This window comes from Mobula birostris, chromosome 23 (assembly GCF_030028105.1).
Source record: "Mobula birostris isolate sMobBir1 chromosome 23, sMobBir1.hap1, whole genome shotgun sequence".
NCBI classification, from domain to species: Eukaryota; Metazoa; Chordata; class Chondrichthyes; order Myliobatiformes; family Myliobatidae; genus Mobula; species Mobula birostris.
The window spans coordinates 24,456,192-25,502,638 of record NC_092392.1 but is presented as its reverse complement, the minus strand read 5'-3'; the positions used below and the strand labels follow the sequence as shown (position 1 = coordinate 25,502,638).

The 1,046,447-nt window shown below is 42.4% G+C and overlaps 2 protein-coding genes across 17 annotated transcripts; both read right to left on the bottom strand.

Annotated features, from left to right (window-relative positions):
- Positions 1 to 83,072: 83,072 nt before the first annotated feature.
- celf2 (cugbp, Elav-like family member 2) lies at positions 83,073 to 893,042 on the bottom strand. Of its 16 annotated transcripts, none has more exons than XM_072241427.1 (16): positions 893,026 to 893,042; positions 649,970 to 650,005; positions 337,050 to 337,246; positions 255,987 to 256,069; positions 190,616 to 190,664; positions 174,120 to 174,254; positions 164,672 to 164,751; positions 148,467 to 148,703; positions 137,902 to 137,965; positions 124,741 to 124,872; positions 104,688 to 104,723; positions 102,351 to 102,467; positions 98,667 to 98,864; positions 86,847 to 86,990; positions 85,530 to 85,700; positions 83,073 to 84,229 (listed from the first exon to the last, which is right to left on the bottom strand). In XM_072241427.1, exons 3-15 carry the CDS (start codon positions 337,225 to 337,227, stop codon positions 85,573 to 85,575), a joined length of 1,581 nt encoding a protein of 526 aa, XP_072097528.1. In that variant the 5' UTR covers positions 337,228 to 337,246; positions 649,970 to 650,005; positions 893,026 to 893,042; the 3' UTR covers positions 83,073 to 84,229; positions 85,530 to 85,572. The 16 variants fall into 16 exon arrangements, with proteins under 16 accessions (XP_072097528.1, XP_072097514.1, XP_072097520.1 ...); XM_072241413.1 differs by lacking the exon at positions 893,026 to 893,042 and adding an exon at positions 782,529 to 782,651; XM_072241419.1 differs by lacking the exons at positions 649,970 to 650,005; positions 893,026 to 893,042 and adding exons at positions 393,662 to 393,777; positions 465,117 to 465,311.
- Positions 851,843 to 852,232, bottom strand: LOC140186992 (mitochondrial import receptor subunit TOM20 homolog). Its single transcript, XM_072241855.1, has one exon. It carries the CDS (start codon positions 852,230 to 852,232, stop codon positions 851,843 to 851,845), a length of 390 nt encoding a protein of 129 aa, XP_072097956.1.
- Positions 893,043 to 1,046,447: the final 153,405 nt, after the last annotated feature.

Below are 1,046,447 nucleotides of genomic sequence, written 5' to 3'. Positions count from 1 at the left end.
ACTTATAAATTTGGCTTTGTATTACTGGAAGTAGTGATAAATATAGAATGCTCCCCCAGAGCCCTTCTGGTGAATCCTAAAGATAAACTTTAATTCATTCCTTATGATGGTAAGTAGTGAAATGTTATTTGTCAATCTCCAGCCAGAGGCATCATCAGGGTCAAGAATTCTGGAAGTCTGGAACCTGGGGTAAGTCTGTACCAGAGTTGGAGTCTGGAGAGTAACCAAGCTGCCCAGAGTGCTTACACATCTAAGCTTGATTTGGCAACTAAAACAGGCTGAAGCTTCGATAGAAATTCACTCTATAGATTTAATTTCTAGTTGATAGTTAAATGCCTTTGCAGATTTTAGTATCAGAATTGGGCTTATTATCACTGACATACGTCATGAAATATGTTTTGTGGCAGCAATATAGTGCAAAGCATAAAAATTAAGTTACAAAAAATGCAGAAAATGAATAACAAGTGTTCATGGGTTAATGGATCACTGAGAAATCTGATTGTGGATGGGAAGAAGCTGTTTTTAAAATATTGAGTCCTGTCAAGGTAAATTTATTATCAAAGTACGTAAATGTCACCATATACTATCTTGAAATGCATTTTCTTGCAGATATTTACAGGAAAATAAATACAATATAATTTATGAAAACTATACATAAAGACTGACAAATAACAAATGTGCAAAAGAAGACAAACTGCAAATAAAAAAATTAGATAATACTGAGCACATGAGTTGTAGAATCCTTAAAACTGGGTCTGTAGTTTGTGGAGTCAATTTAGCATTGAGATGAGTGAAGTTATCCATGCTGGTTCAGGAGCATGTGTCTTCAGACTCCTATACCTTCTCCCTGAGGGTAGTAATGCAAAAAGGACATGACCTAGATGATGAGATCTTCAATGGTGGATGCTGCTTCCTTGAGGCACTACCTTTTAAGGATATTCTCAATGGTGGGGATCTGAATCGACAACACTCTGTAGCCTCTTTCAATCCTGTGCTTTGGAGGCTCCATATCAGGCCATGATGCAACCAGTCAGAATGTCATTCCCAGCCTCAATGGTATCCGTGGTTTCTGTAACCTACAGGAAGTTGTGCCTCTTTCCCTCATGACTAATGACACCATAAATGAGTGAAGTCTGGAGAAAATGGAGGAATGAGGTTCTTGGGCAGTATGTTGACAAATGCAGGTGAATAAAAATGTGCTTTTCTTTATTAGCCACCAGAATCAAGGACAGCTTCTATCCCACTGTTATCAAACTCATCAATGGACCTTTTGTATGATAAGATGGACTCTTGGCCTCAGAATCTATCTCATTATGGTCTTGCACTTTATTGTTTACCTGGACTGCATTTTTCAGTAGCTTTTACACTTTGTTCTGTGTTGTTGTCGTTTTACTTTATTCTGGCTAAATGCACTGTGTAACGATTTAATCTGTATAAACAATATGCAAGACAAGCTATTCACTGTATTGTGCTACATGTGATAATGTAACTTGCACATAACTTGTTCGTTATGTGCTATGTTGTATGAAGTGGACGATCATGGTCTTTTCATGACCATGGTAAATTTTTCTGCAGAAGTGGTTTGCCATTGTCTTCTTCTGAGCAATGTCTTTACAAGATGGATGACTACAGCCATTATCAATACTGTTCAGGGATTGTCTGCCTGGTGTCAGTGGTTGCATAACCAGGACTTGTGATATGTACCTGCTGCTCTTTAGGCCATTACCTGGTCCTATGGCTTCACATGGCCCTGATCGGGGTGGTACACCTTGCCCAAGGATGACCTGCAGGCTAGTGTTGGCAGAAACATATCTACACCCTGCCACCCATAATAACCAATACCATAATATGCCATAAAATATAAGGGTAAGGGCTACTAGAATTGTCAACAACACTAGTTATGCCTCCACTTAACTACTGAGTACAGTTCTGGGCACCACATCATCGGAAAGATCAGATTGCATCTCATTTGATCTTCTTCCCTATGATATATAGACAATAGGTGCAGGAGTAGGCCATTTGGCCCTTCGAGCCAGCACCGCCATTCACTGTGATCATGGCTGATCATCCACAATTAGTACCCTGTTCCTGCCTTCTCCCCATATCCCTTGACTCCACTATCTTTAAGAGCTCTATCTAACGCTTTCTTGAAAGAATCCAGAGAATTGGCCTCCACTGCCTTCTGTGCAGAGTGTGAGATTCAAGAACCTCCTGCTGTGCCTGAAAAAAATCTTATTTATGAATAAAGACTGGATAGGTTCAGGTTGCTCTTTATTATACCGAGGAGGTTCATGGTCATATTCATTGAGGTGTATAAGATCAAAAAGATGCTAAATGAGAGGTGCATTTCCCTTTAGAGGTCAAAAAGAAGATATTGCTTAATTAGAGAAACCACTCTGTTCACCAGGATGTTGCTTGGATTGAAGGGCTTTTGTTGTATGAAGAGATTTGATAGGCTAGGTTTCTTTTCCCTGTACCAAAGGATGCTGAGGGGTGACCTGCTGAATGTATATAAGATTATAACAAACACAGATTGGGCAGATAGATTTTCTTTACCCACGGCAGGATTGTTAAAACAAGAGGGCATATTTTCATGGTGGAAAGTTTTTAATAGAGAAAGTGGTTGATATCTCGAATGCATCGCCAGAGGAGGTTGTAGAGGCAAATATAATCACAGCATTTAAGAGATATCCCTCCAGGTACTTAAATAGCGAGGCATGGATCGATCTCAGGTGTTTCTTTCATCAGAAAAAAAATCCACCCTGTTCACTGATCACTATTTCTGTTTCACAAGTCAGTTTTAAAGCTTGTGTAAACCTTTTACTCATACTTTTTAGTCCTAAGGTTGAGAGTTCAGGTCCCTCGATATCTGGGTACTGATATAAACTGCTGCAGTCCCAAGTTGCCTGCTCAACTTTCAAGCAATTTATAGTGCACCCATAGTTCGAAGTATATTTATTTTTGAGGTACGTATATATCACCATATACTACTTTGAGATTCATTTTCTGCAGACATTCACAGTAGAGCAAAGAAATAATAGAATCGTTGAAAATCTACACACAAAGACTGACAAACAATTGCAAAAAAAGATAAAGAACCCAAGCAATGTTGGAGAGAGTTTTGTCTTTATGTTTTGGTATACAGGTTTTATGTACCTGTACAGCACCAAAGGAAATAAAATAACATTTAAAACGTGTCTAAGGCTATAAAATGCAAAACAGATCAAGTTCGTTTACTGGTATTCAACTATACAGATGTATACGTCTAAGCGAAACTTCGTTCCTCTGGGTTGAAGGTGGAAAGCACGGTACGTATACTCACATCCAGCACATACAGTGGCAAAATAATATCAGCACAAACCCCTGAGGACTGACAGGTTGGCATAAATGGTTAGTTATTAATTATTTAATAGGTGTGAGCCATGGCGTTGATGTACTTCCAAAGATACAGGCTTAAATCGTTCCTCAGAATTATGAAGAATTACCCATATTCACTGTGGTTAATTGGAAATGGCTAAATTTGGCACAGGGTTCCTAACAATGAACTTTGAATGCTGTGTAAGATTAACCGCGAGTCCTATATCGCTTTGGCCAGTATACATAGTTGATAGCAGGGACAGGCGATTCAGCTGAACAAAACTGAGATATGGCTTTCAAAATCTAAGTGAAGCAAAAGAAAATTACTTGCACACTTTTAGGTTCAAATGGTGTTACTAATCAAACACGTGTTCGTAATTTATTTAACACTTCCCTGTGATGCCAGGTACAGCTAAGACGTTACTTTTCTGATTATGAAAATAAATTGGACCATTTTCTCTGAGCTTGGTTTCATTCAAATAAGACACGAATTGACATGATCATTTAAAATGCATATGGATTGATATTATGCTAAATTGGTTAGTTGTGAAAGAATAAAATCTTGATGCCTCTTAGGGTTTACTTTTTATAATAATAAAGCAGAATAAGTTAACATATTTTCTTTGTTTTCTACCTTTACTGTTATTTTTGCAACTTGAGGATTTGCCTTGGATGTTAATTATGTTTTGCAAATTTAGTTTCAATCAGAATACATTGAATGCAATTAAAAAGGTTTAGTATGAAAAGGTACTACCTGAAAGCTGATCGTCAAAGATGTGATCAAAACTTTAGTTGATATCAGGCTTTAAATTAAGGAAGTCGGGGCGGGTTGGGGTTGAAGTGCGCGTTCAGATGAGGCTGAGGCATTATATTTAAATAAAATTCTGTAAGGCTCTGGAGCCAAGCAACAGTGTGCAGAATGAAGATCAGACTGAAAAAAAAAACAAAAAAGAATGAATTTAACAGTATCAGTGGCATAAATGTGAGTAAAATGGTTAAAAAGTTGAAATTATATAGGCAGTTTATGTGAAGTCTCAGTAACAGGATAGATGAAATAATATAATGGCAGGGATTGAAAACCAGTGTGTTTCATTTAACAGCCATTATATATACTTGGTTACATGGCGAATGAAGCTAGGAATCAAAAGGATGGATGGATAAGAAGGAAAACAGAGGGTGGGGATGATTTTGAAAGAAATGTGAATAATGATTAGAAATGATCTTGGTGTGAATCAGGATGCAAGGGATACAATAACAAAAGAATCAAATCCACCACTGAGAGTAGCTCATTGCACTCTGACCACTGAGGAGCAGCTACTCTGGCAACAAGTAAAATGCTTTAAATGCATGCTCTTAAAAGTTATTTATGCAGAAAGGAAGGGGGGGGGCAAACATACAGATAAATCTGTTAGAAACAGAGGTAGGAGAAATTAGATAGGGATATTAAAATGGCCGAAATATGAAATGAAATCTGTCCCCATTGTTACAGACACAAAAATGTTAAATGTACCAGAAGTAGTGGGGAACCAATCTAATAATGAATGGCAGAATAATAAACAAAGACAATAATGTCGCTCTTCGCGGGTCGGGCCGGAGGTTGAGAAGCTGCGGGTTTGCCGTCGCTCGCCATGGGGGGACTGAGTTCAAGCTGTCGCTCTCCTCGATGTTGACGGAAGGTGTTTTCTAATCCGATACATACGTGGTTATTGGTGTGGACTGCAGTTTATATTGTTCTTCAGATTTTCTATGTTTTCGACTGGCGGGTGGACAATATGTTCTTTTTCTGGGTGAGGGCAGGGTTAGGGATTTGGGGTTTGATGTTCTTACTGGTGTTTGCCCGTGTGAGCGATCTGTTAGATTTTTGTCTGTGAGAGAGGTTAGGGGTTGGGTGTTATTGTCGCTGTCCTCGCGTTGGAGGGGCTTTGAGGTTAGGGGTTTGATGTTTTAGCTGCCGTGTCCGGTTGGTTAATTTTGTGCGAGGAAGGGGTGGGGGGGGTGTTCAGGTCAGAGAGTTTTATGTCTTCCATTTTATGCCGGGTGGGCGGGGGTGATGTCTTTAACTTCAAAGACTTTCAAGGTATTTCTGTATTTTATGGCTATCTGGAGAAGACGAATCTCAGAGTTGTATTCTACAAACTTGGATAATTAAATGAACATTTGAACCTTTGATAATGGAACTAAAAGATTAGATTAGTTTTATTTGTCACATGTACATCAAAACAAATCTCCGGGTGGAATAAGATGATATTGTAGCGATGTGCTACACACAGAGCTAGAAATAACGACACGCAGTCTGTAAATTGCACTCGAGACTAGTTTATTCAAACTTCGCGGCACTGGCTTTTACGCAGTTCCGTTCCCGCCCTCTCCAGGCGGAAATGACGTCAGAGAAGCTGTACAAAAGTCTCTTCCCGCGTGCGGGCTTTCTCCCCTTCTGGTGAAGAAGGCGGCCCAGCGCCATTTTGGGGCCACCTTCTCTGCCGACGCGCGCCATTTTGTGAGCTGGTTCGCCTGCGTAGAAAGTGGGTCGCCACATACCCCCCCCCCCCAGAAACGGTGATACACCCACCAATGTCCACAGTCTGAATCAGTCTCTGTTTGGGCGATCTGCCTCTGCGCCACGGTGCCTGAACCTCGACCGGCTGCGCCAAGTCCACATGGGCCAGTTTGAGTCGGTCCACCGTGAAAACCTCCTCTTTCCCCCCAATGTCCAGAACGTACATGGACCCGTTGTTCCTGATCACCTTGAACAGTCCCTCATACGGCCGCTGTAGCAGTGCCCGATGTGCACCCCTTCGTACAAATACAAACTTGCAGTTCTGCAGGCCTTTGAGTATGCAGGTCGGGATCTGTCTATGCTGTGAAGTCGGTACAGGGCCAGGTTGCCGAGTCTTTCGCGTAGTCTGTCCAGGACTGCTGTGGGTTCTTCCTCTTGCCCCCTTGGGGCTGGTATGAACTCTCCTGGGATGACCAGGGGTGCGCCGTACACCAGCTCGGCCGACGAGGTGTGCAGATCCCCTTTGGGCGCCGTGCGGATTCCGAGCAGGACCCAGGGAAGCTCTTCCACCCAGTTAGGCTCTTTCAGGCGGGCCATGAGAGCCGACTTCCAGTAACGGTGGAAGCGCTCCACTAGTCCATTCGACTGTGGGTGGTAGGCAGTTGTGTGGTGTAATTGTGTTCCCAACAGGCTGGCCACAGCCAACCACAGGCTAGAATTGAACTGGGCGCCTCTGTCGGAGGTAACGTGGGCCGGTATCCCGAAGTGTGCTACCCAGGTTGCAATCAGCGCTCGGGTGCAGGAATCGTCAGTGGTGTCGGTGAGCGGGACTGCTTCTGGCCATCTGGTGAACCAGTCTACCATAGTTAGGAGGTACCGCGCTCCTCGCAACACTGGCAGGGGCCCCACGATATCCACATGAATGTGGTCGAACCTCCGGCGGGTGGGTTCGAACTGCTGCGGCGGGGCTTTGGTGTGCCGCTGCACCTTGGCTGTTTGGCACTGCGCGCAAGTTTTGGCCTGTTCACTGACCTGTTTGCAAAGTCCGTGCCACACGAACTTGCTGGAGACCAACCGGACGGTTGTCCTGATAGATGGGTGACTGTATGAAATCCTCAACCTGGGCGGCTGTCTCCTGGTCAAGGGAGCTCACCACGTAATAGTAACGCGTGGAATCCGAAGGTATCTACCGAATCTGGAACTGGCCTTCTGTTTGGTCAAACCACACGCGTGGTCGCAGCGTCCAGAAGGTTGGCAGTTTTAGCGAAACTGCGTGAACAGATGAAGAGTCGATCATCTTTGGTCCAAATCCCGTTTAGACTGTCGGAGTCACCAATGTAGCGATGTGCTACACACAGAGCTAGAAATAATGACACGCAGTCTGTAAGTTGCACTTGAGACTAGTTTATTCAAACCACAGCACTGGCTTTTACGCAGTTCTGTTCCCACCCTGTCCGGCTGGAAATGATGTCAGAGGTGCATTACAAAAGTCTCTTCCCGTGTGCGGAGTTTCTCCCCTTGCTGGTGAAGAAGGCGGCCCAGCGCAATTTTGGAGCTGGCCTCTCTGCCGACGTGCGCACCATTTTGTGAGCTAGTTCGCCTGCGTAGAAAGTGGGTCGCCACAACATATACATTTGTACTTTGATAATAATTTTACTTTGAACTTCAAAGTATGTTGTTTGTATCAACCTACGTAGTCCGAGGATGTGCTGGGCATCCAACATTCCAAATTAGGCCTTACGAACATCTTATACGATTTCAATATAACATCCCAACTACTGTACTCAATACATTGACTTACGAAGGCCAGTGTGCCAAAGACTTTCTTTATGACCTTTCTACTGGTGGTGTCACTTACAAGGAATCATGGACCTGTATTTCCAGATCCCTCTGTTCTACCGCACTCCTCAGTGCCCTTTTGCTCACTGTGTAAGACCCACCCCAGCTGGGCCTCCCACAGTGCATACTTGTCTGTATTAAATTCCACCTGCCATTTTTCCAGCTGGTCCAGATCCCACTGCAAGCTTTGATAGTCTTCCTCACTGTCCACTGCACCCTCAGTCTTGGTATCATCCATAAGTTTGCCGATTCAGTTTACCATGTCATCATCCAGATTGTTGATGTAGATGACAAACAAACAAATTAATGTTAACAGAGTAATGATGCTTGACAAATTTAATAGATTTTTTTCTTTGCAAATGTAACAAGCAGGGTAGGTTAGGTTGAATCAGCGGATGAAGTATTTTTGGATTTTCACAGATCGTTAGAACTTAGAACAGTACAGGCCCTTCAACCCATGATGTTGTTCCAACCTTTTAACCAACTCTAAGATCAATGTAACCTTTCCCTCCCAAATAGCCCTCCATTTTTCTATCATCCACAGGCCTATCTAAGAGTCTCTTAAATGTCTGTGATGCATCTGCCTTGACCACCACCCTGGTAATGCATTTCATACGCTCACCATTCTCTATGTATAAAAAAAACTTACCTCTGACATTCCCCCCACCCCCATACTTTCCTCCGATCACCTTGAAATGGTTACCTCTCATGTTAGCTATTTCTGCCCTTGGAAACAGTCTGTCCTGTCTATTCAATCTATGCTCCTTATTATTTTGTACATCTTTATCTCATGTTGCCTCTCATCTATGTTTGCTCCAAAAAGAAAAGCCTAAAACAAGATGTTGCAGGATGTCACGATAGAATATCAGAGATCTGAGGGTATATTAGTAAGGAGAAAAAATTGATTGAAGCATAGAAAACAATGGGATAAACATGTTATTGAAGCTTAGCTGTTAGGTCTGTTTGCTGATAGAAAGATCTGGCGAGGTAGATTATATAGTTGAGATGCCCAATTGACAATGGAAGAATTGCGCTTTGCACTAATAAGCAAATTAATGTCCTATCCTGAGCAGCTGGTCTTGTACATCATTGCCACCTTGAAGCAATATGAGATGATAATCGTGCACTGCTGGCAAAACAGAAGTTAAATGATCTCTAATTGCCTTTAAGGAGGTGGTGATGAGCTGCTGCCTTGTATAGCTGTAGTCCTTGTGGTGCAGATACTCAGAGAGGGTGGCGAGGTAAGTAGTTCCAAGAATGTGATAGGATTTGGAGTAGAACTCGTATTTACTGTTGACTTGAGTAATTGTTGACTTGGTGCTTTGAAGTGTTAGAAAAGGAGCCTAAGTAAGTAACTACTAGGCAGTTTGTAGCTGGTACAAACTGTAGCCAATGTGAGCCAGTGAGGAAGGGAATGAGTGCTCAGGGTAGTGGATGGAATGCTAAACAAATGGGTTGCTTTCTCTAACTTGTATTAAATTCTCTGAGTGGAATTGTACTTATTCTGGTAAACAGAGGGTATTCTTTAACATTTCTGATTGTAGTTCTTCTAAACTGTGGGTAGGTTTATAAGATATTGGAGAAGGTCTCTGCCAAATATCCAAATCCTTATTTGCTGTTGCAACCTCAATATTTATGTTTAGTGAGGACAGCAAGGATAATGATGGTGAAGTCTTGATGGTGGTGGTAGAGATAGGAGAGGGAATTTGCAACAGGAGGAGAGAAGGTCATTGATGGTAGTAGAAATAGGAATCAGAATAAGGTTTATTATCTAATCAGTGTGTGACATGAAATTTGTTAACTTAGCAGCAGTTCAATGCAATACCATAAGACAAAGGAGCAGAAGTTGGCTATTCAGCCCATCAAGTCTGCTCTGCCATTTTATCATGAGCTGATCCATTCTCCCATTTAGTCCTACTGCCCTGCCTTCTCACCATAACCTTTGATGCCCTGGCTACTCAGATACCTATCAATCTCTGCCTTAAATACACCCAGTGACTTGGCCTCCACTGCTGCCCGTGGCAACAAATTCCATAGATTCGCCACCCTCTGACTAAAAAAATTTCTTCGCATTTCTGTTCTGAATGGGCGCCCTTCAATCCTTAAGTCATGACCTCTTGTACTAGACTCTCCTATCATGGGAAACAACTTAGCCACATCCACTCTGCCCATGCCTTTCAACATTCGAAATGTTTCTATGAGGTCTCCCCTGATTCTTCTAAGCTTCAAGGAATACAGTCCAAGAGTGGACAAAAGTTCCTCATGTTAACCCTCTCATTCCCGGAATCATTCTAGTGAATCTTCTCTGTACCCTCTCCAATGTCAGCACATCCTTTCTTAAGTAAGGAGACCAAAACTGCCCACAGTACTCCAAGTGAGGTCTCACCAGTGCCTTATAGAGCCTGAACATCACATCCCTGCTCCTATACTCTATTCCTCTAGAAATGAATGCCAACGTTGCATTCGCCGCCTTCACTACCGACTCAACCTGGAGGTTAACCTTAAGGGTATCCTGTATGAGGACTCCCAAGTCCTGTTGCATCTCCAAACTTTGAATTCTTTCCCCATTTAAATAATAGTCTGCCCGTTTATTTTTTCTGCCAAAGTGCATAACCATACACTTTCCAACATTGTATTTCATTTGCCACTTCTTTGCCCATTCTTCCAATCTATCCAAGTCTCTCTGCAGACTCTGTTTCCTCAGCACTACTGGCCCCTCTACCTATCTTCGTATCGTCAGCAAACTTAGCTACAAAGCCATCTATTCCATAATCCAAATTGTTGATGTACAATGTAAAAAAAAAAAGCGGCCCCAACACGGACCCCTGTGGAACACCACTGGTAACCAGCAGCCAACCGGAATAGGATCCCTTTATTCCCACTCTCTGTTTCCTGCTAAACAGCCAAAGCTCTATCCATGTATGTAACTTTCCCGTAATTCCATGGGCTCTTATCTTGTTAAGTAGCCTCATGTGTGGCACCTTGTCAAAGGCCTTCTGAAAATCCAAATATACAACATCCACTGCATCTCCCTTGTCTAGCCTACTGGTAATTTCCTCAAAAAAATTGTAATAGGTTTGTCAGGCAGGATTTTCCTTTAAGGAATCCATGCTGAGTTCTGCCTATCTTGTCATATGCCTTCAGGTACTCTGTAATCTCATCCTTGAAAATCAACTCCAACAACTTCCCAACCACTGATGTCAAGCTAACAGGTCTATAGTTTCCTTTTTCCTTCCTCGCCCCCTTCTTAAATAGCAGAGTGACATTTGCAATCTTCCAGTCCTCCGGAACCATGCCAGAATCTATCGACTTTTGAAAGATCATCGACAAATGCCTCCGCAATCTCTACAGCATAAAACGTATGATATAGAAGAGAAAAAATAAATCAATTACCATATATGTATATTGAATAGATTTTTAAAAAGGTGCAAAAAAACAAAAACTGTATATTTATATAAAAAAAAAAGTGAGGTAGTGTCCAAGGGTTCAACGTCCATTTAGGAATCGGATGGCAGAGGGGAAGAAGCTGTCCCTGAATCACTGAGTGTGTGCCTTCAGGCTTCTGTACCTCCTACCTGATAGTAACAGTGAGAAAAGGGCATGGCCTGGGTGCTGGAGGTCCTTAATAATGGATGCTGCTTTTCTGAGACACCGCATCCTGAATACTTTGTAGGCTAGCACCCAAGATGGAGCTGACTAGATTTACAAGGCTCAACAGCTTCTTTCAGTCTTGTGCAGTAGCTTTCACCCCCCCCCATATACCAGACAGTGATACAGCCTTTCAGAATACTCTCCATGATACATCTACAAAAGTTTTTGAGTGTATTTGTTGACATGCCAAATCTCTTCAAACTCCTTATAAAGTATAGCCGCTGGCTTGCCTTCTTGATAACTATATTGATATGTTAGGACCAGGTTAGATCCTCAGAGATCTTGACACCCAGGAACTTGAAACTGCTCTCTCAACTTCTGATCCCTCTGAGGACTGGTATGTGTTCCTTCATCTCACCCTTCCAGAAGTCCACAATCAGCTCTTTCGTCTTACTGATGTTGAGTGCCAGGTTGTTGCTGTGGCACCACTCCACTAGTTGGCATATCTCACTCCTGTGCGCCCTCTCGTCACCACCTGAGATTCTAGCAACAATGGTCGTATCGTCAGCAAATTTTATAGATGGTGTTTGAGCTATGCCTAGCCACACAGTCATGGGTATAGAGAGAGTAGAGCAGTGGGATAGGCACGCACTACTGAGGTCCACCAGTGTTGATCATCAGTGAGGAGGATATGTTATCACCAATCTGCACAGATTCTGGTCTTCTGGTTAGGAAGTCAAAAATCCAATTGCAGAGGAAGGTACGGAGGCTCAGGTTCTGCAACTTCTCAATCAGGATTGTGGGAATGGTGGTATTATATGCTGAGCTATAGTCAATGAACAGCATCCTGACATAGGTATCTGTGTTGTCTAGTTGGTCTAAAGCCGTGTGGAGAGTCATTGAGACTGCATCTGCCGTTGACGAGAGGGAATTTGCAACAGGAAGAGAGAAGGTCATTGATGAAGTATTAGGCTGCTACTGATGAAAGCCACCGCCCCGAAGAACTCCTGCTTTGGAGCTAAGGTGATTCACTAGCTCCAATAATTTTCTTGTTTGTAAAGTGGTTCTCATCAGTCTAGTGTATCCCCTTTGTTTCCATTGACTTCAGTTTTACCTGTATTCCATGATGCCACAGGCAATCAAAGTTGGCCTTGATGTTAAGCATAATAATTATGAATTATTTATCTGGGCTGGCACAGGTAAACAGACTGTCAGTGAATCGATGTTGCTGCCTCCTGTTGTTGAGCAGTCTGCAGATTGACAATGACTTGCTTCCACTCGAGTTTTGAGATGGCCGATGGAACCAGCATGGGATATACAGACTCTGCAAACAATGGGAGAGGGTGCTGCAGAATAGGAAAGGACAATGGGTGGCATTATTTACTCTTTGACTATATATGACCATAATACGTAGGAGTAGAATTAGGCTATTTGGCCCATCAAGGCTGCTCTCCCATTCGATCATGTTTGATTTATTTTCCCTCTTATCCACATTTCCCTGCCTCCTTCCTTTTACCTTTGATGCCCTTACCAATCAAGAATGTTATCAACTTTCCAGGTTCATTCTTGTGAACCTACTCAGGACTCTTTCCAATGCCAGTAATCCTTACTGGGATATGGGGCCCTAAACTGTTTGAAGTACTCCAAATGTGGTCTAACCAATGTCTTATAAAGCCCCAGCATTACTGCTGTGTACATGCATTTATTGATGTTTCTGGACACATCTTCAGTGATGTTCCTGGAATCATCGGGTCTTTCGGGTCTTTCAACATCATACGACCTCCTCCAGGTGACCCAGCCGGGCTGATCAGACCCCAGCTTGTGTCCAGATGGCTAGCTACTTATGACTCCATGGCTCCCCTCTTTTGAGCCACAGCCATCTTGAGGCCCTCTCTGCCTCATTATCCCTCTCAAATTGAATTCTCAAATTTGCCTTTCCTATTGCTGCCTCAACCCGTGTTAAACTTTAGGGAACCCTGCACAAGGACTCCCATGTTCCTTTGCATGTTTGGTTTTTTTTGTATTTGCTCCTTGCTTAGAAAATAGTCTAATCCTTTATTCTTTCTACCAGGATAGGGATCATACAGTTCCCTGTGCGGTGTTCTATCTGCCACTTCTTTGCCCACTCTCCTAATCTATCCAAGTCCTTCTGCGGACTCCGTGCTTCCTCAGCACCACTTGCCTGTTACCTACCCGTGTGTCATCCACTGGACTTGTGCTGAGCTTCTGTACACTCCTATCTCTGTAGCCCAGAAGCTGCTCCTTATTTCTAAGACTAATTGGACAAGAATTCTCTTGTTGGTGAGCATTGTTGACTGCAATTTCTTCCAAGTGGTGCTGAGAAAATCCTTGAATCAATTTCTCTGTCCTCCTGGTAATTCCTTCCATCACTCTGCTCAGAATGCAGCATGTTTTGGGAGTCTGATGTCAGACATCCAAGACGAGAGTGTAACCAGGACTTCAGTGCTGGAGGTATTGGCTACAGAAAGAACCATGATATTGGTTGGCTTATTCATTAAGTGGATTTAGAGGATACTACAGAGACAGTTTTGGTGGTATCCCTTCAGTACTTTGAAGTGCCTGCTTTTTGTAGCCTACAGCCTCAAAGTATAAATCTCTGCTGCCAAGTAGACCATGAGTGGTGGGTCGGACCGGACGTTTTGAACTTCAAAAACCCTATTCCACAGTTATTCAGATTCACAGCAATTGGTAAATATTCCCTACTCTGTTACAAATCTGAAGGATTTCCTGTGCTCCTCAATAGACATGAAGGTTGAGGGGAGTGGAGGTGGAGAGAATATTTCACAGCATGAGGTTTGTCTCAGAATCCTGCAAGTTTCATATACATGCGCCTGTCCCTAACAAGGGTAGAATTTGGGAGGGAGGCCATATTAAAGATTAAGATAACAGTGAAATGCGCTGTTGTGTCAAATCAAATCAGTAGACTGTTGGGCAGCCTGCAAATGTCGCCATGATTCCAGTGCCAGTGCCCATAACTTGCTTAACACATACATCCTTGGAATGTGGGAGGAAAGCGGAGCACCAGCTGGAAATCCACATGGTCATGGGGAGAACGTACAAAATCCTTGCAGACAGTAGCAGGAATTGTAACCCAATCTTGCAGCTGGCTTCTGTAAAACATTGCACTAACTGTGCTGCCCCATTAAAGGCAGTAAAGGAATTTAAGCCAATGAGCTCGTGCCAGTTCTTTAAAATGCTTCCCTAAAGCAGCAGTTAACTTCACTGAGATCAGTATTCCAGTGTTTAATAGGCACTCAAGCTGTATCAAAGCTTTTTATGGTGTCAGACCTGTGCCCACCAGTATGACATCCCAGATCTGTACAGTGATCTTACTTCAATACCTTGGGTCCTAGCTGATCACACTGGTTCAATACATTCCATGGGTCTCTGGTCTGCAGTCTTAAGCTTGAATTGGGTGAGCCCTGAGGGTCCAGGATAACAATGGGGAGAACTGAGCCCCACTTTCCTCTGCACCTACAAGTTCTACAGAACTCCAACTGGGCGTCTGTGCAGTGTTGTCAGAGGCTGCTCCTTTTAAAGCTGGCATAAGCTCATTGGCTGAAGTTTCTTTACAGTACTTGATATGGTCTCTGTCCCAACTGCTACCCTTGTTATGGACAGGTACGTCTATGTGACCCTGAGGAATTTAGAAGAAAACCCCATGCTGTGAAATGTCTCCCTGGTTATCGAGGGGCACAGGAAATGCCTCTGACTTCCTATCAGAACCTAAATAACTAAGAAGTAGGGCATTTGAGTTCCCAGATTTGTCAAAAGTTGGGGTTCTGAGCCATGTAGAAGCAGTCAGTCATTCTAGCCCCAGACAGAAAACTATATGCCTGGCAGTTCTTCAATCAACTGAGAGTGTGGGGCTCGGAACCCACATATTAATCTACTTTGAACTTCCATCCCCTCAGGAGCAACTGAAGTCTGGCAATAAATTATTCCTAATTAAAAACTAATTAAAAAAAACTTCTATTTCTAAACAATGGGAATTTAGTAGCGATATGCAATAATATATGCAATTAGAGAAACGAGGTAGTGTAACTTTTGCTGCAAGCAAGTGTTAGATCACACTTTATTTTTAGACTTGTTCAAATTTTATCTAATAAATACTTTTGATATTTGAAAGCAAGGTCTGATGTGATGTTTCTAAAGGTAGAAATATCCAGTAGAGGCACAGATTAATTTCAAATTCAGACAAAATGTTATTAGAAATATTTTTCTGTTTGACATTTCTACCAAGTTATTGATAGGTTATACAAAGAACTAAACTGGTGAGAAATCACAAGAGATTGAGTCCTATTTTGTTTTGAATAGAGGCCAAAAATATTTTTAAAAATCAGAAGCAAAACCCCTAAATTATAATGCTGTTTATTTAAACCATCAATGTTTGATTATATTGATACCTTCAAGGTTAAATACTGGCTACCTATTTACTGATTACTGGTCTAGACTTAATGTGTCAAGATGAAAGGCAAACAGTTACTGTAATTAAGGTTGGAACCACTTCTAAGAATTTAGCGTATGACTCATCATTTTAGTGTAGAACTTGCTAGAATCTGTGGCATGAAGCAGATATCCAATTGACCTACCTAGTTCTCAGACACCCCACCTCTCCCGGAAGCTCCAGGAGTCTCCTGCATATTAATAGTGGCTCCCTGATGCCCGCAAATTATATACAATGTCCCGAAATTGATTTTTTTGAGAGCGAGCGCAAGAGCAAGAAAGCGAGTGAGTGAGAGCAACCACAAGAGAGAGCAAGAGCGAGAAAGCAAGCGCGAGTGAGAGCAATCACGAGAGAGAGAGAGCGAGAAAGCAAGTGAGAGCAAGAGCGAGAAAGCAAGCGTGAGAGAGTGAGCGTGAGTGAGAGCGACCACGAGAGAGAGCGAGAGAGTTCCAAAAAATGTCAGAGTGGCAGTGTTCCAAAAAAATAAAACATATGTCACCCCAGACTACCCTAAAGTGTACCCCTGCCCAATAGGGGTCAAAAATAATGACAGTGTTGCTCGCTGCACTGTTTGCAACAGTGACTTTTCTATTGCCCATGGTGGGTTAAGACTGTAAAAGACATGTTGAGGTGAGTTTAACAGGTGTCATTTGTTCATTAGCATAGCTAACGTTATTTAAACTAGCTGGCTAACTGCTAAGGAGCTACTCTATTGCAGACATCTCACCTCTCCTGGAAGTCTCCCACAAGTTGATGGTGTTACATCCCTGAAATGAGTTTTTGCAGGGTGAGATGTCTGAGTTCTTTTCAAAAGTTTGGATAACTGGCCATTCTGCAGTATCTTAAGAGAACCAATGAGAGAAAACATCAGCACAGATGCTGGTATGTTTCAGTGGACACTACCTTAGAAATAAAATCAGAGAAAAATGATAACTGGCTAAAGCTTATTTAACTCTTAATAGGATCTTTCCATTGCTTCACTTAAATATGTTTTGCATGTAAAGAAGTTTGACTAAAAGTTGCATGATTACAACAAATCTCAACTGGATAGGCTGGGTTTATTTCCCTTGGAGTGGAGGGCACTCTCTACCTCGTCAGAGAGACACAAAATTTTAAGAGGCAAACATGGGGTAGAAAAAAATGTCCCCATAGCAGTGGTATCTAAAACTTGAGGGCACGGGTTCAGGATAAGCGATAATAGGTATAGAGGGTATCTGGGGAAGAACCTTTTCTCCCAGAAGATGTTGGAATCTAGAAGCTATTAACCGAGAAGGTGATGGACAGAGGTTCTCAACATTGAAGAATAATCAAGATGAGCTGATAAATGGGATTATTGATGTTCACTTGATGGTTCACAGGGCCATGGTAGGCCAAAGGGCTGTTACTGCACTGTATGACTGTACATCCAAAGCAAGGCTATTGGCAGACATGTCTATAATGTCTTAAAATTTGAGTATTGCTACTATAAGCAATTAAAATTACAGCCATGTAACACAAGCATGAAAGCCTGTCCCTCAAAAAGCAAAAGATGACAGTGTAATTTATAGTCTAAGATTGATTTAAAAAAAATTTGTAAGGCAAGATTTTAAACCATTTGGAAACAAGCCAAATGGATGGAGTCTTTAAATGGTGAAATGGGATAGGGAGGGAGAGGACTGAATTGCTGACCATTTACTCTGTAGTGTGTGTGTAGAGCAGTCACTAAAAATAAATAATCGTACTAAAGTCAATCAAATAAATGGTACTGTGTTAAACATTGAAGTATTATTTATTTACCTTCAATGAAATGCTTTTGAATGGGGAAAGATGTCACAAAATACAGTAACATGAGTAATGAGAGCAATTTACCCTTGTTCTATAAATGTGACTCTCCATCCCATCATCCATATCTTTTATCTCTTCATTTTTCATTTGTTTATTGTTTCATGTTTGTGATATACTTCAATGGCTGTTTTATTATACCAGCTACCATTCCTCAGTTTGGGAGTAGAATTTCAAAATGTGTCATATCCATCAATTAAAATACATTTAGACATCTACAAACCTTGGGCCAATTTTATGTGATGTTCTTAACGCCAATGATAAATGTCAACTTTCTGTGAAACATGAACTTCTAATGTTTAAAGGGTTAAAATTAGTCTCGTTGGGATTGCATCCTTTATTGGTGTAGGAGAAGACATCGTCAATGATTCACAGTGCTATAGATAATTGTATTATCCATAATAATAAAAAAAATCAGCTCACCTGCATAGTACTTTGACACAATTGTAGTTCTTTGGAATTCAAGCCATTTCGCATTTATGTTTTTATGGCAATCAGAATATTTTCCCTGTGGTGCTTAATTTTAGGTAAATTATTTAATAAAATTCTAATTGAAAACACCTGTGTTGAATAATTGGTGCCAGTCAGCATGTGGCCACTCAACTACAGCAGTGAAAGCAACTGCCTGGAGCTGTTATATATTTCAGGAATAAATAAAAATGAATGTGTTCTTCCTCATGCATAATGGCATAGCACTCAAATAGCTTTTAAGAGAAAATTTCCCATCTTTTAAAACCTACTACCCCCATAGAGATGCTTAAAGAGATTTATGGAATTAAAATAACCAATTTTTCATGGGAAGTGGCAATTTTAAAAAGTTGAGTCAAAGATTCAACTCCTGCCAGATAAAGGTGATGGGATCCAGTCTGTTAATCTGGCCATAATAGAGGGGGTTAATGTAAGGTCTGCACAGAAGTTGAGTCTGAAACTAATTAACTGACTTTTATTGAAAGAACTTTCAGAATGCGGCAGGTTAATGGTGTATGGAGCATTTATCGTGGAATGAAAAGATGGTTTTAAAATGCTTCAATACACCACGTTGGAAGGAGTCTGCAGTTGACAAGTGGAAGTGTTCTTGATTAAAATCTGTGAATGGTGTTGCTGTGCATTGCTTAAAGGTGTTGAAAGCCTTCAGAGAATGGTGTGAGCAGTCAACATGTTGCATGTTTTTTAATGTGAAATTCCACCTTGGTGCTTGTGCAATGTGACCTCCATTTCTAGTGCAAAAAAAAATAAATAAACTGCTGGGTTAATAGGGAACAGATGGAGGGTCTCAACCTCAAACCTCATTAATCCCATTGCCTGCACAGATGCTGCTTGGCCAGCAGTTTTTTTAAAATTCCAGATACCAGGACCTGCTGTCCCTTGTGTCATTTATCTCTTGTCTTGAGCTCAGTCAAGGAGGACACAAAGCTATAATGAGAGAGATGAGAACAAATAGCCATAAGATTGGTCCAAGATTAAAAAAGGGTAGTTGAGAAATACAGGGATGAGCTTTAAACTGACAAGAAGGGCAAATGAAGTTACAGCCACTCATGATCATGATTGAGTTAAGAGATACCCTAGAGAGAAAAGGATGCAAACTTCTTGGAGAGTTCCATCCTGAAGTGGAATTCATGTGTTCCCAGACACAGTATGGATGCAGTTTCATACCAAATACATTAGCTTCTGCTGCATTAAATCTGAGGGGTATTTTTGTTTTCCCTTGCAAGAAGATGGCCCAATAGAGGATAAACTGTTGGTGTGGTTTATATGCCATTGTGAGAGTTGAATATGGCTGGGTAATAATGGACTAATTAAGTAGTTACGGTGGCACAGTAGTCTAGTAGTTAGCCCAATGCTTCAGTGTCAGCAATCCAGGTTCAATTCCCACCACTGTCTGTCAGGAGTTTGTATGTTCTCCCCATGACTGCACGGTTTTCCTCCGAGTGCTCTGGTTTCCTCCCACATTCCAATGACCTACAGGTTTGGGGAGGTAAGTTGTGGGCATGCTGTGTTGGTGCTGGAAGCATGGCACCATTTGCATGTTTTCCCTTGTCACATCCTCAGATTTCGTCGGTTGTTGACACAAAACGACGCATTTCTGCTTCAATGTACACATGACAAAAAAAAAACTAATCTTTATCTTGTGGGCTAGGGGTTTAAGTTCCATTCCAAAGACTCAAGTAAAATAAGGGCAATGCCTTGAGTGCATTATTTAGAGTATGAATCCAGTGACGTGTGATCCCATGCATTCACTAAGCATCTTCTGTGGTTGTACCATATAATTTTATGTCATTGTTTTTATTTTGTTAATTTCATTGATTGCAACATGCTTTGGGAGTTCCAAAAGTAATGAAAGAGAATTTGAAACACAAAATACTCTGCAGATGCTGGGGTCAAAGCAACACTCACAACATACTGGAGGAACTCAGCAGGTCGGGCAGCATCCGTGGAAACGATCAGTCAATGTTTCTGGCTGGAACCCTTCATCCTGCTGAGTTCCTCCAGTGTGTTGTGAGTGATGAAAGAGAATTTGTCACTCAGTTACTGAAAATTCCATTGAAAGTTCATTTTTTTAATCTCCAGCTGTTGAGTGGGAGGCCTGTGGGAAAATAATCTATTCTAATGTGATCTAGATTCCCTATGAAGAGATTTGGTAACTGAACAGTGCAGACCTGGGCTTTCCTCAAATGGAGTGGGGGGGGGGGCGGGGGAAGCATCAATAACAAGAAAGATTGAAGCAAAGTACAGATGGCATCAATAAAATTAGAATGGGCAAGAAATTGACAAAATACATAAGGAGGATTATTTTTCTCCATGGAGGAGGCATTGAAAACTTGAGGGCATGGTTTCAGGCTAAGAGGTATAGGGGACCTTTTGCACTCAGGGTTATTGAAATCAGGAAGCCACGGACTGAGAGGGTGTTTGGAGGCAGGTACGCTCTCAACAATTGAGATGAGGTGGGTTTGATTTCAACTCTTAAAAGATGTTTGAATAAGAATACGGATGGGGAGGGGATGGAGAGCGCAGGTGGGTTCAGGTGCAGGTTGATGGAACTAGGCAGAATAATCATTCAGCTCTGACTAAATAGGCTGAAGGGCCTGTTTCTGTGCTGTAGTGCTCTGATGCTATGAGCAGATAAATGGGATTAGTATTGATGTGTACTTGATTAAGCAAACTAACTGAAGTTTGAAACGTAAATATGAATTGGAAGAAAAGGAAAGTAATTTAATAGTATATGTTGAGGTGGGTTAGAAGATCAGAGATTTTAGAATACTAGTATAGCAATAATTGAAAGTTCGCTAGTAAAGCCTTAAAGTGCAAGACAATCATGAATTTTATTTTAGGAGTCTTAAATTGAAAAGGTACATTGTGGCAAACTTATTTTGAACTTTAGTTAGTCCATGCTTGGTGTTCTGGGTATAGTTCAAGTGGTCATGTTTATAAGAAGAATTTTGAGTAACTGGAGGATAAGACCAGAAATGAAAGGGTGTATGTAGAGGGAAATGATGAGATTGGGATCCTTTTCTCGGGAGAAAAGTAGGCTGAGCAGTTGTTTCAATTAGGACGGGTTTTAATAGAGCAGGTACAGAGAATATCTATTGCAATACAGTGCAGGATAGGCCCTTCTGGCCCTTCGAACCACGTTGCCTAGTAACGCCTGATTTAACCCTAGCCTAATCACGGGACAATTTACCATGACCAACTAACCTACCAATCAGTATATCTTTAGACTGTAGGAGGAAAGCAGAGCTTCTGGAGGAAATCCACGCGTTCACAGGGAGAATGTACAAACTCTTCACATGCAGCGGCAGGAATTGAACCTGGGTTGCTGGTACTGTAAAGCATTGTGCTAACCACTACCGTGCTGCCTACCTCTTCCACTTGTGGGAAAGCGCATAACTATAGACTCTCAATACAAGAGCATAACTACAGATTCTGGTTTAGGATGGCATTACTGAAGGTGAGCTACAGCTTACTGGTAGTTTGAAAGGGAAGAAATTGACTAGAACGTTATTAATAACACCTTTTCTGAAGTAAATTGTGGTAAACCATCACCGCAAAGAATGAAGAGGCAAACAAATTTGAGGGATGAGCTGTGCTGGTGCATTGCAAAATTGACCGCAGATGGGAGTTGGTGTTTTGAAGCCCATCTGACTAACCCCAGGTATGAGGGTGAATTGCTCTAAGCACCAAGCCAATTGAGAAAGGTCAAGAACGGCTTGGGTTGGGCAGTTTGGATGAGGCATTTCACTGTGGCAGGGTCCTGGTCCTAATGTGAGGCCCAATCCACCATTTGGACAACTTAAACGTTAGCCCAGAAGAGCAGGGTGTCTGGACTGAAAGTGAGAGTCAGGCTGGTTTCGCTCGCTCGCTCGCTCTCCTGTGATGTTCACTACTCTCTCCACCACACTACTGCCCTGGTTGCTGTGCATCGTGTCTGTGAGCTTTACAGCAATTTGGCCCGCTAATATCTTGAAATAAATGTGAGGCTTCGGGCCTACTCTGAGCTGATCTAAGGATTCGGATCTAGGAACTCCACTTGCTTCGGAATCCTGTGATCACTTTGGTTGTTTGCCTGATGTGTTTTTTTATTTCTTTGCACATTGGATGTTGGTCTTTATTTTTTTTAATTGGGTTCTTTTGGGTTTCTTGCATTGTGGCTGCCTGTAAGCAGACAAATCTCAAGGTTGTACAGTTTATGCTGCCTTTGATAATAAAAGGATAGAAGCCATGTGACATCACTGGGAAACCAAGGCATTTTTTTTTTTTACCCGCGATGAAAGACCAGAATTTAGCTCATCGAGTCTTCTCTGCCAGTTCATCATGTGTGATCTATTTCCCTTTCTGCTCCAGTGCTTTGCATAACCCTTCATGCCCACACTAATCAAAAATCTATCAGCCTCTGCCTTAAATATACCCAATGACTTAGCCTCCACAACCATCTGTGGCAACTAATTCCACAGACTGGCCACTCTCTGGCGAAAGTAATTCCTCCTCATCTTCGTTCTAAATGGATGTTCCTCTGTACTCTGTACTCGCTGTGCTCTCTGGTCTTAAACTCCCCCACCATAGGAAATATCCACTCCACATTTAATAGGTTTCAATGAGGTCGATCCCTCATTCTTCTGATTTCCAGGAAGAATAGGGCAAAAGCCAAAAATCGTATGGTAACCCTTTCATTCCCAGAATCATTCTCATGAGCCTCCTCTGAACCTTCTCCAATGTGAGCACATCCTTTTCTAGATAAGGGGCCCAAAACTGCACACAATACTTCAAGTGAGGCCTTACTAGTGCTTTATGAAGTCTCAGCATTACACCCTTGCTTTTGTATTTCAGTCCTTTCAAAATGAATAACATTGTGTTTGTCTTCCTCACCACTGACTCAGCCTGCAAATTAACCTTTAGGGAATCCTACACAAAGATCCCCAAGTTCCTTTGCTCCTCAGGTTTCTAATTTTTCTCTCCATTTAGAAAATAGTTTACACTTTTATTTCTTCTGCCAAAGTGCATATCCATACACTTCCCAACACTCAATTTCATTTGACACATCTTTGCCCATTTTCCTAATCTGTCTAATCCTTTTGCATTTTCCCTGCTTTCTCAGCACCACCTACCCCTCCAGCTATCTTTGAATAGTCTGCAAACTTGGACACAAAGCCATCAATTCCATTATCCAGTCATTAACATATAATGTAAAAAGAAGTGGTCCCAACACAAAGCCCTGTGGAACACCGGCAGCCAACCTGAAAAGGCTCCCCTTATTATCACTCTTTGCCTCCTGCCAATCAGCCAATGTTCTCTCCGTTCTAGTATCTTTCTGAAATACCATGGGCATTTATCTTGTTAAGCAGCCTCACATGTGGCACCTTGTCAAAGTTCTTCTGAAAAATGCAAGTGCCCAACATCCACTGATTCTCCTTTGTCTATCCTGCTTGTTATTTCTTCAAAGAATTCCCACAATTGTCAGGCAAGATATTCCCTTGAGGAAACCATGCTGACTTTGGCCTATTTTTATCATGTGCTTCCAAGTACTCCGAAACCACATCCTTAACAATTAACTTCAACATCTTCCCAACCACTTTCCCAATTTCCCTTCTTCCTCACTCACTACTTGAAGAGTAGAGTGATATTTGCAATTTCTCAGTCCTCCTGAACCATGCCAGAATCAATTGATTCTTTAAAGATCATTACATGCCTCCACAATCTCTTCAGCCACCTCTTTCAGAGCCCTGGAGTGTAGACCATCTGGTCCAGGTGATTTATCTACCTTCAGACTTTTCAGTTTTCCAAGCGCCTTCTCCCTGGTAATTGCAATTTCACTCATTTCTCCCACCAACATTCTTGACCTTCCAGCATACTACTCGTGTCTTCCACAGTGAAAACTGATGCAAAATAGATACCTAAATGGATACTGGCTGTAAAAGAGCAAATGCAAAAGCAAATTGGCATTTGTCTCTGTTCACGCTTTCAGTGAGAGAATCTTTACTGATTATTCCAAGTAATCCTATAATTTGGAGCATGTCACTCAGAGGTTCTTGCTTTTGAGATTCAAATCTGTTGGATGTGGTAATCAAAGTGCAATTCCAGGTGCCGTGGGAGCAAGAATCCACTTTGGTTAATACTTTGGATAGATTATTCCTGAAGCATCACTGCCTCTGAGACAATTAGGGAAATTAAAGCAAGATTTAAAAGGTCCCATCCCATTGTTATTCTGAGGACATTTTTCTTCTCACTATTGAGATCAAAGTACAAAATGAGCAGTTGCTAACCACAGGAGGTTGTCACTTCCCAGGGTGACTACTAGATGGTGCTGTTGATTCTTCCTTCAGATGATGCGAAACTTTCAAAACATTTTCACTGTTTATGGTTTAGTATTTCAAATCTTTCTGCAAGCTCTCCTCCAGAAAAGGAACAGTCACAAAGCAAATACCGGATCTGTGGTTACCAGTAATCTGGACTGTTTGACGTCTGCTCCCCACACTAGACGGTTACAAACATGTCGTGGGAGAAAGGGGTAATCACCTGGGTGTTTATGGTGGCTCTGCCACTTTATAAGATCATAGCCAATCTGGTTGTGATCTCGAATCCAAATTCCTCCTTGCCTCTAATAACCTTTCAACCCCTTCTTATCAATGATAATTGGAGGATGATGTGTTCTTGATTAGTAAGGGGATCAAAGGTTGCGGGGAAAAGGCAGGAGAATTGGGTTGAGGGGACAATAAATCAACAATGTTGAAATGGCCTAATTCTGCTCCTGTGTCTTGTGTTCAATCTACCTCTTCCTTTAAAAATACCTAAAGGTTCTGCTTTCACTCATTTGAGGAAGTGAACTCAAAGACTGCTTGCCTTTTCTGTTTAAGCAGTGGTTTTTGGTTCTAGATTCTCCCATTTTTAAAAAAAACATTCATCCTATCAAGATCTTTCAGAATCTTTTGTGTTTTAGTCAAGTCTCCCATCAACGTTTTAAACTCCAGTGTGTCCAAGCTGAGCCTGTCCAACCAATGACAATTTGCGTATTCCAGGTTCTGACTAATAATAATGTAACCTCCCATGTGTGTATTCAACTTTTGTAGCAATAAATTGTAACATTCCACTGAAAATTACTTCATGTACACAGTGGTCTTTCAGTCTTGAACTAGGGCATCCAAGTTCCTCTTCATCTCTTGGCCTCTACAGTCTCTCACCATGCTTCTTTAATCTTACAACCAAAACGTCAATCTGTTTGCTAGGCATTTACCCACTCACCTGTTCTTTACATATATCCTTTGCTGCACACAAAATACTGGAGGAACTCAACAGGTCAACCAGCATCTATGGGAAAGAATAAAGAGCCAACATTTCAGGCCGAGACCCTATGGCAGGATTGATTAAGGGTCTTGGCCCAAAACATCAGCTCTTTATTCATGGATGCTGCCTGGGCTCTTCAGTTCCTCCAACATTTTGTGTTGCCCTGGATTTTCAGCATCTGCAGAATCACTTGTGATTTTTTTTTTTTTTTTTTTTTGCTGCTTTCTTCATTACTCTTTTTTTTTCCCAAATCAGTTGTGAATTGGAGTAATACACACAAAACACAGGAGGAACTCAGCCGACCAGTCAGCATCTATTGAAAAGAGTAGACAGTCGATGTGTCTGGCCAAGACCCTTCATCAAGACTGGGAATTGTGAAATGGACCTGTTTTAGATGTAGATTATGTGCAAGCTTTGACTGATAGATATTATCAAAGTATGTATCTGCTACCATATAGTAGTATGCTACCATATACGACTTTGAGAATAATTTTCTTGTGGGCATTTACAGGAAAATAAAGTACTTCAGAATTTCTGAAGAACTGTGGATAAAGTCAGACAACTAATGCCCAAAATAAGATAAACTGTGCAAATAAAAGGTAATTCTGAGAACATGAGTTTAAAGAGTCCTTGTAAGTGAGTCTGTGGGTTGTAGAGTCAGTTTTGAGTTGTGATGAGTGAAGTTCTGCAGGCTGGTTCAGGAACCTGATGGTTGAAGGGTTATAACTGCTCCTGAACCTTGTCATGTGTGACCATGGGCTCCTGTATCTCCTGCTAGAAGTGAGAAGGAAGCATAACCTGGATAGTGGGGGTCCTTGATGGATGCTGCTTTCTTGGGGAAGAAGGCAAAGTTAATGCAGATGTTCAGCTGTGGTTTTATTGATTATCCGAGAGGTCATTGATCTTTTTTAAATCACTCACACTATGGTAAAATAGAGAATCTGCCTGAGACATAGCAAGATCAGTAATCTGTCTAGAACTTTAATGATCGCAGGCTTTCCCAGGGGACTTCACAACTAATTAAGTACTTTTGAAGTGTAGAAACTTGTAAGAACAAGACAGCCAATAGGCATAAAGTAAGCCCCACAATGAGCTATTAAATAAATGATTGGATCATTAGTTTGAGGGATGCATGTCAGATAGGGTCCTGGGGGTGCAATCTGATCCTCTTTAAAATAATGCTACACGATCTTGCTTGTTCATCTTGGAGGTTATGTAGAGCTCTGGCTTAATGAACCCATATGAAAGATTATATCTTATTTTAGCCGCTCTTTCTCGGTGCTGCACTGAAACAGTAAACCATTTGCTGTTTTATATCTACTTCTAAAGGAGCGTGTCAATGGGGTTAATTGAATCAAGTTGTTCCCTCTGATAGTGTAGCGGTTAGTGCAAAGCCTTGCAACACCAGCTGTAAGATTGGAGCATGATCCCTGCCTCTGTTTGTAAGGAGTTTGTACGTTCACCCTGTGACCACATCGGTTTCCTCTGGGTGCTCTGGTTTCTTCCCGCATTCCAAAGACAGGGGTTAGGTTATTAAGTTGTGGCCATACTATGCTGACGTTGGAAGCATGGCAACACTTGTGGGCTCCCCTGTGTGTTATTGATACAAATGATGTATTTCAGTGAATGTTTTGATGTACGTGTGACAAATGGAGCTAATCTTTCTTCCATCACCATGTCAGACCATTATTAAAGCCTCTCTGAGACGTGATCCATTCACTGACTGACCACAGTTGATTCCAGTGAGCCTCCTACCTCCATTCAGGAGATATTGTCCATTGATTTCTGTTGCACCTCATTTGTAGAAATGATTGGATTAGTGCAGAATTATTATTGTTCCTGTCTTTTCCTTGTAGTTGAACTTTCCTATGCTTGCTTCCAGTGTAGATCAAATGGAAACATATCTGAAACTTGTAACACATTAAAGGATATGGATAGGCTGATACGTAATCAGTTTGGTCCATTTTCTCTGTTGTGCTTGTGCTCCACAGAAGCCTTCCACTTGGATCTATCACTAAATATTCCTTTTTCCTTAAACACACCTTCACATTATTTTGGGAATCTGTTGTCAGATTTGTTGTGACTGATAGTCAATGACACAAGATATGGAGAGGTGCATTGAAGACATAAATGCCTTTCAGGAGCTTATGAAGGAACAGCCATGATTTACCACTGAATGCTCTTCATCGCATCTTTTTAGTTCAGGTTCATAAACTATGATCTTACCCTGAATACTACTACTAAGTAGAAAAGAGAAAATGGTTTAGGAAATATAAATTAAATTAGCTAAGCACCCATTTGAAATCAAAGAAATTGTAGATCTCCTAAGTCATTTAAAGGTAATGAAATTTTTTTAATGTGTAGTCACAGTCATACACCACGGGACACTATGTTATGTAGGGAGCCAATGTCTAATTTCCACTAAGGCTTCTACAGTGGGTAATATGATAGCCAAGCTAGTTTTGCAATACTGATTTATGAATATTGGTCTGGAAAATGGGCACAACTCCACCAGGGAATGGAGAGGAATGGATCATGTGCAGGGAAAAGGGATTAGTTTAACTTCACATCAGACTCAGCAAAGACATAGTGGGCCAAAGGGCCTGTTTAGTGGGGAGAGGCCACGTTTTGTTTCAAAAAATTGGACTGGAAAATCAAGGCCAGCAAGACTGGAGAACCTAGCTGCATGGAACCATCATAAAAACTAATGAGTAAGATTTTAATAGGGGGGTATTCATGGATTTTTAAAAATTATTAATTTTATGTTTTCATCATTAATTTTCCAAAGATTTTCTGTTTACCAGCCAGGAGTGGTCATTGTGTTAGATTGTGCAGTGATCTGTTCCTTCTCTCATATATAAATCCATCGGGACCTCTTCCCAGTGCAGAGGAAGTGAGGAGACAGTCAGAGATGAGGTTGACATAACAGTCCCAATAAGATGGAGGCAGGGAAGATGGGGCTGGGATAGGATGTAAGCAAAGGATTAGAATCAGTTGATGTGTTTTTACATGAGAACAATAATATTTAACCAGTGTTGAAGAAATTTGGAATTTGTAAAGATGAGAGTTGGAATTAAATATATAGTACAGGTCTTTCAGCCCACAATGTTGTACCGGTCTTTTAACTTCCTCCAAGATTAAATTAACCCTCCCCCCGCCCCCCCCCCACATAGCCCTGTATTTTTCTTTCATCCATGTGCCTATCTAAGAGGCTCTTAAATTTAATCTATCAGCCTCTTTCAGCAGTACATTCCATGGACCTACCACTCTCTGACATTGCTCCTATATCTACATCTAATCACATTACAAGTATGCTCTCTTATATTAGCCAATGCTGCCCTGGAAGAAAGGGTCTGAGGGAGACAAGTGGTTGGATAGAAACTGAAATTGGTTTGTTGGATTCAGAGGTTATCGACTGGTGAAACCAGTAAAGGTTCAGGTGTTTTAATGTTTTTTTTTACTTATTCTTAGTAAATGCTATCAACTATGCACAGGTTGGAGAGAATTAACAGAGGCAACCCTTTACCTGCAAAATTGTACCAGCAAAAGAGGAATAGTGGGAGATCCCAAACTGCAGAAGCATTAATGAGACCAAGAATATACTGGGGTGCTTTGGTTTCCTCCCACATTCCAAAGATGGATGAGTCAGTAAGGTTTCATAAGTTGTGGGCATGCTATGTTGGCACCAGATGTTTGCTGCCACTCATGGGCTGCCTCAGTACACCCTCGAGCTTTGGGCATCATTGCAAAGCGATGCATTTCACTATATGTTTCAACTATAAATGTGACAAATAAAGCTAATCTTTATTCTTTATGAACATGCAATCATGTGCCAAAACTAACACGTTATGTAGCAAAACCCTAGATGTGTTAGTTATCGGCTATCCATTTTCTCACCACTGTGAAAACGTGATTATCTGAGTTACTGTTGTGAGCTTGATCCATTCTGGTCATTCTCCTCTGACCTCTCTCACTAATGAGGCATTTTTGCCCACAGAACTGCCGCTCCCTGGATGTTCTTTGTTTTTTGCACCCTGTGAAAATCCCAGGAGATCAGCAGTTTCTGAGATACTCCAACCACCCCATCTGGCACCAACAATCATTCCACCATCAAAGTTACATTTCTTCCTCATTCTGATGCTGGGTCTGAACAACAACTGAACCTCTTGACCATGTCTGGATGCTTTTATGCACTGAATTTCTGCCATATGATTGCCTGATTAGATATTTGCATTATCGAGCAGGCGTATCTTTTGAAGTGGTCACTGAGTGTATGTCATGAAGTTTGTTCTTTTCTGGCAGCAGTACAGTGTAATACAAAAGTATACTAAGTTATAAAAAATATTTAAAAAGTAATGCAAAATAGTGAGGTAGTGTTTGTGAAGTTGCAAATATACTTAAAGCAAACCTCTAAAAATGAAAGCTGATGTGAAGTACAAAGAACAGGAATTCTGCAGATGCTGGAAATTCAAGCAACACACATCAAAGTTGCTGGTGAACGCAGCAGGCCAGGCAGCATCTCTAGGAAGAGGCGCAGTTGACGTTTCAGGCCGAGACCCTTCGTCCAGGGTCTCGGCCTGAAACGTCGACTGCGCCTCTTCCTAGAGATGCTGCCTGGCCTGCTGCGTTCACCAGCAACTTTGATGTGAAGTACAAAGGACTTCTTTCTCAGTGGGATATATTAAAGATTGGAAGCCTAACTGCGTGTTCAATGCATTCAGTTTGCCCACAGTAACAGCAGCAATTACATCTACTATTAAAATACTGTGAGTTGTTTATCACTGATGGGAAAGAAAACTACAGGAGCACTAAACTTCAAATATGCAGCTGCGAATTTAGTTTCACAGCGTACCATTAATCATTCCCTGGTGTATCTAGATATTTTATTTTATCTGCTTATGTGTTGGAAATGGGTCCATACCAGTTGAGATCTGCTATGCTTGTTCGTTAATGTTTGATTTGTTTCTTTTCTGTAGACAGACTTGTACTTAATTCAAAGCCGGATTCATTGTGATTTCAGGCTTCATTCTCCATTAATTTCAATTATTTTCCTGTAATCTCAGCCCACACCATTCAGAATAATCTATTGCACTGATTCAACAATACAACTAACTATTTTTGTAACTTACTGTCCAGTCCCATCTGGCTTACTAAATTCTGGCATTCACTAGAAGAAAGATAACCAGCTACACACGTAAGATAACATGCTAACTGGCGTGGATAATTTGTTTGTCTGTTTATTTTATCTTGGTGATACAGTGTAGAATAAGCCCTTCCAGCCCAGCGAGCCACATCGCCCAGCAACCAACCTACTTAGCCCTAGCCTAATCACAGGGCAATTCACGATGGCAAATTAACCTAACCGATACAGTTTTTGGGACTGTGGAAGGAAACCACAGGGTGAACATACAAGCACCACAGACGGCATCACAATTGAACTCCAAACTCCTCTGCCCTGAAGTTTAATAGCATTGCGTTAACTGCTACATTACCACACAACTTTGCTCGCTCGACACTGAATTGACTCTGCACCCTATGGACTCACTTTCAAGGACTCTGCATCTTGTGTTCTCAGTATTTATTTTTTTTGGTAAATGTCTATACTGTATGTGCCTCAAGAGATTCATGTCTATGCAGCAATATTTTGCCAGAGCCTTAGATCAGGGGCCTATAGTGAAACTTCAATCCACAGCGTCTAACTCCATGGCGACACTTGTGGGCTGCCTCCAGCACATGTTGGTCATTGACGCCAACAACACATTTCAACCTACATATGATCTAATCTTTCACACGCAATAAGTATATGTCAATTGTAATTGGTGGTAATGTGAGCTGCACCTCTCTGTGGCTTGAAGTTCCCAGAACTGAAGATTGGTTTGAAATATTTAATACTCAACTAGGCTAGGGAGGATTTTAAAACAAAATAATTGCTTGAGCGATCCACTGGTTTTCATAACTCTGAGAAAGTTGACCCTGTTTTGTGTAGAATTACCAGCACAGGATGGCCCAGGAAGTGGATTCAACAGGTGGTGTTTTGTTGTGTACTTTTAGCTGGGCCTTGCCCTGTGCTGACAGTGATTGTTTGCTCTAACCATAATGAGGTTTACAAGAGCAAGGGGTTTCAAGATGAGGGCACATACTGCATCAGGGACTGACAGCAAAGCTCTCCATTTGATGCATGTGTGAAAGGTGTGTGATGACATCAATGGTCTTTGAACCCACTTAAATTATTGTAAATTATTCTCAAATGCAGTACATCTCAATCTGAAATGTACAGTGACCCTGCCACATCCACCAGAATCAAGCCTCATTACATAATCAAAAGAAAGCTCTTGAGTTTCACATTCTCGGGATGACTTGATGTATTTGATGATCAATGAAGTACTTTTGAAGTGTTCTTCAACAATCAGGTACTCCAGATACTGGAATACCAGAACAAAATAGGATAGTGAAGTCCCTGGGGTCAGAAGGGATATGCCCCTTGTTATTGGGGAAAGCGAGGGAAGAGATTGCTGTGCCCTTCGCAATGTTCTTTGCATCTGAGCTGGCCACAGGAGTAGTGCCAGAACATTGGAGGGTGGCAAATGTTCTTCTTTTGTTCAAGGAAGGAAATAGGGATTTATTATCACAGCTATTTGTCGTGATATTTGTTGACTTGCTGGCAGGTCATACATTCCAAGCTTGATTGAATTCTTTGAGTAAGTGACCATAGAAATTGATGAAGGTAGGGCAGTGGATATGGAGGATGTGGATTTTAGTAAGGCATCTGATAAGCTTCCCCATGAAAGGCTCATTCAGAATGTCAGAAAACATGGGACCTTGGTTATGTGGATGCAGAATTGGCTTGTCTGCAGAAGGAATATATTCTGCCTGAAGGTCAGCTACCAGGGGTATTCTGCAGGGATCTGTTCTGCAACTCCTGCTCTCTGTGATTTTTTAAATACATATTATAAATGGCTTGATGTTGAAAGGACTAGGTAGGGTGGATGTGGAGAGGATGTTTCCTTGCAAGACCATGGATCTGTGCCTGGAAAGTCTTCACTCTCCAGGGCGCAGGCCTGGGCAAGTTTGTATGGAAGACCAGCAGTTGCCCATGCTGCAAGTCTCCCCTCTCCATGACACCAATGTTGTCCAAGGGAAGGGCATTAGGATCCATACAGCTTGGCACCAGTGTAGTTGCAGAGCAATGTGTGATTAAGTGCCTTGCTCAAGGACACAACGTGTTCCCTTGGCTGGGGCTCGAACTCATGACCTTCAGGTCACTAGTCCAATGCCTTAACCACTTGGCCACATTTCCTATGGTGCGGATATTCAGAACTAGAGGGCACGGCCTCAAAATTGAGGGGCGGCCCTTTAGAACAGAGGTAAGGAGGAATTTATTTTAGCCTATGAGTAGCAAATCTGTGGAATGCTCTGCCACAGACTGGTGAAGGCTAAGTCCATGGGAATATTTAAGGCAGAAGTTGATTGTTTCCTGATCAATCATGGCATTAAAGGATATGGTGAGAAGGCAGGTGTATGGGGTTGAGTGGGATCTGGGATCAGCCATGATGGAATGGCGGAGCAGACTCAATGGGCTGAATGGCCTAATTCTGCTCCTATGTCTTATGGGAGGGTCGATTAGTAAGTTTGCAGATGACACAGATTTTGGTGGTGTTGTGGATAGTATAATAGGTTGCTTAGGGTTACAAGAGGACATTGATTGGATGCAGAGTTGGGCTGAGAAGTGGCAGCTGGAGTTCAGTCTAGAAAAGCATAAAGTGATGCACTTTGGAAGATCAAGCTTCAAGGCAAAGTCAATGGCAGGATTCTTAGCGAGGTGGAGGAGCAGAAGAATCTTGGAGTCCTTGTCCATAGATCCCAAAGTTACCGTGCAAGTTAACAGGGTGGTTAAGAATGCTTATTGTTGGCTGTCATTATTTGGGGTATTGAGTTCAAGAGCTGAGAGGTAATATTGCAGCTCCATAAAACTCTTGTTACACCACTCTTGGAATATTGTGTTCAGTTCTGGTCTGGTTGCCTCATTATACATAGGATGTGGAAGCTTTAGAGAGGGTGAAGAGATTTACCAGGATGCTGCCTGGATTACAGCATGTCTTATGAGGAGAGGTTGAGTGAGCTGGGGATTTTCTCTTTGGAGCAAAGGAGGATGAGACGAGCTTTGATAGAGACAGCCAGCACTTATTTCCCCATGGTTAATATGAGAGGGCATAATTTTAATGTAATTGGAGGAAACTATAGGGGTGATGTTAATTTTTTTTAAAAGTGTGTTGGGTACATGGAACATGCTGTCAGGCGTGGTGTAGAAGCAGATACATTAGGGACATCTAAGAGTATGTTAAGAGGTTGTTAGAAGTTGTGGGGCAGAGTGCCTGTAACGTGTTGTGCTGTTCTGTTCTAAAATCAGAAAATGCAGGCACTTCCCAACTTTGGTCTTGCTGAAGGGCGTCAACCTGAAATGTCGACTAAACTCTTCTCCATAGACGCTGCCTGGCCTGAGTTCCTCCAGCATTTTCTGTGTGTGTGTTGCTTGAATTTTCAGCATCTGTAGATTTTCTCTTGTTTGTGATTGGCACTTCCCAACTGTTTAATTGTGACTTTTCATGTGTACGTTGAGTTGGCGGCTCATCTGGATAGGTGCCCTTTCTCCAGTGCAGCTCTCACTCAGTACTGTAATTTGGTCTGGTGTATTCCTGATAGATACCTTGAACCCAGAGCTTTCAGATACTGAGATAAGAGTGGACTCCATGATATTTGTGATTAGCTTCTGTGTGGGAACTGAGGATGACCTGTGATTGTAAAATTAACCAAATGTAAACTGAGGGTGAGATTCAAGGCGAAATGGGGTGGGGGTTGTGGAGGGAGGTGTTCTTTTACTTAAAAGTTCTAAACTTTTGAGCACCCAGTTTTATTTTCCAGAAACCAGATACAATTAACCATCATCTTCATTTCACTACACGTGTCATCAAGGTGAGGGTTTCCTGTGGCAGCGCTCTATGTAAATGTGCTCGGTGTTGGGGAGGGCTTTGCCTGTGATGGGCTGGTCTGTGTCTGCCACTTTCTGCAGCCTTTTCTGTTTCTGGGCACTGGTGTTGATGCACGGTCGCCCAAGCACTGCTTTCAAACCAGTTTCCCCATCAATATGATTTCCATTCATTGCCATGTAGAGCATCATTCGACTTTTATACCCAGTGGTGAAAGTTCCCATCATTGTATTTATAGCATCAATGCACATTGAAAGGGTCAAAGATGGGATGTCGTCAGGGTGCAGAGCATGAATTCCAGAGGGATAAATGAAAAGAAAACTTGTGGAAACTATTTTAAATGATTTATGAAGTGTGGGATATAGTGTTACCATAATGAAACAGTAAATATGAGTGGTTGAGAAATTTCTTACCAGTCGCAATGATTAATATAAACTTTTAAAAGTGCACAAAATAAACTTTCGAATGTCTGAAGGCATGTTGTTTTTTCTTAGTTTATATTTTTAAAAAAAAGCCACCGTAAGTGGGTGCCACAGTAGCGTAGCAGTGAGCATGACGTGATTACCCCTTGGGGCATTCCGGAGCTTGGAGTTCAATTCCAGTGCTGTTCTGTAAGGAGTTTCTGTCCGTCCTCCCTGTGGAATGCTCGGGGTTTCCCCGGGTGCTCTGGTTTCCTCCCACTGTCCAAAGATGTACCGGGTAGGTTAACTGGGCATTGTAAATTCTTCCATCATTAGGTTAAGGATAAATTGAAGTTGTGGAGTTACTGGGCCAGCATGGCTTGAAGGGCTGAAAGGCCCACTCAGCGCTGTATCACTTAATGAATTACAATGCTTCAATTCTTTTTTAAATTGCCTTTTTTAATGTTTCCCTGACAGCAGGTCCCAGCTGAGGAAATAGTTGTAATGTCCTATTTGAGAGGATATGGTCTATTTTCTTGCTTTTGAGGGAGAGCTTTATTCTGTATATTTGCATATATGTAATAGGGAGGTGGGATTTGGCCAGCTTAACCTACTGAAGGAAAAGCCCTAAACGGATGGTGAACCAGGGTTGTGGCCTCCTTGGTTGTCTCTGACTTGGAAGGCTGTCAGTCCAAATCAATGATTTCAAAAGTTAGCCGACAGTCAAATTCAGTGTGACACACTTGGTGTTGCTTTCATTCACTGAGGTGGTGAACCAAGTCCCTTGCTGCTCTTTCAATCTGACACGTTTCCAGAAAGGTGCTGGGAAAGGGTCCGCAGTATTGTGAAGGATCCTGCCCAGCCTGCTCGTGGACTGCTTGTCCCAATCCCGTCAGGGGGGAGGCCATGTGGCATCCACACCAGGACCACAAGGCTCAAAAGCAGTTACCTTTCCTAAGCTGTCGGGCTGATCCACACCTCCGCCTATTAACCCACCCCACCACACATACTTAGCGTCACTTCATGTGCATACAATCAGTGTCTGTATGGAAGTCACGTTTATATTGTTCCATAGGATTGCTTTTATATTTATATTAATTGTGAGCTTTGTTTTTTTACATATTCTTTATGCCTTTTTTATGCTGTGTCAGTCAGGAGTAACAATTTTGTTCTCCCTTATTCCTGTGTACTAAAGAACGACAATAGAGATCTTGGATCTTGAAAGGTTCATGGTAACTTTGAAGACCTGGGAGATTCCCAATATCCTGGTAAATATATATTGTTAGTCAACGTTTTGAAAAAGGATTATAGAGCCATTATATAATCAAGGGGGTTTGCTCTACTCAAATTAACAGCTGTGTTTTCTGCCTTATATAAAGCACAAGATTATAGGAAAAGCTGAGAAGCTTTTGAGGCTTGTGGTGAAATGTTATAGGACAATCTACTGGGGAGAGAGAATGAGAGTCAGAGTGGGAGAAATGTAAGTGAAAGAGATCAAACACAGGGCAAGTTTGACTTTGATTCAATCAGCGGTTCTGCAGGGAGCCACTGTGCCTTCTGTCAGCCCAGCATTTCACCAGTGCATTGCAGTTTGGAAATCGGAGGTTACATCTGGAAGTCAGATGCTGACACGTTTGGCTACTTCCCCAAATCTTCCCCCCCGCTATTGAGGTCAGCAGTGGTTCCTGGCCACATGGACCTGAGGAACCAAATGAACTTCATGACTTGTTCCTCAGCTTTACGCCAGCTGAACCCAGTGTGAACTTCCACTTTTTAGATGCAAGACTTTCCTTCATTTATCTGCTCACTGATGCCCAGTCCCCACCCACAGCTTGTTCTGCCTCTGACAATGAGAACCCAAGTACAGTATAATATAATTTGCATCTACCACAGGAGGAATGGGGAGTACAGGAGGGATAGAGTCTAGGGGGAACGTCAGGGGTAAGATTTTTTCACACAGTGACTGGAGAATGCATGGAACACCCTGCCAAAAGGTGGTGGTAGAAGCAGATACAATAGGGACATTTAAGAGACTCTTAGATGGGCACAGAGATGACAGAAAAATGGACGGCTATGTGGGAGTGAAGGGTTGGATTGATTTTAGAGCAGGTTAAAAGGGTGGCACAATGTTGTTGGCTGTAGGGCCTGTACTGTTCTATGTTCACAGCAGGTACAAGCTGCTATTGGATTGGCCTGTGGCCCTGGTCCACGTGGGTTGCGTTAAGCATGAAATAGGCCATTGAGTATGTGTAACAACCCATTTAAAATGGAGACTTGTTGCTCAACACATGCCCTAGAGGTCCCTGCCGATGTGAGCCTCTCCAAAGGCCATCAATTGCAGTCCCAACTTCTACCAGCACTAACAAGCTGCTTGTGGTTGTAGTAAAGGTAACTTCATTCACTTTAGTTGAATGGTAAGGTTATGAAAGTGCCACCACGGAGAGTGGATGAGCCCAGTAGCATTGATGAGGTCAGGAGTAATATGGTGAAAGAAACGTGTGGATCCAAATCTCCCCTTGGGCCAACCTCTCTGTTGCTGTGCTGTGATTGAAGCCACCATCCATTTCTTCTGTGTACCTACAGGGTCCAACGATGCTGGGTCACCTTGTTCTCAGCACCTTGGTGACAGATGGGTGAAATTTCATCTCCCTTCTGCTGGAAGCCATGTAGTTTGTGTCTGCTCTCCATTCTCCTTGCTTTTTGAATTCCCCACTTGCCCTCAACAGGAAAAACACTGTCCCCTAACAGCAATACAATTGATTTCAGGATCAGACAGAACACGTTAGAACATAGAACAGAGAAGCACAGTACAGGCCTTTCAGCCTGCAATGTTGTGTCAGCCCTTTAACCTGCTCTAAGGTCAATCTAATCCTTCCCTCCCAGTTTTCTTTCATCTATTCCAGGGCTTTGGCCACCAGGCCTTGACTTCTGGACTTCCAACTGACTTTCTGTATCAACACAGGGACTTGTTGATAACAGGACCCTGAACTCTGGGATCACTGGGCCTTGTGCCTCCTGCATGCACAGACCTCTGATCCTGGGTGGACTTGCTGACCAGCACGCGTCTTTGTTCCATGTACACACCTCCCCTTACATGAAGGAGTTGCCTCTCAAGTCCCTGTTTAAATCTCTTCCCTCTCATCGTTAACCTACTGTATGTCCTTTAGGTTTTGATTACCTCGCCTTGGAAAATGAATATGTACCTTCACCTTATCTAGGGGTGGCACCATCATGTTGTGCCTTTGCAGGGACTTGAGTCCAATTTCTGCAGCTGCTTGTAAGGAGTTTGGTTCCCCCTGTGTGCTCCAGTTTCCTCCCACATTCCAAAGATGTACAGGTTAGGATTAGTGAGTTGTGGCCATGCTCTGTTATTGTTGCTAACGTCGTGACACTTGCCCGGCAAAATCCTCGCTGATGTGATTTGACACAAGTGACACATTTCACTGTTTCAATGTATATTTGGCAAATAAAGCTAATCTCTATACTCCAAGAAGTTCCATCCGACCTCTCCTTATAACTCAGGTCCTCAATTTCTGGCAACATTCCTGTAAGTCATTCTTGAACTCTTTTCAGCTTGAGGTGCTATTAGAATTTTGCTTTTTCACTACACGCTATCACATGGTAAGTTTAAAGACAAAGATTAGCTTTATTTGTTACAAGTATATCGAAATGTGCAGAGAAATGCACCTTTTGCATCAACAGCCATCACAGTCTGAGGATGTGACGTACAGCATTTGACAAGGTCCCACGTGGGTGGCTGGTCAAAAAAGGTTCAGTCACTCGGCATTCAGGATGAGCTAGACATTGGCTTTGTGGGAAAAGCCAGAGAGTGGTAGTGGAGGGTTGCCTCTCTGACTGGAGGCCTGTGACTAGTGGAGTGCCACACAGGGATCTGTGTTGGGTCCCTTGTTTGTCACCTATATCAATGATCTGGATAATGTGATTAACTGGGATCAGCAAATTTGCAGATGACACCAAGATTGGGTGGGACTACAACCAGAGGTCATGGGTTAAGGGTAAAAGGTGAGAAGTTTAAGGGGATCATGAGGGAGAAGTTTGGCACTCAGAGAAAGTGTGGAACGAGCTGCCAGCACAAGTGGTGCATGCAAACTCCATTTCAATATTTAAGGGAAGTTTGGATAGGTACATGGATAGCAGGGGTATGAAGAACTTTGGTCCCACTGCAGGTTGATGGGAGTAGGCTAAAAGGTTTTTGCATGGACTAGATGGGCTGAAGGGCCTGTTTCTGTGCTGTACTTACCTACGTACTGCGAGGGTCAGTAAGTGTCACCATGCTTCCAACACCAACACAGCATGCCCACAACTCACTGACCTGTAAATTTTTGGAATATGGGAGGAAACTGGAGTACCCAGAGGAATCCATGTGGTCGTAGGGAAAATGTACAAACTCCTTACAGCCAGCTGCAGGAATTGAATGCTGATTGCTGGCATTGTAAAGAGTTATCCTAGTCACTGTGCCCCTCTTGTATTTAAATGAATTTAAACTTTATTTAAATACTGTATCAGTATGTAATTATTTGCGATTATAAATGATAGTCCCCTCCCATTGCCTAAGCGCCTATTCTTCATGTGGGAGCCTAAATGGTGTGTTGGACAGTTTACTCAACTGAGATTTGGGAGGCATCACACATGAAAACATGGCCATGGACAATGGACATGCATGTAACAGCCTCACTGGAAAGGGATCACAAGTAAGGATACTGGCTGAATTTTCTTCATTACTCCAAGGAAGTGAAGTCATTCATTAAGCAAGTACTGCCGTTCCAGAGCAGATTCCACTAAGCCTAGCCATGTTCACTGGTGTGTTACTTTATAAGGTGACTTACTTACCTGCTCCTCCATTGGGAAAGCTTCCTATGTATGGGAGGGAGGCAGAAGACCATAAATTATAAATTATTGCTTTGACCCCAGCATCTGCAGATTATTTTGTGTTTATAGTTACAGTAGATTAGCCACTTCAGTGGTTGGTAAGATGTTGGAGCCCGTTCATAAGGACGAGGTTTCAGGGTACTTGGAGGAACACTATAAAATGGGCAGATGTCAGCATGGTTTGCTAAGGGAAAATCTTGTCTGACAAATCTGCTGGCATTCTTTGAGGAAACAGCAGAAAGGATTGACCAGGGAAAGTTAGTGGATGTTATAAACATGAGGTTCTGCAGATGCTGGGAATCGTGAGTAACACGCAAAATACTGGAGGAATTCAACAAGTCAGGTAGTGTCTATGGAGAAGAATAAAGAGATGACTTTTCGAGCCGGGTCCTCATCCAAACTCATCAGACTAACTAATGCTGAGGTTTAGAAAGTATTGGTCAGATATCATTTGGAAAATATTAGTAGCTTTGAGCTGCATAATCTAAGAAAAGATGTGCCAGTATTAATGTGTTTGATGCTTATAGACTGGAGTTTAGAAAAATGAAGGGGTATATAATTTCAATCTACTGAATATTGAAAGGCCTTGACAGAATGGATGTGCAGAGGATGTTTCCATTATTGGGAGAGTCACAGCCTCAGCACAGAAGGACAGATGACAGAATTTCTTTAGCCAGAGGATGGTGGATCTATGGGGTGCATTGTTACGGACAGTTGTAGAGTGATTAAGTACATTTAAAGCAGAGGTTGATGGGTTTTTGATTGAGGGCATCAAAGGTTACAGGGAGAAGGCTGGAGAATGGGGTTGAGAGGAAAAGTAATTCAGGCATGATCAAATGGCCTAATTCTGTTCCTATGTCTTTGACCATAAGATGTAGGAGCAGAATTAGGCCACTTGGCCCATCATGTCTTCTCCGCTATTTCATCATGGCTGATCTGTTTCCTTCTTGGCCGAATCACCTGCCTTCTCCCCAGATCCCTTCATGCCCTGAGTAATCAAGAATTTATCAACCTCTGCTTTAAATATACCTAATAACTTGGCCTCCACAGCCACCTGCAGCAACGAATTCCACATTATTCACCTCTCTAACTATTCCTCCTCATCTCCATTCTAAATAAACATCCCTCTAATCTGACGTTGTGTCCTCTGATCTTAGATGTCTCCCTGCCCCCCCCATGGGAAACATCCTCTCCAAATCTGTTCTATTGAGGCCTTTCTACATTTGACAGGTTGTAAAGGGTTCTTACCCTCTTCACCCCCCCCCCCCCAATAATTCTTCAGAATTCCAGTGAGTGTAGACCCAGAATGATCAAACACCCCTCATGATAAGCCTTTCAATTCTGGAGTTCATTTTCGTGTGCCTCCTCTGAACCCAGTCCAATATCAGGCCCCTTATCTGAGAAAAGATGTGCTAAAACTGTTCACAATACTCCAAATAAAACCTCACCAGTGCCTTAATAAAGCCTTAACATGATGGTGTTACAACGTTTATGGTCTTGTGGTGTTCTAGGCTCTGAGAGCTTCTCAACAGATGAGCCCAGAGTTTGTGATTGATTGACAGTCAATGTAAATGCCATTTTCAAAAAAAAAATTGTGTGCCGTGAAAGGCAACTCATTACCTTTGCAACGCCTGAAATGATACTTGCAGCAGCCTGATTTCACCTCCCACATTTGGTGTGAGATACTGTGAGGTGCCAGGTCAGACTCTCAAAGTCTGAACTCTAACCTAGCCCAGTAGGTTCAATACATTATTGAGCCTACTGATTCATCACACAATATACATGATTATTATTTAATTTGGATACCACTCTACCTCAGCCAGTTTACGTTAATTGAAATGGGAGTAAGCATGTTGAGTGTCAGACCATAAAACAAAGGAGTGGAATTAGGCCACTTGGCCCATCGAGTCAGCACCATTCCATCATGGCTGATTTATTATCCTTTTTATCCCCATTCTCCTGCCTTTGACACCCTTACTAATCAATAACCTATCAACCTTCACCTTAAATATACCCAATGACTTGGCCTCCACAGCCCTCTGTGACAAGTTCCACAGATTCACCACCCTCTGGCTGAAGAAATTCCTCTTCATCTTTGTTCTAATGTCCTTCTATCTGAGTCTGTGCCCTCCGACTCCCCCACTACAGAAAACATCCTCTCCACAGCAAGGAATGTCAAGTATATTTTTCAATGGCTTCCATGATTTTTATGAGTCATGGTTCGGTTTTAATGACAGGATGTTGCGATATTCATGCAATGTCCTTGGTTAAAGTTTTCAAGGCCAAAGGGATAGCTATTATACAAAAGGAACGCGATGTAGATCAAAAAAGTAGGTCACCAGACGATGTGCTCATGTTGCAGCCCCAAAGCGATCCCTTAGGTACAACACTATGGATGTGAACACTTCAGTAGTTCACCTGAGAGACTCATTACAGTGCACATCTTTAAATGGGGACTGAGTAAAAGCCCATTTTACTTGGTCTGTATTTGAGAAAGTAGCAGTTCAGTTATTTCTAATATGCTATTTAAATGTACTCCAAAATATTATAAAGATTAGCTTTGTCATATGTACATCGAAACATGTGTCAATGACCAACACACTCCAAGAATTTTGCTGGGGATAGACCACAAGTGTTGCCGGGCTTCCAGTACCTACAGAGCATGCCCACAACTCACTCAGCCTAACCCATACGTCTTTGTAATGTGGGTGCAAACAGAGCACCCAGAGGAAACGTACACAGTCACGGGAGGAACGTACAAATTCCTCACAGGCTGCGGCAGGAATCGAACCCTGATTGCTGGCACTGTGAAGCTGTCATGCTATCGAGCTGTATTATTGTAACACGCTGCTGCGCCATCTGCAAGACCTGGGTTCAATTCCTGCCACTGTCCGTACATTCTTCCGTGACTGTATGGGTTTCTTTAGGTGACCTGGTTTCCTCCAAAGGCATCCAGTCACTTCTGATATGCCGTTAAGTTAAATGTTTCTGAAAGTTGTTGTAGTCATACATAGTATTACAACGTTTTTTCCACAATTGCAGGAACAATTAACAGAGCTGAATTAACCAATTGTAGCTTTGGACTACACCGATTGTGCTGTTGCAATGACTTAAAGATGGGACATGTACTGAAGATAACCAGTTTGGGGCCCCTGCTCCTGATAATTCTGTTGGCATCTTGCTTGAAGCTGCATGGACCTGAAGAGGATGGGATTAGATTTCACCTTCTATGCTTGTCTCCCACGACACAAACCCAACAGGTGTAGGTTTGGGAAGGAAGGGTGGTCAATCCAGAATTTCAAGTATGTGATTGTCTGAAGAACATTGTAGGAGAAAACTTAGTGTTGGTGAGATAGGAGTGGTGTGGAGGAAAGCGAAGAGGTGCAGAAATAATTAAGCCTTGAAGTTGTAGAATTCATGCAATCCCGCTTTTGAATGTAAGGTGCAATTCGTAATCCCAAGTGCTAAGATATTTCTATGGAGGCAAAGTACATCAACTTCTCCTGAAATGTTCAAATTGATATTGTGTTTAGTTCTGGTCACCTCATTATAGGAAGAATGTGAAAGCTTTAGAGAGTTTGCAGAGGAGATATACCAGGATATGGCTTGGTGTAGAGAGCATGTCTTGCGAGGATTGGTTGAGAGAGCTAGGGTTTTTCTCTTTGGCGAGGAGGGTGAGAGGTGACTTGATGAAAGTATACAAGATATTAAGAGGCATAGAAATAGTGGATGGCCAGAAACTTTCTCAGGGCAGAAATGGCTGATACAAGGAGGCATAATTTTAAGCTGATTGGAGATGTAACGCTCTGTAAGGTTTCACTGCTAATATAATGGCCTCCTCTAATGTTCCACTGCTAATGTAATGGTTTCTCTGTGGCAAGTGTTTGGGTTATGACTAGAGATAACGGGGACTTTGAAATGTGCAGCATCCAATGAGAGGCGTGTTGTTCTTTCTTGTGGGTCTGAGAGAAGGGATTGCACGGTCTTTTGCTGGTGAGAGACAGAGAGAAGACGCGAGTGGAGAGAGTTGGTAGACTGCTGGATGGAGTGGACTTGGAGCGAGGGTTCGAGGGTCAGCGATGCTCGGAGGAGGCCGATGGAGAACGAATGGATGGAACCGTGAGTGCCAATGTGCATATTAGACTGTTTCATTAAAATGGGCCCTTTTTATTTTTATTTTCTTTACTAACCCTATAGTCAGATTAAGATATATAAAGTTCAATCATTTAATTGCATATGGTGTACTGTCCGATATTTTGCAGTACAGATTTGTAAACCGACAACACCACGCAGCATCCCCACAAACAAGATTTCTCAGTTTGGCTGGGCCAGAGGCTGTCTTCCCCTAGACAAACGCGTGCCGGCTGAACGTCAGAGTTACAGAGAAAATTATAGGGGGATGTCAAAAGTAGGTTTGTTTTTTGGAGTGGTAGCTGTGTGGGGGAAAACTCTGCCAGGGGTGGTGTTAGAGGCAGATATATGAGGGATATTTAAGACACTAGACAGCCATGTGGATGATAGAAAATGGAGGGCCATGTGAGAAGGAAACGGTTAGGTTGATCTTGGAGTAGGTTAAAAGTTCAGCACAACATCTTGGGCCAAAGGAGCTGTACTGTTCTGTGGGACATGGTAGTGTAGCAGTTAGCACAATGCCATTACAGCTTGGCGTGTTGGAGATCAGAGTTAAATTCAGGCATCCTCTAAGTCAGCTTGTACATTCTTTCCTATGTGCACGTGGGTTTCCTCCCACAGTTCAAAAATGTACCGGTCAGTCGTAAATTGTCCTATGAGCTGGTGGGCTGCTAGGCATCGTGGCTCAAAGGGCCTATTCTGCGTTGTACCTGTAAATAAATAACCTATGATTCTCCTCCCACATGTATTTGCTAATATGGTACTCTCTGCATATCTAACCAGAAATGTGCATTCATCTCAGATCTTCTATATTGGGAGCAATTTAAATTCTAGGCTATAAAACTTTGCAACATGGATAAAGGCCATATGAGCCCTTGTGGCTGTGTGAGAGAATAATCCTTGGCTTCCAATCGCCTCCATTATAGCAAAAAAAAAATCACTTATCAAATATTTATCAATCTCCTTTTAAAAATTATAATGGACTTTGCTTGAGCACATGGGATTCTGCTGATGCTGAAAATCCAGAGTAACACACACACAAAATGCTGAAGGAGCTCAGCAGTTCAGGCAGCATCTGTGGAGAGGGAAAAACAGTCGACATTTTGGGCTGAGACTTTTCGTCAGGCCTTTGCTTGTAATGCACCTTTGCTTCTGCATTTTATCGTAATAAAGCTCTGCTTCCCTTTCAAGAAGAGAAAACTCAGAACCTCCAACTTTAATTTGTTAATGATCTAAATATATAGTGTCAAGTTACTACTTTTCAAATACTTATCCACCTCCATTTAAAAACAATAAAACCTCAATATCACATCTCCTCCTATGCCCTCTTTAACCTCCCATTTATCTGGGCAATTAAAGAATTAACTCTTTTGGGGTTTATTGTATACCTTTCTTGTGCCTGACGTTTATACACATAAAATCAATGCCGCGTTGCTTATCAAAGATTTGGAAAGAAAGCTGGAAAGTTCAGCTCACGTTTGACTAAGTTGTAGCCTCCTGTGCTGTAAAATCTTCTGTGTCCAACCTACCCTTTGAAAGGATTCATTTCTTTTAGATTTCTGCCCTTTGTTGCATGGGATATTACACATTCTATTAGAATATTGAAAGAGGTGAGAGTCTGAATATAATTTTAAGAGCTATTTTAATAAGTCCTACTGGGACGGCACATATCCTATTCAAACCTCCCTGGAGTTGAAGATGTGATATATAGATCAGTTGTTTTACCCTTGACCCATATTAATCCCGTACAGCATTTTATTCTGTCCTGTTCCATGTTTCTAGTTCCCTCATTTTGACACCTACTGTTATTATCGCCTTTAGCAACTTGCCTGTAAGCTTTATGTGACACATATCATTATGCTTCTACCTTCCCAGGGGGAAGGCAGTTAAAATGAATCTGAATATTTAATTCAATCAAAGTATTAAAAACACTAATGGATTACAGTGTATACAAAAAGCATGAATACTCTTAGACCAAAAGATGTAGCAAAATTAGGCCATTCGGCCCATTGAGTCTGTTCTGCTATTCCATCCTGGCTGATTTATTATCCCCCTCAACCCTATACTCCTTTCTCCCTGTAACTTTTGACGCCCTTATTAATTAATAATCTATCAACATCCACTTTATGGCGGGAGGAGAAGATAGCAACACAACGCAGCTCGCAGCGGCCACTCCGGTGGTGATGTCTGTCATCCGTCAAGTAGGATGCCATGCACAATACTGGTTTGATGGAGATGGACGTGAGAGCACGGAGGAACATCTGGTGAAACTTCTGAAATGCCTGCTTCGCTGCTGCTGCTACTGTGTGGTCCAGAATCTCCAGAGGGGAAGGTCCCGAGTCCTCGGGTTTGCTTGTTGCTCGGCGGCCGGGGTGGGCTTGAAGCGCTCAGCAGAGGATGGTGCTCGGTGTCAGAGGGCTGGTCGGAGGCTCGAAGTTTTCAGACGGACTGAGAGTCCTCTATGGCCGGGCGCTTCCAATGGTGCTGCATCGGCAAGTTTGCGGCGTTTGGAGGTTCATTGCAGGGAGAGTTTCTCCCGTCTACCATCTGCATGAGATGATGAGGCTATCGGAACTTTGAGACTTTTTTTTACCGTGCCCATGATCTGCTCTTTATCAAATTATGGTATTGCTTTGCACTGTTGTAACTATATTATAATTATGTGGTTTTGTCAGTTTTAGTCTTGGTTTGTCTTGTGTTTCTTGTTATATCATTCTGAAGGAACATTGTATCATTTTTAATGCATGCATTTCTAAATGACAATAAACGAGGACTAAGTGTCCTCATAATCTAATCTAAGATATACCCAATGACATGTTTGTTCTTTATGGATTGACTTCCTCAAAACTCAATATAAAGGGCAGCCTTACTGCCCTTCTGGTCAGTTCTTGGATTAAGAGGATGTCCCTTTTTTTTTGCACTTTTTCCACAGTAAGAGTACTTGGCATTTATGGAGCATGCTTTTGCAACGAATGGTCTCCAAGCATTAATTAGCCTTGGGTTGCAAAGGTGTCAGCATATTGACAAGCAAGTAGTCAATAACCTCCAAGGGCTAAAACGATGATCAGACCCAAGATCTGGAGTTGAAAAGCAAAACGAAAAACTGCAAATGGAGAAGTGTAGAAAATAAAAAAAAAAAGCCAAGATTCTGATGAAAGACAATTTACCTGCAATGATTACCATGTATATTAGTGCCCACCTTATTAGGTACACATGCATACCTCATTTTTTATAGGCATCCATTAGTCTCGTGAGACCATGGATTTGTGCCTTGGAAGGTTTCCAGGGTGCAGGCCTGGGCAAGGTTGTATGGAAGACCAGCAGTTGCCCATGCTGCAAGTCTCCCCTCTCCACACCACCGATGTTGTCCAAGGGAAGGGCATTAGGACCCATACAGCTTGGCACCGGTGTTGTTGCAGAGCAATGTGTGGTAAAGTGCCTTGCTCAAGGACACATACGTTGCCTCAGCCAAGGCTTGAACTAGCGACCTTTGAATCACTAGATGAACGCCTTAACCACTTGGCCACGTGCCAATACCTCATTAATGCAAATATTTAATCAGCCAATAATGTAACAGCAACTCAATGCGTAAAAACATGCAGACAAGGTCGAGGGGTTCAGTTGTTGTTCAGACCAAACATCAGAATGGGGAAGAAATATGTTCTAAATGACTTTGACTGTGGAGTGATTGGTGCCAGATGGGGAGGTTTGAGTATCTGAGAAACTGCTGATCTCTAGAGTTCACAGAGAATGATATGGAAATCACACAGAGAGTGGCAGGTCTGAGGATGAAAACGCCCTGTTAGTGAGAGAAGTCATAGGAAAATGGCCAGACTTGTTCAAGCTGACAGAAAGGTGACAGTAACTCAAATAACCACACATCTCAACATTGGTGTGCAGAAGAGCATCTCTGAATGCACGACACATTGAACCTTGAAATGGATGGGCTACAACAGCAGAAGAGCACAATCATACATTCAGTGGCCACTTTATTGGGTACAGGAGGGCTCAAATAGGTTTAACTATTTCCTTGCATATCAAGTAAACTCCCTACATGATGAGTTTTGCACACATGTACTGTGAAAATGCCAGGGACCTAAATCCACCCTTCTCAAACACAGGCCGGGTTTCGCCTGAAGAATTATGGCAAATCATTGCCAGTGAATAAAAGGACTCTGTTCCAGAGATGTGTCGGTTACTTGTTGTATCAATAAGATACTTTATTGTTGCCAAACAATTGATACTAGAATGTAGAATCATCACAGCGATATTTGATTCTGTTCTTCGTGCTCCCTGGAGTACAAATCAATAGTAAATATTAAAAATTTAAGTTATAAATCATAAATAGAAAATAGAAAAGGGAAAGTAAGGTAGTGCAAAAAAACCGAGAGGCAGGTCCGGATATTTGGAGGGTACGGCCCAGATCCGGGTCAGGATCCATTCATTAGTCTTATCACAGTTGGAAAGAAGCTGTTCCCAAATCTGGCCGTACGAGTCTTCAAGCTCCTGAGCCTTCTTCCGGAGGGAAGAGGGATGAAAAGTGTGTTGGCTGAGTGGGTCGTGTCCTTGATTATCCTGGTGGCACTGCTCCGACAGTGTGCGGTGTAAAGTGAGTCCAAGGACAGAAGATTGGTTTGTGTGATGTGCTGCGCAGTATTCACGATCTTCTGCCGCTTCTTCCAGTCTTGGACAAGACAAATTCCATACCAGGTTGTGATACACCCTAGAAGAATGCTTTCTACGGTGCATCTATAAAAATTAGTGAGGGTTTTAGGGGACAGGCCAAATTTCCTTAGCTTCCTCAGGAAGTAAAGGTGCTGGTGGGCCTTCTTGGCAGTGAACTCTGCTTGGTTGGACCAAGTCAGGTCATTTGTGATATTGACCCCGAGGAACTTAAAGCTTTTGACCTGTTCCACTTGCGCACCACCGATGTAAATGGGGTCGTGCAGTCCGCTACTCCTTCTGAAGTCGACAACCAATTCCTTCATCTTGCTGACATTGAGGGATAGGTTATTGTCTTTGCACAATGCCACCAGGTTCTTAATTTCCTCTCTGTACTCAAACTCATCATTACCTGAGATACGGCCTACAATTGTGTTGTCATCAGCAAACTTATATTGAGTTTGATGGAAACTTGGCTACACAATCATGGGTGTACAGTGAGTACAGCAGGGGGCTGAGTACATAGCCTTGTGGGGCACCGGTTCTCAGAGTGATTGTAGAGGAGAGCTTGTCCCCTATTTTTACAGCCTGGGTCCTGTCTGTGAGGAAGTTGAAGATCCAGCTGCAGATCAGAGTGCTAAGGCCCAGGTTCTGGGGCTTAAGAATCAGTTTATTTGGAATGATGGTATTAAAGGCAGAGCTGTAGTCAATGAAAAGTAGCCTTACATATCTGTCTTTATTCTCCAGGTGTTTTAAGTAGGAATGTAGGACCAGAGAGATGGCATCTGCCATTGACCTGTTGCTCCGGTAGGCGAATTGCAAAGCGTCGAGGTTGACCGGTAGGCTGTGGTTGATGTGTGCCATAACCAATCTCTCGAAGCGCTTCATAGCAATTGATGTCAGAGATATCACAGGTCGATAGTCATTCAAGCATGCCACCTTGCTCTCCTTCGGCACTGGGATTATCGTTGCCTTCTTAAAACACGAGGGGATCTTAGACTGAAGCAAGGAGCAGTTGAAGATGTCAGCATACACTCCAGCTAGCTCGCTTGCACAGGCCCGGAGAACCCGTCCCGTGACGCCATCTGGGCCCGTCGCCTTCCTTGGATTCATCTTCAGGAAGGCCCTTCTAATGTCCTCCTCGGTGACGATGAATCTTGATGCCACCAGGTCCGGTTCATCCGGAGGGAGCGGGACGCTCCTCTTCTGTTCAAATCTTGCGTTGAATACGTTAAGTCCGTCGGGAAGAGAAGCGCCACAGATATTGATATTCCCAGCCTTTTCTTTGCGCCCAGTGATCTCATTTAGACCCTGCCATAGTCTACCGGCATCCCTCTGGTTAGCCTGGGCTTCCAACTTGGCTCGATATTGCCTCTTGGTGCCCTAAATGGCTTTCCGCAGTTCACACCTGGATTCCGTGTAGCGACTGGTATCCTCGGACCTAAAAGCCGCAGCCCTAGCCTTCAAAAGGGACTGGACCTCATAATTCATCTAAGTTTTCCGATTAGGGAATATCCGGATCGTCTTGCGAGACACACAGTCCTCTGTGCATTTTCAGATAAAATCCGTGACAGCTGAGGCATACTCATCGAGGTTAGCTGCTGAGTCATTGAATACTGACCAGTCCGCTGATTCAAAGCAGTCACAGAGGACCTCATCCGTTTCCTCCATCCACCACGACACTACATTTGACACAGTGACCTCCTGCTTCAGTTTCTGTTTGTAAGCCAGGAGGAGTACGGCCTGATGGTCCGATTTTCTGAAGTGAGGTTGTGGGACGGAACGGTTGGCATCCTTGACTGCTGTGTAGCAGTAGTCAAGTATATTCGGGCCTCTAGTGGGGCAGGAGACATGTTGGTATAACTTTGTTGATACAACAGGAAACCAATGATTACTCTCTTAATGAGCATACAGAGGGATCTCATTTCCAGATGCATGATTCTGCAAATGCCTTCATTATCATATCCAGTCTTTTTATATATAGTACACTGCGATAGGAGAGTTCCTCAGGTCTTACTCCAAAATGGCTTGAATTTAAAATTGGTTCTCTTATTGGCCTTGGTTGTTGAGATATTTGTGTTCTGCAATGGGAGATGCTATTAACAGTGCAGGAGAAGACATATTGATTCATCTTTCACTGTTTGCATGTACATAGCTTATAGTATGTAACATGACTTTAGCCTGTCCATCATTGATTAGATGGGCTGAAGGGCCTGTTTCTGTGCTGTAGTGCTATATGACACCTTGGCTGTAGCCTTCCGTTAACTTGGTAAATATTTGAAGTGTCATGGATTGTGGGGAATTGGCTGGAAACGGGTGATTTTGCTGAATGTTGGAACAGGCTCAGGGGACCATGTGGCTTTTTTCATCTGATTCTTATGATTAGAGTCTGGCTCACTAACCCAGCCCAACAGACCCTGACTTGAGTTGCATCTATATTATGGAGTTGGATTAAGATAAGTTGCAACAGTCTGTATTTGAGATTGTTACATTCAGAGTGATAGATCAGTACTGCCCAATACAGGCCCTTCGGCCCACAATGTGCTGCTTTTTTAACCTACGTCAAGAACAATCTCTCAGTTCCCTCTCACATTGTTCTCCATTTGTCTTTCATTCATGTGCCTATCTAAGAGTCTCTTAAATGTCCCTAATGTATCAGCCTCAACCACTTCTCCTATCAGCATGTTTCATGCACCCACCACTCACTGTGTAAAAATGCTACCTCTGATGTTCCCTCTATATATTTTTCCAATTATCTTATATTATGCTCTCTCATTTTATTCCTGAGATACAATCTCTGGCTTCCACTCTATCTATGCCTCTTCTCATCTTGTACACCTCTAACAAGTCACCTCTCGTACTCCTTCACTTGAAAGAGAAAAGCCTTAGCTCGTTCAACCAGGCCTTGTGAGATGTGCTCTCCAATTCAGGCAGCATCCTGATAAATCCTCTCCACACACTCTCTAAAGCTTCCACATCCTTCCTGTAATGAGGATGACCAGAACTGAGCATGATACTTCCAGTGTGGAGCAACCAGAGTTTTATAGAGCTGCAATATTACCGAGACCTCTTGAACTCAATCTCCGACTAATGAACTTGTAAGTGCTTAATCTCAGATTGGGTTGCAACTGGTTGTGGCAAGGGATGGTTAGAATTTTATACAGACCTCTGTTCATGACGGTTGCATGATACGCCGATAGTTAATGGCTAATCACGGTAATCAATCTTTATCGACCTTTTCACTTCAGACTCAGACAAGAGCCAATGAAAAGCTGGTGACAGAAAGCTTCACTAATTTGCATCGTGACGTCTGTGTAGTTAGTACATTTGTATGCAAAGTAAAGATTACCCTTAACTTTAAACTGCGTTACTTAATTGTGAAGCCATTCGAAGTGGTAATCACTTCAATTTACAATGGAGCTGTTTTCCTTTTTCCTAACAATCAATCAATTTTGTATTCTATCGCTGAGCAGCAGTGAACCATCTGATTGGCCTATCAGAGTTCTCTTTGGGAACTAGTTGACTTGATCAGCATTTTTGATCTGGCTATTGTTCACGATTGCACTTAATAAAAAAAATATCAATCTAATAATCATGAATGCATTGCATAAGGATAGTGATACTGGCTCAAGCTTCTGAGGTGGAAGTATTAACGATATGAAGAATTGATACCTTCATTGAATTACATGATGAGGTTAATGTTTGGATGTAAAGTTGGCCACAGAATTGTTAGTTATCATACTGAGGTGATCATAGCGGGCCATAGGGGATCTTGGGTGTTTAATATTACTAGAGAAAATCTGGTTATTTCTCAGTGAGGAAAAGTATTCCATGAGCAAATTCACACCTTTGCCTCCTAATGATCCAAAAGCCACTGAATATGTGTATCACTTTTTTTTTGCAACACCAGATGTGATTTGGCCTGAGATGGTTGCTAGTATCAGGATAAAGCTGATGGCAGACTGAATCCTTTTTGCCCTGTCTAACATTATTTTTGCATTCTTCCTTGTAGGTTGTGGCATCTTTGCTTTTGAGAGTTGCAGGAATATATGCATGATTTGGTAAAACATCATAATATGTATTTAAGGCTTGTTTTCTTTCATACAAGAGCAGGTTGGGGATGGCATGGTAGGATAGTGGTTAGTCTATTGCTTTACTGTGCCAACAAGCCAGATTCAATTCCTGCCACTGCCTGTAAGGCATTTGTGTGTCCTCTCCACAACTCGTGGATGCTCCAGTTTCCTCCCAAATTGTGAGGATTTGTGGGTTAGGTTAGAAAGCTATGTTGGCGTTGGAAGCATGGTGACACTTCTGGGCTGCCCCAGCACATTCTCAGACTATGTTGGTTATTGATGCCAATGACACATTTCACTGTATGTTTTGATGTACATGTGACAAATACTGTAAAGCTAATGCTTTAGGTGAACAGACTAATGTCAATTGAATATGCTGTGGTGTGTGGGCACATGGCCAAGTGGTTAAGGCATTGGACTAGCGATCTGAAGGACGTGAGTTCGAGCCCTAGCCAAGGTAGCGTGTTGTGTCCTTGAGCAAGGCACTTAACCACACAGTGCTCTGTGACGACACTGGTGCCAAGCTGTATCGGCCCTTGCCCTTCCCTTGGACAACATCGGTGTCATGGAGAGGGGAGACTTGCAGCATGGGAACTGCTGGTCTTCCATACAACCTTGCCCAGGCCTGTGCCCTGGAGAGTGAAGACTTTCCAGGCGCAGATCCATGGTCTCGCAAGACTAACGGATGCCATTAATACTGTGGTGCTGTTGATGTCAATAGATTGAATATTGTCCTTGATAGAGTGAGTGGAAATTGTTAAATTACTCAGATCAGTGTGATTGATTGGGACAATTATTCTATGCAATCAACACCCCAAGATATCATGGGACATTGCCTCGATTGACAGCCATGTATGCCAGTGAGTCTTAAGCGGCCAAATGCAATTGACTATGGGTTTTTTTTTCAGTTGATTAGTTAATTCAATCAATTGGAACCCAATTATGGACAAACTAACACCATTTTGTTTTTAAAAAAATCTTTTAAAATGAGAGTAAAGAGTGAGTTGCTATCAAATTGGCAGTTTGAAATTTGTAGAATACTCGTAAAAATACTGCTAATATGATATGTTACTTTGACGGTGGTTTTAAATTCTAATAGCATATATTATTTCACCAACAAAGATCTGGAAGGGAGTTTAATGTTCCTTCTCACAGTTTGTCACTGTGTCCAGATATTGCTCCATTGAATAATTCATAACCAATGATCCTTAAATTTGAAGTTCTGCCCCTTGCACCAGTTCCTCAGCCATGCAATCATCTGCCAAATCATCCCATTCTTACCCTCACTAGTGCATGGTACAGATAGCAATCCAGCAATTATTACCCTGGAGGTCCCACTTTTCTGCTTTTAACTCCCTATATTCTCTCTTCAGGTCCTTCTTCCTTTTCCTACTGTGTCATTGGTGCCGACAAGACTACTGGCTGCTCACCATCCTTCTTTAGAATGCTGTGAACCCAATATGTCCCTGACCCTGACATCTGGGAGGCTACATACCATCTGGATATCTCTTTCACATCCATAAAATTTTGTGTCTACTCTATCTATGGAATGCCCAATCACTACTGCAGTCCTCCTTTCCCCTTTCCCTCCTGAGCCACAGTGCCAGAGACATGGTTCCTGCGGCTTCTCTAGGTAATAGTCCCCCTCAACAGCATCCAAAGTTATATACTTAATACTGAGTGAACCAGCCACTAGCTGTTTATTTCCTTTCCCTCTCCTGACAGTCACCTAGGTATCTGTTTCCTGCAATTGAGGGGTGGCTACCTCCCTGTAGCTCTTATCTGTTACCTCCTCATTTCCCATACAAGTCTAAGGTTATTGAGCTGCAGCTTCAGTTCCTTAACACATTCTCTGAGGGGCTGCAGCTCGGTGCACCTGGTGCAGATATGATTATCCGGGAGGCTGGAGACCTTTCAGAATTCCCACATTTCACACAAAGAACACAACACAGTCCCTGGAGCCATTCTCACTGGTCTAACTATGGACTGACAGATGAAGAATGAAGAAGAAACTTACCAGAAACTTACTTTGCCCAAGCCTGTTCTTGCTGAAGCCTGTTGACCCAAAGCCTCCCCACTTTAACACTGGTCCACTCCAACAACAGCCACTCCACTTATTGCTACCTTTTTAAATTTGTGTTTGCTAATGAATTGAGAGTTAATTGGGCTGCTGGGAAAAGCTAAAAGCCCATGAACGCTACTTTTAAAATCACTTGTCCCTACCAGTATAGAGCCTCTCTCCTCTGCTGATTCAATTGGGCTGACGGAAGATTCTTGTTTGGCATGGACTTGAAGGCCTGTTTCCATGCCACGCAGTTCTGTGACTCCATGATACTTTAAAAGTCCACTACATTGCTGTGGGACAGAAGTCACATTTAGTTGAGACCAGGTAAGGATGGCAGATTCCCTGCCCTGAATGGCATTGATAAACCAGGTGACTTTTTATGACAATCTGTGATCATCATTATTCAGTCTAGATGTTTTGGAAGGTGAAAGGATGATTTGTACTTCTCAAGATATTAAACGAAGCTGAGAGGGTTGCAAGAGAAGGACATACAACTTGCTCTGGCTGAGAAGTCTAGGCAGGAGAGTGGGGATGAGATCAACATAAATCAGTCATGATGCGATGTTGGAGCAGACTCAATGGGCCTAGAAGCTTAATTCTTCTCCTATGCCTTATGGACTTGAGGGGACATTTTCTATCGATTTACAGATGATTCAAAGTGGACCTTCCATACACCAGAGGGTCTAGAGCTCCTCTTTGCATGCAGTAATTGGTGTTTGGTCTGCTGTTCATTTAAAGCCTGAGATTATTAGCCAAAGATGTTAGGGGTATAGGTGGTGTCAGAGAGCACTACAACACAAAAGTCCTTTCGGCCCCCCTAGTCAATGCTGAACTGTTACTCAACCTAGCCCCATAGACCCACTTCTTGTCCGCACCCTCCAGATGTTGCACTCGAACATGAATCCATCACTTCCCTAAAGGCAAGTCAGATAACGTGCCAAAATCTTAATGAATGCCAAGCCGTCTTGAAGGAATAATTGACCTGGCTAGTTTTGTAATGTGGCACTGCTGCGATATTTTGAGTAAAACTCTCCAAAGGGACAGTATGCACCCATCCAGCTGGCTGAGAGCTACAGTATTAGTGGGAGTAAATGGACCGATATACAAGCCCCAGGGCTCTCCTATACACAGGCTCAGTGCAGTGGGTAGAATATGATTTGATCAGAAGAAATTGTTCCGACTCCCTTGTGTTTGAATAAAAGGCTAAAAAGCAACAAGAAAAATAATACTTGTTATTTTGTTTCATCTATTTAGAAACAATCCCAAAGAGTATTTATCTGATTATATTTTTTGACAGACTGACATTTTGATGGTTTTGTAAAAAATCTGGAGAAGTTGGAAAGTTCACTTTCACCAATGCAGACTAGGAAACTGACATATTTCCCAAAATGTCCCCTCTGGGCCTGAAGTCTTAGGGCTTTACCACTTCAGGGAAAGGCCAATAGCAGTGTGGTACTTTGAACAAGTGGCCATTCCTAATGTGTGACACATTGCTTCATGTGCCGGCATTTATCTTCCATCCCAAAAAATCTAAATGAGTTTAAAAAGTTCTCAACTCTTCACGTCACATCTAATCCTGAATGTTTGCGATTTGATACCATTATTGTATGATATACAGCACTGGTGGGGGGAATATACGGGTTGGAATAGTCCTGTTCTCTCCCATTGTCCCTTGTGAAACAGGATTACAGTAGACACAAAGTGTGACCAAGTTTTCCTTCAGGACTCCTAGAAAAAAACTATGGAGCTTTAAACAAGATCATTCAAGATCGGATTCCAGTCTGTGTCATGTTGTTGTTCATCCATAGCTGAGTCTTTCATTTGATGATCATCTGCTCTCCCAGGCAGACTAGGAAACTGACATCGTCATCTGCTTTTCCATCCCCAAAGGGAAGGTAAACAAGGGCTAGCTTTTCTAAAAATATCGAGGGCCAACACATACCACTTCTTGCATGGCTAAGGCTCATTAATGGTGCTCTTGAAAACTTATTCTGGTTATTTTTGCAGTGCTAACACAGCATAAAAAATATTTCTATTTGTTGTCTTAAGGGCTGAAGTATTGTAGGATAGTGTGAGAGAAATCCTCCAGAACATGGAGCATTACAGCACGATACAGCCCACGATATAGTACCCACCTTTTAAGCTACTCAAAGATCAATCTAACCCTTCCCTCTCACACAGCACTCCGTTTCTCTAACATCCACCTGCCTATCTAAGAGTCTCTTGGATGACCCTAATGTATCTGCCTCTCTACCACCACCCCTGGCAACCACCACACCATACTTTTCTCCAATCACCTTAACATTATGTCCCTTGTAATAGCCACTTCTGCCCTGGGAAAATGTCTCTGATTGTCCACTTGCTCTACGCCTTTTATGGGATTGAATTGTTGGGGATTTAATTTCAAAGTGGCACCTGATCTTAATTGAAGCTTTCAACGTGGAGTAGGGCTGATCTATTCATGTGCCCGAATTTGCCCTTCACCCATGCAAGTAATTCTAAATGGGTTTGCAATATTGCCACACCCTCCTGGCTCATTTAATGCTTATGGTTTTTTGTTTCACTTCACTAACCTTAGAAGTGAAGTACCCAATCTTGCTGCCTTCTACAGTCAGTCATAGCATCAGAAAAAAAGCCACCCAGCCTGTTATGTTCATATGCTCCCATGAATACTCATCCATATGAATCTCATTTACCAGTACATGGTATATAGCCATCTATGCCTTAGCAATTCTCGTGCTCATCCACATACTTGTTAAATAATGGTGCCTGCCTTCATCTGATTCACAGGCAATGTCTTCCAGTTTTCAATTTGAAAAAGTTCTTTTGCACATCTCCTAAACCCTTAAACCTATGCCCACTGGTTTTATACATCTTTTATGGGGAAATGCTTCTCACTATCTATCCAATTATAAACATGTTTCTCCTGCCTAGTATTTGAAATCTGTCTGTTAACTTTGAGGTCTATAACTCTATGTAAAGACATGGGAGCAGAATTGGGTCATTTGGCTTGTTAAGTCTGCTCTGTCATTCATTCATGGCTGATTTATTTTCTCTCCCAACTAATTAAGAACCTATCAACCTCCACATTAAATATACCCAATGACTTTGCCTCCACAGCTGTCTGTGGCTATGGATTCACCATAGTCTTGCGAAGAAAATTCCTTCTCATCGCTGTTATAAAGGGACGTGTTTGTATTCTGAGACCTTGCCCTCTGGTCATAAACTTCCCCTCTGTTTGAAATATCCTCTCTCCATGTCCACTTTATCTAGGCCTTTCAATATTCAGTAGGTTTTCAGTTGGTGGCAATGGAAACAGTTTTCAGAAGCAGTTAACAATTTGCTGGAGGAGATCGGTGGGCCGAGCAGCACCAGTGGGGGATAAAGTAATAGTTCATGTTTTGGGTCAAAATATCAGGATTCTGCCCCCCTCTTCCCAAGTGATAATGCTCAACTTGTTGAGTTCCTCCAGCAGATTGCGTTGCTTCAGATTCCAGCATCTGTCGTCCCTTGTGTCTCCTTTCGGAAGCAGCTGTTGCACAGTGCACTTTTCAGGAAGGACCAAGAACATCTTTGTCCCATTAAAGCTCTTGTTCTAACACCCTCAACCATTGAAAAACTTCTGATGAAATGGAATGAGGCCCATTGGAGACTTCCCTATCACCAAGACAATCCCATTAGTCCCACTCCCCTCTCTTCATTTCTCTGTACTCTTGCAACCTATTTCTTAGGTGTATGCCTGTCTATCTCCTATGATTCTCACTACTATTAATCTACACTGACATGTAAGCTATAGTGGCCAAAGAATTGTACCTCTGGATTTGGAAGGCAAATAGAGCTCCAGCAGAAACACTCACAGTTACAGAGGGAACATGCAAGCTCCCCACAAACAGCAACCAAGGTAAGGATAAAACCCTTGTCAAAAGCAAATCACAGTATTTTCTCTTTTTTTATATCTATTTACCCAGAGGACTTGACTTTGAACACATCATTGTCACCTCCAAGCACGTGCCTTTCAAATGAATGAAAAAGATTCTGTATGAGTATGTATGTCCTCAAGCCAGTCAGCACAAAAGCAAATGTTCTGGTGATATTTCTGTTGTGGGTTTGTCACTTTAACTGTAGCTCAACAGGCAGAAACTTCTATATTACTACAGGGGCACAGTTGAGAGCATCCTGACTGGCTGCATCACTGCCTGGTATGGGAAATGTACTCCCCTTAATCGCAGGACCCTACAGAGAGTGGTGCGGACAGCCCAGTGCATCTGTAGATGTGAACTTCCCACTATTCAGGACACTTACAAAGACAGGTGTGTAAAAAGGGCCCAAAGAATCACTGGGGACTCAAGTCACCCCAACCACAAACTGTTCCAGCTGCTACCATCTGGGAAACGGTACCGCAGCATAAAAGCCAGGACCAACAGGCTCCGGGACAGCTTCTTCCACCAGGCCATCAGACAGATTAATTCATGCTGACACAAGGTATTTCTATGTTATATTCACTACCTTGTTGTACATACTATTTATTATAAATTACTATAAATTGCACATTTAGGAGGAGACATAACATAAAGATTTTTGCTCCTCATGTATATGAAGGATGTAAGTAATAAAGTCAATTGATAGTCAACAATTCTATAGATGGTAGGGAAATGACAATATGCCATTCTGTTTTATTGTAAAAGTACAGGATAAGGTAACATTTGTGGTCTGTGAAAGAGAGGTTCAGCTTGTTTTCATTCTTAAGGCATCTGATTCTTTTCTGCATAATCCTTTAACACCCAAGATAATTAATCCTTATCCCTTCACATTTAATGCTGACAGTGTACAGTGCCTCTCCTTTGTCTTGAAAGTAGGATCCTAATAAACAAGTGAAAATACTGCAGATATAAGAGATCGGCTAAAGGAAAGATGTTCCACTTGTATGTAAACAGGCACTTCCTGCTTTATGGAAGGGAAAAAAGTCAATTTTCAGGCCGATAACCCTAATTGGGACTGGAAAGGAAGGGAGAAGAAGCCAGAAAAAGGAGGCTGGGGGTGGGGGAAGAGAGAGGGGAGTACAAAATGGTAGGTAATATAAGAGACCAGGTGAAAGGGAAGGTGGGTGGGGATGAAGTAAGAAGCTGAGAGGTGACAGGTGGAACAGGCAAAGGGTTGAAGAAGAGGAAACTTGATGGGAAAGGACTGGGGACTGTGGAAGGAAGAGGAGAGGATGGGTAGGAGAGAAGTGAAGGGGTGAGAGAGAGGAACCAGAATGTGGAATGGGAAGAGAGAGAAGGAGGAAGGGAGAAATTAGATAAATCAATGTTTATGGCAGCAGGTTGAAGTCTATCTAGACTTGCTAAGTTTCTCCAGCATTTTGTGTGTGTTGTTCAAGGTTTTCCAGGATCTGCAGACTCTCCTGAGTTTATGATTTCTTGTGCTGCCATCTCTTTCTCACGACCACACCTTCTAACCCTTGCTATTCAGCTGTAACCATTGACACCTGATATAGACCCATCTGTTGTCGTTGTATCATTGCCACTGGAAGACTACTTTGTAATTATCATGTCAGAGTTTGCTGGATGAAATTTATTGCTTTATCTCCTAAATTGTAAGAGTAATTCCAGCCAAGAGTGGTTTATTGACTGTTAAGTGTTTTGGGATGTCCTCTAGGATGATGCTATATAGATGCAAGCCTTTTTATCGTTGGCTCCTTTGGCTTTACTCCATCATTATGGTTGTCATCAAAATATTTCTTGCCTTGAAAGCTGTTTATGTCTAACGCCCTCCAGCAATGGTGAAAAGTCATCAGTTTAGAAATTGTATCCCTTTGTGCACATCACGCCACATTTAAAAGTGTTTTTTCTTGGGATCAATCGTGCTAGAAGCTACAGCTGGAATCGCTCTCTCTGGGAAATAGGCCTGGCATTCCCAAACACGAGATTCTGTAGATGTGGAATTCCAGAGTACTGTAAGCACTTCCAAGTCATTTAGTGTTAAATACAGCAAAAGTGGGGTGAAATCCAACTTCTACATATCCGGGACAGCTTCTTCCACCAGGCCATCAGTCTGATTAATTCATGATGATGCTATATTGACTGTCCTGTTGTACATACTATTTATTATAAATTACTATAAATTGCACATTTCACATTTAGATGGAGACTATTTTTTACTCATGTATATGAAGGATGTAAGTATAATGTCAATTCAATTCATACATGGAAGCATCTGAAACAAACACAATAACAACTTTTAAAAAGCAGTTTGACAGGAACGAGGATATGGGCCAAATGCTGACAAGTGGGACCAGCTTGTTTGGGGCATCTTGGTTAGCAGAGAATATAGAACATAGAATAGTACAGCACAGTACAGGCCCTTCAGCCAACAATGTTGTGCCGACCCTTAAACCCTGCCTCCCATATAACCACTCCCCCTTAACTTCCTCCATATACCTGTCTAGTAGTCTCTTACACTTCACTAGTGTATCTGCCTCCACCACTGACTCAGGCAGTGCATTCCACGCACCAACCGCTCTCTGAGTAAAAAACTTTCCTCTAATATCCCCCTTGAACTTCTCACCCTTTACCTTAAAGCCATGTCCTCTTGTATTGAGCAGTGGTGCCCTGGGGAAGAGGCATTAGCTATCCACTCTATCTATTCCTCTTAATATCTTGTATACCTCTATCATGTCTCCTCTCATCCTCCTCCTCTCCAGAGAGTAAAGCCCTAGCTCCCTTAATCTCTGATCATAATACATACTCTCTAAACTAGGCAGCATCCTGGTAAATCTCCTCTGTACCCTTTCCAATGCTTCCACATCCTTCCTATAGTGAGGCGACCAGAACTGGACACAGTACTCCAAGTGTGGCCTAACCAGAGTTTTCTAGAGCTGCATCATTACCCCGTGACTCTTAAACTCTATCCCTCGACTTATGAAGGCTAACACTCCATAAGCTTTCTTAACTACCCTATCTACCTGTGAGACAACTTTCAGGGATCTGTGGACATGTACCCCCAGATCCCTCTGCTCCTCCACACTTCCAAGTATCCTGCCATTTACTTTGTACTCTGCCTTGGAGTTTGTCCTTCCAAAGTGTACCACCTCCCAATTCTCTGGGTTGAACTCCATCTGCCACTTCTCAGCCCAATTCTGCATCTTATCAATGTCTCTCTGCAATCTTTGACAATCCTCTACACTATCCACAACACCACCAACCTTTGTGTCATCTGAAAACTTGCCAATCCACCCTTCTATCCCACATCCAGGTTGTTAATAAAAAACATGAAAAGTAGAGGTCCCAGAACGGATCCTTGTGGGACACCACTAGTCACAATCCTCCAATCCGAATGTACTCCCTCCACCATGACCCTCTGCTTTCTGCAGGCAAGCCAATTCTGAATCCACCTGGTCAAGCTTCCCTGGATCCCATGCCTTCTGACTTTCTGAATAAGCCTACCGTGTGGAACCTTATCAAATGCCTTACTAAAATCCATGTAGATGACATCCACTGCACTATCCTCATCTATATGCCTGGTCAGCTCCTCAAAGAACTCTATCAGGCTTGTTAGACACGATCTGCCCTTCACAAAGCCATGCTGACTGTCCCTGATCGGGCCATGATTCTCTAAATGCCCATTGATCCTATCTCTAAGAATCTTTTCCAACAGCTTTGCTACCACAGACGCAAGGCTCACCAGTCTATAATTACCCGGACTATCCCTACTACTTTTTTGAACAACGGGACAACATTCGCCTCCCTCCAATCCTCTGGTATCATTCCCGTGGACAACGAGGACATAAAGATCCTAGCTAGAGGCTCAATCTCTTCTCCAGCCTTGTGGAGCAGCCTGGGAAATATTCTGTCAGGCCCCAGGGACTTATCCGTCCTAATATATTTTAACAACTCCAACAGCTCCTCTCCCTTAATATCAACATGTTCCAGAACATCAACCTCACTCATATTGTCCTCACTGTTATCAAATTCCCTCTCATTGGTGAATACCGAAGAGAAGTATTCACTGAGGACCTCGCTCACTTCCACAGCCTCCAGCCACATCTTCCCACCTTTATCTCTAATCAGTCCTACCTTCACTTCTGTGATCCTTTTTTTCTTCACATAATTGAAGAATGCCTTGGGGTTTTCCTTTACCCTACTCGCCAAGGCCTTCTCATGGCCCCTTCTTAAGCTCCTTTCTTGCTTCCCTATATTCCTCAATAGGCCCATCTGATCCTTGCTTCCTAAACCTCATGTATGCTGCCTTCTGACTAGATTTTCCACCTCACTTGTCACCCATGGTTCCCTCACCCTACCATTCTTTATCTTCCTCACTGGGCTGAAAGTCTTTATTTCCATGCAGTATGTCTACAGGTCTCTATTTTGGTTTCTATTTTTAAAAAAACATAGCACATAGAACAAGAATATATTCTGACTTTTTTAAACAAAAAACATAGCACAAGAACAGGCCCTTCTGCCCCTGATGTCTGTGCTGAGCATATTTCCAAATTAAACGAATTCCTTCTGTCTGATCATGATGCATATCCCTACATTTCCTGCATAGTCATGTACATTTAGATTTAGGAACAGCTTCTTTCCCTCTGTCATCATATTTTTGAATGGGAAATGAACCAACCTATGAACATGACCTCACTATTTTTGTTCTCTTTAGCACTACTTAGCCAGTTTAATTTTTAACTATACATGTCTGTGATATTAAACTCTCTAAAAGCATTCATCATCAAGCACTCCCACCATCCAGGCCATGTTCTCTTCTTACTGCCGCCATCGGGAAGGAGGTACAGAAGCTGTGGGTCCCACTGCACCAGGTTGAAGAACAGTTATTACCCTTCCACCATCAGGATCTTGAACCAGAGTGGATAACTTTCACCTACCACAACACTGAAATGATCCTGCAAGCAATGGACACCCATGGTTCCACGTTTCAATATTATTTATTTGTTTTCTTTTTCTTTTTATATTTGCACAATTTGTTATCTTTTGCTCATTGGTTGTTTGTCCACCTTTGTGTGTAGTTTTTCATGGATTCTATGCCCACAAGGAAATGAATCTCAGGGTAGTGTATGTGACATATATGTACTTTGATAATAAATTTATTTTGAACTTTGAAAATCCTCTTGAATGCCACTGTTGTAACTGTTTTCACCACCATCCCTGGCATCCTATCTGGACGCCCATCACTCTACGTAAAAAGATTAAAAAAAAAACTTTCTCCACATATCTCCTTTAATCATTCCTCTGACCCTCCCCCTGCCCACCTCACCTTAAAGTTATGTCCTCTAGTATTTGACATTTCTATCCAGGTAAAAAGATTCTGGTTGTTTATCATATCTACGTCTTTCATAATTTTATAAATTCTCCTGTCTCCCCTCAACCTCCAATGCTCCACAGAAAACAACCCAAGTCTGTCTAACCCCTCCTTGTAGTTCAAGTCCATTACTCCAGACAGCATGCTGAGAAACCTCTTCTCCACCCTCTCTGAAGCGACCACATCCTGTTTCTAATGGGGTGACCACAACTACATGCAATACTCCAAGTGCGAACCTAAACAAACCTTTATTCAACTGCATCCTGATTTCCTGATTCTTTTTCCCATAGATGCTGCCTGGCCTGCTGAGTTTCTCCAGCATTTTGTGTGAGTTGTTCGGATTTCCAGCATCTGCAGATTTTCTCTTGTTCCTGAGTCTTGTATTCCATGCCTCCAGCAATGAAGGTATATGTGTCCTATGCCTTTTTTGACACTCTGCTTGCAGTTGTGGACTTGGATCACGAGATGATGTTAAGTGTCTTACCAATAACGTATACTTTGAACTTGCATTTGACCTCCTTAAATACTCCGTTCACAAACACAAGAGGTTTAGCAGATGCTGGAAATCCAGAAATGCTGGAGAAACACAGCAGGTCAGGCAGCATCTATGGAGAGGAATAAACAGTTAAGTTTTCAGACAGAGATCCTTCATTGGGATCATGAATCCTGATGAAGTGTCTGGGCCTGAAACGTGCTGAGTTCCTCCAGCATTTTGTGTGTTGCTCAAGGTTTCCAGAATCTGCAGAGTCTCTTGTGTTTATTATTTCTGTACACAATTAAAGATATATCTTTGAATACCAGCTGCTTTTCCACCCTTCCCAATAACCACTGATTTCGCTACATTCACCATTAATAATCTCTCCATCAACAAATCACCAGAGAAGGTCCAGGAGAGTTGTGAATGGCAGTTGGCCTCTCACCTCCTCCTCCAAGCAACTTGTTCCTTTGCCCATTTCTGAGCTCCTGGACACAACCTTTCAGTGCAGCATTCTCCTGCACACATTACTAGACACTCTAATTACTCATGGTCAAGGTCAGCTATAATTTTCAATTGTGAGGTGAGGGAACAATCTATTATGCAAGACCATTTAACTAATCAGCGTCAAATTCCATTGCTCCATGGCCTTACAAAAGCTCAAACTACTTTTGACTCATTCTGAATTGCATTAAATCCTTTTTGAGTCTGTTTAATTGTTCCTCAGATGCCTTGTCCACCCGTGCTAAGAGTCATCATGTTGAGAGTTTATATTCTGGATTCAGTGCAGGCTCGGTGTTCTCCTGTTAATAAATTGAAAGCCCTTGGAAGTTCAGCGTTACATTTCACCACTGCTGTCTCTCAAGGAATACATGTTTTCTTGCATCCCTACCGTCACTACAGCCTTGTCCTTTTGGCTTGCATTGCTGTCTGTACTATTTTGCATGAGGGCTCAGGTTCAAGTAGAAGTCAAGCCCTTAGAAGTGTCCAGAAATAGCAATAGTAAAAGCAGAACACTATTCAGTGTTTCATCAATATGTCTGTATATCTGCTTAGCTAGGACATTAGAGGTGCCAGGCAGGATAGTGGAATGCTACCCTTGTGGGATGTGGGAAGGCAGGGAGACCTCCAGTGTCCCTGACGACTACAACTGCGAGAAATATAACCAGCTGCAGCTTCTAACACTCCGCATTAAGGAATTGGAGCTGGAGAACTGGATGAAATCCGGATCATTTGAGAAGCTGGGGGGCCGGGGGTGGGGAGGGTGATAGATAGGATATGGAGAAGTAGTTACACCAAGGTGCAGGACGAAAGAAAGCTAGCCAATAATAATAAAGTGGATAATGAAAGTTTCTTCAGATACATAAAGTGTAAAAAGTGAGGTGAGAGTGGATATTAGGCCACTGAAAAATGATGCTGGAGAGGTAGAAATGGGGGACAAGGAAATGGCTGATAAACTGAATAAGTATATTGCATCAGTCTTCACGGTGGAAGTTCCAGTTGTCAGGGGTCACGAAGTGTGTGAAGTTACCATTACTAAAGAGAAAGCTCTTGGGGAAACTGGAAGGTCTGAAGGTAGATAACTCTCCTGGACCAGATGGCATACACCCCAGTGTTCTGAAAGAGGTGGTTGCATTACTAATGATCTTTTAAAAAATCACTTGATTCTGGAATGGTTCTGAAAGACTGGAAAATTGCAAATATCACTCCACTCTTCAAGAAGAAACAGCAGCAGAAGAAAGAAAACTATAGGCCAGTTAGTCTGACCTCGGTGGTTGGGAAGATGTGGAGTTGATTATAGAAACATAGAAAATAGGTGCAGGAGTAGGCCATTCAGCCCTTTGAGCCTGCACCGCCATTCAATATGATCATGGCTGATCAACCAACTCAGAACCCTGTACCTGCCTTCTCTCCATACCCCCTGATCCCTTTAGCAACAAGGGCCATATCTAACTCCCTCTTAAATATAGCCAATGAACTGGCCTCAACTGTTTCCTGTGGCAGAGAATTCCATAGATTCACCACTCTCTATGTGAAGAAGTTTTTCCTCAACTCGCTTCTAAAAGGCTTCCCCTTTATCCTCAAACTGTGACCCCTCGTTCTGGACTTCCCCAACATCCGGAACAATCTTCCTGCATCTAGCCTGTCCAATCCCTTTAGAATTTTATACGTTTCAGTAAGATCCCCCCTCAATCTTCTAAATTCCAGAGAGTATAAGCTTAGTCGATCTAGTCTTTCACCATATGAAAGTCCTGCCATCCCAGGAATCAATCTGGTGAACCTTCTTTGTACTCCCTCTATGGCAAGAATGTCTTTCCTCAGATTAGGGGACCAAAATTACACACAATACTCCAGGTGTGGTCTCACTAAAGCCTTGTACAACTGCAGTAGTACCTCCCTGCTCCTGTACTCGGATCCTCTTGCTATGAATGCCAGCATGCCATTCACCTTTTTCACCACCTACTGTACCTGCATGCCCACTTTCAATGACTGATGTACAATGACACCCAGGTCTCGTTGCACCTCCTCTTTTCCTAACCATTCAGATAATAATCTGTTTTCCTGTTCTTGCCACCAAAGTGGATAACCTCACATTTATCCACATTAAATTGCATCTGCCATGAACTTGCCCACTCACCTAACCTATCCAAGTCACCCTGCATCCTCTTAGCATCCTTGTCACAGCTAACACTGCTGCCCAGCTTCATGAAGGATGAGGTCTCAGGATACTTGAAGGCACATGATAAAATAGGCCATTGTCAGCACGGTTTCCTCAAGTGAAAATCTTGCTTGACAAATCTGTTGGAATTCTTTGAAAAAGTAACAAGCAGGATAAACAAAGGAGAATTGGTTGATGATATGTACTTGGATTTTCAGAAGGCCTTTGACAAGGTGCCACACATGAAACTGCTAAACAAGCAATAAGCCCAAGGTATTACCAGAAAGAGTCTAGCATGGATAAAGCAGTGGCTGACTGGTGAGAGGCGAAAATTGGGAACTAAAGGGAGACTTTTCTGGTTGACTAGTGGTGTTCCACAGTGGTTTGTGTTGGGACAATTTTTTTTACATTACAGGTCAATGATTTGGATGATGGAATTGATGGCTTTGTTGTAAAGTCTGCAGACGATATGAAGCTAGGTGGTGGGGCACGTAGTTCTGAAGAAGTAGACAGATTAGGAGAATGGGCAAAGAAGTGGCTGATGGAATACAGTATCATGAAGTATATGGTCATGCATTTTGGTAGAAGAAATGAAAGAGTTGACTATTTTCCAAATGGAGAGAAAATACAAAAAAAAACTGAGGTGCAAAGGGACTTGGGAGTCCTTGTGCAGGATTCCCTAAAGGTTAATTTGTAGGTTGATCCTGTGGTGTGGAAGGCAAAAGTGAAGCATCCATTTCAAGAAGAATAGAATCTAAAAACAAGGATGTAATGTTGAAACTATAAATCACTGGTGAGGCCTCACTTGGAGTATTGTGAGCAGTTTTGGGCCCCTTATCTGAGAAAGGATGTGCTGAAACTGGGGAGGGTTCTAAGGAGGTTCACAAAAGTGATTCCAGGATTGAATATGAAGTGTGTTTGATGACTCTGGGCCTGTATTCACTAGGATTAGGAAGAATGACGGATGACCTAATTGAAACCCATTGAATGGTGAAAAGACTTGATAAAGTTAATGTTTCCTATGGGGTGGGGGTGGGGGTGGAGACAGCATCAGAGTAGAGGAGCATCCTTTTAGCATGGAGATGAAGAGGAATTTCTTTAGGCTGAGAGTGGTGAATCTGTGAATTTCTTTGGTTCAGGCAGCTGTGGAGGCCAAGTTTTTATGTATATTTAAGACAGGTTGATAGATTCGTGAATGGTCAGGGCATGAAGGAAATTGGGGAAAAGACAGGAAATTGGGATTGAGAGGAAAATTGGATCAACCACGATGAAATGGTAGAGCAGACTTGATGGGCCAAATGGCCTAATTCTGCTTTTATATCTTGTGGTCTTATGGTCTTAGTGAGCCCATGCAAAGTTGTGAAGATGTTTTGCTGAATTCAGATGGTCCAAAGGCCTGGTTCTGTGTTGTAGTTCTCTCTGACTATAATCACAGTCATACAGCAGGGATACAGGCACTTCAGCCGAACGGCTTCATGCTGAATGAGAGGGGATCTCATTGAAGCACATTGAATATTGTAAGGCCTAGATAGAGTGGGTGTGGAGAGGATGTTTTCTATAGTGGGAGAATCTAGGACCAGAGGACACAACCGCAGAATAGGAGAATGTCCCTTTAGAACAGAGATAAGGAGGAATTTCTTTAGCCAGTTGGAGATGTCACAGAGGACTGTGGGGGGCCAAGTCATTGGGTATGTTTAAAGTGGAAGTTTATAGTAAGGGCATCAAAGGTTACAGGGAAAAAGCAGGAGAACGGGGTTGAGAGGGATAATAAATCAGCATTTATGGAATGGTGGAGCAGACTCAATGAGCCAAATAGCTTATCTGCTCCTATGTCGTAGGATCTTATGAACAAGATGTCCATTCAAGCTATTCCCAATTGTCTGTGTTTGGCCCATTTTCTTCTAAATCTTCCCCAGCCAACTATCTTTTAGAAGTTGCTGTTGTACCTGCCCTATTCATTTCCTCTGGGAGTATGTTGCATTCATATATCACCTTTTTTTTTAAAAAAGAAAAGTGGTCTTCAAATTATCATTACATCACTCTCCTCTTACCTTAAACCTATGCCCTCTGGCTCTTAATCAACACACACAAATTAGCGGAAGAACTCAGCAGGTTCTGCAGCATCTACGGAGGGAAGTAACCAGTGGACATTTCAGGCCGAGACCCTTCATCATGACTGGAAGGGATTGTTGGTAGAAGACAGAATAAGAAGGTGGGGGAAGTGGAAGGAGTACAAGATGGCATGTTATAAGTGAAACCAGGTGAGTTGAAATTCTGGATTGAGACCCTCCCTTTGCATTGGACTGAATCTTTAAGATGAGAACAAGCCTGCTTTCTGCCACCTATGGGGAATTTAAATCATCCCATGAATCTAATTTGAATGAGAGGATGGGTTACCCCAGATCTCATGGATAACACTGAATTATAAACAATGCCTAGGAATGAGTTCCAGTTTTGAATGGAGACGCAAGAGTCAGAAGCTCAAATCTGGAACATCAGACAAGATGCAGGAGGAATTCAAGCAGGTCGTGCAGCATCTGTGGAAGGGAAGTAGACTGTTGATATTTAAAACTGGAGGAAAAGGTAGTTTAACACTAGGAATTTGTTTAATAGCTCACTTCCAGCTGAAATATGGTCTTTAGAAAATTGGTCCATGTGTCTAATTCACTTTGGAATATCTGACATCAGCACACTCTTCTCCTGGGATTCGCTGCACACACAATGATGTCAGATGTTACACAGTGCCCACTTCCTCCACTGCTGCCACAAAATGGAGTTGCTGGGGGGTTAACCTGCAACCGTTGTTTCACATTTGCTAGGGGTTAAATCATGCAGGGTCTGGAAATGGTAAAGAAAGGGTTGAGCAGCGACACTGATGGTTTGTACTCAGTATCCGCCTGCCTAAATTCTCAGTGGATGATGGAAACCACCATGAGTTGTTGTCCTTTCCCTGACCAGAGCTTTGTTCATGCTGCCTTCAATAACCTCTTGCTCAACTGGCACATGGCAGTGGCATGGGGGATCGAACAGGCCAGAAACTCATGTAGGGAATGCCCATCCACTTAATTCCCCCTTGCCTCTGCTTTGCCCTTTTCTACAACTCTGTCAAAGATACTGGCTGTCCACTCTATCTGTGCATCTCATAATAATTTCTTAAACTTCCATCAGATCTCTCTTCAGTCTCTGCCACTCCAGAGAAAACAACCCAGGTTTGTCCATCCTCTCCTTGTAATACATGCTGTAGGGGGAGGGGGGAGAGATTGAGGGAGCATCTCATTGAAACTGACCAAATATTGAAAAGTCCAGATAGAGAGGGTGTGCAGGCGATGTTTCCGATTCCTCCTAATCTTTGTTCTAAAGGGACGTCCTTCTATTCTAAGGCTGTGCACAGCCTCAGTATAGAAGGGCGTCCCTTTGGAACAGAGATGAAGAAGAGTTTCTTTAGTCAGGAAGTGGTGAATCCATGAGGACCAAGTCATTGGGTATATTTAAAGTGGAGCAGGATAGGTTCTTGATTAATGAGGGTGTCAAAGGTTCACTGAAGTATTTGAAATGGCACATCAAAGCTTTAGGATAACTATTTGGTTGCAGTGGCTTCTATGGGGTCAACCAAAGGTGTTATTGTCTTTCTTGAGCATATTTTTTTATAATTGTAAGACCCTGCTGGATATTAAGAACTTAAAATACTGCAGGTCTACCTCATCAGCAAGCAGCTCATTGGCAGAGAAACTGAAGGAGCTGGACTTGGTGCGGATCCCCCTGCTGCATGAGTCAGAAAGATGTCGGTGCACAATCTAACAGTGAGTGAGATCGCCCTTGACACTTTTCTTGTGATTGCAAGACCCTGCTGCATATTGTTAATGTGGAAAGCTGCAAGTCTGATTCACTGATTTACTGGTGGATGGTGGGGGAGCTGCATGGCCTTGGTCGTAGCAAGAACTAGGCCTCCAGCCGCGGAGTTGTCTGTTTACAGCTGTCAAGGAGAGAGGCGTTGGAGTTGGTGTGCTCCACTGGCTTGCCATGGGCAGTATGACATGGCATCCAAGCTGGAGTTGGTTCTATCCCCCAGTGTTTGCTCAGCAGAAGACAAGCCATATTATGTTCAACTGCAAACTGCTGCAACATTTATGAACTCAGTGTCTCGGACTATATATTTTTTAAACTGATATTTTGTATGTGCCTTGTACTGTTTGTGACTGTTGGACTGCGTTTTGCACCTTGGCCCCTGAGTAATTCCGTCTTGTTTGGCTGTATTCATGTATGGTTGAATAACAATTAAACTTGAACTGTGAACTTTTCAAGTGAGCTGAGTAGACTTCAGTGTTCTACATCAGCTGATTGAGGGTGCCAAGGGAAGGTGAAAGCCAAATTTCCAAGCTAAAGGAAAAATGATCATGCTGAGGGGCAAAATTCTTACTGATCTGCAAAGTGTAAGGGTGGTTGTTTGCCTTGATTGTCGTGTTTGGAACGCGGGGTCACACTCTAAAGCCAAGGGGCTGGACATTTAGGAAGAGAAGGAATTTCTTCACCCAGTTGGTGGTGAATCATAGTGCTACAGCACAGTATTGGGTCCTTTGGCTCATCTAGTCCATCCTGAACTTTTATAATGCTCAATCACCTGAGCTACACTTGGACCATATCCCTCCAATTCATGCACTTATTTAAACTTCTCTTAAATGTTGAAATCAAACCTGCCTCCACCACTTCTGCAAATTCTTTGGAATTCTCTAGATGGTCACTGAGTGTATTCAGGACAGAGCTTGATAGATTTTTAAATGTATTAAATCAAGGTTTCTAGGGTTAGTAAAACTGGTTTGAATGATCATCCATGATTTTGTTGGAAGAAGAGCAGATGTAAGAGGCCGAATGGCTTTAATCTGTTTCTTGCCAATAAGTCAGTGGGGCTGCAGTTAAATTACCAAGCCGGTAATCAGAAGGGAAACAGCCCAGGGACAGGAAGAGTTCAAACCCAAGCACGATTGCTGGTGAATTAAGTGAATAATTTTGATTCTTATAAACAACAATTAATCTGTGTAATAATGACCACAAAACTCAAGATTGGCATTAGAAAAAAAATTACCTGGATCACTAATGTTATTTAGGGAAGAAAATCTGCTGTCGTCGGCCATCCTGCTGTGCACTAGGCTTCAGACCATCTCTGAGTTTGACTCCTAATTGAAATGACCGAGCAAACCGCTCAGTTCAAGAGAGCTCATTGCTGCCTTCCTGTGGGTGTAATGAGGCACAGGCAAAAAATGCTGGCTATGCCGGTACAGTAATGCTCAGATTCTGAAATATGAATAAGTAAAATTCCCATGTTTGTGGGAGCTTGTTTTGTACAAATGAACTACTGTGTTTCTCTCATTACATCAGTGACTACATTTCAAAAGGACTGATGAAATATTAATTCTGTTTCCCACTCCATGGCATTGTCTGTTTTTGCTGCAAAAGCACACTCAGTGGCCACTTTATTAGGTACAGGAGTGGAACCCGCTGTGGTCTTCTGCTGCTGTAGCCCATCCGCTTCAAGGTTCAATACGTCGTGTGTTCACAGATGCTCTTCTGCATACTACTGTTGTAACACGTGGTTATTTGAGTTACTGTCACTCCCGTCAGCTTGAACCAGTCTGGCTATTCTCCTCTGATCTCTCTCATTTACAAACAACAGGAATTCTGCAGATGCTGGAAATTCAAGCAATACACATCAAAGTTGCTGGTGAACACAGATGCTGCCTGGCCTGCTGCGTTCACCAGCAACTTTGATGTGTGTCTCTCATTTACAAAGTGTTTTGCTCACAGAACTGCCGCACACCAGATTTTTTTGCACTATTCTCTGTAAACTTTAGAAACTATTGTGCATGAAAATCCTGGGAGATCACCAGTTTCTGATTTTTGGTATGGCACCAACAATCATTGCATGGTCAAAGTCACTTATATCATACTTTCTCCCCATTCTGATGTTTGGTCTGAACAACAACTGAATCTCTTTACTGTGTCTGCATGTTTTTATGCATGGAGTTGCTGCCACATGATTGGTTAATTAGATATGTGCATTAAACGGCAGGTGTACCTAATAAACTGGCCACTGAGTGTAAATGTCAGTGGTCTGATTCACACTACGAACACCTCTTCCCCTTCACACAGCACCTTCAGGATGCAGGATTAAATTGAGAACTGCTGACCTCCAAAAATCAACAGTGTGCAAGGCCTTTAATGACATGTTTTCTAATTAATATTAACATAGTGCAGTTCATTTAACAATTAGTCTGAAGGGTCTATATTTAAGTGTAGCTGTAGGAAGCTGGAGAATTAGCTATGGGAGTAATGATTGATTACTCCCAAGTGCACAATTATGATGCTGTGTTGTTACAGTTTTAACACAGGATATTACTCTAGTTGGAAAGGCTGAAGACAATCAACTTGGACGAGATCCAAATGGACAAGAACCATGAGTGGAACTGATTTCACAAGCTAATCACACTGAAATTACTTCAAAATAAAGATTAGTTTTATTTGTTAAATGTACATCAAAACATGTCCATTAGTGTCAAAATGGTTGTTGTGATGTGTTTAATGTGGTAGTGTAGTGGATAGTACATGTCACTCTTTTAGCTTCCCCCGCTGACTAGCAGTCTTGCAAAAAGGAGAGCTGAATGTGTAATCTCTCCCTGCCAGTACATAGCCTCTCCAACAGCAAGCCTCATGCAGTGTCTCCTTGCTGGCCTATACACAGAAACTGAACTCCTTTCTGGCTTGGGCTGAACTACAGAGGATGGGGAGGAGGTGTGGCCCCTGCACACGTAGCATGGAGGCCCACCTGGTGCTCGTGACCCAGATCCCCAGCTACAGGTTAATAGCCCCAATGCCTTGTGGGCAGCCTCGAGAGACAAAGGCTACGGGAGTAAACTCAGACAGCAAATCCGGAGTGGAGCCCATAAGGCGGCTGGATGTCATTGAACATCCTTTCGGCAGCTCCTGCAGCCAAGCTGGTGCCAAGCGTATTGCATGGTAAGAAGGCGGGGGAGTAGGACTAAATGGGAGAATGGATCAGCTCATGATAAAATGGCGGAGCAGACTCGATGGGCCAAATGGCCCACTTCTGCTCCTTTGTTTTATAAGCCTTCCTTTGGACTACACCGGCAAGGCTGAGAGGGGCATCTTCACGCCTGGGCATCTCAGGATCTCCATAGCTTCCTCCCAGGCTTGTCATGATCATCATCACTCATTGTCCTTCGAGACAGATGGATGCCAAACACGTGTCCTAGCTGTCAATGTGTACGCAAGCCAGGGCAGTACGATGTGGAGAGCAAGCTGTTGCCCACTTGGCAGGCACCCCCCTCTCCATGCAGTTGCTGAATCCAAAGGAATGGCAGAGACCGATACAATTTTGGCAACACTGGCGTAACAAGAGTTGCCAGTCAGCATTGAACTCAGCATAGGACTGCCTTAGGGACTCCAGTTCTGGAATAGAAACATAGAAAACCTATGGCATAATACAGGCCCTTTGGCCCACAAAGTTGTGCCAAACATGCCCTTACCTTAGAACTACCTAGGCTTACCCATAGCCCTCTATTTTTCTAAGCTCCATGTAGCCATCCAGGAGTCTCTTAAAAGACCCTATCGTATCTGCCTCCACCGCCAGCAGCCCATTCCACGCACTCACTCTCTGCGTAAAAAAACCTACCTGACATCTCCTCTGTACCTACTCCCAAGCACCTTAAAACCATGCCCTCTTGTGCCAGCCATTTCAGCCCTAGGAAAAAGCCTGACTATCCAGACAGTCAATGCCTCTCACTATCTTGTACACCTCTATCAGGTCACCTCTCATCCTCCGTCGCTCCAAGGAGAAAAGGCTGTGTTCACTCAACCTATTCTCATAAGGCATGCTCCCCAATTCAGACAACATCCTTGTAAATCTCCTCTGCACCCTTTCTATGGTTTCCATGTCCTTCCTGTAGTGAGGTGACCACTATTTTTCTCAGGATTTACTCCCAAATCCTTCCCCATGAGTGGGTATAGCTGAAGGCAGCGGTGGTTTGCGATCAGCTTTCCTTCTCCTAGATGAGCTGCCATCCGTGTTTGATGTGCCCCATCTGCCCAAAGTGACCAGTGGTGCCAGTAACCTGCCTTTGCCACTTCTCCTGTTGGTAGAAACAGCTAAGCCACAAGTGAAGTCCATGAGGGACATGGTTGTCAGAGTCTATTTGGGATGCATGTCATTGGAAGCATTATATAGGTAGTGTGAGCTCATCTCCACTAGCCCACCCTGACCCCCTCTCTGGCATGACAACCTTGAGGAATCCCTGGTTGGGGGGGGGGGGGGGGGAGAGAGACTGGAACCCAATAACTAATGGAGCAGGGCTGACACAATGGGTTGGGATGGACAACTAGATGATTGATCAATGAAGCAGCTTGGAAGAAGCATCCAAGAAGAGGAAAGAGAAAGAGTTAGGATTCAGGGAGGAATCCTTTAGTTTCCAGTTGAGATGGTGTTGAGCTGCGGTCTCCAGCAAGAGCCTTAGTTGTTTCTTCACTGAATATTTTGATGTACAGTATGGTGTGATAGGTAAATGAATCTGAATTTGACTCCCATAGATGAGTGCCATGGCAACTAGTTAGAATTGGAGGACTGCAACGATGTTGGATGGTCATGAATCTGGAAGAGGCCATGGGATAGGGAGAGGTGCGGACAAGAAATAAGTATGATACTTCCAGTCTTTTCTTAATCAATAGCACATTGACGAAGGCTATCATCAACAGAACAATAGTGTGGTTAATCACTTTACTTACACTGAGCAGGCTGCACATAAGAACTGAGATTTGGTTCGAGTTTTATCAAGACCATTCCTCTCCAAACCTTATCACAGTCTTGATCCACGCATGGACCGAAGAGCTAAATACCAGAAGTGAGGAAAGTATGGTTGCCCTTTGCATGGAGGCAGCATCTGTCCGAGCGTGGCATCAAGGAGCTCTGGTGAAACTGAAATCAATGTACATTACGGGGGGGGGGGGGGATTGGTTGGAGTCTTCCCTTGCACAAGGACAGCTGTGGTTGTTGGATGCCCCATGCTAACAATGTAGGAGTTCCTCAAGATAGGCATTTTAAGCCCCAACTATCTTCAGCTCCTTCAATAATGACCTTTCTTCCAGTCGAAGATCAGGGAAGTTTGCTCTTGATAGTACAGGGGTCTATTTCATACACAACTCATAAGAAAATGAAGCAATTTTTGCCTGCTTGCAGACAATGCTCAGCCACCAGCTTGATGAGTGAGCAAGAGACAAATCACCTAGTCTTGACTTACAATTGTAATAGGATTGAATACTGTATAATCAATAATGGGCACACTTTTAAACTTATGATGGATGAAGATCAGTGAGTTCTCTGCCACCAACATCTTGAGGATCACAGCTGACCTAAACTCAACATAAACACCATCCTTACAAAAGCAGATCAAAGGCTTGAAATCCTGTGGTAAGTGACTTGTGTTTTTACACCCCAAGGCATGTATCAGGTGTGTGGTGGAATGGTATCTCCTCAGTGTCCCAAAACCATCATAAACATTAATTTCCATCAGCACACTGTGGCTGCAGTACTTCACCTAGACAATGCACTGCAGTTAGTCACCTGGGTAGCTTGATTTCACTTCCCATCTTGTGACCTCATGGGGACACCACTACTTGCAAGTTAGCCAAGTGAAACACCACCTTGACTTTGAGATTTATCACTGTTCCTTTGCTGTTGCTTCACCCAGGAACTCCCTACCCGATGGGAATACTTTCCTCTGAAGAGTCAGAACACTGGCCTTACCAGTGATACCTTCATCCTGAAAATACATTAAACATTAGAACTGAAGTCTGGCTGGAGTGGGAGACACTGGCAGAGGTGAATCATAGGGTACTGGGTGACCTGGTCTCCTTTTTGCCATTGAAATAGTTGGCACCTGTTCTTTCACCTGCCAAAATTCTAAGTTTCTGAAGTTCTCAGAAACAGCAGAGTTGGGCAATACTACGGGAAACCTTGGCGCTCATGGTAAGGGCACCTCCTGTTTGAGGGCTATGTAGGAGGGAAGGGTTAGATTGATCTTAGAGGAGGTTAAAGGATTGATACAACATTGTAGGCCACAGGGCCTGTACTGCACTGTCTTCTCAGAAGATTTTCATCTTGAGGTGGAGAGGCTTGCAAGTTCCTGAGAGCCTGAGCACAATGCCGTTGGGCGTTTTGTTAACTGGCACTTTGCTCCCGGTAGGGTCACCCCTGGTGGTAAGGTCAAGGTGGGGGGGGGGGGGTTCCAGGCAAAGAGCGGTCCAGCCAAGACTTCTAAAGTGGAGCTGGCAGAGGTGATGACATATCACAATGGCCGTGAAGGCAGAAGATGGCTGTAGTCATCCCAGTCATCCTGCACTCCATCTCACTGGACTTTGACCCCAATATGTCAGGGACAGGTGGTGGGTGTAAACAAAGCAATGTACAGCCATTCTCCATTAAGGGTTATGGGTATCCCAGATTAGCCTCCATAGCCACCTGAGGAGCCACCCATAGAACCCCTTTGGAGAACATCATACTCGACTCGTGCGATCGCACTACTACTCTGCAGTATTGTTTTATGTTCTAATATCTTCAAGCAGAGGTTGGCAGACATTTGAACAACATGTCAGAAGTAGCCAGGTTGAAAACAATATCACAAAATTAGGTATATAGATATGCAGAGGGTATTTTTTTTTAAAATACATCAGCTGTCCATTTCCCTCCATAGAAGCTACCTGACCCACTGAGTTCCTCCAGCACCTTACACGTCACTCCACATTCCAGAATCTGCAGTCCCTCGTGTCCCAGCAAGGTAGTTCTGTCCGATAGAACACAGTAGAATGTAGTCATGAAAACTAGAACTTTTGATCTGCTACTTTTCGGGCTTAACCTCTGGGCAATGTAAAATGAGATTAGCTTTATTTGCTGCGTGTAGATTGAAACATATGGTGAAATGCATCATTTGTGTCAACGATCAACTCAGTCTGAGGGTGTACTGACAGCAGCCCACAAACGTGTCCCCGTGCTTTTGGCATCAATGTAGCATGGCCATGAAAATGCACAGGCTCTGGAATTTCTAAAAACAAAAAGTCCCTCAATTTAATACATGTGGTCAAAATATAGAAAAATGATCGCCATCTTACTTTGGAATGACTGAAAAACTGCCACCGAATGGGTAATTTATCAAGATCACATTCAGGAAAAGATTGCCATTTGATGTCACTAGCATGCTTTGTTCATGACCGGCCATGTCACAAAACAAACATGACATCTGAAGAAATAAAACATCAGTAAACTAACATTTCACAACATATTAACAATGGCGGTCATCTTTCAGTTAAGAATGTTTGCCATCAGATTACTGAATTGTCTGTGGCCTATGAACACAATCTCGTTATTCATATTTGCATTATTTTTTTATTTTGTTATTTTGTAACTTACAGCAATTTTTATGCCTTATACTGTTTTATAGCTGCAAATCAACAAATTTTGTGACATGTATTGATTCTGGGAAACCTGGTTCCGATTAAATCAATGCAGCAATTATATTTCCATCTGGTAATACACTTCTCTGAACCGATTCTACAACTACAGACTCACTTTCAAGGACTATTTACAGCTCGTGTTCTCACTATTGCTTTTTTATTTGCAAAATTTGTCTCCTTTTGTACATTGGTCGTTTGTCAGTATGTGTAGTTTTTTTCATAAATTCTATTGTGTTTATTTCCCTGTAAATGCCTGCAAGAAAATGAATCTAAAGGTAGTATATGGTAACATATACAGCAAGTAGTTTGATATATTTTACTTTGACTTTAAATTCATTTTCACTCAGTGTCAAGGACCATTCTCCTTTCCTCATGGTCTAATTGGTTCACCATTGATCTTTCTGTACCATTAATTTTTGTATATTCTAATTTATCAGATCTATTTTGGTATGCCACAATTAAATTTATCCATACCCCCTCTCACCCAGACTCTCTAAAATGGTAGGAAAATAATTCTTGAAAAGAATAAGCACAAGAAATGCTGCAGTGATGAAAATCCAGAGTAACACACAATGCTGGAAGAACTCAGCAGGTCAGGCAGCATCTATTGAAAGGAATAAACACTGATCCTGATTATTCTTTTCCTAAGTGCAGTCTGACCTACTGAATTCCTCCAGCATTTTGCGTGTGTTCTTGGGAAGAAGTTGTGGGATGCTGTTGAAATCATATAACACTACACTATAGTTGGATTGTATTTAGCTAATGCCAACTGATCTTAACTTGCTTCTAGTCACACTCGCGTTCCAGTTACTGCAGTCATACTAAACACAATCTCCCCTCTAGTTGCCTGACTAGTTCATATAATCAGTCTCATTCCATCTTGCCTCAGTCACCCACCCAGCTCGATACAAAACTAGCATTGCTGCGCACACTGCACCAGTTTTCCACATAGCCAACCCCTATCCCGCCTCTCACCAGGCCAGTCACAGGATTAAGAACCTTTTCAGAAGCCACTTAATTTTGCTGCCCACTGCAGTCAACACTAGTGAATACCTGAATACTGGGTAGCCGATTGGGAAGACCAGTTCTTCAGCTGGGAAGCGAGATATAAATCTATACAATGGGATGGAAAGAACCAGATTGGAATTGTGATTATAACTGCAGTTCCAAATTTTTTAAAAAAGTGGGTGACAATTATTTTATTCAATAAAATGTCTACTACATCCACATTATTATTTTATTATTTAGAGATACAGCATAGTAGCAGGCTCATCTGGCTCAATAAATCTGTGTTCCCCAATTACACCCATATGACCAATTAATCTACTAACTTTTCCTGTCAACAGTAACTGCCCCTAACAGGTGGGTAGAATTTAGCACAGGTTGAGATACTTGCTTTGCGCTCACAGCTGTGGTTCATGTCTCCCACCATGAACCCTGCTCTGCACGCGGTTTTGCGAGTCACTTCAGCTCCTGGGCTGGGCGAGGTACTGTCTCCCATTCTAGAGAGGAAAGAAAGAGCTGAAACATGATTTGGTTGATAACACATGGCAGCAGTGGAAACGAAAGCTGTTTGGAGAGCCCAGCATCCAATTGTTGTGCCACTCCAGTCCACAGAAATGGGGGATAAATTGGGTGCTCCAGGAAGGGGAGAAGGTAATGGTCTCAAGGTAGATTTGGGCAAAATCATCTTTCCACAGTCAGTGACAGCAATATTCTGTAAGGTGGTAAGGAACTAAGAAATAGAGTAAACAATAATCAGAAATTAATTGCCTGAAGAGTCACAGAGGACTTTTCCAAAGGATATTTTTCTATTATTGGTCCTGAAAGAATGGCAGTTGGCAGGAGGGGAGAGAGAGGAACCGGTAATGAAGGTAATCTAGATTCAAATTCACTTATTTATCGCTTACAGTGAAAAGCATCATTTGCATTTAACAACCAATACAACCTAACCACATGCTTGTGAGCAGCCACACATTCCAGCGCCAACTACATCGCATGCCCACAATGTTCTGGAGGATAGCAGCAGCAAAACAAGCCCCTTTCCTCCCTCCTATCCACCCACTCACAGACAGTCTCTCGAACAGACCACCTCTGGGCCTCCATGGGCCACACAGACATTCGGGCAACGGGTCACAGTTATGTAAATCACACCAACACTGCTCAAACGAAACATCTAGATACATGCATGGGATTGAAATTAATCCTTGATCATTTTGTTAAAATTGCATATACAGTGGCTCTACTGTTATGAAGTTTTTGTTCTAGTAATTGCAATAATTTTAGAAACTAATTGTGGAGAGGCATCTCTGAATTATGCTCAGTGCATGCAAGCAAGGTTGTGATTCCCACAGATTGTCGCTCTCGTTCCCCTCCCGGTTTAATTCTCATCATACACAGAGTTGACAAGATTAGAGGCATTGCTGGGAACTTCTTGACTAAGAACAGCTAACTTAATAGAGTTAAAAAAACACAATATGAAATTTGTGTTCAGAATAATTCAGTATCATCCCAGTTCGTACAGTTAAAGCTACCCCTCATGTTTTGATGCCAATTCTATTCCAAAATGGTCTGAATAAAAAAAGGTTCATTTTATCCGTCAGACTTTGATTTGGCTTTATGTTCAATGTATCCAGAATAATCAGCAACAATAACATCCATATCATAGCATTTTAAGAGCTGCCAATTTGTTTGGTTATTTATTAGTTCTCCTGTGTGTCTAATATTCAGATGCAGTGACCCTAGCATTGTAGCTTATTGCAGATTTTTTTGCTACTGGTTCAGCAAAAAAAGCATTGGAAAACTGTATAAATCGCTGTATTTATCCAAAAAAAAACTAAAACAGTTAAATACCGAACCAAAAGAGGAATGAAGAACAGAAGTAGCTGGTAAGATTGGCAGTGTCTTGTCTACACAACAAAGAGAATAAACAAAAAAGAAACAACGTGGAACAGTGAGGTTTGCAAGAACGCCAAACAACAGTGAACGTCACCAACAGTACACAAAGAGAGACGAGTATTAGGAAAAATGGTTTAATATTTGAGACAGAAGCAAAACTGCATCACACAATAACATACGTTACAAAAATAAGTCCGACTGTTCCACAGTTATGTTCACAATGAAGACAGAGAATCAGCAAAAAACTTGGATTTCAACAGCAAAAAGCAAACCCCTAATATTTTTTAAACTAATACAGTTATCCGACTGTATGTGGTTGAATACTGCTAGTCCTAATACCTTATGTAACTGCACAATACATAATTGAAGAGAAACTTACCCATTTTGTTTGACAAAAATTCTTGACATTTAAGCATATGCAAAGAAATGAGGAAAGCAAGCCAAAGTTTTTTTTTGATTTTTTTTTTGTCAATTCTTAAAATGAAATAGTCACCAGTTTCTCTGCACCAACCAGAAATCAGACTCAAAATCAATCATAACTGGGCCCACACAGAGAAGGCGCAGAAATATCCACTTTTTAATTTCCAGTATAAAAATTCCACTGGTACAAAATGCATAATTACAATCAAGTTGTAGAAATATGAAAGCCCACTATATTTTTTTTGAGTGAGTGAGTGAGTGTGTGTGTGTGTGTGTGTGGGGAGTGTTGACTTTTTTCGCAAAAAAAACCTTCCAACACATACAGGGTCAAATGCACCAAAAAGAATTACAACACTCACATGGGCTTGCAGTTCCCCCACTCATTTTGCATTAACTTTGGCTTTTCTCAAACAAATACCTAAAACTATATATTGTTTTTTTTTCCTTTAAGTCTTAATCCTAAATGATAATAGTCTACAAACACCAGATCTCACATCACAGGAGCACAAACACTTGTCTTGTGTGACATTTTCCAAAAAACGCAATGAAGCTACAACTTTTTTTTTACTTTTTTTTACTTGATTAAAAAAAACCGAATACAATGTATCAGGTGGGAAGGTGGTGAAGGTGATAGTGTGGGGAAATGAAGTCAGGAAAGAGCAGGCCGAAAATCAGTCCCCAAGGCAATGGAAGCCGAACTGATCTGATTGGCTCCCAGCCCTTATTGCAGAGAAATATTGGCCCATTAACAGTTAACATTTTATTACATATCAAGTGCATGCACATAGGAATGACGAATGAGTTTGCAATGGTTAGAAAGTCATACTCAGCAGCTATAGCTACTTAATGATTATTATTTTTTTTATTAATTTCAAACCAGTTCTGAACATTCTTGCCTTGGGGTGTTATTATATATATTTTTTGTGTGTGTGTTTTTTAAAATATTTTATTTTTTAAAATTTTACAACTATAAGGAAAAAAAGCTTTATGAGGTTTGCTTTCACAACATCGCAATGAATGTCAAGGTTGGGGAATATGGGCACTTTTACCAAGAGAAATAACAAACAGTGAACCATCTCAGGCAACAAGACCACAGCTTTAACAATTTAACAAACTTTTTTTCTCTCTGGTTTTAATCTTTTTTTTTGTACTTTAATTTTTTTCAAACATGAGAGAATTATTACAAAACACTTAAGTAACAAAATACCCCATGTTATCAAATTACTTCTCACAAATAACACAATTAAGCGCGAGGCAGGAAGTACCTTTAATTTTTTTGTTGGAATTTGGCACTGTTAAAATTGCTGTTTTCTTCTTTTCGAAAAGAAAAAAAGCCAATCTCACATTTTGCTGAACAAAGTACGTCAAACTGTTAACCCCACAGTGAAAAAAAAATCAGACGTCAAAAACATTTTACACGCAAAGCACACAATTTTTTTGTCCTGGAATTGTAGTTTTTTTTCCATTTCACCTGACGAGTTAAGATTTTTTTTTGGCCATCCGGAAAAAAAAATCTTTTGCGAGTCAGCCAAAAAAAATTCCGATGCGTTATAACCTTAAAAATCGCGATGACACCAAAACTTAACCCACACAGTTACCAACGTGACGAAGTTAACACTTACTTGTTTTCTTCTCCCAATACACTTAAACAGTATAAAATATAGGTTATTTAATGTGCATTTACCACAGATTGTCTAGGTGTGAATCAGTTCAGCAAAAGGTGACACAAATAGGTAGTCTTTCCCCAAACATGGGTCATCTTTTTTTTAATTATCTTAAACTAGTCTACAAAAAAAGTGGTTTTTTTCATTTCTATATATATTGATGAGAAAGTGAGCCACTTAAATGGCCCTTATCAAAACTTTACACTGCCTGAAAAATGTAAAAACTATTACAGAGCTCTTGATAATATCTCCGACCAGTTTCTTCAGCTGATCAGAAGTAGTCTGCTTCATTGAGAAACCAACATTCTGTTCCCTGGCCACATATTGCTATCGCTATTCCAAGTGACCAGACAGAATGCCAATCCCTGTATAATACTTTCAAGTTTGTTTCATGAAAAAAAAAGAAACATTTTCGCCACAGGTTTTTTTATTTCCTTCTCTCTCTCTTATATATTTTTGTCTTGCTTTACTTTCTTAAAATATTTTTTTTCTTTTTCAGTCTCAACACGAATGCAGCTAGGCTTTTCACATTGAACTCTTTAGAATTCAAAACTATATGAGGTCACATGCAAAAAATCTCAAAGTCAAACTAGGTCAAAGGGGTCAAGTAGGAGGACCAAGTGTGATGTGAGGTCAGAAAGACATCAGAAACAATGACGGGACGATGAGCTTTTTTTTTGAATTTTTTTGGCGCCACAGGGACATGTTAGGCAAACGATGAACTAACGAGCATGAAGATGTCTAGGGGAAAAAAACAAGGAAGAGTCAAAAGTTACACAGAGTCTACGCAGCAGGAACAAAATCATTCTCATGGTTGTAGAAATAATGCAAATCTCAGTCATTAGATTCTATGAGCCATTCACATAAATTTGCATTTTTTTTAAATAACTGTAAAATAAAAGCAACGGCAACAGATAAAAAAAACCCAAAAAATCCATCTGTACTTTAAAAGAGTTAAAAGAGATGGATTGGTTTTGGGACAGGAGTATAGATTTTTTTTAATTAAACAAATATGTAAACGAAGAATAAAAGTCACAAGGTTTAAAATAAAAGACTTGAACTTGACTAATGGAAGCTACAAGTAATGAGATACCACACACTTAAAAGATACAAATAAACGAGAGAAGCGTGATTGTTGCAGGATGTGTTTTGTGTATGTTTAACTGCAAGGATAAACTGTTTCTTACTTAGCACATCAGAGACTACTTCACGAGGCAAGCTCTAACTATTATAGAGGATGAACTATCTCAGGTATCCAATAAATTAACTATAGATAATTAATAAATAACTTCCATCTTTCTGAGGCAGTAAAAATTTGTATAAAAATAGAGCTGCTTTTTTTACAAATAAAATGTACAGGCCTGTGGCTTTCCTTCTTAATCATTTTTGATTCAACCATCGGCAAATGTTATCATTTAAATCTTCTCTTCCATTTTATCCCTTGCCCCCTCCCGAAAAAAAGAGCCCCGTGTGGCAGTGGAAACAGATCTCAAAGGCGTTTGTTTCACTAAAAGACCAATGTGATCTGATCACACAAAGCTTAATATCTAACTTGTGATCGTGTCCTATCAGAATAGTTCTCATTGGAGTGAGAATTTCCCCCCCCAAAAAAATAAAAGAAAATGTTAGTACTTCTCTTGGTATCAATTTCAGGCTAGGCCACCATATCATTAACCCGTAAACTGCTGGTGCCTTTCTAATCTACATTAACTGGGTCCCTTAAGCTAATAAAGCGTCTGATGCCCGATAATCACTTGGGCCTGTTTGGCACCAGTGGCTGCTGAGTTAAATTGCACATTTCGGTTATATTTTTTTCAAAATCCTCTTAAGACATCTTTTTTTTTGCAAAATTCATTTTTTTAAACGGAACAAAGCAAAATATTAAATACTGTAAATACAATAAGATTTAAGATACTGAACGTAACGGGAATGGGAGGAAAAACAGGTGGGGAAAGGAGAATGGAAGTGTAATGTTAAAACTGTCTCTTGATGAATGTTGGCAATGATCCTCCTCAGCCACGGGCTGGTTCATGGGACTTACCCTAACAAAGCTAAAGTAACAGCATTAACCTCCCACACTAGACTCAGTAGGGCTTGCTGTCGTTCTTGGATCGCTTCAGCTGAACTTTTAAACGCTTCATTCCAATCTGAAAACCATTCATGGCTTGGATGGCAGCCTGTGCAGAGACTGGGTTGTCATAACTTACGAAACCTGTGGGGGGGGGGGGGATGTAAAGTTGGGAGAAATGGAGAGGAAAGTCATGAGACAATCTTACTATACATCCAAAATGAAGACATTCATAGGTGAACAGGCATTATCGCATCTTGATGGTGTTAATGTGAAAATGCAAACTTTTTAATTTTTATATATTAATTATTCTTATTAATTGTGTATTTGCAGTTTGCCTTCTTTTGAACATTGGTTGTCTGTCTTTGTGGTGTAGTTTTCAATGACTCTATTATATTTCTTTGTATCTACTGTGAATGGTGAATATGGCATATGGTGACATATATGTACTTTGATAGTAAATTTACCTTAAACTTTGGTTATTGAATCAGAGAACACAGAATCAGGCTTGCTGCCCATTAATCACCTGTCCCTACGAGCTCTGTTTACCAGCACTTGTTCTGTACCCTATCATGCCTTGGAGATTCAAGTGCTCATCCAGATATCTCTTAAACGTTGCGGAGAATCTGCCTCACACTCGGACAAGTGCATTCCTGATTCAACTGCTCGCTGGGTGAAAGCATTGAGCGTGAAAATACTGGACTGCACCGTAATAATAACTGTACATTAAAATGCCTTCATTGCTGCCTGTCTTTTGACTCCCCACCCACAGTGGCACAGTTGGTACCTCACAGTGCACGAGACCCAGGTTCATTCTGCACCTCAAATGCTATCTGCGAGGGTTTTTACATTTTCCCTGTGACTGTGTGAGCTTCCCCTGCTTTGCTCAACGTGTGGGCTGCTGGGATAAATAGCCACCGTAAATTGCACCTATGTGTATGAGAGTTGAGAGAAAGTGAAGAGAATGAAGAGGGGAATTGATGTGAGATTCGTGTAAATTTATAGATTTAAGATCTGTAGTCAAGACTAGCTTTATTTGTCACATGTGCATCAAAACATACAGTGAAATGTGTTGTTGGAGTTTATGACCAACACAGTCCGAGGTGTGCTGTGGCAGTTCACAAGTCTCTCCATGCTTCTGGCGTTCCCACAACTCACTAACCCTAACATCTTTGGAATGTGGAAGGAAACTGGAGCACCCGGAGAAAATCCATGTGGTCACGGGGAGAACGTACAAACTTTTGAATCAGGCATCAATACATATTTTTAACTACATTCACATATGCTTACCAAAGCACTTGCTAAGATTGGTCTGTTTGTCAATGAAGACTTTAGCAGACACAACATTTCCAAATGGCATAAACATCTGCAGGATGTCCTGATCTCCAAACTCTTGGGGAAGATGGTAAATAAACAGATTTGCACCTTCTGGACCTGGGGAAGAAAATCAACAAAACTGAAGTCAGATAAATTTACTGAAAAAAGATTCTATGTACATTTAAATCGCATCTGTTTTAGTTCTGAAGTTGAAGGCGTCAACTTCTTTAAAGGTAGTAAGGTCTTAACATTTACCTAAGCAACAACGATAAAGGCCCCATGCTTAGGATCAATGGGTTACACTCTGCCTTCACCTTTGTAATACCGGATATCACTAATGGGAATGTCTTGCAATTTCTCTACATTGTAATGTTGAATATGATAGGCATAAGAGGCTGTTGGTGGATATCTGTGTTTGATCTCGGAAATTATTTTCCTGAAGGATGATGATACTTCATTATCCCCAGAAGATAGAAAATTCACTCTTGAACATTTAAGAACTAAGCTTTTGTGCTTTGCTTCAGTAAAAATGAAATCTGACACAAGATGTAGACATTGCTAGCAGGGCCTCTATTTACTGCCTGTTGAACTAAACATCTTATTAGGCCATTTCAGAGGATTGTTAGGGCAAACTACATCACTGTGGGTATGGAACAATGTTCAGACCAGACTATCTAACAAGAGTAAATTTCTTTATCTGAACAATACTAGTGAATCAGATAGATTTTTAAAGTTTTGTGTGTTTACAAGCATTTTAATTCCAGATTATTTTAATTACTTGAACAGATATCTCTCAGTTGTCATGGTAGGATTTGAATTTATATCTTTAGTTCAATATTTATGGATCCACATCTTGTGACGTAACTAAAAAACCATCGTAGTCTAGAACAGTGTGTCACAGAGTTCCTCATATCAGATCTGGGATCATAGAGATGAGAGTTCTCACATGATCTATTCTCCCTAATGGCACCAATTATGTAGAAACAATACCTCTTAAGGAGACATTATTGTTGAGTTATAAACTCTCCAGTCCATAGGCTGGTATGGTGTAGGGATGGGGTTGTTACTATTTACATTAAAAAGAAATATTCTTTCATGTGCTGGGAGCATCAGTGTCAGATAATAATTCATGTCAGTGAATTATTATATTAATTAAGTGATAAATCTGGCTGACCTAAGTATACAAGGCAATAATATCTCCCACACACTGATTAAAGCGCTTCAGCATTTAACCTGAACATACAATCCATTTATTTCTAAGACACTTGGGGTCAATAAAGTGTGTGCTGCATGAGATTAAAATGTTTGTTAAAGGAATAATGAAACCTGCTTAGTTTTAAAGAGAGAATAAAAAAAAATTAGGAAATAACTTTAAAAACCCATTAAAACCAAACTAAATTGACATCGTACAATGTGATTAATATCATTAAATACCAATCATAACTCATTATCAAAAGTTATCCCTAAATTGGCACTGCCTTCAGCAGTGATCTACTGTCAATAATGTCACTAATTTAACATTACTTATTTTATCACTCATTGACAAACTAATAATATCAAACTCATCAACAACACTCTCCATCTGTAGTTTATTCTTTGTTGCTCATATTTTCTGAGATGGTGGTATGCTAGGTTAACACCAGGGAAAAAAGAAGAGATGCCTTTGATTTCAGTGACATTGAGACACACAACCACCACCCAGGCACCCTTGTCTTTCTCTTTCAAAGAAACATACTTTCCCTGGCTTGAGCAGCAATATACTCTCGTGCTTATAAACAAACATATCAAATATAAAGTCGTCAATAGGTCTTGTATGAGCAAACTTTGTCAAAACCAGGAAAAAGAACATTAATGAGGGAACATCTCATACAAAATAGACTTCAGGATCCCTAGGTTGGGCTAGCTCTCTACAGTATGGCCCTGGTGTCACCTTGAAACTATTCTGGGGTACACAGAACTTAGAACAATACAGACCCTTGACCCAAAATGTCATGTCAACACTTTAACCTACACCAAGATCAATCTAAGATCAACCTTTTCCTCCTACAAAGCCCTTAAATTTTTTGATCATCCATGTGCCTATCTAAGAGTGTCTTAATTGTCCCTAATATAGCTTCCTCTACCACCACCATTCACCCACCACTCTCTGTGAAAAGACTTATTTTCACTAAAAAACTAAAAATGTACATAAACACAAGATTTGCAGATGCTGGAATTCCACTCAACCGATGAATAATCTCAACTAGAATGTCTACTTTTCATTGATGCTGCCAGACCTGAATTCCTCCAGCATTCTGTGTGTGTTACTTCGAAGGAAACTACATGACAGGATATGGCCATCAAAGAATCAAAACGACTATCTCATCAGATAATTATTCTGTTCTCCTTTTCCAAGAACCAATCCCATCTTCATTGACTGTATGGATTCAATACAAGGAGTATTGATCATTCCCAGAAGATGCAGGAAGACAGTCAGTAAGTCAGGCAGCATCTCTGGAGAGAGACCCACAGTTAACCTTATAGGTCAAAGACCCTTCCCCTTAACCTTCACTTGGACCAGAGCACTCCACCATGCACCTATCCAAATTTCTCCTAAATATTGAAATCGACCCTGCATCCACCATTTGCACTGGTAGCTCATTCCACACTCTCTCCACTCTTTGAGTGAATAATTTCTCCATCGCGTTCCCCTTAAACATTTCACCTTTCACCCTTAATTCATGACCTCTAGTTGTAGTCTCACCCAAACTCAGTTGAAAAAGCCTGCTTGCATTTATCCTATCTATACCCTTCATAATTTTGTATACCTCTATCAAATCTCCCCTCAATCTTCTATGTTCTAGAGAATAAAGTCCTAATCTATTCAACCTTTCCCTGTAATTCAGGTTCTCAAGTCCTGGCAACATCCTTGTAAATTTTCTCTGCCCTCTTTCATCTTGACTGTAGGTAGGTGACCAAGGTTACACAGAGTACTCCAAGTTAGGTCTTATACAATTTCAACATAACATCCCAATTCTTGTACTCAATACACTGATTTATGAAGGCCAATATGCCAACAGCTTACTTTATGACCCTACTTACCTATGTCAACATTTTCAAGGAATTACGGACCTGTATTCCCAGATCCCTCTGTCCTAATGCACTCCTTAGTTCATCGTGTAAGACCTACCCTGGTTGTCACCCTCCCAAAGTGGAACACCTCACACTTGTTTGCATTAAATAACATCTGCCACTTTTCAGCCCATCGTTCCAGCTGGTCCAGATCCCGTTGCAAACTTTGCTAGTTTTTCTCACTGTCCACTACACCCAATCTTGGTGTAATCTGCAAATTTGCTGATCTGGTTTACCACTTCACTGATATAGATGACAAACAACAATGGACCCAGCACTGATTCATGCTGCACAGCTCTAGTCACAGGCCTCCAGTCAGACAGCCAACCATCTACAATCACTCTCTGGCTTCTTGTTCGAAGCCAACGTCTAATCCAATTTACTACCTCACCTTGAATGCCAAGCGACTGAACATTCTTGACCAACCTCCCATGTAGGCCCTTGTCGAAAGCCTTGCTAAAGTCCATGTAGACAACATCCAATTCCAATGGCTTGCCTTCATCAATTTTCACAGTAACTTCCTCAAAGAACTTGATACAATTAGTTCGACATGACTTACCACACACAAAGCCATGCTGACTATCCCTGTCCTGACGAAGGGTCTCGGCCTGAAACGTCGACTGTACCTCTTCCTAGAGATGCTGCCTGGCCTGCTGCGTTCAGCAGCAACTTTTATGTGTGTTGCCTGACTATCCCTAATCAGTTCCTGTCGATCTTATGTATCTGGTCCCTTAGAATACATTCCAATAACTTTCCCACTACTGATGTCAGGCTCACTGACCTATGATTTCCTGTCCTATTCTTAGAGCCTTTCTTAAACAACAGAACAACATTAGCTATCCTCCAATCCTCCGGTGCCTCACCCTTGGCTAAGGAGGGGCTTTCAATATCTCTATAGTGTCCCTGCAATTTCTGCACTAACCTCCCACAGGGTCCAAGGGAACACCTTGTCAGGCCCTGGGGATTTAGCCCACCCTAATTTGCCTCAAGCCAGCAAACACCTGCTCCTCTGTTTTCTGTATGGGATCTATGACCTTGCTGCTGCATTGCCTCACATCCAAAGTCTGTGTCTTTCTCCCAAGTAAACACAGATGCAAAAAAATCTCTTCAAGATCTCCTCCATCATTTTCGGCACTGCACATAGACTACCACTCTGATTTTTCAGAGGACCAGTTTTGTGCCTTGCTGTCCTTTTAATATATCTATAGAAGCCCTTGGGATTCCCCTTCACCTATCCTCTGATGATTCTTCCAACTATAGCTCTGGGAAGTGCTGAGAACTTCTGAAGCAGAGTCACACCATTAGCTTGAGCTCTCCTGTGTTATTACCCTCAAGTGCTCCCTCTCCACCCATTTAAGGAGCCAATCATTCAGAGATGCTGTATTGTGTGCGTTTGCTGAATTAAGTCCTGCTCTCCAACACCATTATAGATCCCACTCCAATACAGTAAAAACATTGTGAATCCAGTTTTCTCGGGATTTTGGTGGAGCTGGATTAACAGATGTTCTGGACCACTGGATGTCACTGCCTATCCAACACACTTTTCATTCGCCTTTTCTCAGATGTTACATGATAGAATATTAGTTCCTTTTGCCCCAGTGAACCTGGAAGAGAGCATGGGGAACAGAAGCAGATGAGTTTCAAGAGTGCGGAAATGGAATTTAGTGATCTTCAAGGGCGAGCTGGAACTCGGGCTCCCGTGTGTGAAAGAGACTGTGTGAATTATCACCCAATAGGGCAGATGCCAAATGATTGAAATTTCCTGATGGAGGATTTTTTTTCAGAGCTATAGTGTAATCCTTGCTCCTCAATCTTACCTTAGTCACCTCCCCAATCCTCCCTGGATTCTCCGCTCACTGGTTTACCATTTTCATCTCAAGTTCCTCCAACATTATTACCCCACATCCTCTCCTGTTCCAAAGTTCCCCTTCATTACCCAAAATCTGCACATTCTTTCCCACTAGCTATTGCTGCTTTCAACTTTGTGAATGCTGTGAGATATCTTTCTCTATGAGAGAAGAAAGCAGAAATGTATGCAGACACTAACTGCTACTAAGAATTGTGTTCCTTAGTAATTTGATACCAATAGCTTTATGTACTAATTTACTACCAAAAACCTTCATTATCAGCTTAACATCAATAACATTCATTATTAATTTAATACACATACTCTTCAGTAACACCACTTTAATTGGCAATTTAACACTCACATTGTTTACAATTAATCACCAATTGTACTCATTAATATTGCTCGTTAGCAATTTAACTTGTTTGCAATCTATTACCAATATAATGTTCATTACAAATATTTTTCAAATGCTGATTTAACATCAATAGACAAGTACCTCAACACTGACAGCAATGAGAAGTAACTGGGGAGGTTTAGAGTGGAAATATATTGTATTTGCACTCGTTACAATTTTGTGCACAGAGGCAATATATACAGTAAAATGTTTCACACCCGTGAAGAAAGAAAATATACACAGTGGCCACTTTATTAGGTATCCTTGTACACTTGCTCATTAATGTAAATATTTAATCAGCCAATCATGTAGCAGCAACTCAATGCATAAAAGCATGAAGACATGGTCAAAAGATTCAGTTGTTGTTCAGACCAAACATCAGAAGGGGGAAAGATGTGATCTAAGTGACTCTGATCGTGGAATGATTGTTGGTGCCAGATAGGGTGGCTTGAGTATCTCAGAAACTGGTGACCTCCTGGGATTTTCACGCACAACAGTCTCTAGAGTTTACAGAGAATGGTCCGAAAAACAAAAAAAGAAATCCAGCGAATGACAGTTCTGTGGGCGAAAATGAGAGTTCAGAGGAGAATGCCCAAACTGGTTCAAGCTGACAGAAAGGCAACAGTAACTTAAGTAACCACACGTTCTAACAGTGATGAGCAGAGAGCACACAACACCTTGAACGTTGAAGTGGATGGGCAGAAGACCATGAATATATACATTCTGTGGCCACTTTATTAGGTACAGGAGACACAGTGGCCACCGAGGGTAAATCCATATGACATAGGAGCAGAATGAGGCTATTTGGCCCATTGCGTCTGCTCAGCTGTTCATTATAACTGATTTATTATCCCTCTCAATCACATTCTCCTGCCATCTTCATGTAACCTTTGACACCCCCCCCCCCCCAATTAAACAAGAACCTATCAACCTCCACCTTAAATATACCGAATGACTTGGCCTGCACAGCCATCTGTGGCAATGAATTCCACAGATTCACCACCCTCTGGCTGAAGACCGTTCTCCTTATTTCCATTTTAAATGGATGTCTCTCTGTTCTGAGCCTGTGCCCTTCGGTCCTAGACTTCCCACTCTATCCTCTCCAAATCCACTCTATCTAAGTCTTTTAATATTGAATAGGTTTCAATCAGAACCCCCCCCCCCCATTCTTCTAAACTCCAGTGAGTATCGGCCCAGAACCATCATACGTTAACCCTTTCATTCCTGGGATCATTCTCATGACTCTCCTCTGGACTCTTTCCAATGCCAGAACATCCTTTCTTAGATAAGGGGCCCAAAATTCTCACAATACTCCATGTGCAGTCTGGTCAATGCCTTATAAAGCCTCAGCATTAGATCCTTGATTTTGTATTCTAGTTCTCTTGAAATAAATACTAACATTGCATTTGCTCTCCTTACCACCAACTCAACCTGCAGAAGGTCTCTCAAGTCCGTTTGCACATCTGATTTTAGAATCGTCTACCCATTTAGAAAATACTCCATGCCTTTTATTCCTTATTCCAAAGCACTTCTCTATACCATATTCTATCTGCCACTTCTTTGCCCATTCGCCTAATCTGTTTAAATCCTTAGGCACCTTCACTACCTCTCTTCATATCATCTGCAAACTTAGCTACAAAGGCATCAATTCCTTCATCCAAATCATTGACATATAATATAAAAAGAAGTGACCTGAACACTGACCACTGTGGCACACCACTAGTCACCGCAGCCAGCCAGAGAAGGCCCCTTTTATTCCCACTCTTTGCCTCCTGCCAGTCAGCCAATCTTCTATCCATGCTAGTACCTTATATGCAGCACCTTGTCAAAGGCCTTCTGAGAATCTAAATAAACCGCATCCATTGACTCTCCTCTGTCTATCCTGCCTGCTATTTCCTCAAAGAATTGCAACAGATTTGCCAGGTAAGATTTCCCTTGAAGGAAACCATGCTGACTTTGGCCTATTTTGTCATGTGCCTTCACACACCCTGAAACCTCATCCTTAATAATAGACTCCAACATCTTTCCAAGCACAGAAGTCAAACTGGCCTATAATTTCCTTTCTTCCCCCATCCCTCGCTTTTTATAGAGTGGAGAGTTATTTGCAATTTTTCCAAACCTCTGGAACCATTCCATAATCTAGGGAGTCATGAAAGATCATTACTAATGCTTCCACAATCTCTTCTGCGACCTCTCTTTCATAACCTTGGGGTGTAGTCCATCTGGTCCAGATGACTTATCTACCTTCAGACTTTTCAGCTTCCATCACCTCCTCCTTAGTAAAAAGAAAGAAACATACTTCTGCCATCTGACACTTTGCAGTTCTGGCATTCTGCTAGTGTCTTCCACAGTGAGGATTGATGCAAAATACTTATTAAGTTCATCTGGCATTTCCTTGTTTCCCGTTGCTATCTCTCCAGCATCATTTTCCAGCCCTCCGATTATCAACTTTGGTCTCTCTTTTACTCCTTATATATCTGAAAAAACTTTTTGTATCCTCCTCTACATTATTGGCTTCCCTTATTATTATTGGTATATGCCTCTCTTCATTTCTCTCCCCTTTGAATGAGATCATTTAGGAAACTGATGACTCAATTAACCTGCTACAGCCTCTTTTTCCTCCCAAATGTTGAACTGTTTGAACTGTGGCTCCAGATTATTACTGATTCATTTTGCTTTAATAGCAGAAGATTTAGTTTGGCAGCTTTCATTTCAGTATCTCTTTTAAATTTGCAGACTATCCCAGGTACTTTGTGAACCCATTATCAAACAGACTCTGACACGAGACCAGAGAAAATGGTATCAGAATATGCGACCAAAAGCTTAGGAGCAAAATGAGGACGGATAAAACTAGATAGGTAGAAGATGGACTTCTGGAGGTTGTGGCTCTTTTGGTGGAGCCACTAAAGTTTGTGCAGGGTTAGACTATTTAGTGCAAATTATTTTGCTGGGTTTTAGGCATGAAGGAGATTGGAGATACTGGGGGGTATGGACCATAAAGAGAAACACAAGAGACTGCATAGAACATAGAGCATTACAACACAGTACAGACCCTACAGCCCTCAATGTTGTGATGACCTTTTAACCTACTCTAAGATCAAGCTAACCCATCCCTCGAACATAGCACTCAATTTTTCTTTCGTCTACGTGCCTACCTGAGAGGTTTTCAAACACCACCCCGGCAAGCAGTTTTCATGCACCCACCACTCTCGGTGTTGAAAAAAACTACCTCTGACATCCCCCGAAACACTCCTCCAATCACCTTAAATTATACTCTCATATTAGCCATTTCTGCCCTGGGAGCAAGTCGCTGGCTGTCCACTTTATCAGTGCCTCTACTCATCTTATTCAGTACATCTCTATCAAGTCATCTCTCATCCAGTTCTGTCTGAAGGCATACCATTGTTCATAGAGACACAAACATTTGTGCATGGCCAGAAAGGCCAGACTGTTTAGTGCAACTATTTTGGAGGGTTCTTGACCTAGAGGAGATTACAGCGATTGGGAGGGGCATGGACCATTCAGGGAAACACAGGAGACTGCAGAACCTGGAAGATAAAGCAAAGGAAAAACAAAATGCTGTAGGAATACAGTACACCAGAACAAGTGGCATTGTTTCAGCTCTTGATCAAAAATGTCAACTGTTCATTTTCCTCCACAGATGCTGCCTGGCCCACTGAGTTCCTCCAGCACCTTGTTTTTTTTTTTGGACTATACAGAGACGTAGAAACAAATCCATTTGAGATTATAAAGAAAATCTCTACCAGCAACAATGAATTATTTAGAGAGGTTGGGATTGTCAGCATTCAATCCATTGCTTACTGAACTGAACACTTTAATGGTTTCATCAATACTAACATCATGAATATCGTTGATCTTAAAGTGTTGCTGACAGTAATGATGCTTTGGAGCAATACCTCCTCATAGAATATTACAGCAGAGGAAGAAGCCTATCCGATGCATCACAGCATGGTGTTGCAACTGCTCTGCTCAAACCCACAAGAAATTGCACAGAGATGTGGACATGGCTCATTCTAATACAGAAAGCAGCCTCCCCTACATTTACCCTGTCTAAAGCAGGCAACATAATCAAAGATCCCTCCAGCCATGGTCATTCTTTCTTCTTCCCCCTTCCATTGGGCAGCAGATAGGAAAGCTTGAGAACGTGTGCCACCAGGCTTGAGGACAGGCTCTATCCTGCTGTTAGAAATCTCTCATTCTGGCCCTTGTACTGCACTTTCCCTGTAATTCCAACACTATGTTCTGCATCTTGTTGCACTCCTTTCGTTCTACCTTGATGTACTTGATGAACAATCTATCTTGAAGGTGGCATGCAAACAAAAGCTTTTCACTGCTAAACTAATTACATATCTTACTGAACACAACCAGTCCCATTTTTTAAACTTTCCACCTCGTCCTGCAACTCCTCCTCATCCAGTCTAACTAATGAGGCATATGACATCTTTCAAGCATTCAGCTCTTGAACCAACCTCCAGCCCTAATCCCTACCACAACAGAGGAACCCTATTACCACTCTGCACTACAAAGGACTTTGTCTTTTTTGTTGTGTTATTTCCTGTAAAAATTGTGTTATAGAGGCATAGATAGAGCAATGATTTGCAACTTTGAAAGAGAGTACGTGGGAGACTTACCAGGATGCTGTCTGGATTAGAGAGCATGAAAGGTTGAGTGAGTTAGGGCTTTTCCCATTGGAGCGAAGCAGGAAGAGACGCAACTTAATATAGGTGTATAAGATGATGAGAAGCATTGATCGTGTGGAAAGCCAGAAGGCTTTTCTCAGGACTGAAATGGCTAACAGGAGGGGGCACAGTTTTAAGGTGCTTGGAAGTAGGTACAAGGGTGATGTCAGAGGCAAGATTTTTCACACAGAGAGTGGTGGGTGTGTGGAATGCACTGCCAGCGACAGTGGTAGAGACGGATACAACTGGGTCTTTTAAGAGACTTAGATAGGTACATGGAGCTTAGAAAAATAAAGGGCTATGCGGTAGGGTAATCCTAGGCAGCTTCTAGTGTAGATAGGGTTGCCAACTGTCCTGTATTTGCCGGGTCATCCCGTATATTGGGCTAAATTGGTTTGTCCCATACAGGACCGCTCTTGTCCCGTATTTCCCCCGCTAAGGTAGAGCGTTCCTATGAAACCGTTCGTAAGCCGAAATGGCGTAAAGTGAAGAAGCAATTACCATTAATTTATATGGGAAAAATTTTTGAGCGTTCTCAGACCCAAAAAATAATCTACCAGATCATACCAAATAACATATAAAACCTAAAATAACACTAACATATAGTAAAAGCAGGAATGATATGATAAATACACAGCCTATATAAAGTAGAAATAATGCACATGCAGTGTAGTTTCACTTAACAGAATTGGGAAGATTAAGCCAAAACCGATTTGTAGAAAAAAACTGGCACATACACGCATGCGCACACAAGTGCCCGCGCAAGGCTTCATGGTCATGGTAGTCTTCATCAGGGTAAACACAAGTGTCCTGTATTTGACTTCTACTTTTGTCCCTTATTTGGGAGTGAGAAAGTTGGCAACCCTAAGCGTAGGTTATATGGCTGGCACAATATTGTGGGCCGAAGGGCCTGTAATGTGCTGTTAGATTTCTATGGGTCTATGATTAGAAAGCATGCCTTATGAGGAAAGGCTTAGTTAGGGCTTTTCTCATTGGAGTGACGGAAGAAGAGAGGTGACTTAACATGGGTGTACAAGATAAAATGAGGCATAGAGAGAGTGGACAGCCAGTGCCTTTTTCCCCAGGACAGAAATGATCAATACCAGAGGACATCCTTTTAAGGTGAGCGGAGGCAAACGTCAGAGCTATACGTCTTTTACGTAGTGAGCAGTGGGTGCCTGGAATGAACTGCCAGGGGTAGTGGTAGATGCTGATGTATTGGTGACACTTAAAGTCTCATGGACGAAAGAAATTTGGAAGGTTATGGGCTGTGTAGGGAGAGTTATGAAGTAGGTTAAAAGGATGGCACAACTTTGTGGGCTGAAGGGCCTACACTGTTCTACGTTCAATGTTTCTACAAGGCTGTGATTTTATATATTTATTTACCTAGCAATACAGCAGGGTAACAGGCCCTTCTGGCTCAGGTAAGTCCGCGCCACCCAATTACGCCCACTAACCTACTAACCCGGACATATTTGGAATGTGGTTGAAAATCGCAGCACCTAGAGGAAACACATGCCTTTATGGGGAGAAGGTACAAACTCCTTACAGATAGTGACCGGAACTGAACCTGGGTCGCTGGCGTGTCACCGGTGATGGTGCCGAAAACAAGATTTTTTTTTGTCACACGTGCTTGCGCCTGAGAGAAGAAACCGAACATGGACTGGGACTTGGCTGCACTTGGAAAAGGCAGGCAACCTAGTCAACCGAGAGACAAGGGTCAGAGGACAGGCACTCACCCTCCTTCTGGCTGCCCGCGGCACCCTGCTGCTGCAGCAGGCTCTGGCTGTACAGGGTGGGCAGTGCAGCTGCTGCGTACTGCTGGATTCCTGAGTAGGCCTGGGTCAGGGCGTCCATTGTGCCAGCCGAACCATTTGTCAAGCCCGTCGCTCCAAGTCCACCATTAAGCGCCGCCATACCTGAGAGCATTTGAGCAACTTTACATCAAACCAACAATAAAGAAAAAAAATTGCATTCACTCAATAGTTCCTCACAGAAAGGGCCACCTTTTCACATTCCCAGTGCTTCACCTTCCACTGTTTCACTCTTGGTCATGCAACATGCTGGAAACACGCATGCAACTGACTTGGGATTGCCAATGGACTTGAGTGGCTGAGAGAGATGGATGATGTTAACAACAAGCTCAGCGCCAACTGCATTCCAGAAATATTCACCCACACTCGACGGAAGCAAGTTAAGAGAGAGACTGAGCGTGGTCAGCAATGTGTGGAATATGCTTGTGGGAAATTTATTGTGAAGGGGGATCTTGGGAACTCAGTTTTGAACAGGGATGAGCTATTTTCTACTAAGGTAACATTCCCTGCAGTTTAGAGCTCAGGGCTGTATCAGCCGACAATCAAGAGTTATTTTGATGACTTCCTGGATCTAATCTCTGATCACCTCGTACTACAAACAAATTGGGATTTCTTAAGAAGGAATGACATCACATCAAGTGGATGTCCCATGTTCAAGAAGAGGTGAGAAAATCCCCATAAAGAGATAAGAGGAGACCTGAACACTCAATGAAAGCCTTGTTAAAAGAAAACTGAGGCTCAGTGACTTTGGGGGATATTTTTCGACAAAGTAGCGGAGAAGCTGAAAAGGGAAATGGCATGCAGGTGGTACACGTGGACTTCCAAAAGGCCAAGTAGATTGAAGCCCAAGAAAGATTAAGGTCAATCTGGGAAAGTGAGAAGTGATACACGTGGGAAGGTCGAACTTGAAGGCAGAGTACAAGTTAACGGCTGGATTCTTAGCAGTGTGGAAAAACAGCAGATCTTGGGGTCCGCATCCAGAGGTCCCTTAAAGTTGTTGCAAAAGTTGACAGGGCGGTTAGGAAGGTGTATGGTGTGTTGGCCTTTGTTTGTCACGGATTGAGTTCAAGAACTGCAAGGCAATGTTAGAACACAGAGCAGTCCAGCACAGGAACATACCCTTCAGCCCACTATGTTGTGCCAAACCCATTAAATTAGTAATCAAATGGCCAACTAATCTCTTCTGCCAACACAATGTCCATGTCATTCCATTTTCCTCACATTCATGTGCCTATTTAAACACTTTGTGTTGCAGCTCTATCAAACTCTGGTTGGACCACACTTGCCATATTGTGTTCAGTTCTGGTTGCCTCACTACAGGGAGGATGTGGAAGCTTTAGAAAAGGTACAGAGGAGATTTACCAGTACGCTGCCTGGATTAGACAGCATGACTTATGAGACAAGGTTGAGTAAGCTAGAGCTTTTCTCTTTGGAGCAAAGACAGATGAAAGGTAACTTAATATAGATGTTTAAGACAATAGGAGGAAAAGAGTCAGTACTTTTTTCCCAGGACAGAAATGGCTAATACAAGAGCGAATGATTTTATGTTATTTGGAGAAAAGCATAGCGGGATCTCAGAGGTAGTTTTTTTTTAAAACACAGAATGGTGGTGGCGGCAGATACATTAGGGATATTTACGACACTCTTTGATAGGCGTGTGGATGAAAGAAAAATGGAAGGCTATGTGGGAGGGAAGGGACACATTGATCTTGGAGTAGATTAGAAGGTCAGCACAACATTGTGGGCTGAAGGGCCTGTACTATGCTGTATTGTTCTATACTCTGTGAACTAAAGGGGGGGGGGGGGTTCAGCAGTATGGAGAGGCAATTAGCAAAACAACAGGAAACAGAATGTATTTGTGAAAGGCTGCCTTTTGGAGTAGCGGGGAAGCGGTAATCCCCAGAGTTGATACCACTGCTTCTAATATACATTAATGACACAGGCACACACGTGAAGTCCAACGTTTCTGCAGATGGCACAGAACTTGGGAGGTGTGGTGCACTGCAATAAGGATAATAGACTTCCAGCAGACAGGTGCAGGTTGGGAGACTGCAAATGAAACTTAAATGTGAGAAATGGTTTTGAGTTATATTTTGCTAGGAAGAACCAAATATAAACTGTGGGGAAGGATTCAAAATGAGGTAACTAGAACTTCGTAGAGTTGGTGGCACTGTGGCTGGCTCACAATTCCAGGTTCGATCCTGAGCTTGGCGCTGCCTGCGTGGAGTTTGCACATTCTCCCCTTGACCGAGTGGGTCTACCCCGGGTGCTCTGGTTTCCTCCCACACTTCAAAGATGCGTGGGAATTCACTGCCACAGATGACTGCGGAAGCCCAGTCAGTGGGTATATTTAAAGTGGAGGTTGATAAATTCTTGATTAGTAAGGACGTCAAAGGATACAGGGAGAAGGTGCGTGAATGGGGTCGAAAGGGATAACAAATCAGCCACGGGAGTGGCAGAGCTGACACAATGGGCTGAATGGCCTAACTCTGCTCCCATGTCTTATGGTCTTATGGATTAGTAGGTAAACTGAGCACTGTAAAGTGCCCACAGCGTCGACAGATGGAGTGTTGTGGGGGATATTGAAGGGGATTTTGGAATAGGCACTATAGACCAAATAACCTTCTCCTCTCCAGTATCAGGGAATATGGAAATAGTTCGTTGATTGTGGCAGGGCAGATAAGAATGGGGTTGAAAAAGTATCTGGGATGCTGGGCTCTTTTAAGATGGGGCATTAATTACAAAGGAAAGGCAGTCACAATGAATCTTTATGAAAACCTAATTCAGTCTGGTTCTGTGTGAAACACTTCAGCATAGGTTCTGGAGAAGGCACAGAAAGGACTGACCAAGATGATTCTGGGGATGCGGGTGTCTTGGAAATTTCTCCTTGGAAATCGGCTTGACCCTGAGAGAAATTTAACATTATGAACAGTAGAGGCAAAATAGATGGGAGAGAAACTTTCTGTTGGCAGAGGGATTGTAAACTAAAGTAAGTAAAATGTAGGTGACTGGCAAAGAAAGGAAAAATGACCTGATAAAACAGTTATTTTCATATGTTGACTGGCACCCTTTCCAGCGAAGCTGTGGAGGCAGATTCCACTGTGTCATTCAAAAAGGAGCTTGGTTTCACAGGACCCAGAGGGTGGGGAGAGGGTCTGGCTAGTTTGTTCTTATGTGGTGGCAGTCTGGTCCTCATGGACCAAGTTCCCAAATAATTCCATGACAACAGATGGCTCTTTATCATCTTTCAAAGTGAGTTCACCATGATGTTGCCGTGCTTCAGTGATGAGAGAATGGACAGGTTAACTCTGTTCTCCCTGGAGATCAGAAGGTTAGAAGGGGTATGATTCAGGTCTATAAAACTGTAGAAGCTAAAGGTAGATAAAATTAGAGGTAGGAGATTTACCGCCAAGGTTAAGAGATTTGGAGAAGGTCTGCCAGAGAGTGAGAAATGCTTGGAAACATTGATGTGAATTTCTGAAATGGGTCTTTCTGAACAGTAGATGGCAGTGTGCACCACATTAAACCACAGACTGGTCACCGTTCTTCAGCCCATCCTCCCACCCCTCCCCTCATAAATCAGTCACCCCCACCCCATGTGTACTGTACCTGCCAGTGCATTAATGTTATTTAACCCAACCGTGGCTCCTGCCAGACCCTGGAGGGTTCCCAGGGAGGTCAAGGAATTCATGGCAGCGCCTGTGCCAGAGTTATTTGTTCCTGCTACTGGAGATGTGGAAGATGCACAAGGAAAAGAAGAAAAGAAACCATTACCACTGTACCTGGAGAGGAAAGGCTCATAAACAATCAGAACAAAAAGCCTGCTTGACACCTGCCCACCACACTCCCCCCCCCTCCCGCCCCCAACCTGGAGGCCCTCTGCAAGCAATTCACTAGGGTGGTTGGAGATACCGCAGAGAGGGCTGAGCGAGACATCAGTGGGCTACGAGAAGACGGCCGAATGAACTGATATGCCAAAGAGTGGGGCCAATGAGAAAGGCACAAGGAGACAAGCATGGAAAGGTACAAGCAAGGGGCATGGGGGTAACAAGAGATCCTGCAGATCCTGGAAATTCAGAGGAACACACACACAATGGTGGAGGAACTCAGCAGGCCAGGCAGCTTCTCTGGAGGGGAATAAACAGTCAGCGTTTCGAGCTGAGGCCCTTCATCAGGACTACCTGTTGTAGACTACATGATGTCTTGACTAAAGGGTCTCGGCCTGAAATGTCAACTGTTTATTCCTCTCCATAGATTCTGCCTGAACTGCTGAGTTCCTCCAGCATTTTATTTGTGTTGTAGGAGGATAAAACGACTTGGTAAGGATACATGGGGTAGAACTTTATTACTATTATTTACTTACTTTTTTATTATTTGCACAATTTGTCTTATTTTACATTTTGGATGCTTGCCAGTCTTTGTTATCTATAGCTTTTCATAAATTCTATAGTATTCCAGAACCAGAGGCCACAGTTTAAGAATAAGGGGTAGACCATTTAGAATGGAGTTGAGGAAAAACTTCTTCACACAGAGGGTTGTGGTTCTGTGGAATGCTCTGCCTCAGAAGGCAGTGGAGGCCAATTCTCCGGATTCTTTCAAGAAAGAGTTGGATAGAGCTCTTAAAGATAGCGGAGTCAAGGGATATGGGGAGAAGGCAGGAACTGGATACTGATTGTGGATGATCAGCCATGATCACAGTGAATGGCAGTGCTGGCTTGAAGGGCCGAATGGTCTACTCCTGCACTTACTGTCTATTTCTTTATTTTCCTTTAAGTGTCTGCAAGAAAATCGATCTCAACATGATATACTGTGACATATATGGTCTTTGATAATAAGTTTGATAATAATAACTTTGAACTGATGATCCCCAAACTCTCTTGCAGCTTTCAGAACTATAGCTCTCCAAACAATACTAAGATGGAGGAGCAGAGTTTCCTGGTTTGTGATTTCACTTAGACACAAAGCAGGTCACAAGTGAAATCTGTCCTCCTCTTGCCCCCTTCTTCCTGCACTCACTTTTTCCTCTAAAGCAAGAACATATCAGTGTAAGCTTTTTCTTTGCAACAGCAACGGATTTCATTTACCTAGCTGCCGTAAAACAGCCACAGCAATTCTACATGAAAATTATTTTTAAAAAATAAACTGGGGCTCCCATATCCAGTAGACAAGCTGGGTCAAAGAGGTTGATATTTAAAGTTTCTTGGAGGGGAGAGATGGACAGGTTTAAAGAGGCAACTCCACAGCTTAAGGACCTTGGCAAGTAGAACAGGTAGCCAATGATAGAACAAAATAATTTGATAAGTTAATTCATAAACAGCAGGACTATTACTTATTCACCATTAGTATTTTAGTCTAGTTAGTTGAGTCAGATTCTCTTTCCCTCCATCTCTCCCTATTCCTCAGCTTCTAATACTACCCCTTCAATATAAAAAATTATAAAAATTTTGTCAAGTCAAAATATATCAGTCGATCTCCTTTGGTGCTGCAATTCTTCCTGTAGTGGGAGGAGGGTATTACAGTAAAACAAGTTTATATAGGCAGTTTCCATTATAAATGTGTCAAAAAAAAAAAAACAGGCAAGAACTGATGAGTATGTAAATACATTTACATAGCAAGTCAAGTTTTGGTCTTCAGGTGAAAGGGGCAGTAGAGTAGATAGGATTGTCACTGTAAACTCATACCACCTGTGCTTACTACCATTAGAAAATCTGTATCTGTATTGTTAATGGCAACCGGCTGGGTAAGCATGCCCCAAAGTGAATTATCCTCCAGTGATAGTGTGATCTACACACACACACACACACACACACACACACACACACACACACACACAGAGCCACCATTCTGAGTGTTAACCGTAGAGTTCATATTGGAAGGAAGTTGAAGGCAAATGCTGTATAAGAATATACTATTACAAAAATCAAAAATAATTCATAAAGTACGTACCAGGCATCGACTGCTGACTGCTGTTGCCCCATTGCACTGCGGGAACAAACGTAAAAACATTCACGCACAGGTGCAGAGCGCTTCCACTTTCTCTACTAAATCATTATTTTATGTAACAACATATCTCTTTCATATGTCCCGTTGCAGTACCTCCTCAGGAAATCCATTGAGCTCCACAACATCCCGGCTAAACTGTACCGTGCTTGCGTTACTCCTTCAAATGCCTCTGTAGGACAACAAACACTTTCCCCTTTTGCCCGAGGTGTTGTCTTTCTGTATGCTATACACCCCAGTAGATGCCTTGCTTCAAGCCAGCACAATGATAAGGGCACAGGACCACACTCAGGAGCCAGAACCACTGGCTGATTATATTTACAGCATTGGGCAAAGCCCTCCCCACCACTGGGCACTGCCAGAAGAAAGCAGCATCCAGCAAAGACCCCACCATCCAGGCCACGCTCTCTTCTGGCTGCTGTCAGGGAGCAGGAGGTCCCACACCACCAGGTCCAGGAACAGTTCTTCAGGTTCCTGAACCAACGTGAATAACCTCAACCCTGAACTGATTTCACAACCTATGGACTCACTTTCAAGGACTCTACAACTCATGTTCTCAGTATTTATTTAATTATTGTTACATTTACAGTTAGACTTTTACACATTGGTTGCTTGTCAGTCTTCGGGTCTAGTTTTCTTTGATTATATTGAATTTCTCTGTTCTACTGTGAATGCCTACAAGAAAATGAATCTCTAGTTAGTATACAATAATACATTTACTGTGAACTTTGAATTTTGCACTGGAACCAAGCAACTGGGGGTCTGAGCCCCACCTTTGGGTTATTTCTATTAGAAAATCTGCACTTCTAACAGCAACCGGCTATGTAAGCGTGCCCCATTCAAGGTGAATTAGCCTGCTGGTGACAGTGTGATCTGTTTACACACACAGCTATCACTCTAAGCATTAACTGTGGAAATCATGTTGGAGAGAAGCTCCACAAGCATGAGAGAATCTGCAGACGCTGGAAATCCAAGCAACACACACAAAATGTGGAGGAACTCAGCAGGCCAGGCTACAACAATGGAAAAGAGTACAGTCAATGGTTCAGGCCAAGATCCTTCATCAGGACTTATGAAGAGTCTTGGCCCAAAATGTCAACTGATTACTCTTTTCCATAGATGCTGCCTGGCCTGCTGAGTTCCTCCAGAATTTTGTGTGTATTGCTTGGAAAGAAGTTGAAGGCTTCTAGACTGGAAGTATACACCATTACAAAAATCAAAAATAATTCATAAAGTAGGTACCAGCCACTCTATATACCATGAACAGAATTAAACCATTTGGCCCATGAGTTTGCCCTGCCATTTGTTCATGACTGATTTATTATCCTTCTCAAGCCTGCTTTCTTCCCGTAACCTTTGATGCCCCTACTAATCAAGAACCTACCAACCTTTGTTTAAATATACCCAATGTTTCAGCTTCCACAGGTGTCTGTAGCAATAAATTCCACAGACTCGGCACCTTCTGGCTGAAGAAATTCCTCCTCATCTCTGTTCTAAATGACATCCTTGTGTTCTGAGGCTGTGCCCTCTGGTCCCAGACTATTGGAAACATCCTTTCGACGCCCACTCGGTCTAGTGCAGTACGGAAAGAGAGCTACTCCTTCTACGGCTACTGTCCTTAAAGTACACTCAGGCATTGGTAGATGCGAAAGGTGCTTTATGTGGAAGTGCTAGTCTGCTTCTACTCTCCCGCATGTTGGATCCTGATCCTTTTGCAATCCAAAGTTTCGTTGGGAGTTAAGAATGAGGCATAAAGTTTGTTGCCTATATTTGTTTTATTAACTGTTACAAGAGCAAACAGAAGGAAAGAAGAATGGTGAGAGCCAAAAGGAAAAGAGGAGCAGACAAAGGGAAGAGCAGGAAAGGGTGGGGAAAAGAGTCTAAAGAAAGAACAAGAGGAAAGATAAAGACTAATGTGTGGTCTTCTTGTACTGTACAAGACTACTGATAACAAAAATTCCATTGATAACATTAGCCAATCAGAAAGCCAGACTCAAGTAATATGAAACCTGCCAACGAAGCCAAACTTTTCAGAAAAATACAGAGGCGTCTGTAACCACTGAACAGTCCCATGTATATAGGAAATCAGGGCATAATATGGCCTGAAAATGAGGAAGGCAGAACTATGAGTCATAATAGGAATGACACAGGAGGAAAACAGTGTAGGAGAATGAAGAGAGATGTGATTAAGGTATACAAAAATATGAGGGGTATAGATAGGGTAAATGCAATCAGGCTTTTTCCACTGAGGTTGGATGAGATCAGAACTAGAGGTCATGGGTTCAGGGTGAAATATTTAATGGAAATAAGAGGGGGAGCTTCTTCATGAAAAGGGTGGTGCTAATGTGGAACAAGCTGCCAGTGGAGGTGGTGGATGTCTGTTTGATTGTAAAATTTAAGAGAAGTTTGGATAAGTGTACAGATGGAAGGGGTATGGCCCAGGTGAGGTTGACAGGACAAAGCAGAGGCACAGTAGTGTCGCGGTCAGCACAATGCTTTACAGTACAAGAGACCCAGGTTCAATTCCCACTGCTGCCTGTAAGGAGTTTGTACGTTCTCCCCGTGACCACATGGGTTTCCTCCGGGTGCTCTGTTTTCCTCCTACAGTCCAAGGACATACTGGTTGGTAGGTTATTTGGTCATTGTAAATTGTCCCATCATTAGGCTCGGGTTAAATTGGGGCATGATGCGAAGGGCTGAAAGGGCCTACTCCGTGCTGTACCTCAATAAATAACTGTTTCTGAGCTGTAATTCTCTGTGACTCAGTTCGCATCAACTATCATTAACCTTGAACCATGTTATTCTCCCCAAGTTTCGATCCGCTGGCTTTATCATTAAAGACCCTCACCACCCGGGACATGCCCTCTTCTCATTGCTACTGTCAGGGAGGATGCCTGGGAGCCTGTAGACCCACACACAATGATTCAGGAGCACCTTCTTCTTCTCTGCCGTCAGCTTTCTGAATGGTCCATGAACACTACCTTACTATTCCATTTTTGTTCTCCCTCTCTGTTCTAGCTATCTAATCATCTATCTCTCTATGAACTTACTGTGATTTTTATGTCTTGCACTGTACAACTGACACAAAACAACAAATTTCGTCACCTATGTCAGTGATAATAGACCCGATTCTCATTCCACCACTTAGTTCCTAGGGTCAATTTACAGTGGCCAATTGCTCCGTCCATGAAGGAGACTACAGTGATTGGTAAAGCGACGAAAAATAAAACTTCAGCAAATCCAATATGAGGAGGCCAAATGCTTCACATTGTCAGACATCTGATCCAACTGAAAGCCCAAAGCAAACCTGTGTAGTGAGTGCTGTCACAGTTCTTATCAGATGACAGCAGACACCGTACTGATCAATAAAACTGAATGAAGCCAGAGTCATTACTTGTGTAGGAGAGTAAAATCTACTGACAGGGACACAATGGAGAGATGTTTTGTGGAAGGACACCGTCTTCACAGATAATAATTCAGGAAAAGTTAGACAGCCTCAGGGGCCTGTGCTTCCGCTTCTTACGGTTTAAAGAGCTCCCCAGTGAGATTCCCATTCAAAACTGATGGGTTGATTATCAGAATGAACACTGGCCCTCAATTTGTACTGAAGGTTCATTACGCCAAGGTCAATGGAAATGAGTTCCGCAGAAGTATTCAGTGTGCCAATGCTATTAAACTTCACATTTAACTCAAGGTGAATTTCACCCTCTCCTACAGTGTACACTCCCTGTAGGATGTCAGAAAGTTGTTCCACCTTCCACCAGTCTCCCAGCCCGATGTGTCCTGCAGCTCGAGGAAAAATGTCTAGACTGAACAAATTTAAGACCTCCTGTTGGATTAGAGTCTAAATAGTCATTTTTCTCGTAGTTTAACTTTCTTTATGGTTGCTCATAGGATTGCATAATCACCTGTTTGTAAATGCTCAGTGAATGTTTAGCAATTTGTGGTGTAGCTGGTTCTCTATTTTCTGTAGTTTCTTTGTGGCCTGTGTCACACCATAAATCCAACTGTTTCATAAACTGATCTTATCTAGGAATTCTTTATCTGTCTTTAGTTTGAATGTAAGATGACCACGACTTCTTTATTCTTTGTTCTCTTCTCCCTCATTCTTACCTACAGTAGAGTGAGTTTGTTACTGTTATTTCTGAACACTTAATAACATGGCTGTAATCACAAGATTTACGCTTCATTTTGGACTTCTGAAGAACCTTCTCAAAAATATCATCAATCACCAATCAACCCATCCCGTGGCCAGATTGACAGGAAAGCCATTCAAGGGAAAATGGGGTGGGGGGGAGGTGGAGGGAAAAGTTAGTTGATGCAGGAGTTAATTCAACCCCACCAGACTGCTAGTTCTATGCAGAGTGTAGCAAAGAACCATCTAAACATTTGCACTCAGAAGAACGAGAGATCTTATAGAAACATAAAATTACGAAAGGGATAGATAAGATAGAAGCAGGAAAGCTGTTTCCAGTGGTAGGTAAGACTAGAACTAGGGGATATAGCCTCAAGATTCGGTAGAGTAGATTTAGGACAGAGGTGAGTAGGGACTGCTTTTCCTAGAGAGTGGTGAATCTGTGGAATTCTCTGCTCAATGAAGCAGTGGAGGCTACCTCAGTAAATATACTTAAGACAAGGTTGGATAGATTTTTGCATAGTAGGAGAACTGAGGGTCATGGGGAAAAGGCAGGTAGGTGGAAATGAGTCCATGACCAGATCAATCATGATCTTATTGAATGGCAGAGCAGGCTCAATGGGCCAGATGGCCTACTCCTGCTCCTATTTCTTATGTACATCATGTTGTACAATAAATCAGTGAAAAGAGTTTAGATTTATAGACATTTACTTGGCCATTATAGATATTTATAGACATTTACTTGGCTATAAAGATGGTGGTTGAGAAATAACAATTAGAGGAAATTTCCAATCAAAATTCCTTACACTTCTAATTTCCGTTTCTACCTCCCCTAGTCAAAACAAAAGCCTCTAAGAGCAAAGCGGTAATGAATTTAAAGGACTACAATTTTGCTCAGCAGAATTCTCTCTTTGACAATCAAATTTATGGTCTGGACATCTATAGATTTCCTAAGGCGTTGCATGTTGGCTGGTTAATCAGAACAGCAGTGTGGACGAGGACAACTCTTCCAGGGAGGAAGTGATACTTGCAGCCTGTGGCTGAAAAGAATCAATGTAGATGAAAACTAGGAGGGTTCTCTATAGGACACGAGATTGATTCCTCGATTGCTTTGAACTAACTGATCACAATATCCCTGAAGGAAGAAGGAAGGGAGTAAACTGAGCCAGATCAGCCAGATCAAATAACACAGGGACATGAATGTGTCACCAGCGCTTCAGAGTAGTGATAGAGTTAAATGGGTCCTGCATTATCTGGACTTCTAGAACCTGAGGTCTCACACTACCGGGTTCAAGGACAGCTACTTCTCTTCAACCATTCAGTTACTTGCTGGGTAGTTACTCAGAACGGCAACGTGGTTGGGGACAATTTTTCCACGGAGGAAGTGATGTTTGCACAACCTATCTCAGCACAGCAATACTGAGACCACTTCAGGCTCCCTTCATCTTTTTGTTCCAAGTGTGTACTTTCTTAAACACAAGGAATGCTGGAAATGCAGAGTAACTTTCTTGCAGAACTTCTTATGCACTTTCTTGTATAATCTTGAGTGATGGTTTAATTTATGTTTTACACGTGAGTCTTTCGTCTCTGACGTTATGTGCTTGTGATGCTGCTGCACGTAAGTCCTTCATTTCACCTGTGCAGATGTGGACTTGTGTACATCACAATAAACTTGACCTTGACTCTAGGGCACTTGAGAAATCACCCCCTAAGTGCGATTCACGATGGTTTTAGGCCATAAGATATAGGAGCAGAATTAGGTCATTTGGCCCATCAAGTCTGCTCCACCATTTCATCATGGCTGATCCAATTTTCCTCTCAGCCCCAATCTCCCCATATCCCTTCATGCCCTGACCAATCCAAAATCTATCAACCTCTGACTCAAACATGCATAACGACTTGGCCTCCACAGCAGCCTGTGGCAAAGAATTCCACAGATTCACCACTCTTGGTTTTGCAATTATGAGGTACAGCTAAGGGAAATGGTTCCTAAGGTTGTCATAGCCAGGAGTGGTAGTGGGGATAAACTCCCACCACCTATAAAGTGCTCCAAATGGCGTGTATCTCTAACAGCCTCTGACAACCAAGTCCAACTCTTGGCCTTCATGTGTGGCTTAGCTATTAGCCCAGTGGAACTGTTTCTACTGACAAGGGACCACTGGCACTTCAAAACCAGTTGCTTCGGGCAGGTGGGGCTCGTCAGCCTTGCATGGCAGCCCACCTAGGAGAAGGAAAACTCTGATTTTAAACCTCTGCTGCCTTTCCACCCATGGGAAAGGCTTTGGGATTAAATCCTGAGGAAGAAATCCAGAGCCCGGGTCCTGGGTTTGATGTTGTTTACAACTTCACTCCAGCAACCTCTGAGACAACACTGTATCAAGGGGAACTCGCTGCATGGGCAACAGCTGGTGCTTCAAGTCTTCCTGCCCAGGCTTGCGCCCTGGAGAGGACACAGTCCACCAGAAGCACAAACCCATGATCCCCTGGGATCGACGGCTGCCAATGACGACGATGATGAGGAGAAATAAATTTAAAGGGTCAAATTTAATGACTGTCATGAATCATTTAGAGCTCCTTGCTTAAGTTCTGATTTCTCCTGGCTTATTGTACTCGCCGGATTTTAGAAAATGAAACTGGGGTGCGGGCAATCTCATCGAAACCTACCGAATATTGAATGGCCTTGATAAAGTGGTCATGGAGAGGATCCTTCCAATAGTGGGGGATTCTAGGACCAGAGGAGACAGCCTCAGAACAGAAGGATGTCCCTTTAGAACACACACAAGGAGGAATTTCTTTGGCCAGAGGGTGGTGAATCTGTGGAATTTTTTTGCCACAAATGGCTGTGGAGGCCAAGCCGTTGGGTATATTTAAGGAGGAGGTTGATAGGTTCTTGAATAGTTAGGGTGTCAAAGGTTACGGGGAGAATGGGCTTAAGAGGGAAGAGAAGTCAGCCACAATCAAATGGTGGGCAAACTTGATGGACTGAATGGCCTAATTTTTGCTTCTTTACCTTATGGTGTAATTAGCAATCAAACTGCTAAGTGTACAAGCTCTGATTCACTGCAGACGTTGCCTACAACTGGATTCACCTTCTTAAAGCCTCAAGCCACCTCTAGGGCTGAAGATTGACTAACTGACATGATTGAACAAACCTTAAATTGCATAATAGCACTGTTTAATAAAATGCAATCACAAAGGAAATGACTGGAGGCTTTGTGCCACTGGAATTTCAGCTGAGCTGATTTTTGGAGCTGTTTCTCAGCCCCTCTGGCTGACGCACCTCCTCCTTCACCTGGGTGCCTGTACGAAGCACAATCATTTGTAGGCATTAATCTTTGATGCAGTCTCTGATACAGTAGAGGTGGTTAGAGGAGGGATGGGGTGGAGTATTTCATTAACTCTAGCATCTGTGGTGTGGGAGTGAGGTTACCTGGCAGTTTATCAAGGCCATCATGCATCACTGAGACAAATTTGAAAAGATATTTGATAATTTAAGAGAAAGGGGATTCTTCAATACAATGCAACAACAGCAGTAAGAATTTGTCTCTTGAGCATGTTCACATCAAGGCCAGTGACAACATCACTGTATTGTTCATATTGCTTCAATGCATCTATGGAGCAATGTGCCTTATTTTCCTATCTCCCTTCACTTCGTTGAGGCTGGATGTACACTCAGAGGCCACTTTATTAGGTACAACTGCTCACTACTGCAAATATCTAATCAACCAATCAATCATGTGACAGAAACTCAAGGCATAAAAGCATGCAGGCATGGTCAAGAGGTTCAAGTGTTGTTCAGGTCAAACATCAGAAAGGGGAAGAAATGTGATCTTAGTGACCTTGTTGGTGTCAGATGGGGTGGTTTGAGTATCTCAGAAACTGCTGATCTCTTGTGATTTTCACGCACAAGAGTGCCTATAGTTTACAGAGAACGATGTTAAAAACAGAAAGCATCCAGTGGGCGGCAGTTCTGCAGGCAAAAATGCCCTATTAATCAGAGAGGCTGGAAGAGAATGGCCAGACTGACAGGAAGGCCGGCATGCAGAACAGCATCTACGAACGCACAACATATCAAACTTTGAGGTTGATGGGCTGCAGCTGCAAAGGATCGCACAGAGTTCCACTCCCCTACCAAATAAAGTGCCAATGAGTGTATATTACATGGAGCAAGAGCCCAGCTAATCAAGATCTGGAATGGGTTGCCTGAAAGGCTGGAGAGAGAAAATTCAGTGGCATCGTCCAAAACAAAAGAGAGCTGGATACTCCAGAAAAGGAAATCCAATTTTGGGATGCAAGGAAAAATGGGTTGGTGCAACAGTGAGGTGGAGAAACAGTAGGATTGAATAGCAACTCTTTCAAAGAGCTAGTATATTCATGCTGGGAGGAATGGCCTCAATGTGTGTTTCAACAATTAGATTTGGTGCGCTAAATACTGCGCTCAATACCCAATCATGGATCCGCAAATATAAACCAAAAGTAATGCATTTCAAAAATACACACAAAATGCTGGTAGAACACAGCAGGCCAGGCAGCATCTATAGGAAGCGGTACAGTTGACATTTCGGGCCAAGACCCTTCTCGGCCCGAAACGTCGACTGTGCCTCTTCCTATAGATGCTGCCTGGCCTGCTGTGTTCTACCAACGTTTTGTGTGTGTTGCTTGAATTTCCAGCATCTGCAGATTTCCTCGTGTTTGCATTTCAAAAATAATGTTTATCCTGAAGCTTGATTTTTTGGGTGTTTTCCTCATCTTTAGTAAGCTAAAGCTCGCCCAGAATGATTCTCAATAGCAACTTCCTGTGGATATCACAATTAATTTGTTATTGCCTCCAGGCAAGTGTATTAAAACTTTAGAGTAAACAATCCATCTGTTCAAAGGGCTGAAGGTTATTGTGTCCTGTAAACTACCCCCTCCCACCCCACCACTCCTCACTTTCCCTTCTCCAATATATGGGACGTGAATGTGCCATCCCGGAGGTCACTGTAGGATGCAGAGTCCCCCAGACACTGTAGGATGGACCATTATGCAGGTAGGTAAGGACAAAGTGAAAGAATACTGCCAGCTGCCACGCACAACGTAGAAGCAGAATATTGACATTCCGGAACAGTCTCTTTAATTCACCTCATATTTGGTGTTGGATATCCTTCTTGTTCAACAACAAGTGGTAAAAAAATGCACATCATGGGCTATGCATTTTTGTACCAGTTTCAGTACCAATCAAGTATCGAGTGCTGTCTATCTTAAATCACTTCAGTCGCACATGCAAATGACTGGGAGGAAGTGACTCCAAGCCAACACGAACCACACACAGAAATGTCTGGTCCAATTATCTGATGGGGAATGTCAACCAGATGGGGCACAACTGTGTTAAAACAGACACAAGATACTTTGGATGCAAATGGATCCATTTTCTAGGCAAATGATTCTATGCTTAATTGACAATTTCATTGAAACAAAATGCTTTCCTTATGCTGGGAGGCAAATGAACAGAAGCATATTGCATCAGTAAGTTAAACATAATTAAATATGAGGGAAATCCAATGTTCCACATTTCTCAGAAACATCCAAAAGCCCTATTATACCTGCAGCAGACGACTTGCCTGTGCCGGGGAGCTGAGCTTTCTTTTGGTAAACCAGCTTATCAACAATTAGAGTTTGCAGGGTGGGTATTGTCTACCATGCAAACTCCCTTACCCAAAAGCTCCCTTCTGGAGAGCTCTATAGGGCTATTAAAACAAAAACTTCACTCCATCTTAAACTTTTCTCCCCAGGCAGTCAAGCTAGCCTCCCCCTCACCTCCCTCTATCTAATACCCCTGTCACTGCAGTGCAGGAATTAAACCACTTTTTATAAAGCTTTTACATTCCAAATACATATTGGTATTTATGTATTGATTTATCCCACATTTGTACTTTAATCACCAACTTTATTTGATACATATTTCTTTACAATTGTTGAATTTTGTTTTGGACTTCCTCCCTTTTGGGTTTGCCTGAGTTCCACCCCACTGGGTCCGCCCCAGGTTTGCCTTTCCTGCTCCAGATCATCCTGTATACCCTGCACCCTCCTCTCCCTGCTTTACCATGTGATCCTTGCCCACTCTCCATCCATCCCTGCTCTTGGTTCATCCAACATGGTCTGCCACTTTCAAATCCCTTACTCACTCTTCCTTCAGTTAGTCCTGACGAAGGGTCTCAGCCTGAAATGTCGACTGCACCTCTTTCTACGGATGCTGCTTGGCCTGCTGCGTTCACCAGCAACTTTGATGTGTGTTGCTTGAATTTCCAGCATCTGCAGAATTCCTGTTGTTTATGGTCTGCCTTACTCCCTTTCACATCTGCCTGAGCTCCACCCCGCTAGATCCACTCTTGCTTTGCTATTTCCACCTCGGATCACCCTGCTACCTCCACGCTCTTCCCCTGGTTGCCTGCTGCCTCTGTGCCCTCGAAGTTCACCCTCACTTCGCTCTGCCTACTCACACTGTTCATATGTCCCCTGCCTGGTCCACTGTGGCTCATGACCCTGCACTCTGCGTATCACACTGTCTCCTATGCATAGTGGTACAAATGGTGAAATAAAGCTCGGGCTGTTCTTACCTCACTCTAAGTGTAAATTCCATCCCTCAACTCCTACATTTCATTGTTTTTATCTGTAATGATCTTGTTCACTTGGCTGCACCAGTTGATTGACAACTGGCTTCTTTTAGGATCACAACAGAAATAAACAAAAAGATGTTATTGACAGCCAAAAGTGAACTCATGAACAGACAGCACAGGAATGACTCAACAGAGGCTCCAATACTAAACCATACCATTTGCTCCAGTGAGCTGAGCTTCCAATGTGAACTAAAACCAAAGATCCTAACCAGTAGTCCGTGCTGATTTAGTGCAGATGTCCGAGCATGCACCAAGCTTGATGTGTTAATCATTCCTAACTTGGCTGGAGTAGTCTCACACTTTAAAGAAAATCCCAGACTGGGTTCCCAGCACTGACTGGTCTCTAGCAATTGAAAATGCAGGCACAATGAGTTGGTGCCTTTCGGTTCCAGATTGACATGACAAATCTCTTGTCCTTTCAGTCTTGGCAAGTTCATGGGGCTGACAATGAAGATTGAAAATGGCCATCAGGAAGCAAGTTGGACAGATAAGATCCTATTGTCTGATGTGATGTGTGGAGATGGTGTGGGGAACTGTTTATGTGATAGGAACAAAGGGTGGTTGGGTGGTGGAGGAGATCCTTCTGCATCTATTGAGGAGTTGGCTGAACCATTGTAAGCATCCCCCGAGGTTCAGTTTAAATGCCTCAGCCAACAGAGAGTGCTTCTGACAGCAGAGCCTATACCCCAGTGCAAACACTGGAACTTACATTGGGTTTTGGGCTAAGGCTCTGAAAGCACAACTGCATTGAAGTTAACAGCCAGTGTGCAGCCATCTGCACTGATAACAGATTTTCTTCTGGCCATGGAGAATTAGAAAATGATGCATTCGCTACTGGAACTGTACCTAGTCAAGTGCCACTCCTTGGTACTTTCTATGTTAAGTGATGCATTAGAACAGCTTGGGCTTGACAAGAAGCAGCATTTACTTTTGTTAAACCCCACATGTCATTCTGGATAAGGTTTTATACCAGTCAATCCAGGGTGTTCACAAAGTCCATTTAAAGAAACAATAAACCAAATGATAGTCTGCACTGGAAAATTCAGATAGTTCACACAGAGTGAAAATGAAATGTGCAAGCAACTGATTTTCCACATGCACGAAACGTGAAGTTGCAATTTTATCAGATTGCACTCAATCGAAGTATTCCACTGGCCAAAGGAGACACAAGAGACGACAGATTCTGAGACCTGAAGCAAAATACAATCTGCTGGAAGAATACAGCAGTGGGAGGAGAGGAATTAACACAGAACAGTATGGCACACTACATGCCCTTCGGCCCATGATTTTGTGCAGAGCATTTGACCGTTTGCAAGATCAGTCTAACCCTTTCACCCTGCACAGCCCTCCATTTTTACCTTCATCCATGTACCTGAGTCTGTTAAATGTCCCTAATGTATCTGTCTCTACCACCACCCCGGCAGTGCTTTCCATGCACCCACCACTCAGTGAAAAAAAAACCCTACCTCTGAAATTCCCCGCTACCTCTTCCTCCAATCCTCATAAAGGTATGGCTTCATGTATCAGCCATTTTCACCCAAAGAAAAAAGTATTGGCTGCCCACTCTATCAACGCCTCTTATCGTCTTATACGCCTTTATCAAAAGTCTCCTGTCATCCTCCTTCAGTCCAAAGAGAAAAGCTCTAGTTCGTTCAACCTATCTTCCGAAGACATGCTCTCCAGTCCAGGTAGCATCCTGGTAAACCTCTGCTGCATCCTCTCTAAAGGTTCTCTAAAATGAATTGTGGACAGTTTGAGTCAAAACCACGTGACATAATCAAGAGTGGAGAAGGGAGATGGCCAGGTCGGTCCCTATCCTATCTCCACTCAATCCAGAGGTATGCTTTGATCCAAAACGTCAACAATTCCTTTCCTCCCACTGATGCTGCTTGATCTGGTAATTTCGGCAGCAGACATTGCTCCACTAGCCAACGACCTGATTACATGCATAGAAAGACTTAAGGCTCAGCACAGCTGTATAACCTGTACTTAAGTGGTAACTTCAATGGGGCTTGATCACACAAAAATTGACAACAAGCCTCATCAGTAAGCTGTGGGTTGGACAGTGGTAGGACATAAGGGTTATCAAAGGAGGAAAGAAGAGAAAGTGAAATTTAGAGAATAGCTTTATTTTTCACATGTACATTGAAATACACAGTGAAAAAGGTCGTTTGCATCTAATCAAATCAGTGCAGATTATGCTGGGCAATTTGCGAGTGTTGCCATACTTCTAGGCTCAACATAGCATCGTCACAACTTATCAACCGTACCCCGTACATCTTTGGAATGAGGGAGGAAACCAGAGCACCCGCGAGAATCCCGCTTGTTCACAGGGAGAACGTACAAACTACAGACTGATGATGGAAATGAACTCCAGTTAAGATGGTGCTGAAAAGCTTTGCAATAACTGCAATGCTACTGTGCTGCACCAGTATACTGTCTCCCCATTGGGGAACTGAACTGCAGTCTCCTGCATGACTGGTGGGAATACTAACGAGGAAGCAATATTTCAAGCCGAGGTCTTTGGCGACTGAGAACATGGTCATCTTTTGTGGGATGGTGGAAATTACAAAGGCAGGGATGAGATAAAGCTAGTTGAGGGGGTAAGGAGTCATTTGAAAGCAAGAATTTTAAAACAGAGTCACTGCTTTACAGTGATCAACAGGTGCGAAGATTACAAGTGAACAGGTCTCAGCAAGGATTAGAAAAGAGACAGAGAGTTTCAGCGTAAAGGGACTTCTGTTTAAATTAGTGATGAGGAGGAATTTCCTTGCAATTCCCCATTCCTTAGGGGAAGGAAAACTGAAAACACTGAATACCTTCAATGCAAAGACAGAACAATGCATCAAGGGTTCTACAGCACAGGCAATAGATCAACCATGAATGAGGGAAGGTCTATTTTAGCTCTTATGCCTGATTGGTGACCTTCAAACTCTGGAGGATTGGTTGAGGAAAACTGGGCTGGAAAATTCAGTCAAGAGATTGAAAAGACAAGAACCAAAGGTTTTGTAGAAAGATGATAGGCAGTTACAGAATATGTCACTGAGGTGAAAACAGGTGATCTTCGCAATGACACGGGTATGTGGTTGCATATTTATGTTCTGGTCAAACGCAGTGTCAAAGTTATTGGCAGTCTGGTCCTGTTTCACTATGCCCCTGGAGAGCAGGGCTTGTGGTGAGATATAGAGGCCATGTGTTTGGCTGGAGGAAAATTGTACTCATCAGTGTGGCATGACGGATAAAAATTACTGAGATTAAAGATAGATTACACACTTCAAAATTGTTTATAAAGTAATGTCCAGTAAAGGAGAATAAAATAATTGTTACTCTGGAACCGACACAGTACAAAAAAAACACAGTAAGATAGAGAATACAATAATATTAAAGAGCACGATAAATATAAATACATAAGATAGCTTACATACATAGATTGATTGTATGCCCATAAAGTGATGCTAGGTACAGGAGAGTCTGTACATAAGGTGATTCTTACAGGAAATGATAAAGTAGTGGTGGTTGGGGTTGTGGAGGGGATGCATTGATGGGTGGAGGTGTTGATCAGCCTTACTGTTTGGGGAAAACTAACTGTTTTTGAGTTTGGTAGTCCTGTGTGGATGCCACATAGCTTCCCCTCAATTGGAGTGGGACAAACAGTCCATGATCAGGGTGGGTGAGATCCTTCATGATGTTACAGGCCCTTTTCCAGCACCTTCTGTGTGTATGTCCTTGATGGCAGGTGGACTAGTGCCAGTGACGTGTTGGGCAGTTTTGACTACCCTGTTGCAGATCCTTCCTACCTACCGCAGTGCAGTTTCCATACCATGCAGTGATGCAGATTGTTAGAATGGTCTCTACTGCCCATCCACAGAATTACATGAATATGGAAATGCATAGTCCAGCTCTCTTCAGCCACCTCAGGATACAGAGGTGTTGGTGAGCTTTCCTGATTATGTGGAATGTGTTCTGGGACCGTGAGAGGTTGTGTGAGATGTGCACTCCCAGGAGTTTGAAATTGCCTGCAATATCCACTGCTGTGGAATCTAAAGATTAGAGGGGCTGAGAAAGGTGGTGGTGAGATAGGACTGAGCATTTTCTGCAGATGGGTTGGCAGCAGCATGGTATTTTTGGAAGATATTGCCAAAAGGGAGTGGAAAGGTGAGGGACGAGGGAGAGGTCCTCGGTGCAATGGTTTTTGTTAAGAGATACAGCATGGTAACAGGCACTTCCTACCCAATGAGCCGGTGCCTCCCAATTATCCCAATGTGGCCAATTAACCTGTTAACTGTACATCTTTGGAACGTGGGATGAAACCAGAGCAACTGGAGAAAACCCACTACAGTCATGGGGAGAACATATAAACTTCTTAGAGGCAGCTGCAGGAATTGAGCTTGGGTGGCTGGTGCTGTATTGGCACTACGCTAAACTATGCCACCATGCCACCCAGGAGGTACAAGAGTTGGAAGAGTAACCACTGTAGGCTGTTCTCTGCACTGTCAGTTTTCGACTCGCAGAATATGTGTTAATGTTGGCCAGAAATTTCAACAGGTAGGGCACCACGGTAGCGTAGTGGTTAGCGCTACGACTAACGCGGGGTGTTGGGAGCTCAGAGTTCAATTGCAAACCTGTCAGTAAGGACGTCGTACATCCTCCCCATGATGCACGTGGGTTTCCTCCGGGTGCTTCAGTTTCCAAACACATTCCAAAGATGTACTGGTCAGTAGGTTAACTGGTCATTTGTAAACTGTCTGGCAATTAGGCTAGGGTTAAGAAGATGGGTCGCTGGGTGGTGCAGCTCAATGGCTGGAAGTGACTATTCCGCACTGAATCGTTAAGTAAGTAAATAGATTTAAAATGTGTGCTTAATTTATTTGAAGCCTGAGCGAAGTCAATTACTTTCTGCTCAGTATTCCAGCATTTTGTTTTTATTTCGGTTCTTTTCTTGCAATTTGACTGTATGATCAACAACATTCCATTTCAGGCATACTCTTTCCAGAGCTCAAACCTAAAAATATCCACGCTCATTAGTCATAGCAGCAACACTTCTGAAACTTTTGAGTGCAAATGTAAACTCTGAACTCATAAAACTCTCCTGAGTCACACATTTTCCACCCTTCCATACACTTAGCAACACACACCTGACTCCAGTGAGTTATGGACTGTCACACTAGTGACATGCTACATTAAATTTATTCCTTCTCAACAATGAGAAATTATAGTCAATTTCAAGTTGAAACCCAAATTCTCAGCTATTTCCACAGAGGGACCTTTCAACCGTTTCAGAAGAACTGACTAGCAATATTCAAGGAGACTGAAGTCCCATTCAGAGATTTGACTCTTGGCCATAACTATTAATGTAATCCCACAACACTGGGCCTTGAGGGTGGTTTGGATTTTTATGGGAAGAAAATAGTTTGGGAAACAATAGGCCCACACAAGAGAGCTGATACTCTGGTACTGTGTAAGATCACAGCACAATGATTCTACAGGAACAATGGCTTTGGATATACTCTGCCAAGTTCTAATTTACTTATTTCTTTATTCTTATTTAGGGATACAGCACGTTAACAGCTTAACAAGCCCACGGAGCCCAATGCCACCCATATGACCAACTGATCTACTAATTCGTAAGAGTTTGGAATGTAGGAACGAACTGGAGCACCCTCACCAAACTCAGCCAGCTTCATAATGGGCACTAACCTCCCCAGCAACAAGGACACCTTCAAAAGACAATGTCTCAAAAAGGCTAAATCCATCATTAAGGACCCCATCTTCCAGGACATGCTTTCTTCTCATCAAGGAGGAGTTACAGGAGCCTGAAGACATACACTGAACATTTTAGGAACAGCTTCCTCCCCTCTGCCATCAGATTGCTGAACGGAAAATGAACCCACGTACACCACCTCACTACTTTTTTCTTTTTTGCCCTCTCTTTGTACTACTTACTTATATATATATATATACACACACACAGTATATTTTCTTATTGTAATTTGTAGTTTTTTTATGTATTGCACTCTACTACTACTGCAAAACAACAAATTTCACAACAAATGCCAGTGATATGAAACCTAACTCTGATTTACCTAGAAGAAACCCACACAGTCATGGGAAGAATGTAAAGCAAGCAGTTATCATCTGTCCTTGGGTATCTTTAGGAGGCTGCTGCTAACTCACCATTTGGAATTCTGCACTTTGGTAAAAGCGTTCCAAATTGGTTGATTAGAAGTTTCAGGACGTTGGTCCCAGTGAAGGATTGGTCAAATAATGATGGCGTGCAACTTGAAGAGGAACTTGCAAATTACAGTGTTTCTACACACGTACTGCTGTTAGAGCTCTGGGTGACCGAGATTGCCTGGAAGATTTGTCTGGGTGCATTGTGCAATGTTTTACAGCGCCAGCTGTAAGATCAGGGTGCAATTCCCACCACTGACTGTAAGGAGCTTGTACGTACTCCCCGTGAACGTGTGGGTTTCCTCTGGGGGCTGGGGTTTCCTCCCACTTTCCAAAGATGTACAGGTGAGGGTTAGTGAGTTGTGGGCATTCTATGTTGGAACTGGGGGTGGGCTTCCCCCTAGTACAATCCTCACTGATTTGACTTGACGCAAACGATGCATTTCAAAGTATGTTTTGATGTACATGTGACAAATAAAGCTAATCTTTAATCTCTGATCTATTTGGAAGGTTCTGTTGAGGAAGTTACTGCAGTCTTTTTGTAGCTGGTACACACAGAAGCCATAATGGGCTGATGGTGGAGAGAGTGAATACAATTGATGGATGGGGCTGCTTGTTGTTAATGCTTCTTGAGCATTGTTGGAACTGCATTCACAACGGCAGGCGCAGAGGACTCCCTCATGCTCCTGGCTCGTGCCTTGTAGATAAGGGAGTGGCTTTGGTCATTCACCACCAGATACTCAGCCCCTGACCTGTTCTTGCAGCCAATACTTGTGGGACTGGGCCAGTTCAGTGGTTGCTGGTGACTGCCAGGATTTAACGGGGGACTTGGTGTCATTGAATGTCAAGGCAAAACGCATTGCCTCACCAACAGCTGCAAACTGAGTGTGGCAGCCATATCCCTCTGCACTTGACGATGCTTTAATCCCTTGTCCAGTGCAAAGTCTGTGCCCTTGTTACACTCTATGTTTCTTCCATACTTTGCTCAATGTGCAAAGGCAGTGGTTCGTCAGCTGGAAGGAGCGAGCAGTTACCAACAGCATGTTTACCTGCATGTATCTAACCTGATGCCTCTAGGAATTTGAACATGAGACTGGGAATGCACATATTCTTTCCTGACTGCGTATCACCATCGAGGACATCTTCAAAAGGCAGTGCCTCAAGAAGGCAGCATCCATCATGAAGGACATGCACGATCCTAGACATGCCCTTTCCTCATTACTACCATCAGGGAGGAGCGACTGGGGCTTAAGGAAGCACACTCAACATTTTAGGAACATCTTAGTCCATGAACACTACTTTGCTATTCCCCTTTTTGCACTATTATTTATTTCTATATCACAACATAGCAATTTCTTATGCCTGCATGACGCTACTGCCATAAAGCAGTAAATCTCATGACTGATGTCAGGCAATAAACCTGATTCAGATGCTTAAATCTAGAGGTTATGACAGATCATGTTACTGAGAAATAAACTCCTTTTTAAAAAGATTTTAAAGATTAGCTTTATTTGTCACATGTGCATCAAAATATATAGTGAAATCCGACACTAACATAGCGTGCTCACATCTTACTAACCCACATGTCTTTTGGAGTGCGGAAGCATCCTGAAGTAACCCATACGGCTGTGGGGAGAACGTACAAGCTCCTTACAGACTGCGGCAGGAATTGAACCCGGGTCATTGGCGCTGTATTAGCTTTACGCAAACTGCTATCTGCATAACAGAATGGCTGCTCCTCTGCAGTTTCAACAACATAAGACTCCACAATAGACGGTGACAGAGCTTGTAATCTGAAGCTAAAATGTTTGGCTTTGACGCCCATTGCAGAGCTAACTGCAAGAGGGGAGAACATGGGAAGTTATTCATACCAAAATAAAAGATGGAGAGGTCCACCAGTTGTACTGGAATCCTGAATCGTGGGGGAACAGCTGGCAAAGTTCTTGTGAATTGACAATTTGCCCAGAGGATGCTTGTCCAACTAAATTAAGCTACGCTTACATCTAATGTGATTAGACTGAGGTCAGACCGCATTCATATTATAAGGAATTAACCACAATTTGAAGCAGTGATACCACCCAAGCTGATGTGCTTGCCTTACAAGACCTTTAATTCAAGTAGGTCTCCAGGTTGCCAATAAATTACATGATTTGGGCATATTGGGTAATGGGCACTTAAAGATACATTAAAACAAGAACTCATGACTTGTTGCCATGTTCTGAATGAGTCTGCTGCATAAAGGGAATCGCTTAATATTGGGTTTGGTGATATTAGCTGCGGCAGTATACATCACTCCTGAAATATGTACACCTCTGGAGATATATTATATATACATATCTTGGGCAGTAATTTTATTTCTTTTAATTTATATACAGTGCAGTAAACAGCCTTTCTGGCCCAATGACACTATGCTGCCCAATTAGCCTACTAACCTGCAAGTGGGAGGAAACTGGAGTACCTGGAGGAAACTAACATGATCACGGACAGAACGTACAGACTTCTTACAGGCAGCGGTGAAATTGTATGCAGGTCAGTGGCACTGTAATGGCGTTACTGTGGCACCCGAATGTGGGGCACCCCTGTGTGTTACGTGAACAAGCCTTTCCGGCACCTGCTCCATCAATTTTTAATTCATCCTGGATCTTAGTGCCTGTGTGGAATGGCATCATGTTACCACATCACTCCGTAATACACCAATTATCTACGTTGTCAATGTTTGAATCTTTGTCTTTTTTTGCACTATTCTTAGCCATTTAAAAAAAACTTATATCCAATTTTACACCATTGCCCATTTTTAACAATACTCCCATTATTGTCAATACCATCCACAGAACTCAATTACAATTTTCTGACCAGAGCCAATCATAAAATGTTCTCAACTGCTGCAAGCATCCTACTAAATTGCCATTCCTTGGTTCAATGTTCCACTGTTTTTATATATAATGAGTACCAAACATCATCCAGTGAGCAACACCACAGGAGATCAACCAGATATATTTTTTTTGTCTGGACGGAGTTGAGTGAAAAATCAGGTTACCTGGACTTGTCAGTGCACCGAGTGCTCCTGTGGCGGCAGAGAGCGGGTTGGCATTTGTGGTTGCTGTGTTCTGCGCGGCAGCTGCAGCGGCTGCTAGGGTCGCTAAGTTCTGTAACTGCAAGGCACTCATTCCTAGGGGAAACACACAACAACCAGGCCACGTTTAGCAGGGTGTAATTAGTGCAAGAAAAACCAAAAACCTGCCAACAAATAAAAATACTCCTGAGGTCAGTGGAGAGGGGCCTTCGTAAATCATTGCCCCTCGTAAATCAGGGCATTGAGTACAGGAGTCGGTGAGGCCAAACTTAGTGTATGGCGTGCGGTATGGTCACCTACCTGCAGGAAAGAATTCAATAAGCTTGAAAGAGTGCAGAGGAAATTTACAAGGTTGTTGCTGGGACTTGAGAACCTGAGTTATAGGGAAAGGCTGAATAGGTTAGGATTTTATTCCTTGGAGTGTAGGAGAATGAGGGGAGATCTTATTGAGGTGTAGAAGGTTAAGAGAAGTATAGATAGAGTGGATGCATGCAGCCTTTTCCCCTTAGGTTGTGTGAAAAAATCTGAAGATATTCAGCTCACCTGTACCTCCCATAACCTTCTATACATCCATAGGGTATACAGATGATCAGACTAGAGCTAGATGTCACAGGTTTAGGGTGAAGGGTGAAATATTTAAGAGGAAAATGAAGGGAAATTTCTTCACTCAGAGGATAGTTCAAGGGTGAAACGAGCTGCCAGCAGAAGTGGTAGATGAAGGTTCAATTGGAACCTTTAAGAGGGGTTTGGAGGGATATGGTGTGTTTGCAGGCTAGATGGGACTGGAAGAAGACCAGGCCAGCACAGAATAGATGGACCAAAGGGCTTTGTTCTGTGCTGTAATACTCTATGCCTCTATGAGAGGGAAAAGCTGTTATTGTTTCAAGTCAGTGATTTTTCTTTGGAACCAGAAAAGTGAGGAAACAAGTCTGTTTCAAGTCACAAAGAAAGGAAAGGGATGTCAGTGATATGGTGAGGACCAAACTTGTCAGACTGACACAATGCTTTGGCTACTATCTAGTTAACAGGTGAACCTGGGCAGTTAGAGAAATTGGAAATGCCGGAAATTTGAAATAAATATGAGAACTGTCTGTCACTGCTGACGTCTGTGGATCGACTTTAACTGGGACAAAAGAACAATATTATCTTAATCCTCTCTCAGTCACAAATCGCTTCGTTGCCAAAGCAGAGAACAGCTTTCTTGGTACCCGCTGAGCCTTTCCCTGAAAGAAAAGAAATGGTAGTCGCTGATTGACAGCTCATAATTAAAAAGAGAAAGGAATAAAAACTGGACCTTGGGAGGTTGCTCTGAACTCCCAATATAGTAATGTGAAAGCACTTTGTACTTTGCTTCTGAAATCCAAGTTCTATGAAGCCAATGGAAGAGAATTTTATGAGAACATAATAAAATGTAGGAGCTGTTCATTTTCCAAGCTTCAGGAGCCTGGATACACACACTCAATGTTTTAGGAACAGCTTCCTCCTGACCACCATCAGTGAGGGAGTCTAAGACCAGAGAGCACAGCCTCAGAAAGGAAGCATATTCCATTAGAACAGAGATGAAGTGGAATTTCTTTAGCCAGAGGATATATTTAATGTGGAGGTTGATAGATTCATGATACATAAGAATGTCAAAGGTTACGGGGAGAAGACTGGAGAATGGGGATGAGAGGGATAATAAATTGGACATGATGGACCAGCAGAGCAGACTCGATGGGCTGAATGACCTAATTCTGCTCCTAAGTCTTATGATCACTACCTCACTTTTTGTACTACTTAGTTTTTATATATATTTTTTCTTGTAACTTATAGTCATTTTTTAAAGTATTGCACTGTACTGCTGCCACAAAACAACAAATCTCACCAAGTATGTCTGTGATAATAGTCATACTTTATTGATCCCGGGGGAAATTGGTTTTCGTTACAGTTGCACCATAAATAATAAATAGTAATAGAACCATAAATAGTTAAATAGCTAAATAATAATAAACGTGATGCTGATTGTATATCCATGATCCGCTTAATATTTAGGCAACCAAAAATCTCAGCTTGGAATATGTTCAGTGACAGGCCAGCACAGCTCTCTGAGATGGAGGATTTTACAAAGAAACCTGCAGAAGTTTGCATTTCAGAGTGTGGGGAACTTGCAACGTAAATACAACAGGCTGCAGCACAGAAGCCGATTAATCAACGTTTTCCATAAAATGGCTACCATTTTAGGTAAAGGTTGTTCAGTTCTGATTTGGTCTACAATGACAATAGTCTGCTCTGCAAATGCCAGCTTATAATGTTTCCTGTTTTTGTCCACGGTTCTTTTCGTTATTTATCTCTTACCTCTCTGAACGTTGGCCAAAATAAAGCAGGGAAGAAGGAATTGGTGGGAGAACGTTCATTGATTCAGTCCTTTTTTAAAAAGTCAAAAATATTAATGTATCCTTTGTGATTAATGCTGAAGAAACCCTGGAACCTACAATATATGTTTAAAGCAACACACAAAAAATGCTGGAGGAACTCAGTAGGTCAGACAGCATATCTATGAAAATGACGCTTTGGGTCAAGACTCTTCTTCAGGACTGAGAAGGAAGGGGGAAGATGCCAGAATAAAAAGGTGGGGTTAGGGGAGAAGAGGTGGAAGGTCAGAATGGGGAATAGAGCAAGTGGGGAGGGATTGGAAATTACCCCCACAGCTGTTTTTAAAAACGATATTGGAATCAACTGCAATAAACAGAAAGCAGTTGGGCAACACTGAGTTCATAACTGGCTTCCAGACAATCGCTGGATTTCAAGGCTGTCTTGTTGAAGGGTTACATTTGCAATGCCAAGTTCTTTTCCTGATGCTGACTGACTGGACATCTCTTTCTAGCGCCTTCTTTTTATATTCCTGGTTGGGAGATTAAATGGCCATTGTAAACTGATCCTATTGTGCAAGTGAGTGGTAGAATCTGAAGGAAGCTTGATAGGAATGTGGGGAGAGCAAAGTGGAATTCGTGCAGGGTTAGTGAGTTGGAGCGCGGTGGTTGGTACATTCTCGATGGGCCTGTGTCCATTCTGAATGACTCTTTGACACTGTATGTTCACCCCAACTCCAGAGCTCCCAAATCCTTTTGCAAATCCTGACTGTGCACAGCTGTAGACTCCAGTAAATTGCACTGGGTCAAAATCCAAAGCAGATGCACAAAGTCCCACCATATGAGGAACTCGTCTCCATTCCCCGGTTCTGATAAAAGGGAAAATTAACACTGTTTCTCTTTCTCTTTCCATGGATACTGCATGACCTGTTGAATATTTCTTAGAAAACTGCCTTTGACTTGGATTTCCAGCATCAGCAGTTTAAAAAAAAAATTTTACGTGGTTCAGTTCGTTTTTTCTGTAAGTCTGATTAGTCATAGACCACTGCAGCACTGAAACAGGGTTTTTGGCCCATCTAGTTACTCTATCTAGTCCTATCATGGATCATGGCCCTCCCGTCCATGTATCTATCCAAACCTCTATTAAATGTTGAATTCAAACCCACAGCCACAATTTTCTCTGGCAGCTTGGCCCACAATTGCATAGCCCTTTGAGCGAGGAAGTTCCTCCTCAGGTTTCCCCTTAATTATTTCACCTTTCACCTTTAACCTATGACTTTGAATTCTAGTTTTATCCAACCTCAGTGGGAAAAGTCTATTTGTGTTAACCCTAGCTATACTCCTCATAATTTTGTATTTGTTTGTTCTTTATGTAAAGTAGGCAATCATGATCCTTCCACAACCAAGATTGTTCTTGGCAATTGTGTACACCTCTATCAAATTTCCCCTCGTTGTCCTACATTCCTACGATTTATTGACTTATTTTTGTACAGATGGAAGTGTGAGACATTAAGCTGAGGTATCATTCCAATGACTCAGGCAGGGCTGCAGCAGCCCCAAAGTTTTACTGCTGCTCTGAGCCAAATTCCTCTTTAAACCAATATGAAACAATCATTCAAACCACTGCTGTTTATGAGATGTTGTTGATGCAGAGCAGCTGCCAAGAGCCACTGTGTTCCAAAAAAAAAATTGTTGTTGTGAAATGCTCTGAGATGCTTTAATGATGAAATGCTTTATAATGGTTTTATTTTAATTTCCTTGTGGTATCCTAGTAGTAAGTGTTGGCAGCAAGAGTCCACCCATACTCCCTGGTTCTATTATCTAGCAGGCATTCACAGTGGAACAAAGTAATACAATAGAATCAACGAAAAGCCATACACAAAAATGACTCACAAAAACCAATATGCAACAGAAGACAAACTGTGCAAATACAATAAAAATAAAGAAATATACAAGCAAACAAGCAAATAATACTGAGAACATGGGTTGTAGAGTCCTTGACAGTGAACCCACAGGCAGTGGAATCAGTTCAGTGATGAGGTGAGTGAAGCTATCCATACTGACACAGGAGCCTGACAGCTGAAGGGCAATAACTGTTCCTGAATCCGGCAATGTGGCACAACTCTCTAACCCTAACCATATGTCCTGTTTGAAATGGGGAGGAAACTGGAATACCTGGAGGAAACCCACAAATCAAGGGGAGAAAGTACACACTCCTTATAGACAGCGGTTTGAATTGAATTCCGATTGATGATCGCTGTCGCTATAAGGTGATGCACTATTCTCTATGCTACGGTATCAGAAACTCTTATGCTCTGGATGTTCAAGGAACCAGACCTGCCCAATCCTGGTGCAGGATAACTAAGGGTCAGCAAATGTGAGGGCCTTATCTGTGTAAAATAGTGAAAGCACTCAAGTTGAGAAAAGATGCGACAGCACACTTGGGCCATCCACATTTATGCTGCCACTATTAACAAACTGTCGACATGGGAGGAAGGAAAGGGGCTTGCTTTGTTGTTGCTTGTGTTTTCTGTGAATGTGGTGGGCACACTATGCTGGAGCCAGAATGTGCAGCAGCACTTGTGGGCTGCCCCCAGTACATCCCTAGATTGTATTGGTTGTTCACACAAACAACACGATTCACTGTATGGCTTGAAGTACATGTGATAAGTAATTTAATCTGAATCTGAACATGCTTCACAAGACTACAAACAAGTTTCGACGCCAAGACAGTGCCCAAAGGGGAAGATGTTGAGGAGGCACACAATGCCAAACTGGAGGATTTAAGGAAGGGAATTTAGGAGGTGAGGTACTTGGCAGCTGAAGGGATGGTCGCCAATAGTGAACAACTCGAGCATTGAAAAAGGGGTGCAGGGCTGGACCAGGATAAACGTGTTTGAGGGTTTAGAAGGATCTTAATCCAAGGACAAGCACTTTAATACAGAGGTATTGTCTGACTGGGAACTAAGATAGGTCATGGTATTCAGTGACAATGAGTGATTGGGAGTAGCTGTGATATGAGTAACTGTATCTGCTCTCACACAAATAAATAACGTACATTCTATTTTTGGACCCTACCCAAGCGTTTTGAAACTAAAAATGACACAGTTGATCATTTGGCCCAGAGCATCTCCGCTGATTCCAACTCTAAAGAGAAATCTGCTCAAATTCCACTTTCCAGCTTTTCAATCATGTCCTTTCAACATTTTAAATATTGATGTGACTCAATTTAGGTGACCCAATAGCCAGCTATGAGAAATCATTTGTGTATGGATGAGTGAAAAATAGTCTTTACATTTTTACCTTTCATTTACCTGGCAATGATCCTGAGCTTGAGTCCTCTTATGCCAATTTATCTTCTGAAGTTTTTAAAATTTCCTTTAAGAACACTGCTTTCTATTTTTTTCTCAGTGAGGAAGGCCTGAGGTTTTCAGTTGGTCTTTATTACTGTAGCCACTCACCTCCACTTTCAACATGTTTGTTGTACAAACACCCAGTGGCTATTTTATTAGCTACACCAACTCATTAAAGCAAATATCTGATCAGCTAATCATGTGGCAGCAACTCAATGCATAAAAACATGCAGACGTAGTCAAGACATTCAGTTGTTGTTCAGGTTAAGCATTGGAATGGGGAGGAAATGTGATCTAAGTGAGTTCGTCAGTGGAATGATTGATGGTGCCAGACAGGATGGTTTGTATATCTCAAAAACTGCTGATCTCCTGGGAATTTGACGCACAACAGTCTCTAGAGTGTGTAGAGAATAGTGCAAAAAACAAAAAAAACATGCAGCGAGTGGCAGTTCGGTGGGTGAAAATGACTTGTTAATGATTGAGCTCAGGGGAGAATGGCTAGTCTGGTTCAAGCTGACAGGAAGGCGACAGTAACTCAAATAACTATCCTTTACAAAAGTGGTGTGCAGAAGAGCGTCTGAACAGACGCCACATCGAACCTTGAAGCAGATGGGCTACAGCAACAGAAGACCACAACACGTTCCACTCCTGTACTTAAGAAAGTGACCACTATGTGTATTTATGGCTCCAATACTAAATTCTCAGCTAAAGAATGCAGAAAGAACTCCAAAGGAGCCAAGTGATTCCCTGCACAAACATCGTATCACTACTCAAACTCTCCAGACTATTAAATTTGTGTAGCTAGCACGTGAAGGCCTCAGCAGAATCACGGAGAACTACAGCAAAGCCTAACTCATCCATGTTGCCTACCCAAGTAAGTCCCATCTGCCCATGTTTGATCCATATTCCCCTAAAACTCCTTATCCATGTACACAAGAGGTTCCGCAAATGCTAGAAATCCAGAGCAACACACACAAAATGTTGGAGGAACTCAGCAGGTCAGGCAGCATTGATGGAGAGGAATAAACAGTCGATGGTCTGGCTGAGACCCTTCATCAGGACTGTGTGCTCCTAGCCATGATTCTGTCCAAGAAGCAGCAAGTTGACTCCGAATCAGGTTTAATATCACTGACATATGTCGTGAAATTTGTTGTTTTCATAGTTGAAGCTATGATGTAAAACACTGTAACAAATATTGTGCATTGAAACAGTAGGATTTGGTGGGGGGGCGGGTTCAAAGCACGAAGTTCACATGCTCAGTGCTAACTTATTAGTTGGATTTGAACAATTAAGTTAAAAGAGTGAGAGAAGAAAGAAAAAAATAAGTTCCCATCAATTACTTGGGCTAATCTTCCACTGAGTCTTGTGTGTAGTACATCTGCTAGTAAATATGTCCATTGTAATCTTCACTACTTCCCCTTAATATTAAGCACAGGTTCATTTTTAGCTCTTCATTAAATCGTGCACCATTTCCTCTCTTAAACTCAGCTTGTAAGATGAATATTCTTACCTGAAACTTCTGATTTTATTTACAATGATAAGGCCATGTAAATTTAATTTAATGTTCACCTTAGATAATTTCTCCTCTTACTGTGCACTGTGATTACCATAAATCTGCATATCAATCAGTGAGAGCAGATGTCAGATGTTAGAAGTGGCTGCCAATCACGAACAGTTAAAGAATGGCAGATGGATGACATGAATGTTTCTCACAGGCCCTGTTACAGCATCCACGCCAGAACTTCGCAGCATGTCTCAGGTCCCAGCTGTTCCGGGGGAGACTGTGAGACAGATAAGAACTCGGCTGGATTCACAAAAGCAAGACTTCTGTTGTCAGGTGCTTGACTTTTAAAAATCCCTTACAATCTCATTCAGTGCAGGGAGCGTACAGTAAGGCTTGGGGGGAGGGGGGGAACGCAGTGAGGGACGTTGTCAGGAAACTTGTCGTCACAGGAAGGTGCTTGGAGATCCGGAGATGTCTTTCACACAGAGGGTGTAGAATACCTGGGATTCTCAATCCCGGTGGGTTGCGGATGTTACAGCTGATAGTTTGTAAGATTATGAAAGATTATACAGTACCTCACATATATAGTTTTATAAGTGTACTGTGAATGTGTGTGTATTTTATATAGTTTCATTTTTCTTTTGTTTTATTGACATACATTGGGGAGTAGGCCCTCTGAGCCAGGCTGCCCAGCAATCCCCCAATTTAATGACCAATTAACCTACCAACCGGTAGGTCTTTGGACTGTGGGAGTGGAGCACCCAGAGAACGAACAAACTCCTTACAGTCATCAGGGGGAATTGTACCCGGGTCGCCGGTACTGTAAAACATTGTGCTAACTGTAATGCTACCACACCACCCCAAGATATTATACCAGATATCATATACTGTATACAGTATATCCTTTCTACAGACAGCCTATTCCTCTTCCACAGTGTCAGAATATACCTAATAACAGAAGACATGCGTTTAAGGTGAGAGAAAGCAAGTTCAACGAAGACATGCGGGACAAGTTTCTTTTAACAGAGTGAAGTGTGTCTGGAATGCGCTACCAAAGGTGTTACCTTTGGCAAGTGCAATAGAGGTGTTTAAGAGGTGAATGGAGGGATATGGACCTTGGGTAGGCAGGAACGATTAGTTTAGTTGCGTTTTTCATAATGAGCTTAATTTATTCAGCACAAGATTGTGAGCAGAAGGGATTGGTTCCTGTGCTGTACTGTTCTATGTTCTTCATTGCGGTTAAATGAAACTATTGTTAGGCCATCCTTGGTAGTACCGTGTGTAGCTCTGATCACCCCATTGCAATTAGGATGTGGAGACTTTGGAAAGGGGGAACAGAAATGGTTCACTAGCTGTCTGGATTAGAGGGCATATGCTCTCGGGAGAGGTCAGACAAACTTGGATTGTTTTGTCTCGAGCAGTGCAGCAGCCTAGCGGTTAGTATAATGTTATTACAGAGCCAGCAACTCAGGTTCAATTTCTGCTACTGTCTGTAATAAGTTTGCGTGTTCTCCCCGAGACTGTGTGGGTTTCCTCCAGGTGCTCCAGTTTCCTCCAATGTCCCAAAAGCATACGGGTTAGTAGGTCAATTGGTCACATTGGTGTGACTGGGCGGTTTGGGTTCTCTGGGCCGGAGGGTCCTGTTACTGTGCTGTATCTCAAAAGGGACAGCATGGTAGCTCAACACTTCACAGCACCAGCAACCCGGGTTCATTTTCCACCTCCATCTGTAGGGAGCTCGTACGTTCTCCCTGTGATCATGAGGGTTTCCTCCCAGGATCCAAAGACGTACCGGTTGGGAGGTCATTTTAAATTGTCCCATGATTAGGCTAGGGTTAAATTTGGAGTTGCTGGGCAGTGTGGCTCGAAGGGCCGGGAGAACCTATTCCATGCCGTATCTCAATCAATCAATCAATAAATCAATACATAAATAAATGTACATAGAGCAGGTACTGCACTGCCAGAAGTGATGGTGAAAGTAGATATGACTGAGGCACTTAAGAGGCTTTAGACAGACACATGAATATACAGAGAATGAAGGGAATATTGATTATGTACTGGCAGAAGTGATTTACTTTAATTCAGAATTCTTTAGCACAGACATCATGCATCGAGGGGCCTGTTTTTGGGCTGTACTGTTCTCTTGGGGATTTTTAAAGCAGAGGTAGATACATTCTTGAAGGATCAAGCAATTGAGGGTTATGGTAAACTGGCACAGAGGAACAGATGAGGCCTGGGGCAGGGAAGAGAGGATTACTCTGAAAGGCAGGCCAATCGTGAGAGTATTCGGGCAGTGGGAAAATCATCCCTCTTGTGCTTCTTGATCTTGCCACTTGAGATTCAGTGTCACGCAACCCTGCCACTTTGATCTGGCCCACGCCTTTATTAACCAAGTCCAATACTTGCCTTTATTGGATCTTCCTCCTCCTTACACAAGTCACCGGGTTTGTGGGGGTGTGGCCAGGGTTAGTCAGGGTGCACCTAGGGTTAGTAGGGATGTGTGCCTCCTTGGACCTTAGGGTCAGGTTTGAGGGCAGGGCTGGAGGAGGTAAGTGGTCTATTCTTAGTTCTGTTTTCTCCTTCTTATCTCTCCTTTGTAACTGAGTGGAGGGGGCAAGGGCTCAAATGAAAGTCTTGAAAACTGAGGCCACATTTTTTGTGACCTCAAGATATGGCACGATGGCTGGAAAAAAGGGAGTCAGGGAACATTGGTGCTGGACTGCGTGCAGATACCTGCAAGCAATCCCCAACACACCCTCAGGTCTGCTGGTTGTTAATGCAAACTGTGCATCTCACTGCGTGTGCCAATGGACATGTCATTAATAAATTTGAATCTTGAATCAAGAAATAGATCAGCCATGATCTAATTGAAAGGAAGCGCAGGCCTGACTCTATGTTCTTCAAGAGTAGGTTACTAGGCTGCAATGAGTAAAGGCAATAATCAGCACAACAGTTAACATAAAAAAAAATTACCTCCGCTGAAGGGTCTTTCCAAAAGCAATAAATCTTTCTGTGCCGCTTTAGTTCATTAAAGCTCTCAGGTGAAATGTTATCCAATAGATTCAGTGAAGACAGATTTAAGGCAATTAAATTTCCTTGATAGCTTTAATTTACATGGCACAGCTTGCTGTAGCAGTTTAATGTCTGCGTGCATCACACTGCATTTCCCAGACTTTTGTTTCCATGTTTAAAACTGCACAGCTTAAATTGGACTTGGGTTCAGTAATATGTTCTGGTATGCTTGCGAATTTGGGAATACCACTGATGAAGTAAGCCAAAGTGATAGCAGAGGAGCACCATGAGGTGGCTTTATGTGGGCGCTGCACCTGAGAAGAGCCCAGCCCCAGTCGGCTCACTCTTCCAGCCAAGCTGGTTCATTAGTAACTTTAGCTGATACTGTCGTCTTCCAGAGGTCAAGGGCAACGGAAGTGCTGAGAGGCACAGCCCCGAGGTTCTCTGTGTTCAGCATTTGAAAGTCACACAAGCAGACCCACTGGAGTCCTGGTGAAGGGTCTCGGCCCGAAACATTGGCTCTTTACTCCTCTCCACAGATGCTGCATGACCTGCTGAGTTCCTCCAGTGTGTGTTGCTCTGGCCCATTGTGACCGTGCCTTCCATTGTACCTATCACCTTCTTTATCAGCATTAGGACTGTAATGTTTGCCCTTAGATGTGTCTTAAACGTCATGAGAGTATCTGCCTCCATCTCCTCTTTAGGCAGATTCTAACTATTCTCTGGGTGAAAAAAAAATTCCCCTTAGATCCTCTTTAAACCTCCTACCTCTCACCTAAAACCTATGTCCTCTTATCTTAGACCATGGGGAAGAGACCACCCCCCCAAGCCTGTGACTAAATATATATCAAGTACATGATATTCTACTGGGACACCCCCCCCCCCCCCTTCCTAGGGTTAGAATTAATTGCAAGGAGGATGCTGTTCAAAGTTAAGGAAACCCTGCAGCAATGGTGCAAGTCTCTGGAAAATCACAAGTGGATACATCTTGTGTAGTTTTTATCTCCTTACCCAAGAGAAGTCTCAGAAGTGGTGCAGAATGGCTTGTGAGACTGGTGTTCGGAGGTGGAGGGTTATATTATAAAGAGAGACTGAGAAGAAACTACCCACACTCCATTATGCTTTGTAACTCTGAAACATGAAACCAATTCAGTGAGAAACAAGAGAGCTGAGAGATATGAGTTTTAGTTCCTGTTTACATCAGGCGAGGCATACACTTATCACGTGGTGGCTCGATGATTCACTCAATTCACGTATTTTTATAAATAACCCATAACAAACTATTCAAACAAATAAAGGATGCTTAATCAGCAATATATTTTCAAGATTACTCAGATATTACTGAAATATTAAATACAATACACAGCACACCCAGTGGTCACTTTATTAATTACGTAACTCCTATACTTAATAAAGTGGCCACTGAGAGTATGTTCATGGTCTTCTGCTGCTGTAGTCCATCCACTTCAGGGTTCAACATGTTGGGCATTCAGAGATGCTCTTCTACACACCACTTTTGTAACGTGTTGTGATTTGAGTTACTGTCGCCTTCCTGTCAGCTTGAACCTGTCTGGCCATTTACCTCTGATCTCTCTCATTGACAAGGCATTTTTGCCCACAGAACTGCCACTCACTGGATATTTTCTTTTTGTTTTTCACACTATTCACTTAAACTCTAGACACTGTACTGTGTGAAAGTCCCAGGAGATCACCAGTTTCTGAGATACTCAACCTACCCTGTTCAGCACGAACAATCATACTACGGTCAGAGTCACTTACAACACATTTCTTACCCATTCTGATGTTTGGGCTGAACAACAATGAACCTCCTGACCACATCTGCATGCTTTCATGTATTTAGTTGCTACCACCTGATTGGCTGATCAGATGTTTCCATTAATGAGCAGGTGTATCGAAAAAAGTGGACACTGAGTGTACATCCCCTGCAGATACAACAGACTACAGATGCTGGAATCTGTGGCAACAATTAATCTGCTAGAGGAACTCAGCAAGCCAAACATTAGTGGAAGGAAAGCAACTGTCAAGTCGAAACTTTACACTGATTGTGCAACAAACCTACTCCTGCCATACTTTGATCCGAAAAGTCAACACTTCCTTTCCTCAACCCACTGAGTGCCTCCCGTAAGCTTTGTTTGTTACTCCATACCTTCTGCAGTTTGTAAGAATCAGAAATGACTTTCTTGAAATTTTGATGGGATAGATGTTACAAGGCTCTTTCTTCCGGCAGGTGACCGGAATGGGAGAGGAAGAATTAAGTGGGATCTCAATGAAACCTGCAGAATATTGAATGGCCGAGATAGCGTGGGCATGCAGAGGATGTTTCCTGATTGTTTGATTGTTTAATGTAATTTCCAGTACACAGTTGTAAATGAGAACAAAATGACTGTTACTCGGGATCCGAATCTAGTGGGGGAGTCTAGGACCAAGATGGTACAAACTCAAAATACAAGGCAGTCTCTTCACAGCAGAGGTGAGGTGGAATTTCTTTAGTCATAGGGTGGTGAATTTGTGGAATTCATTGCCACAGATGCCTATGGCGACCAAGTCACTGGGTGTATTTAAAACGGAGGTTGATGGGTTCTTGATTAGTCAGGGTGTCAAAGATTATGGAGAGAAGGCAGGAGAATGGGTTTGAGAGAGATAATAAACCAGCCACGATAGAATGGTGCACAGACTTAATGGGCCGAATGGCCTAACTCTGCTCCTCTGAATTATAGAATGATTGGCAGTGCATGGTTTATAGTCTCTGAATAAGATGTTTCTAGTAGTAGAGTCTGCTCATCTGTTGTGACAACTGTGGTCGCTACAGAATAAGGTGCATTGTAGAAGGCACACAACTAGCCAAACAGCTAGCAGACAGGAGGGGAGCTGAACTAACTATACTCACCGGCCATCTGTTGAATGCCACTGAAGGCGCCCAGGTTACTTGTGGAGGTGGCTTGCTGCAAGAGCTGTGAAGGAAGAAACAAATCCCATTGTAATATATGAGTAAAAGCTTTGATCTGACAGAATTCTGTGCAGACGCTCGTTCTCCACTCTCTCACTGATATGTGGAGCATCACCACGAGCGTGGAGAGCTAATCCAGGTAAGATTCAAAAACATTGTGTGAAAACACATAATCAGTTTATATCCTCAGAAACCAGCATTCAATAAAGCAATAAACAGTGACTAATTATATCTACAAAGCATCCAAAATCAAATGGATAATCATATGGGTAGATCAACCAAATTATGCCAATCAAAACCCACTCATGCAAATTATGTTAAATATCAATACATCTGGTGAATAAATATGCTACTTTAAGCCTTAATGGAGCTGTGACCATTTTTTTTTACAACGTTTGATTTAAAAGAACAAGTTCACATAGAATGGTATTGGATTTCTTATTTTGGGTCAGAGGCGGAAGTTATAGTTTGAAACTCTTCTAAAAATTAGGGTAGCTAGGACACACTAAGTTAATGAAACTATGGGATATGGATTAGGGAGGAAATCTTGCAGACACAGACCCATGTAGACAGACACAATATATGCACACAGATTCATATATCATACATCCAGACAAATCAGTACATTTATACTGACATACATATCCATTTATGAAGGGGAAGCAGGCAAGAGTAGTGGCCAGCGTAATGCTTTACAGCACCCGTGATTGGGGTTCACTTGCCACTGCGGCCTGTAAGGAGTTTGCACATTCTCCCTATGACCGCATTGGTTTCCTCCGGGTGTCCCCATTTCCACTCACAATCCCAAGATGCATGGGTTAGGGGTAGTAAGTCGTGGGCATGCTACATTGGCACTGGAAGCGTGGCACACTTGCGTCTGCCCTCAAGCACATCCTTGGACTGTGTTGGCTGTTGATGCCAAATGGTGCATTTCATTGTACATCCTAATGTTTTAAATTTCATGTACAAAGTAAATTTATTACGAAAATACATAAATGTCACCATATACAACCCGAGATTCGTTTTCTTGTGGGCATACTCAGAAACATAATAGAATCAACAAAAGACTGCAGCCAATGGTATAGATAGACAATCAATATGCAAAAGATAACTAACTGTGGAAATACAAAAGAAAAAAATAGAAATAATAATTACAAATAAATAAGCAATAAGTATCAAGAACATGGGATTAAGAGTCCTTGGAAGTGAGTCCCGAGGTTGTGGACACAGTACAGGGATAGGGCAAGTGAAGTTATCCCAACTGGTTAAAGAGCCTGATGGTTGAGGGGTAATCACTGCTCCTGAATCTGGTGCTGTGGGTCCTGAGGCTCCTGTACCTTCTTCCTGATGACAGTGGTGAGAAGAGAGCAGCATAGCCTGGGCGGTAGGGATCCTGGATAATGGATGCTGCTTTCCTGCGACAGCACAGCGATCCATGGTGGGAGGGCTTTACCGTGATGGACTGTGCTGTGTTCGCTACCTTGTGTGGGTATTTCAACTCAAGGGCATTGGTGTTTGCATAGCAGGCCATGATGCCACTCATCAATATACTCCCCACCACACATCTATAGAAGTTTGTCAACATTTTAGGAAGCATGTCAAACCTTCACAAACTTCTAAGAAAGTAGAGGCACTGCAGTGCTTGCTTTGTAATGGCATTTATGTGCTGGACCCAAGACAGATCCTCTGAAATGATATCACCGAGGAATTTAAAGTTGCTGACCCTCTCCACCTCTGATGCTCCGATGACGACTGGCTCGTGGACCTCTGGTTTCCTCCTCCTGAAGTCAATAGTTACCTCCTTTGCCTTGCTGACATTGAGTGAGAGGTTGTTGTGGCGCCACTCAGCCAGGTTTTCACTCTCCCTGCTATAGGCTGATTCATCACCACCTTTGATTCGGCCAACAACAGAAAAATGGCATTGGAGCTGTGCTTAGCCTCACAGTCACAAGTACAAAGCAAGTAGAGCAGGGAGCTAAGCACACAGCCTTGTGGAGCACCTGCGTTGATGGTGTTGTGGAGTAGGTGTTGTTGCCAATCTGAACTGACTGAGGTCTGTAAGTGAGGAAATCGAGGATCCAGTTTCACAAGGAGATATTAAGGCCCAGGTTTTGAAACTTATCGATTAGTTTCAAGTAGTTTTTTGTGTTCAATGCAGAGATGTATTCAATGAAGAGCACCCTGATATATGCACTTTCATGGTCCACGTGTACCAGGGTTGAGTGAGAAGGCAATGAAGTGGAATCTGCTGTTGACCTGTTGTGATGGTAGACAAACTGGAGAGGATCGAAGTCGCTCCTCAGGCGGAAGTTGATATGTTTCATCGCACTTCATCACAGTGGATACAAATGCTACAGGAAGATAGTCATTGAGGCAGGTTACCATGTTCTTCTTAGGCACCAACATAACTGAAACCCGATTGAAGCAGTTGGGTACCTCAGACTGCCGAAGTGAGAGGTTAAGGTCATCAGTGAACACTCCAGCCAACTGATTAGCACAGTCAGGTACCCCATCTGCACCAGATGTTTTCCTTGGGTTCATCCTCCTGAAAGATGCTCTCACATTGGCCTTAGAGATTGAAATCACAGGGTCATCGGAGACTGTGGGAATGCGTGAAGGTTCTTCCATGTTTTGATGATCAAAGCAAGCACAGAAGGCACTGAGCTCATCTGGTAGGGAAGCCTCGAGTCCACCTCTGTCGTTTGGATTCACTTTGTAAGAGGTAATAGCATTCAAACCCTGCCACAGCTGTTGAGCATTCTCCAGTGATTCAGCTTAGTCTGGAATTGCCATTTCACTCCTGAAATGGCTTTTCAGAGGTCATACCTGGACCCATTGTATCTTACTTGATCACCAGACCTGACTGCCACAGATTTGGCCCTCAGCAGACTACGGATCTCGTGGTTCATTCAGGGCTTCTGGTTTCAATGAACGTGTCACAAATAAAGCTAACCTTTTTTTTAATGTTAATCAAGCTCTGGGACATGAATTATGGAGGAAACTTGCAGACACATAGATCCATGCAGATTAGCTACATTTTATCCACACAGATGTATGCATCATACAAACGTAAACCTCCAAAGACTTTTATAAACTTGTACTGACATGAGAATTGATATACACAGAGAGATATATATATATCTGTATCCATACATTCACACAAACATACACCATTATTCACAGGCCATCAAATACACAGGTGTATATTCATCTAAAGATACTTTATAGATACATGCAACCTTTATGATTTGTACACATACTTAATATGAAAAGATATTTACCTATATCTGAGGATTTATTAATAGAACAAAAACTGAGATCAGGAAGAAGAAAATAATTTTTGAGTTGGTTGATTGTGATAAATGGGCTGTGGCAGGGCTTCACACACAAAATGCAGGAGGAACTCAGCAGAGCAAGCAGCATATATGGAAATGAATAAACAGTTGATATTTCGGGACATCAGGACTGGAAAGGAAAGAAGATGCCAGAATAAAAAGGTGGGGGGAGGGGAATGAGGACAAGCAAGAAAGTGATTGGTGAAGCCAGGTGGACAGGGAATGGGGGTGAAGCAAGAAGCTGTGAGGTGATAGGTGGAAAAGGCAAAGGGCTGGAGGAGAAAGAATCTGATAGGAGAAGAGAGTGGACAAAGGGAGAGAGGGACCCAGGGAGAGCTGATAGACAAGTGAGGAGAAGAGGGAAGGGGCCAAAGTGAGGAAAAGAAGAGGGAAGGGCGAGAGAAAAAGAAATTACTGGAAGGATAATCACAAATGTCACTCCACTCTTTAAGAAAGAAGGAAGGCAGCAGAAAGGAAATTATAGACCAGTTAGCCTAACCTCAGTGGTTGGGAAGATGTTAAGAGTCAATTGTTAAGGATGAGGTGATGGAGTACCTGGTGACACAGGACAAGATAGTACAAAGCCAGCATGGTTTCCTTCAGGGAAAATCCTGCTTGATGAACCTGTTGGAATTCTTTGAGGTGATTACACGTAGGATAGATAAAGGGGATGCAGTAGATGTGGTATATTTGGACTTTCAGAAGGCCTTTGACAAGGTGCCGCACATGAGGCTGTTTATCAAGTTAAGAGCCCATGGTATTATGGGAAAGTTACTAACATGGTTAGGGCATTGGCTGATTGGTAGGAGGGAGCAAATGGAATAAAAGGATCTTTTTCTGGTTGGCTGCCAGTGACTAGTGGTGTTCGCAGGGGTTGGTTTTGGAACCACTTCTGTTTATGCTGTAATAAATGATTTAGATGATGGAATAGATGGCTTTGTTGCCAAGTTTACAGATGATACAAAGATTGCTGGAGGGGCAGGTAATATTGAGGAAACAGGTAGAATGCAGAAGGACTTTGGCAGATTAGGAGAATGGGCAAGAAAGTGGCAAATGAAGTACAATGTTGGAAAATGCATGGTCATGCACTTTGGTAGTAGAAATGAATGTGTGGACTATTTTCTAAATGGGGAGAAAATCCATGAATCTGAGATGCAAAGGGACTTGGGAGTCCTTGTGCAGATCACCCTAAAGGTTAACTTGCAGGTTGAGTCAGTGGTGAAGAAGGCAAATGCCATGTTAGCATTCATTTCCAAAGGTCTAGAGTACAAGAGCAGGGATGTGATGCTGAGGCTTTATAAGGCACTGGCGAGGCCTCACCTTGAGAACTGTGAACAGTTGTGTGCCCCTCATCTTAGAAAAGATGTGCTTGCATTGGAGAGGGTCCAGAGGAGGCTCACAAGGATGATTTCAGGAATGAAAGGGTTATCATACAAGGAACGTTTGATGGCTCTGGGTCTGTACTAACTGGAATTCAGAAAGATGAGGGGGGATTTCATTGAAACCTTTCAAATGTTGAAAAGCCTAGACAGAGTAGATGTGGAAAGGATGTTTCCCATGGTGGGAGAGTCTAGGACAAGAGGGAACAGCCTCAGGATAGAGGGGTGCCCTTTCAAAACAGAGATGCTGAGAAATTTCTTTAGCCAATGGGTGATGAATTTGTGGAATTTGTTGCCACATGCAGCTGTGGAGGCCAGGTCGTTGGGTGTATTTAAGGCAGAGATTGATAGGTTCTTGATTGGACATGGCGTCAAAGGTTACAGGGAGAAGGCCGGGATCTGAGGTTGAGGAGGAGAAGAAAAAAGGATCAGCCAAGATTGAATGGCGGAGCAAAGTCGATGGGCTAGATGGCGTAATTCTGCTCCTATGTCTTATGGTCTTATGATAAATCAATGTTCATGCCATCAGATGGAATACAAGGTGTTGCTCTTCCACTCCAAAAGTGGCTTCATCATGGAAGAAGAGGAGACCATGGGCCAACATGTCAGAGTAGATATGGGAATGGGAATTAAAATGCTTGGCCAATGGGAAGATCCACTTTTTGGGTATGGAGCAAAGGTGCTTGACAAAGCAGACCCCCAATGTTGCAGGTTTGGCGCTGGTTCGATGGATGGTTTGAATGAGGGATCAAGTGTGATACATCTAAGTTTGTCAACTGTACAAAACTGAGTGGCAATGTGAGCTGTGAAGTGTATCCAGCGAGACTTCAAAGGAAATGGACCAGTTCAGTTTCACATTCAGGTTCAATTATCACACCTACATTGAAACATACAATATGCTGGGTGTTGTTTACGTTAACAACCAACAAACCCAAGGATGTGCTGGGGGCAGCTCGCAATTGTTACCACACATTCCTGTGTCAACACAGAATGCTCACAACGTTCAACAGAACAACACACAAACAGCAACAACACAAAAAACACAAAATAAAACAACGGGTCTCTTCCTAATGCGTACCCCCCCCCCCCCCCCCACACACACACAAAACCTCTGGGCCTTCAGTCCTTGGTAAATGCAGGGTAGATGGAATATAATGTGGAAAATATGAGATTGTTGACTATTGCAGAAGGAAAACAGGGAGGCAAAGTATTTCTTAAATGATGTGAGATTTAAGTGTGTTGGTGTTCCGAGGGCCTGTAAGTTAACATGTCAGTGCAGCAAGCAACTGGAAAAGCAAACTGTATGTTGGCCTTTGCTACAAAGAGACCTGAGTGCAAGATATTTTGCTCCAATCATACAGAGTCCTAGTGAGACTGCATCTGGAATGCTGTGTGGCAGGCTGGTCTCCCAACCGCAGGAAGGCTATACTTGTAGGGAAGGTTGGGATGGCAGCTTTATCATATGAGAACTGAATAGACACATTGGACCCAGACTATTATTGGTTTAAAAAGTATAAGAATCACTGAATTGTACAACATTTTTAAGGGGTTTGCTAGCATAGATATGTAGTTTCTCAGTCAGGGTGCCCAAAACCAAGGACCATTGTCTCAAAATAAGGGGATGGTCATTCATGGCAAGACTTTTTCAACGAGGTTTGTGAATCTTTGAACCTTTTTACCTAAGAAGCCGTGAAGGTTTACCCACTAGCTTATTCATTCAGAGATAGACAGGTTTTTAATTACGATGGGAACAAGGTGTGTGCAGGGAAGTGATGCTGAGAACAAAGATCTGTCATGACTTTGTTAAACTGCAGAGTAGATATAAGGGACTGAGCACCCTACATACATACATATACACACACACACACACACATTCACAGAGACACACACTCAGACAGACACACACACAAATCCAGACTGAATCAGCAACACAGCAAACAATGTGGCCGAGAGTCTGAGCTGTATTTGAACTTATTTCCATCTTGAAAAAACTACTCAACAGAATCCTTCTTTAAGTTCGCTGTTGCATCATGCAGCTGTGTACGCACAGCACAATGAGCAACTTGACATGAATTGAAGCAAAATGGTGTCATGTGGAGCAACTCCATTTGCTACTGGAGTAAGCTGCGGGGTGTTGCTGGTGTCAGCACATTTTTCAGAGTGTTGCCATGGCACTGGGGGATACTGCAAGGCAGCAGATGTTGCTGCAGTACTGTCAGCAGCAGTCAGAGGATAATTTCGCCGTGGATTTCTATAGAACAGACGGGGTTGTCACTGGAAAGATGTCAGGAGCTCTTCAGGCTCCAGCTTCAGATTAGACACCTGCCAGCGAGATTGCTTGCTTCACAGTCACCGTGAGCCCAGATCACAAGCCTAATGGTGAACAGTCAGGAGCAGAGGGAAGGATCAAGGAAACAGAACGAGGCATGATAATTGTGGGGGTGTAGAGCGAGTGGTGGTGCGAGAAGGTGGTAAGGATATCTTCAATTTCTGCTTTGCATTTGCCTGAGAAACCTGATCAGGAATAACCTTGACATCAAAGCCTCCTGGCATAGCAGATTAAGATTAACAGTTCTTGAGTCGTAAGGCGTCAACGGTTACAGGGAGAAAGCAGGAGAATGTGGTTGAGAGGAATAATAAAACAACCATGATGGAATGGTGGAGCAGACTCAATGGGCTGAATGGCTTCATTCTGCTCCCATGTCTTATGGTCTTATTAAATGGTACACTGGCAACCAGTCCCAGAGGACAGAAGATCGTTTTTAACATGACTACCTACTGGTCCTGCTGAGAAAGTGCAAACTATTATTTCCTGTGACATGCTATTAAATTTTCTGCATGAAGGCTGACACAGTATCTCTTGGGGCAAGCCCGAAAGTCACTATTACCATAGCTGTATAGCATTCTCATACAGGGCGGGTCTACTTCCATTAGAGTGAATAATGTGAATGGCAAATGGGCCATTTCCAAAGTAGGGTCAGGGCACTGGCTGTATTCCTCATTCATTTGCATCAACTGGAAGAAAACAATACCTGTACATTGACTTGAAATGTGAAAAGAGTTACAAAAATGGCTAAACCAATTAACAAAATTGTCCCAAACTTAGAGCCGGTGAAAATGAAATAACACTCTGATGTAAAGTTTAAACAGTAGCAACACAGTTTAAATTTATATAGTCGGCCAAGCAAACTTAATTTGAGTGCCTTTTGTTATTTCATATAGCGGCTTCTAAAACATTTAACAAGCTCCCACTTTCTGTTAGACTTGCTCCCACTCGGAGGGCGACTTCTCCCACTGCACAGCTGTGAAAAGACATGAACACTCTTAACCTGCACATCTCAATGGGAGAATGAAAGCACTGCCCAGAAGGGGAAAGAAAAGTGAATTATACGACTTCAGAGACAGACAGAATTCATCACAGCCTGGTAAAACCTTTTGAAGTACTGAAAGGGTTGGTCTGCAGAGTGAGGGGTTCAGCGTCTGAAATAATTACTCCTCTTTCCCTCAACAACTTTCTACGTTAAACTTCCAGTATGATGGTGACCAACCAAAGGTGTTACTGTCTTTTAAAAAAAATTTTTTTTAATGATCACATGGCCCTGCTGGACATTAAGAACTTAAAAATACTGCAGGTTTACCCCCATTAGTGAGTTGGCTCGTTGGCGGAGAAACCGAAGGAACTAGATGGTGCAAATCTTGCTACTGCCTGCATCAGAGAGGCGTTGGGAGGAGTAGGTACACTAAGGTGGTATCCAGTCTATTAGTGAGTGATCGTTTTAGCTGCTTTACTTGTGATCGTTACACCCTGTTGGACATGCCTCGTCCAATTCACTGATTTACTGGCAGACAGTGGCCAAGCTGCATGGCCTCGGTCGTAGTGGGGACTAGACCTCAAGTCGCAGAGCTGCCTGTTTACAGCCACCCAGGAGAGGTGCTGGAGCAGGTAGGCTCCACCGGAGTGCCAGGGATGGTGTGGCTTGGCGTGGCATCCAAGCTGGAGTCAGTGCTGCCCCCTGGTGTTCACTCGGCAGAAGACAAGCTCTATTGTGTTTGACTCAGACTGCTGCAACTTTAATGGACTCAGGGTCTTGACCTGTATATTTTTTGAGTGACTGTATTTTACTGACATCTTATATGTGCCTGCTGTTTTATCTGTGCTCTATGTGCCTTGTGCTCTGTATGACCGTTGGTACTGTGTTTCACACCTTGGCCCCGAAGAACACTTTATTTGGCTGTATTCATGTGTGGTTGAATGACAATTAAACTTGAACTTGAGCTTGTGAATAATTGGAGTCAGCTCTGCTCAATTCATTTCCTTTTCAGTCATTTAGGTGACAAAGGGATTACTGGGAAGACCAGTATTTACTCAATTGCGTTTGAGAAGGTACAGTTCTTCTGGTGAAGATTCCCACAGAGCCATTGGGTAAATTGTTTCAGTGTTTGGACACGGAAACAACGAAGCAATGATGAATTAAGAATGGCTTTTGACTTGGAAGATAAGCTACAGGATCTAGAATAAACATCTATTGGAGGTAAATGGGCTCATTTTGGACTGAGATCAAGCCCCTTTAAAACATGACATGAGAATTTCCATTCACTGCAAGCCAGGATTACCCAAGGAGGAAAGTTCATCAATGTGTCCCTCTTCCCTCCACCTCTCTTTTTCCATTCCTCATTCTGGTTAGCCTCTCACCCCTTCTCTTCTTCTCACCTGCGCATCACCTATCTCTAGTTCCCCTCCTCCTTCCCTTTCTTCCATGGTGCACTGTCCTCTCCTATTAGATTCTGTCTTCTTCAGTCCTTTTGCCTTTTCCACCTTCTAGCTTTTCCACACCCCCTCCCTCACTAACCCACCTTCCCCTTCACCTGGTCTCACCTACCACCTGCCAGCTTGCATCGCTTCCCCTCCACCCTGCCCCATCTTCCTATTAAGGCTTCTTCCCTTTTCCTTTCCAGTCCTGATGAAAGGTCTCAGCCCAAATGTCAACTGCTTATTCCTCTCCGAAGTTTCTCCAGCACTTTGTGCATGTTGCTCAGTTTGCTCTGTTAGCTAAGGTTCAGCGGCAGCTAGCCCACCTGAGTCTAATGTGGGTTCAAGTGCTGTTGCAAAGATTCGAGCCTACAAACCAGTCTGAGAGCTCTGGAGTGCCGAGGGAGATCAACATTGTTGAAGATACTGTCCACAAACGACATAATTGATTGAGGTCATGCCTGATTTCTGAGCTGAGTTATTTTGAAGAGAAGAGATTTCTCTCCAGTGTCATGGCTAGGATTTCCACCTCAGAAACAACTGAACACGTTGTTGCTTGTGGGATTTTTCTATGATCAAGTTACTAAAGAAAACCTTTTTTTCAAATTTAGAGATACAGCATGGTAACGGGCACGGCCTATTTAAAAAAAACATTATCTGGACATCCTGAGACGTTGCAGGGAGTCACATAAATACAGGTCATTACTTTTAACTCTTTAGAAGCAGGAAACATTGGTGGGAATATCTCAATAATTTTTTGTAATTGGATTGGACTAGATTCTTAGATCTCCTGTTGAGATCCAGAACTACAGTAATTACTGGGATTACTGGAAACTACACATTGGAAATGCAATTTAAGAGTGTTCTATGCAAAACCATGAAGTCGGTGGTAATAGTAAATATTTCTCCAGCTGTACTGAGGTTATCAAGTCTCCTCCACCCCTCCATTCCCTGAGGGAGATAAACCCACTGACATCCAGTTCATATGCCCAGTTAAGCTGCATCAAGAAAGAAAGATAGAAAGAAATAAAAAAGACTGACTGTATGCATGTTTTGGGGTACGAAAACTTCTTTTGTTCCAATTTCGCCACCGTTCTTGGATCCCCATTGACCACTTACAGCCAGGTACTGTGGCCCCAGGGCTCCGAGCCCGGTGAGGTTTCCCCAGGTAGCTGTGTTCAGCTGCTGCATCTGCTGAGCCAGCTGCTGCTGTAGGCGCCTTTGTTCCTTGTCCTTCTGAGTGTCGGCAAACTTGACCACAATTGGTGAGGAACAGCCCTGTTGCGGAAAGAGGCACGTGTGGTTAGGATTCAGTTCCCGAGGTGAAATGATCAAGTCTAGTTTCAAAATGTCTTTTCCTCCACATATCCCCCCCCCCTCAATATTTCATCCCATGTTGAAATTGGAGCATTGTTCTGCCAGGGAGCAGTCTCCCAGTGCTATCCACCAATAATTTCCATGAGGGCTTAATATACAGTAATCAGGAACAGAATCCCTTTCTGGTCCCGCTTTCTACATGATGGGTTTTAAAGATTATCTTTATTTGTCACATGTATATGGTGAAATGGTTCACTTTGTGTCAACAACCAACACAGTCCGAGGATTGTGCTGGAGGCTGCCAGTAAGTATTGCCATGCTTCCAGCACCAAGATAGCATGCCCACAACTCGCTAACCCTAACCCAAATGTGTTTGGAATGAGGGACGGAACTGGAGGACCCAAAGGAAACCCACGCTGTCACAGGGAGAATATATAAGTTCCTGACAGACAGCAGCTAGAATCGCATATGATCAGTAATCGCAGGCGTTGTTAAGTGATTGCACTAACAATTACACCACCACGTCGCCGCGTGTGTGCATGGTTAGGATTAAGTTCCAAGGTCAAAGATCAAGTCGGGTTTAAAATGCTTCTTCCCTCCCCTCCCCCCCTTCAACATTGCATCCCAAAGTGGAATTGGAGCATAGCCCAAGCTGGGGAGCAATCTCGTTGTTCACTACCCAGTGTTATTCACCAACACTTCTCATGAGGACTTAATATACTTGAATTAGGAAAAGGACCCCTTGCTGATTCCACTTGTCGTTCTCCCAGCTCTTGCTCTCACCCCACTTCTGTCCATTTTGTAGGCATAAGCATACAGAATTTCTTCTGTTAACAGTGGCACAAAAGGTTTTAATTCTTCCCTCTTTTCCCAAGCCCTGTCACACAAAAGCTTTCACTTTCGAGCCCCGTTCGGATCTCTGATCAGGCTGGAAACAGAACGAGAAAGAATTTGAATACTTACCCTCTGTGAGAGATGTAAGATGGTAACAGAATCCCTCAAATGGTTAAAAGCAGGCACCTGGCTTATTACTTTAAAAGTCTTCATACCTTTTTTTTAAATTAAATGCTGCTCAGAACCTTTGCCGTTCTATCGTTATGCAGAGCCACTACTGATAATTAGTGCATACCGTCAATCACAGAATCCCCATTGCTGGAAAAAGATTGGATCAAAGGGCTTGAGGTGAGCTGCATATTCAAAGCTGTGGTAAAAGTCTTGGCTGAATACCTTTGCCTAACAGGACTTCAAAGCATAGATTTTATCTCCACAAATCTGTTATCATTTATCTTTCAATAAATAAGCCAATAGCTATGTTTATAAAGTCATTTATTAAAACTGGTACTATAATTTTGGGTGCCCTATCAACAAGCGTTGAACTATGCTGTATTATGACTCCTGTCCATTACTTTACAGTTCTTGAATGGGAGCCTATATAATCCCAGTGATCAACAGCATGATGCTATTTGATTATAGATTTCATCCCAAACTTTGTCTTCAATGTGATTTACATTCAAACATGTTATCCAGGAGAGAACTGAAGATAACTGCCTCAGGAGTCCTACAGCACAAACAAACAAAGGGCAGTATCTGGATCTTGAGCTATTAAAAGATTAAAGTCTGTCACAAGCCTTGTAGCCCATCAGGCCAGTGCTTATGTCGGTTTCCGTGGTGTGAAGCGACTGAGAGTATGAGACTCCACCTCCTCCCCCCCGCCCCCCCCCGGATAGGATGCCAGTCTTTAGCGAGGTTAATCCCCAGCATTTTTTGCTGGTACCCATTCTCAGCTGGGGAGACTGGAGCATTGTGTGGTTAAGTGCCTTGCTCAAGGACACACACGCTGCCCCACCCAAGGCTCGAACCCACAACCTTCAGATCGCTGGTCCAACGCCCTAACCACAGCTATGCACACAAAATGCTGGAGGATCTCAGCAGGCCAGGCAGCATCCATGGAGGGGAATAAACAGTTGGCTTTGGGCCAAGACCCTTCTTTGGGGCTGCAAAGGGAGACAAAGCCACGAAAGAAGGTTGGGGGGGGGGGGGAGTGGAAGGAGTAGAAGCTGGCAGGTGAGGGGGAAGATGGATGAGTGGGGGAGGAGGGCTTGAAGTAAGAAGCTGGGAGGTGATAGGTGGAGAGGTGAACAGCTGGAGAAAAAGGAATCTAATAGGAGAGGACAGTGGACATTGGAAGAAAGGGAAGTAGGATGGGATCTAGAGAAAGGTGATGGGCTGGTGAGGAGAAGAGAAGGGGTGAGAGGGAAGATCCAAATGAGGAAATAGAAAGGTGATCGGTGGAAGAAGTGAAGGGATGAAGAAGAAATCAGCCTTCCGCCTCACCTGGTTTCAAATGCCAGCTTGTACTCTGTCGCCTCTTCCTCCCACCTTCTTATTCTGGACTCTTCTCCCCTCCTATCCTGATGAAGGGGTTCAGTCTGAAACGCCGACTGTTTATTCCCCTCCATAGACACTGCCTGGCCTGCTGAGTTCCTCCAGCATTTTGTGTGTGTTGCCCAAGATTTCCAGCATCTACATAATCACTTGTGTCTAGTATCTGGGCCTTATTACCTCAACCTTAAAAAGGGTTTACATAACCAAGGAATGAAACTGCCCTGACGTTTGTAGCTGTTGCTCTACTCACTGCCTTTGCTCTTAGCTGATCTGCAGTAAACAGTGACATCTTTTCCCTCTGGTATCAGACATCCTACAGTTAGAAGTACTGAGTCCATCCTGACTATATCCAGGCTACTCTGTCAAATCTCCACACGTCCCACATCAGAAATCCAGGCAGAAAGATGCCCAGCAACATTTTAAACAAAAGTCATAGGCAATGTCGGTACAGAAACTACAATCCCTTTTTAATTAATGATTAATGTCCTTGTCATGTTATCACAGGGGAGAAATATGTATTGCTTGTGCCTCATGTCAAGAATTTAAGGAATGGTTTATTCAACGCTTTCCTGCATTCAGCAAAATCATGGCTAAGCTGCAAATCCAGTAACCCATTTGATCCAGTAACCTGCTTCTAATTTTCTTTCCCCAGTATCTAAAAATGTGATCAATCAGTGCCTTGACTGCACTTAGCTACAGAACATCATTCACAGGGAGAGGATTCCACGCCTGGGTTACTAGTGCTAACAGAGTTGGCCTTTGGGAATCTGGGTGGCTAGCGAAACCAGGTGTTTGTTCATCTGCTGAGGTAACTGGTGAATGAAATTCCCCCTCCACCCCGCTCCAACCAATCCAAGGATCCTAGTTTCAAAATGTACATTGGCTAGCAGCTTTAAAATTCATCAGGCCTAATTTTAAACTTCTTTATCAGTGACTATTACATCAGCTAATGGGCCCAGAGAGTCCCTGGATAATTCGTTAAAAAATTGTCAATACGTTTAGAGTTTATTCGTCTCTAATTAAATAAGAAATATGTGGACAAAGGAACAGGACAAGGAAAAATGCCAATAAGAAGCTATTTAAACCAAAAAAAAAGCTTACAGCACATCGGAAGCTTGAATGCAATTATCACCATGGAAACCGGTTACACTGACACTTCTGCTTCCCGAACAGAACATTCTCAAACGCTTGCTTTAAGTCATTGTGTTTAAATTGCCGGGTCAGGTGAGAGCCTCTGGCACGAGAACCCCGTGAAGAGGCCACCTCCATGTTAATGAGTGAATATATAACCTGACTTTAACTCCTGCCGATTCCTCCAAATGTTTAGGAGGGAGCACATTAAATTCAGAGTAAGGCTCTAAGGGAGTTGACACAGTATTGGAGGTGGTTATTTGCCCTGTTGATTGGCCCAATGCTGAGCAACCCAGTTTGCCTTTTTCCCATATTCCTGTATTTTCTCTACCTTCAGGTGATGTAGATTGAGGGACATGGATGATGTGGTGAGGTTCTATGTTGTTCTCTACTAAAACAGCACAGTGGGATCTCCCCCAGCCACCAGAGAGCTTGATCTGATTTGAATCAGTTGACAAAAGGCTCGCTTAAATTAAAATCCATTGCAATTTAAGAGAGCAATATGCATGAAGCGGATTAAAATGCTTGCAAATAATGAAAGCAAGCTAGATAAATTGAGGACTAATGCATCTTTATAACTGTAACAACTGTGTTTGCAGGAACATCAGCAAATTAAACTGACTAGTACACATACTGCAAAATAAACACCAACAAACCCTACATTTAAGAAAATATCTTCATTGCACACAATTCTGTTTGGAGATTAAATTATCAGCAGTAAATTTAATTGTAGGATTGTTTTTTTAATGACAGCAGCTAGTAGTTGACAGTTTATTTTTCAACTGATGCTATTGGGATATCTCTCAACACGCAAAGATGGGATGAGGTGATGTTCACCTCAAAAATCTATTGATTCACTCTGCTAAAGACTCATTCAGTGGGGAAGGGAGTACAAATTAGTCTTCTGACTTATACACAAAATGAACAATACAGTATGTTAATACAAGTGTGTTAATGGCTGTTTTTGATATTTGATTCCACTGACTTTAATGGCACTGCATTTTATTTAATTGTTTTTATTGGGATACAACACGATATAGGCCCTGCTGGCTCTTCGATCTGCGACACCCGGCAACCTCCAATTTAATGCTAACCTAATCACGGGACAATTTATAATGACCAATTAACCTACCAATGGTATGTCTTTGGACTGTGAAAGGAAACCGGAGTACCCAGAGGAAACCCATGCAGTCATGGGGGGAACATATGCTGTCATTACAGGCAGCGGCGAGAATTAAACCTGGGTTTGCTGGTATTGTAAAGTGTTGGCCTAACCACTACGCTACTGCAATGACAAGTGTTTCCCTGTGAGTTGTTTAGTGTAAACAAGAGAACTTGAGTTTGTCTCCACTGACCAGAGAGGGCATCTCAGAATGCACAAGGTCTGGAACTGCACTATGAGGAATCAGGGATGTGCTTTTACATGGTCCCAGTTGACCCAATGATGAGCTTTTATTTCAATTACAGCTCCCTGCCATCACTGAATTCCCTCTGTATTACAGCCTCATGATTAAGAGCTTTGCACAAAATTAAAGCACTGGCTATTCTGTAGTACTTCATCCTTGCTCTGCTGATGGTGTTGGCTTGTTCTAGTTCTTCTCTTAAACAAGTGCTTTTCTACTAAATCTGTGCCTTTGGCTGGGCTTTTAGCAATTTTTCTTCATACCTCCTTTTAGGCTCAGTGTCAATATTGGTGATATCCCTGAGATAACCATCTTGTTACTTCAGATGTTACTAATGCAGTGACAAGCTGATGCTGTGGTTCTGTATTTACATGCTGGAACAGTGTCCCCATTTGGCGTCCAGACAAAACCCAATACTCCCTTCATCTTGCAACAGTGGCATCCAAGAGCATTTAGACCAGTATAGCCATATCAGCAGAAAGGAGAGATGCATGTAGAATAGGGTTATGAAGAAAGCGTATGGTATACTGGCCCTCATTAGTCAGGGGACTGAGTCCTCTAGCCACAAGGTAATGCTGCAACTCCATATAGCTCTGGTTAGACCACACTTGGAGTATTATGTACAGTTCTGGTCACCTCATTATAGGAAAAATGTGGAAGCTTTAGAGAATGATCACTGGAGATTTACCAAGATGCTGTCTGGAGTAAGGAATATGTCTTATAAGGAAAGGCTGAGCTAGCTAGGGTTTTTCTTTTCGGAGTGAAAGGGGATGAAAGGCGGCTCGGTAGAGACGTATATGATGATGAGGCATAGATGTATAAGGTGATGAGGCATGGATAAAGTGGACAGCCCGCACCTTATTTCCCAGGGAAGCAATGGTTAAAACCAGAGGACATTCTTTTAGGATGGGTACAGGAAAGTTTTGAGGAGGTGTTAGAGGTATGTTTTTTTATACAGAGTGGTAGGTGCCTGGAAAGCACTGATGGTGGTGTCAAAGGTTGGTACATATCGGCAGGCTGAAATCAGCAGGACAGGTCGCTCGCTGGTGAGGCAACGTGAGGTTTAAAAGGAGTTTCGGAGCAGAGGGCTGAAATCAGTGTGAGAGGTCGGTCATTGGTGACACAGCAAGAGAGGTCATTTTTTGGGACACAGCGCGAGGTTTAAAAAGAGCACCACAGCTTTCAACTTCTTGTTGGTGGGGTGAAGTCAGCACCAGGCCAATAAAAGGAAAGGAGATGTAAGCGGAGTGGCCATTGTTGGAATGGGGCATTGCTAAGAGTGTTCTGGCTTTGGCTCAACGGGCTTAGGCGAGAGCAAGCTTGGGCAGGCACAGGCAGAGGGTCTAAGTAAGTAAATCAGAAAGTTTTAACTCAGTTTTATTTATGTTAATGCATAGCTAGTGCACTGAGAATGGACCTGGAGGTAGTGTTATGTTCCTTGTGTAAAGTATGGGAAATCTAGGAGACCTCCAGGCTCCCCGATAGCTCCATATGCACAAAGTGCATCAAGCTGCAGCTCCTTAGGGACCATGTTAAGCAACTGAAGCTGCAGCTGGATGAGCTTCAGCTCGTATGTGAAAATGAGGGGGTGATGGATCGGAGCTACAGTGAATTAGTCACCCCTTGGTTGCAGGGGGCAGGTGCCTGGGTAACTATCAGGGGAGGGGAAGGGAACAGGCGACCTGCGGCCATTCCCCCCCCCCCCCCAATAATAAGTATACTTCTTTGGATACTGTTGGGGGGGGCCAATGACATCAGGGGGAAGCTGCAGTAATCAGGTCTCTGGCACTGAGTCTGGGAAGGGGGGAGACGAGGAGTTCAGTAGTGATAGGGGATTCCATAATGAGTAGAGAAGAAACCAGACTCTGAAAGAGAGCCGAACCGTAAGTTGTCTCCCAGGTGCCAGCATCAAGAATGTCTCAAATTGGGTCTACAGCATTCGAAAGGGAGAGGGAAAAATTGTGGTGCATACAATATAGGAAGGAAAAGGGAGGAGGTCCTGAAGAGAGAATATAGGGAGTTAGGCAGAAAGCTGAAAAGCAGGGCCTCTAGGGCAGTAACCTCTGGATTGCTGCCTGTGACACATGCCAGTGAGTGCAAGAATAGGATGATTTGGCAGCGAGTGCATGGCCGAGAAACTGGAGCAGAGGGCAGGGATTCAGATTTCTGAATGATTGGGATCTCTTCTGGGAAAGGGACCTGTACAAAAGGGACAGGTTTCACCTGAATCCAAGGGGTCCAATATACTTGAGGGTAGGTTTACTAGATGTGAGAGAGAGTTTAAACTAATTTGGCAGGGGAATTGGAACCAGGGTGATAGTGTTGAGGATGGGGCAGTCAGTATACAAGTACAATGTGTAGTGCAATTATGAGGAAGGACAGGCAAATGATAACGTAAAATTGCAGTCAGTGGGATGAGTTAAAGTGTAAACGGTGGTCAAAATCAAGAAGGGTGATGAATAAGGGACTGAAGGTGTTATATTTCAATGCACACAGTATTTGGAATAAGGTAGATGATCTTGTGGCACTGTTAGAGATTGACAGGTATGATGTTGTGGTCTGAAGGAAGATCATAGTTGGGAACTTAACATCCATGGATATACAGTACATTGTATCAAAAGGACAGACAGGTAGGCAGAGGGGATGGGGTGGCTTTGTTGGTAAAAAATGCAATCAAATCCATAGAAGATGTAGAATACTTGTCCGTAGAGTTAAGAAACTGCAAGGGTAAAATGACCCTGATGTGAGTTATATACTGGCCTCCAAACAGTAGCCAGGATGTGGGCTACAGATTACAACGGGAGATAGAAAAGGCACGTAAAAAGAGCAATGTTGTGATAATCATGGGGGAATTTCAATATTTGGGTAGATTGGGAAAATCCAGTTGGCGCTGGATCCCAAGAGAGGGAATTTGTGGTTGAGTCCACCAAGGGAACAGTAATTCTGGACTGGGTGGTACATAATGACCAAAATTTGATTAGGAAGCTTAAGGTGAAGGAACCCTTAGGAGACAGTGATCATAATATGATAGAATTCAACCTACAGTTTGAGAAGGAGAAGCTAAAATCAGATGTATCAGTATTATAGTGGAGTAAAGGGAATTACAGAGGCATGAGAGAGGAGCTGGTTGAAGTTGATTGGAAGGGGCACTCTGTGTGGATTTTCTGCGAGAAATTTGGAAGGTGCAGGATAGATACATCCCAAAGATGAAGAAATATTCTAAAGGGAGCATGAGGCGACTGTGGCTGACAAGGGAAGTCAAAGATAGCATAAAGGGCAAAGAGAGCAAAAATAGTGGAAAGGTAGAGGATTGGGAAGCCTTTAAAATCCAATTTTAGAAAGCAATTAAGAAAGCCATAAAGAGAGAAAGGATGAAATATGAAGGGAAGCTAGCCAATAGCATAAAAGAGGATACAACATGTTTGTTCAGAAAAATAAAGGGAAAAGAGAGATGAGAGTGGATATCAGACCACTAGAAAATGACACTGGAAAGGTAGTAATGGGGGACAAAAAATGACGGATTAGCTTAGTAAGTATTTTGCTTCATTCTTTACTGTGGAAGATACTAGCAGAATGCCAGAAATGTGAGAGTGTCAGGGGCAGAAGTGAATGCCATTGCTATTACTAAGGAGAAGGTGCTTGGGAAGTTGAAAAGCCAATAAGTAGATAAGTCATTTGGACCGGATGGACTGCATGCCAGGGTTCTGAAAGAGGTAGCTGAAGAGATTGTGGAGGCATTAGTAATGACCTTGCAAGGATTACTAGATTCTGGAATGGACCCTAAAGACTGGAAGATTGCAAATGTAACTCCACTCTTTAAGGGTGAGAGGCAGAAGAAGGGAAATTACATGCCAGTTAGCCTGACATCAGTGGTTCGAAAGATGGAGTCCATTAAAGATGAGGTTTTGGGGTACCTGGAGGCACATGATAAAATAGGCCAAAGTCAGCATGGTTTTCTAAGGGGGAAATCTTGCCTGACAAATCTGTGGGAATTATTTTAGGAAATAACAAGCAGGATAGACAAAGGAGAATCACTGGATGTTGCTTATTTGGCAAGCCTATGACAAGGTGCCACACACAAGGCTACTTAAGAAAATAAAAGCCATTGATATTACAGGAAATGTACTGGCACGGATAGAAGATTGGCTGACTGGCAGGAGGCAAAGAGTGGAAATAGAGGGGAACTTCTTTGGTTGGCTTCCGGTGAGTAGTAGTATGCCGTGGGGATCATAGTTCGGTCTGCTTCTTTTCACATTGTACGTCAATGATCTGGATGAAGGAATTGCGGCCAAGTTTGTGGATGATACAAAGATAGGTGGAAGGGCAGGCAGTGTTGAGGAAGTGGATTGCCTGTAGAAGGAATTAGACAGAATGGTCAAAGAAGTGGCAGATGGAATGTAATGTAGGGAACTGCATGGTCATGCACTTTGACACAAGGACAAAGGCATGGGCTATTTTGTAAATGGGGAGAGAATTCAAAAATCAGAGGTGCGGGGGACTTGGGAGTTCTTGTGCTTGATTCACTGAAGGTTAACTTGCAGGTTGAGTTAGTGGTAAGGAAGGCAAAAGCAATGTTAACATTCATTTCTTGAGGATTAGAATACAAAAGCAAAAATGTAATGCTTAGGCTTTATAAGGCTTTGGTCAGATTGCACTTGGAATAGTGTGTGCTGTTTAGAGCCCCTCATTTAAGAAAAGATATGCTGGCATTGGAGAGGGTCCAGAGGAGATTCATGAGAATGATCCCAGAAATGTAAGCGTTAGCGTTTGATGACTCTGGGTCTGTACTCGCTGGAGCTTAGACAAATGAGGAGAGATCTCATTACATGCACATGCAGTTCAACTCTTTGAGTGATTATGCAGAAAGTTTGAGGTTAATAACACATCTGGGTGATTGATAAGTTTGTGGCCTAAGGTAGACGGAGATGAAAAATGTGCTAGGCTTTCTAAAATTGACTCCTCCTACCTTAAGCCACAAACTTATCAATCACCCCTCGTAAGGTGGAGGTTGATAGATTCTTGATTAATCAGGGTGTCAAAGGTTACAGGGAGAAGGCAGGAAAATGGGGTTTAGAGGGATGATGGATCAGTCATGATGGAGTGGTGGAGCATACCCGATGGGCTGAATGGCCTTATTCCGCTCCAAAGTCTTATGGTCTTAACATTAGAGACATTTAAGAGACTCTTATATAAGCTCCTGGATGAAAGAAAAATGCAGCATTATGGGCTATGTAGGAGGGAAGAGTTAGATTGATCTTGGAGTAGCTTAAAAAGTCAGCCCAACATCATGGGCCGAAGGGCTCGTACAGGCATATACTGTTCAATGTCTTATGTTCAATAGTCATCTCGGTGCAGTTAATAAATTAGAAAATGATTTGGCTATGGAAGAGGTTGAATGAATTAATGTAGGATTTTCATTGATTTTATATTAGAAGATATATGTGCATTCAAACATTCAACAGGTGATAAATGAATAATCTCCCTAGTACTGGGGCAGAGATTTAGGTTGCAATATAACTCCCGTTGACACCCACCCAATGGACAGCAGAGGGAGGCCTGCAGTTGGTATCAGAGGCTAGAGTACTCTTGTTTTTCCTGTAAGTCTGAATGTCAGCAATGGACATGGCACCTCTGCCAATCTGACAGGATCTTCCAAATATGCAGATCAGGTCTGATGCCTGAGCTAGAGCTAACTTAGTCAGAGTCAAACATCAGGTATCCTGATGAGGCAGTCCGAGGATCGAGCCAATAAGATGAGTAGAAGGCTCTACTAAACTGGTGGCTCTGGCCAAAACATTTAAGCCAAACCTTTCAAGAACAAAGTTAGGAAGTATTTTTTCCACAGATCTGGCGGTGGATATTTGGAACTCTTTTCCAAGTGGTAAATGCTAACTTTAAATCAGAGACTGGGCAGATTTTTGACACTCAAAGATTGAGCGATTTTTGTTAACCAAAAACTTTGAATGACATGGATTTGGGTGACAGTTTTTTATTAAACGATGGAACAGACTTAAGACCAAAAGATTTCATTTACAATATTTGGTGGTGTTTTTCTGGGTCAGATTGTGTGGAACCATGGTTCAGAAGACACCGGGCAAGCTGAATGCTCCTTTTTAAGCTTTCCTTCTGGACTGTGAGACCACAAAACCTCCATCTCTTCCACTAAGTTTGGGCCTGAGTTTAGAGACATATTCTGTACATCCAGAGTGTGAACTTGGGAGATGCAAAACAACTTACTTTTAACTCGTGATATTTTTTCCCCTCTGCTAAAAGAAAACTGCTACCCTGATAATTAATTTATCCAGCACAAATGTAATGTGATAACTCAGTTGATAAGCATCACCTTGAATGGATGCCTCACAGCCATGGTGATTGGTGAAGGTGGAGTGGAGATGATTAAAAAAAACATTTTATATTTACTATTAAATTTAAGAAGGAACGTGGCAAGAAAAATAAGGACCAAAAAAACCCACAACCACTACAAAGATTAAACAACTGTAAACGGCACATGAATGAGAAAGAAACTGAATTAACTTTCGACAACACTTCCCTGTTCAAGGAGGGTTTGTCGAAACAAAACACAGCAAAAACAAATTAAAACACGTTTAACCTTTGGTCTCTCCACAGGACATAGTTGACTTCAACATCTGCTTGCCGATCATGTTAAGTACCGCAGACACCACTGAGCAATCAATGAAGTTAATCTTATTTTTAATGAGTGTAACAAGTTGTTAGTTGAGCAGTTTTACGTGCTATGATCTTTAAGACCTGCGGTTAAACAGTGTTTAAAGACGTGCAGATTATTATAAAGCTGTAATTTCCAGTAAGTTACCATCTCCCAACACATTCCACCTTATTTGTAGCTGCAGTATACTTTTGGAGAACTCATTGTACTCTTGGCCAGATCTTTGGTTTTTGAAAAAGCGAATAAACTTAATGCTTGGGTTCTGCATTGTGCCAGTCTCTTTCAATTCCCTCAAAGAGCTTTCCTTCTTCGTCCCTGTCTGGCGTCTTGCCCATTACTGGTGGCAGAAAGCGCTGACGGCCCAAACTCCCATTCACGTTCTGCGTGGGCTGACAAACTAAACAAGGTCTTGGTTGCCGTGGGTCTTCATCCTACGCTTGCCCTTCCTCGCAAACTTACAGCAAATTGAAAGTAAGACTGTGAGTGGCCTTTTAGTATGGACCCATCAAACTTTCGGTCAGCACACAGAAAATGCTGGAGGAGCACAGCAAGTCAGGTAACATTTGCGGAGGGGAATAAACTGTCCTTCATCCAAACTGGGGTCTTGGCTAAAGACATCGACTCCCCTCCAAAGACTAACTTGCCTAACTTGCTGAGTTTCTCCAGCATGTGTGTCACTCAAAGTTTCCTGCACCTGAATAATCTCTTGGGTTTATAACTTCTGGTCAGCCGCATTATATTTTAACAAGGCTTATGGATGTTATTTGGGGGCTTGGGATTATGTTTGAATGGGAGGTGGGGGTGGCAGGGAGGAGGAGTCCATATATAACTTCCATCCATTTATTTGCTACAGCAGTGACATGGGCCAAGGTCTGGATCCTGGAGGCTACTTGTCCTTGGGTTGGAGGCCTGTCTATGTGGAAAGGGATTAGCTCTGGCTCCAGCCTAGACCTCAGCCAAGACTTTCCTCGCACCTACTGGGGCCCAGGGCTCCCCTTCCCCCACTATCCCAGGTCTCTCAGGCTCCACCATCACCTCCCGGGTCTCAGAACCTCCATCTTCCTCCTTCTCCACCTTCCCTGAGAACCCTAACCCTTCTTCCCTCCTCTGATGCTTCCAACTTTCCTCACCCCTCTAATCCCTACCACGTCTCCACCATTCCTGCTGAACCGCTCCCCTCTGCGGCAGAATGTGGTGTCCTCAGCAAGGACCTTACCTTTTGTCCCCCTATGCCCGCACTTCATTGAATTTTGTGCCCGCCATGATGCCGAACTCTTCTTTCATCGCCTCCGTCTCCAAGCCAATTTCCTCGGCAAAAATTCCCCACCCCGTACCAATGATCCCTTCTCCCATCTCCAACTCTCCTCCTCTTCTTGGACACCCTGAGCTGGTTCTCTGCCTGCCCTGGATCTTCTCATCTCTAATTGCTGATGAGACATCAACTGGATCAACTTCAGCACTCCTCACTCCTCCTCAAACCTTACCCCCTCTGAACACACTGCCTTCAACTCTCTCCGCACCAGTGCCAACCTCACTGACAAAGGGGGTGCTGTTGTAGTGTGGCAGACTGACCCCTACCTTGCAGAGGCCAGGCGGCAATTCTCAGACACCTCCTCTTACTTCCCCTTGAAGAGGACCTCACTCCTGACCATCAGACAACTGTTTCCGACAGCACCACGAATCTCATCAGCTCTGGAAAGTTCCCATCCATTGTCACCAACTCATAGTTACCACACTGTTCACTTCTACCTTCTATCCAAGATCCACAAGCCTGACTGTCTCTGCCTTACTTGCCCCACTGAATTCATGTCCTCATACCTCAACTCCATTCTATCCCCCTTGGTTCAGTCCCTTCCCATCTACATCTGCAACACTTCACCTGCTCTTCATCTCTTCATCTCACTATCTCTCAATTCCCCAAACCTGACTGTCTCATTTTCACCATGGATGTCCAGACCCTATACACTTCTATCTCCCATCTGGAAGGCCTTAAAGCTCTCTACTTCCTTTTCAAAAAAAGAACCAACCAGTTCCCCTCCATCTGACAATACTGAACCGCAGCCTCAACAATTTCTCTTTTGGCTTCTCCCACTTTCTCCAGACTTGAGAGGTAGCCATGTGCACCTGCATGGGCCCCAGGTATGCCTGCCTTTTTGTTGGTCACATAGGATATTCCATGTTCCAAGCCTTTCTTGATAATGCTCCCCAACTCTTCCTCCACTACATTGACAACTGCATTGATTCTACTTCATTCACCCATGCTGAGCTTCCCAATTTCATTAACTTTGCCTCCAACTTCCACCCCGCCCTTAAATTCACTTGGTCCATTTCTGACACCTCCCTTGACTTCCATAGCTATCCTAACCACACCTCTTCCCATCGTTTCCTGTAAAAAGGCTATTCCCTTTTGTCAGTTCCTTCACCTCTGCTGCATCTGTTCCCAGGATGAGGCTTTCCTTTCCAGGACATCAGAGAAGTCTTCCTTCTTCAAAGAACAGGGTTTTTTTTATTAATGCTGCCCTCACTTGCAACCTCTCCCTTTCCCAGATATCCGCGCTCACCCCATCGTCCCTCCACCTACTGAGTGATAGAGCTCTGCTTGTCCTTATCTACCACCCCATGAGCCTCTGCATCCAACACATCTTTCTCTGCAAATTCCACCATCTCCAAACGGATCCTACCACCAAACACTTCTTTACCTTCCTCCCACTTTCTGCTTTCTGCAGGGATCGTCCCCTCCGTGACTCCCTTGTCCATTCGTCCCTCCCCACTAACCCCTGTCCCAGAACTTATCCCTGCAAGTGGCCAAGGTGCTACACCGGCCCATTCACCTCCATTCAGGGCCACAAACAGTCCATCCAGGTGAGGCAACATTTCACCTGTGGATCTGCTGGGGTCATCAATTGTATCCAGTGCTCCTGATGCGGCTTTCTCGACCTTGGTGACACACGTTGTAAACTGGGGGGCTATTTTGTCAAGCAGCTCCACTCCATCCACCAAAAGCAAAACTTCCCGATTCCGACATGTTGGCCCATGGCCTCCTCTCATGCCACAATGTGACCACACTCAGGGTGGAAGAGCAACACTTTGTATTCCATCTAGGTAGCCTCCAACATGATGGCATGAAAATTGATTTATCTTTCCAGTAGAAAAATTTTCTCACCCCGCCCCCTCTTCTCCTTTTCCCCACTCTGACCTCTTACCTCTTCTCCTCACCTGCCTACCTCCTCTCCCTGGTGCATCTCTTCCTTCCCTATCTCCTATGGTCCACTCTCTTCCCCATCAGATTCCTTCATCTCCAGCTCTTTACTTTTGCCACCCACCTGGTTTCACCTATCTTCTTCTAACTATGCTTCTTCCTCTCCCCCACTTTCTTTTTCTGGTCTCTTTCCCCCTTCCTTTCCAGGGCTGTAGAAGGGTCTCGGCCTGAAATGTCAACTGCTGGTTAATTTCCGTGGATGCTGCCTGATCCGCTTGAGTTCCTTCAGCACTTTCTGTGTGTTGCTTTGCTGTTATTGTCTTCCTTTGTTGTGTTATTGTTGCTGCTGCTTGCGTTGTTCTGCTGAACACTGTGTGCGTGCTGCGTTGGTGCCAGAATGTGTGGCAACACTTGCGGGCTGCCCCCAGCACATCCTTGGGCATGCCAGCTACTAATGCAAATGGCATTATTTCATTGTGTGTTTCAGATAACTATAACCAAATCTGAGTCTGAATTGGAATGCAACTGAAGTCAGCACTGACCAGGCAAACTGGTGGCATTGAAGGGGACACCGGACATCCATCAGATATCTGCCTCTGACGCTCTCCTCCCACCCCTTCCCAGGCCTCTGTGTGGTGTCCACCAGCTGAGCTCTTTCAACACTTCTACTTCATTCAGAAAAACAACTCCCTTTGTGGGAGGATGCCCCACACTGCGCAACTGGATTCAGTAACGTATCAGCCACTGAAGCCAGTCTTTTGTACATTGGTTGTTTGTCAGTCTTTATTTGTATGTGGCTTTCATTGATTCTAATGTTTTTAATTGTTCTACTGTGAACGAACGCAAGGAAATGAATTTCAGGGTAATATATGGTGACATATATGTACTTTGACAATAAATTTACTTCGACGTTTGATAGGAATTTGGGAGGTACTTTGAGGGAAGAGAAAGATCTGGTCTAAATGCAGACATTTTGCAAAGAGTAAAGCAGGCTTCACTTTTAAATCCGTACTCTGTAAGCACATGGAAATCATTTGGATGATATTGTAGTGCGCTGTATACTGCAGCTTCCCAACATTCCACAATATTCCACAAAGAAACAAGTAAAGGGCAGACATTACAGTACCTCCATAGTCTGAGACTGGTGCATGGCTTTGATTGCATTCTGTGCCATTGCCCTGGTAGAAAACGTGACAAATGCACAGCCTGTGGGGACAAGGGGGACAGGGGAGCAGGAGAGACAAAAAAAAACAACAAGACAAGAGGATTGGACGCTTGTTAAACCAACACAACTCTACGAGAACGGCCACAAGACGACACTGTTCTCAGTTGTACATGAAAATACAACAGCTTTTTAACGATTTCATTTTCACTGACGGTTTTGTTTTTAAAAAGCCAAGAGCAGTCAGACCAAGCCATGCCTTTCCCTCGCCCCTAAAGCCCTGAAGCATCTTGGTTAATGTGCTCACAAGCTAAAGGAAAGTAGGTCAACACACTATTTTACATACACAGCAGCTGCACTGAAAAGACCACATAAAACTCACTGCTATTCAGCTATAGTGCACATGAATTCCTGTTATCCAGTTATAGTGGTGTGGTTGAGAACGACACACATTTGCTCTTCCATCAAGAACTCACTCTATTTGGAGTCGGCGGGGGCGGGGGGAGGTTAAAGCAAAAGTGTAATTGTCAAACTGCTTATTAATTTCAGGGGTGAAAGCTGAGGTACGCTTCTCCACCTTGAATTAAAATAATAATAGAAAATACATTGAATGCTGATCAACACAGGCACTTGCTTCTTGCTTTCTTCGGAACCTTGCCTTTAATGTCTGGATGACACGTTCTCCTGGGGGGAGGGTTTGCAAGGTTAGTGACTTGCTGCGCTTTGACCATTGATGAGGTGCTAAAATGACAGCGGGTAACAGAATTGAGTAGAATGATGTTCATCTTTATATAAAAAGCTGATGGTAACTCACTGGAAGAATCTTGTAAAGGTAGATGGCAGAAACTGGTGATTATAGTCTCTGAAATCTCCTTTGATTCCACAAAGGAACTTAGTAAAATCTTTGGGGAAATTAGTGAGCCAATTTAACTGTGTAATAGTTTCTTTTGCACTATCACAGGCTTTTCAATTGTGTACCTAATGTAGAAAACACAGTGATAAATCATCATCCCAACTAGTGACCTACTTAGAAGACTTGCTGTGGCAGGTTTATTTTATAGTTTAATTTTTTAGCTCTGTTTTTTTTTGTTTATTTTCTTTCTCTCTTCCACAACCACAGAAGAGATGATTAAACACCCCCTGCTCTCTCAAGTATGCTGGTTTCCCAATCCATAAATACCCTCAGTTTTCCTTCCTAATCCTTCCCCGATCTTGTCTCTCCCCAAGTCTGCAACCTCATCTAGTCCTTCAAGCCTCTTTGGAGTCTGCATCGACTTTGTTTAAAAAAAAGAGATGATCGGGCCAAGTTTTTTTGACATAGGTGCCATGACTAGTGGGGGAAACAGATACAACAGTGTGGTTTAATATAAATTTCTCCCCCTCCCCTCTTCTCCCTTTTTCCATTCGCTATTCTGATTACCCTCTCACCTCCCTCTGATTCCATTATTCCATCACTTTCTTTCATGGTCCACTGTCCTATCAGATTCCTTCTTATTCAACCCTTCACCGCTTCCACCAATCACCTCCCAGCTCTCACTTCATCGCTCTCCCTGGCCCACCCACCCACCCTCCCTTATATGGCCTCACCTACCACCTGCCAGTTTGTACACTTCCCCTCCCCCACCTTCTTATTCTGACTTCTTCCCCCTTCCTTTCCAGTCCTGATGAAGGGTTGCGGCCTGAAATAGTGAGGGTTTATTCCCCTCCAAAGATGCCGCCTGACTTGGCTGCATCCCTCCAGCATTTTGTGTGCATGTTGCTCTAGATTTCCAGCATCTCCAGAATCTTGTGTGTTTATGAATACGCAGGGAATGGAGGGATATGGTTCATGTGTGGGCAGAAGAGATTCAGTATAATTTGGCATCGTGTTCGCCACGGACTGAACCGTTTGTTCATGTGCTGTACTGTTCTATGTTTGCCACTGTGCTGTCTTCAATGACTGTGGGCTTAGCAACTGGAGCTGTACTTCCCGTATAACAAGTCCAGAGTGTCAGCTGTGGAGACACGTAAAGACGGGAAGAGGAAGAGAGTGATGGAGGGCTTTAATGACAATTTGAAATAGATGGAACCTTTACAGACTTGCAGACTCACCGTGTCCAGATGCCTTTGCTTCTGAAACTACCCTGTAACCCAATTATGGAATCTGGTGACAACAAAAATCAAACACCCTTGTGGCTGTGACAATGCCTGGTTGGTTTTGACAGACAAGGCTGCTGAACAGAAAGCCGTAGGCAAGGCTATTCTCTGCTGCAGACTTAAGTATTTAAGGAATTTGTGTTGGCCAGACTTAAGAACGCTGTTTATTAGCGTTGGGCAGTGGGGAGGCGGGGAGGCGGGGGGGCGGTGGGTAGGGGTCCACTGTCAGAGGACATTATTTCAAAAACTGTAACAGAGAAAACCATCTACCATCAGAAAGGAGATATAGGAACGTGAAGACCCACACTCTACGCTTTAGGAACAGCTTCTTCCTTTCAGCATTCAGATCTCCTCTGCTATTAGATTTTTGAATGGCCTAAGAACCCATGGACTACCTTGTAACTAATCCTCTGCACTGTTTATTCGTTTTTCATGTCTTGCGTTTTACTGCTGCCGTAAAACAACAATTTTTGACAACATATATCGGAAATAACAAGCGAGATTCTGATGCTAGAAATGTTCTGTTCAGTCTGATTTTAATTGGGCATTAGAAAAATGACCAATATTGACAAAGAGATTCTCTATCCCAGGTGGTGGACACTGGATCATTGGAGGTATTAAAGAGGAAGTAGACACGTGTTTGAAAGATCAGAGAATTTGAACTACTGGTACAGAAGGGGAGATGCAGCTTGGGGCAGATCATCTGTGATTATATTGAATGGCAGGACAGGTTTGAGGGGCCAAGCGGCCAACTCCTGCTCCTATTTTCTTATGTTATGTTCTAATTTGGCCAAGTTCATGGCTTGAAGGAGGGAGCAACAAAATTAGTAACAAAATTTTATACAAATTTCATACTCTGAAAAGACTCCTGGTCAATGCCACAGGCCAACACGTAAAAGATTCCTGTTTAAATCCCATTTGAATTTTTGTTTCCCTTTGCAACATTAGGTTTAAATTTCACTGAAAATTTCACTCTATAATCACAGCTTTCTGAAAAATAAATACAGTAATACCATAGTTGTGCTTGTGAGCAGTGGGCAAAAGAATTACATTTCATCAAGCTTTATGTACCTGTGATGAATGTACCATAACATTGCAATTTTTAAAAATCTTTTGCTGCAGCTCTCTAGCTTCCTGTAGGCAATTGTTAAGGTGGCCTCACTAAGCATGATGATGTTCATGGTCAGAACTCTGTCTCCCTTAAATACTTAGGTTCTAATGAGGTTTGAGAATGAAAGCCAACAGAAAGGAGACTCCTCTTGAATTAATATTTTAGATTTGAATTCTTGCATGAGTTCCTGCCTCTCCTCCAATCCAATAAATATACATGTGACCAAAGTAGCACAAGACTATAAGAAATAGAAGCAGAATTAGGCTATTTAAAAATTTTATTTTATTTCGAGATACAGCATAGAATAGGCACTTCTGGGCCTTTGAGCCACAACACCCAACACCCCCCAATTTAACCCTAGCCTAATCACTGAACAATTTACAATGACCAATTAACCTTCTAACCTACCATTTGGCCTATCGAGTCTGCTCCACCATTCCATCATGACTGATTTAATATCCCTCCCAACTCCATTCTCCTTCTCCTTGTAACTTTTGACACCCTACTAAATATTTCTTAAGGTAATTTTCTTTCATGGGGCATGAATAGAGACAAACCATTATCCATCATCAAATAACATCCATTATCTCATGACTTCTGGATCCAAAGTTCATCTTTTGATTAAGTATTCAAACTCTTTTAATCGCTGAGAGGATAACACAAATTTCTTTAAGTTTTTAGGGGGAAACATATAGAATCCAAACATTTTAATCACGTGAAATTGATTGGTAACGTGCAAGTACTGAGCTCTCTTAGCAAAGGAGACAACAGTTACTTTAAAGACCATAAGACACAGGAGCAGAATTAGACCACTCTGCACATTAAATGTGGCCCACTGTTCCATCATGGCTGATTTATTATCCCTCTCAACCCCATTCCCCTGCCTTCTCCCCGTAATCTTTGACACCCTTAGAAGTCAAGAATCTATCAACCTTCGCTTTAAATATACCCAATGACTTGGCCTCCACAGCTGCCTTGTGGAATTCCACAGATTCACCACCCTCTGCCGAAAGAAATCCCTCCTCATCCCTGTACTACAGGGATATTCTTAAACCCTCAATACATTAATGACTGATGGGATGTACCATTTCCTCGAGGCTCTTCTGACCACTGCATGTCGAAACAAGTTGTGTCAGAGCAAGTTTAAGAATCAATCACATTCATGACCACATCCCAAATAGGTGAGGGTGGCAGATTTCCTTCCCTTGTAAACTAGATGGAATGTTAACTACAATATAAAAAAATTTTGGCCCCCAGTTACTGGTATGAGCTTTGTATTCCACATTTTAATTGATCCAAAGCTCACAAGGCAGGATTTAAGTTCATATATTTGTAATCTAGGCCTCTGGATTAATAGCCCAGGAACACAATTCTACTGTAACTCACCACTTCCACTCTGCCCTTTCCCCCACTTTGATCCATCAACCTCTTATCTTTTTTTACTCTGTCTAAATTTATCGTCCACTTGCCCTTGTCCCCCAACTCCACCCCTCCCCTATCTAGCTCAATGTGCCTGTCATCCTTCACCGGTGCTCAGTCCACCAGTCACAGTAGGCTTCTGTCTCACTACGTCCCATCTGCACGTGACAGCAAAAAAGTGCTGAGAGTTCAGCACATCGTGCAAGCCAGCCTCCCCTCTATGGACTCTGTCCACACGTTGCACAGCCTGCATGATCAAAGACTCCTCCTGCCCTGGACACTTCCCTCTTCTCCCTTTTTCCATCGAGCAGAAGATACAAAAGCCTGAAAGAATGTACTGCCAGGCTCAAGGGCAGCTTCTACCCCATTGTTGTAAGACTATTAAAGGATTCTCTAGTACGATAAGATTCTCTAGCACTTTACCTCATTATGTTCTTGCACCTTATTGTTTACCTGCACTATAGGTGTTACTCTTTCACCTACATTGTTATTGTTTGACCTCAGTGCATTGTGTAATGACTTGATCTGTGTGAACAGTACGCAAGACAAGCTTTTCACTGTACCTCGGTACATCTGACAACAGTAAACCAATTCCAATTCCCCCTGTACACTGGCTATCTTCCCTTTGTACTCTAACTCCAGATAAACACTGACAGTTGCTCTCCACCTCCCACAGATGCTGCTTGACCTGCTGAATTCCTCCAGCAGATGGCAAATTTACTATAATGCCTTACAGATGCCAAATGGGTTATAATGATGGATTCTGACCAATCTGATGTTATTTTGTGGTGGGTGAGAGGAATAGGAGAGGTTCCAAAATAAATCTAGCCTTTGGATTCTAAATCTGTACTATCTTTTTTCCCCAAAAGCTATTATTTCAGTTGTAAGAAGAGGGCATAGTTAGGGTGTGGAATGGTATTGTTTCTAATCAGAATTCCAGTTTACTTTTTAATAACATTTTTCAGCTCTTACAATGCCTTTCTGATTTGGGTACATTAATCTCTTGATCTCTGCACATTCTAACCATTCAATAAAAGTAGTTCCCTCAGGCTGAGGTAATTTTAATGCACTTTAAATCCCCCCATCAGTGAGGTCTCATTTTAACAAGGCAGCTGGTGAAATAGAAAACAACTGGAATTCTGTTCTTTTAGGGTGTTAAGTGAATTGAGACAGCAGTGGGCTGGGAAAATGATTAACAGAGTGATGCTTTTGTGGAACGCTGCTGAGCAAACTCTCCTTCTGAAACAGGAGGGAAGCCATTTGGCCCATCCACACCAGCCAAGAAAGAATGACAAGGCTTAATCCCACCTGTCCAATGTTTTACAGGTTATACCTCTTTAAGTGCACACTCAAAGACTTTCTGAATGCAATAAGGATTTTGCCTCTACTTCCCCGTCAGGTGGAGAGTTCCAGGTTAGGATTTTATTCCCTGGAGTGGAAGAGAATGAAGAGAGATTTGATGGAGATATGCAAAATTATGAGGGAGAAGGATAGGATAAATGCAAGTAGGCTTTTCATATTGAGGTTGTATTAGACTAGAACTACAGGTCATAGGCTAAGGGTGCAAGATGATATATTTATGGGAAAACTAAGGAGGAACTTCTTCCCTCTGAGAGTGGTGCGAGTGTGGAATGAGGTGCCAGTGGAAGTGGTGGATGTGGGTTTGATTTCAAAGTTTAGAAGAAGTTTAGACAAGTACATGGATGGAAGGTGTATGGAGGGCTATGGTCCAGGTGCAGGTTGATAGGATTGGGCAGAATAATAGTTCAAAAGGGACTAGATGGACTGAAGAACCTGTTTCTGTGCTGTAGTACTCTACAAACCTCAGTATCCCCAGGGTGTAGGACATCCATGTCATTGGAGCAAGGGGGTAAATTTTATTCAAACCATACCATTTGCCCATTGAAGCTTTGGTTGCTTCTCTAAGTGAAATGGTTTGCTCAGCAGTTGGTGTGGCATTTGTACCAGCTCAGGGCACACTTGAGCAGAAATATACCCTCCACCTCACATGCCTGAAGTATAAGCAATAGTGTGCATAAAGTGCCTATAAAAAAGTATTCACCTCCCCTTGGAAGTTGTCATGACTTATTGTTTTACAACATTGAATCACAGTGGACTTAATTTGGCTTTTTTGACACTGATCAACAGAAAAAGACTCTTTCATGTCAAAGTGAAAACAGATCTCTACAAAGTGATCTAAATTAATTACAAATACAAAACATTAAAAAAATTGTTTGCATGAGTATCACCCCCTTTAATATGGCACACTAACTCACCATTGGTGCAGCGAATTGGTTTTAGAAGTCACATAATTAGTTAAGGTCTCCTAGCTAAATATCAATGTGTGCAGTCAAGATGTTTCAATTGATTGTAGCAAAAATAACCCTGTATCTGAAAGGTCCAACTGCTACTGAGTCAGTATCCTGGCAAAAACTACACCATGAAGACAAAAGAACACTCCAAAAAACTCCATGAAAAAGACAAGTCAGGAGATGGATTACAGTACAGTCAAGTCAATCATCACGGAATGGAAAGAGTATAGCATAGCTGTAAATTTGCCTAGAGTAAGCTGTCCTCAAAAACCGAGTGACTAGTGAGGGAGGCCACCAGGAAGGGGACTAGTGAGGGAGGCCACCAAGAGACCTGTGACGACTCTGGAGGAGTTACAAGCTTCAGTGGCTGAGATGGGAAAGACTGCGCATACAACAACTTTTGCCCGGGTGCTTCACCAGTTGCAGCTTTATGGGAGGGTGGCAAAGAGAAAGCCACTGTTGAAAAAAACTCACATGAACTCTCAGCTAGAGTTTGTCAGAAGGCATGTGGGAGACTCTGAAGTCAGCTGGAAGAAGGTTCTATGGTCTGATGAAACCAATATTGAGCTTTTTGGCCATCAGACTAAACGCCACACATCATCAAAAACATACCATCCCTGTCGTGAAGCATGGTGGTGGCTGCATCATGCTGTGGGGATGCTTCACTGCAGCAGGCCCTGGAAGGCTTGTGAAGGTAGAGGGTAAAATGAATGCAGCAAAATACAGGGAAACCCTGGAGGAAAACCTGATGCAGTCTGCAAGAGAACTGAGACTTGGGAGAAGATTGGTTTTCCAGTAAGACAATGACCCCAAGCATAAAGCCAAAGTTTAAAAACAACAAAGTTAATGTCCTGGAGTGTCCAAGTCAGACTTCAGACCTCAATCCAACTGAGAATTTGCGGCTGGACTTGAAAACGGCTATTCACTCACGATCCCCATGCATTCTGACAGAGCTTGAGCAGTTTTGCAAAGAAAAATAGGGGAAAATTAGTGTTCAGATGTGCAAAGCTGATAGAGACCTATCCACACCGACTCAATGCTGTAATTGCTGTCAAAGGTGCATCTACTAAATACTGACTTAAAGGGGTGAGTAATTATGCAATCAATTATTTTGTTTAATAATTGTAATAAATTTAGACCAATTTGTAGAAATTTGTTTTCACTTTGACATGAAAGCGTTTTTTCTGTTGATCGGTATCAAAAAAGCCAAATTAAAGACACTGATTTAATGTTGAAAAACAATAAAACATGAAAACTACAAAGGGAGGTGAATACTTTTTATGGGCACTGTATGTCAGACTTTCGGTAATTTCTCCTCCTCCTCTCTTGTTTAATTCCATTCTGGCTCCCCTTGTACCCTTTCCTTTCTCCTCACCTGCCTATCCCCTCTTCCTACCCTTTCTCCACTTACCTCTCATATCAGATCCCTTCTTCTCCAGCACTTTCCCACCTATCACCTCCCAGCTTCTCACTTCATCCCCCCCATCTGGCTTCACCTGGCATCTGCCAGCTTGTACTCCTTCCCCTCTCCCCAACTTCCTAAGGGACTTCTTCCCCCTTCCTTTCCAGTCCTGATGAAAGGTCTTAACCTGAAATGTTGACTGCTTATTCCCCTCCATAGACGCTGCCTGACCCGCTGAGTACCCCCAGCAGTTTGTGTATGTTGCTCTTCATGTTCAGCATCTGCAGAATCTCTTGTGTTTATATGTGTCAGACTCTATCTTATTTTCAAAACTTGTTCCATTGTGTTCTGTCACACATTTGAGACACAGTTTTATCTATTAGAGGATGAACTTCATCCTGCTGTTTTCCCCTGTGTCTTCACAATAGTGCCAACATCCTTCTCTGCAATTAGGTGACCACAGCCAGCCTAATTTTTGCCAGGTAAGGGAGGGTTAACACTGGGCTCATTACCTTGGAAAGCATTACCACATTCCTTAAATTAATAAGAAATCCTTTCAAAATAATTTCCTCCTCAACCTAAAATTTCTTTCTCTTAATTGCTACTCAGCCAGTTAAACTTGGTCCCTGGTGTCTACTGAAAAGAGAAGGATTTGAAACATTTGCAAACTTAAATTAAATAACTACTGGTGACAAGATTTAAGGTTATTAACCTGGTCACAGTTGGGAAACTTTAATAGGACTAAAAGAAATTTGAGAATTTTTCTTTTGGTTCTTTTGAAGCTCCCTTCTGACATGAGTCAAGGCTTCACAAAATATTGGCAATAGGCAAGAGCCCAGTAATTAATGTGTTTGCATCGTGGGCTTAAAATAGCTCAAGAGAGTTGCTTAAAGAGCAAAAACCATGCCGGAGGAGACATGTTGATATGTGCTGTTTGGAATGGAAGATGGAATGTTTGGTTTTATTGGCTGTGACATACAGTTCCAATTAGCACTGAGGAGAAAGAACAGGCTTGATGGATTTCACACTTGCCTCGACTCAAACCATCAGGTCCCCGGAGAATTCTGCATTCCTCTATTTGCCCGAACGTTGAGAACATCACCCTAATGTCATTCTCGTTGCACTTTTTCGAAACCATCCCAATGAACAACTTCCGGTCTTCCACAGCTGGAAGGGAAAGAGAAAGCGAGTGAGTGCTTGTTAGTGATGATGTTTGATCATCTTCCCCCACGCCCCCCCAACAATATTCACTGAAACAGGCCACGAGATGAGACTCTATCAGACGGCGTTGATATCAGTTACAGCCCCTGCAGCAAGAGATGTGCTTTCATCCTCTCCAAGCAAATGCGAGTCTGAATAACAAATCAGATCCTGAAAAATGTGAGCTTCTCTCATTCCCACCATGGACATCAGTCTTTGAGAACAGCCAACCACAGCAGAAGGCAATTAAGAAGGGATATGAATAATGTCCTTCGAGCTGACAGCTTCAATTGGCTTTACAATAACAAACAATTTATGAGTTAATACTTCTGTGGGCATGCAGGGTCATCTTATACCTCACCACACTGCTTCAGTGGTTAATAAAATAGGTCTGGATCGGCATATTTTGCCACTTCAAAAAACTCCCAATAAAACTGAAATCAAATTTAATGTAAATTTGACTATTTAAGCATATGCTATGAGGGAAATCATTGCGCCAGGAAGAATGAGCTTGCTTTACAGAACCATAGTCGTACAGCACGTATACAAGGCCCTTCAGCCCAACAGGGCCAGGCCGAACAAAATGCTCATCCAAGCTAGGCCTATTGGACCCATATCCCGCTAACCCTTTCCTATCCGTGTACCTGTATCATTCAACCATACATGAATACCCATGAATACGGCCAAACAAAACAGGGTTCCTCTGGGGCTAAGGTGCAAAACACAGAACCAACTGTCATACACAGCACAAAGCACACATAGCCATAAAAAACAGCAGTAAAACACAGTCACACAAAAAAAAATATAATATAGCCCAAGATCCTGGGTGTCATGTCCTGTAGATTGATGCTGCAGGATGTCGTTGGCGAGCACAAGCCCACAGCAGCCATCATGCACTGGTGTTGCCGCAGGCAAATGCAGTCCAACTTATCTTCCACCAAATGAACACCGGAAGGCAGCACCAACAGAAAGAGCCAGCCCTCAACCCAGGATGGAGTCCAGACTTCCCATTCTAGAACATCTGAGAAGTCCTCTACACTTTTTCTAAAAAAGGGGTTTCTCTTTCACCACCTTCGATGCTGCCCTCCCTGCATCTCCTCCATTTCCCACATGTCAACCCTCCTCTCATCCTCCCACCATCAAAACAGGGATTGGGTTCTTCTTGTCCTTACCTACCACCCCATAAGCCTCCATATCCAGCACATCATTCTTCACAACTCAAAGTTCAAAGTCATTTATTATTAAGGTACATATGTGTCACCATGTATAAACCTGAGATTCATTTTCTTGTGGGCGATCACAGTAAATACAAGAAGCATATTAGAATCAATGAAAGACCGCAACCAACGCAATGGACTAAAGTGCAAAAGACAACAAACTGTGCAAATACAAAAAGAGAGAAAAGAATAAATAATAATAAATAAATAAGTAAGCAATAAATATCGAGAACATGAGATGAAGAGTCATTGAAAGTGAGTCCACATGTTGTGGGAAGAGTTCAGTTTTGAGGTGTGTGAAGTTGAGTGAAGATATCCCCTCTGGTTAAAGAACCTGATGGTTGAGGGGTAATAACTGTTCCCGAATCTGGTGCTGTGGGTCCTGAGACTCTTGTACATCCTTCCTAACGGCAGCAGCGAGACTAGAACATGGCCTGGATGGCAAGGTCCTTGATGATGGATGCTAGTTTCTTGCAACAGCATTCAATGTAGATGTGCTCAATGGTAGTGGACTGGGCTGTATCCACTACTTTTTGTAGGCTTGTCGGCAGCATGGAGGATCAGAGGGTATGAAGGGTAGGAGAGGGAGGACAATGAACCTCTTCTTTAGCCATAGACCTGGCTCTATATCCTGTGTCCAAGGAGAAGCCCTGACCCAGTGTTCAGTGTCCTGTGTCTAAGTCAAGTCTCAGCCTAGTCCAAGTCGAGAGCCAAGTTCCAAGTCCAAGCCGAGAGCTAAGTCCGAGTCTGAGTCCAAACCAAGTCCGTCCCAGTCCAAGCCAAGAGCTAAGTCTAGGCTTTTTGTACCCATGCAAGATCATCTGAAATATCACTGAGGAATTCAAAGTTCCTCTCCACCTCTGATCCCCGATGAGAACTAGCTGATGGACCTCTGGATTCCTCCTTCTGAAGTCAATAATCAGTCCCTTGCTCTTGCTGACATTGAGTTGTTGTGGCACCACTCAGCCAGATTTTCAATCTCCCTCCTATATGCCGATTTATCACCACCTTTCATTCGGCCAGGACAGTGGTGTGGTCAGCGAACTTAAATATGGCACTGGAGCCATGCTTAGCCTTACAGTATTAAGTGTAAAGCATGTAGAGCAGGGGGCTAAGTACACAATCTTGTGGTACTCCTATGTTGGTGGTGTCTGTTGAGGAGACATTGTTGCTAACCTGAACTGACTAGGGTCTGGAAGAAAGGAAACTGAGGATCCAGTTGCACAAGGAGGTATTGAGGTCTAGGTATAGAAGCTTATTGCTTAGTTTTGAGGGGTTGATGGTGTTGAATGCAGAGCTGTAGTCAACGAAGAGCATCCTGATGTATGTACCTTCATGGTCCAGATATTCCAGGGTTGAGTGAAGAGCTAATGAGATGACATCTGCTGTGGACCTGTTGCACCAGTGGGCACACTGGAGTGGATCCAAGTCACTCCTAAGACAGGAGTTGATATGTTTCATCACCATCCTCTCAAAGCACTTCATTACAGTGTACGATAGTTCTTCAGGCAGATTACCATGTTCTTAATAAGCAGCGGTATAATTGACACCTGCTTGAAGCAGGTGGGTATCTCAGACTGCTGAAGCACAAGGTTAAAGATACTAGTGAACACTCCTGCCAGTTGATCAACACAGATCTTTCGTATCAGCCAGGTATCCTGTTTGGGCCAGATGCTTTATGTGGGTTCGCCCTCCTGATGATCTTACTTCGGCCTCAGGGACTGAAATCACTCAGTCATCAGGGGTTCTGGGATTTCATGAAGGTGTCTCCATGTTTTGATGGTCATAGCAAACATAAAAGGTATAGAGCTCATTTGGAAGTGAAACCTTGTTGCACCTGTCCCACTTGGTTTCACTTTGTAGGAGGTGATAGCATTTAAGCACTCCCACAGCTGTCAAGCATCCCTCAGAGATTCAAGTTTGGCCCGGAATTTCTACTCTACAAGTGAGATGGCTTTCTGGAGATCGTACCTAGACCTCTTGTATTTTACTTGGTCATCAGTCCTGAACACCACTGGTCTGGCCCTCACCAGATTATGGGTCTCACAGTTCATCCAAGGCTTCTTAGTTGGGGAAGACTCTAAATGACTTTGTGGGGACACACACACATCTACGACTGTTCTTATACAGTCTGTGACAACCATGGTGTATTCATTCAGATCCTCTGAGAAATCCGTGAACACAGGGCAGTTCACCAACTCGGAGCAATCCCATAACTGTTCACCTGCTTCCCGCAAATACCTCTTTGTTGTCCTCACTCCTGAAGCCTTGCTCTTTAGTCTTTGTCTGTATGCAGGTAGGAGGAGGACAGATAAATGATCAGATTTCCCAAAATGTGATCTAGGGATTGAATGGTTGGCATTCCTTATGGTGGTATTACAGTGGTTGAGTGTGTTGGGACCCCTGGTGCTGCAGGTGATATGCTGATGATAACTGGGCAGAGATTTCTTCAAACAAGCCTGAATGAAGTCCCTGACAATGACTTGAAAGGCGTCGGGTTAAGCTGTTTCTTATTTTCTGAGGGCAGCACTCAGTACCTCGAGCGTATGCTTAACATTGGCCTCTGGCGGTATGTAAACCGTGGTCAGAATTAAAAAGGAGAATTCTCTTGGTAAGTAGAACAGTCGGCTCTTAATCATTAGATGCTCCAGGTCGGGGAAACAAGGGTACGACAAGATCACTGTGTCTGAGCACCACAAAGAGTTAATCATGAAAGATCGGTCCCCACCTTTTGCCTTCTCCAAATCAGCAGTCTGGTCCACCCAGTATATTGAGAAGCCCTTGGGTCTTATTGATGTATCTGGTGTGTCTTTAGTTTGCTATGTCTCTGTGAGACACTGAAAACAACAATCCCTCATTTCCCTCTAATACAGCAATTTTGCCATTTTGGGTCATCAGTCTAGTTCCCCAGCAACTGTACGTTTGCTAAGAAGATACCGGGTAGAGGAAGTTTCATACCCTGGCTCTTTAGTCTGGCTTGGGGTCTTCCCCTCCTCCGGACATGGTGATGTACCTTCGTCCACTGAAATTGCATGCTTGGGAGCTAAGACCACTGAGACCTTCAGAAGATCATGAAATTGCTGGATCATATGATGGTTCAAAAGTACTTTACTTAAAGGGAAATTACAGGCTACAGATTGCAGTGAGAGTAGCTCAGAAGAAGTTTACTTAAAAGTTTTGTAAGATGCCCACAAAGCATGTGTTTCACCAACACCAACTTGACAGAAGACCTCCCGTAGATTGATATGACACAGATTGGAGGACACTTTCACCATCTCCAACAGGATTCTATCACTAAATGCATCTTTCCCTTCCCACTCCTCTCCACTTATTGTTGGGATCACTCTCTACATGACTTCCCATGTCCACTTGTTCCTCCCCACTGATCTATCTTCTGGCACTTATCCTTGTAAGCGTGACAAGTACTACACCTGCCCTTGCACCACCTCCTTCCTCACCACCACTCAAGGCCTGAAACAATCCCTCCAGGTGAGGTGACACTTCACCTGTGAGTCTGTTGGGGTCATCTACTGTATCCTCTACTCCCGGTGCTACCTCCTTTACATTGCCGAGATCCAGAATGGAGGACCACTTCACTGTGCACCTTTGCTTTGCCCGCCACAGAAGGCAGGATCTCCCGGTGGCTACCGATTTCAATTCAACTTCTCATTCACATACTAACATGACTGTCCGTGGCCTCCTCTATCGTCATGATAAGGTCTAACTCAGGTTGGATGAGCAATACCTCATATTCTGTCTGGGTAGCCTCCAACCAGATGGCATGAACATCGATTTCTCCAACCTCTGTTAACTTCTTCCGCTTACCCTTTCCCAATCCGGTCACCCTCTCACCCCTTCTCTTCTCCCCATCCGCCCATCACTTCCCTCCGGTTCCTCTCCTTCTTCCTTTTACTCCATGGTTCACTGAGCTCTCCTATTCGATTCCTCCTTCTTCAGCCCTTTACGTCTTCCACCTATCATCTCCCCACTTCATCCCCACTCACCCACCTTCCTCCTCACCTGGTTTCAACTATCACCTGCCAGCCTGTACTCCTTCCTCGCCCCTTCTTATATGGACTTCTGCCCCCTCCCTTACTAGTCCGATAAAGGGTCACAGCCCAAAGCACCGATTGCTTATTCGCCTCTGTTGATGCAGCTTAACTTGCTGAGTTCCTTCAGCATTTTAATTTTTTAATTTAGAGATAGAGCACTGTAACGGGCAGTTCCAGCCCAACAATCCCGTGCCGCACATTTACACCCATGCGACCAATTAACCTACTAACCTGCACATTTTTGGAATGTGGGAGGAAACTGGAAAACCCAGAGGAAACCCATGCAGTGACAGGGAGAACGTACAAAATCCTTACAGACAGCCATGGAATTGGACCCAGGCTGCTGGCACCTTAATGGTGTTGGGCTAACTGCTATGCTACCGTGTGTGTGACTCAGGACTTCCGGCATCTGCAGAATCCTTTGTATCAGTAAAGGTACTCCGAGTACAATGGGCGGCAAACCAGATGAGGCAATGTTAGAACTGTATTGTTGGCTTCAGAGGAATTAGATAGACAAAGCAATCAAGCACATGATCATCACATCAAAGAAACAAAGACCAGGAAATCAGAAATAAATTACAGGAAACTGAAGAAAAACACTTAAGAGGATTGCTTTCCCATAGCAAGGGATTGACTACTTCAATCCAGACGCTTTATTTACAGATTTTGGAATTCAATACAGATTCAAGGGTATTACAAAGCAGCAGGCTATGAATGGGTTAAATCACTCTTACTACAAACCAAACCTTTTGCAAGAAGCCAGAATATTCAGGAAACTAGAAACCAGTCACTGTGGTAAAACAGTGGAATAAAACAACCTGAAACATAACCTCTCAGGTTCCTAAACTGTTCTTGTTCAGTAATAACATTGCATTTATATAGTGTCTTTTTTTTACATTGAAATATCTCTAAGAGGCCACATGCACTTCATGCAGAGAATTACTTTTTTGAAATGAATCACCGGCAAACAAAACAACAAGCACCTGAGAATCTCAAAACTGACTTCTCATGACAAATATTATACATATATATATATATATGGAGTCCTGATAGCAGCCATTTATTAAATTGACTGCTGAGAATCCAACAATACTCCGTCAGTAGTGTCTACACTTGATAGTTTTCAATGTGTATAGTAGAACAAGTTAGTGCAGCATCGATGTTCCGCCAGTCATCCACTCTCTGTTATATTTTCATTCAGTATTTTTCATGCGGCAAGACTGTGGAATTATGTACCTCCTTCATGTTGCCTTTTCACTATGAATCTTCTACTTTTTAAACAGGCAAGTTTGACTTTGAGCAACACACACATAATGTTGGAACTCAGTACGTCAGGCAGCTTCTACAGAAGGAAATGATCATTTGACATGTTGGGCTGAGACCCTTCATCAGGGCTGAAATAAGCAGTCAATGCTCCTGCCTGAGAACTTTCATCAGGACTATTCCTTCTCCATCAACACTGCTTGACTTTCTGAGTTCCTCCAGCATTTGTGTGTGTGTTGCTCAAGATCTGCAGCATCTGTAGAATCTCGTGTCCAAGTTTGGCTTTGCGACTTCAGACACCAAAAGTCCTGGCTCTTTCTAGGGTGGTCAGCTACAACTGCTATTCCTTGACAAATCAAATCACTTTCTTAGACCACCAATCAAATTGTGGACTTCCTGATCTATACAGCCGACTCATTTGCCTTTGTCTGGTAAGGTATTTGGAGAAGGAAAACAGAGCAAGGAAGATCGGTATATTAACTTTTGGTAAGATAGCATTGCATTCGAATGCAGCAGCCTCTCGGGGCCCAACCAAGGGTGCACTTTTCTTCTTAAAATGTGTTTTTATTTAAGAATTATATGACTATACTGCACTCCAAGATCAATAGGTACAACAGATCTACCACATAAGTGATCTGTTCATTATTTGGAGCCACCGGCTGGGATGACAATGGACCTGGCAGACAAGTTGGAGAAGGAGAGGCCAGCGGATTGGCTAGGAGGAGGAGAGGCCGGCATTTGGCAGGGAGGAAGAGAGGCCAGTGTACGGGCTGGAGAATGTTTGGAGGAGCTGACTTGGGTGCAGACCGTACTGCTACTTAAAGACATTGGAGTTGGTGCATAACGTTTCTCTTGTGGTCGCAAGACCCTTTTGGACACTGATGATGTGCAAAGCCGCAGGCCTGTTTCCCTTGTTTGGTGGGGAGACAGGCGGTGAGGCAGCTGTGTGGCCTCAGCTGCAGCGAGGACAAGGCCTCAAGCTATGGGCTTGCCTGCTGCTGCAGTCCAGGTGGGCTGACACTGGAGATGGTGTAGTGTGGAGTCTTGCTGGGTTGGGAGCTGGACTCTCTGATCAGTGCTGCCCTCCAGTGTTCAGCCGGTGGAAGGACAGGCTGGATTGCCGGGAGCTGCACCATCAACTTGCATGTCACGTCGGGATGTGGGCTGTGCAAGTGATATGTTGCGTAATGGTGTGTGTGTGTGTGTGTGTGTGTGTGTGTGTGTGTGTGTGTGTGTGTGTGTGTGTGTGTGTGTGTGTGTGTGTTTTCCCCTGGGCCTCAAAGGAATGCTGTCTTGTATGACTGTATCCATCTATGGTCTGAATGATAATTAAACTTGATTTGACTTGATTTGAAGGCCGGGGATCTTGCAATGTATCGCCAGAGAAGCAACAATGCCTGCTGATCCCTCCGGGGGCTCAATTGTTGGACATTCCTTTAGAACAGAGATGAGGAGGAAGTTCTTGAGCCAGAGGGTGCTGAATCCGTACAATTCATTGCCAAAGACATCTGTGGAGGCCAAGTCATCAGATATATTTAAGGTAGAGATTGATAGGTTCTTGATTAGTAAGGGTGTCAAAGGTTACAGGGAGAAGGCAGAGGAATGGGGTTGAGAGGGATAATTAAACTTAATGGGCAGGGGGATGGGAACTGGAGTGATGGGGCTGAGGGTGATGTAGTTGGTTTAGAAATATAAGCAGTGTGTAGTGAGACTGCTAGCAGAGAGGCTGATGATTGGGCAAAATTGCAGTCATTAGAATGGGTTACAGTGTAAAACGGTGACAAAATTGAAAAGGATGAATAAATACACAAATTAAGGTGTTATATTTCAAAACACAGTATAGGAAATGAACTTGTGGTACGGTTACAGCTTGGCATGTATGACGTGGGTATCACTGAATCATAGATGAAAGAAGATTATAGGTAGGAGCTTAACGTATAATGATACACATTGTATCGGAAGGATAGGCAGGTAAACAGAAGGGGGGTGGAGTTGTTGGTAAAAAATGAAATCAAATCATTAGAAAGAAATGACATGGGATCAGAAGGTGTAGAATCATTGTGGTTAGAGCTAGGTAAAATTTTACCTGCAAGGGTAAAATGACCTTGATGGGAGTTATATACAGACCCCGGAACAGTAGTAAAGATGTGGTCTACAAATTACAACAGGAGATAAAAAATGCTCCTCAAAAGGGCAATGTTATGATAGTCATGGGGGACTTCAATATGCAAGTAAACTGGGAAAATTGGGTTGGTGCCAGATCCCAAGAGGGGGAATCTGTAGAATACCTACGAAATGGTTTTTCTTGGGCAGTTTGTGGTTAGGCCCACCAGAGGATCAGCTTCCTGGATTGGGTGTTGTGCAATGTGTCAGAATTGATGAAAGAGCGTAAGGTACAGGAACCCTGAGGGGCCAGTGATCATAATATGATAGAATTCACGCTGCAATTTGAGAAGAAGCTAACGTTAGATGTATCATTGTTACAGTGGAGTACAGTGAATTAAAGAGGCATGAGAGAGGAGCTGGCCAAAACTGATCGGAAGGGAACACTAGCAAGGATGACAGCAAAGCAGCAATGGCTGGAGATTCTGGGAGCAATTCAGAAGGTGCATGATAGATACATCCCAAAGAAGTACTATTCTAAAGGCAGAATGATGCAACCATGCTGACAAGGGAAGTCAAGGCCAATATAAAAGCCAAAGAGAGGGTATATAATAGAGCAAAAATTAGTGGGAAGATAGAGGATTGGGAAGCTTTTAAAAAGAAACAGAAGGCAACTAAAAAAGTCATAACAAAGGAAAAGATGGGATACAGAGGTAAGCTAGCCAATAATATTAAAGAGGATACCAAAAATAGCTTCAGATATATAAAATGTGAAAGAGAGGCAAGAATAGACATCATATCATTGGAAATTGCAACTGGAGAAGTAGTAATAGGGGATAAGGAAATGGCAGATGAACTGAATAAGTATCTTGCATCAGTCTTCACTGTGGAAGACACTAGCAGTATGCTGGAACTTTGAGAGCATCAGGGGAGAGAAGTGAGTGAAGTTGCTATTACTAGGGAGAAGGTGCTTGGGAAACTGGAAGTCTGAAGGTAGATTAATCACTTGACCAGACAGTCTGCACCCCAGGGATCTGAAAGAGGTGGCTGAAGAGTTTGGGGAGGCATTAGTAATGATCTTTCAAGAAGGGAGAGAGGCAGGAGGGAAATTATAGGCCTGTTAGCCTGACATCAGTGGTTGGGAAGATGCTGAAGTTGATTGTTAAGGACTTGGTTTCGGGTTACTTGGAGTCACATGATAAAATAGGCCAAAGTCAGCATGGTTTCCCTAAGGGAACATCTTGCCTGACAGATGTGTTGGCACTCTTTGAAGGAATAATAAGCAGGCTACATGCAGGAGAATGGTCATGTTCTGTACTTGAATTTTCAGAAGGCCTTTGACAAGATGCCACATATGAGGCTGCTGAACATGGTAAGAGCCCATGGTATAACAGGAAAGATACTAGCATGGATAGATCATTGGCTGATTAGCAGGAGACAAAGAGTGGGAATAAAGGAAGACTTTTCTTGTTAGGTGCCAGTGACTACTGGTATTCCACAGGACTCTATGTTAGGACCACTTCTGTTTACATTACACGTCAATGATTGGAAGATGGAATTGATGGCTTTATGGCCAAATTTGTGAACAATATGAAGACAGATGAAGAGGCAGATGGTTTTGAGGAAGCAGAGAGGCTACAGAATGACTTAGACAGATTAGGAGAATGGGCAAAGAAGTGGAAAATGGAACACAGTGTTGGAAAGTGCATGGTCATGCACCTTGGTAAAAGAAATTAAAGCATAGCCTATTTTCTAAATGGAGAGAAATTCAAAAATCTGAGGTGCAAAGGGATATGGGACTCCTCGTGCAGGATTCCTTAAAGGTTAATTTGCAGGTGGTGACGAAGGCAAATGAAATGTTAGCATTCATTTTGAGAGGACTAGAATATAAAAACAAGGATGTAATTTTCAGGCTTGACAAGGTACTGGTGAGGCCTCACTTGGGGTATTGTGAGCAGTTTTTGGCTCCTTATCTAAGAAAGAATGTAGAGGGTTCACAGGAGGTTCACGAAAATGATTCCAGGATCGAAGACAGACAGATGGCGCCACAGAATAATGCTACTTCGTGTAACATCTTGCAGAGAATCTATTAAACTGTTTCTTTCACTTCTTCTATGTCTTCTTTTTATATTAAATGTGTTTCTGGTACTGTTAGGGCCTGTGATCTACAGTTTGGAGATTGATTGAGTGATCTGGCACTTTGCTGTCTCCGAGAAGATTCCAGGAGGTGAGAGGTCATGAGGCCAAGAATGGTGCACAAGCCAATGACTGACTCCATTTCTCACCAATCTCACCGATTAAAGCATCGAGGAAGATCGAAATGTCAAAGCGAGTGTTCAGCACCATCTACCAACTTCTCGCTCACTGCTGGCTGAGGAAGGGGACTGTGTGTGATGGTTTCATGCTCGCTGCTCCTGAGAGAAGGCCCCTGCATCTGAGTGGTCTTTCCCTCTCCCCCTTGATGCTGTCAGAGGATGTTACCTAAGTTCTGGGTCTGTGATTAATGGAATTGCCTGTAGTTCAACTGGACCCAATTGGCCTCTGTTCCTGTATCTTGTGGTCGAAATCAGTCATGATGGAATGTCGGAGTAGATCCGCCTGGCAATTGGCTTAATTCTGCTCCTACATCTTATAAAATGATTAAGGTAACATGGAGGTGACCTGCCTTATTGGCCTCAGCATTGAATACAAATACAGTGGTGTCTAATTTGGCCATATTTTGAGTATTGTGCACAGTTCTGGTCAACACACAGGTAGGATGTGGTGGTGCCAGAGAGAGTTTGCATAAAACCTACCAAGATGTTACCACTCATGGAGACTTGTAGTTATGAGAAGACTGCCTTATTTCCTCTAGAACAAAGAAGGTACACTCAGTGGCCTCGTTATTAGGTACAGCTGTACACTTGCTTGTTAATGTGATTATCTAATCAGCCAATCACATGGTAGCCACTCAATGCATAAAACATGCAGACATGCTCAAGAGATTCATTTGTTGTTCAAACTACACATCAGAATGGGGAAGAAATGTGATTTAAGTGCCTTCGACCGTGGAATAATTTTTAGTGCCAGACAGGGTAATTTGAGTATCTCAAAAACCACTGATTCCCTGGTATTTTCATGCACAACAGTCTCTAGAGTTTACGCAGAATTGCGTGAAAAACAAAAACATCCAGTGAGCACAAGTTCTCTGAGCAAAATTTCCTTGTTAGTGAGAGAGGTCAGAGCAAAATGGCCAGACTGGTTCAAGCTGACAGGAAGGCAAAAGTAACTTAAATAATCACGTGTTAGAACTGTCGTGTGCGAGGAGCATCTCTGAACGTACAACACATCGAACCGTGAAGTGGATGGGCTAGAGCAGCAGAAGATCATGAACATACACTCAGTGGCCACTTTTCTGGGTACAGGATGTACCTAACAAAATGGCCACTGGGTATATATTGCCTCCATTGTCTAAAGACCGGAACTCACAACTCAAAAGCACTATGGGAGTACTTTCACAGGAAGAACCCCAAAGATTATGAGGTTAGGTCACCCTGCACCTTCTTGAGAACACTTAGGGATAGACAATAAATAATGGTATTGTCCATCCAGATCACATAAATAAGTTTCATAGTAGACTGAGGGGAAATTTCCTGCACATATGAACACTAACTCACAATTTTGCACTCTTTTTGCACAACTTGTTTATCTTACACATTTCTTATTATAATTTAGTCATTTTTATATCAGCTGCTGCAAAACAACAAATTTCATTATGTACACTATGTCAGTGATAACAAACCTGATCCTAATCCTAATCTGTATGAAATGATTTGAAACCTCGACAGGGTTCGCAGAAAGAATCAATTTCCCCTTCACAGAAAGGACAGTAAAAAGGGACAAAGGTTTAAATTAAGTGGCAGGAGTAGAAAGGAATCAAAGGAACAGTATTTGACAGATTAGATTAGATTAGCTTTATTTGTCACATACACATCAAAAACATCAAAAGATACAGTGAAATATGTCATTTGTGTTAATGATCTACACAGTCTGAGAATGTGTTGGGGGCAGCCCACAAGTGTTCCTGTGCTTCTGGTGCCAACATAGCATGCCCAGAACTCACTAACCCTAACTTGTTTGTCTTTGGAATGCAGGACAAAACTGGAGTACCCGAAGGAAATCCATGCCAAAACGGGGAGAATGTGCAAACTTCTTACAGACATCGGTGGAAATTGAATCCCGATCTTAGGGTAAAGCATTATGCTCACTGCTGTGCCAGTCACATTTGATTCAGGATGCTGTGGGTCTGGAACGCCCTCCATGCCTGAACAGTGGTAGTGGCTGACCAAGTGGTTAAACAGCCTTGACCTGCACGACAATGAACCAAGAGCTATGTCATGGCCTCTTGTCTAGGATAAACATTTTGGACTGAATGGCCTCATTCTGTGACACGCTTTGCTAATGATTTCCCTGGTTGCCAAGTAATTTGATCACAAAATTGTCAGTAGAGCTGTTCTCTCTTTGTTGATTTGATGGATACTGCCTGCTTTCTCTTCAAGGGATGGAAATACTACTCATCTCTTCTTGAATCCTTCACTTCATCCTACAATACTGAAACTGGCTACGACTCTGGCTAGTAATCAGACACTGTAGAAACAGCAGCTAAATTGTCTCATTTAATTAACTAGCTTCCTGTTTCTTAATGTCAGCATATGGCATCTAATTACTGTCTAAAAATTCATAAGCCTACTCGTTATGAATTTTTATGACAGCTTAATCTTTAATTGGTATTACCCCAAAACACTGTCTTTTTTGCATTAATTTGCTTTAGAAAATGCAATATTATTCATCAAACAATTTAAAGTGCATTGTTTCAAAGACCACAGTATTCATTCTGAAAAAAAGATTTGAGATAAGAGACAGAAACCACGCATCTGCTTCATTTGTGGTTTTGGGACTCACTGATGGACACTTTCTGACAGGCGACTTGTGGCAGATATAAAATTGAAAGATTCATCAATCCCTCGCAAAGTGTGCAAGGTCAAGGCAATGCAATTACATTCTAAAGAAATCAATTAGCTAGAGTTAAAACTCTACTGCCCTTCGTTATTAGAACATGGCTGCAGGAGTTCTCCAAATGAGCAAGGCTCATTCTAGAGATGGAGATCCTACTCAGAGGCAAAATTCATAATGTTTCCTGGGGCATGAAAACTTGACCAAATGTGCAAGGAACTACCAAGTGTGAAATTAAGATGGTTGAAGGTTTGTATGCATCAGCGGTTTTGTATATATTTCTGCGTGAGCTTGCCGAACAAGGTGAGTTTTACGCTCTGTGTCCATGCAGGCAGGGTGTGGATTATGACTGACAAAGCTGGTCATTAACAAGTAATTATGATCGTCAGCAGAATGTTATTGTTTATTGCTAGGGGAATTGAATATGAAAGTAGGGAGATTGTGCTTTCATTATACTGGGCATTGGATTAGATTAGTTTTATTTGTCACATGCACACCAAAGCATACAAGGAAATGTCTTGCTTCCCTCAATGACCAACACAATCCGGGACGTATAAGCGTCACCATGCTTCCGGCACCAACAAAGCGTGCCCAAAACTAACTAACCCTTACTAACCTGTACGTCTTTGGGACGTAGGAGGAAACTGGATCACCCGGAAGAAACCCGTGTCAGATAGCAGCAGAATTGATCGCAGGTTGCTGGCACTGTAATAGCGTAATGCTAACTGCTGTGCTACCGTGCCAAGACAGCACAGCTGGAGTACTGTGCGTGGGATTGTTCTCTTCATTTAATGAAAGATGCTAATGCGCAGGAACCTACTCAGAGATTTACTAGAGTATTACCTGGAACAGCAGGTTGGCCCATGAGGGAATGTGAACAGGCCAGGATTGTACCTGCTGCAGTTTAGAAGAGTAAGAGGGGGATGATCAAAACGTGACCCTGAAGGTGTATGTGGAGAGGGTATTCTCACTTGTTGGGGAATATAGAGCTGGGGGGGGAAGGGGGGGGGTCACTGATTAAAATATAAATGGTCATCTATTTAAATTGGAGATGAAGCAAGCATTTTTCCTCTAGATGGTCATGAAGCTTTGGAATTCTCTCATAGCAGAGCTTTTAATATTTTTAAGCAACAGGTAGATGGATATTTGATAAAAATGAGGGTGAATGGTTAATCTGGCAAGAATGTGGAGCAGTGATTAAAATGCAACTAGCAATCATCTGATTAAACAGTCAGGCAGACTTGAAGGGCTTGAGAGGCCTTTCTTGGCTCTTAATTCCTAAATTTATATTTGGTCTTGGTCCAATACCTTGACAGGTATCTTCATTGGGATGGAGGCACCAATGTAGAGTCAGACATATTTTTGTGTATTCATGTACTAGCTTACAAAACTGGACACTAGATGGGCTGAAAGAGTCCTTGCCTCCATCTAATGAATTTTCCCAGACCTTGGCTAATTGACAAAATGCAGTAGTGTGTGAACCACATTTTAACTTCATCAGGAACACTCCAAAAGATAAGGAAGGAAGCATATTTTAAGGAACAGGACAAATGCAGCTGTCACAAGTGTCATTACTACCACTGAGGTGGTGGTACAGGAGCCTGAACACACACATTGTTTCAGAAACAGCTCCTTCCCCCCTGCCATCAGATTTCTGAACAACCCTGAAAGCTACTTCACTATTGCCTTTTTCTCCTACAATTTTATTGTAAGTTGTAATAACTTTTTTTGTCTTTCACTGTACTGCTGACACAAGACAACATGTCAGTGATTCTGAAGTTATCTCCGCCATATCTTGAGTATTGAATCTCTCCATCATTGCCTCAAACCTAGTGACAATGTCAGCTTCTTTGCCAATGTGCCTTCTCAACAAAACTTCTTTTTAATCACATTTCCTTATGTCTAAGAACAAAGAAAGCTCTGGCCATTATCTCCCAAACCTTCCCACAATCCAGGTCACATAGACCTTTATTCACCTTTCATTCATGTGCTCTCGCCAACTGACTATGAAGTGCAGTGTTTCATTTACCTCTGGCACCTCCGTGCTAGGTTAAGATGTCCAGAGATCGCATTCCTGATCACAGATCAACAATGTGCTAGAAGAACCCAGTGGGTCAAGCAGTATCTAATGCGGATAAGGGGACGGAAAGGACACAGGGCTTTGACCTGCAACATTGATGATTTCTTTCCCTCAGAGATGCTGCTCGACTTGCTGAGAGCAGATTGTGTGTTGCTCCAGATTTTAGCATCTGCAGTCCCTTCAGTTTCCTGATCGTAGACCATCGACTCTTGATACATTTTATTTGGGTGTCAACAGCACAGATGTTTGAGCTTATTTAGTTCATTTTTTAGAGATACAGCACAATAATAGGCCCTTCTGGACAATGAGCCTCGTGTGTCCAATTACACCTATGTGACCAATTAACCTGTGCCTTTGGAATGTGGGAGGAAACCAGAACACCCGGAGGAAACCCATGTGGTCACAGGGGAGGAAGTACAAACTCCTTACTGTGCCTCCCTGTGACTGTGCACAGTCAATGGCACACAGGCACTCACCATTTATCTTGGTGAGCTTTGAAATCATCCCCGCCTTCTCAGTCCATCAGAAAAAAAAAGGGACAGTACTTTGAGAGGGCACAAAAATAAACTGAACAGTCATGAAAACCCGGCTCCCATCGGTCAGTGCACATGCTTTACTTACCATTTGACTTTTCACTGTCGGCAGGTTTCATTTGAATAGGATGATGCATCTGAAACGAGAGACAGAGAAATCAAATTATTCTTTGAAAACACAAAGCAAAATGAGTGCACCATCCCGACACAATTTTGAATATTCCCAGCTGAGTACTGCTGCAAAATAGCATCAGTTCTCTATTATTTAAAATTGCTAAACCATGAAAAGGCAATGGTTTAAATAAAAATGAACATTTTTTTAAAATATGAAATTTTCCCATCGTAATATGTTGCTTATCTGCACATTCTTTTACTTCACTATAAGGGTTTGCACTGAGTTACTCTCAGGCATTGGCTTCATTCAGTCTTGGCGCATTTATAGGATGATTATCGTTCAGACAGGGTTGCTCTGTGCATGACACTATTAATGCAGGTGATAGTGAACTGGTGGCACGTTTTAGATCTCTCCCAATTTTTGTATCAAGTTCAATACCCTGTTCTCAATAAATTCAATTTAAAATCATCGTCCCTGCCTTCTCTTTTGTAGTCTTGCCCCATTCAATCTTTGCAATTTTCTCCATTTCTGTACGCCAGGGCAGAAGAGCGAAAGAGGGTTGCAAACTCAGCCGCTCCATCATGGCACCAGCCTCACCAGCATCCAGGACAGCTTCAAAAGGTGATGCCTCAGAAAGGTGGCATCCATGATTAAGGATGACTATCACCCAGGACATGCCCTCTTCTCATTGCTAGCATCAAGGAGGAAGTACAATGGCCTAAAGACTCACACTCAATGTATTAGAAACAGCTTCTTCCACTTTGCCATTAGATTTCTGAATGGACAAAGAACCAACCCATGAACACTACCTCACTACTGTTGTTCTCTTTTTACACTATTATTTAATTTATATTTTTTAAAATTATAATTTATAGTTTTTTATGTATTCCATTGTTCTGCTGTTGCAAAACAACAAATTTCACAACGTAAGTCAGTGATAAAAAACATGATACTGATTTTCCTTTCATTCTTTAACTCCATTCATTACTCTTTTTGCTTTCCGCCAGCAGTTGATATTGATGTCCACAGCCATCATTATCTTACTTTTTCCACAGTAACACACACAAAGTGCCAGAGGAATTCAGCAGGTTAGGCAAGGTCTAAGCAGGGGAATTAGCAGTCGACATTTCAGGCTGAGGCCCTTCGTCAGGACTGGAAAGCAAGAGGAAGAACTCAGAATAAGAAGGTTGGGCAGGAGAAGGAGGTAGTTAAAGCCAGGTGAGGGGGAAGGTAGGTGGCGGAAGGGGGGTGAAGTGAGAAGCTGGGAGATGATAGGTGGAAAAGGTCCTACTTCTTCCATAGTTCTTCCGTAAATCCCTACTTGGAAACATAAAAAGGAATGGTTTCTTTCATGGGTGACCAATCAACGCTTAAAGATAAAGCCTTATTTGTCACATATATCAAAATATACAGTAAGATGTGTTGTTCAACAAGCAACACAGTCTGAAGGTGCTCTGGTGCAAGTGTCGCCACAACAACAGAGCGTGCCCAAAACTTACTATCTCGTATGTCTTTGGAATGTGGGAGGAAACCAGAGAACCTGGTGTAGTCTCAGGGGGAACATACAATCTCCTTACAGGCAGTGCCGGGAATTGAACTCTGCATTCTGGTGCTGTAAAGCATTACACTACTCTGCCAACCTAATAATTGGAGATGGCTGAGGAGAATGGATTCAAATGTTTGAATATTCTTCCCTTGGAGAGACACTGGAATATTTCAACATTTTCTGCTGCGATTTCCCATTTCCAGCGTTTGAATTAATGTATTTTTCCCCCTATTATTTATATATTGTACTGGAAGGTCCCAAGGCAATCTTGTCAGATGAAGGTTATGCTGAAAGAATATAAAACAATTCTGTTGTGCTTTTTTTAAACAAAAGCAAACATTTCTATTAGATTCAATATTGACCTATAACTATTCTGTACCTCACGCCCATTTGTTTCACTGTTGTAAATAATGAGCAATAAATCTAAGAAGGAAAATGTGTGAACCGTCCACCTCTATAAATCAGAGTTTTAAAAAAATCAATATTTTAGTGCAGACAGTAAACAGCAGTCATTTTGTCACAAGTGAATAAAGTTAATGGCTGGCAGCTCACAAAGGAACAAAAAGTAGAAAGTAAAACACTATTAACAGGGCATTAATATTAAATGGTGAGCAGCCAAGCATTGCCAAGACTTGCAAACCATTTCAGCTCTAGGACTAGAAGAACACTTTCCCTTACTACAGCTCAACTCTCCCAGGAGTAGTCTTTTATTGCTCCCTTCCCCTTACAAAGAAAAAGCTGCTTTCATAAGGATACAAGGATAAATGAGATGAGAGAGAAATGCAATGGAAAAGGTCAAGTAATACTGGTAGAAAAAAAACTTAGGCATAGATGTGCTAACTCATGGAAGGCTTCCCCTGTGATGAATAGTGCTGGGTGACTTCATCCTTGAAGAAAATGGCTCCAAAGGTACAAAGGAACACTTAACCTGGGAACTCTAAGGGTCAGAAGCAGCAGCAACTAATAATTCTGTTTTAGAGCTGTCTTTGCATCCTGTGGTGAATTACTGACTGTCTTTCAACAGAATGATTCCCAATGCAATCCAAGATCTCCAGTCTGAATTCATTGGGTGAGTGGTGTACAAAGTACATATTCAGCCCACAGGCACTGATCCTTGTCATTCTGTGATGGGGGTATGTCTGTATACCCAAAGTACTTTGTGGCAATGGTGGTTACCACATGGCTTTACAGAGCCGGCAACAATATGTTACAGTAATAAACCAATGCTAATTCCAATGTGACCCACCATGATGTGAGAGCAGACTGAAACATCCCTGGCAAACCCATGTGGTCACACAGAGGGTCACAGGGGTGGGGCGGTAGAATGGCAGTTAAATCCGCACTGCTGCCTGAAAGGAGTATGTTTGTTCTTCCTGTGACTGTGTGGGTTTCCTCTGGGTGCTCCAGCTTCCTCCCGCATCTCAAAGAGACTTGTGAGGATTAGCGAGTAATGGGCGTGCTATGTTAGCACCAGGAGCATGATGACACTTGCAGTTTGCATAGAACAATCCTGATTTGAACTGATGCAAACTACACTATATGTTTCAATGTACGTGACAAATAAAACTAATCTTTATCTTTTGTGTGTGCAATTCTGTGTTTTTTTATTATTAATAATACAATAGAAAGACACATCTACGTATTGTACTTACAACACAGGATTCAACAATATCAGAAAACTAACAGTATAAAGTTCATCTCCAAAAATCTCATGATTCAGTACAGCAGGAATGGTGAATACATGAGGATCAGGCCTTTTGGATGTGTTCAGACCTTGGATATTCGGATAAGAGACCTTTAACATAATTTTAAATTGGATTAATGTTAAAACTGAGCAATGTGGTAGAAAAGGGATGAAATAGTTGGCAGGGTCCATCACTAATAGTAATTTCAGTGCCAAAAACATGTTAACCACTGTTCGAGGACTTAATGTTGTGCTAGATGTTGGAGGTACAACTCTCCTGTCAGTACTGAGAAGTGAGACAAAAATAGAAAATAAAGGAGGATTTTGGATCCAAATTAGAAACAGCTTCTCTTTTTAAGATGCTGCTTAACCTACTAAGTCAGAGTTATACAGTGCAGAAATGAAGGTCCTTAGTGATGGATGCGGTGGTATCTAGGTCCTTACGTTGCTGGAAAAGCATGCAGAGACTTGGACCAGTGAATCAAAGGGATGAATAATGACAACTCGAGAACTTAACTTCAATTAAATAAATCTCAATGATCAAATAGATCATTATGAACACCCATCTGGTTAGCTATTAGCTTTCAAGGAAATGTGCCACCCTGACTCAGTTAGCTCCAGTTATGTGACTGACTATTAACTGCCTCTGAAATGCAGGGGAAATTAAGCATGGACATTAAAATGCCAGCCTTGCAAACAAAGTCAACTTCTCATGAATAAATAAAATAAGCATTTTGCAATCGATGCATTGGAAATTGGTTGGGCAGATCTGGTAGGTGAATTCAGCTGTGAATTATGTATTTCTGTGAGTGGAGGTTCTTTCAAAGCAACTGATGTTCCCGTGGAACTTAAAAAAAAGATTGTTTTTATTCAGCTGTAGAACAGCGTGCCCTTAAAGAGATATTCTTCAGAACTTAAGGTTTTATTCAGTTAAGAACACATGAAGGAAAATGTTCTCTTGAAAAATGGGGCAAGGATCAGTATTAGGTGGACTTTTGTACCAAAGAGTGGAAAAGAGAAGACAAATCTGGCAAGTTTTTCCATTTATCAGGCTCTTCACAATTTTAGAGGAAACAAAAACATCATGGTGTAATTATATTGCTCCACAGAGCTCAATCAATAATCCACATTTGATTCAATAAATCATCTAGCCTGGAAGCCTTTAAGAGTTCTACAGAGTTATCCTTTTGCATCTCATTAAGAGCATCCAGTGATGGCCTCTTAGACCGGGATTCGTGATGGCCCATTCTAATGAAGCAGGTGCCCATGAAACATTTAGCATCTGACAAACGAAGATTTAATGGGAGTGTGAGCGGAATAAAAAAAAATCTGAAATGCACAAACTCATTTCCCACTTTTACTGAAATGGAGAAGATTAGAAATTAAATCTTTGGTTTGATACAACACAGAAACAGGTCCTTTGGCCCACTAAGTCTGCACTGGCCATCAACCACTAATCTTATTTTATTCTTTCCACATACCTGTCAACTCTCTTCCAGATTCTACCACTCCGCTATAAAACTAAGGGCAATTCACAGTGGACAATTAATTAACCCACCAACCTGCATATTGTTGGGACATGGGAGGAAATCGAAGCACTTGAGGGACAACCTACATGATCACATGGAATCGCCACACAGTCAGCACCAGAGTACATGGGATATATTACTGACAATCATAGTCATACTTTATTGATCCTGGGGGAAATTGGTTTTCATTACAGTTGCACCATAAATAATAAATAGTAATAAAACCATATAGTTAAATAGTAATATGTAAATTATGCCAGGAAATAAGTCCAGGACCAGCCTATTGGCTCAGGGTGTCTGACCCTCCAAGGGAGGGGTTGTAAAGTCTGATGGCCACAGGCAGGAATGACTTACTATGACGCTCTGTGTTGCATCTCGGTGGAATGAGCCTCTGGCTGAATGTACTCCTGTGCCCACCCAGTACATTATGTAGTGGATGGGAGACATTGTCCAAGATGGCATGCAACTTGGACAGCATCCTCTTTTCAGACACCACCGTCAGAGAGTCCAGTTTCATCCCCGTAACATCACTGGCCTTACGAATGAGTTTGTTGATTCTGTTGGTGTCTGCTACCCTCAGCCCGCTGCCCCAGCACACAACAGCAAACATGATAGTACTGGCCACCACAGACTCGTAGAACATCCTCAACATCGTCCGGCAGATGTTAAAGGACCTCAGTCTCCTCAGGAAATAGAGACGGCTCTGACCCTTCTTGTAGACAACCTCAGTGTTCTTTGACCAGTCCAGTTTATTGTCAATCATAAATGATGACTTAGTGAAAATGTATTCCAAATTAACTGCAAACTAACTTGAAACTTTTCACCTTCATTATTACTCACCTCTCTCTGGTGCCCCCCCCCCTTCCCTTTCTTCCACTCTTCTCTCCTATCAGATTTCCCCTTTTTCAGCCCTTTACCTTTACCACCTATCACCTCCCAGCTTCTTACTTCATTTCGCCCCTCCACCCAACCACCTTATCTCTCAACTGGCTTCACCTATCACCTACCAGCTTGCATTCCTCCCCTCACCCCCTCTTTCTTATTCTGGCTTTTTCCTCCTTTTCTTTCCAGTCCTCAGGAAGGGTCTCAGGCTGAAATGCCGAGTATTTATTCCGCTCCATGGATAATGCCTGACCTACTGAGTTCTCCAATAATTTGGGGGTGTGTGGCTCCGGATTTCCAGCATCTACTGAATCTCTCATGTTTAACATTTTTATTGCTCACTTTCACTTACAGGAACATCATTTTACAACTGTACAACACGTTGGTTAGGCCAAATTTGGAGTACTGTGTACAGTTCTGGTTGCTCAGTAAGGGAAAGATGTCAATAAACTGGAGAGGGTACAAAAAAGTTTTCCAGAGATATTTCTGGGACTGGAGGGCTTGGGTAAAAAGTGAAACGAGATAAGGTAGCACTCTAGGGTGACACTTGTGGGCTGTTCAGCATAATCCTCACTTATTTGATTTGATGCAAACGACAAAATTCACTGTATGCTTCAATGTTAATGTGACAAATAAAGGAAAAATGAGTCGTCAAGGCCTTATCTGCAGGGTAAAGGAGTCAAAACTCGGGTGATTAGGTTTAAAGGGAGAAGGGAAAGATTGAAAGGGGTAAATTTTCCAGACAGAGGATGGTGAGTATACAGAATGAGCTGCCAAAGAAAGTGGTAGAGGCGTGCATAATTGCAACATATAAAAGACATTCGGACAGGCACATGAATTGGAATGGTTCAGAGGGATATGAGCCAAACACAAGGTAATGGGTTGGCAGGGATGTGTTGGGCCGAAGAGCCTGTATCCATGCTGTTTGGTCTGTGATTCTACATAACTTCTAGAGGATAGCAAGAGGCAAAGCAATGGACTTGGCAATGAAACCTGAGTGCATGTGTGACAGGAATAGAATGGAAGAAACACAAGGATTGGGACCTGGGGAGAAAGATCACTGGAGGCCACTTCTCCTCCTGACCCTCTACCACCATTCAGATATCAGATATCTGTGATCCTTCTGCAAGGTCACAAAACCCTTCCCAAGGCGTGGGGTCCAGAACTAATCATGACTTTGCACCCTGCACCATTATACCTACTCTTGTCCTCTAGACACAAGGCTATCACTTGACTATACTTTCTTCTTACTGTCTGAGCCTGTTCAGGACATTTTAACAATGCAAGTACCACCAATTTGTATAATGTTTCAGCATGCAGGAAGCTCACTATGCCCTCCACTTTGTAAACCTCACATTTGACTCCGCTGAAATCTACTCTTCACGTCCATTCACTCTATGCATTAATAGCTCCTTGTAATGCTTACACTGCTTACAATATGGCATATTGGTGTGTCACTGGCAAACCTGGGTGCATAACATTCTCCTTCATTAGCAACGTTGGTCATAAAATGATGAATATTTTAAGGCTCTAACACTGATCACCGGGGACACCATTTGTCACAATCTGCCGTTTTGCGAATCAACCCTGTCTTTTATTCAGTCCCTTGCCAATCAGCTGATTTTTAGGAAATCAACAATGTGCCTTCAGGTCCATTAGCGTCAACGTGACTTAATATTATGACAGGAGTAGACATAATAAGTGCTAGCAGGCGTCTGCCACTGAGATTGGGTAAGATTAGAACTAGAGGTCATGAGTTAAAGTGCGAATGGTGAAGTATTTAAGGGGAACCTGAGGAGGAGCTTCTTAACTCAGAGGGCGGTGTGTGTGGAATAAGCTGCCAGTGGGTGTGGTAATGCTAGTTTGATTGCAAACTTTAAGAGAAATTTGGATAAAACCATTGGCGGGTGGGATATGGAGAGCTATGGTCTAGGTGCAGATCAGTGGGACTAGGCAGAATAACAGTTCAGCATTGACAAGGTGGCCTGTTTCGGGGTTGTAGTTCTCTATGACCCTAATGTCACTTATAAGAAATTTTATCAAATGCTCCATGCATGTACAATTGTGTGCAGTTCTGGTCACCTGCCAACAGGGAAGATATCAGTAAGATTGAAAGGGTGCAGAGAAAATTTACAAGGATGTTTCCAGAACTTGAGAACCAAATTTACAGGGAAAGATTGAAAAGAAGATTGACCCTTTGACTCACATTGTTATGCCGAACCAATTAAATTAGTCTTCAAATGCCTAACTGAACTAATTTTTTCTGCCTGCACAACGTCCATATCCTTCCATTTTGCCTCATATTCATGTGCCTATGTAAATGTCTCTCAAAAGTCTCTCATGCTTCTCCCTCTTGCAACCACATCAGGCAGTGCAACCCAGGCACCCACCACTCTGTGTAAAAATCTTGCCCCTCACATCTCCTTTAAAATGACCCCCTCTCACCTTAAATGCATGCCATCTGGTAGTAGAGATTTCAACCCTTCTAAAAAGCCATTGTCTGCTTACTCTTTCTATCCCTCTTATAAACCTCTACCAAATCTTCCCTGAGCCCCCGCTGCTCCAGAGAGAACAACCCAAGTTTGTCCAACCCCTCGTTATAGCACATGCCCTCTAATTCAGGCAACATCCTGGTAAACCTCTTCTGCACCTTCTCCAAAGCCTCAACATCCTTCTGATAATGGGGAGACTGACCAGAACTAATACTCCAGATGCAGTTTTATAAAGCTGCAACGTAACTTGCTGACTTTTTAATTCAATGCCTCGACTAACAAAGGCAAGCATGCCATATGCTTCCTTAACCACCCTACCAATCTGTGTAGCCACTGTCAGAGAGCTTTGAACTTGACCCCCAAGATCCCTCTGTTCATTAACACTGTTTAGAATTTTGCCCTTAACAGGGTATTTTCTCTTTGCCTTTGACCTATAAAGATGCAACACCACATTTGGCTGGATTAAACTCCATATCTGCAACTGATCTACATCCTGTTGTATTATTTGCCAGTCAGCTATGCTATCCACAACACCATCAATCTTTGTATCATCTGTAAACTTACTAACCCACTCATCTACATTTTCATCTAGATCATTTATATACCTCACAGATAGCAGAGGTCCAAGTACAAACCCCTATGAAACACACTAATCACAAACCTCCAGCTAGAATAAGTCCCTTAGACCACTACCCTGACTTCTATGGGCAAGCCAGTTCTGACTTCAAATGGCAAATTCACCATGGATCCCATGCATCTTAATCTTCTCGCATGAGCCTCCCATGAAGGACCTTGTCAAACGCCTTGCTAAAATCTATGTATACAACATCCATAGCTCTACCCTCATCACCTCATCAATAAACTTAGTTAAGTTAGCCCTGCAAAAAGCCGTGCTGGCTCTGCCTAATTAGTCCATGGTGTTCCAAATGCTCATAAATCCTAACCCTAAGAATTCTCTCCAGTAACTTCCCTGCCAGTGACCTGAGACTCACTGGTCTATAGTTTCCAGGATTATTCCTGCTTCCCTTCTTGGTTAAGTTAAGACTTTATTCCCTAAAGTGTAGGAGAATGAATGGAAATTTGATAGAGTGTACAAAATTACAAAGGGCATAGATAGGGTAAACGTAAGCAGGCTTTTTCCACTGAGGTTGGATGAGACTGGAACTAGAGGTCACGGGTTAAGGGTGAAAGGTGAAATATTTAAGGGGAAAATGAGGGGGAACTTCTTCACTCAGAGGGTGGTGAGAGTGTGGTACGAGCTGCCAGCACAAGTGGTGGATACAGATTCGATGTCAACATTTAAGAGAAATTTGGATAGGTACATGGATGGGAGGGATGTGGAGGGCTTTGATCCAGGTGTTAGGCAAGGTAATAGTTCGGCATGGACTAGATAAGCCCAACAGGCCTGTTTCTGTGCTGCAGTACTCTTTGGCTATGACTATTTTGCAAGCTTTACTTTGGATTTCTAGCACCTGCAGAAACTCTTGTGTTTAATACTGTGCTGTCTCTTTGGCAGCTTTTGGTTTTTGTCAGATATACTGTACCTCTTGCACTTAGTGGGACAAAGGTTCTTCTTGAACATTTCCCATTAACTCTTAGTCATTTAATCAACTGAAAGCTCAACACAGACCATCTCCACCTCATCACGTTGCAGTCAGCATTTCCTGTGTCTAAATTAAAGACATTAGTTGGTCTTTATCCCTTGCAAGCACAGGGCCACACTCAATCTTAACATCATCCTGACTGGATAAATGGTAATTCAACTTTCAACTGTGAATAAAATTCAAATCAAAAATCATTACCAGTAACATCTGCTGCATTCTATTTTCTAGATAGTCGCAGAAAAATATCCTGCTCCAAACTGATCTCAGTTTGACAGAACTGTTTATCACAAACTATGTGACTGTCAAAATTCCATCATTAAATGTATTATTCCTTTACTATATACTTGCCTAATCTCTGCATTTATACATTCTGCCACCTCATAACTGCTGCCAGGGCTGTTCCCAAGTTCAATTGTCTGCTAACCTTCATTATAACATCTTCTATCAATACAATGATTTTATTGATAGAAGATCACTCCCATCCAGTTTTTTCTATCTTTATTGTATACCATTCAATTCCCATTTCCAATCCCGTCCATCTTGCAGGAATATCTCAAGGAATGCCAGGACAGTGACAAGAGGGTAGATGGCAAAAGCAACACTATCAGTGAGGGAGGGGATGGCAAGAAGTGATGACAGTATTCGAGATTCAGGTGAGATGACCTCTTGTAACTGAGAGAAAAACTCTACAAGTTATTATTCTGTTAACTCTTTAACTTGTGCATGCAACATTCACAGCTTGTAAAGCTGACAATTGGCCAATTGTAATCACCTCAATGGCTTGTCACCTTCTCACAGGGAAGATTCCACTATATTATTAGATCAGGAGTCACATATAGGCCTGAACAAATGAGAATGTACACAGATCAACTACTCTGAGGGACTCTAAGCCTGAAGTCCCACACCATCAAATTCATGAATTTCCTTTTAACCATTTAGTTCTTGAATCAACCAGCAAAAGCTTAATAACTATCTCAGTACAGCAACACCATGCTGAAGGAACTCAGCAGGTCAGGCAGAATATGTGGACAGGAATAAAGAATTGACATATTGGACCGAGTCTCGTCATCAGGAATGGAAAGGAAGGGGGAAGAAGCCAGAATAAAGGAAGTGGGGTGGGGGGGGGGGGGAGGAGAGAGGAGAAGGAGTACAAGCTGGCAGATGATAGATGAAGCCAGGTGAGTAGGAAGCTGGGTGGATGGGGAGAGGGGATGAAGTAAGAAGCTGAGAGGTTACAGGTGGAGAAGGTAAAGGGCTGAAGAAGAAGGAATCTGATAGGAGGGAAAGTGGATCATAGGAGAAAGGGAGGGAGGAGGGACACCAGGGGGAGTTGATGGGCAGGTATGGAGAAGAGAAAGGGTAAGCAGAGAGCCAGAATATTGAATGCAAAAGGGGAAGTGGGGTGGGGGGGTGGTGGTGGAAGAAATGACTGTAAGGTGGAGAAATTGATGTTCATGCTGTCGGGTTGGAGGTTACCCAAATGTGAATATGACTTGTTGCTCTTCCAACCTGAGAGGGGCCTCATCTTGTCAGTAGAGGCGGCAATGGACCGTTATGTCGGAATGGGAATGGGGAGTGGAAGTGAAAAGACATGTAAAGTCTGTGTACAATTTATGCTAACATTTTTCTTATGAATACTACTTATATGTTGCCTATGATGCTGCAGCAAGTTTTTCATTGGACCTGTGCATACTTGTGCATATGACAAGAAACTCATCTTTGATATTAGGAAATCTATTAGCTTCCTTGCAATATGTACCAATATTTAATAATTTTACTTTCCCCAGCTTTCACTGTGGATTTCAAAGTCTCTCCATTTCAGTATCTATTACCCTGGTTACTAAAGATAAAGATTAGCTTTATTTGTCACATTTACATCGAAACATACAGTGAAATGCATCATTTGCATCAAATCAAGACAAGGATTTTGCTGGGCAGATGCAAGTGATCTTTTGGACACCAACACAGCATGCCCCTAACTGTACAACTTTGGAATGTGGTTGGAAATCTGAGCACCCTGAGGAAGTCCAAATGGTCACGGTGAGAACGCACAAACTTCTTACAGACAGTGACAGGAATTGAACCCTGGTCTTTCAGTTAGTGCAGTAAAGCATTGTGCACACTGCTATTAGTCTCATAACTTGACCAGGAACAAACAATCCACTTAGGTGCGAGTGTCAGCGAGATCCTGTGCATGGAGGGCACCACAGTCAATCTCACACTAGCCACACTGAGCATCCAAACACATTAATAAGGAATGGGGATGGTAGTGACAGACCTTTGTTTTGGCACCTTGGTCCCTCAGGACCGTTGTTTCATTTAGTTGTATACACCTGAATAGCTGAATAACAATAAACCTGAACTTGATCTTGAACTCTTCAACCACCCAGAAATGCTGAAACTGATGTCAGTACTTTATTATTAATCTGTTGAGTTCACCTAATTGCAGGCTGGGCAATAAATCCAAAAATCCTGCGTCTTCCATAAGACACAGGAGAACATTCAGGCCACTTGGCCCATCAAGTCTGCTCTGCCAATCCATCATGACTGATATATTATCTCTCTCACAGTAACCTTCAATACCCTCATTGATCAATACCCTATGAACTTCCGCTTTAAATTTACCCAATGACTTTGCCTTTGGCTAAGAAACTCTTCATCATCTCTGTTCTAAAGGGATGTCCTTGCAGTCTGAGGCTGTGTCCTCTGATCCTAGACTTCCCCACCATAGGAAGCATCCTCTAACTGGGCCTTCAATATTTGATAGGTTTCAATGAGATTCCCCCCTTTCTTCTATACTCCAGCAAGTTCCTGGCTCAGCTTTGCATTGCATCAATTCAAGAGCTCTTTTATTTAATTATGAGGTCTGAGATAAAGAGAGGAAAGACAACTCATCACTCTCTACTGTAATCCTGATTAATAGATTAGCATAAGAGATCAGCAGTGTGACAGTGGAAAACACTGGATTTCTAATGCTGTATAAGTCTCCTATCTGCTCGTTATTTTACACGTGTGCTTACATCCCTCGATTCCTATGCAATTCAATATACACCATGTCAAAACCACATTGTTAGCTAATAAAGTACTCCCAGTGAGGTATTTGCACTGGGAGTTGTAACTACTCCACCCTAGATGAATTCAGAATTATTAACACAGCCATACATTATGGCTGTTGACTGCAGGAATTACATTCTCTTGAAGACTGAACAATGATAAACACATCACACAGGAGACTTGAGACCAGAACGTTTTGGCAGTAAATATGATCTGCTCAACTGGGCTTCCTGGAACTCTGAACATTAAAAATCTGCAGATAGAAAGAAACCGGATGTAGAAACAGAAGGTGCTGGTAACACTCAGCAGGTCAGGAAGCATTTGTAGAAAGAGAAATGAAGTTAATGTTTTATGGTTGAAGAATCTTTGACCTGAAATGGTGACTGTTTCTCTTTCTACAGATCTGCTGAGAGTGTTTCTAGACATGGGACAGAAAACAGTACTACACAATACATGGCATCAGCCCATGATGTTATGCTGACCTTTTTAAATTCTCCAAGATCAATCTAATCCTTTTCAGATTGCCCTCCACTTTTCTTTTATCAGTGTGCAATCTAAAAGTCTCTTAGTGTCCCTAATATATCTGCGTCTACCAGCAGCCCCATAGTGCACTCTATGCAGCTACCACTCTCTATTAAAGACCTACCTCAGACATCTCTTCTACACTTTCCTCCCAACGGCTTAAAGTTATGCCCCCTTGTAATAGCCATTTTCACCCTGATAAAAAGTCTCCGGCTGCCCACTCAATCTATAGCACTTATCAACCTGGAGATCTTTTTCAAGTTACCTGTCATCTTCCCTCTCTTCAAAGAGTAAAGCACTAGCTTGCTCAACCTGTCCTCATAAGACATGCTCTCCAATCCGCGTAGCATCCTGGTAAATCTCCTCTTCACCCCCTCTAAAGCTTCCACATCCTTCCCATGATGAGGTGACCAGAACTGAATATAATATTCCAAGAATTCCAGCATCTGGTGAATTTTTGTTCTGTATAATCCAGCACGTTTAGTTTGGAATTTGTGTCTTTCATTAGCCTACTTACAACAAAAGAGAATTGCTTGGTTATGTTCTTAAAAAGACCGATAGTCTTAAAGGACTGAACAGCGACACGATAGTAAGTTCTACCACAGCGGAAACACAAATGCAGTGAGGAAGATTTACAGACACATTTTATTTTATTGAAGCCATCAGTAGATGTGACTCACATTACAGTGAATCAACTGTTCAGTTAATACAAACTGAGTATCTTTTTTTTATTAACTGTAGCACATTCTTAAAGACATTGATATCAATCAGCTTTCGTTGTCAGTATGAAGGCAAAAATAGCTGGTGGCTCGTTTGAAGCTTACGTATGTAGTATAGTATATGGAACAAATGCACCCTCTCTGGACTCTATAGGATCTATAACTGTAGTGAATTTTCCTTTCTCCAACCCACTCATACACAGGCATTTGCTCAATCTGACATGACTGGACAAAGCATAGATGCCTATAGACCTTACGTGGGTCAAAGGGATTCATGCAGGTAGACAGAAGAGATTCTGCAGATGCTGAAAATCTTGAGAATTCCCCTCCATAGATGCTGCCTGACCTACTGAGTTTCTCTAACACATTGTGTGGAGATACAATGGGTGCCGAGGATATACTGCGCTGAGGGGTGTGCTTCCGTGTTCTATGACAAGTGGTCTTGGGCAGCACAATGGCTCAGCCAATGCCTCATCATTTTGGTGATCTGGGTTCAATTCTGACTTCTGGTGTTATCGATGTACAGTTTGCATGTTCTCCCTGTGACTGCATGGGTTTTCTCATGCATCCCAATAGTGTGCGAGTTGGCCATTGTAAATTGTCCAGAGTGTGTAGATGAGCAGTAGAACCTTGGGGGGAGCTGATGGGACCGTGGAGAGAATAGAATATGTTAGGGCAGGATTAGTGTAGAAATGGGCGTTTGATGGCTAGTGCAGACTCGTGGCCATCTTTCCACAACTACATGATTGTTTTTTATGAGACCAAGCATGCTGGCTATCTAACTCACTCCTAACCCTGAGTAACCACACATAGTGACCATCTGAGCTTGACAGAACCCATTGGTTGCTGAGTTCTCAACTGACTGCCAATCTAAGAATATTACTACAAAGGTGAAGTCCACCATCCAATGGACTCAAACCAGACTGAGACCAGCTCTTTCACACCAAAGCAGAGTCCAGATTGTACTGTGTCGCATTGAACCACACCACAAGGAAAATCTTCCACTAAAGAGAGCTCAAGGGGCTTTTCTTGCAACAACTACACTGGAGTTCACTTTAGATAGTGGATATGGAAAGTATGTTTCCTATTGGGGAGAGTCTAGGACCTGAGGGCACAGTCTCTGAATAGAAGGATGTCCCTTTAGAACAGAGACGAGGAGGAATTTCTTCAGCCAGAACGTGGCAAATGTGTGGAATTCATTGCCACAGACAGCTGTGAAGACCAAGTCATTGGGCATATTTAAAGCAGAGGAAGATAGGTTCTTGGCCTGAAGAATCAACTACTTTTTTCCATAGATGCTGCCTGGCCTGCTGAGGTCCTCCAGCATTTTGTGTGTGTTGCTTGGATTTCCAGCATCTGCAGATTTTGTTTAGTTTGTAGATAGGTTCTTGATTAGTAAGGACATAAAAGGTTACAGAGAAAAGGCAAGAGAATGGGATTGAAAAAGATAATAAATCAGCATTGATGGAATGGCAGAACAGACTCGACGGGCCAAATGGTCTAATTCTCCTATGACTTATGGTCTTAAGTTATTCATCAGATTGAGAGAGGATGAAGGCAGACCAGCCACTCATTTCGCACATATTTTCTTAGACTTTGCCATAAAGTAATGTAAATTCCCAATAAGTTATTTGACACCAGTGAAGGAAACACTTTCCCAGATAATTCTACAAAGAGATGAAACAAGTATGCCTTGTATTCATTGACACCTAGATGAATGAGAGCTTATAAGAATCTGAGAATTGGGAGCAGGGAGAAGCTATCTGGCATTTGGAGCCCAATTCATCAAGATGATGCCTTAATCTTCTACCATTTTCTAGCATTGTCCCAATATCCCTTGACTCCTTTAATAACCAGGTACGTATCAATCCCTGCTTTGCATTAACTCGATGATGGAGCCTCCTTGACTATCAAAGTAGAGCATTCTAAAGACTCAACACCCTTTGAGTGAAGCAGTTTTTAAAATTCATTCAGGGGATGTGGGCTTCATAAGCTGATCCAAAATGGAATAGCCCATCCCAATGAATTAGAACATAGAATATAGATGATTACAGGAAAGAACAGGCCCTTTGGCCCATGATGTTATGCCAACTTTTTAACCCACTGTAAGATCAACCTAACTGTTCCCTCCTATATAGCCCTCCATTTTCTATTATCCATATGCTTATCTAAGAATTTCTTAAATGCTTTTAATGTATTTACCTCTACCACCACCCCAGCAGGGTGTTCCACACATCCACCATTCTCTGCGTAAAGAACTTACCTCTGACATCTCCCCTACACTTTCTCCCACACACCTTAAAATTATGCCCCCTCATATTAGCCATTTCCACTCTGGGAAAAAGTCTCTAGCTGATCTATGCTTCTTATCATCTTGTACATCCTGCTTCACGCCAAAGAGAAAAGCCTTAGCTCATTCAACCTATCTTATAAGACATGCTCTTTAATCCACGCCACATCATATAACTGAGATGAGGAGAAATTATTCCTTTCCCAGAAGGTAGTAAAACATTCACATTCTGTAATGCAGAGCACCATGGATAATTGAGCAACAGACAAAATGCTGGAGGAACTCATTGTGTCAGGCAGTATCTATAAAGTGAAATGGACAGTTGATGTTTCAGATCAAGCCCCAGTCGAGATGATTTGAGGCGTCGACTGTCCATTGCGTGATTCACTGAGTTCTCCAGCACTTGCTCCAGATTCCAGCATTGGCAGTCTTGTGTCTCTGGCTGTAGACAACGGCAAAGTCATAGAGACATAAAGCACTACAGCACAGAAACAGGCCATTCGGCCTGTCTGATCCATACCAAACTATTATTCTGCATAGTCCCATTGACCTGCACTGAAAAATAGCCTTCCACACCCCTCCCACCTATGTACTTAGCCAAATTTCTCTCAAATACTGAAATCAAACCCTCATTCCACAACTTCTGCTCCACAATCTCACCACCCTCGGAGTGAACAAGTTCCCTCTCCTTTTGTCCTTAAATATTTCACCTTTAACCTCTAGTCTTAGTCTCACATAGTCTTAGTGGAAAAAGCCTGCTTTTATTTACCCTACCTATACCCTAGAAAATGCTGTAGATTACAGATGAGTAATCACTAATTATGTTCAAATGAGATTACCTGATTTGGGATATTAATGGAATCAAAGGTGGTAAGGACTTAGTGGGGAAGTAGAGCTGAGGTGGATGATTATTTTGTTGACTATTAGAGCAGACTTGACAGGTAATAAACCTTGCTCCTGTCCTGCAGAAAGATCTCGGCCCAAAGTGTTGACTGTTTGTAGTGTTTAAAAAAGTGTTGTAATCCAAGGGGGTTTCTCACCAAGTAGGTTTGCAGAAGGAGCTGTTTAATGGTGTCTGACAGGCGCTCAGCATAACCTGATGGAAATGATGATTTAATCTGCAAAGCTGTTATAAATTCCCAGGTAGAATTACCTGCCTTAACCTAATTTAGTTGGAGCGCTTGCGCCTGAGCAAGTGTTCTGTATTGTGCTTTGCTTTGTGGAGCAGTCTCTGGGCATTTGAGCAGTATGTAACTGGACAAACTGTAAGCAAGGCATTCTGCATATGTTTAGAGGTCTGTCAGCTTTTATTTTTCTTCCCCCAAAGTGGCTCAGTGGCTACTGGGATACCCAGCCATGAAGCTTTGAAGACCGTCAGGCTCTGGGGCTAGTCTGTGACGAGTGTGTTCTTAATGACGCAACTTGGAGGGCAGCAGAGAGACCTAAACACACCTAAACTTCCTGCTTCAAATAACAAAACATTACTGCAACAAATTATTTGGTCATTAGCACACACGTGCTCCATGCAAACTACTTTTCTTTTGGTAACAACAGTGATTATACTGAAAAAAGTGTTCAATTGGCTGTTAAACACATTGGGATGTTCTGGGGCCATGAAAGGTGAAGACTGTTCCTACCTAAAGTTACTATGGCGACAGGTACCTAAGCACTGCAATGTCGGAGACTGATCAGGTCACCACCCGAAATGTCAACTGTACATTTTTCCATTGATGCAGCCTGACCTGCTGAGTTCCTCCAGCATCTTGTGTGTGTGTTGCTAGCAGTTAAAGAGACGGATTATAAGGGATGATTGGCAGAGCACTTTTCCTGTACACTTGGATAATTTATTCTATAAATGAGGGGAGGAGAAGATAGCGGCGCGGCGCAGCGTGCGCGGCCGCTCCGAAATGATATCGTATTTGTAAGGAGGTACTGTGCACAATCCTGATTTGATGGAGACAGACGTGAGAAGCACGGAGAAACATCTGGAGAAACTTCTGAAATGCCCGCTTCGCTACCACTGCTACTGTGCGATCAAGAATCTCTGGAGGCGACGGCCCCAATTCCTCGACTTTGCCTATTGCCGGGGCTGGGGTCGAAGCACTTAGCAGAGACGGTGCTTGGTGTCGGAGGGCTGGTCGGAGGCTTTAAGTTTTCAGACAGACTCCAGAGTCAGCTGCTTCCAAGGTGCTGCATCGGCAAGTTTGCGGCGCTGGAAGCTCATGGCAGGGAGAGTTTTTCTTCCTTCTACCGTCTGCGTAAGATGATGGGACTTTCGAGAGACTTTGAGACTTCTTTTTTACCGTGCCCATGGTCTGATCTTTATCAAATTACGGTACTGCTTTGCACTGATGTAACTATATGTTATAATCATGTGGTTTTTGTCAGTTTTTTCAGTCTTGGTTTGTCTTGTGTTTCTGTGATATCATTCTGGAGGAACACTGCATCATTTCTTAATGCATGCATTACTAAATGACAATAAAAGAGGACTGCATGTCCTCATAATCTAATCTAATCTATTTGATTTGGAGATACTGGCGCAGTATCAGGCCATTCTGGCCCAATGGGCTAGCACCCAATTAACCTACTGACCTGTACATCTTTGCAATATGTGAGGAAACCGCAGCACCCGGTGGAAACTCACGCGGTTACAAACTCCTAACATTCAGCATTCAACTCAGATTGCTGGTGCTGTAGTAGCATTACTCTAACTGCTACACTCCTGTGCCACCCACTAAAACTAAATCACAATTGGGTTTGTTTTTTGGAGAGATACGGTATAGTAACAGGCTCTTCTGGCCCAATGAATCCACACGCGAACTCACAAACTTAAAGTTTTAAACTTAGCAACACTAGAGGTTCTGCAGATAAGATAAAACTTTATTTGTCCTGAAGGAAATTATTGTTATAAGGTTGCTCTGTCAGAAATATATAATTTAAAATGTAAAATGTAAGCATTGAAGTACGAAAAGATAAAAAATGTGCATTAAAAAGTAATAGTGCAAAATACAGATGTGCAGTGAAACTATATATTTATATAACTAAGGAGGAGTTGTTGTAGATTCTTATAGCCTCAGGGAAAAAGGATCTCCTGTGACATTCAACGGTGCATCTTGGTGGCATCAGTCTGTTGCTAAAGGTGCTCTTCTGTTCGTTCAGTATAACATGGAGGGGGTGACAGGGATTGTCCATAATGCTCCATAGCTTCTGCAGCATCCTCCTCTCAGGCACAACCACCAGGCAATCCAGTTCCACCCCCAGAAGAGAACCAGCTCCTGACGAGTTTATCAGCTTTCTTGGCATCGGCTGCTCTCACCCTGCTGTCCCAGCAGACTGCAGAGTAGAACAGACTGCTGGTCACTGCTGATGATAGAAATCCAGAGCAAAGCACACAAAATGCTGGAGGAACTCAGCAGGTCAGGCAGCGCCGATGAAGAGGAATACACAGTCGACGTTTTGGGCTGAGACCCTTCGTCAGGTGCTGTCTGACCTGCTGATTATAAACTTTGTGTCACAAGGCTGTCTGTCAAATGATTTCACACAGGCAACGATTACAGCAATTAGAATCAAGGGCAGCCTCAGTCTGTGGGGTTCGAATAAAGCAAGCAGTTCACAGCACAGTTTACACAACAAAGCTTAACGGTCCATCAGCACTGTATTGAATTCAGGAGTGTAAACACCGGCAGACATCTTATCTTATTTTATTTAGAGATACGGCACTGTAACAGGCCCTTCCACCGAACGAGCCTACACCACCCAAATAACCAATTAACCTACTAACTTAACCAATTAACTTACTAACCTGTACCTCTTTGAATGTGGGAGGAAACTGATATGAGCATGGAAAGAATGTACAAACTCCTTACGGGCAGCAGTGGGAATTGAACCTGGGTCACTGGTGTTGTGAAGCATTAGGCTAACCACTCTGCTACCGTGCCATCCCCCTCAGCACTTCCAGGCTTGGAGGTTTTCCTGCAGCCCGATGGACTCGGCAAAGGCAACACATGCATTGGGAGGTGGATCGTCTGCACTTCCAGCCCAATCAGGTCAACCCAAGCTTGGTGGTGCCTTTATCAACTCACTAGGAAAAGCTTAATTGTGCTACTCATCACCTTGGCAAGTTTTCAGCACCGATAGCCATATTCTAATACTTCTCCTAAGTCTTCGAAGAGTTTCATTATTTATATCAATGCTTTGTCAGCAAAAGGTGACCATTAATCTTTGAGGTATTGTGACATACTATACAGCACAGAAAAGGGGCCCTTCAGCCCATCGAGAACGTGCCAAACTTCTAGCATCCAATTTTACACAAATCCTGCCCTGATCTGTTTTGTTCTGGGAGGAAAGCAGATGACTGAGATGAAGCCCATGTAGTCATGGGGGGGGGAGGGGGCAACGTACAAACCCAAATAATCAGAAGGAGCATTCAGGATTGAACCCAGAACACTCGAACTGTGACTCAGCACCTCTACTAGCTGCACCACCATGCTGTCAGAAGTATGTTGGCCCACTCATGGTCAATAATGAATAGATCTTGTTACAAATTACAACTTTAGCATCCAGTAAATTTTGATTAAGATATTAACAATTTTGTGTCTATCAATAAAAAGCCTATCTTCCTCAACCAGATGCGTATAACTAGACACATGAATCAAACATTTCTTATTTCCAACTGATGGCCTTTCATGTGACTTCTCCAAGAGCTTGAAGGTTACCATTCTGAGGAAAAGCCAGTCAGTCCCTTGCAGGAATCCAGCCCAACGTGTATTTCTGCAGAAGATACCGTGTTTTGCATTAAGCATCCAGGACTAAGTTTGACTCTATAGGATTGCATTGTGAAACAGCACCCCAATTTCTCCATTCCAATATTAAAGATTAAGGATTAGCTTTATTTGTCACGTGTACATCGTAATGTACAGTTAAATGCGTCGCTTGTGTCAAAGACCAACACAGTCCAAGGACGTGTTGGGGACAGCCCACAAATGTCATCAGGCTGCTGGCACCAACACAAGCATGCCCACAACCAAGTAACCCTTACTAACCTGTACGTCGTTGGAAGGAGGGAGCACTCGGAGGAAACCCACATGGCACAGGGGAACATACAGACTCCGTACAGACTGCAGTAGGAATCGAACCCTCATTGCTGGTGCTGTGAAAGTGTTATGCTAACAACTACACTACCATGATGCCCTATATTTGTTTCCACAGAAATATCAAAGCAAATAAAATTGGAGGAGAAAGCATAAAATACAAGGGATTCTGTATATGCTGAAAATCTTACTTTACATACACTTATGCTATACTTTATTCAGAGTTTGAAGAAAATACACTCAAAAACTTCTATAGTTGTACTGTGGAGAGCATTCTGACAGGCTGCATCACTGTCTAGTATGGAGGGGCTACTGCACAGGACTGAAAGAAGCTGCAGAAGGTTGTAAATCTAGTCAGCTCCATCTTGGGCACTAGCCTACAAAGTACCCAGGACATCTTCAGGGAGTCATGTCTCAGAAAGGCAGCATCCATTATTAAAGACCTCCAGCACCCAGGGCATGCCCTTTTCTCACTGTTACCATCAGGTAGGAGATACAGAAGCCTGAAGGCACACACACAGCGATTCAGAAACAGCTTCTTCCCCTCTGCCATCCTGTTCCTGAATGGACTTTGAAGCTTTGGACACTACCTCACTTTTTTAGTATATAGTATTTCTGTTTTTGCACATTTTTAAACAATCTGTTCAATATACGTTAATTGATTTATATGTTTATATATTATGTTTTACTTTATTTTTTCTCTCTCTCTGCTAAATTATGTATTGCATTGAACTGCTGTTGCTAAGTTAACAAATTTCACATCAACATGCCTACTACTACTACAGGTCCACAATCCCTTATCTGAAATCCTTGGGGCCAGTTGCATTTCGGAATTCAGAATTTTTTGGATTTCAGACCATCCCCCATCGATACCAAAAAACACGTATGCTCAAGTCCCTTATTTAACCTGTTTCAATGCAGTGGTCTTTAGGATCTGGCAGCGCACCAAAGCTATGCACATCTTCCCGTATACTTTAAATCATCTCTAGATTACTTATAATAACTAATACAATGTAAATGCTATGTAAATAATTTTTATACTGTATTGTTTAGGGAATAATGACAAGAAGAAATTTTATTTCTGACAAAAACATTCAATAAAACAAAAATATACAGCTTCAAACGAACTGAATCAAACACATGGTAAATGACTTATTGGAATAAACGTAGAACGTCACTGTCACTATAAAACTTCAGTAACTTGTCTTTCTGTTTATTTAAATCATATACAGTGGTAGTTCTGACACTATTTTCTTCAGTAAGACGCAATAACTCCACTTTCTGCGTTACTGACAATGGTAGATGCTTCCTTCTCTTTTTCTCATTGTTACCCATAGGGGTATCTGCAGCTCTTTTTGACATTTTCACAGTGAAATTAAACACAAAGTCAACAGTGAACACAAAATATCAGCGAACAGCAAATGCACATGTAACCAGCCCTGAGCCACAACTGACGTCTGGCAGCCTCTGCTAGTGCTGCCACGTCACACCTGAGTGACATCAGCTGTTGGCAAAAAAAACTCCGGTTTTCGGAGCTTTTTGGATTTCAGAATTTCGGATAAAGGAATGTGCACCTGTACTACTACTACGTTGACTCAGCCCAGTGATAATAAACCTGATTCTGATTCTTGAGCAACAGACACAAAATGCTGGAGGAACTCAGCAAGTCAAGCAACATCTATGGAGAGAAATAAACAGTTGACAGTTTGGGCAGAAACCCTTCAACTCGACTGGAAAGGAAAGAGGTAGCAGTTAGAAAGAGCTGGTTGCATCTTTTATAATACCGGACAAACGCAGGCTCTCCCTCATACATTCTGGTATTCCAGATGTGACACAATGCAGGAATTTAAGCAGAAAAAACTTTCAAAATAAAAACAGAAAATGCTGGAAACACCCAGCAGGTCACGCAGCAGCTGTGGAAAGAGAAAGTGAGTTAACATTTCAGGTAAAACAACAGTTTTTATTCCAGATTTCAAGCATCTGCAGATTTTGATTTCCTTTTAAAAATCACAGTAGTTAAGAGCAACTGAGTTCCTGAAAGTTTTGTACCTGTCATGTTAATTAAGTTATATTTGTTACAACATGCAGTGCACGCCCATCTAAAGAACAAGGTTAATTAATTTCATCCAAACAACTCCATCGTTATTTACATAGCAGGAAGATTGGCTATTTGAGCAATCAATAGGTAAAAGCTCCAGATAATCAGAATCACAATCAGATTATCACTGACAAATGATGAGAAATTTATTGCTTTGTGATTCAAGTACAATATAAAGACATAAATATCTATAAATTACAAAAATAAATAATGCAAAAGAAAATGAAGAATGAAGCAGTGTTCATGGACCGTTGTGGGACATTGGATGAAAATCAGGTCAACAGAGACAATGGCCCTGCTCAGCTATGATCAATACTGTAACTAAAATGGTGAAACAACCTCAAAGTAATGAAAGGCCTGTGTAACATCTTCAGATGCTAAAATTCTCAGATGTCCAAGAGTGAGCTTTTACTCTTGGAGTGCAGAACACTGAGGATTGATCTTAGAGGTACAGTATAGAAATTCTTGCGGGGCATAGATAAAGTGAGTGGTCTTTTTCCAGGACTGGAGAATCCGAAACTAGAGGATGTAGTTTTAAGGTTAGAGGTGAAAAGATTAATTAAGAACCCGAGGGGCAACTTTTTTTTTTTTTTACACAGCGGGTGGTAGATACATGGAACAAGCTGCAGAAAGAAGTGGTTGAGGCAGGTACATTGGATACATTTAAGATGTATATGGACGACAGAAGTTTAGAGGAATGTGGGTCAAGAGCTGGGATATGGGATTAGATCAAATATACATCTTGATTGGTATGGACACTTATGGGCTGAAGGATGCTGTATGACTCTAAAATACCACAAAGTTACCTCACTTACACATTAACTGGACTACAGTGCCGCATTCTGGAGACATGAGTTCCAATCTAGTTATGACAGCTGGAGGACTTAACATAATTAAATATACTTAGAATAAAAACTTGCCCTTCAGTGGTGACCATGTAATTATCAGGTAGTTATAAAAACATATTTTGTGCACTAATGTCTTTAGGAGAAGGAATCCTACCAATCTCTCCTAAGCTAGACAGTATTTGACTCTAGATGCATAGTGAAATATGGTTCACTTGCAATTGCCCTCTGAAATCTCCCAATAAGACACTCAGTTCAGGGACAGTTAGGGGCAATGATACTCATTTTCCATGAAAGGGGACCAAGAACAAAGAACAATCCTTTATGTTAATGTTCCAAATTGGCTACCACATTCCCATGTTACAACCATAACATCAGACTTGGGTAACATGGATGTACGCCTTATGAAACGGATGCAAATGTTGCTACAGAAATGCAGATACAGATATCTGATGATCTCACTGATGCTGGTGCGACACAGTGGGTGTAGTTCCAGTGACCCGGGTTTACTGTTGATCTTCAGGGTGTGTGTGTGTGTTGTTTTTGTTTTTCCTCCAGGTATTCTGCTTTCCTTCCACATCCCAAAGTCATACAGGTTGGTCCGTTGCTATAAACAGTCCCTTGTAGCAAGTTCCCCCACACACCTACCTTCCCCCTTAACATGGGTCCACCTGCCAAGGTGTACTGCATCCCCTCCCCCCCCCTTCTTATTCTGACTTGTTCTCCCTTACTTTTCAGTCCTGATGAAAGGTCTCAGCCCAAAATGTTATTCCTCTCCATAAATGCTGCCTTACCTGCTGGGTTTCTCTTGCATTTTGTGTGTGTTATCCAAGCATAGCTGGGGAGAGGAAAATGGGAGTAACGTAATTTGATGGTTGATGGTCAGCATATATACAATGGACCGAAGGGTTCGTCTGTGTGTTGCATGACCCGATGACTAATGAAATTTGACATCAATACAGATAGGAGATATTAACACACTTGATCAAAGAGACTGGCTTGCAGGATTCAACCTTATGGCAGTAGTGAAGAATGGATCTATACCAGAAAAGCTGTGTTAGAGACCAGCACTATAACTGCATGTTGATTGACGTGATTATCTGTGTAAGCTTTCAAACCTAGATTTAAATCAGGGTGTTAATCAAGTGTAGCCGCAATAGAATTGCTATGTAAATTACATTTTTCATTCATTAGTTGCAGGAGAGTTCACAATTACTGTAGACAAGATGGCTATTGACACTGGTCTCTGGGGCTCTTGTGGATGTCTGATGCTTTGCAGTAAATCAATACATAGCAACTGTTAGCAAGCCGTTTCTCTCTGACCTGTGAGAGCACAATGGAATGAGAACTGCTGCAGCTTGTTAGCTCCATCTATGCATTTTTTTTCCAGTTGTTACATCAGAGATTAACTTTATTCACCATATACAGATAGGCAGTGGCCACTTTATTAGGTACACCTGCTCGTTAATGTAGAAATATCCAATCAGCTAATTATGTGGCAGCAATCCAATTATCTGCAGCTAAATGTGAAAAAGACTAAGGAGCTGGTGGTAGACCAGAGGAGAGCTAAGGCACCGGTGACCTGTTTCCATCCAGGGGGTCAGTGTGGACATGGTGGAGATTATAAATACCTGGGGATACAAATTGACAATAAACTGGATTAGTCAAAGAACACTGAGGCTGTCTACAAGAAGGGTCAGAGCCGTCTCTATTTCCTGAGGAGACTGAGGTCCTTTAACATCTACCGGATGATGCTGAGGATGTTCTACAAGTCTGTGGTGGCCAGTGCTATCATGTTTGCTGTTGTGTGCTGGGGCAGCAGGCTGAGGGTAGCAGACACCAACAGAATCAACAAACTCATTCATAAGGCCAGTGACGTTGTGGGGATGAAACTGGACTCTCTGATGGTGGTGTCTGAAAAGAGGATGCTGTCCAAGTTGCATGCTATCTGGGACAATGTCTCCCATCCACTACATAATGTACTGGGTGGGCCCAGGAGTACATTCAGCCAGAGGTTCATTCCACCGAGATGCAACACAGTGTGTCATAGGAAGTCATTCCTGCCTGTGGCCATCAAACTTTACAACTCCTCCCTTGGAGGGTGAGACACCCCGAGCCAATAGGCTGATCCTGGACTTATTTCCTGGCATAATATACATATTACTATTTCATTATTTATGGTTTAATTATTTATGGTGCAACTGTAACGAAAACCAAATTTCCCCCGGGATCAATAAAGTATGACTATGACTAAAAGCATGCTGACATGGTCAAGAGGTTCAGCTGTTGTTCAGACCCAAACATCAGAATGGGAGAGAAATGTGTTCTAAGTGATTTTGACTGTGGAATGATTGTTGGTGCCAGACAGGGTGGTTTGAGTATCTCAGAAACTGATCTTCCGGGATTTTCACGCACAACTGCCTCTACAGTTTACAGAGAATGGTGCAAAAACCAAACCCAGTGAGCACAAGTTCTGAGGGTGAAAATTCTTTATTAATGAGAGAGGTCAGAGGAGAATGGCCAGTCTGGTTCAAGCTGACAGGAAAGGGACAGTAACTCAAATAACCACAACATTGCCATGCAGAAGATCACCTCAGAATGCACAACATGTCGAATCTTGAAGTGGATGGGCTACAGCAGCGGAAGACCATGAAAAGACACTCAGTGGCTACTTTATCAGGTATAGGATGTGTTGACTAAAGTAGGCACTGAATGTACGTGTATTAGGAATTTGCTGTGGTGTGTTGGTCAGGCGTGACATACAACAAAGAAACAACAACATTCAACAATTAGAAAGAAGAGGTAATTATATAAAAAATAAAGTTAATGTTTAAGGTTTAAGATTTAAGATTGTTTACTGTCATTCTTTAGTACGTAAAGTGTAAAGGAGAATGAAATGATTGTTACTCCCTCCAGATCCAATGCAGTATATAAAACACAATATACATTAAAAACACAATAAATATAAATACTAAAGCAATCCTATAAAACAATGTGTAAGTAACTGTTGAGAGTTAAAGTATGGATATGGAATAAAATGTTTATAAATACATAAAAATATCATGAACATTTTATATCACATCTCTACTTTAACCATTGAGAAAATAGAACTAATATTGTTACATAATTATTTATTTTGCCTGTTCTTCCCTCTGGGAGAATGGGTTAATAGAAGCTCTAAATTGGGGGTTTCCAAACTTTTTTATGCCATGGACTCCTTTCATTAGTTAAGGGATCCATGGTCCTCAGGTTGGGAACCCCTGCTCTAGATAAACTTGGATTTGTTTTTCTTACTATGCCCGCAGAACCTCCCCTAACAGAGCCCTTCTTCTCCAGCTGATTATCTTTTCCAACTATCACCTCCCAGTTTCCCACTTCATGCCCCCTCCCCACCTGCCTACCTGCCTCCTCACCTGGCTTCCAAGCTAGTGCTTCACCCCTTCCCCCATCTTCCTGTTCTGGCTTTTTCTCCCTTCCTTTCCAGTCCTGATAAAGGGTCTCAGCCCAAAACATCAGCTATTTATGTTTCTCCACAGATGCTGCCTGACTTGCTGAGCTCCTCGAGCATTTTGTGTGTGTTGCTCCGCATTTCCAGCATCTGTAGGATCTCTTATATTCATAACACAATCTCTTTCTGCTTTTCCTCTATGTGTGACGCCAGAAGCTCTCACCTCACTAGGCAAGGCTGCAATCATTATTAGTCATAATTTTTACTAATAACTCAGAAACAAGAAGAAATGAAAAACACCATCTTGCTGTTTTATAACAGTGTGGGACCACTCCACTTGTATTGATAGAAACTGCTGAATTATTCATTCTGATGAAAGATCTTCAACCTGAACTGTTAACTTTGTTTTTCTCTCCACAGAAGTTCCTCAACCTGCTGAGTATTTCCAGCATCTTGCTTTTATTCCAGCTTTCCACCATCTGCAGCGTTATCCCCCTGAATTATTTACTGTTGTTTTAAATGGAGCTAGTTCAGAATGTTATTGCAACAGTAATGGTGCAGCAGATATTAGTGATGTCTTACGAAAAGGATTCTGCTTGTTAAAAATCAGTGACAATAGAAAGGATATTATCCTCATAAATGGTTATACTCTTCCCTTTTATGATAACAGTGGATGTACCGAACCCTATGGAGAAAGAAAGAAGAAATGCCTCTGGAAGTACACTGTAATGAAAGCAGACAGAACTATATTACCATCACCCTCTGGAGGCAACATGATTACAAACTGGCAACACTGCATAACTACATATGACACTGACGCCTCTGGAGATGGCATTGCATTATTACAAAGAGGGAGTGCTGTGTAACATCCTCTACAGTAAGCACTGCAGCGCAATTAAACAGTTACTGGTGCCAACACTATATTGCAAAAACATCCTGCACCGTGTTAAGAAAAGGATGACTGGTTGCATGGTTTCAGGTTCCTGGGTGTCAACGCCTTGAAGGACCTATGTGTTGGGCTCAACATGTTTTGTGTAAACACAAAGAAAGCATGCCAGTAGCCCCATTTCATTAGGAGTTTGAGGGGGGTTGGGTTGTCTTACAACTTACTGTAGTTGTACGGTGGACAGCATTCGAACCGGCTGCATCACTGACTGGTGTTGAAGCAACAATGTACAGGATCGAAAGAGGCTGCCTAGTGTTGTAGACTCGGCCAGCTCCATCTCTGACACAAGCCTCCCCACCATCGAGGACATCTTTAAGATGCAGCGCCTCAAGAAAGTGGCACCCAGCACAGAGGAACCTTACCATCTGAGGCATGCCCTCTTCTCATTACTACCATCAGGGAAGAGGTACAGGAGCCTGAGACCCACACGCAACATTTTAGGAACAGCCCTGCCATCAGATTCCTGAACGGTCCATGGACATGACCTAGCTATTCGTCTCTTGCACTATTTATCTACTTTTGTAACTTACAGCAATTTTATGTCTTTACTCCTGCATAGAAACAAATTTCATGTCATACAAGATCGTGATAATAAATCTGAATCTGATTCTGATAGCTGTATGAAGATTCAGCTGCCAATATATTTATTTTCTTACTTTACTTAGCAGGGTTAATGCCATTGTTGTAAGGGATTAGCCACGACCTCATTGAATATAGCAGGCAGGTGGGGATGAATGGTCTCTCCTTGCTTCTAATCCTGAGGGTCAGCAGTCTCTATTGGGGATGAATAGAAATAGGCAGGGTATGGGAGACTACAAACTGTCACCTTGTGAGAATTTTCAGCTGCATCAATTTGAGTTTAAAGGTTTAGCAAATAGAAAACGTGATTAAGTGTTGAATCAGAGGAAAAGGTGCATCCTAAAGGCGTCCTGCTTCTTTTAATAAAGCTGTACAAGCAAACATGTCAGTTATGCCCATGGAGTGCTCAGTTTCAAATCATCCTGCCTGGGCAGGACAGTACTTGTTTTCCATGCCCAATTGCCCTGGAGGTGGTGTTGGTGGGTTACCTTTACAGTGATAGCCCTTCTGGTGAAGGTAACACCGGAGAAAGCCTTCCAGGATTTACCCCTAGTAATCCTGAAACAGTAAAATGTTTCCAAGTCACAATAGAATGCGACTTAGAGCTGGGCCTGAAGTAATGTCCCTCTCAACTGAACTCTTGACCGTATCCTTAGGTTCAGATTGTCAGAGGTGCTGTCTGCAGTTTGTAGACAGCACTGCAATGTATTTCGTAGACAGTCTCAATGCATTTTTGCATAGTACTGCAGTTGCTATGCACTAGAATGCTGTGCATTGCTGCAGCTGCATTAATCCAGGCCCATGGAAAACATTCCATCCTACTCCTGCCTTCTAAATGGTGGATGGCTAAAAGGCTTTGGGGTGTCAGGTGCTTGAGTTATTCACAGGAGGATGCCTGATTAAAATCTCTTACTGGAGAACAGCATCGCCTGGTACTGGGGAGTGACATACCGCTTGATTTGGCAGCTAATCATTCAGGGATTAGCCAGCTCCTGTTGACGGCAGTACTACCAATCCACTCCTGGTGATAAACATGGAAGTCTTCCACCCAGACAGCATTCTGTGCCTCCGCTCCTTCAGTCCATCTACCAGGTGCTGTTCAACAAGGTGAAGCATTGACACATCAGCTAAGTGTATGTGACTGTGGAGACCATCGTACTCTAAAGCCACAAGAATTAATGGGATCTGCAGTCAATACGAGCCCAACACTGCTGGTCTCCTGATGGTTGTGAAAAGAATTTTACAAGGTTGATTGGGAGCAACTCTACCACATTCAAATTTGAAGCCAAGGTCCAGTTTTATTCTTTCTCTCCATCAATTTTGCACTATACTACAACTGAGTTAAAACAGAAAATGCTGAAAAACAGGTCAGACAGCATCAGTGGAGAGGGAAATAAGAGTCAATGCCTAAGGTAAAAGACATACTGTCTGAATTACAGATAAGTTCCAACTGAAGACTTTGCGGGTCAGTACAGGGGGTATGTTGACAGGCCTGGAGTTATGTAGAGCCAAGACCGAACAAAGACAGAATATTATAAACACAAGAGATTCTGCAGGGGCTGGAAATCTGCAGCGATACACACAAAATGCTGGAGGCACTCAGCAGGTCAAGCAACATTTATCGAGAGGAATAAATAGCCGATGTTTTGGGCCACGGCCATTCATCAGGACAGTATATTTCCTTCTCTGAAGTCATCAGTGATGTTTCTTACAAAAATTTTGTATTTTTTGTGGTTATCATCACTCATGACTCGTCTTTTAAATTCCCTGACTATGAACCAAATTTAAGATCCACAGCTGCCATCTGAGTTACTCTTGGCCTCCGTTGGGCCCATTTTCTCCCTTGATGCCAATAGGTCATGGTGGGATACACATTTCCAGCCCCAGAACCTGCCCCTAGGAGTGATACCATCAGGTACATATCTCAACAGATAATGCACAATAATTCAAATGAGGCGATATCACCATTGTCTCAATGAAGCCAGTGACCTACAGTGACATGGCTCAGCAGAGAGCTCACAAGACTACTGGATACTCCAGTAGATATACTTCTTCTGAACTGTGATCGCTGCAGTCTCCCTTTCAAGGATGTTCTTTTGTACCGACTAAACAACTTGGCTCTTTTGGGGGGGTTCAGCGAACTAGACTCTCGAGAGTGCAGGTACGGCTGGGATGGCCCTCACTGGGGTGGTGGACGCTGTGTTGATGCCTGATGGCAAAAGACAAACCCGTGGTTGGCTCCCATTATCTGCGCCAAGTAAAGCACCGAGCAAGATTAAAATCAGTGAGGATGAGAATGGAAAATGAACAGCTGTTCAGCGCCAACTGCATTTGACCGGTCTCCCTCTCTCCTCACTACTACCCTCAGGTGGGAGGTGCAAAAGTCTTGGGTCCCACACTGCCAGGTTCAGGAGCTGGTGTTGCCCTGTAGCTTGGACAGGTTTCACTTGCCTGAGCGCCGAACAGGTTCTGTACCTGAGGACTCACTTTCAGGGACTCCGCAGTTCATGTTCTATGTATTTCTGTTTACTACTTGAGCGATTTGATCAAAGCGTCAAGGCTGTGACCTGCAACCATCGGGCTCCTAGATTGGCTTCACTCACCCCAGCACTGAACTGGCTCAGTGGCTGTGGTCTGCAACCACCATGCTCCTGGACTGGATTCACTCCCCTCAGCACTGAACTGGCTCCGTGACTGTGGCCTGCAACCACCACGCTCCTGGACTGGATTCACTCCCCTCAGCACTAAACTGGCTCCGTGACTGTGGCCTGCAACCATCGCGCTCCTGGACCGGATTCACTCCCCTCAGCACTGAACTGATTCTGTGGCTGTGGACTGACTTTTGGGGACTCTGCGGTTAATGTTCTGAAGGTTATTTGTTTACTTTTGTTATTGCTGGCATGATTTATTCTTTTTTTCCCCACACAGTGGGTGTTTGACAGTCTTTGTTATGTGGGGTTTTAATGGGTTCTATTGTGTTTCTTTGATTTGTGGCTGCCTGCAAGAAGACGAATCTCAAAGTTGTATACAGTACATATTCTTTGATAATAAATGTACTTTGAACTTTCAACTATGTCAGTATTCATACAGCATAGGTTGCTGATGTATATTTCTTCAAACTCATTGGAAAATAAATTGTCCCCTCGCATGAAAATCATTTCTCATCTCCATTGGAAACACACAAATCTCTGTAATGGCACTGCCTAGAAAAAACCATGTTCATTTTATCACAGGGATGATTGGGGTCCAAATAAATCTCAAATTCAAACAGAGAACGAGAGAGAAAAGTGCTCTGTCTCATTTTCATTAGACTATTAACTCGGCACATCTCAAAGTTCAAACAAGCATGGGGCCAAGAGGAAATTGTGGACGATAATGAAGGTTTGAAAGCTGCTAAGGGTGCAGCTGAAGCATAAGGAAATGCTCAATTAATATTTAATGTGGCCTAATAAATAGGCTTTAAACTTATAAATTGACTTTCTTGTTGAAAGAACAGAGTTAAATTTTTAAAGAGAATCTACAATATGAGCTCTTGCTCATTTTTGTAATTACACAGTTAATAAAATTGATTCTGCTAACAACTGGGCTAATGACACTGCAATAGCATTTGCCAAGTAAAGATTCAATAAGATAACTCTTATCTTGACAATATTTACCGCTGGCTAAAATTAGCAGCCACATTTCTCATTGTCTTTCCCTGGAAGCCCTAAGGAATTTACCCAGACAAGGCCTGCTCAGAAAATCTATTTCATTTTCTGTGAAGAGTGCCAATTATGGAGTTTTGGCTCCAGTCCCTTCATTGAGTATCCTTTTCACTTCCAATATCAAATCATGAAGGCATTCTTCATTTCAGCATTAAGATATGTATCTGGACTACTTTCTGATAAATCAATCAATTAAATTACACTGGCTGGGCTTAATTACTTTAACCAATTAATGTCAACCCACTTCAAACTATGCTCTGAGAATATTTTGCTGCAAGTTATTAACACAAATACAATTCCATTCTCTGCTATTTCAAAACTGGGATAAAAGAATCACATTTAAAGGTATTTAGCTCAAATTACGACTTGATTTTCAGGTTCATTTATTGATTGCACACGTATTGAAGCACGCAGTGAAATGCATCATTTGCGTTAACAAGCAACACAAGCATCAAAGGATCAAGTGCCAACATCAAAGATGTGCTGAGGGCATTCCACAAGTGCCGCCACACATGCTCCGGTGCCAGTATAGCATGCCCACTATGTTCGGAGAACAACACAAGCAGCAGCAACAACAACAGCATGGCAACAAAACAACAGCAAAGCAAGCTCTTTACCTCCCTCCGACCCGCTCACACATGCACACATCCATTAATGACTGTCTCTCCTACGCAGGCTGGCAGAGAGCTTTAACAGCTCTGTTTGACTGTCATCAAGTTCTTGAACTGACCTGAAGAACCCTCACAGTACCTCGAATTATATCTTTTTTCTCTCTCACTTGCCCAAATGAGTTTGTCGCATAAGTTATGTGTAATTTATGTTAATTTATGCTTATGTTAATTAATGTTTGTAATGTGCTCTACCACTGTGGCAAAAAGTTAATTTTCATAGCATTTATGCACTGGGTGTGTATGCCTATGGCAGTAAACATGAACTTGAAGAGATTCAGAATAGAGGCCCGAAATGTGGCAGAATACCCGACAGCTTGTCCTACAGGTTAGGCTTCTCTCTAACCCTGTGGCTCAATAACATGTGCCTGTAATGCAAGCTGATGGAAGACAAGGCGGCACTGGGGACTTTAATTAACAATGGCAGATACAATTCATCTCTCATTAGGTTGAATGAATTAGGTTCAATGGTTTAAAATGAAACGGGACAAATACACAAAGAAGTACACAAATTTGAGGGTGAATCGAGCACAGAGGTAAAATAAAATTGGATTAAGAAAAAAAATAATTGACAAAAGTCACTTTAAAAATATATGTTCTATCTGAAGGAAAGATACAACACAACTTGCTCAATTCTCTTTCTGGACCAGAGAATTATCGTAGCAACATGGGAACCATTGTGAAAGTATTGGTGCTTATAAGTTCAAGCTTGGCTGTGTGCTAAGGTGCTAAAGGGCAATTTCTTGATGCTTATTGGGAATTTGAAAGCAACATCCATTTTTATACAACAATTCAAGAGATCTTTATTACCCACTACAAATAGCTAGGTAAATAACTGCAAGTGGATTAAACACTCTGATATTTTCTGAGCAAATACTGGCTGTAAAATTGGAGGGATCTCAGGGGTATGGAAGCAGGCAAACTCTTGACTGTATTTCTTTGCACAAAGGGGACATCTCTGAAGGATTGACTTATCTTGATAAACATGAAATACAACAACCAATAGAGGCAACATCATCTTAAAAACCATGATAGTGCAGTTGCAGTTTTTTTTTTAAGTCCCATGATGTTTTGGTAGAATTATATCATTACAGCACAAGGAGGTGGCCATTCTGCCCATCAAGTCTGTGTCTGTGTCCCCATATAGCAATTCCATGAGCTGGAAAATATAATTTATTTAAATACATCTGAAATACATATTACAAGGAAATTAACAGATTTCCATGTCAGAGTTTATTGTTATTTGCACAAGTACAGGAGCGGATTTGGGAGACAGGAATGATTTTGGAGGCAAACAGAGGGAAAAGAAAGAAAGAAAAAATATTTATTTATTGAGATACAGCGCGGAACAGTCCCTTCCGGCCCTTTGAGCCATGCCGCCCAGCAATCCCCCAATTTAACCCTAGCCTAATCACAGAACAATGTACAATGACCAATAAACCTACCAACCGGTACATCTTTGGACCATTTGGAGGAAACCGGAGCACCTAGAGGAAACCCACATGGTCACAGGGATAGCGCACAAATTCCTTACAGGCAGTGGAGGAAATTGAACCTAGATTACCTGTACTGTAAAGCGATGTGCTAACCACTACGCCACTGTGCCGCCCTAATAGGGCTTTGATAGCTAGTTCTTACTTCCATCCTTACAATTCTTCTCGAGGCTGAGTACTACATTGCTTTGCTTCTCCATGTTGCAAAATTCTCTCGAAGTACATAACTGTTCCATTTTCCATTTTAATGGCGACAGCAGGACACTTTAAGTCATTGTATTTGCTGGAGAGATAATTCTACCCACAGACACCATGCAATAATGGAGGAGAAATCTGATGGGTGTACTTACGCACACTTGGTAAAACAGCTAAACTCTAATTTCGCGGCAGGTTAGCACAGTGGCCAACGCACTGCTTTACCGTGCCAGTGATCAGTGTTCAATCCCCACTGCTGCCTGTAAGGGGTTTGTGGTTCTTCCCGAGACCATGTGGATTTCCTCTGGGTGCTCTGGTTTCCTCCCTCATTCCAAACATGCATGGGCTAGGGTTAGTAAGCTGTAGGTATGCTACGCTGCCGCTGAAGCTTGTGGGCTGCCCCCACCAGCACAACCTCAGAATGTGCTGATGCAAATGATGCAGTTCACTGCATGTTTCGATGTACATGTAACAAATCAAGCTAAGCCTGAATTAGTTGGTTCAGAAATCTGATACATTTATCGTCTCCCCAAATCATAGGGAATTCCCCTTTCCCCAAACGGCAGAAGTAATCACTATTGATAACTAACCTGTTATAATGGATTTGGGATTTCCTATAATGAAACCTCAGCTTTGATTCTGTTTTATTTACAGCTGTCTATCTAGTGACTTCTTGATATTAGAAATCAGAAGATGCAACAAGCCTCTTAGACCTTCATACCTGCTTGGCCACCCAATAACTTCATCACTGATCTTTTATCACAGTGCCATAGTCCCTCACTGTCTTCTATAACTAGAAAATGATCAAACTCTGTCTAACCCAAAGTGAGTGACAGTGCTTACAGCCCTTTCACAGAGCATCATGGCAGCACAGCAGTCAGCACAATCGTGTTACAGTGTGAGCATTCACCGAGGGGGTTTTGATTCCCGTTGCTGTCTGTAAGGAATTTTGGACATTTGCCCTGCACTTCCTCCGGGAGTTCTGGTTTCCTCCCACATGCCAAAAACATATGGGTTGGTGCTGGTGATAGTAAGTCATGGGCATGTGATATTACATTTGTGGGCTTCCCCCAGCACAATCCTTGCAGGTTTGATTTGACGCAGACGTCCCATTTCACTGTATTTTTTTTAATATGTGACAAGTAAAGCTGATCCTTTCTTCTTCTTCTTCTTGAGTAAGAGAAATCCAAGGATTCACCATCGTTTAGATGACGAATTTTCTTCATCTGTTTTGGAGCTTACACATCTGGTTCCAGTCACCTCAACTAAGAGAAATGTCAACACCATTCTGCTCTGTCAAGAACTGTAAGGATTTTGTAAGTTTTACCTCTCATTTTTCTAAACCTCTCCTCACAGGATAAACTGATCGTCCTGGGAAGCCATCATTGTTCTTTCTCTTTTTCAAGTATGTCCTTCCTTAAGTTAAGTAGTTAAGCAGTCAACGGTTCGTCAGGATTGGAACGGAAATGGAGAAGTCAGAATAAGAAGGTGGGGAGAGGGGAGAAAGAATTACAAGTGGGAGGTGAAACCGGGAGAGAGGGAGGGCCTGAAGTTCCTCTAGCATATGGTGACATATATATTACAGTTATGGATCACGCAACCTGGCTGTACGGGGCCTCTACAACCCAGGAACTACTTCACCCTCCTCCCCCTCTCCCGGGTTCACCTATCACCTGCCAACTTGTACTTCTTCCTCCGCGCCCCCCCCCCCCCACGCCTTCATAGTCCTACTTCTCAGTTTCCCTTCCAATCCCGATGAAGGGTCTTGGCCTGAAACATCGACTGCCAACCCTTTTCCATAAATGCTGCCCAACCTGCTGAGTTCATCCAGCATTTTGTGTGCGTTGCTTTGAATTTCCAGCATTTGCTTTGATAATAAATTTACTTTGAACTTTGAAACATATGACTCACAATAATTATCAGCTGCCACTTAACCTGAAACATATGGCATGATGCTGTGATGTTTCTGTACTCTGTGGGAACTCTGGAATAGACAGAGATTCTGTTCTGCATTTGGACTGTGTTCTTTGGCTTAGGATATTAATCCTGAGCCACGTTACCCGAGTTGCTTCACGCATAAAGTCAGGTTCTGGTTTGTAAGGCACAGGAAGCGGCCGATGTTCAGGGAGCACGATACAAAAACAAGAACAAATTAATCACGTCATTCTGCTCACTGATCCCAGACTGGAGTGATCACAAACACCGAGGCAGGATTGATGGATTTCCCTGTCAACAGAAATTTCGGTGGCATCTCAGATCTTTGTGTGAGCCGCCACTCACCTCAATGAATCTGTGACTGATGGAATTCTTGATGAGAAAAGATTAAGTGGTATTGAATTCAGTGGCGTAGCTCAATACCAAATACTACTTCTCCCATACATGAGCTCGAGCCTCCATGGAGCCTGCTGAGTGGGTGCCATAGTCGCATAATGCTTCCCAGTGTTTACGGTTCAATTCCCGCCACTGTCCATAAGCAGTTCGTATGTTCTCCCCATGACCATGTGGCTTTCCTTCCTCACCCCAAAGGCGTATGAGCTCGGGTTAGAAAGCTGTGAGCATGCTGTGTTGGTGCTGGAATTGCGATGGCTCTTTCAGTCTGCCTCCAGCATATCCTTGTCACGAACAACACTTTTCACCTTATGTTTCGATGTACATGTGACAGAAAAGCTAATCTTTATCTATACTCTTTTAAAGTTTTAATCTTCTTTTGCAAAGTCACAGCTGTTTACTCACCCTGCTCATTCACTCAACCTTCTCTCCCCATTACCTCAGGACACTGTGTCAGATCTCCACTGATCAAATGCATCTCATCTGTTAACAGATAGAAAACTGGTCTCTTCCAGTGCAGTCCATTACTGGGTACGTGCATTGTGAATGCAGAAACTGTTAAGCTTTGTAACTTCAAAACTCTAAACTAATTAAAAGGAAAATAAGAGAGCTGGGAATGCAAGTCCAACATTATCTTTTACTTTAAGCAAGGGGCACGCATATCAGATGCTTGGAGCCATGATGTGTGCAATTCATTTAGTTTTACATATAACCCATAATTAATTATTTAAATAAGCAAGGATGTTTAATCATATATATTTACAATATAACTCAAATATTACTGAAATATTTAATGCACAACACAGTTCCCTTCTTAGCTATAAACTTCAACTCAATATAAAATGCATCTGAACTATATACATGGTACACTATATAATACAACTACTATACAGACATCCACAGCATAAATCATCCTGATTAGGCCTAAAGATTTAATTGCTGTAGAGGCTTTCTGATGCTTGTGCAATAATATCTTTCCTGTCAAGGGAGGTCACTCTGTTTGGTTTCCTCACTCACAACATCTAATAAATCCTGTTTTCATATCTCCATTGACTCCTTTCCTTATGGCCTTCCATTCATCCAGCTGGGCTTTGATCTTTGCATCTACTTTTACAAGTAGCTTTTTGCCTCCCACTTTGAAGTTCATGCAATAATATTAATGCACACAGAGTAGATTCTGGATCTTAATACTCACAAAAGCTGAGTGATTGCAACTTTCCTGAAGCTCCTGAACACTCTTCCGGCTTAAAACCAAGCTACATTTTACAAACAACTGCCTGATTCACATATCAAAAGCTGTCTCAGATACGTTGCCTACAAAAACTGTTGTAGTCAGACTACTGCATTTGTCACTTTCACAATTCCTCTGAGCAGCACGGTCCTTGCTTGATCCAATGTGCTTTCCAACCAGAGTCAGAAGTTGGCACGAATTCCTGTTTGCCCTCTATTGGGCAACGGTTCATGGTAAACAGCATGGCGACAGTTTTGGCAGCATCCAGTACCTTTCTTAATTTGCTTTCAGTTGACATTATTGTCGGGGATGTGGCATGCAAATAGTGAATGGATCTCCAATCAAGTTGTAGTTGTCTCAGCCAATCACGCTTCCCACAATTCTTGTCCTCCTGTTTTTACCACATACAAGCTCAATGTAGCTTGTTGGCTGTCGTATTTCACTGTTATGAATGTCATTACTACAGGAGTTATCGTTTCTCCATTGTAAGTTCTTGAGTTGGATATCTGCAGGTTTCAATTTAGAATCTTTGAAATGCCATTCAAACTCATTTTGTTGAATGACTGAAACGGTCAAGCCAGAATCCAATTCCATTTTAATTAATTTGCCGTTCACTTCTGGAGTAAGTACCTCTTCCTATAGATGCTGCCTGGCCTGCTGCGTTCACCAGCAATTTTTATGTGTGTTGCTTGTCTATTCGTTTTCACACTGTAAATCTCAAGGCTACTCAGCCAAGTGTCACTCTCATCATCATCAGATATTTCATCAACACCGTGCAGACTAATGCTCTTTTTGACACTGCAACTTGACATTTTAGCCTTTTCTCTTCTTTGTGCAGTCCACTTATTTTTGTCTGCCTGATATGCTCTTTGTATGTGTCCTACTTCATTGCATTTTCTGCACGTTTCACCTTTAAACCTGCATTGGTCTGGTGCATGCAAGTCCCTGCCACAAAGGTAACACAATTTGTTCGGCCAGGCTGGTTTCTGTTTAGACGTTGCAATTTTGTTCACACTCACTTTTCATTTCTGACTGCAACACAATTGCGACTTTGTCCACTGTCTCCAGTGATACAGCAATTTTAACTGCTCTTTTAATGTAAATTGTGCTTTAGTTAGAAACTATTTTTGAATGCTTTCAATTAAGATTTTACAAATTAAACGCTCTCATTAAGCCCATTACCAGACTGACAATGCTCAATCTCTTCAATTCAGACATGTACGCTGAAATAGATTCCGTTTCCTTTTCATTCCACTTATGAAACCTAAAGCAGGGTTCCCCAAACTTTTTCGCACTGCGGACCGGTTTCATATTGACAATATTCTTGCTGACCGGCTGATCAGGGGGCGGGAGGGTGGTAGGGTTGCCAACGAACAACAGTAGCAGTCAAATACGTTGGGTTTACCCCAAAAAAGAGTACAATGACCATGAAGCCTTGCACGGGCACCAGTGCACATGCGTGATGTGCGCATGTGTGTATGTGCCGAATTTTTTCTACAATTCGTTTTTGGCGATTCTGTTCGTGTTAATCACGAACGCAATATAGGTGATAAGTGGCTAATACATTCAATTTCGTTTCTAAAAGGGCTTACCGAACCAATTTAATATTAAACACACAACGCATATTTTCCTCGCATGAATATAGTGATAAGTCAATTTTCAGGGGAGCTTGAAGTAAGTGTTGAACGAACTTCCAGTAGAAGTGGTAGAGGCAGGTTCGGTATTATCACCTAAAGAAAAATTGGACAGCTATATGGGCAGGAAAGGAATGGAGGGTTATGGGCTGAGTGCAGGTCGGTGGGATTTGGTGAGTAGCGTTCGGCACGGACTAGAAGGGCAGAGATAGCCTGTTTCCGTGCTGTAATTGTTATATGGTTATATAAGTAAGTCAATAGCATCATAACATTTTAAGTAACGTTTGGATATTAAACACACAGCACATATTTTCCCCGTATGAACATATAAAATCATTGCAACACACCAATATCGCTGAATCAGTGGGAGCCCTGGACTTGTTTTCCTGCAACAAGACGGTGCCATCGAGAGGTGATGGGAGACAGCGATACTCAAAGGGGGTTTCTTATGTCCAGTCTATTCCGCAATTTAGTTTTCGTTGCATTAATTGCAGAGATATGTTGGAAATGGAACCAACGTTTTCAGTGCTTTCATGGCTAACTCAGGATATTCAGCCTTGACTTTGATCCAGAATGCCGGCAGAGATATTATGTCAAACATACTTTTCAGCCCACCGTCATTTGCAAGCTCGGGGAGCTGATCTTCTTCCCTCACTGACATGGATGACGCATGCGTAATGACCCCGCGTGCGTTCAAGCTCAACAGTGGGCGTGACAGGGAATGAGGAAACGTGCAGCTGACTCCTATCGCCAAATCATATCGTTTCCTCGCAGCCCGGTAGCACATGCTTTGCGGCCCGGCACCGGTCCGTGGCCCAGTGGTTGGGGACCGCTGACCTAAAGCATTCTGAAATGAACAAATGTTTCAGTTCTAAATTTTACTTTCACGGATCAGCAAAGGTAATTTCTGCTGGTTTGGTTGGAGCAGTCAAACTCCTAAGCAAACTGTATGCCTTTAAATCCAATACACTCAGCAAAACTGGTTCTTGTTTCTCATTAGCTCTAACACTTGATTTAAAATACTGCTTAATTCACTCAGTATACAGTATACCATTCTCTGGTGTGTAATGGAACGCATCAATCTTTCTGACGTAGCCAGCCATTTCTGTTCTTTTTTTATGATTATTATCACCTGGTACTCAACTGTTTATGAACCCAGGAATTTTTCCATTTACTGTTTTTTTTTTCAACTCGGTCTTGTCTTCCCTTCCAAAGATCATGTGCTACGCTGCTTTTTTAAAAAATAACTTGAATGTCTCACTCTGTTTCCTCGGTTGTCTCCTGTTTGTTTTAAAAATATCTCGTCACCACTGTTAAGTTTTGTAACTTCAAAACATTAAACTAATTCAAAGGAGGACACAGGAGTCCAGGGATGTGGGTCTAACTTTTGTTTTTACTTTAAGCAAGGTGTGCACATATCACGTGGTAGTGTCATGACATAACTCATAATAAATTATTTAAGTGAATAAGAATGCTTAATCAAACAATACATTTACAATGTGTGGACACATGGCCAAGTGGTTAAGGCACTCGACTAGTGACCTGAAGGTTGTGAGTTCGAGCCCCAGCCGAGGCAGCGTGTTGTGTCCTTGAGTGACGACACCGGTGCCAAGCTGTATCGGCCCTAGTGCCCTTCCTTTGGGCAACATCGGTGGCGTGGAGAGGGGAGACTTGCAGCATGGGCAACTGACGGTCTTCCATACAAACTTGCCCAGGCCTGCGCCCTGGAGAGTGAAGACTTTCCAGGCGCAGATCCATGGTCTCGCAAGACTAACAGATGCCTTAACATTCACAATATTACTCAAATATATATGAACTACACAACAGAAACGGCAAATTGTCCACATTCCGTACCCTTTATTTTTTTTTAAATTTAGAGATATAGCATAGTAACAGGCCCATCCAGACCAATGAACAACACCATCCAATTACACCCATGTGACCAATTAACCTGTAAACCCCGTACATCTTTGGAACGTGGGACGAAACCAGAGCACCCAGAAGAAACCCATGTGGTCACACAGAGAACGGGCAAACTCCTTACAGGCAGCAACGGGAACTGAACTTGGCCCACTGGCGTCGTAACAGCATTACACTAACTGCTAGGTTACTGTGACTCCACCTTTAACTGATTTGACAAACTGTGTTTCTTTCTGCAAAACACTCACAGGGGCTTCACAACCTCTTTTTTTTGACTGAAGTTTAGTCTATAAATAGAGTAGGTTTATCAACAGTCTTCATCCAGCGATGCTTATGACAAAAAGCATAAACAAGCCAGTGGGTCTGTCAATTTGACGGGACACCTGGCTGCAGATATTACACCCATTGCTTCTGAAACCAAAGCTGAGTTTGGAGCAGAAGTACATTACTAAGCCAGAACAGATTCACCGTGCATAACCTTGCTACATTTAGCCGAGGGAAGTTAGATGATGAGTCCAGATCAGTAGTATTTTGCTTTACAGCAGAGATCAGTGGAGGCCCTTCAGCCCATCACATTGTGTCAACCCTATGTAAACCGGCTTCAGGATCAAGCTAACTCTGCCCTATGACGCAACCTATAACCCTCTATTCTTCCTACATCCATATGCTTACCTAAGAGTCTCTATATTTTATCAGCCTCTCACTACCCCCAGCAGTGTATTCCAGGTAACTACCACTCTCTGTGTAAAAAACCTACCTTTGACATCTCCCCGAAACTTCCCTCCATTCAACTTAAACTGAACTCTTCTGGAATAAGCCACTGCCACCCTGTCCTTCCACTTTATCTTTGCCTCTCCTAATCTTACACACCTCTTTCAAGTTGCCTCTTACCCTCCTTCACTCCAAAGATAAAAACCCTAATTCCTCAACCTCTCCTCACAAGGCGTGTTTTCTAATCCATGCAGCCTCCTGGTAAATCTCTGCACCCTTTCCTCCTAGAATGAAGTGACTAGAAATAGCCTAACCAGAGCTTTATTCGGCTGCAACATTACCTCACGGCTCTTGAACTCAATTCCCCAACTCATGAAGGCCAACACAATGAAGACTTTCTTAACTATTAATTCAACTTGCGTAGCAACTTTAAGGGATCTATGGACTTGGACCAAAAGATTCCTCTGTTTCTCCTGTTCCTGCCCTAACTTGGTCTAAGTGTATTATTGTCAAATTTGCTAACATAAACTAATTTCTCCTCAAGTAATTCTAACTTTCACCCTTCTCCATCTCTGTAGTAGTCCTACAACCCAATGAAATATCTATAATGATCCAATTCTTGCTTCTAGAAGGCCCAGAAACTTAATCATCCCAGCATTCATGTCACACTCCCCACAGAATTTACTCATCTTGGTTTCTCCTTCAATCTGAATAACCTCTTTAAAACCCAACTCTCTTGGCCCAACAATTCCTTCAAAGCCCAGCATCAAATTGTTTATGTGCTTTTTTTTATTTTAAAGATGGAAGGGTCTCTACATTAAGGTAATTCTGATCAATATTCATTATTCAAAGATGTTCTATACACCAGCCCCAATAACTTTCATCCTGAATTCAACAAGGTAGATACTTAACTCCGCAATCATCTTAAAATTATGCCCTCTCATATCACCCTGGGAAAAAGTCTCTAACTATTCACTCCATCTATGCCTCTTATCATCTTATACTTTTACATAAGCACACTGCATCCTCATTAGGGAATTCTGCATCTTATTTTTAAGCAAATTAAATTTTGCTCCTGAGACAGGATTTATCAGTGTGAGAGAGTTCTCACCTTCCCTCAGCAGAAGCCAGTAGCCAAGTCACGTTTTTTTTTATTAACCTATGACTAGTCCTGTGAGGTGGGAAAATGGGGATCTGAAATCTGCAAAACGGGAGGGAGGGAGAGAGGGAGAGGGGGGGAGAGGGGGAGAGGGGGAGAGGGGGAGAGGGGGAGAGGGGGAGAGGGGGAGAGGGGGAGAGGGGGAGAGGGGGAGAGGGGGAGAGGGGGAGAGGGGGAGAGGGGGAGAGGGGGAGAGGGGGAGAGGGGGAGAGGGGGAGAGGGGGAGAGGGGGAGAGGGGGAGAGGGGGAGAGGGGGAGAGGGGGAGAGGGGGAGAGGGGGAGAGGGGGAGAGGGGGAGAGGGGGAGAGGGGGAGAGGGGGAGAGGGGGAGAGGGGGAGAGGGGGAGAGGGGGAGAGGGGGAGAGGGGGAGAGGGGGAGAGGGGGAGAGGGGGAGAGGGGGAGAGGGGGAGAGGGGGAGAGGGGGAGAGGGGGAGAGGGGGAGAGGGGGAGAGGGGGAGAGGGGGAGAGGGGGAGAGGGGGAGAGAGGGAGAGAGATATGAGGGGAAGAGGTCTGTGTGACTCCAATACCAGGGTGCCAATTGCTGGCTTATGGCACACCTTGTCTAACCAAGATGCAGTACATCAGAATGCCAAGAGGTAGACATTCTATTAGTGAAATACACGCAAGACATCAAATAAAGATTTTTAAAGATTAGCTCTATTTATCACATACCTCAAAACATTGAAACATACAGTGAAATGTGTTGTTTGCGTTAAATCAAATCACAAGGATTGTGTTGGGGGCAGCCTGCAAATGTCAGTCACCATGCTTCTGGTGCTAACATTGCATGCCCACAACTCACTACCCCGAACCTAACCACACGTCTTTGGAACGTGGAGGAAACCGATGCAGGCACGGGAAAAAAGATATAGGCTCCTTACAGACAACTGCAGGAATCAGACCCTGTCTGGCAATGGCTGTTGCTGTAAAGTGGTGCTATCATACAGCCACAGCAGGAATGTACAAGGGGGATGTCAGAGGTAGGTTGTTTTTTTTTAAACACAGATAGTGATAGGTGTGTGGAACATGCCTTCAGGGCTAGTGGTAAAGGCAGGTACATTAAGGACATTTAAGAAACTCCTAGATAGGCACATGGATGAAAGAACATAGAAGGTTATGTGGGAGGGAAGGGTTAGATTAATCATAGAGTAGTTTAAAGGGTCAGCACAACATCATGGATAAAGGGCGTGTACTGTGCTGTTCTATGAAACACATGTAGGACATCAACTTGTGTCCAAACATCACTGTGGCCTCAACTCCACATTCATTAGGTTTTAGTTAAACAAAGCTGGAAAACTCTCTCTCACTCTATAACAGGGGTCCCCAACTTTTTTTGCACTGCGGACCAGTTTCATATTGACAATATTCTTGCGGACCGGCCGACCGGGGGTGGGGGTGGGATGATTGCCAACGGACAAGAGTACAGTAGCAGTCAAATACGTTGAGTTTACCCCCGAAAAAGACTACAATGACCATGAAGCCTTGCGCGGGCACCAGTGCGCATGCGCGTATATGCCCTTTTTTGGGCTACAAATCGTTTTTGGCGCTTCTGTTCGGGGGGGGGGGAATCACGGCCGGAATATAGGTGATAAGTGGCTAATACACTCAATTTCGTTTCTAAAAGGGTTTATCTAACGAATTTAATATTAAACACACAGCGCATATTTTCCTCACATGAATATAGCGATAAGTCAATTATCAGGGAAGCTTGAAGTAAGTTTTGAACGAACTTCCAGTAGAAGTGGCAGAAGCAGGTTCGATATTATTATTTAAAGTTAAATTGGATAGGTATATGGATAGGAAAGGAATGGAGGGTTATGGGGTGAATGCAGGTCGGTGGGATTTGGTGAGAGTAGCGTTCGGCACGGACTAGAAGGGCAGAGATGGCCTGTTTCCGTGCTGTAATTGTTATATGGTTATATAAGTAAGTCAATAGCATCATAACATTTTAAGTAACATTTGGATATTAAACACACAGCGCATATTTTCCCCGTATGAACATATAAAATCATTGCAACGCACCAATATCGCTGAATCAGTGGGGGCCCTGGGCTTGTTTTCCTGCCCCAAGACGGTCCTATCGAAGGGTGACGAGAGACAGTGATACTCGAATGGGTTCCTTTATGTCCAGTCTATTCCGCAATTTAGTTTTTGTTACATTCATTGCAGAAATATGTTGGAAATGGAACCAACGTTTTCAGTGCTTCCGTGGCTAACTCAGGATTTTCACCCTTGCCTTTGATCCAGAATGCCGGCAGAGATGTTATGTCAAACATAATTTTCAGCCCGCCGTCATTTGCAAACTCGAGGAGTTGATCTCCTTCCCGCGCTGACATAGACGACGCGCGCGTACTGACCTCGCATGCGTTCAAGCTCAACAGTGCGCGTGACAGGAAATGAGGAACGGTGCAGCTGACTCATATCGACAAATCATATCATTTCCTCGCGGCCCGGTGGTTGGGGACCGCTGCTCTACAACATGGAACTGAAAGGATCGAGTGGCTGTGACAATAAACACGACAGTTCAGTCAAAAGACCATAAGGCATAGGAGCAGAAATGGGCCATTCGGCTCATCCAGTCTACTCCACCGTTCAATCGCTCTCAACCCCCATTCTCCTGCCTTATCCCCATAACCTTTAAATCCTTACGAATCAAGAACCTATCAATCTCCATACTCAATGACTTGGCATCCACAGCTGTCAGTGGCAATGAATTCCACAGATTCACCAACCTCTGATTCCTCATCCAAATTCCTCCTCATTTCTGTTCTAAAGGGATGTACTTAAATTCTGAGTTGATGTCCTCTGGTCCTAGGCTCCTCCACGATAGGAAACATTCTCTCCATGTCCACTCTATCTAGGCCTTTCAATACTTGATAGATTACAATTAGATCTCACCCCACCATTCCTCTAAATTCCAGCGAATACAGACTCAGAGCCATCAAACACACCACATACATTAAATCTTTCATTCCCGGGCTCATTCTCATGAATCTCCTCTGAACCCCCTCACATGTGAAAGGACAGTGACTACCTTTTGCATGTGTCTGTCTGTTTCATTCTGATTTCTGACTGAGATCTCAGAATCGAGCTCTTCCTGAGCGGAGCAAGCCTGCCCGGTTTAAAACAGTGGGAACAATAAATAATACCAATGCTTTGTGGCTCCTTTCAAATTTAAAAATGAAGCGAGCTGCCAGAGGAGAAAGTGCTCAAGCTGTGATGGGAGTAGGGAAAGAATGGAATATGCACATCTGTGGGATGGAGGTTCAATGTGATGATCAAAGGAGGCTTGTCTACTTGGTTTATAACACTGGAGTTGGAGAAAGGGTCTTGGAAAGGAGTTAAGCAGCTATGTATGGCTAAGATGACTGATAAACTTGGTGGGTTGCAATAGATGTCAGAACTGAAACAATTCAGGATGGGGGCAAACTTGAAGTACCAAACTTAAGTTGCAAAGTGTGGTGGAATAACTTTAGGAAGCAATCAGATAACTAATAAAATTTGCCCAGCTTTTCTTCCAGCTAAAGCAATGTCAAATAACCAATTAAATATTAATAATTACAGTCAATGCTTTAAGGCTGAGAACCTTGGTAGGGGTGTTGACCATACTTTTTTCCACAGATGTTGCCCGGCCTGCTGAGTTCCTCCGGCATTTTGTGTATGTTGCCTGGATTTCCAGCAACTGCAGATTTTCTCTTTTTTGAAATATTAATAATTGCCATTTTTTCTTATGGGGGCATAGAACACACTACAGCACAGAAATGTTATGTTCAACTATTATTCTGCCTAATCCCTTCGACTTGCAACCAGATCATCACCCTCCACACCCCTCCCATCATGCAGCTATTCAAAGTTCTCTTAAGTGTTGAAATCAAACCCACAACCACAACTTCTGCTGGGAGCTCATTCCACACTTTCACCACTCTCTGAGTGAAGAAGATCCCCCTCATGTTTGTTCCCCTTAAACATTTCACCTTTCATCCTTAACCCATGACCTCTCATTCTAAGATACCTCTGCTCCCTGCCACTTTAAAATCTCAGTCAATACCTTTTGTACATTCCAATATTAACAGAATCGTAAGAAATAAGTAATTCAGTCCTCACCAAAACCCTTATCAAAGGCATGAGCCTTATGCACCCACTGGGCATTTCTGTTCAATGTTATGCAATGTGAAAGAATAGAGTCAGAATATTCCTGACGGAAACCTCCCTTTGGCCCATCTTGTCCATGCCGAACTGTAAGGCTGCCTGTTTTCATTGACCCACACCTGGACCAGAGCTCTCCATACCACTCCCATTCATGCACTTTTCCACACTTCTATTTTAGAGCACTCTAAAGAGTCCTGTAGAACTTCTCTTATAGAAAATTGAACACTCTTTCATCATTCCTGCCAGAGATGTACAAGATGACAAGCAGCATAGAACAAGTAGATAGTTGAAGACCTTTTTCAGTTGAAGGCCAATACGAGGGAGCATAATTTTTAAGGTAACTGGAGGAAAGTATAGGAAGGATGTCAAAAATAAGTTTTGTTTTACACAGAGTGTAGTAGGCGCATGGAAAGCCCTGCCTGGGTAATGGTGGAGGCACATACATTAGGGACATCGAAGAACCTCTTCGATAGGCTCCTGAATGATTGTAAAATGGAGGGCTATATAGGATGGAAGAGTTAGATTGATCTTACAGTAGGTTAAAAGGTTGTGGATCAAAGGGCCTGTGCTATGTTTTCTGTGTTCTCTCCAAGGTTTTGAAAAAAAAACTTCAACTAAAACAACTCACGTGTCTAGAATTATATATTACAGAGTTTATATGAAGCAGTGCAGGTATTTAGTTAAGTAATCAGTCAGGGAAATTAGAAGGTAGTCTTAAGGAAAGTGGAAATTAACAGAATATAAACTCCTTTATTCTCTGTTGTTGATGGTTTTGATTCCAAGTCACCTCTGGCTTCACTTCAGCAGAACAGTTGTACTTCTGACACTTTAGCCCATGCCTTTCAGACGGTGTGCTTCAGGCTGGGTCAGCTGATATTCCATATTATCCACTTCCCACAGTTATTGAAAATCAAAACAATTGCAAATGCTTGAAATGCAAAATAAAAACAGTAAATGCTAGAAAGATTCAGCAGATCAGGCAGCAGCTGTGGAAAGAGAAACAGGTCATTTTTTTTCAGCTTGACTGGTATGTTCTGATTAAGGGTCCCAAGACCTGAAACATTAATTCAGTTTCACTTTAATCATATGCTGCGAGACCTGCTGAGTGTTTCAAACATTTCCTGGCTTTACTACCTCGGTTATTACTGCTTGTTTGCAGGTGATGGTGCCACTCTGATATTGCACTGTTGGGATAGTCTTGAGGGTACAATTCCCTATAGGTACTGATACTGCCTTGGACCTTTAAATTATACTAGAATGAGGTTTATCACCACTGATGTATGACGTGAAATTTTGTAGCAGCAGTACAATGTACACATAAAATGTACTATTACTTACAATAAGAAATATTTATTAAAAATAAGTAAGTAGTGCTAAAAGAGAGCAAAATAGTGAAATAGTGTTGATGGGTTTATGGATAATTTAGACACCTGTCACTGAGTGGAAATTCTCAACAGTCCTAACCAATGAATCTTTGGGCATAAAATCACATGAACCGAGGAATGCTGTGGTCCACTACCGAGGTAGTGTGGCGGTCAGTGTAATGATATTACAGGGCTAGAAACCTGGGTTCAAGTCCACTGCTGTCTGGAAGGAGTTTGTACGTTCTCCCACTGACCACGTGGATTTAGTCTGGGTGCTCCGGTCTCCTTCCGCGCTCCAAAGACAGGTGGGTTAGTAAGTTGTGGACATGCTACATCGGTGCCAGAAGCATGGCGATGTTTGCTGGCTGGCTGACACTGCGTTAGCCATTGATGCAATCGACGCACTTCTCCATATGCTTCCGTGTTTTGATGTGCACATGACAAATAAAGCTAACCTTAAAGTACAAATCTTTAGATTCAGATGACAGCTGTAGGTTGGAATCGTTGTGGGCAATCCATTATTTTCTGGAGAAAGAGGAAACTGAATTTCTTTTTCAGCTAGGTCTAAACTTTGGCTATCCATTATAAGAAATCTGATGCATAGTCACTTGAGGTTTATTGATTAGTGTGCTCATGTGAAATTCCTCCATTTCTCATCTTGACCAATTTGTTAACCCATTCAAAATAGGAAGAACATCAATTGCTCTTTTAAATGGGCTACAAAGAGCAGCAAGAGGTCAGCACTGCAATCGTAAATGGTAACGCATTTGAAATTAGGGTGCATGAGAGAGAGAGTTATTTATGAAACAGTTATCTGATGCCCTTAACCTTCTATCACAGGGAACATAGGCTCAAGTTAAGCCACAGTAAAAAGAAAATGGGTTCAGACAGACAGAGGTTAATTCAGTCACTGAAGCTAGAAAGCTCCTTATACATAAAGAGGGACAAAATCGAACAGGGTGATGAATATAGGGCTGAAGGTGTTATATTTGAATGTTCGCGGTACAGTATACAGAATAAGGTAGATGAATTTGTAGTACAGATACATTGTTGGCATCGCTGAATCCTGGCTGAAAGATTATAGTTGGGAGCTTAACATCGAAGAATACACATTGTATCAAAAGGACAGGCAGGAACGCTGAGGGGGCGCGGTGGCTCCGTCAGTAAAAAATGAAATCAAATCATTTGAAGAGGTGACATAGGATCGGAAGGTGTACAATCATTGAGGGCAGATAGAGCTAAGAAACTGCAAGAGTAAAAAGACTCTGGTGGGAGTTGTATACAGACCCTCAAATAGTAGTAAAGATGTGTATCATATGAGATGTTTTTTGATGGCTCTGGGCTTGTCCTCACTGGAATTCAGAAGAATGAGGAGGGATCTCATTGAAACTTATTGAATGTCGAAAGGCCTCAACAGAGTAGATGTGGAGAGGATGTTTCTTATGGTGGGGGAGTCTACGACTGGAAGACACAGCCTCAGAATACAAGGATATCCATTTAGAACAGAGATAATAGAGTGGTGAATCTGTGGAATTCGCTTCCACAGGCAGCTATGTATGCCAAGTCATTGGGTATATTTAAGGCAGAGTTTGACAGATTCTTGATTAGTCAGGGCATGAAGGGATACAGAGAGAAGGCAGGAGATTGGGGCTGAGAGGGAAATGGATCAGCCATGATGAAATGACAAGCAGACTTGATGGGCCAAATGGCCTAATACATGAGAGGAAACTAGAATGCCTGGGGGAAATCCACATGGTCACACGGAGAATGTATAAATTCCTTAAAGACAGTGGCGGAAATTGAACCCCGCCTGGTGATTGCTGGTGCCGTTAACCATTGTGCTAACCATTAGTCTACTGTGCCACCCCTAAATTATTGGTAACCAGCCCAGAGATGCCAGGGATTGAACCTGGGACCTCAGATATGTGAAGATTTAGGTGAGAGAGGAAAGGTTTGAAAGGTTCTGAGGGGATACTTTCCATACAGAGTGGTGGGTATTGGTTTATTATTCTCCCATGAAGAGCTCGTCTTCATACAGATCAGATCATTACACAGTGCACTGAGGTAGACCAAAGAAAACAGTAACAATGCAGGATAAAGTGTAACTGCTACAAACAAAATACAGAGCAGGTAAACAATAAAGTGCAAGATCATAACGAGATAGATTGTGATGTCATGAGTCTATCTTATCGCACTAGGGAACTATTTAAGAGCGTTATAGTAACAAGGTAGAGGTGGTACAATTAAGTATTAAAGATATTTAGATGGGTATACGGAAAGGAAAGGTCCAGAGGTATATGGGTCAATTACAGGACTTGCTCATGTAGACAACTTGGTTGACGTGGACAAGATGGGCCTGTTGTATAACTCTAAGAGTAAGTGTAGGCTTGTGTTATCATTGGATTGTTGTGATTTGGAACACGATGCTGATTGAACACTGGAAGGTAATTCAATAGTACCTTTCAAAAGGCTTTGGATAAATATTTCTGATAAAGCTGCAGGTCTCTACGAAGTAAAAAGGAGGAGTTAGCAGGCTCCTTGGATAACTTTGCTAGAGTTTATGCTGGCTCAATTGGCTTCCTTACGTGCTCTTTGACTATATCGTTTAATGAATTCATGAATGTAGTGGGGGTCACAGACAGAAAGCTCTAGAAAAGATATTACAGGAACAATGGGCTCTGTTTGAAAAAAAAGTTTTGTAATAGATGATCGATTTCAAGCCAGAGAATGTGCTCATAAGCCATCTTGCAACTACTCTGTGTCATTAGATTGGTCATAAGTCCTATGCTAATAGCTAATTAAAATCCTATCTAAATTCCATGCCCCATGTTTGACTTTATAAAGAGCGAGCTTTATGACACAGAACCATTAACTACAGTCCTTGTATCCCATGCTTCTATATCTGCTCTTGTCTTCCTGCATAAAGACTTTCAGTCAAGCACCCAATTAAGATAATGTTTTACAACAGAGGAAACAATGTGAGCTGCTTTCCATTTCTTGTGTATAAATGCAGCAGCATTACAGTGAGACGCACAATTATTTCCTCAGAAAAATAAAGACCCATTAAGTTGCCAGTTGGTTGGAAATCTGTGTTGAATACCTAATTGTATTTGTGAGCCTAGTGCCATGTCAAACAAACAACTTTGTCTCTGCGGCATAAAATTGAATTCCTTGCATTTAAATAATCATCCAGATCAATTCTCAAAATGTTGCCTTTTCAAATTAAAATCAAGTCTGGGAAATAAGATGCATTCTTGCCAGTAAATTATTTTGTGGTTATTCAGATCAATAATTACATGAATCAGAAACAATGGATTCCACACACTGGGTATACAGAATATCTTAAAGAAGATCATTTGCAAGTAGATCAGCCTAAGTATTTTAACCACTGTACCTACTTGTGTGGGGGTTATTGCAGCATGTTGATTAAATGGGGTCAATGCCCACATGGGGGTTCAGAGCAGAGGCAGAGAGTTTGTAATGATCCAATGCACAGCAAGTCTTACAACCTTTATCTCTCCTCAGATAAATACTCATTCTTTCCTTCCCTTACACTTTATGCAGTTATTTACACGGCATGTAGATCGTGGAGCACCTTTGCTCCATCCACCACGAAAGTCAGGATTTCCATTCTGACCTCCCATTCCCATTCCAACATGTCAGTCCATGGCCTCCTCGACTGCCACGATGAGGGCACACAGCTTGGAGGAGCAACACCTCATATTTCCTCTGTGTAGCCTTCAATCTGATGCCAGGAACATCGATTTCTCTAACCCAGTAATTTCTTCCTTCTCCCCCTTCCCTCTTTTTCCATTCCCATTTCTGGTTCTCCTTTCACCCCTTCTCACCTACCTACCATCTCTCTCTGGTGCCCCTCCTCCTTCCCTTTCTTCCTTTGTTCTCTCCTATCAGATTCCTTCTTCTTCAGCCCTTTTCCTCTTTCACCTATCACCTCCCAGCTTCTTACTTTATTCCCCCTCCCCCACCCACCCATTTCCTATCACTCCTTCCCTTCCCTCCACCTTCTTATTCTGACTTCTATCCCCTTCCTTTCCAGTCCTATTGAAGGGTCTCAACTCAAAATGTTGACTGTTTATTTCACTCCATAGATAGTGCCTGACTTACTGAAATCCTTCAACATTTTGTGCGTTTCATTCCTTCCCCTGCAGTTTATACACATCTTGGAACTTGACAGTCTGTCTCAAATGCTCTATTCCACACAAAAAGCTTATATGTGAGCAGTGAAATTTCCCAACACAAGTGTAAATTTCAGATTTGCAAATTTCGATCAGCCTATCTAAGATCACATCATCAGTGTAATGTCTTCATCAAAACTTCGCATTTATACTAAATTTATACTAAATATATTTTTTAAAAGCTCCTGTGCCCCAGGTTCAACCCTGAGTGCTGAGTGAAATTTCCACGTTCTCCCTGTGACTGCATGAGTTTTCTCACACATCCCAAAGACAGGGAACTTAGCATGTCAACTGGTCACAGGGAAGTGTTCGAGGTATGCAGGTGAGTATTGTGGTCTGGAAGCAGCTGGTGAGAATGAGAGAGGACAAGAATGGGTTTGAGAGTAAGTTTAGGTTAAACAGGTGCTTGATGGTCAGTGTAAACTCGATGTCAGTAGAAGTAGTACTGTCAGATACAGTCAATATGCTTAGGTGGCAATTAAATGTGTACCTAAATAGACAAAACTAAGAAGGATATGAACCTAGTGGGGGTAAATGAGTAAAATGGTTGATATGGTTGTGGTGGGCTGAAGGATTTGCTTCTCTGATGTAGAACTCTACAAGCTACAATGAAGAAGATTGCACATCTCTGTTACAGGATACATAGCAACTAGCCCTTTGAGTCCAAGATCTTCAGAGGAAGGCATTTTTCAGTTCAGACACAGGTTTTGAATTGTTTGCTCCTACTCCATGTCTTTAAGAGGAAAAAGGCTACAGTTGGCTCACAAACAGCAGAGGAAAGAACACATTGCTACAAGAGGTTTTTGGATTACTGCTGAATTTCAACAGATGTACCATGGAGATCATTATTTATTTCTTGAGATACAGTGCAGAGTAAGCTCCTCTGGCTCTTCAAGCCACGCTGCCCAGGAACCCCTGATTTAACCCTCGCCTAGTCACGGGACAATTTACGATGACCAATTAATCTTTCAACTGGTACATCTTTGGACTGTGGGAGGAAACCAGAGCACCCAGAGGAAACACACATGGTCACAGGGAGAACCTACAAACTCCTTACAGGCAGTGCCGGGAATTGAACCTGGGTCGCTGCTGCTGTAAAACGTCGTGCTAACCACTATGCTACCGTGCCGCCCATTCTAACTGGTTGCATCACCGTCTGGTACGGAGGGACCACTGCACAGGATTGGAACAAGCTGCAGAAGGTTGCAAACTCAGCCAGCTCCATCATGGGCTCTAGCCTCCCCAGCACTGGGGACCTCTTCATAAGACGATGCCTCATCCATCATTAAAGGAACCCCATCACCCTAACGTCTTCTTCTCACTGTGACCATCAAGGAGAAGGTATGGGGGCCTGAAAACACACACTCAACATTTCAGAAACAGCTTCTTCCTCACTGCTATCGCACTTCTGAATGGGCAACGAATCCATGCACACCACCTCAGTGTTCTGTTCTTATTTTGCTCTCTTTTTGCACCACTTATTTAATTTATTTATATATATATTTTCTTATTATAATTTGTTATTATTATGTATTGCACTGTATTGCTGCAGCAAAACAACAAATTACGTGACATACTGTCGGTGATATTAATTATTAATGCCGGTGATATTAAACCTGATTCTGAGCAATTTTGGAAAACGAACCTGGATAATGTACTTTACCTTCACATATGAGACCAAGACCAAATCCACTTCAGGAAGACTTTGTCATAAACAGCGGATTTCCCATCACAAGAACTTACATTCCCTGCCCATTGAACTTTATTTTGAGTAGGTTAAAGACTTTTTCTTCCTCCACTCTACCCTATGAATTGATGATTCTCTCCATTAAGAATTTCTATATGTTTTTAAATTATCTCCTAATTTTTGCTCATGATGAGGAAATTTATTTATAATTGCAGATTCTACTTGTTTTGAAATGGAAACTACAGTGATGCTCCAGGGTAAGTTTTTGTCATACGATTGTCATAATTTCTCCTAGTTAACTGCTTTCAAAATTAAGGATGGAAATCTTCGAAAGTCTACTACTGTGAAATTAAAATAAAACACAAGAGATTCTGAAGATGCTGAAAAACCAGGAAACGTTGGATGAATTCAGCAAGTCAGGCAGAATCAATGGAGGGCATTAAACAGTTAATGTTTCGGGTCGAGACCCTTTATCAGGACAGGAAAGGAAGGGAGCAGGAGCCAGAAAAAGAAGGTGGGGTGGGGGGGTGGTGTCGGGAAGGAACACAAGTTGTGAAATTAATTTGGACAGTTCCAGTTTACTTCCTTGATACACGGTCACCAATTTGGGTGTGTTGAGTCATGAGATTGCATCAATGACGGTTTTGCACAATTTCAGAGTTTTTCAAAAGTCAGGTTATCTAGTCTCAGTCTGAAACATCAACTCTTTATTCCTTTCCACAGATGCTGCCCGACCTGCTGAGTTCCTCCAGCATTTTGTGTGGGTTTCTCAAGCTTTCCTCAGTCATCCATGGAACTCTTAAACACTTTTAAAAATCAGTTAAATTGTATTACTTTGTATCACTAATTTAGTTATAGTCTTGCTCCCACTTTCCCCCAGTGAATGCTTGTAGCTTTGAATAATCTCTATTTAAATACTCGTATCCAACAAGGTGTACCACTGCATTTAAAATTTCACTCATCTTCAATATTATACTAACTGGCCTAGATTTATCAGAGTCTGGCTTCCTCTCTTTTGGAATAAAGAAACTCATTTACATTTGCTGTCCTCCAGGTCTCAGACGCTTCTCCAATCTTAATAGAGCTCTGGAAAGTATTAGCCAAAACATATTAATCTTCTCCTTTCATTCCTTAAGCATTTTAAAAGGTACCTTATCTAGTCTTGGAGCTTTGTGGTTATTTAATCCTAGTTTCTGCATAAAACATTATTTGCTAAACCCTGCAAGGGCCATGAATCAAATGAACGTTGGAAATGACTGACAAAAGAAGTCCATTCAGTTCATCTTCTTAGACACAAGCCACAACAATAATGGTGTGCTCACCTCATTTTGGCAATCTCTATCAATTAGACTTATTCCTGAGGCAATTCTAGTGACTGAGAGTTTTGGAGATCATAGCACAATGTTCCTTGTTTTCCTAAACATTACATTTAATCTACAACAAAGTGGAGACTTCTGTTGCACACACTATGCACACAAGGCAGAAGTGTACGCATGTTGTATTCCACTTCAAAAATTCAGTTTGCTCATTGAATGGAGCCAAATTTCAGGCAGCGTGTATAAGGCACGTGTGATGCTACCTTGCACATTCAGAACACCAGACAGAGGACAAATTTCTAGCCTTTTGTGACTGCTATGCTAATTTCGAAAGGTCTGTTTAATTTGCAATAAAAGGAACTGCCACTGGGGCTGGTTCTACTCCCTTTCTTCAGGACACTGAATTCCGCTGATTTAGCATTCAGTCACCCAAGGACCATTACCCACAAGGAGACAAAAGACTACTACTGCTGGAATCTGTATTGCTGGAGAAACTCAATGGGTCAGACAGCATCTGTGAAAGTTAGGGCCTTCACCTGGACTAGTGAGGGGTTTCGACCTGAAACAACAGTCCATCTTACTCCACTGAAGCTGTCTGATCCGCTGAGCTTCTCCGGAATATTACTTTTCAATCATTGATCCTAGAACATGGAACACTACAGCACAGTAGAGGCCACTTGGCCCACAATGTGGTACTAAGCTTTTACTGTACTGTAAGATCAATTTAACCCTTTCCTCCTATATAGCCCTCAATTTTTCAACCACCCATGTGCCTATCTAAGAGTTTCTTAAATGTCCCTAATATATCTGTCTCTAGCAGCACCACTGAAAGGGCATTCCAGTTACCCATCACGCTCTGTGTAAAAAACATACCTCTGATATCCCCCCCTCCCCATACTTCCATCCAATCACCTTAAAGTCATACCCCCTGGTATTAGCCATTTCCACCCTGGGAAAATTTCTCTGGCTATCTAGTTGTGCACTGGTTTTTAAGTATCTCATCCCAGTTCAGGCACAAACTATATCCTTCAGTTCCATTGCTCTGGACAGTGTGAAACAGCTCATCACGGTCCATATTTCTCAGTTTCCTTAAAACCTAAGTAACTGCAATATCATCACCTCGACTGTCACTCTGCAAGCCTCTGTTCAACAGGGTGTAAATGACAACATTACCCGCTCATGATTCAAAGGCTCCGCAATGTATAAACTGACCTTACATGATAAAATAAAATAGATCTCACAACCTCACAAAAAAAAATGCCAATATAGAGTCAACTAACTTGGACAGCGAGCCTGGAGGAAAGAGAACCTGTGGTTAAAACCACAGCAGCTTCCTCCAATAAAAGCAGGGAATTTTCACAAGAAGCATAAACACCAAATACTGGAAGCACAGAACAGATCAGGCAGCATCTCTGGAAATAAAGAGCCCTGAAAGAGAGATTGAAATAAAGTTGCAGAAACCAAGAGTCTAAAAGAAACACCCTGGTAAGGTGTCTAGTCCTGATGAAGGGTCTCAGCCCGAAACATTCACTGTTTAATCCCGTTCATAGATGCTGGCTGACGTGTTGAGTTCCTCAAGCATTTTGTGTATTGCCCATAGTATGTGACGAGATTTTGACATAAGTAACTTGCCTTCTAGCTCGATTAGCAGGGGAATTGCCCAGTCACCTACAACATGAATGTCACTCAGATAAAATGCCGGCTTTTTGCAACCACTCCTCATTAACCAATCTCTATCTTTGTGTATGTTCTGTTTCGTGCTTTGACAGCCAATAACATGCACAGTATTCAAAGTGTGCAGATATTAATGGCATACAAAGCGGCACAACTAGAGTTTAGCACTGACATCCACATACATCCCAACATTTGCTTTATGCATTGTCACTGATTATTGTTCCAACGCTCAGCTTGCTTGTCGCATCTTTTGATCTCTTTCCTTTTCACACATAATGTTTAGCTCTAAATACCATTAGCTTAATTGGTCTACAGTCTATAAAAGCTGTTATTAACAATTCTCTTAAAATGTGTACCAAATTCTCATTAACCATAACCATTTAACTTAACAAATCTTTTTAATTCCCCTTATTCAAATTGATGAAATTTGCATTCTATAATACCTACAGCTTAGCAGCCAGGGGTCCAGAGCCCAGAACTAACTCTATTAACACAGGGAAGGTGATGGACCCAGTCCAACAAAAGGGTTACTGAATACAAACTCCCAGGTTGCTGCATACCAACACCAATATTGAATAAATTATAAAACCAATGAGCAAAATGTGAGCTACTGGAGGAACTGAGCAGCTCAATACATTAGGGCTCTGCGTAAGGGCTCACACAGGTACACACACACACACACAAATTATGTGTATATTGAACTACTAAGGATCCAATTTCTCAACAACCATAATCATTTCATCTAGCAAATCTTTTTATTTCTCCTCATTCCAGTTGAAGGAGTTCGCTTTCTATGCCGCCCACAGTCCAGCAGCCAAGAGCTTTCCTGAGGAAGGGTCTCAACCTGGGAAATCAACTCCTTATTCCTCTCCATAGATGCAGCCTGACCTGCTGAGTTCCTCCAGCATTGTGAGTGTGATCTACTGAGGATTATGTGTTCTGGGGCATCAAGCATGAGTTTGGTAGCCAGCAGGGAAGGAGCGTGGTGCTGAAGGGTGGAAAGACCTCCAACAGCATCACAATTTCAGCCTGCTCATAGCCGAGCACTAAGCAATGCAGGCCAACTCACTGGAAAGGATGGTGGACCACCTTAGATACTAATATATACCTCCAAGGATGTCACTAAAACATGACGCCAATAAAGGACTGCGTATTAGACTACAAGACCATAAGATATAGAAGCAGAATTAGGCCATTCAGCCCATCAGGTCTACTCCACCATTTGATCATGGCTGATCCATTTCCCTCTCAACCCCATTCTACTGCACTCTCCTTGTGACATTTCACACACTGACTTACCAAGAATCAATCTACCTCCACATTAAATACACCCAATGACCTGGCATCCATAGCTGCCTGTGGAAACAAATTCCACAGATTCACAACCCTCAGGCTGAAGAAATTTCTTCTCATCTCAGTTCTAAACGGACTCTGTTCTGTGCTCTCTGGTCCTAGACGCCTTCATTATAGGAACAACCTATCCACATTCATTGGATCTAGGCCCTTCAACATTCAATAGGTTTCAATGAGATTCTCCTTCATTCTTCTTAATTCCATCGAGTATGGGGCCAGAGCCATCAAACACTCCACACATGATAAGCCTTTCATTCCTGGAATCATTTTTGTGAACATCCTTTGAACCCTCTCCAATGTCAGCACATCCTTTCTTTGATAAGGGGCCCAAAACTGCTCACAATTCTTCAAGTGAGGCCTCACCAGTGCTTCATAAAGCCTCAGCATTACATCCTTGATTTTATATTCTAGTCCTCTCAAAATGAATGCTAACATTGCATTTACCTTCCTCACAGCTGACTCAACTTGCAAGTTGACCTTTGGGAAAGCCTGCACGAGGACTCCAAGTCCCTTTGCACCTCGGATTTTTGAATTTTCTCCCCGATTAGAAAATAGTCTACGCTTCTATTCCTTCACAGAAGTACATGATCATGCACTTCCCAACACTATATTCCATCTGCCACTGCTTTGCCCATTCTCCTAATCTGTCTAAGTCTTTCTGCAGACACCCTGTTTCTTCAAAACTACCTGCCCCTCTACCTATCTTCGTATCGTCCAAGCATGGCCATCTGGTCTGCCAGTTTGAATTCAAGTTACAATGGTGCAAATAACTTAGCCCATGTTGCCTGGTTTGATGCAAGCAAATCAATACAACCCCTTTGCCTTAACGTTTGACTCATGCCTATGCAAATATCTTACGGTCTCCATTTTGCCAAATCATATCTCTTAGCCTGTGGACATTTAACTTCAATTTACTGCTTGACATTTACAATAAAAAATGAATGCTAATTGCAAGCTTCCTGAACTGATTTACATTTATAATAAGAACTGAAGACTGGTTCTTGCTTGAGTTAATATCTGCTATATTCACATAACTCCAGAATACTCCCAAACATATTAAACATCTTAGCCACTGGACAGAAATCTGTCCCAGGAAGGCCAAACTTTAAGGAGGATCTGACTAAGTGGGGCAACAAAAATGTTCTTCACTTTGGATCCCTTCTCCAAATACTAATCTATCTCGTCTGTATGTCTACCTACATCTACACCATCTAACATCCCTGATCAGCTTTCTGCAAGACTATGTAGAGACTGCGATACAGCGTTACAGAAATTTGATCACACCTCTTTTCCTCTTCAATCTCTTATAGCTAAAACTCTCAGTCATTACTCTGAGGGCAGGGTCACAGCAAGCTAACCTTGTTTTAGCTTCATAGGCAACAGTTCACATTCCATGCCATGGGAGAAGATTATCAGAATAACCTGACAAGTCTCTCAGTCCCTTTGATCAACCTGCAGGAGGGTTTGGGGTGGTCTCGATTCAAATAGCTGCAAGGTTCTCACCCCAGTGGCACCCCCTCCTGGACTGTCCTTTTGATTGTTGGCCCAACCACTGAAAGGGCCCAGCTCAGTGTACTAGCTGAGGAGTCTTTCTCTCTCAAAATGAGAGGAGAGGGGTGACCTAATGCAATCCTTTATAAATATTGAAGGACTTAGAGTATTGAACAATATTGAAGAGTATAGAGTAAAAGTAGAAGTGCTTCTGCTTAATGGAAACTCCATACCTAGGGGCCACTGCCTGAAGATTGTCCCCATTTGTCAAATGCAAAAAAAAATCAGGAGAAATTGTTGTATCTGGACAACTCTGGAAGTGTGGAGAAACTAGGTTAAGTGCATGAATTCTTCCAGATGAAATATTAAGCTGAGGATACATTTGAAGGTGAATGCAGAAGAGTAAGGAGATGGATAACTCTCTCCCTCAATGAACTATTTATGGGTGTATACAGAGAGGCCGTAGTGACTAACTGCGCGTAGGCTCTTGATGGATTGGATTCAAAGTTGACTTGACTAGAGAAGGCGAAGCGTGAAGGAACGCTATTCCGATTGATGGTCTACGTCCAGTGGTGCTCCACCAGGGATCAGTGCTGGGACCTCTGTTATTTGGACAAAATGTAGGTGGGGCAATTAGTTAAGTTTGTAGACAACAGGAAAAATTGGCAAAGTTGTGGAGAGTGCAAAATAGCAAATGGAATTTAATATGGACAGGCGTGAAGTGTTGCACTTTGGCAGATCAAATGTAGGAGGAAAGTTTGTGGTAAATGGCAAACCAATTTGGAGCATTGATATCAAATGATCTTGGGGTACAAATCTATATCTTCCTAAATGTGGCACAGAAGTAGAGAGGGTGATACAGAAGGCATGGAGCATGTTTGCCTTTATCAGTCAGGACACTGAGAATAAAAGTCAGGACTTCATGCTGCAGCTGTATAAAACTTTCATTAGGTTACATCTGGAGTATGATGTGCATTTGCAGTCATCACATTACGGGAAGGATGTAATGGCCTTGGAGAGAATGTAGAAGAGATTCACCATGATGTTGCCTGGATTACAGAGTACACACAGACCACATAACGCTTGGAGGTAGAGCACTATGTAAATCTTCTCTATGCGGGGTTGCGTTATATGTGGTCTGAGTGTATTAGAATTGTGGAGAGATTGGAAAATTTGGATTGTTTTCTCAGAGACCAAAGGGTGACTTGATAGAAACTGTGAGAGGCATAGAGAGGATAGATAGTCCGAAATTCTTTTCCCAGCATGGAAATATGAAATATTGGAGTGCATACATAATCTTAAGGTGGGGTAGGGGTGAGAAGTTTGAAGGAAATTCATGGAGACTTATTTTTGTACCAAGAGGGATAGGTGGCTGGAACTGACTGCCAGGGAAGATGGTGACAGCAGATACAATAGCTATGTTTAAGAAGCATTTCGACAGGCACATGAACAAGAAGGGAATGGAGGGATATAGATCATGTACAGGTAGATGAGTTTAGTTGAATTTGGCACTGACATTGTGGGCCTATTCTTGTACTGTACTGTTCTGTGTCATGCAGAGAGACAAATGCTCCAGGCTCTGTGCCACGTTTAACAGGTTACTGATCTGCAATTGACCTCCTTGGCAAGGAGTTACAGTTACTTACCCAGAGTAACTGAGCTATGACCCGAAGAGATTCAGTGGGTCCACAACTAGACCACTAAGGCTCACTAGATCTGAAACCTCCTGATACAATACCATGGGCAACACACTAATCCATTCTGAACACAAATTGAGTGAATTTCTTGATATATTGCAGTGTAGCCAGTACAGAAATCTATTGAAACAGCAGAAATGTTTACTCTTTCCAAAAACTAGTTCTGCAAGATTATGTTTAGATAGAATTGGTTTAACAATTGCTTACTCACTAAGCAGATATAATTTTCAGCAAAACACACAAATGCTGGATGAACTCAGGGAGTCGGGCAGTATCAATGGAGGGGAGCAAACAGTCGATGCTTCAGGCCAAGACCCTTCATTTGGTGTGTGTAGCTCCAGCATCTGCAGAATCTCTTGTGTTTAAGGTGTAACTTTCACTTATTTCTATACAGAGAATGCAAATAATTAAATAAAAACATAACATTTTGAATTTTTGAAAAGTGGCATAATATGGAAAAATAGGTTTTCAGAACATGATTCAATCTAATTCTATTATAAAAAAGAATAATTATTTTACATTTGCATTTAGCTTGCCAAACAGCAGGATGAATTGAGCATTACTTTGTACCATTTGCAACTACAGATTTCTATGCTCAGTCTCTGTTCTCACAGGCCTGATGAAGGAAACAGCATGACTGCTGATGCCTTCTGCCATGAAATCCAAAAGCAAAATATTTTATATTCTGACTGTAAAGTGAAAAAAGCTGGACATATTAAGTGAGTCAGGCCACATCTGTAGAGAGAGAAACAGAACTGATGTTTCAGATCAGTGACTTTTCATCAGAAGTCAAGTTCTGAGAATTTACAGCAATTTCCATTTTTATTTCACATTCAGGAAGGCGAATCAGGCTAAGAACGGGCTAAAATATCTCTTGTGTCCTATCATTTTGAACGACTCTTCCTGTGTGTTCTTCTTCCACTGTTAAAACCACCTCCCAAAAATCCTCCCAGCTTTTAGCACGGATCTGATTAAACAGGACTTCCCAATCTGAGTGCTCAACGTGCTTATTTGGAATTCCACACAGTGGGCACCAAATTTAAGAACACAAGAAATTCTGGAGATCCAGAACAATACACAAAGCTGATGAGACCTGATGAAAGGTGTCTGCCCACAACATTGACCAGCTATTTTTCTCCATAGATGCTGCCTACCCTGCCGAGTTCTTCCAGCATTTTGAACGTGTTGACCAAAGATCTAAGATTGGTATTATTTGTGTACATCCAGACATTAAAACATACATTGAAATGTCAACGGCCAACAAAATCTGAGGGCGTGCTGGGGGCCGCATGCAAGTGTCGCCATGCTCCCTTCACCAACATAGCATGCCCGCAGCTTACTAAGTCATACCTCTTTGGAATGGGGGAGGAAGCCGGACCACCCAGAGGACACCCACATGGTCATGGGGACAATATACAAACTCGTTATGGTCAACAAGCAGGAATTGAACACCAACCTTCCAATCACTGGTGCCGTAAAGCATTACACTAACTACTACGCTGCCATGACACCCTTCTACACTACCATGCCGCCAATGTGTTCATAATCCACGTTCGTTACTTTCCATTTGATTCATTGCAACATCGTCCATTAATGCATCACCGCATAACCTCAAACCACAGGAACACAAAGAAAAATTAATATGAAGACACACAGGTTATTGCAAATCCTGGTCAAAAGGCGGCTGATTTAAGGAGAGATGCCTGCTTTAGTATAATGAGCCACAACTACAACTATGTGGCTGAGGTTTCTCCTCCTTTATCCCTTTTCCTCTTTAGGACCTTTTCTGAAGTGCAGTGATCAGGAGCCAATGGCGTTCTGTGTTTTATACAGTTTCAATTCACAACCTTCCATGCTCTTCAATTTTAACTTCTATCCCATGGCATTTACAACCTTTTGCCAGGACAAGCAACTTGACTGAAGTGACTTCTTTGTTGGTCACCGATACAGCTCTGGGCTGCCTTGGGGTCTCCTCTAATCTGAACGAGACAGGCACCGACCGTCGAGCTGAGCTCTGACTTCGCAATAAGATCAGTGATACTCACCGCCGGTAAAGTTTTGATATTGTGCAGGGCATTCTGAGCCTCAAGTGCAGCTTTCCTTGTGTAAAATGTAACAAAACAACACCCTGTAAAGAACAACAAACAAAGCAAGAATTTAAGAGACTGGAAATTAAAATTAAAGAAGACAATGCAAAAAAGTCATTAAGCTAGCAGATATCATTCTGTGCAATATAATTTAAATTATTTAGCTCACCCCCACCTCACACCACTCAAAATCCAGACCTCATTTGAAGTAATGCCAATGTGTGCAGGGAGCAATTAGGTTTAGATGATTCATCCATTATGTCTTATTTAAATGATTAAAGACTAAGTGTGATTAGGTGGATTTAATATCCGGCAGGTCTGAATATTCTCGAAGCTTGCTGCAACAAGGATCTCCATGTTCGCAGGCAATTACCATTCAACATTATATTCTCTGAAGCAGGATTACAAATGAAAATATTACAATCCTCTAAACATAAAAGCATAACAAGCATAAAAAAACACAAGCACAGATGACGCTTGATAGACACGGTACATCTCTCTCATGGTCTCACTGAGCAGTTTTCTATCCATGCTCCAAATTTCATTTGTGGCATTAAGGGAGTTCCGTTTTAATCTCTAATTCTTCTGGCTTCTGATGGTACCAGCTCCACAATCGGAGTGAGATTGCATGGCGATCTGATGAAGCAATTAAGGCAAGAGGCTGGGAGGAGAGTGCGTGGGTACACAAAAGACAGATATTTGGGCGGGTTTGTCTCTCCATTGTGAGTATTATGTGTCATTTTTGTCACTCTCTTATAGGATGGGCACCACTATGCCCGAAAGTGTGCAGTGAAGACGAACCAGAATGTTGCCAGGACTTGAGGGCCTGATTGTTGACAGGGGCTGGGCAGGGGAGGACTTTATTCTTTCGGATGCAGGAGGCAGAGGAGGGTGATCTTATGGAGAAGTATAAAATCATGAGAAGAATAGATGTGATAAATGCACACAGTCTTTTACTCCAGGGGAAGGGAACAAAAATCTAGAGGGTACAGGTTTAAGGTGAGAGGGCAAAGATTAAAAAGCAACCTCGTTGTTAGTTCTACATGATTGGGAGCTTTGTTAATTTACACTATTTGGTTTTGCAATTACTTTTTTTAAATGTAACAATATATCTCCTACTATTTGTATTATTGCTATGTTTTGTTTCTATATTTTGAAATTAATAAAAAGATTGAAACAGAAAAAAAAAGCAACCTGAGGAGTGACTTCTTCATGCAGAGGGTGGTGTTTCTATGAAACAAACTGCCAGAGGAAGTAGTTGGGGCAGGTACAATAGTGACACTTAAAAGACATTTGGACAAGTACATGGATAGGAGCGGTTTAGAGGGATGAGGGCCAAATGCGGGCAACTGGATCTAGCTCAGGTGGGGACCTTGTTTGAGCTGGGTCTAGCTGGGTTCACCATCCTGCTCCCAGGCTGTATGACTTGATGATTCACTGAATACCAAATGCACACACTCACCTTCAGATCTGTCCGACCTTTGCTCCTGAACCCTCCCCAGCCCTCCAGCAATGCAGCTCATCTTTTTAGCCAAGGATAGTTGAGAAGAATCAGGGATTGGGCAGGGGAATCTCATTGAAACCTATCCAATATTGAACAGCCTAGATAGAATCAACATGGACAGTATGTTCCCTATAGTGGGAGAGTCAAGGATCAGAGGGCACAGCCTCAGATTAGGAGGCCATCCCTTTAGAACAGAGATGAGAAGGAAATTCTTTAGCCAGAGGGTAGTGAATTTGTGGAATTCTATGCCACAGACGGCTGTGGAGGCCAAATTATTGGGTATATTTAAATCAGGGGTTGATAGGTTCTTGATTAGTAGAAGTGCCAAAGGTTATCGTGAGCAGGCAGGAGAGTGGGGCTGAGAGGGATAATAGCAGCCATGATGGAATGGCAGAGCAGACTTGATGGGCTGAATGGCCCAATTATACTCCTGTCTTATGGTTTTATAACAATGCCAGTTGTAAGATCTACATCAGCATCCCCACAGAATTCACAGAATTCAGCACATAGTATGCTCGCATTAAGGAGGAAGATATGAGCACATACAGACTGGATAGTTGCTCTCCTGAGAAGGGTACAGAATGGGCCACAGACGTTTGATAAACAGACCTGACAAACACATCGGGAGGTCTTTGATACTTCAAATGCTGTCTAATAATGTGCAAAGCCTTTTGAGACTTTGAACTTCTGGCAGAACAAATTTAAAAAAACAAAAGAACAATAATAATAAGACCAGACAAAATTACTGCTGCGTTTCCCGGCATTATATTCACACTGCTTTTGCACGACACTGGATGACTATCCCTAGAGTGCAGCTTTACCAGTTGTGCGAAATGCTGCACAATCAAATGGATCTCAGTTTAACAGAGAAACATACAATCACCAGCTGCAGCCACTTCATTCCCAAGCCCAGACACCTCTTATAGTCTCAGACTTATTGAAAGATGGCAGGATAAATGGGCAACACACACAAAATGCTGGACAAACTCGGCAGGTCAAGCCATATCTGTGGCTCTTTATTCCTCTCCGTGGACGCTGCATGATCTGCTGAGTTTCTCCAGCATTTTGAGTGTGTGTGCTACTTTGGATTTCCAGTGTCTTGTGAGAGTAAACGAACGTGCATCAGCTGAAAATGAAAGCTTCTGATTGTCCTCTGCCAGTAATCTAATGGGGAGGGTGTGTAGAGGTGTAGAATGTGATACGTTGGGGTCTGTGAGTCCACCGGGGAAGGCAAAGGCCCAGTGTCTGTGAGTCCACCGAACCCCCAGAGATGGCTTGTCCTGGGGCTAGTGGACAGTCTGTAGCCGTGTGAAGGTTGTGGCAGGGGGGGGGGGTAAGGGGCTTGTTTTGCTGTTGTTGTTTTATTGTTTTTGCTGCTTGTGTTCTGCAAACCCAGTTGGCGTTGGAATGTGTGGAGGCACTTGTGGGCTAACCCAGCATATCCTCAGGTTGTCTTGATTGTTAATGCAAATGATGCTTTCTGTACCTTAAGCCTTTTAGTGCCTCTGCTGGAAGTTTGTACCAACTAGTTCTACCAGAGGACACAGGAGCAGAATTAGGCCATTTGGCAATTGAGTTTGGCTGATTTATTTTCCCTCTCAACCCCATTCTACTGTCTTGTCCGCGTAATCTTTGATGCCCTGAGTAATCAAGTACCTATCAACCTCTGCTTTAAATGTACTCAATTAACTAGCTTCCACAGCTGTCTGTAGCAATGAATTCCAGATTCACCACTCTCTGGCAAAAGACATTTCTCATCTCTTGTCTGCAGGGACGTCCTTCTATTATGACACTATGCCCTCTGCTCCTAGACTCTCCCACTACAGGAAACATCCTTTTGACATCCACTCTGTCTAGGCCTTTCAATATTCAGTAGGTTTCAGTAAGATCCTCCCTCATTCTCCTGAACTCCAATAAGCACAGGCACAGAGCCATCAAATGCTCCTCAAATGTTAACTCTTTCATAGAAACATAGAAAAAAGGTGCAGGAGTAGGCCATTCGGCCCTTCGAGCCTGCACCGCCATTCAGTATGGTCATGGCTGATCACCCAACTCAGAACCCTGTACCTGCCTTCTCTCCATACCTCCTGATCCCTTTAGCCACAAGGGCCATATCTAACTCCCTCTTAAATATAGCCAATGAACTGGCCTCAACTGTTTCCTGTGGCAGAGAATTCCACAGATTCACCACTCTCTGCGTGAAGAAGTTTTTCCTCATCTCAGTCCTAAAAGGCTTCCCCTTTATCCTCAAACTGTGACCCCTCGTTCTGGACTTCCCCAACATCTGGAACAATCTTGCTGCATCTAGCCTGTCCAATCCCTTTAGAATTTTATACGTTTCAATCAGATCCCCCCTCAATCTTCTAAATTCCAGAGAGTATAAGCCTAGTCAATCCAGTCTTTCATCATATGAAAGTCCTGCCATCCCAGGAATCAATCTGGTGAACCTTCTTTGTACTCCCTCTATGGCAAGAATGTCTTCCCTCAGATTAGGGGACCAAAGCTGCACACATTACTCCAGGTGTGGTCTCACCAAGGCCTTGTACAACTACAGTAGTACCTCCCTGCTCCTGTACTCGAATCTTCTTGCTATGAATGCGAGCATACCATTCGTCTTTTTCACCGCCTGCTGTACCTGCATGCCCACCTTCAATGACTGGTGTACAATGACACCCAGGTCTCGTTGCACCTCCCCTTTTCCTAACCGGCCACCATTCAGATAATAACCTGTTTTCCTGTTCTTGCCACCAAAGTAGATAACCTCACATTTATCCACATTAAATTGCATCAGTCATGAATTTGCCCACTCACCTAACCTATCCAAGTCACCCTGCATCCTCTTAGCATCCTCTTCACAGCTAACACTGCCACCCAGCTTCGTGTCATCTGCAAACTTGGAGATGCTGCATTTAATTCCCTCCTCTAAGTCATTAATGTATATTGTAAACAACTGGGGTCCCAGCACTGAGCCTTGCGGTACCCCACTAGTCACTGCCTGCCATTCTGAAAAGGTCCCGTTTACTCCCACTCTTTGCTTCCTGTCTGCCAACCAATTCTCTATCCACATCAATACCATACCCCAATACCGGGTGCTTTAAGTTTTCACACTAATCTCCTGTGTGGGACCTTGTCAAAAGCCTTTTGAAAATCCAAATATACCACATCCACTGGTTCTCCCCTATCCACTCTACTAGTTACATCCTCAAAAAATTCTATGAGATTCGTCAGACATGATTTTCCTTTCGCAAATCCATGCTGACTTTGTCCGATGATTTCACCGCTTTCCAAATGTGCTGTTATCACATCTTTTATAACTGACTCTCGCATTTTCCCCCACCACCAATGTCAGGCTTACCGGTCTATAATTCCCCAGTTTCTCTCTCCCTCCTTTCTTAAAAAGCAGGGTTACATTAGCCACCCTCCAATCCTCAGGAACTAATCCAGAATCTAAAGAGTTTTGAAAAACTATCACTAATGCATCCACTATTTCTTGGGCTACTTCCTTAAGCACTCTGGGATGCAGACCATCTGGCCCTGGGGATTTATCTGCCTTTAATCCCTTCAATTTACCTAACACCACTTCCCTACTAACATGTATTTCCCTCAGTTCCTCCATCTCACTAGACCCTCAGTCCCCTACTATTTCTGGAAGATTATTTATGTCCTCCTTAGTGAAGGCAGAACCAAAGTAGTTATTCAATTGGTCTGCCATGTCCTTGTTCCCCATGATCAATTCACCTGTTTCTGACTGTAAGGGACCTACATTTGTCTTAACCAATCATTCCTGGGATCTTTTTTGTAAACCTCCTCTGGGCTCTTTCTAATGCTTTCAGATGTTGGAATCTGAAGTGACAAAAACAATATGCCTGTTGAAGCTAGCAGGTCAAGCAGTGAGTGGAGAGGAATTGTCCATGTTTCAGGTCAAAATCAGTGAGGGGAGGTGGCTGCTATAAAGAGAGGAAGGGGAGTGGTGAGACAGGAGTCAGAGATGACTGGTAGACTGAGGAGGGGTGTTTTAAACATGCTTCCAGTTTAGGCAGATGGGCCTGTTCTGGGACTTAGTGTGCCTCCTGACTTTGCATGTTTGTGTATTCAGTTGTACACACAGCAGCCTCAGTGGATTAATTGTGATCTGAACACACTGTCACCAAACTAATACAGGGTTCTGACAAGAAACATCAACAATTCCTTCCCTCCGCCCCAACACACATCGATGCTGCTCGACCTATTAATTTCCTCCAGCTGATTGTATGTAGCTCTCAAAAAAAGATAAAGCTCTTTTGCGTCTCTAAGAACACCGACTCCTGATTACAGAACCCTTTCACTGCCATCGGTGGTCCTGGCTGAGCATCCTAAAGGTAAAAATCACATGTCCACGGATTGCGAACCAGAAAGCAGACGCTGCCAAGTGCAAATTATGGACTCAGATGAAAGAATGCCACAACAGGATTGTTACTACTCTCGTAAAGTCTCTATCTAGCTTTGCATCCAGTGTGATGCTATATTAATCTGCGAGTCACTGCTCCGTAACAATGAATGCCATCTGGATCCTGAGCAGCCACCAAAAACCACAGCTGCTAAAGGCCCTGATAACATGCTCCCCAGCCAAAAGAAATCACTGCCACATATTACACCATCCTCCAGCAAGTGGAAAGGATTGTGCTCGCTCAGAGACAGGGTTTCCTGCAGTTCATGCAGAGCAGATATGGGGTGGAAGCACAATGCACTCATTTGTGCTTTTGATTCCACTCAAGTTTTCTTTATATAACCAAATAAAACCCAAACCTTGATAGAAGTGGACAAGATGATAAGAGGCGTAGATTGAGTGGATAGCCAGAGACTTGTTCCCCAGGGCAAAAATGGCAAATACACAGGAGAATAATTCAAAGTTGATCAGAGGAAAGTATAAGGAGATGCAAGAGGTAAGGTTTTTATACACAGAGAATGGTAGGTGCATGGAACACTCTGCCAGGAGTGGTGGTAGAGGCAGATACATTAGGGACATTTAAGAAACTCCTAGATAGGCACATGGATGATAGAAAAACGGAGGGCTGTGTAGGTGGGAAGGGTTAGATTGATCTTAAAGATAAAGGTTGGCACAACATTGTGGGCCAAAGTGACTGTACTGTGCTGTAATGTTCTACGTTTTTAAGCCTTTATGGAGTGCCATCTGCAGCGTTGCGAAAAGCATTCAGTTCCTGATGAGCTGCCGAGATGCACAGTTTGGTGCCTCCACGGCTTGGTGTGAAACCGTACCACTGGTAGTGTCTGGTCTGCTGAATTCCAACCTAGGTAGGGATGTCGAGCTATACGAGGGCCTGGTAACTCTGACAAAGCAGGGGGGTGGGGGAGGGAGACAGGTCAGGGGAAAAAACACAGCCACCCTGGGTCCTGGTCTCTGAACTGAGGTTTAGGAAGCCTCCCAAGTAGCCTATGGATTCCCAGATGTTGTCTGGGTACTTCACTGTGAGACACTCTGCTGATACGTGCCATACAGGTTCTCACGGATGCATTACAAACTCGTACTGCTCTGCCTAAGACGGCAAGAAATTGCAGGGAGTTACGGATGCAGACCAATCCATCATATAAACCAAGCTCCCTTCTGTTGTCTTTATCCAGGTTTCCTGCTGCTTTGAGAAGGCAGCCAACATAAGGAAGGGCCCTTTGCACCCTGGACATTTTCTTATCAAACCCCTCCCCCCGCTAATCCCAAAGGACATGCTTCTACCCTGCCGTTACCAAAATCTTGACCATATCTCCCATACGCTTTAGATGAACTCACGATCTCTCGATCTACCACATCATGACCCTAGCAATTTATCTGTCTACCTCCACTGCACTTTCCACTTTCAACTGGAGCACTTCACAGAAATCTGAATGAGTACATGAATGGGAAAGGTATTAAAGGCACTGACCCAGGTGTGCGTCGATGGGATTAGGCAGAGTAACGGTTGGGCGTGTACTAGATGAGCCAAAGAGCCTGTTTCTGTGCTGTCGTGCACTGTAACTCTATATTCTGCATTCCGTTTCTTTTCCCTCTTTTGTACTACCTCAATGTACTTAGGTATGGAATCTGCCTGGATGGCAATGCAAACAAAAGCTTTCCACAGTATCCCAACACTTGTGACAATATTAAATCAATTACCATGTGGCTATGATAATTCAAGTTCCAATAAAAGAAAATGACTGTGACTCTCATTTGCCTACATGAAACACATTGGACTGAGTAAGGAAAATGTACACTAACTTCAATTTAAAAGTATATTTCATTATTGTATGATGCCCCCAAAGTGTGTGTGTGTGTGTGTGTGTGTGTGTTTATTTTTCTTTTAGTACTTCAGGAAATTAAGCAGCTAATTTGCAGACTAGGATCTTTGAAGATCAGTGAGATAATAACAATATAATTAGTTTATTTAAAATTGATTGAGGGATACATTTCGGCTGGGACTCCAAGGTTAACTCATCTACAGCTGTTCTTTGAATGGTAGGATCCCTTATACCCAACATGAGAGAAGACATGAAGTTCTGAGTGAAAACTCAGCCAAAAGAAGGTGTCTCTCAAAGGGATAAACTCATAGACCCTTGAGTTTCATCTTATAGTGCCTGTAGGTTTTAAGTAGGACTTGAACCCACAGTCAAAGTTTCAAACATCAGACAGTTCATTAAAATTTTGGGATTACATCAACCACAGGCAAGTTCCAATATTGTTTACAATCTGTAAAGTTTGGGCATCATGGTCAGCATAGACAAGTTGGGCTGAAGGGCCTGATACCAAGCTCTAATGCATTGCTTTTTTACTGTGATATTTTAGTTTATAATTTTTTTTAATATAAACTGTAGAAGTTCACAGTTTCCAGGTGTAATGTTGCAAGTATTGCAAGTAATATTCACCAAATATCTTCCACTAAGTTCACGACTGTAAATGAAAATTTCAATAATTTTAGTGAACGTACAAATGGTTTACTCAGTCATCGAGTCAGAGAGCGCTACAGCACAGAAACATGCCCTTCAGCCCATCTAATCTGTGCTGACCTTGTCCCATCGACCTGTACCTGGACCATAGGTTCCCATACCCTTCCTGCCCATGTACTTTTCCAAACTGCTCCTAAATGTTGAAACCTAACCCATATCCACCACTTCCACTGGCAGCTCGTTCCACACACTCACCATCGTCTGAGTGAAGAGGTTTCCTTCAGGTTCCTCTTAAATATTCCACCTTTCACCCTTAACCTATGACATCTAACGCTGGTCTCACACAACCTCAATGGGAAAAAAAGCCTTCTTGCATTTACCCTATCAATACCCCTCATAATTTTGTATACCTCTATCAAATCTCCCCTCGTTCTCCTACACTCCAGGGAGTAAAGTCCTAATCTAATCAAGTCCTGGCAATGCCCTTGTAAATTTTCTCAACTCTTTCAATCTTATTGATATCTTTTTTGTAGGTAGGTGAGCAGAACTTCACATAGTACTCCAAATTAAGTCTCACTGAACTTGTTTATAACTTCAACATAACATCTCAACTCCTGTACTCAGTACTTTGACTTATGAAGGCCTATGTGCCAAAAGCTTTCTTTATGATCCTTTCTCCTTCTGACACCACTTTCAAGGTATTTTGGATCTGTATCCCCAGATCCCTCTGTTCTCCTGCACTCCTCAGTGTCCTACCGTTCACCATGCAAGTGCTACAAGGTGCAACACCTCACACTTGTCCGCATTAAATTCCATCTGCCTTTATTCAGACCATTTTTCCAGTTGGTCCAGATCCCACTGCAAGCTTTGATATCTTTCCTCATTGTTCTCTACACCCAAATCCTGGTGTCATCCACAAATTTGCTGATTCAGTTTACCACATCATCATATGTCATGTGGAAACCCTTGGCCTAATCTGATGCAGGGAGAGCTGGAAAACCATTTTAGTTACTGCTGATTTGTACCTAGTTTTCATTCTTTGTCCACTTAAAGCTCTTGCCCTAGATGATAGGCTGAAAGGTGTAATCTGCCCTCTGATACTACTGGACACAAAAATGGGCAGTACACACAAAGTGCTGGAGGAGCACAGTAGGTCAGACATTGAATAAACAGTCAATGTTTCAGGCCAAGACCCTTCTTCAGGACTGGAAGGGAAGGGGGAATATGCCAGAATAAAAAGGTGGGGGGAGGGGAAGGAGGACAAGCTAAGTAGGTGAAGCCAAGTGGGTGGGGGAGGAAGTGATGTAGTATGAAGCTGGGAGGCGATAGGTGAAAAGGCAAAGGGCTAGAGAAAAAGAAATCTGATAGGAGAGGAGAGTGGATGATGGGAGGAAGGGAAGGAGGAAGGGCACCAGGGAGAGGTGATAGGCTGGAAGAGACGAGAGGACAGAGTGGGGAATAAAAGAAGAGGGAAGGGGGAGGGAAATTTTTACTGTAAGGAGAAATTGATGTTTATGCCATCAGGTTGGAGGCTACCCAGATGGAATGTGAGGTGTTGCTCCTCCACCCTGAGGGTGGCCATAGACTGACCTGAATGGGGATAGGAATTAAAATGGTCAGCCACTGGGAAATTCTGCTTTTAGTGGATGGAGCAGAGGTGCGTGACAAAGCAGTCCCCCAATATACAGTACGTCAGTAGAGGAGACTGCATAAAGAGACGACCCTAGCAGATTTGCAGCTGAATTGGACAGTTTGGTGCCTGAGATGGAGGTGAATGGCAGGTGAAATAGGAGTGCCATTACTGAGCGGGCATGGCAGCATCTCTACTTTCCTAGAAGTTTGTGCAGATTCGGCATGTCATCCAAAACTTTGACAAACCTCTATTGTTGCATGGCGGAGTGTGTCCTGACAGGTTACATCACAGCCTGGCATGGAAACACCAATGCCCAAGAACAGAAAAGCCTGTAAAAATGGTGGATACAGCAGCCCAGTCCATCACAGGAAAAGCCCTCCCACCACCCCCACCACTGACTGCATTTACAAGGAGGGCTGCCACAAGATAGCGTCCATCATCATGGGCCCCCACCACAAGACCATGCTCTCTTCTCACTGCTGCCATTATGAAAGAGGTACAGCAACATTAGGTCCCACACCACTGGGTTTTATTACCTTTCAACCGTCAGGCTCCTGAATCAGTATGGATAATTTCACTCACCTCAACTCTGAACTGGTTCCACAACCTACAGACTCATTTTCAAGAACTCTACAACTTGTGGTCTCAGTATTATATATTTAATTATTATGCATTATTATTATTATTATATTTTCACCTTTTGTCTTCTTTTGCACATTGGTGCTTGTCAGTCTTTTTGCGTAATATTTTATGATCCTTTGTTCTACTGTGAATGCCTTCAAGAAAATTAATCTCAGGGTAGTATGTGGTGACACATATCTACTTTGATAATAAATATACTTCGAACATTTGGAACTTTGAACAAGAAAACTTCATTATAACTAAGTCTTAGAGGCAAGAGTAACTAAAAGCTGTTGTAAACTTTTGTCTGTGCATAGGATACCTTCTGGGTTCAATCAACAGACTCCCATTTAAACCAGCAATCAAACCACTCTCCTTCAACACTCTCCAACCACTGATTACAATTGGGGTTACAGCCTCAGCCTCTCACAGTGTGAGGCACTTTCAATGATACAATCTTAATTGATTTTGCTTTGCTAAAGTAAACCAGATCAGGATCCATTAAGTACGGCGGGGGCTTAGTAAGCCTAATACTCCAGTTTACCATGTTGATTTGTCTCGAGGTGTTTCACACAATGAGACAAAGGCAGTAGCTGTTTGGTGCCAAAAATGCAGTAAACATAGCAACAGAATCAACGGTTATTTGCTGAGGGAAGAATGTTGCTGACAATATCAATAAAACTGTCTGGTCTTCCTCGAGTCACACCACAGGGTCCTCAAATAGTCACTTACACTGCCTGGTGAGTCAGAGACGGGGGCTTTAATACTTGATCTGATACTTAGCCAACCTGACACTCGGCAATGCCCTTGAGCCCCAGTCTGGATGTTATTGGAGTCTTATTCTGGTGTAAGCTTTGGAAAAACAACTTCGGAATTGAAGGCGCAAGTGGCACAAATAGACTAACAAGGATCTTCTAAAGAGAAAATGCTGCAAATGGTGATAATACAGTCCCCAGGCAGAGTGCAGATGGATGGATAATTTGCCTGTCAATCAAGTCCTTTGGGTGTATTGTTCTAAATGATTGATGCACTCAATTTCTGGACTATCCTCTACTTTCTGCATTTTTCTGTGTAGAAATTACCATTTATTTTGGGAAAAGTCACTGCCATTTCTGTCAGAATTTTGCTTCCTTGCCTTTTAACTGTTCTAATTTCTGAATGAGTACAATTTTGTCTACAATTCACAGACTGCTCTGAACCTGCACTTCCGCCCCGAACTTTTACTTGTCCTTTTCTCTTTTCAGAACCTTGCAGTAACAGCATCTAAGGGAGCAACAAGGAAATCCTTGCACTGATGATACGTTTGAGGTCCTTTTCAGCCCTGTCTCTGATGTGAAAGGAATTGTCTGAAACTGTGTGCTGGTGTAGTGACAGTAGCCAAAGCAAATACTCTTCAGTTTGATCCACAATAAGTACGCTACTCTCAATGGCCACTTTATTAGGTACACCTGCTGCTACTACAAATATCTAAGCAGCCAATCATGTGACAGCAACTCAATGCATAAAAACATGCAGACATGGTCAAGAGGTTCAGTTGTCAGAATGAGGAGGAAATGTGATCTAAGTGCCAGACGGGGTGGTTTGAGTATCTCAGTATCTGCTGATCTCCTGGGATTTTCACGCACAACAATCTATAGTTTACAGAGAATAGCATGAAAAACAAAAAAAAAATCCAGTGAGCAGCAGTTCTATGGGTGAAAGCACCTTGTTAATGAGAGTGGTCAGAGGCGAATGATAAAACTAGTACAAGACAGATTAGACAGGAAGGTGACAGTAACTCAATTAACCACACGGTACATCGGTGGTGTGCAGAAAAGCATCTCTGAGCACACAACACTTCGAACCTTGAAATGGATGGGCTATGACAGCAAAAGACCATGAACATACAGAAATACACTCACTGGTCATGTTATTAGGTACCTTCAGTATCTAATAAAGTGGCCACTGATTGTTTAAGAATTAACTACTGGAGGAATTCAGCAGGTTAAACAGCATCGATGCAGGCAAAGGGATAGTTGACGTTTTGGGGTGTATCCTACACTCTGGGTTTGGATCGAACAAGAGGCAGTGACTGAGAGATACAACGAGGAGAATTCTGTCTGTTGTTGTCAAGAATACTGAAAAATGCATTGGTTCTCCCAATATTGTCACGCACCTCCTTAATTTTAATTAATGGCAGATGTGAACAAGTTAGACAATGGCTCTGTTAGACATTTGCTGATAAACTACTGGTCATGCAATATTTTTAAAAAACCTAGCTGGTCGTTTAGTTTCTTATTGGTGGTATTCCCTCATGGAGTGGTAGCATGGCTGTTCCTTGGGGCAAAAAGGAGGATGGGATGCAATTTAAGTATACTTTATAGTCGCCAAACAATTAGTACTAGAACATACAATCATCACAGCGATATTTGAATCTGTGCTTCACACTCCCTGGATTACAAATATTAAATATTAAAAATAGTTAAAATTAGTAAATATTAAAAATTTAAATGATAAATCATAAATAAAAAATAGAAAAATGGGAAGTAAGGTAGTGCAAAAAAACCGAGAGGCAGGTCTGGATATTTGGAGGGTACGGCCCAGATCCGGGTCAGGATCCGTTCACAGTTATCACAGTTGGAAAGAAGCTGTTACCAAATCTGGCCGTACGAGTCTTCAAGCTCCTGAACCTTCTCCCGGAGGGAAGAGGGACAAAAAGTCTGTTGGCTGGGTGGGTCGTGTCCTTAATTATCCTGGCAGCACTTCTCCGACAGCGTGCGGTGTAAAGTGAGTCCATGGACGGAAGATTGGTTTCTGTGATGTGCTGCGCCGTGTTCACAATCTTCCGCAGCTTCTTTCGGTCTTGGACAGGACAACTTCCATACCAGGTTGTGATGCACCATACAAGAATGCTTTCTACGGTGCATCTATAAAAATTAGTGAGAATTTTAGGGGACAGGCCAAATTCCTTTAGTTTTCTCAGGAAGTAAAGGCGCTGGTGGGCCTTCTTGGCAGTGAACTCTGCTTGGTTGGACCAAGTCAGGTCATTTGTGATATTGACCCCAAGGAACTTAAAGTTTTTGACCTGTTCCACTTGTGCACCATCGATGTAAATTGGGTCGAGCGATCCACTACTCCTTCTGAAGTCAACAACCAATTCCTTCGTCTTGCTGACATTGAGAGATAGGTTGTTGTCCTCGCACCATGCCACCAGGTTCTTAATTTCCTCTCTGTACTCAAACTCATCATTACCCGAGATACGGCCTACAATTGTTGTGTCATCAGCAAACTTACATATTGAGTTTGATGGAAACTTGGCTACACAATCATGGGTGTACAGTGAGTACAGCAGGGGGCTGAGTACACAGCCTTGTGGGCACTGGTGCTCAGAGTGATTGTAGAGGAGAGCTTGTCCCCTATTTTTACAGCCTGGGTCCTGTCTGTGAGGAAGTTGAAGATCCAGCTGCAGATCTGAGTGCTAAAGCCAATCATGGATCTGCTCTCTAGATATAGTCAACACCTTTGCAGGGTATGACGTGTAAGCTATTTGTCTTTATAGCACAGGAAGAGGCCATTCAACCCATCAAGCCTGTTCTGTAATCTAAGTGAATCATTCCAATTAGCACAATATCCCATGGCCCTGCAAACCTATTCTCATTTCAGTCACCTAGCCCATTCCCTATCAATGGGCATAGATAAAGGAATCTATTATATTTTAAGTCTATGCAACAATGGCCAATATTGGCTTGAATATAGAAAACAGAGGTCACCATTAATCTTAAGGTTGTTTTAATAACATCATAGCCAGACAGAATGAAGGATGCTGAGTAATTTAAATACCCTACTATTGTTAAATGACTGAGCTTGATTTTATGTATATAATCTATAAGTAACTTGCCTCCAAATGAAACATTGGCTAATATTAATTTAGTTAATTGCAGAGTTACTAGAATTGTGAACTCTGTGCAGAATTTTGCAATGGGCTGGTTACACTTGTCCAGACAATAAAACTAGTGACTTTGCACAATATAACCCACTTATCTCACTATTGCTGGTTCTTTCACTGGAATACACTGCAACAAGTTTACCGGAGATACAGGCTCTCAAAACTGCAAGAGGGATTAAACCAACGGAAGGATTAACTGCTAAAATAAGCCCCAATCTTCAACTGAGCTTTGTATCCAACAGTGTTCAACTGCACAAATGGTCTTTCTGTTGTAGGTGTAACGGTAAGATTATTGACTTGGATAACCAAGTAATGGAAGGATTAATAACACCAGGAATATAACTGATGCTCGCTCACCAGCTTCTATATTGATCCAGGACAAATATCATGCTGACACAGGTCTCTCTTACCATTATTTTTAAGACTATGCAACACTGGTCAAAATCGTTTTGAGCATAGAAAATAGAAATCACCATTAATTTTATGTTTGTTTAGCAACAAAACCATAGCCAGAGTGGAGAATGGATAATTCCCCTGACAATCAATAACCATACTATTGTTAAGTGGCTGAAATTGATTTACTATCTTCCAAGTGACAGATTTTTTTTTCTCTTGGAAAAGTGACCCTGCTTTTAGAACAGCACAGTACAGACCCTTCAGCCCAAGCAACACACACAAAATGCTGGAGGAACTCAGCAGGCCAGGCAGCATCTATGGAAAAACGTACAGCTGATATTTCGGGCCGAGACCTTTCGGCAGGACTGGAGGAAAAAAAAACAAGATGAGGAGTAGATTTAAAAGGTGGGTGAGGGGACAGAGAAGCAAAAGGTGATGGGTGAAACTGGGACGGGGATCGATGAAGTAAAGAGCTGGGAAGTTGATTGTTGAAAGAGATACAGGGCTGAAGAAGAGGGAGTCAGATAGGTGAGGACAGAAGGCCATGGAAGAAAGAAAAGGGGGTGGGGGGAGCACCAGAGGAGGCAATGGGCAGGCCAAGAGATAAAGTGAGAGAGGGAAAAGGGGATAGGGAATGTTGCGGGGGGGGGGTGATGCTGTACCTCTCTCTGACTCCATGATATCTAACTTGGATAGGAGTATAGAACCGGTGACATTCCCAGGTGACTACTACACTATGAAACTTGATGGTCAAGGCGTGGGTTTGGTAAGAGCTCCATAAATAATTCCACAAATGTCCTTGATTGCACCACTTAGGGGTCCAAATGTTAACGGTGCTTGCAATGGAAAAATTGGACCCAAATGCAGGCACAAAATACTTCAGTGGAGGTTTTCACAACTGACTGAGGAAGAAAAGGAGGAAGAATATCAGTGAAAAAAAGTGGAAACGTAAAGAAAAAGATCAGAAAAAAGTTAAAGTTAGATGGACTTTTGTTGATGCATACAGTTAAATATCTTTAGCAATATGGCAAATTCAGCAGATCAGACAGCATCTACGGAGGGGAGTAAACTGTCAATGTGTTAGGCCGAGGCTCTTCATCAGGTCAGGCACATGTTGTTCAAAATGCCCAGCATTTATAATATCTCTTGTGTTTAAGAAATATTTTTGATAGAGGTGCCTAATAGTCAGAGGTTCCCTGGAGTCCCATTTTCACACCACACAGTTCAAAGGGTTTAAGTATGAAGTTTTCTGAGTCTTTTCGTCACTATCAATTTAAACAGTTAGTGAAATCCTCTCTAAACAGCAATTAAACCAAGCTAACTCTGTAAGCAAGAATGGAGTCTTGGTCTTGATTACTTTGACAATTGTATTTCCGCCTACACAAATCCAGGAAACCAAGGTAGTTACTAGTAATGCACAGATCTCCACTGTTGCTCCCCCGGGGTAAGTTAAGGAATTAAATGATTGATGGTCTGGCGGTGCTATCCTGTTGATAGCCAAACCGTAGCTTCATTCACTTTTTTTTGAACTGGTCCACCGGACAGCTTAAGAGCTAAGGGTTAAGTATCATGCATTAAGCACAAGACAAACGTGAACCTGGATTTCATTGCTCCATGGCTTTGGTGGAAACAATTCTGGCTCTTCCAAGACATGTGAGATTCTGCAGATGCAACAAATCTAGAGCAACACGCGCAAAATGTTGGAGGAATCCAATGGGTCAGACAGCATCAATGGAGGGAGATAAACATTCAACATTTTGAGCTGAGATCCTTCATCAAGACTGAATTTAGAACTAATTTGCAGATACTCCATAAGAACCCAGCCTAAATAGTGATATTGTGGTTTCTGCAATATCAGACTTTCTTAGCAGAGGGTCAGATCATTCAATCTGCTCCTGCTCCTTGGGTCTGTGGCTTCGATAGATGCATTCGATTGCACAACAGATAACTGGGTGATGCATACTGAACAAATCGAGCAGTATTTTGAAATAGATTTAAGTAGTCAATGAAAATCAAGTACCAGTTTTGCTGAGTGTAATAGGTAGAAAAATGTACTGTTTACTTTGAAGTTTGATTGCTTCAATCAAACCAGTTTTGCTGTTATCATGAAAATAATGCAGGGACATTTAGAACTGAAACCCCTGTTAATTGTGGAATGCTTTAGGTTTCATAAATGGAATCAAAAGAAAGGGGAGTAAATTTCAGTGTATGTGGCTGACTTGAAGGGATTGTCTGAGCACTGTCAGTTCAGTGACGGGCTTACTGATACATTGACAGATCATTTAATTTGTGAAATCTTGCAAGAAAGCATTACATTTAAAAAAGTAGTTGAAATTGCCATATCAATGGAAACAGTAGCCAAAGATGCAATTGAGTTGCAGACAGGAATGAAAATGAGGGCGAACGAAACTGCAACGCCTAAACAGAAACCTACCTGTCTGAACAAATAGTATAACTGTTGTAGCAGTGGCTCATATAGTGTTCAAGGATGACATTGGAAAGCTCAAATATATCAGTGGTAAATGAAAATGCCACACCCAAGTTCTACAAAGCTCACAACAGGAATTCTGCAGATGCTGGAAATTCAAGCAACACACATCAAAGTTGCTGGTGAACGCAGCAGGCCAGGCAGCATCTGTAGGAAGAGGCGCAGTCGACGTTTCAGGCCGAGACCCTTCCTACAGAGACTGCACCTCTTCCTACAGATGCTGCCTGGCCTGCTGCGTTCACCAGCAACTTTGATGTGTGTTTCTACAAAGCTCATCCGGAATAAAGTAGCCAGTGAGCTATATTGCATGGGAGGTGAAGGAATTCTTTCCAAGGTTGAGTGGAGCCCATGGGCAATGCCAATGGTTCCAGTAGCCAAGAAGGATGGATCTGTCAGGACCTGTAGTGATTTTAAGGTCACCTTCAATACAGTAAATTATAGTACTGTGCAAAAGTCTTAGGCACACATACATAGTTAGAGAGCTAAAATTAGACTTTTGCTCAGTACTGTAGTAATTTTATGTATCGCACTGTATTGCTGCCAGAAAAAATAAAAAATTTCAGGACATGAGTGATGATAAATCAGATTCTGATTTGAGTCTCTGTTGTGGACTGAGAGTAGGAAGAAGGAAAACATGATTGGGAAAAGGAGAAGGGAGCAGTACACATCAGAGAGACCTTCTATAATAATCAATTTTGAATCAAATGATTTGTGTGGTGTCTCAGGGCTAGGAACTGTCTTCACTCACACCATCCCCCTGCTCCTGGCACTGCTTCTCTGCCGCCTGTCCCACACCCCTTCCGCAGTGCTCTACCCTTACCATTCCCAACGTCCTTTGCTTCCGCCAGTTTTACAAACTCGTTCTCTGCTCCATGGTGACAAGTACAGTACTATGCAAAGGTTTTAGACACCCTAACTATTCATACCTGCTGAAGATTTTTGCACCATACTGTAGATCAGTACCCTCTGTCCAGAATAGAGGATATCTTCATAAACTTTCCGGAGGGAAACAATTCAGCAAAGTGGACTTAGCTAAGGCCTAACTGCAGATAGAGATGGAAGAAGAGTCCAAAGTGTTTCTCACCATAAACGCTCACGAAGGGTTTAATTGCTTATTTTTGGAGTAGTAGCTGCACCAGCACTCTGGCGGAAAGCAGCGGACCAACCACTGCACGGCTGCCCAGGCACTCAGTGTTTCCTGGATGACATCACTGTTACCAGTAAGGATGACAAGGAACATCTCCAAAATCTCAAGGCAGTGTTAAAAAGATCAGAAGGCTATAAGCTTAAAGCACAATGCAACAAGAGTAAATCCTTTAAGTCAAGTGTTACTGTGGCCATATCATTGATCCACAATATTTACACAAGTGTGCTGAGAAAATTCAAGCAGAGGTGGGTGCCCCAAGACCAGAGGACCATAAGACCATAAGATATAGGAGGAGAATTAGGCCATTTGGCCCATCGAGTCTGCTCCACCATTTAACCATGGCTCATCCATTTTTCCTCTCAGTCCCAATCTCCTGTCTTATCCCCGTATCCCTTCATGCCCTGACCAATCAAGAACCTATCAACCTCTACATTAAGACTTGGCCTCCACAGCTGCCTGCGGCAACAAATTCCAGATTTGCCACTCTCTAGCTAAAGAAATTCCTCCTCAACTCTGTTCAAAAAGGATGCCCCTCTATTCTGAGGCTATGTCCTCTGATCTTAGACTCTCCCACCATGTGAAACATCCTCTACGTCCACTCTATCAAGGCCTTTCACTATTTAATAGGTTTCAATTGGGTCACCCCCCATTCTTCTGAGTTCCAGTGAATACAGGTCCTGAGCCATCAAACACTCTTCATCCAACAAGCCGTTGAATTCTGGAATAATTTTTGTGAACCTCCTTTGAACCTTCTCCAGTTTCAGCACATCCTTTCTAAGATAAAAGGCCCAAAACTGCTCACAATACTCCAAATGAGGCCTCACCTATACTTTATAAAGTCTCACAGTTGCAGTTCTTTTTAGGATTTTTCAGCCGGTTCCAACCAAACTTGGCCTCTGTGCTCAACCCCTTGAACTCATTACTATGGATCAGGAAGAAATGGCAATGGACAAAGCAGTGTGAAGTAGCTTTCCAAAAGAGAAAAAAGAAATGGTGACATCAGACTTCTCACACATTATGATCCACATCATCCACTGAAGCTTGCCTGAGATGCCTCACCTTATGGTACAGGTAGAGTCATGTCACATGTTATGAGTGATGGAAGTAAACTCCCCATAGCCATTGCATCATGTTCCCTTACCACTGCAGAGAAAAAATACACACAGATTGACGGAGACATCTGGGGTGTAAAATGTCAGCAGGTCAGGCAATAACTTTGGAGGAATTTAAAGGTAGTGAATCTAAGATCTTCTGGCTGAACCACAGTTTTGCTCTTGTGAAGCTAAAATGACTCAATTTACTGCACAATATCTAAGATTATGCTGGCTTTTGTAGTCTCACACATTTGTACTTAATGCCACAGTTAATATAATTGAATGTTTATGCGCCTCACTGTATATTAAGCATTGATATTCTGCATTTCCTGTAACAGTAATGGAAAGAAAATGATCTTTCTCATAAGTGTCAGTTCACTAGGTGCTAGTCAGTAAAAAGCAACTTTATAATGTGCACTTCTTGTCGGCAACAGCACTTAGCGTAGGAGTAAAGCTCTTTGCCTCATTTACCCCAAGAGAGGCTTTTAGTTCCTAGTTAACAGCTCACAGTGGAGATGATAGATGGCCGATTATACTAAGGTTTCTTTAAGTGAGAGAACTCACATGTCTACCTTTGTCGTCATGGGTACAATTCCTGGGGTTGACACATTAATCGCTGTTAGGAGGAGTAATCCCTGCTGTAGGAAGCTCAGTTAGATGCTGGGGGTTGGTGGTGGGGTTGTGGGGGGGGGGGGGTAGTGAGAATACTGGTACTCTCCACCTTTTGGCTCAACAAGTGAGAATTGAAAACTAGCTGCTGGAGGACCTCAGAGGTCAGGCAGCATCTGAACAGGAAGATGGGACAGTAAACTGTCTATTTTCCTCCACAAATGCAGCCTGAACTGCCAGGTTCCTCCAGAAGTTGTTTTTTATTACAGATTCTGGGAGTTGTAGTCTCTAGTATCTCTGTGAAGTGAGGTTTGACTGGAAGTCTGTAACGTGGCCTGGTTTACGCTTTGTACTGAACCATCACCACAATGCCCCATAATTCTGTGCTATGGGTCTTCAGGCTCTAAAGGGTTTCCTGAAATCTCAGGGTGAATAATCTGGAACAAAACATATCTGATTAGATCCCTGGTCTTTATGAACTAAATTCATGTGAGCTGGAGCAGAGACTAGGGGTGGATATACAACTGAGCTGTTGAGCAAAGCGGGGAGAGAAAAAGAAACCTCTAAGTGGTCTTTAGTTTAGTTCAAGTCACTATTTCCAAAGCACTACAAACAGCAGGCAGATGAATGTCGTCCCTCACCCACTATTTTAACAATAAAACTGAGGGAATACAACTAATCTAGAGCAACTAATCTGAGTTCTCATGAAGGCTTTTAGCCCGAAACATCGATTGTTCATTCCTCTCCATAGATGCTGCCCGATGCGCTGAGTTTCTCCATTATTTTATGTGTATTGCTCAAGATTTCCAGCATCAGCAGAATCTCTTGTGTCTCCAAAAAAAACTAACCTATCTGTTTTTTTTTGGCAGTGGTTAGGAACATAGAAAAGTACAGAACAGGAATAAGCCCTACAGCAAACAATGTCTGCTGAAAATTACCTCAAATTAAACTAAGTCCGTTTTGGCTGCACATGATCCATAACCCTCCATGTTCATCTGCCTCGCTAAAAACTTCCTAAACTTCACTATTGTATCTGCTTCTACCACTCCCCCTGGAAGCATATTCTAGGCATCTACCACTCTCTGTGTAAAATAACATGTCTCGCTAATCTCCTTTAAACTCCCCCTCTCATTTTAAAGCTAAATTATCTGGGATTTGACAATTCACTCCTGGGAAAAAGGCTCTATCTACCCTATCCTCATTTTATATACTTCTATTAGGTTGCCCCTTAATTCATCATGGTCCTACATGATAGCAGTAACAACACTTCAGAAATTATTCATTGGCTGTAGAGTGGACTGGGGTAGCGGGAGTGGTAAAAGGACTTTTTGGGGCAGCATGGTCGTGTGGCGGTTAGCACAACACTAGTACAGTGTGGGCCAACTGGATTCAATTCCCTAAGAGTTCAATTCAAAATGAGTGTGTATGTTCTCCCCGTGACTGTGTGGGTTTCCTCCAGGTGCTCCAGCTTCCTCCCTCATTTCAAAGACGCACCGGGCAATAGGTTGATTGGTCACATGGGTGTAACTGGATAGCATGAGCCTTGTTGGGCTGAAGGGCCTGTTACCATGTTGTATCTCTAAATAAGATAAATAAGTAATAATAAATATGAGTTCCTTGTACTTTTCCATAAACTACAGTTTCCTGCTTTCCTGTAGCAGAAATTCAGTTTCATAACTCAGGAGAATTCCATTGCACTTTCCTATTTTCCTCACAATATGGCAGAAGGTCAATCAGCCCATCATTCAACTTACTTCAAAAGTAACCTACCTATATCCCTATAGTGTATTCTCACACACGTGTCCAGTTATACCCTCCAGTTCTCTCATCGGCCACGTACACCAGGGAAATTTACAGAAACTTCACAGATAATTTACAGAAACCAATTAACCTACCAAGCAGCATGCCTTTGGGCTGTGTGAGGAAGCCAGACCATCCAAGAGAAACTCACAGCTGATTTCGTAGTTTAGATAGGTACATGGGAAGGAAGGAAGGGGTACATGGATGGAAGAAAAATGAAGGGCTATGTGGCAGGGAATTGAATTCAGTTAAAAAGTCGGCAAAACATCTGTGCCGAAAGCTCTATACTATACAGTACAGAACTGTTTTATGTTCCACACCAACTTCACCTTCTTGACTCACCTGCCTTAATCTGAACAAATCCTAGTCTTAATCAAACCAAAGAACAGAGAACCAGAGCTCTTTGAACAATGAGGGTTTCTTTCCAAGTCATATAACTAACACTTTAACTAAATTTTTTCAAACACGCAACACGTCAACTCAGCACCTATGGCGTGGAGATACTTGTCTCAGTGAGGCCACCTTTCATTGCTCTAAAATCCAGAGGGCAACGGCCAACTCAGTCACTGGACCTCAGTCCTCTAAGGTTTTGCTGCACTATTTCAGCAGAGCAAGATGGGGCCAAAATAGCAAGAGGCCAGTATGTTGTTGAATCCCGTCGGGATTAACAGATCAACGAAGCAGGTGCATAAATGCCTTTTGGAATTATCACAGTCTGAACATTCACAAGGGCAAATGAAAGAAGGCAGCTCCTCTGTTGGAACAGGTGGCCTTAACCTGATGCCAGATTAATGGACTTCATTTCTTCATAGATGTTAGTCAAAGAGGGCGGCTGATATGTAAGACAGGCTAACATTTACCCAGTCCCTCTATCTTACTGGTTGGTATTGGGAACGGATTACTATTGTTACATGTATCGAGATATAGTGGAAAGCTTATCTTGCATACCGTTCATGGAGATCCAATCATTATAATAGTGCATTGAGGCAGAACAAGGTAAAACAATTAGCACAGAATAAAGTATAACAGCTACAGTGAAAGTTACAGTGCAGGGAAACAATGTGCAAGATCATAATGAGGTGGATTGTGAAGTCAAGAGTCCACCTTATTGTACAATGGAACCCATTTAGAAGTTTTAAAAGTTTTTGAGCCTGGTGGTACGTGCTTTCAGGTTTTTGTACATTCTGCCCGATAGAGGAGTGGAGACAGGAGCATGTCCAGGGAGGGTGGGGTATATCACAAGCATTTAGAAGAACTGCTATAAGGAAAGCAGCCCATTCCGTGGCCAGTGCAAGCAACAGTGGGATACACTTTGGATACACACACACACACACACACACACACACACACACACACAAAATGCTGGAGGAATTCAGCAAGCCAGCATCCACAGAGAGGAATAAAACAGTCGACGTTTCAGGCCGAGACCGTTCATCAGAGTCCTTGGATACCAAATATTTCTGGAAGGATGTTACCACAAAATGTAACATCGCAAATCCATCAGTAAGACTCTTATTATCCAAGACAAGGGAGTGCAGAGAGGGAAGAGAGAACAGTTGGGGGGTGGTGTGGGAGCGCCCTGACAGTACTTTCAACCATTGTCTTAACTGTAGCCAGCAAGTTTGCACACTACAGGACAAACACTCCTCCAACCAGTGCAGCTGAATGTGAGCAAACCTGCAGTGATGACAGGCAGGAACGATTTATAGGGAAAAGATCCTGCACAGTGTACTTTGTTTCAATATTTGATTTCCAACAATGAGCTTCTAATTTATTTAACTTCAGTTTTAATCGGATTTTGCTTGGTAAACCTTTCACACACAGAATTAAAAAGAACAATCAACAGCATATATTCATCCGAAGATTTAATAGGCAATTTATTCAGTCACCAAAAAAACAGTGAAAGGAAACCAATATTTCCTTTTTGTTTAATTAGGTTTAGGTAAACGTCTAATTCAATACGGGGTCTAATTCAATACGGGTCAGCACAGGCTCAGTTAGTAACAGTCCTGGTTCAGGGTAAGGAGATATTTTTATATATCAAAACAAACTATATTCATAATAAAAATATTTGCAAGGATAAATTGTGCATTGACTTTTTATTCCTACATTCATAGTCAATATGTTCAGTACTGTTCTATTACATTCCAACACACCAATCAGACTGCTGGCCACCCGGGGTGGTATAATACTACAGTTGTGGGGCTTCCTCACCCAACCCGGACATGGTTTGAGTTCTGCTACTGACATTTCAATCTATAATCTACACTGACAGTACAGTCCAGTACCAAGAGAGTGCTGCACTGTCACGTGCACCACTCTACATAACTGACAGCAAACCAAGGTCTTTGCTTTCCCTCTCATGAGGCAGCACGGGGGAACTCTTCCCAGCTGTCTGAATTAATCACTCACTCAAGCTGGCCTGCTGTGAATCAATTGTTTGCCCCACTTTTTTTCCAGAGACACAACACAGAACCAGCCCATCCAGCCCAACGAGTCGCACCGCCCAGCAACCATCGGTAGTCTAATCACACGACATTTTGCAATGACCAATTAACCTACCAATTGGTACACCTTTGGACGGTGGGAGGAAACCAGAGCACCCTGAGGAAACCCACGCGTTCAAAGGGAGGATGTGGAAACTACTCACAGAGGATGCTGGAATTGAACTCTGAACTTCAATGCTGTAACAGCGTTGCACTAACCATTATGCTGCTGTGGTGTCTCCACTTTATGGAGCATACTCCAAAATGTAATTCATTGGCTGTGATTCTCTTAGTGATAGCCTGGTGGAGTGAACAGTCCCACCAGAGAACAACTTTGCTATTATTATCAGTTTATTACTATCCTGTTTACCGAGATAGTTAAAAACTTCGGATTGCATGCCATCCAGACAGAGTAAGTATATCCGTATACAAGTATTCCTTGTTATGTTGGCTTGTATGTATGAATCTCACTACTAGCCTCATCAATCTCCTCACCTCCCCACCACTCCATCACATGGGAAGGCTGGCAACGAAAAAACTTCAAATGTAACTTTGTGTCACACGTACGCCCATGGAATGGGATGTATGATACCAAGGGACTAGAACAGGAAAAAAAAATATTGTGGTCTTATGCGATTGTAAATGAAATGCTAACATTTCCATTACAAGCAGGCAGTTGGCATTTCTGGATGTTCTGATTATGTTCCTCGCACCTCGCTAATTGGCAATTAATGAAGGTGAGAAAACCTCAAAGGAATCGCGTTTGCCTTTCCATCATCGGGATGCACTGCAGGTGAAGGACGAAACACAAATCGGTTTAACCCACCAACATGGCACCAAGAACAGTGAAGGAAAAACATGGAACCACTGATAGTAACCGAACAGAGACTAATTTTCCAAGATTTTCTCCATGTACCTTTTTGGAGCGTGCATGACATTATTAGTTAATTTGAGCTAAAAAAAAAAAATTATATTTTTTTGTGTTATTCGTGAAAATTCTCCTCAAAGGTTGTGTCAGCAATTCAAGGACTGATGGATTCAGAGCACCTTGGTTCCAATGCAGGAATATGCATAAACTTGGCCTCATTCTTTCTCGCTGAAAAGGCCACTCACTTATTTATTTTCATACATACTTTCCAAAGTACAGGATATAACCATTCTCAGAATACTGAATGTCCAATTGGCTGCATTCCAACACAACTGGCTCTTCACCATGGGGCTGCAATGTTCTTCAAATCTTTAAGAACCAGGACTTCAGTTATAATCCTTTTCTGCAATGCATTAATCAATTGGGTAGGTTTCTAGGGCGGGGTGGTAAGAGGGAGGTGTGCTCAGAGGACCAAGGAGCACAGCAAGGAAGCAAACGACTAAACCTGCATTATTTTGATAATCCCACTAACCAATAACCCACGTACAGTTTGTGCAGAGAACTCAACACTTGATGGAGGTGTAGGCGATATAAAAATAAAATTCTGCAGAAACTGGAAATCTGAAATAAAAGCAAAAAAGCAACAACTCAGGCAGAATTATCTGTCAATGAAAAAGATTTAAAATTCTGCTTCGATTATCTTTTCAGTCGGGGAGGCACCTTTCATCTGAAGTTGGAGACTAACTTTATTTTCAAACTATATTAACTTTGTTTTAACAATGATTAGCAGTGAACATGATCCACCACTGCAAAACAATGAGAGGCATAGGGTAGACCCCTAAAATCTTTATCGCGGAGGGCAAAATTTTAAGGTGAGAGGAAAGAAAGTCTGAAGGGTATGTGTGCGGAAAGTTTTTTTTACATTCAATAAGAATGGTAGGTGCCTGGAATGAGCTGCCAGGATTGCTAGTGGAAGCAGATATGATTGTGGCATTCAAAAGACTTTTGGCTAGGCATATGTGACCATGCCAGGAATGGAGGGTTCTGGATCATGTGCGGGCAAAAGGGATCAGTTTAATTTGGCATCATGCTCAGCACAGACATCAAGGGCTGAAAGAGTTGTTCCTGTGTGGTACTGTTCTATGTTCGACATACCAGTTTAAAAGCAGGTGTTCATTTAGAGCAAATGGGTTGAAACAGCAATATCAGCCATTAAAAAATTTAAGTTATTTCAATCCCTCATGCTGCCTGACATGCTGAGTATTTCTGTAATTTTATTTCTGCTTAAGAATTCTCTGAGCTTCCAAGAACCAGTAGGAATATCAAAAGCTAATTTGAACTAAGGTTTCCTTAGGGTTTATATTGCAATAATCCACTAGCTGCTTATTATCAAAGACAACAATACTCTCAAGTCCTTAATATTAGATACTAATAAAGTTGTCTTGCTAGAAATTACACTGGAGCCACCATTAGAATCTGCATTTGTATAGCACTGTTTATGTAGTGAAAGGTTCCAAGGTGCCTCACAGGAGTGTTATCAGACAAAAATTAACACCAAATTTAAATTAAGGACAGTAAAGAAGAAAGGCAGATGGGCAGTGAGCTTCAGTGAGGTTCAGCTGAAGGCATGACATCAATAGAAATTGGGAAAAAAACATTGGCAGAGGGAGGAAGGCAAAGTGGGAAACCAAATGGAGGTTCTCAGAGATATCAGGACAGATACAAAGCAGAAAAACATCCAATAGGAACCAAGTCCAAGTTCTGGCAAAACAACACAGGAAATGTGTCCTCCTGGTGTCACAAACTCCAGAGATATTGTTCTTCAGCCATAACCTTTATCTGCTCAAACTCACTCAGAGCCTCTCACTGTCTGAAGCACAAGACTGGCAATATGAAGGAACGCTCTGTAAGTTTATTCCCACAAAGATTTGCCGTAGATGTCACTTCCACACTGGACATTACCTTCATTTCCACTGACCCACATCTACACAATCAAGACTTCAAGTTCAAGTTTAGTGTCATCCTACTGCGCATATATACAACCAAAATGAAACAATGTTCCTCTGGACCACAGTACATCCACAATACATATATCAACACAGCACATAGAACAAAATATTATCACAAATATGCTAATAAAATATAATTCAAAGTGTATGTGAAGTAGAGGTGAACAGTAAACAGCTTGCTGTGCTAGTAATGAGAACTCAGTGATGGCAGGGTATTCATTTCTTGCACTTTAGCCAGTGTATGAAGTTTCACTGAAGCTATCAAAAATGCAAAACAATATTATTAGAAATAGAAATATAATAGAAAAAGGAAATGCTAGAATACTCAGCTAGTTAGGAAAATTCTGTGTAAGAAGAAATTGATTCAATACGTCAATTCTGGGAAAGTGAGAAAACAAAATTGTTTCTAGTTGCAGGATCAGATTTCTGATCAGAATCAGACACAAAATGCTGGAGTAAACCAGCAGGCCAGGCAGCATCTATGGAGTTAAATAAAGGATCGATCAGGATTGATGAAGGGTCTTGGGCCAAAATGTCTTTCCATAGATGCTAACAAGAGAAAATCTGCAGATGCTGGAAATCCAAGCAACACACACAAGATGTTGGAGGAATTCAGTAGGCCAGGCAGCACCTATGGAAGAGTACGGTCAATGTTTCGGGCTGAGACCCTTCATCAGGACTGGAGAAAAAGATGAGAAGTCGGAGTAAGAAAGTGGTCTTACTCTGACTCATCTCTTTTTTTTTTAAGTTCTGATAAAGGGTCCCGGTCTGAAACATCAACTGTAGTCTTATCCATAGATGCTGCCTGGCCAGCTGAGTTCCTCCAATATTTTCTGTATTGCTCTGGACTTCCGGAATCTGCAGAACCTCTTGTGTTTATGATCAGAACCGAATCTATTTTCACTGACGTGGGTTGTGAAAACAACAAATTTTACGACTTGTGGTAGTGATAACAGAATTGATTCTGATCAGACTTATCACTGACTTAGCTGATGTGAAATTCATTAATTGTCGGGAAGACAGAGAAGGGATGAGTAGAATATCTCTAATGGGTTAATGTGATGGTTTGAGGAAGACTACACTTTTTGTCTGGCTGTACTAATGGAAAGAGGAAAACTGAGCCGAAGATCACAGATGGATGCCTGGCACAGATGTGACCTGTTCTGAAAAAAGAGAGAATGAATGGTCTAACGTTGGACAATTCCATATTGAATCCAGAAGACTGCAATGTGCTCAGATGAAAGATGAGCTGCTTTTTTCCAAGCTCGCATTAGGTCTTGCTTTACCAGTGAAGGAAAGCACAGACATAACAGCAAAAACACAAGATCGACATTAAGGGATTAACGTCCAGAGGTCTATATCCACTGACATTTAAGAGACTCTTAGACAGGAACATGGATGATAGAAAAAAATGGAGGGAGTTGTAGGAGGGAAGGGTTAAAATTGATGTTGGAACAGACTAAAAGGTTGGCACAACATCATTGTCTAAGTGGCCTGTACTGTGCTGCAGTGTCCTATGTTCAAATCCCACCACAGCAGTCAGGAAGTTAAATTCAAGTAATTAAATCAATATGAAATTTAAAGAAAACCTCATATCGCTATCAGTAATCAATGAAACCAGCAGAATGTTCTAAAAACCCACCTATTTGCTAATATCTTTCAGGGATAGAATTCTGCTGCCCTCACCCAGTCTGGCCTTTATGGGATTTCAGATCAACTAATTTGGTTTAATCTTAACTTCGGTTGTTTTGGAACAATTATGGAATATAATCAAAGATCCCACCCGCTCTACTCCCTCTCCCATTGGGCAGAAGATAAGAAAAGCCTGAATGCACATACCAGCAGCTCAAGGATAGCTTCTATCCCACTGTTATCTGACTTGAGTGGACTTCCTGTACCATAAAATGGACTCTTGGCCTCACAATCTACCTCATCATGATCTTGCACCTTATCGATTACCTGCACCACACGTTTTCAGGAGCTTTTACACTTTATTCTGCATTGCTATTGTCTTACCTTGTTCTAGCTCGATACATTGAAGATGATTTGATCTAAATAAGCAATATGTAAGACAAGGTATTGCCTATATCTTGGTAAATGTGGCAATACTAAACCAACAGCAATACCAGTACCAATAACGGATGGCCAATAATTGCTGACATCCACAACCCGTGGATGAAAATTACAAACAGGGTAGAGGCACCTCACTACAGCTGTGTCAAAGTACATAAGAGATATATCGAGAACATTGTCTCTAGTATGTTACAGCCTGCAGAACAATGAATGTTAAACAGACTCATTGCACAAGACTGGAACAGAGACTGGGCAGCTCTTGTGCGTTAACTGGTTTTAGTGTTAGCACCATGCTGAAACTCATAAGAGAACACTGCAACCCATTATTGATGTGCCTTCTGTAACTTTATAGCTTATTACCTTGCCATGGTGAATTTGAAAGTCATCTATGTGTAAAAATCAATTGGTTCCTAACCTCCTTACATTACAGTAATTCTCCCCAGAGCGTTTACGCTGTGCACATGTTCATTCAATTTCAAGAAAGTTAACCCTGTCTCCCTCTGTATTCACGTACTCAGCTGTAGTGATACCAAAGAAAATCCTTCAAAACTCACAAAAAAGCCATAAATATTTAGTGCTTCCAATTCTTCATGGTACATAACTTAATATGAAGCCGTAAATCATTGCAGCTGAGTTATTCTGTTACCAGACCATTTGCCAGAGTTGTTAAAACAACAAGTTCTGCAGAGGGAGGGAGATTAACCCTTTCAGATCTGTACTCTTGTGTATTGATATACAGCAGCAATCTGAGCTCAGTGGGTAGCACATCATAACCACAAGAGGTTCGGCAGATGCTGGAAGAGTTCAGCAGGTCAGGCAGCTTCTACAGAGAGGCATAAACAGTCAGCATTTCAGGCCGAGACCCTTCATCAGGACCGGAAAGGGATGGGGAAGAAGCCAGACAAGGAGGGGTAGGGGAAGAAGTATAAGCTGCAAGGTTATAGCTGAAACCAGGTGATGGGGAAGGTAGGTGGATTGGGGAGGGAATGAAGTGAGAAGCTATGAGTTGAAAGGTGAAATGGAGAAAAGAGAGAAGGGAGAAGGGGGAGAAATTACCGGAAGTTAGAGAAATCAACATTCATGGTAGCAGGTTGGATGCTACCCAGACTGAACATGAGATTGCTCCTCATAATCAGAATCAGGTTTAACATCATTGGCATATGTCATTTTGTGGCAGCAAGGCAGTGCAATACTTTTAAAAACTCTAATTTACAAATATACAATGTGTATATAAAAATTAAGTAGTGCAAAAAGAGCAAAAAAAAAAGTGAGGCATATTCATGCGTTGGTTCATTGTCTGTTCAGAAATCTGATGGCAGAGGAGAAGATATGTGTGCCTTCAGGCTCCTGTACCTCCTCCCTGATGGTAACAATGAGAAGAGGGCATGTCCTGGCTAATGGGGATCCTTAATGATGGACCTACCTCAATACCTAACATTCTCCAACCTGAGAGTGGCCTTATTTTGGCACCAGAGGAGGCCATGGAGCACCAGTGGATACCAAACATGCCTTTGAGGAGAAAGATTGTGCCACATAGTGTCAGAGGAATTAACAGCAAAGAAGATGGACATTACTGCCATGTTTTCCGTACCAACTGAAGGCAGTTAGATCACTTAATTCCACTTCCTTGAACTGAATCCACAGTCATCCTTACATTTCATAGCACTTGATGTGCTCTATCAAATGGGATATCTGACTCTACCAATCTTTCGGCTTGAGAATCTTCTGGAAGCATCACAATTCTCCAAGAGTGGAAAAAATTCTCATCTCTTCTCCAATCTTTTTGCCAATTACGTTTAATCTATATCCAGTAGATATTAAATACTCTACTGATATGGGAAATGGATCTTTATACACCTCAATTAAATTTTAAACATTCCAATTAAATCCTGCCTCAACTTACTCAATTTTAAAAAAAGTCAAGCTCTCTCCTTCACTAAAATTTGAAATTCTGGCAGCATCCTGAAGATTACCTCAGCACACTCTGTGATGCTATTATATCCTTCCTGTTTATTCCACTCCACAGATGCTGCCTGATCTGCTGGGCTCCTCCAGCATTTTGTGTGTTGCTCATATTCTTCCTGTAGTGCAGTGACCAGAACTGTGCTCAGTACTCGAGCTGTGGCTTAATTTTAATACATCACCAGCGAAGTCAGATATTACCAACTCTTCCAACAATTGAGTATATTTACATGGAGCACTGCCACAAGAAAGCAACATCCATCATCAAGGACCCCCACCATCCATGCTGTACTCTCTTCTCACTACTACCATTGGGCAGGAGATACAGGAGCCTTGGATTCCACACCACCAGGTTCAGGAACAGTTATTATCCCTCAAACATCAGTTTCCTGAACCAGTTTGGATAACTTCAACCTCCCCAACTCTAAACTGATTCCACAACCTACAGACTTACTTTCAAAGACTCTGCATCTTGTATTCTGAGTACTTATGTATGTTTCAATTTACACCACTTTGCGCACTGGTTGTTTGTCATTCCTTGTTTATCTATATTTTTCATAAACTCTACTGTATTTATTTGTTGCAGGAACTTCCGGCTAAGATGCCGCTTGTGAATCTCTGCGACTTCTGGCTGGTAGCTAATGACACAAGGATGGCAATTAAATACTTTGTTAACCACACTTTTTCTGGCAAACAATCATAGTCTGTAACTTCCCTTTGGACCTGGAGGAAATTCGATGTAGCAGAACCGAGGCATGGCGAGGTGGCGGGCCCACTGCCGAGAGCATGGAAGAGTGTGAAAGATCGGGCACGGCTGAGTCAAAGCCACGGGATTCAGGCGCCAGATGCGACTGAGCAGGATGTGCGGATGGAGACCTGCAAGCCGCATTGAGGCGACGAAGTCCGGCGTACCCAAGTGGCAGAATCTGTTGTTTGGATGGAGAGCTAAGCACCGTGCCAGATTGAAAAGGTCAAGGTGCTGTGGCCCGAGGCGAGGTACGGCCGGTTCAGATTGCTGCTCGAAGTGGTAGAACCCAATGTTTGGATGGAGCCAGGCCACTTTGAAAAGGTCAAGGTGTCAGAAAGGTCAGGGTGTCGGGTCTAAAGGTGAGGTCATTAAGATCGCTGCTCCACGATGTTTACTCGGCTCTGCGCTGAACCATGGGACTCTCTTGTGAACTTCAGTTCAGAAACACTATTTGCTTGTGGTTACTGCTTTTTAGAAATTGCACATTGGGTGTTCAACAGTCTTTTTTATACAGTATATATGGGGTTTGTTTCGTAAGGAGACGAATCTCAAAGTTGTAAAACGTATACGTACTTTGATAATAAAATGCCCTTTGAACTTATTTTCCTGTGAATGCCTGCAAGAAACTGAATCTCAAGGTAGTATATGGTGACATACTGTATAATTTGATAATAAATTTATTTTAACTTTGACTTTAAAGATGTTGGTGAGACCACAGATGGAAAATAGTGTGCAATTCTGGTCACCATACCGTGGGAAGGATATGATTTAAGTTAGGGGAAGTACAAAAAAGATTAACAAAAATGTTGCTGGACCTGGAGGGCTTGAGTGATAAGGAGAGATTGGATATACTGGGATTGTGTTCCCAGGAGTGAAGGAGGCTGAGGTGGCTAATAAAATCACGAGGGACATAGATGAGGTGAATTGACAGTCTTTTTCCCAGGATAGAGGGCTCAAAACCTAGTGGCATAGAGGGCATGCTATGTTGACACCAGAATGTGTGGCGATACTTGCGGGCATCCCCCAGCGCATCCTCAGATTGTGTTGGTTAGTACAAAAACCACATTTTACTGAAGGGTTCAATGTACATGTGGTTAATAAATAAATCTAATCTAACCTAATCTAAACTAATGAAAGGTCATTAAATTAATTACTAATCAAGGATATTACTATCAAGGATATATTCAAGAGGCTGTGTCTTGAGAAGGTGGCATACATTGCTACCTTCACCATCTGGGACATGCCCTCTTCTCATTACTACCATCAGCAGCAGGTACAGGAGCCTGAAGACTCATACTCAATGATTCAGATACAGCTTCTTCCCCTTCGCCATCAGATTTCTGAATGGACAATGAACGAACCCATGAAGACTATCTTGTTATTCTTTTCTGTAGCATGAATTGTTTTGTAATTTATAGGAAATTTTATTACATGCACTTTATTACATGCATGCATGGACAGAGTGGATGTGGCAAAGTTGTTTCCCATGATGGGGAAGTCTGGTACGAGAGGGCATGACTTAAGGATTAAAGGGCGCCCATTCAGAACAGAAATGCAAAGAAATTTTTTTAGTCAGAGGGTGGTGAATCTATGGAACTTGTTGCCACGGGCAGCAGTGGAGGCCAAGTCATTGGGTGTATTTAGGGCAGAGATTGGTAGGTATCTGAGTAGCCAGGGCATCAAAGGTTATGGTGAGAAGGAGGGGGAGTGGGACTAAATGGGAGAATGGATCAGCTCAAGTTAAAATGGCAGAGCAGACTCGATGGGCCGAATGGCCAACTTCTGCTCCTTAGTTTTATGGTCTTTACTGTTGCTGGAAAACAATGAATTTCACATTGCATAAGGCAGTGATAATGAACCTGATTCTGACCTAATATGATCCTGCTGCCTATTCCTTTCTTTCTCATTCCCAGCCACATATCCAATTTCTAATTACTGTAATCCTCCAGAAACTTGAGTTAAGCCATAATGACCCCTTTGTTGTATTCACTCAGTATGTGCAGTCCCCAGTACTGAACATACAAGTAGTAGTGGAGCAATCACTCGAGTTGAGTATGATGTTCTCCTGAGGGGCTGTCTATTGGTGGGTCCTCGGGTGTCTGTAGAGACCAATCTGGGATCCACATATTCTGGTGCAGACTGGGCAAGATTAAGTGGAGCTGTGGTTAGTGGTTGGGTCATTTTCAGCTGCTCCTTTTTCTCTGTGGCACGATGCAGGTCATTCTCATGTTGCACAGCTCCCTCTTGAACAGATTTCCTCCAGGTGTATCGACTCAGTGCAATGTCTTCCCAGTTTTTAGATGTAATGTTGAATTTCTTCAGGCTGATATTGATGTTAACTTTGAAGTATTTCCTTTGCCCACCAGGGGCCTACTGACCTTCCTTCAACTGGCAGCAAAGGAGGAGATGAGAGTTAGGCATCCAAATGGCATGATATATCCATTGGAGTTGCATTGATCTGTCATGGTGGAGATGCTGTTCATATTGGCCTCCTCCAGATGTATTCTGGAGTTAGTGCATCTGTCCTTCCAGAAGTGACAAATCAGATGTACTATCTTTGGCTAAGATACTTCTGTCCTATCAATTGGACCTAAAGAAATCTCAGTTCATTTTTTCAAAAAATACAAATGGAGCTTTCTCCAGTGACCTGGTTACCACAAATAATCTCACTAAAAAGACAAAATTATCTGATCGTTTTGCTGTTTACAAAAGTACAAAGTACAAGATACAAAATAAATTTATTATCATAATACATATAAATAAATAAAGGCATCCGTTAGTCTTGCGAGACCATGGATCTGTGCCTGGAAAGTCTTCACTTCAGGGCACAGGCCTGGGCAAGGTTGTATGGAAGACCGGCAGTTACCCACGCTGCAAGTCTCCCCTCTCCATGACACCGATGTTGTCCAAAGGAAGGGCAAGGGCTGATACAGCTTGGCACCAGTGTCGTCACAGAGCACTGTGTGATTAAGTGCCTTGCTCAAGGACACAACATGCTGCCTTGGCTGGAGCTTGAACTAACGACCTTGGCCACGTGCCCACACATAATACATATACATCACCATATACAACCCTGAGATTCATTTTCTTGCAGGCATTCACAGTAAATATAAGAAACACAATAGAATCAATGAAGGACCGCAACCAATAGGATGGCCAAACAACCAATATGCAAAAGACAACAAACTGTGCAAATACAAAAAAAAGGAAATAATAATATAATAACAATAATAAATAAATAAACAATAAATATCAGGAACATGAGATGAAGAGTCCTTGAAAGTGGGTCGTTAGGTTGTGGGGACAGTTCAATAATGGGGCAAGTGAAGTTGAGTGAAGTTATCCCTCCGGTTCAAGAGCCTGATGGTTGAGGAGTAATAACTTTTCCTGAACCTGGTGGTGCGGGGCTTGAGCCTCCTGTACCTTCTTCCTGATGGGAGAAGGAAGAGAGCGCACAAAGGAGAAAAGTGCATGATCTGAGTGGTGGTGGTCCTTGGTGATGGATGCTGCCTTCCTGTGACTGTACCCAATGGTGGAGAGGGCTTTACTGTGGTGGACAGAGCCGTATCCACTACATTTTGTAGGATTTTCCATTCAAGGGCATTGGTGCTTCCATACCAGGCTGTGATGCAACCAGTCAATATATTCTCCACCACACATCTATAAAAGTTTGTCAAAGTTAAGTAACCTGGCTGCCGTCACAGTGTCTAAACTTCTTACAGTACCACAGAGACTATGGTTTAAAGTATTTCCCAGAATAAAACTTGGGCAGGATATCCTGAGATTACATCAGGTGGTGGTTTAGCAAAAGCCTCCAGCTTAACAACCAACTAAAAATCTAAAATGGCGAATTATGTTCAAAGGAATGGAAACTTGCAGGTTAAATTGGTGGTAAAGAAGGCAAATGCAATTTTAGCATTCATTTTAAGAGGACTATAATATGAAAGCAAAGATGTAATCCTCTATTTCTCACTTTGACCCTTTACTTCTTCTCACCTGAGTCCCCTCTTCCTATGGTCCACTCTCCTCTCCTGTCAGATTCCTTATTCTCCAGCCCTTGACCTTTCCCACCTACCTTGTTTCACCTGTCACTTTCCAGCTAGCCTTTTTCCCTTCCCTCCACCTTTTTATTCTGGCATTTTGCTCACTTCCTTCTCAGTCCTGAAGAAGGGACTTGGCTTGAAACGCCAACTATCTATTCCCCTCCATAGATGATGCCTGACCTGCTGAGTTCCTCCAGCATTTTGTGTGTGCTGCTTTGGGTTTCCAGCAACTGCAGCCTTTCTTGTGTTTATGATGTAATGCTGAGAGATTTTAAAGCATTCGTCAGACCACACAAAGTATTGTGAGCACTTTTGGGCTCCTTACTGAAGAAAGATGTACTGGCATTGGAGAGGGTTAAAAGGAGGTTCATGAGAATGATCCCCAGAATGAAAGGGTTAAAGTATGGGGAATGCTTGATAGCTCTGGGCCTGTACTTGCTGGAGATTAGAATAAAGGGTAATCTCACTGAAATCTGTCAAACATTGAAAGCTCAAATAGAGTGAATGTGGAGAGGATGTTTCCTATACTGGAGGAGTCGGACCAGAGGGCACAGCCTCAGAATACAAGGGCATCCGTTTACAACAGAGATAAGGAGGAATTTCCTTAGTCAGAGAGTAGCGAATCTATGGAAATCATTGCCACGGAGAGCTGTGAAGGACAAGATAGTGGGTATATTTAAAGCAGAGGTTGATAGGTTCTCCATTCATAAGGGTGTCAAAGGTTATGGGGAGAAGGCGGGAGAATGGGGATAAGAGGCAAAATAAATCAGCCGTGATGGGATGGTGGAGAAAACTCGATGACTGAACGGCCTAATTCTACTCTCACGTCTTATGGAAATTATCATGGTTGAGAAGAGTAGCAGGTAAGTTTGAAAAACTTTTTTTCAAGTTTGACTTTAACCTTTTTTCCCCTTATTGATTTAGTCTTATAATACTTCCCTTCCATTGCAAATTACTTGCTGAAGAATTGATCCACAGATTTGATGAGGCTAAATCTTGAGTGAATTAAACAATTTCAGATAACTGGTCTTTTCAGGTTGTTAGGACTGTACAATCCTGAAGGAAGGTCATGAACACCCAGCATTAACTCTTGTTTTTGTATCCGCAAAGATGCAGCCTGACCTGCTGGCTATTTCTGGCATTCTCTGTCAGTCCAGAACTCCAGCACACTTTGTTGTGTTCATGTTGATCTACCTGCATCTTCTGCTGATATATCAACTATTATTAACAAATCAGAAAGTCACAGAAGAGTAAGGTACCAAAACTTTGGCCCATCTGTCTATCTACACTAACCTCATTTTCTTTCACTATTTCATATTTCACTAGGTACAAAAAGACATCTACCTATGTTTCATTGACTATACAAAAGCTTTTGACACTGTCAGACAGCAAGATTTTCCGGAAATGCTTCAAGATCTTGACATAGATGGGAAAGATATGTTTCTTAAGAAACTTATACTGGGACCAGACAGCATCCATCAGAATAGAAGGAGAAGTGAGTGAGTATGTGAATATCATGAGAAGAGTCAGGCAAGGTTGTGTCTTTTCGCCAGACTTATTCAACCTGTATAGTGAAAGTATGTTGAGAAGTATCAAAGATATCAAAGGATTCACAATTGGAGGCCATAATATAAGTAACATCAGATATGCTGATGATATCGTACTAATACCGCACTTAGAAACAAAACTTCAAGAACTACTCACTATAGTGGCAGCAAAAAATAATCACAGAGGCCTCTCAATCAACATCAAGAAGACAGAAAGCATGGTCATCTCAAGAAAGACAAACATCCCACAATGTGTGATCAAGATCGGAAATACAAACATCAAACAAGTCAACAAATTCAAATATCTTGGCAGCCTAATAACAAGTAATGGCAGGTGCGACACAGATATCAAATACAGAATATCAATGGCGAAATAAGCTTTCTTGAATCTTCTCAAGTGAAACTTTATCTTTCCGATAGCACGGCAATCAGAAAGGAACACAATGCTCCAAAGTGAGGTCTAATCAGTCAATATTCCAACATTTATGGTATATGCCCTGAACCTAGAAGGCAAGAGCATCATATTCTTTCAATATGTACCTTTGTTGCATAAACACTTGAAACCTAATATCCCTCTGTTTACCAACAGTCCTTAGAACCCAGCCATTTGCTGTACATGTTCTACCCTCATTTAACTTCCTAAAGTGCATCACCTTGCACTTGTTGAGATTAAATTACATTTGCCAAAGTTGTGCCAAAATTTCCATCTGATCTACAATATATCCCGGTGTAGCCTTAGACAATTTTCCTCTCTCCAAAATACCACCAAACTTCATGTCACCTACAAATTTACTAATTATACCTCCCACATTTATATCCAACTTATTAGTACACAGACAACGAGAGTCCCCATCACCAATCCCTGTGGTACACCACTAATCGGAGTCTGCCAATGATAAAAATTAGTTTTATTTATCACATGTACATCCAAACATCAGAACATTAATAGTGAAACACGCCACTTGTGTCAAATCAAATCAGTTGCCAGCTCCCATGGAAATGTGGGCCCCGGTAGCAGGAGAGGAGAACTCACAGAAACTCACAGGATGTGCTCAGCATCCGCAATCTTTCTGGGAAGTGGCCACGGAATTCTTACAGTTTGCAAAGAAAATGACCTGTTTATAGCTACTGCAGGGGACGGAAGGAAGACAATGTCCTATGGGGAAATAAAAGGGAGGGCACAGACTGTTACTATTAATAACCCATGTACATTCCATAGTAATTTCAAAACTGGGACAATGCCCTACATACAATGAAGCAGGGCAAGATATATGTGTGTGTCCTTCATGGGGGAATTCAACTTGCAAAACGGACTGCATTAGCTCTTCTGAGGTTTAAAGAATTTCTCTTGGTCGTCCATATGTTGGACTCTCTCAGTCAATAAAATACTGGAATACCAATCTCATTTTTATCCCCCTTTTGTTTCATAATATTCGCTCTTTTCGATGCACACATTGTGGTGAAGGTGAATACGAAGGACACCCAGAAATGCAGATGATGTGTAAGAAAAGTCTGTGATGTGGGATTATGGATGATGGAATCATGGAGCAGACTCCATAGGTAAAGGCCGAAATCTGCTCCTATGTCTTATGTATCGCTGCCTGAATGTGGGTCACGAGCTACAGTGATTCAGCTCCAAGCCTCGGATCGTTGACTGCACATTTTTCATGATACACCCGATTTCGAGCTATGGCCTTTATTCCTAATGGCTTGTTTAATAGAAGCTTTCAATACAAAAAAAAAGTCCCGAACCGGGGTGGGGGGGGGGGGTGCGGTGAGGGGAAGAACGGAGGCTGCTTAACCTGTATCGAACTATTTAAGTCCTGGGAAAGTAAAGAAATTGTAATGCACATCCATCATCATGCACATTCTTCCAAAATCTCAGCACTCCTACAAAAAAAAGACAAAAATACGAGGTTGTACCATTTGCTCTTAATAGAAAAGCATTAGCTTTCATTAAAGCATCTGAAAAATTCATATGCCTGTCCTAATGTCTCAAAATGCATTAAGATAAATTTTGAACATGGAAAATGTTAAGCACTGCATGTCAATCTCACATACTTTCAACAGCTCATTGAACTTTGTGCGGCACCATACATTATTTATCACTCATTTTCTTTCTTGAATTCATTTACAACTGCGGCTTATTGTATTGTGTGGAGCAACCTGTTTCTGTCTGGCTGTGGCCTTTATTTCTAATGGCTGTGGTCACAACTTCAGGTTAAACAAGGTGATATTTAAACAATGGTGAACAAGAAACTGCAGATGCTGGAGTAACTCAGTGGACTAGGCTGCATCTGTGGAGGGAAGTGGACAGCCAACGTTTCAGGTGGTGCACTGAAGGGGGGGGGGGGGGGAGGCCAGTATAAGGAGATGAGTGGGAGCGGTGGGACAAGAGCTGGAATGTGAAAGGTAGATCCAAGTGACGACTGCACAGATGGGGGAGGGAAGAATGAAGATGGCAACAGGTATGTTTCATGCTTGGCACTGAACCACAATCAATTCCGTTATACTGGCAATAAAGTGATTCTGATTCTGATTCTGACGGGTCAAGGCAGCAAAATGGTGCAGACGATGGAATCCGATCAGAAGGGAAGGTGGAGCATGGAATTAAATGAAGAAGATGAGGCAGACAGGTGGACAAGCCAGTGGAGGGGAGAGACACTGGGTGATCAGGGGCTGAAGAGTGAGTGTGTGTCGGAGGGCCTGGGTAGACCAGGAGAGAGAAAGGGACAAAATTACCCGAAGTTACCTGAAACCGAACAACTTGATGTTCATGCTGTTGGGTTGCGTGGTAAGTCATTAGACTAAATTTGAATGCTGCTGTGGCAGCTGGAGGATTTAAATATAATTAAGTATCATCTAAATCTGGAATAAAAAAGCTAGTTTTGGCACTGGTAATGAGCAATCGTTTGCTGGAGAAACCCATCTGATTCATTACAATGGAATCTGCCACTCTGTCGTATCATCAGTCATATTTAAGACTCTGGACCCACCAACTTCTAGCTAGGGGACAACTGGGGATGGACAAAAGTGCTGGCATTATCAGCAATCCCTTGAAAAAACATCTCAGCCAAGAAACACACACAAAATGCTGGAGGCAGGCCAGGCAGCATCTATGGAAAAGAGTAAACGGTCCACATTTCAGGCTGAGACCCCTCTTCAGGACTCCGAAGGGAAGATTTAAACTTCTTCAGGGCAGGCATCCCTGGAAGAGTCTTCACAGTGTAGTAATCCAATCACAAACAAGAGAGAAGCTGCAGATGTTGGAAATCCAAGCAACACACACAAAATGCTGAAGGAACTGAGCAGGCCAGGCAGCATCTGTGGAAAAGAGTGAACAGTTGATGTTTTGGGCTGAGTCTCGTCATCAGGACTCATGGATGCTTTCTGTGAGACACTTAAGATGGTGAGGGAAAATGAAAGGGCAGACTTCTGCCTAGAGACTACAGTGGGAGCAGAGGGAGTGCAGGCAAATATATAAAAATTACAGTCAGTGTTTTCAGGAATCAGGTTGGGAAATGTTGCTACACACAAGAAAAAATGGAAGCTTTGCTGTACCACAGATGACAGTTGTTGCTGGATCTCTTTAAACCAGAGGGCAGCAGAGCTTTATAAATAAAAATAACCAAGTGATGTGCAGCAAAGATAGAAAAGACCAGACACGATTCAACGTCATATTACAACAGTGCAAGATGTTGGTGAGACCACACCTGAAGTATTGTGTGTAGTTCTGGTCACGGAGTTATAGGATGTCATTAAGCTGGAAAAGGTACAGAAAATATTCACAGGGATAGACTGAGACTGGAAGCCTTAAGTTATAATAAGAGACCAGATAGGCTGATACTTTTTCCTCGGAGTGCAGGAGGCTGAGTGACCTTACAGAGCTATATAAAATCATGAGGGGCAAACATATGGTGGTCATAGTCTTTTTTCTAAGAGCAGGAGAATCTAAAATTCAAGGGTGTAAGTTGTCAGGTTTTAGGGGAATGATTTAAAGGGGACTTGAGAGGCAACTTTTCCCAGACATATGGTACTGGGTATGTGGAACGATCTGCCAGAAGAAATGGTAGAGGCTGTTACAATTACATTCAAGCCTCAGTTGCAGAAATTTCTGCAGAGGATCAGAGCTGAAAAAGACAATGCACCATCCCCATGGTCAGAGAATGCCAAAGTAAAGGAACAGTCATCTTAGCTTTCAAGTCTTATTTTCATCCTTACAAACACGCTCCAGAACACTCTTAAGTTTTTAAATTTGGTTTTCTAAAAAACTAATTTCTCCTCTAGGTTATATATTTTTTAATATTGTTCATTTTTGCATCCTTACTTCTATTATCCTACCAAGTCATCCTTTATCTATCTGATTTCTGTCCTGCACTATAGACCTTCTTCACTAATAAGGTCACTTATATACACAAAAGATTGTGCAGATGTTGGAAATCCAGCACAAAATGCTGGAGGAACTCAGCAGGTCAGGCAAGATTGATGGAAATGAATAAATAATTGACGTTTCAGACCAAGACCCTTCTTCAGAACTGAAATGGATGAGGTAAGACGCCAGAATTAAAAGGCGGGGGGAAGGGGAAGGAGGACCAGCTGAAGCCAGATGGGTGGGAAAGGTGAAGGGCTGGAGAAGAAGGAATCAGATAAGAGGGGACAATGGATGCAAGGAAGGCTAAGAACTGGCAATTGAGGGCATAGACCTGGTGGAGGATGAAATGGCGGAGAGGTCCACGGCAGTTGGAGGAGAGGCATGGAGTTGTGGCAGAGGCTGAGAGCAGGTACCTCGACATAGTGGAGAGCGTGGCGCATAGAACTTTGAGGGAGAATTGGCGGGAGAAGCAATCAATCAAATGTAGGACCTGGGATCCTCAGTGTGTCCAAACTGGGAGGCCTGAAAACAGAGCTGGAAGCCATATGGAACAAGATGGTGAAGAGAAGTTCCCAGGAAGGATATGTGGCTGAGGTAGCGAGTCTGGGTCATCACGTGGTCGAAGAGTTGGAGGGCAGCAGAGGGGAAGCAGTGAGAGAGAGTCTCCCTGAACTTTCGAAGAGAATATTTTAACTTCTTCAGGTTAGGCATTCCTTGAAGAGACTTTGCAGTGTAGCAGCAAATCATAACCATGAGAGATTCTGCAGATGCTGGAAATCCAGAGCAACACACAAAACGCTGGAGAAACACGGCAGCATCTAGGGAAATGAATAAACAGTCCACATTTCTGGCCGATGAGGTAACTCATTTATGATGGATCATGGAAAATACTGGTGCAATTGTGTTTTATCTCATTTAGACGCATTAGGAAGAAATGTCCCACTCCATCATGTCTTTTCCCAGCCTCCTCCAATGCCAAGTTAAAGCTAAAAGCAAACTAGAGGAGCAGCACCTGATAATCTACCTAGGTAGCCTACCACCTTTAAGATAAACACAAGAGATGCAGAAAATCTTGAGCAACGCACACAAAAGGCTGGAGGAATTCAACAGGTCAGGCAGCATCTGTAGAGAGGAATAAACAGTCAACGTTTCCAGCTGAGATCCTTCATCAGGACTGGAAAGGAAGGGGGGAAGAAGTCAGAATAAGAAGGTGGGGGGAGGGAAGAGAGTACATGCTGGCAGGTGATAGGTGAGACCAAGTGAAGGGAAAGAGTGGGTGAGGGAGGGAGGGGGGGATGAAGTGAGAAGCTGGGAGATGATAGGTGGAAGAAGTAAAGCGCTGAAGGAGAGGGAATCTGATTAGGAGACAAGAGTGGACCATGGGAGAAAGGAAAGGAGTAGAGGCACCAGAAGAAGGGAGGGGGTGCCATCTTTTTATGGTATACCACAGTAGTGTAGCGGTTAGTGTTACACTATTACAGCTCAGGGTGTTTCGGAGTTTGGAGTTCAATTCCAGCACTGTTCTGTAAGGAGTCTGTATGTCTTCCCTGCGGAATGTGTGGGTTTTCCCTGAGTACTCTTGTTTCCTCCCACAGTCCAAAGACGTACCAGGTTAGCTTACTGGTCATTGTATATTGTCCTGTGATTCGGTTAGGGTTATTGGGGAGTTGCTGGGGCAGCATGGCTCGAAAGGCCAGAAGGGCCTATTCTGCACTGTGTCACTAAATAAATAAACAAACAAATCTCTCCTCTTTCTTTCAATACAGATGAAGGGTCTTGACCTGAAATGCCAATTGTGCCCTTCCCTCTATAGGTGTTACCTGGCCTGCTGACCTCTCCAGTGTTTTGTGTGTTGCATTAGAAAGAATGTTTGCTTGCTTCACTCAGGTGGGAACCTGCATTTCTGCAAGTTCTGAGGTAAGCTTGCAGCAGTTCCAGTGAGATTGTCCATGGTTTGGAAGAGGAGTCCGAAACTCCAAGATTGCCCTGGAGAATCTGGAACTATGGAATAATCCCCTGCATGTTACTAAGACCAATCGGAAAATATCATTGTGGCACTGTGTACAATTCATTGATTCATTATAAACATTTTACAGAGAGGAGGGGAAACATTGGCCGGTGGTATTGGAGGTGGGAGATGATGTGATGAGAGATCTAAGAACAGGTGCAGCTGGAGTTGGCAACCCAAGTCTTCAATGACTTTGACCTGGATACAGTTAAATGATGAATGGCTGATTCTTTCAGGCTCCTCATCTGAAGCCCACAATGTACAGTGCTTACTCACAGTTTAGAAACTTAATAAGACAAATCCACTTCACTAGGCATGGCAGCTCCAATTGGAATTGCTGCTTTTCAGTAAGTCTTGGTTCGCTGTACATGTACAGTTAAATGTGGATCATCAAGACTTAGTTCATGACAAACAGCATTGTGTTACTCTGGGCCAGATGCTGAAGCTGGGTCAGAAAACCTAGACATTTCACTGTGGATTCAAAGCTTGTAAAACAGGAGGCAAAGGGGCAGAAGCTACTCTGAAAATTACTTTATTCTTGTTAAGCTTCCAATATCAGGTAATTAGTCACCTCCGAGTTGCCCCCATTAGGACTTTCTGAAAGTAGGTCTTCAGCTCTGCCTCGCGTGACAACTCCAAGGTACAGAGGTCCAGTGAGATCAGTCATCTATCAGCCCAGGTTAGTAGGGATGAGAGGAGAATTATGTGCTTGGTTATCCCCATAATCCATCACATAACCGTTTACTGCCAAGCAGTCTCTTATATTTTATTGTATTTTTTATTTGCAGATGCATCATGGTAACAGGCCCTTCCGGCCCAACAAGTCCGTGGTGCCCAATTACACCCTTGTGACAAACTAACCTGACAACCTGAACATCTTTGGAATGTAGGAGGAAACAGGAGCACCTGGAAGAAACTCATGTGGTCACGGGGAGAATGTACAAACTCCTTACAGACAGCGACGGAATTGAACACAGGTTAGTGCAACACTGTAATATTACACTACCCTGCTACCCACAATTTAGAATCTTTACCTAGATCACAGCATCAGAGCTGCACGCCCCAGGAGTGGGCTCAGGTCGAAGTCCCTTCCTTGATGTATTAGATGCAGATTAAACTGACGCGTGAACAAAGTAGTCTGCTTTGAGTCTCAGACTGTCTCTGCTTCTACACTGGCACTCATGGCCAAACAGCCTACTGCAGGTACGGTACTGTAGGTCATAAACCAATCAGTAATATTGGCAATAACAGTTCCAAGCATAAAGTTCAACTGTCAAAGCAGTTCTAACAAAAAGGCCTTCTTCCACCACTGTAGAAAATACATTTTATTTAATTGCACTTGCCCAACTGAAGACTAAATGATTTTGCCAATCATAATGGAAACTGAGACAGCAGATGAATGTTTTGGACATGTGACAAGGGAGAACTAGTCATTCATAATTAACCTTCCCTGTGGGAAATTAAACACTAAACACCACATATGTTTCTATTTTTAATGCCTTGCAGAGGTAAATCAAAAAATAAAGATCTTACACTATTATTCTCTGCATTACTGAGGAATGTTGTTGGTTCGCTAGGATGTGGAATTGAGTTCAACAATTCCCAGCTAATTCTGCACAGTTTGATTATTATTCAGCTTTTCCTGTTGGAAAATGTATTGGTGAAGTGAAGATGGGTGGGGAGGGGAAAGGAAAAGGAGATGGCAGGGCACAGAGGAACAAGCCAAATGGTGCCTGCACCCCTAATGTTTGAGCAGCTCACTGGTCACAGTATTTGCACATATTTGGGAAGGGATCAGAAGACAACTCTGGCAAAGGTGGAAACCCATCTTGACATGGTCCAGGAGAATGGAGACACCAGTATGGTCATGGTCATTCCAGCTGAAAAATGCCTTTTGAAACTTATCTATCAATTTAGATCACCAGGGTTATCAAAGGTTAATCCTGGCTGCTGCCACCAAGATCCAAACTCTTGGCAACGTACCCCACTGACCCATTTACATTTTTGCGACCATACACAGACTGGGGGTCTGCTTTGCTGGGCACAATGTGTACTACAGAGACCTCCAATGATGAAGGAGGGACACCTGACGGGGTAGGTGGATAGTTTGTGAAATGGTACATCCCTTCAACGGTTTTACAAGATCCCCATGCATGGACTTGCAGGCCTGAGTGTTATCCTATAAGACCATGGGACATAGGAACAGAGTTAGGCCATTCGCCCATCCAGGCTGCTCTGTCATTCGACCATGGCTGATTTATTTTCCCTCTCATTCCCATTCTCCTGCCTTCCAATGTTACTTCCAAAGGGAATCCCAAAAGTTCCTTCGCTATTTTGAACTGTCAACAGCAGCGTTTTTCCAATGGCAAAATATTCATTTCAAAAATCTGGCAAGGGGAACACAAGCAACATGGCCTGGCTCACTGCATTCTTTCAGTGACAATACACACTAGAGTTTCCCTGTAGAATGCTAGGATGAAGCAGGCCAATAATAATGAGAACAATATACCGGATATTATGAAGACCACCAGGTAACCAACAAATTGTGATTTGCCACTAATATCTGGAAATCCCATTCCCACACCAACAAAAATGTTCACAGTCTCCTCCAAGACCAGGCCCAATGCAAATTAGAGGAATAGCACCTGATGGCTTGAACAAATTCTCTAAATTCTGGTTGCTGCTCCTCCCCTGTCCCTTTTTCCCTTTTTCTTTTCTCATCCCTCCTGGTCAACTAACCCCGCATCACCTTCATCTTTTCCCTCCCCCACCCTCTCCACCTGCCCATCACCCCACACACTCCTCCTACTGGTTCATCTCCCTGCCTCCATGTTCCGCTGCCTATCAGATCCCATCATCTTCAGCCCTTTGTCACTTCCACCAATCATCTTCCAGGCTTCCAGCATCATTCCCACTCTCCTGCCTCCCTCCTCTGCCTGACACTGCCCCCCCCTGACCTGGATCCAGCTATCATCTACCAACTTTTACACCCATCCTACCCCTCCAGCCCCACTTTTTTCTAAAATATACTGCCTATCTCTTCTCTTTCCTTCCAAAATATTGTCTGTCCATTTCCCCCCATAGACATTGCCTGACCTGCTGAGTTCCTCCAGCACTGTGGTGTGTTGTTGCTCACAATCACATTTAGTCATAAGCACAAAAGATTCTGTAGATACTGGAAATCCAGGTAACATGCACAAAAGATGTAGGAACTTAGCAGGTCGGGCAGCATCTATGATGAGGAATAAAGAATCTGGAAGGTCCTGACGAAGGGTCACAACCCGAAACACCTGCTCTTTATTCCTCTCCATAAATGCTGCCTGACCTGCTGAGTTCCTCCGGCCTTCAGTCGTATCAGTTCCAGGGCCCCCTAATCAAATTCAAAACTGCAGGTGCCGGATTGATACCGTGTGTCCAGAGATGTTGCTGCTCCTTCCTAAGGTGTCTAAACCATAAGACGTAGGAGCAGAATCAGGCCATTCAGCCCTTCCAGCCTGTTCTGCCATAATTCTGTTCCTGTGTCTGATGGTCATTTCACAAGACCACAGGTGATCTGTGCTGGCTGGTGGTGGCATCAGCACTGGACTTCGGAGCGAAGGCTCTCGAGTTCGAATCCAGCCGGCTCCCCTGGCACGCTTTCTATCTGGGCTGGGTCGAGCATCGAGCTAGCATCTCAACCTCGTAAAAAAGAAATTGCCTGTTACAGAAACATCAACAGCATGAAGTGATAGCCTATGCTCTCTCGTGATTTTAAAAGGCAATTTCCTTTCCTACAGATGATCTGTATCTGAACTCAACTCAGCCACCGAGTTTAGCAAAAGGCTTCACACTTGAAGTGTTAATTGAGCTGGCTAATATTTTTCTGGTGGGGGGGGTTGCAGATATGTAGGAGTTTCCACTTTTACCACCCATGTGTGATAAAGTGCTTCCTATCTTTGTTTAGAGTGGTCTATCAGGAACTGGTTGGGTATTTGAGAGTCAGAGAGCACTGCAGCTCAGAAACATCGAGTCCATACCAAACTATTGTTCTTCCTAGTCCCATGGCCCGATCCAGACAATTTAGAGGGAATAATTTAACACGGCTACAGGGAGAGGTCAGGCAATGGGATCAAAAGGATTGTTGAACCAGGAGCCGACAATCCCATCACAGGGCAGTGATTAAGTTACTAAACTGGCATCCAGAAGACTGGACTTTTCTCCAGAGGCACAAGCTCAAATACCAACCCAGCAGATGGAGAATTCATATTCAATTAATTAAATAAAGGCTCTATGAAAAGTATCAGTAATAGTGACCATAAAACTACCAGACTGAAATAAAAATCCAGCTGGTTCACTGATTCTGCGCCGGGAAGGAATTCAGTCCTCCTTTTCTGATCTGGTCTACACATTTCTCTGGACCCATTACCCATTTAACTGCCCTCTGAAGGGCATGGCAAACCGACCTGATTCGTGGGCAGTTGGGGAGAACAGTAAACGTGGGTTGTGGTGGCAATCAGCACTGAAAGATGCTTCTGTTGTGAGTAGCTTACTGAGCAGGATTGTTCACAAGAATCACTTACATTTACAGACCGCCTTCAGATTTCAGGCGTCTGATTTATGGATATTCTACATGCAAACAAGCTTACACAACTTTAAAAAGCCCTAAGTACATACACATGTCCATTCCAATGAACGACGGAATGAATTTACACGCTCTCTCCACTTTTATTACTTGTTCTTTCTTATCAGTCTTTTGTTTCTGTGAATCAGAATCAGGTTTATTATTACTGATGTACGTCATGAAATTTATTGTTTTACGGCAGCAGGAGAGTACAATGTATAAAAATACCTTACATTCCAATAAGAAATATATTTAAAAAAATAAATAAGTACAGCAAAATAGTGAAGTTCATGGGCCATTCAGAAATCTGGTGGTGAAGGGGAAGAAGCTGTTCCTAAAACACTGAGCGTGTGCCTTCAGGCTCCTGTACCTCCTCCACGATGGTAATAATGAGAGAGGGCATGTCCTGGGCGAGGGATTCCTTCGTGATGGATGCTGCCTTTTTGAGGCATCACTGAAGATTTTGATGCCATTCCTCAGAATACAGTGGAGGTATGGTTATCATATTGAATGATTGTGTATTTACTGACTTATGGACAAAATCAATTATCTGTAAAATCTGATTGATATCTGCAGAAACAGAATGCATGCTTTATTGTCTATTGTGTCTTCAAAATAAGCTAAATGTCCTGAACAAGAGTATCATTCTATAACTGGTTGATTTTTTTTCTATAACCCTCCATTAATTGCACTTTTAGGGTAATTTACCCTCTTGCTGCAAGAAACTGTAGTTCCTGTTTTTTTAAAACAAGCAGGTTATCGGAGTAAATCAACTGTTTGCTCTGTGCCAGGGATCTAGTCTCACCTTCAATTTGTTAGCTGATGAAAAACAGCTTCAAACTCTGGGTGGGGAGAGTGTGAGGAAATACTTCTGTTTAAACTTTTTCCAGAAATAAGAAAGGCTTCCTTCTTACTCCTGGGGAAGGGCCAGAAAACAGAAATAGTGCAACACTTAAATCAGCCCCATGAACAATCAAATACATAACAGAAAAATTTCACTGCATTGCAAGAAAAATTTCTTTAGATGCTGCAGCCAAAGGCATGAGCTGTGGCAAATATTTCTCACATTTCCAAAACATCTCCAACCATGGCAACCTCTTTGTTAAAGAGAAATGAATGGATTAGGATTCACAATAGTGGGGCCTTTTCTTATGCTCTTTAATTGGGCTGGTCTATGTCAGTTATGAGTGAAAGATCTCCCGGCTTGTCAGATCTGCCTCAGACGTAGCCTTAAGAATGAAGTATCATTTTTAAATTGCAATGAATCAAAGGCCAATCTACATTGAACAGACCATTGTAATTTACTCCTAGGAGTATTTATTATCTGGATGAGCCAGTGCTAGCCGAAATAAAGCCATTCGAAATGACTGATTTCCAGACACTGCTTCATTCCATGTCAAGGGCAGGAAGATTACTAAACGAGGGACTCAATTTCACTGTACTTCCACAAGAGCTTTCAGATGGAGACTGGCCGCATTTCAAATGAAGAGATTCAAAATGCTATCGTGTCACCAATTTTGGGTTAATAATGAGCCTGTTTTTATTAATCCACACTTCCTGGCAGTAGGACAATACACATTCTCTCACGGCTGCTAGGAGGCAGAGAGATAAATGCATTGTACAACACACAGAAACTATTTCACATAAAAAGCAAGACAAATGGGAAATATGAATTGTGTTTACTCGGAGTGGATCTACAACCATTTGTTAAAGAGTGATTTGCAAATTCCAAGCAATGAACTATTCAAACTATTGATGTCTATCACTCTCAATTGATCCTGCTCAAACAGATGGCAAAGGGCAGTGTTATCTCAAAGTCAGAAAGATATTTATTTTTCTGCTATGAAGAATGCATAAAAATTCAGCTAACATTTGTTGTCAGCAATGATGTTGGAAAAGACGAGCTTCGAGAGAATGTCAGAGGCAGTGACAACAAATGTCCTATGAGGAAAGCTTGAACAAGCTAGGGCTATTCCCTTTGTAGCAAAGGAGGATGAGAGGTGACCTGAAAGAGGTAGAGACAAAGTGGACAGCCAAGAGACTTTTTCCCAGGGCTGAAAAGAATAATACGAAAGGGCATAATTTTAAGGTGATTGGAAGAATGTGTGTTTCTTTTTACATATATATACAGAAAGTTGTAGGGGTATGGAACACATTACCAGGGGTGGTGGTAGAGGCAGATGCATTAGCTCAAAATTCAAAGTAAATTTATTATCAAAATGCATACACTACCCTGAAATTAATTTTCTTGCAGGCATTCACAGTTGAACAAAGAAATACAATAGAATCAATGAAAAACTACATTTGACAGATAAATGGAGGGCTATGGGGAGGTAAGGGCGAGGCTGATCAGAGTAGGTTAAAAGGTTGGCATATCGTGATTTGAAGAGCCTGTACTCTCCTGTACATTCTTAAAAGGAAGAGAAAGATTCCATTAACAATTAACAATCACTCCAGTCAATTTTCAACACTCTCCTTCCAGCTTAATTAGGGAGAAATCATTTGGAAATGTATCCTCAAATGTCGGTGGTCTCTGTCTGTCATTGCATTCTTCCCTGCTTCCTAATCTGAAGTCAATGGCATGACTTTAGAGACAGAGATCTCTGTCTATCAGGCTGAGCCTTGGGATTGAGGAGAACTTGCATCCATTTTAGTTGTGTGGGCACTGAGGTGGCTAATGAGGCCAATGTGGAACTTACAGGTACTACCAAGGGCATTCAGTTGGTGCTTGACAGGATGGGCAGATGGTGTCTTTGGGAGGTTGTCCACACTTTCTGCCAATTTGTTGGACAATCCTGACAAATGGAATCAGTGTTTTCAATTCCATTAAATGAAACTTGTCTACTTTAGTGGTCATGGGCCAGGGATTCCCATAAATCAGGGGACATTTTATACTGTATTCTGCATTGTTATTGTTTTCACTGTAACCACAAGAGATTCTGCAGACGCTGGAAATCTTGAGCAACACACACGAAATGCTGGAGGAACTCAGCATCTTTGGAGGGGAACAAACACTCAACATTTTATACTGAGACCCTTCAGTAGGACGGGAAAGAAAGGGGGCAGAAGACAAAATAAGGAGGTGGGGGAGGATAAAGTGTGCAAGCTGGCAGGTGATAGGTGAGACCAGGTGAGGGGGAAGGTGGGTGAGGGTGAACATACAGCTTTTCACTGTATCTTGGTACATGTGACAATAATAACCCAGTATTATAAACTTTCCAAAAAACTTTTAGGTCATTCTTGAATCCTTCCTCTGTCCATTTTGCTGTGACAGAGCTCAGAAGAACTTGTACTTCTTGTGTCTGTCTTGCAAAGAGCACAGCCTTTCCATCAAAAGCAAGTGAGTTTAATCAGGGCCCAGCGCAGGGCTCCATGGCATGGGTGAAATCATTATCGTTGGTTCAGTTGTCTTGCTTAAGGAACCCAGCAGGTCAGACAGCATCTTTAGAGAGGAATAAAGAACCGACATTTTGGGCCAAGACCCTTTATCAAGGCTGTGGAAAGGAAGTGGATGAGAAGCCAGAAGCCAGAATAAGAAGGTGGGAGAGGGGAAAAGACACAGGCTTGAAGGTGATAGATGAAAGCAGGTGGGTGGGGGAGGGGTATAAAGTGCGAAGCTGGGAGATGGTAGGTAGAAAAAGTAAAGGGCTGAAGAAGATGGAATCTGATAAGAGAGGAGAGTGGAGCATGGGAAAAAGGGAAGGAAGTTGTGTTTTATTTCTCTCCTGGATGCTGCCTGACCTGCTGAGTTCCTCCAGCATTTTGTTTGTGCTACTCTGCAGAATCTCGTGTTTATCAGCTGTCGTCAGTGGATTTAGAGTTTTGCAGAGAACACCTATGGTGCTCTCTCTCCATTGCTGAGAGTAGGATAATCCGTGTCCCACATGCATATGGAATCATTGCCACGCAGCAGAATGAGCTTTGAGCCAACGTCACAATCTTTGTCTTCAAACATTCACCTTCTCAGATGGACAATGGTTCTGCTGAGGCACTGCAGGTAATGGTGAATATCATTATCAAGAAAGAGTAGGAAGTATTGATTGCACAAGATAGCACACTGAATTCAGGCGATGGTGGTGGATTTCCAGTGGTGAGAAAGAGGCAAGTGGGGTGCACAGCTGGGCTCGTGGCAAACAGAGATTGTGTATCAAAGAAAGACTGTTCAATATTATTACTCAGATGGTCCATTCCCTCAGTAGAGGAAACAGAACTTAAAGAAACTACCACAACAGATGAGCTCCTGGTGGAACTCAGCAGGTCGAGTAGCATGATGGGAGGAAAGAAACTATTGATGTTTACAGTTAAAAACCCTGCATGACAAACCATTGCAATTTTATCCAGTAAAAAGGGGGGTAGTTTCTCCCCACAGGGAAGAAGGTGATGTAGATTAGTGTGGAAAGCACTGTGCTAGGGTTAGACTCTCCAAACAAGAGAAGGCAATCCCATTTCCTTCCCAGGGTGGTTAATTTTTATGGCTGAATTTCTATGCCAAGTGTTCTTTTTAGATTCTCCATTTGGGGAACAACTTGTAATCAAGCCTGATCCCAAATCCTTGTGTATCCATACAATCATAGGGGAACCGCTTTGTCAAGCACCTTCGCTCTGTCTGCAGCGAGCAGGATTTCCTGCCAGGATGGCCAAATATTTTCATTACAATCCTCATTCCGACACGTCCGTCTGTAGCTTTCTCTACTGCCATGATGTGGCCAGCCTCAAGCTGAAGGGGCAACACCTCATATTCTGTCTGGGAAGCCTCCAACCTAATGGTACGAACATTGATTTCTCTAACATATGGTAATTTCTCTCCCTTCCCCCTTCTCTCCTTTTCCACTCCCCATTCTGGTTCCCTTTTCACCCTTTCTCTTCCCCTCACCTGCCTATCACATCCATATGGTGTCCCCCCTCCTCTCCTTTCTCCCATGGTCCACTCTCCTTTCCTATCAGATTTCTTCTTCTTCAGCCCTTTACCTTTTCCACCTATCACCTTCCAGCTTCTCATGAGTTGCAACCCCACTCTCACAATCACTTATCTTCCCCTCACTTGGTTTTACCTATCAAATACCAGTTTGTACTCCTTCCTCTCCCCCATCTTCTTATTCTGGCTTCTTGGAATGGAATTGCATTCAGTTGTCAAATCTAGCATTTGTTGATGCCAAGGACATGCACAGTGTGAACACAAGTACCAATGACTCGTTGCCCTTTGTTCTATAAACTAATCACAAATACTTTATCAAATAATCAGTCCAGATAAAAGGTCTCAGCCCAAATCATCGACTTTTTATTCCTGTCCATAGATGCTGTCTGACCTGTGGAGTTCCTCCAGCATTTTGTACACCAAGGCCGTTATACTCACTCATTGCTTGTGCATGTTGGTAAATTGTTGAGATCTTGTTATATACAGTCTTGAGCATTTCATTCACCAGGTTGTTGAGAATGGATTTGTAGGACATGCAATTATCAGCAAAAATCTCAATTTCTAAACATGATGGAAGAAAGGCCATTGATGAAGCAATGAAGATCTTTGTGCTAAGAACAAAATCAATCTAGCACTATAACAGGGAAATGGATTTCTTGGATTTTAAAGAGGAGAGAATTTCATCTGAGTATCCTGGCCAATCAGTGGCCACTTTATTAGCTACATCTGCACACCTGCTCATTAATGCAGATATCTAATCAGCCAATCATGTGGCAGCAATTCAATGCATAACAGCACGCAGACATGGTCAAGAGGTTCAGTTTTTATTCAGACCAAACATCAGAATGGGGAAGAAATATGATCTAAGTGACTTTGGGCAACACGGTAGCATAGTGGTTAGCGCAACACTATTAGACTTGGGGTGTTCCAGAGTTCGGAGTTCAATTCCAGCACTGTTCTGTAAAGAATCTCTGTATGCCCTCCTTGTGAGATGTGTGGGTTTTACCTGGTGCTTTGATTTCTTCCCACAGTCCAAAGATGTACTAGATGCGTTAATTGGTCTTTATAAAATAGTCCCATTGTTAGGGTTAATTAGGGTTGCTGGGGTAGCATAGCTCAAAGGGCCAGAAGGGAAGATGGGTAGACAGATCTGACCGTGCAATGATTGCCAGACCAGATGGCTTGAGTATCTAAGAAACTGCTGATCTCCAGGGAATTTCATGCACAACAATCTACAGAGAATGTACACTGTTGTGCATGTAGAACAACAGTTTACAGAGAGTGGTGCGAAATAACAAAAAAAAAACATCCAGTGAGTGGCAGTTCTGTGGGAAAAAATGTCTTATTAATGAGAGCAGCCAGAGGAGAATGGTCAGACTGCTTCAAGCTGACAAGAAGGCAAAAATAACTCAAATAACCACTTGCTACAACAATAATAACAGTAATACTAATAACTTTATTAATAACTTTATTTATACAGCACTTTTCATCGAGATGACGTAGTTCAAAGTGCTTTACGATGGAATAAGTAAAGTAAAGGTATCCGTTAGTCTTGCGAGACCATGGATCTGCGCCTGGGAAGTCTTCACTCTCCAGGGCGCGGGCCTGGGCAAGGTTGTATGGAAGACCAGCAGTTGCCCATGCTGCAAGTCTCCCCTCTCCACGACACCAATGTTGTCCAAGGGAAGGGTATTAGGACCCATACAGCTCGGCACCGGTGTCATCGCAGAGCAATTGTGTGATTAAATGACTTGCTCAAGGATACAACACATTCCCTCGGATGAGGCTCGAACTTATGACCTTCAGATCGCTAGTTCAATGCCTTAACCACTTGGCCACGTGCCCACACAATGGAATAAAGGCAAACATAAATGTAAAAATTTATAATAACAGATAAAAAATGTTAGTTAAAAGCAAGGTTAAATAAATAGGTTTTGAACTGGCATTTAAAAGTGTGAACTGAGTCTGCATCCCTTATAGTTTCACATATTGAACCCCACAGTTTAGGAGCGTAGTTCAAAAAAAGCTGACACTGCAATTATCTTTTAAGGGAAATTGAGACCAGTGGAAGATGATCTGACAGCACGAGCAGGATTATAAGACAAAGACAATTCTGTGACGCACATGAAAGAAAACTTTAAAATCAATTCTAAAAGAGACAGGAAGGAAATGCAGAGTAGCTAGGACAGAAGTGATATGTTCCCTCATCCTGGTTTTAGTCAAGAGTCTAGCAGCAGTGGTCTGAATGAGTTGAAGTTGGTCAATAGATTGGAAGGCCAGTAAAAAAAGTGCATGCACTTATCTAGTTGATTCAATATAAAGGTGAGAATTCATTTTTCAGCATCATTACGTGACAGAAACAGACGTACCGCTGTAATATTTCTTAAGTGTAGAAATGCTGCTCTGGTCACTTTCTTCATGTGGGATTTAAAATTCAAATCTGCATCAAGGGTAACACCCAGCTTGTTACTTCTGGTTTTACAAGGGCAGCCACGTTCCCAAGTTTTATTTTATTTAGCAATACAGAGTAGAGTGGGCCCTTCTGGCCCCTCAAGCCACAGCAAACCCAGAACCCTGTTTAACCCTAACCTAACCACAGGACAATTTACAATGACCAGTTAACCTACCCAGTACATCCTTGAACTGTAGGAGGAAACCAGAGCATTCAGAGGAGAAACCCATGCATTCTACAGGGAGTACTTACAGACACTCCTTACAGAACAGCAGCAGAAGTGACCACCAAAATCAATCCAGAGTGCCACAAGCTGTAGTAGCATCGCGCTAACCACTGCACTACGGCGGCACCCAAGTTCACCAAGAAGTTTAACCCTTTGGGCTTTGGGACTAATGAAGTGTATTTCAGTTTTAGGAAGTTATTGCTCATCCATTTGCTTATTGCAGCCGTACCAGAGGTCAGAGAAGATAGGGTGATATCATCACTACTTTCAACTGAGATATCCAATTGTGTGTCATCTGCATAACTGTAGAAATGAAGGTTATGCTCTCCAGTGATGTCTCCTAAGGGCAGCATGTACAGGAAGATTAGGGGACCAAGGCAGCTTCCCTAAGCAACAGCAAAAGGTACATAGCATCTCTTAGAAAACTGTCTGCAAGACAGACAGAGAAAAAAATTCTTTCAAAGATATATGAACAAGACCAATTAAGGGCACTACCGGAGAAGCCAACCCAGTTCTCAAGGTGACCTGAGAGAATGCTGTGGTCAATTATGTTGAAAGCAGCTTTTAGATCTAGGAGAATTAGAGCCGAGATTCTGTTGACATCAGTGCTGAGCCTAAAGTCGCTGACAAATTTTGATAAAGGCCATCTCTGTTGCTGCAGTTTGCTCTGGAAACTGACTGAATTTTTTCTAGAATCCTGTTCCCATTCACAATGGTGGGCAGAAGAGAATCTCTGAACACACAACACATCCACCCTTGAAGCGGTTGGGCTGCCTCGACAGAAGATCATGAACATACACTCAATGGCTACTTTATGAGGTACAGGAAGTTCCTAACAAAGTGGCCACCGAGTGCATGCTCCAAGATCAACATTATATGCTGTTTGTAGTTGTTATGTGAGAGCTTACTCTGCAGAAGGTGGTTTCTCACAGTTCGATACGTACAACGCCACATAAAATGTTTCATTGGCTTTAAGGCATGTTACTAGATCCTGAAATGCTTCACAAATGAATGGCCAAATTTCTTCCTTCAAATCCACCACTTACATTTCAAAGTAAAATACCATATACTGTCCTGAGATTAATTTTCTTGCAGGCATTTACAGGGAAAAAAAGACACAAAGTCCGACAACAATCAAAAGAAGACAAACAGCGCAAATGAAAACGCCAAAGAATCAGTTCAGAGAGTAGTGGTGGGTGAAGTTATCCGTGTCGGTTCAGAAGCCCAATTGTTGTGGGGTAATAACTGTTCCTGAACCTGGTGGTGTGGGATCAAAGGCTTCTGTACCTTCTGCTCGATGGTAGTAATGAGGAGAGGGAATCGCCCGGATGGTGAAGACGGATGCTATTTCTTGTGGCAGCACTTGACGTAAATGTAATCAGAGGTGGAGAGGGCTTTGCCTGTGATGGACTGGGCTGTATCCATCACTTTCTGTAGCCTTTTCCATTCTTGGGCATTGTTTTTTTCTATACCAGACAATGACGCAACCAGTTGGGATATTCTCCAATATTCATCTGTAGAATTTTGACAAAGTTTTTGGTCACATGTCGAGTCTAAGGAGACTTCTAAGAAAGTAGAGGTGTTGTCGTCACACACAAAATGCTGGAGGAACTCAGCAGGTCAGGCAGCCTCTATGGAAGAGAGTGCAGCTCATGTTTCGGGTCAAGACCAGTCCTAATAAAGGGTCTGGGCCTGAAACATCAACTGTACTCTTTTCCATAGATGCTGCCTGGCCTGCTGAGTTGCTCTAGCATTTTGTGCATGTTGCTCAGATTTCCAGTGTCTGCAGGTTTTCTCGTGTTTGTGAGAGGTGTTGTCGTGCCTTCTTGGTGATGACACTTTCGCGCTGGTATGACATATCTTCTGATGTGTCAACACCACACAATTTAAAGACACTGACCCTCTCCACCTCCACTCACAGACTTTTGAATAATTATTGCATCTACTTTTGCAGTTTCCTTCAGCCTTGGTAACGTTCCCTGCAATTTGGTCTTAGTTCTTTGTCTACGTTTGTACAAGAGTATTATTTCCCAATCACATAAAATAGGTTAAATACGTCTCAGTGTATTGAATTAGGTTGGCTGTGTGCCAAAGGTTGCAAAGGCAGCATCTGTGTTCGGCTGTTCACAGGTAAGTACATCCCAATGTGTCTCTTTCTAAGGCCTGGGATACACTGTGTGCTGGGTGCCAGCACATCTGGCACATCATTCTGCCACATGTAGCCCAGTGCTGGAGCCCAGATGTGCCGGGAATCCCCGGCATTACTCTGGAGAATATGACACTCCGATTCTGTTCTTGTTTAGACTCCTTTCACTTTATTTTAAATACGTACTGCACAAGACATGCAGTTGTACAAAAAGTTAATGAGGCCACACTTGGAGCCTTGTGTACAGTTTTGGCTACTCTGTTACAGGAACAACATAACTAACTTGAGGGCTCGAGTTATAAGGAGAGCTTGGATAGGCTAAGATCTTATTTCTTGGAATGTTGGGCACTGAGGGGTGACCTCATAGACGTATATAAAAATGATGAATGTACAAACAGGAGAGATTCTGCAAATGCTGTAAATACAAGCAACACACAAACAGCTGGATGAACTAACTTGGAAGCACATGATAAAATAGGCCAGAGTCAGCATGGACTCCTGAAGGGAAAATCCTGCCTGACAATTGTTGGAATTCTTTGAGGAAATAACAAGCAGGATAGACAAAGGCGAGTCAGTGGGTGTTGTGTGGGTACTTCGATTTTCAGAAGGCTTTTGACAAGGTGCTGCACATGAGGCTGCTTAGCAAACATGGAACCCCACAGATTCACCACCCTCTGGCTAAAGAAATTCCTAAGAACCCATGGAATTTCAGGAAAGATAGTGGTATGGATGGAGCATTGGCTGATTAGTAGGAGGCAAAGGATGGGTGTAAAGGGAGCCTTTTCTGATTAGCTGCTGGTGTCCAGTGGTGTTCCACAGGGGTTGGTATTGGGATCACTTCCGCTTACATTATATGTCAATGATTTGGATGACAGAATTGTTGGTCAGGTTTGCGGAAGATACGAAGATAGGTTGAGGAGCAGGTACTACTGAGGAAGCAGGGAAGCTGCAGAAGGACTTAGACAGATTAGGAAAATGGGCAAAGAATTGGCAGATGGAATACAGTGTCCAGAAGTGTATGATCATGTACCTTGGAAAAAGTAATAAAAGTGTAATCTATTTTCTAAATGGGGAGAAAATTCAAAAATCTGATGTGCAAAGGGACTTGGGAGTCCTCGTGCAAGATTCCCTAAACGTTAATTTGCTGGTTGAATCAGCGGTGAAGAAGGCAAATGCAATGTCGAGGGGACTAGAATATAAAAACAAGGATGTAATGCTGAAGCTTTATAAAGCACTGATGAGGCCTCATTGGAATATTGTGAGTAGTTTTGGGCCCTTTATGTAAGAAAGGATCTGCTGACATTGGAGAGAGTCAGAGGAAGTTCAGGAGAATGATTCCAGGAATGGAAAGGTTATCATGAGTAGAATTTGATGGCTGCAGGCCTATACTCGCTGGAATTTAGAAGAATGAGGGGAGGATTTCAATGAAACCTTTCAAATGTTGAAGGGCCGAGATAGAGTGGATGTGGAGAGGGGAAGTCTAGGACCAAAGGGCACAGTCTCAGAATAGAGCGATGTCTATTCAAAATAGGAATGACGAGGAATTTCTTTAGCCAGAGGGTGGTGAATCTGTGGGGTTTATTGCTGCAGGCAGCTGTGAAGGCCAAGTCATTGGGTGTATTTAAGGTGGAGGTTGATAGGTTCTTGATTAGTCAGGGCATCAAAGGTTATGGAGGGAAGGCAGAAGAATGGGGTTGAGGGAGGAATGGATCCGCCATGATGAAATGGAGGAGGACACTCAATGGGCTGAATGGCCTATTTCTGTTCCTGTGTCTTATGGTCTCGTGGTCTAACTCACTCAGCAGGACAAGCAGAATCTATGAAAAAGGAACAAAAAGTCCAAGTTGCGGGCCAAGATTTGTGCACTTGTGTCCTGATGAAGGGTCTCGGCCTGAAATATCAAATGTTTACTCCACTTCATAGATGCGGCCTAACCCGCTGATCTCCTTCAGCATTTTGTAGGGTGAATGCACAGTCTTTTTCCCAGGGAAATGAAACCAAAGACTAGACTGCATACGAGAGGGGCAAGGTTTAAGAATGCCCTGAGGGGCAACCTTTTCATCTTTTGCATGATTCATTTATTTTTGTAACTCATGGTAATTTTATATCTGCAAAACAAATTTCATGACGTATATCAGTGATAAAAAAAACCTGACTCTGAACTTCTTCATGTCGTGGTTGGTGCGTATATAGAACCAATTGCCACAATAACAACACTTAAAAGATATTTGAACAGGTATATTGATTTAAAAAAAGATTGAGTGATTTGGGCAAAACACAGGCAAATGAGACTAGTTCACTTTTAGGCAACTCAGTTTGTTGCCTAAAAAAAAACTCGGTTTGCTTGGATGAGTTGGTCCGAACAGTCTAGTACTGTGCTGTAATACTCAATGACTCAACTTATAAATATTCTAATATCCATTTATAGATAAACAAGTAAATACTCAAAGTAATTTCAGTATTTGAACACATCGATATCAGAAAAATTATAAACTTTTCTCAAGCCTCACAGACTGACAGACCACCCCCAAGATTTTGCACTGGTTGGGGGTCCTGGAGCAGGGACTCAGGGGTGTGCAGCCCAAGGGCCAACTGGCACTTGAGACTTTGCCTCACTACTTAACTTCAGTGATCTCTACCTCACTATGTTGCTCTCTCTCTGCACTATTAATTCTATCTATACATTCACATTGTAATTTATAGCATTTTTTACGTATGGCACTGTACTGTTGCCACAGAAAAAATCCAATTTCTTGACATACGTCACTGACAGTAAACCTGATCCTGATTCCCCAGATGGTCAGACTCATATACCTACATCAGGTCAACGTGGTGAGGAGACGAGCATGGAGTCGGGTTGAGATGGCAGGCTGAACTGGTTATCCCATTTAACTCTGCTCTCAAACACATCTCCCCTATTTCACGTACATCTGCTCTCACTCCATCCTCCCACCACCCCACTAGGAATAGGGTCCCCCTGGTCCTCACCTATCACCCCACCAGCCTCCGGGTCCAACATATTATCCTCCGTAACTTCCGCCACCTCCAGCGGGATCCCACCACTAAGCATATCTTTCCCTCCCGCCCCCCCGCTTTCCGCAGGGATCGTTCCCTACACGACTCCCTTGTCCATTCGTCCCCCCCATCCCTCCCCACTGATCTCCCTCCTGACACTTATCCTTGTAAGTGGAACAAGTGCTACACATGCCCTTACACTTCTTCTCTTACCACCACTCAGGGCCCCAAACAGTCCTTCCAGGTGAGGCAACACTTCACCTGTGAGTCGGCTGGGGTGATATACTGCGTCCGGTGCTCCCGATGTGGCCTTTTATATATTGGCGAGACCCGACGCAGACTGGGAGACCGCTTTGCTGAACATCTACGCTCTGTCCGCCAGAGAAAGCAGGATCTCTCAGTGGCCACACATTTTAATTCCACATCCCATTCCCATTCTGGCATGTCTATCCACGGCCTCCTCTACTGTAAAGATGAAGCCGCACTCAGGTTGGAGGAACAACACCTTATATTCCGTCTGGGTAGCCTCCAACCTGATGGCATGAACATCGACTTCTCTAACTTCCACTAATGCCCCACCTCCCCCTCGTACCCCATCCGTTATTTATTTTTATACACACATTCTTTCTCTCACTCTCCTTCTGTCCCTCTGACTATACTCCTTGCCCATCCTCTGGGTTCCCCCCCCCCACCTTGTCTTTCTCCCCGGACCTCCTGTCCATTGATCCTCTCATATCCCCTTTGCCAATCACCTGTCCAGCTCTTGGCTCCATCCCTCCCCCTCCTGTCTTCTCCTATCATTTTGGATCTCCCCCTCCCCCTCTCACTTTCAAATCTCTTACTAACTCTTCCTTCAGTTAGTCCTGACGAAGGGTCTCGGCCTGAAACGTCGACTATACCTCTTCCTAGAGATGCTGCCTGGCCTGCTGCGTTCACCAGCAACTTTGATGTGTGTTGCTTGAATTTACAGCAACTGCAGAATTCCTGTTGTTTTTGTTAAATGAAACTTCGGTGCCTTTAATCCCACTGCAGGCAGGCATCTTTGAAAAACCCTGTGAAACGTGTGAGTTAGTTCTCTCTATCCAAATTGTTTTGTTACAGACACAAGGCAGAATTAAAATTCAAATCACGATTGGTCAGAAGCATAGAATCGTTGTCTAATTGGCCTGAGCACCACAACTATCAGTTTCAGACAGTAGGCCATTCATCCGGAACTAACCAAGGCCATCAGACTACCTCAGTCTCCCTTACCCAACACAGAGCTTCATTCAAATCAATTACCTTAATTTCACATGGAAGTGAATTTCGAGGCAAAAAGAAACTTGCCTTCTTTCAGCTTAAACCCATTCCGCCGTCGATGGTTTAAACTTGAAATACATAGCTCCAGCATCTCTCAAATCAGGTCTGCTGGCTGAATCTTTATTAGCATGAAAATATGACGTCCCCTCCAGCAAGGGCGCCAGCATCTCGTGGTTCCATCTGGCAAAGCTTCTGGCCCTGCTTGCAAGTGCTTGAAGTCAGGCACAGCACCACATGGGCATGCTCGCTGCTGCCATGCAGAACTGCTAAATGTTGTTTTATTTGTCTCGTCACAAAACACACTGGACCAATTGACCAGCAGCTGGCAACTGTCCAGGGCTAAAGCAGAAAAGCACTGTGAGCATTTAATCTTCAATTATAATGTTTGAGTTTTTTTTGTGTCTAGCAGCAATAGTACAGGAACAGTGCAAAATAGCAAAAATCCCCAGGCCCCCATTCAGAACCAGATAGGAGATTCATTGGACAAGGAAGCTGTCACACTAGAGATCCAATGACTCCAAGTCTCTTGAATGTGAGGGCGATCATTACAGTCCCATTGTCCACAAGGGGCTCCTCAGCCAATACCACTTCAGAATTATTGGCTAGAGATCTCAAGTCTTGTACCCATGAAATGTTTATCATGAAGAACACCTCCTATATCTCTGTCTCATAGGAACAGTAATTTATTTCAATAATTGTTGCTAGACTTTTTTCATTCACAGAGGGTACTGAATATAGTGAAGGAGCTGCTGGAGTAATGGTAGAGATGGGGTCTGTTGTGAGATTTAAAAAGCATTTGGACAATTAACTAGGTAGGCAAAGATCAGATTTAGATTTACTTATCACTTGTGCGTTGAAAGATACAGATACAATAAGGCTGAAAGAATGCAGAGAAAGTTTACAAAGGTGTTGCCGGGATTTGAGGACCTGGGATACAGGGTAAGTTTGAATAGGTTAGGACATTATTCCCTGTAGTATAGGAGATGAGGAGAGATTTGATAGAGGTATTATGAAAAATTACGAGGGATATAGATGTGGTAATTTCAAGCAGGCTTTCTCCACTGTGGTTGAGTGAGACTAGAGCTAGAGGTCATGGGTTAAGGGTGAAAGGGGAGACATGAGGGTGCACTTCTTCACTCAGAGAGGGGTGAGATTAAGGAACGAGCTGCCTGTGGAATTGGTGGATGCAGGTTCGATTTCAACACTTGAGAAGTTTGGATAAGTACATGGATGGGAGGATTATGGAGGGCTTTGGTCCAGGTGCAGGATGATGGGACAGGGCAGAATAATTGTTTGGTACAGAGTAAAATGGCCAAAGGGCCTGTTTCTGTATTGTAGTGCTCTGTGACTCTAATTTACGAAAAACTGTACATGAACAAAGACTGACAAGCAACCAATGTGCAAAATATGAACTGTGCAAATAAAAATTTAATACTGAGAAATTGAATTGTAAAGAGTCCTTGAAAGTGAGTCTGGAGGTTCACAGTAGATCTCAGCAAAGGTTCGCTTTCTGGGAAGTCTGGGGATGGCATCTCCGTTCCAAAATGATGTCTAATAGCTCAGACAGGTTTCCAGAGAGAGGCAGTTTGGCAAAAGGCCTGATTTTTAATTTTACAATCCTGTGACAATCTATTCAACTTCAAGCTTGATTATTCCATTTTTTATGTGTTGCAGCTGAATCAACCTAATTTCTGTGACAAGTTTCATTTTCAAAACAAAAAAAAACTTGTACAAAAAGGACTGAGGCCCCTGTGTGACATTGTTCTATGTTCCAAACCACTAAACATCTTATGGACTTTGATTGAAAGACACATTTTGCTTTATGTATTCATCTTATAATTGGGATCTGCAGCCCTTTCAGATGTAACCTTGTGTTTCTCCCACTCCATACACTTTCCTTTCTGTGGCTGTCTGTGCAAGCAACAGTAACAGATCAACCTTAAACCGCCCCCAGTCTCTTTCGAATGAATAACAAAAAGGGTATTGTCATGCAAGGACATTTTCCATTTTATCTCAAGTTCTCGTGATAAAATCACATGGCTTTTCAAAACCACAATCATTGCTAAAGTTTGAATGATGTGGAGTTTTTGTGAGAAACTGCAGATCAAAAGAGGGAAGAAAAATCTGGATGTTTGCTAATTCAGGGCAGAAAAAATTGCTGTAATGTCTTCATTAGCAACTGAATCAGTTTTCAAATCCACTTCTGGAAAGCAGCAGGCTATGGATTCATTACAAACTCTGTTTTAATCACTTACTCATGGACAGTAAATCAGAAGATGAGGCCTGTTGGCCAGAGTCCCGGGTCTGCAAATCTCTGTAAGTCTGATGGGGTAGTCGTAGCCCCAATGTCTGCGTGTTCGTGTCCAAATCCAGTTTCACATCAGAGTCTGCTGGAGGCCGTAGGCCGAAGGCTGAAGACTGAGGAACACAGATTGCCTTGGGGTTAGAGGGCTGTCTTTGTGCATGGATGGAAGGGATAACGAGATTTGTTTTGCTGTTGTTAGTTTGTTGCCCGCTGTGTTTTGTTGTGTTCTATGGTGTTTTACCGAGCATTGTGGGCAATGCTCTATTGCGACAAAATTGTGTGCCCCCACCCCCTGTCAAATCCTTGGCTGTGTTGGTTGTATTTCACTGTACATGTGATAAATAATCTGGAATCATGGCTGTAAGTTTTTAAACACACATACATTTGATCAAGTAACCAGCTGGGTTACTTGTCCCTGTGAATCAATTCAAGCCTCAGGTTAGCACCGAGTTGAACTGTGGTCCTTAATGTTTGTGACATATCTGAAATTGTTCTTAACCAGTTTTCCAATCACCTTTTTCCTGCCCCCTAATACACCCCTACTTGCAATTTTGAGGAATAAATTAAAAAATGTTTGAAAATTATTTTACTGCCTTTGTTATTTACTCAGGCTGTTTGCAACGGATTGCTGTTTTGAATATAGGAGAGTGTAGGGTCATGGGAACAGGCTGGGATTGGACTTGATGCCAAGATCAGATCGGGTTCATGAGTGGTGCAGAAGGCTAGAGAGCTGAGTGGCCACTGAGTGCTCCCACCTCCGACATTCTGGTACCAGTGGTTAATTTCACATTTCCTTCCAGCAGATAAAACCATTCAGCCCAATGCACACAAAATGCTGGAGAAACTCAGCAGGTCAGGGAGGACCGTATGGAAGTGAATAAGCAGTCGACATTTTGGGATGAGACCTTTCATCAGGACCTGCACCATTCTGCTGCCACAAGACAACAAATTTCACGACTCCTGCCGCTGATAATAAATTATTCCCAATTATCTCTTCTGTCTCACGTGGCCATCAACTGTGCCCTTAACTCTGTGGACGCTCACCCACGTACACCAGGAGGAGCACACGGATGCCAAGTGACCTGCCCAACCAACACTCCTTTGGGATGTAGGAAGAAACTATAGAGCACCTGGGAGAGATGCACACAGTCACAAAACGGTCACAAATTCCACGACGAGTCCGTCGAGACTCCTGAGAGGCAAACATTCCATCAGCAAGCAATTTGTGCACAAATTACATGTACAGTCTGTGTATCATTCTAACAAGATTGAGATGAAAGGTAGCATTATTCAGGGTGTAAAGGTATATTTTATTTTTGGTCTATTGTGGTGCTCCATTTCCAAGAGTTGTGACACGGTGATATACAGGCAGCCAAAAGGAAGTACAAAAGGGCTTCTCGTTGACTCCTTCTCTCAACCTCTCTCTTATCATTGGATAACAGGTGCTAGGGTCTGTGTTTACCTTTTACATTTGTAACATGGAATGATGTCAGGTGAGTATCTCATCATTCTGGAGAATGACTACTGATAAAAGTGATTTCTGAAAGGACTCTATTTTAAAAGTTTTGGGATGAGTGAAAGGTGAAGCCAAGTAGCTTATCATCTCAGTTTTACCTCATGTCACCCAAGTTACAGGGGTGGAACAGTGGTACAGCTAGTATTGCCACAGCCTTATATTGACCTACGTTCATTAGTAAAGGCATCAAAGGTTATGAGGAGAAGGCTGGAGATAGTGTTGGGGGGAAAATAAACCAGCCATGATCAAATGACAGAGCAGACTTGATGGGCTGAACGGTTTAATTATGCTCCTCTATCTTGTGCTCTTGTTTGGAAAAGACATAATTATAACTTTTTTTTAAACCAAAGAGGACAAGCTCACAGATGCGGACAACAAAATCCACTTATGTACTTTTACACAATTGCTTAACTTATTAATATTTTGCAATTTGTATGTTCTGCCAATGCACACTCACTAAAATAAAACACCAGCAGACTCTTTCAACCTGCAGACAGCTGTCAGCCGCCACATTGTGATCAAAACTTGGACCAAGGGCAAAACCATGATGGATCAAAACAAAAACATATGGTCAAACACAAGTAGCAGATCGAAGCACATAGTTACTCATCGGCAGTTCTGAGTGAAGGTTCAGTGGTGATCATTAGAAACAGTGAGCGAAGCAATGCCAAACAATGTGTTCAACAGATGAACAAGTCCAAAGATGAAACTCCTGAGCCCAGACAGCATCATCTGGCATCTTGGAATCCATGAGTTCACTTGGACAAAGACGCAGTGGCGTTCTGGTCATGTTACTAGAGCAGAAGTTTGATCCAGGACAGAACTCTGGACTCTCCCACTACAGGAAATATCCTCTTCACATCTACTCTATCTAGGGCTTTCAATATTTAGTAGATTTCAATGTGATCTCCCCTTATTCTTCTAAACTCCACTGCGTACAGACTCACAGCCATCAAACGCTCCTCATAAGTTAATGCTTTCATTCCCAAGATCATTCTCGTGAACCTCCTCTGGACCCTCTCCAATGCCAGCACATCCTTCCATAGATAAGGGGCCCAAAACTTCTCACAATAAGTGCAGTAAAGCCTCAACTTTATAGCACAAGTCACAGGACACCTCCTTGGTAGGGGCTGTCTGGGGCTGCTCTGCAGATCTGTAACAGCAGAGTCACTAAGATACTTCAGTATTTTTGCAATTCTTATCAAAATGTTAGTTCATGCACTGGCTAGTCATCAAACACCTCTCAAAATTCATCTTATTAAGTAGCATTTCTTTAGAACAGTAAAGCACAGTCCAGGCCCTTCAGCCCACAATGTTATGCTGAACTTTTAACTTAATCTGTGTTCAATCTAACATTTCTTTCCCACATAACCCTCAATTTTTCTTTCATCCATGTGCCTATCAAATTCTTTTAAATCTCCTTAATGTATCCACCTCTACTATAACTCCCAGCAGCGTGTTCCATTTACCTAGCACTCTCTGTGTAAGAAAAACCTACCTCTGACATCTCTCCTATACTTTCTTCCGATCACCTTAAAATTATGCCTTCTCATATTAGCCACTTCCAACCTGAGATAGAGGCTGTCCACTTTTCCCATATCTCTTATCATCTTGTACATCTCTGTCAAGTCTCCTCTCATCCTCCTTCACTCCAAAGAGGAATGCCCTAGCTCGCTCAACCTATAGTTATGAGACATGGTCTCTAATCCAGGCAATATCCTCATAAATTTCCTCTGCACCCTCTCTAAAGCTTCCACATCCATCCTGTAATGAGTGACCAGAACTGAACACGATACTACAAATGTGACAGAACCAGATTTTTATAGAGCTGCAACATTACCTCATGGCTCTTGAACTCAGTCCCCTGACTAATGTAGGCCAACACACTATACACCTTCTTGACTACACTGTCAACTTTGAAGGGTCTATAGACATAGATCCCAAGATTCCTCTGTTCCTCCACACTGTAAAGAATCCTGTCTTTCTTTTAAGGATTCTTATAGATCATATGAAATAGGAGTAGAATTAGGCTATTTGACCTATTAAGTCTGCTCCAATGATATACATCTGGGCCAAACTGTTTTGTTGCACAGCTAATCTTTTTGATCCAAGTCAATTCTTGGCTATCAGCAGTACATAATTCAATCAGGTTGCAGGGGAAGATTGCACTGGAACCCTCTATCCTTGGACCCGTTTCAGTTCTCTGCAGATGGCACTTGAGACTTACTCCAATAATCTGCCACAGCAACCAAGTAAATGCAAATCAAACTCTATGAGGAAATGGACAGTGGCCCACAAGAGAGCAACATTTAAAAAAAAGCTCCCTCAGCCCTACCAGTGGCTTACCTGGAGGGCCTCAAAGTGAATGTGTGCAACACAAGGCAGTCACAATATTCTTTTGTTTAGACAGATGTCATATTGTTTGTTTCTTTGTGCTAACCTGGAGATGATGAATCCCTGCAGCTTCAGGCTGTAATTAAAGCTTCAGAATATATTTGATTACGCATCTGTTGCAAGTTATTAAATTTTCTTTTTGGGAAGGCAGGAAGTAAATTGGAAACCAGTGTTTTTTGTTCCTTTCTTCGTTCTGAAATTGCCTCAACCCAAGATGGCCAGTGGTTTAAGATCAGGCAGCCTGCCTCTGGACATCATACACACTGCGTTGTGCGTCGGGTGGCAATTCAGAGAAGCGTCGGAACCAAGTTCAGTTCTGGTTCCAGCAGATGTCCACACAGGCACGTGATCCGACGGGAATGGCAGCTTCCCAGGCTGGGCTGAAACACTGATGTGCCATGCCAAATGCACTGACTCAGATCACCCAACTCGCAATGAAACGTGGCGCCATCTGGCGGTGCATATTTTTGCTCTCCCAGCTGATGCTTTTTGCAGTGGCCGAGATGATAAGAATCTGTGGCCTCACTGACTGCTAATGGCACGTCCTGAAATAGTGTGGAAAGCAGCTGGTCAACAGTACCCTGTGATCTCATTTAACAAGATGAGATGAAAGTTTCAGACCCTAATAAGAATCAGCTCTGCGATGTTATCAAACTCACATTGCCAGGGAATTATTATATTGGACGATGGCTGAAAGAATCGCGAATTTAGGAACCACAGTAGCATAGCGGTTAGCCTGACGCTACTACAACTTGCTACGTTCCGGAGTTTGGAGTTCTATTCCGGCGCCGTACGTATGTCCTCCCCGTGGAATGCGTGGGTGTTCCCTGGGTGCTCCAGTTTCCTCCCACAGTCCAAAGGAGTACTGGGTAGGTTAATTGTCCCATGATTATGTTAGGGTTTAATGGGTTAGTTGGGGGGGGGGGGGAGGGGGTTTGTTAAGGCTGCGTGGCTCAACAGGCCAGAAAAGCCTACACCACGCTCTATCGTTAAGTAAAAATAAAATAACCACATCCAGCCAAAAGTCACACACAGCTTCTTCTAATGAATGTCAGGTCTGGTTTCAGCAGCTGAAAATACAAGAGCTGAAAATATGTAAGGGATACATTTCTAAAGTGCCTACCATTGTATGACAACTTGGGCACTCCATGGGGGCATTACCGTGTTGGATTAGAGTATACAATTGCTATTTTTCTTATAGCTTAATCTTTCCTATGCTTGCTTGTATTTTTATATAATCACCTATATAGATGCTAAAGTTCAGTGCATTTTCCAGTATTTGTACTGTGGTATAGCTGATTCTGTACTTTCCTATAAGATTTTCCATAGCAGGTGTCATGCCTCTTGAATCTGGCTATTTTATCGGCTAATTTTTAATCACTGGAATATTTTGTTATCTTCCTTGCCTGAGCCAGTTTTTGTACAAGACAACCACAACTTTGTTTTTCTTTCCGACACCCCGCACTTCCTACCCAAGATCTACAAACCTGCCTGTTCCACCATCTGCAGATTTCCTCGTGTTTCTGTTTTTTCTTTCTGTACTTTGTCTCATACTTTGTTCTTATGACCATTAATAAACGGCTGTAAGCAACAAGTTTTAGGCCTCACTCTCGACTTCTGAAGAACCTCTGGATTGCAAAGTCACCAGACCCAGTACGTGATACACATAGACAGATCTTAAAACCATATCATGAGCAGAGATGATACACTTCACTAAAAGTACATGTGATAAATACATCTGAAAATGAATCTGAATAAAGAATGAATTCCAGAAGAGGCAGTTGAAAGCATAGTTAACAATGATACAACCATAACAATACATCTTCACCTTATAGTAAAGTGTACTGTGCAGTGTAAACCATACACCTAAATACATTTTAATGTACAATGCACAACATGCTACACAATATCCTTGGTCTAACTCTACTTTATTCGAGTCTGTGCATCCATTCCTAACCTGGCTGAGAACGGGCATTTAAACTTAGCTGTCATTTTCCACTTTATGGTTCAATCTGTTGGCTGTTTGCTCGAAACAGTTGGTTAAAAAAAACAGAAGGACAGTTGTCAATTTTCCATGATTACAAAACCTATATTTAAGCAGTCACATGAAATTGTCTTGATTGAACAAATATAATAAGATGGAAATGTAATCTAATTCAGTCAATTTATTTCAATGCAAGGTACAAAGACAGATTTTTTATTGCAAAATTATAGACTGGTTCCAAGCATACTCTTGCAAGTGGAATGTGCTTCTCAGATCTACATTAAAGGGGAAGGTATCTCTGGGGTATGAACCACTCCTGATAGATGTTTGTCTTCCAGAGATAATTCAAGCCCTTCCTGCAATTCCTAAACACAAGAGACTCAGATCATCTGGAAATCCAGAGGAACAAACACAAAACGCTGGGGAACTCAGCGTCTATGGAGAGGAATGAACAATCAATATTTTGGACCAAGAGCCTTCATCAGGACAGGAGAGGAAAGGGGAACAAGCTAGAATAAGAAGGTGGGGAGAGGGAATGGACCACAAGCTGACAGATGATAGCCGAAACCAGGTGAGGGGGAAGCTAGGTGGATGGGGAAGGGGTGATGAAGTGAGGCGCTGGGAAGTGACATGTGGAAAAGATAAAGGGCTGAAGAAGGAGGAATCTGATAGGAGAGTGGACCATGGGAGAAAAGGAAGGAGGAGGGGTACCAGAGGAAGGTGATGGGCAGGAGAGTAGAAGAGAAAGGGTAAGACAGGAGCCAACCAGCAATTTTTGTTTTCTCCTGGAATAGTTGTCACTTAAACTAAACTATTGAGCCTATCATTGAGGAAAAGCTAAATCACATAGCTTGTTCAAAGTTCAAAGTAAATTTATTATCAAAGTACATATACGTATCCATATACAACCTTGAGATTCATTTTCTTGTGGGTATTCACAAAAAAATCTTCCAAGAAGACCACAACCTTGTCATGGTTTGGAGGCTTGTGTACCACAAATACCCGGAGAGCTATGTTGGCTGGAGTCAGGGCTTTATGCTTTGGCTCTCTGTAGGATCACCCATGGCAAACTGGTCAAAGGGTAGAGGACAGACCAAGAGTGGTCCACCAGTCCTCCATGCAAGGGGGTTCAGCTCACACTGAATGGAGAACCCTGACTGGTAAAAAAAAACTGTTACAAAAACAGCAATGAAGAGTTCTTCTACATCTGAGTGCAACAGTACTGTATTCCTGAATCTCCACCCGGGATTCGCATCATTGACAGTAGTGAAAATCAAGAATCTACTGACACAATGAAGGAAGCCCTGAACACCGCCAGAGATGGAGGACCTTCATTGCTGCTCTAAATGCAAGTGGCATAACAGGCAGTAAGTGTTCACAGTAAATACAAGAAACACAACGGAATCAATGAAAGACCGCACTCAACAGGATGGACAAACAACCAATATGCAAAGGGCTGTGGAAATGCAAAAGGAAAGAAAATAATAATAAATAAATATGGAATAAATATTGAGAACATGAGATGAAAAGTCCCTGAAGGTGAGTCCATAGGTTGTGCTCAGTTCAGTGTTAGGGTGAGTGGAGTAAAGTTATCCCCTCTGCTTCATGAGCCTTATGGTTGAGGGGTAATAACTGTTGTTGAACTTGGTGGTGTGAGTCCTAAGGCTCCTGTACCTCCTTCCTGATGGCAACAATGAGAAGAGACCACGGCCTAAATGGTGTGGATCCTTGATGGTGGACGCTGCTCTCAGACAGACCACAATCCACAGATAAATGATCAAAAGGCTTACTCTTAGATCTTCTATCTCTCTTCCTATCCCAGTTAGTGAACCTTTGTTTCACCTGCACTTTCTGACTTTCTAGGAATCATTTGGACAAAGTCTTCACCAGACAGATCCAGTGACTTTTTAAATTTGTTAGTGAGATTAGGACATCGGTGACAATGCCAGTGCCAGGGTAGTGTATAGCACAACACCATTACAGCTCATGGCATCGGAGTTCAGAGTTCAATTCCAGCATCCTCTGAAAAAGAATTTTACATTCCTTCCTGTGAGTGCATGGATTTCCTCTGGGTGCTCCTGTTTCCTCCCACAGTCCAAAGATGTACCAATTAGTAGGTTAATTGGTCATTGTAAATTGTCCTGCAATAAGGCTAGGGTTAAATAGATGAGTTGCTGGGTGTTGAGGCTCTTTGGGTTGGAAGGGCCTCCTTTGCACTGCGTCATTAAATAAATAAATAAGAATTGCATCCTGAGAGGGGGGACAATTAAGGCTACATCCACACTAGACCGGATAATTTTGAAAAAGCTGGTTTCACGTAAAAACGATAGGCGTCCACACCAGGTGTTTTTGAAAATACCTCCGTCCACATTAAAACGGGTATTTGGGCACATCTCCTCCTACTGGGCACGAGCAGGACGGACACACAGAAAACAAGCAAAGAGGAAACGGTATACTTGGTGTGCATTTGTCCAGTTACAGACTAGAAAAACTTAGAAGTAAATTGCCAAACGAAAGACTTGGCGTGCATTCGTCCAGAAACATTTCCTACGGCCATGGTCTCTTCACCGATGAAAGGGACGACAGCTACAACTAAATGCAAAAAGGCTTGTTACTGGGCAAAAGTGAAATTAACTGTTACCTCATTTGTTTGCCTTTACTTTTGCCATGTCTTTGTGTATTATTTTGCTGTATTTAACATATGCAATAAAACAAGTTACTGGGCAAAAGTGACAATTGCATCTATTGAATGTTTGCACAAGCAATACATTAATAAAGCACCTTGTTAAATGTATAAAACATGTCTGCATCAGTGTTATCTTGTATTTCTATACAATGTTACATGAGGCTGTTACACATCTATTGTCAGATATTGTTGTTGTGTTGGAGGCTGCGTTCAAGAAAACAATGAAATGCTGCGCTGCCGCCACCATTTGTTCCTGCACGTCATGACAGCGTTTTTAAAATTAGTCGGTTACCCCGTACATGCTAAATGGCCAACCGGCGTTTTCAGATTTACACACTCTGGAGAGTGTTTTAGAAAAGCTCCGTTTTCGGGGCAGGAAAACATCGTTCCAGTGTGGACGGAGGGTCAAAACGAAGAGAAATAGCTTCAGTTACGGATTTATCCGGTCTAGTGTGGGCATAGCCTAAGAGCCAATCTAAAGTCTGCAACAGACAGGCAAAGATGGGAAATTTCCTTCCTGAAGGACATTAGTAAATCAGGCAAGTTTTTACGACTATCTGGCAGCTTTGTGATTACTAATATGGATTTGAATTTTTTTAAAAAATTCAGATTAATATATTACATGAATTTGTACCCTGGGACTTTCATTGATAATTTGATGAAGTTGATAATTTCTGCTTGAAGGGCCAAGGAAGTTACGACAGCCCAGCAGTTGTAACGTCTGCTGTCACTGACGTCAGCTTTTAATTTAAATTCCAGATTTATTTAATTATTTGAACTTAACTCCCCAGCTGCCTTGGTGGGATTTGAACTCCTGTCCTTGGATCAATGGCCCAGACCTCTGGCAGGTAGTGCAGTCACTTAACCACTTCACTACCATCCCTGATGCATTCAAGTTTGACATATTTGAATGCTGCATACACAGGCAAATAAGGAAGAAGGCTTCACTTCCAGCTTGTGTAAGCAAGCCACCTGTTACCATAGAAACGGCAAGCTCCAAATGCCGCAAGGCCAACCCAGCTCTCTCAGAAGGGTCCTAGTACACTAAAAGGCGCTACCAGAGCCTTATTTAATACTGTTTTCAGGACTTTTACAGTGTGTTGTCAGTGCCTGGCCTGGTGACAGTCCTTAAACATATTATACATTCAAATGATTACTGAAACTCCTGAAATCTTCCAAGGCACCTCTGGCAACCCAGAATTTAATCACTCCATCACAGGCTGCTATTCCTTTAGTTGGAAATTCTCTTCCTATACATCCACAGCTCTCTTTCTCCCTGCATAATGCTCCTTTAAAATCTTAGTTCTACAATCAAAGATTTAAGGACTAAACGTTAGCTTAATTTGTCACATGTACATCGAAACATCAAAACAAACAGTAAAGCTTGTTGTTTTTTGCGTCACCGAACACAATCCGAGATTTGGGTCTTTGAGTCTGCTGGGGAAGCTGAAGGACCAATGTCTGCTAGTCCTTGAGCCACTAGAGCCTGGAGGCCCAAAGACAGCCCGCCCTAGGGTTTTAGTTTGCGCGTGCGTGTGTGTGTGTGTGTGTGTGTGTGTGTGTGTTGCATGTGTTGTTCTGAACATGGTGGATATGCTATGTTAGTGCCAGAATATATGGTGACGCTTGCACATGCTTAGATTGTGTTGGTTGTTAACATAAACAACACATTTCGCTGTACGCTTCAATGTATTTGTGATAAATAAATTCATCTGAATCTGAATCTTAAGTGGTGAAAATCAGTATATAACCTAAAGTTTCCACCTCGGGTATTCTGAGGATGCGACAATATTAGAGATAATGGTGCATGATTCATTCCTAGTTGGATGAAAACTTGCCACACAACAGCATCTACCATGTTGCAGTCTTGTGTCCAAAACTCATTCCTTTAAGGTCAATGGAATCAGTCTTGATGGAGAAGAATGACTTACTGATGCTACTGTATTGTGTATCACTGTTAGCCAAGGGTTAACTTCTAGACGGGCAGCTATCCAGTGCGCTGCTAAGCCAAGAGCTTGGGTGGCCAGAAAAATTACACAGGCCACCTTGAACATGAGAGAAGCAACCTGGACAGTATTCAACCAAGATCAAAGAGGTGATCCTATCAATTATCCTTTTGTCCCCGAAGCTTTTCTGACCACAGCTTGGCTGCTGCTTCTGTCTGCTGAACGATGTTGATTTATTTTTCATCAAGGATGCTACATGTATTAGCTTTCAGTAAAGAGAGAAGATGCAACGCAAACTCAAGAGCTGTGAGATAACCTTGCAGCTCGATAAAACCCAGATTAGACCACTAGAATGTTGCATTCATTTCTGGGTGCCTCATGAGAGGAAGGATGTGGAAGGTTTCGAGAGGGCGTAGAGGAGATTTACCAGCATATTGCCTGGCACGTCTTAGGAAGATAGGTTGAGCGAGCTCGGGCCTTTCTCTTTGGAGTGAAGGAAAATCAGAGGCAACTTGATAGAGAGGTACAAGATCATAAGAGGGTAAGATCAAGTGGATAGAGAAAGACCATTTCCCCAGGGTGAAAATAACTAAAATGAGGAGGTCAAATTTTTGAGGTGACTGGAGGAAAGTCCAGGGAGGATATCAGCAGTAAGTCTTTTCCACAGAGAGTGGTGGTTGGGTGGAACATCCTGCCAGCGGTGAAGGTAGAGGCAGATACATTAGGGTCATTTAAGATAGGTACATGCATGACTGAAAAATGTTGACCTATGTAGGAGGTAAGAGTTAGATTGATCTTAGAGTAGGTTAAGATGTTGGCACAACATTGTGAGCCAAATGCCCTGTACTGTGCTATAATGTTCTATGTTCTACAGACATAACCAGAGGAACATGCTCCCGAAGTTAACAATGGGTGTAGTGGCTGGGTATCCAATTCAGCTTGCCTTGTTGGAATATACTGCACATAAATGAGAGAAACAGCACAGAGCCTGTCCATGTTTAACATGGACTCTGTGACATCACAGAGCCCATGCGAATCATCAATTACCCATTTAGTCCTTTTCATATTCTACTCACCTTACCCCAGATTCTACTACTCACTGGGGCAATTTACAGTGGTCAATTAACGTACCAACCCGCACGTCTTGGCACGTAGGAGGAAACCTGAACACCCAGAGAAAACCCAGGGGGTCACGGGGAATGTGCAAACAACGTCAAAGGCTAGGACGAAACCCCAGTCTCTGGCACTGTGAAACAGCAGCTGTGGCATAATGCAGCTGGTACTGAGAAGGGGGGTAGGTAGTGCCTCTCTCAGGACCTCAGCAACTTCACGATTTGGTCAGCATTATAGCATGTGATCAGCACTCCTGAGACTGTTGTATGTGGATGGGCGGGGTATGAAATAAATAACAAGTCCTCAGTACTGGACTTACGATGATAAGCTGAGTGAGTTAGGCCTTTTCTCTTTGGAGCAAAGGAGGATGAGATACAACTGGATAAAGGTATAGAAGACGGTAAGAGGCATAGACAGAGTGGACAGCCAGAGACTTTTTCCGAGAGTCGAAATGACTGATAGGAGCGAGCATAATTCTGAGGTGATTGGAAGGGAGTATAGGGAGGATATCCGAAGCAATCCTTTACACAGAGAGTGGTGGGTGTGTGGAATGTCCTGCCGGAGGGGGTGTGTGGACACAGATATACTGGAATTTTTAAAACTCTTAGATAGGCACATGGATGATAGAAAAATGGAGGGATATGTAGGAGGGAAGAGTGAAATTTATCTTAGAGTGGGTTGCGCTCGGACTGACTGTGGGATTTTAAGATTCAAGGTCTAAGTCTCCAGTTTATTTGTCTCATTTACATCAAGACATACAGCGAAGTGCACAATTTGTGTTTAACAGCCAACACACCCGAGGGTGTGCTGAGGGCAGCCCACAAGTGCCGCCACTCGCACTGGCACCAACACAGCGTGCCCACAATGCTCAGCTGAACAACACAGACGAGAACAAGCAACAGGCAACAGCAAAGACAAGCCCTGTTCCACCCTCCTTTGATCCTTCACCTCTGATTGGCTGGGTAAGGAGTCAATCAGAAGCTGAACGCGAAAGCCAGCTGGGCACTCCGCGCACCCTGTGCAGAAGCACAAGCCAGTTGCACTGTCCCTGCCAGTGACACTGCAGGCCAGCTTTTTGAGTGGCACATCAAGTTCATGACCCAGTGTAACAGAACCCCGGTCACCTGCTCTGACAGCAAGTCACTGGAATCTCGCTCTTGAAGGGAAGCCATGAATTCCATTTTTATTTTGGGCTCTGCCGAATTCTCCTGATGGGAGTCATTCTTAGCATTCTGAGCATATACTTGCCTGGAAAGCAGCTTCAGTGAAGTAGCACGATGTTGCCTGAATAGCTGTGGTGTTATTAGCACCCTTGATAGGATATATATTTTATCCGGCACGTCCAAATCTCAGAGGATAGCCTTTCCAGGGGGAACGATGCACTGGTGATTCAGTAAGGGAAGGAATGGGGTTTAGTTGGTGGGTGGAGGTTAGCGAGGACAATAGTTTGGAGATGTATTAAAAAGCAAAGAGATATTAAAAATAGCACGGGTGTCAAGGTAGCATAACGGTTACAGTGCCAGTGGTCAGAAGATTGGGGCTTAATTTCTGTTACTGTCTGTAAAGTTTGTACGTTCTCCCCGGCTCCCTCCCAGTGTTCTCATTTCCTCCCACATTCCAAAAGACGTACGGGTTAGGGTTAGTGAGTTGTGGGTATGTTAGGTTGGAGCCAGAAGCACATAGGGGCTGCCCCAGCACATCGTCGGGCTGTGTTGATCGCTGACACGAACGACGCATTTCGCTGTACAGTTCGATGCACACGTGACAAATAAAGCTAACATTCCTTACGATCTTTATCTTTACGAACGAAAAGACAGCTGACAGTGAGGGTGGGGGGAGGTTTACGACAAATCTAACTCGGAACTAATTTTAACTTCTGACTAAGATACGTAACTATTTACGAACTAACCACCTGCTGGAGGAACTCAAAGGGTCAAGCATCATCTGTGGGAAGAAAGAATTTGTAGACATTTCAGGTCAAAACCCTGCATCAGGACAGAATCCATTTCCTCCCACAGGTGCTGCTGAACCTGTTCCTCCAACAAGTTCTCTGTTGCTCCAGTTCCCAGTATCTACAATCTCTTGTGTTTCCATGTGTTAATAACACTAAAGGGATGAGGTGGAATGGTCAATCCCCATTCCAGAGACTGCAGCTCCTAGTCCTGGTTGCACGAGTTAAAGGGACATTTAAAAAAGGGCCCATTCTGGGCCTGGCAGTTAAAGATCTGACCGCACCTCCCAAAGATCAACCGGGGAGCTCCAGCCAACATTTACCACCCCCCACCCCCCATGCCTGAAGCAGCTTCCTTTAACTGATTGTTCTGTGTAAAGTACTGGCTATTTCCTATCGTAAACTCACAACTGTACCTCAAAAAAAAACTTCACTGGCAGCGGGTGGAGATGAGACGATTATGCTGCCAGAGGAAGTGGTGGAGGCGGGTGCTATTACAACAGTTTAAAAGACATTGAGACGCTGTGTGAATAGGAAAGGCTTGGAGTGATACAGGCCAAACATGGGGAAATGGAATGCACAAGAGATTCTGCAGATGTTGGAAATCCAGAGCAACACACAAAATGCTGATGGAACTCAGCAGATCAGGAGGGAAGCAAACAGTTTATGTTTGTGGCCACCACTGATGAAGGGTCAACTGCTTATTCCCCTCCATAGATGCTGTATGACCATGGAAGAAGCTTAGGCAGACTACTTGGTCAGCATGAACACTAGGCTGAAAAACCTGTTTCCATCCAGAATTACTCAATAATAGCTGAAGGTCATGAAAGCTGTTAGTTAAGCAGAGTGCTGTAGCACTCCCAGCAAACCCCAAGGCTAATTTATAAACATGAGTGTTAGCAAGTCGAGAAAATGGATCACACAACCCTAAAACTGCCCCCCTACTCAATGAGACAAAGGCTCTTTAGACTGTCATCTCGTCTTTATTTTCATCTTTCATTTCCCTGTAACTCTCATCACTATTGTCAAAAAGATTGCTCTCTCAAAATTAAAAACACTGACTCTGCCTCACAACTCACAAGTTAGAGGAAATTCCAAAGTTTTACAATCCTCCCAAGAGGAAACTCCCCCTCAGTATTAAATGGTTGTCACTGATTACAGTCGCCTGGTTTTTGATTTCCTCATCGGTGGAAACACCCTGATGGATTTCACCTTATCATGTTCCCTCATAATCTCACGTGCATCAGTGAGGTCTCTCTTATAAACTCAAGATCTTAAGTTAATCTTTCTTTGTAGATCAGTTTCTTCATGCCACAAAACAATCCAGTGAACCTTTCTCAATGTTGCTTTGGACGCAGTGTAGTTAACCTATGTAGTACTGTGAGTGATCTAACCAAAGATCCCTGCAGTTGGAGCAAGCAATGCTGCCTTTACGTTCCATCCTCTTTGTCATTAACTATTCCAACAACTTCCTAATGCTGAAACCTGGTGTTTAACTTAACCTTGTACAGGATTACGTATTCCAGAGGGGGAAATTCTAAACTTTTCACAAGCCCCACATACTGGCAAAGAATTCTGCTGACTGCTGATTTTGCAAAAAAAAAAAAAATGCTACTCAATTCAACCATGCAATTTTCAAAGTTCTATTTCGGATTTCAGATTATCAAAGTACATATTGTCACCATACACTATCCTGAGATTCATTTCTTGTAGGCATCCACAGGAGAGAGAGAGAAGTACAATAGTATCAATGAAAAACTACACACAAATGACTGACAAATGTGCAAAAGAAGACAAATTTAACCCATCACATGCTTTGGAAGTGCTCCACCATCTACAGTCCCAAGCATGATTATGAAAGGAGGAGAGTTGAGCACGGGGCTAGCGACTCCATTCCTTAAAAAGTCAGAGCTACAGAAACACCAAAAGACATTCCAAACATCTCATCAGTGGGAGAGGAAAGTTATTCGAATATGGGCTACACCTGGCGACAATTTGAAAGCCTGGCCCAGGAGGGAGGGCTCTGGCAAGCTGCTGTCAGCGGATTATGCCCCAGTTGGGTTGACGGACTTAATTAAGTATGCTGTAAAAGGTCATGGCAGGCAGATCTGCCAGATGCCTAACATTTCAAAGGTCAAGTGGGGAAACACAGTCAAACTAGGCACAGGGCTGGAAGGGTTATCCCAGCTGGCAAAATAAGCGAACTTGTTAAAAACCAGGCTCCATACCTTTGCTCTGCGGAGGGTTCTGGCTACGGTCTCGGAGGACGTTGATCTGGTACACTGTTCCGTATGGCTCAAACAGTTCCTTTAGCTCTTTCTCTGACCAAGATCGCGGGATCTGGCCTACGAACATCTTAATGGCATCTGGGTCTGGCTGGTCCGAGTGATCTATTGCACCATTCATCTTGCTATTTGTACCGTTACTGTTTCAAACAAAACAGAGAAACATCAGGTTAGACACACTGTGAGACGGGAACCCAATCATCACTTTGGGAAAATAACTGAAGTATTGATTTCCTCACTAAATATCATCTCAGTACAGGTTACTCCTAATATAACAGCGCCATTGTTTAAATGAATCCAGCAACTCTACTGGAAGAATCTTCCAAACGCTCACTTCCTGGTCCCTTGTGCAAATCCCCGGCTGGTGAGTGGATCTGGTGCCAGGGACGTGGAACAGGGCAGCTGCTTGAGAGGGAATGCATGCCAACTCTGGTGCTCTCACAACTTCTGCCCACAAGGCCCAAAGGCAACTCACCACATGATGCATTGAGAGACATTTAGGGGTCAGTGGAGGCAGTGAAAATACAATTATTACCTATATTAGACAGTGTAAATGAGGGAAAGCACTGCACAATTAAAAATTAATAAGTATCCTTACTGCTGCAGAGTCAGGGTTGCTGGACTTTAAGGACAAGGCAAAGCTTGATCAATGTCAAGGAGGGTAAGGTGATATGACAGGAGATGCCGAGAACCCGTATCCAATGACTTAATCAAGATGGATAAGCAAATTGTTTCGATTCTACATGGAACTTGTAATAGCAAGCACACAGCCTGATCCTATTTTTATAAAATTCAGATTCCTGGTATTTCAGATTTTGTTCCTCTCTCATTTTGAGAGGGCTGAGCTTGGTTCTTCCTTTTGCAAGTTATTTTTTCCGTTGTGCTAGGTCATCCTGTGACTTGTGCTCTGTCCAACCACAAGGCCTTGCGGTTAAACCACTTCTTCCCTTTCCACATGAATGCTAAACTGATAAGCAGACACACAAAACTGAATAGCAGCCCAGACACCACTTGGTTTGCAGTTTAAACAAAGTTTCACACCATCTTGGTCAGTTAGCCACCGTAAATCGTCTCCAGTGGAGGTGGATGCTAGGTCAATCAGGGTGGACTTGATGGGTATGGAAGTTGTCATAGTCATACAGCCATATAACCATCATTACTACAATTAGGAAAGAGGAACAGGAGCCTGAAGACACACCCTGTCAATGATGTAGCAATAGCTTCTTTTCCTCCCCCGTCAGATTTCTGAACGGTCCATAAACAGTACCTCACTATTTTATTCTCTTTTTGATTTTTAAAGTATATTCCTCATTGTAACCAAAGATATATTTTTTAAATGTACTGCATTGTGCTGCTGCTGCAAAACCTCAAACTTCACGGCATACAGTATGACAGCGACTATAAACCTGAAGCTGATTCTGATAATTTTACTCTGTTGTCAAAGGAGTTGCGACAAGGGAACAGAACTGGCTGACAGAAGAATGAGACAGGAGATATAACAGAGCAATGTTAATCCCTGCTGCTGAAGCCGGGGAATTGAAAATTCCTTTCAACTCTTAACCTTCACTCTGCTGGAAGGTAATAAGTGGGGAAAAAATAGATGTGGGAAGCAAAAATAGAGGAGTCTGATTAGAATCCAACAGTATCATAATGATCACAGTGTGGAAACTATTCATCTAAATCCAACAAGTGCAGGCTGAGTCTGTGCTAAGGCAGGCAATTGCAACGTTAGCATTCATTTTGAGAGGACTAGAACAAAAAACTAAGGATGTAATGCTGAGGTTTTATAATGGCATTAGTCAAGCTGCACTTGAAGTATTGTGAGCAGTTTGGGGCCCCTTATCAAAGAAAGGATATGCTGGCATTGGAGAGAGTCCATGCGAGGAAATGAATGAGTTAACAGAGGAAAAGTGATAGGCCTGTATTTATTTTATTTTATTTATTTATTTAGAGATTTAGTATGGAACAGGCCCTTCTGACCAATGAGCTAAACCGCCCAGAAACCCAAGCCTAATCACAGGACAAGTTACAATGGCCAATGAACTTAGTAACTGATAAGTCTTTGAACTATGGGAGGAAACCGGAGCACCCGGAGAAAACCCACACATTTACAGAGGATGCTGGAATTGAACTCTGAAGTAAGAGCTGTAATCACATCATAGATTTGCTGGAGTTTAGAATGAGAGGGGATCTCATTGAAACCTATTGAATACCAAAGGTCTCAATAGGACAGATGTGGAGAGGATGTTTCCAATAGTGGCAGATTATAGGATCTGAGGGAGCAGCCTCAGAATTGAAGGACGTCTAGAACAGAGATGAGCAGGAATTTATTTAGTGAGAGGGTGGCGAATCTATGGAATTCATTGCCCCAGAAAGCTTTGGAGGCCTAGTCATTGGGTATATTTAAAGTGGAGATCGATAGGTTCTTGATTAGTAGAGCATCGAAGGTTATGGGGGGAGTCAAGAGAGTGGGCATGAGAAGGAAAATAAATCAGCCACGATTGAATAGCAGAGCATTCTCAATGGGCTGAATGGCCTAATGCAGCTCCTATGTCTTATGGTGTCATCCACCCAGGACACAAAATCAATAAGGGTGGCTGTTGTACTTTAGTATTACAGTCACCTCGAAACACAAACCAAGCAGAAGGGTTTACTTATAGAGAGATAGAATTGTAAAGTAGATATGTTATGTCAAACTCATATCTAACCTTGGTTGGATCATATGTAGATTACTGCGTATATTCCTAGTCATTGTGCATGGAATCTTTACAATGTGGATCTTACTAGCACAGCAGGGGCCTGAGTCGAATAACAGGTACCTTTAAGGGGAGGCTGGACAACCACTGTAGGGAAAGGGGACAAGAGAGTTATGCTGCTAGATTTAGGTGTGGAAAAAGGATGTTTGAGTGAATCACTATTAAGGAAAGGTTAGGCCAGAGGAGTAGTTAGCGTAATGCTATTACAGCTCACCGTAAGATCGGTGCTCAATTCCTGCTGCTGTCTATAGGGAGTCCACACATTCTTCCCAAGTTGGGATGGGTTTCCTCCGAGTGCTCGGGTTCCCTCCCACATTCCAAAGACATACAGCTAGGATTACTGAGTTGTGGGCCTGTTATGTTGGTGCCGGAAGTGTGGCGACACTTGCAGGCTGTCCCAGCGCAATCCTGGCTGACTTGAGTTGACGCAAAAAACGCATTTCACTGTGTTTCGATGTACAGTACGTGCTTCAAATAGTGCTAATTTTTTCATCTTTCTTTTTCCGTGCTATATATCTGACTCGCTCACAATAAACATCAGGATCATTCTGCAGTTGCTGTCGAACCTGATGGCTGCATTGTAGCCAATTAATATGGGCAGGTTTATACAGTCAACGATAAGAACATCGCAAATATAATCAGAAGCAGCGGACAAGTGCACATGAATTCAAATGATACCATCTTTCGCTGGCATGCACAAAAGTAGAAAACCACCACTCTGAACTCTGGGCTCATCCAGAGTTTTTGAGTACACAAGGACACATTGTCAGCTTGGTGAGATTGCAAATTTTTCTTTCTCTATTTATCCCGTTTCAAATTTCTGCGGAACTATAGTGCATTTGAACATTTAATCGCCTATCTCTACAATAAAGCGCTCTGCTTAAAAGTCTTCAGTGGATATTCATTTGGGTTTAATTGCATAGTTATTAGTTTGATTACACCCAACACCATCTTGTATTGTATGAGGTGACAGCTGTGCAAGAAAGCCATTGGCTGCTCACAATTTCAGGCACGTCTGTCAGCTGGCAGCTCAGGCACGTCCCTTCCTATGTGTCGCCTAAACAAAGGGGCAACTTGGCTCCTGCCAGCTGTACCAGAAGGCAAGAGCTCAGGTTTTCCCTTCTAATGATCCCTTCTGATATTTCTGATCCATTGTACAGTTCCCTGTTCAATAGAACATGAAACAAACATGCATTTGAGTGAAAAGTTAGTGGCGTGGCTGGGTACAAGAGCCAATAAAAAGCATTCTATTCATCTGGCAGCTTTAACTGCACAAAAGCCCCAAGAGGGTCAGAAAAAGCTGCAGAGGGATGAGAAAATCTGCAGGTGCTGGAAATCCAGGCAACACACACAAAATACTGGGGGAACTCAGCAGGCTGGGAAGTGTCTATGGAAAAGAGTAAATAGTTACGTTCTGGCCCTCAGGGTCTCCACCCAATACGTTGACATTTTACTCTTTTCCATAGATGCTGCCTGGCCTGCTGAGTTCCTCCAGCATTCTGTGTGTGAAAGTTGCAGACTCAGCCAACTCCATCATGGGCACTGGCCTCCACAACATTGAGGACATCTTCAAAAGGTGATGGATTTTGGGTAACTAGGAGTTTTATCGGACTGGAACAGAAAGAGAAAATGCTAAAACACTCAGCAGGTCACCTATGGAGTGAGAAAAATGCCAGGATTTTCTGATTTTACCAGATTTCCTGCATCAGGCTTTTTGCTCACGGAACATGCACATGCGCAACTGAGTTTCTAAAATCATAAGAACACAGAAAAACACTTGAAGTGGGTTTTTCACCATTGAACTTTCTGGCCAATCCCATACCTTGTCCACTTTCCCACTTCATTCAAATTGCCATTTTGTCCGTGAATGTACTGATGTCAGGTTTGAACGCACTGTATGTAACAGTATAGAGTCCATAGCTACAGCACAGCCCTATGATGTCCTGATAACCTAATGAAGTAACTTTATACTACATGATGCACCTCTGTCTGTGGGATACACACAGCAACTCCAATAGACACTGCGTAGCTTTAACTTGGGGAAAGATATCCCAGGATAATAAAGAGAGTGTTTCTTAACAAAAAAGGTACAACCTCACCACATTCAGACCTCACTTAATATGGAGCTGAGCTTCTCTGGGATAGTCACTAATCAAAGAGAACTCCCCCTTGAGTTGAGGCAACTTTAAAAAAAATATATAAGGATTATGAAATAAGTATGAAATTGAATTTCATAATAACATATAGAAAATACGTAAGTAGACTACAAACTCACTATGAGATTTTTTAATCATTTCTATCACTAATTAACTATATTATATTTTTGCATTTATTTTCTATCAAGTAGGTTTATTTAGCATTCATCCTAATACTGTTTAGCTCCCCACTGCGTCGATCAAGATGCCAGGTATAGCATTCTCATGAAATCATGTCTGCAGTCAATTGCTCTATGTCACAGCACAACACACACACACACTGATAACCAAAGTCTGCAAATAGCATTGTGTTATTCAGTGGGTATGGTCCAAGACAACAGTCCAGTTGTCACAAGTTCAAATGCCTCTGCCTGATGAATTAAGAAACCTGCAAATTACAATAAGGCAAATATGTTTTTGCAAATTATAGATGGTTCTAAAACAGATTGGCTTAGAATCAGTGAAAAGATTCATGCGATAGGAGGCTATTCAACCCATCGTATCCATGCCAGTCAGAAAACAGCTGCCCAGTTTAACCCCACTTTCCAATGCTGACTATACAGCTCTGCAGGTTACTGTCGAAATGTGAAAAGGGAGTCTGCTGTTACAACTCTGGCAAGCAGCAAGTTTCACCCACTGTGTGGAAGACAAGATCGTCAACTCCACTACTTAGTAAGTCTAAGGCCTCTGGTCCTGATCCTACGGTGACGGAAAACGTGTCCTTTGTACTAACTCTGTTTTGATCCCTTATATTTTATTCACCTTAATTAATTCTGCCCCCACCTCCTTTCTTGAAGCAAAGGATCTTAAGCCAATCCATCCTTAACCAGAGCCACTCATCAGGAGGTGCAAGAGTCTGAAGGCACACACTCAACAATTCAGAAATGGCTTCTTTCCCTCTGCCATCAGATTTCTGAAACACCAGTGAACACATGCACACTAAATTATTAGTCCTGATGACAGTTTTCAGCCCAAAATGTCAACTGTTTATTCCTCTCCATAAATGCTGACTTGCTGAGTTCCTCCAGTATTTTGTGTGTGTTGCTCAAGATTTTATCTACAGAATCTCTGTTTATATCATATTATTTTTGCATTATTTGTCATTGCACTGTACCACTGCTGTAAAACAATTAATTTCATGTCATCCATATATATCACAATATATCTAATTCTGATCTAACCTCTTCCCTGTTTCAGCAATATCCTTGTTTATCTCCTTTGCTTCATCTTCAATTAAATCACATCATTCATGTATCATAATCACCAACACACTTAATCCACTGTGTCTCCTATTCCTTTCCCTTATCTGGTTCACTTTTCACCTTCCTTATCACATTCCAGCTCCAAGAAGATGATCAGTGAAGATTATAAAGAACTTCAGGTAGAGGGTGGTGCCTTCATCTCCTCCCTCCAACCAATCATGACCTACCTCTTCTGCTTCCACTGTCAACTCCTGTCTCACCTCTCACTAGTTACCATTTAATAAAGACTGTCTCTCCTTTGTACTCTCTGTTCTGCAGTAGGGTCTTGGCCTGAAACATTGATTTTTCTTCTCCCTCTTAAGATGCTACCTGATCTGCTGAGTTCCTCCAGAAGTTTGATATCTGCGATATATCATTCCTGTAAAGTGATGACTAGAACTATATAGAGCGGCCTGACCAGTGTTGTATTAGGTTTTAGCATCTCTCTTCTGTAAAAGTACTCCATAACTATCGATAACTGGGAAGAACTTGGTCATCAGGTGTGAAATGCTTCTACGGTTGCTGTGCAGGTTTGGCCCATCCCTTGCTCCCCCAATTTGGGAATCACCTGAGCAGTCTTCAGGTTCATATGGGGATCCAAGATGGAGTAGGTCAGATGGGTCACAATGCACAAGCCCCTGAACAACAGAGGGAAGAACAGGAGAGTGGTAGACTTTGGGGGAAGGAGGGTGTGGGTGGAGAAATGTAGAGAGAATGAAATGGGATTACAGTAGGATTAGGGTTAAGGTAGATCATGGAAATTTGGAGGGCTAAAAGGGTCTGTTTCCGTGATCTAAACTGGAATCTGGAACCCAGTGAGAGGTAGGTACGTCCTTAACATTTAAGTGCTATCATGAGCACTTGAATTGGCAAGTATAAGGACCACGTACTGGTAAATGAGATTAGAATAGATGAGCACCTAAGGCCAACATGAACACAGTGGGCTGAAGGGCTGGTTTCTCTGCTGTATGATACAATGAATCTAATATAGGCCAGATTAACCAAGGGTATCAAATTCCCTGCTCAAAAAGACAACAGTGAAAATGACTTATCTTTTAAACGATACAACACCTCACGGTCACAATCACTCATGCCAGCTTCTTCTTCCAAATGTGTTTAATTAACACAAGTTAAATTCCTTAGCTGCCCCTGTGGGATTCAAATGCATGGCTCTGGACCAACTGTCCAATCCTCTAAATACGGTGTAATCCCTATTCAAAGGTGGAACACAAATAGCGGTAAATTGATTTCCCTCCACTATTTGTTTGAACCACTCGGCCTTTCCGATAATGCATCCTTCTCACAATGTATAATGCATTCCTCATTTTCCTATTCAAACTACATTAGCTCACAATTGGGTATAATGAACTTATATTTGCACATGCTTGCCTGTTCTACTAAACCATATTCTGTACTCTTCATAATACATCCACAATCCCCTGCTTTTGTGCATTTCTACAGGGTTTTTTTTCCAGCATTGATGACTGGTTTCCCATTATTCTTTCACCTTCAAATGTGAATAATTGCATTTGTAAAATTGTGCATTTACCACATCCATGCATCAGAGTAAAGTAGAATGACATCCCTTAAAAACAGAGATGAGGAGGAATTTCTTTAATCAGAGGGTGGCGGAATTTGAAGGCCAATTCATTGGGTATGCTTAAAAAGAATGTTGACAGGTACTGATCAGTAAGGACATCAAAGTTTACAGGAGATGGCAAGAGAAGTGTTGGGTGAATATAAATCAGCCAAGATTGAATAGCAGGGCAGACTCAATGGGCCAAATGCTCTAATTTGCCTCCTCTGTCTAATGGTCATATAGTCTGTTGCTCATTGCTTTCGTCCTTGATTTTGATAGGATGGGAGTGCAATCATTAAGGACTTACATGCAGGATGTGCCTTCTCATTACTACACCAGGGAAGTGCAGGAACTTGAAGAGGCACACTCAGTGTCTTATGAGCAGCTTTTTCCTCTCTGCCATCAGCTTTCTGAACACTTGTGAACCCATGAACCTATTCCTGTTTCACACTTTTTTAAATTGTAACTTATTCTTTATGTCCTCCACTGTACTGCTGTCCCAAAACAACCAATTTCATAGCATACGTCAGTGACAGTAAACCTGATTCGAATTCTCATGGTTGGTGTTGCAATGTAAGCTCCGACACAAAGGCAAGTGGAAGATGCTGATAACCCAGGGATGAAGGTGTGGGTTGGATTCTCAGAGTTATTTTTAACTCTTTTTTAACTCAGAGTGAGCGCATTGCTTGAGCATATAACTATGAAGGAAGAGCTCATTAAAAGGGGAAATATATACACACACACACACACACACACACACAGATATATATATATATATATATATATGTCACTATATACTACCCTGAGATTCATTTTATTGCAGGCATTTACTGGAAAAAAAAGAAATACAATGCAATTATAGCATAATTTTATGGTGATTGGAGGGAAGTATAGGGGGGGGATGTCAGAAGTACTTTTTGTTTTACACAGACAGTGGTGGGTGGTGGAATGCCCTGTGGTACAGGCAGGTACAGTAGGGGAATTTAAGAAACTCTTAGAGAGGCACATGATTGATATAAAAATGGTGGTCATGTAGGAGGGAAGGGTTAGATTGATCATAGAGTGTTTTAATAGATTAGCATAACATCATGGGCTGAAAGCACTGTATTGAGATGCAATGTTCTCTGTTCTAATTAACGAAAAACTACATAAATAAGCAACAACTGACAAGCAACCAACGTGCAAAAGACAAACTGTGCAAGTAAAAAAAATAGTGAGAGTAAGAGTGCAAAAAGTACTTGAAAGTGAATCTGGAGGTTGTAAAATCAGTTCAGAGTCATAGTGATTGAAGTTATCCATGCTGGTCAAGAGCCTGATGGCTGTAGGGTAATTACTGTTCCTGAACATAGTTATACCGGACCTAAGGCCCAGTGGTAGTAGTGAGAAGAGAGCAAGGCCTGAATCTTGGGGGTCTTTGATGATAGCTGCTGGTTTCTTGAGGTAATGCTCCATGCAAGAATGCTCAATGGTGGGAAGGGCTTTGCCTTTGATGGACTGTGCTTTGTCCACCACTTCCTATCGTCTTTTCTGTTCCTGGGTGATTGCATTTAATATTTTAGCAATATTTGAGTAACACTGTAAATATTTTGTTTAAGCATTCTTTTTTATTTAAATAATTCATTATGTGTTAAACGTAAATGTAAGTGAATGGCATACGTCATCATGCCACCATATTGTAAGTACGTAACTCACTAAAGTAAAAATTAAGTGTACAAGAGTTATCCTCAGCTCCATGTTTTTTCTTTCAATTAGTTTTATGCTTTAGAGTTACAAAACATAACAGTGGGCGTTGGTTTTCTGATGCAACCAGTTAGGATACTGCAAATGGCAGTTCTGTTGCAAACAGCAGCTGAAATGAGGTGAAAATGGGGCTTAATGGTGGAAAATACATTTTAAAACAAATGTAGACAAAAGGTCTAGTAATGCAGCCTAGAGGTCTTACACACACACACACACACACACACACACACACACACACACACACACACACAGAGGTTAAAAATCCCATTAAATTAATTCTCACTGCATTAAAAACTTGTAGTAATTCTCAACATCAATGCATCAGCAAGGTTAATTTGTAACCAGAGTAACATCTTAATAAGACTTTCCAGGTGGGCAAGGCAGTCAAGCTGCCTTGCACATTTATAAATATTATTTTGGAACGAAGATTGCTAGCTCGCTACTTTCAAGACAAATGGTAAATTTTAAATGTCTGAAGTTTCTTTCTATTGCAAACATAAATTTGAATCTAAAACATATACAAGAAATGTAATGTTAAATTCCTTGGTGTTATAATTTCAGAGGATCTGTCCTGGGTTTACCACATAAGTGCCATGGTGAAGAAAGCACAACAGCACCTCTACTTTCTTAGGAGCTTGCTAAGATTTGGCATGTCTTCTAAAATGTTGACAAATTTCTACAGATGTGTGGGGAGAGTATATTGACTGGTTCCATCATAGCCTAGTATGGAAACACAAATGCCTGTGTACAGAAAAGCCTACAAAAAGTAGTGGATACGGCCCAGTCCATCATAGGTAAAGCCCTCTCCACCATTGAGCACATCTACGCAGAGCATTGTTGCAGTAAAGCAGCATCCATCATCAAGGATTCCACCATCCAGGCCATGCTCTCTTCTCACGCCTGCCATCAGGAGCCTCAGAGGCCGCACCAGGAGGTTCAGGAACAGTTAATACCCTCAACAAGGAGGCTCCTGAACCAAAGGGGGTTACATCACTGAACTAAACTCGTGCCATTTCTGAATTGTTCCCACTGAACTGGACTCACCTTCAAGGACCCTCATGTCCTTGATACTTACTGTTTATTTATCTATTTGTTTGTTTATTTGGTTATTGTTTCATTTTTCTCTTTCTTTCCACTTCACACAGTTTTTTGGGGTTTTCTTTTGCACTTTGGTTGTTTTCTACCTTGTTGGGTCTGGTCTTTCAAGGTGTTTCTTGTATTTACCGTGTTTGCCCACAAGAAAATGAACCTCAGGTTTGTATATGGTGCCAAATATGTTGATTGATCATAAATTTATTTTGAACTTTGAAAAAGTAACTGCACAGCTGTCTTTGGGTTTAGTCTATTTCTTCTTACTGTTCTATAAATTACTACATTCGATAGACTGAACACCATTACCACTTACGTGGCTTCCGGGGACAAAAGTAACTTCACACAATATGCTCGAACAACTCTGCAAGTCAGCCAGCATCTGTACGGGGGAATAAATAGTTGAAGTTTCAGGCTGAGACCCTTCATCAGGACTGGGAAGGAAGCCAGAATAAAAAGACGGGATGAGGGGAAGGAGTAAAAGCTAGCAAGTTCTTATTCAGGGGATCCCCTCCCAAGATTCAAGATTCAAATTTATTTATCATGTGTACATTGAAACATACAATGAAATGTGCCCTTTGCATCAACAAACGGCGCACCCCAAGTCTGCAAGTATTCCCACACAATGCTTCCCATAAGACCATGAGACACAGGGGCAGAATTAGGCCATTTGGCTCATCGAGTCTGTTCCGCCATTCAATCATCTCTGATTTTTTCCCCCTCTCAACCCATTCTCTTGCTTTTTTCTCGTAATCTTTAATGCCCTTATTAATTAGGAATCTATCAACCTCCACTTTAAATGTACCTAATGACTTGGCTTCACTGCCATCTGTGGCAATGAATTCCACAGATTCACCACCGTCTCACTGAAGAAATTTCTGCTTATCTCTGTCCTAAAGGGATGTCCTTCTATTCTAAGACTGTGCCCTCTGGTCCTAGATTCTTGGCTATAGGAAAGATCCTCTCCACTTCCACTTTATCTGGGTCATTTAGTATTCGGTCTTCTAAACTCCGGTAGTACAAGCCCAGAGGGAAACACCCCTCATATGTTAACCCTTTAATCCTGGGATCATTCTCATGAACCTCCCGTGCACCCTCTTCAATGTCAGCACATCCTTTCTTAGGACAAGGAGTCTAGTGTGACGTCTTGGTGCTTGTTGGTGAGTTCTGGTAAAAAGACATATTGCCAAATGTTTTTGATAGTCTGCTGGGAAACCATGCCACAGGACTAGTCTCTACTTCCCACGGTGCGAGGAGGACATTTTTTTTTAAGACAGTGCGGAATAGGCCCTTCTACCCATCCGAGCTGTTGCACCAAGCAATCCCTGATTTAACCCTAGCTTAATCATGGGACAATCTACAATGACCAATTAACTTATGAACCAGTCCATCTTTGGATTGTGGGAGGAAACAGGAGCACCTGGAGGAAATCCTTGTGGTCACAGAGAGTTCGTACTAGCTCCTTGCAGGCAGCGGCAGAAATTGAATCCAGGTCACTGATACTGTAAAGCGTTGTGCTAACCACGGCACTACTGTGACATTCTGTGCTGACCACTACCAGATGGACTTGTGGCCAAAGGTGTTTTCCGAAAGGACTTTTCCCCACAAAGAAGATGAGAGTGCAGCACCATCTCACTGAATGAAGGATTGAGTGGCAACGAGACTAGGCCCATCCTTTGCAACACCGGGCAACAAGTAGAACCACGCACAGTGTAACACTCAGTCCGTGTGTACCTCTGTTCAACACACTGCTTCATGCATCACACAACAAAGGCAGTCATCGGGATAGGGGTTACGTTCGGTGGAAAATGTCTGAATAAAAGCAAGCATGGCAGCTTGGAAAAAAATTTGAAAAAGAAGCATGGAATTGAAAAAAACATGGGCAGCTTGGTAGCATGGTGGTTAGCGTGACACTTTACAACACCAGTGATAGAGACTCAACTACTGCCTCTGCCTCTAAGGAGTTTGTATGGTTTCCCGTGTCCACGTGGGTTTCCTCCCACATTCCAAGGATGTATAGTAAGGGTAGGTAACTTGTGGCCACACTATGTTGGTGCCGGAAGCATGCACATCACTTCCTCAGACTGCAATGGTCGCTGACGCAAGCAACACATTTCACTGCATCCATGTTTCAATGTATATGTGACAAATAAAGTTAATCTAATCTAATCTTTGACACATATATCATGGAATGTCTCTCCTGACTAATGGATCAGAATGACTACTACAACTGAGTTGTGACTCAGTTGGCAAACTCTCAGTTCCGAGTAAGGAGGCAGTTGGCTTCAAGCTCTGGTCCTGTTGACTAGAGCAATGTCTAGAAGCAAACTACTGAAGGTACTCAGTAGGTCAGGCAGCATCTGTGGAGGGAAATGCACAGTCAACATTTTGGGTCAAGACCTTTTATCTGGACTCAAGATGAAGACTTCAGGCTGGTACCACATTGTTGGAGATGCTATCAGACCAAACCAGGTCTCATATTTTTCTACAATCCTATGGTGTCCTGGCTCTGTTCTGTAGAAGGGGCCATTGTTCACCCTTCCATCGATAGTTATTATCTGCTGTTGACGTTCCTCGGAGATTGCTGTGTACAAGATGTCTTCTGCACTCCCTGTGACTATTCTTCAAAAATGGATCATAAAATGTAAAGTGCTTTGGGATGTTTTGCAAGGACTGAAGAGTGCTTTGTAAGCTGATGTCTTTCTTACGGAATTAACAGCGGTTCACACTGCCCCAGAGTTACTGAGTTTTGCTGAGGCATCTAGTAATCGTACTCAAAACTAATGCAAAGGATGGACTGAAGGGTAAAGTTGTATTTGTATCGAAATGTTATTACAGTCCTCATATTTTTCTTTTTTTTTTACAGGGCTTTGCTTCAGAATACCCTGTAATTCCTCCCCCATGTGATTAATCTTTCCCCATGTCACACCAGACAACAGGACGTAACATTGATTAGGAAGATATTAAACAAGAAGCTGTAAATTTTGCCCAACAAAAACCAAGTACTAGAATTAGAATCAGGTTTATTATCTAATTGGTTTGTTTTGCAGGCAGCAATACAATGCAAGACATAAAAACTTACTATAAGTTACAATAAGAAATACTGTATATTAAAGAACAAGTAAGCTGTGCAAAAAGACAGCAAAATAGTGAGTTAGTGTTCATGGGTGCATACACCACTCAGAAGTCTGATGACAGAGAGGAATAAGTTATTCCAACTCACATGATCATGAGAACGTTAATATTTTTTTCCAATCAGGAAAGTGTGTCCACTTTTTTAAAAAAGAGAGATAAACTACACAAAGCACAGCGCAGTTGTTCCCCAGACTACTTTCTGAAAACCCGGTAGCATTATAATATTGTATATTTCACTATATGTCATATATGCACTTTCGGTCAACTTGTACATCTACAGAACACTTTTATCTGTTAATATTATTGTCTTAATATTATTTTATGTGTTGTATGTGACATATGTACTGTGTTTTGCACTTTGGTCCCAGAGGAACATTGTTACGTTTAGCTGTATACATTGTACAATACATTGAATGACAATAAACTTAAACCTGAACTAAATCACCTTCGGGCTCCGGCACCACTATTAACCCCAAGTTATAAAAAGTTCAGTTCAGTTCCAATGAGGCCGACATGCAGTAACGAGAGGCTAAGATCTTCAGTAAATCTTAAAATGATAAGGATTAAACTTACAGAAACATAACAGAAACAATTGTTAAAGTTGACTTCCTACCTGTCCAGCAGCTCAGTTACAGCAGAAAGACATTTTAAAAGTTAAAAAACATTAAGCAAGTGGACACCAAGCAAGACCATACTGCCAACAATCACACTGCTCCATAAATAAACTGCTCTACAAAAACTTCCTTACTAATGTGCAAGCTCCAGAGAGAAATCCTGCCACATTTCTGTTTGTCTCATCAACCACTCCCCATATCAGACCAATTCACACACAACAATATGTTTCAATGTTCAAATATTTCAGGCTGGCTAGTTGCCTTGACAGCTCCATCGTTCCAGCCTGAACTGTTCCATCTATTACTCATGCCAAATAAAATCCTAACCACACACTGCAGGATCAACCCCATTAAATTAATTCCCACCATGTTAAAAGACTGCAAGAATCCTCAACATCAATCTGGCGACACAACTAATTTGTCAATGGTGTAACATTTTAGCAAGACTTTCAGGTTGTAGGATTTTATCTCTACAAAATGTGTCAATTTGCTAATAAAACTCAATGGTCTATCAAAACGTAAACACTAATAGCAATCTAAAGATAGGAGGTGGTGGTGATCAACAGCATTTAAATGCCAAATCATATGACTAATAATATTGTTTATCAGGAAAGTAAATCCACTTTTAAAAAATAGGGAGAAAAACTGCACAAGGGGAAAGAAATTGCAAATCTGCTCCATTTAATAGGGTCACATTGGGGTGTGACAGACCATCATATGCAACTATAGCGCAACAGAAGAATAAGCAATGATGGTGAATGTGTTGCAAACTGGAAAGGTTTTACTTTTAATTCTTAAATAATTTCATTTTTATTTTTTTACAGATAGAGCATGGTAACAGGCCCCCGATTACACCCATGTGCCCAATTAACCTACAAACCCATATGTTCTTGGAATGTGAGAGAAACTAGTCAGGAGGAGAACGTACAAATGCGTTACACACAATGGTAAGAATTGAACACAGGTTGCAGGTGCTGTAATTGTGTTATGCTAACCGCCATGCCACTTTGCCGCCCACAGATTGTATGAGTGTACAATTGATTTTTTAGGCTGGTCGTCAAGTGCAGTTCCAGGCTTACAAAGAGATAATTCCATGATGTCCCTCCATTATGAGGTCAGACTTATCGGGTCTGACTTACCAGATGAATCTGCAGTTAATTATAAACGCAAGAGATTCTGCAGTTGCTGGAAATCTGGAGTAACACACAAAACTGCTGGAGGAATTCAGCAGGTCAGGCAGCATCTATGGAGAGGAATAAAGAGTTAATGTTTCAAGCCATGGCCCTCCTAACCAATGGTCTATGGAGAGGAATAGCATCTATGGAGAGGAGTGACATTTTGGGCCGAGACCCTTCTCCAAGAGGGTTTCAGCCCAAAACGGCAGCTGTTTATTTCTTTCCATAGATACTGCCCAACCTGGTTGTATGTTTCTCTGAATCTGAAGTTATTTAGTTCAAATCTCAGAAAACTGGAGTAAAATCGTGCTCAAATCCTAAGTGAACATCCAAGAAGACTGTCAGGCCAATAGAGATGTCCCTCGTACTTTCCATAGTACTGTATCAGCAAAGAAGGTGCATTTAAAGGTGCATCTGCAGTATTAAGCTGACCTTAAACTAATCTCTGGCATTAGCAATTCTTTCTGCTCTCCCTCACCCCTCTCTACATTAGTTTCTTCAGAGTTAACACTCCATCTGGTTTAGGGAGTTTGCATCATGAGTCACTCACACTTCATTACCAAGTCTTGAGCCTCCTTTAACACAGACAGATGGAGCCATTCAGAATCAAATTAATTTCAGATTAATGCAATCTGGACTCACTCCAGTCAAACTACACAGTGGAGTTTAAAGCCCTAAACTGAAATTGAACGTTCAACTCTTTGGCGGGCAAACCCATTACTCGGTTGACATAAAGTAATCCCACACCTCCAACGTATGCTGTCCTCTGGGTTTAGTAAACACTTCAGGAAAAAGAAACAGTCTGCATGTTCCTCAAGTCACTATGTGTGGTCGGATGTGAATGTTTCATCAGATGCTCGATGATAGAACAGATGAGATCTCCCTCTATCTAACCTCAGACCTCAAAATCTACCTGTGCACATTTCTGTCTGCCTCAGTTTCCACCCCCCCACCCCCCCCATGGACTCTGTCTACTGCAGTTAAGTAACAATCTGCCCCTATTGTTCAGGGAGATTTTGAAAGCAGATGTTGATAGGATCTTCAATAGTGAATGTGCCAAGTGTTCTGGAGCGGGGGCAGGAGAGTGGGGTTGAGAGGGAAAAATGGGTTGGCCAGGGTTGGATGGTGGTAGACTTGATCGGCCAAGTGGCCCAATTCTAATGGTCTTATACTTCCCAGAAAAGCAGCCAGCAAAATCACAGACTCCACTCTCCTCTCCCCTCTCCCACTGGACAGAAGGCGCAAAGGCCAGCGTATATCCCACTGTTATCAGACTCGTACTATACGAGGGGTGACTGATAAATTTGTGGCCAAAGGTAGAAGGAGTCAATTTTAGAAAACCTAGTACATTTATTTTTCAACATAGCCCCCTCCTACATTTACACACTTAGTCTAGCGGTCATGGAGCATACGGATCTTGGATTTCCAGAAAGTGTCCACAGCAGCAGGGGTGATTGATAAGTTTGTGGCCTAAGGTAGAAGGAGATGAGTTATTAACTTCAAACTTTCTGCATTATCACTCAAAGAGTTGACCTGCATGTGCACGTGCATGTAACGAGAGCTGTATAACTCATCTCCTTCTACCTTAGGCCATGAACTTATCAATCACCCCTGCTGTGGACACTTCCTGGAGGTCCAAGATCCATATGCTCCACGACTGCTGGACTAAGTGTGTAAATGTAGGAGGGGACTATGTTGAAAAATAAATGTGCTAGGTTTTCTGAAACTGACTCCTTCTACCTTACGCCACAAATTTATCAATCACCCCTCGTAACATGGATTCTTGGCTTCAAGATCTACCTCGTTATGATTTTGCACTTTACTGTTTACCTGTACTGCACTTTTTTTTGGTAGCTTTTACATTTTTCTCTGCACTTTTATTGTTTTATCTTATTCTAGCATAATATACCATGCAACGATTTGATATGTATAAACATCTGTGTACGCATGAACAGTCTACAAGACAAGCTTGGTACACGTGACAATAATGAGGCAATACTAGTGCACTTAAATGTAACACTATATCCTGCACTGTGACACAAAAGATTCTGCAGATGCTGGAAATCTTGAGCAATCACACAGTGTGCTGGAGGCAATCAGGTCAGGCAGAATCTATCCCCACCCATTCATCCCCCCCTCTCCTGGTCTCAGTTATTACCCATCACTTTCCACTTCCCCCATCTTTTTATTCTGACTTTTGCCCCCTTTCTTTCCAGTCCCAATGAAGGGCCTTGGCCAAAGTGTTGACTGTTTATTCCTCTCTGTAGATGCTGCCTGACCTGCTGTGTTCCTCCAGCAATTACTGATTTTGTTTACTTTGAGATACAGCAAGGCGACAGGCCCTACAGGCCCAATAAGCCTGCACCGCCCAATTATACCTCTGTGACCGATCAACCTTCTAACGCTTTGGAATCAGGAAGGAAACCAGAGCACCTGGAGGAAACCCATGCAGTCACAGGGAGAACGTACAACCTCCTTATAGACAGCTGTGGAATTGAACCCAGCTCACTGGTGCCTTAATAACTTTATGCTAATTGTAACGCTCTACTGTGTTACTCTGGATTTCCAGCATTTGCAGTATTTCCTGTGTTATTAGATACAAGGAAGTTGAAGGGTAGTGGACGAGAACAGGAAGTGGTGTAGAGGTCAAGGCCAGGTTGATCATTACATATTGGAGTAGGTTTAAGGGGATGGGTGGCCTCCGGCTCGTGATTTGTACGTTCTAAAAGTAGGTAATCTTAATCAGCAGCTTTGTAACCGAACTGTACTGTCTGGTAAGTTGGCTTGCTTTGCAAACACTTCTTATGTAAACATTTTCAGAACGGTGAAAATTGAGGCCATGTAAAGTCAAGTGTAACAAAGGGAAATTCATGAGAGGTCGACATTTCCCCAGTGGTTGCACCTGTGATTACCAAACATTTCAAGCTCTGTCGCCAGAGGAAGGGAAATGCTCCCAATTCAGTTGCTTGGGCAAGGATGTATCATGATGTTTGTTCCTGGCACCAGAAGATAAAGTGCTCCAATATGGGCTACAGCAACTGCTTGAGAATCTCAAGAGGGTAATAAACAGTTAAACCCCAGTCACACAGAGGCCATTTTGGATCTAGTCCAGAAAAATCATTATAATGAAACAATAAAGAGTTGCATTTATGTGGCACCTTCCACATTCCCATCAGGATGTTCTAGTCTGTCACCATTGTCTCTCTAGGCACTGGTCAGTGCTAGCAATAAGAACATACTTGATAGGAGCAGAATTAGGCTATTTGGCCCATTAAGTCTGTTCTGCCATTCCATCATGGCTGATTTATTATCCTCTTCAATCCTACTCTATCTTCTTCGATTAACCTTTGACACCCTTAATAATCAAGAACCTATCAACCTCTGCTTTAAACTTGGCCTCCACAACTGTTTGTGGCAATGAATTCCACAGATTCACCACCCTCTGCTGAAGAACTTCCTCCTCATCCCTGTTCTAAGGGGAAATCCCTCTATTCTGAGTTTGTGTCCTTTGGTCCTGGACTATCCCACTATTGTAACCATCCTCTCTGCGTCGACTTTATTTCAATATTCCATTGATTTCAATGCGATCCCTCCTCTTTTTGGGAAGTATAGACCTAGAAAGTGTATGACTGTGCAGACTCCAGCATAGAAGAATCATTCATTGTGAGGGAATTCTTCTCATGGTCGATGACCCTTACCAATTTGTACAGAGGTACCATCCTATCCAGAATGCAGGTAGGGTAGCAACTTCTCTGCTCAAGACTACAAGAAATTGCAGAGATCAGTGAATGCAGCTCAGTCCATCACACAAACCAGCCTCCTCCTCATTGATTCTCTCCACACACCCACTGTTGGCATAATCATGGACCCTTCCCATCCCTGGTCATTCTCTTTTCTCGATTCTCCCTGTAGTCTTGGCATCATTCTATAGATGTGCCCAGATTACAGATTACCTTTCATTCGTGCAGCCATTGTTCTGACCTTTTTACCCACAACATTCTGAACTGGAACTAATCAAACTGTAGTCCTCCTGGCTCAAAATCACTATTGACTGGCTCAAAAGACCTTGACCAATGAAGAACGTGTTTTAAAGACACTAATTATCAGTGGATACAACAAAGTGCAGTCAGATCAAGGTGAATCAAGAACTGTTATACATTCCCAATCTGAGATTTGAGGTCATTAAGCAATTAAAGTATTACTAAAACCTTAGCACATGTAAAGGCTTAATCAGAAATCCCAGCCAATTAAGTTAACTCGCGCTGGCTGATGCCAAGAGATTTGGCCTGAGCTCTCATCCTTTAAGAAACATGTCACTTAACCTACTTTGGGCACAATATTAAAACTATCCAACTTATCAAAAAAAAACCCTCTACATTTGTTTATTATTGATGAAATTAGATGCATGGAATTGACCCCCTAACATGATGGTCAGGTAATCTTCATAACACTGTGTCTGCACTTTCTTCTGGGATGAACCTCAGCTGAGTCCCATTCACCTATATCAGAACTCATTCTCTCTCTGACCACATCATAGTCATTGAACACTACAGCACAGAAACAGGCCCTTCAGTCCATCTCATCTGTGCTGAACTATTATTCTGCCTGGTCCCATTGGCCTGCACCTGGAGCACAGCCCCCCACAACCCTCCTATCCATGTACCCATCCAAACATCTCTTAAATATTGAAATCGCACCCACACCCAGCATTTCCATTGGCAGCTCGTTCCACACTCTGAGTGAAGAAGCTCCCCCTCATATTCCCCTAAAACATTTCACCTTTCATCCTTAAACAATGACCTCTAATTCTAGTCTCACCCAACCCCATGGAAAAAATCTGCTTACATTTACCCTATCTACAGCCTTCATAATTTTTTATACCTCTATCAAACCTCTCCTCATTCTCCTACGCTCCAGGGAATAAAGTCCTAACATATTCAGCCTTTCCCTATAACTCAAGTACTTGAGTTGCAGCAATATCCTTGTTAATCTTCTCTGTAGAAGAGACGTCAGTCCATCTCTTCCCAGATCTGAAAAACATGCCGGCTGTTAGGTTACTTGGTCACCATACATTATTCTTAGGGTAGGGGGGTGGCTGAAGAATGAGGGTGAAATTGATGGGCATGAGCGTGAGAATAGATTATAGAATAAAAGTGAACAAAACAGAATTATTCTGAGAGCCAGCAATAGTCTTGACGGGCCAAATGGCCTTTGCCTATGTTGATAATGAAAATTTCTTGGGTCAAGAGGGTTATGGAGGACTGATACATTTCCTTTTTGACAAATCAAGTTAGAGTTTAATTTCATTCAACCACACACATGAATAGAGCCAAACGAAGCAGCTTTTTTTTTGCTTAACAAAACACCTCAAAATTTTTAACTGGAGGACCATTTTTTTCCCTCGGCCTCATCTTGTTTCCATACTCACTCAGAAAACTCAACTAGCAAGATTTTACACTTTCATTCAAGACTGCCCCATTTAATTTTCAAAACAACGGAAGAGTAAATACTTCCATGGGAAAGGGCAAACGGCAAAAGGCATTCGGGATTTTGTAAAAAAAAAAGCAAAGCCTGAACTAGCACAGTATTATTATAACCTATTTAGATACACTCTGCAGAAACCAAAATATGATAAATCCCTTGAATGTTTTGCTTTAATAACTGAAAATGTTCAATTTAGCCGAATGCTAATAAAGTAAAACAAAACACCCCTGGTTTGAATTAAATATAACAGGAAAATTATAACTGTATGGTGCTGGAAAGCTGTTGGGAGTGTAATACATAGACTACTGGTGACATGGTTGGGATGTTAAGGTATCAGAATAAGATTTATTATCACTTGCATATGTAAAGATTGATGCTTTACAGCAGCAGTACATTGAAAAGACATAAAATTACTGTAATGTACAAAAATAAGATAATAAACAAAAAATAAGGAATATTAATTCATGGACCATTCATAAATCCGATTGCAGACAGAAACAAGCTGTCGAGTGTGGGCTTCAGGCTCCTGTATTTCCTCCCCAATAGTGCTAATGAGAAGAAGACATGTCCCGAATTGTGAGGCTCCATTATGCCTGTGATGGTGCTGGCAGAGTGTACAATCCTCTGCAGCCTCTTTTGATCCTGTGCATTGGAGCCTCCATACAAGGTGGTGATGATCTCTACTATACAACCGTAGAAATTTGTTGGGCCCGGATAGATCCTCTGAGATGATGTCTAGGAATTTAAAACTGCTCATCCTTTCCACCATTGATACCTCAATGAACACTGGTATTTTCTTACTAGCTTACTTAAACTTACTAGCTTACTAGCTTAAATCTCTTACTAGCTCTTTCTTCAGTTAGTCCTGACGAAGGGTCTCGGCCTGAAACGTCGACTGTACCTCTTCCTAGAGATGCTGCCTGGCCTGCTGCGTTCACCAGCAACTTTGATGTGTGTTGCTTGAATTTCCAGCATCTGCAGAATTCCTCGTGACTGGTATTTTCTCCCATTTTACCCTTCCTGAAGTCCATAGTCAGTTCCCTGGTCTTGCTGACATAGCATGCGGTGTTGATGTTCCAACACCACTTAACCAGTCAATCTGTGTTACTCTTGGATGCCTCCTTGTTGCCATCTGAGATTCCATCAACAACAGTGGTGTCGTCAGCAAATTTTTAGGTGTCATTTGAGCTGTAACCAGCCATGCTCAAGAGTGTAGAGACAGTAGAGCAACTGGCTGAGCATGCATCTTTAAAGTGTACCTGTGTTGACTGACAATGAGGAGCAAACATTATTACTGATGCTCATTGGTTGGGGTCTCCTGTCAAGGATCCAGTTATAAGTTATACGTGACAATAATGAACCATTTTACTTGGTATGGAGGCTTGGTATAGAGACTTGGTATAGCGCTGAGGAAGCAATGCGATTGTAGCAGGACATAGACAGATCGGAAGAATGGGCAAACAAATGGCAGATGGAATACAGTGTTGGGAAATGTATGATAAAGCATTTTGGTAAAAGGAACGATAGTGCGGACTATTATCTAAATGGGGAGAAGGTTCAAACATCAGAGGTGCAGATGGACTTAGGAGTCCTCGTGCAAGACTCCCAGAAGATTAATTTGCAGGTTGAAGCTGTGGTAAAGAAGGCAAATACAATGTTGGCATTTATTTCAAGGGGAATAGAATATAAAAGGAAGGAGATAATGCTGAGCCTTTATGAGACACTAGCCAGGCTGCACTTGGAGTATTGTCAAGAATTTTGGGCCCCATATCTCAGAAAGGATGTATTGTCCAGAGTCCAGAGGAGGTTCATGACGATGATTCTGGGAATGAAGGGGTTAACATACGAGGAGCATTTGGCAGCTTTAGACCTGTACTCACTGGAATTTAGAAGAATGCGGTGGGGGGGGGGGGAGAGAATCTCATTGCAATCTACCGAATGTTGAAAGGACTAGATAGGGTAGATGTGGGGAGGATGATTCCTATGGTGAGTGTATCCAGAACTAAAGGGCAGAGCCTCAAAATTGAGGGGCGGCCTTTTAGAATGGAGGTAAGGTGGAATTTTCTTTTGAGCCACAGAGTAGTGAATCTGTGGAATGTTCTACCACAGACTGTGGTGAAGGCCAAGTCAGTGGGTATACTTAAGGTGGAAGTTGATCGTTTCCTGATCAGTCAGGGCATCAAAGGATATGGCAAGAAGGCAGGTGTATGGGGTTGAGCGGGATCCGGGATCAGCCATGATGGAATTGCGGAGCAGACTCAATGGGCCCAAGGCACTCCACACGCTTCCCATGTCAAACCAGGAAGAAACTCTAAAGAGTAATCATTGAGAAGCAACTCAAATAATGAGTTTACTCATTATCTAGCCCCACCAATTCAATTTGTGCCACAAACAAATGTCAAGGGCTTCCAAATGATACCATTTCTAACACGTCAATTTAAAATAAAACTGCAACAAAAACACAGAAAGACTAATGTAAAGTCCACATTTGACACATGACTGCAGAGGTTCCTTTTGCTCGGTTCATTTCTTTCCCAGTAGACAAATTTGCTTAAGCCACAAAAATTGCTTTTTCAATGATCTACCACAACATTCAATTCAGACAACCTTCAAATAATTCCCAAATCAATCAACACCAATCTCTGAACAGCTCAAGCTAGTGATAGGATCAATAGATTTACTGATCAAAATGTAAATAAGTGGAGAGCAAAACAGGGTAGCAACCTGTGACTGGAATAATATCATAAAGGAAAAGGAAGGCACACTATCATAACTGACATCTTTTGAATTCCAAGTCAAAGATCCATTAAATAGGAGACTGGAACTAGATGTTATTTTAGCTTTGAGGCGGCTCGAGTTAAAATGGTTCCCTCAAAGAGTCAGCTCTCTGTACTATATTCCTTTAAGGTAACAAAAGCGAGATTGCTAAGAAAAAGATAAAGAAGGAACAAACAAACAAACTGCCAATTGATCGCAATTGGATCAGGCAGCATCTGTGGAGGGAAATGGACAGTTGCTGCTTCAGATCGACACCCTTCACCTGGACTGAAAGAACAGAGGGGAGGTAGCCAGGAAAAAGAGGCGGGAGGAAGGGGTGGAGAAAGATCTGGCAGGTGAATGCAGGTGAGGAGTGGAGATGGGCAGATGGAGGAGGGAAGAGTTCCAGCATCTACATTCTCTTGTGTCTCCAGATAAAAAAAGAGCTGATTGAGAGGGTGCTTGAAAGTGTTCACACTGGGGAAGGATTGTAGCTCCATTGTCTCTGCAATGAGTCCCAACAATGACCAGACTCAGACATTCACAATGAAATTCTGAATTGCCACATGAAAACATAGATAGGCATCTCTAATGACACCAAACTGAGGCTCTATAAGGCATTGGTCAGAACACATTTGGAGTATAGTGTGCAGTTATGGGCCCCATATCTAAGAAAGAATGTGCTGGCTTTGTAAAGAGTCAAGAGGAGGTCTACAAGCATTATCCCAGGAATGAAAGGGTTAACACATGAAGAGCACTTGATGAGTTTGGGTCTGGGATCACTGGAGTTTAGAAGAATGAGGGGAGATCAATTGAAGCCTATTGAATATTGGAAGTCCCAGATAGAATGGATGCATAGAGGATGTTTCCTACAGTGGGAGAGTCTAGGACCAGAGGGCACAGCCTCAATACAGAAAGATTTCCCTCTAGTATAGAGCTGAGGAGGAATTTCAGAGGGTGGTGATTCTGTGTAATTCATTGACACAGACAGCTCTGGGGGACAAGTCATTGGGTATACTTAAGTTGAGGTTGATTGATTCTTGGTTAGTAAGGGTGTCAAAGGTTATGGAGAGAAGGCAAGAGAATAAGGTTGAGATGGAAAATAAATTAGCCATGATCGAATGATTGAACATATCCAATAGGCTAAATGGCCCAATTCTACTCCTTTATCTCAGAGTTTATTCTGCAAAAGCAATTTTTGTTCATGTCAAGCTGTGAATTGCTAAAATAATAACAACTTCACCCTTGTTGAACATTGTATCACCACCTCTCTGACATTTTTGGTGTGGCACAAAGAGGTGATATAAGATGATACAGCCCTTCACTCATACGTCAGTCTCAATTATACGGAGATAAGGTCAGAGGCAACAAGTTATTGCTTAAAGCAGTTTTCACCACAAGGAATTTTGGTTAGCAGGAGTGAATTCCTGCTTATTGACGGAACTAATGATAAGTCTTCAAGAACAGCTCAAAACTGCAATACTCTTACATTTTTCAACTAACAAGAAACAGAAATGCATTAGAAATGGAAAGTTTAGGCTAACTAATTTAAAAAAAGACATATAAATCTTCAGCCTTACTCAATACTTCACATCATATGGCAACAATTTTGGAAAGTACTGGTGCATGAAAGAAGACATCAATATCATGTTTTGGGTTGCTATGGCAGTTTGGAAAAATATAACACTGCCTTCGAGGGAAAACATTATCAGCAAATTCTTTGCCAAGTATTATTGAAAAGAAGAGCTAGTTGTAAAAATTTTGGATCAGAGAATGGCATGTTGTAACAAAGGGGTTTGATGGACGAAGTCACTTCCTAAATTATTTGGAGTAGATTTAGACTTGGATTATTGGGTCCAGGCTGTTTTATTGCAACTGAAACCATTTAACAATTCCCTGTGCAGATTGTGGAATTTTGTTACTGGAGAATATGACAGAAAAATGGAGTAATGAGAGACAGAGTTATGGCACTGCAGAACATCATTTCTTACACACAGGTAGATGACCGCTCCTCCCCTTCACAAAAACTAATAACCTAACCTTTTACAAAATGCTTCATATTTAAAGGAATAAAACACAAAAGTGGAGGAACACAGCAGGTCATACAGCATCTATGGAGCGGAATTAACAGTCAACGTTTCGGGCTGAGACCCTTCTTCAGGACATGGCTGAAACATCAGTGTCTCGCTCCAAAATGTCATCTGTTCATTCCTGATCTGTCAAGATCATCCAGCGTTTTGTGTTTGTTCCTCTGTATTTCCACCATCTGTAGAAACTGTCGTGTTTACTTCATGTTTTAAATAAAACTGTCTTTAAATAAGAATAGAGCAGATGTGTCTGAACAGCAGGGAATTTAGATCCTAATCCAAAATAACTTTGTTTCTACTTTTCCAAATTTGAATTGTTTTCATTTTTTGAATCAAGAGAAGGAATGGTAACTCTCATCTGCCTATAACCCTCCTCACTTGGATAAATCTATCACTGACTGATAAACATTGACAGTTTATTCCCCTACTGAGGTCCTCCAGCATTTTGCATGTGTTACTCTGGATTTCAGGCATATGCACAATCTCTTCTGCTTATGATATAATATTGCACAAAATGAGGCCAGTTGACCCATTTAGCATGTGATAGCTCTTTTGAAGGACAATCAGGATGACATAACTTGCTGCTCTTCATATTCTGATGCAATTTTCCCATCTGTAAGGAACCCATTTCCATTTTTCAACATGGAGACAGATGCCCTTTATCAAAACACTGGCGAAAAAAATCCCCAGCTGCAATTCCACACTCCCGGAACCGCTCTCATAAAACTTCTCCATACAAATCCAGAAGGAGCAAAAAACTATCACTACACCAGCTTGATCAACAGCAAGGGGGAGCAGACTACAGCCTGCCCTGGCAGGTGTACTCAATCCAGCACACGGATCCCAAATGCAGTATCAGTAATATTCATACAGAAATATGGATGGTGATTATTAGTAAAGTGGTATTTATTTTCTTTTCTTCTGAAGGGGATCTGTTTGCAATATCCAGAATATTTATGTATGCTCGATACTAATCAAATCATCAAGCAAAATTTTAATGTTGCCTCACCATGAACCTGTAGCCCTTGGTTACTGAGCTTTTAACTAGTGGAAGCAGTTTCTCCCCTCAGACCTAAAGGTTAAGCAAGCTCAAGACCATGAGAGTTTGTAGATCCAATTCCCATTTCCCTCAATGACAGGAACTGAGCCCCATTTTACCAACAGTTTTCATGGAACAATTATAGACCTCGAAAGAAAAATACAACTTTACCTCCAGTAGTCTTTCTCCGAGTGTGTTAAGCACAGCTTTCAACTGCACAGGGATAATTTACATTTTATTGGAAAATAAATTTGTCTTACCAAAATAGACATACAAAATTACAGTCTAGTTCCAAGGACTCTGGTGTAATTCATCACACTTATACAACAAACTGCATTATTTCTCTTTACTTCAGGAGATACTGCTTCATTGTGACAATTATCCAAACTACATTATGTTTAAATAATTGTAGCTACCAGCAATTCCTCACAGTGAAGTGAGCTGCAAGATGTGCTGGTGGAGAAGCAAATTTAAATGCCTGGGCAAAGGCAGCATCTTGCAGGTGTGAGAGGTCAGGAGTTAATTAAAATAGCAGCAATCCAATTTTTATTTCACAAAGTCCTGCACAAAAGTCTCACTCTTTTATTACAGTTTAACTACCGGATTGCAAGGGCTTCTGAGGGCTGGATCAAAACAATAGATGTTCCTTCCCAAGAGAGATCATTAATGTCAAATTATGACTAATGATTGCCAATGTTGTACTGCTAATGAACTGATATTACTGATAATACCTATTCTGCTAATGTCATTTGCTTTCAATGCAGAGATATCCTCGGTAGCAGAAGAGAATGTACACACCAAGATCCAGATGCTGCAATACCTAAAGAGTGATGTGTAGCAGATGATTAGCACTTTCCCCCATGACTTTTGAAGTCAAAAAGGGCTCCTTTCCTGTACATTAGAATCAAGTTCAACCATATACCTTCAATGGCCACTTTATTAGCTACCTCCTGTACCTAATTGGGTGGCAGTGTGGAGATACATCTCCACCAAAGGAGGTGTAAGGCACTCCTTCCCTCCGCTAGCCTGCGGGTCTATCTTGAGCACAGTGTAGCACCTGCCCAGCCCCCAGTCAGGGTCACATGGGAGCAGGTGATGGATGGGTGTATGAACAGCTGCTGCATATAAACCAGTCCTGGTTATGAGACCACTGACACCAGGCAGACAATCTCTGAAGAGAAAAGGGTAATGGCTGGGGTCACTCGTCTTATAAAGATACTGCCCAGAAGCAGGCAATGGCAAACCACTTCTGTAGAAAAAATTAACAAGAAGAACCATGGTCACAGAAGGACCATGATCGTCCATATCATACAACACGGCACATAATGAACTAACCTGCACCTAACAACAAGCCCGCTGAGTGTATGTTCGTGCTCTTTTGCTGCTGTAGCCCATCGATCTCTAGGTTCAACCACCATTCTAATGCAAAGTTATTTGAGTTACTGTTGCCTGACTGTCAGCTTGAACTAGTCTGGCTGTTCTTCTCTGACCTCTCTCATTAACAAGGTGCTTTTACCCACAGAACTGCTGCTCACTGGATGTTTTTTGTTTTTCACACTATTCTCTGTAAATTCTGGAGAATTGTGCATGAAAATCCCAGGAGATCAGCAATTTCTGAGATACTCAAACCACCCCGTCTGGCACCAACATTCCATGGTCAAAGTCACATAGATCATATTTCTTCCCCATTCTGATGTTTGGTCTGAACAACAACTGAAACACTTGACCACTTGTATAGATGTATTTGATAAAGTGGACACTGCACTGTACATTCATTAGGAATTTACTGTGGTGTGTTGGCACGACATACAACAAAAAAAAACAATATTCAATAAGTACAAGCTTAAAAAGTTATATTAAAAACTGAAGCAACACACACAAAAGTTGCTGGTGAACGCAGCAGGCCAGGCAGCATCTCTAGGAAGAGGTACAGTCGACGTTTCAGGCCAAGACCCTTCGTCAGGACTAACTGAAAGAAGAGCAAGTAAGAGATTTGAAAGTAGGAGGGGGAGGGGGAGATCCAAAATGATAGGAGAAGACAGGAGGGGGAGGGATGGAGCCAAGAGCTGGATAGGTGATTGGCAAAGGGGATATGAGAGGATCATGGGACAGGAGGTCCGGGGAGAAAGAAAAGGGGGGGGGAACCTAGAGGATGGGCAAGGGGTATAGTGAGAGGGACAGAGGGAGAAAAAGGAGAGAGAGAGAAAGAATGTGTGTATATAAATAAATAACGGATGGGGTACGAGGGGGAGGTGGGGCATTAGCAGAAGTTTGATAAGTCAATGTTCATGCCATCAGGTTGGAGGCTACCCAGACGGAATATAAGGTGTTGTTCCTCCAACCTGAGTGTGGCTTCATCTTTACAGTAGGGGAGGCCGTGGATAGACATGTCAGAATGGGAATGGGAAGTGGAATAGACATATCAGAATGGGAATGGGACGTGGAACTGAAGCTTTTTAAGGGAATAAAATATGAGTAAATACATAAATACCATCATGTATTTACAGGACAAACAGCATTTTTAAAAAATGGTTTGAAGTGTTTATGGTGCAGTGCAGTGACGGAGCCAATATTGAGATGGACGGTAGCATAATGTTATTACAGCACCATCGACCCCGGTTCAATTCCTGCTGCTGTCGGCAAGGAGTTCTGTGTATTCTCCCCATGACTGTGTGACAAGTTAGGCAGTATCTATGGAAGGGAACATAAACATCGATGCTTCAGGCTGAGACCCTTTATCAGGACTGGGAAGGAAGGAGGCAGAAGCCAGAATAAGAGGTGAAGGTGCAGGTTTGGAAATGAGTACAAGCCGGCAGTTGATAGGTGAGGCCAGGTAAGTGGGAAGGTGGGTGGGTGGGGGTAGAAACTGCATGACCTGCTGAGTTCCTCCAGCATTTTGTGTGCACTGCTCAAGATTTTCAGCATCTGCAGAACCTCCTGTGTCACTGAATGTAGAATACGTTACGTGCATTGGAATTGTTTTATAATTGTCACATGTATCAAGATACAATGAAAAGCTTGGTATGGATCAAATCATTATGCAGAACATTGCAATAACAAAACAAAATGACGTGCAAAAGCGACTGCAAAAGTACGGTGCAGGTAAACGATGACGTACAAGATCTTAACGAGATAGTTTGTGAGGTCAGGAGTTACCAGAATCTTGAATGGATCTCTTATACATAAGTGGATTCTTGGCCTCTCTCTCAGCACAGAATTCCGGTTTTTCATAGGATCATAGACAGATGTTACATGGAAACAGGCATTTCAGCCCACTTATTGCATGCTGACCCATTGGTGCCAATTTTATGTTTATCCCTTTCCTGTAAAAAAAATTCTCTCCACAATTCTACCATCAATTGCCTCAGATTCTACCACTTACCAACACACCAGGACAATTCACCCTTGATTTCTTTAGGATGAGGGAGGAAACGCAAGTGATCACGGGAAGAACATGCAGACACCACGCAGGCAGAACCAGGAGGCCAGGGCTCAGAGACAGTGGTTGTATTAACCGTGCCATATGGGGAAACTGGGAACTTATGAACACAAAAGATTCTGCAGCTGTGCTGGAAATCCAGAGCAACACACAAAATGCTGGAGGAACTTAGCAGGTCAGGGAGCATCTGTGGAAGGGGATAAACAGTCGATGTTTTGTACTGACAGCTTTCATTTGGATTGGAAAGGAAGGGGGAAGAATCAGGATAAGAAAGTCAGTGGAGGGGATGGAGTACAAGCTGGCAACTGATTACATGGGTAAGAGTGTAATTCACTAAACCACATTTGACATCCAGTGGCCTTAACTTGACCCAGCTAGCATCAATAGTCCTGGCAAAAACAATGGAAAAACCTCTATCCTTAGCTGCTTTGGTACCACACTGACTGGTTGAGGGAGGTACCTCAATTACTAAAACATCATTCTAACTGTGATCAAACAGGAGCCTCCGTGTTCTGTACCATTAATTTTAATAACAGTTATCATGTAATGTGCCATTAGTATAATAAAAAAAATCTGCTGTTCTTCAAACAAAAGTTAATCGCCCATGAAAGTGTGTTAAGTTTAACAAATTGACATTCATTGCTCATTTAGTGGGCAAGTGTGCCCAAGCACACTCATCAACTCCTCTGGTTCAATACATCAGCCTAAAATATAACAGTATTATCATGCTAAAGGAAAGAATTGATTTGCATTTACAGAACTCATTTCATATACCCTTTAGGTTTTGCAAAGCTCCTTAGAGCCCTTGAAGTATTTGGAGCAACAAAACAGCAGAGGAACAGGCCCTTCGGTCTATGATGTTGTGCTAAGTTAATCCACTTAGTGATTACATGCCTAACTAAACAAATTCCTTCTCTCTGTACAATTCCCACAACCCTCCATCCTCTAGACATTCATGTGCTTATTTAATGGGTCTCTGAAATGCCTCTATTGTATTTGTCTCCACCATCACCACACCTTATAGCAAATTGCCGGCACACGCTACTCTTGGTATAAAACTTGTCCCACGCATCTCCTCTGAACTTTGTTGTCGCATACTCTTTACTACCAGATTTCAACCCTGAGGAGAAAAGATTCTGAATGTTTACCTTATCTATACCTTTCATAATTTTAAGCACTTCTATCAGGTCTCCCCTCAGCCTCTACCACTCCAGAGAAAACAACTCAAGGTTTGTCCAACCCCTCTTTATAGCACAAACAAGAGAAAATCTGCAGGTCCTGACGAAGGGTCTCAGCCTGAAACGTCGACTGTACCTCTTCCTAGAGATGCTGCCTAGCCTGCTGCGTTCACCAGCAACTTTTATGTGTGTTGCTAAAATCTGCAGCTGCTGGAATTCCAAGCAACACACACAAAATGCTGGAGGAACTCAGCAGGCCAGGCAGCATCTATTGAAATAAGCACAGTTGACGTTTCGGCCCGAAATGCTGAGTTCCTCCAGCATTTTCTGTGTGTCCCCCTTTAAAAAACAAGGCTTCTAAACCTTTTTCTGCACCCCTTCCAAAGCTTGCACAATCCTGATCTGGAGGTGGTGGTCACTACAAATATGGTAGGTTGGGAAATGAAATCTGAGGACCGTATAAAACATGGTGTTCTATTAAAAATCCCAGTTAATCACAAAATCTTTTGAAATACATAGTCTCTGATGCAACCTGAAACACTGTTTGTCTCTCTGCAGGTGATGTCCAACTTGTTGAATAGCCTGTCTTGGGCCGAATGGCCTAATTCTGCTCCTATGTTTAAACTTCATTTGTATCCTCTCTCAAACTTATAGCATGACACAGACCCTTCAGGGCACCCGGTGCAGGTAGACCAAAATTCCTATCTAAGTAGTCCCATTTGCCTACACTTGGCCCACACCCCTCCAGACCACGTCCATCCATGCACCTGTCCAACGGTCCATTTACTATTAATGCAACACCTCCTCCAGCAGCTTGCCTTCCGGGTGAAAATGTTGACCTCCCACCTCCAGGTTCCGATCAAATGTTTCTTCACTCTCACCCCAAACAAACACCCTCCCGTTCGTAATCCTGGGGGGAAGAAAAAGACTGCCTACACCCATGCCCCCAACTGATTATTAATCAGCTCCACAAGATCACTGCCCATTCTTCCATGCTCCAAGAAACAAAGTCCAAAATCTGCTCAACCCCTCTCCATAACTCTGACCCTTGAAACCTGGCATCATCCTAGCCTAGTTCTAGTGTGCTCGTCCTACATATCATACATCCAGCATCTGCAGCTCTTAACATCTGTGAGCATTAAATGTCAAGTCAGTACCCTTCTCACTGCATTCACTCCAGTTCAGTCCCCTGGAACTCGAAAGGTGAACTACCAACATAAACTACAACAACAGCACCTCAGCTCTCGACAAGCCAGAGTCAAACTTTTGGACTCAGCATCAAGTTCAATGTTTTCAAACAATGATTCTGCATCTCCAGTTTATACCATCTCCATGACCATCCATCCCTCTACCATCTAGCACTTTATCCTTCAACGCCTCCTCTAACTTATCCTATTCACACTCCTTCTCCTTTGTTCCATCGTCTCCCTCCAACCACTTTTCTATATCTTAAAATATGTTTACCTCCAACATGTTCCACCATTTCCAACAATTTCCTTTTTAATTTCAGGCGAGAAACACTGCTGAATGTCTATCATGAGTTATTTTTATAATTCCTGGCCCTCTGTTATTTGGGGTCAATAATAGACATTGAGTCCTAGCTGTCTACGCAAGCCAGGGCAGTACGATATGGAGAGCAAGCTGTCGCCCATGCAGCAAGCTCCCCCTCTCCATGCAGCTGATGAATCCAAAGGAATGGCAGGACCTGAAATGTTAACAGTGCAGAATTAAAAACCTTCCAACCCCAGCAACGTCTTTTGAAATCTTCCTTGCACCCTCTCTGTGTAGAGACCACAGAAGTCAATTGAAATGGTGACAGAAACAGAAGGGGGTGAGGCCACGGAAGATGATGAAAATTTTAAGAATGGGTTGTTAGTGGCTGATGTAACTTAACAAGCACAGGGTTGCTGCGTGAATTGGATTTGTTATCAAGGGAATTGTTCTGTAGTTGAATTCTGCCTTGGGAGATATAGGAGAAAACACCAGACAAATATAATCTTTTTTTTGTCAATCTAATTCTAGAAAATGTACAAAATAATTATCAGATAGGCTAAAAAAAACACAAAAAAAAGATTTTGTGTAAAACAAGTTCTATTTGAAAGCACTATCGACCTTTAACACAAAAGCATTTCACTAATTAGCATGCATTGGAAGAAAGAGATGTTACTGCAATCCACACCAGGACAAGTTCCTGTAATTCGCCGCCTCCATTTTCTTTCTGCAGTCAACACTTCCAGTACTGCTCTGCGATTGTGGTCCATAACTGGGATAATTACTGGCCTTTTCAGCCTGTCTCTCTGCATTCATGTCCTAACACACTGGGAATATCTGGTGACACAAGCAGGCTCGCTAATGGTGCGCACCACGCTAAATTAGCACATTTGAAATGCCAGAGGGAAGAAAGAAAGAAAAGAAACTCGGAAATGTATCTGCAAATTAGATGGAATGATTTGAGAAAGCTCTTTAATTGCGTGCTTCACGAGTCCCTTTTCAGTACGGATTCTGAATCTCCCCAGTGGGAACCCAATTCAAAAATAAAGACCATAAGGCATAGGAGCAGAATTAGGCTATTCAGCCCATCATGACTGATTTCTTTTTGCTCTCAAACCAATTTTCCTGCTTTCTCCCCATAATCTTTGATGCCCTTATCATCAAGAACTTATTGACCTCCACTTTAAATGTACCCAATGACTTGGCCTCCACAGCTGTCTGAGGCAATGAATTCCACAGATTCACCACTCCTCATCTCTGTTCTAAATGGACATACTTGTATTCTGAAGCCGTGCCCTCTAGTCAGAGACTTCCCCCACTATGGGAAACACTCCATGTTTATCTATTCCAATCTAGATGAAGGGCCTTGACCAAACACATCCATTGTCCATTTCCCACCATAGACGACCTCTCACTCACTGAGTTCCTTCAGCTGCTCATTTGTTGCCTCAGACTCAGGCATCTGCAGACTATTTTGTCTCCATTTATATACTGCTCTTCAATTTCATTCACATGGATGACATGTTCTTCTGCTCTGGAAATTGGGCTTGGAGGGTAGAGGATATTGTATGTCACATGACCCAGTCACTTATTTCCAGTCACACGTACACTCATTGGCCACTATAGCAGGTACACCTGCATGTTATTGCAAATATCCAATCATGTGACAGCAGTAACTCAATACATAAAAACATGCAGACATGGCCAAGAGATTCGGGTGTTGTTCAGACCAAACATCAGAACGAGGAAGGAATGTGATCTGAGAGACTTTGACCGTGGCATGATTGTTGGTGCTAATTAGGGTGGTTTGAGTATCTTAGAAGCCGATGATCCCCTGGTATTTTCACGCACAATGGTCACTAGAGTTTACAGAGAGTGATATGAAAAACCAAAAAAAAAAGTGAGCAGCAGTTCTGTGGGCAAGGACACCGTATTAATGGGAGCGGTCAGAGGAGAATAACCAAGATGACTGGAAGGTGACAGTACCTGAAATAACTACATATTACAACAGAGGTGTACAGAAGACCACGAACACAGGCTCAGTGGCCACTTTAATAGGTGTATGAGGTAGAACTCAGGTAGCTGTGGGAACTGTAAAATTCCATGTTAGATTAGTTTAATTTGTCCCATCTACATTGAAACATCAAAAATACAGTGAAATGTGTCATTTTGTGTCAATGACCATCACAGTCTGTGGAAGTAGTGGGGCAGCCTGCATGAGTTGTCATGCTTCTGGCCTCAATATAGCATACCCACAACTTACTTACCGTAATCCGTACATTTTTTGGAATGTGGGAGGAAACTGGAACACATGGAGGAAACCCATGCAGTCATGGGGAGAACGTACAAATCCCTTACAGACAGTGATGAGAATTAAACCCCAACCTCCCGACACTGGCACTGTAAACTATTATGCTAACCACTTGCTACCATACTGCCCTTGCTTAATGGAGAGAATTTGGCCACCTTCCAGGCACGTATGCGGAGACCTCGCTTTCCCCTGAGCCATGTGCTCTGTGTGCTTTTGCTCTTCCTCGGCACAGGTACTTTGATGGTACAGGAAGGAAGATTATACAAGTATAGGTGTTCTGTTATCAGTAAAAGCTGATTCTACACACAGAGACAAGGTCATTGTCAGAACTGATAAATAGCCAAATTCATTTCTCCTCACCCCTCTGCCTTTATCCTTCACTCCAGGATCATTTGTCCCTTTGATCCCTGCTGAGTGACCATGCCTCAATATTATTATCAAAGCTCACACATCAGCCTAACTCCCAATGACCATCCGCACACATAACATGACCTCTACTACTTCGACAAGCTATCAAGCAACAAGCGCAAATAGAGCAGTCAATTGCTGCAGAGTAAAGGGTAAAATTGCAGTACTGCACTTCTGCTGATGAATTCTTCACCCCATAATCTCTTGCAAGCCTGAAGAAAGGAGTCAATGTTTCTGAAAGAACTTCCGATTGGCAACTCATGTAGTTAGGAGTCTGTAGTTCTCCCTGTGACCGCGTGGGTTTCCTGAGGGTGCTCTGGTTTCCTCGCACATTCCAAAGACGTATCAGTTAGTGTTAGGAAGTTGTAGGCCTGCTAGCTTGGTGCCGGGAGCATGGCAGCACCTGCAGGCTGCCCCCTGCGAAGTGTCCGACTGTGTTGGTCGCTGACACAAAAGGACACATTTACTGTACATGTGACAAATGAAGCTAATCTTTTTCACTCTGAATGCTCAAACAAAATGGAAATGAACACAGTGATTGCTGCTTAAGGGTACACCGCGTAATATTTGCAGGAGCCTGTCAATGCCCTCTCCAGTCTTCAGGCATGGTGGATCAGTAAATACTCAAACAGTTCCCTGGGATCAGTTCATACTCTCAAGGGCAATTGGAATAGATGAATACTCTGAGGGTACTCTGGACACAGAGGACAATACAACCAACAGTCAATCAATACTGACAAAAGTACAGTAGCTGGGGGCCATCAATATGCTGTTGAATGTTTCATTCACTAGGAAAGTTTAAAGGAGGTGTACAGGGCCAGTTCTCTCTTATATACAAAGAGCTGTGGGTGCCTTTAACATGCTGCCAAGGTCAGTAGTGGTGGAGAAAGATCCGATAGAGTTATTTAGGAGGGTCTCAGATAGGGATGTAGACTATATGCATGCAGAGTGGATTAGTTCATTAGATGCCTTGTGGAATCAGAATCAGGTTTATTATCACTAACATTCCGTGAAGTTTGTTGTTTTACGGCAGCAGTACAGGCATCACATAAAATAAATTACAATACAAGATATAAAGTGCCTATAGAAAGTATTAACCTCCACCCTGGAAGTTTTCATGTTTTATTGTCTTACAACATTGAATCACAGTTGATTTAATTTGGCTTTTTTGACACTGATCAACAGAAAAAGACTCTTTCATGTCAAAGTGAAAACAGATCTCTACACATGGATATAAATTAATTACAAATATAAAACACAAAATAATTGATTGCATAAGTATTTACCCCTTAAATATGACATACCCAATTCATCATTGGGGCAGCCAAATAGTTTTATTAATCACACTACTAGTTAAATGGAGATTATCTATGCAGTCAAGGTGTTTCAATTGATTGTAGTAAAAATACACCTATATCTGGAAGGTCCAGCTACTGGTGAGCCAGTACCCTGTCAAAACTACACGCTGAAGACAAAAGAACACTCTAAGCAACTCCGCAAAAAAGTTATCAAAAAGCACAAGTCAGGAGATTGATACAAGGAAATTTCCAAGTCACTGGAAATCCCTTGGAGTACAGTTAAGCCAATCATCAAGAAGTGGAAAGAATATGGCTCAGCTGTAAATCTGCCTAGAGCAGAGCATCCTCAAAATCTGAGTGACCGTGCAAGGAGACCAGTGAGGGAGGCCACCAATAGACCTATGACAACTCTGAAGGAGTTACAAGTTGGGAGAAATTGCACATACAACTCTGTTGCCCGGGTGCTTCAACAGTCGCAGCTTTATGGGAGAGCGGCAAAGAAAAGCCACTGTTCAAAAAATACTCACATGAAAGCTCAGCTCGAGTTTGCCAAAAGGCATGCGGAAGACTCTGAAGTCAACTAGAAGAAAGTTCAATGGTCCGATAAAACCAAAATCAAGATGTATGGCTATCAGACAAAACGCTATGTTTGGCATAAGCCAAACACTGCACATAATCAAAAACATACCATCCCTACCATGAAACATGGTGGTGGCTGCATCATGCTGTGGGGATGTTTCACTGCAGCAGGCCCTGGAAGGCTTGTGATGGTAGAGGGTAAAATGAATGCAGCAAAATAAAGGGAAATCCTGGAGGAAAACCTGATGCAGTCTGCAAGAGAACTGCAACTTGGGAGAAGATTTGTTTTCCAGCATAAAGCTAAAGCCACTGAGAAATGGCTTAAAACTACAAAGTTAATGTCCTGGAATGGCCAAGTCAGAGTCCAGACCTCAATTCAATTGAGAATTTGCAGGAGGACTTTAAAAGGGCTGTTCACTCATGATCCCCATGCAATCTGACAGAGCTTGAGCAGTTTTGTAAAGTAGAATGGGGGAAAAATTGCAGTGTTCAGATATGCAAAGCTGATGGAGACCTATCCACACAGACTCAAGGCTGTAACTGCTGCCAAAGGTACATCTACTAAATTCTGATTTGAAGGGAGTGAGTAAATATGCAATCAATTATTTTGTATTTAATAATTGTAATAAATTTAGACCAATCTGTAGAAATTTGTTTTCACTTTGACATGGAACAGTCTTTTCTGATGACTAGTGTCAAAAAAACCAAATTAAATCCACTGTGATTCAATATTGTAAAACAATAAAACATGATAACTTCCAAAGGGGTGAATACTTTTTATAGGCACCATTATTGTATGTGTGTGTGTGTCTCTCTCTCTCTCTCTCTCACACACACACACACACACACAGAATATATATTGTATGAAATAAATAAGTAGTGCAAAAATAGTGTGGTAGTGTTCATGGGTTCATTGTCTTTTCAGAAATCTGATGGAGAGGAAGAAGCTGCTCCTGAACCATTGAGTGTCTGTTTTCATGTTCCTGTACATCTTCTCCAATGGCAGTATGAGAAGAGAGCAGGTCCTGGGTGGTGGGGGTCTTTAGTGATGGAGACTGCATTTTGGAAGCATCACCTTTTGAAGATAACCTTGATGGTGGGGAGGCTAGTGTCCATGATGGAGCTGAGTTTTGTATAAAAAATTATTTGGTTCACTAATGTCATTCTGGGAAGGACATCTATGTGATTCCATGTCCACAGGAATACGATTTTATCTTAAATGTCTACTGCAATGACCAAGCAAGTTATGATTTAACTGTGACATTATTAAAGCTGCTGTACATGTGATATATAAATCTCAATCTGAATTCTAAAAAAAATAGAATACAAAAGTTTGCATCCTTCTGAATAACTTTGCTACATAAGAATTATGGGCCGTGTGGTAGTGTGATGGTTGGTGTAACATTATTACACCACCAGTGACCCAGCTTCAATTCCGTCACTGTGAGGAGTTTTTTTTTTAATGTTCTCTCCGTGACCATGTGGGTTTCCTCTGGGTGCTTTGGTTTCTTCCCACATTCCAATCACCCACAGGTGAGTCAGTTATTTGGTCACATGGCTGTAATTGGGTGGCATGTGCCTGTTGGGCTGGAAGCCACCCAATTACATGCTGTATCTATATATTAAAATAAAACAATTTGTTACAATAGTTCATACACACCTATAAATAAGCATCCAATGGAATGGAAAATATGTTGCCAGCTATCTGGAACATTGCTCAATGCACAATTAAAGAATCAATTTAAAGCACACAAACTGTTGCTGCGTAGCCATTTTATACAAAGCAAGGTTCCATAAACTATAGCATGAGAGATCAATTCATTTGTTTTGGGTGTGGAAGCCTTATAGGTGAGCTGCTAGGCAAACCCCAAGATGAAATAAGCCCCTCGCTTTATCATAATGGTACTCCATTAGAAAATACAGGAAACCTACTGACAATCCTGTGCTCATACACATTTACAATGAGGCTGATGGGTGGGTCTTTTTCAAAACGGGTTTGGACGCTGACTTTGAAAAGTACAAGAACTCAAGGCAAATATCTGTACGGGTCAACTCCAGGAAATCACTCAGGTTGCTAAACAAAAGCAGAGTTCACTGGCTTGAGACAAGTCTCGAAGTATGGCTTGTCTTGCTGTGTTGTGCATACATGAGTGTGCAGCTAACAAGACTGTGGGCTGGGAGAGACCATTCTGAATTTGCTTCTGTAACTGTTCAGAGAACGAATTGTTTCAAAGCTTTAGAGGGGAAGAAAGGGAACCTTCATGTGAAAGAACAGAGGGGACAGCAGGCACTGCCATCCAAGATTCCTTCCTTGACAACCAGGCATATTATTTAGATGCAAAACACATTCACACACAGACCCACTGCTAAAGTAATGGATGCGGCTGAAGACCCACATCTAAAACACCGGAGGTACTCAGCAAGTTAGACAGCATCTACAGAAAGGAACAAACTGTCCTGATGAAGGGTCTTGGCCTGAAACAGTGACACTTTATTCTTTTCCATATATGCTGCCTGACCTGCTGAGTTCCTCCAGTATTTCGTGTGTGTTACTCTATTCCCAGCATCTGTAGAATCTCTCGTGTTTATGAAGGCCCACACTTCAAGGTTCAGCAACAGCTTCTTCCCCAGTACAACAAGGTTCTTGAACCCCCTTGAAAAACTCTTACCACTACCTCAGACTATATTTCTTTTTCTCCGTCTCTGCACTAGTGTTGTTATGTTTATTTTGGAAGTGCAAGTCGTGTATAATTTATATTAACATAAGCTCATGTTTGTCTTGTTTGTAATGTATCGTGTAGCTGTTGCAAAAAGCTAATTTTTATGGCATTTACTTTCCAATAACGTAAATGCCAATAATCTTGAAGCACCTCATTTGCAAACATAGCTTCCATTCTTTCTGTAGGAAGATACTGGGCAGGAAGATAATGTGACAGATTTTCATTTCTATACAGCCTTTTCCATCTACTTTAGAACATACCACTGCTGTAGTAAAACTCCGCAATGGAGAGTGCAGAGGAGATTTACAAGGATGTTGCCTGGATGGAGAGCATGCCTTATGAGAATAGGCTGAGTGAACTTGGCCTTTTCTCCTTGGAGCAACAGAGCATGAGATGTGACCTGATAGAGGTGTATAAGATGATGAGAGGCACTGATCATGTGGGATAGCCAGAGGCTTTTTCCCCAGGGCTGAAATGGCTAACGCGAGGGGACACAGTTTTAAGGTGCTCGGAAGTAGGTATAAAGGGGATGTCAGAGGTAAGTTTTTCACAGAGTGGTGGGTGCGTGGGTGCCCAGTGAAGGTAGTAGAGGCGGATACAGTAGGGTCTTTTAAGAGACCCTTAGATAGGTACATGGAGCTTAGAAAAATAGAGGGCTATGTGGTAGGGAAATTCTAGGCAGCTGCTAGAAGTAGGTTACATGGTCGGCACAACATTGTGGACTGAAGGGTCTGTAACGTGCTGTAAATTTCTATATTTCTATCAACAGGCCCAAGCCCGGCTGTGAAAAGAGGAAGGCTGGGCATGGGGGTAGCAACCCCATCCTGTTTTGAAAAAAACAATGCTACAGAAAAGCCAATGAAAGCTCCAGAGACTTCATTCCTGGGAGAGGAAGGAACTTTGATGACGGTTCTATACCTGGAGACAACTTGAGAGACTGGCCCAGGACAAAGGACTGGTGAGCTGCCGCCAGTGGCCTATGCCCCAGGAGGGGTGATGGGTTTGACAAGAAGATCACTGTCATAGAGTAAATAGAGCAGCCAATAGCTTCAGAGCAGCATCTCAAAATCATCAACACAACAGACAAGCATTCTGCCTTTGTGTTGCCAAGTAAGGGATGAATATTGACCAAGATGATAAGATACAGGAACAGAATTAGGCCATTCATCTCATCAAATCTTCTCTGACATGTAATCATGGCTGATTCTTTTAACCCTGTTCTCCCTGTAACCCTTACATCACTTACCAGTGAAGAACCTATCAATCTCTGCCTTAAATGTTCATGATAACTTGGTTTCCATGGCCTTCTGTGGCAATAAATTTCACAGATTCACCACCCTCTGGATGGAGAAATTCCTTCTCAGACATCAGCACCAAGACATCAGCAAATGCTCCTGTACAGCTGTACAGTATCTGAGGAAAAACTAGCACTATTTCTGGTACCAATTAGTTCCAAATGGGAGGGATTAAACCCAGAATATAGTCACCCTACCACCATCTAAACCAAGCAACACACATCAAAGTTGCTGGTGAACGCAGCAGGCCAGGCTACATCAGCCATTACTGTCTGGTTTGGTGCAGCATCCTCTCAGAATATGAAAACTACAGCGAACTGTCAGGTCAGAAAAAAGATCATCGGCTGTTGTCTACTATCACTACAGGACTTGTACGTATCCTGGACTAAGAAGCAGGCAGGAAAAATCGTTGCAGGCATTCCCAACCCTGCAAACTGCCTATTCCAAAAGCTCTCTTGGTGCAAAGCGCTATAGGCTATTGAAACAAAGAAAAAACTTCAGCTATCTTAAAAGCTTCTTCCCCAGGCAGACAATCTGATCAACTATTCCAATTAGCAATCCTCCCAACCTCCTCTGTCCATTTCCTCAGTCACTGCACTGTAAACACTTTAAACCACTTTTTACAATGCTGCTTATATAGGAAATACATGCTGGTATTTATGCATTTAGACCACAAGTTGTAGGAGTATAATTAGGCCATTCGTTCCAATGAATCTGTTCCACTGTTCCATCATGGCCAATTTATTATGCCTCCGAACCCCATTCTCCTGCCTTCTCCCTTTATCGTTGACAGCCTTACTAATTTTCTTTGAGTAAACTTAATGACAGCCTCTAAAGCCGAAAGTGACAATTAATTCCATAGATTCACCACCCTCTGGCTAATCAAGTGCCTCCTCATCTCTGTTCTACCCTGAGGCTCTGCCCTCTGGTCCAAAATTCCCACACTATAGAAATGATCCTCTCTATGTCCACTCTTCTTAGGTCTTTCAATATTTGATAGGTGTCAATGGGATTCCCACCCTCATTCTTCTAAACTCCATTCCATATCAGTACTTCAAACTCTAACTTCATTCTTCATTAAATCCTTTATTCTTTACAATTGTTGAATGTTGTTCTTTGTTGTATATCATGCCAACACACGATAGCAAATTCCTAATACACATAAGTGAACTGGTGAATAAAGTTGGCCCTCGAATTGATCCTATCCCTCTCCAAATTCCAGCCTTGCCCGTGCCTGGATTTAAACATTTACGTCCTGTTCACTGACTTCCAGAGAGAAAAACTGCGCTTAGGTGCATTGGTGCATATATTTGCAATTAAATTATAAGGACAGTATCATCATTTAAAATAAAGCAATAGGAAAATGATTGTTTCCTGAATCACTGTTTAATGGGCTGGCAGTCAACTCACTGAGGAAATAATTCAATCAATGGCAATTGATGTGGCAGCAAGGTGCTGAATGAGAATGTTTTCCTGCATTTCACTGAGTTATTCTAATGTTCGGTCATCAGCCTTTTGAGAGCTTGTTGGGTCACAGGCTGCTTTTGGCTCATCTGATATTCCATGGCCTCAAAGGCTTTATAAAGCCATTTTTAAAATTAATCACTCTGTCTAGAAGTTTATTTCAAAGAGGGATTACAGTATATTTTCCACTTATCTATGGTGCAGATATGTTTTTTTTCATAACTGAAGCACAAAGGTCAATGACTAACATAGCAGGGAGAGAATGGGGCAATTTTTTTACATGCTCATGGTATCCCTGGTATGTGGATGCCTTGGCTTCTACTACTACAGCCAACTTTAGCCAGGTGCAATATCCATTACCCAAAAAGCCACCACCCCTGAAAGCTGTGCTGATGGAGTCCGAAAATCCCATTTTTGCAGAGCAAGATCCCAACAGCAACTTTTCCCCCTTCCTTTCTAGTCCTGATGAAGGGTTTTCGGCTGAAATGTCAACTACTTATTCCCCTCCATAGATGCAGCCTGACTTAATGAGTTCCTCCAGCATATTGTGTGTGACACACCATGATAATGAATGATAAGATGATCCAGTTCTTTGGAATGTCAAGTGAGACATGAACATCCAAATAAATTTATTATCAAAGTATGTAGATATTTTACCTTATACTACCTTCAGATTTTTTTCGCATTTATTTACAGAAAAAAATACAGAAATGCAAAAGAAATCTTCGCGATTTTTATAAATGATCTGGATCAGGAAGTGGAGAGATGGGTTAGTAAATTTGCTGATGACGCAAAAGTTAGAGGTGTCGTGGATAGTGTGGAGGGCTGTCAAGAGGTTACAGCGAAACATTGATAGGATGCAAAACTGGGCTGAGAAGTGTTAGATGGAGTTCAACCCAGATAAGTTTGAGGTGGTTCATTTTGTTAAGTCAAATACGACGGCAGAATATAGCATTAATAGTACGATCCTTGGCAGTGTGGAGGATCAGAGGGATCTTGGGGTCCGAGTCCATAGGACACTCAAAGCTGCTACACAGGTGACTCTGTGGTTAAGAAGGCATAGTGTGCATAGGCCTTCATCAACCATGGGATTGAGTTTAAGAGCCAAGAGGTAATGTTGCAGCTATATAGGACCCTGGTCAGACTCCACTTGGAGTACTGTGCTCATTTCTGGTCGCCTCACTACAGGAAGGACACAGAAACCATAGAAAGGGTGCAGAGGGGATTTACAAGGATGTTGCTTGGATTGAGGAGCATGCCTTATGAGAATAGGTTGAGTGAACTCAGCCTTTTCTCCTTGGAGTGATGGAGGATGAGAGGTGATCTGATAGAGGTGTACAAGATAATGACAGGCATTGATCGTGTGGATAGTCAGGGGCTTTTTCCCAGGGTTGAAATGGTTAGCATGAGAGAGCATAGTTTTAAGGTGCTTGGAAGTAGGTACAGAGGAGATGTCAGGGTTAAGTTTTTTTTTATGCAGAGAGTGGTGAGTGCATGGAATGGACTGCTGGCAGTGGTGGTGGAGATGGAAATGATAGGGTCTTTTATGAGGTTTCTGGATAGGTACATGGAGCTTAGAAAAATAAGAGGGCTATGGGTAAGCCTAGGTAGTTCTAAGGTAAGCACATGTTCGGCACAGCTTTGTGGGCCAAAAGGCCTGTAATGTGCTGTAGGTTTCCTGTGTTCTATGTTTCTATGAATCTTTGAAAAAACATGCATAAACAAAGACTGACAAACTGTGCAAATAAAATAAATACCACTGAGAACATGAGTTGTAAAAGAGAGCTTGAAAGCACCATAGAATCAGTTTGAAATTGTGGACAGAGAAGTTATCCAAACTGGTTCAGGAGCCTGGTGGTTTTAGGGTAATAACTGTTCGTGAACCCTGGGCTAAGGGTCCCATCCCTCCTGCCCAATGGTAGAAGCGATAAGAGACCATAGCCTGGATGTGGGTGTGTTTGATGGTAGATGTTGCTTTTTGGTGCAGCACTCCCCTTAGATGTATTCAATGGTGCAGAGGAGTTTGCCTGTGACGGACTAGGCTGTATCCAGCATTTTCTGTTCCTGGGCACTGGCGTATCCATACCAGGCTGTAATGCAACCTGTTAGGATACTCTCCAGAGGGCTAAAATAACCACAAGATTGTTTTTACAGTATCCCAGATACACCTAAAGCAATTTCTGGCACTCATTCCTTCTTGAACGTAAACCCCAAACAGTTGGAAATATTTAAACCAGCTTAAATTTGAAAGAAAACATAGTTCACTTGCCTTTCTCCTGGCAGCCAATGTCAACCATTACTGCAACAGCTGTTTCTTGGGGTTTAACACCTTCCCTTTGGAGTCAATTGGAGCCAGTAAGAACAGTGGCCCAAATAAAATAAACACAGCCCGCCAGAAGGCAAGTAGAGCTATATTTTATTATCTGAGTTTTCAAAGATTCAAAGTCCATTTATCATCAAACTATGTATGCAATATATAACCGTGAGACTCAAAGTCTCTAGTCTCTGAACAGTCAGAGACCCCTTTCCCCCCAGAGAGGAAATGGCTAGTATGAGAAGACATAATGTTCAGGTAATTGGAGGAAAGTATAGGGATATCAGAGTTGATTATTTTTATCCAGAGAGTGGTGGGTACATGGAATATGCTGTCAGGGGTGGTGGTAGGGAGTCAGAGGTTACAGGGAGAAGGCACAGAAGGTTTTCCTTCATTTAGGCATACATAACTCCTTCCCCTTCGGGAATCTCTTGATGTACTATACTTTGTTCGGCAACTTGCAATTGTTGAGCTCACTGACTTCAATGAAGGGAAGAAAGGCAAATGTTCACCAGTCTATACTGGGGGGCGGGGGGAGATTGGCAGCTGCTTTAAATTCCTGGCTGTTAACATGGATGACTTGCCTTGTCTGCAGCACCTGGATGTAAACACAAAGAAGGTGCGCCATCATCTTTACTTTGGAAGCTAAGGAGATTTGGTCGGTCACTGAACACTTTAACAAACTTCCAAAGATGTACTGTTGAAAATATCCTGACTGGCTGCTTCATGGTTTAGCACTGAAATTCGAATATGTAGGAACAGAAGTAGTTGTAGAGAGAATTGAACTCTGCCCAATACATCGCAGGCACATCTCTCCCCAGCACTAGTATCTGCCTCAAGAAGGCAACATCCACCATTAAATACCCCCACCATCCGGGCCATGCCATCTTCTCTCAGCCACCATTGGTCAGGAGATCCAGAAGCCTAAAGTCCCACACCACCAGGTTCAAGAACGGCTACATCCCTTCAACCATTCAGTTCTCGAACCACCAGGCACAACCCTAATCACTGGTTTAGCAATAGTAAACTTTGATCACTTTGCACTAAAATGGATTTTGTTCATGTTTGTTCTAATTCTGTTCTTCCTTGTAAATTTGTTATTTTAAGTTATGTTTTTCTTGCGAATGCTCATGTGTATCTGTGATGTTGCTGCAAGTAAATTTTGCATTGCACCTGTGCACACATGTATTTATGCAGATGACAATAAACTCAACTTTGACTTTGCCAGAGAATTAGTTACAATATAATCATGGGCATGAGGCAACATCTTCCATCAAATGTTTAAAAAATCTGCTCCTGGATCCACTTAAGCCTGCTGACATCATGGTGCACAACATTATTTTACAGATTAACTAACAGAGTCTGATCTCTGTCAAGTTGTGTGAATAGTATTTTGTCAGTATTGACACATTAAATCAATACTACTACTAAATGCCAGCTAGAAGATGAGTGGAAAGGGCAACGTCATTCAACATGTGGCTGACAAACTGCCCTTATCTTTACACCAGCATGCTTCATTGACTGAAAACGCAGGCATTTATCTTGTTGACTACCATTTAAAGCCTCTGTGGCTCAAAGTAGTTTTTCTACAACAAGCCGAAAAGGTACCTGATAAGGTACTTGATGATAAATCTCTCCTTCATGTGTAAAGAAATTGTACTCTGTCTCCCTTTGCTTGCTTTTCCATCTTTGAGGTGCAGATCTCTGGTGGTGTTAGACTCTACTGTGTTGGCTGCTTCCAGGGTCTCTTCAAACTAGCCTCCTACTGTCCAACCCAACACGTGGAGGGAATAATTTAATTCAGTGAAGCTGAGTGTGGTATAATCTAAGGGAAGGTGATGAGAATGGGGCAGGGAGTGGGGGAGGATTAACACAGGAATAGAGTAAATGGATGATAATGGTCTGTTTCTCAGCTGTATCTCTATGTCTGATAAACAAAGTAAAACCTCACTCAAAAGACAGTAGATACTTGAATCTGGAGCAACACACAAGACATTGGAGGAACTCAGTGAGTGAGGCACCATCTGTGGAGGGAAATGGACAGCTGATATTTTGGGCCAAGGTCCCTCATCTGAGCTCTGGACAGCTGACTATCCATTTCCCTCCACAGATGCTTTCTGACTCACTATGTTCTCGGTTTTTGTATAACGCAAGTATCGGCTGACTCTACTGTTTCTGCTCTGATCTCTCCTCTCCACCTCCGCCCAATTCCAGATGCTGTACCAGATGTGAGCTGAAGGGCCTGTTTTCACACTGTATGATTCTGATATCAAAAAAAAAGTGGGTCACTTGGAGAAAAGAAAGTATTCAATACTGCCCCGTTTGTCCTTGCTGCGCAAAATTACAAATGGGTTTTGATATTTCAGTGAAAGAGGTCAATGATTCAATTAATTCTCCATCACTTATTTTCAGAACTCCAGAGCAGTTACAACAGAGTAGAAATTCGGTCACTCTGTTGGCTGTTCCATAGCCCATACTATTCCAGCTGTTGTATGCACTGGCCAAAGAATGTTGCAATGATCAGCTATCCTCTGTCCAAATGATCAGCCACTAAGAGGAGTCAATCCTCAATAACATGCGGTAAGAGCCTTAGAGGATTTTCAATTTATCTGACCGATTCTGTTTTCATCAGTTATCAAAGGTCAAAAATGACTCTGAATCAAGAGGATACCAGCAAATGCGGATTAGTGACTTTGTGTGATGGTTAAAATCAATAAGAGAATGGATGATCCATTTTTGCTTCTCACATGCAATCATATAAAGGGACCTGCTGTTCTTTTCTGTGGGTAGCCTGCTTGGTTGATGGCAAAGTCCATCAGGTGTAGTGCTTTATTTTACTTAGAGATACAGCACAATACAGGCCCTCACCACCCAACGAGCTGTGTTGCCCAGCAACTCACCAGTTTAACCCTAGCCTAATCACTGGACGATATACAAAAACAATTAATCTACTATCCAGTATGTCTTTGGACTGTAGGAGAACACCAGAATACCTGGAGGAAACCCACACGGTCATGGGGAGAAAGTATAAACTCATTACAGAGGGCATCGGAATTGAACTAACTGCTAAGCTACCATGACACCTATAGGTTTGGAATCTAAACATACATTTGATAGATTTCAGCTGCATTTTATCATCACAATCCTCATTCCTCTGCATGTTCCATAGGGAGTTTGGGACATTTTACTTTACTTATCCACGGCTGAGTTGCAGTTGCCTCAAGATCCACCTCATTCCCAAAATATAACAGTTCCACTTGACTCTATACTATGCTTGGACATTTGGGAAGCTGCCCCACATTCCCAGTATCCCCGTACTTATTTATGGCTACATCTAAAGTGGAGGTTTACAGGCTCTTGATTAGTAAGGAGGTCAAAGGTTCGGGGAGATGGCAGGAGATTGGGGTTGGGTGGGAAAATAAATCAGCCATGATTGAATGGCAGAGCAGACTCGATGGCCTGAATGGCGTAATTCTGTTGCTATGTTTATGCAATTTGCTCCAATACATCTTCCCTAGTTCTTCCTCAGAAATTTGCCAAGCTACTAAGAGGTTCTGATAGAAGGTAAGCAACCAGAAACACTAACCCTGTTTCTCTCCCCACAGGTGCCGCCCAGCTTGCTGAGAGCCTCCATTTTCTGTTCCATTTCAGTTTGCTAGCCTACGTGATATAAATATTATTCTTACTGAAATATTCCTATAATCCAGAACTTTTGGGACTTTGGTGCTGGACCAGCTGAATTTTTGTTTGTTATTTTTTGAATGTTTGAATTTTGAACTTTAGGATGTTACTCCTATTAACACTCAAGCATCCTTTTTATTTCACTTTATTTTTACATGTTACACCTTTTAGTATAATTTCCCACCAGTCCTGGCTCTAGTTGCAGCTCCACCTACTTTCATGAGGGCTCTGTTCTGAAATTCATCCGAGGCTCCAGCTGACTATCCCACTCGTTCTCCAGAGCCCTGGCTCACGATCTGGACTACTGAGTGAACCAGGTGCTGAACCACTGAGATTCTGGAACATTTCAAGATTCAAGATTGCTTAACGTCATATCTGGTTCACAAGTGCAAAGGAGAACGAAATAATTGTTACCCCAGATCCAATGCAGCATCAAAAAAAAACACAATAAAAAACATAATAAATATAAATAAGATAGTTTATATACATTGATTGTATGGGCATAAAGTGCCGCTAAGCACCGGAGTTTCTATACATAAAGTGACTCTGGCAGGAACTGATTAAGTAGTGGTGGTGGTGGGGTGGTTTAGTGGATGGAGGTGTTGTTCAGCCTTATTGCTTGGGAAATGGATACCTTCTTCCCTAATGGGAGTGGGACCAACAGTCCATGAGCAGGAGATCCTTCAGGATGTTACTGGCCCTCCTCTGTATACATGTTCTTGGTGGTGGGTAGGCTGGTGCCAGTGATGCATTGACTACCTGCTGCAGAGCCTTCCTGCTTGCTGCAGTGCAGTTTCCAAACCAGCCAGTGATGCGGCATGTGAGGATGCGCTCTACTGCGCATCTGAAGATGGTCACGAACATCAACGTGCATATTCCAGCTCTCTTCAGACTGCTCAGCAATTTGAGGCATTGGTGAGACAGTGTATGACTAGCATTTACTCCACTTCTCTCTGAATTTTGTACTTAATCCCTTGAAAAAAATCACCCTCCATGGATTTCATTAGTGCCAATAATTTGTTCCTATGCAGAATGATAAATGTCCTCATTTCCTGGTTGTGATCTTGCATGTTATTGTTTACTTGCACTGTACCTTTTGTGTAGCTGTTACACTTTAATCTGCTTTGTTTTAGCTTATTTGACCTCAATGCATGGTGTAATGATCTGATCAATATGAACAGTATGCAAGAGAAATTTATCACTCAATCTCAGGACATGTGACAATAATAAATCAATTTCAATTCCAAATTTAAAATGTCTCAGGACAGAAATTTTGCCAGCTGTTTCAAAAGCAATGACAGCTGCTGACATACAAGTAATCTATTAAAATCATGTGAATTTTAGAAGAAGTGTGCAACACGGCATGTTTAGAACTACAACCATTTCTGCCTTCCTTTAAATAAATCAATCAATCAAATTTTATTAACCATTGTTTCGTAATTGTTTTGCTCTCTACATACAATCAGTGACCACTTTATTAGGTACATCTGTACACCTGCTCATTAATGTAAATATCAGCCAATCATATGGCAGCACCTCAAGTATAAAAGCACGTAGACATGGTCAAAAGGATCAGTAGTTGTCCAGACCAAACATCAGGAAGTGGAAGAAATGTGATCTAAGTGACTTTGACCATTGATGTCAAACAGGGTGGTTTCAGCATCTTAGAAACTGCTGATCTCCTGTGATTTTCACAGACAGTCTCTGCAGTTTACAGAGGAGAAAAAACAACCAGTGAGCTGCAATTCTGTGGGCAAAAACATCTTGTTAAAGTGAGAGGTCAGAGGAGAATAGCCAGACTGGTTCAAACTGACAGGAAGGCAACAGTAACTCAAATAACAACACTTTACAACAGTGGTGTGCAAAAGAGCATCTCTAAATGCACAACACATCCAACCTTGAAGTGGTTGGGCTACAGCAGCAGAAGACCACAAATGTACACGTACACACACACCCACACCCATGACTTCATTAGGTACAGGAGTATAGATCATTTATATTACCTGTCCTGTGTAATCTCCAGTATAATTCCTGTCTCTCAACTGAATGCTTGGAGTCTGACGTAACTCAGTCCATTCACAATGCACCAAATTCACTGAAACAATGTACTGTACCACAGAAGAGGGAGACCATACCTAGGCTAGTGTAGCTTGAGAGCGAGCAGATAATTTTTTCAGTATTTGAACAAACATATTACCACAGATAATATTGATTTGGGCGACGTGGTATCAATTCAAGATCTAGAAAAATCAAATGGTTAGGAATTCATCCCTGTCAGTAGTGCTAAAGGTGAGGTATGATAACATCAGTAGATTGTATTCTGCCTTTGAACTTCACTTCAATGGATCTGAATTTCAGAGGCAGATTACAATGTATTGGATAAACACAAGAGATTCTACGGATATTGGAAATCCAAGTAACACACATAAAATACTGTCAGAATTCAACAGGTCAGGCAGCATCTATGGAAAGAAATAAACAATTGATGTTTTTTGGCTGAGGCGCTGCCCTGATCAACAGTCTTGGCCTGAAATGTCGACTTTTTATTCCTTTCCAGAGATATTGCCTGACCTGCTGAGTTCCTCCAGCGTTTTCTATGTGTTACCAATGTATTGGCAACATTGACTACATTTAGTGCTACTGACCAGGGATGAGATTCCATTAGACCATAAAACACAGAAGCAGAATTAGGCTACTTAGCCCACTGAGTATGCGCTGTCATTCAATCATGGCTGATTTATTAGACCTCACAACACTATTCTCCAGCTTTCTCCCCAGAACCTATGGCATCTTTACCTATCAACCCAAATACTTGGCCTCCACAGCTGTCTGTGGCAATGAATTCCACAGATTTATCATCCTCTGACTAAAGCAAGTAAGGCAAAGGTTCCCAATCTGGTCTCCACAGACCCCTTGATTAATGGTAAGGATACATGGCATAAAAGAGGTTGGGAATAAAGGAAAATTTTCATGGAAATTAAGTATCAAGGGGAATGTAATTTAACACATGCCTTCTCAACAACACACATGTAAATTTCTTCTTTACTATGGGCTAATTGACCCTTCTGAGTAACATGTCCAATTTTAATTGCCCTTCCAGCCGACAATGGGTTGTTTGTACAGTGTCTCAATCTACTGTGTGCAAAGCTAGGTGAGACGTAAGAACAAAATTATGGTGGTTATAGATGAGGTATAGAAGAAGCAGACTTCTTCCTACTAAAATTGGGTGAGACTCGAAGTGGAGGTCATGGGCTAAGGGTGATAGGCAAAATAATTAAGGAGAACCTGAGGAGGAACTACTTCACTCAGAGGGTGTTGTGAGTGAGGAATGAGCTGCCAGCAGAAGTGGTGGATGTGGTTCCAATTTCAACATTTGAGAGAGTTTGGATAAGATGGGAGGTGCATGGAGGTCTATGGTCCAGGTGCAGGTTGATGGGACTAGGCAGAATAACAGCTCAGCATGGGCTAGATGGGCAGAAGGGCCTGTTTCTGTGCTGCAGTGATCTATGACTCTAAATGATATGATTTGTGTCTTTTGTCAGAGACATGGGTAATTAAGAAAAGGCACCACAGCACACGTAATTAGCGATCGTTCCCACTAAAGGTGTTCAAGAATTGAGAGACTTAACAATAGTCCAAAATCCTATCAGATATTTACCCACAGTTCCTTTAAACTTTTGTTATGTCCGTTCACATCAAACTCACTTTCTACAGACCTTCTTCCAAGGATAAGTATTATTTGAAGAGAAATATAAAATACTATATTTATCCTGTAAAGTTTTGACAACACAAAAGGTATGAAGTGAAAAGTGAGCTAGAAGGTCATTACTAAGCAGAGCGATAGACATTGTTCTGTCTCCTCTTGCTGTGAAACATTCTTTCTGTTCCACACATAAACGCGTTTGCTTGCAGGAACTTGGATCTCTGTGTGCTTCTGCACCAATTACCTTTAGGTACTGACCTAAGGAGAGCTCAGACAAGAATGTTCTGTCACACTAAGAATTGTTGAGAAATCTGGAAAGCAGTCAGTTGAGCCGGTCTGCCTTTCGCACAGCTGTTCACTATGTAATGACATTGCCTATTCTGGTTCAAGTCATCCTGGTTGACAACTAAATCAAGGGAGGAGTGGTGGAGAATCGACCAAGATCTCAGCAGGCTCAAGGGGTTGAATGTCTGGCTCCTGCTTCTGTCTCTTTGAGAATCATAACATAACCAATTAAAGATGTGCCAACTCTTCATTACGGCAGTCAATTCTTACAGTATTCTTGCAAATTCAGCCAGCTCCATCATAGGCACAGGCCTCGTCAGCAAATGGCAATGCTCACAAAGGCAGCATCAATAATTAAGGAACCCCGTCACCCAGGACATGCCCTCCTCTCGTTACAATCATCAGAGAGGAGGTACAGGAGCCTAAAGACATACATTCAATGTTTTAGGAGCAGCATCTTACCCTTCGCCACCAGATTTCAGAATGGACAATTTTAATGTATTGCACCGTAACAAATTTCATGACATTTGCCGGTAATATTTAACCGGATTCTGATTCCTTTGACTACATAACCAATTTAAAGCCACCTCTGAATCTGCTTCCAGAAACCTGACCTCCTATATTCTTATAATGCCCAAGACATTCCCCAGCTCTCTTGCACTGACCACCAAGCTGGGCTGAAGAGGGGAACTCAAAATCCCAAGTATCTTGTCGCCAATCAGTCATCAAACCTTTGTAGATTCATAGACCTTTTCCACACTGAAATAATGTGGGCAGAAAGGCTTAAAATCACTTCACACATTTCAGTATTCCTAAAACTATAAGGCTGACATTGATATTTTGTCTTTGTGCAGCACTTGCCCCATGGCCACCACGCAAGCACGTATGCTTTATTTCCCTTTTTTCTGAAAGCAAATGCATGTTTAACAGCTACACTTACACGCATGTGACTGTTATTCGTTCCCTCTGGCCCTCATTATTTCTAAACAGGGATTCTTAATGGCATAACACACACACACACTCACATTTATTTTCTTCAAAGGCACTTGCTCAAGTTTTCATTCAGCAAAGCTACGCTGCTGATTTCACCACAAAGAGGAATGGAAGATTGCTTTGGGGACTTGGGGGTGGGGGGTGGTGGTGGTGAAAGGTTGGCAGTATTGGTGCCTTCCAGTAGGTTTCCTCTTTAACCTGAAGTGGTAGCCAGCTTCATGAAGCGTTTACCTATATGCTCCGGCACTCAGCTGCACCCTGAACCATTTACCCCATGAATTACGATACACATTAATCAGAGCCTGCCATTGAGATGGAAGGATGATAATCTGGTGTTAAGCATCTTTCAAAATGCAAGGTGTCAGGCAAAACTACAGCTCCATCTCCCCCAGATTATGAAGACCAAAACCGTTTCAATCTTAATGATTCTCTTCTTGAAATTGTTGGCACCCTGTCCTGACCTCTCTTGGCAGGTGTCTTATTTTACGGTAGGGATCGCTGGACACTAATTGGTTATCTATACCAATGGGATAACAAGATCCATCTTGGGATATCCACACTGCTGTGTCTAGCCAACCCATGCATCAGAGAGCAAAATTAGGATCCCGCAGATATAATGGATCTCAGTACCACACCAGTAGATGCACTCAGGAAGTTCAGAAGTAACTCTGATCAAAATTTCAAGGGAAATCAATGAAGCAGATGAAGGTAAACTACTTCTACTTCTGAGGAAGTCTGAGCCGAGAGTGAGAGGTCTAAATACGAAAGTCAAGACTGAAATTTGTAAACACTCCTACTCACAGAGGATGATTGAAGTGTGTAACAAGTAATGCAGGGACAAATAGAACACAGAATATGGAACACTACAGCACAGTACAGGCCCCTCAGCCAGCAATCTTGTGCTGACCCTTTAACCTACTCAAAGATCAACCTAACCCTTTCCTCCCGTATAGCCCTCCACTTTTTTTTTCATCCATGTGCCCAAGAGTTTCTTAAATGTCCTTACTGTATCTGCCTCTGCTGCCACTCCTAGCAGGGCGTCCCACTCTCCGTGTAGAAAACTTAGCTCTGACATCCCCCCCCCCACCATACTTTCCTCTAATCACCTTAAAATTATGCAACCAGACAAAAGGCGCTGGCTGTCCACTCTATCATTGTCTTTTATCGTCTTTACACCTGCATCAAGTCACTTCTCATCCTCCTTCATTCCAAAGAGAAGAGCCCTAGTTCACTCAACCTACCCCCACGAGACCTGCTCTCCAATCCAGGCAGCATCCTGGTAAATCTCTCTGCATCCCGTCTCGAGCTTCCGCATCATTCCTATAATGAGCCAACCAGAATTCAACACAATACTCCGTGTGGTTAAGCCAGGAGCGCTAAATTATTAATTTTAACTGTAAGATTGTTACTTTTAAGACTGATGTATTTTATTTAGAGATATAGCGCGGAATAGGCACTTCTGGTCCTACGAGCTGCACTGCCCAGCAATCCCAATTAACCTTAACCTAATCACAGGAAAATTTACAATGACGATTAACCCACTTGGTACGTCTTTGGACTTTGGGAGGAAACCAGAGCATGTAGAGAACTTACTCCTTAAAGAGGACACTGGGATTGAACTCTGAATTCTTAAGCTCCAAGCTGCAATAGCATTGTGCTAACTGCTTTGCTACTGTGACACATGCAGAAGAGACAGGTAAATGAATTTGGGTCAGAGGGAAGCTCTGATCTTAATGAATGGTGTAACTCGTGTTACCTGCTGTTGGGAGGAGAAAAATGGAATGAGAATTGAAGGGAGGACACGATTTTCAGAATGTGCACCCAAGGCTACTTATAGATCTTGAATGAAGAAATTTGTACCTTGTGACCTTGCTTCAAGGTAGGTGCTTCTAAAAGCCTTTCTGAAATTAGGTAACGCATTTGACAGTTACAGAGTGGGATTGAGATTGGAGATACAGAGGGGAGTTGAGGGATGCCAGGCAAGCTGTGGGTTCAATCCCAAACTCCGTCTCAAAAGACTTAAAACAAACAGACTCACACAGAGATGACAACACAGATTCCAACCAGACAACTCTGTTCTCTTAATCTAGTCCTGTCTGTCTGTTAGGCACAGCCAACTGAAAATATTAGGACAAGATGCACTTAAATTTAAAAAGCTTCTCTCAGGGGAAGGTCCATGTGTTTTTGACTTCTCAAGGCGAACAGTGACTATGGAGGGCCATAAACAGTCGACACCAAATAAATTTACAAAATTCAAAATAAATTTACTATTCAAGTGTGTAAATGTTATAATACAAACAGCGACTGTCTGCATCGTTGGAGCAGGGGGAGGTTTTTTGAGAACATACAGCAGTACAGCACAGAACATGCCCTTCAGCCCGTGATATTTCCACCCTGGAAAAAAGGCACTGGCTGTCACTCTATCAATGCCTCTTATTATCTTATACATCTCTATCAAATCACATTTTCATCCTTCACTCCAAAGACAAAGTCTAGCTCGCTCACCTTTGCTCATTGGACATGCTCTCTAACCCAGGCAGCATCCTGGTAAATCTCCTCTGCACCCTCTCTATGGAGTCCTCGAGTTTAAGATGGTACTGCTGAGGGTGAGTGACAACTTACTGGTGGTTAACAAAACAAGAAATACATTATTAATAATATACTAATTATTAATAACATATTAATTATTAACATATTACATTAATAATGATCACCACAAACAATGAAGAGGCAAGCAAAGGCTAGGCTGAGTTAAGGGTCAAATCGTACAGGTGTGGGGCAAAGTCCAGGTGAGGTTGAGGCACATTCAAGACGAAGTCGGAGCAAGTGCAGCGGGGAAAATTGGAGTGGAGGAGAGGCAGGTTCGGGGCTTGTCCATCTAAATCAAGAGAGAAGTTTGATCGATCTAAGCGCTGGTCTGATTTGGAAAGGTCGGGTCTAACTTCTAATGTTCTAATTGAACAAAATGCCAGCCACATTACCTGCCCCCGAGCACTAATGCCAAGGACACACTGGGAGAGCTTTACAGTATCTACAAAGCAAGCATCCAGACAGTCTCTTCATAATTCACTCATGTAGTTACTTGAACATTATGTTTCAGAGGATTACTTTTATATTTATATTGTTTTTAATTGTGTTCTTTATGCTTATTGTGTTTTTTTTTAAACATGCTGCATCAGAGCTGGAGTAACACTCATTTCATTCATTTTTCAATAGGAAGGAGCAATCAAGTCCATGAGACTTGGTGTGATCAGAAGCATATTTATTGAGCCACATCCTCAATCAAAGGGATATGTGTGTGTGCAGTGCACTTGCGTAGATATGGTTTACTACCGTATTAATGCTCTGTTCAGAATCTCGGCCCAGTCTGTGTACACACATCTCGTGAAAGTGTTCAATCCAATTCTGGAGGTCTGAGACAAACTTTCTTAACAAGTATTCTATTTTTTGGAGAAATTTGCATTGACTTCCATTGCAAAAATCCCTTTCTTGTATGACACTTGCACACACCTGCTAACTTTCTATGATGCATGTTCAAATATTCTGTGGGTGTTTCTTTAAGAAACATCTGCTTTGACTTGACAGTACACTTTCTCTTCCTCTCAGACACACCTTTAAAAGACAAAAAAGAACCAATAACAAAAATCCACAGAAGAAACAAGAGTTGAACTAGAATAGCCCCTTCCACAGACCTTCAGAACATCTCATACCACTTTACAACCAATGATGCACTTCAGAAATGAAGTTGCCAGTGTAACATCGGAAACATAGCAGCCATATTTTACACAGCTAGCTCCCAGAAACAATGTGAAAATAATCAGGAAAAAGTGCCAGTGATGAATTTGATTGAGGGACAAATACTGTCCAGGACACTGGGAATACTTCTTCTGCTCTGCAAAATAAACCCAGGGGAAATAGTCCCTGGACAAAGGGACACCCACTTAAGATTGAGAGGAGGGTGAATTTACTTGCCCAGTCTCTGCCTGTCAACGTAGAGGGCTGGGAAGCATTTGGAGATTTGGGACAGAGAAGGAAAGGTCACACACAAGTGGCCCAGAGACCTGAAACAGAGAGCTGTCGATGGAATCCACACTGACATCATTCTCCCTTCATCACCTGTTTGAAAAGGAACAGTGGTACCTGTTCCACAGGTGCCTGCTACGTACAGTAACAATTCATGCTTTACCACACAATTTTCCAGGGTATAAATATCCACCAGTTGTTCTTATCTAAGATCAAGATGGTGCCGGTAACCATGGTAATGTTTTGTGGGCTAGGTACAAAACTTCTAAGTAAACCTCTTTTGAATTACTCTCACTGCAATCTGCAGCATGTAATATCCTTTTAAGCAACATACTTTTAAATTGTCTTAATGAACTACAGATTTCATGATTTTTTTGAAGGACAGCAGACTTAGCTCTGAAGCAAGCAGGTATGGGACTTTAAAGCAGCCGAAGGTTCACTGCATTGGCTGGAAACAAGGCGGGTGGGGGTGCGGGACCAAGCCAGGATAAAACACAGAGGAATGAGACCCCCTTCTACCCAGCATCTTGTTTGCAAATATTCAGTCACAAGAGAACAAAATTGATGACCTGAGGGGAAGATTGCTGTATTGGAGGGAAATGTTATGTTCTGTGTTTGACCAAGACATGGCTTACTCTCGGCATGCCAGATAAGGCGATCAGACCAGGAGGCTTCTCGATTCACAGGATGGACTGAACTGCTGATTCCAAAAACACAAAAGGTGGAGGTGTGTGTTTTCTGATAAACTCTCCATGGTGTTCCAATGCGGCAGTTTTGTCATACTCATGTTTCCCTGACCTGAACACTTAAATATCAAATATCACCCATTCTATTTAGCTAGGGAGTTCTCATCTGTAATCCTCACCCAAGTTTACACAGTAACTGTGGCCCACTATAATCAAGTGCTTGAGATGCTGCATGATGCCATCTCCAAACAAGAAACAATGCATCCTGAAACATTTCAAATCACAGTCAGGGACTTCAACCACATATCTGAAGAAATCCTTGCCCATTACCATTAGCATATAACCTGTAGCACCAGAGGTGTCAATGTACTAGACCACTGTTATACCTGATAAGGATTGCCTACCATTCCATGCCCAGACCACATATTGGAAAATCTGATCACTTAGCTGTCCTTCTCTACCTGTATAGAGGCAGAGGCTCCAGAGATTAGGGCAGCAAAGAGATAGCCGCGGGAGTCAGAGGACTAGCTATGGAACTGCTTCGGGTTGGTGAACTAGGCCGTGTTCAAGGACTTATTTGTGGTTCTGAATGAATACAGACTGACTGTAGCGGACGTCCATGAGATCCACAGTCTCCTGGACGCCAGATCAGAGGCATTCAAGTCTGGTGACCAAGCAAGTTACAAGAAGTCCAGGTATGATCTCCAGAAAGGCATCTCACGGATGAAGTGGCAATTCCAGACTAAACTTAAGTCGATGAAGGAAGCTCGCAAGTTGGGGTAGGGCTCAAATGTCACCGCCTCTTATAAAGTAAAACCAGTTGACATCGGCAACAACAGGGCTTTGCGTCCTGATGCGTTCAATGCCCTCTATGCTCGCTTTGACTGTGAAAACATGGAGATGCCATCACGAACTCCCACAGTCCCTGATGAGCCTGTGAGTTCAGTCTCTGGGGCTGAGATGCGAGCAGCTTTGAGGAGGGTGAGTCCACGAAAAGCATCCGGCCCAGATGGGATACCTGGCCAAGTACTAAAGGCCTGTGTTAATCAACTGGCTGGAGAGTTCACTGAGATCTTTAACCTCTTGCTTCAGCAGTATGAAGTAGCCACCTGCTTCAAGCAGGCTTTACTTATACCAGTGCCTGAGAACCTGGTAACCTGCCTCAATGACTATCGTCCAGTGGCACTTACATCCACACTGATGAAGGGGCTTGAGAGGATGGTGATGAAACACATCCACTCCTGCCTGAGAAACGACTTGGATCCGCTCCAATTTGCCTACCGTCGTAACAGGCCCACAGCAGATGCCATCTCACTGGCTCTTCACTCAACACTGGAACATCTGAACAGCAAAGATACATACATCAGGATGTTCTTTATTGACCAAAACCTGGCATTCAATACCATTATCCCCTCAAAATGAACCAGTAAGCTTCAAGACCTTGGCCTTAATACCTCCCTGCGCAATTGGATCCTCGATTTGCATACTTGCAGACCCCAGTCTGTTTGGATTGACAACTACATTTCCTCCACAATGTTCAACAGCACAGGTGCACCACCAGGGTGTGTGCTTAGCCCCCTGCTCTACCCATTTTACACCTATGACTGTGTGGCTGATCACAGCTCCAATATCATACTCAGGTTTGCTGATAACACCACTGTCACAGGCCAATTCAAATTTGGTGATGAATCGGCACAGAGGAGGGAAATTGAGAATCTGGCTGAGTGGTGCTACAACCACCTCTCAACTCAATGTCAGCAAGACCAAGGAGCTGATTATTGACTTCAGGAGGAGGAAACCAGAGGTCCATGAGCTAGTCCTTATCGGAGGAGCAATGGTGGAAAAGGTAAGCAACTTTAAATTCCTTGTGTTATCACTTCAGAGGACCCGTCCTGGGCCCAGCACACAAGTGCAATTATGAAGAAAGCACAGCAGTGCCTCTACTTCCTTAGGAGTTTGCGAGGATTTGGTATGACATCTAAATCTTTGACTAACCTCCATAGTGGTTAGTGGAGAGTATATTGACAGGCTGCATCACAGCCTGGTATGGAAACAGCAATGCCCTTGAAGGAAAACCCTACAAAATGTAGTGGATACAGCCCAGTCCATCATGGGTAAAGTCCTCACCAGTATTGAGCACATCTACATGAAGTGTTGTAGCAGGGAAGCAGCATTCATCATCAGGAACCCTTACCAACCAGGCCTTGCTTTCTCTCCCTGTTGCCACCAGGAAGGCCTCGGGTTCAGGAACAGTTAATACCCGTCAACCATCAGGATCTTGAACCAAAGGAGCTAACTTTACTAATCCCATCACTGAAATGTGTCCACAACCTATAAACTCACTTTCAATGAGTTTTCATCTCATGTTCTCAATATTTATGGCTTATTTATTTATTATTATTTCTTTCCTTTTATATTTGCACAGTTTATTTCCTTTTGCATGTTGATTGAACACCCAAGCAGGTGTGGTTTTCCATTGATTCTATCATGGATTTATTTACTAGACCTGCAAAAAAAATGAATCTCAGGGTTGTATATGGTGACGTGTACTTTTGATAATAATTTACTCTGATTTTGAACTTAAGGTGTCACTGCTGTCTGTGACCCTGTTCCCACAACACTAAATCCTTCCAGTTTACGCACAGTTCCCTGCCAAGTCAAGGGTTTATCTTCCACAGCCATACAGCCTGTTTCTGCACTAGAGGTCTTTCCAGTTCATTTCTTTCCTCCGTTAGTTATTATCACAGTGCTGGAAACCACAATAATATAACAAATAGATATTTGTGTGGAGTGCTTCAAATGCTAGTAACTGGCATTCAAGACTCACAAAACAATGTTTTATTGATTTAGCTGCTTATGACAGGCTCTCCAACAGCCCAGTTTACTTACTCCTATATTAAACTCTATTTTAGAATTATAATGAATGACTTTACAACTGCGTAAAGGGATAGTTAAGCACGAGACGATACACTGAAAGCAAAATTATTTTCCTTTTGCGTTTTCTGCGACTTGTTTGGGAAGTTAACTGTTGGTTGATCACCCTTTGGGCACTCTTCTGGGGCTATGCCCTTGGGTCCTGGACTCTCCCACTGTTGAAAACATCCTCTCCACATCCACTCAATCTTGGACTTTCAATATTCGCTTTTTCTAAAATAATTATATTGGTATATTCCAGTATGCTTTTGGAAAAGTCCTCTCTGAGTAACACACTCAAAATACTGGAGGAACTCAGCAGATCAGGCAGCATCTATTGAAATGAATGAACAGTCAATGTTTCAGGCCAAGACCCTTCTTCAGGAAGGGAGAAGAGGCCAGAATGTTAACATTACTTCACTACTTTCCTCTCAGAGTAGAGACCAATTGACACAGCCTCAGAATAGGACAACTTAAAGCAGAGATTTACACGTTCTTGATTAGTAAGGGTGTCAAAGGTTATGGAGAGAAGGCAGGAGAACAGTGTTGAGAGGAAAAATAAATCACCCATGATGGAATGGCAGAGCAGACTTGATGGGCGAAATGGCCTAATTCTGCTCCCACCTTTTATGGTCTTTCACCAAAAGGTAACACGGACGCTAGAATTTGTAATAAACAAACTGCAGGAGGAATGCAGTTCGTCAGGCAGCATATGTAGAGTTACTGCTTCAGATCGAAATCAGAAATGCCATCTGTCCATTTCCTTCAACGGGTGCTATCTAAACGGCTGAGTTTCTCCAGCCCTCCATTTGAGATTCTTATGGCATGTACTTGTAATGCTATGTGGGAAATGCAGGGTACGCAACTAAAACAGAAAGTTCTTCAAATGCTTAGCATGCCAGGCAGCTTCTGCAGAGAGAAGAAGAGAGATAATGCCTCAGACTGATGATCTTTCATGAATTCTAGAGCAAGATCATGAATCTGAAACATTAGTGTTATTTCATTCTCCACAGGCACCACCTGACTTGCTGACTATCTCTAGCATTTCCAGTCTTTAATTTCAGACCTTGAGCATTTACAGCTTTCTGTATTACTATATTTTTTTTTCCTCTGGATAGAGAGAGATTTGCTTTATTTGTCACATGTGTATCGAAACATACAGTGGTACGTGTCATTCACGTCAACGACTAACATAGTCTGAGGATGTGCTGGGGGCAGACTGCATGTGTCACTAAGCTTCTGACATCAACATAGCATGCCCACAGTTTACTAACCCTAACCCATATGTCTTTTGAACATGGAGAAAACCCACACGATCACAAGGACAATGTGCAATTTCCGTACAAACAGCAGCAGAAATTGAACCCCAATTTTACAACAGGTGCTGTCAAGTGTTATACTAACCCCAACGCTATCACGCAGCCCATAAAGAAATGCTAAATTTAAAAGCTACTATTAAACAATTAGTGCTGCTTTTTGAGTGGCATTACACTAATCTCCAAAACAAAAATCTGCATTAAACCATTCATTTCCATTTTAATCAGCTAAGATTAATCTGCTTATTTTGGCCGGTAAGCAAAAAGTCCATTAGTTACTTAGGTGTCCATGCGATCTGTTTGCTTGAAGCCTGCAACACATTCATAAACACAGGGAGATTCTGTGGATGCTGGAAATCCAGAGCAACTCACATAATCCTGAAGGAACTCAGCAGGTCCGACAACATTTATGAAGAAGAATAAACAGTCGACGTTTCGAGTTGAAACCCTTCATCAGGACTGTTTACTCCTCTCTATATTTGCTGTACTGTGACACATTCAGCCAGTTGCTGTGTTTTCACGGTGACCATGATGAACAGGGTCATTCGCTGATCTATCATCTTGTTGGTAAAGCTGGAATATCAATTCCAAGGCAAAACTGAACATTATCACAACAGATCCGATCAACCACTAGCTTACTGCATGCAGTGGAGGGAGTCAGCTCTGGAGCAGTGTTCAAACAGACAACAAAACAAGAGCGTTTGAACAATTTGGCTAGAAAAATAGCAGCTATCAGAAGAGTGCAACAAAGATTTATGATAGGTTTCCAGCATCTGCAGATTTTCTCATGTTTATTATCAATTAACTTTATTTGTCACATTGAACATGTGTATCGAAACATACAGCGAAGTGCGTTGTTTGTGCCAATGACCAACACAACCTGAGCATGCGCTGGAGGCAGCCTACAAGTTTTTCTATGCTTGCAGTGCCAATATAGCATGACCACAACTTACTAACCCCACCCATACATCTTTGGAACGTGGGAGGAAACCCATGTGGTCATGGGGAGAATGTACAAACTCTTTACTGACAGCGGTGGGAATCAAACCCAGAATCGCTGGTGCTGTAAAGTGTTACACTAACCACTACACAACTGCGCTGCCTATTGCCTGCCTTGAAAATGCCCAGCGCTGAGTTTGAGATCATCCCAGAGTCAGCCGTTCTCTGCAGCCACCTCCATTCTGGGGAGCATAGCTCCAATCCCAATCCTCCTGCGCATGCCTGGATTACTCACTGATGGAACACCATTTGCAGGAACGCAAGCCTAGATTAGTGGGGAGGGGTAAATAAAAGCTACGAGCAGAGCTATGACTATAATTCTGGCTGCCTCAGCCAGCATAATCAAAGACCCCACCCACCATGGCCATTCTCTTTTCTCTCCTTTTCAAATTGTCGTTCTTTTTCTCACCTTTATTTCTCTGCTAGTTGTTTTGTGAGTATCTCTGAACTTGCTAATTTCTCAAGAAATTAGGTCTCAACTTATCCTCTTCCATCTCAATTTTCATAAGACCATAAGACATAGGAGCAGAATCATGCCATCTGGCCCATTGAGTCTGCTCCGCCATTCAATCATGGCTGATCCTTTTTGTTTTCTCCTCCTCAACTCCAGTTCCTGGCCTTCTCCCCGTAACCTTTGATGCCATGTCCAATCAAGAACCTATCAATCTCTGCCTTAACCTGGTCTCTGCAGCTGCAGATACAAGACCAAAGTAGCTTGTTGATGATTATATTTCACTTTTACAAATGTCATTCCCACAGGTGTTATCTTTTCTACAGTGTAAGTTCTTAGTTGGATATCTGCAGGCTTCAGTTTAGTTTCCTTGAAATGCCTTTCAAACTTATTCGTGGAATGCCGGAAACAGTTGAGCCACTGTCAAATTAAATTTTAATTTGCCGTTCACTTCTGTTGTAAGCCATATTGCTTGCCCCTTGTTAGTTTTCACATTATCATATTATTCATCAAATATTAGTGCTCTTTAATGCTCATTTTGAAAATGTAACTTGACTGTTTAGCTTTTTTCTCTTCTGTGTGCAGTCCACTTATTTTTGTCTGCCCAATGTGCTCTCTGTATGTGTTCTACTTTATTGCCTTTTCTGCAAGTTTTACCTTTAAACCTGCATTGGGCTGGTCTATGTGAGCCCCTGCCACAACAGTAACACAATTTGTTCAGCCAGGTCAGTTTCTGTTCAGATGTTGCAATTTTGTTCACACTCACTTTCTTTCCTAACTGCAACTCAACTGCATCTCTATCTGCTGTTTCCATTGCTACAGTTATTTCAACTGTTCTTTTAAGTGTAAGTTGTGCTTCAATTAGAAACAGTTCCTGAATGCTTTCTTGTAAGATTCCACAAACTAAATGATCTCTCAATACATCATTATTAAGAACATTACTGCAGTGGTCCCCAACCACCGGGCCACAAAGCATGTGCAACTGGGCCGCGAGGAAACGATATGATTTGGCAACGTGATTGTGTTGTTGACTTGCCGGTTGGCACCTTCTTGCCCAGACTCTTGGCAGCAGAAATATTGCCAAATGTAACTGACCAAAAAACATTTTTCTTAAAGGAAATTGTTTTAGAAAAAGGATGGTATGTAATTTTCATGCAGATAATTTTAGCACGTAAAAAAAAAACAGGAAAAAGCCAAAAAAAATCTGACGCCAGCCACATTGGAAAAAAACCAGATTTCTGGAATTTGCTGCCGAAAAAGCCAATATGGTAACCCTGTAATGAGTCAGTTGCACTTTTCCTCATTCCCTGTCACACCCACTGTTGAACTTGAATGCACACGAGGTCATTACACACGCGTCATCCATGTCAGCGCGGGAAGGAGATCAACTCCTCCAGCTTGCAAATGATGGTGGGCTGAAAAGTATTTTGACATAATATCTCTGCCAGCATTCTGGATCAAAGTCAAGGCAAAAATATCCTGAGATAGCCACAAAAGCACTGAAAAAGTTGCTTCCATTTCCAACATCATATCTCTGCAAAGCGGAATAGACTGGACATAAGGAACGCCCTTCAAGCATCGTTGTCTCCCATCACCCCTCAATGGGACCGTCTTGTTGCGGGAAACAAGCCCAGGGCTCCCACTGATTCAGCCATATTGGTGTGTTGCAATGATTTTATATGTTCATATGAGGAAAATATGTGCTGTGTGTTTAATATCCAAACATTACTTAAAATGTTATGATGCTATTGACTTATAAGTGACTTATAATTGACATCATTATATTCATGTGCTGTGTTTAATATTAAATTCGTTAGATAAACCCTTTTAGAAATGAAAATGAGTTTATTAGCCACTTATAAGTGACTTATAGTTAACTTATCACCTATATTCCAGTCATGATTAACAACCACCCCACCCCCCACCCCCCCGTCGGCTGGTCCGCAAGAATATTGTCAATATTAAACCAGTCTGCAGTGCAAAAAAAAGGTTGGGGACCCCTGCATTACTGAACTGACAATGCTCAGACAACTTCTTCAATTCAGTCATATATGCTGAAATGAACTTCCCTTTCTTTTTATTCCTAAAGGGTTCTGCAATCAACAATGGGTCCAGCTCTAAATGTTCCTGCATTTTTTTCACAATATCAGCAAAGCTCATTTTGGCTGGTTTGGTTGGTAATCAAACTTCTAAGGTAAGCAAACTCTATGCCTTTAAATCCAATGCACTCGCATCTCACTGGCTATTTTATTTGCTTTAAAATTACTGCTCAATTTGCTCAGTGTACAAATTGTAGTTATCTGTTATGGAATCAAGCACATCAATCTTTCCAATGTAACCAGCCATTTCCGCTCATTTTTTAAAGATTATTATCACCTGGCTCTCATGGTTTATGAACCCATGAACTTTTCTGTTATCTGCTTTTTTAAAGCGCAATCACCTTTCCTGTTGTGAAGAAAACATAATGCTTCGAAGAAAAAAAAAGTGCTTTTTTTTAACTCAACTGTTCTGCTGTGCTTTTTTTAAAGCTCAAAACGTCTCACTGCATTTAGTTGGTAAGTCGCCATCTCGGGTTCATTTTAAAAAACGCATCACCTCTATTATGTTTCGTAACTCCAAACCAATATACTAATTCACAGGAAAGGAGGAGCCAGGAATGCGAGTCTAACTTTGTTTTTACTTTAAGTGAGGAGCACATGCATGATGTGGCAGCATAATGACGTATGCCATTTACGTACTTTTACATATAACCCGCAATGCATTATGTAAACAAAGAATGCTTAATCAAACAATATATTTACAGTATTACTCAAATATTAAATACACAACATGTACCACCCATGCTAAGGACAGCTTCTACTCCAATGTTATATGACCATTAAATGGTTCACTATTATGTTGAGATGGACTTTTAACTTCACAATCCACCTTGTCAAGATCTTGCACCTTACACTGCACTGTCTCAGAATCAGCTTTATTATTACTGACATATGTTGTGATATATCTGATGGTAGTAATGAGAAGAAGGCATGAGCCTCTTCTCTGCAATTCTCAGACTTCATTCTGCTCTCTTGTTTTACCTTGTACTACTGGATTGCACTGTATAATGAATTTCACATATGAATCGTACCTTGGTTCACATGACAATAATAAACCCATTCCAATTATATTAACAGCGAGATGAAAGGGTGGAAATGCAGCTCTCCACAGGTCAGCTAACTCCTCACCCAAAGACCACTGCATCTCCCAGTTACAATGCTCTGGCCGGTAGGAGGGAGGGTGGACTGTGGGTGGTGGAGGAGGCTCACAGTGACCACCAGCAATGCCTACATTTTTCCTCTGTACTCACTCTCAAGATTGTATCCCGGCAACCATCTCTGGTTCTGAAAATCATGGGCCTAGGCATACCCCTGCCTGGAAATTATGACATTGGCTCAGACAGAGTACTGCAAAGATAAATGTTTTTATGCATGGGCAACTAGGGAAGTTGGTGTCAAACCTGGATGAAGGCAGAGATTTACAGACAGTAGCTGGAATCCAGAGCAACAATCTGCTGGAGGAACTCAGCAGGCCATGCATTATCCGTGGAAGGAATAGAACTTTGGATGTTTCATAAGATCATAAGACATAGGAACAGAATTAGGCCATTTGCCCATTGAGTCTGCTCCACCATTCTATCTTGGCCCATTTACTTTCCCTCTCAACTCCATTTTCTGCCCTCTACCTGTAACCTTTGATGCCCTTACTATTCAAGGACCCATTATCCTCTGCTTTAAATATACTGAATGAGGTAGTCTACGGCAATGAGTTCCACACATCCACCACCCTCTGCATAAAGAAATTCCTTTTCATCTCTGTTCTAAATGAACGTCCTTCTATTCTGTGGCTGTGCCCTCTGATCCTAGATTCCCCCACTATAGGAAACAACTCAAGGCTCTTGAAACTCTTGCAAGATTCACCTAGATAGGTTCCTTTTGCAGACCCTACTTCAGCCACAGGCTTCACTCAGAGACCTGAGACATGCTGACTCCTGTGTTGAAAATCCTGGCCCATCCTAGGAGGCACCTCCCACTGCCTCAGGAATTCTGCACAAGGCCAGAATCAGCAAGTCCGAGTATCAAGGCAGGAGTCCAACCTCCCAGTGCATGTGCACCCAAAATGTGGCAGGAACCCACTGAAAAGGGCTTGAGGGGTCAACTCACCAACTTTCATTCCTCTTAGGAGTTAGAAATGCTGAGTGAATCAATTAAAACCCAAAAGCAGTTAAAACCATGTGAGTATCTCACTCTTTGTTCACAATCAGCCAGACTGACTTGGGGCTGGGATGAACAACCATCCCTGAAATTAAGTATTTCACTTGCCTCCTCCTAAAACCTCAGGAGAATCCACTTTAATTGGATTTTTATTGTGTTTGTACATCGCTACAAAATTGGGCTATTATGAAGTGACAGAATTATTTCCAAAATGTAAATGAGTCTTAATTCTTTTTACGGAAATTATTTATATAAAAGTAAAAATTTAACTAGCTGCAATTATGGCACCATTTTAAAAAACATCCATACATTAACACAAGAGATTCTGCAGATGTTTGAAATTAATAGCTAATCTAGATATTAATATATCTATACACTGTTTTTTTCCAGCTTCCTGCAGTGACTGAAAAGTCAAAGTAAAATTTATTATCACAGTACATATATGTACCTTAAGATTCATTTTTTGCATTTACAGGAAATTGAAGAAATGTAATAGAATTTTGAAAACAACACATAAGAAAAGACTGACAAACAACCAATGCACAAAAGAAGGAAAATTGTGCAAAAAAAAACAATTTACAATATAAGTCCTCAAAAGTGAGTCAGTAGGGTGTGGAAATCAGTACCACTGAAGACACAAAAAAAACAACTCCCACTCTTACCATTTCTCTTCTCCCCACCTGCCTATCACTTCACTTTGGTGCCCCTCCTCCTTCACTTACTCCCATGGTCTATTCTCTTCTCCGATTAGATTCCTTCTTTATCTGTTTAACTTTTCCACCTATCACCTCCCATCTTCTTCCCCCGCCCACCTGGCTTCACCTATCACCTTCTAGCTCAGGGACGGCCAACCTTTTACATTCCATGTGTCAATTTTTTCACGCACGAGTTCAGTTGCGATTTTTGCATGCGCGAGTTCTATATTAACATATTTTTACAAGAATTGAATGGGGGTACAAGTGTTGTACGGCGCATCTGAACTCGTGAATGAAAAAATTGACGCATGGAATGTAAAAGGTTGGCCACCCCTGTTCTAACTTTACTTCCCACCTTCTCATCCTGGCTTCCTCTCCCCCCACCCCCTTGCAGTCCCGATGAAGGGCCTCAGCCTGAAACATCAGCTGTTTATTCCTTCCCAAAGATGCTACCTGACCTGCTGAGTTCCTCCAGCATTTTGTGTGTGTTACTCTGGATTTGCAGAATCTTTTGTGTTTAACATTGCTCTTTCAATCTAATCAAACCTCAGGCTCCTTCACAAGAACATTTTCAGAAACAAATCAAAAATGGGATTATAAGCCAAAGAGTTTGATTTATGGAGCTGTCTTAAACAGGAGGAACGAGGAGAACTTTAGGAGCAAGATGGCGCTGGCGACCAATGCTAATGTTTTACATACAACCCACAAACCTACTAGAAATTCTAGTAGATTTAATTCTTCTTCAAAGCTGTGATCACTGCAGACTGCAGCCTATAAATTCCCTTTTAAGGATTACCTTCAAAATGATCTGGCACTTTTGTGATCTCCTGGGGGATTCGGTGAACTAGACTCTCAGGAGTGCAGGTACGGCCAGGGCAGCCATCGCTGGGGTGGATGCTGCGTCGAGGCCTGACAGCAGATGATGAACCGGTGGTCAGCTCCATTACTCCGCGCCGATTAAAGAGACGAGCAAAAATAAAATTGTCCAGGACAAGAGGAGAAAACAAACAGGTATCGAGCGTTGTCGCCTGCATTTCACCGGTCTCCCTCTCTTTTTGCTACTACTGTCGGCTGGGAGGTGCAGGAGTCTTGAATCCCATGCCATCAAGTTCGGGAGCATTTGTTGCCCTGCAGCCATCGGGCTCCTGAATCAGCCCTCACTCGCCTCAGTGCTGAATGGGCACCGCAGCTGTGGAATCACTTTTGGGGACTCTGCAATTCATGCTCCATGTGTTCTTGCTTACTTTTTTTCCCCCACTCTTTGCACAATTTGTCCTCTTGCAAATTGGACATGTGGCAAGCTTGTCATATGTGTGTTTGTGACTTCTATTATGTTTCTTTGTTTTGTGAGTGCCTGCAAGAAGACGAATCTCAAGGTTGTACATGGTATAATTAAATAAATTCTATGTATATAAGCTATCATTTATATTCATTGTGTTTTTTTACTGTGTTCTTTGTCTTATAGTACTTTATTGGGCTACATTGGATCTACAGTATAATTATTTTGTTCTCCTTTATACTTGTGTTCTGGTAATGACATTAAGCAATCTTGCAACTTTCATCCTTCATCCTTGGTGCAACCATCATGAACAGCATTTTTGTTTTTAAAGTATTTATCATCTTTCCCTGCTCCTGTGTCTCACATCTGATGGCTTCTCTGGGAGTTGCCCTAAAATATCATCCTACACTGAGCACCCATTTGCTGGAGTAAACTTAGGCCTGATGACCCTCTGCCATAAGGAACCACCAGAAGATGTGCACATACAAACAGGTCTATACGATGTTACGAAATAAATCAACCAGACCTCAAAACCATGAGGAATCCCCTCTCTCACTGCACCATAGAACAATCTGAAGCGGTAACTTCAATATTCCACCCTCCCTACCTACCAAGCAGGACAGCCCAGAAGTAAAAGAAGACCCCTGAAAGGATTTATCTCCAGAAAAATCAGGTTTCCACTCAAAGCTATCAAGTAAATGCCAGAGTACAGACGTCCACTGGAGAACACGGCTGACATTATCTTGCTGTACAAAGACAGATAAGCCTTAAAACTTGCCGCTGTGGAACTATCGGGGATTCTTTTCAAAGAATAATTTGAGTTATATCTATATAACCAGACAGTAATGTACCCAGAGAAAGTCAGCTATTTAAACAGCAGACAAATATCCATTTGCTGGTGTTGCCTTCCAACTAAAATATCATTCCCAAATAGGACACAGAGTCATAGAGTTATACAGGCCTTTCGGCCCAACTTATCCAAGATATCTTTCTAAGCTAGTCACAGTGGCTGCATTTGACCCATACCTTTCTAAACCTTTTCTGTTCATGACAAGCATTGAGATGCAGTCCTGATAAGAGAACATGCTTTATGAATATAGGTTGAGGGAGCTAGGGCTTTTCTCTTTGGAGCAAAGGAGGATGAAAGGAGACTTGATAAAGGCGTGCACGATGAGAAGAGGCATAGATAGAGTGGACAGCTGGTGACCTTTTCCCAGGGCAGAAATGGCTAATACAAGGGGGCATAATTTTAAGATGATTGGAGGAAAGTATTACAGAGATGCCCAAGGCAGGCTTTTTATTTATTTACTTTGAACGCAGAGAATGTTGGCAGCATGAAACATAATACTGGGGTGGTGGTAGAGGCGGATATATTAGGGGCATTTAGATAGGCACAGTAATAAAAGAAGAATGGAGGGCTATTTCAGAGGGAAGGGTTCTATTGATCTTGAAGTAGGTTAAGATCTCAGTGCAACATCATGTACCAAAGGCTGTTACTGTGCTGTAGTGTTCTATGTTCTGCGAGTTATTTCAATGGGGGAGAAAGCAAAGTCACTGAATGTTTCACAGGACAGTAGATTCTTGATAAGTAAAAGGATGAAAGATGACTGCAGGTTACAGTCCAATCCTGCACCTAATGCACATACCAGATCCAAGTAGGTTAAAAAGAAAGGGCAGAAAGTACACAGCGAGAATGCAAGACAAGGAAGCAAGTTTTAAAAATCTAACTAGACTGTGAGACCAAAGTACAGCAAGCAGAGAAGTTATGGGCAACTGAGACCTAGTGAGAGCCAGAACACAAGCATCAGAGCTTAAAGCCAGTTCAGTTTTAAAGAAGGACGCGGAGAACAATGAACAACAGTGGAGATAACAAAGGGGCAAGTAGTCATGGGCTGGGAAGGGTTGTGTGTCTGCTTATGACCCCACTCTGGTAAATGCCACCCAGAATACCTTTGCATGTGGCTTGGCTGCAAAGGTGTTCAAAAGGCAAGATGATTTCTCCTTTAAAAGTGTCATTCTTTGGGTGAAATGCTTAACCAAGACCCAGTGTGACCTTTCCAAGCAGACATCAGAAGTTGCATGTGCTATTACAAAAACAGGATAGAAAGTTCAACGGGAATCAAAGCATCTGGCAAGCTTCTAAATGGACTGCAGGTTCACCATCAAAGCTCTTCTGATGACAGGAAGGAAATACTTTTTATTCCAGTGACGGTAGATATTGATTCAATGAACTATCAGACAGTTTCTGTTCTCAGCCACACATACCACTCAAATGATCCAGACATATTTATCTCCTTATAGTGCACCAAGGCTGAGTGGACATTTCAGTCTCCCAGGGCAATTATTAATGTAGGGAGATTGTTTAAATGATGTGTATAAATGTAATTTCTGAAGTTGATGCAGCTTATTTATTCTTTTGTGGCACTTTCAAATCAAATTGCTTAAAAGGAATAGCGCTCAACACGAAAGCCACAAAGGCTAATGCAATCAGTTCTTTGAGAGAGAGAAAAATGTATAAAAGGATTTGGCAATCATAAATCAAAATCAGCCTTAAAAAAAATTGGGTACTTTACAGCATGGTCTACAGAAACACTGGCAAGTACCTTTGATTAAAACGCCTAGGTGATTTTTTTTAAAACAGGCAAATTACAGCACATTATCTGCCTACATTAAAGTAATTGTACACAGGTCAAAGCAGGCAGCTTTTGTTCTCCACAGACTAAAAATGAGAGAAAGAGAAAATGTCCTGGGAGAGTAGGCAAATGCATTTACAGATTTTTTTTTTAAATTTGCATTATTGCTTGGTTTGGAAACCAAAGGCCATCTCAGACAATTGCTCCGCAGAAGACCACAAGAAATTAGAGAGAAATGTGAACGCAGCCTAGTCCAGTAGAAAAACCAGCAGCCCTCTATTAACTGTGTCGACACTTTCTGCTGACTTGGGAGAAGTAGCCAACATAATGAAGAACCCCTCCCACCCTATTCATTTTCTCTTACTACCCCCGCACCACATCCAGCGCTTTTGGATGACTTGTGGTTGGAGCAACTCTAACTAAACTGGCACGAGGTGCACTTCATTGGTGGGAGCACTGGTCTACCATAGGTATGGAAGAAACACACAGAAGTATTCAATGGCAAACTGGACAGTATGAAAGGAATCATTGTTAAACTGGCTGTTAAACCTGACACAACACCCAAATGCCTAAAGGCAAGACCTGTTCCATTCGCCCTCAAACTAAAGGTAGAGGCAGAATTGGAAAGACTGGTCCAGAGTAAGGCATCAAACCAGTGTGTGTAAGTAAATGGGTAACTCCAGTGGTTCCTGTCCTAAAAAGAGATGGGTCTTTATGGCTTTGTGGAGACTTCAAGGTAACCATTAACCTGCTTGATACAGCTGAGCAATGCTCTCTTCACCTTTTTGATGGCACTTTTGCAAGATTGGCTGAAGTTTGCAAGATTTGTGACAAGTGTACTTGCAGGTGCATGTGAAGCCAAAATCACAGGAACTGTTGAACAGTGACCTACAAAGGAAGGTTTAGGTACTGAAGGGCTTCAGTTTGGCATCACCTTGACTCCCGAACTTTTTCAGCGAGCGGTGAAATTCTATTTAAGATGACTTACTCATTACTGGGAAAAATGAGCTTGAGCATCTACAAAACCTGGATGCTACTCTACAAAGCCTCAAGGAATATGAGCTTACGGTCCAGGAAGGCAAGAGCGAGTTCTTTTGACCTTTGATTGACTATTTGGTCTTGTGATTGACGACAAGGCACTAAAGGTGAAGGCAATCATGGATTATCCATTACCACAGAATGCAAGTCAATTCAGCTCTTTCATGGACTATTAACATACTATGTAAAGTTTCTTCCTTACCTAGCTAACATGATGAAACCATTTCATGAGCTTTTAAATAAATCAACACATTGGCAGTGGCCAGTTCACCGCAAAGAGGCTTTTAAAAAGGCTAAAACAGCCTTGTCACAATTTGAAGCATTTATACACCTCAACCCATCATTGGCCCAAAACACATCACCCTACGGTGTGGGGGTGGTTATCTCACACACCGTGCTGTCCGGTGAAGTGTGTCCAGTCGCTTTTGCATCAAGCACATTAAGCAAGGCGGAAAACCACTATGCCCAAATTGAGCGCGAAGCACTCGCAATTGTATTTGGAGTTAAGAAATTCCATCAGTTCCTCTTTGGTCGATGGTAGACTACTGACAGATTATCCCCCCTTGATGTCAATATTTGGCCTACATACAGGCATTCCTTCCCTGGCTACTAGTCAAATGCAATGTTACTATATGAACATCAGTACGATATAAAGCACAGGAGGTCTGCGCAGCATTTGAATGCTGATGGACTACCCAGAATTCCCTTAGCTGTTATAGCTCTAGAGCCAGCCCTGAAGGAGAATCTTTATTTCATGGAAGTACCTACAGTTCCGATAACTGCAGCACAGTTCTGGAAACACGCACATACTGACCCTATTCCATCTACAGTGGTGGGCATGGTAACTCACGAATGGAAAAGACAGCCAACCATAGACTTGAATCCCTTTACCAGGCTCGGTGGAAGGAGCTCACAGTCCAAGTTGGATGCTTACTATGGGGCTACCGTGTTGCTATTCCTCCACCACTAAGAAAGCAAGTGTTTGACGAGCTCCATGCAGGACGCTGTGGCATAGTGTGCGTGAAAGAAATCGCACACAGCTACTTCTGGCCAGAACCGGATATAACCATTGAAGAGAAGGTCAAGGCGTTCCCACATTGTCAGCGAGTGATAAATGTTCCTCAACTTGCTCCTTTACTTCCTGGGGATGGCCTGAAGAACCATGGCAGAGGATTCACACAGACTTTGCAGGACCTGCAGAAGGTCACACGTTCTTGGTCGTAGTGGGCACACTCAGCAAGTGGCCCGAGGTTGCTATCATAAAGAGTACTACATCAGAAAAAATGCATTGAGGAGCTACATTCCATCTTTAGCTGTTTTTGGCTTCCTCAACAGTTTGTTAGTGACAATGGCCCACAACTCTTGCCTGAAGAGTTCAAGGCATTTATGAAGGCAAAAGGTATTTAGCATATCCAGTCAATGCCATATCCTCCAGCCACTAATGGCCTTGAAGAACAACTTTTACAAACAATGAGACAAGCCCTAAAGACTTCACTGGGAAGTGGATCCCTCAACCAGCATCTTAGCACTTTCTTGCTGACATACCGTAACACACCTCACACCACCACCAAAATGGCTCCAGCCACTGCACTGATGAAAAGACAGCTTTGCTACCGGCATGACCTGCTTAGACCCCAAGCACAAAACTGATTGTGATAAATGAACAGAAAACCGAAACAGGTACGTGTGCCAAAGCAAAGTACTAAAGTTTCACGGCAGGAGAGAGAGTACTTGCCTGGAACTACATCTCTGGAACAAAGTGGATACCTGTGATGGTGGTGACATAAATGGGTCCTAAATGGGACATAAAACTAGTGACCACAACATCTGGAGAAGGCATGTTGATCAGCTGTTGCCCTCTTCTGAGGCTACTGAACCTACACAAACTGACCAATCAGATCCAGTGTACAAATGGGACAGGATTCTGAGATAACAACTACAAAACCTCCATTAAGATCAGAGCTCCCCCATCACCTGTGCTTTCTGAAGTGCCCCCTACTTCAATGCAGTACTCAAGCCAAGATCAATACATACATCACCAAGAGATAAAATGACTGGCGTGATCCCCAGGTCATGGGTAACCCTCACAGCAACAGGCAGCCTCCAGACAGATTGAATTTCTAGTTTAGTGACTAACCCTCAGCACATGGGGCAGAATAATCCCCAGGGTCATGTCTGGGAATAGAGGCAGTCTACCCTCTTTCCCTTACTCCATTGAATGTTAATCATTCAGCAGCTGGTCTGTGTATGGGAAGGCGGGGTGGAACTTTAAAATAAGGTGGGGTGGGATATGTTATATATTCCTGTGCAGTTTGGCCCTTACAGTTTACTGGTAAGATTCACTGTGTGTTACGTACCGAATGCATTCTGGGTGGATGATTTATCAGTAAAATAAACAGCACTACATTTGTTCTCAGTCCTCCATCTCTCAAGTGTTATTCGCGGCCATCCAGCTTCCCAGTAGCACAAACATAACAGTTAGCACAGTGCTTCACTCTGCTAGTAATCAGGGTTCAATTTCCACCACTGTCTGTAAGGAGCATGTCACTTAGCCCGTACCCCATGACAGTATTGTGGATTTCCTCCAGGTGCTCCGATTCCCTCCCACATTCCAAAAAGACGTTCAGGTTAAGATTAGTAAGTTGTGCTGATAGCCTGTTGGCACTGGAAGCATGGAAACACTTGTGGGCTGCCCCCCAGCCAATTTGTGACACCAACAACCCATTTCACTGTATGTGTTGATGTTTTGCTATACAAAACTAATCTTTTACAATCTTTTAGCCTTTATTCAAGCCAATGAATATCAAAATACAACTGCAGAAATTTGTAATTTAAAAAAAACCACAAAAATGCTGTAACTTCCAGCAGGTCAGCAGGTATCGGTGGAGAAATAATGTTTCAGGTAGATAGATACATTACAATGTCACACCAGCATTATAAGTGCACAGATACACAAATGTTAGAAGAGATCCCTAATCAGAACTGATGAACAGGAAATGTTCTGAGAAAGGGTGTTGGGCTCGAAATAGTAACTCTACTTCTCTTTTCAGCAAAGCTGCCTGAGTGTTTCCTGCAATTTCTGTATTATTTTCCTTACTGAAGTCAGCCTAGGCATTAAACCATTGTCACCTGAACTTCACAGAGCACATGGACTTTGTGCTCATATGCACTTTCAGTCAGGACACACACACTCTCTCCCTCTCTCCCTCTCTCTCTCACACACACACACACACACAAAGTCACTGCAGCAATTTGCTTGTGCTCCTCAAGGCTCCTTTTACTGAAAAGTATTTCTGTAATAAATTCAACATTTTCACTTGACAGAATCCCCAGCAGCTACAACCACACTACTTACAGCATCAATCAGAAATAGTAATTCGCTGTACCTAGGATACGCCCTACGCACAAACTCTAACCTTTCAGGTTATTTCCAGCAGAACGTTCACCGAGCCTTGGGGTGTCAGCACTGGTGATTTCAATTCAGCATCTGGGGCTGAGTTAGGGGAAATGTCGGCAAGTTTGCTGATCACAAAACAAGTGGTAGGTTCCTCCTCAAAGGTGTACCTGTGCCTGACAACTTAGTGGATCGAGTCCTTGCTTGGATTCTTAAAGTGAACACCACTAGAAATCTCCCTCTCATGGGCTCTACAACTGCAAAGCACCTGAGAAATAACAGCTTTGGCATGTGGGGAAAACCACAGCACGTAAAGGGAACCCACAGGGTGAAAAGAGGAACGTGGATACACCATATACACAGTCGCTGTTTCAAGCCGAGACCCTGATTTGAGTTCCCCCAGCATCTCTGTGCACGTTACCTCATTCTGCATTATTTTCCCTTCTACAATACACTCAATTCATTACAAATTGAACATTGACTGTGCATTCTTCTCCACAGACGCAGCCTGACGTGCTGACTGCCTCCAGCATTTTACATGTGTTGCTCAAGATTTCCAACATTTGCAGAATCTCTCATGTCTCTGATGCAGAATAATTGTAATAGTTACAGAGAAAGTTCAGTACACACAGACAATAAGGCACAAGGCCATAATGAGTCAGAAAGAGTCTATCTTACTGTAATAGTGGAGCACTTAATAGTCTTTATAACAGCTGGATAGAAGACGTCATTGGTGGCACGTCTCTCAGGCTTTTGTGTCATCTGTCCAATGGCAAAGAGAATGTCCTGGGTGGTAAGGGTTTTTGATTATGCTGGGTGCTTTCCTAAGGCAGCAAGAAATGTAGACAAAGTCCATTGAAGGGAGGCTGGTTTCTGTGATGTGTAGTTTACAACAAGAATCAGCAAGGAAGCTGTCTTTAAGATGGGAATACCCATTCAGAATGTCAATAATCCATTCTACTTAAAATATAAAAATCCTGCACCAATACTTGTTATTTGATAACTATCCCCAAGCAGCAGTTGATTTTCCCAGGTTTTTTGGGAAATGATCACAAAACTTGCAAAAAAAAAATTCTTGACTCAAGATCTCAGCAAACCCAGTAGCATAGTGAGTTAACATAATGCTATTACAGAGCCAATGACTTGAGTTCAATTCCGCCAGTCTGTAAGGAATTTGTGCATTCTCCCCATGACCACGTGGGTTTCCACTGGGTGTCTCGGTCTTCTCCTACAGTCCAAATATGCACGGGTTAATTGGTCACAGAGGTGCAATTGGTCGGCGCAGGATCATTGGGCCGCAAAGGGCTTGTTATTCTAAATAAAATAAAAATAAAATCACCTTGCACTGGTCCATTAGCACTGTCAAATATTCAATGAAATTCTACTTTCATTCCATCCGCAGGCCACATTAGGTCCTAAATAACATGGTTTCTAGGTCAGACGCATTTGTTAATGAGCATTGTTTTCTCCCTTTGGCTTTCATGCTCCAGATACTCTGATTCCCAGATTACAGCTCATCTTTTCTCATAAGGAGGATGATTTGTGATTCTGCAGGATTAAATGAAAATTAAACGTAAACAATAGAGAGTGTGCTTTGGTCACAGATTCACGTTTTATGTTTTAGCTTGTCTATACTTCCATCACCTCCACTACGGTCTGAAGAAATTCAACAATAGCTAATAAAAGGTAAAGCACCATTCATAACAAAAAAGGATCACAGAAGAGAATAGCCACAGTGATTTTCCTGAGGGTAGTGCAGTCTAAAACTGCAGGGCATAGGTTTAAATTTCAAAGTAAATTTATTATCAGAGTATATTTATGTCACCAGATACTACCCTGAGATTAATTAGAACAAAGAAATACAATAGAATCAATGAGGATCTACAAAGAATGACAAATAACAAATAACCAATGTGCAAAAGACAAATTGTGCAGATACAAAAAAATTAATAAGAGTACATAAATAAGTAAATAAATAACATTGAGAACGTGAATTGTACAGTCCTTGAAAATAAGTCCATTGGATGTGGAATCAGATCAATGTTGAGCGGAGTAAAGTTATCCATGGTGGTTCAGGAGCCTGATTGTAGAAGGGTAATACATTCCTGAACACAGGTGGTGTGAGATCTGTGGGTCTTGTACCACCTCCTTGATGGCAGCCATGAGAAGAGAAAAGAGAGAGTGGCCTAGATGGAAGGTAGGAGGAGAGAGGGTGAAGGGTATATGGGTTGAGCTGTTCGAGGAAGTGGTAGAGTCATAATGCACTACAGCTCAGAAACAGGCCCTTTGGCCTATCCAGTCCCAATGAGCTGTTATTCTGCCTCATCCCGTTGACCCTCACCTGGACCATAGATCTCCATACCCCACTCATTCATGTACTTATCCAAAGTTTTCTTAAGTGTTGAAATCGAACCTGCGTCCACCACTTCCCCGCTCTCACCACCCTGAGTGACAAAGCTCCCCATTCAGATTCCCCTTAAACATTTCACCTTCCATTTTTAGTCTATGACCTCTACCTCTATCCTCACCTGACCTCCGTGGAAATTATCCCTCATAATTTTGTATGCCTCTGTCAAATCTCCCCTTATTCTCCTATACTCCATCTAATAAAGTCCTAACCAATTTATCTTTTCTCTATAACTCAGCACCTCAAGTCCCGGCAGGCAGGTACAGTTAAAAGACATTTGGACAGGTACATGGATAGATAAGGAAAGTTTAAAATGATATGGGACAAATGCAGGCAAATGGGACTAGTTTAGATGGGATTCTTGGTTGATACTGACAAATTAAGCCAGGTTCTGTGGTGCATAACTGTATCGGTACTAACTAAGACATGAAAGTCTTAATGGCCTCCCGCTGTGGTGCAATATCTTATGAAATTTGCCTCCCTCATTCCTTTATTCCATTACTCCCCATCCCTCCAATAGAAAGATCATCGAGTCTCTTGCTGGGCAGGATAACAAGCGCTCGTATACTACACCAACATCTGGCCTTCCCAGGGCAGAAGTCTCAAGTTATTCTCATAAGGAAATCATTTATCGTTCATTGTTCTAATGACCACTTCCAGTTTGCACAGAGACCCTGAAGAATGACATGCCAAATAGCTATACATAGCGTCATAGTGCTAAGTGAGATTATTAAGCAGAAAATACCCATGGGCTTTGTGCATCAAAACCTGCCTGTATTACACAGCTGAATGTCTGACTTATGGCATTTAGCTCCTACAAGTTCAGAATGTAAACCAATTCATTGTTGAGACCATGCCTGGACATTCAGATTTGACAATCATTTCTTTATCCAGCTGGGATTTTAAAACATGGCTCAGTATAATGAGGCTGAACCTTCACTTTTTGGCCAGACTTCACTGCATAGCTTTGCCAAAGTTGGCATCCTACACAGTAAACTTCGCACAGTTTATTCATCAGTATTTTGCTTCCCCACTCCTCGACACTGTAAACTTAGGTTTGGATTCCAGTAATGTTGATGTTGTAGAAGGAAATCCAATCTGATACACACACACTGCTCAATCCATAACGCACACTTCTCAACTCTACTGGCAATCAACATCCCTCACACTATTACACTCACCTGCATTTCTCCATTTACATTCCTCCAACATCCATGAACATCTCCAAAGCCCATACAAGCCCATACAATCATTACAGATTAATTTATCAAGCACTCTTGATACAGATGATGTAGTTCAAAGTGTTTTACAATAGGATCAAAGGACAAATGTGAAAATAACAAAAATAAAAAATAAACATGAAAACACAAAGACAAGAAGATGTTAGTTAAAAGCAAGGTTAAGTAAATAGGTTTTGAGCTGGTGTTTAAAAGCATCAACTGATTTTGTATCCCTCATAATTTTAGGTATTAAATTCTACAGTTTAGGAGCACAGCCCAAAAAAGCTGACCTGCCAGTTATCTTTTGAGGGAGATTGTTTATATTTACGAGAGATGTACTCCGGCCCTATACCATTAAGAGCTTTAAGAGAAAGTAAGAAAACCTTAAAATCAATTCTAAACAATACAGGAAGCCAACGTGGAGAAGCTAGGATGGGATTGATATTTTCCCTCATCCTGGTTTTGGTTAAAAGTCTAGCAGCAGTGTTCTGAATGAGCTGAAGTTTAACAGTAGATTGCTTTGGAAGGGCAGTAAACAGAGCATTGCAGTAATCTAGTTGATTTGATATAAAGGCATGAATTAGTTTTTCAGCTTCATTACATGATAGAAACGGACATACCTTTGCAATATTTGTTAAGTGTAGAAATGCTGCTCTGGTCACCTTCTTCATGTGGGATTTAAAATTCAAATCTGAATCAAGGCTAACACTCCACCCGGCTAGTTACTTCTGATTTACCAAATGTTGGGGATAATTCTGGAGATATAACATTATGGCAAGCATAATTATGGATTAAAATGAGAACCAGTCTTCAGCAACTAAAACCTGCACAAAATTTAGCTTCCAACTGATACTCTGTGGCAAGTGAAATCAGTCACTGGGTTAGGGACATTTCTCATACAATCCCATTGAAACTACAGAGGGGAAGACAATAGTTGAATGTTCCTTGTTAAAGGTGCACACTTCAGTTCAGAATAGGTCTGTGTTGTCACTTAACCATCCAGGTAGTTCTATATTCAACACTAAAAAAAAGGGGTATAGTTTGGGTGTCCAGATTGTACTTGTGTTTTTGGAACAGACACCAGTATTGAATGTTCAAAGGAGTTCTGGGATGTGCTGCCATTGTAGATATGTAATTTTGTAAATTAATCTCACTATATTCCAAATGTTAACGTTAAGTGGGTGATTACAGCAATTGAAACTGTAGTCCACTGTTTATCATCTTTGAGTTGAAGAAATAGAAAACATCACGTCAGCAAAGTGAAATTCTCTTGGAATACTCAGTCTCATTAACTCTCTCTCCTGGACGTTTGCTGTGTGAATAAAGATTTTTATATTTCCCAGCTACAGCTTCCATGTGAATCAGTTTTAATCAGACACAAAGCCAATGCCAGCCAGCCCTCCCAAAGATCCACACCCAAATAAAATCACAGCCCAGTCGAAGGGTGTTGACTCAAAATGTTGACAGTCTATTTCCCTCCCAGATGCCACCTGACCTGCTGAGTTCCTTTCACTTATTACAAATTCCATTATCCAAATACTCTTGTGTCTCCTGAGACAGGAGAATGGTGGAAATGCACAGCTGATAATGCAGCATCCATGGAAAGAGAAACAGCGTGAACATTTCTGTCTGAAACTTTTCTTCAGAATTCTTTCAGTGCCATAATGTCTTTCCGCCGATGGTGTCCGACCTGTTGTGCAATTCCAGCATTTTCAGTATTTATTTCAGATTTCCAGCATTTGCAGCTTTTCAGAATGTTTAAATGCGAGACAAATAGAATCATCGTCATAAGTTCTTTGAAGCCACTAATAGCTACTTGAAAACTACAGTTATCTCAGTTTGTTGCCAGCTGGACTCAAAAGGTCACTGGATGGATGACTGATTAAAATTAGACACTGAGCCAACTGATTAATTATTCAGCAATACTTTAAACTCCCTTTGTCACAGAATAGACCAAAAAAGGTTGTCCTTTTTAAACGTGATACAGCTATTTTAATTGCTTTGTAACTTCTGGAACACTTTCTTGCCTAACGTCATTACATTCCCACAACTCTCCCTTTAGTCCAAAGATCTATCTCTGTGGGAACACACATTAAGCCTCAGCTGGACAACTGGGTCTAGTTGATAACTCTCAAAAAAGAAATTCATCTTCATCCCAGTTGCAAACAGGTAACCTTTTGCCCTGAAACTGTCTCCTAGCATTAGACTCTGTTACCAAAGTAAATATCCACACAGTGACTAGTTTGTTGAGACCAATCAAATGTTATGTCTCAATCACAGCACCTCTCATACTTCTAAATTCCAGAACGTATTGTTCCATTTTGTTCAATCTTTATTTATGAAATGTGCCCCTTGCTCTTGGAATCACCTGGCTGTAAGGCAGGCCTATCTACTGGCTCTCCTGTTGGAGGTGTTGGCAATAAATAAAGCTTTTTGATCCCACACACTATTTCGAAACACCTCAAGGGAGATTTCCCCCAGTGTCATGAGCAAATAGTTATCACTCAGTCAACAGAACTAGCATTGTCATCACAATATTGCTGTTAGTTGGAGCTAGGTGTATAAAAAGCTGGTTGCTGCTCTGCCAACATTATTACAAAAATGACCATAATCCCAAAATACTTAACAGGCTGTAAAGTGCTTAGGGATGTTCTCAGCTTCTAAGAGGCACTTGATAAGCTGCAGTCCACCATCACTGCAGGGCTTGCATGTGTCCAGGACAAAGTGGTGGACAGGAAAAATCATTGTGGACAATACCCACCTTACCTTTTCCATTATTTATGCAGATTTTACTCCTTATTCAAACTTTATATACTATATAAGTTTTTAAATTCATTAATGCTGTTGCTTTTTGTTGCATGCACCACAGCAAATTCCTAATACATTTAAATGTAAATAGCAAATAAAATTGATAAAAAGAAAGACAACTACATATCAGTTCCACATCTCCACAGTTTTCCCCCCAACCGAAACATCTTGTTGGCACCTCACTTAAGCTGTCAGGTTTGTCCTGTTTGTTGTGTTTCATTTCAAACTCGTCTGTACTGCAGACCACTGTCAATCAACCAGAGGTGACTTTGACCGCTGTTGATTTTGGGTCACTCGCAATGCAGCATCACCTTCTCACCTGAAGGGGGCCAAACCAGAAGGTCAAGATGGTAAGAGCACTCTACACACTGCAGAACTCAAGGCTGCACAAGAATGGTTCCCAAGGCAACCTGTGATGACATCAGTGGCATCAAGGAATGCCTTCTCAGAACAATCTTGCTTTAACATTATGTCCCTTTTGTTAAGGTATGATTCCACATCTCTGATCAAATTTAAAAAAAACATGTCTCCAATTTGGCTTAAGGTTCTGAGCCAGTGTAAGGATGTGCCAATCTATATTTATCATCTTATCAGTACATTTAAAATAACCAGCATGCTGCTGTTTAACACATACAAAATGGTGGAGTAACTCAGCAGGTCAGCAGCATCTATCAAAATGAATAAACAGTCAATATTTTGGGCCAAGACTCTTCCTCAGGACTGGAAAGGATGGGGAAAGAGGCCACATTAAGAAGGTGAGGGAGGGGAGGGAGCACAAGCTAGGAGGTGATAGGTGAAGCCACGTAGGTGGGGTGGGGGGGGCCATGAAGTAAGATCCTGGAGGTGATAGGTGGATAAGGCAAAAGGGCTGAAGAAGAAGGGATCTGATAGGAGAGACGAGTGGACCATGAGAGAAATGGAAGGAGGGGAAGCACAAGAGGAGGTGATAGGCAGGCGAGAAGAAGAGGCAAGGTAAGCACAGGGAAAACATGTTACTGTTTGTGGGAGGTGGCCTCACGCAAACTGGTCACCGCACTTCCCACCTTATAACAGTTCAAAATAGTTTTGGCTGTAAACTACACTGCAATATCTCAAGGCTGTTCCTGGTTTTATGTAAATGCCAAACTTTCCTTATGTCAGCCTCCTCTTTCTACAGGCCACCAGTTTCAAGTAGGGTGGATTGTTCATGCTGTTAGATCTTCTTTCCAAGAACCACATGCTTCCATATATTTCGTACTGCTTAGTGGAAGAACACAAATATTCTGTCACAATAAATAAATAAAAAGGTGACTTTTTCCTTTAATTGTTTCGAACACCCTTGATGTCGGTTGAGCAGAGAATCTCACATCTAGCTCTTTCGAAGCGTAAAGAATAAGTCAGCAATGACAAAGGTAATCCCAACAGTGAGCAATAGTTGTAAGATACAGGGGGGGGAAAAAAAGTCTTCCTCCTGATCCCATTGTTAAACTACTCCATAGGAAGAAAGTTGAGCTTAGATTTTTTTTCACCATAAAACCATAAGACATAAGATCAGAATTAGTCTGTTTGACCCTTTGAGATTGCTCCACCATTCAATCCTGGCTGATTTATTATCCCTCTCAACTCCTGCCTTCTCCCTGTAACCTTTGATGCCCTGACTTAATCAAAAACACATCACAGAATATAGAACAATGCAGGACAGTAACAGGTCACTCGGCCCACAACATTGTGCCAAACCAAAGAAATAGTAATTAAACGGCTAACTCTTTGTTACAAGAGGCAGCTCGCGTCCATGTCAGCCGAGGGTGTGACGGCATTCAGAAGGGGTGTGGGCAATACCTTGCCTAGCTCAGACACACTGGTGGCTGACCTGCAGCCGATTGCTGCCTGAGGAACTCGATTTCAATGAGTGAGGAACAACCTCACAAAGAGAAAACCATCAGAAAAAAAATTGTCAACTGCAGTACTTGCTCTGAACTGGAAAATGAAAGCTAATATAAAATGTTTTGAACAAATAAAATCTTACATTAGTGACAAGGTATTGCTACATTAATAACTCCCAGCTAGCTATATGTCAGATTTTTGTATTATATTGCCTCTGACAGTGTTGCAAATCTACAAAGCTAAGATCTAATAATGATATTGCATTGGATATGCCTCTTTAGGTAGTATCCTCACCCGAGTCAGCAAGGTACGGGATCAAATAATAAGTAAATTATTGCCATATCAATCAATAAATGAATGAATCCCATTCCAGAGACCGGAGCTGATTTATCCAGGCTGGATTCTGCAATGTCAGAGTCACCGTAATCAGAATGAGGTGTTAAATTAAGGCTCCATGTGGCCAAAGGACCCATGGTACTATTTTGGAAGATCAGTGATGTTCTCCCTGGTGTTCTAGCCAACCAGCATCTTTCAATCAACAGCTTTAAAACAGATTATCTGGTCATTATCACATTACCGTTTGTACAAAGCCTGCTGCCTGCAATTTGACTCCAGTGTTTACCGCCCTACAAGAGTGACACAACTGCACATACTGTAAAGGACTACTTTGAAACAACCTGCAAGGGAAAGGAAAGGAACCAACAAAATCAGCCTTTCCCTTTCAGCCCAACACACGGTGAGAATTAGTCAGGTCCACATGAAAAGCTGCCATGCACGTGGAAGAAAGTTGGGGATAATTCAATAGGACTGACAGCTATGGCAAAAATTACGCTTCCCACACACTGTAATGGTGCTGAACCTGGTTTTAATATTGTCACAGGTACCGAGGCAGAGTGAGAGAGGCTTTTGTTCGCATCCTAACAAGTCATGCGTAACAACATCAAGGTTGTAAAAATAAACAGAATGTAGAAACAGTGCTGCAGTTACAGAAAACGCGGAGTGTAGGGAGACGAAGGGCAAGGGCACACTGAGGTAGATTGGGAGATCAATGGTTCATCCTTTACTGATATAGAGATATAGCACAGTATCAGGCCCTTCCAGCCCAATGAGTCCACCAGGCCCAATTACACCCATGTGACCAATTAACCTGCTAACTCACGAATCTTTGGAATGTAGAACCAGAGTACCTGGAGGAAATCCACATGGTCACGGGGAGAACGTACAACCTCCCTACATTTGGGAGTTGCTGCTGAGTAATAGTGCTACGTTTGCTGCTATGCTACCATGCCACCACACACTCCTTCCAGTGTAAGCAGCATCTGCAGGCAAAAACTACCAAGGTGCAACTGTAGGTGCAGAGAAGTGAGAAGCTCATATCTGGTGATTTGTTCTCTCAGACATTTGTATCTTCTTGCCGATGAGAGAGGGAAGATGAGAGAATCACTGGGGCAGTACACACACCGAGGTTTTCTGGGCAGGAGATGCCATGCTGGCCAGAGACCAATAGGACATTCTCTCTAGAACTGCCAGCATTAACATTAAACAGAGCTCCTGGAGGACTCATCAGGTGAATTAAAAAGATAAAATAAAATCTGATAGTCTTCTTTCTTCTCATCACCTCCCTCTGGCTTCTCCTTCCCTTTCTCCCACAGTCTATGGTCTTCTACCAGATTCTTTCTTCTTCAGACCTTTAACTCTTCCACCTATTACCTCTCAGCTACTTACTTCATCCCCTCCTCCCTCACCCATCTTCCCTCTTCCCTAGTCTCACCTATCACCTGCCACCTTGTACTCCTTCCCATCCCTCCACATTCTTATTCTGACTTTTGTCCCCTTCCATCCCAGATCCAATGAAGAGCCTCAGCCCAAATCATTGACTGTTCATTCCCCTCCATAGATGCCGGGTTCCGCCATATTTTGCGTAAAAGTTGCACAAGATTTTTATGAGCACAAGAGATCCCGCAGATGCTGGAAATCCTGAGCAACACACATAAAGTGCTGGAGGAACTCAGCAAGCCAGGCAGCATCTCTGAAGGGGAATAAATATTTGATGTTTCTGGTCCTGGCTTCTGCCCCCTTCCATTCCAGTCCCGACAAAGGGTGTTGGCCCAAAATCTCAACTGCTTATTCCCCTCCATAGATGGTGCCTGACTTGCTGAGTTTCTCCAGCATTTTGTGTATGTCACCACAAAATTGTGCTGTGAGCTGTAATCAACATAGGCCCAGCATGGCGCTAGAAAATTTAGCTACTTCATCATCCAAAATACCTAACCAGACAGCAGAAAAGCAAACTGATTGGATTTGCAATCCATGCCCCCACAAACTGAATATTAAACCCCCCAACCCAGCAAAAAAGATCCAACACACAACTTGGAAAAACCTTAAAGGGACCTTTGAAAAGAAAAAGCCTAATTCTTCTTATTAATAACACACAATGCGCTTTGCCAACAATTCTCCCTTAACAACAACAGTAACCAGGCTGCCATAACCACTTATGGCTTCTCTGGTCTTACACATTGTTCCACTTAGCTCATTATGCCTTACACTGAGTAAAGCACTCCAGTAACCAATTATACCACTATGATTCCCAAGTTTTACTATTCCAAAATCCCTCTGACCTGCCATCATTCTTGAACACACAATAAACTTAAGGCCCTCTGAAATTCTCCCATTTGCACCAAGTCATGTTTACTTATCCCCTCTTGGGCTTGTTGGTTTACTATAGCTTCTGGTCTTGTATTGGTTCAAGTTTAGAAGTTCTCTACATCTTTCAAATCTCTTAACATCATGTCATTTGTTGCTTATTTGCTTGCCTTAGTCACCCTCTCTAAATTCATCATCTCCCACCTCTCTGCATTGGAGTGTGTCTGCTATTTTCGCCTGATGCAGGGTCTTGACCTGAAATGCTGACCATTCCTTTGCCTCCACAGATGCTGCTCAACTACGGAGTTCATCCTGCAGTCTGATTGTTGCACTAGGCTCCAGCATCTGCAGTCACTTGCATCTCCTTTGCCACTTGTATGCATAGTTTACTAATCCACTGACTTGTTCCTGCAGCTGAGAACTCTTTTCCTCTTGATCAACCACATGACTGACCCACACCATCCAGATGGCAAGAGGCTGCAGAGCACTGTTGACTCAGCAGTTCCATCATGGACACAAGTCTTCTCCATCAATTACATCTTAAAAGGTGGTGCCTTAAGAAGACAGCATCCATCATTAAGCAACCCTTACTTTCCAGAACATGTCCTCTTTTTGTTCTCATCAAGGAGGTGGTACAGGAATCTGAAGACCCACACTCAATGATTCAGAAACAGTTTTGTTCCTTCTTCCATCAGATTTCTGAAAGGTCCATGAACCCATGAACACTATCTTGTTATTCCTATTTTTGCATCTATTTTGAAAACTATTGTAATTTATGTCTTGCACAGTACTGCTGCCACAAAACATCAAACTTCACATTATTTGACAATGACAATAAACCTGAATTTAATTTTAATGTCACTGGCAATGTTCTGAATGATTACCCACCATCAATTTAATTCTCTTTACGTTGGTGGTACAGCAGTGCAGACCGTGAGCAGTTTCAAACTCCTGGGAGTGCACATCATGCACAACCTCTCATGGCCCCAGAACACATCCTACATAATTAAGAAAGTTCACCAATGCCTCTACTTCCTGTGGAGGCTGAAGAGAGCTGTGCTATACTCCCATCCTTCTACAGATGCATGGTAGAGAGCATCCTAACATGCTGCACCACTGCATAGAAACTGCACTGCAGCAGACAAGAAGGCTCTGCAATGCACAGTCAAAACTGCCCAACACATCACTGGCACCAGCCGACCAGCCATCAAGGATACCTATACACAGAATGGTGCCGGAAAAAGGCCAGTAACCTCATGGCGGATCCCACCCATCCTGCTGATGGACCTTTTGTCCCACTCCCACCAGGGAGAAGGCTACATAGCATCCACGTCAGGACCACCAGAGTTGAAAACACTCACTTTCTCCACGTGGGAAAATCTGATCAACACCTCCACCCACTAAGCCACACCTCCCACCATCACTTAATTATTTCCTATCAGAGTCACCTTACCTACAGAATTCATCTCACGTTCTTGATATTTATGACTTAGTTAATTATCACTGTGCTTGTTCTTTTTTTCCTTTTTGTAGTTGCACAGTTTGCTGTATTTTGCATTTTGGTCGTTTGGTTTGTTGTGTGTGGTTCTTCATTGATTCTATTACGTTGCTTTGTATTTACTGTGTATGCCCACAAGAAAATGAATCTCAGGGTTGTATTTGGTGACATATATGTACTTCAATAATAAATTTACTTTGAACTCCTATACCTAGCATCACTTATGTACAATCAATGTATATATGTATATATATGCTGTAGTTAGTGTTTTTTAATTATTGTTTTATCTTATTGTATTTTTTTTAAATCTGTTGCATCAGATCTGGAATAACAATTATTTTGTTCTTCTTTACACTTGTGTACAGGAGATGACATTAAACAATCTTGAATCTTAATATTTATCACAATAAATAAGGGATCCAGCACTAAGCTGTGGGGAACCCCACAGGCATCCAACTACTGAAACTCCCATTAACCATTATCCTTTACCTTTGCTGAATGAGCCAATTTTAAATTCCATCTTGGCACTTTTCCTTGAATGCCATGGTCTTTTAATTTCCTGAACAATTTGCCACATGGGACTTCAAACATTTCCAAAGATTCATGTGGACCACGCTAAATGGCTCACAATTCCTCTTATTAATTATTCAGCTATGTGATCATGGAGTTCTTGCCTAGTTGAACATGGCCTTCCTGCAACAAGTTCATGCTAAATGTCCTAAATTTGCAGCACTCTGCTGATGTAATGTGCCCCAACAGCTTTTGGATGTTTGGATGTTTGGATGTTGTTACTCAATGCCTTTCCCTTTTCTTTTAAACAAAAATTCCCCTTTAGTCATTTTCCAACCCTCCGGTTTCTCACTGGGGGAAAAAGACCCATAAAAAATGACAGATCTTTAAAGCAGTAATGCACAGGATGCAACACCATAAGAAAAATGGGAAGAGTTAGGCCATTCGGTCCTTTGAATCTGCCCCACCATTCTGTCGTGGCTGAATTATTATACCCCTCAACCCCATTTTCCTGCCTTCTCCCTGTAACCTTTGACACCTTTACTAATCAAGAACCTATCAATCTCTGCTTTAACTATACCCAATGACTTGGCCTCCACAGCCACCTGTAGCAATGAATTCCACAGATTCACAATGCTCTGGCTAAAGAAATTCCTCACCTCTGTTTGCCTGTCTATTCTGAGGCTGTTCCCTTCGGTGCTACAGGAACCATCTTCTCCATACCCACTCTACCTAGGCCTTTCAATATTTGATTGGTTTCAGTGAAATTCCACCACACCCCTCCGCCCTTATTCTTTTAAACTCTAGCAAGTACAGGTCCAGAGCCATCAAATGCTGTTCATACATTAACTCTTCCATTCCCAGGATCATTCTCCTAAACCTCCTCTGGACCCTCTCCAATGCCACCACATCCTTTCTTAGATAATGGGCCTAAAACTGCTCCTATTACTGCAAGAGTGGCCTAGCCATTGCCCTATAAAGTCTCAGATTTAAGTAAGGTGTTTTCCTTGTCTTGGGACTTTAAACAACAGCTTCTCTTTACTAATTTTCCAGACCTCTGGTATCCTCACTTATAGCAACAAGGACTGTATAATAGACCCATGAAAAAGTTCTATACTTTACATGCATAGGATGTAACTGCTCTGGGATGCTCAAGGATTTATGATTAAGTTGCTACGCAATGAGACATCATCTTGTAACAACATTCATATTATCAGCCTCAGATATAAAGACCAAATTTGAAGAATTAATATGACCTGGAAGATCAGGAGGGGAAGGAGCATCTGTTTGGCTACTGGAGGAACTCAGCAAGTCAGGCAGCATCTATGGAGGGGAATTATCAACCAATATTTTGGGCTGAGACTCTTCATTAGGATATTTATTCCCCTCCGTAAATGCTGCCTGACCCAATTAGTTCCTCCAGCCTTTTGTGTGTGTTGCTCAAGATTTCCAGCTTCTGCAGAATCTCACGTTTCCACTTGGCAACTGACTGTTCCTTTAATGTGGTTGAGGGCACAGAGGCAAAAAGCCAAGTTACATTAAGATGGCTTGCTGTATTTGTCAAATATTGTGCATTTCTAATGCTTTGGGAAACTTGCAGTGGAATGTTGTGGTCTTCACTTTGGCAGGCAGCACCTTTGCTCCTGACCTCACAAACAGTCTAAAACAACTCACATTGGGGGAGGATAATCCACTCTGCCAAGAACCACACTTTGCAACATTAGAAGCAGCCACCAGACCAAGCCCCAACCAGATTTGCACCGTGGGAGTTCTTGCAGATCCAAACTGGAGTTCTCAAAAGCCCAAGAACATCTGCAACTGTGCCTTATCAGCTACTCCCGATTCCTCCAAGGAATCTTCCCAAAGGTCCCTTCATTGGCTGTAAAGCACTTTGGAAATAACCTGAATGGTACACAGAAAATGTGAATCTTTTTGGATTCTGAACTTTGGCTCACTGCAATGATATTTAACCAAGGCTGTGAGAGTATAACATGGAATGTGGGAGATGAGATGAATAGCCTCATTCTACACCAGGGGTCCCCAACCTGTGGTTCTTGGACCCCTCAGTTAATGGCAGATATAAGGTTGGGAACCCCTGTTCTACACTGTCAATGGCTCTTTCTTTAAATCAACCTCTTCTGGATTCCACACATAATCCAAAGTATCTCTTTGGATCAGCATTTTACCATGTGGGTACGTGGCCAAGTGGTTAAGGCATTCAACTAGCGATCTGAAGGTCATGAGTTCAAGCCCCAGCCAAGGCAGCGTGTTGTGTCCTTGAGCAAGGCACTTAATCACACAGTGTTCTGCGACGACACTGGTGCCAAGCTGTATTGGCCCTTGCCCTTCCCTTGGACAACACTGGTGGCATGGAGAGGGGAGACTTGCAGCATGGGCAACTGCCAGTCTTCCATAAAACCTTGCCCAGGCCTGCGCCTGCGTCCAGGCGCAGATCCATGGTCTTGCAAGGCTAACGGATGCCTTACCTTTTACTCTTATGGGTTGTTGAAGATGCCTTCACCAAACCTAATTCATCCTGCTACATTTCCTTTTCACTGCTGTCTCATGATTAACTTTATTATGATTTTGGTCACGTGAGTTTTCCCTCCAGTTGACAGAAATTAGACAAAGATGGGAGAGGAGGTCGCGGCTGAAGCAAGCCCAGGATCCCATATCAGGAAAAGACTACCCAGTAGGTTATATTTTATCCCAAAATAATTACTTGGGACAAATAATTTTATTGAAATATCCATTGGCCTATGACGATTTGCACAGCTAAAGTAAGTGCACTACAGAATTGCAAAGCACAAGGATGATGCTCAGTGGAGGGACTTTCAGAGCTCATGTAGGACCACTGTGGCTGCTGGTCATCTAGACAGGCAAAATACAAAGTTCTAAAGCTCAAAGTAAATTTATTATCAAAATACGTATATGTCACCCTGAGATTCATTTTCTTGCAGGCATTCACAGTAGAAAAAGGAAATACAATAGCATCAATGAAAAACTACATACAAAGATCGACAAGCAACCAATGTACAAAAGACAAATTGTGCAATACAAACCAAGCTAATAATAACAACAACAACAACATCAGCAGCAATAAATAAATAAATAATACTGAGAATGAGTGTTGTAGGGTCCTTGAAAGTGAATCCATAGGCTCTGGAATCAGTTCAGTGCTGAGGTGAGTAGTTATCCAAGCTGGATGAGGGACCTGATTTTGTAGGGTAATAACTGTTGCTGAACCTGGTGGTGTGGGACCTGTACCTCTTTCCTGATGTGAGCAGTGAGAAGAGAGCATGGACTGGATGTTGGGGTCCTTGATGATAGATGCTGTGTTCTTGTGGCAGCACTCATTGTAGATGTGCACAATGGTGGGGAAGGCTTTTCCTCTATGAGAGAATAGGGGTGGGAGCAGGTAGATTGGTTCAAGTTTAAATGCTCCAATAGAGAATTGAAAAGATTGTGCGGGTATGTGTGTGTGTGTTTGTGCGCGCGCGCGCTTAAGGTGTGGAGCATCTTTAACAGAATGCAATAGGACTGTTGCAGATCAGTGGCAATAGACAGTTCCGAGTCTATGCTGAGTAGGCACAGCATGTGGAGTGATGGAAATTCACTGTTGTTGAGTACTTTTGCACATAAATCACCAGGAACTGTCGAAGAAAGAAAGTGCTTTCAGTTATATATTGCATTTCAATAACTCAAATCTTCCAAATATCTTGTGTCAAAATATCATTCTATATTTTAAAGCTTAAATATAACAATTAGCTTTATTTGCCACATGTACATTGGTACGTACAGTGAAATGCATCATTTGTGTCAACAATCACAATCTGTATATGTGTTGGTGACTGCCCACAAGTGTTGCCACGCTTCTAGCACCAACATAGCACGCCCTCAACTTATTAACTCCAACTTGTATGTCTTTGGAATGTGGGAGGAAACAGGAGCATGCTGAGGAAACCCATATGGTCAAGGGGAGAAAATACAAACTCGTTACAGACCTGGCAGGAATTGAACCCCGATTCCTGGCACTGAACAGCATTCCATTAACGGTGACACTACTGTGCTTGTGGGAAATGAATCTGGGAAACATTAATGAAATAAATTATCAGTAGCACACAAAAAGCTGGTAGAACTCAGCAGGTCAGGCAGCAGCTATGGAGGGAAATGGGCAGCTGGCAGATGAAGAGTCTCTATCTGAAACGCTAACCCTCCATTTCCTTCCACAAATGCTGCCTGACCCGTTGAGTTCATCCAGCTCTTTGTGTGGCGCCCCAGACTTCCAACAACTGCAGTCTCTTCCGTCTCAAAATAAATTACCCACTGCTTTCTCACAGTGCTCGATCTTCTTTCAGATGCACGAAGTCAGTCTCATTATTTCTATGTTCTCTTTAATGAGTTCAGCTATTTCTCCAATCTTCTATACTGGTGCTCAAATTAATCTCTTAGCCTTGGACTCCATTCACTCGTGCTTAAGGCAAAGATGAAAGTGATCCTGTGACCCAAAATGAATAGCAAAGTTTATCTGTTCCCTGGCCACTCTCCTTAAAAGGCAACTCATCGCAGTGTTGATGCACATAAAATGGCTGGTGTGCTCACCCACCTAACAGTCGATTTATTCAAGGAATTTATTCACTGTAGGAGAGCACTTGGTGATACTTGAACATTATAAATGACTTGTATAAATGTAGAAATTACAGATGCCTTGGAACGAAACAACCAGGAACCTCTCCATTGCTTCCACTCTATTATGTTCCCCTCTTGAGTGATATTTCATAATGAAAAAGACATAGATTCTTTAGCAGATGGAGCAGAAATAGGCTTTTATGAGCCAAATATGAGTACTGTATGGATTATTACTTTTATGATAACAATTGTTGTACTGATTGGATGGCACACAGAGGTAATACGTCTGGAAGTATGCAAGCTAGCAGGCTTACTGCTGACATGGGAGGGAAGCAGGTATGAAAACACCTAGCTGGCTGGCTATGTCAGTGAAATGAGGCTCAGTAGGAAGCACAGGCACATGAGCCAATAAAGGGATCAATGCCAGTCCCTGCTTAAACCAGCTCATCACAGCTGTAGCATCACAACTGGGATTGGTTCCCTGGATTTAAAAAATACATAAATTCGTCCAGCACCCATCACATCCCTTTTAGGACATCGCAAAACACTCTTCTGAGAAGGAGCCATATTTCTTACACAGCCAGTTTGAGCTCCCACAAACAGTAAGGTGACATGACTAAATAGTCTTTTTGGATAATGATGACGAGGGATAAATATTGGCCAAGGCACCAAGTGGAACAGGCATGCTGTTCTTCAGTCCTTTTGGAGAAGTGCCCATAGAAGTCATAGAAAACTACAGCACAGGAACAGGCCCTTTGGCCCATCTAGTCTGTGCCGACCATTTTGTGTCCCATCTGCTACTTGCACTGGCAGCTTGTTCCACACCCTCATCACCTTCTGAATGAAGAAGTTTCCCCTCATGTTCCCCTTAAACATTTCACACTTAACCCATGACTTTTAGTTGTAATCTCACCCAACTTCAGTGCAAAAAGCCTGCTTGCATTTACCCTATCTATACCCCTCATAAATTTTATATGCCTCCCCCTAATCTTCTATCTTCTCAGGAATAAAGTTCTACACTATTTAATCTTTCCTTATAACTCAGATCCTTCAATCCCAGCAACATCCTTGTAAATTTTCTCTGTATCCTTTCAACCTTTTTTACATCTTTCCTGTAGGGATGACCAAAACTGCACACAATACTCCAGGTTAGGCCTCACAATATCTTATACAGTATAATTTCAACATAACATCCCAATTCCTGTACTCAATTCTTTGATCTATAAGCCAATTTGCCAAAAGCTTTCTTTATGACTCTATCTACTGTGATGCAATTCTCAATGAATTATGGACCTGTATTCCCAGATCCCTTTGTTCTACTACACTCCTCAGTACCCTACTTTGTAAGACCCACCCTGGTTCATCTTCCAAAGTGCAACACCTCTAACTTATGTGCATTAAATTCCATCTGCCATTGCTCAGCCCATTTTTTTGCAACTGGTACACTTCCTTGCTGTCCACTACACCCCAAATCTTGGTGTTGCCTGCAAACTTGCTGACCCAGTTAACCACATTGTCATCTGTATCACTGATCTGGATGATAAACAACAAAGGACCCAACAGCACACCATTAGTCACAGACCTCCAGTCAGAGAGGCAACCATCTACCGCCACTCTTTGGCTTCTCCCCCCAAAGCCAATGCCTAATCCCAATTTACTACCTCATCTTGAATGCCGAGCGACTGAATCTTCTTGACCAACATCCCACATGAAACATTCTCAAGTGTCTTGAGGCCGCTGCCTTGCCTTCCTCAACTTTCCCGGTAACTTTCTTGAAAAACTCTATAAGATTGGTTAGACGCAACCTACCATGCACAAAGCCATACGGACTATTCCTAATCAGTCCCTGCCAATTGTATATATTTGGTCCCTCAGAATACTTTCCAATAACTTTCCCATTACTGATGTCAAGCTCAGCTGCTTATAATCTCCTGGTTTATTCTTAGATCCTTTGTTTAATTTAAATATCTCTACTAGGGCCCTCCCCCCAATTTTTGCACTTGCTTCCCACAATGTCTGAGGGAATACCTTGTCATGCCCTGGAAATCTGTCCATCCTAATTTGCCTCAAGTCAACAAACACCTACTCGTCTGTAATATATATAGGGTTCATGACCTTGCTGCTACTTTGCTCCACTTCTATAGACACTGTGTCTGTCTCCTGAGTAAATACAGATGCAAAAGATCCATTTAAGATCTCCCCCATCTGCTTTGGTTCCATGCATAGATTACCATTAAGGTCTTCCAGAGGACCAATTTTGTCCCTTGCAATCCTTTTGCTTTTAACATATCTGAGGAAGCTCTTAGCATTCTCCTTTACTTTGTCTACTAGGGCAACCTCATGTCTTATTCTAGCCCTCCTGATTTCTTTCTTAAGTATCCTCTTCTATTTCTTATACTCAAGTACCTCATTTGCTCCTATTTGCCCATACCTGTTAGGCACCTCCTTTTTTTCTTAACCAGGGTCTCAGAATCTCTTGAAAACCAAGGTTCCCTAAGCCTGTTATCCTTGCCTTTTATTCTAACAGTTGCATACAAGCTTTGTACTCTCAAGATTTCAGTTTTGATGGCCTCCCACTTACCACGGCCTTACATTCTTATATTTCATGAAAGTGCAAATAGGGCATTAAGCCTTAATTCCTCTTTAGCGGGAAAGTATCCTCAACAATCTAGATAATATCCTGGTACATGTGACAATAATACACTAATGCCAGTTCCAATGTGACCTACCAGCTTGTCTTTGGAACATGGGAGGAGACTGAACCATCCCAGGCAAACCCATGTGGCTACAGAGTGTGCAAAACTAGAGGGCACAGGTCAAGGCTGGAGGTAAGAGGTTTAGAGGGGATCTGGGAAAGAACTGCTTTACTCAGAAGAACTGCTGGGGCGGACATGGTGGAGTGGGGTGAAACAGGTTTCTCAATATCTCAGATTTAAAATGGACGTTCTTTTTATTCTGGGGTGTGCCCTCGGATCCTAGGCTCTGCTACTAATGGAAGCATCCTTTCTCATATCCCCTCTGACCAAGTCTTTCAATATTGAATAGGTTTCAATTCTTCCTCATTCATCCTTCTGAACTCCACCATGTAGAGGCCCTGAGGTGTCAAATCTTTTATTCCTGGGATGATTCTTATGAACCTCCTTTGGACACTCACCAGGGCCAACACATCTCTCCTGGGTATCTTAGCGGTTAGAACGACACCCCTACAGCTCAATGCATTCTGGAGTTCAGAGTTCAATTCTGACGCTGTCTGTGCACCAGTTTCCTCCCACAGCCCAAAGACGTACTGGCTAGTAGGTTAATTGGTCACTGTAAATTGTCCTGTGATTAGGCGGTTAAATTGGTGTGGCTTGTTGAGCAGTAAAAGCCTGTTCTATGCTGTTATTTCTAAATAAATAAAAATAGATAGATATGGGGCCTAAAATGTGGTCTGACCAATGCTTCAGCAGTACATCCTGTAGAATCCTGTACACATATTGCACCCATAATAAAGCTCTTTGCAGAGCTATTGCTCTCGCAAAGTAAGGGAGATTGCGGGGGAGCTGGGCTGGGAGATCAGATGGTGGCCATTTCAAAAGGAGCATTCAGCAGAAAGCTAGGGAACAATGAAGCAGATTTCAGAGCCAGGCAATTGGACTGACTGATATAGGAGTGCAAGTTGATAACACCATAAGTCATAGGAGCAGAAATTAGGCTATTTGGCCCATCGAGTCTGCTCCACCATTTCATCATGACTGATCCATTTCCTTCTCAACCCCATTCTCCTGCCTTCTCCATGTAACCTTTCACACCCAGACTAATCAAGAACCTATCAACCTCCACCTTAAATACACCCAATAATCTAGCCTCCACAGCTGCAAATTCCACAGATTCACCACCTTCTGGCCAAAAAAATTCCTCATCGCCATTCTAAATGAAAGTCCCTCTATTCTGAAGTTATGCCCTTTGGTCCGACACTCCCCCAATATTGGAAACATCCTCTCCACATCAACTTTATCTAAGCTTTTCAAAAGTCAGTAAGTTCAATGAGATCCCCGCCTCATTCTTCTAAATTTTAGCAAGTATAGGCACAGAGCCATCAAATTCTCCTCATACGACAGGCCTTTCATTCCCAGAATCATTTTTGTGAAACTCCTTTGAAACCTCTCCAATGTCAGCACACACATTCTTAGATAAGGGACCCAAAACTGTTCAAAATACTCCAAGAGAGGCCTCACCAGTGCCTTATAAAGCCTTAGCATATATATATATATTTTTTTTTTAAATATTCTAGTCCTTTCATGGTTGGGAAGGTGTTGGAGTCGACTATTAAGGATGAGATTTCGGGATACGCAGGGGCACCTGATAAAGCAGGACGTATTCAGCATGGTTTCCGCAAAAGAAAATCTTGCCTGACAAACCTGTTGGAATTCTTTGAGGAAATAACAAACAGGATAGACCAAGGAAAACCAGTTAGATCAGGCTAATTGGCCCATAATATCCTTTCTTCTGCCTTCCTCCCTTTTTGAAGAGCGGGGAGATATTTGTAATTTTCCAGTCCTCGGAAGCACACCAGAATCTGGTGATTCTTGAAAGATCACCACTAGCGGGGAGACATTTGCAATTTTCCAGTCCTCGGAACCACACCAGAATCTGGTGATTCTTGAAAGATCACTACTAGTGCCTCCACAAATCTCTTCAGCTACCTCTTTCAGAACCCTGGGTGTAGTCCAGCTGGTCCGGGTGACTTATCTTCCTTTAGACCTTCAGCTATTTGGCATAGAATGGACAGCCAGAGACTTTTATCCAGGGTGTAAATGGCTAACACGGGAGTGGTGGATCATTATTTTATGCTGATTAAAGGGAAGTATAAGGGAGATTGTCAGAGGTTGGTACTTTTACACCAAGATTGGTGGGTGCTGCCGGGATGGTGTGGTAGAGGCAAATTACATTAGGGACTTTTAAAAGATTCTTAGGTAGGTACACAGATGAAAGAAAAAGGAGAGCCATGTTGGAGGGAAGCGTTAGATTGATCTTAAGAGTGGGTTAAAAAGTCGGCACGATATTATGGGCTGAAAGGTGCCCATATTTCATTTTTCTATGCAATGGAAAATGTGGATAACCAAATAATCTGGAATCTGTCTGCAACCCAGACACAAACAAAATGACAGGGCAAGTAAAAAAGGATCGATTTAGGACTTACAGCAGAGAGGCTGCTGTGTAGCTCTGGAACAGATTGATTCATTGTGCTGGAGGGCCAGTTGATGACCACATGATTCCCTCTGCAACACCACAGCACAAATGTCACAGACACAGCGGTGGCTCGACAACAGCACCAGGCAGACTGATCCTTTGCACTGAGAATCTTTACAGCCTTCATTAAAACAGCACAGCCAGTCTCCCAGTATTTGGATCCTGACAGCATCTCATGGCTTTCTACACAAACCCTGTCTGACGGCTGATTTATGTATTTAACACACAGATACATCAGCGGGCACAAGGGAGGAATGGAAATAAAGCTAATTGTTGCTAAATTAAGGCTGTGGGTCTGAAATTCATCTTGAAGGGGGAGCACAAAACAGTGTTAGCTCCACCCAGCCAGACAGAAATTAGTTTCAGTTCATTCAAACAAACTGAGTGCCCACTGCAAGCCATATGGATTCTACCTGGTTATTTTCTCTGCAGGCTGGTCCTCACAACAAGCAAAGGAATCCATCAGGAAGTTGACACAGTTCACATTGTACTTAATCTCCTAAAAAAAATTGCATGATGGCAATGTAAAAGGGGAGGAAAAAGTATCATTCAGCAAACTCCTTATATTACTAATCCACTCTGTGGAACTGGCCAAGGTTTACAGGTTACTTCACTGCCACCCAACATAAACAGACACAAATGGAGGCCAAATGACAAAAATCCCAGCAAAGTCTTGCAAAATGCCCTGTTGCTTTATTTTATTTTACTTCACCAATTTCCCCCCCCCCCACCCACTTATTCAGTCTTCTCTCCTCCTTCCTTTCCAGTAATGACGAAGGGCCTCAACCTGAGACATGGATGCTGCCTGGCCTGCTGAGTTCCTCCAGTCTTTTGTGTGTGTTCCCCTCCCGTCTTATTCAGGCTTCTACCCTTTTCACTCCAATACTGTTGAAGAGTCTCAGCCCAAAATGTCGACTCTTCATTTCTCCTCTGTAGATGCTGCCTGACCTGTTAGCGGATGAATGGATTTGCTTTTGTAAACAAACTTGCAAAGTAGATTGCAACAAATATCAAGACAGAGAACACTGCACAGGAACAGGCCATTTCTGTGCTAATCATAATGCCAATACATTTGAATATTTGTATAAAACAAAGAATAAGAATCAGATTCCCTCAGTTTCAAAGCAGTCCTGATGAAGGTCTCAACACAAGTCAGCTCTTTATTCCTTTCCATAAATGCTGCCTGACCTGCTGAGTTCTTCCACCACTTTGTGTGTGTTACTCGGGATTTCCAGCAGTCCCTGCACACAAGGTAGGATTGGAAGGGTTGTTCTGTGCCTGGGTTTCCTCAGACAATAATACATTTGGTTTGGTTGTATCCCTGTATCAAAGTACATATCAAGTATGTCACCACGTGCTAGCCTGAGGCTCATTTTCTTGCAGGTATTCACAGTGGAACAAAAAAATGGAATAAAATCAACAAAAAACTACACACAAAGACTGACAGCCAAAATGCAAAAGACAAAACTGTGCAAATTCAATAAATAAATAATACTGAGGACAGTATCTGGTGGTGCAGCGATGAGGTCAGTTTCTACAGGCTGTTTTCCTCATGGCGCAGAAATCGATACATCAACCAGATTTTTGAGAGAAGTTCTGCCAGTGGTACGTGACGTCCCAGAGAAGGCAGTAGCACAGAACTGGGTGCGTCAGGGAGATCTGGGGTGAAGCCCATCATCACAAAGCTGGAGTACAGGAGAACGGGGAGATATCTTGTAAAGGTATTCAAATTTAAGAGTATAAATAGAGTGAAAGTATGTGGGCTTTTCTCCCCATCGAGGTTGGCAGAGTAGAACTGGTAGATGTGGGCTTGGACCAGCTGGGCCAAATGGTCTGCTTCTATGCTGTAACGCTCTAGGACTCAATCCTGTACTGTACTGGCTGATTTCAACTGGCTAGTAGTTTGTTAATGGACTTGGATGACAGTATGAGAAAAACAAGCCAGGAATCGTTTCCAAGGATGGGAAAAAAAATTCTTAAGTGAACAGGTTGATGCCCCTTTTTGATTGAATAGCAATTTATTGCTTATCTATTATTACTATTATTACCACGTGTGGGCATGTAGCCAAGTGGTTAAGGCACTTAATCTGATCTGAAGGTCGTGAGTTCGAGCCCAGCCAAGGCAGCCTGTTGTGTCCTTGAGCAAGGCACTTAACCACACATTGTTCTGCGATGACACTGTTGCCAAGCTGTATGGATCCTAATGCCCCTCCCTTGGACAACATCAGTGTCGTGGAGAGGGGAGACTTGCAGCATAGGCAACTGCCGGTCTTCCATACAACCTTGCCCAGGCCTGCGCCCTGGAGAGTGAAGACTTTCCAGGCGCAGATCCATGGTCTTGCAAGACTATCGGATGCCTTATTGTTATTATTACTACTTATTATTATTACTTTTTCTAGGAAAGGAACTGTATGGTTGCTGACACCTTTGAATCTTTATCCCAAAGATCAGTGTCCTCAGGATAATGAGGAAGAAATGAAATGATAAAGTGCAACAGTGTTTTTGCACCAGGATAGATTAAACCACTGAAAAGTTTCACTACATCAAGTAGCAGAGGTACTCTTTCTCATCTCCCACCAGCCTATCTGCAGGGTAGCATAGCGGTTAGCATTATGTGATTACAATGCCAGCAATCCAGGTTCAATTCTGCCACAGTCTGCAAGGAGTTTACACGTTGTCCACATGACTGAGTGGGTTTACTCCAGGTAACCTAGTTTCTTTCCATGTTCCAAAGACATACAGGTTAGTAAGCTAATTGGGCACATGGGTGTAAACACCAATACTTTTGAATGGAAAATCCAACAAAAAGTAATGAATCACAGCCCAGCCCTTCATAGGTAAAGCCCTCCCCACCACTGAGCTTATCTGTACATGCTGTTGCAGGAAAGCAGCATCCATCATCAGGGACCCCACCATCCAGGAACATGCTCCCTTCTCTCTGCTGCCATCAGCAAGGAGTACAGGAGTCTCAGAATCCACATCACCAGGTTCAGGAACAGTTATTACCTCTCAACCAGCCAGCTCTTGAACCAGAGAGAATAACTCCACTGATCTTCACTCGCCACATTACCGCACTGTTCCCACAAACAGTGGACTCGCTTTCAAGGCCTCTTCATCTCATGTTCTTGCTATTTATTGCTCATTAATTGTTACTTTTTTTTTTGCATTTGCAGTTTGATGTCTTTTGCACATTGGCCGCCTGTCCATCCCGTTTGGTGCGGTCTTTCATTGATCCTGTAGTGTTTCTTAGATTTACTGTGTATGCCTGCAAGAAAACCAATCTCAAGGGTTGTAAATGTTGACATGTATGTACCTTGATAATAAATTCACTTTGAACATTGAATCGGGGAGCATGGGCTCATTGGTCTGAAAGGGCCTGTAGCTGTGCTGTATCTCGAAAATAAAAAAAAGATATCTGAAGCAGCTTTGAAGAAAAGTACCTTTTACCATACACAGGCAGCATTCAGTAATTGGAGCCTGAAGCTGTACTTCTTGTTCAACCATCGAATCAAAGGCAATTCCTTTCCAGAACAAGAATTCTCAGCACACAATTGTTGCTGCGAAGGTCAGAATGAACCAACACACATAAAAGTTGCTGGTGATCGCAGCAGGCCAGGCAGCAACTCTAGGAAGAGGTACAGTTGATGTTTCGGGCCGAGGCCCTTCGTCAGGACTAACTGAAAGAAGAGCTAGTAAGAGATTTGAAAGTGGGAGGGGGAGGGGGAGATCCGAAATGATAGGAGAAGGCAGGAGGGGGAGGGATGGAGCCAAGAGCCGAATAGGTGATTGGCAAAGGGGATATGAGAGGATCATGGGACAGGAGGCCTAGGGAGAAAGAAAAGGGGTGGGGGGGGAGAAAGCCCAGAGGATGGGCAAGGGGTATAGTCAGAGGGACAGAGGGAGAAAAAGGAGAGAGAGAAAAAGAATGTGTGTATATAAATAAATAAATAATGGATGGGATACAAGGGGGATGAACCAAATGGCCAAACAAGAGTCAGCCATATTGGTGCAGGTCCAAAGCACATGCAGGGCAGAGATGGGGAACATACACAGTCTATTTCCCCAAGAGCAAGATCATGATCTTAAATGACAAGATTAGGCTTTATTTTTTAAAAAAACTTTCATGTAAGAAATGGAATTAAAAGCTCACACTGCCACAGTGGGATTTAAACCCTTGCTTCCTAAATCTTTAGGCCTGATATGCACTCAGCGGCCACTTTATTAGATACACCGACTTGTTAGTGCAAGTATCAGCCAATCATGTGGCAGCAGCTCAATGCACAAAAGCCTGCAGACAAGGTCAAGAAGTTCAGTTGCTCAGAGAAAATGTCAGAATGGGGAAGAAATAAGAACTCAGTGACTTTGACCATGGATGATTGCTGGTACCAGTCGGGGTGGCTTGAGCATCTCAAACTGCTGATCTCCTGGGATTTTCACACACAACAGCCTCTTAAGAGTTTACAGAGAATGGAGTAAGAAGCAAAAAAATTCCACTGAGTGGCAGTTCTGTGGGCAGTTAGCGAGAGAGGTCAGTGGAGAACGGCCAGACTGGTTCAAGCTGACAGGAAGACGATAATAACTCAAGAAGAGCTCAGTGTCGAACCTTGAAGTGGATGGGCTACAGCAGCAAGAGACCAAGAAAATACACTCTGTGGCCACTTTATTAGGTACAGGAGGTGCTTAATAAAGTGGCCACTAAGCGTATGCCCACTTTGTGCTCCTGCAGGAGGGGTGTTGAGGAATATTGCAACCTGTAATCCCATCTGTTTTCCTGTAGTTAAGGTCTGAAACACAGTCTCCTTCCCTCCCCATCTCCCAGACAAGGTGTAGAAAAAGGATAGAAAGAAACAGAATGAAAGGGAGAGAGATAGCAGAGGGAGAATGACTGCTAAGAGAGGGTGAAGCTTATGTAAGAAATGATAGTTGACAGCTGATGAAGGCTGTTAGCTGGTTCACAATGTGAGCTACAAGATAGCACAATCACTGAAAGGTACAAGTTGTCTTCAACATGTATAAAAAGCATCCTTTTCTCATCTAAGTTCTCTTAACCCCTGAACCAAACATGCTGACTGGCCTCTATAAATTAATGTTATTAATAAAAAAAATAACAACATTGCCTTTACTGTGTCTGTGATTCAGCCACAATTCTTTTAAAGTTTATTCTAGAATTCAGTTACAGTCTTATCTAATATGTGAGACACTTCAATACGGCAAATAGCAGCCATTATTTCACAGGACTTAATTTTTGTTTGTAGTAAATTGAACAGAGGAAACAAAAGCCTAATTTTAGAAATTTATTTTGATTTTTATCAGTGTGAATTTTCAGGACAGTATATATTGCAGGTCAGGGATATATTATGAAAATATACACAAATCAATGGCAGGAGGCCATTAAATACTTTATTTAATCACCTGCCAAAAGTATATACACATTAATCAATAACCCAGATCTGTTTTAACTCACTGTGTTGATTTGGCAATTGCAAAAAAAAAATCTTCTGCAGAATAAAAAAAAATCAGGACTCTTGTTGTTACTGGAGTGCCCATGTTATCAAATTGTAATTATTAATGAAAAATATTTTCTTAGTCCAAAATGTGAGGTTAAATGGGCACTTACTAATGAATAATGAATCTTGCTGGGTCCAAATACTATTTAGTCAAACTGGCATCAGGAATCCAGATCCCATTGAGTTATTTGTGAGTTACACACACAAAATGCTGGAGGAACTCAGCAGGTTAGGCAGGACCTGATGAAGTTTCTCAGCCCGAAATGTCAACTTTTTCATCCTTTCCACGGATGCTGCCTGACCTACAGGGCAGCATTTTGCATGTGTTACTCTGGATTTCCAGCAACTGCAGAATCTCGTGTTTACAGTTATTTGTGAGCCTGCTTCAGATTATACAACAGGAGGTCAGAACTGATGTTTCCCAAATCTCCTGAAGCTCAGTAACCAAACCTGACTGCGGATAGACCAAAGGTAAATGTGTCAAGATTTGCTAATGTCTTTTGTTTCCGCTGCACCTCCCTGTCCCAGTGCAAATAGAGCTTCCTCTATATATCAAAAAATATCACTTAGATTTAAAAGTCTATTGCAAAGAGCTACTAGACTATGTTATCTCTGAACCTCCCACAAGGAAGGGAAAAGTCAATGGTGCTTGAGTCAATTTCAAGGTCACTTAGCTTGTATCCATCCAAGCATTAGAAACATCCAAGTGGGCATTTGTGACTAAAAAGTAACTGTCTCTGCTTCCTTTTCCAATCTTGAAGACTCAGTCTCCACTGTGTTCACCTTCAGAGGCAATTACTGGAAGCCAGTGGTGTGACCCAGGCAAAATATACTACTGAGAGTCGATGAGCACTAACCACATACTGACTAACACCGCTGTACTAAACATAGACCCTGACAAATACAAAGGTTTGGAGCAGAGAATGGAAAGTACGACTTAAAATGATGACTTACTATTTAAAGCATAAACACAAGAGATTATGCAGATACTGGAAATCCCAAGCAACACACACAAAATGCTGCATCTATGGAGAGTCAATGCTTTGGGTTGACTTTATATGTAATAAAGAAATTGTGACTGGTTTAAATCAAAGGGCAACAAGTCGTTGGTGCTTGTGCCCTCGTGCATGCAACTGCTGATATCCTTGACTTCATCAAATGACCAGATACAGCAAAGGGACACAATTCCATCTTTATAAAATGGCTGCTGCCTGCACATGGGAATAGAGTGCATTTCTATGTTGGCGCCTTGGAGATGATTCCCAATTAAAATTTTCTTTGGGGAGTAAAAAGGGGAAATCTCCAAATTGGTCAGGTGATCTGCTGCTCATTTCTTGTCTGGAATGACAGGTTGAAAGTTGTACGTCTCCCTCCACCCACCAGCTAAGGCAATTATCAATAGCTTTAACCACAGTCCAGCAGCATAGGAACAAAACCTTTGGCCCACAATGTTGTATTGAACCAATTAAGTTAATGACATCAAGTTCCTTCTGTCTGCACATGGTCTACATTCCTCCATTCTCTGTCTGTTTATGTGCCTATCTAAGAGCCTCTTCTATCATTTATTTTTCCACCAACACCCCTGGCAGAGCGTTCCATGCACCCAGCACTGTGTAAAAAACACCTGACCCACACATCTCCTCCAAAAGTTCTCCTTCTTACCTTAAATACATGTCTTTTAGTACTTGGCATTTCAACCCTGGGAAAAAGGTACCAGCCATCTATCTACGCCTCTCATAACGTTATAAACGCCAATCAGATCTCTCCTTAGCCTCTGCCGCTCCAGTGAAGAAAACTCAAGTATGTCCAACTTTGTCTTTTAGCACATGCTCTCTAATCTGGACAGAAGAAGAAGAATAGCCCCTAACTCGGCAGCAGAGTTGTCTGGGCATCGTCATGACGGTGTTTCCGTAGCAAGCTATTCTTGTTTTTACGAGGCCGAGTTGCTAGCATGACACTCAACCCGACTTGGATTCCAACTCGGGAACCTTCGCTCCGGAGTCCGGCACCGATATTATTGCACCACCAAGCGGGACTAATCTGGACAGGTTCCTGGTAAAAATCTTCTGCATCCTCCACATCCTTCCAACAAGGAAATGAACAGAATTGAAAGCAGTGTTCCAGATGTGGCCTAACCTGAGGTTCATTATATTATAATGTAATTTCCTGATTCTTGAACTCAATGTCTCAATTAATAAAGTCATGCCATATGTTTTCTTTACCATGCTATCAACTTTTGATTGTGTGTGGGCTGCACGGTAGCGTAGTAGTTAACACACTGCTTTACAGCATCAGCAATCGCTAATCAGGGTTCAATTCCTGCTGCTCCTTGTACATTCTCCGTGATCTTACGGGTTTCCTCCGGGTATTCCGTTTTCCTTCCACATTCCAAAGATGTACGGTTAGGTTTAGTAAGTTGTGAGCATGCCATATTGGCGCCAGATGCATGGCGACACTTGTAGACTGACCAGTACAATCCTTGCTGACTTGATATATTTCGCTGTATGTTTCCATGTACGCTCAGTGGCCACTTTACTGGATACACCTGCACATCTGCTTGTTATTGCAAATATCCTATCAGCCAATCATGTGGCAGCGACTCAATGTATAAAATCATGCAGACATGGTTAAGCGATTCAGATCAAACATCAGAATGGGGAAGAAGTGTAATCTAAGTGATTTTGACCATGGACGGATTGCTGGTGCCAGATGGGGTGGTTTGAGTATCTCAGAAACTGCTGATCTTCTGGAATTTTCACGCACAGCAGTCTCTAGATTCACAGAGGATGATGTGAAAGAAAAAAATGCAGTGAGCAGCAGCTCTGTAGACAAAAATACCTTTTTAATAAGAGAGGTCAGAGGAGAACAGTCAGACTGGTTCAAGATGATAGGATGGTGACAGTTACTCAAATAACCACACCATGAAATGGATGGGCTACATTAGCAACAGACCACAAATATACACTCAATGGCATTTTATTAAGTACAGGAAGTACGTAATAAAGTGGCCACCAAGTGTATATGCGACAAAGCTAATCTTAACATCTTAATCTTGTGCATTACCAACTTCAGGGAACTATGGACATTGACCCCAAGATCCCCCTGTACATCAGTTGCTCTGCACATCATATACTAAACCAAAACTCCTTGCCTGAACTGGAAGACCCGCCTAGAGTAATGGCGTCACAATTAAGTCATTCTGTAGGAGTCATCTAATGGGAGTCAGATTTCCCCTAGATGGGTAGATTATTCATCTTATCCAATTGTTCCCATTAAAACTTTCATTAGGTAAACACTGCAAATTGCATAGGGGGTGAACAAGTTTCCATTCTCATTAACTAACTGCTCATCTATATTTATACTGCCACTGCAGATAGAGTCAATGGGTCCTTCGGGCTGATTCATAATTATCAGCATTTTCACAAGTGTGCAAGAAAGAGTAATAGGGGAAGAACCAGGCGTGTGGGGAAATAGATTAATGATTTGCATGCAATGTTTGTTCATCATCTATATTACTTACACTGTACATTAACAATGGAATACAAAGGTCCAATTGTCATACTGAAGGGCTTTATTAAGGAGTAAAAAAACACACTCGGCGTTCTCTTGAAAAATTATCATAATTAAACCCACTCCCCTAGTCAGGTTTAAACTATTTGCAAAGCTTGTCAGCGAGAAGGTTAAAATAGTATCATATTCATCTTGTGAAATAGCAAGCCTGGCAATCAGTGGGTGTAAAATTTCTCAACTAATTAAGCAAAAACAACATTTTCCAAAATAAAAGGGCTGGGCATGACCACTTTGCAAATTGTTAGCAATGTAACGGCTGCTGCACCAATCTAATGAAGTTCAATTTCCAACAAGCACTTTCTCTCCGTGTAATTCATTACAGGAAGATCGACTCCACTGTGTAACAACAACCCCTGTGAAGCCAAAATGCAGTACAATACCTCCTCCTACACCAAGTCTGCATGATCTCATCCCAGGTACTCAGCGAATGCAGCAACATTAACTTGCATATGTTCACTCAAAGCAAACATACCACTTATTTATTTCCTTCTCTTGAAACTTCTGCCCTTCCCTTTTCCAAATTTCTCACCTCCTTCTAGGAAAGTGCCCACTCTGGTCTCAGGTTCCATGGCAATGGATGCCGATGCTGTGCCCAGTCAAGTGGCCATCACTCAGGATGAAGAATCAGCAGGTTATTCAACAGCTTTGATCACAGGCATCACCTAGTTTTACCAAGGGGCAGCAGGAGGAACCTTTACCTGAGGGGCAAGAGATTCTGCAGATGTGGGAAATCTTAAGCACACCACACACACATTTTGGAGTTCCTCCAGCATTGTGTATGCGTTTATACATGCTACAAGGCCATTTTAAAAAAAGGGCATTTACAGTGGCTTTAACCCTCATCACTTTTCTTCTCCTTACCCGCCCATCACCTCCCTCTGGTGCCCTTTCTTCCCTTTCTCCCACAGTCCCATATCTTCCCCTATCAGATTCCTCCTCGTCAGCCCTTTACCTTTTCCACCTATCACTTCATTCTGCCCATCCCTACCCACTGACCTTTCCCCTCAGTTGGTTTCATCTATCACCTGCCAGCTTGTATTTCTTCCCTTCCTCCAATTTATTCTGGTCTCTTCCCCTTCCTTTCTAATCCCGATGAAATATCTCAGCCCAAAGTGTCACTGGTTTATTCCCCTCCATAGATCCTGCTTGACCTGTTGAGTTCCTCCAGCATTTCATGTGGTCTACAACGGTTTCAATAGTCTTGAATCTCAATAACGATGACAGAGTTACAATGGTCATTACTGTTAGGAGAATGTGAAGGGTTAGACAATAACACAGCAATAAGAAAGGATAAATTCACACACATGACATTCTGACTTTGACAAACCAACCCTCAGGGTTAAAGGAAGTATTCCAGTGAAGAGAAAGCTCAAACACACTTATCTGCAGACTTGTGCATTCCAATATCCACTTGAGAAACACATTTGTTTCTAACGGCTAATGAAATCTACAGCCACTCAAAGGTGTAATTCGAGTTAATCTCTGCACCAGTGACCAGCAGACGATGTGTACACTGTGCTTAGAAAAATTTCCCGACAATCACATTTGCTTGAGATAGTGAGCCTGCCAGGCAAGAAGTCATTTCAGTGAGCTAATATTCATTCTCAAAAAGTGTGGCTGACTTCTGCCAATCCATGCATGAATTCCACTTAAACTTACCCATTATTACCTCGTTCTGCACTGAGTGCTGCCGGCTAAAGCTGTGCTCACAAATGGATCGGTGACGGCTCCTATGAGACTTCACCTCAATATGAAATTCTAAAGTAGACCATAATGTAGAAAAGAAGGGTGCAAAAGCAGCAGCAGGGGAAGAGAAACATGCACTGATTCCACAACAGGAACAGTTATCACCCTTGAAATATAAGGCTCCCAGACCAGAGTGGATAACTTCACTCACCTCAACACTGAACTAATTCCACAACCAATTGACTCACTTTCAAGGACTCTACAACTCATGCTCTCAGTATTATTTATTGGTTGTTTATTTATTATTATCGGGGTTTTTTTTAATATTTGCTGTTGGTCTTCTTTAACACATTTGAACTCTTCCAGGTGCATTTCTATAACACTCCACACCCTCCATAACATTCAACATTAAATAAAGCATTTGATAACAACAGGAGGAACGTAGTTTGTTAAACACTTGGTGAACTTTCAAAGTTCAAAATAAACTGTTCCTGAACCTGGTGGTGCAGGACCTAAGGCTCCTGCACCTCCTGCCTGATGGTAATAGTCAGAAGAGAGCATGGCCAGATGATTGGGATCCTTGATGATGGATGCTGCTTTCTTTTGGTAGCGCTCCTCGTAAATTTGTTCAATGAGCTTAGTTTTCTTCATTAAAGTCAATAATATTTGCATTTCTGCTTCTTGTTTGGAATCCCTTGGGGTCAAGGATGATGTAAACTTGGCCTTGGATCATTGACCAATTCCAGATCCAGTGCATGCATTGACAACACAGCGTCAGTGAAGGAATTGGGAGGATTGGGGAAAACAGGTGACTCAGAATAAATTAGTCACAGCAAACTAAAAGTTAAGATTATGGTCAAAGACTGTTCAAACCAAAGGACCACAAACTGAGCAACTTCTTCCAACAAGACAAGAATAGACTCCAAAGAACCGTCAGGGCTGCGGAAAGGATTATTGGTGTGAAGCTGTCCTCGATCCAGGACTTATATGCATCTAGAGTCAGGAAGCCAGCAAGCAGCATCACTGTAGACCCATCACACCCTGGACATCACCTGTTCCAACTCCTTCCTTCTGGTAGGCGCTTTAGATCACTGTATGCCAGGACAAATAGGTACAAGAATAATTTCTTTCTGTATGCCATCATACTTGAATTTTAGTCTATTATAGATCAAGTCCACCTGTACATACACAGGTATACCTCATTGTATATAGTTCACGATTATTTGCACTATTGTTTTGTTTGCTTTTTGATTCTGTATAGCAAGAGCTCAGGGAAACCAGCATCAAGTTCCCTGTATGTGTCCACATACTTGGCGATAATAAAGGATTCTGATTCTGATAAAAGCCGGATCATTTCTCCAGGAAAACACTGTGAATGGAGGATAGCACATGCAAATTCAGTACATAAAATCAATCTCAATCACTTCCAGCAGTGCGGTACTAAGACAAATGGGAACAGCTTCTTCCCCTCTGTTTTTTTGAAATTCTGAACGGTCCATGAATTAATGCCACCTCGTTGTTCCTTTGCTGTTTCAGAACATAGAACACTACAGCACTGTACAGGCCCTTCGGCCCATCATATTGCACCAACCTTTTAACCTACTCCAAGGTCTATCTAACTCTACCCTCCCTTGTAGAATGGATGTGGAGAAGGCATTTCCAATAGTGGAAGAGTCTCATACCAGAGGGCACAGACTCAAAATATGAAGATATCCCTTTGAAACAGAGGCTGAAGAATTTCTTTAGCTGGAAGGTGGTGAATCTGTGGAATTCATTGCCAAAGACAACTATGAAGGCCAAGTCACTGGGGATATTTAAAATGGAGGTTGATGGATTCTTGATTAGTATGGGCACCAAAGGTTATGGGGAGAAAGCAGGAGAATGGGGCTGAGAGGGATAATAAATCAGCCAACATGAAATGGTGGAGACAACTCAATGGGCCGAGTGGCCTACTTTTGCTCCTATGTTTAATCATCTTATGGTCTCACAAGGCCTTCCATTTTTCTTTTCTATAAGTGCCAATCTGAGAGTCTCTTAAATGTCCCTAATGTATCTGCCTCTACCACCACTCCTGGCAAAGCTTTCCACACACTTAAAAAGTTACACCAGTTTGGACTATATATTTTAGTAATTTATAGATTTTTTTTTACATCTTTGCACCTTACTGCTGCTGCAAAACTGCACATTTCGTGTCACATGTCAGTGATAATTCTCATTCTGACATGCGGAGATTACTCTTCATCTTTTAGAAAATAAGTCCATCTCGATCATCTGCAGCATCCTTTCACTCATCCCTACATTAACCTTCATTCTTCCACAAAAGTTCTCATCCCCAACAATAGCTCCCTCACTGTATTACTGTGACAGCTCCATTTCATTTAATGGTGCCTTTTTTCTGAACAAGATTTCCAGTTAATGCTGTGTCACTCAGTTGGAAATGCACGTTTAAGACTGGAACTCATAACCGATGGCCAAACCAATGACACTTGCATCCTGTCAGTCAGGATAAAGCCTGCATTGTTGATGGTTTTGGACTAACCTACTACATTATTAAATCTGTGTCCAAACACAAATGCTGGGGATAATTTACTTCAATTAACCACCCCAGCTATGGTAGTTTTTGCCATGAAAATAAACAAATAGCTGGCACAAAATCAGAAAGAAAAATATGAACAATAAATGTTCCTAACTTTACAATGCAAATGAAGCATCTTTGACAAAAATCAACACCAGACTGTTGGAAAATTTCCTCGGGTAATAAAAGTAAGAATTCCAGCCAAATCAGTCAAACAACATTCGGTTGACTGTCACAAACTATCTTGGAAAAGGGAAGTAAAAGAGCAATTGCAAAGGTAATCAACTCTTTGCCTTAAGCAAACTATATACCAAGTGGCTACTTTATTCATGTCACTTGTTCGTTAATGTAAATATCCAATCAGCCAATCATGTGACAGAAATTCAATGCATAAAAGCATGCAGATATGATCAAGAGGTTCAGTTGTTATTCAGACCAAACATCAAAATGAGAGGGGGGGGGGGGAGAGAGAGAGAGAGAGGGAGAGAGGGGGGGGAGAGAGGGGGGGGGAGAGAGGGGGGGGGGGAGAGAGGGGGGGGGAGAAGGGGGGGGAGAGGGGGGGGGAGAGGGGGGGGGGGAGAGGGGGGGGGAGAGGGGGGGGGGAGAGAGGGGGGGAGAGAGGGGGGGGAGAGAGGGGGGGGGAGAGGGGGGAGAGGGGGGGGGAGAGAGGGGGGGAGAGAGGAGGGGGAGAGAGGAGGGGGGAGAGAGGGGGGGGGAGAGGAGGGGGGGGAGAGAGGGGGGGGGGAGAGAGGGGGGGGAGAGGGGGGGGGGGAGAGGGGGGGGGAGAGGGGGGGGGAGAGGGGGGGGGAGAGGGGGGGGGGGAGAGGGGGGGGGAGAGGGGGGGGAGAGGGGGGGGAGAGGGGGGGGGAGAGGGGGGGGGAGAGGGGGGGGGGAGAGGGGGGGGGGGGAGAGGGGGGGGGGGAGAGGGGGGGGGGAGAGGGGGGGGGGAGAAGGGGGGGGGGAGAGGGGGGGGGGAGAGGGGGGGGGGAGAGGGGGGGGGAGAGGGGGGGGGGAGAGGGGGGGGGAGAGGGGGGGGGAGAGGGGGGGGGGAGAGGGGGGGGGGGAGAGGGGGGGGGGAGAGGGGGGGGAGAGGGGGGGGGGAGAGGGGGGGGGGGAGAGGGGGGGGGAGAGGGGGGGGGAGAGGGGGGGGGGAGAGGGGGGGGGGAGAGGGGGGGGGGAGAGGGGGGGGGGGAGAGGGGGGGGGGGGAGAGGGGGGGGGGAGAGGGGGGGGGGGGAGAGGGGGGGGGGGAGAGGGGGGGGTGAGAGGGGGGGGGAGAGGGGGGGGGGGGAGAGAGGGGGGGGAGAGAGAAAGCACAAACCCTACCTTGTGCAGCTGGATCCTGAACTTCCTGTCAGATCGCTGGCAGGTGGTAAGAGTGGGCTCCCTCACTTCTGCCCCTCAACACAAGTGCCCCTCAGGGCTGTGTCCCAAGCCCCCCTCCTTTACTCTCTGTATACCCATGACTGTGTTGCCACCCACAGCTCCTAATTAAATTTGCTGATGACACTACACTGATTGGCCTAATCTCGAATGATTATGAGGCAGCCTACAGAGAAGAAGTCATCACCCTGTCAATGGATCTGGGTTGAGAGGGTGAACAGCTTTGTTCCTCGTCATAAACATCACCGAGTATCTCACGTGGTCTGTACATACCAGCTGTGTGGTGAAAAAGGCACAACAGTGCCCTCTTTCACCTCAGACAGTCGAGGAAGTTTGGTTTAGCCCCAAAATTCTAAGAACTTTCTACAGGGGCACAATTGAGAGCATCCTGACTGGCTGCATCACTGCCTGGTATGGGAACTTTACTTCCCTCAATCTCAGGACTCTCCAGAGAGTGGTGCAGACAGCCCAGTGCCATCTGTAGATGTGAACTTCCCACTGTTCAGGATATTTACAAAGACAGGTGTGTAAAAGGGCCTGGAGGATCAATGGGGACCCGAGTCACCCCAACCACAAACTGTTCCAGCTGCTACCATCCAGGAAACAGTACCACAGCATAAAAGCCAGGACCAACAGGCTCCAGGACAGCTTCTTCCACCAGGCTATCAGACTGACTAATTCATGCTGACACAAGGTATTTATGTTATATTGACTGTCCTGTTATACATACTATTTACAGTATTATAAATTACTATAAATTGCACATTTAGATGGAGATGTAAGAAAGATTTTTCACTCATGTATATGAAGGATTTAAGTAATAGTCAATTCAATTCAAATGTGATTGAAGTGACTTAACTGTGGAATGATTGTTGGTGCCAGGCAGTGTTGTTTGGCAGGAGATCAACAGTTTCTAACAGACTCATTTTCACACACAACAACCTCGAGTTTCAACAGAATGGTGCAAAAAAGAAAAAAAATACACTGAGTGTGGTTCTGAGGGTGAAACGACCTTGTTAATGAGAAGGGTCAAAAGAGAATGGCTAGACAGGTTCAAGCTTACAGGAAGGTGACAGTGACTCGAGTATCCACATGTTACAACAGTGGTTGTGGCAGAAGAGTATCTCTGAATGCACAATACATTGAATCTTTAAGTGGGTGGGCAACAACTGCAGAAAACCACCAACGTACATCCAGTGGCCACTTTATTAGATATAGGAGGTATCTAATAAAGTAGGCACTGATTGTGTGTATATAAAATCGATCTAGATCATATTTGTATCAGTGATTACATTTAAACCTTGCTGATCTGATTTGAATTGAATCAAGTGACGCATTTCACTGTTTTGATGTACACGTGACAAAGAAACCTTTCACCATTGTACCCTCCAATGATGTCCAGATCCTCAAAACTTGCAGAGATACACAAGCATGTCACCAGTCAAGCCAAGCTCTCAGCATGGAAGTAGTCACTCACTCATCTTTTGCTTTCAAAGCAACCTCAGAAATCGATTTTTCCCCAATGCCATCCCCCCCCCCACAAACACTTGCCAAACAATCTCTTTGAAGTCAATTGTTTGCGTGGAGTCTAAATGGAAAAGAAAAAGAACACCAGCATCCAGTTATGAAAGACTCAAAGGCCGAGATGCAGGTTGATTTGTTGACCCATCCTCCTCTCTCCTCCCCTACTGCTGATTGGAAGAAGTCATTTTATCCTAAGAAGGAAGTCACTGAACAAAAAATCAGAAGATATGCAATGACATTCTTTCCTGTTTTCAACAGGTCCCACTGAGACAAACGCCAGCTGCCTGTCTGTTTTGGAAACATATCCTCCTGTATACAGACTAAAAGAATGTTCCACAATTCCCCAACTCATTCGCTGAGCTCAGATAGTGACTGCTCCCAAAATCTGCTCCAGCTGCATTGTTCCTAATTAATTTAGCAGCGTGCAAGCACAGATCTTTTATCCAGTAACCCCAATACACACTGATTTGAGGCAACCTGGGACTTACAAATTTTACATTGATTTAATTGGATTACAACCCTCCTTTTCACAGATGTTTAGGCTCACTGGAGTGAGAATGGCAAACCGATCCCGCCCCTCCAACACACACAAATGGCGGAGAAAGTCAGGGAGGGAGGGGTACCAACAATCGAAGTTTTGGACTGATACCCTTCATCAGAACAGCAAAGGAAGACAAAGTGTTGGAGGAAGGGTAGGAAAAGGAGGGAGGAGGGGGGAGGAGGGGGGAGGGGGGAGGGGGAGGAGGGGGGAGGGGGAGGGGGAGGAGGGGGGAGGGGGAGGAGGGGGGGAGGGGGAGGAGGGGGGGAGGGGGAGGAGGGGGGGAGGGGGGGAGGGGGAGGAGGGGAGGGGGGGAGGGGGGGAGGGGGGGAGGGGGGGAGGGAGGGGGGGGGAGGGGGGGGAGGGAGGGGGGGGAGGGGGGGGAGGGGGGGGAGGGGGGGGAGGGAGGAGGGAGGGGGGGAGGGAGGGAGGGGGGGAGGGAGGGGGGGGGAGGGGGGGAGGAGGGGGGGAGGGGGGGAGGGGGGAGGGAGGGAGGGGGGGGAGGGAGGGAGGGAGGGGGGGGAGGGAGGGAGGGAGGGAGGGAGGGAGGGGGGGGAGGGAGGGAGGGAGGGGGGGGAGGGAGGGAGGGAGGGGGGGGGGGAGGGAGGGAGGGAGGGGGGGGGAGGGAGGGAGGGGGGGAGGGAGGGGGGGAGGGGGGGAGGGAGGGGGGGAGGGGGGGAGGGAGGGGGGGAGGGGGGGAGGGAGGGGGGGAGGGGGGGAGGGAGGGGGGGAGGGGGGGAGGGGAGGGAGGGAGGGAGGGGGGGGGAGGGGGGGAGGGAGGAGGGAGGGAGGGAGGGAGGGGGGGGGAGGGAGGGAGGGAGGGAGGGGGAGGGAGGGAGGGAGGGGGGAGGGAGGGAGGGAGGGGGGAGGGAGGGAGGGAGGGGGGAGGGAGGGAGGGAGGGGGGAGGGAGGGAGGGGGGGGAGAGGGAGGGAGGGAAGGGGGGGAGGGGAGATGAGGGGGAGGACGAGGTGCAGTGTGATGGGGGAAGGGGGGAGGGTGTGTGGGCGGCATGCGGACACCCCAGGGGAATACAGAAGTCTGCATTTGGGAGCGTACACAGTGACCCGGGCGAAACGAGAGGTGGGAGAGCTTCATGTCCACTCCGGGGACATCGGGTGAGGGAGCGAGAAAAAAAATCTCACTGATTCCACCCCGCATCACCCCACCCCCCCAACACCACGGAATTTTGGAAAGGGGTGGGACAGAGGGGCTCATTATTATCCCTGGGCTTCACAACATCTCCACCGGTTTCTCGCGAAGCAGTTGCTCTCACACCTCCCTCCTCGCCGGGAGACTGCGCCGCCTTACCGGCAGCCCGCTCTCCTCATCTCCACCCCCCGTCCTCTATCACCGGGCTCCGCCCGGCCCGGACCCGACCGACCGCAGGCGGCCGACCCGACCGACCGCAGGCGGCCGGGAGACGAAGCTTCACCTGTCCGCTCAATCGCGCTCTCTCTCTCTCTCCCCTCCTAGCCCGCGGCTCCGCAAGCCCTCCCAACAACACGGACACTAATAAATGTTCTCCATCTTGCATCCTTTTGCTTACAGTCTCCCACACACACAGCCCAGAAAGTCTTGCCAATTACATTTGTCCTTTCACAGAGAGAAGAGTGGTAAAAACAGCTTCACACAAACATCCTTCTCTGCAGTTAGACCGCTTTAACCTCCTCCATGCTCGGCTCACGCAGCCTGACACTCTTTTATTTAATGTTAGTCTCTCTCTCTGTCTCCAACGAAACTCTTGTCCTAACAAGACACAATTTGCAGGGAGCTGCACGCTATCGACCTTTTGCAAAGCCGCATTCGGCCGTCCTACTTACAGTGTGTCGGACGTCAGGCCACAAGTATCAACCATTATTTCAGGCAGAAAGTCCAATTGGAAAGAAGTCATGTTTTCCCTCGGCACGCTGGTGGCAAATAAATCGCCCTAGGCGAGTCCGCTTGGACAACTGTTGCCCACAGATCGAGAGGGACAGGTGTGGGAGGCCTCGTTTAGGCAGCCAGTGCGGCAGTTGTCACATATCTCTCTCTCTCTCTCCCTTTTCTTCAATGAAGATGGGGTGGAGGGTGAAGGAATTGCCACAGATGCAACTGTCTTCAGAACGCCAGGTGCTGAAAGTGGGAGGTGCAACTCTGTTCGAAACTGGTGCCAAGCTTAAGAGCTTTTTTCCCCTGAATTCTTTTTGCAGGAACAAGCTCTTTCACTGAATGAATACATTTGGCACGTTTCTCCAAACAGAGAAGAGCACTTGTTAACACTTTGAGCACCGTGGCGGCAGCGGTAGAACACAAACACAGCAGATTCTGCAGAATGCTGGAAATCTTGAGCAACATGCACATAATGCTGAAGGAACTCAGCATAGTCAGGAGGCATCTATGGTGAGGACCTGAGCAGGAAAGGTCGTCTGTTTATTTCCCTCCATAGAAGCTGCCCAGCCTTGCTGAGTTCCTCTAGCACTTTGCGTGAGTTGCCTTGTAACACACGATGGAAAATAACTAGATGTGGATTTAGCCTCTGCTATCAGGATTCAGGAATGACCCACAATCCAGAATATATAACTGCCTCTGTTTTAGTTTGTATAAATGGTCATAAACTAACCAATAAATGCAAATAGCACATTATCAATGGAAGGGTCTCATTCAAGACCAAGCTGTTCTTACTGTTTGAAACTATTTAGACTGAGTTTCAAACAGGAATGGACTGAACATTTAGAAAACATCTCCATACATAGACAACTCGCCTGAAGGGTCTCGATCTGAGACATCAACTGCTTATTCCCTGCATAGGCATTGCCTGATTTGCTGAGTTTCCGCAGCATTTTGTATGTGTACAGTGCTCTACCCCAAAATTAAAAAACTCTCTACTGTTGAACCCAGACTTCCGCTACTTTCTTTCTGTACTTCGTTATTCTCTTTGGTGTGAAGGCCAAAACAGTTTGGCCATTTCACTCACCAACCAGTTTAATTTTTAAGGTAGAGATACAGAATGGTAACCGGCCCTTCCAGCCCAGCGAGCCCATGCCACCCAATAACACCCATGTGGCCAATTATCCTACTAACCTGTACATATTTGGAATGTGTGAGGAAACTCATGTGGTTACAGGCCCATGAATTGAACCCGGATCGCTAGTGTTGTAAAGCGTTATGCTAACCGCTACACAACCGTCCTCTTGTTACTTTGATCAAATACAACCTTGTCCTGCCCATCACGTGAATTTCCACCAGTTGCTTAACAAAATTCAGTATGATGCTGGAAGAGGTGAAAGTGGTGACTGTGCCAGAAGTTCTTTTCATTGAGGATAAGGTGGTTAAGGATGGATGGCATCCGTTAGTCTCGCGAGGCCATGGATCTGCACCTGGAAAATCTTGCTTCAGTCCCTCCAGGGCGCAGGCCTGGGCGAGGTTGTATGGAAGACTGGCAGTTGCCCAAGCAGCAAGTCTCCCCTCTCCACGCCACCGATGTTGTCCAGGGGAAGGGCAAGGTGGTTAAGGAGTTACCTGAATAATAATTTTCATGACTAAAAATGATTATCACCAGATGGATGATGAGGAATTTGGGAGTAAAATTCCAAAATTACAAGAAAAAGAATTAATGGTGAGATGACAAGAGGTTCTTTTACACAGAAGGCAGGTAAATGTACGTAGACGTAGGAAGAAGTTATGAGAAACTCCCTGCAACCACTCACTGTGAGACAGAATGTTTTAAAGGAAATTATTGGGTTTCTTCAGCAACAAGAATATTAAAGGAACATGTAGAACAAACTACAGTGATGAAATGGACAAAGAGAAAAACTTGATGTGAGGAAAGGTCAAAGTCTAATCAAGTGATGAAAGGTTTTGGGTCATGATTCATAATTGTACTTTGTAATATGAGGGATTAGACACCCATTGAAGCTTGCCAATGCACTGAGCTCCCTCTGCAGCTACACAGGCAGAGCTCCACACAAAATGGAAATATCACAGCAAACACGACATTAGCCAGTGCAGGGAAACTCCCGAGTGTTTCTTGGAGTTTGAGGCTGTTTCTATGTTACCTATCACAAATCACGGCAATGTTTAGGGCCCTAAGGTAAAGCAATTGCTTGAAAGTGTTACGTGCAAAGACCGATGCCATATAAGGCAAATACTTACTGCTTTGCTTGATAAAGGGCAAAAACATCTATATAACAGACCATGACTTTCAGAACTGTTTCAATGCACCTCATCAGACAACAGAATGGGGTGTGCGAAAATATGACAGGCATTTTGCACATAGCAAGTTACCACAAAAAGAAGTGAGCCAACTGGACTAATTAATTGAAAAGTATTCTTATAAATTGAAATAGTCTCTGTTTTATCCAATTTTGTCCTGTTAGGGAACCTTAAACAACTTTGCCAGAATTCTTAGCAGCAGTAATTAAAATGTTATTGAAAGATGAGACTGAGGCATTCAATCTTAGATGAGTAGAAAAGGCACAGAGATAATTTTTAAAGAAAACCTTATTAATTTTATGTAAATTCCATACTTGTTAATGTGGAATATGAAGGGAACAGAGGAAATCTAATCTGTTTTTCTAATACAATTTATAATTTTAATTATTTCCACATTAAGGGTGTATTTCTATAACAATTACATTCCCATGGAGGCAGTTGATGTGATGTGTGTAAATGCAGATCAGTGTATTCCTATCCACACAGGCATAAGCATATATTCTTGTGTGCCTGCTTATTTTATTTACAGATGCAGCACATTCTGGCCAATGAGCCCAGGCGCACAATTATACCCATGTGACCAATTAACCTACTAACTTTATGTCTTTGGAATGTGGGCGGAAACTGGAGCACCCGGAGGAAATCCCCACGCGGTCACAGGAAGAACATACTAACCCAGGAACTGAACCTGGGTCACTGGCACAGTAATACTGTTGCACTAACTACTACACTACCTGGTTACCCACTAGGCGACTGTGCTTATTAACTAATTCTTTTGTGAGCATCTATTTTTACACCAGCATTTATTTATTTAGAGAAACAGCGCAAGACGGTCCCTTCCAGCCCACCAAGCCGTGACACCTGGCAACCCACTGATTTAACCCTAGCCTAATCGGGACAATTTACAAGAACCAACTAACCTACTAACCCGTGTGTCTTAGGTCTGTGGGAGGAAACTGGGGCCTCTGTGCATTCATAATATAGTCTCTCAACAAGTGAGAGTGTGTGTGTGTGTGTGTGTGTGTGTGTGTGTGTACTCACACCCCTGTCTCTCATTGACCCCACCTTTCTCTGCAGTTTGTAAAATTCTTGCAAAATCAAAGTCCCTGGAGAGAAAAACTAGATTCAAAGCTGCTCTTAATCACGGTATCAGGGGTAAAGTAGTATGTAAGTAGGTCACAGACTTCACTCTAAGTTGCACCGGAAACTGTTATAGTTAACAGCTGCACCACACCACAAATTTAAATATATTTCCCTTCACTGTCACTTAGTGTCAGCAGCAAGGGGTCGATTAAATAAATGGAATGAAGTCACTGGAATACAAGTGACGGCTTCAATTGATGTAGAAGTATATGGATAATGATGTGCCTTACCTCTTTGATGATCTACCAATGTGTGATTAAATATGTAGTGGTGAATATATTCACAAAGCCGTACATGCACACACTGCTTATAATCAAACAGTTGCAGACTGATGGAGGAAGTTTGGCCATTCTTCCTAACACCAGCTTTTGAAAGAGCTCGACAGTCATTTTTATTTCCCGGTTCCTCTCATGCAGCCTGCTAACCTTTCTCTAGCAGGCTGGATGCAGCATCGCTGATACCTTCGTCCTCCTTAAACAAGTGATCCGTGCTGTATAAGGGCTGGGGCAGGTTATGTTTCAACAGACGGTTTCGTTTTTTGTTTCTTGAAGTCATTCCATCACCCACCTTTCTCCCCTCCTGCATCTTATCATCACCAGATTTCCATCAGAAGCAAGCTATTCACTCAGTCACGCCTATGCTGGCTTGTCAATGCAATCCCGTCCCCTTAATTAATGTTCTCTGTAACCTGTTCTCCAAACATTCCTATCAGCTCCCCCAGATTCTGCCACTTGCCGACACACGGGGGGGGGGGGGGGTAATTTAGAGCAGCCAATTAACCTATCAAATCCATGTCTTTGGGAGATGGGAGGAAACCAGAACACCCAGAAGAAGCTCACGTAGTCACAGGAAGAGCAACACACACAAACAAGATGCTGGAGGAACTCAGCGGGTCAGGCAGTATCTGAGGCTGTGTAGTAAAAAGTAGCAGATAATGCAACACTTTACAGCGTCAGTGATCACTGAACAGGATTTGATTCCTGCTGCCATTGGTAAGCAGTCCGTGCGTTCTCCCCATGACTGTGCGGGTTTCCTCTGGGTGCTCTGGTTTCCACCCACATTCCAAAGGCATACGGGTTAGGTATGTTAGTGAGCTGTGGGCACGCTATATTGGCACCAGAAGCATGGCAACACTTGTGGGCAGCCCCCAGTACAATCCTCAGATTGTATTGGACATCGACGCAAAACGATGGATTTCACAGTATGTTTTGATGTTTCAATGTACATGTGACAAATAAGGCTAACCTTATCTATCGAGGCAAAAAAACAGTCAATGCCTCTAGCCAAAGCACTGTCTGTTTATTTCCCTCCATAGATGCTGTCTGAGATGCTGAGTTCCTCCAGCATTTTCAATGTATCCCAGTTGAGCCTAATAACTAGCTGGTGCTCTCTAAATTCAATGCAATCCATTGTCATACCACATTCCAGATGAGATCATCTTGTTTGTAGCTGTTTTTATATTAACATTGCCTGATAGGATTGCGGGGTGTCACTGGCACGCACGGCATTTATTATTCATACCTAACTACCCGGGAGATGGCTTGATGTGTTCTTTCCTTGAACTGCTGCAGACCTTCTGGTGAGGGTGTAAGCACAGTGTTGTCAGGAGAGAAACTCCAGGTGCTGCACCCAGCAATAATGAAGGAATGGCAAGTCAAGATGGTGGAGAGCAAGATGCTGATATTAATGACCCCATCACCTGCTGCCCTTATTGGTGGAGTAATGGGCTCGGGAGGTGCTGTCAGAAAAGCCTAAGGAACGAGCAACATGCTTGTGGATATGACACCATTTTGTCGCAGTGTGTGATCTTCTCATCTGGGGAACTGAGCAACGTGGGTTACCAGATTCTCTAATTCAGACTATTGGAATATCCAACTTGAGTTGTAAGGAGGGAGTCAGTAAGACATCTACGGCACCCCTCCACATAATGTGCAAAATGTTCAAAGTAAATTTATTTTCGGAGAGCATATATGTCATCATATACTACCCTGAGATTCATTTTCTTGCAGGAATTCACAGTAAGTACAAAGAAACACTACACACAAGCAAAGGTACATACAGCGCAAAAGTATAGGATACATTGTTGGTCAATAAACAGGTCTGGATAACAAAATGGACCTGAGATTAATGATTCATCATCTTTGTCTACTATTCCTTCAGAAAACAAGCACTCAGCCTTCACTTTCCAACATTTGTTTTGACTCCTAACAACTGTTTCATTCACCAGGAGGTTTGTATTAGAATCACAATCAGATTTGTTATCACCGACTTAGATGACATGAAATTTGCTGTTTTGCGGCAGCTGTACAGTGCTTCCAATTATTCCTACAAGCTCTGATGATTTGTCTTCTTAAATTCTACACTCTTTGCTTTATTGGGAGCTAAATATCTCACGGCTTTTTGCTGAATTTTCGCAACTGTACTTCCAGTAAGTTTTTGATTAATGACGGATATTATGACATGATTTCCTTTCTGTAACAACTTCTTGAATTCATTTTGCATCTTTAACATAGTGAAAGATCCAAAGATGCTTAACTAAATGTAGCATGTTAAAATTTTTTTTTTGACTGCAAAGGAGATTATCAGGGCGGAAGGAACCTGTCAAACATCAAACCCCAGCACACCTCAAATTTCATAGCACCTCTACTTCCTCAGGAGTCTAAACAAATTTTGCACATCCTATAGATTCTTACCAATTTTTGTCTATGCACCACAGAAACATCCTACCTGGATACATCATGGCACGATATGGCAACTGCTTTGCATGTGACTGCAAGAAACTGCAAAGGGTTGTCGACACAGCTCAGCACATCATGGAAACCAGCCTCTCTTCTCTGGACTCTGCCTGCACTTCTCATTGCCTCGAGACAGCGGCCAGCAGAACCAAAGACCCCATCCACCCTAGCCATTTGCTAAGTATGCCAACATAAAGACAATCTCAGTGTTGTATGTGGTGACATGCTTGTAATCTAACAATACTTTGAACATTCTGCTTTCTCACCCCTTCCACTGGCTAGAAGATTGAAAGCACGTGCCACCAGGCTTAAGGACAGCTTCCACCTGCTGTAACAAGACTATTAAGTAAATTTATAGTACGATAAGCTGGACTTTTGACCTCACAATCTACTTCGTTATGATCTTGCATTCTATTGCTTACCTGCACCACAATTTTTCAGCAGATTTACACTTCATTCTGCATTGTTATTGTTTTACCTTGTACTACCTCAACGCAGTGTGTAATATTTTAATCTGCATAAACAGTGTGCAAGCTTTTCACTGTATCTCAGTACACGTGACAATAATAAGCCAATATCATTTCTGCAGGAGATCAAGTGATGAGTGCTTATTATCTATCTACTTTACTGAATGGGCAGGGTTCTTGAAATTATTCCACAGAGAAGGCCATGATAGGCAGAGAATACATTACTGGGTGCTCAGGTCGTACATGGGACCTCATCGGCAATAGACTACGATACATACAACTAAATAAGCACAAAGCATATTCCTGTGTTAATTGTGCAAACATCTCACGTTCGTTGTTCAACTCTGTTTCTGCAGGGAATATCTGTGATATCTGAAAGTACTGCACATGTAAAAGACTTTATAGAAGCTGGGATCTTCAAAATATGTGTTCTACATTGTTGGATTCCATAATGCCTGTTGAATAACCTGTGAGGGCAACTTGGCAGACATCACAAACCACTCATTAAGTATTTGAGCAATTGATGTAATTTTATCAGCAACAAATCCCTGGGATAGAATTTCTCGATTATTACTGCCAAGCCGTGAGTAGCCAAACGAGGAACTCTGCTATTCAAAAGAAACCAAAAACAAGTGGCACACTTGTCAAAGACAACCAGGTATAAGCATGAATCACCACCAGAAGTTCTGCGATTTAAAGTGTCCAACTGGATGGCAGAGTAACTGATTTACATGTGTGGGCTTGTTCTGCAGCCCTGCCTCAACAACCATTTTACTGTGTGTTAACGTCGGCTATTACAAAGCCGTTGTAAGTGATCTTTGAGAAAAGCAAGTCTCCCACAAAAGAAGCATCTGATGCCTCTCAAAAACAATAAATTTATTTTAGTTCTCAGCAAAAACATCTTCAATAGGTAAATGCCCACACTGCTAACACACCTTCAAGATTCAATATTCCAGGTTGTATCATGTCATTTCCAGTACACAAGTGTAAAGGAAAACAAAATAATTGTTACCCTAGATATGAGGCAACACAAAAAAACACAATAAATATAAATACATAAATTAGCTTTTATGCATAGATTGTTTGTGTGTCCATAAAGTGACTCTAGGCACAAGAGTGTCTGTATATAAGGTGACTGACAGGAAATGATAAAGCCATGGCGGCTCAGAAGCTGGTCGGCTATCTCAGGATCAACAAAGTTAATCTCACCCTCTATAAAGGAGTCAATTATCAACAGTATTAAAAACAAAGGTCTTGCTTCTTACTAATCACACAGCCTTATTGAGATTTATCTCAAGACCCATTTTTATCAAATATTTTCTTGGATCCTGGCGTTTTAAGACATGCCCTTGTGGTGTAAAACATACCACCTATTCTGAGATGAAATCTGGATCCGTCTCTATCCAATGAACATAATAAAATGTTTATTACGATATTAAATAAAACAGGGGAAAGCCAGTTACCCTGTTTAAATTACCCTTAAGACAGGAACGGACCTGGTCTTGGCCTGGCCTAGAAAGCGGCCTACCAGTTAGTTCACATACACTGCTGCAAAGGAGGTTTAGTTTTGATCCTGGGTTGATTCTTCCCACAGAGAAAGTACCTGCACTGCAATCTAGACTGAGAGTTTGATCTTACCTTCTCCTTTATCTTAAAATCTGAGATCAATTGTAGTATTACGCCAGATCAGCTAACAGGACAGTGATCAACTCTAGACACCTCCAGGCCTACCTACCTCACTGTAAAAGCAAGAGGAGATTCATAAACTGGGAGCTGATGATAAAACTTCAATCTTTAAAGTCAGACTTTAAAGTCAGGACACAAAGGCCAGTGGAGGTTCCTCGCTATTGACATCAAGATAAAGGGGCAGTCAACTCATATCTGTTGTAGCGCTAGAGTGGTGATACAAAATGAACACTAAGGTTCCAAACTTGGTCTCAGGCCGAGCTGTGTGGCTGGCACAAGAACTTAAATAAGCTTACGAAATGACAGAGTATTTCAAGAGAAGAAAGGTGGCCGATCAAGATTAAAATGGAAAGAACACAGAAAAGAATTAAACCACACCGTCCTTTAAAATTACTCAGCAAACCTACTTGGGAGAAGTGGTGGGCTGCACTTGAGGATCAGCAGAAGGAGCCTGGGCAACACTTACCTACCACGCACGTGTGAGGTTACGAATCTGACTTCCTCTTCACCCAGAGCTGATCGACCTCTCTGGCCAATGGGCGGGTTGAGAAGGGGCCTGAATTTGCACTAGGCCTTGGGGAGGGCCTAGTTAGGTTGGGTAGGGGAGAGGCTTGCAGATTTCTGAAAAGGAAGGGGAGCGTGCTTTGCAGGTCTCCTTCTGCCTGTGCGCAGCTGCAGAGCAGCACTGCTGATGTCATCTAACTACCAGTACTTGCAACGTGGCAGTCACACTTCCTGTTCATGCCAGAGAAAGTGAGAGTCAGCTCATCACGCTCTAAATTAATCTGAAGAGTGCCACGATAAATTGTCAATGTGTTGGCTCCATTGCCTTGTTCAACAAGGCGAAAGTCAAACTTAACATGCAAAGATAAGGATTCTTTAAAGATTAACTTTATTGGCCACACGTGCATCAAAACCTGCAGCAAAATGCATCAATTACATCAATGGCCAACACAGTTCGAGGATGTGCAGGGGACTGCCCACAAGTGTTGCCATGTTTCCATCGCCAACATTGCATGTGGACAACTTACTAACCCTAGCCTGTATGCCTTTTGGGATGTGGGGAGAAACAGAGCACCCAGAGGAAAAACACACTATAATGTGGAGAATGTACAAACTCCTGACAGACAGTGGTCGGAACAGAACGCAGATCACTTGCACTGTAAAGTGTTGTGCCAATCACTACTGAGTCAACCCAGACACTACAAACCATAAGCCTACAAACTGCACTCTCCTTAAGCACTATGCCTTTGTCTGATTCTACATTCCAAAGGCAGATAGGCTCGGGTTAGAACTATGGGCATATAGATAGGTCTGCAATGATTCCTGGGTCAAATCACACCAACCAAAAAAATGCACCAGGCCATCCTGTCAACATGCTTTGTTATGGACCAGGATTCATGGGAATAACATCATTCACTACTTCCTGCTCTTGTTGGAGATACTTAGACAAAATTGTCCATCCAGATTTCTTTCCTCACAGGGGAGTGAGCCTCTGGAATTTTCCTGTTATGGTGGAGGGCAGATCATTAATGTGCTTAAAGTGACAGTTGTTAAATATTTGAAAGGTTTGAGGACTGGCACAGAAAAGGAGTTGAGGCCAGGGCAAAGAAGCCATGATCATGAATGGAGGGGCAGGCTTGAGGGGCCTGGTGGCCTACTCCTGCCTCTATTTCCTTTCCTGTCTGGTCATGTGACAACCGGGCCTTAATCTCACAAGGTCTCAGTTAAGCAAGTCAATTATCTAAATCCTTCAACTACCACACCTTCCAGTCTCCTAGCCACCTCTCTGAAACTTGACAGCCAACTTCCAATCCCTTTTCACTTTGCTTGCAACCTGTCCCTAACCCCTACAATATCATGCCGGCCTCTCCCATCTCCCCTGACTAACTAAAAGCAGCATTGACAATTTCTGAGTTACACTGCCTCTGTTGATCCCTCCTTCTTCAGACTTTACTTGCTTTCTTCCTTGCAGCTGTATCTTCTGTATGCCTGCTGTGACTTTACTTTACCCTGCATGACTAGTTCTCTATTCAAGCTAAATGTGGGCTTTATTCTTTCGATTTGGTTGCTTTTATCAAATTTATTTTTTTCCTCCACACACGAAAGCAACAAACAAAATAGCCCAATTTTCAATCTTCCCTGCCTCTCTAAACAGAGATTAACATTTAAAGAAACCTCAAGGTTTCAGAGGATCTCAGCCTGAAACGTCCACTGCTTATTCCTCTCCATCCATGCTCCCTGACCTGCTGAGTTCCTCCAGCATTTTGTGTGTGTTGCTCAAGATTTCCAGCATCTGCTGCGTCACGTATGATCTCTGCACCTTAGTGGGCAGCATCATATTGTTCAAGTCAAGAGATTCACCCCTGTCCAGTGAACTAAACACAAGAAGTCTGGGTAATGCAGTACTGCAGGAGTGCTGCATAATCAGAGAATCACAGAGTCATATACAACAAAAGCAGGCCCTTTGCCCCACCTGGTCCATGCAGACCAAGATTCCTATTAATGCCAGTGTTTGGCCCAAATTCATTTAAACCTTTTCTATCCAAGTAACTGTCCAAGTACCTTTTAAATTTTGTTAATATACCTGTTTCAACCACTTCCTCAGATATCTTATTCCATATGTGGATGACTCTCTGGGTGAAGAAGTTTCCCTTCTGATTCCTATTACATCTCTTTGCTCTCACCTGTGCTCTCTAGTTCTTGATTCCCCAACCCAAGGAACAAGACTGTTGTGCATTCAACCTTTTTATTCTCCTCATAATTTAACACATCTCTATAAGATCACCCTCAATCTCCTACACTCTAGTGAAGAGTCCCAATGTGCCCAGCCTCTCACCATAACTGTTCCGGTGAATTTTGTGTCCTTTTAATGTACATAAAATGTGCACTAGACATAACTTTAGGCCTATTTTTTAAAGCATTGGCATGAATTTAGGCCTTTTTTTTAAGTGTTTGTAACCACTTCCTGTCAAAGTCCTGCCTATCCTGACATCGGACCAAGCCCTTTCTGCCCCCTATTGCTGCCGTTATTTTACTATCATTTTTTACCACATGCAGTGATATCATCAGCACCCATTAACCATTGACAGAGGTTGGGTCAAAGGTTTAGGATAATTTTCATATTTAACTCATAGTTCAGTGAGGGGCACGTTGCACTGAAAGTAGGGAGCCTCCATAGTTTGAAGTTTCTCTCGCATTGTTATAACTACCGGGGGCACCACAGTAGCATCACAGTTACCGCAACGCAATTACAGCTCGGGGCATCGGAGTTCGGAGTTCAATTCCAATGCCATCTGAGAGAAGTTTGTACGTCCTTCCCTTGAAGTGCATGGGTTTCCTCGGAGTGCTCCGGTGTCTTCCAACATTTCAAATACTACATATCGGCAAGTAGATTAACTGGTTGTTGCAAATCGTCCTGTGATTAGGCTAGGGTTGAATCGGGTGAGTTGCTGGGCAGTGCAGCTCATTGGGCCTGAAAGTCCTGTTCTCTATCTCTAAATCAATAAATAGATGTGTTTTAAGTCACTCTCTATAACCTTTATAAGTCTGAAACTAATTTTCTGGCTGGCCTCATTACAGATCGAGGTTTCTGAGTACTGCTAAATGTGGCTCACTGGTCACTTAATCAAGGGCCCTGATTCAGCCTTTGTGGCTGAGGACCCCCTGCAGCAATGGCTGTACTTAGAGGTGGCCAGTGGTCTCCCTCATCAGCTATTTATATCCCTCCTCACCCTAACACATTCACACCCTCACAACCCCAGTGGTTTGACCTCGTCTCTATAGGTCAGCCTATACACAAGCCTGTCTAGCAAGTGGCGCTGAATGTACGAGACACACAGATTTTAATGCTTCTGAAAGGGTTTTACAGTTCCTTAAAGCAAGCATGACCCAATCTGCTGAAGACTTTTAATGATTTCCAAAATGTCATCAATTTGTGTCGCATCAGTTCAGCTTGCCAGAGTTCTTTGTAGACCCAGGACATGTGCCAGAAGAAGTAGACAAGGTGGGTACATTCAAGTCAACATTTAAAAGGCACTTTGGAAACCTACAAAGGATTGTCAGAGTTATTATCATTGACGTATGATGTAAGATTTTTGTTTTGTGGCAGCAATACAGTGGAAAGACAGAAAAATCTGTAAGTTACAAAAAATATATAAATGGTGTAAAAATACAATGAGGTAGTAATGATGCATTCATGCACTGCACAGAAATCTGATGACAAAGGGGAAGAAGCTGCACACATATCATTTATCGTGGGTCTTTAGGCTCCTGTACTTCCTCCCTGATAGAAGGAACAAGAAGAGGCCATGTCCCAGTTCATGAGGGTCCTTTATAATGGATGCCACCTTCTTGAGGCATGGCCGTTTGAAGGTGTCCTTGAAGCAGGGAAGGGTTTTGCCCATGATGGCGCTTCATGAGTCTGTAACTTGCATCCTCTTGTGATCCTGCACATTGGAAACTGCAGATCAGGCTGTGATACGACCAGTCAGATGCCCTCCACCACACATCTATAGGAGTCTAAGTCCCCCCTAACACCTAACAAAATAGAATTCCAAGCATGCTTCTTCGTGTTGCATTGATGTCAGAGATGTTGACATCGGAACTTGAAGCTGTTCATCTTTTCCGCAGCTAACCTCTCAGTGAGGAGTGATGTGTGTTCTCCCACCTCCCCCTTCCTGAAGCCCACAATCAGTTCCCTGACGTCCCTCAACAAGCCAATTATCTCACTTCTCTAAATCTCCTCATTGCCATCTGAGGTTCTACCAACAACAGAGGGTTTATAGGATGGTGTTCAAGCTGTGCTTGGCCACATAGTCATGACTGTAGAGAAGGTAGAGCAGTAGGCTAAGCATGCATCCTTGAGGTGTACCTGTGCTGATAGTCAAGGAGGAGGAGATGTTACTGATTTGCACGGACTGAGGTCTCCTGATATGGAAGCTGACAATCCAGTTGCAGAGGGAGGTACAGAGGTCCAGGTTTTGAAGTTTCGTGGTCAGTACTCAGAGGACGATGGTGTTGAACACCAAGCTATTATCAATAAATAAGCAGCCTGATGTATGTATGTCATGTGGTTGTCTAGAACAAAACCAAGTGGAGAGCCAGAGAGATTGCATCTGTTGTGGTGGTGGTTTATAAAGGTGATTTAGAGGGATGTGAGCCAGATCTGGGCAAATTAGACATAGTTAGACATACTGTAAATGAGACGTGGAGGGGGTTGGATGGCTCTGGGCCTGTACTCGTTGCAGTTTAGAAGAATGGGGGGGGGGGTCCTCATTGAAACCTCTCAAATATTGAAAGGATATGAAGAGGATGTTCTTAAGCGTGCAGGAGTCTTGGACCAGAGGGCACGGCCTCAGAATAGAGGGATGTCCATTTAGAACAGAGATGAGGAGGAATTTGTTTAGTTCGAGGGTGGGGAATCTGTGGAGTTCATTGCCACGGAAGGCTGTGGAGGCCAAGTCATTGAGTATATTTAAAGCGGAAGTTGATAAGTTCTTGATTAGTCAGAGCGTTAAAGGTTACAGAGAGAAGGCAGGAGAATGGGATTGAGAGGGATAATAAAACAGCCATGAAGGAATGGCGGAGCAGACTTGATGGGCCGAATGGCCCAACTTTGATCCTATGTCTTATGGTCTTATGCTCTAGATGGGAATCTCAGTCAGTATGGAGCAGTTGGACCAAGGTGCCTGTTTCCATACTGTGTGACTCTGTGACTCTGAGCCTGCAGGTAGAACACAGAGCAGTATAGATGCTGGAATCTGGAACAAAATACAATCTGCTGGAAGAACTCAGCAGGTCAATCAGCACATATTAGGGAATGAGGTTAAGAATCGTTGACCTTTTGGGTCAAAACACATTAGCGTGGTGATGCAGGATTTCGACCCAAAGCACCGACAGCTCAGTTCCTCCTCATGTATATTGTGCAACCAGCAACTAGCTTTTTTGGCTCATTCAGCAGTCGTTTGTCAGGTGGGATGTTAAACCTAGCATCCACTTCCTCTCTCAGGTCAACAAAAAAGATTCGGTGTTGCTGTTTTAAAGAGGGACAAAGAAACTCTCCCAGCTAATATTTATCCTTCAGACAATGTCACTATCTGATCATTAGCACATTGGTACTTACAGGAGCTTGCTTTTGCAAATTGGTTGCTGTGTTACCACAGCAACCATTCTGCCAATTAATTTTATTGACTGCAAAGTGCTCTGTGATATTCTGAAAAAAAATGTGAAAGATGCTATAGAAATGTAGGTCTGTTGTTACTTTCTGTGAGGAAAGGCTGGTAAACTGCTCTCTCCAGTCCCAGGGCGATGTGCCTACTTTGCAACACTGGTCTAACTCACATTTTGAGAAGTAATGGCTGCAAGGATTCAGCCTTTAATTTTGGACAAGCATGACGAACAGAGCTTTTAAAAATGAAAAGCCTGTTGGAGTCCCACTTCTTCATTGTAAGGTCCAAGAATTCATTCCAAACTTCCCAAATTCTTAGTCCTTGCCTGTATAATAACCCAATTTAAGGTGGGAATGATTTATATCCCCCGTCAGATAGCGCTGACGGCTTGGCATGCATACTCACAGCATCTGCTACATACAAATAATGCCAACCTACTGTGGTGCGTGGGTGAAGGACTGCCAATATCAAATGAGGTCATGCAGCACCAAGTCCATTTAAGCCTGTGCAAAACCTCTGCTCAATCAGTTCTGTCACCCAGAATTTATTCAATGGTTTATCTGTGGGATTTTCACCAGGCTTAGTGGCCGGGACGAATTGGACCCGAACAAAGAGAGACCACTACAACGTTTTCTATGATTACATGGCAAAGGCGCTCGATGCGGCACACTCATTTGGTAACCAAATTCCCAACAGCCGGTGAGAAATTTGGACACTGTCCCCCAGGAAGCAGATGACTGGAACCAAACCTCGTGCCAAAACCAGCAAAGAATGGTGTCGTACACACAAGCAGCCTTCCTCCGAGGCCTTGCTGCGCTGCTGTTTGATTCATTGTGAACTTGGCCTTCTGGCCATTGGCAAGGCCCTACTCCAATATTCTGCAATTATCTGGCATAATTTAAAAAAAATATCCTCTGAACCTATAATCATCCTTGTGATTTCTTCTGGAACCTTTTCAGTGATTCTGACTTATACTCAGAAATGCAATTTAATTTTTTCCAAATGTGTCCTCCCTTATTTCACCAAAAAAGCATCCTGTCCAGATGCATTACAACTTGTTATGGCAACGGTTCTGCCCCTGAGCACAGGAAGCTGCAGGGAGTTGAGGACACAACCCAGCAATGAAAACAACTTCCCCTCCAGAGACTAGGTCTACACTTTCACTGACTCAGTAAAGTGGCCCGCATGAGACTTCACCCACCCCGGACATTCTTTTTTTTCCCCTCTCCCATTCAGCAGAAGATACAAAATTCTAAAAGCATGTACCAACAGGCTCAAAGACAGCTTCTATCCCACTGTTATCAAACTCTTAAATGGACCTCTTGAAGGACAAGATAGATTCTTGACCTCACGGTCCACTTTGTTGTGGTCTTGTACTTTATTGTTTAGCTCTTTCATGGCTTTTTCGCTTTATCCTATATTGGTTTACCTTGTTCTACCTCCAAGCATTCTGTTTGAACAGTATGCAAGACAAGCTTTTCACTGTATCTTGGTACATGTGACCATAATATACCAACAAATCAATGAACTGCTTCAAATTTTGGAATGTTGATTGAAGGAACTGGATGGGTCCAATATTTTGGTGGTTAATTGGTGTGCCATATCCCCAGGTGACCTTTGTGGCCGCCACCAGGATTGAACTCTGATAGTTGGAGCCATTGCTTCATGGGACCATTTTCTATTCTCCCCGTATTCTTACCAATTCCCCCCCCCCCCCGAGCTCACATTCTGCTTTCCCCTATTTTCCTAAACTTTGCCAATTTCCTTAACAAATAGCAAGGAACGCACAAGAGACTGCATTAGTCTCCACCAAAACAAAATGGAAAACCTTTTTGTTGCACAGAAAGTTGTAGAGAATGTGTAATTGGAGTTAGAATCTGGATAACATCAGTAGTGAATAACAGCAACACACAAAATGCTGGAGGACCTCAGCAGGTCTGCGGAGGGAAATATATAGTCGCCATTGCGAGCCGAGACCCTTCATCGGGACTGGAAAGGAAGGGGGCAGAATCCTGAATAAGGAGGTTGGGGGTGGGGAAATAGTACAAGCTGGCAAGTAATAGGTGAAACCAGGTGAGGGGGAAAGTGGGTGGGTGGGGAGAGAGGAGGGGGATGAAGTGAGAAGCTGGGAGGTGATAGGTGGTGAAGGTAAAGGGCGAAAGAAGAGGGAATCTGATAGGGGAGGAGACTGGACAATGGGAGAAAGGGAAGGAAGAGGGAGTTAATATGCAGTTGAGAAGAAGGGAAGGGGTAAAAGAGGAGCCAGATAGTTAATACTAGTTAGTGAGTACAGAAGTTAAAGAGTAGTGGGAACAGGGTGAAACCAAGCAGCTAGGATTAATCATGCAGAGAATAAACACCAAAACCTGATGGTTGGATGAGTGGCGATTGTTTCAACACTGCTGTTTCTAAGTAACTAATGTCTGATCATCTTTCCAGTGGGATATAAAAGTGGAAAACAAGTAGCTAGCCTTCAGCTTCCCAACATAGTTTCCTCTCCTATCCATTCAATACAGTAACTACCCAGCAAAAGACCGGAACTCTTAAGGAATTGTTCCTTAAAACCTAGACAATAAGCTCTAAGATCTTCAGATATCATTATGTTTTGAATGCTTCAGAGTCATCAACCATGAAGTGTTTCTCTTAATTATGGCATGTGTTGGACAGATAACTCTTTGTAGACTTGCTTGCTGATAACATAATTACTGAAAGACTCATTGAGAGAATGGAATCGTCTGGAGCTGGACAATAAATCATAAAATGCATTCACAGTTCCTGTGTATGCATTTCATCTCTGCATTTAGTTTAACTTCCAGCTCTAAGTACTGCTGTGACAAAGTACAAAGGTCAGAGTTCGTTAATGCAGAAAATGGCCTAGATTCATTTCCACCTCATCACATTTAGGAGAGGAAATCTTTATGTGACATATAATTATGGCTGAGTGAAGCACTTACTACCAAAAAAAAACACAACAGATTATGTTGTTAAAAGCTTCCTTTTTCCACAGGGCACTTACTGTCTTCTGTAGCATGGCATGACTGAATTGCGAACTATTTTACTCTTCAGACTCAGAGTGGACCATGTGAAGACTAATCTGTTGGAGAATGACAGGACAGATTGTGTTCAGGTCACTCTATCTTAGCACTGAAAGGTGGACCATGTACTGTCTGACCATGGTAAGGTGACAGAGCAGATGAAACACAGTCCTTTCTGCAGTGGTATGATAGAGTAGCGTTCTATTGTGATATGACAGAGAGTACCACAGATAGTTTATTCATCATGGAGAGAAAGAGCAGAATACACAGACTCTATTCTATTGGAGAATGACAAGCAAATCATGTACAGCCTGTTCTAAAATGGCCTGACAGGGTAGAGTATGTAGCCTATTCATCAAATGTTGACAGTGCTGAACATACACAATGCATTCATCATGAAGTGATGTAGTGTAGCATATAGAGGCTATTCTATCATAGGCTCACCATACAGAGTCCCTGGACCAAGTGATGAGTAAACTGTATATTGTCTATAGGTTACCATAGGACCATAAGACATAGCAGCAGAATTAGGCTATTCAGCCCAACCATCTGCTCTGCCATTCCATCATGGTTGATTATAATCCCTCTCAACCCTATTCTCCTGCCTTCTCTTGGTAACCTTTGACACCATTACTAATCAAGAACCTATCAATGTATCTTTAAATTTGCCCAAGGACTGGACTCCACAGCTGTCTGTGGCAATGAATTCTACAGATTCATCACCCTCTGGCTAAAGAAATTCCTTCTCACCTCTATTATAAAGGGATGTCTTTCTATTCTGAGGTTGTGCCCTCTGGTCCTAGACTCCCCTACGATAGGAAACATCCTCTCCACTTCCACTCTACCCAGGCCTTTCAATATTCAATAGGTTTCAATGAGATCCCTTCTCATCCTTCTAAACTCAGTGATTACAGGCTCAGAGATATCACATGCAACTCATACTTTCATTTTCGGGATCATTCTGGCAAACCTCCTCTGGACTCTTGCAGGGGTTACAGAGTAGTTCAATAATCAAATATATTGATTGACGATATTTCAGCCTATTTTACTTCACCTTTGGAATTGCTGAATTAATTGTCATTGTAACTTGCTCTGAGAGTGGTGGGAGAATCAGGCTGAAATCATAGGAAGCATCCCATCCAGATACCAGTTGCCATTGGTATGGCAACTGTTTTGCCTGTGACAGCAAGAAACAGCAGTGAGCTCTGGACACAATTTTTCAGATCTTGAAAACCAAATCCCGTCACCCCTCATGGACTCTGTCTACACTTTTTGCTGCTCCAGTAAAGCAGCCACCATAAGAATCCACTCACTCCAGACGTCCCTTCTTCTCCCGTCTCCCATAGGCAGAATATACAAAAGCCTGAAAGCAAGTACCTTCAGGTTTAAGGACAGCGTCTACCCTGCTGTTTTAAGTTTATTGCACAGTTCCCTAGTATAAGCTTCATGATCATCTCATTGTGGTGCACAAACGTGACAGAGACTGGTCCTCTGCCTCACTCCTGCTCACCTGACCTGGAACATCAGGCAGTCCACTTCATCTGCTGAGGGAGTTTTCCACTATCATTCTTGTGTCTGTGTACGTTCCACCTCAGGCCAACATCCGGCAGGCACTGGAGGAGCTGAGCACTGTAATTAACAGGCACGAAACTGCACACCCTATCATTGCAAGAGATTTCGACCTGGTCAGCTTGAAGAAGTCTCTGAACAACTGCCACCAACATACAAGTATTACCTGTGGAACACTGTTTTGTTTGGCTGTATTCATGGGTATTTATGTGTGATTGAATGACAATTAAACTTGAACTTGAACCAGAGGAGCCAACACACTTGACCACTGTTATACCACCAAGAACACTTACTGTACCATCCTGCACCCGCACTTTGGAAATATCTGATCACCTGGCTGTACTTCTACTCCCAGTGTACAGGCAGAGACTAAAGTCCGCAGAACCAGTGGCAAGGGCCAAGAAGATATGGTCAAGAGAGGCGGAGGAGCCCCTACAGGACTGCTTTGAGTTGATGGACTGGATAATATCCAGGGATTCATTTCTGAGTCTGAATGAATACTCCACCGTTGCCACCAACTTCATCAAGACCTGTGTGGACGAGTGTGTGCCTTTGAAAAGTACCAGACTTATCCAAACCAAAAGCCTCAGATGAACCAGGAGATTCATCATCAGCTGAGGGCTAGATCTGTTTCATTCAAGATCAGTGATCCAGAACTATACCAGAAGTCCAGGTATGACTTACAGAAGTCTATTTTAAGATGAGAAAACAATTCTGATCAAGGTTAGAGACAGAATCGGATGCATGTCAGCTCTGGCAGGGTTTACAAGCCATTACTTCCTACAAAGTGAAAGCTAACATCATGAATGTCAGTGATGTTTCACAGATGAGCTCAATGCCTTTTATGCATGCTTTAAATGGGAGAATAAAACCACACCTGTGTGAATCCCTGCAGCATCTGGTGGTTCTATGATCTCTGTCTCAGAGGCAGGCGTCAGAACATCTTTCAAGAAGGTGAACCCTCGCAAGGCGTCAGGCCCTGATGGTGTACCTGGAAGGGCTCTGTGACAACTGACTGGCGGGAGTGTTCAAGGACAATTTCAATCTCTCACTGCTGCAATCAGCAGTTCCCGCCTACTTCAAAAGGGCGACAATCATACTGGAGCCCAAGAAGAGCTGGTTGATCTTCCTCAACAACTATTGGCACTCACATCTACTGTGATGAAATGCTTTGAGAGGTTGGTCATTGCTAAAATCATCTAATACCTAAGCTGTGACCTGGATCCATTGCAATTTGATGCAGTCTCACTGGCTCTCCACTAAACCTCACTTGGACAAAAGAAATACCTATGTCAGGCTGCTGTTCATTGATTACAGCTCAGTACTCAACATAACCATACACTCAGTTCTAATCAACAAGCTCCAAAAGCTGGGCTTCTGTATCCCCACTGCAAATGGATCCTTGACTTCCTCACTAGGAGATCACAGTCTGTGCAGATCGGAAATAAATCTGCACTGACAATCAACACTGACGCACCTCAAGGATGCGTGCTTATCCCAATGACCTACTCTCTTTATACACACAACTGTGTGGCTAGGCACAGCTCCCATGTCATCTATAAATTTACCAACAACTCAATTGGCAGAACTTCAGACGATGACGAGGAAGTGTAGAGGTGCAAGATAGATCAGTTGGTTGAGTAGTGTTGCAAAAACAACCTTGCTCTCAAGGTCAGAAAGACCAAGGAATTGATTGTGGAGTTCAAGGGAACACACACCAGTCCTCATCAAAGGATCAACAGTGGAAGGGGTAAGCAGTTTCAAGTTTCTGAGTGTCAACATCTCTGAAGATCTATCCTGGGACCAACATACTGATGTAATTATAAAGAAGGCAGGACAGTACCTATATTTCATTACGAGTTTGAGGAAACTTGGTATGTCACAAAAGACTCCAGCAAAATATCTCAAATGTACCGTGGAGAGCATTTTAGCTGGTTGCATCACCATCTGGTATGGAGAGGCCACTGCAGATGATGAGAAAGAGCTGCAGAAAATTGTACTACTGCCGCAAAACATCAAATTTCATGAAATATGCCTGATTCTGATTCTGAATCTGATAGGAGAGGAGAGTGGACAATGGGAGAATGGGAGGGGCACCAGAGAGAGGTTATGGGCAGGTGAGCAGAAGAGTTGGGGTAAGAGGGGAATGAGAATGGGGAACCGAAAAAGGCAGGAGGAGGGGTAGAAATTACTGGAAGTTAGAAAAATCAATGTTCATGCCAGGTTGGAGGCTACCCAGACGGAATTACTTAAGTAGATTTTTAATCTTTTAAATTCTCCATTCCGATCCCATGCTGTCCTATCAGTGATCTCCCGTACTTTCCCCATTCAGCAAAACCGCTCTATATTCCTCCTTTAGCACTTTCTCAGAATTCAACCTTGAAGCGCCTATAATACCATATTTCTGATTCAGGTAGCCACACAGCCTCTTGGCATTTGTTTATTACTTGTATCCTTGAATGAGTTTATTGGGCCCAGCAACATATCCAAATGGCTGGCGAACAACCTAAACAGTTTATAATGCACAATATTAATGAGCTTCCAGCTACACGCATCATTACCAGAGCTGCATTATGGGATAATGTATTACAGGTGACATATGTAAGTAATAAACTTTGGATTCTGAGGGTGTGCTGGTTATAATGAAATTCATCTGCTTAGTGAAAGATGGGGGGGGGGCGCAGCAGGGTAAAGATTCAGAAAGCACAACTTCCAAATAAAAATGATGTTTTCTAGGAAAGCATGTCGAGGAAGCATCTGCATTTCCAAACTGAAATCAATGGATCTTTAGAGAATAATCTCCGGCAAGCAGCGCATACTGCAGTGATGGCAACATAGAGTCATAAATTCGGAAACTCAATTCTGAACACTACCCAGCTCCTCCACTTTTGCACTAATTTGGTTATTTATTTTTATATTTTCTGTAAAAACAATATATGCCTAGCACTACTGCTGCCATAAAGTATCACCATTTCATGACAACTGTCAGTGATAATAATCCTGATTCCTCCTAAACATGAAGGGCCAAATGGCCTCCTCCTGATCCATTCATCTTCTATGATTTCTACACAAGATTTCCTTACACACTCCCATATTTTGCTGCTTTTATTGTACAGAAACTGACGCACTTCACCAGGGATTAGCATTCATTAGAAGGGCCGAATTGCCTCCTTCTATGAGGCTAAAATCCACTGGGAAAATTATCTTTTAATCTGTTTTAGGGTGAAGACCCCTGATGTGGCAGTAAGGCCATAATCAACTGAATGGGAGTAGTTGAGAGGGAGCTTGGTTGGCAGAGATCAGTACCATGCCAGATGGTACAGTCACCCAGTCGCTTTTCAATTAAATCACTGTGCCCATCCAAAATCCAGTGGTCTTTTGACAAAGGAACAGTTCACCATTGCTTACTCCGAAGTCCAAGGGAATATGCAAGATGCAATCTACTCAAGGACCGGGGAGGAAATGTGAATCCCAGCAAACCATGCTTGTGCATTCCTCTGCACACAATGTGAGAGAATACAGACTGTGCGGTGTTTTCAAAGTAAAGAATGAGACATAGAACATCGAACAGCACAGCATTGTCCCATGATGTTGTGACAATCTTTTAACCCACTCCAAGATCAATCTAACCATTCCTTCCTGCACAGTCCTCCATTTTGCTTTCATCCATCCAAGTCATTAATAAAAATCACAAAGAGCAGGTTTCCTTCAACATAGAACATTAAAGCACAGTCTGGCCCACAAGGTTGTGTTGACTTTCTAACCTATTCCAAGATCAACCTAACCTTTCCCACCTACACACCCCTTAATCCTCCATTTTACTTCCATCTATATGCCCATCTAAGGGTCTGTTATATGTCCCTAATGTATTGGGGTGTCACAGTAGTGTCGCGTAGCAGGTTGCCTAATGCTATTACAGTGCCAACTGTAAGGTAGTGTTTCCATTTCTGCCAGTTTGCGTGTTCTTCCTGGGACCACATGGTTTCCTCCTGGTGTGCTGGTTTCCTCCCAAACACATTCTAAAACACATGCAGATAGGGTTAGGGAGTTGTGGCATGCTTTATTGTTGCCAGAAACATGATGGCACTTGCGAGCTGTCCAGCATAGTCGACTCAGATATGATTTAGCACAAGTGGCGTATTTCACTTGATGTTTCAATGCACACGTGAGAAAAAAAGCTAATCGTTCTTAAACTCTGCCTCTACCCCCACCTCGGACGGTGCACTCCAGCCTCCCACCACTCTCTGTGACTACTCAGCGTGTGACTATGAATGCATGGACTGTAAGTACGAAAAGCACTGTCTGTGTGGGTCATACTTTCCTACAAAACTCTTCTACACTTTTAAATTCAATCATATTATGTGGGCATTACTGGCAAGGCCAGCATTTACGACACATCCCTAATTGCCCTTGAACTGAGCGGCTTGTTGGCGCACTTCAGAGGACAGTGAAGAGGCTGCCACTGTGCTCTGGAAGTGGCCTCAAGTACAGCAAAGGGTGGCATATTCCTTTCCAATACTAAAGCTTTCCTCACAAAAATCTAGTTGTTTAAGGTGGTGAATCTGTGGAATTCTTTGCCACAGGCAGCTGTGGAAGCCAAGTCTTTGTGTATATTTAAGGCAGAGGTTGGTAAGGTTCTTGATTGGTCAGGTCATGAAGGGATACAGGGAGAAGGCAGGAGACTGGGGCTGAGGAGAAAATTGGATCAGCCATGACAAAATGGTGGAGCAGACACGATGGGCCAAATGGCCTAATTCTGCTCCTATATCTTATGATCTTATGAAAAGGAACCACAATTACTCCTTTTTTTTTCATTCCAGGATTATTTAATAACTGAACTTAATTACTTCAGCTGCTCTAGTAGGGTACGGACCTGCGTCGAAATATGAATTTTTGTCTCTGACGTTCCACATTACAGTAACCTCTGCACATAGGTTCTTCAGAACACCGCTAATATGGTTGCAATGATGTCACGTGGAGAAGTTTCTGAATACTTCTGACAAACATTCCCCAGAAACAAAAGACAGTCAGGGTTATTGAGGATGCACCTGGACCAGTGGTTTTCAACCTGCGGTCCACTGACCCTTTGCTTAATGGCATTGGTCCATGGCACTGAAGGTAGGGAACCCCTGATCTAAATCAACAACCCAGTTTCAATCATGATCTCAGATGCTGTCTGTATGGAATTTCACATTTTATTTATGACCAGGCGTGTTTCCTATGGGTGCTCTACTTTCCTCCCACATCCCAAAGACACGTGGGTTGCTCGGTTGATTGGCCATTGTAAGGCATCTGTAACCTGTTTGTTTGGGGGAATTGGCAGGAACTTAGAGAGTATGAAATAGGATTGATGTAGATGTGGCAGATTCTCAGGATGCTGAAGAGACTGTTTATTTCCTGTATTACTCTAACTCCACTGCCCACTGATGGTTTAATGTTTAGTTAGAAAACTAATCCAACTTAATCCAGGTTTCCACAGTCCTTCCTCCAAAGTTATGAAAAATAGATGGTAAAAAAATACAGACAGAAAGTTTCCCCCAGGACAGTATTCTCAGTAAAGAACTGAAGTGGTGCAGGGAAAGAACTTCATTGCAACATCACTTTAACCATATCAGTAACAATTTGCCAAATAGAATGTGATGCTAGGCTTGTTCGTAATATTGAGTTTCTAATCAATAAATTCATTAAGCCTTATATGTACCATTTACAACAATAACAACATCAGACATAGGAGCAGAATTAGGCCATTCTGCTCTGACATTCCAGCATGGCTGATTTACTAATCCTCTCAACCTCATTCTCCTGCCTTCTCCCCACAATTCTTGACGCCCTTACTAATCAACAACCTATCAATCTCTGCTTTAAATATATCCAAAGATGTAGCCTCCACAGCTGTCTGGGGCAATGAATTCCACAGCTTCACCACCCTCTCTAACCAGTGTTACAAGATTTTGAGAATGCAGACAGAAAATTTCCCTTGGGACAACTTCCTCATTTAACAATTGAAGGTGTGCAGGAAAACAAATTCATTGCATCCACCATTTTAACCATGTCAGTAACTTATTAAAAAGCTTATCAATCAGAATGTGATGCAGGGTTTGTTTGTAACATTAATCTTCCTATTCATAAATTCATGAATTCACTCAAGGCTACTTCAGGATTAGACACACAGTCAACAAAGAAACTCAGAGGGCGGGATAAAAGTTTTAAGTCGACTGCCTTAGAATAGAACTAGTGGATTAGTTAACCTTTATTGTTGACCTCCTCTTTAGTTATCTACCTTGAACAGCCAACTTTTCAATTGAGGAAGTCCCTCCATCCTGAACACAAGAGATTCTGCAGCTGCTGGAAATCCAGAGTAACAAACACAAAATGCTGGAGCAACTCAGCAGGTCAGGCAGCATCTACAGAGAGGAAGAAAGACCAATGTTTCAGCCCAACACTTCAGCCCTCCTTTCTTCATTCACCGCAACCTTTCATAACTTTGATGACTTTTCAGAGATTATGCTTAAATTTCACTCCAGAAATTAATGACCTGTATATTAAAGGCCAAGTCTTTATTGGCAACAGTTTCTTTCTCAATCCTAACTGTTTTGTTTTCCATGGGATGTGCCACTATTATGTCACTGGCAATGCCAACATTTATTCCATCACTACTCAGTCCAGCTTAGAATCGATCATGCTGTGGAGGCACATATAGGCTGGAAGAGTTAAGGACGGATTACCTTCTCCAAACTAAGAAGAAGGTGAACCAAGAATCTGACAATTATTAGAGAACTGAGCAGGTCAAGTAACACCTACGGAGAGGAATAAAGAGTCCATGTTTCGGGCTGAGACCCTTCATCAGGACAGCCAAGGGTCCTAGTCTGAAATATTGACTCTTTATGCCGCTCTATTGATGCTGCCTGACTTGCTGTGATCCTCCTGCGTTCTGTGTCTATTCATCTGGATCTCACAAACCTGCAGAACCTTTTGTAGACAACAGACAATAGGTGCAGGAGTAGGCCATTCGGCCCTTTGAGCCAGCACCGCCATTCACTGTCATCATGGCTGATCATCCACAATCAGTATCCATTTCCTGCCTTATCCCCATAACCTTTGATTCCGCTATCCTTAAGAGCTCTATCCATCTCTTTTTTGAAAGAGATTATGTTTATGATCTAGCAATTATTTAGACTTTATTAATTTCTTAACTTACCAAGCTGGCTTGGTGGGATTTGAACCCTTGACTGGTGTGGGTCCAGGTTTCAGAAGCTAAGGTGTATCCTTTCCATCACTTTAGAGTCCAGGAGAAAATTAAAGACAATAGTCCATCAGGATCTAACCCAGTCTTTTGCCAATTTAACATTATTCCATGTAATTATATTCCATGCCTCTAGGCAGACAGCCAAGGATAATTTTGCTCCTTCATATGCCCTTTACCTATTTTGCAAATTACTGTACCTTTATAGCATTGAATCATTTACATAATAATTTATTTTTATTAACCATTTTTCTAAGATGGTTTATGGTACTGCATCTGCCAACTATCTCTGACCTCCTGCAACCTTTATTAACTTAGACTGTGGAGGCATAAGTTACTGTTGCTGTTGTCCCCCTCAGTTCTGTTACTCTGTTCTACTTGTAGCAAGATTTCTCAATGGCCTTGTCCTGTTTAAATTCTTAGAGGATCGCAAAGGGATATTCTTTAGCGCTGTTTCTTTATTGGCAGAACAATCCTGAATTAGAACATCCGGATGCTCAAATTAATGGGAGTGCTAATTTAAACTTTAAAGTTGGCCAGTAAGGCTTCATTTTACATATATAAGAATCCCACGTGCTTGTAGACTCCTAGCCTGGAGCAAGAAAATTATTTTAAATTAATATCTTATTAATGATCCAATCCATACAAACTCTTGACACACAGGAATCAATTTGTTCAGATAGCACCAATCCAACCCTTTTATTAACTGGTGCACATCCCACCGTGGAGTACTGCAGAGGTGATCTTGCTGGCCAATAAACTGGGCCAAACTTTAAAATAAATCTCAAATATCCCTTCCTCTACAGATGAATTATTTTTAGCCAGGACTACCCAACATTCAATGATTCATTTCTCTAAGGCTCTGCTCAACCTAACATACTTGGAGAGAAAAATATTATGAATTTGGAGCCATGCAAGATTTATATTAATGAAAACTACAGTGAACTGTCAGGAACAGCAGAACAAGTCATTGGATACAGAATAATGTCACTGCATGACTTGGCGTTGAGGACAAGGAAGCAGGCAGGAAAAATATTGTGGACTCTACCCACCCAGCAAACTGCCTTTTTCCAAAGTCTCCCTTCAGGAAAGTGCTGTAGGGCTATTGAAACAAAACCTTCCCGTCATTTTAAAAGTTTCTTCCCAGAGGCCGTTAATCTGATCAATCATTCTCGTTAGACCCCTCCATTCCCCTCAGTAATTGAACTGCAATGCAAACACATTAAACCACTTTTTATAATGCTGTTTATGTTGTAAGTACATGCTTGTATTTATGTATTTAAGCACATTTTCTTCCATATCCATACTTATAACTTCATTTTTAAATAATTCTTTATTCTGCATAATTGTTGAATGCTTTTTTTTTGCTGCATGTCACAGCAACACACCACAGCAAATTCCTAATACATGTAAATGTATATGGCAAATAAAGTTGATCCTGGATCCTTAATAGTAAAAGGACCATCACAGCCCTTGAACATGGTTGCAGTTCACAGAAGGAAATTACTTATGAACTGAAAGACAGATGTGGTTCCACTCTGTTTTGGAGCTTGCTCTCCCCTATAGAAGTCTGCAAAATTCAAGAATGAATGGAACTTAATTCACCTCCTGGACATCCTTTCTAGAAAAATTATGGTACACAGATCATAGAGCATTGCAGTTCAGTATAGGCCCTTCAGCCCATGATGTTGCACTGACTTCTTAACCTACTCTGAGCAATCCAACTCTTCCTTTTGACATAGCCCTCCATTTTTCTATCATCCATATGTCCATCTAAGAGTTTCTTAAAAGTCCCTAATGCCCTAATGTATCTGCCTCTACTACCACCCTGGCAGAGCGTCTCAGGCACCTACTGTGTAAAAATTGTGCCTCGAACAACCCCCACCCCCCCCAACCAATACCTTCATCCAATTACTTTAAAATCACACATTAGCCATTTCTGCACCGGGAAAACGTCTCTGGCTGTCCACTCGATCTATGCTGCTTATCACCTTATAGACCTCTATCAAATTACCTCTCAGCTTTCTTCACTCTCTAATCCAGGCAGCATCCAGGTAAATCTCCTCTGCACCCTCTCTAAAGCTTCTACATCTGTCCTACTATGAGATGAATAGAACTGAACACAATATTCCAAGTGTGTGTAACCAGGGCTTTATAGAGCTGCACCATTACCTCACGGTTCTTGACCTCAGTCCCCTGACTAATGATGGCCATATGTCTTCTTAACAACCCTATCAAATTGCATGGCAAATTTGAGGGATTGATGGATGATTATACTATAGTTCCTTTATTATTGGAGGCACTGTCCACTAGCTTTGACAGACTGGGAGAAACTGAATCTGCTTGCTGGTATTGAATACATGTAATAATATTGACCACTGATTGTAGTCACTTCCCACAATGGATCCAATGATATCAACGGATCTGAACTCCTGACACAGAACATTTAGACAGTCCCATGAACAGGCAGGGATTAGTTTAATTGGCAGCACAAGACCATAAGACAGGAGCAGAATTAGGCCATTTGGTTCATCGAGTCTGCTTTACCATTCCATCATGGCTGATTTAGTAACCCTCTCAACCCCATTATCTTGCTTTCTATCAGTAACCTTTGACACCCTCACTAATCCAGAACCTATCCGTCTCTGCTTTAAATATACCAATGATTTGGCCGCCACAGCTGGCTGTGGTAATGAATTCCACAGATTCACCACTGTCCTGGCTAAAGAAATTCCCCTTCAGCTCTGTTGAGGAACATGGTTGGCCCAGTAATTGTAGGCTGAATGGTCTGTTAATGCACTGTACTGCTCGATGCTCAAAGTTACAGGCAGCTAATACTCTCATCTTTATAAGGCACTGAATGAACAAACTTAAAACATCATTTTAAGAGCCAGCAGTTGTTCAGGTCAACATTTAACCCTCTTACAGCTTTGCTGAAAACAGATGACTCTCACCTTATTGTAATAATATTGGTATTGACCTATTTGCTTCCAGTGGAGTGGAGGAGCTGCACTGACAGGCAATTAATTGGGTGGCTTCCTTTGAGATAGATACAAGCAGACAGGAATACACCAGCCAGTCCATTAGTCCCACTCTAAGTGTTCCAATGATGCATTGGGAACCAAGGGGTGCAGAAGGGGGTTGTTGCTGCACAACTATTTAACACAGATTTATTTTTGTCGAGTACTTGGGGAAGTGGAATTGGGGGTGTGGGAATGCAAAGTGGTGGGGAGTGAGTCATCAGGACAGGAGAACTGAGGGTAAAAGAGCCAAAAATACGCAAGTAAGATGCTGAAAGAAGTGGTGTTCAAACTTCCCTGGCAAGACTACACATGCAGCGAACTATACAAGACCATAATGGAAGCATCCAGGTCACGGGCATATAGAAATTTTATGGGCTGTTAATCCTGCAATCATAGCTGCAGAGGTAGATACATTATGGACAGTTAAAAGACTCTTAAGAGTGAAATAGATGGAAAGAAAAATGGATGGCTATGTAAGAGGGAAGGGTGAGACTGATCTTCGAGTAGGCTAAAGGGCTGGCACAACATTGTAGGCTGAAGGGCCTTTATGGTGTTGTAGTGATCCATGTCCCGTATTCTAACCATCATTCACTGTGTAAACCAATCCCACTGTACTAGTCAGTGGAAGGATCCCTGACCTTGGTGGGGAAGTTAAGGAGAAGCCAACTGTGAACAATTCTTTGCACTAGACATTCGATAGGTCTGCTACAGTAGCAAGTTTCGAGTAGCTTAACGAGTTAGATACTTAAATTCAAGAGTTAAATTATATTACAAATTACACACATCATGTTGTATTCTCTGGAATTTTTATGATAAACAAATAATTTATTTGAAGCTTATGTGACATTAGGGGTGAAATTAATGGCTAGATAGACTCGGATCCCAGACTAGTTTGACGCAACTAGGATTAGAGGACACACAGAATCTGAAAATTAAAGGCACGCTCTAAGGAGTTGCTTGGAAACAATTCCAAACAGAGACACAAACTGATATGAGATCGATTGCTAATTTTAAGGAGCAACTCCTATTAAAATATTATCTTATGAGAATATTTCCCCAGAGTGTAGGAGAACGAGGGGAGATTTGATAGAAGATAAAATTAGGAGGGGTATAGATAGGGTAAATGCAAGCAAGCTTTTCCTGTGGAGGTTGGGGGAGACTAGAATTGGAGGTCATGGGTTAAGGGTGAAAGATGAAATGTTTAAGGGGAACTTCTTCACTCAGAGGGTGATGACCGTGTGGAATGAGCTGCCAGCAGAAGTGGTGGAAACAGGTTCGATTTGAATATTTAAGTGACATTTCAGTAAGTACATGGATGGGAAGGGTATGGAAGGCTCAAGACCAGTTGCAGGTCAATGGTATTGGGCAGAATAATAGCTTGGCACGGACTAGAGAGGCCAAAGGGCCTGCATCTGCGCTGTAGTGTCTATGACTACATCTTTTTAAGAGATACAGTACAGTGACAGGCCTTTCTGACCTAACGATTCTGTGCCATTCAATTACACCCCACGTGACCAATTAACCTATTAACCTGTATGTCTTTGGAATGTGGGAGGAAACCAGAGCACTCAGAGGAAACCCACACAGTCATGAGGAGAACGTATAAGCTCCTTACATACAGTGGTGGAAATTCAACTCCAGGCGTTGGTGCTTTAAAGCAGTGGTCTAACCACTACGCTACCATGCCGCCTAAAACTCTATGACTCTTATAGTATCCATGACTCCAACATCGTTAGCTTAAGGTATTGAAGGATGTGGATACAAGGAAATTTGCATGCATTACACCAGAAATGATGGCCACAGTGTTATTGAATGGTGGAACTGGCTTGAGGACTGAAATGGCTTCCTTTGCTTCAAACATTCAAGCCCTGGATAGAGAACGGTAGAGGCAAAGGTTTTAACTTAATGAAATAGGATACTGCATTCAAAAAAAAAAGTGGGAAAGCCTTCTAGGGTTTGTCCATATGTTCATAAATGCAACAGTACTTATGTCAGAACAGGAAGGTAAGAAGTCTCAAAGTCCAGATCTTTATGGCTAAATTTAGGACAGGCATCACGAAATACTCCTCTTACAAGGTGATTGATTAATAGTTGAAACAGGTTGCAGGAAGAACCAATCAAGATCAAGACCCTAGACTCCTTTAAGAATCACTGTGTTGCCACCATTGTGTTTGACCATCTGGGAAACAGCATCTCCTTCCGTTTGAATCGAACTTCATCACATTTTAAAAAGACAATAAAAAGTGCACCAAAGATAAGTAAGTAGCTGTGCGGGAAAATGAGATTAAAATTGATTAGGTTGACCTGATAATAACCCGTGTGATTCACGTACACTGAAGGAAAAATAAAATCAGGTCACTGTGCAAGGCTCACAGGGCGAAAGCTCCATGCAGTCTATGCCAAAACTACAAGATCAATTCCTGGCATTTTCTCAATTATATTTGCTATTTATTTTCCTAAGAAAGGAATAATATTACATGGCAATGGTTCATTAAACCTCAAGATTCTTGGCCTTGATTTTAATTCTTGGCATGGCCCCTCTCATTTCCATACCAATGATTTCTTTCACCTGTTTCTCCCTGATGGCAGCCACATTTCTCTTGCTTTTTACCACCTGCGCTCCCTTCTCATCTCCATGTTCATGATGCATCAACAAAAGTGGAAAGATTCAGATCAGTAATGCTGAGATCATGGTCCAGCAGACAGCATACTCATCCTTCTCTCTTTACCATTAATCTATTAACGTAGAGTACTAACCTTTGTTCAGTGGGGAGAGGGAAAGCGTATAACAGAACCTGTTCCATTTTAGAAAAGATTGCCGGCACCTTTTGCACTAAACTGCAAAGGACAATCAGAATCAGGTTTATTATCACTGACATATGCTGCAAAAGTTGTTGATTTGCGGCAGCAGTACAGTACAAACACAAAAAAATTACTGCAAGTTACAATAAGAAATATACAGTTGAAGTCACAAGTTTACATACACCTTAGCCAAATACATTTAAACTCAGTTTTTCACAATTCCTGACATTTAATCCTAGAAAACATTCCCTGTCTTAGGTCAGTTAGGTTCACTACTTTATTTTAAGAATGTGAAATGTCAGAATAATAGTAGAGAGAATGATTTTTTTCAGCTTTTATTTCTTTCATCACTTTCCCAGTGGGTCATAAGTTTACACACACTTTGTTAGTATTTGGTAGCACTGCTTTTAAATTGTTTAACTTCGGTCAAACATTTTGGATAGCCTTCCACAAGCTTCTCACAGTAAGTTGCAGGAATTTTGTTCCATTCCTCCACACAGAACTGGTGTAACTGAGCCAGGTTTGTAGGCCTCCTTGTTCGCACACATTCTTTCAGTTCTGCCCACAAATCTTCTATTGGATTGAGGTCAGAAAATGACGTCAAGTCTGGTTCATCCTTGGGAGCAATTTCCAAATGCCCGAAGGTACCAAGTCCATCGGTACAAACAACAGTACGCAAGTATAAACACCATGGGACCACGCAGCTGTCATACTGCTCAGGAAGGAGACGCATTCTGTCTCCTAGAGATGAACGTACTTTGGCGCGAAAAGTGCAAATCAATCCCAGAGCAACGGCAAAGGACCTTGTGAAGATGCTGGAGGAAACAGGTAGACAAGTATCTATATCCACAGTAAAACAAGTCCTATATTGACATAACCTGAAAGGCTGCTCAGTAAGGAAGAAGCCACTGCTCCAAAAGCACCATAACAAAGCCAGACTAAAGTTTGCAAATGCACATAGGGACAAAGATCTTACTTTTTAGAGAAATGTCCTCTGGTCTGATGAAACAGAAATTGAACTGTTTGGCCATAATGACCATCATTATGTTTGGAGGAAAAAGGGTGAGGCTTGCAAGCTGAAGAACACCATCCTAACCGTGAAGCATGGGGGTGGCAGCATCATGTTGTGGGGGTGCTTTGCTGCAGGAGCGAATGGTGCACTTCACAAAATAGATGGTATCATGAGGAAGGAAAATTATGCGGATATATTGAAGCAACATCTCAAGACATCAGCCAGGAAGTTAAAGCTCGGTCGCAAATTGGTCTTCCAAATGGACAATGACCCCAAGCATACCTCCAAAGTTGTAGCAAAATTGCTTCAGGACAACAAAGTCAATGTATTGGAGTGGCCATCGCAAAGCCCTGACCTCAATCCAATGGAAAATTTGTGGGCAGAACTGAAAAAGCGTGTGCGAGCAAGGAGGCCTACAAACCTGACACAGTTACACCTTCAGTTAGTCCTGACGAGGGTCTCAGCCTGAAACGTTGACTGTACCTCTTCCTAGAGATGCTGCCTGGCCTGCTGTGTTCACCAGCAACTTTGATGTGTGTTGCTTGAATTTCCAGCATCTGCAGGATTCCTGTTGTTTCAGTTACACCAGTTCTGTCTGAAGGAATGGAACAAAATTCCAGCAACTTACTGTGAGAAGCTTGTGGAAGGCTACCCAAAATATTTGACGCAAGTTAAACAATTTAAAGGCAATGCTACCAAATACTAACAAAGTGTATGTAAACTTCTGACCCACTGGGAAAGTGATGAAAGGAATAAAAGCTGAAATAAATCATTCTCTCTACTATTATTCTGACATTTCACATTCTTAAAATAAAGTAGTGATCCTAATTGACCAAAGACAGGGAATGTTTTCTAGGATTAAATATCAGGAATTGTGAAAAACTGAGTTTAAATGTATTTGGCTAAGGTGTATGTAAACTTCTGACTTCAACTGTATACAGTACTGTACAAAAGTCTTAGGCACATACAGTATATATAGAGGTAGCCAGGGTGTATAGGATTTTCCACAGTACTGTAGTAATTTTATGTATTGCAGCGTACTGCACAAAATGCATTGCACAAAAAAAACAACCTTCATGACATATGTGAGTGATGACAAATCTGATTCTGATCTGGGTCTCTATTTGGACTGAGAGTGGGAAGGGGGCAGAGAGAGGGGAATCATAGTTGGGAAATGGGGAAGAGAGAAGGAAGCACCATAGAGACATTCTGTAATGATCAATAAACCAATTGTTTGGAATCAAATGACCTTGCCTGATATCTCAGAGTTGAGTGTGTTTGCACCCCCGCCACCCTCCACCCTGGGACTCCTTCTCTGCCACCTGTCCCACAGTGCTCCACATCGCCATTCCCAACATCCTTTCTCCTGCTAGATTTACAACCATGCTCTTCGCTCCATGTTGACAAATACAGCATTGTACAAACTACTTGGGTAGCCTAGCTATGCAGATTGCCTAAGGCTTTTGCTAAGTACCGTATAACATAAAGAAATAGTGCAAAAAGAGAGCAAAAGAGTCAGGTAGTGTTCAAAAACCTGCTGGCGGAGGATCACACCTGTTTCTCAAATGAGTGTGTTTTCAGGCTCCTGTATCACCTCCATGATGGTAGTAATGAGACCCGTAAGGTGAGGGTCTTTAATGATGGACGTTATCTTCAAAAACCAGAGGACATGCAGTTAAAGTGAGTGCAAGAAAGTTTAGGGCAGATATCAGAATTTTTTTTTTTTACTCAGGGAGTGATAGGTGCCTGGAAAGCACGGTCAGGGATGATGGTAGAGACTGATACAACAGGGCAATTTAAGAGACTCTTAGATAGGCATATAGATGTAAGAAAAATGGAAAGTTATGGGCTGTGTTTGAGATTGATAGCGAGTAGGTTTATATTGTGATGAATATTCGCTTCCTGGGCCAGGGAGCCTTTTGTTTTTTGCCAAGCTTTGCTTTCTAAACACAGCAGCTGTGAGCTTCTAAAGATCAAAGAGTTAAGTTAAGCTTCCAACTAATATTCTTTATTCAGCTTCTGGTCATAAAAGGGAGCCAGTCTTTAGTTCTTAAAATGTAAATGGAGAGCAATAAACAGCTTGAAGTTGGATACTCGGGAAGATAGCTTCACAGCATTAATTGTGGATAACCGGGATCTGTGTCTCCTAGCAGCTTTTAGATCGTTTGCGTTAAAAGGTATCTAAAAGAATATCACGTGTGTGAAGTCACACGTGTAAGAAGCAGTATAAATGTAGACAAAAGTTTTAGCTTATTAGGAATGGAGAAAGGAATATCAAGAAGCATGAAAGAAACATGACGTGAACAAGAGTCCATTCCTCTGCCTTTTATTTTTGAGACTGATATCTCACTGGTTCGTCTCCAATATCTTTTTAGCTTACAGAAATTGTACCTGTGCTTTGGAAATCCTTTGTGTTTCAGAAATTATAGTTTGCAAATATTTTATAAGATAGGAAATCCTCTGTCAGTTTTAAATGTGTTTTGAGAATACTTATTTGTTTGTTTATTTATTTATTTAGCAATACAATGTGAAATAGGCCCTTCCAGCCCTCTGAACTACACTGCCCCAGCAACCCCTGACAACCCTGACTTAACCCTAAGCTAATCATGGGACGATATACAATGACCAATTAATTTACCTGGTATATCTTTGGATTGTAGGAGTGCACCGGAATGCGTGGGAAAATCAGGAGTTGGAACAACGACTCCTTACAGAATGGTGCTGGAATTAATCTCCAGAGCCCAACGCCTGACTGCCAAAAACAAGGCTGAAGCAACGATAACTACCTTCAGCTAGAAGTACAGGGTGTGTGAGAAGTCTCCAGGTCCTCCTGAGATCCCAATGATTAGGGAAGCCAGCGTTCAACCAATTCCATTCTTTCTGTGTGATGTGGCTTGTTGGATACACGAAGGGTTATGGGATCAGATATCTCGGTGACGTGCCTTCCAGAAACAGCCCTATCTCTAGCCAAACTGTTCCAGTCCACACAACACCACAAGCATCTACTTGATGACGTGAAAAATTGGCCAGGTTCAGATTGAAACAACACTCACTTCTAACAAGATAAAGAAGCTGTACGATCCAGATAACATTCAGTCCTGGGCTGATAAACGATAAGTAACATACATACCAAGGAAATCCCGGGCAAAACTAATGTAAAATCCACCACCATCAACATCAAAGTGATCATTAACTGGAAACTCAATTGGACTCTACAAAAAATATGGGTAGAATAGCAAGTCTGTGGTTCAGTACCCTGATGCATGTGATACCTTACTGTCTTTCCACTCTCTGCCTCACAATATGTCTGCAGAATAGGCTGAGTTCCTCTGGTACGTTGCTCTGGATTTCTGGCACCTGCAGAATCACTTGCGTTTATCACCAGAATACTTGCCATTTCCTGGGTACATGCAACTTCAACAACAGGGAAAAGTAGACCAATAATTTGACACTGCATCCAGTGCCCTAAGCATTCACTCCTTCCATGTCAAAGTCAATAGCGACTTAAGGAGTGTTTCAATGATGCTTTTGTCAAAGTCAAAGTCATTCTCATGTCATTCTCCAGATGTACTGTAGAGAGCAATCCATCAAGCTGTATCACAGCACGGTGTGGAAAATGCACTGCGACAGACAGGAAGGTTCTACAACAGGTGATCAAAACTGTCAAAGCCTATCCACCATCAATAAATATGAACATATATGCAGAAAGGTGCCAGAAAAGGGCCAGTAACATCAGGGAGATCCCATCCAACTTGCTCACGGACTGTTTGCCCCACTCCCATCAGGAAGGAGGCTATATCATATCTGTGCCAGGATCACCAGACTCAAAAACAGTTATTTTTCCCAAGCAGTAAAGCTGGTCAACACCTCCAGTCACTAAGGCCCCTCACCACATCACCAACCACCACTACTTTATCATTTTCTGTCACATTACGTACACACATTCCTGTGCTTAGCATCACTTTATGGACATACCATCAATCTATGTCATAAGTAATCTTATGTACTTACATTTATTGTGGTTGCTTTCTTTAGCATTATTGTGTTCTTCATCTTACTGTATTTTTTTGCGCTACATTGGATCTGGAGTAACAATGATATAATTCTCCTTTATCGTAAATGACATTAAACAATCTTGAACCTTGAATCTTACCAAGATACATATGCCATAATATACTAAAATTGAGATTCATTTTCTTTCAGGTATTTACAGGAAAATAAAAAAAACAGTAGAATTTATGAAAAACTATACATAAACAAAGACTGACAAACAAACAGTGTGGAAAAGACAAATCACACAAATTTAAAGTAAATAAATATATAATACTGAGTTGAAAGTAAGTCTATAGGTTGTGGATTTAGTTCAGAGTTGAGGTGAGTGAAGCTATTGACGCTGGTTCAGAAGCCTGATGATTGTAGGGTAACAACTGTTGCAGAACCTGGTGGTGTGGGACCCAAGGCACCAATGGTAGTACTGTAGTGAGAATAGAGCATCACCTAGATGATTACTGGGCAAGATTTCCCTTGATTTCAGAGTGAAAGCTTTTTACTTTAACTATTATTCAGCCAAACTTTCAAATCCATTGTTAGATATTGATGCATATTGTTATAATTCCATCCATTACCTCATATTGCTCTGTCATATTTGTCCTGTACACTGCTCAACAACAATCAGTAAAGTAGTACAAATTGCCAACTAAAGGAATAGATAATTTATATTTATACGTAGTACCCTTCGGAAATACAGAATGTTGCACAGAGACAGATGTATTATTGAGACATGAGAGGCTGCAGATGCTGGAATCTGGAGCAAAAAGCAAATTGCTGGAGGAATGCAGTAGGTCGAGCTGTATCTATGGGGGAAGAGGATTTGTCGATGTTTTAAGTCGAGATATTGCATCAGAAGGACTACTGTATTCAAGAAGAAAGCCAACTACAACCTTCTGAAGGACAATGAAGAATGGATAGTAAAACGCTAACCTGGGTGGCAATGCTCTTATTCGATATATGAATGAAAAAAAGAGCCTGAAGTACCCAGTTTCCCATCATTACATTTTTTCTTCCAAAAGATACAAAACGAGGAAAATACCCATCAGAACATTCATCAGATCATTAGGGTGGTTAATGCAATGTTTTCCCGTGATCACAGATTGGGGTTCAATTCCTGCCGCTGTCTGTAAGGAGCTTGTATGTTCTCCCCGTGACCTTGTGGATATTCTCTGGACGCACCGACATTCCAAAGACACGTGGCTAGAGTTAGGGTAAGAGAGTTCTCGGCATGCTATATTGGCATTGGAAGTGTGGTGACACATGCAGGCTGCCCCCAGAATAACCCTTGGACTGAGTGGCCATCAACACAAAGAACACATTTCACTGTACGTAACAAGGTACATGTGATAAATGAAGCTAACCCTTAATCTGTCTTTATAAAATAGTGAAAAACAATCGGTACAAAAATACATTGAAAGTCTAATAAAGGGAAAACAAATGCAAAAAACAGTAAACAATTAGCTAAAATAAATGATCAGCAGACCAGCAAGTATAATTAGCATTGGCATCCATTTGATATTAATGTAACTTCCAAGTAATGTCATGCAGGACGTCCTGACCCTAATATTTAAGTTCTTCCCAAGGTAGATTCATTATAACTCAAACTGTTCGCAAGTCAGTAACTCAGCTGTTGCATCAGAAGATGCCCAAAGTTCAGAAGCAGCCCAGAAGCCCAACAAGCAAGATGCCAGAAGCTCTTAGCAGGTCAGGCAGCACCTGTGGTTGGAAATGGATTCCAGACAAAGGGTCCTGACCCAAAGTTCAACTGTCCAAGCCTGAGGTTCATTTTCTTACAGACTATCAAAGTAAATACAAGAAACACAATCGAATCAATGAAAGACCACACCCAACATGATAAGCAAACAACCAATGTGCAAAAAACAAGATGTGCAAATACGAAAAGAAAAAAATAATAATAGTAAATAAGCAATAAATATCAAGAATGTGAGATGAAGAGTCCTTGAATGAGTCCATAGGTTGTGGAAACAATTCAGTGATGTAGTGAGTGGAGTTATCCACTCTGATTCAAGAGCCTGATGATTGAGGGGTAATAATTGTTCTTGAACCTGGTACTGTGGGTCTTGAGGCTCCTGTGCTTTCTTCCTGATCGTAGCAGTGAGAAGAGAACACGGCCTGGATGCTGGGGTTTTTGATGATGGATGCAACTTTTCTGTGACAGCACCCTGTGTGGATATGCTCAATGGTGGGGAGGGCTTTACCCATGATAGACTAGACCATATGCACGACTTTTTCTAGGATTTTTCATTCAAAGGCATTGGTGTTTCCAAGCAGGGCTGTGATGCAACTAGTCAATATAATCTCCACAACACATCTATACAAGTTCTTTAAAAGTTAGAACATAGAAACATAGAAAACCTACAGCACAATACAGGCCCTTTGGCCCTCAAAGCTGTGCCGAACATGTCCTTATCTGAGAAATTGCCTAGGGTTACCCATAGCCCTCTATTTTTCTGAGCTCCATATACCTATCCAGGAGTCTCTTAAAATACCCTATCATATCAGTTTTAGATGACATGTCAATCGTCGTAAACTTCTAAGAAAGTAGAGGTGTTGCTGTGCTTTTTTCTTAATGGTACCTATTGCTGGACCCAAGACAGTTCCTGTGAAATGATAACACTGAGGAAATTAAACTTGCTGATACTCTCCTCCTTTGATGCCCCAATGAGGACTGGTTCATGGATCTCCAGTTTCCTCTCCTTAAGTCAATAATCCTCTCCTTGGTCTTGCTGATATTGAGTGAGAGATTGTTGTTGCGGCACCACCCAGCCAGATTTTCAATCTCCCTCCTATATGCTGATTCATCACCATCTTTGATTCTACCAATGACAGCGGTGTCATCAGCAAACTTAAATACGGCATTGCAGCTGCGCTTAGCCGATAGTTGTAAGTGTAAAGTGAGTAGAGCAGAGGCCTAAGCACTTGTGGTGCACCTGTGCTGATGGAGATTGTGGATAAAATGTTGTTGCCAATCCGAACTGACTGTGGTTTACAAGTGAGGAAATCAAGGATCCAAATGTATAAGGAGGCATTGAGGCCGAAGACTTAAAGGTTATTGTTTAGTTTTCAGGGGATGATAGTATTGAATGCTGAACTGTGATCGATGAAGAGCATCCTGATGTATGCATCTTTGCTGTCCACATGTTCCAGGATTGAGTGAAGAGCCAATGAAATGGCATCTCCTGTGGACCTGTTCTGCCGGTAGGGCAAATTGGAGTGTATCCAAGTTGCTTCTCAGGCACGAGTTGATATATTTCATCACCAACCTCTCAAAGCACTTCATCACAGTGGATGTAAGTGCTACTGGACAAGAGCCATTGAGGTAGGTTACCACGCTCTTCCTAGACACTGGTATAATTGAAGCCTGCTTGAAGCAGGTGGGTACCTCAGACTGCTGAAGCGACAGATGAAGGATATCGGTAAACATCCAAGTCAGCTGATCAGCACGTCTTTAGTACTCGTTCAGATGCCCCGACTGGTTTGGATGCCCCGTGAAGGATGCTCTCACATCAGCCTCAGAGACTGAAATCATAGGGTCATCGGGATCTTGGGAATTCATGAAGGTGCCTCTATGTCTTAATGGTTAAAACAAGAATAGAATGCATTGAGCTCATCTGGGAACTAAGCCTCATCGTCACCTGTGTCATCTGGTGTCACTTTGTAGGAGGTGCTAGCATCCCAGTACTACCACAGATTTCAGGCATTCTGCAGTGATATGCTTGGTCTGGATTTTCCACTTCGCAGGTGAGATAGCTTTCCTGAGATCATACTGGGAACTCTTGTGTTTAACTTGGTCACCAAAATGCCACTGATCTGGACCTCAGCAGATTGCAGATCTCATGGTTCATCGAGGTCTTCTATTCAGGGAAGATTGAATGACTTTGTGGGGACATAGCTATCTACAGCTGTTTTTATAAAGTCCATGACAAAATTTATCCAGATCTTCTGACAAGTCCTTGAAAACGGCACAGTCCACTTACTCAAAGCAATTCCATCGCCGCTCCTCCTCCAACTGTGACCTGATCTCTGCGGCCCTGCTCTTTAGCCTCTGCCTGTATGCAGGAAGGAGGAGAACAGCCAAGTGCTCAGGTTTTCTGAAATGCGGTCTTTTGATGCTTCTGATTCCAGCATCTGCAGTCTCTTGTGTCTCCAGCAGGCAAATCCATCTCCCAGTGCTCATTCCTATGTATGGATTGCACATACACCATTTGTGCTCATAACCTGGGGAAGACCTATATATGTAGTAACAATACTGCAGCCAGTTACAGTAATTTCCTTATCATTAGCACTTCTGCAATTAATTTTAATTGAGTTTATATGTAAATATTAAATGTAACTCTAATCTAATCACAAAGTTTATTTTCTCTCTGCAGAACTAATCCTGCACTTGTTGGGAGAAGATACTACTGTTTCAGTTTATTCTTTTCTTAAACAGATTCCTGTCTTCCGAATAACTTGTCGCTATTTGCTGTGCCATCGCCTATTTGCTCCTAGTCACCATCTTCAACTCAATGGCTGACTTAGTGTTGTCAATAAGTGATCAATAGACTTAACTGAGGCACTTCTCGGTTGCTCAATTTACTTGTTAGAGATTTGTCCCACTGTAAAGTCAGCAGATCTCCAGAGAAAGCAGTGTAACTGCCCATATCTTGCTCCCAGCCACCTATCAAATACAACAGCAGTGAGTTTGGACTAGAGGTCTTTGTGCAAAATATCTCTGCTATTTGAACAACATGACACAATCATTAGTTGCTACCCACACTGCGGGAAGGCCGTGCCTAGTAAAAACTAAGTTCTGAAATAGGATATTTCTCTTCATAACATATATCAAGAATAATGAGGCAGGAACATCCGTGAAAGTTAAGCTCAGTGTATTGATCATGATCACTTAATCTTACAGTGTACTGCCTCATAACACACTCCATAGACTGGAACTGGAAAGATTAACTTTAAAATCCCATTGACTCACTGTTCCATTTACTGACAGTCCAATAGCTTAGCCTGGGGTGCGGTAGTCTGCCTGCCTCTCCTCCAGCACAAAATAGGACCCACAAACTTCAAAACCATCAGTTAGCTGTTAGTAATTTTGTTGCAGAACACGAGGAAATGTTAACTGTTAATGCAGGGAAAGATTGTATTAACATAAATGGGCGTCAATGGAGCGTAGTGGTTAAAGCAATTACATCACAGCGCCAGCAACTACCTGTTGGGGTTTGATTGGTCTTGTATATTTAAAGCAGAGGTTAATAGGTTCTTAAATAGTAAGGGCACCAAAGGTTATAGCGAGAAGGCAGGAGAATGGGGTTGAAAGGGAAAATAAAGCAATGAATTGGCAGAGCAAACTCGGTGGGCCGAATGACATAATTCTCATGGTATTATGATCTGTCTGCAAGGAGGTTTATGTTCTCTCCGTGACCGTAAAGGATTTCTCCAGGTGCTCCGGTTTCCTCCCACATTCCAAAGATGTATGGGTAAGAGTTAGTAAGCCGTGGGCATGCTATGTCAACACTTACGGGCTGCCCCAGCACAATCATCAGACTGCGTTGGTTGTTGATGCAAAATGATGCATTTCACTATGTTTTGATGTACATTTGACAAATAAAGTTAATCTTTTAAAAGACTGATGTAAAATTAGCATTTCCTTTGTACCTTTTTGAAAATTTCCAAAGCATATCTTTATTTATTATGTTGCTGGACTGACACTATGTCTCACTGTGAAAAGGTGACACTTCTCTGTCCCTTTATTAGGGAGAGAGAGAGAGCCTGTGGTATGTCGAATTGTCGGGGTGAGTGATTAGTTTTAGTTGTACTACAGATCATGGTCTTTCTTGGGGCCTTTGCTATTGCTCACTTGGTGCTGATGCCTTTTTTTTTGCAGAAGTAAGTGAGGGGGGGACAGTCTGTTTTGCTGCTGTTGTGTGTGTGGGAGGGAGTAGGGGGTCATTGGGGTGCTAATGTTTTTACTGTCACTCATTCTTTGGGGTACTCTTCTGTTTTTGTGGATGTCTGTGAAGGATAAGAATTTCAGGTTGTATGTTGTATGCATTTCTCACATTTCTCCGATAGTAAAATTGGATTTTCAGAAGGCTGTTGACAAGGTGCTGCACATGAGGCTGCTAAAAAAGATAAGAGCTCATGGTATTACAGGCACTACTAGCATGGACAGAAGATGGCTGACTGGCAAAAAGGAAATAATGGGAATAAAGTGGGCCTTTTTTGTTTAGCTACCAATGTGTTCTACAGGGATCAGTGTTGGGCGCACTACATTTGATGTTATATGTTAATGATATGAATGATGGAATTGATGGCTTTGTGGCCAAATTTGTGGATGATACAAAAATAGGTAGAGCGGCAGGTAGTAATGAAGAAGTAAGGACTTGGACAGTTAGGAGAATGGCCAAAAATGGCAGATGGAATACAATGTAGGGAAGTGTATGGTCATGCACTGTGCTAGAACAAATAAAGGCACAGACTATTTTCTGAATCGGAAGCAAATTCAGAAACTGGACATGCAAAGACACTTAGCAGTCTTAGTGCAACATTCCCTACAGGTTAACCTGCAGGTTGAGTCAGTGGTAAGGAAGGCAAATACAATGTTAGCATTCATTTCAAGGGATCTAGAATATAAAACCAAGGATGAAATACTGGGGCATTTTGTTCACATTTGGATTATTATGATCAATTTTAGGTCTCATTATCTAAGAAAAAATGTGCTGGCATTAGAAAGGGACCAAAGTAGTTTTACAAGAATGATTCCAGGAATGAAAAGGGTTAACATACAAGGAGCATTTGATGGCTTTTGGGTTGTACTTGCTGGAGCTTAGAAGAATAGGGGGTGAGGAAATCTCATTGAAACCTACCAAATATTGGAAGGCCTAGATAGAGCGCATGTGCAGAGGATCCAGAAGTGGGAGAGTCTAGGACCAGAGGGCACAGCTTCAGAAGAGAAGGCATCTCTTTAGAATGGAGATGAGGAAGAATTGCTTTAGCCAGAGAAATCTGGCTAAAAAGGAGAATGGGGTTGAGAGGATAATAAATCAGCCATGGTCAAATGGTGGAACAGACTTAATATTACTCCAGGCCTATATTACTCATCTGTTGTATGGTCTACTCCATCCACCAGTCCCCAACCAAATCCACGGAATGGCCTAATTCTGCTCTTATGTCTTATGTCACAAACATACAACTTGTGTAAAATCCCATATAAATGAATGAATATTTGGGAAACCAGACAGAATCTATTTCTTCGGTTGTCTATCGAAATCCGATGACAACATCTACTCCTTTAACGGTGAGATCTTCAATGATTACACAGTCCTATCCTTGACCCACAAGCTCTAATGCAGGTGGAACATGAATATGTAGTAGTGGTGGCAACCATGGCTGCATTTCTCTTGGCTTTCTTCTGCTGTCTTCTGGTTGTTCTTTCCATCTCCAGAATACCAACCCCATCCCTACACAGCTGTCGCCAAGTGGTATGGTCAGCAGCAACCTCCTCCAGGTCCTTGGGTCTGATCTTGCACTTCCTTAAAGCATTCTTCATCTGATCCTTATAGTGCTTCTTCGGCCCTCGAGCTGAGCATCGACCATGATGTAGCTGCCCGTATAACACTCTGCGGGGTAGCCGACATGGGGACATCTTTATCACGTGCCCCAGCCACTGCAGCTGATGCTGGGTGATCATGGCCTCACTACTTCTACAGTTGGTCTTTACAAGTATTTCAGTGTGAGGCAGCCGCTCATGCCAGATAATTCCCAGGATGCGCTGAAGGCAGCTTATGTGGAAGCGCTCCAATGACTTGATGTGATGGCTGTAGGTTACCCAAGCTTCACAGCTATAAAGGAGGGTGAATACATATATGAATACATATATGAAAATTGCATTGTGTGTTGTCTGATTCTAATTGTCTGTGATGCCACTGCAAGCTATTTTTTTCCTAGTATCTGTACCTCACCATACTTGCGCACATGACAACAAACTCAACTTGACACGATCTTGTGATCCTGGTGTACTTGAAGACTACCTATTCTTGTGCAAGATTTAAATAGACTTGAATGAGCAATAAAAATCTGTTTTGGTGTTCGCAAAATACATTGAGTTAATTAGTTTTGCTGTTGATCGGATGGCTTGACATGAATCTACCAGGAGTCCTTCTCTCCTCCAACCAATTGGCTGATCCAGAGCGACTCTCATTCGTCAACTCATGGCAACTCCCATAAGCTCTCCTGAGGCATCTCTTAGTGGCTGACCCAGAGCACCACTCATTATTTGACCTGAGCCAATTCCTTTGCTCATTCAATGCAACTCTCATTGGTTGACCAAGGGCAACTTTCATTGGCCAATTAGAAGAAACTTTCACTGGCTGACCCAGGGAACAGTCATTAGTTGAATGAGGCCAACTCTCATTGGCTAATCTATCAATACAACTCTTATTGGCTGCTTTCGTTCAACTATCATTGGCAAGTTCAAGGCCCCTTTCACAGTTTGACCTGGTGCAACTGATCTGCTTCCACAAAGTTACCAATTTAAATTCTTTGCATTTTTTTTGATTAGATCTTCCCCAGAAGCATGGAAAGGGATACAAAGTTAACTTTTTATTCCTTCTGTTTTTGTGTAGATTCCTGCCAGCTTTTAATGTTTACTGAATCTTGCTAGTCCAGTAGCAGAAATGTGAAGAAACACAATCAGTGAATGACAAAGCACAAAAGAAGACATTTGGCCCATTGATAGTATTCCAGCTCAAGGGAATAGCTACCCAACTGGTCCATTCCAAAGCTCTATCACTATTTCCTTGCAAGGATTTTCCTCTTCAAGTTTTTTTTCCCTAATTTCTTTTTGAAAGGCATTAGTTTTCATCACTCACATGGGCAGTGTATGCAACTCACAACAACTTGTGCTTAGCAAATGCCCTCTTATTCTTTCTATTTGTGTTTCTCTGATTATTGCCTTTTTTCAATTCCAGGAACAACTTTATCATGCAAAACACTTTATGATTTTAAATTGAAAGTGGTAACTTCAATTTACATAGTGCCTTACACATCCTCGGGTCACCTTTGGGTCAATGATTCGACTTAGACAAAACAGCTGTTCTCTCTGGTTGTGGGAATACAAGAGTTGATCTTTGCTTAAGGGACACTCACAAAATTAATCAGCAAATTAAAACAATGCTGATGTTAAAGTAGACTCACAACATATGGCATTACATACACTTGTGTGTAAAAAAATTAATTCCAGCAATGAGTAAATGATATCTTTAATACTGAGTGAATTATGTTTATATTAGATACCGCAATACAGTATTCAGAATATACAAAGGTTATCTTGACAAAATCACTCTTTCAACTGTATTAAAGATAGGAGGGAAATGATAAGTAATCAGGATGTTAGCAGAATAGCGGAGATATTAACACTGCATTGTGAATTCTGCCATTCTCCAATCTGCAAATGAAAATGTCATTTTTAATCATTACATACTTCCTCTACACAGGCAATTTTGTGAAGCTCTATGCTGTTGTCACACAGGGAATTAATACCAGAAAATTGATTCTTACCTTAGACAGGCTGTGTTGTATGAGCAAATAGGAAAGGTTTAGAGGGATGCAGGGAAATGCGATTGGCATAGATAGATGTCTTAGTCAGCATGGACAAGTTGGGATGAAGGGCTTGGATCTGTGCTGTGCAACTTTATGAATATACGAACCTCGGAAAACTAGTCCACATATCTCTACATTGCCGTTGGGAAATACTTGGGAGCTGCTGCTCGACTTCACTCCCTGGCTATGGATATTGCCAGCAATGTCACCAAGTATTGCCACTCCTTTTTACCCTCAATCACAGAGGCAGTAAAGTTTCAACCATACTAGTTGGCCTGGAGTCACTTAACACCGTGTTAGCACACCCTCCTGATTTGTTGCATACCTATCTAGGTATCCATCCTTACGCAGCGCCCATGCCAAGACCACCAGAGTCAAAAGCAGTTGTTTCCCCCAAGCTGACAGGCTGATCAATACTTCTGCCCATTAACCCACCACCACTGCTTTATCATTTCCTATCAATCACCTGATGTACAGATACTCCTGTACCATCATTATGTACATACAATCAGTCTAAGTATAAGTTAATCTTATGTGTTCGTATGTATTGTGTTTTTACTGTGTTTTTTTTTGTTAAGTGCAATCATGAACAATAGCCAGATCAGAAACGCTGACCAAGTCAACTAGTTCCCAAAGAGAACTCTGATAGGCCAATCAGATGGTTCACTGCTGCTCAGCGATAGAACACAAAAAAACTCATATGTACAATTATGAAACATTAAAAAATAGTAGAAATACTGGAGTCATGATGATCATGAAGTCTGCTGGAGAGAGACATTTATACGTATGCTGTCCTCCATAATTCAAAGAGGTTGAAGGATTGAAGGATAAGGTTGCAGGGTGACAAAACATGGCAGGAGCACTTGGAACTCCAACTCTAAGAAGGTTGTAAGACCAAAGACCATGTTCTCAGTTCAGTACTGAGGGAGTGTTACAATATTAGTGGTACTGCCTTTTGGATAAGCATAGAACATATGGAATAGGATCTGAACAGGCCTTTTGCCCTCCCCCCCCACCCCCAGCCTCCTCTGACATTCAAGAAGAATATGGTTTATTGTCCACCTCAGCACTATTTCCTGCCTTTAATTCAATTAAGATCCAGGAACCTTTCAATCCCTGCTTTGGTAGAATCAATGACTAAGCCTTCACATTGTGCTGGGGCAGAGAATGCCAAAGATTCACTGCCTTCCAAGTGAAGAACTACCTCCTCATTTCATTGCTCAATGGTCTATCACTTACAGTCAGTGGCCACTTTATTAGGTACACCCATATACCTTCTCAGTAACGCAAATACCGAAACTAAATTAGCAACTCATTGCATAAAAGCATGCAGACATGGTCAAGAGGTTCAGTTGTTGCTCAGACCAAAACATCAGGAAGAGGAAGAAATACGATCTCAGTGACTTTGACAGTGGGAAGATTGTTGGTGCCAGACAGAGTGGTTTGAGAATGTCAGAAACTCCTTGTTAATTAGAGAGGTCAGAAGAGAACAGCCAGACTGGTTCAAGCTCATAGGCAGGCGACTATGTGTTACAACAGTGGTGTGCAGAAGAGCATCTCTGAACGCACAACATGTTGGACCTTGAAGTGGATGGGCTAGAGCAGCAGAAGATCGCAAACGTATGCTCAGTGGCCACTTTATTATGCACCTCCTGTACCTAATAAAGTGGCCATTGAGTGTACCTCAACACCAAGCAGTCTAGTTCTAAATTCCTGAGACGGGGAAATGCCTCTCTTATGTCTGCACCTCTAAGTATTATGAGTCTCTCAATGAGGCAATCTCTCATTCTTCTGAACTCAAGGGGATGGATACTTAGTCACGTGACAAACCTGGCATTCCAGGAATTGGTCCGATTTATTTTCCCATGCAAGTATATCCTTTTTTGTTTAGGTAAGATGATCAAAATTATACCCAATACTCCATGTGTGGTCTCACCAATGCTCTATAAAAAGTCTTTGCTCTTGTACTTGAGAGTAAGCTGAGATTCTGTCCGCTTTTTCAGATTGTTGTTCAAAAATCCTTTGGGACTCTGTAAAGTCAAAATCTTATTAAATTACTGGGGTGGCCTAATCCAGCTCATTTTTTAAAGAGGAATAGCAAAGATATCTCCAGATGCATGTATTTTTTATAATTTTTTTTACTCAAATACCTCAAAGAAGCAAATAAGATTAGCTTTATTTGTCAAGCATACAGTGAAATGCATCATTTGTGTCAGCGACCAACACAGTCCAAGGATGAGCAGGGGCAGCCTGCAAGTGTCTCCAGGTTTCAGTGACAACATAATAATGTCTTTAGAAAATGGGAGGAAATGGAGTACCCAGAGGAAACCCACACGGTATGGGGGGGGGGGGGGGGGGGACATATAAACTCCTTACAGACAGCGGTGGCAATTGAACATCGATCACTGGTACTGTAAAACACACTAACAGTTACGCCATAGAAATGCCTCATGATGAGGTCACTTGCTTCATGCTGATTGACTATTTTGAGATGCCCCTCTATCATTAGCTTTCTGAACGGACCATGAAACAATGAATACTACCTCATAACTCGATGGGCCAAATGGCCTAATTCTGCTCCTATGTCTTATGGTAATTCCTCTTTTGCACTATTTATTTATTGTCACAATTTTATCATAATTTATTTCTTTACACTGTACTGCTGCTGCAAAACAACAGATTAATTTGAAGTCAGTGGTAATAAATCTGATTCTGATGTGATTATCAATAGCCAAGTCAACCTTTAGTCATTCCCTCTGTTCAGACCACATGAGAAAAGCATTCACACAAATGAAATGCTCTCAAGTGTAGCTTCACTGTCTTTGAGGAAGAATCTTCCATCAAAAACTCAGTTAACAGATAACATTTCTCACTGATATTATCTCCTAACTATAAGCTATTGACATATTTGCACTGTGGGTGCCCGTTTCTTCGCACCACTGAGAAGCTGATGGTGACCCCCCCCCCCCCCCCGCCGCCTCCTGAACCATGACGGTCCTAGGCATTGCCAAATTTCAGGTCACTTCCTGTGAATTTGGGCTCAGCCAGTCACTCCCTTTAGTGGAAATATGTTCTGCAGAGAGTACATGGGCCATCATGTCAAAACAAAAGATGCTTCAAATGAGAGAGCATAAAAGGGGCCACGATCCCCTCTGTTCAGCTCCTGGAACAAAATCATTAATGCAAGATAAATGAATCTAAGTGCAATTTCACTGTCTTTGAGGAGAAATCTTCCTTCATAATAATTCCTGATGTCCTCACATACTCATTTAATATTTAATTGCCACACAGACACTATTATATTTATATTTAATATTATATTACTATTATATTCCTTTATACACCATTTGGTATATTTGGACAAAAGAATCAGAATCATAGAATGGTTTCTGTATAGATTGTGGTACTTAGCCCATCTAGCCCATTCTGTACTAGCTCTGAGTAAGAGCAATTCACCTATTCCCTCTCATACCCCCACTTCCCAAAATCCACATTTTGTTTTGTTCTCAGATACTTACCCTGCTCCATTTGAATGTTGCAATTGATTCTGCCTTTACTTCTACTCTAGTAGGGCATTCCAAATCCTAATCATTCACTGGGTAAATAATAATGTTTCCCCATATCAATTCAGTTCTTCTGTCAATCACCTTCATACTATATCCCCAGTTCCTGACTCTGCCACCAATATTCATCAACAACTACTGCACCAATATCCTCCATTATATTCATGACCTCTATCAGACCTCCCCGTAATCTCCTTTGTTTTCAGAAGGTCAAGTCCTCGGTAACACTGCTAAATCTGTAGAGGGTTGGAAGATTAATGCCATATCCCCACAATTTCCAATCTTACACCCCTCAGCTACCTCCTATCCAAATACAGAGGTTCACTTACTTTAAATGCAGCTATTTTGGGACTCCCCAGATATCAATTTTTAACTCCAGAATTCTAATTGTATCCTTTACTGAGATTCCAGCAATAATTCTTCCTTGGTTAAAAAAAAACATAATAAGGTCCTCATTTGATTCCTAAGCTATGCCTTCTTACTCCAGGAGTAGGTTTTCTCTCTGGTCTCTTTTTGGCCCTACCTGATATTGGCTGACAATTTTTCTCATGCTCTCTCTCTGTCTGTCTGCTTTTCGTTGCTGCTGTAACTTCTCCTTGGAACTCCTCAGTCAGCCTGGTGACCCATGAGACTGCAGGTTCAAGAGCCTGAAGCAAGAAACAATCTGCTGGAGGGGGGGTGAAAGGAACAAGTCCTGATGCAGGTTTTGACCCAAAGCCTTAGACAACCGCTTCTCCCATCACAGATGCTACTTGACCTGCTGAATTCCTCCAGCAGATTGTTTTGTTCAGTTAGCCTGGCTCTCTCTTATGTTAACAAGCTGCCATTGGCCACATCCCTTTTTACAGGTATTAATATAAGTTCAAGATCAGTTCATTGCCATTCAACCATTCACACCACTTCCTACATGATGAGACTTGGGTGGTGGCAGGGGATTTAGTAGTCTCACAGCCTTGGGAAGAAGCTGTTTCCCATTATAACAGTTCTTGTTTTAATGCTACGGTACCTCCTGCCTGATTGTAAGGGGATAAAGATGGATGGATGGGAGGGATCACAGACAATCCTAAGGGCACTAGATACGCAGTGCTCCTGATAAATATCTCTGATGGGTATAAGAGAGACTATTGGTATTGGTTTATTGTTGCTGCATGTACAAAGATACTGTTAAAAGCTTGTCTAGCATTCTGTTCATAGAGATCAAATCATGACACAGTGCATTGAGCTAGAATAAGGCAAAACAATAACAATGCAGGATAAAGTGTAAAAGCTACCAAAAAAGTGCAGTGCTGGAAAAAGATAAAATCCAAGATCATAAAGAGTTAGATGTGAATCCAAAAGTCCATCTCCTCATAGAAAACGTTTGTTCAAGGGTCTGATAACAGTGGGGTAGTAGCTGTCCTTGAGCCTGGTGGTACATGCTTCAGATTTTTGTACCTTCTGCCCGATGGGAGAGGGGAGAAGATAGACTGCTTGGGGTAGGTGGGGTCTTTGATTATCTTATTTCTTTACTATTACAGAAAGACATAGAGTCTATAGAGAGGAGGCAGGTTTCTGTGACGTGTTGAGCTGTGCTCACAACTCCTTGCAGTTTCTTGTGGTCACATTGTGGTGATACCACGTGCAATGATGTGCCAGTACCTGACTGGACAGCACTGAGCATGAGCAGGGTTTGCCAGAATGTTTCAGCACGTGGTGGGATTAAGACGTGTTTGTTTATTACTGTAGATAAAAGTTCTCTAATTCTTCCAGAATACGATTCTTTACTGTTAACCCACGGTACATTTAAATAGAAGAAATATAACATGGTGTCAGAAGTGGTTCTGGAAGAATAACACGGGAGAATTGAGAATCAAAGATAATCGAAAAAAAAGAAAAAAGTTCAAACGGTAATCGGTAATATGGAAGGTTTACAACCTCCACCAAAACTGGTAATGCAGTGGAGAATTGGAGGATCTTCAAGCAACAGTTTGAACTATACTTATCGGCGATCAATTATGAAGAGAAATCGATAAAAACCAAAGCTGCGCTTCTGCTCCATGTAATCAGGAATGACACAGTAGAAGTGTATAATAATTTTGTCTTTGAAGATGGAGATAATTTCAATTTAAAATCGATAACGGACAGATTTGAAGTTTTTTGTATACCTAGGCATAATTTAACGTATGAGTGATATAAATTCTTCACATGTGTGCAGAGAGCTACTGAAACGATTGATCAGTATGTGACTAAGTTAAGAAAGCGTAGTAGAACAGGCGAGTTTGGATTGTCACGGACTCTCTCATTAAAGATAGAATTGTTTGCAGCATTCGAGATAATGCTCTAAGAGAAAGGCTGTTGAGAGAGCAAGATTTAAATTTTGAAAAAGCTTTGCGATCTGCAAAGCTTCTGAGACCATGAAGTCGCAGGCTGAAGCGCTTTTTGTTGAAAACTATAAACACTGTAAAAAAGTGCGAATATATCAAGAAATATAATAATACGTCGATAAAACCGACGGAGAGCAAGACGGCATTTGAAAAATAAAGTCATGTGATCGCTGTGCATGGGAACACCGTCCAAATCAGTGTTTTACATATGGCAAAATTTGCTACAACTGCAGTAAGATTAATCATTTTTCACACTGTTGTAGATGTAGAAAGAAGGAAAAAGAAATGAAACAAGTAAATGCAGTGACTGAAGATGAACGTGAGGAATTTTGTATACATGCGCTTCATGAAAATGCTGACATGGAGAATATAAAAGCAGTAGCTGCTGTGTCTGAGACGACCAAACAGGAGGAAATTGATGATGTGAAAAAGCAATGGCAGGAAGAGGTTGCTTCAATGCAAGCAATAATGAAAGAGACACAGAGAGAATATGAGATTCAGTCTAATCACTGTCTAGAGCAAGAACACTCACAGTGGGCACAGTATAAGGAAGAAGTGAAAGCACAAGTAACAGAATTGAGAAGTTGTATTGAAATGATGAAGTCTCAGCATAAAAAAGAGATTACACAATTAATGAATGAATTAGATGAAGAAAAGAAGATACATATTTCATTACAAATAGAAGTGGAAGGAATTAGGAAAGATACAGTCCAAACAGAAGCAGGGAAGCAGATTGCTAAGGAGGATAGCGTGAACTGCTTATCTGAAATTCCAGATTCTAACCAGGAGACATGTGAGAGTATACCAAAATGTTTAGTTGAGATAAATAAAGAAAAGCTTAAAGCAGAAAAGAAGAAGCAAAAAGAAGTACAAGAAGAGTCATGGCCCAGATAGCGAAGAGCCAACTTCAGAGTTTCAGTTAGCTGATATAGATTTGTTTATCGGTTAATGTTGTTATTTGCTTTTCTTTTTAAGGAAAAGAAGATGTGATTCTTCAGAGATTCAGTTAACGGATGCAGACGAGACAAAACATTTAAATAATAACAAGGAAACACAAGATCTGTGTGTACCATTTAGAAAGTCTACTCGTATTCGTGAACCCACAGAGAGACTGATAGAGACTTGTTGAATAATGTCTTTGCTTTGATTGATGCTGTTATTTATTTTTTCTTTTCAAGGAAGGGAAGATGTGGTGATATCACATGCAATGATGTGCCAGTACCTGACTGGACAGCACTGAGCATGCGCGGGGTTTGCCCGAATGTTTCAGCATGTGGCAGGGTAAAGATGTATTTGTTTATTATTGTAAATAAAAGTTCCCTAATTCTTCCAGAATATGATTCTTTACTGTTAACCCACGGTACATTGAAATAGAAGAAATATAACACACGTCAGAGCAGTTGCCATACCAAGCCTCTATTGCTTGCTCTATATTTTTCCATATTCCCTATCATTCATGGAGCTCAGACTTTAATCTCCTGACCTTTCTCCCTCATGGGAATGTACCTGAACTCTGACTGAAATATCTCCACATGAAATGCCCCTATTGTTTATTTTCTCATATTTCCCACAGGGCCATCGTGCCTATTTTGGTTCTCAGAAAATGGCATCTGATCCAACCCTGTTATTTTCATGTCATCTCTTTTCCCTCATATGCTCATTCACTCCTACCTGATACCCACCAGCCACTTCTATTGGAATAACGTACAGCAATCAACTACCCTAACAGCCCCCATACGTTCGGGAGTGAGAGAAAATCTACACGGTCTCAGGGAGAACAGCAAACTCCACGTGGACAGCACCAGAGGCCAGAATTGAGCCCAATCTGTTGAAGCTGTGAGTTAGCAGCTCTATCTTTAGCACTGTGGTACCAACTGCAGTTTTGCCTGCCATGATCTGACTCAGTGGGCAACACAGTGGTGCAGCTGGTGGAGCCGCTCCCTCAGAGAGCAAGAGACCAGGGTTTAATCCTCACCGCAGGGGCTGTCTGTGTGAGGTGTACATGTTCTCTCAATGTTACATGGGATTCTTCTGGTGATCTGGTTTCCTGTCTCATCCGAAAGAGGTGCAGGTTGGCAGGTAGATTACTTACTTACATCCATCATTCCTAATAGAGCAAAGGCCGCCAATGGTAGCTTGCCAGAATCCTCTGTTCTTGGCCTGCCTTTCACATTGTCTCCAAGTGTAACCCATCTTCTTGGTGTATCCTCCCTCTCTCCAGGACTGAGGCCTTTGGAGCTTCTGTTGTTGTTTTAGTAGCACTGCGCTTTTACGGGATGGGGTTGCTCGGTCCATGCCTAACCTTCCACAGCCAAGCTTGAGACCAAGCGTGGTGGAGATGGCCATTGTAAATTACCCCTAGTGTGCAGATGGATGTTAGAATCTGTGGAGACTTTAAGAGGCTGTGAGAACAATAAACAATGGGATTGATGAGGGATTATGTCAAATTGAGTCCTGACTTGATGGGCCGAAGCTCCTGTTTCTATGTCCAACCTATCTATTGCTCTATGATTCCAATTTGACTCAACCAGATCAGCTCCACTGGCCCTTCTCTGATTAACTATTTTCACCTTGGAATGATCTATATTCTTTACTCTGGCTATTCCAAACATTGCAATATTATAATTACTAATTCATGGATATTTCCCAACTGATATTTGATCCAGTTTAATTTACTTACAAGCTTTGGAAATTGTTCTCAGTAACGGAAGCATGGAAGATTTTACAGAGGAGCATGCTCTGAGGTTGGTTGGTAAGAAGGGTCCATTGCTGTTTTCTGTTGCTTCTGCCTACAATCTCCTTCACGAAATAATTAATGATTAAGATCAAACAAAAGAGGAAGATTAGCAACTGGATAATTAAACATGAGCAACAAAGGACTGGATAAAAAGATGGTAATTGGAAAGTTAAGAACGTATGCAAGAAAAATGGCCAATAACTCTATCAGCTCCATAACTTTTTATTGCCAATGTACCATCACAAATGGATTTGTACAGTGAATTTGCTTGGAAGAAGTTTTACATCAAAGGATATGAAAGATCCAATGACACATTTCTTTCTTGCTCTATCTTCCTGGACGTGCATAAAAGACTGATTTAAATTTCCTGCCCTTCGCCCTTTCATGGAAATGAAGCTGTCAAAAACATCCACTCTTTGAATGTTTTTTATTTCTCAGAACAATTCCATCTCATCACAGAAGAAGCCTTCCCCACCACTGAATACATTTACACGGAACACTGCACAGAAAAGCAGAATCCGTCATCAAAGACCCTCCCCCCATCATCCAGGCCACGTTCTCTTGTCACTATTTCCATCGGGCAGGAGGTACAGGAGTCTTAGGTCCCACACCACCAGGTTCAGGAACATCAGGCTCCTGAAATGTCATGGATAACTTCATTCTCCACTACTTTGAACTGATGCTATGACCTACAGACTCTTTCAAGGACTCTTTACAACTCATGTTCTTAGTATTATTTTTTATTTGCACAGTTTATCTTCTTTTATGTATTAGTTGTTTATCAGTCTGTTTTTTCTTGTAAAATTTTATTGTATTCCTTTTCTCTTGTAAGTGCCAGCAAGAAAATTAATCTCAGGGCAGGATATTGTAACATTTATGTACTTTGATAATAAATTTACTTAAATAAATTTCCAGAATAAGTACGGCATTTCTCCTGCGTGTCCTAATCAGTATTTAGATTCTCAAACAGCGTCACCAAGATCGATCGTCTGGTAAATGCCATGTTTCTTTTAGTGGCCATCGTGCTTCTTATAGCACAAGGTGACTGCATTTCATAAAGTATGTTGTTGGCTATAAAGGACATTCTAGGATTGTGCAAAATGCTACACATACATACAGATGTTCATTCTTTCTACTTTTATTAATATTCTCTGGGCTCCCGCTATCCAGATAGCCACAATTCCCACCCGCACAGTCGGATCTGGAGCCAACATTATGTCTTAAGGCAGAATGAGCCTTGTATTAGTTTCAGGGTGACCACCAAAGGAAATAAACTTCAAACCGCAGTTAGGTTGTAATGAAAGAGAAGAATTTACCCTCAACCAGTCTTACTCTATGGCCAACAAGCAGCTCAGGAATTAGATGAACAAAGCACCAAGCTTTGCTGGATGGCATTAATTTAAAGCCTCAAAGATGGAATTGCTCTGATGTGCAAATAAACATTTCTTCCTCTGAAGCAACACTCACAAAATGCTGGAGGAGCTCAGATGGCAGCATCTATGGAAAAAAAGTAAACAGTCGACATCTTGGGCCAAGGCCCTACATCAGGACTGGAAATGAAGAGGAGAAGTCAGAGGAAGAAGGTGGGGGGTGGGGAGGAAGAAGTACAAAGTGGTAGGTGATAGGTGAAATCAGGAGAGGAGGAGGGGTTGAAGTAAAGTGCTGGAAAGTTGATTGGTGAAAGAGATAAAGGGCTGGAGAAGGGGGTGTAATCTGATAGGAGAGAACAAAAGACATGGAAGAAAGGAAAGGGGAGGAGCACCAGAGGGAGGTGAGGGACAAGTAAGGAGATAAGGTGAGAGAGGGAAACAGAAATGGGGAATGGTGAAGGAGAGGCGGGGTTGGGGCAATTACTGGAAGTTTGAGAAATTGACGTTCATGCCATCAGGTTGGAGGCTACACAGACAGAATATAAGGTGTCACTCCTCCTTATCGCGGCAGCAGAGGAGGACATGGACTGACATGTCAGAATGCAAATGGGAAGTAGAATTGAAATGGCTGGCCACCGGTAGAACCCACTTTTTGTGGCGGTTGGAGCGAAGAGGCTCAGCAAACGGTCTCCTAATCTACATCGGGTCTCACCACTATTCAGGAAGACGATGACCCCAACAGACTCGTAGGTGAAGTGTCACCTCACCTGGAAGGACTGTTTGGGGCCCTGAATGGTAGTGAGAGAAGATGTATAGGGGTAGGCATGGCACTTGTTCTGCTTGCAAGAATAAGTATCAGGAGGGCAATCAGTGGGGAGGGACGAATGGACAAGGGAGCTGCGTAGCGAGTGATCATTACAGAAAGCAGAAAGTGGGGGGGGAATAGAAGGGAAAATGTACTTAGTGGGGGGATCCCATTGGGGATGGCAGAAGTTATGGAGAATTATGTGCTGGACGCAGAGGCTGGTGAGGTGGTAGGTGAGAACAAGAGGAACTCTCTCCCTAGTGTGGTGGCGGGAAGATGGTGTAAGGGCAGATGTGAGCAAAATGGAAGAGATGTGGGTGAGGGCAGCGTTGATGATGGAGGGAGGGAAGCCTCCTCCATTTCATGAAAATGCTGCCCTCACTCCATGGCCCACTGTGCCCCTTATCTCTTTCACCAATCAACTTCCCAGCTCTTTACTGCACCCCTCCCCTCTCCCAGCTTCACCTATAATCTAACACGTTGTTTTTCTTGCTCAGCTCCCCCCACCTTACTCTGACTTCTCCTCTTCCTCTCCAGTCCTCATGGAGGGTCTCGGCCTGAAATGTCGACTGTTTACTCTTTTCATTAGATGTTGCCTGGCCCACTGAGTTCCTCCAGAACTTTATATGTGTTGTTATGGATTTCCAGCATCCATATATGATTTTTTTTCTCTAAGCCCTGTTGATCTCTTTCCTTATCTGTCTCTACCTATCGAACACCAGCCACCCGCCCCCCTGCCTCCACCCCTTCCAATTCCTCACCAGGTGCCACCTGCCCATCATCATCCTCCTCATTTGATTCCACCAATCACAAGCCAGCCCCTGCCTCACCCCCTCCCTTTCACATTATGCTGGCGACATCTCCTCTACATTCTCAGTGCTGAAACAGGGCCTCGATCCAAAATGTCAACTACCCCTTTGCTGTCGTAGATGTTTAACCCACTGAGCTACTTAGAACATAAAACATTACAGCACAGTACAGGCCCATCAGCCCACGATGTTGTAACGACATTTTAATCTACTCTAAGATCAGTCTAACCCTTCCCTCGCACATAGCCCTCAATTTTTCTTTCATCTGTTTGGCTGTCTAAGAGTCTCTTAAATCTTCATAATGCACCTTCCTCTACCAGTACGTTCCATACACTTAATGCTGTCTGTGTAAAAAAAACACTACCTCTAACATGCCCCCTATACTTTCCTCAAACTCTTTAAAATTATTCAAAATTATGTCCTCTTGTATTTGCCATTTGCACCCTGGGAAAAAGGCAATGGCTGTCTACTCTATACATTATATGCTTCTTATCATCTTATACACCTCAATTAAGTCACCTCTCATCCTCCTTCACTCCAAAGAGAAAAAGCATTTACTTGTTCAATTTTTCCTCATGATCTCTAATCCAGGCAGCATTCTGGTAAACTTCTTCTGCACCGTCTCTAATGCTTCCAGATCCTTCATATAATTCTGGTGACCAGAACTGCCCTAAAGTGGCCTAATCAAAGTTTTACAGAGAGGCAACACTACCTTGTGCTTCTTGAACTCAATCCCCTGACTAATGAAGCCCAACAAACTAAGGGCTTCTTAAATACTCTATCAATTTAACAGCTGCTTGAAGGGATTTATGGACATGGGCCACAGGAGTCTGCTGCTTCTCCACACTGCTAAGAAACCTTACTCCAGCAGTTTTCCTTCTGCTTGTAAAGCTCCTTATCACCTGATCTGTTGTAACCTCTCTCCAAGTGGTCTTTTGTCCTCCACCTCCCTCCTCTGTACCAGCTCTCGTTTGCAAACTCTAACCCCACCGCTCCTCCCTGAGTGATGAGGAAGGGCCAGCGACCTAAATAGTTGACTGGTTTTCCTTCCGTAGATGCTGTTTGACTGGCTGAGTTCTCTCAGTAGTCCTCTTTCTGTTTTACACAAATAAACAATCCCCTCACTGTTAACACAGAGAATAGCTGGCAGACAAATTACAGACCCCGTTTTCCTCTGAACTCAGAAGCTTTTTCTTCTACCTCTTGGCAATTTATCATGGCTGATGCAGTCAGTGAATCTACAGCTCAAGCATAAGTAGGTCACAGGTCATGACAGTTCCTGCAGCCTCATGAAGCACAACTTGTTTCTGCTCTGGTGGCCATGCTCACTGGCAGGAGATGCTTTGGGTTAACCCTAAGTGTACCTGCACTCTCTGCTCTCTCTCATCACAGCTGCAAGAACATTGCCTGGTTGTCAAATAGGCAAATTTTCACAGCTGCTCCTCAGACTGGGACTCACGTGAAGAATAAGATGTGGGATCTGGTGTTGAACCTCCTTCCCGATGGCAGTAGCCAGTAGAAAGCCTTGCAATGTTGAATGATAATAAAAGGAGCTGCATAACTAAAGTTCACAGCAAATTTATCATCAAAGTACAAACATGTTTCCATATACAACCATGAAATTCATTTTCCTGCAGGCATTCACAGTAAATCAATGAAACAAATAAAAAACAATAAATATCTTGAACATGGGATGAAAAGTCCTCGAAAGTGAGTCCACAGATTGTCGGGACAGTTCAGTGATGGGGTGAATGAAGTTGAGTGGAGTCATCTCCTCATGTTCAAGGTCATGACGGTTGAGGCATAATTGTTCCTGAACCTGGCGGTGTGGGTCCTGAGGCTCCTGTACCTCCTTCCTCATGGTAGCAGTGAGAAGAGAGCACGGCCCGGGTGGTAGAGGTCCTTGATGATGGATTCTGCTTTCCTCTTACAACAGTCCATGTAGATGTGCTGAATGGTGGAGAGGGTTTTACCCACGATGGACTGGGCTGTATCCACTACTTTTTATAGGTTTTTCTGTTCAAGGGCATGGTGCCACTTTGTAGGAGGTGATAACATTCAAGACCACAACTGTCAAGCGTCCTTCCTTGATCAAATTGTTGAGTTAGTCAAGGGCAATGAGTCAGAAAGCTCTCTTTGTTCACCTCTCTTGTCATTCACTACATGGCTTTATCATGATAGTCTCACCTCACTCTCCAACAGCCCTCTCCTAAGATACTCTAGTGTGCCACCTGGCCTTTACAACCTCATCCAAAACACCTTCTCGTTGCTTTCCCAGCATGACGTCCGAAATAACTGTGGCAATGAATTCCTGATAAAAGATGCAGCATGTTGTGAGGATCGTAACAGAGAACATCACTCACTTTACATCCATTATTATCGCAGTAGAAGGGGGACCTTTATATAAGCTTAACCAGGAAATAACAAAAAAAATTCAAAAGATTTTTTGAAACAGCAGAAGGAATAATGAACTGTTGTAATTTTGTTTGTAAAGATTTCCTTTACCTTGAAAGCTGAAGATTATTCAGAAGAAGAATAGTTTCTGTTGTGCTGGAATATAGTTTTTTTTTAATTCAATAATATATATTTAGGCTACATACAAGCAGTTGTAACTTAAAAGCCTAATCAATAGCAACAAGTTGTGTTAATATAATGCCTTTAACAAAGAAAAAGTGCCCTAAGATAATTCATAGGAATGTTATAAAAAAGTGGTATTGATTTATTATTATTACAGGTACTGACATACCATGAAAACATATTGTTTTGCCTGCCATGCATTCAGGTTTTTCCGTACATAGCTATGACGAGATACTAAAAAGGAAACCAAATGCAGAGTATAGTCACAGGAGATCTCGCAGAAGTTGAAACTCCAGAGTAACACACACATCTTCCTTGGGGAGCTCAGAAGGCCAGTCAGCATCTACGGAGGACAATAATGACTCATGAAATCCTGATGAAGGATCTCAGCCTGAAACGTCAGCTCATTATTCCTCTCCTTAGACGCTGCCCAGCCTACCCAGTTCCTCCAGCATTTTAGTGCATGTTACCGCAGAATATAGTGTACAGTTAAACGGAAAGTGCGTGGAGACTAAAAATTAGGGCCACAACCAGATAGACTGGGAGATCAGCAGTTCAGCTTTAGGTCTGTTCAAGAGTTTGATAACAGTGGGATAGAAGCTGTCCTTGAGCCTGGTTTCTCATGCTCTCAGGCTTTTGTATCTTCTGCCTGAGGGGAGAGGGGAGAAGACAGAATGACTGGGGTGGAGAGGAGTCCTTGTTAATGTTGGCTGGATTCCAAGTCATAAAAGGGTCTGCAAAGCACTGGAGAGATACTATCAACACTGTCTGCAAAAGTGTCCAAATCCATTGGTGGACAATCCATGAACATGGTTGTCCTCTCCTAGTAAAACATTCCAAGCTATTACATCCAGCCAGCTTCGGTGGAAAGCCACATTGTTTGTGCACCTGATACCAGATTCCCAAAATGGACACTACTCTGAGCTCTGCCATGGCAAAAGGTTTACCAGGTGGAAAGAAGAAATTGAGAAGCTGACTTGTAAAGGAGTAGCATCCTCATTGGCTAAAGGGAATTCTTGGCTCATGAGTGAGGAAGGAGAATTTGAGCGGCATTGAGAGCTTCGAGGTATTTTATTGGAAGTACCCAATGTAAGCAGCGTAAGGAAGGCAACGTTCTTCAGTCACCTGTCTGCATGCCCTCTGCCCCATACATGACAGTCTACAGACGCCATGTTCGCCTTATTAGCCATCTCAGATCCTACTGAATTTGAGTGATAAAACTTAACCCTAACTCCGAGGGACGACCATAAAAGGAGGACAGACAAACAAAGGCTTGCGCAATGAACTTTACTTTTAGGAATTTCTTTAAGAGAGAAAAAAAGAGGTAGGGTGGACTAAGGACTCAGGGAAGAAAATTCCAGAGCTCAATGCTGTAGCTGCTAAAGATACAATAGCAAAATGGTAGCAGAATTACCTGCAAGAATGTGCAAAAGTCCAGAAAGAGAGGACTGTACAGACCTAACAATTTGCATTTATTTCATGCCTTCAGCATAACCCAAGGGATTACATTGTGATGACAAATGATGGCAAATAAAAATATGACTCGTTAAGTTTGTTGTTCGTGAACAGTTAGGAAAACCAGGGTGATGCTCGAACAAAAGTTGGAAAATGAGCGCTTCTTCCATTGTAAATGTATAAAACTGTTACAGAACCTGACAGTGAACATCCCAGAATAAGCAGCCAGTCACTCAAGACAGAGTGGAGAAGGCGAACATTGCCTGTGAGATTGTTCAATTGCTACACAGTGATACTGCTGTTGCAAGAGTAACCCAGCAAATCTGGAGCACACGAATTTAGGCTGGCACGTCAATGCAGTACTGTTGGAGTGCTGCACCACTAGTGATTTTGCACTTTGGACGAACCATTAAACTGACACTCAGATGGACATTAAGGGGCCAGTTTCAAAGAAGAATTATTGCAGCACCCTAAAAAAAAGCAAAATTATTTAATGCTTTGAGCAAGGGCACATAATTTTAAGGTGATTGGAGGAACGTATAAGGGCTTGTCAGAGGTAAGCTTTTTACATAGAGTGGTGTGTGCGTGCAAGACACTGCCAGGAGTGATGAAAGATATATTGGAGACACTTAAGCAAGACTTAGGTAGGCACAAGATCGTGGGCTCACGGGTCTGTACTGTACTGTATGGTTCTATGCTTTATTATTTTGCCTTATTTCTTTGCTATTTCTGGAACTTGTTGTGCATAATTACAACATTGGTGCCAGAATGTGTGCGACACTTGCAGGCTGCCTGCAGCACATCCTCAGGTGTTTTGGTTGTTAACACAAACAACATATTTCAAAGTACGTTTCGATGTTCATATGATAACTTGAATCTTGAATGTGTTTTAGTGGCTGATTGAAATGTGATATAGAAATGACCACCTCTCTTCCTTTCTTTAAGGCAGACGTACAGAGGTTCCTCAATCTCCCAAGTGACTCTGCTCAACCCCTAATACTCAGATAGGCCTATCTGAACATCCAGAGGGCACGGGAATTGTTTCATTGCATCAAGCCAGCTCTATCATGAACTCCAAGTTTCCGTAATCTCCACACTGATGGAAAATAACATGACCAATATATGTTACAGTGTGGTAGCACATTTCAGTCCACACATTCGCTCATCTATGCTCCAGTTACGGGGCCAGCGTGTCAGCAGAAGTAGAAACAGCAGCTGGAAGAGCGAGGAATATTACTGGCAGGGTCAAAGAGGCTTGACTGTTCGCACCAGCAGTCATCTGCAAGGTTATTAGATTCCCATGACAGGTGGAGCCTGCAGATTCCATCAGCATGAACGACGGCCATCATCACTGCAGTGACCTCATTATTCACCAGCCTACCTGCTTCCTGTACCATGTATGCTTCACTCTCCACTCACCCAGGCTCCTGACAGTTCGTGACCATAACCTGCAGCTGCGAAAATTTACTTCAGAATATTCACAATCCACTAGGATCCACAAGCCTGTATCACTCATACTCTTCTACAAAGAATATTGAACAGAACAGCACAGCGGCATACCCTTCAGTCCTGGATGTCTGTGCTTACCGTGATGCCAAATGGATCAACTTTATTTGCCACACACGTTTACATGTATTGTATTACGAATTTGCTGTGATGTGTTGGTCAGGGTGTGACCTACAACTAAAAACAATGACATTCAACAATTAGAAAGAATAGAGAATTGTACTGTATATAACTAATACCTTATGCCGACAGATGATCCATTCATTCCTTTCATGCGCCTAACCTAAAAGCCTCTTGAACACCCACTATTGTATGTGCCTCCATTGATATTGCTGGCAATGCATTCCAGGCACCTACCATTCTGTGTAAAAAACCTTGCCCCACACATTGCTTTAAATTTATTCCCTCTAATACGTGACATTGCTACAATGAAAAAATGGTTCCAGCTCTCTACCCCATCTATACTCACCCTTAGCCTGCGATACTCTAGAAAGTAGTGCTGGCTCGAAGGGCTGAATGGCCTACTCCTGCACCTATTGTCTACTGCCTAAAACAATCCAAGTTGGCACAAGCTCTCCTCATAACCTATATGCTTTAATTCATTGCCAAAGATGGCTGTGGCTTAAAAGCCAGCAGCAACACTTCTAAAGCCAAATTACTGCTAATGTGAAGTCAACGTTCTTGGTATTTATTGATGAACTAGGGAAAATAAAATGGTTTTTCCAAATAAGCCTTTTCAGATTTAAACAGTTAAAGTGAGAAGCATTTAAATCCGACTTATAAATAAAATACATGACCCCCCTAGGTTATGACAGGGGTCAGTTCCTGAGAACCATTTGTAACTTTTTGTAACAGTTTGTAAGTCAGAAATGTAGATGCCTCTTGGCAATATATTTAAATGAAAGCATAACACAATGAAGGGCAACAGTAGATAAGACTGGGGCAATTAACGCAGTCATTCATCTATCAGATACAGTATTACCACAAATGAAGATCACTGCCTCAGTAAAGCAGGCAGCACCATGAAAGACCCCAGCCATTCTGGATGTTCTCCCTTCTCCTCTCACCCATCAGGCAGAAGATACTAAAGCCTGAAAGCACCTACCACCAAGCTAAAAGACTGCTTCTATCCCACTGTTATCAGACTCTCGAACAATAAATTAGACTCTTGTCCTCACAATCCACCTCTTCAAGATCTTGCACTTTATTATTTAACTGCAGTGTACTTTTTTGGTGGCTTTTGCACTTAATTCTCTATCTTGTTCAATACACTGAGTAATTATTTGATCTGTATAAACAGTATGCAAGACAAGTTTTTCACTGTATCTTGGTACATGCGACAGTAATAAACTAATACCAATCCCACATTGCACAAGATGCCTGCAGCCCAGGTAAATTCATCCTGCTTGACTCCCAGACACTTGTTTATATGCACAGGCTGTGCATGAGTTTGGAACCTGGGGAAGTCATGTATTACAGATGCATGAAATCTGAAATAAAAGTTGAGAATGCTGGAAATGCTCGGCAGGTCAAGCAGCATCCATGGAGAGAGAAAGTGAGCAGTTTCCGTCAATCACTGTCTATCACCATAAATGATAACTGGCGGCACAGTTTCAGCATTTTATAATTCAGAATCCCAATCAGGTTTATTATCACTGACGTATGTTGTGGAATTTGTTGTTTTGTGGCAGCAATAATTACGATTCTTTTCAAACTAAATTACTAAAATTAAACAGACATGAATGAGAAGACAAGGTTCAGCTTTCACACAATAAAATTGTACCCTGAGGGCATAACACAAGCTTTGTAACCTGTGTATTACTTTTAAACAGTAGTTACAGCTGTTATGTAAGAATATTAAGACATCACAAAATTACAATTAGAGATGAAATTAAAAAACACATTCCTCTCTGACATCAACCAAAGTTGAAATGATGTGGTAATAAAGTCTAATTACATGCTGGTTCACTGGCAAAGCAAAAGGCAAGGAGCATAAGCCTGAATCCCTCTTCATTTTAATGAATTCAGTAAAAGATCTAGAAACTTACAAGGCCTTCAAGTGACTGGCTTTTGCTGTTAAACTGATTTGTAATCCAAGTTTCAATGGAAAGGAATTACTTTATTTTTTCTTCATTCCCCAGTGTTTTAACCTTTTTATTAACACTTATGCACTTGGAGCAGTGAGCTGTGAGCAAAATGAAGGGCATTTCAATTCAAATGGCTAATTGAAAATAAGAGAAAATGCACAGTGCAGGACAACTGTATGAGAAGTCTCTCCACTAGGGTTTCTGATCTGTTTTCCATTCCATCAGGCCATGAGACCATAAGACATAGGATTAGAATTAGGCCATTTGGCCCATTGTGTCTGGTCCTCCAATACACCATGACTGGTTTATTATCCCTCTCAACATCATTTTCATGCCCTCTCCCCTATCCTTTGACATTCTTTCTAATCAAGAACCTGTCAACCTCCGTTTTAGATACACCCAATGACTTGGCCTCCACAACCGAAATTGAAATGAATTCCACAGATTCACCACCTTCTGGCTAAAGAAATTCTCCCTCATCTCTGTACTAAAAGGACGTCCTTCTATTCTGAGGCTGTGCCCCCTGGTCCTAGGCCCCCACACGCTAAGAAACATTCTCTCCACATCTACTCTATCTTGGCCTTTCAGCATTCAATAAGGTTCAATGAGATCCTCCCTCATCATTCTCAGCTCCATCAAAGGCTTCTCATACCTTAACCCTTTCATTCCCGGGATCATCTCCTGAAACTCCTCTGGACTGTCAGCACCTTCTGCTGGGTTATGAATTTCATAAAGATGACCGTGGTGTTATCTGAAGCTGTTGATATTAAAATGTGCGAATAGTCGAATTCTGAAGTACAGTTATGTGACACTGGAATCAATGAATAAACCTCCTTTGAAAAAGGGGGAAATTGGGATTGTTCAGGAATGCTTACATTTCTCTGCATTGGTTTGACAGGCTCATCGAACCTTCTAACAAAGTTTTTGGAGTTTAAGGAGATTTGGTAGGTCACCAAAGACTCTTAGCAAATTTCTACAGATGTATATTTTTAGTTAGAGATACAGCACGGTAACATGTCCTTTTGGCCCAACAAGCCCATGCTGTCCTATTAAAATTAAACTCTTATGACCAATTAATTTACTAACTTGTATGTCTTTGAAATGTGGGAGGAAAGTGGAGGAAACCCAGATCTCCACGGGGAGGACGTTCGAATTCCTTACAGACAGCGGCAGAACTGAACGCAGGTCACTGGTGCCGTAATAGCGTTACACCAAACACTTGGCTGTCATACCAAATACATGACGGGCAGCACTCTGGTTGCTTCACGGGCTGGTATGGAGGTTCCACTGTAGAGAATCAAAAGAAATCACAGACTCTATCATGGGCACCAGCATCCCCATCATTGAGGACATCTTCAAAAGTCAGTGCCTCAAGAAGGCCGCACCAATTATTACGGACTCCCTCACCAGGGACATGCCCTCTTCTTATTACTACCACTGGGGAGGAAGTACAGAAGCCCTACGTTCAACTCTTTAGCTTCTTCCCTCTGCCATTAGATTTCTGAGCTGTGCATGAATCCATGAGCACTACTCGCTATTCCCCTTTTGCACTAATTATTTACTTGTTTGTAACTTATAGTCATTTTTTATGTCTTATGCTGTAATACTGCCACAAAACAACCCTCAGACTCCTCTAAATATTTCACCTTTCACCCTAAGCCTATAGTTCTAATCTCACCTGACCTGAGGGGTGAAAGGGTCTGTAGACTATTCAGCTGTGTATATGCATGGGGAGGGGGGTGGAAATCACAGAAAAACTCAGACTTGCTTTCCACCCAGTTCCAGGGACCAGGAATAGGGTCACTGTCTGACATTCCACTGCTGCCTTGAAGCACAGCATCAAGTTGTACCATACCCCAGCCAAGTAAAACCAGCCTGGTCCTCACAGACTATCGGATCAAACCGGATCCCTTTGTGTCCCAGTTACCTAATAGCCCGCTGGGGAGCTCCAGCCCTGATTGTTAAAGAGAGAAACCCAAGCAATGGCTGAGCAGCTATCTGTGAATACAGCAGGCCGATAACAGAAGCCCTGAGATGATATTAGTTTAACATCTGCTATGTGGTGGTCCCTTGTCATTTTTCTAACACGGGCCATAACCTCTTTAGCTTAAATGTGTTAATGTCACCATTGCAACAGGAGAGAAAGGAATGCCATTCAAATACACACTCAATCTGCCATTGTGACCAAACATAATTCCTGACCTCTCAATCATGCAGGTTTCCCATGAAATGGCAGTGGCAATTTTATTTTGTTTCACCCCAAAGAAGCAGGAGGACTGATCTCCCACCAGTGTGTTTGTCACAGGGAAATCACACTTCTGTGCACCTGGTGTGCTCTGTTAATCCAACATTTCTCCTTTCACTATCAACTAGTTAACAACCTAGAAGATTTAGGAATAAAATAGTGTTTCACGATTAGAGTTCGGTGGCTGGAATTGTCTCTCATAATATTTTTTCCCATACAGAAGTCTGCTGAAATATCATGAGAATTAGTGATGATCATACTCACAAAAATACCCCCCAAAAAAGGCATTATTTTTCTTTATTTGGATATCTTGCCCTATGGTTGCAATTTGTGATTCAAGTGTGCATCCATTGTGTCATGTGGAATCATTTGTCAGTTTGTTATAAATGGAATAAGAAAATATCTTTTAAAACTGTTGCAGTTCTATTCAGAATGGCAAAATCATTAACTTGGAAAAAAATGCTTAGAAATTATTCTTCGAGAATGGGCTGAATTAAGATTCACAGGACAAGAGGAACGAAGAGTTGAAGTTTTGGGCTGAGACCCATCACCATGTACTCTTTCCTTTACTCCTTAGATGCTGCCTGACCTACTGAGTTCCTCCAGCATTTTGGGTGTGTTACTCTGGATTTCCAACATTTGCAGGATCTCTTGTGTTTAATGAATTAAGATTCAGTTTCCTTCCCTCCATTGCTATCGCTTGTTGAGCGTCCAGGCTACACATGCCTGTAGCCAGAGAGAAACACCAGCAAATAGGTGCCCAAAGTACTATGTCTCAACCAACACAGTTATATAGACCCTCAATTATACAGGTCTTTCAGGAGATGGTAAGTTATTAGTGCTAAGATTCGTTCCAACAGCTTGGATATTGTTTGTTACATTAGCACAAACATTTCTAGACATATAGATGCCAGCTCCATCGCAGGAACTATCAAGGACATCTTCAAAAAGCAGCGCGTCAAGAAGGCGGTATCCATCATTAAAGACCCTCACCGCTCAAAAAATGCATTTAGAGTCCAGGCCATACATGTGCGAATGACCAACACAGTCTGAAGATGCGCTGGGGGCAGCCTGCAAGTGTCGCCATGCTTTCAGCAGCAACGTAACATGCCCACAACTTACTGACCCTAATGCGCATGCCTTTGGAATACAGGAGGAAACCAGGGTACCCAGAGGAAACCCACGTGGGAATGGGGAGAACATACAAACTCCTTACAGACAATGGTGGAATTTAACTCAGGGCGCTGCTGATGAAATACAAGCTGGCAGGTAATAGATAAAACTTGGTGAGGGGGATGAAGGAAGAAGCTGAGAGACCCTTCTTCAGCCCTTTACTTCTTCCACCTATCCCCTCCCAGCTTCTCAATTCTACCTCCCACCTACCTTCTTCTCATTGTCCAACTGCTTGCTTGTACTCATCCCCCTTCCCCCTACATTCTTTTTCTGATGAAGGGTCTTGGCCCGAAACATCGACTCCTTATTCCTCTCCATCGGCGCTGCCTGATCTGCTGAGTTGCTCCAGCATCTTGTGTGTGCATATTGCTCTGGCCCATGCAAAATCCTTGAGAGGGAAATGTGTCTGCTGGTGGTACCTCTTTGATGGTGGTGGTGAATGCTTTGAGTATGGATTCTAGTTGGGTGGAAGGTGAGAACCAAGGCAATGCTATCCTTTTTCTGGCTGGAGGAGAGGGAATGAGAACAGAGGGGTGAGAAATGAATAAGATGTGGTCAAAGGCTCTGTTAATAATGGTAGAGGGAGGTCAAGGTTTAGGAGGAAGGAAGACATTTTAGAAGCCTTCTGTTCAACTAGTGCATCTCACATCACTTTCAGTACATTCCAAAATGGAAGCATTTTTGAATTGTGGTCATGGTGGTAATATAGAAAATATGGAAGCAAGTTTATGAAACCTACTGAATGTTGAAAGGCCTTGATAGAGTGAACGTGGAGCCGGTGTTTCCTATGGTGGGGGAGTCTAAGACCAGAGGACAAAGCCTCAGAATACAGGAACGTCCATTTACATTGGAGATGAGGAAGAATTTCTTTAGCCGGAATGTTGAATCTGTGGAATTTGTTGCCACAGGTGGCTGTGGAAGCCATGTCTTTAAATATATATAAGGCAGAGGTTTACAGATTCTTGATTGGTCAGGGCATGAAGGGATACAAAGAGAAGGCAGGAGACTGGGGCTGAGAGGGAAAATGGATCAGCCATGATGAAATGGTGAAGCAGACTCAATGGGCCAAATGGCCTAATTCTGCTCTTACTTCTTATGGCCTTGTGGAACATCAAGTTCACGTGAAGTCCAATTGTACGCACGAAGGGATAGGCATTGGCCCAAAGATTAGGAGTACTTCTACCCCTCGCTGGTCTTTAAAATTGTGCCATGGATTTTCTTTCTCTGCTTCTACCTACCAAATGTCTACCGACTCCATCCCTCCCACTCGCCCACCCGCCTTCATCTGCCCACCACCTGTCTCCCCTCCTCCGTCCACCTATCACTGACTGGGTCCTGTCTCTCTCCTCTTCTTCTCCTCTTTACACCAGCTATCTTCTCTCTCCACTCTTAGTCGGAGGCAGGATCTTCGCCCGAAATGCGGACCAGATCATGCTCTCCACAGATGCTGAGCTTCTCCAACATTTTGCTGTTCTTTTGCTCCAGATTAAAGCGTGTGCAATCTCCTGTGCCTTCATCACTGATGGCCACCGTTTCCTCAAAGACCCTCAGATTTTTATGCTGGAATTATACGTGAACCCAAATAACTTTTAAGTCGGAGGTGAGAATGTTGTCCAACTGAGGCATGGCTGAGGCACTGTCAATAACCAGGGAAAATCAAACCAGCTCGCCAGTGACAGAGATCCGAAGGTTGGCTGTCAAAATGGAGACTGCACTGCTTCAGACTATGCCAGCGCAAGGATTACTCTTCTGGTCCGAGCAGTGACAGGATCTTCAGTCAAATTCAAACTGAAGATTCCTCTGTCATGTATCACTCAAGTGGGCACCAGGCAAAGCTGCTAGCTGTCATGTCCCACAGCCTAAAGGCATCTTCCTCAGAAAGCAATGAACTTCCTTTTCCAAGCATTCAGCACCTAATTAACCTTCCTAATTAAAATAATTATTGGCCGCTTGCTTGTGAGTGCCTATCTCAGCGATATGTTCCATGCTCCCCTCTAAAGCTCTGGATATAAATATTAATTATTGCAATTTACACTTTTCTATGTTTTATTCTCTATAGAATTGCTGTGTGTTATCACCACCAAGCTGGAGTTTAGAAGAATAAGGAGGAATATAATTGAAATCTATCGAATAGTGAAAGGCCAAGATAGTGTAGTCATGGAGAGGATGTTTCCTATAGTGCAGCTCCAGAGAGCACAGCCTTAGAACAGAAAGATATCCCTTTAGGACAGAGATGAGAACAAATTTCTTTAGCCACAGTGTGGCAAATCTGTGGAATTCATCGGCACAGATGGCATAGAGGCCAAGACATTAGACCACAAGACGATAAGACCATCTGGCCCATTGAGTCTGCTGCACCATTCAATCATGGCTGATCCTTTTTTTCCATCTGCTCCTTAACTCTAGTTCCCGGTCTTTTCTCTGTAACCTTTGATGCCATGTCCAATCAAGAACTTACCAATCTCTGCCATAAATACACTCAACAACCTGGCTTCTACAACTGCATGTGGCAACTAGTTCCACAAATTCACCACCCTTTGGCTAAAAAAGTAGGTATATTTAATGCAGAGATTGACAGGTTCTTGATTACTAAGGGTGTCAAAGGTGACAGGTAGAAGGCAGGAGAGTGGGCTTGAGAGGGATAATAATTCAGCCATGAGGAAATGATGGAGAGATTCAATGGGCCAAATGGCCTAATTCTGCTCCTATGTCTTATGGTCTTATCAACAATCTGATAATGTTTGCAACTCCAGCTCTATTTTGACTGTATAAAATACTGAAAATGCTTAGCCTTTTTTTAATCATCCCGACGTTGCACATCTCCGTCACAATGTGCTACATTATTAAATATAATGACAGCACAATGCAGTTTTTCTTCATTATCTTACGGACTAAGGCATCAGAGGTCACATGGAAACTTGAGGCTGTTACTTAACATAACACAGACTCTGCGACCAAACTGCCAACAGATATCCTCACACAAAAACTTCATTTTGCATCAGGCTGAAAAACATCATGAGTCTGAAAACAGTAATTCCTTCATGCGCCTGATAACAAAACCTCCTGTTGTGCCTTGTGACCAAGCCGCAGTGCTTTTAAAGAGACATGTAAACATGAAACTGTGCTTTGCATCCAGCCAGTTCGTTCAGAAAGGGGTGGAGTTGACAGCACCAACACTTTCCAAACGGGAATGATTACAAGAACAGTCACTAGAGTCACAGAGCACCACACCACAGAAACAGGTCCAATATATTAGTGTCTCATCTCCTTTTAGTTCACTAAACTATCTAATTCCTGTATCCATTGCTGGAACAAAGATAAAATGCTGGAGGAACTCGGCAAGTCAGGCAGCATCTATGGAGGGAAATAAACAGTCTACATTTTTGGCTGGCACCCTTGCTGTAAGGGTTGGTACCTGGCTTGAGTCCGATAGGACAGTCTGTTTTCTTCTGAACTTTGGTTGTTTGTCTGTCTTTGCTTGCTTATATACAGTTTTTCATTAATTCTATTGTATTTCTTTTTGTCCTGTAAATGCCTGCAAGAAAGTGAATCTCCAGGTGGTATATGGCAACATGTACATACTTTGATAATAATTTACTTTGAACTACAACTGAAAGTGAATCTCCAGGTGGTATATGGCAACATGTACATACTTTGATAATAACTTACTTTGAACTACAACTGATATATGTGATAGGCTCAGGTGATGGTGACTCACTTCTTTAGCCAGAGCTTTCCTAATCTCCAATGCTGGGACATGTTTCCCTTGTTGGATTGGTGACTGCAGACTGTTCCCCAGTCACTGTAAGTAGCCACCCTCTATGGAAGCAGAGACAATGCAATGTTACTAAACTCCTGTTGAAGGTGATAATCCAGTGGTTGAATTATTGAGCTTGTTATCCTAATGGACCTGAGACCAGATCAAAGTTCAAAGTGAACTTATTATCAAACACATATATGTCACTGTATACTGCCCTGACATACATTTTCTTGTGGGCATTCAGAGTAGAACATAGAAATACAATTAATAAAAAACTGCACACAGAGACTGACAAGTAATCAATGTGCAAGAGGAGACAAACTGTGCAAACACAGAAAAAGCAGACAATAATAATAATAATGAATGAAAAGTAATAAATAATACTGAGAACACGAGTTGTGGGTGAGGTGCTGAGGTGAGTGAAGTTATCCACGCTGGTTCAGGAGCTTGATGGTAGAAGGTTATAGCTGTTCCTGGACCAGGTGGTGTGGGACTTAAGCTTCCTGTACCTCCTTCCTGATGTCTACAATGAGAAGAGAGCCTGGCCTGGATGGCGGGGCTCCCAGATGCTGAATGCTGCTTTGCTGTGGCAGTGCTCCTTGTAAAAGTACTCAATGGTGGGGAGGGCTTTTTCTGTGATTGACTGGGCTGTATCCACTACTTATTTTAGGCTTTGTTTATTGAAGAACAATCTCAACTTATTTTCACTAATGTAGACTTTTTTTAAACACTGTAAATACTTTAAACCACTTGCTATAATGTTAACATTGTAAGTACCAGCTGGTATTTATGCTTTTATACAAATTTTATCCCATATCTGTATTTTAACCTCTAACTTTATTCTTTATAATTGTTGAATAGTGTTTTTTTTTGGCTGCATGTCGTTCCCTGACCAACTCACCACAGTACATTCCTACTACATGTAAATATATATGGCAAATAAAGTTGATCCTTTATAAGGTATTAGCAAAGTCAAAGTGAAAACCTAACTAGTTAAGAGGGAGAAACAGCACAAAATATGGAGGAATCCAGTGGGTCAAGGTGACTTGCCAGTCTTACCTAATTTGTGATGGTTCTTAAGTTTATTGACCCAGGGTATAAGAGCCATGGAAGTTAGCTTCTTGAAGCAATAACACAATACATTACAAATATAAGTTACATAAGCTTACATTAACACAAATTATATGTAACTTATATGACAATAAAATAAATATAGCAACAGTACAAGTTTAAGGAAATATAGTCAGAGGTAAAATTAATAGTTCAATGTCACTGTGCAGGGCTCTTGCATACCCTTGGTAGTATAGAAGGATCTCTGATGTGAAATGTTAACTCTTAATATTTTTCTTCTAAAGCTGATGGTTTATAAGGCATTGGTCAGACCACACAGTTTCGGGCCTCTTATCTAAGAAAGGATGTGCTGGCATTGGAGAGGATCCAGTGAAGATTCACGAGGATGATCTCGTAAATGAAACAGTTAACGTTTGAAGATCATTTAATGGCTCTGGGCCTGTATTCACTGGAGTTTACAAGAATGAGGGGGGATCTCATTAAAACCTATCAAATATTGAATGTCCTTGATAGAGTGGATGTGGAGAGGATGTTTCCTACAGTGGTGCCATCTAGGACCAGAGGACACAGCCTCAGAATACAAGGACATCCCTTTAGAAAAGAGACAAGGAGGAATTTCTTTAGTCAGATAGTGGCAAATCTGTGGAATTCATCACCACAGACGGTTGTGGAGGCCATGTCGTTGGGTATATTTAAAACGGAGGTTGATAGGTTCTTGTTTGCAAGGGCACCAAAGGATATGAGGAGGAGGCAGGAAAATGGGGTTGAGAAGGATAATAAATCAGCCATGATAAGGCTGAGTGGCCTAATTCTGCTCCTATGCTTATGGTCTTCCTCCTGCCTGACCTACTGAGTGTTTTCAGCATATTCTATTTTTATATGAATTGCTAATTTTAAAACAAAATCTGCAGATTTACAAAGTTGTCTGATGTGACATGCTGGAGTCTGGAAGTTGTGACTTTACTCCCTGATAATGAGCCTGATGCCAGATGGGAGTACTGCAGTACTGAAGACACCACTAAGGACATCTTCTAAAGGCTCTGCCCCCAAAAGGTAGCATCTATCATTAAGAACCCCCATCACGTGTCCTTTTCTCATTGAGAGAGGAGGTACAGGAGCCTGAAGACACAAACTCAATGTTTTAGGAAAAACTTCTTCCCCTTCACTGGCAGGTTTATGAATGGACAATGAACCCAAGAACCCTTACTCACTATTTTATGCTTCTTTTTTTTGCACTACTTTTTAAATTCTTTTATAATCTAATTTATAGTATGCTTTATGTATTGCTCTATACTGCTGCTGCAAAACAACAAATTTAATGGCATATGACAGTGATAATATATCTGATTCTGATTCCAACCGATGTCAGCAGCAGCGCTACACTGAAATCCTGTTTATTTTTCTTAGGTGAACGTTAAAGATCACAACATGGAAACTATGAGTGATTAATAGTAATCCTTCATTCAACTTAACGTTGTCATTATTGCAATGTTATTTGTGGGAACTTACAGTGCACAAATTGGCAACAGCAGCAGGTGGCATAGCGGTGCATCGATTTCTGCGGTTGCTTCACAGATCTGGGAACATGGCTTTAATCCTGAACTCCAATGCTGTCTGTGCAGATTTTGCATGTTCACTCTGTGACCACGCAACCTTCCTCTAGGTGATCCAATTCCTTCCCACATCTAAAAGCTAAGCTAAAGTTCAAAAACCCAAGCAAATAGCACGAAAAGGGTACCAGGCCCCTCAAGCCCGCAAGACCATTCGATATAGTCAGGACTGATTGGTGCTGGTTCCTTTTCCATACTAGTACCCCATCACCCATTGATCTACCTCTACTTCAGATATATCTGATGGCCTGGACTTCGCCACCCTCATTCCAGAGCTTCATGAGCCTCTGTGAGAAGAAATTTACTTGCACTCAGTTTTACATGACCAGCCCCTTCCTTATTTCCCCTTGTTTGAGACTCTCTCATTGAATCAGTATTAGAACCACACAGAAAGTTCTGGAGAAACTCAGTGGGTCAGGCAGCATCTATGGAGGGAAATAAACAGTCGATGTTTCGGGCTGAGACCTTTCATCAGGACCAGAATGCTTGCCTCCATTCTTTCCACTCCTGATGACAACACTCAGCCCAAAATGCCAACTGATCATCTCCCACCATAGCTGCTGCCTGACCTGCAGAGTTCCTCCAGCATTTTGTGTGTGTTGCTCAGTGCTTCCAGCACCTGCACAATCTCATGTCCAAAATCCGAATCAGGTTTATTTTCATTGATATACGTCATGAAATTTGTTGTTTTGGGGCAGCAGTACAGTGCAAGACATTTTTAAAAAATCACTATAAGTTACACTAATAAATAGATAGTAGATAGATATATACATTTAGAAAGATTGAGAGACAGAGAGGTAGTGAGTTAGAGCGTGCAAAAGAGGAATAGTGTTCTTGGAACACTGAGTAATCTGATGGCGGAGGGGAAGAAAACGGTAAAACATCTCACATCTACTCCATTTACTTCCCTTGGGCTCTTATATGTTTGAATAAGATTCCTGCTCATTCTTCTCAACTCTGACTCAAATTATCAAGCCGTTCTTGATGGTGACTACAAATTGTAAGTCAACAGTTAAAGTGATCAAAGAAGGTTGAAGGGCATGTGTGAGGGAGAACAGCACACAGACCACAGGGAAATAAGAGAATGGGATTGCTTTATTGGGAGCAGGATTGGACTCAATTGGCCGAATCACCACCATCTGTATTGTTACGAGTGTTAGCTAAGTTACCACAGTTCAAGAAGCATTTCATCAACACTGAGTATTTTAGCACGTCCTGAATGGTAAACGTACTCAGCAGCAACTTTATTAGGTACACCTGTACACCTGCTCATTAATGCAAATATCTAGTCCACTAATTGTGTGGCAGCAACATAATGCATAAAAGCATGCCGACATAGAAAAGGGGTTCTGTTGTTCTTTAGAACAAACATTAGTTCACATTTCTTCCTCATTCTAAGTGACTTTTACCATGGAATGATTGTTGGTGCCAGATAGGGTGGTTTGAGAACCTCAGAAAATGCTGATCCCCTAGGATCTTCATGTACCAGTGGCCTCGAGTTTACAGAGAATGGTGCAAAAAACAAAAAACATCCAATGAATGGCATATCTATGGGTGAAAACACCTTGCTAATAAGAGAGCTCAGAGAAGAATAGCCAGGCTGGTTCAAGCTGACAGGAAGGCTACAATAACTCAAATAACCACGCGTTACAACATTGTTCAGAAGGACATCTCTGGCAGCACAACATTTTGAACCTTGAAGTGGATGGGCTGCAGCAGCAGAAGACGATGCAGGATTGCACTCCTGCACCTAATAAATGGCCAGAGTACTGTATACAATTTCAAGTGTTTCTACCTTTGCCATGCACAAGAACAATTGGTTCTGTTTGTTGATAATAACAGACGTGGAGAGAGTGTTTCAGAAAATGTAATTGAACAAAGAGTAATGCTATGAAGACAGCTGATCAACAGGGAATAGCTTACTCCCAGAGGCATTATAAACATTTCCCAAATTGATGATGAAAAGATAACAGGGGGAGGAATTATTTAATCAGTTTACTTGTTTCAAAGCATAGGTTTACCAAAATTAAAACACAAAAAAAATTGTTTGGGCAGTGCTTGCAACATTAAATACGATGAGGGGTTTAACTACTGTCAGAAAATTTGCAATTGATCTAAACAATCCTTACAACTCAGGGAAAGTTTAGTGAATACAATCAGTATGCACTCAACCGCCAGTTATTAGGTACACTCACTCGTTAATGCAAATATCTAATCAGCCAATCATGTGGTAGAAACTCAATACATAAAGGCACACAGATATAATCAAGAGGTTCGATTGTTATTCAGACGAAACATCAGAATGGGGAAGAAATGTGATCTAGGTGACCTTGACTGTGGATTGATTGTTGGTGCCAGACAGGGTGGTTTGTGTATCTCAGAGGCTGCTGATCTCCTGGGATTTTTATGCACAATTGTTTCCAGAGTCTACAGAGGCTGGTGCGAAAAAATATCTCATGAACAACAGTTCTGTGGGTGAAAACGTCTTGCTAATGAGAGGTCGGAAAAGAATGGTCTGATTAGTTCAAGTAGGCAGGCAAGCAGAGGTAACTCAAATAACCAGGCATTACAACAGTGCTGTGCAGAAGAACTTCTCTGAAAGTACATGTCGAATCTTGAAGTCGATGGAGACCATGAACACGCACTCAGTTGCTATTTTATTAGGTACAGGAGGTAACTAATATTTAGCATTAAATGTTTTGAGGGGAAGCTAAAAGAAACACTAGGATTCAGATACTGTGATCTGGGTTAAGGGCTCCCATCACTCACAATGATTCACCTTAGCTGGGAAAGATCAGCTAGGCTGGCAGATGGGAGCAAGAGGTCCAGCTCATCTTGACAGAGAGAGGGCAGGAGTGACATGGTCAGAAACACCAGCATCATCCCTCATACCCCAAACTGCACCCCCTACTGTCTGAGAAAGAGAAGTCAGGGGATGGGGGAGTCTTCAGTGGAGGTATGGGTGGTGGTAAGGGGAGGGGGGTTGCAGGACAGAGACAGGAGAAAGAAGTTGCTGTGTTTAACTGTCCTGCAAAAGGGAAGCAAGATAACTCTGATACCAATTGCTGAAAGTGAACCAGACTCAGAAAGCGAACATAGAAACAGATATAAACTCAGTGATACAAAATGGAATAGGCCCTTCAAGTCTCGCTGCCAAACCCAATTTAACCCTAACCTAATCAGGGGGTGATAGACAATGACCAATTAACCTACCCAGTACATCTTTGGACCTTGGGAGGAAACTGGAGAACCTGGAGAAAACCCACACATTCCACAGAGCCCAGAAAGGACGTACAGACTCCTTATAGAACGCTGCCAGAACAGAACCCCGAAAGACCCTGAGCTGTACGTTACCATAGTGCCCTCTGCAAGATATATGTAGTTGGACATCACTTTTATCTCTGCCAATGTTTATCAGATGGCAAGCTAAAATATATCGAGAGAGAGAGAGAGAACAAGCAAGAAGAGGAGGAGAGGGAATGGAGAGACAGAAATAAGATGGACAGATACGTTTATGAAAGAGATTAAGAGAGTGAGAGAACAAGAAAGAGAGAGAAGGGGGAAGGAGGGAGCAATAAAATGGATATATAAGAGTGAGTGAGAGATCAAGAGAGAAAGAGCGAGACAGTGAAAGGGAAATGGAGTGAGAAAAATAAGAGCGAGAGAGCGAGGGAGAGAAAATGGAGAGAGGAGGAGAGAGGGAAAAAGAAAGAAATAGTGAAATAGTGGCCAAACTTGACAGCACAATACTGGACGTATCACTGACGGCAGCTACCTGATAACAAACAACCGAGCAGATTGATGGAAGAATGATTATCAAACTAAATCGATTCCTTAATCTGACATCCTGTGCTTAATGGAGAAATGACACATAAATCCCCTAACCGATGCTACAGAGCACGCTTTGCTCGCTGGGGCACTCCAACGATATTAATGTGATGTCAAACACCAGAGACCAGGAATGTGCGCTCGCACGCCAGCATAATGTGGAATAGCGTTAATATAACATTAAACAAGTTTCTCCTGCAAATGTATTTTGATAAAAAACGGAAGGAGAGGGGATGTGGGGAATTGGAAGCACGGGGCACTGGAAGTGTTCCGACAGTTCTATTGTTCTCACTGTCCCGTCGGCAGAGAAAGAGAGAGATGTATATTTAGACTCTCCACTGACAGCCAGTGTATTCAACAAAAGGGCCGCATTCTTAAAGTCAGCTCAGTCAGAACCAACAACAACACCCTCTGTTGCCAACCTCCACAACATCTCGAACATTTTCTGACTTAATGTTATTCCCCTTCCTCCACCCAGCGCAAGCACTATCGTGCCAGGTTACCACACATCCAGAGTGAGTGAAATTGGTCGGAGGGGAGGGAGGAAACTCAATATCCCGGCTCAGCGCACACTCCCGCGCCGTTCACCCCACTCTGAAAACAAAGGGTCCTCAAAATGCGAGCAATTTCCTCCTCCAGACGCAAGCTAGATATATTAAAAGCAAAAGCAAGCACGGCAAAGCACAGCGGTACCATAATCGCAGCCGCGGTTAAAACTTAGTATTGTACGCGGAGACAGACACACGCCACAGTACCTCAAAGGCAGCTCATCGTTTATCAGAATAGCAGCAGGTTTGGGACAGCGCATGCTTTGTGCAAAGATATTCTCGACAAAAGGCAGCCCACAAGCCCGTGAAACATTAACGGCACCGTAACTCCACTCTCAATGGCCTCTCTCTCTCTTATCAATGCCGCAGAGTAGAAAGCGGGGCCTTCACAGAATCACTGAGCAGAAATAATCCTCTCTGACAAGTTATGTTGTTTGAGCATATCTAACATTAATGCAGCGCACAGCCCCAGGGGTCTTGTTTGCATTCAGCTATTGCTGAGACAGGGAGGATTGCCGTTAATTATAAGTAGTGCTGGGCGGCAGGCAAAATATCTCCCTTTTTGCGGATACAGTTCCAGCTTGACATGTAAACACCAAACCAAGAGTTGCATTCAGAATCAGCAATTACAGGGAAGATAAATAACTTGGTTACTCCAACTCTGTGTTTTTTTCCCCATTGCATCTGTCCGGAATACATCAAATGAATTAAACATTTCATCCTCAGCCTTGCAGGAAAAATAAATCAATTTTAAGCTGACCTGGGTCAGAAACAGGCTATTTTTCACACTTCATTAAAGATATATTGAGTAAATAACAGTTAAAAAATACAAGAGAAAATCTGCAGATGCTGGGAATCGAAGCAACACACAAAATGCTGGAGGAATTCAACAGGCCGGGCAGCATCAGTGGAAGAGAGCACAGGAAATATTTCTGTTCAGAAACCCTTCAGCAGGACCGCAGAAAAAAGCCGAAAGGTCGAGTAAGAAGGGGGCAGAGGAAGAAACACAAGGTGAGGGGGTGAGGGGGTGAGAGGTGAAGTAAAGACCTGGGAAGTTGAATGGTGAAAGAGATACAGGGCTGGAGAAGGTGGGGTCTGACAGAAGAGGACCGAAGGCCATGGAAGAAAGACAAGGGGGAGAGGCACCAGAGGGAGGTGATGGGCAGGCAAGCAGATAAGATGAAAGAGTGAAGGGGGGGGGGCATTACTATAAGTTTGAGAAATCGATGTTCATCTCATCAGGTTGGAGGCTAACAAGAAGGAATACAAGATGTTGCTCCTCCAACCTGAGTGTGGCCTCATTGCAGCAGTAGAGGACACCATGAACTGACATATCGATTACAGGAATGGGAAGTGGGGAAAAAAAATGGCCTTTTTGAATCTTGTGCTTCCTTGTTAAGCGTTAAGTAATTGTACCGGTGAATTCGGTGGGGGGGGGGGGCGAGTCCTGCTCATAGATCTTAATAGCTAACTGGAGAGTGTGACTGTTTTGACTGAATCAAAAGCTGTGGCCAAAGACTTAAACACATAAAGAATACTGAAGAACTGTGTTGTACAGGCAGGTTTCAAATAGGGAGTTAGATATAAACCACATCTATTAATTCAGGTACTGTAGTTGTGAAGATCAGATAGTAGTACTTGAGGAAAAATAGGGGAGTGGCTATCACTATCGAATACTCATTCCTCCAACCACCACCCCTGAAATAGATTTGCTGACCCTATAACTAAGCATTTTGTGAGCTTGCTAGGTGCAAATTGGGAGGCATATTCTCATCTTACAACTGATTCCAAAGAGCTTTGTTGACAGTCTGGGAGTTCCTGTGGACATACCTGAATGCATATTTAAAATAGTTAACAAATATGTCTGTTAGACTTAGTTGTCAACCATTGTGTCCATGAACCCATGGACACCACCTCAACGTTTTGCTCTTTTTTTGGTCCTGCTTATTTATTTTTTATATATTCTTATTGTAATTTACAGTCATGTTTACATATTGCACTGTACTGCTGCTGAAAAACAACAAATTACATGACATATGTCACTGATAGTAAACCTGATTCTGATTCTGATTTCAAATATGGATTCACGTGTGTCCACAGATACTTGTTTGAGTCGTAAAGGATCTTCTGCACAGCTCTCTCAGCTGCATGCATGGCACAGCATTTCAGCAGAGATATAAAATATACGTGGGTTGCTCATTGACATTCCTGCACCAGTGGGCTCAGGGAAATCAAAAGCACAGAGTGTGGGACTTGCCATAGGCCATGCGTTCAGAACTGTCCACTGCTTTTGGTTATACACTTTCCATGTTTTGTAGCGCACAAAATACATTGTGCCAATGTAATAACATTTCTAGCAGAGAAGTTCGCTGTTATTTTTTAGCAATGCTCAGGCTCCGTTTGCCAGAACCATTTTTTTTTTTTTAGCTCATCTGAAGAGGAAAGGTCAGGAAGGATAAGAGCCAAACACAGCAAATGGGCCTAGCCCAGATAGATTTCATAGCATAGATAGCTGGGCTGAAATAAGAGCCAAACGCAGCAAATGGGACTAGCCCAGATAGATATCCTAGTTAGCATAGATAGTTGGGCTGAAGAGCCTGTTTCCAAGTTCCACCACTCTCATGGACCAATGCAGCTACAGTATCTTACTGAGCTAAAACTGAGTGTTTCAGACATTGACTACAATTTTTCTTCACTTTTCTTGCAATGTAGATAAAAGGCATTTAGCCTATCAAGTCTGTTGCAATTCCATCCCTCCTTATTCCGCATAACTCATTCTCTCTCATCCATCCTCTCCATCCCCACTGTCGAACCTTCCACTTACACCATTGATAGCTTACAAAGGTCCATTAACTGACCAAGATCAGGCCCAGTTTAAGGCTCTTAGTGGAAACAGGTACCAACATCATGGACTGAAGGGCCGGTTCCTGTGCTGTACCATTCTAAGCTTGCTCAGAGGAAACCCGCTGAATCGCAGGCACAATGTGCAAACGCCACACAGACAGCACCCTGAGGTCAGGATCAAACTTAGGTCTCAAATGTATTTGAGTTCAGCAGCTGGGAGGTAATGTCTCATAAAAACCTGGTTAGACCACACATGAAATATTATCTCAGTTCTGGTTGGCTCATCATAGGAATTATGTAGAAGCTTCAGAGAGGGTGCAGAGATTTACCAGGATGCTACTGGATTTTATAGGCATCCGTTAGTCTCATGAGACCATGGATTTGCACCTTGGAAGGTTTCCAGGGCACAGGCCTGGGCAAGGTTGTATGGAAGACCAGCAGTTGCCCATGCCACAAGTCTCCCGTCTCCACACCACCAATGTTGTCCAAGGGCAGGGCATTAGGACCCATACAGCTTGGCACCGGTGTCGTCGCAGAGCAATGTGCGATTAAGTGCCTTGCTCAAGGACACACACGCTGCCTCAGACAAGGCTTGAACCTTCAAATCACTAGACGAATGCCTTAACCACTTGACCACGTGCCAATACTGGATTAGAGAGCATGTTTTATGAGAATAGGTTGACTGAGCTGGGAATTTACACCTTGGAGTGAAAAAGGAGAAGTGGTGACTTGATAGAGGTGTACAAGATGATAAGAGGCATAGATCGATTAGATAGGCAGAGACTTTTTCCCCAGGCAGAAATGGCTAATACGAGGGGGCATAGTTTCAAGGTAATTGGAGGGAAGTATAGGGGGATGTCAGAGGTAAGTTCTTTTCACAGAGAGTGATAGTTGTGTGGAACACCCTGCCAGGGCTGGTGGTAGAGGCCAATACATTCGCGGCATTTAGATAGGCACATGGATAATAGAAAAATGGAGGGCTCTGTTGGAGGGAAGGGTTTGATTGATCATATAGTAGGTTAAAAGGATTGGCACAATATTGTGGGCTAGCTTCTATGTTTTATGTCTCTGTAATGTGAGGCAGCTGTCCTCCTGGCTGCTGCTGTGCACATCCCTCCACCTTCTTCCTTTCAGAATGACCTCTTCCATGAAACACTGGATGGCATCTGGCATTTCAGCCATTTTAACTTGAGCAGGAATCAGTGCTGTTCGTAGAGGAGTGGCAGGGGTGGGAGCAGAAGGAGTGAATAAGTAAGCAGTTTCTGAATATGAAATATGCTTTAATAAAACATTAGAAAACACACAAGAACTCAGCAGCAGAGAAATGAAACCACTGCAGAACCTTCCACAAGCAAGCATCAATAGCTACTTCATTCATAAATTGTTGTGCCAATGTCGAAATGCATTAAGTACTTGTCTCAGATAACACAACCTACAAAGCTATTGACTCTTGGAATGTAGAACATTTCAATCTTTCTGGACCAGCATTCATTTATTTTTAAACCACCTCACCAGAGTATTCCATTGGGACCCATTAAACTACATTTCTTGCAATTTTCTCCAATATGATGGGGAGAAATATATTTTAAAAATATGCTCTTCATTATAAAGTAGGTTTCTCACCACTGAAAGGAACCCTGTTTTTCTATATTATATCTGAACTTCAAAGAGGATCCATTGACCAATTAGATGCAGGCTGAGGGTTGGATATTAATGTTTTTGAGCAAAACCTTATTCCAGTTTTTTACAAAAACTCCCCTATTGGAATTTATATATTTTTTTCTGTATACAGCTGAGCTAAATGGGTGAACTAAATTTTCCTGCTGAGTCAGGTGAATCTATTTTCTTTTATTTGGCTCAGTTTAATACAACGAGTGGCTAATTAAGATGCTTGCATCACACTCAAAATACTGGAGGAACTCACTAGGTCAGGCATTATCTGTGTGTGGGTGGGGGATAAGCAGTTGACATTTCATGCTGAGACCCTTCATCATGTAGTTCCTCCAGCATTTTGTGTGTGCAAGTTCCAGCGTCTGCAGAACCTCCTGTGTTTAAGATGTTTGCATCATGTGCACTTCTGTCCTGATGGCAGGCTTGGCTGGGCTGCCCTGTGTGATGTTGAGGTGAATATTACAGCTGGTCTCATGAATAAGCAATGTTGACAGAAATAGGGGCCAGTGGGGAATTGGACACGGGAGAAATTTGCCAGGGTTTCTGTTTTCATGTGCTGTCCGGTTACCCAGTTTGCTGCGATTAATCACATTCATGCCATTGTCAACTGGCATAAATACTGATCAAACAACAAACAATCTGCTAGAGGAATTCAATGGGTCAAGCAGCATTTGTGTGAGGGAAGGAATTGTCAACATTTCAAGTCAAAATCCTGCATCAGGACTGAGAGTGGATAGGTGAGAAGGCCAGTAAAGGGAGGAGAAGGGGAGTGCTGATTGGTGGAATGAGGAGGGGAAATGAGAGGACTAGCAGGTTATGCTAGGTTGGGGAGGGGAGAGTGTAGACTTGGGGGACAGTGGCTGGTGACTAGTAGATAGAGGGGGAAGAAAAGCTTTGCTTGTCCCCATCTATCAGTTACCCGCCACTATTTCAAATATGATGGCAGAATATAGCATTAATAATAAGACTCTTGACAGTGTGGAGGATCAGAGGGATCCTGGGGTCCGAGTCCATAGGACACTCAAAGCTGCTATGCAGGTTGACTCTGTGGTTAAGAAGGCATACGTATTGGCCTTCATCAATCGTGGGATTGAGTTTAAGGGCCGAGGGGTAATGTTGCAGCTACATAGGACTCTGGTCAGACCTCACTTGGAGTACTGTGCTCAATTCTGGTCGCCTCACTACAGGAAGGATGTGGAAACCATAGAAAGGGTGAAGAGGAGATTTACAAGGATGTTGCCTGGATTAGGCAGCATGCCTTATGAGAATAGGTTGAGTGAACTTGGCCTTTTCTCCTTGGAGCGACGGAGGATGAGAGGTGACCTGATAGAGGTGTACAAGATAATGAGAGGCATTGATCATGTGTATAGTCAGAGGCTTTTCCCCAGGGCTGAAGTGGCTAGCAGGAGAGGGCGTAGTTTTAAGGTGCTTGGAAGTAGGTACAGAGGAGATGTCAGAGGTGAGTTTTTTTACGCAGAGAGTGGCGAGTGCGTGGAATGGGCTGCCAGCAGTGGTGGTGGAGGCGGAAACGATAGGGTCTTTTAAGACACTCCTGGATGGCTACATGGAGCTTAGAAAAATAGAGGGCTATGGGTAAAGCCGAGGTAGTTCTAAGGTAGGGACATGTTCGTCACAGCTTTGTGGGTTGAAGGGCCTGTATTGTGCTGTATGTTTTCTATGTTTCTATGTTTTCCCAATTCCCACTCCCATGGACAACCTGGACAACCTGTCTGTTGTCTTACATCCCAATGATCTTGGGACTCCTGTCGCACAACTCCCCCTCTTTATACTGTCCATCCTTGCCTCTCTACTCTCAGTCCAGATGCAGGGTTTCAATCCGAAACATCGACAATCCATTCGTCCCACAGATGTTATCTGACCCACTGAGTTCCTCCTGTAGATAGCTTATTGCTTCAGATTCCAGCATCTGTAGTCAGTTGTGTTTCTACATAGACCAAGGTGCCATGTCCTTCTTTGAGAAGCACTATAGGGTTTTATATGCCCAAAATGGGCGATCAGATAATGGAGTAAGGAGAGGGTCAGGGACCTTTGTTTAACTTCTCATCCAAAGATTAATATTTCCAACTAGGCAACATTTCCTTGACACTGCACAGAAGATGCTGGGCTAAATTACATGTCCGAGCCTGTGAAGAGAGTCCTTCCCTTTCTTTCATGGTCCTCTGTCCACTCCTATTTGATTTCTTCCACCTATACCCACCAGCTCATCACATAATCTCTTCTCCCCCACACCTTCACCCTCACCTGGTCTCACCCATCATCTGCCAGCTTGTATTCTGCCCACTGTCCCCACCGTCTTACCCCTGTAGATGCCAAGGATCAGAAATAAAGAAGAAGGTGTGGAGAAAACTCAGGCAACAACTCTGAAAGGAAGGGTCTTGCCCCAAAATGTCGACTGCTTATTCCTCTCCATAGATGCTGCCTGCCCGGCTGAGTTCCTCCAGCATTTTGTGTGTGTGTGTTGTGCTGGATTTCCAGCACACGCAGGATCTCTTGTGTTCAGGAGGTAACTCTTTTGTCAGGACTCTGATAGGAGGTCAACAAACTGAAACCCTAACCCCCTCCATCTGTGCTGCCTGAGAAACAGAATCCGCTCCATTTAATGCTTTCACTGTGTAAGTTTAAGTGTCCAGGTACCAGAAAACATGGCCTCAGTTTGTTAACATCTCCTCTATTACCTCTGACCAGATAATCCATTCACTTTAATGAGGTTGCTCATGAGTTATTGATGGAACAGCAATCAAAGACTGCATCTCAGTAACAGTCTGCCTTATTCCACTGGCGGTGGACTCACAGTGTCACAGTCCTCTGGACTTTCCTCGCACGACCTCCCTCAGTTGCCTTACCAATTAAGGGTTTGTATTAAAAAGCACACTTAGTGACCAAACTGCCTACACATGCTGCAAAATGCAATTATTGTTTAATGTAGTAAAGTTTAAGAGAGGTAGGTATTCTGAGCAGAAATCACCAGGAGTGCGTGTTCAAAACCCTCAGCTTTTGTTGCTGATATGTTAAAATTATGACTGAAAAATCTATTCCTAGAAATTCACCTTTCTACCTGCCTTGCTGAGAACATAGGCCCAGCTATCTCCAAACCTGTCTGTTCCACATGCCTTGTTTCTAAGATCTTCTGCTTACTTTTCACCTTCCCAGTGTTTCAAGGTCTGCCTGTGGCTGTGAGGGCATCGCCCGGCCCTAAACAACGACTGGTTGTTCCCTTCTGCAGATGCTGCCTGACCTTCTGAGTTCTGCCAGCATTATGAGGTATTTGCAGCATGTGTTTAAGCTTTGTCTCCTTTCGTCTTTCATAAAGGAAACAGAAGATGCTGGGCGAAATGAGTCGCTGGTTCCCTATCTTAAAAAATGACACTTTTGACAGTGCAGCACACTCTCCATGTTGTGTACAGAATTGTGTGGAGGTGCAGGAGCAGTACTTTATGACACTGAGGTAATCTGAGGGTTAGTTTGGATCAAATAACTGGAACACTCTTCCAAGTAACTATCACAGACACTGGATACAAGTTGGACCATTTGAAACCATCTAATAGCCAAGCATTATCTGCCATCAGCTATTGGCTGTTCATATCTCTGCTTGGCTCAGACCTAAACACAAACTTATCCAAACGTGGAATTTGAAGACGAGCTAGAAGTCAGATGCCATTCATTGTACATCAGAATCAGGGACAGGTTTATTCTTTCTGCCATATGTCATGAAATTTGTTCCTTTGTGGCAGCAGTATAGTGTAAGACATAAAAACCACTCTAAGTTATAATAAATATATTAGTACGAAAGATGACTAGTGAGGTAGTGTTCACAGATTCATTTAGAACTATTTATAAATCTGACGGTGGATTAATGCTATATTCTGCCATCATATTTGACCTACCAAAATGAACCACCTCACACTTTTCTGGGCTGAACTCCATCTGCCACTTCTCAGCCCAGTTTTGCATCCTATCAATGTCCCGCTGTAACCTCTGACAGCCCTCCACACTATCCACAACACCCCCAACCTTTGTGTCATCAGCAAATTTACTAACCCATCCCTCCACTTCTTCATCCAGGTCATTTATAAAAATCACAAAGAGTAGGGGTCCCAGAACAGATCCCTGAGGCACACCACTGGTCACTGACCTCCATGCAGAATATCACCCGTCTACAACCACTCTTTGCCTTCTGTGGGCAAGCCAATTCTGAATCCACAGAGCAATGTCCCCTTCGATCCCATGCCTCCTTACTTTCTCAATAAGCCTTGCATGGGGTACCTTATCAAATGCCTTGCTAAAATCCATATACACTACATCTACGGGTCTACCTTCATCAATGTGTTTAGTCACATCCTCAAAAAATTCAGTCAGGCTAGTAAGGCACAATCTGTCTTTGACAAAGCCATGCTGACTATTCCTAATCATATTATGCCTCTCCAAATGTTCATAAATCCTGCCTCTCAGGATCTTCTCCATCAACTTACCAACCACTGAAGTAAGACTCACTGGCCTATAATTTCCTGGGCTATCCCTACTCCCTTTCTTGAATAAGGGAACAACATCCTCAACCCTCCAAATCTCCAGAACCTCTCCCGTCCTCATTGATGATGCAAAGATCATTGCCAGAGGCTCAGCAATCTCCTCTCTCGCTTCCCACAGTAGCTTGGGGTACATCCCGTTGGGTCCCGGCGACTTATCCAACTTGATGTTTTCCAAAAGCTCCAGCAGATCCTCTTCCTTAATGTCTACATTCTCAAGTTTTTCAGTCCACTGCAAGTCATCCCTACAATCACCAAGATCCTTTTCCATAGTGAATACTGAAGCAAAGTATTCATTAAGTACCTCTGCTATCTCCTCTGGTTCCATTCACACTTTTCCACTGTCATACTTGATTGGTCCTATCCTCTTGCTCCTCACATGATGTGGAGGCAATAGGAGGAGGAGGCAATAGGTCGAGGAAGAGGGAATCTGAAAGGAGAGGACAGTGGCCCATGGAATAAAGGAAAGAATCCAGAAGGAGGAAGGAGTAGGCGATGTGCAGGTATTCTGGGTTTCAAACTCAATCCAGGAAGTTCCGGGATCCACAATTTTGTATGTCACATAAATCATTAATTTAAGTGATAATAAGTTTTAAAACTGTATCTTAATTTTAAATTTAGGTGCCCTAATCCGTCATTTCCCTGAATTTGTTGTAGATACCCTATCAAATATTTTCATGTTGGCCAGATCACCTCGAACAGATAAAAGGCTTCACATTTACAAGTGAACTGAGGGTAATTTTCTTCAACCAGAACACTACAGAGCTTTAGAATTCTTTATCCCAGCGAATCATGGGATTGAGTCATTAGGTACATTTCAACACCAAGATGGATCAAATACTGGACAGGAAAGATAACTGAGGCAAAGATTAGATCAGCCATCATTCAGTAATGGAGTTCTTGCTCAGCTTTTACTGTTCTTCTATTATCCAAGTATGCAAGGAAAAGTAAGCCAGCTTCTTGCAACCTGACCTCATAGCATAACTCTGTACATGTCGATATCATTCTGCGAAGTGCTTTTGGGAGATACAGAGTGGAGAATGATCATAATTCCACCCGAACAATGAGGTCCTGACTGATTCCACAACATATGGACTCATTTTCAAGGACTCTACAACTCCTGTTCTCAATATTATATATTACTTATTTATCTATTGTTATTATTTTGTTTTCTGTTTGTATTTGTACGATTTGTTGTCTTTTGAACATTGGTTGTCTGTCTCGCTTTATTGTGATGGTATTGGGTTTGTTGACCATGAAGCTCTAGAGAAAGGGCTTAAAAATGAAGACTGTAAGCCCTATTGAATATAAATATCCATGAGTATCTCACTAAAGGGAGATTATACTGTAACTACCCAATCTTCAAAGACTAGTTTACTACCCTGCTTATTCTCTATGGTGAGCATAGCTGTCAATATTTACTATTTGAGCAGTGGGTCCCTTCTCCCTACCAAGGTGAAGGTACTTCCAGCTAGCAAAGTAGCTTAAAACATCATTCGTTTATTGTCAGTGATAACTACTTTAATGCAAGCAACATTCTTAAAAGAGATTTAAAACTCACAGAGGATTTCTATCTTAAACATTTCCAAATTACAAACCATTTCTAAAGCACAAACCATTTCCAAAACACAAAACACAAAGGATTTTTAAAACACAAAGGATAAAGTATTACCAAAACACAAGTACAATTCCAATCAACTAAAAAGACATACCCACAAGTTGCAGGTGAATGAATCATCCATCACAGATGATGAAACTAGAGTAATGGATCCTAGTTCACCCCGTGTTTCTTCCATAGCTTCTTGATGTTCGTCATTCCATTCCTAATAAGCTTGAACTGCTTTCTACATTTATACCCATTTTCTCCCATTTGGGTGACTTCACAGAGGTGATATATTGTCAGATACCCTTTTAACACAAATATTCCAAAAGTATCTTGGAGACATAGTTCCACAATTAACACTGTAATACTGTGAAGCTAACTTCCTTGAGTACATAAAACTTCCACCTATATACATATCAGTTATTTGATATGCTAAACAATATTATCCATCAAGCTTCCTTGAACTAAGCAACTTGTAAGTCAGCCTGTCTGTTTGAAACAATGCAAATTAAACAACCCATTATGCTCTGCTTTTGAGTAGTAAGTCAAGATGTTGTAAGTTAGCATCTGCTTTTCATAGAAAGAGTGTCTACAAAGCTGCTGTATAGACAATACTTTTTTAACTTCAAGCTGATTACTGCTTTCTATTTACATTTTAAGAACTGAAGATTGACTTACTTTTATGACTAGAAACTAAACAGTTAGTTAGACATTTCTTACATCTGTTGTTGATTACAATTGGCAAATGCTGTTTGAGAAATGCAAATAATCTGAATATCCATCAGATTGGGTATAGTTTTTCATTGATTCCATTCTATTTATTTGTATTTATTGTGAATGTCCGCAAGAAATTGAATCTCTGGGTAGCATATAATGACACAAATGTACCTTGTTAATAAATTAACCTTTAATTTAATTGCTCTTGGTTAGTGATGGTGTGAGGGAATATAAAAAAATCAATTATCCAACACTATATAAAGTCTGCACCAGCAATACAACCCAGCAATAGCTTACATACTGTTGAACCAACTTTTCCAAGACTCTTGTGTCTGGTTATTAAAGGTCTAATGCTCCATGTAAATAAATGCCATTTAACACTTCACATTCATCTGGAAGAGCAAACACTTGTTTGCTCTAATCACCTCTAAATGTTTGCATTAAGTCAACATCATATCCCTCTATAAGTATAAGGATCATTGGCTCTCAGGGGCTTATACATGGGGTAGGACAAACAGGGGCAAACTCCCTCCTGCTTCTATCTAGTAATCATTCCAAATGAAATGTACAATGAATGGTTATGGATGTGCACAACCCTATTCAAGATGATTTTGATGCTGTCACCAGGCCCTCAAAATTTCTCACCAGGGACCAATAGAGATTACATTTATATAGCTCCCTTGACAGTATTCTTCAAGGAGGAAATTGGAGCACTTGGAGGAAACCCACACGATCACTGGGAAAATTTATAAACTCCTAAAAGACCTATCTCTGACACCACCTCCCCTTTACTTTCCCCCAATAACATTATGAGTATGTTCTGTTGAATTAACCATTACTACCTCAGAAAAAAGGTGTTGGCGGTCCAATTTATCGCTCTTACCATATTAAACACCTCTTTCAAGTTACCTCTCATCCTCCTTCACTGCAAAGAGAAAAGCCCCATTCGCTCAAACTTCCCTCATAAGACATGCTCTCTAATTGAAGCAGCATCATTGTACATCTCCTCTGTACCTTCTCTAAAGCTTCCACATCCTTCCTATACTGAGGCAACCAGAACGGATCACAATACTCCAAATGTAGTCTAACAAGAGTTTTATAGAGATGCAACATTACCTCGTGGTTCTTGTTGCTAAAATATCACTAACGCATAATGGCGAGTAGTGTATATGACAGACTGAATATCAAAAGAAAAATAACATATGCTGGAAATATAAAACAAAAACATAAAACACTCAGCAGGTCAGGTAGCATCTGTAGAAAAAGAAACTGAGCTAACTTTTCAGGTTGCAGGCCCTTCGTGACAACAACTGAGGGACATGATCTGCCCTGTACCTCATTATTACTTATTGAGACAGGACAGAGCTTAAGGGCATGCCAAAGTTTTCAGGAAAGCAAAGGTGAAACAATAAATTCCCAGTGTCTGTTTACAGGTGCTGGCACAAACTTGCATCACATCCTCTCTGTTTCATTACAATTTTAAACAAAATACAAATTAGGAAACTGAAGCATCGAGGTGATGGGTCTTAGAAAGTGATTCCTCCAGTCTTCATTGTTCAGAAAAGAACAATGTCCAATCATGGCTGGAGTTGGAAAGGAGAGTGTTCCCTGTCTAAAAATAAAGCAAGCAAAGCATAATAATGAAAGCAAGAGTGGTTGCCATGGTTACACAATAAAGTACTCTTGACAATTAGAGATTAGTGTATGTGATGTTATCAAGTTAATGGGACCTCAATGACCCCTTTCTCTATTTTTTTTGCATAATTTTTATCGACATGAAGTATTTAAATAATAGGCTGACTTACTTCAGAACATCTGGGTGAGATCAAGGTGACACTACTTAAATACAGAACATTGCACCTTATTGAATTCTGCTGTACTGTTAACTTAAAAGAGGGCTGGGTGAGAGTGGGCGGTCTCTCCCCCCACCCCATACCCTCCCTAAGCTGACAATTCACTTTTAGAATCAACAAGATGCACTGAATTCCAGCTTCACAAGACCCTTTTTTGTATCCTTGGATTTTATTCCACCTGCTTCCACTGTCCTCTCCCCAGTCAGGGAGATAAACATTACAAGATCACCAAAAGAGGCCAAATGCCCCTCCTTTGATCTGTACCAACTAATCCCTAATCTACAGCCCTCTTCCCAGAACCCTGCAAATTTTCTGTCCAGATACTTATCTAATTCCCTTCTGAATACTGGAAAGCCATACCTGCACAGGAAGGACATACGAACTCCTTACAGACAGTGGCAGGAATTGAACGCCTATCGCTGATCGCTGGTGCTGCAAAGTGAGGCGCTGACCACTACACTACCGAGCCCCAGAGAGCTCGGCAGAGGTGTGAAGAGTACCGGAGTTTTCTGACTGAAGTTGAAGGGAGCGGTATCAAAGTGGAGTTGAAAAGTTTTCAGAATGGCTTCACTTGAACAATAAAGATGAAGTCTTGATCTCTGAACCTACCTGGTGGCCCTTACACCTTACTTTTATACCTGCACTGTACTTCCTCGGTAACTGTGACACTTTACTCTGCACTTTATTATTGCTTTTCCTTTTGTTCTATCTCCATGTACTTAAGTTTGGAATGATCTGTCCGACTTGGAAGGCAAAATAAAGTTTTCACTGTATCTCGGTACGTGTGACTACAATAAATAATTTACCATACCTCTTTCAGACAGGAGGGTGAGATATATACTGAACAGCTCAGTTATCTTTAAAAGAGCTATTGGGAACAGCTTAAGGGAAAAAAGGCTTGTGATCGACCTCCTGTACCTAATAAAGTGGCCTCTGAGTGCACGTCCATGGTTTTCTGCTGCTGTAGCACATCAGCTTCAAAGTTCCATGTGTTGTGTACTCAGAGAAGTTCTGCACACCACTGTTGCGTGTGGATATTTAAGTTACTGTCACCTTCCTGTCAGCTTGAACCAGTCTGGTCATTCTCCCCTGACCTCTCTCATTAAGAAGACGCTTTCACCCACAGAACTGCCGCTCACCGGATGCCTTTTTGCTTTTTGCACCACTCTCTGTAAACTCTAGAGACCGCTGTGCATGAAAATCCCAGGAAATCAGCAGTTTCTGAGATTCTCCAACCAGCCCATCTGACAGTAACAATCATTCCACTGTCAAAGTCACTTAGATCACAGTTCTGCCCCATTCTGTTGTCTGGTCTGAACAACAACTGAACCTTTTGTGCATGTCTGCATGCTTTTATGCATTGAATTTCTGCCACGTGATTGGGTGATTAAATATTTGCATTAATGAGCAGATATATGTGTGTACCTAATAAGATGGCCACCTAGTGTAGTTCCTGATTATACCGAGTAAAACCTCCTCATATTAGTTTGTAATACACCAGCAGGGCTGTGTCATTGAAACCTAAAATGCTGAGATAGAGTGGACATGGAGAGAATGTTTCCTGTAGTGATGCCGTCTCGGACCAGAGGGTACAGCCCCATAATAGAAGGATGTCCCTTAGAACAAGGATGAGGAGGAATTTCTTTAGCCTGTGGGTGTTGAATCTGTGGAACTGATTGCCACAGGCGGCTGTGGAGGCCAAGTCATTGGGTATATTTAAAATGGAGGTTGATAGGTTTTTGATTAATTAGGGTTTCAAAGGTTATGGGAAGAAGGCAGGAGAATGGGGTTGAGAGGAATAATAAATCAGTTATGTTGGAATGGCGGAGCAAAGTCTATGGGCCAAATAGCCTAATTCTACTCCTATATCTTCTGTTCTGGCTGGCAGCCAAAGTTTTCACTGTATCTCAGTCCCAATGACAACAATAAACAAGGTAGCCTTCCACTTTCAGAGTGGAGAGTGAGGTGTATGCTGAACAACACAGTTATCTTTAGGAGAGCTATCGGGAGCAGTTTAAGGGAAAAAGGAGGGGAAAATAATTGTGATCGTATGAGTGTTGATGTACACTTAATATAGTCCCTGATTACACACACAGACTAAAACCATGTTACATTGCTTCCAAATACATCAGCAGGGCTGCCTAACATACATGCACTCTTTCTCCGGATGTGACAGGGTTCAAAAGCATTAATCACTAAAACTAGCCTTTGGAAATAACAAATGCAGGGAAGATTAAGAAAAAACTTTGTGAGGACTAGGCACTTGTTGCTTGAAGCATGAAGCTGCATTCAATCACCTTCTTATGTAAACAAGAGAATGACAGGAGGTGCACATGCACGTGCTTGATTTCTGTGTGAGCCAGCTTGCACTGCACAAAGGGACAAATTAAGGGACCAATGGAAAATATTTCTTTCAGTTTGGAAACCAAGAAAGCAGAATGTGATATGTGCTCACAAGAAATACCATAGTCCTGGCATGAGGGAGCTGCTGACAGATTATCACCCAAGTCTTTTTGTGTAGTATCACTGTAAGCTGGTTGCCTTCTCCATTCTATAAGACTAACCCCTTGTGAAATTACAGGAGGTTGCTTTCTCTTTCTGACTGGCAGCTTCGCTTGCCAGCTGTCCTAAAATTGAGAGATCAAGGTGTGAAATTGACTTGAAATTGCTGAGCGGTGCACTGAAGAAGAGATGCGCTCCTGTGTGCTCAGGAGGCAAACTGCATGTGAAAATTGAGCATCTTTTGGTTCTGTGCGGTATCAAAAGGAGGATCATGTAAGAAATGAGATATTCAGGGTTCGAGGGGAACGGTGACATTGCTCAGAATAACCAGGCATCGGTGTAGGTTGTAATTATAGATCAGATCATACCATAAATATTACCCCACAGAAAGAAACACAAAAGATAAACTGGAGGAACTTAGCAGTCCAGGCAGGATCTACAGATAGAAGTTGACAGTCAATGTCTTAGACCACAAGATCATAAGACCGTGAGACATGGGAGCAGAATTAGGCCATTTGGCCCATCGAGTCTGCTGTCATTCGATCATAGCTGATTTATTATCCCTCTCAACCCCATTCACCTGCCTCCTGTCCCATAACCTATGATGCCCTTACTAATCAAGAACCTATCAACCTCTGCTTTAAATATACCCAACGACTTGGCACCTACAGCTGTTTGTAGCAATGAATTCCATTTTGGATTGAAACCCCTAATCTGGGCCTGACCCATCGATTGTCCATTTCCCTCCATAGATGCTTCTTGACCCACTAGGCTCCTCCAGTATCTTGTGTGACCCCACAGAAGGCCACTCAGACCATCATGCCAATACTGGCTCTTTGGTAGATCTGTTCAATCAGAACCACTCCTCTACACATCTCCACATTTCACCATTACTAATTATCTTCTTATCTTTAGCTATAACCAACTCTGCTTCTACCACACTTTCAAGCGATGGATTCCAGATCATGAAAACTCATAGTGTATAAAAAATGTTCTTATCTCTTTCCTACCTCTTTTGCAATCTGTAGCTTGTGACTCTTGGTCATAATGACAGATAATCCCTGTCACTCTAACAAAACATTTCACATCTCTCCAATAAATCTCTTACTCTCTCTATTCCTTCTGGTTTTATTAGTTTTTTCTGGGGTAACTTAAGTCCTTAATTATCTGGTATTCAATTGCCAAGGCACTGAACACTTTGGAAAATGTACTAATAAATAATTTGTACAGGTACTTGATGGTCAGTATGGATACCGTGTGCTGAAGGGCCATCTTTATGATTCCATTATTCCATTAAATCTCTTCAGTAATACCATTCATTATAAATAAGGCAGTGTTGAATAAGGAAGACAACCGAGTAACAAAATATTCACAGTCTGATTAGATTAACTGCTTTATGTATTCCTCAGGCAATGATCTGTGCTTGTGCTCACTGACGTTTAGAAGAATGAGGATAAATCCCATTGAAGCCTACCGAGTATTGAAAGGTCTAGACGGAGTGAACATGCAGAGGATGTTTCCGGTGGTTGAAGAATCTAGGACCAGAGGGCACAGCCTCAGAAGACAAGGTCATCCGTTTAGAACAGAAATAAGAAAGAATTTTTTTTTAGCCATAGGGTGGTGAACCTGTGGAATTAATTGAAGACAATTATAGAGGTCAAGTCATTGGATATATTTAAAGTGGCGGTTAATAGGTTCTGGATTAATGGCATCAAAAATTATGAGGTAAAGGTAGGAGAACGGGGTTGAGAGGGATAATAAAGTAGTCATGATTTTATGGCAGAGCGGACTTGATGGTCTGAATATCTTATGGTTTTATGGTCTTACATCTAAGCCATTTCTCTCCGAAATGATGCTTGAATTTCTCCTGCAGTACTAGACCTGATCAGTAGACAGAGCTAGTGAGCACAGCACCAGATGGTAGAGGAACCCAGTGTGCAGACTTCTTTCCAGTGCCCAGCACTAATGCACGTGCCTTCCATCTGCTGCAGTGCCCCATCAGCAGCGGAGAGATGAGAAGCCATTGCTTAAACTTCATCCGCTGCTGCGAGCACCTTACTGAGGTTCAGTCTGCAATGGACATTGGCATCCTGTGTGACCCAGGTTAGATGCACTATTATTCCGGCGAGCACTGAGCCAAACACCACAGTGTAATTGCTGGCAACTGCTCTGCACAATGGGCAGAGTTCCAGGTAAGGCTGGCATCTGTGGGAGAGATCCACAGACAGGAAAAGGAACAGCTGTGGCCTACAAAGGGGGCACTGTAGATTGCTTCTAGATGGATGAGAGGGAACTGCCCGAAACTGCCACTTGCAGCCATTTCTACCCTGCCATCTGGCAGGAAACAGTGTGAAGTTGGCACTGACTTTTAAGTTGCTGGCAACGATCAAGGTCATACTGCCTCTGACATCTGAACCAGCTTGCCATTGAAGAAAAGAACTAAATTAACAATACAAAAATAAATGGGAAATGACTGTCAACTTTCTGGCTCCCCTCTTACCCCTTATCTTCTCCTCACATGTCCATCACCTCCATCTGGTGCCCTTCCTCCTTCCCTTTCTCCCGTGGTTCACTTTCCTCTCATATTAGATCCCTTTTTCTTCAGTCCTTTATCTTTTCCACCTATCACCTCTCAGCTTTTTATTTCATCCCCCCCTCCCCAAATTACCTACTTTCCCCCCCACCTGGCCTCACCTATCACCCACCAGCTTGTAGACCTTCCCCTTTCTTCTTCTTATTCTGGCTTCTTCCCCCTTCCTTTCCAGTCCTGATGAAGGGTCTTCAACTAACATGTTGACTGGTTTCCCCCTCTCCGTTGCTGCTGCCTGACTTGTGGAGTTTCTCCAGCATTTTGCGTGTGTTGCTCACAATTTCCGACATCTGCAGAACCTTTTGTGTTTATGACGGTCAACTTTGTTTGATTGTTAACCATTTAACATGTTAAGCACTAATTATCATGATAATCGTTATTTATATAACAGTTGCACTAGATGCCTCTGCAGTGCCAGGAATAGATGTGGTTGGCTTCATGAGCCCCAGGACATCTATAAAACCAGCCTGAACTGCCAAGTGAGGTGAACGAAGAAAGCAAACCACTGTAGGAACCTAGCCAGCTGAGCAGCATCTGCAGGAGGACATGAACAGTCAATTCTTCGGATTGAGACCTTTCATGACTCAAAACATTAATTGACCATTTCCTTCTGTAGATGTTGCTCGACCGGCCCGACCAGCGCTTTCCATCTTCAATATGAGTTGTTCTCAGGCAGATTACTGATTTGCTTCAAGAGAATTTTATTTTATTATATTTCTTTATTTGGAGACACCCCTTCTGGTCTAATGAGCAGCACCGCTCAGCAACCCACAAATTTAACAAACTCCTTACGGGTGGTGCCAGAATGAAACTCTGAACTCTGATGCCCTGAGGTGTATGCTTCCCTATGCTACACAGTAAGAGATATAACAGATTTTACATCTGTTGGAGAAAACGCAATGACCAATTTAGTTCATTATTTTTAACTGCCTTTTTTTTTCACCACAGAGCTCCCCAGTGTCAAACATACCTCAAGGGGAGAGTTCAGTTTCTTGCTATTTTAGTGGAAGATTTAATGGTTCGGGTGATTATATTACTGAGGATCTGGAGCCCAGAGACTGGCAGGGTACGATTGCAACATGCACACTAAGGGTATTAGAACATGTCATGGGTGATGGAAAATCATGCAAGTGCAATACTTTTTCATTAATCTTCCATTAATGCCCCAACGCACGATAGGATAACTGGGAAATTCCTTTGAGTTCAAGGGCTGCAAGGTAACGTTGCAGCTCTATAAAACCCTGGTTAGACCAGACGTGGAGTATTGTTTTCAGTTCTGGTCGCCTCATTATACGAAGGATGTGGAAGCTTCAGAGAGCATGTAGAAGAGATTTTCCAGGATACTGCCTGGACTAGAGAGCATGGCTTATGAAGTTAGGTTGAACGAGCTAGACCTTTCTCTTTAGAGAGGAGGAGGATAAGAAGCGACTTGATAGAGGTGTATAAGATAATAAGAGGCATTGATCGAATTGATACCCAGAAACACTTTTTTCCCGGATGGAAATGGCTAATACCAGGGTGCCTAATTTTAAGGTGATTGGAGTAAAGTGGGGGGGGGGGGGGTGGAAATGTCAGAAGTAAGTTCTTTACACAGAGAGTGGTGGGTGCATGGAATGCCCTACCAGGAGTAGTGGCAGAAGCAGATACATTAGGAGCATTTAAGAAACTCCTAGATAGGCAAATGGATGATAGAAAAATGGAGGGCAATGTGGGAGTGAAGGGTTAGGTTGATCTTAGAGTAGGTTAAAAGGTCAACACAACATTGTGGTTCGAAGCGCCTGTACTATATTGTAGCGTTCTATGTATCAGAACATGTCATGGGCAATGGAAAATTATGCATGCAGAGCTCTTTTTCAACAGTCTTGATGAACCCCAACAGCCCTAGCCACACAAGATGGGATAACTAGATAATTTGCTTGTTAATTTCACTGCTGTACGGGTTGGGTTGATTTCCCCACAAATTGTGTTATGTAACTATCTTAATTCAACTTTAATTTAGTTAGGGGCTAATCCTGCTTTTCCACTGAGAAGTTATTGCAATTTCAGTCACAAGTTCAGATTGCCAACCACTTTTTTAAATGCACTCTCTAAATAGATTTTGATTTTAAATACATAGGGAGGAAATTCATTCTTGGTCACTAAACATTTAATATCGTAGCCTTTGAATATTGTACACCACTTCTGCAATTCAAAATCTGTATTACACAAAAGATGCTTCATAAATGCAAATTCTTTCTTTCTCAATGGATAAAAATTCAATTTTCTCTTCAAACAACATATAGATGCAAACACTTTGCAAGGGATTGACCTCAATGAAACTGAATTTCAGAAGGCCGATTCACCACTATACTGCCTGCTTAGTGCACGCAGTTGAGAACAAAGTACTACCCCAGTGCTTCCTGCCAGTACTGTCTTATGTCCTGTGTGATCCCAATTTATTGACTGTCAGAGTGGTGTTGACAGGCATACAAAAAACAGAATTTTAATCTGAATTGAGTTCACTGTTTGTCCTGGAGGAAGTCTAAATATCTCCATTGCTTCTAATTTGAACTACAACTTTCTTTAAACCCTAAATTTCCCTCACTGGCAGGTACAAGCTAAGCTTCTTCCTCTCCACCATCAGATTTCTGAACTGTCCATGAAACCATAAGCACTGCTTAACTATTTTGCTCTCTTTTCATGCTCTTTATTTGTTTAGTTTTTATTTCTTATTGCAACTTACAGTATTTTTATGTACTGCGCTTTACTGCTGCAGCAAAACAAAATTCACGACATACTGCATATCAGTGATAATAAAGCTAATTCTGATTCAGATTCTGAATGTTAAGCAGAATGTTGCTTTGTTATTCCCCTAGTTCTCTGAATGAGACTATCAGAGAAAATTCACAGCACAGGAGGAGGATATTCATGAAGCATCAATCTTGTTCCACCTTTCAGTGCTGGTCTCTAACCCTGTAGCTCATAGCTAATCAAGAAGAGTTTAAATGTAAATCAAAATAAGTACTGCAGGTGATGGAAATCTGAAATACAAACAGAAAATGCTGGAAACACTTCGGTCAGGCAGCATCTGTGGAAAGAGAAACAGAATTAACGATTCATGTCCAGTACCCCTTGTCAAACACTGATGAAGGGTTTTTGACCTGAAATGTTAAAACCTTCTTCTACAGATACTGCATAACCTGCTGAGTATTTGCAGCATACTTTGAGCTTATTAAGGTTTAAATGGTTTGAGATTTCTGTGTTACCATTTGGCATTGGTTTATTAGTGTCACACGTACAAAGATGCAGTGAAAAGCTTGTCTTGCACTCTGTTCACAGAGATCAAATCATTACACAGTGTTTTGATTGTGCTGGATGCATTACTGAGGCAGCAAGAAGTATAGACAAAGCTCGTGGAGGGAAGGCTGGCTTCTGGCAGAAAAAAAGATTATTTCTGCCTGTTCTAATTCTACCAGTTACTTTGAAGTTAGACTTCCTGGTCTTGGGCCCTCAAATATGGACACAGGTGCTTTCTCCTTACTTTGTCTGAAGACTTCACAACATCATACACCAACTATGTCCATTCTTTCACCATCCTCCTCGCATCTGAAGAAAACAACCCGAGCTTATTCAATCTTTCCTGATAGCTGGTCCTGGCAATGCCCACATAAATCCCCTCTGCACCCTCCCCTGTGCAATCATATCCTTCCCATAAAGTGGTGGCCAAAACTGCATACTGTACTTGTGGTTTGGCCTAATGATTATTGCGAACAGTTCCAGCATAACCTCCTTTCTCTTAGAATTTGTGGCTCAGAAAACAAAAGTAGCCCATATACCTTCTTTACAAGTTAATTAACTAACCTCACCTCATATCTTTTAAGCACCTGTGGGTATTCACTGCAAAGTCTCTGTACATCTCCACACTGTTGTTGGGAAGGTGGGTTGAAAACAATGGGGTCAGTGTAGGATTAGCATAACATGCTGTCGATGGTCAACATGGGTTTGTTTGTATGACTCTAGAAATGAACACCAGTTTGTCTCTGTTCTGTGAGTGAGTCAAAGTACCAGGCAGACAGGCCAACCCAGACAGCAACAATGCCTCAGCTGAAAGACATCGATGCAAGAGCAGAGCTGATTATCGACTCCAGGAGGAAGAAGCTGGCGGGACATGACCCACCCCTCATTCAGGGATTGGAGGTGGAGAGGGTCAGTATCATTAGATTTCTTGGTGGTAATGTATCAAAGGATCTTTCCTGGGACTAGCATTTAAGTGCCATCACAAAGAAGGCACAACAGCACCTCTACTTTAAAGTTTGTGAAAGTTCAGCATGTTACCAAAAACTTCGACAAACTTCTCTCTTCACTCCCCCACCCAGCTATCTTCCCCTTCATCTGGTTTTACTTATTATTTGTCAGCTTGTACTCCTCCGTCCCCCAACTTCTCATTCCAGCTCCTGCCTTTTTTCCAGTCCTGATGAAGGGTCTTGGCCCAAAACGTCGACTGTTCACTCCTCTCCATAGATGCTGAGCTGCTGAGTTCCTCCAACATTTTGTGTTTGTTCCTCTTAATTTCCAGCATTGTCATAGCTCAGTATTATTTTTATCGCACAGTTTGTAATTTTTTGCACATTAGTTGTTTGTCTGCCTTTGTAATTAAATTAAATTCCTTTTTTTTCTGTATATGCCTGCAAGGAAATGAATCTCAATGTAGTATATGGTAACATATATGCACTTTGCTGATGAATTTACTTTGAACTTTGAACAATTAAACAAATGATAACCCATCTTTATTGCACCTTATTGCACAGTTCAAATAAGAAAAATATTGTCAAAATTTGATTATCTGATTATTTATTGATTGTTGTTGTGCATAAAATGGATGTTACTTTTACTGACAGAACAAAGTGTCCACACCTATAGAATCTATACACTATCTATACCCTCATTGAGTGTAAAACGCTGGGAATATCCTGAGAACACAAAAGGTGCTCCATAAATCCTGACTGGCCTGGTACCACAATCCAAATATGTGGGAAGTTAAGAAGCTGCAGAGGGTTATGGACTAAACCCAATACATCACAGGCACCACCCTCACCACCATTGGTGGTTTCCATATCAGTTGCTGTTGTAGGAAGGTAACATCTCAAGGATCCCTACCATCTGGACAATGCTGCCTTCTCACAGCTATGATAGGGCATGAGGTACACAGCCCTTACTCACTGATTCCCCAATGCTAGGAAAAAGACTCAGTGCATTCACCCTATCTATGCCGCTCATGATTTTATACACCTGAATAACTCAACCTCTCAGTCTCCTGCATTTCAGGGAATACAGCCAGTTCTGATGAAGGGTCTTGGCCCAAAACGTCAACTGTTTACTCTTTTCCATAGATGCTGCCTGGCCTGCTGAGCTCCTCCAGCACTTTGTGTGTGTTGCTTGGATTTCTCTTGTTTGAGATAGAACTACACTCTTTCCAGTTTAATAACATCTTTCCCGTAGTAGGGTGACCAAAGCTGAACACAATCCTCCAGGTCCGATCTCACCAACATCCTGTACAATTGCAGCATAACCTCCCAACTTTTATTCTCAATGTAAATAAAGTAATAAACACGACTGCTGACCAACAAGAATCAGCCAATCTTATATTAATGCCAAAATCCTGTTTCTGGAAACCATATTACATTTCCTCAGGTAATAGTGGTGTGTTGGGCTTCTGGTCTCTGTCCCTCCTATTGTAGCTGTGGGAAGATGGGAATGTCCCGGATGATGGGGATCTTTGATGATTGATGTTGCTGAGCTGCAAAAGATCGTGAACACAGCCCAGCACATCACACAAGCCAATCTTCCGTCCTTGGACTCACTTTACACCGCACGCTGTCGGAGCAGTGCTGCCAGGATAATCAAGGACACGACCCACCCAGCCAACACACTTTTTGTCCCTCTTCCCTCTGGGAGAAGGTTCAGGAGCTTGAAGACTCATACGGCCAGATTTAGGAACAGCCTCTTTCCAACTGTGATAAGGCTGCTGAACGGATCCTGACTGGATCTGGGCTGTACCCTCCAAATATCCGGACCTGCCTCTGGGGGTTTTTTTGCACTACCTTACTTTCCCTTTTCTATTTTCTATTTATGATTTATAATTTAAATTTTTAATATTTACTATCAATTTGTACTCCAGGGAACGTGAAGCGCAGGATCAAATATCGCTGTGATGATTGTACGTTCTAGTATCAATTGTTTGGCGACAATAAAGTATAAAGTATCTTGAGATAGTCACTCATGGAAATAATAATGTTGGGGGAGGGGGGGACACGTGCCCGTGATGGATTGGACTTGGCTACTCTCTGCAGCTTCTTTCCTGCATATTTGAAGTGTTGTACCACACCAGGCAGGATTATGAAACATCTTTTGTGTTCTCTGGATATTTCAAGAGTATCTTGAGACTGACACCAAAATGACAAGAGGTTCACTTTCAAGGCCTCTAAAACTCATGTTTATCAGTATTATTTGTAAATATATTTATTTATTATTATTATTTGTAATTTCACAGTTTGCACATTGGTTGTCCATCTTTCTGTGTAGATTTTCATTGATTCCATTGTATTTCTTAGCATCTACCGCAAATGCCCGCAAAAAAGAATGCCAAGGTAGTATATGGGGACATATACATACTTTGCCAAATAAACGTACTTTTAACCTTGAACTTGGCTGTTTTTCACTGATTCTACTGTCTTTCTTCGTTGTACTATGAAGGTCTGCAAGAAAATTAGTCACAGTATACGTACTATACAGTATAGGCACTTTGATAATAAATTTACTTTGAACTTTGAAAATCCCGTCTCTGGAAACATGTTACATTGCCTCAGTTTCACAGTGGTGTGTTAATCAGGATTTATTGCTCAGACCCCTGGAGCGGGACTTGAACTTTAGAACCTTTGGACTTCGATTCAGGACGGCACCAATTAAGGCAGAGACAATTGTCAAACAAATAGCAGAAGGATACTCGTGCTGCTTCTTCCAATAAAGGCTATATATTTGTGCCTGTCGGGACTCTGTCCAAACTTGCCGCAGCGGGAAACCCAATGCTGCTTCCCCTTGACCCGTGAGGTAACTGGAAGTCACTTCCCCCCTCTTCTGTCTCTCTCACGAGAACGACCCTCAGCTGAGAGCCAAGCCGCTCCCGAGCAGAATCCGAGGACCGCTCCCCAAAACGAACGACTAACCAATTCTGTTTCCTTCTCTCGCTGTGGTATTCCGCCAAGTTCTCGAGACCTTGAAGTAGGCACATTTAGCAGCCGGTTACAGTACACAGAAACCATAGGGAACAGTTCCTTCGTTTTGAAACAAGTCGTACATGTATCAAAAGTAGTGATTAGCGCAAGTAAAATTCCGGAGTCAACAAGGCTTACAAGCAGCCGTTTCTAACAGATTTACTGTTCTGTGACATTCAAGAAAATTACCGTGTAAGCAGTTAAAAAAACCCATCGCATTCAAGTACCTCCCACCACACTCCCGTTATTGTGGTGCATGCCATTATATATGTAGCCTTTAAGAAACAGATGAATTCCTTTTGACAACATTGTATCATGCAATGATTTCTAAGCAGACAAGCCATTTGACTAGGCACCCACTACTTCACAGTATGTGGGTGCTAATGGCAAAAAAACATTTTCTGCCCATCACAGAATTTCCTTTGTTCTACATAATCCCTCCTCATCTCCCCTCCTACTGAAAATGAACTTGTTTTATAAAATTTTATTTACTTAGAAATCCAATGTAGAACAGGAACAGGACCAAGAGGCACTGCCCAGCAACCAACTCTTTAACCCTAACCTAATCACAATTTACAAACCACCATACATCAAAGTTGCTGGTGAACACAGCAGGTCAGGCAGCATCTCTAGGAAGAGGTACAGTCGACGTTTCAGGCCGAGACCCGAAACGTCGACTGTACCTCTTCCTAGAGATGCTGCCTGACCTGCTGTGTTCACCAGCAACCTTGATGTGTGTTGCTTGAATTTCCAGCATCTGCAGAATTCCTCGTGTTTGCGTTACAAATCACCAATTGGCACGTCTGTGACAAGAAACTGGAGCACCCAAAGAAAACCCATGCGTTCATGGGGAGGACGTACAAACTCCTTGTAGAGGATGGCAGAACTGAACTCTGAACTCCGAGTCCCAAGCTGCAGTAGCATTGTGCAAACTGCTATTTGTATCTTTTTCTGTTCCAGTTCTGGTGAATGGTGGCAGACCCGGAACTTTGAGTGTTTCTCTTTCCACGAATGCTTCCTGACCTGCTGAATTTATCCAATATTTCCTGGTTTTATCCGCTGCCCATCCCCCTCCCCCTCCTTGCCTTTGAGCCCTCAACGCAGTCCCTCCAGTGAGAGTACTTTTCACCGACATGAGACGCTGCAGATGCTGGAAATAACACATAAGTTGCTGGTGGAACTCAGTGTGTTAGGGAACATCTACGGAGGAAAATGGACAGCAAAAAGCGGTCATAGCTGCCTACTTCCTCATCTGCCGATGACACACCCCTTCACCAAGATCCACCTATCACCTGCCAGCTCTTGCTACACCTTCATCGTTTTGTACTGGCCATCTCCTCTCTGTCTTTCAGTCCAGATAACGGGCATCGGCCTGAAACACTGATGGCCAACTTCCCTGCACGGAAGTACTTCTGTAATAAATATTTTCAGGGTAAACAATTACAATTTCCTCAGAATACAGTTGATTTAAAGGGGTGATGAAACAGCAGATAACAGTGGTAATCACTCCCAGTAAAAATAGGAAAATGCACCAAGCTGAGGAGATTATATCCAAGAGGAGACACAAGAGCCTTCAGATGCTTTTGAATCTGGAGGAAAAAGAGCTCCGCCATCATCTTGTTTGCTGCATAGTTGTATTTAAATCATGTGCATCAACTTACAGATTTGACTCTTTAGTCTATGTGTCAGTTTACAAATCTATTTTACATTTCAGCAAATAATTATATTATTTGGTTTAATTATGGGGCATAAATTTAAAGTGATTGGTGGAAAATATGGGGGGTATGTTAGAGGTACAGTTTTTACACAGATATTCACTACCCCCTCTGTGTGAAAGTTTCCCCTTCAGGTCCCTTCAAATCTTATCCTTTCCACTTTAAACATGTGCCCTCTAGTTTTGGACTCCCCTACCCTGAGGAAAAGATTCTGGCAATTTACTCTTATAGATATCAACAATTTCTGTACATATTTTGCCAAGATGCTTCCGGGTTTGGAGAGTGTGTCTTGTATGTTGCAAGCTATGGTTTTTATCTTTGGAGAAAAGATGAGGAGATGACTTGATAAGATGAAAAGAAGCACAGACAGTGGACAGACGAGAGACTTTTCTTCCCGGAGCAGAAACTGTGAATACAAGGGGGCATAATTTTAAGGTGATCAAGGAACGTAGAGGAGGGATGTCAGATGTAGGTTTTTTACACCCAGAATCGTGAATGTGTAGCACATAGATGACAGAAAAATGAAGGACTATATAGGAGGGAAGGGTTGGATTGAGCTTGAAGTAGGTTAAAAGTCTGAAGAAAATCAATCTCCAGGTTGTATATATTGACAAAATATGTACTTTGATAATAAATTTACTTTGAACTTTGAAAAGAATGGCTCAACACTGTGGGCCAATGGTCGTCTATTGCACCGTATTATTCCTGTATTATGTTCTAAATAGCATATCAGACTCTGCCATAAGACTACACTGAATGATATAACCATGGTGCAAAGAGCATTTTGCTCTGCATTTTCAGTTTATGAAATTTCATTTAATGCTTAAAGAACAGAGCACATTCCTTTTATAAAGTGAGGGGTGGCTGTAATGCTTTCGACACAGTGAAGCATTCCAATGCGTGCTGAAGGTATATTGTCAAATAGGAATTGACAATGAGGCTCATGAAGTAATAATGCAGCACATGAATCAAACATGGACAGAAAGGAATGTTTTAAGAAGAAAGAGTGGGTGAGGCAGGGAGTCATCGGGAAAGAACTCCAGAGCTTGGGGTCTTGACAGCTGAAGACATGGCTGCCAGTGGGAGAGTGCTCCAATTCAGCAGCAACTGCAGGGAGAGAAACAGAGTTAGCTTTTCAGGTCAACGACCTTTCACGAGAATTGAAGCTGGGAACTAAACAGGTGTTAGGAAAGTAAAGAGGCAGGGGAAAGAAAGAACAACAAGGAAGGACTTGTGGAGTGTGGGAGGGAGACTGATTGGAGATTTGATAGAAGTATACAAAATTATGAGGGGTATAGATAGGGTTAATGCAAGCAGGCTTTTTCCACCGAGGTTGGGTGAGACTAGAGCTAAAGGTCAGAGGTTAAGCATGGAGGGTAAAATATTTAACAGTGAACTGGAGTGGGGGGGGCGTCTTCAGTCAGAGGGTGGTGAGAGAGTGGAACGAGCTGCCAGCGGAAGTGGTGGATGCAGGTTCAATTGCAACATTAATGAGAAGCTTCGATAAGTACATGGATGGGACAGGTATACAGTTCAGGGCGGAAGTAGGTGGGCTGAAGGGGGCCTGTTTGAGTGCTGTAGAGCTTGATGACTGCGGCAGAGTAAATAGCAGGGCTGTTTAAGCATGGAAATGGGAAGGGAGCACGGTTCCAGATGATGATTAAATATACACAGGATGAGTCTAGAAGTCAAAATGTTAGAATCAACGCCATTACCAGCTGCCTAAAGTGGGAATTTATGATCTGAAAATACCAAACTCAATCTGGGGTGGTCTAAGCACACACAATATTTAATTGCGTTTTTTGCAGCAAATGAAATTTTGAAAGCTCTCCTTTCTCTTGTGTTGCTCTAAGCCACCATCAAAGTTCAAATTTCAAAATTCAAAGTTCAATGTAAATTATACCAAAGTACATTTTTAAAAAAGTCTGTCACGAGCCTTGTGGCCCACCAGGCCAGTGCTTATGCCGGTTTCCGTGGCGTGAAGCAACTGACAGTATGAGACTGCCCCCCCGCCCCCAACCCCAGATAGGACGCCAGTCTATCGTGAGGTTAACCCCCAGCATTTTTGCCGGTACCCATTCTCAGCTGGGTAGACTGGAGCATTGTGTGATTAGGTGCCTTGCTCAAGGACACACACGCTGCCCCAGCTGAGGCTTGAACCCTCAACCTTCAGATCGCTAGTCCAACGCCCTAACCACTTGACCACGTGCCACACCAAAGTACATTTATGTCACCATATTTTTTTTTAAAAGTAACTACCCTGAGATTCATTTTCTTGCTGGCATTCACAGGAGATACAAAGAAATAAAATAGGACCAATAAAAAACTACACCCAAAGAAACACAGTCTAACTGCCAATGTGCAAAAAGACAAACTGCAATATATAAAAAAAATAAATAATAATAAATAAATAATACTGAGAACATGAGATGCAGAGTTCTTGAAAGTGAGTCCATAGGTTGTGGAATCAGTTCAGTGCTGGGGTGAGTGAAGTTACTCACGCTAGTTCAGCAGCCTGATAACTGAAGGCTTGAAAAGACATAGCAAAAAGCAAGTAACAGGCAGTGGATCAGGCTACAGAGATGATTGTCTCTTGTACCTGTGCTTTCTGTAGTACTACTAATAGCCAGCAATATCACCTTCACAAACAAGAGAAAATCTGAAGATGCTGGAAATCCAAGTAACACACACAAAATGCTGGAGGAACTCAGCAGGCCAGACAGCATCTGTGGAAAAGAGTAAACAGTCGACGTTTTGGGCCGAGACCCTTCTTCAGGAGAGGAGAAGAAAAGATGAAAAGCAATTTTTGGCTGACTATCTTCGATGAAACTTGAAGTCATCATCCAGATGCCGTAGGGATCTTTTTCAGGTTGCTTCTGGTTATCTCTGATATCCCAAATACTCATGGCTTGTATGTAAACTGGCCACTACCAAGTCAAGTTGAGTTTATTGTCATCTGCACAAGTACATTTAAGCACAAGAGCAATGGAAAACATATCTGCAGCAGGGTCCCAGGCACATAACGTTAGAAATAAAACATTTTCAAGAAAAACATAAAGATAAATTTTACCAAGAATTGTACAAGAGAGAACATAACCAAAACTAAAAAATAACAAAATTCATTATAGTCTAGTGTGGTTAAATTGGTTACAGTGTTGCTAATCTGAGATAGTTGATTAGGGAAACTCCTCCCTCTCCCCCCCCCCCAAACCTTCTTATTCTGGACTTTGCCTCCTTCCTATCAAGTTTGGATGAAAGGTCTTAGCCTGAAATGTAGACTGTTTATTTTATTCCATAGATGCTGCCTGATCTACTGTAATCCCCAGCATTTTGTGTGAATTACTCAAGATTTTCAGCATCTGCGGAATCCCTTATGTCACCGATTAGGGTTGTGCACGTATAGTCGGGAACTGAATGGTTGAAGAGAAGGAAGTTTTTTTGAACCTGGTGGTGAGGAATTTCTAGTGTGGCACTGTAACTTTCTCTTTGTGTGTTGATGAGTGGTAGAGTCTATAGGGAGTTTACGGCAATGTGGAGAACGTTATATGGGATTAGTAAATACAGTAGGTGCTTGACGATTGCCTGATGCAAATTCATTGGTGCTGTCTGATAACATGACAGATTGGTTGGTGCATTTTGTCCATACCACGCAAATGGTAGGAAGAACTTTGATGTGACACACACTCAGTGGTCACTTTGTTAGGTACACCCGTATACCTGCTTGTTAACGCAAATATCTAATCAGCTAATCACGTGGCAGCAACTCAATACATAAAAGAATGCAGGCATGGTCAAGAGGTTCAGTTGTTATTCAGACCAAACTTTAGAATGGAGAAGAAATGTGACCTAAGTGACCTTGACTGTGTTGGTGTCAGATGGGAAGGTTTGAAACTGCAGATCTCCTGGGATTTTCAAGCACAACAGTCTCTGGAGTTTACAGAGAATGGGGCCAAAAACAAAAAATCATCCTGTAGGCAGTAGTTCTGTGGGTGAAAATATCTTGTTAATGAGAGAGGTGAGAAGCGAATGGCCAGACTGGTTCAAGCTGACAGTCACTCAAATAACCATGCTTTACAACAGTCATGTGCAGAAGAGCATCTCTGACACCCAACACATTGAACCTTGAAATGGATATGCTACAGCAGCAGAAGATTATGAACATACACTCAGCAGCCACTTTATTAGGCACAGGGTTACCGGTGGGGGGGGGGGGCAGTGAGGCGATTTCTCCTGAAGAGAGGGAGGGTAGTGGTTAGCACAATGCTTTACAACACCAGCGACCTGAGTTCAATTCCCGCTGCTGTCTGTAAGGAGTTTGTACATTCTCCCCGTGTCCACATTGGCTTCCTCCCACAGTCCAAAGACTAACCAGTCGGTAGGTTAATTGGTCACTGTGAATTGTCTCGTACTTAAGGTAGGGTTAAATCAGGGGTTGCTGGACGGCAATGCTTGAAGGTCTGGGAGGGCCAGTTCCGCGCTGTATCTCAATAAAGAAAAATTTAAAAATAAAGTGGTCACGTGCCATATAAAATATTCTTTCTCCTTCTAATTCTTATAGGAAAGGCAATGGGGATAGTAAAACAAAGTGCACTTTGATCTATTGCCATGATCCTGAGGGTTGACATTGCTCTTCACTAGTAAAGCAGAGCAGCTACAGCATCCTAAGGTGTATCATGCCACACCCAATTTCTCCTGAAGTCAACAATACTGAAAACCCGACAGGGCATAGAGCAGACTATTGATTTGCTATCAGACTATTTCACACATCTGCCATTTCAATTTCACTCTCAGAAAGTTAACAGAAGTAAGAAGGAACAGATAATTTTCATTCAGACACGCACTGTTCTGCCATACTGACGGCACAGGAGCCAAAAGCCTAAGTTCTGTGGCCAGAGGATAAGCCCTCGTTAAAATGTTTCATCCTTGTTTACTTTTGGCTCACTCATGTCCCATTCCACCCAACAGATATATTTCACAAACAGGTCGAACTCCTGTATTTTCATGCCTCAGCAAGGCAGCTGGCCAGCACACTGGGATAACTCTATGTGCTTCTACAGATACCTGAATGGAGAGATTGCATTCACTGAAAAAGCTGAAATGGCCTCACTCCTAAAACCAGGCTTGAATGGAAACATCTTCTCCAACAAGGAAGTCTGGAAAAAGATTTGCTGTTTTGCTTTATCAGAATATCTGCGTCACTCATTCTTTTTTCTCCCTCTGATCACACCTTCCTCTTTTTTATAGCCCTCTTCTTTCACTTCTTTCTCTGTTTTCCTTCCCTTGGTATCAGTTAACTCCATGTCTCGCTTCCTCTCTCTTCTCCTCATCTCTCTCTGTCTCTTTCCACTCTCCCTCTCTCACTCCTTCTCATTTTCTGTTTCTATCTGTGGGTCTATCTCTCTTCTTATCATTGTCTCTTTCTCTCTCCACTTTATCTCTCTCTCACTCATCATTCTGTTTCTCTCTGTCTCTCTTTCTCTCTCCTTCTCATTCTCAGTTTCTCTCTCCTCTCTCCCTGCTCTCATCATTCTTCCCCTTTTCTTCCAGATTCTCCATTTTCTTGAACTTCAAAGAGCCAAAGAAAAGACTTAGGTTGAAGGAGAAAGTAATTTTTGACATGTTCTGTTCTTTTTGCATTTGTACACAGATTAGATTAATATTGTGTGTTATTCTGGTTGCCTTATCAGAGGAAGGATGTGGATGAGGGAAAGGGTGCAGAAGAGGTTCACAGGGATGTTTCCTAGATTAGAGGGTGAGAGCATTAAGAGGAGGTTGGATAAACATGGGTAGTTTTCTCTGTACCACCAGAGGCTGAGTGGCTGAGAGAGCATACACTTAAGGTGAAAGCGGGGTAAATTTAAAAGACGTGCAGGCCAAGCTTTTGAAAGTTTTAGAAGATTCAGGAACAGCTTCTTCCCCTCTGCCATCCAATTCCTAAATGGACATTGAACCCTTGGACACTACCTCACTTTGTTTTATATTATTTCTGTTACTGCACTATATTTAATTCAACTATTTAATGTACATATGCATATAGACTTACTGTAATTGACTTAGTTTTTTTTCTATATTGTCATATATTGCATTGTACTGCTGCTGCTAAGTTAACACATTTCATGACATACACCAGTGATATTAAACTTGATTCTGAAAAGCACCAGGCACTGTGTTCCTGCATTCTACTGTTCTATATTCTATGTTCTAATGGAACTCTGCCTTTAACACTCATCCTTCATGGTTTTCTTTGGTAGAGAATTCCAAAGATTCACCAGCCTCAGCAAGATGAAATTTCTTACCATCCCTGTTCGGAATGGATGACCCATAGCTTTGAGACTTAGACCTATTTCATGACACCCCAGCAATCAACTTGGCATATGCCTTGACAAGCCCACTGCTTTATACATTTCAATGAGAAACTGTTCATTCTTGAAATTGTCACTAACTAATAAAGTGAAGTAGCAAGTGTAGATGATGTTCCATCTGCTCACTGCACTGAATCAGGGATCTCGCAGGTCTCCCTCATCTGCCCACTCCACACAGTGTGCTTACTGCTGGAAGATCAAGGAAATAATTGGCTTGCAGAAGCATGCATACGGATCTTCCATTTGTAAGAAAGGTAAATTGGTTTACTATTGTCAAATGCTCTGAGGTACTGTACAGTGAAAAACTTGGCTTGCATACCATCCATACAGATCAATTCATTTCAACATTGTGGTAGAACAAGGTAAAATAATGACTAAATGCAGAATCAAGTAACAGAGTTAGTGCAATGCAGGCAGACAATAAGATTTAGCATTATAATGAGGTAGATTAAGCTGTCTGTGAGCCTGGTGGTACATGCTTTCAGGATTTTGTATCTTTTGCCAGATGGGAGGAGGGAGAGGAGAGAATGTCCGGGGCGGGTGGGGACTTTCATTATGTTGGTTGCTTTACTGAGGCAGCGAGAAGTGTAACAAAGAAGCCCACAACCCTCTGTCGTTTCTTGCAGAGTCTTACTAGAGAACCATTCAACAGACATAACAGCAGGTATCCAATTAGTGCCGCTCCACCTGCTCTTTCCCCACAGCCCTGCAAAACCGCCCTTTCCATGATAATGCAAATGTCTAAAATCTGTTTCTACCAGTCGTTCATGCAGTGCACTCCTGATGTCAAATTTTGCTGTTTAGAATAGCTCTTCTTTTGTCCCTTTGCCGTTATTAGCAAATCTAAGTCCTCTGGCTATCCACCATCTGACCATCCACCCTCTTCTTATTTAATATGGATCTCTTTATCAACTGATACGGCAAATTACCGGAAATGTAAGAAGCTGCAGAGATAGTGGACTCAAACAATATTTCATTGGTTCATCCCACCCCACCATCGGTCGAATCTGTGGGAGGAGCTGCCACAAGAAACCAACATCTATCATTAAAGATCACCAGCATCCAATCTATTCCATCCTCTCGCAGATACCATCAGGCAGGAGGTACGGAAGCCTAAAGTCCCACACCACCAGCTTCAAGCATTGCTTCTCTTGTTTCATTTTGTAATGCAGTCCCAGATCCCTGTATAATTCTGGTAAGTCTTCACATCATCTCCAAGACTCCTGCCTTCTTTAATAAACTTCACAGAACGGGGGTACCAGTTCAAAAGTAATTCCTCCACCCCCATCCTTAACATGAACTCATTTTTAATTAAAATTTCATCCAGAAGCAGATGAGAGAGGCGGATATTACACAAAGGGCCCAGAGAGCTTCAGCAATTCCATCAAATAAAATATTAAATAAGGATAAAAGCGAATACAAAGCCCTACAAATAACAATTGATTAAAAGTTGAATGACAGATGCTCAAGATGAGAGTGGAAGGAGAAGGATTTGGAACTGACTGCAAACTGATGAATTTTTCCAATTGAAACCATGAATAATAAAATGAGGAAGATTTCGGGTCAGAGTCATTGAGGTTGAAGTCCCTGTTCCAACCTAAGTCTTAACTGTGAGAGATTACAGTGAGACTGAACTGATTTTCAATCCACAGCAGTGATATAATTGGTATAGGTGACTCCTAGGTAGTTTGCTGATCTTTTAAGATTCTCCTAGCATCTCTAGAAACTGATCTACAATCTCTATGCCTATATGTGAGGACGATGTGGGAGAAAAATCCTTTTAAAGTGGAAGTATTGGATTCTCCAAACTTATGAGTTGAAGTACAGAATTCTCCAACTAGCTCTTCCTTTCTCAAGCAGCCCACAAAATGCTGGAGGAATTCAGTGGGTCAGACAGCATCTATGGAGGAAAATGGACAATCAACATTTTGGGTCAAGACCCTTCATAGGAAATAGAGCAGTACCTTCAGCCCAAGATCTTCTGAAATTATTAATTAAAAGCCTACTGGACGAATTCCTTCTGCCTACACAAGCCCATATCCTTCCATTCAGGGAAGGGAAGAGAAGAGGTCAGATAGTAGAGAGCACCCCTGTGGCCATCCCCCTCAGTAAGCATTATCTTGTTTTGGATGCTATTGAATGGGGTGACCTGACCGAGGATGACCACAGCGATCAGATCTCCGGCACTGAGCCTGGTTTCGTGGTGCAGAAGGGAAAGAGAAAGATGAGGAATGTGGTAGTCATAGGGGATTCCATAGCGGAGGGAACAGACAGGAGGTTCTGTCAGCCTGATAGAGATACCCGCATGGTGTGTTGCCTCCCAGGTGCCAGGGAACACAATGTCTCAGATTAGGTGCAGAACTGCCAGAAGTCTTGGTACACATTGGTACCAATGCCATAGGTAGAAAAAGGAGGACCTCCAGGGTAGTAATATCAGGATTGTTGCCTGTGCCACATGCTGACGAGTGCAAGAATATCATGACCAGGCAGATTAATGCATGGCTGAGAGACTGGTGTAGGGGGCAAGGTTTCAGATTCCTGGATCACTGGGGCTTCTTCTGGGGGAGGTACGACCTGTACAAAAAGGACGGGTTACACCTGAACCCAAAGGGGTCCAATATCCTAGCAGGCAGGTTTAAAGGAGCTGTTAGGGAGGGTTCAAACTAATTTCACAGGGGGATGGGAATCGGAGGGCTGAGGAAGGGGAAAACAGGAATAAATCAAAGATAGCATGCAACAGAGATGATAGAAAGGACAGGCAGGAGATGAGGCATAATCACAGCCAGTGGGATGAATTACAGGGCAATAGAGGCATGGTGCAGTTAAAACAGAAAACAACAACTACTGGACTGATAGTGTTATATTTGAATGCACGCAGCATAAGAAATAAAATGGACAATTTTGAAATTCAACTACAGATTGGCAAGTATGTTGTTGTGGCCATCTCTGAAACTTGGCTAAAGGATGGCTGCCATTGGGAGCTGAACATCCAAGGGTATACGGTGTATCGGAAAGAGAGTTTAGTAGGCAGAAGGGGTGGTGAGGCACTGTGTAGAAGAAATAATATTAAATCATTAGAAAGGGATGACATAGGATCAGAAGGTATAGAGTCTCTATGGGTTGAGTTAAGAAATGGCAAGGGTAAAAGGACCCTAATGGCAGTTGTATACAGGCCTCAAAACAGCAGCCAGGATGTGGATTACAAATTACAGCAGGAGATAGAAAAGGCATGTCAGAAAGGCAATGTCATGATAATTGTTGGGGATTTTAACATGAAAGTGGATTGGGAAAACCAGGTCAGTACTGGACCTCAAGAGAGAGAATTTGTAGAATGTCTAAAGGATGGCGTTTTAGAACAACTTGTTGAGTCCACTAGGGGATTGGCTGTGCTGGATTGGGTGTTGTGCGATGATCCAGAGGTGATAAGAGAGCTTAAGGTTAAGGAACCTTTAGGGAACAGTGATCACAGTATGATCAAGTTCACTTTGAAATTTGAGAAGGAGAAACTAAAATCCAACGTGTCGGTACTTCAGTGGAATAAAGGAAATTACAATAGCATGAGGGGGGAACTGGCCAAAGTTGACTGGAAAGAGACACTAGCAGGAAGGACAGCAGAGCAACAGTGGATGGAGTTTCTGTGAAAAGTGAGGGAAGTGCAAGACAGATACATTCCAAATAAGAAGAAATTTTCGAATGGAAGAAGGATACTATTGTGGCTGACAAGTGAAATCAGAACCAAAATAAAAGCAAAAGAGAGGGCATACAAGGAAGCCAAAGCTAGTGGCAAGATAGAGGATTGGAACGCTTTTAAAAATTTGCAGAAGGAAACTAAGGTCATTAGGAAGGAAAAGATGAATTATGAAAGGAAGCTAGCGACTAATATCAAAGAAGATACTAAAAGCTTTTTTAAGTATATAAGGAGTAAAAGAGAGTTGAGGGTAGATATAGGATCAATAAAAAATGACACTGGAGACATTGTAATGAGAGACACAGAGATGGCAGAGGAGCTGAACGCGTATTTTGCATCAGTCTTCATAGTGGAAGACATCTGCAGTATACTGGACATTCAAGAGTGTAAGAGAAATAAAGTATGTGCAGTGAAAATTACGACTGAGAAGGTGCTCAGGAAGCTTAATGGTCTGAGCATGGATAAATCTCCTGGACCTGATGGAATGCACCCTCGGGTTCTGAAGGAAGTAGCTGGAGAGATTGCGGAGGCATTAACAATGATCTTTCAAGAATCAATAGATTCTGGCATTGTACCGGATGACTGGAAAATTGCAAATGTTACTCCGGTATTTAAGAAGGGTGGAAGGCAGCAAAAAGGAAACTATAGACCTGTTAGCCTGACATCAATGGTTGGGAAGCTGTTGGAATTGACTGTTGGGGATGAGATTACAGAGTACCTGGAGGCACATGACAAGATAGGCCAAAACCAACATGGTTTCCTGAAATGAAAATCCTGCCTGACAAACCTATTGCAATTTTTGGAGGAAATTAGAAGCAGGTTAGAGAAAGGAGATGCAGTGTACTTGGATTTTCAGAAGGCCTTTGACAAGGTGCTGCATATGAAGCTGCCTAGCAAGATAAGGATATATTGATATTGGAGATGGTTCAGAGAAGATTCACGAGAATGATTCCAAGAATGAAAGGGTTACCGTATGAAGAACATCTGGCAGCTCTTGGGCTGTATTCCCTGGAGTTCAGGAGAATGAGGGGGATCTCATAGAAATATTCCAAATGTTAAAAGGCCTGAATAGATTATATATGGCAAAGTTATTTCCCATGGTAGGGGAGTCTAGGGCAAGAGGGCATGACTTCAGAATTGAAGGACATCCATTTAGAACAGAGATGCAGAGAAATTACTTTAGTCAGAGGGTGGTAAATCTGTGGAATTTGTTGCCACGAGAGGCTGTGGAGGCCAAGTCATTGGGTGTATTTAAGGCAGAGATAGATAGGTTCTTGTTTAACCAGGGCATCAAAGGGTATGGGGAGAAAGCAGGGGAGTGGGGATGACTGGAAGAATTAGATCAGCCCATGATTGAATGGTGGAGCAGACTCGATGGGCTGAATGGCCTACTTCTGCTCCTATATCTTATGTTCTTACGGTCTTATTCTTTGCACAGTCATGTGCCCACCTAAGGGCATCTTAAACATCTCCATATTTGCCTGTAGGCACCCACTACTCTGTGTGTAAAAAAAACTTGCCCCACACAGCTCCTTTGACCAAAGCCCCTCTCACCATGTCTTGCATCTGGATTAAAAGATAGAGGTGAGTTAGCCAGTATAAAAAGTTGGAGGGAAAAGGCGGACAAAACGCTGGCAAGTAATAGGTGGGTTCAGGTTGGGGGGAGGAACAGGGATAGGCAGATGGAGCAGGAGGGTTGCTGGGGTAGAAAAGAATACGGACTGTCCTGGAGATTAGAGGACTGTTTACGTGCATGGGTAGGAGAGAGGAGCAGGGCTTGTTTCTCTGTTGTTCTTTTTTGTTGCTTGTTGTGTTTCTGTTCTGTTGTGCTCTGTGTTGTTCTGTCGAGCATCGTAGGCATACTGTGTTGGTGTCAGAAGGTATGGCAACACCAACAAGCTGACCCCAGCACATCCTTGGGAGTGTTGGTTGTTAACACAAATGGCACATTTCACTGTATGTTTCAATGTACACACGATAGGTAAACTTGAACCATGAATCCTGAATGGAGATAGACTTGCTGACTTCCTCCTGCATTTTGAGTACGGCTCCAGAATCCAGCATCTGCTGTTCCTTCTGTCTTTATACTCTTCCTTTCCGTCTGTATCACTACTGACCACTTCTGCCAGTCATCCATCCAGTTTTTTCCCCTCCCGTTAGTACTGAGAGGCCCACAAAGTATATCCCACCACCATACTCCTTGCAACGCATTACACAGACAAGAAGGGATAATCTGATTCTAATTCAATCAACAGACTCAAAATGCTGGAGGAACTCAGCAGGTCAGGCAACATCTATGGAAAAAAGTACAGTCAATGTTTTGGGCCGAAACCCTCTGGCAGGGCATTCTCCTATAGTCCACTCTCCTTTCAGATTCCTTTCTTTCTAACCCTTTAGCTTTCCCACCCACCTGGTTTCACCAATCACCTGGCTATCCTCCTTCCCCTCCCTCCACCAGAAGACGTGTCTCGTCCTGAAATGTTGACTATTTATTCATCTCCATAGATCCTGCTTGGCCTGCTGAGTTCCCCCAGCATTTTGTGTGTGTTGCTTGGATTTGCAGCATCTGCAGATTTTCTCTTGTTTATCATCTGATTCTAATTCTCGCGTTAACTCCTTTGGTCTCACCCTGTCAGAGGTCATGAGTAAAACCTGCAACATTTGACTCTGGATATTGTAACATGTTGTAGTATTTGGGAAAAGTTAGAACACAGTGGTTAGAAATTCATCTTGCAGTATGTGTTTCAAATACAACAGAGTCCATTTGTGCGTTGTATTTTGCTTCTGAGATTCAGTTCCATTGATAAAACATGATTCTGTAAGCGTAAAGGATCTGATGAATGATTGTTTTAAATATTAGGTAGGGGTAGAAAAATAACCCCGGTTTCGATTGTAAACTTTTGCACATATGCCATTGTCTGTGTCTGAGAGCCACTGCATTGTATTGAATAGCTTGGAGTGGAAATCTTACAGCATGAAACAACACCAGGAACGTGAGGTATTAAAATATGATTACCATTTATACAACCGAAGTTAAATATTTAGTTTCTGCTTGAGGCAGCTTTCAATATGAATCAGATCTGTTGCTTGCCTGACTTCATTAAAGGGTAACAAATTTCACATTTGCCTTCCAGCTTCTCTGCTATCCTCTGCTGCTGAAGCCGCTCTACCACCAAGAAATGGTTCCATAGTCATGTGGAACAAGAAAAGCCGATAAGAGATGGTCCAAAACAGGTAAAGCTCTCCCTACCATTGAGTACATCTACAAATGGCACTGTCACAGGAGAGCAGCATCCATCTTCATGGACCTCCAGGTCATGCTCTCTTCTTGCTGCTGCCAATGGGAAGAAGGCACAGAAGGTACAGGTCCCACACCACAAGGTTCAGGAACGGTTATTACCCCTCAACCATCAGGCCCCTGAACCAGTGTGGATAACTTCACTCACCCCAACACTAATGCTTATTTGACAGCCTATTGACCTCTTTTCATGTTCTCAGTGTTATTTATTACTTATCTATTGATATTATTTTGTTTTTCTTTTTGTATTTGTACAACTTGTTGTTGTTGTTGTTTGTCCAGCTTTTACTTTGTAAAGGTACCATGTACTTTTTCATCGATTCTATTGGGTTTCTTAGTATTTACTGTGAATGCCTGTAATAAAATGAATCTGAGGGAAGTACAGTATATAGTAACATATACATACTTCAAAAGTAAATTTACTTTGAACTTTACAAGTTTCAAAGGAACAGGTCACTAGGCAGGAGGCAGTGAATGGCTGATTGGCTCATAGCATGATGAGGTAGTAATGGCTGAGCCCAGTGCAATCTTTCAACCCAAGTTCTTGCTTCTAAATCAAAACTTAGCAGACAGAACAGTACAGCCCAGGAATAGGCCCTTCAGTCCAATATGTCTGTGCTGACCACGATGCCAAATGAAACTAATCCCAGTTGCCTGCATTTGATCCCTATATCTCTGATTCCTTCATGTTCATGTGTCTGTTGAAATGCTTCTAAAACACCACTATTATGTCAATAGTGTACCAGAACTACGCCTGGAACCATAATCCAGGCACCAATATACAAAAACTTGGTACACATCTCCCTTAAGCTTCCCCTCCCCCCCACACTCCACTTAAAGATATGCCCTCTAGTATTTGACATTACTGCCCTGGGACAGAGACTTCGGCTCTCTATCCTATCTATAGCCCTCATAATTTTATAGCCCTATGATGCTTCAGAGAAAACATTCCATGTCTGCCCAATCCCTCTTTGTTGCTGATACTCTTCAATCCAGGCAGCATCTGGGTGAATCTCCTTTGTACCCTCTCCAAAGCCTCCACATCCTTCCTGTAATGGGGAGACCAGAAATGAACACATTTTTCCAAATGTGGCCTAACTAAAGTTTCATAAACTGCAACATGTCTGCCTAATTCCTATACACAGTTCCCTGATCCAGGAAACCAGTATTTCACATGCAACACACATCAAAGTTGCTGGTGAATGCAGCAGGCCTGGTAGCATCTCTAGGAAGAGGTACAGTCGACGTTTCGGGCCGAGACCCTTCTGTGCCAGCATATCTACTTGTGTTGCTGGTTTCAGGAAGCCATGAACTTAAAATCATAGAGTCACAGAGCATTACAGCATAGAAACAGGTCCTTCAGCCCATCTAGTCCATGCCAACCTGGACTTCTGCCTATTCTATCTACCTGCACCCAGCCCACAGCCTTCCAAACCCCTCTGATCCATGGACTTATCCAAACTTCTCTTGAACTTTACAATTAAACTCGCATCCACTACTTCTGCTGGCAGATTATTCTACACTCACATCACCCTTTAAGTGAAGAAGGTTCCCCTCAGGTTCCCTTCAGTATTTCACTTTTTACCCTAAACCTATGACCTCTGGTTTTCGTCTCACCTAACCTCAAGGTGAAAAATCTGTAAGTGTTTACCCTATCTATACCCCTCATAATTTTACTTATCTCTATATGATTTCACCTGATTGTTCAATACAATCCTCACCTCTTCAACCCTTCCCTATAACAGGTCCTCAACTTCCAGCAATATCCTTGTAAATTTTCCCTGCTTGGTCCTTCTGTACATCAATGAATCTTGCTATTTAATTTTTCAAAAGTTCAAAGTTTTAAGTAAATTTATTATCAAAGTACATATATGTTGCTTTCTTGCAGGCCTGCACAGTAACACCAAGAAACACCACAGAATCAATGGAAGACCACACCCAACAGGATGGACCAAACAACCAATGTGCGAAAGACAACTGTGCAAATACAAAAGAAGAAAAAAACAAATAGGCAATAAATATTGAGAACATGAGATGCAGAGACCTTGAAAGAGAGTCTGAGTCCACAGGTTATGAGAACAGTTCAGTGATGGGGTGAGTGAAGTTGAGTGAAGTCATCTCCTTCGGATCAAGAGCCCGATGTTTGAAGGGTAATAACTGTTCCTCAATCCGGTAATATGAGTCCTGAGGCTCCTGTGCCTCCTTCCTGTGACAGCAGTGAGAAGAGTGCATGGCCAAGGTGGTTGGAGTCCTTGATGATGGATGCCGCTTTCCTGCAACACCACTCCATGTAGATGTGCTGAATGGTGGGGAGGACTTTAGCCATGGTGGACCGGGCATATCCAGTGCTTTTTGTAGGATTTTCCATTCAAGGGCATTGGTGTTTCCATATCAGGCCATAATGCATATACCGATCAATATACTCTCCATTACCCTTCTATAGAAGTTTGTCAAAGTTTATGTCAAATCATCGCAAACTTCTAAGGAAGTAGAGGTGCATTTATTTTGCACATTCCCTTTACATTTGCCCAAATGGTTGTTGGTTCAAGTCCCACATCAGGGACTTCAATGCAAATGCAAACTAATACTTGAATGTAGTACTGAGGGGATACCATCTTGAGGTGAAATATTATTAATCCCAGTGTTTTGTCTACTTCTTCAGATGATAAATAAAATACCTCATGGCCATTATTTGGAAAAAGGAATGATCTCTACAATTTGCTATCTAAATTTATCCCTCAAGCAACATTGATTTCAGAAAGTAGTTTACTGTAGGAACCATCTGTGTATAGATCAGTTATCATCACTTTTCTGACATTAAAACATGATTACAATTCAGCACTAATTAATTGGTTGTGAAGGATCTTGAGTCATTCTGATTTTTACTATATATAGTAAATGAGTTCTATCTGTAGGCCATGGTAGCAAAGTGGTTAGCACAATGTTGTTACGGTGGCAGCGATCACAAATCAGAGTTCAAAACCCACTACAGTTTCTAAGGAGTTTGTACATTCTTGCCACGACCACGTGGGTTTCCTTTCGGTGCTTTGGTTTCCTCCTACGTTCTAAAGACATATGGTTAGGGTTAGTAAATTGTGGGCATGCTATGTTGGTGCCGGAAACATGGCAACACTTGCAGGCTGTCCCCAGCACATCCTTGGACTGTGCTGGTCATTCTCGCAGATGACAAATTTCCCTGTAGGTTTCAATGTTTTGATGTTCACCTGACTAATAAAGCTAGTCTTCATCTTTATCTCTTTTCAGCAAATATTTGCAGTTGGCATTGCTGGATCTGAATGCTGAGGGGGTATTTTGCTGTCCATGGCTCATTGCCCAGGGGGTTTCCACCAACTCCCTAACCACCTGAATGTTTTCAGCTCACTCAGTATAGGCTGAATCTTGTGCCTTTGTAAATCATTTTTTTTTGGCGTGTGCCTGTGCGCATGCGCGTCTATGCAGGTACGTCTGCGAGTCTGTGGATGCGTCCGTGATGATGTCTTTTTCATGGCTTTTACAAGGCGCGGAGCGAGAGAGAGAGAGAGACTGTGTGGCACGCCACTCCTCACACAGACATTTTTGCACTAATTTTCCCTTTATTTTACAAGGTTGAGTTGCGATCTCGACACTCAACCCGGCATGGACGGAAAGCATACTCGGGAACAGACCCAACTAGTTTCGTACCTGGGAACCTCCGCTCCCGGGTCCGGCGCCGATGTTGTTGCGCCACCAGCCGGCCCTGCAAATAATCTTATCCGATAACAGAGTTGCTTCCCTAAATACAGCATTTCTGCAATCTCACTCCAGCAACTGCCAGTCAGATAGTGCTGTGTTAATCTTCATGGGGACAGTAGCTTTAGTAACCTACTGCTCATCTCTAATCTAAACAGATAATGAAAAATCACACACTGCTGTGCTGGAGATGATCTTTTCAATATTGTATTGGAGGAGTCAAACAAACACAGTATACTGTCAACAATCATTACATGCGGTCTTTTATTCAATCACAAGCAAGCAATGCTGTACTAATCTCATTCGAATATCACCACAGTAATCTCAAATAATTAAACATACTGAGGTGGTGACAAGGCTGAACTCAATGCTCATCACTAAGTTCTCAAAATTTGTACCCTGGACAACCCTCACTACATCACTACTTGTGATTAATGGCTCCAACTTTACTGAGATCATTCTTGAGTATATTAAAACATTATGACTGAATTCTCTGAATGGACATCCCCAGATGTGCTAAATGATCAAGTTTGTGCTAGATTCGTTCCACTCAGTAGCACAAGTTCTCTTATTCACGAAGAATGCTTGTGTAATTGTGGTCTTACGATCTGGAGATGTAGTTCAAATCTGCTGGATTTTCTTGAATTCAGTTATTAAAAATAAAATTAGTGAGGGGCAAAAAGCTCATTTCAAAAATAGAAACCCTGATGGACACAGTATCACACTGGGTTTATCAGACATAGCATCTGTCATCCTCACAAGGGCTGCAATGCAAGGTGGTGGACCTGAAATATTAACCCAGTTTCTCTCTCCACAGATGCTGGCTGAGCAAATGAGCGTTCCCAGCAATTTCTGCTTTTATATCAGACTTCCAGCATTCATTGTATAACACTCCCACATTAATACACCAGCATTTGCATATTCAAGATAAGATATTTTTAAAAATGTATTCTTTCACAAAATGTTAATGTTGTAAGGTCAATACTTAATGTGCTATTTACCCTGGAGCTAAGGCAAACAAGCCGTGCCCTCTTGTACAACCTTTGAGTAGGAAGTGCAGAAGCCTGAAGTCCCACCCCACCAAGTTCAAGAACATCTGCTTTCCTATAACCATCAGGTTCTTGAACCAGCATGCACAACCTTAACCCTACCTCACAACACTACAGACCAACTCTTGCACTAACAAGGACTTGTCTTTGCTTGTGTCATTCTGTTTTTATTTTGCACTAATGTTTTATATTTCATCGTTTTTTGTATATAAAAAACTAATGTTTTATATTTTAATGTTTTATGTTTTATATTTTATATTAGTTTTATATTTTATAAAACTAATGTTTTAATGTTTTGCACTAATGTTTTATATTTCATTGTTTTTTTTATATGCTAATTTAATCATAATTTATATCCCAAGTTTTGTCTATACCTACTGCCCTCCAACAGCCCAACGACGTGCAGATTGTTAGGTTAATTGGTCACTCGGAATTGCCCCTAATGTTGTCTATCCCTACGGTATATGCCTGTGATGCTTCTACAAGCAAATTTTCCATTGGACTTGTACCTCACCACACTTGTGCACATGGCAATGCACTCGATTTGACAGTGAACAGCCAAGCACTTTGATGGATGTGGAGTCAGTTATAGGCCATTAGTCAGTGTTGGCGCGTGGACAAGTGCTTAAGGAGTCGGTCTAGTGATCTGAAAGTCTGAGGCAGCTTGTGGTACTCTTGAGCAAGGCACTTAACCACACATTGCTCTGCGACGACACCGGTGCCAAGCTGTATCGGTTCCCTTCCCTTGGACAACATCAGTGGCGTGGAGAAGGGAGACTTACAGCATGGGCAATTGCCAGTCTTCCTTACAACTTTGCCCAGGCCTGCACCCTGGAAACCTTCCAAGGGACAAATCCATGGTCTCACGAGACTAACGGATGCTTATGTATATATAGGCTATTAACAACTGTGGATCGTAAATCCAGAATATTATTAAACCAGTTGGTTTTGTACACAATCTGCTCTTTTCAAACTGCTGGAAGTCTCAAATTTAAATTCCACAGAGACCAGGTGTGAGACTTGAACTCATGACAACAAAACAACGATCCTAGCTTGAGCTGGACTTGAACTCACAACTCAGATCTAAACCTGACGCCTAGAGAAGGCAGGTATAACCATGGTCGTGATGCTCCTGTGGGGTTGTAAAGCATGAAAGTAGGCCCTCTGTCTTTCAAAGTTCAAAGTAAATTTATTATCAAAGTACACATATCATCTACTATCCTAAGATTCATTTTCTTGCAGGCATTCATAGTAGAATGAAAAAATATAATAGGTTCAATGAAAAACTACACACAAAGACCAATGTGGAAAAGAAGACAAAAAGTACACATAAAAACAAATAGATATACAGATGGACAGATAGACAATAAATCAGCAAAATATACTGAGGCCTTGAAAGTGAGTGCACAGGTTGTGGAATCAGTTCAGGGGTGACGTGAGTGAAGTTATTAACATTGGTTCAGCTGCCTGATGGTTGAACAAAGAGATATAATCAATGAAAAGTACACACAAAGGTTGACAAAAAGATGTGCAAATACAAAAAATAACAAACAAACAAATACATACATGATATTGAGAACATGAGTCATGGAGTCCTTGAAAGTAAGTCTAGAGATTGTGGAATCAGTTTAGCGTTCAACACAGAACACTGAACATTGCTTTTCTCACAACAGTAAGAAGAGAGCATGGACTGATGATGATGGATGGTTCCTTGATGATGGATGCCACTTTCATGTTCAGTGCTCCTTGTAGATTTTAACCTTCTCAAATTCCCGTTAACGCTGCCCCAGATTCTAATACCAAGCTACAAGTCAAACTTATTGTCACACGTCCAAGTATGGTAAACGACAGGTACAAGGAAAAGTATACATACCTCTACTTTGTTTTATCCCCACTGGTTCAATCCCTTCCTACCTACATCCGTGACATTTCACACTTCCTTGATCTTTTCAATAATTTTGTTCCCTGGCCCCAATTGTCTTATTTTCACTAGGGATGTCCAATCCCTACACACCTCCATCCCCATCCAAAGGGCCTTAAAGCTCTCTGCTTCTTTCTGGACAACAGACCCAACCAGTTCCCATCCACCACCACTCTCCTCCATCTTGCAGAACTGGTCTTCACCCTCAATAATTTCTCCTTCAGCTCCTCCCACTTCCTTCAAAGACTGCCTGTCTTTTCGATGGCTACATGGAGCAACCTATGTCCAAGACTACTGGAGCATCGCTCCCCAACTCTTCCTACGTTACATTGACAACTGCATTGGTGCTGCTTTCTGCACCCATGCTGAGCCCAACAATTTCATCAACTTTGCCTCCAACTTCCACCCTGCCTCCAAATTTACTTGGTCCATTTCTGAAAACTCTCTCCCCTTTCTCGATCTCTCTGACTCCATCCCTGGAGACAGTCTACCTACTGATATTTTTTATAAACCCGCTGACTCTCACAGCTATCTAGACTATACCTCTTCCCACACTGTCACTTGTAAAAATGCCATCCTCTACTCTCAGTTCCTCCGTCTCCATTACATCTATTCTCAGGATGAGGCTTTTCAGTCCAAAAAAAACTGAGATGACCTCTTTCTTCAAAGAAACGAGCTTCTCTTCCTCCACCCTGAACACTACCCTCACCCGCATCTCTTCCATTTCGTGCACATCTGCCCTCACTTCAGCCTCCCACCACCTCATCAGGGACAGGGTTCCTCTTGTCCTCACCTACCACCTCACTAGCCTCCGTGTCCAGCACATAATTCTCTGTAACTTCTGCCATCTCCAATTGGATCCCACCACCAGGCACACCCTTCCCTCCTCCGCACTTTCTGCTTTCTGCAGGGATCACTCCCTATGCGACTCCTTTATCCACTTGTCCTTCCCCACTGATTTCCTTCCTGGTACTTATCCTTGCAAGTGGAAAAGTGCCTCACGTGCCCCTGAACCACCTCCCTCACTACCATTCAAGGCCCCAAACAGTCCTTCCAAGTGAGGTGACACTTCACCTGTGAGTCTGTTGGGGTCATCTACTGTATCCAGTGCTCCTGGTGTAGCCTCCTGTTTATTGGTGAGACCCAATGTAGATTGGGAGACCTCTTCACTGAGCACTTTCCCTCCGTCTGCCACAAAAAGCAGGATCTCCCTGTGGCCATCCACCCACTTCAATTCTGCTTCCCATTTGCATTCTGACATGTCCGTCCATGGCCTCCTCTACTGCCGTGATGAATCCACACTCAGGTTGGAGGAGTAACACCTTATATTCTGTCTGGGTAGCCTCCAACCTGATGGCATGAACATTGCTTTCTCGAACTTTTGGTGATGTCCCCTCCCCTCCCCCTCTCCTTCACCATTCCTGTTTCCCTCTCTTACCTTATCTCCTTACCTGCCCTCACCTCCCTCTGGTGTTCTGCCCCCTTCCCTTTCTTCCATGGTCTTCTTGCTCTCCTATCAGATTCCCCCTTCTCCAGCCCTTTATCTTTCACTAATCAACTTCCCAGCTCTTTACTTCACCCCTCTCCCTCTCCCGGTTTCATCTATCACCTGTCACCTTGTACTTCTTCCTCCCCTCCTCCCACCTTCTTCCTCTGACTTCTCCCTTTCCTTTCCAGTCAGGATGAAGGGTCTCCTTCCAAAACGTTGAATGCTTTACTCTTTTCTATCGATGCTGCCTGGCCTGCTGAGATCCTCCAGCACTTTGTGTAGCGTTCAAGCAACTTACACAAAGTGCTTAAGAAACTCAGCAGGCCAGGCAGCATCTTTGGAAAAAAGTACAGTCGATGTTTCGGGCCGAGACCCTTTGGCAGAACTGGAGAGAAAAAGCTGAGGAGTAGATTTAAAAGGTGAGGGACGGGAGCGAGAACCACCAAGTGAAAGGTGAAACCAGGAGGGGGAGGGATGAAGCAAAGAGCTGGGAAGTTGATTGGTGAAAGAGACAGAAGGACATGGAAGAGAAAAAAAGGGGGGAAGGAGCACCAGAGGGAGATGATGAGTGGGCATGGACACAAGGTGAGAGAGAGAGAAAAAGGGTAAATGGAGAAGGAGGGTGGGGGGGCGGGTTCATGCCATCAGATTGGAGGCTACCCAAACGGAATATAAGATGTTGTTCCTCCAACCTCAGTGTGGTCTCATCATGACAGTGGAGGAGGCCATGGATGGACATATCGGAATGGGAATGGGAAGTGGAATTAAAATGGGTGGCCATTGGGAGATCCCGCTTGTTCCGGCTGATGGAGCGTAGATGATTGGCAAAGCAAGTCTCCTAATCTATGTCGGGTCTCGCTGATGTACAGGAGGCCACACCAGGAGCACTGAACACAGTAAACGGCCCTAACAGACTCACAGGTGAAGTGTGAAAGCAGAAAGTGGGTGGGGGGGGGGGAGGGGGAGGGAAAGACGCATTTGGTGGTGGGATCTAGTTGGAGGTGGCGGAAGTTTCCGAGAATTATGCGCTGGACGTGGAGGTTGGTGGGGTGGTAGGTGAGGACAAGAGGAACCCTATCCTTGGTAGGGTGGCAGGAGGATGGGGTAAGAGCAGGCTTGCGTGAAATGAAAGAGATGTGGTTGAGATAGTGTTCTACATCTTTGTGCTGTGGGAAGAAACAGGAGCACTTAGTGCAAACCCAAATGATTAAACTGGGTCACTGGAACTATGAGTTAGCAGTTCTTTTGTCTATGTTGCCATCCCACTCAGTGTAATAGACTCCTGATCATCATCTCCTCAATGAAAATTCTCCATTTTCACCAGCTATCAAAACTGGTGTGACCAGCAAGACTAAAAGAAGCAATAATCTTCTGTTAGTGAATAAAATCAATAATGATAGCTTGCCCGGTGTTCAAAAATCCAGAAAGCCTCTCAGAATAACTTTTTTCAGGGAAATGTAATATACTGTCAATTTAGATCATGTTGGGTGAAGTTCTCCTCTCATGCATTGCAAACCAGTTGAATATTCTGCCAAATGTGTTTAAGTGTCAGAACTGAACCAGCATTTGTGGCCTTTGATGTACAGCTTCGGTAAGCCCCTTAACCCTTGGAAAAGCAGAAAGGACTTCCATTTATATAGTGCTTTCTATCACCGTGGGGAGTCCCAAACTACTTTATAGCCCATAAAGTGATGAAATGTCTTTGAAGCAAGAATGATTATATATGAATGCTGTTGGTTTAAGCATCAGGAAACAGCAACCACAGTAAATGGCTGTCCTGATTCTGTTAGATTTCATAACAGTCCTTTTGACCATAGAATGATTGCTGGTGCCAGATGGGGTGGTTTGAGTATCTCTGAAACTGCTGATCTCCTGGAATTTTCATGCACAACAGTCTCTAGAGGTAACAGAGAATGGTGCAAAAATGAAAAAAAAAACATACAGCAAGTGGCAGTTCTGAGGGTGAAAACCCCTTGTTAATCAGAGAGATCAGAGGAGAATGGTCAGTCTGGTTCAAGCCGACAGTACCTCAAGTAGCCACACGTACAACAGTGGTGTGCAGGGGAGCATCTCTGAATACACAACATGTCCAACCTTGAAGTGGATGGGCTACAGCAGTAGAAGACCATGAACACACAATCAGTGACTACTTCATTAGATGCAGAAAGTACCTAATAAACTGTAAACATAAGAGATTCTGCAGATGTTGGAAATCAGAAGAACTTTTATTCACTTCCATGGATGCTGCCTGACCTGCTGAGTTCCACCAGCAATTTGTGTGTGTTGCACCTAATAAAGTGGCCACTGAGTGTACGTCAGTGCTAATAACTCTGATTCTGATTTTGATTCCGACTTTAAGCTTAGCAAGGTGACAGCCCAGGATATAAAGCCAGGCTGGCATGATTACTGTTCTTTGTTGTACAAGCTGACTTGGGAGAGGTGAAAAGACCCACTGGTGAGAGGCTAGACAATGCAAAGCTATGCTTTGCATAACTGAAACATTCCAAGTCACGGTACAGTGGTCGCAGCACTGTAATTGCAGCTGTTTTCCACCATAGAGCACATTTACAAGGAGTGCAGCCACAAGAAAGCAGCGTCCACCATCCAGGCCATGTGCAACTACCATTGGGAAGGAGGTACAGGAGCTTTAGGTCCCACACTACCAAGTTCAGGAACCATCAACCACCAGCCTCCTGAACCAGTGTGGATAACTTCACTCACCTCAACACTGAACTGATTCCACAACCTATGGATTCACTTTAAGGACTCCACAACTCATGTTCTCAGTACTAGTTACATCCTATTTATTATAGTTATTCATATTTTTGTACTTGCACAGTTTGTGATCTTTTGGACATAGGTTGTTTGTCAGTTTGTTTGTATATAGTTTTTCATTGATTTTTTGCTCGATAGTGAATGTCCACAAGAAAATGAATCTCAGGGTAGTATATGGTGACATAAACGTACTTCAATAATAAATTTACTTTGAACTTTATACTTCAAACTTTGAACAGTAAATACTTTAGCCCTGTAAGAGGTTTGAATAAAATCTCACATGTGCAGATCTGTCACTGAAGCCTGTATGGATGAGATGGCTCTTCAACGTGATCACACATCCTCTTGTACTGCCCTCTCCAAAGTGCTTTCCATTCTCCACCACCAACCAACTGTCCGTCCAAAAATCGAAGCGTGCAAGGTGTGTTGGTGGATTCCTAAAGTACTCGTGCCTCTACCATTCCCCAACACTTCCCTGTCCCACACCCTTTTACTCAGCCCTTCACTCTCCGGATCACTCCTTGGAAGGGAGCGAGCCTGCAGCTGCTTGTGGTCGATAAAGTATTCAATTCTCAACAGCTGAGTAATTCCAAAGCATTCCCTTTGGTAAGGACTTCAACCACACACTCTGGCATTGATGATCACACCTCATGGCTCAGGCCTGTGCAAGCGCATTTAAGTTTAAAGTACAAAGAAGCTGAAATAAGTGTGTGTGTGTGTGTGTGTGTGTGTGTGTGTACTTACATATCGTAGAGGCAGATACGTTAAGAGACATTTAAGAGGCTCTTCGATAGACACATGGATGGTAGGAACATGAAGGGATGGAGGGCTGTGTAGGAGGAAAGGGTTAGATTGATCTTTGAGTAAGTTAAAAGGACAGCACAACATCATGGGCCGATGGGCCTGTACTGTGCTGCTGTGATCTATGTGTGTGTGTTAAATCTGTTAAGTCTCCAAATATTTTGTAGCACTTTGACACGACATCATGACATCACTGTAAAGACTGTGAGGTAGCTGGTGCACACACCCATGTTCAAAGGAATCCATGCCCAGTCACATCCTTTCCTCCAGACTGAGGAGAAACTTCATAGTTGACCTCATAGCACTGCCTAAGAAGAAGGACTTGGCTGGTCAGGTTTCAAACAGGAACGCCTTCCAATTCACCACATCCACAGTCTTTACAGTGAGTAGTCACGTGTTGATTCTGTCCGCATTACTTCGTCCTTTAATTTATTGACCACTGTGCTACAAGTTCCGGGCCCCATCTGCAGGGGTTTGAGGATGTTAAACTCATCAAAGAGCCCAAGGGGTTTTGCATTTATTTCAAGGACGCTTGCACAGACCGGAGATAATCTATCATTTTTTTTTACTGCACATTTTTGTGGAGGTGCGCTCACGGAATGAATACTCCTGCGGCAATCAACACCAGTTGCAGATGGAGCCTAACCAGGTGTTCATTGCTGTATCTGTCAGAGGAAATGGAACTGAGATTCATCGAATTCCACTGATGTTATGGCCCTTAAACATATGGCTTTTGACCCATTCACTTGTTGGGAGTTTACTTTCCGCATAAGGAAATACTGTAACCAAGCTTATCACTACCCTTGCAGCTAACTTCTACGCTACAGTGCTGGTCTGTACGGTACCATACTGTATTGGAGTGCCTGGAATTTTGGGCTCCCCTGCCTTCTGATTCAAAGTTGAGGCTACAATGCATATACCTGTATACACAGAGGAATAAAACTTGTATGTGGGCTCGGAAATTAGCAATGATCAAAACAGCTCTTGGAAGTGAAACTTCCAGGATATGTTATGTTATTTATTAACTTTATGACAGTCGAGGAAGGGAATCCATCTGACACTATGACAAAGGGCAAACTGAACACATGAAAACCCAGTGTTCTGGGCAACAAACAGCTTATTTTAAATGGTTGTTGAGATCTGAAACATTCTCCAGATTACCAGGAGTGGCAGTCATGAATGTGGTCTTTGTCTGCTGGTGGGGGGGGGTTGTAAGGGATGAACACAGTGCTTTGTCTTCCGTTCCTTTCAGACAGTGGGCAAGGATGAATTCATCAAATATACAGGAAAGAAAGGGGGAGGCTTAAATGGCACCAAACACAAATACAGCTAGCAAATGTTCTGGGAGATGCTGAGAGTAATAGACGAATCATTGTTATTGTATTATAATGAATTACTTATGATGGAAATCTTCAGTATTCAGTCATGCAAAGAGATCCCCTGTCTCTCCACAGCCATAACATCAGCCATTAGAACTGTCAGATAACGAGAGGACACACATAAAAGTTGCTGGTGAACCCAGCAGGCCAGGCAGCATCTCTAGGAAGAGGTACAGTTGACGTTTCGGGTCGAGACCCTTCGTCAGGACTAACTGAAAGAAGAGCTAGTAAGAAAGTGGGAGGGGGAGGGGGAGATCCGAAATGATAGGAGAAGACAGGAGGAGGAGGAGGGATGGAGCCAGGAGCTGGACAGGTGATTGGCAAAAGGGATATGAGAGGATCATGGGACAGGAGGTTCAGGGAGAAGGAAAAGGGGGAGAAGGGAAGCCCAGAGGATGGGCAAGGGGTATAGTCAGAGGGACAGAGGGAGAAAAAGGAGAGTGAGAGAAAGAATGTGTGTATATAAATAACGGATGGGGTACAAGGGGGAGGTGGGGCATTAGCGGAATTTGAGAAGTCAATGTTCATGCCGTCAGGTTGGAGGCTACCCAGACGGAATATAAGGTGTTGTTCCTCCAACCTGAGTGTGGCTTCATCTTTACAGTAGAGGAGGCCGTGAATAGACGCATGATAAAAAAGGAGTAGGAGTGACCATACAGCCGCTTGAGTCTGTGCTATAAAGTCATGGCTTATCTGATCTTGGTCTCAGTTCTATTTTCTTACTTCTTACTATCACCGTTGCCTCTCTTGCAGTCCAAAAACTTACCCGTGTTGGCCTCAATAAACTCAATTTTCAAAGTTCAAAATTTAAAAGGAATTTATTCTCAAAGTATGTATATCTCACCATATGTTTACCTTAAGATTAATTTTTTTGCAGGCATTTACAGGACAATAAAGACATAGAGTAGAATCTGTGAAAACGTGTACCTAAACAAAGACGGGCAAACTACTGATGTGCAAATGAAGGCAAACTGTGCAAATTGTAAAAAAATAGTAAGGGAATTGTACTGAAAACATGAATTCTAGAGTCCTCCAATGTGAACCTATAGGTTGTGAAGGCAGTACAGAGTTGAGGTGAGTGTAGTTATCCACGCCGGTTCAGGAGCCTGATGATTGAAGAGTGATAACTGTTTCTGAACCTGATGGTGTGGGACCCAAGGCACAATGACTTTCCCTCCACTCCTTCCGAGGGTAGAGCTTTCTGAAAGATCCACCACACTCTGAGAGCAGAACCTCTTCTGTATATAAACGTAGAATATAGAACAGTACAGCACAGTACAGTCTCATTGGCCCACAATGTTGTGCCAACCTTTTAACCTCCTCCAAGATCAATCTCACACTTCCCTCCCACATAGGCCTCCATTTTTTATTTTATCCATGTGCCTATCTAAGAGTCTCTGAAATGCCCCTAATGCATTTGGCTCCACAACCACCCCTGACAGCATATTCTATAACCCTACCACTCCCTGTGTAAAAAAATACTTCTGGCTTCCCCCCTATACTTCCCACCAATCATCGTAAAATTATGCCTTTCCGCCCTGGGAGAAAGTCTCTGGCTGTCCACTTTATCTATGTCTCTTATCATCTTGTACATCTCTATTAGGTCACCTTTCATCCTGCTTCACTTCAAAGAGAAAAGCCCTAGTTCACTCAGTCTATACTCATAAGATATGCTCTCTAATCTAGGCAGCATTCCAGTAAATCTCTGTACCTTTTCTAAAAGTTCTACACTGTTTCTATAAGAGAAAATGCCTAGCTCGCTCAACCTATCCTCATAAGACATTCTCTAATCCAGGTAGCATCCTGGTAAATCTCCTCTGCACCCTCTCTAAAGGTCCCACATCCTTCCAATAGGAGAAAAGCCCTAGCTCGCTCAACCTGTCCTCATAAGACATCCCCTCTAATCCAGGCAGCATCCAGGTGAATATAATATTTATACAGTATATAAAATGTTGATATACTGTACGTATATAAGGTGAATAGCCAAAGACATTTCCCCAAGCTGGGGCAGTCCAGAACTAGAGGGCACAGTGAGAAGGAAACAATTTTAATAGACCTGAGGGGAGACTTTCGATGTAAAAGTAGTGAGTCTATGGTAGAGGGAGAGTGGTTGAGGCAGGTTACGCCATTCAATGGTAAGGAAGCACCAGTTAACTTATTTCCCCTTATGTAGATAGTTACCTGGATAGGAATGGTCGGGATATACAATAACCTGGTTTGCATGGATGGGTTAAGCCAAAGGGCCTGTTTCAGTTTAGTATAGCTCAATGATTCTCCATACAAAGGAAAATAAGTTAACTGTTACTTCTTTACCATTGGCAATGGACTGATGGAATATGACATTTGGGAATGTTACCAATGGAATATAAACTGGCCCCATGCGACAAGAGAACGAATTGACATCCCATTTTGCAATCGATTGAATTTTACTTTTAATTACTCCTGTTGTGATTATAATGGCAAGGAAACAATGATTCATATATATGGACTGAAGTGTGTGCGTCCATTTGAACTACAGCGAACTTCGTGAAAGTTATATTGATATTGGAAAGAGTGCAGTGCAAGTTCAGATGGATGTAAAGGACTACGTTGGGCAGACTGCATGACTTTGCTTAATGTTCTCTCCAGTTTTGAATATTTAAGAAATCAGAATGAGGATCAAGCTGACAAATATTGTGAAATTTGCTGTTCTGTGGCAGCAGTACAATGTAAAACATAAAACTACTACAAATAATAATATATAAAAATAAGAAAATAGTGCAAAATAACAGCAAAATAGTGAGATAGTGTTCATGGGTTCATAAAGCAGATAATTGGTTCAATGTAGTTAAAATGATAAGATTATTTGATTGGTTGAATACAAATTCACTTCTGTGGTGGGAAACTATAAATGAAAGAGCAGAAACTTGAAATTACATCTTGGTTATTTCAGAATGAAATCAAGAAGTGTAATTTCACACAAGGCACACTGGAAACTTGGAACTGTACTCCTGACAAAGTCCATGACTAGAATGCAGATGAACAGAGCATCAGAACACAAATGAGATCGATATATTTTCAAAGAGTATTGCAAAGTAATAGGATTACTAGATACTGGCATTACTAATACTCAAGATTCCTAGGACACATCATGCGGAAAGATGAACTGGAAAAACTCATACTCTCTGGAAAGATTGAGGGGAGTAAACCTAGAGGAAGACCTCGGCTTATGTACATCAAAAGCATAGCCAGGTGGCTACACACTGAGGAAATGGAAGTCATCCAAACAAAGGATAGATCTATATGGAAAACTATGGTCACCAAAGTCCACATCGGATGTGGTACCTGGACAGACAGACATTGCAAAGTTGGGAGTGGATGCACTTTTCCATCTTTCTCTGTAAATCTGTGCAAGCCCACTGGGGAAATCAATGTCTGCGAGTCTGAGTACACTGGAGACTGGAGGCCGGAGGATGGACTGTCCTGGGATTGGAAGACGGTCTGTGTGCAGGGGTAGGTGGGTGAGAGGGAGGAATGGGCTTGTTTTGCCATTGATATTTTGTTGCCTGCTGTGTTCTGTGCTGTTCTGTTGAGCGTTGTGGGCACACTACATCGGCGCCGGAATGTCGGCGACATTTGCAGGCTGCCCCCAGCACATCTTGCGTGTCTTGGTTGTTAAGCCAATGATGCATTTCACGGTATGTTTTTTTTGGTGTGCGCCTGCGTGCGTGCGAGTCCGTGCATGTGCGTGTGCGTCTGCGTGCGTGCGTCTGTGATGATGTCTTTTTCATGGCTTTTTTTGTTTACAAGGCGCAGAACGAGAGAGAGAGAGAGAGAGAGAGACTGTGTGGCGCGCCACTCCTCTCACAGACATTTTCGCAGTGGTTTTCCCTTTATTTTACGAGGTTGAGTTGTGATCTCGACACTCAACTTGGCACGGATGGAAAGCGTACTCAGGAGCGGACCCGACTGGTTTCGAACCCGGAAACCTCCGCTCCAGGGTCCGGCACCGATGTCATTGCGCCATCAGCCCGCCATTCACTGTATGTTTCAATGTATATATACTAAATAAATTTGAATAAGAGCAAAAAAATAATAATTTCACAAAAAATTGTCTGCTGCTTGCTGGACTATTGAACAAGCATTTCATTGACTCACGTGGCCTTTTTCATTTTAGATGTTTTCTTAGAATAAAAAGGAAGGAATCTTCTGAGCAGTTGAGAATCCATGGCTTCCATCACTACAGATAGCGGATTAAAAATTATTGGACAGCGAGACGTTGTCTCATAGATTTCCATTTACAAGACATGATTAAAGACTCATGTTTTAAAGCAAGACTCATTTAGTTTCTCTTAAGGTCAAAATTTTGGTTTGCGAAATGGTTCCTGGGAGGAAAGAACACCATTATTGCATTTTAATTGCTGTGTAGCAAAGGCTTTTCATTTTTGTTTGACTTTGATATGCATTTTAGTCTTTCAATTATTAAACTTTCGTAAATAATGAGCAAAAATTCAATACACATTTGTGCACAGGTTAACAGTGGTAATTCTGCAGTGTGCTTATTTACGTTAGTTTTATATCTGAGCTGCGCTGAGTTGAATCAAATTGGATTCAGCCTTACACCCCAACTTACCACATACAGTGCCTGCATGCCAGCATTTATCTGGGTCAGATGGAGAGGAGCAAATGAGCTGATCCCACTCCCATAACCAGGAGGCAGCCAGTAATGTATAATATGGCCTGAGAGGTGAGCACTGAGGCCCACCCTCCCCTTGAATTCCCTGAAGGCCTTTGACTGGAACCTCTTCATCTGCCCAGGCTCTGATATTCAGAGATACTAAAAAACTATTAAGATTATTTTAAACCATTAAAAAAACGATACTAAAGCAGTTGCAAAAAATTTTTAAAAATTAACAAAAACTAAAAACATTAACAAATAAAAAAATGCTTAATTTATTAAATGAATGCGGCTGCTGTTTTTATGCTGAGCTCCAGCAGGTGAAGAATGAGATGAGCAGATTCCTTGATAACCCAGGGAAATCCCGTCACGGTGATGTCTGACTTTGAATTTCTGCACGGAGATCGGCCAAGTAACGGAGTGATGGAAATGCTGGTATCTATCCCTCTGTCCATGTGCCATTTGCAGTGTTAGCAATATGTGTTGGTCTGGGGGGTTGTTGAATTAGGACATTCAGAGCCGCCAACCGCAACCAGCGCAACCGGGCCTAGTGTGGTGAGGCCCGTTCAAAGTTCAAAGCAAATTTATTACCAAAGTATGCATTTGCCGTCATAGACTATTTTAAGATTCATTTTTCTTACAGTCATTCATAGTAGAGCAAAGAAATGCAAAAGAATAAATGAAAAACTGCAGAAAAAGATTGACAAGCAAGCAATGCTCAAAAGAAAATAAAGAAAATAATAACAATAGTAGATAAATAGTACTGAGAACACGAGTTGCAGAATCCTTGAAAGTGAGTCCACAGGTGGGGTTCAGTGATCCATTCATTGTTGGCGTGAGTGAAATGATCTGCACTGGTTCAGGAACCTGATGGCTGATGGGTAATAACTGTTCCTGAACTTGCTGGTGTAAGATCTAAGACTTCTACACTTCCTTTCTGATGACAGCAGTGAGAAGAGAGCATGGCCCAGATGGTGGGTGTCATTGATGATGGATGCTGATTTCCTGTGGCTGTGCTTCTTGAAGATGTAGACTGAGCTGATGCTTTGGTGGATCAGTGAGGGACGGCAGTGTTGTTGGGTGTACGGTCCTTCCATGGAGATCTTAAAATGATTATCCTTCAACTAACAGCAGGCGGTTTTTGCTGATTATGACTGGATGTGAGGAAGCATTTATTTTTAATAAAATATGCAATGCTCTCAGCCAGAGAAAGGAGGAATGAGGTTTGTCTGTAAAATTTCGAAAGGAATTGCAAAGAATTTGCAAAGTGATGGGGCAAGAAGGGGGGAGAGGGGTAAGTTGTGATAGCTTTGTCAAGACAAGTGCTGAATAACCAGTACCCCTGTGACACTTGCGGGCTGCCCCAGCATATCTGCTGGTTGTTGTTGAAAGTGACACATTTCACTGTATGCTTTGATGTAAATGTGATAAATAAATCTGAAACTGAATCTGAGGTTGCAGCCAGCAAGCTCCCACAAGTAGTAGTTATAACAACCAAGTAATCTGTTTTAGTGATAATACTTAAGGGTAAAATATGGGTCAGGACACCAGGGCATGTTTCCCTGATGTTCTGTGAAATCGTGCCATGAGATTGTTTATAAGCCGATGAGGCTTCAGTTTAAAGTCCCTTTGGAAAGATGCCACCATGACAGTGGATTCCCATGTCACTGCCGTATACGGTTGTCAGCCTAGATGCTTCTGCTCAAGCTTGCGAAACTTGCCCTGACCCCATGAACTTTAGCCTCCAGGGAACGGGTGCTCTGTGGAGAGTCACAGCCAACAGCAAAAATTTATTTTCTCAGCTGTGTTAACAAATTTGACAATTTCTTCCAAAGTCAATCTCAAGGTCCAATGTACTTGGCAAAAGCAAGACAACAGGCTTTTATGTTTTATAATTTAGATTACATTCAGGGTATTGCGAGCAGTTTTGGCCCCCATATCTAAGAAAGGATGTTCCGGCATTGGAGAGGATTCTAAGACGGCTTACGAGAATGATCCCAGGGATGAAAGGTTTAATGTATGAGGAGCATGTGATGACTCTGAGCCTGTACTCACTGGAGTTCAGAAGAATGAGGGGCAATCTCATTGAAGCCTACTGAATATTGAAAGGCCTAGATAGAGTTGAGAGGGGAGAATGTTTCCATCCTTCTATTCTGGCCTCTTCCCCCTTTTTTCCCATTCCTGATGAAAGACTCTTTTTATTCCTTTCCATCAGTGCTGCCGGCCTGCTGAGTTCCTCCAGCATTTTGTGTGTGTTGCTCTGGATTTCCAGCATCTTCATATTATTTTGTGTTTGTTTCCTATAGTGGGGGAGTCAAGGACCAGAGGGCACAGCCTAAGAACAGAATTAAGGACGATTTCCTTTAGCTAGACGGTGGTGAATCTGTGGAATTCATGAGCACAGACAGCTGTAGAAGCTAAGTCATTGGGTGTATTTAAAGTGGGGGTTCATAGGTTCTTGACTTGCAAGGTTATGGGAAGAAGGCAGGAGAACGGGTTTGAGAGGGACAATAAATCAGCTGAGATCAAATGGCAGAGCAGATTCGATGAGCCGAATAGCCTAATTCCGCTGCTGTGTTATGGTCTAACAAGTTATCAAGGGAATGTTCAAAGTACTCAGCAATTCAAGTGGGAGGAAATGAATTAATCGTTCAAGCTAAAGAAAGGCTCTGATGAAGAGTCAATGACTTAATGTATACCGTCTCCACAGACCTTGAGTGTCTCCTTAATTTTAACTTCAGATTTCCAAGACCTGCAGCATTTTGCTTTTGAAATGTCTGATTGCCTTGGTATGAAACACTATTTCAAAAAAAAATCTGACATTTAGGAACAGTGGTATCTGGAAGCAATTAAATCATTGAAAATGTTAAAGGATTTTTTTTCATTCAATTAAGCCCATGTTTTTTTCTGCATCATGTCAACGGAATCCCTCTCCAAACCAGGTAACCTTGCCAAAGCATTGCCATGACTGCCAAGAAGAACTCATTTTCACAGAGTAGCTAACCAGTTGGTTGAACACCCACTTTTCTCCCACTACACTCAAACCCTGCCATCATCAATCCCTCTCCACTTAGTGATCCTCCTCACCCCATCTAGTCTATCCTGCTGGAATCTATGGTGCTTATGTAAATATTAATTTCGAGGGCTGGACAAATATGAGTTTAAGTCCACAACAGAATTTATTGAATTCTGCAAGAAATGATTAGCAGTCTTAATAGTGCCTATCAAATATCTATCTTGTTGTAATGTCCCAGATGGTTCACTAATGTCATTAATTTAATTAATTTATTTTGCAATACAGCATGGAGTGGGCCCTCCTGGCCCTTCGAGCCATGTTGCCCCAGCAACTCTGCAATCCCAATTAACCTGAACCTAATCACAGGTCAATTTACAATGACCATCTAAAGTGACAACTGAGTGTACGTTCATCCACTTTAAGGTTCAATGTTCAGAGGCACTCTTCTGCACACCGCTGTTGTAATGTGTGTTTATTTAAGTTACAGTCACCTTCCTGTCAGCTTGAACTATTCTGGCTATTCTCCTCTGACCTTTCTCATCAACAAGGCACTTTCTCCCACACAACTGCCGCTCACTGGATGTTTTTTGCTTTTTGCACCGTTCTCTGTAAACTCTAGAGACTGTTGTGCATGAACATCCCAGGAGATTACCAGTTTCTGAGATACTCAAACCATCCCATCTGGCACCAACAATTATTCCGTGGTCAATGTCACTTAGATCACATTTCTTCCCCTTTCCGACATTTGGTCTGAACAACAACTGAAGCTTTTCTCCATGTCTGCGTGCAGTTTGTGCATTGAGTTGCTACCACATGATTGGCTGATTAGATATTTGCATTAACAAGCAGGTGTACAGGTGTACCTAACAAAGTGACCAGTAAGTGTAATCTTTCATTTAAGGGAAACTGGGAAAATGCAGAGAGAATGGTAGAATCAGAATCAGATTTATTATTACCGACCAATGCAGTGGAATTTGTTGTTTTGCAATAGCAGAAACAAAAATCTTGTGTTTGGGAGTAAATTTGACTGACAATTTAGAGAACCAAATGTAATCTGAAGCATCTTGTCATTCAGTGGGTGCTGTACATTTAGCATGTGAATGTTGTACTAAGATAGGCTATGAATTAAATGATAATCTGAACAAAAAAGTCAATTGGAGTCCAAAATGCCTGCAGGTACTGGGATCTGGAGGAAGACCCAGTCTGCTGGAGCAATGCAGCAGATCGAGCAGCATCTGTGTGTGTGTGTGGGGGGGGGGGCTTGAGGAGCACTCCTAGTGTAGCCAGCTGCTTGTTTTGTGTCACACTGTACAGACCAATGCAAAATGACAGTGACCAATTAATAAAAGACTTTCTGTTATTCTGAATGACACACAATTGATTATTGGCTGACAAGGACCAGGGAACACAGCACACAGTCAACCAGGAACCCTCTCGTTGTACAAGAACTTGAAGGAATACAGGTGGAAGTGAAGGTCAAGTTCAAATTCAAGTTTATTGTCATTTAACCTTACAGCTAAATGAAACATTATTCCACTGGGGACAAGGTGCAAAAATCACAGTACAAATCACAGTGCATGCAGCACATATAGTTACGATCTAACACATAACAGTCACAGAATAATATTAGCATAAGTCTCTGAATAGCCATGGCCTGAAGACTGATAGATTGACATAAATTTTGAGGTGCATGCGTATGTAAATCTCCATTATCTATTGCTTGACAGCGTCAATCAATGGCGGACTTGTGCATACTTGAGCTCCCTTAATCAGCACTGAGAGGCATCTCCTGATAATTGCGTCCCTTCAAGCTTCAGCCTTATTAGGAAGGAATTGTTCCCATCTTCTTCTGGTCATGCATTCCTTTTCATTGGCTGTACTACTAACAATGGACCACACAGAATCAGTGTTGTTAAGTTCTCCATTTAAAGTTATGAAAATGAGAAATTACAAAATTTCCATTTAAGGTTATGGAATTTAGGAAATAATTTTGAGCAACCTCAGTATATCCCAGTTACTGTCACCCATTTGAACAAAGGAAGAGCACAACAATAAAATGTTTGCAGTTGTGGTCAGTATGTGCAGTAGTGCAAACTTTAAAGAGAAAAAGGCACAAATAAACATAACCCCATTGCCACTCGTGTGGCTCCCTGAGGAGACACACCGTGTGATTTTTCCAAAGGGGCTTCCCTCACCCATCTCAGCCCCTCCATGTGAGGCAGTGGAAGGAGCCAAGATTCTGGTCCTTCCCCACAGAGACTTTGCGTTGGCAGCACCGAGCTTCAGTGCGTCCTTCAGCACGTACACCTGTGGCCTGGGTTTCCGACAATGAATTCCAAAATCCTGTTACCCTCTCAGTGAAAAAAATCCCCCTTAGTGCTCCCTAATCCTCCGGATAATTAAATCTGCGCTGCCTGGTTTCTGACCCCCCTATCCCAATGGAAATAGTTCTCTCATATTCCCTTTGTGAAATCAGTTATATTCCCCTTTAGATTGTTGTTCCAACTTTTTTCTAACCTCTCCTTGTAGCTAAAATCTTCCACTCCTGCACTTATTCTCAAATCTCCTCTCCAGTGCAATTGAAACTGCCTTGTAACACAGTGATCAAGTTTCATACAGTATTGGGGAAGGGGTTTGATTATGAATGACCTGATTTATGGAAATCTGACTTTATACAAAATCTCCTATACATTTTTAAAGCATTTTCAAGCTAGTAGTAACAATAAGGAAATGTTTCATGGTATTCATTAATGACTCAACACTGTACATATTCCCGCAAACATGAGGAAATCTGCAGATGCTGGAATTTCAAGCAACACACGTAAAAGTTGCTGATGAACGCAGCAGGCCAGGCAGCATCTCTAGGAAGAGGTACAGTCGAAGTTTCAGGCCAAGAACCTCCGTCAGGACTAACTGAAAGAAGAGTTTTCTGAAAGGAGATCCTCCCCCTCCCACTTTCAAATCTCTTACTAGCTCTTCTTTCAGTTAGTCCTGACGAAGGTTCTTGGCCTGAAACGTCAACTGTACCTCTTCCTAGAGATGCTGCCTGGACTGCTGCATTCACCAGCAACTTTTACGTGTGTTGACTGTACATATTCCATTAGCTTACAATAATTATGGGTAGTGTTAGGGTAATTATTAAATGAAATGAAAGAATTATTGCCAGGGTTTATAGAACAATATAATATGGGCTACTACAGCAAACAGGTGTTTCTGATTTACGGAGAAATCAGTTTTCAGTGTTCAGGAACGTAACCCTTTTGTAGCCATAAGGCCAAAAGGGATAGGAGCATAATTAGGCCATTTGGACAATCAAGTCTGCTATACCATTTGATCATGGCTGACTTAATTTCCTTCTCAACCCTATTCTCCAGCCTTCTCCCCATAACCTTTGACACCCATACCAATCAAGAACCTATCAACCTCTTCTTGAAACAAACCCAATGACTTGGCCTTCACTGTCATCAGTGGCAGTGAATTCCACAGATTCACCATCCTCTGGCTAAAGAAATTCCTCCTTATCTCTGTTTTCTGAGGTCCTCTGGTCTGAGACTCTTCCCACTATTAGAAACATCCTTTCCACATCCATCCTATCTAGGCTTTTCAATATTTGGTAGATTTCAATGAGATTCCACCCTCATCCTTCTAAACTCCAGTGAGTACAGACCCAGGGCCATCAAATGCTCTGGGACTGGCTGTTCTAAAGACGTGACCTGACAGGGGTTTGTAGAGAGCTGTAGATATATCTCTCTCCTGGGGTGGGCTAATGAAAGAAACATGGCACACACCTTTTCCAGTTCAAGTTCAAGTTTACTTGTCATTCAACCATACATGAGTACCCATGGGTACAGCCAAACAAAACAGTGTTCCTCCGGGCCAAGGTGAAAACACAGTACCATCAGTCGTACACAGCACAAGGCACATACAAGATAGCAGTAAACATACTGTCACACAATACAACAATATAGCCTAAGTCCCTGAGTAGAGATGAATGAAATCCGCTTATTAAACTGACCTGCGACCTTTAAGATTCGGTGCAAATACACTTGAAGATCCCTCTGTTCCTGCATGCATTTACTGTGTCTAGCCTTGTCGTGGCTCCTCAGATACATTACCTTACATTTCTCTAGATTAAGTTCCATTTGCCATATTTCTGCCTACCTGACCAAACCAACTTAATCTTCCTGCGATCTGCAGGTTTCCCACTGTAGGTCACTTTACAGCGATTTATTGTGTGATTGGTATCATGGTAGCGTAGTGGTTAGCACAATCACTTTACATGCCAGCAATCACTGATCAGGGTTTGCACACCACATCTTCAGAAGCACACTATGTCCTGTGGCTCACCTGTCCTGCATGATCATTAAACGGCGTCACCTGTTTTACGCCCTACAAGGCTTTAATTTCCATGTGGCGGCAACTGTTCGGATTTAGATTCAGATGTATTTATCAACAGGTACATCAGAACATACAGTGAAATGCACTGACGTTCTGGGGCAGCCCACAAGTGTTGCCACACACTCTGGCACCAACATGGCATGCCCTCAGTGCTCAGCAGAACAACACAGAAAACAATAAAACAGAACGCAACAAGCAACTAAACAATAACAACATCACAAACCCTTTTCCTCCCGCCCACCTAGCCTCAGCCCTCCAATTCCATGACATGTGTCCAGGCCTCTAGTCTCCGGAGTCCAGAGTTCAGCCATTGGGCTTTGACTTCTGGACTTCTGATCGACCCTTGGGCTCAGATCTTCCCTGGACTAGCCAATGATCCGGAACTTCGGGTTCAAATTCCGGGCACGCTGACGGACTGGCCCTTTTGCCTCCTGCTCACAGATCCTGGGACCCACCAACCTAGGACAGACATTCACCAGATGTCCTTCGTCAACTGCCCATGCTGCTGGACTTCGAGCTCAGAGCGTGGGGCAGTGGCCAGACCTCCAACTCCTACACATCTCTTTCCATAAACCTTAATCTGACCTCCATCTCTTCCACATCATTGTCCCAGTTTCTATCAGTTTAATGTTTATACAATGAATGTGAAAATGATCCTTGAATGTGACACTTCAAAGTCACAACACAGATACATGCTGATGGAATTGTAACATGTCTTAGTTCAATGTAAAGTAGGGCAGGCTGACAAAAAAAACATCTAACCTCATTTTAAAATTGCAATTAGCACGGGCAATGCATTTAATATCACAGGAGACAGAAACAGTGGCAAAATGGTGTGTGAGGTAAACGAGGTTGATTGGGTTCAAAGTTCAAAGTAAATTCGTTATCAAAGTGCATGTACAGTATATTACCATATACTATTCTGAGGTTCATTTTCTTGCAGGCATTCACAGTAGAACAAAGAAATACATTAGAATCAATGAAAAACTACACCAAAAGACTGAAAAGCAACCAATGTGCAAAAGAAGACAAGCTACAAATACAACAAAACAACTAATGATAATAATAAATAATAATATGTAAATAAATAATATTGAGAACATGAGTTGTAGAGTCCTTGAAAATGAGACCATAGGCTGTGTTCAATGATCACTTCAGTGTTGATGTGAGTGAAGTTATCCACACTGGTTCAGGAATCTGATGGTTGATTGGTAATAACTGAACCTGGTGAGGTGGGACCTAAGGCTCCTGTACCTTCTTCCTGATGGCAGCAGCAACAAAGAAAGCATGACCCAGATGGTGGGATGATTGTGGTCTCTTTATTGAGCTATTTTCAGTTCAGTTCAGTTTCCGTTTATTGTCATTTAGAAATGCATGCATTAAAAAATGATACACCGTTCCTCCAGAATGATATCACAAGAAAATACAGGACAAACCAAGACTAAAACTGACAAAACCACATAATTATAACATATAGTTACAACAGTGCAAAACAATACCATAATTTGATAAAGAGCAGACCATGGGCACGGTAAAAAAAGAAGTCTCAAAGTCCCAATAGACTCATCATCCTACGCAGGCGGCAGAAGGGAGGAACTCTCCCCGCCATGAACCTCCAAGTGCCGCAAACTTGCTGATGCAGCACCATTGGAAGCACCCGACTGCAGCGGACTCTCAGTCCGTACGAAAACTTCGAGCCTCCGACCAGACCCTCCGACACAGCCTCTCCGAGCACCATCCTCTGCCGAGCGCTTCGACCCCGCCCCCGCCCCCGCCGTCGAGCAACAAGCAAAGCCGAGGACTTGGGCCCTTCTCCTCCGGACATATTGACAACTTTCTTCAGAGGACGTCTTATTCTAATACATTCATCAGTACTTTAGAAACATTAAACAACAATGACAAGAACATCTGCAGATAAAACGCCTGTAATGAAGCAAAATTGCCTCAAGGTGTAACATTATTGAACAAGCTCCACCATCTTACAGAGATTAGGAAATTATGATACTGTAAATTATTGTTCATTAGTAGAATTATTAATGTTGTTATTGTCAGAATATGGATTGCTTCCAGTTTCAATGCAATAGTTCAACTGATGCATTATAGATTTGGACAGTGCCTCTCCCTCACAAGTGCACCTAATCATTTCTAAAGCTGGTTCAAGTAAAAAATTATACATAACACGGAGGTCAGGATTAAGTAGCAATGAGAATTAAAAATCACCTGTGGGCAATTAACAAAAATTGAGCAGCAACCAAGAAAAGTAATTTCCCCAGCTTTAAAATATAAAGCCATAATGAGCTGTAAACTCATAAATAATCTGTGAATTTGCAACGGTCATAATTGAATAAATAAAAGAACCAATTATCTATGCAGCAACATATTTCTCAGACTCTGGTCATGTGACACCACCAAAGTACATTTCATATTCCTTTCTAAAGGACAATTATATGTAAATTAAAACTGTGGGTGAGCTGAAAGGACAGACCATGGTTGTGGTGAGTCATTGTGTCTGGCCCAGAGAGGACCAAGCAAACAATTTCAACTCCAGATTATTGATGGGAGCCAGTAGGCTCTCCTTGTGCAACAAATGTGATAAAGATCAAAATACACACACTCAATGGCCACTTTATTACGTACACCTGTACACCTGTTAGTTAATGCCAATATCTAATTAGCCAATCATGTAGCAGCAACTCAATGCATAAAAGGCATGCAGACATGGTCAAAAAGTTAATTTGTTGTTTAGACCTAATGTCAGAATGGGGGAAGAAATATGATCTAAGTGACTTTGACTGTGGAATGATTGTTGGTGTCATACAGGATGATTTGAGTATCTCAGAAACTCCTGGGAGTTTCTCTAGAGTTTACAGAGAATGGGTGCAAAAGACAACCAAACAAAAACATCCAGTGAGCAGCAGTTCTGTGGGCAAAAACAACTTGTTAATGAGAGAGGTCAAAGAAGAATGACCAGACTGGTTCAAGCTGACAGGACGGCAAAAGTAACTCAAATAACCACACATTACCATTAACATCGCTGTGATGATTGTACCTTCTAGTATCAATTGTTTGGCGACAATAAAGTATAAAGTGTCACAGTGGTGTGCAAAGGAGCATCACTAAATGCACAACACATCCAGCTTGAAGTGGATGGGCTACAGCAGCAGAAGACCACACCATCTTCAACTCCTGTACCTACTGAAGTGGCTACCGATTATACATTTATACATCATGCCTTTCATGTCTCAAACTGTTTTAAAGCCATAGGCTTCATAGCCAGTCCTTATTAGGGGATTGAAGGTGGAGAAGGTCATTAACTTTAAATTCCTAGATACTTTCATTCCAGAGAATCTGTTCAGGGACCAGCACATAAGTGCCATAACAAATAAGGTATGACAGTGTCTCTACACTCTAAGAAGTTTGTGCAGTTTCAGCATGTCATCTAAAACTTTGACAAACTTCTATAGCTGCACAGTGGGAGAGATCCTAACTGCTTGCATCATGACCTGGTATGAGAACACCAATGCCCAAGAAAGCCTACAACGAGCGCTTGATACTGCCTAGTCCGTCACAGGGAAAGCTCTACCTACCATTGATTATATATACAAGGAGCACTGCACAGGAAAGCAACAACCATTATCAAGGAACCACGCTATCCAGGCCATTGGGAAGGAGGCATAGGGGCCTTAGACTGTACACCATCAGGTTCAGGAACAGTTATTATCCTTCACCATCAGGCTCCTGAACCGTCATGGATGACTTCACTTACCTCAACACTGAACTGATTCCTCAAACTATGGACTCACTTTCAAGGACTCTACAACTCATGTTCTCAGTATTTATTTATTTATTATTACAGGTTGAGCATCCCTTATCTGAAGTGATTCAGGTTTTGGATTTTTTCAGATTTTAGAATATTTGCATTATATCATGAGAAACCCTGGGGATGGGACCCGTCTAAACACAAAATCTATCTATGTTACATATACAGCTTATGTACAGCAGGTGTGAAGTCATAGAAGGATCAGTCCGTAGTCAGAGCACAGTCTGACATGATGGAGCTGACTCCTCCACAGACCATCGGAGGTGAATGACTGCCCCTGACCGCGTCCATAAGTGCTGTATATCTGCCATCGAATTTCAACAGCTGCTCCTTCCACAGCAACTATGACAGGGAGGAGAAGGCAGTTTTATATAATATTTTTAATAATTTTGTGCATGAAACAATTACCTTGAATTTTCAGTGATAAAGATGTACCCTTATCCTTTCAATTCACCTCGTCATGCACTTTATTGTCTGCCTGCACCACAATTGCTCTGTAACCGTTACATTATATTCTGCATTGTTATCTTGCTTTTTCCTTTGTATTATATTGATGTAGATACTTACGTGTTTAAATGATCTATGTGGATAGCCAGGAAAACAAAGTTTTTCACCATATCTTGGTAGTATCTTTCACCGTATCTTGCTAGTAATCATCCAATTACCAATTACCTATGTATGTCAGCAACACTAGATAATCTGAAGTGTGCCTGACAATGATAAATGTCTATCTGAAAACTTTGGATCAAATGTTCTTATTCAAGTTAGAGCCATGGCGTTGAATACAACTTTTGCCGATGACCTCAGGAGTTCTATTGTACAGAGGAACCTCCGGGTGGAAGGTTCATACCTTTGCTAAAGGTGGTGATACAGATGGATAGGGTAGTGAAGAAGGCATTTGGCATGATTGACAGTTAGAACCAAAGGAAACAGGTTTCAGCTGGGAGGGGAACAATATAATGGAGTTGTGAGGAGCACATTTTTCACACTGAGAGCAGTGAATACATTAAACGAGCACTTGGCAAATTCCCATAATGACACAGAAAGGCTGGCTTAGCGCAAATGCCCTTTGCAAATTTCTCTAAATGATTCTTTGGAAAAGCTCTTCCTTTTACACAACGTCCTGGGGAAAGGAATGAGGAGAGATCAGAAAGAGCTATTGCGAGTCTTGCACCCATGTTTTCATAATTGGGAACTGTGTGATTCATGTCCTGTGGATTCTCAGTATAGTGTAATGCTTTGAAAAACTGCACAGAGCATTAAAGCAACATTTTGGTCACCATGGTGTCCAAATACAGACAGAAACTGCTACACGAGGAAATCTGCAGATGCTGGAATTTCAGGCATCACACATAAAAGTTGCAGGTGAATGCAGCAGGCCAGGCAGCAACTCTAGGAAGAGGTACAGTCGATGTTTCGGGCCGAGACCCTTCGTCAGGACTAACTGAAAGAAGAGCTAGTAAGAGATTTGAAAGTGGGAGGGAGAGGGGGAGATCCAAAATGATAGGAGAAGACAGGAGGGAGAGGGATGGAAGACGTCGACTGTACCTCTTCCTGGAGATGCTGCCTGGCCTGCTGGGTTCAACAGAAACCTCTGATGGGTTTAGTGTCATATAGCCCTCAAGCACTGGGTGTAGTTTTTGAGATTATGCTTAACATTCAACACAATACAAAGAAATGGAGAAAAGCCAGGGGATCGGCATTTTAAGGAATTCCTATGTCTAAAATAGTAGCAGATTTGCCAGATGTGTTGAAATCATTCCCCTAGGATGAAGAAACAGGACCTTTGACCGACCAAGGTTTCCACCTGAGTAAGGCCCATATCCCTCTAAACCTTTCCAATCCATGTACCTGTCCAAATGTCTTTTACATTTTGTAATCAATACCATGGCACTAATTTGAATACAAGCATTGGTTGCCCAGAATGTTTGGACAGTTATGCATCACTGTCTAAAATACACATTAAATTTTCTAGCCTCAACCACTTCTTCCAGCAATTTGTTCCATATACCCACCACCCACAGTGTGAAAAACTTCCGAGCCAAGTCCTTCCAACTCTTTTGTCTCTCACTTTAACCCAATGCCTTTTAGTATTAGACTCTCTGACTTTGGGGAAAGAACCACGGTGCAACTCAGCCTGTCTGTCTGTCTGTATCTTGTTTTACGGTGGTTGGCATCCAGCTTAATGGTGCATTACTGCCACGTGCAACTCAGCCTCCTGTGCTTGAGGGAGAACAGCCCCAGCCTTACCAGTCTCTCATTATAACTCAAACTGTTCACTCCTGACTAAATCCTTGCAGTCTCATACAGACACTGAGAGTGGAGTGATGCAGAGAGGTGCTGTTTTTTCACATGGGTTCCTACAACCAGCCTACTCAAACAACACAGGTTTAATAGGAGACCACAAATAGACTTGGAGGACATCATGAAAGTTTAAAAAAACTACAGATGCTAGAAAACTGAAATAAAACTGCCAGAACACTCAGCATTTCAGGGAGCTTTAGTGGAGAGAAAAGAGTTAATATTCCAGAATCTTTCTTTAGAACAGAGAAAGAGCAAAACTATAGGAATATGACTGGAGGAACTCAATGGCTTAGGCAGCATCTGCGGAGGGAAATGGGCACTCGATATTTCAAATCAGGAGCCTTTTTCTGGATGCAGGGAATGAAGTTGAGGAAGTTGACAAATATGACACGGGTCTCAACATGAAACTTGACTGTCTATTTCCCTCCACAATTGCTGCATGACCCACCAAGTTCCTTCAACATTTTGTTATTTTGCTCCAGATTCCAGCATCTGCTGTCTTGAAGAGTGAAATAAGTCTAGATGTCAGAGAAGGTGGGGAGTGATGGATGGAACAAAAGGATGTTCCCTGATAGGATGAAATAATGGGGCAGTCAAGATAAGATTAAACTTCCTTGTGTAATGTCTTGCTATGTTTTGCAGACTGTTGGAATATTGTATGGTCTGACTATCAAATAACAGAAAAGAAAGAAAAGAATGGCAAGAAAAATGGCCCGTTCTCATACAAGGGTAGGATAGGATCTTGCTTAATTTAACCAAACTATGCCCAATCACTCCAGCTGACAGAGGACACATAGAATCAAAAACAAATTGCTTTACTCTGAAAACAATGCAAGTCATTAAATCACATTATTCAAAATCAGAGCTGCCATTTGAAAATGGGCGCAATTTTGAGAACCTGGCACGTAATAAATCACAGCTGTCAGTTCTCTGAAATTCATGTCTTACTTCAGAAAGGATTTAAAGGATAAGATTACCTCCATAAAAATACCTGCTGCTGTCAGTTTTTTTCCCCTCTGAGTTGCTGGTGACTGTGGTATTTAGTTCAGGAAACCCAGCCTCAGTTTGGGATTACTTTTATATTCAATCCTGCTGTTTATTCACCCTATGCCCTGTTCCCAGGTTATTGACAGGATCTTCAAATGTTGCTCTTCTGGGCTGGAGAAAGGTTTTGTAAAGTATTTTTAAAGATATGTATATTGTGATAATAACTCAGCCAAGTTGGAGATGATTGGGCAATTCCTTTGTCAATCAAATCTGGTGACTACACAGCTGGATACGATTGAAACTGATTTACACTTAATCTCACTGCAACTATACTCCATTCCTTGAAATTTTATGGAAATCACCCTTCTTTTATCAGGAGAGGTTTCTGTTGTTTGTGTAATTCTCTGAGTAAATTGTCTTAAGGATTAGTTTTAGTGGTACATCGAAACATATAGTGTAATGCGTCATTTGCTTCAATGAACCAACACAGCCCAAAGATGTGGTGGGGGCAGCCCACAAGTGTCGCCACGCTTCCAGCACCAATATAGCATGCCCACAACTTATTAACCCTAACCAGTATGTCTTGTAGCACTTAAGTCTGCAGCCTTCCAAAAATTTATCTAGCTCCCTTTTTAAACACCTCCAGCAACCTAGACTTGACAGTACTCCAGTGTAAAGAATTCACCATCTATCCCTCTCAGTTATAAATGTCAGCCCCTCCTTCATTCACGATTGGATATCAGGCAGACAGAACAATTGTTTTTTCATCCACAATGCTATCACTTTGTGGCCACACATTCAAAAGATTTGGAATGGGAAAACATGAATGCTTTTCAACTATTTCATGGAATGGTCACCATATCTCTCCCTCTTTCTGCTCTAATCTCACACAGAAATGTCTATTATCTGTAATTTCTGGATTATTTGCCTCTAGTTTTGTGGGCTTCCTCCAGATGCACGTTTTCTCCCACTGCTCAAAGATATGCTGGTTGGTGGAGAACCTGCTGACCGTTTTACTTTTCAGTCACCTCAGGGAACTGGATGGCCATCTGAAGTTGGAGGCAAACTTATCAGAAAAGGTTAAAATACCCCTGAGCAGAATAACACACTCAGGATGCTGGAGGAACTCAGCAGGTCAGGCAGCATCTATGGAGAGGAATAAATAGTCGATGTTACGGGCCGAGACCCTTCATTAAGACTGGAGTATATAGATATTGCCTGACTTGCTGAGTTCCTCCTGCATTCTGTGTGTGTTATGCCAGCATCTGTAGAATCTCTTGTGTTTATGATCACTGAGCAGGAGAGGATTAGAAGGCAAAATACTGCAGATGCTGGAAATATGAAACAAAAACAGAACATACTGGGAACAACAGGTGGGAGGGAGACTGTTGAGGGAGAAATCAAACTGTCAACAGAGGACATTGAGCTGAAAGATCAACACTTCATTGGTCCATTTCCAGCACTCTTACTTCACTTTAGTCTGCACAGACGGTCCGTATTGGGAATGGAGGCCTGTCTCTGTGTGTGGGTAGTTGGGTTGGTAAAGGGCTTGTTTTGCTGTTGTTATTGATGTTACTGCTGTTTGTGTTATTCAGCTGAACATTGTGGGCATGCTATGTCGGTGCTAGAATGTGCAGCTTCACTTTGGGCTGCCTCCAGCACATTCTCGTGTTATGTTGGTTGTAACGCAAAAGGCACATTTCATTGTATGTTTCAAGGCACATGAGAAACAAAATAACCTGAAACAGAATCACTGTTGTGGATTCACTGACAAGGGATTTGCAAAGCCAGTCATAGCACTGAAACTCCATCATGTTGGAGGCAGGTATTCGAGACCTCATCATGCTCATGTCTGATATTGGTTGGAGGAATTATGGGAGTCACTAGTTGAGAATGGGGAAAGGAACATTCTTTTTCAGACCCTCTATGGGAAAAAAGGATGGTCACATTCCCATTCTTGTTCCCCCTTTGTCGTTCCTACCTCATCATCAAGTTTGTCTGTTGAGCCACATTTCTGACCCCTTTACAAAATCATACAAATCTGAGGTAAGTTTTGCTAAATCTCATTTCGGGTGAACTGGAAGGGCTAATTCCATGGCAATATTCAAAAAAGTATAAAGTGGCATTAAAACTTCCCACCTACCAACTTCCTTGAGGCAAATATTCAAAAGGGACCCTCCTACGGTGGTTTCTTGAAGATCAGGCATTATCAGAAATAACACCAGCAGATCATTCTCTTAAACCTGAACTTCGATGATGTCCCCTAATAGAAGTATTGAATTTAGTTTTATATCAATTTTCAACAGACAGCTGGCGGAATCCTGTTTTGTGGAGATAAGTGACTTCTTACACTCTTTAATTGCTCTGAGCAATACCCTTCTCTATCTAATCTCACTGGCAAATACAAGATTGTCTCTTTGTCCCTGTCCTGCAGATGGGTCTCAAGACATAAATAGACACCTTTTTAAATAAGGCATTTCCATTAGTCCCAAGGTAACCTCTGTATTTCCTTGCAACACTGAAAGAGGCCAATCAGCCCATCCAGCTGATGCCAGCTCACAGAACATTCCCATACTAACTCTCCCAGTAATCTATTCTTCCGACATCCTTATCATCTCCTGACAGGTAGTTAAGAAAGCTTATGGGGTGTTAGCTTTCATAAATTGAGGGATAGAGTTTAAGAGCTGCGATGTAATGATGCAGCTCTATAAAACTCTGGTTAGGCCACACTTGGAGTACTGTGTCCAGTTCTGGTCACCTCACTATAGGAAGGATGTGGAAGCATTGGAAAGGGTACAGAGCAGATTTACCAGGATGCTGCCTGGTTTAGAGAGCATGGATTATGATCAGAGATTAAAGGAGCCTAGGGCTTTACTCTTTGAAGAGAAGGAGGATGAGAGGAGACATGATAGAGGTGTACAAGATATTAAGAGGAATAGATAGAGTGGACAACCAGCGCCTCTTCCCCAGGGCACCACTGCTCAATACAAGAGGTAAGGGGTGGGAAGTTCAAGGGGGATATTAGAGGAAGGTTTTTTACTCAGAGAGTGGTTGGTGCGTGGAATGCACTGCCTGAGTCAGTGGTGGAGGCGGATACACTAGTAAAGTTTAAGAGACTACTAGACTGGTATATGGAGGGATTTAAGGTGGGGGGTTATATGGGAGGCAGGGTTTGAGGGTCGGCACAACATTGTGGGCCGAAGGGCCTGTAATATGCTGTACTATTCTACGTCCTATGTTCTATGAATTACCACTAACAGCTAATTAACCTACCAATTCACTGACCTTGGGGATGTGGAAGGGAACGAGAGCACTTGCAGTCAGAGGGAGGAAGTAGAAACTTTACATGGGTAGTGCCGGAGGTTCAGATTGAACCCATGCCATTGGAGTTCTGGGACAGCAGCTCTACTAACTGTGCCACTGTGTATGTCACCAAAGTCTGTAGCAAATTTCTACAGAAGTTGAGAGCATTCTGACTGGTTGCATCTCCTCCTGGTATGGAGGCCCCAATGTGCAGGATCGAAAGAAGCTGCAGAGAGTTGCCGATTATACCGGTTCAATCACGGTCACAAATTCTTCCCACCATCGAGGGTATTTTCAAAAGGCAGTGCCTCAAGAAAGTGGTATTCATCACTAAGGAACTTCACCCTCCGGGACATGCCCTCTTCTCATTACTACCATTGGGTAGGAGGTACAGGCGCCCGAAGACACAGGCTCCTGTACCTCCTATCCAACGGTAGTAATGAGATGTGGGAATTCCTCCCCCTCTACCCTCAAATTTCTGAATGGTCCATGAACACTATCCTGCAGTTCCTTTTTCACTTGGTTTATTTATTTATTTTTGCAACGGACTCATTTTTATATCTTGCTCTGTACTGCTGCTAGAAAATAATAAATTTTACAACATACGTATGTGATAATAAAACTGATTTTATTACAATATTATTTGTCCTTTAGCACATCAGATACTTCCCGGTCTTTGTTATGTGTCTTTTTTTCATGTAACCTATTATATTTCTTTATTTTCCTGTAGCTGCCTGCAAGAAAATGGATCTCCAGGTTGTATATGGTATACATATTTTGATAATAAATTTACTTTGAACTTTGAATCTGATTCTGTGCTTGGTTTCACTCGGGTTCGTTGGGCTCTAAGGTGGCTGTTGAAGTCAATACGGGACCTGCAGGTGGGTCTAAAGATGTTAGAGGAATGTGTGGATCGTGGTGCCTTCTCGGAAGTGATGTGCTTCTTCAACCATTTATGTTGGGCAACTGTATTACAGTATATGCTCCCAACAATAATGAGAAATAAGCCTTATCGATGTGGAGGTACTTTTCTGAAGCATCAGTCCTCTCCATAGTGCATCTGAGACTGGTGCAAATGATTCATTTCTGTTGCCACCATTGAGCTGCACAAACTTCTGGGAGTGATACTGATGTTTATAATCGAATGTCTTTGAGTATTGTACTAAGCCTTAATTTACCACATCAGCACGTACACAAGAGGACCAGAAGGATTTTAGGAAGGGAATAATTGAAATACCTCCACAGTTATCTACATTCCAACAAGTATCAAAAACTGAAATTGAAATTCTTACATTCTATTTAATTGGCAATCGCTGTGAATGAATCAATTTGTATGGCTTAAGGTCATTGTGACCTCACACATAATAGTACAAGCTAAACCTCCCCAGAATCTGCTGGATTTGCCTCAGACCTCTTTAATGGAGCTTCCACTGAACATCAGACTCCTACACCTGTCACCGTGAATCAGTTTTCATCAGACTGAAAAGGGCTCATTGTGTTTCCCCATCATACAGTCAGCTTTTACAAGAAAGGCTGTAAAGCAAACACTGTGTCAGCAAGCAATCTCCAAAGTGCTATTTCTGATTTAGAATGTAGAACAAAGAACAGTACCACACAGGAACAGGCCCTTCAGCCCACAATGTTGTGCTGAACCAATTAGATTAGTAATCAAATGGCTAGCTAAGTTAATCCCTTCAGCCCACACAATGTCCATATCCTTCCATTTTCCTCACATCACATGCCTATCTAAACATCTCTTAATAGCCGATAATGTTTCTGCCTCTGCAACCACCCCAGGCAGCGCATTCCAGGCACCCACCACTCTCTGTGTAAAAAATTTGCCCCTCATACCTCCTTAAATGCATGCCCTCTGGTATGAGACATTTCAACCCTTGGAAAAAGATACTGTCCATCTATCTATGCCACTCATAATCATATAAACCTCTAACAGATCTTCCCTCCGCCTCCACTGCTCCAGAGAAATAACCACAAGATTTTTCAACCTCTATTAGAGCACATGCCTTCCAATTCAAGCAACAACCTGGTAAACTTCTTCTGAATCCTCTCCAAAGCTTCAACATACTTCCTGTAAAGGGGGTGACCAGAACTGCATGCAACTTCTCTTTCTGTCTGCTCCAATCTAAACTTTGCACCCTGCCAAACATTCCTTATGGCATTTGACAATCTCAAAGGTAATCTTCACAGGTTGAGAAAGGTTTTTCTCTTTGAAGCAAAAGAGGATGAGAGGTAACTTGGTAGAGATGTATAAGATAATAAAGAAGTATAGATAGAATGGACCACTAGGGACTTTGTCCCAGGGTAGCAATGGTAAATGCAAGATGACATACTTTTAAGGTGACTGGAGTGAAGTATAGGAGGGATGTCAGAGGGAGATTTTTTTTACACAGAGAGTGGTGGGTTTGTGGAACACACTGCCGAGGGTGGTGGTAGAGGCAACATTTAGGAGACTTTTAGATAGGCACATAGATGAATGAAAGATGGAGTGCTATATAGGAGGGAAGGGCTAGATTGACTTTGAAATAAGTTAAGAGATTCGAAAACATAGTGAGCCAAAGGGACTGTACTCTGCTGTAAAGTTCTAAGTTCTATGCTTTATGTTAAACATACCCTTAACTATATACCAAAGATGACATGAGCCCTGGTAGTCTTAACTTTCATCGAGCAAGCAAGCAGTGTAAAAACGTTATTGGACAAAGTGTCACAACACTTCTGTGCTTCAGCAGCACAGGAACAGGCACTTCAGCCCACAGTGTGTGTTGAGCACGATATCAAATTAAACTAATCCCTTCTGCCAGCACCCAGTCTATATTCTTTCATTTCCTGCATATCCATGTTTATATCTAAAAGCCTCTTAAACACCCCTATCATATCTGCTTCCGCTACCAGCCCTGGGAGTGCTTTCCTGACTTCCACCACTCTCTGTGTAAAAGACTTCCCCCACACATCTCTGTATTTCCCCCTTCTCACCGTAAAGCCTTCTGGTATTTGACATTTCCATCCTGGGAAAAAAAGATTCTGGCTAATTACCATATCCATGCCTCTCATAATTTTATGAACTTCCATTAAATCTCCCCCCAGCCTCTGACTCCAGAGAAAACAATCCAACTTTGTCCTTATAGCTAAAACCCTCTTAATCCATGCAGGTTGGATTACAGATACTATCATGGCAGCTGGAGAAGTTATATTCAAGTACAGTAAATGAATACAATAATCACATAGGTATAGATTGCTGCAATGCTTATTCAGATTGTTGAAGGAATTCAACTGAATGGAAGTCATTCCAGGAAAGAAATCTGCTCCTATTATCTCGCTGAGATGTGACTACAGAGCTTCAACAATGTGTCCGACAAACAATTGCCCTCTAAAGCTGCTGAATTAGCTATTCAGTTTAAGGGCAACTAGGTGTGGGCAATAAAAGAAGCTTTTACCAACATTGCACAAACCCATTTCCTGTAAGTTAACAAAATTATATCCTGAGATATTGCTGAGATGTTGCCAGTGTCACTTCAAAGACTGGTCACGGGTCATCAATCAGAAACATTATCTCTGTTTCTTTCTCCACAGATGCTGTCTGACCTGCTGAGTCTTTCCATCATTTTCTGTTTTCATAGAACAGTACATCACAGTGGGAGCCCTTCAGCCCACAATGTTGTGTCGACCTTTTAACCTCCTCCAATATCAACCTAACCTTTCCCTCCCACATAGCTCTCCGATTCTCTATTATCAATGTGCCCAAGAGTCTCTTAAATGTTCCCAATGTATCGGCAGCTCAGGCAGCATCTGTGGTGAGGATTGTTGACTTTGTGGGTTGAAATCCTGCATGAGGACTGGGAGTGCAGAGAGAAGTTAGACAATATAAAGGGGAGAGGGGAAGTGTGAGACAGGGACAATATAGACCTCTTGGTCCATGATATTGTGCTGACCATTCAATCTAATCTAAGATCAATCTAACCCTTCCCTCTTACATAGGCGTCCATTTTTCTTTCATCTCTGTGCATATCTCAGAGTCTCTTAAATGTTTCTAATGTATCTGCCTCTACCACCACCCCCTGGCAGCCTGTTCCACAGACAGCCAATGAGCAATGAGACCCCCACCACACAACTGAGTTTCCAAATTGATGTCCAGTCGGCTGATTGAAAAGTATATGAGGCATTCAGAGTACACACCACAATCAACAGCACACTGACGATGTCTCCTTGCATGGTGACGAAACGTTTGCAAGTAAATTGCCAACTCAACCTATTACCTACCACTCTCTGTGAAATATACTTATGGCTGATTGGTGGACTGAGGATTGAAGGGTGATGGACAGATTGGCTGTCCAGTGGTTAAGGTAAATGAGAATTGGTACAATTTTTCCTCTCCTTCCAGAGCTGTCAGACTGAAGCATGCACATGCAGAGGCAACAGTAATGATTGAGAAATTATTGTAGTTACTGTAACTCAAAATGCACTACAGGATAGTTTGAAGAGCTAAGCAGATGTCCTTGAAACTTGGACACCCCTGAAGGTGTCTACCCTCCTCAGGCCATCAGTCACCTAATGGCCCCTCTCTTTTTTATCCTGGCCGTCTTCCTTCCCCATTCTCAGTTCTGATGCAGTATTTCAACCAGTTACGTCAATGATTTCCTTCCTCTCACAGATGCTGCTCAAACTGCTGAGTTTCTCCAGCAGACAGCTTGTTGCTCAGATTGGACCTGAAGCACAGTATTGATAATTCTCTTCCCCACTGCCCCTTAACACCACTGCTGTTCAATCCACATGAGTTCATCCAGCAGATTCTTTGTTGTATCGTTGAATGGGTGTTGGACTGTTAGTGCAGACTTGGAGGGACAAAGTCTGTATAGTATGATTTTGTTACTGTACAGATTATCAGGTATCAGACTGTATTTATGATTATAGTCATAAAATCATAAAGTACAATATTGTACCTGATACCTGATACTTTGAACCACTTTTTTAAATTATCACCTTTCTCAGCAGGACAACAGGAAAGCAGCTTGATTGATTACAGTTCCTTGAATTTAGAATAAACAGCACACAATTTCATTGCATTGGAGGCTGTGGGGCTGATTTATAAGGAATTTACCAAAAGCTTGAAACTTTTCACAAGGAACGGAGTTTAGGATAGGCTGAGATTGTTTGCCTTGACACCAGAGATAAAGAGTATATTTGTAGGGAGGAGATGAAGTTGTCTTTTTGCTTTTTACCCAGAGAGTAGTAAGAATTTTGAACTCACTGTGTGAAAAGATGGTAGTGGCAGAAATCGTCATCATATTTCCAGAGAACAGATATAACCCAAGCAATTGATTTGGGGAAATTATTATCATTTCAGGCTGTTTAAAGTGTGACCATGACCAGGAAAAAACTGTTTAAATGTGTGTTTTGAAGGCGACTGTTGTCTGTTTTGCTATAACACAACTTTTAATAACATATCTCAGGAACATAACTATTGTGTTATTGCAGAACTAGGAGTATATGTGTCTGTGTTGGATGTGCTGTAAGGGCTAAGGACTCAGAGCTGGGAAGTGGGATTAGTCTTGGTAGCTCTTTTTTACAGCGAAACAAACTGATGGATGTAGTTTATGGGTTGGACAGCATCACCCAGTTCACAAGAATGATCCGGGAATGAAAGGTTTAATGTACAAGGCGCATTTGATGGCTCTGTGCCTGGACTTGTTGGAGTTTAGAAGAATGTGGGGGAGGGGGTATTATTGAAGTGTATTGAATATTGAAAGGCCTAGATAAAGTGGACATGGAGAGGATGTTTCCAATAGTAGGGGAGTCTAGGACCAGAAGGCACAACCTGAGAATACAAGGATGAGGAAGAATTTTCTTTAGCCAGAGGGTAGTGAATTTGTGGAATTCATTGCCACAGATGGCAGTGCAGGCCAAGTTATTGGGTATATTTAATGCAGAGGTTGATAGGTTCTTCATTAGTAAGGGCATCCTTTGGGAAAGGAAGGGGGCAGAAACCAGAACGAAAAGGCAGGGGAGGGGAAGAAGCACATGTTGGCAGGAGACCCTATTTCTCCTACCTTTTTATTCTGGCTTTTGCCCCCTTCATTTCCAGCCTTATTAAAGGATCTTGGCCCGAAATGTCAACTGTCTAATTCCCTCCATGGATGCTGTCTGGCCTGCTGAGATCCTCCAGCATTTTGTGTGTGTTGCTCAGTATTTCCAGTGCCTGCAGAATCTCTTCTGTTTAGTATTTGATCCTTATCACCTCAACCTTATCCCTTTACACATTGCTAAATATAGAATCTTCAGAATCAGGTTTATTATCACTGACAAATTGTATGTCATGATATTTGTTGTTCTGTGGCAGCAGTGCAGTGCAATTCATAAATTATATTATAAATTACAACAAGAAATCTATATAAAGAATTAAACAAGCAGTGCAAAAGGAGAGCAAAAATAGTGAGCTCATGGGTTCATTGTCCATTCAGCAATCTGATGGTGGAGGGGACGAAGCTGTTCCTAAAATGTTGAGTGTGTGCCTTTGGGTTCCTGTACCTCCTCCCTGTTGGCAGCAATGATCAAAGGGCATGTCCTGGGTGAAGGGGGATCCTTAATGATGGATGTCCTTGACAGTGGGAAGGTTAGTGCCCATGATGGAACTGGCTGAACTCCCAATCCTCTGTAGTTTTTTCCAATCCAATGCAGTGAGCAGACAGAAATCATGCTGTGTTCAAATTGTCCGAATAATCCCCACGTTACAACAGAGGCGCTGCCCCCTCCCACCCCCTGCATGGTGGTATGGCACATCCTGAGGTCAGGGTAAACGAGGGCTTACTTTACAGAGTTACCAGACTGCTGAGCACATATGCAGAGGCAACAGTGATGAAGGAGAAGTTACTGTTGTTGCTGTAATTTGATGTGCACTACAGGGCAGATTTAAGAGCTTAGCAGCTGCCCTTGGGCTTTGGACACCTGGAATGCAGATCATGAATTCAGCTGTGTGGTTGGGTTTGTCCTGCAGGGATTTTCTATCCTTGACTTTCCCTCCCCATTACGGAATTCCTGCACCGTTGTTTAAGCAGCTGTGAGTATGAATTCGCACTGGTTCTCCCTTAAAATATTAATACTGCCCTTCAATAACACACTGCAAGTTCTCTATTTGATATCCAAAAGCATGTTAAACCCACTACTGTGTTAAGTTAGAGACACAGCACGGTAACAGGTCCTTCCGGCCAAAGAGACTGCACTGCCCAGTCACACCCGTGTGACCAGTTAACCTATTAACTTGCACATCTGTGGAAACCAGAGCACCTAGAGGAAACCCATGTGGCCATGGGGAGAATGTACAAACTCTTTACAGACAGAGGTGAACGGAAACATTGTTGCTGGTGCTGTAGTACCGTTATGCTAACTCTTAAGCTACCGTACGTTTGGGTGACTAAACCCGAAAGCATTAAAGAATGAAGACGTTACTTCTTGCCAATGATTCACCAAGGTCAACAATGTGTCTACCAATTAAAGATCATTGAAATGAAATCTTAACATAGCTTCTCTCTCCACAGATGCTCACCGACCTTCTGGGTATCTCCAGAATTCTCTGATTTTATTTCAGTATTCCAGCTTCCGCAGTTTTTTTTAAACTATTCAACAGAATAGTCACATGAGACCCAAAGTGATGAGCTCAGGACAGCTTGGAGAGCCTCATCTCCTGAGACCTGTTTCTTTCTCCATCACCATACCTGAGTAGGTGGTTGGTAACACACAGCTCGACTCACAACCTTGATATAATTTAAGAATTAGCAGAAATCACTGTAAACACAAAGGATTCCTACGTATGATTATGACAAAGCCATCTGATCAAGCCTGTCCGCAAAACAGAATGGAATATCTGCTTGATACAACAAGAGGATGTGATGGAAATACTCCACAGGTCAGGCAGCATCTGTGCAGCAAGAAACAAAACTAAGATTTGTCAATGGTCCTACATCAAAAGTTCTATCATGAATCATTATTCAGAATAAGAATCAGGTTTAATGTCATTGGCATATATTGTGAATTTTATTGTTTTGCAGCAGCAGTATGTCACAGTACATAACAATAAATAGAAATATAAATTGCCATAAGAAGCACATATTTAAAAAAAATAAATAAATAGCGCAAAAAGAGAGGAAAAAATGTGAGGTAAAGTTCATGGATTCATTGTCCACTCAAAAATCTGATGGCAGAAGGGGAAGAAGCTGCTCCTGAAATGTTGACCATGTGTCTTCAGGCTCCTGTACCTCCTCCTTGATGGTAGGAATGAGACGAGGGCATGTCCTGGGTGATAGGGATCCTTAATAATGGAGGCATCACCTTTTGAAGATGTCCTTGGTGCTGGGGAGACTAGAGACCATGATGGTGACGGATGAGTTTACAACTTTCTGCAGCTTTTTCTGATTCTGTGAAATGACCCATCCATACGAGATGGTGATGCAACCAGTTAGAACGCTCTCCATGGTACATCAGTAGAAGTTCAAGAGTGTCTTTGGTGTGATGCCAAGACTCCTCAAACTCCTAGTGAAATGAGCCATTGTTAATAGTCACTGAAGCAGCTCACTTTGCTCTTCTTGGGCACTGGTATGACTGTCATCCTTTTGAAGACGGTGTGATCCTCTGAGTGTAGCAGTGAGAGACTGGAGATGTTCATGAACACTCACGCTAGTCGCCTGGCACAAGTTTTCAATGCCCTACCAGGTACATGATCAGGGCCTGACGGCTTGCGAGGGCTTACCCTCCTGAAAGATATTCTGCCGCTGGCCTCTGAGACAGAAGTCACTGGGTCACCAGATGCTGCAGCGATTTGCACAGGTGTAGTTTTATTCTCCCTTTCAAAAAGTGTGCATAAAACACCTTGAGCCCATCTGCGAGTGAGACATTACAGCCATTCATAATGTTAGGTTTCACCTTTCACAAGTAATAGCCTGAAAACACTGCCAGAGCAGACATGTATCCAATTCCATCTCTAACTTCAATCTGATTTGTTTCTACACCCATAAAATAGCCTTCTGAAAGTTATAACAGATCACCAGTCTGGAATGCCACAGATCTAGCTTTCAGCAGACTACAAATCACCTGGTTCATCCATGGTTTTTGGCATAGGTATGTCCAGTACATTCTCAAAGGCATACACTTATCCACACAGGTCTTGATGAAGTTGATGACAACTGTTGAGTATTCATTTAGATTTGAAGATGAGCCCCTGAGTATTGTGCAGTCTACCAACTCAAAGCAGTCCTGTAAGCATTCCTCCACCTCCCTTGACCATACCTTCTTGGTCCTCACCACTGGTCTTTAGTCTCTGCCTATATGCCAGGAGTAGAAGTATAGCCAGGTGATCAGACTTTCCAAAGTGTAGGTGTGGGATGGCACGATAAGCATTCTTGATGTTGGCTTCTCTGCTTCCACAGGTGATATGTTGGTGTTAGTTGTTTAAAGACTTCTTCAAGCTGGCCTGGTTAAAGTCCCTCACAATGGTGGATGTAAGCCACGTTTCCATAAAGCAAAGTACACAGCAGTCTCCGATGTCCCTCTGGTACTGCAAAGCTGCTCTGAGGTGTTCAGTTTTATTTTACAGAAACTGTACTTTGACCAGCAGGATAGTCGGGAGCAGGGGGTCTAATGCTTGTGTGTTTCAATTGTACCTGCAGACTGGCTCGGCTTGTGTGCTGCTGTTTTCTTAAATGAGAACTGCATTCACACCCCGAGTCTACTGTTCTGGGTCCACCAATATTGCTAAATTTGAGTATTAATAGATTTTTAAAACATCTTAAAACATTGTTCTTACTGAAGAACACACGGCTGTGTCTGTGGATTTCAGCTGTAGTACTCTTACATGGGATTATTTGATGATTCCCATCGATCTGATGATTTTGTGGGGGTTTTTTTGCTCAAGTTAGGGATAAGATGAACTTGTTTGAAAATGACAGGAAAACGTATCCAGCAAAATTTTATTTTTAATGAAAACTACTGGACTGTTTTTTAAAGATATCCATTCACAGAGAGTTAACTCCAGCAGATTTCACTCTTACAAATGCATTAGTGAACCAGGTGGAGTTTCTTATTTTGTGACAATCCAGTCCTTTCTTAAAGTATTTTCACTTTGTATTCGTTAAATTGCTGTAATTTAGTGTCTCCAGCTTCCCTGAAGGGATTCAAGCGTGTCTTTTGTTCAAAAGCTCCGACCACAGGATGCCTCTCCAATTACTTAACCTTTCTGCTACAACTTTCCAGGAAAATTGACTACAATTGCTTGGGACTGATTGAACTAAGAGAACGTTCCATGGGTGTGGAAAAACCCCTGCCTATCACCTCCCTCTGGTGCCTCTTCTCCTTCCCTTTCTCTCATGGTCCTCTCTCCTCTCTGATCAGATTCCTTTTTCTTCTTCAGCCCTTTATTTTTTCCACCAATCGCCTCCCCGCTCTCCCACCCACTTACCTTTCCCAACATGTCTTCAACTATCACCTGACAGCTTGTACTCCTTCCCTTCCTCCCCCACCTTCTTACTCTGGCTTCTTCTCCCTTCCTTTCTAGTCCTGATGAAGGGTTTCAGCCCGAAATGTTGACGCTTTATTCCTTTCCAAAAATGCTGCCTGACCTGTTGAGTTGCTCTGACATTTTGTATGTCTTGTCCTAGATTACCAGCATCTACAGAATCTCTTGTGCTTCTGGAAAAATCTATTGTAGTCAGGACTTGTTTGCTTTTCGAAGTTGGATTGGATCATGGATTAGATCATGGATTGGGATGGATTTAATCTCATAAATTTACAATACAGACTGTAAAACCCTACTGAAATTAGTGGAGGGGCCCAAGCATAGGTCAGCAGTCAGAGAGCTTTTAACTTAAATAAAGTCATAGGATCATAAAGCACTAAAGGACAGACGCAGGCCTTTTGGTCCATCTAGTCCATGCCAACCTGGTCTTCTGCCTGGTCCATTCTACCTTCACCCATGTCATAGCCCCCAGATCCCTATCATCTATGTACCTATCGAAATTTCTCTTAAATGTTGCAATTTAACCCACATCTACCATTTGCACCAGCAGCTCGTTCCACACTTGCACAAATCCTCTGAGTGAGGTTCCCTCTCAGGTTGCTCTTAAATGGAGCACGGTACATAGAAAAAAGATCAGTGCGGCATAGTGCAGGCCATTGGTTCACAATGTTTTGTTAACTCTTTAACCTACTCTAAGATGAACCTAATCCTTCCCTCCCACACAGCCCTCCATTTTTGTTTCATCCATGTACAGATCTAAGAGTTTCTTAAATGTCCCCAATGCATACGCTTCTACCACCACCCCTGGTAGGGCATTCAATGTAACGTAACCTACCATTGACCCTTCCACTGGCTTTCTTCCAATCATCTAAAAATTATGCCCCCTTGTATCAGCCATTTCCAACTTGAGGAAAAATAATAGTTTCTGGCTCTCCACTCTATCCTATATTTCACCTTTCACCCTTCACCCTAAATCTATGATCTCTAGCTCTAGACTCATTCAACTTGAGGGGAAAAAAGTGCATACATTCACCCTATTTATACCCCTCATAATTTTTTATACCTTGTAAGATCTCCCCTCATTATCCCGCGCTCTAGAGATTATATCATTAAAAAAAAAGTGGCAAGTCAGGAACGTTCATATCGTGACCCGGTTAATCCGAAAGGAGACCAATCCTGACACCATGCGCCAGACAAGAGTGGCTGACTGTCTGGTGTGACACACTAAAAAAAAACCTGACCTCTGGTGCTGTCTGTGTGGAGTTAGCACGTTCGCCCTGTGATGACCTGAGTTATAGGGAAAGGCTGAATAGTTATGACTTTAATTTTTGGAGCGCAAGAGAATGAGGGGAATTTCAACAGAGGTATACATCTGTGTACCTCTATTAAAACTCTGCAGTTCATCTGTAGTTCTCTGAAGCGCATCTGTAGTTCTGCAGAGAGCGGCGCGGACAGACCAGCGCATCTGTAGTTGTGAACTTCCCATAATTTAGGACATTTACAAGGACAGGTGTGTAAAAAGGATCATTGGGAACCCAAGACATTCCAACCACAATCTATTCCAGCTGCTACCGTTCGAAAAGCGGTACCGTAGCATAAAAGCCGGGACCAACAGGCTCCAAGACAGCTTCTTCCACCAGGCCATCTGACTGATGAACTCACGCTGATTTGAGTGTACAATATATTACATTGACTGTTCTATTTATTATAAATTACTATGATTGCACATTGCACATTTAGATGGAGATGTAATGTAAAGATTTTTACTCCTCAGGTATGTGAAGGATATAAGAAATAAAGTCAATTCAATTACGATGGGTATATATTGGGTAAATGCAAGCTGGCATTTTCCATTGAGGTTGGGTGAGACTGCAGCTAGAGGTCATGGGTTAAGGATGAAAGGTGAAATATTTAAGGAGAAACCTACAGGGAACTTCTTAACTCGGGGGGGGGGCTGCAAGTGAGAGTGTGGGATGAGCTGCCACTGAAGGTGTTGGATGTGGGTTCAATTTCAACATTTAAGAGACTTTTGGTTAAGTACACGGATGGGAAGGGTATGGGGGGTCTATGGTCTGGGGGCAGTCCGATGGAACTAGGCAGGATAACATTGTGACATAGACTGGATGGGATGAAAGGCCCGTTTCTATGCTGTAGTGCCCAGTGACTCTGTGATCCTGGCAAGCTGAATTCACCTTTCACAACTAGCACTCGCTCACTGCAACTCCACCGGAGAAGCTGTCAGCATCAGCCTACTTGATCAGCTTATCGTAAAATCCCACAGGGCATGCAACCACTGGCCAGGACTGCATCTTAGTACCTGATACATTGAGTACCTGCCTTGGCTGTCCTGTCATCCCAGTTGTTATATTGCAGCATCTGTGCCTCAGGTTATGTAGAGTTTCTTGTTAGCCTCCCCTTTCCCCCTCCACTATCCACTGGCCTCCTCCACCTGTCTCCCTGTCAGGTAAATAGCAGGAGAGAACATACACTTTCAGCAGAGAATGAAGAAGTTCATGATGACAGGTACTGCCTGATTTCCCCTTTGATAATCACCTCAGAGTCAGCAGTCTGCACTTGCTGCAAGATTTGGTTCCCAGCCATCAACTTGTCAACAGGCATGGTCTGTGCTTGAGGGCTTACCACTTCAAGACAAGTACACTACTCTGAAGTACTTCTCTGTTTAATTCCCCAGTACTGGATTGCAGGAGACCATTTGACCCTTCAAGTCTCCACCATAAGGCAATTAGTACACTTGCTTTTCAGTTCTGGTGATCACTGATTAGCGTTTGATTCCTGCCTACATTCTCCCTGTAACTGTGGGTTTTCTCAAGGTGTTTTGGATTCCTCCCATTTTCCAAAGATGTACAGTTAGATTTAGACCACAAGACACGGGAACAGAATTAAGCCATTTAAATCTTCTCCACCATTCTATAATTGCTGATTTATCATCCCTCTCAACTCTACTCTTCTGCCTTCTCCTCATAACCTTTGATGCTCTAACTAATCAAAAACCTATCAACCTCCACTTGACATATACCCAGTAGCAGAAGTAGTACCTCAATTGGTGATTGCTTGAGCTGTTAAGCGATTAGCATTAGAAAGTTGTGGGCAGGCTATATTGGTGTTGGAAACGTCCCTAGCACCAACCATACTGATATGATTTGGCACAAACAATGCACTTCACTGCATGCTTCTATGTGTCAATGAAATTGTGACAAATAAAGCTAATTTTTAAGCTTTAGCAGATCTTTGCCAGCAGTGTTGCAAGGCTTAACCAGTTGGTCTTAATCTCATTGTCCTGCCTTGTTTTTCTCATTCAATTTTTAACAAGTCCCCTTTCAATTTGGTTCTCAGATGCTTCTGCTCAGCCACATGGAGTTATGGAGCAGAGACTCATCCAAGCCGGCCAAGTTGTCTACTTGAACTAGTCACATTTTGTCACATTTGGCCCTTATCCTTCTAAACCTTTCCTATCCAGACACCCGACTAAACTTTAAACTCTGTAACTGTACTAGGGTTGCCAACTGTCCCGTATTTGCCGGGACATGCCGTATATTAGGCTAAATTGGTTTGTCCCATACGGGACCGCCATTGTCCCATATTTCCCCCGCTAAGGTAGAGCGCTGCTATGAAACCATTCATGCTAAAGTGGCGTAAAGCGAAGAAGCAATTACCATTAATTTATATGGGAAAAATTTTTGAGTGTTCCCAGACCCAAAAAATGTCCTACCAAATCATACCAAATAACACATAAAACCTAAAATAGCACTAACTTATAGTAAAAGCTGGAATGATGTCATAAATACACAGCCTATATAAAGTAGAAATAATGTATGTACAGTGTAGTTTCACTTAACAGAATCAGGAAGATTAAGCCAAAACCGATTTGTGGAAAAAAAATCGGCACGTACACCCATGCGCACACAGCTGCCTGCGCAAGGCTTCATGGTCATGGTAGTCTTTCTTGGGGTAAACACAAGTGTTCCGTATTTGACTGCTACTTTTGTCCCTTATTTGGGAGTGAGAAAGTTGGCAACCCTAAACTGTGCCCACCTCTAACTCTTCTGGCAGCTTGTCCTACATATCTACCTCCCTCTTTATTTAAAATTTGCCTCTCATATCCTTTTTATATCTTTTCCCTCTCACTTGGAAAGTTCTAGGAAACTAATTCATCGTTGCACCAAACAAACATTGCTAATCCTAATCATAAAAAAGATTTATTTTGCTTCACCTATGATTAATTTCTGGTTCTCTCTGAAGCAGACTATCTATTGGTCTACCCTGCTCTAAAGAATGAAGCATAAACCAAAGTCGATAGTCTGAGTCTCTTCCCAGAGCAGAAATGTCAAACTCTACAGCGCAGAGCTTTAAGGTGAAAGAACGAGGAGGAATTTAACAGAAATGCGTAGGGCAAGTTTTTTTTTACACAGAGAGTGGTGGGTACCTGGAATGCTGATGGACGCAGATGTGACAATGACATTTAAGAGGCACTTAGACAGGCATATGAACATGAAGGAAGTGGAGGGATATATGAATCATGTGCAAACAGATGGGATTAACTTAATTTGTCATCATGGTTGGCACAGACAGTGTGGCCTGCAGGGCTTGGCCTGTGCTGTACAGTTAACATATAGGGACAGAACTAGGCTATTCGTCTCATCGAGTCTGCTCTACCACTCTATCATGACATTTTCTTTTTCAGAACCTTATTTTCCTGTCTTTTCTCCTCACCCCATTACTGTACCAATCAAGAACCTATCAATCTCTACCTTACGTATACCTAATGACTTGGTTCCTACCGCCCTCTGTGGTTGTGTTGTATGTTCTGAACCCTGTCCACGTTGTAGCTGAATACTCAGTTTCTACTGGTTCTGACCCCCCCCCCCCCCCATGAGGGTATCTGGTCAAGCTGTGGCCCTGGAAAACAACCAATCAGTGCTGGGCTCTGGACAGACTCCTTGAGCAGAGAATGCCCATTGGCTGAGAATATGGGGCTGAGCTATGTCAAAAGGTGACTGGCTGAATGGCCTGCTTCTGATCAGTATCATTACGAAATGGAGAAAATTAGAAGCCGAGACAAAATAAAATTCATACCAAGAGAAAGCTGGAAACAGGTTTGCAAGAAATCAGTAAGATTGAAAGAGTACAAAGAAATTTTACAAGGATATTGCTGGGTCTTGACGCCCTGAATTTTCGGGAAAGGTTGAACAGGTTCGAGACTTTATTCCCTGGAGTGTAGGAGAATGAGGGGAGATTTTATGGATGTATATAAAATTATGAGTGGTATAGATGGGGTAAATGCAAGCAGGATCCTCCCACTGAGGTTGGGTGAGTCTGGAGCTAGAGGTCATGTGTTAAGGGTGAAAGGTGAAATATTTATGGGGAACTTCTGAGGAGGAAACTGCTGGCAGAAGTAGTGGAGGTGGGTTCGGTATCAACACTTACGAGAAGTTTGGATAAGTACATGGACGGGAGGGGGATGAGGGCTACTTTCCAGGTGCAGGTGGATAGGACTAGGCAGCATGATAGTTTGGCACAGCCTAGATGGGCTGAAGAGCCTGCTTCTGTGCTGTCACTCTCTGACTATAATTTAGAAGGGCCAACTGGGTGGGAAAAATGCATTTGTATTTTGTAATGCAGCTTTCAACAAGAAATGAGGGCAAGGCACTGTTACTCGTCTGGAAAACCAACTTCTATTCCCTCAGTTTTGGGGTCTTTTGGGGCATTATGGTGAACAGGCAGAATGCACTTTAATCATTTGATATGGATAGTGTGCGGTGTACTGGAGAAATGCATTTTACAGCCAGAGCTGTGCGTTAGCAGAGCAGTGATGTATTAATAATGCAGCAGAGTTTCTCAACAACTGAGGTCGAGGTGGCAACAGGAAAACAGAGTTAATGCACATAGCATTCACAAACAGTGGGGTTGGGGGGTTGGTATCAGGAGGAGCCCCTCTGTCACACGTGAGGAGGTGAGTGTGGGGAAAGGTCTGAACAAGGAGATTTTATGATTGTAAGTTGAAACAGAAGGCGGTGTGGAATGCGCTCTGAGGCGGAGAGAGCAGCGAGATTGCAGGTGCACCTGAATTTAAATGTTGCAAGTAATGGCCTATGCCTAATTTGTCTGAAAGCCTAAAATAATTAGAGGGTTAGAACACCCATTAATGCTGTCTACAGAGTGCATGCCCTACATTCTAATCATATATTCGAGGCACTCAGTCATCGTCCAGTAAATGTGTATTAAGTGTGATTTTACTGCAGAGTTCTGAAAAGAAAAGGCAATTGCAAATTAGTCGGAGGAGCAACACCTTATACTTAGTCTGGGTAGCCTCCAACCTAACAGCCATTTCGCTAACCTCTCATTTCTCCCCATTCGCCCTTCTCTCTTTTTTCACTCCCCATTCTGTCTCCTCTCTCACCCCTTCTCTTCTCCTCATCTGCCTATCACCTCCCTCTGGTTCCCCTCCTACTTTCCTTTTTTCCATGGTTGATTGTCCTCTCCTATCAGATTCCTTCTTCCCCAGTCCCTTGTCTCTGGCACCTTTCACCTCCCAGCTTATTACTTCATCTGACCTCCCACACCCATCCACTGGCTTCATCTATCACCTGCCAGTTTGTACTCCTTCCCCTTCCCTCCGCCTTCTTATTCTGGTTTCTTCCTCCTTCCTTTCCAGTCCTGATGAAGGACCTTGGCCCAAAACGCCAGCTGTTTATTCCTCTCCATCGATGCTGCCTGACCTGCTGAGTTCTTCCAGCATTTTGTGTGTGTTACTCTGGATTTCCAGCATCTGCAGAATCTCTTTTGCTTATGATCTGCAAGCATTCGATGCGTCAAGGACCTGGTGCAGTATTCCATTCGTCAGAGAATCTGGTAGCATAACAAAAATACACCAAGGGCAAAATGGAATATTTTCCATTGGCTGCAACTAAGTTTATCATTGGCCCTGTGCATAAATGTACTTGTGCAATAAACTCGACTTCGATAAGGTGCTGGAATTCTCTTCAGCTTATATTTCTTGGACCTTATCCTGGGTTTAATTCAGCTTTGTGAGTTTGGATGCTTGGAAGGGTTAATTTGCTCTTAATTTTCAGCAGCAGATGAATACTAAATCTATACGGGAGATCCATTGGTGTTTTCAGATTGAGATATTGGCCGGTTAATGGTAGCACTCATCCAGAAGCAGGGCCCTTTTTGATGGGAGTTTTATGTTTGATGAGCTAGGGCCTTGTCTGATGCAAAACGAATTTACAGTGTTTGGACTTAGGTGATGTCCTTCAACGCAACACAAGTAGAGATTTAAATTATTTTGTTTTAACCCTGGGATGTGCAAACTATGCCTCATGAACAATGTGAAGCATGTTACCTGGTGATCGACCTCAGTATAGCACATCTATGACCATTTTACACTTCAGCGTCATAGATTCATTCAGCATGGAAATTGGACCTTAAGACCATCTAGTCCATGCCAACCAAGATTTCCATCTAGGTAGTCCCATTTGCCCATATTAAATCCATATTCCTCTCCACCTTTCCCATCCACATACCTGTCTAAGTAGCTTTTAAACGTACTTGGTTGAAGACGGAGGGGAATGTCAACCTCTGGCTTCCAATGTATACTCCTATTAAATAGTACCACGCTCCGAAGTCTCAGCCAACTGATGAAATGTCCAGCGAAGTACCAGTGCTATGCCATTGTGCCTTTGAGGTGAATGTGAAGGGGAGACAGGAAGGATTAATAGCGGAGGCTGTCAATATTTGCACCTGATGAAAAGGACCACCTGGTGGTTGTAGGACTGGAACAGTTCATATCCCATTAATGCATGGCTGTCAAGGTGAAAATATATCTCTGGGAATTTAATCAGATTGTTCCAACCACAGAAACATTGGGGCATTTACTGTCTTCATTAGGTTCAAAAATATTGACAAATCTGATAACTGAAACACATTCACTGTGAGCAGACCACTACAGTACCCCCTCTATGAGTAGGGGAAGCTTTGGTTTGACAATCGCATAAACCTCCAAGCTTAGGGGCAGCTGCTACCCCACTGTTATAAGACTAGTAAATAGCTCCCTAAAATGATAGGTTGGGCTCTTGACCTCACAACCAACCTTTTTATGATCTTGCACTTTATTGTTTACCTGCACTGCACTCTCTCTGTAGCTGTTACACTTTATTCTGCATTGTTGTTTTAACTTTGCTCTACCAGAATGTACTGTGTAATGATCGGATTTGTATGAACAGTATGCATTCAGAATCTGAATCAGGGTCATTATCACTGAGATATGATAATAAACCTGATTCTGACATTTATGTCATAAAATTTATTGTATGTGGCAGCAGTACAGTGCAATACATAAAAATGAGTGTAAGTTACAACAGGAAATATATAAAGAGTAAATATATAGTGCAAAAAGGTGGTATTAATGATTTCATGGACTATTCAGAAATCTGATGCCGGGCGGGAAGCAGCTGCTCCTAAAACGTTGGGTATGCTTCTGCTATAGGTTACAATAAGAAATATATAACCAATAAGTAAAGAGTGCCAAAAGAGAAGAATAGTGAGCTGATATTTCTGAACAGTTCACGGACCGTTCAGAAGTCTAATGGCAGAGTGGAAGACACTGTTCCTAAAACTTTGAATGTGTGCTTTCATGCTCCTGTAACTCCTCCCTGACGGTAGTAATGAGAAGAGGGCACGTCTTGGATGGTGGAGGTCCTTAATGACAGATGCAAGACAAGTTTTTATTTGTATCTCAACACGCGTGACAGGAATAAACCAATCCTAATTCCAATACAACAAAACCATAGTTTGAGAGGGATGGTGGGAGGAAGGCTGTGATGATCAACAGACGTGTCTGTGCTAGGATGAGATTAAAAGCGTCATGGACTTGGCCAGATTATCTTCCTCTCCCACCCCCCACAATCCCCTTATCCCTGACTGGTCTATATTCTGGAATTCCCTACCCTAAGGGAATTTATTTATTTTGTTCACTTAGAGATAACAGGCCCTCAAGCCTGTGCCACCCAACTACACCCATGTGACTAGTTAACCTACTGCTGTCTATGTCTTTGGATGTGAGGGGAAACTAAAACACCCAGAAGAGTCCTACGTGGTCATGGGGAGAGTGTACAGACTCCTTACGGACAGCAGTAGGAATTGATCCTCGGTCATTGGTGCATTAAAGCGTAACGCTAACCTCTGTGCTACCATGTAGAGCCTCATGATGAGGACTCACTAACCATGTGGGACAGTGAGAGTGACAATAAATGCTTCCCAGTAAACGCTGCACACATTCCATACATGAGTGTATAAGTATATTATAAGTTCATAAGACATTTTTTTTGTTATCCATTGTTGAAAAGAAATCCTTCAGAAATTGCTTGTGAACTAATATGTATATTTCAGTCCTCATCAACATGAAACAAATTCCATTTTAACCCACAGAGGCAATATTTTTAACACTGTCACATACATAATTTTATGAATGGAGATAATCAGGAATCTTGAACGATAATGACCAGGGTTTGTTGGGTTTAATGGAGAAAGGTCAACTAATTATGAGTTTTTTTTGTATGCACAGAGCTAATGACCATAACAAACCATAATTAGCAAACTTACGGAATGAGGACAATCAAGATTTGCAATCAGTAGGCAGTTAACAGTGGGCTCGTCATCTCCATCTACCCAACGTAAACGGTGACAGAAACAGAAAAGACGACAAGAGCTGTCCTTTCGGTTGTTCCATAAACATAAGCCATTGGCGCAACACAGTACTGTAGTGGTTAGCACAACACCCTACAGTACAGGCAACATGGGTTCAATTCCCATCGCTGCCTGTAAGGAATTCATATGTTCTTCCCGTGACTGCATGGGTTTCCTCCGGGTGCTCTGGTTTCCTCCCACAGACCAAAGACATGCCACTTGTAGGGTGATTAGGCTAGCACTAAATTGGTGAATACAGCTCAACATTCAATACTATAATCCCCTCAAAACTAATCAACAAGCTTCAAGATCTAGGCCTTGATTCCTCCTTGTGCAACTGAATCCTTGATTTCCTCACTTGCAAACCCCAGTCAGCTCCAATTGGCAACAACATCTCCTCCTGATCATCATTAGCAACACAAGGCTGTGTGCTTAGCCCCCCGCTCTACTCACTTTATACTTATGGCTGTGAGGCTAAGCACAGCTCCAATGCCATACTTAAGTTTGCTGACACAGTCGTTGGCTGAATCAAAGGTGATGATGAATCAGCATATAGGAGGAAGAATGAAAATCTGGCTGAGTGGTGCCACAACGACAACCTCTCACATAAACAACAGGAATTCTGCAGATGCTGGAAATTCAAGCAACACACATCAAAGTTGCTGGTGAACGCAGCAGGCCAAGCAGCATCTGTAGGAAGAGGTGCAGTCGACGTTTCAGGCCGAGACCCTTCGTCAGGACTAACTGAAGGAAGAGTGCACCTCTTCCTACAGATGCTGCTTGGCTTGCTGCGTTCACCAGCAACTTTGATGTGTGTTGCTTGAACCTCTCACATAATGTTGGCAAGACCGAGGAGCTGATTATTGGCTTCAGGATGAGCAAACTGGAGGTCCATGAACCATTCCTCATTGGGGAATCAGAGGTGGAGAGAGTCAGTAACTTTAAATTCCTCTATATAATCATTTCAGACGATCTGTCCTGGGTCCAGCATGTAAGTGTCATTACAAAGAGAGCACACAGCACCTCTACCTTCTTAGCAGTTTGTGAAGATTCAGCATGTCATCTAAAACATTGAAAAACTTCTATAGATGTGTGGTGGAGAGTATACGGACTGGTTGCATCACGGCCTGGTATGGAAATACCAATGCCCTGGAATGGAAAAGCCTACAAAAATTAGTGGATACTCCTATGTTTTGTAACTCCAAAACAGAAAACGAATTGAAAGAACAACACAGGGCTGGGATAACTCGTGTACGTTTAGTTTTTTACTCTAGTGAGGTGCGTCGTGTGCTGAGCCCATTATCCTCTAATCCTTTTAACATTGTCTTGAGATTTTGGAGATATTCATTGTCATTCTTCCTATGATGACACCCAGATAACAGTGAGAGCCTGGGCAGCCTTGCAGCACTTGGTTCATAGCTCTCTGCAAGAGTGCAGGTGCAGATGCTAGTTCAAAAATAGGCCTATTATAGTGATAAAGCCCTTTATCACTTTGGACAGCTTGGACTCTTCTTCCATCTCCATCTGTAGTTAGGTCACAGCAAAGTCCACTTTACCAAAGTGTTTCCTGCCAGAAACATTTGCAAAGCTATCCTCTATCCTGGACAGAGGGTATTGATCTACTTTCAGTTCTGTTTTGATGGTGACCTTAAAATCACCACAGATCTTGACAGACGCATCCTTCTTGGCTACTGGAAGCACTGGCATTGCCCATGGGCTCCACTCGACCTAGGAAAGAATTCATTCAGCCTCCAAGTGATCTAGCTCACTGACTACTTTATCAGAGATGGTACTAGGAACTAGATGGGCTATGCACAATTTGGGTGTAACACTTTCATTTAACACTATTTTTTATCACTATCTGATATGATTGGGTTTTCCAATGCCATTTTTGAACACTGTTGTGGCAACATCCAATACCTTTCGTAATTCGCTTTCTGCTGCAGGGGATGTGGCATGCAAATGATGAATGGATCCGCAATCAAGTTGTAACTGTCTCAGCCAATCACAACCCCACAAAGCTGGGCCTCCTGTTTTCACCACAAGGAAGCTCCAGTATAAGTTCTTAGTTGGATATCTGCAGGCTTTAGTTCACTATCTTGGAAATGCCATTCAAACTCATTTTATGGAATGACCGAAACAGCTAAGTTAGTGTCCAATTCCCTTTTAATAAATTTGCCATTCACTTCTAGTGTAAGACACATTGTTTGTCTATTCACAAACAAGAGAAAATCCAAGCAACATGCATAAAGTGCTGAATGAACTCAGCAGACCAGGCTGCATCTATGGAAAAGAGTACAGCAGACATTTTGAGCAGAGACCCTTCAGGAGGACTTGCGGAGAGACGAGGAGAGGAAGAACCACAAGGTAGTAGGTGAAACTGGGAGGGTGGAGGGAAAGGAATGAAGCAAAGAGCTGGGAGGTTGATTGGTGAATTGGTACAGGGCTGGAGAAGGGGGAATCTGATAGGAGAGGATGGAGGGCCATGGAAGAAAGTAAAGGGGGAAGAGAACCAGAAGGAGTTGATAGGCAGGTAAGGAGATATGGGGAGAGAGGTAAATGGGAATGGGGAGTGGTGAGGGGGAGTATTACCAAAGGTTTGAGAAATCGATGTTCATGTCATCAGGTTGGAGGCTACCCAGGTGGAATATAAGGTGTTGGTGTTGTTCGGGTAATCTACAGCATCCAGTGAGCCTGTTGGGGTCATCTACTGTATCCGGTGCTCCCATTATGGCCTCCTGTATATCGGTGAGACCCAACACAGATTGGGAGACTGCTTTGCCGAGCACCTATGCTCTGTCCACCGGAAAAAGTTGGATCTCCCACTGGCTACCCATTTTAATTCCATTCCCATTCTGATATGTCAGTCTATAGCTTCCTCTACTGTCATGATGAGGCAACACTCAGGTTGGAGGGGCAACACCTTATGTTCTGTCTGGGTAGCCCCCAATCTGATAGCATGAACATCGATTTCTTAAACTTCCAGTAAAGCCCTGCGTCCCCCTTTCACCATTCAACTAGGCCGGTTTCTGTTTAGAAGTTGCAATTTTGTTCACACTCACTTTCATTCCTAACCGCAATTCAATTGCATTTATGTCTGCTGTTTCCATTGATACAGCAGTTCCAACTGCGCTTTTGAATGTGAGTTGTGCTTCAGTTAGGAGCTGTTTCTGAATGCTTTCTTGTCAAATTTCAGAAACTAAACAATCTCTCAGTGCATCAATAAACTCATCGCTGAACTGATAATGCTCAGAAAATCTCTTCAATTCAGCCATATAAGCTGAAACTGACTCCCCTTCCTTTTGATTTTGCTTATGGAAACCTATAGCATTCTGCAAATAGCAATACTCTAAATGCTCCTGCATTACTTTTACAATTTGAACAAGGCTAATTTCAGCTCACATGGTTAATCAACCAATATATTTATAATATTTCTCAAATAGTACTGATATAATAAATGAACAGCAGATACAGCCCAGTCCACCATGAGTAAAGCCCCTCCCACCATTGAGCTCATCTAGGTGGAATGCTGTCGCAGGAAAGCAGCATCCATCATCAATGACCCTCACCATCCAGGCCATGTATCTTCTCATTGCTACCATCAGCAAGGAGTACAGGAGCCTTAGGACCCACATCACCAGGTTCAGGAACAGTTATTACCCATCAACTATTAGGCTCTTGAACCACAGGGGATAACTTCACTCACCTCATTACTGAACTGTTCCCACAACCTTTGGACTCACCTTCAAGCACTCTTCATCTCATCTTCTCAATATTTGTTGATTATTTATTTATTATTTTTATTTTTTTCCCCTTTCTTTTTGTATTTGCACAGTTTGTGTCTTTTGTACATTGCTTGTTTGTCCATCCTGTTGGGTGTTGTCTTTCAGTGATTCTATTGTGCTTCTCGTACTGAATTGACTTTATTTCTAAGTCCTTCACATACATGAGGAGTAAAAATCTTTACATTATGTCTCCGTCTAAATGTGCAATTTATAGAACAGTAATTTGCAAAAATGGTATATACAACAGGACAGTCAATATAGCATTGAAATACAATTGTATGAATGAATCAGTCTGATGGCCTGGTGGAAGAAGCTGTCCCAGAGCCTGTTGGTCCTGGCTTTTATGCTCTGGATGGGAAATGACGAGTTTACAGTAAATGTCTGCAAGAAAATGAATCTTGGGATTGTATATGGTGACATATATGTACTTTGATAATAAATTTACTTTGAACTTCATCATTTCCTGTCAGAGTCACCTTACGTACAGATATTCCTGTACCTAGCATCACTTTACCTTCATGCAATCAATCTACGTATATAAGCTAATTTCATGCATTTATATTTTGTGTGCTCTTTAAATGATTTTTTAAAAATATTTCTTGTTTCTTTTTTGCTGCGTCGGATCTGAAGTAACAATCACTTTACTCTCCTTTACACTTGTCTACTGAGGGATGGCAATAAACAATATTGTACCTTGATATCACAGATGTGCTGAGAGATCTTGCTCCCTGGAAGTGGCCATGCAAGTAGACAGGGTGGTACAGAAGGTATATGGCATGCTTGCCTTCATTGTTAGGGGCAAAGAGTATGATAATAAAGTTTAGCTACACAAAGTATTATGTACATTTCTAGTCACCTGATTATAGGAAGGATGTGGAGACTACGGAAAGGGTACAGAAGAGGTTTACTGGATGCTGCCTGGATTAGAGAATATGTGATACAAGGAGAAGTTGGAAAACTTGACTTGTTTCTCTGGAGCTACGGAGATCAAACGGAGAACCAATGGAAGTGTATAAAATAATGAGCGACATGGATAGAGTAGACAGTCAGAATCTTTTTCCCAGCATAGGACTGTTAAATAGGGAAGGACATGCATTTAAGGTGAGTGGGGAACTGATTACAGGAGATATGCAGGGTAAGTTTTTAAAACCAAGAGTGGTAGATGCCTGGAACACGTTGCCAGAAGAAAGAAGATACGGAAGAGGGGCGGCATGGTAGTGTAGCAGTTGGTATTATAACGCTACTTTAATGCCAGTGACCGGGGTGCAATTATGCCGCTGTCTGTAGGAGTTTGTACGTTCTCCATTTGACCATGCGTATTTCCTCCGGGTGCTTCAGTTTCCTCCTACATTCCAAAGATGTACGGGTTGGTAGGTTAAATGGCCACATGGGTGGAATTGAGCGCAGTCGGCTCATTGGACCAAAGGGATCTGGCACCATACTGTATCACTAAATAAACAAATATGACAGTGGGTTTGTGAGGCTAGTAGATAGGCACATAAATATGCAGGGAATTCAAAATTCAGAATATGGTTCATTATCACTGACATACGTTGTGAAATTTGTTGTTTCGTGGCAGCAATACCTAAAAATTACTATATATTACAATAAGAATATAATAAACGGATAAGTAAATAAATAGATAAATAAACATACTAAAAAGGAACAGTGTGTTTGGCTGAAGGGTCTATTTCTGTGCTGCTATTTCAGTATTCTAATGTTCTAACAGTTCAGCATTACACTGGGAAGTTAGGTGACATTCTTGTGTTCAGAACCCTGGAATGGGTGAATGGCAGGTTTGCCTAGAAAACTAAAACCCAACCTGAAACTAATGACCGTGGCTGCTGTGAACCCAGCCCTGAGGGAGCACGTTTTCCCTGTCCAACACCACCTGCCCAATATCATTACAAAGGATGTTGTTTTGAAAATCCCGAACTGAAAACCTACACATATATGTGACCCAGCATTTCAGACAAGGAAAAGCACGTGCTAAAATGTGTCTTATTTTCTGTAGTAAGCCACATACCCGGCTTAGCCTCAGCAGGCACACATTGTTGAGCTCAATTGGAATCAGGTCATGTAGCTAGGCTTAGGGGGCATAGTGCCATCTACTCTTACCTCACCAGTACACACACCTTCCAAACTGAAATAAAGAACTTGGAGAAAGCAAGCGAGAGGAAACCTGAAATATACCAGCATCCTCTTCCAGCATAAGTGTTGTGTGTATTTGAAAACATAAAGATTAGCTTTATATGTCACATATACATGGAAACACACAGTGAAATACGTCGCAATGCGTCAACAAACACAGTCCAAGGATGTGCTGGGTTTAGCCAGCGAATGTGGCCATGCATCCAGCACCAACATAGCACATCCACAACTTACTAACCCGCACGCCTTTGGAATGTGGGAAGAAACTGGATCATCCAAAGGAAACCCAGAAGTCATGGGGAGAATGTACAAACACCTTACAGGCAGCATGGGGAGTTGAACCTGGATTGCTGGCATTGTAAAGCATCATGCTGACGTCTAGGTTATGGTGCCAGCTTGTGTATGCAAAACGTGTATGCAAAAGCATTTATGCCTACAGAAGAATGCACATACATCAGTTCATTTGTGCATGCTTTAATGTGTATACTATGAATGCATACCAATATTAATGTTTTTGATAACGAACACTCCTATGACATATGGTATCTAAGGCTGGGAGTCACTGCAGGCTCTGCACGGAGGTTTCTCTTCTTACTACTGTAACAGCTGGTAAAGGTTTCACTGCTAATGTAATGGTCTTTCTGTAGGAGCAGTGTTTGGGCTATTGTTGGAGACAACTGCTGCTTCAGAATGCGAGCCATCCAATCAGGGGAGTGGGCTTTTTTGTGAGCCTGACATCAGTGTGAGTGGGGTCTTTTGTTCGGCCAGAGATGGGGAGAGAAGACGCTGGTGAGAACTAGTGGTAGAATTCAACTCGGTGGGGACTGGGATTCGATGGAGCAAGGTGTGGAAGTCTACTGAGGATCGATGAATATGATTTTTTGAAGAGTTAAGCTCTAACTTGTGCATATTTGACTGCTTAATTATAATGGCCTCTTTTTTTTTACTTTCTTTTCTTTATTAACCCTTTAGTTAAGTTAACATTCATAAATGTAATTCCTGTAATCGTACACAGTGTGCTATCTGTAATTTCTTAGCACTGAGTTGTAACAGGGTAGCAAATTACACAGCATCCACACAGACTGGGGCTTGGGTGGGAGAGCCGTCCCAATCTCACGGGTTTGCTGGGACCAGAGTGTATATTCCCTAGACTTACGCAGCCCAAGGAAACTGGGGTTTCACTACCACCAGGGATGAAGTAAGGGTACCTGAGGATCAAGGATTCGAGAATTGTCACCTTGTCGTGCTGGAGAGGATCCTGAGATCTTGAAAGCTTAGCTTCTGGTAGGGTCACCCATGGCAGTAAGGTCAAGAGGGAGGATCTACATAGAGAACAATTCAACCAAGACCTCGGCAGTGGAGCTGGTGGAAGATGATGACACATCACGATGACAGTGAAGGTGGAGGAAGACTGCAGCAGTGCAAGTTCCCCAGTCATTTTGCATTCCATGCCAATGGACCCTGCCCTCAATCTGTCAGGGACCGTGTTGTGTCTGCCCATGCATCAGCCTCCCCACGTTAAGCAGGGTCAGGCATAGCCATTCTACATTAAGGAATAACCCCTTAGGAGATCATCATACTCGACTCAAGTGATCACACTACAGGAGCCTGAAGCCCCACACTGAGTGACTTAGGAACAACTTTGCCTCTACCATCAGATTTGAGAACAGTCCATGAACCTACAAACAGTATTTTGCTCTTCCTTTTTTTTTGAACTATTCATTTACTTCAGTATTTTGCAGTAACTTTTACACAGTTGTTACTGCAAAACAAAAAAAAATCACATCATATAAATCAGTAATAATAGACCAGATTCAGATATCATGATAGTATAGATCCGGTTATGAATATTTCTTCTCTTTGCTGCTTAAGCAATTTTCTACACTGATCCTATAGGAACACAGAATAAGAAGAGTGATGTTATCACTGGATACTCAAACAGCAATTCTATCCCCATCAAGATCTATAAGTAAATGTTAAACTACTTATCAGATTGGAGGAAAAAACCTTTGTAATTTAACTCCTCTCCAGACGAAAAGGAAAAAGGTTCTACTCTTCCAAATATTTACTCAGCCAAATTGAAGATCTCTGGTTCTAATGCACCAAGAACCTCAGAGAGACGTTTATCTGCACCTTTCAGCTTAAAAGAGAATTTTTGGAGAGAATTTTAAAGGTAGATTGCTAAGAACTCCCTGAACATTGGGTAATTAGTTCTCTGTCAGTTGTGGAGGTGAGTCATCCACTCCATAATAGACCAAGCTTCAAAGCTATTCCTGAACTGAATGCTCTGCTTAATAGTTAGATTCTGGTCTGGATGCTACAATTAAATTCAGTAATTACCCAAATGAATAATGGTTGTGGAATCTAGCTCATATGCTGCTTCAGAATATTATAGTTGTAGATTATTGCCAGTCTTTTAATTGCAAAATTTTTGTGAGCTGTGTATTTTGACTTTAACCCACTATCCATAAGTTACCTTAAAGCCTAGATACAGGTAACTGCAACAGAACTGCAGCTGAGCAAAAGCTGGACAAGGTTGTAAACTCAGCCAGTTCCATTATGGGCACTAAACTCCACCATGGAGGACATCTTCAAAAGGTGATACCTCAAAATGGCAACAACCATCATTAAGGTCCTCACCACCCAGAACATTACCACCATCAGGGAGGAGGTACAGGAGCCTGAAGATGCACACGCAACATTTTAAGAGCAGCTTCTTCTCCTCCACAATTAGATTTCTGAATGGTCCATCAACCTTGAACACCAGCTCACTATTTTCATTCTTTATTTGCTGCTTATTTTATAGACAGTGGATTCCAGTTAACTGGCCCACTGGTTAACCGGGGCAGCCTCTTATCAGGAACAACTCTTAAAGAACAAAATCTAATCAAGAAAATAGCTGGGATTCCCTTTGTTTATTTGGGACACTATACCACTTAATTGGGACAGGAGATTTTACTGAACAGTTTCTAACTAGTGTCAGTCGCATGCACTTGTGTGGCTGTTAGACACTGCAGTTTTTAAATAACATCAGATGCATGTGCTTTGTTATGTTATGCATTTAGGCTGATGGATGACAATTCAAAAAGCAGTGATTTTTGATAATTTAGTTTTTTATTTTGACTTTGAAAAATTTCAGACCCTTGCCAAAATGCCACAAAAAGATTTTGACACTGGACAAAAAAATTGCGCAAGGTGTCTACGCTGATTTTCTTCATTTACAGTCAATCAAAAGAACATGGCAGTGTCCACTGGATAAATTCTTCCGTCGATTACTATTACAAACTAATAGATTGTGTAACCCTTATCTAAAATTCCAAAATCCGAAAACTAAAATTGGAATTTATTTTGAACGTGACATTATGTCACAAATGGAAAATTCCACAAGATGCAGGGAAGATTCCTGGGTGATGCACAAGTCTCTGCACATCACAGATAACTGGTCTCTTTTTTATATACATTTTTAACTCTTTCCATGAAACTTCAGCTAATTGGGGCAGCCTCTTAATTGGACCAAAATGTATTGGTCCAAACAAATCCCAATTAACCAGAATCCACTGTATGTAAATATTAATTTCTTATAATAATTTTATAGTATATTTTATATATTGCAGTGCACTGCAGTCACAAAATAACAAATTTCACAACATATGCCAATGATAATAAATTGGATTCAGATTGTGAAGCTTTATTTTAATACAACATGTAGCTATGAGCTAGAATGCTCAACCTATTTCAATGACAATTCAAGTGCAACCTTTAGAATTGGATGTTTACTTGAAAACAAAAGATTTGCAGGATGATGAAGAAATGCAGTTAATTTTCTTTCTGAAGTTAGCACTGGTTGATAGACCCGCCTCTTTCTTGCAGGAATATATAATTTTTGACCAGCTAATCAGGAAAGTAGATTATTAGATTCAGCTACTTGAGTGTCCTCTAACTTCTGAAGTTGTTGCTCAAAAGTGCTTTTCAAGCCTTGACGTGGATGGGGTACAGCACCAGAAGACTATACACATACACTTAGTAGCCACTTTATCAAGTACAGGAGTAACCTAATAAAGTGTATTTAGTGCATTGAGTGTATTTAGCCAACAAAGGATGAACAAAGAGCAGCTGGTCGCTCTATGGGTTTCTGAAGACAACCAAATGGGTGGAACCTATCAGGAAATCTCATCGCTGATTGGATGGTGTAGTGAACTTTGTGCACTGAGGTCTTCATTTTGACTGTATCAGCTCATAAATAGGATCAAGGTCAAAGTATTTTTTTACTAAATTGCTCATGAAAAACTGCACTAGATTTCCTCCCCATATTGCAAATGAGTTTCTGAAATGACGTCAAATCAGCTGATTGAAAAGCATATAAAGGCCTAGCGTTCGGAGCAACAGCACACTGACGATGTCTCCTTGCATGGTGATGAGACGTTTGCAAGTAAATTGCCAAGATTAGAGAACAACTCAACCCAGCCATCAACCACCCGAGTTACACATCTTCTGAATTATTTCCAACAGTTTAGTAATTGTCCATGACACAGGTCACCATTGCCTGCATTCAAATCCAACTTCATCAACAACGTGCAGCAATCGAAGTGCAAGAAAGCCCCTCCAGCTAACAACGTCATGTCACACCTGTCTATGACTAATAACTGAGCCCTGCAGCCCAGAAACAAATTAAAGGAAAGTGAAGCAGAACACAACAGCTGGTACACGTCTGGACTGATCTGGAGTGTTTTGCCTGGAAGGGTTGTGATGGCAGATTCAGAGGTATTTTTCACCATGGAATTCGATATATAGTTAGAAAGGGAAGGGAGGGAGCAAGAGTGGAACCAGCTGCAGAGGTCATTCAAGGTGGAGATTATGGATTAACTGGCCAAATTCTGTCATAGCTTCATGGAGTTCACACTTATCACAAATACTTCTAAAGATTAAGTATTAGCTTTGTCACATGTATATTGAAACATCAAAACTTACAGAAAAAGGCACCATTTTGTGTCAGCGACCAACATAGTCCGAGGATAGTGCTGGGCAGCCTGCAAGTGGCTCTACGATTCCAGCCCCAACATAGCATGCCCACAGCTCACTAACCTTGACCTGTACTTTGTAACGTGGAGGAAACCGGAGCACCCAGAGGAAGCCTGCACGGCCACTGGGAGAACGTGCAAACTCCTTACGGACAGCAGTGGGGATTGAACCCAGATTGTCGATCGCTGGTACTGTAAAGCAGTGCCACTGAGTTGCCCTTCACTTCACTGCGACATCTTGATGGGATGATGGCGAATGCTGCAAGTGGTTTATTGCACACTGCTCTCTCCTCTAAATCAGAAGGCCGTGGCTTCTAGTCTCACGCCTGAAGACTGCACATTGAATGCTGCACCGCAGTCCTAAGGGAATGCAGCACTGTCAGAGATGCCAGCTCCCAAAGAGACTTGAAACATAAAAGCCCCAGGGCTCATAACAGAACAGGGTGACTTTTTTGCAGGTATTACTACCAAGATTTTTGGATCTTGCTGCGCGCAAACCAGCTGTCCTATTAAAAAATACCGCGATGATGTTATTTCAAAACACTTTGTTAGATGTAAGGTGCTTTGGGAACATCCTGCGCTGGTGAAAAGCACTTTATAGATGCAGGTACTTTCTTTCTGGTTTCAGCCTATGAGCAAACCTATTATTGAGTGCAAGCATAAAGGCAGAAAGACCGAGCTCCACACTATCATTATACAGTGACAACTGCTTCAATAGAACGGGTAATTCTAAACCCAGCAGCCCCATGGGACATGACACTGTCAGATTTCCAACTTCTGAGTCACTTAAATTAAAAAGTGCATCCAGCTGGAGGGAGAGAAAGAAATGATAAAAAAAAAACAGATTGTGATTTTCATCCTCTATCTCCATCATTAGCGTTGCACCCAGAACTCTGCATTGTCCTGATCTCCTATCACCCCGTAGTCATTAAATTGCCGAATTGGTTTGTTATTGTCACATGTACCATAGGTACAGTGAAAAACTTGTTTTGCAGGCCATCCATACATTTCATCACATCAGTACACTGAGGTAGTGCAAGGGGAAATAATAACAGAATGCAGAATACAGTGTTACAGTTTCTCTGCGGTGCAGTTGGACAAGATGGTTCAAGGCCCTAACAAGCTAGATTGCCTATTCTATAGTTCCAGAGGAGCACTCAATAGTCTTACAACAGGATAGTAATCTGGGGTGGGGTCTTAGATTATGTTGGCTGCTTTACCGATGCAGCGAGAAGGGGAAGCTGGTTTCCGTGATGTACTGAGCTGGGTCCACAATTCTCTGTAGTTTCTTGGAGTCAGGGGCAGAGGACTAACATATTTGGGTTCCGGACTGACTGACACTTTGGTTTTCTTGTTTTCAAGTTTCGCTCTAACCTTTGGCCCTCTCTATCTCTGTAATCTGTTATAGTTTAAGAGCACACGGTGATGACCGCAGTCCTCCATTTCTGGCTGTTGGCTAATCCTGGATTTATTCTTCTCCAGCACTTGTGCCATGCCCTCAGCCGCTGAGCCCTGAGCTCTGGAATTCTGTTCCTGAACACTCCCGCTTCTTTAGATGCTCCTCAATGACCTGCCCTCGAATTCCAAATGCCCTCTTAAGCGGCTCAATTTCAATTAATGATTGATTATGCTCTGGTGAAAGTTTTAAATGTGAGTTGTTATCAATAATGGTACTCCTGGTGGCTTCAATCTGGCCATCTGTGGTTACTGACCATTCACTTTCCTTACTATTTAAGTTTCAATTAAAAATAGGAATTGCCAAACAGAAACATTCAGAGGTCTAAAAATGGTTGTTTCCCACCATGGTCCAGAAGTCCATCCACTTACTTTTATTAATGAAACCGGAAATGAGCTGTAGTCACACAAACAAACAGGCTATGACCTGCTACTAACTATATCCATAAATGTTGGATTGTGCAGTGGAAACTGATAGAGTCATGGAACCATAGACTACTACAGCACAGAAGTAGGCCATTTGGTCCATCCAGTTGATGCCAACCCAATCTTTTACCTAATTTCATCTACCTGCACCCGGACCATAGCCCTCCAACTCTCAAAAAATGTGCTCTGCAACATCTGGCTAAATCACATTATCGCAAAGAAAATAAAGGTAGGTATTTTACACAGAGAGTGGTGGGTGCATGCATGGTGCCAGGGGTGGAGGTAGAGACAGATACATTATGGGAATTTTTGAGACACATGGATGATAGAAAAATGGAGGGCTCTGTAGGAGAGAAGAGTTAGATTGCTCTTAAGAGTAGGCTAAAAGGTCAGCACAACATCATGGGCCAAAGGCCCTGAACTGTGCTGTAATGATCTATGTTCTAATCCTTTCTCATCCATGTATCTATCCTAAATTTTGTTAAATATTACAATTGAACCCACATCACTGGCAGATGATTCTGCATTTGCTTCGCCTTCTAAATGAAACCTATGACTTCCCTAAATCTATGATTTCTCCTTCTAATCTCACCCAACTTGAGGGAAAAAGCTTGCATGCATTCACCCTCTTTATATCCCTCGTAATTTTGTATTCCTCTATAAGATCTCCTCTCTTTCTCTTAACCTACTCAACCTTTCCCTATAACTCCATTTCTCAAGTCCCAGCAAAAATCTGTGTTCGATTTTTCTCAAATCTTTGTCACCTCGTGTGACTCGACATGTCAGTCTCAAGTAACTTGGGCATTCTGGAACTCGAACCTCTGGCACTGCTACTAAACCCACAAGTTTTCCCCTTGGGCTTCCACTAATGGTCGCCGTGGTGGGTAACTCTCAGATGATCCACAAAATGTTTGTGCTCTATTTGGTCTTTAGGTTTTCCCTAATAACTCTCAGGCAATGCGCTCTGCAACATCTGGCTAAATCACATTACGGGAAAGAAAATAAAAATTAATTGCAGATTAAAATCCATCAACTGCTAATCAGCCTTGAATTATTCACAGCTCTGCTAATCTAGTTAAAATCTGATAAGGATTGACAAAAATAAATATGACTGACAAAATAGGCTGCATAAGCAACCACCACATAGAGATATTTGTTTGTAGTCCTAACCAAGTGCAGTTAATAACTTTATTTATGTAGAACCTCCAAAGTTTCTGAGAAACTCTCCAAAGGCTTTACATTCCCTTAAGTAGTTTTGAAATGTACCATGTGACCAGATACTTTGGAGAACAGAAACCATTCTTCTTGCAAATTATCTTTAGATGTATTTCTAACTCCTACTGGCCACTTCTTCTGATTTAGTATTCCTCAGAGACCAAGTTTTCCACTGGACTAGGAACCATTGTTGGCATCCTGAAGACTTTCCAATCATTCCTTTTGTATTCAGTTTGGCAGGCTGCCTGCCCTCTGAGCCTCACCATTGTGTGGACTACTCCAAGCAACGCAGTTACTCCAGTTACACATAAGTTACAGTTAACTTGTCATTGAAACATCAAACCAGTGACTGCTTCCTTGGAGGAATGTGAAATCCTGGTTTGAGAGTTCAAGGTGAAGTCATCTGGGGGAGTTTTGAAATGGCTAAGCTTGTTGGGTATAGAAAATCTGTGTGACCTCTGCCTCTCAACCATTAGATTTCCTGTGCAATGAGTTCTAACCTCCAGGATGAACATAGTGGACAAATTGGAACACCATACCATCCAAACTTGGACTAATATTGGCATTATTTATGTTTCACCTTCCCAAGGGATTCGAGGCGGAAGCAAAGAATTCTGGTCTTGCCACTGGTATTTATTGCTCAAGAATGAATGGGAACAAGTCACAGAGCATAAACATGTCCCTCTAATAGGAACAGACTTGAACCTGACTCAAATTAAAGGGCAGCTTCATGTGAGGAAATAAAACATTTTGCACATGAACAGTTCCTTATTGTCAAGCCTTCTCACTATCACAAGCACAGCTTTATAAAAAGAACTATTACATGCCAGCCAGGACTGGGATTTTGGGAGTTATGTTCCAGGTGGGTGAGGTTTCAACAATGAGACCCTTTGGTGGGGGTGTTAGCTGGGAATGTCTTGTCAATTTTTCAATGCTTCATAGGCCAATAATACAATTTACTGACTGCAGAACATAGATTGGGTGCCCATTTGTTTAATAAATGTAATTACGTCATAATTTATAATTGAAAGCCCTGTATTTAGTGAGTTCAGAAAAATACTGTTCATTAAAGTGTTGGCAATATCAAATGCAGTTTCCACATATATTGTACACAATGTCAACTCCTGTTGGCTCAACATGCCCACCTATATTGACTTCTCATCATAACACTTCAAGTTTAAATTTCTCATGCTTGAGCTCAAGTTCTCTGCTGGTCTTGTTCCTCCCTGAACCTGGCCCTACAATCCCCACGTTGCTCCACTTATGGACTCCTGTGCACCTCCACCATTATTAGTAGTTGCATTTCTCCCTGATCATCTCTGCTCTCTACCTTTCTCAACAACAGCAGCAGCACTAATCTATTTCCAGTCTACAGGTTCAATGTTGCTGATGTCCCAGTTGTTTTGTATTGATAAGCAGATAAAACATTACACCAAGCCAAATTAGGAGATATTATTGTCTATTGACAAATTGCTTGGTCAAAGAGTTGATCTTTAAGAAGTGTCTCACAGGAAGTACTGAGGTTTTAGGAATGAATTCCAGAGCTTGGGAATTTGGCTGCTGGAGGACAATGGTGAGACAATTAAATTTGGGAAAGGAAGAGTGTGACTTTGGACTAGTGTAGATTTCTTGGAGGATTCTGACACAGAGGTAATAGTGAACAAACATTGGTGAGACCATGAAGGGATTTGAAAGTGAAGACATGGATTTAAAACTATGTTGTTGCATAACCAGTAGCTGGTATTTGTGAACAAGCAAACTAAGTCATGGCATGAGGTAAAATCAGTAAATTTTACTCATTTAAGTAAAAATTAGCAGAGTTTTGTGTAGCAACACACAGAAAATGCTGGAGGAATTCATCAGGACAGGTAGCATCTATGGCAAAAAGTACAGTCGACATTTTGGGCCGAAACCCTTCGGCAGGTCTCGGCCCGAAGCGTCGACTGTATTTTTTTCCATAGATTCTGCCTGGCCTGATGAGTTCCTCTCACATTTTGTATGTGTTGCTCAGATTTCCAGCATCTGCAGATTTTCTCTTGTTTTACAGTTTTGTGTAGCATAGGGAGTAAAGCGAGGAAGACCAAATAGAACTGTAATGTAGTGGTTCAGCTTAGAGGCAACAGAAGTCTCTCTGCTGTTAGAGATCCCCTTAAAAACCCATCTGCTAGACCAAGACTGCACTCAACCCTCCCAATAAACATTCTGTCTGCTTCATGTCCTCCATCAGACATTTTGGTGTATCTGCTCATTTGAAGACACCAAATCAATGCCCATTGCTTTCTCCGCAACATGCTTACTTCACAATAAACTGAGAAGGAAGGACAACATGTGCATGCCTAACCTTAGGGGTAAAAATTGCAGAAAATGAAGAATTAATTAATCCAACTTGTCAACTTGGTAGAAGTGAAAACATTAGAAGCAATTGGAAAGATGATTGGATGGAGATGATTCTGACCATATTTCTTTGCACTGATGAGCGAACAGTTTCCCCCATCTGTAATTCTCTTGTAATGCTCAGTGGAATTACAGAGGAAGTAATAAAGATGTACAAGGCTTCAAAGCTGGAAAAACCATGCTGGTATTCATGGACACACTCCCACCATCTTAAACATCCACTGAAATTCCATCCATGTGAGGTAATCCAGGCTCGTGAAAATGTTCCATACTGTGACAAGCACTGTTTCATGATCCAGTTTCAAACTCAGGAGAAACACAAGACCATCCAACAAACATATTTTGCTGTAGAAAATGCCAGGTGCCTACCTTTGTAATGATCCAGTTATCTCTGTGCTGTTCTGTCTGTAAAAGAGAAAGAAAACATTAACTTAAAAACAAGTCTTCATGGATATATTTCAGTTTTCCAAACCAAGTCTCACTGGAATTATAGATACATGATGGTTAGCAACAAGCCTGGGAACACCACTATCACCTGGAAATTGCTCTCCAAGTCACACACCATCCTGACATGGAATATATTCAAGGAATCTTTTACAACTCGTGCTCTCAGTATTATTGAAATGTTTATATGCACAGTTTGCCTCCTTTTTGCACATTGCTTATTTATGCATGGTTTTTCAGATTCTATTGTACTTATTTATTTTTCCTGTAGATGTTTGCAAGAAAATAAATCTGAAGATAGTATATAGTGACATATACACTCAGTGCCCACTTTATTAGGTACCTTCTGCACCTAATAAAGTGGCCACTGTGTATATGTTCCTGGTCTTTCTGCTGCTGTAGCCCATCCACTTCAAGGTTCAAACCAGTCTGGCCAATTCTTTTCCGACCTCTCTCATTAACAAGGTGTTATTGCCCACAGCACTGCCATTCACTGAATGTTCTTATATGTTTTTTGCACCATGCTCTGTAAACTCCAGAGGCCATTGTGCGTGAAAATCCCAGGAGATTAGCAGTTTCTGAGATACTCAAATCATTCCACTGTCAAAGTCACCTAGATCGCATTTTTCCCCATTCTGATGTTTGGTCTGAAAAATAACCGAACCTCTTGACCATGTCTTCGTGCTTTATGCATTGAGCTGTTGCTTGGCTGATCAGATATTTGCTTTAATGAGCAGAGGTACAGGTGTACTTAATAAAGTGTCTGATGACATATGTCCTTTGATACTAAATCTACTTTAAACTTGGAACTTTGATTCCTTCACTGTAACTGCGTTAAAATCCTGGAACACTCTCACACACGTCAAGCAGTTTAAGAAGGAAGCTCACCACCACCTTCTCAAGAGCGGCCAGAGTTGGGCAGCTAAATGGAGGCACAAGAGACTGCAAAAATCTGGAGCAACGATCTGCCGGGGAAACTCACTGGATCGAATAGCATTCAGGGGAGGAAGGGAATTGTTGATGCGTCAGGTCGAAAACATAATGTGTGGTGGCTGTGACCTGAAACGTTGACAATTCCTTCCATCTCCCACAGATGTTGCTTGGCACCCTGAGGTCTTCCAGCTGATTGTTTGTTGCTCCATTGGCAATTAAATGCTAGTTTATCCTTTAGATATAATGAGCACTGATAGACAGTATGATTGCCAATTAGTGAACTTGTTACTGCTCTTAGTTAAAGACCTGTATGGCCGGTACACACTGATTACAAATTGGAATTCCCCTCTAACATTTCTCCTTCCTCACTGCTGCTACTGTTTTGAGCAAAGACTTGAATGGACATTGAAGTTTCAACACCCTAGGTGGTCTGCTGCAGGGAAAGGCATAGTCATTGCTCCTGCTTTGAGTGGGCTCTTCCGTGCAATGGGATGGTGGAAGCCTATGCACTATAATGCCCATCTCTGTGACAAGAGTAATCTACAATATGGCATCAAATCTATCAATATTAGGCCAAGACAGAGTGGAACGTGGGAAGGATGTTTCCAGTGGAATATAGAACATTACAGTATAGTAAGGCCCTTCAGCTCATCACATTGTACTGACCTTTTAATTTATTCTAGGATCAATATAACTCTACCACATAACATTCCATTTTCCTATCATCCATCTGCCTACCTAAGAGTCTCTTAAATGTCCTTGGCTGTCCACTCTATCTTTGCGTCTTATCATTGTATGTACCTCTTTTGCCACTTCAGATTCTCCTTTGCTCCAAGGTGAAAAGCTCTGCTTCACTCAAGTTCTCCTCATAAGACATACTCTCTAATCCAAACAGCACTCTGGTAAATCCCTGCACCCTCTCTAAAAGCTTCCTGTACTGAGCTGACCAGAGCTCAACATAATACTCCAAGTGTGGACTCACCAGGGTTTTGTCGAGCTGCAACATTACCTCACGGCTCTATCAACTTGTGCAGGATCAATGAGGATATGGGCATATGGTCATGGAACCCAAGATCTCTCTGTACTCCCACACGGCGAAGAATCCTACCATTAATTCTGTATTCTGCCTTTAAATTTGGCCTTTGAAAACGAATCACTTCACACTTTTCTGGATTGAACTCCATCTGCCTCAGAACAGAAGTTCATTCCTTTAGAACAGAGATGAGGAAGAATTTATTTTGCCAGAGGGTGGCGAATCTGTGGAATTCATGGCCACAGATGGCAGTAGAGGCCATGTCATTGGGTATATTTAAAGTGAAGGTTGTTAGGTTCTTGATTGGTCAGGGTGTTAATGAATATTGGAAGAAGGTAGGTAGGGTTGAGAAGAAGGAAAATATATCAGCCATGATAAAATGCAGGAACAGACCCAATGGGCTGAATGGCCTATATCTGTTCCTATGTCTTATGGTCTAAATCCAGTTCCAGTTCCCAACCTGATGTGTTGTAATTAACACTTGTTCCTCCTGTAGTCTTTTGACTTGGGTCAGCCTATTGAGACATCTGTTTTGAACCCATTCTCCAATCTCATTTACGATTAGCTCAATAAAATATTATTAAACTAGCTACAGAATCCAATCATTTTTCTTTGGCTGCCTACATTTTAAATAACCTTTCTTTTATTTTAAACCTGCCTTGAAGAAGTTGACCTCAGTCCGGGTTCAGGTGTATGGAGAATACAGTGATTATTTATGTTGAAACACGATTGGATAAGGATAGACGTGAAATATACACGTCTGTCAGTCAACACACTGACAGTCTGGGATGGGTCAGAATGTCTCATGTTCCTTTGTAATGCATCAAGATATTCATTGAATGAAAGTCAGGAGGTTTGCTTGGGAAGAAAATCGTTCTGATTCTACATTCTGAACACTGTGTGACAAGACTGGGCTTTGGTAGGAGATTAGCAAGAGCTTATGGGAGAACAAAAATTGCTAGAAATGCTCAGTTGATCAGGCAGCATAGGAAGAGGGAGCAACAGTTAACAGGATTTGGGAATGAAAGTTAGAACAAGTTGTGAAAGTGCAGAGGAGGGGTGGAGAGAAGGCCAGTGATAGTGTATTACTACCTGAGAGAGCCTGGTCAAGACCAGTGAAGAACAAAAGGTGTGCCAGGAAGAGGTGAAAACATATATTTTTAAAAGATTAGCTTGTACATGTACATCGAAACTTACACTGAAATGTATTGTTTGCATCAACGACCAACACAGTCTGAGATGTGCCTACAAATTACTAAACCTAACCTGTACATCTTTGGAATATGGGAAGCACCCAGAGTAAACCCACACAATCAACTCCTTAAAGACAGTGGCAGCAACTGAAGCCTGATTACTGATTGCTGGCGCTGTAAAGCATTATGCTAACCGCTGCACTACAGTCCTGCCCAACAAACAGCAGGGAACGAATACAATCCGAAATTACCAGGGAGAAGAAAAGAAATTAAGTCAGCACCAGAAAACTGAAATTTAGAGGTCTGCTTTTTGTTACTTCTTGTTTAATCACTCGATTGGGACCTAACTGGTACACACACACACACATGCACGCACACACACACACACACACACACACACACACACACATGCACACGCACACGCGCACACTCACTCATACACAGATACATGGTCAACACAAAAGAATCTGCAGATGCTGGAAATCCACAGAAACACAAACAAAATTCTGGAGGAACTCAGCAGGTCAGGCAGCATCTACGGAGGGGAATAAACAGTTGACGTTTCAGGCCCAGACCCTTCATCAGGACTGTGAAGGAAGGGGGAAGGAGTCAGAAGAAAAAGGTGGGGGAGGCAGAGGAGCACAATCAGGCAGTTGAAGGGTGAGGGAAAGCAAGGTGGATGGGGAATCTGGGAGGGGATAGGTGGAAGAGGTAAAGGGCTGAAGAAGAAGGAATTTGATGGGAGAGGACACTGGATCATGGGAGAAAGGGAGGAACGAGGGACACTAGAGAGAGAGGCAGGCAGGAAGGTAACCAGAATGGGGAATTGGAATGGAGAGAAGGGGAAGTGGGGTGAAATTACCAAAAGTTAGACAAATTGATGTTCAAGTTGTCCTTTCAGAGGCTACCCATACGGAACATGAGCTGTTGCTCCTCTTACCTGAGTGCCTGAGTGGGGCCTCATCATAACCATAGAGACAGACATGTTAGAATGAGTATGGGAAGTGGAAATTTTTTAAAAAGGGTGACCACCAGGAAATCCTACCTATTGTGGCAAATGGCAACACACACTGCAATTGGTATCTTTTGCGTGTGTGGTGTGTAGTGTGTGTAGGCACAATAAGGCGATACAGACCCAGCAGCAGCGTGTAGCTGATCCATGTTAATGAATACACAGAATGCACACACAGGCTCCTTCCACATCTCAGAGCTGAAAAGGAAGCAAGTGATCCTTAGCCCCACGGGGACTGCCTAAGCAGAAGCAGCAGATCCATATGTTCATGTGTTTCTATCTATTCCTTTATATTACCAGTGTCAGCATATTTCTGAACACATTAAAGCTTCAATCTCCACCACAAATTGGCCTTCTGGGACTGGAAGTTTCCTCAAGTTCATTTCTAATGTACAGTACTTGCTTCCTCTACAGTTCGGAGGAATGGAAAATGGCCGTGTGTGAACATTTTGATAGGGAACAGCCATTACCACAACAATAACCTCACAGGTTCGACAAAACTGGGTCTTGTTCCAATCTCTCCACTGAATAATCTTTGTGGGAGCTCACTCCGTCCTCCCAGAGGACCACAACCTTGTCGTCCTTTGGAGGTTTCCATGCCTCAATGACCTGGAGAGCTATGCTGGCTGGAGTCTGGGCTTTACGCTTTGGCTCTTGGTAGGGTCACCCATGCAAACAGGTCAAAGGGTAGAGGCCAGACTAAGAGTGGTCCACCTGTCCTCCAGGTTTGGGGGTTCAGTTCAGGGCTAACAACCCCTTATGGCAAAACAAAATTGTTAAGGAAACAGCAATGAAGAACCCTTCTATATCTGAGTATACTGGTATTCCTGAGAATCCACCAGGAACTTGCATGGCTGACAGTAGTGAAAACTGAGAGGAAGCTACTGACACGATGAAGGCCACCACAGATGGAGGAACTTCACTGATCCCCTAAACACAAGCGGAGTAACAAGCACTAAGTGAGAGCTCCCTCCACATACATACAGTAATGCGATCACTCGAATTCAGTATGATGCTCTCCTAAGGGATTGTCTATTGATGAATCCAGATGTTAGTGTGGATTCCCTTAATGGAGAACACCTGTGGTGATTTTGTTTAATGTGGGAGGGATGATGCACAGGCAGCCACCACACAGTCCTTGACAGATAGGGGCCAGGGTCCAGTGGCATGGAATGCAAGACGACTCGAGACTCTTTACTGCTGCAGCCTTCCTCCGCCTTCACTGCCATAGTGATGTGTCATCATCTTCTGCCAGCCCCACGGTTGAGGTCTTGGTTATATCGCACTTTGTCTGGAACCTCCCCCTTGACCTTTAACCCCAAGAGCTAAACGATAGATGGCTAAACCCCAGACAGCATCACTCTCAGGATCTCAAAAACTCACGAGCCTCTCCAGCACAACATGGTGCCGATCCTCGGAGAAGATACACACACAGTACGCGCATACACACACACACACACACACACACACACACACACTCTACTAGACGCCACGGCAGCACAGCACGACGTGATTATAGCTCAGGCTGTTCCAAACTTTGGAATTCAATTCTGGCGCTGTCTCCCCCTGAGCACGCGGGTTTCTTCTGGGTGGGCCGGCTTCCTCCCACAGTCCAAAGACGCACTGGTGAATGGGTTAATTAGTCATTGTAAGTTGTCCCTGTGGTTAGGCTAGGGTTAAATAGGTGGCTTGTTAGGCGGTGTGGCTCATTGGGCCAGAAGGACCTGTTCCGGTATCTCGAAATAAAAACAAATAAATAAAGCTGGCATTGCATGTTTCTACAGAAAAAATAATATAACGAAGCCAGTAGTTTATTCCACTGTTCACAGCTGAGAGATTGTAATGCAGATAAACTAACTGAGCATGAGATAAAAAATGCACAGAAATGGGTCGTCAGACAGCAAAATCAGGGATGGGAAGTATGGGGCTTTAATTAGTGGCTTTGCCAGTGATGCTCATTTCCCCGAGAGAATAAGAACAAGTCATCATCATTAAACTGATTGATGACGAGTTGGGGTATATTGTGATGTGGAGAAAAAGGGGAAGCCGAGCAATAGGAGAAATGAAGCAATTCGTACACAACACAGCACCACAGGACAGTATCGAGGCACAGTCCAGGAGCAGGCTGATCTGAAAAAGATGCTCCGCATCTGCCCCTCCACTCTACTTTATCTGAGTGTGTCGGACGGGGACTTGTGGAGGAGGCACTGGAGGAGGGAAGGGGACCAGGATGTGGGCGTGAGAGAGGGAGATGCAGAAAGAGCATGTGAGCAAGGTTGTGTGTTTGTATCTGTGTATGTTTGTGTGTGTATGTGCGTGCGCGCGCGTGTGTGTATATGTCTGTGTGTGTTTCTGTGTGCTTGCCTTGCTGTATGATAAGTCCAGCTCTTTAGAACGTACTTCATGATGGCAGCTTGTGCTGAGGCGTTTGATGTTGCTGTGTTCGCTGAGCTTGGCAATTAGCTTGCAGACGTTTCATTACTAGTTGAGGTGACATCCTCAGTGCACAGTTGTTGGCGTTTCTCTCTGGAAGTGCTCACATTTATACATGCCACATTCACTTGCCTCGGTCCTGATTGGCTACCCCTTCAGATGACCTTTGAATACCATTTGCTCTCATTTCTTTGGCTCTTAGGGGCTCATAGACGGCGTCTATTTCAATTTGTTTGTTTATGGAATTATCAGAAGAGAATCACGTTTCCAAAAATTCTCCTAATGCTTCATGTTTGCCTGTGCCAGGACATCTGCGGTGTCCCAGTGAAAGTGGTGTCTTTCTCAGTCTTCATGGACTGAGATCAGCGGGTTACGAGAAAAGTTGCATTAGCACCTTACATAAGAGAGCACAAGCACACTGCAGCACCGCTGAACTTCTGGCCAGAGAAGACAAACACGTGTTCAAAGTGCTTCAGAACAATGGTTACCCACGGAATTTCATTAGGAGATGCCCACTTATGAGAGCAAGACATGCAGACCTTACTCAGCACGCATTGAAACGTGTGACCATGTCCAACATCAAGAATATCTCAGAAATGACAGCTTGACTGCTCAAACCTTACAGCATCACAGTCACTCACAAACCAATGGTGACTTTAAGGAAGCTTGTCTCAGGAACCAAGGTGCCAGTAAAGACAACCTACAAAAGCAATGTGATGTACAGGACACGGCAACAAGACCTACATCGACCAAACAGGACATAAACTCTCAACCCGTTTATGGGAACACAAACTGGCATACAGAGACATGATCCACTGTCGCTGATCTCAACACATGAAGACCGAGAAAGACACTGCAGAGTTTCTGGGGCAAGCAAACATGAAGGGGGCAAGGGAACTTTTAGAAGCATGGTTGTCTTCTGATAACTCTGTAAACAAACATATCGAAATGGACACCATCTATGAACCCCTAAAAACCAAAGAAACGCAAGCCAATAGAATTCAAAGATCAACTGAAGGGGTACCCAATCAGGACTGAGGCAAGTGAATGGGAGCCTATATAAATGTGAGCACTTCCAGAGAGAATCACCAACAACTGTGCACTGAGGATGTCAACTCAACTGGTGATGAAACGTCTGCAAGCTAATTGCCAAACTCAGCAAACACCGCAACATCAAATACTTCATAATGAGCTTATTTACAACTTTCCCTCACTGAAATGCAAGACCTGAGAGGGTTTTAGAGAGAGTAGTTAAGACCCAACCACCTTGTTGTAGGTCTGGATCCACACATAGTCCAGGCATAGAAGTGTAGCTGATATACTTTCTGATAGGACACAATGAACCAAATGAGTTTAACAATCCTTTCAATGCGGCCATGCCGAAGAGCAGTACTTGTTTGAGTTACCCACAGAATACTAATAGTACTGGACAGGTTAAGTACAGGACGGTTCTGCAGGATGGTGGGGGAGTCCAGGTCCACAAGTCACAGTCAGAATAAGCTATTTAAGACTGAGACATGGAGAACTTTATTTTCTCTCAGAGATTGGTGAACCAATGGAATTCTCTACCACAAAAGCAGTTGAAGCCAAACCACTAAATATATTCAAGGACAGTTTGATATTGTCCCTGGGGGGTGTTGAGGTTGCATGACATCAGGTTCAAGAACAGTTGCTTCCCTTCGACCATTTGGTTTTCCAGCCAACTAGCAAAACCGCATCACTGCAGTTTAGCAACGCTATGACTAATTTAATCACTCTGCACTAACATTTACTTTGTTGCTTTTGTTCTATTTGCTTTCTTTCTTTTAACAATTGTGTATAACTTACATTTAATTTATGCCTTTTTTGTAATTATTGCTTATCTGATGCTATGTGCCTGTGATGCTGCTGCAAATGAGCATTTCATTCCTCCCATGCATACCTCTACTTGTGCACAGGCCGATAATCCTGACTCTGAATCACAAGCAGAACTCCATTCCCCTTCTACAGTCATTTGGGGGAAGTGGACTTTTTGCCCTGTGTACAGTTTTCTGTAGGCACCTACAGTCATTAGGGTTCCGTTGCTGTAGTTCTGAACTGGGATTCCTTCCTCCCCATTTCGATAAAATCAATCAGTCCACCTCGTCAGAGGGAGGGACTTAATTTCTGTGGAGGCCATCCTACAGCCTCAAGCAGTGAGAGGGGATTTTATCTCCTTGTGGTTTCCTTCTAAAGTGAAGGCTGCACTAAATATTTATACTCAATATTCTGTATTCATCCATGATGACCTACAAAACACAGCCTGAACCTGCATTACACTCAATTAATGTCCGAAATCAGAAGAAGCAGTGGTGTTTTATTGTTACTGCTACCCCAGTCCCTTCCGGGATCTTACCTTCAGACACCGATGAAACATAACAAGACTTCAGGGTTACAACTGCAGCTCAATGCATGACCTTAATTTCAAGGCTTGCATTTACCAAGACTTCGAGTTGCAAGTGATTTCCCCAGAGGAGGAAGGCAGATATCCATCAGGGTCATAAAGTTGACAATTTATCTTCGCTAAGTTTTGACGCCCATGGCCTGAAGCTGTGATATCTGAGGTTTGGAAGGCCTGTATATTTTTTGTTCAATCTGTGTTTTATTTATGACTAACACTGACTCCAGCTACCAAGCTTCCTATTAAAGTAAGGAGTTCAACACCTTAAGGAGAGCCCTCAGAGGTTTCTCTCCCTTTAAAATGATGATCAGACTTCGGCACAGTCCTTGTCGATTGTGCTGCCTTGAATCCTAGGTAGTGAACACATTCCATTACCTTAGCCTCTTGCAGGTCAACACTTCCGGAGCCCTTGCTTTACACTGAATCAGAGGTGATAGGGCTGCTTTATTCCTCAACAAACTGCTACAATAAATATTTTACAGAGCAGGGCCTGGTAGATGGTTGAGAAGACCGGCGCGTGATTGATCCGCTATGACATCAGACTCCACTTAATATAAAGTTCGTTGTCCCTTTGCACCACATCTACACCGAAACAGCAGACACAAGAGTTGTTCCAATGACCCTGCTCTCCTGGAAGAGGATTAAAGTAAGTTACAACTGATTTGTGTTTCCTGTGTAAGAAGGAATGGGGGGTTGGGGACCAGTAGACATAACCCATACACTAACACTGTATTAAACATCCCGGGGTAGTAATTGGCCTTGAGCATTAAACAAAGCGAATGACCTACCAACTGCCCACCTATTATACTGAATACTGTGTAAAGATTATGAATTAGATTAACTTTATTTGTCAGAGGCACATCGAAACATACAGTGAAATGCGTTGCTTGCGTCAATGACCAACACAGTCTGAGGATGAGGTGGAGGCAGACCACCATGTGTCACCAAACTTCTGGCACCAAGACAGCAAGCCCACAACTCACTCACCCCAACCTGTATATCTCTGGAATGTGGAAGGAATCGGAAGCAGCAGGAAGAAACTCATGCGGTTGACTATTGAAAGGGATAAATTGAGTGGACATGGAGAAGACGTTTCCTGTAGTGAGCACAGCCTCATAAAAGAAGGATGTCCCCTTAGGAGAGAGGTGAAGAGGAATTTCTTTAGCCAGAGGGTGGTGAATTTGTGGAATTCATTGCCTAAGACAGCTGTGGAAGCCAAGTTTCTGGGTATGTTTAAAGTTCAGCTTGATAGGTTCTTAATTAGGGGGGGTGTCAATGGTTACGGGAAGAAGGCAGGAGAATGGGGTTGAGAGGGATAATAAGTCAGCCACGATGGACTGGTGGAGCGGAATCAATGAGGTGAATGGCCTAACTCTGTTCCTATGTCTTATTCTAGGGTCGAGCATAAAACAAGACACATATCTGCTAGGAATAGTGAATATTGTGTAAGGATTAAGCTGAGATTAGTTTTATTTGTCACATGCACATGGAATCCGAAAGCAAGTTACACGTGGTGAGGTTGTTAGAATGCAGAAAGCATAGCAGTCAGTTTGTGCAGTGGAAGATTTGGCAAAGAGCAGAATAATGAAAATACAAAAATAGTGGAAACATTCAACAGGTCAGTCAGCATCTGTGGAAAGAGAAATAAAGTTAATGTTTCAGTTCTGAGGCCCTTCATTGAACCCATCATCATCTGGTAACAATAATTGTAATCAACAGCAAACGATGTATATCAATGTATAATCTGATGTACAAACAACAAAATTGAATCTTGATGAAGGTCCTGAATGTGAAACATCAATTGTATTCCTCTCCACAGGCACTGCCTGTCCTGCTGAGTATTTTCAGCATTTTCAATTTTTATTTTACCCAAAATCCAGCCTGGCATGAGAGTTGCCCGGGAGGTGAAAATAGTACAGGGGTAGAAAGTGTCTGCACTTCTCAATAGGATGTGATGCATCACGGTGAGTGCATGGAACAGCCCACCGGGGTACTGGTAGTGACACATACATTCCAAGTATTCAATAAACTCTTAGATAGGTACAACGGTAATAGAAAATGGAGGGTAGGGTTAGATTAGTGATAACACAACATTGTGGGCTGAATGGCCTGTACTGTGCTATAATGTTCTATAGTGTCATACAGCACTACAGCACAGAAATAGACCCTTCAATCCATCTAGTCCATGCCGAACTACTATTCTGCCTGCACATGGACCATACCTGTCCATTACCTACTTATCCAAACTTTTCTTAAATGTTGAAATTGAACTGGAATCCCACACTTTTGCTGACAGCTTGTTCCAAGTTCTCTCCACCTTCTGAGAGAAGAAGTTTCCCTTCATGTTCCCCTTAAACATTTCACCTTTCACCCTTAACCTATGACCTCTAGCTCCTAAATTAATGTCAATGGATCCAAATACACAAAGAGGCCAGTTCTCTTGTATCAGTTTGACACCACTGAACATGAGTGAAGGATCTGTGGCCTGTTTTCTCAGGGCAGTGGGAGCAGAGTGCTAATTGCTGTTAATTGTTTCTGGAACAACAGGTGGCAAGCGAATAAAAGGACTCACAGCTGTCACAAATGAATAATATGCCTCTTTTCTACAATTCTTACATATTTTATGAAGTTATTAGTCAGCAGTGCACAGGGCTGCTGTTCAGCTGAAAGTGAATTGATCTGTTCAAATTCCTTCAGCCAACTGTAATGCTCCTACTGACGGGATAACAGACAAGCTAGAGCAGCAACTCTCTTCCTTTCTGACTAGTAGCGCATGCCACGGCAGCGTAGCAGTTAACAACTCCTGATCCAGGGTCCGCACTGTGGAACAGGATAAGACCTGCTCATGTTTCTTCTTCCAAAGGTTCACAGGGGGCGCATTCTGATTCACGAACGTAAGGAGGAGAATTCCTAACAGATGGACATATTAAGAACCTGTAGATCCTTCTATGCCTGTCTGTATGACAGAAAGGCCACAGACTCCAGAGCCTCCCAGAACTTTGTGTCATCTATCACGGAGGTGTTAGATGACTGTAAGCGGAAGAGCCTGGACCAGCCACTGACCCCGGAGGAGCTGACTGGCTCCATCTGTTCCTTTAACTTGAATAAGCCTTCCCAAAGCGACGGTTCACCTGCTGAGTTGTGCTCTGCTCTGCAGGACTGGATGAGCCCAGACCTGCTGGAAGTATACAGTGCTATGCATTTTAGATGGCAGCATATCAGACTCCATGAGAAAGGGCATCATTATTCTCAACTACAAGCAGAAGGGGGAAAGAGATGACATCAAGAATTGGAGACCTATTTCGCTTTTGAATGTAGACTATAAAATCCTGTCCAAGGCCATTGCTAACAGGTCAAGTCTATTCCAGGACAACACCTGTGCTGTACCCACCAGGATGAAATTTGACAGCCTCGTGCTGTTGAGGAACACCATCATGTTTAACAATTTAAACACTGTCTGAAAACTGCACGGCACTTTAAATGTATGGTTTTTGCATACTAAGAATATTTAGAATGAAAATTGAAACATCACTTTCTTTTGATTTCATTTATTAATTAAAGGGTATAATGAAATGCAAAAAAGAAAATCTTTCATATTTTATAAACTTTTTTCTCATCTGTCTTTATTACAAATCCATTGTCTATAAACACTATCTGGTGTAATTTCACATCCAGATGAAAGATACATCTTAATCCTCATTAGATCATCCAAATGTTCCACTTCCAGTCTGTTTTTGGATTTACACTTGATTGAATTCCTAAGACTGAATCCACATTTGCAGTCAGCACTAGAAGCTTGAAATGTTCCAGCAATGTCAACAAGAATTGACAGTTCTTCAAATTCTTCATTTTGAAGCACACAATTCAACATATCAGTGAATGACTTAAATGAAGTAGTTTTAACTTTCTCAGAAGTGACAAATTTGAAATCACAATATTGCTGCGATATTTTTTAGGCAATATTTTCAGCAGCTGACAGGACTCTCTGATCTACGGGCTGCTTCCCTGGGATGCACACAGAGACAACCATCAAGTGCTGCAGGTAGTTCATCAACCTGGTGAAAGAAGCACTTGGCCTGCCCGAAACTTGGTCCACCAGTACATCAGTCCATGGAGGAATGCTGCCGACTGGCACATTCCTGGCTGCAGGAGTACATGCTGAGTGACACACTGAAGCTTGATGCAGCCCCAGCGAGGGCTCGGTGGGGAACAACCATGATGTAGGAATATTCCCCACTGGAGAGGGAGAACCGGGTGGTGAGATGAAGCTCCTCAATCATTGTTGTAGTTAGTATACCACCCAGTGTGGCCACAGTGTATTAATGTGTATGAATGTAAAAGAACTGCATGGAAAGCATTGAATGGGGGACTTCCGGTAGAGCTCATGGAGTGAAGTCGTGTTCTTGACTCGCTCCATTACCTCTGAGTTTTTCTTCTTATGATCAGCTATATTTTAACTAACCATTAAGGCATCGACTTATACGATACTTTGAAACAAATTGAGCTCTTTGATAATCGATGCTTTTAAGGTCTGCTATGTCTAAGAATAGAAAAAATGGGAAGGACGGCAAACCTCCGGTTAGACCGAAAGGTACCGATTTTCCTCCAACTGAACCACCGGTGACTTTGAAAGCTATATCGGATCTAATTCAAAGGGAAATTTCAATCTCTATTACGGAGCTGATTCGTGTGGAAATTTCAATTCATTTCCAGAAAATTGCCGATTCAATCGATAAAATACAAACATCTATTACGAAACATCAGTCGGCTATATCTAATCTTCAAAAATCCACGCAACAAAATGAACTCAAGATGGGGAAAATTGAAGAAACAATTAATGTAATGAAGAAGAAACTTGACTTTCTGACCTTTAAAAACTCTGACTTAGAATCCAGAATGCGACGGCAGAATCTTCGAATGATTGGGGTGCGTGAAGCTGCTGAATCTGACAACCCAATGAAGTTTTTTTCTCAACTTTTAAAAGATGCATTTCCTACTGTATTTCCTGACCAACCACCGTTATTGGATCGTGTTCACAGAGTTCCATCATACTCGTCTAAGTCAGATAAACCTCGACATGTCATCTTACGTTTTCATTACTTTCAAGACAAGGAGAAACTGTTTTGATTCGTTCGATCGAAAGGTTACATTGATTTTTTGGATCTTCATTTTCAGTTTGTGGAGGATTTCAGTAAACCAATTCGGGATCAACGGGTTCTTTATAGATCTGTGATGTTGGAACTCTATAAGATGGATTTAAAACCAGCGCTGCTTTACCCAGCACGTCTAAGGATTCGTACGTTGGATGGAACCCTCCGTTTTTTTGAATCTCCATCGGATGCCCAGAGTTATCTGGATCAATTTTCACCTTCAACATCTTAATCGTAATTTTTAACTATCTCCGTTTGATCGGAGATTGTGAATCTGTCGGCCTTAATTTTTTTTTGCCTTATACGGGCAGAAAAGTTTATTTTTGATTAATTAATATGGTTGCTAAACTTTCTTTCTATCTGCGTCATTCCTTTCTTTTTCCCAGGGGATTCTGGGCGGTTATTCCCTCAGCGTCATTCTACGTATTTCCTTTGAGGCCTTAAATTTTGTAGTTTTTAAATCTACTTTTTTTTGTAGGTTTTCATAACTAGTTTATGTTAATAATTTCATTTCTTTTTTTGTTTATTCATAGGGACTGGGGTTTGTTGCCATTTTTTTATATTTTCTGGCTTTTTTTCTGTTATATTAAGTGTTTGTTTTAATTGATTTACTTTTTTTATTCTTTTACTGTTTTATAACTAGCTGATCTTTTTTATATTTACACTTTTTTTTAGGAACGTCTATCGGAAGTCATGGGGGTAGTTTTAGTGCTTGCTTCTTTCTGGCTGGTCTGTTTTAGATTTAGCCTTGAGGTCATGGGGTGGGGGGTGGTGGGAGGGGCTTCACGTTTTAGTTTTTTTCTTCTTGGGCTATGTACACTATTGAAGTAATGGTTGCGTTTTCCTTCCCGGTATCTCTTATTTGTTCTGTTCCCTTTCCGGGTTCGTGGGTCGAGCCTATCGTCAATCCTCCTTTTTGCGGGTTGACTTTAGGGTTTATGGAGTCTATTATTAATTTTGTCTCCTGGAATACTAATGGTCTTAACCATCCTATTAAAAGGAAAAAAGTTTTTAAAGTGTTCCGGAGACTTAAAGCACAAATTCTATTTTTACAAGAGACCCATGTGCGGAGGGGGGACAGACTACGTTTTTTTAAATTCTGGAAGGAACAACAGTTTCATTCGAACTCTAACGCTAAGATTTGAGGCGTCTCTATTTTTATAGACTCCTCAGTTACTTTTATACAACATGATATTATCTCTGATCCAAATGGTAGATTTCTACTGGTTAGTGGTCTACTATTTAATAAAAAGGTAGTTTTAGTTAATGTTTATGCTCCCAATATGGACTGTCCGGAATTTTATAAATCATTTTTCAATCAGTTCCCGAATTTGAATGAGGTTTCATTGATCTGAGGCGGAGATCTTAATACCTGTTTATCTCGAGCTTTGGACTGTTCAGCTCCTCTACGGACCTTACCTAATAAATCTGCAACTTTGATTAATTCATTCCTCTCTGATTCTGGGTCGACGGACATTTGGCGTTTTTTGCATCCTCAGGAAAAAGATTTTTCTTTTTTTTCACATGTTCACCATTCCTATTCAAGAATTGATTATTTCTTTATTGACTCTCGTCTTATTTCTTCAGTGATTAAATGTGATTATGACTCTATAACCATTTCGGATCATGCTCCATTTAAGCTTTCTATTAAAGTTCAGGCCAATACACAAAATAATAGACAATGGCATTTTAATTCACTGTTGCTTCAGGACTCGGACTTTGTTAACTTTATGAATGAACAGATTGATCTTTTTTTACAATCAGCTATACAGAGGATATTTCTGTGAACATTCTTTGGGATACTTTTAAAGCTTATATTCGTGGTCAGATTATCTCGTATTCTGCTGCTTTGAGGAAGAAGCTGAAGCAGGAGGAGTTGGTAATTGTGGACAAGATTAAGGAAATTGATAAGAAATATGTTACAGCTCCCTCTGAGGAGTTATATAAACAAAGAACTGAACTTCAAATGGAACACAGTTTATTACTTTCGTCCTCGATTGTAAACCAATTAAAGAAAACAAGAAGTGAATTTTATGTACACAGTGACAAAATTGGCAAACTCTTGGCTAACCAATTGAAGTCTAATTATGCTAAATCTCAAATTAATCAGATTTATAATCAAAATGATCGACTGATACTTGATCATGCGGGGATTAATCAAACCTTCTTTGATTTTTATTCTTCCTTATATCAATCAGAGTCTCCTCGAGACTCTAAATATATGAATGATTTTTTAGATAACCTAGACTTCCCTGAGATTTCACAGGATATGTCTTCTATGCTAGATACTCCCATTACCACTGATGAGATTAAGAATGTTATTTCCTCTACGAACCTGGGGAAAGCTCCTGGCCCTGATGGGTTTACCGCAGAATTTTATAAATGTTTTGCACCTTCATTAATCCCTTGGTTCTGTAGGGTTTTCGAGGCTTCATTAAAACTTGGTAAACTTCCCGAATCTTTCAATAGAGAGTCAATCTCTCTAATATTAAAGAAGGATAAAGATCCTGCTCAATGTGCATCTTATAGACCAATATCTTTATTAAATGTTGATTCTAAAATTTTTTCTAAGTTATTAGCAAACAGATTAGAAAAAGTACTTCCTTTTATTATTTCGGAAGACCAAACGGGGTTTATTAAAGGTCGTCACTCTTTTTATAACATTCGCACACTGTTAAATATCCTTTATACCCCCTCACAAGATGTGCCTGAGTGTGTTATCTCTTTAGATGCTGAGAAAGCTTTTGATAGAGTAGAATGGCCTTACTTATTTAAGGTGCTTGAAATGTTTAATTTTAGCTTGAAATTTATATCCTGGATCAAGCTGTTATATCATTCTCCTGTGGCCTCGGTCCGTACTAACTCTCTAAGCTCACCTTTTTTCCCTCTTTTTCGAGGTACTTGACAAGGTCGTCCTCTTAGTCCTTTATTATTTGATATTGCATTAGAACCTCTTGCAATTGCCATTCGAGAATCTCCAAATATTACGGGGATAACTCGGGGCTTAAAGTCCCATAAAATATCACTCTATGCTGATGACTTACTTTTATATATTTCTAATCCCCAAAAATCCATCCCTGCTGTTTTAGAGTTATTAACACAATTTAGTCTCTTTTCAGGTTATAAATTAAATCTTAGTAAGAGTGAACTTTTCCCGATTAATAAACAACTTCCCTTATATCATAACTTTCTGTTTAAATTGATTAATAATTATTTTTCATATCTCGGGATTAAAACTACTTGTAAACACAAAGATTTATTTAAGATTAACTTTTTACCCTTAATTGACCATATTATTCAACTTTCATCTAAATGGTTTCCTTTATATTTAACTTTGATTGGTCGTATTAATGCAGTTAAGATGTTTTTTCTGCCAAAATTTTTATATATATTTCAGGCATTACCGATTTTTGTTCCAAAATCTCATTTTGATAAAGTTGACTCAAAAATTTCTTCATTTATTTGGCAAAATAAAAACCCGAGACTGGGTAAAATACATTTACAGAAAGCTGAGAGATGGAGGTTTAGCATTACCTAACTTTAGATTCTATTATTGGGCAAATAATATTCGACATATGAAATTTTGATTACTTGACCAGGATATACTATCCATTCCTAAATGGGTAGCATTGGAATTACAATCTGTTCAGGGCTATACACTTGGCTCTATTTTGGGTTCCTCTCTTCCTTTTGATTTGAAACGCCTCAAACAGGTATCTAACCCGATAGTTAAATAGACCTTATGTATTTGGTTTCAATTCAGAAAATTTTTTGACCTTAACCAATTTGGGCTAGCGATTCCTATTTTAGGTAACATATTTTTTCCTCCCTCTTTTACGGATCGTGCTTTTCAAATTTGGAAGACTAAGGGTATTTCACGGTTTTTGGATTTATTTTTAGATGGTTCCCTTATGTCTTTTGAACAATTATCTAATAAATATAATTTATCAAGAATACATTTTTTTAGATATCTACAAGTTAGAAATTTCCTAAGTACTATACTTCCTTCCTTTCCAATGCTTCCTCCTACATACATTTTAGATACTACAATTAACCTTAATCCATGTCAGAAAGGTGCATCGGCTATGATTTATAATATTATTATGAAACTTAGGAAAGCTCCATTTGATAAGATTAGGGTAGATTGGGAACAGGAATTGGGTTCTATCATTTCCGTGGATGACTGGGGGCAGATTTTACAATTAGTCAATACTTCCTCTATCTGTGCTAAACATTCCCTAATTCAATTTAAAGTTGTTCTTAGAGCACATATGTCCAAAGATAAATTAGCTCGCTTTTATTCTCATATTAATCCTTTTTGTGATAGATGTCCGGGGCAGATAGCCTCTTTAACTCATATGCTTTGGTCTTGTCCTACTCTGGAAACTTCTTGGAGAGACATTTTTAATATTATCTCAAAGGTATTGAATGTAGATATCTCTCCTCACCCTATTACTGCTATCTTTGCACTACCTAAAATTTCCAGTAATCTCTCTCCTTCAGCCCGTAGAATGATTGCATTTCTTACTTTAATGGCGAAAAGATGTATCTTACAACATTGGAAACAGCTTAATGCTCCAACCACCTTTTTTTGGTTTTCTCAGACGATATTATGCTTGAATTTGGAGAAAATTAGAAGCAATCTTTATGATTCCTCACTTCAATTTGAACAGACCTGGAGATCTTTTATTCAATATTTTCATTTAATGTAATTTTTTTTCTTCTCTTTTTTGCTCCATATTTATATACCCTTCTTGTTTTTTTTTACTGTTTTTAATGGAGGTCGGGTTTGAGGACGTGATTTTAAGTTCTTTAACTCTACTTGGTTCCAAGTTAGCCCATTGCTTTGCTTTGCTTTTAGTTTAGTTGCACGGTGGGTTTTTTTTTGGGGGGGTTTTCCCTTTTCTCTATTGATATATATATATAAAAATTAGTATATTATTATGTTACCTTAGTATGTTATGTTTAAATTACATTGCTTGTATCACTTTTTTTTTCTGTATTAATATCTCCTGTAATTTTATTATATTCTAACAGTGTATTAGTGCCTATATGGCTTACCTTTTTGTATACTTATTCAATAAAAAGATTTAAAAAGAAAAGGAAAGCATTGAATAGTTTAGTCTTGTAATTGACTTTTTTTTATTATGATAATGTTTATTTTGTTCAAAAAAAGCGGTAAGTGCAAAGCTATTATAGCTTGGGGCGTTCTGAAGTTCGGAGTTCAATTCCAGTGCCATCTGTAAGGAGTTAGTGCATTCTCCCCACGAACTACATCGGTTTCTTCCAGGTGCTCTGGTTTCCTCCCACAGTCCAAAGACATACCAGTTAGTAGGTCCAGTGGCCATTGTAAATTTCCTGCGATTAGGCCAAGGTAAATTGGTGGGTCGCTGGGTGGCATGGCTCATTAGGCTAGAAGGGCCTGTTCCGCACTGTATCTCTAGGTAAATTAAAAAAAAGAAGTTCCTTCAGCCTACTGATGAGATAACAGACAAGCCAGAACAAGGACTCCCTTTACTTCTGGCCAGAGCATCTCCACTTTTGAACAGGGCTACCACATTGGGACAATAAGGCATAAACGCCTCAGTTGCCCTTTTAATTTTTGACTGCACACTCTCAAAATGAGATCTAAGAATGACTGAAGAGGAAAATGAGATCTAAGAATGACTGGGTAAAGAAGATGGTGAACCTTTGGAATCCCCTGCTCTGGTAGGTTGTGAAGTCTCAGTCATGGACTACATTCCAAACAGGGGTTAGTAAATAAAAAAAAAAGTCCTGACAAAGGGTCTCGGCCTGAAACGTCGACTGCACCTCTTCCTACAGATGCTGCCTGGCCTGCTGCGTTCACCAGCAACTTCGATGTGTGTTGCTTGAATTTCCAGCATCTGCAGAATTCCTGTTGTTTTAGTAAATATTTTGATGTTTAAAGAGTAAAGGAATAGAGAAGGGAAACGATGCTGAGGTAGGGGATCAAATTGAGGAGTTAGGGTATAGAAAGTAGAATAGTCAACGCCTGTTCCTGCTCTGGTTAATCACGGGTATCTTCCCAGATCAGACAGTGAGTAAAGATTGATTGTAGAAATTCTATTTCCATTCCTTGAGCTGGAATAATGAAGTTCACTTCCCATAAGGTGCTTCCATTTGCAATGGTGTTTCATTCTGTAAGTGTACTTTAACAGGATCAGCATTTTCCAGTAGGACTCAGACTTTAGCTGGTTCCAGTGGGGAGCAGAAATTCCCCCGGAAAAGAATTTAGAACTTCAGCTTACTTCTAATGGATGGAAAATAAAAATTCCAATCACACAACGCACCTCCCCGTGACGGCTCGGTCTCAGTTGCCAAATTATTCCTAAATATCACTTAATGCACAACAATTGTTCAGGTAACTCACTACTATCAGGGCAGAAGATACAAGTGTCTGAAAGCACCAGGCTCAAGAACAGCTTCTATCCCACAATTATCAAACACGTCAATGAAAAGATACACTCTTGGCCTGACAATTCTACCTTGTTATGATCTTGCACTTAACCGTTTACCAACACTGCACTTTTTCAGTAGCTTTTATAATTTATTCTTAATTGCTATTGTTTGATCTTATCCCAGTTCAATGCGCTGTGTAATGATCTGATCTGTATGAACAGTGTGCAAGACAAGCTTTTCATTGTATCTTAGTACTTGTGACAATAATAAACCAATTCCAATTCCATCCCTAGAGGTGAGAAGACAATAACAAACTAATACCGAAATATCAATGCCAATAATGACTGTTGTCCTACTTGATTTAAAGAATTCAGCAGACCAACTAACTGGCAACTAAATAGCAGTTCCGAATGTATGATTATGAAGACACGTAGTCCTCTTTTATTGTCATTTAGTAATGCATGCATTAAGAAATGATACAATATTTCCTCTGGTGTGATATCACAAAACACAGGACAAACCAAGACTGAAAAAACTGATAAAACCACATAATTATAACATACAGTTACAACAGTGCAACAATACCATAACTTGATGAAGAAGTCCGTGAACACAGTTAAGTTCAAAGTTTCTCAAATGTCCCACATCTCACGCAGACGGAAGAAGGAAGAAAAACTCTCCCTGCCATGCCGACCACAATCCGACCCTGAGTCATCCAAAATCTTCGAGCTCCGATCAGCTTTCCGACACTGAGTACTGAGCGCCATCTCTGTCCGAACGATTCGACCTCCTTCTTGGTCGCTAAAAGCAGGCAAGGCTGGGGATTTTGAGGCCTATCCTCCGAAAGATTCACGACCACACAGTAACGACAGCAGCGAACGGGCGTTTCAGAAATTTCTCCAGATGTTCCTCTGTGCTTTCACGTCCATTCTCCATCAAATCAGAATTGTCCGCGGCCCCTATTTAACAGATATATCATTTTCACCGGAGAGCTGTGCACGCACGGCGTGCCACCATCTTCCCCATCATGTAGGAATGAAAACTGACATGAGTTCACAGAAGCATTAATAAAAACATCACTTCCGTCAGTCTAGTTCAGGAAAATCCTACAAAAATTTGAGGATTCGGCCCAGCACATCACGGATAAAATCCTCCAAATCACTGAGCACGTCTACATGAAACGTCGCCAAAGAAAAGCAGCATCCATCATCAAAGATCCTCACCATCCAGGCCATGCTCTCTTCTCACTGCTGCCATCAGGTACAACTGCCTCAGGACTCGCACCACCAGGTTCAAGAACAGTTACTACCTCTCAACCGTCAGGCTCTTGAACAAAAGGGGAAAACTACACTCATTTAAGGACTCTTATCTTGCTATTTCATGTTTGTTACTTTTTGCTATTTATTTATTATCTACATTTGCGCAGTTTGTCCACAGTTACTGCTGTTTACAGTTTTCAGATCCTGTTTACAGTTACTGTTCTATAGATTTGTTAAGTATGCCTGCAGTAATAGAATCTCAGGGTTGTATGTGGCGACATGTATATGCTCTGATAATAAATTTTGCTTTGAACTTTGAGGAACCCAAACCACCTTGTTGAAGGGTACAGTTTTAGAACCGTCTCACAGTGACTCTAACAGGCAATGGCTCCCAATGACACCAGCAGTTGGTCTGCCTCATCGTAACACCAATTGCCATACCTTCTTTAAATCTCACGGTAATGCCAACAGCTGTACACACTATCTAATGTACTTCTTTGCAATAATGCTAACAGGTGCAGTGTCTCACAATCACACCATCTCACAGTACTGCAAGGTTAACAAGTATCACCATAATGCACTTTGTCCCACTGTCTCACTCTAACACTAACAGATGCAGTCTCTTATTAATCAAAAAGCCCCATTCAATCACAGTAATATCACTGAGCATAAGGTCATAAGACACAGGAGCAGGAAAAGATCATCTGGCTCATCGAGTCTGCTCTGCCATTCGATAATGGCTGATTTATTTTTCCTCTCAACCCCATTCGCCTGATACCCTTACCAATTAACAACATATCAGGCTCCACTTTAGTTTCTTCAGGTATATAAAGAGTAAAAGAGAAGCGAGAGTAAATGTCAGATCACTGGAAAATGATGCTGGAGAGCTAGTATTGGGGGACAAGGAAATGGCAAATGAACTAAATAAGTACTTTGCATCAGTCTTCACTGTAGCAGTATGCCAGATGTTTGAGAATGTCAGGGAGCAGAACTGAGTGAAGTTGCCATTAATAGGGAGAAGGTTCTTAGGAAACTGAAAGGTTTGAAGGTAGATAAGTCACCTGGACCAACATTCTGAAAGAAGTGGCTGAATAGATTGTGGAAGCATTACTGATGATCTTTCAATAATCAATATATTCTGGCATGATTCTGGAGGATTGGAAAATTGAAAATGTCACTCCACTCTTCAAGAAAGGAGAGGCAGAAGAAAGGGAATGAGTCTGACCTTTGACCTCAATGGTTGGGAAGATGTTGGAGTAGATAGTTAAGGATGTGGTTTCGGCGTACTTGGAGGCACATGATAAAATAGGCCGAAGTCAGCTTAGTTTCCTTAAGGGAAAATATTGCCTGGCAAAACTGTTGAAACTTTTTGAAGAAATAACAAGCAGGATAGACAAAGGAGAATTGGTGGATGTTGTACACTTGGGATTTTCAGAGGGCCTTTGACAAGGTGCCACATGTCAGGCTGCTTAACAAGTTTAGAGCCCATGGTATTACAGGAAAGATACTAGCATGGATAGAGCGTTGGCTGATTGGCAGGACGCAATAAGTGGGAATAAGGAGAGCCTTTTCTGGTTGGCTGCCAGTGACTGGTGGTGTCCAACACTGGTCTGTGTTGGGACTTCTTTTTACATTGTATGTCAATGATTTGGATGACAGAATTGATGGTTTTGAGGTCAAGTTTGCAGAAGATACGAAGATAGGTGGAGGGGCAGGTAGTTTTGAGGAAGCAAAGAGGCTACAGAAAGACCTAGTTTAGGAGAATGGGCAAAGAAGTGGCAGATGGAATATAGTGTCGGGAAGTGTATGGTAATGCACTTAGGCAGAAGTAATAAAAGCATAGACTATTTTCTAAATGGAGAGAAAATCTGAGGTGCAAAGAGACTTGGGAGTCCTCATGAGGTTTTATAAAGCACTGGTAAGGCTTCACTTGGAGTATTGTGAGCAGTTTTGGGCCCCTTATCTTAGAAAGGAAATGCTGACATTGGAAAAGGTTCAAAGGAGGTTAATGAAAATGATTCCAGGATTGAAAGGCTTGTCATATGAGGAGCACTTGATGATTCTGGAATTCAGAAGAATGAGAAGTGACCACATTGAAACCTATCGAATGTTGAAAGGCCTTGAGAGAGTGGATGTGGAGAGGATGTTTCCTATGGTGGGGGAGTCTAAGACCAAAGCACACAGCCTCAGAATGGAGGGATGTCCTCAGAATAGAGATGAGGAGGAATTTCTTTATCCGGAGAGTGGAGAATCTGCGGAGTTTGTTGCCGCAGGCAGCTGTGGAGGCCAAGTCATTGGGTATATTTAAGGCAGAGGTTGATAGATTCTTGATTAGTCTTGGCATGAAGGGATATGGGAAGAAGGCAGGAGATTGGGGCTGGGAGGGAAGATAGATCAGCCACGATGAAATGGCAGAGCAGAGTCGATGGGCTAAATGGCACAATTCTTCTCCTTTATCTTATGGTCTTAAATGTACCCAATGACTTGGCCTCCACAGTCATCTGTGGCAATGAATTCCACAGATTCACCACCCTCCGCCTGAAGAAATTCCTCCTGATCTCTTTTCTAAAGGGATGTCATTCTATTCCTCTGGTCCTAGACTCTCCTGCAATTGCAGATATCCTCTGCATTTTATTTAGACCTTTCAATATTTGGTAGGTTTCAACGAGATCCCCCATCATTCTTCTAAACTCTACAGAGTACAGGCCTAAAACCATCAAATGATACTTGTACATTAACCCTTTCATTCTCCAAATAATTCTCGTGAACTTCCTTTGGACCCTCTCTAATGCCAGCACATCCTTTCTTAGATATGGAACCCAAAACTGCTTACACTCTAAATGTGGCCTGATCAATGCCGTAGAAAGTCTCAGCATTACATCCTTACTTTTATATTCTAGTCCTCTGGGAATGAATTCTAACATTGTATTTGCCTTCCTTACTACTGACTCAACCGGAGTGTACTGGCTCACATTGATATTCATATAAGCTGCTGACTGTAGCTTAGGGCAGACTCACTGTTACAAGAACAACATAGTGTTGCCAAGTATTTACAAACAGCTATTTGTTGAAAAATACTGTATATCCACTTAAAATGTTCTATTGAAATAACCTTTATGACAATCATGTAAGAGTTGATTTAATAATTTACTTAAAAGAATACACCTAAGGCTGGATGTTAAAAATTAAAATAGCAGCACCTACTAGTAATTGAAATGAATCTGCCAAGACCACCCACATGTTTATTTGTCAACGTTTGATTATAAGATGCTGCCATGCCATCCAGAAGCCATGTTGTGGCAAGCCAAACAGGACACGTTGAAACCTAGTCACACCCGAGGTTATGGTTTTCAAACTGTGTTCATCAAGTCATTTTCAACAGTGAAAGAAGGAATCTATCAACACCAAGTCCTAATGGTACTAACTTGTCTGTGTTCCATTTTGTTGGTTTAATTGTGTTGATTCTATTGTATTTCTTTGTTGTACTGTGAATGCCTGCAAGAAAATGAATCTCAGGATATAAATGGTGACGTACATGTAGTCTGATAATAAATTTACTTTGCACCTCATTGAGCAGTCAGGATAAGATATGAAGTACTGCCGTTGAGAATATTGGTATTGGTATTGTCACATGTACCAACATACAGTGAAAAGTTTGTCTTACATATTGTTCATACAGATCAGATCAGTGCACAGTGCATTGTGGTAGAACAAGGTAAAACCATAAAAATATAGAACAAAGTGTAAAAGCTAATGAAAAAGTGCTGTGCTGGTAAATGATAATGTGAAAGATCATAAGTAGGTGGATTGAGAGGCCAAGAGTCCATCTCATCATATAAGAGATTTGTTCAAGAAGTTGCTTACTGCACCTTAGTCATAGAGCACTACAGCACAGAAACAGGCCCTTTGGCCCTTAGCTGAAATCCATTTGCCATTCCTCAGCCAGTTTCTCTAATGATCAATATCTCTTTGCAATTCATTGTAACTTGCTTCACCATCAACAAGACACCTGAGTACATCATTAGGACTTGCTAATCATGCCAAGTACACTCATATCCAAATAATTTACATAAATAATGAATAACAGAGGTCCTAACACTGATGCCTGGAGCACCTTACCAGTCAATGGCCTCCAGTTGCCGAACTGGCTTTCAAGCATCGCTCTCTGCCTCCTATCATTGAGCCAATTCCATCTTGCCAGCTTTGTAGCCAATGAAAATCTTTTAAAGTTCAGTCTGTGTTGCAGTTTGCTAAATGCAGCAGTCAATTTTAAGACATTACATGCTCTTCTTCCAAACAACACCTTGAAATCCTTTCCATCTGCAAGAAATAAAACTGTCCCCCATGTTGCTGCAACGTAGTTTTATGTGTTTTTATCTGCAGGCTGCAACTATGTAAGTCACAAAGAGAAGAATATTGCCTTGACACTCAGATTTTATTTTTCTTAACAAGCCACGGTCTACTGATTTGAAATATCAAATATTTCAGGGAGAACTTGAGGCATCATCTACCTGAGAAAACAATATAACCACATTCATGAGGAATTAGTGCTGATAGTACCACATCCTCTGTTGCAGTGTAGTAGAATTCTAATGCTCAAGTAGGACTTGAACCATAACGAGATTACTGCAATTTATTTGTCACACTTACATTGAAACACATCATGAAATGTGTCATTATGTACTGGGGGCAGCCCACAGTGTCGAACTTCTTCCGACGCCAACACGGCATGCACAACTTGCTCACCGAACCCTAACCTCTGGAATGTATGAAGAAACTGGAGCACCCAGAGGAAACCCACATGATCACATGAAGAATGTACAAATTCCTTACAGACTGTGGTGGGAATCGAACCCTGATCTTACAGCTATTGCTGTAAAGTATTATGTTAACCACTGATCTAACCCATGACTTTCCTACTAAGAGGCAAGGATACTTCTCACTGAGTCACTTCAAAATAATTGCAAATATTGTGCCCAATCCCAATAAAGCCATGTAATATTCAGTACTAAGGTTGAAATTTATTACTTCTGTAACAACATTATATCCCATCCCAAAGCTCAACACCACTTGGTCCAAAATTCTTTCAGAAGTGAAAAACTAATCTCAAAGAACAACATATATTGCATGTACAAAGTCTATCGCAGATTAATATCATGGGCTTATAAGGAGATTGGAAATTAGTGAATCAATAAGCCGTCACAGCCATCAAAACACAATTACCTTGGCTTCAATAAAAAAAAAATCATCTCCCATCTCCAGAATATGACTCTGGAAAGCCACATTAATCTCCAGCTGTTCTCAAGGAGATACATTCAGCGGCCACTTAATTGGGCACCTCCTATCTCTAATAAAGTGGCCACTAAGTGTATGTTTGTGGTTTTCTGCTGCTGCAGCCTATCCACTTCAAGATTCGACATGTTGTGCATCCAGAGATACTCCTCTGCACACCACTGTTGCAACACATGGTTATATCAGTTACTGTCGCCTTCCTGTCAGCTTGAACCAGTCCACCCATTCTCCTCTGATCTCTCTTGTTAACAAGCCATTTTCACATATGCAACTGCCCTGCACTAAATGTTTTTTTTCACATCATTCAATGTAAATTCTAGAGACTGCGGTGTGTGAAAAATCCTAGGAGATCAGTTTCTGAGATCCTCAAACCACCCTGCCTGGCACCAACAATGATTCCATGGTGAAAGTCACTTAGATTATCACTATTCTGATATTTGGTCTGAACAACAACTAAATACCTTGACCATGTCTGTATGATTGAATGCATTGAATTGCTGCCACATGATTGGCTGATTTTATATCTGCATTAACAGACAGGTGTACAGACATACCTAATAAACTGGCCACTGAGCATAAATTATCACAGCTGAACCGTAAATCAATTAGGGAATTTTCCACTGAGGCTAGGGACGAAAAAAACCAGAGGACATGGGTTAAGGATGAAGGGGGAAAAGTTTAAAGTGAACATTATGGGGGGGGGGGCTTCTTCACACAGAGAGTGCTGGGAGTGTGGAATGAGCTGCCAGATGAAGTGGTAAATGCGGGCTCACTTTTAAAATTTAAGAAAGACTTGGACAGGTACATGGATGAGAGGTGTATGGAGGGATATGGTCCAGGTGCAGGTCAGTGGGACTAGGCAGAAAAATGGTTTGGCACAGCCAAGAAGGGCCAAAAGGCCTGTTTCTGTGTTGTAATGTTCTATGGTTCTATGGAATTCTAAAGCATATTAGGAGAAGTGACATTTCCTAGTGACAACAGATCCTTCGAATCACTCGCCACCCACTCTCACTTCTACGTAACCACATCTCCAACACAGGAGTTTTTGGGCACACTCCTGAGAATTAAGCACAAAAGTTGTGCTTGACATTCCAATATGCGACACTACCAGAGGTCCTGTTTTTGATTTTCAGAGATACAGCACAGATACAGGCTCTTCTGGCCCAATTACACCCTGATGACCAAATAATCTATAACCCGTGTGTCTTTGGAACTTGGGAGGAAACAGGAGCAAAGGGAGAAACCCATATATGGTCAAGGGGAGAACATAAAAGCTTCTTGCAGACAGCTTCAGAACTGAACCCACGTCACTAGTGCTGTAATAGCGTTACATTAAACAAACGCTAAACTATGGTGCCACGATCTGAAGGAAAGTTTTGCAAGTGGGTGTACTAAGTGGTATGGTGCAATTCTGGAGCTAAATTATCCCTGGTGTACCAGTTAATATTATTCACTACGTGCCTCTAAAATAAATTATCTGTACATTAACATACTGATTATTTCTGAGAAATATCTGTGCAACAATAGGCGGGTGCAGTTCAATGGTTGTAACACTTCAAACTATTTCATGGAATGTCAAGTGTTCAGTGACGACTTTAAATGGATGCTACAGGTTCTATACAAAGGCAACTTTTTTTTTCTCATAATTTCTTTTAAAACTCAAAACCACTGAATGTTATTAATGGAAACAAAAGAAACATTATTGTCAAGAAACAGCAACACAAATGGCTTTATGTATGGAGCTGAAAACATCTGAGGGATCCAAATATTGTCTAAATGGAAATAGCTTTTCATTTATGACTCTGCTGTGATTCATCCAGCTTCAAAACAATACACAGACTTCCAAATGAAAAGTAATTGATAACTTCCATTATTTCATCATTTCTTTTCTGTTTTTATTAACAAAAATTCTCTTTCATTATCTACTACATCCAGAAATCCCATCAAAACTGGGAATGAAGAGTCATCTCCTCCTTTAGACTCCTGTAGTTGATCCGGAAAATATGCTGAATATGCGGCTAAAACAGCTGGATGCCAAGGTTTTTCCCCTGGTGAAATGCTTGACCTTGCAGTTAAACAGTGAACTGACAAAACTTATTAAGACAAATGACAGTCGGGATTGCGGATGAAGACTCGAGATCTGGACTCAGCCCATGGACACAATTCTATAAGTGGCACACCTTATTGAATGTTTAAGGATGAGTGAAGAGAAGAATCACATTAATGTAATCCCTTCCTCTCCCTCTTTTCATCCTTCACTCCTCTCCATTCTGATTCCTCTCTAAAAGCCCCCTTCCCATGATCCTTCCTTCCCTCTTAACCACTTCCCATGGTTCTTTTTCTCTCCTTCCTTCCCTCCTTCTCCAGATCAGCCTCCTTTCTCACTCTCATCTGATTGGCTCTCCCCTCCTCTCTTCCTCATTCCTATTTCCACACCAATCACACCCATCTACCTCTTTTCTCTCTCTTCCCTCCTATCTTCCTCCTCAGGTCTTTCCTACACCACTCATCTCCTGCACTCTTCACTCCTCTGCATTGTCCCAGCCTCCGTTCTGCAGACACTATCTCTACGTGTTGTATCAGTAAAGCAGCCAGCATAATCAAAGTCCCTGGCCATCCTAGACATTCTCTCTTCTCTCCCCTCACACCTGGTAGAAGATGCAGAAACCTGAGAGCACGTACCACCTGGCACAAGGACAGCTTCCATCCCACTGTTATTAGACTATTAAATGTTTTCCTAGTACGATAAGTTGGACTCTTGTCCTCACAATCTATGTCGATATAATTTTTCACCTTATTGCATACCTGCACTACACCTTCTCTGTAGTAGGTATATTTTACTCTGCATTGTGATTGTTTTAATTTGATTCCAATCAGAGTAAGTACTAAATCTGACCAAGATTCCATGTATATATGTGTGTGTGTGTGTATCTGTCTGTCTGTTTTCTGCACACATATATGAGAGCTGTGAGTTTTTTATGTGTTTTGTGCGTCTTTGTTTTCTGTATAAGCGTAAGAGATCATGTGTGTGTTTTCTGTATAAATGTACAGTAAACAAGATTGTAATATATGTTATGTGTGTCTTTGTTTTCTTTGTATACGTGTGCAAGATCATGTGTTTGCGTGGGTGTTTGTGTGTATGTGTGTGTGTGTAAGTGTGTGTGTATGTGTGGTGTGTCTGGGTGTGTGTGTGTGTGTGTGTGTGTGGTGAGTCTGGGTGGGTGTATGTGTGTATATGTGTGGTGTGTGTGTGTGTGTGTGTGTGTGTGTGTGTGTGTGTGTGTGTGTGTGTCTGGGTGTCTCTCTCTCTCTCTCTCTCTCAGGGTGTTCATAGCCTTTGCTAGTGTTCTGCAATTAGCTTGCTACCCATGCAGCCAGTGTTTGCAGTTGCCAAATCATTGTTATTGATTTTATTTAACCACAGGTCCATGACGGGGTCATTTATGATGCATGAACTAATGAGATTTCTTAGCACAACACAGACAGCAGATCTCTGTGAGCCCAGAGGTGTTTGCAGTGAATATTATTTAGTGATACAACATGGAATAGGCCCCTCCGGCCCTTTGAGCCATGCCACACCAGCAACAACCCCGCCCACCTGATAACCATGACTTATCTCTACCGTAATCATGAATTAACCTACCCAGTATGTCTTTGGACTATGGATGGAAACCATGGGGAGGACATACCCGGGGAAAACGCATGGGGAGCACATACAGACTCCTTAAGAGACGGCACCGGAATTGAACTCCAAACTCTGGAATGCCCCGAGCTCCCGAGGCGCACATTCTGCTCCTCAAACCTGAATTCAATTAGATTCTGCATTTCTACGGCAACGAAGCCTTGATGGAAGCTGAGGTGAAGATACTCTGGCTGACGTGCTGGCCAGCTGGATGAAGGGTTCACGGAAAGATTCTCACACGCAACTGCCGGCTGGATCCCTTCCACTGAACCGACATTCACGAGGTTCAAAGTCCAACGCAAGTTTATTATCAAAGTACATATATGTCACCATATACAACCTTGAGATTCACTATTTTGCGAGCATACTCAATAAATCCTATAACCATAATAGAATCACTGAAAGGTGATGCTCAGGGTGGAGAAGGAGTGTGCAAAGGACAACAATCTGTGCAAATACAAAATGAAAGAAAAAAAGGAAAATAATAATAATGATAAATAAGCAATAAATATCAAGAACATGAGATGAAGAGTCCTTGAAATTGAGTCCATAGGTTATGGGAACAGTTCAGTGATGGGGCAAGTGAAGTTGAGTGAAGTTATCCCCTTTGGTTCAAGAGCCTGATGGTTGAGAGGTAATAACTGTTCCTGAACCTGGTTGTGTGAGTCCTGAGGCTCCTGTACGTTCTTCTTCCTGATGGCAGAAATGAAAAGAGAGCATGACCTTGAGGTGCTGGGGGTGTGAGAGTTCTTGATGACGGATGCTGCTTTCCTGCGACAATGCTCCGTGTAGATGTGCTCAGTGCTGGGCAGAGGGACAGGGGCTAACTGAAGACACCCAAGGGCAGGCAGACATTCACCTGATTTATCTCTGGACCTTCTGCAAATACATTGTGTGCTCCAGTTACTTAAAATCCACCTGAGAGAGCAGGCAGCCTCTCAGCTGAGTGTCCTAGATAGAAGAGGCCACCTCTGGCAAAGCAGCACTTATTTAATGCTGCACTGAAACGTAGATTAAGAACACATGGCCTAGAAATGCATGTGGTGTGGAGGTGCGGTACTGCTCCTTGTAATGAATGTCTCAGCAATTGGTCTTTGACCAACTTGTCACCGCTGCTGTTGACTATTTAATAACTTCTTTTTTCTCCGGCTGATATTCTTCATGATAGATTGGAGAACCAAATTTGCCACTTAGCAACATTGGAAAGCAAACCTTGGGAGAAAGCGATGAGGTATAGGAGCCTGAAAACACATACTCAATGTTTTACGAATACCTTCCTTCCTCTCCACCATCAGATTTCAGAACAGGTAATGTACCCACGGACGCCACCTCATTCTCCTGCTTTTGCGTGATTTTTTTTTATTGTAACTTACAATAAGTTTTTTACACCCGCACTGTACTGCTGCCACAAACCAACAGATTTCACAATTGACACACACAAAATGCTGGAGGAATTCAGCAGGTCAGCTAGCATCTATGGAGATGAAAAAACAGTCGACGTTTCATCAGGACTGGAAAGGAAGGGGGAATTTCACAATTAATGTCAGTGAAGAACACAGCTGTAGGCTCTTTGGCCAATCAGGCTGCCCCACCACTCAATACCCTCATGGCTGACCTGTGTCCCAGAACCCAGTAAATCACGGGTAACGCCCTCCCAACCATTGAGCACATCTACATGAAACGTTGCCATAGAAAAGCAGCAACCATCATCAAAGAACCTCACCACCCAGGCCATGCTACTTTCTCACTGCTGCCATCAGGTAAAAGGTACAAGTACGTCAGGACTCATAGCACCAGGTTCAAGAACAGTTACTACCCCTCAACCATCAGCCTCTTGAACCAAAGGGATTAACTACACTCATTCTATTTCTAGTGTTCCCACAACCGATGGTCTCACTTTAAAGGCTCCTTATCTTATTTCATGTTCTCGTTATTTATTGCTATTTATTTATATTTGCATCTGCACAGTTTGTTGTTCATTAATCCTGTTTACAGTTACTGGAGCGGTACCTCCAAGACTGGTAATGGAGCGGTCATGTTGTTCGGATGAAAGACGAACGTCTGCCAAAACAAATCTTCTACTCCCAGCTTACAGAAGGCAAACATAAAAGAGGAGGACAACAGAAGAGATTCAAAGACGTCTTAAAAGCCAACATGAAGAAATGTAACATCGACATCAACAATTGGGAAACCAATGCCAAGGACAGGAAACTCTGGCAAGCCATCATCCGAGAAGGAACAGCAACTTTCGAAGCCAACAGATGTGCAGAATTAGAAGAAAAGAGAGGAAAATGGAAAAAGAGGCAGCAACAACCAAAGCCCGATCTGCCATCTGGAACTACCTGTCCTGAATGCGGAAGAACTTTCAAAGCCAAGATTGGACTCATAAGCCACTTGAGAGCCCATAAGTAAGTAGATCAACAGAACAAAGACCATCATCCTCGACCTCGAGGGATAGCCACGACGATAACAGTTACTGTTCTATAGATTTGCTGAGTATCCCCGCAGAAAAAAGGATCTCAGGATTTTATGCGGTGACATGTATGTACTCTGATAATAAATTTTATTTTAAACTTTATCTCTATCACCATATATCAAACAATCTGGCCTCCACCACCCTCAAGGACAGCGAATTCCGGAGGTTTATTACCCTTTGAGAGTTTCTACGTACCTCAGTTTTAAATGCTATAAACTGGCAAACAGCAGAAGAGGTTTATGAGGATATTGCTGGGACTGAGTTATGGCATGAGTGAAAGCAGGTTGGAACATTATTTGTTGAAGTGTAGGAGAATAAGGGATGATGTTATAGAGGTTGTTTGTTAGTCTTTGTTTTTATATAGTTTTTCATAAATTCTATTGCATTTCTTTATTTTCCTATAAAAGCCACGAAGAAAATGAATCTCAAGGCAGTATTTGTTGACATATACATTGATAATAAATTTACTTTGAACTTATAAAATCATGAGGGACATAAATAGTGTGAATATCCACAGTCCTTTCCACAGCATAGGGAATCAACAACTAGAGGACTTAGGTTTAGGGTGAGAGTGAGGAGATTTAACGGGAAGCTGAGGGGAAACGGTTTTACCCAGAGGGTGGTCTGTGTATAGAATGAACTGCCAGAGGAAACAGTCGATGCTGGTACATTAACAACATTTAAAAGATACCTGGGCTGGTACATGGATGGGAAAGGTTTAGAGGGATTGAACCAGCTGGGAATCTTGTTTAGTATGCACCAGTTGGGCTGAGGGGCCTGCGCCAATGCTACCTGACTCAATGATTCTAGCCCAGGGATAGATCACCAATGGATAGAGGAAAGGATTATTAATTCACAATAGACTTGAACCCAGAATATTCAGACCTTGTTCAGCCCTCTCCAATGACCCTTTCCATATCCCAATCTTTGCTGCACAGCTTTCAAATGTACATGGCTCTCTGCAGCTTTAACGAAAAAGGAATTTGAAAACACAACAGTTCTGTCAATCGGTAAAGTCATTAAAATAATGTTTACACGGGTCTGTAGGAACAGTCACCTAACACCTCAATGCACAAATATGCCAATGCTAGACTTTGTGCTGTCCTGTTAAACATTACAGATAGGCTCCATAATTGCATGTAATTATACTTGCGCATAATTAGGATAAATTACTGCTATTATCGTGTTTTTTTGCTGTTAGTGTAGATTTTATAATGCAACCTGTAGTTCTCTTGTTCTGAGTTGTGTAAGTATAAAGTGAATATTAATTAGGCACAGGATTTAAACGCTTTCTGCTCATTTTGCACCTTTTTCCCCAGAAGTTGCTCCTGAGGTTGGATTTGGTTACAGCATCCATGTGCAGTTGGAAAGGTTACTACAAATAGGTCCTCACTAGCAACCACAAGAGCCAATAAGACCATAAGACATATGAGCAGAATTAAGCCACTCAGCCCATCGAGTTTGCTCCTCCATTAAATCATGGCTGCTTTATTATCCCTGTCGACCCCATTTGCCTACCTTCTCCCCACAAACTTTGACGTCCTTACTAAACAATTACCTATGAAACTCCACTTTAATAACTTGGCCTCCACACAGTGTCTGTCGAAATGAGTTCCACAGATTCACCACCTTAATCATCACTGACATTGATCCATGGATATATAGCAGAAGACCTGGTAGTACTAGGTTCCTTAAGATCAGCTATTGGTCTGAAATATTGGCTGTACTCAGAAGCCTGGAGTTCCACAGTTAGTCCCTTCAACCATTCAGTTCTTGAACCAACTGCCAATAATCCTAATCGCTATAATTTAGCAACACTATGACGTTACACTAAAATTGATTTTTTTGCTCTGTGTTCTGTCTTGTAAAACTTGTGCATATTTATGTTCAATTTATGTTTTTCTTGTGAATGATGCTTATATGATGCCATGTGTCTGTAATGCTGCTGAAAGTAAGTTTCTCATTGCACCTGAACATATATGTACTTGTGCTTTTGAGAATAAAAATGCCTTTGACTTTGACCCTTAGATTCCCTTAATGATCTGTCATTCTCAATGATTGAGCTTTCACAGTCCTCTTCAGCAAAGAATTCCAAAGAATCACTATCAATGAAGAAATTTCATCTCATCTTAGTCCTGAATGGGCAACCCCTTGTTTTGACATGTGCTAGGAGGTATAAAGCAGCTGAAATTGATGGAGATTATAGAAAACTCGGGACAGAACCGACCACAGCTCAATATTGCAATGAAAACAAGCCAATCAATACTGGCATTTTACAATTACCAGTCAGGGAAAACTACAATTAAACTGACAGCTCAGAACCACTGCAGACTGTCAATTGGCTGATGAATATCAATAAAACACTGTCCAGCAAGCAAACCTTTTGGAACGAACCAGTGTTTCAATTGCCCTTGTTGCAGAGGTCATAATACTCAATACCGAAACAATTTTTTCAGAATGAGATCTTTTCCTCAGGAAAACACTCATTCCTTTTGAACCAATGCAGCAAATTTTGGCGCCACAAGTGTGGTGGCACTTGTAGGCTGACCCAAGCCCAATTCTTGCTCATTTGATTTGATGTAAATAATGCCTTTCACTATATATCTTGATGTTTCAATGTGACAAATAGAGCTAATCTAAATATCACTGAAAGGGAAAAACGTATCGAGTCCCAGGACTCACATAATAAATTTACTTTGAACTTTCAGGACAGCACCCGTCAGGCTGTTCTAAAAGTAATCCCCATTCAACGTCATTCTGAATTTGAGGAACAAAATGGCCCAAAGTGCTTGTGCGGTTTACATTAACATTTTTGATAAAACAGTAGTTACACAGTTCCTGACAGGAATACCTTCAATTTTGATATAGGTATTCATTTATTATTGTCCTAAGTACCAAGACACAGTGAAAAGCTTGCCTTGCATTGTCTATACAGATCAGGTCATTACACTGTGCATTGAGCTAAAATAAAGTAAAATAATAACAATGCAGATTTTCTGGTCAATTGGATGTTACTGTTGTGAACACAAGCACATTTTTAAGAGCAGAGAACATAGAACAAAGATCAGTACAGGCCCTTTGGCCCATGATACTGTGTCAAACATTTAACCTATTCTAAGATCAATCTAACACCTCCCTATGGGATCACCCTCCATTCTTCTTTTATCCATGAGCCCCTCTAGGGTCTCCCTAAATGTCCCTTATGTATCTGCCTGTACCACCAGACCTTCCACATACCCATCACACTCTGCGTAAAAATAAGACCTACTTCTGACATTCACCCCCCTCCCTCATACTTTTTCCCAATTACTTTAAAATCATGCCCTCTCATAATAGGCATTTCCATCCTAGGAAAATGTTACTGGCTGCCCAGAGATCTACGCCCCTTATCATCTTTTAAACCTTTATCAAGTCAACTCTCATCGTCTTTTGCTCCAAAGAGACAATCCTTAGCTTGCTCATATTTTAGTTCACATTTTTTTTATATTCTACACCATAGTACAATATATTTTCCAGTGAAGCAGATGAGCTTAAAGGCAGTGGAAGGTGCAGAATCTCTCCAGGCCCTGGCTCTGGTTAAAAATCTACCTATGTTCCTGACTCATGGGGTTTTAATACTAGTCCTGGCTTTGGCTACATCTATGATCCATCATCTGGTCTCCAGATTGTTGACTCTCGCCGCACACCCTGGACGCCTGGCTCACATTCCGGACTAACGAGCGAGACAGATACTAGGCATTGGGTGTTGGGTGAGCTACAGCTTCTCTTTTTAGAGCAAAGGAAGATGAGAGGTGATATAATAAAGGTGTATAAGATGATAAAAGGGATGAGAGAGTATTCTATTTTCACGGCTATCAGGAAGAACACACCAAGGAATATTAAGAGCAGGGAAAGAATACAGTAAGCTGTAGCAATGAGGAAGAATGTTGTTTTGTTTCGCTGTGGAGCTACGAAACTGTACAAGGTCTTTCCTCAGGATATGGAGCAGATTGATTAGAGTCAATAGCTTTGTTAACGCTTTTTGATGAAGTCTATTCTTCTCCTGACTCCGCACCAAAATGGTGGGTTGAGCAAAATAAACCGAGCAGTGTTTGCCCATTCAATATTTGATTGCCTCATTCTGACGACTATTTCCAACATGTTTTTAATTGGCTCTGTGTTGACACAAGAATTTATTTTGAAACACAAGCACAGCAATACTGCAACCTTGCAATCAATAGTTGAAGAAAAAATTGTGGCCTTGGAACTTGCCTTGTAATAGACCTGATAGAAGTTTATAAGATTGTGTTTCTCCTAGGCTTGAAATATCTAATACAAGAGAACGTGCATTTAAGGAGAGAGGGTAAGTTCAAAGCATATGTACGGGACATTTTTTTTTACACAGAGTGGTGGGTGCCTGGAATGCAGTGTCAGGGGTGGTTGTGGAGGCAGCTATGATAGACGTGTTGAAGGGGCTCTTGGATAGGTATATGGAAGTGCGGAGTATAGAGATTTAATTACTAGTTTAATTAGCTTTGCACAAAATCATGGGCTAAAGGGCCTGTTCCTGAGGTGTACCATTTTATATTCCATTTTACATTCAATTTAGTCAAGGTGAGAAGTAGTCTCCGTTTATACCTTTGCTTTGTCTTGAGTTAACAGGAGAGCACATTCTCAGACTCATTTTACCTCTCTTAGTTACCTCACAATTGTCACTTATTCTTGTCCTGCAAATACAACCTTTGCACCATTTGCACTCATGGACGTTTATTATTATTATTACATGGTTTATTATTATTATTATGTATCATATAATGTTATTATTATGCTGTTTAATATGTATCATATTATCAGTTGTTCAATATGTATTATTTATTATTTTTGCTGTTTAAGATGATTTATATATCATTATGATGCTGTTTACACTGTCTTCATGCAGACAAGGAATTTCATTGAACTCTGGTGTATAGAATCAGAATCAGAATCAGGTTTATTATCACTGGCATGTGACGTGAAATTTGTTAACTTAGCAGCAGCAGTTCAATGCAATACGTAATCTAGCAGAGAGAGAAAAAAATAAACAAAATAAAACATAATAAACAAGTAAATCAATTATGTATATTGAATAGATGATTTAAAAATGTGCAAAAACAGAAATACTGTACAGATATATTAAAAAAAAAGTGAGGTAGTGTCCAAAGCTTCAAAGTCCATTTAGGAATCAGATGGCAGAGGGGAAGAAGCTGTTCCTGAATCGCTGAGTGTGTGCTTTCAGGCTTCTGTATCTCCTACCTGATAGTAACAGGGAGAAAAGGGCATGCCCTGGATGCTGGAGGTCTTTAATAATGACCACTGCCTTTCTGAGACACCGTTTCCTAAAGATGTCCTGGGTACTTTGTAGGCTAGTACCCAAGATGGAGCTGACTAGATTTACAACCTCATGCAGCTTCTTTCGGTCCTGTGCCGTAGCCCCTCCACACCAGACAGTGATGCAGCCTGTCCGACTGCTCTCCACGGAACAACTATAGAAGATTTTGAGCATATTTGTTGACATGCCAAATCGCTTCAAATGCCTAATAAAGTATAGCCGCTATACCATAAACTAATTGGATTATTCATCCCCACTGGCTCTATCCCACTGCTGGCTTTAAACAGCTGCAAAGGACAGGAAAGCTGACACCCCCTTCTTCCTGGATAAAGAATTTCTTCAGGTAATTCAGAGTGATGCACTGTTTTACACACAGCAGGATTGACTGTGTTCTGACTACACTCTCTACTTTAGTTACTCAATGGTTACCTCTCTGAATCACTTTGCACACCCCGTACAGCCTACTCTTCCATCCTGCTTTTCATGTTTGTATACCATGCACTCAATCCTCTTAGCAAAAGAGTGTGAGATACATTATAAACAGCTGAGGTCCTGCCAACTCTTGGGTGATCTGCTTATTGTTTCTGTGAACAATCCCATCAATGGCCCAGATTGTGCTTGACCCAGGCCATTGCCCATGCTCAACCACACACTTCTAAGGCACTGCATTTAGCTCCAGCGGCCCTGCTCCACCATTAAATAAGATCCGAGCTTGGCCTCCGCTTCCATTTCTTTTTCTGATCTTCATTACCCTGGGTTTGCCCTCTAATGCAAAAATCTGTTTATCTCCAACTTGAATTTATTCATGGACATCGTCCACAGGTCTCTGGGGCAGAGAATTCCAAAACTTCAAAGCTCTCTTTCTGAAGGAAGAAATCCCCACACCCAGCAATCATCATGCATTAACTATTTTAGCATTTGCAAGATAAACATTGGCCAGGATAATAGTGAGAAATTCATTGCAAGATTCAGGTTCAGGAACAGTAGTTAGCCTTCAACCACCAGGCTCTTGAACCAACTTCACTTACCTCAACATTGAACTGATTCCACAAACTTTCAAGGACTCCACAAATCATGATCTCAGTATTACCTATTTACTTATTATTGTTTGTTTTTTTGTATTTACACATATTGCCTTTTGCACATTGGTTATTTGTTAATCTTAGTGTGTAGTTCTTTTTTCATTGATTCTATTGTATTTCTTTGTTGTACTGTCAATGCCTCCAAGAAAATGAATCTCCAGGTTGTATATGCTGACATATACTGGTACATACTTAGATAATAAACTTACTTTGAACTTTGAAAGGGTTGCATCGAGTCCCTCCTCTACTCCCTTTACACCCACAACTGTGCTGCCACACACAGCTCCAATCTGCTGATCAAATTTGCAGCTGACACGACATTGATTGGCCTTATTTCTAGCAGTTACGAGATACCCTACAGAGGAGAGGGTAACACCCTGACACAGTGGTGCCAAGTTAACAATCTCTCCTTCAATGTCCAAAAAACAAAACAGTTGATCATGGATTACAGGAGGAATGAAAATGGGCTTACCCTGATCAACATCAATGGGACTGCAACTGAGAGGGTGAGTAGTTTCAAGTTCCTCGGTATACACATCACCGAAGATCTCACCTGGACTATACACACCGGGTGTGTAGCAAAAAAAGCACAACAGCGTCTCTTCCACTTCAGGCCCTCAAATCCTCAAATCCTCAAGACCTTCTGTAGGGGCACCATTGAGAGCATCCTGACTGGCTGTATCACCACCCGGTACAGGAACTGCACCGACCTTGATTGCTGGGCACTGCAGAGAGTGGTATGGACAGCCCAGCACATCTGTGGATGTGAACCTCCCTCCATTGAGAACATTTGCAGCAGCAGGTGCGTAAAGAAGGCCTGGAAGATCATCGGGAACACCAGTCACGGCAGCCATAAACTGTTTCAGCTGCTTCCGTTGGCAAACAGTACCGCAGCATTAAAGCCAGGACCAACGAGCTACAAGACAGCTTCTTTCTAAAGCCATTAGACTTATAAATTCACGTGTCTGTACATTGCGATGGTATCATAACACAAAGATTTTCACTCCCTCACGTTGTGAAATGGATGTAAGATATAAATATATTCAAATTCAAATACAAATATTTCAGGTGATAGAATATTAATTCCAGCTCAGACCACAGAAAGATTTTGGTTTAATAATTAACCAAAAGATGACCCCTCTAACACAATGGCAATCCTTTAGCATTGCACCATAGCTTCATCTAAGATTTTTTATTTTCTAAGTTTCCAGATTGGGCCCTGAATGTACAAAATTCCGACTGAGACGGGAGCCACTGCAGGTTGCACCTACCAAAAAAGTTCGAAGGTAATTTGTTAAACCAGATTCCCCTTTCATAAGACTTTGCAGAAATTTTCATCAGGAGTGTGGAGATTTGGGAATCTCCACAAATAGTTAAGAATCTTCAAAATTGTGAAGCATCTGTCAGTCAACATTTCTCTCTGTTACAAAACCTGTAAGGGGAACTATCCAACTACAATGTTGCATTTTTCACTGTTGCCTCTCTTTTCAGGAGGCATTATAAAATACTTATAGTATGTTGCCAGGACTTGGGGTAATGTATTATGAGGAGAGGGTGGGCAAATTTTGAGTTTATTCCTTGCAAGAGTATGAGATTGAGGGTTGATCTTATAGAGGCGTATCAGATCATGAGGGACTTAGCTGGAGTGAATGTATATAGTCTTTGAATCAAAGTTGGGACTTGGAAGAACTAGAGGGCATAGGTTTCAGGTGAGACAGGTAAAATTTGATAGGGACCTGAGGGGCAATTTCTTCACCCAGAGGCTGGTGCATACGTGGAGCTGCCAGAGGAAGTGGTTGAGGGAGGTACAATACTAACATTTAAAATACATTTGGAGAGATTCATGGATAGGAAGGTTTAAGAAATATAGGCGAAATGTGGCAAATGGGACTAGCTTAGATGGGAGCCTTGGTTGACATTGGGTCATTGGGACAGAGGGTCTATTCTATTACACTTATTGTTTTGAATAAGCTAGCAGAGAGATCAAAAGATAGAACAAAGAAAAGAGAACAGTACAGCACAGGAAGAAACCCTTCAGCCCATAATGTTGCGCCAAACTAATTAAACTAGTAATTTGATGTCTAACTAATCATTTCTGCCTAAACAATGCCCATATCCCTCCATTTTCTACACATCCATATGTCTGTCTAAGAGCCTCCTAAAGGCTTCCATTGTATTTATTTCCACTACCACCCATGGCTGCACATTCAAGACACATGCCACTCTATAAAAAAAATTTGTCCTGTACATCTCCTTTCGATTTATCCTCTCCTGATAAATGCATGCCCTCTTGATATGGCTTCTTGACTCTGGGAGAAAGATCCTGGCTGCCTATCAGACCATAATAAGATCTTAAGATATAGGAGCAGTATTAGGCCATTTGGCCTATTGTGTCTGCTTCACCATTTCATCATGGCTGATCCAATATTCCTCTTAGCCTCAGTCTCCTGCTTTCTCCCCATATCCATTCATGCCCTGATCAATCAAGAATCTATCAACCTGTGCCTTAAACATACACAAAGACCTAGCCTCTACAGCCGCCTGTGGCAACGAATTCCACAGATTCACCACTCTCTGGATAAAGATATACCTCCCCATCTCTGTTCTAAAAGGGCACACCTCCATTCTGAAGCTGTGCCTTCTGCTCTTAGACTCCCAACCTGGGAAGCATCCTCTCCTCATCCATTTATCAAGGCCTTTAACCTTTTGAATAATTTCCATTGCCATTTCATTGTATATTTTCCTAATCTGTCTAGGTCCTTCTGTAGCCTCTCTACTTCCTGAAAACTACTTGTCCCTCCACCTACCTTCATATCATCTGCAAACTTTTCAACAAAGCCATCAATTCCATCATCTAAATCATTGACATATAATGTAAAAAGAAGCAGCTCCAACACATACCCCTGTCGAACATCACCAGTCACAGACAGGTAGCCAGTCAGAAAAGGCTCCCTTTATTTCCACTCTTTGTCTCCTGCCAAACAGCCACTGCTTTATCCATTCTAGAATCTTTCCTGTAATACCATGGGTTCATAACTTGTTAAGCAACCTCATGAAAGGCACCATGTCAAAGGTCTTCATAAATCCAAGTACACAACATCAACCACTTCTCCTTTCTCTATTCTGCTTGTTATTTCTTCAAAAAGTTCCAACAGATTTGTCAGGCAAGATTTTCCCTTGAGGCAACCATGCTGACTATGCCTATTTTATCATGTGCCTTCAAGTACCCCAAAACCTCATCTTTAATAATTGACTCCAACATCTTCCCAATCACTGAGGTCAAGCTAACTAGCCAATAGTTTCCATTCTTCTGCCTCTCACCCTTCTTGAAGCGTGGAGTTATATTTACAATTTTCCAGTCTTCCAGAACCATTCCAGAATCTAGTGATTCTTGAAAGATCATTACTATGCCTCCACAATCTCTTCAGCCACCTCTTTCAGAAACCTGGGGTATACGCCATCTGGTCCAGGTGACTTATCTACCTTCAGACCTTTCAGTTTCCAAAGAACCTTCTCTCTATTTATGGTAACTTCACACACACTTCATGCCCCCTGACACCTATAACTTCCACTCTACTGTTTGTATCTTCCACAGTGAAGGATGATGCAAAATACTTATTCAGTTTGTCTGCCATTTCGTTGCCCCCCATTACTAGCTCTCCAGCATCTTTTTCCAGCAATCCAATAACCACCTTTACCTCTCTTTTACACTTTATGTATCTGAAGAAACTATGGGTATCCTCTTTAATATTATTGGCTAGCTTTCTTTTGTATTCCATCTTTACCTTCTTAATGTCCTTTTTTAGTTGCCTTCTGTTGGTTTTTGAAAGGTTCCAAATCTTCTAACTTCCCACTAATTTTTGCTCTATTATATGCCCTCCCTTATTTTGGCTTTGGCCACTCTTTATTAGCCACAGTTGTGTCAGCTTTCCTTTAGAATACTTCTTCCTCTTTGGGATATACATATCCTGTGCCTTCTGAATTGCTTCCAGAAATTCCAGCCATTGTTGCTCTGCCGTCATTCCTGCCAGTGTTCTTTTCCAATCAGTTCTGGCCAACTCCTCTTTCATACTTCTGTTATTTTCTTTACTTCACTGTAATACTGATACATCTGACTTGAGCATCTCCTTCTCAAATTTCAGGGTGAATTTGATCATATTATAATCGCTTGCCCCCAAGGGTTCTCTTACCTTAAGCTCTCTAATCAATTATGGTTCATTGCACATCATCCAATCCAGAATAGCTGGGCCCCCAGTGGGCTCAACCACAAGCTGCCCCAAAAAGCTATCTCATAGGCATTCTTGAAATTCCCCCTCCTGGAATCTAGCACCACCCTGATTTTCCCAATCCCAATGCATATTGAAGTCCCCCATGACTATTGTAACGTTGCCCTTTTGGAATGCATTTTCTATCTCCCATTGTAATTGTACATCCTTATTACTGTTTATGGGTCTGTATACAACTACTTTCAGGGTCTTTTTACCCTTGCAGTTTGCTAGCCCTATTCCCAATGATTTAACATCTTCTGACCCCTTTCATCTCTTTCTAATGATTTGATTTCATTTTTTAACCAGCAGAGCCCTGCTGCCCGTCTGCTTTCCTGCCTGTCCTTATAGTGTGCATCCTTGGACATTAAGTTCCCATCTATAATCTTTCAGCCACGACTCGGTGATGCCTACATCATATCTGCAAATGTGTTGCAAGTTCATCTACCCTATTCTGTATACTGCATGCATCCAAATACCACACCTTCAGTCCTGTATTCACACTTTTCGATTTTGTCTGCCTTTTACCTTGTAACTCATCCTGTTGACTGCAATGTTGCCCTATCAACTGCCCCTCCTCAATACACATTGTCTCTGTTTGTTAACCAGTTACCTAATATTCAGCACTTTCATCCACCTTTCCTACGATACTTGCATAGAAATACACGCAACTCAGGACACTAGTTGTACCATGTTCAACCGTTTGATCCCCAACTTTGTCTGAGGTCTTACCAACATTTGCCTCCATAATCTCTCCATGAACTGTTCTGGCACTCTGGTTCCCATCCCAATGCAACTCTGGTTTAAACCCCACCATGCTATTAACAAATCTTCCTGCTAGTATATTAGTCCCCCTCTAGTTCAGATGCAACCTGTCCCTTCTGTTCCCTGGAGGAGAACCCAATGGTCCAAAAATCCTATGCCCTTCCTCCTACATCAACTTCTTAGCCATGTATTAAACAGCATAACCTTCCTAGTTCTGGCCTCACTAGCATGTGGCACAGGTAGCAATCCTGAGATCACAACCGTGGAGACCCTTCTCTTTAACATAGCACCAATATCCCTGAGCTCCCTTGTCATTTGTCCTACCCATGTTATTGGTACATTTATGGATCATGACTTCTGGATGTTCAGTCTGAGGTCTCGATCTGAGATATCTCGGGCACCCAGGAAGCAACATAACCATCCGGTAATTTTGTTCTCACTCTTAGAACCTCCTGTCAGTTCCCCTCACTAACGAATCCCCTATCACCACAGTGTGCCACTTCTCTCCCCTTCGCTTCTGAGTCACAGAGACAGACGCAGTGCCAGAGACCCAACCACTGTGACTCTTTTCGACAGTATCCAAAGTGATATACCTGTTGTTGAGGGGGATGGCCAGAGTGGTACTCTGCATTCGCTCCTTAACCCCTTTCCCCTTCCTGACTGTCACCTGGTTTGCTGTATCCTGCACCTTGGGCGTAACTACCTCTATATATGTCCTTTCTATCAACCCCTCAGCCTCCCGATTGATCCCAAGGTCATCCAGTTCTAGTTCTAACTCCTTAACGCTGTTTATTAGAAGCTGCAGCTGAATGCACTTCTCATATTTGTATTTGTCAGGGACAATGGAGGTCTCCCTGCCTTCCCGCATTCCGCAAAAGCAGCATTTCACTATCCTGCCTGGCATCTTTACTGTCCTAGCTGAACAGATATAAAGAATTGAAGGAGAAAACTTGAGCCTTTCTTTCCTTTGCTTTCTCTGAGTGAAGCCTTTCTTCGATGAAGAGCTAAAGCCTCAAGATCACCACTCTGACTCTGACCACTGCGCTTGCCCCTGCCTTCCTTTAATTTGAAGCTCTATCATGCTGCCGCATCCCGCTGCTGTCTTTTATCCTCGGGCAGTGTAAATAATTAAAGGCCCCTCCTCTCCAAACTTCTACAGTCCAGCAACACACATCAAAGTTGCTGGTGAACGCAGCAGGCCAGGCAGCATCTGTAGGAAGAGATGCAGTCGACGTTTCAAGCCGAGACCCTTCGTCAAGACAGTCCAGATTGGCTTTTATCTTTTATCTTCGGGCAGTGGACCTGACTGAAGTCCCTTCCTCTCCAAACTTCCAATGTCCAGATTGGCTGCTGGTCAAGGCTTTGTTATGTTGCCGTGACCTGCTGCTGTCCTTTATCCACAGGCAGTGCACCTGATTGAAGGCCCTCCTCTCCAAACTTCCAATGTCCGGATTGGCCACTGGTCAAGGCTCTACTCTATCTATGCCTCTCCTAATCTTAGACATTTCTATCAGGTCTCCCCTTAGTCTCTACTTCTCCAAAGGCATTAACCCAAGTTTGTCTAATCTCCCCTCATTGTAAATGCCCTCTAATCCAAGCAGCATCTTCAGCACCCTCCCCAGAGCCTCCACATCTGTCCTGAAATGGGGCAACCAGGTGAATGAAGCAGAAAATGAAATCAGAACCTGAATCAAATTTACTCTCATTGACATATGTCATGAAAGTTGTTGTTTTACAACAGCAGTATAGTGTAATTCATAAAACATACTATAAGTTACAATAAGAAATACATTAAAAATAGTGCAGGAAGAGATCAAAATAGTGAGGTAGTGTTCACAGGTTCATGGACTGTTCAGGAATTTGATGGTGGAGGGCAAGAATTTATTCCTAAAATGTTGAGTGTATGTCCTCAGGCTCCTAAACCTCTTCTGTGATGGCAAGAGTGAGAAGGGAGCAAGTCCTTAATGTTGCAAGCTGCCTTTTTGAGGCATTGCCTTTTGAAGATGTCCTCAAAAGTGGGGAGAATAGTGTCCAGGATGGAGCTGGCTGAACTTACAACCCTCTGCAGCTTTTTCCGGTCCTGTACATTGGCGCCTCCTGAGCAGAAACCTGGGTCAATTTGGTCTTGCATTTGTAGATTTCACCCCTCAGTAAACTCTCTGTCAACTTGTACAGGTACTATTTCCAGTTAATCTTTACTTCCCATGCTTCTGTACAACACCAGAGCTGTACTTTGTACTTGCTGTTTGTAGGGAAAAATTCTCCCCACTTTCTTATATGTGAAAGGCTGGAGCTTTTGAAATCTCTGTGTTTCTTTCTTTGAACAAGTAATGGGCATCCAATGATACGGAAAACCACTTTATCATCTGAACAGAAAAGCTCCTGAGACTTTGAAAGCTCCTATGGACTTCAAGAGTATTATCCCTAGCCAAAGGACAATGTGAATCCTTGGTACTCTTGGTGTCTGATTCACGATCACCTGTTTTCCTATGGGGCTGTTTACTGAGATATAAAGAACAGAGAAATCCTGTAAAGATGCTACAACTTCAGTTGCAACGACTGTTTGTGATATCAAAGGAACCAACAGATCAGAAAGAGAATTACATGAAGGTAAAATAAACCTTCAACGAGGATTATATACAAACAGAAATTGCTAGCAGTCACACTGTCACAGAGTTACATGACATGGGAAACAGGCCCTTTCGCCAAACTCGTCCATGCTGACACATAAAATGCTGGAGGAACTCAGCAGGTCAAACACTATCTACGGAGAGGAATAAGCAGTCGATGTTTCAGGCCGAGATCTGCAACATCAGGATTAAGGTGCGTACCTGAGCCAGTCCATTTCTCAGCATTTGGCCCATATCCCTCGAAACCTTTCCTATCAATATGCCTGTCCAAATGTCTTTCAAATGCTGTAATTGTACCTACATCAGCCACTCTTCAGGTAGCTCATTCCACATACCCTTACCTTCTATGAGAAAAACCGGCCCCTTGCATCCCCTTTAAATCATTCCCTTCTCAATTTAAGTATATGCCCTTTAGTTTTAGACTCTCCTAAAATGGGGAAAAAACTGTGACCATCCCCCTTACAATAACCCTCATGATTTTATATACCACTGTAATATCACCACTCAGACTCCTACACTCCAGGGGAAAAAAGCCCAACAAATCCAGACTTTCCATATAACTCAAGCCCTCTGATCCCATTAACATCATTGTGAATCTTATCTGTACTCCTTTCAGCTTAATGGCACACTGTACTCCAAGTGAGATCTCACTAGCGTCTTGTACAATAGTAACATTGAACTTCAACCCTTGTACTTAGTGTCTTGACCAATGAAGGCAAGTGTGCCTACCACCTTCTAAATCAAACTGTCTACATGTGTAACCATTCTTAGGGAACTACATAGTTGTCTTCCAATACTCTCCAGGGCCCTGCCATTTTCTCTGTACGTTCCACACTGGCATCACAGCTTGATAGGGTCAAAACAGCAACATACACAAAATGCTGAAGGAATGAATAGTCGACGTTTTGGGCCGAGACCCTTCTTCAAGACTGGAGGGGAATAAGAAGTTGGGGGAGGGGAAGGGGAACAAGCTAGAAGGTGATGGGTGAGGTGAGGAAAAAGGTAGGCTGGTGGGGAAGAGGTGATGAAGTGAGAAGCTGGGAGGTGATGGGTGGAAAAGGTTAAGTGCTGAAGATGAAGGAATCTGATGGGAGAGAAGAGTGGACCAGGGAGAAAGGAAAGGAGGAGACAAGCAGGGTTTTCTGCTCTGGCTTCATGCCTCTTCACCCTAGCCATCTATCACTTCCCCCTGGTGCTTCTCCTCCTTCCCTTTCTCCCATGGTCCACTCTACTCTCCTATCAGATTCCTTCTTCTCCAGTTTTACTTCATCCCACCTGACTTCACCTATCACTTTCTAGCTTGTCCTTCTTCCCCTCCCCCCAACTTCTTATCTGGCATCTTCACCCTGCCCTTTCCAGTCCTGTTTGTTCGTTTCCATAGATGCTGCATAACCTGCTGAGTTCCTCCAGCATTTTGTCTGTGTTGTTCTGGATTTTCAGCATCTGCAGAATCTCTTGTGCTTAGAGTCATAAAGAGAGCTTTCGGCACATTGGTTACATTGGCTCAATGTCATAGATCATGGCGTTGAGTATAGGAGTTGGGAAGTTATGTTAATGTTGAATAAGGCATCGGTGTATCATGCACAATTCTGGCCACTACCTGCAGGAAAGATATGAATAAGCTTGAAAAAGTACAGCGGAGATTTACAAGCTTTCAGCAGAGAGCCATACAGCCCAGTAACATGCCCTTCAGCCCAGCTAGTCAGTGCCAGCATGGTCCTGCCCTAGTCCTATCTCCTGCACCTGGACCACTTGGAGTGCTGAAACCATCAACCAACAATGATCAGCCTCTCATATAACACTTCCATTTCAGGGTGCAGTTAAAAGTCAACTCCAGTTCCTGGTCCGGAGTCACACATTGATGGTCAGAGTAAAGGCATCTAGTCCAGGGTGGGCATGACCTTCAGATTTCCTTCCCTCAGAGACACAAGTTAACCAGATGGGTTTTCATGACAATGAAACAGTTTCAAAGTCATTATTACCAATGCTTGATTTTAATTTAGATTTATTTAATTAACTTAATTTTAAGTTAAATCAGCAATGTCTGCTGCTTGTGAGAAAATAAAGAAAAGTGTGTTGGTGGAACAAGTGTTGAAAATACGGGTGGGATCCTCCTACCTAGAAGCTAATACAGGTATGTTACAGGGCCATACAGCAAAGAAACAGGCCCTTCAGCCCATCAGGTCAGTGCCAACCATCAAGCAGCTATTTATACTAATCCTATCTTATTCTCCCATATTGGGGTGTATGGGGTGTCAGGGAGGGGTAGCACTTCTGGTGGGGGAACATATCGCGTCCTTTTCAAGGCAGTTAGCCCACCTTTGGTCCTCACCTGGCACTCAGCTCTCACCTGTGGCTTCCCGTAGCTGTTTGTATTCGACAGCGGCCATACCCCGGGCAACGGCTTCGACAAGCCAGCTAAACCAGGTGAGGGTAGCCGATGGGTCTCAAACCCTTGGTGAGATAGGGAGTTGTCTATCCCAGCATGTGAAGACAGACTCCGGCGGATTGAGCAGACGAGACCAATAGAAGGTCCAACGGTCAAGAAGGCGGTCTCTGCAAGCATCGTGGAATGTGTAGAGCAGGACAAGACACAGAAGACATCCTGGTCATCCACTGCGCCTAGTCCCATCCCCAGTCGACTCGAACTCTTGTCTTGCCACTGGATCCAGATGGGAATTGGGAAGAGAGAGTGAGGCTGACGCTGTGCAACACTCCCTCACTTAAATCCAAAGCATGCGCTAGTCTCGACATCATCATCTTCATAATGGTGTCGAGGTCTTCATCGACAATGACGATGGACAAACAACATCTTATTCTCCCCACATTCCCCTGACGATTTGCCACTATATATGCACTGGGGCAATTTTCATAGCTAATTAATATACCAATCTACAGATCTTTGGGAAGTGGGAGGAAACCAGAGTGCCCAAAGGAAACCCACACAGTCACAGGGAGAACATGCAAAGTGCACACAAACAGCTCTAGAGGTCAGAGTCGGGCTTGGGTTTCGGAAGCCGTGAGGCAGCAGCTTTACTCATTGACACAAGAGATGCTGGGCATCTGGATCAACACACACACAGAAACAGCTGGAGGAATGCAACGGGTCAGACTGCACTTTTTGAGAGATTGCGGGTGCTAGAAATCTGGATTCAGTTCTGATGAAGGGTGAAATGCCAACTATTATTTTCCTACACAGATGCTGCCTGACACGCCGGGATTCTCCAAACATCTGTGTGTGTGTGCGTAGCTCGACCCAGTGCTGCACACTGCTGCCTGTGATTGTGTTATACCCTCACACTTGTGAACTTGTTTTAAAGATTAGCTTTATTTGTCACATGTACATCAAAACATGTAGTGAAATGCGTCATTTGCATCAACGACCAACACAGTCTGAGGATTGTGCTGGGCACAGCATGCAAGTGTCGCCATGTTTCCAGTGTCAGAATAGCATGCCCACTGCTTACTAACCCATACATCTTTGGGATCTGGAAGGAGACCAGAATACCCGGAGGAAATGCATGCGGTCAGGGGAGAAGGTACAAGTTGCTTACAGACAGCGGTGGGAATTGAACCCAATCGCTGGTGTTGTCATGCGTTACACTTGCTGCTGTGCTACCAAAACACAAATTTTTGTTTACACTCCTCTCAGGTGATCATGTGGCTGAAGACAGGAGTGAAGCAGGGGGTCGGCAGAAGGGTGGGAGAGTGGAGAGTGAATCGATAGGATTCACCTTCAGTCTTGCAGCCATGACACAGTTCAGTCTCATTGGGTCCATGGGTCTTTGTCCATCTATTTAATCTGTTTGTCAGCCAATGGTGGGTCCTACGTTCCAATCGCCAAGCAAGCAGAGGGCCCTACATTCCAATCGCTTCTTTTAAAATAGTTTTCACCTTCATCCGTTTGGCGAGATGGCCACCAAATCAATCCACGAGCCTGACTTCGCCCATATCTGTAGCGTTATCTAGTTCTGAATTCTCAAGCAAACCTTTCCGTCAGAAAGCATGTCTCTGAATCTGACTCTAATCACAACCACAGCCACAACAGAGAACTCCTGAACTTTGCAAGTTCACTTTGTCATTTCAAACTGAAATATACAATCTACGTGACTTCAGGGGCTGGGTGATGCTATAAATTAGCTCACTGCCACTTCACTCCTGGTTTTTTGTCTCTGACTGATGCAAAGAAATTTGTGCTCCTCATGACTTCTGTCAGGAAAGAATGAATCAGCTGGGGCTGTTTCTCTGTAAAGGAGTAGATATGACCAGAGAGATCTCTAATGTCAAGGAAGGGCTGGGTAAAGAGCAGATGTTACTGGCGAAAGGGTGGGGTGGTGGGGGGAAGAGATAGTGGTAGGATGTAATGGCTGTAGGTACAAAATAGGCACTTAATGATAAAATGGGAATTCAGGAGAAACGTCACTACCTCCAAAGTAATTAGAATGTGGGACTGATCACTGCACAGAGAGGAAAAGGTAAGAATACAAATACATTCAAAATACGCTGGAAGAGAATGTAGAGATTATGTTGCCAGGTGAAGATTGATGAAAGGAAGATTCTGTGGAGCATTCACATGAGCAGTGACCAGCACCTGCAGAACCTTCTGTAGATTGGTGTTTCCTGCAGTAAATGTGGCAGCAGTGATGGTTACATCTTTGAATGTTGATCCCATTCCCTGCATAGTGACATGGGCACTGATTGCATCAGCAGTCCAGGTACGAAGATAGTAGTACAGCCAGCTCCTGAGCACACCTAGGAATCTTCTGCACCCCTTCAAAAGCCTCGACATCCTTCGCATGTGTGCTCATTGAATCGTAAACACAGGATTTTCTGCAGATGCTGGAAATCTTGGAGCAACACACACAGAACGCCAGAGGAATTAACAAGCCAGGTAGCATCCATGGAGGAGAGTAAATAGTTAATGTTTTGTGCTAAGATTCTTCAGTAAGGTCTTGGCCTGAAACTCTGAGTGTTTACTCCCCTCTGTAGATGTTGCCTGATTTGCTGAGTCCCTCCAGCATTTTTGTGTGTATATTCCATTGGACTGGGGCATCTCAGACAAGGCCCGATGCAAATTGCCTATGAGCTGGTAGCGGTGAGTCCCCAAGGAGATGAACCCAAGCTGCTGATGGGTGCCATATTCCAGGTGCTTACAAAAATAGCACACACTGTGATCTCATCAAGGATCAAGGGTTAAGGATTAAGGACCATATGCCGTATCCATGTATTAAGAATTCGCTATGGTGAGTTGGTCAGGGTACAAGATGCAATAAAAAACATTCAACAATTATGAAGAATAAAGAATTATATAAAAAATAGATGTTAAAGTATGGAATAAAATGTGCATTAATACATAAATACCAGTATGCATTTACAATGTGAACAGCATTATAAAATGTGGTTTAAAGTGTTTACAGTGCAGTGGCAGGGTAAAAGATAGATGGGGGTAGGTTGGCTACCCTATTGTGAGGCATAGGTTTAGGGTGAAAAGAATCAGCATCAGAATCAGGTTTAATATAACTGACATACGTCGTGACATTTGTTGTTTTGGTGCAGCAGTATTGTGCAATTCAGAAAAACTGTGCTACAATTTAATAAAATTAAAAATTAAATAAATAGTGCAAAAATAGTGAGGTAGTGTTCATGGGTTGATTCATTGTCTGTTCAGAAATCTGATGGCAGAGGGGAAAGAAGCTGTTCTTTACGCTCCTGAACCTTCTCTGTGACGGAAGGAAGAAGGGAGCATGTCGTGGGTGATGGGGGTGCAGTGCACTGACAGGGATGGGGCTAACTAGAATGGTTGATCATGGGTGATCTTAGTTTAAAAATGTTACTTTTGACTTTATAAGCAGAGTACATTCCTTGTCTCCCTGAAGGAGTCCAATATGTCCCTTCATTAACAAAACTGTACCAATCCCTTAACTTTATCATTCAGGGACAGTTATCAGTGGCTAATCTTTTACCGATCTGCCAGAAAGACCCTCATAATCCATTGAGACTTACCCTTTATGGGAAACATAAATCACTGTTGAAAAATCCTTATCATAGCACAGTTTATGTGAGAGAATTAACACAGATAAAACCAGCTTCAGCAAGACCGGCTGACTATGTTATCTTTGCTATTCCCTGGAGTTTGAAACAGAGAGAATAATAAAGGCAATGGCAGAGGGAGTTGTATAAGGAGTAGGCTATTTGTTTTTGAAGCTTGCATGACCACTTAACAAGGTTACAGCTGATCTTCCATCTCAAAACCATTTTTGTGCCTAATCCACACACTCCTTTATTCTGTTAATATTCAGAAATCTATTGATCTTGTTTAGAACACAATATATGACTGAGCCTCCACACTCCTCCAGGGTTCCAAAGATTTGCCTCCCTCTGACTAAAGAAATTTCTCTTCATAGAGGCACAGGAGACTGGAATATATAGTGACATGCAAAAGTTTGGGCACCCCGGTCAAAATTTCTGTTACTGTGAGTAGCTAAGTGAGTAAAAGATGATCTGATTTCCAAAAGGCATAAAGTTAAAGATGACAGATTTCTTCAATATTTTAAGCAAGTTTACTTTTTTATTCCCAGTTTCAAAATAACAAAAAAGGAAAAGAGCCTGAAGCAAAAGTTTGGGCACCCTGCATGATCAGTACCTAGTAACACTGCATTTGGCAAGTATCACAGCTTGTAGATGCTTTCTGCAACCAGCTAAGAGTCTTTCAATTTTTGTCTGGGGGACTTTCACCCATTCTTCCTTACAAAAGGCTTCTAGTTCTGTGAGATTCTTGGGCCGTCTTGCATGCACTGCTCTTTTGAGGTCTATCCACAGATTTTCGATGATGTTTAGGTCAGGGGACTGTGAGGGCCATGGCAAAACCTTCAGCTTGCGCCTCTTGAGGTAGTCCATTGTGGATTTTGAGCTGTGTTTACAATCATTATTCTGTTATAGAAGCCATCCTCTTCTCATCTTCAGCTTCTTTACAAACTGTGTGATGTTTGCTTCCAGAATTTGCTGGAATTTAATTGAATTCATTCTTCCCTCTACCAGTGAAATGTTCCCTGTGCCACTGGCTGCAACACAAGCCCAAAGCATGATCGATCCACCCCCGTGCTTAACAGTTGGAGAGGTGTTCTTTTCATGACATTCTGCACCCTTTTTTCTCCAAACATACCTTTGCTCATTGCAGCCAAAAAGTTCTATTTTAACTTCATCAGTCCACAGGACTTGTTCCCAAAATGCATCAGGCTTGTTTAGATGTTCCTTTGCAAACTTCTGACACTGAATTTTGTGGTGAGGATGCAGGAAAGGTTTTCTTCCGATGACTCTTCCATGAAGGTCATATTTGTGCAGGTGTCGCTGCCCAGTAGAATAGTGCACCACCACTCCAGAGTCTGCTAAATCTTCCTGAAGGTCTTTTGCAGTCAGACGGGGGTTTTGATTGCCCTTTCTAGCAATCCCATGAGCAGTTCTCTCAGAAAGTTTTCTTCGTCTTCCAGACCTCAACTTGACCTCCACCATTCCTGTTAACTGCCATTTCTTAATTACATTATGAACTGAGGAAATGGCTACCTGAAAACGCTTTGCTATCTTCTTATAGCCTTCTCCTGCTTTGTGGGCATCATTTATTCTAATTTTCAGAGTGCTAGGCAGCTGCTTAGAGGAGCCCATGGCTGCTGATTGTTGGGACAAGGTTTGAGGAGTCAGGGTATTTATAAAGCTTTGAAATTTGCATCACCTGGCCTTTCCTAAGGATGACTGTGAACAAGCCATAGCCCTAACAAGCTAATTAAGGTCTGAGACCTTGGTAAAAGTTATCTGAGAGCTCACATCTCTTGGGGTGCCCAAACTTTTGCATGGTGCTCCTTTCCTTTTTTTCACTCTAAAATTGTACAAGACAAAAATAATATACTAATCTTGCTTAAAACGTTGAAAAGAATGTTTCATCTTTAACTTTATGACTTTTGGAGATCAGTTCATCTTTTACCCGCTTATCTATTCACAGTAACAGAAATTTTGACCGAGGTGCCCAAACTTTTGCATGCCACTGTACACTCAGTGGCCACTTTATTGGGTACATGAGTGGGACTCTGCGGTCTTCTGCTGCTGTAGTCCATCCACTTCAAGGTTCAACATATTGTGTGATCAGAGATGCTCTTCTGTACACCACTGTTGTAATGTGTGATTATTTCAGTTATTGGTACTTTAACAGTTATTACCTCTCAACCATCGGTTCTTGATCCAGAGGGATAACTTCAGTCACCCTAACACGAAACTGACTCCACAACCTATGGACTCACTTCTGCAGACTCTACAACTCATGTTCTTGATAATTATTGTTTACTTTTCTTCTTTTTGAATTTGCACCACTTGCTGCCTTTTGCATATTGGTTGTTTGTCCATCTTTATTGTGTGCAGTTTTTCATTGATTTTATTCTGTTTCTTTGTATTTATTGTGAATGCCCACAAGAAAACGATCTCAGGGTAGTGATGGCAACACAGCATGTACTTCGATAATAAATTTACTTTGAATTTTGAACTTTGAAAGCACAGTGCAGGTAAACAATAAGGTGCAAGATCAAATGAGGTAGATTGTGAGGTTAAGAGTCTGAATTATCAAACAAGGAAACTATTTAATAGTTTTATAACAGTGGGATAGAAGCTGTCCTTGATACTGGTGGTACATGCTTTCTTGCCCAATGGGACGGGAGAGAGGAGAGAATGTCTGGCGTGGATGGGATCTATAATTTTGCAGTGATTTACAGAGGCAGCGAGAGGTGTAGGCAGAGTCCACAGAGGGGGGGCTGTGTCCACAACTCTCTGTAGTTATTTATTTATTTAGAGATACAGCACAATAACAAGCCCTTCTGGCCCAATGAGCCCGTGCTGCGCAATTACACCTGTGTAACCAATTAACCTAATAACTCATGTGTCTTTGGGATGTGGGAGAAAACCAAAACACTCAGAGGAAACCCATGCGGTCACAGGGAGAATGTACAAACTCCTCACAGGCAATGGGGGGAATTGAACCCGGGTTACTGGTGCTGTAAAGCATTACTCTACCATTCCATTTCCTGCAGTCATGTGCAGAGCAGTTGCTGTACCAGCTCTGATGTATACAGATAGGATGATTTCTATTGCGCATCGATAATTGGCTTGAAGCGAGAAAAGAGGGGGAAGAATAATAAACAAATCCGGACACATTTGGGAATTGAGGAGAAAATATCAACATGCTAACACGAACAAGATGAGTGATACACATTCCAAATGTGGCTTCTTTTTGTGTTACACTTCAGTGAGTGTAAAGTGTTTTGTGACATCCTCAGGCTGTGAACAAGGTTCGAGAAACACCAGTCCCTCTTTCTTTAATAAGGAAAGAATAAGATCAAAAGAAGAATTATTCATTGATAATCACTGTGAGCCGGGAATGTTATAGCCAGATCAATCACTCTTATCAGTGACACTGAGATCACATACTGTAGCTGAGGGCTTGCTGAAGTAAGTCGTATTGTTCTTTTTAAAATTAAGGCATTAGTCTTGTTTTGCTTTGTCTAAAATTTCAGGCAAGCACAAAAGATTTGAAGGAATGAACCCTTAAAGCAATAATGGCCAACTGTACCAAACCATAATAAGACCATAAGGCATAGGAGCAGAATCGTGCCATTTGGCCCATTGAGCCTGTTCTGCCATTCCATCACGGGCGACTTATTATCCCTCCCTGTCAATCCCATTCCTTTGCCTTTTCCTCGTATCTTTTGACGCCCTAAACACTGATAAAGCCCTACTCTCATGGTCATTGTGTAACAGTAACAGGCACAATGGCAAGAGGAACGCTTGGTGATTCAGACACTTGAAGCAATTAGAATTCATTTCTAAAACTAGCTGAATCAAGCTCAGAGAGAGAGAAACACACACAAAATGGTGGAGGAACTCAGCAGATCATTCAGCATCTATGGAGAGGGAGACATTTTGTGCTGAGAACTTTCACCAGGACAAGAAAGAAAGGGAGAAGAAGCCAGAATAAGAAGGTGAGGGGGGGCGCGAGAGAAAGGAGCACAAGCTGGCTGGTGAAACCAGGTGAAGGAGAGTCAGAGGGGCATACAGCATGAAAGGAGGCCGTCCACCTCACCAACTCCATACTGACTGTCAGCCAATCATTATTGAAAAAGACTATCATACAACAAGCAAGAAACACCGGACAGAAGAATATACTAGGAACTCTAAACAGACTAGTAAGAAAGGAAGCAATATTTTATATGTTGTGTGAGACAGTCTCGACTAAGTCAGCATTTATTGTCAATTAACCCTTGACTTGAGTCCTTCGAGGATCCATATACCCTTTAATCCTGGTAAAGCTGTTCTGTACCCTTTCCCAAAGCTTCCATATCTACATTCCACATCCTTGCTTTACTGGGGCAGCTAGAGTTGTGCACAATACTCTTCAATATGGCCCAAGCAAACTTTTACAAAGCCTGTCTATTAATTCTGTGTGCCTGCGTGCAAAATCTTTGTGCTTCCTGTACTCCTTGCTGCCGCAAATTTCATACTCTCATTCCATTTATGTAATAGTTTTGTGAAATATTTCCTTCCAATGTAGATAAAATCATATTTTCCTACATTATACTCCATCTGCCAGCTTTTTGCCAGTCTCTATTTCCTGAGGAGACTGAGGTCCTTTAACATCTGCCGGATGATGCTGAGGATGTTCTACGAGCCTGTGGTGGCCAGTGTTATCATGTTTGCTGTTGTGTGCTGGGGCAGCAGGCTGAGGGTAGCAGACACCAACAGAATCAACAAACTCATTCGTAAGGCCAGTGATGTTGTAGGGATGGAACTGGACTCTCTCACGGTGGTGTCTGAAAAGAGGATGCTGTCTAAGTTGCATGCCATCTTGGTCAATGTCTCCCATCCACTACATAATGTACTGGGTGGGCAGAGGAGTACATTCAGCCAGAGACTCATTCCTTTGAGATGCAACACAGAGCGTCATAGGAAGTCATTCCTGCCTGTGGCCATCAAACTTTACAACTCCTCCCTTGGAGGGTCAGACACCCTGAGCCGATAGGCTGGTCCTGGACTTATTTCATAATTTACTGGCATAATTTACATATTACTATTTAACTATTTATGGTTCTATTACTATTTATTATTTATGGTGCAACTGTAACGAAAACCAATTTCCCCCGGGATCAATAAAGTATGACTATGACTATTTCTGTCCAATTATCATGGGCGGCATGGTAGCATAGCAGTTAGTGCAATTGCTTTACAGTGCCAGTGATCACTGATTGGGGTTTAATTCCTGCCGCTGTCTTTTTCTATGTTCTTTCTGTGACTGTGAGAGTTTCTTCCAGGTGATCTGGTTACCTCCCACATTCCAAAGACATACAGGTAAGGGTTAGTAAGTTATAGGCATACTACGTTGGTGGCGGAAGCACGGCGACACTTGCGGGCTGTCCCCAGCACAGACCTCGCTAATTTGATTTGACATAAACAATGCTTTTCACTGTATGTTTTGATGTTTCAATGTGCGTATAACAAATAAAGCTAACCTTTTTAAAAAAGTACTTTACCCGTTTCCCTTTGTGAGCTCCGAGAAAGTAATGGAGATCAATTCCCCATTCCAGTTGGTGAGGGAGTCAGTGCATCTCAGGTGTGGACCAATGGGAACAGTGTGGGGGTGGGGTGGTTATCAGGTGGGAATCAGAGCCTTGGAATCATACAGCACAGGACAGGCTGCTTGGCCTATCCTGTCCAGACCAATCGTCAAGTACCCATCTATACCAATCTCATTTTTCATCTTTTGGGAATTCAGGTGCTTGCCAATATACCTCTTAAATGCTGTGTGAGTTAACCCATCTCTCTACCCCTTCAGACAGTGTGCTCCAGGTTCCAATCACACCTTGCATGACAAAAGTCTTCCTCAGATGCCCTGGAAAGATACTGCAGTGAACCATGAACCTATTCCCCCTGAAAGTCAGGCAGCAGCTATGGATGGAAATAAACTGTCAGCGTTTCGGGTTCAGACTGTTCATCAGTCCTGCAGTCCTGATAAAGGCTCTCAGCCTGAAAAATTGACTGTTTATTCCTCTCCATAGATGCTGCCTGAATTGCTGAGTTCCTCCACCATTTTCTGTGTGTGGCTGGAGATTTCCAGCGTCCACAGAATCTCTGAAGATTGGCTTTTATTTGTCACATATACATCAAAACATCGGAACATACAATGAAGTGCATCATTTGGGTCACAGTCCAAGAATATGCTGGGGGCAGCCCACAAGTCTTAAGCTTCTGGCGTCAACATAGCATACCCGCAACTTACTAACCCTAACCTGTAGGGTGTTTTTAGAATGTGGGAGGAAACAATAGCAACCGGAAGAAACACACATGGTCACGAGCAACCCCTTACAGGCAGTGGCGGGAATTGAACCTCGATCACTGATCGCTGGTGCTATAAAGTATGCTGATTACTATACCATACTCCCCCGTGCTCTTGTATCTCTGCTCTCTGAATATGTGATGCAATTCTGAAAAAAAAATCCAAATATCAGCATTGGTAAGCCATGGCAATTAAGTATCTTGTAACTTGGACGGGGTGGAATTATGATGGCATTGAACAGTGACTCCTTCAAGCTCAGGTAATTTCTATCTTTAATATCTCTCCTTTTCCTTTTCAGGGTGATGGAGTTCTGATGGAGTCACTAATCTGGAATTACACTTAGACTTCGGTTATTTGCGGTGATGAGACCTGCTCCCGGGGGTCCCCAAGCTTCTTCAAAATCTGAAGGACGCAGCCTAGAAGATGAGCGTGCCTTTGGGGTTCCGAGGTTTCACGGCCCTGGGGACCGGCTGATTCTAAGCTGGTGCCACTGACTGAAGCGTTGCAGGAAAAAAAACACAACATCGGGAACAGCGGATCAGTTGTCGGAGGCTCTGTACTCGATGAATCGCTCTCTCCCTTGTTGGTGGAGGAGAATCTGTTGCCGATTACTGAGTCCAAGAACTTGGGAGAAAAAAGCGATTTGACAGACTTTATCATCACAAATCAACGAGCTGTTTTGTTATGTCTCCCCTCTTGCTGTGAAAGGGTGACAACTCTCTGTCCCTTTATTAAGCAGAGAGAGACAGTTTGTCGAATTGGCTGATAAACGACTGGTTTTTGTTGTACTGCAGATCATGATCTTTCTTGGAGGCTTTGCTATTGCTTGCCTGGTGGGTGGAGGGTGCTGATGCTTTTTGCTGCAGTAAGTGGGGATGGGGAGGGGAGAGGCCTTGCTGCTGCTTGTGTGTGGGAGGGGTGGAGGGGGGGAGGTCTTTGGGGTTCTAAAGTTTTTTCTGTCCCTTATTCTTTCGGGCACTCTTGTTTTCATGGATGCCTGCGAAGAACAAGGATTTCGGAATGTATATTGCATACACTTCTCTGATATTAAATGGAACTATTGAACTATTGTATTTTAGAGGTTTATACTACTGATCCAGAGATACACACAAAATGTGCAGGAACTCAGCATGCCAGGCAGCATCTATGAGTTGCAAAGTTTCAGGCTGAAACCCCTTATTAGGACCCGATTCCTGATGAAGGGTCTCAGCCCAAGACTCTATTTATTGCTTTCCATAGATGGTATCTGATCTACTGAGTTCCTCCAACATTTTGTGTGTGTGCTACTCTGGATTTCCAGTATCTGCAGAATCTCTCGTGCTTATCACCCAGAGACGAGTTCAAATTCCTACAAACCTTCTGGGGAACGCAAATTCAGTCAACCAAATAATTACCTGGATTCAAAATAAAACACATTTACTCATTTATATAAGGGAATTTGCCATTCTTGTCCGATATGACCTATATGTGACTGCAGACCTCTATCAATACTGCTTGAACCTTATTTGTCTCTGAAATCTTTTCACTGCTGCCATCAGGAAGGAGGCACTGGAGCTTTAGTCCCACACCACCAGGTTCAGGAACAGTTATTATTCTTCAACCACCAGGCACCTGATCCAGTGTGGATAACTTCACTCACCTCAGCTCTGAACTGATTCCGCAACCTATGGACTCACTTTCAAGGGCTCTACATCTCATGTTTTCAGTATTATTTTTTTTTACTAATTATTATTATTTGTTTGTTTTTTATTTGCATAGTTTGTCCTCTTTTGCACACCTCTGGCTTTCAGACTCTATGTGTGGTTTTTCATTGATTCTATTGCATTTCTTTGTTCTACAGTGAATGCCTGCAAGAAAATGAATAATTCTTGCAAATATTCAAGAATGAATATAGTATATAGTCCTTATATGTACTTCGAAAATCTGTTTACTTTGAACTTTGAAATGGCTGGGCAAAGACAATTAGACACTGAGGATAAATATTAGTGTCATAAAAAAGGCAACAATATGTTTTCTGATGAATATGTTCATAAAATTCCTCTTCATTTTGAAACATATGTACTGTATGTACCGAAGGGTTAGCCCGCCTGTTGTCAAGGCCAGCTATACACCCTTCGGTACTGGACAGTAGAAATTTCCAACTCTCTTCACGGGCTACTGTTGCTGGGTCAAATACTAATTTCAAATCTGAGTCGAATAGATTTTTATCAACCAAAGGGATTAAGGGATATGGGGAGAAGGCAGTTGTGGAATTTGGTCACAGACTGAATATGGTACCAGGATTTACAGCAAGATTTGTCCACCTGTCAGGATTATGTAGAATTTATTGACTTCGATTCACACAAACAGATACAACAATCATTATTTTGTAATGTCAAATGTTTGCAGTCACTTCTTAATCATTGGAAAGTCTGGTTCTGCTTCACTATGGAAACACGCATTGTTGCAGTTAGTCACTGAATATTTTCTTCCCAATTGATGGTCTGGCAAATGGCCACCTGTGGATAAACACAATTCACAGCTCAATTTACAAAAACTGTGCATCTGCAGCGATCTCTCAGCACGTGAAAAATTAAAAGACCCAATTAAACCTTTATTAATGCTGGAGCGGGCTCTGAAAGTACTTATCTTGCGTCTCTTGCAGTGGGAAAGTAACCCACTCACAGTGATAAATTCAGACCAGGGTTTTTTCTGCAAATGCCCTGAATAAATTTCTATTTGTCTAAGGATGGATGCACAAATTGGAGGAATGTTAAGGCTGAATCAGACATGTTTTTCCATAAGCCACAGAGCAATGAGGAAGAAAGACTTACACAACTTCAGCATGGCCCAGAGTGCTTTACAGCTGATGAAACAAAACAGAAACTGCTGGAAGAGCTCAGCAGGCCCAAAACCTAGAACAGTACAGCACAATACAGGCTTTTTGGCTCACAGTGTAGTGCTGACCTATTGACCTTCTCCAAGATAAATCTAATCCTTCCCTCCCACATAGCCCTCCATTTTTCTTTCATCCATGTGCCTATCTGAGAGACTTTTTATTGTCTCTAATGTATCCGCCTCAACCAACACTTACCACTCTGTGTAAAAAACTACCTCTGATATCCCCCCTATGCTTTCCTCCAATCACCTTGAAAGCATGCCTTCACTTATTAGCCATTGCCACCTTGAGAAAAAGGTGTTACCTGTCCATTCTATCAATGTCTTTTAGCAACTTCTACACCTTTATCAAATTGCCTATCATCCTCTTTTGTTTCAAAGTGAAAAGCCCTAGCTTCCTCAACCTTTCCTCAAAAGAAATGCTCTCCAATCAAGGCAGTGTGCTGGTAAGTCTGCTCTGCACCCTCTCTAAAGCTTCCACATCCTTTCTATAATGAGGTAACCAGAACTGAAAACAATACTCCAAGAGTGGTTGAACTGGGGTTTTATAGAGCTGCAGTATTATTTTGACCAATGAAGGCCAACACACCATATGCTTTCTTAACCACCCTATCAACTTGTGTGGGAACTTGGAGGGATCTTTGTACTTGGACTCCAAGATCCCTCTGCTCCTCCACACAGCTAAAAATCCTGCCATTAATCCCCCTTCAAGTTCGAGCTTCCACAGTGTATTGCTTTACACTGTTCTGGATTGAATACTATCTGCCACTTCTCAGCCCAGCTCCGCATCCTATAAAATGTCTCACTGTCTTGTAATAACCTTCCACACTGTCCACAGCATCATCAACCTTTGTGTCATCTGAAAACTTACTAACCCACCCTTCCACTTCCCCTTCGATTGAAATATATTTAAGACAAAGTTGGATAGATTTTTGCATAGTAGGGGAATTAAGGGTTATGGGGAAAAGGCAGGTAGGTGGAGCTGAGTCCTTGGTCAGATCAGCCATGATCTTATAGAAAGGCAGAGTAGGCTCGATGGGCCAGATGGCCTACTCCTGCTCCTATTTCTTATGTTATGTTCTTATGAAACTCTTGGGAAATCCTGTCGGTATTGTCATGCAAAAAATGTGGTTGGCAATTTGCACACAGCGAGATTCCACAACTGCTGGAATTATGATTTTTGGTTGACAAAATGGGCTGAGTAATACATACTAGTCAGCACATTGCAGGTGGGAGGGGGATTAACTCTTTTGTACTCTTTCATGGTATGTTTTTTATGAACATGTTTAACTGGAATTAATAAAACAAGAAATGCTGAAAATCCAGAGTAATACAAAAATTGCTGGAGGAACTCAACAGGTCAGGCAGCATTTATGGAGGGGAATATTTCTGGCTGGAACCCTTCATTGAAAATTGGAATTGGTTTGTTATTGACACACAAACCAAGGCAGGTTCCTTAAGGTTGTTAAAGCTGGGGGTGGTAAAGGGGACAAGCTCCCACTCCCTATTAAATGCTTCCAATGGTGTGTGCCTCAAGTAGTGTCCAACAACCAAATCCAGCTCCTGGCCTTCACATGTGGCTTAGCTACTAAGCCCGGTGGAACTTTTTCTACTGACAGAAGAAAGGGCAAAGGCAGTTTACTGGCACCTTAAAACCAGTTGCTTCAGGCAGATAGAGCTCAACAGCCGTGGTTGACAGTTCACATAGAAGGAAAACTCTGATCACAAGCCTCCGCTGCCTTGCAATAATACCCACTCATCAGGGAGGAATCGGGAGTAAACCCCAAGGGAAAAATCCAGAGCAGTCCTACATTGAGTTCAAAGTTGACTGGCCACTCCTGTGATGCTGCTGGTACCAAACTGCATCAGTCTCTGGGTTCCTTTGGGTTCATGTGTGGAGAGGGGGAGCTTGCTACAACGGAAACAGCTTGGTCTCCATGTCATACTGCCCAGGCTCGTGTATGTAGACAACTAGGACATCCATGGTCAACTCTGACCAACGGAGGCCCTCACCTCACCTCACCAAGATACAGTGTTTTGCAAACCATTCATACATATCATTTTAAAACATTAGTACATTGAAGGAAAAAGCAAAAAGAGAATGCAGAATATAGTGCTACTGTTACAGAGGAAGGGCAGTCCAAGTTGACAGTAAGATGCAAAGACCATGATGACATAGATTCTGAGGTCATCAATTCACTTTTAACGTACAAGAGGTCCATTCAATAGGTCTTATAACAATGGGATAGAAACTGTCCTCAGGCCTGGTGGTTAGTGTCTATAAGACCATAAGACATAGGAGCAGATTTATTCTATTTAGCCCACTGAGTCTGCTCCACCATTCCATCATGGATGATGGAAAGTGGGGATGGAATACAGAACGAGTGCAGTGGGAAGGGTTTTTGATTATGCTGGCTGCATTTACAAAGGCAAATGAAGTTCTAGTTCACTGCCCACTTGGGGTGGTAATGTGGGAGGTATCTTACAACTCTGAATCAACAATCCTGGACTAAGTGTGTTCAAATCTCACAGGGGAAACTGAGTTCAATAAATGTGGTCTAACACTAACGTCAAAGATTCCTGATGGTCAGGAATAAAAATTCAATTGGTTTACAGACATTTATCTGGACCGCATGTGAAAGGAATCCCGGGCTGTATGGTTGGCTCTGAGTTCCCACTAAAGAAAACAAGGCATATATTTGATGGGAAACAGCCAATTATTCTTTTGCTGGTCTCTCGGGAAAAGATCAGAAATAGTCCACAAATTTGCACTAAATAATATTTTTTCCCATGTGTAAGTTTGGGCTATAAATAAACCAAAGTAATGCCCTAGTATAGTCCTGTACTTCTCTGCCGTGATTTCCAGACAATTATCCCCATGTATACTCAAGACTTTTAGGTACCTCCTGTACACCTCTTGTTAATGAAAACATCTAATTAGCCAATCTTGTGACAGCAACCCAATGCATAAAAGCATGCAGACATGGTCAAGAGGTTCAATTGTTGTTCAGACCAAACATCAGAATGGGGAAGAAATGATCTAATTGACTTTGGCTACTAGTGCCAGATGGGATGGTTTGAGTGTCTTAGAAACTGCTAATCTCTGAGAATTTTCATGCACAACAATCTCTAGAGTTTACAAAGGATGGTGCAAAAGCAAAATAAGATCCAGTGAACAGTAGTTCTGTTGATGATGCCTCGTTAATGAGAGAAGTCAGAGGAGAATGGCCAGACTGGTTCAAGCTGATTGAAAGGTTACAGCAACTCAAATAACCACACGTTATAACAGTGGTGTGCAGAAGAGTATCTCTGAATGTACAACATTTCAAACCTTAAAACGGATGGGCTACAGCTCCAGAAGACCATGAACATATACTTAGAAGTTCTATAAGGGTAAAATATGTGATAGGAACTGAAGCAGAGTCAGACCATGGCAATCACCCTGGCTGTAGCCATGTGTATTTGCACCCAGTACATGCAACAAGCACTGGCAGCTTTCAAACAAGCACACCATCATAGGGAATGTACTCTCAGGGACAAAGGGCAAGTACTTAACTCATTTAATCACCAACTAATTTGTTTTGTTTCTAAAATCAATTGGCTGGTTCAATAATCTCTCCTTACAGGTGGCCTTGGGAATTCCTCTGGAGTGACGTGGGGCAAGATGAGTTTCTGTATTCACAGCCGTTCTGTAACAATCCTCCCAATGTAATGCTAGGCTGTAAATCTCCCCCTCCGAGAGGCTTCCCCTCCCTTGCACTGCCTTAGACCTTTCCAGTGTCTGCTTTTCCAAAACAGAATTAAGATTTGTGAATGGCACAGTTGGCAGAGCTGCTGCCAGACAACTCCTGTGACTCCAGTTCCATCCTGACCTTGGCAGTTGTCTATGTGGCGTTTCCTCATTATGTGATTGCCAGGACTTTCTCCAAATACCCCGATTCCCTCCCACATAAGACCTAAAATCATACATGCAAAATTAGGCTAATTGGCTCATCAAGTCTGCTCCACCATTCCATCATGGCTGATTTATTATCCCTCTCAACCCCATTCTCCTGCCTTCTATAACCTCTAAACTCTTATTAATCAAGAACCTTTCAACCTCTGTTTTAAAAATACCCAGTGACTTAGCCTCTGCAGCCTTCTGTGGCAATGAATTCCACGGATTCGCCACTCTCTGGCTAAAGAAATTCCTCCTCATCTCTGTTCTAAAGGGATGTCTGCTACTGTGCTCCCTGGCGCCGGACTCCCCCACTGCCGGAATCAACTCCTCCACATCCACTCTACCTCGGCCTTTAGGCTTCAATAAGATTGCCCCTCAGTCTTCCAAACACCATAGAGTCCAGGCCCAGAGCCATCAACTGCTTCTCATCCATTAACCCCTTCAATCCCAAATTATTTTTTGCAAACTTTTTCTGGAACCTTTGGGGAGAGTCAATAAGAATGTTGGAAAAATAAAATGGGATTAATATAGGTTTAGTATAATGGGAGATTGATGGTTTGTGCACACTTGCAGGCTGCAGGGCCTACTTTACCACTCATATACAGCCTCGGGACAACATTGTGCCACCCCACCTGCACAACTGAATTTCCAGAGTAACGTATAATTTTATTTACTTTTATTTAGAGATCCAACACAGGAACAGACCCTTCCGGCCCAGCGAACCAAATTACATCCACGTAGCCTTTGAAATGTTCAGGAACATTCAATGTAAAACCATCAGACTCCTGAACCAACACGTGTGCAGTTTTGGGCTCCCTATTTTAGAAAGAATAAACTGACATTGGAGAGGGTTCAGAGAAGATTCACGAGAATGATTCCGGGAATGAAAGGGTTACCATATGAGGAACGTCTGGAAGCTCTTGGGATGCATTGCCTGGAGTTCAGGAGAATTGGTGGGGGGGGGGGGATCTCATAGAAACATTCTGAACGTTAAAAGGCCTGAACAGAGAATTATTTCCCATGGTTGGGGAGTCTGGGACCAGAGGGCACGACTTCAGGATTGAAGGATGTCCATTTGGAACAGAGATGCGGAGAAATTACTTTAGTCAGAGGTTGGTAAATCTGTGGAATTTGTTGCAACGAGAGATTGTGGAGGCTAGGTCTTTGGATGCATTTAAGGCAGAGATAGATAGGTTCTTGATTAGCCAGGGCATCAAGGGGTATGGGGAGAAGGCAGGAGAGTGGGGATGACTGGAAGAATTAGATCAGCCCATGATTGAAAGGTGGAGCAGACTCGATGGGCCAAATGGCCTACTTCTGCTCCTATATCTTATGGTCTTATGGATAATTTCACTCACCACAGCTCTGAACGGATTCCATAACCTACAGGAGAAAATCTGCACATGCTGGAAATCCAAAGCAACACACACAAAATGCTGGAGGAACTCAGCAGGCCAGGCAGTATCTATGGAAAAGAACAAACAGTTGACAATCAGGTCCTGATGAAGGGTTTCGGCCTGAAACAACAACTGTTTACTCTTTTTCATAGAAGCTGCCTAGCCTGCTGAGTTCCTCCAGCATTTCGTGTGTGTTGCCACAACCTACAGATTCACTTTCAAGGACTGTACAACTTATGTTCTTGGCAATTAATTATTTTTTATTTGCACAATTTGTCTTGTTTTGCACATCGGTTGTTTGTCAGTCTTTGCTTTTCGTAACTTCTACTGTATTTCTCTATTTTCCTGTAAATGCCTGCAATAAAATGTATTTCAAGGTAGTACATAGTAAAATATATGTACTTTGATTACAAATTTTACTTTGACTTTTTGTGGGAAGAATCTGGAGCACCCAGAGCAAACCCACCAGATCACTGGGAGAACGTATAAACTTCTTACAGAGAGTGGCAGAACTTGAATCCCTATTGTTGGCACTGTAAAGCATTACACTAGCTACTACGCTATTGTCCCAGTCCTGAAGTGGACATTATCACCTCTTACTTTGAGAAAAGTCTCATCGCATGGCAATGATGTAAACAGTAGTGCAGACTGCAAGTTCCAAGCAAATAATCAAACATCTTACATTCACCTGTGACTTCACTCCCTGATTTACCTCAGTACTCTGTACTCTGGCTGGATCAAGTTATGATATTAGTGATGAGGATCATGAAACCACTGGGTTGTTATCAGAGGTGAAAGCAACGCAGCATGATTCTGGCTACAAAGTGTCCCAAGCAATGTGAATGAATTAGCAATACCGGTGAGAAATTGGAATTAACTTCACCCCACTTGGTGGAATTGGAATCCGATTTATTACCACTGACTTAATTTAGATTCCATAAAGTTTGTTCTTTTGTGGCAGAGTGCAGTGCTAAGACATACCATTTCTGTAAATTACAAAAAGCAAACAGTGCAAAAGGTGTAAGTACGTAGTTCTCATTGGTTCGTGGACCATTTAAAAATCTGATAGTGACAGGGAAGATGCTGTTTCTGATAACTTACTCACGTGTAAAAATATATCTATTTGGAAGGAAATTTGCTAACCTTAGGGTGGAATGGCCAATATGGAGGGACATAATTTAAGGTGATTGGACTAAAGTTTAGGGGGAATGTCAGGAGCAGGTTTTGGGACTTGCTGTCAGGGATGATGGTAGAGGTAGATACATCAGGGGCATTTAAGAGACATGGATGAAAGCAAACTGGAGGGCTATATGGGAGGGAAAGTGTTAGATTGATCTTGGAGTAGGTTAAAGGGTCGGCACAACATTGCGGGCTGAAAGGTCTGTACAGTGCTGTACTGTTCTATGTACTTACCCAGCCTGGTCTATATGCGATTTCTGACCCAATCACCCCAGCCCTGTCCCTGGAATGCCTCTCCTCTGAAGGGGAATCAGGGAACCATAGAAAGGTTAGCGCACACACGGCCATTCGGACCATTTTGCCCAGGTGAGTCAGTTTACAGTGACTCAGTCTAATCCCTTCCCGCAGCACTGGGTCTGTAGCCTTTCAGAGCAACGTCTGGCCAAATTTCCTGTGGAACACGATACAGACTTGGATACATGTTCTTCAAGTGTACATCCACAGACTGATTAAATATGATCTGTGTTTTATGATGAGTTTGAGCGTCACTGGCAGAAAAATATGCAGCTTTTTTTCTCCAACCTCTCTACCAATTTAAATCTTTACCTCTTGATTTTTGTTGCCCTCTCTGCTAGTAGAAGAAAGCATTTCCTATTTACTCATTCCAGGCTCATCATCAAGGAACGCACAAAAATGATGGAAGAACTTAGCAGGTCAGGCTACATCGATGGAAAAGAATAAAGTTCATCATCAGGTAAGTCTCCCCCCAGCCTTCTTTGTTCCAAAGAAAATAACTGTAGCAACTCAAACCTTATTCTTATCTATTATGTCTTATAAGAATAGGTTGAGTGAGCTAGGGTTTTTCTCTGCGGAGTAAAGGAGATTGAGAGGTGTCTCGATAGGTGTACAAGATAAGAGGCATAGATCGAGTGGATAGCCAGAGACTTTTTCCAAGGGTGAAATGGCTAATGGGGGCATGATTTTAAGATGATTGGAGGAAAGTATAGAGGGGATGTCAGAGGTAAGTTTTCTTCTACACAGAGAGTGGCGACTGTGTGGAACACCCTGCCGGGGTGGTGGTAGGGGCAGATACATTACGGGCATTCAAGAGACCCCTAGAGAGGCACATGGAACATAATATGGATAGTGAATGTTGTTTATTATGTAAGAAAAGAGAAGAAGAATAGCCCTTAACTCAGCAGCAGAGTTATCGGGGCACCGTCATGATGGTGTTTCCGTAGCAAGCTATTCTTGTTTTTACGAGGCTGAGTTGCTAGCTTGATACTCAACCCGACTTGGATTCGAACTCAGGAACCTTCACTCTGGAGCCTGGCGCTGATATAAATGCGCCACTAAGAAGGACATTACATTTTCGTCCCTCTTCCCTCCGGGAGAAGGCTCAGGAGCTTGAAGATTCGTACAGCCAGATTTGGGAACAGCTTCTTTCCAACTGTGATAAGACTGCTGAACGGATCCTGACCCGGATCTGGGCTGTACCCTCCAAATATCCGGACCTGCCTCTCAGTTTTTTTGCACTACCTTACTTTCCCTTTTCTATTTATGATTTATAATTTAAATTTTTAATATTTACTATCGATTTGTACTCCAAGGAGCGCAAACCGCAGAATCAAATATCGCTGTGATGATTGTATGCTCTAGTACCAATTGTTTGGTGACAATAAAGTATAAAGTATGTAAGAAGGGGCACAGTTATAAGCCAGGTAACTACCAGGTGGTGAGCCTCATGTCAGTGACAAGGAAATCAGAGGAGAAAATCCTAAAGGGGGGGATTTAAATATATTTAGAAAGGCAGGGGTTGGTCAATGACACAAGAGATTCTATAGTTGCTGAAAATCTTGAGCAACACACCCAGAATGCTGGAGTAACTCAGGGAGCGTCAATGGAAATGAATAAACAGTCGACGTTTAGGGCTGAGACCCTTCATCAGGATTGGAAAGGGAAAGCCATAAAAAGAGAATGAGAAGTCGGTGGGAAAGGGAGGAATACAATTTGACAGGTGATAGGGGAGACCAGGTGAGGGGTTTGATGGGTGCGTGCATGAGGGGGGGATAGGTGGAAGAGGTGATGGGCTGAAGAAAAAAGAATCTGATAGGAGAGAACAATGGACCATCAAATAAAGGGAAGGAGATGGGAAACCAGAGAGAGGTGATAAGCAGGGAATAAGAGCAGGGGTGGAGAAGAGAAGAGATGTGATGGCCAGAAGTATGGGGAATGGGGAGAAAAACAGAAAGAGAAAAAGTATAGGTTGGGGACAGGAGTGGAGTGATTATCATAATTTAGAGAAATCAATGTTCATGCTGTCAGGTTTGTGCCTATGCTGATGAGTATGAGGTGTTGCTCAGTGATAGCCAGCTTGTCTTTATACAAGTGTATTCTACCTCACTAATTTCCTTAAGTTTTCTTAAGACGTAATAAGAAAGATTAATGAATACAGGGCAGCAGACTTTGGCTGCATGGAGTTTGCCAAGGTCCTGCATGATAATTAGGTTCAAAAGGTTAAAGCACCTGAGGATCCAAAGAGAACTGACTAATTGGATCCACAGTTGGCTTGTCGACAGGGGCAGAGGGCAATGGTGGAAAGATGCTCTTTTGATTGGAAGTCTGCCACTAGTATTGTACCAAATGTATCAGTGCCAAGACCTTTGCTTGTGATGTGTATCAATAACTTAAATGGCAATACAGGAATGATTAGCAAGTCCCCTGCAGATGACACTAAAATTAGTGGTGTTGTGGATAAGGGTAGCATGGTAGCATAGCGGTTAGCTCAGTCACTTCACATCACTAGCGATCACTGATCAGGGTTTGATGAATGCCACTGTCTGTAAATAATTTTTATGTTCTTCCTGTGACTGTGTGGATTTCCTCTGGGTGCTCCACTTTCCTCCCATGTTTCAAAGACATACGCTTAGGGTTGGTATGCTTTGGGCATGCTGCGTTGGTGCCGGAAACATGGGCTTGTGGGCTGCCCCCAGCACAATCCTTGGACTGTGTTGGCCAACGATGCAATGTTTTGATGTGCATGTGAAGAATAAAGCTAATCTTTAATAAGGAAGCTTGTCGAAGGCTGCAGTCGAATATAGATCAGTTGGAAAGATGGGCAGAGCATTAACAGGTGGAATTTAATCCCACCAATTGCAAAGCTATCTATTTTGCGAAGTCAAATAGGGGTAGGATATATACAGTAATTGTTGAGTTACTGAATAGAGGCACCTTGGGATTCAATTCTATAGTGCTCTGAAAATTGAACACAGTAGGTAAGGTGAAGAAATGACATGCTTGCCTTCATTGGTCAGGGCATAGAATATAAAAGCTGAAATAATATGCAGCAACTTTACAACGCACTGAACTTGTATTATTGAGTGCAGTTATAAAACACATCACTTGGGAGTATTGTGTGCAGTCCTGGTTGCAATGACCAGAAGGATGTAGTAGCACTGGAGAGCGTGTAGAGGAGCTGCACCAGGCCATTGCCCAGTGAAGTGGACTTTATTTAGGGGGAGACATTGGATACCCTGAATTTGTTTTCTCTGTGGCAAAGGAGGCTGAGGGTTGACCCGAAATGTGTAAGAGGCATAGGGAGGGTAGATAGTCAGAATCCTTTTAGCTTTAGGGTGAGAAAAATCAGAATAGGAATAAGGTTTATTATCACTGACATATGTCAAGAAATTTGTTGATTTGCAGCAGCAGTATAGTGCAATACATTAAAAAGTATGGTAAGTTACAACAAGAAAGTGAGATAGTGTTCATGGTCCATTCATAAACCCGATGCCAGAGGGAAAGAAACTGTTCCCAAAACATTGAGTGTGAGTCTTCAGTACCCTACTCCTGACGAAAACAATGAGAAGAGGGCATGTCCTGGATGGTAATACATGCAGCGAATGCATCTCATTCCATCTCCTCTTAATAATGGATGCTGCCTTCTTGAAGCATCGCCAACTGAAGATGTCTTCGCTGTTCCCATTTACATTGGAGGGGTTCAATAGGTAGTTCAAACTGTGCTCTGCTTCCACAGTTGTAAATTCAGCCGCTTTCATTTTACAGATGCCACGATTAATGGCCCTTCCACTTGTGGTCACAATACATCAAGCGAAAAACAATTTTTGAGCATTTAAACCATTCAAAGAGCATTGGTAAAGCATAGTCTTCAGGCAGAAACTTTTATTGGCTTGTAACTCAGGGAAATGTAATGAACCCTTCATTGGGATGTTCATTGACCTATCTGAAAAGAGCAAGCCACCTGTCAAGCATTGAGTCACAGTAATTCACCTCCTTCTTTAGGTCATAGTGATCCTGTTTTAAATTCAGCCTGTAAGACCTGCAGTGGTGATAGAGGTTTGAGGCTACAAGTTAACAACATTGCACATAATCTGTCATTTTAAAACAGCTGCTGTTTATAAAACATAGAACATTATAGAACAGTACAGTACTACGTTGTGCCAACTTTTTAACCTACTCTAAGACCAATCTAAACCTTCCCTCCTACATAGCCCTCCATTTCTCTATCATTCATGTGCCCGATTATTAAATGCTTTTATCACCACCCCTGGCAGGGTGTCCCATGCAGCCACCATTCCCTGTGTAAAAAAACTTCCCTCTGACATCCCCTCTATACTTTCCTCCAACCACTGTAAAATAATGCCTCCTCATATTAGTCACTCCCCCACCCTGGGCAAAAGTCTCTGATTTTCCACTCAATCTGTGCCTCTTAGCATCTTTAATACCTCTATCAAGTCTCCTTTTGATACAGAACTTTCAAACTCTTTGGTGTACAAGTCCAAAGGCCGCTGAAGGTGACAGTACAGGAGGATATAATGATGAAGAAGACAAAATCAGAGCCAAGTTTATTGTCACATGCACAAGTGCAGATATGCTCAGGTGCAATGAAAATCTTATTTGTAGCAGCAGCAAAGACACATAACATTCACAAGAAAATATATATTATAACATCAATTAAACACAATTACAACAAAATAAAAACAAAGTCCATTGCAGTGTCAGGTGTTCAAAATGTTGCTTTACTGAGGTAGTGACTAGTGTTGTGCAAGTTGGTTCAAGAACCAACTACAATGGATTCATGTAAATTGGTCCTTCAGTTAATTTGGGCAGTCGCTTATTTGTGACAACTCTTAAAGAGCAAAAACTAATCGAAAAAATAGACAGCATTCCCTTTGTTTGGCCAATATAATATTAACTGCAGTCTCTACATTGGATTGTCTTTCCATACATTCAAAATATCTCAGAAATGATGGCCAAACAGCTCCAAGAACATTGAATTTCAGTTGTGCATAAGCCAACAGCAACATTGAAGAGAGTAGCTTGCAGACGAAAAGAAGGAACCAAGTTATTAGACAAGATTGACATGATCTACAAAATCCAATGTAGGGTCTGCAGCAAATATTACGTCAGCCAAACTGGGAGAAAATTATCCATGAGGATCCACAAACATCAACTGGCTGTAAAGTGGCATGACCAACTCTCCCTAGTCTTTACCCATGAAGGTTGAGAGGGGGCAAATGTGATTGGGCATCAGTGAAAGTCATGGCACAAACATGCAGCATACAAGAGAATTTCTGGAAGCATGGTTTTCCATGAATAATTCTGTAAACAAACATGCAGACCTCAATCCTATTTATGAGCCGATGCGGGCAAAATTCTAGACCACGAAGCACAGAGTCTGCCACACAGCCAATCAGTGAAGAGATTTCCTCCTCACATCGCAACTCAGTTTCAGAAATGACTAATCAGCTGACTGAAAAGTATATAAAGGCCAACCATTCAGAGGACACACCACAATCAACAAAGTACTGACGATATCTCCTCGCATGGTGATAAAACGTTTGCATATAAATTGCCAAGATCATAGAACAACTCAACTGAACCACAGTTATGAAGGGTATTGATAGGATAGAGAGGAAGAAAAGGAAGAGTGTTTGATGGCTCTGGGCGTGCAAACTCTGGAGTTTAGAAAAATGAGGGGGGGATCTCATTGAAACCCATCAAATATTAAAAGGCCTAAAAAGAGTGGATGTGGAGTTGGTGTTTCATATAGTTGGGGACTCCTGGAAAAGAGGGCACAGACTCTAAATAGAAAGACATACTTTTTTCAACAGAGATGAGGAGAAATTTCTTTAGTCAGAAGGTGGAGGCCTTTGGGTATCTCATTGTCATTGGGATCTCATTGAAACCCATCTAATATTGAAAGGCTGAGATAGAATGGATGTAGAGATTTGTTTCCTATAGTGGGAGAATCTACTCTAGGACAGAGGGCACAGCCTCAGAATGCAAAGATATCCCCCTGGAACAGAGATGAGGAGGAATTTCTTTAGTCGGAGGATGGTGAATCTGTGGAATTAATTTCCACAGATGGCTGTGGAGGCCAAATCACTGGGTATATTTAAAGCAGAGGTTGTTAGGTTCTTGATGAGTAAGGGTGTCAAAGGTAACGGGAAGAACATAAGAAATAGGGGCAGGAGTAAGCCATCTGGGCCGTCGAGCCTGCTCTGCCATTCAATAAGATCATGGCAGATCTGACCATGGAAGGCAATAGAATGGGGTTGAGGGTGATAATAAATAATCAGCCATGATGAAATGGTGGAGCAGACTCCATGAGTCGACTGGCCTAGTTTTCCTCCTATACCTTATGGTCTTAAGATCAGAAACCCAGTTTTACGTCTCGTCCAAATAATGGAGCCTCTGACTGTGTAGAACTCACTTGATACTACATTGTACAGGATAAGGGAGAAATATCTCTATGCTGTCCTGCTGTGTTTATCCAATCATATTTTTCCTGCTCAATCTAATAATGGTGAAAAAGTTGCATATGGGGAGAACCTCTTAAAACTCATGATTACCTAAGATTCCCCCGTTTCAAGTGACATCTTCCCAACTCCTTGCCAAGTGTGTCAGGAGACTGAGAATCAAATGTCTTCTCCAGTAACCCCTCTGATTTCCTCTGATGGCAAATGAGCCTGAAACAATCTCCTGTGGGTTTTGGCAAGAGGTTTTGAGTTGAACTGTAAAGGTCAAGAGTTACGCCTCTTGGCCCAGCTGGTGAAGAGTAATGTTATTTTCCAACAGCTGCTCCTTGTTTATTTTACATTTCTGCAAACCCCGCTGCATAATTCTGGAGACCACAGCACTCTATAATTTTGTCTTAAAAGACTTCATTTTGTCACATTGAAACTTCACAGCTCTTGATTTCAAGGAATTTGCTTTCAAGTCTAAATAAGGGAAGTAAAAGTGACTAGCTAGATTTATTTTGTTGACTTTGTTACTTCTCCTAATTTCTCTGGTTACCCTCAGAAGGTAGACTGTAGACCATCCATCTCATGTTTTTCTTAGCTGGAAGAGTGATAGTTCAGTGCTTGCATGAGCTTTTTTTTCTGGTCCTTAAATTGAATCAAGCTGAGCAAACAATCTGCAAGATGTCAGACCAGAAATAATTCTACTACATTTTGCAGGAGTCCCGTATACAGTGTGGTCTTCAAATCAAGGATTCCACTACACCATTAGAAGGTGTACCTGCATAACGTAATTGTGAGAACTGCTGGAAGGACAACTGGGGTCTCTCTTCCACACATCTGAGATACTTATCAATGCCCTAAGCATTGTCAAAGATTGCTCTCATCCATCCCACGATCTCTTTGACCTCTTACCATCAGGCAGAAGGTACCATAGTATTTGGACAAGGACTGTTAGGATAGGAAATGGCTTCTTCCCTCCAGGTAGTGAGACTACCAAACTCCCTAGCAACACCCAGGTCTCATCACATATGAAGCGCCAGTAACATTAAACTGTTCACTTTTTAACTTGTGGCGGAAATACACATTATGCTAAATGTCAATCTTCGGGAATATATTTTATTATTTGTTAATTTATTTGTGGTAACATTACTTCATGTGCTGTGTGTGAGTTATATGTACTCTGTTGTGCACCTTTGTCTGGTGGAGCATTGTTTTATTTGGTGGTATACACGTTTACGGTTGAATGACAATGAACTTGAACTTAATGTCGGGTTGTGTTAATTTCCAGGTGCACAATGGGTTTTATCCACAGCAAGTATTCACAATGCTGGACAAGAGGTATCTTTACAATCCCCGTGGCTACCCTACAGTCCCTGAAAAATAAAATAGTTGACCTCAGAACAAGATTACAGTACGAGGTACATAAGGGACGCTGTGAAATTTGCTTACACAACATTTGCCGCTGATAATCAAACTGACAAATTCTGATTCTGAGGTATCTGTTAAGAGTAACACAGTGTGACGATGGTCTATGAATGCCATCATTTGGGGAACCTACAACATGGCTATTCCTGTGTCTGAGACACAACAGGTGCAGCAGATACTGGAAACCATGGAGCTTAGAAAAACAGAGGGCTATGGGTAACCCTAGTAATTTCTAAGGTAGGGACATGTTTGGCACAACTTTGTGGGCCAAAGGGCCTGTATTGTGCTGTACGTTTTCTATGTTTCTATGTAACACACACACACACACACACAAAATGCTGGTGGAACTTAGCAGACAGCACTTATAGAGAGAAATTAACAGCCGTTGATTTTGGCTGAGACCCTTCATCAGGCTTGGAAAGAAGGGGGCAAAAGTCAGTGGGAGAGGTCCTGTGTTTGCGTGCTTCTATGAACAGAAGACAAATCGATTTCTCTCCTTTAGCGTGAAGTTTAGCTGACCTCTTAAACGCAAACTGGGGAATGTGCCAGGGATCGGCATCCTTCCCTTGGAAATATCCTGAGGCTTGGAAAATGAGGATGATAAGACCTTGGCCTCCACTGGCTAAGGAGTCTGGACACATGTAGGATCTTGTGCTTGAAGTTACAGACCACAGAGAGGACAGATAATACAAAGAGAGTGCTGTACATTTAAATATCAAGATTTCTTATTTCTTGTGAAACATGATTATTTTGTGAGCAAAAACTAAACTGACAGATTACATATTCAACGATGATGTTCAGAGGTTGCTAAAGCAGTTTCAGAAGGGCCTAAAGTAATCCAGAAATTCCCTTGTGGCAGTGGAACAGAGAGACCTGGTCTAATGCTAACTCTCCATCAGGAACAACTGTTATTTGTCCACCTTAGTAGCATATTTCCTCACAGTTTGGCCAGCATTGACAGCAGACGGTAGGTGTAATTGGGGACAGATGCTGGGAATCATTGGGAACGGATGGTGGGAGTCATTGAGAGCAGATTGTGGGAAAATTGGGAATGGATAATGGGGTCATTGGAAACAGATTGTGGGAACGTTGGGGACAGTCAGTGGGAGTCATTGGGGACGGGTGGCAGGAGCCACTGGGAATGGACAGTGGGAGTCATTGGAAATGGACAAGGGTTATTGGGAATAGATGGTTTGGGTCATTGGGGGTCATTGAGAATTTATAAGGCATTGAGGATATGTAAAGCATTGGTCAGACATCATTTGGAGTATTGTGAGCAGTAATGAGCCCCTTATTTAAGAAAATATGTGCTGGCATTGGGAAGTGTTCAGTGGAAATTGACTAGAGAAATACCAGGAATGAAAGGGTTAATATTTGAGGAGCATTTGATGGCTCTGGTTTGTATTCCCTGTAGTTTAGAAGAATGATGGGGGAGGGATCTCATTGAAACCTATTGTATATAGAAAGGGCTAGATAGAATGGATCTGAAGAAGATGTTTCTGCATAGTGGGAGAATCTAGAACCAGAGGGCATAGCCTCGGAATAAAAGGACGTCCCTTTAAAACAGAGATGAGGAAGAATTTCTTTAGCAAGAGGGTGGTGAATCTGTGGAATTTGTTGCCACAGATGGCTGTGGAGGCCAAGTCATAGAGCATATTTAAAGCGGAGGTTGATAGGTTTTTGATTAGTCAGCGCGTCAAAGGTTAGGTGGAAAAGGCAGGAGAATGGGGTTGAAAGGGATAATGAATCAGCCATGATGGAATGGCAGAGCAGACTTGATGGGCTGAATGGCCTAAATCTGCTCCAATGTCTTATGGAATGGATGGTGGAAGTCATTGAGAACACATTGTGGGAGCCATTGGGAACAGACCATGGGAGTCATTGGCAACAGATGAAAATCTTTGGGAACAGATGGTGTGTCAGATCATGGGCCAAAGGAATCTGCACAATCTTTTGGAGGTCATTGCATGCTTCTGGGAGAAAGTTGCCAGGAACACACATGTCAGGGCACCGATACCCTCCTTTGTGGCTACCGCAACACAGCCAAATGCCCCTTTTCCAGGCAAAAAAAAAAATTCACCCAAAATGGAAGTTTCCCTATTTTAGGGTGATCTGAATTTGACCCCCATTGTAGCAGAGAACAACGAGGGGTCAAAAGTAGCATATCTCAGGGGAGTCTGTCTACAAGGACTCCTGGCGTAGGGATCCTGTCATTCACTTTGATGAAGGGCAACCACTTGTGTTTGCTTACCAGACAACCTTGTGTAATTGAAGCGTTAACAGCAACATTATTGATGCATCCCTAATGAAAACCAGCCAGCTCTGTAACAGTATAACACTATGCTTAACAGACCATAAGTAGATTTAAATGGTACTAACAACATCAACATGCTTTGAATACATTGTGTTATTCCTCCCATGCCAGAAGGAAGTATTAAGACAAATTGCATGCTCTAAATACTTATCAGTAATTCTCAGATATCATGCACATTAATAACCAAGATCGTAATACACATTAATAGTGTAGCCCATTTGTAATTTGACTAAAATAAAATTATTTCTTCTCATCGTCTTAGGAACCAGAAGGAACACGAACGATGTGCTGAGCGTAAACTTGCTCTGCCACTGTATCACAACATATTGCAATACATCTTAATTTATTATACCTTTTATCCTTAACTTCAAAGCACACAGATATCTTTTCCTTTGCCAAGTTGTGCAATAACTTCTGACTTGTGCCTAAGCATTAAATAGATCCTCTTTAAACCAATGCTGAAATAATTTGCCTTGTTCTGAAATACATGTTCTTTCCTTCCGTATCTGATTACTACCTAACTGACTGGCTAACTCCACATACTGGCCTCTTTATTAGGTACACCAGTACACATGCTCATTAATGCAGATATCTAATCAGCCAATCATGTGCCAGGAACTCAAGGCATAAAAGCATGCAAACATGGTCAAGTTGTTGTTTACAACAACCATCAGAATGGGAAAGAACTGCGAACTAAGTTACTTTGACCGTGGATGATTGTTGGTGCCAGATGGGGCGGTTTGAGTATCTCAGGAACTGCTGATCTCCTGGTATTTTCATGCACAACCTTCTCTAGAGTTTACAGTGAATGGTGTGAAAAAAGAATATTGAATGAGCAGCAGTTCTGTGGGCAAAATCGCCTTAACGAGAGTGGTCAGAGCAGAAAGACCAGATTAGTTCAAGCTGACTGGAGGACAATATTAAATCAAATAACCACCCATTATTGAAAGGCCTAGATACAGTGGATGTAGAGAACTTGTTTCCTAGAGGGGAAGACTATAGGACCAGAGGGGACAGCCTCAGAATATGAAGGTGTCCTTTTAGAACAGAGATGGGGAGGAATTTCAATAGCCAGAGGAAGGTGATTCTGTGGAATTCATTTCCAACAATGGCTATGGAGGCCAAGTCATTGGGTATATTTAAAGCAGAGCATATTTTAGGTTCCAGATTAGCAAGGGTGTCAAAGCTTATAGGGAGAAGGCAGGAGAATGGGGTTGAGAGGGAAAATAAGTCATGATGGAATGTCAGAGCAGACTCAATGAGCTGAATGGCCTAATTCTGCTCCTATGTCTTATGGTTCTAACACATGAATGTGCATGGGCATGAATCAAGATAAACCAAGCATGGACAGCATGTACTATTGATGGAGCACCAATCAGCCATTCATCCCTCTTGCTTGCTTGGCCATTCAGTAACATCATGGTTGACTCTTTCCCTCAACACCACTTTCCTAAAACGGTGTCGCTCTATCTCCATCTTGTCAAAATTACGAGGGATGAATGCGTACAGGCCTTTTCTCCTCAGTTTGGGTAGACTAGAACTAGAAGTCATACACTCGGAGGCTATTTTCTTAGGTAGCTCCGGTACCTAATAAAGTGGCTACTGAGTGTATGTTATGTTTGTGTCTTCTGCTGCTATAGCCCATTCACGTGAAAGGGTGCATGAGTTGTGCATTGAGCGATGCTCTTCTGACACTACTGTTGTAATGTGTGGTTATTTGAGTTACTGTCACCTTCCTGTCAGTTTGAACTAGTCTGGCCATTCTCCTCAGACTTCTCTCATTAGCAAGGTATTTTCACCCACAGAACTGCTGCTCACTGCATGTTCTTTGTTTTTTTTTTGCACCATTTTCTCTAAAATCTAGAGACTGCTGCATCTGCGTCACAGGTAGATTGGGTCGTAAAGAGAGCTTTTGGTACATTGGCCTTTATTAATCAAAGTATTGAGTATAAGAGCTGGAACGTTATGATGAGGTTGTATAAGGCATTGGTGAGGCCGAATCTGGAGTATTGTGTTCAGTTTTGGTCACCAAATTACAGGAAGGATATAAATAAGGTTGAAAGAGTGCAGAGAAGGTTTACAAGGATGTTGCCGGGACTTGAGAAACTCAGTTACAGAGAAAGGTTGAATAGGTTAGGACTTTATTCCCTGGAGTGTAGAAGAATGAGGGGAGATTTGATAGAAGTATATAAAATTATGATGGGTATAGATAGAGTGAATGCAAGCAGGCTTTTTCCACTGAGGCAAGGGGAGAAAAAAACCAGAGGACATGGGTTAAAGGTGAGGGGGGAAAAGTTTAAAGGGAACATTAGAGGGGGCTTCTTCACACAGAGAGTGGTGGGAATATGGAATGAGCTGCCAGACGAGGTGGTAAATGCGGGTTCTTTTATAACATTTAAGAATAAATTGGACAGATACATGGATGGGAGGTGTATGGAGGGATATGGTCCGTGTGCAGGTCAGTGGGACTAGGCAGAAAATGGTTCGGCACAGCCAAGAAGGGCCAAAAGGCCTGTTTCTGTGCTGTAGTTTCTATGGTTATGGTTTCTATGAAAATCCCAGGAGCTTTCGTGATCCTGAGATACTCAAGCCACACCCCTTCCTGCATTAATAAGCATGCCACAGTGAAAGTCACTGATATCACATTTCATCGCATTCTGATGTTTGGTGTGAACAACTAAATCTGTTGACTGTTTCTACAGGCTCTTATGCATTGAGTTGCTGCCACATGATTGACTGATTAGATGTTTACATTAATGAGCAGCTGTATAGGTGCATCAAATAAAGTGGTCATTGAGTATAGGTTTAGGATGGAAAAGTGAACTATTTAAATAGAATCTGAGGGGGAACTTCTTCACTCAGACAGTGATGTGACTATGAGATGAGCGGCCAATGGAGGTGAATAATGTGGGTTTGTTACATTCAAGAGAAGCTTGGATAGGAAAATGGATAGGAGTTGTTTAGAACGATATGGTCCGAGTGCAGGTCAATGGGATTAGGCAGAAGGTCAGGTTGGCATGGACTAGATGGGCAAAATCAACCAATTTCAGATTGAAAAAGCATCAACTGCTGTTAATGAGAAGAATTTCTTAACACTCACTGCTTAAAGCAGCACTACCATACAGCCTGTGCTGATTTCACTACTATATCCCCTTTTCCTAGACTCCCTCTCCAATGGGAAAGATTGCTTTTTATCCTCTCCATTTATTTCCCATCAAAGCCCTATCACCTTTTATCCAATCATCCATGATCAAATGAAAGATCAGACACAATGGGCTGAATGGTCAACTTCCACTCCTATATTATTACTGAGATGACTCCCCAGAATCTACTACTTGATATCCAGACTGAAAGAGACCAAAGCTGTGGAAGTGAATACTGAGCTCTTGATTCAGCACAAAGTAGTAGACTAGAAACACAGACATTGGAAGCTTGCATTTATATAGCACATTTGCATTCTCGGCACATCCCGGAGCAATCCACAACATTGCTTATTTTATTTTGCACATCTCCACCATTCAGAGCCAAGACCTAAAATTCTCCCTCACCTCTGAAACACTTCACAGATTCAAGATCTATCAGTAAGCTTCAGGTCACCGACATGGGATTGGGAAGTAGAACTTTAATTCTACTTCCAGTTCCCATTCCCACATGTCAATCCGTGGCCTCCTCTACTACCACAATGACAACCACTTTCAGGTTAGAGAAGCAAGACTTCATATTCCAACTGGGTAGTCTCCAACCTGAGAGCATAAACATCAATTTCTCAATCTTCTAGTAATTTCTCCCCTTCCCCTTTTCTCTTTTTCCAATTCCTATTCTAATCCCCTCTTATATCTTGGTCCTCTCTAATCCTATCAGATGCTGCCTTCTTTAGACTTTACTTCTTCCACCTACCACTTTCTCTCTCACTTCACTTCATCTCTCTTCCCCACCTGACCTGGTTTTACCTATTCACCATCTCCTTCCCCACCCTCCGCCTTATTCTGAATTCCCCCGCCCCATGTCCAGTCCTGATGAAGGGCCTCGGCCTAAACCGTTGACTCTTTATTCCTATCCATACATGCTGCCTGACCTACTGAGTTCCCCCAGCATTTTATGTGTGTTGCTTTTGGTCAGCAGCTTCAATGTGACTGATATCAGATTTTGGTTCAACCTCATTGCCATGGAAGGCTTCGGGGATATTTCACTATGCTGAGGGAGATATAGAAATGCACATTGTTGCTGCAGTTGGTGTAATTCTGAGGCAGATTCAAGCCAACTTTAAATACACAGAGGAGGTCCTTGGCCCGTGTGGCTCAATAATTAGCTGTGGGGACAAAATCAGTGAACAGCTAGAGATTTGGTTGTTCCCATCCCTATATTAATGAATACCAAGGAGGTGCATTAGGACAGCACTAGTCTGTGTGTATGTCTTGCAGTGTTATTTTTTCAATTGCTGTTTCATCAATATAATGCCGCATCTGCGTCCTGTAAATGTTAAATTGACTGGGGTTAAGCGAGAAATGGAAATGGCTCTAATTATATTCAGTGCAATGTGGAAATGAAACAAAAATAAATACTTCAAAAGACATCCCTCATATGAATTAATCATTCCAGTCTGCCTTTCATTCAGCATCATGCCTTTCATTAATAATTAATGAATAAAGATAACACGAGAATATGAGAATTTTTCAGAACGAGAAGTGGCCATACAGTCTGTCAAACCTCCCCTCTGCCTGTCAAATCTCAATGCCAACTATCTGAGAATACACCAGAGACAATCCTCCTCTACACAGAGGCTAAATCTGCCCACCTTGTGTAGATAGAAGGGATTTGTTTAGGAAGGCATTTACACTCAGTGACCCCTTTATTAGGTACCCCTGTGCACCCGCTTGTTAATACAAATATCTAATCAGCCAATCACGTGGCAACAACTCAATGCATAAAAGCATCCAGACATGGCCAAGAGGTTCAGTTGTTGTTCAGACCCAACATCAGAATGGGGAAGAGGTGTAATGCAAGTGACTTTGACAGTGGGAGGATTGTTCGTGCCAGACAGGAATGGTTTGAGTATCTCAGAAACTGCTGATCTCCTGGGATTTTCCACATACAACAGTCTCCTGTTGGGCACAGCAGTCAGGAGTTTACAGAGAATAATGTGAAAAAAAAATCAAGTCAGCAGCAGTACTGAGGCAAAAATGCTTTGTTAATTGGAGAGGTTCAAGCTGACAGGAAGGCGACAGTAACTCAAATAACCACCTGTTACAACAATGGCGTACAGATGAGCATCTCTGAACAAATAACACATAAAACCTTGAAGTTGATGGGTACAGCAGCAGAAGATGGCAAACATACACACAGTGGCCACGTTATTTGGTACAAGAGGTACACCGAATGCCATTACTAGCTCAGAGAGACAAGAGTTTCTGCAGATTCTGGAAATATTGAACAATGAAGGGTCTCAACCTGAAATGCTAACTGCTTACTTCCCTCCTTTGATGCTGCTTGATGTGAGTTAATGTCGTAGAGAAGAACAGCACAGAAACAGGCCCCTTGGCCCATTCTGTCCATGTTGAAACCATTTGAATTTCTTCCTCCCAAATGACCTGCTCCTGGATCACGGAGGGCCATGTCCCAACTATCAATGTACACCAATATGATGGGCTGAAAGGCCTGTTCCAGTGCTGTACTGTCTGGGTGGTGGGATGGATATACACCTCTACAAAAGGCTCCCCTTTCCTCTGTTAGCCTGCAGGTCACCTTGGGCAAGTTGTAGCAGCTGCTTAGTACCCGTCAACCACTGATGCCAGGCAGACAATTGCTGAAGAGTATTGATAACGGCTGGAGTCACCTGTCTTGTAAAGACACAGCCCTGAAGAAGGCAATGGCATTCCACATCTATAGAAAAATTTGCCAAGAACAATCTTGGTCATGAAAAGACCATGATAGCCTACGTCGTACAATATGGCACATAATGAACAAACGAACTGTTCTGTGGTCTATGTTCTAAAGTTCTAATCATTGTCCATTACAGGCTCATCACTTCCTTCCATCTTGTTCATCTTGCTGGTATGCTGGTTCAGGAAGGTTAATTGTATCCTCAAGAATGACTGTCATTCTTGTTATTCCTTTTTCACCCTCTTACCTTCTGGGATAAGGTACAGGAGCTTGAAAGACCAGATTTCCAGAATTAAGAACAGCTTCTTCCCCAACACTATCAAAGTACTGAAACAATCACCTCTTTCACATTCCCTTCCCAGTGGTGCTGTCACATTCACATATAATAACCCTTTGCAGATCCTGTTTTTTGCTGTCGAGCACCTTCACTCCATATGTAACAAGAGGGATTTCCCAGTGGTCAACCATTTTAATCCAAATATCCATTATTATTCTGATGTGTTGGTTCAAGGCCTCCTCTACTGCCACAATGAGGTCATGTTCAGTTTGAAAGAACAATGCCTCATTATCTGACTGGGTAGCCTCCAACCTGATGGCATTGACATCAATTTCTCTTTCCTTCTCTTTCTCTCTTTTTCCATTCCCTGTTCTGTCTCTCTTCTTACTCCTTCTCTTCTCACCACTCTCTGGTGTCTTTCCTCTTTCCCTTTCTCCCATGGCCCACTCTCCTCTCCTGTCAAATCCTCCTTCTTCATCTGTTTACCTTTTCCACCTATTACCTTCCAGCTTCTCACTTCATCCCCCCTCTCCCACCCACCAACTTCCCCCACACCTAGCTTCACTTATCACTTTCCAGCTTGTACTCTTTCCCCTCCCCTACCTTCTTATTCTGGTTTCTTTCCCCTTCCTTTCCAAACCTGATAAACGGTTTCAGCCAAAAATGTCTACTCTTAATTCCTTTCTATAGATGCTGCCTGATCTGCTGAGTTCCTGCGACATTTTGTGTGTGGTGCTCAAGCAATAAACACTATCTCCCTCGGTTTTTTAATTGTCACATTAGCATGTTTTTTGCATCATTCTACTGTTTTCTGCTTGTATTTATGGTTGTATTTGTATTTATTATCATTATATATACCGTTTATTTCCGTAAGCACACGGGCAAGGAATTTAATTGCACCCTGGTGTATATGACAATGAACTAATGTAAAATCTAGATCTAAATTTATTTTACAGTCCTCCAGTCCACAAGTCCTCTGCTTCAGTGACATTAGTTTGACGAACAAGGCATGTCAGCGGCTCTACCTCATTAGGAGTTTGAAGAGATTTGAAATGTCATCAAAGACTGCTGCAGATTTCTATAGATGTACAGTAGAGAGCATTCTGACTGGTTGCATCACAATGTGATATGCAAGGGACTGCAAGAGGCTGCAGAGCGTTTTACACTCAGCCAGCTCCATCTCAGGTACAAGCCTCCCCAGAATCGGGCACATTTTCAAGAGGAAGTGCATTAAGTTGGCAGCTATCGTTAAGGACCTTTACCATCCAGGGCATGCCCTCTTCTCATTTCTACCTTTAGGGAGAAGTTACAGGAGCCTGAAGGCCCACACTCAACAATTCAGCTTCTTCCCCTCTGCCGTCAGATTTCTGAATGGCCCATGAACCCATGAACACTGCTTTGTTATTCCTTTTTTTTGCACTCTTTGTTTATTTACGTAATCTGTTCTAATTTTATATCTTTGCAGTGCACTAATGCTGCACAACAACAATTTCTCACATCATCATTGCAAATGATAATAAGTCTGATTCTGATTCAGTTGCCTTCTGTACTCTGCTAACTTTGCCAACTTTGATCAAAATGGTTTCTAGGTTTCTGAACACATCTCCAACCACCCCACCCATTCCAACAACAGGCATCTCCAATACTATCAAAAGTAATAACTGAAGTGTTCAGAGAAAGTGAAATAAAATACAAGTATTAAATCTTAAATTTTAAATCATGGTCATGCACTTTGGTAGTAGAAATATACAGACACCCCATTTTCTAAATGGGGAGAAAATCCAAAATTCTGAGATGCAAAGGGACTTGGAAATCCTTGTGCAGAACACCCTAAAGGTTCACTTTCAGGCTGAGTTGGTGCTGCAGAAGGCAAATGCAATGTTAGCGATACCTTCCAGCCCTTTGAGCTGCACCGCCGCAGCTACCCCTGACAACCCTCATTTATTGCTAACCGAATCACGCAACAATTTATAATGACTAGTTAACCTACCCTTTGCGTCTTTGTATCGCTAAATAAATAAATAAATACATACATACATACATACATACATAGACACATGTTCAACATTTTAGGGAACTCCTCTTCCCTTCAGCTACCAGATGGTGCATGAACCCATAAACACTAACTTACTGGTCTTTTTGTGCTACTTATTTATTTCTTTATCTGTAATTCTAGTATTTTTTTTTGGCTTGCACTGTGCTGTGGAACCAGAGGAACCAATACACTTGATCACTGTTGCCCCACCATTAAGGACACATACTGTGCCATCCTATGTCTACACATTGGATGGTCTGATCACCTGGATGTGCTTCTACTCCTACGTATAGGCAGACACCACAGCACCAGTGGTGAGATCAAGAAGATATGGTCAAACGATGCAGAGGAGCTATCTGAAGAGTGAATAAACAATTCTGATTGAGGTTAGGTCCAGAATTGGATGCACATCAGCTCTGGCAGGGTGTGCAGGCTATGACTCAACAGTGATGCTTCACTCGCAGATGAGCTCAATGCCTTTTATGCACGCTTTGAAAGTGAGAATAAAACTATGTTAATCTCTGCAGCACCTGGTGACCCTGTGATCTCTGTTTCAGAAACTGACTTCAGAACATTTTTCAAGAGGGTGACCCCTCACAAGGCATCAAGCCCTGATGGTGTACTTGGTAGGGCTGTACCACCAGGTAGCAGGAATGTTCAAGGACCTTTTCAATCTCCCACTGCTGCAGTCAAAGATCCCCACCTTCTCTAAAAGGGTGACAATCATACCAGTGCCCAAGAAAAGAAGCTGAGCTGCCTCAATGACCATCTCCCAGTGGCACTCAATCTACTGTGATGAAGTGCTTTGAGAGGCTGGTCATGGCTATAAGGAACTTTTGCATAAGCAAGGAGCTGGACCTGTGGCAGTTTGCCTATTGTTACAATAGGTCTACAGCAGATGCAATCTCACTTGCTTTCCACTCGGCCTTGGATCACCTGGACAACAGTAATACTTATGACTGGCTTCTATTTATTGATTACAGCTCAGCATTCAACACAATAATCCCCTCAGTTCTAAAGCAACACACACAAAATGCTGGAGGAACTCAGCAGGTCATGCAGCATCAATAGAAAAGAATAAAATGTTGATGTATGCTGACCACGATGGCTATTTTTCATTAGGAGTTTGAGGAGAATTGGTATGTCACCAAAGACGCTCACAAATTTTGACAGATGTATGCATTCTAACTGGTTGCATCACCATCTGGTATGGTGTGGAGTGGGGTGGGGGGCGGTGTTATGGCACAGGATTGGAAAAAGCTGCAGAGAGTTGTAAACTTAGCCAGCTGCATCAGGAGTACTAGCCTCCCCATTGTTGAGGAAACCTTCAAAAGGCGATGCTTCAAAAAGTCAGCATCCATCATTAAGGACCCACGTCACCTTAGACTGATTGCCACCATCAAGGAGAAGGTACAGGATTCAGAAGACATACACTCACTGTTTTAGGAACAGCTTTGTTCCCTCCGCTATCAGATACAATGAACCAATGAACACTTCCTCAGTATTTCCCCTTTCCACCTTTTATACTTCTTATTGTAATTTATAGTTTTTATTACTATGTATTGCAATATACTGCTGTCGAAAAACAACCAATTTCATGACATATACCACTCATATTAAACCTGATTTTGATTCTGATACTGCTTCCACAATAAACTAGTTTCTGTTTCTGAGTTCAAGAGTTGTAGAGTCCTTGAAAATGAGTCCATAGGTTGTGGAATCAGTTCAGATTTGAGGTTATTCACACTGTTTCAGGAGCCTGATGGTTGAGGGTTAATATCTGTTCCTGAACCTAATGGAGAGGAACCTAGGGCTTCAGTACCTCCTTCCTGATGGTAGCAGTGAGAAGAGAGCACAGCCTGGATGGTGGGGTCCTTGATTATGGATGCTGCTTTCTTGTGGTAGCACTCTTTGTAGAAGTGATCAATGGTAAGGAGGCCTTTTCCTGCCATTCAACTTCACTCCCCCATCACTGAACTGTTACACAACCTATGGACTCACTTTCAAGGACTCTTCATCTAGCATGTTCTGAATATTTGTAGTTTATTTATTTAGTATTACTGTTATTTCTTTTTTGTATTTTCATCGTTTGTTGTCTTTTGCACATTTGTTGGATATGGTCCTTCACTGATTCTATTGTGTTTCTTGTACTTAATGTGAATGCTTGCAAGAAAATGAATCTCTGTATTTTATATGGTAATACGTATATGTACTTTGATAATAAATATACTTTGAACTTTTGTGTCCATATGGCAGCACATATTCTGTCAACATGGACTGGCACGGTCTTCAACTGACACCTAGACGTCTGAAGTTCCTGAGGACTTCAGGCGAGGAATTCTTGTATCATTACCCAATCTGTCGAGCTCGGGAGCATCCTCCAGACTTCTATTTTAGCTAGTGTCGGCAGCCTCACTTAAGAACATGCACTCTTGCCATTGAATCTTTGAATCTCACTTCCTACGCAGAACTCTGGGAAATCACACCAGTTCACTGAAGAAGTGCGACACGGTCAGAGACATAATTTTTCTGATGGGCTAGAGCCATTCAGCACAGAAATAGGCCTTTCAGCCCTAGAATCTGTGCCAACCGTCAAACTCCCATTTACACTAACCATCTCCAAATTCTAAGGTAATGTAAGATCATAAGAGGCATGGATAGAGAGGACATCCAGCACTTTTTCCCAGGGTGGCAAAGGCCAATACTGGAGAACATGCAATTAAGGTGAGTGGAAAAAAGTTCAGGGGAGATGTCAAAGGTGGGATAATTTAATTAATTAATGTATTTAATTGCATGGAAAGTGGTGAGTGCCTAGACTGCATTGCCAGGCATGGTGGTGGAAGTTGATTCAATAGGGATATTTAAGTGACTCTTAGCTAGGCACGTAGATGTCAAAAAGAAAAAAAAAGGTGTTATGGCTATATAGGAGGGGAGGGTTAGATTGACCATGGAGAAGGCTTATGAAGGTCGGGACAACATCATGGGTCAAAGTCTCCGTAATGTGCAGCACTATGCCCTATGTTCTATAATCTTATTAACCCCATCATTCCTAACATTTCTCCTCTACACAATTTCCACCACTCGCCTGCACACCTGTGGTAATTTACAGTGGCCAACTGCCACAAAGTAATGCAGTGTGGGAGCAAGTCCTTTGGCCCAACCTGTCTTGCTGACCAAGGTGCCCATCTATCTTAGTCCCAACCCTCATATCGTTGGGACATGGGAGGCAACTGGAGCACTGGAGGAAAACCTATCTCGTCAGAATGAAGATATGCAAATTTCACAAAAACAGCGCCATAGCTCAGGATTAAACCCAGGATGTTGGAGCTGTGAGACAACTGTCCGATGACCGGTGCCACCATGCTACCTGACGATTCAACCAAGGTCTCATCTCCGAGGTGAATACAAGCTTACCTGTCACTTTTTTGACAGAGATCTGGGCAGTTGTCTGTAGAGTCTTAACTAATTCAGTTAATATCATCAGGGGTAGATGGTAGTGTAGTGGTTCATGTAATGCTTTACAGCGCCAGTGACTGGGGTTCAAATCTGCCACTGTTTGTAAGTATGTTTTCCCTGTGACCACATGGGTTTCCTCCGGGTGCTCTGGTTTCCTCCCACATTCCAAAGACTTACAGGTTAGTAGGTTATTTGGTTACATGAGTATAATTGGGCAGCAGGGACTCTTTGTGCTGAAGGGCTTGTTATCGTGCTGTATCACTAAATGAAATAAGGACTGATGAAACCATATTGCTGTTTGCCAAACCTATCTGGTGAGCATTGTGGGCATGCTATGCTGGAGCTGGAATGTGAGGTGACATTTGCTGTCTGCCCCCTCTCTTAGGTTGTGTTGGTTGTTAATGCAAATGATGCAGTTCACTGTATGTGTCATTGTACATGTAATAAATAAATTTGAATCTCAATTTGATACACAATTTGGATGCCATTTTTCCTAAATTACACAGAGTGGATACTCTTCACTAATTGAATGGGGTTCCTCGACAAGAACACCAGAGGTGCTTCACAAATACCATTTTCTTTTCATCAACTAGAATTAATCACCACAGCACAACTAGAGATTTGAATCTGGGATCATTTTGCTGCAAGATGAATAGTCTATTGAATAATCTCACATTAAGTCTCTGGACTTATCAAAAATGAATAGGAAGCTCATTTTACATTTCTCCTGTTTACAGTCAATGCAAATAAAAGAAGGGCTTGGATGTAAATTAACTTTTTCATGCTTTACAATTTGTGGGAAGTTAACACCAACTCAATTGATATGATAGAGCAGAGATCTGGGAGATTTCCACCCTTCTCAAAGCTCTTAAAATAAAGCAGAAGTAGATTACATGCAGATTACTATCACTGCAATCTACAGCATGTAATTTCCCACTAAGCAATGTACTTTTAATTTCACTTAATGATCTACAGATTTTACGATCGACTGAAGAGCTCGTCAGACCAGACAGGTACAGGCAACCTTTAAGTGGATGGAGGCTTATCGCCATGGCTGGAAACAAAGCAGGAGGGGGGAGAACTCCAAGCCAGGCTGAATCGCAGAGGGATGAGGCCCCCTCTACCCAGCATCTTGTTAGCAAATGTGCATCTACAGGACAACAAAATCGAGAACCTGAGGGCAAGATTGCTGTAACGGAGGGAAATGAGGGTCTGCTGTGCTCCATCTCTGAGTGAAACTCGGCCATCTCCCAGCATGCCAGATACAATGGTCAAACTGGAAGGCTTCCTGATTTTCCATATGGAATGAACTGCTAATTTGGAAAAGGTAAAAGGTGGAGGTCTGTGTTTCATAATAAACTGTCAGTGGTGTACCGATGTGGCAGTTTTGTCAAACTTATGTTCCCTCGACTTTGAACACCTATTGGTCAAATGCCATCCATTCTATTTACTATACCTAGGAAGTTCTCCTCCGTAATCCTGACTGAAGTTTACCTATCACCAGGAGCCAACTATAATCAAGCGCTTGAGAAACTACACAATGCAGTCTTCAAACAAGGAAAAGGGGGCGGGGGGGGGCGACTTTAACTAGGTTTGTTTGAAGAAAACCCTGCCCAATTACCATCAGCATATAACCTGTAGCAGCAGATGGGCACAACACATTAGAGCACTGTTATACAAAAATAAGAAATTTCTACCGTTCCATGCCCAAACTGCATTTTGGTAAAGTGGATCACTTGGCCGTCCTTCTACCCACATACAGGCAGACGTTAAAGAACAAAGCTCCAGAGATTAGAGGAACAAAGAGATGGTCGCAGGAGGCAGAGGAGTGCCTACAGATTTGCTTCTAGTCAGTGGAAAGGGCTGTGTTCAAGCATACATCTGTGGATCCGAATTAATACACCATGGTTGTAACAGACTATTAAAACAGTTGTAGATGAGTCTGCCCCCGTAAAATCGTTCAGAACCTTCCCCAATCAAAAGCCCTGGATGAACATGAGATCCACAGTCTGCTGATAGCATTCAAGTCTGGTGACAAAGAAGGTTACAATAGGTGCAGATATGATGTCCAGAAAGCCATCTCATAGGTGAATGGGCATTTCCAGACTAAACTTGAATTAATGAAGGATACTTGACAGTTGTGGCAGGGCTTGAATACGATCATCTCTTATAAAGTGAAATCAAGCAACCTCGGCAAACGTAAGAGCTTTGCTTCCAGATCAGCTCAATGCCTCCTATACTCATTTGACCATCAAAATACGGAGGAAACATCATGAAGTCCCATCTGAGGCCAACGTGCAAGCAGCCTTCAGGAGGATGAACCCACGAAACACATCAGTCCAGGTGGGATACCTGGCCAAGAACTAGACACCTGTGCTGATCAATTGGCTGGAGTGTTCACTGATATCTCTAACCTTTCGCTTTGGCAGACTGAGATACCCACCTGCTCCAAGCATACTTCAATTATATTAGTGCCCAGGAAGAACATGGTGACCTGCCTCAATGACTATTGTCCAGTAGCACTTACATCCATAGTGATGAAGTGTTTTGAGAGGTTGCTGATGAAGCATATCAACTCCCGCCTAAGAAGCAACTTAGATCCACTCCAATTTGCCTACTGTAGCAACAAGTCCACATCAGATGCTATTTCATTGGCTCTTTACTCAACTCTGGAATATCTGGACAGCTACGATGCATACTTCAGGTTTCTCTTTATTGACTACAGCTCAGCATTCACTACCATCATCCTCTCAAAACTAATCAACAAGCTCCTAGACCTTGGCCTTAAAACCTCTTTGTGCAATTGGATCCTTGATTTCCTCACTTGCAGACCCTAGTTCAGACTGGTAACAACATCTCCTCCACAATCTCCATCAGGGCAGGTGCACCACAAGTCCGTGTGTTTAGCCCACTGCTCTACTCCCTTTACACTTATGACTGTGTGGCTAATCACAGCTCAAATGCCATATTCAAGTTTGCTGACATCACCACTGTTGTAGGCTGAATCAAAGGTGGTCATGGATCATCATATAGGAGGGAGATTTACAATCTGGCTGAGTGGTGCCTTAACAACCTCTTACAGAACGTCACCAAGAACAAGGAGGCGATTATTGACTCCAGGAGGAGGAAACCAGAGGTCCATGAGCCAGTTCTCATCAGGGGATCAGAGGTGGAGAGGGTCAGCGACTTCAAATCCCTCGATATTATTTAAGTGCAATTATGAAGGAAGCTCGACAGCCACTATTCAGGCATTTGTGGAGATTCAGCATGACAACTAAAACTTTGACAAACTGCTATAGATGTGTAGTGGTGAATATATTGACCACCTGCATCATAGCCTGGTATGGAAACACCAATGCTCTTGAATAAAAAATCTTACAGAAAGTAGTGGATACAGCCCAGTTCATCACAGTTAAAGCCCTTCCCACTATTGAGCACACGTACGTGAAATGCTGTCACAGGAAAGCAGCATCCATCGTCAGGGACCCCACCGCCCAGATCATTCTCTCTTCTCGCTGTTGCCATCAGGCAGAAGGTACAGGAGCCTCAGGATTCACACCACCATGTTCAGGAACAGTTACCGGCCCTCAACCATCAGGCTCTTGAACAAAAGGGGATAACTTCATTCAACTTCACTTGCCCCATCATTGAAATGTCCCCACAACCAATGGACTCACTTTTAAGGACTCTTCATCTCAGGTTCTCAATATTTATTGCTATTAATTTATTATTATTATTTCTTTCTTTTTGTTTTTACACATTTTATTTTTTTCACATTGGTTGAATGCCCAAGTTGGTGTAGTTTTTCTGTTACGGCTATTATTCTTTAGATTTATTGAATATGCCCACAATAAAATGAATCTCGGTGTTGTATATGGTGACATATATGTGTCTTGATAACAAAGTTACTTTTAGAACATTTTTAAAGAAAACTGGAACCTTTACTGCCCCCAGTGAATATACTTTGGAGCCATATGTTCAAGAGGGGAAATCTCTGTGGACATGTGGGAAAAGCTGCAGTCATTTTGTGGTTGGCAAATTCTGCCAACATTGATCGAATCACATGACCAACTGAACTATTCTAGAAGTGTGGGTGGGAGATTGAGTGTTGGTGAAGCTATTATGTTAGCTCAGCTTTTCTTAAACACAAGGGATTTCGCAGATGCTGGAAAACTTGAGCAATGCACACAAAACGCTGGAAGAACTCAGCAAGTCAAGCCACTTTCAGGCTGAGACCCTTCATCAGGACTGGAAAGGAAGGTGGCAGAAGCCAGGAGAGGAATCAAGGGGAGAGGAAGGAGCACAGGCTGGCAGGTGATAGATGAGACCAAGTGAGGGGGGTGGGAGAAGGTCGGTGGATGAGGGAGGGAATACAAAGGAAGAAGCTGGGAGGTGATAGGATAAGGAGGTAAGAAGCTGAAGAAGAAGGAAGATTCCAAGATGAGAACAGTGGATCATGGAAGAAAGGGAAGGAGGAGAGAACCCTAAGGGAGGTGATGGACAGGTGAGGACAAGAGAAAAAGGCGAGAGGGGAAACAGAATGGGGAATGGAAAATAGAGAGATGAGAGATGGGGAGAAATTACCAGAAGTAGAAATCAACATTCATTCCATTAGATTGGAGGCTACTCATCTACCCCCACTTTCGTATTCTGATTTCTGTCCCTTTCATTTCCAGTCCTGATGAAGGAACTCAGCCCAAAATGCCAACTGTTTATTCTTCTGCATTGATGCTGCATGACTTACTGAGGTCTTCCAGCATTTTCGTGTGTGACTGAGTTCTTCTCTTACTCAACCGCAGGCGGAGGTTTGGTTAATCATATCTAATAAAGACTCCAACAAAAGGTGTTATCAACAGGTAAGAATTGATAAGAACTTAAAAGGCAACTTGCTTGTAACACAGAGGATGCATTGTTCGACACTGAGGCAGTGCCAGAGGAAGAGGTTGAGACAGGTGCAATAACAACTTTTAAAAGACATTTGTGTAAGTACATGGATAAGAAAGGGTTAGAAAGATATTGGCCAAACACAGGCAAATGGGATTAGGCTGGATGAGCAACTTGGTCAGGCTGGACCAGTTGGGCTGAAGAAATGTTTCCAACTCTACAATAAAGCAGCACTGGCTCAGTGTCAGCAGTGCAATGAGAGTGTCTTCACAACATGGACAACCACAATGATGGATGCCTGAATATAGGGTGGTGGGGCAGTGTGTAAATAGTGGGGGTGAGGGATTGGGTTAAGAGTTTCCACTTGCTGCCCAGTCTTCCTACTGCATGAGCCATTGCTATGGGATACAGTGTGTCCTTCAAAATCTGCACAGTGCAATCCAACAACAACAGAAAGCCCTAACAGCTGGAATAGTTGCACTGTTTAGCCTAGCATCTGAAACAGGTAAACTATTTGATCTGATTTCACCGAGTGCCCCAATTGCTCCAATAAGTTGTTGGAGTGACTTAACCGCAGCAACGGATAATCATGTGTCCAATTGGACACTAGGCTGGATGTACTTAAGATCTAATGGATGAAATGGATGCACAGAATGACCCAACAACTGGATGCTTTCACAGTGCAATCTGACAGCCTGAATTAAGATTAATTTGTCACATGTAAATCAAAACATAGAAACATACTATGAAATGCAGCATTTGCATCCATGACCAACACAGTTTGAATTTCTTCTGGGGCAGCCGGCAAGGGCTGCCATGTTTCTGGTGCCAATATAACATACCGACAACGTACTAACCCTAACCTGAATATCTCTTTGGAATGTGGAAGGAAACCAGAGCTCCCAGAGGAAATCCATGTGGTCAGGGGGAGAACGTATAAACTCCCTGCAGACAGCGGCGGGAATTGAACCCTTAGTACTGGCTGCTGGTGCTGTAATAGTGTTACACTAATCGCTATGCTACCATGCTATGAATAGCTATGGACCACTCACAACACGCTGGAGGAACTCAGCAAGTCAGGCAGCATCCGTGGAAAAGATCGGTCGACGTTTCGGGCCGGAACCCTTCGTCATGGAAGAATGGGAAGGAGCAGAGAAACCCAAGGGAGGTGATGAACAGGTGAGGACAAGACAAAAAGGTGAGAGGAGAACCAGAATGGAGAATGGAAAAAGAGAGATGGGAGACAGGGAGAAATTACTGGAAGTTGGAGAAATCAATGTTCATGCCATTAGATTGGAGGCTACCCAACTACCCCCACTTTCGTATTCTGATTTCTGTCCCTTTCATTTCCAGTCCCGATGAAGGAACTCAGCCCAAAATGCCAACTGTTTATTCTTCTGCATTGATGCTGCATGACTTACTGAGGTCTTCCAGCATTTTCTGCGTGTGACTGAGCTCTTCTCTTATTCAACTGCAGGTGGAGATTTGGATCCGGCCCGAAATGTCGACCGATCTTTTCCACAGATACTGCCCGACCTGCTGATTTCCTCCAGTGTGTTGTGAGTGTTGATTTGACCCCAGCATCTGCAGATTATTTTGAGTTTATGAATAGCTATGGACACAGCTCAGCCTATCATGAAAACCAGCCTCCCATCCATGGACACCACTACACTTCATGTTGCCTCAGTAAAGCAGCTAGCATAGCCAAAGGCCCCTGCCACCCCAGATATTCTCTCTTCTTCCCCACTTCCATTGGGCAGTAGATACAAATGTTTGAAAACATGCACCGCTAGGTTCAAGGACAGCTTTTATCCCGCTAACATAAAACTATGGAATGGTCCCCTAGTACTGTAAAGATGGACGATCTACCTATTATGGCTTTGCACCTCATTGTCTGCCTGCCCTGCACTTTCTAAGTATAACACAACATTCTGCATTCTGTTATTGTCTTTTTCCCTTTCTACCTCAATGTACTTGTGCTTTGAAATGATCTCCAAGGACAGCATGCAAAACAGCGGTTTTCACTGCATCTCAACACCTGTGACAATATTAAACCGAAAACACTGAGAGAATGAGGCAACATGCAGGCATCACAGTTAGATTCCACTGGCTTTGAAAAACAGCCTAAGGAGACATTCTTGGAAACTGACCTCATGAATTGTTTAGATAACCCGTTCACCAGACAATATCATTGAGGAGATGTACGACACTGGGTCAGAAACATGGTGGTTACATGCCACGTGTATCATTTGAATGTCTTTCTTTATTTGCCAAGGAAACAATCTGCGCTTTGTTCTATGTTTTTCTCTATGGCACCCTTAAGTTCTTGTACCAGAGGGACAAACTTGACATTAAATTTTCATTGCACTAAATCATTTAAAAAGGTGACAGACACATAGCCTGTCAATATGTGTGCAGTTTCCTTTGTACTCATATTAACACAACAAAACAATAATTTACATTTCAAATAATGTTGGAAAGGTTTCTGGTGTTCAGCTGCCTCTGTCCTGTGGCGGCAGGTCATACTGGTGTTAAATGTATTTATTTCAATCTGCTTCATTGGCAATCGCAGCATCACAGTCTTACCGCACACAAAATGCTGGAGAAACTCAGCAGGTCAGGCAGCATCAATGGAGAGGAACAAAATGTCAATGTTTCACACTGAAAAGGGAGGGGGTAGGAGCCAAAATGAAAAGGCGGAGGGAAGGATAAGGAGTACAAGCTGACAGGTAATAGGTGAAACCAGGTAAGCGAGAAGATGAGAAACTCTGCAGAAGCTGGAAATCCAAGTTACACACACACATAGTGCAGGAGGAACTTAGCAGGCCAGGCAGCATCTGTGGAAAAGAGTAAACAGTCAACATTTCAGGCCAAGACCCTTCACCAGGAGTGGAAAAATGATGAGAAGTTAGAGCAAGAAAGTGGGGGGAGGGGAGGAAGAAGTAGAAGGAGATAGGTGATTGGTGAAACCAGGAGAGGGGAGGGATGAAGTAAAGAGCTGGGAAGCTGATTGGTGAATGAGATACAGAGTCGGAAAAGGGGGAAACCTGATTGGAGGAAGTAGATGACCATGGACGAAAGGAAATGGGGAGGAGCACCAGAGGAAGGTGATGGACAGGTAAGGAGATAAGGTGAGAGAGGGAAATGGGAGTGGGAGAATGCTGAAGGCTACCCAGATGGAATACAAGGTGTTGCTACATCAACCTTACTGTGTGGCCTCATCATGGCAGTCGAGGAGGCCATGGATTGACATATTGGGACGGGAAAGGGAAGTAGAATTGAAATGGGTGGCCACCGGGAGATCCCACTTTTTCTGGTGGACAGAGGGCAAGTGCTCGGTGAAGCAGTCTCCTAATCTATGTCAAGACTCACTGATGTACAGCAGGTCACACCGAGAGCAGTGGATACAGTAGATAAGCCCAACAGACTCACAGGTGACGTGTTGCCTCACCTGGAAGAACTGCTTGGGGCCCTGAATGGTAGTGAGGGATGAGGTGTAGCAGTAGGTATGGCAGGATAAGTACCAGGAGAGAGATCAGTAGGGAGGGAACGAATGGACAAGTCAGTTGCATAGGAAGCAATTCCTGCGGAAAGTGGAAAGTGAGATGTAGGGAAAGATGTGCTTGGTGGTGGGGTCCCATTGGAAATGGCAAAAGTAATAGAGAATTATATGCTGGACCTGGAGGGTGGTGGGGTGGTAGATGAGGACTAGATGAACCCTATCCCTGGTGTGTGGCAGGAGGATGGGGTGAAGGCAGACGTGCCTGAAATATAAGAGATGCAGGTGAGGGCAGTGTTAATGGTGGAAGAAGAAAAGCCCCTTTCTTTTAAGAAGGAGGACGAAATCTCATTAGTTCTGGAATGAAACGCCTCATCCCGAGCAAATGCAACAGTGATTGAGGAACTAAGAGAAGGGGATGGCATTTCTACAAGTGACAGGGTGGGAAGAGGTATAGTCCAGGTAGCTGTGAGTCAGTGGGTTTATAAAATATATCATTAGATAAACTGTCTCCAGAGATGGAGGCAAAGAGATTGAGAAAGGGGAGGGAGGTGTTGGAAATGGACCAGGTAAATTTGAGGGTATGGTGGAAGTTGGAGGCAAAGTGGATGAAGTCGACAAGTTCAGCATGGGCGCAGGAAGCAGCACCGATGTAATTGTTGGTGTAGTGTAGGGAAAGCTGGGAGGTGATACTGGTATAGGCTTGGAACATAGAAGATGGGTAGGTGGGTGGGGAGGGGTTGAAGTGTGTAGCGGGGAATGATAGGTGGAAAAGGTAAAGCGTTGAAGATGAAAGGATCTGATAGGAGAGGAGATTAGACCATGGGAGAAAAGGAAAGATGAAGGGCATCAGAGGGAGACTATAACCAGTTGAGGAGAAGAGAAGGGAGCCAGAATGGGGAATGAAAAATGAGAAAGAGGGAAGGCGGGGTTCAGTAATACTGGAAATTAGGGAAATTGATGATCATGCCATCAGGTTGGAGGCTACCCAGACGAAATTTAAAGTGTTTCTCCTCCAAACTGAGAGTGGCAGTAGAAGAAGCCACAGACTGACATGTCAGAATGGGAATGATTACTGGAATTACAATGGATGGCCATCAGAAAAACCTGCTTGTTGCAAACAGAGCAAACCTGCTCCATAAAGAAGTCCTCCAATATACGATGGGTCTTACCGATACAGAGACGGCCGATCCGGTGGTACCAGATACAGTCGGTGACTCTTAACAAATTAGCGGGTGCAGTATTGCCTAACCTAGAAGGTCTGTTTGGGACTCTGAATGGAGGTGAATGGGCCAGTATACACACTTCTTACGCTTGCATGGCTAAGTGCCAGGAGGGAGATCAGTGGGAAGCAACAAACGGTCAAGGGAATCACGGACAGAGTGATTCCTGCAGAAAGTGGATAGTTGGGGGGGGGGGGGGTTTGCAGGAGGTAAAAAAGTGCTTGCTGGTAGGATCCTGCTAAAGATGATGGAAGTTACGGAGGATGATGTGCTGGATACAGAGGCTCATGGGGTGGTAGGTAATTAATGCTTGGTAATGATTAGAGTGGAGTGCAAGTATTATAAGTAGGTCACTCTACATTGAACATTATCCCACATTAATTGAGGCTTTGGAAAGGGTGTGGAAGAGGTTCTCCAGGATGCTGCCTGGATTACAGTGCGTGTGCTGTATAGTCTGTGGGTGGACAAACTTGGGCTCTTTTCCCTGGAGTGACGGAGGCCAAGGGGAGATTTGATAGAGGTTTATAAGATTATGAGGAGCATAGATAGACAGACGATGCCTTTTCCCCCAAGGGTTGAAATATCTAATACCATCAGGGGTGATGCATTTAAGGTGAGGGTGGTAAATTAAAAGAAGATGTGGGGATAGAGGCAGATACATTAGGAACTTCCAAGTGGCAGTTAGAAAGGCACAAGTTTGTGAGAGAAATAGAAGGATATGGACATTCGGTTCAAAGGGATTAGGTTAGTTGTCCATTGACTACTAATCCTGTTCCTGTACTGTACCGTTCACTTTTCCAGTCTCCTATTAACCTAAATTGTACTGAAGCTGCAATAAAATGAAAATGAGACCCGGGAATGAAAATGCTTTTACTCCTTACTTAAATTCACACTTAGAGTGGTGTTCCCTCATAATTCTGTTAGTCCACCCATTTCATTACTCTTGCCATTCTCAATGTTGAAGTTAACCTCTTCCATGATTGCCCCAATCAATATGCTTGCTCCAGCTATATCAAATTTTAAATAGGTTCCATTATTAGATAATTATTAAGATTTTGGAGAAAATATTGTGGGTAATTCAGTTACCATATTACAGGAAGAACATAGGACAGTACAGCCCATTCAGCCCATGATATTGTGCTGACCCTTTTAACCCACTCGAAGATTTACCTAACCTTTACCCCACCTGCCACATAGCTCTCCATTTTTCTATCATCCATGTTCCTATCTAAGAGACTCCTGAATGTGTTTGATGTATCTGCCTCTCCTGCAGTCCCTGGCCGTGTGCTTCATACACCCACTACTCGCTCTGTGAGAAAATCCTACCTCTGCCGTTCCCTTTTTACTTTCCTCCAAACACAGTGAAAATAAGCACCTTTGTATTAGCCATTTCCATTCTGGATAAAGGTCTCTGTCTGCCCACTCTATGCCTCTTATTAGATGATGTGGGGGTTTTGGAAAGGTATAGAAGAGGTTTATCATGATGGTGCCTAGATGAGAGGGTGTGGATAACAAACATGGGTTGTTTCCTCTGGAGCATCAGAAGCCTGAATAGGAACTGACAGAAGTTTATAAATTTATGGGAGGCAAAGCTCGGACAATCAGAATCTTCCACCTCATCCCCCAAGTAGAAATGTCAAATACTAGAGGAAATGCATTTAAGGCGAGAGGAGAGGAAGTTTAAATGAGATGTGCAGGTTGTTTTTTTTTACATGGAGAGTGGTAGGTGCCTGAAATAGGCTGCCGGGGGTAGTGGTAGAAGCAGATACAATAGGAACATTTAAAAGGCTTTCAAATAGATACATGAATATGGAGTGTGGAAAGATATGGATCAAGTGCAGGCAGAAGAGCTTTAGTGTAATTGGCTTTGTGTTCAGTACAGACATAGTTGGCCAATGGGTCTGTTGTTGTACTGCTCCATGTTTTTGGTTCAATGTTAAGCCAAACAGTCAAGACTATTAAACCTTGCAGCAGGATCTGAACCAGCTGAAAAATGGCAGATGGAACTTAATGCAGCCAAGTGTGAGGTGTTGCACTTTGGGAGGATCAACCAGGGTAGATCTAGCTCAGTGAGCAGTAGGGCACTAAGGAGTGCTGTAGGACAAACAGATCTGAGAATACGGGTCATTGAAAGTGGCACCACAGGTAAATAGGGTCATAAGGAAAGCTTTTGGCACATTGGCCTTCATAGATCAAAGTACTGAGAACAGGAGTTGGAATGCCAAGTTATATAAGACATTGGTAAGCCTAATTTGGAGTATTGTGTGTAGTTTTAGTCACCTACCTACATGAAAGATGTAAATAAGATTGAAAGAGTACAGCAAAAATGTTGCAGGGACTGGAGGACCAGAGTAATAAGAAAAATTGAATAGGTTAAAACCTTATTTCCTAGAACACACAAGATTGAGGGGTGATTTGATAAAGGTGTACAAAATTATGAAGAGTATATATCGGGTAAATACAAGCAGGATTTTTCCACTGAGGTTGAGTGAGACTACGATTAAGAGTTCATGGGTGAAGGGTGAAAGGTGAAACGCTTAAGGGGAACATGAGGGGAAAACTTCTTCACTCAGATGGTGATGAGAGTGTGGAATGAGCCACCACTGCAAGTGATGGATGGGATTTCAATTTCAACGCAAGAGAAGTTTGGATAGGTACACGGATGAAGGGGTATGGATGGCTATGGTCTGGGTGCAGGTCAATGGGACTAGGCAGTTTAAATAGTTCATCATGGACTAGATAGGCTGAAGGGCCTGGTTCTGTGCTGTAGTTTTCTAAGACTCTATGTTCTATATTCTAAAAATTAATCTTTCACTGCCAGCTTTTGAATCCTCGACACATACAGTTTTATTGACTTGAATGGAATTCAGCAGGTAGAGATGAATATATGAAGTCAAGAGTACCATACATGTTATACTCTCAAGTCTAATGACAAAGCTTTTCTCTCTATTTTTGTAATGCCGGTCTTTTACCATGGTTCCAGGAGCTGTATTATGAAAGTTTTCACGTACCATTTCACTGGAAGTGAAATTCTACATACTGTGCTGGAATTTGATTTCATGTCTCTGAATCAATAGACTGATGCTCAGAATTACAAGTTAGTACCCAGACACTATGCAGCTACACTGATACCAGCTCAAACATTTCAGAGTAGCCATAAATACTTTGAAAGTACGAGTCACACAGACAAAGGCTGGGACAAGAAGCTCCCCCACCATTGACGCTGGCTGAATCCTGTACTTTCATCCGAGGACTGGACCAGGCTTACACTCAGTGGTCACTTTATTTGGTGCATCTGTACATGTGCTCATTAATGCAAATATCTAATCAGCCAATCTTGTGCCAGCAACTCAACGCATAAAAGCATGCAGACATGGTCAAGGGATTTAGATGTTGTTCAGGGTAAACATCGGAATGAGGAAGAAATGTGATCTAACTGACTTTGACCGTGAAATAATTGTTGGTGCGAGACGGTGGTTTGAGTATCTCACAAACATCTGATCTCCTTGGATTTTAACGTACAAATATCTCCAGAGTTTAGAGAGAGTGGTGCAAGAAACAAAAGACATTCAGTAAGTGGCAGTCCTGCTGGTGAAAATGCCTTGTTAATGAGAGAGATCAGAGTAGAATGGCCAGACTGGTTCAAGCTGATAGGAAAGGGACAGACACTCAAATAACTACGCATTACAACAATGATGTACAGAACAGCATCTCTGAATGCACAACGCTTCGAGCCTTGAAGTGGATGGGCTACTGCAGCAGAAGACAGTGCTGGGTTCTACTCCTGTACCTAATAAAGTGGCCACTGAGTGTAGTTTTACAACTGCTCATTCTTAAAAAATACCTACACACTGGTTACACTCATAAATAAGTAATGCCAACTAGAATTAGATCCCATTGAGAGTAGCATACCTTAAAACAGACTGAAGAAAGTGAATTGGCAAAGCTAGTCTGTGAAATAATTAAAGGCAAAGCAGAATTTGTTGCTGCACTGACATTCACTGTTGGGGGAGTGGGAGGTGAAGGTTAAGGCATAATTAATGAACACACAAAGCATGAAACTTTTAAGACAACCATGAATGAGTGTGAAAGGTAAGTCTGCCCTAAATGTATTTGAACTCTGTACATCAGCCTTTGACTCCCCATTAGTTTTTCTAAAACAATGAAGTCAATTCAATGATTTATGAGTTTGATGCTTGACCAATTGCATGTCCCATTAGATACGATATAATTAACAGGTAAATTATTTACCCTGATCAATCATCACTTGCCTTTATACATGAATATAACAAGTTTAGACACTGGTTTCATTTCCAATTCCAGTTTCTCTTCCATCTCAAAAGATTTGGTACATGTACGTCAGAGGTTTTGCAAATGTAGAATTCCAGCACATGAGGTAACCAGCCAGGTCTCCTCATAGCACTTTCTAAGAGGAGACACTTCCTGCTCTTGGAATAAACCTACGCTTTCCCTTACCTTCAAGATCAAGCTCAAGTTTATTTTCATCCAACTGTACACATGAAGGTGGGAGCAGGGTAGAAGTGAGAAGCTGGGAGGTGGAAAAGGTGAACGGCTAAAGAAGGATGAATCTGATAGGAGAGTAGATCACGGGAGAAAGGGAATGAGAGGGAGGTGAAAGGCATCTGAGGAGAAGAGAAGGACTAAAAGGGAAGCCAAAATAGGAACTCATAAAGAGAGAAAGGGGAGAGGGCAAAATTAGTGAAAGTCAGAGAAATTGAAGTTCATGCCGTCAGTTTGATGCTTCCCAGTTGGAATATGAGGGGTTGCTCCTTTAACCCGAAAGTGGCCTCATTGCTGCTGTAGAGGCGGCCATGGACTGATGTGTTGGAATGGGAATGGAATCATTTTTCCACTATCAACTATGTGTTCAAGATCTACTCCGCTGCTGGAATGAGGGCGGCTACATTGTCAGTGGATCCTGCATCACACAGAAGTCGAGCCACAGTTCAGAAAGCTTTGCTTGATCCTAGGGGTTTGAAGCATGCTCTACAACCCTAAGCACATTATTCTCAGAAGTACATTGGTGGAACCAATTGGATTTTTGTAACCTGTTTATTTTGGCAACTTTCCCTTCTGCTAATATACAAATGATCTAATTTAAAACAGTTAATATCACAGTTTAACATGCTGAGAATGAAACTCACAGCCTCCATTCCTGTAATCCCTACATGATCATACTAATATCAACATTAATTTAATGTCCCCACTGGTGGGTTGGGAGCCTATAGTTAAACCCTTCACAGTTCTGCATTGACATCTCTATCATCTTATTTTATCTCATTATGCTTTATTGAAGCAATTATTCCTTAATGAGCTCATTGTTGGTTCTTTAGTTTTGGAACATTATGAAACAGATCCAAATTTGACAAAGAACAACAGGCCAAAAACCTCATCTGTTCTCGTGCAGCCTGATGAACTGTTTTATTCATCGTAAGGTATATGTTGTGCGAGCACGTGGCCAAGTGGTTAAGGCATTGGACTAGCTACCTGAAGGTCGTGAGTTTGAGCCCCAGCCGAGGGAACGTGTTGTGTCCTTGGGCAAGGCACCTAATCACATATTGCTCTGCGGCGACACTGGTGCCAAGCTGTATGGGTCCTAATGCCCTTCCCTTGGACAATATCGGTGTCGTGGAGAGCGGAGACTTGCAGCATGGGCAACTGCTGGTCTTCCATACAACCTTGCCCAGACCTGCGCCCTGAAGGGTGAAGACTCTCCAGGCGCAGATCCATGGTCTCGCAAGGCTAAAGGATGCCTTTATCTATTAAGGTATATGGGAACACACACACCAGTCCTCATTAAGGGGTCAGAGGTGGACCAGCTTTAAGTCCCTGGGTGTCAACATCTCAGAGCATCTGTCCTGGGCCCAGTACATTGATGCAATCATGAAGAAGGCACACCAGTTACTCTACTTCCTTAGGAATTTGAGGAGGTTTGCTATGGCTCTTGAAAATTTCTACAGATGTACAGTGGAGAGCATTTTACGTAGTTGTATCACCGCCTGATATGGAGGCGCCAATGCACAGGACTGAAACAAGCTGCAGAGTGATGCAGTCTCAGCCAGCTGCATCACAGGCACAACCATTCCCACCATCAAAAATATCTTCAAGTGGTGGTGCTCTGCATGGAGGTTGGTGACCAGTGGTGTGCCTCAGGGATCTGTTCTGGGGCCCCTTCTCTTCGTGATTTTTATACATCACCTGGATGAGAAAGTGGAGGGATGGATTAGTAAATTTGCTGATGACACAAAGGTTGGGGGTGTTGTGGGTAGTGTGGAGGACTGTCAGAGGTTACAGCAGGATATCGATAGGATGCAAAACTGGGCTGAGAAGTGGCAGATGGAGTTCAGCTCAGATAAGTGTGAGGTGGTTCATTTTGGTAGGTCAAATATGATGGTAGAATATAGTATTAATAGTAAGACTCCTGGCAGTGTGGAGGATCAGCGGGATCTTGGGGTCCGAGTCCATAGGACACTCAAAGCTGCTGAGCATGTTGACTGTGTGGTTAAGAAGGCATACGGTGTTTTGGCCCTCATCAACCGTGGAACTGAGTTCAAGAACCGACAGGTAGTGTTACAGCTACATGGGACCCTGATCAGGCCCTACTTGGAGTACTGTGTTCAGTTCTGGTCACCTCACTACAGGAAGGACATGGAAACTATAGAAAGGGTGCAGAGGAGATTTACAAGGATGTTGTCCAGATTGGCGAGCGTGCCTTATGAGAATAGGTTGAGTGAACTTGGCCTTTTCTCCTTGGAGTGACCTGATAGAGATGTAAAAGATGATGAGAGATATTGATTGTGTGGATAGTCAGAGTGTTTTTCCCAGGGCTGAAATGGCTAAAATGAGAGGACACAGTTTTAAGGTGCTTGGAAGTAGGTACAGAGGAGATGTCAGGGCTAAGTTTTTTTTATGCAGAGAGTGGTGAGTGCGTGGAATGAGCGACGGTGGTGGAGGCGGATACAATAGGGTCTTTTAAGAGACTCTTGGATGGGTAGATGGAGCTTAGAAAAATAGAGGGCTATGGGTAACCCAAGGTAATTTCTAAAGTAAATACATGTTCGGCACAGCATTGTGGGCCAAAGGGCCTGTGTTGTGCTGTGGGTTTTCTACGTTTCTATGTTTCAAGAAGGCAGCCTCCATCATTAAGGTCTTCACTACCCGGGATATGCATTCTTCTCGTTACTATCAGTAGGTCGGAGGTGCAGGAGCCTGAGCACCCACACTCAAGAATTCAGAAGCAGCCTCTTCCCCTCTCCATCAGATTCCTGAATGGTCCATGAACCATTGTTATTCTGTTACCTTGTCATCTTGTTATACATTTTTTACACTATTTATTCTATAACCTATAGTAACTTAATGTCTTTACACTATACTGCAGCCACAAAACAATAATATCACATCATATAAGACAGTGACAATAAACCTAATTCTCTTCTTACATTTTTCCCCACACGTTCACAACTTCCTTCCCAAATTTACTGAAGGCATGACCTCTCGTAATAATACTGACAGTGCATACTCTGTTATAATCTGAATTCTGGACATGTTTTCCTGGTAGAATAAGTTCTATATAGATGTGCAAGCAGTCAAAAGATGACCAAGAGGTCCACCTGACACTACTCTTGATGTGTATATGCAGTATGTCAGCACAGTGCATCTTGAAAGAGTCAAGCCTGAAACTGCATCCGTATCATTCATTCATATCTTCCGACGTGGATGTTCAAATCAATTCAAAAAGATGGCAAGATTATGTAGTATAGGTTCACAGGAATTATGCCATAGATGAGAAAGTAGATTAAGGATTAAATTTATTTGTCACGTGCACATTGAAACACAGTGAAACGCGTGTTTGTGTCAATGACAAGCACAGTCTAAGCAAGGAATGTGCTGGGGATAAACGACAAGTGCTGCCGTGCTTCCAGCGCCCACATCTCACTAACGATAACAGTAACTGTACATCTTTGGACCGTGGGGGGAAGCTGGAGCACCTGGACGAAACCCATATGGCCACAGCCAGAGTAGACAAACTCCTTACATGCAGTGGCAGGGATCGAACCCCAAATAGTGATCTCTGGTGCTGTAAAGCATTGCATTCACCGCTATGCTGAACAAAAGTCACAGAAATGTTATAGCAAAGAGCCTGTTCATCCCATGGAGTCTGTGATAGCCCTATGCAAGAGCAAACTCTTTACCACCTTCTCCTCCTACACTTAAAAATTCTTCCCTCTTATCTAATAACCTGATTCTCTTGAACACAACAACTGAACTTGTCCCCACAATACACTTTGTTGAGGTATCTCGAACTTAACAATGCATAATTGCTCACTGAATTGGAGCTGGTCATCTGTTCAGCTGATTACCACATAGTCTCTAGGTTGGGGAGAGAAAGTGGGGCCAGGAGTTGCTATCACAGCCAATACCAGGTTATAAAAGAGACAGTAGGATCATAAAACCATATAACCATAAGACATAGGAGCAAAATTAGGCCATTCAGCCCATCCAGTCTGCTCCAACATTCATCATGACTGATTTATTACCCCTCTCAACCCCATTCTGCTGCCTTGTCTCTGTAACCTTTCATGCCTTTACTAATCAAGAGCCTATCAACCTTTGCTTTATACCCAATGACAGCCTCCACAGCTGTCTGCGGCAATGAATTCCACAGATTCACTACCCTCTAGCTAAATAAATTCTTCCTAATCACTGTTCTAAAGGGATGACCTTCTATTCTGTGGAAGTGACCCCTGGTCCTAGACTCCCCCGATATTGGAAACATCCTCTTCATGCCCACTCTATCTAGGCCTTTCAATATTCAATGAAATCCCCTTCATTCTTCTAAACTCCAGTGAGTACAGGATGAATATATGGAACAAAGCTGCCAGTCGCCAGCGTGGCAGGGGTTGGAAGTGGAATTGATAATTTGTTTACTGGTCATGTGTACTGAGGTAGAGTGAAAAGCTTATCTTGCTTACTATCCATGCAGATCAGATCATTACACAGTGCACTGAGGTCACTGTAGGCTGAAGGGCTTGTTCCCATGCTGCACTTTTCTGCTTACGTTTAAAATAACAGAATGCAGAATAACATGGAACAAATGCAGGCAGGCGAAGTGCAGGGTCAGTAAACAGTAAAGTGCAAGATCATAGTGAGGTACACTATAGGGTCAATGTTTCAAGCAAGGGAACTATTTAATAGTCTTATGTAGCAGCAGGGTAGAAGCTGTTCTTCAGCCTGTTGATACATGCTTTCAGGCTTTTGTATCTTCTACTCCATGAGGGGAGAGGAGAGAATGTCCAGATTGGGTGGGGTCACCGAGCTGTTATTCATCCAGATAGGATGCTTCCTCTGGCGCATCGATAAAAGTTGGTGAGGGTTGACCAGGACATGCCAAGTTCCTTTAGCATCCTGAGGAAGTAGAGGTATTGGTGAGCTTCCTTCATTGTGGCATCTATGTGGCATACCAAAACAGGGCATTGGTGATGTCCTCTCTTGCTAACTTGAAGGTCTCATTGCTGTCAACTTCAATACCGTCGCTGTAAACAGGAGTATGCACACTAACACCCCCATCTCCTGAAGTCAATGACAAGCTCTTCTATTTCGCTAAAATTAAAGGAAAAGTCGCCATGACACAATGTTACTAAGTTCTCTACCTCCTTCCTGTATTCTGATTCATTGTTATGGTGGTATCAACTACGGACTTGTAGATGGAGTTAGAGAAGGATCTGGCCACGCAGTCGTGAATGTACAAGTAGTAGAGTAGTGTGGGGCGGGGGGGGGGGACTCGGGTGGCTGAGGACGCAAACTTGTGGAACACCAGTGTTCAAAATAATTGTGGTAGAGGTGCAGCTGCCTATCCTTACTGACTGTGGTCTCTTGGTCCACTTGCAGAGGAAGCATTGGCTCCCGGGGTTTGGAGTCTGGTAGGAGTTCACATCAACTTCCCAGCCCAACAGCGCTGCCAATAGCACATTTCCCTACCATAAAACAACCCCTTTTAATACTGATTCCATTGGAGTTCTTATTTCTGGAATGCATCCCAAGTGTGAAGTAAGGTCCCGGTACCTCTTTCATGTACCTTTCAGTGCATTTGAAGAGCTTTACAGCCAATGAAGTCTGGCAGTATACATGTGCATGGTTGAATGACAATAAACTGAACTTGAACTTGAGTTGTTGGATACATTGCCACTGTTATCGTCTGCTGAACCTGCTGGTTCCTGATAGTTTATTAATCACCTTCCCCATTACCTAGACATTTAAAGTTATGAGCCTATTGTTATTCTTAGATTCTCCTCTGTGTTAATCTTATTCTGTTTATTGTCCACTTCACATTCCTTCCAATTTATATTTGGTACTTTATATTCATCACTGTTAAAATTTCACGCTTCATTTGTCTACCTAATTGCACAATTGACCTAAATCCTTCTGCAAATCCCTTGCTTTGTTCTCTTTCTCCAGATCTCTTGATATCCAGAACATTTATGTAGATTTATGGAGACATCTCCTACCCTCTAGTCAGAAATTACATCTAATTTATTCTATGGCTACAAGTACAGAAGAAAACAACAGCTTGTATCAGCACAGCACCTTTAACATAGCAGAACATCCCAAGAATCTGCACAGGAGCAATAGTAATCAGAAGTAGTCTGTGCAATTCCCCGAGCCTGCATCACTATCAAATACGATTGTTCAATAACTACTCCCCACCCCGCCATATTTTCTTTTCTTTCCCCTCATTCACCTTTTCCCCAATATCTCTTCCTTCTCTATTTACTTATCATCCGCCCCCCACCCCACACACAGCCATCCCACTGGTTCCCCTCCCTACCTCTCTCCCTTTTTCAACACTCCTCTCTAACCGCTTTTCCTAATATTCCATCATATTCAGCCCTTCATCATTTTTGTTAATCACTTCTGAGACCATTCCCATCCTCACCCCTCCCTCATCCGCCTGTCAACAATCCTCACCTGGATCCACGCTCCAGCTTTTGTTCCACCCTTTCCTCCACCTTTTTTATAGCAACTATCTACACTCTATCCTTCAGTCCAAATGAAGTGACTCGATCCAAATTGAATGGCAATATATTTATTCCATGGTGTTGGCTGACCTGCTGAGCTCCTCCAGCATTTTGTGTGTTGCTCCATCATTCGATCGTGGCTGACTTATTTTCCCTCTCAAACCTATTCTCCTGCCTTATCCCTGTAACCTCTGATGCCCTTACTAATCAAGTATCTATTAAACTCTGCTTTAAAACTATTTTCTGACTCAAGTCCTCTCCTATAAACATGAGAAAAAAATTTCCCTTTCTTCCATGGTCTTCTACCCTCTTCTAACAAATTCCCCCTTCTCCAGCCCTTTATCTCTTTCACTGAACAACATCCCAACTCTTTACCTCCAGTTTCACTCAGCACATACAACGTTGTACTTCCTCCTCCTTTCCCTCCACCTTCTTACTCTGACTTCTCATCTATTTTCAGTCCCGATGAAGGGACTCGGCTTGAAGCGTCGACTGTTTACTCTTTTCCATAGATGCTGCCTGGCCTGCTGAGTTCCTCCAGCATTTTGTGTGTGTTGCACAATATCCTATAATTTCACTTAGTCTCCAAAATTCTATCAAGCCCAACCTGGAAGATATTCAACATCTGACTATCCACATCTGGACTGGAATATTCAAACTATTTATAATCCTCTGAGAAACCTAACATTCAAGGACAGATAATGAAAAGCTGAATTGATGAGCAGTGTGTTTTTAGAAGCATCTTCTGAATGGGGGAGTGACATTGAGAATGAACTCAGCAGCCCTGGCAGCTGGATTCACCAAAACAAATGGTCGAGTGATCAAATCCAGACAAGAATGAAGTCAGAATTGGAGGAAAGAAGGGGCCTTGGAGGATGGTAGGGATGAAGTAGATTACAGGAATAGTGGAGGGTTATATAGTAATTGAAAACAAGGCTAAGGATTTTAAAACTGAAGGTGTTGCTTGATTTAGAGTCAGTACAGGTCACTGAGCACAGGTCTGTTGGATTAACAGGACATGGGACGTTAGCAGCAAGAATATAGATCATAAACTATTACAGCACAGCGCAGATCCATCAGCCCACAATGTTGTGCCGACTTTTTAACCTATTCCAAGATCAATTCAACCCTTCCCTCTCACATCGTCCTCCATTTTTCTTTCATCCACATGTCTATGTAGGATTCTCTCAAATGACCCTAATGTACCACCACCCTTCATAGTATGATCCATACACCCACCACTTTTTGTGCAAGAAGCGCACCACTTATGACCCCCACTTTCCTCCAATCACTTTAAAATTACATCCTGTCATATTACTTATTTACAACTTGCAAAAAAAGTCTCTGGCTATCCACTCAACCTATCCCTCTTATCATCTTGTACACCTCTATCACGGTGTCGCGCCTGCGTGTGCACAGCTCCCTGGCGGAAAATGATATCGTATCTGTTAAATAGGGGCCGTGAACAATTCTGATTTGATGGAGGATGGACGTGAAAGCACAGAGGAACATCTGGAGAAATTTCTGAAACGCCCGTTCGCTGCTGTCGTTACTGTGTGGTTGGGAATCTTTTTCAGAGGGTAGGCCTAAAAATCCCCAGCCTTGCCTGCTTTTGGCGACCGAGAAGGAGATCGAATCGTTCGGACAGAGATGGTACGCAGTACTCGGTGCCAGACAGCCGATCAGAGTTCGAAGTTTCCGGATGACTCAGAGTCGGATTGTGGTCGGCATGGCAGGGAGATTATTTTTCTTCCTTCTCCCGTCTGCGTGAGATGTGGGACATCTGAAAAACTTTGAACTTTACTGTGCTCACGGACTTCTTCATCAAGTTATGGTATTGTTACACTGTTTGTAACTATATGTTATAATTATGTGGTTTTGTCAGTTTTCTCAGTCTTGGTTTGTCCTTTGTTTTGTGATATCACACCGGAGGAAATAATGTATCATTTCTTAATGTAAACATGAGGAATTCTGCAGATGCTGGAAAATCAAGCAACACACACATCAAAGTTGCTGGTGAATGAAGCAGGCTAGGCAGGATCTCTAGGAAGAGGGACAGTCGACGTTTCGGGCCAAGGATCTCCCGGAGGGAAGGCCTCAAAATCCCTGGCTTTGCCTGCTGTTGGCAACCGAGATTGAGGTCGAATCGTTCGGACAGAGATGGCGCTCAGTACTCGGTGTCGGAGAGCTGATCAGAGCTCGAAGTTTTTGGACGACTCAAGAGTTGGACTGTGGTTGGCGTGGCTGGAAGAGTTTTTCTTCCTTCTCCCGTCTGCGTGAGGTGTGGGACATTTGAGAGACTTTGAACTTTCTACTGTGCTCATGGACTTCTTCATCAAGTTATGGTATTGTCGCACTGTTGTAACTATATGTTATAATTATGTGGTTTTGTTAGTTTTTTCGGTCTTGGTCTGTCCTGTGTTTTGTGATATCACACCGGAGGAAATTTTGTATCATTTCTTAACTCATGCATTACTAAATGAGAATTAGAGAGGACTGCGTGTCTTCATAAGCTAAATAATCTAAAAATCCAAGCAACACATCCAAAATGCTGGAGGAACTCAGCAGGCCAGGCAGTATCTATGGAAAAGAGTACAGTCGTCATCTCAGGCCGAAACTCTTTAGCTGTCCTGCCGAAGGGTCTCGGCCTGCAATGTACTTTTTTCCATAGATGCTGCCCGGTCTACTGAGTTCCTCCAGCATTTTGTGTGTGTTGCTCGGTTGTTTGTCCATCCAGCTGGGTGTGGTATTTCATTGCTTCTATTGTGTTTCTTGTATTTACTGTGATTGCCCACAAGAAAATGAATCTCACAGTTATATACGGTGACATATAAATACTTTGATAATAAATTTACTTTGAAATGCTGGAGGAACTCAGCAGGTCAGGCAGCATCTATGGAGAGGAATAAACAGTTGACATTTCAGGCCGAGACTCTTCATTGGGACTGGAAAGGAAAGGGAGAAGCAGCCAGAATAAGAAGGGGGGGGGGAGTGGAAGGAGAACGTGCTGGCAGGTGATAGGTGGGACATGTGGTGGGGAGAGAAGGTGGGTGGGTGGAGGAGGGGGGTTAAGGAGAAAAGCTGGGAAGTGATAGGCGGAAGAAGTAAAGAGCTAAAGGAAAAGGAATGTGCTAGAACAGAATGTATCATGGGAGAGCATGAAGAAGGAGGGGCATCAGAGGGAGGCGATAGGTAGGTGAGAGACATAACTTGATCTTTTCCAAACTTATTGTATTTCTTTGTAATATTGGTTGAGAGGAACGGAGTCGTCGACACTAATGCTTTCATTTTTTTTATGATGTTACATAACAGCCCATGTCTTTTTTTTTAAATCAAATCTCCTCTCCATCTTTTACATTCTAAGGAATACAGTCCTAACCTATTCAGTCTTTCCTTATAATTCAGGTCCTCCAGACCTGGCAACATCCTTATAAATTTTCTCTTTTATTCTTTCAACCATATTTACATTTTTCCTGTAAGTAGGTGACCAAAACTGCACACAATGCTCCAAATTAGGCAGTTCTTTTCCTCCCAAAGATGCTGTTTGACTCGCTGACTTCTTCCAGCAGATTGATTGCTGCTGGAAGACCTCAGCCAGTCAAGGAGCATCCGTGGGAACAAAAGTGCAACCAAGGTCTTAGGTTGAGACCCTGCATCGGGATCTGAAACCTTGATTATCAAGAGTCAAGGGTCAACTTTATTTGCCGTATACATTTATGTATATTAGGAATTTCCTGTGTGTCTTGGTAAGGGTGAGACATGCAACAGAAAGCAACAATACTCAACAATTATATAGAATAAGAATTAAATATACATATATATGTATGTAAAATCATATATAACTTAAAAAAACTAATAAAGTTAGAGTTTAAAGGATGGATGTGGAATAAAATGTACATAAATACCAGCAACTAGTGACAGGAGTAATAGATAGAGAGCGGTGGTGTCTAACTAGAATCGTTAATCAGATCATGCTGCTTAACTTGCTGAGTTCAAAGTTCAAATTAATTTTTTTGTCACAATGTTCTACCTTGAGTTTCATTTTCTTGTGGGCATTTACAGTAAATAAAAAGACAGACAATAGAATCAATGAAAAACTTCACATGACAGAGATGGAAAAATAACAAATGTACAAGAGACAACATACTGTGCAAATACAAAAAGAAATAATAACTAATATTAATAAAGATATTATATTATGATTAATCCATTAAATAGGACAGTCCATAATCAACATCCAGATATAATATTACAGGATAAACAAGCAAGAACAACTTACTTAATAGATATAGCCATTCCAAACACACATAACATACAGAAATCAATGTGAAAAACAGCAGAAACATGCTGAATTAAAAGAGGAAATTGAAAGACTATGGAACATGAACAGGGTATACATTGTCCCAGTAGTCGTTTTTACAACTGGTATCATCCCAAAGTTACTACACAATAGCATTAAACTATTAGGTCTTCGCAGCAATATTTATGTAAACCTTCAGAAAGCCACAATACTGAACACCACTAGAATAGTTCAAAAGTTCCTAGCAATTGAGAAATTAGTGTGCTTGGCTATGCCTGTACCTTGGGTTTTAGTAGCTTGAGCTGAGAAAAAAATTAAAATATAAATAAGCAATAAACATTGAGAACATGAATTGTAGAGTCCTTAAAGTTAAGTCCATGGATTGCGGAATCCGTTCAGTGGTGATTGGCTTAATCATGAAATCTCCCCAAAAATCTGTTGCCATCGATATCTACCAGACCTCAAAGTGAACAGAAACAAAAGCTGAGGTTAAATTGGGCTGTGCCAATCATGTGCTTTACACCATCAAACAAACTTGTGATCTGGCTGGTCTCTTTCCATTCTAGTATATGCTGCCATTTCTCATTCCTGCCTTAGTGCTCATTATTTCAAAATTTACACAGTTACATCTGTCTGCCTGTTTTGGAAACATACTTATAACCTCTCGAGACCACTTACACCCCTGCTCACTATTCATAAAAAAAAAACACTTTTATAGAAAGTCCAAAGTAACATTCCTTACACCTTAACAGATCTAAACCATATTTTGCAAAGATATCTGATTCTTATATTTTCTGAAAATCATTCACTCTAGATCCTTCAACTTCTCAAAGCATCTTTTAAACACAAGACATTTTGCAGAAGCAGGAAATTCAGAACAGCACACACAAAATGCTGGAGGAACGTGGCAGCTCAGGCAGCATCTATGGAGAGGAATAAATAGTTGACCCTTTGGGCTGAGACGCTTCATTCATCCTGATGAAGGATTTTGGTCAGGAACATTACCTTATCATCAATGGAATGTGTTGCTGAAAGCAACTTTTGTTTCTCCTCATCAGTTTTCAATGGATAACTTCACTCACCTCAATACTGAACTGATTCCACAACCTATGGACTCACTCTCAAGGACTCTAAACTCAAGTTCTCATTCATTATCTCTCTCCTTTTTTTTGTTCATCAATTATTTGTAATTCATTGTTTGTGTGCAGTTTTTCATTGATTTTCTTCTCCTGTGAATTGTACTTTTCCTCTCCTGTGAATGCCTGCAAGAAAATGAATCTCTAGGTATTCTGTGGAGACATACATGTCCTTCGATAATAAATTCACTTTCACCTTCATTTCTCAGTATGCCCCGTCATTACCAGATGGGTTTTTGTGATAATCCAAGCTCATCATTACTGCTGTTGGCTTTTTTTTATAATTATGATTTATTTAATTACTTGAATTTAAACTCCCTGGCTACCATGTTAGGATTCATACATTCGTCTCTGGATCAGTGGTCCAAGCATCCAGATGTTAGGCCATAAACTTGACCATGCTGGAGACTGCTTACTGCCAGGCCCAAGAGTTGTTGCTGAAATTCTCAAAGGGTTTGCTTCAATGAGAAGCAAACACAAAATAAATTCAGCTGCAAGTACACTTGCTCTAAAGTACAAGTGAGTGAGCAGAACAATTTGAAATGCCATTATAAACCACTTAAAACTGTGCGACAGATGAGCTGATTCCTTTCTATAATGGAATGTTGTCGACATGCTGAGACACTGATGCTTAAAACCCGCTCCAGGTAGTTTCGTCAGCTGTACCTCGTCCTTACAGGGATAACCTGCAACGCACGCTGTATTTTGCAGCTGCTAAAACAAATTCTTCTTAATGAAACAAAATTCCATTTTCATTGTTGCCTTTCTTTGGTTCATTAATTAATCCATGCTATGGACTGGCACCATCATGTGGCTCTGGCTGGTGATGTTTAAGGCAGCTTCAGTGCACCATGCATGGGCAACTGCATCAGAGGGAAGTAGCAGAGGAATGGGACCGGCTGGCTTTTGCTAGAACAAGTCTCAGGGTGCTGAATGTCCTCCTCCAAGTTATACAGAGGCTAGCTTTATTTCTCACAGGCATATCAAAACATACATTCAGCGGCCACTTTATTAGGTACAGCTCACTAATGCAAATATCTAATTAGCCAGTCATGTGACAGGAACTCAATGCATAAAAGCATGCAGGCACTGTCAAGAGGTTCAATTGTCGTTCAGAAATGTGATCTAAGTGACTTTGACTGTAGAATGGCTGTTGCTGTTAGATGGTGTGATTTGAGTATCTCAGAAGCTGCAGATCTCCTGGGATTTTCATACACAACAGTCTTTAGAGTTTGCAGAGACTGCCGCGAAAAACAAAAAATACATCCAGTGAGCGGCATTTCTGTGGGTAAGAATGTCTTGCTAATGAGAGAGAGGTCAGAGGAGAAAGGACAAGACAGGTTCAAGCTGACAGGAATGTGACAGCAACCACGTGTTAAAACAGTAGTGTGCAGAAGAGAATCTCTGAACATACATTTCAAACCTCGAAGTGGATGGGCCAGAGCAAAAGACCACATTAGGTTCCAACCCTGTGGCCATTTTATTAGGTGCACTCCTGTACAATAAAATGCATCATTTGCTTCAATAACTATCACTGTCCAAACACGTGCTGGGTGCAGCCCGGCAAGTGTACCACGATTCAAGCACCAATGCATGCTGACAATTTACTAATCCTAACCTGAATGTCTTTCAGAATGTGGGAGGAAAATGGAGAACCAGGAGAAAACCCACACAGCCACAAGGAGAACATACAATCTCCTTACAGTCAGCGGCAGGAATTGAACGCCAATCAATGATCACTGATGCCGTAGTAAAGTTACGCTAAACGCTGTGCTAACGTGGCACCCTTGGCAGTTTCAACCCACTGGCAAAATACATCAGAGAGAAGGAGCAGAGGAATGGATCCAGCTTATGCTAGAATGAGTCTCAGTGGGCTGAATGGCCTCTAAATGATTCAATAATTCCAAAATCAAACATCTCCTAGGCACGACAGCAATAGTTTCTCTCACAAAGATTCCAAAACGAAAACCAGTATTACTGTCACAAACTATATTTTTAACAGCAGTCTACAAATTCTTCTGCTATGAGAACACATAGACAATGTGCTGGCGGTGGGGCGGGGGGAGTGCCATTACAATGTTGCACTATTGTTTCCCTATTAAGTGCATAAATATTAGAATCCTAGAATTCAGTTCAAGCAGTTTTTATCTACTTCTAAAGCTGTGTAAGAAGCATAGACTGAATGAATGACTTACACTCTAATGTGAGTTCTAAAGTACAGGTCTCGATTATGCAGGATCATAAACACAAGAGATTCTGCAGATGCTGTTAATCCAGAGTAACATGTACAAAATGCTGGAGGATCGCAGCGGGTCAGGTAATATCCAAGGAAAGCAATAAACAGTTGACACTTTGAGCCAAGACACTTCATCAGGACTGAAACGTTGACTGATTTTTCCTTTCCATGGATACTGCAAGACCTGCCAAGATCCTCTAGCATTTGGTATGTGTTACTCTCGATGAGGACGATTGCTGTAAATACTGCAGCCCAATTTAAATTAATTCAACACAGACTAGATGGGCTGAAGAGAACCACACTGTGGTGTAGCGCTCTATAACTTCATGAATGACAAGAGGAATCCAACGGAGAGGGCAACACAGTTTCAACAAGGACACCCGGCAAAAACAGGTCTCACAGGTGGCTTAAAGTTGGCAGCTTGTGCCCACAGTGAAAATGGCCATCGCCATAAATTAATTATATTAATCACTTGAAAAAGTAAGGGAAATCTTTGAATACATAAATTGAAATTCATGATAAAACTGTGAAGGAATAAAGTATTCTCTGCATAAAATAAGATATCAGGTTACAGGTTTTGTTCGTTGAATACATTGAAGTTGTTATTTCGCTTAATTTACATAATTTAAATTTCAACTTCCATTCATTATCAGTGGCTGGTGCAAATGCAATTCTCTCCAAGGGATTTTGACCGATGACAAAGAACTTGAACGTGAATGATTTAATATTGAGATGGATGGAACACTCCTGCCTTTCACACTTAACATTTGTCATGCTAATATAATTAATTTTTATTGCAATAATAAACAAAATGTTAAGTAGTTAGGTGCGGAGAACAAGACTCTTTTCCCCCTTTGATGTTTGCATGGCAAAGACTTTGAAGCTGCTCCTTCTGGTACAGGAGTGTTGATAGCAGTAACCAGACCGCCTTGTTATGATCAGCCCTGTGCTTGATAACTCAAGAGTTAGTTTGCTATGGTGCCCGGTATGAGGGTTATAGAGGCTACGTCAATGGCATTTAGCAAGGAGGTAGTTACATTTTGAGAAAGAGTGAGGAACTGAGATCTATTAATCAAAATCAGGTTTATTATCACTGATATACACAGAGTGGCCACTTTATTAGGTACACCTGTCCTCCTGCTTGTTAATGAGGAGAATATCCAGACCCGGACAAACTAACTCAGATAACCACACGTTACAACAGTGGTTTGCAGAGGACCATCCCTGAATGCACAGAATGTCAACTCTTGAATTGGATGGGCTACAGTGGCAGAAAACCACGAAGATACACACAGTGGCCACTTTATTTGGTACAGGGGGGTACCTAATTTAGTTGCCACAGAGTGTATGTCATGAAATCTGTTGTTTTGTGGCATCAGTACAGTGCAAGACATAAAAAAATGACCATAAATAAGTAATGCAAAACAGGAATAACAAGGCAGTGCTCATGGGTTCAGGGACTGTTCTGAAATCTGATGGCAGAGGGGAAGGAGTTTACTTTACAATGCATGCTGTACGTTACACATGCGAACTGTAAGCATCTTCATACTGGTGTCCAGTAGTGTTATGAGCTCCTCAGGTTCAGTGTCTTTCGGATTCTGGTAACACTATTGGAATAATACAAGCAACACACACAAAAAATGCTGGTGAACGCAGCAGGCCAGGCAGCATCTCTAGGAAGAGGTACAGTCGACGTTTCGGGCCGAGACCCTTCGGCAGGGCTAACTGAAAGAAGAGATAGTAAGAGATTTGCTTGAATTTCCAGCATCTGCAGATTTCCTCGTATTTGCGTGGAATAATACAAGACTTAAAGGGCTGCATATAAATACATGAAGGCCATAGGTAAGGTGAATGGTCACAGTCTTCCTCCAGCATACAGGAGTACAAAACTACTAGGCTTAGTTTTAAGTGGTGGGAAGATTTTCATTCTTTTTTATTTATAGATACAGTGCAGATTAAGCCCTTCTGGACCTTTGAGCCAAACCGCACAGCAAACCCCAATTTAATCATGGGGCAATTTACAATGACCAATTAACTTACTAACCGGTACGTCTTTGGACCGTGGGAAGAAACCAGAGGACCTGGGGAACAACCAGGCAGTCCACGGGGAGTTACGGACTCCTCTAGTCCAGGAGGAGGTACAGATGATATCGGAATTGAAATCTGAACTCCAATGCTCCGAGCTGTAATAGCCTTGTGCTTACTCCTACACTGCCATGGTGCCCAAAAGGAAGTTGAGAAATAACATTTCAAACAAGATGGAACAAGCTGCCAGAGCAAATGGTAGAGGTGGGTACAATTAAGACATTTAAAAGACGGCACAGTAGGGTAGTGGTTCGCACAACACTTTGCAGTACAGGGTTCAATTCCCGCTGCTGCCTATAAGGAGTCTGTACGGTCTCCCCGTGACCCCATGGGTTTCCTCCAGTGACCCAGTTTCCTCCCACAATCTAAGAATGTACCAGTTAGTAGGTCAATTGATTAGGCTAGGATTAAATTGGGGGATTGCTGGGTGGTATGGCTCGAGGGGCCAAAAGGGCCTTCTCTGTGCTCTATCTCAATAAACAGATAAAACATTTGAAAGGTACATGGATAGATGGGAAAGGTTCGGAGGGATATGGGCAAATGGGACCAGCTCAGGTAGGCAACTTGTTTCCGAACTGTGTAACTCCGTGACACAGATGTCACAAAATGGGCTGAATGCTTAACCACAGTGCTCACTCCTGCACTAATTCAACTTCAAGTTCAAGTTTATTGTCATTCAACCACACTCATGTATACAGCTAAACAAAACATCATTCCTCATGGGCCACGGTGTGAAAAGCAGTACCTATAGTTATGAACCTGCACTTACAGTCACCAAATAATATGAACACAAATCCCTGAGGGGCATAGCCTGAAGTTTGACATGAAGTGTGAGGTGTATGTTTGTGTGTTGCAGTATAATGTTAGTGGCACTATCATAAGAAAACAAGCAGTCATATAAATATATGAAATAGCAGGACTAAAAGATGGAAAGTGGCCAGTGCAGGATGAGAGGATGTCTCTGAGTTGGCGAGTGGGGAGGGGTCAGCACAGGGCATTCATGTGTACTGGGTAGCAGCAGGGTTTTCCTTAAAACTTATCCCAATAACAGCCAAAACTCTAAATATATCAATGTCTCTCTTAAATTTTTAAGTCATAGTCCTTTAGGGCAGAAAGTGACTAAATATACTAATGTCTAGATGGAAAAATATAGTATATTTGGGAAAAATAGCCAGTTCTTTTTTTGACTGGTCAGTCAAGGAACCAATATGCTTCAAAACTTTACTGACACAAAGAGAGGTGGATGTCTGGAATGAGCGGCCAGGAGAGGTGGTGGAGGCAGATACAAAAGCAAAGACCAGAACCACAACCTCATGACTTCGAGGCAAATGCAATTACAATACCTTCAAGTTCCTAGGTGTCAACATCTCTGAAGATCTATCCTGGGCCCATCAAATTGGTGGAATTACAAAGAAGGCACATTGGCAGCTATATTTCTTTAGGAGTTTGAGGAGATTTGGTATGTCGCCAAAGACTCCAGCAATTTTCTACAGACATGCTGTGGAGAGGATTCTAACTGGTTGCATCACCGTCTGTTTTGGAGACACCACTGCATGGGATTGGAAAAAGCTGCAGAGGGTTACAAACTCAGCCAGCTCCATCATGGGCACTAGCCTCCCCAGCATCCAGGATGGCTTCAAAAGGTGATGCCTCAAAGAATCCAAGACAGGCTCCCTACCATCGGAGATGAGGCACAGGAGTCTGAACATATCCACCCAACATTTTAGGAACAGCTTCTACCCCTCCTCTGCCAAATCACTGAACAGACAATGAGGTAACCCATAAACACTACCTCACTAATTTTTCTCTCTTTTGGACTACAGCTTTAATTAATTATATAACTTTCAGTCTAGAGATTTCTGTAGAATGAAAATTAAAAGTGGGTGGTAGTTAACCTTTAAGAGTCATATATATATAAATAACTGCAGTAAATGGAGGGATATGGACCATGTGCAATATAATGTACAGTTTAATTCGATATTTTAGTTGGAACAGACATCATGGATCAAAATGTTGGATGCTTCTATGTTCTACCTACTGTACTGAGCCCTGTAAGGGTTTTATATACTTCAGTGGCATCACCTCTCATTTCACTAAACTCAGTACAGTATAGGCCCAACATGTTCCTTATCTCCTCAAAGAACAAACCATCCAATTCAAGGAATTAAGCTGATGAACACTAGTTGCACTCCACCAGATGCAAGAGTATCCCTGACAGAAGAGATTTTGCAGATGTTGGAAATCTTGAGCAACACACACAAAATGCTGGAGGAACTCAGCAGGTCAGGTAGCGTTTATGGAGGGAAATAAACAGACAGTGTTTCAGGCCGAGTCTTGATGAAAGGTCTGAAATCAACTGTTTATTTCCCTCCATAGATGCTGCCTGACCTGCTGAGTTCCTCCAGCATTTTGTGTGTGTGTTGTATGTATGTTCTTCCTTAGGTTGGTACATAATATTGCAGGGACAGTCGCAAAAGATATCCATATACTTGCAGTTAGATATCCTTGCTCTTCTGCTCAAATATTTTGCAATTAAAGCCAATATACTGATTGCTTTCTTAATTGCTTGCTGTACATGTACACCGACTTCCTGTGATAAGTGTGCAAGAACTAAAATAGCTATAGCAGTTAGGACAAAATTTTGGCCTAATAATGAAGAAAAGAATAGTAATAGTACTTCCACGAGAAAATCTGTAGATGCTGAAAATTCAAGCAATACACAAAAAGTGCTGGAGGAATTCAGCAGGCCAGGCAGCATCCATAGAAAAGAGTAAACAGTCGACATTTTGGGCCAAAACCCTGCATCAGGACTGGAAAAAAGTATGAGATGTCAATGTAAGAAGGTGTGGGGGTTGGAGGGGAGGCAGAAGTACAAGGTGGTAGGTGATAGGTGAGACCAGGGCAGGTGAAGTAAAGAGCTGGAAAGTTGCTTGGTGAAAGACATAAAGGGCTGGAGACTGGGGAATATGATAGGAGATGGTAGAAGACCACGCAAAAAAGCGAAGGAACACCACCAGAAGGAGGTGATGGTCAGGTGAGGAGATAATGTGAGAGAGGGATATGGGAATGGGGAATGTTGATGGGGTGGGTGTGGGTGGCAATTACCAGGTTCGAGAAATCGATGTTCATGTCATCAGGTTGGAGTCTCCCCAGATAGAATATAAGGTATTGCTCCTCCAACCTGAGTGTGGCCTCATCCCGACAGTAGAAGAGGCCATGGAAGAGGACATGTCGGAATGGGAAGAGGAAATATAATTGACATGGGTGGTCACGTGGATTTCCCACTTTTTCTGGTGGGCGGAGCGTAGGTACTCAACAAAACGGTCTCCCGATCTACGTTGAGACTCACTGATATACAGGGAGACACACTGGGAGCACCAGACACAGTAGATGACCCCAACAGACTCAGAGGTGAAGTACCTGAATAGTAGTGATGGAGGTGTAGGTGCAGGTGTGGCACTTGTTCCGCTCGCAAGGATAAGTACCAGGAGGGAGATCAGTGGGGTTGTGGGGGGGAGGGGGGGGAAGAGGGAAAGATACACTTGGTGGTGGAATTCCCCAAGTAATAAATCTTACTTTTTGGACCGCAGAGATGTGCATGGTGCATTTCCCCAGAGTCAGTACCAGGTCCTGACTGCCTTCCTCTGACCTACAGACAGACTTATGCCAAAGTTGATAGGAAGGGAGTATAAAGATCCCACATGCACACTCCTATAGCAGGCAGGCACCAGGTGGACTCCTATTGTGTAGATAAGTCCAGCAAACTTTGTTTAGAAGTAACTTCTTTTCCCTAAAAATAGCAATTTATTTGCAAATTACAGTCCATTTTTACCAAAGACAGTCCAATCAAATAGCAGTGTCTTCTGAATAAGACACCAGCCCTAAATCTCTGACCTTCTGGAACATTATGGGAGGGTTACTCCAATGTTCTCACTCAACAACCTGGGTGCATTCCACCACACTTTCTCTTTAGTGCCTTCTTCTAGCCCTTCCATATCACCCTTTGCTGAAATCCCTACAGCATCTTCGATTGGTGATGACCCATGTAATATGCCCCTTTATTATATAGTATCTCTACCCTCTGGCTCTAAGAGTAACCAAAACTTTCCCATTATCCATAAGGTACCAACCACTGATGAAGAAATAGCCTTCAATCACCTGTTTGAATTTAAATCTAAAAACAATCATAAAGATACGACACTGACCAGCTTCTTGTTTGGGACACCATCTGCCAGCATGAGGACTCATTCTCACCAGCAATGGTGCAGTGTATACTGTGCACAGAACGGGAACAGCAAAAAGTAATTGCCCCTTCAGCCTGCTAAGTTCATGCTGATCCAAACTTGGCCTCAACACCAATTTTTCGAAGACTAACTTTATTTGACACGTACATCGAAACATCAAAACATACAGTGAAATGCGTTGCTTTGCGTTGACGACTAACGCAGTTTAATGACCATCCTGAGAGCAGCTCGCAAGTTTTGCCACGATTCCGGTGCCAACATAGCACGTCCACAACTCATCAACCCCAACTCTTAAGATTATGGGAGGAAACCAAAGCACCCGAAGGAAATCCACAGGGTACAAACTTCTTACAGACAGCAGCAGGAATTGAATCCCAAATGGTGATCACGGGCGAAGTAAAGAGATTGTGCTAACAACTATGCTACCCTCTCTCGTCCCCTGTAGTTCAAATGCCTGTGAAGCTACACTTTAATATCTTCAATGGCACCAACATTCAGACTAGAGACTTCATAATCATGGTTCACTGCAGCTTCTAAATGAGTAAAACTGTCATCCAAGAGCATTAGAGCTGCAGGGAATATCATTGTCATCATGCTTCCCTCAAACCACACACCATTACTGACATGGGAAGATATCACTATTCTTTGTGGCTTGGTTGTAATCCCGGAGCTTTCCCTATATAAACATTCACTACAAAAACTGCAGAGGGAGCAGACTATCACTGCAACACCAAGCAGTTAGCCAATCAAATTATATCGATTCCAATTATCAAGCAGACAAGAGGTTAAGAAATGAGGACATGTTCAAAGCCTCCTCAGTGAATACTAGGCACTCCTACCCTATGGTCACTCACAATGAAGAAGGCAGTGCCAGGATGGTATTGATGCCATGTATTACGGGCACATAGCAGCCCTCCAGAAGCAGTGTAGGGTGAACCAACTATGTCACAATCTAGCCAAGTCCCTGTCCTGTTGGCCATTAGTGCTGTGGAAGAGAAACTGCTGGAGGAATTCAACGGGTCAGACAGCATCTGCGGATGTCCTAATACAGGATCTTGACCAGAAATGCTGACTATCCCCCTTCTTCCACACATGCTGCCTCATCTGCTAAGTTCCTCCAGCAGATTTTTTGTTGTTGCTCCATATTCCAGCATCTCCAGTCTCTTGTGTCTCTACCTATCCAGAATGTAGAATGTGGAACATATTGCACAAGAATAGACACCAGAAAGACTGTAGATGTAGGAAATTTAGAGCAACACACGAGGTGCTAGTGGAACTCAGCAGGCCAGTCAGCACGTATGAGAGAAATAGACAGTTGATGTTTCAGGTTGAGACCCTTCATCATGACTGGAAAGGAAAAGGTGGGCGGGCGGGTATGATAGTCAGTAGAAAAAGGTTGGGGAAGAGAGTAGAGTAAGAGATGGTGGGTGATGGGTGGGTCCAGGAAAAGTGCGGTAAGAAGGCCAGGGAAGAGGAAGGAGAGAATGATGCAAGAAGTTGTGAGGTGACAGGTGGAACTGACAAAGGGCTGAAGCAAATTCCCAAGGTAGGTGAATCTAAAATAGAGGGCATGGGTTTAAAGTGAGAGGGGAAATCTGAGGGGTAGGTATTTCACTCAGAGGGTGTTGGGCATAGGGAATGACTTGCCGATGGAGGAGGTAGGTGCAGGTACAATTAAAATGCTTAAAAACATTAGGACAGGAATGTGCATAGGAAACATTAAGACTTTAAAACATAGGAGCAGACCCAGGTCATTCTGCCCATTGAGTCTGCTCCACCATTCAATCGTAGCTGATTTATTACCCCTCTCAACCCCATTCTCTTGTTTTCTCCCAGTAACCATTGGTGCCCTTGCTAAACAAGAACCTATCAACCTCCACAACCTGGCAATGAATTCCACATTTTCATGACCCACCGGTTCGAAAAATTTCTCATCATCTCTGTTCTAGAAGGGACATCCTCACATTCTGATGCCATGCTCTCTGGTCCTGGACTCCCTACTATTAGAAACATCCTCTCCACATTCACTCTAACTTGGCCTTTCAATATTTGGTAGGTTTCAATCAGACAGACCACCATTCTTATAAACTCCAGTGAGTACAGGCCTAGCAACATCTAATGCTCCCCATACATTAACCCTTACATTCCTGAGATCATTTTCAAAAAAAAACTCCCCTGCATCTTCACCAATACTAGCACATTCTTTCTTAGACAAGGGGCCCAAAACTGCTCACAATACTATAAATGTGGTCTGACCAATACCTGATAAAAGGTGGAGGTATGGCCAAACGCAGGCAATGGGGTTGCCTTCGACAGACATCTTGACTGTCATGGAGAAGTTGGACCAAAGGGCCTGTTTCTTTGCTGTCTAACTCAATGATCTATGAACCAGATAATGAGTAATTTATTGAGGGCTATCTAGAGGTCAGGTAATTTCACCACTCTTCAGACAAATATTACCAGGCGTTAAGAAGAATTGTTACATTAAAGAAAACTGTTATATTCAGATGAGTGATAGAAGTCGGATGTAGTGCAGGTCAAAGAATAAAGTTAGACATACAGTATTTATATAGAACCGGTTATGTTCCTATGATGTCTGAAAATGTTTTACAGCCAATCGTATACCTATAAGAATATAAGAAATACAAGCAGAAGCAGAACATATTGGGCCTGAGCCTGGAGCACCTTTGAGCCTGCTGTACATTTCAATAGGATTGTGACTAATCTGATTTTTGCCTCCATTCCTTTATAATTTAAAAACTTCAATATTTCATTTTTGCTGAATTCTAGAAGAGGGAATTCCCAAAATTCCCTGAGGAAATGAACTCAATCTCATCTGCGCCTTAAATGGGCTTATTCCAAAACCAGACTCCCTGGTTGTACACAGCTCCATGGTGGGAAACATACTCTTTATACTTTACACTTTTTATACTTTATTGTCGCCAAACAATTGGTACTAGAATGTACAATCTTCACAGCGATATTTGATTCTGTGCTTCACACTCCCTGGATTACAAATATTAAAAATAGTTAAAATTAGTAAATATTAAAAATTTAAATTATAAATCATAAATACAAAATAGAAAAATGGGAAGTAAGGTAGTGCAAAAAAAACCGAGAGGCAGGTCCAGATGTTTGGAGAGTACGGCCCAGATCCAGGTCAGAATCCGTTCAGCAGTCTAATCACAGTTGGGAAGAAGCTGTTCCCAAATCTTGCCGTACGAGTCTTCAATCTCCTGAACCTTCTCCCGGCGGGAAGAGGGACAAGAAGTCTGTTGGCTGGGTGGGTCGTGTCCTCGATTATCCTGGCAGCACTGCTCCGACAGCGTGCGGTGTAAAGTGAGTCCACGGATGGAAGATTGGTTTGCGTGATGTGTTGCGCCATGTTCACGATCTTCTGCAGCTTCTTTTGGTCTTGGACAGGCCAACTTCCATACCAGGTTGTGATGCACCCTAGAAGAATGCTTTCTACGGTGCATCTATAAAAATTAGTGAGGGTTTTAGGGGACAGGCCAAATTTCTTTAGTTTTCTCAGGAAGTAAAGGCACTGGTGGGCCTTCTTGGCAGTGAGCTCTGCTTGGTTGGACCAAGTCGGGTCATTTGTGATATTGACCCCGAGGAACTTAAAGCTTTTGACCTGTTCCACTTGCGCACCACCGATGTAAATTGGCTCAAAGCATTACCCTGCCAAACCCACTCAGAAACATAACAGTTTCAATATATCATACATTAAGATTAGATTATCTTTGTCACATGTACATTGAAATACCAAAATGCACAGGGAAATGCATCATTTGCATCAAATCAAATCAGTGAAGATTGTTCTGGTGCAGCCCACAGTTGTTGGCACACTTCTAGGTCCAACCTAGCATGCCCACAACTTACTAATTCTAACCATATATCTTTGGCATATGGAAAGAAACTGGAGCACCCAAAGGAAACCCACATGGTCATAGGGAGAACATATGAACTTGCAGATCATGGCAGGAATTGAATCCTGATCTTTGGCGCTTTAAAGATCAGTGCTAACCACTATATACCGCATCATACAGCAGTGAAAAAGGCCCTTCAGCCCAACAAGTTTGTGCTACCCATCAGGAATCCATTGACCACAATCCCACACGAATTCGATTTTATTTCTCCACGTTCTCATTGACCACCCCGAAATTCCGATCAGCTGCACACTAAGAGTAACTTATAGAGGCCAAGTAACCCACCGACTCACATATTTTTGGAATGATGGAAGAAACCAGGCTACTCGGAGGAGACCCATAGGGAGAACATGCAAACTCTACACAAACAGTGCTGGAGACCAGGACTGAACCCGGAGTCGCTGCAGCTGTGAGGTAGCAGCTCTATCAGCTGCACTGCTATAAAATCCAGTCACTGTGGTGATGTAAACATTTTGTGCTCAGCAAGCTCCCACAAGGAGCAGGGTAGGAATGATCAGCCTATCTGGTTCCAGGCAATGTTAACATTGAACCTAGAACAGTACAGGCCCTTTCGTCCACAATGTTGTGCCGATATTTTTAACCTACTCTAAGATCAATCTAACCCTTCATAGACCTTCATTTTTCTATCATCCACTTTCAATTTTTCCATCTATGTTAACTGATACATTGGCCAAAGTTTCACAGATAATATCTCTGCACTTCTTCCGCCTATTGTCAACTACCCTCCAGCAACTCACACAAATGATGGAGGAACTCAACAGGTCAAGCAGCATAGAACAGGCCCTTTGCCCCCATTATTGTGCTGACCTTTTAACCTACTCCAAGATCAATCTAACCCTTCCCTCCTACATAGCCCTCCATTTTCTATCATTCATGTGCTTATCTAAGAGTTTATTAAATGTCCAGAATGTATCTGCCTCTACCACAACTTTTGGCATGTAACTTACCTCTGACATCCCCTTTCTACTTTCTTCCAATCACCTTAAAATTATACCACCTTGATTTAGCCATTCCCCCCCCCCCGGGAAAATGTCTCTGGCTATCCACTGAAACTGTGCCTTTTATCATCATGTACAGCTCTATCAAGTCTCAACCTCCTTCACGCCAAAATGAAAAAGCCCTAGCTCGCTTAACCTATCTTCATAAGACATGCCTCTTAGTACAGGCAGCATTCTGACAAATCTCTGCACCCTCAGGTCCTGATGAAGGGTCTTGGCCTTAAACACTGACTGTTTATTCCCCTCCTCAGATGCTGCCTTACTTACTGAGTTCCTCCAGCATTCTCTGTGTGTGTGTCATTCAGGAGTCCCAGCATCTGCAGAATCTTGTGTGTCTTTTATATAGCTCTCCCTGTGTCCTAGTAAACATTCCCCAAAAGCACTACTGACAATAGTGTAAAGGTCGTTTATCTTATGGAGTATTTAAGGATTATCGCTGCTTTGAGACTTGTGTGACAGAGGCAAAGAGGAACTTGGTCAGGATCAGCATAAGCCAATGTTGCCTGGGTAGAGGTATCCATGGGGTAAGTGCAGAAACAGCGAGCGTGGGGGAACAAAGAGGGTAAATTGGCAGTGGATGGTGAGGAGATGTGAAGAAAATGGGGGAAGTGAGTAAATAAAGCCACGGGCGACGGGGAACCTTTCCTATGTGACCAGAGTGACTGCTTGGATCTCAGTCTTGACTATAATGGCAAGAGCCCGGATTCCACAGCAGCAGTCTGCAAAGTATTCCCGCTGCTTCCAGACATATATTTATATATATATATAAACGCGGAGCCTTTAAAACCTACCTCCTCATGAATTATCTACTTTAGACAGCAGAAAAAGCACTACTGTGGCACAAAGCATTACTACAGCTCGGCGAACAACAAAAGGAAAATAGCAAGCCATGAATTTAATTCAGACGGAGAAGCTCGCTCTTTGTTGAAATCCAACCCCCCCCCCCACCCATCCTATTTACATTTACCTCCCCTTGTTAAATTCTGCTCAGGACTGGACACAGCAGCAGATCCCAGAGAAAGATTCAGTGCAAGGAGAGATTGGTGAGGGGTGGGGGGGGGGCGGGGAACGACTGCTGAATATCCTTATTCATCAGAGAGAAAGAGTGGCACGGCTTAAATGCCCCCTCCCGACCCTTCTCCTTAAACTCGCCTCCGCTCCACCCCACATATTGCTTAGTCAACAAAAAATGTGGCTGAATCCTATTACACAGAGCCAGACACAGAGAGCTGAGGGGGATAGGCACCCGTCTCCGCTTGGTGTTCTCTTCATCATTCCAAAGAAACTTTCCCTGTGGTTTAAAATCAGAATCCCAACACGGAGCATTTCTATTGTATAAAAAGCCCCCCCCCCCGGAGCTTTCCTGAAACACCAGCCATTCCCCTGGCCTGCGGGGGATGTCATTTACAATCACAAAAGCAAGTCACTTCGCCAAAGGGGTTGGCGGTGAGGAGAGGAGGGAAGGCAGAACGGGAGAGACTTCAACTGTGCGGCGTTCGCATTGAGACAGCGGAACTAGTTCTAACGCGCGGCGCCAGAGAATCATTCTCTAACAATAAGCGTCGGGTGCCAGAGCACCGACTGAGCCTACCTCAGAACTTTCCAGCTCTCGAGTGAGTGCAGCTCGGAGATCACGGAGACCATTGTAAACAAGACAGGCTGAGGAACAAAAAAAACAGAGAGAGGGAGAGGCAGGGTCTCTGCAGCTGCTTAGAGCCCCAAGCCTTTTGCAGCAAGGTTCGTCCTATTCTCGTGTCTGATAAGCACTTGTCACAGCATTCCCTCCGCCCCTTCATCAATCCAGCTACTTTATTGCTTTTTCATTCCACCATCTCCTCTATACTTCCCCACCCCCGCCACGCTACTTCTTTTGGACTCCCACCCCTCACCAACCACCCCCCCACCCACTCACTCAACCTCGTCATGTACAACCAGAGGTCAAACGCAAGTCTGCTCACATGCGATTTCTGCTCATTGAAGCTTGGCAGTTCTTTGCTTATTAATGCTGCACCTCATTTGCTTGTTTTTGGGAGATCGCAAAGGTCAAACTGTGTCTGAAGACCTTGCAGATTCTGTCAGCGAGCGGTTGCAGGACAAGAATATGTACTAACTTCCAATACTCTCCTCAGTCTTACATACAACCCGCGCGCGCACACACACACACACACACACACACACACACACAAACATACATGCACACCGACACACACGCATGCACATATACCCCACACAAACACGGATACAAATATACACACACACCCACACACAGGTACATGCAAATAGGTACTCCTCCCTCACACACAGATACAGACGCACACATATACACTGGCACCCTCACATATTGATATAGTCACGCACAGACACACACTCACAGATATCTCTTACACACACAAAAGCATACATGCACAGACACACCTACACATATACTACACCCCGCCACACACATACAGATACACACACATATATCCCCTACACACACAAATATACATGCACAGACACACATACACATCCCCATCCCCCACACATACAGATATACACACACACACACACAAGCACACACAAATATACACCTCTAATGCATATATGCACCCCCCATACACAGATACAGACACACACACACACATATGCACAAGCCCCCATACATATAAAAAACACACACACATGCACTTACTCTCTGTCTAAATTTTTCTCCTCAAAATCCTTTCCTATTAGGAGAATCCAGGATGGCTGCAAAAACTGAATGGCTCCAGGCTGTGAGACTAATGAATACCCTGCCACCACTGAGGTCTCATCACTAGGACAGTGAGCTCTTCATTGTTCACTATACTGTTTACTGTTTACCTGTGCTACAGACTTCCCATGCATTTTGAATTACATTTATTAACTTTTTGTGGTAATATTATGTTTTATGTGTTGTGTGGGTGCACCGTGGTCTGGAGGAACGTTGTTTTGTTTGGTTGTATAAGTACAGTCAGATGGCAATAAACTTCAACATGAACTCAAGTGTGTGCTATCCTGTGTTTTGTTTATTTATCACTGTCATATACTGTACAGTGAAAATCCTCAATGGTAACCACAGCTTTCAAACTCTTCATGAAAGTTTCTCTTGCTGAAAGGCGTGGTGTGAGGCTGCTGTTTCACGGCAAGCTGACCACTCACACCACATGTAGCTCTGTAGCAAATCCTCACTGGTCAGGGAGAGGTCCCAGTACTCAAGGCTGTGAGGAGGCATGTGTCAAAACATGATGCCTCTCACATTCAAAAGAGCCTGAATTTCACTGCAACACACACAAAATGCTAGACCTTTGTCTTCTTCAGCCTGTCGGATGATAGCATTTGTTACTTTAACGGCGAGAAGATCTATTCTGTTGAACTGGAAGGAAACTAATTCTCCCAACTACATTCCAATGGTTTTCTCAAACTATATTAAGTTTAAATTTAGAAAAAATTTGAAGTGATATTTTTGACCCTTCGGTTAAATTTGAAGAAACTTGGAAACCTTTTATGCAACATTTTCATATGATGTAATCTGACCTTTCTGAATCTTTTTTTAAAACTTATATGATTAGAGGAGCGGAGTTAACGACATTACTGAACGCGTCTGATACAAGCTATTGGTCTAGCCCTGTTTTGCTTTTTTTTGGGTTTTTTTTTGTTTATATATTTTTTTTCTTTTTATTTCTTTTTTAATGACTAATTTCATTATGAGTTTGGAAGTCTTTATATCTATGTTACTTAAAATTCGTTTTATATATGCTGATTAACATTATTCCAATTTCTTTGTACCAAATTTGTTATTGAGTTTATAATTTTGAAAATTAATAAAAAGATTTAAAAAGAAAGAAAGAACAAAATGCTGAAGGTACTCAGAAAGTCAGGCGGCATCTATGGAGGGAAATAAATAGCCGATGTTTCAGGCTGAGACCCTTCATCAGGGAAGAGGCCAGAATTAGAAGGTGGAGAGAGGGGTAGGAGCATAACCTGCCAGGTGATAGGTGAGACAAGGTGAGGGGGCAAGGTGGGTAGGTGGGGTAGTGGTGTGAAGTGAGAGGCTGGGAGGTGATAGGTGGAAGAGGAGAAGGGGTGAGAGGGGAACCAGAATAGGGAATGGAAAAAGAAGAGAGAGAAGCAGAGTAATTACCAGAGGTTAGAGAAGTGGATGTTCATACCATGAGGTCGGAGGCTACCCAGACGGAAAAGAGTTTCACTGCAGATAAGACTGAGCAAATCACTGCCTTTTTGTTTCCCCACACCCTATGATTACTCTTCCCTCAGTTCCCCCCCCCATGTAATCTAAGCTTGCAATATTAATAACTGATAAAAACGTCTTCAACCCTTCAACCATGCTCAGAACAGACTGATTCCCTCAGCACCCCATCCCACCTCTGAACTTCCCTATTCTCCCCCTGAGGGACAAAGTAATTGAAAAAGCATTCCAGACTCTTCATTTCCTCTTGGGGCTAGATTCCAAGCCAGAAAATGTTATAAAACCATAGGACATAGGCATAGAATTAGGCCATTGGCCCACCGAGTCTGCTACGCCATTTCATCATTGACCAGGTAGCACAGGTGATTGGGTTATAAAGTGGAGTAATTTATCTGATGGTGTGGCAACTTCAAAAGGAAGCATTCCTGATTTTTAATTGCATGCTCCCTTGCATCGGGTCTAGTCCTCAGAAATGAACCTGAACTGATTGTTGTCCCAGCTAACTCTTAGGTGATCTGCTTATTGTTTCTGTTAACAATCCCATCAATGGACCAAATTGTGCTTGACCCAGGCCATTGCCTGTACTTTCCCACACCCCTTTCCAGTCCTGTATTAAGTTTCTGAGGCCCTTCTCCAGCATTGAATAAGATCTGAGCCTGGCCTTAGCTTCCATTTCTCTTTCTGATCTCCGTTACTTTGGGTTTCCATTTAGTGCAAAAATCTGTTTATCTACACTTTGAACATTTGAAGGCATCATCCACAGCTCCCTGGGGAACAGAATTCAAAAGCTTAAAAGCCCTCTGATGGAAGAATTTCCCACACTCAGCATATTGTGTTAACTCATAAACATAAGAAATTCTGCAGATGCTGTAAATCCAATACAACATACACCAAAATGCCGGAGGAACTCAGCAGGTCAGGCAGCATCCATGGAAATGAACAAACAGTTGTTATTTTGGGCCAAGACACATCTTCAGGACCCTTCTTCCTATTGTGTTAACTGTTTTAATGTTGTTGTTTTCAAGATAAACATTGGCCAGGACAATATGGAGAAAACCATTGCAAGGTTCGTGTTCAGGAACAGCTATTCCCCTTCACCCATCAGGCTTCCGAACCAGCATAGACATCTTCACTCAACACAACACTGAACTGACCACTGAACTCAAACTATGGACTCACTTCCAAGGGCTCTACAAGTCATGTTCTCAGTATTATTTATACACTATTCATTATTATTATTCGTTTTTTTGTTGTTGTATTTACACAGTTCGTCTTCTTTTGCACATTGGTTATTTCTCAGTCTTTGTTTGCGAGTGATTCTATTGTATTTCTTCGTTCTAGTATGAATGCCTGCAGGAAAGTGAATCTCAAGGTGGTATATGGTGACATAGACATACTCTGAACTTTGATCTTTGCATCAATTTGCCCCACCTTGGAATTTTCTTCATAACTAATAAACAAATACAAGCAGAAAGAATTTTCTTTTTTTTCTCCGAAGCCTGAATGATTTTCCTCTCGGGATTTGTAGTGAACAAGAGATTATTATTTTATTGTCCAGACACTCGGATGCATTTCTACTCTTCTTCAGGAGAGAGGATGACTTGCTTCCACTCCAGGTCTGAGGGATGTAAGTGCTTTTACACTACTTCTTTTAACATGGAGCGGTACTTGTACACTTTGTCCACTGTTATGAGGTCCAAGATAACAGGAGACCAGGCTTTTTGCTCAGACTTTAGCGCATGCACACAGACTCATGGCAGCATGGTAGCACAGCTGTTAGCATAATGCTCTACAACTCTAATGATCGGGGCTCAATTCCCACCGTTGTCTGTAAGGAGTTTGTATGTTGTCCCTGTGACTGCATGGTTTCCCACAAAGTGCTCCAGTTTGCTCCCACATTCCAATGATGTACAGGTTGGTAAATTATGGGCATGCTAAGCTGGCACTGGAGGCACGACAACACTTGTGTACTGCCCACAGCACATCCTTAGCCTGTGTTGATTGTTGACGCAAATGGTGGATTTCACTGTATGTTTCTATATTTCGATGTACAAGTGACAAATAAATCTAATATTTAATTTTTCATGGATCACACATACATAAATACATGATTTTGCCATCCATTTCCTTCCAGTTCCCCGTGGAACAGCCCCAGGAGAGACAGAAGAATCAAATTCAGTTACTCAGCTGTGGCCTGGCCTTGATTCTGTAAGGAGTTTGTACCTTCTCCCCGTGACCACATGAGTTTCCTCCAGGTGACCAAGCTCCCTCTTACCAAAGAGGTATGGGTTAGGAAGTTGTGGGCATACTATGTTGGCGCTGGAGGCATGGTGACATTTGCAGGCTGTCCCCAGCACATCCTTGGACTATGTTAGTTGTTGACACAAATGATGCATTTCACTGTATGTTTTGATGTACCTACATGGTGAAAATAAAGCTAATCTTTCTTTTCCATCTGCAGAATCTCCTGTATGTGTGGGGGGAAATAGACCATTGATGTTTCTGGTCGAGACCTTTCATTTGGACTGAAAGACAGAGGAGCCACAGCCTGTAAAAAGAGATGATTTGGACATCTGTACTAGTGACAGTGTCTTTCTCCTCTGAACAGCAGCACATTTGAGTGCTGAATATTTGAAGTTTGGGCTCAGGCTCTGAAATGGGACTTGAATCTACAACCCTCCAACTCAGAGGAGAGGCTTCCACTAGCTGAACCACAGCTGACATCCAGCAAAGGGCTGTCAGACAAAAGTGGATGACAGATTATGTCTCGGTGTTGCAGCCTGACCTGACAATGGCTGAGTCGGTCTTGGTTGTCAACCATGTCAGCCTTGGACAAGTCCCAGGTGTGCGCTTTTCAGCTGCAAACTGCAAATCTGTGGTGTTCACTCGCATGCCTATGCCCAGTAAGAAAGCAAGCTGCACCTGTCACATAGGCTGTAGGACAGACTCCAGAGACAGCAAGGCATGTATCCTCTGTCACTGTTGCACATTGGGAGATGCTATGTGAGTTGATCTTGTTTAAGAAGGTAAAGATTAACTTTATTTGTCACAGGTACATCACAAACTCCACCACGGTTGGGCCCAAGCCTGGCTATGACAGGAGAAGGGTTGGGCATGGGGCTAGCAACCTCGTCCCATTAAAATCCAGAGCTACAGAAACACCAACAGAAGCTCCAAAGATCTCATCCCTGGGAGAGGAAGGACTTATGCCTAGAAGATGCATGAATTTGTGTAGTGAAAGCAGATGCCACAGGGCCGATTAACCTTCAGCACAGGACAGATGATTCCGGCGAGCTGCTGTTGGCAGCCTATGCTCCAGAAGGGTGATGGGCTTAAGAAGAAGACATCAAAGCATACAGTGAAATGTGTTGTTGGCATCAATGACCAACACAGTCCGAGGATGTGCTGGGAGCAGAATGCAAGTAGCCCTATGCTTCTGGCACCAACATAACATGCCCACAACTTACGAACCCTAACCCATGTGTCTTTGGAATGTGGAGAGAACTGGAGCACCCAAAGGAAACCCCACACTGTCATGGGGAGGACGTGCAAACTCCCTGCAGACAGTGGCGGGAATTGAACCCCGACATTACAGCCTGTGCCATAAAGTATTAAGCTAACCACTATGCTTCTGTGCTGTCTACGTTGAGGTGGTCTGTCCTATCTGTAATAATGTGTAAGAGACAACGGGAACTTCAGAACAAGAGTCTGCACTTTATTGAAAACTGGCAATATCTCGTATGCGTGAGCTTACACCACACACATGACAATGTCACACATGACTCATTTACCTGTGTATACAGAAATATACCACTCTGAACCTTCAGAAAAGTATTTCAATGGCCATTAGACATTCAAAGTCAAAGTCAAAGTCAATTTATTATCTAAGTAATAATAAGGAGGAGGAGGAGGACAGAAGATGGCGGCGTGACAACAGCGCGCGCGGCCACTTCAGTGATTGATATCTGTTATCTGTCAAGTAGGAGGCTGTGCACAATCCTGATTTGATGGAGATAGACGTGAGAACACAGAGGAACATCCGGAAAATTTCTGAAATGCCTGCTTTGCTGCCACTGCTACTGTGTGGTAACCGGAATCTCTGGAGCCGAAGGCCTCAAAATCCTCAGCTTTGCGTGTTTCAGCGGCCGGGGAGAGGTCGAAGGTACTCCAGAGGCTGTATCAGAGGGGTTGGTCGGAAGCTCGGGGTTTTTCTGACGGACGGACTCAGTGTCGGCTGTGGTCCGGTGCTTTCAAGGTATCGGCAAGTTGACGGTGCCTGGAGGTTTATGGCAGGGAGTTTCTCCTTTTTGCCGCCTGCTATCGGGGACTCGGGAGTCGATCGACTCGGGACCTTGAGACTTTTTTTTTTACTGTGCCTATGATCTGTTCATCATCAAATTATGGTATTGTTTTGCACTGCTGTAACTATATGTTATAATTATGTGGTTCTGTCAGTGTTAGTCTTTGGTCTCTCTTGTTTTCTGTGCTATCACTCCGGAGAAACATTGTATCATTTCTTAATGCATGTATGCATTTCTAAATGACAATAAAAGAGGACTGAGTGTTCTCATAATCTGAAGTATGTATAAGTCACCATATACTACCCTGAGATTCATTTTCTTTCAGGCATTTACAGGACAATAAATAAATATGATAGGATTTATGAAAACTATACATAAACAAAAACTGGCAAACAATCATTGTGCAAAAGAAGACAAATTATGCAAGCAAAAATAAAAAAAATAAATATTACCGAGAACCTGCGGCGTAGTGTCCTTGAAAGTGAGTCTGTAAGTTGCAGGATCAGTTCAAAGTTGACGTGAGTAGTTATCCACACTGGTAAAGGAGCCTGAGGGCTGTACAGCGATAACTGTTTCTGGACCTAGTGGTGTGGAACCTAAGGCTCCTGTACCTCTTACCTGATGGTAATAGTGGAAAAAGTATATGGCCTGGATGTTGGAGGTCCTTGATGTTGTATGTTGCTTTCCTGTGGCCCCCTCCTTCTAAATATACTCATTGGTGTGGAGGGTGGGAACAGTTATGGCATAGTGTCTGTCTAAACTATGTGTTAATCGTGACATTTTAGTTATTTCTTGATCCAAAAAATACATGATGTCATAGCCTGTTGACTTCCGACCTCATACTTGCACTTTCTCACAAGTATTCCATCTCTGTCTGCTGTACTTGGTCATTGGCTTTCCCGAACTCATTTACTCGTTTTGCCTGACTTGCTCCCCTTGTCTTTTTTTTGGCTAATGAGGCACTATGATGAGACTCAGGAATTCGTTCAAATACGACCTCGCAAATGTCTCCTCCAAGCTGGGCAACAACAATCTCCAGTGTTCGTAGCCTGGGAGGCATTGAATTCTGCATTGATAATGGTATTCTACCACAACAAAAGATAAGAACCCAGTGTGTCCAGCAGCGTCTGTGGAGGCAAAAGATGTAGGTCACTGTTTTGGTCGAGACACTGAATTTGTACTTTTTTTCACAGTATCTGCTTGACCCACTAAGTTCTTTCAGTGTTCCACTTTTTCTGCTCTAGATTCTAGCAATCATGATCTCGTTTATCTTCACGCCAGCATTGTACAGTACTGGGGCAAGCTGTTAGCTAATAGTTGATTGATGACTTACCTCCGATCACCTGAAACTGGTTTTTAAGGAAGAACACACACTTAAAGGAAGGAGACATGTGGGTTGCTCATTTGGAGGAAAGATGGGTGAGGGCAATTAATGAACATTTAATGCTGTTGTACCTCACAAAGGGGCCAAACAAACATGGTCTGAAATACAGCACATAATCTGACTCTTCAGGAACATCAAGGGTTGCAGGAAATAATATCAGCCCCTGAATGGGACTTTCAGGCATGATCTCACATGTCAAACTTCAATTCATTTACAATGGCTGTCAAAAAGGATTAGAAAGTGATCACTATCTTTCTGACAAAATTGGTAGAAACACATTGAATTACTCATACTGGCCACTTCTGTGTCTGTAGGGGTGGACCTGTTGGTTTTGCTCTGCAACCTAGAGTGACTCTGACATGATGCATGGTCTCAGCCCAAACCATTAACTGTTTATTCCTCTCAATAGATGCTGCCTGACCTGCGGAGTTCCTCTGTGCGTTACTCCGGATTTCCAGCATCTGCAGACTCTCTTGTGTTTGTAACTGTGACATATTGACATAAAACCTTCTTGATCTTAGTAAAATTAAAACAGAAAATACTTGGAAAATCCAGCAGTTTCTGTAAAAAGGGAAACAAGGTTTTGTGTGGAACACACACAAAACGACATTTTGGGCTGAGACTATGTGTGTGTTCCTCAAGATTTTCCAGCATCTGCAGATCTGTTTGTTTACAGACTTTCATGAAGAGTCTTTGTTTTGAAACATTGACCCTGTTTCTCTTTCCTGAGATGAATCCTGAACTGCTGAGAATTTTCAGCATTTACTGTTGTTAAAAACAAAGGAAAATCTGCAGATGCTGGAAATCCAAAGCAACACACACAAAATGCTGGAGGAACTCAACAAGCCAGTCAGCACCTATGGACAAAAGTACAGTCGGTGTATTTTTTTCCATGGATGTGGCCTGGCCTGCTGAGCTCCTTTGTGTGTGTTTACTGGTTTTAATACAGGGTTACCAGCATCTGCAGTATTTTAGTGATCTTTTATATCTTTGTCAAGATTTGTGCAATAGACAAAGTTCAAATATCTTCGCATTCAAAATGCCAAGATATTGTCGAGTCAGAGTTTATACAGGGGCACAATTGAGAGCACCCTGACTGGGTGCATCACTGCCTGGTATGGGAATTGTTCCTCCCTCAATCGCAGGACTCTGCAGAGAGTGGTGCGGACATCCCAACGCATGTGTAGTTGTGAACTTCCCATGATTCAGGACATTTACAAGGACAGGTGTGTGAAAAGGGCCTGTAGGATCATTGGAGACCCAAGCCATCCCAACCACAATCTATTCCAGCTGCTACCATCTGGGAAGTGGTACTGCAGCGTAAATGCCAGGACCAACAGACTCCGGGACAGCTTCTTCCACCAGGCCACCAGACTGATGAACTCATGCTGTCTTGAGTGTACTCTATATTACACTGACTGTTCTACTTATTACAAATTATTATAAATTACTATGATTGCTCATTGCACATTTAGATGGAGACATAACGTAAAGATTTTTACTCTTTATGTATGTGAAGGATGTAAGAAATAAAGACAATTCAATATACAACATGGAGAACAGGCCTTTAGGCCCAAATCATCCTGACTGACTAGGTTACCTAACTAAGCTAGTCTCACTTGCTTGGGTTCAGAATCAGAACCAGAATGAGGTTTAATATCACTGTCTTATATAACATAAAATTTGTTGTTTTGCAGCAGCTGTACATAAAACTACTATAAATTACAAAATATAAAATTAACGCAAAAAATAATAGTGAGGTAGTGATCGTGTGTTCAGAAGAGGGAAAGAAGCTGTTCCTAATCATTGAGTGGGTCTTCAGGCTCCTGTACCTCAAGTCAAGTCAAGTCAAGTCACTTTTTATTGTCATTTCGACCATAACTGCTGGTTCAGTACACAGTAAAAACGAGACAATATTTTCAGGACCATGGTGCTACATGAAATAATACAAAAACTACACTGAACTATGTAAAAACAACACAAAAACTACACTGGACTACAGACCCACCCAGGACTGCATAAAGTGCACAAAACAGTGCAGGCATTACAGTAAATAACAAACAAGACAATAGGTGCAGTAGAGGACAGTAGGTTGGTGTCAGTCCAGGCTCTGGGTATTGAGGAGTCTGATGGCTTGGGGGAAGAAACTGTTACATAGTCTGGTCATGAGAGCCTGAATGCTTTGGTGCCTTTTGTCAGATGGCAGGAGGGAGAAGAATTTGTATGAGGGGTGTGTGGGGTCCTTCATAATGCTGTTTGCTATACAGATGCAGCATGCGGTGTAAATGTCTGTGATGGTGGGAAGAGAGACCCTGATGATCTTCCCAGCTGACCTCACTATCTGCTGCAGGGTCTTGTGATCCGAGATGGTGCAATTTTCAAACCAGGCAGTGATGCAGCTGCTCAGGATGCTCGCAATACAACCTCTGTAGAATGTGGTGAGGATGGGAGGTGGGAGATGGACTTTTCTCAGCCTTCCCCGATGGTAGTAATGGCATGCCTTGATTGGTGAAGGTCCTTAATGACAGACATTGTCTTCTTTAGTTATTGAGATACCACTTAGACTAGGCCCTTCTTTGAGCCACACCACCCAGCAAACCTCAACTTAACCCTACCCTAATCACAGGACAATTTACAATGACCTATTAACCTACCAACCGGTACGTCTTTGGACTGTGGGAGAAAACCGGAGCACCCAGAGGAAACCCATGTGGTCACGGGAAGATCCTACATACTCCTTACAGACAGTGGTAGGAATTGAACCTATGTCTCTGGTACTTCAAAGCATTGTGCTAACCACTACGTATGGCACTGCCTCTGGAAAACGTCCTCGGTGGTGGGAGGGTTGTGCCTGTGATGGAGCTGATGAATCTACAACCTTCTGTCGTCCCCTGTGATCCTGTGCATTGGAGCCTCCATACCAGATGGTGATGCAACCAGATGGAATGCTCACAACTGTACATCTACAGAAATTTATAAGACTCTTTGGTGATATATATCAAATCTCCTCAAACTCCAAACAAATTAGAATCACTGGATGCCTTCTCTTTGTTATTGCATCAGTCGTTGCTGGGCCCAGGATACACCCTCTGAGATGGTGACATGAAGCTGCTCACCTTTCCACTGCTGACCCCTCGAGGAGGAATGGTCCACATTCTCCTGACTGTCCCTTCCTCAAGTCCGCAATCAGTTCCTTGGTCTTGCTGACGTTGAGTGCGTGATTGTTGTAGTGACACCACTCAACCAGCTGATTATCTCATTCTTGCACACCTCCTCATCACCAGGTGAGGTTCTGTCAACAATGGTGGTGTCATTGAAGAACTTACAGGTGGTGTTTGAGCTGACAGGAGTTAATTCTAGCCATTGCAAGCTTCTTGAAGGACCTCATCATAGTAATGTGAGTGCTACCGGGTGATAGTTGTAGAGAAAGGTCGCCCTGCTCTTCTTGGCACCAGTATGACTGCTGCCCTTTTGAAGCAGGCAGGGACCTCAGACTGCAGCCGTGACTATTGAAGATGTCCTGAACACTCCAGCCAGTTAGTTGGAATATGTTTTGAAGAAGGGTCTCACCCCGAAACGTCGACTGTTTATTCATTTCCACAGCGGCTGCCTGATCTGATGAGTTCCTCCAGCATCTTGTGTGTGTTGCTCAGACTTTCAGTACCTGGCTAGGCACACTGTCAGGACTTGATGCCTCGCGCGGGTTCACCTTATGACATTTGCCTCTGAGATAGAAATCACATGGTTTGGTCCATAACCCTGTAAACCTTCCCTATCCATGTACCTGTCCAAATGGTTTTTAAAAGACGTACTTATACCTGTCTCTACCGCCTCCTTTGGCAGTTTTTCCCTCATGGACACCATTGTCTATATGAATAATTTACCCTTCAGATCCCTTTTAAACCTTCCCTTTTCCTGATAAACCAATGCCCTCTACTTTTGGACTCCATATTTTGTGTGTAAAGATTCATCCAACCAGGGTGGATGTTGTGTGCAGTACAGACAGCAGTGACCTGTAATTAGTATGAATATTCTGATGTAAAATGGTTGCATGTCTATATTTCGACATTAATCAGAGTTAGTCCAACTTCTGATATTGCACTTATGAACACATTTTTGTGTTGTCTCAGCAACATTTGCAGCAGGTACTGGAAAGTATCTTTGTGTAAATCTGAAGTAAATTTTGTACTCTCATAACACACAAGCTCTTCATGCAAAACCCTGGATAAAAATAAAAATGTTTGTATTTTGTTTGGAAGACTGATTCAACTGTGTAATCATACTAGATAACAGAATCACCCATTTTTGCTTTCTAGATATTGCCATGTTTGGCCTCTCCAAATGAGGGTTTAGAATGGCTAAGGAGGGCTTGTGATCCATAAACAGAGGAGCTTAAATTCATTTTTATCACGCTTGGCACAGACATTATGGCCAAAAGGGCCTGTTACTGTGCTGTACTCTTGTTCCATGTTCATTTCTTCTAGATGTGTCATTGCTTTGCACATCTGGTTAATCTAAATTCATTTCCCCTCTCTCTCTCTCACACACACACACACACACACACACACACACACACACACGCACACACACACACGGACACACACACGCACACGGATACACACATGCGTGCGAACACACGCACGCACACGCACACATGCATGCTCACACACACACAGAAGATAGACATTTGAGCTTACAATCTACCTCAACATAATCTTGCCCGTAATCACTTACCTGCGCGGCACTTTCTCTGCCACTGTTACACTCGATTATGCTTTCTGTTATGGTTTTACCTTGTACTATCTACCTCAGTGCGCTGTGTAACGATTTGATCTGCAGTATGCAAGAGACTATATCTCAGTACATTTGACAACAATCAACTAATTCCATCTCCAATTCCAATACAGTATTCTATTGGTCAGGATTACACTGGTGGCACCACCCTGTTTATCCGTTCCTAGGGGTTGGACCCAGATACTTCTGCATCACTTTCCTTTCTCTGACAAACATTACGCATTGTCTCCCAAGTGAGTGGCCATCAGTGTGTCTGTAGTAGGAATGTGTACCACTTGCATTCACATGGTGCTGACTCTGTTTCTGACTTGGAGCTTTCACTGCTGACTTCTGATTTTTAACTATTGTCATGTTTGGGTTTGGTGATGAATGAAGGTCTCTGGCATATGCCAGTACCATTCATTTCCGTTATGGTTTCTGACCGCAAGCCAGCTCATATATAAAACTCTGCTTGTTTAGCAACTTAATAATAATAATAATAATAATAATAATAACAATGAAGCATTTAAGTATCTGGGATATCAACAAGCAAAGAAAATAGATCACAGTGAGATAAAGGGAAAACGTTTAACAGAATTTACTTCAAAGCTTAAGAAAATCTACAAAATAGAACTCGAGTGAAAATATATCAAAGGCAATAGACACTTTCGCTATGCCCATATTAATGTATTCTTTGGCATGATATCTTGGTCCAAAACTGATCTGGGAAGTTTGTGACTTCAGTTCTCATTTTTCTTTGTAAATTTTCCAGATCAGTTTTGGACTGAGATATTTTAAAGGACACTGTGTAGACTCCAACACACTTAGATTAACACTACCTAGGACAGCTGGAGGAAGAGGAATAACAGACGTTAAAAATTCACACAACGGTCAGATCAAACACTTCTAAGAGAATATTTTTATCACAAAAACAGGATTTAGCACTCCACATGAGCATCTGCAATTTGATAAGAAGTACACGCCACTAAACTTAAATGAAAGCACAACCCAGAATATTGAAGAAATTATCACTATGGAAGAAAAGTTAACTAAAGGAAGAGCATGACCCTCTATGGAAGACATCCCCATGAGCTGAGCAGGCCAGAGGTGGACAAGGAAGTGTCGAACACCTGGCTCAGAGTTGGAGACCTCTTCCCAGAAATGATGGGGGTGTGGGGGGGGGGGTGGTTCTTTGTATAATACAAGACCAGGTGGTTAACACAAAAAATTATGAAAAATACATATGTAATAAAAAACAACAAATACAGGATGATAAATGCAGAAAATGCCAAGAGAAACCAGAAACAATCCAAGACGTTACAGGATCCTGCAGCAATTTAACTCAACTGATTACTTACACAGGTACAATCAAGTGGCTAACATCATTCAACAAGATCTTGCTTTAAATAATACTAACTCATAAAAGACACCATACCTTACTATAAATACAAGCCAGATCCCATTTTAGAGTCAGAGTCCAACAAATTATATTACAACCAATTCATTATTACAGATAGGACAATCCATAATAACCGTTCTGATATAATATTATAGGATAAACAAGCAAGAACAACTTTCTTAATAGATACAGTCATTCCAAACAACATAACTTACAGAAATCAATAAGTGAAAAACAACAGAAAAATGCTGAATTAAAAGAGCAAATGGGAAGAATTTGGAACAGGAACAGAATATACGTTGTCCTAATAGTAATATCTACAACTGGTTCATCCCAAAGGCACTACACGATGGCATTAAACAATTAGGCCGGCACAGCAACATTTATGTAAATCTTCAGAAAGCCATTTTACTAAATATCACTAGAATAGTCTGAAAGTTCCTAACAATTGAGAAATGAGTGTGCTTGGCTATGCCCGTACTTCAGGTTTTACCAGCTTGAGATAAGAAAATAATGAAAATACAACAACAACAATAATAATAATCATAATAATGATTATAACAACAATAATAATGATTATTATTATAGCGAGGTTAAATAAATAGATTTTGAGCTGGTATTTAAAAATGTCAACTCAGTCTGCATCCCTTATAGATTTAGGCATTGAGTTCCACAGTTTAGGAGCACAGTTTAAAATTACCCATGAGCTCACAGGAAGAACATACAAACTCCTGATAGGCAGCAGTGGGAATCGAACTCCCGATCATACAGCTAGTGCTGTAAAGAGATTGCACGAACTGCTATGCTACGGTGCCATCCTCTTATATATCTTAATCCACATAAGGCATGGATTCAGAATTCACCAAACTCATGCCACAACAGTCACTGTTTGTCCTGTCCTTTAGTTCCTTATGTCAAACTTGTAACTTGCTATTTAAAGGGGATTGAGAGAATCTTTCAATTTCTGCACTTCTGCTGTGCTTGGAGCATCTTTCTGTGAGGCTGCCTATTAGTGAGCCTGTGATAGATCTCAAGAGTCAGTATCCACCAATAAATTTGTTCTTATGCTCTCTTATTGCAGTGTTCAGCACCTGTGCATTTGTAACACTATCCTCTAGTGTGAGAATATTGTTAGCTGCAAGAACCATTTTCATCTTATCCAAAGACACTGTGAAGGGCTCACCTCTCCGACTGTACAGTCGGCTGCCTATTTGCGATTCAGCTGCTAATTTGTTCTATTTTCCACTGTAATAGTGATGCAGCCACACTCAAGGCTGCTGCACCCCCTGTCCATTTCTCTCGTAACCAACAGTTCCCTGAGTGCTATCTGGTACCTTCCGCCTGAGGTTTTAAATCTGTGCCCTCTAGTTCCCGAACTATCATTGAAGGGATCCCTATATGGGAAATTACTGGGTGAAGTCCATGCTTTGATATAGATGTAAGGGAACAGTAGAAGGAACAGAGGAAAAATGCAAGGAAGAACCAAGACAGAGATGAACACAGACATATCCTTGTCGTATCTAAAACTTACCCATGGGAGCTAATGATACCAATGGATATACAAGGTTAGGTTCTAACAGTTGGGCTGCAGAATTAGACTCCTTCACGCGATAGGCCAAAATGGTCTCATTCTGTGCTTCTCATTGCCAAAGCCATCCTGGAGAAAAAGTGTTGACTGCTCCAAAGCTAGAGGCAACGAGCGATATAAAAATATTCATCGATTTTTTTTTCTTGGTTTTGTAAATTGGGCCTTTCCATCATGTTGCAACTTCAGGGGCAGGTTCAAGTATTTGAGTAATGAGCGGGGAGTCCAGAGAACAACTTAATAAGATTCAGTCATGCTAGAAAAGGACTCTCAGCAACTGAAATGGTGCAGGAGAGCTGGGGAGCTTCTCAAGGAAAGGCAAAGATGCACATCTGAACAAGGAGAGGGAAGCAAAGCCTTTTTTTGTATGAGGAAAAGGTACAAATAGTAATAAACAGTATGGTAAACAGCAGCCAACAAACAGCAGGATTCAAACAAAGCAATCTCTCCTTATTTGCAGGAGAGATAATTCCTTAAACATGTTTTAAGGATTGATTAGATCCTGCGGAAGGAAGAATGAATAGGACATAATGCAGACAGAAGAGAATAATAAATAGTATATTATCACAGCTGCATTGATGTATTACATGGAGGTTCTGATGACAAGTGCTAGTAATGATGCGGAACATGTTTATGCTGAGGGGACATGATGAACGAGAAATGGATCTAAATTGCTTGCTGCTTAACTCAATCTTCTTTCCTTTGACTTTGCATCTGAGGTCTCCTTAATTTGTTCTATATATTTTTTTCTCTCTCTGAAGTTTCCATAATATGAATTCAATTGGCCACCTGGCGATGGAGTTACTCAGCAACCAATTGGCAAAGGGATTACAATTCCTTTTGCAGACAGTAGATTGAACTTGAAGAAATAGAAGAGTAGTTATTGGGAGATTGCTGGAGTTGATTGGGCAATTCCTCTGTCAATCATGTTCTAAGTGGCTGAATACAGGTTTATGCACTAAAATTTGTATGTACAGTAACTATCCTGCATTCACTGCATTTTTTTAATGAGAAGTTACCTAATTTTTATTGTGAGAAGCTTCCGACTTCTGTCCCTCTTCCTTTCCAATCCTGGAGGCATGGTAGTGTAGCAATTAACATTAACACTTTGGCCAGACTTGTTCAAGGTGACAGAAAGGTGACAGTAACTCAAATAACCACGTGTTACACCAGTGGTGTGCATAAGAGCATCTCTGAATGTACAACATGTTGAACCTTGAAGTGGATAGGCAATAGCAGTAGAACATTTTCACCTGGACCACCACGAGGACTACATCCTCTTATGTGTTTTGGAATGAGAGTAGGGAGCGCACGAATTTCACATGAACAAATATTCCATTCAAATGTAAAATCAGTACAATCAACCACATCTTGTATTTTTACAGCTGCTCTCTATTGATGAACTTACAGGAGCTGTTGAAAACATACCTAAAAAGTACTTGCAATTATATTGCGCCAGCACAACTTTAGAACTTCTCAAATCGTTGATATTCCTTAGTTTGGAAACACTGATGCCCATGAATTGGCCTATCGCCACAATAGGTCAACAGCAGACACAATTTCAGTGGCTCTCCACATGGCTTTAGACCACCTAGACAACACAAGCACCTACATCAGGATGCTGTTCATCGACTATAGCTCAGCATTTAATACCATCATTCCCACAATCTTGATTGAGAAGTTGCAGAACCTGGACCTCTGTACTTCCTGCTGCAATTGGATTCTCGACTTCCTAACCAGAAGACCACAGTCTGTGTGGATTGGTGATAACATATCCTCCTCGCTGACGTCCAACACTGGTGCACCTCAGTGGTGTGTGCTTAGCCCACTGCTCTACTCTCTATATAAACATGACTGTGCGGCTAGGCATAGCTCAAATACCATCTTTAAATTTGCTGACAATACAACTATTGTTGGTAGAATCTCAGGTGGTGACAAGAGTGCATACAGGAGTGAGATATGCCAACTAGTGGAATGGTGCCGCAGCAACAACCTGGCACTCAACGTCAGTAAGACGAAAGAGCTGATTGCGGACTTCAGGAAGGGTAAGACGAAGGAACACATACCAATCCTCATAGAAGGATCAGAAGTGGAGACAGTGAACAGTTTCAAGTTCTTGGATGTCAAGATCTCTGAGCATCTAACCTGGTCCCAACATATCGGTGTAGTTATAAAGAAGGCAAGACAGCGGCTATACTTTATTAGGAGTTTGAAGGGATTTGGCATGTCAACAAATACACTTAAAAATTTCTGCAGTTGTACTGTGGAGAACATTCTGACAGGCTGCATCACTGTCTGGTACAGAGGGGCTACTGCACAGGACTGAAAGAAGCTGCAGAATCTAGTCAGCTCCATCTTGGGTACTAGCCTACAAAGTTCCCAGGACACCTTTAGGGAGCAGTGTCTCAGAAAGGCAGTGTCCATTATTAAGGACCTCCAGCATCCAGGGCATGTCCTTTTCTCACTGTTACCATCAGGTAGGAGGTACAGAAGCCTGAAGGCACACACTCAGCGGTTCAGGAACAGCTTCTTCCCCTCTGCCATCCTGTTCCTGAATGGACATTGAAGCTTTGGACACCACCTCACTTTTTTTAATATACAGTATTTCTGATTTTGCACATTTAAAAAAAATCTATTCAATATACAGAATTGATTTACTTGTTTTTTTTATTATTATTATGTTTTATTTTATATATTATTTTGTTTCTCTCTGCTAGATTACGTATTGCATTGAACTGCTGCTGCTAAGTTAACAAATTTCATGTCACATGGCGGTGATAATAAACCTGATTCTGAATGGAAATGCCCACAAAAGCTAATGTATACAGCCCAGTCCAACCCCACCATGGATGGTCCCAAGCCTGGCTGTGAAAGGAAGGGTGTTGGGAATGCGGCTAGCATACCCATCCCATGAAAATCCAGAGCCACAGAAGTGCCAAGAGAAACCTCATCCTTGGGAGAGGAAGGATCTTCGACGGGGTAAAACCTGGAGATAAGTTGAAAGGCTGGCCCCGGACAGAGGATTCTGGTGAGCTGCTGTCAGAGTCCTGCGCCTCAGTCGTGATGAGGGGCTTAGGTAAGTACAGTCCAATCAATCACATGAAAATCCCTTGCCTCCACTGATGGTATTTACATGGAGTGATACAACAAGAAAGTAGCATCCATCATCAAAGACTCCACCAACTGGGCCATGCTCTTTTCTTGAAGCTTCCATCGGGAAGGGGGTACAGGAGCCCTGGGTTCCACACTACCAGGTTCAGGAACAGTTATTCAGGCTTCTGAACCAGGATGGATATCTTCACTCACCTCAACACTGAACTGACTCCACAAACTATGGACTCACTTTCTAGAACTCTGTAACACCTGTTCTCAATTTTTTTTATCACTTCTTTATTTTTTATTATTATTATTTTTGTATTTGCACAGTTTGTCTTCTTTTGAGAGCAAGGAGGACCCGAGGTTTGATTGACTTAAGTGCCGTGCCAAAGGCCGAATCGAGGCGGTGAAGTTCGGGAACCGGAGTGTACCGATTTGATTGAACTTGATGTTTGGATTGAGACTTAAGTGCCATGCTGAATTGGAAAGTTCGGTTACAGGCTGAACCTAGGTGGCAAGGTCCAGGCCCCAGATCGTATCAAAGAGGCTGGACCTGATGTTCAGACAGAGACTCAAATGTCGTGCCGAATCGGAAAGGTCAATTACAGGCCAAATTGAGAGGGCATCAGGAAATCAAGCCCCAGAGGGCATCGAGGCAACTAAACCTGATGTTTGGTCGCTGATTTAGGTGCCGGGCCAGATTGAAAAAGTCAATGTGTCGGGGCCCGAGGTGAGGAACAGGGTAGTTCAGATCGCTGCTGCACAAGGTTTATTCGGCTCTGTGCTAAACTATGGGACTCTTCAACAGACTTCAGTTTAGAGTATTATTTGCTTGCATTTTTTTCTCCACACATTGGTGTTTGAAGGTTTTCTTTTTTTATATGGGTTCTTTTATTTTTTATGGGTTCTTTCTTTTAAAGGCATGATGTGTATGTTTTTCTCTCTGCACATTGGGTGATCAACTGTCTTCTTTTTATTGTTTTGTGGCTGCCTGTTAGGCGATGAATCTCAAGGTTGTATAAGGTGTTCATACTTTGATAATAAATGTACTTTGGGCTTCGAACTTTTGCACATTGGTTGCTTGTCAGTATTTGTGTGTCATTTTTCATGGACTCCTTTGTATTTCTTTCTATTTCTGTGAATTACGCACAAGAAAATGAATCTCAGGGTCATATCAGGTGACATATTCATATTTTGATAATAAATCTACTTTGAACTTTGGACTTTTAAACTACTTGGCAGCCATTGAAATACTTTCCGAGTGTAGTCAGCTAATTTATATACAGCAAGCTTCCACAAACAGCACTAGCAACGAAATTCCATTTGACACAGGGTCTCAGCCCAAAACGTTGACTATTTATTCTTCTTCATTGACGCCAACCGACCTGCTGAGACTTTCAGCATTTAGTGTGTGTTGATCTGGATTTCCAGCATCTGCAGAATCTCTTTGTGTTTGTTATTTTAAAAAATGGTCTTGATAGCAACACCCATATCTCAAGAGAGAATAAAAACTGTGACAGATATGCCTCTGAATGCTTATAGTCATCCAGTAGTGTATGGAGATAAAGATGAAGATGAAGATTTGAACATTGAAACATCAAAGCTACAGTGAAATATATCTTTTGCATCAACAATCAACACAGTCCAAGGAGTAGCCAGCAAGTGTTGCCATACTTCAGGTGGCAACATAGCATGCCCACAACTTATTAACCACAACCTGCTTGGCTTTGGAATGTGGGAGGAAACTGGAGCACTGAGAGGAAACCCATGTGGTCATGGGGAGAACATACAAACTCTTTGGGGTGTGTTGGTCATCCAAGGAGGAGTTGCATCTCTAGGGAAGGGGTGTCCAACCTGGGGCAGCTCACTCACCTTTGTTTCCCACCAGACCCTAAGCTCCAAGTAGCTGTCTGACACGTGACGGTGGTCAAACCCCAGTACACTGCTTCAGCAAGTGGTGATGGTAGCTGGGGGGGTGTCTTACCCTGGTGAGAGAGGGACATGTCTGTCCTAGCATGCCAAGTAAGCTCTGGTGGACTAGAAGTGTTGTGTATTTAATATTTCAGTAATATTTGAATAATTTTGATGTATATTGGTTGATTAAGCATTCTTGTTTGCTTAACTAATTCATTACAGGTTAACCGAAACCAGACTCTACTCTGCGTGCATTAAGGTTATTACATGACTTCAAGTGAGAGTCAAAGAACTGTTTGTAAAAGTAGATGCAAAGACCAAAGCCCAGCGGGATGAATGGAAGGCCAAAATGAAAGGAGGCAATGGAGGTATGAAAGCAGAGCATTCATCAGAAGATGTAGACGAGGAACCCAAGAGGAGATATCAGATTGTAAAGGGAGCAACAGAAGGATTAATAAGAAAATACTCGACCAAACTAAATGGACCATGCCACGATCAAGATATGGAGACTAGAAGAAGAAATAGAAGGGTAGAGATGGACATGAAAGAGAAAGATGTGAAGGACAGAAGGAGCATGAGAAAGAAAGAGAAAGGGATCGAAGTAGATCCAGAGAGAGAAAAGGAGAAGAAAGGTGTCCAGAGCTGTCAGAACAACTTACTGCAGTCTCAGAACCAACTCCTACAACCACCATGGAGGAGGACCCAGAACCTGAGATTGACTCACGGCCACGTCACACCTGCCATGCAGAGTGACCTCCCTTGTCAGGAAAGATGTTATCCCACAAGAGCGAGAATGCTTCCACAGTGATGAAATCTTTCGGCCAGAATGGAACAATTTAAAATTTACTAAGCTGTGGATGCCTGCATATAGTAGTTGTGTATATAGTAGTAGTGCATACAGTAGTACACTGTGTACATAGTTGAGTTGCATTCTCTATTGAGTTAGAGCTTATAGCTAAGTAGGGAGGAGTGTTGTGTATTTAATATTTCAGTACTATTTGAGTAATCTTGTATATATATTGATTGATTAAGCATTCCTGTTCATTTAAATAATTCATTATTTAATGAATTCTGAAACAATTTGTGGAGAGCAAAGGGCATGACAAGGCACAGAAGAAGTTACGGTCATCCACCTTTAACCAAGGAACACCCTACTCGTATCATTGGACCCAGACTTCTGAAGTTGGGAGAGTGGAACTGCCCCAGTGCGACAGCCTTTCTGCTTTAAGAACTCTCCCGCACTGGTTTCCTGTTATCGTTAGATACGGCAAACAATTACCACGAACTCCTTGCAGCCAATGGCGGGAATCGAACCCCAATCGGCAACCGGTGATCACCGGCTATGTGAAGTGTTATGCTACCATGCCATGCAATAAGCATTATTGCAGCTCACATATTAATTTGTGTATGACTAGAACCTAATATAAATACTAACTACAGCTACTGAAGTCGGAAAGTATAGTGGGATTAACCAAGTAATTCAGAAGGCTGGCTTCATTGGATGCTTGAAGATCTAAGCACATCAGCAGCCTGTGAATTCAATTTAGTTAACTAAACAATCTTGAACTGAAGGTCTGGATCAGTAATGACAAAACTACCAGAGTGTTGTAAAAACACATCTCTTCCAGCAACATTCCTCTGAGAAAGAATTCTTACTCTGGCTGGTCTTTTTGTAAATTTAGTCCCACACCAACAGCACTGGCTCTGCTGTTTTTTGTAATGGCCTCTGGAGGGGAAGAGCAATTTAGTTGTATCAAATTGCGGTAAATTCCCAGCAAACGGAACCGAGGGAATATCTTCACTACTTGGACTATTCCTGTTCAGAAATGAAGCTCACGACCAAATGGGTATTAAGTGCAGCACTTGACAGCAAAGTCCAGAGCCAATGAAGAGATAAGACTGTCAAAACAAAGCTCATCAATTGCCTACCAGGGTAGAGGTTAGAATGGTTTCACCCCTTTACTCACCCAGAGGTTTTGTTAAAAGGATGCTCAAAAGTGCTGTAAGTTAAGCATCACTTCTTCTATGACAGGTTAAACTCTACATGCTAATGATTTTTCACCGTAGGCTTATTTCATAGACGGTGGACTCTGCTATACCCTCAGTGGGCACTTTATTAGGTACAGTAGTGGAGCCCCGTATGGCCTTCTGTTGCTGTCACCCATTCACTTCAAGGTTTGTATGTTCAGGGATGCTCTTTTGCACACCATTTTTATAACACATAGTTGTTTGAGTTACTGTCACCTTCCTGTCAGCTTGAACCAATCTGGCCATTTGCTTCAGACCTATCTCATTAACAAGGCACTGTCATCCACAGAATTGCCATTCATTTGGATATTTTTTTGTTTTTTGCACCATTCTCTGTGAACTCTGGAGACCGTTGTGCATGAAATCTCAGGAGATCAGTAGTTTCTAAGATACTCAGACACCACTTCACCAGGCACCAACAGTCCTTCCATGGTCAAAGGTCGCATTTATTCCCCATTCTGACGTCTCGTCTGAACAACAACTGAACCTGTTGACCATAAAACAGTGGTCACTGAGTACAGTAGAGTGCCATGGTGTCAAGCCAACAACTTTTCCCTCAATGTGAACAAAATAAAAGAGCTGGTCATTAATGTGGAGTGGTGCACATGCTGCTGTCTGCATAAACGCTGTTGAGGTTAAGAGGCTGGAGAGCTCCAGCTTCATAGGAATTAACATCACTTATAGCCTGTCCTGGTCCAACGATGTTGATATCACAGAAAAGAGAGCTCACCAACACCTCCAGGAGGCTAAAAAAAAATTCAGCATGTCCCCGTCAACTCTTAACAATTTTATTGATGCACCAGAGAAAGCATTATATCCAGATGCATAACAGCTTGGTTTGGCAGCTACTCTGCATGTGACCACAAGAAACTACAGAGAACTGTTGACATAGCTCAGCACACAGCAGGAACTACTCTCCAAATCTCTGGACTCTGCCTATGCTTCTCGCTGCCTCAGTAAAGCAGCCAACATAATCAAAGACCACACTCATCCGGGATGTTCTGTATTCTCCCTTCTCCCATCAGGCAGAAGATATAACAGGCTGAAAGCGTGTACCACCAGACCAAAGGACAGTTACATTGTAATCAGACCCTTGAAGAATAAAATGGACTTTTGGCCTCACAATCTACCTCATAGTGATCTTACACTTTCTGGTTTCCCTGCATTGGACTTCCTCTGTAGCTGCTACACTTTATTCTGCATTGTTACTGTTTTGCATTGTTCTACCTCAAAGCACTGTGTAATGATCTGATCTGTACAAACAGGATGCAAGACAAGCTTTTTGCTGTTTCTTGGTACAAGTGACAGTAATAAATTGATATCAATACCAATACTTGTCCCAACCATGCAGACTTAGTTATATAACTAGTTGTTAGCCCTCAAACGTCAGGCAAGAGTGGATAACTTCACTCACCCAACACTGAACTGATTCCACCTCCTATGGACTCACTTTAAAGGACTCTGCAACTCATGTTTTCTCTCTCTATATATATGGCTAACATAAGAAATTCCCACCGATGGCAGGAAATGGCAGAGCTGGGGGAACAGGACAGAGGTGCTGCTCATGGTTGCACAAGGACAGGCCCTGAGCACAAGAGAATAGAAGCAGGGGTCTTTCACACCAGACAAGACCCAAGATGCAGAATCCACTGAAACCTTCTAGCACATAGTAACAGGGGGCAAAATGCAGGCAGGGACAGCATACACCAAGTGGCACAACCAGGTGCACAGCAAAATTGTGTACCAGAACATCTGCATTGGGTGTGGATTGGATACTTCCAAATCCAAATGGGAAACACCCGAGAAGGTCGTGGAGAGTGACAGAGCTAAGATCCAGTCGGATTCCAAATACAGACTGATGAGCAGGTACTGGACAAGGAACAGCAGAAAGCAATAGATTTGGCAATCCATAATGACAGTAACATCAGGAAGAAAAGATATGAGAAGCTGGAGGAATACCAGGGCTTGAAAGAGCAGACAGAAAGGATGTGGAAAGTTAAAGCCTGAGTAATCCTGGTTTTGATAGGAGCACTTTGAGCTGTGCCACCTGGACTGGGAGTATGGCTCCAACAAATCCCAAGGACAACATTTGAGATCTCAGTCCAGAAGAGGGTACTACTAGGAACAGCAAGGATGCTGCACTGAACCCACAAGCTCCCAGGACTCTGGTAGAGGACCCAAGATTGAGGGGGAAAATACACATACACATCACCATAAGGGGTGAGGAAAAAGACACATAGAAATTGATTTATCTATCTATCTATTTATTTATTCTATCTTTGTATTTTTACAATTTGTTATGTGCAGTTTTTCATTGATTCTATTGCGTTTATTTAGTTAATGATACAGCACGGAGTAAGTCCTTCCTATCCTTTGATCCACATTGCCCCAGCAACCCTACAACCCCAATTAACCCTAACTTAATCATGGGACAATGTACAATGACCAGTTAACCAACCCAGTACGTCTTTGGACTGTGGAAGGAAACCGGAGCACGCAAGGAGAGCCCCTGCATTCTACAGTGAGGACAGACAAATACTCCTTTCCAAAATGGATCAGAACTGAACTCCGATCTCTGGAATGCCCCGATCTGCAATAGAACTGTGCTAACCGCTATGCGACTGTGGCTACCGTGTTCATTTATACTTACTGCGAACGCACACAAGAAAATAAATCTCAGGGTAGTATTTGGTGACATCTATGTACTTTGATAATACATTTACTTCGAACCTTGAGCTTTGAGGAGCTTTTCTCTTTATTTTTAGCCATATCCCTACCAGCGGTATGTACGGACCATACTGATCATTGGATCATTTTGACCTTGTCTGTGAGCAGCTCAGCGTAGTTACAAGAAAAAAAAAGCTTACTCCACTTACAGGAGGCCCTGTGATACTGTACAAACATTTCAGGCAGGATTGTAAAGGCATTACATTAGCTATGGCAAACCATAACAAGCAAGATAACAGAGAGCTCCCCTTGTGCCCAGAATATATCAAGCAGAACACTTCAAACTTATCTTGGAACAGGTTTGGAAAATAGCACCAGGCATCTGGAGTGGAGGTTGTCATTATCCTTAGGCAAAATAAACTCTACAGACTTTTCCACCACTTCCAGTAGTGATGGGTTTTATCTTTATTTAATTATACCTTTATCTGCATCAACTCTCTCAGGCCCATTATCTGCCAACTAGCAACAGACTTCATATCGCATTTAAAATGCCTTCTAAATTGACTCAGGTCTAAACAACTGAACTGGAGCGGCATGGGAACAGAACGGTTAGAGCAATCGATTTACAGAGCCAGTGATCATCGATCGGAGTTCGATTCCCACTGCTCTCTGTAGGGCGTTGTATGCTCTCCCCGTGGCCGCATGTGTGCCCATCAGGTGCTCTGGTATCCGCCCGCATTCCAAAGGTGCACAGGTTAGGGTTAGGGTTAGTAAGTAGTGGGTATGCTATGTTGGGCCAGACGTGTGGCAACACTTGTGGGCTGCCCCCAGCACAATCACCACTGACTTGACTTGCTACAAAACAACACATTTCACTGTTCAATGCTTCAATGTACATGTGACAAATAAAGCCAGTTTCATTTTGTTGGCACTGGATATTTTAGCACATACAATTGAAGTAGAAATTCCATTCCCTGCCATCAGACACCATTCCCTCCAGCCTCAGCTCCAACCATTGATTCTCTACTCTCAGGAAAGAGAAAAATATTTGCATTTCACACTTAATAAATCAGATCACACACTTTTTTTTTGCAATTCACTGACTCTGCTCCTTGCATTGGAGAGCAACTTCTTATATAAATCAGATTAAATTAAAAAAAACCAAAAATCTGTAGATGCTAAAATCAAAACAAAATAGAACAGTATCAAATGCTGGAAATGCTCGGCAGTTCGGGCAGCATCTGTGGAGAGAGAAACAGAGTTATAATTTCATGTTGAGCATGAAAAGCCTCTGGCTTGAAATCTTAACTGTTTCTCTTTCCAAAGATCTGGCCAGACCTATTGAATACTTCCAGGATTTTCTGATTAAATGTATTGGGTTATGGTCAGGTGAGGCCAGTTTGGTACTTTATGATTTAGCGCTGAGCTCTCAGCACTATGCAGACACTGTGAGGACATTTCACTCGGGTGAAGAGTCAGTCTTTGATGACCTGTTGTGCCGGTCAACAGGTCACCAAGATCCTCTCAAGACAAGGTTCTGGACAATCTTCTGAGACAAAGAGTCCTTGATTATTTTGAAGATGGCGATGGAAGGATAGGTGAAAAGTTCTTGGTCAAATCTCAGATGAGCTTCCATTATGTCACAACCTTGGGTCTCAGGAAGTAACATGAAGGAGTCAGGCCACACAGGAATTACAAACAAAAGATACTTACCCAATTAAAGTTAAGATCAAGGGGAAAAGGGTGGTGAGTGGTGTGGTACAGCCGGATGCAGAATGGGAGAGAGAGTGGGAGTGGGAGCAGCCTTGTTTTTAAGCAGTCCCCATCAGGTGTTGGCAAAGGAAGGGTAATTTACAGGTGTCCCAGGGGACTGCAACACAGATTAAAGAGGAAACACAGGCCAGGAAACGTACAGGGCATTACAGCGGTTAATATGGAACATAGAAAAAATACAGTCCAGGAACAGGCTCTTCAATCCGACATATTTGTGCTGAACATGATGCAAGCCTATTCTGCCTGCATGTAATCCTCGTCCCTCCATTCATTGCATATCCATGTGCCTTTCTAAAAGCCTCTTGGACACCACTATCGTACCTGCTTTCACTAATACACACGGTAGTCTATTACCGGCACCTACAACTTTGTACAAAAAGAAACTGTCCTGCATATCCCTTTCAAACTTCCTGCCTCTCACCCTAAAGATGCGCCCCCTAGTATTCAATATTTCTACCTCGGAAAAAGACTCCTGATTCTCTACCCTATCTAAACCTCATATAATTTTCTGAATTTTATCAGGGTTAGAAGTGAATGTAAGACTATGGCTACAATCAGATTTTATTGAATCGGTGGAGGTGGCTTGAGGGACGGAGTGGCTCTAAACTTATTTTATGTATTTTAAGTTTTTTTTTGCTTCTTCTCCTCTCCCTGGAGAAGGGGGTGTCACCTCAGTTTGAGGGATATGTGCCCATGGTACTCAAGTGTCCATTTGAATCAGCCTACCTTCCTTCAGTGAGGGTATTTGATCCTAATGGGGGAGGGTGAGCAGTCAGAAGTCTTGCTACATATTGGCACCAGTGGCTAAGGTAGAAAAGGTGACGAGGTCCCAAAGAGAGATTTTATTTTAGGGATCTAGGCAGAAAGCTGAAACGCAGGACCTCCAGGGTAGTAATCTCTGGAATGCTGTCTATGTCAAGTGCCAGTGACAGGAAGAAAAGGATGATTTGGCAGATGAATGCATGGTTGAGGAGCTGGTACAGTGGGCAGGGCTTCTGATTTCTGGATCATTAGGATATTATCTGCAGAAGGTGTGACCTGTACAAAAGGGATGGGTTCCACCTAAACTAAGGGTGGGGGGGGGGCGCAATATCCTTGCGGTCAGGTTTGCTAGGGCTGTTCAGGTGGGTTTAAGCTAATTTGTCAGGGGTATGGGAACTGGAATGATAGGGCTGAGGATGGCAAACAGAAGCTGTGTGTAGTGAGACCGCTTGCAGGAGAGGCTGATGTTAGGGCAAAATTGCAGTCAATGGGATGAGTTGCAATGTAAAAGGGGGACAAAATTGAAAAGGGTGAAGAATACAGGACTGAAGATGCTATATTTGAAAGCACACAGTATACAGAATAAGGTAGATGAACTTGTAGCACAGTTACAGATTGGCATGTATGACATTGTGGGTATCACTGAATCGTGGCTGAAAGAAGACTAGAGCTGGGAGCTTTAGACCATAAAACCGTAAGACAGAGGAGCAGAATTAGGCTATTTGGCCCATTGAGTCTGCTCTGCCATTCAATCATGGCTGGTCCTTTTTTCCCCTCTTCAGCCCCACTCCCAGGCCTTCTCCCCGTAACCTTTGATACCGTGTTCAATCAAGAAACTATCAATCTGTGCCTTAAATATACCCAACGACCTGGCCTCCACAGCTGCCTGTAGTAACAAATTCCACAAATTCACCATCCACTGGCTAAAGAAGTTTCTCTACATCTTTGTTTTAAATGGATGCCACTCTATCCTGAGGCTGTACCCTCTTGTCCTAGACTCCCCCACCATGTGAAATATCCTATCCCACATTTACTCTGTCCAGGCCTTTCAACATTTGAAAGATTTCAATGAAATACCCCCTCATCCTTCTAAATTCCAGTGAGTACAGACACAGAGCTATCAATATGCTAACCCTTTCATTCCTGGAATCATCCTTGTGAACCTTGTATGAACCCTCTCCAATGCCAGCACACCTTTTCTTAAATGAGGAGTCCAAGACTGTTCACAATACTCAAGGTGAGGCCTCACCAGTGCCTTATAAAGCTGCAACATCACATCCCTGCTCTTGTATTCCAGACCTCTTGAACTGAATGCTAACATTGCATTTGCCTTCTTCCCCACCAACTCAACCTGCAAGTTAACCTTTATGGTTTTCTGCACACGGACTCCCAAGTTCCTTTGCATCTCAGATTTCTGGATTTTCTCCTTGTTTAGAAAATAGTCTGCACATTTATTTCTACTACCAAAGTGCATGAGCATGCATTTTCCAACATTGTATTTCATTTGCCACTTTCTTGCCTTTTCTCCTAATTTGTCTAAATCCTTCTGCATCCTTCCTGTTTCCTCAATACTTCTTCCCCCTCCACCAATCTTCGCATCATCTACAAACTTGGCAACAAAGCCATCTATTCCATCATCTAAATCATTGATATACAGCATTAAAAGGAGCGGTCCCAACACCTACCCCTGCAGAACACCACTAGTCACTGGCAGCCAACCAGAAAAGGATCTTTTTATTCCCACTTGCTGCTTCCTACTAATCAGCCAATGTTCTAACCATGCCAGTAACTTTCCTGTAATACCATGGCCTCCTAACTTGATAAGCTGCCTCATGTGTGACACCTTGTCAAAAGCCTTCTAAAAGTTCAAATATACAACATCCACTGCCTCCCCTTTATCTATACTACTTGTAATCTCCTCAAAATATTCCAACAGGTTCGTCAGGCAATATTTTCCCTTAATGAAACCATGCTGATTTTGTCCTATCTTGTACAATGTTCATGAGTACTCCATAATCTCATCCTGAACAACTGACTCCAACATCTTCCCAACCACTGTGGTCAGGCTAATTGATTTATAATTTCCTTTCTGCTGTGTTCTTCCTTTATTAAAGAGTGGTGCAACATTTGCAAATTTCCAGTCCTTTGGCCCCATGTCAAAGTCCAACGATTTTTGAATGATTATTACACATGCCTCCACAATCTCTAACACTACCTCTTTCAGAACCCTAGGGTGGAGTTCATCTGGTCCGGGTGGAATACTTACAAGGCTACACATTGTATCGAAGGAACAGGCAGGTAGGCCAAGAGGGTTGTGTGGCTCTGTTGGTAAAAAATTAAATTACATCATTAGAAAGAGGTGACATAGTATTGGAAGGTGTTGAAACGTTGGGGGTAGAGCTAAGAAACTGCAAGGGTAAAAGGAGCTTTCTGGGAATTATATACAGACCCCCAAACAGTAGTAAAGATGTGATCTACAAATTAAAACATGAGATAGAAGATGCATGTCAAAAGAGCAACGATACAATAGTCATGGGTGAATTCAATACCCAGGCAGATCCCAGGAGGGGTATCTGTAGAATGCTGGATCCCAGGAGCGGTATCTGTAGAATGCCTGCGAGATGGCTTTTTAGAGCAGCTCATTCTTGAGCCCACTAGTGGATTAGCTATCCTGGATTAGGTGTTGTGCAATGAAACTGAATTGATTAGCGAGTTTAAGGTAAAGGAAACCTTAGGGGACAGTGATCCATATGATAGAATTCACCCTGCAATTTGAGAAGGAGAAGCTAAAGTCAGATGTATCAGTATTACAGTGGAGTAAAGGGAATTACAGAGGTGTAAGAGGGTTGCTGGCAAAATAGATTGCAAGAAGACACTGGCAGTGATGACGGCAGAGCAACTTGGCTGAAGTTTCTTGGAGCACTTCAGAGAGCACAGGATAGATACATCCCAAAGAAGAAGTATTCTAAAGGCAGGATAATGCAACTGTGGCTGACAAGAGAAGTCAAAGCCAATATAAAAGCCAAAGAGAAGACATAAAATAGAGTAAAAATTAGTGGGAAGTTAGAGGGTTTGGAAACCAACAGACGACAATTAAAAAGTCATAAAGAAGCAAAAGTTGGAATACAAAGGTAAGCTAGCCAATAACATTTCAGAGGACACAAAAAGTTTTTTCAGATATATAAAGTGCAAAAGAAAGACAAGAGTAGATATCAGACCACTGAAAAATGGTGCTGGAGAAATTGTAGTGGGGGACAAGGATATGGTGGACTATCTGAATAAGTATTTTGCATCATTCTTCACTGTAGAAGACCCTAGCAGTATGCCGGAAGCTTGAGAGTGTTAAGGAGCAGAAGGGTGTAACGACACTTGGGAGAAGGTATTTAGGAAGCTGAAAGGTCTGAAAGTAGTTAACTCACTTGGACGAGATGATCTACACCCCAGGATTCTGAAAGAGGTGGCTGAAGAGATTGTGGGGGTATTAGAAATGATCTTTCCAGATTCAATGGGTTCTAGCATGATTCTGGAGGACTGGAAAATTGCAAATGTCACTCTAATCTTCAAGAAGAGAGAGAAGCAGAAGAAAGGAAATTATTGGACAGTTAGTATGGCCTTAGTGGTTGGGACAATGTTGGAGTCAATTGTTAAGGACGTGGCTTTGGGGTACTTGGAGGCATATGATAAAATAGTCAGCTTAGTTTCCTTAAGGGAAAATATTACATGACAAATCTTTTTAAATTTTTTGAAGAAATAGCAAACAGGATAGACAAAGGAGAATCAGTGGATGTCTTGTACTTGGATTTTCAGAAAGCTTTTGACAAGATTCCACGCATGAAACTGTTTAACAGGTTGAGAGCCTATGGTATCCCAGGAAAGATACAAGCATGGATAGAGTATTGGCTGATTGGCAGGAGGGAAAGATTGGGAATAAAGGCAGCTTTTTCTGGTTGGCTGATGGTGACTAGCAACATTCCACAGGGGTCTGTGTTAGGACCGCTTCTTTTATTGTTATATGTCAATGATTTTGATTGCAGAATTGATGGCTTTTTGGCCAAGTTTGTGGAGTATGTGAAGATAGGTGAAGGGGTAGGTAGTTTTGAGGAAGCAAAGAGGCTACAGAGGAACTTTAACAGATTAGGAGAATGGACAAAGAAGAGGCAGATGGAATACACTGTCTGGAAGTGTATGGTCAAGCACTTTGGTAGAAGAAACAAAAGGGTTGACTATTTTCTAAATGGAAAGAAAATACAAAAATCCGAGATGCAAAGGGATTTGGGAGTCCTTGTGCAGGATTCCCTGAAGGTTCATTTGCAGGTTGACTATTCTGAGGAAGGTAAAAGTGATGTTAGCATCTCAAGAGGACTAGAATATAAAAGCACAGGTGAGGCCTCACTGGTGAGACTTCATAAAGCCCTCGTGAGGCTTCACTTGAACATTGTGAGCAGTTTTGGGCCCCTTACCTTAGAAAGGATGTGCTGAAAATGGAGAGGGTTCAAAGGAGGTTCACAAAAATTATTTCAGGGTTGAGTGGCTTGTCATCTGAAGAGTATTTGATGGCTCTGGGTCTGTATTTACTGGAATTCAGAAGAATGAAGGGTAATATAAATGAAACCTATCGAATGGCGAAAGGCCTTGATTGATTGGATGTGAAAAGGCTATCAATGATTCATACTGTCGTAAACCTCCTTGGGAAGTCTGGTTTCTTTCTCATTACCGGATCTTCAGCAATGGGGCTAGTACAGTATATACATACTCTATATCAGTAGGAATTACTAGAAAGTCTTCACCAGACAATATTATCCCCACAAAGCCACACTATTCCAGGTAAACGCAACTATGACCTGAGTTGACATAGGCCAATCCAAGATTCAAATCAAGACCTTCTCGGCCAATGCAACTTCAGCAGTGTTGTGTGACCTTCATCAAATTTTCCCTGTTCTGCATGCCAAACCTGTTGAGAGTGGAAGGTGAAGCAGAGACAGACTTTGGCAAGGAAAGCCAAGACATTGATCGCTCTGAATATAAATAGCCAGGAAGAGGAATGCACGGCTGCTTCGCAGTGAAACCCCAATTCACAGTGAGTGTGTGAAAATGTCAGATCTAACCATGCCCACACCTGATAAAAATAGAACTGCTGCTTCACAACTGAAAATAGGTTATGGAAGAAAAATGCCTCTCCCTTGTGGTATTTCCTGCAGACATGTGCAATAGACTCCCCTCAATCTCAATCAAAGCTTTCCATCACCTTGTACATTAATAACATCACTGACCTTGTCCACTGGGCTACCCCATGATCATACATTATTTCTGCAGCTGTTGAATCCTCAGGTGGGAATTATTTTTGTACACACCTGAACCTCTGCTGCTGTGACAGACAATAGCCAATCTCCCCATCTATCTTATTTCTTAATGTCGTCATTACTGTATCTGGCTGTGCACAGGCACTGTTCCAATTTAGATTCATTAGATCTGCTATCTAAAACCAGTAATCCCAGAACAATACTTGACCTGATCTAAGAAATGAGCTTGAGTTGTTCCGAATTTTCCCTCTCTCTGTTCTTCAGTTATGCTGCTGTGAGATTTCAAGTAAAGTCAGAGAGTTTGGTAACATTAAAAGGCACCTTTTGGATTATCCAAAATGTGATTTTGCATGCTGTGAGATGTTTCCGGAAAATTCTCCAAATTATTTGTTAACTGTATTTAGAGATACAGCACAGCAGCAGGCCCTTCTACGCCAATGAACCTGCGCCACCCAATTATACCCCTTGTGATGAATTAATCTGCAAATCTGTACACGTTTGGAAGTTGGGAGAAAACTGAAGAACCCAAAGGAAACCTACATGGTCGCAGGGAGAATGTAAGAACTCCTACAGACAGCAGTGGGAATTGAACCCGGTAGCTGGTGCTGTAACAGTGTTATACTAACTGCTACTGTGTTGCCGGGGCTGGGATCCTAAATGAAGCAATACTATGTGCACTTTCCAAGGTCAACACATGAGTTAGGGACAAGGGTAGGCAATTCAGCCCTTGAACCGACTCAGGTTGTGGCTGGCCTGATTGCCTACAAAAAGTGGAGGATACAGCCCAGTCCATCACGGGAAAAGCCCTCTCCACAACTGAGCACATCTGCAAAGAGCGCTGCCACAAGAAAGCAGCATCCATCATCAAGGACCCCTACCATCCTGGCCATGCTCTCTTCTCTTGCTGGTATCGGATGGGAGGTACAGAAACCACACCACCATATGCACAGGGAAAACATAAATTAAATATAAATTATACAAAATTATTGGACAAGCCAGTTAGCACTGTGAGAGTCATGTTTTTGGACTTCTCCAGTGCGTTCAACGCCATCCGCCCTGCTCTGCTGGGGGAGAGGCTGACAGTGATGCAGATGGATGCTTTCCTGGTGTCATGGATTCTTGATTACTTGACTGGCATACCACAGTACATGGGCTTGCAACACTGTGTGTCCGACAGAGTGATCAGCAGCACTGGGGCATCACAGGGGACGGTCTTGTCTCCCTTTCTCTTCACCATTTACACCTCGGACTTCAACTACTGCACAGAGTCTTGTCATCTTCAGAAGTTTTCTGATGACTCTGCCATAGTTGGATGCATCAGCAAGGGAGATGGGGCTGAGTGCAGGGCTATGGTAGGAAACTTTGTCACATGGTGTGAGCAGAATTATCTGCAGCTTAATGTGAAAAAGACTAAGGAGCTGGTGGTAGACCAGAGGAGAGCTAAGGTACCGGTGACCCCTGTTTCCATCCAGGGGGTCAGTGTGGACATGGTGGAGGATTACAAATACCTGGGGATACGAATTGACAATAAACTGGACTGGTCAAAGAATACTGAGGCTGTCTACAAGAAGGGTCAGAGCCATCTCTATTTCCTGAGGAGACTGAGGTCCTTTAACACCTAACAGACGATGCTGAGGATGTTCTACAAGTCTGTGGTGGCCAGTGCTATCATGTTTGCTGGTGTGTGCTGGGGCAGCAGGCTGAGGGTAGCAGACACCAACAGAATCAACAAACTCATTCGTAAGGCCAGTGATGTTGTGGGGATGGAACTGGACTCTCTGACTGTGGTGTCTGAAAAGAGGATGCTGTCCAAGTTGCATGCCATCTTGGACAATGTCTCCCATCCACTACATAATGGACTGGTTGGGCACAGGAGTACATCCAGCCAGAGACTTATTCCACCGAGATTCAACACAGAGCGTCATAGGAAGTCATTCCTGCCTGTGGCCATCAAACTTTACAACTCCTCCCTTGGAGGGTCAGACACCCTGAGCCAATAGGCTGGTCCTGGACTTATTTCCTGGCATAATTTACATATTACTATTTAATTATTTATGGTTTTATTACTATTTAATTATTTATGGTGCAACTGTAACGAAAACCAATTTCCCTCGGGATCAATAAAGTATGACTATGACTATGACTATGACATGGATGACCATATTTGTCAAGCTGACCCTCAATTTGAGGTTCTGCCACAAGGAACACACATAGTCAAGATCTTAATTGACCTTATATATTTCAATCAATTATCCTCACTCCATGTAACACCAGCAGATCCAAGTTCTAGCAGTCCAGCTACCCAGGTTTCAGTCAAATGAACCTCCTTTGAATTGCTCCAAACACAATTACATTCCTCTCTTGGATAAGGAGACCAGTGCAGTATTCTGGAGATGCACGAAAGGCTAGAAAGTAATTGGGAAAGCTAATGAAATGTTCATGCCTATTGCTGGGAAAATATTGCTCAAAATTAAGGAGACACAAGAGACTGGAGATGCCCGAATCTGGAGCAACATACAGTCTGCTGGGGGACTTCAACTGGGCCAGGCAGACACTTGACATTTCAGGCTAAGACCTTCATCTGGACTAAAAGAAAGAAGTAAGATAACTAGTACAGAGAGGTGAGGGGAAAGGGTGGAGCAAAGGCTGTCAGGTGATTGATGGATCAAGGTCAGGAGAATAGGAAAATGGAAATTGTGATAGAGGCTGGGAGGTGATAGGTGAAGGCACAAAGATGACGGAATCTGATTTCGGAAGGAAGGTGGAGCACGGGATCAAATAAGGGAAGCAGGGAGGGTAGATGGGAACAGTAGGTGGACAGGCCCAGCAGAAGGAGTATGTGGGTGATGGGCAGCTGGAGAGTGGGTGGATGAGAGCAAAGAGATAAAGTGATGGGGGGCTGGGATGGGCGTAGGTAGATCAGGAGCAGAGAGAAAGGGGACAGAGGGGGTCATTTTCCCAGCAAAAGAAAATTCAATGTTCATGCCTTTGGCTTGTAGACTTTCCTGGTGGAATATGAGATGCTGGTACTCTAGTTTGTGAAAATAAGGGGATTATGCTTTAGTAATATAAGGCATTGTTGAAATGACATTTGTATTTTTCAGTTCATTTTTCATAGCTAAAGACAATAAATTCTGTTAATTTTCCTAATTATTTCTTCATCTGCATACCCTTTCCCCTCACCTCTCTGTACTAGTTAGAAAACTAATTAGAAAAATAGAGGGCTATGGGTAACCCTAGGTAATTTCTAAGGTAAGGAGATGTTCGGCACAGCTTTGTGGACCAAAGGGCCTGTATTGTGCTGTAGGTTTTCTATGTTTCTATGTTTCTAGCCTTTTGGGAGTCTTCAGCACTGAGGTACACATTTCCTGTAATTAGCTCCAATGAACAGGCCACATTTTCCACATACTTGACACCAGGCTCCCAAAGTACACCTTCTAACCAGAACTCAGCCTTGATAAATGATGCCCAAGAACAGAGAGGACTGCAATGTTCTATATTCTATGTTCTTGAGGTCTCCCTGAAAATGTACAAGCTTAACACAGAGTTTTTGGCACAGAGCTGCTTTGACTGGAGATGGACCATTTGGGATGGCACGTTGGAGCATCACACAAAAATGGGTCAGGCAGCATCTCTGGAGAGAAGCAGAGAAGATCCTCCAGCTTACAAGCCACAGGAATGTCCAGCAGATCAAGATGGTTACTCAACAACCTGTCAACCACTGCTCACCCAGAACTCGTTATCTAGGTCAGAATTCACCCTCTACCTTTATGACACACGGGAAGAAAAAACTCTATTTATCTTTATCCTTACTGTGTTGATTTCAATCTGCTGACAACTCATAATACCTTCGCAGGTCTTTAGTTTGGACAATAGGACTTTTACACATTCAGTTTGATATTTTATTTCTTCCTACTCTATTGAAGAAGTTCAAGGATGCGGTTCAGGAATAACTTGATAGACAAATGGAAATTGCGTTTCTCTGGAGCATTTACAACACAAGTGCTTTACAGCTTTGGAAATGATGTATCAATGCGGCTGCCAATCTCCACTTAGTTAAGTGCCAAAACAAACAACAGCTTTGATCAACTGCTTTTAATGAGATGGATTAATATTGGCCACTATCTCACATACAGTTCTTCTGCTCTGATTTAAATCTGTGTCCTGGTATCTCTCACATCCTGCAGAAAGGCAAAGTGTTTTGACAACCCATCTGACAGGTGACAGTGTCTGACAGTGCAGTACTTCCTATGAACTGCACTCGTCCCAGCTTCAATTCTTGTGTTCATCTGTAGAGTGGGTCTCCAACCCACAACCTTCTGTTTCAGAGCCAGGAATGCTTCATACTGAGACAATGCTCCAGATGTCCACCATCTTCAGTCGCTCTTGTATGCGCTGTACCGCGCCTAGCCAATACTGATGACCCCACCTTGCTCTGATTAATCATCTCTCATTGTAACTTATTCAAATTCAAATTGGGCGGCACGGTAGTGTAGCGGTTAGCATAACACTTTAAAGCGTCAGCAATCCTTGTTCATTTTCTGCTGCTGTCTTTAAGGAGTTTGCATGTTCTCCCCACGACCATGTGGGTTTCCTCTTGGTGCCCTGGTTTCCTCCCACATTCCAAAGATGTATGGGTTAGTAAGTTATGGAAATGATATGTTAGTGCCTGTAGCATGGTGACACCTATGGGCTGCCCCCACACTTCATCGGACTATGTTGGTTCTTGAGGCAAACAGCACATTTCATTTAACACACCCTAAATGCCGGAGGAACTCTGCAGGCCAGGTAGCATCTATGGAAAGAAGTACAGTTGACATTGTGGGCCGGGACCCTTCTGCAGGACTGGAGAAATAAAGATGAGCAGATTTAGAAGGTGGGGGAGGGGAGAGAGAAACATGAGGTGACAGGTGAAACCGGGAGTGGGAGGGATGAAGTAAAGAGCTGGGAAGTTGATTGGTGAAAGAGATATAGGGCTGGAGAAAAGGGAGCTCGATAAGAGAGAACAGAAGGCCATGGAAGAAAGAAAGAGCACCAGAGGGAGGTGATAGGTAGGCAAGGAGGTAAAGTGAGAGAGGGAAAAGGGGATGGGGAATGGTGAAGGAGGGGGTGGTGGCGCATTATTGGAAGTTCGAGAAATCAATGTTCATGCCATCAGGTTGAAGGCTACCCAGACAGAATATAAGGTGTTGTTCCTCCAAGCTGAGTGTGGCCCCATTGCGAAGTGTTTTGATAAAGATGTGACAAATACAACTAATCTTTATCTTTTATATTCTATAAATGCAGTTGTCATTGACTTCTGGAAGAGGGAAGTTTCATCTTTAATTCAGAACTGGTTTGTCCCAGCCAGGAATATGGGCTGTGTTATCACAACTGACCTCAGGGATGAGTAAGGGAGGGAGTGTGGAACCGTCAGGGTTAATACTGTGGTTTGCACCGCTTTGACTGTGCTGAACCCACCTGTACATCATCCCACCTATCTCCCAATCCATAGCCATCACTACCAAAGCTCTTGTATGACGGCTTAGGTGAGGCAGTGGAAGACTACCATGACCTGTGATCAGATGTGTTCAGAGCTAAGTTTAGAATATCTTCTGCTTAAAATTAGACACAAGGAGGCCATGTAATCCATTAAGAGCATGCTAGCTCCTAGGGGAGCAATCCCATTGGTCCCTTTCCACTTCACCGTATTTCCATGTTTGTTTGTAATTTATTCTTTATCCTCTTTGATTTTTCTTTGCCATGAACCTACACTAAGCAGTCGTTTACAGGAGCTAGTTAACTCACCTCTTTGATAGATTAGATTAGATTAGCATGTATATCGAAACAAGAGATATAACACAAGAGATTCTGCAGGTGCTGAACATTGTAACACACACAAAACGCTACAGGAACTCAACGCATCAGTGGAGAGGAATAAACAGTAGATGTTTTGGGCCAAGGCCCTTCATTAGAACTGGAAAAGAAGCAGCAAGAGGCCTGAACCTACAGTGAAATGCATCGTCGGCATCAGATCAGATCAGCAAGGATTGTGCTGGGGTTGGGCCACAAGTGTTATCATGCTCCCAGCAGCAACATATTTAACTAGGTGGGTTGATAGGTGGTGTGGCCTGTTCCGCGCTGTATGTCTAAATAAACAAAATAAATAAACCACTTATTAACCCTAATCCTACCTGTACGTTGTTGGAATGTGGGAGGAAACTGGAGCACCTGGAGGAAACCTGCACAGTCACGGAAAGAACGTACGAACTCCTTATAGACAGTGATGGGAATTGAAATCAGATTGGCTCTGTAAAGCAACTGTGCTAACTGCTACACTACCAAGCTGCCTCTTTGGTTATGTGGGAGGATCCACGGATTCAGAGGAATTCAACACAGTCACACGGAATATGTACAAATTCTATACAGACAGCATCCAAGATGAGGTTCATAATAACTCCTGTAACTACACATTGCCCTTGTCATAATTTTATCAATGCTTTCATGTCCTTTCGCTGTATATACATTTTGCTGTGATTTATAAAGCAAAAAATGCATCAGTTCATGACAATGGCATAAAGGCAAGACTGGTTAGAAATCCATTAGAGAAAAGACAATTTACTCTCCCACTGCAACTACATTCCAACTGTCTGAGTCACTTCTCTGCTCAACCTATATTTTTGTGCTTGGGATTGTGAGATTCTTTATTCTCAATCCTTCTAGCATCTTCCTTCAATTATCAGCATCTAAAAGCTCGACAAACTGAAACCGTTGAACTGATCGGCATTGACGCTTCCCCACGTCATTGCCCAGATGGAACTTTCTGTTAGAAAGTTCTTTCACTTCATGTTGGGAATGATCTCGATGGATTGGCCCAACCCAGACACTCAAGAGTTAGGTCTGTGCACTTCTATTGCTGGTGGCAATACTGCTAAAACCCATATATCAGAAGAAAGAAGAAACCCTAATGAATTTCCTCCATTCAGTCTGGGTTAGGATATCCTTCCTGTGTCAGACTAAACTTGACTCAAGGGGGTATCTACAGGATGCTCAGCTGTAACATGTGGTCCAGCACTGTGATGGTAATGAATAGGGACAGGGAAGGTACGTGTCAGTCACGTTCCAGACGGGGAGCCAGGTGAACGCTGGATCAACACCACTTCAGTGAGTTTCTAAAATTTGCTCCAGCACCAAGACTGAGGAAAATAAAAGGACCAACATCATAGACAGAACAATATTCCCGATGGGTGGCCAGCAATATAAAAACAAATAATGAAATAATTGCAGAGAAGGAAAGATATGGGTTAACACAAGCTGCATTTATCAAAATTAAATCAACAGTTCAGAAGAAATTTGATATATTTGAAGGTTTTACAAACCATAAATTGTTCAATGTTACATTCAGCACAGGTTCTACCAGCTGCTCCTTTACACAACATTCATTTCCCTCACAGTCCTCAGTTCAGTCATCCCTCCACTCAGCCTTCCTCACACTCCGTCCGGTCCCTCCACCTTGTGTCATACTGAGTCCTCCCCTAACCCTGTGTCACGCTCATTCATCTCCCCACTAGGTATCACACTCAGTCCTCCCCTCACCCTGTGTCACACTTATCCTCCCCCAACTCTGCTAGATACTCAATCCTTTCCTGACATTGCATCACACTCATTCATCTCCCTACTCTGTGTCACACTTGTTCATCTCCCCAACGTTTCACACTCAGACCTCCCCCCCATTCTGTGTCACACTCATTCCCCTCGTGTCAAACATTCCATTCACCACCCTGTGTCACATTCTTTCCTTTCCCCACCCTGTGTCACAATCTATCTTCCCCCATTCTGTCTCACAATCAGTCCTTCCCGCACCTCCCCCTCACCACTCTTTCTCACCCTCATTCCTCTCCCCACCTGTGTCACTTCCCCTCCCACACTCAGTTGCCTCTCACCAGTCTGTGCTGCAACCATTTACTCCCTTCCATCTCTTTATTCTTCTATTCAGCTGGGGCAATGACCAACCGAGCCGGCACCATGTACGGCAGCAGCCCTCCCTCTCTGAGGCAGCTTTCCCCAGCGGTGGGAGGCTCCTGTGGAACAGACCAGCCCCGCGAATGGGAAACTGGAAACTGGTTTTAAACCAACTGTTAAGAGAAAGGCTTTAGCCTGTTTACTATTCACCTTTGGAGACAGAGGCTGCGGAGGGGGTGAGGGTTATTGCACGCGGTCCTAGTTCTGCGGCAGTTTGCCTGTTTCCACACCTTTGTGCTCCACTGTCTCCCACTTCTCGCTGTCTTCCTCAATCCAGCCTCACCCGTGTGAAAGCAGCTGCTGCGAATAATTAATCACCACTCCGCAAAACTAAAAATAAAATTCCCTCATGTTGCAAGCGAAGCAGCCCAAACTTTGAACTAAAGAAAAATTAAACGAGGCGGCTGCGACGTTTGGTCACAGTGAGTGTTTCTGTGGCCTTCCTTTGCTGCACGGGACCGCACTGCTGTGCTTCCTCCATCTACAGCTCAGCATCACCCAGTGCTGACAGAAAACAGAGCATCGGGCACAGGGAGGAGGACAGAGCGCCAATGAGACTTCACAGGGAGAGAGAGGCCAAGGTTCACTCAGAACAACTGGCTTCAATTGAGCTGTGTGTTCTCTAGTAAGCTGTACGCTACTTTGCTGGGCTTAGGAGACCGATAATGAAACAGTGACTTAATCACAGCTTTCTCTTCCTTTTAGCAGTGTAAAAAATTGGCACACAGTGGTTGCCGTGTGTGTCATATACACTGCTGTTACTGGCCCAGTGTAGTCCAAAACCTCCAACACCAAAAAAAAAGCAGGGGTAGCAGACGTACAAAACATTGTAGAAGCTTTGGGAGATTTGGCACCAAATACTCCAACAACATTCTACAAATGCACGGTTACAGTATCCTGTCTGGTTCATTATGGCCTCGAATTCTGATCCTGACGCACGGGAACAGCGAGGGAGTAGTGGACATAATGTGTTCCATTACCGGCACATCCCTCTCCACCATTGACAGGAAGTGCTGTTTCAGGAAGGTGACATCTATCATCAAGCATTCCCACCATCCGGGCCTTGGCCTCTTCTCACTACTATTCAGCAGGAAGCACAGAAGCCTGTAGTCCCACGCCAGCAGGTTCAGGAATAGTTACTTTCCTCCTGCTTTCATTTCCTCGAACTGACCAGTCCAAACCTAAACCTACTTCAGCAATGGAACACTGCAGACCACCTCCTGGAGAGCAAAACCTAACATCATGAATGGCCGTGATGTAGGGTTGCCAACTTTCTCACACCCAAGTAAGGGACAAAAGTAGCAGTCAAACACGGGACACTTGTGTTTACCCCGGGAAAGACTACCATGACCATGAAGCTTTGCGCAGGCAGCTGTGTGCGCATGTGTGTGCGTGCCAATTTTTTTTCTACAAATCGGTTTTGGCTTAATCTTCCTGATTCTGCACTTACTATATGTTAGTGTTATTTTAGGTTTTATGTGTTATTTGGTATGATTTGGTAGGATATATTTTGGGTCTGGAACACTCAAAAAATTTTCCCATATAAATGAATGGTAATTGCTTCTTCGCTTTACGCCATTTCGGCTTACGAACGGTTTCATAGGAACGCTCTACCTTAGCGGGGGAAATACGGGACAAGGGCGGTCCTGTATGGGATAAACCAATTTAGCCCAATATACGGGATGTCCCGGCTAATACGGGACAGTTGGCAACCCTACCGTGATGCTTTACTCCCAGATGAGCTGAAGGCCTTCCATGCACCCTTTGAAAGGGAGAATAAAATGACATCCATTATGCGAATCTCTGCAGCATCCTGTCACCCTGTGACCTCAGCCTGGGAAGCCCATGTCAGAACACCTTTCAAGAGGGTGAACCCTCGCAAAGCATCAGGCCCTGATTGTGTACCTGGTAGGGCTCTGAAAACCTGTGCCAACCAACTGATGGCAGAGTTCAAAGGCATCTTCAATCTCTCACTGCTGCCCACCTGCTTCAATTGGGTAACAATCCTGCCAGTGCCAAAGAAGAGCAGGGTGAGCAGCCTCAATGACCATTGCTCAGTGACACTCAGATGTACTGTGAAGTGCTTTGAGGGGTTGGCCGTGGCTAGAATCAACTCCTGCCTAAGCAAAGACCTGGACACATTGCAATTTGCCTATAACCAAAATAGGTCTACAGTGGATGCAACCTCACTGGCTCTCCACTCGGCCTTAGGTCACCTGGACAGTAGTAATACTTATGTCAGGCTGCTGTTTATTGATACAGCTCAGCATCCAACACAGTCATCCCCTCAGTTCTAATCAAAAGTTCCAAAACCTGGGCCTCTGTACCTCCATCTGCAACTTTCTCACCGGGAGACCACAATCTGGATCAGAAGTAACACCTGCTCCCCGCTGACAATCAACACTGGCACACCTCAATGATGTGTGCTCAGCCCACTGCTCTACTCTCTCTACACCCACAACTGTGTGGCTAGACTCAGCTCAAACACTATCTATAAATTTACCAATGACACTACTATTGTGGGCAGAATTTCAGATGGTGATGAGGAGGCGTACAGGAGTGAGACAGATCAGCTGGTTGTGTGGTGTCACCACAACAACCTTGCGCTCAACATCAGTAAGACCAAGGGACTGATTGTGGACTTCAGGAAGGGTAAGTTGAGGGAACATGCACCAGTCCTCATCAGGGGATCTGAAGTGGAGGGTGAGCAGTTTGAATTTCCTGGCTGTCAACATCTCTGAGCATCTATCCTGTGCCTAAGCTACTGACGCAGTTACGGAGAAGGAACGACAGCAGGTTTATTTCATTTGCTATTTGAGGACAATTGATATGTCACCGAAGACCCGCACAAATTTCTACAAATGTACCGTGGAGAGCATTCTAACAGGTTGGATCACCAGCTGGTAGAAAGGGGCCACTGTACAGGGTCATCTCTAAGGACCCCCGTCACCCAGGACATGCGTACCTTTGGGGAGGAGTACAGGAGCCCGAAGACACACGCTCACTGTTTCAGGAACAGCTTCTTCCCCTCCGCCATCAGGTTTGTGAATGGACAATGAACCCAAAAATACTATCTCAGTATCTTTTTTATACTCTCCCTCTAATTTTGCACTACTTATTTAATTTCATATTTATATATAATTCTAATTGTACTTTATAGTAGAGCAACTAGGACTTGATGTTTCAATCCCTATGGTAAGTTGGCACTCTCGATGTTGGCGGTGGGTTTGGAGTGGTGACAAGGAGGGAGGGTAGGTATGTCATCAGGGTCATCAGGTGGGCACCCTCCTTCTTTGACGTTTCGTTGATAAGCCCACGACGTCTCCAGAGGGCTCAATGGTGCTACCTGGCGTCCCAGATACACCCCCCTCAGTTCCATACTCTCCTGTCATCACCTTGCAGCCCAGTTGTTGTCTTTCCTTTTAATCCAGATCCAATTGCTGCTTTCTTCTGCTGCATTTGACAAGGACTTGATTGCTTGTTGGCAAGAGTGACCCCTCACCCCCATCTTCTTCAATAGACTGGCTGTAGAAGTAGCAATGAATCCCCTGCATCCCACTTCTACAGGGAAAATCTTGGTCTTCCAGCCATTCTGGGCAGCTACAGTTGCCAGTTCAGAGTACTTGGTCTTTTTCCTCTCATAAGCTTCTTTGACACTTATTGCTATATAGTGCTGCCACAAAGCAACAAATTTTATGACATATGCTGGTGATATTAAACCTGATTCTGATTCTGATCCTGACTTGCACTACCATAGACCTTTTTTTTGCACTGATATCTTGTTCTTGCACAGTCATTTTCTTCAGAGTTTTGCATGATTCATGTATAATTTATGAGGTGTGTGTTGTTTGAATTGACATGCCTGTGGTGGCATTGCAGGCAAGTTTTACATAGTACCTATAACTCACTGTATATGAGCATGACAGTGAACCTGACTTGATTTGATTTGGCTGTTATGTGCCTGCTCCTCACTTGACTTGGAAGCATATCTGTGGTCCTTCATTGTCGCTGGGTCTAAATGCTGGAAGTCACTCAGCAGCTCTGTGATAACACAGCGTGAAGAGAATCCAGCTCCCCTGACAGCCTCCGTCTTGAACAGAGGAACTGCAGTTGTTCAAAAAGATAGTTCTCCAACTAGCTCTCAAGGCCAGAAACGATGGGCCATATCTTACTAGTGGTACACAGATCCCAAAATTAATAAAACCAAAGAGAGTTATATTGAGTGCAAGAGATTCTACAGATGCTGTAAATGTTGAGCGAAAAAACAGTCAGGCAGCATCTGTGGAGGGGAATAAACAGTTGACATTTCGGGCTGAAACCTTCATTAGGACTGGAAAGAAAAAGGGCAGAGGTCAGAAAAAAGAAAGTGAGGGGAGGAGGAGTGGGGGATGAAGTAAGAAACTGGGAAGGGATAGGTGGATGAGATAAAGGGCTGAAGAAGAAGGAATTGGATAGGACAGTGGATCCACCCAGCTTCTTACTTCATCTCCCCTCCTCTACCCACCCACCTTCTCCTTCACCTGGTTTCACCTATCATTTAACAGCTTATAACCCTACACCTTCCCCCACCTTCTTATTCTGGCTTCTGCCCCCATCCTTTCCAGTCCTGATGAAGTCTCTCGGCCTGAAACATTGAATTCCTCTTAGTGTTCTCAGCTTAAAATATACACTTCCCCTCCACAGATGCTGCCTAACTTACTGATTTCTTCCAGCATTTTCCTGTGTGGTGCTCAAAGGTCTTATTAAGAATTTGCAGATATAATCTTTCTCATCTGTCTTTTCCTCAATAATTTGCTCTATTGGTGAGCCACAGAAAAAGGCAGAGGATGAATGATTCAGGCACCTATGTTCAGAGGGCAATCGATCACAAACATGAGAAAGTTTGCAGATGCTGGAAATCCAGAGCAACACACACAAAATGGTGGAGGAACTCAGCAGGCCGGGCAGCATCTGCGGAAAAGAACAAACAGTCGATATTCTGGGCCGAGACACTTCAGGATTGAGAAGGAAGGGCGAAGGTGCCAAAGGTGGTTGGGGGGGGGGGGGGGGGGTACAGGCTAGCTGGAAGGTGATAGGTGAGTCAGGTAGGTGGGGAAGGTCAAGGGCAGGAGAAGAATGAATCTGATAGGAGATAACAGTGGACCATAGGAGAAAGGGAAGGCGGAAGGGACCCAGGGCGAAGTAATGAAAAGAAGTAAAGGGCCAGAGTAGGAAATAGAGGCAGCAGCGGGGGAGGGGGTGAGAGCTTGTTTACAGGAAGGAGAAATTAAAATCCAGGCCATCAGGTTGGAGGCTACCCAGATGGAATTTAAGATGTTGTTCCTCCGCCCTGAGAGTGACCTCATCTTGGCACATGAGGAACAGCCTTGGCAATTGGAATTAATAGGTTTGGCCACCGGGACGTCCCATTTGTGGTGGATGGTGCGAAGGTGCTCGATGAAGTGGTCCCTCAATTTAGGACGGGTCTCACCAATGTAGAGGAGGTTGCATCGGGAGCATTGGACACAATAGGTGACCCCAACAGATTTGCAGGTGAAACGCTGCCTCATCTGGAAGGTCCATTTGGGGCCCTGAATGGAGGTGAGGGAGGAGGTGAACGGGCAGCTATAGCACTTCGGTTGCTTACAGGGATAAGTGCCAGGAGGAAGTTTAGAGAGGAGGGACGAATGGGCAAAAGAATCGCAGAGGGAATGACCCCCATGGAGAGCAGAATGGGAGAGATAAAGATACGTTTAGTGGTAGGATCCCTTTGGAGATGGCGGAAGTTGCAGATGAAAATGTGTTGGATGTGGAGGCTGATGGGGTGGTGGGTAAGGATAGGAGGAACTCTATCACTATTAAGATGGCAGGAAGATAGGGTGAGCATGGATGTACAGGAAATGGAGGAGGTACGGGTGAGGGCAGCATCAACAATAGAGGGAGGGAAACCCCATTCTTTAAAGAAGGAGGTTATCTCTGATGTCCTAGAATGGAAAGCCACTTCTTGGGTACAGATGCAGTGAGAAAACAGAATAGCATTTTTACAGGAGATAGGATGGGAAGAGGTATAGTCGAGATAACCGTGGAGTAACTATGCACTGGGGGGCCATTTGCAAACTGCAGCACGTTATGTTAGGTTGATATTATGGACCTTATGTGCCATCTACAACAAAAGGATAAAATTTGGGAATAATCAAACTTGTTGGCGTGTGGAAGTTTATGGAGCAGGAAAGCAGTTGGAGCTGCGAGATTATAGACTAACAAATGATTATAAAGATTATCTTTATTGTCACATGTACAGTGAAACATACAGTCAAACACATTGATTGTGTCCAATCAAATCAGCGAGGACTGTGATATGCAACCCACAAATATCTCCACATTTCCAGCACCACCGGAGTATGCCCACAAATCATTAACCCTAACTGTACTGTACATCTTTGGAATGTGTGAGGAAACTCGAGCAACAAGAGGAAACCAATGCAGTTATGGGGAGAATATACAAACTCCTTGAGGGAATTGAACTCCAATCTTACAACTGGATTTTACTACAATTTTATACGTACTATTGTTGTCTATTAGACAATAAAAATTGCTAATGGGGACAAAATTAAATAGTTTGGGTGGTACAGCGGTGTAGCGTTTTAGCGTATTGCCAGTACAAAGCGGTAGCGACCCTGGTTCGATTATGCCACTGTCTGTAAGGAGTTTGTATGTTCTCCCCATGACCGTGTGGGTGTCCTCCCACATTGTAAAGATGTACGGGTCAGCAGCTTAGTTGGTCACATGGGTATAATAGGGTGACGCGAGCTGGCTGGACTGGAAGGGGCTGTTCCGTACAGAGTAAAATAAAAAATGAGAGCTTGGAAACCAGACCAATCACTCAACACAACAAAACAAATCAGTGGGGCAAAAAAAAAATTGTTGTTTTTCTGGCCCTCCACTGTTGCTGCCCAGTCAGCTGGGGACCTCCAGCAATTTATCTTTTTATTTCAGATTTTCCAGCACCGAGTTATTTACTTTTCGGATACAGGCTGGAAATATCCTGTGGAGATTTGATGGAACTCCCAGCCTGGTGGTCTGATACTTTGCAAGGGTGTTTCAAGTACATTAATCATCATTTGAGAAAAGCAGTCAGCTTTGACAATTGCAAAGATGATCTGACCTGTTGAATTTTTATAGTTACTCCAACTTGGAGGATCTGAGTGACTAGAGACATGACATCAAGGACCCAACAAAGTCCCATGTTGTAGAGCTGGGGAAATGTGCCAAGATGAATAAATAAACGCTCCATGAGCACAAATGTGACGTGCACATAAAGATGATATCAGCTTAGATAAATCTCGGCCAAATCTTTCTGTTGTGGCTGCATATTATCTAGTACACAGGGATCTGAATGTTTCAATTTCTGTTTTGTGTGTAACTCACTCAATGACTGGCCAAGTGTGTAGTTTATGTGGGTGCGAGGTATAATGGAGAATACCGGTCAGTGAGAGTTTGGAACAGGTATATTTCAGCAGAATCACTCCACGTCCATGGTCATATGCATTGGGTTCAGGGCAGGGGTTTGCCAAGTAGACTCATAGAATAGGCCCTTCAGCCCAACAGATCCATGCCGACCAAGATTTCCATCTAAGCTATTCCCATTTGCCCATGTTTGCTCCACATCCCTCTGAACATCTCCTTTTTACAACCTGTTCAAGTACCTTTTAAATGTTGCCCCTCAGGTTCCTATTAAATTTCTCCCATCTCAAAGTTCAACATTCAAGTTCAAAGTACATATGTCACCATATACAATCCTGAGATGTATTATCTTGCGGGCATTCACCGTAAAAACAAGCAGCACAACTGAATCAGTGAAAGCCCTCACCCAACCAGAATGCAAAAGAAAACAAACTGTGTAAATATAAAAAGAAGAAAAAAATGCAATAAATAAATAAGCAATGAATATTGAGAACGAGATGAAGAGCCCTTGAAAGTGAATCCATTGGTTGTGGGAACAGTTCAGTATTGGGGCAAGTGAAGGTGAGTGAATTTGTCCCCTGTGATTGAAGAAGCTAATGGTTGAAGGGTAATAACTGTTCCTGAACCTGCTGGTGTGGGTACTGAGGCTCCAATACCTTCTTTCTGATGGCAGCAGGTAGAAGAGAGCATGGCCTGGATGGTGGGAGGTGGGTTCCCTGATGATGGATGCTGCTTTCCTGTGACAGCACTCTGTACGGATGTGCTCAGTGCTGGGGAGGACTTTACCTGTGACGGACTAGGCTGTATCCACTACTTTTTGTCGACTTTTCTGTTCAAGGGCATTCATTTTACCATACCAGGTCATTACATAGCCAATTAATATATTCTCCATCACACATCCATAAAAGTTTGTCAGAATTTTAGATGACATGCTGAATCTTCACAAACTTCAAAGAAAGTGGAGGTGCTGCCGTGCCTTCTTTGTAATGGCACTTCTGTGCTAAACCCAGGACAGATCCTCTGAAATGATAATATTGAGGAATTTATAGTTGCTGACCCTCTCCACCTCTGATTCCCCGATGATGACTGGCTCACAGACCTCTGGTTTCCTCCTCCTGAGATCAATAATCAGCTCCTTGGTCTTGCTGACATTGAGTAAGAGGTTGTTGTTGTGAAACATCTACATCTATCCCGGATCTGGGCCGTACCCTCCAAATATCTGGACCTGCCTCTCGGTTTTTTTGCACTACCTTACTTTCCATTTTTCTATTTTCTATTTATGATTTATAATTTAAATTTTTAATATTTACTAAGTTTTACTATTTTAAATATTTTTAATATTTAATATTTGTAATCCAGGGAGTGGGAAATGCAGAATCAAATATCACTGTGATGATTGTACGTTCTAGTATCAATTGTTTGGCGACAATAAAGTATAAAGTATAAGGTATGTCCTTTAGTTCTTGATTCCCCAACTCCGCAAAAAAGACTATGCACATTCATCTTATCGATACCCTCATTATGCATGTCTATAATATCACCCCTCATTCTCCTCTGCTCCTTGGAATAGAAGGTTCCAACCTGCTCAAACTGTCTCCATAACTCAGTCCCTCGAGACCTTCATGTCTTGATAAATCTCTCCTGCATTCTTTCCAGTATAAAGGCATCTTTCAAGAATCAGGGGTTAACTTTATTCGCCATATATATTTACATGTATTAGGAATTTGCTGTGGTGTGTTGGTGCAACGTGCTATTAAAACAAGAACATTCAACAATTAAAAAGAATGATATAAAAATAAAGTTAGAGGTTAAAGTATGATATAGAATAAAGTATCTATAAATACTAGCATGTGTTTACAATGTTAACAGCAGTTTAAAAAGTGGTTTAAGGTGTTTACAGCGTAGTGACTGAGGTAATAGAGGAGGCAGGGCTCACTAGAATGGTTGATTAGAAACTACCTAGGGGAAGAAAATTCTCAGATGGTGAGAAATCTTTCTTTTAATAGCCCTATAGCCTTTTCCCATAACAGGGTGACCAAATCTGAACCAAATATTCCAAATGCACAATGTTCCAATAGCATGTTTTGGTTAAGTTCAAGTTGGTCTAAACTATGCTAACCCAACTTAGTGCTTTATTCAGATCAGTTACTCACCCAAGGAGGATATTCAGCCCATCAGGCCTATGCTGGCTCCCAGTAAGCAAACCCAGCAATTCTATGTCCTTATTTTCCCTTGACCGTGTAACTTATTCTCTCTAATAATTGTCTACTAGCCTGATAAAGGTGTGTAAGATTATGAGAGTCATCAATAGAGCAGGCAGCCAGCGGCTTTTTCCCTGGGCAGCAATGGTTAATTCCAGAGGAGGTCTGTTTGAGGTAGGTGGGGGAATGTTTCGGGGGAGATGTTAGAGGTAGGTTTGTTTACATAGAGAATGATAAATGCCAGGAATGGTGCTTGAAGCGGATATATTTCGGAAAGAGGCATGTAGATGAAAGGAAAATGGAGGGTTACAGGCTTTGTAGGTGAGACCAGGTGAGGGGGAAGGGGAGATGAACTGAGAAGCTGGGAGGTGAAAGGTGGAAAGGGCAAAGGGCTGAGAAGTATCTGATAGGAGAGGAGAGTGGGCCATGGGAGAAGGAGAAGGATGAGGTGCACCAGAGGGAGGTGATAGGCCGGTGAGGAGAAGGGGGAAGGCGGATGGTGGCAGAGGGAGGATGAATTGAGAAGCTGGGAGATGATATTTGGAAAAGGTAAAGGACAGAATAAGAAGGAATGTGATGGAAGAAGAGAGTGAACAATGGGTGAAAAAGAAGGAAGAGGGACACCAGAGGGAGGTATAGCAAGTTATGAGGAGAGAAGGGGTAAGAGGGGATCCAGAATGGGGAACGGAAAAAGTAAGAAGGGAGAGTGGAGAAAACTTACTGGAAGTTAGAGAAATCGATGTCCATGTCATCAGGTTGGAGGCATCTGCAGATTCTATTGTATTCATTCTTTTTCCTATAATATTTTCTCATGACAGGCTAAAGTGACAATTATTAAAATCAAAGAATGTGTTAGATGTCTGATTTAGATGCAAACTGTTCTTGCCACATTTCCCACAGACTGACATTTCTGATGTCCTGCTGTTATAAGTCTATTGAACAGTGCCCTAGTATAACAACATGGACTCTTGACCTAACAACTACCTTGCTACGGCCTTGCGCCTTATTGTTCGTCTGCACTGCACTGAACCACGTTGAAGTTGTACAAGACACTGTGTGGAGTATTGTGTGCAGTTTTAGTCACCAACCTGCAGGAATAAGGTTGAAATACTCCAGAGAAAAATTACAAGGATGTTTCTGGGTCTGGAGGACCTGAGTTATATGGAAAGATTGAATAAATTCCTTGGAGTGTAGAAGATTGAGAGGAGATTTGATAGAGGTATACAAGATTATGAAGGGTATAGATAGGGTAAATGCAAGCAGGTTTTTTCCACTGAGGTTGGGTGGGATTACAACTAAGGGTCCTGGGTTAGGGGTGAATAGTGAAGTGTTCAAGGGAAACATGAGGGGAAGATTCTTCACTCAGAGGGTGGCGGGAGCGTGGAATGAGCTGCCAGCACCAGTGGTGCATGTGAGCTGAATTTTGTTTAAGAGGTGGGTACATGGATGGGAGGGGTATGGAAGGCTATGGTCCTGGTGCAGGTCGATGGGAGTAGGCAATTTAAATGGCTTGGCATGGACTAGATGGGCCAAAGGGCCTGTTTCTGTGTTGTTCTTTTCTCTGACTCTATAGCACTTTATTTGGCATTATGTTATTATTTTCTCCTGGATTATCTCAAAGCACATTGGAATGAAATGATCTATATGGATGTTTCTTTGTTGTATCTCGATACATGGCAATAATAATGTCCAAGACCGGAAGAAGCTGCAGAAGATCATGAACACAGCCCAGCACATCACACAAACCAATCTTCTGACCTTGGACTCACTTTACACCGCACGCTGTCGGAGCAGTGCTGCCAGGATAATCAAGGACACGACCCACCCAGCCAACACACTTTTCGTCCCTCTTCCCTCTGGGAGAAGGCTCAGGAGCTTGAAGACTCGTACGACCTGATTTGGGAACAGCTTCTTTCCAACTGTGACAAGACTGCTGAATGGATCCTGATCCAGATCTGGGCCGTACCCTCCAAATATCTGGACCTGCCTCTTGGTTGTTTTGCACTACCTTACTTTCCCTTTTCTATTTTCTATTTATGATTTATAATTTAAATTTTTACTACTTACTATCGATTTGTACTCCAGGGAACGCGAAGCGCAGAATCAAATATCGTTGTGATGATCGTACACTCTAGTATCAATTGTTTGTCCACAATAAAGTAAAGTAATAAATGCATTTGTCATACAGAGACTTTTTTTATCAGTAACTACAGAGCTACATTGCTGCTGATGCTGTGAACCTGAAACAAAGACTGAAATTGCTGGAAGTACCCAAGATATCCATCTGTAGGGGGAGAAAGGATGTTAATATTTCAGATCAATGTCGGTTCCTTGCAACCAGACTCTGACTGTAAACCCTAACTCTGTGTGATCAAGAAACAAGTGACATGGTGGCATAGTAATTAGTGAAATTGCTTTATAGAATCGACGATCACTGATTGGGGTTTGATTTCCGTTGCCATTGGTGAGGAGTTTGTATATTCTCCCCGTGGCCACGTGGGTTTCCTTTGGGTGCTTCAGTTTTCTCCTACATTCCAAAGGCATATAGGATAGTGTTAGTGTTAGTGAGTTATGGGCACACTAAGGTGGCATCAGAAGAGTGGTGACGCTTGGGGCTGCCCCAGCACACTCAATCCTTGTTGATTTGATTTGGCGCAAAAGACACATTTCACTGTATGTTTCGATGTACCAATAAAACTAATTTTTATCTTTATCTTATCTTTTACCTTGTTAGTTCAAACAATCAGACTACTGAGAGACAACAGGTTCCGCAGTTGCTGGAAATCTTGACCAACACACACAAAATGCTGGAGGAACTCAGCTGATCAGGCAGTGTCTATGGTGGGAAAAGACAAGTCAACGTTTCGGGCTGAGAAACATTGACTATTTCCTTCCATAGACGGTGCCTGACCTTGCTGAGTTTCTCCAGCATTTTGTGTGCGAAACTATTGAGAAAGTCCATTCTCCTCCAAGTACTGACAACCATTAAAGGGCAAGAACTATTGTTGCTTTTCTCTAGCTGCCTGAGAGAATTGAACCTCTGACCTCAGATCTGTAGTCACTCCAGGATTAATATCGTGTTCAAGAATTTAGCATTTCTGACAGAAACCCTAATGTCCATTTCAGTTTTCCCAGATCTTGGTTCTTTGCATTTCCTCACTGGGTTTCCTGAATGTTTTTCCCAGTGTCCTTACAAGAATAAAACTGAATCAGTATCTGCAAATGGTGAAAGATGGTACAAAATTGCTTTACTTTTTCCCAAAAGCATGAGTATGAAATCTAGACTGATGCTCCCCCTAGAGGACTATAGGAATGTTGTACTGCTGGAGTTGTCATCCTTTGGTTGGATGTTAGATTTGGGGCACTCAGAAGACCCCATGTCACCATTCCAGACAAAAACAAGAGAGGTATTCCTTCTTTGTCCATTTCAGTATTTATCTCAGAACCTGCATCCCAAAACAGATTGATCACCATCACCATCATCCTATCAACACACACACACACACACACCTTTCATGAATTTGGTCTTTCCAGTTCTGTCAGGAATTTTTGAGTTTTAATGTGGTTCCCTGTCATCTTCTGGAAAGTCAAGGTTTAAGATTCAACGTTTGAGATTATTTATCATGTGTACATCAAAACATACAGTGAAATGCATCATTTGCATTAACAAGCAACACAGCCGTGGGTGTGCTGAGGACAGCCTGTGTGCTGCCACACATACCAGTGCCAACGTAGCATGTGACTGAATACAAGTCCAATTGTCCTAATAAAATGTCAGTACTGCTTTTCCAGGAATCAGTCTGGTGAATTCTCACTGCTGTCCCTCCATAGTGAGAACATTCTTCCTGAGATAACGAGACCAAAAGGAACAGGGCATTCAGCATGAAGGTGGTGTTAGCACGCGTGAACAGACTTATTGTAATCTCTTCTGCTGCTTTTCTTCCTTTTCCCTTCTCAAAGGTCCATTTTTTTTTATCAGGACCCTGCCCGTGGTATGGTTTCAACAAGGAACTGGGAGGGGATCAGGACTTAGTGTGAGGGAGGTCGATTGAGAAGGTAAGAGTGAACTGCAGCAGGTAGCAGGATATCAGAGTGATGAGGAGAAAAAAAAGAGGAAGAATGAAAGAGAAAGAGAGGGATAAATCTGCCCTGGTCATCACCTGGCTCAGTGTTTAGTTGCAGAGGATGACAGAAGGAGGGAAAGAAAAGAGAGGTGGAGAAATGGCAAGAGAGAGAAGGTGAGAGGGAGGAAGAGAGAGCAAGACAGCAGAGAGAGAGGAACAGACAGACAAATGGAGAGAGGGAGGAATGGAGAGAGGGAAATAGTTAAGAGGAAAGAGACAGACAAACAGAGAGAGAGACAGATAGAGGGAGACAGAAGAATAGAGAGTGAGAGAAATTGATAAGAGATAGAGACAGACAGAGGGAGAGACAGAGAGATGAGGAAATCGAAGAGTAGAGAGGAAAGAGAGAGAGAGAGAGAGAGAGAGAGAGAGAGAGAGAGAGAGAGAGAGAATGGTGGACCAGAGAGAATGGAATTGGGGGAGGAGAGAGAACAAAATAATTCTCAGCCAATGTATTATGCCAGACAATGCACTCAACATGATGGTGGTGCTTGCAAGCATGAATCCTCCTACGATAATACGTACACGTGTATGTTGCTTATAGGTGTTGTAAGTGAGAGAGAGTGAGACAGAGAGAGAGAGAGAGAGAGAGACACACACACATGTACATAAGCAACATACAAATGTATCTTAACAGAGCAGCATCGCATCCAACTAGACCATCGAACACAGAACAGTACAGCACAGGAACAGATCGTCTGTGCCAAACATGATGACAAATTAAGCTAACCCCTTTTACTGGCTGCACATGATCCATAGCCTTTGTCTACATATTCACCTGCCTTTCTAAAGGTCTTTACTATTGTCTTTGTTTCCACCACCAGCCTTGGCTGCATGTTTCAAGCACCCACCAATCCTTGCAAAGAAGAACTTGCCCTACGTTGTCCTTCTCAACTTAAAGCTATGTCCTTTGGAATTCAACATTTAAAGCCAAGGAAAATAAATAAATTAGTGCACATTTCTTTTGCTTTTATAAAGTGTAAATCGTACTTGCTAAAATATGTGGTGCTGAGATTTTTTCCTCATTATTTTGCATATCTGTTATTTCCATCATGGCTACTTATTTCTGTACCATTTTGTCCCCAGAACTGACAGAACTGAACATGGATATGGTGTCAAAGCTATGGATTGTAAACCACTGACTTTTTGATGACTAGCACCTACAATCTACGATAAAAAATAATAGATGGCTGAAGAGTTAAAAAAAATCATTTAATCTTTTGTTTCTGGGAACATCTGGGAACCAAGTGTTAACAATGAGGGATGGGGAACAACCTTCGTATTCTAACCTGAAAAACCTGCAGTGAGTAACATTTCAGCCATTTGAAACTGCTTCTAAAATCTCTTTCCAAGGTGCTAAATTATACCTCTTGTCAGGCTGTACTTAGTGCATCTAGTTACTTGGCAGACTGCGATACTGGTTTGACTGATTTTAAAGAGGGCATGGTAAACATCAAGCGCTGGACCCCAGCTGCTCACTGTGACAGCTTAGATTCACAAAGGAGGGAGGGAAAATACTTTGTGATGTCTTGTTTCTTGGAACCTCACTCCACAAAACGTCCATTCTTCATGAGAATGGTTTAATTTCAATTTATTGTGAGGCTATTGTCCACTTGAGTGATGTGCGCTCTGCTCCCTCATCACTGAGCCATTCAGATCCTGCAGGGTTGAGCTACATTGGGTGCGAATGAGAATATTTGAAGGATATTAATATTCCCAACATGGGAGAGGGAGAGCATTATTAAGTGGGCGTAAAATGAAGTAGGAGAAGTAAACAATCTTTTTGTGACGCACTCAAGAAGCGGGAAGAACTCAAATTTGCCATGCAAGTTGATAGGGTGGTTAACAAGGCACGTAGTGTACTCACCCCTCTATCACAAGACATCCAAAATAAACATTCTATTCCAAACTTAGCCATGGGAAAAGATTAAGAGGCAGACAGAGGAAAACATTGAAGGCCCTCATTGAAGGACCTCAAAGTCTCGTTGGGAAATGCAACATTTTCAATGACCCCTGGGAATATTTGGACCAGGTGGGAGGGCAGAGTAGTGTAGTTGTTGGTGTAATGCTGTAAGATCATAGTTCAATTCCCACCGTCGCTGCCTGTAAGGAGTTTGTACGCTCTTCCTGTGACTGTGAGGGCTTCCTCTGGGTGTCCGGTTTCCTCACACATTCAGAAGGCACACAGTTAGCGTTAATGAGTTACGGGCATGCTACACTGGCACCGGAAGCATGGCGGCAATTGTGGGCTGCCCAGTACAATCTTTGCTGATTTGATTTGATGCAAAACAACACATTTCACTGTACATTTTGATGTACATGTGATAAATAAAGCTAATCTGTAATTTACTGGATGACATTGAGAAGATTGAGTCCATGCATAGGTAATGTCTAGAAGCCCTGCGTAAGTGGGAGACGGAGCATACTACCTTTCCATTTGCCTGTCCCTCCAGACACCTACTCTCTTATGTGAGTCTGCAGTTCCTAATAGGCCTCACGTGAAATTTCAAAACCTACACAACTGGAATAGAAGCAAGCCATCCTTGGTCCTGAGGCATTTATAAGGCATGGCTCAGACACACTTGGAGTATTATGAGTGGTTTTGAGCTCCTTATCTAAGAAAGGATGTGTTGCCATTGGAGAGAGTCCACAGGAGGTTCACAAGAATGATCCCAGGAATTAAAGGGTTAATGTATGAGGAGTGTTTGATGGTTCTGGGCCAGAACTTACTGGAGTTTAAAAGAATGAGTGGGGATCTCACTGAAGCATTGAAAGGCCTAGAGGAGTGGCCATGGAGAAAATATAATTTATTGTGGGATAGTCTAGGATTGAGAACAGAAGAACATCCCTTTAGAACAAAGATGAGAAGGAATTTCTTTAGCCAGATGGTGATGAATCTGTAGAATTCATTGCCACAGACGGCTTGTGAAGGCCAAGTCATTGGGTATATTTAAAGCAGAGGTTGATAGGTTCTTTGTTAGTAAGGGTATCAAAGTTTACAGGGAGAAGATAGGCGAATGGGATCGAGAGGGAAAATAAATCAGCCATGAGTTAATGTGTGAATGGCTGAATTCTGCTCCTATGTCTTATGGTCTTATGATCTAAGGGCTGCCTAAGAAAAAAATCTTTTATAATGGAGCTTTGCTGAGTGCTAAATTAGAATTGAACAGATACAGTGAATATATCTGGTCTTTTGTAAAATATTAAATAGCTGCCAACATTAAATTACTGCTGTCGACATGAAATGTTGCTTTTATTGAGATTTATGTAAAGACAATATGTTTGAGACACATTTAAGGTCACAAGCCCAATACAACAGTTGCTCGGAAAAACTGCCAAAGATACACAGGGGGCAAAGGACTCTGTGTGTTGACTGACACATGCATGTACAGCACACGTGTATCCAAGATAATACCCACTCAGCACTTTCTCTACCTCTTCTCAATAGCCACGTTGTTCTAAACAAACCACAGGACACATCAGAGGTTTAAACAGCTGCCAAGCAGAAAACCAATACAGTATCAGCACAAACTGCTGTTTCTGTTCCAGAGACTGCAGAGGCTGAAAGTTCAGATGGAAGTTCATGCGTATTCTGTCTCACTGATAAACATTAATGCAATGTGACTGGAATCTATTCAATGGCATTAAACTCAATTAAAACTAGGCTGTGAGTGACACGTACAAAATGTAGGAGAAACTCTGCGGGTTGGGCAACATCTATGGAAAGGAATAAAGAGTCAATATTTTGGGCCAAAACCCTTTATCAGGACTGGAATGGAAAGGTGAAGAAGCCAGAATGAGAAACTGGGGGGGCAGGGAAGGGGTAGAAGTTTGAAGGTGAAGCCAGGAAGGTGGGGGAGGGGTGGATGTAATACCGTAATTCTTTTTCTGTATTTATATAGTATTGCATTATACTGCTGGAAAGTTAACAAATTTCATGACATATGCTGCTGATATTTTGATTCTGATCCTCTCCATAATTCTACTGATGGAGCATTGACTTGAAACATTAATTTTGTTCCTCAATCCATCTGACACTTAGTCCCTTAAATTGGTAGGGAAATTGGATATGTCTGGCTATTTAAAAATAACCAATACTTATGTAAAATAAAATCTCTCCATCATCCTAAACAAAAAGTACAAATCATTGTGAATTGCCAAGATCTATAGATGCAATTCCAAGTTTATTCTAAGAGATGTAGAGTAGAGCCACTAAGACTTGATGTTTCAATCCCTATGGTAAGTTGGCACTCTCGATGTTGGCAGTGGGCTTGGAGTGGTGACAAGGAGGGAGGGAGGGTAGGTATGTCATCAGGGTCATCAGGTGGGCACCCTCCTTCTTTGACATTTTGTTGATAATCCCACAACGTCTCCAGAGGGCTCATCGGTGCTACCTGGCATCCCAGATAACCTCCCTCAGTTCCATACCCTCCTGTCTTCATCTTGCAGCCCAGTTGTTGTCTTTCCTTTTAATCCAGATCCAATTGCTGCTTTCTTCTGCTGCATTTGACAAGGACGATTGCTTGTTGGCGAGAGTGACCCCTCACCCCCATCTTCTTCAATAGACTGGTCGTAGATGTAGCAAGGAAACCCCTGCATCCCACTTCTACAGGGAAAATCTTGGTCTTCCAGCCATTCTGGGCAGCTTCAGTTGCCAGTTCAGAGTACTTGGTCTTTTTCCTCTCATAAGCTTCTTCGACACCATCTTCCCATGGTACTGTCAATTCCACAACATATGCCATCTTGGCTGTTGTGGACCACAGGACCATGTCTGGCTGGAGTGTTGTAGCCGCAATGTCTGGGGGAAACATAAGCTTTTTTTCCAAGTTCATGTCCATTTTCCAATCCCGAGCAACCTGCAGTATGCAACATCTTTTGATGTTATATGGTGCTCTGGAGGTTGGCTTGCTGGTACAAATCGTGTAATGTGGACATTTCCTGCCGATGTTTGTGGGAGAGCATTTGTGATGATTTGCCTCTGTTCCAAGATTGATGCCAGCTGTCTGAGAACCTGGTTATGCCGCCATGTGTACCACCCCTGGGTGAAGCTCGTGGTGCATCCTGTTAAAATGTGCCTTAGTGATCCAGGTGCTTGACAAAAAGAGCAAGCAGGGTCTTCTCCCCACCACTGGTTCAGGTTCTGGGGTGTGGGTAGGAGGTCATAAGTGGCTCTGATGACAAAACTTAGCCGAGATCCCTCCATCTCCCAGATGTCACGCCAGCTAAGTTTCCTCTTTTCCAGGCTCTCCCAATTAGTCCAGTGGCCCTGCTTGGCCATTGAGACAGTCCTGGCATGTCACTCTGCCTCCTCCTGTCTTCTCAACTCCTCCACCACGAGTCGTCTCTTCTGCACTGATGTTGCCTTGTGCCATTGAGGAGCCTTTGGGACAAGCCCGAGCCCGGCTCTCCCATGTTGGACTTGGCCAACCACACCCCTGAAGCGAAGAGCAGACTTAGCACTCTGAACAGGTTCAGATGGGGTCCACTTCCTCCCCGTTACCACATGGGGGGGCAGGGGGGCCACTGTTCGAATAACAGTATCTTCAGATTCAGTGAGGGTCATGACCAACTTTGTTTTGGTGCATTTGAATTCTTCCACAAGACTTGCAATTGGTAATTCCAATTTGCCATTCCTGTACAGTCCAACAAGACTTAAGCATTGTGGAAGTCCAAGCCACTGTTTTACATGTGTGCTGATCATTCTTTCAAGCTTTTCAACCTCGCTGATGGGGATTTCATACACTGTTAAAGGCCACATGAGTCTTGGGAGTATGCTGAACTGGAAGCACCACAGCTTGAGTTTTCCTGGCAGCCAGGTCTTGTTGATGAGAGCTATGTACATGATGGTATCCTTTTTGAGTTGTTCAAACTGCTCAGTGTCCTTGAGCTTAGCATCATACCATCGGCCCAAGCTCTTCACTGGCATTTCTGAAACAGTTGGGACAGGTGTCCCGTCAATCTGAAATCTTTTATCCGTGACTTGACCTTTGGCAATGGAGATGCTTCTGCACTTGCTGGGCTTGATCTTCATCCTCACTCATGTGATGTTTTGATGAAGCTTTTCCAGAATTACGGTATTACAGTAAGAATATATATATATAGAATCATTAATTTAATATAGTGCAAACACAGAAATAAAAGTAGTGAGGTTGTGTTCATGGATTCAATGTCCATTTAGAAATCAGATGGCAGAGGGGAAGAAGCAGTCCCTGAATCGCTGAGTGTCTGCTTTCAGACTTCTGTATCTCCTTCCTGACGGTAACAATGAGAAGAGGGCATGACCTGGGTGGTGGGGGTCCTTAATGATGGATGCTGCCTTTCTGAGCCACCACTCCTTGAAAATGTCTTGGATACCGCAGAGGCTAGTACCCATGATGCAGCTGACTAATTTTACAACTCTCTGTATGTTTCTATGTTTCTATGTGCCTCTGATGCTGCTACAAGCACTTGTGCATAAACTCAACTTTGACTTTGACTTTTTCTGACAAAAGGGCATTGATAATAATTATTGACCTTGCGTAAGCTACTATATCAAAAAGCAAAGACCTGAAGATTTTGAAGGCCTAAAATATGGCAGGAAATGCTGAAAATACTCAGCAAGTGAGTAAGTATCTACGTTGAGAGAAACAGAGATAACGCTGCATCTCTGCAGATAAATGGATTTATCTGGATACCACCTGACCTGCTGATTATTTCCAGCATTTCCTTTTCTTAATACAACTAAATCAAAATCAGTGATAGAGAAATAACAGACTAGTTCAGGTTTTAGCAGAACTTTACATTTGATAAAGTCTTTGTTTTCTCTCAGATAAAGCCACAAACCCCCTTTTTTTTTTTCTTTTGCTCCATTCCTATCTGTATTTTTAATGTCCCTAGCCTTTTCCACCACTGTTTACAGTAAGTAGCAGATCACACAGACTAAAGGTATCGGTCATAGCCCGTGTGACTATTTTGAAAGCCACACAAATGCTTTCTTAAAACAAAATGAATTGAATTAAAACTTCATGGCTAGATTTATCAGTGACAAAAGAATGATTTTCTCAAGTGTTTTAAAATCATGCAACACATATAAAATAAGGAAAACATCCAAACACATTTAAATTAAAGGATGTTTACCTTGTCACGACTCAACACCAAGTACAGTGTGTCCTCCAAAGTATAATATAGGGCTGTCAGGGAGTTGCCAAGAAGTTAAACAATCCAGCAGCAGATCACAACACATGCAATAAATTTCAAATTGGCAAAAAGGCACACTCCTAGGACATGTGCAAATAAGCAGGAGGTGCACACAGCATATAACGTGGCAAATATGGAATTGTCGGTAGAGAACAAGGGGTCAGAATTTCAGAATAAAGTTCATCTGTTAAAGGCGGATAGGAACAAGCATTTCGTATGAGAGGGTTGTACAATCTTTGGAATTCCAGGGCAAGATTAAATGATGTTTGGGGATGTCAGATGATATACTCTTATTTCTTACAGTCTCATATAAATTGACAGAAAGAATAAAAATATTTTGTTTCAAGCTTTGTGAAACTAGTAAGTTTTGGTGTGGAGAGGTGCCAGTGTGCTAGCTCATAAAATCTTGAAAAACAAACTGATGATGCTAAGTCTAAGGAAAAGTAAACTAAAGAAAAAGTAAGTGAGCAATTAGAAAGACACATAGCACGTTGTCCTCAATTGCCAAAAAGCTTCAGGTCAAAACAATGGTCTTAACTGATATTTATAAAGTATTGGTGAGAGCATAGTTGCAGTTTTGGTCTTCATACGGAAGGAAAGTTTCACTTATTTTGAAGTCGCTTTCACTAGATTGATTCTTTTGTTTAGGGTGTGTGTGCTTTGAAAAATGGTTGGAGAAACATGTCCTCTGCTCACAAGAGTATAGAGGAATGAAGAGTGATTCTTCAAGATACTGCAAGGGATTGAAGAGCTAAACACCAAGAAGCTGTTTCTTCTTGGTGAAGATTCATGGACAAAGGGATATATTCTCAGGATAAGGCCTAAGATAGGAAAAAAATTGTCGTTGCCAAGGTTGTAAATCTTTGGAACTCTGTATCTCAAGAAAGTTGTGGCTGCCCAGTTGTTGAGGAAACCTGGGGCCAAATGAAGGAAGGAAATGGAAGTACATGGAGATTGGACAGAATGGTGAATTTGAAACAATGGCTGAGACATGATATTGTAAGGTAGAGTCGCCTCACGGGGCCCTGTCTGATCTCATAGATGGAAGCCCAAGATCCCATAGACCATGTTCAAAACAGAGGAATTCTCTCCCAGTGTCAAGGCCAGGACGTGGACCTCAAACAACATCAGTAGAAATGATTGATTTGGACATTATCATATTCTATTCCTGGGAGCTTTCTGTGCACAGACTGGTGCCCATGTTTCTTGAGTGTGATTAATTACATTTCAACAGAACATCGTTGGCTGTGATCTCCATTGAGATCTCCTGAGGTTGAAAAAGGTGCAATTGAAATGTCAACTTGATTTCAGTAACTGGCAGTGAACTGAACTGTAAATTATCTGTGAGCTACATGGGTAGTTGTGCATTTACTAGGTTGTAATGTAGTATTGAACTGGATAACTAGCAGTGATTGTGGCATTGAAAATTCATCAGGAAATAGAAACCCAAGTGTAAGTTAGAAACTGCAGTTTATGTGGTGACACACACAAAATGCTGGAGGATCTCTTTTCCATAGATGCTGCCTGGCTTGCTGAGTTCCTCCACATTTTTTTGTGTATTGCTTTGGATTTCCAGCATCTTTAGATTTTCTCTTGTTTGTGATTAATACAGTCATGTGGATGACACCACTAAATCTCAAACTTGAAGCTTGCGCATTTTATTGATGTAGCAGGACCCAGAGGCTAAACAAACCTGTAAATTCTCTGTCAGATACTTGTTAGTATTGCCCTGTATACTGTATACTGGATAGCATGGCTTTGTGTGCATTTTTAAAATTTCAGTTATCTGTCATGTGAAAGTAGTGTTCTCTCAAATGATAAAACCTCTAGTTCTTAATTTTGCATGGAAGGGCAGTTAACTGCACAGTTATTGTGGCATGGAGTTTGCCTGCATTTTTGTTTGCACTGTAACAAATACAAAGCAAGGCAGAAATACAGGATATTTCTCACACAGTTTAATATCCTAACCCTTGGAGTTCTCCACGCCCAATTTCACACAGCATTTCTGTACTTATAGAAACATAGAAACATAGAAAATAGGTGCAGGAGTAGGCCATTCGGCCCTTCGAGCCTGCATCGCCACTTATTATGATCATGGCTGATCATCCAACTCAGAACACCGCTCCAGCCCTCCCTCCATACCCCCTGATCCCCGTAGCCACAAGGGCCATATCTAACTCCCTCTTAAATATAGCCACTGTACTGGCCTCAACTGCTTCCTGTGGCAGAGAATTCCACAGATTCACCGCTCTCCGAGTGAAGAAGTTTTTCCTAATCTCGGTCCTAAAAGGCTTCCCCTTTATCCTCAAACTGTGACCCCTTGTTCTGGACTTCCCCAACATCAGGAACAATCTTCCTGCATCTAGCCTGTCCAATCCCTTTAGGATTTTATACGTTTCAATCAGATCCCCCCTCAATCTTCTAAGTTCCAACGAGTACAAGCCCAGTTCATCCAGTCTTTCTTCATATGAAAGTCCTGCCATCCCAGGAATCAATCTGGTGAACCTTCTTTGTACTCCCTCTATGGCAAGGATGTCTTTCCTCAGATTAGGGGACCAAAACTGCACACAATACTCCAGGTGTGGTCTCACCAAGGCCTTGTACAACTGCAGTAGTATCTCCCTGCTCCTGTACTCAAATCCTCTCGCTATAAATGCCAGCATACCATTCGCCTTTTTCACCGCCTGCTGTACCTGCATGCCCACTTTCAATGACTGGTGTATAATGACACCCAGGTCTCGTTGCACCTCCCCTTTTCCTAATCGGCCACCATTCAGATAATAATCTGTTTTCCTATTTTTGCTACCAAAGTGGATAACTTCACATTTATCCACATTAAATTGCATCTGCCATGAATTTGCCCACTCACCCAACCTATCCAAGTCATTCTGCATCCTCTTAGCATCCTGCTCACAGCTAACACTGCCACTCAGTTTCGTGTCATCCGCAAACTTGGAGATGCTGCATTTAATTCCCTCATCCAAGTCATTAATATATATTGTAAACAACTGGGGTCCCAGCACTGAGCCTTGCGGTACCCCACTAGTCACCGCCTGCCATTCTGAAAAGGTCCCGTTTATTCCCACTCTTTGCTTCCTGTCTGCTAACCAATTCTCCATCCACATCAATACCTTACCCCCAATACCATGTGCTTTAAGTTTGCACACTAATCTCCTGTGTGGGACCTTGTCAAAAGCCTTTTGAAAATCCAAATATACCACATCCACTGGTTCTCCCCTTTCCACTCTACTAGTTACATCCTCAAAAAGTTCAATGAGATTCGTCAGACATGATTTCCCCTTCACAAATCCATGTTGACTTTGTCCGATGATTTCACCGCTTTCCAAATGTGCTGTTATCACATCTTTGATAACTGACTCCAGCAGTTTCCCCACCACCGACGTTAGGCTAACCGGTCTATAATTCCCCGGTTTCTCTCTCCCTCCTTTTTTAAAAAGTGGGGTTACATTAGCCACCCTCCAATCCTCAGGAACTAGTCCAGAATCTAACGAGTTTTGAAAAATTATCACTAATGCATCCACTATTTCTTGGGCTACTTCCTTAAGCACTCTAGAATGCAGACCATCTGGCCCTGGGGATTTATCTGCCTTCAATCCCTTCAATTTACCTAACAACACTTCCCTACTAACAAGTATTTTGCTCAGTTCCTCCATCTCACTGGACCCTCTGTCCCCTACTATTTCTGGAAGATTATTTATGTCCTCCTTAGTGAAGACAGAACCAAAGTAATTATTCAATTGGTCTGCCATGTCCTTGCTCCCCATAATCAATTCACCTGTTTCTGTCTGTAGGGGACCTACATTTGTCTTTACCAGTCTTTTCCTTTTTACATACCTATAAAAGCTTTTACAGTCAGTTTTTATGTTCCCTGCCAGTTTCCTCTCATAATCTTTTTTCCCCTTCCTAATTAAGCCCTTTGTCCTCCTCTGCTGAACTCTGAATTTCTCCCAGTCCTCAGGTGAGCCACTTTCTCTGGCTAATTTGTATGCTGCTTCTTTGGAATTGATACTATCCCTAATTTCTCTTGTCAGCCGCGGGTGCACTACCTTCCTTGATTTATTCTTTTGCCAAACTGGGATGAACAATTGTTGTAGTTCATCCATGCAACCTTTAAATGCTTGCCATTGCATATCCACCGTCAATCCTTTAAGTGTCATTTGCCAGTCTATCTTAGCTAATTCACGTCTCATACCTTCAAAGTTACCCCTCTTTAAGTTCAGAACCTTTGTTTCTGAATTAACTATGTCACTCTCCATCTTAATGAAGAATTCCACTATATTATGGTCACTCTTACCCAAAGGGCCTCTCACGACAAGATTGCTAATTAACCCTTCCTCATTGCTCAAAACCCAGTCCAGAATAGCCTGTTCTCTAGTTGGTTCCTCGACATGTTGGTTCAAAAAACCATCCCGCATACATTCCAAGAAATCCTCTTCCTCAGCACCTTTACCAATTTGGTTCACCCAATCTACATGTAGATTGAAGTCACCCATTATAACTGCTGTTCCTTTATTGCACACATTTCTAATTTCCTGTTTAATACCATCTCCGACCTCACTACTACTGTTAGGTGGCCTGTACACAACTCCCACCAGCGTCTTCTGCCCCTTAGTGTTACGCAGCTCTACCCATATCGATTCCACATCTTCCCGGCTTATGTCCTTCCTTTCTATTGCGTTAGTCTCTTCTTTAACCAGCAACGCCACCCCACCTCCCCTCCCTTCATGTCTATCCCTCCTGAATATTGAATATCCCTGAACGTTGAGCTCCCATCCTTGGTCACCCTGGAGCCATGTCTCTGTGATCCCAACTATATCATAATCATTAATAACAATCTGCACTTTCAATTCATCCATCTTATTACGAATGCTCCTTGCATTGACACACAAAGCCTTCAGGCGCTCTTTTACAACTCCCTTAGCCCTTATACAATTATGTTGAAAAGTGGCCCTTTTTAATGCTTGCCCTGGATTTGTCGGCCTGCCACTTTTACTCTTCTCCTTAGTACTTTTTGCTTCCACCCTCACTTTACACCCCTCTGTCTCTCTGCACTGGTTCCCATCCCCCTGTTGTGAACTAACCTCCTCACGTCTAGCCTCTTTAATTTGATTCCCACCCCCCAACCATTCTAGTTTAAAGTCACCTCAGTAGCCCTCGCTAATCTCCCTGCCAGGATATTGGTCCCCCTAGGATTCAAGTGTAACATGTCTCAGTTCAGACTCTGTCCTTACTTCTATCTGATTTGTCCTTCCCTTACCATTAGTAATGCAGTCATTAATTACCACACTGACAATCTTCTCTCCTCTTTCTACTTCTCACCCTTTGTCACGTTGCTACCTCCTTCCTCAATTTCCAAAGCCAATTGGTGAGCTCCTTTCTGCCCTATTTTGATTCCTGAATTGCATTGAAAGTGAGAGAGGCATTTTTAAAATGCAAAATACACATCGAGATGGCCAGGGAGAAGTTGTAAGCAGTGCACCTTAGTAGATGTCTAAGCAACTTAAATGTCCTTTGCGACTTACATTCAGAAATTAGGTCATTTACCAATGAGAAAAGATCAGCTGTATGTAATCCAATTTCAGATTGATTCAGGGTGCATCGGAGTAGCAATCATCCAAAAAGCTGGAAGAACTCAGAAGGAAATGGACAGTCAATATTTCAGGTCAAGATCCTACATGATGAGCCCAAATGAAAGGTCTCAACCCAGAACGTTGACTGGCCATTTCCCTCTAATAGGTGCTACTTGACCGAGTTCCTCCAGCTTTATGCGTGTTACTTCAGCTCTCAGCATCAGAGGAAGTGGTAGATGCAGATTCAATTGTTACATTTAAGAAAAGTTTGGATAGATACTTGGACGGGAGTGGTTTGGAGGTACAAGTAGATGGGACTAGGCAGAGGATCATGTCAAACTGACTAGATGCTCTTAAGGCTCTGCTTCTGTGCTGTAGCACTCTATTACCACTGAAGAAGTACCTAGGCCAGCAGATGAAACCCCAAGATCTAGGAGGCTGTGGACTAGGTGCTGGTAAATGGGATGAGCATAGGTTAATTAATAGTGTGGTCACAGTAGGGCCAAAGAGCCTGTTTTTGTGCTGCAGGATGTACTTTGCACAGTTTGTAAGAATGAATCACTGAGCCATCTACTGAAATGGCTCACTGGAATTCTTTTCACTGCTCTACATCCCAGATATAACATTTGAGAACTTTATATTGCTGGGTTGAGTGGGCAGTCGCATGCCTGGAGCAGACAGCTGGATCCAGCAGTTGCCAGCCTCTTCCAGTGGTAGCCCCAGCAAGTCCCTTCACTTGCTTAACATAAAGGGAGACAGTCTTGGGTGAAGAGGACCTCCAAGTAACTTTGACGGAACCTTGGAGCTCTCTCTTTCTGCCTGCACCCTCTCTCTCTCCTTCATAACAGCCTCTGTGTGGCAGATCTCCAGGTGCCATGGGAAGTGTGTGTTTAAGGAGAATACCCTTGCTCAGTGAACCATCACAGCTACTTTCGAAGAATTGGGGAAAAATCACATGCTCTGGGTTCATGCATCTAACTAGATTTTAACCAACCAAACACTGTCCGAAATTTATTTAGGCCCATCTCAAAATCCTTTGCAGGAGGCGTAATTGTTTAATGCACTAAAAATGGATTCAATCCACTTTCAGGGAGATTGTATTAGGTGACCCTTTATCTGAAAATAAAGAGATGTGTTCACAAGTGTCCTTACTCAATATTGTCTGCTGCCTCACCAATCATTAGATGGCAGTTGCGAGTTTCACCAGAAGCATTTGGAAAATTGGCGGGGGGATGGTCTGTTGAAGGACCTGAAGGAGCTGCTGGGGTTGACCACAAATGGCAATTGCATTGGACAGATGATTGACGGCCACCTCGTAGTCACCTTGTGACAGGGTCTCTTCCCCCAGCTGGATTTCATTCAGGAAAAATGCCTGCATGGCTTCTGCGTCCTTCTGGTTTGGGAGGTTGAAGACCCCATTGTCTACCGTGGCCTCTTTCTGCTTCCTCCTCCGCTGCTGTAGCCTTTCCTTAAAACTGGGATCATTTCTCCGCTTTCTGTCGAAGTAGATGCAGTATGCCAGAACGAGAGCACCACAGACGCCTGCTGCAATCGCACCAGTCTTCCTCATCACTATCCTGAATGATTTTGCTCTGCAGAATTCCCTCAATATTGCCTAGGAAACAGAGTGACCCTGCTTGCTTCGCAATAAAGCCCATTATGATGTCAAATCTAGGCCCAATGGTTATCAAGAGAAATGCCAAACCTTCATTCACAATGAAGAGTGATGGTCATTTTTTGGGGCATCAACAAGCATGCAAAGCACAGCAGTGAACTTGGAATGAATGGGGAGTCGTGATTTGGTGATGGGTGGATCTTGATTAAAATGGAATGATCCATTTGCCACGTCACCTTCATAAGATGGCACCAAGGTGTGGTTTCTGTTGAGGCCATGGCTCAGACTCAATTGTTTTTTAGGATCCTGGGGATGGTGTTGGAGGTAGAGCAGGGAGTTAGTGGGTCAGGTCAGGGGTTAGGGACAGGGATGTGGGGAAATTATGAGATAGGTATTCACTGTCTAGGGACAGGGGCCTTTCTTATTTGCTAAGCGCAGCTTTCTACTGTATATAGCAGCTGAAACTTCTGGAGATCAAAGGGTTATTTTGAATAAGGTAATCTATATAATATTTTTTACTTAACTTCTTGTCATAAACAGGGTCCAGTCTTCAGTTTTTAATGTAAATGGCAAGCAATAATCAATTTGAAGTTAAAAAGACAGCTTTGCAAACAAATGCACTGTTTACAGAGCAGCTGCTGGCCCACAGCACCTGGGCTGACTTCTCAAGAGTTGCAGTATAAGATGATGTGCCATTTAGTTGGGCTTGTTTCAAACCAGATTACAGTGGCCAAATAATTTAGTTCAAAGAAGCTTGCAGACCAGACTGATACTATCACTCAGCACATCAAATAGCTGATCTGTAATAGTTGGAAGGTTTGTATACCTAGAGAGTCATCTTCACAGCATCAATTGTGGGAATCTGGGAACTGTGTCTTCAGAAGCTTTTAGACCATTTGTGGTTAAAGGTATCTGAAAAAATATCAAACACCATATGTGTGAAGTCACCAAGCAGCAGAAAAACAGCATAAAAGTAGAGAGCAGTTAGGTCTATCATGAATATCAAGAAGCATGGTAGAAACATGGGGCAAACAAGAATCCGCCTTATGCCTTTGATAGCTGCAAAGAACAATTTGTTCATTTGCGACTCGTTGGTATATCTTTTTAGCTTATAGGAATTGTATCTGTGTTTTGGAAATCCTTTGTTTTTTTAGCAAATGTTTGTAATTTGGAAATCTTTTTTAAGATAGAAAATCTGTGGATTTTAAATGTGTTTTAAGCGTTTTGTCTGGAGGTATACATTTATCATTGAAAATAAGTTAAACTGTATTTTAATTACTTTGTTCGGTGGACGTATTTCCTTCTTGGTAGAGAGTGGATGACCGACTGCTCAAATAGTGGGTTTTGGCATCTAAACTTGCTATGAAGGACAAACAGGGAACAGAACTAGCCTTTGAAGTGTAGGCAGTTACAGAATAAACTCTCTTTCGTGAGGGTACCGGTAGCAATCTAGTTTGTATATCGGATAGCCAATAGTCCTTACATGAGTTTAGAAATTCATGGTCAGCAAACCCAATACCATCGCAATTAGAGATCAGGCTAGAGTCTATACCCGTGTTCCATACTCCTCATTTGAAGGCCAGTGATGTGGATGAGTGATGAAAGACGTCCAGGCCAGCAAGCGCTGTGAAGGAAGACCACCCAGGATGAGGGCTCGGAGGTCTGTGTGGCAAGGAGGCGCGAGGGCCAATGAACCATAGTGTATGTGAGTTGGAAAGTTCGGAGTTCAAGGCATGGAGTTTGGAGCCCCGTCATCAGAAGTCTGTGGTTCAAGGCCAGAAGGTTGGGGTCCGGTCATTAGTGGGTCCTGGGGTTGATAATGGAGATTGAAGCCCAGAGGTCAATCAGAAGTCTGGAAGTTGAGGCCCAATGGCCAAAGCCCTGGGTATGCAAGTCTGCAAGCCCACTGGGGAAGTCAGAGGTCCAATGTCTGTGAGTCTGGAAGTTGGAGGACCACAGGTGGCCTGTGCTAGGTTGGAGGACTGTCTGTGTGAGTGTGAGTGGGTTGGTGGGTGGTACGCAGGAAAGAGGCTTGTTTTGCTGTTGTTGTTTTGTTGCTGCTGTTCTGCTGCCAATTGTTGTTGCTGTATTCTGCTGAAGGTTGCTGCCACGCTGTGAGACAACACTTGTGTGTGCCCCTCCTCAATCCACCAATTGCCCCAGGCTCCAGTCTCACCAGACCACTTCTCTTATACTGTCCACCTTGCCTCTCTGCAATACCTTTCCTGCTACAGATGCTGCTCAACCCACTGAGTTCTCTCGTCAAACTGTTTGGTGCAGAATGAGGAGATGGGAGTAAAATGGGAAGAACTGATGAAAGATTGAGAGAATAGGTGCCAACATGGAAAATCAAAAAAAAAGCTGACTTGATGGGAAGGGGAGAATTGGGAAATAGAGCTGGTTGTTGTAAAAAAAAGAAACAAGGCTAATTATGATAAATAATAAAGGCATTCGTTAGTCTTGCGAGACCATGGATCTGTGCCTGGAAAATCTTCACTCTCCAGGGCGCAGGCCTGGGCAAGGTTGTCTGGAAGACCAGCAGTTGCCCATGCTGCAAGTCTCCCCCCTCCACAACACCGATGTTGTCCAAGGGAAGGGCATTAGGACCCATACAGCTTGGCACCAGTGTCGTCGCAGAGCAATGTGTGATTAAGTGCCTTGCTCAAGGACACAACATGTTCCCTCGGCTGGGGCTCGAACTCACGACCTTCAGGTAGCCAGTCCAATGCCTTAACCACTTGGCCATGTGCTCACCAAGGCTAATTACCAGAAAGAAAAAGGGTGAGTGAAGGGGGTTGGTGAAGGAATGAAGGTAGAAAAAGCAAGTTAGGAAAACCTTTACTGCTGCATGCTTGGTTCAGATTAAAACAATATCTGGGATGTGTGGAGGCAGATTAACAGGGATTGTAACTGAACCAAGTTTCCAGGTTCAGTTTTTTTCTTTTTAGCCATAGGATGTAAAATGATTTGATATAGATCCGCTTTCATACTAGGAAAGTGACTTGCATTTTAAGAATTAATGCAGTGTTGGAAATTCATGGAAATACAGTACGTGTTCAGGTTTAATCTTGTTTTCTTCACCTGTGTACACAGTCTGCAAGATATCTCATATTTAATTTATACAGTGTAATGATCTTTCTAATCCGATCAAAATTGTGCTCCATTATTTTAATTGCATTTTGCAGAGAAATTGTTCATTAACTAGACACTACCTAGTGAAAACATATAGGGAGGTTTAATCTAATAAATGAGAAAGGCCTCTCGCTTTCTCTTGTGCATAAGTATTACTGACTGTTACCTCCCTATTGACATAACGCTCAATGAAATTACTCCAAGGTTTTACAGGGAGAATCTTCATTACTTTAGGGATTACAGACAATGTTCTCCCAGTCTACTGGCCAACATTGACCCCGAAACATAACTCAAAACAAATTATCAATACTTTGTTTCATTGCTTTGCAGCTCCCTTTACATAAGCTGGTCACTGTGCTGGCCCATATTACAAGTTACCAAGATTTCAAGAGTTTATCAATGTGAAGCACTGTGCTTCTTTTTTTGCATTGGTTATTGGAACCCTGAGGCAACCAGCAATTATTATTATTATTGGTTTATCATTGTCATGTGTACTGAGGTACAATAAAAAACTTAGTTTAGCATGCCATCCATACATATAATTTAATCACATCAGTACATCAAGATAATGCAAGGGAAAAGCACTAACAGAATGCAGAATGTAGAGCTAGAGTTACAGAGATAGTGCTTTGCAGGCAGACAATAAGGGCAAATCACAAACTCAAGAGATTCTGCAGATGCTGGAAATCCAGAGTAACATGCCCAAGATGCTGGAGGAATTCAGCAGGTAAGGCAACATCCATGGAAAGGAATAAAAAGAGTTGCTGATTTGCAACGAGACCCATCATCAGAACTGGAAAGGAAGGGTGATGAGGACAGAATATGAAGGTGGCGGGGGGGGGGGGGTGGAAGGAGTACCAGCTAGAAGATGATAGGCGAGGCGAAGGGGAAGCCAAGTGCGTGGGGAGGGCGAGATGAAATAAGAAGCTGTGAGGTAATATGTAGAAAAGGTAAGGGGCTGAAGAAGAAGGAATGTGATAGAAGAGGAGAGTGGACCACAGGAGAAAGGGAGGGAGGAGGGGCACCAGAGGGAGATGATGGGCAGGTGAGGAGAAGAGGTAAGAGGGAAGCCAGAATGGGGAATGGAAGAAGAGAGAAGGGAGAGGGAGGAGAATTTACTGGAAGTCAGAGAAAGGCCTCAATAATGTGGATGTGGAGAGGATGTTTCCCATGGTGGGGAGTGTAACACCAGAGGAGACAGCCTCAGAATACAGGAACATCTAGTTAGAATTGGATTGAATTGACTTTATTTCTTACATCCTTCACATACATGAGGAGTAAAAATCTTTACGTTTTGTCTCCGTCTAAATGTGCATTGTGCAATCATAGTAATTTAGAATAAATATTACAGTCAATGTAACACAGAGTATGCTCAAACCAGCGTGAGTTAATCAGTCTGATGGCCTGGTGGAAGAAGCTGCCCCGGAGCCTGTTGGTCCTGGCTTTTACGCTGCGGTACCGTTTCCCGGATGGTAGCAGCTGAAATAGATTGTGGTTGGGGTGATTCGAGTCCCCAGTGATCCTACGGGCCCTTTTTGCACACCTGTCCTTGTAAATGTCCTGAATCATGGGAAATTCACAACTACAGGTGTGCTGGGCTGTCCACACCACAGAGATAAGGAGGAATTTCTTTAGCCAGAGAGTGGTGGATCTGTGGAATCTGTGGAGGCCAAGCCATTGGAGATAGTTAAGGCAGAGGTTGATAGCTTCTTGATCAGTCAGGGCATGAAGGGATACAGGCAGTAGACAGGATATTGGGGCTGAGTGGAAAATGGATCAGACATAATGAATTGGCAGAGCAGAATCGATGGGCCAAAATGGCCTAATTCTGCCCCTATATCTTATAGTCTTATGGTCTTAAATCGATGTTCATGCCATCAGGTTAAAGATTAACCAGCACGAATATGAGGTGTTGCTCCTCCAGTCAGAGGGTGGCCTCATCATAGCAGTAGAGGAGTCCATGGACTGATATGTTGGAATGGGATTAAGGATTGGAATTAAAATGGTTGGCCACAGGGAAATCAGGCTTGTAAATTATCTACAGTTTGTTTCATCGCTGTAGGAGCCTTCTGTGCATAAGCTAGTCACTATGCTGGCCCATATTTCAATAGTCACCAGATATCAAGAGCTTATCAATGTGAAGCTCTTTGAGATGCCTCTTGCTTCTTTATTCACATTGGCCATTGTACTGCTGGGGCAGCCAGCAGTTGTTATTCTTAATTTATCATTGCCACATGTATTAAGTGAAAAACTTTGTTTTGCATGCCATCCATACAGATTATTTCATCACATCAGTACTTTGCGATAGTGCAAGTGAAAAGCAACAACAGAATGCAAAATATAGTGATACAGAGAAAGAGCAGTGCAGGCAGACATTACGGCGGAGGACCATGACGAAGCAGAACGTGAGGTCAACAGTCCATCATATCGTACAGGAGGTGAAAAGATTAGCTTTATTTGTCATATCTACTTTGAAACATATATTGAAATGCATTGTTTGTGTCCAATTCAAATCAGCAAATTGTACTGGGGGCAGCCCACAAGTGTCGCCATGCTTTCGACACCAACATAGCAAGCCCAGAACTCACTAACCCTAACCATATGTCTTCGGAATGTGGGAAGAAACTGAAGCACATGAGTGAAACCCAGGTGGTCAAAGAAAAAACAGACTAATTCCTTATACACCGCAGCAGGAATCAAACCCCAATCAGGGACTGTTGGTGCTGTAAAGCGATAGCACGAGTCGCTACAGTACTGTGAAGCCCTTGGTTCAACAGTCTAATACCAATGGAGTAGAAGCTGTCCTAGAGTATGTGCTTGCAGTTTCTTGTACTAATCAGCAATGAAATTAAGCATTGTCCCTCCCACCTCCCTCAGCCCCAAGTTAGAGTGACACGCAAGTGTCACATTCATTCTAAGATCATGACAAACTCTGCATGTCTGGAGAAGCCAAACCCCTGCCATAACATTATTTTCCAATTCATTCACTCTTCTTTGCTCCAGAGAATGTCATAAGAACATAAGAACCAGGAGGTGCCCCTTGACCCTGCACCACCGTCCAATCAGATCATGGCTGTTACCAGACTGGGCTCAATTCTATTTTCTTGTTTGCTTCACATATCCCCTGACACCACAACAGATCAAAACTGCATCTCTTTGCTGAGTACATTCAACAACTTGTTCTCCATATTTCTTTGGGGCAAAGAATTCCGAAGATGCATGGATCTCCTAGAGGAGAATTTCATCTGCATTTCTGTCTGAAGGTTGCACACTCAGCCAGCTCCAGAATGTGCACTAGCTTCCCCAGCATCGAGGACATCTTTAAAATGTGACGCCTCAAAAGGAGGCACCCATCATTGAGGTCTCCCGTCACCCAGGGCACACCCTCTTCTCATTGCTACCATCATGGAGGAGGTACAGGAGCCTGAAGACACACACTCAATGTTTTAGGAGGAACTTCTTTCCCCTCCTCACCATCAGATTTCTGGATGTACAATGAACCCATGAGCACTACATAACTACTTTTGCTCCCCTTTTGCACCATGTATTTAATTTATTTATATATATATATTTCTTATTGTACTTTATAGTTTTTAAAATGTACTGCTGCTGCAAAACATTAAATTTCATAACATGCTATATGTCAGTGGTATAATATCCTGACTCTGATTCTAAATGGCTGCCCCTTATTCTACAAATTAGCCTCACATTTCTTGATTCCTCCTTGAGGAGAACCAACCTCCAAACATTTATCCTACCAAGACCCTTGAGAATCATATACATTGAAGTAAGATCACTGACTGTTCTTTTAAACATTCAATGAGTCCAGGTGCAATCCTGTCTGTCTGTATCTTGTTTTACGGCGGTTGGCATCCAGCTTAATGGTGCATTACTGCCACCCTCTGCTCCAGAATGTGCACTAGACATATATTCTAAATCCCTTCACACACACACACACACACACACACCTACATTTCACCCTCCCATCTTTGACCATCCTAGTATCCTATTCCTGTTTATTCGTCATATTCTATAAAAAAACCCTGTACCCCTTAAAAACGCTAAAAATACCCGGACTTGTGCTCTCTCACCCATGCCCAGCAACCCTTTTAATGTGAATTCCTGCATCCCCAACTCCCTTAATTTATTTCTCATCATCTCTCTCTGTATCCCATACTTCCTGCAACACAAAACTACATGTTCTACTGACTCCTCTTCCTGACATTCCTCACACAATCCTGTCTGGTGTTTCCCTATCATTTTCAATGTTTTGTTTAATGCACAATGCCCCAGCCTTAACCTAGTCCACACAATTTCCTCTCTTCTGTTTCCATTACCTACCCTAGTAACTGCAACACTCTTTTGTATTTGATATAAATGCCTCCCTTTCCCCTCCCTGTCCCATCTTTCCAGGTGCAATCCTGCCCTATCATCCCTCTTTAAACATCCCCAGCAATCAGCCAAATAATTCTTCCCTGTAATGACTCTAGTTCAAGCACATTCCTCCTCAAGTAAGCAGACCAGAATTGTGCGCAATGCTCCATTGCTCCACAGGAGCAAAGAAAATCTCCACTGCCTAGTCAATCAGATGGCTTTACAATTAAGGATGTGCCTCTTATTTTGCTTTGAAAATGTAGCCCATTTTATCCTGTCTCACTCTTAAAATAAACTCATCTACTTAAATGGATTTTTGATCTTCTCCTACGGATCATAAATCTTGCTAACGTTTTCCCTAATTCTTGTCTGCTTTGCTGGTGCATTCACCAACTTGGATCATCAGGGGAGCTAAATGGGGATTAATTGGTGTTGTAAATGTGACCTTATTACCTGTAATTAATGGATGGGAGGAGGGAAGAAAGATGAATTGAGCAATTACCTGAACTATCAGTTCTATCTCAGTGAAACAGTCAATTTTTGCTTCAAGGTTAGGCTGACCCTATGGAGTATTGGCAATTTGACTGTTAGGTGTCTTGTATGACACATAACTGTAGGACTCCTAATGCGTCCAACAGAAGTCCTGTTTGATGTTTTGCTTAAAATTGTTTTACCCTTTCTACTGGAATTAAAGTTAACTGGCCCAAATGACAACCCTTCTTTAGTGGTGGTTTAGCAAATGAAATGAAATTAATTCTTATATGAACTATATGGGAAGATTGGACAAACGGGTTGTTTTCACTGGAAGCTGAGCAGAAGGTATAATAAAATTTCATTGAATTATGAGAGGCGTGGGTAGGATAGACAGTGAAAATCTTTCTCCCAGGGTACAAATACTTAATACTTAAAGAGGAAGGGCGGAAAGTTCAAAGGAGGCATGCAGGGCAAGTTTTTGTACAGAAACTGACAGGTGCTTGGAATAGACTGACAGGGGCAATCCAACCTGAAGGCACGAACATCAATTTGTCTAAGTTTTGTAATTTCTCTCCCGTCCTTCCTTCTTTGTCTATTCCCCAATTTGGTTACCTTCTCACCCTTTCTCTTCTTTTCGCCTGCCTGTCACCCCCTCATTTCCTTTCTTCCATGGTCCATTATCCTCTCCTATTAGGTTCCTTCTTCTTCAGCCTTTTTACCACTTCTACCTATCCCCTCTGAGCTTACTTCATCGCCCCTCCACCACCCGCCCACATTTACCAGCTTGTGCTCTTTCCCCTCCACCCCCCACCACATTATTCTGGCTTCTGCCCCCTTCCTTTCTCAGCCTGAGTTCCCCTCCATTGATGTTGCCTAACTTGCTGAGTCCCCCCCAGCAACGTGTGTGTGTGTGTGTGTGTGTGTGTGTTCATGATTTCCAGTATCTGCAGACTCTCTTGTGTTTATGCCAGGAGGAATGATGGAATCAGAGTTGCATTACAGAGATTTATGGAGAGGCACATAAATATGCAGGGGATGGAGGGATACTGATCATGTACAGAAGGGACTTACTTTAAATTTGTGTTTTGTTAGGCACAGACATCATGGCCCAAGGGCCTTTTCCTGTACTGTACTGTACTGTTCTATACCTTTTGTTAACTACTCAATTATGGCTGGGCATCAGAGCCAAGAAAAGTCTAACCTTCACCTGATTGGTTGTTTGTCAGTCTTTGTGTGTAGTGTTTCATTGATTCTATTGTACCTCTTAGTTTTACTGTGAATGCCTGCAAGAAAATGAATCTCAGGGCAGTATATCGATGAAATGCTTTGATAATAAATTTTCTATGCTAATAAATTTTCTGTGTCCTTATTGGTGCTTTGCTGCATGCCTGAGTGGTTGGTGGAGGGTGCAGATGCTTTTTTTGCTGAAGGGGGGATCATTGCTCTGCTGCTGCTTATGTGTGGGAGTGGGGAGCTGGGGAAGCTTTGGGGTTCTAACATTTAACTGTCATTCATTCTTTGGGGCACTCTGTTTTCATAAATGTTTGCGAAGAAAAAGAATTTCAGGATGTATATTTTATACATTTCCCTGACATTAAATGTACCTATTGAAACCTATTGAACTTGGAACTTTGAATTTCCCTCAGAGCTCTTTAACCTGGGTTCAATCCTGATGCTGTCTATACAGAGTTTGCATACTCTACCTGTGACAGCATGGGCTTGTTGATGTGCAGAGGGATCTCAGGGGTTCAAGCTCCCTAAAAGTGGTTGTACAGGCTGAGAGGGTGGTAAAGAAGTCATATGGCATGCTTGCCTTCATTAGTCAAAGAATGATGTTCAAGAGTCAGGAAGTTACGTTGCAGCTTTCTAAAACTCTTGTTAGGTCACGTCTGGGGTGTTCCATTCAGTTCTGGTCAGCCAATTACAGGAATGACACAGAGGTTTTGGAGAGAGTGCAGAAGATGCTTACTAGCGTGCTGCCTGGATTAGAGAGCACATGCTATCAGAAGAGCTGAGGCAAACTTGGGTTGTTTCCTTTGGAACTGCAGAGGCTGAGGGAAGTTCTGATAGAGGTTTATGAGATTATGAGAGGGACAGACAGGCAAGGTCTTTTTCCCAGGTTTGAAACGTCTAATACCAGAAGGCATGCATTTAAGGTCAGAGAGGCAAGTTCAAAGGAGGTGTGCAGAGCGTATTTTAACTTGGAGTGTTGGATGCCCAGAGTGCACTGCCAGGGTTGGTTATGGACGCAAGTACGATAGAGTTGTTTAAGAGGCTATTAAATAGGCAAAATAATGTACTGAGAACGGAGGGACATACATGGGCATAAGGGATTAGTTCTGTATGACTTTTAATTACCAGTTTAATTAGTTCAGTCCAACATTGTGGGCTGAAGGGCCAGTTTCTACACTGATTGTGCAGGAAATAGAAGGATATGGACATTGTATAGGCAGAAGGGATTGGTTCAGTTGGGCATTTGACTACCAATTTAATTAGTTCAGCACAACATTGTGGGCTGAAGGGCCTGTTCCTTTCTGTACTGTTCTACGTTTTACATATATTCTGTTCTAATTATATATAACCACAGGGAGATGGCTACATATAATCTCTCTCATGCTGTTTTGGTTTTGATCACATTCATTAATGTCGAGTCAAGCTGATGCTGGTCTGAGGAAAAGCATTTTTTTCTCTTTAGTAAAACACGCACAAAATAGAGGTGTATAAAATGATGAGAGGCATTGATTGTGTGGATAGTCAGAGGCTTTTCCCCAGGGCTGAAATGGCTAGCATGAGAGGGCACAGTTTTGAGGTGCTTGGAAGCAGGTACAGAGGAGATGTCGGGGTAAGTTTTTTACGCAGAGAATGGTGAGTGCGTGGAATGGGCTGCCAGCGATGGTGGTGGAGGTGGATACAATAGGGTCTTTTAAGACACTCCTGGACAGGTACATGGAGCTCAGAAAAATGGAGGGCTATGGGTAACCCTAGGTAATTTCTAAGGTAAGGACATGTTCGGCGCAGCTTTGTGGGCTGAAGGGCCTGTATTGTGCTGTAGGTTTTCTATATGTTTCTAAAATGCTGGAAGAACTCAACAAGGCAGTATCCATGGAAAGGAGTAGAGAGTCATTGAGACCCTTCATCAGGACTGGAAAGGAAGGGGGAAGAAGCCATAATAAGAAGGTGGGGGAGGGGAAGGTGTACAAGATAGGTGAAGTCAGGTAAGGGGGAAGGTAGGTGGGTGGGGGAGGAGGTACAAAGTGGGAAGCTGGGAGGTGATAGGTGGAAAAGGTGAAAGGCTGAAGAAGAGGAGGAGACAATGGCACACAATGGCAACTCCTTTGCTTGCATCTTCAGAAACAGCTCTATTTCCATCTTTAATATCTCTATTTTCCCTTTTCAGGGTTCTTTTGAAGACCCTGACCTGGAGTTACACGCTGACTACAGTTCTTTGCAGGAATGGGACCCACTCTCGGGGTTTTACAACTGGCCGTTATTCGATATGCCAGGGATGCGGTGTAAGAGATTAGCTCGCCTTCAGAGTTCCGGGATCTTGTGACTCTGGAGAGAGGCGGACCGAAGGTCAGTGTCCCTGCAGGAATCTGGTCATGGGAGACAGAAGACTTTTGGCTGTGTGCTCAGAGACCCAAGTTCTTTGGGCACAGAGCTCGGAAAAAGCGACGCAATGGACTTTTAACATCGTAAATCAGCGAGTTGTTTGTTATATCTCCCCTCTTGCTGTGAAATGGAGACACATCTTTCTCCCTTATTAGGGAGAGAGAGAGAGAGCCTGTGGTATGTTGAATACCAGATGAACGAGAAGTTCCTTGGGGTACTGCAAGTATGTGTCTTTATTGTTGCTTTGCTGCATGCTTGAGTGCTCGGTGGTGGGTGTCGATGCTTTTTTTTTGCTGGTGGGAGGGGGGGATTGTTGCTTTGCTGCTACTTATGCATGAGAGGGGGAGCTGGGGGGCTTTGGGGTCCTAACATTTAACCCATTCATTGGGGCACTCTTCTGTTTTCGTGGATGGTTGTGAAGAGAAAGTATTTCAGGATGTATATTGTATACAGTTCTCTTACATTAAGTGTACCTCTGAAACCTTTGAAGTTGGAATCTGATTGGAGAGGAGAGTGGACCATGAATGAAAGGGAAGAAGGAGGGGCACCAGAGGGACGTAATAGGCAGGTGAGAAGAAGAGGTAATACGGAAGCCAGAATGAGGAATGATGGAAGAGAAAAGGGGGAGGTGGAATAACTTACCAGAAGTTAGAGAAACTCGCATGCTGTTAGTTTGAATGCTACCCAGATGGATTATGAGGTGTTGCTCCTCCATCCTGAGAGTGGCCCATCATTGATCCTGCACGGTAAATTGCCCAGAGTGTACTATGGCTGACATGACCCAGTAAAAACGTTTAATCCTACTGCTTGTTTGTCATTTTGCTCCACCCATACAGAACAAGAATGAAGTTTGGGAATTAATTTTCTGGCCCCAAATGGATCTAAGACAATACCAAGTTCCCAAGCATGGGAACACGTTCCACATGGATTAACTTTACAGGAACGTGTGAATGAGGGCAAAACGTACATGCAAATGGAGAAATTGCATTTGTTCAACCAGGACTATGGACTGTATTCATCGAATGAGTACAGGGCAAATTTACAAGGATGTTGCCAGAGCTAGAGGATTTGAGTTATAGAAAAAGGTTTTACAGATTAGGACTTCATTCTCTGGAGCATAGAAGACTGAGGGGAGCTTTGATTGGTGTATATAAAATTAAGAGGGGTGCAGATACGGTAGAGGCAAGCAGACTTTTTCCACTGAGGTTGGTGAGACTAGAACTAGGGATATTGAAATAAGAGTGAAAGGTGACATATTGAAGGGGAACCTGAGGAGGAACTTCTTCACAGCAGGTGCTGTGAGTGTGCAACAAGCTTCAGCACAAGTGGTTGATGTGGGTTTGATTGTGATATTTCAGAGAAGTTTGGATAGGTACATTGATGGGAGGGGTATCGAGGGCTATGGTCCAGGTGTGGGTCAATGAGACTAGGTAGAATAACAGTTCAGCACAGAATAGATGGGCCAAATGACCTGCTTCTCTGCTTAGTACTCTATGACTCTATGGTTCTAGCCCACATTGATGGTGGACTAACTATCTCAGGAAGAGGACAAACCAAGGTGCTCAGTAGCTTTGGGTAAATCCATGTCAAGAGAAAATATCTATGGAGCCAATGTTGTTTGAAAGGAGCGAGAAAGCTATAGAATATTGGCTTGGAAACTTTGCTGTGCTAAGAAATTAATCAGCCTTGCTGAAAAGTTACACTGACACGGACATTTCCCCAAAGTTAAATATTTTGTTTGATCTGCATGGCTTTTGATAAATTTCTGTCGTGTTATCATTTTTGGATTTGGAATCCTTGACAGGGAATTGATGAATAAATGTGAGCAAAAATGCAGCTGGAGTAAGTGATTCAGTGGCACCAGTATACAATGATCCACACACAATTCCTGTATTAGCTCCCATGCTCACTATCTCCACATCCCCCACTGCTGTACTTTGCAGCTCGACATTATCTGGGTCAAATAATTGCAAAACTTAAAATTTCTCATTGTTAGTTTCAAATCCCTTATTATCTTGGTATGTTCTTTCCAATCAAGAATCTTCAAAGATTTTTGCATTCCTGACCTCATACTAATCCATTAAAAGTACCCAGTTACTGAAAGGTGACTGTATCGAAATCTCTGGAATATCCTCGCTAAGCCTCTACAATCCCTTACTAATCATAAACACAAGAGATTCTGCGGATGCTGGAGAACCAGAGTAGCACACACAAAATGCTGGTGGAATGCAACACATCAGGCAGTACCTGAGGAAAGGTGTAAAGAGTTGACTTTTTGGGCTGATTCCCTTCTTCAGCAATGGAAAGGAAGGGGGAAGAGGCCAGAATAAGAAGGCGGGTAAGAGAGCGGGGATGAAGTGAGAAGCTAGGAGGCAACTGGTGGAACAGGTAAAGGGCTGAAAAAGAAGGAATCCAAGAGGAAGATGAACCATGGGAGAAAGGGAAGGAGGAGGGCAACAGAAATTGGCGACAGGCAGGTGAAGAGAAGATGCTAGAGGGGAGCCAGAATGAGGAATGGAAAAGAAAAGAGTGGGGAGGCGGGAGAAACTACCAGAACTCAGAGAAAGCAATGTTCATGCTGTGAGGCAGATGAAGGAATGTGATAGGAGATGAAAGTGAATCATGGGAGAAGGGGAAGTCAGATGACCAGGAGATTTGATAGGTAGGTGAGAAGAAGTGAAAGCTAAAATGCGAGCCAGAGAGGGGAATGGAAGGAGGGGGAAGGGGGAGGGGTAAAATTACCAGAAGCTAGAGAAGCTGACGTGCGTGCCATCAGGTTGGAAGCTACCCAGGTACCTCCAGTCTGAGATGGCCTCACCATGTCAGTAGAGGAGGCCATGGAACGCCATGTCGGAATGGGAATGGAGATTGGAATTAGAGTGGACGGTCACCAATAAATCTTGCTTTTGCAGATGGAGCACAGGTGCTTGACAGAGTGGCACTGTAATCTACGTCGGGTCTCAGCAACATAGTCATATTCATAGTCAGACTTTATCGATCCCGGGGGAAATTGGTTTTCATTAAGGTTGCACCACAAATAATAAATAGTAATAGAACCATAAATAGTTAAATAGTAATATGTAAATTATGCCAGTAAATTATGAAATAAGTCCAGGACAAGCCTATTGGCTCAGGCTGTCTGACCCTCCAGGGGAGGAGTTGTAAAGTTTGATGGCCACAGGCAGGAATGACTTCCTATGACGCTCTGTGTTGCATCTCGGTGGAATGAGTCTCTGGCTGAATGTACTCCTGTGCCCAACCAGTACATTATGTAGTGGATGGGAGATATTGACCAAGGTGGCATGCAACTTAGACAGCATCCTCTTTTCAGACACCACCGTCAGAGAGTCCAGTTCCATCCCCACAACATTACTGGCCTTATGAATGAGTTTGTTGATTCTGTTGGTGTCTGCTACCCTCAGCCTGCTGACCCAGCACACAACAGCAAACATGATAGCACTGGCCACCACAGACTCGTAGAACATCCTCAGCATTATCCGGTAGATGTTAAAGGACCTCAGTCTCCTTAGGAAATAGAGACAGCTCTGTCCCTTCTTGTAGACAGCCTCAGTGTTCTTTGACCAGTCCAGTTTATTGTCAATTCGTATCCCCAGGTATTTGTAATCCTCCACCATGTCCACACTGATCCCCTGGATGGAAACAGGGGTCACCGGTACTTTAACACAGGGCAGGCTGCACCATGGGCACCAGGCACAGAAGACGAGCTCAAAACATTTGCAGCGGAAGCATTGGCTCACCTGGAAGGAGTGCTTTGGGCTCTGAATGGAGGTGAATGGGCAGCTCAAGCACTTATTCTGTGTGTTTTTATAGATTTCCAGCATCTGCAGAATCTCTAGTGTTAACGATTTGCTGTATTTATTGCTGTTTTTACCACCATGTATATGTTTTACTCAGTGGGCTTCATGCAAACAACCGATTTCATTGGACCCTGATGTACCCAGAATCAGAATCAGGTTTACTGTCACTGACATCTTCTCCGTGGCCACTTTATTATGTACCTTCTGTACCTAATAAAGTGGTCACCGAGTGCATGTTCATGGTTTTCTGCCGCTGTAGCCCACCCTCTGCAAGGTTCACATGTTGTGTGTTCAGAAGTGGTCTTCTGCACAGCCCGGCTGTAATGTGTGGTTATTTTAGTTACTGTCAGCTTGAACCAGTCTGTAACTAAAGGGAGGCAGAGATGGATTATATATCATCCTCCTGTTTCTTTCTTAGAGGGACTATCTTTGTAGCATGTGCAATAGAACTATGAGTGTCATTCACAAGCAGTTGGTCAGCAGTGGAAAGGGTGAGCAGCTTCAAGTTCCTGGGTATCAACACCTCTGAAGATCTATCCTGGACCCAACATATCGGAGCAATTATGAATAAGGCACGCCAGCTGCTATACCTCATTAGGCGTTTGCGGAGATTTGCTATGTCACCAAAGACATTCGCGCATCTCTACAGATGTACTGTGGAGAGGATTCCAATTGGCCGTATCACCGTCTGTTACGGGGTCGGGGGTGGTGCACTGCACAGGATCGGAAAGAGCTGCGGAGGGTTGCAAATTCCACCAGCTCCATTGGGGCACTAACCTCCGCACCCCATCAGGGACATCTTCAAAAAGCAAAGCCTCAGAAAAGTGACATCCATCATGAAGGGCGTCTATCATCCAGGTCCTGCCCTGTTCTCATTACTATCGTCAGAGAGAAGCCTGAAGACACACACTCAATGAACTAGGAACAGATTCTTTCCCTCCGCTATCGGATTTCCGAATGGACAATGAACCCATGAAATTACTTCACTATTGTTGTTCTGTATTTCTGCTAGCTACTTAACTTCTTTAATATACAGTATATTTCTTTGTAATTTATGGTATATTTTATGAATTGCAATGTACTGCTGCTGCAAAACAACAAATTTCATGACATGTGCCAGTGATATTAAACCTGATTCAGATTCTGGTAGTTCTACAGAGCTAGGTACAGAGAGAATGTCAAAGTTCAAAGTAAATTTATTATCAAAGCACATATAAGTCGCTATGAAATCACTAGATTTTCTTGTGGGCACTCACAATAGATACAAAGAAACACAATATAATCAATGAAAAACTACGCACAACAAAGACTGACAAGCAACCAATGTACAAAAGATGACAAACCATGCAAACACAAAAGAGTAAAATAAATAATAATAAATGTGTAATAAATAATATTGAGAACCGCCTCACCATGCCTCGGTTGCATAGCGACTAGCGCAACGCTATTACAGCTCGGGGCATTCCGGAGTTCAGAGTTCATTTCTGGCGCCATATTGTAGGGAGTCTGTACGTCCTCCCTGTGGAAGTAGTAGGTCTACCCGGGTGCTCCGGTTTATTCCCACAGTCAAAAGTCATATTGGGTAGGTCAATTGGTCATTGTAAATTGTCCCTTGATTGGGTTATGGTTATTCGGGTTTGTTGTGGGTTGCGAGGGTTGGAAGGGCCCACTCCACACTGTATAGCCAAAAAAATAAATTAATTAAACTTAAAAAAAAAACATGAGTTGTAGAGACCTTGCAAGTGAGTCCAGGGGTTGTGGAATCAGATGCGTTGAGGTGAGTGAAGTTATTCACACTGGTTCAGAAGCCTGATGGTTGAAGAATAACAGTTGTTGCTGAAGCTGGTGGTGTGGAATGTCTTCTGTCCATATGATCGTTTGGAGTGCTGATAGGTCCTAAATGCAGGACACATCTGACAGCATCGTACAGTGGTGATTAAGGACAGGCAGAAGTTGGCAAGATGCTAGGCCAGGTGCCAAAGCACTTGGCTTCCGATGAAATCAACCAGTAAAATGAAATGAGATCTTTCATCCCTCCAATCCATTTCTTCACAAAGGATGACAACCACCCCCCCCATGACACATGACATTAGCACTTCAGGAAACTGCTTCAAATATCAGTGAAAGGTTCAAACGAGTTCAACTGACACAGAGGAAAGTGTGTGTGACCTTTAGAAATTGTTCGTGGGAACCAATCTCTGTGAGTTTTGCGGATGTCAGCACTGGAAGTAGAGTGAAAATAAGCCCCTTATTCAATGAAATGAATACCAGCTTGCCGACCTCTTCCTTTGAAAAAGTCTGCCATCTGCCCTGGAGGGAGGGGGAACATGAAATCTTGAATTGTAAAACAGGCAGGGTCAATCTTCACATATGTATATGAACTGCTCGACATTGAAGGATGGCTCCATGCTTTGCTTTCTCAGTTATATTGGGCTTATGGAAGACATATTAATTCGGGGTTGTGAAAACTAGCAGAGAATTGTCTGTCTCCCAACATCACTTTGGCTTCAGAACTATTTTTTTCATCAGCTGTCTAAGCAAGCACTAAACTCAAGGCTCATACATAGAGGATGGAAGTTTAGATGGAATCATGTAGATGAAGTCTTTGTATTTGCCCAATATGTTGAAGAAGGAACACCGTTGGCTATATTTCATTAGGGGTTTCAGGAGCTTTGGAATGTCACTGACTGTGAGCACTGGCTGCATCACTGTGGTGCAAAGGCTTCAATGCACACAATCAAAAGAGGCTGCTAAGTGTTGAAGGCACAACCAGCTCCATCGAGGACACAACCACTGAGGACATCTTCGAAAGCTGGTGCCTCAAGATGGCAGCATTGATCATTAAGGACCCCCAACATCGGGGACATGCCCTCTTCTCATTACATCATCAAGGAGGAGATACAGCACCTATACTCAATGACTGAGAACAGATTCTTCCTCTCTGCCATCAGATATCTGAATGGACTCATGAACCATACTTTCCTATCCCTTTTATGGTACTATTTACTTATTTTACTTTTTTATTGAAATATATCAATTTTTTTTGCATCTTGGACTATACTGCTGCCATGAAACCATACATTTACAATAGTGTCAATGATAATGAACCTGATACTGATTTGTGAAGTAATCATGTTGAATCAATAAATGGCACAGTAGAGGAGTGGTTAGTGTAACACCATTACAGTGCCAGTGGCCCAGGTTCAATTCCCACTACTATGTGTAAAGAGTTTTAACATCCTCCCCATGACTGCGTGGGTTTCCTCCAGGTGCTCTGGTTTCCACCCGCGTTCGAAAGACCTTGAGATTAGTAGGGTAATCAGTCACATGGGTGTACTTAGGCCGCATGGACTTGTTGGCCCGGAAGGATCTGCTACCATGCTATATCTCTAAGTAAATGAAAAAGCGCAGTTTTATGAACCTGGCAGAGTAGAGGCATCTTAAAAATACTTCACTCATCTTTTGAATACTTCCAAAAGCAAAGAGTGGGCCGCATCATTCCATCGAAGATGCTGATGAGCATGGATCTTTGTTCTTGCCCAGACAGCTGATACCAGAAAGCACTCAGTGGTGGCGGGATACATTAAAAAAAACAAGAGACTCTGCAGATGCTGGAAATCCAGAGTAACACACACAAAAGGTCCGAGAAGCTCAGGCGGCATCTATGGAAAGGATTATACAGTCGATGCTTTGGGCTGAGACCATTCACTAGTAATGATGGTGACCATTAGTTTAAACAGAAAGGTAGCTAGCCACATCACCTGCCCTTGCTGCTAGATACAGCACGAGAGATGCTGATGCATCAATCTTTGTCAATTCATCCTTAATAGACTTTGACATAAATTGACAAAGGACTGCATTGTGAGTCATGGATTCATGTCTTTCTCTCAACTTACCACACTTTAGGTCTCATTCACTGCATCACAAAATATTACTTTCTGGAAAATAAAAGATGTATTCTGCGTTTGAAACACTCATAATAGCTCTGCCCAGCACTTACCCAGGGGCCATATTACATTGATTAACTGCTGAGTTGTTGAAATTATGAGGAATAAATTGGTCTCTAGTCCCTGTGGTAAACAGTCATTATTACACTTATCTCATGATATTTGATTCCAAGAAAGTCAATGGAACAAAATGTGTACAAGTGAATAAAACTAGAAGCCAATACTCCTGCATATATTTAGTTCTATCACCTGTATCCTCTGATGTTTACACACACACACACTATCAGAATCAGAATCAGGTTTAATATCACTGGCATATGTTGTGAAATTTGTTGCTTTGTGGCAGCAGCACATTGCAATACACAATAATAAAAATACTATAAATTACAATAAGAAATATATAGATCAAAATTAGGGTGCAAAAGGGAGCAAATTTAAACAGAAAAAATGGTGAGGTAGAATACATGGGTTCATTGTCCATTCGGAAATCTGATGGCAGAGAGGAAGAAGCAGTTCCTAAAATGTTCTATATGGGTCTTCAGGCTTCTGTACCTCCTTCTTAATGATAGCAACGAGAAGGGGGGATGTCTTGGATGATGGGGGTCCATACTGACAGATGCCACCTTTTTGAGGCATTGACATTTGGAGGTGTCTTCAATGCTGGGGAGACTAGGCCCATGGTGGAGCTAAGTTCACAATTTTCTGCAGCTTTTTCCAATCCTCTGAAGTGACTCCTTCGTAGCAGATGGTGGTGCAACCAGTAGTACACTAGTTTCAAGTTTAGTGTCAGTTTGAGAAAGGGTGTATGTACGTGCCACAGGGGGAGTGGAGTGAAAGTTCATCACAACTAATTCCACAGGTGGTAATATCATCCTAAGTAAATCCACATCTGTATTGATGAGAGTAGCGGACAGTCTGCTGGAAGAACGCTACAGATTGAGAACAACCTCTGAGAAGAAAGGGATTGTCAACGTTTCAGGTTGAAATCCTGCATCGGGACTGAGCATGGAGAGAAACAGCTGGCCAGAAAAGAGAGAAGAAGGGGAGTGGCAAGAAAGGATTCTGAGGTGATTTGGTGAACTGATAGCAGGCAGGTGGTGCCGGGGAAGAGAATAAGCAAGGATGGGATTGGGAGATCAGGGGAAGGGATGATAGATGAAGACAGGCAATCCTGTGTCATGCTGTTACACCCATGGGACCAATTAATCTACCAACCCATAAATCTTTGGGATATGGGAGGAAACCAGAGCATGTAGAGGAAATCCATGCAGTTTGGGAAAATGGAAGACAGCAGTGGGAATTGAATCCAGGTCGCTGATACTGTAATAGCATAATGCTAACCGCTATGTTGCCATGCTGCCCAAATCATAGTCATAGTCATACTTTATTGATCCCGGGGGAAATTGGTTTTCGTTACAGTTGCAGCATAAATAATTAAATAGTAATATGTAAAATATGCCAGGAAATAAGTCCAGGATCAGCCTATTGGCTCAGGGTGTCTGACCCTTCAAGGGAGGAGTTGTAAAGTTTGATGGCCACAGGCAGGAATGACTTCCTATGACGCTCTGTGTTGCATCTCGGTGGAATGAGTCTCTGGCTGAATGTACTCCTGTGCCTAACCAGTCCATTATGTAGTGCATGGGAGACAATGTCCAAGATGGCATGCAACTTGGACAGCATCCTCTTTTCAGACACCACCGTCAGAGAGTCCAGTTCCATCCCCACATGGTACTTCAAAGATTCAAAGTACATTTATTATCGAAGGGTGTATAAATTATACACCTTGAGATTTTTTTGCTTACAGGCAGCCACAAAGCAAGAAGCCCGAATAACCCATTTAAAAAAACAGATGATCACCACTGCGCTGAGAAAGAGGAGATGCACGCACGCACACGCACATACCATTCCGAACCAGACTGTTTCTCAGATCTGCTCCCAGAAGCAGCCAGAGTAGGCCCAAGCCTCGATCTCAGTTCATCATAATAGCAGGGCAAAAATGCTGCATAACTCACAAAGATGACAGCCGCCGGAACAGTTAACAGCCTCAGTGCCGCAGGGAGAAGAATTGAACGTTGCAGGAGACTGAGTGGAATCGGCCCAACCCTCGCCTATAATCCCGACACTCGGGCTTTCCAGTGTATCTGGACCAGCATTTAAAGGGAGTGCCTCGCTCCAGGACCCGGATCCTGGCATAGTGACATGCTTGGGCAGCACAGCCTGAGGCCGTTCTTGGTCTCACCCAATTGGCCTGGCACTTGCAGCGATCCAACCTCGCACCCAGGTTAGGTGGACAGGCATCGTTGGCTCCTCTCCAAATAGTTCACACCAACAGCAACAGAGATACCAGCTCCGTCTGCCACCCCGCCTTGAACACCAGGGCGGCTCATCCTTCCAATCAGCTTCACCTCCGCTTGCTTCTTCATTGTTTGCGGTGACAGTTCACTTCAATTTACTTCAGAAAAGTAATGTCCATTTTAAATATACCCACTGACTTGGCCTCCACAGATTTACCACGCCCTGGTAAATAAGCTATTTTTTTCTAGATGTACCAAACCGCGTTAAGGAGTTGGAGCTGGAAGTGGATGAACTTCGAGAGGCTGAAGGGGTGATGGATAGGACATATAGGGAGGTAGTTACACCCAAGGTGCAGGACACAGGAAACCGGGTGACAGACAGGAAAGGGAAAGGGGTTAAGGAGCCACTGCAGAGTACCCATGTGGCCACCCCCCTCAACAACAGGTCACTGAGTCTGCCTCTGTGACTCAGAGGGGAGGAGGTGAGAAGAAAAGAGCCATGCTGTGATAATAGGAGTTCATTAGTTAGGGGAATGGACTGGAGGCTCTGTGGGCAAGAGTGAGATTCCCAGCTGGTATGTTGCCTCCTGGGTGCCAGGGTCCGGGACATCCCGGATCGAATCCTCAGCATTCTTAAGTGGGAGGGTGAACAGCCAGAAGTCATGGTCCATGTAGATACCAATGGCATGGGGAGGATGAGTGATGAGGTTCTGCATAGGGAGTTCAGGGAGTTAGGTGCTAAGTTAAAGGGCAGGACATCCAGGGTTGTGATCTTGGGATGGCTACCCGTGCCATATGCTAGTGAGGCTAGAACTAGGAAGATTTTACAGTTTATTACATGTCTAAGGAGTTGGTGTAGTATTGTACTTGGATTTTCCAAAGACCTTTGACAAGGTGCCAGACTTGAGGCTGCCTAACAAGCTACAAGTCCATAGTATTACAGGAAAGATTCTAGCATGGATAAAGCAGTGGCTGATTGGCAGGAGGCAAAGAGTGGGAATAAAGAGAGCCTTTTCTGGTAGGCTGCTGATAACTAGTGGTGTTCCACAGGGACCTGCGTTGAGACCGATTCTTTTTACATTATATGTTAATAATTTGGATGATGGAATTGATGGCTTCATTGCAAAACTTGCATGCAAGAGAGGCTACAGAATGACAGACAGATTAGGAGAATGGGCAAAGAAATAGCAGATGGAATACAGTGTTGGGAAGCGTATGATTATGCACTTTGTAGAGGACATGAAAGGTTGGTTATTTCCTAAATGGAGAGAAAATACCGAGGTGAAAAGGGATTTGGAAGTCCTTGTGCAGGATTCCCTAAGGGTTAATTTACAAGTTGAGTCTGTGGTGAGCAAGGCAAATCACTGTTAGCATTCATTTCAAAAGGACCAGAATATAAAAGCAAGTATGTAATGTTGAGACTTTATAAAGCACTGGTGAGGCCTCACTTGGAGTATTGTGAGCAGTTTTGGGCCCCTTATCTTAGAAAGGATTTGCTGAACCTGGTGAAGTTTCAAAGAAGGTTCACGAAGGTGATTGCAGGATTGAATGTCGTATCATATGAAGAGCATTTGATGGCTCTGAATTCACTGGAATTCAGAAGATTGAGGGGTGACCTAATGAAAACCTATTGAATTGTGAAAGGCCTTGATAGAGTGAATATGGAGAGAATGTTTCCTATGGTGGGACAGTCTAAGACCAGATGACTCAGCCTCAGAATAGAGGGGTGTCCTTTTAGAAAGGAGATGAGGAGGGATTTCTTTAGCCAGACTGTAGTGAGTCGGTGGAATTCTTTGTGACAGGTAGCTATGGATGCCAAGTCTTTATGTATACTTAAGGCAGAGATTGATAGATTCTTGATTGGCCAGAATATGAAGGGATATGGGGAGAAGGCAGGAGATTGAGCCATGATGAAATAGCGGAGCAGACTCGATGGGCCAGATGAGTTAATTCTGCCCTTATATCTTATGGTCTTTTGTTTATCACGCTAAACTTCCATTCTGTGCATTAACTGATGTACAATGGCCAGAGTGTGCACTATCTACTAAATGCACGCAAAGTTCATTCAGACAGCGCCCACAAATTTACAATCTCCAGTTCCAAGTAATTACCTTACTCACCAGGAACCTGTGAACGTCCACTTTAAATATATCCACTGACTACGCCTCCACTTTTACCACCCTCTGGCTGAATAAATTACTCCTTTCTTGAGCGGGGTATGGAGGGCTTTTGCATGTTGATGGGATTACGCAGAATTACAGTTTGGCACGGACTAGATAGATCAAAGAGCCTGTCCCTGTGTTGTAGTATTCTATGTTCTGTGAAAAGCTATCACTGATCCTTCACTGTCACTGGGAGTATATCCTAGAACACACTGCCAGTAGTATTTTGGAAGTGCCGACAATTATTGATGCTGGCATCTATGAAAATGAATGTGAAGATGCCAAAAAAAAGGAATTTTGTAATGCTAACTATTTTTATTTCAGTTCTGCAGTATCCGCAGTATTTTCCGATTGGGAAAAAAGTACTGGTGTGTGCATGGAGTCAGGGGGCATATTGTGTTGGTTTGTTATAGTCATATGTACCTCAATACAGTGAAAAAATTAAAGTTTGTGTGCCATCCATACAGATCAATTTAAAACATGTAAGTTCATCAAGGTAATACAAAGGAAAGTCAGTAATACAATAAAGAAATAGTGTCACAGTAGTGTTACAGTGTTAATCTGCACCAGAGTGTAATTTGACAGTATTTATTGTCTAGGCTGAGCTGGCAAGGAGCTGCCTCTAGCCATAGAACCACACCCTTCAGGAGAGACAGGCAGGAAGCTGGTTTACTGGAGCAAACATATTTGGTTCCGTTTGAGGAGATGAAGGAGACGTGGCGTTTTATCCTGGGGGGGGTGGGGGGGTGGGGGAGGCTGTCTTTTGCCTACTTCCAATAGGGATTGGTACACGAAATCACCTTCTGCTCACATGCCCCAAGCACTCTGCCTTGCATCGTACTCACATCAGCACATACTACGGGTACACCATCACCTTCTTGTCATTGTAATTCAACATCGGTCGAGCATGAAATAAAAAACACATTTTAAAAAATACCTTATTATGAGATATTTTCTGAATCATTACTGAACGGTCTTGCCTGCACAAGTACACACTCAAATGAGGGATTTATGTCCCTTTAGCTGCAATTCTCAGCATAGGCTTTGCAAATCGTATCAAGTTCTCTGCTGTTCCCATCCTTGTCAATGTTTGAGGCTTTATTACAAAGCAATCAAGAGTGTCACTCAAATTATACCTGTACTGCAGTGTTTCGATGGATGGAGTGCTCATGTGGTTGCCGTTACCTCTCTGCCTCCATTATCTACGTGTTCAGATGCTGGGGACTGGTGGGGAGGTGAGTTGGTGGCTTTAAACACTTGTCTGCCAAACGTCCCTCCCCTCAGTTCCCTAATAGTGGAAGTTATATTGTTAAATGCACTTCAGAGCCAGCATTCTCTTCTTTACTCTTGTTCTCTGGCTGAATTCTATTCTATTTTCATCAGCAGCTCGCCTGCATCTTGGCCATGTAGAAGTGCTCCATATGCAAGATTGGATAACATTGTATAAATTGTCTTGACCTAAATGTCTAGAATTCCCTTGAGATATAACCATATAACCATATAACAATTACAGCACGGAAACAGGCCATCTCATCCCTTCTAGTCCATGCCGAACTCTTACTCTCACCTAGTCCCACCGACCTGCACTCAGCCCATAACCCTCCATTCCTTTCCTGTCCATATAGCTGTCCAATTTAACTTTAAATGACAACATCGAACCTGCCTCAACCACTTCTGCTGGAAGCTCGTTCCACACAGCTACCACTCTCTGAGTAAAGAAGTTCCCCCTCATGTTACCCCTAAACTTTTGCCCTTTAACTCTCAACTCGTGCCCTCCATACAACTATGTGGTACAAAAACAGGCCATTCAGCCCGATCAGTTCATGCTGGTGCAAATGCTTTACCCAAGCTCTGTAGGCAGAGTTTACTCTGTTAAACTCTGTTCCTTTCTCCACTCAGGTTTGTCCGGGCTCACCTCCAATGCATTGAATTGACTTCATTACTTACATCCTTCATAAGTAAAAATCTTTACGTTACTTCTCCATCTAAATGTGCAATGTGAAATTTATAGTGATTTATACTAAATACTACGTACAACAGGACAGTAATAAGATGGTTAAATATGAACAGTCAATATAACATAGAAATACAATTGTATCAGTGTGTATTAAGCAGCCTGATGGCCTGGTGGAAGAAGCTGTCCAGGAGCCTGTTGGCACTGGTTTTTATACTGCGGTACTGTTTTCCAGATGGTAGCAGTTTGTGGTCGGGGTGACTCATGTCCCCAGTGATTCTTTGGGCCCTTTTTACACACTTGTCTTTGTAAATGTCCTGAATAGTGGGAAGTTCTCATCTACAGATGCGCTGGGCTGTCCGCACCACTTTCTGCAGAGTCCTGTGATTAAGGGAAGTACAGTTCCCTTACCAGACAGTGATGCAGCCTGTCAGAATGCTCTCAATTGTGCCCCTATAGAAAGTTCTTAGGATTTGGGGACCCATACCAAACTTCTTCAACCATCTGAGGTGAAAGAAGCGCTGTTGTGCCTTTTTCTCCACACACCCGGTATGTACAGACCATGTGAGATCCTTGGTGATGTTATGCCGAGGAACTTAAAGCTGTTCACTTTTTTCCCTTAGACCACAGCCTGCGGTAGTACATTTTATGACCTCACTACCTTTTGGGTAATGAAATCTCCACTAAATATTCAATTGGATGTCTTGGTGATGGTCCTATAACCTTTGGGGCAGCTTCTTTCCCTCTGCTATTAGATTTCTGAATAGTCCATGAACCCATGAATGCTACCTCACTATTTCTCTTTAGCTCTATTTATTTTATTTAACTTATTGTATTTTTGATACCTTGCACTGTATTCCTGACACAAAACAACAGATTTCACGTCTCAGTGAGAATAAACCTGATTCTGACGCTGATTCTGACCTCAGGTTATGCAGTTTCTGCATCCTTCATGACTGAACTGATTTAAAGATATCTACTCCGTCACCTCTCATTCTTCTTTTCCTAAGACTCAGTCTGATTATCCTTTCCTGATGTATCTAGCCTCACACTTCACGTATATGACACAGGAACAGAATTAAGTCATTCAGCCCATCAAGTCTGCTCTGCCTTTTGATCATAACTATTTATTATCATTCTTCTGTCTTCTCCCTATAACCTCTGATGCCCTTTCTAATCAAGAGCCTGTTAACCTCTGCTTTAAATATACCCAATGACTTGGCCTCCACAGCCATCTGCAGCAATAAATTCTACATATTCGCCACCCTCCAGCCAAAGAAATTCCCCCTTATCATCCTTGCAGATCCTCCCTGCACTGTCGATGATCCACTCTATTTTCTTTTTAAATAGTTTAGCACAACTGTACTTGATGTGTGAAATACTTTATAGGTTCTGCGTACTTCCCTGCAACTCAATTGTATTTATCATTGTTACTGGCACAGTTTAATTGTGTTGTTCTTTGTTTCAGGACTCAATGGAACCAGATTTCAGGAGCACATAATAATTGTTTAAGAAGACAAATAAATTATTTTAAAGCAGCACAGTTTTATTTACGGCACAAGAAACCACAGATGCTGGAATCTGGAGCAACAAACAGCCCGCGGGAGGAACTCAGCATCAGTTGAGGGGGGGAAGCTGATTGGCAACACTTTGGGTTGAAAACCTGCACGTCCTGCCGGTTCATTTGTGACTGCTGACCTGACCTCTCTACTCCCTTCACCCACTCTGACTTACTCCCTCTGAATGTGCAGCACTCGATTCACTTTGTGCAAATCCTAACCTTCCCACATTCCATAGACGTACGGGTTAGGGTTTGTGGAGTTGTTGGCAAGCTATGTCGGCGCCAGACGCATGACGACACTTGGAGGCTGCCCAACAAAATCCTCACTAATTTGATTTGACGCAAACAATGTATTTCACTGTATGTTTCAAAGCACCTGCAACAAATAAAGCTAACCTTTCTTTATCTTTGACCTGCTGTCTCTTTCACAGATGCTGCTTGACCTGCTGAGTTCCTCAAGCAGATGGTTTGCTGCTCCAGTCCGAGTTGACTTTTCTGGTATTATTTCTTATTTGGCCATCGTTTGCAAAGGATCTATAAGTGGCCCTTTTAGGCTCGTCAATCTTAGCTGAAGAAACAAAACTTTGCTTTGTCGACTACTCACCAAAGACTTGAGAAAATTTCTACAGATGTACCACAGGGTGCATTCTGAGTGGCTGCATCATTACCTCTTACGGAGCCTCCAATGCATAGGATCCGAAGAATTTGCAGAAGGTTGTAGACTCCATCAGCTCCATCATGGTCATAACCTTCCCCATCATTGAGAGCATCTTCAAAAGGCGGTCCTCAGGAGGGCATAAGAATCTCAGTACAGTACTGACACTCCAGTACTGAGCTGAAGCAAGGCTGCACTGAGGAGGAGCTGCCTCTGGGACGAGGTGTTATAATGGAGTCCTTGCATCAATCCGTACGGTTATGTCACATCACTCCCATTCATTACACAGGATACACAAGGGACTGCAGGTGCTGGAATCTGGAGGGATAAACAATCTGCTGGGAAAACTCAGCAGGTCGATCAGCGACTGTGAGGGGGAGCTGGTGGAAAGGAAATGTTGGCATTTTGGATCAGAATCCTGAGAGAGGCGAGGGGAGATGGCTGGTATAAAGAGGAGGAACTCCTGGGCTCCTTGGGCTACTATCGTATCAACATCACCCTCTGTCTTTTCTCTTTACACGGGCTGTTTCCCTTCTCCACTATCGGTCCAGATGCAAGGTTTTGACTTGAAGCATCCACAGTCCCTGATGCTGTTCGACTCACTGAGTTCCTCCAGCAGGTTGCTTGTCATTCAATACACATCTTGCCACGTGCACATTTGCTTATGGCATTGCAACTTTACAAAATTGACGATATTGAGGATTTAAAGTGCTTTGGGACACACTAAAATCATAAAAGGCACTATATAAACAGAAGTTATTTCTTTATAACCCAGGAATATTGTCAGATATCAAACGTCAGCGACATCTGCTGGATAGGCAGGCAACATAAGAACACTGTCAAAGTAACCATTGATCCTGGCAGCACACAGTGAGCAAGGGCACTGGAAAACTACCTCTCTTCAACTAATCTGACAGCCCAGCTAATCGACTGCTTCATCATGATCAACTCCAGCACTGACAGCCTCAAGCCCGACTGTGAATGGAGGAGGGTTGGGCATCGGGCTAGCAACACCATCCCGTAGAAATCCAGAGCTACAGAAATGCCAACAGAAGCTCCAAAGACTTTGTCCACGGGAAAGGAAGGATCTTCGAAGGTGGGCTACACCCAGGGACAATTTGAAGGACTAGCCCGTGACAGAGGACCCTGATGAGCTGCTGTTGCTGGCCTGTGCCCAGGGTGGGGGTGGGAGATAGGCGTAACTAAAGTTAGCAAGTAATGCACCATCATCATTTCTTCAGCATGACCATTGACCTTGATTATCTTCTGGAATCCTGTGCTCTCTTTTTGCAATTTGTTTTCTCATTATGAGTCCAGTACAATTTACATAACTCCACCCTTAATTCATCCACAAAATGCTGGAGGAACTCAGCAGGTCAGGCAGCATCAGTGGAAACGACTAAAGAGCCAGCGTTTTGGGCTGAGATTTTCAGCATCTGCAGAACCTCTTGTGTTTCTAATCCATCCACATCTGTCAGCATTTTGAAGATATGGATCTTGCAACTGCACTTTCTGCCAAAGCAACCTAAATTTTAGGAGTAACTCCTCATAACTTGGTGCTTGTCCCAGAAATTTTCTTAAAGCCTTAAATCCCTTTGAAAGTATCTCTTCCTAGCTACACTGTCCATAGTTTCTGAGACTTTTTCTGGTCTGGGTAGCACGCTTGCTTCGGATATATCTCAGCACTTGATTTGACTTAAAAGCAACCACTTATAGATCAAATACTTCTATTTAATATTTTACTACCTCATTGTTAATCCAGAACCTTACATCATGCATTTCAAAGTGCATAATCAAACAATTATAATACACTTGTCATTTTTGGACAATCTTATTAATATCCCAGGCTCCTTTTGAATATAATCCCTCAAAGATAATAATGACCCCCACAAGAAATATTCTGTGAATTATGGTAATATTTGCAATCAAAGTCACTCTGTTGATCACTGTAACATCTCCAGTAAAGGTAACCATCTTAATCACTATAATATCTGGTGATAGTTCTTCATCCCCCATTCAAATGGTCAAAGTAATACTCCCTGCAATGATTGTTCTGTCAGTTATAGTAATACTTCCTGTAATGGCCACTCCATCTCTGCGAATTACAGTGATTTATGCGATATAGCTCTCATTTAATCACCATTATACCTGCATCTTTTAACTCAATCATTCAGTCACTTTTACATCTTTGTCACAACTCCCAGTCACACACTCTTGAAGACGTCTGCATAATATTTCACAACCCCTTGGTGAAATCTGTGTCATATCACCACCTCCCTCTCACATGCTGAGAGGAATGTTTCCACAATATCATTGCTGCCTGATAGTCCCACTTCTACAGTTACTAACCTGCTCAGTTAAACAAGTTTTAAGGTTGACAGAAGTTTTCCAAAAATGTACAGCATTTCTATTCACATTTCTAATCGAATCTATCTTAATATAATGTCTTCAGAAATTCACTGCCTACAATCGGTTTGCAAAGTATTATTTATATAAAGTAAGTACAAAGAAATGGGGAGGAAATATCATTGTGGATGCTATCCACCCTGCAAACTCTCTTTCCCCTTCTGGAAAGCTGTTAAAACAAAAACATCATACCATTTTAAAAGGCATGAAGTTAATCTGATTTATCATTCTAGTTGGATCCCACCCCTTCTTTTTATTAATCCTGTCACTGCACTGCACTGTAATCACTTTAAACCACTTTTTATATAGCTGTTTACATTGTAAGTACCTGCTGGTACTTATTTAATTATGCACAATTTATTCCATACCTATCCTTCAACCTCTAACTTTATTAGCTTTTTCAATCTATTCTTTTTTATATGATTCTTTATGCTTTAGAATTATTGAATGCTGTCACTTTTTGCTGCATGTCGTGATCTGACCAACAAACAACAGCGAATTCCTAATACATGTAAACTTTTGCCCTTTAACTCTCAACTTATGTCCTCTTGTTTGAAGCTCCCCCACTCTCAATGGAAAAAGCCTATCCACATCAACTCTATCTATCCCCCTCATAATTTTAAATACCTCTATCAAGTCCCTCCTCAACCTTCTACGTTCCAAAGAATAAAGACCCAACTTGTTCAACCTTTCTCTGTAACTTAGGTGATGAAACCCAGGTAACATTCTAGTAAATCTTCTCTGTACTCTCTCTATTTTGTTGACATCTATTTTCTATTTATGATTTATAATTTAAATTTTTAATATTTACTATCAATTTGTAATCCAGGGAGCGTGAAGCGCAGAATCAAATATCGCTGTGATGATTGTACGCTCTAGTATCAATTGTTTGGCGACAATAAAGTAAATGTATAGGTTGAACAAAGTTGATCCCTGATATTGTCAGCCTTGGAGCGATAGAAATGACATGTGCTTTGGATCTGTCACTTGTAGAATATTGTACGAACCAGAGATATAAATTAGAGAAATCTGCTTTTCAGAGGTTGAATTTGGGGAGAAGGGAGAGGGCCAGTGGATGGGCGATTGGGAATAGAAAGAATAATTCTAATATTATAAGAATAATTTTTTGTGTCTGTAAGTTATTCTGTCATGTTATCCCTTCTAAATACTAAGGGACAGTAAATGGCAAGACCCTTAGTGGAGTTGATATACAGGCAAATCTTGGAGTCTAAGCCCAAAGCTCCCTGAAAGTGACGGCTCAAGTTGATAGATTGGCAAGGAAAGCATATGGCTGGCTTACCTTTATTAGTTGAGTAATGAGTTCAACAGTCAGGAAGTTTTGTTACACACATAAAATACTGGAGGAGCTCAGCAGGTCAGGCAGCATCTATTGAAATGAATAAAAAGTCAATGATTTGGACCATGATTTTTCATCAGGATTGGTCCAAATCATTGACCTTCTAAGCCTTTCAATAGATGCTGTCTAATCTGCTGAGTTCCTCCAGCATTTTGTCTGTTGCTCCAGATTTCCAGCATCTGCAGTATCTCTTGTGGTCAGTTAGTTATACTGAAGCTTTATATAACTCTGCTTAAGTCACAGCTGGAGTATTGTGTTCAGTTCTGGTCACCCCATTATGGTAGGGATGACACCAACAAGTGAAAATCTGCAGATGCTGGAAATCCAAGCAACACACATAAAATGCTAGAAGAGCTCAGCAGGCTGCATCTATGGAAATAGTACAGTTGACGTTCCAGGCCAAGACTGTTCAGAATGGTGAAGAAAAAAAGATGAGGAGTAGAGATAAAAGGTGGGGAGAGGGGTGAGAGAAACACAAGGTGATGGGTGAAACTGGGATGGGGAAGGGTGAAGTAAAGAGCTGGGAAGTTGATTGGTGAAAGAGATATAGGGCTGGAGAAGCGGGAATCTAATAGGAGAGGACAGAAAGCCATGGAAGAAAGAAAAGGGTGGAAGGAGCAACAGAGGGAGGTGATGGACAGACAAGGAGATGAGGTGAGAAAGGGAAAAGGGGATGGGGAGTGGTGAAGGGGGGGGGTGGGCATTACCAGAAATTTAAGAAATTGATGTTCATCAGGTTGGAGGCTACCCAAATGGAATATAAGGTGTTGTTCTTCAAACCTGAGTATGGCCTCATTGCAACAGTAGAGGAGGCCATGGATAGATATATTGGAATGGGAATGGGAAGTGGAATTAAAATGGGTGGCCTTTGGGAGATCTCACTTTTTCTGGCGGATGGAGTGTAGGTGTTCTGCGAAGCAGTTTCCCAGTCTACGTGGGGTCTCACTGATATACAGTTGGCCGCACCAGAAGAACCGGACACAGTAAATCACCCCAACAGACTCACAGGTGAGGTGTCGTCTCAGCTGGAAGGACTATTTGGGGCCCCGAATGGTAGCGAGGGAGGAGTTGTAGGGCGGGTGAAGCGTTTGTTCCACTTGCAAGGATAAGTGCCAGGACGGAGATCAGTGGGGAAGGATGAATGGACAAGGGAGTTACATAGGGAACAATCCTGCGGAAAACAGAAAGTGGGCAGGGGGGAAAGATGTGCTTGGTGATGGAATCCTGTTGGAGGTGGCGGAAGTTGTGGAGAATTATGCACTGAATGTGGAGGCTGGTGGGGTGATAGGTGAGGTTAAGAGGAACCCTACCCATGGTAGGGTGGCAGGAGGATGGGGTGAGAGCAGATGTGCACAAAGTGCAAGAGGTGCGATTGAGGGCAGCGTTAATGGTGGAGGAATGGAAGCCCCTTTCTTTGAAGGAGGTGGACATCTCCTTTGTTCTGAAATGAAAAGCCTCATCCTGAGAGCAGTTGCAGTGGAGATGGAGGAATTGAGAGAAGAGGATGACGTTTTCACAAGTAGTAGGGTGGGAACAGGTATAATTCAGATAGCAGTGAGAGTCCGTGAGACAGAGAGGGACCAAGAAAGGGGAGGGAGGTGTCAGAAATAGACCAGGTAGGAAATGGTAGGGATGTGGTAGTTTTCAAAAGGGTGCAGAAGCAATTTGCCAGTATGCAGCCTGGATGAGAGTGCAGGTACTGTGATGAGAGGCTGGAGAAACCTGAGTTGTCTTCTCTGCAGCAGAGGAGACTGAGGGGGAGACCTGATAGAAACTGATAAGATTACAAGAGACATAGATAAAGTAGACAGCCAGTACTTCTCCCCCATTGTCGAAATGGGATGGGATCCAGGGGAGTTTGGCCAGGTGGATTCAGAATTGGCTTGCCTGCAGAAGGCAGAGGGTAGTGGTGGAGGGAGTACATTCAGATTGGAGGATTGGGACTAGTGGTGTCCCACAAGGATCTGTTCTGGGACCTCTACTTTTCGTAATTTTTATTAACGACCTGGATGTGGGGGTAGAAGGGTGGGTTGGCAAGTTTGCAGATAACACAAAGTTTGGTGGTGTTGTAGATAGTGTAGAGGATTGTCGAAGATTGCAGAGAGACATTGATAGGATGCATAAGTGGGCTGAGAAGTGGCAGATGGAGTTCAACCCGGAGAAGTGTGAGGTGGTACACATTGGAAGGACAAGCTCCAAGGCAGAGTAGAAAGTAAAAGGCAGGATACTTGGTGGTGTGGAGGAGCAGAGGGATCTGGGGGTACATGTCCACAGATCCCTGAAAGTTGCCTCACAGGTGGATAGGGTAGTTAAGAAAGCTTATGGGGTGTTAGCTTTCATAAGTCAAGGGATAGAGTTTAAGAGTCGCGATGTAATGATGCAGCTCTATAAAACTCTGGTTGGGCCACACTTGGAGTACTGTGTCCAGTTCTGGTTGCCTCACTATAGGAAGGATGTGGAAGCATTGAAAAGGGTACAGAGGAGATTTACCAGGATGCTGCCTGGTTTAGAGAGTATGCATTATGATCAGAGATTAAGGGAGCTAGGGCTTTACTCTTTGGAGAGAAGGAGGATGAGAGGAGACGTGATAGATGTGTACAAGAGGAATAGATAGAGTGGATAGCCAGCGCCTCTTCTCCAGGGCACCACTGCTCAATACAAGAGGACATGGCTTTAAGGTAAGGGGTGGGAAGTTCAAGGGGGATATTAGAGGAAGGTTTTTTACTCAGAGAGTGGTTGGGGCGTGGAATGCACTGCCTGAGTCAATGGTGGAGGCAGATACACTAGTGAAGTTTAAGAGACTATTAGACAGGTATATGGAGGAATTTAAGATGGGGGGTTATATGGGAGGCAGGGTTTGAGGGTCAGCACAACATTGTGGGCCAGAGGGCCTGTACTGTTCTATGAAATGTCTGATATTGGAGAGCACACATTTTGAATGAGAGAGTCAAATTCAAAGGTGATTTGCAGAGAGTGGGAGATATCTCAACACAATGGAAGGGGCTGTAGTGGAGACAAATAAATATAAATAAAAGCATCCGTTAGTCTTGCGAGACCATGGATCTGCACCTGGAAAGTCTTCACTCTCCAGGGTGCAGGCCTGGGCAAGGTTGTATGGAAGACCAGCAGTTGCCCATGCTGCAAGTCTCCCCTCTCCACGACACCAATGTTGTCCAAGGGAAGGGCATTAGGACCCATACAGCTTGGCACCAGTGTCGTCGCAGAGCAATGTGTGATTAAGTGCCTTGCTCAAGGACACAACACGTTGCCTCGGCTGGGGCTCGAACTCACGACCTTCAGGTAGCTAGTCCAATGCCTTAACCACTTGGCCACGTGTCCACACTAGGAGACAAATAAAAGAGGCATTTAAGAGGTTCTTTGATAGCCATATGATTATGCTGAGAATGGAGAGATATAGGCTTATGCCCACAAAAGGAACTAGTTTAGTTAGGCTTTTAATTACTAGTTTAATTAGTTCAGCACAACATCACAACTTCTCCTGTGCTTCATTCTTCTATGTTCCACTGTGCAGGGCAACAACAACTTGCAATTGTGTAGCACCCTTAATGTAGAAAACATTTCAAGATGTGTACTGAGTCTTATCAAAAATGTGTAATACCATATTAAAGGAGATACCAAAGGATTGGTTAAGGGCACAGTTCAATATGAAAGAATATGTTTAACACATTCCAAGAATAATATACTTCAGTACAAAGATATCAAATCAAACCCAGCACTGATGAAGCGTGATGGATGAGTGAAGACTTGAGGGAACATCTGACAGAAGCACTAAATGGACTGACAGCAGGGTACAGCATTACAAACAAGAAATCAAAGAGACTTGGAGAGAAGTTAAGAATAAAACAATTATGAAGGCAAAGAGGAATTATGAAATTAAATTAACAAGATGACAAAACAGAATAATTATCAGACAAAATAACAAAAAGAATTGGGAGTAGGGCCATTAATGATGGTATAAGATAAAATCACAAAGAATAAATAAAAAAAGAGAAATACTGCATAATTACTTTGCTTCATAAAACATAACATCACTGTACAGGCCATTCAGCTACGATGTTGTGCCAACATTTTAACTGCTCTAAGATCAATGTAACCCTGCTCTCCTGCATAGCTCTCCATTTTTCTGTCATCCATGTGCCCCCAGAGAGATGTTACCATAGAAATGGGTCAGATAAATACAACATGAGAAGGTGAAATGAGAAATTACATTTAAAAGAAAACAAAGAGAAATATAAAGTGAAGTCATCAAAAGTGAAGGATCGGGACCTGAAACAGCTACTGACCACTTCTCTCCATCGACGCTGCCCGACCCACTGAGCTCCCACTGCTTTTGGTGCATGATTAGAAGTACTTATTCATTCACAAATTATGGTCATCATTGTCTAGACTCCCCCACCAGTCATCCTCTTTATGTCCACTCTGTCTAGGCCTTTCTGTACTCAATGGGTGTCAATAAGATCCTCCCCCCCACCCCATCTCATTCTTCTAAACCCCACCGAACAGAGGCCCAGAGTCATCAAACCCTCCTCATACTATATGTTAATCCTTTCATTCTTGTGAACCACCTCTGTACCCTCTCCAATGCCAGCACATCCTCTCTCAGATAAGGGCCCAAAGCCAATCACTATAGTCTAAATCTCACAATGCTGTGAATAGTCTCTGAACTAATCACCTAGATACCAGTCTAGGAACTTAATTTTGATCCAAAATGCAAAATACTACAGATCCAAAATAAAATATTGCTGGGAAACAGTCAGCAGGTCTGGCAGTGTGTGTGGAGGTAGAAACAGTGTGAACATTTACAATTGACAACCCTGTTGTCAGCACGATTACTGGGATAACAGGGCTTCTACTCACAATGGATGAGCCCTCTTGTCCAGATGAAGTAGTTCTACACATTTTAAAGGAGTTTAAAGAGATATTAGATTTGCTGAATAATTTAATGAGAAGAATGTGGTGCCAGAGAATCGATGAGTGGTTAATGCAATTGAAAGGCCGTTGGTACATGTCTGGGCATTAAATATCACTGACAAGAAAAATAACCCAATCAATACAGAAAATACAGGGTATCTGGGAAGTAAACACGCAATGAATAGTCTGTATGGGCTTTGAAAGGATAACTGAATTGGGCATTGTTAGAAGTAAAAGGGAATAGAATGGGATAATATAGTCAGTGCATTTAACCCAGATTTCCAAAAGGCCAAGTAGCAGATGAAGAAGACCACAGTCAGGATGCAGATTCAAGGAATAGGAAGCATAAGAGATAGTGGGCTAGCTGACAGATAGAAAGCAGAGAGCAGGGTTAAAGAGCAAAAGGCCTTTAGAATGGTAGAAGATGGAAACAGGGTTCCTTAAGGATCAATATGGTGATTGAATTGAATTGACTTTATTACTTACATCCTTCATATACATGAAGAGTAAAAATCTTTACATTACGTCTCCACCTAAATGTGCAATATGCAATTTATAATGATTTTTAATAAATATTATGTACAACAGGATAGTCAATATAACATAGAAATAGAGTTGTGTCAGCATAAATTAAGCAGTCCGATGGGCTGGTTAACAATTTAGACTTTAGAATGAATATATAATATCTAAATTTGCAGATAACACAAAATAGAGGAGTGCTAGATAATAAGGGAGTAGACTGAAAGAAATTCATGAAAGCGTTGGACTAAGATCCTAGCAGGAAGGTTTGCTTGTGCTGCCAGGTGAGGTTTAATCTAGAGATGTAGGGGAATGGGAACAGAAGGCCAAAACAGTGGAGAGGTTGTGGAGGCAGATATTGGTAAGACCTCCGACAAAGTCAGGAATCAAAAGGTTGAGCATGGTGTGACTTGTGTCCTTGGCTGTGTATATTTCAATGCAAAAAGTATTGTAGGAAAGGCAGATGAGCTCAGGGCATTGATCAACACCTAGAATTATGATATTATAACCATTAGTGAGACATGGTTGCAGAAGGTGCAGGACTGATAGCTCAATATTTCATTCTGTTTGACATGTCAGAGTGCGAAGGATTAAAGATGAGGGATGGTATTATTAGTCAGGAAAATGTCATGGCAGAGCTCAGTTAGGACAGACTGGAGAACTCGTCTAGTGAGGGATTATAGGTGGAACTGAGAAATAAGAAATGTATAGCCACCATAATGGGGCTATATTACTTACAGTCCAAGGGATTTAGAGGAACAAATTTGTAGAGAGATCACAGACTGTTGCATAAAAAATTAGGTTGTGATAGTAGGTAATTTTATCTTTCCACATATTGAGGGGGACTCCCATACTGTAAAAGAACTAGATAGGATAAAGTTTGTCAAGTATGTTCAGGAAAGTTTTCTTGATCTGTACATTGAAATCCCTACCAGAGAATGTGCAAGATTTGATCTGCTATCAGGGAATGATCCAGGGCAGGTGGCAAAAGTTAGTGTAGGGGAACACTTTACATCTAGTGATCACAAAGCCATTAGTTTCAAAGTAAATATGTAAAAAAGATAGGTCTGGTCTGCAGGGTGAGATTCTAAATTGGAGAAAGGCCAATTCTGATGGTATCAGAAAGGATCTGACAAGCGTGGATTGGAACAGGCTGTTTTCTGGCAAAGTGCACTTGGTAAGTGGAAGGCCTTCAAAGGTGAAATTTTGAGAGTGAAACGCTTGTATGTGCCGGACAGAATAAAAGCTATGAGGAACCTTAGTTTTCAAGAGATATTGAGGCCCTGGATAAGAAAAAAAAGGAGGTACATTGCAGACATAGGCAGGTAGGAACAAATGAGGTGCTTATGGAGTATAAAAATGCCAGAGAACTTGTAAGAAAGAAGTCAGGAGGGCTAAAAGAAGGTATGAGGTTTCCCGAGCAGACAAGGTGAAAGAGAATCCTACGGGGTTCTACAGATAAGTTAAAAACAAAAGGATTGCGAGGGAAAAAGTTGGTCCTCTGGAAGACCAGGAAGACAATCCATGGTTGGAGCCAAGAGATCTTAAATGATTTTTTCTGCCTCTGTGTTTACTCAGGAGTGGACACAGAGTCTATAGAAGTGAGGCAGAATGGTATCAACTTCATGGACCCTGTACCATTTATAGAGGAGGAGTTGTTTGCTGTCCTGAGGCAAATTAGGGTGGACAAATCCCCAGGACCTGACAGGCTGTTCCCTTGGATCCTGCAGGAGGCAAGTGCAGAAATTGCTGGGGCCCTAGCAGAGATACTTAAATCATCTTTAGCAACAGGTGAGGTGCTAGAGGATTGGAGGATAGCCAATGTTGTTCCGCAGTTTAAAAAGGGCTCTAAAAACAAACCAGGAAACTATAGGCCGGTAAGCCTGACATCAGTAGTGAGAAAGTTATCGGAAGATATTTGAAGGGACTAGATATGTGAATATTTGAATAGACATGGACTGATTAAGGATAGTCAGCATGACTTCATGCATGATAGGTCATGTCGAACCAATCTGATAGAGATATTTTAATAGATTTTTTCAGAGAAATTACCAGGAAAGTGGATGAAGGCAAAGCAGAGGATGCTTTCTACTCAGGCTTTAGCAAAGCATTTGACAAGGTCAAGAAGATTCAGGTGCTTGGCACTGACGATGAGGTAGTAAGTTGGATTAGAGATTGGCTTTGTGGGAGAAGCCAGAGAGTGGTAGTAGTTAGATGCTTCTCTGACTGGAGGCCTGTGACTAGTTGAATGCTGGGTCATCTGCTGTTTGTCATCTATATCAACAATCTGGATGATAATGTGGCTAACTGTATCAGTAAATTTGAAGATGACACCAAGATTAGCGATGTAGTGGACAGTAAGGTAGGATATCATGGCTCGCAGTGGGATCTGGAGCGGCTAGAAAAATGGACTGACAAATGGCAGATGGAATTTAATGCAGACAAATGTGAGGTTTTGCACTTCAGTAGAACCCACCAGGGTAGGTCTTACACAGTGGCACTAAGGGCACTTAGGGTACTAAAGAGTGTGGTAGAACAAAGGGATCTGGGAATACAGTCACTGGTAGATAGAATTGTAAAGAAAGCTTTTGGCACTTTGGCTTTCATAAAGCAAAGAATTGAGTCCAGAAGTTGGTATGTTATGTTGAAGTTGTATAAGACATTGGTGAGGCCTAATTTGAAATATTGTGTGCAGTTTTGGCCACCAACCTACCCGAAAGATGTAAATAAGGTTGAGCGAGTACAGAGAAAATTTACTACAAGGATGCTGCTGGTCTGGAAGACTTGAGTTACAAGGAAAGATTAGGACTTTATTCATTGGAATGTAGAAGATTGAGAGGAGATTTGATAGAGGTAAACAAATTATGAGGGGAATAGACAGGGTAAATGCAAGCAGGCTTTTTCCACTGAGGTTGGGTGGGACTACAACCAGAGATCATGGGGTAAGGGTGAAAGGTGAAAAATTTAAGGGGAATATAAGGGGAAACTTCCTCACCGAGAGGGTCGTGGTGTAGAATGAGCTTCCAGCACAAATGGTGCATGCGAGCTTGATTTCAATGTTTAAGAGAAGTTTGGATAGGGACATAGATGGTAGAGGTATGGAGGGCTATGGTCCTGGTGCAGGCCAATGGGAGTCGGCAGTTTAAATGGTTCGGCATGGACTAGATGGGCCAAAGGGCATATTTCTTTGCTGCACTTTTCTGTGACCGTGACTCTATTGGATATTGCTGGCTGGCATAGATGGGATATGCCAAACAGAATGGGCACATTAGTCAGTAAATTAATTTCTGCACAGAGTATGAAAAAAAGATTATATTATTGAGGAAATAAAAAATCTAAATGGGTTAGAGGAAGAAAGAAATCTAGGAGCAACTTTTGCTTGTGATTGAGCATTAGCCTAAAACATTAACTCTTTCTCTCTCCATAGATACTGAATATTTCCAACATGTTTTACTGTCCTGCTGATCACATAAGTTATAGAGGCAATGAAGAGGGTACTAAAAGCTGTTGTTGTCAGAATTACAGATAATGAGATATAAATGATAACTCACAAAGACTTGGTTCCAGGACAATGGACCTGCCTTATAGAAATCTTCCAACAGAATGTGGATGCAACCTGGAAGGAGAGGCAGTGAAAAAAATAAAACCGTACCTTGTTAAATTGAATTAATGTTTCTGCTTCTCTCAATTACACTTCTAAACTTTTGTTTTCAGATGATGCATAACCAAACTGAAACCTTAACTTTATTTCTCTCTCTACGGATGCTGCTCAACTCACCAAGCTTTTCCAGCAGTTTGTATTTTCTTTTGCTCCATATTCCAGCATCTGCGTCTCTTGTTCATCCATTTGACTGGATGAGGCACAGCTGACATAACCACCCTCTGGAAAATTTTTACAACACACACCCTACAAGGCCAATTTAATTTGAAGTGACCCTGAACTAATACTAAGTTGCAGGTACATTCTAATTAGAGATCCATATGACTACAACTTTATGTCTCCAGTTATACCCCGGGCTTATTGAGATAGAGGCTAACATTCCATTATCCTTTTTAATAGTATTTTGTGTCTGCATGTAAACATCCAAATTTTTCTTCTCTTCTGCATTTTTTATTTGTGTTTCAGCAGCATTTACCTGCATCATTATACAATCACAGAATTGTACATAAAACAGTACAGTACAGCCCAAAATCAGGCTATACAGCCCATGATATTGTGTTGAGCTAATTAGGCTTATGGCAACTTTTGCCTACACAATGTCCACATTTTCTGTATATTCGTGAGCCTTTTACATCCCTTTGCCATTTGCCTTCACCGCCACTCCTGGCAGCGCATCACAGACACCCACCTCTGTGTAAGAAACTTGCCTCCTTTGAATTTAAACCCCCCCTCACCTTAAATGCAGGTCCTCTAGTATCTGACATTTAGACCCTGGGAGAAAGATGCCAGCAGTCCACTCACACAATATTTGATTCCTTCCCCCAGCTTCTTTACCACAAGTCATGTTCAAATAGCCATGCAGCCCAATTCATTCCCACAGTTATAGGCCCGTGGGCAAGAAGATTAGTTTGTGGGAGAGCCATGGCAAGATGAATTTTGATAACAGATTAAGTGCTCATTTTACTCATGTAGGTAAACATGATTGTCCTTCGAATGGCCCCGATAGACGGGATGAACTCTGATTTCATATGCAAGTCTGTTCAGTCTAATCCAGTTAGAGAAAGATACCGTGCTGCATAGGACACAATTTCATTGCTAATGGGCCTGAAGATAACAAAAGGGAGCAGCAATAGAGAAGCAATGAGTAGCTTTTGATTGGGTCATTGTCCATAGTAAAGAAGATGCCAGTGACTTGAAACACTTCATTTTAGCTTTTGTGTTGAAGCAATGAGGGAATATTTGTACATTGCAATGCTCCTGGTTTTCAAAGTATTGACAACTCAATATAACAGTAAGCATATCAAATTATTATTGTACAGCTAAATGCAGTGAACAGCCAGGTCTATTTAAGAAACAGGGACACAGATTCATGGAAATTTATGGCACGGAAGGAGGCTATTTGTCACATTGTGTTCATGCTGGTCAAATGTAATGTTTTATATTAAAACATTATATGAATAAAATGTAATGTTAGCATTCAATTCACGAGAACTAGAATATAAAAGCAAGGACATAATGATAAGGTTTTATAAGGCATTGGCCAGATTGCATTTGGAGTGTTGTGTGCATTTTTGCATCCCTATCTAAGGAAGGATGTGCTGGCATTGGAGAAGGTTCAAAGTTCAAAGATCAAAGTACATTTATTATCAAAATACATATATGTCACCATATACAACTCAGAGGTTCATTTTTCTTGTGGGCATACACGGTAAATCCAAGACCCATATTAGAATCAATAAGGGACTGCACCCAGCAGGGCAAACAACTAAAGTGCAGAAGACAACTGTGTAAATACAAAAGAGATAAAAAACATGAAATAATGAGAACATGAGATGAAGTGTCCTAAACAGAGAGTCCATAGGTTGTGGGAACAACTCAGTGATGGGGCAAGTGAACTTGAATGAAGATTTACGAGAATAATCTCAGGTTAATTTAGGAGGAGTATATGATGGCTCTGGGTCTGTACTCATAGAAGTTCAGAAGAGAGATGGGGGTGGGGGATCTCATTGAAACCTATTGAATATTAAAAGAGTGGACATTGCGAGGATGTTTTCAACGATGGGGGAGTCTAAGACCAGAGGATACAGTTTCAGAACAGAGAAGAGGAGGAATTTCTTTAGCCTGAGGATGGTGAATCGGTGGAATTTATGGCCACGTACGGCTGTAGAGGCCAAGTCATTGCGTATATTTAAAGCAGAGATTGACAGGTTTTTGGTTATTAAAGACTATAACACCAGACATAGGAGCAGGGTTAGGTCATTTGGCCCATCGACCCTCCTCCATCATTCCATCATGGCTGATTTATTATCTCACTCAACCCCATTCTCTTACCTTCTCTTTTTAACCTTGGACACCATCACTAATAGACTCCAACATCTTCCCAGACACTGAAGTATGGCCAACTGGCCTATAATTTCCTTCCTTCTGCCTCCTTCCATTCTTGAAGAGTGGAGTGACATTTGAAAATTTCCAGTCCTCTGGAACCATTCCAGAATCTAGTGATTCTTGAAAGGTTATTGCTAATGAGTGCCCCCTGACACTCTCAAATTTATGGCAATATGCTAGTGACATCTGATGCAAAATACTTATTAAATTTGTCTGCCATTTCTTTGTCCTCCAATATCACCTCTTCAGCATCACTTTCCAGTGGTCTGATATCCTCTCTCACATCTGTTTTACTCTTTATAGCTCTGAAAAAAACTTCTGGTATCCTCTGTTATATTATTGGCTGGCTTACCGTCATATTTAATCTTTTCTCTCTCTTAGTTTGCTTTTTTTTGTTGTCTTCTGTTGGTTTTTAAAAGCTTCTAAATCCTCTAATATCCCACTAATTTTTGCTATATTCTCACTCTTTTTGCTTTTATGCTATCTCTGATTTCCCCTGTCAGCCACAGATGCCTCATCCTCCCTTTAGAATATTTCTTCATCTTTGAGAAGGCAGGAGAATAGGGTTAAGGGGAATAATAAATCAGCCATGATCGAATGGTGGAGCAGAATCGATGGGCTAATTGGCCTAATTTGCTCCTAAGTTTTATGGTCCTGTATTTATTTTTAGGCTTGCTGTACTTTGTCCAATGGATAAAGTGACAGGACAACATAGACGAGCCATGTCCAAGATAGTGATCGCAACTGTATCTATGCATTTAAATTAGCCCACAATAAATCAACAGTTGTAGTGATAAAGAAAAGAGTTGGATTGTGCCAGGCTCAAATGATATGAAATTTGTTGTGTGGCACTTTCCACCTTCAAGGATTTATGTACTTTACAACTAATCAAATATATTTGAACTTAGCTATTGTTATCATATAAGAAACCCACATCTAATTTATTTGCAACAATCTCCACCAAATTCACTTATGGTTTTCAACCCAGATAAGTATCAGGTAATGTATTTTGGCGAGTCAAACCAGGATAGGACTGATGTTGTGAATGGGCAGGGCATCAGAGTAGCATTGCGGTTAGTGCAATGCTATTACAGCTTGGGGTGTCAGAGTTCAGAGTTCAATCCCAGTGTCCTCTGTAGATCCTCCTCATGGAATGCGTAGGTTTTCTCCGGGTGCTCTGGTTTCCTCTCACAGTCCAAAGACATACCAGTTGGTAGGTTAATTAGTTGTTGTAAATTGTCCTGTAATTACGTTAGGGTTATATTGGGGGTTGTTGGGAGTTGGGTGGTGTGGCTCGATGTGCCTGAAGGGCCTACGCTCCACAGTATCTCTAAATAAATAAATAACGGATGAGTGTTATGGAGCAGAGGGACCTGGGACTATAAGTGAACAGTTCCCTGAGAGTTGGCCATGCAAGTAAGCAGGGTGTTGAAGAAGACATTTTGCATACTGCCCTTCATCATTTAGGGCATTGAGCTTAGGAGTAGGGACATAATTTTGCAGTTTCCTAAGTCATTGATGAGGCTGCACTTGGAGTATTATGTACAGTTTTGGTCACCCTGTCACAAGAAAGACACTGTCCCCCCCACCATCGGGAAATTGACTGTTTAATAGATAGTAGTAATAGTATTTTAATCTGAATATCTTCACTGTCTTGTAATACTGAATGTCTGTACCTTGTGTGATTGTTATTAAATAAACAGTTATAGTTTTGTTAAAAAAAAGAAAGACACTGTCAATCTGCAGAGGATGCTGCCTGGACTCGAGGCCTTGAGTTATAGAGAGAGGTTGGCCACGTTGGACCTTTATTCCCTGGCGTGCAGGAGAACAAGGGTTGACATCATAGAGCTTTATAAAAATCATGACCTGGTATGGTTAAGGTAGACAGTCGCAGTCTCTTCCCCAAAGTTTGGAGAATCCAAAACTGAAGGCATAGGTACAAGGTAAGTGGGGAGAAATTTAAAAGAGATCTGAGAGTTAACTTCTGTACACAGCGGGTAGTGAGTAGCTGGAATGAGCTGCCAGTGGAAGTTGTCAAGGTGGGCACAAGTACAGCATTTAAGAGGCATTTGGATAGGTGGTTGGAGGGTTACGGGTCGAATACAGGCAGCGTAGACTATCTGGAAGGATGTTGAAGTTGGTCACTGAGCAGCAGGGCTGCAGAGCCTGTTTATATTCTGTATCACTGTAAGGAGATATGAATATCAATTGTGTTTATCACCTATAAATTGCTTTCAAGCTGAGTGACTTCTATACCTAAGAATCAACCACACTGCTGAGGGTTTGGTAAACAGGATATGCTGTCAAACTCATTCTTGGAAGGCTTTATCAGTGAACCAGGCAGTTGCTATTACAAACACAAGAAATTCTTCAGATGCTGGAAATCCAAAGCACCACACACAAAAGGCTGGAGGAACTGAGCAAGTCAGGCAGCATCTATGGAAATGAATAAACAGTCGACGTTTCAGGCTAAGACCATCTGCCTTCCTCCTTCCTTTCCAGTCCTGAAGAATGGTCTCGGCCTCTTGTGTGAATTTCGATTACAATCCAGTTCCAGACTCTCATCAACATTTGGGCAAAAATAAGTCCTCATCTTCTTTGTAACCCTTTGACCTATTACTTTCATTCTATTAATTACCCTCAACCTGAATGACTTCAGGACCCTTTTAGAAGAGTCAGCCATATTGCTGAAAGTCTGATAAAGGATACACAAGAAAAAAGTATCAGAATTCCTTCTCAGAAGGGCATTTGTAAAGTAGGTGAGTTGCTTGTGACACACGTAAAATGCTTCAGGAACACAGCATGTCAGGCAGCATCTATGGAGGGGAATAAAAAAATGTCAATTGTTTATTCCCCTTCTCAGAAGCTATGTGATATGCTGTGTTCCTTCAGCATTTTGTGTGTGTTGCTTAAGATTTCTAGCATTTACTGATTCTCTTGTATTTTTGAGCTGTTTATGAACCTTGTTTTTGATTCTTCTGCTCATGTTATCCTTATGTTTGCTATCAAAACCACATAACATTAAACATCTCATTTAAGACTCTCCCTCAACCTTCTCTGTTCTAAAGGAAACATCTTCAGCTTATAAAATCGTCTCTCATAGCTGTAATTTCCAAGCCCTTATAAATTTCCTCTGTTCCCTTTTGTGTGACCAGAATTGTACACAGTGCTTAAGTGAACTAATCAGAATTGTGGACAAATCTAGTATTACCTCCGTACTTTTAATTGTAATTAATTGAATTGACTTTAGTTCTTACATCCTTCACATACATGAGGAGTAAAAATCTTTACGTTACGTCTCTGTCTAAATGTGCAATGTGCAATCACAGTAATTTATAATAATTTATAATAAATAGAACAGTCAATGTAACATAGAAATACACTCAAATCAGCGTGAGTTAATCAGTCTGATGGCCTGGTGGAAGAAGCTGTCCTGGAGCCTGTTGGCCCTGGTTTTTATGCTGTGGTACCGTTTCCTGGATGGTAGCAGCTGGAATAGATTGTGGTTGGAGTGACTTGTGTCCCCAATGATCCTGCGGGCCATTGCTTTGGCTAATTAAGAAAAGCACATTGCATGTTGCTCTTTTAAACCACCTCACTGACCTGATCTGCTGCCTTAAAAGATTTCGGTACACACGCTTCAAGAGCCATCTGCTGTTCCACATCACCCAATATTCTTTTATTTGTTTTATATTTCTCTTGCCTTGTTTCATCTCCCCACATGTAATAACTCACACTTCTTTGAAGTACATACCACTTTTGATTAAGATGTGAATGAATGGAAGTTAGATCCTACGGCGTGTCAGGTAACATCAGAGGAGAAAGAGAAAGAGAGTGAATTACTCTCAGATTGGTGAACTACAGATTCTACAACAGATTTTGACACAGTCCGATCTGCTGCTATTTCCAGAAGTTTCTGTTTCATTCTTAACTTTCCCGTTTCCTCTGTATTTTGCTTTTTATATTAAAATGTACACTCAGTGACCACTTTACCAGATACACCTGTACACCTGTTCATTATTGCAAATATCTAATCAGCCAATCATGTGGCAGCAACTCAATGCATAAAAGCATGCAGGTATGGTCAAGAGGTTCAGTTGTAGTTCAGCCCAAACATCAGAATGGGGAAGAAATGTGACTTAAGTGATTCTGACCGTGGAATGATTGTTGGTGCCAGATGGGGTGGTTTGAGTAGCTCAGAAAATACTGATTCCTGGGATTTTCAAACACAACAGTCTCTAGATTTTACAGAAAATGGTGCGCAAAACAAAAAGACATCTGGCGAGCAGCAGTTCTGTGGGTGAGGTGGTCAGAGGGGAATAGCCAGACTTTCAAGCTGACAGGAAGGTGACAGTAACTCAGATAACCATACCTTCAATAATGGAGTGCAAAATAGCATCTCTGGGCATATTCTATTAGGTACAGAAAGTACCTAATAAAGTGGCCACCGAGTGTAGATGTACATATTACGGCAAAGATGGCATGGGACCTTTCAAATCTGCTCCTTATGTCTGATCTTGGCATTCCTCCCTCCTCCTTGCTTAGTATGAACCTGTCTCTCTCTGCTTTAAGACTTATTTAAAAAGTGCTCCCAGCACTTTTTGAGAAAAGAAGTAAAAAGATGAAACAACAATCATTGCATCTCTGTCCTAAACAGGGGAGTACTGGTTATAGAACAGTGACTCCTGGTTCTGGAGTCTTCTCTACATTCACCTTGCCAAGATTTCTCAAGAATATTTATGTTTCAATTAAAGTTACCTTCTACTCTTCTAAATTTCAGCAGATACCCACAGTTCCTTATAAAATAACCAGTCCAGTCTGGATTTTAATCTCTGAATGGCTTCCAATGCATTTACATTCATCTGTAAAAAAGGCAACCAGTACAGTACTCATTATTCCAGATGCTGAATCACCAATCTCTCAGACAAGTAAAGCATAATCTCCCTGCTTTTGCATTCAATCCCCCTAGAAATACATGATAATATTTTGTAATATATGCCGTTCCAGGACATCAGAGATGTCCTCCTTTTTCAAAGTGTTCTGGGTTTGAAACAGAACCCCATCTTCCTGCCACCTTACCAGTGATAAGAGTTCCTGTTGTCCTTACCTACTACCCCATTAGCTTCTGCATTTAACACATTATCTTGCACTACCTCCAAAGGGATTCCACCACTAATCATATTTTTACCTCCCCACCCCACTCTGCTTTCTGTAGGGATCACTCCCTCCATGATTCTCTTGTCCACTCATCCCTCCTCTCTAATCTCCCTCCAGCACTTATCCCTGCAAACAGCCTAAGTGCTCCACCTGCCCACTCACCTCCATTCAGGGCCCCAAACAGTCCTTCCAAGCGAGGCAGCATTTCACCTGCAAATTTGCTGGGGCCATCTATTGTGTCTGGTGCTCCCGATGCTGCCTCCTCTATACTGGTGAGACCCATCCTAAATAGGGGGACCGCTTCGTCGAGCACCTTCTCACCATCCGCCAAGCATTTTAATTATGGTTCTCATTCCCATCTCAACATGTCAGTCTATGGCTTCCTCTGTGCCAAGAAGAGGCCACCCTCAGGGTGGAGGAGCAACACCTTATATTCCACCTCGGTAGCCTCCAACCAGATGGCATGAATATTGATTTTTCCTTCAGGTTAAAATATTCCCACCCCCCACCCCCATTTCCCACTCTGACCTTACACGTTTTCTCACTTGCTTATCACTTCCCCTGGGGACCCCTCCTCCTTCCTTCTCTCCTATGGTCCACTCTCCTCTCCTATCAGATTCCTTCTTCTCCATCCCTTGACCTTTTTCATCCACCTAACTTCACCAATCACCTTCCAGCCAGCCTCCTTCCCCTCCCCCCAGCTTTTTATTCTGGTGTCTTCCCCCTTCCTTCACAGTCCCGAAGAAGGGTCTTGGCCTGAAGTATCGACTAATTATTCATTTCCATAGATGCTGCCTGAGCTGCTGAGTTCCTCCAGCATTTTGTGAGTGCTGCTTTGGATTTCCAGCATCTGCAGACTCTTTTGTGTTTATGATAATATTTTGTTACCTTTCCCAATTATTTTCTATACTTGCATAATAGCCATTTGCAAACCACCCAGTAGGATAGCCAGATCCTTTTGCACCCCAGTACTCCATAAACGCTAATGTGCTTCTTTTGTTTTTCCTGTCAGGGAGAATAACTTCACATTCTCATCAGATCATAAGACAAAGAAGCAGAATTAGACCATTTGACCTACCCAGTCTGTGCCACCGTTCCATCATGGCTGACTTATCCCTCTCAATCCCATTCTCCTGTTTTCTCCCCGTAACCCTTACTAGTCAAGAAACTTTCACTTTAAATATACCCAGTGACTTGGCCTCCAACGCTGTCTGTGGCAATGAATTCCACAGATTCACCACTCTCTGGCTAAAGAAATTCATCCTCACCTCTTTTCTAAAGGGATGCCTTTGTAACCCTCACTAATTTTTATAGGTGCACCGTAGAACGTGTTCTTCTAGGGTACACCACAATCTGGTATGGAAGTTGTCCTGTCCAAGACTGGAAGAAGCTGCAGAAGATCATGAACACAGCCCAGCACATCACACAAACCAATCATCTGTCCTTGGACTCACTTTACACCGCACGCTGTTGGAGCAGTGCTGCCAGGATAATCAAGGACATGACCCACCCAGCCAACACACTTTTCATCCCTCTTCCCTCCGAGAGAAGGCTCAGGAGCTTGAAGACTCGTACGGCCAGATTTGGGAACAGCTTCTTTCCAACTGTGATAAGACTGCTGAACGGATCCTGACCCGGATCTGGGCTGTACCCTCCAAATATCTGGACCTGCCTCTCGGTTTTTTTTGCAATACCTTACTTTCCATTTTCTATTTATGATTTATAATTTAAATTTTTACTATTTACTATCAATTTGTACTCCAGGGAGCGCGAAGCGCAGAATCAAATATCGCTGTGATGATTGTATGTTCTAGTATCAATTGTTTGGCGACAACAAAGTATGAAGTATTCTGAGTCTGTGCCCTTTGGTCCCAGACACCCGCAAAATATAATTTTCCACATTATATTCCATTTTCTATGTCTTTATTCAGTTCCTTAAATTATCATAGAACTATAGAATGTATAACATAGAAACGGGCCCTTTTGTCCCACCTTGACCATGCTGACTGAGATGCCTATCTACTCTAATCTCGGTTTTCCGCGTTATGCTCATATTTCTCTATAGTTTTCCTACTTAAGTACCCCACAGCATAGAAACCAGCCTCCCTTCTATGTACTCTGTCTACACATCTCACTGCCTCAGTAAAATCATTATATTTCAGTAGTGGTTTGAGGAGACTTGGTATGTCAACAAAGACTATTACAAATTTAGTGTGGACAGCATTCTAACAGGTTGCAGCACCATCTGGTATGGAGGGCCCACTGCACAGGCTCAGAATAAGCTGCAGAAAGTTGCAAACTCAGCCAGCTCTATCATGGCCACTGGCTTCCCTCATATCACAGATTTCTTCAAAAGGCAATGCCTCAAAAAAAGGTAGCATCCATCAAGGACTCCCATCACGTAGGACATGCCCTCTTCTCATTGCTACCATCAGGGAGGAGGTACAGGAGCCCAAAGACACACACTCAACATTTTAGGAACAGTTTCTACCCCTCCACCAGCAGATTTCTGAACGGACAATGTACTATTGCTCTCCTTTTGTTCTACTTATTTAATTTAATTTTTAAATATATATTTCTTTTTGTAATTTATAGTTTTTAAATTAAGTATAGTAATGTACTGCTGCCACAAAATATCAAGCTGTTCCATCGACCTGCACCTGGACCAAAGCTCTCCATACCCATCCCATCGTTAAACATATCCAAGTATCCCTTAAATGTTGAAATTGTAACCAAGTCCCCCACTTCTACTCAAACAACAGGAATTCTGCAGATGCTGGAAATTCAAGCAACACACATAAAAGTTGCTGGTGAACGCAGCAGGCCAGGCAGCATCTCTAGGAAGAGGTGCAGTTGACGTTTCAGGCCGAGACCCCCTACAGTCCTGACGAAGGGTCTCGGCCTGAAACGTCAACTGCACCTCTTCCTAGAGATGCTGCCTGGCCTGCTGTGTTCACCAGCAACTTTTATGTGTGTTACCCCACTTCTACCGGCAGCTTGTTCCACACTCTCACCACCCTCTGAGTGAAGCAGTCCCCATCATATTCCCCTTTATTTGCCATATACTGTGCATCTTCTTGTGTTTGGAATTTGCTGTTGTGTATTGGCGTAACAAAAACAACAACATTCAACAATTCTGAAGAATAAAGAACTATATAAAATAAGTTAGAGGTTAATGTATGGTTATGGAATAAAATTTGCATAAATACATAAATACCAGCATGAATTTACAATGTAAACAGCATTATAAAGAGGGGTTAATGTGTTTACAGTACAGCGCAGTTACTGAGGTAATAGGTGGGGAGGAAGGAGTGGCTAACTAGAATGGTTGACTGGATTAATTGCTGGGGGAAAATCTTTTATAAGGCTGACTTTGCACACATAATTTACTCAATATTAGGCTCAGCTCAGTGTCTTTCTCTGGAGAAACAGAGCTGATTTTACTGGTAAAAGTTAGGTAGATTTTGTGTCCTCTGCCCTTTAAACAGTCTTTGTTACCTGAATATATTGACTTCATTGACTTTGGAATAGTTTGTTTACTATGAGTTATTTGCTTCACCTGAACTCCACCATTCAGGGCCCCAAATAGTCCTTCCAGGTGAGACAACACTTCACTTGCAAACTCCGTTGGGGTCATCTATTGCATCCGGTGCTCCTGGTGCGGCCTCCGCTACATTGGTGAAATCCGACACAGATTGGGGGACCACTTCGTCGAGCACCTCCGCTCTGTCCGCCACAACAGACAGGATCTCCCGGTAGCCACCCACTTCAACTCTGCTTCCCATTCCCATTTGGATATGTCCATACATGGCCTCCTCTACTGCCATGATGAGGCTAAACTCAGGTTGGAGGAGCAACACCTCATATACCGTCTAGGTAGTCTCCAGCCCCTTGGTATGAACATAGAATTCTCCAACTTCCGGTAATTCCCTCCCCCTCCCTTCCTCTATCCCTATTTCATTCTGCCCCCTCCCCCAGCTGCCTATCACCTCCCTCATGGTTCTGCCTCCTTCTACTAACCATTGTGTTTTCCCCTATTCCTTCTTCACCTTTCCTGCCTATCACCTCCCTGCTTCCCCTCCCCTACCCCTTTATCTTTCCCTTTACTGGTTTTTCACCTGGAACCTACCAGCCTTCTCCTTCCCACCCTCCCCCCAGCTTCTTTATAGGGCCTCTGCCCCTTCCCCCTACAGTCCTGACGAAGGGTTCCGGCCCGAAACGTTGACGGATGCTGCCCGACCTGCTGAGTTCCTCCAGCGTGTTATGAGTGTTGACCTGAACTCAGCTTACTTCCATTCATTGCAGGATGTAATAGTCAATAAATACTATTTTCACTTCTGTATAATTGATATTTGTGTTAATGATAGATCACAATACAGATCTGCTTGTGCAATTTATCAACACAAATATAGAAAGTTGGGCAAACTTAGGAAGTTTTTTTCTGGTGCATTGTAGGTCGAGAGGAGACCTGATAAAATTTATAAACCTCTGAGAGATACAGCTGGGGTAGGCAGTCAATGTTTCTCCCTTGTTAGCCATGTCAGATACTAGAGTATATGCATTAAGATGAGAGAAGAAATGTACTGGACAAGTCTTTTACATAGAGAGTGATAGGTGCCTGGTGTTTAAGGATAGGCAACTGAGTATGTAGGGAATGGAGCGATATGGATCATGTGCAGGCCGAAGAGATTTAGTTTGGTATTGTGTTCAGTTTAGACATTGTGGACCGTAGAGCTGTTCCTGCGCTGTTCTATGTCACATGTTCTGAATTACAGTTTATCCTTATTCTGCATAGTCAGGGCATTTCTCTTGTAAGTGCCTTGGAGTAACAAGAGTTAAAAGGTTCAGCAAATCCTGAAGTGCCAAGAGAGTATGACAAATAAAGCTGTGGTCTTTCTGTCAATGAGGAGATTGACTTCTCTGGGCATGGAGTACTATCGATCTTGGTTGCAAAGCGTTTGTAGGCTTACAGATCAGGTTAAGGCAGTATAAATAGATATACAGAGGGGGTATAAATGGGTTATTCAAGCCATTCAGCAAATAACCATGGCAATGACATTTTGGCCACGAATGACCCTGCATTTTTAACTATTTTTCATACCTCAGACTGCATCGAGAAATGGCTTTACCAGCCATGGCTGACAGCTCCACACTCTGTCTATTAATCTAGCTGACAAGATGCCAGGCCCAAATGTTTACACCAGTATGAACAACATCAAGCCAAGATCAATTCAGGGCACTTTGTAGTTTTGTGTAACTGAGGAATTCCCACAGGTAGAAATTAAATGCCATTGTGGCCACTTTTGGAGAATTAAAATCATGATAGTCAGTCCCCATTTCTTCGCGTCCCCTCTTGCTCTATCATCAAGATGTCTAGTTGCCCCATGAGCCTGGGAATGCTATGGTGGTACGGATATCGCAGAATTCATTGTGCAAGGTAAAGGCTCCTAATAAAACCACAGCCAAGGTCTCTTGTGTGCACGTCTTTTCATCTTGGCACAGTATCAGTGTACACCACCACCAAAACTGCAGCGTAAATCAAACTATTGGACTGCTCTGGGAGATACTTTTGCTGTAATGTACTAGACTGACATCTATAAAATGTAGTATTTTCATGGGCTGGACGTATGGGTTAATGGTTTGCTGGTCGCAGACGACTGGAACATTATTGCAGAATACTGTGAAATGCAGTTGCATGGCCTCATCTTTGACCTTGTTTACACAAAGGAAAAACCTTTAATCCCATGGACTTCCTGTCATGCTTGAGAAATTGCAACAACAACTTTCTCTCATTGCCACCAAGGGCTAGTTATTGAATTCAGAAATGGGGGGTGATATGCTTGCTCCTGTCTACATTAACGGTCCTGAGGCTGAGAGGGCTGAGAGCCTTAAATTCCCAGGTGTGAACGTCACCAACAGCCTGTCACAGCCACAAAGTTCACCAATGACTCTACTTCCTCAAAAGGCTGAAGAAATTAGGCTTGCCCCTGCCAATTCTTCCCAATTTTTATGGCTGCACCACAGAAAACCTTTTGTCTGGATGCATAGCGACCTGGTGCGGCAACTTCTCTCCACGTTACCACAAGAAGCCGCAGCGTGTTTTGGACACAGCTCAGCACTACACAGGAAGCAGCCCACCCTCAATGGACTCCATCTATACTTCTTACTGCCTCAGTACAGCAGCCAGCATAATCAGAGACACCAGACATTCTCTCTTCTCCCCTCTCCCATTAGGTAGACAATACAACACCTGAAAGCACATACCACCAAGCTCAAGGACAGCTTCTACCACACTGTTATCAGACACTTGAACGATCCTCCTGTATAATTAATTTGGACTCTTGGCCTACCAACCTACATCAATATGATCTTGCACTTTATCACTTACCTGCACTGCACTTTTTCGGCAGCTTTTGCACTTTATTCTGCATTACTATTGTTTTACCTTTCTCGAGCCCAATGCACTGTGCAATGATTTGATCAGTATGAACAGCATGCAAGGCGAGCTTTTCACTGCACCTTGGTACATGTGAAAATAATTAACCAATTCAGCACTTGTGCTACACTATCATTAAGGAGCCTTGTCACCCAGGACGTGCTCTTGTCTTAGTACTACCATCAAAGAAGAGGTACAAGGTGCTCAGTGTTGAAGGAACAGGGTCTTCCTCTCTGCCATCAGATTTCTGAACAGACAATGAACCAACCATGAACACTGCCTCACTATTTTTGCTCTCTTTTTTCACTACTTGAATTTCATTGTAATTTACAGTTTTTCAAAAATGTATTGCACTGTACTGCAGTCACAAAGCAAAAAAAAACATGATATAAGTCAATGGCATTAAATCTGATTCTGAAACAAAATTTGAGACAGATAAGGCAATGAATCAGAGAGATACATTTTAAGGAGGTATAGTTTCAACCAATAGGTGTTCAAGCGGAAGAGAGGTTTAAAGAAAGAATTCAGAGCCACTAACTTCAGGAATGAGGAACTGGCGGGATAATTTGCAGGACTGTAGGATTCGAACACACTACAGAAATTGGGAGTGCAGGGGGAAAAGATACAGAGAAACCTGGAAATGAGGATCAGATGTTTTAGGACTCAGCTAGAATAGAATCACAACGCAAGTAGGTGTAAATTAGGAGATGGTTAGCAGGGATTTGGTTAGTCTCCACAAGATGTAAAGTGCAAGATATAAAACATTACTAGAAGTTACAACAAAAATAAAATAATTAAGTAGTGCAGAAAAGGAATAGTGAGGTTGTGCTCATGAATTCATGGATCATTCAGAAATCTAGCAGCAGCGGGGAAAAAAATCAGCTCCTAAAATGTTGAGTGTGGGTCCTCAGACTCCTGAACCTCCTCCCTGATGGTAGTAATGAGAAGAGGGCACGTTCCAGACAGTGAGGGTCCTTAATGATGGATGCTGCCTTCTTGAGGCAGCACCTCTTGGAGGAAACCTTGATGGTGGGGAGGGTGTGCCCATGATGGAGCTGGGTCTCTGGCACTATGAGGCAGCAAGTCTACTAGCTGCACCACTATGTTGCCCTAGGGTTAAGCATATTCCTTCCCACCAACGTCCACACCCGTATGTTTCCCAGAGGAACTCACTGGGGAGCTATCACATCCACTTTATTGCAGTGAGGTGGATATGAGTTGTCACTCCCCCACCCAGAGTCTTAGCCTTGCTCAACGTAGGCCATGAATCTACGCCGCAGTATAGCTGACTATGCCAGAAAGCAGTTCTTTCACCAACCAACATCAATGAATGAATAATTAGATGATCAAAATAGTCACGGCCTGAGATTCCATTGCTGAAGCTTCCTTTACTGCATTAAGGGAGGGCTCACAGCCAGAGATGCACCTGTCAGTAAGCATGTCTGCAGAAGAAACCAAATCAATCTGCGAGTTACATGACGAACATCCTGTCAACCAGTGCAGTGAATTTCTCAAGTCAGTCCAGACAGGGAATAGGCAGACTGGAAACAGGATACTGGTGGGGTAGTCAATCACAAACAGAAGAAAGTCTATAGAGGCTGGAAATCCAAAGTAACACACACAAAATGTCGGAGGAACTCAACAGGCCAGGCAGCATCTATGGTAAAGAATAAACATGACCAAGACCATTGTAAAGACATGATGGTATTTATTTATTTATGCACATTTTATTCCATAGTCGTCCTTTAATCTTTAATTTTATTAGCTTTGTTTTTATTATTATATATACTGTAATTCTTTATTTTATATAATTTTTTATTCTTATAATTGGTGAATGTTATTGTTTTCTGTTGCATGTAGCACCCTGACCAACAAGTCACAGCAAATGCCTCATACATGTCAATGCACGTAAATGACACATGAAGTTGATCCTTGATCCGCAAAATATTCTAAGTTCATCCTAGCTGATAGTTGCCAGTTGCAAACATTTTTGGGCAGTCAATCTGGGCTGAACATACTTTCTTGAGTCTAAGTTTGTCAGCTCCTCTGACTGGAATACAGAAGCAGAGAGCTCCGACCTGTTGTCTTCATTGTCCAATGGTGTGTGTGCACAATCAGTTCCTTACTGGCCACTTTGACACACTTCCTGCTCTCACTGGCTGTCTCTGCCATATTTTCTTATTGTTATCCTGTCACACCGGCCTCGCTGCAGCTTCAGCTGTGGACAGTTTGTCTTTGATGGCAAGCTTTATCAATCTGCTGCTCCCCCGTGAATTATACACTGCCCTTCGATTGTCATTAACACTGAACAGAACAGCTCAAGTTTCTGCTCTGGTGATTCCCCACAGCTTTACTACTTGGAGAGCCATTTTTTTTCCTGCTTAACTATTTCAGATTCAGGTTTATTTATCTCACTTACATCAAACAGACAGTGTACTGTGTTGTTTGCGTAACAACCAATTCAACCTAACAATGTGCAGGGGGCAGACCGTAAGTGTCATAACACAATCTGATGCCAACGTAGCATGCTGACAATGCTTGGCAGAACAGGGCAGAGTGCAACAGGACAAAATATACCAAACAACAAAGCAACAACAGCAAAAGAAGCTCTACTCCTCCCTCCTTCTGCGCATACACAGTCCCCTAATCCTAGGACAGGCCATCTTTCCCTTTAGCCTCCAGTGCACTTATAGATTTGCATTATGGATATACACTTAATGGCCACTTTATTGACCATAGGACTTGAAGACATAGCAAAAGAATTAGGCCATTCAGCCTATCAAATGTTCTTCGTCATTCCATCATGGCTGATTTATTATCCCTCTCAACTCCATTCTCCTGCCTTCTCCAGTAACCTTTGACATCCTAAACACAAGATAATCTGCAGATGCTGGGGTCAAAGCAACACTCACAATGTCCTGACGAAGGGTTCAGGCCCGAAACGTTGACTGATCGTTTCCACGGATGCTGCCCAACCTGCTGAGTTCCTCCAGCGTGTTGTGAGTGCCTATGTAGTGCTGTACATAATAAAGTGGCTACTGAGTGTACATTCATGGTCTTCTGCAGCTGTAACCCACCTTCTTCAAGGCTCAGTAAGTTTTGCATTCAGAGATGCTTTTCTGCGCACGGCCGTGATCATTTGAGGTACTGTTGCCTTCCTATGAGCTTGAACCTGTCTAGCCGCTTTCTGCTCACTGCTCTCATTAACGGGGTGTTTGCACTCACAGATGTTCACTGAAAGTTCTTGTTTTGTTTTTCACACCACTCCCCTAGAAACAGTTGTGTGTGAAATTCCCAGGAAATCGACAGTTTCTGAGATGCCCAAAGCACCCTGTCAGGCACCAAGAATTATTCAATGATCAAATCACTTTGATCACATTTCTTGCCCATTCTGATGTTTGGTTTGAACAACAACTGAACTCTTAACCATGTTTGCATGCTTTAGTGCAATGAGTTGCTGTCAAATGACTGGCTGATTAGATATTTGCATGAACAAGCAGGTGTATAGGTGTACATAATGAAGTGGCCACTATGTGTATATATCCTACCGATCTGAGTTTAGTCTCATTGAGCAATTCAATGATCATCGACCTCTTTGGTCAGATGCCCATTTTGCTTCTCTGTTTGATGTAGGCCCGCTTTCCGTTGTACATCTTCTGAACCTGGTCCTGAAGGCCGTCTCAGGTGGGTACCGTCTAGGGACTCAGCTGGGTACCTTCAGAGCTGGGACAGTGGATCATAAACACAAGAGACTCTGCAGATGCTGGAAATCCAGAGCAACACACATAAAATGCTGGAAGAACTCATTAGGTCACTCTCTTGATGAAGGGTCTTGGCCCAAAATGTCGACTGTTTATTCCTTTCCATAGTTGCTGCCCAACCGGCTGAGTTCCTCCAGCATTTTGTATCTGTTAATCTGGGATAGTGGAATCAGGAGTGACAGTAGGTAGGGGGATGTCTTTTATTTGACAAGATTAATTATCCATTCCAAATTAACCTTGGACCATATTTAAGATCACTTATAGGGCAGGCCAGATAGATTCAAGAAATTACATTCCCTGAAGGAAATTATTGAACTATTTAGTAATTTTCACTATTTCTGACACTAACTTAGTAATTAATGATTGTATAAATCATGGAGTTTAAATTCTCCAGTTACCATGATGAGATTTGAACATGTCACAGTATGATCACAAAGCAGGTCAGAGGTCATCTCTGACCTGAAACATTAACTGTTTATAATTCCACAGATAGTTCCTGACCTGACATGTTCTCCTGCACTTTCTGTTTTTTATTTCAGATTTCCAGCACCTGCAATATATCCATTGAGCACTGGATTATCTCTGCTGTATACCCGATGGAAGTTTGTCCCACTCTCATCAGGGAGGAGGCTACATAGCATCCACAACAGGACCCCCAAATCAAAAACAGTTAGTTTCCCCCAGCTGTAAGTCTGATCAACACTTCCACCCACTAATCCACCCCACCCCACTCCCACCAATACTGTTTTATCATTTTCTGTCAGAATCACAATAAGTGCAGAAACTCCTGCACTTAGTGTCATTTTATCTGCATACAATCAATCTGTGTATTTAAGAGTCCTGAAGAAGAGAGTCAGCCCCAAACATTGACTGTTTATTCATTTCCATTGATGCTGCTGAGTTCCTCCTGCATTTTGTGAGTGTTGCTATATAAGCTATCTTATGTATTTATATTTATTATTTGTTATTACAATATTGTTTTTTTTTATCTTATTGTGTTTTTTGTGCTGAACCTGATCCAGAGTAACAATGATTTCATTCTCCTTTACACTTGTCTACTGTAAACGACATTAAACAATCTTGAATCTTGAATCTTATCCTCCTGCTCACTTGCTTGTGGGAAACGTGCAGAGCTCCCAGTTCCTTGACTGGTTCTCAATTTTGGTTTTGCTCTACGTTAGGACCCTTCACACTGGAGCAAACATGCTGAGGAATCAGCACTTCAAGACATTCCAAAACTGAGAGCAGAGGAAGAAAATGAGTGCAGAAGGTTAACCCCTGACATGAAGGGGTATGGGGTGGTTGGGAAACTCAGAGGACTGAAATGACTGTTCATTCTACATCAAAGGTCAACTTCATTCATCATATACATTTACAAGTATTAGGAATTTGCCGTGGTGTGTTGGTCGGGGTGTGACATGCAACAAAAATCAACAACATTCAACAATTATAAAGAAGAATGAATGATATAAAAACTACGTTTGAAGTTAAAGTACGGATATGGAATAAAATATGCATAAATACATGAATACTACCTTAATTATATACCACCTGATATTGTCAAAAACTCTTTATCTCCCAACTTACCTGATCATGATTTTTGCATTTCCTCTCTGACTGTGAATAGACTCTGCATTCTATTTTCCTTTTTACTACCTCAGTGTACTTATGCACGGAATGATTTATCTGGCATGCAAACAAAAGCTTTGCATTGTATCTCAGTTCATGTGACAATAATAAACAAATTCCAGTTCCAATTTCAAAATGCCAAACATTCATGTCCTGTTCAACATCCTGACAGAACAAGTGAAGCATCAGGAAGAAGCCAGAGGTTTAGTGCAGAGGTTCCCAACCTGAGGTTCATAGACCCCTTGGTTAATGGTAGGGGTCCATGGCATAAAAACAGCCGGGAACCCCTAGTTTGGTGGCTTGTTTGTTCAACACAGGTGGTGAAAGGCTAGCATTCACAGAACAGCTCTCACATCCCAAACTGATTTACTACCAATAACGCTGATCAGAAAGTTAATAATTGTTGTGAAGTAGGAAATGTGGTTGCAGTCTATTGTGCATAATTGTGATTTTCATGTATTCAGCAGCACTGATGGCATCTATGTTACCTGGATTATCTTGGCCTCTACCCTATCTTAGACTTTAAATCGGGGCTTGTTTTTGCTGTTGTGGTTTGTTGCTTGTTGTGTTCTGTGTTGTCCTGTCGGGTGCTGTGGGCCTGCTATCTTGGTGCTGGAATGTGTGGCAACACTTGTGGGCTGCCCCCAGGTGAGTTGGTTGTCAATGGAAATGGCACGTTTCACTGTATGTTTTGACATTCTTGTGGTAAATAAACTTGAATATTTAATCCATTTTATTCTCTCCCCGCTTCCTCCTCTCTGCAATATAAACACCCTGGTTTTTGGTTCTGATGACGAGTCATTGATTTGAAATGTTAACTCAGTTTCTCTCGCCATTGACGCTATCTGACTGGGTGGGTATCCACCTGACTGTTCTGTTTTGGCAGTATTGATGGGGTAGCAAAGGATTTTAGCCCTGAGGTCAGCATGTAAGACCTCTTTATAAATGTAAGACCTTCTTTGCAATCAGGATGGACTCAATGTCTCTGTTACACAACTCAAGAAGGTGCATGCACACAGCAAAACAAAGCAACCCGCAATATGCTGGAGGAATTCAGCAGGCCAGGCAGTATTTATAGCGAGAAGTGGACAGTCAACATTTCAGGTCAAGACCCTTCATCTGGGTTTCCTCTGGGAGCAAACAAAGCAGTTGGTCCAATCAGTTTTAACGACGCAGATGGAAATGAGTTGCATACAGATATCAGGGTGTGGGTCGGCTGTGACACCGCTTAAGGTCAAATAGTTTCCTGATGTTCAGAGGCCCTGGACTGGACTTTCAACAACAGTGGAATCACACCCCAATCACAGTCAGCAACATCCACTCAGCAGGAGATGAGATCAAGCCCCAAGCTCCATTAATACAACCTGCACTGCACACCAGTTTGATAATAGTAAACAGCATGGTATAATACAGCACACTGCTATTAACATACAAACTGTGTATTAGCCTCCATAACTGGTCTGGTGCTTATTTTTAACAATGTTCTAAAATGTTAATCTATGCAGTGGAAGGTAATTTAAATAAAGATCTAACATGTACTGTCGACAAATTCTCTCTCTCTCTGGTGTTAATTATCCAACCATCAGGAAGTTTGCTGGGAGTGAATGTATCTTGTGGATGCAGTGGAAAAAAAATAAAAATGACAATCCTGTATCACAGTCAGTGTTACCAGCTGACATTAATTGTTCCCACTTCTCGTAGATTTGCATTTGAATTAATGTGGGATTTGGGTTGCACCGAGATGATTTTTTTCCTCCTAACAAGATTCATGCACAGTTGGAGAAGGTATTAGTAGAACAAGTTATGGACTCTGCTGTAATGAGCTCTGGTGATTTATAGCATTGAGCAGATGATAGTGCAGAGGACCGCTGGACAAGCACTTATTTCAGAGATGTGCATTAGAATTGAGCTAGAGCCGGGACTGACTGCAGTGGCTCTGATGTGGAGTGAACTGAGCTGTCACGTCCCAGAAAAGAGTGGAAAGGGACCGTGCTTCTGGAGTTTGCCATCATTATACTGTGAAACTGACAACTACTGGAGTACACATATATTCACAGCTAACGGCAGAAATCGAAACGATGCTGTCAGCATTTGCCTGAAATTTGCTGCGGTGTAACTTCCAGAAGCAAATCAACACAAAAGGTGCTGGAGGAACTCAGTGAGTCAGGCTGTACCTATGGTGGGAAATGGGAAGTCAACGTTTCAGGTCAAGAAACTTCATCTGGACTTCCTCTGCAGCTGAACAAAGCAGTTGGTCTAATCAGTTCCAATGAAGGAGATGAAAATAGGTTTTCATGCAGATATCGTATTTGGCACCAATACTTTTGGGGTTTAAAAAAGTATTGTGAAAATCTATTGTGGGGATTTAAGCATGATTCTTCTGGTGTTACCCCAATTATTAGCAATCTCTCCAACCAAAAAATTTTATCTTATTTCCTTCAGATAAAAAGTTCAAAACAATAAAGTGAATTTCTTTTAGTCAACATTTTAAAAGTTTGTGTTGTTTCACCCTCCATCTTAACCTCAAGATTCAAGTTTATTTGTCACAGGTACGTTGAAACACAGTGAAATGCATCACTTGTGTAACAGCCAACACACCCAGTGGTGTGCCGGGGGCAGAGCACAAGTGCCACCAAACTACTTGGCAGAACAATACTGAACAAAGCAAGCAATAAAACAACAACTGCAAAAACAGGCCCCATTCCTCCCCAGAACAGATACACAGCCACTAGCCTCTAGCAGATACAGGCAATTGTATAATTATACAATCAGGTCTAGTTGTAGCATTATTTCAAGCTCTGACGGATTTTAGGTTAAGACCGCACTTTGTCCAGTTTTCTCTCTGTGAAACTCTTTTGACAGAATATAACTGGTCAATCAGTTAGCTGACATTGCATTTGAATGGATGCAGCAATCAGAAAATAAGAAGATAGGAAATAGGAGGACTAGTAGGCCATTAGGTTTCTCAAGGTGATTGGAGGAAAGTATAGGGGAATGTCAGAAGTATGTTCTAGAGTGGTGGGTGCTTGGAACACCCTGCCAGGGGTGGTAGTGGAGGAAAATAGATGAGGAGCATTTAAGAAACTCTTAGATAGGTGCATGGATGACAGAAGAATGGAGGGCTATGTAGGAGGGAAGAGTTAGATTGATCTTAGAGTAGGTTAAAAGGTCAGCAAACATTGTGGGTTGAAGGCCCTGTACTATGCTGTAATATTCTGTGTTCAAAGCACAGAATATTATACACATTATAATTGTATGATCTATACAAATTGCTGAACTATACAACAAGATCATGGCCGACCTTTTATCTTAGCACTATTTCTTCGCCCTTCCCCATATCCATTGAATCCTCAATACAATCAATGACTGAGTTTCCACCGTCATCTAGAGAGGAGAATTTATCTTGGAGTTGAGTATTTTTTTTTGCTTCAGTTCAGTCCCATTCTTCACTTCGACACTTTTGTCCCCCCCCCCCACCCCCCGTTCTAGATTGCTCAGGGAGTCATCCTATTGTATTGGTCCCGTTGAGCCCAGGGAATGTCAATTGTAAATGCGAGAAGGCGCGTCCCCACTGGCAGCGGCACTCAGATTTAGCTGAGCAGTTCCACAATTGATCGGAACCTTTTGACATTTAGACATCTATTTATTTTTATTTCTTGCTCCTTTTCTCGTGCAATGGATTGGTGTGTAGTAATGAGATGTGATGGGCACCGTCAGATCCAATTACCGACACAAGGTTATACAGTTCACAGTAGAGCGATTCATTGAAGTAAGCCCCTAAAGAGTTGCGTTGAGATGCTTCCTGAACACATTGGCTCACTGGAGTGTAGTTGGGATAAACATCATGGCACAAAATATTTAGCAATGTTGTTTAGAAAAGAAACAAGGATAATAGAATAAATCATTCCATACTTTTTTCCCCTAGCATTAAAAGAACATTGTGGGTTACATCAACACTGAGAATTGAATAAAGAGAAAGAACTTCAATTATCAGGTTCCCAGAATAGTATTGTTAGTTTTCCAGTATTACACTAAGCCGAACAGTCGATATCAACGCAGTGTTTCATACTGACGTGTTGTGAATTTTTACAGTTGTTTGCATACTGCTCAGTGGATGCAATCTTTGCAGTTGGCTCTTGAAAGGATGCACCACAATACAAACTATATTCACCCAGTTACAGGGAAAGGGTGCTACTGAATAGACAGATAATGCAATACTGAGAATATGTAAATTGCTGCTTTTCGGACCCCTGAGGATGATGATCTATCGCAGTCAAATTTTGGATGTTGCTCGCTATGGATGATGTTGGGGTTGGGCAAAAAAAATGATAGGGAGAACAAAAATTCCATCCAGAAATGAGGAGATAGATTTCTTGAAAGGTGCTGTTGGATCCTGATGCTTTTTGAGATCCAAATGTTCTTCACAAGTCAAGAATGAGGCGATGAACCTATATGCAATTTTATTAAGTGTTACAAGAATAAAGGATGAATGAAGAAAGAGAAAGGAAAGAAAGAAGTAGGAAGCTAGGAGGGGATAAGTAGAAGAGAGCTCCCCTCTCCTATAATATTCTGTCCTCTCCTATCAGATTCCTTCTTCTTCAGCCACTTACCCCTTCCACCTATCACCTCGCAGCTTCTCACTTCACCCCCCTCCCCCACCCACCCACCTTCCGACTCACCTGGTCTCATCTATCACCTGACAGCTTGTACCCCGTCCTGTCCCTCCGCCTTCTTATTCTAGCTTTTGCCCCTTTCATTTTCCAGTCTTGATAAAAGTTCTCAGGCTGAAACGTTGACTGCTTATTTCCCTCTGTAGATACGGCCTAACTTGCTGAGTTTCTCCTGCGTTTTGAGACACAGCATCCCGCGCCAGCATGGGATGTTCACAGCTTATTAACCCTAACTGTAGGTCTTTGAAATGTTGGAGGAAACCACAGTACCTGAAGAAAACTTACATGGTCACGGGGAGAATGGACAAGTACCTTCCAGACTGTGGGAGAAATTGAATCCCGATCGATGATCTAGAGTTTGTGTTCGTGTCCTCTTGATCTGACTATTTGCCTTGTGAAGCCACTGCAGAGCATTTCTAATTTGGTGCACACTGCTGTCAGGTGAGTAATCAAAGTAAAGGGCTGGAAAGGAAGGAATCTGATAGGGGAGCAGAGTGGACTATAGGAGAAAGGGAAGGAGGAGGGGACCCAGGGGTGGGTGATTGGCAGGTGAGAGGAGGCAAGAGAACAGACCGGAGAACGGAAGAAGAAGGGAAGGGGAGGGAATTCTTTTTTAACATACTGGAAAGAGAAATCAATGTTCACGCCATCAGGTTGGAGGCTACCTAGATGGAATATGAGGTGTTACTCCTCCACCCTGCAGGTGGCCTCATCGTGACACAAGAGGAGGCCATGGACTGACATGTCGGAACGGGAATGGGAACCGGAATTAAAATGTTTGGCCACCAGGAAGTTCCGCTTTTGGTAGATGGATTGGAGGAGCTCGACAAAATGGTCCACTGATTTACAAGGAGTCTCACCATCGTGGAGGAGGCCAGATCGGGAGCACTGCACACAATAAAAAACCCCAGCATATTCCCGGGTGAAGTGTTGCCTACATGGAAGGAATGTTTGGGGCCCTGAATAGAGGTGATGGATGAGTTATGTGAGAATGGAAGATGGGGAATGTGTTTGGGGTGCCTATCAATTAGGCTTCATTGTACAAGATGGCTTCAAGTTTCCTGACCATCACTGGAACTGCACTTACCCAGGCAAATGTAGATATCTGGCTGTGTATCAACACACCCTCAATCAAAGAATCAAATGGCACAGAGTTAGTTTATCATACTCTGCCAATGCTTTGAAACATCTTTCAAATTATTTCTGCTCACCTTAGGTTGAAAAGTATTTTCTTGAGTAAAATGCTGTGCAATACTTTGATTAGCTTGTAAGGAGCCATGAAAATAAAAAGATTAGTTATTATTTATCCCTTTATATTATTTTCCACTTTTTTGGTATGTTATCTTTTGATGTCAACAGATCACAGGAGTATTAGGTTAGCAAGGGACAGATTTTGTTTCTCATACTTGCCCAGTTTCCAGGCCAAGGAAAGCAGTATCTGGATTGTTGGACATAAGCTATTTTATGAGAACGTAACAAGGAGGAGGAGGCCATTCAGTCCCTCAACTCTACTACTATATTCAAACCGGAGTTTCATCCAGTAGCTCCGATTTACTTCACATTCCAAAGATGTAAGGTTGTGGGTATGCTAAGCTGATACTGGGAGTCTAGCCCCTTCACGTCCCTGATTGTAAAATGATGTAATCTTCTGTTTGTTCAACTACATGTGATAAATAAAGTTAATCTCTAATTTTTACACACAAGTCCATTTTCCATCGGCATTTTCATTAATGACTTAAACATCTTTCTCTCTCTCATCTTTTTGAGATATCAATGAAGATTTGTTGTTTTGTTGAGGATATCTTTGCCTTGGATGCAAAGATATCCTCAGCAAATAATAAACCAATCCTACCACCAAACATAACTTTACCTCCCTCCCTCTCTCCACTTTCTGCGGGAATTGCACCCCCAATGATTCCCTTGTCCATTCATCCCTCCTTCCCCACTAATCTTCCTCCTAGCATTTATCCCTGCAAGCAACCTAAATGCTACACCTGTCCATACACCTCCTCCTTCACCTCCATTCAGAGTCCCAAACAGATATTCCAGGTGAGGCAACACCTCACCTGCAAACCCACTGGGGTCGCCTATTGCGTCTGGTGGCCTCTTCTTCATTGAAGAGACCTGTCGTAAATTGGGGGATCGCTTTGTCGAGCACCTCCGCTCCATCCGTCAAAAGTGGAACTTCCCGGTGGCCAAACATTTTAATTCCCATTTCTATCCCTGTTCCGTTATATCGGTCCGTAGCCTCCTCTTGTGCCACGATGAGGCCACCCTCAAAGTGGAGGAGAATCACCTTATATTCCATCTGGGTAGCTTCCAACCTGATGGCATGAATATCGATTTCTCCTTCTGGTATAAAAAAAATCTCTCCCCCTCCCCTCTTCTTCAGATCTCCATTCTGGCCTCTTCCCTCTTCTCAGCTGCCTATCGCCTTCCCCCTGGGTTCCCTCCTCCTTCCTTCTCTCCCATAGTCCACTCCCTACACCTTTCAGATTCCTTCCTTTCCATCCCCTTACCTTTCGCAACCACCTGGCTTCACCAATCCCCTTCTAGCTATCCTTCTTCCCCTCCCTCCACCTTTTCATTCTGGCATCTTCCCCCCTCCTTTCTTGTCCTGAAGACTGGCCTCGTCCTAAAATGTTGACTGTTTATTCATCTCCATAGATGCTGCCTGATCTGCTGAGCTCCCTCAGCATTTTGTGTGTACTGCTCTGGATTTCCAGCATCTTCAGAACTTCTCGTGTTAATAATAAACCAATTCCAGTTCTAATTCCTAATTGTTTCTGCCCCTAACGCTCCCTCTGGCTGCACGTTCCAGATATTCTCATCTTCGGTGTACATGTGACAATAATAAACCAATTTAATTCACCAATTTATGGAAATTTGTGTTTGGATGCAGACACTGACATAGGTTTGGACAACCTCCAGGTTCAGTTTCCTTGGTCACCTCCACAGGCTTGCTTCCCAGTTGGTGTGAGGGACATGAGATTCTTGCGGTGGTAGCCAGTGTTTATTGCATGTCCCTAATTGCTCTTGTGAAGGCATGTTCTATTTTACCTAGAGAGAAGTAGGTGTCTGGAACATGCTACCAGGGGTAGTGTTGGAAGCAGATATGACAGAAATGTTTCAGTCATTTCGACAGAGGATGGATGGAAACAACTGAACTCGCTGCCACCACCCAGGTCTCATCTCGCGGGAACTGCTAGTTTGCTTTTTGAGTTGTGTCATAAAAGCACCTTATCCTTTAAAAAAATTTATTTGTGGGAATATTATCTAGTATGTTGCAAATGAGTTTTATACACTATGCTGTGCACTATGGTCCAGAGGAACGTTGTTGCATTTGGTAGCATACATGTGTATGGTTAAAATGACAATAAACTTGAATGTGTACAGATTGATGCACAATTCAATTGGCACCGTGGCTGGCACCGACACGATGGGCTGAAGGGTCTGTTTTTGTGCAGTATTGAGCATTGTTCTATGCTTAATGTTTAGAGCTCGAGGTAATGATTCTGTATGGGATATCACTGACAACCATGTCACAGAGTGAGATCAAACAGTGTCCTCTCTCCTTCTTCTGCTGCTTCCTACTCCATACGAAGCTATTAAGCCAACTGAGGGCAAAATCTACAGCAGGCTGACAACTTTGAAATGAGTTCCTGCTGTGATGCTGGAAGACCTGTAGGCAGGAGTCATATTGGAAAGGCAATGCAAGAAAGGTGTTGCAACTGTCAAATGATTTTTCCTAAAATCTTTATTCCAGTAAATATCCCTGGTGTAATTGTCCTTGTAGAAGGTGTGGTGTCTAAATATGCCCAGAATTAACTATCTAAATCCTCTGCTTCCACCGTGTTCAAGGTATGTTCAAATACGTTCATATGATGAAAGACTGGATGAACTAGGCTTATACTCTTTGGAATTTAGAAGATTGAGGGGGAGATCTTATCGAAACATATAAAATCCTAAACGGATTGGACAGGCTAGATGCAGGAAGATTGTTCCCGATGTTGGGGAAGTCCAGAACGAGGGGTCACAGTTTGAGGATAAATGGGAAGCCTTTTAGGACCGAGATGAGGAAAAACTTCTTCACACAGAGAGTGTTGAATCTGTGAAATTCTCTGCCACAGGAAACAGTAGAGGCCAGTTCATTGGCTATATTTAAGAGGGAGTTAGATATGGCCCTTGTGGCTAAAGGGATCGGGGGTATGGGGGGAAGGCTGGTACAGGGTTCTGAGTTGGATGATCAGCCATGATCATACTGAATGGCGGTGCAGGCTCGAAGGGCCGAATGGCCTACTCCTGCACCTATTTTCTATGTTTCTATGTTTCTATGTTCTTTTTGAATGGTGGAGCAATCTAAAGTGACCAATTCTTGTTTCTATTTCTTGTGACCTTGTGTTTCTCATGGAGGAGAGGACTGTATGGCAGTGGGATGGAGGAATTGGTGAAGAGACTAACATTAGCCAGGCCTTAGGGAAGCGCACTGCAGGACTCTGCAGATCCGAGCGCTTCTCCCTTCTCTAGGTGTCTCGAGGAGCCACAGCTGATTCCAGGAGTTGTCAGCTCCTTTGGACCAGCCAGTGGCTGTGAAGTAAATGCAGCGTTAATGAGCGCACAGCGTGAGCTTCAGGGGATGCTAATAAAGGGCTTGGAACACGACTGGAATCTCCAGGGTTTTCAACACCAACTGATTGTGACTCCGGCCGAATTCCACACCCTAATTACTGTGGATTTTCAATCCGAGCAAGTGATGGAAGGAAAGATGTGGAACAAATAGTTTGCAATGGATTCATTTTGAGAAGAATCACAAACAACAGCATAATTCCACACATGTTAACTCTGCTAAAATACATTGGTGTAACAACAGATTATGAATTTTTTTCATCAAAGTATACTTGCTCTTTTAGCTTAGCAAGGTTTTAAAATGTTTGATACTATTTTCTTTCAATTTAACCTCTAAGCTCCCAAATGCTAGCCAGTCTAATACATAAGGATTCCTCTGCAATTCCCTTTACTGTTAAAAGATAAAGATAAAGATTAGCTTTAATTTTCACATGTACGTCAAGAGAAGGAACATGAGACGAAGGCAGGTAGATGAAAGGTGGAGACAGACTGATAAAAAAAGGGCAGATTGGAGCCAGATGAATGTCCTTGGGCCCCTGTTTCACCAATCCCTCTCTCTCTACTGGCTACCTCCCCTCACCACCTTTCATCTGGATGCAAGAGTTCACCCTGAGAGGTTGACAATTCCTCTCCCCAAACCCCATTTACAGATGCTACTTGACCCACTGAGTGTGCATGGCAAGCTTTTCACTGTATCTTTGTACATGTGATAACAAACCAACACAGGAATTCATGAATTTGATGCATTTACAGAAGATATGAGAATGGAATCTCCATTATAACAATTTTAGCATGGAAACAGGCCATCTTGGCCCTTCTAGTCCATGCCAAATTCTTACTCTCACCTAGTCCCACCGACCTGCACTCAGCCCATAACCCTCCATTCCTTTCCTGTCCATATAGCTGTCCAATTTAACTTTAAACGACAACATCGAACCTGCCTCAACCACTTCTGCTGGAAGCTCGTTCCACACAGCTACCACTCTCTGAGTAAAGAAGTTCCCCCTAAACTTTTAATGAGGTCATCCAGCTCTCTTAAAGCAACAGCATCTATAATGTATTTGATTGAATTCATCAACTTTCTCCCACAACTACAGATATTGCTCAACCTATTGAGTTCCTCCAGTAGATTGTTTTTGGATCCCAATCCCAGTATTGCAATCTCTTGTATCTTCCTTCATGACCTCACCCCTTCCCATCTCTGAAATCTCAATCCCAAGTATCGCCAAACCTGTAGAGACCCCTCCAGTTCAGTCCTCCTGAACAACTGTAGGTATTATTAACCCAATGAGCAATTGCCATACTTACAGCTGCCATGGGTTCCAAATACAAGAGTTCCTTTCCTATATTTTTCTCCTTTTATTCTCTTCTCTGTGTAGACCTTCCTGACATCTACATCTTTGGTCATCCATCACGATAGATGCTGGTGATGAATAGTGTCAACTCTGTGCCCAATGGTGGCAACTCATAGTGGTATTGAGAGGCAACCTACTCCCTTAGGAAGGCACAGTTCAAAGTTCAAAGTATGTGTATGTCATCATAAACTACTTTGAGATTCATTTTCTCGCAGGCATTCATAGTAGAATGGAAAAATACAATAGAATTGATGAAAAAGTACACACAAAGACTAGCAAACAACCAATGTGCAAAAGAAGGCAAACTGTACAGATAAAAAATAGCAAATAAATAATACTTAGAAAATGAGTTGTAGAGTCCTTGAAAGTACGTCCATAGGTTGTAGAATCAGTTCAGAGTTGAGGTGAGTGAAGTTATCCTCACCGGTTCAGGTGCCTGATGGTTGAAGGGTAATAATTGCAGCTGAACCTGATGGTGTGGGGCCTAAGGCTCCTGGACCTCCATGAAAGCAGAGATCATGTGAGAGGAGAGCATGGCCTGAATAGTGGACATCCTTGGTGAGGTATGTTACCTTCTTGTGGCAGCAGTCCTTGTAGATGTGCTCAGTGGTGGGTAGGGCTTTGCCTGTGATGGACTGGGGAGTACTTACTGCTTTATATAGGCTTTTCCATTCTTGAGAATTGGTGCTTCCATCTCAGGTTCTGATGCAACCAGTCAGGATACTCTAGAAGTAGGTTCCGTCATACCTTCTTTGTGATGGCACTTACCAATTGGTTCAAAGATAGATCCTCTGATAAGATAACTGTATATAGATTATGAGAACACTCAGCCCTCTTATATTGTCATTTAGAACTGCATACATGCATTAAGAAATGATACAATGTTTCTCCGGAGTGATATCACAGAAAACAGGACAGACCAAAGACTAACACTGACAGAACCACATAATTATATAGTTACAGCAGTGCAAAGCAATACCATAATTTGATGAAGAACAAACCATGGGCACAGTAAAAAAAGTCTCAAAGTGCCGAGTCGATGGAGTCCCGAGTCCCCGATAGCAGGTGGCAAAAGGGAGAAACTCCCTGCCATAAACCTCCAGGCACCGTCAACTTGCCGATACCTTGGAAGCAGCCGACCACAGCCGACACTGAGTCCATCTGTCCGAAAACTTCGAGCCTCCGACCAGCGCCTCCGATACAGCCTCCTGAGCGCCATCCTCTGCCGAGCGCCTTCGACCTCTCCCCAGCCGCTGAAACACGCAAAGCCGAGGATTTCGGGGCCTTCTGCTCCGGAGATTCCGGTTACCACACAGTAGCAGCGGCAGCGAAGCGGGCATTCTTGAAGTTTTCCAGATGTTCCTCCGTGCTCTCATGTCTGTCTCCATCAAATCAGAGTTGTGCATGGTCCCCTACTTGACAGATAACAGATATCATCACCAAAGTGGCTGCGCGCGCTGCCGTTGCGCCGCCATCTTCTCCCCCACTCCCGGGAGGCTCATGAAATTTAAAGTTACTGACCCTCTCCATCTCTTATCCCCTAATAAGTGCATATTACTTATTCAGAGATGGGAGACTAGCCTCATGAGAAATCTATTTACCAGCATCTTCCTCAGATCTTCTTGCTGAAGCAAAGGAACCTTCATTGCCCTATCAACACAGGTGTGAGCAGCTGTACAAAGCAGAGTCACAGCTTACTGGATCCTCATCAGTAATCACAGTTCATGCAGATGAACAAGTTACAGCTTTACAACACCTGGCACAGTACCTGTGACCTCAAAGATATATTTGGAAGAGCAACTGCTATTCGGTGCCAAGATAAAAATAATTTACCTCTAACCTGGCTTCCAACCAAGCCTCTTCAGTTAAAGTTTTAGGATCATTTGTACTCTTGCTTTGGTGATTGAAGACAGATCACTCCACAAATACATCTGTTTATAATGATATTCGAAGTCAGAAGATGATAAAACGGCTATCCAATTCATAATTATAAACACAATAGCACTTCGACAGCATGTCGTCACTTCTCTCAGTAGCACCTTCACCCTTGGAATATTGTGAACAGTTTTGTGGCCCTTATCTAAGAAAAGGTGTGCTGGCATTGGAAAGAGTCCAGAGAAGGTTCATGAGAATGATCCTGGGAATGAAAAGGTGAGGTGTGTTTGACTGTTCAGAACATTTACCCACTGAAATTTAGAAGGAGGGGAATCTCATCATAGACCTATAAATATTGAAAGGTCTGGATAGAATGGATGTGGAGAGAGTGGGGGAGTCTAGGACCAGAGGGCACAGTCTCAGAACAGAGGGACCTCACCTTAGAACTGAGATGAGGAAATTCTTTAACCAGACGGCAGTGAGTCTGTGGAATACATCACCACAGATCACTGCGGAGAACAAGATATTGGGTATATGTAAAACAGAAGTTGATAGGTTCTTGATTAGTAAAGGTGCTGTAGGCTACAGGGAGAAGGCAGGAGAATGAAGATGAGAAGGAAAGTAAATCAACCGTGATGAAATGGTGGTGCAGACTCAACAGGCTGAATGGCTTATCTCCTTCTATGTCTTATGGTCTTGTATACAACAAACTGCTTTCCGATATTTGCCTCCTTAACAGATGGTTTGCATTCAGTAGAATGCTAAACAGTGATTGACCAATTAATTTGATTGTGGTAATGACAGCAAAGGGAAGAATTCTCTGCTGTCTCAAACATGGAAATGCTACCTTGTACAGCTGAATCAGCCAGTTAGATAGCTTAACCTCCTGTTAAATAATCAGGCATCTTCTTTTGCATTAGCTCCTATGTCTTATGGTCTTATAGTCCCATCTGTTGATTGCCGTGGATTAAAAACAGCTCAATGCTGTAAGGTCCTGTATATCAGTAACCATGAAACTATCTACAGGATGATGGCAAGGTAATTACAGTTGGAATAAACATAGATAACAATAAAGTATGCAAAAATTGTTTACTTGATTTTGTTTACAAGTATACAATTATATATAAAGTATACAGACTTGTATACAGTTGAATACTTGTAAACAAAATCATGAGGGATAGAGATAGGGTAAATGCAAGTAGGTTTTTTTTACCAAGGCTGGATGAGGCGAGAACTGGAGGTCATTGCTTAAGGGTGAAAGGTGAAATGTTTGAGAGGAACATGAGGGGGAACTTCTGCACAGAGGGTGGTGAAAGTGTGGATGAACAACCAGGTGAAGTGGTGGATATGGGTTTGATCTGAACATTGAAGAAAAGTGTGAATAGGTACATGGATGGGAAGACTATGGAAGGCTATGGTCTGGGTGCAGGTTGATGTGGCTAGTTCAGTACGGACTAGATGGGCTGAAGGACCTATTTCTGTGTTGTAGTGTTCTATGACTCTAAGTAAGGGAATACCAGTGGGGTCTGATGAAATGGCTAATTTGTAAATTTATGGACATTTTATTTGTTCACGATGTATGGATGATACTTGTAAAGCAGCATTTATTTTTTGACACTGAATTCTGAGTGGCTTGCTAAGCGGTTTCAGGAGCAATTAAAAGTCAGCCGGGTTGATGAGTCCCAGCTGATCCATACTGAGTACTGCCTAACTGAACTAATCCAGCTCCCCTGATTTTGAGAGGAATGGTGAATCTGGTGGTGTATGAGACATGGAGAAAGAAGGGCAAGGCTTGCATAGTAAGGAAGGTTCTCAACAGGGTCCTTTGATAGCTGCTTTCAGAGTGCAGTCACAGTTAACTGCTTTCACAGTTAAAAGAAAATGCCAACCACACACTGACAATGTCACTGAGGCATAAATTAGGTCCCTGTTCCTTCCCCAGACTGAATTCAGGTAAATTGGGATGTTAGATACATTCACAATAAATTCCTTCATCTAAACATCACAACCATCTAGAACCACAGGGAAAGAGACGAGGGTTGGTTTAAATAGTCCCCTCTCTGCCCAGAGTGAAATGCTCTGAGGCATTTTCTGAAGAAATGATTCATCATCTTCTTTAGCCTAAAAAGAAAATCTGTGCCTTAGAAGTTGATGTAAGCTAAAACAAATATGAAATTATAAAAAAAGAGAATTAATAATTCACAGCTCGCCTCTGCAAGCAATGCCTTGAAAAGCCCATCAATGGGCTGATTTTGCCTTAAGAACGGCTCAATTGAGAGCTGTCTTCTGTAACTTATTTTTTAGAATAATCATTGTAAGCTCATCTCTCTGTAACACGGAAAAAAGTCTTATTTATGTGTATTTGAGTTAATTGTTTCTAAGATTTTGTCTGCTCACGGTAGATCCTAGTGTCTTTACTAAATGAATGTCAAAGACTCTGTAAAACGTGAGCACTAGAATACAAAAGCGAGGGTGAAATGCTGAGGCTTTGTAAGGCATTGTTCATACCACACTTAGAGTATTGTGAGCAGTTTTGGGTCCCCTATCTAAGAGAAGGCCCAGAGGTCCCTGAGAAAGTGTTCATGTACGAGGAGTGTTCGATGGCTCTGGACCTTTATTGGCTAAAGTTTAGAAGAATGAGGGGTGTCTCACTGATGCTTATCCAAGATTGAAAGGTCTAATTGGAGTGGATATGGAGAGGATGTTTCTGATAATTGGGGGAGTCTGGGACCAGAGGGCATAGCCTCAGAATAGAAGGTAGTTCTTTAGCCAGAGATGGCTGTGGAGGTCAAAGTGGAGGCTGATAGATTCTTGATTTGTAAAGGCATCAAAGGTTACAGGGAGAAGAAGGGAGAATGGGGTTGAGAGGGATAATAAATCAGCCATAATGGAATGGGGGAGCAGATGCGAAGGGCAAATGGCCTAATTCTGCTCCTACGTCTTATGGTTTTATGTGTGTCACAGGTAGGAAGGTAATTTGCTAACCTTTCCTTTGAATGGAAAACCCTTTTAACCACCCCCAATTTCTGCTCCTATGCTGTCAATTCTTTCAGAAGTTATGTATGAATTGCGGCCAAAGTTGGAAGAAGCTCTTTTCAGAAGTGGCAGCAGGCAGCTTTTATTTTACAAAACTGAACCAGTGTTTGGGTGAATCATATTGTACGAGTTTAGTTTTGGGATAGACCAGAGCTGGCAGTGGGGCTCTTGCCTCCCTGCCAAACATTGTGGATGAAATTCTCACTCCAGATGTTGCATGCTACTAATGTACCATCGGGGAGATAAATCCTGAGGTGCAGAGCACAAAAAAAAAATCTATAGTCTGCATGGAATGCAGAGGAGCACAACACAGAACCAGGTGCTTCAACCCATGATCTCTGTGTTGAGTATGATGCCACATTTAACCAAACCATTTTGCCTGCACACGATCCCTATCCCTCCATCCCCTCTGTATTCACATGGCCGTCGAAGTGAAGAAGAAGGGTTGTTTAAAAGGTTAGCGTTATCTATCGCATGTACGTCAAAATGTAGAAACAGATAGTGGAATGCATTGTTTTGTGTTAACGACCAGTGCAGTCCGAGAGTAGCTTTTTTAAATTCCACTATTGTATCAGATTCTACTACCAACCTGGCAGCACATTCCAAGCATCTACCCCTCTCTGTGTAAAAAAAACTGCCCGACACATCCTCTTTAAAACTTACTCACTTACCTTGAAAATTTATCTTTTAGAAGTTGTCATGATTGCTTTGGGAAAAAGATCCTGGTTGTCTATCTATGCCTCTCATAACTTCATAAACTTCTATCAGGTATCCTCTCAGCCTCCAGTGCTCCAGAGGAAACCATCTAAGCCTGTCCAACCTCTAGTTATAATCCAGGCATTATCTTAGCAAACGATTTCTGCCCCTCTCCAAAGTCTCTGCATCCTTCCCATAAAGGCGTGACCAGAAAAACACACACACACTTAACAGAGTTCTGCCTTTTAAACGTGAAATGAACTTCAACATGCTGTGCAGTTTAAAAGAAAAAAAATGTTGGATTTGGAATTAAAATTGTTATTTTCATATAAACTCAAGTAGACAGCCAAAGACTTTTTCCTAGGGGGGCATAACTTTAAGGTGTTGGGAGGAAAAGTATAGGGGGAATGTCAGAGGCAGGTTTTATTTTTACACAGAGAGCGGTAGATATATGGAATGTGCAGTCAGGGGTTAATAGAACATTAGGTTCATTTAAAAGACTCGTAGATAGGCACACGGATGGAAGTAAAATGGATGACTATGTGGAAGGGAAGGGTTAGATTCATCATGGAGTAGGTTAAAAGGTTATGAACCAAAGGGCCTGTGCTCTGCTGTACAGTTCTATGTTCTAAACTGTGACTCCTGACCAGCTGCATTTTATTAAGCACAAACAAGAGGAAATCCGCAGATGCTGGAAATCCAACTAAAACACAAAATGCTGGAGGAACTCAGCAGGCCAGGCAGCATCTGTGGAAAAGAGTACAGTCGACGTTTCAGGCCGAGACCCTCCGGCAGGACTGGACTTTTATAAGCACAACAGTTCTCGACCCAGTGTCCTTCAGCTAACCTCAGCATACTGCATTACTGGACTCTTCTTATATTGCTGTCTGCAGAGGCAGACCTGCTAGTCTAAGGACGAACACACACACAGCCTTTTGGGCTGGCTTTGTAGGAACAATCAGGACGCATATGAAACAGAACCATGTAAAGAAGTTAATTTCTGGCATAGTTCAGAGGAAATGGAAACAATGATGCAAGAACTCAAGAGAAAATCAGAAGATTAGGCACAGCACATTCCCAATCTATCTCAGTTAATCTCCACTGATTCGCAAAAAGAGATAGGAAGATGCAGAAATTTGAATGCAGGCCCCTATGGCAAACCTGTGATCTTCACAAGATATTACTGCTAAATTCCAACAGACCTGAGGGTAAAAATGAGTATCTACAGCTTGATCTACAGACAGAAAAGCTTCTCAGCAAGCAATTTGAGATTTCCTCCTGTTCTGTCACATGTATTTTACAGGGAAAGATAATATCAGCATAAGATAAGCAATATTTTTCATCCAGAGGTGAACAGGAACATTTCTAAAGTTTCCTGCTCAAACTTGCTGCCTGGTAGAACTTTCACCAGTGTGTGCACCTCCTCGGTAGTTCCTCTGTGTTCATGTGGGTTGTAGATGGGGAGAAGTAATCAGTGCCAACGCATTCCTAAGGTCTTAGCATAACTACAGCTTTGGTAGCTTCCTCCAGTTAAACACTGGGAAGAGTGAACACCATCACCAGTGGCTGTGCTCTGAGGAATTGATGGTGGAATTCAGAAAGGGGAGGCCAGGAGAACACACACCAATCCTCATCAAGGAGTCAACAGTGGAATGGGTGAGCAGTTTCAAGTACTCGGGCGTCAACATCTCTGAAGATCTATCCTGGGTCCAACATATGGATGCAATTACTGCAAAGAAGGCATGTCAGCAGCAATATTTCAATAGCGCTTTGAGGAGATTCGGCATGTAACTAAACACTCGCGCAAATCTCAACAGATGTAGCATGGAGAGCATTCTAACTGGTTCAATCACTGTCTGGTGTGGGGATTCTAATGCACAGAGTTGGAAAACGCTGCGGCGGGTTGTAAACTCAGACAGCTCCTTCACGGGCACTAGACTCCCCAATATCAAGGAAATCTTCAAAAGGCAACGTTCTTCATGAAGGCCCCCCCCCCCCCCCCCAATCCAGCAAATGTCTTCATCTTATTGCTACATCAGGGAGGAGGTACAGGAGCCGAAAGCTACACACTCAGTGGTTCAGGAACAGCTTCTTCCCCTCTGCCCTCAGATTTTAGAACAGTCCATGAACCCATGAATACTACCCCACCACTTTGCTCTCTCTTTAACTACCAGTACTCACTTATTTGTTATATATTTCTTATTTATAGATATGTATTGTACTGTACTGCTGCCACAAAACAGTAAGTTTCACGTCAGTGATAAAAAAGCCGATTCTGATTCTGAGCGTAGCTTGCATCTCTATTATTGAACCAAAATTGAAACAAAATTTAAAAAATACATACTGCTGGAGGAATTCAGCCAGCCAGGCCACATTTGCAGAGGGAAATGGACATTTTCCGCTATGGATGCTGCCAGACTTGCTGAGTTTTTCCAATATTTTATTATTCGCTCCATATTCCAGTGCCCGTGCTTCTTTGAAGCCACCTTAAAGTTCCATGTTCTTCCATGCCATCACTTTCTGATGAAACCCTCATCCACGCCTCTATTGTACAATTCTTGTCTGTTCCAATCCTCCCCGACAGGCCTTCTAATCTAATCTAATTTAGATCTAAATCACTGTTGGTTTTGCATATCAAGACCCACTACCCCAAAACGCTGTTCATTTATAATGGTTCACAGGTGATGAAGTGGATTTAGACATAGACATAGACATAGACATAGACATAGACATAGACATAGACATAGACATACTTTATTGATCCTGAGGGAAATGGAGTTTCGTTACGGCTGCACCAACCAAGAATAGAGCATAAATATAGAAATACAAAAACCACAAACAATCAAACAACAATATACAAACTATGCCAGATGGAAATAAGTCCAGGACCAGTCTATTGGCTCAGGGTGTCTGACCCTCCATGAGAGGAGCTGCAAAGTTCGATGGCCACAGGCAGGAACGACCTCCCGTGACACCCAGTGTTGTATCTCGGTGGAATATGGCTGGAGTCCAACAGCAAAAAGTTCAATATCCGGGCTACAAACACGTTCCTCGATCGTAATATGACCAGGATTGCACCATCCGTTGTTAAGATCCGTAATCTCATTTTACGCTATAATCTCCCTCTCCACACCTCCATTTCAGCTATATGGTATTTCCCTGAACTTCCATCCAATTCCAAATCAGCCATAATTCTTCAGCCCAATTAAGTACCTATGTTAAAATCCACTCCTTCATCCAACGTATTGTGCCAAGCTAGCCTGTTCATTTTCTCCTAAAGAGCTCTAGGAAGCACATTTAGGCACCATACAAGTGCTTTTAAATTGCTATGCTTTTATTGTTCTCACATGTACTGAGATACAGTGAAAAGCTTTTGCTTGCACGCCATCCTGACAGATCATCCATACATAAATACACTTAGGGAGTAAAAAGGATAACGGAATATTGAATATAGTGTCACAGTTAAGGAGAATATGCAGTGCAGGTAGACAGATAGAGTGCAGGGACTTCGATAAGGTAGATTGGGAGGTCAAAAGTTCAGCTTTTGGTATAAGTGAGGTCCATTCTGATAGCAGCAAGATAGAAGCTGTCCTTGAACCTGGTGGTATGCGTTCTCAAGCTTTCAGAGTCTTCTGCCCAATGGGAGAACAGAGAAGAGGAAATGATCAGCGTGGGATAGGTCCTTCATTATGTTAGCTGCTTCTCTTAGGTCAGGAGTTCTCACCTGGGGTCCACAGACTTCTTACATAATGGTATTGGCCCATGACATAAAAATGTTGGGAACCCCTGCCTTAGGTGTTAGGAAGTTTTGGCAGAATCAGTGGAGGAAGGTGGTTTGCATGTGCCCACAATATCTGGCTGTATTGGGCAGAGCAGCTGCCACATGAGCAATGATGCATCCAGAAAGAATGTAGTATATGGTACATCTGAATGATCAGCTTTATGAACATCTTGTGCCTGATAAGTGGATGGTGGAGGTGGAGGATATGACTGGGGGCAGTGAACAGAAAAACGTTAATTAATTCCTGTTACCTGATATTCTGTTTATTGAGATCATTCAATTTCGCAAAATTTGAACAATTTCAGTGAAAATCACTGTGGGCGTTTTAATAGAGCTCATTTTTTTGGAACTAATTTAACCGCCTCGCTGTAATACAGGAGGGAAAATACCACTATTGGGGCCAAGCTATTAGGCACTTTTCAAAACAGATCCAGCTAAGTGGCTTCAGTAATCATTCTGAGAAACGTGTCTAATGTCCTCTAACTGTGCATAGCTGAAGAAATTAGATCTACTTTCTTTGGAAATTAGAATCAGGAATGAATTTATTGGAACATACAAGATCACACGGTATATAACAGGGTAGATATTACTGGGGGAACCTCAAATGAGGGGACGTAACTTTCTTTCTTTCACATTTTGCATCGTGGTCTGCTACAGCAATTTGTTGAAGGCAAGATTGCCGCTTTGATGTCACATGACTGGTCAATCTATCTCACTCCTGTCGGCCTTGTAGCCAGGGAAGGTCAAGGGTAGATGGTCAGATGCTCTCTTGTTGGAGGTGGTCATTGCCTTGAGGTTATCATTGACCAAAAATTCATCCGTATCACCACTTAAGTACTTGACTACGTAGGTGTTAGAGACTGTGCATCCTGTGATTTCATTAAGATATACTCAGGGATTAATATGCCTTCCTCCCAATACGTGAAGTGATAAGTCAATGGGGAGACAAGTGGCTTCACCACTTGCCATGGCTGATCAACTGAATGGCTCCACGAAAGTGTTACCAGCAACAAGAACTCCAAGATTCCCTTGCAATGTCCCCTTTCAACCACAGTTGTGACTGGAACTCCATGGGAACCTCAAATCCCACTCCAGAGTATAACGGCAAGAGATTCTGCAGATGATGGAATTCTTGAGCAATGGTCAAAATGCTGGAGGAACTCAGAAAAGATGTTACCATCTTGAGCGGGTGGTGATCTTCTCAGATGGGAGTTTAATCTGCTCCTTTACTTAGGTATGAAAGATCCAGCAGTACATGTGTACTCTCACTATCTTCTTCCCTCCTCAACTCAATAATTGTCAGGGGTTTGGGTAACACACCTATTTAATGAGATCCATCGAGCTGCCTCTGCTGTTCGATCATTTCTGATTTATTACCCCTTTCAAGCCCATTCTCCTGCCTCCTCCCCATAACATATTTACTAATTAAGAACCTATCAACTTCTGCTTTAAATATACCCAAGTAGCAGGTAAAATCAGCTTAAGATTCTTTGACAATGTAATGGCTTGCAAGCAGTAGAGCTGTGGTTCATGCCCACCAGGTGAGACAATACAAGAAAAATAAAAGGAAATAAAAAACTGAGTAGAAATGATGAGTGCTTGAAATGACCACTTCTGAAAGAGATAAAAAGAAAGTGAGTACCTAAAGAGGCACTGGTGTGGTCTTCAAAGAGAGACGGATATTGAATCAGGTTGGATTCTGAACTCATGTAAATTCCCCAAGTTTATTATACGGGATACAAAACGAAGTAGCACAAATGCAGTCCCTCCAAAAAATGCGTCAAAAGATCCCAATGCATTACTTCAAAGCAATGGCCTTCTATGTCTCGGCCAATGTTTATCCTTCATCACAAAAATCTGGTTGGCCACTATGTTCCCACAAGTTTGCTGTGTACAAGTTGGCCTTGCATTTCCTTCAATACAATAGCAAACACATTTCGTAAATATTTTACTGTTTTTAAAGTTCATTGGGAAGTCCTGAAAAAAAATGAGGTGGCATATAAGTGTAAGTCTTCTGTTTTCCCTTAAGGCAAAGGAGTATTCATTTTTATTAAACATCCCATGAAATTTTGACACAGAAAGCATACTATCATCAGTCTACCAAAAGGCCTGCAACTAAGTACAACCAACACAAAGGCTCTTCTGATGTGCAGGGACATTTATCTCAGCTCAATCAGGAAATTACACAGCAAGGTGACTTGTCTTTATCTCTCTGGCACAGATAGTGGCTGGCACTACAGCAGTGCTGAGATAAAACTGGGCTGTGTCCACACAGTCAATGCTTCAGATGCAATATTTGTCTGTTTACACCACAACCTCATCAATTGGTACCACGGTAGCTTAACAGTTAGCCTGACGCTATTACAGCTCGGGGCGTCAGAATTTGGAGTTCAATTTCAAGGTCTTCTGCAAGGAGCCTCTACATTCTCCCTGCAAAATGCTTGGCTTTTCTCCCACAGTCCAAAGATATACCGGTTAGTAGTTTAATTGGTCATTGTAAATTGTCCTGTGGTTAGACTAAGGTTAAGTCAGAAGTTGCCGGGCAGTGCAGCTCCAAGGACCAATTCCACTCTCTATCTCTAAATAAAACAAGCACATTCATGTTCATAGACGGATGCAAATATAGTGAAGTGCTCCTGGGGAAGGAGTGTCAATTAGCCACAAATAAAGCTCAGTGGAGAAAGCAAAATTCACATCAATGACAATGTGAATGATTTGGTATCTTATCCCATTTTAATTATAGGCATGATATTGCCATCACCAAAATACAATATGGGTCGGGATAATGATTTTCCACTAAAGAGCATAAATCAAAATATAGAATCAAGATATCTGCATGGAATTGAGATATGCAAAATGCTGGAGGAACTCAGCAAGTCAGGCAGTATCTATGGAGAGGAATAAAGAGTCAATGTTTCGAGCCAAGGCCCTTCATCGGGGAGTTAAGATATAGCCGATTATGACATAATTGAATGGTGGAATTCGCTCTACATGTTCCTTGACCTTAGCTCTCACTGAACATAATTTCTTTTCTCAGGAGGTTAAGGAGGCTCAGTGAATCATTAAGCACTCTAACAAACTTCTACAGATGCACTCTAGAATGCATCATGACTGGGTGAATCATGGACTGGTATAGCAATTTATATGCACAGGAATGTAAAAAGCTGCAGAAAGTAGTGGATTCTGCCCAGTAGATTACTGGCACGTCAGTCCTTACAATTGTTAGTCTCTACAGTAGGCGCTGACTCAAGAAGGCAACGTTTACCATCAAAGATCCCTCACTATCAGGGCCATGCCATCTGCCCACAGCTACCATTGGGTAGGAGGCACAAACCCCGAAATTCCACTCAAATTCAGCTACTTACTATTCATTGCTCGAACCAGCCAGAAAAACCCTAATCACTACAGTTCAGCAACACTAGCCATGCTTTGATCACTGCACTAAAATAGACTTTAAAAAAAATTGTATTCTCTCTTGTAAAAGCAGTGTATAATGTATGTTTAATTTATGCTTTTCTTGTGATGGCTGCTTACATGATGCTATGTACCGGTGATGCTGCTACACGTAAGTTTGCCATTGTTACTCCGCATATATGAACTTCTGCATCTGACAATAAGATGAATTTTGATTTTGAAAGCAGCCTCACTCGGCATTCCCACAATAATTTAGTGGGAGCTCGCTCTGCACAATTTGGCAGCCGTTTTCCCTACATTACAACAACAGCTACACTCATATAACCAGTTGTAGTTCAATCCCAGCCTTTGTGAACGTACTGTAGATAGGCAGGAGAAAACACCAGTCACCATTTTCTGTATTTATTTCCGATTAGCAGTGTCCACAGTATTTGCCTTTCATTTGGAGCATCGTGTGCCATTTGGAGATGCTGCTTTGATGGATTAGAATGGGTTTAAGGATCAAGGATCAATTTTATTTGCCCCATACGTTACATGTATTAGGAATTTGCTGTGTTGTGGTTTGCTTACGCCACACCACAGCATTCAACAATAATAAAACTAAAAAATGAAATGAAATGATGTTGGGAATATGTTTATGGCATAAAATGTGCATAAATGCATACATATTAGCATGTATTTACAATGTAAATTGCATTATAAAAAGTGGTTCAGTGCAGTGCAGTGATTGAGCTAATAGATAGAGAGGGGTGGGAGGGGCTAGCTAGAATGGTCGATCAGATTAACCACCTAGGGGAAGAAACCTGAAGATGGCCTGAAGTTATTGGTTTAATATCTCTACATAGCATTTTCCAGAAGGTTGCTTTTGGAAGAGGTTTAAAGGTTTGGTCCAACGGAGAACAATTCTGCGCACATGAGCTCCATGTGATGTAGAATAAAGATAATTTTGCATAACTGAACCTGCTTTCATTAGCAAAAAGAAGATTAAGAGGAGGCATGATGAAGATTATTAAACCGCCAAGAGGCATGGATAATGTAGATGTGAGCGAGTTATTTAACTTGGACACTGATCAGAGAGCTAAGAGAACAGGAGTACCAGTTTTTCAAGCCTCAGGCAAAGAGTTTATTTCTCCTTTCACAGGCTGTTGGCACAGGGAACATCATCTTGTATAAAAGAGCCCAATGTCTGGAGAGCTGGTTAGGAGTAGGTTAATCAGGCTGGAAACAGATGATAGAGACTAAAGATTCAGGAATCTTGAGCAAAACTATACACTGCTCGAGGAACTCAATAGGTCAGGCCGCAGCTGCAGAGTCAGAGAATTATAAAGTACAGGTCAATTTGTCCATGCCATCCAAGAGTCTCGTCTAAGCTAGTCCAAAGTGCCTGTTTTTTTGCCCTTTTTTTTTAACCTTTCCTATAGCTGTACCTGTACCTGTCCAAGTGCCTGTTAAATGTTGTTAATGTACCTGCCTCAACCACTTCCTCTGGCAGCTCAATCTAAACACTGACAACCTACTGGGTGAAAAATTTGCCCTTCAGGTTCCTATTAAATCTCTCCTTCCTCACCTTAAACCTATTACCTGCTTGGTGCGGAACCTGCAAAACACAGTATCCCAAGAGAATGCAGAGAGTTGTAGACTCAGCACCTCCATCATGGGCAACCCTCCCCGTCATCGAGGACATCGTTAAGAGGTGCTTCCTGAAGAAGGTGGCATCTATCATTGAGGACCCATCCTGTCCAGAACATGCCCCCTGCTCATTACTACAATCAGGTATGAGGTACAGCGGACTGAAGACTGACACTCTATAAATCAGGAACAGCTTCTTCTCCTCCACCATCAGATTTCTGAATGGACCATGAACCCATGAACAGTATAATCACAAGAGATTCTCCAGATGCTGGTAATCTAGATCAACACACACAAAATGCTGGAAAAAATTCAGCAGGTTAGGCAGTACCTGTAGAAAGGAATAAGCAGTCAACATTTCCAACTGAGGCCCCTCATCATGAACAACATGTGCCATTATTCCTTTGGTTTTGCACCATTTATTTAATTTTATAATTTGTAGTAATTTTATGTCGTTGCTCTATACTGCTGCTGCAGAACAACAAATCTCATGTCATATAAGAATGTGATAATAATTCTGATTCTGAACCTGCAACAGATGATAATGAATATGCCACCTATTTCTTGATGTCCAATAAGATACTTAAGTATTTACATTACAGATGGGACAACCAGTAGGCTTTACCTAGACAACGTACTTCCAATATCTTCCTTCATCTGATGTTCCTGTATTTATCGGCCAGTTGATCCAAGATTACGAGAGTTAGCAACCATCAAATACTTAACACAAGTGACAACACATCCAAAGTATTTCAGAGAATACAGAGTGTTTTGGGATGTTTGGTGGTGCAGGATGGTGCTATGAATATGCAATTAAGATTTTAATTCCGCTCTTATTCATATTTTTGACTATTCACTTCATTTAGTGATTCAGTTTCATAAACTTACTTAATTCTTTGGTGTGTTGGATCATTCAGTGGAAGACTACATACCCAAAACCAAGTTTTTTTTCTAAGGACGAATATAGTGACAATGTTATTGCCTACCAAGATGGAACTGACTGGGCAATTTACTTGTCAATCAAAGAGTGCTCGTCAATCTGTGAGTGACAGATTGCAAGCTGTTTATATGTAACTATCCTCCACTCACTGCACTTTCTAGAGAATTTTTATCCTGTTTTTATTAGGAGATGTTGCAGTAGTTCTCTGAACTGATTTTATTTTCAGAGTACAATTTGCTGTAATATAGTCTGTTTAAAATGAATCAAAGTTCAAAGTAAATTTATTATCAAAGTACATACATGTCACCAGATACTACCCTGAAATTCATTTTCTTCCGGGCATTCATGGTAGGATTCAATACAACAGAATTAACAAAAAAACTACTCACAAAGACTGAAAAACAACCAATGTGCGAAAGAAGACAGACTGTACAAATACAAATAATTATAATAACAACAATATTAATTAATAAATAATACTGAGAAGATAAATTGTAGAGCCCTTGAAAGTGAGTCTATAGGTTGTGGAATGAGTTCAGAGTTGTGGTGAGCGAAGTTGTTTAGGGGCCTGATGGATGAAAGGTAGCTACCGTTTCTGAACCTGGTGGTGCGGGGCCCTAGGATCCTATACTTTCTTCCTAAACATAAGATCCACCCCATCTTCAATGACTGGCTGATACAGTGTCACCAATAAATACTTTGATTTTCCTCCATTTGGTGACAAACTTTCATGAATAAGTAATTTTTGCCTGCAGATTCTTTGCCTTGATGAAGTATACACAACTCACTCAACTGTTAAGTCCCAGCAGGTCTTGTGATTTGACACCAACGTAATCTGCAAGTTGTGTCTAGTCATGTGCACAAGACGGGTGAGGTGCAGATATAAAAAAACTTGCTTGCAGAAACATCACAGACACATAGATTCAAACAATATACAAAATATCAATCATGCATAAATTGTGCAGTGAAAAAATACTGTGCAAAAAAAAGACGTAGAGTTCCTTGTTCTTCCAAAAATTTCTATTATACATTTCAAGTTTCCAGCACTTACGGATTATTTGCCCAAACATTTATTTATTTATGTAGAAATACAGTATAGAATAGGCCCAAGGAGCTGGACCGCCAATAACTCACCTATTTAGCCCTCGCCTAATCACAGGACAGTTTACAATGACCACTTAACCTACTAACTGGTATGTCTTTGCAACGTGGGCATAAACCCAGTCCCCGGAGGAAATCCGCATGCTCACGGGAAGGATGTACCAACTTCTTACAGACAGCATTGGACACGAACTCCGAAGTCCGACGTCCTGTGCTGCAATACTGACGCAGTAACCATTACGCCTCTGTGGTGACATGAAAAACAGTACAGAGCCTGTCTTCACCAGACACAATGAAAGGAGGAGCACTGGTGGGCCTCATTGTTGAAGTGGCACAATGGTTACGTTTCTGAACTGGTGTCTAGTCGCTCAGACTATTGATCTGGAGACATTAATTCAAGTCTCATGGCAGCTGGGGAATAAAAAGCTAGTGTTAGTAAGGCTGGCTGTGCAATGAATGGATTATTATAAAGTCTCATCAACTTCCCTTACACCACTCAGTGAAGAGAATCAGCCATTCTTATCAGCTCTGACCTTTACACTTCATCAACATAGTTTGATTGCTAACTGCCCTCAGTAACAGCTCAGCAAAACATGCCATTTATGGTAGTTAAAGATGGGCAATCAATGGATGCCTTGGCGACCCCACCAACATCCTGTGCCTGAATGAATGCAATGTGTCATTGTGCAGTGTTTATTAAGGTTAGAAATTTGATGGAGGAAACTGCTTCCTCGCGCCTGCAAGAAAAGATGGAGGAAATGGAGCCAGACGAGATGTGCATGGTACTAAATCTACACTCAGTGTCCACTTCGTTAGATTACCGGTACGCCTACTAGTTAAATGTGGATAGCTAATCAACCAATCATGTGGCAGCAACTCAATCCATAAAAGCATGCGGACATGGTCAAGAGATTCAGTTGTTGTTCAGACCAAGCATCAGAATGGGGAAGAAATGTGATCTAAGTGACTTTGAGTGTGGAATGATTGTTGGTGCCAGGCAGGGTGGTTTGAGTATCTCAGAAATTACTGATCTGGGCTTAAAAATCTCTGGCGTTTACAGAGAATGGTGGGAAGAACAAAAAAGAATACATCCAATAAGTGGTAGTTCCATTGGCAAAAACACCTAATTAATGAGAGGGGTCAGAGGAGAACGGCCAGACTGCTTCAAGCTGACAGGAAGACAACAATAACTCAAACAACAGTGCTGTGCAGAAGCAAAAAAAAAAAGAGAACCTTGAAGTGGATGGGCTACAGCAGCAGAAGACCACGAGCGTACATTCAGTGGCCACTTTATTAGGTACAGGAGGTCACTGTCTGTACTTTTATATAACTTCAGACAAGGGAATAGTGTTCTGCTTGTCTGTCTACATCCCTTTAAAAATGGATTCACAGAACAGAATTTCCATTGTTATATAGACAAGCACTGCACAATGAAGTTCCAAGTGTCAGTGAGAATTTAAATGACTGGAAAGATCAGGCAATAGAAAGTTAAACTGATTTCTATTTATACACGTGTCAGAGTTTGTTATTTACTTTGTTCTGAACTGCATTGGCAAAACTTACTTCCTGGCTCTTTACTTCACCCCTCACCTATCACCTACCACCTTGTACTTCTTTCTCTCCTCCCCCCACCCTCATGCTCTATCTTTCCATCTTTTTTTCCAGCCCGAGATGTCAGCTGTTTACTTTTTTCCATAGAAGCTGCCTGACCTGCTGAGTTCCCCCAGCATTTTGTGTGTGTTGCTTGGATTTCCAGTATCTGCAGATTTTCTCACCTTTGTCCCACAGTTCATTCCTGAGGGAGTCAGTAGGTTGAGAATTTCAAAGATTTAGATCCAGTTAATTGTGAAGGAACAACAGAGTGCAGAGAAAATTAACAAGCATCTTCTTGACTTGATAGGATAGGTTGAATAGAACATAGATCAGTAGAGTTCAGGTCCTTCAGCCCATGATGTTGTGCCAACCTTATATCCTACTCCAAGATCATCTAACCCTTCCCTCCTACGTAGCCCTCCATTTTTTCTATCATCCATGTATCCATCTTAGAATTTCTTAAATGCCCCTAATATCTCTGACTCTACCACCATCCTGGCAGTGCGTTCCATGCACTCACCACTCCCCTGTGTAAAGTATCCTACCTCGGCCACCTCCCCATAGCTTCCTCCAATCACCTTACAATTGTGAAGTATTTTTGTAAATTGCAAGCAGTGAAGTGAAGTTAAAAGCACAGGCTGCTCCACAGACTAAGATATTGCATATGCAAGAGCCAAACGTTACCACAATGGGGTTGTTTTAATTGGCTTGCATCAAACCAGGAATATGGCTAAGTTATTTGCACCATTGTGACTCGAGTGCAAGCTGGCAGACCAAACTGACGTTAACACTTACCATATCAAGCATGGTCACAGGTGTCGGCAATCGGTTTTTGTGTACTTACCACATTTCTGTACCCAGAGACACCCTGACAACAATAATTTTGGGTGTCTGGCTCTCTGTTATCAAAAGGTTTCAGAATATTTGTGTTCATTCATTTCTCCCAAAAATGTTTGGACCTACAGAGATGTCTTACCAATTACAATGTGCTTCCACTATGCGTCCTAGAGGAGTGATTTGTTAACCTAAATACTGAAGTAAACAATGTCATTGTAACTATTGAAATTGTATTAGATCACCTACTGTTACCTTTGAACTTATGTGTATAAAAAATGTGATGTACCTTTGAGTTTGTGAGTCTCTATGAAGAGTGCTTGCAGAATGATGCCTCTTGGTGTGCTGAATAAGTCACCTGCTTCAGTGTCTTTCTGGTGACTTTGATCACAGTAACTACATGGAGCATGGGAGAAAGAGAGTAGGGCTACCAAAGAGAGGAGATGGGCAGGTGAGAAGAGAAGGGTAAGATGATAACCAGATAAAGAGAGAAGGAAGGAAGGTTGAACAGGAGGGAATTACTCAAATTTAGAGAAATCCATGTTCATGCCATCAGATTTGAGGCTACCCAGACAGAACTTGAGTTTGGCCTCGTCATGCCATTGAAAGACATGTCAGAATGGGAATGGGAACTTGGAATGAAATGGGTAGTCATCAGGAGATCCTGCCTTTAGTGGTGGACAGAGTGAAGGTGTTCAACAAAGCAGTTCTTCGAACTGTGTTGGGTCTCATTGAGGTGGAGGAGGCCACACCATGAGTACTGGTTACAGTAGATGATCCTGGCTGAGTCAAGTGAAGTAACACCTCACCTGGAAGAACAGCCTGGGGCCCTGAATTGTGGTGAGGGATGAGGTGGAGGGGCCAGTATAGCACTAGTCATGCTTGCAGGGATAAGTGCCAGGAGGGAGATCAGTGCAGGGGGTCAACTGGACAAGGGAGCCACGTAAAGAGTGATCCTCATGGAAAATGAAGAGGAGTGAGGCGGAAGATGTGCTTAGTGGTACAATTCCATGAGAGTCAGTGGAAGTTACAAGGAATGATGTGTTGGACATTGAGGAACACCAGTTGTTAACTACTAGCATTTCATTGCTCAAGGTTTCCAGCATCTGTAGAATATCTTGTGTTTAAGAATGTAAGGATGGTGCCAAAGTTCAGGATCAGAATCAGAATCATTATCACTGACATATGTCATGGAATTTGTTGTTTTCTGGCAGCAGTACATTGCAATAAATAGACAAAATGACTATAAGTTACAATACTGCACGAATAAATAATAAAATAAATCGTGCAAAAGGAGGAAAAAGTAGTGAGGTAGTGTTCATGGGCTCATGGACCATTCGGAAATCTGATGGCTCAGGGCAAGAAGTTGTTCCTAAGATGGTTTACTATATGATGAAGGTTTTTTTTTCCTTTTTTTCTTTCTTTACCAAACAGCTTCGATCTTGGTAGTGAGCTTAGATTCTTTTTTTTTGTATAATGAACTATCATATTTCAATTTTACGATTTAATTTAATTTACTTGAATATAGGGTAATGAGATTGCAAGTGTGATTTAAATATAATGTATTTGGTATTATTTTATCTTCTTTTGACTTAGAATATATATCTTCTTGTACTCTGTATTCTTCTATGTAGAAATTAATAAAAAAATTGAAAAAGAAAGAAAAAAGATGTTGAGTATGTATCTTCAGGCTCCTGCACCTCCTCCCTTACGGTAGCAATGAGAAGATGGCCTGTCCTGGGTGGTGGGGGTCCTCAACGATGGATGCTGCCTTCCTGAGGGACCACCTTTGTAAGATTTCCTCGAATGTTGAAGGAAGTCCTGCATCAGAGCAGCAAGACTGTGCATGATTGACCATGTTTGTGATTGACACCTGACACTGACCAGGGCAGGATCAAGGGGACAAGGAAGATCAGTGGATAAAACCCCACCAGCCTCAGCAGAGGAGCGGAAGGAGGCATTAAATACATGGACAAAAAAAACACTGCCTCAGAAAACTGCTATTAATAATCAGCTTGCTGAACTATATTTCCCATTGCAGGCACTGCACACCACAATCTTTTATACTAGCATAGTTCACTAATAATTAGTTGGGACAGGCACAATAATAACTCACTTCCTCCCTTCAGTTCCACCTGCATTGACTATAGCCATTTCTAAATGAATCTTTGATCCACTTACTGAAATAACTCGCTACAACTGTTTTCAGTGATCTATAATTCACCCTGACATATCTTGTGAGGATACAAAATTTATTTCTATGTTATATACTGAGCAGGGATTCTCACACCTGGAGAAGACAGCTGGGACCAGTTCCCACCAGAATCTTCTGGGGGGGGGGGGTTGGTCTTTGGAACACAGACCTCCGCTTGTATCCAGTGGACATGGACTTCCATGTCGCTTTTGACTGAATCGTGGGGATCTCTCCCTCTCACTTCTGCAGCCTCCCTTGTCTTCATGCAAAGGGGAGCGTATATTTAAGGGCTGAGTTTCTTCGCTGATTGGTTTACAGCAATCTGTTAGAAGCTGTTCCCATCAGGATCCACACATGTCCTGCTTTAATGTGCCTGAGTGGTGTTCTTAATTACTTCTGATATTCCTTTTCACTAGCATCCCAACTGAGTGCCAGATTTGAATACTGAAAGGCCTAGATAGAGTAGACGTTCAGAGTATTTTTCAAATTTTGCAAAGAGAAAGCATTTCAGGATGTATATTGTATATATTTCTCTGACATTAAACTTGACCTTTGGACCTTTGAACCTTTGAAATAGTGGAGAGTCCAGGACCAGAGGGCATAGGCTCAGAATACACAGGTATCCCTTTAGAACAGAGATGAGGAGAAATGTCTTTAGCCAGAGGTTGGTGAATGTGTGGAATTCATCTGTGGAGGCCAAGACACTGGGTATTTTTAAAGCAGAGGTTGACAGGTTCTTGATTAGTAAGGGGGCCAAAGGTTACAGGGAGAAGGCAAAGAGTGGGGTTAGGAGAGTGATAAGTCAGCCATGATTGAATGGCAGCACAGACTCAATGGGCCGAATGCCCTCATTCTGCTCCTATGTCGAATGGCTTTATGGTCTTATGAGTGTTAACTCTATATGAAAGCCGCCTAGAGCAACTAAATTGTATGAAATTCAAAACTGGACAATACATTCATACAATTGTTACCACTGCGAATGAGGCCATTGGAGTCATCAATTCTGTGTCAGTTCTCTGCAGTGTGAATCAGTCAGTCCCATTCTCCCGGATCAAGCAAAATGCTGGAGGAACTCAGCGGGTGAAACAGCATTTTTGGATAAAATAGACTCTTCAAAGTAGGAGACCTTGAAAAGACTCTGGAATGGAGACAAATGGAGACATCCATTCTCCCAGTCCTTCCACCACCGCTCAGAAAATTGATTTGCCTTAACTGTCAGAGGTAATCTTTTTACAGAGGGCGTAAGCATGTGGAATATGCTGTCGGGGTGGTGGTGGATGCAGCATTTAAGAAAGATAGGCACATGAATGATAGAAAGGTGGAGGGTCTGTAGGAGAAAAGGGTTAGATTGATCATGGAGTAGGTTAAAAGGCAGGCACAAAATCGTGGGCTGAAGGATCTGTACTGTGCTATAGTGATCTATGTTCCATGTTTATCCAGTGCTCCTCTGAAGGCACCAATTGATATTATTTTTAGTAAAGGCACTGATCTCTGCAGCTGTTTGAGGAAAATCAATTTTCCTCATACCTACCTCACATCTTTGACATGTGTAAGAAAACACACACTGTCAGGGAGAACATGCAAACTCTAGGCAGACAAAACCTGAGGTCAGGATGCAACCTGCATCACTGGTATTGTGAGGCAGTGGCACTCTGCCATCCTTTTGCTCATTGTATCTTTTCATCATTCCTTTAATTGTGACCCCCTGGGTCCTTGTGCTCCCGTCAATGGGAAGAGTTTCCTGTTGGTGCCAGAACATGTGGCAACACTTACAGGCTGCCCCCCGCACATCCTTACGTAGTGTCGGTTGTTGATGCAAACAAAATATTTCGCAGTTTGTTTCGACGAACATGTGAGAAATGAATGGATCTGAATCAGAGTTTCACTTTATTTACCCTTCATAAGTGTGTTCCTTTATCAAGTCTCCTGGGCCCCTCTGAACAACCTCGTTAGCTCCAAGCGTGACAACCCCAGCTTCTCCAGTCTAACCTTTGAGGATGAAAGTCCTTATCACTCGATTGCACTCTGTCTTCCACACTTAATGTGACTAGAATTGGTTGGTCATGGTTAATAGGTATTTTATAAAGATTCAATAGTTCCCCAGCTTTACTATTCTATGCCTCCAATTATCTAGGCAGAAGTCCACGTGTTTTACAAACTGGTCTTTCATTATGCTTCACCACTTGCATAGATTTATAACTCTTACACCCACAAGTTATAGTTTCCACGAAAAATTTGTCAATTGTAGTGAGAAATGGACTAAAGCTCAAATTTTGTTTCACCTAGATGATGCTTGTCAATCTGAGCTCCTACAATGCTGAAACCCATAATACTAACATTATCATTACCCCAAAGTGAATTCTAATAACACACCAAAAATATTGGCCTACAGTACATTCAGTATTTCTCTTGCTACTCCAATTTGATTCAAAGATCTGTATCATTTCCTCAGTTCCTATTTTCATGCTAGCTATCTCAGCCCAAATCTCCTTTAACCCATGACTACTCCTTACTACTTCACCACAATTCAAAATGATGGCAACATAGAACATAGATCAGTACAACAGAGTACAGGCCCTTTGGCCCACGATGTTGTGCCAATCTTTTAATATACTGCAAGATCAATCAAACCCTTCCCTCCTGCAGAGCCCTCCAGTTTTCTTAGACATCCCTATTGTACAAGACCATAAGACTGAAAGATATAGGAGCAGAATTAGGCTATTTGACCCGTCAAGTCTGCTCCATTATTTCATCATGGCTGATCCAATTTTCCTCTCAGCCCCAGTCTCCTGCCTTCTCCCTTCATGCCCTGACCAATCATGAATCTATCACTCTCTGCTTTAAATATACATCAAGGCTTGGCCTCCACAGCTGCAACCATAAGAAACACCCTCTCCACATCCACTCTATCTAAGCCTTTCAAACTTCAATAGGTTTCAATGAGGTCACCCCTCATTCTTCTGAACTCTAGTGAATACAGGCCCAGAGCCATCAAACACTCTTCATACGACAAGCCATTTAATCCTAGAATCATTTTCATGAACCTTCTTTGAACCCTCTCCAGTTTCAGCACATCTTTTCTAAGGGGCCCAAAACTGCTCACAATATTCCAAGTGAAGCCTCAACAGTGCTTCATGAAATCTCAACATTACATCCTTGCTTTTATATTCTAGTCCTCTTGAAATGAATGCTAATATTGCATTTTCAGATTCAACCTGCAAATTAACCTTTGGGGAATCCTGCACAAGGACTCCCAAGGTCCTTTGTACCTCAGTTATTTTGTATTTTCTCTCCATTTAGAAAATAGTCAACCCTTTAATTTCTTCTACCAAAGTGTATCACCATACACATCCCAGCACTATATTCCATCTGCCATTTCTTTGCCCCTTCTCCTAATCTGTCTGGGTTCTTCTGTAACCTCTCAACTTCATCAAAACTACCTGCACCTCCACCAATCTTCATATCATCTGCAAACTTTTTAACAAAGCCATCAATTCCATCATCCAAGTCATTGACATATAATGTAAAAAGAATCAGTCCCAACACAGGAACCTGTGGACACCACTAGTCACTGACAGCCAGCCAGTAAAGGTTTCCTTTATTCCCATTCTTTGCTGCCTGCTAGTCAGCCACTGCTTTATTCATGTTAGAATCTTTTCTGTAAAACTATGGGTTCGTAGCTTGTTAAGCAGCTTCATGTGTGGCACCTTGTCAAAGACCTTCTGAAAATCCAAGCACACAACATCAACTAATTTTCCTTTGTCTATCCTACTTGTTATTCCTTCAAAGAAGTCCAACAGATTTCTCAGGCAAGATTTTCCCTTGAGGGTTCATGCTGACTATGGCTTATTTTATCATGTGCCTCCAAGTACCCTGATTCCTCATCCTTAATAATCAACAACATCTTCCCAACCACTGAGGTCAGACAAACTTGCCTATAGTTCTTCTGCAACTCTCCCTTCTTGAAGAGTGGAGTGACGTTTGCAATTTTCCAGTCTTCCGGAATCTTTCCAGAATTCAGTGATTCTTGAAGGATCATTACTAATGCCTGTACAATCTCTTCAGCCACCTCTTTCAAAACTCAGGAGTGTGCACCATCTGGTCCAGGTCATTTATCTACCTTCAGACCTTTCAGTTTTCCAAGAACCATCTCTCTAGAAATAGTAACTTCACACTTCATTAGCCCTGACACCTGGAACTTCCACCATACTGTTAGTGCCTTCTACAGTGAAGATTGATACTTATATCAGCCTGATATCCACTCTCATCTCTACTTTACACTTTATGTATCTGAAAAAACTTTTAGTATCCTCTTTAATACTATTGGTTAGCTTACTTTTGTATTCCATCTTTACCTTCTTAATGATTTTTTAGTTGCCTTCTGTTGGTTTTTAAAAGCTTCCCAATCCTATAACTTCCCACTTTGCTCTAATATATGCCCTCTCTTTGGTTTTTATGTTGGCTTTGACTTCTCTTGTTAGCCATGGTGTATTACCTTGCCTTTAGAATACTTCATCCTCTTTGTGATGTATATATCTGGTGCCTTCCGATTTGGTTCCAGTATCTGCCACTACCATCACCCCGGCTGCATGTTCCACACACCCACAATCTCTGTGTAAAAGACCTACCTCTGACATCTCTCCCTGTACTTGCCCCTAATCACCTTAAATTTATCTGCCCTCCACTCTGGGAAAAAGATGCTGGCTGTCCAATGCTTTTTATCATCTTGTACACCTCTATCAATTCCTCTCTCATCCTCCTTCGCTCTAAAGAGAAAAGCTGTAGCTTTTTCTCAGACACGCTCTCTAATCCAGGCAGCATTCTGGTGAATCTCCACTGCCCCCTCTCTAAAGCTTCCACATCCTTCCTATAATGAAGTGACCAGAAATGAACACAATAATCCAAGAGGGGTCAAAATTTCTCCACTGTAGTTTAAGCAGAGTTTCATGGAGCTGCAGCATTACTTCGCAACTCTTAAACTCAATCCCAAGAGTAATGAAAGCCAATGCATCGTACACCCTCTTAACTACTCTATCAACTTCTGTGGCAACTTTGAGGGATCTGTGGACGTGCACCTCAAAATCCCTCTGTTCCCCACTGCTAAGAATAATGCAATTAACCTTGTATTCTTCTTTCAAGTTTGACCTTCCAAAGTGAATCCAGATAGGTATTAGATATAATTAAAATGTAAAATGTTATTAATGACTAGTCTTTGAGGGGTATTTTATGTTCATTTAATAAACTGATTTCAAGAAAAAGAAGGAAAATTATACAATTCTTGCCAAACTAATGTTGGAGGGAGTCAAATGCTTGTCCAAAGACTTTTTGATCGCTGGTACAATGAGATGTCTATAAACAACTGTTGCTGACAGGTATATTCCAGGCTGCAGGAGTATGTGCTTAAGGACACACTGAAGCTTGATGAAGCCACTACAAAGGCTTTAAAGGGAAGGACTGCAATCTCTAATCCAGCTGTTACAAGACACAGAAGGGCAGAGTCCTGGGAAACAGCCACAAAGAGGCCACATGAGTTCTGCTTGAGCTTTTTAAGTACAACGTATTGACCTGATGGCTCTCTGGATATATTGACCAGATGATGCTAGGAAAGTAATGACCCGATGACTCCAAAGAATGGTGTATGCTGTTAACGACTAGTCATTTGAGGTACATTTAATGTTCAATTAATACACGGATGTCAAGAAAACGAGGGGAAATTACATCATTCTTGCCGAACTAATGATGGAGGGAGTTAAAATAATTGGGAAACTGTGACCATTCAAAGTTCAAAGTAAATTTATTATCAAGGTACATACGTGTCATCATATACATTGGTTATTTTCTTGCAGGCATTCACAGTGGAAAAATGAAATATAATAGAATCAATGAAAAACTGCACATGGAGATTGACAAGCAACCAATATGCAAAAGAAGACAAAATATGCAAATACAAAAAACAATTAATAATAATCTTTAATAAATAAGTAATACAGAGAACATACAGAGTCCAGCCAAATGTATCTCTGCTCAAAGTCAAAATTGAGTTTATTGTCATATGCAAAAGTCCATGTATACACATGAAACACACTTGCAGCAGCATTATAGGCATGTAGCATTACATAAGCAGTAATCACAAGAAAAATATAAATTAAATATAAATTATACATAAATTATAAAAGAAATTTCTAATTGTGTTCCTTTATAATAAAGAACAAAATTAGAAATAAAAACAGAAGTCCATTTTAGTATAAAGTGATTAAAGTGGCGCTGATTTTGCTAAACTCCAGTAATTAGGGTTTTTTTTCCAGGTTGACTCAAGAACCGAATGGTTGAAGGAAAGTAGCTGTTCTTGAACTTGTTCCAAGATGCTGCAACTTTGTGCATTGATAAGAATAGGCATCATTACCAAGCCATTGACTTTTTTGAGAAATCTAGGCCATCCTGTTCAAACTTTTCCAGATACAGCTCTGTGTATTATAAAACTTATTTCTCACTCAAATCTTTCAGTGACTGAAGTCTTTGAAGTGATTTTTGCCTGGCAGCCTCTTCATAGCAGTCAGAGGACGAGGAACATAGGTAGCTTAAGACCCATCTATATGAAGATTTATCGAATCTTTCCACAGTCTGTTGTTTTATGGGAATTGTGATAAGGCTGTAATATTACTTCTGCACTGCCACAAAAAATATTGCTATTCAGTTGCGAATCAATAGCAATCCATCCCACTTTTTTTCATCCTAATGGCACTACATGATGCAGTTACAATTTGTAAGAAGAATGCAGGCATTAAAATTGCAGTATCTAGTTTCCTGGCCTTTAGGAAATCTTTAACAAAATAAAGCACTTATTGATTGTGGAAAAAACCAAATAAATCACTTTGTTCTTACAATAGTATTTCTGTTGCTGAATTTAAACTTTAATGTTGTAATCATTTTCATTGACCGCCATGTATTCATGCACACCTTTAATGAGGTAATTTATTTGAAGTTTTCTCAAGGGTACCCTGATCCTTTTGCCCTAGATGATGAGGAGAAATCATAAAATGATAGAATCATTGTAGCATAGGTAAAGACCTTTCTGTCCATAGATTTCATGTAAACTCCCAGTCGAGCAAATCTATCACCCCCATTCCTTTCTTTCATTTTGCCTTGCAATAGGTTAAGGTTCAAAGTAAATTTATTATCAAAATATGAATATGTCACCAGAGATTCATTTTCTTGCAGGCATTCACATTGATACAGAGAACTACAATAAAATCCATGAAAAACTACACACAAAGATGGACAACCGATGTGTAAAAGGAGACAGACTGTGCAAGTACGAGAAAAAAACAAATAAAAATATTGACGAGTAAATAAGTGATAAAAATATTGAGAACATTAGTTGTGTAGTCTTTAAAAGCAAGTCCATAGGTTGTGGAATGAGTTCGCTGTTGAGGTGAGTGAACATGTATGCAGATTTTCAAGAGCATGATGGTTGAGGGATAATAACTGCTTCTGAAACTGGTGGTGTGGGACCTAAGGCTCCTGTACCTCCTTCCTGATGGCAGCAACGAGCAAACAGCACGGGTTGGATGGTGGAGGTCCCTGATGATGGATGCTGCTTTCCTGTGGCAACACTCCCTGTAGATGTGCTTTCAGTTCCAGGACCTCTTGAAGGGCCTAACTGATTCTCCTGCACTCTCCTTTAAGGCAATAAATACCAGATCACGATAGATCTCCAAGCCTTTCCTTGCCCTTTCATGATGAAGATGAGAAGGAATATCATCTCTCAGAGGGCTGTGAATCTTTGGGGCTATCAGTGGAGCTGCGGAAACTGAGGTGGACATGCTTAGTTGTGCAGGGAGGATGGAGAACAAGTAGAAATGTGAAGCTGAGGTGAAGGTCAGATCAGCTGTGGTCATACAAAATGATGCACCAGGCTTGAGGAGACAAATGGTACCAGGAGGTTCTTTAGTCCTTTGAACTGGAACGCAGGACCTTTGAGAGAGGGCTCTGAATCTATGCTAGGTTAAAAGGCTAATCTCTGCAAACTGGCTCCAATGTCAACACTGCTCTTAAACGTTTGCTCCCTGGAAAACAAAATGGATTACCTTTGTCGGCAACTGACCAAGTGTAGAGGAGAAAGTGGTGTGTGCTATTTTTACAGAGCGTGGCTCCAAGATATCCCATGCACCATCAAACTTCAGCCCATGCCACTCAGGGACTTGTGCCAATGTTATTTCGTTACTGTGTTGTGCTTTATCGTGATGATATAGCCATAGAGTCATAGAGAAATACAGCACAGAAACCGACCCTTCAGCCCATCTAATCCATGCCAAAACCATTTAAACTGCCTACTCCCAAAGGGCTGTACCTGGACCATAGCCCTCCATACTCCTACTAGACATGTACCTATCTAAGCTTCTCTTAAACGTTGAAATTGAGCTCGCATGGACCATTTGGTAGTGACGGTGTTGGATGTGTGAAGTACAATGTCAGGAGAGGAGAAGCAAGAGTCTCGACATTGCTTCTTGTAGAAATTCATTTGTTGGGATATCGCTCTGAAGGCAGTTGAAATTACAACAACCCATTAACATGATTAATTATTCCCTCTTATTTTCCTTGGTGCCATTTCTTTGGTATTTCAAGGAGTGTGTGAACAATCGGCAAAAGGCCACCTTTTTTCTGCAACACACTCAAAGGGTTCTGTTTGCTTTTCCATACAGTGGTAACTTAGCCACTCTGATCACTAAATATTTACTCGTACAAGTCTATTGTGCAAGTATATTGGTGCCAGTGGGTACATTGAGTCCTGATTATTTATCCCCTGGCTCCACAATGCAATTCACAAGATGTTCAATGTAAATTTATTATCAAGCTGTTCAGCACGTCAAGTGTATGCTGGCTCCTGGTAGAGCAATCCTCTCAGTACTGCAAACGACTTTCCCCCAGTTCCCTTTCAGAAGTCCAACCTTTCTCTCAACGTCAACAAAATAAAAGAGCTGGTCATTGACTTCAGGAATGGGGAGCCAGGGAGGGGGAGGTATTGATGGGCGGGGAGGTCATCTCATCCTCAGGACATCACTGCAGGAGTTTATCAGAGAAGTGTCCTAGGACCAACCATCTTCAGCTGCTTCATCAATAACCTTCCCTCCATCATAATGTCAGAAGTGGGGATGTTTGCAGATGACTGCACAATGTTCTGTGTCATTTGTGACTCCTCAGATAGTGAAGCAGTTCATACCCAAATGCAGCAGGAACTGGACAACATCCAGGCTTGGACTGACAAGTGGCAAGTGACATTTGATCTATGCAAGTGCCAGGCAATGACCATCTCCAACAAGAGAGGCTCTAACCATCATCCCTTGACATTCAGTGGCATCACCATCAATGAATCCCCTACTACCAACATCCTGGGGATTACCGTTGACAGCAAACTGAACTGGTCTAGCCATATAAACACCGTGGCTACCAGAACAGTTCAAAGGCTAGGAATCCTGTGGCATGTAACTCACCTCCCAACTCCCCAAAGCCTGTTCACCATCTACAAGGCTCAGGTCAGGCGAGTAAAACAATAATCGCCACTCGCCTGGATGAGTACAGTTCCACCAACACTCAAGAAGCTCGACACCATTCAGTACAAGGCAGCCTACTAGATTGGTTACCACTTCTACAAGCATCCAATCCCTCCACCAATGATGAATAGTTACAGCAGTATGTACTATCTACAAGATACTGCAACAACACGCCAAATTTTCTGAGGCAGCACTTTCCAGACCCATGACGATTACCATCTAGAAGGATGAGAACAACAGGTATCTGGGAACACCACCACTTGGAAATCCCCCTCCAAGTCATTCACCATCCTGACCTGGAAACATATTGCCCCCCCCCCCCCATTCCTTCATTGTCACTGGGTCAAAATCATGGAATTCCCTCCCTAACAGTGCTGTGGGTGTACCAACACCTCAGGGACTGCAGTGGATCAAGAAGACAGCTCATCACCACCTTCTCAAGGGAAACTAGGGATGATAGCAATAAATGCTGGCTTAGCTGGCAACGCCCACATCCCGTAAACGAATAAAGAAAAGAGAGTTTCAAGTTCCTAGAAATGAGCATCATCAGTTGCCTGTCCTGTCCCAACTGCATTGACACCACAGCCAAGAAAGCTCACCAGCATCTCTACTTCATCAGGAGCCCAAAGAAATTTGGCATACCCCTTTTGATCCTCACCAATTTTTATTGATGTACCATAGAAAGCATCCTATCAGATATATCCCAGCTTGATATGGAAGCTGCTCTGCCATGACCACAAGTTGTGGACACAACTCAGCACATCACGGAAACCATCCTCTCTTCCATAGACTCTGACTATACTTCCTGCTGCCTCGGTAATGCAACCAGCATAATCAAAGACCCCATCAAACAGGACATTCTGTATTTCCTTCCTGCTGGGCAGAAGATATTAAAGGTTGAAAGTACATACCACCAGGCTCAAGGACAGTGTCTATTCTACTGTCATAAGACTATTGGATGGTTCTTTAGTACGATAAGGTAGATTCTTTACCCCACAATTTAGCTCGTTCTGACTTTGTCCCTTACTTACACTTCATTCTGTACTATTCTATGTTCTATGTTCATTCTCAGAAATGCTTTCTTCTGGATTCGGTTATTGTTTTACCTTGTACTACCTCAGAGTACTGTTTTAATGAATTGATCTACATGAATAGTGTGCAAGGTAAGTTTTACACTGGACCTCAGTACATATGATAATAATAAACCAATTTAACAATTTATTTAGAGGAAAGAGAACTGTCTGCATCAATAATGAACCTGAATTGTATCAATAACACTGGAAAATTATGGTGAGATTCAGGATTAGGTGTAAAGATACAGGTAAGTCCATCTGGCACCCTTTACATGGAGAGGGGTTAAAATGTGGAATGAAGATAACTTGAGGCAAATGGAATTCAAAGGAAAAAAATAGAAGTTCAGAGGAGGAAAGACATTGATAAGATTGGAAAAGTACTGAGAAATTTACAAGGATTTTGCCAGGACTTGAGGACCTGAACGCAAGGGAAAGACTGATAAGGTTATTCCCTGGAGCATAGGAGAATGAGGGGGGATTTGGCAGAGTTATACAAAACTATGAGGGGTATAGGCAGGATAAATGCAAGCAGGCTTTATCTACTGAAGTTGGGTAACACATGAGGTCAGAGGTTAGGGGTGAAAGGTGAAACACTTAAGCGGATGCTAAGGGGGAACGTCTTCACTCAGAGGATGGTGCAAGTGCGGAACAAGCTTCCAGCAGAAGTGGTGGATGCAATTTTTCAGATAAGTTTGGATAAGTACATGGATGGGAGGGAAATCGTGGTCTATGTTCCACGTTTACATAGCATCTTGTGCATCACTTTCAGGACAGCCACAGAAATACAAGGTTGTAATGTAGAGCATGCAACACCTAGTTTGTGCACAGCAAGGTCCCCCAAAAAGCAAAGTGATGATGATAATTCATAAATATAATCAAATAACTAAAGGTGTCCCTTCAGAACAGAGATGAGGACGAATCCTTCAGCCAGATAATGGTGAATCCATCGAATTCATTGCCGCAGATGGCTGTAGAAGCCAAGTCTTTGGGTATATTTAGAGCAGAGGGTGATAGCTTCTTGATTAGTAGGGGCTCAATGATTATGGGGAGATGACAGAATGGGGTTGAGAGGGAAAATAAATCAGCCACAATCAATGGCGGAGCACTAGATGGGACGAATGGCCTAATTCTGCTCCGATGTGTTATGGTCTTATTGATTTTCTCCTGTTATTGCCTGGAACATCTGTGGCACATGCATTACTTGTTAACCATCAGCCATGTCTAATTCTGTTGCCCTGCTCTTGATGAATGAAGGTATAGCCTGTTTCCTTTTCTACCAGTGGAAAAGGAATTCTCCTTTTGGGATTGCTATTGGTTTATTATTGTCACATGTGCCAAGAAACAGTGAAAAGCTTGTCTTGCGCACTTTTTATTCAGATTAATTCATTACAGTGCACTGAGGTAGAACCAGGTGTAAAAGCTTCTGAAAGAGTGCAGTGCAGATAAGCTATAAAGTGCAAGTCAATAACGTGCTAGATTATCAGGCCAAATGTGCATCTTATTGTACAAGAAGTCTGTTGGAGAGTCTGATAACTGTGGGTCAGAAGCTGTCCTTAAGCATGATTTCAGGCTTTTGTATCTTCTGCCCAAAGGGAGAGGGGAGAAGAGAGAATGACTGGGGTGGGTGGGGTCCTTCACAATACTGGCTGCTTTACTGAGGCAGTGAGAAGATTAAGCAAAGTGCACGGAGGAGAGGCCTGTCGTGTGATGGGGAAATGAAGGTCATTGCTGAATGCGATGAAGGTGATTGCCCTACTGTGGGACAACCCCTCCAGCCACGCAGCATACCCCCAACACTGCCTCAAGACGCTGCAGATCTCCACCTGTACTGTGTGCATTCAGTATTGTCATTAACTAAAGTAACTCACAATCCATACTGTCCTGTGACTATGCAGCTGACCCTCTGCGGGGCTCTTTTAGCTGACTCCCCGACACTGCAAGACTCTGACAACACTGTCCCCGTGATGTGCGTCTACAATATTGGAGCTTTACTATTAAGGCATCCGTTAGCCTTGCGAGACCATGGATCTGCGCCTTCAAAGTCTTCACTCCCCAGGGCGCAGGCCTGGGCAAGGTTATATGGAAGACCAGCAAGTCTCCCCTCTCCATGACACCGATGTTGTCCAAGGGAAGGGCACTAGGGCCGATACAGCTTGGCACCAGTGTCGTCGCAGAGCAGTGTGTGGTTATGTGCCTTGCTCAAGGACCCAACATGCTGCCTCGGCTGGGGCTCGAACTCACGACCTTCAGGTTTCTAGTCGAATGCCTTAACCACTTGGCCACGTGCCCACATTAGAAAGCTATAATATTACTATAGCTTTAAGGTGAGAGGGGGAAAGTTTAAAGGATGGGAGGGTTGAGAGGTGATTCCTGATGAAGGTTCTCAGCTCGAAATGTTTACTTCCTCCAGCATCTTGTGTGCGTTACTCAAAATTTCCAGAATCTCTTGTGTTTAGGAGTGGGTGGGTGCCTAGAAAATGCTGCTGGAAAGCAGATACCATAGTGGTGTTGAAGACGCTGTTTGTTAGACACATGAATATGCGGGGAATGGAGGGATATGAATCATGGGCAGGAAGAAGAGATTCAGTTTAACCTGGTGCAGACATTATCTTCTCTGTCCTTGCCACCCCTGACGCCAACAATGCATTACTCCCTCATTATTGCCCTTGCCACAATGCAAAACCACTCCTCCAACAGTGTGGCACTCCCACCGTGCTGCCCCGCAGACTGAGCAAGGGTCCCTCAGAACCGACCCTTTGACACTTCTGTCTTCCCTCAGTCCTGACTCCCAGCTCCTCTATTTACTCCAGGCAGTCCTGCAGATTTCCCCACTTCCCCGTCCAGGCTGATTTTGGAGCTTGCTTCTGCCATTCAGGCCAGAATGGCTCACTGCATAAAAAATGTAAGTCTTCCTCAAGCTCCACTGCCAAACGTCGTTAAAATCTGCACCCTTAGGTTACTGATCCGCGGACCATTCGAAGCAGCTTTTCTACTCACTTTATCAGCCAGTTAAGCTGCCACAGATGTTGTTATACTCCTCCTCTGGGTAACAGATATGCTGTAACTGGCCTGGATATACAGTAGCTGGGAAACACAGCTCGGCAAATGCAAAGACTCTTTGCAGAGAGGTTGGCCACAATATTACAAGATGATGAGATTGAAGGACTGCCCCAACCCCAACGTCCTCAGGCAAGGCGTCACCACCACATCCTGCAGACAAATCATTGCTTATTAATACCACTACCGCAGAGACAAAGTATTGGCAACATTAATCATGTTCCATTGCTAATCCTTATGCCTCTTTTGACATACAGTACGTCATCCTAATGTAGACCCATTGGATGATCTGGATGACAGTCAAGCCTGCAGGAATTAAATTGATTTTTATAGATGGACATATCATTATCTCCTGGCAGTGATGATATTATTAATAACACTTAAATGCCTGTTGGATTATTATTAAATCCTAAATTGCGACAAATACGGTTAAGAACTGGTATAATAGAAACTGGAATTGGGGGGAATACAGCAGGATGGAGGTTAGTGTTCTGCTATTACAGTGCCAGTGGTTCAATTCTGCTACTGTCTGTAAGGAGTTTGTACGTTCTCCCTGTGACTGAGTGGGCTTCTACCGTGTGGTCCGGTTTCACCCGCGTTCCAAAGGTATAGGGATCAGTGAGTTAAGGGCATGCTACACTGGTGCCGTAACCATGGTAACACTTGCGGGCTGCCCCCAGCACATCACAGACAACGCTTCACTAACAAAAGGAAGTCTACAGATGCTAGAAATCCAAATCAACGCACGCAGAATGCTGAAGGAACTCGGCAGGTCAGGCAGCATCTATGGGGGTGAATAAATAGTCGACGTTTCAGGCCGAGACCTTTCTTCAGGGCAGCATTTCACTACACGTTTGGATGTACAGTACCAGTGACAAGTAAAGCTACACTTTAATCTCTTTGGTACAACTCGAATTGTACCTCATTCGATTATAGCTAATCTCTTTGGTACAACCTGAATCAGGACCTAGTTTATGGGAAGAAGGCAGGAGAATGGGACTGAGAGAGATAATAAATCAGCCATGATAGAATGGAGGAGCAGATTCCATAGGCCAAATGGCTAATTCTTCTCCTATGTCTTATTTGCAAACTACCCCCAGCACATTCTCACTGACTTGATTTAACACAAATGATGCATTTCACTGTATGTTTTGATATTTTGATGTACGTGTGATAAATAAAGCCAAACTTTATTTCATTCCTGGTAGTACAGTATAGTGATCACACTATAGGAAGGATTTCATTGAACTAGAGAGAGTGCAAAGGATATCTACCTGAGGTGGAATGTTTCAGATATGAGGAAAGATTGGACAAGGTGGATTTATCATGGGAAGGATGATGAGAGATGAACTCATGGAGGAGCAGTGGTGGTGGTTGTCGATCGTGCCCGACGATGACAGGAAACCTGTGTGGAAGTGTTTTTAAGGTGGAAAGGTTTCCACTTTCTTGACCTCTGATATCCTTGCCCGGTGGTACAAACAAGTGTCACAAACTGGGCTTGTTATTGATTGCAGTAGAAGACCATGACATCTTCCATGCCTTATCAAGCCCTTTGCTCTTTATGAAGCAATGCAGAGCTGCCCTCCTGGCCGGTGGAGCTCACTGTAGCTGGAGCTAGGACAGGCATATCCCTATCCCACCGGAGTATGAGGCCGCTGGCTACCCTCACCTGGTTTAGCCCGCTTGCCGAAGCGATGTACCCGGCTGTGGCCGCTGTCGGACGCAAACAGCTACTTGGAGCCGCAGGTGGGAGCAGAGTGTCTGGTGGGGACCAAAGGTGAGTGAGCTGCCCCAGAATGGACACGGCAAGGCCCTTCACCAGAGGTGCTACCCCTCCCTGGAGGTATACAAGATGAAAAGAAAAGGCATAGATCGAGTGGACGGTGAACAACTTTTTCAACAGGCAGGAAACGCCTAATACAAGGCGCGCATAATTTTAAGGTGATTGGAGGAATGTATAGGGGGGATGTCAGAGGTAGGTTTTGATACAGATAGTGGTGGGAGCATGGAATGGGGAGTAGAGGCAGATACATTGGAGATCTTTAAGAAACTTACATGGATGCAAGAAAAGAGAATGGCTATGTAAGAGGGATAGGTCAGATTGATCTTAGAGTTGGTTAAAAGGTTGGCACAGCATCATGGGCTCAAGAGCCCGTACTGTGCTGTATTGTATTGTTCTATGTTCTATGTTTGGTTTCCTTGGTGTGGGGAGGGACCAGATGGTGCAAAATTATGAAAGGCATACAGTAGATAAGGTAGATTTCAGGTGCAGTTTCCCCAAAGTAAAGGTATCTAATACTAGAGGCATTCTGAGGAAGAAAGAACTTTTTCACTCAGAGGATGTTTGGAATTTGGAGCACACGGCCTGAGGGGAATGGTGGAGGAAAGTACTCTCACAACAGCTGGACAGGCACTTGAATTGCTACAGCTAATAAGAATATAGAGACAAGTGTGTGAGTATTGAGAGACCTTGATGGTTAACATGGTCACATGTGGGCCTGCTTGTGAGCTGTATGACTTTATAACTCCATGATGTCAGTGCTTGTGAATTCCTGGTATCTATGCACATCATCAGTAGTTGAAGTGGAAACACTTTGATCAGCGACCACCCCCCCCCACCCACCCACTTCTCTATTTAGGGGACTTGGAAAATTGTGTGGATTTTTGGTAAATTGATTGAAGCAGATGAAACATAATATGATGCAATAAGATTGCCTCCTGTTGTGGGAAAATCCGGATCTATGGTCAGTGTTTAAGCGTGAGGCATCACCCTTTTAAAACAGATACAAAGCAGTTGTTTTCACTTAGGATAATGAGCCTTTGCAGTTCCAATCCCCAGAAGGTAGTACAGGTAGAGCCTTTAAATATTTTTAAAATTTAACTCAATTTGATTTTTATTTAGAGATAGACCATGGTAACAGGCCCTTCCCCCTCAATGCCACTACAGCACTGAATCTAGCAACCCATATGTCTTCAGAACGTGTGAGGAATCCAGAGCATCTGGAGAAAACCGTGCGATCATGGGGAGAACGTACAATCTCCTTAAAGACAGCAGCAGAAATGAACCTGGATTGCTGGCACATTACTAAGATTAATCAAACCGCTACACACCAAGCCACTGTATCACCCACACGACTCTACTGTGACACCCACACCAAACCACTGAGTCACCCACACCAAACCACTGTATCACCCACACCAAACCACTGAGTCACCCACACCAAACCACTGTATCACCCACACCAAACCACTGAGTCACCCACACCAAACCACTGTATCACCCACACCAAACCACTGAGTCACCCACACCAAACCACTGTATCACCCACACCACTCTACTGTGACACCCACACCAAACCACTGTATCACCCACACCAAACCACTGAGTCACCCACACCAAACCACTGTATCACCCACACCAAACCACTGAGTCACCCACACCAAACCACTGTATCACCCACACCAAACCACTGAGTCACCCACACCACTCTACTGTGACACCCACACCAAACCACTGTATCACCCACACCACTCTACTGTCACCCACACCAAATCACTGTATCACCCACACCAAACCACTGAGTCACCCACACCAAACCACTGTATCACCCACACCACTCTACTGTGACACCCACACCAAACCACTGTATCACCCACACCAAACCACTGAGTCACCCACACCAAACCACTGTATCACCCACACCACTCTACTGTGACACCCACACCAAACCACTGTATCACCCACACCAAACCACTGAGTCACCCACACCAAACCACTGTATCACCCACACCACTCTACTGTCACCCACACCAAACCACTGTCACCCACACCAAACCACTGAGTCACCCACACCAAACCACTGTATCACCCACACCACTCTACTGTCACCCACACCAAACCACTGTCACCCACACCAAACCACTGAGTCACCCACACCAAACCACTGTATCACCCACACCACTCTACTGTGACACCCACACCAAACCACTGTATCACCCACACCAAACCACTGAGTCACCCACACCAAACCACTGTATCACCCACACCACTCTACTGTGACACCCACACCAAACCACTGTATCACCCACACCAAACCACTGAGTCACCCACACCAAACCACTGTATCACCCACACCACTCTACTGTCACCCACACCAAACCACTGTCACCCACACCAAACCACTGAGTCACCCACACCAAACCACTGTATCACCCACACCACTCTACTGTCACCCACACCAAACCACTGTCACCCACACCAAACCACTGAGTCACCCACACCAAACCACTGTATCACCCACACCACTCTACTGTCACCCACACCAAACCACTGTCACCCACACCAAACCACTGTATCACCCACACCACTCTACTGTGACACCCACACCAAACCACTGAGTCACCCACACCAAACCACTGTATCACCCACACCAAACCACTGAGTCACCCACACCAAACCACTGTATCACCCACACCAAACCACTGAGTCACCCACACCACTCTACTGTGACACCCACACCAAACCACTGTATCACCCACACCACTCTACTGTCACCCACACCAAACCACTGAGTCACCCACACCACACTGCTGTGCCAGCCCAAGCACATAAGGTGTGGTAGTCAGTTGCCTGATGAGGAAAGGAGAGAAGGGGAAAAGAAATGAGGCTTCAGTCAGATGTCTCTGATCTAGATGAATGCAGGAGTACGCTAGAAGGACCATATGGCTTTCCCCTGTTCTAGATTCATATCTTAACAATGCAGCTGAAAAGGAGCATCAGAGTTCTCATTTGACATGATCTTCCATACCAAATCAGAGGCACACCATCTTCTCAGAGCAACCATTGGGCAACAGAAGCCTGAAGTCCCACAACACCAGCTTCAGGAACAGGTACTTCCCTTCAGCCATTCTGGTTTTGAACCAACTGGATGGTATGAAAGGATAAGAGTTTGTGCAATCTCTTTGCCATGCCGGCGATCACTGACTAGGTTTCGATTCCCACTGCTTTCTGTAAGGAACCTGTACGTTCCGCCCGAGGCTGCATGGGTTTCCTCCAGGTGCTCTGGTTTCCTCCCACATTCCAAAGACATATGGTCAGGATGAGTAAGGTGTGGACACGCTATATTGTCACGGAAAGCAGGGCAACACTTGCGGGCTTCCCCTCGCATATTGCAAATGATGACTCAAACAATGCCTTTCACTGTATGTTTTGATGTACATGTGACAAATAAAATTAATCCTTAATCTGTCAGCTATAACCATAATTACTACCTCATTACAGCAGCATTTAGAACACTTTGGAGAGCTCCGAAGAATCACAGTTTGCAAATCCTAAGGCAGCAAGCTAACTTTTATGCAATGTTGCTTCTGATCATGAACCAAACTCCTGAGATAAATACCCAGAAAAACAATGTCATAACCCAAGAGATTAACTGTGATTTTCAAAGTATAGCCCCCAGGAACACGCAGTATTGAAACTGCTGGAACCAAGGTAATTTGTGCTTGAACAGACGATATTATGGATTTTTCAGATAGACGGTTTAAAATTACAACGGAGAAATACAAGGCGCTCCTTTGTACTTATGTTTCCTCATCCCAGGCTGTGCATTGGTGCATCTCTGCACTGAATTTACCTCATGAAGGCTGTGGCTTCTCGGTCTCTGATGAAGTCGATAGATATTTGAATGTTGAGGGGAATTGATTGGGCTGAGTGAGAATGGCGAGAGGGGAATTTATAACACAGACAATCCGGCAGGATAAACTAGGCTGAAAGAGCTGAATGGCCTATCTATCTTCACATTTCAAAGTCAGTTCAAAGATCAAAGTAAATGTAGTATCAAAGTGCATAATATGTCACCTAATTGTATCCTGAGATTCATTTCTTGCAGCCATTCAAGCAGAACAAAGATATACAGCAGAATCAATGAAAAATTACACACACACACACAGACTGACAAGCAACCAAAGTGCAAAAGACAAACTGTGCAAAAAAAAACTAACAATTATAAATAAGTGAATAAATAATACTGAAAACATGAGTTTAGAGTCCTTGAAAGTGAGTCCATAGTTTTGAGTTCAGTGATCAGTTGAGTGCTCTGGTGAGTGAGGTTGCCCACACTAGCTCAGGAGCCTGATGGCTGATTGTTCCTGAAACTGGTGGAATGAGATTTAAGGCTCCTATACCTCCTTTCTGACAGTCACAGCCAGAAGAGAGCATGGCCCGGATGGCTCTTACTTTGTGCATTGTTTTGCTTCAATCTTCTCTAGATTTAGTATCCTTCCAAAATGCCTGGTGGATTCCTACTGGGGTCTTATTAAGGCTTTATGCTGTCACAATTTGATTCTTCTATGCCACGACTTTTGTTAGTAAACAGTGCAGATAACAAGTAAAACGTTCTTATATAAGCACTCCCCTGTCTCATTTTGACATCTCAAATGCCTTACATTTTGAGGAGTAGTCACTGTTAGAATCTATAAAATGCAGCCAATTTGCACACTGCAAGATCCCACAGAAAGTAATATCATAATGGCCAAACTAACTTCTTCAGTAATGAGGATAGAGGCATAAATATTTGCCAGGAATAACTTTACTGCTTTGCTTTCAAATAATGGTAACAATTTAATGCACTCATACAAGAGACCAAACAAGACCTCAGTTTAACAAGTAGTATTTACCAATGGCCTCGATTTTAATTCCAATCCCTATTCCCATTCCGACATGCCTCCACTATTGCCCTGATGACACCACTCTCAGCGTGAAGAAGAAACACCTCATAATCCGTTTGGGTAGTCTCAAATCTGATGGCATGAACATCGTTTCTCTAACTTACAGTAATTTTCCCCCTCCCCCTTTCCTCTCACCCATTCCCCACTCTGGATCTCCTCATACCGCTTCTCTTCTCCTCACCTGCCTGTCACTTCCCCTTGGTGCCCCTCCTCCTTTCCTTTCTCCCATGGTCCACTCTCCTACCCTATCAGATACCTTCTTCTTCAGCCCTTTACCATTTCCACCTATCCCCTCCCAGCTTCTCATTTCAGCCCCCCCCTTCTCCAAACCTTCTGGCTTTACCTATCACCGTCTAGCTTGTACTCCTCCTCCTCCCCCACCTTCTTATTCTGGCTTTCCCCCCTTCCTTTCCAGTCCAAATGAAGGGTCTCAGCCTGAAAACTGCTGTTTATTCCCCTCCATAGATGCTGCCTGACCTGCTGAGTTCCTCCAATATTTTCCATGTTAACATCGTATCTGAAGCCATCATAACCTTAGTTTACCATCATATCTGAAGCCACTTCCAGCAATACAGCACTCTCTTTGGTAGCAACAAGGTGCCAACCTGGGTTTTAATGCAGTGGTCTTTAGTGTGGGATTCCAACCAATGATCTGTTGGAGTCATGGTTCAGAAACAGGCCCTTTGGCCCAACTCATCCATATCAACCAAGATGCCCTCCTGAAATAGTCCACACTTGCCCACATTTAGCCTATAACCCCTTAAACCTTTCTTAGCATGTATCTGAGTGTCTTTAAAATGTTGTTATGGTATCTGCTTCAACCACTTCCTTGTTCCACGGATGGACCACCTTCTGTGTGAAAGAACCATAAGTGCCTTTTAAATCTTTGCCCTCTTACCTTATGTCTATGGCATCTAGTTTTTGATTCTCCAACTCTAATGAGAAGAACGAGAGAGCTATCACTGAGACAATCCTGACAAGCAAGAGGATGTTCATGTAATCAGAAGACTGGGTGTTATAGTGGTAGTAAGACACGGGATCAGCCATAATCTTTCTGAAGACTCGAAGTTCAAAGTAAATTTACTATCAAAGTACCTGCAAGGAAACAAATAGCCAAATTTGTATTGTCAATACTGTCAAAACTTCTGAAAATTTTCAAAACTGTCAGTTAAACAGGTATATGGTTTGGAAGGCAATGGGCCAAATACTGGCAAATGGGACTAGATTGGATGGGATATTTTGGTGGGTATGGGCCAAAGGGCCTGTAGTGTGTTGTATAACTCTATGGCTTCTTCCTGCTGTAGCATTGCGGGAAAATTGCTTTGTAGGTGGATTCTTAAAGCTTCGATGCCCAACAACTTCATTGCCTCCTCTCTACTTTGTGGGGAAGTGTCAATGATGTCTCATTCTTCATCCATCCTAAGTACCATTTTCTATCACTATGTGCCAATGACTGCACTGTCAGAAAGTTTCACACTCATCAATAATTAGACAAAATGACAATGCCTGTGACCTACCTCACTATTCTGGTGAGGTTGCAAAACGAGTCGACGTAAAGCTTTGGCCTGATGTTTCAGGGCAACATTAAACTTTTCTGCAGAAGGCCATTATAAGTCAGATCACAGAGCAACAGACTACAGCAACATCACAATGAAGTTTGAACACCAGTATGTTACCAAGTGCTCATGCCAGAATGCCCTGTGGTACAGAATACATAGGATACATAAATAAATAAGCAACAGCAGAAGAGGGTAGATAACCTTGTGAAAGCAGCATTCAATAGTCTCATTTCCACCTATGGCAAGTATTGAAGCAGCACACTTTGAACTTCAGAATCAACAATATAATTACTTCTTAAGGCAGATGTGCTAAAAGATAAGCTCTGCAGAAAAAAAAAGTTGGAAGTAAACATTTTGAATACTTTCAAAGTCTTCAAAATTCAAATTTGAAAGTTACTTCAAGAATTCTCCCTGTGACTGTTTAGGTTTCCTCCGGGTGCTCTGGTTTCCTCCCACAGTCCAAAGACATACGGGTTAGTAGGTTAATTGATCATTGTAAATCGTCCTGTGATTAGGCTGGGGTTAAATAGATGGGTTGCTGGGTGGTGCAGCTTGTTGGGCCGGAAGTGTCAGTTCCGTGCTATATCTCTAAATAAAATATCCTTTGTTGAAAATTGAAGTATCATTAACAGAACAATTATTTTTTCTGAAATGCTCTCTCTTTATTTCCATCAATACTGCTCCTTAAACAGAGTACACTGCAGAACCAAAGGCAAAGCAGGTGTGGAATTAGAGTACCATGATTTTTCTTCCCTTTCACACACACTCCTTTAAAAAAGAAGTCAAACATTTGAAAATGTACTCCCTTATTTTCCAGGATCATTTGAAGGTGAGCTGTTAAGCAGCAAGTGTTGCGAGGTAAAGCAACGTATCCCCTAAGCGCCACTGACTGAGAAATTAGGTCTGGAGCAAATGCTCAAATGGTTCAATCCATATTCTGAACATAGAGTCTCAGCTCTGGGTGAAAACATCACATCAATGCCTGTGCTTTTGGGACAGGGAAGAACTTTATTGTAATAATAATTAATAAAATGCACTGGAAGTCATAAATGTCAGTTCAAAGGATGAAAAGGAACCAGTGAAATGCATGTCTTTTGTTTAATCACTTCAATGTTCAGTTGCTGAGAAGAAATAGTGGTGATTGAAGTGATATTTTGGGAAAAGTGTGGAGTGAGGTTGGAGATTACAGGGGTTCATACAATACTGAATCAACTTGACTGATGGCCCTGCCTGGTTCAGCCCATCTAGGTAAATGCCCAAGGGGGAAATAAGCTGGGGAACTGAAATGTTGAATCTTTTCCATAGATTCTGCTTGACATGCGATGAAAAATAACTTCAGGATGTATATTGCATATATTTCTCTGACATTAAATGTACCTATTGAAACCTAGTGAACATGCTGAGCTCCGCCAGCATTTTGAGTGTGTTACTCTGGGGAAAAGATGTTGCTACCTCCCACTTCACCGATGGACACAGCAGTGAGCCTGGAGGTGGAGCACAGCCCCACTGGAGAAGGGGTCCGGGCACACTGTATCAACCACACCTCCCTCAGCTTCACTTGACTGAGGACAAACTTTGACCCTACACCCCCCCGAATCACTCATTTACGTTTATTTTAACGATTAAAGATTAGCTCAATTTGTCACATGTACATCGAAACAACGGAACATACAGTGAAATGTGTCATTTGCATCAATCACCAAAACAGACCGAGGATATGCATGGATAACAGTTTGAGTTATACACATGAAACTCTGGAGATGCGGGTTACAGCTGTTTCCTGCTGATCTACTCACCACTTCTATCATGCTGTAGTTATTCTACTCTCTTCAATGCACTGTGTAATGATTTGATCTGTATGAACAGTATGCAAGACAGTCTTTTCACTGTATCACAGTACAAGTGATAATAATAAACCGGTTCCAATTCCAATAACATGCTGGAGCAACTCAGCAAGTCAGACAGCATCAATTGAGGGGAATAAACAGGCAATGTTTCCAGTCAAGACCCTCAACCAGGACTGGAAAAGAAGGGTGGAAAATGCCAGAATAAGAAGATGGGGGGATGGGGGGGGAGAGGGGGAGGAGTACAAGCTGTCATAAGGTAGTGAGACTATGTGAGGGGGGAAGATTGGTGGGTGGGGGAGTGGAAGGATAATATGAGAAGCTGACAGCTGATAGGTGGAAGGGGGAAACAGGATGGAGGAGGAGGAATCTGATAGGAGAGAACAGTGGAGCAAAGGGAAGAAGATGGGAAACCGGAGGATTTTAAGTATTCAAGCTATTTTGTGTTTTGAGTCCATAGGCACAGAAATAGCCTTTTCAGCTAGAGTCCATAGTAACCATTTACAAATGTTATTCTCCCCACTTAGTTGCTGGTATCTTGAGGAGTATTTTTAAAATATTTATATCAATTTGATTAAATTTTAATTTTCTCCATCTGAGGAGTGAAAAGCTGCCTAAGAGCCTCTGACAGCAGAAATGGGGACACAAGATCCATCTCCTGAGACTTACTCACAGCTCACAGCCCACTCCTCATCCTGGGTGCAAACGGCCAGCTCCTTCAGCCCTGCAAAGTTAAATCCGGGCAGGAGGCATAAGCAGGCAAGGAAACATAGGCTGCAGTACAGTGTGCAGTTCTGGTCACCATGCTCTAAGAAGGATGGGTCTGCTCTGGAGATGGTGCAGAGGAGACTCAGTAGAAAGTTGCCCAGATTGGAGCATTTCAGGACAGATTGAGTTTGGTTCTATGGCGTGGAGGAGGCTGAGGGATGACCTCAAAGAGGCTTGTTTCCTCACATTGGGTGGCTCTGTGCCTAAAATAACAAGGCATCACTATAATGTGAGTGGTGGGAGTTTGAATTGGTGGACTGGATCATATTCAGTGATTCACCTTTGGACTGCAATGTATGTGTTATAGCCATCACCACTTTCATCAAGACCTGCATGAATGGAGTATGCCTCCAACAGCATATTTGACATATTCAAACCAGAAACCCTGGATGAACCATGAGATTCAGTCAGTACAGGAGCCTGAAGTCCCACAGTCACCATTTAAAGAAATGCTTCTTCATCAGATGGGTCTGTGAACTGATCAACTCTACTTCACTATTGCTGTATTGTGCTCTTTACTTACGTTTGTAACTTCATAGTAATATTTACAACTGTACTCCTGCAGCAAAACAACAAATTTTCATGACACGTCACGATAATAAACCTGATTCTGATCCTAAGGTTTAGAATTGATCTAAGGGTGAAATTGTTCACAGAGGGAGCTGGTTGCAATCTGGAATGTGCTCCCTGAAGTGGTGGTGGAGCCTGGTACTCTCATAATATTAATGAAGCACCTAGATAAGCACAAGAATTGCCAAGGCTATGGACCAGATGTTTTAAGCCTGGTGTCAAGTAAAAGGAAGCTAGCCATTTCAACTTACATGGCTCTTAATACAGGTGCAGAAAGGATTCATCAGATGTACTGAGATTTGAGCATATTATGAAATTGGATAGGTTGGGTTAATTATTAAAGATTAGCAACATGCTCAAAATGCTGGAGGAACTCAGCAGGCCAGGCAGTATCTATGGAGAAGAGTATGGTCGACGATTTGGGCTGAGACCATCAGGATCCTTCACTGTGTTGCTTGGATTTCTCTTGTTTGTGATTAAAGGTTAGCTTTATTTGCCACATATACTGTACATCGAAACACTGAAACATACAGTGCAACGCGTCGTTTGTGTCAATAACCGACACAGTCTGAAAGTGTCCTGGGAGCAAGTGTCACTATCCTACCAGCACCAACATAGCATGCCCACAATTTACTAACCCTAACCAGTATGCCTTTAGACGGTGGGAGGAAACCAGAGCATTCCGAGGAAACCCTTCAGTCATGGGGAGGATGTACAAAATCTTTACAGAGAGCGGCAGAACTGAACTCTAACCGCTGACGCTGTAAAGCTTTGTGCATACCACTAAGCCTCTGGACCCTGGAGTGGAGGAGGCTGAGGGGTAATGACAGAGGAGGAAAGATTATAAGAGGAATACGTAGAGTAGAAAGAAAGACATACAACATTGGGGAAATTCAACAGGTCAAGAGAATAAACAGTCAACGTTTTGGCCCGGGCACGAAAAGTCAACTGTATATTTCCCACCAAAGATTCTGCATGACTTGCTGAGTTTCTCCAGCACTGAGTGTGTTTTGCTCAAGACTTCCAGTATCAGCAGAATTTCTTGTGTAGAAAGAAAGAACCCTTTTCCCATGGTGAGGGTGTCACAAATATGAAGGCGTTGGTGTAAGTGAGAGTTTAGAGAGGACCCGATGGAGAACTTTGTCTCACAGAGAATTGCTTGGAATCTGGATGCACTGCCTGAGGTGGTTATGGAGGCAGGCATTCTCACATTTAAGAACCATCAAGGCAAGTACTTGAACTGCCAAAGAAAGCCACGGACCAAATGTGGATAATATTATAGATAAGTAAAATAGTCAGCATTTTCATGGTGGGCTGAAGGGCCTGTTCTCTGTATTGTACAAATCTGTGCCTTAAACAGCTGGGTCCAGCAATATCCAGCCCAATCATTCTGTTTTATTCAGTGAAATATCTGTAGCATTTAATCTTTGCACATGAACAAAGTTCAAAGTAAATGCATGACACCATGTACTAGCCTGAGATTTGTTTTCTTGTGGGCATTAACTTCAACAGAATCAAACCAGAAAAAATGTTGGAAGGGATACCTGACTACACCCTGTGTTCACTTTATGTATCAATGGATAAAAGTTTTCACCTGTTACTGTTAGAATTATCACAGATTCAATACTGAAAAGACCGACTGCAATGCCACCTACAGGAGGTGCTAAGAAGAAATCTGTGCTACTTGTCTCAAATCGACTGTCGTGGATTGTCATGGTATCACACCAAAGTGTTCTTCATCAGAGCTGGTTTCAGGTAGATCAGAAATTCCATACCCTCGTAGAAGATTTCTCCCGTTATGTAGGTGTAGAGCAATCATAGTCTGTTTAAAATTATGAAAGGGGACAGAGGAAAGAAAGTTGATTCCACTGGTAAGTGAAACTAGAACTAGGGAACATACTGTAGCCTCAAGAGAGAATGGATATAGCATGGAGATGAGGAGAAACTTCTTTTTCCAGAGACTAGTGAATCTGTGGAATTCTCTGACTAAGGAAGCAGTAAAAGCTACCTCATAAATATATTTAAGACACAATTAGATTTTTGCATAGAAGTGGATTTAAGGGTTATGGGGAAAGGGCAGGTAGGTGGAGCTGAGTGCATGGCCAGAGAAGCCATGATTTTACCGAATGGTGAGCAGGCTCGACTGGCCTACCCCTGCTACAGTTCCTTATGTTCTTAAAGCAATTGTGTGAGACATGCAGGCATGTGATTTTCCATCAAAGTCATCATGTCTTGTCTCTAAACTGACGGTTCAAAGGACTTTTCTCATCAGAGAATATCCTTAATGTCAGCGTCTGTGGAAAGAGAAACAGAGCTAATGTTTCAGACCTGAAGTTTTAAAACTTGTTTGTCGTTCCACAGAAGATAACAGTGTTTTGCGTCTACGGTGTGCTCTTTCTCTGCTGAATGAACGGCTTTCATATTGGTTCTTCCACATTTCAACACTGGTCAAGGCAATGAGTCTGCACTATCAAAGATCCTATGTAAAGTTATCTTATAGTGACCAGCATTAGTGTACAAGAAAGCTACTGAACAGAAACAGAATCATTTCTTGAATAACATCTCATCATTTTAGTGTTGTACTGAATGAAAGAGAGATTTTAAAAAGTTGCATTATCTACTTATCCGCTCTGTTCAAGAGTAACTGTGCTACTTTTGAAATCTTTAGAGAAAATTTACCAAGATATTGCTGGGACTTGAGGACCTTAATTACAGGGAGATTTTGAATAGGTTAGGCTGTATTCCCTGGAGCATTGCAGAATGAGGGAGATTTGATAGAGTATATATAGTTATGAGGGGTATAACTAGGATAAATGCACACAGGCTTTTTCCACTGAAGTTTGGTGAGAAGATAACAACAGATCTTAGGATAAGGGTGAAACTTGAGATATTGAAGGGGAACTTCTTCACTCAGAAGATGGTGCGAGTGTGGAACGAGCTGCCAGTGGAAGTGGTGGATAGGGATTCGATTTCAACATTTAAGAGGAATTTGGATGAGTACATGGATGGAAGGGCTATGTAGGACTATGGTCCAGGTGCAGGTTGATGGGACCAAGCAGAATAATAGCTTGGCATGGAGTAGATGAGCTGAAAGATTTGTTTTTGTTTTCTTAGTGTTCTATGAGTTCTGTGGGTGTGTACTTGAAGAGAGCTGATATGCAGAGCTATAGAGCCAGCAATAGAAGGCAAGATTGGGTGGGAAGCTCTTCTTTAGCCAACATGAACACAATGGGCCTAATGGCCTCCTTCTTTGATGGATTTTCAATGATTTTGTGACACCAGCTAGGGCTGTATTCACTGGAGGTTGGGAACTTGCTGAAATTTTAAAGCTATTAAGGAGAAACTGATACAGACACCCCCGGGTTATGGGGTGGGAGAGGAGGCAGTTAGGTTCTTACAAAGTAATCTTTATCATAATTTTCCATACCCCAAAGCATTGAATCCCATGTCACAATATGAGATGCATTACTCTAGGATATTTTTCAATGTGCAGAGACAATGAATACCAGAGCTGCTGATTCACAGCAGAGGCCACTTGAGAGATTTACTTTAGAAAATAACAAGGTAATCTCTTAAGAGGTCAGCAGATGAATCTGGAGGCACAAGTGACTGGAGTTGTTAATCACCTTCCGGGCTTCAGTTTGGACAAAACAATACACTTTTAGACCATAAGACCATAAGGCATAGAAGCAGAATTAGGCCATTCAGCTCATCGTGTCTGCTCTGCTATTTGATCATTTCCCTCAACCCCATTCTTCAGCCTTCTACCTGTAACCTTTCACATCCTGACTAACCAAGAATCTATCAATCTCCACCTTAAATACACCCAATGACCTAGCCTCCACAGCCATGTGAGGCAACACATTCCACAGATCCACCACTGTCTGGCTGAAGAAATTCTTCCTAATTTGCATTCTAAATGGATATCCCTCTATTCTGAGGTTGTGTCTTCTGGTCCTAGACTCCTCCATTATAGGAAACATCCTCTCCACGTTCACTCTATCTAGACCTTTTAATATTTGATAGGTTTCAATGAGATAACCCCTCATCCTCCTAATTACAGTAAATACAGGCCCAGGGACATCAAATACTCCTCATATGATTAGCCATTTATTCCTGGAATCATTTTTGTTAACCCCTTTGAACCCTCTCCAATGTCAGCACATCCCTTCTTAGGTAAGGGGCCCAAGAGCCCAAGACTGCTCACTTTACTCCAAGTGAAGCCTCAGGATTACATTTTTGTTTTTATATTCTAATCCTCTCAAAATGAATGCTAAAATTACATTTGCCTTCCTCACCGCTGCCTCAACCTGCAAGTTAACCTTTAGGGAATCCTGCACAAGGAATCTCAAGTTCCTTTGCACTTTTGGTTTTTGAATTTCCTCCCCACTTAGAAAATAGTCCGTGCTTTTATTCCTTCTATCAAAGTGCATGACCATATAATTCCCAGCACTGTATTCCATCTGCCATTTCTTTCTCCATACTCCTAATCTGTCTAAGTCCTTCTGTAACCCTCAAAACCACCTGTCCCTACATTTATCTTCATATCGTCTACAAACTTTGCAACCAAGCCATCAATACCATCAAACTAATCTCTGATATACCATGTAAAAAGAATCAGTCCCAACACCAACCCCTGTGGAACACCACTAGTCACCGGCAGCCAGCCAGCAAAGACTCCCTTTATTCCCACTCTTTGCCTCCTGCCAATCAGCCACTGCTTTATCCACGCTAGAATCTTTCCTGTAATAACGTGGGCTCGTAGCTTGTTCAGCAGCCTCGTGTGGCACCTTGTCAAAGGTCTTCATAAATCCAAGTACACAACATCAACTGATGCTTCTTTGTCTATCCTACTTTTTAATTCTTCAAGGAATTCTAATAGATTTGTCAGGTAAGATTTTCCCTTGAGGAAACCATGCTGACAATGGCTTATTTTATCATGTGCCTCCAAGTACCTGATACTTCATCCTTAACAATCGACTCCAACATCTTCCCAACCACTGAGGTCAGACTAAACGACTATACATTCCTTTCTTATGCCTCCCCACTCCCTTCTAGAAGAGTGGAGTGACATTTGGAATTTCCCCATCCTCTGGAGCCAGACCAGAATATAATAATTCTATTAAGGTCATTACTAATGCCATCACAATTTCTTTAGTTACCTCTTTCAGGCTTTGGACTCACTTTTGTGAACTTCAGTTCTGAATGTTATTTGCTTATTTTCACTGCTTGCCCTATTTGATTTTTTCTCTCTGCACATTGGGTGTTTGATGGTTTTTAAAAAAAAATGGGTTCTATTGTGTTTTTCACCTTCTGTAAGAAGATAAATTTCAAGGTTGTACATCGTACACATACTTTGATAATAACTGTACTTTGATATTTTAAACTACCTCTCCAGCATCATTTTCTAGTGTCTGATATCTACTCTTGCCTCTCTTTTACCCTTTATATATCTGTAATAACTTTTGATATCTCTTTGATATGGTTGGCTAGCTTTCATTTTTTTTCCTTGTAATGGTGTTTTTAGCTGTCTTCTGTTGGTTTTAACTTCCCACTAATTTTTGCTCTATTATATGTCCTCTCTTTTGCTTTTATGTTAGCTTTGACTTTCCTTGTCAGCCACGGTTGCATCATTTTGCTTTTAGAATACTTCCTCTTTTGCGATGTATCTACCCTGCACCTTCCGAACTGCTCCCAGAAACTCCAGCCATTGCTGTTCTGCTATCATCCCTGCTAGTGTTCCCTTCCAATCATCTTTGGCCAGCTTCTCTTTCATGCCTCTGCTTCTCTATTGTAATACTGATACATCTGACTTTAGCTTCTCTTTCTCAAACTGCAGGGTGAATTCTATCATATTATGATCACTGTCATCTAAGGGTTCCTTTACCTTAAGCACCCTAATCAAATCCCATTCATTACAAAATACTCAATGCAGAATAACTGATCCCCTAGTGGGCTCAACCACAAGCTGCTCTAAAAAGTCATCTTATAGGCTTTCTACAAATACTCTCTCTTAGGAGCCAAAATCAGCACCAACCTGATTTTCCCAAATTACCTGGATGTTGCAATCCTCTGTGACTATCATAACATTGCCCTTTTGACAAGCATTTTCTATCTCCCATTGTAATTTGTAACCCACATCCTGGCTACTGTTTGGAAGCCTGTATAACAGATCAGGGTCTTTTTACCCTTGCATTTCCTTAACTCTACAAACTCCACAACAATTCTACAGCTTTTAAATGCATATCAAGTATAGGTAAGATATTTTAAATAATATAACTCATAACAACTAACATTTAAACTTGCTGGTCCCTTTTTAGACATTTTGAGTGAAAATATAGCACCATTTTTAAAATAAAAAAGAAACTGCTAGACATCAAAATGAGTCCTCAGCGCTAAATAGAAATATCTGTGCATGCTTCAACATATGCTTATTGCCTGTTGCCGGGGCCGGGGTCCAAGCGCTCGGCAGAGATGGTGCTCGGTGCTCAGTGTCGGAGAGCTGGTCGAAGGCTTGGAGTTTTCGGGTGGACTCGGAGTCGGACTGTGGTTGGATGCTTCCAGTATGCTGCATTGGCAAGTTGGCGGCGCTGGAGGTTTACCGTCTGCGTGAGATGATGGGACTTTCGAGAGACTTTGAGATTTTTACCGTGCCATGGTCTGTTCTTATCAAATTACGGTATTGTTTTGCACTGTTGTAACTATATGTTATAATTAAGTGGTTTTTGTTAGTTTTTAAGTCGGTTTGTCATGTGTTTCCGTGATATCATTCTGGAAAAAGCATTTCTTAATGCATGCATTACTAAATGACAATAAAAGAGGACTGTGTGTCCTCATAATCTAATCTAATCTAATATGCGATTTGCTAATAAAAGATAAGATAAGTTTTATATTTATTTTCCCCCACATTAATTCTATAATAGCAAATTTTATTCAGTATCTCAGGTTTTTGGGTGGAGATTCTTTCATTCGGGAAAGACAAATTTCTGTAACGGAATGGCTGTAATGTGCAGACACCTGTACATTGGAAGGACTCCAGCAAGTTTCTACATATGTACGCTGGAGAATATTCTGACCGGCTGCATCATAGTTTGATATGCAGCCTCCTTTGTACCGGATTGCAAGAGGTTCCAGAGGCTCAGCCAATTCGCGTTACTATCATTAGGAAGAAGATTCAGGAGCCTGAAGACCCACAGCTAAAGTTTCAGGATACCTTCCTCCCCCTTCTTCAGATATCTGAATGGTCGATGAACCCTTGTAATTCATCTTTTGTACCGTATATTTATTTTGTAACTTCTAGGAATTTTTATGTCTTGCACTCTGTTGCTGCCACAACACAGCAGATTTCATGATGAATGAAGTGAAAATAAATCTAATACTGATTCTGAAAGAAATTGTTCCCACTAGGTTCTAGTCTGGGGGAGATATTCAAAATCAAAACCAGACCCATAAGCAATGGATTCAGGAAGCACTTCTACAACAAGAGAGTGGGAAAGTTTTTCTGTAAACAGGAATTTATGCTGGGTCAGTTAAACTTAAGACGAATAGATTACTAGCAATACACATAAAAATTGCTGGTGATCGCAGCAGGCCAGGCAGCATCTATAGGAAGAGGTACAGTCGACAATTCGGGCTGATTATATAGATTACTGTTAACTTAAAGCAGTAAGTGATACAGGTGCCAGGCAAGCCTCTGGAGTTCAGACATCGATCAGTCATTTGGTGGCAGAATGAGCTTGGGATGTTATGGACTCCTCTTGTTGATATGTTCTTGTATATTCTCAGAATATCCAAATTGTAGAATGACTTACCTTTGTCAATCCTCAACCCAAATTTGGTATCATGGTATCTCACTCCGGATATCTTGACTTGGAATGTTGACTACCCATTTCCCTCTAAGGTTGCCTGATACGATGAGTTCCTCCAGAATCTTGTACGTTGCTCATAGTACCGCGTTCGTTTTCCTTTCTGCATACATTCTTTATGGCATGAAGCACCAGGGGATCTGGCTTTCACCAAGATTTCCACAAACTTAAAAATTAGTGTACTTATATTTCCTCCCCTCGAGAGAAATGAAAAGGTGGAAAACAAATTAAATTTTACTTAGAGCTGTTGTAGGATTCGGGCAATTGCTTGTCTTTCTGTGGTGTTGCGCAACATGCTATTCATAGCTCAGCCTCATTAAAAATTGAAGAATTTTGTATGCATAAACTTGTCGCATAGTTACTTATGTATTGGATTAAAAATCAATTATTTAACTCGCAATGCAAGAAGCAATAACTCACCAGAGACAGCAATATTTTATGAAGCAATATTCAGTAAACCATTCCATTTTCTTGGAACACTGCTTTAAATGGGCTACAAAATGAAGTTAATTTTGTTGTAACAAAATAACACAAAATCCGTTTAGAAAATCCTTTACGCCATTTCTGACCCCTTCACACCTCACCATGCATGCCTGAAAGCTGAAATTGCGTTATTGTGGGGGCTGTGTCATCTGAAGTCATTCCATATCGTGATTTAGCATAATGTGAAGTCATATCATATGTGCATGCATCAGGAAAAAAGAAGCAGAAAATTTGCGCTTATTTACTTGTTTTTCTTTACACATAAATTCAATTTGTACAAATTTTTATCATATAGGTCTGTTATTTTTGTCGGTGGTTTGTGAATTGTGCAAAGATGAATATCTATTATCCGAACTGCTGTACAACAGGGGTCTCCTGTATTTGTTAACTACCCTCTCCCGATTCACCTGGATGTCCGTATCATCGGTTAATTCGTGTATTGTTTCATTTCACTTCAATAGCCTGCATTGCACCTCAATGCTTGCAAAATGCTTTTGTAGAGATTTGACAAAGTTGCGGTTTAAAAGCCTCACTATGTTAATCAAATATGAAGAAGAGGATTATAGAAGAAACAAGCGATGGAATTTAGCCAGGACTCACTTACTTTGATCCCAGCAGCTCCGTATCGGGTTTAATATCACTGACATAAGTTGTGAAATGTCCTGCTTTGTAAGCAGCAGTACATTGCAATCCATAACAATAAGAACTATAAATTTCAATATTAAGTATATACACAAAAGAAAATTAAATTAAATAAGTAGTGCAAAAAGAGAGAAAAAAATACTGAGGCAGTGTTCGTGGTTTCACTCTCCATTCAGAAATCTGATGGTGGAAGTAGAGAAGCTGCTCCTGGAACATTGAGTGTGAGTGTTCAGGCTCCTGTATCTCCTCCCTGATGGTAGCAATGAGAAGAAGGCATGTCCTGGGTGATGGGGGCCCTTAATGATGGATGCCACCTTTTTGAAGCACCGCCTTCTGGAGGTGTTCTGGATGCGGTGGAAGCTAGTGCCTACGATGGAACTGGCAGAGTTTACACTTTTCTGTAGCTTTTCCCGATCCTGCGCTCCCTGTGAGGCTCTTGGCCAGCAATTAGTAGTGTTTCAACAAAAATCACTTTCTCCAGTTATCTGCCAATGTATGCTTCCATAACATTATAGATACAACAACCAGAATGGCACGCAGGTTAATTAGTTTTGTACCAACTGGGTATTCACTAACCACACTTCACTCAAGTGCCTTCCCCTTCATACATATAACATTACACAACGTACAAACTGTTGAATAACAGGCCTTATACTTCAAGCTCCCAATTCAACATATGAAAGAATTTAACATTACACAAACTTGCAAGGTTTTATTTTCTTGGGTTTATCAACACTACATCAATGTCATAGAGCAATACAGTACAAAATCAGCCCCTTCGGCACAATGAGTTCAATCTGACCATGGTGCTCACACAGCTAGTCTCAATATCCTGCATTCTGCCCATATCCCTGCCCCTCCATGTACTTATCCAAATGTTTTTTTAAATAATACAATAGGAGAATGGAGTTGAAAGGGAAAATAAATCAGCCATGATCGAATGGTAGAGCGGTCTTGGTGGGCTGAAAGGCCAAATTCTTTTTCTATGTCTTAAGGAATTATACTATTGTACCTGCCTCAACTACTTCTTCCGGCAGCTCAATCCAAATCTGCATCACCCGCTGTGTGAAAACGTTGCCCTTGCGTCCCTTTTAAATCTTCCCCTCTCACCATAAACTTATGCCCCCTAATTTTGGATTCCTCTACATTGGGGAAAACATCCACTTTATTCATGCCTTCACCATTTTAAACATTTCTACCATATGTCATCACCTTAATGTGCTCAAGGTTGGCCAGGGCTTGGGAAATTTATAAACGGACTTGAAGTCATCGCTTTGGTGATTCAGACCAATAGTAATGCAGGGCATAGTTAATTGTCAATTATCCTGGCTCACTTGGTTAAACATTAAATCTTATGAGTCCAGACTCCACATGGGTGGATTATCTCAGTGTATTTTAGACCATAAGACTATAAGATATTGGAGCAGAACTAGGCCATTTGGCCCATCAAGTCTGCTCTGGCATTTCATCATGGCTGATCCAATTTTTCTCTCAGCCCCAATCCCCTACCTTCTCCCCATATCTCTTCATGCCCTGACCAATCAAGAATCTATCAATCTCTGCCTTAAATATACATAAAAGACTTGGCCTCCACAGGTTCTTGTGGCAAAGAATTCCACAGATTCACCACTCTGTGGCTAAAGAAGTTCCTTCTCATCTCCATTCTAAAAGAGCACCCCTCTATTCTGAGGCTGTGTCCTCTGGTCTTAGACTATCCCACCATAGGAAACATTCTCACCACATTCACTCTATCGAGGCCTTTCACCATTCGATAGGTGTCAATGAGGTCATCCCTCATTCTTCTGAATTCTAATGAATACAGGCCCAGAGCCACCAAACACTCTTGATATGACAAGCCATTGCATCTTGGAATCATTTTCATCAATCTCCTTTGAACGGTCTCCAGTTTCAGCTCATATTTTCTCAGATTAGTGGCCCAAACCTGCTCACAATACTCCAAGTGAGGTCTCACCAGTGCTTTATAAAGTCTCAATATTACATCCTTGCTTTTATATTCTAGTCCTCTTGAAATGAATGCTGACAATGCATTTGCCTTCCTCACCACAGACTCAACCTGCAAATTAACCTTTAGGGAATCCTGCACAAGGACTCCCAAGGCCCTTTGCACCTCAGATTTTTTTGTATTAATTCTCCATTTAGAAAATAGTGAACTTTTTCATTTCTTCAACCAAAGTGCATGCCCATATACTTCCCAACACTGTATTCGATCTGCCATTTCATTGCCCATTCTCCTAATCTATCTAAGCCCCTCAGTAGCCTCTCTACTTCCTCAAAAATACCTGTCCCTCTACCTATCTTCATATCATCTGCAAACTTTTCAACAAAGCCATCAATTCTATCATCCAAATCATTGACGTATAATGTAAAAATAATCAGTCTCCTGTGGAACACCACTAGCCACTGGCAGCCCACCAGAAAAGGTTCCCTTTATTCCCACACTTTGCTTCTTGCCAATCAGCCACTGCTTTATGTATGCTAGAATCTTTCCTGTAATACCATGGGTTCATAGCTTGTTAAGCAGCCTCTTGTATGGCACCTTGTCAAAGGCCTTCTGTAAATCCAAGTGCACGACATCAACTAATTCTCCTTTGCCTATCTAGTTTGTTATTTCTTCAAAGAATTTCAACAGATTTGTCAGGCATGACTTTCCCTTGAGAAACTATGCTAACTATGGCCTATTTCATCATGTGCCTCCAAATATCCCGATTCCTCATCCTAAATAATTGACTCCAACATCTTCCCAACCACTGACGTCTGACTAACTGGTGTATAGTTTCCTTTCTTCTGCCTCTCCATTCTTGAAGAGTGGAGTGACACTTACAATTTTCCAGTCTTTCAGAACCATTGTGGAATCTAGTGATTTTATAGCATTGTGAATTGTGTCATCTTTTGGCTGGTTGAAGTTTGCAGAAGTGATCCTACAATACTTTCAAAAGAGCAAAAGAAATGGCACTTCTATTCCCTTCCTCATCAAGATCTTCCCCCTGAATGAGTTGTGGCTGCAGTACGGACATCTGCAAAATGCACTGCAACAGTCCTCCCAAACCAGGACAGATCAGTCGCACAGTGGTAAGCACAACACTATCCCACAACCGAAGACTATGGTTCAATTTCATTGCTGTCTGCATGGACTTTGTACATTCTCCCGGTGACCTCATGTGTTTTGTCCTGGCGCTCCGGTTTCCTCTCAGATTCCAAAGACACACAGGTTGGTAGATCAATTGGTCATGGATTTGTTTGGGAGGCACATTCTAATTGGGCTGGAAGTGCCTGTTACCATGCTGTACCTCTAAATCACAAATTAAAAACAATAAAACACCCAACCTCCTTCAACAGAAAGAAATGGCATCCTGACTGGTACCTTTCCTTGAGATAAACAGCCAATTTAACCTGGCAAGTGATGAGGGATCTTCATATGCAACAAATAGGCATTCCTTCTTAAGCAGCCCTTGGGACCGAGGATCACTTGCTTCTAACCCCAGTTCTGTGGATTCTGAGGAGATTGATGAGGGGGACCTTCCATAGATGGACCATTGTGTCTGAAGGGGTAGATAATTTGTTGAGCTTCGATTGTTCACACTGTGCCTCCTTGTTCTCCCAGTGTACGGGCACGGCGTTCCTCATATTCTATCTCCTCTCCAGGGATTCCCCGGTGCCAGTTGGAATGTTGCACTTCTCTCAAGAAGCTTTAAGAACATCCTTGAATCTCTTCCTCCCATTCATTCCACTGATTGTTTTATAAATGCTCTAGAATTAATTACTTCACTGTAGCATGTACTTAATGGATGGATGGGAGTAACCTTTTCCTCAGTCCACCTTGTAATCTCTTCCCCTAGAGCAGCTCATGATAGATTGTCAGTTTAGGGAGTCTGATGGTGGAACACAAATGTGTTGGCCTCTCCAATAGATCTGGCAGAAAGCAAGTAACACCTCAAAGCTGAGCACTTCAAAGTCTTTGCTGGAGAGGGATTGGGACGAAAAGGGGGAGGCACCCCTGGGATCCGAGGGGTGGGCCATGATCTAGAGTGGAGATGGGGAAAGTGAGGGGGTTATTTATAGGGAAAGTTTGAATAAGTTAGGACTATGTTCCCTGGAACGCAGGAAAATGAAGGGTGATCTTATAGAGGAAAGGGTTAGATTGATTTTGGAGTAGATGAAAAGGTCAACACCACATCATGGGTCAAAGAGCCTGCACTGTGCTGTAGTGTTCTATGATGTCATTGAGATGAACGAGATAGTGGGGATGGCAGAATTAAGTTCTTTACACGGAGAGTAGTGAGTGTGTGCCAGCGATGGTGGTAGAGGCAGCTACGTTAGGAGCATTTACAAAACTCCTAGATCCTCACATTGATGGTAGAAAAATGGAGGGCTATGATGGAGGGAAGAGTTAGATTGACCTTAGTAGGTTATAAGGTCAGCACAACATTGTGGGCCAAAGGGCCTGATATGTGCTGGTATGTTCTATGTTCCTAATACTCCACTCTCAGCAACATCTGATGAATCTCCTCTGAACCCATTATAGAGAGGCATGTAAATGGAAATGGTTAGCTTTCTTTTTCTGGTGCCCTGCCTGGAACAGTTCACATTAATTAGCCACTGACATGCTCATTGCATTTACTGTGGCCTTCGCATGACAGTCACTGGGCGCTTCAAGTGGAAGCCACTGCAGATGTGCACACCACTGCGTTCTCCAGCAGCAGGAAGAGTATGAAATTAATCAATCACGTCTCTGTAGCAAATATCTAAACAATTAATGAATGGTTGGCTTCCCTGAAGCCGTCAGCCTGATCCACACCTCTACACGTTGATCCACCCCACCACATCCCCTCCACCACTACTTTATCACTTCCTGTCAGTCACCTTGTGTACAGATACTGCTGAACTCGCATCAAATTATGCTCATACAATCAGTCTATGTATATAAGTGAATCTTTTATATTTATATTTATTGGGTTATTTATGTTTATTGTGTTTTCTTACACTGTATCGGATCTGGAGTAACACTTGTTTACACTTGTGTATTGAAGAATGACAAAAAATAATCTTGAATTGCAAGCTATGGTCACATTGTGGGCATGTTACAAAGTCATCTCAGTGCATTCAATATGTCCTGATCAATCCCTCAACTCAGCACTGAAATACACACACAAAAATAATGAGCTGGGCTATATAGAAGCTGTTAGAATTGAATAGCGAGACCATTGCTTTAAGATGTCATGTGGCTTCAATCATTCTAACACCTTTTATAACCTGCAGGTAAAGCCCCTCAAGAAAGTACTCAGCACCATTAATATCAGTTATGGCTTTTTTTTCTGAGGCAGATCTGCTATTATTTTATCTTCTGCACTCCGCAGTCTCCATTTAAAAAGAAACAGCAGCTCATCATGTGCTGGAAAGTGCACTTGGGTTGTTACCGGCCATGCTGGTATTCTGAACATTGTGAAAGGTTTTTGGCCTCGAGTCAAGCATTCGATTATAAAGCTACATGCAGACAGACCAGGCAACAGTTAAGTGGAAACCTGTGGCTACAGGTGGGCAGCGCATTTGCTGTTCACAGCTCTGATACTAAAGGCTTGGAGAGAGGCTGGATGGGGGCACAAGGGATGCCAATTAAATACAGAACTGAACTCCTGAGTTGCTAGGTCACATCAATTCACAGACAGCTTGTTCCAGACTAAGCCCAAATTAGCGGAAAAACAAATCTGTACCCTTATAGAAACCAGAAGTTGTGACAACTTTAAAAAAAGAGATTGACAGACTTTTGACAAATCTTTCCTCTTTGGTTACAATCCCAACACCAGCACCAACTGATAAATTGCTTTATTAATGTCATGTTACTGAGGTACAGTGAAAAACTTTTGCTTTGCATGCCATGTATACAGATTAATTCATTTTAACAGTGCATTGAGACTGCACAAGGGAAAACAAAAACCAAAACCAAAATAAAGTGTTACAGTTATAGGGAAGGCATGCTGCAGTAAAGTAAAAATTTATGATGAGGTACATAGGTTGTGAGGTCAAGAGTTCATCTTATGGGGACTCTTCAATAGTCTTATAACAGCAGGATAGAAGCTATCCTTGAGCCTGGTTGTTCTTGCTTTCAGGCTGTTGTATCTTCAAGAAGGGAGAAGAGAGACTGTCTGGGGTGAGTGGGGTCTTTGACTGGGGGTGACACGGTATGGTTAACACAATGCTTTACAGTACAGGTGACTTCAACTTCCGCCCACTGTTTGTAAGGAGTTTGTACATTTTCCCCGTGACCGTATGGGTTTCCTCCCACAGTCCAAAGACATATTGGTTTAGGTTAATTAGTCACTGTAAATTGTCCTGTGATTATGCTAGGATTAAGTCGGGGGAATCGCTGGGGGGCGTGGCTTGAATGGCTGAAAGGATGTACTCCACAATGAATCTCAATAAAAAAATAAAAATGATGTTGGCTGCTTTATTGAGGAAGTGAAAAGTATAGAGTCCTTGTAGGGGTGTATTAATTCTGTGATGTACTAAGCTGTATCCATAGTCCTCTGCAGTGTCTTGCAATCTTGGACAGAGCAGTTGCCATACCAAGCAGTGATGCATCCAGATCAGACACTTCGACTTTTCGCAGTGCTTCTGAAATCTTATCAGCTTGAAGCATTATAAATGTCCCTCCACAGATGCTGCCTGGGATGCTGACAAACACTTGCATAAGTGTTTGGCTTGCCACCAGGAACTACAGATTCAACACAGAATGACCTAAAAGTTCCAAATTTTTTTTGAGTTCATTCTAAGTTCAAAGTTCAGAGTAGATTTATTCTCAGAATGCATATACGTCACCAAATACTGCCCTGAGATTCACTTTCTTGCAGGCAGTGGAAACAAAGAAACACAATAGAATTCATGACAAACCACACAGAAAGACGGACAATCAATTAACATGCAAAAGAAGACAAATGGTGCAAATTTTAAAATAACTAATAATAACAATAATAATAAATAAATAAATAATACGAAGAACATGAGTTGTAGGGTCATTTCCCTTCATTCAATAGGATATGGATGTTGCTAGCAAGCACTGCATTTCTCTGCTACAGTATCTGCAAATGCCTTCTATACTGAGGCTACCTGACCATTTGAGAGGATAGTTAGGTCTCCATGTTGAGATAGTGCAGGCAAACGGGACTAGCTGACTTGGCAACGCAGTTGGCATGGATGAGTTAGCATGAAGAGCCTGCTTCCATGCTGTATTGCCCTATGACTTTTTAGTGCAGGCAGGTTAGAGCCAACAGATTTCCTTCCCTCAAGAGGATTCAGTGAACTGGATGGTGTTTTTCAATTTAGTGATAGATTTGCTTTTGCTGTTTATGATGCAGATATTTTTTATTTCAAATTTCCCCTGGTTTTCTGGTTAGTTTGATTTACGTTCCTGGAACAATGGTCCTGAACCTTCAGATACAAGCCAAACACAGTCAGCTTGGAAATTCAAGCTGATATTTAAAAACACTTGTTTGGAATAGACTCAGGAAACAACAGTAAATTAACAACCGTTTCTAGGTCAGAATGCTGTGTGAGTTGAAGAGGAACCTAAAGGAGGATCGTCTTCCTTTCTGTTTCATGTCCTTGCATGGGCAATTTGTTCCAAATTAAACCCGAATGTGTAAAATCACAAACACAAGTTTGATCCACTCATACCTTCAAGACTGTAAAGTTCTCTCTCTGCCTTGATTTCTCCGAAGAAACTCAGCCACTCAATCCTTCCCAAAGATTGTGATCTCCATATCCTGCTCGGGAGATCTTCAATCATTTGAAAACTGACACAATCTCCTTCTCTAGTGTGCTTGATATTGTAGTTTAGTGAAGCACTTGCGTTCTCATTAAAGTCCTGTGAGATTCGCAAAATGAAGGGTTGTGTCTCCTTTAAAGAAACACTGCAGTCTGTGGCCAAGAAAAGGGCTGTTTTTTAAAAAATTTGTACATTTTCTGTTACTTGCTGCTAGATGTCAAGCAGTAAACAACACTGTCCTCAAACCACATAATTACCCCTTACCTCGACTTAGATGCAATATTACATGGGCATAAATTACTGTAATTGTGTTACATCTGTCTCCCTCCATCCCAATTAATTTGTAAATGAGTCCTCCTCCCTTCACTACATAGATACTTATGGCTTCTGTGAAATGAACCTTAGATTCCCTCGAACTGTGTCTAATCTTGCCAAGTTATTAACCACTGCAGCACAGAACACAACAGTTTTAAGTGAATCTGCATTCCTCTTAGAAGCCTTGCATAGGTTAACCACTCTTCAGTCTGGTCAGGCTCCTGAATCTTCATTCACTACATCGAGCTGATCATTGTACACAACCTGTTGGCTCACCTCGAAGGACTTTACAGCTCATTTTCTTTGTGTTGATCTATTTACTTACTTATTAATTTGTATTTGTTTCTTTTTGTATTTGCACAGTTTGTTAGTCTTTGCCTGTAGTTTTTCATTGATTCTATTGTACTTCTTTGTTCTGCTGTGAATGCCGGCAAGAAAATGAATCTCAGGGCAGTATTTGATGACATATATGTATTTTGAGAATACATTTACTTTTGCCCTTTTTCATGAGTCATTCTACTAAACTGTACCATGTTTCAGATAATCCCCCATCCATTGTACACGAGACAAACTATTAAATGCTGGCTGCAAGCTATTTCAAAGACAGCGCTAATGTTTTTCTCACTGAAGTGAGTGATGTTAGAATGAAATTTATTTTATTTTGCTTCCTTAGAGATAAAGCGCAGAGTCGTCCCTTCCAGCCTTGTGAGCTGCACTGCCCTGAATCCCCGATTTAACCTTAACCTAATCATGGGACAATTTACAATGACCAGCTTACCGACCCAGTACGTCTTTAGACGATGCGAGGAAACCGCAGGACCCGGACAGAACCCATGCAATCCATGGTGAGGATGTAGAAAGACTCCATACAGAGGCTGCCGGGATTTAACTCTGAACTCAGACTCCCTGAGCTGTAATAGTGGTGAGGTGACTGCTACACTACCAAGGTTGAAATGTTTTAACTTATGAATGCTCAATGTGCGTATTGAACGTTTCCATGCCACGCTCTGTAGATTGAGATAATGCGATCACAGATTCCTCCGCATGCAACGTGACAACATGCCTCAGCTCCGGAGTGGAAAGGCACGGTCCTGTTCATTAATCTTCTGTTTCCCACAGATGTCTCCACTTTGGTCCCTTTCAGCGACTTTATCAATTTCACGGTGAGTGAGGCTTAGTGTTAGGCAGGAGGTCTTCACAATAAGGAGATGATGGACAGGCCCACTCAAACTCAATTCAAGCTGAAGGCAGGGAGGACTTTCATCCCATCGGGGTGGGCGGAATGCTCACTCCTAAAGATGAAAGGCTGTAGCTGACCGTAAATGATTTCAAATAAATACTGAGTCCCTTCTTTTTCTCTAGTGTCAGAATCCAAGTGGTTCGTGCTCTTGTACCAAAACTTAACACACTGCTGTTACCTCATTTTCTGGGTAATTTTAAATGTAATAACTAATTAAAATACTAGAGGCAAATTTGTGAGGAGTTAGGGACTGTTATGGTTTTTTTTCTGTGAGTGAGGATGTCGCGGATTGTTATTGTCGCTGATTGTTTTTCTGCGTGTGAGGGGGTCGGGGATTGTTATTGTTGCTGATTTTTTTCTGCAGTGCAAGGGGTGAGGGGTTTTGGTGCCTGCGAGTTTTGTTTCTTTTCCTTTCTGTGCTGAGGGGGCGGGATTTGATGTCTTTTCTTTCATCAACTCCTATCGTCTTTCTGTATTTCATGGCTATCTGGAGAAGTCAAATATCAGTGTTGCATTGTACATGCATAGTTTGACAGTAAAATGAACCTTTGAACCTTTGGTTCAATAAGATTAAACACCCATACAGGAATAAGGAGTAAACAGAATGCTTGAGGAACTCAGTGGGCCAGGCAGTATCTGTGGAGGGAAACAAATAGTTGGCATTTTGAGTCAAAATCCTTCACCCGGACAGAAAGATAGAGGGGTGATATTATTGACTATCTCCCCTCTATGCTTCAGTCCAGATGAAGTGTCCATTTCCTTCCACAGATCCTGCATTATCCACTGAGTTGTTTTGTTTGTCACTCCAGATTCCAGCACCTGCAGTCACTTGTGCCTAGAATTATAGGAGTGTTGCCTCATGGGTGAAGAGCATGATAACAACATGATTAATTAAACAAAGAGCCGGATGATTAAATAACCTTGACTGATGATCCACTCTCATGAATGACAATTGTGGAATTTAAATGAAGTTTATTAAATGAATGGGTAATTAAAAAGATGGTGTTAGTAACTGTTTGTGAAACAACTGGGTTGTCGTAAGCACATACCTGCTTCATTAACGCCTTTGGGGCAGTAAAGATAATGATAAAGATTAGTTTTATTTGTCACAATTATATTGAAAAACCTGAACATACAGTGAAATGTGTAGTTTCCATCAATGGACAACACGGTCCAAGGATTCTGCTGGGGACAGCCCACAAGTAGCACCAACATAGCATGCCCACAACTCATCAATTCTAACCCTAGTACAATTGTTTTGGAATGTGGGGGGAAACCAGAGCACTCAAGGTAAGTCACTCAATCACAGGGAGAACACAAAAACTACCCCTTACAGACAGTAGAAGGAATTGAACCCTGATCAGTAAACAACAATGCTGAAAAACATTATGTTTAACTACTGTGCCACCATGCCACCCTCCACTAAATTTCTCCATTCCAGTGAATGCATGATTTCAAGCCTAGAACACTGTGGCTGACTCTTAATTTTGAAATGGAGTTACAACCACTCAGATAATTTTGCCATGAGAACATAATCTAATATAAACCAATCCCAGTACAGCACGGAAAAGGAACTCATTTGCCCTGTATAGTTAAACAAACTACAGTGAATACCAATGATTCACCATTGTTTCTATGCACTCTTTAATTCCTGATTTTATGAGCGAACACTAGAAATCACTTGGTGCCTGTAACAAGAGGTTAACTCAGTCGATGCTACAAACAGCAGTGTAGCCCTTGTGATCACACTCCTATTGCATTGACACACGAGCCATCAGAGGTCATGTTCGTTCTTCATTTAATATATTTGCCCAGATGGAGGTGAGGCTTGCTGGTTGGCAGATTCCTCTCTTTAATAATTCTGCTGTAAAGCTTTGCATTTGCCTGGATGGCTGCAACTCCAAGGACATTTAACAAGCTGGGCACCCATCCAAGACAAAGCAGACACTTGACTGAAATCCCATCCACCTTTCTAAACATTCACAAGGCCGTAAAACTGTAAGACATTGGAGCGGAATTAGGCTAATTGACTCATTGAGTCTGCTTCACCATTCCGTCGTGGCTTATATATTTTCCCTCTTGACACCACTCTCCTCCCTTTTGCCCATTGATGGCCTTACCAATCAAGAACCTATCTACCTTCCCTTTAGTCATAGTCAGAGTCATACTTTATTGCTCCCAGGGGAAATTGGTTTTCTTTACATTTGCACCATAAATAATTAAATAGTAATAAAATCATAAACAGTTAAATAGTAATATGTAAATTATGCCAGGAAATAAGTCCAGGACCAGCCTATTGGCTCAGGGTGTCTGACCCTCCAAGGGAGCAGTTGTAAAGTTTGATGGCCACAGGCAGGAATGACTTCCTATGACGCTCTGTGTTGCATCTCGGTGGAATGAGTCTCTGGCTGAATGTACTCCTGTGCCCAACCAGTACATTATGTAGTGGATGGGAGACATTGTCCAAGATGGCATGCAACTTAGACAGCATCCTCTTTTCAGACACCACCGTCAGAGAGTCCAGTTCCATCCCCACAACATCACTGGCCTTGCGAATGAGTTTGTTGATTCTGTTGGTGTCTGCTACCCTCAGCCTGCTGCCCAAGCACACAACAGCAAACATGATAGTACTGGCCACCACAGACTTTAAGTATACCCAATGACTTGACCTCCACAGGGGTCAGTGACTGTGAATTCCACAGATTCACCACTGTCTAGCTGAAGAAATTCTTCCCTCTCTTTGTTCTGAGGGGATATTGTTGGCACTCTGAGGCTGTGCCCTCTAGTCCTAGAATCTCCACTATGGGAAATGTCCTCTTCACACCCACTCTATCAGGCCCTTCACTCCGCGACCAATACATCATATTGGAGGGTGCGTCACATGCAAAATGCACTTCAGTTAATTGCGTGAGCTACTCTGACAGCACTTCCCGAGGGCAGCATGTGCACAGGAGCACTATCACCATCAGGTTACTTTCTGAGCAGTATACAGAAATACACCATACTCTCCTCATTGCCAAATCAAACTCCTGGAACTCCCTACCATTCTGTTATTGCTTTTGTAGGAATGGCTTTGAAAACTAACTCCAAACTTCAAGGTAAATTTATTATCAAAGAATGTATACGTTACCATATACTACCCTGAGGTACATTTTCTTGCAGGCATTCACAGGAGAAAAAGAAACATGATATAATTTACAAAGCAGACAAGGGCTGTCAATTAACCAACGTGCAAAAGAAGATAAACTACAAATAAAAATAAAACTGAGAACATGAGCGGCGAAGAGTCTTTGACACTAAGTCTGTACGTTGTAGAATCAGCTCAAAGCTGCGGTGATTGAAGTTGTCCACCCTGATTCAGGAGCCTGATGGTTGTAAGGTAATAAATGTACCTGAACCTGCTGGGGTGGGACATAAGGCTTCTGTACTTCCTGCCTGATGGTAGTAGTGAGAAAAGAGTATGGTCTGAATGATGGGGGACTTTGATAATAGATGCTGCTTTCTCGTGACAGCACTCCATGTAAGAATGAGCAGGGCTTGCCTGTGATGGACTGGGCTGTATCCACCACCTTTTGTAGTCTTTTGCTTTTCTGGGCATTGGCATTTCCATACTAGGCACTGATGCAATCATAATCACAAGAGATTCTGCAGATGCTGGAAATCCAGATCAACATGCACAAAATGCTGGTGGAATTCAGCAGGTCTGTCAGCATCTATGGAAATGAATAAATAGTCTTAACATTTGACATTTCAGGCTGAGACCCTTCTTCAGGGCTGGAAAGGGAGTGGGGGGGGGGGAGCAGGACCAGCTAGAAGGTCACTGGTGAAGCCAAGTGGATGGGAAAGGTAAAGGACTGGAGTAGAGGTATCTGAAAGGGGAGGAAAGTGGATCATGGGAGAAAGGGAAGAAGGAGGCACACCAGGGGAAGGTGATAGGCAAGTGATGTACCCCTTCCCCTCAACTACTTATTCATATACATAGATGCTGCCTGACCTGCTGTGTGTGATGCATTCAGTAACATTTTGTTGGATTAGGGTGTGGAATTCTTCCTTATCTAGTATTTTCCTTGCAGCTTAACTTTCCAGTGATTGTTCTTAGTAGAGCTACTAGGACTGCATGTTTCAATCCCTATGGTAAGTTGGCACTCTTGATGTTGGCAATGGGTTTGGAGTGGTGACGAGGAGGGAGGGTAGGTACATCATCAGGGTCATCAGGTGGGCACCCTCCTTCTTTGACATTTTGTTGATAAGCCCACGACGTCTCCAGAGGGCTCAACGGTGCTACCTGGCATCCCAGATACACCCCCCTCAGTTCCATACCCTCCTGTCTTCATCCTGCACCCAGTTGTTGTCTTTCCTTTTAATCCAAATCCATTTGCTGCTTTCTTCTGCTGCATTTGACAAGGACTTGATTGCTTGTTGGAGGGAGTGACCCCTCACCCCCATCTTCCTCAATAGACTGGTCATAGATGTAGCAACGAATCCCCTGCATCCCACTATACATGTAATTGTTCAGTAAATCTTCTAGAAATTGTAGTCTAGCTGACATCATCTATACTATAGTATAGAAGTTTCTAGAATCTTCTCAATTTTTTGGCAACAGGTTTTGCACCACCAAAATCTGGCTACTGTGTAGGTTAATTGTTATCATGGGAATTTTGTTATCTCCAGTTTGAGTATGAGGTGACCATGACTTTTTTTCTGTTCTTTTAGCACATAATAAAATGGCCATAACTACCAAGCTTTATGCCTCCTTCTTGAATTCTGAAGAAGTTTGGATCTACTTACACTGTATCGCTGTACAAATGACAAGTCAGGGTTGTTGCGTATTTAATATTTCAGTAATATTAGAATAATATTGTAAATATATTATTTGATTAAGCATTTGTGTTTGTTTAATTCATTATGTAAAATATATGAATTTCACGCATCATGATGCTACCATGTGATACATGGGTGCCTCATTTAAACACAAAGTTAGACTCACCTTTTGGACTCCCTTGTTTTCCTTTCAATTAGTTTTTTATGCTTTGGAGTTACAAAGCATAACAGTGGTGAAGAGAAGGATTAAAACAAATCCCAGATGACCACCTACCTGTTGAACCACAGCGAGACGGTCAAGTTTAAAAAAAAAAGGTGCAGTGCCTTTTTTGTTCCTGCGGAGCAGCATGTTTGCTTTGCAGTTTCTTTTCTCAGAGTTAGTTTTATGTTTTGGAGTTAGAAAACATAATAATGTTACCTTCAGCAGAAGGATCAAAGGAGGGTCAAGAGGGTGTCCTAATAGCACCATTTCAAGGACAACTTGGGGTGTGTAATTTCTACCAGTCTGTGGCGGCCAGTGTGATCATGTTTGCTGTTGTGTGCTGGGGCAGCAGGCTGAGGGTAGCAGATACCAACAGAATCAACAAACTCATTCGTAAGGCCAGTGATGTTGTGGGGATGGAACTGGACTCTCTCACGATGGTGTCTGAAAAGAGGATGCTGTCCGAGTTGCATGCCATCTTGGTCAATGTCTCCCATCCACTACATAATGTACTGGCTGGGCACAGGAGTACATTCAGCCGGAGACTCATTCCACCGAGATGCAACACAGAGCGTCATAGGAAGTCATTCCTGCCTGTGGCCATCAAGCTTTACAACTCCTCCCTTGGAGGGTCAGACACCCTGAGCCAATAGGCTGGTCCTGGACTTATTTCCTGGCATAATTTACATATTACTATTTAACTATTTATGGTTTTATTACTATTTAATTACTTATGGTGCAACTGTAACGAAAACCAATTTCCCCCCGGATCAATAAAGTATGACTATGACTATGACTAAGAATTGCCAGTGATGCCCAGATGCACAAAGGAATAAAGAAAAATTCCCATGGAAGTACATACCATTAACACAGGGCTTCACCATCCACTGCAAAGACAGAACAGGCGAGTCTCCTAAAGGTAGAAGAGGCACAATGGGTTTCATGATAAACTCAACATGATGCACAGATGTGGTGGTTCTGTCTCGGTCCTATCATTTTCAACCAGGCAAGCTCGAGAAAGTCTCTGACCAACTACGACCAACATGTCACCTGTGGAACCAGAGGAGCCAAGACACTTGACCACAGTAACACCACCATCAAGAATGCACGCCGTTCCCTCCCACATATACAAGGACCAGGAGGTTCGTTGACTGCTGAGGGCTACATCTGTGGCGTTCATGACTGGTGATCCAGAACTATACAAGAAGTGCAGGTATGACCTACCGAAGGCTATTTTAAGAGCAAAAAAAAAATTACTGATTGAAGTTAGAGAGAATTTGGACACACATCAGCCCTGGCAGCGTTTGCAGGCTATTACTTCCTGCAAGGTGAAACTGAACATCATGAAGGCTTGCAGTGCTTTGCTCCCAGATGAATTCAATGCCTTTATGCATGCTTTTAAAGGGAGAATAAAACTTTCCCTGTGTGGATCCCCACAACATTTGGTGACCCTGTGATCTTTGTCAGGACATCATCCGAGAGGGTGATATCAGAACATTGTCCAAGAGGGTGATATCAGAACATTGCAAGGCATCAGGCCCTGACCGTGTACCTGGTAGGCCAGTGAAAAACTGTGCCAACCAACTAGCGGGAGTGTTTAAGGACATCTTCAATCTCTCAGTGCTCCAATCGAAGGTTTCCAGTTGTTTCATAAGGGTGACAGTCATACCAGTGCCCAAGAAGAGCGGGGTGAGTTGCCTCAATGACTATCGCCCTGTTGCACTCACATCTACTGTGATGAAGTGCGTTGAGGGGTTGGTCATCGCCAGGATCGACTCCTGCCTAAGCAAGGACCTGGATCCACTGCAGTTTGCCTACTGCCACAATAAACCTACAGCAGATACAATGTCACTAGCTCTCCACCCTGCCTTGGAGCACGTGGAAAGTACCAACACCTATGTCAGGCTTCTGTTTATTGATTACAGGTCCGCAACTGAATCCGTGACTTCCTCTTTGAGAGACCACGGTCAGTGTGGATGGGAAGTAACATCTCCTCGCTAACAGTCAATACCAGCACACCTCAAGGATGCGTGATTAGCCCACTGCTCAAATCTTCCTGGGCCCATGATTATGTGGCTAGGCACAGCTCAAGCGTAATCTAAATTTGCCGATATCACAACTATTGCTGGCAGAATTTCAGATGGTGACGAGGAAGCCTCCAGGAGTGAGAGAGATCAGCTGGTTGAGTGATGTCGCAACAACAACCTTGCAGTCAACATCAATAAGACCAGGAAATTGATTGTGGAGTTCAGCAAGGAGACATCGAGGGAACACTCAACAATCTTCATTGAGGGATCAGCAGTGGAAAGGGTGAGCAGTTTCAAGCTCCTGTGTGTCAACATTTCTGAAAACCTATCCTGGGCCCTACAAACTGATGCAATTACAAGTAAGGCACGACAGCGGATATATTTCACTCGAAGATTGAGCAGACTCGGTATGTCCCAAAAGACTCTTGCAGGTTTCTATAGATGTAGAGAGCATTCTAACTGGTTGCATCATCTGTTCTGGGGGAACCACTGCACAGGATTGGAAAAATCTGCAGAAAGTTGCAAACTCAGCCAGCTACATCATCGAGGACATCTTCCAAAGGCAATGCCTCAAAAAGGTGGCATCCATCATTAAGAACCCCCATAACTCAGGACATGCCCTCTTCTCATTGCTACCATCAAGGAGGAGGTACAGGTGTGTGAAGACACACACACACACACACACACACACACACACACACAGCTTTTAGGAACAGCTTCTTCTCCTCCACCATCAGATTTCTGAACGGACAAGTGCACCACCTCACTATTTTTCCCTCTCTTTTTGCGCTAGTTATTTAATTTGCTTTTTATATATAAGTTTCTTATTTCAATTTATTGTATTTTTATTATGTATCGTACAGTACTGCTCCTGCAAAGCAACAAATCTCACAACATATACCAGGGATGTTTTAGCTGATTCTGATTCTGAGAAAATTCACTTCATCCTCATTTATAATTGGGCTCTATTTTTTTTCTATTGTACTGGTGATCTAGGCAATAACATATGGCCAGGACTCTGGGAAAACAGTAATCCACATTTTATTTCATGAACCAGCAGATGAACTATTATTGCCCAAAGATTTCATTGAAAATTAAAGCTGGAATTTCTTGAATTGTTTTCAGAATTCCTCATAATCCAAAAGCCAATGAAAAAATATAACTTTATTAGACATGAAAGCAAGCTATTTTAAGCAGCTTGGCTATTACTTGCAAATCCCATCATGCAGACCTCGACTTAGGCAGTTGAGTCAAGAAATTTCAAGAAAATTACATCAGTTCAACATAGTCTATGTTGAACACATCTTGCTTGAACTCAAGTCCTTTTCATAATTCTGCAGTTTAACTATAACCCTAAAACCCTAGAAGTCTTTTGCCCTAATTCATTGGTCAGTGGTGAAGTGATATGGATCACCACTGTTCTGGCATAGAGGTGACCATGAGGACATAATGATTTCTGGAGCTTGACCTATTCTATTTCCGATGTCCTTTTCTGTCAGGTATCTATTCAAACTGCTACCAGGCACTCAGCAACTCTAATATCATCTTCCTGATATTGCTTTTCCCTTGCACTACTGCGATGTACTTATGTTTTGAAATTACTTGTATGGTTGGTCTGCAAAACTAACCTTTTGGTACATATGAGAATATTGATACACATGACAATAATAAACCAATTCCAAATCCAATTGAACTATGTGAGCGGTCAATCATATTGAAGAACTTTCACAAATAAAAGCCTAATGTAACAGCAATTTTTTCAAACATCTTATATAGTGAGAAATAATAATTGCAGTACTAATATAAGATTAAATAATATAATCAGCATTAAAATGGCATTATTTCAATATTGATTATATCTGAAATATATTTCTGATGGTATTATAATCCACATAATTAAAATTGTTTTATTTAGTCGGAGTTTGCGAAGTAGTAATAGCTGCTTAGTGTAGAAATAAAATGCACCAAGTTCCTGTGCAACAAACTGGAATATTTTCAGACAATTTTACAGCGAGGATAAATTATAAATAGCTGAAATATTGAACAAATTATTTATTAGCACATTTTCTGCAGCTTGTTGGGGAAAATTGAAACATTGACAGCAATTATGGGATTTCCTCCCAAACTACACATGTGCTAACACATTTTCCACCTACAAAATCTAACATGATGGCCTGGGATAGCTGTAAGTTTTCAAATTATTTTGCGCCTGCTTCCACTTATTTCAGCAGAGACACGAGAGACTGCAGATGCTGGATTCTAGAGGAAATTAGGAGGCTCTCTTCTGCGAGGTTTTGACCTGAAACATTGACAAGTCCTCCCCCAACCACAGGTACTGCTTGATCTCCGGGTTCACCATCAGATTTCCGAATGGTCCATGAACCCACGAACACTACCTCACTGCTTTTGCTCACTATATGTATATGTAAACACACACACACACACACACACACAAAATTGGGTAATCCTATACACCTGCTTGTTAATACAAATATCTATCAGCCCAATTATGTGGCAACTCCATGCATAAAATGCATGCAGACATGGTCAAGAGGTTCAATTGTTGTTCAGACCAAACATCAGAATGGGGAAGAACTGTGATCAAAGTGACTTTGACCATGGAATAATTGTTGGTGCCAGATGGGATGGTTCGAGTAGCTCAGAAGCCGCTGATTTTCTCCTGGGATCTTTTGTGCATAACAGGCTTTAGAGGTTATAGAAAATAGAGTGAAAAACTAAAAACATCCAGTGAGCAGCAGTCTGTGAGCAAAAACGGCTTGTTCAGAGGTCAGAAGAGAATGGCCAGACTGGTTCAAACTGACAGGAAGGCGACAGTAATTCAAATAAACATGCATAAAAGTTACATGTGTGAAGAAGGGCAACTCTGAACACAGAACACGTTGAAACTTGAAGTGGGTGGGCTACAGCAGCAGAAGACCATGAACATACACTTCGTGGCCACCTTATTGGGTACAGGAGGTGCTTAATAAAGTGCTGAGCGAAAGAGTGTCTTATTGTGTTTCATAGAATAATTTATGCACTGAACTGTACTGCTGCCACAAAACAACAAGTTTAATTACATCTGTCAGTGATAATAAACCTGATTCTGATTCTGATTCCTTCAGTAGATTACTTTTTCTACTCATTTCAAAACTGAAAGCATTAGGAATTTCAACACTGGGCCTCTATCAGTTTAAAATGATGAAAATTTGCAACTTATCCAACCAAGTATCAGCTAAAGACCGGGTTTAGACCATTGATGTTATCCCAATGCCAAATGGAACTCGCGAGATGTTCACAATCTGACACCGTGCATTTGAGCCATTCAATCAAGTAAGTCCCTCACACCTTTGCAATATTTATGGAGGGGAGGGAGCAGGGGTGGGAGGGGGGAAGATAGAAAGGGTGAAATGAAAGAACATGTGAGAATTTCATTCTCTGCACATCCTCCAACAGAGATGACAGATTACAGTCTTTAATTTGCTCTTCTTGTAGAAGAATAGTTGCTTCCCTGCTGATAAGGATAATTGCAAGTTACAGCCATTGACAAGGTTTATAATGTGGTTTCTATATCCCTGGCATGCAGCTGTACAAGTGCATTCATTTGTTCAATCTGGGTTCAGATTCCAATGAAGCCAGACATTAGGATTTTGTTGTCACCTTTTGATTATCTACAGTTTTAATTTATCCCATCCCTTTCAGTGAAGTTAAGATCCTCATTTTGCATTAGTACAATCACATCTTGCTGTCAGTGCTGATCATTTCAGTATTTTGATTTTACGACTGCTGCCATCTTTCTGGTGCCTCCCTAAAAATAACCATTATATCCATCTTATAAAGTCACACAGCTGCAAAGCAGACCCTTCAGCCTATGCCAGTCACAGAGGGCACAGCCTCGGAACAGAGAGGTGCCCCTTTAGAACACAGATGAGGAGGAATTTCTTCAGTCAGAGGGTGGTGAATCTGTGGGAATCATTGCCACAAATCGCTGTGGAGGTCAAGCCATTATGTATATTGAAAGTGGGGGTTGACAAGTTCTTGATTAGGAGAGTGTCAAAGTTTACGGGCAGAAGGCAGGAGAATGGGGTTGAGAGGGATAATAAATCAGCCATATTGGAATGGTGGAGTAGGCTGGATAGGCCGAATAGCCGAATTCTGCTCCTATGTCTTATGGTCTTATAAAGCCTCCTTTTACTCCAATCCTCCATAACAATAAATCGACGTTCAATCAATGTCAGATTTATTAAGCACATGTGCAGCGAAACACACAGTGAAATGCGGCATTTGTGTTAACAGCCAACACAGCCTGAGGAGGTACTGGGGGCAATCTGCAAGTGTCTGCATACATTTTGGTGCGACCATAGCATGCCCACAATGATCAGCAGAACAACATCCAGCAAACACAAAGCAAGCAACAACAGCAAAGCAAATCCCCTTCCCATTCCTCCACCCACAGACACAAACGGGCCTCCACTCCCAGGACTGTCCGCCTCTGACCTCCGGATCATGGCTCTCCAGATCACGGGCCTTAACCTTCGGGCAATCTGATTTTATCCTCCCCACAGCCCATGAAGTCCCCTCAGGAGACCCAAATGGTGTCAGAGAAAATGTGCAAACTCCACATAGATAGCATTAGCGCTCAGGATGGAACACTGCAGTCACTGGAGTTGTGGGGGAGCTGTTAGGTGTGTCACCGTGCTACCCTTCCCATGTGATATTTCTCTGGTTGCTAGGCACCTGCACCTGCCTCACTTATTCAGGACACCAGATACCAAACAAGTAAATTAATCATTGTATTTCTCACCCCTACAATCTGGCATTAGGACCACTATAATGCATCATCATCACGTGCTACAGAAGAAGTGTAAAGAAATAGAGAGCCCAACGGCTTCATATAAAACTACAAGTGTTGCAGGAGGGAGAGGGGGAGTGATAATGCCAGAGGTGGCAGCATCGAAGTGCTGAAGTTAAGAGTAGTAACTCTCGCCTCGGAAAGCAAGTGGGAATAATTCCACAATTCTCAGTTTGCTTATGCTCTACATTTTCCAGTGGTTAACTATCTTCCTTGGCTAACTTGAAATAATTTGGGAACAAAATGAAATGTTTCTGCTCTGACGCTGGTGTCAAGAACCTGTGTGTGGTAGCCATGGTTACTTTACAGTGGTGGAGCACTCTAGTGCACTGTGTGTCACTGCTCTCCAATATACACTGGTGTCTGATAGTTTATTCGTTTTATCATTGGGAATGTGAAATATCTATAAAATTTTTAAAAACTAGGTACTATTAATGACACAGTGCGCAGACAAATTACCGGTGTTTAGCTTGACGTGTTCCTACAACCCTTGCCCAAGGGGCAGCTATCAAATCATAGCCAAGAAGATAATTGAATGAAGAATTGATTTTATTGCCTGTAATAAAAAGTGGCTCTTATTACCTTTACAAATTACTTGTAATTATTATTGTCTAGAGAGTGACTTATCAGTTCAGCAGGGAGAAATTATACCAGAAGTACACACAACTACTTTCCTCTTGTGATTTAACCTCTTTCAGAAAAAATTCTCAGGAGCTTACGAATATGAAAGGAGCCCAGAGAGCTCTGCTTTTGTTTGTCTAACTTCGACAATACAAGTTGAAATTCATTGTGTAAAGGACACTTCCCATTAAAGTAAGGTGAAAGTTGCTCCCCACTGAAATTTTTTTTTTGGGCACAGAGCACGGTAACAAGCCCTTCCTGGCCCCAATTACAGCTGCGTGACCGATTAACTTATTAACCCGTACGTCCTTGGAATCTGGAAGAAAGCTGAAGCACCCGGAGGAAATCCATGCAGTTACAGGGAGAACGTACAAGCTTCTTACAGACAGTGGGAACTGAATCCTGGCTCTGTAATAGGGTCACACGAACCACTATGCCATCATGCTGGCCTTGATGCCAAGTGTGCATTCTCTCCTGACAAAGCCATGCTCTAATTCTCTAAATCCAGAGAGCTGAAGTAAAACAAACTGGTGTCAAGCTCTAGGTTACTAAAAGAAGGGAGATAAAGGGAACCATTCAGCTTGCTGGTACAGGCAAGCTCCCCCTGGTTGCTTGGGGCGACTTGACTAAATGGAGCCGCGGATTGGAGAATTAATTGGAAAGAAATAGAGGCCAGTTACAGACCCACCAGTTCAGGTTATAGAACTATCAGGCTTGAGTCGTGGAATTATGCTGATATTTTTGCACCAATGCATGCCTAACACACCTTTGCAGGTGTACATGGGTAAGAGTTTAAATGTAGCCTCGATTCTACCGCATTGCTTGATATATTGTAGCTCACTGTGAAAAGACAATGTACCGACTCTGGCACAATAAGATGGCCTCTTGACCTCACAATCTACCAAATTATAATTTTGCACTTTGCCGTCAACCCGCACTGCACTTTCTCTGAAGCTTTTGCACTTTATTCTACAGTTTGCTATTGTTTGCCTTGAACTAATTTAATGGCTAATATGAGCAGGCTAATTGTAGGACAATTGGAGGAACGTGTAAGAGGTTAAGTTTTTATATACAAAGAGAGCGCATGGAATGTGCTGTCGGTGTGGTACCAGAGGCAGGCACATTAGAGACATTTAAGAGACTCTTAGACAGACACATAGATTATAAAAAAAACGGAGGGCTACGTGACAGGAAAGGGTTAGATTGATCTTGATGTAAGTTAAAAGGTCAGCACAGCATTATGGGCCAAAGTGTTTGCACTGTGCTATACTGTTCTATGTACTTCAATGTACTGTGCAATAATTTGATCCGTATGAACAGGATGCAAGACAAACTTTTCACTATAGCCCAGTACATGTAACAATAATAAGTTAATTCCAGTGGCATGAAGGAGAGGCCAGCACAATCGGTCCATAGGCCAATAGGCAATGATTTCATTTCGACTGTGTGTAACATCGGCTGTGAATCATAACTAATGTTTTAAGACTATTACATTTTTAAGAATCATGTCCTGTGACTAATTGTTCTCCATTCGGCAGCAGTGTTTAGAGAGAGTCGCAGAGAGGCAGTCAGTGAGCAGCCCTTGAGGAAAGAAAACAGAGATCATCTTGTGCTCCCTGCACGTAAAGTTGTTGGTCAACACATACTATGGTGGACTTTCTCAGATGTGGGAATCCACAGAGAATTCATACCCCACATCATTCATTGAGGAACTGGACCAGTTCTTGAAAAGATTGAAAACAAAATACTTTGGTATGTTTACAAAGGCTATCATGTAGAGATCTAAAAAAGTGTTTAGTCATAAAAAGCTCTTAATATATTTTGATGTAAGCCACTATTTGGTGGAGTAGTTTGGTTCTAAGAGCTCCTTTTGAAGCAGTAATCCAACAACTAACATTATAAAATGCAGAGTAAAGCACAAACAATGTGTAGATTACAGCAGGAGTGAGCTATCTCATTATTTCTAAAACATACAGTTTTAAGTTATATGGGAGGATTTCGTTCCTATTTCTGTTCGGTTCTATGCCAACAGCAGCTGTTAGTGCTCAATAGATCCCTGATGATGTTCCCCCAAGAAGCCAATTAACTTTGACATCACAAGTTTAAGTTTATCATGAAGCTATCTGCATGATGTTATCAGAGGACCCACATTAGCTTGTACCCTTGTCTTTTCTGAGCAGTCTTCAGCATTAACCTCCCCTCCTTTGGGGAGTGAATGGATCGAAAACCTTGCCAATCTTGTGCCACAAATGGCAGCATGTTTGAATCGTGAAGCAACGTCATTGTCAGACACTGTGATATACACTGAAGTAATACGTAGCTGGAGACTGTCCGGCCTGCTGGAAAATTGATAAATGCCAAATTGGTGACTTAGTCTATTATTATCATATGTACTGAGGTACAGTGAAATACTTATTCTGAATACATTTTATTTAATTACAACAGTGTACCAAGGGAAAAAAAATGACAGAATGTAGAACTAAGCGTTACTATTACAGAGAAAGTGCAGTGCAGGCAGATAATAAGGCGCAGGCCAGAACAAGACACTTCCTTGCCCTAGTTTGCTGTCTGGCCAGCAAGGTGTGTCTGCTTTTCCATTCAGCAGTGAGATGTCTCTTTATGCAGGAGCCTTTCCCCTGTGCACTGGGGTATTTGTGTCCATTCACTGATTACCCAGCCGACTGTCCTTTCTGTGGCTGGGAGCAGTCAGTGTGCCCTGTATATGTGGAACTTAAGACGTTGTAGCCTCTATCTGAATATCTAAAGGGGCTGCTGCTCAAGTTTTGATTAGACTTCAGCCCCATGCTGCGGAGTGGAGAGAGCTGCTCGGGGGATTGCCTGGTCAGTTTGCTCCTGGGCCTAGCCAGGCTGGCCATTCGCAGGTCCAAGCTGCAGACAGTTGAGAGCAACACGCACAACACGCTGGAGGAACTCAGCAGGTCGGGCAGCATCCCCTCCCCCCACCTTCTTTATAGGGTCCCTGCCACCTCCCCCCTCCCTCTTCAGTCCTGACGAACGGTGTTGGCCCGAAACGTTGACTGTTCATTTCCATGGATGCTGCCCGGCCTGCTGAGTTCCTCCAGTGTGTTGTGTCTGTTGCTTTGACCCCAGCATCTGCAGAGTATTTTGTGTTTAGACAGTTGAGAGCTCTGCCCAGGCTAATTGCCTGCCCCTCTTCTGGGGTTGTGTCTGGGTGTCCTTCTCTCTTTCCTTTACCCGAGGGCTGCTCATGAACTGCCTTTCTCAGCTCTCTCTACACTGTGCTGCTGACTGGAGAACCGTTCGTCACAGAACACAGTTCTTAAAGATGTAATAGTCTCAAAACAATAGTTATGATTCCCAGCCAATATTACACATAGTGCAAATGAAATCATTGCTCATTGACCCATGAACTGATTGTGCTTGGCTCTCCTTCCTGCAAGTATCTTTTCACAGTGGATATATGAAGTAGTATGGCAGAATAGAGGCCACATTTAAACTCTTGCCTATGTACACTTGCAAAACTGACTTACGCAAACAGAGCATTTTAGTCTCCACGGATCAAGCTTCAGAATGTGGATAAAATGCAGTAAAAACAGATGAAATGCTACCAACAGAGGACTACTATCTTACCCTTTCTGTTCTCCTCACCCGCCCATCACCTCTCCTTTATGCCCCTTCTCCTTTCCTTTTGCCCACTGTCCACCCTCCTCACTTTCAGATTCCTTCTTCTTCAGCCCTTTTCCACCTATCACCACCCAGCCTCTCACTTCATCGCTCTCCCCTTACCCACCTACCTTCTGCTTCACCTGGCTTCATCTATCACCTGGCAGCTTGTATCCCTTCTGCTACTCCACCTTCTTACTTTGTCTTCTGCGCACTCCCATTCCAGTCCTAATGGAGGGTCTCGGCCGAAAGCATCAACCGTTTATTCACTTCCAATGATGCTGTCTGACCTGCCGAGTTCCTCCAGCACATTGAGTGTGTTACTCTATTTACAGCATCTGAATGGTGAGAACTCTATCCAGGTAATGGCCTGCCACTCTTCCAGCATTGCATCCATGTCCAGGTATCCTTCTCTGTTCTCTTTATTCAGGGCTGCTTTTCTGCAGCTGTCTCTGAACTGTGCTGCTGATTGTCACCTGAGACCCTTCATTAGGACTGACAGGTACTGTGGTGAACACCTCAATTACCATGCAGCAGAATACGCAAATATTTTATGATATATGAGTCTCTATTACTTAAAGGAAAAAAAATGTATTTGAACTGAAATGGTAGTAAATGTTATGCATTTAATAATTCAGCAATATTTGAGTAATATTATAAATATATTGCTGATTAAGCATACTTTGTTTAAATAATTCATTACAGGTTATATGTAAAAGTATGTAAATGGCATACGTCATCATGCCACTGTGCCTCACTTAAAGTAAAAACGAAACTAAGACGAGTTCTTCTGGGCTTTCATCTTTTTGCTTTCAATTTGTTTTATGTTATTGAATTACAAAACATAACAGTGGTTATGAGGCAGTTTTAAATGAACCCGAGACGACTGACTACCTGTTGAAGCACAAGTTTAAAAAAAGTGCAGCGAGAAACTGTCAAGTAAAAAAAAAAATACAGCGCAGCAGGTGCTTCTTTGGGAATGGACAGAAGTTGTTGAGTTTAAAAGAGGCAGAAAACATTAGAATTTACTGGTTCATAAACAGTGAGTATCAGATGATAATAATCATAAATTTAAAAAACAGCAGAAATGGCTGACTGCATCAGAAATATAGATATGTTTAATTGCACAAAAGATAACTAGAAATGTATAAGGAGCAAATTGAGCAGTATTTTGAAGCAAATGAAATAGCCAATGAGAAGCAAGTGCAAATTTTGCTGAGTGCATTGGATTTAAAGACATACAGTTTGGTTAGAAGTTTGACTACTCTAACTAAACCAGCCAAAATGAGTTTTGCTAGTATCATGAAAGTAATGCAGGAACAATTAGAACGGAAACCATTTTTGATTGCAGAGCGCTTTAGGTTTCACGAGCAGATTTAAAAGGAAGTGGAGGCTATTTCAATGTGTGTGGCTGAATTAAAGAAATTGGGCATTTTCAGTTCAGAAATCGGTTTAATGATGCATTGAGAGATTGTTTACTTTGTAGAATCCTACAAGAAAGCAGTCAAAACCGGCTCCTAACTGAAGCACAACTTACATTTAAAAGAGCAGTTGAAATAGCTATATCAATGGAAACAGCAGACAGATGCATTTGAGTTACAATCAGAAATGAAAGTGAGCATGGACAAAATTGCAACAGTTTTAACAGAAACCTGTTTGGCCAAACAAATTGTGTTACTGTTCTGGCAGGGGGTCACATATACTGGACAAATGCAGGTTTAAAGGTGAAACTAGAATAAAGTGCAACAAAATAGAACACATACAAAGAGCATGTCAGGCAGACAAAAGTAAGTGGACTGCTCAGGAAAGAGAATAAGATAAAAAGTTGTTGCAGTGTCAAAAAGAGCACTAATCTACTTGCTGTTGAAGAAAAGTCTAATAATGGTGAGAGCGATGTAGGTCAGGGAAGATTGAGGTTTACAAAGTGAAAACTAACAATAGACAAACAAAATGATCTATACCAGAAGTGAACAGCAAATTAATTAAAATGGAATTGGACACTGGCTTGGCCGTTTCAGTCATTCTACAAAATGAATTTGAATGGCATTTCAAAGATAGTGAACTGAAGCTTGCAGATATCCAACTAAGAACTTAAACAGGGGAAAAGATAACTCCTGTGGGAATGACACTTGAAATACAACAATCAACAAGGTACACAGGGCTTGCATGTGGTAAAAGCAGGAGGGCAAGCATTGTGGCATCCTGATTGGCTGAGACATCTACAACTTGATTGGTGACCCATCCACCATTTGCACGCAACATCCCCTGTAATAGAATCAACTGAAAGTGAAGAAAAAAGGAACTGGATGATACCACATCAGTGTTCAAGGATGGCACTGGAAAAATCAAACATATGAAGGGTAAAATAGTGCAAAATGAAAATGCCACACTCAAGTTTTGTAAAACTCATTCGGTTTCTTACACATTTTGTGATAAAGTAACCAGTGAGTTAGATTGCATGGAAGCTGAAGGAATTCTTTTCAAGTTAGAGTGGAGTGCATGGGCAACACTAATAGTCCCAGTACTTACATACTACCCATAACACTGCTGGCGTTTAAAGCAGCAATGAAGATCCACCATCTCTGGCAGTGTTCAGGGTTTCCTTCATCATGTCAGTAGCTTCCTCTTGTTTTTCACTACTGTCAGTCATGCAAATCCCAGGTGGAGACTCAGGAATACTGTCAGACTCAGATGCAGAAGGATTCTTCATTACCGTTTCTGTAACAATTTTGTTTGACCAGTCAGTGTTGTTAATCCTAAACTGAACCCCTGAACCTGGAGGACTGGTGCACCACTCTTAGTCTGACATCTACCCTTTGAACTGTTTGGCTTGGGTGACACTACCAAGAGCCAAAGCATAAAGCCCTGACTCCAGCCAGCATATCTCTCCAGGTCATTGAGGTAGGCAAGCCTCCAGATCATGACATGGTTGTGGTCCTCTTGGAGAAGTGACCCCAGTAGCCAAGAAGAATGGGTCTGTCAGGATCCGTGGTGATTTGAAGGTCACCATCAACCCAGTACTGAAAGTAGATCTAGACCCTTTGCCCAAGATAGAGGATATCTTTGCAAATCTTTTTGGTGGGGAAAAAAAATCAGCGAAGTGGACTTAGCCGAGACCTACCTACAGATAGAGATGGAAGAAGAGTCCAATAGTTTCTCACCATAAACACTCACAAAGGGCTTTATTGCTATAATAGGCTTATTGTTAGAGTAGCATCTGCACCAGCAGTCTGGCAGAAGGCTATGGACCAGGTGTTGCAAGGTTGCTCAAGCACTCAGTGTTACCTGGATGACATCATTGTTACCAGTAAGGGTGACAAGGCACACCTCCCAAATCTCAATACAGTTTTAAAAAGATTAGAAGATTATGAGCTTAGAGCATGACACAAGTGTGAATTCTTTAAACCAAGCATTACTAAATGTGGTCACAACATTGATGCACAAGGTTTATGCAAGTGTGCTGAGAAAATCCAAGCAGTGGTCGATGCCCCAAGGCCAAAAGACATGTCGTAGCTGTAGTCTTTTTTAGGATTTGTCAATTACTATAGCAGGCTCCAGCCAAACTTGGCTAGTGTACTCCAGCCCTTGAACTCATTATGACAGATCGAGAAGAAATAGCAATGAACAAAGCAGTGTAGGTGGCTTTCCAAAAGGTAAAGAAAATTCAGTGCACTCACTCATTATATTCCACATCGCCCAGTTAAGCTCGCCGCGTGCTGTTCGGGATGCCAGTACATCCAGAAGAAAGGTGTGCAGAGCTGTCAGAGCCACTTCCTGTAGTCCCTGAATCAACCCTTACGACGACCACACCGGACGCCCCGAAACCTGAGATCGTTTCACAGGCACGTCTCTTCTGCCGAACAGAGTGACCCTTCCCCCTTTGTCAGGAAAGACATTATCCCACAAGAGTAAGAACTCCTCCACAGTGATTAAATTTTCAGACCTGAAGGGTACAAGTTAAAATTTTCTATGCTTTGGATTGTGCATAGTAGTTGTACTTTGAGCTGAGTTACATTCTCTATTGATTTGGAGTTTATAGCTAAGCAAGGAAGAGTGTTGGGTAACTAATATTTCAGTAATATTTGAGTGATATTGTAAATATGTTGTTGATTTAGCATTCTTGCTAAATAATTCATAATGGTTTGTACGTAAAAGTATGTAAATGGCATAAGACATCATGTCATACATATTTAGTTCACTTCAAGTAAAACCCAAAGTAAGACAAGTTCTCCTAGGCTCCAGTCCTTTTATTTTCTGTTAGTTTTATGTCTTGAAGTTACAAAATATACCAGTAGTAATTTATTATTGTTTAAATTTAGAGATACAACATAATCTCAGTGGGAAATCGCAGAGTGAGTTAAAGACAGTTCCTTGTCGACTTTGCACGCCAGGTTTAAAGAGTGACTGGATTGTCAGGACTTGTCTGCTGAGTGGGAGATCACAGAGTTAGATGGAGACAGTTCCTTGTGAACTTTGTGCACCTGGTTTGAAAAACAACCGGGGCCTGATGGGAGTTTCGGCAGGCAGCAGTCATCTCAAGAAGTCATTTGTTGGTGATGTAGTGTGAGGTTTAAAAAGAGTTTGGGGCCTTTCAGAGCTTTTTGGCAGGCTGCAATCATAATGATCTCTTAGCCACTCAGCAGGGACAAATAAAAAGAAGTGGGGTGTAAGCAGAGCGGCCTTTGTGTGCGTGAACAGCGTTAGATTGGTCAGGTTTGGCTCAACAGACTTAGGTGAGAACAGGCGCAGGCTTGAACTTAAGCTTGAGAAGTTAGAAATATAATACGTGTTGACAGGATGGTGGTTCAGGCAGTGGACTGCTTGCTCCTCCTGTGAGATGTGAGATTTCAGGATATCTGACAGTCTCCCTGACGACTACATCTGCAGCAAGTGCAACCAACTCAGGACCATCCAGGAGGCTGAAAACTTCATGGATGATCTTCTACTGAGGTGGTTACACCCAGGGCACTGTTTTCCAATAGTAGATGGGTGACCACCAGAAGTAAAGGGAGTAAGTATTCAGTGCAGAGTTCCCCTGTGGCCTTTCCCTCAGCAACAAATATACCCTTTGGGTACTACTGGAGTGATGGGGGGTGTTTGACCTAACAGGGAACAGCAGCAGCAGCTGGGACAGTGGCACTGTGACTGGCTCTGAGGCTCAGTGAGGAAGGGTAAAGTCAAGTAGAGTGATAGAGATGGCAAACTCGATAGTTAGAGGGATAGACGGGAGATTCTGTGGCTGTGAAAAGGAGACTAGGATAGTGTGTTGCCTCCCAGGTGCTCGGATCCAGGATGTCTCAGAGCAGCCAGAGGTTGCGGTGCACATTGGCACCAATGACATAGGTAGAAAGTGGGAAGAGGTCCTGTGCAGTGAGTATAGGGAGCTGGGGAAGAGGCTGAAGTGCAGGACCCGCAAGTACCACGTGTTAGTCAGGGCAGGAATAGGATGAAAGTACAGATGAATGAGTGGCTGAGGAATTGGGGCAGAGGGCAGGGTTTCAAATTTCTGGATCACTGGGATCTCTTCTGGGGAAGGTACTGTATGACCTGTATATAAAGGACGGGTAACACCTGAACCCAAAAGGGACCAATATCTTTGCGGCCTGCTTTGCTCGACACGTCAGGGAGGGTTTAAGCAAATTTGACAGTGGGATGGGAACTGGAGTGAGAGGGCTCAGGATGGGGACATTGGTTTACAAGTCAATGCATTGGGTAGTGAGACTGTGAGGAAAGACAGGTAGATAATAGGGAATAATTGCAGTCAGTGGGATGAGTTGAAGTGTAACATAGGGGCAAAATAGAAAAGGGTGACAAAGACAGGAATGAAGTTGTTATATTTGAATTCCTGCAGTATAGGAAATAAGGTAGCTGATCTTGTAGCGCAGTTAGAGTTTGGCCGCTATGAAGCTGAGGGTATCATTGAGCTGTGGCTGAAAGAAGATCATAATTGGGAGTTTAACATCCAAGGATACACATTGTATCGAAAGGACAGGCAGGTAGGCAGAGGGGTGGCTGTTGGCAAATAAAAAATTAAATCCTTTGGAAGAGGTGACATAGAATCAGAAGATGTAGACTCCTTGTGGGTAGACAAATAGATTTAATTGGTAAAAGGACCTTAATGGGAGCTATATACAGGATCTGAACAGTAGTCAGGATGTGGGATATAAATTACAATTGGAGGTAGAAAAGGCATGTAATAAGGGCAATGTTACAATAGACATGGGGGATTTCAATATGCAGGTCGATTGGGAAAATTATGCTGGTGCTGGATCCCAAGAAATGGCCTGTGTAGAATAGCTATGAGATGACTTTTTAGAGCAGCTTGTGCTTGAACCCACTAGAATAAAGGCAATTCTGGACTGGGTGCTGTGTAATGAACCAGATTTGATTAGGGAGCTTAAGGGAAAGGAACCCTCAGGAGACAGTAATCACAATGAGATGGAATTCACTCTGCAGTTTGAGGAGGTGAAGATAAAAGTCCGATGTATCAGTATTACAATGGAGCAAAGAGAATTAAAAAGACATGAGAGAGGAGCTGGCTAAAGTTGATAGGAAGCAGACACTAGCAGGGATGATGACAGAACAGCAAATGCTGGAGGTTCAGAAGGCAATTCAGTAAGTGCAGGATAGTTACATCCCAAAGATGAAGAAGTATTGTAAAGGGAGGATGAGGCAACTGTGGCTGACAAGGGAAGTCAAAAACACCAAAAATGCAAAGGAGAAGGCATTTAATGTAACAAAAATTAGTGGAAAGTTTTAGTAGATTGGGTAACTTTTAAAACCATTAGAAGGCAACTAAAAAGCCATAAGGAGAGAAGAGATGAAATATGGAGATAAGCTAGCCAATAACATCAAAGAGTAAAAGAGAAGTGAGAGCAGACATCTAATGGGGAACAAAGAAATGACAGACAAACTTAATAAATTTTTTTTTGCAATCACAAGTCACTGCTGGATACTGGGAACATCAAGTGCTGCAGGACTGCTCCATTGGCAATTTGGTTGACAGCGACGGAGCTGGGTTGATTGCATATGGTTGTTGTGCTGCCACCTGGACTTGTTGCGTACCGCTGCGCTGAGACGGTGTGTGATCCGACAGGCAGGGCGAGTGACTATCTTGGATATTTTGATTGGAATCCCAAGTCCCTTTTGGTCATTGGTGGCTTGGAATACTGCAGGTCTGGTTTGCTGGCTCATTGCCGAGACTGACGGCGGGGGCACTATATTGCCTTGATTGTGTTGAGGACTGGTACTCTGCTCTGGAGTCATTTTAGATGCAGCGGACAGTTGCAGCTGCGCAGGAGAGAGGGCAGGGGCTGCGCAGGAGAGAGAGTGCTGGGTTGAGGGCTGCCCCCTCCTGTTGGTGCCGCTCTCTGGTGTTGACTAGGTGCTGCCCTCCAGTGTTGACTCAGTGGAAGAACAAGTTGGACCAGGAGACTCACACTGCAGGATTCTTTTCATACTCTATGTTTTTCTGAAATCATAACCATATGTGCTATTTGCAGTGTGCTGTGTACTGTTGGTAATGTATTTTGCACCTTGGCCCCAGAGGAATGATATTTTGTTTGGCTATATTCATGTATGGTTGAATGATATTTGAACTTGTATTTTGCATCAGGCTTCACTGTGTGATACACAAGCAGCATGCCAGAAATTCCAGAGTGGCAGGGGGCAGAAATAAGTGTAGTTGCTATTACTAAGGATTCCAGGAATGGAAAAAATAACTTATGAGGAGCTTTTAATGGCTCTGGGCCTGTACTCGTGTAGTTTAGAAGAATGAGGTGGGATATTATTGATACCTATCGCATATTGAAAGAGCTGAATAGAGTGGACATGGAGAGGATGTTTCCTGTGAGTCTATAACCAGATGGCACAGCCTAGGAATACAGCGACGTCCATTTAGGAAAAAAAATGAGGAGACACTTCCTTAGCCAGAGGGTGGTGAACCTGTGGAATTCATTGTTACAGATGGCTGTGGAGGCAAGGACATTGAGTATCTTTACAGGAGAGGTTGATAAGCTCTTGATTAGACAGAGCATCACAGGGTATGGGATGAAGGCAGAAGAATGGGGTTGTGAAGGATAATCAATCAGCCATGCTGGAATGTTGGAACAAATTCAAAGGGCCAAATGGCCTAATTCTGCTCCTATGTCTTATGGTCATATGGTCTTAACAGGCCCTTCTGGCCTAACAAGCTCATGCCACCCAATTATACCCTTGTGACAAATGAATTTAATAACCTGTACGTCTTTGGAATGTGGGAGGAAATTGGAGCACCCCGAGGAAACCCATGTGGTCACAGGGCAAACGTAACAATGCCTTATAGATGTGGAATTGAACCCGGTGCTGTAGTAGCATTAAACTAACTGCTACACTAAAGTCCTGCCCAAATTGTATGGCACTCCTGTACAATAGAATCATACATGCTCCTCGATGGGACTGAATACATTGTAGTGAACCTTTGCTTCATGCGGCGTGTGAATGAAGTAAGCACTTGCCAAAGTTAACACCAACGCCTGGTTTGAGCACAGCTTCCTCACAGCCCTCTGAGTGACTGCAGCTGCTGCACCTTGCCCCTCATCATGGCTTCCTACAGCAAGCAAAGTACCAATGGGACATTCCATACCTAATGCCCAGACACCACTTTGCAATACCTCGCAAATTCTTAAGATGCAGAGGCCCACTACTGTGCTTATAATAGTGCTGGCATCCTGAATGTAGTTAGAACTAATGGATCGATTTGTTTATCTACCCTGCCTTCCACCTGCTTTCACCCTCCATGCTCCTAACATGATTCAGATTTAAATTAAGTGTCAGGCTGAAGCTGATATTCAGTATGATTTGATCACTTTTGACTTCTTGACTGTCAGTCTGGTTAGACAAATACCTATAACGGGTGGGTTGGACAAGCTAGGCCTGTATCTGTTGGAGTATAGAAGATGAAAGGCAGATCATGAGGATTCATGACCGCACGGATTGGAGACGATCTTACCTCTTCTGAAGGAATATGGAATCATGGTATAAGAATATGAGTATCTCAGTGAAAGCATACATTTAAAAGAATACTTTACTCCCCACTCACCTGGAAGATTATGTATCTTTGGAACTGTTTTTTCAATAAGTGGTAGAAACAGAAAAAAAAACGAATATTCTTAAGGCAGGGGTAGGGAAATTCTTCATGTGTAAAGGGGTAAGTTGTTACCGGACACGAGGAATTCCGCAGATGCTGGAAATTCAAGCAACAGACATCAAAGTTGCTGGTGAACGCAGCAGGCCAGGCAGCATCTCTAGGAAGAGGTACAGTCGATGTTTCGGGCCAAGAGCCTTCGTCAGGACTAACTGAAGGAAGGGCTAGTAAGAGACCCTTCCAGGTGAGGCGACACTTCACCTGTGAGTCGGCTGGGGTGATATACTGTGTCCAGTGCTCCCGACGTGGCCTTCTATATATTGGCAAGACCCGACGCAGACTGGGAGATCGTTTCGCTGAACACCTACGCTCCGTCCGCCAGAGAAAGCAGGATCTCTCAGTGGCCACACATTTTAATTCCACATCCCATTCCCATTCTGATATGTCTATCCACGGCCTCCTCTACAGTAAAGATAAAGCCACACTCAGGTTGGAGGAATAACACCTTATATTCCGTCTGGGTAGCCTCCAACCTGATGGCATGAACATTGACTTCTCTAATTTCCGCTAATGCCCCACCTCCCCCTCGTACCCCATCCGTTATTTATTTATATATGCACATTCTTTTTCTCTCTCTCTCTCTCCCTTTTCTCCCTCTGTCCCTCTGACTATACCCCTTGCCCATCCTCTGGGTTTTCCCCCCCCTCCCCCTTTTCCTTCTCCCTGGGCCTCCTGTCCCAGGATCCTCTCATATCCCTTTTGCCAATCACCTGTCCAGCTCTTGGCTCCATCCCTCCCCCTCCTGTCTTCTCCTATCATTTTGGATCTCCCCCTCCCCCTCCCACTTTCAAATCTCTTACTAGCTCTTCCTTCAGTTAGTCCTGACGAAGGGTCTCGGCCCGAAACTTCAACTGTACCTCTTCCTAGAGATGCTGCCTGGCCTGCTGCGTTCACCAGCAACTTTGAAGTTGTTACCAGGGTAGGCAGTTACAACCACATCAACCGTAATCTTATTGAAGGGTGCAGTTGAGTGGTTGATGGCCCTATTCATTTTAGTACGAACATTAATGTATCTGCATCTACCACGTCCCCAGACTGTGCATTCCAGACACTCACCATTCTCAATGCCCCTCACATCTCCTTTGAATTTACCCCCTCTCACCTTAAATGCATGTCATGTATGAGACATTTTAACCCTGGGAAAAACACACTGCCTGCCTACTCCAGCTATGCCTCTTATAACCTTATAAACTTCCAAAAGATCTTCACTCAGCCTCCGCCACTCCAGAGAAAACAATCCAAGTTTGGCCAACTTCTTGTTATAGCACAAGCCCTCTAACCTAGACAGCAGCCTGAGATAAAATTCTACTGAGAACACATTTTATACACCCAGTGCACTGAGTGTATGCAAGGTGTTCATATTTATTTGAACTTCATTTTGTTTTTAGTTTGCACTCAGCAATTCAAACCAATTAATCTATTTAAATTCATGGTGTCCACAGCCCTAATCTCATTTAATAATCTCACCTCTTCACTCAATTGTCCACACCAGATTTTGATTACAAGAGGATTCTTTTCAACTCTGAAATCTGTTCAGTGCACATTTATGCAAGAACTGCTGCCACAAACTGTTCATTAGCAGTAGAGACATTCAACCCCATCCATGCCACAGATAAGGAATCTAATCTAAGTAAAATTAGGCTCCTGGGAGTTAGCGGAAGTGATAATTCATTCTGTAGCAAACCTTCCTTGTTTTAAGACATCCATAACATTGCTATGTAAATTATACATTTCTGGTATTCAATGTATAAAAAAAAGGTTTCTTTAGCTACAATACCTTAGATGCAACACTAATCTGTATGAAAAATGCATTCTATGTTTTTCACTGTTAAAATGCAACAAAATTCCAAATTCCCAAATTTCTTTAATAAAGCTCTAGCACACAAAGCTGCTCAGAACAGCATTAACACCAATTGTAAACAATTGATTTATTATTGAACCACACTGACAAGGCTTGCACCTTGTAATTTTATCAGATTGCTGCTTTACCTGTGACAGCATTGTTGACTGTATTGAGTCGGAATTCACACACTGGTCATGTTACTGGTTAATCTGTCTGCCTTGCAACGTGCTTGGTTTCTTATCTGTCTCATTTTCCTTGATGCTGGGCTGGGCATGACATGACTTTCCTGTGAATTTCCACAATCTGTTCCACAATCAAGGTGCTTTTTTTCCCGAGAAATTTCTAAGTGTTTGGTTTATCTTTGTTTAGCTTTCAAAATGCACCAAAGGGGTGTATCCTAATGTGAGAATCTAGAACGTTTAGTAGACCCAGCTACTGAAGAGGTTGTTTATTCATTCCAGAATAACTTCAAGGCCAACTTTTATTACCTCTCTCTGAGTGAGTCTGGAGAAGGTGGTGCCACAAAAGACTGCAGATTTTAGGAGCTCTAGCCAAAAAAATGCTGGAAGAACTCAACAGGTCAAGCAACATCTGTAGTAGGAAATGGGCAGGTGATGTTTTTCAGTCAGAACCCTAGCAGAGAGAATGTGACCAACATAAAGAGGTGATGGGGAGGGTGGATTAGCGCGTTCAAGTGAAAGGTGCATCTAGGTGAGGAGAGAAGATTGGCAGATCTTCAAGAGGTGGTGCCTCAAGAATGTGGTCTCCATTATTAAGGTGCCTCACCATCTAAGGCATGCCCTTTTGTCATTACTACCATTAAGGAGGAGGTACAGGAGCCTGAAGACCTACGCTCAACATTTTAGGAACAGCTTCTTGCCCTTTGCCATCAGATGTCTGAATGGTCCATGGACCCATGGACACTCAAACAACAGGAATTCTGCAGATGCTGGAAATTCAAGCAACACACATCAAAGTTGCTGGTGAACGCAGCAGGCCAGGCAGCATCTGTAGGAAGAGGTGCAGTCGACGTTTCAGGCCGAGACCCTTCGTCAGGACTAACTGAAGGAAGGGACCCATGGACACTACCCTCTTTTACTCTTTTACACTATTTATTTGTTCACCTGTCATTGTAGCCCAAAGTACAAAATAAACAAACCAAGAACAGGAAATTGCTTACAATAGTCCTAAAGCAATCTCACCAACACCTTATAAAGCCTCAGCAGGACATTCTTGCTTTGATATTCTAGTCCTAAGAAAGTCTCTGAACTTTGTAGCAACTGGTGTGGTTCAAGGACCCACTTCAGATTGGAGAGGATGTATTGGACAGGTGATCAGTGAGCTTGGATGGTTTGCTGCCCTGCTGCTGATGACCTCAGCCATTAGTTCAGTCCCCCTCTATGCCACCCTGACTCCTAACCAACTCATGAACAAAGTGCAGATCTCACTGGCAGGGCCAACACTCGCCGCCAACCTCCAGACACCCCTCATCTGAATGGCTCGACATGGTCTGCAGTTATAACATTAAAGTTAAAGTCAGTCCTGAGCATTGTGGCCCATCAGGCCGGGGCTTATGCCAGTTTCTGTGGAGTGAAGCGACTGAGAGTACGAGACTCCCCCCGGAAAGGATGAGGTTAACCCCCAGCATTTGCCGGTACCCATTTTCAGCTGGGTGGACTGGAGCAGTGTGTGGTTTAGTGCCTTCCTCAAAGACACAACATGCTGCCTTCGCCGAGACTCGAACCCATGACCTTCAGATTGTGAGCCCAACACCCTAACCACTTGGCTATGCGCCACACACATATTACATAGTCACACAAAAAAGTGCTGGAGGAACTGAGCAGGTCAGACAGCATCTAAAGCAAACGAGGTGTTGTGGGCTAGTACCCTTCATCAGGACAGGGTCTCAGTCTGAAATGTCAACTCTTTATTCCTTTCAATAGACGTTTCTGGACTTGCTGAATTCCTCCGGCATTTTGTCTGTGTTACTCTGGATTTCCAGCATTAGCAGAATCTCTTGTGTTTATGATCCAACTATATATAGGCATCCGTTAGTCTTGTGAGACAATGGATTTGCGCCTTGGAAGATTTCCAGGGCGCAGGCCTGGGCAAGGTTGTATGGAAGACCAGCAGTTGCCCATGCTGCAAGTCTCCCTTCTCCAAGGAAAGGGCACTAAGGCTGATACAGCTTAGATCCAACTATAACATGTCTTTTCTAAAGGCTTCCATCCCCTAACTAAGCTTCTCAGCCTGGCTGTTGATGAAAGGTGATGGCTAGATAAAAATGAATTGGAAGCAATTCTTGTGGACTCACCACCATAAATCTATCGGGCTGAATGGTCTGAGGTGTGCCCGATATTGTACATAATCCCATTTCTGCAGTGTATGAATAGAGAGAAAACCAGCTGGGCTTTATCCAGTGTCCAAAGTGCAAAGAGTGATTTGCCACAGGGATTGTTACTGGGATTCAATTTACCAGTGATGTAACGTTGGAAACACCAAAAACCACAAAATATTTTGTGACTAAATGACACCAAGATGAGCAAGTGTAAGTTGCAAAGAGGGGTAAAGAAAAGGAGGCTATTAAGTGACTGAGCAAAAATTTGGAAACTGTTCTACATTGTGGGAAAATATGAAACTGTACATTTTAGCAGGAGAAATGAAAAAGTATATTATCTAAATGATGAGAGATTGCAAAGGGGTTTGGGTATGCTGGAGCATTATTCACAAAGGTCTGGTATGTAGGTACAGAAGTAATAAAGGAAGCTAACAGAATGCTAGTGTTTATTGTGAGGGGAATTGAATACAAAAGCAGAGAGGCTTCATTTATTGCTGGTACTGGTGAAATCATGTCTGCAGTACATGTACCCTTTTGATCTCCTTAATTAAGGAAGGATAGCTATACTGAAAGCAGCTCAAAGATTTACGACATAAATACCTGGAATGGGTAGGTTGTCTTACGAAGAAAGGTTTGACAGGCTCAGCTTCTGTCTGCTGGAATTTAAAATGAAAGAAAAGCTTGTTGTACAGTCTCATTACATTTTGCATACGGAAGAGGCAAATTTTGGATGTCATGTCTTTTTCGTATTCCATTACTATAATATGTAGCTTCAATTAAAAAAAAAATTCTTTTATTGTTATGAACTTTGTACATTCTTCCAGATATAATTAAGTTGTTTTTGGAAGGAACAGAACCGGGCTGGACTACCATTATAGAACTATTCAACTATCTGCCAAATGACAATCATTTTGACAATCCAATTGGAGTGGAATGAGCGTGTGGTTAGAGGAGAGAGCATTATATAGATGAAGCTTGCATCCACTGGAGCTCAGAAAAACAGGAGTGACCTTGAAAAAGAAAAAAGCATTGGGGGCCATGCTACGTTGGCGCTGGAATCTATGGTGACACTTGCGGGCTGCTCTCAGCACACTCTTAGTTATGTTGGTTGTTAATGATGCATTTCATCGTACATTTTGAAATAAACATGATAAATAAACTTTAATCTTGAATATATAGAGAGAGAATGGATGTGAAGAGGATCCTTCCTTGGGTGGGAGAATCAAGATCAACTGGCCACTGTTTAAGTGTATGTAGTTGCCCTTGTGACACAAGGGTAAGGTATTCTTATTAGAAGTTTGTCTTTGGAATTTGTCTTAAAAAGGCGGTGAAACTTTGGATATTTTTCAAGAAGAGCTAGATAGATTCTTCATGGCAATGTGGTGAAACATTTTTGGGAGCAAACAGGTATTAGGAACTGAGGTTGCCATCAGAACAACCATGATCATATTGAATGGCAGATGAGCTTTGAGGGGTCTCCTGCTGCTCGTTTACATGTTGGTAATTATTAAACCATCTTGATACATCTTGTTGGAATATTATCAATATTGATTATATAGCTAATTGTTTAATTATAAATCATTCGCTAACCTGAGTATATAAAAAAGGACAAGCAATCAGCATTCTGAAATTGTCTATTTTTTTTTAAGTAAAAACTTATTATCTGAATGCCTTACTATCCTGTAGAGTTTCATGGAACAGCAAACTGAGTGAGATGTCACCATAGAAAATCTCCCTTCAGAAAGTGAGAAAGGCATCAGTTTTACAGCAGGACCTTCTTATAGTGACTGCCAAGGCTACAGCAAACACTACACTCTCTCCTTTCAGAGCTTTTCCAAGCATTCATTGCTTACTCCTCAGCTTAAGTTAAAGAACATTAAATAGGAACATGTCCTTTGACCCACAATGCTGTAACAAAATCATTAAAGTAGTAATTAATTCCCCAAATAAACTCATCTCTTCTACTTACACAATGTCGGCATCTCTGCATTTTTTGCTCATTTAAGGACTGCTTAAATGCCTCTTTTGGATCCATTTCCCCCACCATTCCTAACAGCCCATTCAAGGCACCTACCACTCTGTATAAGAAAACTTTGCCTACACATCTCCTTTGAATTTATACCCCCTAACCTTAAAACTTGCCCCTTAGTATGCGACAGTTCAGCTCTGGGATAAAGACAGTATAGCCCATCTACTTCTCTCATAATTCTATAAAATTCTATCAGGACTTCCCTTAGCTTTATTTGAAATATTACAGGAAACTCTAGATCTAGATTCGAAAGACCTCTGCCTAATCAGAAATCTGTACTGGGAACAAACTGCCACTGTAAGAATAGATGGAGAAGTGAGTCAGTTTACGAAAATCAAGAGAGGCGTTAGACAAGGGTATGTTTTCTCCCCTGATTTATTTAATGTGTACAGTGAAACAATATTACAAAAACTAAGAGACATCTTAGGAACCAAAGTTGGTGGTGAAAACATCAATAATTTCAGATATGCAGATGACATGGTGTTGATTGTAAGTACGGAGGAAGAACTACAAAACTTAGTTGATATAATTGTTGAAGAAAGTGCAAAAATGGGTCTACCTATCAATTGCAAAAAGACAATGTATGGTGATATCCAAAAAGAAGGAGAATCCTATCTGCAGGCTGAGAATAAACGGGGAAGACATAAAACAAGTACAGAAATTTTGCTACTTAGGAAGCTGGGTGACATCAGATGGCAGGTGCGAATTGGACATCAAAAGAAGAATAGGGATGGCAAAAGACAGCTTTACGAGAATGAAGAGTATACTGACCAATACTAAGCTAGGCATGACAACTTGCCTCAGAGTACTGAAATGTTACGTTTATCCAGTTATGTTATATGGCTCAGAATGTGGGACAATATCTAGTAACATGAGGAAACAAATTGAAGCAGCAGAGATGTAGTTTTTGAGGAGGGTGCAAAGAATATCATGGACAAAACGAATATCTAACGAGGATGTCATGAATAGAGTAAACACAAAAGAGAAATAATGTATGAGATGATGAAAAGGCAACGTAACTTCATTGGACATGTGATTAGGAAAGAGGAGTTAGAATGCATGGTAATTATGGGAAAGATTGAAGGGAAGAAAGCAAGAGGAAGACAAAGACAAAGACAAATGATGATGGGGACAGCATCCAGAGAACTGGCAATGAATACCAATGAATTGATCCACTTGACCCGAAGCAAGAGTGTGTGGGCCATGGCAGACAAAGCTCAAACTGGGCATGTCACCTGATGTTGATGATGATGCACAGTGTGGCCCTAGGTACTTCAAAGCCAAAAATGTTTCTTTAAATTATGGTCACTATTTTAATGTAAAAAATCTGTTCAAGCAGGTTCATATAAATAAGAGGCTCCTAACAAGACAATCTAGTTGAGTGAAGCTAGAATGGCTTAGCCTAAAAAAAAATGCGGTGTACATAGCCCGTCCATGGTGTCACAGAAATGTAACAGCTAGCGCGACACTATTGCAGCTCAAGGGCACTGGAGTACAGAGTTCACTTCCAGTGTCCCCTGTACATCCTCCCTGTGAAATTCGTGGGGTTTCTCCAGCTCCTCCAGTTTCTTCCCACAGTCCAAAGGTGTACGGGTAGGTTAATTGGTCCTTGTAAATTGTCCCGTGAATAGGTTAGGTTTAAATCAGGGTTGTGGGGCAGTGTGCCTCGAAGGGCCAGAAAGGCCTATTCCACACTGTATCTCTAAATAAATAAATAACTCGCAGGAAAAGTCCTCCCCACCATCCCACTACTCAGCACATCTACAAGAAGCACTGCCACAAGAAGACAGCATCCATCATCAAGGGTCTCTGCCATCCAGGCCATGCTCTCTTCTCAGTTGCGGCCATCGTGGAGGACATACAGGAGCCTTAAGTCCCACTTCACCATGTTCAGGAACAGTGGTTACCTTTTATCCATCAGGCTCCTGAACCAGATTAGGTGGATAGCTTCATTCACCTGAACACTAAACTAATTCCACAACCTCCAGGCTCACTTTCCAGGACTTTACAACTCATTTCCTCAGTATTTATTTATTTATTATTATTATTACTTTTTTGTTACTTTGGCTTCTTTTGCACATTGTTTGTTTGCCAGGCTTTCCTTGTGAGTAGTTTTTTATTGACTCCATTGTATTTCTTTGTTCTACTATGAATGCCTGCAAGAAAATGAATCTCAGTGTAGTATACAGTAACATAGACACACTTTGATAATGTATTTACTTTGAGCTTGAACATAAAGCTAAGTGAAGGGTAAACACTGCACATAATATCATTGGTTAATTCCCTCCTCCTCAATGGACGCCGCAGCACACTCCGTGTACTGCAACGGAGAGTCAGTATAAATAAAGAGCTCAGCTAGATATCTCTGATGTTTGATACTTACCAATACAAAAATATCATTGGGAAAGGCTTTAAATCCAGTGTCTTTCTCCATGCACACAATCCATCTATAACATTCTTACTGAAACCGAGAACAGAGACTCCTGATGTTGATAATTTACCAAACATTTTAAACCCCCACACTAAATCTTCTGGGTGATATAATTGACAGAATACCTTCTTCCAATTCCCAAAATGTTATTTTCTTAAAACAAACACACAGTTTATCATTTATAACCTTTTGAGTGAATATCTGCCTGGATTTTCAAAGTCCCTGAATCTTATACGGTGTCCCAAGGTTTTCTCACCCAACTGAACTATTTGCCAGTGTGACTCTCATCAACCACCCCCCCCCACCACTTCATTCTTTTAGAACATTTATTAGGTCATTTGAAGTCTCCTATTCTCCAGCCAGCAATGGTTGAGTGACCTTCCCCCACATCCCCTCAATTTATATTTCCAAGATCGGATATCATCTTGGTGGCTCTATGCTGCACTTTCTCAGGGGAAATAATATCGTTTCACAGGTATAGTGACCAATACTTGATGCAGTGCAGAATACAATCTCTCACAATATTACCTTTTTTATTTGTATTCAGAGATAGAGAGTGAGTAACTGAGAGAGAGAGAAAGGGAGTGGACAAGTGAGATAGAAAGATAGAGAGAAATAGTGATAGAGAAATAGAGATAAATATGGATACAGACAGAGATAGAGACAGAAATAGAGAGAGATAGATAGAGAGAGAGACAGAGAGATAGAAATAGAGAGGGGGGGAAGGAGAGAGGGAGGGGAGAGAATGTTTAAAGCTCATATTCATGTGCAAAGTCAAAGAAAGATTAAGCGTTCTGCAAATAAGCAACCTAAATTATAGTACACTTGCAGTCCCCTGAAACCTGTATTCAAATAGAATGACCTACATCTGGATCATCTGGGGGGACATAATTATTTGCAATTTTCTTTCACACTTGACAGCCCACAATACTTCAGCTATGCCACCTCTTACGTCGACATGGCTAATTAAAGCTGCAGGAGAAATTTTAAAGAAAGTCCACAATTTCTGTTGCAACAAATTAGTGAACTGTCTGGCCTAGTCAGCCAACTCAATCCAGCTGTGAGAGTTTGACATGTACGAACCGCAGCGGACCCACGTATGTGCGGGTCTTTGTCTTGCATGATGTTAGCACCTTCTCTGCCTACGTCTTGAGTAAATATTTCGAAGTAGGCAAAGCCGGCGTAAGTCCAACGGGTAGTCAGATACTGTGGCGTTGAGACTGAGTGCTCTAGAAAGCACCGAGTCCCCGCTGAACCGCGCTGAGATATTAAAATAACAACGAACAGCTATAGATCTGGGGCGACATTTAGCTGTTGTGGAAAGTACTGAGAAATCGCTCAACACGCGCCGAACTTACAGAGTCCCTGTTTATCTAACCCGTGTTTAAGGGGTTAAACATTTGGCCCAGTTGACGATTCACCTGGCCACAGCCCAGGCTTAGAGTGCATGGTTTATTTAAGCACCTTCTACTCGCTTCACCGGCAAGTCTCCTCGTATCAAATATATGATCTTATTGTAAATAATTTATGGAACTAGAATTGGTATATTTCATTTAGTTCTGTGATATCATTTTGAATTCCTACAACACTTCTCCACGACGATTTAATAAAACAAAACGGAAAATAGGTTTGCTCAGTGCCGAGAGAGAGAGAAGCACACGGTCGCTTCAACTACACCATGTCCTTGCCCTGCTTCTGACAGCCAAACACGAGCAGTACTTTCTAGTGGTCTCCACGCATCCAGACTTTCATGGTGAAGAGAGACAGAAACTCCAGGGGGAATGAAACAAGAGTAATGTTTAAACCTATGAACAGCAGCCGATAGACGGTTATGTTGGCAAATCCGGAAGGGGGGGTGCGGTGGGGGTTATAGGATTTTTTTTTACCTCTGGTACCAAATGAATTGAAAAGTATATAACTGTTCGATGGTTTCCCCGGTTAGAAAACTGGGTTTCCAAAGTTGTTTAATGGCAAAAAGGTTACTTTACAAAAATCACTTTTCTATTACCGGGAAACTACTCACTCCTCCACTGTAAGAAACAAAGTGTCCATATCACTACTGCGAATGGAGAGAGAGAGAGAGGGGGAGGGGGGGAAGGGAGAGGGAGGGGGGAAGAGAGAGGGAGGGGGGAAGAGAGATGGGGGGAAGAGAGAGAGGGAGGGGGGTAAGAGAGAGAGAGAGAGAACGAGAGAACGAGAGAACACGAACATCAGAGAGATCACTGTACACAGCAGCTGGGTCTGTGCGCTGCCAAAAGCTCGTCTGTCCTCGGGAAAGGCGAGTAAACTCCCTGTTTTCACCAACAGACAACGGCACATGGCTGAGCGAGACTTCATGGGGAACTGTGTAGATGCCCCCGTGACAGTCTGCGAGAGGGAGAAGTCAGAGAAGAGGGCACCTCCGCGCCTTGCGCCAAGGAAGTGCCGACTGGACAAGCCCGGCGAAGTATGACTGCCTCGATAATGGAAGTCCAATTTACAATTGTGTAAAGCAAGTGAGTGGAATAAATCGATCTGCCTTACCACACAGTCTCCGCAGATTCGGGTTCAAATAAACGTTACTCTGAAAGGTTGCTCCTTGGTTGCTCTCGGTTATATCCTAAATCAGAGAAACAAATGCAGTCTGTTAAAATTCGCACTCCAGAATCTTCCAGCTGTCCTACACACGCACACGGAGGGCTTTCCGATGATTTGATTTTCTGTCAGTATTGCATCAATCTGTTCCGCCCCTATCTTTCCACTGGGTTTTAAACCTACCTGCAGTGTTCCCTACACGAGAGAAAACTGAGGTAAAGTCATAGTGCGCCACCGTCCCGGGGTCCTGGCAAGTCTGAAGTCTCCCCTCCTTCACCCCACCTGACTGAAATATGTTGTCTACAGAGTCAGTCACTGAGGATTTCTTATGTGTATATGGACCCGTGTGTAACCCTGCATGCACACTCTCCAGTTCAACTTATAGGACTATACACCACACATTCAGGAGAGAGAGAAAGAACACATAGGAGGTTTGGGGTGGGGGAGGGGGGAGTACTTTTAACTCCTTACTCGCTTGCTCTGTATTTCTAAGGAGAAATTATTCCCAGTCCAAGTTTAGTTGCACGGACCGAATCTCGACTTGCGGCTTCCAACCCTCCTAGACACGATTTAACATTTTCCTACACCAGAACAAAAATCACACTGGAACTCTCTTTCCACCCAGTTTTTTAACCGTTGCCTATTGAAGGTAAACGGGTATTTAAAAAGTAGAAGAGACTAGGAATAGACGATGGATGGGACATCTACAGAGAGGGAAACAAGCTTAAGATCTGATGACAGCACGTCAAAAATACTTAATAGTAGCAAACTCCTTTAAGTGTAAAGGTTATATGGAGATAGACTGAGGGAGGAAGACCACACTTCACCCACTACAAATTGTGATTAACCTCACTAATGAATGGGCTTGAGAAGTTCGAATGTTCAGGCTCCTCCATAGCCAACAGTGGTTAACTTAGCTGTTGAAGTCCCATTCCCATTCTGACATGCCCGTCCATGGCTGCCTCTACTGCCATGATGAGGCCATACTCTGCTTGGAGGAATGGCATCTCATATTCTGCCTGGGTAGCCTCCAACCTGCTGTCATGAATGCTGATTTCTCTAATTTACAGTAATTTCTCTCTCCCTCCATCCTTCCCTTTTTTCCATTCTCCATTCTGGTTAATCTGTCACTCCTTCTCTTCTGTTAACCTGGCCATTACCTCCCTCTGATTCCCTTTCTTCCTTTCTTTCCATGGTCCACTGTCCTCTCCTATCAGATTCTTCCTTCTTCAATCCTTTACTTCGTCCATCTATCACCTCCCAGCTTCTTACTTTATTCCTCCCATCTCAGCCATCCACCTACCCCTTATCTAGTGTCAACTAACATCTGCCTGTTTGTACTCCCTTCCCTCCTCCCAACTTCTTATTCTGACTTCTGCTCCCTTCCTTTCCAATCCTGATGAAGTGTCTAAAACATACCGTGACCTGACTCGTCAAGTTGCTCCAGCATTTTGTGTGTGTTTCTTAGGATTTTTAGCACCTGCAGAATCTCTTATGTTTGTGCTTGGTTAATTTTATCAGTTTACATGTATCTTGAGTGCAGAGGATTAATTGCGCAGCATCAACTTTTATTAAAACAAGTGTGTAATTATGCACTTGGTGGAAGTCCATCCCTCCGCCATCACCAAAAATTCCCATTGAGTGCTCAGGGAGTAGATGCCTTCCAAACCGCACCCCCCCCCCCACCACCTCCCTTCTTGCCATAATCCCAACTGTTTGCTAGTCCACAATCACAGTTCCTTTCAGTTAATTTCTGGTGCAATTGCTGCATTCTGCAGGAAGATTTTGAACATTGTACAGGATTGATGTGGTATCAGAAGAAGCTGGACAGCCCTGGCAACATCTCATCAAAATCTACAAAAACTCCATTGTTTTTCCATTGTGACAAATGTAACTCCCTTCATTTTTCTCCTGTGTTTGTCAATTCTGTCTCACCGACTGTGAACTTGTCCCTCAGGCACAACCATATTACAGAGGCTATTTAAAAATATCCTTTCGAAGGAAAAGGGTCCCCATTGTTTCTCCTTTACTGGGCTCCTTTTGGAATGTTTCACAGTCAAGTAAATCAGAAGTGACTTACAACAGAAATTTGAAAGTAAAGATTATGCACAGCTCATGAAGAAAATAATCGTATATAAATTAACCTTTAAATATTTGACATTGCAATGTGTTATTGGGTCTATTTCCACCTTTGCAACACTACTTGGCTCTTGAACTGTCTCAGTTTGTCTGCTGCTGAAGGGCTGATCTGATGCTTTATTCCCTTTAAACCTGGCTATTCCAACACATTCCTGGCAAACCTCTTTCAATCCATTTTCTATGAACTAGAGTCAGAAGAATCAGAATCAGGTTTACTATCATTGTTATATGTTGAGAAATTTGTTGTTTTATGGCAGCAGTACAATGTAGTACATAAAAATGATAAGTTACAAGAAGAAATCTAAAAAAAAGTAGTGCAAAAAAGTGAGATAGTGATCACAGGTTCATGGTCCATTCAGAAATCTGATGACCAAGGGGAAGAAGCTGTTCCTAAAATGTTGAGCATGTGTCTTCAGACTCATGAACCGACTCCCTGATGATGATAGCTCTTCTTTCAGTTAGTTCTGATGAAGGGTCTTGGCCTGAAACATCGACTGTACCTCTTCGTAGAGATGCTGCCTGACCTGCTGCGTTCACCAGCAACTTTTATGTGTATTCCCTGATGATAGTAATGAGCAGAGGGCAAGGCCTGAATGGTGAAGGTCCTTAATGTGAGATATTATCTTCTTAAGGCATCACCTGTACAAGATGCACCCGATGGTGGGTGGGCATCAACTTGAATCTGCCTGATCATATCCTAATCTGATCTGATCTGATCTACTCATACATTATCTCCTGGCATGCTAACATACACCAGCTGCTGGCGACGCCTTGATTCGAAAACTCTCATTGTTTTCAGGCAACGTTGCAGAGAGGAAAGATCCCGGCCCATCCTTTCTCCTTTTTTTTCTCCATCCCAGAAGTGCTGGGGCTCATCACCCACAATGATGAGATGGCCTATAGAGAGGAGGTGGAAAAGTTCAAAGCCTGGTGCTTGGCAAATAACCTATTCCCCGATGTCAGTAAGACAAAGGGGATTGTTATCGACTTTAGAAGTCACACCACTCACACACCTCTTTAAATCAGCAGCACAGCAGTGGAAACTGTGAGCAGTTTCAAATTCCTGGGAGTGCTCATCTCGCAGAACCTCTTATGATCCAAGCACACATCCTGCTCAATCAAGAAAGCTCACCAATGTCTTTACTTTCTGAGGCGGCTGAAGAGAGCTGGTCACTGCATATCAATACTCATGTCCTTCTACAGATGTGCAATAGAGAGCATCTTAACTTGCTGCATCACTGCATTGTATGGAAACTGCATTGCAGCATACAGGAAGGCTCAACTGTCTACAACAAAAGGAAGACTAATCAAAAATGCCCAACGCATCACTGGCACCAGCCTACCCGCCATGAAAGACATATATATGAGAAGGTGTAAGATAAGGGCCTGTTACATCAGGAAGGATCCCACCTGCCTTGCTCATGGACTGTTTGTCTCACTCCCATCAGGGTGGAGGCTGCATAGCATCTATGCCAGGACCACCAGACTCAAAAAGCGTTACTTTCCCAAAGGAGTAAGGCTGATCAACACCTCCACTCATGAACTCATCCCTCCAGACCCCTCACCACATCTACTTTATTATTTCTTGTCAGAGTCATCTTATGTTCATACACTCGTGTGTCTAGCATCACTTTATGTACTTGCAATCAATGTATGTACATAAGCTATCTTAAATATTTATATTTAATGTGTTTTTTTATTATTGTGTTCTTTATCTTATTGTGTTTTTTTGAGATGCATCAGATCTGGAGTAACAATTCTGTTCTTCTTTACATTGTGTACTAGAAATGACATTAAACAATCTTGATTCTTGAAGCTTAGAACACTCTGATGTGCCTCCCTAATGCATGTCCTCAAATTTGATTGATGAAGCAGCCAACATAGTGTAGTGGTTAGTGTAACACTATTACAGTGCCAGTGACATAGGTTTAATTCCCACCGCTGTCTGTAATGAGTTTGTCCATTCTCCCCGCCTGAGTTTCCACCACGTACCCAAATTCCAAGCAGGTTAATTGGTTACATGGGCATAACTGGGCAGCGTGGGCTCATTCGGCCGGAAGTGCATGTTACTGGATAAAAGAATAATCAAAGACCCCAGCCATCTCTGATATTTTCTCCCCTTGGGCATGAAAGCACCTACCACCAGTTTCAAGGTTAATCTGAAAAAGTGCCTTGAAAGATGAAGATTAGCTTTATTTGTTAAATGTACATTGGATCATTGAAACATCGAGTGAAATGTGTTGTTTGCGTCAATGGCCAACACAGTCTGAAGGTACACTGGGTGCAGCCTGCTAGAGTTGCCATGCTCCTGGCTCCAACATCGCAAGCCCGCAACTAATGTGGGGGAAGCTGGAGCACCTGGAGGAAACCCACATAATCATGGGAGAACATACAGACTCCATACAGACTGCAGCAGGAATTGAACCCCGATCATAATCACTGGCACTGCGAAGAATTACGCTGTTACACTACCATACTTTCCAAGATGCTCAAGTAGGGAAAGGTGCAACTTAAAAGGAAGTTGTTGTTCCAATGGACAACTCAACAGCTAGCAGATTTCCTGTCGACCATCAACTGCCTACGTATTTGCACTATTCCTATATTAATCCCATTTTTTATTCTCCCCACGTTCATATTAACTCCCCCAGATGTTCACCAACACACTCAGGGCAATTTACAGTGGCCAGTTAATCTACCAGTCCACATATGGTCAACAACACATCCTAATGAACATTGTCTTATAAGGAGGTGGCTGGGTGTGTTTACATCACAAATGTCATGTCATTGATACTGCAGCTATCATTGGATCTGAGGTCAAATTAGCTTGAAGGGGACTCTTCTCTCAACTCACATTAGTTGCTCAGACCTGAGTAACACTCAAAATTCAGCACATGTCTTTTCCCTTACATGTACTTGTGTTCCATGTTTAGAGATGGACTATGGTGGCATTTCTCCTGCATAGCTGCTTCAATACAGTCAGCATGGAAACAGATCCTTCTCCCCATCAAGTCCAATCATTTCCACCGATATTTTCCCACATTTTCAACATGCACCCCTCACCCCACACCTAAACACCAAGCCCTGTGTCCAATTAAACTATCAAGCTGCAAGTCTTTGGTACGTGGGCAGAAAGTGGAGCTCCAGGAAGAAACGTACATGATCACAGGAAGAACACTGGATGCCAGGATTGAATCTAAGTTGCAGGAGCTGTGAGACAGCAGCTCTACTAGCCGTACCATAGTGTCAGCCAGGCCTTTCATTCTCTGCATCTAGTGTAACGTGATTACCGTCCAAGAACAAACTTAACTCTTGCTTCTAAAAATAGGTACGTCTCAGAAGTGGTTTCCTGCTTCAAAATTCCTTCTTGGAATTTATCCTCTTCACTGTGAAACAATAGTTTTAAACATCATTCTTGGCTGAATGAGAGGAATACCCTGCCATGGGTGATGGTAGAGGCAGATACATTAGGGACAGTTAAGAAACTCTTAGAAGATGATCGCAAAATGAAGGGCTATGTAGGAGGGAAGGGTTAGATAGATCTGAATAGGTTATAAGGTTGAGACAAAGAGCCTGTACAATGCTGTAGTGTTCTATATTCTATGTTCTCAGTACACAAATTGATTTCAGCCTCTGAAGTTTACCCTCCACTGAGGTCAATGAAATTCAACTTCAGAACCAGTGTTTAACTCACAAGTCACATGATTAACAGAGGACAAGTATCTACCCGAGTTTGTTTATATTGCTAATAGTATAAATTGTATTTACAGATCCGGTTAAGGTTGTTGTGGCCAAGGGGAGGGGGTGTAGTGGTGATAAACTCACACTACCTAGTAAATGGTCCCAATGGAGTGCATCTCAAATTGTCTCAGATAACCAAATCCAGGTCCTGGCTTTCACGTGTGGCTTAGCTACTAAGCCTAACAGAACCATTTCTACTGACAGGAGAAGGGGAAAAGGTAGGTTACTGGCTCGTTAAAACCAGACACTACAGGCAGATGGATTTGTTAGCTATGATTGGTAGCTCATTTAGGAGAAGGAAAGCTCTGATCTCAAATCTCAAATGTCTTACGGCAATACCTACTCATGAGGATGGCTTTGGGAGTAAACCCAGAGGAAAAATCCAGAGCTGGAGCCCTTGAAGCAGTCCTACGTTGAGTGCAATGCTGACTTTCAACTCCTGTGATGCTGCTGGTGCCAAAACGTTGTCTCTGCCATTCATTTGGATTCGTCAGTTGCGCAGTGCGGAGACGCTTGCTGCTTGGGCACCAGCTTGCTCTCCATATCGTACTGCTTTGGCTTGCATATCGACATATTGTAGAGAGCCAGGACATAATATCCATGGTTGACTCTGACTAACGGAGACCTCAATTCCAACAGACTTTCCTAATATCAGGCATCTTGAAACATTTTAGTACATAGAGGGAGTACACAAATGTATGCTAGCGTGAAAGAGATCCTTGGATCAAAAATTCCCACCGCTGCCTGTTAAGAGTTTGTGTATTCTTAACATGATCATGTGAGTTTCCTCCAGGAGCTCCGTTTTCCTCCTCATTCCAAAGATGTACAGATTATGTTATGTTTTGTAACTCCATAAAAATAATTAAAAGGAAAATAAGGGAGCTGGAAATGTGAGTTGAACTTCGTTTTTCACTTTAAGTGAGGCATATATGTATGATGTGGTGGTGTAATGCTGTATGCCATTTACGTACTTTTACATATAACCCGCAATGCATTATGTAAACAACAAAGAATGTTTAGTCAACAATATATTTACAATATTACTAAAATAGTAAATACACAGCCTTCCCCCCGCTTACCTATAAACTCCAACTCAATATAAAATGCACCTCAACTATCTACACAGTAATCTATTTAATAGAACTACGATATAGACATCCACAGCAAAGTAATTTTTAAATTATCCCATTCAGGCCTAGGGGTTTAATCTCTGTGAGGATTTCTTACTCTTGTAAGATAATGTCTTTCCTGATAATGGGGATCATACCGCTTGATTGGTGAAACTCGTGTCTGTGAAACAATCTCAGGTTCCCGGATCTCACCCGTGGTGGTTGTAGCAGTTGACACTGGGACTGCAGGAAGTGGTTCTGACAGCTCTGGCCACCTTTCTTCTCTAACAATCGACTCTGCTTTCCTCTGCTGATTGATGTGTCACCTCCAGATGATATCTCCTCTGTGTAGGAGAGTAGTCCAATTCTGTCCCTAACCGTTCCAAGGACCCACTTTTGATCACCTTGGTAGGCCCTCACCAGGACTGTTTCTCCAGAAGTAAAACATTGAACCTCCTTGTTTGAAGAGCCTTAAATTTGTCTGAGCTCTTTGTCCTGCATACTCCTTCTGAGATTGGGTTTGAGGAGATCCAAGCATGAATGTAATGGCTGACCCAGGAACGGGTTAGCTGGTGAGTTGTTGGTCAGGGAGTGTGCTGCATTGTGATATGTAAGGAAGAAATTAGCAAGCTTCTGATATAGCATCAGTGTAGTGTGTCTGCTGATGTTGCTCGCAGTGAATTCTTCAGACTCCGGACAAACCTTTCCACCAAGCCATTTGCAGCTGGGTGATACGGTGCAGATGTAATATGTCTTATTCCATTCATTTTCAGGAATGACTGAAGTTGTTCCACCACACACTGTGGTCCATTGTCCTTGCCTACCTCTTCTGGAACACCAGTCCTTCCAAAGAGGCTTCTCAACACATCAACAGTGTGCAAAGCTATAGTGGAGGCAATTGAGAACACTTCTGGCCACTTCGTAGCTGCATTTGCTACTACTTAGAAATTTTTTGCCCATGAATGGTCCGGCAAAATTCACGAGTCTTCTGCCAGGGCATGCAGGCCATTCCCAGGGATGGAGAGGCGCTGCTCTTGGCATCTTCGAGACATGTTGGCATCCCGAACAGTGTATGGTGAGTTACTCAATCTGTTGGTCTATCCTAGGCCACTAGACAAAGTTTGAGTCAACGCTTTCATTTTGACCACATCTTGATGACTGGCATGTAGCTCCTCCAACGCTTTACCACTCAGCTTGGATGGTATAACATCTCTCAATCCCTACATGAGGCAACCGCTGTTAAGGGCAAGTTCATTCAGTGCTGATAAAAATGGGGGAACTGGAATTTCTGCTGCACATTCTAGCCATTTTGTGTAGCTATGTAGACCTGAGCCAGTGTGGGATGGAACAGGTTTCCCTTTGGATCATCTCTGCCGAAATAGAGAAACTTTCGATTTGTATTAGGTAGAATACGTCATGAGGAGCATCTTCTTTTGTAAATTTTTCAGGTAATTCCTTTTCCGAGGATAAATGGGACAATCGATCAGCATTTCTGTGATTAGTCTTCCTCTTGAATTTCATTTTGTCATTGCGTCCTCCAAGAAACAGAGCCCTTATCTGCAATCGTGCTGCTGATGTTAGTGGAACATGCTTCTGTGGATTCAAAATGGACACTAGTGGTTGATTATCAGTAATGAGGGTAAACTTTATTCCATATGAGTACAGGTTGAAACCTTTTACACCCCAAACCAAACTCTAGGCCTCTCTGTTAATCTGTGCGAATTTTTCTCTGCAGTGGTCAGGGGACATGATGCAAATGCTTTGGGGCATTCACTTCCATCACTCGCAACATGTGACATGACTGCACCTATCCCATAAGGCCAGGCATCACAAGCAAGCTTTATTGGATGACATAGATGCTGATGTGTGAGAACAATGTCTGACATTACCATTTCCTTTACCTTTTTTAAAGCCACTTCAAACTGCTTTGTCCATTGCCATTTCTTCCTGATCTGTAGTAATGAGTTCAAGGGGTGGAGCACAGTAGCCAGGTTTGGCAGGAACCTGTTATAGTTAGTGGGTTAATTGGTCACATGGGTGTAATTGGGTGGTGCGAGCTTGTTGGGCCAGAAGGACTTATTACCAAGCTGTATCACTAAATAAAATAAAAAATAGACTTTGTTCCACAAGGAGTCTGTATAGATTAAATATGTTCAATGATTTCCATCAGTGATGTAATATTCCTACCATGCTATGCTATGCTTTATAGTGAAAGGATAGGACTTTATTCTGGAGAACATAGGAAATTAAGGGGTTACTTTATAGAAGTGTATAAATGTATAGGGTGTATACAAATTGTCTTTTCCCCCAGAGTTGAGAAATCAAGAACGAGAAGACTCAGGCTTGAGGGGAAAGATTTAATAACTCATACAGAGGGTGGTGAGTACATGGAATGAGCTGCCAGAAAAGTGGTTGAGACAGGTGTAATAACAACACTTAAAGGACTTTTGTAAGGTCTAAATAGGAAAGGTTTAGGAAATAGGTATAGGAGAGAGGACAGGTATAGGAAAGATTAACAGGGATCTGGAGACAATTTCCCACATTTGGCCCAATACTCTGGGAAAACAGCTGATGAATTGGGCGGCATGGTAGAGTAGTCACTAGCATAATGCTCTTACAGTGGCAGCGACCTGGATTCAACTCCCATTGCTGTCTGTAAGGAGTCTGTATGTTCTCTCTGTGACCGTGCTCTGTTAGTTATTTGTATGGGGGAGGGGTTGTTGGGGTTGATGATTGTGTTGCCATTCATTTTTGTGTGGGGGCGTGAGTGAGTTTGATGTTTCTCTCTGAACGGCTTACATGTTCTTTCTTCGTTACATGGCTATCTGGAGAAGACAAATCTCAGAGTTGTGTTTGGGTACATGCTTTGATAACAAATGAACCTTTGAACATTTGAACCTTTTGTGTTGGTTTCCTCTAGGTGCTCCTGTTTCCTCCCACATTCCAAAGATGTATCAGTTAGTAGGTTAATTATTCACAAGTATAATTGGGCGGTCAGGCTCGTTGGACAGAAAAAGCCTGTTACTGTACTGTGTCTCTAAATAAAAATTAAAAAAAATAATTTATTCCACTAGGAGTTAGCATAGATGAAATAATTTGAGTGATTCCTTTCAGTTCCATAACATTTCTACCATTCTATCCTGTTAGGCTAAGTTGGAGTGCCATAGGTGATAACCCAGCATGCTAATCCAACACCCTAGTGCAAACATTTTTAATTCACATATGGTGCCATTTTATTAGCAATGTTACATTCCAGAGAAAGAGCGGCAAGCTGGTCCCCTGCCAATCTAGTTAGTTCCTAAGTTGTCATGACATGTACTCCCTGTTGCTAAGTCAATGATGTCTTAATAGGCCATTTATTCACTTTTCCCTCAGATAATTGTATCATAAGGATGTCCTCTTTTAATCTGAACCAATTGTTAACACATGTGAAGTAATAAGGACCAAGGAAACAGTGATAGATCTGCAAGTTTGAATTTGATGGTTGATAAAGTGATGAGGTTATTTTTCGTAACGAATGTCACATTTGTATAATGTTCCATGATTACACTGAGAGGCAGTTGTAACTTGGCCGGCTTCACAATCCAGATTCAAACAGCTGTGGCCTTGTGGGTTTTTACGTCCTCTGCAATCAGTCAACTCGTTGCCTTAGGAAGGTAGCCAACAACCCTCCCACCCCGGTCATTCGCTCTCCTTCCCTCTCCTGTCAGGCAGAAAACACAAAAGCTTGAGAGAAGGCTTGAGAACAGCTTCTATCGTGCTGTTGTCAGACTCCTGGAGGGGCTTCTCAGAGTTCAGATTTCGAAAAGCAGAGAAAGAGTAATATCTGGTGTGATCCACCAGTAGCTTTTTTTCTTGACTGTGTGGAGAAGGTGCTGAGATTCTATATGGCATTGGTCGTCCACACAGAGTACTGTGAGCAGTTTTTGACCCCTTATCTAAGAATGAATATGCTAGCATTGGGGTGGATCTAGAGGAGGTTCATGAGAATGATCTTGGGAATTAAAGGGTTAACATATGAGGAGCATTTGATGGCTGCATACTTGAACTCGCTGGAGTTTAGAAGAACGAGGGGGGAATCTCATTGAAACCTACTGAATATTAAAAGCCCTAGATAGAGTGGATGTGGAGAGAATGTTTCCTATAGTGACTAGGACTAGAGAGCAGAACAGGGTCCAGAATAGAACAAGGTCCCTTTAGAAGAGAGATAAGGAGGAATTTCTTTAGTCAGAAGGTGGTGAGTCAGTGGAATTCACTGCCACCAATGGCATTGGGGGCCATGTCATTAGGCATACTTAAAGTAGAGGTTGATAGGTTCCTGAATAGCAAGCGTTTGAACAGAAAGGTTATGGGGAGAAGGCAGGAGAATGGGGTTGAGAATTGGTAGCAAATCAGCCATGATGGAATAGTGGAGCAGGCTTGATGGGCTGAATGGCTTAATCTGCTATGTCTTATGGTCTTATGATTGCCTCATCACTTCACTGTCTTTTCAGAATTCACTTATAACTGACCTCATACTGTAGTGGATGTAGTCTCCAATATAGAAGGGAAGCTGTTCAACCCACATCATGTCTGTTCCAGGGCCAGTGTAGCAGACACCTCAAACAATTGGAAATATCCCACTAAATCTGTCTCTCTGAAATCCTCCAAAATCACAGGGAGCGCAGGTGATAAGGCTAGTATCCTCTCCCATCTCTTCCAGGCAAACACCCTTGGTATTACATGACTAGCTGCAATTAGTTGCTCTCAATGGGTAGGCCACATCATTTGCATGCCCAGTATTAGGCCCTCGGAAGTGTTACACTGTTGTGAGCTCCTTCACGCGAAGAGATTATCAAGTGGATAGAGGAAAATATCCAAGGATGTCCTCGAAACCTTCAGAGAGAGTATTGGCCTTATTGGCTCATGAACATAATGGAGAACACATATGCAATGTTATTGAGAACATAAAGACCTTTTGAAATGAGCAAGAATAAACAGCGAAAATGTGGGAAAGGATACACAATATCCCAAACAACCTATCCATGAAAAGATGAACACTTGACCTCACAATCCTGCAGTTCTGATCTTGCAACATTTTGTCTACCTGCACTGCACTTTCTCAGTGGCTACCGCACTTTATTTTGCACTGTTATTATTTTACCTTTATTTGGCGTTGTGTAATGATTTGATCTGTGTAAACAGTTTGCAAGACAAGTTTTACACTGCACCTTGGTACATGCGACAGTAAAGTTCAGAAGTCCAAAGTAAATTTATTATAAAAGTACATGTATATCACCATATACAACCCTCAGATTCATTTCCTTGTGGGCATACCCAATAAATCATAATAGAATTAATGAAATACTGCATCAACTGGGCATTCAACCAGTGTGAAGAAGACAGCAAACTATCCAAATAAAAAAAAAGAATAATAACAATAAATAAACAAGCAATAAATATTGAGAACATGAGATAAAGAATCCTTGAAAGTGAGTCCATAGGTTGTGGGAGCATTTCAGTGATGGGGCAAGTGAAGTTGAGTGAAGTTATCCCCTTTGGTTCAAGAGCCTGAAGGTTGATGGTTGACCTGTGCTGACCAGCTGGCTGGCGTGTTCACTGATAACGTTAACTTCTCGCTTCAGCGGTCTGAGTTACCCACCTGCTTCAAGCTGACTTCACTTAAACCGGTGCCTAAGAAGAACAAGTAACCTGTCTCAATGACTAACATCCAGTAGCGCTTATATCCACACTGATGAAGTGTTTTGAGAGGTTGGTGATGAAACATATCAACTTCTGCCTGAGTAGTAACTTGGATCTACTCCAATTTGCCTACAGGAGCAACAGGCCCACAGCAGATGCCATCTCATTAACTGCACTCAACCCTGGAAAATCTGGACAACAAGGATGCATATATCAGAATGCTCTTCATTGACTAGAACTCAGAATTCAATACTATCATCCCCTCAAAACTAACCAATAAGCTACAAGACCTTAGTCTCAATACCTCCCTGTGCAATTGGATCCCCAGTTTCCTCACTTGCAATCTTCAGTTAGTTTGGATTGGCAACAACATCTCCTCCACAATTTCCATCAGCACAGGTGCATCACAAAGCTATGTGTTTACCTCCCTGCTCTACTCGCTTTATACTTATGACTGTGAGGCTAAGCACAGCTCCAATGCTATATTCAAGTTTGCCGACAACAGCACTGTCATTGGCCGAATCAAAGGTGGTGATGATTCCACATATAGGATGGAGATTGAAAATTTGGCTGAATGGTACCACAACAATAACAGGGGCAGCGGGTACGGTAGGGGTTAGCAGAACACTTTACAGTGCAGGTGACCTGGGTCAATTCCCACCGCTGACTGTAAGGAGTTTGGAAGTTCTCCCTGTGACTGTGTGTGTTTCCTCATGGTGCTCCAATTTCCTCCCACTGTCCAAAACTGTACTGGTTGGTAGGTTAATTGTTTTTTGTTTGTAAATTGTCCCATGATTAAATCAGGGGATTGCTGTGTGGCGTTACTTGAAGGGGTGGTAGAGCCTATTCCATGCTGTATCTCAATAAATAAATAAATGAACAACTTCTTACTCAATGTCAGCAAGACCAAGGGGCTGATTATTGACTTCAGGAGGAGAAAACCAGAGGTGCAAGAGCCAGTCCTCATTGGAGGATCAGAGGTGGAGAGGGTCAGCGACTTTAAATTCCTTGGTGTTATCATTTCAGAGGAACTATTCTGGGCCCAGCATATAAATGCAATTATGAATAAAGCAGGGCAGCGCCTCTACTTTGTTAGGGGTTTGCGAAGGTTCAGCATCACATCTAAAACTTTGGCAAACTTCTATAGATACATGATGGAGAGTATATTGACTTGCTGCATCACAGCCTGGTACGGGAAGCACCAATGCCTTGGAGCAGAAAATCCTGCAAGAATAGTGGATGTGCACCAGTCCATTATGGGTGAAGCCCTCCCCGCCACTGACCACATCTACTCAGAGTATTGTTGCAGGAAAGCAGCATCCATCATCAGCAACCCCACCACCCAGCTCATGCTCTTTTGTCACTGATGCCATCAGGAAGAAGGTACAGGAGCCTCAGGACTCACACTATCAGGTTCAGGAACAGTTATTATCCCTCAACCATCAGGCTCTTGTACCATCAGGCAAGTAATAAACCAATTTCAATTCCCGCCCCAACTCCATCACAAACCACCTGTCCAAGCCTGCGGATCACACATTGGCCTCATCAACCATTGAGGACTTGCAGAAATGGAGGGAAGAAGTAGTTTTCAATCTCCGTGCGACATCCAAGAAGAATGTTTCAATGATACAGTACCCTGCCTCCAAATGCCCACTCACTCAAATGACTGTCTTCTCCCCATCTCTTTTTTTTAGAATAATTAAGACGTATTGATTAAAATGAAAAATGCACAGTATTTTTGAGGCATCCCAAAGCAACACTGTAAAGTTCAGACCTGAAGGCAATTGAAGAACGAGGCAAGTCTTTGCGAAATGTGATTGTAATTTGGGAAACTCCACAGTCAGTTTGAAGACCAGGTATCACAAACAGCAAGACCATTAGCTCTATAAGCTGTCCTACACCTGTATACATTTGCATTCTCAATGTTCTTCTAGAATGACATCCTGCACATGCCACCAATTAAATCGTTTCTTTGTTAGTGTCGATGCCTTCTGCTACCTTGACACCCAAATCTAAAATTCTCTGCTTATACTTCTTCATTTGTCTACCTCCTTTTTCTTTATTTTTAAGGTGCTCCCTAAACCAAGCTTTTGATCATTAACTTTGATGACAATATCTATAAATTTTTTGTTGCCAATGTTTCTGAAGAATATTGGGATCGTTTACTACATGGAAGACGTTATATAAAATGTAAATAGTGATGAAACAGTTTTATTTTTATAGATGTTTGAAGTTAAATATTGGTCTTCTATATATGTTGCTTGCTTCTATTGTTTGCATGATTTGTGTTTTTTTCTGTTTCACTGTGCATTGGGTGTTGGTATTTCTTTTTTAATTGAGTTCTTTTGGATTTCTTGCTTTGTGGCTGCCTGTAAGCAGACAAATCTCAAGGTTGTATGATTTAGACATACTTGGATAGTAAATGTACTTTGAACCTTTTTCTCTGAGTGTGCTGTCGTGGCCTCAATTTTATGGATCTTCTGCAAACTGGGAGTGCCGATAGTGCAGCACTCCCTCAGTCCTGCATGAGGTAATTGATGATCATTGTTTAGGACTAGGTAATGTTTTCCATTAATACCATATTGGAAGAGAGAAGCCTCAGGAGAAAAAATTGTAATGGAAGCTTCAGATCTATTAACACCTTAGTAAAAACCTGTCAAGATTACTATCAATTGTAGTGTAGCGCAGTCATTTTACTGGCCCAGTGATCACCGACCCTTGTGGGCTGCCTCCAGGTCATCCTCACTGATTTGATTTGATGAAAATGTTGCATTTCACTGTATCTTTTGATATACAGGTGACAAATAAAGTTAACCTTTAGTTTCAATTCCCATTGGGTAGAATTTACAAAAGCTGAGAGCACACACCACTAGGCACAAAGATAACTTATATCTCATTGTTATCCCTTTAATGGACCTTCATATACATTAAAAGGTGAACTTTTGATCTCCCAATCTATCACACCATGACCTTTGCACTTCATTTGTCTAACTGCACTGTACCTTCTCTGTAACTTAACTCTATACATTCTGTTTGCCTTTTTTATAAACTTGATGTGTGTGATATATTTTACAAAATGCTAAAATCACATTGATGGATTAAAAATCAACATAAAATATTGAAAGCAAATTAAATAAATAAAAGCAACAACTCCTTCCCTTTCTTGAACGAGTCTAATGTCATCCATTCATTGAATGGGGTTGTTGTGTTAGTGCACGGTTTAATCCAGCATAGGTTCACCAGTGAAGAGTGGAGAGGTGCGAACATGCTGCCCGGTCAGATTTCACAAGGAGTCCACCAGAGCAGTTGCAGGCAGCAGGTAATTGGTTAGAAGATCCCACTGTTGACTTAGCCTGATGCCCGCACTGGAAAATGAGATTAGCATAGTGAAACCTGGATATGTCTGTCTGGGCAATAGTGCCAGTGACAAGACTGAAGATCTGCTGCTTTAAGGTAAGCGTTGCAGAATCAGTTTTTTTTGTGCCGGTAAAGGCAGTTCCTGGATTAGTGCAAAAAATAAACCAGCTGAGATGGTGGTATCATGTATCATTTATGTTCGTTTAAATTATGATAATTTACGTTCATCCTTGTCTTGTTAAATCACGGCATTTATTGCCCTGTCCTTGTACGCCTATAATAACAATAAACTCAAACTTGAACTTGGAGTCAGGCAGTTCCCAAAGCTCTCGTCAGTGAATGGAATGTTTTGATTTCAGAGCTTCGAACCATTGATTAATCTAGGAATGCAGGATGCTGCCTGGATTAGAGACCGTGTTTTTTGAGGAAAGGTTGAGCGAGATGGAAGGAGTGAAGGAGAATGAGAAGCGGGTTGATAGAGGTGTACATGATAATGAGGTACAGATAGGGAGAATACAAAGATAGCTAATACAAAGGGGCGTAATTTTAAGGTTTTTGGAGGCAAGTATGGGGGATATCAGAGGTAGTTTTCTGTACTTTTTTTTTGGTGTGTGCACGGAACACATTGCCAGGAGTGGTGGTAGAGGCAGATACATTAAGGACATTTAACAGCCTCTTAGAGAGATCCATGAATGAAATAAAAATGGAAGGCTATGTGAGAGGGAAGGACTGGATTCATCTTAGTGTAGGTTAAAAGGTCGGCACAACACCGTGAGCCATAGAGCCTGTACTGTATTGTATTGTTCTATGTTCTGTGAACAAGATTCCTGATAGTCAGCTAACTGAGATAATTTTGCACTAAGAAAGAAAGCATCCAGCATCTTACAAGAATAAGCATATTAGTCCTCAAAATACTTGGATTCCCATGAATATTCTCTGCAGCTTTAGAAAATACAACTTCAATCAAATCTAATTCTCAGAAACCTGGAATTAAATGTAGCAATCTTGCAAAATTCACAGCAGGACAGGTGGCATAGAGAAGGGAAAAACAAAATTAAGGTGTCAGATACATTCATTCAGTTCTTAATCCTACTCTATCAGAACACAAAACCAGTAAAAATAAGAGCTAGTGTTGGTTACTTAGTCGCTAGAGTAAGCTGTACTATTCAGTAATATGATCTGATCTCAGTCTCAGTTTCACTTCTGACCCACTCCCCATAGTTCATATCGTGTTGGTTTGGAATATATACAATACTTCAGCCTCCAAAGTTCACTGGGCCACAGAATTGAAAAGATTCTTAGCTTTTGGAGATGAAATTACTCTTCATTCCTATAAGTGGGCCACACCTTATCCTGAATCTAAAGCCAACTGAGGGAACATTCCTCAGCAGCTACCTAGTCAAGACCCATCAATGAGATCATCGCGCGTCCTTCTACCCTCCAATGAGGATGGGCACAGTCTGCTCAACTTTTTCCTCACCAGGCACCTTGTGCATCCCAGGAGTTGAATTAATTCCACTCAACCTAATCTGCCTGATTTCAATGAAACTCAATACAAGTTCAAAAAGGGCAAAACATCAATCTTTATATTGGCTGTTTTTTGTCTTCCAGGATTACAGAGAAATACAGAACAGAAATATGCTCTTCAGTCTATCAAGTCTGTGCTGACCATCATCCACCCATTCACAACAATGCTTCATTAATCCAATTCTTTTAGATTCTCACTACATTCCCTTCAACTCTTCCCAGATTCTACCACTCACACATTGTGGGGCAATTGACAACAGTGAGTCAACCCACCTGTCCAAACGTCTTTGGTATATGGAACAAAACTGCAGCAACCAGGGACCTTGGGGAGAATGTGCAAACTCCACGCAGACAGTATCAGAGGTCAGAATCAAACCCAGGGTCTATGGTACTGTGAGGCAGTGGCTCTACTAGTATTGCATCCCAACTTTGAACTTTGGTCCACAGCATCACTTTTGGCTTGCTCCATCATCTCCTTTACCTTTTAATTACTTTCTGACTTCCACCCGATCCAATGCACATTTTAATTGCTTCCCATTCTCACAGCTTTGTCCTTGCTTAAGACCTATTATCTCCCAAAAACGTTCGCCATTTCCCCATCCACTGGTGCTTCTTAAGCATTGATACCGGTTTATTATTGTCACCTGTACCACAATACAGTGCAAAACCTGCCTTGTATATTGTTCATACAGTTCAAATCATTACATAATGCATTGAGGTGGAACAAGATAAAAAATTAACAATTATTATGCAGAATAATTATTGCAGGCTTGCAGGCTGCCTCCAGCTCAATCCTTGCTAATTTGATTTGACACAAAACAATGCACGTCTCTGTATATTCCTATGTACATGTTACAAATAAAACTAGTCTTTGAATAAAGTGTAAAAGCTACTGAAAGAGTGCAGTGTGGGTAAATGATCAAGGGCAGGATCATAACAAGGTAGATTGTGAAGACATTGCCACAGCCACAGGTGTAATATAGAAAGAGGCCATTCTGCCCTTCAAGCCAACACTGGCTGAAATGGATTGGTTTAAGATTAACATGATTGAAAATGTCATACTAGTGTCAATGGGGCTTGATTGTTGGTTTAAACTGGATGGGCTGAAGAACCTGCTTCTATGCTGTAGGGCTCTATGCAAGGAACTTAATGAACTTGTTTCCTATCCTGACAATCACAGGTGTCTCTGTGGTTGTCTTTGTAGTGAACAACTGACGTGCAGGCGGGTGGGATTAGCTTCATTTGGCATCACGGTCAGCACAGACATTGTGGGATGAAGACCCTGTTCCTGTGTGGTTCTGTTCTATGTTGTAATTCTGAGGAAACAGCTGCTGTTAGGGATAGCTGGAAGTTGCTGGGTTTTGTTTGCTGCAGGTTGGCTCTACAAGTGACAGTGCTTCAAATATTTCCAGTAAAGCACCTTTGAGAGAGGAATAGAGATCATAAAATCATTATGTAAATACAAGACTTTTCTTTTTCTTCCTTTAGTTACAGATTGTGTTCATCAAAATCTCAATTAAATCATCAATAGATTTTGTATTTCTATTAGAGGATCTATTAACGGCAGGGTTCAGTTATCATGGATTAAACCTCTGCGGGGTTTTCTTGACTACCTTTGCAAATTTTATTTTAGTCAGATTAAAAAACAAAATGCTGCAAATATGGTCCAAATTCTACAAAGTTTTGTTCCAAGTGAATAGAAGAATGGTTTTCCTTGTTTGTATTCATCTTATTTTATTTAGAGATACAGCACGGTAACAGGCCCTGTTGGCCCAACAAGTCCACCCCGCCCAAATACACCTAAGTGACCCATTAACCCACTAACCGGTATGTCTTTGGAACGTGGGAGGAAGCCAGATCACCCGGAGGAAACCACACGGTCACGGGAAAAATGTACAAACTCCTTACAGACAGTGGCGGGAATTGAACCTGTAAGATATTAGGCAAACCACTATGCTAGAGAGCCACCTTCAAGCAGTGCAGGTTTCAATTGTCTTTGGCTAATCCTTCAAAGTTAGATACTATTCACTGTTGCTTAAAGCTATGCAGAAGCACATCATGGCCTAGCACATTGACACATTAGTATGTGTCTGTTGCTGCTATCTAACACAGCTACTTGTGTCATTCTGCATAGCAACTAGCTGGATATGTGTTAATTTCCCCTCTAACTCTAATATCATGATTGATTGAGGAGACACTATGATAACCAACATTTACAGACCTCTGTCAAAGCCATTCATCTTGGCAGGTGATCTTTGCACTTCGATATATTTGAGGCTGTTCAGTTAACTTGCAATATTTTGGGAACTAAAGGTATTTGCAAATTTGACAGCGGCGGGGGGGGGGGGGAGAATGCGACAAAATTTACACCAATAAGCCAAAAAATATGCATGTGACTGAGCGAGATTAGACAACAGATGGCAGGTGGTATTTAAGGCTGAAATTTCTACAAAACCATTTTCAACTTTTCCAGCATTTTCACAGCTCTGAGCGGTAATTATTCCTGAAGAACAGGAAGGGAGAGAGAGAGAGAGAGAGAGAGGGAGGGATGTTTAACTGCTTCACTTCCCCACACCCATTTGCAGATAAGCCCAGAGGCATGGTGATGAAAACACAAGCTCCTGGCATGGGGTTTCTCAGTAATCCTGTGACATCTGTCCCAACTTGCTCAAATATGAGATCAGAGAGATGTCGTCTTTGGGCTTCTTGACAACAGATGGCATCACAGCCTGACCACCCTGTCTACACAGCATCCTAAGTCTGAGGCAAAAATATCTCAAAGAACAGCAAGCATCAAACGATACAAGAACCTGTAAGCACATCCAAGCAGCCTCACTATTACAAGACTACTGAATGGATTTCTAGCATGATCAGTTGGACTCTTGACCTCATTATCTACCTTGGTATGATTTTGCACCTCATTAATTGCCCACACTGCCCTTTCTCTGTAACTGATACACTTTATTCTACATTGTTATCGTGTTCCCTTGTTCTACCTCAATGCACTGTGTAATGATCTGATCTGTATGAACAGTATGCAAGACAAGCTTTTCACTGTACCTTGGTACATATGACAATAATGAACTAATTTCAATTCCTGAAAGCTTCAGGTCAGAATGACTGATCAAAAGCTTAGTTCATGTATGAAGTGCCAGTAGTGTTATACTGTTTACTTTTTAAATTGTATCATAAATACACCTTATTATTTATTTATTTGTAGTTATATTACTTTATGTGTTGCGTTTGTGTTATGCACCTTGGTCCAAAGGAATGTTGTTTCATTTTGTAATATACACGTGTATGATTGAATGACAATAAATTGAACTTGAACTGGATCTAGTTACAAATTTGAGCATGCACGTTTGTGATAGGTGTTATATTGGCTATTATGTTGATAAGGTCCTTGGAGCCAATATAGTGAAAACTCACCAAAGTGATTCTTGGGATGAATGAGTTATGAAGAAAGTAAACTATTTTTGCTCACGGATTGTGGATTTAGCTGGTAATGTTGCCACTTACTGCCCATCACTAATTGCTCTTGAACTGAGTTAGTTAGGAGTTAACCATGTGGGTGGATTTGGAGATGTATGTAAGCTAGTGGGTAAGGAAAACAGGTATTAGTGAACTTGATGGTGTTCTACAACAATTTGGTGGCTTTATGGAATCCATTACTGAGATATAGTGTGTTTATAAAGTTCTAGATTCATTTGATTACTTGAAGTGAGATTTTTGCATCTTCATTACGTGATGTACCAAAAGACTGGAGGATGGATAATCTTGTCATCTTGTTCAAAAAGTGCAGTTAGGATCAGCCAGGACAGGATGGTATGGTGGCGTAGTAGCTAATGTAACACTATACAATGCCAGTGGTCTCAATTCCCAACTCTGTCTTTAAGAAGTTTGTACATTCTCCTGTAACTGCGTGGGCTTCCTCCAGGTGCTTCGGTTTCATTCCACATTCCACAGACATATAAGGTAGGGTTAGTAAATTGTAGGCATTCTATGTTGGCACTGAAAGCATGGTGACACTTGCGGGCACATATTTAGAATGTGTTGATTGTTGACACAAATGACTCATTTCACTGTTTACTTCAATGCACGTGTGCCAAATAAAGCTAATCTAAAAAAGAGAGTACAGGCTGGAGAATCTTCCATCATTGGAAGGGAAGTTGCTGAAGAAGATTCTGAGGGTCTGGACTTTTGATCAGTTTAGAAAGGCAGGAATGGATGAAAGGAGTCAGAGTGGTTTATGCAGGGGAGATCATGTCTCACAAATCTGACTGAGGTTTCTAAGGAGATAACTAAGAAAACTGATGAAGCCAATGCAGTAGACACAGTTTATGTAAACCCTAGTGAAGGTTTTGAGAAGCTCCCACTTGTTAGGCTGGTCCTGAACGTGCAGGCATAAGGGTTCCTTGTGGCAAATTGTGAACGACACTTCTGGCAAACTAGACCCAAAAATGGCTGGGTTGGGAAGGTTGTGGCGAAGGGAAGCTATAAAAAGTGTATCATGGTAGTTTAGCGATGTGTATTCACTTTACAGTAACAGTGATCACCCACTGGGGTTCGATTAATAGAGGCAAAGGTGACAGGGGTGTGATGCACGAG

Excerpts from the sequence above, each read along its gene's own strand:
- celf2 (XM_072241413.1), bottom strand. The coding sequence starts at position 782,581 with ATGGTCTCCGTGATCTCCGAGCTGCACTCACTCGAGAGCTGGAAAGTT. Across the intron at positions 137,966-148,466 it reads TACCCCAAAACATGCATACA|CTCTTGCAGCAAGCCACCTC; the intron begins GTCAGTCTTTTT and ends CTTCCTTCACAG. Across the intron at positions 124,873-137,901 it reads TGGCATTCAACAGATGGCCG|GAATGAGTGCCTTGCAGTTA; the intron begins GTGAGTATAGTT and ends TGTTTCCCCTAG.
- LOC140186992 (XM_072241855.1), bottom strand. The coding sequence starts at position 852,232 with ATGAGGAAGACTGGTGCGATTGCAGCAGGCGTCTGTGGTGCTCTCGTT.